General features: G+C 43.3%; 1 protein-coding gene, 1 long non-coding RNA gene and 1 pseudogene across 4 annotated transcripts in view; 2 read left to right on the forward strand and 1 right to left on the reverse strand.

Moving 5' to 3' along the window:
- The first annotated feature begins 76,174 nt into the window (after positions 1-76,174).
- LOC126282163 (uncharacterized) lies at positions 76,175-891,887 on the forward strand. The gene is made up of 4 exons (XR_007551340.1): positions 76,175-76,227; positions 352,401-352,449; positions 621,719-621,765; positions 891,839-891,887. It is a non-coding gene; the product is annotated as an uncharacterized LOC126282163 (long non-coding RNA).
- LOC126282652 (5S ribosomal RNA) lies at positions 288,658-288,774 on the reverse strand (annotated as a pseudogene).
- A 50,481-nt stretch (positions 891,888-942,368) lies between the features above and the next one.
- The window catches only part of LOC126282165 (leucine-rich repeat-containing protein 24-like), a 341,384-nt gene continuing 130,319 nt past the window's right edge, over positions 942,369-1,153,433 (forward strand). The window contains exons 1-2 of one of the 3 annotated variants that reach the window (XM_049981687.1): positions 942,369-942,833; positions 1,108,451-1,108,529. The gene's annotated coding sequence lies outside the window, so the exon portion shown is untranslated. The remainder of the gene's footprint in view (positions 942,834-1,108,450; positions 1,108,530-1,153,433) is intronic. The other 2 variants (XM_049981688.1, XM_049981686.1) reach the window with 2 other exon arrangements.

The raw sequence follows: 1,153,433 nt of genomic DNA on the forward strand, positions 1-1,153,433 counted from the left end.
AAACGACACCACGGTTGAAAATGCTGTATCACAGATCCAGTTTGCCGTCTTATTTGTTGGTAACTCCTAATAAAGCTTTATACGATCTTATCCACTATGTAACGTCATTCTGGATGATGAAATAAAGTTTATGGCGACTGCGCATTGGATAAGTGATTCACGTTTTGTAAGAGCCTACAGTTCAGTAAATCGCAACAGTGTTGCTTAATGATGAGTGCTTGCGCGACTTACACGGTATTTACATTCATACTCCTTAAGGGAGCTGACAATAACGCTGCAGAGTAATCTAAAATTATTTCCAGTGAGCCAAAATCTCTAGTCAGAAACGAAGATCACTATAAACATTAGTACATTTTACAGAACTACGCAGTCATAATTCAGGAGAGATTTATGGGATTAAATTAGTGACGCAGAAGAAACCGCTCCCCAGAGTTTCAGAATGGCCATTGTTTTCCGCCAGTTATCATCTGTTGTTTCGATGCTGTTGCAACTACGTTTTGTATTTTCAGTACGAAAGCCGTTGCAACTTGGGTAAGACGTAAATGGTTCAAATGGCTCTGAGCACTATGGGACTTACCTTCTTAGGTCATCAGTCCCCTAGAACTTAGAACTACTTAAACCTAACTAACCTAAGGACATCACACACATCTAGCACGATTCGAACCTTCGACCGTAACGGTCGCGCGGTTCCAGACTGTAACGCCTAGAACCGCTCGGCCGAGCGTGGTGGCCGAGCGGTTCTAGGCGCTACAGTCTGGAACCGCGCGACGGCTACGGACGCAGGTTCGAATCCTGCCTAGGGCATGGATGTGTGTGATGTCCTTAGGTTAGTTCGGTTCAAGTAGCTCTAAGTTCTAGGGGACTGATGACCTCAGAAGTTACGTGAGTTGCATGGTGCTCAGAGCCATTTGCACCATTTTCTTAGAACCGCTCGGCCCACATCGGCCGGCGGTTAAGACGTATGAATTAAATATCTCAGCGAGATGTATCCTCTTCAAGAAAGACAAGCAATAGTGAAGTGAGTTTCCTTTAATTTACGTCTAGGGTCACAAACTTTTTGTTAACAGATTACCAGTTTCGGTGTGTAATGACCATCATCAGATCTGTTTCAAAGTCCTTATGTACTGCAGCCATAGTCGCATCGTCAAATGTTAAATGCGATGCCACTATGGCTACAGTACATTAGGATTTTGTTTTTATGAAACAGATATGATGATGGTCATTAAAGACAGAAACTGGTAATCTGTTAACAAAAGGTTTGTGGCCATAGACGTAAATTAAACGAAACTTATTACATATACGGGTCACTGAATTTTCGCGACAATGTCGCAGCTTGTGAAAATAGTGAAGTCGTTCGTGTTTACCAGTTCACTAAAGGAAATGCGGAATATTTCATTAAAGGAGTTTTCTGGCCTTTGCATACCAGCAAAGAGCACTATACTGGATTTGGTGACAAAATTGCGAGCTAAAAGGTCAATTGCAAATGTAAAAATAAAAAAATCGAGCCCTGTCCGTTCGTAGACCTGCTGTCATCTCGTATATTCGAGCACGAATCATCTCGAATCCAAAGAAGTCGACGCGCAAATTGTCGCACCAAGTGAACGGGTCGCGTAGCTTTTGTCAACGTTTTTCACGCCACACAAAATGACTTGTGTCCAAGAACTGGAGGAGGAAAATGACGCTAAACGTGTGAATTTCTTTAGGTGGCTATGTCAAACGATTGAATGTGGCATGGTGAATCCACTGCAGTATTTCATGAGCGATGAAGCCTGGTTCAGTGTTACAGGGGAAAGTGAACTCCCAGAATAACAGATACTGCACAATAAACAATCCCTACGCGCTTGAAAAGAAACACAGTGAAAAAATTGACGTGTGGTGTGTCATTCCGGCAAGTAGAATTGTTAGTCCCAAATTTTTTGAAACAACAGTAAACTTTGCCGTATACACAAGAATCTTTGAGGAATGTTACGCAGGGTAGACCCCCCTCCCCCGGAACGTACATATGCTATCTTTGAAAAGTATGAGGTGACCTGCCAGACTTCACGGGAGTCAGTCACAAAAATTCACAAAATATTCACAGAGGAAAGGGCTGTCAGCAAAGGACTGCGGCCGCCGCGTTCGCTGTGACATCTGTGAAACAGTGTAAATGATAAAGTGGTCGCAAATTACCCAGTAACGTTAAAAGGCTTGAAAGACAATGTTGTTGTTATTTTTGTTGTTGTTGTTGTTGTTATTGTTGTTGTTGTTGTTGTTATGGTCTTCAGTCCTAAGACTGGTTTCATGCAGCTCTCCATGCTTCTCTATCCCGTGCAACCTTCTTCATCTCCTAGCACCTACTGCAACTTATATCCCTCTGAATCTGCTTAGTGTATTCATCTCTTGGCTTCCCTCTACGATTTTTACCTTCCACGCTGCCCTCCAATACTAAATTGGTGATCCCTTGATACCTCAGAATATGTCCTACCAACCGATCCGTTCTTCTAGTCAAGTTGTGCCACAAACTCCTCTTCTCCCCAATTCCATTCAGTACCTCCTCATTAGTTATGAAAAACAATATTCGTTATGAAATTTTGACAACTGATGTGACAGAGGTGTGCAAAGTGGTATTAACACGTTAGGGAGCTTGAAAAAACTACATTCAAGCTAACATGACGTAATGTGAAAGATAAGATCAATTAAGTAAATATGGACGTTTGCATTAGGTTACTTGTTGTTTCTTTATTACCTAACTGTTACATTTTTATCGGTTTGTTGTTGTATCCGCTGGTGGTAGGCAACAATGCATGCGTAAATGATTGGCAGTTTGCCGTAAGTGTTGGTTTTTCGGGCGCCACCCTGTATAATCTTTTCGTCCGCCTCCGTAGCTGGGTGGCCAACTTGGCGGATTGCCATTCGGGGGAGCCGGGTTCGATTTCCGGTACTGCCAGGGACTTTTTCGTTGTGGGAGGACTGGGATGACGTTCACTCAGCCACGTAATGTCAGTTACATAGCTGCTCGATGGAGCGGCACCAGGCTTGCTAACCCGAAAATGCCCGGGGCGCGGTGTGCTGACCTTCAAGAACCTCCACATAACATTAAATGATGCTGCTGGCTAAGAATGACTCGGCGGTCGGTTGATCCGTCTGTTACGAGAACGGCAGTGATTGTTACACTCGTACCAGTTGTGTTCGCTTGATGAGGCCTTACACAGTCCACACACAAAAGTTAAATTCTGAATAAGAAAATATTTAAAAAAAACATGCTAAATGTTTCTGAACGATGTGGAACTGTGATTAAGAGACTGAACATTCTAGAAGAGCTACGTCAAGCCTATCCCATCACGCGGATTTACATTGTCTATCAAAAAGAAAAGTGCAGCACCCACATGGAGAGAAGAAAACGAACTGAAACTTCATGAGATGAGAGTGTATGTGACGTTATGTCAGTGGTTAGAAAAACACATTTACAAAGAATTTATCAACATGAGCGCACTTATCAGTATTATGTTGCATTAATGAATACCCTGCGCCGGCCGCTGTGGCCGAACGGTTCTAGGCGCTTCAGTCTGGAACCGCGCTGTTGCTGTGGTCGCCGGTTCGAATCCTGCCTCGGGTATGGATGTGTGTGATGTCCTTAGGTTAATTAGGTTTAAGTAGTTCTAAGTCTGAGGGACTGATGCCCTCAGATGTTAAGTCCCATAGTGCTTAGAGCTATATGAATCATTTTTTAAATACCCTGCAACATTCTGTGTCGTCCCGCACCCTAGGTCAGAATACTCATTTTACTAATATTTGAATGTCCTCTTTTTGTTCTTCCGTGTTTGCGATTTAAGACATGTGTTGTTTTAAAAACCAAACACAATTGGTTTATTTTTGTATTGGCCCATACATGTTTCGACACCAATGTGTCATCTTCTGTGGGTAAAATTTCTTTTTCTGTAAAGTACAATATCACATTTATAATAATTTAACTGCTGTAGGCATAAGAATTACAATATGTGCAATTTGCTTCGTTTTGTTTAGAAACTCACATTAAAATTACATCGCTGACTGAACTGTATTATTATACACCGGTTTTAGTGCTCATTTTCTTCTTTTTTCTTGACAGATGACATGCTGTCAAAGAAACGACGGAAATGAGCACTAAAACCTATGTATAATGATACAGTTCAGTCAGCGATGTAATTTTAAGGTGAGCGCCTCAACAAAACAAGGCAAAATGCTCATATTGTAATTCTTCGGCCTACAACAGTTAAATTATTATAAATGTGATACTGTACTTTACAGAAATAAAAATTTGACCCACAGAAGATGACCCATTGGTGTCGAAACACGTCTGGATAAATACAAAAATAGACCACTTGCGTTTGCATAAGGCTGATTTTCAGAACCACCCAGTCCCAGGTCAGAAGATATCAACAGCCAGGCAAGGGACTTATCGTCCTACGCTTAGGCTGCAGTTAACAACACAACACAAAAGGCTGCGTTTGGGGTGGTTCCATGATCGAAAAGCATGGGCTGTTCATGAATGGCGTCCCACTGCGTTCACGAAGAATCGCATATCTGCATTCGCCCTGCTGACTGTTGGATGGCGAGTAAGGCCCAGTCCTTCAATGTTTTGGAGGGGCAGAGTGGAGTTCCTCCTTGTGGCATGGTACGGGGAGCCATCGGGCACATCAGGTCATGGCTGGTAGTGATTGACAGTACCCTGCTGTCACAACTGAGCCTCACGGAGGTCCTGCATCCTTATGTGGTACTTTTCATGGGACGCTATCGTGGTGTCAGTTTCCAACAGAACAATGCTCGTCTTTGCATGTCACTTGTCTCTACGAACTGTCTGTGTGGTGCTGAGGTATTCACGTGGACAGAAACAGCCCCAGTTATGTCCCTTATTAACCACACAACCTCGAGAGTTAACTCGTCCCTGTGCCAGTAACTCTGATATCAAGGACAACTGTCAACCATCTTGACTCAGGAGAGAATACAACAGCTTCGTGATATACTTTCAACTGTATTAGCGAATACATCCAGGCCAGATGTGAAAGGGTTACGTTGTGGCTGGTGCACAATAATGTTACCCTCACGTTCCCGTGCAGTCCAGCATCGGGCCACTGATGCACCCGAACGCACTGACAATCTAGATACTACATGATTCGACCACTTGGCCAAATGGAGACCCGCAATGAGGACCCTTTCAAACTACCGGGTACTGATAATGCCGCCTCGCAGGACTACGCGACACCTCCGCGTCCCACACAGAGACCACTCAGTGGCTGACTCTCTTCACCGTCCTTATGCACCCTACCTGTCTCAGGGAAATGCTGCTCTAATCAGATGCACACCTGCCGATATTGTGTACGTGGACGAAGTTACTTTGACATTGAGTGCTTCAATTGCTTTATCAGACTGTGCTACCTCCAAACTCCTTGAGGCAAACACAACGAAGGTTTCTTTTGAAAGTACTTGGCCAATTTTCTTTCCCATCCTTCGCCATCATGACCTTCGATTCAATGTCTAAAGAATTCGTTCTTGACAGCACCTTATAATCTTTTATATCGAATGCAGCTACCACACTGCTAAACCGACCTTTATTGGATGTAAATATTCATTTTTATTAGAAATAAATTAAAAGACGAGTCCTTACTGATTACCATCAGAAGATTCTATAAACCTAAGAGCTTCACAGTATTTGTTTCATGGATGGTTCAAATGGCTCTAAGCTCTACGGGACTTAACATATGATGTCATCAATCCCCTAGACTTAGAACTACTTAAACCTAACTAACCTAAGGACAAAACACACATCCATGACAAAACACACATCCATGCCCGAGGCAGGATTCGAATCTGCAACCGTAGCAGCCGCGTGGTTCGATACTGAAGCGCCTAGAACCGCTCGACCACAGCTGCCGGCAAAACTGTTACATAGGTAAAAGTACATTTCGCACTAAATGTTGTGTCATCTAACCGACAAGTGCAACTTAACTGAAAATCTCATTGCATAAGAGACAACGCCTCATAATTCTCTAAATTTCTGTCCTTTGTGCGTGACATTTACTGGATATCAGCTCTCGTTCGAGAGTGTTAACTCGGTAATGTCGGCCCGGTCGATCACCGCTACTGAACGAGCAGCTTCATTATAGCACTAACAACGGCCTAGATCAACGGAATGTCCTCTCCTAAATCGCAGAGGCCCTCTTATGAGCGTAATGGCTGTGCTTATGTCCCTAACCGAGATGGGGGTTAAGTAAAGGACACAGTTTAGGGCCGCATTTTCAGCAATGAACGTGTATCAGTATCGAACATAATCGATGACGTTTTGTCATAAAAGACGGCTACCTTACGAGCTGTTGATTCTATTGAAGAATATGATATCGAGATCAAATATCACTCAAAATTTAAACCCTTCTCATATCGGTAAACGATAGTGTCTAAGTTTGATTGTAATAATTGTTGGTAGTTATTTATTGCCTCCTGGCGTACTTGGCCCACACAACATTATATCGATGTGTATTGTACCAACTATTAGACCGAACAGAACAATGACGGTTTTCTCGGCCGCTGTTTACAAAAGAGAGGCTGTGATAAATGTATAATACGGGAGATGTTCAAAAGTAATGCAATACATTCTTTTCTAGGCCAGTTTCGGTTGAAAAAAAAATGCGGAATTTGTTGTGAGATATCGTGGAGTGCTCCCGCTTCAGCCTCTATAGCGGCATGAAGTTCTGATACGTGGCGGCGCCAAATGAGCCTTCAAACTGACTTCAGTAGCGGAGGTATGTTCCAAGCAGAGAGCAGTCCTTGAATTTCGTCTGGCAGGAAACCAAAGCATCGCAGATACTCGTAGGCGCTACGGAGACCTGTAAGCTAACAGAAGCACGGTGAGTCTTTGGGCATAAGGTCTGTCATCATCGCAATATGCTCGAGCAAAAGTGTCCCATTTGCCGCATGACGGCCGGTCGTACAAAGCTGTCACTCCTGCAATGTTGGAAAGTGTGGTCACTCTCATTCGAGATGATCGACGGATCGCAATCAAACATCTGGATATTCAACTGGACGTATCTGCTAGCAGTACTGATGCAGTTGGGATAGTCAAAGGTGCCTTCCCGCTCGGTTCCTGGGCGCCTAACGGAAAAAAAACATAAATAGCAGTTGCAAGATCCCCTCGCTTCTAAACTGATACTGTTATTACTCAGCTTAGCCGCGAGTCCGTAGAGGGTGGTATATGTGACGTACAGTATAACTGGTCAGCATTTCCACCCGGAATTTGCGAGTGTAAGTCGGACATCCCTTGATCCGCCTTGGCGGATCGTGTCGTCGGATTTCCTCCTACCTGTGCGCGGTGCAGCTCTCGTAAATGTCGTCCCGTGAAGAATCTTCATTGGAGCATTGGATGTCTCTGTCGGTGTAAGCTGTCGATCAACTTTGGGGTATCTATTTACTCGAAATTAACATTCTGAATGCCGTAATATCACTTTTATTCCTATTAGATCAATAATGAAATACTCATGTCACAAACTACTCGTACCCGAGAGCATGGCTACCATCGAACAAGACAGGAAGAGCTCTTAACGCCGACTGCCGACTTTGGCGCGCAGTCCGTATCTCTCACTAGTTTGGTCACAGTGCGTAGATTTCCGATCAAGTACGTACTTACTAAGACATGAATTTGTTAATGAACGGGTGTGAATTTTAACGAGGCAAAATTATGATAAATAGCTTTAAACATCCAGAGACTCCTCCTAGTATTCATGATGTTATAAATGACTTTAATTATTAAATATAAATACAAAAACGGTGACTTTGGCGCCAAGATGGCGGTACTTCCCGTCATGTATATTTCCCAGGGTGACGCTTGTTGCTACGGTCCAGCGCCGAACCCCACCCCACTACGCGCAACATATGGTCGCTTCCTCACCTAGCCAGCCAGCGTGGGAAATGCTCTCCGACTCATGGCCGGCTACGGACTACAGCACTTCCTAACTATCGTGAATACATCAATAAGTGACAATAATTTATTAAAACTGGTAAAAATATTTTCCTCACGTACGAGGCTGTTCGTGACAACCTTTGTCGATCATCGACATAGGTGATAAAACATGGGTTCATGACTTTTAACCTGAACCAAAACGACAATCCTTGGAGTGGTTGCTCAACACCTCTTCCTCTTACAAAAAGTTCAAAGCCGCACCCTCAGCCGGTAGAGGCGTGGCGACGATCTTCTGGGCCTCTGAAGGAGTTTTTCTGTCTCACGTCCTCCTTCATGATGCAACGATCAACTGGGAAGTGTACTGTGCTATCCTCAGAATACTGAAGAAACAACTCCACGACAACAGAAGGGTTCAAGGTGTGTGCGCACCCGAGAAGAGCACACAAAACTTCATTGGACCGTTGTTCCTGATCTACTCTACAGCCTGGATCTCGCACCTTCCGACTTCGACATGTTTGGCTCAATGAAGGATGCATTCCACGGAAAACAGTACGTGGAGGATGGGGAGGTTATTTGTGCAGCAAGAGCTTGGCTCCGTCGTCGACCAGTAGAGTGATACAATACGGGCATATACCCCCTCCAAAATGATTCATGTGGTTCTAAACACTATGGGACTTAATATCTGAGGTCATCAGTCCCCTAGACTTAGAACCACTTAAACCTAACTAACATAAGGACCTCACACACATCCATGCCCGAGGCAGGACTCGAACCTGCGACTATAGCAGCAATGCGGTTCCGGACTGAAGCGCCTAGAACCGTTGGGCCACAGCCGCTGACTTGTAGGCGCTCCCAGTAAGGTGATGTAAAGCCATCGCACTGAAAGGAGATTAAGTTGAAAAAGATGCTTTTGTAGCCAAAAGAGTGGTGAATAATATGGCGTATCGGAATCCCGTTTTCGGGAGAAATATGTAGCATTACTTCTTGAACGTCCCCAGTACGATTCGTTCACTCCTTGGGGAGAGCGGTCTTCATCAAATATTGGCATCAGCCACAGACTCTCGGATCGGAAGTTAGAACAGATTTTATGAACAGACTTTCTCTGATACATTCATAAAAGTAACACACAGGCTTGATCTCTCAGGTTATCTGTCAATTAACAGTGCCCATTGTTGGTCCCAATTTTTTGCACGATATTTCGTCGACCGACCGCAAGCAACTATTTCGCATAATAACACTGCTCGCACTGGTCGGTCGTCGAAATGTGACTGTTATGGTCTTCAGTTCGATGACTGGCTTGAAGCAGCTCTCCACTTTATTCTGTTCGAACCTCTAAATCTCTGGATAACTACTAACAACATACATCTGTTTGAATCGGCTTATTATACTTGCGCCCTGGTCTCCCTATACAATTTGTATCTGCCCTCCCCACATTAGCTTCTATTAGCAAAATAAACAAGTCCTCGAAGTCTCCGGATGTGTCCTCTCAGCCGATGATTCATTTAGTAAAGCTGTACCATAAATTTCTTGCCTGCCCCGTTTGTCGTCTACATTACAGTTCCTTCCTAGTCTATATCAGGTACAACTACTTTCAAGAAAAAAAAATCGTTTGCATAATGCTCAGGACTTCTTGTGCAATAAATGTCTTTCAATGGTATAATACATTTGTATAACTAGTTGCGCTGCTACGAACATTTTTTTAATTTGAACTATAGATCTATCACAACTATACAACCGTCATCAGGTGACCTGCCATAGAACAACTTATAAATTTTAGTGCAGTTGTTGCATTAAATGTGAGTTACTTATGAATAATGTACGTTTTTAAGTCCTCATTTACATGCAGAGTCGTTGTTTCTGTAGCTGTCTATTTGTTACTGGTTATACTTAAAGTTAATGTAAGCTATAACACTCAGTTTTGTAGTATGTTCTGACTTTCCTTTTAGTAGTGGCCAGAGATATAACTTAGTCTGTAGTTGACGTCTAGTGACAGCATTTGTGACAGATGATCACCGATTTTATTTCTGTTGCTGTCTACTTGTTAACTAATTACATTCTTTCGTTGTTTTTCTAGTAGTAATCATTTGCGTGTTATTTTCTGATATTTCATTAATAATGGTCACAAATAAATTTGATTTCCAGGTGCAATTTCGTGACAGCAATTGCGTCAGACGATCAACGATTTTGTATGCTAACATCTGCTTGTTGACAGTTCCATTACAAATGGCTATAATATAATGCACAGCACTTAAACGTATAAAACGCTAAATAAATATAAATGCTGCAAAATACAACCTCATGTCGATCAACAAGAAAAGTTGCAGAAAATGTTGAAAACTGCTTATGACGGTCTCTCGCGTGCATTCCTTCATGTGATTCAAAAACCGGTCACTTCACTAAAGTACCGACCAAGAAAACACAATGTGATCTTAGGTACACTGTCCTCTAGGTACAAGACTCTCCGCAAGGTTGTTTTGATGCATAATGTTTCATCGGCTTCGTTTGTGTCATGTCTATGGACGTTCCATAGCATATTTAAGTTGGGCGTCAGATTCTTTAACATTCAGTTTTCAACCCCTTTAGTGACACATACCTGTTGCTCACGATTCACCTCTGTCGAAATAGTATACGGCTTTAGTCTTTATAACCTTCAGGCAGCATGGATGGAATACGAGGAGCTATAGCTTATCTACTACTTGTACAGAAATAAAACGGCAGTTATAAAGATCGAAGTGCACGAAAGGAAACCAGTATCTCATAAAATGGTGATGTGTTATTCGGCCTTTACAATAAACCAGAAGTAAAGTATACAAAGGAGAACTTGGGAATAGAGAGTAAAGTTCAGCGAGAACATAAAAAAAATCTTAGAGATGCCGTTGACGTAATTCTGTCAGGGACGTCAAAGTAACTAGGAGATTAGCTGAATAGAATAGACAGCGTCTTGTAAAGAGGTTATTGGATTAATATCGAAAAAGGTAGAAAGAGGATAATGGGATGAAACTGCTGCTGATGAATTAGGTAAACTTATACGTAGTACGTGGTTTTTATTATTTCAAACAGCAAAGTGTGATGATAGCCGAACTAGAGAGGATTTAGCCAGTTAATGCAAACTACCTCCTAGGAACTTTCGTACATCAATTGAAATACTCGTTTCTGTATATATATTTTTTTCCAGATTGAGTTCATTCCCTTGGTATCATCTGAATATATTTGATTGCTCAAAATTCATTTTTCTGGTAACATATTTTTATTATTTATATTGATCTATTTCGTAATATCGATTTTTAATCATGAAAATCAGCAATCACAACTGTCAACTTAAATGATCTAAAAACCAATATATATTTACAAATTTCTAATTTTAGTATCCGCTGTAACATCGATTTGGTACAATCACAGGAGTTCGCCGCTGTTTTTCATATCGTGGAGATTTGCAATCTTCGTTTAAAACCATTGGATGTATAAATCTTCATGTAAGTAATTATTTCCAGAAAGCATTATGTAAATTAAATATGAAAAACAATTTCGATTAAGAAAGTTATGTTAATACTAATTTGGACTGCATCCTGTTCTGAAAAGTACTGGAAGTTAAATTCGTAAGACTTACAGGGATTGTTGGGGTCAAACGTGTAAGGAAGTATTTATATTCCAGTAGAGAACGCTTTCTCATACGTCTTTATTTAACACTGTCGGAACTATTTAATAGTGGCAGCTATGTATCCCATATATGAACAATAAGTAAGGGAGTGCTCTTTACATCCTACAATGCAGGCACGACAGCAAGAAATGCATTTCTTAAAAGGAAATTTGTTAAAATTGAATGTATTAGGAAGAGTTTTTCTGAAAGCATTTGTCTAGTCTGTAGCCTTATACGAAAATTAAAAGTAAATAATAAACAGATCAGACTGGAAGCTAATAAAAGCCTGTCAAATATAGCATTAGAGTAAAGTCTGCACCCGTGGGCTGGCTGAAGCTACGCCGGCGCGGTAGCTATACGTGCTCGGTCAGAGAGGTGGCTGGTGCCTGTAATAAAAAAACTGAGTGAAAGGATCAACAACGAACCTCAGCGGATGTCATGTGACGTCCGCTACGTCCAAATACAACAAACAACAACGACAAAAATGAAACAAAATGGTAACGTCATTGGTTAATGGCTCTGAGCACTATGGGACTCAACTGCTGTGGTCATCAGTCCCCTAGAACTTAGAACTACTTAAACCTAACTAACCTAAGGACATCACATCCATGACCGAGGCAGGATTCGAACGTGCGACCGTAGCAGGCGCACGGTTCCGGACTGCGCGCCTAGAACCGCGAGACCACCGCGGCCGGCGTTGGCTAATAATCTAACATGTCCTCGGTCCCGGGTTCAAAACGCGACACCTCTTAATTTGTGATTAATAAGCAGCATTGGCGGCCGAAGACTTCCGCCAAAACATGTCACCCTCATTCTGACAACGGCCTTGTCAAAAAGAGCAGAGGAGCGGACAGAGGCTCAGGGCACTCGTGTCCTTGGGGAGGGAAACTGCCACAAAAGATGGAAGAATCAGCAATGGTCAACGGTATGAGGATGCAGAAGGCAATGGAAACCACTGCATTAAAGACACATAACGTTTATCGACAGGATATGTGGCCTGTAATTGAAGAAGTGTCCTGATCATTTCACCGTTGGCAAAAGATTCAAGAATAGACCTTCGGTAAAATTAAAAGCAAGGGTGGTAAAATTAAGGGAGCAACGTAAATTCCACTATTAAAAGCAGAGGAGAGAGCGGACAGGAGGAAAGATTATATTGAAGGTCTCTATGAGGGGGAAGACTTGTCTGATGTGGTAGAAGAAAAAAGACGAGTCGATTTAGAACAGATAGGGGATCCAGCATTAGGATCAGAATTTTAGAAAGCTTTGGAGGACTTTAGGTCAAATAAGGCAGAAAGGATAGGATGAAATTCCATCAGAGTTTCTAAAATAATTGGGGAATGTGGCAACAAAAGAACTATTTGCGTAGATATATAGAATGTATGAGTCTGGTGACATACCATCTGACTTTCGGAAAAGTATCATCCACACAATTCCGCAGACTGCAAGAGCTGAGAAGTGCGAGAATTATCGCACATTCAGCTTAACAGCTCATGCATCCAAGTTGCTGACAAAAATATGTACAGGAGAATGGAAAAGAAAATTGAGGATGTGTTAGATGACGATCAGTTTGGCTTTAGACAAGGTAGAGGGACGAGAGAAGCAATTCCGACATTGCGGCTGATAATGGAAGCAAGACTAAAGAAAAATCAAGACACATTCATAGAATTTGTCGACCTAGAAAGGCGTTCGACAGTAAAATGGTGCAAGATGTTCGAAATTCTGAGAAAAATAGTGGTAAGGTATAGGGAGAGCCGGGTAATATACAATATGTACAAGAGTGAAGAGGGTCTAACAAGAGTGGAAGCCAAAGAACGAAGTGCTCGGATAAAAAAGGGTGTATGACAGGGATATAGTCTTTCGCGCCTACTGTGCAATCCGTACATCGAAGAGGCAATGAGGGAAATAAAAGTAAAGTTCACGAGTGAAATTAAAATTCAAGGTGGAAGGACATGAATGATACGATTCGCTGATGACATTGCTATCCTGGTTGAAGTGAAGAAGAATTGCATGATCTGCTGAATGGAATGAACAGTCTAATAAGAACAGATTATTGTCTGAGAGTAAACTGAAGAAAGACGACAGTAATGAGAAGTAGCAGAAATCAGAACAGCAAGAAACTTATCAGGGTTGATGGCCACGAAGTACGTGAAGTTAAGAAATTCTCATTCCTAGACAGCAAAATAAGCAAATATTTACTATCAAAAACTGTCTTGATCAAAATTTATTTATTACGTTGGCTGGTTTCGAGCACTACTGTGGTCATCTTCAGACCTGTAAGTCGTATACAAAGCTTTAATTAGAGGGATACATTCATTAAAGAAAATATATAAAGTTGGAAAGCTATAAAACGATGAATTACCAATGAGTAAGAACCTCCTGCTGTGGTAAACTGCTACTGAAGAAACCAGTGCACGTCTTAATATATATACTGGAGGCTCCGCCCACTTCTGACGGAATGATGTCATTGCTAACCAACTGATTATTGGTCGAATAACAATGTAAAATTTCTTAATTAAAAGAACATTGTCAAGAAAGGAAAATAAACACTAAACTTACCTTGTTCAACAGCTATTGTCAATTAAGAAGCGTTAAAAATATTTAAAAATGTAGGATGTCACCATGTACAGTCCCCATGTACTGTCAGAACGAAGTTCATTTAACCTACATGTTTAAATATTTCTAGTAGATCTGAAGATAACCACAGTAGTGGTCGAAATCGGTCAACGTAATAAATAAATTGTGATCAAGACTATTTTTGATAGTAAATATTTGTAACACGTTGATCACTGTTCACTCCCATAATGTATTCAAAAGTAAGCAAAATAAGCAATGACGGGCAGAGCAAAGAGGACATCAAAAAGCAGACTAGCACTGCCAAAAAGAACATTAATGTCTAAGAGAAGTCTACTACCATCAAACGTAAACCTTCATTTGGGAAAGAAGTTTCGGAAAATTTAAGATTGGAGCACAAAAGAGCACCGAAGCACTTGAGATGTGATGCTACAGAGGAATGTTGAAAATTAGGTGGACTGGTAAGATAATGAATTAGGAGATTCAGTGCAGAATATGAGAAGAAAGGAATATGTGGAAAACCCCGACATGGAGAAGGGACAGGATGATGGGACTTTGTTAAGACATCAAGAGATGTCTTCTGTGGTACTAGAGGAAGCTGTAAAGGGCAAAATCTATAGGAGAAGACAGATATTGGGATAGATCCAGCAAATAATTGAGAACGTGGATTGCAAGTGCTACTCTGAGATGAAGAGGTAGGCACAGGAGAGGAAATCGTGGCGCGCCGTATCAAACTACTCGGAAGACTGATGACTCGGATAATCAGAGAACAATGCTGAACATTAGACGCGTATATCGGATGACAAATGTAGAGGTACTGATCACGGTTAGAGGGAAACTGTTTTATGAAACAACTTGACTAACAATAAGAGAAGCAATCGGTTGATGGTCTCCTGTGTTGTCACGGAATTGTCAGTTTGGTATCGGAACGAGTGAGCGAGTAGGACAGGGCGGTGGAGGGGGGTTAGTAAAAATTGAGATCAAAACTTGATTACAGTAAGGTAATTCAAACTGAAATAGACTGCAGTATCTGAGCAAAGACCAGGGGCTTGTACAGTTTTTCTTCGGGATGAAGAATCCAACAATTACAGTGCTGACACTTTAGTCTGGGAGTGGTCTCAGGTGTAAAGTAACGGCAACTTTGACTGCCGTAGGGAGAGGAACGCTGGTGGGGAGCCTGTGATTAATGCTTCTGTGAAAACAAAACTGATGCTCGGCCGTAGCCAGAGACGAATCAAATGGTTCAAATGGCTCTGAGCACTATGGGACTCAACATCTGAGGTCACCAGTCCCCTAGACTTAGAACTACTTAAACCTAACTAACCTAAGGACATCACACACATCCATGCCCCAGGCAGGATTCGAACCTGCGACCGTAGGCATCGTAGACTGTAGCGCCTAGAACCGCTCGGCCACCCAGGCCGGCAGAGACGAATCCAGAGGGGGAGTAGAGCAATCAGGCTACAGCTCTCCCTCCCCCCCCCCCCCCCTTAGTTTCACTTGTTTCTTCTTAAGCAAAAGAAAAAAAGTTCTCTTCGACTCAGCTTTCGGTCTTAACAGACACTAAAATTTTCTCATTGTTCTAGGTGGTATTACAAAAGATTAAGGAAAGACTTTCATTTACTCTATCGAATTTTCAGACAGCAGGGCCACACAAAATTTCTATGAGTTCAGTGCCTCTGCACCCAGACCAGAATTCTGGATTCGACTCTGGCAAGCGGGTATCCTTCCTGGTACCATAGGAGACGTATTCGAACCCTCTGAGGTACATTATCAGTGCTTCCACACCTCTCAAAATACACTACTGGCCATTAAACTTGCTACACCAAGAAGAAATGCAGATGGAAAATGGGTATTCATTGGACAAATATATTTTACTAGAACTGACATGTGATTACATTTTCACGCAATTTGGGTGCATATATCCTGAGAAATCAGTACCCAGAACAACCACCTCTGGCCATAAAAACGGCCTTGATACGCCTGAGCATTGAGTCAAACGGAGCTTGGATAGCGTGTATAGGTACAGCTGCCCATGCAGTTTCAACACGATACCACAGTTCATCAAGAGTAGTGACTGGCGTATTGTGACGAGCCAGCTGCTAGGCCACATTGACCAGACGTTTTCAATTGGTGAGAGATCTGTAGAATGTGCTGGCCAGGGCAGCAGTCCAACATTTTCTGTATCCAGAAAGACCCGTACAGGAACTGCAACATGCGGTCGTGCATTATCCTGCTGAAATGTAGGGTTTCGCAGGGATCGAATGAAGGGTAGAGCCACAGGTCGTAACACATCTGAAATGTAACGTCCACTGTTCAAAATGTCAATGGCGCCCCATACCATCACGCCGGGTGATACGCCAGTATGGCGATGACGAATACACGCTTCCAATGTGCGTTCACCGCGATGTCGCCAAACACGGATGCGACCATCATGATGATGTACACAGAAACTGGATTCATCCGAAAAAATGACGTTTTGTCATTCGTGCACCCAGGTTCGTTGTTGAGTACACTATCGCAGGCACTCCTGTCTGTGATCCAGCGTCAAGGGTGACCGCAGCCATGGTCTTCGAACTGATTGTCCATGCTGCTGCAAACGTCGTCGAACTGTTCGTGCAGATGATTGTTGTCTTGCAGACGTCCCCAGCTGTTGACTCAGGGATCGAGACGTGGCTGCACCATCCGTTACAGCCATGCGGATAAGATGACTGTCACCTCGACTGCTAGTGATACGCGGCCGTTGGGATCCAGCACGACGTTCCATATTACCCTCCTGAACCCACCGATTACATTACATTCTTCTAACACTCGTTGGACTTGACCAACGCGAGCAGCAATGTCGCGATACGATAAACCACAATTGCAATAGGCTACAATCCGACCTTTTCTCCTCCTTACACGAGGCATCACAACAACGTCTCACGAGGCAACGCCGATCATCTGCTGTTTGTGTATGAGAAATCGGTTAGTGACTTTCCTCATGTCAGCACGTTGTAGGAGTCGCCGCCGGCGCCAACCTTGTGTGAATGCTCTGAAAAGCTTATCATCTGCATATCACAGCAGCTTCTTCCTGTTGGTTAAATTTCGCGTCTGTAGCACGTCATCTTCGTGGTGTAGCAATTTTAATGGTCAGTAGTGTAAGAAAAGAATGCAACTAACAATGCGCTATCAAACCAAAGCGGTGTACACAAAGCAAACGGTAATGACTATCGCGCCATTGCTATTCTTTGTTTGGTTCTTCTGCTTATTCACGTCCTTGAGGTGCGTGTAATGTTTATTTGTGGAGTGCCTTTGACAGCTAGTTTCTACGCCTCCCCTTCGACTGTCTTTTATTCTTTATCCTTAAATAGCTGCTTTTTGTTTACAAACTTGTATAGTTTTTGTTTAAAAAATACTTTGCAAACTCACACGAAGCAGCGCCTCGATGTCAGCAAATAAATCAAATCATTTCTTCCTAGATGGCGAGCATAAATAGAATAAGAGGAAATTGTGGTCCACCATAGCTTCCAGAAGGCGGGGCGTAGTAAATGGCTGTGAAAAGCATTCCTTACTGAAGGCAACGCAGAGAAGTCTGGGGTACTGCTCAGAGCTTTTCCAGAAGCGCCGAATCTGGGCCAACGACGACACGGCAGCTAACCGTGCCGGGAAAGCCATATTTACGGCTTTCTGTGTCCAATATAGCGTGATAAGTGTGTCGTTAATGTTTAGCCGTGTGTGTGCGCCCGGCGTTTTATGGCGCCGACCTGCAGTTCTCGCGGCTCCGAGCAGTACTTCCTGCCTGTGGATTCCGCCAACGCTCCATTGGTTAGTTGCGAGTTGTTCCTCCCGCCAGACTTTCTCCCCTGACTTCTGTGTTTAGCCATTCCTTCACGCTTAACCTGGCGGTGTGGCACAGTGTGAGGACGGCCGAGGAAGTCCCATCCAGCAGTCCGTATTTAGCCGCGATTTCTCCAAATCACTGAAGACAAATCCCAGTATGATTCGTTGGAAAGGGCACAGCTGATTTACTTTCACTTACGTCCCCAGTTGATTCATGTGCTCTGACCCTATTAGTGGATGAAAACAGAATCCTTGTAGAATCACTTTGTTGTCCACCTGTTGTCCGTCTCTTTAGATCCTTTTTTTCATTTTTTTTTTTCAGGAAGACTGAAATTGTCAGGTCAAAATTTATGTGTTAAATACTGGGGCCTACGGTCCCTTGGCGGTGTAAAACATTTAAGATTCCATGTCGATGCAGTCTAAAGATATGGTCATTTGTGTCACATACATTATGCGATCAAAAGTGTCCGGATACCTGGTTGAAAATGACTTACAAGTTCGTGGCGCCCTCCAACGGTAAGGCGGGAATTCAGTATGGTGTTGGCCCACCCTTAGCCGTGATGACAGTTTCCACTCTCGCAGGCATACGTTCAGTCAGGTGCTAGGTGGTTTCTTGGGGAAAGGCAGCCCACTCTTCACGGAGTGCTGCACTGAGGACAGGTATCGATGTTGGTCGGAGAGGCCTGGCACGAAGTCGGCGTTCCAAAACATCCCAAAGGCGTTTTATAGGGCTCAAGTCAGGACTCTGTGCAGGCCAGTCTATTACAGGGATATTATTCGCCGTATAACCAGTCCGCCATAGGCCGTGCAATATGAACAGGTGCTCGATCGTGTTGAAAGATGCAATCGATATCCCCGAATTGCTCTTCAACATTGGAAAGCAAGAAGGTGCTTAAAACATCAATGTAGGCCTGTGACAGGGCCACGAAAAACAACAAGGGATGCAAGCACCCTCCATGAAAAACACAACCACACCATAACACCACCGCCTCCGAATTTTACTGTTGATGCTGGCAGATGACGTCCACAGGGCATTCGCCATACCCTCACCCTGCCATCGGATCGCCACACTGTGTGCCGTGAGTCGTCACTCCACATAACGTTTTTCCACTGTTTAATCACCCAGTGTTTAAGAGTGTGGAAATCTCGCATACAGACGTATAACACAAGTGACACCCAATCACCTGACTACGTCCGAAGTCCGTGAGTACCGCGGAGCAACCCGTTCTGCTCTCTCAAGATGTCTAATGATTACTGAGATCGCTGACATGGAGTACCTGACAGTAGGTGGCAGCACAATTCACCTAATATGAAATACGTATGTTTTTGAGGGTGTATTTTGATAATCGCAGACTCGCTCGTCAAGACTTATAGCTGAATTATCTTTGTACAAGAAGTTATACGGAACCCTCAGAGGGCGAGACTTTTCGTATTTGTTTCTACACTCATGTACACATGATGACTGCATGACAGAAAGCTTTACGCCTCGCCTGGGCCCATCAACACCGATGCTGGACTGTTTATGAATGGAAACATGTTGCCTGATCGGGCGAGCCAAAGAAACTGGTATAAGCATGCGAATTCAGAAACAGATATATGTAGACAGGCAGAATACGGCGCTGCGGTCGGCAACGCCTATATAATACAACAAGTGTGTGCGGCAGTTGTTAGATCGATTATTGCTGCTACAATGGCAGGTTATCAAGATTTAAATGAGTTTTAACGCGAAGTTATAGTCGGCGAACGTGCGATGGGACACAGCGTCCCCGAGGTAGCGATGAAGTCAGGCTTTCTCCCTACGACTATTTCAGGAGTGTACCATGAATATCATGAATCCGGTAAAGCATCAAATCTCAGGCATCGCTGCAGCCGGAAAAAATACTGACGACTGAAGAGAATCGTTCAACGTAACAGAAATGCAACCCATCCGCAGATTGCTGCAGATTTCAATGCTGGGCCATCAACAAGTGTCATCGTGTGAACCATTCAACGAAACATCATCGGTGTGGGCTATCTTAGCCGAATACCCACTCGTGTACACTTGATGACTGGGCGACACAAGACTTTACGCCACTCCTGGGCCCATCAACATTGGACTATTGATGACAGGAAACAGGTTATCTGGTAAGTCTCGATTCAAATTCTATCCAGGGAATGGGCGTGTACCGGTATTGAGACAACTTCATGGACCCTGCACGTCAGCAAAGGACTGTTCAAGCTGGTGAAGGCTCTGTAACGTTGTGGGGTGTGAGCAGTTGGTATGGCATGGGACCCCTGATACGTCCAGATACGACTCTGACAGGTGACACGTACGTAAGCATCCTGTCTGATCATCTGTACCCATTCATGTCCATTGTGCATTCCGATCGACTTTGGCAATTCCAGGAGGACAATGCGACACCCAACACGTCCAGAGTGGCTCCAGAACTCTCTTCTGAATTTAGACACTTCCGGGGCTACCATACTCCCCAGAAATGAACATTATTGAGCATATCTGAGATACCTTGCAACGTGCTGTTTAGAAGAGATCTCAACCCCCTCGGACTCTTAAGGATTTATAGACAGTCCTGCATGGTTCCCTCCACCGCTACTTCAGACATCAGTCGACTCCATGCCATGTCGTGTTGTGGCACTTCTATGTGTTCCCGGGGGCCCTACACGAGATTAGGCAGGTGTAAAAGTTTCTTTAGTTCTTCAGTGTATAGCTATGTTGTTCGGCCTATGTTCCAGTACGAAATGAGTAGCTAATTATGAGAGAGTTAAAGCCCATTTTTTGTGTGTTTGTTTAACAAATAATTTGAAGAAGAATCCAGATCTACGAGTCCTTCACATGTAAGTTGCCTTCTCAAACAACAAGAAAGAACGTACGAATGCATGCTCTAGCGGCGATATCCATTAATAAGGTATTCTCGTGTTTCAAGCCCACGAACTTTCGGCAGAGTTCTCATCTGCCATTGTTAAGTGGTTGGCTGTAGTGTGGATGCCGCTGCCGTGCTTATATAGCTGCGCCTTCGCCAGTGACGCCACTGGTGCTCAGTCCCACTCCGTGAATGGCAATGTTCTGGTGGCGCGACCACCGCGCTCGCTTCAACCACCCAATCACTGGATCCCAGGCGGTACTCGTCTGCAATTCACCGTCTTTATTGAGGGTGTTGTCCGATATTTTGATCACTATTGCTTCGTTTATTACAATACCCCTGACGCTGTTGGTCCGTTCAATAACAGAAGTCTCATAGAGTGATTCGGTGTCTGGCTCTCAGTGCGTGTTCCGCTATAGCTGATTTTTCTGGATGGCTTAAGCGAAACACCTTTCTTGTTCCATGCGCTGCTGTTCAGTAGTGCAAATAGGCTGACCAACATAAAACTGCCCACACTCACAAGGTATATTGTAGATTCCAGATGTTCTCAGGCCTACATCGTCCATCACATGTCCATTAGTTACCGGATCTTTGCTGGAGGCCTGAATATGTCGATGATATGTCTCCTCAGGAGCCGGCTAATATTCTCTGTTATTTTGCGTCTCAATGAAAGGAAGATAGCCGGCTGCTGAAGAGACTTAAATCTTTACATTTGTCCTCTAGCCATTCCTACTTAACCATTTTTCATTTCTTATCATTCTAATTTTATAGACGTTTGTATTCCCTTTCGCCTGCTTCATTTGCTGAATGTTTTACTTTTCTCCTTTCAATTAATTTCAGTATCTTTTATGTTATCCAAGGATTCCCACTAGGCCCTACATTTTTACTTATTTGAACCTTTGTTACCTTCACTAGTTCATCTCTCAAAGCTACCCATTCTTCTTCTACTATATTTCTTCCCGTGATCTAGCTAGTCATTGCCAAATTCTCCGTCTGCAATACCCAGTAACGTCTTTTTCTTTCAAATTATCCAAGTATTATCCACCTTTCAGGAATTTGTTCAGTTGTAATCTACAGTTCATAACCAATAAATTGTGGCCGGAGTCAATATCTGCCCCTGGAAATGTCTTAACAATTAAAATACCGTCTCCCTTAACTAAGTCTCTAATTTTGTTGTCTCATCATATATTTCTTAAGTCTCTCCATCTGCGGAGCTAGTTATCATATGATGATGTTACAGTAGGATGTTGAAAATCAGAGGGTCTGATAAAAAAGCGGTTTGTCCTCAAAATTGGCAAGGGAAGTGTTATGTCGAAAACATTAATTAAAAGGGACCGTAGCGTAATTACACCTATGTTAAAACATCAGTGAATATCATTATTGTAGTACGGCATAGAGGCCAAAGACTGTAGGACAATACATGATCCTTACATTAAATGGTTGAAAACGTTGGGTGTAAGGACCACAGCAAATCATTCGGAAGTTTCATCACTATCAAAACGCCTTGTAGTATGAGTGAGTGCTTGTACCGATACACGCTACAAAATATTAAATTGAGCGACCTCAAGTCAGACACAAAACAAAGTAAAATGAAAATTGCAACAAAAAACTCTGAAAATGCGACTGCAATTAGCTGTCATAACGGTAATTTATACTGAAATGAAATAATAATGGTTCAAACATACTCTATACGACAACTGTATATAATCTTTGTGGTAATTAATTGTTCTTTTACTCGCTGGCCAAAGAAACTAAAAGGACCAGTGTTATTACTCAATCTCTGTTCTTGTCTCCAAGCTAACGACGCTACGGATGCCATTTCGCATTGTAAGATGAAAAATTTAAATAATATGTGGTAATTTATGCTGATTGGGCATTTTTGTTTCATGTGCATATTGACCTTCATGCAGATGTAAAAATATTATTTGTAAGGTTTTCAGCACGCAGGATAAACAACACGAACGGTCGAAGAATCGACCATTCCTCCAGACATCTCCCTTAGCAACAATTTCATTACAATTTCATTGTGTTCCGTCATCAACGGACGCTCTAAAAGACTCACACCATAATTATGTAGGAAAAGAAAGTGAATATAGCAATTTACGTCGTATTAAGGTAAAAACTAAGAACATTCAGTTAAGTTCAGGTATTGACCGCTTCCCGGCAAGACGAAGACTATTACGTTTAAAAAACGGAAATACTTCCTTTCATTAAACGATTTCTTTTAATTAAATTTCACTACAATAAAGATACATTGCAGCAATATGTTAATGTGATAACACGAAATACAATCCCTGAAATTATGTTTTATGTCAGTATGAACGCTCCACGTAGACATCAGTTTTATCAGATTCTCATAGCGCCTCACGCATCCTATATTAACAAGGCGGTGAGTTGAGCGCTATTACATAATCAGAGCTTAGAGAACTATTTAACGGAAGTATAGATTCCGGTTCCCCATATTATCATGATTCTTTCTTGTGTCCACTCCGCCAGATAAGTGCTCTATTCATGCTCTTTCCGGGCGTAAATATCAGTAAAGTTAGGCGGTAAGATCTTCTTATGCTCTTTTTATCACATTCGTTGAGTACACTGTGAGTACACTTGAGACGGTGTCCGGACCGTGGCGGTAGCGGTACAAGCTCTTCTGGAAATGAGCCGAGTAGAGCATAAATTAGTATATGGTTGGGAGCATTACAAAAGTCACGTTTCAGTGTACTCTCATCATACCTCTCTTTTAAAATAATGCATGCCATTTGCTGAATTTCCAACAAACGCCCGATGTCTACAAAGTACATGCGACACACTCAAGTTATTGTACGTTGGAACTGTGGGTATAATGAGAGAAAAGGAAGTGCCTATGGAGGACAAAGCCGCATAGTTGCGAAATTGCCTCGGAAAAAGTAATTTCTACGTTTCTGTTTTCTCTTTCTTTTTCTGTCTTTTTCTCTGCCTAGCAGGCAGGTAGAAGTCGAGGGGAATGAGAGATGGAGAGCGAGAGGGGAGGGGAGGAGAGGGAGGAAGGGAAAGGAAGAGAGAGAGAGAGAGAGAGAGAGAGAGAGAGAGAGAGAGAGAGAGAGAGAGAGGGAGAGGGATAGAAAGTAAGTGCTCATGCCCTAAGGAGAACAGTGCAGTCGAGTTCTTCTATATAATAGCTGTCTTCGTATATTCTGAGGGGGAAAAGGTTCTTTACTTAACTCGCGAAATAAATATTCATAACAGGAATCTCCGGCTTAACCTTCCCGGGCATTTTATTCATTCCGCTGCAGAATCTGCTCCCATTCCGTCGCCGGATGCACTCACCCACAGAGGCCCGCAGCCCCGATGAATTCTCTGCGCCGTACTGAGTCGCGCCAGTATCGGCAACCTCTTCATCGAACCCTCGTAATGTCTTATTTATGACGCCCTGCTCCTGTCTCGTCCGCTACCCTCTAAGCTAAATTGAGATTAAATTATAAAGAGCACCACTGGGCGTGACGTCACAGGCGATTTCAATAACGCGTTACCGTTTTCTTTATTGAACTCCGGATGGATACTCTCTTATCTGTCCGTCATTATGTTGGTATTCCGGCGCTGATGGAAGTAACAGTTTCAATCCAATAGCGATAAATCATGGGTTTAATTAAAATAATATGAAGTACTGGACTACTTGATGTAGCGCAAAATCTATACCATTATGTTTCCAGAAACATCTATGTGCATACACATTCCGTATGGTACAAGGTGGAGGGATCTTGCACCACTGTTAGTCATTTCGTTTCCTCGTCCACTCCCAAACAGAGCGAGGGAAAAGCGACTGTGTACATGCTTTTGTACGCGCCGTAATTCCTCTTGTCTTCAGTGTCCTTACGCTAAATGAACGTTGGCGGCAGCAGAACGTTATGAATTGTGATAGTTGATGGCTGGAAACACAACATCGCTTTTAAAGTATTCTACGGAAGCCGTCTGACATATGCTCGCCACTGATGGGATCGTGTATGTAATTGGAGTTCAACACCTCAACGTCAGTTAAGGTCTGATGTGTTAAATCGCTGAAACTGGTTGCAATATAATGAAATACTCAAAACGAAGGCTGCAGGTGTTTCATTGTATTACGCAAGTGTACGGACGAAGTCCCGTAGACCGTCATTCGCAAGGATGGACATACAGAAATATAATTGGATACGGATGTCATGGAAGTGCGTGAGAATACTTAATAAAATTAACATTTGACATATAACCTCAAAGGTGCTGGACAGACACGAGTATTACAAGCGGAATAAAGAAATGGATACAGAAGGAACTTCGACATCACTGGAACAGGAAAGGGAAATAATGAACAGTGGCACGTAAAGTGATCTTCGCCACACATCGTTGGGTGGCTTGCGGAGTATAAATGTATATGTAGACGTTTAACGAAGTGTCTGACATTATTGGTTAAGGTTGTACATTTGGTACTAGTTTTGTACGTTAACTATTGGTGCGGAGAAACGAAGTAAACAAACACGCTGTAAAACTCAAAACAGTTGTTGTGTTTATGTTTTAATTTAATCATGTTTCCAAAAAAATTACTACAGTGAAAATATACAGTCACGTCAGGATGAAATGAAAGACACACTCATCCACAGTTCACTGCCATGATGGAGGTAAAATATGGAACGTTGGTGGCATTCGGGGAAACCATCAGTTGCAATATCAGAAGACAGATCAACACACATTTTAACATAAAAGCTGTGGCATTCACAGTTCAAGCATATATATTGCATGCTCCAGATCCTTTCACTAACATTTCCTTCCTTTGCAGTCAGAATAGATGTTAGCATAATAAAACTGTTGCTCAAATAGAAAGTAAAAGTGACATATGCAGGGTCGTAAACATTAATGGACTGTTCTTGTTGTTGTTGTTGTTGTGGTCTTCAGTCCTGAGACTGGTTTGATGCAGCTCTCCATGCTACTCTATCCTGTGCAAGCTTCTTCATCTCCCAATACGTACTGCAGCCTACTTCCTTCTGAATCTGTTTAGTATATTCATCTCTTGGTCTCCATCTACGATTTTTACCCTCCACGCTGCCCTTGATGCCTCAGAACATGTGCTATCAACCGATCCCTTCTTCTTGTCAAGTTGTGCCACAAACTCCTCTTCTCCCCAATCCTGTTCAATACTTCCACTTTAGTTACGCGATCGACCCATCTAATCTTCAGCATTCTTCTGTAGCACTACATTTCAAAGGCTTCTATTCTCTTCTTGTCCAAACTATTTATCGTCCATGTTTCACTTCCATACATGGCTGCACTCCATACAAATACTTTCAGAACGACTTCCTGACATTTAGATCTATACTCGATGTTAACAAATTTCGCTTCTTCAGAAACGCTTTCCTTGCCATTGCCAGTCTACATTTTATATCCTGTTCTTATACCACAGAATAAACAGTTTCAATAAAATTCTTCGCCGCTCGGAGTGGCCGCGCGGTTTCAGGCGTTTGTCACGGACTGTGCGGCCCCTCCCATCGAAGGTTCGAGTCCTCCCTCGGGCATGGGTGTGTGTGTGTGTGTGTGTGTTGTTCTTAGCGTAAGTTCTAGGGACCGATGATCTAAGCAGTTTGGTCCCTTAGGAATTCACGCACATTTGAACATAAAACTCTTCTTGGTTTAGAACCCCATTGTCAACTACAAAATTCCACTACAGCAAGACACCTTCCTCAGGGCCTACGTTTACAGAATAAACAATCATAAGTTCAAAAATGGTTCAAATGGCTCTGAGCACTATGGGACTCAACTGCTGTGGTTATCAGTCCCCTAGAACTCAGAACTACTTAAACCTAACTAACCTAAGGACATCACACACACCCATGCCCGAGGCAGGATTCGAACCTGCGACCGTAGTAGTCGCACGGTTCCAGACTGCGCGCCTAGAACCGCGAGACCACCGCGGCCGGCCAAACAATCATAAGTGACACGGTTAATTAATTCTATACCGACTGCAATAAAACTTCACATCTCAGAACTGCAGCAGTAGTATAATGTAGTTGTGCCTAGGTACACCGCATAAAAATACTGGTCACCCCAAGGGAAGAAACGCTAACTGTCGTGTAACATCACCTCTAGCCTTGGCAGTATCTCCAATGCGGCGAGGAAAAGGTTCAGGTGTGTCATGTCGAGCTGAACGATTCATTGGTCCGGTAGAACTACCAATTTTTGGGGATGCTGAATGTTACGGTTGGACCACTGTTCCAGACAGTCCAAAGCATTTTCTGCAGAATGGAGATCAGGTGATTTACCAAACCAGTTTAGGTGTGATTAGGTACCTGGATGGTCGCCAAACGAAGAACGAATGCTGGCAGTACTGTGAATATGACTTTTGTCATCCCGAAAGACAGGAATATCTTCGACATACTCCTCAAAAATGTCTGGAAGAAAGAGTAGCATTTAGTCTCGGAGGGTAATAAAACGAAATTTCTGATTCATGGTCAAGTAATACAGGTCCATTCCGTAAGTAATGCAAAACATTTCTTGAATTTCAATTGAAAAAGAAATGGGGAATTTGTTGCGAGACATCGCGGAATATTCCCTATTCGCCGGCCGCGGTGGTCTAGCGGTTCTAGGCGCTCAGTCCGCAACCGCGCGAGTGCTACGGTCGCAGGTTCAAATCCTGCCTCGGGCATGGATGTGTGTGATGTCCTTAGGTTAGTTAGGTTTAAGTAGTTCTAAGTTCTAGGGGACTGATGGCCACAGATGTTGAGTCCCATAGTGCTCAGAGCCATTTCAACCATTCCCGATTCGATCCCTATAGTTTCATTAAATTCTAATAGGTGGTGGCGCTACACACAGCCTTCAAGATGGTGTCTCTAATGGAGGAGCGTTCCAGGCAGAGAGCTGTAATTAAGTTTCTTTTAGCAAAAATCCAGAGCATCGCAGATACTCATAGTCGCTTACAGAGAATTTCTACTGTGAACAAAACCACGGCGAGTCGTTGGGCGAGGCGTCTGTCATCATCCCAACAAGGCCGCTCAAACCGTTGTTGCCTCCCCTGTGCTGGCCAGTCACACAATTCTGTCGCTCCTGCAATGTTGGTACAGGTGATCGACGGATGCTGACAAACTCCTCCTCCTCGATAACAATGCAAGCCCTCACACAAGTCTGAACACATGACACGAGCTCACAAAACTACATTGGACTATTCTTCCTTATCCATCCAGCTCGCAACTCTCAACTTCCGTTTGGCCCAATGAAGGATGCACTCTGCAGGCAGCAAGCAGTACGTATATGATGGGGAAATTATTGATGCGGAAACACGTTGGCTCCGACGTCGACAAGTAGAGTGGTACCGTGCGAGCATGGAGGCACTGCCAGTAATATGGCGTAAGTCCATCGCCTTGGACGGAGATTATGTTGAAAAACAGTTTTATAGCCAAAGGAGTGGGGAATAATATTGTACTCTGGAATCCTGAAGAAAAACGACCAGCTTTCAGAGAAAAGTGTGTTGCATTACTTACTGAACTCCCCCCGTTTACGGATTCAGGACGGTGTGAAAAACATCACCAAAATATCATAGAATCTCCCTCCAACGTCAGCTGCGTCCTACTGCAGGTTAAACGTCTCTATTCACTCTTTATCTTGTTAATGTTACCACCGCTTATGTTTGACGTCAATGTGCAATAACGACTCACAGACGGCAGGTGGCAGCAGTAGAAGTGGACGCTGCACAAAACGTTCTAGTCCGGGGGAGGGGGGGGGGGGGGGGGGGAGTACACGGACAACAGTGCAGTTATTGTCGTAGTATGGAAATGGAGCGATTTATCTGAAGCAGAAAAGAACATTATCATCGGCTTCCGGGTCAGAGTTGGAAACATTGCCAAAACGAAGGAGTTTGCAAGCTGTTCGGATACCGCCGAGGTCAACGTATACCTTGCAAGGCGAAACGGACCTCTCCAAAACCGGCGCCGAGGCAACTAGCCATAGGTGACAGGGGTGACCGATGACTGCGGAAATGTGTACAGGCGAATGGACGCGCAACTGTTGAGTAGCTGACAGCCCAAATTAACCAAAGCGGCTACCAACAGTATCTCCTCAATGAGCATTCAACGAACGTTGCTGCCTATGGGAATCCGCAGCTAGCGCCTGGTTCATGCACCTATGCTGTTACTCGGCGACGATGGCTAAATTTTTCGCGCCAACACCGCAGCCGCACATCGACTGAGTTACAATGATGGCCTTTTCAAATTAATCACATTTTATGCTCAATGGGATAGAAACGTGTTGGCGTGTACAGTCTAAAAGCAAACACACTGGTGGGAGCATTATGGTCTGGGAAATGTTTCGTAGCGCTCTCTCGGAGACCTCGTCAGTCCGGAAGGCAGAACGAATCAACGCAAGTATATATCTAGGCTTGGGGACCATGTGTAGCCCTACATGCAGTTTGCTTTTCGTCGGCACGATGGCACCTACCAGCAGGACAACGCAACATATAGCACAACTAGCAGTACGAGCGTGGTTCGAAGAGCAGCACGACGAATTCACCGCACTCCCACGGCCACCATACTGCCAGGATTTAGATCCAATCGAGAATCTGTGGGACCACCTCGTTCGGTCTATTCGCACGATCGATCCTCAACCGAGAAATCTAGCGCAACTCACCTCGTCACTACAGTTGGCATGGCACCACGTCCCTGTCGGTACCTCCAACAACCTCACGGCTTCTCTTCCTGCACGTCTCGCAGCAGTTTGCGCTGCGGAAGGTGGTTACTCAGGTTTTCACGTTTGGTCGCACCACTGTGACTGGAGAGCGTATATTGGACACTCAGCGTTGATATACCACCAAGTCCGCCAACAAAATTCTCATTTTGGTCATAGGCATAAACAAACTCGATAGTTCACTTCTGTCTCGAGTCTACAACAACTCATCATGACACATTTATTCCGTACAACCTACTGGCGTATGCACACAACTTCCCTGCCATGATTTTCTTTCTTCGACAAAAGTGGTGTACGTGACCATCTAGTGTTAGTTCTACACCAACTACAGCGCTACAGAGCGTTCAATGAGCACTTTTAAAACAATAATTAATATTTTGTCAGGCGGGCGTACACTATACACTTTGAAACTGCTTATTCGGATGTAAGAGCTACACGTAATGTGCAGTTTAGCCAGAGCAATGCCGGGATGACATTTTTCAGTACCTGTCCGAAGTGTTGGTTCCATTTTTATGGGACAGGCGTTTAAAAGAAAATATTATGTCGTCTACCTCAAATCATATCGAAAATGATTTTGTATTTTCACACATTCACAAGTTTTCTCTTTGCAGCCACATTTTTATTTTTACTCTCATTCACAGAGCGATGGCTAATTGGGTGTTACTCTATAATATGCATCATATGAGTGGTTTCCTGTTTCACGTATTGTTAAGAAAAGCAGAAAGATGACCTTACTGGAAATACTTGAAACCATGAAACATAAGCCACAGAATAGTATTAAATGACCAAATTCAGTTTCTTTCTTCGCCTCTGTTAAATTAACTTTGGTTGGACCATCATTATATTACAATGGCAAATTGAGTTTTATCTTTAACCTCTTGTTAAATGTTATGATATTCATACAAAACGCCATTTTTCATTTTTAGTTAAATTTAATTATATATGCATGGGATAAAAATGTAACAATTTATTTTGTAAACACTATGTATGCCATAACCTTTTTATCTTTTGTGTCTTCTAAATAACTGATATCAGCCTACGTCGTACGTCGTTTTGTACCTTTTTGCGGCATTCAAGCCGTAGTTTGACGAAGGCGTCAGAACCAAAAGGCTGGTCTGAGATCAAACAAATATAATTTTTCAGGGAGTTAGGAAAATGTTTCTCTACTTAACTTTATGAGAGTTAATTTGATAAGTAAGGGACGTGTGCAGGTTAAAAATTATAGAGGAAAATTAAGGCTTTACCATAGCAAGCAACAGGCTGTAAATAGTAGAGTGTGGGCAGGAATAAAGAGACTCACAGACAACAGATTAGCGTGAAGGTGCCGGCCGCTGTGGTCGAGTGGTTCTACACGCTTCAGACCCGAACCGCACTGCTGCTACGGTTGCAGTTTCGAATCCTGCCTTGGGCATGGATGTGTGTGATGTCCTTAAGTCAGTTGGGTTTAATTAGTTCTAACTCTAGGGACTCATAACGTCAGATGTTAAGTCCCATAGTGCGTAGAGCCATTTGAACCGTTTTGAGCGTGAAGATGTGCAGGAGAGAATACTTCTCCTAGAAACACGGAGTGTTTCGTGGTCGTTGTTTCAGCCTAGCAACCGGTTTAAAATCGCATGTAGGAATGCACAACAGACACTTCCATAAGGCGTTCCTGCCCTTTTTTTCGTGTTCTACTGTGAAACGTGAGGTTTTATTTTGATCACCATTTGCAAATATTTTTACACTACTGGCCAATAAAATTGCTACACCAAGAAGAAATGCACATGATAAACGGGTATTCGTTGGAGAAATATATTATAGTAGAACCGACGTGATTTTCACGCAATTTGGGTGCATAGATCCTGAGATATCAGTACCCAGAACAACCACCTCTGGCCGTAATAACGGCCTTGATACGCCTGGGCATTGAGTCCAACAGAACTAGGATGGCGTGCACAGGTACAGCAGCGCATGCACCTTCAACACGATACCAGAATTCATCAAGAGTAGTGACTGGCGTATTGTGACGAGCGAGTTGTTCAGCCACCATTTACCAGACGTTTTCAATTGGTGAGAGATCTGGAGAATGGGCTGGCCAGGGCAGCAGTCCAACATTTTCTGTACTCAGAAAGGCCCGTACAGGACCTGCAACATGCGATCGTGCATTATCCTGCTGAAATGTAGGGTTTAGCAGGGATCGAATGAGGGTAGAGCCACGGATCGTGACACATCTGAAATGTAACGTCCACTGTTCAAAGTGCCGTCAATGCGAACAGGAGGTGACCGAGACGTGTAACCAGTGGCACCCAATACCACCACGCCGGGCGATACGCCAGTATGGCGATGACGAATACACGCTTCCAATGTGTGTTCACCGCGATGTCTGCAAACACGGATGCGACCATCATGATGATGTACACAGAACCTGGAATCATCCGAAAAAATAACGTTTTGCCGTTCGTGCACCCAGGTTCGTCGTTGAGTACACTATCGCAGGCGCCCATGTCTGTGTTGCAGCTTCAAGGGTAACCCCATCCCTGGTCTCCTGCTGATAGTCCATGCTGCTGCAAACGTCGTCGAACTGTTGGTGCTGATGGCTGTTGTCTAGCAAACTACCCCATCTGTTGACTCAGGGATCGAGACGTGGCTGCACGATCCGTTACAGCGATGCGGATAAGATGCCTGTCTTCTCAACTGCTAGCGATACGAGGCCGTTGGGGTCCAGCACGGCGTTCCGTATTACCCTCCTGAACCGCCCGATTCCATATTCTGCTAACAGTCATTGGATATCGACCAACGCGAGCAGCAATGTCGCGATACGAAAAACCGCAATCGCTATAAGCTACAATCCGACCTTTATCGAAGTCGGAAACGTGATGGCACGCATTTCTCCACCTTACACAAGGCATCACAACAACGTTTTACCAGGCAACGCAAGTCACCTGCTGTTTGTGTAAGAGAAATCGGTTGGAAACAATCCTCATGTCAGCATGTTGTAGGTGTCGGCGCCGGCTCCAACCTTTATTGAATGCTTTCAAAAGCTAATCATTTGCATATCACAGTATCTTCTTCCTGTCGGTTAAATATCACGTCTGTAGCACGTGATCTTCGCGGTGTCGCAATTTTAATGGCCAGCAGTGTATCTGTGCGCATGAGTTGCATATATGTTGCATAACATATTGCAACTATTATGGAGATCCAGAATGAGATTTTCACTCTGCAGCGGAGTGTGCGCTGATATGAAATTTCCTGTCAGATTAAAACTGTGTGCCCGACCGAGACTCGAACTCGAAACCTTTGCCTTTCGCGGGCAAGTGCTCTATCGTAGAGCACTTGCCCGCGAAAGGCAAAGGTCCCGAGTTGGAGGCTCGGTCGGGCACACAGTTTTAATCTGCCAGGAAGTTTTATTATGGAGATATTTTTAATCTTCCAGTCACAGGATTGTATGGCGAATAACATCTATACTACGCTTTCCGGGCGGGAAGGCGTACCGGTCCCAGGCGTTCAATGCACCCAGCGGATTAGTGTCGAGGTCCGGTGTGTCGGCCAGTCTGAGGATGGTTTTTAGACGGTTTTCCATCTGCCTCGTCGAAAGCGGGATGGTTCCCCTTATTCCGTCTCAGCTACACTATGTCGGCGATTGCTGCGCAGACACTTTCTCCATGTACGCGTACACCATAATTACTGTACCACGTAAACATTGGGGTTACACTCGTGTGGTGTGAGACGCTCCCAGGGGGAGGGGGAGGGGGTCCACTGGGGGCCGAACCGCACAATAACCCTGGATTCGGTGTGGGGCGGTGGTGGGGTGAGTTGACTGCTGTAGCCTGTTGTGGGGCTCTGAACCACTGAGGGGTCCGGTGGGGACGAAGCCTGTCCGTCGTTTCTAGGTCCCCAGTTCCATACAATAAATTACAATACAACACACATACTAAATTGTTGTTGCTGTGGTCTTCAGTCCGGAGCCTAAAATGTCTAAAATGTCTCTCCTTGCCACTCTATCCTGTGCGAGCCTCTTTATCTCGGAATAACTATTGCAACCTAAATCTTTCTGAATCTGCTTACCGTATTTACCTTTTGGTCTCCATTTACAGTTTCTACCTTTGATCAAGTTGTGCCACAGATTTCTTGCCTCCCCAATTCTGCTCAGAACTTCCTCTTTACTTACCCAGCTACTTTTCAGCATTCTTCTGTAGCACCACCTTTCGAAAGCTTCTACTCGCTTTTTATCAAAACTGTTTGTCGTCCACGTTTCATTTCCATATATGACTACACTCTAGACAAATACCTTCAGAAAAGACTTCCCAATACTTACATCTATACTCGATGTTCAGAAATTTCTCTTTTTCAGAAATGCTTTTCTTATCATTGTCAGTCTGTCTTTTTAAGTGCTTCGTTTCCTAATCTGATCCCCTTAGTATCACCTGATTTAACTAGACTACATTCCATTTTGTTTTGCTTTTTTTGATGTTCATCTTACATCCTCCTTTCAAGACACTGTCCATTCCGTTCAGCTGCTCATCTAAGTTCTTTGCTGTCTCTGATAGAATTACAACGTCGTCGAACCTCCAAGGTTTTATTTCTTCTCCCTGAACTTGAATTCCAACTTCAAATTTTTCTTTGAGTTCCTTTACTGCTTGTTCAATTTACACATTGAATAACATCGAGGATAGGTATGAGTGCTGTCCCTTTTCAGTTACCGCCTCCCTTTAACGCCCCTCGACTCCTACAACTGCCGCCTGTTTCTGTAAAAGTTGGAAATAGCCTTTCGCTTCCTGTATTTTGCACCTCTTACCCACACAATTTCAAAGAGAATATTCCAGTCAAGATAGTCATTCTATGAGTCTACAAATGCTGTAAATGTAGGTTTGCCTTTCCTTAGCGTATCTTCTAAGACAAGCCCAGTCTATATCTCGTAAATCGAAATCTTCACTCAAGACTATAACATGCTGAGGAAATTTATGTGAAATGTATTCCAGATATTCTATCAGTTGTTCTGCCACTAATGCTGAGTCGGGAGGTCGGTAAAAGGAACCAATTATTAACCTAGCAGAGTTGTTGAGTATAACCTACACCCAAAATAATTCACAGGAACTATCCACTTCTATTTCACTACAGGATAAACTACTTCAAACAGCGACAAACACGCCACCACCGGTTGCATACAATCTATCCTTTCTAAACACTGTCTGTGCCTTTGTAAAAATTTCGACAGAATTTATCTCTGCTTTCAGTTAGCTTTCCGTACCTATGACGATTTCAGCTTCGGTGCTTTCTATCAGCGCTTGAAGTTCCGGTATTTTACCAACGCATCTTCGATAGTTTACAATTACAATACCGATTGCTGCTTGGTCCCCGCATGTCCTGACTTTGTCCCGCACCCTTTGAGGCTGTTGCCCTTTCTGTACTTGCCCGAGGCCATCTAACCTAAAAAACTGCCCAGTGCACGCCACACAACCCCTGCTACCCGTGTAGCCGCCTCCTGTGTGTAGTGGACTGCTGACCTATCCAGTGGAACCCGAAACCCCACCACCCTATGGCGCAAGTCGAGGAATCTGCAGACCACAGGGTCGCAGAACCGTAATCAATACAATGCTTATACAATTCTGAACGTATTTAATCCATACTTCCACACTAACACCAGTATTATTAATTTGCGAAAGTAACTCACTCTGTTAGTTTTCACAACTCCACCGAGAAACCAGTTCCAATGCCATTTGACATGGAGATAGCTTTAACTCTGAGAAAGACCATAGTCTACTTTAGAAAGCTGTATCTTTTTGAGTACTGTTAACACTTTCAAGTTTGGTAGCTGTATACGTAAGTTGAATGCAATGTTGGTGCGATGGTTGGAGACAGCACATATCCAGTGTTATTGTGCGTGTGGTTTATGAATTACGTTCTTGCACCACTTGGAATAGCTGGAGAGTTTTGTTGGAAATCTAAAAATGAAATCGGACGGTAAGCCCAAGAACCATACTTAAAAGTGCTACTATAAACCTCGCAAAGATTTAGCGCATAGATCTGAGAGAGCTCAAGCTGCGAAAGTTACCCGAGTCCATCAAAATTCAGAGCAATCTCATGTCCGCTGGAACTTGACTACAGAACGTGAAGTGGCCCTAAGAGCTGCAAAGACACTAGACCAGTCACAAGCCCGTCACGTTCTACACGCTGAGCGTCACGTGTCTCTTACAACTTCCAAGATGGTTGAAGAGGCACAACGACAGAGTCTTGTAAAGGCTGTACAACAAATAGAGAGTCGTACCTTTACAAGTGGAACGTGGAAGGCTTCCGGTGAGGCTGCATTTGATTGTGATCTATTAACTAACTGACTGTGTTGCTCATAAATTAGTCATCATATGGAGATGGATCAAAAATGTAGATACCATAATGCATTCAAATGGAAGGGAGAAACGATGGGTATGTGTTGCTCTAGTGGCAAAATCTCAAATTCAGTACTACGTCAGCTAGAGATATCCCTAAAAACTCTACTTCTGCAGTAATGTAACTAATCCAGGCATTTTTAAGTGTGATTAGAAAGTATAATGCATACTTTCAGATTCGACATACAGCAAAATCATAGAAACATATTTAATACATACCTATATGTATAAGGCACTGCATATTATTTTTATAGATACGTGTCTGCACCACTCTATACACTGACATATCTTAAAATTACTAGTTGACTTACTCACCGTCAGTCTTCATAACAAGACCACTGATACGCGAGCTATGCAGCGGCCAACAGCTATCACTATACAGGGTGTTACAAAAAGGTACGGCCAAACTTTCAGGAAACATTCCTCACACACAAGGAAAGAAAATATGTTATGTGGACATGTGTCCGGAAACACTTACTTTCCATGTTCGAGCTCATTTTATTACTTCTCTTCAAATCATATTAATCGTGGAATGGAAACACGCAGCAACAGAACGTACCAGCGTGACTTTAAACACTTTGTTACAGGAAATGTTCAAAATGTCCTCCGTTAGCGAGGATACATGCATCCACCCTCCGTCGCATGGAATCCCCGATGCGCTGATGCAGCCCTGGAGAATGGCGTATTGTATCACAGCCGTCCACAATACGAGCACGAAGAGTCTCCACATTTGGTACCGGGGTTACGTAGACAAGAGCTTTCAAATGCCCCCATAAATGAAAGTCAAGAGGGTAGAGATCAGGAGAACGTGGAGGCCATGGAATTGGTCCGCCTATACCAATCCATCGGTCACCGAAGCTGTTGTTGAGAAGCGTACGAACACTTCGACCGAAATGTGCAGGAGCTCCATCGTGCATGAACCACATGTTGTGTCGTACTTGTAAAAGCACATGTTCTAGCAGCACAGGTAGAGTATCCCGCATGAAATCATGATAGCGCGCTCCATTGAGCGTAGGTGGAAGAACATGGGGCCCAATCAAGACATCACCAACAATGCCTGCCCAAACGTTCACAGAAAATCTGTGTTGATGACGTGATTGCACAATTGCGTGCGGATTCTCGTCAGCCCACACATGTTGATCGTGAAAATTTACAATTTGATCACGTTGGAATGACGAAACTAAATTGAGCTCTAACATGGAAAGTAAGCGTTTCCGGACACATGTCCACATAACATCTTTTCTTTATTTGTGTGTGAGGAGTGTTCCCTGAAAAGTTTGGCCGTACCTTTTTGTAACACCCTGTATATGTTTTTACAACTCTTTATACGTAGCATGCACAGAGAATGCATTATTCATCAGTCATGCACTATGTTATACACTGAGACGGAAGGACTACTTCCACTATTTAAAATTTTATGTTTTCAGATTAACTGAACTTTTTTGTTTGTTTTTTACTCTTCTTTTTTAGTGTCGTAACAGTTTTATCTGTATTGAAAATAGAAACTCGTTAGTTTTCAAAAGCTTCTCTTTTAAAACTTATTTAACTTGTAACTGGATTTTTTATAATACGTATTTGATTTCAATTACTGGTTATTCGTGTGTGGCAAAGTATTAATGTGACACGTAGATTATTATCGGTATGCATGCGCCAACACACCTACCAATATGTTCCAAAACGCCACGCATAAAAATGGGATTTTCCGCTGCTCACAACTCGAGTTCTGTTTGTGATACAAAGGTAGGGTCAAGTGTTCTGTATAGCTTTTTCTGTACGGGCCATTGTATACCCAACGAAGGATCGTCTTAGTGTCACTATCATACAGTACGGGTTCAAAATATGAAAATGACACACTACTTGGAACCTGTAACCCTCATTTAACTGTACCACATGATTTATGCCACACTCTAGATTTGGGCCTTAGGCAATTTTCAAGTGTTACAAGTATCAAAAATGATTAGACTTAAAACACAAGTGTTCTACTCTAGTCTACTGACTTTTTCTTTTTACTTGTAACTCTTGAAAATTCCCTAAGGCCGAAATCTAGATCGTGGAATAAAACCTGCTGTACAGTCAAATGGCGATTATATCTTTCAAAAAATTTTATATGACTTTGGCTCTACGCCAAAGTAAAATTATTAATTACTCACTTCCTCCTGTTTAGGCAAATGGAACAAATCGGTTGGCTCTTTTCGCAATTGATGTGGTCTACGATGGGAGACACCGTTATGTCATTGGCGGTTCCTCGGAAAAATCCCAAAACGAGATATTTCACTATATGTTCGTCGTTATCACCGGGTCAAAATTTCAAGATGGCTATGCACAGAAAATAACTAAAATTTTTACATGTACCTAAGATCCCGATCTCAAAATGCCTTCAAAATTTACTTGATATCTTAATCTACTTCAAAGATACAGATATTCAAAGTAGTCTGCTTCTATAAACAAAATACGCACGTAAAAATTATTGAGTAAATAGACTTAAATTGCCAGGCATACCCGTGATGAATTAGCGAATTAACGATGCCTTTGCGTAAATTTTGTGAGTACAATTCATCAAAATTGTATTACCTGTATTCTTATAAAATGTTAAAAACATGATATTTTGGTACCAAAGCCCAGCCGTGAATCCCAGGACGGCTATGCACAGCAAATGGCAGAGCTTTTTACGATATTTGCCTAAGATCCTGTTCTCGAATAGTCTCAGAAATTTGCTTGATATCTTAACCACTTTCCCAGATACAGAGGTGCAAAGTTAGCCTATTTGTAGACGTAAAATACGCACGCAAAAATTTAATAAATTAATTGATGACAGATATATCCGTGATAATCCCACGATGAATAAATGAATGATGCATCTGCGTAAAGTCATGGACGGTTACGGGGAAAATTTTTAAAAAAAGCGTTTTTAATCATTTTTTCGCTGTCATCAGTGGACCAAACTCATGTAGTGGACTACACGACGGCTATGCATAGAAAGTGGCTGTAATTTTTATGACACATTCCTAAGATTACAGTCTGGAACAACTGAAAATTTTACAGGTATCTCTATCCCTTTCCGAGATGCAGAAGTTCAAAGTTACCATATTTATGCCCTTAAAAAGCGTTGTGAGGCGAAAACGTAGTTTAATAAGTGGTGCAGCACAAAGAAATATGATGTAAAGTGTCGTCGTTATCATCAAAATCGTTCTGGGAAAACCGCATCGTAGTACTGAAGTACAAGCAAAATTTATTTGCTTGTAAAATCCGGTGTGAGATGCGAAATTAGTTTTGTATTATCGCAGTTTCACATAAGATACAATCATAATTTTGCTGACCCATCAACTTCTTTTAACATGAGTGACATTCTTTGCTGTGGCGGCGAAAAGAACGGAAACAGAGAAAAAAATACTCCTATCGGAGCACGAAAAGTCGGAAAAGCTCCTCTTTATTAAGAAAAGTCTGACTGAAAACCGGGGTAGCAGCTGCCTCAGCCTATCTTCCTGAGCAAAAATACTGGTATGCGAACAAAGTCCCGCTTTTTTATCCCGAGAGAGAAGGAGACAGTGGCAACGTAAAAGAGACAGACAAGTGATAAGTATGAAGTGATAAGCACTGGAAGATAGTAGATTGTGGTTGTGGTATAGCGAAGAAGACAGTGACAGTGTGAGAGAAAGAGAGGGACTCAGTTACAATGGAACATAGTAACCTGCCTTTGTCAACAAAACAAAGAACAACTCCCATATTAATAAAGCCGTACAGCAGAACAGTTGTAGTTGTAAAATCAGGCAGAATTCAGATACATTGAATGTATGCTAAGTGCGGCAATTTCGCATTTTGTATTCTGATTTTACTAAAAAAATTAAGAAAATACAGTTTTCTGCTTTAGTCACTTTTAATACTAATGTTTCGCTCAGCACGACGTGCTTCGGCAATACACTGTCATCATCAGATGAACGTCGGTAATATTAATTGCGCAATATTTTGTAAGAGCACACAATCCACAGGTGGGATATTTTTGTTGGTGTATATGCAAGTAATGTTAAATGCTACTGTGCACACAACAACAGAAACATCGCACATGTGGCATGTGTACAAAATAATGTATAACTGTATCGGCTATGATCCGTGATAACGCCAGATGCAAGCCTGATGTCTCGACTGATTGTTTAAAAGTGGGACTACGAACCCAATAGTAGTAGCAAAAACAATATATATATATATATATATATATATATATATATATATAAATCAATAAAGTCAGAGTTGCAGTGGAAACGCTCATCTCAAAAACAAATCAATGCCTCGGCGGAAGAAAGTACCAGCCGACTAGCAAACCCCCAACCACCGAGTCTTTAAAGAATCGAACTGTCATGTATAAGACAGATTCAAGCGTCTGATTACTTTAGAAATGAGTTAATGTGTTAACTGTTTGACGTTAGGCATGTAAGAGAGAAGAAAATCATCTAAGTTTTAAATTTGTTATAAGCCACTAAGTGCTCACATTTTCTAATACTGGATGAATATAGTCCGTGTGTTAAACCAGAAACTTAGATAATACGTCTTAATGAATAGATTGTGAAATTTTAAATTCAGTCAATAATTTTATGAAATATTGTTGTTTTGTAGTATTGTATCTGTGTTTTTCTCTTTGTACTCTTATTTAGCCAAACACAGAGCTCAAAGTTGATTCTTGTGGGTCATCACCTTCTTCAACTGACATCTAATTATCAGCCATGGCCCAGCCGATGTTATACTTCTTCAGAATATGTTTCTAAAAATGTTATTGTTAGTGAGAAAATGTTTTAATGATTATTTGTTATTGCTTTTGGTTATTATTTGGCGTTTTAGGTTTGCCGTAGTTAAATTCATTGATAGAAATTGCCGTTGACGGTTTTTCGTTGGGTTCAAGCCTATATGCGTAACGTGCCGTTTACTAAATTTCCACAGGATTATTTCGCTGAGTCTTGTAATGAATTATAGCAATTAAAAATACTCTCTATCTTAGCTAGCATAAAATCAGGGAGTAGCATACACCTATGACCCACCCAAATTAAATAACAAATAGTTTGGATTAACTTCAGTTCTCATTTAGTTGCTCCCAAACTATTGAACTAAGAAAATAATTGTAATAAATCTTCGGTACATTTAGATTGGCCAGCAGCACAAAAAATTATTTAAGATCCACCACACCAACTTGGAAATTGAAATAAGAACACCGTGAATTCGTTGTCCCAGGAAGGGGAAACTTTATTGACACATTCCTGGGGTCAGATACATCACATGATCACACTGACAGAACCACAGGCACATAGACACAGGCAACAGAGCATGCACAATGTCGGCACTAGTACAGTGTATATCCACCTTTCGCAGCAATGCAGGCTGCTATTCTCCCATGGAGACGATCGTAGAGATGCTGGATGTAGTCCTGTGGAACGGCTTGCCATGCCATTTCCACCTGGCGCCTCAGTTGGACCAGCGTTCGTGCTGGACGTGCAGACCGCGTGAGACGACGCTTCATCCAGTCCCAAACATGCTCAATGGGGGACAGATCCGGAGATCTTGCTGGCCAGGGTAGTTGACTTACACCTTCTAGAGCACGTTGGGTGGCACGGGATACATGCGGACGTGCATTGTCCTGTTGCAACAGCAAGTTCCCTTGCCGGTCTAGGAATGGTAGAACGATGGGTTCGATGACGGTTTGGATGTACCGTGCACTATTCAGTGTCCCCTCGACAATCACCAGAGGTGTACGGCCAGTGTAGGAGAACGCTCCCCACACCATGATGCCGGGTGTTGGCCCTGTGTGCCTCGGTCTTATGCAGTCCTGATTGTGGCGCTCACCTGCAAGGCGCCAAAGACGCATACGACCATCATTGGCACCACGGCAGAAGCGACTCTCATCGCTGAAGACGACACGTCTCCATTCGTCCCTCCATTGCGAATGATCCTCGCCGATACCCCAGGAGCAACAGTGTCCCTAATTTGCTGGGAAGTGGCGGTGTGGTCCCCTACGGCACTGCGTAGGATCCTACGGTCTTGGCGTGCACCCGTGCGTCGCTGCGGTCCGGTCCCAGGTCGACGGGCACGTGCACCTTCCGCCGACCACTGGCGACAACATCGATGTACTGTGGAGACCTCACGCCCCACGTATTGAGCAATTCGGCGGTATGTCCACCCGGCCTCCCGCATGCCCACTATACGCCCTCGCTCGAAGTCCGTCAACTGCACATACGGTTCACGTCCACGCTGCCGCGGCATGCTACCAGTGTTAAAGACTGCGATGGAGCTCCGTATGCCACGGCAAACTGGCTGACACTGACGGCGGCGGTGCACAAATGCTGCGCAGCTAGCGCCATTCGACGGCCAACACCGCGGTTCCTGGTGTGTCCGCTGTGCCGTGCGTGTGATCATTGCTTGTACAGCCCTCTCGCAGTGTCCGGAGCAAGTATGGTGGGTCTGACACACCGGTGTCAATGTGTTCTTTTTTCGCCAGTCCTTCTAGTCCTGTGAAAGAAACTACTAGTATCTGTTGCGATGACATTAGTGCTGGTGGAAAGAAAAAGGTTTAAATACAATGGCTTAATAGCGGCAGTCTGGTCGATCAGACGCTGCCACATTGTTTTGCCGTCAACCTGCTATGAATGCTGAAATAATGCGGATATTTGACACGGGGTACACAAAACTAAGTGATAAAGGCATGAAATAACCAGTTTAAATAATTATCTATTTTAACAGTTAATTCATTATACATATACGGTTACAGACCTGATATCACATTTCCGAGAACAATAGAGACCAAACGAGAGAAGGGGAGCGTACGTTGACTCCTCTATATACAAAAAAATCATATATAATAATTCTCACTAATTCAATTACCATAGTATGTCTATACGACACATATCGTCTGTGATTCAGTATATTAACTAGTTAAACAAAATTAATTATTATTCATAATAGATTTGTCCACATTATGTGTTCTGCTAATTTCGTGCAGTCTCATATATACTTCGTCGAACTCCATTCATGGATACCATGACAATGATAGATAAAATCATATAATAAAATATATGTTTATCAAATGATGTCATCATATAGCTTAAAGGCGCCGTGCTTATTTAGACATCGCTATTTAACGCGACTGATGCAGCAAATTCTTTTATTTATAAAATTCCCAATACTTCACAGACATCACGCTAATCCGGTAATTTATTTGTATAGCAATAATTTATATAATCTGTCGCAGATTTTATTTCACTGTGTGTGTAATTAAATTAACTTGGTGCAATAAAATCTCTCTTCTCTCTCTCTCTCTCTCTCTCTTGTGAACAGCATAGCAGTGAAATAGTATCCATTAAGTTCAATAAATCACCGCTGAAGCTTAGTTGCGTCCATTCGATCTTAATACCTTTGCTTTATGTAAATGTGAGTTCACATGTTCAGTGAAGCTGTGGTACAGCAGAGCTGAAATGCGCTAATCATAGTACATTAGCAAAAGCGTTAACATTACAGTTCTGCGTTTTGGTTATTAGTAGCAGGGAGTCGGTGTCTATAGCACAGCGGTACTCTGCTTGAAGGATGAACGGGTTGTTAATTAGCTACACTCAAGAAATGAAATTACTTAGTTAAATTGTTTGTTCAAAAGGAAAAAGAGCGTGGTGCAGGTTCGATTAGACTGGTCATCCATCACACATCTCCACAACCTGCGTAGACGTAAATCTTTAAACATGAAAACTGTATGATTCTTCAGCATCTACCGGGGTATTTCATGTCGAAACAGTTCACGGGTGAACTGCAGGATGTCGGTGTCCAACGGGCACTACATTCCAGCAAACGACCACGCTGCTGTCATTAGGTGCGCCGATTAACTGAGTGCTGGGTCACTGTCGCACTATTGGCGAGCTTTCTTTGCTCGGCATGTTCAGCAGTATAAGCGTAGAAATGTTGTTCCCTGTGGGAAAGAAAAGAAAGAACCTTATCTATATGAACTGTCCTTGGGTGATGTGATGAGATTCTGCATCTGCTGCGAGAAAATTATTCTCTTAGCATGTCAGGCCAACATGTTGTTGGCCTGTGGTGTCGTTGGTGGCCCAGTGCACGGACGAACTAATTGAAGGATTGTCCCACCTTCTCATAGAAGGATTCCTCGATTACCCTGAATCCGTCCTGTAGGAGCTGGGGTGCCTGTGTCCTAGTGCTGAAGGCAAGTGGAATATTCCGTCTAAAGACGTAGAGCGGTCTTCACAGCTCGATTGCGAATCACTTGCAGCGTTACGATGAGCGGATCTGCGGCCTTTCCCCACACTACACTGGTCGAACCAGTGTTAAGTAGATGATAAAGAGCACGATGACACCCTGTGGGTCTGCTGCTGACGTCTCGGATATCAGGCGCTCAGGAAGATCTTTAGTTTAGGGTGACACCTAGGAACTTCGCCGTCTTGTTCCATAGGATAGATGCTCCCAGGATTTCAAAGGCCGGTATGTCCGGTGGGAGAATTCCTCGCGGGTGTACAGGGCTGTGTCATCGGCGTAGAAAGCCAATTCGACTCGCGCTACCCGCGGTATATTGGCAATGTACAGTGAGTTCTGCAAGGGGCCGAACACCGACCTTCATGATACCCCAGCACGTATCTGTCTGTCTGTGGATGTACAGCCGTCTGTCCTGACGTGGAACGTCCGCTCTGATAGGTAGAGCCTCAGGTGGACTGCGTGTGAGGTTCTTATACAGAGTATAAAGAATTTGTCAGCCAGACTATAGTGTCAGACGCCACCGAACGCTCTGGACATGTCTAGGAATACTGCCTCAAGGTATTCTTCTGCTGCCAGCGTTCTCATCTCCGGCTCTACCAGTCTCAGAAGCTGGTGAGAGGTAGAAAGACTGCTATGAAAACCAAACTGCTCGACTGGAGTAATACCCCTGTGGGTGGCGTGTTCCATCGACCTTTTCGCGTACAGCCTCTCCAAAAATTTCGAGGGTGGGAGCAGACTGATGGATCGGTAACTCGTGAGCTGGGGCGGGTCTTCGCCGGTCTTCGGGATGGCCACAACTTCAGCGTGCTTTCACGCTGCCGGTAGCTGCCTGTACGAAGTATCTCGCTGAACACGTCAGGTAAATGAATCTTCCTGGCAGATTAAAACTGTGTGCCGGAGCGAGACTCGAACTCGGGACCTTTGTATTTCGCGGGCAAGTGCTCTACCACTGAGCTACCCAAGCACAACTTACGCCCCGTCCTCACAGCTTTACTTCTGCCAGTACCTCGTCATATCAGCCATCATTTGTACTTCCTCATTTTGAAAAAATGAAATATCGAGAAGATAGGTACTGTTTCTTCATACCACAGTAAATACAAAATTATAACATCCTTGTGTTACTGAATAAATATGTTTAACCATGTTGGTGGGTCAGGGGCCAGAGTGAACAGTTCTTTCAGGGCACAGTGAGTATACACGCCGAAAAAAATGGTTTACTACAGAGAGAGAAAAATTACTTTTGGTTTAACACCTGCTGAAAAAATGATGAACGCTGCGAACGGTTGAATCAAGATGCAACAAAACTTCTGGCAGCAGTAAACAACACTACTTTTCTGAACAGACTCTTGAAAGGTTAGTTATCTTCGCAAAGTGACAATAAAAAAGGGACAACAACGCAAGCAGTACTCCAATTGTAATTCTGGCTGCAGTTAGTAGCTGTTTGAATAGTTCTTAATACTTGGTATCATGGAAGGAATTACTGCGTCTTCCAAAAGCTACCCCGTGTAAGATATTAGCCGACCATGAAAGAAAAAGAGAAAGAACAAGAATTCTCACTGATAGCCCAGAGAAGGAGCAGCTCGTAGAGTGTGAAAATAGGAAGAAAACAAATTGACCAAACTCTCAGAATCAAACAACTAACAATCCCATTTCTAAAAATGTCGGAAGGCAACTTCAGCCAGGCTCTGTATTCTTTGGATGACTAACAGTGATAATAATTTGAGTTTTGACGACGGAGAAGAATTTAGCATAGAAGTTGAGCTCCAAAAAAATGGCTATGTTAGTGTGAAAATGGAAACCAAAGGAAAATTCAGTTCAGTAGCTAAAAATTAAGTCACTGTAATTGTGACTTGTCTGTAGGAATCATGTAAGTCTGAGAGACATTTTTCGAAAGCTGCAGACGCAGAAGCACCTGAAATTAGCTTCATTGATTTCATTTGTGGACTACCAAAACCTTCCACAGTCAGCGGCAAAAAACGAACTGTAGGAATGTTTGTATTTCCTACTGACACGGGTACTTACAATGTCCAGTGATTTTATTATATACAGATTCAATGAACTGCAAAATGTTTATTAAGAAAAATAAATGTTTCCAGGCTGTCTGTGGGTTTTGTTTACTGTTGCTCATTGTGCCCCATGCTAATGATCAGGGTACCACGTGATGTGGGTAAAGTGGGCATTTTTCCATCACTTCGCTATCAATTATTCTATTTGTACAGTTATTATCAGAATGAAACATATAATTTAATATAGATACTAGATGGTATAAACTTCCTACATGACATGAAGTAATAATCGATAAATACCATCCAATTTCATCACAAAATATTCTACAACAAAAAATGTGCTCTCTGTGTCCCAGTCTCGCCTACATTGAAAAAATGGTTCAGATGGCTCGGAGCGGTATGGGACTTAACATCTGAGTTCATCAGTCTCCTACAACCTAGAACTACTTACACCGAACTAACCCAAGGACATCACGCACATCCAAGCCCGAGGCAGGATTCGAACCTGCGTCCGTAGCGGTCGCGAGGATCCAAACTGAAGCGCCTAGAACCGCTCGGCCACACAGGCCGGCGCCAACATTGAAAAATACGTAAGTGACACTTGAAGAAGATAGCATTCTGCCTACAACGTAATGCTAGTTTTAATGGGCAGTACAAATCAGAGCCTGTTATAGGTACTGCCGTGGTTATTTAGTGATGTTGCAAATAATCGTCAAATTACGTGCCAAGTCACTGTTACTTACGATCTCCAGTAGACGATATGATGAGGCAGAAAATGTGAGCTCTGAGCCCGTAACGACTCGCTGAGCATTATCAGCCCTGCGCATAACACCTCACAAATTTCGCGGTGGAAGCGAAGCCCGCGCGCCGAGCCTTCCCTCATAATGTAACCACGCCTCTGCGGCAGCCACGGCGCCCGCGGCTATTTCCCGTCTCTCTCTCTCTCTCTCTCTCTCTCTCTCTCTCTCTCTCTCTCTCTCTTTGTCTATCTCTCCGCCTAGCGGCTGCTGTAAGCTGTAGACTGAAGACTGTAGGCTGTAGACGGCGCTCTGCCAGCTCGGTTTGTTGGCAGAGCCGCGAGAGCAAGGACGGGAAGAGACTTCGCCGCTAAATGCTCTTATTGCCGAGTCGCCGACAGACATCAGGGCCGCTCTAACAGTCAAGCAGAGACGCTGAACCCCTGCTAACTATGAAAGGCTCATGCCAGACAGTGCTCGAGAGCAACTGTTCCTCTGTTTTTAAAACTTCTGACTAAAAACTGCGTTCAATATATGAAATTAGAAGCAATTAAGTGACTTCCCTGTATTTTAAAGTAGAAAACAAACAAACTGCACTGTTGTTCTATTGGGTTGGTGTACAAGTTCGTAGCGTTTTTCCGTAAGTTTAATAAACACATACATATAACAGACTCTTCAGTCGTCAATAAAATATTCTCCTTCACTATATCCTGCCGGCACTGGGGTACCTTTTCGACTGCGCGACTGTAGGTATCATGTGGTTTTGAGGCGGAGAAATCGTCGAGCAATATTCGGGGCATATTTTGATCCGGAAATGGAAAGTTCCTTAAAGGTTGTTCGACAGAGAACGGAAAAGTTGAAAATCTGAGGGCACAAGATCTTGAGAATAAGGTGGGTACAGAATGACTTCATAGCCCAGCTTATGTATAGGTTTTTTGTTGTAATGTCAGCAGTGATAGTGATGGTTACACCTCTGGGAAGCAATTCTTAGTACACCACACCATTGAAATTATCTTTTGTGGATGCAAGCAGGTCTTTAGGCGCGGAGTTGCTGCTTTGTTTCGGCTCAACCATTGCTTTCTTTTTCTTATGTTAGCATAAAGACACCATTTACGTTCACCAGTAACGATGCAGGATAGGAAAGGTCGGTGTTGCTCACGAGCCAGCAGAGATGCTAATTTATGTGAATTTGGCTTAATGCATGCGCCGGCAGCGGTGGCCGAACGGTTCTAGGCGCTTCAGTCTGGAACCGCGTGACTGCTACGGTCGCAGATTCGAATCCTGCGTCGGGCATGGATGTGAGTGATGTCCTTAGGTTAGTTAGGTTTAAGTAGTTCTAAGTTCTAGGGGACTGATGACCTCCGATGTTAAGTCCCATAGTACTCAGAGCCATTTGAACCTTAATGCATGCGGCTTTCATACACCCGATTTCTGAACCATCCGCACTGAATGCAAATGTTGCACTAAGGTGGAATGACCACAGTTCATCACATCTATAGTTCTCGAGTACACTGACGTGGATCACTGTGGATTAATCAGTTCAAACGACCTCCATCAAATCTCGAACTTCTTCCTGAGCATGGAGAGCCAGTAATGTCAAAACGATCCTCCTTAAAACGAGAAAAACATTCCTTGCCGTGCTCTGTCCAGTGGCTTTGTCTCCATACACTGAGAAAATGTTTCTGGCTGTCTCCGCTGCTGTCACCCCTCTACTGATTTCAGTTCAAAGAATACGTAGGAAATGTCCCGATTTCTCCATTTTGTAGCATACACTGCTCCACTTACTATCTCCAAATGACAGAATAACAGTATGTAAACTCATATAGCAACAGTTCATTACAAATAAAAGTTGACAATCGACAAACAAAACCATAGCAAATCAGCCATGAACATCTCTCTGTCTCTCTCTGTCTCTCTCTCTCTCTCTCTCTCTCTCTCTCTCTCTCTCTCTCTTTCTCTCTCTCTCTCTCTCTCTCTCTCTCTCCATCAACGATCTGCTTCCGCCGCCTTCTATCTCTCGCAGCCTCTCTCCACCATGTGCAAATTCCTACTGCTGCGATGTCCTTGTCAATGTCATCTTTGCACCTTGTACGGGGTTGGCCCAATGGTCTTGTTGTCCGGAGAGTTCCTTCAAATGCTTTCCTGGTGATTCTGTTGTTTATCATTCTAGCCACATGTTCAGCCCATTGCAGTCTCCTACTTTTTGATTTCTGGATGATAGTGGGTTGCTTCATTAACTGATAAATTTCATTGTTCTTTCGAATTATCCATACACCATTCTCCAACACAGGTCCCCAGATTTTACTCATTACTTTTCTTTCGAAAACATTCAGTTTTTCTCTTTCATTCTTTGTAAGTGTCCAGCTTTCTGAACCATACAGTACTACGGGGAAGATGGAAGTGTTGTATATCTTCGTCTTTGTGGTGATTGACAAAGCTTTACTTTTTAGTGGATTGGTTAGTGAGTACAGACATCTTGACCCTCAGGCTATTCTTTCATTTACATCCATTGTTGATATTTTACTGTTGAAACGTGATCCAACGTATTTAAACTGGAGAACTTTTCTGATTTTAGAATTCTGGTCAATTTCAAAGTAAAGATTTGGGTTTATGACTCGACCTGAGTAATATTTTGGATTACTATTTCCTAGGCAGATTGCCTTTCCCATGCTCTGAGCTCTGTCTGCCCGTAGATATGCCTTCCGCCTCTTCTACCGTTGGAATACTATAAAAACATTCTCTTCCGAGATCAGAGCCGTTGGCTTCCTCTGCAAAACAAAAACTCTGCGAACTAAAGCATTATACTAATAATTCTTGATTTTGAAGTGGCTTTATTCCGGAAGCAATTGACCAGTACCTACAGGCGACACTAGTGCGCATAAAAACTGTATTTATATCTCTATCTATATCTGCGCATATTACCTTAATGTGTGTAGGAAGAGGCACTTTGTGTTAGGCTGTCATTTCCGCCCTGTCGTATTCCAGCCGTGAATGGTTTGCCGGAAGAACGAATGTTAGTATCGCGCGGCCCCTCTCGCCGGAGTTTCGAGTCCTCCTTCGGGCATGGGTGTACTTCTTATTCTTAACATAAGTTAGTTTAAGTAGTGTGTAAGTCTACGGAACGATGATCTCAGCAGTTTGGTCCCTTAGGAATTCATACACACACACACACACACACACACACACACACACACATAACGTGTGAGCTCGAATGCCTGTAACTTTACGTTCAAGGTAATTTCGGAACATGTACGTAGGGGAAAGCAGCTTATTGGTTGACTGTTCCAGGAACGTTCGCTCTCGCAGCTCACTTGTAGCATTTACCACTGGAGCTGTCTGAGAATCTCCTTGAAGCTTTCGTGCTTACCAAATGAACCTGTAATGAAAAGCGCTACTTTTCCTTGGATCTCCTCCTCTTCCTGTACTTGTCGAATCTGGTGTGAATACCAATCTAACGAACGATATTCAAGTATTGGTCGATCGATAATTTGCGAGATACCTCATTTGTGAGTGGACTACACTTCCTGAGGATTCTGCCAATAAATCTCAGCTTAGCAATTGCCTTATGACAATGGTTTCACTTGAAATGCATACTCATAGATATTTCATGGATTGCGACTGCATGCAGTGATTTTTCTACAATTTATAGTCGTATAGTGATGGGCCTTTCTATTTATGCGCAGTAGGCTATATTTGTTTATGTTGAATGTCAAAAAAAAATGGCTCTGAGCACTATGGGACTTAACATCTGTGGTCATCAGTCCCCTAGAACTAATTAAACCGAACTAACCTAAGGACATCACGCACATCCAAGCCCGAGGCAGGATTCGAACCTGTTGAATGTCAACTGCCAGTCCTTGCACCAAGCGTCAATCTTCCTCAAATCCTCCTGCATTTCACTGTAGCATTATAGCGTTGCGACGTCTGTGTATACGACACGGTCATCCGCATAATCCCTCATGAAACTTCCAAAATTATCTGCAGGGTTATTTGTATATACTGTGAAAAGTATTGTTCCTTCTAAATAACAGTCACTAGGAACGATTTGCTCCTGTAGCGACCAACAGTACATGCTGCCAGAAGAATAGCATGTGCTTTCTCATACTGTATGTAGAATCAGATTGGTATGCCATGAGGTTAAGTCCTTTGTGTTGCTTTTCTGTTATGTGGTTACTTATTTCGAAATGTGTCATTCTGACATCCGTACGATGATTTAGTGGTGGAAGCTCAGTAAGATCTTCCTCAGTGAAACACTTCTGGTTCAAATGGCTCTGAGCACTATGGACTTAACTTCTGAGGTCATCAGTCCCCTAGAACTTGGAAATACTTAAACCTAACTAACCTAAGGACATCACACACATCCATGTCCTAGGCAGGATTCGAACCTGCGACCGTAGTGGTCTCGCAGTTCCAGACTGTAGCGCCTAGAACCGCTCGGCCACAGCGGCCGGCGAAACATTTCTGGAAAAAGGCGTTTAGCATTTCGGATTTCTCCCGTTCACCAACCGTTTCGGGCCATTATGGACACAGAATGCCTGGACAAATGCCTTAGATCCGTTTAATGCTTGAAAGCCCAAAATTTCTTGCGATTATCTGTGAAACTGAGAGATGGAGTTTCCAATGAGTTTAACGCTTCATGCATTGCTGTTCTTACGCATATTTTCCTTTTGCTTAGTTTTTGTTTATCTGCGAGTCTTGTTGTTGTGTTTAACATTGCACTCTATTTACGTTTTTAGTAGCTTCGTAATAAAGCTGAAGAACCACAGTGGGTCTTTCACATCTGTCGCAACAACACTCCTGACCATTATCCATTCATGCTAAGCGTGTAAAGTCCAGCAGCTGAATCCATTTGTCCTAAACATTTAAGGTTCTATAGGTGAAATTTGTGGTGATCTAAAAAATTATTTTTTCGCTCTTTCTTAGCAGAGGTATCTTCCTAACTTTCCATTTATCCCCATTTACAGTCGTATTCAGCGATGCTGTAACGGCCTTATCATCAGTAACTCACTATTGTAGGCTGATTGAGTGGGAAAGTTTGGGGCCTTTGGTGACAAGGAGATCTATCGTATTATCTTCACGAGTCCGTTCTTGGTTATCTTCTCACGTTAATATTCCGATAAAACACTTAGAATAATGTTACTTTGTTCCCTGTCCTTGCTGCCAGCCTTAATAAATTGAATCTTTTAGGTCACAGCTGGTAATTTGAAATCTACACCCACTATTCTATCATGATCAGAAAACTTACGCGAAATATTCTCCAAGTGTCCCCCAAATGTTCCGCCAATACTGCTCCTCAGGCAGGGGGGTCTATAAAAGCATCGGATGACCGTATTTGATACGCTTTTAATGTCTATATTGACGCAAGTTATTTGCAGTTGGGATGTGTCGTAATCCACTAAATTTTATAGTATTTTCTTACAGCCGTAAACACCCCTCCAGCGCCCCTCCAGCGACGTCGTTTAACCTGCATTTGCGGTATGTAGAAGTTCCTTGCTGTTCACATATTATTTCATGCAGCTCTCTGTCTATAGTAATATGTGGACATTATTACCGTTTATAAACCAGTCTCTTTCTGGAACATTTACGTAGACACTTGCGCAGTTAACTAAGAGTACACTGCTCTGCAAAATTTAAGGACGAGACACATAAAGTAACGTAACATGTTTACAAGTAGGTGGACATCAATGGAAATGAGAGTTTGGCGTCATTGTCCGAGAGGCCCCTTGCTGGGGCAGATCCGGGCGCCTTGGTGCAGGTCTTATTACATTCGACGCCACATAGGGCGACCTGCGCGCCGGATGGGGATGGAATGATGATGAAGACAGCACAACACCCAGTTTCTGAGAGGAGAAAATCCCCGACCCAGCCGGGAATCGAACCCGGGCCCGTAGGACGGCAATCCGTCACGCTGACCACTCCGGTATCGGGGCTGGAAATCAATGAAAGAGTAATGGTATGTTGCCAGAGATCTCCCAGCTGTGCTCAGAAATTTGTCACATGGCGTGAGGTCATTGCAACTGTAGTGGCAAATGGAGCTTGATCGGCAGCACTAGGCAGTTGAAGGCACGGAAAAGGGCAGAGAGAGTCAATCAGAAAGCTGTTACAGTGCACTGTGGTGGTGTTCCTCATTACAACGTGGCCCGGAGACAACATTGGGATGACTTCGCACGGGGAAGATAGGTCAGGAAACAGGAAGAAGGACGAAGTGTGGCGACTGTAGTCCAGAAGTTTAGTATTGCTCACAGCGTATTTCACGTGCATGAGGAGCATTCCGAACCATGGGCAATGCTGCCACAAGGGAAGGAGGTGGTAGACCACGATAACCGCTGCGTTCCGCAACAGGCAAAAAGGGACGCGGATGCAATTGCAACAACATTTAACAGGAACACAAGACAGTCAGTCTCATTCTCTACACTGACACGGCGGCTGCATCGGCATGATCTCCTTGCCGGATAGCCAGTACGTTGTATAGCGTTGTCACCCGCACATCGGCGTAACAGGTTGCGGTGGTGTCAAGAGCATATGGGCTGGGCGAACGAGGAGTGCGGTCGTGTGCTCTTCACGGTTAAGAGCAGATCCAGCCTGAGTAGTGATTCTGTACGTACTCCCAAATTCTGAGAGGTGGAAGTCGTAATTCACCCAGGAACGTTGTCGGACATGATCCTTTTCGAGTTCCACGTGGTATGGAGTGGAAATACATAATGTTGCATGGGAGCTCCATCCTTCAAACCTTTAAACGTGGCAGTACCATCGATCAACGTTATTATGGCACTGTATTACTTCCCCAAGAGAGAGTTGGAGACTATCAGAGTGACTTTAGAAGAAATAGGTCTACAACAGACCAGATATTCACAATGCGCATACCACTTGAAAAATGTTACGAACATGAAATTAACATACACCAGTTTTATATCGACTTTAAACAAGCCTATGATAGCATCTCAAGAGTAGCATTGCGGAATGTAATGGAAGATGCTGGAATACCTAAGAAGCTCATTAAACTTTCTATGATGACCCTCAGCGGAACCAAACTTAAAGCATAAATACAGGGCAAAATCTCCAGAGAAGTGGAAGTGTAGAAGGGACTTAGACAGGATGACAATATCTCCTCAATGCTAATCAAACTTTGCCTAGAAAAGGTCATAAGTCAGATAGAGTTAAATAAAGGAGGAACCTTCTTAAATTGTTCATTACAGTACCTAGCCTAAGCTGACGATGTGGCATTGCTCGCACGAAACACTGCTGTGCTAAACGAAGCCTATCAACAACGTGAGAAAGGTGCAAGGGAACTTGGCCTGACAGTCAGTGAAGAAAAGACCAAGTATATGGCAATGACCAACCAACGAAACCTACCAAATCTCAGAATATCCGACAGGGAGTTTGAAAGGGTGAGAGACTTCAAGTACCTTGTAAGAGGTCCATAATTAAAGAATTTGTTGCTAGCGCACTCGAGCTGATGTAATTTCGATGTACTGCTCACGCGCTGCCTGCGATATGTAAGCTGTAAGAGAATCTGAGACCAAAGAGCAGTGTTGACTGCAGTAAGAACTGTGTGTTAGTAGGAGTAAGTTGTTGCTAGCGAGCATTCTGGTGTGTCTTGTTGGCTGGGCCGGTCGTGTGCAGCGATGGCGGAGCCTGAGCGTTGTAGGATAAGGTAAAAGCAGCCTCGCGCATATGTAGTATTGTTACATCAAGTTCCATGTAAATGTTTTTTAAAAATCTGTTAATAATAATCTTTCTCATAAAAAGTAACTTTTGACATTCATCTCAATTTAAAAAATTACTAATTTCTCCAATCCTTGGCCATCCCGATTATTGAAAAGAAAAATCAGTTCTTTCCTTTTATATAAGACAAATCTATCGGCCAGCATTGCACTTAGCTGCGCCAGGAAAATTTCTTATCGGAGCAGATATATACGCGTTATCCGGCGATCTAATTAAGGTAAGATTTTTCAGTTTATTCAGAATGATGTATCAGGGCCATGACGCAGCATTGCTCACGTCCAAAATTTACCAGGTTAAGTAGACTGTCAATTATTGAAAGGTTATAAGTGACCCACATTTTTTTATTGAGAGATTAGTCACATTTTTTTAATTGATACGTCATGCAATTTTTCTGTTGGTAGGTTATACTGAATGTGAACGACATAATTATATATTTTTTACTGTTGAGAGGTTTAGGAATTTTTCTGATTTGAGGTTACACTAAATGAGAATATTATTCATGTTATTTTATTTTGTGGGGAGGTTACAACCTTGGGTCGACTATCACTGATACAAATGACGTTGGCAGTGAGGTGAACGCCAGAATAGCAGCAGGTAACAGATGCTACTTTGCCGCATTACCCATGCTTAGGAGTTACCTTCTATCACGAAAATCCAAAATCCTCATTTACAAAATAATTATAAGTCCAGTTGTTACGGCCGGCAGTGATGGCCGAGCGGTGCTAGGCGCTTCAGTCCGGAACCGCGCTGCTGCTACGGTCGCAGGTTCGAATCCTGCCTCGGGCATAGATGTGTGTGACGCCGTTAGGTTTAAGTAGTTCTAAGTTTAGGGAACTGATGACCTCAGGTGTTAAGTTGGTTGGTAGGTTGGTTGGTTGTTTGGGGAAGGAAACCAGACAGCTTGGTCATCGGTCTCATCGGATTAGGGAGGGATGGGGAAGGAAGTCGGCCGTGCCCTTTCAGAGGAACCATCCCGGCATTTGCCTGGAGTGATTTAGGGAAATCACGGAAAACCTAAATCAGGAATGGCCAGACGCGGGATTGAACCGTCGTCCTCCCGAATGCGAGTCCAGTGTCTAACCACTGCTCCACCTCGCTCGGTCTCAGGTGTTAAGTCCCAAAGTGCTTACAGCCATTTGAACCATTTTTGAACCAGTTGTTATGTTTGGTGTCGAAACGTGGATCATGATTGTAAATGAGGAAAGGATCCTTAGCATACGGGAGAGATAGGTGCTACGTAAAATATATGGCCCAATATATGATCAAGAGGGTTGGCGCATTCTTACGAATGCAGAACTACAACACCTTTTTGAAGAACCTGACATTGTCACTACCATTAAAATAAGAAGTCTGCAGTGGGGAGCGCAAGTGGTCAGAATGGAAGAAGACAGAGCATTTAAGAGGATTTTTTATGGCAAGGCTGGGGGCAGACGGCGGAGGAGAGGCCCCAAAAAGAGATGGGTGAATGGAACTGAAGAAGACATGAAAAAGCTGGGTGTTAGAGGATGGAGACGGAAAGCCATGGATCGGATAGAATGGCAGGATATTGTGATGCAGGCCAAGGCCCTCCAAGGGCTGTAGAGCCGAGGAGTAAGTAATTACTTCCCTAAGTGCGCCTTTTCCGCGTTGCATTTGACCCCGACTTCATTTTTGTGAATGACGAGGCAAAATGCGTCGAACTCGTAGGGAGCTTTGGAACGAAAGGATATTCGGCAAATTGACTGGCTCGCCCGTTCCCCTGGCTTACATTAGATCGGGCACGTGTGGGATGCGTTTGGGAGACGTACTGCAGCACATCCACATGCATCGATGACCCATCAGTTGCCAACAGCTCTGGTAAGAGCAGTGGAAGGCCCTACTACAACAACTACTTACTAATCTTGAGGCCAGCGCCGGAAGCACATGGCAGGACATGCTCGGCCGTCCATGGTGGTCACACACCCTATTAATAGAAAAGTCCCGCCTCAAGAAAGGATTAAATAGGCAACCGTTAGCCTACATTGACCTAGCTTTCGACACCTACTAGCAATAATCAGAATTTGGAGCAGCTATGCTCAAATCAAAAGTAAAACAAAACGTTGTAGCCTTTGGCACGTGTGCCCAGCTAGGAACAACATCAGCACACATGGCAATGGCTAGAACGTTTTATTTTACTTCAGAATTGAGCATAGCTGCTCCAAATTCTGTTCCTTTTTACCAATGCAGTTTTACGATTTGGTAACATTTCTTTCTGATGAGGGCACCCCTGGTAGGTGTCGAAACCAAGGTGTAGTATACGGTTTCAGAATAGCAGCCATGTTCTCAACTGTAAAGTCGCGTCCTCTTTAATGTGCAGGTCACAATCATAAATCGCAGTGACTTTGTGAAATTATTGTCTGAAAAAAATGTCACTTCTGTTCGTCCCATCGCGTATTTCTTTCTGTTACTTTCTGTACTATACTGTAGCAGTTCTTTCTATGAACAGCTCAAGTTTCACCAAGCCATGCTATTTAGCAGTGACACGTCATGCGAAAATTATTTTCGTCCTTACATTTTCGAGTCTAGTGTATATTAACATTTTCTTTCTCCAGCCTACTAAGACGAATGCTACTCTCTTTAATTAATGAGGACAATATTCCTCCTTGTCTCAAATCAGAATGTATCTCATCAGGCTTGTGAAGGGATTTCTCTATCCCAAAAACTTGCCACATGTACTCCACTACCCTTCTAGCAGCTTTCCTGCATGTAGTGTACGCTTGATCTCTAAGGCATACAATTCTCTATCCGATACGTCGCGAAATCTGCATCCAACAACGACACAGAATAGCCTGAGCCTCTGATTCAGGCCTCCATCTCGGCTCCAGATCCCAGGACTGCGATCGGTTCTGGAACGATTCTATGAAACGCTAGCTCTGCTTGCAGCCCGCGCGCTTGGCTAGCTGGTTGAGACCAAAGTAGACAGCGCCAGGAAGGGCCGAGGATGGCCTTGGAACCAAACATATTGTTTCCTGAAGATGCCCTGATAAGCTCAAAACCGATCGAAAGTAAACAGGTATTATTAGAATACAATCCCAGTTCGTTCGCTTTCAGTTTTACGTATGAGATTATTCTACCAAGACGTGACTGAAGAACTCATAAATAAATATTTCCTGTCTTCTACTTCTTTTGCGAATAGGTCACATAAAGGCCAAGCGAAAGTAACGCATTCCCTTTAGCCCAAAATCCTTTCGTGCACAATAGGTAAGTGTGTTTCCATGGCTAAAAGCTTTTTTCTTAGTTTGGTAGCAATAGTTAAGTTTCGTCATCTTATTTTTCAAGACTGGTGGATTAGCCGATTTTCGTCCTTTGTTCTAATGAATGAGTTTTATTCTTTGAGTTCGCATCGTAACTATGGTTTTAGGATGGGTTTTGGGTAATGTATTTTTGTTCTGGGAAAACTGTGTGCAGTAACAATAGTTAGCTGTAACAAAATGATTTCCCTGTAGGTTGTGTTTATATTTAATTTACGTTTTGTAGACACCTTTGGCCTTAATTTATGTACACATTTTCAGTGTCACCACGTGTTGGTGTTCGACATGTGTCCTTGCCATTGTGCCTGTATTGTGCACAAGCTCGCACACACACACACACACACCATCTTATTACTCTTTTAGTGACGTCACATTTTCTCTGAACAATGATCATTAATCGATGCCGCCTTTTTTTAATGGCACGGCGATAGTCTATACTCCAGTGCCTTCTCTGGAATGTAATGATGGACCTTGCTCTTAACCAGAGTAAGGAATCAGACCACAAAATCAAATGGATCAGTATTAAAATGGCCCAAAAGTAGGCAATTCCTTATGTAACTTGTACCACATCTATTTTTCTTATAAGAATCTGTGGCGTTAACAATTTCACGCATCACTATACGTCACTCGACAGATTCCAAGTTGTCTACTTTATCGATGTTTGAATAATTCATTTCAGTTTTGAAATATCCTTAACTTGTTTTATGTTCAAGAGTAGTATGACACACATTTACCAAAAACTTTTTGAAACTTGACACTGAAGCAGAAGCGTACTTTGAACATTCAACAAATTCAGATGAATTTCTGTTTGCATAAATTCGTTGGATTGCGTTTCTGCAAAACACTCTAGCCCCACCCCAAAATTTCTTATTTTCATTACGGCAAAATTGCACATGTCTTTACCGCGAAATGTTAGAAAGCACTACTACAAATATGTAGTGTACAACAGCTTACCTCCAAAATTGGCAGCGCAGATGGCTGCTTGTCCAGATGAGACACTTGCCCTAGAGTGAAATAGCTGGAACCGATGTGAATTTTTACGTACTCCAGTAATAATAATTCACCACGTTGATATTTTTCACATAATTTAGTAGCAACAAGGTGTATTTATTTTTCTTTTATAACACATTGTGTTGAAGCACAGACAAGTTTCACTTTGCAGTTGCTTTAAAAGTTCCTTAAGCTCGTGAATGGAAGAATGTAGTTTTTAAACTTGTTATTTTAAATGTTGATGAAACTATTCAAAATCATTGTGGCTTTGATTTCATCTGGTGGTATAGTTGAAAAATGGCCTATAAATTAGGGAAAATTTAGCATCTTCACTTACATAGTTTTCAAGTACATAGGCTATAAAAAATGTAACTTATTGTGGTTGGGAGAAATACTGTGCAACCCAACAAACGCATCACTGACTGTGCCTGGAGACAGAAATCTTAAACCAAATATATATTTCAGAAACTTTCCGATATCTGATTGAGAACTGGTATACTGAGAACGAAGTCCCAGTTCGAAGATCTTTCGATATCGTGCTTGAATTAAATGAATACCGTAGCCTTTAATGTTAACCCTTGAAAACACTTCACGTGCCACTACATAAACTGCAACTGCTAAATCTAAAATTAATGTTTCAGGTGTATTTTTTTAATGTACCAACTACGAACACCGTTCCACACGCTTTCGTACTCTGATACTGGTTTTTGACAATACTGAACAAAAAGCAACTTGGACATACCGCAAAATTTCACACTGTACGTATGTGCTGTGTAAAGCTGATGAAAGTGTTAAACGTAAAATGGCTCATCCGTTAGTGCAGTACGCATATTACTATTGCAGATCTTGTTCAAAAAATACTACACTATTTTCCAGGTCCCAGCAATCCTATACGTTCTGTAGCCCCAACTACAGTCACTTTCGTCTGTGGAACAGACTCAAGACACAATCTTCGATCTAGCGCCATCTACAAGCAGCAATAGTCATGTATGCAGGACACGGAGTTGCAAAACTACGGGGATTTCCAAAGCTTGCATAAATAAGGAGGAATTTTATTTCGCAATACAGAACAGTTATCGTTTTTTAAAAGAAAATTAATGTTTACAGAAATTATTTTACGTTTTTGCGCATCTGCTTTCCGCCCTATAAATCATACAAAACAATTTTTGAAGGAATGCGACTCCAGTTGTTTGCCTGAACGAAACACACAATACGAGATTCCTTGAAAAAGCTATGCAACATAGCTATCCTCAAGATTGTTAGAAACATGTTGAATTTCTAGTACAGCCTAACTTTTTGAATAATTGAATGAAATAAAATATCCTGCTACATTTGGAATGAAATATTTTGTTAAAAATGTCTTTTATGTTCATTAAAAGCCACGGCTAAATTTTCTCAGGGCGCTATCGCCAGAAACATCATACGTATTCCAATGTGAAGACATCCGTCTTATGATGGATAAAAAAAATCTTTCTTTAATGATACGCGATAAGCAAAACCAATGGCGTCGCTGCAACAAAGGACTTACACAAAATGGCCAGGGCAACATTTAATTATTACGTAAATGATAATCATGGGTCAGAGCAGGTACTTTGTGCTACTGACAAAAAACACATACTACCAAGCTATTTGCATACGTTTAACAAAAATTATCATGACGCTACATATAATTGAAATAATTATTTACAGACCATGATCTATATACGACTTTCAGATAGGACATGAGAACCAACCAGACGTAGACAACAATGAAGACAAGAGCGTGAAACAAAGAAATCTTTTTCTTATATACTACGATACAGAGATAATAGTAATTACAATTCTATGAGCACGTACAGCGGTTCCATTGTAGTTACATATCGATAAGTTGATTTACATTACTTTTTTCAAGAAGCGATGCTGTACTAGGTATGGCCATGGAAGTAGACGTACGTCGCTCCCAGCGTTTTCTGTTCTTATTCGCAGATGCGTTACACTACTTGTGTATCAGATATGTCGAAATGCTCGTAAAAACTGTATAACAGTTTTGAAAAATTGATGTTAATAAAAATATAAATCAAGATATTTCAGTTGTTCGTGCATGACCTCCAATAATTCGGAAAGAAAGGTTCATGTTATACGTGTCTGTGACTGCTGTCAGGAACTTTTTAACTACAGGCAGCTGGACCTGCCCGAAAAGACTTTTTCAAAAAATAGTATAAATAAACCTGACATTGAAATACATTAGATGTCACGTGTCGTGCGGCGACCCGTGGAATAAAGGTACGACTGCTTTTAGCTACATCACTCGAAGTACATGCATATTTTTTCTGTAGGAGTGACGTAAATACAGGCTTACAGAAATTTCGATGGCAGTTCAGAGTATCGGGGTACGAATCCATCCTCTCGCAAGAGTCTCTTTTGATTTCTATCCTCTTCCTCGTCAGAATTACTGAATAAACTAACGCGTTCACTGACTGCTGTTTGAAAGTCAACGTGTGGGCGTCGCGTTTGAAACTCCGGTTAGCGGTCGTCTATATGAAAAGATCCTAGAACATCGCTTTTAAGCTCGTTTCGAATTTCTTTTAAAATCGGCGCTTTTACACTGGTCTGAAAGCCCTAATTTGCTCAGGTTAAATAATGAAATGTATGTTCTGGATTCTGCAGTACGTATTCCGTACGCAACAGTACACAGCACATTCAGTAGCAGATGAGACGGACTCTGCATTGTTACATGCGGCACATAGCTTTGAATAGCAACGACGTCACTTGAAGTCAATCCCATGTTCAGTTACTAAACAGTGCGATAATGCCCTACAGAATCCTAGTCCGTTTACGCTGTATTCTCGATTATGGATGATATGCGCAGTTGGAGGTTGTCAACAATGGGCGAAGTCACCGTGTAAACCATTGTCGTGCGTTCGTTATTGCTCTGTTTATGTCATAACGATTGGAGTTCGGGTTTATTTGTTTCAATGTCCAACAGATTTCTAGCGATGGCTGGTACAATCACCTTCCACAAAAAAGAAAAAAAATGTTTCCTCGCCATTTTCCAAAAGCTTCTGGTATTCTTCGAAACCAACTCTGCAGTTCTCTGTCAACAAGTTCAACAAACCAACAAAACTGAGCTCATTCGAACTGTGTCAGCCCAAATACACTCCTACATAACATTCATAATAATAACAATAATAATAATAATAATAATAATAATAACGAAGACGCTCACGTTTCTTGATTTATTGGTCTCTCTCCGGAGCAGAACTGCAGAGACGTTATTGAATGTTCATCATGAGGTTCCGGAAAATCCGAGGAAATATAAAGTGTGTGCCTACAGGTTGGTGCAACTTTAATGTGTTAAAGCATCCAAACTAACTGAGATATTCACACCGTGTTTGCCTTATGTGACACATTATATCACAACGTTTTTTATGTCATTCAATTCATTTCAGCACGTGCGCCTTTTGTGGCACGCACAACATCCAGTGTGTATTCAAGTTCTGTCCACACTCGGGGCAACATATTTGCATGAACTGTAGCAATGACAGCAACGATTCGGTTCTTTAAATCATCGTGTGGTTGACAGGCGTTTGGTAGCCTCTGTCCTTACCACTTTTGTCGGTGTAGTGTCAGACGAGTTAGAAGACCAAGTAAATGGACCACCACAACCAATCCAGCGATGTGGAAACACCTGACCAAGATTATCTCATTCTAGGCTCAATGTGGCGGTGCACAATTTTGTTCGAAAACGACTCTGTCTTGGCGGTCAGCCAATTGCAGTAACGCAGACTGCTCAAGCATATCAAGTTTATTGTTAGTATTAACTGTCTTTTTTCCCGAGAGAAATAAATGGTTTCGTAATGCGATCAGCCATCAAACGGCACCTTGCCTTTATTTGTAAGGTGGCTATAATTTCGCACCTTACAAGCACTCATCTACATCTTTTATCGTGATTTACAGTCGGAATTAGGTATCATTTGATAGGGTGTACATCGTACATATGAATATTTAAAGAAGACTGACATTGTCACGTACACCTTGTAAATAGTTGTTTACGCTTATTGGATGAAAAGTGACGGAGTGTCTTTATTATCTACTAGAGGTTGGAACGCCAGTGGAAATAAAACGACAGGCGTAACTCAGGCCCAGGATGGAAAACCCCACACAGGTGTGTTGGTCCTGCTTGACACAGGAAGTAGCCAAGACGGACGGTTGGGGCACCTGAGCGCTGAAGCACAATACAGCGGCGGTTGGCCGGCATTGTAGCGGAGCCGGAAGGATAACCAGATGATACTTCGGAAACTCTGAAAATCTTGGACGCACCAGGGAGGAACGAGCAAGCGTTACCTCGAAAATCACGCAGGCTGGGATATTTCCGAGGATTTTTACACAGAGAAGCATACCATTGTCTGAATTCCCAATTTACAGAGATAGACATTTCCTCGCAAACTTTCCGCGATGGACGACAAATGACTAAAATATGGTTGGTCGGCGTTCGGAAGAATCTGTAGAGAGGGAGAATATTCCGTGGTTTCCAGAAGATGGTTCGTTTTCTGAGTTGCGAGGGAGGGGGAGCCGAGCTGTGCTGGGAGGCCAGCGGTGCAGAGAAGTGGTCTTCCGGTTTTGAGCGCCCTTGTCTGACGGTCGCTCAGAATCAGTTTTTTTCGTACAGACGGGCTTGCTGTCTTTGCTCTCAGGAGATTTTACAGTAAGGACGGTTGGGCACTGTACTGTTGTGAACTTATACGATTCTGGACTTCGCCTCCGGGTAGGGAGTTGTCGTTGAGTACGCAGCATGCAGTGATTGAGAGCACGTCTTCTGCCTATACGTTGAGACGTTCTCTGAACTCCCTCCTTTGCGGCTGGGGCGGGGGGAACAATCAGTCCGACGCACCGGATCCAGTACATACAGTGATATTGCTAGTTACTTCGGCTTAATAGGGCTATAAAGCTAAACAGCTGTGATCACGTAACTTCTATTTCCACTGAGTTTGCACACCACTGTACATCGTCTTTGAAACATAGTGTCTTCTAGTGTTCGGGACGCAGATGATGTCACTCAGCTCGCGTTATTTATATTAGACCACGTAGCCATAAAAAGAAGCAGATTTGGGCAACTGACCACTAATATTAGTTAGGAAATTCACTTGTGTCTCTTTATCATTCAAATGGCTCTGAGCACTATGGGACTTAACTTCTGAGGTCATCAGTCCCTTAGAACTTGGAACTATGTAAACCTAACTAACCTATGGACATGACACACATCCACGCCCGAGGCAGGATACGAACCTGCGTCCGTAGCGGTCGAGCGTTTCCAGACTGTAGCGCCTAGAACCGCTCGACCACCCCGGCCGGCTGTCTCTTTATGTCCTTTGGGCATTGATATATAAACATCTGTAATATATAAAGGGGTTTTAAACTACAATAAATGTGTAAGCAGAAACAGCATTTATCATTTTGTAGTTACTAGTTCCCTTAAGCATTCATTTATGTTTATGTTGTAATTTATAGGTTAAAGAGTAACAAGGAGGAGATAATATCCCCATTAAGAGATCCTAAGATCTGCTTCAGGGGTTAGTCAGTCAGGGCCAAATCTTCATATTTGCGTTCAGTATTTTCCGTTGTGCACGTTCATTTTCATTTTACACCCTCCTGGAGTAGCATCTGGGACACTTTCTGGCTACCATTACTTCTCCCGTCAGAGTAAGGGGATTGCTTGTGCTCCAGATGCGAAAATTGCATTTGTTGACCTTACCACAGACGTGGACTGTTGCTTCGCCATAAAATGCTAAGTTGTTTAGAGAATCACCATCCTCCTCTGTATGGTGAAGAACGACCACAGCGAATTGCACACGTTGCACTTGGTTTCAATGCGTCCACCAGTTGCAATCGGTTTGAATACATCTGTAAAAGTTTCTGAAGGACCCTGAGTGCAGTCACTCTAGGGATGTGTAGCTGCTGCGACACCCTCCGAACAGACTACTGCGGTGAATGTTCAAAATCCAACTGCATCCGTCCTGTATAGGCTTCACTTGTCCCATGCGTCGCAGATAGTGGGATTATTGTTAGCTGGGTACTCCGATGTTAGCCATGTATTGGGGACCCTTAGAGATCTGACTGCCTAGGAGGGGAAGAAATCCAGTGTGTACTCATCGACCACATCGGGAACATTCATCCCAAATGTGGGACAGGTCCTTGTAGATGCCACGAACAGGAATGCAGCCAGCTGCTAATGATCTGTTTCGCTTTGGATAGGAAGAGATTCTCTCTGATCTCCGGTGGCTGTCTGAAGTAAAGACGGCAAATCTTGCTTGTGATATGAACGGAGAGTAGCATGATCGACAGGACCTATTTTATAACGAGTGGATGATCTTAATGAGAGACTCATGCGGTTCTGCTACAGTGTGCACTGCAGGCTGCTTGACTGTTGCCGTTTCAGGCTCCTCTTAATATCTCAGGGAACCATTACACATTGGAAGCGCCTACAGGGGTTCAAATGGCTCTGAGCACTATGGGACTTAACATCGATGGTCATCAGTCCCCTAGAACTTAGGGCTACTTAAACCTAACTAACCTAAGGACATCACACAACACCCAGCCATCACGAGGCAGAAAAAATCCTTGTCCCCGCCGGGAATCGAACCCGGGAACCCGTGCGTGGGAAGCGAGCACGCTACCGCACGACCACGAGATTCGGGCGCCTACAGGGGTAGTGGGGCCTGTGTGGAGGGGACTGAATAGTTTTTAGATTAGAAATTTGCAGAAGTGTAAAAACGAGAGTTCATTCGTAAAGGGTCCAGAGCAAACAAAGGGTGAGGGTGATCTAGAAAGAATTGGTATTGTAGTTGTAAATAGTTGTAGCTGTGTTTGGAGAAAGAAACAGAGCTCCCATTAACTGAGGAACCCACTCGAAGTGTAACTGGTTGAGAGAACATACTTGATCTCTCAGCAACAAATAATCCTTAACAAATAGTGAGCATCATGACGGGTACTAGAATTATTAACCTCTGTGTCGTTGTTGCGAGACTGAATATCGTAACAGCCAAATTCCCCAAAAATAAACGCAAAATGTATCTGTCTAAAAAGGGAGGAAAATTCACTTGTTGTCTTAATAATGGACAGTCTCCACTTCTTTCGAACTAGCTGTATAAACGTAGACCAGATGTGACTTGAATTCAAAGAAATAATATCGATGCCAAATGCGAGATTTTTACCAAATAAATTAATAACAGACGGAATTGATGCCCCTCGATACAAAAACCAGATCGCAGCACTATTGCAGAAGCAACGAAAAAGCATAGCAAATTTAAAATAGGGTAAAATCTAAAAGGTTCGTTATATTTTAGAGAAGCCTGAAATTTAGAATGAACTTTACTGCAAGATGTTTTTAGTAGTTTTCATAACGAAAATCTATCTTGAAATCTGTCAGAAAACGCGAAGGATTTCCAGTCTCATGTAAAGTACAGCAGGACGACACAATCAGTATCTTCGCTACGATACAGCAGTGGTAGTGTTATTGAAGAAACTGCCATTAAAGTGAAGTAACTAAAGATGGTTTTCCGAAATTCTTTCACCAAAGAAGGCGAAGTAATTATTCCGAATTCGATTAAGAACACTTGCCAACGTGAGTACCTAGAAGTAGATACTATCGGTCTAACGAAGCGATTTAAATCATTCAATAAAGCCAAATCTTCCAATCCAGATTTTAATAATCAGAGTATGTTGATAAAGTAGCTCCATGCTTGGCAATCATGTACAACTGCCCCCTCGACGAAAGATGCGTACCTAAGGATTAAAAGGTTGCTTAGCTCACGCCAATACCCGAGAATGGGAATAGCAGTAATCCGATGAATTACGAACCCGTATCATTGTCGTCGGTTTGCATAGGTTTTTCGAATCTATAATGTGTTCGAGCATTATGAATTATCGCGAAGAAAACAATCTATTGACACAAAGTTCGGATGCAGAAAAAAGAATTTCTGTAATCCACAACTAACTCTGTATTCACACGATGTAATGAGTTCTATTGACAAGGTATCTCAAAACGTGCACTCATTTGGAGAGTGCACATTTATAGAGTTCAGGAAGGCTTTAGACACCGTTCTTCACAAACGACTTCTAAGGAAATTGCTTGCCTATGGAGTATCGTCAGTTATGCGACAGAATTCGTGATTTCGAAATCTGAGACGTCACAGTTCGTAGTAGTTGACAGAAAGTCATCGATTAAAAGAGTAGTGGTACCTGGCGTTCCCCAAGGAAGTGTTATAGGCGCCCTGCTCTTCTTAATATTTATAATCGATTTAGAAGACAACCAGTAAACCATCGAATTCTTAAAGCATCGAACTCCCTCATAGAAAATAGTTTCAAACGTCTGATTATATTAGGCAAACGAGTTAATGTTTTAAATATTTAATTTACGCGTGTAAGCTAGAAAAAGTTTACGACAGGGCTGGAATTATGCCTAAAGTTTGTTAGAAGTCGCTAAGTGCACCGATTATGAAACACTAATTGAATATAGCCTGGTAATACGCACTCAATTCTAAACAGAAGCTAGTGTCTCATGTATCTCTGTGTTAATGACATAGCATCTCCTGAACTACGAATCCAAACATGATATAATTTTGCTGGAAGATTCGCTGACATAAGTAACTCCTGTCTGCAAAGTATGTTACGACTAGAGTTAGTCGTAAAGAAGTAATAAATCAAAACGTCGTACTTATTGCTGAAGTATGGCTGCATGAAGAGCGAAAATGTCGTAAACAGAAAATATTTTTCCCTTCGTCATTTTGTGTGTGGGGGAGTGATAAGGTGGGATTTACAAGAAAAAAGTTTCATAAAAGTTTGAAATTATACGAAAAGTTGTTGGAAGTCGATAAGTGCCTTCGTTCTCAAATAATGGACGAATAAAGTCCTGGAACTTGCTCGCCGTCAATCACGCTGCGTCAAGAGAAACACTGGGTTTCTAACTGTAACGCTTGTCCAATTGTCTTAAACTTGTATGTTTATACCTCTTGCTGTTTGTATTATGACGGCAGATTAAATTTTTAAATTCCGTGAACAGTTACGCGAAATATCGAAAATCAAATTTTTCTTTTCACGGAAGCTAGGCAACCTGCAATTGGTACGGGATTCCGGGATAGCGGCTTGGTAATACGTACTAGATCTGAACAACCATCTTAGATTGTTTTCAGATGATGTTATCATTTACCGTCAGGTAAACTCATCAGAATATCAAAACTAATTGCAGAATGATTTACATAATGTATCTAAACAATGAAAAGTGTCAGGTGATTCACGTGAGTACTAAAAACAATCCGCCAAATTTCCGTTACACGATGTTGTTGTTGTTGTTGTTGTCTTCAGTCCGGAGACTGGTTTGATGCAGCTCTCCATGCTACTCTATCCTGTGCAAGCTGCTTCATCTCCCAGTACCTACTGCAACCTACATCCTTCTGAATCTGCTTAGTGTATTCATCCCTTGGTCTCCCTCTACGATTTTTAACCTCCACGCTGCCCTCCAATGCTAAATTTGTGATCCCCTGATGCCTCAAAACATGTCCTACCAACCGATCGCTTCTTCTAGTCAAGTTGTGCCACAAACTTCTCTTCTCCCCAATCCTATTCAATACCTCCTCATTAGTTACGTGATCTATCCACCTTATCTTCAACATTCTTCTGTAACACCACATTTCGAAAGCTTTATTCTCTTCTTGTCCAAACTAGTTATCGTCCATGTTTCACTTCCATACATGGCTACACTCCATACAAATACTTTCAGAAATAACTTCCTGACACTTAAATCTATACTCGATGTTAACAAATTTCTCTTCTTCAGAAACGCTTTCCTTGCCATTGCCAGTCTACATTTTATACACGATAGATCACAGTAATCTAAAGGATGTTAGTTCAACAAAACACCTAGGATTACAATTACAGGCAGCTTAAACTCTATCACATCGATGATCTTGGCGCGAAGGCGAACCCTAAGCTTCTTTTTATTGGCAGAACACTGAGAAGATGCAACAAATGTTATAGAGACGGCCTACACCGCATTTAAACGTCCCTTTCTGGAGTACTGCTTCGCGGTATGGTTACCACATAGGAAGGCGCTGAAAAACTTCAGATAATGGCAGCGAGTTTTACAATGTCACGAAATAGGTCAGAGAATGTCACTGATACGCGAGTTGAAGTAGCACTCATCGAAACAATGGCGGTTTTCTTTGCGGCGAGATCTTTTGATGAAATTCTAACCGTGGTTCATTACTCTTTTTTTTATTTTCATTGACAGTCAACTCACAACCTCGTTTCACGACGCTGTCCAAGGCGTTTAAATAATCTAACTAGTCAATTACCGTCTCTGACACAATTATCATGTCATCGGGAAACCTCGAGATTTTAATTTCTTCTCCCCTGAATTTCACTTAGCTTTTTAAATTTCCCCTTACTTTCCTTCACAATTCGGTCAATATACATCCTAACATTGGGAACAGGCTAAAAACTTCACTTCTTTCTCCAGACTGCTTCCATGTCCTCCGACTCTTTACAGCTGCCGCCTGGTTGCGATACAAGTTGTGGATAACCTTTCACTCCCTGTATTTCATCACTCCTATCTTCGGAATTTCAAAGAATGTATTCCATTCACCGCTGTCAAAAAGCTTTCTCGAACGCTACAAACTTATTTTTGGTTTTCATTAACGCATCTTCTTAGATAAGCCGTAGGGTCAGTTTTGCCTCAAGTGTTCCTTGCAACCCAAACCGATATTTCCCGAGGTTGGCTTCTACCCATTTTTTTTCTTCATCCGTATATAACCTGTGTCAATATTCTGCACCTATGACTCACTATGTTGCTGATGCAGTAATAATAACACCTGTTAGTACCTGCCTTCTTTGGGTTAGGATTATTACGTTCTTACTGAGGACTGAGACTTTTTTTTCAGTTATTTATCAATGTCTTTTACTGTTGGATGCAAAACGCATTTTACTATTGATAGCAGTGATTTATTTGATACCACCAGGAGAACGTTTCCATCAAGTTGCTTTAGTTAATTATGAGGTAATCGATCCTGTAGTTAATGAAGGTTTATTTCACCAACAGTTCTTGGCAGTTTCGAAGAGATTCTTTTCAGAAAAAATACGACCTCGCAAGCCAAGACATCGAAACTTTCATGATTTAGAAAGGATTCTATAAAGAAACACGAGGCAGGCTAGGTACTGGTGATACTCTTATATCGTTCACTTGCTACTTGCACCTCTCGCATATACGTCCCCTTAGCGAGAGTACCACAGTCCACCATACACCCTCTCAACAATTTACTCCTTCTCCAGGAACATCAATAACCGTAGCAGGGTCGGCAACAACAGCCGCCACACCTTAATTCTCGTTCACCTCATCTACGAGACCATGGGAAAATCCGCCGCATCGTGATATTTAAATTTACATTTCTCTCATCATTAAAACTTCGTTAACTGTAAATAAGTTGCCTTAAGAAACTTTGACTTAACAAAGGCTGACGAACAGGAAATTGGCTCCACCAGCGCACAGCGTCTGATGAATGAAATTATAATACAGAAAAATTCTTCCTGCTCTTCTTCCAGTGGCTGCTCCACTATGCGCAGATCGGTATGCGGCCGTTTAACGCCGAGTGTGTAGCGATAACGAGTTGTAATACATGATATTTTCAACGTGGAGAATGTTAAAGTATTACCAACGAGGTGTGTAGCGATAGCGAGTTGTAATACACGATATTTTCAACGTGGAGAATGTTAAAGTATTACCAACGAGGTCATTTTATTCTTACTTGTGGCAGCGTCGATCATTTTGGAAAACATTACTGCAAACGAATATTTAAACTTTATCAATGAGACAGTGCTGTTCGTGAATGCGAACCTTCAGTCGCATTATGTACTAATTTCATACTTCACTTTGTCCACTACAAGATGTAAAAATGTTGGAGATGTAGAGAAGTATAATTAAATACAGTTATGAAGCACTGATTATAAGTTGTTTACTGAGGTGATTTTTAGACTCCTTAAGATATTTTGATAACTGAACGTGGCTTTTACGTACTAAACTAGACCATACCTGATTATATTACGTGAAACTCAGAAAGTATCTACCTGAAATATTATTTGGAAAGCAAGAATAAATATCTTTTATTATTATGAACTTATCTTCCTACATTTAATAACGGAAACTGCACTCCAATTATATCTTTTGCGTTAGGTGAAAATATCGTGACGTTAGGAATTATTATTCTGAGATCATAGATATATTTTACTACTATGAAGAATTGTCTCTGGTGTGGGTATTAAAAATTTTTCTTTTTGACTCCAATTAAGTATGAAATGTCACTTCGTCAGGCTCAAGACAAAGTTAATGCAAGGTTCTGCCAGTATGATTTTCGACAGTCAAAGATAGTCGTACTGTGTTAACTTAAAATCGGACTTCGTGAATAACATTAAAAATCGTGTTGTTCAGAATGAAGAGCGTGAAAAATAAAAGAAAACAATCTGAAGCTACTTTTCGGAATTAAATTACAATGCCACACGAAATTCCACCCGTATAACGTACTGGCCAAGTAAAAGGTAAGGAGAAGAAAATGTTCCCGTTTCGAAGCAAGAACAAATTTTTAAAATTCAACAGTGATGATTATTATTTAACAGTAATTCAACTTACATGAATAACCAGCAAGCCTCTATACATAGGAAGACAAGGTAAGATCCAAGCAGCAACATATGAGAGACAAGCCATCCGAAAAAGATAACATGGCATCTTTCCTTTATACACTAGTTCGTGCAATCTTTGTATGTCACCGAGAAATCTAAAGTTTCAATGCTCTACTTGTGATACATGTTCCTTATTAAGCGTATATTACTGTAATGACTTTTACCACTATTTACAGGCGGCACAGTACTCAAGCAGACTACCGACATTGTACACAAAGTTTCAAAAAATGGTTCAAATGGCTCTGAGCGCTGTGGGACTTAACTTCTGAGGTCATCAGTCCCCTAGAAATTAGAACTACTTAAACCCAACTAACCTAAGGACACACACACATCCATGCCCGAGGCAGGATTCGAACCTGCGACCGTAGCGGTCGCGTGGTTCCAGAGTGTAGCGCCTAGAACCGCTTGGCCACTCCGGCCGGTCACAAAGTTTCACTTACAACTGACTGGCTCCTGCAGTCGTACATTTACTTCAGAGTGTATACTAAGAGAGCACTCTCTGCCCTCGCCTGTTTATACTCAGAGTACAAAACGGAAAACAAAGTATTTGATATAAAAATTACTTTCATTGCTTGCTCATAAATGCGTATTACGTCCAGTGTATACAAAAATGTGGAAACGCTGAAAACGCATTACCAAGTCTAATGTGTACTATGTAAGCTTTCAATTTGAGTGTGGCCCTATACGGATGTGAAACTTGGACAACGAGAAGAGATGAGAGAAGACGACTAGACGCCCTGAAGATGTGGTGCTATAGGAGAATGATGAACATCAGCTGGAGAGACCAAGTAACAAACGAAGAGATGCTTAGGAAGTACACAGGAAACCAGATCTCTGTGGAGGCACAAACAAACAAGAAGAGACAAACTACATTCATGCTCATAAATTTAGGATGATTACAGAATGTGGTGTCACACAACGTGGCACTACACAAAACTGGCATAGGCACATAGGGAATACACACGACACAGTTCTGTAAATCCACGGTATTGGTATTGAGAAAACTGTCTCGAAACACACGTGCTACAAAACGCCACTGTTTCCTGCGCATGTACCCCTACATCAATATGGGATAAGATCACCATGCACACGTACAGAGGCTGCACAGCAGGTTGGCATACTCTGGATCAGGTGGGCAATAGCCTCCAATTCTTTCAGCAGTGCCTGTCAGAGCTTCTGAAGTGCCCTTGGGGGTCTGAAGGCGTGCAGAGACACGTCGACCGAGAGCATCCCAGACGTGCTCGATGGGGTTTAGGTCTGGAGAACACGCAGACCACTCCATTTGCCTGATATCTTCTGTTTCAAGGTACTCCTCCACGATAACAGCTCGTTGAGGCCGTGCGTTATCATCCATCAGGAGGAAGGTGGGACCCAATGCACCCCTGAAAAGGCGGATATACTGGTGCAAAATGACGGACGTCCCGATGCACCTGACCTGTTACAGTTCCTCTGTCAAAGATACGCAGGGGTGTACGTCACCAATCGTAATACCAACCCACACCATCAATCCACGACGTCCATACAGGTCCCTTTCAAGAACATTAAGAGGCTGATATATGGTTCCTGGTTCACGCCAGATGAAAACCCGGCTAGAATCACTGTTAAGACTATACCTGGACTCGTTCGTGAACATAACCTGGGACCATTGTTCCAATGACCATGTACTGTGTTCTTGACATCAGGCTTTACGGGCTCTCCTGTGACCAGGGGTCAGTGTAATGCACCTCTCAGGTCTCCGAGAGAATAAACCATGTCTGTTCAGTTTTCTGTAGACTGTTTGTCTGGAGACAACTGTTCCAGAGGCTGCGGTAAGGACTCGAACAAGGCTACCTGCAGTAATCTGTGGCCGTCTGCGGGCACTGATGGTGAGATATCGGTCTTCTTGTGGTGTTGTACACTGTGGACGTCCCGTACTGTAGCGCCTGGACACGTTTCCTGTCTGCTGGAATCGTTGCCTTAATCTTGAGATCGCACATTGTGGCACAAGGAGGGCCCGTGCTACGACCTGCTGTGTTTGACCAGCCTCCAGTCGCCCTAGTATTCTATCCCTCATAACGTCATCAATGTGTTCTTTGAGCGATTAGCAAGTCTGAAAAAGTCAGCACACTGACTCGTTGCACCGTACTGTGACATCCACCAACACACCTCTGCGTATCTGGATTGATGCCAGCGTTGTCCTGCGACGACCGCAGGTCAAATGCACCTCGTGGTCATATCCGAGGTGATTTAAAAAATGGTTCAAATGGCTCTGAGCAGTATGGGACTTAACTTCAGAGGTCATCAGTCCCCTAGAACTTACAACTACTTAAACCTAACTAACCTTAGGACATCATACACATCCATGCCCGACGCAGGATTAAAACCTGCGACCGTAGCGGTGGCGCGGTTCCAGACTGTAACGCCTAGAACCGCTCGCATTATTCCAAATGGCGGCGTTGCTATCAGTATTCCTCCGATCCATAACACGTAGGTAGGAGTCATCCTCTGCAGTAGTAAGCTCTTGGGCGACCTGAGCGAGGCATGTCATCGACAATTCATGTCTCTCTGTATCTCCTCCACGTCCGAACAACATCGCTTTGGTTCACTCCGAGACGTCTGGACACTTACCTTGTTGAGAGCCCTTCCTGGCGCAAAGTAACAATCCGGACGCTATCGAACCGCCATATTGACCGTCTAGGCATGGTAGAAGTACAGACAACACGAGCCCTTAACCTCCTTCCTGGTGGAATAACTGGAACTGATCGGCTATCGGATCCTCTCCGTCTTATAGGCGGTGCTCATGCATGGTTATTTGTATCTTTGGGCGGATTTAGTGACATCTGTGAAGAGTCAAAGGGACTGTGTCTGTGAAACAGTGTCCACTATCAACGCCTATCTTCAGGAGCTCTGGAAACCAGGGTGTTGAAAAAAATTTTTGATGTGTATATTTAAGTAAATGTCCAAATAATTCGTTTACCGTTTAGGAATAATTGCTTTGCGGTTTCTTCATTCATTTAGACGTTCAAACAATCATCACTGCATTTATTTTCTATATAGGTGGGTTTTCCCGGTTACCCTTTACAAAGCCATGATTCCGTCGTTTCTGTGGATTTCCTATTTACAGCCGTACAGAGAATACTCGAGATGAATGTCTTGCTTTCAATTTCTAGACTAAATTTGTTCTCGAATAATTGCGTTCTTCCATTGAAAGGAAATTTTGCTTGTGCAAGTCTTTCTAATTTCCATTCGCGATCTATTGTTTCCTTTAATTAATGTGCCCAAATAACAAATATCTTTAGAAGTCTTCACTTTAAATGTCGTCTGTGCTTGGAAATAAATGGAATTTTATTTTTCACCTTCTGTAATATTACCTTTGTGTTGCTTTCTGTTCTCTGTTCTCACTCTTTGGGTTTGTATGTACAGCTCTTATATTTCTCGCGGATAATGTTATGAAATGCATTTTCTAAATTGATAAAAGCTATAGGAATACCCGTGTTTAAGTCACTAACAAGCTCTCGAGAGTTACGATGACCAAACTGATTTTCTTCAAGCTATAGTTCTTCTGCTTCCCCTTTTTATTTTATTTTCTGTTATGGAAATATCAAGCATATGATTTTACTCTTATCTCTTCGTAAATAGAAGAGTGTGTTGTATCCCCTTTTCGTGAATGAGTGTCGTCGTGATTTCTACAAAATCGCAAGAAACAATCCTGCAACCACAATAATTGTTCATAATTTTCAAAATATCTTGTTTCATTTTTTCTCCAGCGTTCTGCCCAAATTGTGCTGCAAACTCAACTGAACCTGAACATTCCTTGGGTTTGGACCCATCAGTCTACTTTAAGTTCAATTTTCCTTATTGGAGAGCCTGCTCGGGACCATACATAGAAATTTAGAGGCGATATACTGGAAGTAAATGCACTAATCCATCCGACAACCTATTGGTTAGAAGGTACATGATTTAGGTGGGCTACTGTTAAAGATAATATTTATCATTATAGTCATGTTGGAAACAATCTTTAACTGCTAGGAGCATATTTTACGTCGAGTTTCGTAACACCTCATGTAGAAAAATAAGATTTCGTCTCCAACGTCTGCAAAAAAAGATAACTCAGATAACTCATTACGTAATGTAGCTTCCAAGGTCCTATAGAGCCAAAATTGGTCATCTTAAAGATCTTCTCTTACACACACAAAAAAAAAAAAAATTATTTCTCCGCACACCATATTTCAAGCTATAAAAGTTCTACTATATCATTTGCTTATAGCAGCAATTAATTTAATAAAAGGTTTTCTCGTAAACACCATGGGCAATATAAATAACACTGTTTTTATTTCATTGGAAAACGGTGTACACGTTCTTTGTCATTATGCTACGTGGAAAGAACTTCGTGGTTCGTAACGTAATTGTTCTTTACTCTTGATAATGAACAAGAAAGGCATTATCGGGTGGGTTTCAATGATACAGAAAAGTTTTACGTGTACAGTCTATGCCGTTTTCGTTAAATTACATTTCGTACTGATGCTTGCAACTTTCCAACCGTAAAGAGTATTCCGCGAAGTTTCGGGATTGCAGCCGGATAACGGCGACGTTTAAAAACCCTGTTTTTGCGATCATTAGGGCGGTCCTTGTGACCTCTCTGTTTGTTTGCTCTGAGACACTGCTGTATCAAATAGCAATGCAGGTATTTTTCTCCGTGTTTCAGGAGGCCGTGAACCCAGCAAGCGGACAGCCGTGAGTTGCTGTTGCGGCCGGGTGAGTGACTCTCGCTGCTGCCGCTACCTTTCTACCGTATTCACCGACCGCGCCGGCCATACATTGCGGTGCGCGCACGCCGCCTTCTCGGCGTCGCAATTTTCCGCAGATTGCCTGTTTTACTATTGGCCCACGGCTACCTCCGGTACCCCGTAGCGCCGAGCCTCGCTCTACGTTGGCTAAGAGCGGGCTTTCCTCCCACGTACCGCGCCGGTAGAATTGGATTGTTCAGGCCCCGCGCCCCGTCTCTTCTCAAGAGGACGGCCAGGCGACTGCGCTTCCAAAGTCTTGGGGCTTCGCGGCAGTACTCCGCCAGGCCCTATGTGTAACTCTTTGTCTCCCTCCTCTTCTCAGGCACTCTCTTTCACTACTTCCCTACTTCTTTTATAATAACCCTCTCAAACAGTCGCTTAATTTCTCTCGCCCCCTTTCTCTCTTATCTATCTCTCATTCACTCGCATACACAGAACACACACACGCACACACACACACACTCACACACACACACACACACACACACACACACACACACACACACACACACAAAGCGGGAGCGTGGGTTGTACTATTGAGAATTGGATTTTTAACTGTGGGTTATTTATAGTAAATTATGGAAAATAAAGAATATCATTGAATAACGCCTCCCATAAATACTGCTCTACACACCGTCAAGTGGACTATCTTCATTCATCATAATGAACTGTCATCCTGAACGAAAGAGCTCTTACCCTGACACCACCATTTCAAAATCGTTCAAAAGGGTCTGAGCAATATGGGACTTAACATCTATGGTCATCGGTCCCCTAGAACCTAGAACTACTTAAACCTAAGGACAACACACAACACCCAGCCATCACGAGGCATAGAAAATCCCTGACCCCGCCGGGAAACGAACCCGGGAACCCGGGCGCACCACCATTCTGTCTCAAATTACCTACCTACCTGATCAGCCTACCCAAAGCTACCAACCTAACCAAAGTCACCAATCAACCTATTTCAGGTTACAGATCTACTTCAAGTCACCAACGTACTCAGTCATCGATGTACCCAAAGTCACCAGTGTACCTAAAGCCACCAATGTACCCAAATTCATCAACGCAACCAAAGTCACCAACCTAATGGAAATCTCCATCTTCTTCAGACCACCAACCTACCCAAAGTTACCATCCTACCCAAAGTCAACAAACTGCTTTATATAACCAATGCAACCTACGTCACCAACCTACATGAGGTCACTCATCAGCCAAGATTTACGAACCTACCCGAATTTACCACAGTATCAAAAGTCATTAACCTACCCAAAGTCACCAACATAAATGGCTTTTAGCACTATGGGACTTAACATCTGAGGTCATCAGTACCCTAGACTTAGAACTACTTAAACCCAAATAACCTAAGGACATCATACACATCCGTGCCCGAGGCAGGATTCGAACCTGTAACCGTGGCAGCCACGTATTTCCGGGCTGAAGTGCCTGAAACCGCTCGACCACAGCGGCCGGCGTAACAACATACCTGAAGTCACCAGTCTACTAGAAGTTACCAATCTGCCAAAGTCACCACCGTACCCAAACTGACCAACTTACATTAAGTCGGCAACTGACACGAAGTTACCAACCTAGGCGAAGGCATTCGCCTATCCAAAGCTGTTAGCTTACCGAAAGTCTTCTGCCTGCCCTTACATCGTCAACTGGCTCAAAGTCATCAACTATCTGAAGCCTTCAATATACCCAAAGTTGTCAAAAGAAATTATAGAAGCAAAAGCAAGAACGTGGGACAGTGGTTTGAACCGTACTCATTTCATTCGCTGCATACTGTACTTAATACTTTTGCGCAAATGTCCTTCTTTTTTCAGTCACAGTACAGTAGCTGTCAACGAGTGATCGTCAAAGTTCGATCGGTCGCGGAAAAATTCGATGAAATTTTGCGCAGAAGTATTGCGCAGTCGCTAGCATGCCCACCGATCGTGTCATGTTGTACTTTTCAGTTGTGAGCACACAACGAGCATGTAAAGGTGCCGAGATCTAGAGTAATAGTCTTACGCCAAGTTCGACGTGCGATTTCTTCATGTCGACGGGTTCTGCCTGATTTTATGCTGCTTACGCATCGTAACTGTCTTGTGTTTACTTTTTCATGACAATACTCAGTCGCACAAAGTAACTGCAAGAGAGGGACGTTCCTCCAACGTTTGCGGTGGGACTTGGTTCTACCCGATTTTCATCTCTTTCCTCACAGGGACCGCCGGCTATAATGACAACATTTTCGAACAGGCAGCGAACTGCAGAGCAGCGAAAGGACTTGACTGAAAGTATAGGCGGACTTCACTTCTATGACAAGGTTGCCCTCCCGGTTAGCCGTTCGATCTAACGCACGGCTTTCAGGATTGGGAAGGGGCGCCTGTTCCCCGTCACGAATCCGCCAGGCGGATTAGTGTCGAGATCTGGTGAGCCGGCCAGTCTGAGGATGGTTTTTAGACGGTTTTCCATCTGCCTCGGCGAATGCGGAATGGTTTCCCTTATCCCGCCTCAGCTACACTATGTCGGCGATTGCTGCGCAAACACGTTCTCCACGTACGCGTAAACCACCATTACTGTACCACGCAAACATAGGGGTTACATTCGTCTGGTGAGAGATGTTCCCAAGGGGGGGGGGGGGCACCGGGGTCCGAACCGCACAATAACCCTGAAAGAGTGGTTCGGTGTGGGGTGGCGGAGGGGTGAAGTGGACTGCGGTAGTCGTCGTGGGGCTGTGGGCCACTATGACTGCGGCGGGGACGGTGCCTTTTCGTCGCTTCTATGCCCCCGATTGACATACAATACTATACAATGACAAAGTTATTGAAAAGGTGGTACTACAATGTGATAGATGTCTAAATCGGAGTGGCGCTATGCAGGCAAGTATTAGAAGGTTTAGCCAAATACTGCAAATAAAACATTTTAGTTTTTCACTGTTGTTTCCATATCACTACCGACCTCACGTCGAAAAAAAATTGCCCTCATGTTAAATTAGCAACCCAATGTTCGCTTAGCAGATCAGATAAATATTCTGCCGTGCCGTCTTATTGTCAGATTAAGGATGAGAATTTCTGTAGATTATTTAAATATATGATTGTTATTTGTTACTATTTGTGTTTTAGCTTACTATCACACTGTGACGAGTCTAGTTACAAGTGTGCAAGCACTCCACATAAAAACTACTTTTCTGCGGTAAGGGATTCGCTTCTTACTACATTTTACGTTGGGCGCTGAAATTATTTGATGAATACAGCAGTGTCAAGATGCTAGATTAGGTGGTGAAAGATATTCCCCACAAAAACTAATATATCACCGCGAATAATAGGCTGTTCTGACTTCCAACGCATATTCGTAAAGCAAGGGATAATTTCTAAAACTAAAGTCAAACTCGAAACTTTGAACCACACGAAGAAAGTTGATAAAATAAATAATAGGAAAAAATATCAGTATCTAAAGCAATCGGTCATTTCAGGTAAATTTTTGTAGTGGTGCATTTTTCGCAATATGGAAACAACAGTGAAAATCAGAAATGTGTTATTTGCAATATCTGGCAACACATTCACAATATTTGTCTGCACAGTGCCAACACACTTAGAGATCTGTCAAATACCAGCTTTTCAATAACAGGGTCATAGAAGGCAGCCGCCTGTGCTTTCCGCCGACTCTGCTATGTGACATCAGAACCAACATTTATTGCATACGAGGGACATCACAAAACTCCTGCACTCTGTGCTGCGCAACATTACGGTGGCGTGATCGAGCCGAAATTCATGTCAGTTGTGAGCGAGACGTTCGGCGTGACGGTCGCAACTGACTGGTGCATAACTTCGTCGCTTTTATCCATAAGTTTGATAACCTGCACAGATACACGCAACAGAGACTTTAGTCGTCAATAATATATTCTGCTGCACTATTTACAAAAGGCTGCCAACGCTGGAGTAACTTTTCGATTCCGCAAATACAGAAATCACGTAGTTTTAAGCGATGTTCGGAGCGCATTTTCATCCGGAAAGGAAGTTCCTTCAAGGTTGTTCGACAGAGATCGGAAAAGGTGAAAATCAGAGGGCGCAAGGTTAGGTAAATAAGCTGCGTGTGAAATGACTTCCCAACCCATCTCCATCATAGTATTTTTTGTCGGTCTAGCAGATTGCGAGCGGATCTCATCGTAGAGCAGCGTATCCTCACACAGTCTTCCTGATCCTTGTTCTGGGATTGCGTCTGTAAGACGTCTCCGTTGCTGACAATGTCAACACTCATGGTTACACCTCGGGGGAGCAATTCGTAGTACACCACAACCTCGCTGCTCCTCTAGATGCATAACGTATGTTCTGTGTCCGCCTGCTTAGCTGGGTGGTAACGTGCTTGCCTCTCATGCAAGCGGGCCCGTGTTCAGTTCCCGGGTGAGTTGGAGATTTTCAGCGCTCGGTGACTGGGTGCTGTGTTGTCCTCATCATCATTTCGGCCTCATCACCGGCGCGGAAGTCGCCCAGTGTGGCGTCGACCGAAATAAGACTCGCACTTGGCGGCCGAACTTCCCCGGATAGGGCCTCCCGGCCAACGATGACATGCACTCATTTCCATTTTTCCATTGTCTTTTGTGGTGTGGAGTTGCTGGTTTGTTTGGGCTCAGCCATGCCTTTCTTTTTCTTACGTTCACGTAAATACATTATGTGTAGTCACCAGAAAGGATACAGTATAGGTATCTTCGGCGTCCTTCACGAGCCAGTTGATGAACAGCAAGCAGAGATGCACATATCGCCACCTGTTGATTTTTCTGATTTTGGCTAAGAGCATGCGGTACCCATAAGCCCGAGTTTTGGCTAACAGCATGCGGTACCCATAAACCTAAGTTTTGGACCTTCTCCACTGCATGCTAATATCTCACTGAGGTGGGATGGTTACAGTTTACCATATTTTGCCAGTTCTCGAGTGCACTGATGTACACACGGTCTTCATGAAACGTCGAACTTCTTCCAGAACGTGGAGACTCAGTAATGTGAAAACGACCCTCCTTAAAACGAGAAAAACCGTTCCCTGCCTGTTTTGTCCAATGGCATTCTCTCCAGATACTGCGCAAATGCGGAGTTATTGAACGCAGTTTTCCGAAATTCCTTCACCAGGGAAGACGAATGGAATATTCCAGAATTTGAAACACGAACATCTGCTAGCATGAGTTTCTTAGAAGTAGATACCTTAGGGGTTGCGAAGCAACTCAAATCGCTTGATACGGGCAAGTCTTCAGGTCCAGATTGTATACCGATTAGGTTCCTTTCAGATTACGCTGATACTATAGCTCCCTACTTAGCACTCATATACAACCGCTCGCTCACCGATAGATCTGTACCTACAGATTGGAAAATTGCGCAGGTCGCACCAGTGTTCAAGAAGGGTAGTAGGAGTAATCCATTTAACTACAGACCTATATCATTGACGTCAGTTTGCAGTAGGGTTTTGGAGCATATACTGTATTCAAACATTATGAATCACCTCGAAGGGAACGATCTATTGACACGTAATCAGCATGGCTTCAGAAAACATCGCTCTTGTGCAACGCAGCTAGCTCTTTATTCGCACGAAGTAATGGCCGCTATCGACAGGGGATCTCAAGTTGATTCCGTATTTCTAGATTTCCGGAAAGCTTTTGACACCGTTCCTCACAAGCGACTTCTAATCAAGCTGCGGAGCTATGGGGTATCGTCTCAGTTGTGCGACTGGATTCGTGATTTCCTGTCAGGAAGGTCGCAGTTCGTAGTAATAGACGGCAAATCATCGAGTAAAACTGAAGTGATATCAGGTGTTCCCCAGGGAAGCGTCCTGGGACCTCTACTGTTCCTGGTCTATATAAATGACCTGGGTGACAATCTGAGCAGTTCTCTTAGGTTGTTCGCAGATGATGCTGTAATTTACCGTCTAGTAAGGTCATCCGAAGACCAGTATCAGCTGCAAAGCGATTTAGAAAAGATTGCTGTATGGTGTGTCAGGTGGCAGTTGACGCTAAATAACGAAAAGTGTGAGATGATCCACATGAGTTCCAAAAGAAATCCGTTGGAATTCGATTACTCGATAAATAGTACAATTCTCAAGGCTGTCAATTCAACTAAGTACCTGGGTGTTAAAATTACGAACAACTTCAGTTGGAAGGACCACATAGATAATATTGTCGGGAAGGCGAGCCAAAGGTTGCGTTTCATTGGCAGGACACTTAGAAGATGCAACAAGTCCACTAAAGAGACAGCTTACACTACACTCGTTCGTCCTCTGTTAGAATATTGCTGCGCGGCGTGGGATCCTTACCAGGTGGGATTGACGGAGGACATCGAGAGGGTGCAAAGAAGGGCAGCTCGTTTTGTATTATCGCGTTATAGGGGAGAGAGTGTGGCAGATATGATACACGAGTTGGGATGGAAGTGATTACAGCATAGACGTTTTTCGTCGCGGCGAGAGCTTTTTACGAAATTTCAGTCACCAACTTTCTCTTCCGAATGCGAAAATATTTTGTTGAGCCCAACCTACATAGGTAGGAATGATCATCAAAATAAAATAAGAGAAATCAGAGCTCGAACAGAAAGGTTTAGGTGTTCGTTTTTCCCGCTCGCTGTTCGGGAGTGGAATAGTAGCGAGAGAGTATGATTGTGGTTCGATGAACCCTCTGTCAAGCACTTAAATGTGAATTGCAGAGTAGTCATGTAGATGTAGAAATGTTTCTGGCTGCCTCCGTTGCTGTCACCCCTCTACTGAACTCAAAAACTCCCATTTCCCCGCTTGGCACTCCATTTTCTAGCGTCCACAGCTCAATTCACTACCTCCAAATGACAGAATGGCAATATGTAAACTCATAAAGCTCATAAAGCAACAGTGGACTACAAATAAAAACAGGCAATCGATAAATAAGTCAATAACTACCGGAATAACAATATGCAAAACAAAAACTCTAGGAATTTATGCACCAACATTATATATGTGTGTTCACAGGTTTACGTGGCTGTGTCTTGACTAATTTAGTTTTAAAGTGTAAGATAAAACCGAGTCAGGTCGGATTATATGTTCCTTCACCAAAATCGAATCACTAAGTGAAAGAAGAGAGTGTGAGAATGGTGTAGTGAATCGTTGCACAGTATCGCGGTGCTCTGCTCATTTCCGTGAAGGTCGGGCAAGCACTGAGGACTACTCAAGAACTGGCAGGTCACCAACTGCAACAGACTACTCCTCTCAGGTTACTGTTGCTGACATTTTGAGTGAGGATCGACTAAAACACATGTGAAAAATCGGATATAAGGCCAGAATGTCTGTCTCTTCAGTTTATAGGATGATAACTGAAAAGTTGAAGATGAGGAAAGTTGCTGCCAAGTGGGTTCCGCATGAGATGAGTGCGGCAAAAGAATAGCAGAATAATTACTTCAACGTTATCAACAGAAGGAGAACATTTTCTGTAAAGGACTGCTGCAATTAATGAAACCTGTTTATGAGTTTTTGTGCCAGAAGTTAAGTCTGAGTCGTCACAACGGAAAAGTTCCGACTCTCCACTGGCAACACCCAAAGGTGAAACTGACGGTGATCTTTGTGTATGACATGAAAGGAATCATAGCTCCAAATATAGTGCCCCAGGGGACGTCTGTAACAGACGCTTCCTGAATGCTGTTTCTGAAAAAACGTTTTGCGCCTGAAAATTAGTGAAAGAAGGCCGGACATGCTTACAGTTAGTGTCGTTTTGCACGATAATGCAAGACCGTATATTGGCCTAGCAGTCAGAGAAACGCTCGACAAATATGGATGGGAAATACGTACCATGTAGTCCTGATAAAGAGCCCACAAGCCTTCCATTTGTTTCCCAAATTCAAGGAAGAAATCCGTAAACGTGATTTGATACAACTGATGAAGCTTCCACTGAGGTGAGTTATGAATCTGACCAACAATGAGCCGGCCGCTGTGGCCGAGCGGTTCTAGGCGCTTCAGTCCGGAACCACGCTGCTGCTACGGTAACAGGCTCGAATTCTGCCTCGGGCATGTATGTGTGTGATGTCCTTAGGTTAGTTAGGTTTAAATAGTTCTAAGTTCTAGGGGACTGATGACCTCAGATGGTAAGTACCATAGTGCTCAGAGCCATTTGAACCATTTGAATCAACAATGAAGATGCAAAAACGTTGGGAAGCTGTCATCGTAGGAAAAATTGAGATTATGTTGAAAGCCTGTAAATAAATTTTGTAAAATAAATTATTTTCTTCAGTTCTGTCAGGTCTTTTGAAATGACTCTCTCAGAATTTTGTTTATGGCGAACGAAGTAATTTTCGTCCGAAGCAGTCGATTTTGTCGCAGAAGATTCCAGTTTATTGAAAGCGCTGCGCTTTGAAGACAACTACACACTGTTCAGTCATATTAATCCGATTACATGTTAACAACCTAAATAACCAGCTTTTGCAGTGCAGACCGCGGCGAGGCACGCAAGGAAATGACTCAGTGAGGTTCTAGACTCATGCCGACTCCAGTGCAGTGGTTCAAATGGCTCTGAGCACTGTGCGACTTAACAGCTGTGGTCATCAGTCCCCTAGATCTTAGAACTACTTAAACCTAACTAACCTAAAGACGTCACACACATCCATGCCCGAGGCAGGATTCGAACCTGCGACCGTAGCAGTCGCGCGGTTCCGGACTGCGCGCCTAGAACCGCGAGACCACCGCGGCCGGCCCCAGTGCAGCGGCCAGCGGCGCTACGTTTCTCGTTTTAGAATCCACATTCGCGATTGGGTTTAAACCCGTGAAGTTTGGTGGCCAGGGCAGTACGGTAAACTCATCCTGGTGCTCTTCGACCCACGTAGGTACACTGCGAGCTGTGCGACACGTTGCATTGTCCTGCTGGTAGATGCCATCGTGCCGAGGAAAACAAACTGAATGTAAGGGTGGACATGGGTAGACGCACATTTTTGTTGATCCACTGTGCCTTCCAGAATGACCAGTTCACCCGTGAAATCCCACGAAAACATTCCGCAACCTATAAAGCTCTTTCCTCCGACCTCGACCCTTCCAACGATCACTGCAGGACCATTTTTCTATCGTGACACCGTTGATGCACACTCGATGAGAATTCTGACACACAGGCTCCCTGTAGCGGTCTGCAGCATGTTCAGTACATTCACTTACTTGATTGACTGAATCGCCATGATTAGCTGCCCAGACAACCCAGTGCATACATTCGACTCAGTTTTGTAATCACCGAAATAAAATCACAGAACTGCCAACAGTGTAGGATGCAGAAATTTAAATAGGAAGTGTTCCTTTCCATTTGAGCTACTCTATTGCACTATCTTTTTATGAAACGATTACTGCAGCCATCTGTCGGGTGGAGCATGAAACGTGATGCATCTGAGAAGACCAGCTGTAGCCACTCAGTGGACGTGTAGTTGAGGCTACTGGCGCGCAAATTCCAGACTCTGTCGCCGATCAACCGCAGCGAGCATAGATGCATAAAAAAGGCGCCTGCTGCAGAGGCTCATACGCAGCAAGGTTCGCTGAACGGTCGTTGAGGGGACACTGTTGGTAATCCCTCGCTTCATCTGAGTGGGCAGTTGCTCAACAGTTGCACGTCAATTCGCCTGTACACATTTCCGTCACCCCTGTTACCTACGGCTCGTGGAGCACCACAGATGCATCGGCGCCGGTTTCGGGTCTTGCACGGTAAATTTAATCACGACGACATGCGAAAATTTCACGAACTTAGTCGTTTCTTAATGTTTCCATCATTGGCCCGAGAGCCAGTGATCGTGCCGTTTTGGACGACAGATAAATCGAGCAATTTCCGCATTACGACAACGATTGCACTAGAATGAGTTTTTCCCACTGCAGCGGAGTGTGCGCTGATATGAAACTTCCTGGCAGATTAAAACTGTGTGCAGAACCGAGACTCGAACTCGGGACCTTTGCCTTTCGCTGGCAAGTGCTCTACCAACTGAGCTAACCAAGCACGACTCACGACCAGCCCTGACAGCTCTAATTCCGCCAGTACCTCGTCTCCTACTTTCCAAACTTTACAGAAGCTCTCTTGCAGAACTTGCACTCCTGGAAGAAAGGATATTGCGGAGACATGGCTTAGCCACAGCCTGGGGGATGTTTCCAGAATGAGATTTTCACTCTGCAGTGGAGTGTGCGCTGATATGAAACTTCCTGGCAGATTAAAACTGTGTGCAGGACCGAGACTAGAACTCGGGACCTTTGCCTTTTGAGGGCAAGTGCTCTACCAACTCCTTTCTTTCAGGAGTGCTAGGTTCTGCAAGGTTCGAAGGAGAGCTTCTGTGACGTTTGGAAGGCAGGAGACGAGGTACTGGCGGAATCTGTGAGGATGGGTCGTGAGTCGTGCTTGGGTTGCTCAGTTGGTAGAGCGCTTGCCCGCAAAAGGCAAAGTTCCCAACTTCGAGTCTGGGTCCGGCACACAGTTTTGGTTCAAATGGCTCTGAGCACTATGAGACTTAGCAAATATGTTTCAAATGGCTCTGAGCACTATGGGACTTACCATGTGAGGTTATCAGTCCCCTAGAACTACTTAAACCTAACTGACCTAAGGACGTCACACACACCCATGCCCGAGGCAGGATTCGAACCTGCGACCATAGCGGTCGCGCGGTTCCAGACTGAAGTGCCTAGAACCGCTCGGCCACTCTGGCTGCCCACACAGTTTTAATCTGACAGGAAGTTTCAACGACTGCACTGTTCCCCACTTCCCCCGACACACTTTGTACATTCCCCCCCGCCCTCCCTCCTGCACTACTAGTGCTGCCACCTGCCGTCCCTGAGGGGTTACTGCACGTTGACGTCGAACATAAACGCTGATCACGTTAATAGGACTGGACCATGTACACTCCTGGAAATGCAAAAAAGAACACATTGACAGCGGTGTGTCAGACCCACCATACTTGCTCCGGAGGGCTGTACAAGCAATGATCACACGCACGGCACAGCGGACACACCAGGAACCGCGGTGTTGGCCGTCGAATGGAACTAGCTGCGCAGCATTTGTGCACCGCCGCCGTCAGTGTCAGCCAGTTTGCCGTGGCATACGGAGCTCCATCGCAGTCTTTAACGCTGGTAGCATGCCGCGACAGCGTGGACGTTAACCGTATGTGCAGTTGACGAACTTTGAGCGAGGGCGTATAGTGGCCATGCGGGAGGCCGGGTGGACGTACCGCCGAATTGCTCAACACGTGGGGCGTGAGGTCTCCACAGTACATCGATGTTGTCGCCAGTGGTCGCCGGAAGGTGCACGTGCCCGTCGACCTGGGACCGGACCGCAGCGACGCACGGATGCACGCCAAGACGGTAGGATCCTACGCAGTGCCGTAGGGGACCGCACCGCCACTTCCCAGCAAATTAGGGACACTGTTGCTCTTGGGGTATCGGCGAGGACCATTCGCAACCGTCTTCATGAAGCTGGGCTACGGTCCCGCACACCGTTAGGCCGTCTTCCGCTCACGCCCCAACATCGTGCAGCCCGCCTCCAGTGGTGTCGCGACAGGCGTGAATGGAGGGACGAATGGAGACGTGTCGTCTTCAGCGATGAGAGTCGCTTCTGCCTTGGTGCCAATGATGGTCGTATGCGTGTTTGGCGCCGTGGAGGTGAGCGCCACAATCAGGACTGCATACGACCGAGGCACACAGGGCCAACACCCGGCATCATGGTGTGGGGAGCGATCTCCTACACTGGCCGTACACCGCTGGTGATCGTCGAGGGGACACTGAATAGTGCACGGTACATCCAAACCGTCATCGAACCCATCGTTCTACCATTCCTAGACCGGCAAGGGAACTTGCTGTTCCAACAGGACAATGCACGTCCGCATGTATCCCGTGCCACCCAACGTGCTCTAGAAGGTTAAGTCACCTACCTTGGCCAGCAAGATCTCCGGATCTGTCCCCCATTGAACATGTTTGGGACTGGATGAAGCGTCGTCTCACGCGGTCTGCACGTCCAGCACGAACGCTGGTCCAGCTGAGGCGCCAGGTGGAAATGGCATGGCAAGCCGTTCCACAGGACTACATCCAGCATCTCTACAATCGTCTCCATGGGAGAATAGCAGCCTGCATTGCTGCGAAAGGTGGATATACACTGTACTAGTGCCGACATTGTGCATGCTCTGTTGCCTGTGTCTATGTGCCTGTGGTTCTGTCAGTGTGATCATGTGTTGTATATGACCCTAGGAATGTGTCAATAAAGTTTCCCCTTCCTGGAACAATGAATTCACGGTGTTCTTATTTCAATTTCCAGGAGTGTATATCACGATGTAAAACGAAAACAAAAATTACGTAGTTTTAGTTGATGTATGGTGAAGAGGATATTTTTCTGGATACATCCGATGACGTAACGTGCTTTCTGAAATCGATCATGTACTTTGTACGAACAATCAGCATCAATAAAGAGCAGCCAGAGGTGATCAAGAATGCCCCCTCTCGGATGATACCCTCTCCCTCCATGTATCCCTCCTGTCAACTCTGATCCTCATCTTCCCCTCCTTTCCTCTGTCCTTTCCCTGCGCTCCCTCTTTCCCCCCTTCCATCCTGTTTTCTCCCTGCCTAACCTCTCTCTGCCTCCCTTCTCCCCCCCCCCCCCTCAAGTCCTTTTGCATTCCCCTCCTCCACCTTTCCCTTTCCCCAGTCCCTGTCACATCTGCCCAGCCCCCTCCCCCCTTTCATATGAGTCCTCGTCCTCCATCGACTCCTTCCCCCTTTCCCCACCCACTTCGTTTTTCCTCTCCTTCCCCCCTTTTTTCTTTCCCATCATCTGTCCAGGTTCCCCCCGTCTGCCCTCGGCTGTGGTATGTCGTATTTGTGCCAACTTTTTAGTTCAGTGTTCAAGTGAGTGTTCAGTGTTATGCGTCTTTTCAAAGTGCTGCGAACAGAAATCATGCTGTCGCTGGATGTGAATTTTATATCTCTTGCAAACAGAAACCAGACTGTCGCCGTGTTTTTTAATTCTCTGTCTATTATTTTTCTATTTCTTATGTATTTTATTAGCATCATGCACCCTTTGTTTTATGCTTTAATTTCCACAATTTTCCGCCATTTTACCATTTAAGTCACAGATTTTATCGCCAGCTATTATTATTTATTATCTTCATCTTCTTAAAACAAATTCTGTAGGCTGAAGAGCTGCGTACTAAGCTGCTGCCAGCCCGCTCCCTTCAGGGGCAATCGAAACTCAATAAAGAAAAGAAAAAATCTAGAATATAATAAAATACACTGAGTCGCTTTCTAGATGATGTCAACACGATGGAGAGAGTGAAATATTGTTATTTACTAAACTCTACTAAAGTTCCCGCAGTACAAGATCTCGCTGATGTATTATACTGAAAGGATACCATGGATGCTAATGCTGTGCCGTACAGCGCTTTGGCTCGCTCTCGTTATGCGCTTCCTTCATGGAGCGATGGCCGGTAAAGAGCTCTCTGTGTATCTCGCGTTGCAGTGACGCCGTTCCGACATCCCTTTGATCATTTATATTTCCCCAATGGTGCAACGTACGGTCCTCGTGCAGTTGACAACGGGCGGCTCGTCGTCGGAGTGGCTATTTGCATGTCCATCAGTTTACGCGCAGTGCGTATCAAAAAACACGCGCCAGCGAACGCCCTCACAGGCTCTAAGTTGAAATGTTTTTGTTGTCTTATGTGTGGCGCGCGCATAGCTGTGCTTTTTTTTTTTTTTGCCTAGCATTAGTCAAGCGGAAAGATGCTGAGGCTTATGTATTTTTCATTTTTTTTCGATCCGGAACCTGTAATTGAGTTTCGTACATCGACCAATTTCCAGCCTGAAACTGAAGTTCTTATTAATGCGATGACTGCCTTCACACTGCTACTGCCATCCTGAAGCAACAGAAAACCGCTCTAGAAATGAAAGACACGTTTTACCGTCACGAAAGTTTCTTACGTCATCCACAAAGGGTTCGAGCATTTTAATCCCTCGTTTTCAAGTTAAATGCCATATTTACACCTCTATGGTTATAGGAAGCATGGTGTTCAAAGCTTTCTCGCAAAATTTTACGTCTTGTGTCTCGCAGAATATATATTTTCAGAAAAGCAGCCACGACGTCTGCATTGCTTACGTGAGTCACTGACAATCTGAAGGTGGAACGCATTGTTGCAAAATTAATATTGGTAACTGTAGGTAGCATGTTATATTTGTGATTTACTTCATAACAGCTTTAAACTCAAATCGGACACTGATGGGGTTCCTTAATTAATAGCAAATTGCATAGAGTGTCTAAGATCGAAACATTCCACACAGTCACAACTGCGCGGTGCCAGAATAAGATGAGAACAACAAAATGAAAAATACCTACTTTTTCGCGATCTGAAATATCGTATCAGTCATTTTTAACTGAACTGTATATGGAACTGTTTTGCCACAAGAGTAGATACCGCGCCCGGTGAATTATAATACTGCGCCTTATGATTAATAAATATGCGTTTAATTTGTTGTCTATCATAAAATCACCAAGTTGCATTCCAAAGCATCGATCTACTAGAAACGTTTGTTTTTGCGCTGGTGATCTCTAGAATATTTAATGTTTCTATTCGCCCTGGTAATCACTATAACATTTTATGTGGCGTGTAAGCATTATGAACGTCGGAAAGTAATCGCTGAACCTAAACAGCTTGTCAGCAAGCGCTGCTTAAGCGCGCACACACACAACTGCCGTGTCACGCCATTATTGCGTTATTTTCACTTCACGCTACTTGCCGTAGCCACATAAATTATTAGTCGCGCCGGTAATGAACACCCAGACCGTGGAAAATAGCATGTGCCACGTGCCACTGAGTGAATGCCGGCTACATTATCGCCGAGCACGAAATGAAAGTACGAAACAACAATTAATCAGACATTTCTGGAACTATTAATAAAAAATGGAAAGAACTAGTACCCACCATTTTCACGGCCGACTGGTCAGTACGCTAAACCGGTCAAAATCAGATGCGTTGTTATATCATGATACAAGACTGTTCAGTCTAGAATGCACTCACCTGCGTGTTCTGCTTGGTATGTTTTGTGATGAGATACTTCGCAACAAAAGCTTACGTCGATATGATTATGATGATGGTAAAGGCTAGGAAGTAGTGAAGTGGAAAGAAACTAGGAATCTTTGCGACTAGGGCTGAACAATAAAATAAAAAGGCTAAGCTGTTTATCTCGAAGTTCGATTCGTCATTAGCTTTTCCATCAGAATCTCCTCGAAGCTTAACACATCTACATGTACGCAAATCACCTTACTGTGTGTGGCAGAGAGTAGTTTGAGTACCTCTGTCACTATTCGCCCCCCCCCCACTCCCCCCCCCCCCCCCCCCCCCCCCGGCGTTTCCCGTCCCTTGTCCCCCTTTTACTGTTTAAGTCCAGTAAGGTTCGCTTGTTAAGCCTCTATGTAAGCTATAATTTTACGTTCAGGGTCTGAATGCAATACATTGGGATGATTGTTGCAGAAATGTACGCTCTCAGAACATTAACAGTAAACCACACAATGATGTGAAACACCTTACTTGGCAACGTCTGCCACTGGATTTCACTGAGCGTCTCTATAACACTTTCGCATTTACAAAATGAACTTGTAACGAAATGCGCTGTTCTTCTTTGAAAGTTGTCTATTCGGTCTGTAAATCCAGTTTTGCGAGATCCCAGACTGAGGAGCAGTACTCATTGCCCTAACCTAGCTCATTTGTGCGTGGACTTCACTTCTTCCTTACTCGCAAGTAGTTTTGTACCGAGCGAGGTGGCGCAGTGGTTAGCACACTGGACTCGCATTCGGGAGGACGACGGTTCAATCCCGTCTCCAGCCATCCTGATTTAGGTTTTCCGTGATTTCCCTAAATCGTTTCAGGCAAATGCCGGGATGGTTCCTCTGAAAGGGCACGGCCGATTTCCTTCCCAATCCTTCCTATAACCCGAGCTTGCGCTCCGTCTCTAATGACCTGGTGGTCGACGGGACGTTAAACACTAACCACCAAGTAGTTTCGTGATGTCGTTCCACTTTAAATCGCCCCACAAGCACATATCCTAGATACCTAATAGATATTACTCCTTGCAGTGATTGTTCTGCAACCATGCAAATCATACAAAAATGGGCCTTCCTGCCTGTGTTATACTCAATATGTTTGAGCAGTGTGTGGCTCGCGTTCTTGCCGTTGATAACCTGACGTCTTCTAATAGCGCTAGTGGCGTCTCGATTCCTTCTTGTGTTAATGGTGCCACTGAGTTGCTAGTACTGTTTGTGGCAGCAGCAGCAGCGGTTATCGATAGCCAGTACTCTGGTATATCATTGGTGCCACAGATAGTATGCTGGGTCGCTGGTGGCGTGCAGGCACTGTCGGACCGAGGGGCTGTAGCCAACGACCACTGAGACGTGGGACTTAGGGAAAGCAGGAAAGGTGTGGACAGCGCGTGATCAGTTACCGTTGGTTGCACAGAAACAGCGAGATCTCAAACAGCGGAGGTTTCAGTACTGGACACGGTTCACTCAACTTCAAACGTCCTGGGCTGGGTCGTCGGCAACAGCCCCTCGGTCCGACAGTGCCTGCACGTCGCCAGCGGTCCCGGCCTGTCCTCCTGCTGCGGACCTCCTCGCTGCTGCGTCCAAAGCCGAACTGCCTGACACACACGACGACCCAGCATACTAGCCGTGGCACCAAAGGTAGTACCACAGTACTGGCTACCGATAACCACTGCTGCTGCCACTCGTTGACAAACAAAACTAGCAACTCAGTGGTACCATTAACACAAGAAGTAATCGAGACGCTATTACACGACGTCAAGTTATGAACGGCAAGAACGTGAGCCGCGCACGGCTCAATGTTACACTTGTTTGTGTTGAAGGTTCACTGCCAAACCCTTTGCCAAGCGTCAATCCCCTGTAGGTCTCCTTGCATTCCGCCAGTTTTCTGGCGTTGGTACTTCTCTGTACACAACAGCACAATACGTGAAACGCGTCTTGGAATGTCAGACATTGTAATTATGTCTTTTATAAATAATGTGACAAGCGATGGTCCTATAACGCTCTATTGTGGTATGGCCGAAGTTACTTTTACGTCCTAAGACTTCTCTCCGTTGAGAATGACACACTGTGTTCTGTTTGCTGGAAAATCTGCAATAGAAAAACACATTTGGTCTGATATTGTGTACGCCCGTATTTTGTTAATTAGGCTGCAATGTGGAAATGTATCGAACACTTTCCGGAAGTCAAGGAACACTACATAAAATTAGGCTAACGTATCTGTTGCTTTCTGGATCTCGTGGACGAATAAAGAGAGATGGGTTTCATACGATCGTTGTTTTCGAATCCATGTTGATTTCTACAGGGTAGGTTTTGTCCCTCCAAAAGTATCATAATAGTGGCACCTGTCGCAATAAACGCCAGGAATCTGTCTTGCCTTATTATCAGTTTTTGGCTGAGACAGTTTTATCCATTTGTGGTCACACACGATCTGCATAGCTACATGCAAATAACGTCCTCTGCTGGTTGCCTGGCGCATGTTTCTGGAAGCGTGGAGATTGGGGAAGGTTACAGAAAAATATACCGGCAGAAAATTTTGTTAGTGTTAGGCAATTATTCCAAGACAACAATATCAGAAATTGAGTCCACTTTATGCAAAACACCTTGTTACTTGTTTACTTGTTTATTTTCCCAAACTAGTTACGGCAACAAATGTCACCATCATCAGTGGGTTGTTTAATCTAAAACATGCAGAAAATAGAAAAGTTATACAAAGACAGTGGACACATTATTACATCTTTACTATTCGTTTCCTGAAATATAGTTTTCTTTGGATACTTTCATACCACCTTATTTATTGTACGTTATAGCATGTTTTTGAGAATTATTGTCGCTCTTTGCGACATATTTTCTGTGCTTTTTTTCTGTTGCCGTTTTTTCTCAGCGAACATCATTTCATCTGCAACTGTGTGAGCGGTTGTTAGTAAACAAAATACTACAAGGTGAACATCGTTGTCAGCGTTATGCAAGTGGAATTGCGGTAGTGTTGTGGAACACAGTTATTTGATGTGTACTGGGCTGTTACTTAGTTATTCGTTTACTCACGTTCGCTGGATGGTATGTACCTGATTCTGTACACAGTTAACAAAACCTTCGCACTTTGTTTATGATCAAGATTATTTCGCCATCTTGGTGTTCGCGCATGTCGCAAGAGGTGTATCGCTTGTTGCGAGAAAGCTATGAAAACTGTAGCGCGAATTAGGACGACTTCTGTTCCTTACTTTATGTTTCTGTGTGTGATGGGGAAGTGGTTCTTTTGCTTGTGTGTGCTTTCTGTTCTGTGTCCTTGAACAGTTCTCTCAGAGCGGTAAGGAGTGTGTTGTTGCAAAGTGTTGTGTTTTCGTTTATTACATGTTTCCCTTCGGCTATAGCCTTTTGTATGTAGTAATTTTCTTCTATTGCTAGTTGTGGGTATAGACTGTTGCCGTTTTTCAGAATGTGAGACCGTTTTCGATATTAGTGAGGTTATGGCTTTTGTTCATTAGATGTTCTGCAAAAGGTGAATGTGTGCTGTTACTCTTTAGAGCTCTCATGTGCTCTGTGTATCTCGTTCGGACGTTTCTGCTTGTTTGTCCTACGTATTGGGCCTGAAAGGAGTTGCAAGTGAGCTGATATATTCCAGCGTTACTGAATATTACATAGAATTGGGAACATCTTGAAAAAGCAAGGGATCCCAATAGCGTTAAGAACAAACAATACAGTTCAGAAAAGACTAAGACAAGTCAGAAAAACTCAGACAGATTCAGCAACAGGGTAACACTACGTAACACTGCTGTAACCAAACATCCTCTACAGACTGTCGACATGTCTACTAGACCTGCTCCATCACCAAATGTCTCGAATCGAGCACATATAGTACATCATAATAATATGTACTAACATGTAGCTTTTTATGCAAATTGAACTAATAATATATATAAAAGTTTTCTCTAAAATTTATGCACGTTTTTCTCTAGAAACGGTTTTTCAAAACTACATGCAACAAAATAAAAACGGTTCAATCTATTAACTCTCACCTTTGACCTCGGAAGAATAAACAGTTTTCTTGGGAGCTTATACGTATAATATACGAAATTTGTTAACATTAACTGTTTTTTGAAAAGCCATAAAGAGTGAAACAAAATCAAACTCAAAGATCGTGTTAGGACCATACCGTTAAATTTAAGATATGTCATTGTGGTTAGGTATAAGCTCCCATAAATTTAATGTAGTATCGGCTGATGTTATCCATTTTTGATTTTAGATAAGTCCTGAGGGGCTACTAGCAGGCCCTTGATCAGTCCATAATTACGGACGCCAGTTGGTGGTTTTTTGTATTCAAAATCTAAAATAAAGCTAAAAGTATGATCAATCATAATACACAAACAGATCCTTTGTATGTCTTTTTATTATAAGAAAAAGAAATTTCCAAACTCTGCTTATTTTTTTCTCATTTACTGGCCATAAACTCGTCATTTGCTTTGAACACCGTTGTAGGTACTGGCGTTGTCAAGTGCGTCCCTTCAGTGCGGCACTTAAAGAGCAGATGAGCAATCGCGAGGTGTCTACCGCCGAGTTCTAGCGTGAGTGTTGTTACAGGAAAGCGAAGTGTGGGCTTGGGTCGCTAAAAAACTATTAATACCCGGTATGTAGACGTCATGGAGCAGAGGTGATGGCTTCGAGTTCCTTATCACCACTCTTTGTACCAATGTCCTGGATTCAACTTTTTTTTTTTTTTTTTTTTTTTTCCTACTGACTGGTTTGATGCGGCCCGCCACGAATTCCTTTCCTGTGCTAACCTCTTCATCTCAGAGTAGCACTTGCAACCTACGTCCTCAATTATTTGCTTGACGTATTCCAATCTCTGTCTTCCTCTACAGTTTTTGCCCTCTACAGCTCCCTCTAGTACCATGGAAGTTATTCCCTCATGTCTTAGCAGATGTCCTATCATCCTGTCCCTTCTCCTTATCAGTGTTTTCCACATATTCCTTTCCTCTCCGATTCTGCGTAGAACCTCCTCATTCCTTACCTTATCAGTCCACCTAATTTTCAACATTCGTCTATAGCACCACATCTCGAATGCTTCGATTATCTTCTGTTCCGGTTTTTCCACAGTCCATGTTTCACTACCATACAATGCTGAACTCCAGACGTACACCCTCAGAAATTTCTTCCTCAAATTGAACTACAAACTCGAAAAAAATGATATTTTAAGGAAATACTAATTTTAATATTTCATTTCCAAGAATATTATAATTATAAATTGAACACTTTTAACAGGTGCGCAACTTTTCAATGCGCACAAGTTTTTTCTTTGTTTTACATTCTTAATTTACTAGTCTTGCCATTCACTTGATGCTACTACCAGACACCCCAGCGGAGATTTCAAAGCTTTGGTCTGTTCTGTCACATACACTTACTGCTCGCGATGCCTCCGTCAAACGTTCATTTTCACATTTAGCGTCTGATGTTACATAAGACAACTACGTTTTTTTACATTGAGATACATCGACAACCTGAAGCTGTTCCAACGAACGAAACAGGTCGCGATACAATAAACGTGTATCAGTAAAGCTATGATGGTTAATGATCGGTTTCATGTAGTTTAATGCTTACATAGCAAATATCCAAACGTTAAGTGCGAACTCGATGGTCCACGTAACATTGACACTCATATCTGTTAAACGTTCAAGATGAAGCACAACCTCTTCGCCAGTGTACACTCTACTCAAACAAACCTTTCACTGAAGAGAGTTGACTGACTGGCTAGTGTGCATTTTCCTATGTGTTTCAGTGCCTTTACTATCAACTTGAGTCAGGCCGACGTGTTACATTAGCCCAGTAGCTGCACTGCGTACTAGTATTGGACAGTTGAAGTCAATTTTGTGTTGCATTTTAATTATGACATGTTTTCGTGAATGGTCCACTGGGGCACGTTGTTGAACAAGTCTTGAAGAGAGAAGTGGCTTACCAACTAAAACAGATGTAGTGCTCTTAATATCACCATAAAGAACAAAGGTACAAGAGAAGAAATGATGTGAGTTAGTGTCTCCCTAGTAGCTAAACGAATGTTCTTGATACATTATTTATTTTACTCCTGCACAAAAAGTTATTTGTGGAGGTACGAGTAACTGGGACACCCTGTACATTACCTGATCAAATGCATCCACACACCTTTTACTGAACACTAATATGGAGTGTATCCACCCTTCGTCTTTTATCACACCTTGAATAGTGCTGGGGACAATTTCAATGAGTGGCTGGATGTCCGTGAAGGAGTGACAACCCAGTCTTCCTCTAGAGCCGACACCAGAGAAGGTAGTGGTGCTGGAGGACGCGGTCGGAAAGGGAGTTGGCGTTCCAACACCCCAAAGGGTTTCCATTGGGATTAGGTCGGGATTCTGGACAGGCCAGTCCATTTCAGGAACGTTGTTGTCTACGAACCACTGCCTCGCAGATGCGGCCTTATGACAGGGTGTATTCTCATGCTGGCACAAACAATCGTTGTCGTCAAAATATTCTTCTACTGTATGCACTACATAATGCTGTAAAATGTGTTGATATGCGTATTGTTAAGCGCAGTAACGGGACCACACGCTGACCACTAAAATCAGCTCCCTACTATAACACCACCTCCTCCTTTCTTCACTTTTAGCACTCCATTTGGTGGCAGGTAACGTTCTCTAGGCATTCGTCAACCTCCTAACCCTTCCACCAGGTTGCCACAGGATGTAGCGTGGCTCATGAAATCACTCATAATCAACTTCGCCGTGGTGTCACTCTTTTCATTAGTTAAAACGTCACTTAACGTGTACTGTGGAAATGTGTGACTATCGGGTTCCTGCTCGACAACTGTACCCCATTTTTTAACTGCCTAAACAAAGAATTGTGCTAGCTAGACTGCTGGTAGTACTCTGGAACTCAAGAGTGATTCCTTCCGCTGATTTTTTGCAGCCACCCTCCGCAAAGCTTGACGGCCGCAATCTGTCAGTGCTTTAAGTTTGCGTCAATCTGTCAGTGCTTTAAGTTTGCGTGGTCCTTGTTTAATGGTGATACTTCCATCGCGTTTCCACCTCGCACTCATATCACCTACAGTCGACGTGGGCAGCTTTAAAAGGGTTGAATTTTCCTGACAGGTCTGTTATTCAGATGAAATCCAATGACTAGCCCATATTCAAAGTCACTGAGCTCTTCTGATTAACCTATTCTGCTGTTACTGCTTCTTTTATGACGACACAACACAAAACACTCCTTGTACAATGCATACGGTCGGTTCCGCCTCTCGTCGTACCTAGTGATCAATTCCGCAATACACAGGGGTGTTCGGATATTTTTGACCCTATGACCCTGTGGTGTATATCAATTTTTTAATTTTTTTCATTTTTTTTAATTTTTTTGGGATGAGGCGTCATCACTCTTCTGGCTGGTTTAATGCGATTCGCCGTGAAGTCTCTTTTCCTCTACAATTTTTGCCCTTTAGATCTCCCTCTAGTACCATTCCCTGATATCTTAACAAATGTCCTATCATCCTGTCCCTTCTTCTCCTCAGTGTTCTCCAAAAATACTTTTCCTCTATGATTCTGTGCAGAACCTCCTCGTTCCTTACCTCATCAGTCCACCTACAATTTCGACATTCGTTGAAGCACCAGATCTCAAATTCGATTCACTTCTGTTCCGGTTTTCTTACGGTCCGTGTCTCACTACCATACAATGCTGTGCTCCAGACGTATATTCTCAGAAATTTCTTCCTCAAATTAAGGCCTATGTTTGATATTCGCAGATTTTTCTTGGCTAGGACACCCTTTTTGCATTGCTCCAACCGTCAGGGGCTATTTTACTACCTTGCTAGAGGAATTCTTTAACTACTTCTACTTCGTGACCACCAAACCTCATATTAAGTTTCTAGGTATTCACGTTTCTGCTGCATCTCCTCACTTTCACCTTTCTTCGATTTCCTCTCAGTCTATATTCTGTTCTCATTAGACTGTTCATTTCATTCAGCAGATCATGTAATTCTTCTTCACCTTCTGATAAAAGCAATCTCATCGGAGAATCCTGTCATTGATAAGCTTTCACTTTTAATTTTAATCCCACTTTTGAACCTCTCGTTTATTTCCCTAATTGCTTCTCCGATGTATGATTGACCAGTAGGGCCGATGAACTACATCCTTGTCTTACACCCTTTTTAATCCGAGCACTTCGGTCTTCGTGTTCCTCTCTTATTCTACCCTCTTCGTGAACCAGGCTGCAATTTAAGTCACTAATCTACGTTTCGGGAGAAAGTTTTCACACGAATGAAAGTTTGGAAATATTGTCCTCAATTAATATATTCTGAAACTTAGGTGAACAAGTATCACTGCCAAGCCCGTGCTAGTCTTGACACAGTCACTCACAATCCCTTTCACTCACATTAGCAAGTTTATGGTGTTGCACTTCCTGAAAACGTAATAGCTACAAAAATACTGATTGTTTTTAATTGAGAATGCTCGTCAAATATTAAGTCTGTCAGTACCAAATGCAGTCACAGTTTTTAGCCACCGACCTGCTCAATACGAGACGCGGAATATATGTCTTTTCTCGTCACAAAATTCACTTAAAAATTCCGAAATATCTTCACACCCATTAGAATAATTATGCCGTCACTTTACAACACTTTTGATGTATGAAACACTGCTAGATCCGGCAACTTATCGTTTCCATCGGAACTACTACTACACACGTCCGAACTGTTTCATGGCTTGGCTCCCACTCTCCTCTAGAATACTCTAAGTTTTCTCTACCAGGAGAGAAAGGCGCGCGAAGAGTATTGCTTTACCATTGGTCAGTTTACTCAACAGCCAATAGCTAAACAACACTCTCCCGCGTCAGTCCGCGCTTTTCATCAATAACCAATCGCAAAATAGTAAACCTAACGACTGCAATTTTTACCGACGTAATTATCAAATATGCTAAAGTTTTGCTAATGCATAAAGTTATTTACTATTATTAGTTACACCTGAATTAACTTTCCCTTTACCATAAACTTACTTCACAAATCTATTCTACAACTCGTTAAACAATTATCTTCATATTAACCTTAAACCACACTCAGGCATCATTCACACTGCTAAAACACATTTATAACATTTTACATACACAAAAAGACATAACAACACTTTATGAAAATACTAGAGCAGTTTGTGAAAAACATTCTATTACTTTAGTGCACTCTAGTGGGCACAATTGAAACTTAAATCACAGACACCCTATCGACTACTGTCCTATATCGGATGATACATAAACTACGTGTGCGTCCAGTCTCTCGTCACCATCTTCACTATCCAGCTCTGAGACACGTCTCCCTCTTAACTGCCTCCAAGACAGGATCATTATACGGCGCTACGCCTCACAGTCTCGGTACTTCGTACACGATCAAGTTTCATGAAATTAGAATATATACAGGGTGTTACAAAAAGGTACTGCCAAACTTTCAGGAAACATTCCTCACACACAAAGAAAATATGTTATGTGGACATGTGTCCAGAAACGCTTACTTTCCATGTTAGAGCTCATTTTATTACTTCTCTTCAAATCATATTAATAATGGAATGGAAACACACAGCAACAGAATGTACCAGCGTTACTTCAAACAATTTGTTACAGGAAATGTTCAAAATTTCCTTCGTTAGCGAGGATACATGCATCCACCCTCCGTCGCACGGAATCCCTGATGCGCTGATGAAGCCCTGGAGAATGGCGTATTGTATCACAGCCGTCCACAATACGAGCACGAAGAGACTCTACATTTGGTAAGCGAGTTGCGTAGACAAGAGCTTTCAAATGCCCCCATAGATGAAAGTCAAGAGGGTGGAGGTCAGTAGAGCGTGGCGGCCATGGAATTGGTCCATCTCTACCAATCCATCGGTCACCGAATCTGTTGTTGAGAAGCGAACGAAAACTTCGACTGAAATGTGCAGGAGCTCCATCGTGCATGAACCACATGTTGTGTCGTACTTGTAAAGGCACATGTTCTAGCAGCACAGGTAGAGTATCCCGTATGAAATCATGATAACGTGCTCCATTGAGCGTAGGTGGAAGAACATGGGGCCCAATCAAGGCATCGCCAACAATGCCTGCCCAAACGTTCACAGAAAATCTGTGTTGATGACGTGATTGCACAATTGCGTGCGAATTCTCGTCAGCCCACACATGTTGATTGTAAAAATTTACAATTTGATCACGCTGGAATGAAGCCTCAGAACATTTGCACTGAAATGAGGATTGACACATTGTTGGATGAACCATTCGCAGAAGTGTACCCGTGGAGGGCAATCAGCTGCTGATAGTGCCTGCACATGTTGTACATGGTACTGAAACAGCTGGTTCTCCCGTAGCACTCTCCATACAGTGACGTGTCAACGTTACCTTGTACAGCAGCAACTTCTCTGACGCTGACATTAGGGTTATCGTCAACTGCACGAAGAATTGCCTCATCCATTGCAGGTGTCCTCGTCGTTCTAGGTCTTCCCCAGTCGCGAGTCATAGGCTGGAATGTTGCGCGCTCCCGAAGACGCCGATCAATTGCTTCGAACGTCTTCCTGTCGGGACACCTTCGTTCTGTAAATCTGTCTCGATACAAACGTACCGCGCCACGGCTATTGCCCCGTGCTAATCTATACATCAAATGGTCATCTGCCAACTACGCATTTGTAAACATTGCACTGACTGCAAAACCACGTTCGTGATGTACCTGTTGATGTTCGTGTACCTGTTGATGCTACGTACTGATGTGCTTGATGCTAGTATTGTAGAGCAATGAGTCGCATGTCAACAAAAGCATCGAAGTCAACATTACCTTCCTTCAATTGGGCCAACTGGCGGTGAATCGAGGAAGTACAGTACATACTGACGAAACTAAAATGAGCTCTAACATGGAAATTAAGCGTTTCCGGACACATGTCCACACAACATCTTTTCTTTATTTGTGTGTGAGGAAAGTTTCCTGAAAGTTTGGCCGTATCTTTTTGTAACACTCTTTATGTATCAAATTTCCGAAATTGTAGTCTTGCGGGTTCAGTGTGGATGAAACGTGTGTATATGTGTGTGTGTGTGTGTGTGTGTGTGTGTGTGTGTGTGTGTGTGTGTGCGATTGCGCGCTTGCATATGCGCGCTCACATATGGTTGGGAGCGTCGATGATGCGTGCAGAAGCATGCGTGTGCGTGCGTGTGTTGTTTGGCGGTGTCAGCAGCAGAGCGGCCGGCAGGGGACTCATGGAGTCGCTTCGCGAGCCACGTCCGTCTCGGCAGCTGCGCGCAGGTGTCGGGTGCTGCAGCCTGCCGGGGTCGGGTGTCGCCCTGCCCCAGCCTGGACTAGGGTAGCGGCTTTCTTGTCGCCGCCGCCGCCGGGTCGGGTTTCCCCCGCTTGTGTAATGAACTCCGTCCGGAGTCATTGCGGACGGCCTCGCCAATACCCGGCGCGCTAACATGCATTTCTGCCACCGCAAGTCGCTCAACTCGGCCTACCTGTTCTGGCTACGGCAGGACGTCTTGAATACCTTTAGGCTGATTATTTAACTTTTTCGTAGGTCAGACATTATGATACATTTACCGAGTTACACTCCTGGAAATTGAAATAAGAACACCGTGAATTCATTGTCCCAGGAAGGGGAAACTTTATTGACACATTCCTGGGGTCAGATACATCACATGATCACACTGACAGAACCACAGGCACATAGACACAGGCAACAGAGCATGCACAATGTCGGCACTAGTACAGTGTATATCCACCTTTCGCACCAATGCAGGCTGCTATTCTCCCATGGAGACGATCGTAGAGATGCTGGATGTAGTCCTGTGGAACGGCTTGCCATGCCATTTCCACCTGGCGCCTCAGTTGGACCAGCGTTCGTGCTGGACGTGCAGACCGCGTGAGACGACGCTTCATCCAGTCCCAAACATGCTCAATGGGGGACAGATCTGGAGATCTTGCTGGCCAGGGTAGTTGACTTACACCTTCTAGAGCACGTTGGGTGGCACGGGATACATGCGGACGTGCATTGTCCTGTTGGAACAGCAAGTTCCCTTGCCGGTCTAGGAATGGTAGATCGATGGGTTCGATGACGGTTTGGATGTACCGTGCACTATTCAGTGTCCCCTCGACGATCACCAGAGGTGTACGGCCAGTGTAGGAGATCGCTCCCCACACCATGATGCCGGGTGTTGGCCCTGTGTGCCTCGGTCGTATGCAGTCCTGATTGTGGCGCTCACCTGCACGGTGCCAAACACGCATACGACCATCATTAGCACCAAGGCAGAAGCGACTCTCTTCGCTGAAGACGACACGTCTCCATTCGTCCCTCCATTCACGCCTGTCGCGACACCACTGGAGGCGGGCTGCACGATGTTGGGGCGTGAGCGGAAGACGGCCTAACGGTGTGCGGGACCGTAGCCCAGCTTCGGGGAGGCGGTTGCAAATGGTCCTCGCCGATACCCCAGGAGCAACAGTGTCCCTAATTTGCTGGGAAGTGGCGGTGCGGTCCCCTACGGCACTGCAAAGGATCCTATGGTCTTGGCGTGCATCCGTGCGTCGCTGCGGTCCGGTCCCAGGTCGACGGGCACGTGCACCTTTCGCCGACCACTGGCGACAACATCGATGTACTGTGGAGACCTCACGCCCCACGTGTGAGCAATTCGGCGGTACGTCCACCCGGCCTCCCGCATGCCCACTATACGCCCTCGCTCAAAGTCCGTCAACTGCACATACGGTTCACGTCCACGCTGTCGCGGCATGCTACCAGTGTTAAAAGACTGCGATGGAGCTCCGTATGCCACGGCAAACTGGCTGACACTGACGGCGGCGGTGCACAAACGCTGTGCAGCTAGCGTCATTCGACGGCCAACACCGCGGTTCCTGGTGTGTCCGCTGTGCCGTGCGTGTGATCATTGCTTGTACAGCCCTCTCGCAGTGTCCGGAGCAAGTATGGTGGGTCTGACACACCGGTGTCAATGTGTTCTTTTTTCCATTTCCAGGAGTGTATTAAACGTGGTACGTACAACGGTTGTTCAATAAAAAGCGCCGCACATTTTTTTTCTTCATTTATAGTTAAGAGTCAGAATTTGGTGACAATGTACGTCAATATGTCTTTTCCAGGTCCTATTTTCCTTCGTAGTCTCTATCACGTTCTATGGCCGTGCGCCAACGTTGTGGATGAGCATGTATTCCCTGCTGGTGAAAGGTCTTGTCCTATAGGCTGTAATGGTACTTGAATTACGCAACAGTTACGGCACCACACCTAAACCTCTCGATACCAGTAATATTCTACTGTGTTTCTGCAAAGTAGTTGACATATTTCTGAGACAACATTCAGATTTGATTTCATTTGTGATACATCGATATGTGTATATTGCAATGATATTATTCTTATGTGTATTCTTTCGTCACTATGATCTTTGACGTACTTGTAACTCTGATTTTTGGGCGCGTAAGCGATTATTAGTTAGTTAGTTATGGAGTTGGTAGAGAGTCGGACCTTGAAAAAGTCAAGTCGTGGACTTCATGTTGGAAAGACGAATATTGTCGTCAGCTTATAAAATGTGAACTTCACCAGTGATTGTGAGGAAGATGTTTTCAGGTATGTTTTGTATTGTGAAGTGATGTTTTGCGTGTTACGTGATATTGCAATAAAAGCATTTAAAAGGAAGTGTAACTTAAATTCGGAGTGCTGATTACTTTTTTTACATCACTATTGTGCTAACTTTGAAAGTTTTAATCTCCAAGAATGGTTTGTGAAGCGCATCTACAAAACTTTTGAATACAGCACGATAAAACCTAGGTGTCTTTGCATCCGAGCTTGGAATCATAACCACCCAGATCTTCAACGATTGAGCCATGATTTTACGACGAGACCAGCGTGGGAAACACAAAAAGATGAGTGCCTAGTTTTTCCATTATTACATGAAATGACTATTAACTGTGCTCTAATGACACCTGTCACATAATATGACTGTTGTTGCCCGAAATTGCAGTAGTTAGCAGCGTGATCAACACCACAATCGTTATTAAAATTTTGACCTTTGTTGTGGTAGGATTGTTAGAAGGCGTAGCGATGATTTTCACTGTATGGCTGACTCTCTTGTCGTCTTCAAATATTGTTCTCCGTAGAGAATCTTTAAGCTCCAACAATTCAGATGAAATGACCGTTCTCTGAATCTTGTCGTTCGCTGTGACCATCCGTGGAACCCATCGTGAGCACCTCTTTGAATATTGGGGAGTTTCTATCATTGCAGACGCACATCCAGTGTTGGTCGACAATTGTAGAACCAATTGAGTTGTGACGCTCCGGTCGGCGTCAATAATGACATCCGCACGATTCAGCATGTCTGGAGCAGTGGCTGTGACAGGACGTCCCGAGCGTGGCTGATCATGGAGCTCTGTTTCAGGATTTGCTGAGACTGTAAATTTCTTTACCCATCGCTCAACTGCACTCCTATTACCTGCAGCATCGCCATGCTCTACACACAAACGTTTATCGATGTTTACCACGGTTTCTTTTGCTGCACACAAGAATTCAACAACGGCACGCTGCTTTTAACGTGAGTCGTATGTAGACGCCATTTTGACGCTGTACTAAGGCTCTGCCACCTGCCAGAACAGTTCGAAACTTCACCGACGCACAGAACAAACATCAAATGTGAAGCACCAACAAGGACGTTTGTCTACATTTATTAATGGCTTTTTTTTAAAAAAAAAAAAGTGCGGTATTCTGATATTAAAATGACTAATTATTGTCTGAACACAGAAGTAACATCTGACGCGAAAATTATTTAACATAACTGAAGTAAGTACAATGACGAGCCAAAGCATGAGGGCCACTGTCCACCCCGAGGTTTAATGCCACCTCCTGGCATTGCAGGCTGATTCTAATGCCCTGGCACCTGGCACTGAGTGCACTGAAAAGGGGAACTCGTAGGCTGTTCTTGTGCTGTTGCCGTGTGCATTTATGAAAAGTGGTTTGAGGTCGGTGAAACCACGAGTAGGCGACAAGAGGTTGGAGACTTACTACTCATCACAGAACGCGCAGGCCGGTGGCTTGACCACTATGTAAAGCAGGATAGGAGGCGATCTGACAGAGTGATGATGATGAGGTCCCATACTCCGAAGAACGTAGTGAACGATGCGGGAGACCCGCACCGCCGACTAGGCAAGGTCCTAGCGGAGGTGGTTTGCCATTGCCTTCCTCCGACCGTAATGGGGATGAATGATGGTGATGATAAAGAAGACACAACAACACCCAGTCATCTCGAGGCAGGGAAAATCCCTGACCACGATGGGAATCGAGCCCGAGACCCCGTGCGCGGGCAGCGAGAACGCTGCCGCAAGACCACGAGCTGCAGACATCTGACGTAGTACAATGCCCATGTTGACCCAACGACATCTTAAGTTACTTTGCAGTGAATACAGGATCATCAACATTGGTCCGTGGACCAATAGAAACGTGTCGCCTGCTCATATGAGTCACATTTCTGGTCAAAACACGCCGTTGGTAGAGTACGGGTAAGCCGTCAGACAGGTGAACGGCTATTCGAAGCTTGCACAGCGCCACGGACGCTGGGGACATTAATATACTATGGGCGACATTCACCGGGGCTTCCATGGGACCTGTGGTAGCGATCGATGCTACGGTATACGTGAACTATACTGTAACCTGCATCCCTTCTCGCTTGATATCTTTCTCGACAGCGATGTCATCTTCCAGCAGGATAACTGCTCGTTTCCCGAGGTCAGGATCACTGAATGGTTCAAATGGCTCTGAGCACTATGGGACTTAACTTCTAAGGTCATCAGTCCCCCAGAACGTAGAACTACTTAAACCTAACTAACCTAAGGACATCACACAGATCTATGCCCGAGGCAGGATTCGAACCTGTGACCGTAGCGGTCGCGCAGTTCCAGACTGTTGCGCCTAGAACTGCTCGGCCACTCCGGCCGGTAGGATCATTGGACAGAGGTTTGAAGAGGTTGACAGTGGAATCATGTTCATATGTTGACATCTTAGCCACCAATTTGGCCTGATGTTAACCAGGAACACAGCTCCACAAACAAAAATTACAGGCACATAATTTACAGGACCTGCGTGACCGGAAACTTACCAAGGACTTGTCGATCCTTTCGACGCAGAGTAGCATTGAGTGCCAACACCAGACCAATTCGCTGTTAAGCAGGTAGTCATAATGTTACGGCTCATCAGTGTATGTTGCACTAGGTAAGACCCTTCCTCGTATCAATTAGAATCATCATCATCATCTTTATCATTCGTAAGGGTATGCTATGTTACTATGACTAAAATAATTGCGTAGGCTTCCACGACCAGAGTCAGTCGACGTAAAAGTTTTCTGGGTATGGTACCGCGTCATAATGTAAAAATTACTGCTGCTGGAGAAAAAGCAATGTTTCGCCCACGGTTGCAGCGGCCTTCTTCTGGGTCTTATGGTGTGTTCTAGCTATGCAGTGTCCTTTATATTTTGTTGTTACTGTTCACTGCGCACGCCATTACGTCATAATTTTAAAAAGTTAGTTAGTTCCATCGCTCAGTTGAGGAAGATTGAGAGGGAACTTTATTTTAATAGGTTATTGCGGTGGAGGGAGAACGTAACCTTACTTGTCAGTTACCGTGAATTGGCTATAGTGTAATTGCTGTTAAATACGTTTCATATTTTTCACTTTAGGAGGTTCTGTTTTTTTCATCTGAAATCAAATAACATGGATTCGAAACAAGGTGGCTGCAATTAGAAATGTCGCCTTCGAAGGTAAAAAGCATATTTGACTGATTCCGCAGCTCGTGGTCTAGTGGCTAGCGTTGCTGCCACTCGATCACGGGGTCCCGAGTTCGATTCCCCGCTGGGTTTGGGATTTTCTCTGTCTGGGGGCTGGGAGGTTTGTGTTGTCCTCATCATTTCATCATCATCATTTGTGAGACTGACTAGATTGGATTTTGAGAAGAAAATGGACTGTATAAAAATTGGGACTTCGTTCAGGCGCTGATGACCGCGCAGTTGCGCGCCCTACACTTACTAACATTAGAAAACATACAGGGAGACTCTTATTAACATTTAAAAACCCCGAAGTGACGTAGATGAGAATGAGACAGGTTGAAACGTCCCCTTAGAAATATTATACATGACTGTGCTGAAACTGACACACAATATTTTTTGCGCAACGCAATCTGACTTTCAAAAATCCCTACAAAAGAATGGCCCTGACTAACATTAGCCTATACGTTTCACAAATCACTTACCTCACAAAAATCTTGGTTACTGGAACTACTGCAATACAGCGAGCACCATTACTGCCAGCTAAATAAAAGATTCGAACTACGGAAGGCACTAACTACTGATAGGTATAGTTAGCAAATGAAAGATTTTAATAGAGAACAAACAATGTATTTACCTTAATAGTGTTCAAAAGTCATAATATATGTAGCAGTTCATGACATCCAGTCATACAAATTTCAAAACTCCGCCATGTCTCTCCCCACATCCACCACTGCTGGCGGCTCACCTCCAACTGCGCAACGGTACGCGCTGTTAACATCCAGCTGCCCAACACTACAATGGCGAGTATTACAACAATGCCAACCAGCCACAGACTGTACACAGCACAGCCAGTGATCTTCATACAGAGCGCTACGTGGCGTTACCACCAAAAAAACCTAAACAGCCTACTTACAAGGTTGCCGAAAATGTCGTGAAATACACCAAAAGTGGGTGTCAAGTGTTGAACACGTGACGTCACCAGATGATGTAGTTCGCCGCAAGATCGGCCCAACCCTAGTCAAGTATTCACGTCGATGTGGCTCTGGGCCTAGTTGCGCGACTTTACCTTGTGTGGCTCAGGTTCGAGTCATGCGTGTGACAAGCAGTTTTTTTTTAATTGCGTTACACAATTACGTATTTACATTGAGGAAAAATTTACTACCTTATTTACTGGTCTCGCAGTCTCCACTAGTTCACTTCAACGTGTTGCGTCACAAGTAAGCGAGTGTAAGATTCCGAATTGCGTCTGTATCAGATAATGACACACGCTTTCTTTACTAAATAAAGTCCATAAAAGAGAGGGACATATGCTAAATAACAACAGCTTTTCCTCGGTTGCAGCTGGGACAATAATTCTGTAATTTTATGTTTACAACAGATCACATTATACAGAAGGTTCTCGAGGAAAGTAGCCTAGCGGAGTAACGAGCAGCACTGAACCCTGCCGGCGTGGGTAGGAACGACGTGTTGCTTGTATGACATCACATGTTCAACATTTGTCACTCACTATTGTGGACCCGTGAGTTTCAGGGCTTTTTAAATGTTAACAATGAGAACCCCGAAGAATGAAAACCGTTACTTAAATCTTGTCAATACTGACCTATGTAGGTCTAAGATAGACAAAATTCGAGATGGCTCACTCAAGGATACTCGTATTGTAATACCTAGTCTCCATCCACAGCACGTAACTTTACCCCTCCTACCAACTTTGATCCTCCCTCCCTCTTCCTGTGTTTGTTTCCTTTGGGCACCCTCTCTCCCTTCTGTCCCCCTTCCTTCCCTCCTCCCTTTCTCCCGACTCCTTCCCCGGGCTTCCCTTACCCCCGTCCCTCTACTCCTCCTCCCATCTCTGCCATTGGCGTCTCTGCTCTCCCCTCTCCCTCCCCCTCACCCCTCTTCCCCTCTTGGCAGGTCCCTGGACTCACATACGTTACATGGACATTAGCGCGCCTGAGATCATCGCTATCAGTTTCTCGTGTGTGTGCCGTCGTGTTTGTGTTAGTGTTCACCGTCACAATTCTACGTTCACCTGTGCCGTCATCAGTGTTTGTGCGCCGTGCCAACGTGTTTCAGTGTAATTTCCATCGAGTGTGAACGACTCCGTGTTTTGTATTTTTGTATGTCTACTGTTTTTTACCCGTCATTCTAACTATTATATATCTTCTTACTGTTTATTATCATTGGAAAATCGAAGGCTGAAGAGCAGCGTACTATGCTGCTGCCAGCCTACCTATGTATCTATATAGATATGAAAATTACAATAAAGGAAAAAAAAAAACACGTAACTTTGTGTTGTGAAGCTGACAAAATGGTGTAAATTCCTCCTACTCATAGTGCAAATCCTACCTTTTTCATGTTACATCGTGTTTTCGTGGAACTGAGATGGCGAATCGTTGGCAATAGGCATACACTTAAGGATCTGTAGTATGCTCCTATTGTCAGTATCCACACAGAGATTGAAGCGCACCGTCGAAGGAGCCAGCCCATCGATAGCGACGTCCCCTGTATGTGAGTGGCCAGTTGTCATATGTAAGTTGCAGTCCAAAGATTTTTTAATTGTTTTCTGCACTCGCCCCCAGTACGGATGTAAGTACATTCCCGACGGCATTCGCGACCACGCTCGCATTGTCGCGCACGCAGGCAGTCAGATTTGCGTCACAGATAGGAGCCGGCAGCGGCGGACACAGTGGCTAATGCATATTTAGCGCGCGTACATTCGCGAGGTTTGCAGCGGGCCGCGTGAAATTGCCCGCCACGCAATCTCGGGTTATTACCTGGGCCCCCACTGCTTTCCGCCGCTCAGGTCTGACGGCGCGACGGCCCACACTCGTACAGAACATTCGGCGCCGTTGACCTCGGACCAGGTCGCAGCGTGCACGGCAGGCAATCAGAGGAAGCTGACGCCCACTGCACGTCCTCGCCATTCCCGCAGTACGGGTCGCCATTAATCTACATAAGGAAAGAGCCGACTGTTGGCGCACTGTCGGCCGCGGGTCCTTTTGATTTCATGTCATTTCAGCGTGCAGCTCGTTACAAAGGGAAATTAGGTCACGGGTGTGCTATCGGATCTCGGTGACAGTGTGCTTGACAGAAAGTAAAAACAATGCGGACTTCAAGGAACAAGGTAGCTTAAAATAGCCATTCAAGAACAAGGCTCATCACATGGTGTTTCATCGTAACATTCCAGCAGATCTGGCATAAGGTTGAAAGCTAAGAACCATTCTCCATGAAATCTGGCTCTTGTACTTCTTCCTTCGTTGCGCAAATGGCAGTTAATTGAATTAGCGACAGTTTTCCATCTGCTCCTGCCCCTCTGCTACTCCCCACTCCCTCTGCTCCATCTGCTCCTTTCCCCTCTTTCTGAACATTTGCTCGTACATCCTCTCCCCATCTGCTCTTCCCCCTCTGTCCATTTCGCCCTCCACTCTCTCTGTCCAGCTCCTCTTCCACCCTATCTATCTGTCTCCTCCTCCTCCTCCCTCTGTCCATCTTCTCCTCCTCTCAAGCTCCATCTCCTGCACCCCCCAACTCTCTGCCCATCTCTTCCTCCAACCTCTGTCTGCTGTTCTCCTCATTTCTTTCTCTGTCCAGCTCCTCCTGCCTCTCTCGCTGTCCACAACCTCTTCCCTTTCTCTGTCAATTTCATTCTCCCCGTCTCTCTGTCCATTTCGTTCCTTTCTCTGCTCACTTTCTCTCACCCCCCCCCCCCCCCACCTCCCGCTCTCTCTCTGTCTCCTCCTTCCTCATAACTGTGTCTATCAGCTCCTTCCTCGTTTCTGTCCGTTCATTTCTTCCTCCCCCTTCTCTCTCCACATTAGTTCTTATCCCTCACAGTACTTCTTTACAGATGATAAGTAATATGTGTACCTCGTTTGGCAGAAATCGATCCAGGTGTTCAGAAGGAGCATTTTACCCGCAGCTTTTCACGTACACATACATATCACATGTATTTAACGTATTTTACACATATTTGTACACATATTTCACCTGTAACTCTACCGAACTCCACCGCGTAGTTTCGGTTTCACGCAGCTCAACGTTCATGAAGTGATATTTCCTCAACTAAGTCTCGTACAATAATATATTTTTATAGGTATATTCAGTGGTATATGTGGATACTGTCTGCAAAAGTATTGCGAATAGAGTTATTACTAAAGCAGTAATACATTCAAGAGTAATGTCTGAGGCATCAATTTGTGGGGATTGTGAGCGAGAAAATGTGTCTGAGCAGTTTGAAATTATGTATGAAATATGCTGGAAACGTTAAGAGCTACACTTTATTTCAACCTCACCCCCACAGTTTTTCTTTCCAGACAGTAAGCGATATGTGTACCTAGTTAGTTTGAAATCGATTCAGTGGTTTAAGTGACAATGTAGAACATACATATATACACTGAAGCGCCAAAGAAACTCGTATAGGCATGCGTATACCGATGCAGAGATACGTAAACAGGTGAAACACGGCGCTGCTGTCGGCAACGCCTATACACTGGTGTTACAAAAAGGTACGGCCAAACTTTCAGGAAACATTCCCCACACACAAATAAAGAACAGATGTTATGTGGACATGTGTCCGGAAACGCCTAATTTCCATGTTAGATCGCATTTTACTTTTGTCAGTATGTACTGTACTTCCTCGATTCACCGCCAGTTGGCCCAGTTGAAGGAAGGTAATGTTGACTTCGGTGCTTGTGTTGACATGCGACTCATTGCTCTACCGTACTAGCATCAAGCACATCAGTACGTAGCATCAACAGGTTAGTGTTCATCACGAACGTGGTTTTGCAGTCAGTCCAATGTTTATAAATGAGGAGTTGGCAGATGCCCATTTGATGTAGGGATTAGCACGGGGCAAAAGCCGTGGCGCGGTACGTTTGTATCGAGACAGATTTACAGAATGAAGGTGTCCCGACAGGAAGACGTTGGAAGCAATTGGTCGGCTACTTAGGGAGCACGGAACATTCCAGCCTATGACTCGCGACTGGGGAAGACCTAGACCAATGTTTATAAATGAGGAGTTGGCAGATGCCCATTTGATGAAGGGATTAGCACGGGGCAAAAGCCGTGGCGCGGTACGTTTGTATCGAGACAGATTTACAGAATGAAGGTGTCCCGACAGGAAGACGCTGGAAGCAATTGGTCGGCTACTTAGGGAGCACGGAACATTCCAGCCTATGACTCGCGACTGGGGAAGACCTAGAACGACGAGGACACCTGCAATGGACGAGGCAATTCTTCGTGCAGTTGACGATAACCCTAATGAGAGCGTCAGAGAAGTTGCTGCTGCACAAGGTAACTTTGACCACGTCACTGTATGGAGAGTGCTACTGGAGAACCAGTTGTTTCCGTACCATGTGCAGGCACTATCAGCAGCTGATTGGCCTCCACGGGTACACTTCTGCGAATGGTTCATCCAACAATGTGTCAATCCTCATTTCAGTGCAAATGTTCCCTTTACAGATGAGGCTTCATTCCAACGTGATCAAATTGTACATTTTCACAATCAACATGTGTGGGCTGACGAGAATCCGCAGGCAATTGTGCAATCACGTCATCAACACAGATTTTCTGTGAACGTTTGGGCAGGCATTGTTGGCGATGCCTTGATTGGGCCCCATGTTCTTCCACCTACGGTCAATGGAGCACGTTATCATGATTTCATACGTGATACTCTACCTGTGCTGCTAGAACATGTGCCTTTACAAGTACGACACAACATGTGGTTCATGCACGATGGAGCTCCTGCACATTTCAGTCGAAGTTTTCGTTCGCTTCTCAACAACAGATTCGGTGACCGATGGATTGGTAGAGGCGGACCAATTCCATGGCCTCCACGCTCTACTGACCTCAACCCTCTTGACTTTCATTTATGGGGGCATTTGAAAGCTCTTGTCTACGCAACTCGCGTACCAAATGTAGAGACTCTTCGTGCTCGTATTGTGGACGGCTGTGATACAATACGCCATTCTCCAGGGCTTCATCAGCGCATCAGGGATTCCGTGCGACGGAGGGTGGATGCATGTATCCTCGCTAACGGAGGACATTTTGAACATTTCCTGTAACAAAGTGTTTGAAGTAACGCTGGTACATTCTGTTGCTGTGTGTTTCCATTCCATTATTAATATGATTTGAAGAGAAGTAATAAAATGAGCTCTAACATGGAAAGTAAGCGTTTCTGGACACATGTCCACATAACATATTTTCTTTCTTTGTGTGCCAGGAATGTTTCCTGAAAGTTTGGCCGTACCTTTTTGCAACACCCTGTGGACAACAAGTGTCTGGCGAAATTATTAGATCGGTTACTGCTGCTACAATGGTAGGCTATCAAGATTTAAGTGAGTTTGAACGAGTTGTTATAGTCGGCGCACGAGCGATGGACTATAGCATCTCCGAGGTAGCGATGAAGTGGGATTCTCCTGTACTATCATTTCACGAGTACACCGTGAATATCAGAAATCTGGTAAAACATCAAAACTCCGACATCCGGGAAAAGATGCTCCAAGAACAGAACCAACAACGACTGAAGAGGATGGTTTAATGTGACAGAAGTGAAACCCTTCCACAAACTGCGGCATTTTTCAATTCTGGGCCAACAACAAGTGTCGCCGTTTGAACCATTCAATGAAACATCGTCGATAAAGGCTTTCGAAGCCGAAGGCCCAGTTGTGTACACTTGATGATTGAACGACACAAAGCTTTACTCCTCGACTCTTGCCTTCAACACCGACATTGGACTGTTGATGACTATAAATATGTTGCCTGATCGGACGAGTCGTTTCAAATTGCATCGAGCAGATGGACGTTTACGGCGAGGGAAACAGCCTCATGTATCAATGGACGCTGCATGTCAGCAGCGGACTGTTCAAGCTGGTGAAGACTCTGTAATGGTGTAGGATGTCTCCAGATGGAGTGACATGCGACCCCTGAGACGTCTAGGTTCGACTCTGACAGGTGACACGTATATGCATCCTGTCTGATCACCTGCATCCGTTCATGCCCATTGTGCTTTCCGACCAATTTTGACAATTCCAGCATGACAATGCGACATCCCACACGTCCAGAATTGCTACAGAGTAGCTCCAGCAACACTCTTCTGAGTTTAAACCCTTCCACTGGCCACCAAACTCTCCAGAGAAGAACATTGTGTGTGTGTGAAATCTTATGGGACTTAACTGCTAATGTCATCAGTCCCTAAGCTTACACACTACTTAACCTAAATTATCCTAAGGATATATACACACACCCGAGGGAGGACTCGAACCTCCGCCGGGACCAACCGCACAGTCCATGACTGCAGCGCCTAAGACCGCTCGGCTAATCCCCCGCGGCCAAGAGAAGAACATTATTGAGCATATCTGGGATGCCTTGCAACTTGCTGCTCAGAAGAGATCTCCACCCCCTCGTACTCTTACGAATATATGGACTGCCCTGAGGATTCATGATGTCAGTCCCTCCTGTACTACTTCAGACGTTAGTCGAATCCGTGTCACATCTTGCTGCGGCAGTTCTTCGTGCTCGCGAGGCCCTTCACGAGATTAGACAAATGTACCAGGTTCTTTGGCTCTTAAGTGTACATACATCGACTTTTATAGGAAGTAAATCAGTGTGGATGCGACAGATTTGAAAATATTTAACTGACAGAAACACAAATTGCGAAAGTAATAAGAATGTTATCGAAATTAATTTATTATAATTAATAAGTAAGTAATTGATATTAACTGACCTCTTTCAATGCTTTTTGACGAAGATTACTTACCTTCAAAGGTTCAGTTTTCATGCTTACCAGCGTAGTTGTAGGCAACGCTTGTCGCCCGACAAAGGGCTAATAAATCAAACACTGATTTATAAGAAATGATTAACCGAGCAAGGTTGTGCAGTGGTCAGCATACCGGACTCGCATTCGAGAGGACAAGAGTTCAAATTCCTGTCTGGCCATTCAAATTTAGGTTTTCTGTGATTTCCCTACACCGCATAAGCCAAATACTGCGATGTATCCTTTCGAAGGGAACGGTCGGTTTCTTTCTGCGATCTTTTCGTAATCCAAACTTGTGCTCCGTCTCTAATGACCGCTCTGTCGAAGGGACGTTAAACTCTTATCTTTCTCCCCTCCTTCCTTGTGATGAATAAATAGCAGCCGAAAAGAGTCCAAGCTGCGTTTCTATACATTTAAGACTGTTAGATGACAGAAAGGACCGTCAAGAAAGTGACATATGTGGAAGTTTCAAAAGAGAAAAAGCCCAGGGGGATAAGCAAATAAACGAAAAATTACATTCCACAAGCGAACGTCATTGGTTGCTGTGCAGCCTCGTTAGAACTGTGTAATACTGATTGTTATCCGTTACGCCGGTAGAAGAGTCGAAGATCCGTCTCCTGCTTGTGCCAATATTCCTCAGCGATTAAGCCGGAACTGCGGGCTATCTGGAGAGTGGCTCGGATGAGAAGGGGGGGGGGGGGGGGGTTTAGGTTACAAGAGCCGGGATTAATGGCACAGGCGACTTCTGCGGAGCCCTGAATGTTATATGAACCGCCGGTGGACGAACTTCGCCATTGGAAATCGATGCTTACCGGATACGATTCTCTCTTACGTCGCCGTTTCGGTGTCCGTGGAGTGAACTATGCTCATCTTAGACATCTGTTTAATTGCCACACTCCTAATACAACTACAAACACTTCCTTCCCCTGTACAAACAGGCAGGGTAATTTCCAATGTTAAATCAGAATTTTATGCTACAGGAGTGCATTATCCCTTGGTGGCAATAAACTTGACACAGTAAATGACATTCCGATATTGTGTTTCACAAACCCACTGAAGGAATTGGAGATACAAGGATATTTAAAGAACACATGCATCTTAATCCGTTGATATCTCTTTCAGCCATTCTTTTCTGCCATGGAGAAATTTGTGTTTGTATTTTCCTTAATGAAATGACTTACCTAAACAACCTTAGTAGAAATAAGTAGTAGTATTTTGTCATTTGATACTACGGTGACAGTACGAGTAGGCCTAGATGTAACGAAATGATGTAATCCAGTACCTATTGGTACAGAAAATCTTTCGTGAATCAAAGATATTCTTCCACGTGGTACCCAATACTTTGCATGACCTTTTTTTTCTATCCTATGCCACAGAGGAATCATTGTTCCGTGTCTTCGTTGCCTGTCATTCTAACACCTACCATCTGTTTTAGCTGTTAAATCACACAGTTTGTAAGTACTGTCGATTTGCTCACCCGACCGTTACTAAGTTTTATTCTTCGCTGCATAAATTTTATTTGTGACTGGCGCTGCTGTGGATACTGTCTTACCTGCGACGCATGTGCTTTTTAACTACGACACCTAGGTGGAAAGGCCGAACAATTCCAGAGCCCGAAGTTGTGACGTAGGCGAGAAACGGCGAAAGTGAAAAACTGTCTTGTGTTGTACCACCACAGTACTGAGTACAAATAAACTCGTTGTACTCTATAATCGTTACGAACGTGTTATTTAACTACACAGAAATTGTGTGTTTCTAAGTTGTGTAAGTTTAACGGCACATAATATACGTTTATGCAGGTTCATCTTCATTATGGTAACGGAAATTACGCAGCATAAATTAAAACAAGATTCGAGTGTTCAAGTTCCTAGAGACAATGTAAAAGGATAGAAATCGCTCCGTTTGATTCCAAGGCATGGTTTGGCAGTTACTAATCATTCAGTAGTAAGTTTTGGTTCAAATGGCTCTGAGCTCTATGGGACTTAACATCCGATGTCATCAGTCCCCTAGAACTTAGAACTAATTAAACCTAACTAACCTAAGTACATCACATACATCCATGCCCGAGGCAGGATTTGAACCTGCGACTGTAGCGGCCGCGCGGTTCCAGACTGAAGCGCCTAGAACCGCTCGGCACACCGGCCGGCGGTAAGTTTTGTTTTGAACGTCATTTAGTATTTTAGACTATGGTATATTATTGTTCGCCCTATCACTTGGGTTGAACATAGTATGCTTAATGTACCTCACTGCTACTATTTCAGGTGTATCACAGGCATTTAAAAGTTAGCGACATTATCTGGGAAGTAAGTGCCAAAGACCGGAAAACCATAACAATTCCACTTTTAAAACTACCGCTTGATTGAAACCCCTTGCCGCGTATTTTTTCCCGATCTGTCCAGTCCACCTATCTCCAGGTGCAGAACCATCCAGAGAGGGACCACAAGAAAAAAGAGCACCTTGAAGTCACCAGTAGTGCAGGAAAGTATCAAGATTCATGTAGGTAGCCAAAATCAGTGTTTAAAAAGAATTGCATACAAATGCCTTCAGGAACTGAAAGATGAAATTAATGTGTTATGCTCACAGAAGAATTGGGTAAAAGCAGTGTACCGGAAGTGTATCATTTTTATGTGTGTCGATCTATCTTTGCACCTAAATTACTTAGTGTACGTTGTGATTGATAATCATTCAAAACCGTTCGTCCATTGAAAAGCAGTGTCGTTAAACAAAATTCTAGTCACTTAATTTGTTGTTAAAATTGTGCTGGTAACAGAAAATTTTGTGAATACAAACGACTGTGATGTTCATATCTCAGTACTCGCGTATGAAAATGTTATTTGGAAATGTATGAATGTTTTATCAAACAACTACCGCGCATTTAAAAATGCTCCACATTTTCCTAACAGTTCATGCACACGGAAATAAAGCATCTTTTTTCAAAGGCGTCAGCAGCTGTGTTTAAAAATGTGCTAATTATGTTGTAAATTTTATGGACGAAATTAATGAGGTGTGTTGTTTGTTGTGTTGTTGTCTTCAGTCCTGAGACTGGTTTGATGCAGCTCTCCATGCTACTTTATCCTGTGCAAGCTGCTTCATCTCCCAGTACCTACTGCGACCTACATCCTTCTGAATCTGCTTAGTGTACTTATCTCTCGGTCTCCCTCTACGATTTTTACCCTCCACGCTGCCCTCCAACGCTAAATTTGTGATCCCTTGATGCCTCAAAACATGTCCTACCAACCGATCCCTTCTTCTAGTCAAGTTGTGCCACAAACTTCACTTCTCCCCAATCCTATTCAGTACCTCCTCATTAGTTACGTGATCTATCCACCTTATCTTCAGTATACTTCTGTAGCACCACATTTCGAAAGCTTCTATTCTCTACTTGTCCAAACTAGTTATTGTCCATGTTTCACTTCCTTACATGGCTACACTCCAAACAAATACTTTCAGAAACGACTTCCTGATACATAAATCTATATTCGATGTTAACAAGTTTCTCTTCTTCAGAAACGCTTTCCACGCCATTGCCAGTCTACATTTTATATCCTCTCTACTTCGACCATCATCAGTTATTTTACTTCCTAAATAGCAAAACTCCTTTACTACTTTAAGTGTCTCATTTCCTAATCTAATTCCCTCAGCATCACCCGATTTAATTTGACTACATTCCATTATCCTCGTTTAGCTTTTGTTGATGTTCATCTTATATCCTCCTTTCAAGACACTGTCCATTCCGTTCAACTGCTCTTCCAAGTCCTTTGCCGTCTCTGACAGAATTACAATGTCATCGGCGAACCTCAAAGTTTTTACTTCGTTTCCATGAATTTTAATACCTACTCCAAATTTTTCTTTTGTTTCCTTTACTGCTTGTTCAATATACAGATTGAATAACATCGGGGAGAGGCTACAACCCTGTCTCACTCCTTTCCCAACCACTGCTTCCCTTTCATGCCCCTCGACTTTTATGACTGCCATCTGGTTTCTGTACAAATTGTAAATAGCCTTTCGCTCCCTGTATTTTACCCCTGCCACCTTTAGAATTTGAAAAAGAGTATTCCAGTCAACATTGTCAAAAGCTTTCTCTAAGTCTACAAATGCTACAAACGTAGGTTTGCCTTTCCTTAATCTTTCTTCTAAGATAATTCGTAAGGTCAGTATTGCCTCACGTGTTCCAACATTTCGACGGAATCCAAACTGATCCTCCCCGAGGTCCGCATCTACCAGTTTTTCCATTCGTCTGTAAAGAATTCGCGTTAGTATTTTGCAGCTGTGACTTATTAAACTGATAGTTCGGTAATTTTCACATCTGTCAGCACCTGATTTCTTTGGGATTGGAATTATTATATTCTTCTTGAAGTCTGAGGGTATTTCGCCTGTCTCATACATCTTGCTCACCAGCTGGTAGAGTTTTGTCATGACTGGCTCTCCCAAGGCCGTCAGTAGTTCTAATGGAATGTTGTCTACTCCGGGGGCCTTGTTTCGACTCAGGTCTTTCAGTGCTCTGTCAAACTCTTCACGCAGTATCTTACCTCCCATTTCGTCTTCATCTACATCCTCTTCCATTTCCATAATATTGTCCTCAAGTACATCACCCTTGTATAAACCTTCTATATACTCCTTCCACCTTTCTGCCTTCCCTTCTTTGCATAGAACTGGGTTGCCATCTGAGCTCTTGATATTCATACACGTGGTTCTCTTCTCTCCAAAGGTCTCTTTAATTTTCCTGTAGGCAGTATCTATCTTACCCCTAGTGAGATAAGCTTCTACATCCTTACATTTGTCCTCTAGCCATCCCTGCTTAGCCATTTTGCACTTCCTGTCGATCTCATTTTTGAGATGTCTGTATTCCTTTTTGCCTGCTTCATTTACTGCATTTTTATATTTTCTCCTTTCATCAATTAAATTCAATATTTCTTCTGTTACCCAAGGATTTCTAGCAGCCCTCGTCGTTTTACCTACTTTATCCTCTGCTGCCTTCACTACTTCATCCCTCAGAGCTACCCATTCTTCTTCTACGGTATTTCTTTTCCCTATTCCTGTCAATTGACCACTTATGCTCTCCCTGAAACTCTGTACAACCTCTGGTTCTTTCAGTTTATCCAGGTCCCATCTTCTCAATTTCCCACATTTTTGCAGTTTCTTCAGTTTTAATCTACAGGTCATAACGAATAGATTGTGGTCCGAGTCCACATCTGCCCCTGGAAATGTCTTACAACTTAAAACCTGGTTCCTAAATCTCTGTCTTACCATTATATAATCTATTTGATACCTTTTAGTATCTCCAGGGTTCTTCCACGTATACAACCTTCTTTCATGATTCGTAAACCAAGTGTTAGCTATGATTAAGTTGTGCTCTGTGCAAAATTCTACTAGGCGGCTTCCTCTTTCATTTCTTAGCCCCAATCCATATTCACCTACTATGTTTCCTTCTCTCCCTTTTCCTACTGCCGAATTCCAGTCACCCATTACTATTAAATTTTCGTCTCCCTTCACTATCTGAACAATTTCTTTTATTTCATCGTACATTTCTTCAATTTCTTCATCATCTGCAGAGCTAGTTGGCATATAAACTTGTACTACTGTAGTAGGTGTGGGCTTCGTATCTATCTTGGCCACAATAATGCGTTCACTATGCTGTTTGTAGTAGCTTACCCGCATTCCTATTTTCCTATTCATTATTAAACATACTCCTGCATTATCCCTATTTGATTTTGTGTTTATAACCCTGTAGTCACCTGACCAGAAGTCTTGTTCCTCCTGCCACCGAACTTCACTAATTCCCACTATATCTAACTTTAACCTATCCATTTCCCTTTTTAAATTTTCTAACCTACCTGCCCGATTAAGGGATCTGACATTCCACGCTCCGATCCGTAGAACGCCAGTTTTCTTTCTCCTGATAACGACATCCTCCTGAGTAGTCCCCGCCCGGAGATCCGAATGGGGGACTATTTTACCTCCGGAATATTTTACCCAAGAGGATGCCATCATCATTTAATCATACAGTAAAGCTGCATGTCCTCGGGAAAAATTACGGCTGTAGTTTCCCCTTGCTTTCAGCCATTCGCAGTACCAGCACAGCAAGGCCGTTTTGGTTATTGTTACAAGGCCAGATCATCCAGACTGTTGCCCCTGCAACTACTGAAAAGGCTGCTGCCCCTCTTCAGGAACCACACGTTTGTCTGGCCTCTCAACAGATACCCCTCCGTTGTGGTTGCACCTACGGTACGGCCATCTGTATCGCTGAGGCACGCAAGCCTCCCCACCAACGGCAAGTTCCATGGTTCATGGGGGGGGATTTTTAATGAGGTAATGCATTATTAATTTTTTTCCCTTATTTCCACATAAAGAGCTACATAAGTTTTCTGTGTTGAGTAGCTTAATTCAAGTTGCAACTCAATAATCACTAATTTTATGAGCCACGCAATTCTATTGATGTTGGCTGCTTGGTATTACGATCTTCGCTTGGCTAGGACGTCACGACACGGTTGTTTGGTCTTGTCTCTTGGTGGTGTTGATTTTAGTCCACAGTACCTCAATGACTCAAGTTGTTTTAATTCCCACAACGACCCGCCTTCAAGGTGGTTATACGTTTAAAAGATGTAATACACTTTTCCAGATGCATGTGCGAAAGGGAGACAGAATATTTTATGCGCCGGGATAACATCAATGATTACATATACAGGATCTACTTTATCTATGGACAGCGTTATTTGCTTTTGCTTACTCTGGAGGCTTGCTACAATACTGTGGCGCATGGATTGGAGTGGGTACCAGGAATGTAGTTCTGTACCAGCAAACAAACAAAACGACTATTACGTAACACTTAGTTACCAAAATTGCCAATCATGAATCTTGTCAAAATTTGGCTGTGATACAGACAGCAACACCAACACGACTAGTACTTCCACGCACTTCTCGCTTGTTTCAAACTAATGATGCGGTTTGTGATATTCATAATAAATCGTAGAAATCAAGCAACGACAACAGTCACTGTCTCCTGCACTGTGGTACCAGAACGTTAGCACAAAGAGGGTTATGGGCAATAAAATAACGTGCAAGCGAAAACTCCGAGTACTTCGTATCCGTAAAACAAAAGGGTTAAAGGAGGCGATCCCAAGACTTTTTTTGCGTCAAGTAGTGTGCACCATCTTTCGAAGATGTAGAAGTGTAAATTGACCCGTAACGTGGCCTAGGGAGACGAGAAAACGGTTTCATCTTAGAATTAAGTCTAGCGGAAAAATATACACTCCTGGAAATGGAAAAAAGAACACATTGACACCGGTGTGACAGACCCACCATACTTGCTCCGGACACTGCGAGAGGGCTGTACAAGCAATGATCACACGCACGGCACAGCGGACACACCAGGAACCGCGGTGTTGGCCGTCGAATGGCGCTAGCTGCGCAGCATTTGTGCACCGCCGCCGTCAGTGTCAGCAGTTTGCCCTGGCATACGGAGCTCCATCGCAGTCTTTAACACTGGTAGCATGCCGCGACAGCGTGGACGTGAACCGTATGTGCAGTTGACGGACTTGGAGCGAGGGCGTATAGTGGGCATGCGGGAGGCCGGGTGGACGTACCGCCGAATTGCTCAACACGTGGGGCGTGAGGTCTCCACAGTACATCGATGTTGTCGCCAGTGGTCGGCGGAAGGTGCACGTGCCCGTCGACCTGGGACCGCACCGCAGCGACGCACGGATGCACGCCAAGACCGTAGGATCCTACACAGTGCCGTAGGGGACCGCACCGCCACTTCCCAGCAAATTAGGGACACTGTTGCTCCTGGGGTATCGGCGAGGACCATTCGCAACCGTCTCCATGAAGCTGGGCTACGGTCCCGCACACCGTTAGGCCGTCTTCCGCTCACGCCCCAACATCGTGCAGCCCACCTCCAGTGGTGTCGCGACAGGCGTGAATGGAGGGACGAATGGAGACGTGTCGTCTTCAGCGATGAGAGTCGCTTCTGCCTTGGTGCCAATGATGGTCGTATGCGTGTTTGGCGCCGTGCAGGTGAGCGCCACAATCAGGACTGCATACGACAGAGGCACACAGGGCCAACACCCGGCATCATGGTGTGGGGAGCGATCTCCTACACTGGCTGTACACCTCTGGTGATCGTCGAGGGGACACTGAATAGTGCATGGTACATCCAAACCGTCATCGAACCCATCGTTCTACCGTTCCTAGACCGGCAAGGGAACTTGCTGTTCCAACAGCACAATGCACGTCCGCATGTATCCCGTGCAACCCAACGTGCTCTAGAAAGTGTAAGTCAACTACCCTGGCCAGCAAGATCTCCGGATCTGTCCCCCATTGAGCATGTTTGGCACTGGAAGAAGCGTCGTCTCACGCGGTCTGCACGTCCAGCACGAACGCTGGTCCAACTGAGGCGCCAGGTGGAAATGGCATGGCAAGCCGTTCCACAGGACTACATCCAGCATCTCTACGATCGTCTCCATGGGAGAATAGCAGCCTGCATTACTGCGAAAGGTGGATACACACTGTACTAGTGCCGACATTGTGCATGCTCTGTTGCCTGTGTCTATGTGCCTGTGGTTCTGTCAGTGTGATCATGTGATGTATCTGACCCCAGGAATGTGTCAATAAAGTTTCCCCTTCCTGGGACAATGAATTCACGGTGTTCTTATTTCAATTTCCAGGAGTGTATAACAGTGGAATACAAACTTTTCGGGACTGGTGCTGCCATCTGCAAAGTAAGTGTTGTAGATCTTTGCAACGCCAGGTTGCGAGAGCTGCATATCTGGTGAGTCAGTGTGCGGAGTGGCATTCAGCTGAGAGGACTCTTGCGCGTCCACAGTGATTTCGTAATACTCTGTGTTTAGTGTGTGAAGATGAACAGGGCGTGTGTATCAAATTCTGTGCTACGGAGACTCTTGCAGTGATTCGACAAATGTTTGGGGGACAGAGCATGAGCCGTACGCGTGTGTTTGGGTGGCATGCTAAGTTCAGGTCCGCGCGTACAGACGTCCAAGATGATGCTCACACTGGAAGTCCGGTTAGCCGCACAACGCCAGACATTGTTGTCAAACTTCAACAGTTGGTTCGTGTAGATCGACGAACCATTCAAGACCTTGCGGATGAAGTGGGTATCGGTTATGGGACATGTGACTGATGAATTGTGCATGCATCATGCCGCCGCCAAATTTGTGCCAAGAATCTTGACCGTTGATCAGAAGGCACAGCGTGTTGAAGTGTGCACGGACCTTTGTCGGACCGCACCTGATGATCCAACCTTCTTGCCACGGGTTATCACCGGCGACGAGATCTGGATTTACGTTTATGACCCAGAGACAGAGCAACAATGGTCCCAATGGAAGATCCCGGGCTCTCCAAGACCCAGAAAAGCGAGACAGGTGAAGAGCAAAGTGAAGAGAATGATCACCGTTTTCTTTGATACCATGGGAATTGTGCGCAAAGAATCCATCCCACACTACCAAACAGTGAATTTCACGTGCTACTGTGATGTTTTGCAACGGCTCCGTTAAAACGTACGGCGACGACGGTCCGATCTTTGGCGTCAAGGAAACTGGCTGCTGTATTACGACAATGCACCCTGTCACACGTCCTTGCTCACCAGGACATTTTTGGGAAGAAACAACGTGGCGGTTGTACCCCACCCACCGAATTCGCCAGATCTGTCACCTTGCGATTTGGCGCTATTCCCAAAACTGGAACTCAAGTTGAAAGGCCGTCGGTTCGACACTCTAGAGAGGATTCAAGAAGCACCGCTGGCGGTGATAAACAAAGAACAGGACTTCCAAAAGACGTTTCACCATTGGCAGAAACATTGGGGACCGGTGTGTACGTGCGGATGAGAACTAATTCAAGACCCGAAAATTTTGGATAGCACCTCGTACATTGGTGTGCAAAAATTAAGGACGATAGTAACTTTCGTATGTAGTGTTGAGAGGACACATGCCCTCTTTTGCATGTCGCCTCTCATTCTCATCAATTTTATTTATGTTCTGACCGAATAAGGTACTGATTCCTATACATGTTGGGTTAGTTCCCTGGGTGGCCTGTGCGAGGCAAGCATCGGAGGACGCGGCACACGACATATCCGGTTGGGGGCTGCACTCCCCTGAATTCTGAGGGTTCGTACAATAGGCTTAGGCGCCTGGCGGAACGACTGACATCGGTCTAGTTTCGCCTATTGTATGCAGGGCGAAACAACTCGCGAGACGTCTGAGTGTAGTCACAGTTCATGGGTTTACCGTTCTGGCGCGGTCGGAACCAAGATTCCTGGCACCGACTGACTGCGTTGTCCTCTTGACTCTGAGAATACTTGTGGACCGTGCTCGGATGGATGTGACTGTCTGGCGCCGGAAGGCCGGTGGTCTAGGCGGGTTGTTTTCGTAGCCAGTCAAACGGCAGGTTCAGTGACCTCAGCTGAATAGCAGAGGCATGATTGGTCAACTTAAACTGAGGCTAGTTGACGTCATAAAGCCCTGCTCGAAATTGAACGGTCGCTATTGGCGCGAATGATGTTCTGAGACAGCGTGGAGGAATTTTGGTATCAGAACTGATTGCTGATTCGTAGTTTTTCGAGGAGAGTAGGGAGTAGAGCAATGTTGACTTCGCTCTTGCGTTGCGCGGGCGGGGATTCGTGATCTGATCTTCCTCGGAGTCGGACGGTCTTCCGACTTGGACACTCGTTTTCGGAAGAACTTAGAATTCTCGGACAGCCTTCGAGGCCAGGGGTTGACACAGAGTTGCTGCACGGCACAAGTCGGAGCCTACAACATCAGTGCGCTGTCTACCGACGACTTGCTGCAGATTTCAGTACTGGTACAGTATTTTCTGGCTCCGGCATTGTAGGACCTTATCAATTTTATACTGAATCCGTCAGCAGCACGCGCGCTCGCTTTGCTACAAGTCCAACTTGCTTGTTTCTCCACGTGATCCCATTTGAGCTCTCACTACTAATTTCGATACTGCTACATAGGCGGGAGATTAATATTTGATTCATTAGGACCTCCAGTCATTATCGTCAATCTATTGCATCACAGAGAGTACGAGCCCCTTGTTCTCGAGCCAACTCTTATTCTCATAATATTTCAGTATGTCCTATCCTTTAACTTACAGTGTGTGTCGACAATCATGTGCATTTATGTTCTGATGTATAATAAATCTCATTGTAACATTTAATCCGCATATCATGTCGTACATATAGGCAGAATCCCATTTCCTGTTGTTTATTATGATAAAGTTCTCTTTATTTGAGTAGATTACGATTTTTATTAAATTATTGACAGTGTACTCCTTATTTTACTAGCTAGCAGGGTCCACCATCATTTCCTTCCGTTCCGTTGTGCGCATAATTAATTATTTGGTAGATAAGGAGGGGATCGAGCGCATGTCTCCTTCTCATGCAAAAATCGTTTGAATTAAAGAGGTACAAACTCGTCTCCCCTCCGGCACCTCGCAGTGTCAGTGTCAAGTAACATAGCACAATGAAACTAGGATAGTTTGTAGAAAGAACTGCTACAGTATAGTACAGAGGATAACGGAAAGAGATACGCAGTGAGACAAGTGAAATGACACATTTGTCAACAATGATGTCACCGCGATTTACGATAGTCTCGTGGATGTCACAAAAGGCGGGACTCAGTTCTCGAAAGGCTGGGTGATCGCTACGGACGCCAGTGCATGTTCTGCGACGTGCTCCCATGCTGGCTACAAGGGTAGTAAGGAGTACTTGCGGTAGGGCGTTCCACTCCACCACCAGGGCGGCTGATAACAGCTGAATGGTGTTGGTGCATGTGGACGTGCTGGAGGACGTGTCCCCAACGCATCCCGCACGTACTCGATGGGATTTAAGTCGGGGGAACGGGCAGAGCAGTCCATTCGCCGAATATCCTCTCTTCTCATGAGCTCCTCAACTTGCGAGGTTCGTTGCGATCGCTAATTGTGATTCACAAAAGTCAGAACCAAAATCATCCGTGAAAAGACACCCATCGTGGAGTAGAACCGTATCACGGTCACGCTGGCCATTGACTCAAAAGTATTCAAAGCCATGGAGGTTGTAAGTAGGCTGTTTAGGCTTTTATATTGGTAACGCCACGTTCTGTATGAAAATCACTGGCTGTGCTGTGTGCAGTCTGTGGCTGGTTGGCATTGTTGTTGGAATATTCGCCATTGTAGTGTTGGGCAGTTGGCTGTTAACAGCGCCTAGAATTGCGCACTTGGAGGTGAGCCGCCAGCAGTGGTGGATGTGGGGAGAGACATGGCAGTGTTTTGAGAGCGGACGATCTGGAAATGTGTAAGACTGGATGTCATGAACTGATATATATATATATATATATATATATATATATATATATATATAGATTATGACTTTTGTACACTTTTAAGGTAAATACATTGTTTAATCTCTACCAAAATCTTTCATTTGCTAACTATGCCTATCAGTAGTTAGCGCTTTCAGTAGTTAATCTTTTATTTACCTGGCAGTATTGGCGCTCGCTGTATTGCAGTAGTTCGAGTAACGAAGATTTTTGTGAGGTAAGTGATTCGTGAAAGATATAGATAGGTTAATGTTAGTCAGGGATTTTTGAAAGTCAGATTGCGTTGCGCTAAAAATATTGTTTGTCAGTTTAGTGTTGACCAGAATAGGTAAAGACCGAAATGTCTGAGTACATTAAGTTTTGCTCTGCTGTCTGAAAAGCAAATAATGTAAGCGGTTTATCAGCACAGTAATTCATTAATTTTTCTAAGGGGACGTTTCAAGGTCAGTGCCCCCGAGCAACATTACGCCTCCATATACCGTAACACTTCGACCACCAAAACGATCACGCTCGACAGTGTTCCTGTGCAGGTTACGTGCTCCTATCTTCCACCGTCTCAGAGTATGTAAAGAATCCAAGAACAACGTCGAACATGATCGTTTTTGGTGAACAAGATGTTACTGTATGAGGAGGCACAGTGTTGCAAGGACATGCTGACCTCCACATATTTGAACAATGTATACTCACCGGTCGGCGTTTTTGTGCCACCATATTCCTTCCCGATGTGTGTATGCTAACGGGTACATTCGGCCGTGACTTTATTTTCATGTATGTCAATGCGCGACTGTATCGTACCGCAGGGGTGATGGAGGCCTTGGAACGGGACGATATTCGGCGAATGGACTGTCCTCCCCTTTATTCCAACTTTAATCCCATCGACCACATAAGTAGTGCATTGTGGAGATGTACTGCAGCACGTTCACATGCACCAAAGACCATCAATCAGTTTCAATGGTGCTGGTGGAGGAATGGAACGCCGTACCGCAAGAACTAACTACCAACCTTGTGGCCAGCATGGGAGTACGTAGACTGCCGTCCGTAGTGATCACAAACCCTCTGTTAAGAATCTCATACCGCCTTTTGTAATGTCCAGTGGACCATCATAAGCTTGAGTGTAATTTTGTCCTTGAATAAAAGTGCCATTTCAGTTCATCTCATTGCGTATTTTGTGAGTTACCTTCTGTTCTATACTCTAACAGCTCTATCCATGTACGGTCCAAGTTTCATAGAGCAGCGATATTTACCAGTTCTGATGTGATCGCCGCTGACCGATATGTGATTATTTTTTGTTCATTTCGAAGCTATTTTTAGCCGTTCACTGTGGCCGAGCGGTTCTAGGCGCTTCAGTCCGGACCGCGCTGCTGCCACGGTCGCAGGTTCGAATCCTGCTTCGGGCATGCATGCGTGTGATTTCCTTACGTTAGTTAGGTTTAAGTAGCTCTAAGTCTAAGGGACTGATGACCTCGGATGTTAAGTCCCATCGTACTCAGAGCCGTTAGAACCATTTGAAGCTATTTTTGAGGAAAGTTCAAGCTTTGCTAAGTCAGAAGGAAGGCTTCAAATTATCCTGTTAAGAAACGGGCCAGCACAGATGCTCATCCCATGGTCTTTCACGACTACAGGACTTCAATCGCCCAGGCCCTACAGAAAGGTAGTTGGGTCCTAGGGCACCGCAGTTCACGTAAGCGACTGCAATAAAATCCTACCCCTCGCTTTGGCGGCGAATGTGGTTTCCTCGATTGAAGGCAGGTGCCACTAAGTCCATAGGGTATAATGGTAAGTGACAAATTCACTTGCATGTACGCATAGGCGGACATGACGCTGGTCGGCCACCGTGAGAAAATTCGTTGCCTTTCCCTCCAGATCTTATTATCCAATCAAATGTCTTGTTTGCTACTATATTTAGGCACAAAGGGCTCCAAGGACGAGTGGAACATAGCTAGCAACCGATAACAACCTCTTCCATATTAAGATGCATTCTCTAAGCCAAGAATGGAATTTCTACAGAGTTCCACTGTATTCAAAAGCGAAATTCTCTTACTACATTACCTAAAAAATATTCTTCAAATACGACACATGCACTTTAAAAACTCTGTGTTTGTCTGCTACTGTAAAATAATCTATAAAAATGCTAATGTTCATTTGTATCCGTTGATGAGGAAAACGCATCTTCCTCAGTCTTTGGCAGAGTTGCCCTCTGCACTTTGGAGAAAGAGAAATGAATCTGAGTTTTCTAGATTTCAGTATCTGTTTGAATCTGCTGAGCGTAACATTTATATTCTTACTGGATGAGAGAATGGATTGTGAATGAATCCACAGACGTTACTTTCGTGTACATTGTTACATTTAGCTAATTGATGTTTTTCTTCACACTGCGCATCAAAAGTGAGAAGAAAGCTAAAATGGTGGAGAAGCGTTCATGCAGATCGAAAACGTGCAGTTGCAGAATAAAAGAGACTGTTGTAAGGTTCTCATTATTTGCAACTAATAAGAATATTTCCAAGTATTCCTTCGGAGTTCATCGCTTAATTATCAATACCATCTCTTTGCAAATTGCCACTAGAAACAAAATCTTACATACGCACTACAGGGAAAGTGCTAAAAAAGGGACACAGATCGCTCATGCCTCAGCGAATATCATCATTTTATTCGTAAGTATAGTTGTTTCTTCTGTAGTATATTCGCTAAATGGAAGAGGCTTCAAGGTCTCTTTATGAATTGTTACGTCAAACTGCGTGCCATTGTTTACATCTTCGACTTCAAGTAAAACGCACTAGATAGGCCGACGTAATCAGCCCCTAAAGCAGTCGGAAAAAAAGATCGGTCACGCACCAGGGTGGGGGTGGGGGTGGGGGTGGGGGGCAATTGCCCCCATTGCCCCCCCCCCCTCCCTTGGATCTGCTCCTGTCTGCATGGAGAGTTTTTCAAAACGTAGAGTGTAAGGTGAGAGGGTTTGAATTTTTGGTACTTGTGGGGATGCCGTCTGGGCACCTGTGATCCAGAAGACGTCAGGGGCAGTGGTCTGCTCGGCTGTCTCTATCCTGTGTTGACTTGTGAGTTCTGGCACACGTTTGCTGAGAGTCGTACTTCACATTCCTGCCATCCACTTTCTGTGCAGCTCACAGTTTGCTAGATTTGCTATATAACTTGACTTGCCTAATTAACTTCATTGTTTTGCGGGTCCTGGACTGGTTTACTTAGTATTTGCAAGCCTCAAAGATTGAGAAAGCTTATAGCTTTTTCTAAAATAGTCTTCCAGGTATATGAGTCGTCTCCGACAGTGTTAGCGGGACATTCATGATTAAACTGAGGTTTTAGACAGCTATGTGTTCCATTAATCTAAATGATTTGGTGCTCGTTGTGTTGAAGTAATTTATCAGTCAACATTTCGAGATGTGCTGTTTGAGACTATATCTGCGTAATAATTGCTTCAGTGGTTCATGTGCGTAGTGTAGGGTTCAGGTCGTAACGCGGCATAAATTTTCGTTTGTCTTTGATAACTTCTATGGCTCATTTCTAATCGCATTTCCAGTATGCAAATACGTCTCTTCTATTTCATACGGTTGTAAACTTTCAGCAGTGTCTTCGCCTTCAGACATGCATTCATGTCGGAAGGACATTGCGTGTAACTACACACGACACTTACAATACAGAAATCGCATGACGGTGTCGATTTACACACCTTTCGAAATCCATCCACTGATATGATGCTGTGGATTTTTAGGCGTGAATGTTACTGGTGGACGTTTTCTGCCGGTACGTTCCACAAGGATCCGCAATATCCTTTTACGACCTGTCGTCGGAGACGTATAGTGTGTGAACGGACGCCGGCGGGGTCCGACCATCTGTGTCCCATACGTCGAGGCGGGGCCGTTATCTCACGGCGCACAATTGAAGAGGTCAGAGGCGGGTGACCCGCTGACCTTATCTGCCAGTCGCTGTCGCGTGTCTCACGGAGGGATCCCGGCCACACCGGCCCTTCGCCCTTCAAACAGCCGCGTCAGGGGTCCTGCGTTTCCGTGTGAACAATTGCGACCTGCAATGAGGCAGCACCGGCCTGGTCACAGCGATCACTGTTCTGCCTGTTCTCGTTGGTAAGTGCATAATATCGACAAGATCAATTACGTAGGGAGATCCTCTAGTAAGTAATGCCACCCATTTTTTCTGTCACTTTCAGTTGAAAAACATGCAGGATTTGTTGTGGGACATGGTGGAATATTCCCACTTCAGCTACTATAGCTTCATGAAGTCCCGACAGGTGGCAGAGCTATATCCACCCTTCAAAATAGTGCCTGTAACTGAGGTGCACTCCATGCAGAGAGCTGTCACTGAGTTTCTTTTCGCGGAAAACCCGAACATCGTAGATATTCATAGGCGCTTGCAATCTACGGAGGCCTGACAGTGAACAACAGCACGGTGAGTCTTTGGGCGAGTCGTCTATCACCATCGCATCAACGTCGTACAAACCTGTCCGATCTTCCACGTGCCGGCCGGCCGCCCACAGCTGTGCCTCCTGTAGTGCTGGTAAGTGGGGACTCTCTCATTCCAGGTGATCGATAGATGACAGTCAAACACCTTGCTGCTCGACTTATAGGTTCTGTTGCTAGTGATGGCACACTCGTCCACCAGTTGGGGTCCTCCAAAGTGTGTGCCTGCTGGGCTCATCGCCGCCTAGCAGAAGGCCGTAAATAGCAGCGAAGGACCGTCCCTGCGGAATTTCTACAGCGTTATGAGGTTTATCGTAACAATTTTTTGTCGAACATGGGTTCTCCACTTCGAACCGGAAACAAAACGGCGAACCATGGACTGGAGCCACATCACTTCTCCTCCGAAGAAAAGCATCCTCTGTCGGTAAAGTCATGGCGACGGTCTTCTGAGAATCTGAAGGGATTATTCAGTTTGACGTCCTTGCTCATGGCACAAAGATGAACTCTGAAGTGAAGTGCACTGTCCTGCCCTCAGGGAATTCAAGAAACGACTTCACCTAGTTCGTCGCCACAAGAATGCAAAGAAACTTCTCTTTCTCCATAACAACGCTAATCTGCACACCCGAGTGGAACTGACAAAAAAACCATTGGACTGTTCTCCCTCATTTGCTCTACAACCTGGATCTCGAACCTTCCGACTACCATCTGTTTGCCCCAATGACGGATACACTCCCCGGAAAGCAGTACGTAGATGATGCGGAGGTTATAGGTGCAGCAAGACATTGGTTCTTAGGTCGACCAGTTGAGTGGTACCATGCCGGCAAACAGACTTCCCTAGAAGGTGGCGTAAGGCCGTCGCATTAAACAGAGATTATGTTGAAAAATGTGGTTTATGTAGCCAAAAGAGTGAGTAATAGTTTGGTTTATTGGAATGCTGAATAAAACCAATCTGCTTTCAGGAAAAAATGTGTTGCATTACTTATTGAACTCCCTCGTAAAACAAGAAATTTAGCTTTTCGATGTTCTTCGAAATAAATTCACTAAATACCAATAACTTAGCTTTAATTTTTCTAGGTATGGATGTGCTACCTATATTGACTGACATATGTATGTTCATACAGACATGCATGTAAATATTCTCAAGGATCCTTTAGCTTTCTGGCCATCATCGGTCGTACAATATCTTCTTTTGCACAATTCACTAGCTAGGTGACTGAGATGTGGAACAGATAACCGAAATAACTGTCGGTGTACTAATATCCATGCTCCACACTTCAAGCTGTGTAAAGCAAGATCTGTTATGGATCAGTATCGTGTTTGTGGTTGTGGTCTTCAGTCCTGCGACTGATTTGATGCAACTCTCCATGTATCATACTTTTTTTTAATATCCTCCTCCTCATGTATATTTTCGATATGTGAATATGTGGGCATAAAAGTACTAGACACGTTCATCCAATAAACAGCTAGCCAAGTTCATTGAACCTGCTTTAAAATCACAATATTTAATGCCGTTCTGTAAGTGAGGCTACTGTTTTTGTGAGAGATGATAGCTGGCCTATCAGGCAGCATCGATACGAGTTACAGACAAGTGGTGCATACTGTTTTCTAACTCTGTGCCTCCTGATGTTTTTCGGTGATTTTTGGTGCCACCTTATATTGATTCCGGGACGGAAAATGGCAGTTATGATGTAAAAAAGGGCGAAACTGAGACAGGTGGGAGAACGTTTGTGAAGTGTTTATTATTTCAAAAGTAATCGCCATCGCTGTAAAGAAATTTATCCCATTATGAGTCTAGACGATGAATACCTTCATAGGAAACTGTTTGCGGTTGCCTGCGGAACAATGATTGAACCTAGGCGTGCACCCCTTCATCCGAAGCAAATCGACGGCCATCAATGTACACTCCTGGAAATTGAAATAAGAACACCGTGAATTCATTGTCCCAGGAAGGGGAAACTTTATTGACACATTCCTGGGGTCAGATACATCACATGATCGCACTGACAGAACCACAGGCACATAGACACAGGCAACAGAGCATGCACAATGTCGGCACTAGTACAGTGCATATCCACCTTTCGCTGCAATGCAGGCTGCTATTCTCCCATGGAGACGATCGTAGAGATGCTGGATGTAGTCCTGTGGAACGGCTTGCCATGCCATTTCCACCTGGCGCCTCAGTTGGACCAGCGTTCGTGCTGGACGTGCAGACCGCGTGAGACGATGCTTCATCCAGTCCCAAACATGCTCAATGGGGGACAGATCCGGAGATCTTGCTGGCCAGGGTAGTTGACTTACACCTTCTAGAGCACGTTGGGTGGCACGGGATACATGCGGACATGCATTGTCCTGTTGGAACAGCAAGTTCCCTTGCCGGTCTAGGAATGGTAGAACGATGGGTTCGATGACGGTTTGGATGTACCGTGCACTATTCAGTGTCCCCTCGACGATCACCAGAGGTGTACGGCCAGTGTAGGAGATCGCTCCCCACACCATGATGCCGGGTGTTGGCCCTGTGTGCCTCGGTCGTATGCAGTCCTCATTGTGGCGCTCACCTGCACGGCGCCAAACACGCATACGACCATCATTGGCACCAAGGCAGAAGCGACTCTCATCGCTGAAGACGACACGTCTCCATTCGTCCCTCCATTCACGCCTGTCGCGACACCACTGGAGGCGGGCTGCACGATGTTGGGACGTGAGCGGAAGACGGCCTAACTGTGTGCGGGACCGTAGCCCAGCTTCATGGAGACGGTTGCGAATGGTCCTCGCCGATACCCCAGGAGCAACAGTGTCCCTAATTTGCTGGGAAGTGGCGGTGCGGTCCCCTACTGCACTGCGTAGGATCCTACGGTTTTGGCGTTCATCCGTGCGTCGCTGCGGTCCGGTCCCAGGTCGACGGGCACGTGCACCTTCCGCCGACCACTGGCGACAACATCGATGTACTGTGGAGACCTCACGCCCCACGTGTTGAGCAATTCGGCGGTACGTCCACCCGGCCTTCCGCATGCCCACTATACGCCCTCACTCAAAGTCCGTCAACTGCACATACGGTTCACGTCCACGCTGTCGCGGCATTCTACCAGTGTTAAAGACTGCGGTGGAGCTCTGTATGCCACGGCAAACTGGCTGACACTGACGGCGGCGGTGCACAAATGCTGCGCAGCTAGCGCCATTCGACGGCCAACACCGCGATTCCTGGTGTGTCCGCTGTGCCGTGCGTGTGATCATTGCTTGTACAGCCCTCTCGCAGTGTCCGGAGCAAGTATGGTGGGTCTGACACACCGGTGTCAAAGTGTTCTTTTTTCCATTTCCAGGAGTGTATTTCTTTAGGGCTCTAAAAGTATGGAAGTCGCACGAGGAGAGATTGGGACACTTAGCAAATATTGGAGCGCTCCATCGAGTCCAAAGGACAAGGAATATTGAGGACGGCGCCGTCTTGTTACAGGATAACGCCGGCTCAAAAATTGCCAAGTTTGTTGGGAGTAAGCTGCACAAGTTTCGCTGGGATACACTTACACATCCTTCATACAGTCTCGATCTTTCCCCGTTTGATTACCATATTTTTGGAAACTTGAAGAAAGGCACTCGTGGGCTACATTTTGCTTCGGATGAAGACTACATGCCAGGGTGCAATCACGGTTCGGCAGCCAACCGTAAACTTTTTCCACCGCGGCAATGACGTCTTGTCTCGCATTGAGATAATGTTATTAACAGTTATAGCGATTACTTTTGAAGTAATACACAGTTGATCTACAGCAAGTTTAAATGAATGTAACATCATTAATTAAGTCAGTCGAACTCTAATCGCAATAGAACTTCAGTTTTTCCTATAAGATTCGCCATTTTTTCCAAGCAAAAAGACTTTTTAATGAGGTTCCAGCTGAAGCCAGACTGTAATGGTTCGGTCATCTGAAAACAATGGATCCACAAAAAACAGAGGTTTGTATTTTGAGAAAGAACTAGGAAAGTCCTGGACAGCCACTGAGGAAGAGCCGGATCGATCAGATTAGATATGATCTATCAGGGTATAGACCAGGTCTCCAGTAAATTAAAGACGAAGATAGTTCCTTGACAGAAATAAATGGGAGCGCTAGTTCCCTCCAGCCAGGAAACTGGAGCTGCTTCAAGAAGAAGAAGACGATGATGAAAATGAATAATAATAACAAGAAGAAGATGATGATGACGATCATGATCATGATGATTATGATGATAAAAATTTCAATTTGTAGCTCTAATTTCAGCCTGCTATGGTTCCGATACCTTGTTAAAAAAATTTTAAATATGCGTAGTACATCGTGTCGCACGTAAAATCGATAAGCCTCACACTCGATATTCACGTAATAATGAACTAACTGATCACGAATAGATTAATAGCAACGTTAAAAACATGTAGCTACATGTTTATAAGAGACTCTGGAAGTGATGGCTAAGGGCACCCAGGTCCATTTGACTTCATGTGATGACGTTACCGACAACACGCTGTAATTCTGTAGGCGTGATGGTTTCTCTAGTAAAGTTCCGTTTTAAGATCGTCCAGTGTGTGAGGATTGTCAGCATACACTTTGCTTTTTAATGTGACCAGAAATAAAAATCACATGATTTTCAGTCCGGGGACCTTAGGGACCAGGGGCCTCTACTAACAAGTCTGTCTTCAGCGAACACGTTGGTGATGTGGTTCATACTTGTTGTGATACTGCATACAGTTTCTCTGCATCCGTTAATTGTGCATAGAACGAGTAAAAGATCTCTAGATATCTGGCACTGTTCATGATGTAACAGAAAAACATGGGGTCAATAATGCACATGCCTGAAAAGCACACTGAACACCTAACTACTCTTAGTGGAGAGGTTCTTCGAGCAGAATATGTGTGTTGTGCTACGACCAGTATCTGCAATTCTGGAAATCTTACGGCGTTTGACAAATAGAAACCAGGCCGCGTCTGACATGAAGTAAAACGAGGAGCCCAAGTAACCGTTAACAGAAGGTTACCAAACGAATTCTTTCTTTTTTGGTCCTCAAATTTCACACTCACACCACAGGCTTTTAATTTCATAACCATTGCTACACGATGACGCGATATACGAGAAACACCAGCCCGCTGAGATAACTTCCTTACCGATTTGCGGGGACTTATTGTAATTGATGTCCGTATGAATTCTGTCTCAAGCTTAAGGAGTCCTCACTGTCTATTGCCTATTCCTGTGCACATTCTGAAAGAGTGAATAGTGCTACTTTTAGGGAGTTTGCTACGGGGACACTTGATACTTTTTTTTACATTCCTTGATGGAGGCTGCCTTTATGTAACACTCCACAACATCAAAAAAATAGTTCAAATGGCTCTGAGCACCAAGGGACTTAAATTCTGAGGTCATCAGTCCCATAGAACTTAAGCCTACCTAACCTAAGTGCATCACTCACATCCATGCCCGAGACAGGATTCGAACCTATGACCGTAGCGGTCGTGCGGTTCCAGACTGTAGCACTTAGAACCGCTCGGTCACCGCGGCCGGCTCCATAACATCAATTTGCTGTTCTAACGCAAACTGTCCTATCTCTGTACCAACTCAACAATACGAGTTTCACACAACAACTGACGCACCTGCACTCAAGTTTCCGATAAAATGCAGTGCATCCAACTTTCGAGGCAGTGTTGCCACTTCACAAACAGTTTGACTAGAGATGATTAACCAGAATGCGAGTCATACTGATTTTACGTGGAACACTCTGTATAAGTTTGACATTGCATGTTCCACTAGCAGTTAACAGTAGTTGCACTCACGTTAAGCTATTGTACTTGCAGGAGTGTGAGATGCCCTCCCGTGTCTGCCAGTTTGGGCACGCATAGTCCGTGATGTGCGCCCTTCCCCGCCATTTCCCCCCACCCCCCACCCCCACCCCTCAACCCCGTTGCCGGAACGCACGATACAGTGTCACATACAGCGTCGTAACAATGTGGTGCGTGCATAGGGGAGTCGGTGGGAGCACGCATATATGCACCGTGCTATTGAAACTTCTATGCTTTATACAACGCGTACGATGTGCAACAAATTTAACAATTTTTTAACATGGTTTACGTTCAGTGGTAGGGGACAATTTCTTTAAAATAGCCTGTGTTCTTCCTGAGGGTTCAAGCTATCTCCAGTTCAGATTTCATCGAAATCGCTTCGTTGTGACAACAGATAGAGTTGCTTTTCCAAATTCGCATTTCAATAACATTGTCATGAAAGTACGGCTTAAACATGTAGAGGATTGTGTAAGCGTTGTATTCACTGTGTTGAATCATATTACGTAGAACATATCAACCTATAAAAAATATTAGGTCTAAAGCTTTGCTTCCGCCGTTTTGCAATAGACGGCAATAGCAGCAAGTTGGGTTCGGGTGGTTGGTCATAGGTGTAATACAATAAGCTTGGACATCTGTAAACATATTGCCATAAAAATATTAGTCGATTAGTGATTGCATCATAAGGTTATTCTCGATTAAGTACGTCAACTTACGTACCCTTTTCTCGCCATTTAACATGAAGAAATCTGCGGCTGTTGCTCTTAAAATGCTGGATAGGACCAATGGTGAGGGAACTATTAGTGGAAGAACGTGCAGAGAATGTCTTCAACGCCTTAAGAACGGTGATTTTGATGTCGAAGACCGGCATGGCGCTGGAAGACAGAACGTTTTCGTAGCTAGTGAAACAGATGAAGACAGTCACAGGACATCATTACCGAAAGCAACTGATGCATCCGAGCCCAGCACTGCAACACAAACGGCCACAATACAGCGATAGACACGTAAAGGTATTTTGCAGCAGGTCAGTGCTCAACCCCATGTCGTAAAACCCGTCTAAATATACATGGAAACGTTGAAATGAGAAGTTCCAACCCTCGCGCCGTATTCTCCATACGTTGCTTTCTCTGACTACCACATTTTTCGATCAGTGGCACACAGTCTGGCTGACCAGCGCTTTCGATCATATGAACAAGTGCAAAATTGAATCGATTCATGGATCCCCACAAAAGACGCGCAGCTCTTCCGCCACGGGATTCGTATGCTATCCGAAAGATGGGAGAACGTAGTGGCTAGCGATGGGCGATACTATGAATCATAATGTTTTTGTAAGTTTTTCACAATAAAGCCCCGACCTTCGAGTAAAAACGGCAGAAGCAAAGTTTGTAGGCCTAGTAGTTTGGTTTTTTTGTCGTACAAATCCGTGATGAACAAGTCACTGAGGTAAGCATCCGAACTACTAAACCCTGAAAGACTGCTTCGAGACCCGGCATTGACAGTGCTAAGTGGAGGGGCCTGGATTCGGTTCCCAGCTGGGTCGGAGATTTTCTCAGTTCGAGGTATTAGTGGTGTGTTGTCCTTACCTTCGTATCGTCATACTTGGTACTCCACTATGAATATAGTTAAATGGGCTCGTCCCGAAAATCAATAAAAAAAGCAGCACCGATGATTTTAGATAAAACGTTAAACTATGATACCATTTCTTTCCGTTTTGCGGTGTCGATACACTACAGGCCATTAAAATTGCTACACGAATATGACGTGCTACAGACGCGAAATTTAACCCATAGGAAGAAGATGCTGTGATACACAAATGATTAGCTTTTCAGAGCATTCGCACAAAGTTGGCGCCGGTGGCGACACCTACAACGTGCCGACATGAGGAAACTTTCCAACAGATTTCTCATACACAAATAGCAGTTGACTGGCGTTGCCTGGTGAAACGTTTTTGTGATGCCTCGTGTAAGGAGGAGAAATGCGTACCATCACGTTTCCGACTTTGATAAAGGTCGGATTGTAGCCTATCGCGCCATTTCTGCTCGCTTTGGACGAAATCCAATGACTGTTAGCAGAACATGGAATCGGAGGGTTCAGGAGGGTAATACGGAACGCCGTGCTGGATCCCAACGGCCTCGTATCACTAGCACTTGAGATGACAGGCATCTTATCCGCATGGCTGTAACGGATGGTGCAGCGACGTCGCGATCCCTGAGTCAACAGATGGGGACGTTTGCAAGACAACAACCATCAGCACGAACAGTTCGACGACGTTTGCAGCAGCATGGACTATCAGCTCGGAGACCTTGGCTGCGGTTACCCTTGACGCTGCACCACAGACAAGAGCGCCTGTAATGGTGTACTCAACGATGAGCCTGGATGCATGAATGGCAAAACGTCATTTTTTTATTTTGGATGATTCCAGGTTCTGTTTACAGCATCATGATGGTCGCATCCATGTTTGCACGCACATTGGAAGCGTGTATTCCTCATTACCACATTGGCGTATCACCCTGCGTGATAGTATGGGGTGCCATTGGTTACACGTCTCGGTCACCTCTTGTTCGCATTGACGGCACTTTGAACAGTGGACGTTACATTTCAGATGTCTTACGACCCGTGGCTCTACCCTTAATTCGATCCCTGCGAAACCCTACATTTCAGCAGGATAATGCACGACCACATGTTGCAGGTCCTGTACGGGCCTTTCTGGATACAGAAAATGTTCGACTGCATCCCTGGCAAGCACATTCTCCAGATCTCTCACCAACTGAAAACGTCTGGTCAATTGTGGCTCGTCACAATACGTCAGTCACCAATCTTGATGAACTGTGGGCAGCTGTACCTGTACATGCGATCCAAGCTCTGTTTGACTCAATGCCCAAGCGTATCAAGGCCGTTATTACGGCCAGGGGTGGTTGTTATGGGTACTGATTTCTCAGGATCTATGCACCCAGATTGCTTGAAAATGTAATCACACGTCAGTTCTAGTATAATATATTTGCCCAATGAATACCCGTTTATCATCTGCATTTCTTCTTGGTGTAGCAATTTTAATGGCCAGTAGTGTATAAAAAGGCTGTATGTCGTCCCAAGCTAAGCTCAAGTTACCTGTGAAAACCATTTGAAAATATGTTTAGTAGTGTTGCCGATTACCATGTTCAAACAGTCAGACACAATGGTTTTTCAGTTTTATTAACACTATAGATGTACAAAAGATACAGATTTAAAATTAAAGGTGAAATTCACTGTTTTCAGAAAGCGACAGCCGCGCAAGACATGGTACGTATGGACTGCGGATTTGCGCTTAATTTTACATTGTATTCTTTTACCTACAATGTAGTTCAGAATGTCGGACTGACCTTAGCGAGCAGAGGTCTTTCGAGGATAAAGGTTACAGCGCACTTTAGGACAATGCAAAGGAACGTACTTCCAGTGATGAAAGAGGAAGTCGTTGTGTCTGTAGAAGCTCAAGCTCATTTCTCTGCTGTAGCCTTCGCAGGAGCGGGCGGTCTCTTCGGCCGTGGGGGGGGACCTGGAAAGGAAAAGAAGTTGAATAATTTATGCTAGCCGGAGCAACTTGGCATGTTAAGCGCTTCCGTTCCGGAGACCCACTTCTGCCTAGGAAAAGAGTAACTGCGACAGAAGCGGGCGGCGGGCGCTCTTGCTCAGCGACGCAGCCGGGGGACTGCGTAGCGGCGAGGTCGAGGCGTGCAGGCGTCGTTCCGCCGTATTCAGACCCCACACGCGTCTTCGCGGGCCGTGGCCGGCGCAGGTTGCCACTCTGGAAATGTGTTGACGGGTGGCAGAGTTTCGAGGCGGTGAGAGCCGTCTCCAGCTGTCAACAAGACGTCGTGTTGCGCCTGAAAGAAAAGCTCTGGTTCTTCGAGGTGTCCTTTTGTTCCTAGCCCTGCTGCGAAACCACTTCCTAGATTGCAGCGACCGAATGTACTGCTCTTCTATGCGCACATTTCCTATTTTATATTCTCCCTCTCTCTCTCTCTCTCTCTCTCTCTCTCTCTCTCTCTCTCTCTTTCTCTTCAGTCAGCATGCTGCATTCTGTTTCAAGAGTGCCCGAACATCACACTTTTTTTTTTATTTCCCTTTATTAGTCGACAATCCATCATTTGGCAACGTCGACCGCGAGTATTAGCAAAAAACACTTTGACCCAAACCAATATTGATAATACTTAATTTCAATAGCATTTTAGTTAACCTCTTCGTTCCCTCGGTCCACACAGTGGACCTCCGTTCATTACTCTTTTTCCCCGAAATAAGCGTATTTTTTTCGCTTGCAGACCGGTGGTATGTGAGTTGACGTTCAAGTTCTTAGTTTTGAAACAGTGGTGCAGCACCTTACAAGGAACGTTTCGTGTGTCAGTTTGCAGCTGCTCGTTCACAGGAAATCGTTACGTCTGCAAATCGAAAAGGTATGTAAATAATTATTCCGGGCGGGAAGGAGCGCCTGGTCCCCGGCACGAGTCCGCCCGGCGGATTTGCGTCGAGGTCCGGTGAACCGGCCAGTCTGTGGATGGTTTTTAGGCGGTTTTCAATCTGCCTCGGCGAATGCGGGCTGGTTCCCCTTATTCCGCCTCAGCTACATAATGCCGGTGATCGCTGCGCAAACAAGTTCTCCACGTACGCGTACACCACCATTACTCTAACCACGCAAAACATAGGAATTACACTCGTCTCATGTGAGATGTTCCCTGGGGGCCATGGATGAGTGTGATGTCCTTAGGTTAGTCAGGTTTAAGTAGTTCTAAGTTCTCGGCGACTGATGAACTCCGATGTTAAGTCCCGTAGTGCTCAGAGCCGTTTGAACCTGGGGGGTTCCACCGGGGACCGAACCGCGCAATAACCCTGGGTTCGGTGTGGGGAGGCGGAGGGGAGAAGTGGACTGCGGTAGTCGTCGTGGGGTTGTGGACCACTGCGGCTGCGGCGGGAACGGAGCCTCTCCGTCGTTTCTAGGTCCCCAGGTAACATACAATACAATATAATGTAAATAATTATTGTGCCTAAATACTAAATTGGAAACCAATCATTTTTTTACCTAACGTTCGCTAAATATACTATATGTTGATAATTAGTTCAGATTTGTATAAATTTTGTTTATTACTGGGAAATAATCCATTTCATGAAAATCTTCGCACGATGACCTCAGGTCATAATGCTTATCTCCTAATTTCACTTTGGCGTTTGATAAAGGGGTACATTTCTACACTCTATAGCAATGCATGAAATATTAACTGATGACCAATTAGAAGCTCTTGATAATACCAGCAAAGCGGGATTATCTGTTTAGGGATATGACGAATTTTCGTTTTTGACTTAAGATTATCCTCCTGAGCTTGATGAAACTGATTGGTGAACAAGAAGAACGTTAAGACGTCTCGCCAGTAGCTAAAAGTGAAGTCTTCTGATAGTGAAGATGTAGATGACGTGGAAAATGTGGATAAAAAGCCAAAGAGAGCTGTGTTGCAGTCAGTTTCAGATGGTGGTGGTTGTTAGTGTTTAACGTCCCGTCGACAACGTGGTCATTAGAGACAGAGCGCAAGCTCGGGTTAGGGAAGGATTGGGAAGGAAATCGGCCGTGCCCTTTCAAAGGAACCATCCCGGCATTTGCCTGAAACGATTTAGGGAAAGCACGGAAAACCTAAATCAGGATGAACCGTCGTCCTCCCGAATGCGAGTCCAGTGTGCTAACCACTGCGCCACCTCGCTCGGTAGTCAGTTTCAGAAGTTAGGTTTTAAAATGTCGGCCAAATACCAAAATTTGATGAGACAAGGAATGCTTTAAAATGCAGGAAACGTGCATTAGCAAATGCAGTTCACTGTTTGAAATAAAATACAGAAATCGTTGAATAAAGTGATCTTATTGGAGAAAGGTGAAAGAATATACAAATCAAAGACTAATAGATTTTCAAGATAAGTAAGACCTGAAGTTCACACATGTGGACCTCCATTTGTGCCTCAGTGGATCATCAAACAAAAAATTCATTTGCATTTGTGTCATCCTTGTTTCTTATTTTGGTGGAGCATTTGAAAAGAAAAATTTCCTGCAAATATTTTTGTGTCAAGAGTAATGCGAATAAGACATGTTTATAACAACAGCACTATACTGTTAATCGCTAGATGGTTCCAAACATACCACAGATTCCTTCTGAAACTGTGTTTTAGACTTCATGTAAGAGGTCCGTGTTACGACTGTTGAAACCAGTTAAATTTAGCACCCAGTATTTTTCTGCCATGAAATGAGGAGCTGCAATGGCAAAAGATCCTATTATGGTAACAGGTTTCATGGGGCACCTAGCCCGGCTATTTCCAGGACTGCGTCAAATTTGAACAAGAGAAGTTATATGCACCATAAAAATTCAGTTAAACGAGCTTTTCGAAAAGTAAGGCTCATTCAACCAAAGTTAGGCAACAAGAGAACGTGTTTCGCAAACAAATATAACCTAAAATTATCAGGTTAATCATTATTAATAAAACATTAATCACAATATCAAATTCTCCACAAATTCTGAAATATTACACACTCGCAAAATTTATGACCAGTATTGGAATCAGAACAAATTTTCTTTTTTAGTCATTTTAAATTTCGAACAAATTACATTTATATTATTTCGCTAAGACAGCGGGTCGATTTGCGGACGGAATCTCCTTAATATACATTACGATTACTCTAATACACATAGGTCAAACTCTTTTATGTAAAGGACTAACATAAATTAAAACATACTTCTACTATGAGGGATATATTTATGCTCTGTTTTTGTGAACTCGCATCCCCTAATCTTGTGGAGAGAGGCCCGTCTAGAAAGAGATTTTCGAGAGACGATAGACCAGGATGAGTTAACCTTGCGATAGGTCTTGTAGCCTAATATACGTGTTTTTTATGGTTACCTATCAGAGTTAGGTTGGCCAACACTGTCAACATGTGTAGCTGTATACTTGAACAGCCTTTACATAATAATTGTTATCTGCGGAAACTTATTTTCACGTATCACATGTGCATGGGATTCAGTGCCAGCGTAAGTGAATCCAGAGTCTAAACTACTGGTATTGACTGCAGCCAGTTTAATTAATGTATCAACGATAGTCGATGAGGTCCATAATATGGATCTATGGTGTAATTTAATTTAATTTTTGGGAGCTAGGAACTTAATTTGTCACGGAGCTCAAGTGACAAGATACGTCCCATTGCTCTGTCCCTAAAATAAATTAAAAATATTTCCAGTATCCCCTTCCGATGTGGATTTTCGAAAGACAATATTTGGCTGTAAGTTAAAGCGTACATTGGTAATCCCACATATGCAATTGAGAACCTCTTCTACTAGTTTGACTGGTGATCACTCAATCCCGGGTCTCCAACAGCGCGCGCTACTCCATGGACCAGAGAATTAAAACTGCAAAAATATTTCATGTACCTTACCGAACTCAAAAAATCAGCGCTAAGGGCGTGAAGAAAGAAGACAAAGGCATGGAATAAACTTATAATCATCATTAGCAGCAGTAGCAGCTTTAAGTGTTAGGGCTTTAAGCGTGTTCCGGGTCCTTATTGATAGTGCCATATTTTCCGCGGTCGTCCGTCAGTTTGACGGTCTGCTGGGCTATACTGCTAAACAAGATAGTTAGTAATCTGCTGAGTAATTTGTACGATCAATTTCTTATAGTTGTTACTTCCTGCTACGATGTGAAACGTGTTAGTCTGCTTACAAATAAGTCCCACTTCCTTAGTCATATCCTGACCATTTACATGAACGCTACCTTCCATGTTTCTCAAATGCGATTTACACATCAACTGATGTGCGGATTCTCTCTCTCTCTCTATCTATCTAGCTCTCTCTCTCTCTCTCTCTCTCTCTCTCTATCTATCTATCTATCTATCTATCTCTCTCTCTCTCTCTCTCTCTCTCTCTCTCTCTCTCTCTCTCTCTCTATCTATCTATCTATCTATCTAGCTCTCTCTCTCTCTCTCTCTCTCTCTCTCTCTCACACACACACACAAACACACACACACACACACACACACACACACACACACACACACACACACACACGTTATAGTGTTACACAATCAGAAATGCTACTGTGGAGAAGAAGAAGGAGTTGTCACGTTAGTACTACTGGATGATTATAATTAAAGTGCAGCTAGTCTTTGAGGTTCATTGGGGCTGTAATTATCGTATGGCAGCGAAACCTGGCATATATTTTAACACGTTAATGCGGAACCAATTTACGCTGTAAAAATATTAGTTTCAGTTTAAGCTACCAGGTGCAAATCTGGCCTATGGATGCAAGAAAGACATGTAGAAATGCTTTCACATGTAATAGATTATGAACGGCACGTGGGCAAGGCGGTCAAACAAGTGCGAACGGCATAATGTCGATTTTATTATTAACCGCCTCTTATACTGTAAGAGCATAGGAGACGTTCGCTAGATGCTGTACAGCGCCAGATTTTCAGCTGGTGGCTAAATTGGAACTAATTTTTTTTCCAGCGTACACCGGTTCCACATTAATGCGTTAGCATGTCTACCATGTTACTCTACAATCCGATAATTGCAACCCTTACTGGACCTCCATGAGTAGCTGCAATTTAGTTATAACAAGCCGATATTTCAAGTTTATATGTGAAACCGATTTTATGATCCACATCACTAAAAGGCTAAAACGGTGCACAGTCCTAGCTTCCAAGTTCCCTTTCTGTCGTCTTCCAGGGGCAACAAAAATTTGATTTTGAATATTTCTTATAATTATTGACTGAACTTAAAAATTTAATTTGCTTTCACAAACTACGCATGAAGATGTATATAGGGTGAACTTCAAAACCGATAAACTGTAGGGACGGATTCCTGGCTAGAAATGGGGAAAAAGGCCTATGAACATGTGTCCGGAAACGCATCGATTTCACGCTAAATGACGCTGACAAATGACAGTTCTTCTGACCAGGTGCGTTGCAGCCTCTGTAAGCACCAGAATTGTCCAGTATTCACGTCGAAAGATGGTGTTTGTGTAGGGCCAAGCAGGTGGAAACGGTCGAAAGGCAGCACGGCTGTATCAATCTATCACAGACATCATCCATATTACACAACATTTCAAGCCCTTTTTGGGAGTTCGTATCATCATGGGCCATTTGAGACAGACGAACGTGCAGGAAGGCGGGGGACTGTGCGTACACCAGAGTTGGAGGACCGGTTTCTGCAGGATATCGAGAGAAATCCTAGACAAGCTCAAGCGGCCCGCCAACGTGGTGTAAACCAAAGTATGATTATATGCACCCTGTCACATGAAATTCCATGGAGGCCACTTCGAACATTTGTTGTGACACGGATGCAACGCAGCTCTGTAATGTGTTCCGCGACGATTTGTTGTCGTTGCACACACACCATCCATTTCCGGACACGTGTTCACAGGACCTTTTTTCTTCAACTTCCAGTGAGGAATACGTCCTTGCAGTTTCTCGCTTATATTAATGTTCACCCTGCATTCTTATGCTAAAGTTTTAAAACAATATATGAAGATGGCATCTGTTCTTTCGGACATATCCGAAAGAACGGATACCATGTTCATATAGTTAAGGCTAACCGGCCATTGACCTCCTTCTTCTGCGCTGGATGCAGACACACTGCCCGAACACTTACGGGACTCGGTAAGATTGTCTGCCGCGAGTAATGAGTGTAGTGGGCAGCGCCACTACGTACGTTGGGAATGTGGGTCTCACGCGGAGCGTGCAAGGGATAAATCACTGCAGTCGCGCTATCCTCTGTACCCTCGGTGGCTCAGAGGGATAGAGCGTCTGCCATGTACGCAGGAGATCCCGGGTTCGAGCCCCAGTCGGGGCACACATTTTCAACTGTCCTCGTACATGTATATCTACGCCTGTCGGCAACGTAGGATCTTGATTTAATTATCATTTCATTTAACACAATAAGTTAAACACTACCATTGCAAACTGTACATATATCCTAAGACAGAGTAAGTCATGCCGAGCACACACACACACACACACACACACACACACACACACACACACACACATATATATATATATATATATATATATATATATATATATATATATATATATATACAGAATGAGAGCACTTGGCGACTTTCAACAACAAAACATTGATACATAATTTCAAGCGTTTCCAAAACGTTTTAGTTACCCTATGCGTACATAATACGGAAGGTATAAAGCTAACATAATTGTTGTTTTACTTTTGAACCAAAGAGGTTTTAGATATTTAATGCAAACTCTTAACGTATTGACTCATTTTTAACCACTCGTTGACATGGTCTTATACATGGAAGTTAGATTCTTTAAAGAATCGGTGGTTGGGGAGCGGAGGGAACGTTGCTGCGCAGTATCCCGCGCTGTGTGAGTCTGTGAAATAATGGACTTACCTCGATACGGTCACACTCCTCTCAAGGCTCCATGTCATGTGCAAATTACGCAACGGAATCGCTATGTTGAAAGGTGTGAAATTGCAACAATCCTACTATGTAACTATCTATTCAATCATTACAATAAATTAATGAACTAAAAGGAGCTATGCGTTCCTTCAAATGAAAACGCAAATGAAACATAAACTGATTGTTTATTTTATTAACCAATTACAGAGTATTGGCATTAACATTCTATGAAAAAAACAAAGTTAGTTTCTGACGCAAACTAACAAGTTAGGCATGCAGAGGGATAGCTACCGTATCCTAGCTGAAAATTAAACCATTAATCCAATACAACACAACGTTTAACTTAGAAACTCCACTGGGTGACTGAATACCACATCAAACAATTCTAAGGCATGAATCGGCTTTCCTGTCTATACATGAACTCCCTTCTAGTGAGTAGTGCTGCTGTATGCTCTCACGGAAGTGGTGGTTAAGTCGGAGGACCATAATCGTAGTGGAGAATCAGAATCTCTCTCGTCGGGACATGGACACCTCCTAGTGCCAAGATGTCTCGAACCACTGACCTGTCTCCATCCACAATCAAACCGACTCGGTAACCCACGCAAATCATGAAAAATGTTACACTTTTCCGCCAACAGCATATCAGTGTCACTTTCAACAAATGTCGTCAGTTACAGGACAGTCAGAGCACATCTCCCTCTCTAGTTTGTCCAACAAATTCTAATCTGACATCAGCCGACGATGGACCAATCGGAGCTTAGTTTAACGCTTCTGAATTTCTCGAGGCCCAACCACATTCCCAATCTTGTACTTTCCTACCATAAATTTTGGTGACCCAGCAAGCACTTGAAACTGTTGCCCTCAGTCATCTCAAGAGGCGAGTCATGCAACAGGCCGCTAACCCCGACTTAGTGAAACAGACTGGTACGTTGTGTGATCTTGACACGCATTGGCAATAACAAAGCTTTGAGAGCCCACGACACACCTGCTGCATTCAGATCAGAGTGTGGGCTGCGCATTTCTCACGTATTAACAGATTGGAGCTTTTAGCCCTCTTGAAACGTCCCCTTAGATATATTATACATGACTGTGTTTAAACTGACACACAATATTTTTAGCGCAACGCAATCTGACTTTCAAAAATCCCTACAAAAGAATGGCCCTGACTAACATTAACGTATACCTTTCACAAATCACTTACCTCACCAAAATTCTTCGTTACTCGAACTACTGCAATACAGCGAGCGCCATTACTGCCAGCTAAATAAAAGATTCAAACTACTGAAGGCACTAACTACTGAAAGGCACAGTTAGCAAATGAAAGATTTTGATTGAGAACAAACAATGTATTTACCTTAATAGTGTTCAAAAGTCATAATATATATAGCAGCTCATGACATCCAGTCTTACAAATTTCAAAAATCCGCCATTTCTCTCGCCACATCCACCACTGCTGGCGGCTCACCTCCAACTGCGCAACGCTACGCGCTGTTAACATCCAACTACCCAACACTACAATGGCAGACAACAATGCAAACGAGCCACAGACTGCACACAGCACAGCCAGTGATTTTGATACAGAGCGCTGCGTGGCGTTACCAATACAAAAACCTAAACAGCCTACTTACACTCTTTACTGCCGATGACTGAAATTGTACAAAACACATTTCCTCGTAATAAATAAACATAATGAAACTTTAAGTAGAAGCAACTAAAGTATCTGTCTATCGCCAGTCGTGACAAGGGGAAGATAAATGGAATCAAGCCAGCCAGACGGCTTGTAACCTTCCAGCTGTTCTGTTGGATTCTTCACAGAGATTTTTGTTGTTGAATCCCCCCTTTTTTCTGCGTCACACGAAGACCGAGAGATGGATAGTTTAAGTCATTTTTCCTTCTGTTATTGTATTTATGAGTGTTACTATTTTTTTAGAAGTGCGTTAGACGTAAACTTCATGCGGTAGAAGAAATACTGCAAGGCTGTTTCCAGTACGTCCAGCAGATTAAAAAGCCATCTACAACAGGTTCTAGAGTGGACACTACATATCATCCGTAATACTCGCTTCTATGCAGAGAACAGTTTGTTTGTCAGTGAATAGTTGCTCCACCATTTGGTGCCGTAAGATATCACCGAGTTAAAAAATGAAATGGAAATGAACTTGTTAATACATTCATCTCCAAAATCTGCTATTACCCGAAATAAAATAGTTGCTAAGTTTATAACATGCGGCTCCTCTGCGCATAGGATCAAGGTAAACACTATTCCATTTAACTGTCCGATAAATTGTGTAGCCCTCTGATTCTGTCACCCACAGGTCTTGTCAACACACTGATACAAATAAGAACTTAGAACCTTGGTTCCATGAGCATTCAAAGATAGAGACAAACACAATCACTAAGAAACAGGCAATGAGCGTCATAGGAATACAGACTATGTCTGTGTCAAGTATCAAGGACTTCCCATTCACCTGTCTCTAGTCACTTGTGTTTCAGGCTTCTTTTTTTGTTTTTTGTTTTTGAGATATCAGTCTTCTGACTGGTCTGATACGGCCCGCCAAGAAATCCTCTCATCCGAAAACCCTTTCACCTTAGACTAGCACTTTCATCCACCATAACTACTTCTTGAATGTATTCCAGATTCTGTCTTCTCCTACCGTTTTGACCCTCTCTACCGTAGACACTATTCGCTGATGCTTTAAGACATGCCCTGTCATCACGTCCCTTCTTTTATCAGTGTTTTTTCGTATTTTCCTTTCTTTACCGATGCCGCAGATAACCACCTCATTCTCTACCTTATCGGTCTACTTATTTTCAATATTTTGTAGCACCACATCTCAAACGCTCCTATTCTCTTCTTTTCGGCTTGCCAACAGCTCGTGATTCACAACCAAACAACACTGCGTTCTCAGTGTACATCTTCACAAATTTTTTCCTCGATTTCAGGCCTGTATTCGATACCTGTACACTTATCTAGGCCAGGAATGCTCTTTTCACGTGCCACTCTTACTTTGGCATTCAGGTCCTTTAAAAAAAGAAGAAAGACAACGGAAAGAAGATTGCAGATTTTGGCGAATTGCTACAGTACTTCTTTTTCATTTTCTACGTTCGGTCAATCATGTGCATTCCTTTAACAGCACATTATGAAAAAAATTGTAAAGGATCTAATTGATAACATTCAACTACCGATAAAAATTTACTATTTATAATTAAAACTATTCCACCTTCAAAAACGAGCTAGACATACATTATGATTCAGAAAAATCCTGTAGGTCACAATGCATAAGTAACTCCTCCGTACTAAAATTTAATTCACAGTGCAAAAGCGGCGCGAATAATTAAACTGAGCATGTACTCGAGATATATGTAAATTTCCTGAGATTGTATCGAAATACACACATCTGTATCTCAAGAACGACACCTACCAGCTGGGCTACCTCAAACACCCAGACTGAAAGAAATCTCAACACCAAAACCTTATTGATGTAGAATAATGAAATTTCAGAATAACATTTTATGGGTAACATATTTAAGTGATTAACGTTGCAAGATCACAGGTTAATGTAAGCGCGAGATAAGCCACTGCAAATGTGAAAAGCTTGCACATTATTAACCAGTGCAACCGTTAGAATATTGAATGCAAGCATGCAGACGTACATGGATTGCATTGTACAAGTACCGAATGTCAGTTTTCGGAGTGGAGTTCAATGCCTGTAGCACTTGGTCGGTCTATACATGGATGGTTAAAGTTGTTTGTGGATGGCGCTGGATTAGTTGTCTGATGGTACCCCACATGTCCTCCACCAGAGATATACCAAGTTATCGAACAGGTCAAGGCAACATGTCGACTGATATGTGGGCGAGCATTGTGTTTTTGGAAAACACCCGCAGGGATACTGGTCATAAATTGTAATAAGTCGAATCACCAGACTAGCACAAATTTGCATTCAGGACAACTACGTGAGTGCTCCTGCTGTCATACGAAATGGCACCCCAGATCGTAATTCCAGGTCTAAGGCCGGCCGCTGTGGCCGAGCGGTTCTAGGTGCTTCAGCCAGGAACCGCACGACCATTGCAGTCGCAGGTTCGAATCCTGCCCTGGTCATGGATGTGTGTGATGACCTTAGGTTGGTTAGGTTTAAGTAGTTCTAAGTCTAGGGGACTGATGACCTCAGATGTTAAATCCCGTAGTGCTCAGAGCCATTTGAACCATTTTGAACCAGGTGTACGAGCAGTGTGCCTAGTAAGCAGACAGGTTGGTTACAGGCCCTCAACTGGCCTCCTTCAAACCAACACACAGCCACCACTGGCACCCAGGCAGAACCAGCTATCATCAGATAACACTACAGACCTCCTCTCTGCTCTCCAGTGAGCTGTCGCGTGACACCACTGAAGTCGAAAAAGTCTGTGGTTTTGGGTCAGTGGAAAGTACGCTACAGAGCGCCTGGCTCTGAGGTGTCCTTGAAGTAACCGCTTTGTGACAGTTCGTTGTGTCACTGTGGTGCCAACTGCTGCACAAATTGTTACTGCAGATGCAGTATGAAGCGCCAGAGCTTTACGCCGGATACGATGGTCTTCCCTCTCGGTAGCGTCACCCAGCCGTCCACAGCCTGGTCTTCTTGCGACTGTACTTTCTCGTGACCACCACCGCCAACAATGATGTATAGTGGCTATATTTCTGCCACGTCTTTCTGTAGTACCACAGAAGGAATATCCAGTTTTTTCTAGCCCCCATTCAAATTGAGTAAGGTGTTGATAATGGCTTCTTCGTTGGATGGAAGGCATTCTTGAATAACATAGACTCACCAAGTCGAATCTCAATGCTCACGATGCTTATTGCCTTAAAGAGTACCTTATCTGCATCCTTACAGTGGTGCTACTAATGCCACTCTTCTGAGACTCGCGCGAAATTTGATTTTCAGCTGTACAAACACGCCTACCAACTTTCTTTCATGTCGCACAACTTGTTCTTGGTGTTGCAATGTTACCTTCCGTCAGTGTATTACACCCAGCGCCCGCGCGACTTGTCAGTAATAATCCACATCACAAAAAGTTTTGCATCACTTCGGTTACGAGGGTTCCTGATCCTGCACAGAAAATTGGTATAGAGATCAACATAAACATCACTTCTGCCATTTTTATTGCTCATGAAGACCACACGCTGCATGTTGCACCACCTTCAGAGGTGGTAGTCCAGATTGCTGTACACACCGGTACCTCTAATACCCAGTAGCTCGTCCTCTTGCACTGATGCATGGCTGTATTCATCGTGGCATACTATCCACAAGTTCATCAAGGCACTGTTGGTCCAGATTGTCCCACTCCTCAACGGTGATTCGGCGTAGATCCCTAGAGTAGTTGGTGGGTCACGTCGTCCATAAATAGCCCTTTTCAATCTATCCCAGGTATGATCGATACGGTTCTTGTGTGGAGAACGTGCTGGCCACTCTAGTGGTTATTCTGAAGGAAGTAATTCACAAGATGTGCACGATGGAAGTACGAAGTGTCGTCCATGAAGACAAATGCCTCGCTAAGATGCTGCCGATATGGTTGCCCTATCGGTCGCAGAATAGCACAGCCATTACGCCGTCTTCCATGACTACCAGCAGCGTACGTCCGCTCCACATCATGCCACCCCAAAACAGCAGGGAATCTCCATCTTGCTGCACTCGGTGGACAGTGTGTCTAAGGCATTCAGCCTGACTGGGTTGCCTTCAAACACGTCTCCTACGATTGTCAGATTGAAGGAATATGCAAAACTCATCGGTAAAGAGAACGTATGCCAATACTGAGTGGCCCATTCGGCATGTTGCTGTGCCCATCTGTACCGCCCTCTATGGTGTCGTGATTGCAAAGATGGAACTCACCATGGACGTTGGGAGTGAAATTGTCCATCATGCAGCATACTGCGCACAGTTTGAGTCGTAACACGATGTCCTGTCGCTGCACGAAGAGCATTATTCAACATTCTGCCGTTGCAGTCAGGGTTGTCCGAGCCACATTCCGTAGGTAGCGGTCATCCGCTGTAGTAGTAGCCCTTGGGTGGCCGGAGCAAAGCCTGTCATCGACAGTTCCTGTCTCTCTGTATCTCCTCCATGTCCACAACATTGCTTTGGTTCACTTCGAAACGCCTGGACCCTTCCCTAGCTGAGAGCCCTTCCTGGCACAAAGTAACAATGCGGACGCGACCGAACCGCGGTGTTGACCGTCTAGGGATGGTTGAACTACTTCCTTCCTGGTGGAATGACTGGAACTGTTCAGCTGTCGGAGCCCCTCCGTCCAACAGGCGCTGCTCATGCATGGTTGGTTACATTTTCGGGTGGGTTCAGTGCCATCTCTGAACAGTCAAAGGGACTGTGTCTGTGATTCAGTATCCATATTCAACGCCTATTTTCAGGAGTTCTGGGAACCGGGGTGATGCAAAACTTTTTGATGTCTGTAATCCACAAACCAGTGTCAGCAGGCAATGATGATTTTTTCCTGCTGAGTACGACTTAACCAGCTGTTGCTTCAGGACTGTCAGTACCCAGTATGTGGCAAACTAAACAACAAGCTTAGACGTTCAAAAAATGTATGTGTACAATCTTCATGTGGTGCGCTTGATATTTTTTCCGAAATCATGCTGGTATGTGTTTAGTTTCATAGATTCTAAACACCAATTTGAAAAATGGAAATTTGTGGTAAGTTCCTAAGGGACCAAACTTCGAAGGTCATCGGTCCCTAGGCTTGTACACTATTTAATCTAACTTAAACTAACTTACGCTAAGGACAACACACACACCCATGCCCGATGGAGGACTCGAGCCTCCGACGGGGGTAGCCGCGCGATTCGTGGCAAGTCACCCTAGACCGTATTGCTGTCCCTCGCGGTAAACACCAATTTGAATAATTTATAATATTAGAAGCCAAAATCGTTTGATGTGAAATATTTTCGCACTAAATAGTTTCATACCATTTCACATCAACCTGTCTTGGCTTCTAGTACTATAACTTACAACATTAGGTCGTCATGACGACATGTGTAAATTACACAGAAACATGGCAACTTGAGCAGTCGTTTAGCTGCCACTTCTCCAAATGGTTTTAGAAATTTCAACGGAATTTTATCTATATCTTCTGCGTTATTTAATCAAAAGTCTTCCAAAGTTCTGTTAAACTCTGCCCATAGTACTTCACACCCTATATCTTCAATATCGACTCCCATTTCTTCTCCCAAGCCATCATATATGTCCTCCCCCTTATAGAGGCCTTCAATGTACTCTTCCACCTATCCGCACTCTCCTCTGCGTTTAACAGTGAAATTCCCATTGCACTCTTAATGTTGACACTCTTGCTTTTAATTTCACCGAAGGTTGTTTTGACTTTCTGATTCTAATTCAGTCCTTCCGATGGCCAGTTCCTCTTCAATCTGTTCACATATTTCCTGCAGCCATTTCACCTTAGCTTCCCTGCACTTTCTACTTGCTTGATTCCTAAGTAATTTGTATTGTTGTATTTATCTCTTTTCTGACATTTTTGTACCTCCTTCCTTCGTCGATCAACGGAAGTATTTGTTTTGTTATCCGCGATTTCTTCGCAGTTGCCATCTTTGTACCAATGGTTTTTTTTTCAACTTCTGTAACTGCCCTTTTTTAGAGATGTCCATTCGAATTCTACTAAACTGTCTACTGAGCTATTCATTATCGTAATATCTATAGCCTCAGAGAACTTGAAACTCATCTCAGCCGGCCCGTGTGGCCGAGCGATTCTAGGCGGTAGTCTGGAACCGCGCGACCGCTACGGTCGCAGGTTCGAATCCTGCCTCGGGCATGGGTGTGTGTGATGTCCTTAGGTTAGTCAGGTTTAAGTAGTTCTAATAGTGCTCAGAGCCATTTGAACTATTTGAACTTATCTCATCTTTTTTTATTACTTTGGCATCCCATTTCTTTCTACACTGATTCTTACAGAGGATTCTCTTGAACTTCAGTCAACTTTTCATCATTACTGAATTGTGATCATTACTAAATTGTGATCCGAGTCTGTTAGGCTATGGAGGTATTTAAAAGTGTTGGTGTATTTCACACTCATGGTCAACGTGTTCATGCTGCTGAAACGTACGTATGTCCCAATCATAGGGCAGCCAGGTCCGTCCACACATATTCGTAATTCTTTGAGGAGGAAGGTTGAAGGATGTGTAATATCACTGAACACATTCTGTAGTGCCAGCAGACAAACGGCTGTCAAAAGACAAAATGGCCTGTATCACAATACGTATTGGTTTGTGAACATTTGGTTGGTTATAGTTATGTTTTTTCTGTTTTTGGTTAGTGCTACTTATGCTATATTGATAGACCCTGCATAGGCAAATAGTACTGAGAGAAAAGGAAAGTAATAATCTACACAGGCCAGTGTAGGGGACTACAGAAGAGTAGCCACACATTCCAAGCCATGTATGTGATTATGTCGTCCAATCCTTATCTATGCCTGGCGATTTTTTATAAGTTTTTCGACATTTACAGCGGAATGTCATCTTGCACTCAGTCACAACCGTAATATCAAAATGGAAATTATGATGACTGAAGCTAGAAAAGGGCAAAAAACGTTACCCTTCATAAATGTTCTACGGCACAGTGGATGCCGCTCAAGAGAAGACAGTGCATGGGGGCTTAATTATATAAAAATGATGATGCAATAATTTTATTAGCTGTGTGTCCGGCTACGAAGTCTCATAACCGGTTGGTCCTGACTAGTATTAATATGCAATCTGACTGCATAAAATAACAATAAAGAATGAAAGGAAATTTCCGTTAACACGATTGATTAATTAAGCCCCCTGCAACTATAAAAGCTCCGAAACAACAAAGCACAACTGTTCTGTATGTGGAAGTGTGATTCAACGAACATGTATCTGGCACTGTTCTTCCTCAATGCGACAAGATACTTTAAACGCCATTTACAATGAAGTAATTAAAAAACCAGAAATACTATAATTGCACATAGAAACCAGAATTACAGTCTAATACATGAACACGGGCCAGATGCTTTCTTGACTGAACCTGTGACCAAGAGGCATTGTTATTTAGGAAATTTGAAATAAAAAAAAATTTTGCTACCTTCATATATATTGACGAATAATACACTGTGATCATTGCAACATCTTCCATCTATACATTACACCAACCGAACAGCATCTACTCTCTCGCGCAGCAGAACAACAACTGCACACGACATCCTCTCAACAAGCACTGCCCACGGCAACCTCTGAACTACAACTGCCCTCGACATTCCCTGCCAGTGAAGGCGGCGTAACAATACTCTTTGGCGCAATCTCTGGCGCTGTGACTCAGTGTAGCCACCTTTCAACAGTTAGTCAGTAAATGCATGCTCTAAAGACCGGTTTGGTGCACCTCTAGTAGTCTATTCTGTGCAATCCTCTTCATGTGTGCATAACTATTGCAATCTACGCCTACGTCTTCTTCCATAATTTTTACCCTCCCCAACTCACGCTTTCCTCCGTTACGGACGATTTGTCCTTTCAACAGATTCTTTCTTTTAGGAAATTGTGCCCCAAATTTATATTCTACCTAAATCGAACCTCTCCAATATTTAACCGACCATTTTTCACCCTCCACCCCCACCCCTCTTAAAGATAGGAAATTTGTAAATTTGTGGTAAGATCCTATGGGACCGAAATGCAGAGGTCATCTGTCCCTAAGCTTACGCATTACTTAATCTAATTTAAACTAAATTACGCTAAAGACAACACACACACACACACACACACACACACACACACACACACACACACACACCCATGCCCGAAGGGGGACTCGAACCTCCGACGGGGGTAGCAGCGCTAACCGTGACAAGGCGCCTCAGACCACGCGGCTACCCACTGCGGCTTATAGATAGGTTTTCGTTACCCTACAGGGATCATTTTGAGACACGAAGTGATATTTGTACAGGGTTGCTTGAAATCGATCCAGGGGTTTAGGAGAAGATGTGAAACATACATACAGGATATATACGAGAGTTGGAACTTAAATAGTGGCAACTATTTATCCACGTCCGATACAAAAGAGTTACATGTTTGCACCTGTTACTGTCCTTCAAAGTAGTCACCAGCGTTGTATAGAACCCGTTGTCAGTGATGTGGAAGGGTATACCGTTAGCAGAAACTGTTATGTTGATGGTGCGAATGGAGCGGTCTACTGCCTGTCGAATCTCTGGAACAGTTCTGAAGCGAATGCATCTTCGGAATGAAATCAAAGTCACAAGGACATACGTCCGGGCAGTATGGTGGGTGGTACAGTACTTCTCAGTCTCATCGACCGAACAGGGCAGCCACAGCTTGCGCTGTATGCGCCCGCGCATTGTCGTGCAACATGTTGGGTGGGTTGCTTAGAAAGTGTCGCCGATTCTTTCGCAAAGCTGGTCGCAGGCGATGCCCCAAACAGGAACAGTAATACTGTGCACTGACGGTTTCCCGTGGAGGAATGTAATGCGTTAGGATAACACCATCACAGTCGTACACAAGAATCACCATAACTTAAGACCGCTCCATTCGCACCATCAACAGAACCGGCTCTGCTAACGGTAAACTACGCCTTCCTCATCGCTGGCGACGGGTTCTACACAACGCTGGTGACTACTTTGAAGGACAGTAACAGGTGAAAACATGTAACTCTTTTGTATAGGTTGTGAATAAATAGTTGCGGCTATTTAAGTTCCAACCCTCGTACATACAATCATACATATTTGCATAAGTGTGTACATCAATTTTAATAATGTGTATGGATTTCCTACTCGAATTCCGTCAGTGTCAGCTGATTTCATTCCACTGCATTTCATTACCTTTATTACACAATTGGCCATTAAAATTGCTACACCACGAAGATGACGTGCTAAAGACGCGAAATTTAACCGACAGGAAGAATATGCTGTGACATGCAAATGATAAGCTTTTCAGAGCATTCACACGAGCTTGGCGCCGGTGGCAACACCTACAACGTGCTGACATGAGGAAAGTTTCCAACCGATTTCTCATACACAAACAGCAGTTGACTGGCGTTGCCTGGTGAAACGTCGTTGTGATGAGTCGTATAAGGAGGATAAATGTGTACCACCCGTTTCCGACTTTGATGAAGGGCGGATTGTAGCCTATCGCGACTGCGGTTTATCGTATCGCGAAACTGCTGCTCGCGTTGGTCGAATTTCAATGACTGTTAGCAGAATATGGAATCGGTAGGTTCAGGAGGGTAATACGGAACGCCGTGCTGGATTCCAACGGCCACGTTTCACTAGCAGTCGAGATGACAGGCATCTTATTCGCATGGCTGTAACGGATCGTGCAGTCACGTCTCGATCCCTGAGTCAACAGATGGGGACGTTTACAAGACAACAACCATCTGTACGAACAGTTTAACGATGTTTGCAGCAGCATGGACTATCAGCTCGGAGACCATGGCTGCATCACAGACAGGAGCGCCTGCGATGGTGTACTCAACGACGAACCTGGGTGCACGAATGGCAAGACGTCATTTTTTCGGATAATTCCAGGTTTTGTTTACAGCATCATGATGGTCGCATCCGTGTTTGGCGACATCGCTGTGAACGCACATTGGAAGAGTGTATTCGTCATATTCATACTGGCGTATCACCCGGCATGATGGTATAGGATGCCATTGGTTACACATCTCGGTCACCTCTTGTTCGCAGTGACGGCACTTTGAAAAGTGAACGTTACATTTCAGATGTGTTATGACCCGTGGCTCTACCCTTCATGCGATCCCTGTGAAACCTTACATTTCGGTAGGATAATGCCCGACCGCATGTTGCGGGTCCTGTAGGGGCCTTTCTGGATACAGAAAATGATCGACTGCTGCCCTGACCAGCACATTCTCCAGATCTGTCAGCAACTGAAAACGTCTGGTCAATGGTGGCCAAGCAACTGGCTCGTCACAATACGTCAGTCACGACTCTTGATGAACTGTGGTGTCGTGCTGAAGCTGCATGGGTAGCCGTGCCTGTACACGCCATCAAAGCTCTGATTCACTCAATGCCCAGGCGTATCAAGGCCATTATTACGGCCAGTGGTGGTTGTTCTGGGTACAGATTTCTCAGCAACTATGCACCCAAATTGCGTGAAAATGTAATCACATATTAGTTCTAGTATAATATATTTGTCCAATGAATACCAGTTTTTCATCTGCAGTTACACAGATCTTATGGCGAAATGGTAATGAGAGAAGAATTTAGAGAAGAATGACTACGTGGAGGAAAGGTAGGGGACAGAGGCGGCAGCGAAACTGAGGACCGAGGGGAACGTCTGCTCCCGAGGGAATTAGGAGGCAGAAGAGAGAACAACAGTTAGAAGTTAGTAGAGGACAAATGGCCGCTTTACGGCGCAGAATGTGTTGCCTGGATACGAGTGCGGCGGCAGCGTGAGCTCGCAGGCGACGCGGCGGCAATGAAGACGAACGCGCGCTTCCCACGGCGTGGTGGGCGCATTCCTCGGCCGCGCCACGTGGCCGGGCCCGCGGGCCACGGGCACAAAACGACGACGAGGCGCATGCGCGCGCATGCCATTAATCCGCGCCGGCCCTGTAACTACATCCGCCCGACTGACTGCACAGCGTCGGTGCGCTCAATTACCTTTGCCCCTCCACTCGCGACAGTGGGAGGCACACACTAACTCACTTCGCATATAAAATGCGGCCGCGCTCCAGGGTCTTCCAACTGAAGCATGGCGCAGAATGAACGCTGCGCAAATCACAGCTTTCTTTTAGACAAGCGAATGGCTTTTGACGCGTAGCAAGTGGTCCACTTGATATTAAAGTGATATATAGAAAGATGGTCATGATACATAGCTCACGATTAATCTTCTCCTTGTAACATTTCTGGCTCTTGCAGCCATGAATGCTTCATTGTTACAATAAATAAACAAACGCCGTCTGCATCGCTTCTTTGATTGTCGACCACCGGTTTCAATCAGCGCTGCAGACGATCTGCCGCCGCAAACTGAAGTTTGTCATCATTTAAAACTTCCGGGCTGACATGCCGTGGTCCATACATAACACTCTCACCTGACGTTTCGCCTTCGACTGCGTAAGGCATCCTCCGAGGACAAACGGCGAACTGCAACAAGAGCACTAGTGAGCGCCGTATATACAGGGTGAGTCACCTAACGTTACAGTTGGATATATTTCGTAAACCACATCAAATACTGACGAACCGATTCCACAGACCGAACGTGAGGAAAGGGGCTAGCGTAATTGTTTAATACAAACCATACAAAAATGCACGGAAGTATGTTTATTAACACAAATCTACGTTTTTTTAAATGGAACCCCGTTAGTTTTGTTAGTACATCTGAACATATAAACAAATACGTAATGAGTGCCGTTTGCTGCATTGTAAAATGTTAATTACATCCGGAGATACTGTAACCTAAAGTTGACGCTTGAGTACCACTCCTCCGCTGTTCGATCGTGTGTATCGGAGAGCATCGAATTACTTAGGGATCCAAAGGGAACGGTGATGGACCTTAGGTACAGAAGATACTGGAACAGTACATTACGTCCTCATGTTAACACCTTCTTATTGGTCTTTTTCACTGACGCACGTGTACATTACCATGAGGTGTGAGGTACATGTACACACGCGGTTTCCGTTTTCAATTATGGAGTGGAATAGAGTGTGTCCCAACATGTCAGGCCAATAGATGTTCAGTGTGGTGGACATCATTTGCTGCACACAATTGCAATCTCTGGCGTAATGAATGTCGTACACGCCGCAGTACATCTGGTGTAATGTCGCCGCAGGCTACCACAATACGTTGTTTCACATCCTCTGGGGTTGTAGGCACATCACGGTGCACATTCTCCTTTAACGTGCCCCACAGAAAGAAGTCCAGAGGTGTAAGATCAGGAGAACGGGTTGGCCAATTTATGTGTCCTCCACGTCCTATGAAACGCCCGTCGAACATCCTGTCAAGGGTCAGCCTAGTGTTAATTGTGGAATGTGCAGGTACACCGTCATGCTGATACCACATACGTCGACGCGTTTCCAGTGGGACATTTTCTAGCAACGTTGGCAGATCATTCTGTAGAAACGCGATGTATGTTGCAGCTGTTTGGGCCCCTGCAATTAAGTGAGGGCCAATGAGGTGGTCGCCAATGATTCCGCACCATACATTTACACTCCACTGTCGCTGCCGCTCTACCTGTCTGAGCCAGCGAGGATTGTCCACGGACCAGTAATGCATGTTCCGTAGATTCACTACCCCGTGGTTTGTGAAACCACCTTCATCGGTAAACAGGTAGAACTGCAACGCATTCACTGTTAATGCCCATTGACAGAATTGCACTCGATGATTAAAGCCATCACCATGTAATTGCTGATGTAGCGACACATGAAACGGGTGAAAGCGGTGACGATGCAGTATGCGCATGACACTACTTTGACTCAGTCCACCGGCTCTCGCAATGTCCCGTGTACTCATGTGTGGGTTCATGGCAACAGCAGCTAACACACCAGCTGCACCCGCTTCTCCTGTGACTGGCCTGTTACGGACCCGTTTGCGTGCTACGACCATACCTGTTGCATACAGTTGGCGGTAGATGTTTTGCAATGTGCGGCACGTTGGATGCTCTCTGTCCGGGCTTCAGCTGCATTTCGTCGACACTCGCCATAGATGAGTATCATCTCCGCCTTTTCAGAGTTCGAATACACAATGGTCACAGTTCCTACAACATTACACTATCACAGACGTCTGGTAACACGGTGTACTACAGTTGGTCTGCGTGCGGAGACGAATGAAGAATAACAATAGCAGCAAGCGCTACATGCGGACCCTGCGACAGCTAGACCAAACCCCAACAGTGCACTACAGCTTCACTCGTAAACACGGTCGTCATCGTAAACATGTTCCTGCAGATGCTGCTCGCCGGCCGTGGACCATGTTTGTTACAACACGCAACAGAACGTCGGAGGTTTCGAGCGTCAACTTTAGGTTACAATATCTCCGGATGTAATTAAAATTTTACAATGCAACAAACGGCACTCATTACGTATTTGTTTATATTTTCAGATGTTTTAACAAAACTAACTTGGTTCCATTTAAAAAAACGTAGGTTTGTGTTAAAAAACATACTTCCGTGCATTTTTGTATGGTTTGTATTAAACAATTTCACTAGCCCCTCTCCTCACGTTCGGTCTGTGGAATCTGTTCGTCAGTATTTGATGTGGTTTACGAAATATATCCAGTGGTAACGTTAAGTGACTCACTCTGTATAAGCCATCCAGAGGGCGCCACTATCAATCACGTGACGTTGGCTGTGCTATCATTTCTGATAGTGCCAACTTTCTCAATTGAAATTAATCGACTGTCACGCTGTTGCTGCAGTGTTGACATCCATATCTTATCCAGCTTAATGCTTTCATCTTTTCTTTTAAAATTATTGCAGTGTTTGAGAATCTCAATGGCCTCTCTGTACATTCGTGCATAATAATGCGACGTCTTTGCTATGACGGTCGTCTCACTAAACTTTATTTCATGATCACCTTCCTTAAACACATGTTCCGCTACACCCGAAAAAATGGTTCAAACAGCTCTGAGCACTATGAGACTTAACTTCTGAGGTCATCAGTCCCCTAGAACTTAGAACTACTTAAACCTAACTAACCTAAGGACACCACACACAGCCATGCCCGAGGCAGGATTCGAACCTGCGACCTTAGCGGTCGCGCTGTTTCAGACTGTAGTGCGTAGAACCGCTCGGCCACCCTGGCCGGTGCTACAGCCGTTTTCTCAATGAGTCCGAGGCGGCAGCTCCTTTTATGTTTACCCAGCCGCGTGTGGACGCTTCTTTTTGTTGTGTCTATATAGACCTTTCCACAACTGCACGGAATTTTATAGACCTGGTGTAGTCAGAGGATGCCGTCTATCTTTTGCGGATTTTAAGCATTCTTTTATTTTCGTGGTAGGTCTGAAAACAGTTTCCACATCGTACTTGCTTAAAAATTTTTCCAATGTGACCAGTGACCTTACTGGCGAATGGTAAGAACACTTTCCCCTTGGGTTGGTGTCGATCCTCTTCCGTCATGGTTGTCAGTCTAGGGCGTAGTGCACGATCTATCTCTCTGTTGGAATACCCATTCTTCTTTAAGGTCGCTCTAAGCTGCTCAATCTCATCATCTAAGTGAGCTGGTTCACATATTTTGTGCGCCCCGTCTATTAATGTTTTAATCACCCCTCTTTTATGTCTTGGGTGGTGATTAGAATCTTTCTGCAGATGAACAATCAGTGTATGTGTCTTTTATGAAAACCTTATGATTTAATTATCCGTTCTCTCGTTTGATTACAGTCACATCTAAGAAGTTCAAGTGACCATCGATTTTCTTTTCCATTGCGAATTAAATTCTTGGATTAATACTATTTAGATGTAACAGGAAGGCATCCAGTTCCTCTTCCCCATCGGACCATATAACAAATAAATCGTCTACATAACGTTACCATCTGGCTGGTCTTTTTAAGTGTTAAGTGATGACAACACCTGCCGTGAAAGCCTTCATTCCATGATTAAGGCTGTCAATCTGCAGCGCAAATTGAAGCCAGTGGCCGGTAATAAAAGAAAAGATCCACACGGTGTTTATATGGTGTGAGCAGATGCACACTAAACTTGAATCTCATGGGAATCGGCGAGATGCTGCGAGTAATGAGGCTAATGGGCAAGGAGTACTACATTAGTACTTAAGAATTTGGGGTCTGAGGGGAAGCTTGCTACGGTAGTCCGTGCGAGTCTGGTGACCACTGTGTCCAGATGGTGTATTGGTCAGCGCATCTCACTGGTAAGCAGGAGACCTGGATTCGAATCCCAGTCTGGCACAACTTTTGAACATATCTCATATATAAAATCATTGCCCACTGGCAGCTAATGTCTTCAGTTCCTTTAAGTCCAGGCGGTGTTTATTTTTTTGCAACAGAGATCACGGTAGCGCCAGTTTTGGTGTATTGTTATTAGGAACCTGGGACGTTTTGCCAATGATGCATTTATCTATAATTGAGTACAGACGACTATAGAAATATTTCACTTTTGGGTGTCAGATACAAGGTCATGTCAAGAGTTCCTTCGTCGTTCCAAAGATTAACATTAACTTGAACCGGAACAAGGTGAACACCAAGGAGGATTTAGACGCTGGAGGAGCTGCCCGGAATGTACAGTCACTTTGTAATTGGTAATGTATTAGTACTTAAGAAGACAAAAACAGCTAATCATAAACTTTGTGGACTTCAAAAAAGCTTTTGACCGTAGCCACAGATCTTCAATGATCAAGGTACTAAGGAATTTCGGTCTCCATCGCTAATTAATAAAAATGACAGACGAAACTCTAACAAATATCAGATGTAAAACAAAGTTCAGAGGAGAAATACCTGAACCATTAATGATTGAAACAGGGTTAAGTCAGGGAAATGGTTTATCGTCATTACTTTTCAGCTGTGCACTTGCGCACATGATGACGGAATCGTACAAGGAAAATCCTAAAAACATAAGTAATGAAACCAAGAAGGAGCAAATAAAATTATATTGTTTGGATTCGCAGATGATTAACTAATAACAAGAAAGAAAAAATAGTGAAACAACTTAAATACATAGAACAAGTTATAACACAAGACTTGTCTGTATACAATTAAAAATGTCTATTAATCGAAACAAAATTAAAAACACAACAAGACAGTGGTTTAACGAGAGGTAGCGTGCGGAAGTGAAACTCTTTTCAAAGCCACCGAGAAAAGCAGAATCGACAAAATCCTAAAAGTAGAGGGACAAATAGGTACAACATGCGTAAATAAGAAATATCAAAAAGATGGACAGTGGCGCATAGCGCCAATTGAAGCGGTGTAAAAGGAAGTAGAGATAATTACAGATATTCTAAGGAAAAAAAGTATCTTTTCAAAAAATGTTCAAATGTGTGTGAATTCCTAAGAGACCAAACTGTTGAGGCCATCAGTCCCTAGACTTACACACCACTTAAACTAAATTATGCTAGTAACAACACAAACCCCCATGCCCCAGGGAGGACTCGTACCTCCGGCTGGAGGGGCGGCGCAGTTCATGACATGGCGCCTCTAACCCCATGGCCACTCCGCGCGGCAGGTATCTTTTCCTTTGGTCACATTATGAGGACACAAGAAGCCAGATTACCAAGAAAAATTACAGGGAAATTTAGGAACATGAAGGATGGATAAAGGAGTTCAGGGAGGCTATGAGAGAACTAGAAATAACCCTGGACGATTTGCAAAACAAAACAGAAAATTTAAATAAATTGAAACATAAAAAAGATTTAACGAGAAACCACAAACAATAAAAGGGCATTTACAGATGAGGAAAGACAAAAAATACCAGACCGAATGAAAAGATGCCTGACAATTCGCAAAGAAAATCTACTGAAAAAGATGACCAGAAAATTATTGACTGAAGTGGTCCAATGAGGGCGCAAAATCATAAGAAGACGAATAAGAAGAAGTACAGTCAGAAGGAATCTGCAGAAATATCCATTCAGATCTTGATAAGATTTCAAAGTGGTGCAAAGACTGACAACTTGTTTTATATGTTCAGTAAATTGTGTACTTCACAGTATCAAAAAACGTAGTATCTCACGACTACAATTGCCACCATTAGAATCTCTAAACTCATGCAAATACCTGGGTGCGACACTTTGTAGGGACATGAAATAGAACGGTTACATAGGATCAGTCGTGGGTATAGAAGGTAGCAATCTTCGGTTTATTGGAAGAATACTAGGGAAATGCTGTCAATCTACACAGGAGGTACATTTCAAATCACTCGTGTGAACCATCCTAGTATATTGTTCTGGACTCTTACTAGATAGGACTAACAGTGGATAATCAATTTATTGAAAGAACATCTCAAAATTGTTCAAATGGCTCTGAGCACTATGGGACTTAACATCCGAGGTCATAAGTCCCCTAGAACTTAGAACTACTTAAACCTAACTAACCTAAGGACACCACACACAGCCATTCCTGAGGCAGAATTCGAACCTGCGATCGTAGCAGTCGCTCGTTTCCGGACTGAAGCGCCTAGAAAACCGCTCGTCCACAGAGGCCGGCATCCCTTGTTCCCTGCGTAAGAACTTCTTTACGCATCCTGGGTTTGGCTTCAACTGATTTCCTCCTCATGAAGCACATGAAAGAATTGCTTCACCACCGGTGAAGAACTTCAGAAAGCTGTCATAGAAAGTTGCAACCGTCGGGGCCACAATTTTATTCAGAGTCCGTCAACTCTTTAAGAGATGTTATAAGTGCTTAAATCTGTGTGTAGAGAAATAATCCACACGCTTAGTTTTAATACATTTCTATAACAGTGAAAGAATGGCAGCACAAAAGGTCTGAAACCTCTGTGGCCGGTGGGAAACTGTCACAGAGATGCCAAAGAAACCGAACTGGCAGACTCCTGAAGACAGCTATAAGCTATTCCGAGGAAGCCTACTTACGAAGTTTCAGGAACCGGCTTTGATGACTAAAAATATACTACATATCGCTCCCATACGTATTGCAAGGACAATATCAGATTAATCACAGAACGCACAGAAGCATTTAAACATTCTTCCAGCGCACCGTGTATGGATGTTACGAGAAAAAGCCCTCATAAGAGGGCTATGCGAAAGCTTTTAGCAGAATGTGTGAAAAATAATTTATTTGCAAAAAAACGTTTACAACTTTTCAAAATACTCTCCATTAGCTTGTATACATTTTTCCATTCTCTGAAACCACTTAGAAAATTTGTCAGTCCAAGCTTCCAGGCTTCTTTTGGGATGTCACTTAGTGCACTCTCGTACGCTGCAATGGCCTCTTCATCTGATGAAAACCGCTGCCCTCGAATTTTTTCCTTAGTCTTAGGGAACAGAAAGAAGCCACAGGGGGCCAGGTCAGGTGAATAGGGGGGATGGGGTAACACTCACACTTTTTCCTTCTCCAGAAAGTTCATCGTTCTGGCAGCCCTGTGCACAGTGCATTGTCGTGATGCAGCAGAAGGTGCCCACTCTTGGACTTTGGATGCTGTGACTTCCATGTGGCGACGACTTTTGGAAGACATTGCAGCATTGGCTGTACTAGGTCACAGAGGTGAGATGGCCGATCTTTGTGAAAAAAGTTGCTACCATCTTTCTTCCAGAGCTCCGACTTCGTCGAACTTTTTTGGGTGGTTCCTCCCCTGGAAAGCACCACACAGAAGACTGTCTCTTCGTTTCAGGGTCATAATGGTAGTCCCACGTTTTATCACATGTGACGATATTGTAGGTGTCTTGGGACTTCCCTCCATTGAATTTTTCGAGCATGAAACGACACCAGTCCACTCCCGCCTCCTTTTGGCTTTCTGTCAGGGAATGTGGCACCCAACGGACACATGTCTTAGTAAGGCCTAAGTGACTATGAACGATGGTCTGTGCTGCTGCTGACCCAATATTTAGGCCCCCTTCAATGCCGCAAAATGTAAGATGTGGATCTTCTTTGATCATTTTCCTCAGAGCATTAATGTTTTCAGGAGTCACAACTGTTGCTGGCCGACCAGGACGAGGTTCATCTTCAATTAGCAGCCGACCCTTTGAAAATTCGCGAAACCAATTTCCAACTGTGGCCCGAGAAGGGGAAGCTTCACCATAAACACGCAGCACAGAAGAATGGCATTCTTCTGCACTTAAACCCTTTTTATAATCGTAAAAAATCTTGGCACGAATGTCGCGGCGCGACGGCTCCATCCAGCACCGTCTCTGACTCAGCACTGCCTGTGCTTTCTTACAGCGCTGTGGGGGGATCAGCGCTAGCCAGGGGCTGGGCGCGCACGTCCCAAGGTCGAAAAATTTCGCCCTTTCTAATGAAAACAACCCCATTGTCCTCCGCCTTACGGTTTACGGGATGCTAAAAACTTTTGGCATAGCCCTCGTATAAGGTACAATGGGATGTACCATCCGCCATGCACTGTACAATAGTTTGCAGAATATGGATGTTGACGTAGATATAGATTAACAGGCAGAGGATCCTACGTACTGTAGCAGGTAACTGACGTCATTGAAGAGTACTGGTCGACCTAGAAACGTTACGTGGGTCTTTTCGCATGCGGTGCCGTGATTCGGTGGCTGCTTTAATGTAGCTGATGTGTCACGATTGCACCGATCGTACACTGTGTTTAGATGCTGCAGTACTGCGTACGTACCACAACTTGTAACTTCATCACTTATTAATAGTTCAATAAAATGACATATGAATATTTATGAGCATAAAGGGTCCCTCATGAAAGTAGTCAATAGGAAGTATTAATAAGAACAGTCTGAAAGTAAATTTTAAAATATAAGAAAACTCATTAATAGCCCGAATCACTTCGTGTGCTTTTGTGTTGCTGCGAACGATGCCCAACGGTAGTTGTCGGCAGCTTGTAAAGTTGAGTGATGGTGGGAAATGCACGGCAGATTTCGGATTTGCGCGGCAGTCTGTAGACATTTATTCCATGCGACGAGTGTGCGAGCAGTGTAGACAGGTGACACGGAAGGAAAGGTTTTGTCTATGATTCATTAGTGTATGAAGAGTATATTAACTACATGTGTGGGTTATTCTGGCGCGTGGATTTGTAGACCGCCTATCGATGGCAGCACACGATCGGTATCGTCTCTGGTTATGCTACTTTAATCACCGTTAACTTCGTGAATAAAATAACTGGCACCACTTTTGAGATCACGAACACATATATCCTGTCACGCATGACAGAAATCCATTTGAGCCGACAGAAATGAAGATCCGACGCCTCGGCTTTCACCGCGCTGGGGCCACTACACTGGGGGAGACACTACGTTAGTGTAGTTCAAATAAGTTTGCATCTTTTCCGACACTAAGATACAACGGCGACCCCCTCCCGGACTGCAGATTCAGTACCGTAGTCACAATGTTTACATTTGTAGGATGAGGGTTGTACAGTCTCGTTTAAAATAAAACTGTCGTATCCTCAATGACGAGAAGTTGATACTGCCGTTTCACAGGATCGTCCAGTGCTAGGAACATACCAGCTTTCTGTTATGTGTCACTGACATTTTATCTTACGCTAGCAAAGCAAAAATTGTACTCTTTGCTGATGACTCAAGCATCATAATGTAGTCCAACAGAGCTGAAACAAGAGAATAAGCAATAAAAGAAATATTGAAAAGAATTGTTGATTGTTTCTCGACAGGTGATCTGTCATAGAAAAAAAAGAAAACGCAGTTGAAATAATTCTGTGCAAGGCAAGATATATCATCATCAGTAATTATACAGCATGCATAGAAAGAAAACATGTAAAACTGTTCAAAACTCATGGGTGTGCACACTCATCAGAACTTTAAGTGGAAACCGCATATCTCAAGCGTTTGAGTTCGCCAACATTTGCTCCAAGTGCTAACGCTAACTTTGGTGATAAAATAAGCTTACTTCTCATACTTCCATTCCCTGTTATACGGAATAACATTTTGGGGAAATTGCTTTTATAGACATAAAGTATTTACCACACAGATAAGTACTGTAAGGTAAATATCTGGTCTCCTCCCACAAACTTTATGTGGAAACTTTAAAATATGAGGCATACTCATAATACATTTATTTATGAAGTTTGTTGTGAAGTATACTACACTATTTGACAATAAAGATATAATTCTTAGACATTACACTAGGGACAAAAAGAGCGTTTCATATACTTACTTTTCCACTAAAAGGAGAATGAAGTATGTAGCCATAAAAATATCTACGTCCCTCGTGAATTAAACGTGCTGGTAGGTAATGAATGTTCTAAAAACAAACTGAAGTCATTTCTGTTTGGCAACGTGCGACCTGATACCGCGCAAAGAGCAGCAAAGTTACAAAACTTACTACTTGCAGTGGAGACAGTTAAATGCTCTCAATAATGAGGTCCTTGAATTTGCGTAGTTACCCCATCGCTTGAGGTGTAGATCTGCACCGGTTTTTTTGACGTAGCCCATTTAAAAAGGTGATCATTATTTTTCAATAAAAATTATTTTGTCAAATTAGAAGTCATTCTTAGTTCATTTGAGACAAAGGAACTTGAGCTACATTTTATATTTTATATAAATACGGAAATTTTTTCGTGAGAAATGATGGTTTTCCTGACACTCTGCGCAGTCGGGGGATGGTGGCAGCAAGGCTTTTGACCGGGTATGTGCAGAACAGCCCTATGGTCCTAATGTCACAATTTCTAAATTAGAGTGCATCGTGCATGTCCAGAAGAGAATGGGGTCCAGAATTCAGAAGATTATCGAAAGAAAAGTCAAAAATGGTATTGGAAGATGGTAAGAAGATAGGTGGTAAAGGTCGCCTGACAAATGTTGAAATAGATAGATTACAGAATAATTATGGCATGGCCTTAAGAAGAAATGTAGGGAATTTAGAAAACATGAAAAAAGCTGTATGCGCCATTTTTTTCCATAAGCCATGAAAATACAGTGCACGGTCTTTGCCCGAATGATCCTGACACTTGGTGCAAGTACAGGAGAAGTGCCAGATATGACCACATACATGCTTTACCTGCATCAGTAATGAAAGAAATTAAGCCCATATTTAGCTACCTTTGTAAAGACACCTTGTTGAAGAAATGTCTTCATGGGAAAACTCAAAATTTAAATGAATGTGTATGAATTCTGTCATTTGGAACCGGTTACCGAAAATTTTATTTGTTCAGCTTACAACCCTCAAATTTGGTGTTTATGAACCTATTTTAAGCTTCAGTGATGGTGAAATTAGAAAACTTGATGTTTTGGAATTATTGTGAATAAAATCTAGTGGAAATAATGCAAAATCCTTGGTGCAGATAGGTAAAGAGAGAATCCACAAAGCAGATATTGCTAATTTAAAATGCACAAAAGAAGCCAGACAGAAAAAAAGAGGGACCAAGAGAAGAAAAGATCAGTATCATTCCTATGATGCTCAGTATGGTACAGGAAAATATTTGTGGTAAGTAATTCTCATCAGTAACTATACTAGAATTGCAATATTAAACTTTAAATGGATTTTTCCCAAAACTACATTTTTTTCCTTTAAGGTACCATTATTTGATAAACTAATGGGGTTGGAAACATGAAATTTGGTCAATTTGTACTGCATATCGTAATAAGCTATTACAAGTAAACTGAGAACCACTAAACAATCGGAAACTGTTTTATAATAATTAATGCACAAAAAAGTTAAGTTTTACTAGTGAAACAATAATTTTTTTCTTCAAAACCATAAAAGGTATTATGTTCATTCTACTTGTAAATTGAAGCATATATGTTATATATGTGCAGCAAAAGTTTCATTCTTTTATCACTTATAGTTCTTTTGAAAAGTGTACTTATTCAAAGGGTAAAATAGCATTGGCAGAATAGGGATTAAAATTGCCTTCCGTCCCCCCTTCAACCTTGGAAAACAGCTGCAGCAACGCACCAAACACCGAAGCAAGTTTTTGGAGTGAACACTTCAGGCCAGAAACAGACTTACGACCGGTATAAGGGCGAACGTCGGATGATGATGATGATGACCGTTCCAGTCATTCAGAAAATGTGGCACTTGATTCTGTAAGGTACTAGACAAGTATTCCTAGACCTTAGGAGTAAGTTATGGGACATGTGAACGTATTCAACCAGAATAATTAAATATGAGACGTACTACGGCGAAATTTATGCCGCGATTGCTTCAAGACTAAGTGAAGCAACATCGCTTGAAAGTCTGAATGAAAGTTGGAACTAGTGGTTCAAGACTATCCAGGCTCCATTTCAATGTTTGCCACTGACGACGAAAATTAGTTTTGTTAGGCTATGACCCTGATACTATGCAGTAATCATCGGAATGGAAGAGTCTGTTTTCACCTCCGCCAAAAATAGCTCTACAGGATTTCTTGACGATTCGTAGTGTCTATATTGACAGAGTTGTTCATAAAGAGTTAATCCCCAATGGTGAGATAGTCAGTAAGGATTTCTGTCTAAGACTTTTGAGGGAAGACATGAAAGGAAAACGTACGCAGAAATGACTCACGAACGAGTGGGTACTCGACCGTGACATGTACGGTTTTCATTGTCCAGGATCCATGTCTTGTGACAAATTCATTTTAGCTAGGAGATCTTTGAGATTATCTGGCTGCCTTTGCTTCTTGGCTTTAGATATTTCCCTTGAAGTGACTGTTTTTTAGCTCCACCCACAGGTCGCGTGCGGCTTCCAGTATGTCACGGACGCGACGGTCATCACTACAACTTGTCTCTGCAAACGGACAATAAAAATAATTGACAATATGTGAGCTGGAAGGACAGTTACATTAACTACAGAAAAAGTCACTAGCTACCCAAAAGTACTGAACAACGGCCTACCACAGTGACCCGTCCTTGGCCCTCTCTTGTTTACTTTATATATATCTGATATTCCTCCAACAAATTTCCAGAAATTTTGGTGATGGCAGACAACAGGGCAATTGATAATCAACACAAAACCTTACAAACAAGTGAAGAAATCCTAACTTCTGATGTAGACGTCTTAAGCCATCATTTCCGTTAATGGAGGTTATAAATAAACTCATGTTTTCATCTGTCCAATAGATAGGTACACAAAGACCTTAGTGTATATTCATCGTAATACACGTCCAAAATACCTTGGGATCACCTTAGATAGGACACTTTCTTTTAAGGAGCACTTCACGCGAACGTCTGCTAAGTTCAAAACCAGAAAAAACTTTCGTCATAATCTCTGTGGCTCTCGTTGCGAATCGTCAGTATGTACTCTCCGCGAACAGCACTCGGACTTGGTATAGGCAGCAGCAGGCACCTGCCTGGCTTAGTAGTCCATACGTAAAAAACATATAATTACAATGTAACGACTCCATGCGCATTTCAATAGCATCTACTCCCACATACTAGCTACCTATCTTGGGATCACATTCCACCTCATGATAGACGGAAGAGCGTGCAAGTACGTAAATACCAGAAGACTGCTAATAACGTCAACCTTCCAATAACGGACGACGTATTTCCTAGAGAGTGTGAAATGTCCCCTTACAAAAATAACGAAAGACTGTGCTGGTAAACCTCTTACGTTATTTGATTTTCAAACAGCTGAGCAAAACTGAACGTACTCAGACATTTCTCACTTTACTTATTCTGATCATCACTAAAATGGCACACAATAGCGCAATGCAGGCTGACTTTCAACAATCCCTACAAACGAATGGGCCCGACTAACAATAACATATACCTTTCATGAGTCACTTACCTCAAAAAAATCTTCGTTACTCGAACTACTGCAATACAGCGAGCGCCAATACTGACAGCTAAATAAAGGATTATATATACAGTGATTTTCATACAGAGTGCTACGTGGCGTTACCAACATAAAAACCTAAACAGCCTACTTACAAGTGAAAAAGACAGATAATGAGATCTCACTCCCATCACAGCCAGGACTCATGGAAACTGCATTAAGTACCATCGATGAATGTTAATGCTACTGGCAATAAAACTGTTCTCCAAAATGCTTGATGCGCGGGATTAGCGAGCGGTCTGGGGCGCTGCAGTCGTGGACTGTGCGGCTGGTCCTGGCGGAGATTCGAGTCCTCCCTCGGGCATGGGTGTGTGTGTTTGTCCTTAGGATAATTTAGGTTGAGCAGTGTGTAAGCTTAGGAACTGATGACCTTTGCAGTTCAGTCCCATAAGATTTCACACACATTTGGACATTTCCACAATGCTTGAAGCTTCCTTGCATCCAGAGGAAACCCCTTGGATTCAAACAGCCCGAGGCAATTTGGACTACCTTGAACCGCACCTGAACATGCCATGGACTATGAGCAGTAACTCTGTATGAGTGGGGCAAATCTTCATCGCAATCGTGTGACTGTGGTGCGGAACGGCACACAGTCGCTCGTGTCCTGTCGACGTGTCCCGGACGTGCCTGCAAGAGTCCTTTCGAAGATTTCCTGTCAGCGACGAGTTATCTTATGAAACACATAAAAGACCTCGATATCCGTAAATAGCTGTTGCCATTTATGTTATTTTGTGCTGGAAGGCTGTGCTCATATGTTGACATGTACTAATTTTGTAATATTTGTATATATATTGCCATACAATAAATAAATAAATGTTCAGGATTTTTCAGTAAAAACAAGACAACAGCTACTCCCTTTTCCTAACCAATGTGTTCACCAGGCTTAAGCCTGTGCCATTTATTCGTCTTCTTCAAAATGAAAAAAAAAAAAAAACAGTTCTTGTGGTGCCACAGAGAGTGAAACGTCCCCTTAGAAAAATTATACAAGACTGTGCTTAAACTGACACATTATTTTTAGCGCAACGCAATCTGACTTTCAAAAATCCCTAAAAAGGAATGGCCCTGACTAACATTAACCTATACGTTTCACAAATCATTTACCTTACAAAAAACTTGGTTACTCGAACTACTGCAATACTGCGAGCACCACTACTGCCAGCTAAATAAAAGATTCAAACTACGGTAGGCACTAACTACTGATAGGCATAGTTAGCGAATGAAATATTTTAATAGAGAACAAACAATGTATTTAACTTAATAGTCATAATATATATAGCAGTTCATGACATCCATTGTTACAAATTTCAAAACTCCGCCATGTCTCTCCCCACATCCACCACTGCTGGCGGCTCACCTCCAACTGCGCAACGCTATGCGCTGTTAACATCCAGCTGCCCAACACTTCAATGGGAGACAACAATGCAAACTAGCCACAGACTGCGCACAGCACAGCCAGTGATTTTTCATACAGAGCGCTATGTGGCGTTACCAATAAGAAAACCTAAACAGCCTACTTACAAGAGTACTAAATGCCCTAACGAATAAAAACCTTAAGAACGCCTTTCAGATGTGATAAATACTATGAGATCGGTGTATTCCCTCTCAAGTGAACTCCTTTGCTGATGAGGATACACAATAAGATTTAGGAAAGACGTAATAATTTTTAATCAACACAAATTGGTATACCTTGGGATCCATCTCGTATACTATAGAAGACTGCAACTATTTCATCACTGAAAGAGACCGATAGCGTAGGTTGAGTACACCGAATGGAAAATGGGGAGGGGCTCTCGAAATGACACAAAAGTAAAAGAATATAACCGAAAACATTCGCCATCTCTCAAAGCACAGGGGTGAGTCGGCAACCGGAGGAGCGCGCTCCGCTTCTTTATCGCGTTCAGATATTTCAACTTTACGTCGGTCATTTGCGGAGCGCGGAACTTTATATCTGGCGGCACATAAACAGGCCCGCCGCCTGCGCGTGGCGCGTTCTGCGGCCAGAATTCGTGCCTTTATCTGGCCGCGCCTACGCGCCGTGGGAACCGCCGGGCTGCCCGACTCGTCTCGTCTCAGCCAGGCCCTGCCTTATCAGCGCACGCAGGGGGAAAACAAACGCCGGCCGCTCTGCTCCCGTATCCCCAGCGGCACCCCGTGTGCGTCTCTGCAGTTGGGACATCTGTCCGGCGCTGTTCGCAACTTCCGCATGCACGGTGGGAGCGAGGAAGGGGGGAAGGTGGGGGGGGGGGGGGGTGTTCGCCGTCCCAAAGCTGCTGCGGAGGAGGGGAGAGGGCTGTTCTCCCCAGCACTATACGAGGAGAAATCTTGGCACGGAATCGGGAAATCCACGCTAATCGGTATGCATGTGAAAGCACGTGTACGTAGTGTGTTCCAAAATGCCGCGCATTAAAACGGGATTTTATGGTGTTCATACATCGGGTTCTATTAATGGTAAAAAGGTAGTGTCAAGTATTTTGGACAGCCACTGGGCTGGGGGCCATTTGTATACCCAGCAGAAGGATCATCTTAGTGTCGCGTCCCAGATGTACGCCATAGGATTCAGATGAGGCAACTTTGGTGCTCAAGACATCAACGTTAGTAACTATCATGTTCCTCAAACCACTGGAGCACAATTTCGACCTCGAGACAGGTACAGTTACCCTGCTGGAATGAGTCGTAAAGCAAGAAGAGATGCAGAGATATATCTAGTAACTCATACCCATCACCTTTTACACATTACTATAATAGAATTTTTTCTGCAGAGTAGGAGCTGTGAAGAAGAAAGTTTTTCAGTTTACTTTCAAGTTTTACTTTGCTGTCTGTCAGAAACTCTGTATCACTTGGTCAGTGATCAAATATTTTGGTTGCTGCACTGTGCACCTCTCTTTCTGCTAAGAACAAACTTAATTAGGTGTAATTAATTTAATTTATTCTGTTGGTATTGCGATTATTTACATCACTGTTCCTTTCGAACTGCAGTGGATTATTTACAAAAAATCTTCGTGAGGAAGTAAATATACTGTAAGCGGTAGTCAGAATGCCCAACGCCTTAAACAGATGTCGACAAGATGATCAGGGGTGAGCATCGCGTGTTATTCTTACAGCACGCATATGAAGACATTCTTCCTTGAAAATGGGTAACCCGAGAACATTATTGAATGAAAATATGCAAAATATGTTAACTTACAGATTTGTCTCTTCCCACAGTTTGCGATGATTCTGAGTGCAAATGTAGCTGAAGTAAGTGCTTTTTCCATTTTAAATCCACATCAATACGGACATCCAAGAATTTGGAAAATTCGACGCTATTTATTATTTCCTCCCATATGTTGCATCTATTATTGGTGTAGTGCCCCTAGATGTGCAGAACTTGATCTGTTGTGTCTTCAAGTTGTAGATGAGACCATTCGTAGAAAATCAGTCACTCATACTTCTAAGAATATTGCTTACCATTTCTTCTGTTGCTGTATATATGCTTGGGTTAATTGCAACATTATTGTCATTTGCAAAAAGAATTAATTGTACTTGGCGTATATTAAAGATAAGGTCGTTTAAATGTATGAGTAACAACAGTGGATCGAAGATTGAGCCTTGGGGCACCCCAGATGTGATTCCTCCCCAATCAGGATAATGTCTTCGGACTACACTAGTTGAATTACTAAGTACAGCTTACTGCAGTCCTTTGCTTAGATATCCCATTATCAACTAATTGGCCATACCATTTGCCCCATAAAACCCTCAGCTCATTTAGGAGAATATTGTGATTCACACAAACAAATGCCTGAGACAGGTTGCAGAAAATAACAACCATCAATATTTTGTTATTTATTGTTCGTAAAATTTGCTGACTGATCATGTAAATTGCTTTCTCAGTAGAATAATTCTTCTGAAATCCTAACTGTGGTCTACTGAGATTATTATTGTTGCTAAGGTTAGGTATCACTTCAGAAAACTGCTAAACAAGTTTGGGAAATGAAACAGGATGGTTGTACTGACATCTTTCTTATCAACTTTCTTATAGAGGGGTATAACAACGGCGTTCTGCAGTCTCTCTGCAAAAATGACTCGAGTTAGTGATGCTTTACATGCATTGCATACATCCATAGCTGTCATGACGCCTTCGAATACTATCACAGGTCCTGTGGAAGACCAGGAGAATTTCTCCTATACCGTAATACAACCCACACCAGCCTACATCCATCGAGCGTGGTGCATTCTTTCGGGTAGACGTTTGCCTGGATGGCCACTGACCAGGCGAGAAGTTTCCATTGATCCACAGTGTTATTTCTAAGATCTAGCGCCCAATAGCATCGTAAAGGACAATGATCACTGGGTCGACATGGGAATGCAAAGAATTCGTCTGCCGCGGAATCCCATGTTCAGCTGTGTGCGCTGAAAGGTGTGCAATCGAAACACTGTACTCTGTCATCAGATCTGCTACAGACTGCCACCTGTCCTGCTTCAGGTATGGGAAATCCTCCGATACCCACGATCTGTGAAGAGACGTGGACGTCCTTGGCACCTGCTCGTGATTTCACCCTTCAGATACTTACCACAAATGCCTACTACAGTAATACGCTTACATGCAATCAGCTTGGCAGTTTCGGAGACGTTTGCTCACAGGCGCTAGAGCGTAACAATCGTCAAACACGCTTACGTCAGTGGGAATGGTTCCCCATTCGTCTGTGCTCCGTTTGCAGCTTTCCTTACCGCCTCAGCTCCCGCACCGCCGCCAGTGGTCGTAATGTTCTGGCGCAGCAGTCTATACTAACTGGAAGAGGGGGAGAGAAGCGGATGTGACTGACAGAAAAGATGCCAGTGATGGGCCAGAGGACAATAGACATTAGTAGACGCGACTCTAGGCGCTACAGTCTGAAACCGCGCGACCGCTACGGTCGCAGGTTCGAATCCTCCCTCGGGCATCGGTTTGTGTGTGTTTGTCCTTAGGATAATTTAGGTTAAGTACTGTGTAAGCTTAGGGACTGATGACCTTAGCAGTGAAGTCCTATAAGATTTCACACACATTTGAACTTTTATTTTTTATTTTTTAATTCATTATTATTATTATTTTTCTTAGTGCCAGAGTAGTACTGTTTCGCAGCAGTTAGATTGCGGAAATTAAAACTACAAAATAGAAAATCCATGACGTGAAAATGTGTCAATATCGTAATGTCTCGAAGTGACAGTGTGATTTCTGACCAATGACCAGTTAAGAAGATACACAAATTTCGACGGGAGAAACGAATTACTGTTAAATATAAATTATTATCTTACAAGTATGAAGTAAACTGTTTTCTAGTCTGTAAATACCGCGTATAAAAACGAAACTGTATTATTTCAGATTAAATTCACTGAAGATACCTTGTTGTAAAAGGCGAAATGCATCTGGAACGTAAAAACTATAGATTGCCGCAAGAAAAAGGCGTTTGGATTTATAAAACGAATATTTGTAAGCCTCCCCCCATGAACCATGGACCTTGCCGTTGGTGGGGAGGCTTGCGTGCCTCAGCGATACAGATGGCCGTACCGTAGGTGCAACCACAACGGAGGGGTATCTGTTGAGAGGCCAGACAAACGTGTGGTTCCTGAAGAGGGGCAGCAGCCTTTTCAGTAGTTGCAGGGGCAGCAGTCTGGATGATTGACTGATCTGGCCTTGCAACATTAACCAAAACGGCCTTGCTGTGCTGGTACTGCGAACGGCTGAAAGCAAGGGGAAACTACAGCCGTAATTTTTCCCGAGGACATGCAGCTTTACTGTATGATTAAATGATGATGGCATCCTCTTGGGTAAAATATTCCGGAGGTAAAATAGTCCCCCATTCGGATCTCCGGGCGGGGACTACTCAGGAGGATGTCGTTATCAGGAGAAAGAAAACTGGCGTTCTACGGATCGGAGCGTGGAATGTCAGATCCCTTAATCGGGCAGGTAGGTTAGAAAAATTAAAAAGGGAAATGGATAGGTTAAAGTTAGATATAGTGGGAATTAGTGAAGTTCGGTGGCAGGAGGAACAAGACTTCTGGTCAGGTGACTACAGGGTTATAAACACAAAATCAAATAGGGGTAATGCAGGAGTAGGTTTAATAATGAATAGGAAAATAGGAATGCGGGTAAGCTACTACAAACAGCATAGTGAACGCATTATTGTGGCCAAGATAGATACGAAGCCCACACCTACTACAGTAGTACAAGTTTATATGCCAACTAGCTCTGCAGATGATGAAGAAATTGAAAAAATGTACGATGAAATAAAAGAAATTATTCAGACAGTGAAGGGAGACGAAAATTTAATAGTAATGGGTGACTGGAATTCGAGTGTAGGAAAAGGGAGAGAAGGAAACATAGTAGGTGAATATGGATTGGGGCTAAGAAATGAAAGAGGAAGCCGCCTAGTAGAATTTTGCACAGAGCACAACTTAATCATAGCTAACACTTGGTTTAAGAATCATGAAAGAAGGTTGTATACGTGGAAGAACCCTGGAGATACTAAAAGGTATCAGATAGATTATATAATGGTAAGACAGAGATTTAGGAACCAGGTTTTAAGTTGTAAGACATTTCCAGGGGCAGATGTGGACTCTGACCACAATCTATTGGTTATGACCTGTAGATTAAAACTGAAGAAACTGCAAAAATGTGGGAAATTAAGGAGATGGGACCTGGATAAACTGAAAGAACCAGGGGTTGTAGAGAGTTTCAGGGAGAGCATAAGGGAACAATTGACAGGAATAGGGGAAAGAAATACAGTAGAAGAAGAATGGGTAGCTCTGAGGGATGTAGTAGTGAAGGCAGCAGAGGATAAAGTAGGTACAAAGACGAGGGCTGCTAGAAATCCTTGGGTAACAGAAGAAATATTGAATTTAATTGATGAAAGGAGAAAATATAAAAATGCAGTAAATGAAGCAGGCAAAAAGGAATACAAACGTCTCAAAAATGAGATCGACAGGAAGTGCAAAATGGCTAAACAGGGATGGCTCGAGGACAAATGTAAGGATGTAGAAGCTTATCTCACTAGGGGTAAAGTAGATACTGCCTACAGGAAAATTAAAGAGACCTTCGGAGAGAAGAGAACCACGTGTATGAATATCAAGAGCTCAGATGGCAGCCCAGTTCTAAGCAAAGAAGGGAAGGCAGAAAGGTGGAAGGAGTATATAGAAGGTTTATACAAGGGCGATGTACTTGAGGACAATATTATGGAAATAGAAGAGGATGTAGATGAAGACGAAATGGGAGATACGATACTGCGTGAAGAGTTTGACAGAGCACTGAAAGACCTGAGTCGAAACAAGGCCCCCGGAGTAGACAACATTCCATTAGAACTACTGACGGCCTTGGGAGAGCCAGTCATGACAAAACTCTACCAGCTGGTGAGCAAGATGTATGAGACAGGTGAAATACCCTCAGACTTCAAGAAGAATATAATAATTCCAATCCCAAAGAAAGCAGGTGTTGACAGATGTGAAAATTACCGAACTATCAGTTTAATAAGCCACGGCTGCAAAATACTAACGCGAATTCTTTACAGACGAATGGAAAAACTGGTAGATGCAGACCTCGGGGAAGATCAGTTTGGATTCCGTCGAAATGTTGGAACACGTGAGGCAATACTGACCTTACGACTTATCTTAGAAGAAAGATTAAGAAAAGGCAAACCTACGTTTCTAGCATTTGTAGACTTAGAGAAAGCTTTTGACAATGTTGACTGGAATACTCTTTTTCAAATTCTAAAGGTGGCAGGGGTAAAATACAGGGAGCGAAAGGCTATTTATAATTTGTACAGAAACCAGATGGCAGTAATAAGAGTCGAGGGGCATGAAAGGGAAGCAGTGGTTGGGAAAGGAGTGAGACAGGGTTGTAGCCTCTCCCCGATGTTATTCAATCTGTATATTGAGCAAGCAGTAAAGGAAACAAAAGAAAAATTTGGAGTAGGTATTAAAATTCATGGAGACGAAGTAAAAACTTTGAGGTTCGCCGATGACATTGTAATTCTGTCAGAGACGGCAAAGGACTTGGAAGAGCAGTTGAACGGAATGGACAGTGTCTTGAAAGGAGGATATAAGATGAACATTAACAAAAGCAAAACGAGGATAATGGAATGTAGTCAAATTAAATCGGGTGATGCTGAGGGAATTAGATTAGGAAATGAGACACTTAAAGTAGTAAAGGAGTTTTGCTATTTAGGAAGTAAAATAACTGATGATGGTCGAAGTAGAGAGGATATAAAATGTAGACTGGCAATGGCAAGGAAGGCGTTTCTGAAGAAGAGAAATTTGTTAACATCGAATATAGATTTATGTATCAGGAAGTCGTTTCTGAAAGTATTTGTTTGGAGTGTAGCCATGTATGGAAGTGAAACATGGACGATAACTAGTTTGGACAAGAAGAGAATAGAAGCTTTCGAAATGTGGTGCTACAGAAGAATACTGAAGATAAGGTGGATAGATCACGTAACTAATGAGGAGGTATTGAATAGGATTGGGGAGAAGAGAAGTTTGTGGCACAACTTGACTAGAAGAAGGGATCGGTTGGTAGGACATGTTTTGAGGCATCAAGGGATCACAAATTTAGCATTGGAGGGCAGCGTGGAGGGTAAAAATCGTAGAGGGAGACCGAGAGATGAGTACACTAAGCAGATTCAGAAGGCTGTAGGTTGCAGTAGGTACTGGGAGATGAAGCAGCTTGCACAGGATAGAGTAGCATGGAGAGCTGCATCAAACCAGTCTCAGGACTGAAGACAACAACAACAACAACATATTTGTAGGGACTGATCTCCTAATGTGTATCACATATATTAACGGCAGTACAATGCTGTTATAAGGTGATTCACAAAAATTTGTATCTTTATGCTGAAGCTCACTGGTTAAGTATTATTTTTGCGCAGGAGCTATTGAAACCAGTCACAAAGACCAGTCACAAAGTATGAAATATAAATATGTAAAACAAAAACAATTAAATATCACTGTGAAAATGCTATTTTCCAAAAAAAAATACTGTTTCTGCTATCGACAAAAAAAAATAAAAATTCTAGGCGCTACAGTCTAGAACCGCGCGACCGCTATGGTCGCAGGTTCGAATCCTGCCTCGGGCACGGATGTATGATGTCCTTAGGTTACTTAGGTTTAAGTAGTTCTAAGTTCTAGGGTACTGATGACCTCAGAAGTTAAGTCCCATAGTGCTCAGAGCCATTTGAACCATTTGAACCAATAAAAATTCTTCTTTGGCAATAGCAGAGGAGATATCAGAAATAACGAATTTGTGACGCAACTCTATCTACAGTTTTTTTTTTTCTCTCAGTTTGATTAACCGACTTCAAAAGCACACACCCAATATGTGTAAAGCGAAATATGTGCAAAGGGTCTTAACACAATGAATCTGCTCGTTAAAAAAAGGCCAAGAGCTCTTGTATGAAACGAAAGTATACCGTGCTATGTGTTCATTACTAGTATCTGCCTTAAAGTATGAGAGATCTTGGTCATACTTTTTGTGGTGATTTAAAGATATCTCTCAACTAAATTACTCTTACTTCTTTTTCACAGTGTGCGGCACAAGCATGAATTTGTTGAATGTGTGCAGACTAACTGTTAAACGATCAAGAACAGAATAATTTGTAAACCAAAAGAAACGGATGCACATCATGCTGGAACGCTGCCGATTTCCATATCTATGGCGCCTTGTTCTAGTGAAACCCAAAAAGACGAAACTAACATTGTGGACGAACAGGAGGTCTAAATAAATAAAGCAAAAGAGCGTAAAAGCTACCACATTTAATTCTGATTTGCTACATCCGTTGAATAGGGGTCGGCTGTCTGACAAACAGTAGAGGTTTGGTGGAAAATGCCTCAAAAGCCTCCTTGTGCCAATGCCCTAACAGCGTACAAGTTTGTCTCTGTCAGCTTCATTCCTCTGTAATATCTGAGCTGTTGTGCGCTTTTCCGCGGGATTAACAGGGTCGTAGTTCCAGAGGCAGAGAGAGCCGCTGCAGAATTAGTATTCGCAGGCACGCTCAGGGCACCTACTGCGGTCACGACAGATAGGATCGGGGCGCGGCCATTACGCGGAACTAGCTAGCGGCCGTGCTGAAACACAGAGCGAGCGAGCGAGCGCGGAAAAACTCTTTATTTCCGCGTCACGCCCCTTGCAACGCGGGATGATTTATCGCTTCCGCAGCGTTCGCTGCGTTTTCGTGGAACCATTAAGCACTTAAGAACGAGGATTCTGTGGCCCGTTCTTCTCAATTAGCAGCTGCGGATGCTGCATTTCCTAGACATTGTGTTATTTAAGACCACCTCTTCATCTACCGAAATACGGTAACTGAATGCTGAGTGAGAACTTCGCACTAAGCACAGCAACATTTTAACTGCAGCATCTTCGCATCTCCTCCAAGATGGTGTTCTCATAATGCACTTCACGGATAAAACCTCTTCCACGAAAACGAATAACTTTAATATTGAATACACACGTTTCTGTACGAACACTCGAACAATGTCAGCGAAGTAAATGCAATAGGAGACAGCAGCAGGTAAAGATCTTCAGATAAATGATTGAAATAAAAAAAACGTGCGAATAATTTGTAATTCGTATCGATATACCCAAGGCAAAATTAAACGAAAATAGCAAAGAAATAATAAATAAGTTTATGGAAAAATAGAGCGAATATTAGACACGATGATGAAGAGAACAGTTGCATTCTACGGAAACCTAAAATGGATAGGTGAAAAGAGGACAACAAAAATAATTTTTAACTCCCTTGACAGAGACCCCAAAACATCAATGACTTGGATAAAAGAAGTTACAGCAGCCCTGAGGAAAATGGAAATAATGGAGGAAGCAATAGGAGAAAGAGAAAGGTTCAGAGTAAAAGTAAAACGTTTCAAGGGCTTCCGGGAGAAAACCAAGAAAAAGACAGATAAAAGAAGGGAAAACGTAGGGAAAGAATGAAAAATTACTGGAAAGAAAGAAAGGAGAAAAGAAAGAATTCGTAAGTTATTTCATATAGTTTTTAGTAGGCCAAACAAAAAAATTAAAATAACCCTACATGTAAAGAAATTTGAACAAATAAACTTCAGCTATTCAGAAAATGTGGTCCATATATTTGGAAGTTTTGCAGGAGGAACATGGAAGAACGGTAATATGTGGAAAGGAACCATTTATTAAAATACAAAGACTACAGTCAACAAGAGACGCTTCGAATAAGAGATTTTCAAATTGCATGGTATGGAATCTAACTACATGTTAAGGAAGTAAGAAGAGAAATATTTGGAAAGCTCTCAAATCTGGCAGTGGGGAAGAATTGAAAATCCTCTGACGCCACCTGTCGAGCCTTGCACGTCAATGCCGTGGCGAGAGAGGAAGGCAGGCTAGAGGGGTGCATGCCCGCAGGCCCACTGCTTGCTAATAACCGGTTCACAATAACAGTTCATGTTGACTCGTCTGCGCTCACAAGCCCTCTTATCTGCGTTGTGGTAGCGGCACGATGTCTCACTGCTGCCCTTACAATACCACACTTCCGGCGGCCGTCTCTGCTGCGTAATTGTCTAGAACTCATCTACGTGTGTCAGAATGTTCGTACGAGGACTGATACTAGCATCTTTGCACAGCTGACCCAGCACTTCTCCAAAAAGACCATTTTGACTGTGACCATTCCCTGTTATACAGTAGACAACACAGTTGGCGCTCTGGTAGCTATGTCACTCGTGGCGGAGGACGTTGAAACCGTTATCCGTACTTCTACTATCGCCCCAGGTGGGATATGTCGTCATCGGACCAAAATCGACGTCGTCATTCGAGGTGTAGTAATTCTTTTCCGGAATTGTATTACAGTACCAACTCAGGACTGACCCATCCCTCCACACCCTGCTGATTGAACGGCTACTTAGGTCGCCGCTCTTGTTTGGTCTACTGATGATGTGCATCGTTACGTATTGTTGCGATCAATGGTCTTTTGCGAGGTACCTGACTCAAAATGTCCACTGCATACAATAGCCTTCCCAAATGTCGTCCGGAAACGAAGGTGGACCTGCATTCACGGATAGTTAAAATTCCTACTGTTTTCGAAACTGAATGTCATGTTACAAGGAGTGACACCCGTCTTCGTTCCTTGCCGATTACGATCTTTTGATGATCCTTTTTCTTACGCCGTGACACATGGGGAGGAGTGATACACTAGTCCTTGTAGCAAGTAGGACAGCCCGCGTTCAAACGTGGCAACAAATCAAGGTGTTCACTAACACATCCAAACACGATATCTGCCGATTTGTCACATCCTGTAACTTCCCATCTTACTGCACTGGTTTCGATTAATGGAATGGCCCATCCGTTCCACTTCACAGCCATGATTTCAGACCGTCTAGTGCCAATTCTCTAAAGCACCGCAAAGAGACCAGTGTGCTCTTAAAGGTGCGTACGCACGACGACAACGAATGGCAGCTAACCACTTCGCAGAGATTTTTCTTTCATGCACCGAAGCGTTGGTCTTGGTTGCGTTTTGGTCCGCTGGCGGTAACATACAGACTGTGGTATCCTGCCCAGTCGTGCAATATAGGTTGCCTAGCATGCTGATTTCTCGGGTAGCTAAACAACATACAAGCAGAAATTGCCTGGCAGATTAAAACTGTGTGCCGGACCGAGATTCGAACTCGGAACCTTTGCCTTTCGCGGGCAAATGCTCTCTCTACCATTTTTTTTAAATTTTACTTTTTTTACAGGCTTTTGAAAAAAAGAAAGCAAAAGTAGCATAGACGGGCCTCGAACCAGGGTCGCCTGGACGGGAGTCTCGCTCGCTTGCTTTTTTTCTTTTTATTTTTTTTCTGCCAACAAAAAAAATGGTTCAAATGGCTCTGAGCACTATGGGACTCAACTGCTGTGGTCATTAGTCCCCTAGAACTTAGAACTACTGAAACCTAACTAACCTAAGGACATCACACACATCCATGCCCGAGGCAGGATTCGAACCAGCGATCGTAGCAGTCGCACGGTTCCGGACTGCGCGCCTAGAACCGCGAGACCACCGCGGCCGGCTTTCTGCCAACAGTTCTTTATATAAAGAAAAAGGCGTCTTTTAGTTACGACAAACAAAATTAGAATGTACATCCGTAGAGAACAGGAGTACCTTCGAAACTATGAAACAGAACTGGAAACTAATAGTATGATTATGGATAACAAAGAAAGAGAAATGTAAGCAAATCCTGCACGCCATTCCACGTGCATTGCCCATCTGTGTGCAGTTTCCCTGTCGATAAAACATTTCGCCGCGCAGCGCAGCGTGTAGCGCTTCATGACCGCGGTCATACTCTGCCCGGTACTCCCCAACTGTTAGGGGGGGGGGGGGGGTATCTAAGACACTGCGCAAATAGTTCGCAAATACCTGTCGGTATCGGTATGTACGCTCAAGTGTGCTATGACTGGAGAAATTGCCAGTTATCAAGTACCACCTTCTCACCATTTCGAAAGAGGTAGTATATGAACATGCCTTTAAACAAGAGCGTGAATCTTTGCAGGCGGAAAATAAGTATCCTCTGGACAAAAGAGGAGACGTGGCTCAATTGTGCGAGGCGCGATACGTAGGTAGCAAGCGAGCATCTTCTGCACTAGCAGTCATACCTCTAATGCCGATCCACATGTTAAACTATTCCCGTTCACCACCTGGTACCACGCGCCTCGTACCCGAGTGGGGAGGAACGGCTTCTCGACCAGTCTCCACACTGCAGGTCATAGAGTCGTCGGGCTTTTCCTCTCAATCACATTGCGAGAGATGGACTTCAGCAGCAACCTGTAAATGTCTCTCGCCTTGGGAGTGCAAGTGCTGGGGAGGTCTGGATGCACGAAACTATACTCAAGAATAAATGCCGAGCGATGCGAGAGTGAGGGAGTAATATGCACAATCGTAACAGGTGGCAGAAGAGACGCCGGCAGCAATTCCTCTAACAGACGTCCCGTAAGGGAAGAATCTTGGTGGGTCCACAATTTCATCATAGTGCCCAAGTCTAATGCTGTAGCTCTCACTCGTACATTTATAAGTCACAGTCCGCCTTTACGCGGATGGAGGGTGAGTGTTTTGTAGCGGACTTTGAATAGGAGCCCGGCGGTAAGGTAATATCCAAACGCTGCTTGCAGTCTGTGTGCCCTCGCTGTCGATATTGGCAGGACCTGAGCCATGTGGATAATCATGTGTGCGTATCGCCTGTAGTAATCGTTTATAGTTCATGGTAGCCGTGCGGCGCACATCCTGTGTAAATGTTACGCCGAAGAATCGGACCTTGTTGACTAGTGGGAGTAGGGCTAAAGCGCCCTCCTGTAGGCCTCTCCCAATAGACATCGCTGCCGACTTGGCCACATTCATGAGGCTACCCGTTTCCAATCCATAGCGATTGATCCATTGTATCACCGAGAGTACCTCGTCACCAGATCGGACAAGTAATAGGTCATCAGCATATATCCTGCAGTGAAAGGTGTGACCCCTCATCACATGCTCGAGAGTCTGTTTTTCAACCCTCCGACAAGTGGTTCGAGTGCGATCGCGTAAAGGATCATGGAGAGTTGGCATCCTTGGCGAACTGACCGTCTGATCGGCAAGGGACCCGCAATCAATCCATTCACCAGTACACGGGATACTGCTCCGCGGAAAAGGCATTGAAATATGTCGAAAAAGTCAGGCGGGAAGCCCATGCGGGCCACAATGGACAGAAGGAACTTGTGGTGAACTCTGTCGAAGGCGTGGTCAAAATCAATGGAGATCAGAGCAGCTCGAAGGCGACAGGATGTGGGGATGGCTATTAAATCCCTGCATTCGCTGCTTGCCGTTTGCACGTTGGTCACTCCGTCCTGTGTCGTTTGCTCTTTATACGGCTGGCGAGTAGTCGGGCGAAGATTTTATAGTCCGAATTGAGCATCGTAATTGGCCTGTAGTCCATGACCGTCCGACCTCTGGAAGGCTTGTGTATCTGTATGTGGAGACCTTCCACGAATCCAGGTGGGACGTGGGAACCGGGGGTCATCAGTTCTTAGTACATGATGATCCATCGGGGCATCATTAGATCGCGGAAAGTCCAATAAAACTCGAGCGGCAGTCCGTCTGGCCCGTGCGATCTGTCGAGTTCTCCCTTGTTACGTCCGTCCTCGATGTCGCCCCGTGTAAGTCCAGCTAAAAGCGACGCCGCTGTTGCATTGTCGAGGGTGTGCGACACGTGCTGCAGTATGTCGTGGTCGTCCGCTTCCTCTGTATTCACCTCGTCGTAAAACCTGCGATAGTGATCTGCTCAGGCTTCGCAACCGCCGCCCTAGTCATTACGACCCTACCCTCTGGAAAAACGAGGTCCGTGATCAGCTGCTGTCGGCGTCGGCGGATGTCGAGCACGATTTGATGCATTGACGGGTTTTCTCCTCCCGCTCGGTCTTGACGTCGCGACCGCACGATGACCCCCTCCAAACGTTGCCTCATAACAGACAATATTTTACCTTTAATTCGACGGCTTTCCATTTGTCGGTCTGGTGACGGAGGTTGGGTGGCGAGTTCGCGGAGCATTGTGTAATAAAAGTCCAATGTGTGACGATGTTACACTGCGATATTTTTTCCGAATTGTGTTACCACACGCCGAAACGCTGGTTTTGCACATTCCATCCACCATGCTAGAGTCGAAGGGTATCGAGGAAGACGACGTTCGCAATCCATCCATGTGCTGGCGATAATCTGACGGCATTCCGGGGCTTGAAGATGTGCCACATTCAGCTTCCAGGTTCCACGGCTTCGCCATATCTGTTGCTAAGTTATCCATTGAGACTTGAATTGTCCATGGAGCTTCCGACTGTATTGACACCTCCGCATCCCCCCAAACCTCACCTGCAGTCGTTTCTAGAGAGCCAGCGCCAATGGCGTGGGCCCCGCTGGCGCGACTTGCATGGTGCCTTCATCGTCTTGGTCAAAGCAAGATCGGCTTCTCTAGCTCTCTCAAGACACGGCATGGGTGCTTGCACTCCAGAAAGTGGTGGGCAGCATCTGTCCTGCATATCGGCATCGGATTGCGCCACTGCAAATATGTGTGGTTTGTCCTCAGTTCCGTTCGGTGGTGCCACACTGCAGCAAATGGCGGCCGCGTCTGTGGTAGCGCCGTCATTGAGGGTGGACTCGTCGTCCTCTAGAAGCTGTGTCGCATCACGTTCGGAAGTTACTCTACGCCTCCGCTTCCGCCGCTTCGGAGAGCGTTTCTTCCTGGTGTGTCCTTCCGTATCATACGATGGCAACGATTCACGACGTTCCGGCACAAAGGCCGCCGTAGGCACAATAAGCGAGTCTACTGCCATGCTGTAGTCATGTATCGCGTTATCCGTCGACGGGGGCGGCAGCATCGGGGATGAATCCGTAGCTTGTGGAACGGGTGTGTCATCATCGCCCTGTATTGGAGGATGGAGCCGCGACCCAACAGTGGATATCGGCTGTCGTGGTGCAGTGTTAGCTGTCGTGAGAGCTGCTACATAGGTCACAGGACGCAGCGTCGCCTGCGATGGCGGGTCCGCGTCAGCCGGCGGCAGCTGAGTGTTTCGACGTTGGATACATTCGGATCTGGTGTGTCCCTCCTTCCCACAACCAGAGCAGATATTTGGTTGTCCGTCATAGATGATGATGATGGCATGGCAACCACCGATATTCAGATATGAAGGTACATGTCTTTTAAGTTCTATTCGGACCTGGCGGACTCCGTTCAGTACAGAATATGTCTGGAATTTTCCGCAATATGATTATGCACCGTGCCGTAGGGGCGCAGCGCTGTCACAACGTCCTCCGCCGGTAGTTGGAATGGAAGTTCGAAAAGTCTGATCGTGCGATGCCCCACGCCAGAATAATCGACGTGCGGATTCCCCACACTACCATCAGCATGGCAGAAACGGAGGCCCTGTTTCGTCTCCCGTAGGATCCGTTCACATGTTGCGTCGTTGATGATCTTGACATATGCGATACTACTCACAATGGACAAGTGAATGCCAAGAATGTCGGTCGCCGGGATTTTTACTTCTCGTAGAAGAAATCGTTCGAGTGCTTTGGGCCGTGCAAATTCGTTACGGGACGTAAATTTCAGCGGCGATTTTCTGTATTGGTGCGGCATGGTGATCTACATTCTGAGTACGGCAGGCGCGAAACTGCTGAGTAGGATGTAAACAACACGAGACCTCGCTCCGTGGCAGGAACACATAGAGCGCGTTCTCACAGCAGCACAGCCAAAGGCCAATTTGGCCAACTGAGCTACCCAAGCACGACTCACGACCCGTCCTCACGGCTCGCAGAAAAGCTTCTGTGAAGCCTGGAAAGTAGGAGACGAGGTACTGGCACAATGGAAGCGGTGAGGACGGGTCGTGAGTCATGCTTGGATAGCTCAGATGCCGACACGGTAGCTCAGCGTGTTCGGTCAGAGAGCTGGTTGGCCTCTGTAATAAAATAAACTGAGTGGAAAATCAATGAACGAACTTGAACGGATGTCATGTGACGTCCGCAACGACCAAAGAGAACGATCAACACCGAACAAAATAAAAATAAAACTGCTAAAAAAAAGTTGGTAGAGCACTTGCCTGCGAAAAGCAAAGGTCCCGAGTTCGAGTCTCGGTCCAGCACACAGTTTTAATCTTCCAGGAAGTTTCATATCAGCGCCCACTCCGCTGCAGAACGAAAATTTCATTCTGGAAACATACAAGCAAATCATATTAATGGAGTTTATTACAGTAATTGAATTGACAATACTGAACCTGGAAGCAATTGACGACATGTAAATAATCAATGTCCACCGAAATATACAATTTCTAGGCAAGTAATTGATATGGAACACAAGACACGGTTCTTTTAATGCACCTTCTAGCGCCTCTCTTCTAGCGCGGCCGCTTTTTTTGTTTTCCTTTTATTGATTTTCAATTCCCCCCCTAAGGGAGAGGGCTGGCAGCAGCTTAGTACGCTGCTCTACAGCCTACACACTTTGTTTTTTTAAAAACTGAAGAAAAGGAACAAGAAAAACAGCCGATAAAACGGTGACTTCAATCTTAAAATGGCGGAAAAATGCGGAAAGTTAAAACAGAAAGCAAAAGGGGTTGGCGGCAATCTGGTTTCTGTTCGCAAGAGATAAAAAGCACACCTAGCGACAATATGATGACTGTTCGCAACACTTTCCAAAAAACACAACACGGAACACTCACTGTAAAACACTCAACTGTAAAACACTGCATGAAAATGGTGGCACAAAGATGACACTCCCTAGCCAAGGGCAGAAGGGGGGTGGGGGACCTGGATGAGGGGGAAAACAAGGAGGGTGGAGAGGGAAAACGAGAGGGGGGGGGGGAACCAAACGAGGGAGAGAACTTATAAGGGGGGAGAGGAGCAGGGCAGATGCGAGGGGGAATGGGAAAAGGCAGAGGAGGGAAATGCAAAAGGACTCGGGGGAGAGAAGAGGGGCAGAGAGAGGGTAGGATGGCGAAAAAAAAGAGGATGGAAGGGGGGGGAGAGAGAGCCCAGGAAAGGGAAAGAGGAAAGGAGGGGGAGTGAGGATCAGAGTCGATAGGAGGGATAAATGGAGGGAGAGAGGGCATCATCCGGGAGGGGGAGTTGATGGAAGCCACCTTGGGAAAGGAGATGAAGGGTGTAGAGATGGAGGGTAGGCGGGACACAACAGTGAAGACGTGGCAGAGGGTGGGGATGGGAGAGGAGAGGAGCAACCAGGGGGTGAGCGGGATCAAGGCGGCGGGAGGTGTACAGTATGCGGATATGTTCGAGGAATAGGAGCAGATGGGGGAAAGGAATGAGGTCATAGAGGATCAGCGTGGGGGACGGGAGGTGTATACGGAAGGCAGCGCGGCCGCGGCCAGGCGGCGCTTTTATTCTCTTCGTGTAGATGCCGCGCTAGTCGTGATGCCTTCCTGTTCAGCGTGCTATTGGCTGACGTTGTCTCACAGCCTTCGCTCTTGATCTTCGTGCCGGCGCTTGTCGTTACGCCCGAACACAGATATTGGCGGTCGATTGGCGTTGGGACCCCTCTCGCAGTCTGGACGCCAGGTCGAATGTCGAATGTTCGTTGGTTCGGCAGCGAACTGCAGTATCTCTAGAGGGATGAGCGTGTAAGTTCTGAAAAAACTTAATTTAACGCGAGCATAATAAGAAACTCTGGGATTTACAGTTTAAAGTACAGTAGTTGGCTGTTAAAAAGCGAAACCAGTCAATAAAACCGTATTGAGTGCTACTTGTGGCAACCAGAAAAACTTAAACAGTCACGGTTTCCCCTGTTGAAAATCCCTGCTCTCGCTAAGGGTGTGTATTTTATTGCGCTTAAAAATACTAGGGTATGGAGTGGAATATGGAAGGAGCATTAAAGTTGATAGTTTTGGCGTGAACTGTGGTTATAAAACAAACTGAAAAGACTAGACGGTTGGGGGGAAATAACTCAAGTACTGGAAAGTGATGTGCACTATGTTAAGAAGAAAATGGTGCCAGTATTGATATCTTTTTGTCATGAACGAAAAGAGAAGAAAACGGAACGAGGAGTGACTATCAACTTTCTGCTGCAGGTACAGCACTCCCAAACATATATAGCCTACTCAATTCGAAATATTTATGTATCGTTGGGAAAAATTTTGAAGTACCCTAATTCCAGTTCAGCTTTAAAGTAGACAAAAATTTTATCACAGCACACTGCTCCCCACGTTTCAAAAGAGAGATCGTCCAACCACCGTCTCTTCTTCTTCTCCTTTTTCTGATGATCAGCTTCGTACAGTAAAATAGATGCTGCAAATATGACGATCCTTAAATCCTTCCCTCATACTCTCTGCCAGTGAAATTGGAATTAAAACACTACTTTATAACAATAACAAAACGGGAGCCAAGTGCGATTCCACATGGCCGAACCCCTTACCCTCAAGCCTTTCGTTTGGTGTGGATGAGAAACCGAATCCTAAACCACTGGCGACTAAAGTTCCAGTCTCCGCCATTCGTTGGCCTTCGTCCGTGTAGCGTGTACGCGCCTTAAGAGGATGACTAACATTTTGTCCAGCGAGTAAATGGGATACACAATGCCGTAGAGCCATCACACCTCCGGAGATCCAAGACGCAGTGCGAGGTGGAACTTCTAAGACTAATGCACTTATTTTGGACTATTGCTGGAAAGCATTTTACGTATTACTGAAACTTGCTGTCTAACCCTTAAATTAAACATGCGGAAAATTTACAAGGAGCTTTACTTTTAACTACGGTATCAACCGTCCGGTTTTTCGTTGCATATGAAAGCCACTGTAGCTGAAAGGGAAGTTAATTATTTCTCCGCAGGTGCAGTTTACTTCCTCACCAACAGTTATCCATCTGAGATAGTCTGTCTTCTTCAGTTAATTCGATCATTAAGGGAACAGTTAACACTAACAAAATGAAGTCTGAAGAAAACACTGACCATTACATAAAAATGTAAAATTGCAATTCATGTGTCAACTCAGAATATACGGTAGACCCAGAAGATTTTGCGTCAGTTGGAAATGTCTTCTTATTCATTTAACAGACGAAGAAGGGTTCAATACAAAATCGGTGCTGGACCGGTTCCTCAAGTGATTGTTAGGTTATACATACGCTGAGAGTCAAGTTTTGAAGTTGCATGTTGCGACACTGTTTTAAGATAATTTTGTTTTGCACTGTTTGATCAATAAGTTACATTTTAGTTTCTTTAATTTTTGTCACATTCAGTCCTGAATCAAAGTGATAAGAAGGCCAGCAGTTGGAAAACTAGTTGAACGTGTACATCAGAGCTTGTTAAATATCGCATATTTTTTTCAAAATTTTAACGGAGGAACTTTTGTCCTTGTGCAAAATACTGAAACAAATAAACTGAGTCCGTTCTGCGGTTCTGGTGTTCCAATTAAAGAGTCAGTGAGAACTTCCGACTGCTTTGCTCTTAATTTTTTGCAATTACTTTGCGGAATCGCTTTTCTCACTAACGTGATGTGTAGTTTACTCTGAACTGTCTAAAGAAAGAATTTGGAGGTAATTAAAGTACATATACATAACTCAGGTTGTATTCAACATTGTAAAGTAGATTGATTCCTTTGTTGATGGATTGATTTTACTATCTACCATTGTTGTTGGTAATTAATGTAAAAATTTGCCCAGATATTCAGTCTAATTATGTAATTACTGTATCTTATCAACGAGCTATACAGACAAACATTAATGTAACTATTATGGTTGAAAAAATGCCTCCGCAAAAACTGCAGTGGCTGATAAATTTAGAAATTTATCACTTTCGTTGTTATTTAAATTTAACGGCTACATGATTTCTTCGAAACTTACTGCAGCCTACAAACCACCAAATTTCTACAAATACAAATTGCTTCTGTGTGGCAACTACGCTTTTCTGACATTTATTGTTGAAGGCTTCTCTTAATCTATACGTCTTCTGATAAACATGCAGATGTGTTTACAGTGATCATCTTGGCTTATCATAAACACAAATGTAAAATTATTTCTTGCAAAAATAGAGAGGACCATCTTCTATTTTGATCACTAGAGTTCAACAGTGTATTTAAGCGAATGATAAGTGTCTGCCATAGTCAGTACGTGGGAGAGTGATGAAAACACGAGACACTAACAATTCCAGGTTTCTTAGCAGATGCAAACGGAAAGTATTTTAAAATCAAATTTCGTAACCACACTAATGCACTGCAAACTTCAATATTAGTCTAACTGTACCTGTCTCTCTAAAAGCTCCAAATGAATTATCTTTCCGTCTTTTGCATTCCTGATGACCTGAAGCTGACATATCACTGACGTCTTGCTGGTTAGTGCCACATTCGCGTCTTGCCTCGTTCTGACACGAAACATTCTGTTGCCACGGAAGAACAATGTGGAATTAACTTAAAAATTAGTTTTACATATGTTAACATTCTCTAGAAGAATTTTTAAGGATAAATTTCGTGACTTTTGTGAAGTCCTAAGGTTGGTTTAGAACAGTTCTTTACGCTAGCGTGCCCTGCTGCGCTGTTGCCATCTATACCCATTTGAACCTACTAGCAATTTTTTTCCACCACGCTTCCCTCAGTCAGCAAATCCACTATTCATTGGTGTGTTACGACACTTTCCTATCAACCTACCCCTTCTTTTAGTCAAGTTTGGGAGCAATGACCTCAGCAGTTTGGTACCGTAGGAACTTCCACACATTTGTTATGCAGCTTTTTCTTCCAGGATAAATTTAGAACTTGTGCAGTGGTTATTTTATCTATTATCTCAACCTCTATTTTCTTCTTGTCTGTAATGCTTATAGTCTGCTCTCCACTTCCATATAGGGCTAAATTCCGTATAAATGCTAAGGATTCCTAACATCTAAGTCTGTATTTGAACATTTTCCTTGCTAATTTTACTTATAATCCGTCTTGATTGCAAAATTTTTTATTCATATGACCGGTTTCGGCTCATCTAGAACCATCTTCAGATCTGATATCTCGGTTACAGGAGTAACTCGTCCAAATCCAGCAACTTTCACATGCTGCATGACTCCTGTAACTGAAATATCAGATCTGAAGATGGTTCTAGATGAGCCGAAACCGGTCATATGAATAAAAAATTTTGCAATCAAGACGGATTATAAGTAACATTGTAAAGTCACTGATTGCTGCTATCCTATCAGACATTATGTCTGTTTTTGCAAAAATTTCCTGTCTTTCAGAAAAAAATTTCTTGCTGCTTCCAGTCTGCACTTTTAATACATTGTTCGGAGAACGGAGAAAACACCGTACTTCAGAATCCCACACATTTTGGGAATTCTCAGCTTGTAATTAACACAAAGTGTGGACAACAATTTATCGAGCCACCTTATACAGTTAATGTGTTTCAAGAAATGTCGTAATCAGAATCCGAGGTATGTACAATATATACAATGTTTTATGCCAGTATTAATACTTTGAGTGAACTTATTGGTGGCACGGCTAAATACTAATCGCAACACGAAACATTGTATCTGTTATATTTATTTTGCTTATTAGGTTATTTGAAACGTTTTTGTATAAGGTGACTCAATAAACTGCGATTTAGACTGAAAATTGATTTTTCTAACATGGTCGTTATCCTGTGTAAGGATTTTGTAACCTACATTGTGAATTTTATCAACTGAACGAGCACAATGAGATATTCTTTACGAGCTCCATAGTTCTATTTCGCTGCTTATTAAGTTTATAATTGCTCCCAGGAATTTTTTTGGCAGGTGTGACAAATATTTACTTTTACAACTGAAAGTGATGTTAATCAGATGCTCATATTTTTCATGATACAAATTTGTCTTTTCAATTACATTTGTGCAATATTTTCGCAACTTCCTTTCTTGTTCAACAGTAGCAAAGAAATGAAATAATTTCCTTTTATCTGTTATTATTTTCCATCCGAGCGTGTGTCAGACAGGGGCCTTGGTATGTGGTTATTATCCTGTGATGTTTCGACCCCTCGCACAGACGTCAGTTGACACGCCGCTGCAGTTAAGGCAAACAAAGGAAAGCTTTTCAAGCCTCGCTTCCGCCGTATCTGGGACGCGTACGAGATTTACGCTGTGGAACAGCAGTCGAATGATAAAGCGAGAGACGCGAGGATATCTGCGCGTTTTGTTGTTCGTCATCTTGGTTACACGTGCGGCGGATGCGAATGGCGTTCGCCCGCCGCTGTGTGCCGTGAAATCCATCCTGGCCTTGCCTCACGATTTATGTGCCCGTCAAACATGACGACTATACGACCCGGCCTCGCTGTTACCAAATCTGCCGTTGTTTATGGTTGTGGTACGACCAGGAACTCCGCAACAGGAGGGAGGCGACCGCTTTTGCGCAGCACTGCTGTTCTCGCAGTTATCATGGAGGCTTATTCAACCACAGAGTCATGGAACTTCTTATGTTTCAGTGCGTGCATGTCGGAGAATTATTAGTGTCATTATTATAAGAATGGCTTCGTTAGGTGTGGCTACCATATTTAAGAACGTTGGTTGACCATCCTCTGTTCCAAGGTTTCTTAAACTCTTTTCCAACGAGCTTATTTGCTCTTCTCAGACCAAGATCTTCGTTATTTCCTCCTGGTCAAATTATCATTACTGAACCATAGATCGAAGAACAATTTCAGCTTCTGAATGTCTTTATCTGCTATTCAGGTCAATTTTAGGTCGGTTTTAAACTATTTCATGGTCTCTGTTTTTCGCTTTGCTGTTCTTTTCATGAAAGTCCGCTATTTGTATTCGATTGCTTACGTGGTATTAGTCTGTTGATACGGCTGTAAAAATTTAGCATGTTTCCTCCGTCACTATGAGCGTGTACCAGTTAATCTGTCAATTGCTTCTTAGCCTGAATTAATTTCCTTTGCACTTTGCTATCAGAATGGTTATTATAATGTGTCGCTCTCTTTTCTCGCGTATTTTATCACTAATTTCCTGTTAAAGTTAGTCTTTCTGAAGCATAGAGACTTACTGATGTAAAGGCTGAACTGCAATGTTTCAGTCATATGCGTTCGGAGATGGACTTTTTGCTGTGAGACGGTACGCTGTTTCCTTTTTCTTGTATCTGACTTCATTAGCAATCTTTTTTATTTCCTTTTCCTACATTATTTCACCGAGGTACTGAAATTATTGAGATCCATTGATCTTTCCACTTTTTTTTTAATTTCCATGTATCTCCATACTTGTTTCTTGAGCTTATATATTTTATATTTTCGAATTAAATGTGCAGACCTATTCTTTCTTAAATTTATTCTAAATGTTCAAATTTTCTCTACGTTGTTGTAATGTCCTGCGCCAAGATTGCAAGACCTTCCAGAAAAGCAGCATAATCTATCTCTAATTTTCCTCTGCCTTTGCCTTATGTGTATTGTATTGTATTGTATGTTAACCGGGGGCCGAGAAACGACGGAGAGGCTCCTTCCCCGCCGCAGCCGCAGTGGTCCACAACCCCACGACGACTACTGCAATCTACTTCACCCCTCTACCGCCCCACACCGAATCACTCTTTCACTCTTGCCCCCGGTTGACAACTCCCCCCCCCCCCCCCCCCCTCCAAGGAATGTCTCACACCAGACGTGAGTAACCCCTATGTTTCCGTGGTAGAGTAATGATGGTGTACGCATACGTGGAGAGCTTGCTTGCGCGGCAGTCGTCGACATACTGTAGCTGAAGCGGAATAAGGGGAACCAGCCCGCATTCGCCGAGGGAGATGGAAAACCACCTAAAACCCATCCACAGACTCGCCGGCTCACCGGACCTCCACCCAAGTCCGCCGGGCGGATTGGTGCCGGGTACCAGGCGCTCCTTCCCAATCCGGAAATCCGTGCGTTAGACCTCACGGTAATCCGGGCGGGCTGCCTATGTGTAATCGACAGTTAATGTAAGGGTACATTTTAGCTTGCACCACTATTTTATTATCTTCTCAAGCATCTAGCTGAAGAGTAACGGAGAGAGTCCCCAGTTCTAATTGTAATTTCCAATAACAGTTTTTCTTGTAAGTAGGCTGCTTAGGTTTTTATATTGGTAACTCCTCGTAGCGCTCTGTATGAAAATCACTGGCTGTACTGTGTGCAGTCTGTGGCTGGTTGGCATTGTTGTAATATTCGCTATTGTAGAGTTGGGCAGTTGGATGTTAACAGCGCGTAGAGTTGCGCAGTTGGAGGTGAGCCGCCAGCAGTGGCGGATGTGGGGAGAGAGATGGAGTTTTGAGAGCGGATGATCTGAACGTGTGTCCATCAGAGTAAATTTGTAAGACTGGATATCATGAACTGATATATATACTATGACTTTTGAATATTATTGAGGTAAATACATTGTTTGTTCTCTATCAAAATTGTTCATTTGCTGACTATGCTTATCAGTAGTCAGTGCCTTCAGTAGTTAGAATCATTTATTTAGCTGGCAGTATTGGCGCTCCCTATATTGCAGTAGTTCGAGTAACGAAGATTTTCGTGAGGTAAGTGATTCATGAAAGGTATAGGTTATTGTTTAGTCAGGGCCACTCTTTTGTAGGGATTTTTGAAAGTCAGATTGCGTTGCGCAAAAAATGTTGTATGTCAATTTGGTGTTGATCAGAATAGGTAAAGAGCGAAATGTCTGAGTACGTTCAGTTCTGCTCAGATGTTTGAAAATCATATAACGTAAGGGGTTTACCAGCACAGTAATTCACTAATTTTTCTAAGGGGACGTTACATTCTTTTTGTTTTGTGTTGTGGTGGTGGTAAGTTCCCATGGAATCAAACCGCTGAGGTCATCAGACCCGAGGCTTACACACTACTTAATCTTACTTAAACTAATTTATGCTAAGAATAACACGCACATCCTAGACTGATAATGTATCACTGAAAAGCTGGAAGAGATGATATATTACTTCTTTTGTGTGTCGACGCCTTTGTCAGGCTAATCTTTGTACCTACAAGGTATCGGATGAGGCTCACAACGCCAACTGTTCCTCTAAGTACTTGAATATAGTCAAAAAAGATGTGGTGATAAGAGGAGAGAAATGTTATGGAGATATATGGTTGCATCTAATGTAACTTCAGCAGTTAAAATATCAGTAAATTCTTGCACTGGAATCGCAGTGCATTCGTTCTACGTAAGTTTGTTCCTTGAGCATCACATGGAAAGGGTGCATCAGTTCAGTGAACAGAAGACACTGAAACAATCAGTGAGTGGGAAGTATATCCTTCCCTACAGTTCAGAAAAAAAGTGCAGTACTCATCGACGTATGTACTGAGAACCTCACTCATCAATTGAAGACACAGATGCAGTTAGTGTTTCAAAGTTCAATCCACAACTTTTTGTCTCGACAAAGTCTTTCTATTATCTGTGGAGATACGCAAGTTTCATACCACTGTTTTTGCTGTTAGTAAATCAACAGGGTTTAGAAAACCGTCATTAATTGGACATCTTAGTTACGTTTATCAGTCATTATGAGTTTAGCTTCCCACAGTTTGCTTTGTGGTTCCAAACAAATGGTGGAACAGCTCCTAATAAAAGCCTATGATCAACACCGATACTTTGCTGCGAGCGTATCGTAGGTCCAAAAAATGTGCGCTCGGCCAGTGGAGCGGCAGGCTTTTAAGCAGCGCGAGAACGGTATGAACAGCCAACAGCGCGAGGCGCAACAGAGTACAAACGACTGATGGGGCAGCCGGTGGAGATGTTGCTGTCTGATGGAGTTACAACGCGAGCTGCTGTGACCGAATTGGGTCTGAACTTCCTTTCCTGGTGAGCAGGTGTGCAGTTTAAATCGTGGCTGGTTTTGACTCTTGAACTGTCGCACCATTTAATAGAATTATCTAGTCTGTTGAGGACGCGAATCTTGTTCTTTAACTTTGGTGGCTTTAGTTAAGACAGTTGGTTAAAAACTCGTCGCTGCCTTGAGATTACCAATTTACGGAACAGGTTGTCGACATTTCATTCCTAACTGACGTTGTGCAGCGTTGCTCTCACCTTAGCAAGTTTGCATGCCTAGACGCTGGCCGCACAAAAGTCGAAGGATCCTCAATTGGCATATTATTAAATTGGAATGTTTTTGTCGTAAAGGTTTTGTTCAAAAGGTTTAATGTAACACTGGTTTGACGGCAGGCTGTGAAGGAGTGGGCTGGTTTCGCTTCATTTGGTGATGTGCAACGTAGCGGCCGTGAAGGAGTGGCCGTGTTGATTCAACTCCAGGGCAGCTCCACAACACTATTGTACAAGTGGATGCCAGGAGGGAGAAGAAATATCACGTTTTTCTAGTTAAAGTCTTTTATGATGACATGTGACCGTTTTCCACACTCAGTTGAGAGACAAGTTTGACATATGAATGACTTGAGTTCTTAGTTTTAGAATTTCATCACGCGCTTGTGACTTGTAAGTAACTGAAGGTATTGACTTTAGGGATTTTTTTGATGGAGTGGTTCTACTTGCAAACGGGGCCAGCGAAGCCGTTGTCGCCAAGGCCTACGTTACCGGCGCTATCCTTCAAGGACAAACTTATCTATTAAACTGGTAACCGACTGGGCTTGCTATATGACTGTCAAAAAGTAACAGAGATTTCACGATATTGAGGTACTTGCTAAGCGCCAGTTAAGTTAAAAAAATGAGCTACTGTCTTCGCCTTTATACAGGGCGTCCCATTCATCTTCACCAACGTAAATAACTGTTTGTCCAGAAGCAAACTACAAAATGTTTCAAGCAAATGTTCTTTAGCCGTCTGGAGGGCATCAATCAGTATGATTGCCTTCGTTGTAGATTTGTTTTCTTTTACAAAGATGTGAACAGCGGTATGACTTTTTTAAATGGCACCCTGTATTTCCTGTTCTGTAATTCATTTTCTCTCCAAAAGACCTATTCAAAAATGTATCTCAGTGTACCATTCACTGAAACACAACGTTATTTATTACATAACATAACACTGACTTTGAGCCCGGCATCACAAACTCGTCCACTTGCTGGAGTTGTCAGAAAACAAATGAAAACCAACTAAAAACATAACACAAAATTGACTTTGACTATCCTGTACACCACGAGTAGATCATTTAAAGTTGCTCAAAGTGGTGACCCTGAACACCGATACACTGGCGCACTCGTTGAATGAAAGAATTATTTACTTCTTCCAGTGTTGCCTCCTGAAGAGAATTACAAGCAAGCACGATACGTTCCTGTATGTCCTCTGGAGTTGTTGGAATATCGCGATAGACAACGTTTTTAATACATCCCCAAAGTAAATATTTACAATCGGGCGAGACAATGGTAAAATAATTAAAATGCCCTTCGCTAGTTGGCCTGACAAGGCTCGTAAATTTCAATAATACATTAAACAAATACAGCGTTGAATTTTCTGCCCCAAAGAGATGTTCCAAACATCAGGAGACCTAGCACGCCAAGTAACTGTTCCTCCTCGACCAATCTATCTGGGAGGATACCTTCGGTTCAGAACACGACGTGCACCCAAGGCATTATGTGCTGGTCGTCCATCGCTTGATACCACATAAGCCGGCAGCTGTGTCCGAGCGGTTCTAGGCGCTTCAGTCTGGATCCGCGCGACCGCTACGGTCGCAGGTTCGTATCCTGCCTCGGGCATGGATGTGTGTGATGTCCTTAGGTTAGTTAGGTTTAAGAAGTTCTAGGGGACTGATGACGTCAGATGTTAAGTCTCATAGTGCTCAGAGCCATTTGAACCCATTTGACACCACATAAGCATTCTGGTTCTTAGCGGCACTTCATACAGAAGAGGAGCAAGAATTCGTCTGAGAAGTTGGCATACGCCGTGGCACTTAGACTACCATTGATGGAATAAGGGCCAATAATTGTAGTACCAAGCATCCCACATCAGACGTTAACTCTCCATTGACGCTGATGTTCTATATGTCTAAGCCATCGTGGGCTGTCGCTGGACCAATAATGCATGTTCCTTGTATTTACCTGTCCGTTGTTTGAGAAGCAACATTCATCGGTAAATAGAAAATTGGAGAATTACGGAAGATTTGCTGATGTGCCCACTGACTGAACTGTACACGATTGTGTAAATCTTTCCCATGCAATTCTTGATGTAGGTGTACCTGGCAAGAATGGAACCGGTGACGTGTAAGAATATGATGTACACTGGTTTTAGGAATGCCAATCTCGTGTTCAAGCTGCCGTATGCACACATGTGTTGCAACGTCCCCTTACCAATATAAGAACCTAAACAGCCTACTTACAGTGGATTCATAGTAACGGAAGCGAGAACAGTAACTTTGGCAGCTTCGTCTGTGCGAGTGCTACTACGATTGCGTTTTCGACGGCTGAAACTTCACGTTTCCTGAAGCGTTGTAACAAGACGAGAAAACATCCGTCGGGAAGGTAGGTTCTTGTCTGGATATCGCCCTCTGCACAGTTCCGCTGCCTGGATAGCATTTCGCCTACCTTCAACAACAATAAAACGTTATGTCGATGCAGTTTGTAGGAATGACAGCCTTTTCTGTATGCCTACTCTACAGAACAGTATTTAAAAGGACGAAACGACTGTACTAAATGTACCCGTATATAAGAAAACAGTATTGCAATTACCATTCTGCTAACTTGCATTTTCCATAGATGAGTAGCAAAAAAAATGGCTCTGAGCTCTATGGGACTTAACATCTATGGTCATCAGTCCCCTAGAACTCAGACCTACTTAAACCTAACTAAACGAAGAAAATCACACAACACCCAGTCATCACAAGGCAGAGAAAATCCCTGACCCCGCCGGGAATTGAACCCGGGCGTGGGAAGATGAGTAGCATTTCTGCTTTCTCTGCGTTCATGTATATTCTACTCACACAACTCTTCAACTGACGGTGTTTGACGGAAAGACTGGTGTGCATTCTACTTGCGTTTACATGTGTCCCCTGTCAACGTCAGCACGTGGATGTGCTCCATTTCCCCGAGTACCTGCACTAAGCGCTGGGAGCGTCAACGTCAGTGTTGTGTTATGTAATTAATAACGTTATGTTTCAGTGAATGGAACACTGTGATACATTTTTGAATAGATCTTTAGGAGAGAAAATGAATTACCAAATAAAAAATACAGGGTGCCATTTAAAGAAGTCTTACCGCTGTTCATATCTTTGTAAAAAAACAAAGCTACAACGAAGGCAATTATGCTGACTGATGTTACCCTGACGGCTAAAGAAAATTTGCTTGAAAGATTTTGTAATTTGCATCTGGACAATCTGTTACTTTGGGCGGTCAAGATAAATGGGACACCGTGTATGTGAACAAAATGGCTCAAATCGATCTAAGCACTATGGGACTTAGCATTAGAGGTCATCAGTCCCCTAGACTTAGAACTACTTGAGCCTAACTAACCTAAAGACATAACACATATCCACGCCCAAGGCGGGATTCGAACCTGCGACCGCAGCAACAGCGCGGTTCCGGACTAAAGCGCCGAGAACCGCTCGGCCATTGTATATGAATAGCTTTATGTTATTGGTTATAAGTATTTAAAATTGCCCTACTGTAGTAAAGCAACCAAATTTGGTTATTGTGACAGCTCATTTTAATTCCCTGTTTCCTGTTAAATTTCATTGTGAAATTGGTGACTAAAGCTAGTATTGGTTATATGGTCTGTATCGTTAGCCCTCGTATTTAAACTGATGTTTGGAACATCTCTTTGGGGCAGAAAATACAACGCTGTATTTGTTTAATGTATTATTGAAATTTACGAGCCTTGTCAGGCCAACTAGCGAAGGGCATTTTAATTATTTTACCATTGTCTCACCCGACTGTAAATATTTACTTTACGAAACCGCAGTGGGTTGTTTTAAGTATATTAACATCAATGCATGCCTGTGTAAGCATGTTGGTAAAACAAATGGTATGTGACATAACTAGCCGCCATTCCACAACAGAACCCTACTTTCAAGTCTGACCGGTTCAAAGTGTCACGCCCCTATACCACGTTACTGTCAAAGGGGGGTTTCAAACACTAATATCGTTCCGTCCTTGTTATTAATAACTTTAAATCAACACGTTCTCAGCTCGTGTTCTTGCGATAGCGTTCTCGCTTCCCGCGCACGTGGTCCCTGGTTCGATTCCCGACGGTGTCAAGGATTTTCCCTGCCTCGAGATGACAGGGTGTCGTTTTGTCGTCTTCATCATCATCATTCATCCCCATTACTGTCGGAGGAAAGCAATGGCAAACCACCTCCGCTTGGATCTTGCCTAGTCGGCGGTGCGGGTCTCCCCCATCGTCCCCCTACGTTCTTCGGAGTGCGGGACCTCATCATTTTAAAGGCATTTTATTATTATTATTATTATATTATTGGTTATGATTATTATGACATAGCATGTATTTAAATGTGCACATTTATTTCTTTAGTATATTGCTAGATTCTGTGATCGAGAACCAGTGTTACTGTAGTTATCGAATACAAAATTAAAAAACAGATCAAAACATCAATGACACCTCTAACTCAAATTTATCGTCACTATCATCAGCATCAGCACCTGCAGCAGCAGCGGCAGCAACATCAGTCACTTAATTTTATTGAGATTTCTGAGGTTCTGATCTTCAGCCACACTCATCCGCTTAGCTCCATTATGTAAGTGTCTCGGTTTTCTTTTTACCTTTTGGAATCAGGGAGGAATTTGCTTGGTTTCTCTCTGTGTTACAGATGGAAAATTCGGCAATAGGCTGGTAGCTGTAAAGGCTAAATGTCATGACATCGTAGAAACAACCTATGAATAAGGATAGGAGGTATTCCATTATGCTCATTATGTTTTGACTGACGTATCATGACATGACGCGAAGTCACTTACGTATCATGCTGCTAACAGCTAAATAATTGCGTCCGCTGGTTAAGGCTGAGCCACAATTCATTTCAATAAGCTGCCGTATTAGTGTTTATACTAGTTCCATTATGGGTTTTCCGCTTTCACATAGGGCTTATAAAGAAGTGTGTTTTATTTTCAGTAGAGAAAGGAATAACAACACGTATGAGCCTTATTTGTAGAGCCATCAAGGCTCAACATGAGATCACCACACTAAACGGTGTTGGATATTTTTTTCTTGCATTCCTGTATTCTGTGAACGGTTTTTCTCATTTGGTAACAGATGGCCCTTAAGGCAAACGTGGAATCCGAAGCGCTATGCAAAGTCAGTCTCGCACACAAAATATTTCAAAGATGTGAAACTGAGATCAAGTGACGGGAAAACCATAGAGATAGAGTCCCACGTCTTTGAATTTGTTGGTTGGCGTTAATGCACAGAAACAGCAAGTCACAAGACTGCCATTACCATCAGAGAAGGACGCAACGAGTGAGTCAAGAGTGATTTTGAACCTTGTTGCGTAAATGAACCGAGTGTAAACATCATTTCCATCTTAAAGTGGTCGATAAACTTTGACGACACATGTAACCAAACTACATATAAGTACAGAGTGTTGTCTTCAAACACTTCGTTGTTGATGTTGTTGTTGTTGTTGTTGTCTCCAGTCTATTTTATGGAGCTCTCCCAGATAGTCTATCCTGTACAAGCCTCTTCATCTGTAAACAAATACTGCAACGCACACCCATATGAACCCGCTGCTGTATTCTGCTGTGTGCAGTCTGTGCCTGGTTGGATTCATTGTGGGATTATTCACTAGAGTAGTGTTGGGCTGTTGGATGTGAACAGCCCGCAGCATTGGGCAGTTGGAGGTGAGCCGCCAGCAGTGGTGGATGTGGGGAGAGAGATGCCAGAGTTTTGAGAGGTACTATGAGCGGACGATCTAGACGTGGGTCCGTCAGAAAAAGGAAATTTGTAAGACTGGATGTCGTGAACTGATATATACATTATTACTTTTGAACACTATTAAGGTAAACACAGTGTTTGTTCTCTATCAAAAGCTTTCATTTGATAAATATGCCTATCAGTAGTTAGTGCCTTTAGTAGTTAGAAAGTTAGAATCTATTATTTAGCTGGCAGTATTGGCGCTCGCTGTATTGCAGTAGTTCGAATAGCGAAGATTTTTGTGATGTAAATGATTCATGAAAGGTATAGGTTATTGTCAGTCAGGGCCATTCTTTTGTAGGGATTATTGAAAGTCAGATTGCGTTGCCCTAAAAATATCGCGTGTCAGTTTAGTGATGATCAGAATAAGTAAAGAGAGAACGGTCTGAGTACGTTCAGTTTTGCTCAGCTGTGTGAAAATCAAATAACGTATGAAGTTTTCCAGCACTGTCATTGTTTGCATACAAAGGGGAAGATTCAAGTGCACTAATATAAATAGTTCAAATGGTTCTGAACACTATGGGACGTAACATCTGTGGTCATCAGTCCCCTAGAACTTAGAACTACTTAAACCTAACTAACTTAAGGACATCACACACATCCATGCCCGAGGCAGGATTCGAACCTGCGACCATAGCGGTCGCGCGGTTCCAGACTGAAGCGCCTTGTACCGCTCGGCCAAACTGCACTAATACTTCCCTTCAGTAAGGAATTGACTGGTTTCTCAGTATCCCTTCTTTTAGTCGAGTTGTTCTGTAAATTGCTTTTTTCTTCACTATTCAGTACTTCCTCATTAGTTATTCGATTTATTCGTCTGGTCATCAGCAGCAGCCTTTTGCAGCATCACATTTCAGAAGCCTCTCTTCTCTTTTTGTCTGAACTCATACTACATTAAATTCACAGTCACGACGACTCACTAAGAAAATCGTAATTAAAATGTAGTCCGTGTTATTCGATAAATACATTTAATGACTAATCAAGCGTACTTATATTAAAGTAACGCGAGAAACTGAACTGAGATACCACAATGAAATTTCTATAAATGTTTCAACTGCGCTAATACTCAACATGCAGTATAGTATCTATTAAGCAAGATCGTGGGTGGGTTCATCAGTAAAAAAAATGTATTTGACAACAAACTAAAACACGTACGTACATCACATATGCACAAAAGAAAAATGCAGTTAGAATTAATAATACGACCACTCACTCGCAATGTCGATAATTGCGTGACATATCCGAGGCACGCTTGAAACAAGTTTTCCGTGTATTCACGTGGACGAGATCTCCAAACGTGTCGAATATGCATTGACAGCTGTTCCAAAGGAAGATCAACGCCACACGACTGAGAGGGCCAATCCAGTACCTGCACACCTTTCTTATTTTTCCAGCCGCTGGAAAGCCTGCTGCGATACTTCGGATCGTTGACCTCCTGCAGTATCCAGTCTTGATTTTTGTCGATGAACCAACGTCTGTCACTCGGCGTCAAACTTTTCTGATAAACGTAAGGCGTAAGCTGCAATCATGTCTCTTTTTGTCTAATTCGGTCAAGAATTCAAAATAAACTAATGCTTTATAGACGTTGCAGGAAGGGCAAAAGCCAGCCAGGGTGGCCGGGCGGTTCTAGGCGCTATAGTCTGGAACCGCGCGACCGCTACGGTCGCAGGTTCGAATCCTGCCTCGGGCACGGATTGTGTGATGTCCTTAGGTTAGTTAGGTTTAAGTAGTTCTAAGTTCTAGGGTACTGATGACCTCAGATGTTAGGTCCCATAGTGCTCAGAACCATTTGAACCATTTTTCAACCCAAACGCTTCATCAACTAATTACCTTTAGTCTGCCGTTTCGAGAAACATTTTCAAATCTTCACTTGGACTCTGACTTTATACAGACTCATGGTTTCGACCACAGTTTATAATTTCACCGACCGAAACATTATTAACGCCAGAATATATTATTTCTTATAGTGAATAATGATTCAGTGTTGACCTCTTACAACAAATTGATGGATTGAGAAATTAATATTTTAAGAAATTACGGTCTATATTCAGCGAATTAGAGGCGACGTATAAAGGAAACCAAAATGCCGCATTAGCGTTTAATTCTGTGATTGCCTACCCAATGGTCGATGTAGAGGCATCGGAGAACATGAAAAGGCTGATGCTGTCAGCAGCCATTTCAACTGCAAATTACGTAAACTTCAGTTCTTATTCTTAGGGTCTTCCATTTTTTTGCGGCTATATATTACGCTAGATGAGAAAATCAAAAAATGTTACTTCTATCCACAGTAAATCTCGGAGCACTTGCGACTTATACGCATTTACTGGCCAGATCTCTGAAAAACCGGTCCAAGGATAAGAGGTTGCCGAGATTTACAGCTATTCGCTTTATCGACTAGGTCCGCCATCTTTCTGTCTGATGGAGGACCCGCTTTGTTCCCCAGACAATTGCAAACATTAGCGTTGGCGTACTTCTGTTCGCGGCCAAGTCCGTTGCAATAAAAGAAATACGCTGCTTGCAGGAAGGAAAGAGAAATACAGTAACAATTGTACTTGCGATAATTTTTAACGCAATTGCCAAAACTGGAGAGGAATTTATCTACATCTACATCAGTACTCTACAGATCAATTTCTCTACAACTCCACTCTCGAATAGCGCATGAAAAGAAAACCAACACTTAAATCATTCTGTACGAGCTTTGATCTCTTATTTCACCACGATGCTCATTCCTCCCCACGTAAGTAGCGCCAACAAAAAGTATGACTTCTGAGGAGACAATTGGTGACTGAAATTCGACGACCAAATCTCGAGGTAACAAACACGCTTTTTTGTTTTAATGATGGTCACCCTAATTCGTTTATGATTTCCGTAACACTCTCTCCTATATTTAGTGATAATGCACTTCTTTGGACATTTTCGATGTCCTCTGTCCTACGTGATAAGGATCCCAGATCGTGCAGTACTACTACAGAAGAGAACGGTAGTGTAGGCATCTCTTCGGTAGATATGTTGCACCATCTACGCGTTCTGCCAATAAAACCCAGTCTTTGGTTCGTCCTCGCCACATACTTTCTGTGCGATCGTTCCAGTTTCAGTTATTACGATTTGTAATCCCCAGGAATGGCTAACTCGATTCATGGCACCCTGTCGTAGTTGCAGGTTGGCTATCTAACGGTTTCCAGGGGAAACAAAAAATTATTTTCGGTCTTTTGTATAATAATTGACGGAATTTAAAAATTTAATATGCTACCATAATCAGCTCATTAAGAGACATTGTCTTATGTTTAAGGTTTACCACAGTAAGTTAAGCCTCACAGTTAGAAACTGAGTATATGTCTCGAGGTATCGTAAATCACTGCACGAAAACCCCGGCCTTATTCCTCCTGAATTTGAGAGTGAGAGCATTTAGTGACTTGCTAGATACATTACACAAAATTTCAAGACTATAAGAAGACTTTTGTCGTGCACACACACAAAATGATCAAAGGAAACAAAGTTCGTCGCTTAGTGCTTTTTCGCTATTCATGCAGAAAAGCTATCGTATTATGCACGTCGTTATAATTTTTTATGTCCTAACAATCATCTCTATTAGTAATACGTTTTTCGGGCTGTATTCACAAATACCATTGAATGTACCTGTAAAATTACGTCATTGAACGGTACGAAGTTCTGGAGATTTGATACTATAAATATTTATATGCGTGGAAAACTAGCTTTTCCTTAAAACTAAGAATAAATTACGCGCATTATACTCATCCAGTGTTTGATAATGGGAGCACTAAGCGACTTTCAACAAACCTTAAATGTAATTTGTTGCTTACATGCTTAACACCAACTATTTAAAACATTCTCTCATTTCTTATCAGAAAATAAGAGAATGTTTTATACTTGCGAGACCGATTGTTTAAAGAATTGGAGGTTTACTCGTTTGGTTGCTAGGACAATCTTCGAAGTTGTATGATTTATTAAGTAACCGAATTTTAACGTAATATTTTTAGGACACATCGGAAGACCTCGTCCTCTTTACCGTTCAGGGTCATTTGCCACCATTAGAGCCCATCGATATCTTGTGAAAATCATTTTGTAAATCGTTTTGATCTTCTGATTATTTTACTGAACGTTAAACGACGGCCTCATCTGCAGACAGTCTAAGAGGGCTGCTCAAATTGTCTCATTTTTGTACGTAGAAAACTCCAGCGGGCCTATAACGCTTCTTTTTGGGACTCTAAATATAACTTTGGTTTCACAGGATGCTTTCTTGTCGGTTACTACAAAGGGTACGCTATACACGTCAGGAATTGTGCTTGGTGTCCAGACGATTACTATCATTCCACTGGAAAATTTCAGCGAACCTTCCAGCGGTATCCTGGAACTGAATAGATAGCGCCACTTGTGCGCTAGCTTAATTGGACTGAACAGCAAGCCAAGGTTCGTCAAATGGCAAAATACGATCGACTCGAAGCCCGAATGCAAGAAAACATGCCAAGAAGACGCACCGTATTTAATCTCACGGAAATGAAGCTGGACGACGCAGCAGTTTCGGTGCTAGAGAAAGGTCTGAATTTTGCTCTTACACCTGGGACCATTCCCATCCGAGATGTGATTAATGGAATAGAACAGGCTGTTTTGAAACTTCCTAAGGAAGCTGCCGAAGAGATTAGGCGTGATTCATGCCGCATCCTGACTCGGGCGCCACCTAAGAAGACAAGCTTTAACATTAACGCAAATGAAAGAACTGCACTACAAGATCTGAGAAGAGACCAAGACATCGTCATCTTACCTGCTGAGAAAAGAAACGCTACTGTTCTCCTCTCGCGCGCAGAATATAACAGCAAGATGCACCAACTGCTCGACGATCCTGCATACAGTAAATTAAGAAGTGATCCGACGGGTAGGATCCAGAGGAAGACTTTGGAACTCATCAGGAAGAGCTCGATCCCAGCGCAAGCCGCTAAGGGCTTACGTCAACAAGCTGCAGTTCCTCCTAGACTCTATGGCCTACCCAAGATCCATAAGAATGGGGTGCCTCTGCGCCCTATCATGAGAAATATTGGAGCACCTGCTTATTTTGTTGCCATTATTGGGACCTCTCGTGGGCAAGTGCGACCATCATATTCGCAACTCTGAGGATTTCATAGGTCGCTTGAAAACTCTTAGATTACAATCATCGGATCTCTTAGTAAGTTACGATGTTGTGTCTTTATTTACAATGGTGCCGTTGCAGGAGTCTTTAAAGCTCATTAGTAACAAGTTTGAGGAGGACATAGTGACACTATTTAAACATGTGCTTACTTCAACATACTTCTTATTTCCAGACCAATATCTTGAACAAGTGGACGGTGTCGCCATGGGGAGCCCTCTTTCTCCTGCGTTGGCCAATTATTTTATGGAGGACTTTGAAGATAAAGCACTACAGTCAGCCACTCTCAAACCTTCTTGTTTTCTGCGGTATGTTGACGATACGTTTGTGGTTTGGCCACATGGAGTGGATACTCTACCTATGTTTCTTCAACATTTAAATTCGCTCCATCCGAATACTAATTTCACCATGGAAGCGGAAAAAGATGGCACTTTACCGTTTCATGATGGTTTGGTACAAAGGAAAGCAGTTGGAACCGTGGGATACAGCGTATATCGCAAGCCAACGCATACAGATCTATATTTGCAGGCCACAAGCTGCCATCATCGTACGCTAGTTCATAGGGCGCGTGTGGTATCTGACTCTGAAAGCCTGCTGAGTGAAGTGGAACATTTGAAGACAGTCTTCCGTCAAAACGGTTATTCCGAGAGACATACGTAATGCATTCAGGCCCAAGCGAGTTCAATCTATTGAGCAGAATGAAGATACGATGACACCAACCACATTGGCCTTCTTGCCGTACTTTGGTGCCATGTCGTCAAGAATCGTAAGAGTCCTCGAAAGATATGACATCAAGTGTGTTTTCCGACCAGCTGCAAAACTGAGGAACCTGTTAGGTTCGGTTAAGGATGGTCTCGGTCTGAGGAAACGTGGTGTGTACAAGATTCCTTGTCAGTGTGGGGCGGCATATATAGTTCAGACATGTCGCATAGTACAAGAACGTTGCGATGAACATCAGCGTCATACACGCCTATGCCAACCGGAGAAGTCGGCAATTGCAAGAAACTGTCTGGACACAGGACATCACATAATTTATGAAATGACAGAAGTTTTATCCCCAGCATCCTCGTCCGCAGCTCGTGGCTGTGCGGTAACGTTCTCGCTTCCCGCGCCCGGGTTCCCGGGTTCGATTCCCGGCGGGATCAGGGATTTTCTCTGCCTCGTGATGACTGGGCGTTGTGTGATGTCCTTAGGTTAGTTGGGTTTAAGTAGCTCTTAAGTTCTAGGGGACTGATGACCATAGATGTTAAGTCCCATAGTGCTCAGAGCCATTTCAACCAACCCAGCATCCTCTTTTTGGAATTGCGTCATTAAGGAAGCAATACATATCCGTACAGCTGATAACCTTATCAACAGGGATGTGGGATTTCAATTGAGTACAGCCTGGAAGCCTGCATTGGCTGCTGTTAAATCACGACGAGAAAGCAAAGAGCTTTCGACAATAGACCCGTCATAACTTTGGCAGCATGTTAGTAAACACAGCGTCAGCGCACGAGCAGAACGGCTGCTCTGCGTTTCCCGGCAAAGGGCGTTTGAGTCTGGCGCCATTTATCTGCAAATTTTTGCGCATGCGTGGTTCCCGCGCCTGTGCAATCTTCACGCGCCAACTCTATATACAGCGACGTCGACATGCGGATCTTGTCAGTCGTGCCTAGCCACCAGCGAGGTCCAACCACCTGATGATGTCGGACAGTTGCTCCGAGGAAATATTGTGGGATTTGCACGACGTCATCCGGCGGCACACCCGTGAAGACTATTTACAAAATGTGACTTTTCTAAAAGACAACCACGAATCTAGTCGCACAGCTCAAACGATATTCCACAGGCCCACTGTTTTATTAGAAGCCGCAAATGTAAAAAATTTGTAATCCCCTTGAGATGCGCTGTCTATAGTATTGATTCTTTCGTGCGAATAAAGAAGTAGTTGCATTTCACAAGAATTACATTTTCTGAAAATGTGCTGGTTGTATTTAAATGAATCGTTTTCCTCGGGGAGTTGCGTAATACTAGTACACAAAATCCCAAAGCAAAGTGATGTAAATGATTTGGGGCTATCAGAAGATGGCTTCTTTTCTATTTTCCTTTTTTCTGTGCTGGTATGACCGTGGAAACTTTAAGTCTCTAATGTTGACTAAGAAAGGGAACAATTCAACAAGGTATAAAGATTATATTACACATCGGAGTAATTTATGTCGACGTTTCTCGAAGTAATATGCCGTAGTTATTGCCGTCACTTTGTGAACAAACGTATCCAAAAGAGGATGGCGACACCGTGATTCAGACGCTGGAGACACCGCCTAAAAGATCTCGGAGTAAATCACTATCCAGCTATCCAAATTCAACTCTTTTGTATTTCAAAACAAATGATATCGCCTGTTTCACCCTGTGGCCAACGTCTTTAATGACCGCATAATCGAAGCCGGGATATTATTATGACACAGTCATCCTTACTTCCTCTCTTCCTTGCACCATGACTGCTCGACACACAACATAAAACAATGAATATGTGGACAGTGATAGTTGGGAGAAAGGGCCTGGTATTTTTAAGAAGGTCCTCCGATGAATAGATGCTCCCTGAGATATCTTATCACAGAGTTAATGGATACGTTGTAAGTTGATAGTGGTATTGTCAGCGGAACCACTGCATTCCGGCTTTCTCATGGTTTCAACAATCCATAAAAACTCTAAATCTTGAGGGGAAGATGGGATATTGAACTCTGAACATTCTGTATCCAACTTGTGCACCGTAATCACTAAGCCATTATCATCCCGGTTTCCTGTCCGTTTTAGATTCCTCTCACAACCACTGTGCCATAACGGTTTCCCGAAATTCATTTGTTCGAACTCACGTGGCGATTATGCTCCCTGAAATGAATGGTCAACTGTGTAGGAAGTCTGTCGACACTGTACCACACCGTCGAACGTAATGGCGTCGGCGTAGGATGATTTTGCCACATGTACATCAAACACCGCAAGCCACCTAGTGGTGTGTGGTGGAGCGGACTTTTTGTACCACTAACCGAACTCTCCAACCCTGTTTCACTCGGGAATAGCGCATGGGAAGAATGATTGCCGGTAATTAGAGCCAATACAGGGGTATTGGATCTAATTTCTCGAGTTTTCTCCTCATGGTCATTGCATGCAACGCCTCCATTATAACGTCTGCCAATGGAGTTTGTTGACCGTAACGCTCTCATGAAGATGATACGATCCCGTGACGACATGTGCCACTCTTCGTTGGATCTTTTCTATCTCTCCTATCAGTCCTATCTGGGAGGGATGATTGGCAGCTGGCTGTGCTATTACCAGCTATCAACTGCAGAAGGCAAGCTGCGGTAGGTGCGAACAACAGCCGTCTATAGAGCTCCGGCAACACTACCACGTTGACATTTACGAAACCGCGTTGCGTGGTTTTCTTGAGCCGACTGCGACTGTCAGAAATCTTTTTATGCAGACTAGACTTACACTAACAAAAATATGAACATGCAGAATATCCTCGCAGGTATGTGATTGGCATGATGAATGTTTATTGGAACGCAGCAATTTGTACTGGCCACCCGTCGTAGGTTGGAGTCCTTCCTTGGGCATGGGTGTGTGTTGTCCTGAGCGTAAGTTAGTTTAAGCTAGGTTAAGTAGTATGTAAGTCTAGGGAGCGATGACCTCAAAAGTTTGGTCCCATAGGAACTTACCACAAATTTCTAAATTTCTCCGTTGTACTGGAGGGCGAACGTTAAACAGAAAAGAAAGCGACATCGGTTGTGCCTCAAGTAACCGTAACATGACCTCTAATATTCCCAATATACATAAATAGTCCATCAGATGGAATCAGAGGCACTATTAGGTTGTTCATGGGCGATGCTGTTGTTTTGCAGGAAAGTATACACAATCGATGGACGGTCTTCAGGAAAGTGTAGAAGCTCTTGGATAAAATTTCGCTTGATTCATCGAACGATAGTTCTACTCATGCAGGCAGACGAATCCTGTGCAGTTTCGGAGAGGAAAGTAATATGTGGAAAACACAGAGAAGGGGAAGGGACAGGATGACGGGACACCTGTTAAGGTACCAGGGACTGACTTCCATGGTACTAGAGGGTGCAGTAGAGGGCAAAAACTGTAGAGGAAGACAGAAATACAGCTAGCAAACAATTGAGGACGTAGGTTTCACGTGCTACTCTGAGATGACCCCACACAAGATAAATTCGGCAGGCCGCATCAAACCAATCAGAACACTGGCGACATAAAAAAATTAAATACAGTAAAAGTAAAAGGAAATTGACCCTGCAGCATTCGATTGTAAGATTAATGGCGAACATTTGGAGAGTGTCACTTTGTGCATAAGTATTGCTAAGAAGTAATGTGAAATGGGAAGAACATTTCAAATTAGTATCATGGAATACGAAGGCAAGACTTGAATTTGTTATGCAAAAGGGTTCTGAGGAACGGCAGTGCACCTGTAAAGGAAACTATTGTTCCTGTGTTTGGTGCTTTTATCAGGTACTCATGGCAACACAGATCGAAGGAATTTAGAAAGGCGCTGCTACGATCGTAATAGGCTGGTATAATCTTATGAAAATACAACAGAGGTCATATGCAAATACATCAGACATGCTCGGGAAACTTTGATAATCTTTGGCAGTAAAAGACACTTTGTTTTTGTCAATTTCTGTTGGGTAAATTTACAGAACTACTATTCGAAAACAACTGTGGGACCATTATGCTTCCAACATATATCCTGCACAGCCTGCACGTTCTTTTTTTTTTTCCTAACCAAGTCTCTTGCCTTGCGTTTATCAAACTGTGTACGCTATGCGCTACGTATTTCATTTGTTTCTCCTGCCGCTCGGTGCCTACAGACCGCAACGCATGTAACTGAGTTTTCTTGACTGTCTATCGTAGTGAGTGGTTGAGAACTTAGCCGTATGTAACTTGTAATTACAAATAAAATAGCCTCTGGCTGCAACGATTATTTTTCCCAATCACAGCTGGCTGTAAACTGAATGACAGCTGTACTCGGTAATCGGTTGACAGTCAGCTGTGACTGTGAAAAATTAAAAATCTAACATCGCTTAGATGAGTGTGGTAGTTAAGGTGCACCTGAAGGTGGGAATGGCGTTCCTGCAATGGATCATGTAATAAAATAAAATGATAAAACCGTTCTAGCAGGCAGAGGTGTTCTAATTGATAATGACATATTTTCCGATGTTAAAAATATAGTTCAAATTATTGATGATCTGGAAGAATATAAATAGTATCTTAGGTCAACGTTCTTAGAAAATATTAATTTTTATTTAATTGAAGCTTAAAAATCATTAAATTTCAGTATTTGGTCATATGATCAAAAACGCTGTTATTGGCTGAAGCTCTGGTGACGTCACAGGCTAGGAGTGAGAGGAAGCTACATGTGTGTTACTTGAGAGTTAGCCGAAGTGTCAAAGCGTTTTTCCGTACTTTTTCTGCGAACAGTTTACTTATTTAATGATGAAAAACGCATTTACGACTTTCGAGTAACAAAGGAAAGGAACTTTCTAAAACTGATAGTGGAACCCTTCCAAAGTTGATGCGGTGATGGTCTCTTCGTTGTTAAAAAACAACACAGATTTTTATGTTCTGGGAATCAGAGGTGTGAAAACTGCAGTGCACGCCGACTGGGTCGGAAGTACACTGACGCACCAGTAGCTCGCAGAATTGTCTTAAAACTGAGGGAATATGGAACTGGATTATTTGCTCGGACCATGCTGAAAAGATTTCCCAGGGCAATTTGTGAAACATTTCACAATAAAACACTACGGAAACGTTTTTATTCAGAATGTAATTCTGATTGTTAAATGCTGTGGTTGTTGCCATAACTACTACTGATTTCGAGGTACCTCTTTTCTCAGTTTTCAACTTTTCAGATAGCGTCACAATACTCGTGAGCAACTGCAAAGTTTCATCGTACTTGCCTTCAACAGCTTTACACATGGTAGTTCTTCTGTTCCTCTAGGTCACTAATTTAGAGAATCTATAAAATACACAGCTAACGTAGCAGAACCTTTTAAGTATCTATTTTTCTACTGCATACGGAACATTATGACATAAAAGTGCTTAATAGATTGGCTGCCACGCGAGCCAGTGTTGACTCACAGTAACACGGGTTGTGACTCCACGTGAGCCATATTTGGTTCACGTATACATTCTACTACGAGCCGCGTGAGCCGTAACTGGCTCACATGCTGAGTTACGTTTAGAGGCCTCGTGAGCCTCATAGGGCTCACAGATAATGATTTTGAACAATGGGTTTAAAAGTGGTGGCTCCACTGAACACTTTCGTGCTCTTGTTGTTGTTGTTGTGGTCTTCAGTCCTGAGACTGGTTTGTTGCAGCTCTCCACCCTAGTCTATCCTTTGCAAGCTTCTTCATCTCCCAGTACGTACTGCAGCCTACATCCCTCTGAATCTGCTTAGTGTTTTCATTTCTTGGTCTCCCTCTACGATTTTTACCCTCCACGCTGCCCTCCAACACTAAATTGGTGATCCCTTGATGCCTCAGAACATGTCCTACCAACCGATCCCTTCTTCTAATTAAGTTGTGGCACAAACGCCTCCCCAATCCTATTCATTACGTCCTCATTAGTTATGTGATCTACCCATCTAATCTTTAGCATTCTTCTGTAGCACCACATTTCAAAAGCTTCTATTCTCTTCTTGTCGAAACTAGTTATTGTCCATGTTTCACTTCCATACATGGCTACACTCCATACATATACTTTCAGAAACGACTTCCTTACACTTAAATCTATACTCGATGTTAACAAATTCCTCTTCTTAAGAAACGCTTTCCTTGCCATTGCCAGTCTACATTTTATATCCTCCCTACTTCGACCATTATCAGTTATTTTGCTCCCCAAATAGCAAAACTCCTTTACTACTTTAAGTGTCTCATTTCCTAATCCAACTCCCTCAGCATCACCCGACTTAATTCGACTACATTTCATTATCCTCGTTTTGCTTTTGTTCATGTTCATCTTATAGCCTCCTTTCAAGACACTGTCCATTCCGTTCAACTGCTCTTCCAAGTCCTTTGCTGTCTCTGACAGAATTACAGTGTCATCGGCGAACCTCAAAATTTTTATTTCTTCTCCATGGATTTTAATACCTACTCCGAATTTTTCTTTTGTTTCCTTTCCTGCTTGCTTAATATATAGATTGAACAACATCGGGGAGAGGCTACAACCCTGTCTCACTCCCTTCCCAACCACTGCTTCCCTTTCATGTCCCTCGACTCTTATAACTGCCATCTGGTTTCTGTACAAATTGTAAATAGCCTTTCGCTCCCTGTATTTTATCCCTGCCTCCTTCAGAATTTGATAGAGAGTATCAAGATTGTCAAAAGCTTTCTCTAAGTCTACAAATGCTAGAAAGCACTCAATATTTTTGGAGCCATGGTGATTCCTAACTGCAACCGTCAGAGATACTTGTAATCATAACGATGATATGGTGCCTGTAAAACATAAAAATGGCGTGGAAGTTTGAAACCCAAAGCAGTCATAGACTACAATGCCACCAAGTCGTTTATTGACTTATCCGATCAGATTAGCTCATACTCAACGACACTGTGTCGTACGGTTAAATAGTACAGAAAAGTCGTTTTTGAAATCTTTTTTGGAACATCTGCTGTAAATGTTCCAAGTGCAGTACAACTTGCCAAACAAAGGATCCAATTCTTGCATACAAATAATTCCTTTCAGAGAGCGCTTGACTCTACTACTATTGAATGCCAAAGATCCACAACCACGAGCAACACTACAACCGTTCCACAAAGATAACAGCCATCGCCTTGTGACAGTAGAGGGACCAAAGCAGAGCAGTTGAAGATGATGTTGAGGCTGTTATAAGTGCGTGCGAAGAACAGAAGGAAGAAAGGATGCTGTTAAGAAAGTGAAGAGGGTGTGCACTAGATGCAATAAATGTGACAGTTTTATGTGCAACGAGTGTTTTAGTGACATTCATAATGCTTTGTTAAAGAAGTAGAATATTCTAAGATCTTTATTCATGAACATTATTGTCAGACCAAGTAAAAAAATGCAAATAGTACAGTATTATATGTAGCTAATGTGATCAAATAAACTAAGTATTTAAATCATATCTTGAAAAACGATTTTTTTTAGTTATTGTGGTTTTAAATCATGTGAGCATCAAGTCGCTTACGTGGCCACAGATTATAATTTTGTGAAAATGTTGTTGTTGGCCCGCGTGAGCCATATACGGCTGACGCCTGTTATCAGTCCAGATCAGTCATAAATTGACATTTTATCAAGTAACTTAATTCTACATGTTCAAAAGAAGAAGTAATATTCGTGATTTCAATGTGGCATAGCAACACATGACGCAAATTTCATCATGGCAGTCAATGTGTTAAGCACGACTAGATATCACCTTATCGTAATGACATGGTCATATTACATTCCTTCATAGATTCCAAGCAATGTCCAGTTTTTCTCTTTGTCAAGATCATATAGTTTTACAAGGTCAGTGAAAGTAGGAAGTGGCAAATTATTATCTTCAACGACTTGTTTGGGAGGAATGATGTGATGGTCGAAAAATGTCAAATGGTTTCTCAGATTTTCAGAATGAGAGCTACTTCAGGCATGAAATACAATTTATTAATACGCCCTTCTGATTCATCTGAAATCGATCAGGTGTAAAATGAAGATAATAAATGAAAATAAATGTTTAAATGTAATATGATACAGAACTGAACCCAGAATTTAAACTAGAAATAAAATGAGATATCACCAGAAATGAGAATTACGGCAGTAGGAGCAGCCTGCTAGCCTGTGAAGTCAAAGGCATTACATGACTCAAATGGAACGTTTCAGCCGGCTTTCAAATTGTTTCACTTTTTTTTTTTAATATTGGAAGACGCGAAAAATGCATGTTATGAAAGAGAGCAGTCAAATATGCTATTGTTAATTTTGTCAAGACGAAAGCACCATACAGTAGTCAGATCAGTAACTCGTAATTACGTTGAAATCAGTTGGAAAACGGAATATAAATTGCACTATCGAAAGTTATTAGAAACCCATGTCCATGCACAGTAATTATGCATTAAATTTCTAATAGCACTACTGCACAATTTAGACGTTTACTGCGTAACTACAGCCTTGAATAAACATGGTTATGTGCGCACCCTACCACTTCTTTTTTGTACATTTCTTATGGGGATGCTTTGATGCACGTCAGCATTTTTAAATGAAGGTCAAGTAGAAGATCACATTAGTTCTATGTTACAGGTTTCTAATCTGAGTGGCATTTCGTCAGATTCTAATGCTTTTTGTGGTTTTCAGTTTGTTTCTGTTCAGAGAGCACCACGGTGAAAACGGGATTGCGAAAAAGAGGATTATGGAGTTTTTTAACATTTGAAGAGTGCCATGTCCGTAATATTACGTTGTCTTCAACGCAGGAAAGAATGCCATGCCCGTAATATTGCGGACACAGCATTTTAGTGAGGAGTTCTATGCCCTCAGTATTATATGCGTGGCAGTCCTCACTAAGATGTTGCGGCCATAATATTACGTGCATGGCATTCTTTCCAGCATTGAAGGCAGCGTAATATTAAGGGAACGGCACGCTAAGTGCTAAATTTCCAATGTCTCTGGCAGAGGCTCTTGTGGTTTGTCCGGACAGAAAGAGGAGGGCAGAATAGTGAAGAGTGCTCTTCTAAGATGTTAGGAACACTAAAAAAAGGCAAAATCATACAAAGCTCGTCCAAAACCAAGTCATCTGGCCTATAGCGGACAAATTTTTCTCAGCACTAACTTATCAGTGTGAGCAGAACTAAAAGTACGCAAAATGTAGCCAATACTGCTACCAAAAGGAAAGGATTGTTTCAAACTACTACACAAAAAATTAAGCAGTCTGTACCACATCTTTGTTTCACAAGTGTTATAAAATTGTTGTGATTATTATAGTTCTGTTTCACTAAAAATAAGTTGTAAAATGTTTGATATTGCACTGGCATTTCTATCAAATAAAAATGTAGTAAAAACAAGTTTTTATTTTGTACTGATCGTCATAGTATCAAATATGTTGCATTGAGTCAGAGGACAGTTAACCGGAAATGAAACTTGACCCACACAATCGTGCTGGTACTTTTCCTATTAAACTTTTGGTGACTTTTTTTACTATCATTTATCGTTTAACATGCCAAAATATTCAGAGAAGTCAACTTAATTCATTATTTTCTAAAAAAAAGATTTTCAAGGTGAAAAATGGTAGGGTTCATGAGAATAAGAGATAAGAGGGCTTAGAGAGACATACCAAAAATAATTTCTGACTTGCTTAATACATGGCTGTAATATGTATGAATACCGGCTGTAAACACGTATAAACTAGCGATTTTTGGCCATAAAGTGTCTAAATATTTAGCCCAGTGCCGTAACGAAAGAACATTTACTCGTTAGATTACTGAAGTTGATACCTTGGTCGCCAAATATTTTATTAATATCGATTACCCGTTCCAGAAATATAAATGCCATCGGTCTACTCAGGAGGACAAACGCGTTTGGCGAAAATTTACTCTAAAGCTGAAGAAACCCTTTTCTGTAATAAAGTTATTGTAAGAGTCACGTTTTCAGTTTGTAAACAAAATCCCAAACACAAATTAAATTTTTAAAAAGTTACGAAAAATTTTGCAAAGTTGTCGTTGTTGTTTTGGTCTTCAGTCCTGAGACTGGTTTGATGCAGCTCTCCATGCTACTATATCCTTTGCAAGCTCCTTCATCTCCCAATACCTACTGCAACCTACATCCTTCTGAATCTGTTTAGTGTATTCATCTCTTGGTCTCCCTCTACGATTTTTACCCTCCACGCTGCCCTCCAATGCAAAATTTGTGATCCCTTGATGTCTCAGAACATGTCCTATCAACCGATCCCATCTTCTAATTAAGTTGTGCCACAAACTTCTCTTCTCCCCAATCCTATTCAATACCTCCTCATTAGTTACGTGATCTATCCACATTATCTTCAGTATTCTTCTGTAGCACCACATTTCGAAAGCTTCTATTCTCTTCTTGTCCAAACTAGTTATCGTCCATGTTTCACTTCCATACATAGCTACACTCCAAACAAATACTTTCAGAAATGACTTCCTGATACTTAAATCTATCCTCGATGTTGAAAAATTTCTCTTCTTCAGAAACGCATTCATTGCCATTGCCAGTCTACATTTTATATCCTCTCTACTTCGACCATCATCAATTATTTTGCTCCCCAAATAGAAAAACTCCTTTACTACTTTAAGTGTCTCAGTTCCTAATCTAATTCCCTCAGCATCACCCGACTTAATTCGACTACATTCCATTATCCTCGTATTGCTTTTTTTGATGTTCGTCTTATACCCTCCTTTCAAAACGCTATCCATTCAGTTCAATTGCTCTTCCAAATCCTTTGCTGTCTCTGACAGAATTACGATGTCATCGGCGAACCTCAAAGTTTTTATTTCTTCTCCATGGATTTTAATACCTACTCCGAATTTTTCTTTTGTTTCCTTCACTGCTTTCACAATATACAAATTGAATAACATCCGGGAGAGACTACAACCCTGTCTCACTCCATTCCCAACCACTGCTTTCCATTCATGTCCCTCGACTCTTATAACTGCCATCTGGTTTCTGTACAAATTGTAAATAGCATTTCCTCCCTGTATTTTACCCCTGCCACCTTCAGAATTTGAAAGAGCGTATTCCGGTCAACATTGTCAAAAGCATTCTCCAAGTCTACAAATTCTAGAAACGTAGGTTTGCCTTTTCTTAAGCTAGCTTCTAAGATAAGTCGTAGGGTCAGTATTGCCTCACGTGTTCCAACATTTCTACGGAATCCAAACTGATCTTCCCCGAGGTCGGCTTCTACTAGTTTTTCCATTCGTCTATAAAGAATCCGCGTTAGTATTTTGCAGCCGTGACTTATTAAACTGATAGTTCGGTAATTTTCACATCTGTCAACACCTGCTTTCTTTGGGATTGGAATTATTATATTCTTCTTGAAGCCTGAGGGTATTTTGCCTGTTTCATACTTCTTGCTCACCAGATGGTAGAGTTTCGTCAGGACTGGCTCTCCCGAGGCTGTCAGTAGTTCTAATGGAATGTTGTCTACTCCCGGGGCGTTGTTTCGACTCAGGTCTTTCAGTGCTCTGTCAAACTCTTGTCACAGTATCATATCTCCCATTTCATCTTCATCTACATCCTCTTCCATTTCCATAATTTTGTCCTCGAGTACATCGCCCTTGTATAGATCCTCTATATACTCCTTCCACCTTTCTGCTTTCCCTTCTTTGCTTAGAATTGGGTTTCCATCTGAGCTTTTGATATTCATACAAGTGGCTCTCTTTTCTCCAAAGGTCTCTTTAATTTTCCTGTAGGCTTTATCTACCATAACCCTAATGAGGTAAGCCTCTACATCCTTACATTTGTCCTCTAGCCATGCCTATTTGTAAAGTAAACCAAATACTTCGCGAATGTCATAATGTACATGTAAGTTCGTGTCATTGTACAACTGCCAGATTTTAAGATTCACACCGTGCTTAGATACTATACTACCGAGAAATAACCTACTTTATTCTGACTGCTCGAAGAGAAAACTAATGGCAAACGTCATAATTCGCGAAAATATTATCAAGTACAACATTTATACACATAAAATTCCATGACAATATTGCCGAACACACAAATACCGAATCATGTCCCTCAAAAGAAACGTGACTAATACATATGCTGACAAACAGAAGTGAAAAGTAGTGAGCAAACAATAGTAATTGTAAGTAATGTCGTAAACCATGGTGAGATGAATTATTAGATCCAGTCACCTCAGAGCTACAATTGCTCATAGAAACACATATTTGATCCAATCAATAGAAATTACATTATAAATTATTCGGACTTCTTTGAAAGTCGTTAAGGAAGGCAACGCTACCCGTGCGTGATTAACGACGTCGGGCGATGTCGTCACCCAGTAAACAGTTCAAATGGTTCAAAAAATGGCTCTGAGCACTATGGGACTCAACTGCTGTGGTTATCAGTCCCCTAGAACTTAGAACTACTTAAACCTAACTAACCTAAGGACATCACACACATCCATGCCCGAGGCAGGATTCGAACCTGCGACCGTAGCAGTCGCACGTTTCCGGACTGCGCGCCTAGAACCGCGAGACCACCGCGGCCGGCTCATATGGTTCAAATTGCTCTGAGCACAATGGGACTTAACTTGTAAGGTCATCAGTCCCCTAGAACTTAGAACTACTTAAACGTAACTAACCTAAGGACATCACACAAATCCATGCCCGAGGCAGAATTCGAACATGCAACCGTAGCGGTCCCGCGGTTCCAGACTGTAGCGCCTAGAACGGCTCGTCCACCTCGGTCGGCCAATAAACAGTGGTCGCTTCCGTAGCAGATCCGTCAACGTTAAAATGCAACAGTTACTCCCGTATGCATAATGCATTTGGCGCTGATAATATTCCTCCGTCGACCACCGCTGGATAAAGGCTGATCCGATGCAAATATCACTGTAATTAATTGAATTACTTTAATGCATGACGATAACATTCCTGCCACATTTTACAGTTATAAATGTCATTTTCACAATTTTATGAAGTGATGTGTAAAATTTCTGTCAGACATCAGATCGTGTAATTTCAGTTCATCCGTTGTTGCCCACTCGCGCCTTAACCACGTACGTCACATCTAGAAGACTGTTTAACTGTTTTTAATAGGCACTTTTACTCTCGTAACGAGTGTACACTCGTTGGGTAGTAAATGAAAAATATGAAAGACATTAGTTTCTGCAACTCTCATCACACTAACCAGTTGAGTCCAGCCAGACAGCAACCACGGCTTACCGTGTATACGTTGTCAATGTAGTCTACAGTGTTTCACTAGGTTCGCACTATTATACTGAAACTTCTTGGCGGATTAAAACTGTGTGCCGGACCGAGACTCGAACTCGGGACCCTTGCCTTTCGTGGGCAAGTGCTGTACCGTCTTAGCTACCCAAGCACGATTCACGCCCCGTCCTCACAGCTTTACTTCTGCCAATACCTCGTCTCCTACCTTCCAAACTTTACAGAAGCTCTCCTGCGAACCTTGCGGAACTACCACTCCTGAAAGAAAGGATAGCAGAGACACGGCTTAGCCACAGCCTGGGGGATATTTCCAGAATGAGATTTTCACTCTGCAGTGGAGTGTGCGCTGATATGAAACTTCCTGGCAGATTAAAACTGTGTGCCGGACTGAAACTCGAACTCGGGACCTTTGCCTTTCACGGGCAAGTGCTCTACCAACAGAGCTACCGAAGCACGACTCACGCCCCGTCCTCACAGCTTTACTTCTGCCAGTATCTCGTCTCCTACCTTCCAAACTTTACAGAAGTCTTGTACTTTCTTTGCACAATATGGCAATTCTAAATCTTTAGAATATTTCGAATGTAAGTGTTCAGTACTGTAAGGCATACGTTTTACCACACAACACAGACCCACTACTCTCTGCGTACATACAAGCTCTCACTCGTACACTCTCTGTTCGAACTCTCCGACTATCGATATTTCATTCGCTCTCTCCCTCGCGTATAGTGGTTCCATTTACCTTTGTATTACAAAACTATATATTACATGAAAATAAACAAATTAATAATAAATACCTAACATAATGCACAGTTTCCTTTATAATTATGTGACGAAAGCCATGAGATACCGCCTAATATGAAGTCGTATCTCCTCTTGGCCGGGATAGTGTAGCTACTCGACGTGGCGTGGAATCAACAGGTCGTTGGAAGTACTCTGCAAAAATATTGAGCGCTGTTGCCTCTATAGCCACCCATAATTGCGGAAGCGTCGCCAGGGCATGACTTTGTGCACAAACGGACCTCTCTGCTATGTCCCGTAAGTCTTCGGTGAGTTATACTATTAGCCACATCATTCGCTCGAAATGTCCATAATGTTCCTCAAACAAATCGCGAAGTATTGTGGCCCGGTTACATGGCGTATTGTTGTCCATAAAAATTCCATCGGTCTTTAGGAACATAAAGTCCATGAATGGCTGCACATAATCTCCAAATAGCCGAACATAACCATTTCCAGTCAATTATCCGTTCAATTGGACTAGAGGACCTAGTCCATTCCACGTAAACACATCCCACACCATTATGGAGCCACCACTGCTTTCACCGTGTCTTGTTGATAACTCAGATACATGGCTTCGTTCGGTCTACGCTACACTAGAACCCTACCGTCAACCCTTATCAATTGAAATCGGAAATTTTCTGACCAGGCCACGGTTTTCCAGTCGTCGAGGACCAACCGATATGGTCAAGAGCCGAGGAGAGGCGCTGCAGGCAATGTCGTGCTGCTGCTAAAGGCACTCGCGTTGGCCGTTTACTGCCTTAGGCTGTTAACGCCAAATATCCGCCCTGTCCCAGCGGATACGTTCCCTTTCAATTCACTTATAATGTTGGAATACTCACTGCTTGTACGCCTCTGTGAGAACTACCGCTTGTCGAATTGTTTTCTTGGAATCTCTAAAGCATCGATACATAGTAGGCTGAAGAGCAGTCAGTTTCCGAGGATTCAGTGAATTTTCGAGCCAGTTTTTGCAGAAGTATACGACGTCGCTCTTCGAGTGTGTGCTAGTTACATACTTCAGCAATATATTTTCTCGGGGGGGGGGGGGGGGGGGGGGCGTCCGACACATTTTATCATTGTGTGAAGCCTAGTACAGTTTTTATAGACTGACAGTGTAATTTACATTACGATATGATAACAGTATATTTAACAGTTTATCACCTGACGAAAATGATTTTATATTTCACCTAACATGATGCTGTGAATCTTTTTTGAACGTCATGATGGCCGGACGACTGAAACTGGTTGTGTAGCTAAGAGCGGTAATATCGCATTTTTTTAAAGATATTTTGACATTTCTGTTGCGATGTGGCGTCCCCGAATATATCTGTGACGCTTCTCACCTCCGTGCTCTGTATACGTCAGATGTCCCCTGTCAGTCCAACCTGATAACGGATTCTGAACTTGGGCAGTAATTCTGTGCTCGAGCCCCGTCTCCGGATTTTAAAAGTGTTGTTACAAGGTGTCAAAGACACAGCTGTAGAATGCGAACATATGTGCGAGTTTTTTCAATCATATCAGAGATATTAGATCACAAATGGTAAGGAACACGAATGATGGTATGGAACACTTACAATCAACAACAGAAAAAGGTGTAGATCACAGATTTTTCCGCTCAAATTAGCAGAACCAAGTCAGCCATCACGCCCATCCCATATGAAGGAAGAACACGTTATGAATCAATAAAAGCACATTCCGATCCCAGACATAACAGTTCATGAAATTACAGATCGAATGATCGCAATCACCGGTCGCAGGCAAGTACACAAACTTAACATGCAAATGTGTCATAAAAAATTATTCTCAAAATTCTGAAACTGCCAATGTGTTGTTGAAGGATAGGATTATCAGACAGTTGGTGATTGTCATATGTCTGTTTTATTAAAAATCCCAATATGGCGATACCAGTTAGGAAAAGCTGAGGCTTTTGTCTACGTGTCCTCGAGTTGGCGGCGTGAGGAGAGGGCAACCGTAGAAGTAAGAAAGCTCTCGCCGCCGCCATAAAGACGTTACAGGGGTAATTTTGTGCAGCTTTCCTGCAGGGTGGGCCACACGGCCAACGTTTTTAGGCGTGGTAGTGCAATACTCAGGTTATAAAACACAGACGGAGAGACTGCACTCCTTCCACTCCTCGCGCGGCGTAGTCTCACTTATTTACCGCTGAAAGCGCTACAGTCCATGCCTTCACTTGCAACAAATCTCTACAGCTCTCGTTGCTACTTAACAGCTCGTATTCTCTCTCTGTGGAGCTATCCTCGATTGCAGTGGAAATTCGAACCATTTTGTCTGCTTGCTACGCAGTCGTTGTAATTACTTGGTCTGCTGCCATCTCGTCGTTACGTTCTAACATGGTATAGTCTAGAGTGACAGATTTTCACCGATAATTCGGCCTTGTGTATTAGTGTCTCGCATAATGGAAAGGCTGCCTCAAATTTAATTTGCATTGAAGAATGTATGTAAATTACGTTGAAATTTGCGTGAATGTTTGTAATCGTACCTTAGCAAGTTTTTCCAGCACTACGACGAGAGTTCCGGAGCTGTTGTGCTCACGGTGGAAGGAGAATTTCTATCGAGACAAGAAATTTTTTTACGTGTGAGTAGGAAAGGAAGCAACAGTTACGAAAAGACTAAGCCCAGGAGCTAGAAAAGGCAAGAACTGTAACTGCCAAACAGAGTATATTAGTCTACTGCTAACCAGAATCAGGCGAGGTAAAAGGCATTAGGAGTTGCTCGTACGATTTTCTCGAGGCTACACTGGCAGCGACTGTCACGGAGTAAGTCCATGTGTTGCGTTGTCTGGACTCTTCACAACAGCACCGGTCAGTTGGTTCCGTACATCCCCACGTCAGATTTGCTTTGGATTTTATTGAACCGTCAGCAGTCTGTTACTCGCTTTCCGGACACTCCAGTTGTCGTGATGCCGAGGGCCACTTCTACTCCTGGTTCCATCCAGTGAAGGTTTTTTGAAGTTGACCACACTTTCACTTTAGGCTGAATCTGTTGTTCCCAATCCACGGTTTCCCTGAGGGTACTATTTATTCACTTCCCCTGTGGTTCGCCACTCGATTGCCTTACAGTTAATGTTGTTTGGATGCGGAGGACTGTATTTTGTCACTGAGGGCGGTTATCACACATAGCATTATCGGTGGAGCAACTTCCGGTATGTGTAGCTATCGCAGCGATATGAAAAACGAACCAGAACACTCACAGATGTACATTTAATAAATCACTGATACGTAACTAGAAAAAATTGAGAAACTGTAAATCGAAGGAGCTGTTTGTATCATCTTGTAGTTTAAAAGCCGGTTAAAGAATTATTTGTGCACGAAACGTATGACGGCTTTCCATACGAGTTGAAAGGGTACAGTACCGCCCGACATTGAAAATAGGTGCAACATTCTTCGTTATTCTTGTCAGAACAACATATTTTTTGGTAATAATAACTCAATTTCACTTAATACACTAAAGCCGGATACCACTGTAGGAGAGAACGACTATTTATTTAATTGATCACATGTGCACTCCCACAAAATAAATCCCTACTCCCAATTTGGTGAGATCTGTGAAATGAATGAATGTATGGTCGTCTAATAACCACAGATAGTGAATGTGCAATATATGATCATATTTGAGACGGTCCTTTGGTGAAACCAAAGAGATGAAATTTACCTGAGGTTTGAGCGCCTGAAATGTGGCTGACCAATACGGTAGCAAGCGGCTCCCCACCATGACGGAGGTGCGAGCTGACCTGAAGAACAGCCATGTTTTCAGCATTCTGGCGCTGGATCTTGTGTTGGTAAAACCAGCCTTAGGTGTGCTCCGTAAAGACAAAAGATTGGGTAGAATGGTATGCATGTGGAATACTTAAGAGTAGTTTGGAATAATAATTTCTCTATTTCAGGAACTTTTGTGGGGAGAATTAAATGTCAGGCAGGTAATACTAAGGGGATCGTAGTAATCTTCGGAAGTGACCAACGGTCACAATGAAACCACGTGTATCAATAAGTTAAAATACTTCCGAGTGCATAAGTTAAGCTGAATTACTGGCGTGTGTACTATAAGTTGGAAATATTTAAGAAATGGCGTGTGCAGGACTTTAAATTAGAGACGAGTATTTCCACGTGGTAAGTACTGTGTGAGTCTCGATCTATGTGTGAGACAAAGGATAAAGAGAAGTACTCGTCCATGGTATCAGTTGAGAACTTGCGTGTGTGACGAATATGTTCTTAATATTACTTTGCGTGTTATGTTTCCGTGTGACGCTTGATTCAAACTATAATACTCTGAGAGAGAAGCAAGATGAGTCAGCCGTCTATCCAGCAACGTCACTTGGCTTGCATTGCACAGGAAAACGTGCACATATCCTCCAGAGTTCGTAGTAGGAAAGAAAAGTTACGAAGTGGGGCAGTGTAGTGTGAAACTGGGATGAATTTTAATTGAAGTGGGAAAGCTGAAAGTGATGTGATTATAACGATGTGACTATTCCTTGTGTTGTATTCCATGTTGCCAGTGTGGAGTATTTCATGTAATTTAAGTATGTGTGGTTTGCATGGGAGAGTAACAAGATAGTTTCAGAGGCAATGGGTTATGCATGTTCCTTTTTGTACCTCTCAGTCTGGAGGAAATTTTCGTGACGATAGGTGTGAGGAGTCGAAGTGTGAGATATAGCAAAAGATCCACCATCCTATCCAGAAAGTGCACTGTAGTATTAGATAATTACGAGACCATAATATAGAGAATCACCAATGTAAAGCCATGCCCACTGTGTGGAGTTTCTCATGTGCAATTGTTGTAGAAAATGTAATGGTGTGTTTAGGTTATAGAATTTATCGGAATAAAAAAGATAGTGAAAAGAAAAAGATTGGTGGCCTTTTCCTTAGATTAGTATGTTGTCATGATATCCAGAATTTATAATGTGTCCGCCATTTATACTCAGTGCGATGGCCACATGTTGACCAAAGCCGCTGGGTAAGAAAGAAAATGTGGTTTTGCCAGTGCGTAGTGAACAGTCAGAGTTGTGTAAATTACTAATAGTCAGATGTGCGTTATCCGTTTCCGTTGCGTAATATTCAAACAGGAGAATAATTTGTAACTTAATTGTGAGTACTAGAGCTCATGTTAGTCGATAAATAAGAATGAATCCACTCGCTTGGCAGACCACTCATCTTGCAGGCCTGACTGCTTGATGCCACAGTATGAGCAAGGCTTGTGGGTGCCTCTCAGAGTGAAATCGTGAAAATTCACAAATATAATTCGATTTCAGCGGTCCAGTTTTACTAATTATGAAATGAATCGGTAAGTGCAAGAGGATTGTTGATGCTTCCTATGCATCTCCACAACTAACTTGTAAGGTGGCTGCCGGTTGGTTTTGTGGAGGGGCCAGAAGGATAACCGGATAACACTTCGGAAGCTCTGAAAATTTTGGACGCCCAGAGAGGAACGAGGAAGCGTTACCTCAGAAATCACGCAGGCTGGGTATGAGAATAGGTATTCCCTCGCAAACTTTCCGCGCTGGACGACAAAAGACTAAAATATGGTTGGTCGGCGTTTGGAAGAATCTGTAGTCAGGGAGAACATTCCGTAGTTTCGAGATTATGATTCGTCTTCTGCAGTTACGAGGGAAGGAAGCTGAGCTTTGCTGGGAGGCCAGCGGTGGGGAGAGAGAGAGAGGGCTTCCGTTTTGAGAGCCCGTCTATGACGGTTGCTTAGTATGAGCTTTTGTTGGTACAGACGGGCTTGCTGTCTTTGCTCTCCGAAGATTTTATATTTAGAACGGTTAGACACTGTACTGTCGCGAACTTGTACGTTCTTCAGATGGTTCAAATGGCTCTGAGCGCTATGGGACTTAACATCTTAGGTCATCAGTCCCCTAGAACTTAGAACTACTTAAACCTAACTAACCTCAGGACATCACACACATCCATGCCCGAAGCAGGATTCTACCCGGCGACCGTAGCGGTCGAGCGGTTCCAGACTGTAGCGCCTAGAACCGCTCGGCCGCCCCGGCCGGCTTATACGATTCTGGACTTCGCCTCTGGGTAGGGAGTTGTCATTGAGTACGGAGCGATCAGTGATTGAGAGCACTTCCTCTGTCTACACTGACACAGAGGTGTTATCTGAATTCCGTCCTTGTGGCTGGGAGCTCGCGTTTCTTGTCTGGAGAACACAGAGAGGAGAAGACAGTATTAGATCATTCTAGTCAGAGGACCGCCTTCTGCCGTCCTTGTGTTTGAAAGAATTTTTTATATTGTGGCTGGAGCTCTTCCATCGTCGCAGACACGTCCAAGAACCATCACTCCGACGCACCGGACGCAGTACGTGTGGTGATATTGCTAATTGCTTCGGCTTATTAGGGCTGTGATCACGTAAGTTTTAATTTCCACTGAGGTTGCACACCACTGTAGACCATCTTTGAAAATATTTCCTTGTAGTGTTTGGTACATAAATCATGTCAGTCATCACGTGTTATTTATATCAGAATGTGTAGCCATAAAAAGTGGGCATTTTGGGCCATTTTATCAATCATATGCGTTAGGGAATACATTTGTATCATTTTGTGTCCATTGGACATCGATACATAAACATTTGTAATATGTAAAAGGGTTTTTAATCTACAATAAATGTGTAAGTAGACACTACATTTATCATTTTGTAGTTACTAGTTCCCTTAACCATTCATTTATGTTTATGTTGTAATTTATTTGTTAAAGAGCAAGGAGGAGGAAATAATATGACAATTAAAAAGTCCTAAGATCAGTTTCAGGGGGTAGTCAGACAGGGACAAATCTTGATTTTCGCGTTCAGTATTTTCCTTTGCGCACACTCATTTTACACCCGCCTGGAGTAGCATCTTAGATACTCTTATTGAGAGCAAAGCTTACAGGTAGGGAAGGCTGGTTCTTGTAATTGTATTTGGTAGACACCACGTGACATTCAATAGAATTACTCGGCTTCACTCTACAAACTCCTTGAAATAAATTGGTACTTAGATGAATTGCTCTGTTGTTATCTGTTTCTTCTTCTTCCTTTCGCCCTATCCTTGCCGACCGTGGTGGCCGAGCAGTTCTAGGCACTTTAGTCCGGAACCGCGCGACCGCTACGGTTGCAGGTTCGAGTCCTGCCTCGGGCATGGATGTGTGTGATGTCCTTAGGTTAGTTAGGTTTAAGTAGTTCTAAGTTCTAGGGGACTGATGACCTCAGATATTAAGTCCCATAGTGCTCAGAGCCATTTGGATCAACCTCTATCCTTCCCCCTTGACCATCTCTCTCCATCCTTCCGTCCTTTGCTTCATTTCCCCTCCCCCCCTCTCTCTTACTCTTTCTCACCCCCCTCGCTCTCTCTCTCTCTCTCTCTCTCTCTCTCTTTCTCTCTCTCTCTATCTATCTCTCACTCACTCTCTCTCTCTCTCTCACACACACACTCACACACATACACTCCCTGACCAGCTGTTACGCATACGGATGTGCGTACGTAAAGCGTCCCGCTCGTACAGACACAAACACGCGCGCGCGCGCACGCACACACAAACACACACACACACACACACACGCGCGTGCGCACTGCGTTCCCGGCGTGAGAGGAGATGACGGAAACTGAGCCTAGCTTCAACAACTTCCTGTGTTAATTTTACCGTGGAGCACAAACGTAAACAGACAAGAAGTGCTAATTAAACTTTCATGCAAAGCTGAAGACTCGTGCGCTCAGGGCATAGCCTCGGCCTCGGGAACTCCCGCTGTAAAAGCTGGTGGGACGGCGAGCGCTGTAGTCCCCAGGCAGGGACAAGTGTGAAGCACTTAACAAAACCTGAACCGTACTTTCCGTCATCTCCGATCAATTTCGCTTTTTAGCTTTCAAGATAAATGGTTTTAAATCAACAATTTACATTGGGCAGTTACTCATAATACAAAACAGCTTTCTTCTTTTGTTTCCACCCTGCATGTTGGCCTTGCAGCATCCTTTCTCTGAAGAGAACAAGACTGCTGAACACAACAATGTATCAAGAATCAGACAGGTGGATGTTCTCAAGACGACCGCTGTGTCCGAGTGGTCACAATGCCTCGGGCATGGATGTGTGTGATGTCCTTAGGTTAGTTTACCTCAGGTGTTAAGTCTCATAGAGCTCTTACCATTTAAACCATTTGACGTTCTCAAAAATTAATTTCGATCGCTACAAGACCAGCATGGTTTCGCAAAGTGATTAAAGAAATGTGTAAAAAAAGAGGTATGCCTGTTTGAAATACAAAATACTGAAAAGACAACAGTGTTGCGAAGATTAAAAAAGAACTTGTAATGAGACAAAATGAATTTAGAGAATTAAATGAAATTTTTAAAATGAACAACATAAATAAATCGTGAGTTAAATTTGTAACTGAGATCTATAAAGGTAAAAAATCCTAAGAAAACGAAGAGAGATCAGAGATCAGTGTACAAGTAAACACTGATGTAACTGTCACACATGGAGAGGTAGAAGAAGCAGTAAGTCTTTTATAAAATAGGAAGTCTCCACGGAAGGGTAGGATGCCAAATGAATTACTGAAGTGTGAAGGATATCCACTAACTGAAAAACTAACGAAATTGGCTAAAAATGTTGTAAATGATAATAAAATTACAAATGGATGGAGAACCTGTATTACAATTCTTGTTTAGAAAATAGGATATGTGAGAGACGCATTCTATTATTCAGAATTATAAAAGTACTGAGTTCAATTCTCAAAATTATAACAAAAATAACAGGAAATAAAATAAAAAGCGATACAACCCTTGCAGAGGACCAGTATGGTTCTAGATCCGGTAGGTCATGCACAGATGCAGTATTCATTCTCAGCCAAGCTGTAGAGAAGTCCATTGAGTACAACAGACCAGCTTATCTTTTTATTGATTTACAGTAGGTTTTCGATAGGATTCAGTTGAAAGATGTTATAAACCTGCTTTCCAGTCGGATGATTCCTTCTAACTTAATAAAACCAATTGAAAACATTTATTGCAAGTGGTATTAGACCAGGTGACTCTTTGACCCCTGTACTTTTTAACACAGTCATGGAACAGATGATAAGGATGGTACTGACTGGTAGAACTTATAGAATGGGGAGACGTAGAAATAAAAAATCTTGTTGCGCTGACGCTGCAGTTCTGCCGGAAAACTCTGAAGATAACCTGCAGAAACTCATATATATATATATATATATATATATATATATATATATATATATATATATATATATATATATATATAACGGGGCAGTCAGAAACCTAAGTAAGATCACACCCACCCAAAAAACCAAATGCATGACGACATCTGTGGAACAAATCAGACGCAACCGGAAGTGGATGGAAAAGTTATTTAACAGGTAATGACAGTTAAACATTTTGGTATCGAGCTCTCCAGCAGCGGAAATGTCGAAAAGGAAGTCAGAGAACGAGTGGCAAAAGCAAACAAAGTGGAAGGGTGTTTAAATAGTAGTATTTCGTAAAGCAAGCAAATGGAAGACAATGCAACGGCAAGAATATGAGCCGGTCGAAGTGGCCGTGCGGTTCTAGGTGCTACAGTCTGGAGCCGAGCGACCGCTACGGTCGCAGGTTCGAATCCTGCTTAGGGCATGGATGTGTGTGATGTCCTTAGGTTAGTTATGTTAATTAGTTCTAAGTTCTAGCCGACTGATGACCTCAGAAGTTAATTCTCATAGTGCTCAGAGCCATTTGAACCAAGAATATGCAAAACAATAGTGAACTATTTGTGACATACTCAGCTGAGACAATACCGGAAAAAAATGGTTCAAATGGCTCTGAGAACTATGGGGCTTAACATCTGAGGTCATCAGTCCCCTAGAACTTAGAACTATTTAAACCTAACTAAGATAAGGACGTCACACACATCTATGCCCGAGGCAGAATTCGAACCTGCGACCGTAGCAGTCGCGCAGTTCCGGACTGAAGCATCTAGAAGCGCTCGGTCACCGCGGCCGGCTACAACCGGAAACATCATAAACAAAAAGACTTTTGGAAAACGCAGAAATTAAAATTCTGTCTAGCGGTACTGGGCAGACACTAAGAGATAGAAAGATAGGTGAGAGCATCAGAAAAGTATGCAAAATGGACTACGTTAATGAGTGGGAACATAAGAGAAAGCATGAACGGAACGAACACGTAGATTGGAAGATCATCAGCTGGCAAAAGAAGTATTCGCCGGCCCAGGAAAAGTGAAGCGACAATTGAGGGGTGCAAAAGGAAACAAGCTTCAGCCTAGGACGAAGAAGAGAAAGAAGAAGAAGAAGAAGAATAAAAAGAAAAAGAAGAAGGAGAAGAATATTGCTACAAGACCACAAAGGAGAAACATTTCTGGTGGTAGACGTTGTAGTTAGTTACTGGTAACCACTAAATCAGTTTACAAAGGTTATTACAGCTTTCAATAAAAACAGAACTTCATGCGATGAACGTTGTCAGGTGCTCGACTAAGAACTGAAGAAATTCCAATGAAGACCTCTACTCCACCTCGAGTATATGGAACTAAGTATGCAGCGTGATCTAAGTGCGTCTGCAGCGTCCAGTATGTTCACAGCCCGACGGTTTGGAGTGTCCGTCATGTCAACACTAGCCACCGGAAGCCAGCCAGTTGTGAAGCACTCCAAGTGTCTATATCGTCTCCTCGATCGACAGTAAGTGGACACGTATGTATCTGGATCAGAACAGAGCACCGTTCATTAGGGATACGGTGCGGGCAGATGCCAGCAATATCGCTTTACGACCAAACCGAGCAGCAGCTCTGCGACTGTATGACCTATCAAATACCGCCCGTTGGCGAGCATTGCGGGCGCTCAACGCTCGCTTCTACTTGCTAACAACATACAGTGCAACACATTTATGACGACGCCACTGATTGGCCGCCGTTGTAAACACAGAGCCGTGCACAGTGCCTAATAAGTACAGTAGCCTCGTGCGGTTACTCTTTGGCGTTACGGGAGCCGTTTCGTTTAAACTTTAAAGTGCCGAGGCTGATAACATCATCCCGTCCCGTTTAAAGGGATTTACCGTCCAGGTGAACAGTCACCGGCCTGCACTGTCAAACGCTTTTAATTATGTGCACCGGCTAATCTGTCGTGAAACTTTCATTACCGTTTCGCAGAGAACGAATTTCCGATAATCATGTGTTGTCGCCAGCTTTAGTGCAGTCCAGAAACTGTAATGACAGCGTTTATCACAATTATGTGAACGGACGTTAGGGTTTACTATCGTGCCTGTGAAAAAAGGGGTCTTTAATCCCTGCCTGTCTCTTAATGAAATGGCGAATATTGGACCTTTTATGTTCTGACATACGTCAGAAGCAAAACTGAGCCCTCGACAAAAACAACGGCAAAAGCTGGGATCTCTTTTTTTCAAATTTTTGCTACCTGGTGGTGCCCAGTCCCACACAATTTATTTTCTATACCCGAAGGCCGTTCAATAACTAACGCAACACACCGTTTTCTTGGCAAATATCGACTGAGAATTTGCTGTGAAACATCCTGCAATATGCCAGCTATAGTTTCACGAAGTGCCACCGCTATACGTAGCCTTCAAAAAAAGGCGTCAGTAATGGAGGTGCTTTCCAAGAGGAAAGCTGCCGTTGACTTTCTTTTGGCGGAAAACCAAAACATGGCAGATATTTATAGGCTGTTGCAGAATGTCTGCGGAAACCTGGCAGTGAACACAAGCATTTTGAGTAGCTGGGTGAGTCGTCTGTCTTAGCAACAAGGTCGCGCAAACCTGTCCCATCTCCGGCGTGAGAGCCGGCCGCAAAGAGATGTCACTCCTGCTATGCTGGAACGTGCGGACACTCTCATTCGAGGTAATCGACTGATCACAATTAAACGCCTCGCTGCTCAACTGAACGTCTCTGGCGGTAGTGCTGACACACTCGTCTGTCAGTACTCGAAGGTGTGTGCCTCTGTCTCGCGCCTTCCTATCTGTTTGGCCCAAAGAAGGATGCACTCTGTGGGAAGCAGTACGCGAATTCTGGGAAGGTCATCGACGCAGCAAGACGTTGATTCAGACGTCGACCAACAGAGTGATGCCATGTGGGCATACAAGCCCTCCCAGTAGGTATTGAAAAATAGGATTTTGTGGCCGGAATCATGAGTAAAACTAACTTGCTTTCAGAAGGAAGTGTTGCAATATTTATTGAACGGCTCTCGTATTAAGTCGCATGCTTACCAAGTTTGGTTCAAATTGGTACAGAAATTGCTGAGTTCACATGTCATCCCCTTCACAGTAGGGCCCCATCGCTACAAGGGGTGCACTTGCCCGAAAGCTTTTCCTTTCGAATAGTAATCCGTACTTGCATTTAAATTGCTCCATGTCTTCTACTGTTATGTTCATTTCAGTACTATATATGTGTCATCCGGCAACAGCTCTTGTTGTACTTGGAACTTCTGACCCAACAGTACACGCATACACAAATCTTGGCGATGTTACGTACTTTCATGGATGATGGAGAAATGTGAATTTATCAATTTGAGGTACAGGACCATAATCCAGAAACGAATGAATAGGAAGATGTCAGCGATAATCTGGTCAAGTGACGCCCCAGCTTCGTACATCCCTCGAACTATGGAGCCCAGTTTCCGAACCCTGATTATGACGCACAGAATTCCCGCTGAATACTCCTCAATATCCTCAGATTGATTAGAAACGGCGACGTAGCTTGATGTCAGTTTATGGTACATTAATAATGAATTCCATTTACCTGCACAAGTTTCATAAGCTTCCACATTTACAACAGTTGGTCACAACTTCGTCCCCCAGCGTCATGACTGGCACGGTATCGTCGCACAAAGTTCTGTCGCACCCGCTCCAACATCCCCAACGTCGTTTGAACAGCGTCTCAGGCAGCGAGAATTCTTGCCAGGAGGTCCTCTTCATTCTCGACAGGTGCCTCGTGCAGCAGACCTTCCTCATGGCCCCACAGAAAGAAACAAAGTGGGGTGAGATCAGGTGAACTTGCTGGCCACGAAACGGGACCTCACTGTCTGACCTGGGAGTTCACGAGCCTTCAGTCCAAAGTGAGGTGGGGCTCCATCATGTTGAAACCACATCTGTTGACGAATGACAAGTGGGATATGTTCCAGGAACACGAGTAGCATGTTTTTGATAAACACTGTGAACACTGGTGAACTTAATCGGGGACGAAGAAGAAACAGGGCTAGTACATAATGATTGACTACGACTGCTCACATGTTGACTGTTTATGTATGTTCATGGCTCTTCACAACTACGGCGTGTGGATTCCACCGGCCCAAACATGACTATTGCGACAAGCTTTATCTGGGAACAGTACACACGCAGGAGAGTAAGCGTCGATTGCTTGACACTGCAAGGACCCTTGGCTGAAAACGATAAAAGGTCCGAAGTCAGATGGAGTCACAGCATTCACTTTCAGTGTGTGGTAGGCATGTAACTGTGTTTCCCGTAACACTCGCTCACACAGTATTCTGAGATACTTTCATTTCACGTGATTACAGGCGCGTCATCCATTCGAGCAAGCACTGCTCCTTCTAAGTCGTGCGATCGTGTAGTTCGTCGTCCTCCTCGACCGTCGTACTCTGGTACCAATTTCACTGTTTCATTTAATTTTCGAAACGGTCTTAGGAACGTGGTGTGTGCGGGATGTCTTCTAAGGAGATTGGCCCTGTACAACCTTTCCCATTTTTTTTTTTTTTTTTTTGCTTCCATTTTTTTGCCCAGCAACGAAAATCTTGCCTGCAAATTCCGTCAGAACTCCATTTGGTTAGGGATGACCGACGTTAGTACATCGGCTTTTAAAGACAGGCTGCAGTCTACTGCATTACAGACAATATGCACAATGGTTGCTCATTTCAGTACGCAGTACACTACCTGCATTGATTCGGTTGAGTTATTGTCCCAACCTCTACACTTAACTGGCTCGAATGGCTCTGAGCACTATGGGACTTAACATCTGAGGTCATCAGTCCCCTAGAACTTAGAACTACTGAAACCTAACTAACATAAGGACATCACACACATCTATGCCCGAGGCAGGATTCGAACCTGCGACGGTAGCAGCAGCGCGGTTCCAGACTCTAGCGACTAGAACCGCTCGGCCACACTGGCCGGCTCTACACTTAAGTGCTCGTCAGGATTGCCTAACCTACAATCTTAGCAATAACTGAACGGGTACATGTATTCCATTTCAGAGGTCTCAGAACGATTTTCACTTATAAATTTTGACTTGGTCGATTACGAACCAAGGTCCGTTACCTCAAATTGAGTCTTTTACCACAATCTATCATCCCTGTAAGTTTTCAACATCGTCACAGACTCACTCTATTTGTTTCGAGTCTGGTTGGGATATATTACTCGACCCTTACAAAAATCATACAAGCGCTGTAGATTGTGTAGAACTGGTACCACGTGGTCAAGTCTGTCTGACAGTTTGGAGGTGTTTTTCGTACCATCACTTGCTCTCGTTCACTCACCAATGTAAACCAGGATGTTTATTGCAAGATTCTCAACGAGCAATTGATGAGTATGCTGTCGACATTAATGTCTTATGAAACATAACAGCCGCGTTCACAGGACTTTCTTCACACATTCTTTCCTGATGTGAGGTATACTCAAGCACCCTATTTGATACGTGGTACTTACTGGAATTAAGGAAAACGTGGAAGGGAGGACCCATAAGTCTAACTTTCTTTTCACACAACAATACATAAACTGTGTTTTACAGATAATCGAAGCATTTAACCATAAAATTTTATTTGACAAAATTAAAAATTTGTAGAATTCTTTTGACCTTAAACCTTAAGTTGAACAAGCTTTTAATCTTTGCAAAAGAAATCTGAAGTTTCTGTACAGCAAACAATATAACAGTCATTAAAAGACGGCCGGACCTGCAGCTCACCCGTTATCGGGTGAAACAGTGGTATCTACTACCGCGCTGGACACAGTCTGTCTTATTAAATGCCCTTCTGCAACACATGAAAACTATATAAGCACCATTGATGGCAAGAGTGATTCAGTTATTCGAAACAGATAACGTAACTTTTAGTTTGAAAGATGTATGTCGAAGGTATCGTGGTAAAGATGCGCAGCCGGCCGCGGTGGTCTAGCGGTTCTGAGCGCTCAGTCCGGAACCGCGCGACTGCTACAGTCGCAGGTTCGAATCCTGCTTCGGGCATGGATGTGTGTGATGTCCTTAGGTTAGTTATGTTTACGTAGTTCTACTTTCTAGGGGACTGATGACCACAGATGTTAAGTCCCATATTGCTCGGAGCCATTTGAGCCATTTTTTTTTGAAAGATGCGCACCTGTGCTTAAAGGTTAAAAAGATTAGCAAACAATATGACAAAGATAAAGCTTGCTTCAAAGCAACCAACCTCTTAGTTTCAGTTGGCAACCAGGGTGTGACTGGACCCCAACCCGTCTCTTATGACAATCTTATTTTGACGAAAGCGCTCAAAGTTAAACTGATTGTCAGTTATTAAGATCGCTCTGAAGGTACCTCTTAAAACATTACTTGTGAATTCTTATTACAAGAGAACTCACTCGGCGGAACAACGCATTCCACCTAAAATACACCAATAATGACCCAGTCTTCCAGACACAGAAACGAACAGCTTAGTACAACAGGTTGGTCAGATGATAACTAATGACAGAGAAATGCAATTACAATCAAAGAATTGATCCAGTTACAGCTAAATCTAACCACAAGGTCCCTCTTTAGTTTAACGACAACCTGTGCCTTAGTACAATTGTTCTGGCTGTATTTACTACTAAAAGCTGATTAATTAGATCATTAATGATCGGTTGCAAACCAGAAAGGAAAGTCAGTATAATAGTGGGACAAATTTTCAGACGCAGCTAATGTCTTAGTACAATACTACTGCCTATATTTACGACCAAAGAGCTGATCGAGTAAAACTCTAAGGGTAGAGTACAAACCAGAAAATAATAAGGAGGGCAGATAGACAATGAAAAAAATCACCACGATGATTACAGTATGTTGTTGCCCTTTATCAGCAAGCAATTCCATGGATCCACAGTGCGTCGCAGTGGTTATTGAGTGGTGCTGATGAAAGTCTAGTAGAAGAGGGCAGCCAGGCCATAAGCGATCGTCCGACACGAATGTTGACTATCAACAGAAGGGATGTCGGCCTGCTGCTTGTAACCAGCACTGGCCCTGGTGAAGTACTCCGGTATCTTTTCTCTGCGCAGGCCCTCCTTGCGCAGCTCATGGCTTCGGCTGCTCGGGCCTCTTAACCATCTCTTGTCGCGACACTACCGCCAATGCCCAAACTTCATGCCTTTCTCTCTCAGGCTTTTTTCCCTTTATTGTGATTTCATTCCCCTGCCCCATATGGGCAGGGGAGGGCTGTCAGAGGCATAATCCGCCGTTCTTCAGCCAAGCGACATGACAACTAAAACAAGAAAGAAGGCTACATATAGAAGGTGACAAAAAGGGGAACATAAAACAGAGTAAGGGGAGATAATGGAGGTAAAAATACACTGACAGGGAGACGTTCATGGAGGGGACAATTAAAAAAGTCACCATAAAGTTAAAAAACACAGTCGGCGAGTCTTAAAACACAAAGAAGACACTGAATGCACATGCACAGCTTAAAAGTCGGCCACAGTATTAAAAACACTCCAGAACAACACAACTAAAACCCACGTGGAGCACACACGGTGAAGTATAAAACTGCCAGGTAGAAGAGAGAGAGGTCTGAGAGGATGGAAAAGGAGGGGAGAGCAAGGGGCAGAAGGCGAGGAGACAGGATGAAGAGAATAGGGGTGTCAGCAGGTACACAAAGAGACTGGTGGGGCAGGAGATGAAGAGGGATGACAAGGCAGGAGGGAATGCAGAGACACTGAAAGGGAGCACAAGAGAGGAGGGAGGAGGAGGAGGAAGCTGCTCAGGAGAAGGGAGGGGGAGGAGGGGGAGCCCTGAGGAGGGGGCAGGAAAATGGGGTTAGAGTTGGTAGGAAGGGTGGATGTCAGGGCGAAGCTCATCATCCAGGAGGGGTAGATGGGGGAAGTTGACAGTGGTAAAAGTGCGATAACAGGTTGGGGGTGAAGAGAAAGGGAGACACCAGGCGGTGAGGGGGATCAAGGTGGCAGACAATATGTAGTGTATGGATGTGTTCACGGAAATGGAGAAGGTGGGGGAAGGGGATGAGGTCGTAGAGGATGTGCATGGGGGACGGAAGGCAGTGTGGAAGGCGAGGCGGAGCGCATGGCGTTCGAGGATTTGGAGGGCTTTATAGAAACGGGAAGGGGCGGAAGCAAGCTACACTGGCATAACAGAGGATGGGGTGGATGGGATTTGTAGGATGTGTAGCATGATGGAAGGATGCAGACCCCACGTTCGGCCAGACAGGAGTTTCAGGAGGCACAGTCTGTTGTGACCTTTGTTTTGGATGGTAAGGAGATGGTGAGTCCAGGTGAGGTGGTGGTCGAGGGTGAGGCATAGGTATTTGAGGGTAGGAGTGAGGTGGATAGGTCGGCCATAAATGGTGAGGTAGAAATCATGGAGACGGAAGGAGCGGGTGGTGCAGCCTATGATGATGGGACCGCAAGAGGGATAGTCGACACTACACCCGAGCCAGTGGCGCCAGACAGAACAGTCTACTAACTTAATGGCGCCAAAGGTCACTATTGTACCTCGACTTTCCCGATTTTAATTCCAAATAAACTTGTCTAGTGCTATTTGGAAAAAAACAGTCCAAAACTGATGGATTGGGATGGTTACTGTGATGGGACAGTTTTTCGAATATAGTCTCGCCACATACACGAGGCGTGTTTTCTGAGTAAGTATCGTTTTGAAATTGAAAAAAGACATGCTAAGATATCTCAATAATTTTATTACAGTCTGATTCTTCCTTGTTTACGATGTGTACTGAGTGTTTAAGATTCCTCCGATAATCGTGAGTCGCGCCGACTGTGAAGTACGGGCTGTTATAAGATTTCTTAGTGCTAAAGACCTAAAAGCGATCGATATTCATCGTGAGATCTGTGCAGTTTACGGAGAAAACATTATGAGTGATGGAATGGTAAGAAAGTGAGTGAGAGCATTTAAAGATGGTCACACAAATGTGCTTGATGAAAAATGGAGTGGGCGTCAAAGTGAAAGTTTGGTGCAGGAAGTGGACAAGGTGAGAGGAAACAGACGCTTTAAGATTTCCTCCTTGCGGGATGACTTTCCTAATGTTTCTCGTAGTGTTTTGTATGGCATTGTGACCGAGCGCTTGAATTACCGAAAATAGTGCGCACATTGGGTACCGAAAATGTTGACGGATATGCCCAAACCCAAACCTTTAAACAGTGCATTGACTTTCCTTGAGCGGTACCACAAAGAAGGTGATGATTTCTTAAGCCAAACTGTCACGGGCGATGACACATGGGTGGCCTACGTCACATCAGAATCAAAGTAATAGTCCATGGAAGTTGAGCAAGGGTATCGTTTTGCTGCAAGACAATGCCCGTCCGCATGTGGCGAATCATACCAAAGATCTCATCACATCTTTTCAATGGGAAACTAGATCATCCTCCGTACAGCCCCGATCTTGCACCCAGTGACTACCATCTGTTCCTGCACTTGAAGAAACATCTGGGCGGTCTTCAAGACGATGACGAAGTCAAAACAGTGGGGATGCAGTGGTTAATAAGTCAGGCGGCAGGCTTCTATGAGGAGGGTACAACGTTATGACAAGTGCCCCAGTATTGACGGAAATTATGTAGAAAAGTATATTAAGGTACAGGCTTTCATGTAAAAATAAAATTATTGAGATATCTTAGCACATCTTTTTAGGTACAGGCTTTCACGTAAAAATAAAATTATTGAGATATCTTAGCACATCTTTTTTTTAATTTCAAAAACCTTGGGCCTAATTCCTAGAAAGACAGCTGGCGTGGTCCCAAGAATCACCGAATTCTAGAGAGTAGCTTTGCTCTGTTGGAGCGCTGCGTATAAGTGCAGATAGTATCTCTTATGGAGAAACACTCAGCGAAAATTTCTTACGGCCAGGAAGTGGAGTGAGAACCTACACTCTTGAGCTCGAAAGCAAATTTTTACATCAGATATCGAAAGCTGGCCGTTTCACCAGAAAATGAGAGAAGCTAAAGATAGACATTTCAGTGATAGAAAGAGGATGCTCCATCTTGGGCGCCTGAAATTGTGTGAGACTGCCGAACGTACTGACTACGCAGAAAACAATGTTTATTTAGTGTGGAACCTGCCTCTTTTGGCCAAGGTAAACGAATTCTAAGTCAGGAGGACACATCAGACGGTGACAGGGCAGAGCACTCATTAGCCGAAGAAATGAGAGAGACTTGAGTTTTTTAGGTAGAGTATGCAGGATACAAGCCAATGGTTTACCAGTCAGGGGAAGGAGATGAGTTTTGTGTAACGAGCTGTATGATCAGTTGGTGGTCAGAGGAATCAGAGTCGAGCCAGTCAAATAGTGTGAGGGGTAGAAAGTGCACAATGCAAGGTTTCCTCTTACTGCACATTCGATTGGATATCGTTTGATGACAATGTAGAGTTCTGAGTTCAAGATCAAGATCCGCAGCATTCGCCATCCAAATTCGACACTGAGCGGTGCCGCAGAGCCTCTTGAGTTGATGAATTCAGAACTTAGAAACATTTCAGTCTAATCTGGACATGGTTGCTGGTGAGGGTCTTTGTTTCCACCACTGATCGATTCTACAGCCACTTGCACCGTCACCGGCAGTTTTATGATGAGATTATGCTGCAGCAGCGAGACGATGTGCAGGAACGTCAGAGTCACTTTTTTTGCAATCCAATTGTTTCAAGTTTCGCTCCAAAATCTTGTGTATTTTTAGTAATGATCAGTTTGCTTACAATTTTGCTCAGATGTGTGACGCTTTTTTGTTTTGCGGTTTGAATTACTTCGATAAACCTTACAACGATCATTAGGTATTCTATGGTTATATTTTTTTTTTCCTTGATACCTGTGTCAGATCTGAAAAGGATATTAGTCACAAGTTGCCTTTCAACTGTTTATTTGTCTATTGTTTTATCTTATTAATGCTTCCACAGGTTGCCATTGTATAGTATTCATTTTATTGTAAAAAACCATCATTATAACTCTTGTTTCATTTAATATTACAAAGCTCCCTCATCTCAGTTTTTTGGGTACATTTGCATATGTTTTTTCGACGCCTAGCAGAATTCGATTCATTAACCTAGAGATTCAGCCCCCCCCCCTTTGAATAGAGATAAGAATAAAACATAAAACGACCTCCCACATTATGTCGAAAAAGGCCATCGAGAGCTACAGAGTCGAAAGCAATAGTGTCACACACAATCATTAATCGTGAGAGCATAACACTGAAGATTTTTAACTAATAAATGTCAGCTAATGATTCACAAACGATATCAAAACGTAATCAGCATCTCTAAAAACTATTCCTACAGTTACTATACTGCAAATTATGCACAAAAGAACTTCTGTAAATATATGTTAGCTGCCCTACCTGTGATAACTAGTTCAATAGTACTCGGTAATGTTGCAAATGGTGACGAGAACCTGTTACATCAGCGATCATTTCAGTCAGTCAGATCCTTAATATAGTCAAGGCGGCGGTTGCAGCTAGTAAAATGGAAGATTATTCCATCATATGCATGATGCAGTGCCACAAACATTTCACTTTAATTCATTAACATCAATGGAAGCTAAATCCAGTTCTCTTAAAAGCAAAACTCCTTTGTTTTAGGCGACATTTTAAACATGAATCCCGACCATAAGTACTGAAAATCGTGGACACTTGTAAGCCTACCATATCTGCCGCAGCTAAGTTCTTTTGTAACGTGGTAGACTGTCATTGGGCACTGTAGTGTTCTCAAGGCGAGGTTTTTTACTGGAAGGATCGTACACGCTTAAAGGCAGGTGGCAGCAGTCAGAATTTTCGGCAGCGACTTTACGTGGAAAAGCAATGCATATGAAATGTGAGCTTAATGTAGACTTGAATAAAGCAGAGAAAACGCGCTGAGAAAAGGTGTATTAATTAGTAACACAAATAAGACCATTGTGAGTAGGAGTCATTAAGGAAGCAATTTTCTGATTAAGAGCGACATAGAGGGTTAATTTTAAAATTTGTTTTAACAATGTGGAGAGGTAATAGTCATGTAGGATGTTACAAGCCTTTTTTTTATTTTCGTGGGGGAACAATGCAAGAGCAACAATTTACTTTTTCGTGTCTGAAAAATTTCTTTTAAAGTATTTCAGCTCAATATTGGGACAAGTGCAGTGCTTCATTTTTGTTAAGCTATAGTTCGTCAAGATTACATCTCGAGGGGCAGTTGGAACATTGTAGAGGATGTTCTATACCCTGGACTCCACCACAGAAGTATTTGTTGTCCTAGAATGAAGACTTTCACGACCGGATGACATAGCTGCTGGTAAGCCTTTCGGGATGTGAGGTCGTGGTCCAAGAAACTCTTCTGTTCCTGACGTTTCGTCCAGGTCTGCGCTGGACATCGTTAGAGTCTTGCTGAGCCGGTATGACTCAGCAGAGGAGCGCCTCTGACACTGTCCAGCGCAGTGCTGGACGAAACGTCAGGAACAGAAGAGTTTCTTGGACCACGTCCTCACATCCCGAAAAGTTTACCAGCAGCTACTTTTTGTCTACTTCGTCAGCGAGGCCTCATTTAATTAGATTTGTTTTACTGGCGCTATACGCGTTCTGATGCTATTCTTTATTCAAATCTTTCATCTTGATGTGCTTCCGCTGAGCACGTCTTGTGTGGGACGTCAGCCCTTCAACAGCTCATTTAACTCAGTGCTAAGGAATTCTCTAGCGGGACTGACTGAAGTCTATCAGATCCGCATGAAGCACCGTGTAGCATCTGGCTCTACTCGAAAGCCTGTTTAATTTTTTCCGTATGTTGATGTGTAATTCTTTGCGATTCAGGGTCTGAAAATCAGACCGCTTTATATACAGGTTGCTAGGGGTACAAATGCAGAAATTGTGATCCTTGGTATCTCACTTCAGTGCCTTAGTTATTTTTTCTCTGTGTCTGACAGTCTTCCCGCAAACACGTCGAATAATTTACTTACTACCGGAAGTTTTCTGCACAGCGTGACTGCACCACCAATTGTACTATGTCCGTCAGCATACACTAACCGTTTTGCGCCCATGCGTCGACAATTCAGCACCTGACCTACTGCCCAAGGGAAAATAAGCATTAAGGGCTTGCTCTTGCCACATGTACTTGAAGATACTGACCAACCTAAAAACATGCTACTGACAGCTGTTAGTCTGCAAAAGAAGTAAATACTGATGTAATGTTCACTGTCGTCAGTCACTAATGAAAATATCTGCAGTTAAATCCCAAACACTCAAACTAATTGTGTGGGTTTCATGCTGTATGGTGTTGTTTAGGTTTGGTTCAAATGGTTCAAATGGCTCTGAGCACTATGGGACCTAACATCTGAGGTCATCAGTCCCCTAGACGTGAACGACTTAAACCTAACTAACCTAAGGACATCACACACATCCATGCCAGAGGCAGGACTCGAACCTGCGACCGTAGCAACAGCGCGGTTCCGGACTGAAGCGTATGGGAAAGCAAAGTACTTGGACAGTTGTTCTTAGTACAGTTGGGATGGCTCCCCATTTACTATTAACTAGTTTCCTCAGGATGATGTTCCTGCCAGCAACCTTTTGGCACGTCTTCTCACATAAATATTTAAATGTCAGTGATCTGTCCAGCACGACACAGAGGTACGTTGGTGTGTCTGTATGTTCCAGGTTGTTCTCATTCCAGGTGACATTCAGTTTTGTGTTTGCCTTGAGGGAGCTTTCTTGTAATCAGAACAAAATACTACCATACTATGATATTAAAACAATAGTGACGAGAGCGAATCTGATCTGGAATTGTGAGAGATGAAATGTTCATGAAGTAAACATGGGCTATTTAATAGCTCAGAAGTACTAAAGAATGATCTTCGTCATACTGATGACTATTTGAATTTAAATTAACAATAATAAAACTATATTTGTATAGGATCAGGGACATGGAATGGGCGATAGGTGCAGGGTCACGGGTCTCAACCTTCCCCTGTTTACCTGTGTCCGAACTGTCACATGAAACAAGTATTAGGAAAGGTGCAAGGAGGGCAGTTTTTTTTCCAAAGGCTTCTGAGTGAGTGGATGCAAAACACTAGTTCGACCAATTCTTTTTTGAGCGCTCATGAAGTCCTTATCAAGTAAACATGACAACAGGCATTTAAGTAATTCAGAGACGCACTGTTGGGATCATAATAGAATGGCATAAGATATACAAAATTGTTACAATAATGTTCAGGGGCCTTAGACGAAAAAAAAGACGAATATCGGACCATATTTGCGAGTGCATTCAGAACTTCCTTACAGATAGAGCTCACCACGTCTTCCTTAACGGAAGAAGATCGACAGATGTAAAGGTAATTTCTGGAGTACCTAAACGAAGTGTGAAAGTACCGCTACTGTTGCAATGTAGATGAATGATATAGTAGAAAGAACCGAATACTCTTTAAAGCTGTTGGCACATGATGCAGTTGCCTATAACAAAGTTTCGACGCCAGAAGACATTACTGGTCACCAGAATGACCGAAACTGGATCGATGAAAGATGCACGCTATGGAAGTGACCCTAGACGTAAATAACTGTAATATATTGGGCATTCGTAGGGGGAAAAAATCCACTACTCCACGTCTACACTACTGATGACAAACTGGTCTGAACAGCTCTGAACAATAAAATATCTAGGGGTAACTATCCAGAGTGATATTAAGTGGAATGACCACGAAAAACAAACAGTGGGAAAAGCAGATGTCAGACTGACATTTATCGGAAGACTCTTAAGCAAAAGTAACTCATCTACGAAGGAAGTAGCTTAAAAGGCATTTGTTCGGCCAATTCTTGAGTGCTGTTCATCAATATGGGATCCCTGTAAGGTAAGAATGATTAGAGATGGAGAAGATCCAACGAAGAGCCTCACATTTCGTCACGGGATCGTTTAGTTGGGACGAGAGCGTTACAAAGATGCTGAGCTAACTCCAGTGGCAGAAGTTACAGGAGAGGTTTACTATTGAATTTCGAGAGAGCACTTTACGGAAAGAGTCCTCCAGCATACATCTCGAATATTGACCACGACGCGACAATTCGTGAAATTAAAGCCATTCGCGAGTGACACAGGATAAGAAAGATCATTTAGTGGTACCAGGAGTACCCTCCGCCACACACCATTACGTGGCTCCGGAGCATGATGAAGATGTATAAACAGGAATGACAAGAATAAGACGAGAGAGATTACGGCGCGTACAGTGGCCGATCACATTTCCCGCGTTCGGTATGGGAATGAAACTGGACAGAAACTGCCAATTTTGGAACACAGTACCTTCCACCATGCACTGTACAGTGGTTTGCTGAGTATTCAGGGTATTTCAGAAGCTCTCCGACAAAGTTTACGGAATGGTAGGTCACTCAGAGAGAACCATTTTTAATTCAGGAACATATAGTCTTAAACGCATCTTTAAGGTTACAATAGTGAACAACTGATACCACTACCTGGAAATGTGGTTTGTTCTGATAGTTACGCGAATGGTTCAAACAGTCCACCCAGTGCCTCAGTACCTCCTGCACCCCTTCGTATCTGTGCCCGCCCAAGTCCGGATTTTGCCGGATTTAGTGGAATGTATCAGTGATTCGGGCTCTAATGGCTACTGGAGTAACGCAAACCATACTCTTGGTTCGTCGCCAAAGAAAGTAATCAATGGGCGTCAAGTCACGCGAACGTGCTGGCCACGCAACAGGTCCTCTTCGTCCTACCCAATGTTCCCCAATATCGACAGATATTTGCACTCGCACAGCAACGCTGAATGTGCTGGAGCTCCATCGTGCTGCAACCAGAAGCCTCTGCTCACAGCAACGATGGATTGTCCAGCATTTCAGGAAGTGTGGTCTTCAGGCCCTGTAAGCAAGCTGGCCCCGTTAACGCAGATGATGGTATTACCGGTCCTAGAAGATATTTATCAATTCCCGCAACCGCATGCAGATTCTCGTAGTCCCTACTGTTAAAGTACCCTTCACGTATAAAGAAGACCTCAACTGTAAACTAAACATTTCTGTGGAAGGTAACATACGGCGTGGGTAAAATGTTCAAATGTGTGTGAAATCTCATGGGACTTAACTGCTAAGTCATCAGTCCCTAAGCTTACACACTACTTAACCTAAATTATCCTAAGGACAAACACACACACCCATGCCCGAGGGAGGACTCTAACCTCAGCCGGGACCAGCCGCACAGTCCATTACTTCAGCGCTAGACCGCGCGGCGACGTGGGTAATCAGCTGGTCCTAAAGCCTACGCCCTTTGAAGGTGATACGCGAGTAGGCTGTACTCCTGCTGTCCAAACAGACACGTGACTTGTTTCCCTAGCACGGTGTAACCTCCCAACAGATTAAATTCCGTAACCTCCCAATAAAAATGTGACCAACCTCCCAATAGATATGTGACTCTTATGTAACCTTTCAATAATTAACTGACTGTGAATCTAAACTGGTAAATATGGACGTCAGCAATGCAGCGTCATGGCCCTGAAAAGTCAATCTAAATAAACTGAAGATTCTTATCTCCGTGAAGTCGCCGGATAACGGATATATATCCGCTATACCTACAAATCACTTCACTTTCAAAATGTGGTGTCCTCACGTCCCCACTACCATCATCAACATACTGAGGATGCAAACTTCCTGTTTCTCGTAAATGTGCATGAGTCGCAGCAAAGGTATCGTGGTGTGGGTGTGTTCTGTTAGGGAACCGAGTTTCGTAGATACAGAAGGGCTGCTCTTCCACTACTTCTCACCTCACCATAACACATAGTCATGGCTATGAGCTCATCAGACCCATACTTCACATTTTATTGAATACGAACAACAAGAAAACCTGGGTTCAGGACTAATAAGATGCACGACACTGATGATACGGTATTACACCGACGTAAGTCGACAGCAGCACTGGTAATACGCACGCCGCTGTAGAGACAGTATTAGATCACGTAGGTCCCTTCGTTTTTGTGGGCTCTGTCACCCCTCGAAGTTCCTGAAACACCTTGTATACGTAGACATAAATGCAGACAAAAGACCTGCACTTCGATTCCCTGTTAATTACACAATATTTATTTCATGATCAACACAAGGAATACGCCGCCTGTATCAAAAGAATTGAACTTTCCTTCCAGTTTTGACACCAAAAACAGTTGCAAAATTATTTGACTGCAATAAAATTTAAAAAAATAAATAACTAGTTTGAACTGTTTGCTAATGTAATTGATTGTCAAATAATATCCACAATGAACAACAATAATTTAAAGATTCTGCCGTTCCCGCACAAAATATCAGTTTTGCGGAAAGCTTAATTGGCTGTACTAACGATCTGAGAAATCGACTACCGAGAATACTTTCGCAACGTGAGTCAGTACTGAAGGGAATAAACTACGCCGCAATTACGCCTACGCCAGCGAGCCAACAGCGGAAGATATCACGAATTAGGCTGCCCTAGAGGATGAAAGCGTCTCGGTTGTGTAAGTGTGGGCGGTTCCTTCCGCCGGGCACTTCATACATCAGTGGATTTGACAAACGACCTATTTGGGGCTGATAGATGGTGGGAGACCGGAAGCCGGCTCTCCATCGACCGATGGAGGCGCTCGTGTGAGATGGCCGTTCTTGTCCTGGCCGTTGTCAGCTGGGCCCCCTCCTTCTTAACGCTAGTGTCTGAGTGCGTTGTGCTACAGGAGGGCAATCTACGTCAGTCATTAATGGACAATGTTGTTTATTATTATCAAATCCAACTAATTCTTTAAAACATCCAAAGGAATGCGGAAAAAGCCCTAAAGCAGACCTGTATTGCCTTATATAAATATCGCAAAATGGCAAGTTGAGAGGCAAGTTAAGAACGGTTGGAAGTTCCCTTTGTACGCCCTCGGAGACTGCAGCGTGGCTCAAAGTCGCGGTCGCGTTACATTTTTTTTTTTTTTTTTTTTGTCAGCGATCCCCACGGGGCTACAAACAGCGGATAAAAATATATCTCATCTGACGATAAGTTTCTAGGAGACTTAAAACCAGTCATGGTGTAAAGGAAAACGTTGGCAAGCTAGGAGATGAGAGTGGTAAGACGTTAGGCAGCAGAAAACGTGTAAGACGTGTATATTTCTATTGTCTATTGTCAAACCACAATTTATGAAAGATGTTTATATTTTATGAATAGGATTAAGTAGGAATAATTAATATTTGTCACTTTCGAAATAACTGTGGTAGCAGGGAATGTCTGCACCAAAGTATTGTTGGCGGGAGAGACCGCACATTGATATAATTTTAAAAAGGGCGGGAGAGACCGCGTATGGATACATTTTAAGAAAAGAGAGGGAAAGACCGCGCATTGATACATTTTGTAATGGTAGCAGGGATTGTCTGCACCAGAAAGCATTGTTGGCGGGAGAAACCGCATTTCGCGTTCGTAGGAAAACAGTAGTAAGCGAGATGTGAAGCGAGTCGGTAGCAGGTCTGAAGTGAGAGACTGAGAGGAGCGGTGTACCTGCCAGCCACCAGCTATGATTTCCAACAGATTATAAACGGATGTACAGAAACATCAGCTAACTATTATCATAAGAGGAACTAATATTATTGAATTTTTGAGAAATTCAAGACTACTGAAGGTATGTTTGCACAATGCTAGTTGTAAGATTATTGTAAAAAGTAAGTCCCATTTGAACGTTTGTAAAATCATTTCATTACCAACAGTAAATACTTGAAGAATCGCATTATAGATTATAATCCATCCCAAAAACCATCAACGTAAAACTTTGCAAAATTTTATTGTTGTCAAGAAAAAGTTTACATATGAATTACGTAACTACAGTAAATTAATTAAAGAATAACGTCAGCTCTGCTATTAAAGAATAACGTCGGCTTTGGTATAAATACAGCCACTTGTTATGACAGCCCACCAGCAGCTAATAGAATATAGTAAGATAGAGTAAGTATATTCATCTTGCAGTTCGGTGTAGCAGTCAGATGGCGACCCAGTAACAGTAAAAAAAGTAAGGCACAGTTTTGGGTTAATGCAGGTAACGACTGAGGGCCACGACGACGACACATTCTATGTTTCGTCGAAATAATCAGCAAATCAATTTTAATAAACAGCGTTTACATTTGTATGCGAAGATTGCACTTATTATTATTGAGAAAGAGAATTAATTTCAAAGGGAAGATTTCATTTGTTATTGTTAAGCAAGAGATAGAAATCGTAAGGGAACGTTTCATAGGTTATCATAGAAGGGAAGGTTGCATAACAAAAGAGATATAGAGGAGACAGGAAGGTTTCAAACGTAACACTTCATCCAGAAAAGACAAGATGAATTTATTCAACAAATTGTGCAAAATGTTTTTAGGAATTGTTTTCTCGCGTGAGAGTTACAAACTCAAATGAATACAGTTATTTATAACAATCCAAGAAAATCAGCAATAAACATTTAGTATTTCAAATTTGATCGATATTTATTTGAGATATCAGATCATTATCTCGCGTAGACCTTCACCTCATTCAGCTGATTTTGTCGCAAAAATTAATTCAGGTACTACTAGAAGAGACAAAAACAGTTAAATTAACAAATTTTCCGGAATAACGCATCGAGCATCAATAAACATTTAGTTAATGCATCAGTTAGCATGTGTAACCACACCAGATCACAACAGGCATCGTGTAAGTATTTAAAAAATGTCACATATAATCTCAACGTGAATTGGAGAGCCATTATTTGAAATCTTATAAACAGATAGCTGTTGCCTCATTAAAGAGCCCAACATTAGGAACAAATAGCCAAGAATGGAATTTAATACAAATCTCAGCAAAGAGAGAATAAACTATTGGTCGGAGCTAGATTTTCAGTTGTTTGGTATTTTATCCATTATTAGCAACTGTATTCCTATTTGTTGAAATAAACAGCAACAGTTTCACAAAAAGATATTGCAGTCCTTTACCGATTTCAGGTACCTAGTGCGCTTTTACTGAAGGCTCTGCAGAAAAATATACAGCTAATAAGCAGCAGTTACATAAGAATACTAAAACTGAACGGAAAGTTTACAAATGTGAAGGTAAACAAATGGTACATAATTATAAAAATTATGAGTACCAATTTTCTCTTTAAAGTTTTACAATTTCGTCCTTAATTGTTAGTATTCTTATCCAACTGATGTTTATTTGTGGTACATTTTTATCTGTACAGGCTTCTGAAGAAGGGCAATAGGTGCCTGAAACTGATAAAGCAAAAAATTTCTTTCAAGCGACTGGTTTTACGAGAGTGCTTTGAAAAGTTCTCGGAATCACCACGAGAGGACAGCGCTAGCGCAACTAGTCCTTCACGTAATTTTCATCCGACTGTTGCCTGTAAACACGTGCCACGTCAGTGCTCTTGGAAAAGAACTGTGGCGGTAACGTGGCTCTGTTGTCGTTCCCACGTAGTGATTTGCTTGGATGTGAAAAAATCGAGATTCGGGCAGTGATTAAGTACTTCATAAAGAAAGGTATGAAACCAAAGGACATTCATGCCGATTTCCAGAATACACTGGGGGACTCTGTTCCTTCATATTGAACTGTTGCCAAATGGACAAATGAATTTAAATTTGGTCGTGGGAGCTTATATTATGATTCGGTCAGTGGTTGGCCAAGATGTGTTACTACTTCAGAAATTATTGCAAAAGTGCACAAAATGGTCATGGAGGATCGCCGATTGAAAGTGCATGAATTGGCTTACACTTGCCAGATGTCATCTGAAAGGGTAAATCACATTTTAACTGAAGCATTAGAAACTGAAACGTCCCCTTAGAAAAATTGTACATAACTGTGCTTAAACTGACACATATTATTTTTATAGCGCAACGCAATCTAACTTTCAAAAATCCCTACAAAAGAATGGCCCTGACTAACATTAACTTATACCTTTCATAAATCACTTACCTCACAAAAATCTTCGTTTCTCGAACTACTGCAATACAGCGAGCACCACTACTGCCAGCTAAATAAAAGATTCAAGCTACGGAAGGCACTAACTACTGATAGGCATAGTTAGCAAATGAAAGATTTTGATAGAGAACAAACTATGTATTTACCTCAATAGTGTTCAAAAGTCATAATGTATATAGCAGTTCATGACATCCTGTCTTACAAATTTCAAAACTCCGCCATCTCTCTCCCCACATCCACCACTGCTGGCGGCTCACCTCCAACTGCGCAAAGCTACGCGCCGCTAACAGCCAACTGCCCAACGCTACAACGGCGAGTATTACAACAATGCCAACCAGCCACAGACTGCACACAGCACAGCCAGTGATTTTCATACAGAGGTGGTGTTACAAATAAAAAAACCTAAACAGCCTACTTACATAGCCCCCATGCTCCCCACAAAAAATTTTAGAAATTGTTTTGGGCACTGGCCAATACAGATTTGAAAAATTTTTCATAATTATAATTACAATAACAAAGAAATCAAATGCACACACTTATTGATACAATGTTGGTCAAAAGCTAAAATTTTCTCACAGTCCATAAAGACAGTCCTGATCGTTCATCACAGTAAAATAGCAGTGTTTTTGCTCAATGTCTGAGCAGCAAAAGAAAATGCACACAGTAGTAGTGGATTTCCATGCAGTCTTGAAGAAGTAGTGTTGTCCTTCCAATGGAAAGACAGTGCTGACTCTTGACATGCTGACAGGTAATGGGCCACAACAGAGCAAACCCGCAGCAGAGTCAGTCGAAGTTGAAGACTATTGGTAGGTAGGTCATCACAGAGCAGACCCACTGTAGTCCTGGTAGAGATTATGGTATTGGTGGGCCACCAGAGGTGCAGAGCCACTGCAGTCCTTGTAGAAATAATGGTATTGGTGAGTCATCAAAGGTGTAGACCCGCTGTAGTCCTTGTAGAAATAATGGTATTGGTGGGTCATCAAAGGTGCAGACCCACTGTAGTCCTTGTAGAGCTGGCCAGCAGCCATCTGTTGCAACTGTGCAGGTGCACGATCACCCTCGAAGAGTCTTGCAGAGAATATAGCAAGTCCATAAATCACCACTTGTCCACTCACAAAGAATTTGTTTGAAACGTCCTTAGAACCAGCAATGCTGTTATCCAGTCCCTTGCTGAATTATTAACGCACGTGCAAACACCATCAGTCCCTACTTCTCACATATTGTCCATATAGTATGACCAACAGAACTGTGTGCAGTGAATTCTAGCTTACAGGTTACTTAATTTCATGACCTGGTGTCAATTACAATTTTATAACATAAGAATACAATAACAAAGGTACAAAATACATTATTAAAGAACTTAATAGTCCAGATAACATTTGCAGTAATACAGGCTTTACAAAAGAATCGAAATAACATATACATCAGTGTTACAGGAATTATGACATAAGTACATACATAAAAGATCAGAGTAACTTTTGAAACATCAACTTCACACATGAGCATAAGAACAAAACAGAATAAAGAATGTGTAAACATCTTTACAAAGTAAATAACATGTTATTAATGCAAATTATATTTGAGGATAACGGTATTCCTCATCATAGTGAATGTAGCTTAGTATTAGAAGAGAAAAAATTCTATGAAACAGTACACAGAGACAGGAGGAGGAGGACGAGGAGGATCTTAGTGTTTAACGTCCCGTCGACAACGAGGTCAATAGAGACGGAGTGCAAGCTCGGGTGAGGGAAGGATGGGGAAGGAAATCGGCCGTGCCCTTTCAAAGGAACCATCCCGGCATTTGTCTGAAGCGATTTAGGGAAATCACGGAAAACCTAAATCAGGATGGCCGGAGACGTGATTGAACCGTCGTCCTCCCGAATGTGAGTCCAGTGTGCTAACCACTGCGCCACCTCGCTCGGTACAGAGACAGGAAGAAAACAAATACACAAGGGTACAAAAACACATAGTGGGATAACACAAAAGGAAAGGGGAGGGTTTGTTTTCAGGGTAACATTTGGTACTGCAGTCCAACCCAAACCTTCATTCCATAGATCGTCCCTCTTATTTCAACATTTGCTCTAGCCAAAAAAAATCCTATCCAAGCATGCTTTCTGTATTCTGTTCTCGTCCTCTTTCAAAAATATATTTTCTCCACTGTACACTACTTTTTTGGCCAAACCTTTTTCTTATAGCTTCTCAATGCTTTTCTTCCAATTCATCATAGTTAGTTTCTTATATAGTCTACCCCCTCTTAAGCTAACTTAAACCTACTGAGCTCAGATGCTAAACTAAGGGATGACACAATGCAGCAGCACAAAACAATTAACACAAACAGCAATGACAAAAAAATTCAAATTGGCAAAAAAAAAGGGCAGCAATATAGGACTTAGCAAAGCAAAGCAACATTACAACTAATATGAAGCAATGAGCAGCAACAAGAAAAATAAATCAGTAGTAAAACTGGCTTAACAGAGTAATACAAAGTGAAATTCAGTAACACTATGCCTGGCAAACAGCAGCAGCAGATGCAATAACCTATATGTAAACATGACAAAGCTCAAGCAGAAAAAATATTACAGTAAAGACAACAATACAGAAAACGGAAATGTCTATTCACATCTTAATATCTATGTCATTAAAGTGGTGCACCACAAAACTAATTCTACAAAGGATATTACCAAGTAGTTGAAAAGAAAATTAAGTATGCAGTAACTGTTATTAATCCCTTCCTATTGTTCTTTTCTTTCAAAGTGCTCCTTTTTCGAAGAACGTGGATCATAAAATGATTATTTAATAAATCTGTTGACAAAAGTGTTCACATTAGCAAATGCATTTAATTTTATTTTATAAAACCAATGCTGCAACACAGCTGGAAACCAGATATCAAATGAAATAAGAAACTATGAAAGGCAAAGCATAAAAATATCATTCAATAGTCATGTGACATAAGTTAATACAAATTCTCTCAACTCTCATAGAAAGACGCTTGTCATTATCAGGTGTGCAGATGTAAGAAAGTATCTTTCCCAGTAATGAGCGTGTCGTTTTTGCGATGCTTTCTACAAAGGAATGTCAATAGCGACGATAATGGCCTCTTTTTTTTCACCTAATGGCTTTCTTTTGTCAGGTGGCTGTCGCGCAGCTGGGTGCCCACGACACATTACCTGCAGGTGGTCACTTAACTGTCTTAACGAAATATTTACGACACCAGTATTCCGCTACAGTGGCAGTCTCATATAAAAAATTTCACAGGTCAATAATTTGCGTTACACATCTGTAGAAACAAAATCCTATTGATATAATAGTGTCCAAAAATTTTTTGTCGGCATTGTAATACATTCACGCATTTACATACATTTCATAACCCTTAAAGTACGATTCTTGGTTTCCAACAACCTTTTTCACAAACCAGAGTCCCCAATCGCTACTCATTATTCCTTACCTTATTCGTCGACACTTGTTCAATATTTCATCATAATAAATACATAGCATAATCAAATTCATCGTATAGCATCAGCTTATTGATCATAAACATACCTCAACAGCATAATACACATCGTCATGGTAATAATATCATAACATCTCAGTCAATTCCCAAATCGTCGTAGCTTCGTCCAATAATTTCAAAACATAAAAAAATTCTCTGCTCATGTCAAAAGTGTCATCTACCTCAAACGTACCTTAAAAATCATGATCCCATACCAAATATGTCATTCAAAGCTCTCATAGTATCACAATGGTTCCGAAAAAATATGAAGAGTTCACAAAGTACAGACAAAATACAATTTCGTAAGTGTGAAGTTATCCAACTGTGTAATTACGTAAACATCTGTCACTGATGTAGTAAAATAAATGTTTGTCTCTCCCAGTTAAATGATCAGATAGCTGTGTAATTAATGTGTTAGAGTAATATGGAACCGATGTGTAAAGTTGTAAAAGCAAATACCATATTAGCTAGGGCTCCTTGTGCTTGCCAGACACATGGTACACAAAGTAAGCGTGTACCTCCCTGAGGATTAATGTAATTATATCCTCAGGTGTTGCAGATTACAGCAATGGAATGAAATGTATCACGGAAAACCTTTGTATCGTTGTACTTCAAATTTCTTTAAAAATAAATGTACTAAGTACAAAATTAATCACTCAAATACGTGTACTGTAGCGCTAAACTGTGCGTCTTGTTGTAAGATAATCTCTGTGGAAGTGTCGTAGTTATCGTCCTCCGAAAGCTAAGTTCTGCAGAAGTCAATGTACTTACCTGATGATAAACAAAAGTGAAATGCTATGCGTATAGATATCGTAGTTATTACGTACCTTGTCGTGATCAAGAAAGTACTATAATGTAACGTATTGTTGTGCTACGGAAAAGGCTGTCTCATTGTAGCTATACCACAAAGTTACTACTAAAACATGTTTTCCTTTCCAGAAGAATTCAGAAAAACTGTGCAGATGTAAAACAGATACACCGAAAAAGCACAATGTAAATTGTGTCACACATTTGTAGCGTCGTGATATAATCGTGTAGCTGTCAAAGAAACCAAATGCTGAGTCATCTTTAATCTCACAGAAAGTCTTTAAATCTATAATGTATTTTCAAGTAAACCAAAATGTTGCATTAAAATCTCATTAGCAGTACCAGTACATGTTCTAAGTATGTAAGCCTGATAGTCGTTACGTAAACGTGCAACTAACAAGCAAGAATGTACACACACAGTAACACTGTGTCCTCTGTTCACAATAACAATGCATTCGTAATTTCTGATTGAATAAGTTCTCTTGGTTCTTGACTGGATATTTAACTTCAAACATTGTTGCATGTTAACAATTTCTTAAGTCTGACAAAGCATACCAGTAATGTAAAGTGAAAAGTTATATGGCAAAGACAAAGTTAAAAAGCAGATTATCTTTCAATAAACGGTTTTACATGCGAAATGTAGTACAATCCTTTACTCTTCCTAGTGCTCAGAGTTAACTTGAACGCAATTATCATGCGGTATACGTCGGTAAAGAATACTGGAATTTTTCTCAAGGTTAGCGTCTATGTTATTTTTCTCTGAGCCAGCCGGCGCACGTGGATTAGGAGACCTAACTTCTACAAATTCACCTTGACGAGAAGGCCCTGCCCTGTTTGAAGCTCGCCAGTTCTGATGGAATTCAGGTCTGTCGTTTTGTCGCTAGTTTACATAGTTTCTTGTTTGTCGGTCATGTGGTGGAGAATTTCTCCCTGAATCGAAACTGCGCGCTGGACCGTTGCGTCTGAAGTTATTGTGTCTCCCTTGATAATAATTTTGTTCCCATATTGTCTGTTTCTATGGTTATCTCTGTCATATTCATTATTACGGAAATGCAATCTTACTCTGTAACTATTATTACTCTGCCAGTGGTTGTCATATGGGTGGTGTCTGTTTTCGTCACGATTTACGTTGTAAGAATAGCCTTGTCGTGTCCAGTTATTATCTCTTTCGTCGCGGAATTGCGGCGGATGTGACCTGTAATTGTTGTGTTCCCGTTTTCGCGTTCCGCGATTGTCAGTGTCCATTTCTAATTCTTGTAAGAGTCCCTGATAAGCTTCAATGTCCTCTTTGCAACGTCCTGCTAAAATAATCTGTCGTGAATGTTCAGGTAATTTGATTAAGCAAATGCGGATGAGTTCTGAGGGGCTGTATGGGTTTGAAAGATACTAATTCTTATGTAACATGTCTTCGAAATATTTGACAAGACTGGAAATTTCAGATTGTTCGAAATGTTTCATCATTATGATGCTATGTTTTACTCGGTCTTGTGTAGCTTGAGACCAATATACTGAGAGGAAGGCATGATAGAATTCTCCTTCACTGTGACAATCGTGAATGACCGATCGCGTTCTTACAGCTGGTTCATTCTCCAAGTAGCCACACATAAATTCTAATCTGTGCTCTAATGACCAGTTGGGAGGAAAACAATGAGAGAATTGATGGAGCCACGCTTGTGGATGAATGTCGTTGCCAGAATTCTTAAATGTTTTGAATTTACGTGTAGTAATGAACAGCTTATAGTCAAAATCATCGTGTCGGCGGGTAGCATATCGGTCATTGTTACGTCGTGTCGGAAGTTCCATCTCAAAATTCGGTGCAACTTGCCAATTTCTTTCATAATTTCCGAAATGCCCTGTGCTATTATTTTGTGGCTTTTCCGTATTTCTAAGTTCCTCTTCCCGTGTTGGAGCGCGAGTGTCCTCTGACATACGTAATTCTTGTATTATCTGTGTCAGCTGATCTTGTACTTCCCGGATTTCTCTTTGGTGTTGCGTATTAATTTGATTCTGATTTTGTTTGAATTTCCTAATTTGTTCGCACTCTTCTGTATCATTCAGATCATCATCTATCTTTGCAGATAAGTTAATGAACTGATCCGAAAGTTCGGCTACTTTCTCCGATAGTGTACATATTTCCTCAGTGTGTTTTTCTGAACCAAATTTCAGAGTGTCCATTTGTGTTGAAATCGTATCTACTGTGTCCTTTAAGTTTTGCTGAGTTTTTGCAAGTTGCGTAACCAAATCGGTAGATGCAATTGAGTGAATTTTAGCTTGCAATGTCTCATCGTTTTCATGAACAATAGTTTGCAGTTCTTTTATGGCTGATTCGTGATTCTGTAATGTATTTTCATGCCGCGAAAAAATGGGTTGGAAATGCTCACAAATTTGTGTTTTGACGTCATTACAGACTTTTTGACATTTCGATTCGATTTTATGCAACTCAGTAGTTAAATCTTCACGTGTTTGTTCAAGCGTATGTTCCACTGAGTCTAACTTTTGAAGCTTTTGTTCCATTGAGTCTAACCTTTGAAGATTTTGTTCCATTGTGTCTAACTTTTGAAGCTTTTGCTCTGTTATTCTCTGATTTTGTTCCATTGTGTCTAACTGTTGCTGTGTTTGTCTCTGATTTTGTTTCATTTGTTGCATTAATTGCAATAATAATGTATTAGTGTCTGGAATCTGTTCCTCTATGCTTTTCGCCAACATTCACATTTTTACAATCAGAAAATGTGTCTTGAGTTATTTGAGAAAACGGTGAGGACGCAAAACCTGAATGTACAGTATTTCCTAGATTGTGTCCTGTCATTTTGGATTCCTGACGCGAGCTTTTGCCGACCGATCGATCGATAATGCTTCCCTGTTCACTAATTGTTTCACTGCCTACACCATTGTTTGTAGCCCGCGCCATTTCCCTATGCACAATTACCAAATTACTACTTTGAACATTAGTTAATTCATTACACGGTGGCGCTAATACACTGCTTTCGTCTTCACTGTCAGTTCTCAGTTTACATTGTAGCCTAGTATTACGTTTGTCACACGCCATTATTGTCACAATATTTCACATGACAACACAGAAAAAGCACAATTTGAAGAGCAAATATAAGAGAACACATTAACATAGCACTGAAAATAACATCTAGTTAATTGCAAGCGCAGCTGCGAAATACTTCGTGCAAAACTACATGCATGCCACAACTGTTTTACTGTACAACAATGAAAGACTGCAACTACAAAGGAGATTCTCTCTACAATTACGCGCTAGCAATAAACAAAATCTACACTAATTACACAAACTACAAAAAAAAATCAGAAGATTCCAGTGAGATATCCTCGGCTAAGGGTCGACATATGAAACGACCCCTTAGAAAAATTGTACATAACTGTGCTTAAACTGACACATATTATTTTTGTAGCGCAACGCAATCTGACTTTCAAAAATCCCTACAAAGAATGGCCCTGACTAACATTAACCTATACCTTTCATAAATCACTTACCTCACTAAAATATTCATTACTCGAACTACTGCAATACAGTGAGAGCCACTACTGCCAGCTAAATAAAAGATTCAAACTACGGAAGGCATAGTTAACAAATGAAAGATTTTGATAGAGAACAAACAATGTATTTACCTCAACAGTATTCAAAAGTCATAATGTATATAGCAGTTCATGACATCCAGTCTCACAAATTTCAAAACTCCGCCATTTCTCTCCCCACATCCACCACTGCTGGCGGCTCACCTCCAACTGCGCAACGCTACGCGCCGCTAACATTCAACTGCCCAACGATACCATGGCGAGTATTACAATGCCAACCAACCACAGACTGCACACAGCACAGCCAGTGATTTTCATACAGAGGTGGTGTTACAAATAAAAAATCCTAAACAGCCTACTTACAAAACGAAAAAATTATCTGCAAGATGGGTGCGGCGACTGTTGACGCTGGATCAGAATGGACATATGGGAACACTGTCTGGCCCGTTTTAGGAGAAACGAACAAAATTTTTTGCGCCCGTTTGTGACCACGGGTGAAACTGGGCTGCACTGCTGTACCCCAGAGAGAAAGCAACAGTTAAAGCAATGGAAACATGCTGATTCCTCACCACCAAAGAAAGAAAAGACAATTCCTTTGGCGGTAAAGGTCATGGCGTCAGTGTTCTGGGATGCGAAGGGGATTCTGTTTGTAAATTATCTCCCCTCTGGGCAAACAATTACTGGAGAATACTGCGCTAACCACCTGGACAAACTGCAACAAAATATACGCGGAAAAAGGCCAGGTTCGGCAAGGAAGAAAGTCATCTTCCATCAGGGCAATGCCCACCCGCACACATGTGCCGTCACCATGGCAAAATTACACGAACTACCCCCTTATTCACGTGATATGGCTCCGTCAGACTACCATCTGTTCCCAAAACTGAAAATTTTTCTTGGTGGATGGAGATTCACTTCAAACGAAGAACTAATAGCCTGAGTTGACAACTATTTTGCAGGCCTTGAAGAAACTCATTTTCAAGATGGGATCAAGGCACTGGAACATCGTTGGACCAAGTTCATTAATCTACAAGGAGACTACATTGAAAAAAAGAAGTTTCAGTGATGTAAGTACTTTTTTTCTATTCTGTTCCGAGAACTTTTCAAACCACCCTCGTAGATTGTGAGAACTCAGGCTAGTTCTGTAAAAATGTATAAATAAATTTAAAACAACAACGCCTACATCGTTCAAAATTGGTTCAAATGGCTCTGAGCACTATGGGATTTGACATCTGAGGCCATCAGTCCCCTAGAACTTAGAACTACTTAAACCTAACTAACCTAAGGACATCACACACGTCCATGCCCGAGGCAGGAATCGAACCTGCGACCGCAGCGGTCGCGCGGCTCCAGACTGAAGCGCCTAGATCCGCTCGGCCACAGCGGCCGGCCACCTACATGGCTTAAACTAAAACAGCAGGTAATAAAACTGAGCTTACATTAAACTGAGCACAAATAATTACACATATCCAGCACATATAATATTCATAAATCATCAAAAGTACTCAAACCCGATGGATAGGGATTAGACAACCTGCTACAAATAATAGTGGCATAAATAATTTTGGCAATATAAGTTATCTAAGTTGGAACCGGTAAACTCTTTAAATAAAACAGTAGTTAACTAAAACCTAAAACAATATAACATACAAAGTTTGAAGAACCCCACGGCACAGCAGATAGCTCTGAGTAACCGTTCGTAAGTCTACGCGCTAGGCTGCTCACCAAGTAAGTCCAACAAATGCCAATGACTGCAGCTCGTTAACTCCACTTTGCTCGTGAATTCTGTAGACACAAATAGCCGAGATAATTCCAAGGCACCGTAGGCTGCAGTGACGCATCATGGGCGAGACAGCGGTCTGAGACGGGAGGGGGACAGTGTTAGCAAGCTTATGAATCACCGCAACTCGTCTTCGTCGCATCGGTGCACTGCTGCTCCCAGCTGAATCCAATGTTTCCAGCGGCTTCGAATATACGGCCATTGTTAAGACAGGAGGAATTTTATATCAAACACTGGACATTTTAAAATTAGTTTCGAATATAAGACACACCTGAATTTTGGAGGCAATTTTTCGAAGAAAAAGTACTTTCTTTATGTCATCAGTTTTCTGACTGGTTTGATCTGCGTACCAAGAATTTGTCACCTGTGCCAATTTCTTCTTAATGTGCCTGCCACGAATTTCTCTCCTGTGCAGATTTCTTCATCTAAGAGTAGTACTTGTTACTTACGTCCTCAATTATTTGCCTATGTGAATATGGTGCCTGTTCTTTCGGACATGTGCGGAAGAACAGACACCATGACTGCAGCCGTCTAGAACGAAATTAGAATTATATCGTCAGCTGCTCCCAGGCGCTGATATATATATCAACGGAGACAACTGAAAATGTGTGCCCCGATCGGGACTCGAACACGAAATCTCCTGTTTATAAGGCAGACGATCTATCCATCTGAGCCACCGAGGGCACAAAGGATAGTGCGACTGCAGGGACTACCTCACGCTCGCCTCCCGCGAGACTCACATTCCCACCTTGTATGTCCACATACTACATTCGTAGTGTGCCACCCCAACACACTTATTACTCGTGGAAGACATTCTTACCAAGTCCTGTAAGAGTTCGGGGAATATGTGTGCATTTGCACAGAATATGAAGGTCATGGCAGGTATTGACAGAACTATATTTACATGAATATGGTGTCTGTTCTTACGGACATGTCCGAATAGAGCGTCTGCCGTGTAAGCAGGAGATCCCGGGTTCGAGTCCCAGCCGGGGCACACATTTTCACCTGTCCCCGTTGATATATATCAACGCCCGTGAGCAGCTGACAGTATTAACAAATTCTAATTTTGTTTCAATTATTTGCTGTATGTATACCCAGCTCTGTCTTCCTCAACAGTTTTTGCTCTCTACAGCTGCTTCTAATGCAATGGAAGTCATTCTCTGATGTCTTATCATATGTCCCACCATCCTGACCCTCCTCCTATCTTCTTCTGTTCTGCGCAGAATCTCCTCATTCCTTACATTACAAGTGCAACTAGTTTCCAACATTCGTCTGTAGCACCACATCTCAAACATTAAATGAAACAACAAGTTTACCGTTACCAGTCACAGTGCCTGTTAGCAGTTTTATTTAATGTTAGTAACAGTCACGGTAAAGCCTAATCTAAAATGTCGCATTTAAAGATCCCAAAAGCTTCGATTTTTCTCCTTTCCGGTTTTCCCACAGTCCAGTCCAAACGTACATTCTCAGAAATTTATTTCTCAAATTAAGGCCTTTGTTTGATATTAGTATTCTCTTGGCCAGGAATGCCCTTTTTGCCAGTGCTAGTTTGCTTTTGATGTCCTCCTTGCGTTACTGGTTATTTTGCTCCCTAGGTAGGAGAATACCGTAACTTCATCTATTTCGTGACCACCAGTCTTGATGTTAAGTTTTTCGCTGTTCTCATTTCTACTACTTCTTATTACTTTCGTCTTAGATTTACTCTCAGTACATATTCTCTACTTGTAAGTAGGCTGTTTAGGTGTAAGTAGGTTGTTTAGGTTTTTATATTGCTAACGTCACGTAGCGCTCTGTATGAAAATTACTGGCTGTGCTGTGTGCAGTCTGTGGCTGGTTGGCATTGTTGGAATATTCGCTATTGTAGTGTTGGGCAGCTGGATGTGAACAGCGCATGGCGTTGCGCAGTTGGAGGTGAGCCGCCAGCAGTGGTGGATGTGGGGAGAGAGATGAAAGAATTTTGAGAGCGGACGATCTGGACGTGTGTCCGTCAGAAACAGTAAATTTGTAATACTGTATATCATGAACTTATATGACTTTTCTGAAGAAGAGAAATTTGTTAACATCGAGTATGGATTTAAGTGTCAGGAAGTCGTTTCTGAAAGTATTTGCATGGAGTGTAGCCATGTATGGAAGTGAAACATGGACGATAAATAGTTTGGACAAGAAGAGAATAGAAGCTTTCGAAATGTGGTGCTACAGAAGAATGCTTAAGATTAGATGGGTAGATCACATAACTAATGAGGAGGTATTGAATAGAATTGGGGAGAAGAGGAGTTTGTGGCACAACTTGACAAAAAGAAGGGACCGGTTGGTAGGACATGTTCTGAGGCATCAAGGGATCACAAATTTAGCATTGGAGGGCAGAGTGGAGGATAAAAATCGTAGAGGGAGAGCAAGAGATGAATACACTAAGCAGATTCAGAAAGATGTAGGTTGTAGTAAGTACTGGGAGATGAAGAAGCTTGCACAGGATAGAATAGTACGGAGAGCGGCATCAAACCACTCCCTGGACTGATGACCACAACAACAACAATGACTTTTGAATATTATTAAGGTACATACATTGTTTGTTCTGTATCAAAATCTTTCATTTGCTAACTATGCCTATCAGTAGTTTGAATCTTTTATTTAGCTGGCACTATTGGCGCTCACTGTATTGCAGTAGTTCGAGTAAAGAAGATTTTTGTGAGGTAAGTGATTCATGATAGTTATAGGTTAATGTTAGTTAGGGCTATTCTTTTGTAGGGATTATTGAAAGTCAGATTGCGTTGCGCTAAAAACATTTTGTGTCAGTTTAGTGTTGATCAGAATAAGTAAAGAGAGAAATGTCTGACTACGATCAGTTCTGCACAGCTGTTTGAAAATCAAATAATGTAAGAGGTTTATCAGCGCTGTAATCCATAAATTTTTCTAAGGTGACATTTTATACTCAGTAGCCTGGTCATTCCTTTCAACAGATTCTGTAATTCTTCTTCACTTTCACTCAGGACAAGAATGTCTTGAGCGGATCGTACCATCGATATCCTTTCACCTTGAATTTTAACCCCACTCCTGACCACTTTTTTATCTGCATCATTGCTTTTTCGATTTGCATCTAGTAGTCCGTTAAATACGACACTTCAGCCGAGTCAGCACGTCTCTGGCAGTCGCTATCAGAGAGGTTTACCGCGAGTATCCTGTGGCGCTGGGGGAAATCAGGCAGCGTGACCTGATCTGCGATCTCAGTCACGAGTCTGCCTACAGGCAAGGAAGGAACCACAGACGGCTACAGTCCCTTGGGAAGCGGTCGGCCTGTGTACCGAAGCTGTGGCCGCGACCGCTCAGAGCGCAGGGCAATCGTGAGCTATGCACACCGTGTGCAGGCTGTTGCTGTGTCTGCCACTTCTCAGTGCTGTGCAGCTACCGGCGTCGGGAACAGGCTGTCGGCTTATCGTGATCTAGATGCTGCGTAACGAATACTGCGCCCAGATGGTCGTCGTTGACTCGCCAGCAACGGGGGTAAGCTGTCGGTTTGCCATTTCCTCGCTGCCTTGTGTCTGGAATACGGCGCTGCTTTGCCGGTCATAAGGCTTGTATTGTATTGTACTGTATGTTAACCGGGGACCTAGAAACGACGGAGAGGCTCCGTCCCCGCCGCAGCCGCAGTGGTCCACAACCCCACGACGACTACTGCAGACCACGTCACCCATCCGCCGCCCCACACCGAACCCAGGGTTATTGTGCAGTTCGGCCTCCGGTGGACCCCCCAGGGAACGTCTCACACCAGACGAGTGTAGCCCCTATGTTTGCGTGGTAGAATAATGGTGGTGTAGGCGTACGTGGAGAACTTGTTTCCGCAGCAATCGCCGACATAGTGTAGCTGAGGCGGAATAAAGGGAACCAGGCCGCATTCGCCGAGGCAGATGGAAAACCGCCTAAAAACCATCCACAGAGTGGCCGGTTCACCGCACATCGACACAAATTCGCAGCGCGGATTCGTGCCGGGGACCAGGCGCTCCTTCCCTCCCGGAAAGCCGTGCGTTAGACCGCACGGCCAACCGGGCGGGCACATCATAAGGCTTAGTACGACTTTCTGTTGTTTCTTTCGCAAGGGCCGGGGGAGGAGTGCAGCTATCTTACATTTCGCGTTCATGGAGCTAAGACTGCATACCGCACGTGAGTTAGTGTCTTGTCAAACTACAAGTATGTTCGTTAGTTCGTTGGTCTCTCGTTCGTTCTCTTTCCTTCTGTTTGTTAAAATTAGTGTTAGGTGTGGGTTCTCATTTATGTCTGTAAAAATGTCTTTAAGTGCTGCAAGGAACTGTCTTGCTTTATTGAGATGTAAAGATCCCCATGTGCCTCAAATTAATTGGTTTAAATGCCATGTATTTTTTTCTGTAGAGTTTTCTGTGGAAATGTTTAGTGCACCAGTTGCACCAAAAAGTGCAAGCATGTGTCTCAAGCAAACTGATGTACACACGGTGTATGTCACTGCATTTTCCGTGAATATTCACTTTAAGAAATTTGCTGAAATATTTACCCTAATATTTGCAATTTCAATATTGGCCATTAGCACTCAGTTTATCGTCTTTCCTGTATCACTGTTTGTTATTTGTTGTTTTAATATATTGTGCATGAGAGATTATAGCGGTACGTTTTGATATCAGTTTGTAACCTCCCCACAGTAAAATAATATGAATAATATTCACATTTAGTGTAACCTCTCAACAGTAAAAGTTCCGATACCTCCCAACAGTAAAAATATAACCATAACATTGACATTTAGCGTAACATACCAATAGATAAATTCCGTAACCTGCCAATAATGCAATGTGATTAACCTCTCAATAAAATTGTCGCTCACTTATAACCTTTCTCCTAAATCGTGTCAGGCAAATGCCGGGATGGTTCCTTTGAAAGGGCACGGCCGATTTCCTTCCCTATCCTTCCCTAACCCGAGCTTGCACTCCGTCTCTAATGACCTCGTTGTCGACGGGACGTTAAGAAACACTAACCTAACCTATAACCTTTCAATAATGACTGTGAATTTAAACTGGTAAATTTAGAACGCCAGCAGTGCTGCGCCATGGCCCTGAAAATTCATTCTGAATAAAATGAAAAATCTTACCTCAATTAGGTCGGCGGATAACGCGTATATACCTGCTACTATAAGAAATTTTTTCTGGCGCAGCTCTGTGCAGTGCTGCCCGATAGATTTGTCATGTATAAAAAGAAACAACTGATTTTTGCTTTCAATAATCGGAATGACCAAGGGTTGGAGAAATTAGTAAATTCTTTAAATTGAAATGAATGATTGTCAAAAGTTACTTTTTATGAGAAAGATTATTATTAAGAGATTTTTTTAAACATTTACATGGAACTTGATATAACAATACTACATATGCGCGAAGCTGCATTTATCTTATACTATAACGCTCAGGCTCCGCCATCGCTCCACCACGACCGGCCCAGCCGACACGATACACCAGACTGCTACTAACTACTTACTCCTACTGCTACAGAGTTCCTACTGCGTACAACACTGCTCTTTGGTCTGAGATTCTCTTACAGCTTACATATCGCCGGCAGCGCGTGAGCAATCCATCGAAATTACATCTGCTCGACTGCGCTAGCAACAAACTCCTTAAACATGGACCTCTTACAAGTTATAATATTAAAGATTTGTAGTCTTGCAGAGAAATGTAATAAACGTTATGACCACACGAAACCCATAACAGGGGGATATTTGAGAGCTCACTGAGAGGCCACATAGGAACTAGAACACATGAAATATGAGTTCACTTTATTACATAATTGATAAAAAGATTTGCTTAACCTGACACAGTAATTCGCCGCTGGAGTGCGTGATAATTTACAGCTGTTAGTGACTATTAAAGTTGTAAGTACGCTGTTTAGGTTTTTATGTTGGTAACGCCATGTAGAGCTCTGTATGAAAATCACCGACTGTGCTGTGTGCAGTCTGTGGCTGGTGGAACTCATTGTTAGAATATTCGCTTGTGAAGTGTTGGGCAGTTGGTAATGAACAGCACGTAGCGTTGGGCAGTTGGAGGTGAGCCGCCAGCGGTGTGGATGTGGAGAGAGATAAGCCAGATTTTTGAGTGGTTACTATAAGCGGACGATATGGACGTGTGTCCGCCAGAAAAAGGAAATTTGTAAAGATGGACGTCATGAATTGATATATGACTTTTGAACATTATTAAGGTAAATACATTGTTTGTTCTCTATCAAAATCTTTCATTTGCGAACTGTGCCTATGAGTAGTTGGTGCCTTCAGTAGTTTGAATCTTTTATTTAGCTGGCAGCATTGGCGCTCGCTGTATTGCAGTAGTTCGAGTAAGAAAGATTTTTCTGAGGTAAGAGATTCATGAAAGGTATAGGTTATTGTTACTCAGGGCCATTCTTTTGCAGGGATTATTGAAAGTCAGATTGCGTTGCGCTAAAAAAAAATATCGTGTGTCAGTCTACTGATGATCAGAATGAGTAAAGAGAGAACTATCTGAGTACGTTCAGTTTTACTCAGTTGTCTTTGTATAAAATAACCTACAAGTTTACTATCATAGTCATTTATAATTTTTCTAAGGGTACATTTCAAAGTATCACAAGATGCACTAATTAACGAATTGTTATCTTGAAGTAGAATGTTCTACATTTACGAAAGTACAAGTCCGTCTGAACTCTGAATCGCCCGTTAGTCCTACTCGATGATGTTGATTGTTTCAACTGTCCCAAAATGTGAGGAATGCTTCTGTGCTCGGCTCTGTATTAACCTCCGTTGCCAGGGCTTTGCTGCACTGAGAGGGGAGGCGTCGTCTTCAGCAGTGTCTCCTACACATCGTTGCAGACTGCAGCGAGACCTTAATAATGCCTCAGATGTGTTGCCGACTTTGGTGTGGCGCAGCGATCTTGGGACATACCACAATAAATACTGTTTGGAGACCTAAATGTTGTGATCAGCCACTGTGAATTCGCTCTTGTTACGTTTTGGTTTCCGTTAATAAATGATGTACAGTACAATTTCGTCAACACGAATGCGAAGAGACCGAAAAATCAGGAGTTTAAGTGAAAAACACAGATTTTAATAAGTATACATGTACAGTAGTACACTAATGGGTAATACACCACACTATCAATCACGTTATTGTAGACTTATAACACTATAAAGTGATTGTAAAATCCAAGTACTCGCAAATACGCTGTACGCTACTTTGTTGGAAAAAACTCAATCATGGTTCGCTGACGTTCCTGGGAAAGATAATATTTTGTAATTTCACAACCAATTGTAATGATAGCGTCCGTAAACCCAGCAGTGACGTCGGATGTTGAAACGAACCGTTCTAAACAGTCCTGACAAGTTGGTGGAATGGTATCTGTATTCTCTCCCTCTTCATTTTCTTCTGATGGCCCTTCTTGCACCTAGTTCACAGCTTTTGGCACATCCGATTCCACAGAAGCACATACGGTAACATCGTCGTCTACACTAATGAATTCTTCGAAACTAATCCCAGGGTTCGCAACGTCCTGCAGAACTGTCCATTCATCAAGTGAAGTGGCATTTTCTAACTCGTGGACATCTTCAGAGTTGCTATGTCTCCAAGCTCTGTTAAAGCACTTCCCTATAAGATGGGGCGATACTGTGTTCCAGGATGCTGCGATGGCTTTTATTGCGTCAAGCAGACTCCAATATGGGGTTGCACGAATTGCAGCTCTTACAAGTCGCTTACTATAAACTCTCTTTATGAGAGAGATGAGGCCTTGGTCCAAAGGCTGAAGGGGGCTTGTGGCGTAGGGTGGAAAAAAAAACTGAATCTTTATTTTGGATAGGTTCAGATCATGAACGTTATGGGCAGTACATCGATCCAATGTAAGAAGAACATGTCTATTTTGAGCAACCATTCGACTGTTGAAACGAAGAAGCGATTTGCGAAATGATGTGCCATCGATCCAAGCTTTCTTGTGTTGAGAGTAGATGCAAGGTAAAGTGTCCATATTTATGTTCTTAAAACAACGTGGTTGCTCGGATTTACCGATATCCCAGGGACGTAACTTCTCACTGCCGTCAGCATTTCAGCACAGTACCAATAGTCACACTTGTGTGCTTCGTGCTCCACCGTGACACTTATCACCTTTTATCCCCAGGGTGTGGTTTGGTAAAATATTGTAGAAAAATCCAGATTCATCCATGTTAAACACATCACAAGAGGCATACTTTTCCCTCACTCGGTTGAATTCATGCAACCAGCTGTTCGCACTTTCTTCATCACTATTTGCTTCACCACAAATTTTTACAGATGAAATTGAATGTCTCTTTTTGAACCGATGCAACCAACGAACAGAACAACGGAAGTCTTAGATGCCCAAATCTTCAGCAAGATAATTTGCTTTTGATTGAATCACAGGGCCAGTTAAAGGTATGTTAGATGCACGCATATGATTGAACCATGCTAGCAGTAACGTCTCAATGTCTTCATACTTGGCGGTACGAAGTCGTTTAGGTTTGTTTCTGGAGCCTGTTGCCGCAGCATTAATAATTTTTTCTCGATTCTTACTAATCGTAGATAAAGTAGATTTAGGTATTCCAAACTGCTCTGCAATTGCTGTTTCCTTGGTACCACGGTCGACTTCATCTAGAATCTTAAGCTTTAACTGTAGATTTAGAGCTGTCTGTTTCCTATTTGCCATTTTCGCGTGCTACGGTACCGGTTGTAACTGTAGTTTTTATTCAGTATTCCAACTCGATATGGCTACGACAAACAGAACACCTGTCAGATCTGGCACTGAGTACATTCCTAAATGCTGCTGCACACATTATTCAGTCCTTGTCTTACAATGTACAGCACACGCTGATTGTTGAGGTGATAATCGTGGCTACCGACCTACAATACGTTAAAAACGAGTCAACAATAAATATAATTAGCTTCGTAGCTACATTTCCTACACTCATTTCGGGAAAAAATACGCTTTAGAATACTCTAAGGACGGAAGTTTGTGTTACAGTGAAATTTAATTACGCTAGGAACTGAAACAGAGTTCGTAATTCGCCTTAACCGAAATTCGTGTTAACCGATAAAACATACCATAAGAACTAACTTATTCCTGGTGGGACCAATATTTTTTTCGCGTTAACCGCGAGTTCGTCTAATGCGAGTTCGCGCTAACGAGATTATAGTGTAGTTATATTTCTCCAGTAAACCAGAAGCTTCCTCGCTCCCACGCTACCTGCCGCTTCAGTACTGTCTGTTAGACACTGATGACAGACCTCAGAGAGCGTATAAGATGCTGATGACATTCTGTTTGCTACTTTCTAAGAGATGCCGTACGACATTATTTAAAACCTGCCGGGAAGGCCATCTCTGGCAGCTTGCCTGCAGGATTCTGCCCACTGCGGCAGTATTGCCAACGGCAGGGACAGCGTTCTGAAAAGCGCGGATCGTGCCTCAGAGGGGGCGCAGCAATCGCTTAATAGTTCAGTTCGCATCAGCAGCGGCAAAACCCGGCGCCCGGCGCGGCCCGTATCTCACAGACAGAGCGAGAGCTCGATGCGCTAATGAATTAGCCGCGCATAACGCTGGCCTGTAGCCGTTTCTGCGCGGCCGGGCGCTTTTTACCTGTCAGCGCGGACGCCGCTATTCGGCGTCGGCGGCGAGTGGGAGACGACAAAAGGAGACCCGGGAACAGCGGGTGGACAATTCGGTTTACGAGGCTCGCCCGCCGCCGCAGCTTTTATTGTCCCCGGCGTTTTATGCGCCGCGGCTTGACGTAACGCGAACGCACGGACGCCGCCGACAACGGCGCGCATCCAATCTCGGCCTTCCGGATTTCCCGCGGCCCGACGTCGTCTCCGCAGTCCTCTCTGCTTCCTTTCCCTCCCCCTCCCCCCCTCACCCTCTCTCTCGCTCTTCTCTCTCGTCTCCTGACAGTAATAGAAATTAAATGTATTGATATTTACGGTACGCCCGGCTGCGCCCGCACCCGCCGCTGTATATTCAGATCTACGTCGAGCGCTGTTTGCGTTTTCTGTTTACAGCCGCGTAACTCACCATCACTCGGCTCGATTTATCGGGCCCGCCGCTCCGTCTTCTGTCGACGGCAAAAACATGCGGTGCGCGGACGCGTTCCCCCCCCCCCCCCCCTCCCCCGGGGCGCCGTAAACAAGGCTTTGCACGCCTCTTCCCCCCCCCCCCCCCCCCCCCCGCCCGCCGACCAACCCTCTTGATCGTCACTCCGCCTGGAGTTAGTCGGGGCTTAACTGCCTGCCGTTTGCTCCAACAGCAGCAGCAGCTTATCCCTTACTCACGCACAGACCGAAATAGAAATCAGGCGTGGTAAACATAATATCACGGTACAACACCTTAATGAGGCTTTTGGGTACAGATAAACACCGTTCTGAAGGTGTAACCTGAAATACATAGACAGACGTTTAGTTCTTTTTTGTGCCTTCACGTCTCATTTCGTGTGGCTGGAAGGGAGGCAGCAACGAGTTCCCTGCTCTTCAGCCGCGAAGTACTAGATATCCAAGATGTTGGGACAGAAAAAAAAATACCCACCCGAAAGTATTTTCCCAAGAGAATGGAAATCGATATATATGAGGTATATGTAAAGACAAGTAAATCATTACAGTTTGATAAAAAACTGGATGATTTATCCAAGAGAGACTCCGTCCTCAGGCCACGAGTGGCCTACCGGTACCATCCGACCGCCGTGTCATCCTTAGTGAAGGATGTGGATAGGAGGGGCTTGGGGTCAGCACACCGCTCTCCCGGTCGTTATGACGGTATTCTTGACCGAAGATCCAAGAGAGAGGGAGCTTCACATTGGGCACGCATTGCTCCACATCTGGCAGTATTCGGCTTCACACTGACTGATAGAATTGTTGGATGCATCCCTGAGGGATATCGTGCCAAATTCAGTCTGTTGGCGCATTAGATCACCAAAATTCCAAGCTGGTTGAAGGCTGCGCCCATAATGCTCCAAACGTTCTCAACTGGGAAGAGAGCTGGCCAGAGTAGGGTTTGGCAAGCACGAAGACACCTTTGCCTTGTGCAGGAGGGCATTATCTTGCTGAAATATAAGACCGGAATGGCTTACTACAGGGGCAGCAAAAAGGGCCGTAAAATATCATCGACATACCGCTGTGCTGTGAAGATTTCTCGGATGACAACCAAAGGGATCCAGCTGTGAAAAGCAATCCACCCCATATGTGATCACTCTGATTGTAGGACCGCATGAGCCGCAACAGTCACGTTGGTTTCCTGCCACTGCCTGGGGCATCTCTAGACAAGTGTTCGGCCTGGAACCTCATGAACAGTCTAATGAACTGGAGTAGAACTGTGGTCAGTGCTGAGCCCCGCTTCTAACTGAGTCTTGGTGACTAGCGAAGACGTGTTAGAGACGCTCCAGGCAATGATGGAATGCCAGGTTAACGCCGCTCACCATACGGCCCAACAACCAAGAGTGATGACCTCGGGTTCCATTTGACTTCAGGGAAGAGCCGCTTTGGTTGTTATCGACGGTACCCTTACAACACAGCTTACAATTCAGCAAGACAATGCCCATCCACATACGGCGAGAGTTTCTATTGCTTGTCTTCGTGCTTGCCAAACCCTACTTTGACAAGCAAGACTGTCGGACCTCCCTCCAACTGAGAATATTTGGAGAATTACGGTCAGGGCCTCTAAACAGATCGGAATTTTGAAAATCTAAAGTGCCAATGGGACAGAATTTGGCACGATATACCTCATCAAGACATCCTGGTCCTCTATCAATCGATGGCAATCCGAACAACTGTTTGATAAAGAGACTTGTGTGGAACAACACGTTATCGAGTTGTTCGATTTGTGGAGCTCTTTCTCTTGAATAAATCATCCAATTTTTCTAAAATTGTAATCATTTGTTAATCTCCGTACGTGCATCACATCTATCGATTTCCGTCCCATTCAGATCGTTCTGTCTTTTTTATTTTTTGTTTCATATTGTTGTTTTTGTGGTCTTCAGTCCTGAGACGGGTTTGATGCAGCTCTCCATGCTACTCTATCCTGTGCAAGCTTCTTCATCTCCCAGTACCTACTGCAACCTACATCTTTTGAATCTGCTTAGTGTATTCATCTCTTGGTCTCTATGATTTTTACCCTCCAATTTGCCCTCCAATACTAAATTGGTGACCCCTTGATGCCTCAACACATGTCCTACCAACCGATCCCTTCTTCTAGTCAAGTTGTGCCACAAACTTCTCTTCTCCCCAATCCCATTCTGTACTTCCTCATTAGTTATGTGATCTACCCATCTAATCTTCAGCATTCTTCTGTAGCACCACATTTCGAAAGCTTCTATTCTCTTCTTGTCCAAACTGTTTATCGTCTATATTTCATTTCCATACATGGCTACAGTCCATACAAATACTTTCAGAAATGACTTCCTGACACTTAAATCTATACTCGAATTTAACAAATTTCTCTTCTTCAGAAACGCTTTCCTTGCCGTTGCCAGTCTACATTTTATATCCTCTCTACTTCGACCATCATCAGTTATTTTGCTCCCCAAATAGCAAAACTCCTTTACTACTTTAAGTGTCTCATTTCCTAATCTAATTCCCTCAGCATCACCCAACTTAATTCGACAACATTCCATTATCCTCGTTTTGCTTTTGTTGATGTTCATCTTATACCCTCCTTTCAAGACACTGTCCATTCCCTTCATCTGCTCTTCCACGTCCTTTGCTGTCTCTGACAGAATTACGATGTCATAGGCGAACCTTAAAGATTTTATTTCTTCTCCATGGATTTTAATACCTACTACGAATTTTTATTTTGTTTCCTTCACTGCTTGCTCAATATACAGATTGAATAACATCGGGGAGAGACTAAAACCCTGTCTCACTCCCTTCCCAACCACTGCTTCCCTTTCATATCCCTCGACTCTTATTACTGCCATCTGGTTTCTGTACAAATTGTAAATAGCCTTTCGCTCCCTGTATTTTACCCTGCCACCTTCAGAACTTGAAAGAGAGTATTCCCGTCAACATTGTCAAAAGCTTCCTCTAAGCCTACAAATGCTAGAAACGTAGGTTTTCCCTTCCTTAATCTAGCTTCTAAGATACGTCGTAGGGTCAGTATTGCCTCACGTGTTCCAACATTTCTACGGAATCCAAACTGATCTTCCCCGAGGTCCGCATCTACCAGTTTTTCCATTCGTCTGTAAAGAATTCGCGTTAGTATTTTGCAGCTGTGACTTATTAAACTGATAGTTCGATAATTTTCACATCTGTCAACACCTGCTTTCTTTGAGAATGGAATTATTATATTCTTCTTGAAGTCTGAGGGTATTTCACCTGTCCCGTACGTCTTGCTCACCAGATGGAAGAGTTTTGTCAGGACTGGCTCTCCCAAGGCCGTCAGTAGTTCTAATGGAATGTTGTCTACTCCCGGGGCCTTGTTTCGACTCAGGTCTTTCAGTGCTATGTCAAACTCTTCACGCAGTATCGTATCTTCCATTTCATCTTCATCTACATTCTCTTCCATTTCAATAATAGTGTCCTCAAGTACATAGCCCTTGCATAGACCCTCTATGTACTCCTTCCACCTTTCTGCTTTCCCTTCTTTGCTTAGAACTGGGTTCTTGATGTTCATGCAAGTGGTTATCTTATCTCCAAAGGTCTCTTTAATTTTCCTGTAGGCAGTATCTATTTTACCCCTAGTGAGATAAGCCTCTACATCCTTACATTTGTCCTCTAGCCATCCCTGCTTAGCCATTTTGCACTCGCTCTCGATCTCATGTTTGAGACGTCTGTATTTCTTTTTGCCTACTTCATTTACTGCATTTTTATATTTTCTCCTTTCATCAATTAAATTCAATATTTCTTCTGTTACCCAAGGATTTCTACTACCCCTCGTCTTTTTACCTACTTGATCCTCTGCTGCCTTCACTACTTCATCCCTCAATGCTACCCATTCTTCTTCCACTGTATTTCTTTCCCCCATACCTGTCAATTGTTCCCTTATGCTCTTCCTGAAACTCTGTACAACCTCTGGTTCTTTTAGTTTATCCAGGTCCCATCTCCTTAAATTCCCACCTTTATGCAGTTTCTTCAGTTTTAATCTACAGTTCATAACCAATAGATTATGGTCAGATTCCACATCTGCCCCTGGAAATGTCTTACAATTTAAAAACTGGCTCCTAAATCTCTGTCTTATCATTATATAATATATCTGAAACCTGTCAGTATCTACAGGCTTGTTCCATGTCTACAACCTTCTTTTATGATTCTTGAACCAAGTGTTAGCTATGATTAAGTTGTGCTCTGTGCAAAATTCTACCAGGCGGCTTCCTTTTTCATTTCTTAGCCCCAGTCCATATTCACGTACTACGTTTCCTTCTCTCCCTTTTCCTACTACCGAATTCCAGTCACCCATGACTATTAAATTTTCTTCACCCTTCACTATCTGAATAATTTCTTTTATTTCATCATACATTTCTTCAATTTCTTCGTCATCTGCAGAGCTAGTTGGCATATAAACGTGTACTACTGTAGTAGGTGTGGGCTTCATATCTATTTTGGCCACAATAATGCGTTCACTATGCTGTTTGTAGTAGCTTACCCGCATTCCTATTGTTTTATTCATTATTAAACCTACTCCTGCATGATCTCTATTTGATTTTGTGTTTATAACCCTGTAGTCACTTGACCAGAAGTCTTGTTCCTCCTGCCACCGAACTTCACTAATTCCCACTATATCTAACTTTAACCTATCCATTTCCCTTTTTAAATTTTCTAACCTACCTGCCCGATTCAGGAATCTGACATTCCACGCTCCGATCCGTAGAACGCCAGTTTTCTTTCTCCTGATAACGACATCCTCTTGAGTAGTCCCCGCCCGAAGATCCGAATGGGGGACTATTTTACCTCCGGAATATTTTACCCAAAAGGACGCCATCATCATTTAACCATACAGTAAAGCTGCATGCCCTCGGGAAAAATTACGGCTGTAGTTTCCCCTTGCTTTCAGCCGTTCGCAGTACCAGCACAGCAAGGCCGTTTTGGTTATTGTTACAAGGCCAGATGAATCAATCATCCAGACTGTTGCCCCTGCAACTACTGAAAGGGCTGCTGCCCCTCTTCAGAAACCACACGTTTGTCTAGCCTCTCAACAGATACCCCTCCGTTGTGGTTGCACCTACGGTACGGCTATCTGTATCGCTGAGGCACGCAAGCCTCCCCACCAACGGCAAGGTCCATGGTTCATGAGGGGAGATTTGTTTCATTATGTATATGAAATTATATAGATTTGTTCCGGAACAGCTGCGTAAGGCAGGAATATACTACTATTTATCGTCTGCTAGCTGTGCCTTTGAGTTCAAACTGCGGCTACTGTGTAAACCAAATTCATTTTCCAGCATATGACGGAACCAGGTTGTCTCCGGTCTGCAGGTGACAGGCCGGTCTCTTCCTTATCCTGAAACCCATGAAGAAGGCAGCCAGATGGATGCAGTACACCTTGACGTCGAAAAGCATTGGACTCAGAATCAGTCTTACACTTAACATCGAAAGTACAGTCATGTGGGATATCATGCGAAATTTGTCAATGCAATATGCCTTGATAGGGAGAAAGCAGCATGATATCTAGCATGGGGAGTCATCTACAGATGTAGACGTATGTTCACACGTATGTTCAGACCTTTACTGTTTTCTGTTCTGTATTAATGACCTTACATACAACTTCAGTAGTAATTTCAGAGTTTTAGCACGCGAAGTATTGGCTGAAAAATTTCAATAATATTCGGTAAGATCTCGAAAAAATTTCAAACTGGTGCAGGGATTGGTAACTTGCTTTAAATGTGCAGAAATGTAAAACTGTACACTGATAAAACGAAAACATGTAATATTGTAAGTAGGCTGATTAGGTTTTCTTATTGGTAACGCCACATAGCGCTCCGTATAAAAATCACTGGCTGTGCCGTGTGCAGTCTGTGGCTGGTTTGCATTGTTGTCTGCCATTGTAGTGTCGGGCAGCGGCAGCTGGATGCTAACAGCGCGTAGCGTTGCGCAGTTGGAGGTGAGCCGCCAGCAGTGGTGGACGTGGGGAGAGAGATGGCGGAGTTTTGAAATTTGTAAGAATTGGCGTCATGAACTGCTATATATATTATGACTAGTGAGGTAAATACATTGTTTGTTCTCTATTAAAATCTTTCATTTGCAAACTATGCCTATCAGTAGTTAGTGCCTTCAGTAGTTTGAATCTTTTATTTAGCTGGCAGTACTGGCGCTCGCTGTATTGCAGTAGCTTGAGTAACGAAGATTTTTGTGAGGTAAGTGATTTGTGAAACGTATAGGTTAATGCTAGTCAGGGCCATTCTTTCGTAGGGATTTTTGGAAGTCAGATTGCGTTGCGCTAAAAAATATTGTGTTTCAGTTTAAGCACAGTCTTGTAATAATTTTTTCTAAGGGGACGTTTCAATATGCTATGATAGTAATAGAAAATAGTCACAAATGGATTCTGTCAACCCACACAAACACGTGGGTGTAACAGTTTGTAGGTATATTAAACCAATTTATCACATAGCCTCATTCACTGGTAAAGCAGATATCAGACTTCCGCTTATAACACTAACTTGAAGTGAAACACGTTGATGTTACCCTGTTCACTTTAACCTTCGGAGTCAATGAAAGTGATAAAATCATAAGTGAATGAAAAAATGTACGGTCGCCAGCCCAATTAGGCACATTAATTTGAAAATATATGTTTAAAAAATTGAAAATTGCTTACTTTCTTTGAGATTTCCCTTTGAATAGCCAGCTGACACAGTGCACTCTGAACTGTGTGTAGTAACAGTTACCAATAACACACATACCAGTAAATTATAGGACGTAATTTTGCACTAAGCTCATGCTAAAGACAGCTACACTCAAGAGCATTACTTAACCAAATACTGAAATGTTACTGCAAGAAGTGCAGAACTAATTTTGGAAATGAGGGAGCTTGTACCTTAATTGACATGCAAAAAGCCATAAAGATAAATAATATCATAAATCCACAGTTGAAGCTCTTCTACATATATCAATTTTCCTAAGCAACAGTAATAGTTCATTTTTTTCTGATAGGTGGAGAATATTATGGGGATCCATAAACTAGCATAGTTTCACTAGTAAACACTCTTTAATTATTACAGTAGAAAAGACTATTTCAAAAAGCTAATCATTCACTTCACTTGGAGTAGTTCATAATTTACTGTGCAAGACAATAAAGTACAACATTGGACTTAATTGACTTCAAAAAAGTAGCCATTCATGATAGGAATCAAAACCACACTAACTTTGAAAACGAGCCTAACTTATTTGCCTTTTTATCACCTGTTAAGTAGGTATTTTAGACAATAATATTTGCACAATCTTGCACCGTTTTCCTACAAAATTATATTTTGTGATAAGGTAAGTATACTTTAGAAAAAACCTATCCAACTTCACTTTTGTGGTTTTAACTTTAAATTTTACTACTCCTTTTACATTAGACAAAAAATCACTTGTAACACTTGAATGCAAGAATTGTTCATTTAAATCAGAATACTCGGTTTTAGCAGCACTTAGCCAAGGACTCTGCGTAAGTTCATGATGAGGATAGAAAATATGGTTCCGGACACTAATTTATGATTTTATGATTATTATTAAATGGTTCAAATGGCGGTCGCGCGGTTCCAGACTGAAGCGCCTACAACCACTCGGCCACCAGCAGCCGGCTCACGGCAGGAAACAGCACCTATTGTTATTAGTGACAGCAGGATACGGCCATCTGAAATGTCTGCGTACCGCTACTGAAGCTTACTGGCAGTAAAGCCTTCTTCTCAGGGGACGTGGAAATGCTAGTGAACGAAGAGCTGGTGACGCCACAGCTTGGAATTCCTCGTTCATTACGCTGCGGAGAGCCAATCAGAAAATCTTGCATGTCAGATTTTTTGCCTCGTGAAGAGGAACGTGGCCAATGAGATGCAACATCGTTTTTATGTCACAAGCACACCCCAGAAGCCGCCAAGCTGTTTGGTGTTCAACGTCGTATTTTGTGGGTTTTCTTTGTGCCACAAAGCATCAGAAAAATTGAGGATCTGAACAAAAGTCGTCGTTTTAACTATTATTTCTTATAATGAAATGACTGTGAACTATACATCGGTAGGTAGAGGCTTCCTGTACTTGATGTTTTCGATGTCATAGCTTGTGTGCTACGAAAGTACACAGTGTAATGCTACGGCACAATGCGTATCTATCAAAAGCGCGTCTTGCATACTAAATATCAAATAAAGATATTCGTAGACACAATCTTTGTATAGGGTTTACTATGTATACGGAGGCCTGGCTGCCATGCGGAAGACGTAGCGTAGTTGAAATCGTCGTGAGTTCTGAAGACAAAGGTTGCAGGTTCACGTCCTCCTCCTTCGACATTTTTTTCACCTTTTGTTTTCTAAAAGAACGTGGGTAGTTTTTTGATTATAACAGAAGTATTATCTCCAAAATTTGATGTTATTTATTATAAATAACGTATTTTCTGGAATTTTTGTGGCAAAGGCCAACGACTCGAATGTTTCTCCAGTGGACAGATAGCTTAACATCACTGCCATTCTAGGACAGAAAGTAAATCCAAGTTAGATACTGGAAGGTTTTGCTATTTTGGAACCTTCTGTAATATATATATATATACCTTCCTGTTGATTTTATAGACTGCTTCATGTTTGTATCTTGCCCGTGAACATCCTTTTCAGTGACAGTGAGCAGTTCGTAAAAAATCTCCTACTTCATTCAAATGAAATTACGAAACAAATCTCGATTTTGAAAACTATGTGATGTTCAAAACGTGTGTGAATTCCTAAGGGATCAAACTGCTCAGGTCATCGGTCCCTAGACTTACACATTACTTAAATTAACTTACGCTAAGGACAACACACACACCCATACCCTAGGCAGGACTCGAACCTCCGGTGGAAGGGGTTGTGCAATTCGTGACATGGTGCCTCAAACCGCGCGGCCACCCAGCAACGCGCTATGTGATCAAGTATTTTACTTCAGACTGGTGGTAGTCAATGCAACATAGATAAAGTGGATATTATGCATGCGCAAACTGACATTAGACATTATACTTTAACTGTAATCAATTTAAAACCAAAAATGGGATGAATATTCAGTTGAGTGAACGAATAATTTCTGCTAGTGTCTATCTCAGATCATTCTACAGCATTAATTAGTGAACGTCTGGCAGCAGTGCTCTTTCCAAACCATCGATGCGTCCAGAAACTTCTTCGCGGTTTTCTCCGTTCTTCTTCGACAGTAAATTTCTAACATAGTTGACGCAGCTATTTTACGCTCTTCCATTTTCGTAAGGAAATTGTGTGATTTACGCGTCTGGCAACGGCTGCTGGAGAAGACTGATCGTATCCGAGAGATGTGGCAGGTCGTTTCAGAGCGTGCAACAATCACTACAGACACAAAGCCTGGCGGATTACGCGATGAGAACCACGTCGCGTGTGAGGACAGATTAAGGCTTGGATTGAAACTAATTTCTTGGAGAGCTTCTGGAGCTTGCGAAATCGGGAATCGGCAGCGCTCATGAGGGTCTGTGCTCTCTGGAGCAGAGGTGATGTTTCTCCTTTGTGGAGTAAGAGATCCTTCGTGATCGACCAAGTTATTCCTTGCAATATGAAAAACAGACAGAATTCGAAACTGCGTTCCCTAGTATGGATGTGGATTTCTGTTTGAGTCGTTTTCCATTATTAGGCGAGTTTTTCTGTTCAACAAGTGTGCACACGCTCAAAACGCAGATGCCTAGAATTACGTTAGTCATTTAAGTAACTTATATATGTTTCCGTAAGTCTGAGTGAGATGTTTCTGTCTCACTTTTTCCCTATCGTCTTTGAACTGTATTTCTGTTTTGTTACTGTGATGATACCGCACAGGATTTGCTAGAGCACCAGTTTATTCTGCTTGTGCTGGGACTGGTCTGTCTGGGTTGAGCTGTGAGTGAACATACGCTATCAACATTTTATTTAACAACCACATAAACTATCAGTTTACAAAAGCTTCACCAAAAATGGATTCAATATTAAATCAATCATCGGTGTGGCCAAACTAACAATAACGTTTTACTAATAAGGATACGCTTCCTCAAAAGGCCCCAAATCAAAGAGTCATTATCAGATAATTAAGACCCACAGTGATTGAGCACATACCAAAGAATAAAAGCAATAATAACGAAAAAAATTAAAAGCAGAGGATAAATTTACATTACTACATTCCATGTATGGTCGTGCGGTAGCGTTCTCGCTTCCCGAGCCCGAGTTCCCGGGTTCGATTCCCGGCGGGGTCAGGGATTTTCTCTGCCTCGTGATGACTGGGTGTTGTGTGATGTCCTTAGGTTAGTTAGGTTTAAGTAGTTCTAAGTTCTAGGAGACTGATGACGATAGCTGTTAAGTCCCATAGTGCTCAGAGCCATTTGAACAAGCCATGTTCAAAGTATATAAAATCTGAGACCATATTTATTTATTTATTTTGTCATCAGTCTTCTGACTGGTTTGACACGGCCGGCCGCGAATTCCTCTCTTGTGCCAACTTCAGCCTCTCAGAGTACCAATTGCAATCTACGTCCACAGTTATTTCCTGGGTGTATTCCAATCTCTGCCTTCCTCTACAGTGTTTAACCTCTACATCTACCTCTAGTACTATCGAGATTATTCCGTGATGTCTTAACAGATGTCCTATCTCGCTGTCTCTTCTTTTCGTCAGTGTTTTTCGTATATTCCTTCCCTCACTGATTGTATGGAGAACCACCTCATTCCCTGCCTCATTAAAAAGTAAACTAAACTCCTCCCGAACAGGCCATGAAGACCCAAAGGTACCGACCGGCCGTCGTGTCATCCTCAGGCCATAGGCGTCACTGGATGCGGATGTGGAGGGGCACGTGGTCAGCTCACCGCTCTCCTGGAGCCGCTACTTCTCAATCAAGTAGCTCCTCAGTTTGCCTCCCAAGGGCTGAGTGCACTCCGCTTGCCAACAACGCTCGGCAGACGGATGGTCACGCATCCAAGTGCTGGCCCAGCCCGACAGCGCTTAACTTCGGTGATCTGACGGGAACCGGTGTTACCACTGCGGCAAGGCTGTTGGCCCTGGCTTATTAGTGTACCTAAATTTAAACATTCGTCTGTAGTACTGCATCTTAAACGATTCAGTTCTCTTCTGTTACCGTTTTCCCACAGTCCATGTTTCACTACCGTACAGTTCTGTTCTCCAAACGTTCATTCCCATAAATTTTCTTAAAATAAAATTTCAGTACACAGAATACCCAATACACCAGAAGTTCCGCTTTAGTTAACAAAGCTCACGGCCCGGTGAATTATATACTGCCAAGTGACTAGAATTACCACGATGCCTCGCATATGTCGAACAGTCTACTCCTCAGATGCATGTATTACCCAGATGCATATTCATCAGCAAGAAGAAAACAAGTTGATTCAATGAGTACCATTATATTAGCAGACAACTCAACTTAAACCTCCTGCTTAAGGTCAGGTGCGGTAAATCAGTCACATAATCATTTGACATCAATGTAAATTAAGGTTATCAAGCTCACAAAGGACACTTACGTATTGACACCACATGGTATTACCGTTTGCTAACCGTAAATGCGGTAACGTCTGGGCAACAGGCAGACTTACAACATGCGCAGGAGCATGGCAAGAGCTCTATGTAAAAAATACACACACACACACACACACACACACACACACACAGAAAAAGAGAGAGAGAGAGAGAGAGAGAGAGAGAGAGAGAGAGAGAGAGAGCTCAAAGACTAACCCCACTTTGCTGCTGCAGTCTGCACAGGACGGACTGCTTTACTGAAACCTCATCGAAAGTGCCGTACTTGCTTCCGCCACACAGCACGCTGTTATTGCCGGCCAGTGGCTACCCAACCGTGTCTTCGAGTGCTTCCTGTTTGACCGCTCCACTGCACCGTTCTTCCCATCGTCCTGTTCTTCCGTCACAGCCGGCTTCCCACGTGAGCTCCGGACGGCGATGGTGTAGCGTCTTCCCTGCTGGCACGGGCCACCGCACTGTACAACAGGGGTGGGAAAAACCCACAGGTTAAAACCGAAACCTGTATCTTAGTTCTGAATAACTGGTGTTTTTCGGTATTTGTTTGTTCTCGGTTATAATAGGTGTTTTTTATGTTTTACTAATAGCCTAGTAAATAACAGAAATAACAGAATGAAATTTTCACTCTGCAGCGAAGTGCCCGCTGATATGAAACTTCATGGCAGATTAAAACTGTGGGCCGGCCGAAGTGGCCGTGCGGTTCTAGGCGCTGCAGTCTGGAACCGCGAGACCTCTACGGTGGCAGGTTCGAATCGTGCGTCGGGCATGGATGTGTGTGATGTCCTTAGGTTAGTTAGGTTTAACTAGTTCTAAGTTCTAGGGGACGAATGACCTCAGAAGTTGAGTCCCATAGTGCTCAGAGCCATTTGAACCATTTTTAAAGCTGTGTGTCGGACCGAGACTCAAAGTCGGGATCTTTCCCTTTCGCAGGCAAGTGCTCTACCATCTGAGCCACCCAAGCACGACTCACGCCTCGTACTCACAGCTTTACTTCTACCAGTACCTCGTCTCCTACCTTCCGAACTTCACCGAAGCTCTCCTGCGTACCTTGCAGAATTAGCACTCCCGGAAGAAAGGAGACATGGCTTATCCATAAAAAGGGGGGTGTTTCCAGAATGAGAATGATAGAGCACTTGCTTGCAAAAGCAAAGTCCCGAGTTCGAGTCTCGGTCTGGCACACAGTATTAGTCTGCCAGGAAGGTTCATATCAGCGAACGCTCCTCTGCAGAATGAAAATCTTATTCTGGAAATAACCTCTAAGCTATGGATAAGCCGTGTCTCCGCAATATTCTTTCTTCCAGGAGTGGCAGTACTGCAAGGTTCACAGAAGAGCTTCTGTGGAGTTTGGAAGGTAGGTGACGAGGTACTGGCAGAAGTGAAGCTGTGAGGACGGTGCGTGGGTCGTGCTTTGGTAGCTCAGATGGAGCGTTCGGTCAGAGGGTTAGAAGCCCTCTGTAATAAAAGAACTGAGTTAATGGAACGACGACGAACTTAAACGGGTGTCTTACGACGCCCGCCCCGAGCAGATGCAACGAACTATATCGAACAAAATGAGATAAAAAAATAAAAATAAATTAAAAAAGATGGTAGAGCACTTACCCCCGAAAGACAAAGGTCCGAGTTCGCGTCTCGGTCAAACACACAGTTTTAATCTGCCAGGAAGTTTCAAACCGAAATATCAGTTTATCATAGCAGCAGCGCCGACATTTTTCGTTTTTAAATAAAACTTTTTTAAATAAGGACTTATATTTATCCGTGAAATTTGCATTACTTTGGAGTATTGCGTTATTGTGGAAAATTGGAAAACAGCCCAATGCTGTTTTAATAACAATGCCGACAGAAACGAGCAAGAAGCACACGGCATAAGAATTGGTACACCAATGCTGAGACAATAATGTCGCTACTGTCATGTGTCGTGGTTTAAGTAATGCGTTACGTGCAGTGTGCAAGACTTGGCCCCGCGTGCTCTACAGGGCAGTTCCTCTCAGTCGTCTCCGGGTGTCCGTTGTATTGCAGACTGCCACCAACCATGGCCTGCAAGTATTTTTTATGAAATGACATAGCAAAGAAGTTCAATGCTTCAATAGCTCTAAATGATTAAAGATTTGTCTGCCATTTCTCTCAAACAGTAAAAGAGGAAGGAAATCGTGGTAACAGTAATAAATTAAAAACTTACAACTCATTCATAGCACACAATAAAAATAGCAAGTAGCTGTTCTGCAGCCTCTGCCCATGCAATAAGCCTTTATCTCTTTGTAGCTCCCGAAAACAGAGTTCTTCAACCTCAATTTCACTCTTTAGGACTGACTAATCATAATGCCCAAATAGTGGCATAATTCCCGATTACAAGCTCAGAATATCAAAAAATTAGAATCACTGGGAGGATACTCGTGATTTCTTGTAGTATTTAAACACTTTCCACTTTTCAAGAAAAGCAACAAACGAAGGACGGACTAAGTCTTCCTTTATTTGCCTATTTCATTTAGTATTTTGATTTTGTGTGTTTGAAAAACGAGAGAGTCAAAAATTTTTCAATTTTTGTTCGACTGCTATGATTATTAGAGGAAATGATAGGAACAAAAATCCGAAAATCTGTTATTTTAGAAAACAGTCTTTGTGAGCGTTTCTAACAGTCACGTTAAACTGGCGTGGACGAAATCTGTATGACCAAAACCGGTTGTTTCATCGATAACCGGCATCAATACAGAAGGGCTGACACAGCCGCAGTTCTACACTGAAGAGCCAGAGAAACTGGTAAGCCTGCATAATATCGTGTAGGGCCCCCGCGAGCACGCAACACGACGTGGCATGGACTCGACTAAGGTCTAAAGTAGTGCTGCAGAGAACTTATACCATGAACGCTACAGGCTACCCATAAATCCGTAAGATCTCTTCTGAACAGCACGTTGCGAGGAATCTTAGATATTCTCAATAATGTTCAGGTCTAGGAGTCTGGTGTCCAGGAAAAGTGTTTAAACTCAGAAGAGTGTTCCTGGAGCCATTCTGTGGCAATTCTGGGCGTGTGGAAGCCACATTTCCTGCTGGAATGGTCCAAGTCCATCGAAATGCACAATGGACATGAATGGGTCTAGATGATCAACACGATGCTTACGCAGGTGTCACCTGTCAGAGTCGTATCTAGACATATCAGGGGTCTCATATCACTCCAACTGCACACGCCCCACACTATTACAGAGCCTCCACCAGCTTGAATAGTCCCCTGCTGATATGCACGGTCCATGGATTCACGAGGTTGTCTCCACACCCGTACACGTCCATCAGCTCGATACAATTTGAAACGCCACTCATCCGACCGGGCAACATTTTTTCAGTCATCAACAGTCCAATATCGGGGTTGACGGGTCCATGAAAGGTGTAAAACTTTGTGTCATACTGTCATCAAAGGTACAAGAGTGGGCCTTCGTCTCCGAAAAACCATATCGATGATGTTTCGCTAAATGGTTCGCATACTGACACGTGTTGATAGTCCAAAACTGAAATCTGCAACATTTTACAGAAGGGGTGAATGATTCTCTCCAGTCGACGTTGGTCCCATTTTTTTCCGGCCTCAGTGGTGTCGGCAATTTGACGTTTTACCGGATCCCTGACATTCACGGTACACACGTGAAATGGTCTTTTGGGAAAATCGCCACCTCGGAGATGCTATGTCTCATCGCTCTTACGACGACTAAAACACCCCGTTCAAACTCACTTAAATCTTGATAACCTACAATTGTAGCAGCGCTAACCGATCTAACGACTGCGCCGGACACTAGTTACCTTATCTAGGGGTGACGACCGCAGTGCCGTATTCTGCCTGTTTACATATCTCTGTATTTGAATACACATGCCTATACTAGTTTCTTTGGCGCTTCACTGTATTTTGGTGACCTTTCAAAATGCCGCGGACGTATTACGTCTGGCGACAGTACGCTGTTGAAGGCGCTGTATGAACTGTTAGCGGTTTTCATATTTTCGTGCCGTGGTCGGATCTCAGAATCTTTCTAAGAGTAGTTAAATAGCTCACGGGTTTTAATTATTGACTTTGAAGTAGTGGGAAGTTTAACCCTGCATCGCAGGTCAAAGCGAAGCTGACGACCGTTGCTTACAAAGATCTGACAGTGTCGCAGAGCAGAGAATTAATCTGACTCAACTATAAAACGTCTCCGATTAAATCTGTGAAGCCGTACGTCGCGTAATTTGTCTCGCGCAGCGTGCATCGCAAAGAGTGCAAGAAAGCAGGCCGCTGCCACGCGAAAGGACCGTATCAAATGTTAGAAAAAAATGGCTCTGAGCACTATGGGACTTCACATCTAAGGTCATCAGTCCCTTAGAACTACTTAAACCTAACTAACCTAAGGACATCACACACAGCCATGCCCGAGGCATGATTTGAACCTGCGGCCGTAGCTGTTGCGTGGTTGCAGACTGAAGCGCCTAGAACTGCTCGGCCATCCCGGCCGTCTGAGATGTTAGACAAGGGTGTTAACATGAACGCTTTTTAGTATCTAACAAGGAAAAAGCAAGTAGAAAAAGAAGACGAATTATGTTCATCATTTACTTTAGTTGTTCTTGCAGTGGCCGTGTCTGCAGATAAAATTACTGGATACAAGCTCCGTCTGTTGTGCAAACACTGTGGCTTCATCTCTGTGACACTTTTTTGCCATCGTCAATAGGCTTTCTGTACTGAAATATGTAAAATGTCAACATGTTTTAAGTGATAATTATTCTATGTAAATTAGTTTTTGTCTGTTGTTGTCATTACTTAAATATCTCAAATTATAGGTTAATGCAGGTCTCCATGTACATTATCGGATTCTGGTAGCTTATCATCGCCAGTTAAGTGACTCGAATGTCAATTTCGTTGGCGAGTTGACACACCACTTTAGATCTAAACATAATTTTGTTGTGCGGAAATATTTCGTAACCATATTCCCAGTTACTTCCATTTAGATTTCTAAAATCCTTTTCCCTCTGCATTGCCATAAGTTGCTGAGAAGTACACAAAATACTAAATACATTTTACTGAATTCGTTTGTAAGTAACACTTTTCAGTGTTTAGCTGTTTATATCGTCTCTTCTGTAAAGGTCCTTTACTGCGGTAAATAGTGTGCCACAGCATAGTTGTTTATAATCTGCTTTCCTCCTGCTGATGTCTTTTGTACATGGAAGTTATCTTGTATTGTAAGTATAGGGAACAGACTACGGCTGGCTTTTGGTATTTTGAAATCTGTTTCTACTTTAATCAGGTGATAGTATAGGGCTATTAGCTGGTCAGCAAACGTGCTATGCGAGATGTTACAATTTAGAGCTCTGAGGAGTGCTGAATATCACGTTTGTGCTATGTATACTGACTGACGAAAGTTGCATCTAAGTTGATATATGCCTAGTCTGTTGAATGCATCTGTGGGTGTTTCCTGACTTTTTTCTGCGTTGCGTTGTCTGTTCCAGTATCCTATTTTATTTCATTTTTTAATAAGGGCCTGAGAGAAGGGTCGGGGGCAAAAATGGCAGGGGTCGCCTTACGAGGCCCGGCCTCAATGTCCCGTCCCCGCCCTGCCAGAGCCACGGAGGGAAAGGGGTTCGATATGATCAAGAGAACTTTATTGGATCAAATACACTTATATATATGATTTCCCTATTTTTTATATGTTTATAATATTTTTTTCAATATTTTTACCGAGATCCTACAACCGCCACCAGAAGCTTCCGAGTCGTCTTCGCATAATGAATGTAAGGGGGACTCCCTCTAAGCTGTTTGCTTTGAGGATCAATCGCGTGCCGTGAATCATTTTTCTGTGTGCCTTCCAGTACTCGGAACTCCCGAATAGGCAGGAGGATCCTCGAATAATGCGTCTAAATAGTTCGATAGCCGTGTGCGGTACTATGCGTGGTGGCGGAACGCCATTCTTCCTCAAGAGACAAAACCAGAGAATATGGCGCTATTGGACGCTGGTGTCAGGTGGACCTACAAGTATAGAGCGTTTTCAGGAGCGGCTAGCAAAATGTAATACTGCACAACGCCCTTCTTCCAGTTAACGGCGTTCGTTCTTGTATTGGCAAAGTAAGTGTTATCTGGGTGTAGGAGTTCGTCCGACGTGACAGACTCTGGTGTCGTCGCAACAGGAGCGCCAGCATACGTTGTACAAGTCAGGCGGTGCGCATCCGAATCGAAGACGGCACAGTGCGGACACATAGGGTCGTCAGTGAGATGGATGGAATGGAGGCGCTGGAGTGTGGCTAATTTGCCGTTCACCACCTCATACCACAAGGAACGAGCGTACGTGGGTAGGTATGCGGTGTGGACGGCTCGCCACAACCTGGTCCAGCGGATCGTTGGGTGTTGTTCGACGTTGTTACGGGGTTGTCGTGCCTGATAGATGCGGTAGTAATCTCTCGAGCTCAGCGCCCTCGTCGCCGGTTTGAAACTCATGTTTCCTCAAAATGTTCCCTATTCTGTGAAACAATGGTATTTTTATTTATACTAACTTCCAAATTTTTCGAAGAAAAATACAGTAGCGTGAAAACTCAGGCTTCGAAAATGAGGAGGGATTCTAGAGGACAGCACGTTGGGTAAGTTGAATAACACAAGACAAACAGAAAGGGAATAGCTTAATAGCTCGCAAAAAAAAGACATCGTGTGGTCTATGACGTTATGTAAGCTGTGAGAGTTTGTTGCTGTTACAGTTCTTAAGTAACCGGTTAACAGATCATTTGTCCACCTCTCGATTTTATTAGGGCTTGAGCTCTACCAGGCACGCTTTCAGTGAGGTGTCTGAAGCTCTGCGGACGAATGGCTGCCCATTCTTCCTCAAGAGACAAAACCAGAGAATATGGCACTATTAGACGCTGGTGTCTGGAGCGAAGCCTTCGTTCTAACTCATCCCACGAGTGTTCCATTGGTTTCAGGTTGAAACTCTAGGCAAGCCACTCCATTTCACAGGTGCTACTTCACGACGGGGTGCCTTGTCATGACAATATGGTCATCGTTTCAGAACTGTTCATGTACCTTAGGGAGTACACTTTTGCATAAAGCGCTTTCTTAAGACCAATAAGGGGACCACACCCTAACCACGATAAAGAATCTCGTATCGTAACACCAGCCCCTCCCTACTTCACTGCTGGCACTAAACATGATGACAGGTAACTTTGTCCAGATAACTTTCTCCATAAGTACTCCAGACCCAAACTATGTCGTAATTCATCACTCCAGACCACTAGTTTCCAGTCATACACTGTGCAGTGGCGTCGCTCTTTACACCAGCTCTAGCGTCATTTGGCACTGACTGTAGGAAAAAGGGACTTATGAGGAAAACTGGGTCAAATGGCTCTGAGCACTATGGGACGTAACATCTGAGGTCATCAGTCCCCTAGCACTTAGATCTACTTAAACCTAACTAACCTAAGGACATCACACACATCCATGCCCAAGGCAGTATTCGAACCTGCGACCGTAGACTGAAGCGCCTAGAACCGCTCGGCCACAGCGCCCGGCACTTATGAGGAGTTTCTCAACCATTTTACCTCATTCTTAACTCCATATGCCTGCTGGTACAACTTTGGAACTCACGAGTGGTTTCTTCCACTGATTTCATACGATTCCAACCCCCACAGTGCTGGAAAGTTCCTCTCCGTCACTTCATAAAGTTTGTCTACTCTTGGTTTAGCTCTTGTGGTTCATTCGAGTTTTCATTTCACAAGTACATTACCAAGAGTTGACTTGACTGTCTTGAGGGGGTTTGAAATGCCCCTGATGGATTTGTTACACATGTGTCATCCAGTGACCAGCCCATGTTCGAAGTCGCTAATCTCTCCTGACCGACTCATCCTGTTGTTACTGCTGCTATACTGACACCACAAAATTCCTCACCACCTTGTATACTGGCGGGTCCGCCTCGTGACATCTAGTCGTTAATACCTTATAACGTAGGTTTGTCGGTATGCTTTTAATCAGTTAGCGTGCAACAGCATCAACGCTGAACTGTCTCGGGAATCTTGCGACGGTAAGAATTGCATCTTCCAGTTTTGATCAGTATTACAGAGGATTCAGGAAGTATTCCCAGGAACGGTTGGTATTTAAAGATTTATGAAGCAACACTCTCGGGTCATTATATAATCGTTATTTTTATTTGTGTAACTTCCTTTTTTAATTATTGATTGTAAATAATAGGATAAATAAAAGTGAGAAAGAGCGATTGTAATTTTTAATGGGAATAAATCAAAATCGGCCAAGCCTGTATTAGCGGCCCGTCAAGAAGATGATGCGTGGCTGTCAAAAGATTGTTAAGAATTTCCGTGTCTGTATTGACTTTGTGGAAGAGTGACTGTAGAAAACAATATCGGACATGAAGAGGTACACTGAAGCGCCAATGAAACTGGTAGAGGCCTGTGTGTTGGTCCAAATGGCTCTCAGCACTATGGAACTTAACATCTGAGGTAATCAGTCCCCTAGAACCTAGAACTACTTAAACCTAAGTAACCTAAGGACATCACACACATCTACGCCCTAGGCAGGATTCGAATCTGCGGCCGTAGCGATCGCGCGGTTCCAGACTGAAGAGCCTAGAACCGCTCGGCCACTCGGGCCGGCGGCATGCGAATTTAATACAGAGATATGTAAACGGGCAGAATACGGCTCTGCGGTCAGCAACGCCTGTATTAGACGACACGTGTCTGGCGCAGTTGTTAGATCGGTTATTACTGCTACGGTGGCAGGTTACCAAGATTTAAGTGAGTTTGAACGTGGTATTATTGTCGGCGCACGAGCAGTGGGACACAGCATCTCCGAGGTAGCGATGAAGTCAGGCTTTCCCCCTACGACGGTTTCACAAGTGAACCATGAATATCAGAAATCCGGTAAAACACCAAATCTTCGATATCGCGCGGCCGCAAAAGGATCCCGCAAGAACGGAACAACGACGACTGAAGAGAATTGTTCAACGTGACGGAAGTGCAATCCTTCCGCGAATTGCTGCAGATTTCAACCCTGGGCCATCAGAAAGTGTCCGGTGCGAAACAGTAAACGAAACATCATCGATTTGGGCTTACGGAGCCGAAGACCCACTCGTGTACCCTTGATGACTGCGAGACACTGCGCCTATCAACACGAAAATTGGGCTGTTGATGACTAGAAACCTTTTGCCTTGTCGGAAGAGTCTTGTTTCATATTGCATCGAGTGGATGGACGTGTACGAGTATGGAGACAATCTCATGAATCCATGGACCCTGCATGTCCGCAGGGGACTGTTTAAGCTGTATGGAGACAATCTCATGAATCCATGGACCCTGCATGTCCGCAGGGGACTGTTTAAGCTGGTGGCTCTGTAATGGTCTGGGGCGTGTACAGTTGGAGTGATATGGGACCCCTGATACGTCTAGATACGGCTCTGACAGGTGACACGTACGTAAGCGTCGTCTCTGATCACCTGCATCCAGTGTGCATTCCGACGGAGATAGACAATTCCAGCAGGACAATGATACACACTACCCACCCTATTCTGAGTTTAAATGCTTCCGCTGGCCACCAAGCTCCCCACATATGAACGTAACTGAGCGTATGTGGGATGCCTTGCCACGTGCTGTTCAGAAGAGATCTCCACATCCTCGTGCTTTTACCAATTTATGGACAGCCCTGCATGATTCATAGTATCAATTCCCTCCAGCATTACTTCAGACATTAGTCGCGGCCACACAACGTCGTGTTGCGGCACTTCCACGTGCTCGCGGGGGCACTACATGATATTAGGCAGGTGTACCAGTTTCTTTGGCTCTTCGGTGTAAAATATAAGTGATTGTAGGTTATAGCTTAGATCGTGCAATTAGCAAGTAAGGCCACAACAATGACGACCGATCAATTGCATCGTCGTATTAACCCTTTGAGTACCAACAGGATGTATGTGTCTCAAAATAGGCTATCGGAGAACCAATTGGAATCTGATGCGTGTTATTGTTATGTATCAATGTCCCACTGTTAATGGGAGGGCTACAAATGGTTAACAGAATTCTTACAATTACAGGCTGCGCTTTCCTAGTTAATCTACCTCTCCTTATTGTCGTATGGGCAAACAAATTACTTGATTCGCTTAGCGGACTGTCTTCGCTCCTTCCCGGACTTATCGCGTCGATTTGAACCCACGAATTGACGCTCGCCTTGTGAAATCCTCCCCCCTCCCCAACTTCCCGCCCCCGTCCCTGCCACCACCACCAAACTCTTTGGACAACGAAACGGCGGAAGATATTCTTTTCATATTTTTACTTCTGAATAAGACATTAAATAAAATAACCATACATTAATGTGTCTGAAATAAAGTTGGTAGCCAAAGCATTAGGACGACCGACGTAGACCAATTACAAATTAGAAGATGCTGAGGCACCAGCATTTGTCTTCAAAAACCAACACTAATGTAAATACATTGAGAGGACGTCCTTGAGATCGGAAAGCTGTGAGGATGATAATAAAATGTGGGATTACAATTAGCTTTTCGATATCTAACGGTTCCCTTATTTGTTTGATTACTTGGCCCCGTGAGTTACGTGTGAGTACTCTGGGAGTTTGTCAAGCTCAACTAGGAAGCCTGATTTTCAGCAACACTCAGCCGCAAGCGACAGGAGTGACCGTCAACACTGGAAGTGACTTCCTCGATGACGCACAGTAGACGTCTCCAGCGGCCGGTCCTCATTTGGCCGGCAAGGCGGCAGACGCTGGAGCCGTCTGCAGCGCGGCGACCCAAAACGAAGCGGGCACGAACCGCGCCGAGCGCGCCGTCGTCTGAATGACAAAGGGCGGGGCCCCAAATCCTCGGACAATGGGCGCCGGTCCGGGGACGCTATCCCAGAGGCTCAGCGCTGTTTAGGAGCTTTAATAGGGCCGTGTATTGGAATGGCGCTCGCAGTTAAGGGCCATGTGAATAAATCTGAACAAGCGGCGGCCCTAACGCTACGGCAGTTGGCTCCGTCCGCACGTGACACAGCTGCAAGACCCACCATCCGGCGTTTCACTGGACCCTAAGCGAAGAGACTCACATCTGGCACGTAACGCAGAAGCTTCTGATTTATCTGCCGATGTCTAGAAACAAATGGATCGCAAAATTTGTTACCTGCTGGAAAAACTGGACAGAAATTCCGTCTCATGTAAGATATTGTTTTATAGTTCCGGTTTTACCCAAAAATGTTTCAGAATTATCTGATATATTCATTGTGATTTTTTTATTTTCTTTCTGGAAAATTATTTTTGGCTAAAAGGAGCGATAATTGTGTGTAAAATATTTTACAATATGATAATTAATCAAACCCTCAGCTGCCAAGAGGCGTTGTTGATATACCTCAATGGAAACAGCTGAAAATGTCTGCCCCGACCGGGACTCAAACATGGGATCTCCTGCTTACATGGCAGATGCTCTATCCATCTGAGCCAGCGAGGGCACAGAGGATAGCGTGACTGCAGGGACTTATCCCTTGCATACTTCCCGTGAGCCCCACATTCCCTGCTGTCCACAGTCTATGTTCGTGATATTCCTATAGGATATTTGCCCATTCTTTCTAGAGAACCTGCATGATCATCATTGGTATCTGTTCTTTCGGAACAGTTACTATCTTCATATTTTACAATAGTTTACATATGGTATACAGTTAAAGAAGAAATTCAAATACTGGAGCTGCGTGTTGTTCACTTATACTACGTTGAAAAATGTAGGCCTAGAATATCGAGTATGAAAACAGGACGGCTTTGCAGGGTGATTTAGCTGTCCCTACTAATAATTTTATGCGTCCCACAACACCATAAAAACCAAGTGCGAGATTTTCATATACTCTTACTCACTACGTGTAGACTATTAGTCCCACAGAAAAAATGAACAGGGCCTTTTTGTAGGAAAATTAGTGTAGTTCAATTTTGTACCGGGATACATTTTTTCTGTATAGTACGGTTTTCGAATTTTCAAAAAAAAAAATGCGTTTGAGAGTCACTTCAGGTTCTTGACTAATCCGAAAACTACGAACTCTGGCGAAAACGTATCCCAGTACAAAATTTAACTATATTAAATTTCCTGCAAGAAGATCCTGTTCATTTTTCTGTATGACTAATATTCTGTGTGTAGTGAGCGAGACAATATTAAAATCTTGCATGTGGTGTTTGAAGGCGTTGCGGGTTGCATAAAATTCATGGGTGAGGGCAGCTGAATTATCCTGTATAGTGGTTCACGTGTCTCACATGACACTGTTAGTTGTGTATGCATTTGGTTTTATATCTGCCATACATTGTATAACTTGTCATCTGCAAACAATGAAACGTTTTCTATTTTTATGATTTTTGTACGCTCAAATTGTTGTTACTAGCGGTTTTCTGATATTGTGGTGTTGGTTCCATTGTGTATGAAACGTTAAAGCACGTATTTCTCTTTTTGTTGTCGGTTTTTGCTGTTACAAGCGCATTTGATATAATTTATCAGCAGAGCGCAAGGTTTGTTCCGCCATTTCACGTGTTGTTATAGCTACGTGATGCTCATTTGTTTCGTTACGTGTTTGTTTGCAAAGTGGCACGCGATTTCAAAGTGTTGTTGACATTTGAGATGTTCAGCTTCTGTGTGTGTGTGTGTGTGTGTGTGTGTGTGTGTGTGTGTGGCAGAGAGAGAGAGTGCGATGGAGAGGCTGGTAGGGTGAGTGGTATGGTACAGGCAGAGGAGTATTTAATATAGAAGGCTACCATATGCCGTTTGTGGGGAGGGGGGGGAGGAGGGGGGGTATGGGGAGAAAGTACTAAATGAATACAAATCACTTCATGAGTAAAATTCTTCTGTTGAGGCAAACATTGTTTTATTGTAAAGTGATTTGTATTCATTTAGCACTTTCTTTCCTTATGCTATTGATTTTTAGATCTGGTAATTATCTTCTATCGGTAATTTTTGGTGTAAGCTGCTACTCGTTTTAAGAATTTTTACGTCAGTTTCGGTATTCGCTGGATGGTGATTGTGTGCTATTAAGTGATGACACGCACTGATTGAAGAAATGACAACATTAAACGAAATAAGTGCTTTCACATGTCATTAACAATGGAAGCAGGACCGTAACATAAAAAAACCGTAAAGTAACACCATAAATAATCGATGAACAGGGATTCACAGTCTGAAATGGACAAAAAGAACAGAAAAATAGGAAACGCCACAGCCGGCCGAAGTGACCGAGCGGGTGTAGGCGCTGCTGCTACGGTTGCAGGTTCGAATCCTGCCTCGGGCATGGATGTGTGTGATGTCCTTAGGTTAGTTAGGTTTAAGTAGCTCTTAGTCTAGGGGACCGATGACCTCAGATGTTACGTCCCGTAGTGCTTAGGGCCATTTTTTGAAAACGTTACATGGTTTGCAGATGATATGCTACGGAATGTATGGGAGACATAAAAGTAACAGCTTACACTACTAACAGAATCATGCGAAGTGTTTGAATAAATATATAACGGTATTATTTCCATATTGTACCGTCAAACTAAATCTCTCGGCATAGCTCAGGTGAACTCCATATAATGCCTCAACTTGGTGACATGGGGTTATAAACTGTTGTAAAGTATGTCACACCTAATTATCCGTTGAACACAAAATTTCTTCAGTAGACATCTAAAGATAAAAATTTTGCTTCAGGAGCGGTGTATTTTTTTTTTCGACTAAATTGTCACTCCTTTGTAGCGTAATTACTTTTGAGCAAAAAAATTAGGATAATTTGCATGAGGGTTTGTGTTTTTCCCTTTTCTTTTATCGGAAACCTCTTTCGCGGTATCATGAAATCGCTTCATCATGGCCTCCTACTCACTATATTATGCAAATTTCTAACTGAAACAGTTGTCTTTGTCGTGATAGGACGTGGGTAAAGGATGGTTAACGGTGTGAACACAATGCGAATAAAACTTGGTAGTGTTGCCGAAAACGAAAACGTACCCAAATGGGACATTAATATCATCAGTTCTTCCAATTAAACCTGAAGTTGTATTTTGTTGTATGTTAACTCGGGGCCTAGAAACGACGGAGAGGCTCCGTCACCGACGCAGCCTCAGTGGCCACAACCTCACGACGACTACAGCAGTCCACTTCATCCCTCTGCCGCCCCACTCTTTCAGGGTTATTGTGCTTTTCGGCTCCCGATGGACACCCTCTCCCCCCTCCCAAGGGAACGTCTCACACCACACGAGTGTAACCATGTTTGTTGCGTGGTAGAGTAATGGTGACTTACCCGTACGTGGAGAACTTGTTTGCGCAGCAATTGCCGACATAGTGTAGCTGAGGCGGAGTAAGGTGAAACAGCCCGCATTCGCCGAGGCAGATGGAAAACCGCCTAAAAACAATCCAGAGACTTGGCGGCCCACAGGACCTCGACACCAGTCGTGCCGGGGACCAGGCACTTCTTCTCAATCCGGAAAAGCGTGCATTAGATCGCACGGCTAACCGGGCGGCCAAACTTGCAATACTACATCTAAGAGCACTTTCCAAGAATTGTATAACCCGGTTACCAAAATAATGAAAATCTATTCCACTAGTGGAAATTTGTGTTTTACTGCTATGAAATTACTAACAATCCAATGAATAATGAAATTAGTTTTCACATGATAATTTAAAGACAATTTCGGCTTAGAGACACTTACATGCACGCGACAAATAAATGTTACTATTTTCGTACGTATCCATTGTCCGTCTAAAGGTCGTCCTGGGACAGATGCAACAACGTTCTGCACTAGACGTTTTCTCTTTTGAGATTGTTTCTAGGAGTGTGACTTGAGGTCCTTCCCCTAAAACACCATCTCATCATCGACTATCGCATCCTATTCAACATTATCGTCAATGTATTTCCTTCATGTATTTCATTCCGTTCATACTCGTCTCCACTTTCAGCACCACTTTCATCTTCATAGTAACCTATCCTGAGAATCTCCTCTTCCTACAGTTCTTCTTCTCGCCACTTCAGCATATCTCACTGATAAAAAAAAAAAAGAATGCGTAACTCACCTCTTGAACCTATATAATTTGTAATTATTACTCGTACTAGATTATTAATAATGTTATTGCGATTCGAGTACTAACATACCTTTAAAGCACTATAAAACTGAAATTTGGAAAGAAATGCGTACATTAACTCTATACTTCCCCGCCTAGATAGCCTCGCGGTCTAACGCGCTGCTTCACGAGGGGGTCGAACCACACAATAACTCTGAGTCCGGTGTGGGCCGGCGGTGGCGTGGGTGGGCTGCTGTGGCCTGTTGTGGGGTTGTGGACCACTGAGGGCTACGGCAGGACGAACCCTCTCCGTCGTTCCTGGGTCCCCAGTTTAATACATACATACATACATACATAACACTATACTGTGTACGTAGTGTCCCAACAATATTCTTAGTGTGAAACGCAACCACTTCAAATAAGTTTACCCATTACCATTGGATAATTTTATACGTATCCAAAAATCAGCCAGAAACTCAGATGCCACTCTTAGAAACATTTATAAGAAAGATCAGTGGGAAAAACAGTACCCCACCATAGCATTCTAGGGTTAAGTGTAGCTTTGAAAAGATAACAGTTCATACCACTCACTTCGTTTATTGAGTTCCTAGGTAGCACACTTCCTGCCAATGGTTAGACCCAACCATACCCATTATTAGCAGTCGAATATCGTTAACTTTCATACTGAAGTTTGTCATTGCTGTACAGCTTTCCCAGATTACATTATTACTTTATTAAATTTCACGGTAGCCTTAACAAGTGTGCAGATAATAATATACACTCCTGGAAATGGAAAAAAGAACACATTGACACCGGTGTGTCAGACGCACCATACTTGCTCCGGACACTGCGAGAGGGCTGTACAAGCAATGATCACATGCACGGCACAGCGGACACACCAGGAACCGCGGTGTTGGCCGTCGAATGGCGCTAGCTGCGCAGCATTTGTGCACCGCCACCGTCAGTGTCAGCAAGTTTGCCGTGGCATACGGAGCTCCATCGCAGTCTTTAACACTGGTAGCATGCCGCGACAGCGTGGACGTGAACCGTATGTGCAGTTGACGGACTTTGAGCGAGGGCGTATAGTGGGCATGCGGGAGGCCGGGTGGACGTACCGCCGAATTGCTCAACACGTGGGGCGTGAGGTCTCCACAGTACATCGATGTTGTCGCCAGTGGTCGGAGGAAGGTGCACGTGCCCGTCGACCTGGGACCGGGCCGCAGCGACGCATGGATGCACGCCAAGACCGTAGGATCCTACGCAGTGCCGTAGGGGACCGCACCACCACTTCCCAGCAAATTAGGGACACTGTCGCTCCAGGGGTATCGTCTCCATGAAGCTGGGCTACGGTCCCGCACACCGTTCGGCCGTCTTCCGCTCACGCCCCAACATCGTGCAGCCCGCCTCCAGTGGTGTCGCGATAGGCGTGAATGGAGGGACGAATGGAGACGTGTCGTCTTCAGCGATGAGGGTCGCTTCTGCCTTGGTGCCAATGATGGTCGTATGCGTGTTTGGCGCCGTGCAGGTGAGCGCCACAATCAGGACTGCATACGACCGAGGCACACAGGGCCAACACCCGGCATCATGGTGTGGGGAGCGATCTCCTACACTGGCCGTACACCTCTGGTGATCGTCGAGGGGACACTGAATAGTGCACGCTACATCCAAACCGTCATCGAACCCATCGTTCTACCATTCCTAGACCGGCAAGGGAACTTGCTGTTCCAACACGACAATGCACGTCCGCATGTATCCCGTGCCACCCAACATGCTCTAGAAGGTGTAAGTCAACTACCCTGGCCAGCAAGATCTCCGGATCTGTCCCCCATTGAGCATGTTTGGGACTGGATGAAGCGTCGTCTCACGCGGTGTGCACGTCCAGCACGAACGCTGGTCAACTGAGGCGCCAGGTGGAAATGGCATGGCAAGCCGTTCCACAGGACTACATCCAGCATCTCTACGATCGTCTCCATGGGAGAATAGCAGCCTGCATTGCTGCGAAAGATGGATATACACTGTACTAGTGCCGACATTGTGCATGCTCTGTTGCCTGTGTCTATGTGCCTGTGGTTCTGTCAGTGTGATCACGTGATGTATCTGACTACAGGAATGTGTCAATAAAGTTTCCCCTTCCTGAGACAATGAATTCACGGTGTTCTTATTTCAATTTCCAGGAGTGTACATTAACGTGGTCTGTGGAAAACCTGAACAACCGCCTCTTGCAGCGCGAACCGCTGAGGATCCACGGCGTTAAGACCCTGATCTAGGTAGTCCCACATATTATCGTTTGGGTTGAAATCCGGGTAGTCTGCCGGCCACAGTAGTATAATAAACTCACCATGATGCTCTTTCAAACACACATGTACACTGCGAGCTGTGTGGCACGTTGCAATGCCCTACTGGTAGATGCCATCGTGCCGAGGAATAACAGACTGCATGTAGGGATGGACTTAGTCTCCAAGCGTACTTGCATTCTTGTGTTGATCCGCTGTGCCTTCAATAATGACGAGATCACTCAGGGAATGCCTTCCGGCCCGGACACTTCCGACTATTGTTGCGTGGTGTTTGCTTCCAGATGTTTCAAGTCGTACATGCCAAAGACCATCTGTGCAATGAATTGATATGGTTCAACTGAAAAGATCACCTATCACGCCACAATGGGCGCCACTTGCAGTACTGGCGTACAAATTCCAGCCTTCGTCGCCGATGAACCGCACTCAGCCTGGATGCATGGACCAGGCGCCTGCTGCCGAGGCTAATACGCAACATCGTCCGCTGAAGGGTCGTTGAGGGAACACTATTGGCAGGACCTAGGTTCATCTGGTCTCTCAGTTGCTCCACAGTTTCTACTCGCCTGCACACATCTCCGTAGCCATCGGTCGCCCCTGTCATCTACGGCAAGTGGTGCCCCCACAGTTGCCCAAGAGCCGGTTTTGGATAGAGCCATTTTGCCTAGCGTGATCAAAATCCCAACAAGCTGGTCAAAATATAAATATATATTTTAGTATGTAAAGGTAAAAGATGTTGGTGAGTAAGAATATGACATCAAAAAGTGAAAATAAAGTGGTGTATCCAATATAGCGGAAAATATTGACAGAAGTCATTTTATTCATGTAAAAGTAATTAATTACCGAGGTTGGTGGGAATTTAAGGAGATGGGACCTGCATAAACTAAAAGAACCAGAGGTTGTACGGAGTTTCAAGGAGAGCATAAGGGAGCAATTGACAGGAATGGGGGGAAAGAAATACAATAGAAGAAGAATGGGTAGCTTTGAGGGATGAAGTAGTGAAGGCAGCAGAGGTTCAAGTAGGTAAAAAGACAAGGGCTAGTAGAAATCCTTGGGTAACAGAAGAAATATTGAATTTAATTGATGAAAGGAGAAAATATAAAAATGCACCAAATGAAGCAGGCAAAAAGGAATACAAACGTCTCAAAAACAACATCGACAGGAAGTGCAAAATGGCTAAACAGTGATGGCTAGAGGACAAATGTAAGGATGTAGAGGCTTATCTCACTAGGGGTAAGATAGATACTGCCTACAGAAAAATTAAAGAGACCTTTGGAGAAAAGAGGACCACTTGTATGAATATTAAGAGCTCAGATGGAAACCCAGTTCTAACCAAAGAAGGGAAAGCAGAAAGGTGGAACGAGTATATAGAGGGTCTATACAAGGGCGATGTACTTGAGGACAATATTACGGAAATTGAAGAGGATGTAGATGAAGATGAAATGGGAGATACGACACTGCGTGAAGAGTTTGACAGAGCACTGAAAGACCTGAGTAGAAACAAGGCCCCTGGAGTCGACAACATTCCATTGGAACTACTGACAGCCTTGGGAGAGCCAGTCCTGACAAAACTCTACCATCTGGTGAGCAAGATGTATGAGACAGGCGAAATACCCTCAGACTTCAAGAAGAATACAATAATTCCAATCCCAAAGAAAACATGTGTTGACAGATGTGAAAATTACCGAACTATCAGTTTAATAAGTCACAGCTGCAAAATACTAACGCGAGTTCTTTACAGACGAATGGAAAAACTAGTAGAAGCCGACCTCGGGGAAGATCAGTTTGGATTCCGTAGAAATGTTGGAACACGTGAGGCAATACTGACCCTACGACTTATCTTAGATGCTAGATTAAGGAAGGGCAAACCTATGTTTCTAGCATTTGTAGGCTTAGAGAAAGCTTTTGACAATATTGACTGGAATACTCTCTTTCAAATTCTGAAGGTTGCAGGGGTAAAATACAGGGAGCGAAAGGCTATTTACAATTTGTACAGAAACCAGATGGCAGTTATAAGAGTCGAGGGACATGAAAGGGAAGCAGTGGTGGGGAAAGGAGTGAGACAGGGCTGTAGTCTATCCCCGATGTTATTCAATCTGTATATTGAGCAAGCAGTGAAGGAAACAACAGAAAAATTCGGAGTAGGTATTAAAGTCCATGGAGAAGAAATAAAAAGTTTGAGGTTCGCCGATGACATCGTAATTCTGTCAGAGACAGCAAAGGACTTGGAAGAGCAGTTGAACGGAATGGATAGTGTCTTGAAAGGAGAATATAAGATGACCATCAACAAAAGCAAAACGAGGATAATGGAATGTAGTCGAATTAAGTCGGGTGATGCTGAGGGAATTAGAATAGGAAGTGAGACACTTAAAGTAGTAAAGGAGTTTTGCTGTTTGGGGAGCAAAATAACTGATGATGGTCGAAGTAGAGAGGATATAAAATGTAGACTGGCAATGGTAAGAAAAGCGTTTCTGAAGAAGAGAAGTTTGTTAACAACGAGTATAGATTTTAGTGTCAGGAAGTCATTTCTGAAAGTATTTGTATGGAGTGTAGCCATGTATGGAAGTGAATCATGGACGATAACTAGTTTGGACAAGAAGATAATAGAAGCTTTCGAAATGTGGTGCTACAGAAGAATGCTGAAAGTTAGATGGGTAGATCACATAACTAATGAGGAAATATTGAATCGGATTGGGGAGAAGAGAAGTTTGTGGCACAACTTGACAAGAAGAAGGGTTCGGTTGGTAGGACATGATCTGAGGCATCAAGGGATCATCAATTTAGTATTGGAGGGCAGCGTGGAGGGTAAAAATCGTAGAGGGAGACCAAGAGATGACTACACTAAGCAGATTCAGAAGGATGTAGGTTGCAGTAGGTACTGGGAGATGAAGAAGCTTGCACAGGATAGAGTAGCATGGAGAGCTGCATCAAACCAGTTTCAGGACTGAAGACCACAACAACAACAACGGTGATAAAGTTTATGTTCGTTGCAGTTCCCCACAGTCGTTTAATGAGCAAAGTAAGAGCATATGGACTATCAGACCAATTGTGTGGTTGGATTGAAGATTTCCTAGATAACACAACGCACCATGTCATTCTCAATGGAGAGAAGTCTTCCGAAGTAAGAGTGATTTCAGGTGTACCGCAGGGGAGTGTCATAGGACCGTTGCTATTCACAATATAGATAAATGACCTTGTGGATAACATCGGAAGTTCACTGAGGCTTTTTGCAGATGATGCTGTGATATATCGAGAGGTTGTAACAATGGAAAATAGTACTGAAGTAGGAGGACCTGCAGCGAATTGACGCATGGTGCAGGGAATGACAATTGAATCTCAATGTAGACAAGTGTAATGTGCTGCGAATACATAGAAAGATAGATCCCTTATCATTTAGCTACAAAATAGCAGGTCAGCAACTGGAAGCAGTTAATTCCATAAATTATCTGGGAGTACGCCCTAGGAGTGATTTAAAATGGAATTATCATATAAAGTTGATCGTCGGTAAAGCACATGCCAGACGGAGGTTCATTGGAAGAATCCTAAGGAAATGCAATCCGAAAACAAAGGAGGTAGGTTACAGTACGCTTGAATACTGCTCAGTAGTGTAGGATCCGTACCAGATAGGGTTGATAGAAGAGTAGAGAAGATCCAACGGAGAGCAGCGCTCTTCGTTACAGGATCATTTAGTAATCGCGAAAGCATTACGGAGATGACAGTTAAACTCCAGTGGAAGACTCTGCAAGAGAGACGCTCAGTAGCTCGGTACGGGCTTATGTTAAAGTTTCAAGAACATACCTTCACCTCCTACGCATATCTCGCGATGAAACCATGAGCATAAAATCAGAGAGATTAGAGCCCACACAGAAGCATACCGGCAATCCTTCTTTCCACGAACAATATGAGACCGGAATAGAAGGGAGAACCGTTAGAGGTACTCAGGGTACCCTCCGCCACACACCGTCAGGTGGCTTGCGAAGCATGGATGTAGATGTAGATGTAGAATTCAAGAATTTGTTTCTAATTTATTTCTCAATTTAGTGTTTATATAGGCCTACTTAACATTTAAGTTACGAAATTTATTTATATGTTAAATTTTTAATTTTAATTATTAATTCATGCATTATTTACGTATTTATTTTGTTATTCGTTCATTTATTTATTCATTTATTGAATATTCTTCACACGCGTTTGAAAGGTTTTCTCCATTTTCAGTCGCAGTCGACACACTGACCAATTCAGACGGCTGTCAAAGGCGAACTGAACACCGTACTTTGATGTAATCCCTTATAAGATAATCAAGCTTACCAACCGAGAAGACGCTATAAAAATTAATTCGCGGAAAAATTACGATACTTAACAAACCACCCTCGTAAACCTTATTCTTTCTGTGTTCCACACTGAATGGAATGGCAAGAGGCCCTGATAACGTGTATAATGGGAAGTATCTTCAGCCATGTATTTCACAGTGGTCTGCAGAGTACGGACGTAGTTGGTTGGTTGGTTTGGGGAGGGAGACCAGACAGCGTGGTCATCGGTCTCATCGAATTAGGGAAGGATGGCGAAGGAAGTCGGCCGTACCCTTTCAGAGGAACCATCCCGCCATTTGCCTGGAGTGACTTATGGAAATCACGGAAAAACTAAATCAGGATGGCCGGACGCGGTATTGAACCGTCGTCCTCCCGAATGCGAGTCCAGTGTCTAACCACTGCGCCACCTCGCTCGGTACGGACTTAGTCCTTAACGTTTCGTAGATGGGTTCGTCTTTCAAAACAACAACGCACCGGTACACCACGGCCACCTCTTGTGGACCTTTTTCCTGGAGGCGAGAATGAAATGAATGAAAGGGCCTGCAGCATCTGCTGACAGAGCATCACTGACATCAGCTGAGACTTAGTGTGTATCGTTCTCAGGGGGAGCGCTGCTGACTAGTGTGGCAGGCTAAAGTAGACTGTCCTGTGATACAGGATGTCAAGAGAGATCCAAGTTTGTTACAGAAAAATGTGGAATTTCATCCATTAACAGAGTTTATTTTACAGATGTGCATAATTGTGTGCCGGCCGCGGTGGTCTCGCGGTTCTAGGCGCGCAGTCCGGAACCGTGCGACTGCTACGGTCGCAGGTTCGAATCCTGCCTCGGGCATGGATGTGTGTGATGTCCTTAGGTTAGTTAGGTTTAAGTAGTTCTAAGTTCTAGGGGACTGATGACCACAGCAGTTGAGTCCCATAGTGCTCAGAGCCATTTGAACCATTTTTTGCAGAATTGTGCACTTTCGAACAGACTGTGTTCACTAGGTTAATGTTTTGTTTTATTTCAGAGCAGAGTTAATTTCGTAACATCCTAAGCTTTTCTTTTACATTCCTTCTTCCCCTTTGATTTAAATGTTCACGCGCTTAGAGCTATGCAACTAGTGCATTATTTTATGTATTTATTTATTTTAAATTGTTTATCTCGAAATATCAATGTACGTAAAATGACTGAAATTAATCACTTTTCGAGGTTTAGCCAACCATTACTGTGGAAGAGATCCATATACGTGCGGTAATATTTTAAAAATTCCGCTTGTCTAAATCAAAAACAAGGATATCCTTCATTGACTTCGCTGTCGACGGGAAGTAGGTTGGTAAGAAATGTTATTGGCAAGTGAACTAGGGAATATTTCAGATGCCAGCTTGTTCTCTTCGCGTTTTTATATTCACTATATCTGTACGGAGTTTTTATGGAGCAGTTTACGACACATGTGCAGTAAATTTATACGATCTGAGATTTCATAGGTACCTTTTATGCTCCATCTTATTTCCGACTGTCACACCGTATTGACTGTTAAGGCTTCTATTCCGCATGTTTTAAGCAGTACGGTGGCCACTCACATGGTACAATAACTTCATGAATTCGATAGAGCGACCAGTTTTGATATCTGCAGAACAGTTCCATTAACTGGAATACGAAGGAGACTGTCCGTAGTTTATTCTTTGAGAAACTATTGGAAACATATTCAACAGAAGATTTTATTTCTGCTGTATGACATTCCAGAAGTGTCGTTAATTATTTATGCTACCCCTCACAAAAATTTGATTTGACCATATGGATCATCTTTCTTCGTATGTGGTTCGCTTTAGCAATTTCTAAAGCAGTGAATCAAAATCTAAAACTCGAAAGAGAATGTTCATCACTAACAAAGTTCTATGAAGAACCTTCAGAAAGACTGGATGCCAAGAAATAAATCCATGAGAACCCAGATTTCAAATCATCAAGTCTAGAGGAGGTTCAATAGACAACGGAAGAGGTCAAGGGTAAAGAGCAAGAGGAGAAGATGGCATTCTAACAGAAATGTGGAAAATTGGAGGAGAGATCTCTGCAGAAGGAATCCATCATGTTACAGAAAAATATGGAACTCCGGACAGACAACAAATGATTAAAACTTGCACTAAGGCACCCGATTCGTAAAAAAGTAATCGAACGGATCCAAATAATGACAGGGGGATCTTACAATCGCTTATAAGGTAGCATCTAGAGCTCTGTTTAGCAGAGTTAAAGGACAGAATGATCACTTCAGGAGGATAGAAAGGTGTTTTCCGAAAAGGAGTATCGTGCACCGAATGGGCCACGGCGGCCGTCCATAAATGAGTGTGAAATCTTATGGGACTTAACTGCTAAGGTCATCAGTCCCTAAGCTTACACACTACTTAACCTAAATTATCCTACGGACAAACACAGACATCCATGACCGAGGGAGGACTCGAACCTCCGCCGGGACCAGCCGCACAGTCCATGACTGCAGAGCCTATGTGAAGGTGAATCAGCTGCTATACCGGCGATGGTAACCTCAGATACCTGACATGCCGAACATTACAAATCAACTTCGTTAACCACCTTCGACAACACAGGGTTTATAAGATTCACAGATTTCTCACTACGCAATCTTTTTCTCAGTGACAGCCAGTGCACATTCGTTGCGGAAGTTTGCCAACGTTCGTAAGTCTAGGCTGCCATTACTTCTGATAGACAACTCCATATAACCACTCCCGCTTGAGGGGCGTTCAGCAAACAATGTGTTCAGGATTCCAATATATCATATCATTCCCCAGTCCTTTGACTACAAAACGCTACTTTCAAACATAATCTCTGCTACCTGTACCATTATAATTGTCGCGGTCGGAGCCAACGTCTTCCTGCATGAGTAACCTCCCCAATCATCCAGTACTGCTTCATTAGCCCAAACAGATTGGAAGTCAGAAGGTGCAAGATAGGGGCTGTAGGATGGATGGGGAGCAACAGTCCAATGAAGTTTTTTGAGCTTCTCTCGGGTGCGCATATTTGCGTGAGGCCTTGCATTTAAATGGAGAAGGAGAAGTACCTTTACATTTTTGTGGCGACAAAGGCGCTGAAGTCTGAGCTTTGTGAAGCCGACCGGCACGCGGGAGCCACATGTGGTAGCCGTGTGGTCTTGGGCGCCTTGTAACAGTCTGTGCGGCTCCTCCCGTCGGAGGTTCGAGTCTTCCCTCGGGCATGGGTGTGTGTTGTCCACAGCGTAAGTTAGTTTAAGTTAGATACAGTAGTGTATAAGCTTAGGGACCGATGACTTCAGTAGTTTGTTCCTATAAGACCTTAACACAAATTTCAAATTTCACGCGGGAGATCGGACAGCTTTGCGGGACCTTGTCACGATGCTGACAGATGTCTCGCCAACGACTCACCGTCCTTATGTTCACTGCCAGGTTTCCGTACATATTCTGCGATGCTCAGGTTTTCCACCAAAAGAAATTCATTGACAGCTCTTCAAAACATTCATGGTGGTGTCTGTTTGTTCTTATATCGTGTCTCCCTACCACTTTCGCGCAACGACGCTCTGAGCGTGTTTTTTAGGTAATTGACTAGTTTGAACCTGGGACGTGTTGCTGGTAAGGAGACGCCAGACCACACATGACATGTAGAATTCAGAAGAGTTCAGTGAGACTTGCGACGATATAACCAAATACTAAATGATCTCAGCGTCAGCTCCACTGCACTCCCTGTAAAAGAAACTTAATACTAACAAAATTTTGTGGAAGAGGTTCAAGGCTTTCCTATTTTTAGTTAGCTGGTAAAATAACGTCGAAAAAGCAGTTAAGTTTACCATTGGAAATTTTATTCTACTCACAAAACATCGTTTATAAATTGCACTATTGATAAAAGGAAATGTTTTAATACAGGATGGTAAAAACCAACTGCGTTCAACAAAAATGTGAATGAATATTCCATGAATGGGTTTCCAAGTTCTACAAAGGATCGAAGGATGACCTAAGCCATATCACGTCTATAATCTAGGTTTAAATTAAGTTTCACAAAAGAGAAAACTATCAAATTGGTCTACAGTGACCCTCAATTATCTTTAATTACTTATTTAACTTGTCGTAAATTACAGTGGCTGATGTGGCTTCTCAATAACTATATAAAAGAAAAATCATCGCGTTTCACATCTGTTCTCCAAGTGGCAAATGTGAACACCATGAGTTTTAATTAACGATCGACACTAGTATTACGCAAAAAGAGGGTGTAACAGATGAGACTTCTGCAGTTCTGAGTGAAGCTTTATGCGCTCAAATATGTGGCATCGCGTGCGTTCATTACCTTGTCGGTGTTTAGGCAGCGTCAGGGCGACAGCGGCCGGCGCACCAGCCATCCAGCTCGCCGTCTCGGAACTAACTCTCTCCTAACTTCTCCTTACTACAATTTACCGAAGTTGGTTTAAAAAACACTATCTGGCTGTGTTTTCATCTGACCAATCAGGGTCTCAATATTAACCTTAAACTCTGCCTACAAAGATTCTGTCTATCCAATGAGAAACGTTATACTTTTCGTGGTGGGGCAATGTTTTTAAAGTTTGCAACGTAACAGAGACGCTAAAAAGTCTCACGCTAAAACCTGCAGCTAGTGTGGTCCTTTTAGCGTTATCGTAAGATCTGTACTGTTCTTCTGGAGGGCTCTATCTTTTAACATGGGCTGGGGGTGGTCCTTGACGTACCTGAGACGCGAAAAAGTCTCACGCTAAAACTTGCGGGTGGTAGTGGTCCTTTTTGTGTTATCGTAAGATCTATACTGTTTTTCTGGAGGGCTCTAGCTTTTAACATGGGCTTGGGGGTGGTCCTTGATGTAACAGGGACGTGAGAAAGTCTCACGCTAAAACGTGCGGGTGATAGACTTAGAGGAAGGCTGGCGACGTGGGTGTCCAGTCCGTCCCTTATCGTAGGGCCTTCTAGTTTAACACGGTTCTGCTCTCGGCTTCTGTCCTCGTTTCTCCCCTCGGAACTGCGTCTGTCTCACGGTGGGAAGGTACGACATGCATTTAGTCATTCTTGTGTTAGTCTGTGGTATTCCATTTGCTCACTCGTTACTCGTATTACTTTGGTTAATTTAATGTTACGATTTATTCGGAGCTACGTGACATACTAGTGGATTTGCTTATCATGTCAAGGTTTTCATGGAAGGTGTTGGATTTGCCTGACACCATACACTCTTTGTTTGGAATGCATCTTCTTTACAGGATACGCATAGCGCCGCCACCTATCGGAACTTTATGAAACTGTAGATGCTGAGGTGAGAATACTCCACTACGTCCCACAACATGTTCCGCATTTTTTCAACCAAAACTGTCCGAGCAAAAAAAGCATGTGTTGCATTTCTTATTGTGGATCCCAGTCCGCCGCGCGACCTTACACCGTCCCCGGTCCAGCCGACTCTCGGTGTTGTGACCAGCTAGAAGTCACGAAAAAGACTGTCGACGGCAGTCGGCGGAGCCACATAATTCGTCTTCCTCGGCCATGCCCTCCGTCAATCGGCACGGAATATCGTATAAATCTCAGAGCGAAGATAGGAGAGCGTAATAACTATCGATACGCGCACTCGCACGGATCTTAGATGAACATTTCTTGGTCCGGTGCACTTGTTTTCTTCGTGGACTTCGATTCGGCATTATGATTCCCAAATAAGCTTCAGTCAAGGAAAAGGTTAAAACGCGAACTTGCCACTCTGTCATCTTACTGTAGGTTGTTGGGAGCACAACATTAAGAACTCGCCTGATTTCTTGGTCGATTACAGGGAATGCCTTTGAATTACACTGATGTTCTAATAAGTTCTGACGTGGTCTCTCTCTCTACTCATGTTTCTGTATCTGATTCGTCACGATTGATTGGGGTTAGACTTGGTGCTGAATTAACGAACCTACAGGGTGTTTCAAAAATGACGGGTATATTTGAAACGGCAATACAAACTAAACGAGCAGCGATAGAAATACACCGTTTGTTGCAATATGGTTGGGACAATAGTACATTTTCAGGCAGACAAACTTTCGAAATTACAGTAGTTACAATTGTCAACAACAGATGGCGCTGCGGTCTGGGAAACTCTATAGTACGATATTTTCCACACAAAAAATGGTTCAAATGGCTCTGACCACTATGGGACTCAACTGCTGTGGTCATTAGTCCCCTAGAACTTAGAACTACCTAAACCTAACTAACCTAAGGACATCACACACATCCATGCCCGAGGCAGGATTCGAACCTGCGACCGTTGCAGTCGCACGATTCCGGACTGTGCGCCTAGAACCGCAAGACCACCGCGGCCGGCTATTTTCCACATATCCACCATGCGTAGCAATAATATGGCGTAGTCTCTGAATGAAATTACCCGAAACCTTTGACAACGTGTCTGGCGGAATGGCTTCACATGCAGATGAGATGTACTGCTTCAGCTGTTCAGTTGTTTCTGGATTCTGGCGGTACACCTGGTCTTTCAAGTGTCCCCACAGAAAGAAGTCACAGGGGTTCATGTCTGGCGAATAGGAAGGCCAATCCACGCCGCCTCCTGTATGTTTCGGATAGCCCAAAGTAATCACACGTTCATCGAAATATTCATTCAGGAAATTAAAAACGTCGGCTGTGCGATGTGGCCAGGCACCATCTTGCATAAACCACGAGGTGTTCGCAGTGTCGTCTAAGGCAGTTTGTACCGCCACAAATTCACGAAGAATGTCCAGATAGCGTGATGCAGTAATCGTTTCGGATCTGAAAATTGGGCCAATGATTCCTTTGGAAGAAATGGCGGCCCAGACCAGTACTTTTTGAGGATGCAGGGACGATGGAGCTGCAACATGGAGCTTTTCGGTTCCCATATGCGCCAGTTCTGTTTATTGACGAAGCTGTCCAGGTAAAAATAAGCTTCGTCAGTAAACCAAATGCTGCCCACATGCATATCGCCGTCATCAATCCTGTGCACTATATCGTTAGCGAATGTCTCTCGTGCAGCAATGGTAGTGGCGCTGAGGGGTTGCCGCGTTTGAATTATGTATGGATAGAGGTGTAAACTCTGGCGCATGAGACGATACGTGGACGTTGGCGTCATTTGGACCACAGTTGCAACACTGCGAACGGAAACCCGAGGCCGCTGTTGGATCACCTGCTGCACTATCTGCGCGTTGCCCTCTGTGGTTGCCATACGCGGTCGCCCTACCTTTCCAGCACGTTCATCCGTCACGTTCCCAGTCCGTTGAAATTTTTCAAACAGATCCTTTATTGTATCGCTTTTCGGTCCTTTGGTTACATTAAACCTTCGTTGAAAACTTCGTCTTGTTGCAGCAACACTGTGTTCTGGGCGGTGGAATTCTAACACCAGAAAAATCCTCTGTTCTAAGGAATAAACCATGTTGTCCACAGCTCACGCTTACAGCAGAAAGACGACGTACAGAATGGCGCACCCACAGACTGCGTTGTCTTCTATATCTTTCACATCACTTGCAGCGCCATCTGTTGTTGAAAATTGTAACTACTGTAATTTCGAAAGTTTGTCCGCCTGAAAATGTACTGTTGTCCCAAGCATATTGCAACAAACGGTGTATTTCTATCGCTGTTCGTTTAGTTTTTATTGCCGTTTCAAATATACCGGTCATTTTTGAAACACCCTGTATATCGACATGTGTTGACTTTCACTTACGTTTTATTCAGTGGCCAGCACTACGAGCAGGCAGATGGAGTTGTGATGAAAAACCCTTTGTCACCTATTATTGCCAATTTATGGAAGACTTGGAGGAATGAGCCTTGGAATCGGCGGCTTTGAAACCTGCGTGTTTTCTTTTTTTTTCAGATGCGTACACGATGCGTGTTGTTTGGTGTCATGACAGTGAAAATTTGAACGACTGTTTAGAACACCTGAATTCAGTCAACCAATATATTTGTTTCAAGGTGGACGTGGAAAATACTGGCTGTCTTCCCTTCCTTGATGTGTTGGTTAGGAGGAAGGTTGTTGGCACGTTGGCACACGCCGTTTATAGGAAGCCTACTCGTATCTACAGACTAATAATTATCACCAACCGGCTCAACATGAAGGAGTGTCAGCTGTTGGCCAATCTCGAAGTCACCATTCGACAGAATAGTTACAGTGAAAGGCAGAACAGATGTGCGTTGAGCTATCGGCCAATTGTGTTTCGGATGAGTGCTGATAATATCGAGGTGTCAACAATTTCTACGGCCTTTTTGCATTACGCAGGAAACATTTCGAGCAGGAGTGGTCGTATTTTGAGGAAATATTATGTTAAGTGTGTGTTTAGACCATCGTCGTAGATCAGAGTCCTTTTAAGTTTAGTGAAGGATGATCTTGGTTTGCGTAATGCTGGTGTCTGCCGTACTGCTTGCAGTTGTGGAATGTCATAAATTGGTCAGGCTAAAAACTGTGGAAGACCAGTGTACTGAGCATAAGCGGTACACACGATTAAAACACCCGAGAAAATCCGCCATTGCAGAACTTTGTCTTCTCACCAGTCATCGTATGGAATATAACAATACGGAGATTTTGAAATGCACTTCCAGCTACTGGGACTGAGCTATTAAGGAAGCTGTTGAAATTAAAGTAGCACGTGACCTAATAAATAGAGATAGTGGTTTTTGTTTAAATTCTGCAATGAATTCTACAATCTCCTTTGCCTTGAAAATGGCTGCATGTACTCCTGTCGAAATATAGACTGTTCTTAAAAACGTCAGCCGGCTGTCCCGTAGGTTAATATGAACATGAAGAGATTGAAAAATCAGCCAACCAGTTGCAAAACGAAGTCTATTAGCCCTTGGCCTAGGTTTCGATATTTCAAAAAATTTCTTCTTTAGAAGGCCCAAAAGTATCAAAATCCGTATCAAGAGCTAATCAACCCTTGTTTTGCAACTGCTTGGCTGATTTTTCAACCTCTTCAGATTTACACAGCTGCTGTTTCAGATCCATGTATAAGATTTTTTAATCGAGGCCGGGAGAAATACAGTTCTCATACTGCAATCTCCATTGCAATAGTGTCTGCAGCTGCGAAGAATTTTTTGAATCATTTCGTGATGCCTTCAGCCGTCATTCTCTTTATTTGTTGTACGATTCTACAATTTGGCCCTTGGAAAATTCCTAGACAACTTTCTACCAGTTCTACGACTATACACTATCGAACCATAGAATGCATAATTATCGCAATCCTCATTAGTAAATATGACTGTAACGTGGAAGATCACACAGCCATAAAGCAGGTTTTACATGATTCTCACAGTTTTCAGTACTAGTTTTTATTAGAGTATTATGGTCGATGTTATACGTATATAACATCTTTGTAACAACTGTTCAAATTGACTTGCTCCCACGATAACAGGCCATTGATCAACGATTGTTAAATACACTCCTGGAAATGGAAAAAAGAACATATTGACACCGGTGTGTCAGACCAACCATACTTGCTCCGGACACTGCGAGAGGGCTGTACAAACAATGATCACACGCACGGCACAGCGGACACACCAGGAACCGCGGTGTTGGCCGTCGAATGGCGCTAGCTGCGCAGCATTTGTGCACCGCCGCCGTCAGTGTCAGCCAGTTTGCCGTGGCATACGGAGCTCCATCGTAGTCTTTAACACTGGTACCATGCCGCGACAGCGTGGACGTGAACCGTATGTGCAGTTGACGGACTTTGAGCGAGGGCGTATAGTGGGCATGCGGAGGGGCGGGTGGACGTACCGCCGAATTGCTCAACACGAGGGGCGTGAGGTCTTCACAGTACATCGATGTTGTCGTCAGTGGTCGGCGGAAGGTGCACGTGCCCGTCGACCTGGGGCCGGACCGCAGCGACGCACGGATGCACGCCAAGACCGTAGGATCCTACGCAGTGCCGTAGGGGACCGCACCGCCACTTCCCAGCAAATCAGGGACACTGTTGCTCCTGGGGTATCGGCGAGGACCATTCGCAACCGTCTCCATGAAGCTGGGCTACGGTCCCGCACACCGTTCGGCCGTCTTCCGCTCACGCCCCAACATCGTGCAGCCCGCCTCCAGTGGTGTCGCAACAGGCGTGAATGGAGGGACGAATGGAGACGTGTCGTCTTCAGCGATGAGAGTCGCTTCTGCTTTGGTGCCAATGATGGTCGTATGCATGTTTGGCGCCGTGCAGGTGAGCGCCACAATCAGGACTGCATACGACCGAGGCACACAGGGCCAACACCCGGCATCATGGTGTGGGGAGCCATCTCCTACACTGGCCGTACACCTCTGGTGATCGTCGAGGGGGCACTGAATAGTGCACGGTACATCCAAACCGTCATCGAACCCATCGTTCTACCATTCCTAGACCGGCAAGGGAACTTGCTGTTCCAACAGGACAATGCACGTCCGCATGTATCCCGTGCCACCCAACGTGCTCTAGAAGGTGTAAGTCAAGTAGCCTGTCCAGCAAGATCTCCGGATCTGTCCCCCATTGAGCATGTTTGGGACTGGATGAAGCGTCGTCTCACGCGGTCTGCACGTCCAGCACGAACGCTGGTCCAACTGAGGCGCCAGGTGGAAATGGCATGGCAAGCCGTTCCACAGGACTACATCCAGCATCTCTACGATCGTCTCCATGGGAGAATAGCAGCCTGTACTGCTGCGAAAGGTGGATATACACTGTACTAGTGCCGACATTGTGCATGCTCTGTTGCCTGTGTCTATGTGCCTGTGGTTCTGTCAGTGTGATCATGTGATGTATCTGACCCCAGGTATGTGTCAATAAAGTTTCCCCTTCCTGGGACAATGAATTCACGGTGTTCTTATTTCAATTTCCAGGAGTGTATAATTGAGAACTAAGACATATATAGGTTAGTTACCAAATTTTTACGGAATATTTAGAATCTTCCTAGTGTAAGAAAGTTAAAAACGTCGACCTTATATATGACCTTTACAACAACATCCCAAAAGTAACGTGCTTCTAAAATAGTGAGAAACTATTTCTAATTTTTTTTGTGACAAGTACTTGCAATCACAAGAGAAAGGACGTACATGGCACAACATACCATCAAAGAACCTTCCGTAAAGTAAGTTGCAGTTGTTCAAATTTGTGTGAATTCCTAAGGGACCTAACTGCTGAGGTCTTCGGTTCCTAGACATACTTTCTACTTTAACTTATTCTAAGAACAACGCACACACCCATGCCCGAGGGAGGACTCGAACCCCGGCTGGAGGCGCCGCGCTATCCGTGCATGGTGCCTCAAACCGAGGGGCCACTCAGCGCGGCAAGTTGCAGTTCGGCTAGTATATCTTGAGATACGACTTCTTCCTACGTTAAAATAATACGTGATACTAATGCATCAGATGTACAGTGCTTCTGTTTTAGGTACTTGAAAATGGCCTAAGGCCGAAATTGGACAGTCCTACATCCTAGCGTTTTGAACATGGCTGTTACTTAGCAACCGTATACTAGTTTCAACATAGGATTATACAGCCAACCGGTTGCACATAAATGGTAGATACATTGACCAAGGTTTCGACACCTACTAGGGGTGCCTTCGTCAGAATGAAATTTTGCTAATTCCTAAAATTACATTGCTAAAAAGCAATGGTCATTATTTAGTGCAGCTATGCTCAAGTCAAGAGTGAAATAAAACGTTCTAGCCTTTGCCGCGTGTGCCCAGCTAGGAACATCAGACTCTTCCCGATGAAGACACGCTTTGTATGGGTTGAAACCTAGGTCAATGTACCTACTATTTACGTGCAACAGGTTGGCTGTATAACCCTATTTGAATCGTACATCAAATAAAAAGAACGGCAGCTGAAGGAATAATGAAATCATTCAAAAAACTGTATGTTTTGTCTGGATCATTGAGGACGTTTAGCTTTTTATACCACAGTGACCAACGGGCACGTCCAAATTCGCAGTCATCCCCTTCGGTTTAAAATTTAATCTGCCTGAAGAGAATCAATGCACTCACTGCAGTGACTCTCCAAGCTGCAGAACAGCTCCAGAATATAAACGGAGTGGGGAAAGAGAACGTTACGTAATAACAACACAAGCCGCCCTGGGCTGATTTGCACATTTAATCCCTGGCCGATGCATCTCCCAGCCTTGCTAGTTCTGGGCACGTGCCACGTTTTGAAATCGCTGTCAGTGGGGTAACACCACCAAAAACGACGAGGAAATACTAATGAAGTCGTTTGTTGGCATAGCTTCGTGTCGGTTGGAGGTAAAGGCGGCCCGCCGTCAGGTTAGCGTATGGCTGTCCCCATGGGCGGGGTACGCACATACGTGCAGGTGCTGTGCTACTCGCCCTCCCCCCCCCCCCCCTCCCCTCCGCCACCCTAGGCGCCCCAATCGCTCGGGGTGCACTTTGCGCACCACGGCGCACCTTTGATCTTGCCACTATTTTTCCTCTGCGCGCTCTATCTCTTCAGTGGGCAGAAAAGTAATCGAACATCAAAGCAGTGCTCCGGGCAACATCGCATACTTCTTTTTGTGTTTCACCCGCAAGAGGGACCATTCGATTTTATTGTCTGTCTATTATTTCGTTTCGTGGGAACACGGTTGTTACAGACACGCACCGTACTGCGGTCTACATTTTACTTTTTTGTCCGTTGTGTTAATCGAGAACCAACTACCAGATTTTTCTTTTCCATCTTTCATTGCTTGCTTGGTTTGTCTGTAGCATAAGGCGTGGAAAAAACATTAATACCAACGAACTAAGATGGGTTCTATCTCGTTTCTGCATCTACAACTGTCCTCAGTGAGCCTGCATACACGGAATGTGACAGGAAATTACGTGGTGTAACAACGTGTTTTTCCGCCCTTCTTATTGCAATCGTGAATGGGAATCAATACTGGTGGTACCCTTTTGCATGAGCACGAGTTTCTCCACTCTGAGAATCGCCGTCACTACGCGAGATATACAGTGTAGTCAGAAAGATTCAGGGAAGTTAAGGTGTTGCAGGGGAGGTTGTGCTGAGAAGGCGAGCAAAACCTACATTTGTCGACGCCGTCTCTAGCTGGCTGCTTGAATTTGCGCGCGACGAGCTGCTTGGCTAACGTCGATGCTGAACACCTGGGAAATGGCGTAACGTATCGAATTTTCTTCTTAACAATTATTTCTCAACACAACCTCCCCTGCTACAGCCTTACAAGCTTTTCAGGCTGTTTATGACCACTCTGTGTACTGGGAAAAGCAATGCGCATGTTGACTAGTTATGAAACTTATTTGCAATTTTGTGAGCAGGAGTCTCAGCGATACACAACGTCTTTCCTGTAACTGTTGGCCATCCACGAGGAAAGTAGGTCTTATGGTCGGTTGTAGGGAAAGCGAATCGTCGACGTCGGTTTATTCGGAGAAGTCTAGGAGAGTTTAGCTCAACTGTAGAGGATACTGCTTAATACTCCTCGAGTATTTGGGGAACCCCACCAAGTCGAACTAAAGGAAGACGTCGAAGTAATTCAGAGGCCTACTGCTACATTTGTTATTGGAAGGTTCCATCAACATGAGAGTAGTACAGAAATGCTCCGGGAACTCAAATAGAAACGTTTGGAGCAAAAAAGACATTCTTTTTCCTAAACGCTATTCAGATTGTTTAGAGAACCAGCATGTGCGACGGACTGCAAAACAATCCCCGGTGACAAACGTACCGTATCAAACGTACTGGGACAACTACTATCGAACACTTACATAGAGTGTGTACACCCTCCACCTACATGACGGCTGCTCGGGACACTTACAGTGATGTCTGTGGAGGAATGGCAGCTCATACTCACCGAATTTCCTCAGTAGACGAAAGATAGGACAGTGACATTGGCCTCTGCGTTCTAGAGCAAAGTCGACGATGTAAGTCATTCAAAAAGGTGTTCCATTTCAGCTCAGTAATCTGGGCAGGTTTAGCCCATTTCAGGAATGTTACCATCCATGAACCTTTGCTTCACGGTTATGATAGGGTGCATTGTGATGCCGATATAATCATCGTCTCCAATTTGGTTCTCAGCTGTAAAGTATATACGTATCCTTCCTCATTTAGCGCTTTATTAGGCCTAATAACGTGACCACCCCCCTAATCACGACAATTACTCCCATACCTTAATACCACCTCCTCCTTATTTCACCGTTGCCACTACACATGATTACAGGCAACGTTCTCTAAACATCCGCTAAGTCCAAAATATAGCGTGATTCATCACTCAAGATCACTCGTTTCTGGTCATTCACTGTCCAGTTGGCATCGCTCTTTACATCAACCTAAGCGTCGCTTAGCACTGACCGCAGAAATGTGTGGCTTATGAATAGATGCTCGACCAATGTACCCCAATCTTCTTAACTCCTTACGCACCGTCACTGCTAGCTGGCCTGATGATAGCATTTTGGAACTCACGAGTGATTCATTCAGTTCATTTCGCTTGAATTTTTACAACCACTCTCCAAAATATTCTACAGTCCCTGTCCGTTATTACATAAGGTCCACTTGTTCTTGGCTTAGCTGTAGCTGTTCCTTCATGTTACCACTTCACAATCACTCAACCTTCGGTCTATTTGGGTACCTTTAGACGGCGTGAAAAAACAGGAACAGAAGAGAATCGAAGCCTTTTAATGTGGTGCAACATAAGATTTTGAAAATTAGGTGGACTGATGAGATAAGAAAACAGGAGGTACTCTGCAGAACCGGCGAGGAAAGAAACATATGGAAAACACTGACAAGGAGCACAGGATGACAAGAAATTTTTTAAGATATCAGGGAACAATTTCCATCGTATTAGAGGGAGCTGTGTAGAGTAAAAAATGTAGAGGAAGACAGAGATTGCAATACATCCAGCAAATGGTTCAAATGGCTCTGAGCACTATGGGACTTAACATCTGTGGTCATCAGTCCCCTAGAACTTAGAACTATTTAAACCTAACTAACCTAAGGACATCACACACATCCATGCCCGAGGCAGGATTCGAACCTGCGACCGTAGCAGTCACGCGGTTCCGGACTGAGCGCGTTAACCGCGAGACCACCGCGGCCGGCCATCCAGCAAATGATAGAGGACGTAGATTGCAATTGCTACTCTGAGATGAGAAGTGTAGCACAGGAGAGGAATTCTAGGTGGGCCCCATCAAACCAGCCAGAAGACTGAAGACCAAAAAAAAAAAGCCATGATAGATTTTTTACCCAGGTATCATCCAATGGCCAGTTCACGTTCGACGTCAAAGAGCTCTCCCGACCAGCCCATTTTGCAGTTACCACACCCAACTGACACCACTACATATCCCGTCTCCTTTTCTACTGGTAGATCTGCAATGGAAAGGGAGTCACAGTTGTACACAAAATTCCCTCTACAACACACCACAAAAATACTTGCAGAGTATACATACATTCATGCATGCATTAATCCTTGTTCCATAGATCATGAATACGACATTTCGTAATATTGTGCAACGTGTAACTTTAACATTAGTTTGCTTTACACAAAATAATTAATTAATTAATTTTTTCTGTTCTTTGTTTTTACAGTTACTATGTCATACCTAAAAATTCATCTATTGACTAGAAGCAGTTATCATTCAGAAATTCTTTTAATTTACTTTTAAGTGTTGGCTATCTGTCAAACTTTTAATCCTATTTGGCAAATGACCAAAGATTTTTGTGGCAACATACTACACCCCTTTCTATGCCAAAGTGATATTTAATCCCGAATGGTGAAGATCGTCCTCTCTTCCAGTGTTTTAGCTATGCACTTCGCTGTTATTTTTTAATTCGGATGGATCATTAATGACAAATTTTATAAGAGAATATAGGTATTGCGAAGGTAGTGTGAATGGTCAAGTTTCTCAAATAAATGTCTGCAAGGTGATCTTGGGTGACCTCCAGCTATTATTCTGATTACACGCTTTTGTGCAATGAATACTATTTCTCTCAATGACCGATTGCCTCAAAATTGTTATTATTTGGGTAAGTTTATAGAATGGGTGACAGCAGATTCAAATTTTCGAATATGTTATGAAAAATAAATTAATAACGATCTGCATTCGAGAGCATGGGAAATACCTGAAAATCAATAAGGGAAATAGATTGGAAAGAAAGATGTTTTAGGTATTACGGTTTAAAACTGGAAGGATTCCAAGGCACGAGGGAAAAGAAAACTGGCACAAAGTAGTATGAAGACAGGAAAAAGTTGCATAGTGCAACAATGTAGAGTTACTGGAAGCAAAGGATTGAACAACAAGGAATTTAGTAGTGAAATTGGATTGTGGTACCTAGAAGACCTTAACGCGGGAAGAAAAAAGAATTGTTTTGTAATTTATTGTAATGCACTAGGCAGATATTATTTCCGCCTGTTGGACCTTTTGGCAATATTTTGAGGTCTGGCCTGCTCACTAAATAAGTATTAAAGATTACAAAAAAAGTGTTGGAGACCTGGTGTGCAGCTCGCATAGTGTCTGAGACGTGCCACCCGCCAGGGACTGACTCGGCACCCCGCGGTACTCATTCCCCCTCCCCCCTCCCCCACCCCTCCTTCACCCTCCCTTCCGTTCACAGACCACTACGCCCGCAATTTTAATCTGCGGGCCCCCCAGGTCATTGCAGAGAGCGAGTGCGGCTTACTCTGGCGCAGCCGCGTGCACAATGGGATATACGCCATTGAATTTCAGTAGGCGGTTAGCGGAAATGCTCCCGTAACCGTAAAATGAACTAAATACCGCCGGGGTAGTGGCTACAGGAAATGGACCGAGGGGCCTCTTCCCCCTCCAACACTCCCTTCCACCACCACCACCATCACCACCACTCCTTAGTTTCAGCTGGTCACCCCCGGCCATCTTCGCCGTCTGGGACAAGCCATAGAGCAATCTCCTTGGATGTCATGGCGCAAGAAAATCCGCTGTCCACTTTTACAACCGAGAGAGAGAGAGAGAGAAAAGAACATATTCCGGCGCCATGGTTCTACTAGTTCTTGTCTTGCGCTAAGCTCTTTGGATTTCCATATTTCAGCCTACATTATGTCTCTGTCCTAGTCCTTGACATACTGGAAGATATCACGTCAGTTTTCCACACTTTTCATCTACTCTTGTCTTTCTAATTTATTATCCATAACTAAAGGCTTGATGGCTCCTGGGAACTAAGACTGATACAACTGAAATGGACATACTCTGGGTTGCTTGCCACGTTTTATTTATTTTATTTCAGTACCGGCCTCTGGGAAAATCAGTTTCCATTCCAGATATTTGGGAAGATCAGTTCGGATTCTGGAGAAATGTAGGAACACTTGAGCCAATACTGACCCACCACTTCTCTCAGAAGAAGAGTTAAGAAAAGGCCAACCTGCATTAATAGCATTTTTAGACTTACAAAAAGCTCTTGACAATTTTGACTGGAATATTCAACTTGAAATTCTGACACCAAGGGTAAAATACTGGGAGCGCAAGGATATTTACAACACATGTACAAACACCAGAAGGCCATTGAGATTCGAGGGGAATGGAAGGCTAGAGGTAGTTGAAAAGGGAGTGAGACAGGGTTTAGGCTATCCGCAATGTTATTCGATTTGTACACTGAGCAAGCAACAACAGAAATAAGAAGAAATTTGGGAAGAAAATTAAAGTTCAGGGAGAAGCAAAGGTTTGCTGATGACACTGTCATTCTGTCTGAGGCAGCAAAGGACTTGGAAGAGTATTTTAACGGAGTGAACATTGTCTTGAAAGGAGGCTGTAGGATGAAAATCAAAGCAAAACAAGGGGGAGGGGGTAATGCAATGTATTCGAATTAAATCAGCTTGGGGTGAAGGACTAGAATAAGAGATAAGATACTAACAGTAATAGACGAATTTTGCTACTTGTTCAAAAGTTTAACTGATCATAGTTTTTTTCTTTTTTTTCTTTATTGGTTTTCAGTCCCCCCAGAGGGGGGGGGGGGGGGGGGGGGGGAGGCGCGTGAACTGGCAGCAGCGTAATATGCTGCTCTACAGCCTACAGAAAAGTTAAAAAACATAATGAGAATAGAAACAAAGAAGAAAACAGTCTGTAAAACGGCGACATTGTAAAAAAAACTGTAAAATGGCAGTAAAGTTGTGGAATTTAAAATATAAGAACACTGCACTGACGGTGCGGATGAAGACACACAAGAAGTAGATAGGCATAGTTAAAACACACAGCTACAGTCTGGTTTCTTTTTACACGAGAAAAAAAACTCAACTAGCGAAAGTATGGCAGCTGTTCACAACACAGACAGGGGATGCACAACACTGAACACTCACTTATGGCAGCACTATACAGGTGACACAGCGGCAGGTGGTCGGTGGGGTGGGGGAGGCCCCGGACCTATGAGGGGGAAAAGAGGCGAGGAGAGGAAAAGAATAAATGGGCAGCCAATGGAGGGAGGTGACATAGAAAAGGGGGGGGGGGGCTGGGTGGACACGAGAAGTAGTTGGAAAGGCAGTGGAGGGGAGAGCAGAAAGCACTCAGGGGAGAGAAGGAATGCAGAGAGAGGGTAGCTGGAGAAAAAAAGGATGGAAGGGGGGGAAGAGGGAGCCCGGGGGAAGGACAGAAGAAAAGAGGGGGAGGTGAGGATCAGAGTTGATAGGAGGGATAAATGGAGGGAGAGAGGGCATCATCCAGGATGGAGAGTTGACGGAAGCCACCTTGGGAAAGGAGATGAAGGGTGTAGAGATGGAGGGTAGGGGGGGGGGGGACACAACAGTGAAGGCGCGGCAGAGGGCGGAGGTTGGAGAGGAGAGGAACAACAGGAGGATCTAGGTGGCGGGCTGATCATGGTCGAAATATAGAAGATTTAAAATGTAGACTATCAGTGGAAAGAAAGGCGTTAGAGAAATTTATCAACATTGAATATACAGGGTGATTTGGGAGGAATGGTAACTACTTATATGTGGTAAAGACCTGAGAATACATATACGATTTTCGGTCATTAGGGAACTGGAGTGGGTAGAAGGCTACACACACCTATGAATGAATATGAAGACAATGTGAATATTACTTACCGAAATGTTGCGTGGACATTGTGGTGGACAGAATAATCGTGGGACAGATGACTGCACAATCTTACAAGAGGTGTGGGGGCTCTCTAACAGATGGCAGCACTGTGGCGTCACATCAAGGCATCAGTGTACCCAGTGTGCAATCGTAGTCGGGACCAACGAGCAGTCGTGAGGTGGTGTGCGTGTCATGTATCAGTGTTATTTAATTGTGCAGGTCCATTGTGTCTATGACCACTACCATGCTGCATACTTTCACACATGCAGAATAGGTAGACATGATGTTTTTGTACGGGTACTGTATGGCAAAGCCCATGCAGCTGCGACATAATATCAGAGACATTTCCTTGATTGACGAACCCCTTGTGCCAAGGTATTTCTCACTGTTTTTCAAGCATTATGTGCATCCACAACTCTATCCAGTGTACACATAACATCAGAACGTGAGGCTGTCCAGTTATTTAAGGAAGATGAAGACATTATTGCAATGGTACAACATTATTCCACCACTAGTATACGGCGCCATAGGCGTCAGCTGGATATTCAACAAACACCAGTGTGGCGTACGTTACACTCTGAGGGGCTGAATCCAATCCACTGCAGCCTGTGCAACATCTGCAACCAGGTGACTCAGTAAACAGACAAAAATTTTCTGAAAGGTTGGCTGTTCAAAAATGTTCAAATGTGTGTGAAATCTTATGGGACTTAACTGCTAAGGTCATCAGTCCCTAATCCCTAAGTTTACGCACTACTTAACCTAAACCATCCTAAGGACAAACACACACACCCATGCCCGAGGGAGGACTCGAACCTCCGCCGGGACCAGCCACGTAGTCCATGACTGCAGCGCCTTAGACCGCTTGGCTAATACAGCGCGGCAATGGTTGCCTATATACAGAGGCATTGTACAATACACTTTATTTACAGATGGGGCTACATTTACACGTAGTGGTATGATGAACACCTGCAACTGTGGGCGATGGAGAGCCACCTTGACTCTAGGGAAACAAGTTTCCAAGTTAGATCCTCAGTGAGCGTCTGTTGTCCTATGATTGATGACCTGGCACAAACCAGTCTTCCTGCAAAGCGCATGACAGTCGCGGCAGACGTACATTTTCTGATGGAAGACCTACCTGCATTTTTGGAAGACGTTCCATTAAGGTGTTGTTGTTGTCTTCAGTCCTGAGACTGGTTTGATGCAGCTCTCCATGCTATTCTATCCTTTGCAAGCTTCTCCATCTCCCAGTATCTACTGCAGTCTACATCCTTCTGAATCTGTTTAGTGTATTCATATCTTGGTCTCCCTCTACGATTTTTACCCTCCACACTGCCCTCCAATACCAAATTGGTGATCCCTCGATGTCTCAGAACATGTAATACCAAACGATCCCTTCTTCTTGTCAAGTTGTGCCACAAGCTCCTCTTCTCCCCAATTCTATTCAATTCCTCCTCATTAGTTATGTGATCTACCCATTTAATCTTCAGCATTCTTCTGTAGCACCACATTTCGAAAGCTTCTATTCTCTTCTTGTCTAAACTATTTATCGTCCACGTTTCACTTCCATACATCGCTACATTCTATACAAATACTTTCAGAAACGATTTCCTGACACTTAAATCTATACTCGATGTTAACAAATTTTGCTTCTTCAGAAACGCTTTCCTTGCCATTGCCAGTCTACATTTTATATCCTCTCTACTTCGACCATCATCAGTTATTTTGCTCCTCAAATAGCAAAACCCCTTAACTACTTAAAGTGTCTCATTTCCTAATCTAATTCCCTCAGCATCACCCAACTTAATTCGACTACATTCCATGATCCTCGTTTTACTTTTGTTGATGTTCATCTTATACCCTCCTTTCAAGACACTGTCCATTCTGTTCAACTGCTCTTCCAAGTCCTTTGCTGTCTCTGACAGAATTACAATGTCATTGACGAACCTCAAAGTTTTTATTTCTTCTCCATGGGTAGGTAACGATGGCAAATGTACGCGCAACGTGACGGGTCATCGATTCACTGTACGAGAGAGGTATTCCAGTCTCTAAATAACACATTTCCTCAATAGTGGATTGGTCGTTGTGGATACATTAACTAGCCTGCCACATCAAACGACCTAACCCCATTAGACTTCTGTTTATGGGGATGGTTAAAGGGAGTTGTGTACACTACGAATGTAGATACTCGTGAAGAACTTGTCACTCGCATAACCGATGATGCTGCCCACATTAAAGCCTTCCAAGATGGTGTTCGATGTGCAACAAAACAGACTCCCCAGTGCGTTGACAAGTGCATTGAAATGAGTGGGGGACTTTTTCAACACCTATTGTGGGATGGACCAGTCATCCGTCCCATAATTATTCTGTTCACCACAGGCAACAGACATTGTTGTTGCGTAGTATTGTACCGTAGTATTCAGTCCGTTCCGGTTGCGTAACGATCGAAAGTCTGTCACACGTTCAACGGACCTTTTCTGTTTATTTTAACTTGTAGAATCGCCTCACAAATTATGTGACGTTCCTCCAGAATGATCCTGTACATTTAAGTGACAGGATGTCTTTTCTGAAGGTATTTGTCTGGAGTCCAGCCATGCACGAAAGATTATGTAACTAATTAGGAGTGTTGAACAGAATTGGGGAGACAAAAAATGTGTTTCGTAACTTGACTAAAAGAAGGGATCGGTTGACAGAACACGTTCTCAGACTTCAAGGGACCGCCAGTTTGGTATTGGAATGAATTTCGACGGGGGAGGGGAGAAGGGGTAAAGTCATAGAAGGGAAACCTAAAGATGAATACAGTAAGCGGATTCAGAAGGATGGTGATTGCAGTAGTTATTCGGATATGAAGGGGCTTGTTCAGGATAGAGTAGCATATGGATGTATATGCTCCATGCCACGGGGCCACAGTTGTTAACGACTGGTTTGAAGAACATTCCGGACAATTCGAGCCAGTCATTTGCCCGCTCATATTCCCCCACATGAATCCCATCGATCATTGATGGGAGTTAATCGAGATGTTAGTGCGTTCAGAAAACCCTGTAATGGACTTCCAGCGCATGGTTGAGTCCATGCCAGGCCGGTGTTCCATGACTTTTGTCTCCTCAGTGTATAAGCACAAAGGGAGGTGTTAACTTACACACGGTACATACAACTGCTGCTATACTGGAGAAGTACAGAACCGGTAAGGGAGTCTTTTTTGTGTGCATCAAGGGACATACTGAGATTTTGGGAAACGAAACTGCCTATCAGTTGGCTAAGAAGGCGAAGATGATAGACATACAAGAACGGTGCGTAACCGCGGAAGATCTCATTGCTGTGATTGGAGGCTTGTCCAAAAATGAGAGGAGTGAGGCATTGAACACTGAAGATCCACACACGGGCACGTAGTACAGTCGAATACATTTGCATTTAGCGAAGGCAAAGCGGTATGCTAATAAGAGGACACTGAACTGCAACTTACCTGCCATAGTTAGCGCGTGACAATTTGTGAGGATCGTTGCAGATTGAAATTCAACCAGAGCTGCGAAAGACAACATCCTTATTGGTTCCATCTTATAAGATCGTCATATTGCAACTGCGGAGAGCTCTAGGATCTTAATTACATCTTCTTCGCCTGCCCTCTGTACCGAAGGGGATCCAACTGGTTCACTACGGAGTTGGTCTGCACTCATCAACCACTGCCTTGTCATGTGTCAATCTTCCTGTTCATGAAGAAGTTAGATACTTATAAACTATTTGTGGCATTTGTCTTAAAAGCTGGAATCAAACGGTAACTGTTAAGTTTGGGTTTGTGTCGTGTGTGTGTGTGTGTGTGTGTGTGTGTGTGTGTGAGAGAGAGAGAGAGAGAGAGAGAGAGAGAGAGAGAGAGAGAGAGAGAGGGTGCGCGCGCGCAGCTGTGTAAAGCAACTCTTACGCACGGTTTGAAACCTAATTGTTACATTAAAAGACTGATGTATTTATTTCAAAGTCAATGTATGTTCGGTGTTTTGTTTATTCAGACTGTAACTGAAGTTATTTCTGTTTTACATCTCTGACTTGCCATATCACTCGCCGTCGATACTATGCATCGAAAGGTTCCAGGTTACCGTCTCCATAGAAATTGTTGGCGTCGGTACGCTTATGTTTGCTTCAGTATTTGGGTTTGAACTTACACACAATGCCCAAAGATGGCGGTTTTGTGTTCTTATTTAGTTGTTTAAGCTTTACATACGTTATCGACGTAATTTAATACCTATTGGCTCTCAATGATGTCATGCAGCAGGCGAGGGGCGAAATTTCCTCTTTATAGCATGTAGCGTTTCGGCGCTATTTAGCAGTTACCAGTGGCGTCCTCCGATACTTACCAATGCTCCAGCCATCGTCTCTGTTCACCACCTGGTGGTATAACAACTTTTTATTTTGTTACCAGCTGTTTCTCAGACATCGTGTACAGTTTTCAAACATAGGAATTATATAGCCAACCGGTTGCAAATAACTGTTTGGTATAATTTACCGAGCTTTCGATACCTACTAAGGGTGCCTTCATCAGAATGAAATTTTGAGGAACCGTTAAGTTGCGAGAAAGTATTGGTCAGAATTTAGAGCAGCTATTCTCAAGTCAAAAATAAAACAGAATATTTTCCAGCCTTGCCACATTACTGCATCCGGTTTGCTGTATTAATTCCCATGTTTGAAAATTATTTATTTAAGTTTGGCTATTGGCTATCCACATTTATTAAATAGAGGAAGTATGTAATTTTGGCGCCTGTTTTCCTCTAACCGGGGCAACGGCCTTGCCGCATTGGATACACTGGTTCCCGTCAGATCACCGAAGTTAAGCGCTGTCGGGCGTGGCCGGCACTAGGATGGGGTGACCATCAGGACCGCCATGCGCTGTTGCCATTTTTCGGGGTGCACTCAGCCTCGTGATGCCAATTGAGGAGCTACTTGACCGAATAGTAGCGGCTCCGGTCAAAGAAAACCATCGTAACGACCGGGAGAGCGGTGTGCTGACCACACGCCCCTCCTATCCGCATCCTTATCTAGGGATGACGCGGCGGTCGGATGGTCCCGATGGGCCACTCGAGGCCTGAAGACGGAGTGCTTTTTTCCCCTCTAACTGACGTTAACGTTTAATGTTTCAGAGGCATGGTCTGCACATTACTTTTCATAAAAAGGAAACTGGTATCAATTTTGCGGTGTGATTATTAATTTTTAATAAATACTTGTGATCAAGACTGATCAGTATTTTAATAATCTATCAGACGGCTTATATTTTCCGGTAATGTTTACAAAAGTGATCAAAAATCTAAAGTAAAGAAAACTTTCTAAGACGTATGTTTGTATTTGCAGAATGGGGGCAACCAAAGGCCAAAGAAACTTAAGAATAGGTCTGAGCACTGATGATGGGAACAGCCTCATGTTCCTTTACAGTAAATTTATACGGTGTGCAGATCACAGTTTTTAGTTGGCACCTGCTGCTTAGCCTAATGGGAATAACACTGGAATAGCTGGAAGTGCTACGCTTCAGCATTAGATTGATCCGCTGCGAAAGACGGCCGAAGTGTAATTACACGAGGCCCTAGGTGGCAGCCCCCACACAAGAGAGAGCCCACATTAGGCGCGGTGGCGCCAGTGACAGCAGGGCGTGTGGCGCCAGTTAGGGCCGCGTCAAGAGCCGCTAATGAGGTGCGCGCCAGTTCTGTGCCTCGTCCTTCGCAGCTCTCCTCTGCTCACCCGGGAGAACTGGGCGACGAGCACGCCTAGGCGTCGTCTCCCAGTCTGCCGCCCGCCACGAGGTTGCCCCACGAGTCCACATCTTCACTGCTAGCCACCAAAGCCGCAAAGCCAAGTGAAAGGGCACAGTACCGCCCGACATTGAAAATAGGTACAACATTCTTCGTTATTCTTGTCAGAACAACACATTTTTTGTAATAATAACTCAATCTCACCGAAGCCGGATACCAGTGTAGGAAAGAAGGACAATTTATTTATTTAATTGATCACATGTGCATTCACACAAAATAAATCCCTACATCCAGTTTGGTGAGATCTGAGAAATGATTGAATGTATGGTCGTCTGCTAACCGCAGATAGTGAATGTGCAATATATGATCATCTTTCAGACGGTCCTTTGGCCACCTTTGGTGGAACCAAAGATATGAAATTTACCTGAGCTTTGAGTACCTGACATGTGGCTGACAAATACATGGAGGAGGTGCGAGATGACGTGAAGAACGGCCATGTTTCAGCACTCTGGTGCGCTGGTTCTTGTGTTGGTAAGACCTGTCTTAGGTGTGGTCCGTAAATACAAAAGAATGGAGAAAATGGTAACCATTTGAAATACGTAAGAGTAGTTTGGAATAATTATTTCTCTATTTCAGGAACTTTTGGAAGGGGGAATTAAATGACAGGCAGGTAATATTAAGGGGATCGTAGTAATCTTCGGAAGTGACCAACGGTCACAGTGAAACCATGTGTAGCAATAAGTTCAAATGCTTGCGAGTGCTAGTACTAAGCTGAAATACTTCCGAGTGCTAAAGTTAAGCTGAATTACTGGCGTGTGTACTGTAAGTTGGAAATATTTAAGAAATGGCGTGTGCAGGACTTGAAATTAGAGACGAGTACTTCCACGTGGTGAGTACTGTGTGAGTCTCAATCTGTGTGTGAGACAAAGGATAAAGAGAAGTACTCGTCCATGGTATCAGTTGAGGACTTGCGTGTGTGACGAATATGTTCTTAATATTACTTTGCGTGTTATGTTTCCGTGTGACGCTTGATTCAAACTATAATACTCTGAGAGAGAAGCAAGATGAGTCAGCCGTCTATCCAGCAACGCCACTTGGCTTGCATTGCACAGGAAGACGTGCATATATCCTCCAGAGTTCGTAGTCGGAAAGAAAAGTTACGAAGTGGGACAGTGTCGTGTGAAACACGGATGAATACTAATATAAGTGGGAAAGCTGAACGTGAAGTGATTCTAACGTTGTGACTATTCTTTTTCATTGTATTCTGTGTTGCCAGTGTGATGTATTTCACGTAATTTAAGTATGTGTGGTTTGCATGGGAGAGTAGCAAGATAGGTTCAGAGGCAGTGGGTTATGCATGTTCCTTTTTGTACCGCTCGGTCTGGAGTAAATTTTCGTGATGATGGGTGCGAGAGTCGAAGTGTGAGATATAGCAGATGATCCACCAACCTATCCAGAAGGTGCACTGTAGCGTTAGATAATTACGAGACCATAAGATAGAGAATCACCAATGTAAAGCCATGCCCACTGGGCGGAGTTTCTCATGTGTAATTGTTGTAGAAAATGTAATGGTGTGTTAGGTTTTAGAATTTATTGGAATAAAAAAGATAGTGAAAAGAAAAAGATTGGTCGTCTTGTTATTCGAATAGTGTGTAGTCATGATATCCAGAATTTATAATGTGTGCGCCATTCAAATTCAGAGCGATGGCCACGTATTGGTCAATGCCGTTGGGTAAGAAAGAAAATGTGGTATTGCCAGAGCGTAGTGAACAATCTGAGTTGTGGAAATTACTAATAGTCACATGTGTGTTATCCGTTTCCGTTGCGTAATATTCAAACAGGAGAATAATTTGTAGCTTAATTCTGGGTACTAGAGTTCATAATCAGTCATTGATGTTACTCGATAAATAAGAATAAATCCACTCGCTTGGTAGACCACTCATCTCGCAGGCCTGACTGCTTGATGCCACAGTATGAGCGAGGCATGTGGGTGCCTCTCTGAAGGAGGCGGCATTTAACAAATGTCAAACTGGGATAAAGTATGCTACGTGCTCGGTATACATCCACAAAAAGTACATATCAGTAATGCCCTCTACATTCAATATGGAGGGAGAATCACCTAAGACCTGCATTATTTGCGGAAATAGAAAGTGATACTGATAGACAGGAGCTCATATTGTTAGCCAATAAACACATTGTAATAACACTTAGAAAGCGGAATTTTTGTGCAAACACACACTTTTTTGTATGCAAAATGCCTATTGTCATTAACAGACTAAAAGTACGGTAAATCAGAATGTCGGAGATGTTTGTTGCAGGATTCTAGTGCGAGTCGTTTACGAGATATCGTATTTTAAAAAGTTGCCACACCGATACTTGTACAATACCTGTGGTAGCACATACTAAAGAACAACATCACCATATACACTAATCATGTGGATTCTGGCCAGGAAAGAGGCAACTAATGATGTAAGTAGGCTGTTTAGGTTTTTGTATTGGTAACGCCACGTAGCGGTCTGTATGAAAATCACTGGCTGTGCTGTGTGCAGTCTGTGACTGGTTGGCATTGTTGTAATATTCGCCATTGTAGTGTTGGGCAGTTGGCTGTTAACAGCGCATGGCGTTGCGCAGTTGGAGGTGAGCCGCCAGCAGTGGTGAATGTGAGGAGAGAGACATTTGCTAAGTATGCCTATCAGTAGATAGTGCCTTCAGTAGTTAGAATCTTTTATTTAGCTGGCAGTATTGGCTCTCGCTGTATTGCAGTAGTTGGAGTATTGATTATTTTTGTGAGGTAAGTGATTCATGAAAGGTACAGGTTATTATTAGTCAGGGCTATTCTTTTGTAGGGATTTTTGAAAGTCAGATTGCGTTGCGCTAAAAGTATTGTGTGTCAGTTTAGTGATGATCAGAATAAGTAAAGAGAGAAATGTCTGAGTACGTTCAGTTCTGCTCAGCTGTTTGAAAACCAAATAACGTAAGAGGTTTACCAGCACAGTCATTCATAAACTTTTCTGAGGGGACGTTTCAACCACCTTACGCAGTGCTGAAAATGGTCACTGGCAGCGGCAATACACGCTTCCAGCCCGAGCAGGCAGCAGTAACATGTCGTTGCATATCATCAGGTGTAGTTGGTATGTCCTTGTGGACGGCGACTTTCAGCTTCTCCTACAGAAAAAAGTCTATTGGCGTGAAATCTGGGGAATGTGGCCGCAAAGGTACAAGTCCTCTGCATCCAGTCTAACGATATGGAAACAATTTCTAAAGATATGCTGTAATACTTTGGCACTATGCCTGGAGAGCCATCATGTCGGTGCTACAGGTTCCTCCTGGACTGCAGAGGTACGTTTTCTAGGATTTGTGGAAGATGGTCTGTTAGGAGGCTGCCATACTTGTGCGCGTTCACTGTCCCATTTTTGAAAGATGGGCCTAGGAGCTGATGGTTCAGTATTCCATACCTCACACTCCATGGATGCTGATGTTCCACCTAACGAAGCCAACAGGGACTGTCAAGAGTCCAATAGCGCACTTTTTCCGGTGTACCTCGCCATCATTGGTAAAGGGGGCTTCATCACTGTACAAGATACATGATATATCTGGAGTATCCTGTCTTAATTCCCATGTACAGAAGTTCACACGATTCTTACAATCGTTTCCGTGCATCTCTTAGGGGGGGGGGGGAGAACATGTGATAGGGATGGAACCTATGTCGAGGGAGAAAGCATAGGACATCTGCCGAATTCATGCCATATTCTCATGCGATTGCGTGAGAGCTAACGTGCCGATCAACTGGAACAACAGCAAGAACATTAATTTACCCTGTTTCTGTCGCCACTTGTTTCCTTCCGTTACGTTATCTAGGTGTTACACTACCCCTTTCACGTAACCTACCACTTTTTCGTAATTCGTTGAAGATGTTGATAAAGAATTGCGCAAATGGTTGACATCTTCTAGGACATCTAGTCGTATACACAATACAAGATTGAACTGCATTCTTCCTACACCATGAACATGTCGGCTATTTCTGCATTGGTAAATCCCATCGTCCATTAACGACCTATTGCTTAGACGGTCACACTAACGGAATAGCAAGTCGCAGTGCACTCAAGTAACACACATGTTCACTGTAAGCAAAGAGAACAACATTGCACCTAGCAAATGAGCAGGCTGAATCGCACAAACAAGTGTCGGTGTGGAAACTTTTCAAAATGTATCTCATAAACTCCAACAAACACCACTGAAATTACAAATCACCCTACTTTTAGTTTGTTTATGTCAAAAGGCACTGGTGTATTTAAAAAAGTGTGTGTTTGCACAAAAAATATCTTTCTAAGTATTATTACAATCTGTTCACTGGCTATCAATACGAGCTCCTGTCCACCAATCCATTCTGTGAAAACCGCACTTCAGTACCACTTTCCATTTCCGCAATATTTGCGGTGCAAGTTTTAGGTGATTCACTGAGACGTAGCGCTCAAGGCGACGGTACGGTTTCCTTCGGCAGGAGGATCTTTGCGGGAATTTCGAGAGTTCGATTAGAGAAACCTGCAGTGGGAGGGAGGTCGGGGTTGTGGCATGAACGAGGAGACCTGTGCGTAAGAAGAGCCGCCAGTTGGGGTTGAGAGGAGTGCTATGGGCCCACACGGAGTATGTAGACCATCCCGGAGTCAGTAGTCTGCTGCTACCTTCGTTGGCTACGATTGTCCTTCGCTGAAGTGGTTCGCGAAGCTGTGAAGTGGTGGCTTCACGTCTATTGACACAGCCGCGTACTCTGCCCGATTGGACCAGTTCCGGCTATTGAAAACGACAAGCCTTGCTGCGGATAACGACTGTTTGTAAATTGGCGAATTGGATCACAAGCTGGTCGTGGACGTCTCTTATGAACCGAGCTTAATGCTCGGAACTGTGTATGCTGGTTAAAGGTCTCACGAGTATAATAGGCTCAAGCATGCTTTTGCATGTGACTTTGTGGTATGGCTTAGTCGAATTACGTGATCTAGTCTGTTAGCATTCACAATTGTAAACGCTCCCTTGCCGTGTCGTGCTTCTTGTAATTACATGCATTGAGCCTTATTAGTGCAGACTGGTAGTAACTTGGTACATTGTTTTTATTCTGGTAAGGTAAAGGAGTCTATTCTTGTGTTAACGCTCATGTGCCAAGTGCCCCTTTATGCAATATAAGCTTTCGGTGTGGCCAACTATTTCTCCTTAGCAATGTTATGAACTTAGTCGGTTTTAGTGCACTACTCCTCGGGAGCTGTAATTAGTCACCTTTCCCTCCATGTTGTTGGGCAAGTAATTGAAGTTGTTCGCGGCGATCCAAGTGGTCTGCGCCGATCAGTTGCTGCAGGAAGGAAATTGCACAATGCAATTACTGTGATAAAAGAGAGGGGCGGCACCTTGGCCTTGGATTATTATGGACTAAGTTGTGTTAAAGTTCTTATGTTTAAGGGTTTGTTAAAGTTCCTCGCTTAATTTGCTTGCCACTTGGTAATTGCACTGTGTTTATGTGCGCGGCTAGCAGTATTTTCTTACATTATGCGCGAGTGCACGAAATCCATTTAATCACCTTTGAATCTCTGTAAACTATTACTAGTCGGTTATTCAATGTGAGTCTTACGATTTTAACCAGATGTGTGTTTTGAGAAATGATTGTTTCTGAAATGAATTGGCTAACGGTCTTATTTGCTTTGGTATTCTTGATGTTATAAATTTAATCATTCATTTTCTTAACGTCACTATATTTTCTCCTCACGTTTTGGCAGGAAGTCAGGGAGATCCTAGTACTTTGATATGCTGATTGCCTTAATAGCTGCTAAAATGTAAGCAAATATCTTACTTAAAATATCATTTCCTTGGTATTTGTCAAAGCTAATTTTATCTTTCTTAAGAGAACATTATTTTAAATATATATTTGAGACTGTTCAAGCTGAACAAGATAAAAAAAAGTTTGTTTTCCTTAAGATTTCATTATCACAGATATGTGCATGATTGTTTCTGAAATGAATTGGCTAACGGTCTTATTTGCTTTGGTATTCTTGATGTTATAAATTTAATCATTCATTTTCTTAACGTCACTATATTTTCTCCTCACGTTTTGGCAGGAAGTCAGGGAGATCCTAGTACTTTGATATGCTGATTGCCTTAATAGCTGCTAAAATGTAAGCAAATATCTTACTTAAAATATCATTTCCTTGGTATTTGTCAAAGCTAATTTTATCTTTCTTAAGAGAACATTATTTTAAATATATATTTGAGACTGTTCAAGCTGAACAAGATAAAAAAAAAGTTTGTTTTCCTTAAGATTTCATTATCACAGATATGTGCCATATCAAATTAAGCTAGTCCATTGTTAAATAAATTTTCTGTTAAAAATGTTTTCATTCTAAACATCGAAAGGACTTAGACAAAGCTGCAGTATGTCGCCGATACTCTTTAAAACATGTATGCAGCACATATCGTAATGATAGAATCAATCATTCGGAGGTATAAGAATTCCTTTCCGGCGTGGTACGATCTAAGCAGCATTATTTGCCGATGATCAAGTAATGGTAGCACAAAGAATAGAGGATGTCTTATATATATATATATATATATATATATATATATATATATATATATATATATATATATATATACGATAAGTAAATTAATGAAATCTTTTGAACAAGGCAGGCTTAGAATAAATATGAGCAAAACAGGGTATGTAGGAGTGGGACAGATGGAAGGGATACGTTACTGTCGCAAGGAACTATTAAAGCTGTAAATCAGCTTAAATACTTGCGGTCGATTATCCACTCCTCGGGAAGCTATGAAGCTGATGTATAACGCAGAATCCATTAAGCAAGAGGAGTAATTAAAATGCTAAATTGAGTTTTGTGGAGTCGAGCGATATCAAAAGAAACAAAGAAGAGGATTCTGCAAACAGCGGTGGAAAGTAACTAATATACGGTACAGAAGGATGAACGCTGGGGGAGCGGCATAGAAGCAGAGTGCCGGCAGTAGACACTGATGGAATAAGGAAAGCAACCAGAATATCCAGGACAGAGCGGGGAAGAAATGAGGAAAATAGGGACACAATGAATATGGGTCAACCATTCGTGTAAAGAATTGCGATTAGTGATTTCCAATGGTATGGTAACGTACAGCAAATGGAACTCGGCCGATGGCCAAACGCAATCCTGGAATGATCGTCGCCGGGAAGGTGGAAGCGTCGACGGCCGAGATTAACATGGAGAGCGGGAATAATAATAATGATGAGGAAGAGAGACCTGAAACAGGAACACTACCATGATCGTGAAAGCAGGTGAATGAGAATAGAGGGAAACTGCTCAAGAGTGGGGAAACTCTCAAAAGGAAAAATGAGGTAAAAATAATAAATAAAACGATAAAACATACAAATTGTGAAAGGAAGATAAAGTTATTACATGTTGTCAATGAATCATACATGTAAAGAATTCGCTGTAGATTGGTATGACGTACATTGTACAAGTTGCGTTGTAACTGTAAAAAGTGGCCCCAGTGTGAACTCTGCCTCTGACATGAATAGTCTAATTGGAACTATAGGCATATACAAGTGTTTTAAAGACCTTAAATTACGTTACTGGTATGTATGTTATGACTGACTTACATTTAAAGCTTATGCAACTGTACATTTAATAAGGCATGCATATTACCTTACTGTCACTGTTTCTTCACATGTTTTAGCTCTGAAGATGGTGACACAGTGACCGAAATCTAGATATGCTGCAATAAACACCACTGTGACTGATTGCTATACCCTTTACTTCTTGAAGTGAATACAGTCGCTGGAACAGTTGTGTCGGTATGGAATCAAACCTGACACTTCACAATATGTTAAAATTTGCTGTAAACTCGTCTCGAGCTCCTACTTGCTAAATGCTCTGTTGTGGGCGTCAGTCTCCCATTTGGATTGACACTGCACTCGTCGCTCGCCACGGAACATATCGTAAAGCATGGCAAGACTGTGCAGCTCGCTGCTCCAGATCCTCAACCATATCAGCGGGAGTGGTGTGCAGTTTACCTCTGAGATGAGCCCATATAGAAAAATCCAGAGGACATGGCTATGTGATCTTGGAAGCCAAGGTAAAGGCTTCGCTCGATCAGTTCACCTTACCGGCGCGTTAGATGTCTTACATCAGCAGCAAAACGTACCATCGCCCGATAATGCATGTACCATGTTCCCAGTTGTTGCGTAAGGGGAACACCCTCTAGCAATATAGATTATCACGGTACAGGAACCGAAGATACTTTCGTCCATCAAGTGTTCTCGGAAGAACGTCCAGCTCAATGAGACGATCAGCTAGATCTCCTAACGACACATTCAATGAGAAACGTTTCTCATATAGTGACCTACTAACGCGATGGCAGTTAACGTCAAATTTGAGGTGAAAAAATGTTGGAAAGTTTGACGTTGTACGAAGCCGACTAAATAGATCCTTCCAAAATGTGAAGGTATTGTGGTGTCCTTGTTTGACTATTGAAGTACGGTAACTGTTCGAAGACCAACACACTGAGCTATTAGGTGTTTTTTAGCCTTAAGAGATGTTTGTGTGTGTGTGTGTGTGTGTGTGTGTGTGTGTGTGTGTGTGTGTGTGTGTGTGTGTGTGTGTCATTCCAGAAAGTGAGTCTGGTGGATTCTGATTCTTGTATAGTGTGTAATATACATGTGTCTGAGAATGACCTACGGTGTCAACTTGTCAGTTGCTAGGCAAATAAAAAGAATACAGCTAACTTGGACCATATTTCATTCTTAAAACATGCTGAGGATGTGGACCCCCACAAAAATAAACTTCAGAATCGACGAATATTATCAGCTCATTTGCCATTGATAATAAAACTTAGAATAGCACAAACATAATATATAATGGTGAACCTGAAATGCGCCCTTCGCGCTCCCACCCCTCCCCCAATCTCTTATTCTCAAACCAAACCGCATAGCAAAGAGGTGAGGAAAGGATGTAGGTAATTTTTTTTCAACTTTTTTATTTAATACTAACTGAGTGCCCAGCATTGCCCATGTATGTATTTATTCCAATCTTCTATTGGTCCACATCCTCCTTCCCCAATATTTCCTCCTAAACTCCCTCTAAGTCCATCTCCTCCTCCCCCATTATCGCACCATAACCCCCTCTAAGGCCCCTCGTCCCCCTCTATCTATCTCGTTCTACCCTCTCCCTATCCATCTTCTCCTCACCATTTATTTATTTATCGTATGGCATACATCACAATCCTTATACATTTTATACATAAATTAATTATAGATTGACATCAAGACATTTAATATAATCAATTGCCTCCTCTGTTGCAGCGAGGAAATCGTTGAAGGTTTCCTTGTAGGCTCGAACCGGGCATTCTTCCACTATGTGTCAGACTGTTTGTTTTTCAGCGCCGCAGTCGCAATTTGGTGTTGGTATCTTTCCCCATTAGTAGAGGGCGTCAGCACATCTTCCGTGGTCAATATGAATGCGGTTTAGAGTTGTCCACACTTTTTGCGTGGCTGGTTGAAGCCAGGCAGTTTCTCAGCTGTCATGAAACTTTGGCATTTTGTTGGGCAGTGTTCTTGCCAATGTTGTTTCCACAGATTGTCGATATCGAAATTGTAGTTCGTCATCTCTTTAGCAGAGAGTATTGCTGGTCTTCTCGATTTAAGTCTCCTCGCTCCAAGTCACCTATATCGCTGTGTATGGGTAGCTGTGGGTTATTAATTATCTTGTCGAACTCACTGAGAAGAGCGTTTTTGCTCCGCATTTTAGGGGCGGTATATGGCTCAGGGTTTGCAGCCACACAGTGAGCGTAGATTTTATTGTGCCACTGATAATGCCCATTGTGTCATTTAGAATCACATCAATCCTGCTTGTATGTGGGCTGTTTATCCACACAGGAGCGCAGTATTCTGCCATCAAGTAGACATGCCCAACTGCTGATGTGCGGAGTATGCTTGCTGTGGAGCCCCAAGTGGTGCCGCACAGTTTATAGATGATGTTGTTTCTTGTCCTCATTTCATCTGCAGTCTTTGTCAGGTGCTCCTTGTAAGAGAGCGCCCTGTACAATGTGACTCCTAGGGTAGTTGTTATGGCTAAGGCGTTTCTCTTCAAAGATGATACTTCAGTCTTAGTCGGATTCGGCTGCAGCCTCCATTTGCGGAAATAGCTGCTCAGCAGCTTAAAATCGGAGCACAAGGTGTCCTCAGTAGCCTCGAATGATTCATGTTGCGCAGCTATAGCCCAATCGCCTGCATAGCCAAACTTCTTAGATTGTGTGTTTGGGATTTCAGAAGTATAAAGATTGGAGAACAATGGAGCAAGAATTGAGCCTTGTGGTAGCCGATTGTTGAGAATTTTGGTAGAGCTCAGCTCATTTGCCTCCAGTAATCACTTGAAAGCTCTTCCGACAAGCATGTTATCGACGAGTCTGATGATATTGCTGCTTGGGATTATTTTAAGAGTTTGTACAGCAGGCCTTGTCTCCAGAGTGTCATAGGCTACGCTCAGGTCTATGGATGCAACTGATGTTTCTTGCTGTTTCTGGTAGCCTGTCTCTGTATGTATTGTCAGGGAACGTACTTGATGAGTGTAGCTTCTGTTAGGTCGAAGTCGTGATTGTTCGTCTGGAATTGATTCCAGCTTTTTTTGGGCTCAGTCTGTTATACAGGAATCTCTCGAGCATCTTGTATATGACAATGAGCAATGCGACTGGCCTATAACTCTTCGGCTGTTCGCTTAGTTTTCCTGGTTTAAGCTGTGCAATGATCCTCGAGTTCTTCATTTTCTGTAGTATTTCCCTGTTGCCATGATATTTGAGTATAATTCTGCAAGTCATTTTTTGGCATATTCCCCACATGTAATGAGGAATTCTGAGTGTATTCCATCCAGTCCAGGTGTCTTTCCCACCTAGACATTCTTCAGCGCTTCTCTGACATCATTGGTGGTAAATTTCAAGGAATACTGGTCCAAAGGTGTGCTGTTTTTCTTAAGAACACAAAGTTCATGGCGTATTATTTTTGTATGTTTCTTGTCCTTTGGCGCTCTAGATACTGTCTGTATGTGATCTAAAACCATATTTGCAGAAATATCTGTTGACTTACGTTGTAGTTTGTTAGCTCCACCTAGTTTTCGGAGGCGAGATCAGGCCTGTCTACTAGATGTCTTGATATCAAACGACTCAACGATTTCAATCCCTTTCTCTCGCCGCGCGTTGTCTAGGCTGTGCAGCAGCTCGTCTGCAATCTCAGGGTCTCCACTCTCAAGGAATCTCTCATACTTATTTTCGCACTCTTTGCCCATCCTGGTATATATTGTTTACAAAAACCCCATGGGACAGCAGATTTCGCTGCACTTTTAACTACACATATGAGTCTGTCATAATTACTCGCTGTTATCCAATTTTTCCACGTATATATCCCACTGAAATTCCACCTTGAGCTTTATACAGTTGTTATTAGTGGGATATTGATTCCAATTTCAATCAAGACTGGGCCGTGTTGGCTATGAGGGAAGCCCGTTAATACACAGCTTGTAGTTCTTAGGGGTGTATGGTTATTGCCAGTCGTCAAAAAGCATAAATCTGGATTATATTCCTTTCTCCAAGCTGCTGACCAAAATGTTCTTGGTCCTTTGAGTCGAAAACTAAGAACAGGTGGTTACTCTCTGCCGAGTTAGAAAAGCAGAGCTATTTCCATCAGCTGTTCTGTCTTTCCACAGAGGTTGGTGGCTATTAAAATCCTCCACGTATATTGCTCGGTTTGGCAGGTATAGCAGGACATCTTGAGGACAGGGAATGGTTGGTGGTTTCTACATATTGCTCACTGACAGATCTCCTATCTTGACAACAACTTCATGTATGTCACCATGCACTGTTGCCGAGCACAAGTGGACATCTCCAAACGATGATAGCACGAACGTAGCCACGCCATATGCACGATGATACGTTGTGCCAACTAGGTTGTAGCCTAGACTCATACCTCTCCGTTGAAGTTGATCTTCGTCTTCAAAGTGAGTTTCTTGAACTGCAATGAGATTAATGATGTCATCACGTAAAATCTTACTTAGTACCTGGCATTTAGTCCTGCTTAGTCCCTCTATAATGATATGGCAAATCCTGAAGAGAGGCCCAAAGTGCCTCGTCTGTTGGCTCTGAGAGAACCTTTTTCTGTGGCCAGTCATAATGGTTTGACTCATATCTGTGATATACAGTATACAATTAGCCAAGAGATCAGCGATCAAGATCGATGACTGTTTGGCCACCTCGAACTGACTGTTCTTTAGCACCACCCAGGAGACACGTGTAGCTTATTGTATGCTACAGACGCGAACAGCCATTGTCTTCCCATATCTCAGTCCATCTCCTCCCTCGCCTCTTCTGGTCCATTTCCTACTCCACCCCAACTGTCCATTTCCTCCTCTCCCTCACTTTCCATTTCCCCTCCTCCCTGTCCATCTCCTCCGTGCTCGGTTCCTCACACCTCTCTACCAATTCTTCTTTTTCCCATTCTCTACCCATTTCTCCCTCCTCTCTTTAAGCCTATCTCCGCCTTCCCTTTCTATGTCTGACCATCTCCACCTACATCTACATTAACACATATTCTCCAAAAGCCACTGCATGGCGGAGAATACTACTCATTTCCTTTCCTATTCCACTCACAGATTGAGCGAGGGAGAAACGACTGTCTACGTGCCTCAGTATGAGCCCTAATTTCTCGTATCTTATTTTTGCAGTTCCTACGGTAAATGTATGCTGGCGGCAATAGGATCGTTCTGCACTCAGCTTCAAGTGCTGGTTCTCTGAACTTTCTCAGCAGTGTTACTTCAAATGACTGTCTTCTGCCCTCCAAGGATTCCCACCTGAGCTCCCGAAGTATATCACTAATAGTTGCATGCTGATCGAACCTAACGGTAACAAATCCAGCAGCTCGCCTCTGAATTGCTTCTATGTCTTCTTTCAGTCCGACCTGGTGCGGATCCCAAACACTCGAGTAGTACTCAAGAATTGGTCGCACTAGCGTCATATATGCGGCTTCCTTTGCAGGTGAAGCACAGTTTTCTAAAATTCTCCCAATGAACTGAAGTCGACCTTTCGCTTTCCTTACCATAATCCTCGTATGCACGTTCGTCTTCACATCGTCGCTTCGCAACGTTACGCCCAGGTATTTAAACGACGTGACTGTGACGAGGGACACTAGTAATGCTCTATCCGAACATTGCGGATTTGTTTTTCCTACTCATCCGCATTAACTAACATTTTTCTACGTTGAGAGACAGTTGCCATTCATCACACCAACTACAAATTTTGTCTGCGTCATCTTGTATCAACCTACAGTTTCTTATCTTCGACGCTTCCTGTACACTACAGCATCATCAGCGAACAACCGTAGATTGCCGCTCAACCTGTCTGCCAGATCATTTATGTATATAGGAAATAGCAATGGTATTGTCACATTTCTCTGGACACTCCTGATTTTACCCCTGTCTACGATGAACACTCGCCATCGAGGACAACCTAATGGGTTCTATTGCTGGAGAACCCTTCGAGCCCGTCACATATCTGGGAGCCTATTCGTGTGCTCGTACCTTCGTTGACAGTCTGCCATGGGGTACCGAGTCGAACGCTTTTCGGAAATATAGAAATATGGAATCACTCTGATGCCTTTCATCCATAGTTCGCAGTATTTCATGTGAGAAAAAAACCAAGCTGGGTTTCGCATGAGCTTTGCTTTCTACAGCCGTGCTGATTCGTGGACATAAGCTTTCTGGTCTCAAGAAAATTTATTATATTCGAATTCAGACTATGCTCTCGAATTCTGCAGCAAACCTTGTGAAGGATATTGATCTGTAATGTTGTTGGTCCCCTCTTTTACCCTCCCACATTAGTACATGCTTTTACCCTCCCGCTTCCCTCTCCAAATTATCACCCCCACCTCCATATGTGGTTCTTACCCACACAGTATTTATTTCCGAGTTTGGGTGAAATCGATCCAGGGGTTTAGGAGGAGCTTTTGGCTTTGACCACATATGCATTTGTCACTTACATTTCACATATAATTAACATATTTCACTCATATTTCTACACATACTTCAACTGTATACAGGATGACCCAGGAAGGATTGTCAATATTCAAGGCTATGATAGGAATGATCATTCAAACCAAAAAATGTACTAAAATGGATCGTAAAATGCATACCTTAAGTGCTGTTCTTCATCTTCAATGCCGGGAAACTAATCTCTTCCACTACAAGATCTTTGAATACTTTTGGAGGAGGTGGTATGGACCACCACTTTTAAAAATTTGGGAAGCAAAGAGCCTGCAGTATTGAAAAAACAAGTGTTCGCAGCTCGTAAGGTACGTATTTTAGAGCCCATGTTTATTGGAAATTTTTGCTACGAATAATGATTCCAGTCATGTTCCTAACCCCTGACTATTCATCCTGGGACACGCTCTATCTAGCGAATTTCGCCCTACAGTTTGGTTCTCGCGCAGCTGAATGTTTACGATGTCATTCCTCTTGAACTATGTATCGAACAATGATATAATTTTGCAAGTCCAGTTATACTGGAAATGAGCTGCGAATAGAGTTGTTAGAAAAGAAATAATAAATTAAAACGCCATGCATGACGCGTCAGTCTTCCACACATCTCAGTACTTATGATGTCATGTGTCCTGACCTACTTGCCGCACAACAATATACGTGAAGTGCCAAATAAACCGGTATAGGCATGCGTATTCAAATAAAGGGATATGTAAACAGCAGAATACGGCACTGCGGTCGGCAATCCATATATAAGATAATAAGTGCCTTGAGCAGTTGTTACATCGGTTACTGCTGCTACAATGGCAGGTTATCAAGATTTACGCAAGTCTGAAGTCGTGTTAGAGTCGGCGCAAGAACGATGGGACACAGCACTTCCGAGGTAGCCATGTAGTAGGGATTTCCATGTACTACCATTTCACGAGTGTACCGTGAATATCAGGAATCCGCTAAAACATCAAATCTCCGACATCGCTGCGGTAGGAAAGAGATCCTGCAAAAACGGGACCAAGAACGACTGAAGAGAATTGGTCAACATGACAGAAGTGCAACCCTTCCGGGGCCTTCAACAAGCGTCAGCGTTCGAACCATTCAACGAAACATCATCGATATGGGCTTTCGGAGCCGAAGGCCCACTCGTGTACTCTTGATGACTGCACGACACAAACCTTTTCTCGCCTGAGCCCGTCAACACCGACATTGGAGTATTGATTACTGGAAACATGTTGCCTAGTTGGACGAGTCTCGTTTCAAATTGTAACGAGCAGACGGACGTGTACAGGTATCGAGAATACCTCATGAATCCATGTACCCTGACATGTCAGCAGAGGACTGTTCAAGCTGGTGGAAGCTGTGTAATGATGTAGGACGTGTGCAGTTGCAGTTATATGGGACGTCTGATACCTCTAGATACGACTCTGACAGGTAACACGTACGTAAGCACCCCGTCTGGTCACCTGCAACCAGTCACGTCCAGTGTGCCTCCCGACAGAATCGTGCAATTCCAGCAGGACAATGCGACACCCCATACCTCCAGAATTGCTACAGACTAGCTCCAGGAACAGTTTTCTTAGTTTAAAAACTTCCGTTGGCCGCCAAACTCCCCAGACATGAACATTATTGAGTGTATCTGGGATCCCTTGCTGTTACGAATGGATCTCAGACCGTACTCTTACGGATTTGTGGACAGCCCTGCAGGATTTATGGTGTAAGTTCCCTTAAGCACTACTCCAGACATAATTCGAGTCCTTGCCACGTCGTATTGCGGAACTTCTGCGGGCACACGGGGGCCCTACACGATATTAGGCAGGTGTACCAGTTTATTTGGTTCTTCAGTGTATATCTGCAGGTACATTCAGTGGCATATGTGAATACTGTTTGAAAATGTGTTGCGAATAGATTTAATAGATAAAAACTGAGAAATGAAAACGTCATGCCTGATGTGACAGTTTTATTGCATCAACAGCGAAAATGTAATAAGCTATAAACTTTTTCTCTTTCATAATTTTGCGTGAGTTGTGAGTGAGGAAAAGTCTCGTAAAGATTTAAATTATGAGTAAAGTTTGTTGCAAGACACTAAGTACTCTTATTCTCAAATACTGGATGAGTGCAGTCGGGTATTTGCACGCTTTGAGATACACTTCTATTCAGCCCCACCCACCCGCTCTGACAGGGAGGTGGTTCTTATCGCCACGGTTCTTTCCAGACTGTAAGTCCTATGCGTACCAAGTTTGGTCGAAATCGATCCAGCGGTTTAGGAAGCGACGTGAAACATACATAAATACATACATACATACATACATTGACTTCCACAATACGTATCGATTTAACACTTTCGGATAATTACATCACATGACAACAAAACATAGAATAATTTTCTTAATTATTATATACTGTGCAACACATTCACAAGTCAGATTTCAATACGGAAGTCTGAAAGAAAATGTCCATTCGGTAATTTGTTAAGGGATACTTTTGTAGATTTCACATTACACTTCTTTGAGGAAGAATGCATGTTTCTCATAACAACTGTTGATTCGTTTGACCGATTAGGTCATGTTATGTCAAGAATAACGAACGAAAGACAACATGGAATATAAAATTTTCTTACCTGTCTACTGTACCACGCTTTTTTAGTCGATATGTTGACGACGCTGTCCCTGTTTTCATCCAAGCCACTGTTCCGTTCTTAGTAGAAGTGTGCTCTGGCATTACGAGTTCATGTACACCTAAAATAAAGATACATGTTTTAGATACTGCCCGTTACTGTATTGCTGACCCACATTTGTAAAATCAGCTTGTTTCGGAGTGAGGAGTTTGACTTACAACGATACATGGAAAACATCGAAAAATTTATTTCCTTTCTGTTTCAGATACTGTTACTGCCGTTATCTGTCTCCTTGTATCGATGAAGAATCTCTGGTAAGTACCGAACTGTCACTATAGCACCAAATGAACCGATATTACTTTTAATCATAGTCTTTGCTATAACCTGTTGAGAAGAGATCACTGGTTTGTAGTGAAGATGTGCTATATTATGAAGTGAAATATAGAACTATGAAAACATGCAATTAAAATTTCTGCAGCCACCAGCTTCCTCTTGTACTTGCAGGCGTAATTAACTTTGGTGTGCAGCTTAATTACTGTGCAGCTTTGAGTGACATTTAAAATCTCGCTTCACAAAGATAACAGTCAATAAAACTGGCACTAATTTTTATGGCTAAAAGCCAAATGTTTCTTTTGGAATAGTTTCCTAAGAACCAATCTGGAATGTTAAGTTTATCAATCATGACCAAAAACTGTGGATTAGAGGGAAAAATCTTGTAGTCGCAAATTTTTGCATAGTGCTAAGAGTGGGTGTCCTCAACAACACATAAAAAATCCTGATCAATGGAGTGTGAGCATGGTGGTGGTGGGGGTATTTAATAGTAACCTCAGCTTGTTTTTCTATACTATCTCGAGAATTGCGTCTTCTAGGTAAAATATTTCTTAGTATAAAGTTACACGGCATTAAATATACTACAAGAAATGTATTGTTCACTTTCTCTGTAGAACAAATATTTCCCGTGCTGCAGGGGACGCAAAAATCGTTGATTATTGGAAATAGTATTTTAAGGGTACAACATTAATCTTTATTGCTAAATGATGTGGTTTAAGAACAAACAGTAAATGTGTGTATCATAACCAAATGAAGTAGAGCCGATTAAGGGAGAAATTCTGTTCAGGAGATGTAAGGTTGGAGAGGGAGGGGAGCGTAGAAGCACGAGGGAAGGTAAGTTGCCAGATTGTTGTCATGCATTTCCTTCCTGTATACGTCTGCGAACTGAAGAACAAGCAGGTTATCCCTAATCTGTCTGTCCCACTAAGCCACAAGAAGAAATCACTGGGCAAAATTTCTTCCATTCCATCGTTTCGGCTGATAAAGCCACCAACATAAAATTTCAGATAAAAATGCAGTCTTGGTTGCGGTGATTTTTATTTTCAAATTTCGGAGAAGCATTTGCCTGTGCTAAGCGTCTTCAGATTATCTACAATGCAAAAATATTACAAAAATAAGTATTAGAAAACGTCCTGATCGCATCTTGTGCAGAAATTTAGTGTACGGGAAAAGTTTTCATCGAATTTACGAAAAGTGGTTACCGCGCACGCCGTCCTTAAAATGATTCCATGATGCGAATACTTCAACAAAATGGGATTAAACGGTCAAAAAGCTGAAAATCCCCAATGCTTGTAATGTAGGTCCCTTAAAAGAACCGGTACGATAAAAAATTGCAGCAAAAAAATTTTAAGGTGTGATAAACGGAAGTAACTAGATTTAAAAAGAACGGCTAAAGAGCCCGTGAAAGTATATACCGAAAAATCCTTCAATTACCTTCCTCGTTGCCACGCGTAATGCAACAGATCCACAGCAGAGATTCATGGAGCGGGACCACAACACTTATGAGCGACCCAGCTAACGAACATACACTCATGCTCATAAATTAAGGATAACTGCAGAATGTGGTGCCACACAACGTGACACTACACAAAACTGGCGCTAATAGCAAAGGCACATAGGGAACACACACGACACAGATCTGTAAGTCCACGGTATTGGTGATAAGTTGAGAGAACCGTCCCGAAACACATGTGCTACAAAACGCCACTGTCTCCTGCGCATGTACCCCGACATCAATATGGGATATGATCGCCATGCACACATACACAGGCCGCACGACGGGTTGGCATACTGTAGACCAGGTGGTCGAACAGCTGCTCCCATTCTTGCACCAGTGCCTGTCGGGGCCCCTGAAGTGTTATAGGGGTTTGAAGACCTACATCGATACGTCGACCGAGAGCATCCCCGACGTGTTCGGTGGGTCTTAGGTCTGGAGAAGAGGCAGAGCACTCAATTCGCCTGATACCTTCTAATTCAATGTAATCCTCCACCATGGCAGCTCAGTGGGGCAGTGTGTTATCATGCATCAGGAGGAAGGTGGGACTCACTACATCCCTGAAAAGGCGGACATACTGGTGCAAAATGACGTCCCGATACACCTGACCTGTTACAGTTCCTCTGTCAAAGACATGCAAGGGTATACTTGCACCAATCATAATCCCACCCCACCTCCATACAGGTCCCTTTCAAAGACATTTAGGGATTGGTATCTAGTTCCTGGTTCACGCCAGATGAAAACCCGGCGAGAATCACGGTTCAGAGTATCCCTGGACTTGTCCGTGAACATAACCTGGGACCACTGTTCCAATGACCATGTACTGTGTTCTTGACACCAGGCTTTACGGGCTCTCCTGTGACCAGAGGTCAGTGGAATGCACCTTGCAGGTCTCCGGGAGAATAAGACATGTCTGTTGAGTCGTCTGTCGACTGTGTGTCTGGAGACAACAGTTCCAGTGGCTGCGGTGACGTTCCGAGAGAGGCTACCTGCAGTACTCCGTGGCCGTCTGCGGGCACTGATGATGACATATCGTTTTCTTGTGGTGTTGTACACTGTGGACGTCCCGTATTGTAGCGCCAGGACACGTTTACTGTCTGCTGGAATCGTTGCCATAATCTTGAGATCACACTTTGTGGAACACGGAGGGGCCGTGCTGCGACCTGCTGTGTTTGACCAGCCTCCTATCGGCTTAGTATTCTGCCCCTCATAAAGTCATCAATATGTGTTCTTTGAGCCATTTTCAACACACAGTCACCATTAGCAGCTTTGAAAACGTCTACACACTTACTCGCTGCACCGTACTCTGACATGCACCAACACACCTCTGCGTATATGGACTGCTGCCAGCGCCACCTTGCGACGACCGCAGGTCAAATGCGCTGCATGGTCATACCCCGAGGTGATTTAAAACCGCAAACCGCCCACCAGAGCGTTGTTTCACCATGTATCAGCATTATCCTTAATGTATAAACATGAGGGTAGAATGCGGAAAAGTATGGTAATCGGACCTCGAGTGCAGCTAGTACAGCAGACTCACATAGCGTTGGCTAGCCTATTACACTGACCATTGCGCAGGACCGTAACCTTATATACCACGATGTACGCAATTTCTAAAGTGACAGCCCTAAAAATAAGAGCAAAGTTAACTGGAATATGTCCGATAAGGTAATTATACCTCATGAAAATAAGAAACATAAGAATAATAAAAAAATATAAGAGCAAGAATTAAGATTCTGCCATAAAGATAAGAGAGAAAACAAATAATAAAGGAGATACCAGCATACATCACAGCAAAGGGGCTAGAGACCATCTGTCAGAGTCTACTGCACTACTTAAACTCGAGGCCCATACTTTTCCGCATCCTATGTTCGCCAGCGTAGCCGCTCCATGAGGGTCTGCTGTGCATCTGTTCCTAGCACGTGCAGCGTCCTATACGCAAGGCTGCGAGTAAGGGAGTTAATGGATTTTTCGGTATTACTTTTCACGGTCTTCTTAGCCGTCCTTTTCGAATCTAGTTATTTAAAGTTTATCAAACGTTCATCTACATCTACGTGATTACTCTGCTGTTCACAATAAAGTGCATTGGAGAGGGTTCAATGAATCACCTTCAAGCTATCTCTCTACCGTTCCACTCTCGAACGGTGCGCGAGAAAAAAGAGCACTTATTTTTCTGTGCGACCTCAGATTTCTCTTATTTTACCGTGATGATCATTTCTCCTTATGTAGGTGGGTGCCATCAGAATGTTTTCGCAATCGGAGGAGAAAACTGGTGATTGAAATTTCATGACAAGATCCCGTCGCAACGTAAAAAGCCTTTGTTTTAATGATTGCCACTCCAATTCATTTATCATGTCTGTGGCACTATCTCCCCTATTTTGCGACAGTACAAAACGAGCTGCCCTTCTTTGTACTTTTTCGATGTCATCCGTCAGTCCCATCTGATTCGCACAGCATTACTACAGAATATGGCAGACAAGCGTGGTGCAAGCAGTATCTTTAGTAGACCTGTCGCACTTTCTAAGTGTTCTGCCAATAAATCGCAGGTTTTGGTTTGCTCTTCCCACAACATTACCTATGTGATAGTTCCAATTTAGGTTATTTGTAATTGTAATCCCTAAGTATTTCCCTGAATTTGCAGCCTTCATATTTGTGTGGGTTCTAGTGTAATCGAAATTTGGGGGATTTCTTTTAGTATTCATGTGAATAACTTCACACTTTTCTTTATTCGGGATTAGTTGCCACTTTTCGCACAATACACATATCTTATCTAATTCATTTTGCAAGTCGTTATGGTCGTCTGATGACTTAACAAGACGGTAAATGACAGCATCATCTGCCAACAATCTAAGACGGTTACTCAGATTGTCTTCCTACGTCGTTAATATAGATCAGGAACAACAGAGGGCCTATAACACTACCTTGGGGAACGCCGGTGTTACTTCTGACAGGAAATCACGAATCCAGTCGCACAACTGAGGCGATGTTTCATAGGCAAGCAGTTTGATTACAAGACGCTTGTGAAAACGGTGTCGAAAGAGTTCTGGAAATCTAAAAATGTGGAATCAATTTGACATCCCCTTTCGATAACGCTCATGTCTTCATGAGTATAAAGTGCTAGTTGTGTTTCACAAGAACGATATTTTCTGAATCCGTACTGACTACGTGTCAATAAATCGTTTTCTTCGAGGTACTTCACAATGTTCAAATACAACATATGTTCCAAAACCCTACTGCAAATCGACGTTAGTGATAGGGGCCTGTAATTCAGCGGATTACTCCTACTTCCTTTTTTGGGTATTGGCGTGGCCTGAGCAATATTCCAGTCCTTAGGTACGAATCTTTCCGTGAACTACTGTATCAGCATACTCTGAAAGGAACCTGACTGGTATACAATCTGGACCCGAAGCCTAGTCTTTATTAAGTGATTTAAGCTGCTTTGCTACACCGAGGATATCTACTTATAATTCTCATATTGGCAGTTGTTCTTGATTGTAATTCAGGAATATTTATTTCGTCTTAATTTTTTTTCGCTGTTATTTTTCATCGTTCCGGTTCTGCTCTGGAATTCCGATTCTGTTAAGGAGCTCACTTGACAGGCATTGGTGATTTTCAGCTCTTTGATATCCCGATCGCATTTTGCCGATGTATTCGCGTCGTGTAATCGCTATATGGGCGGCAAGAGCCGTGACCAGCTTCTGTACGTTTTATGAAAACTTTTCCCGTTGAGTACGTTTTTGCAAAACATGGAATCAAGATGTTTCCTAATATTTATCTTTTGTAAATTTTTGCATTGTAGATAATCTGAAGATGCCTACCAAAGGCGAAACTCTTTAAAATTTGGAAATAAAAACGTTCGCAACTAAGACTGCATTTTGATCTCGATTGTCGTATGCTCCACCAAGTTATACCGACCCTTCGGCTGTAATCCTTATGCCTTATAGATCACTGGCTATTCGGGAGTCACTGTTTATTTTCCACAAAGTGCGTTTACGTGGAGTACAGCTATGGATTACTATTAATACTAACGCAAGAAACGCTAGGACAGATCCTACGTAAATCTCTTCGCACTGTTGTGCACTGCTAGGGTGCAAATTGATTCTGTGTGACAACAAAGGCGTTCTTCCATGAAAGGCGACTTCTTCCACCACGAGGACAGCTCGCTTTTTAGTTTACAAACTGGCTGTACCACCCTAGTACATCCAGTTCAGTTCTTTTGAGTACGCAAAATAACTTCTCTGAGCTCAAGTTTGTATCGAAAAATTAATTTTAGTTTACTGAGAACTTATTTGCAGTTGACAAGTGAGTCTTTGTGTAAACAGTGACTCAGAAGTGTAAAATCCGAAATTTGATGTTAATGACCAATGTAGTGTTGGTGGGAAACGGATTGCATTGGTAAATGGGGCACCCTGCCGCTGTCTATCGATGACAACGTTTTGTAAAACCATGAAAACCGTGCTTGGTGCTGAATTAATGAATGACCAGAAAGCTGTTGCACTTCTCTCACGATTAATTGTCTTTCAGGTAGACTGCAGAAATATCTTCTATTCAGGAGTTGCTGGCATGCACTGACATGCACTGACTGTAGCCACTTACTGCCACATTCCAGATTCCCTCATTCCAAGATGGGTGTGAATATGCCTAATTGAATAGGGCTGATCATTTTGAAGTCTAGAACAGTAATCTGCTGTTATGCATTGCTTTGCTTATGTTGAAATATATGAAGTTCCGTATTACCTAGATGACCTTCAGTTGCAGGAGGAGCTAACTTACGCCTTTAGGTCACTTCAGATGTCGGCAGAACTGAGGCTAAGGTGATGCCTTTCGTATCCTTAATGTTGATAACGGTATTTCAGCCATTGACGTTGTCCAAAACATGTTGACAGCTTATTACACTTGGGAAACAGCTCACTTGCTTAATGACTGATTCAGTAAACTGACAATAGCTCCAACATTTAAACACGTGCTCGCTGAAGTTGTTTTGCCTGTTCACATAAAACATTTGAATCTGATAAGCAGTGGAGGTATAGCCAGTCTATAAACCAAAAAGCGATCAGTGTTCGTGTTGGGAGAATTCACATCGCTGCTAGGCGTGATGTCACGCATATTTGATTATAGCGGCGCCCGCTTAGTTGTGGTTATCACTTCAATGACGTTTGTGCTGCTTTAGTTATCAAAATTTGCAGTCGTATTTGTTTTCTTCGAATGAGACTATTTTGCACTTTATTTAGAAATCTTGTGTGCCAGTATTTCGTGCTTGTTTTGGAAATGGGCCAAAAGTGATGTTTTTCTCTCCGTAACAGGTAACTCCGTGTCAGAAGTGGCGTTCAGTTTGTCATCGAGAAAATTTCCAACGCTTACAATTCACTAAAGTACCGTGTGTAATAAGTACCCAAGGGGTATAGCTATTTCTTTATAGACAGGTGTATCATTTACAAGGTGTCTCGAATTAAAGTTCCAGTTTCAGTACGCTATAGACAACTGCTCAGAATGACGTAAAATTTGAACAGCATATTACTGACACAGGAGGAAAGGTCATGGAACAAAGCATTTAACGAAAATTTTACGAAGAGATGACGCTGTAAGCGTCTTAACGTAAAAGGGGTCGGCAGCAGATGACAAATGAATTGCAACACGACGGATATGGTTTAAGCTGCACACTACACCATCATTACCGTTAATGTGCATGACTCCATAAGTCCGCCATTCAACAGTTTTGACTCTGTTGGTTAGGTAAGCACACCCGCCATGGCAACGTAGTACCTCATCGGATGGGAAAAATCGGTTTTTAATTGCTCCGAGGCCAAACACAGCGCAAAAAGCGAAATGACGTCGATTTGTAATTGTTGTAAGTCTGGTGCAACACGTATTCAATAAGCTGTCCACCGTTTTTTGCTGCAAGTCGAAATCGAGAAAGAGCCTGTTCTCCAACAGATCGGAGTGTCTTGGGGGCCACGTTCAGAATGAGTTGCGTAATGCGTGCCTTCAGTTCATGAACCTTCGAAATTGGAACTCTGAACACAACATCTTTCAGATAACTCGACAGTAAGAAGCCACGCGGATTAAAATGAAGCTGTAGGGAAATGACGGCTGTTAATTGTAGCACTTCTGAAATGCCTTCGCAGCAGCCGCTTAACTGTACAACGTGTGGAGAAGCACCATCTTGCATAAAAATGACCCTTTCGGCACACCCACGCTGTTGAAGGGTTGTAATGACGGTGGTGCGCTAAACACTCTCACAGCCTTTACCAGTGACGTTACAGGTAACAGGAACCGCAGGGCTCATCTCCTCCAAAAAATACAGTTCTACGACAAACGATGCCGTTAGCCCGCGCCACACAGTCACCTTTGCAGACTGAAGTGGTGCCGTTTGATGTGCGTGCGGATTTTCCTTTGCACATATTCTGCTAATCTGCGTACGGACACGTCCTTGGAGATGCAAATGGGCTTCGTCTGTACACAGGATGCTCAATAGCCATTCATTGTCCACTTACATGCGAGAATAAAACTCCAAAGCGATCGTTTGTCTTACTGGCAGGTCAGCAAGAAGCATCTCCTGAGCATAGTTAATTTTGTATGGATAGAAATGCGTCGTGCTCGCAGGTATGTCAAACGTTAGGGCAATTAACAGTGCACCGCATGTTTGGTCACTACTGCTCGACCACTCCCTTAGCGCTGTGGTCACATCTTTAACGGCTGTCGGACCAGCCACTTTCCTTCCTCTGCCTCACTGCAATACAGAAGAACTTATCTTTCCGAATTTTGTAATCACTTTCTCCAGACATTTAGCAGACACCGGACTAATATCTTTTTTCATCCTCTTAAGTGACCTAAAGCTCTGCAGAGCTGCTGGTGCATAGTCGCCTTTCTTGTTAAAGAGCTTTAAAAGCAGCGCACGATCCTTCACGGTGGCAGACATGTTGGGCGTTTCGGACGTTTAAATTTCAAATGTGTGTGAATTCCTAAGGGACTAAACTGCTGAGGTCAACAGTCCCTAGACTTACACACTACCTAAACTACATTAAACTAACTTATGCTAAATACAACACACACAACCATGCCCGAGGGAGGTCTCGAACCTGCAGTGGGAGGGGTCGCGCTATTCGTGTCGTGACACCTCTAACCGCTCGGCCACTCCGCGCAGCCAAATACCCGTGTGCAGAGCGCCTGTCGGTATATGTGTTCTGACGCTTACAGCATCATCTATTGGTCAAATTTGTTTTTATTTTTGTTGTTGTTATTATTGTTCCATTATGTTCCCCCCCCCCCCCCCCCGCCCCCATTCCCTGCGTCAATGATATGCTGCTGAAATTTGACGTCATTCTGAACAGTGGTTCTCTTACTACAGCGTTTTGAAACTGGCACTTAAACTATTGACAGCCTCTACACAGTGGTTGCATCTGATTAAAATGGCAGTGATTTACAGCACATTCCACGGATCACGAGAATAAGATATACAGGCTGACTCACGAAGATAAGCAAATATTTTAATATGTTATTCTACAAGTAACCAAATAAAAAAAATTCATATAAACATACGTCCGCAAATGTTTAATTACGGAGCTACAGCTAAAAAAAACATTTTGCCCGCAATTTAGCAACTTCGCTAATATGAAGCCATCGCAAAACTGTACGAGACTAAAGTAAGCCACGATTTCCATTTATTTTGTTATTGGTCTGGTGAATCTAATAAAACATATCCCAAACGCGTGTCTGAAGTAGTTTTTCAAAACGACCAGAGTAACAAAGATTATTATGCAGAATAAAGTCATGTGCCACGACCTAAAACCTACAGAAAAAAATTCATTTTTCCACCGACAATCGATTGCAATACCAAAATTTACCCTCCGCCACGTTCTACAAGTAAAACTAAAGAAAAAAGTTCATATAAACGTAGATCCGCAAATGTTTAGTTACGGAGCTACAGTTAAAAAAACATTTTGCCCGAAATTTAGCAACTTCGCTAATATGAAACCATCGCAAAACTGTACGAGGCTAAAGTAAAGCACGATTTCCATTTATTTTGTTATTGGTCTGGTGAATCTAATAAAACATATCCCAGACGCTCATGAAACCGACCTGGCAGGATTATGAATGTAATGGTTGATGTGGCACATTGTTAAAAACGAACCAGAAAACTAAAACAATTCTCCAGGACTGAATCAGTATACTTCCGATTAGCGTTGTATGATGCCGTGATTCAGCGTGTTGATATCAGCGGGACTTTGTCTAACATTCCAGGCTGAAGTATTTGCGAAGTGTTAAAATATAACTCACAACCATGGGCAAGCAGGAGGGCAATATATATTCATAAACCGAACTCGTTTCTGTCCAACCTCACAGACATAAGTATTCAGTAAATGTCTGAAGGTAAGGAGAACACGTCATGTACACTGACCAGCAGCAGGTATATCCAGAACTATTTGTGACAAAATTTCAAAATATTTTGTCATTTGTCGCGAAACTAATAAGAGTTCTCCACTTACTTTCTCTTTTTCCTGTAGTCGTTGTTTATGTTGTTATGTACGAGTGTAGAATGAAGAAATGAAGTTAAATGTGCTGCAACTTTTAGTCTCTGTTCCCGATTAACAGAAAGGAGGTGACCGACGGTAACGACACTGTAGAACGGACGGATCGCCATCAACTGCGTGCCGCGTGAACTACCACCAGGAAGTTCGCGCTATGAATAGAAACGGCCAGCCGACAGATGAAAATCCGCTTAAATCAAAGGCTTGTTATAGAAATATATATTTTATGTTATTGTACGTGAAACGTACCCACTACTGGATTGTGTGCAAAACATGCGTTCACACGGTTACAACATATATGTTTCAACAAGAGGATTAGCAACTAATTAAACTTTCATCAGAATGGGATTAACATAGCTGACGTAGGGAAGCACGTACAACGCATCGTCAGCCCTGCTAAATAATGGATCAGGAGAAAACCAGAATTTTACGTCAAAAAAATTACGTTACGTCGCTCAGATTAACGTGTCATTTAGAATTTTATCCCGCAAACTGAAATATTCCTGATCGGTAGAGCCAATGTCGCTTATGAAACCGACCTGTCAGGATTAAAGGTGGATTTCCATATTTGTCTCTTCACTGAGGCTACGGTCATTCGCCGCTGCCTGTGCCTCATTCATTACTATCCTCTCAATTTCTTTCCCTGCAACTTTTATTCTGCTTTCGAGCTCCATCCTGTACTACCTACTCTTCAATATGTTACGTATACAAGAGCAATCGGCAGTATTACTATTTAACGTGTGGGGTGGCACACTGAATAACAGTCTGCAGTGACATTTTAGATAAGCAAAATCAATGTCAGGTAACCTCTGAATGTTTTTACTGTCACCTGAAAATCTGTCGTATAACTTGCTTCAAAATGTTATGTATAAGAAACAAACAGCCTATTAGTAAGCAAGGTAACGTATATCAATAGAGATAAATAAAAGCCAACATTTTACTATTGACGGTCTTATTTCATAAGATGCGTTAAGAAATTTTGTATTGTTTCGGATTCGTTAATTTTTGTATTTAATATCTGTTAGTGCTTCATACTCCGAGCTAGGGTGGCTGCGGCCGGACAAACTGCGTGAGTACCACACGCTATGTCTACTTCACCGACTCCTCGTCTCGCAAGCACCCCAGTACCTTGCTTCAGAGATTAAAAACCTGTCATGCCATCATAATCGAAACACGAGGTCACTCTTATTTGGTATCCTAACTGTGCCCACTCACAAAACAAAAACTTTTGCAAACTCCTTCTCAGTTGCCGCTGTCCGCCTCTGGAACAAACTGCCCCTTACCTTGAGGAAAATTCAATCTCCTGTTGCTTTTAAGAAGAAGTTGAAGTATTTCCTACTATCATCCTCATAAAGTTTTCCACAAAATTAATGTACAAGGCCAATCCTCTCATCTGTCAAATAGCAAAGCTAGCGTCTCCTATCTTGCTCCTGAGATGCCTTCCTCTTCATCTATCTCTATTAGCCACGCAGTCTTCTTTTCCTTTATATTTCCTTAATTATGTTTCATCATGTCTCTCTATTCTTCTCCTCCCTTCACCATGAGTCTCCCTCATACTCCCTGCTGCCAGCACTCCTATCTAAAATATTTCTCTTCAATAATGTATTTTTCCAGGTGTACCCTTCTAATTGTTTATTTCACTTTTTGTTTTAGATGTAGTTTAACATGCCTACTAAAACACATGAATGTAAAATAAGTAGAATACCTGGTTCGATGTAAGAGAGGGCCTGATGGCCCTAATCTTGCCAGGTTAAATAAATAAATAAATATTGGCCAGATTAGAATTTGCTTTGTAATATTATGTACCTCACAATATTACGTTACTACAGGATGGTCAGAAACAGTCTCAAAAGCTTGCAAGTGAGTTGCAGAGTAGGTTGTGCTGAGAAATAATTTATAAGAAAAAAATTCACTACTTTGTGCCATTTCTGATTTAATTAGCATTGTCATTAGCCAATCAGGTAGTTGCGGGCGCTAATTCAAGCACTTACACGCGCTAGAATGCGGTAATGCACATACTTCTGTGGTCTGTGATTTCCCACTTGTTCGAATGCCCGTTACCAGTTCGGAAGTGATAAATTTAAGCAAGATTAGCAAAACCTACGTTTGTTTGGCTTGAGGAAACAGAACAAAGAACACGTTTCGCGACACTGTCTCTGGCAGGCAGCTTGAATTTTCGCCTTAATTAAATCGGAAACGGTAAAACGGATCGATATTTTTTTTTCTCAACAATTATTTTTCTGTGCAACCTACAGTACAACACGCTTACAAGTCTTTTAGGCTGTTTCTGAGCACCCCGTATATTGATGTTCTGTTCCTGACAGTACCTGTGAGATCTCCGTTAAATACTCGTAATATATTTTTCCTGTTGACTTCTGCTGACAGACACTGTGAAGCCAACACAGTTTTCCGCTACAAGTTGACACAACACTAGGATATGGGAGGGAGGGGAATGTAGATGTACGATAGGTACAGCTCACTTCGGCTTGGCGTTTCGTTATTATGTTACAGTTATATTTGTTCTGTGACGGCATTTTATCGTGAGACTAGGCAAAGAGCTACGAGCTGCTAAAACTCTCTTGGTATTTACTGGACAGAAGAACCACCCATGATGCCTCTACATGGACTCTGGGATACCAGTGACGAGAAGGATCTGTCGGAGGGCAAGAAAATCAGCCGTATGGATAGGGAGTGGCTGAGATGCCGGGCAACTGGCGATCGACAGCCTATGGGCCTGACTAGCCTGGGTACTAAAGGTTGTCCCCCTGAGTACCTCCTTAATTACGAACATGCTGTAAGCTAATGCTATGCTGCTGACGAAAGGGTCGCCCTCTGCAGTGGCAGCGCCACCTCCACGTGGTCCCCCGTGGACATCCAACAGGATGGCCAAAGGCGCTCTTCAATTGGAAGGTCCGTTCGGTCATCAAGAGGCTAGTTTTTCCAAGCTGGTTGCCTTCCTGGTGACGGAGTAGGGTAGTGGATACATGGGGTGTACTTGAAGGGAGGATGAGCGAAAGCTCGGGGATCCTTGATGATGATCCGTCTCTGGCAAGGGGAAACCCAAACCAGAGCTGACATTTTCTATACTGTCTTGGTATATGCCAAGGCACTCCACAACCTTTCAGGCTCTTGAAAGCATTCGCTTGGGGAAAAAATCCTTAACCGATATGAGTACATTCTTGGGTAAATATTTCTCGGTTTTCTTGTAGCGTCAGCGACTTTCTTTGTCATCATCGTCGAGAGCATAGCTGGGGTACTAAAAGGCCGTGTCGTACTGTAGTATTTATTTGGGCGAATTATGTTATGGAGTGTCACAAGGTCACTCAAGTCCCGAATGCTACCTGACATTACGTCTGTGTCTCTGGTGGAGGGACACTAGTAGCCACCCTGATTCCGTATTGATGGTTGATAACGCAGTTTCTTTGGCTGAAGCCTTTCGTCATCGAGCACCCGTTTCCTAGCACCACTAAGGGCGTAGCCGTTGTCCTGGTTACAGCTGTTGTTGGACATTCTAATCGCACCAGCTTCGTTATTGACAGAATCCCGGAGTAAAATCATGAATTCTTGGTGCACAGCAGCTTTCAAATGGCTTTTAAAGGACGTTTTCTAAATACCATTAGCTGTACTTAAAATGTTTATTATCCAAATCGGTATTCGGATGTAAAACTCGTCGTCAGTGGCATCTGATACAGTGTACAGCAAACAATTGTATGTTGCGACAGAATGTCAATCCTAAAGACCCGTGTTCGATTCCCGGCTGGGTCGGAGATTTTCCTCACTCAGGGACTGGGTGTTGTGTTGTCCTCATCTCCCTATCTTCCCTATCGACATGGAAGTCGCCGAAGTGGCGTCAAATCGAAAGACTTGCACCCGGCGAAGCCGGCACGTTAGCTCAGCGTATTCCGTCTGAGGGTTCTCTGCCCAATTTAAAAAAGAAAAAAAAAGAGAAAAAAACCTGAGTGAACTTGAACGGGTGTCCTGGGACGTCCGCCCCATACAAATGCAACGAATCAGATTTTTCGGCTACATGGTGGCAAAGTGGCAAAGAGCAAGACTATGAACACAAAGATCTTGGGTTCGATCCCTTGTCAGTTTCACGATTTTGCCGGCACGGTAGCTCAGCGTGTTCGGTCAGAGAGCTGGTTGCCCTCTGTAATAAAATACTGAGTGGAAGGATCAACAAGCGAACTTTAAAGGATGTCTTGTGACGTCCGCAACGAACAAACCCAAAGATCCAACAAAAGAGAAAACAAAAAATGATCAGCGCGACAGATTGTCAATCCTAAGGACTCGGATTCGATTCCCGGCTGGGTCGGAGATTTTCTCCACTCAGGGGCTGAGTGTTGTGTTGTCCTAATCATCATCATCTCTTCCCCAACGACGCGCAAGTCGCCGAAGTGACGTCAAACGGGAGTCCCTGGTCACACGACAACGACGAGTGACATTTCGTGGTCACATTTGACATAACCGTCATGTAATGTAAACATGGAACTGACGAATAAGCGAAGGAGTCTATTTATCTTTTGTTGTTTCTGAGATCATATTTATATGCATCTGTGATATCATTTATACACTCCTGGAAATTGAAGTAAGAACACCGTGAATTCATTGTCCCAGGAAGAAGAAACTTTATTGACACATTCCTGGGGTCAGATACATCACATGATCACACTGACAGAACCACAGGCACATAGACACAGGCAACAGAGCATGCACAATGTCGGCACTAGTACAGTGTATATCCACCTTTCGCAGCAATGCAGGCTGCTATTCTCCCATGGAGACGATCGTAGAGATGCTGGATGTAGTCCTGTGGAACGGCTTGCCATGCCATTTCCACCTGGCGCCTCAGTTGGACCAGCGTTCGTGCTGGACGTGCAGACCGCGTGAGACGACGCTTCATCCAGTCCCAAACATGCTCAATGGGGGACAGATCCGGAGATCTTGCTGGCCAGGGTAGTTGACTTACACCTTCTAGAGCACGTTGGGTGGCACGGGATACATGCGGACGTGCATTGTCCTGTTGGAACAGCAAGTTCCCTTGCCTGTCTAGGAATGGTAGAACGATGGGTTCGATGACGGTTTGGATGTACCGTGCACTATTCAGTGTCCCCTCGACGATCACCAGAGGTGTACGGCAGTGTAGGAGATCGCTCCTCACACCATGATCCCGGGTGTTGGCCCTGTGTGCCTCGGTCGTATGCAGTCCTGATTGTGGCGCTCACCTGCACGGCGCCAAACACGCATACGACCATCATTGGCACCAAGGCAGAATCGACTCTCATCGCTGAAGACAACACGTCTTCATTCATCCCTCCATTCACGCCTGTCGCAACACCACTGGAGGCGGGCTGCACGATGTTGGGGCGTGAGTGGAAGACAGCCAAACGGTGTGCGGGACCGTAGCCCAGCTTCATGGAGACGGTAGCGAATGGTCCTCGCCGATACCCCAGGAGCAACAGTGTCCCTAATTCGCTGGGAAGTGGCGGTGCGGTCCCCTACGGCACTGCGTAGGATCCTACGGTCTTGGCGTGCATCCGTGCGTCGCTGCGGTCCGGTCCCAGGTCGACGGGCACGTGCACCTTCCGCCGACCACTGGCGACAACATCGATGTACTGTGGAGACCTCACGCCCCACGTGTTGAGCAATTCGGCGGTACGTCCACCCGGCCTCCCGCATGCCCACTAAAAGCCCTCGCTCAAAGCCCGTCAACTGCACATACGGTTCACGTCCACGCTGTCGCGGCATGGTACCAGTGTTAAAGACTGCGATGGAGCTCCGTATGCCACGGCAAACTGGCTGACACTGACGGCGGCGGTGCACAAATGCTGCGCAGCTAGCGCCATTCGACGGCCAACACCGCGGTTCCTGGTGTGTCCGCTGTGCCGTGCGTGTGATCATTGCTTGTACAGCCCTCTCGCAGTGTTCAGAGCAAGTATGGTGGGTCTGACACACCGGTGTCAATGTGTTCTTTTTTCCATTTCCAGGAGTGTACATGTAATAGACCATATTTGGATAATTAGTATGTTAAGGGCTAAACATGTAAAAAGTATAAAATTGTAAAATATGAGCATATATAAAACGTAGAACTGATGTTAATTGCATGAATCATACTTTGGGGAAGTTAAACGCCTTAATGCAAGTCCTTTGTCTGTCAGATAATGAGGTTGTCAGTTCGAGCTTACATTCAATGGTAATCGAACATATAATGTCAAATTACACAAGTTTTCATGCAGGATATGGTAAAAGGTCAAACTGAATTTATTCTGTTAAAACACTGTCACCGAGCGAGGTGGCGCAGTGGTTAGACACTGGACTCGCATTCGGGAGGACGATGGTTCAATGCCGCGTCCGGCCATCCTGATTTGGGTTTTCCGTGAATTCTCTAAATCACTCCAGGCAAATGCCGGAATGGTTCCTCTGAAAGGGCACGGCCGACGTCCTTCCCCATCCTTCCCTAATCCGGTGAGACCGATGACCACGGTGTCTGGTCTCCTTCCCCAAACAACCAACCAACCACTGTCAAAGGTTTGCATATTGAGTAAATCTGTTCATTAAGTTTTCGTTCAGGGTGTTCTGTCATATCAGTGTCTGTCTCCGTTCTTTGCTGGTCACCGGGGCTCATTTCAAACTGGGACTCATAACCGAAGACAGTTCTACTCCGGTCAATGGAATTCCAGGCCAAAGCGGATCTGGAGACGTCCCGGACGACGGAGGCGGGATACCAACGTGACTTTCGCCCGCCATAAGGCCCGACCGCCATGAGTGACAGTCTGGGGTGCCCATTTTATAACAGGACCCTTCTGGCCCTTTTGGATGTCATCCGCGGCATTTTCACAGCACAGCGGTACGTCGACGATATTCTACGCCCTGTTTTGTTGCCCTTAACGACAAGCCATGCTGGATGATATTTGAGCAATATATGCCCGCCCGCAGACGGTGAGAGTGATGCCAACTCCTGCCTTGGCCAGCAAGATTGCCAAAACTCGCCCCAGTTGAGAAGGTTTGGACCTTTATGCACAGGGCCCTACAACCAGCTCGGGATTTCGACGATCTAACGCACCAATTGAATAGTATGTGACCCACATCCCTCAGGAGAACATCAAACAACCCTGTCAATCAATGACAAGCCGAATAACGGCTAGTGTAGGGGCCAGAGTTGGACCAACGCACTATTAACTCTCAATTTGTGAAGTTCTTTCTCTGGAATAAATTATTCAACTTTTCTGAAATTGTAATCATTTGTTGGTCTGTGCATGTGCGTCACATCTATCGATCTCAATACCATTTGGATACTTCCTTGCTGGTGCTTTCCTTTTGTTATTGTTAGAGTGTATTTGTTGTCTAAATTTGCCTAACTGGGATTTGCAAAAATAAATGCTTAGTTTTCTAAAAAACAAACTCTCTGCTGTGTACCAGCCTCTTAGGAGACTAGCAACGCATCTCTGCATTCGTTCAGTGTCTGCTGTGCCCATTTCGTAAAGACTCCAAAAGCTGAAACCACTCTAAAACTGATCTGGCTAGCATTTTGCATGGGGTTTTCTTTGAAAGTACAGAACTCTTCCTACGAATCTGTATCTTCCATTCACTTACCGTATTACCAACTTTATGTCTTCGTTCCACATTATAGCAATTCTTAGAATTATTTTTAAATACGAGTATTTAAACGATGCGACGGGTTGCAGAAATTAAACACTAACACAGTACTCGGAAAGTTTTGGGTCGTTTCTGCCGGTTATGATCAATGTATTGCATCTACTCACATTTAAAAAGAGCGTCTATGATTCACCCCAAGCGAAAATTTTATATCTTTCTGCATTGCCTTATCACCATCTAATGTAGACGCCTTCCTTTAGACATCATAATCGTCATGAAGGATCTGACACCGCTGTTGATATCTGATAAATCTGATAACCATTAAACCATTAAACTAAATTTCGTCGGAGCAGGTCTTGACCGACCGCCGTCTCATCCTCAGCTGATAGACGTCACTGGATGCGGATATGGAGGGGAATGTGGTCAGCGGAGCGCTCTCCCGGCAGCTGTCAATTTACGAGACGCAGGTACTGAAACCATTAGTGCCTCTTTAAAGCACAGTCGATGTCACCTGCATTTCTGTTGGACATTCACAATCCTGTACGTCGATTCTTTGCTATTAATAGCAACACCTTGGAGCCAGCTGCTTGTCAACAGAGACAGTATTAGTTGTCTCACGACAGACATATCACAAAAATATCACCATCAGTTCAAAATTAGCTCTACAATGGGCAAAAACGGGACGATGAGCAAGTGAGCGGCGACAGTAATACAACGTTTCTCGTGAGCATGGCGAGATCTTCGAGGTATTGTTTTTGTGTAGAAATCGCTTAAAAACAGGTGAGAGTGAAGTGTGAAAAGGTGGAGATAACAATGTACATAATTATAACAGCAAAAGACAACGCACCATAAATTTACAACATGTAACTTACATCTCCCTTAATTTTACATCAATATCCAGAAAAAGACAGGTGAAAAGTTCAAAAGAAAGCGTCTGTACGTAGAACAACTCTCCACCTCTGCGCCAGGCCAACCTACACACACACACACACACACACACACACACACACACACACACACACACAACTCTCTAAGGCGATCCCACCTATTTGGTTTGGCAAGACGGCGCATTCAGCAGCGCTGCAGCCTGCAGAACCCAATGCCTCGCTTTCATTGCAAGAGCTCCGACATTGCATTTCTGCTAGCGGTACATGCGTCCTCTTCGAGTGAAACGATAGGCCAAGAAAGAGCTTGACTGCCCAGCAAATAAGTGACAAACTCGTCTAGTAAAAACGGACTACAATGTTCAGGCTCTGTGTCCTCCAGTTTTGTACACTGATAAGTCAAAGCATTGTGACTACTGCTCACCGCGACGTTGGATGCCTCCTGGTGGCTTTGCGGGCACGTGAAAGCGGTAACAAAAATATGTAAGCGGAGCAGACGCAAACGGAGGATCACCCTAGCAAGATATGATCTGAAAATAAGGGCGTCCAGCGAAATAAGCGACTTTCATAAAGGGCAGATTGTTATTACGCAGAGCCTGTGAACGAGTATCTAGACAACGGTGAAACTGGTCGGATGTTCACGTGCTACTGTCTTGAACACCTACGGAAAGAGATAGAAGGACAGTGAAACTACCACCAGGCGCGAAATAGTTGGACGTTCTCGACTCTTCACAGAACGTGGGGTTCGGAGGTTTGTCTGTTCAACAAAGTAGGATAGATGGTGATCTGGGGCATCTTTGCCAAAAGAGCACAGTGCTGGTGCACACGAGTGTTTCAGGGCACACCGTTCATCATACATTGTTGAACATGGAGTTCCACAGCACACCATCTCTGTGTCTTCACTTGTTGGCCCAACGACATCGTCAATTACAATTGCACTGGGCACGAGACCATAAGGATTCGACTGTTGATCGATGGAAACGTGTCGGCCCTTCGGGTGAATCACATTTTTTTCTACACTAGGTCGATGATCGTCTCCACAAACGCTGTCTTCGAGCTGAACAGCGGCTCGAAACGTGCAGCGCGCCACTGACGCAGTCTCAGTAGTATTATTCCTGGGTTTGCGTGGGATCTGTGGCAGTAATCGAAGACACTTTGACAGCTGTGCACCACCTGCATCCCTTCATGCATGATATCCTTCCCGACGGCAACGTCGTCTTTCAGCAGTATAATTGTCCTTGTTTCTGAGTCCGATCCGTGCTACAGTGGTTTGAGAAGCATTATAGTGAACCCACATTGATGCCTCGGCTACCATAATCGCCTAATGAAAATCCTATGGAACCCATCTGGGTTGCTATCGAGCGTCATCACCGCGTATGCAAATCAGCGGCCCATTATTTACGCGACTTGCATGACCTGTGTGTAGACAGCTAATGCCACATACCTCCGCAAACGTACCAACAAACTGTCGGATCCCTCATATGTTCCCCATATGCAGAATAAGTGACTTGTTTCGTTCCAATGACGGAAAAACAAACTATTAAGCATGTGGTCATAATGTTTTGGCTCATCAACGTGTAATGTTTAAAAGCAAAGAGTTATATGTGTCGCACCGACATTGAAGGAGCCGTCAGGTTAGTCACTATTCCGAGTAATCGTTTGCCATTCGTACTCTCCACAAACAAGCGACACAGGTGGAAGATGAACAGGTGAGCATTAGACCCACACATTCAATGACGCCCGTAGAAAATACTCTGCCACGCGGAACTTCATGCATTAAACACCGAGATAAATGATCTACTGCTGGAAACCGTTGTCTACAAGGTTCTCCACTACCGTTAGATTTACCTACTTCATCGAAACTCGGAATATATGCAGCAACACAATGCACATTGCTCTACCTTCCGATGCACCGGAAAGCTTTGTCCAAGTCGTTAGTTGCTGCCACCATTTAAAATTAAACTTTTGTCCACTAAACAGTCTTCTCCTATGCGATTGTACATGGTTTTGCTTTGCTACTGAGGGTGGATCATCTGCATCGATATGATCTGCTCTCAGCAGACTCCGTACGATTTACCTCAAACGAGGAGACGCTACAGCTGTTTGTAAACCTTTCTCTGTTTTTGTCGCCAGATACATCACGTTTCGTAAAACCTGTATTTAAAATAATTTTTTAGCTCCAATGCTCACTAATGATCATCCATTCTGCTTGGGCCAAAGGCTACCGCTCCCTCAAACTGCGTCTTACTTTTGAATTTCGGCGGAAGTATCCCTAAGCTAAACTTCTAGAACATTAGAGACGCCACTTTTGCGCTCTCCATGAAACAGCTTCCGCCCACTTCAGTGACCTCGCTTCTATCACAGCTGTTCCTCTTCTCCTTGCGTAACAATCGCCAATCACGGCTGTCTTGCACCGCTATAACTTCTGCTGTTCTGTGCGAATGAAAATTTTAGAACACTCAAACCAAACGTTGAGTATTACAGTGGATTTCATCAACAATAGCAATCATTTTAGAACCTGTTGCACAAGAAGTTACGCTTTCCCTCAACTTAAGGCATTACATAATATTGCGTTGGGAAATGAGAATGAGCAGAGATACATCATGGCACTACCACGTGTATTTTCGGAAGGTGGTCCCCTCAGGTTGTACATTTTGAAGTACGTCAAGATTACTGTTAAGAACTGCTGATGAAATATCCTTAATGAATAACCGGTTTCGGTCCACAGGCCATCATTAGGTTCTTGTATATCAATTAGAACAATATATAAAGAGCATTTAGGGATTAAACCGTCACAGTTCCGTTGAATCATGCACATGTGCACGAAAAAGATACGTAATAAAACGTCACATTTTCGTATAAAAGCATTTCCAACATCATATTAGGCGGTTTGAAAGCTGTGGCGTCGGATAATAAAACCCAATAATTTGTCACTGGAAATGAAAGTATGACACACAGCATAATGTAAACAGATATGAACAAAGCATATCGTAAAACCATAGATAAGTCACATTTATACAGAGATACTCATCGCATAGTAATAAAAGTTACATCGTCAATCATATAATGCGCCACACAGTGCACTCATTCAGGCTACACCAAAAGTCAGATTTAATGTTACGAACGCCGGCATTCTACATACTGCGATCATTGTTTACCCGTTGAACCAAAGAAAACCTAGAGATATCCGTACATCGAAAATTCCAGTGCGGTTCTAGTGACTAGTATCTTAAGTTTATATGTGTCATACATTAATACGAATAAATGTGACAGTCATAACAGTTTAACAATCTATATTACATTCAACAGCAACTTACCTGTTGTTCAATAACCGTTGAGATGACAGAAACAAAAGCATAAAATTAGCGACTCACACACGTATACGTCTGTGTCAAACAAGCTGCAGTCATATTCAGTATGAGCATTGCTTCCGTCCAATACTGACCTTTGAGTAACAAGCCGTACTTCTGCCAGTGTAGGTTCCAATGTTTCATATTGTGTGGACAGAATGGCTGTGGCTTGTTTCTCATAGACATATATATATATATGAATGAGTCTTTACTTTTACGCTTTTGTTTCTATCGCCGCAATTGTTCATGTGACACAGTTAAGTTGTTGTTGGATGCAAGGTACAGATTGTTAAACTGTTATGACTGTCACGTTAACTCAGTGTAACGTAACACACACAATAATCTTAAGATACTAGCAACGAGAATCGTACTGGAACTATCGAGATATTCAGGCCTCTAGATCGTCTTTGGTTCAATTGGTAAACAGTGATATTATCTCTGACCACGTCGTTTCTCATAGTAGCACTGTTTGACAATAAAAATGAAGCGTCTAAAAAGGGAAAGAGGAAAATAAATAAAACATAACGGACTGAGAGGTGTGTAATGTTATTTCAACGATTCCAAAACTGAGTCAAATTTACAAACAGCTTAGCATTATTTTGCCCATTTATCAGTATGACGTTGAACCGCTGTCGCCTTCATTCGACAGGACCTCATTGTTGTGTCTAGGAATCCTACATACTCGGTTTGCTAGACAAACAATCAAACAACTCATATTAATGAGTTTTATTACAACCAGACAAGTTCAAATACTTCACTTTAATCTGTCTTCTTCAGAATAGACAACAAGTAACATTTCTGGCCCTAGCGACCGCTCCTAACAAGTCGGTCATCTGAACTGCAGGGGCACATGATCTCTAACTGTCCTGGAACGAAGTCAGTCAGTGTGCGATTGGCTGATCTCCTCCCACAGCCTTCTCTTTTCTGTCGTTCCCGACTGGCGTCCGGCACTGACTTTAGATCGTAGCACTCATAAAGCTGATGTATTCTCTCCTGCGGTAAGCTGGCCCACAACTGTTGTTACTGATCCTTAATGTCCTGAATACTGGCATTGGGGCAGAGTTGATGTCCCAACTTGTCTCACACATCTTCTATCAGGGACAGATCTGTGGAGCTTGCTGGCCTTGTAAATATCTCCTCGTCATGCAGATATACATGGAAATCTATTTATATTGCCCTGTACTAGGGCCTATTGCATACCTTAAACTTAATATGCCAATAAGCAACGTCAAAAGTAAAAAGGTACAGCAAGCTGTGTATTTTTGTAATATCGTCCATCCTCCCTCTAGGGATGCCACAAAACTATTCTCCCAATCAATTTTATTACCAGCCCTCCCAAGATAAAAAGCGGGACACAGGGCCTGTGTCACAGGCTGTCTACCAAGGGACTGTCAGACACACGAAACTTGAAACTTCCTGCTAGATTAAAACCGTGTGCCGGATGCGACTCGAATCTAGGGTCTTTGTATAGCACAGGCAGGCGCTCTACCAACAGAGCTATACAAACAAGACTTACGACCCGCCCTCAGAGCTTCGTATCAGCGTAGCCGAGTCAAAATGATGTATCCTGGGAACAACCCAACAGGCAGTGGCTCAGCCGTGTCTCCGCAATAGCCTTTCTTCGAGGAGTGCTCGTTCCGCATGGTATGCAGTAGAACTCTGTTTAGAAGGTAGGGGATGGGAGTACAGGCGGAATAAAGCTGTGAGGATGAGTCGTGAGTCGTGCTTGGATAGCTCAGAAGGTAGAAAAGCTGTCAGGGTGTTTCGTATCAGCACACATTTTACCGTAGAGTGAAATTCCATTTCAGAATTCACTCTGCCTTGAATGCAACTTTTAGATGGGTTATGGCGACCACCGAAAAGTTTTAAAAACAGTCACTGACGTGTCTGAAAGGAACGACTTATCTAATACTGTTTCACAAGAAACGCGTGCCTTTCGACGGAATATCGATTGATCGTCCGAATCGAACTGCATCAGAAGAAGTAAGTCGCGGAGAACATCACGAACAGTAAACCATGGCACACGGAAACACGAGCACAACAAGCAGATCGATGAACCTCATTCTTGCTACATTTCACAGACGTTTCCACGGCGATATGTTACAATAGAACATCAGCAGTGAAATTCAGCATTCTGGCAGCAAATATTCAGAAACATAAAGTCCCGAGTTGAACCTTATACACAAGCGGGGAAGGTTAGCTCCGGAATCTCTTGTGATGTACTTTCATTTCTCAACAATGAATGTATGTCATGTACAAATTTGGTTTCACATCCTCTTCTATTAAGATTTTTAGAACACTTTTCCCAGCGCCCCTCATGAGTGGGACACCGTGTTCAGCGTCATACAAAAAGAATCACAACATGGCAGAGTCATATGGCCTTTCAGTGTACAAGGGAGTCGAGTCACAATAAGAAAATTTTGAGAAGAAGTAAGCTTTTGCTGAATAATTAATTATAGGAAAATGTTGACACAATTTTAAAATGTTTCACTTAGATGTGCTGTTGCCATTTTTCTGGGTGCATTCAGCCTCGTGATGGAAATTGAGGAGCTACTCGACCGAACAGTAGCGGCTCCGGTCAAAGAAAACTATCGTAAAGACCGGGAGAGCGGTGTGCTGACCACACGCCCCTCCTATCCGCATCCTCATCTAAGGATGACACGGCTGTCGGATCGTCCCGATGGGTCACTTGTGGCCTGAAGACGGAGTGCTGCTTTTATTTTAAAATGTTTGAATGATAGAAGATTTTGGTATAATGTGTACTCACATTAAAGAAGGGTAAATTTAAGTGTTGTTATATGATACCTTCAAAACAAAAGTAAAATTCTGAACTGGATTTTTTTTTGTGCGCTGAATGTAATGTAGTTGTATCTTCTTTATTCTAGTCTTCGTTTTTTTAAGGAAACTTAAGAAAATACAGTTCCTAAATATACAATTATAATTTTGTTCCCTGGGTCTCATTATGACAAACATTTCTAAACAGCAACATGTATCCAATTTCGTCTTCTTCCTCTTGCAAGTGGAAATGTAACACTATAGGATTTTGAAAAACGACGATGCATAGGTTGAATATATAGCACTAAATCCTCAATGTCTTCTTTCTTGACTTTTGTTACTGGTCGACTTTTCGTAGAAAGACAGCCCTGTTCAATGTTGCAAAAGTATGTCATGTAACGACCACGCTTCTTTCTTAAATTAACTTCTTCAAATGTGCACAGCAGGGTTCAGAGTCTGCTTAAACATATTTCTTTATGTAACCATCTCATACTCAGCCGGTTGATGCCATAACTACCCCTAATTTTTTTTTCTGTTCATTACTGGTGTCTCTCAGAGCATGGGGGTTAAGAAGTCTGAGAATTTTATTTCAGTGACCTGAAATCCGGGGGACGTTTTCTTTGCTTGTCTATTGCGGCCCATCCTATCATGGGGTGTATAAATGAGCGAAATGTTCCTACTGGCTTTCTCCACTAAACCAGAATCAATATCGTTACAAAGTAAGAATGCCCTGATACCAAGAATCTGTGACCATTGGCTGTGACTACACGATCAAATCTTAACAACTTCATGAGAGACAATGAGATTTTTATGTTACTGTTTTGGCGTCAGAATAATCTGAATATAAGCTTATTCTAGTATTGTAGAGATTACACAGACTGACAGATCTCACACCAATTCTTAAGGAACATTTGAAGGTAACGCCTTTATGATTTCCGGAACCAAGTCTTTTCCGAGACCTCATAATCAGACCTGACTGAAGATGTCTCCGAAGGCATACATTTTGCCAACTATAGTGACTAAGTTTCCAGAAGTAATGAAACATGTTGTCTATCTCTTCTTCCTATGTTGGTTGTGACGTTGCAACTTGCTGCATGGGACGTCAGCAGGAAGAGTATTAGATGGAACTCTTACGCCCTTGGTTGTAATATACACCCGCCCACAGCTCCATTGTAGTTGGCTAACACTCTCAGGAAGAGAACGTCTTTTGCCTCTGCTCTCTGCTTCATCTTGACTGCAGACATTATCACCTGCAGTAGAAGCACCACCTTCCTCAGAAGCTGCACATTAAAGAAAAAAGTAATAATATAACACACAATGACTGTGAAAGCACCGTAAAATATTATTATTGCACATACAAGCTCAAGAGCCCAGTGTGGTTAGAAATAAATTGGACAATTCATCAGTCTGCCTTATTTAGAGCTCGCACTCATACAGAACAAACCGTGTTAACTGTGACAATGGACCTGTTCCCATTGTACTCTCCATCCTCAACAATGTTGCCAACGCTAGAGCTTTTTTTCATGGAATCAGGACACGAATCTTTCATGCTCTGAAATCAGCTTCATAAATAGTATTAAAAAGTGGAATAAGTTCAAAAAATATCAAAATGGACTTAATTCCCCTGTACTCCGAAAGTCTTTTGTCAGTAATAACTAAGAAAACAAATTTTAAAAAAATGGATTTATAGAGGTCATTTTCCAAATTTGACGTTTGTTGCATGCCCCCTTCATGGTACTGCACTTTTAATGGCCAGCAGTGTAGTTGATATATTGGAATATTTGTTTTTGGAAGTTTTTGCAAACGTAAAAGTAAGCGTAATCCACAAGAAACGCGAGTCACTTTTGGCACTGCCTATAACTGGAGCGGAATGGCGCTGGTGCCTAAATAACCTCGGCCGTTGGGCGGAGTGATTCTGCCCGAGTCGTCCGTGCCTGAACGTAATGGCGCTGACCCGCGCAGTTGAGCGGGCGTACGCACTTCGCCTGTTTGCACGGCAATTGGTCCGCGCCGTTTGGCACCAGACGTCGCTTTCGCTATCCACCCTGCCACCTGCCGGCGGCCAGGGAAAACGCTCATTTTCCCATCGTTTCTCCCTCTGCGTCCACTCGCTGTCGCCCATTATGCTGTTTACACGCGGAACGCAGATCTGTGTGTGGAGAGAGACAGACAGACAGACTGGTCGCCTACCACTGCGTTCTTTTTTTCTGTCTCTAATGCGCCGGCGAAAGCTCGCGTCACGTCATTATTTGACGGCGGGGAACGGCGGACCGAAATTCTGACGACGCCGTGATAAAAAATTTAAACCAGCCGACCGTGATGGCGCATTTAGCCGTACGCCCGATAGAGCTGTGTTGTGTGTGTGTGTGTGTGTGTGTGTGTGTGTTCTCCGAGAGTAGGCAGCCACTTTTCACGTCCATTGGACCCCAGCTGTTTCCATGGGGCCGGCATACCGGTCTGTATTTCGTTGACGGAATTCCGTTCCATCTAATCATAGGCGACTGCATGGAAGGTGGGAGAGCGGTGTAAAAGGATGTACTTGTCCCCTTCGGTAAGCTGCAAGTATTCATGTCCTAATAATTAACAAAAGACTTGCACCTTTCTAGCAACAAATATCTGTAGTTAAACTAAACCAACGTGGCGACGGCAATATCGGCGTAGCTGCATAAACAATGTGTCGAACTGGGGAGACGGCCAATGCCTTGCTTCAATGCTAGTAAAAGTCGATTCTACTGGCCAATTTCAGGATGGTTTTGAGAATTTTTCCCCCCAGTCATGTAGCTGAATGCTGGTCTTCGGTTACACTTCACTCAAAAGGCAGCACCTTTGAAAAACGTAGCTTGCTCAACTTTAATTATGCCAGTCGACTCTAGATAATAGCAGACGTGATTTCAAATGATTCAAATGGCTCTGAGCACTATGGGACTTAACATCTTAGGTCATCAGTCCCCTAGAACTTAGAACTACTTAAACCTAACTAACCTAAGGACATCACACAACACCCAGCAGACGTGAAAATGATGCACTGAATCCATTCAAATGGAAGGGTATGAAGTTTTGTCGAACAAACTATGAGCTGCACATAACATGGAAGTCGAGCAGCCGTTTTCTTAACTTCTTTATCGTGCCATTTTTTACTGTTTTTTGTTGCAATCCAACAGGATTTTGTCATACATTCTTATTTTTTCCCCTAATGTCGCATTTTTAATGTTCCGTGTCAACCGCAAATTTGTTGTATATGACTGAAAATAACTCTTTCTATAACCTGAATTTAACTATAAGAAAGATGTAATTTCACATTGACGAATCAAATATATAGCATTTATAATCTTATTACTCAAATAAAAGTATTAATTTCTTCCGACTGATGCCACATTCTTTACCATCTCTTAACACAGTCTCAAGAATGACGCATACGAGTTTTAGATTTCCACCGTCCCATGTCTGTAGATCATGATCACTGTCCATAAGTTCAAATCGACAGCCAGTATCTTGACATACAAGGTTACCTGATCTCATTCCACTGTGTTTTCTGTCTGGAGTCATCTCAAAAATGAAGTGTAAATCACTCCTGTTGAAACACAAGGCAAACTGGAGCAGCGAATTGTACGGTCTTGTCAGGACTTACGACATAATCCGGCTGTCTTTGACAGAATTCGTAACTTACTTTACACTGCTGGAGCAATGTTTCCAAATATGAAGCCGACACGGGGATCACTTAAACAGGTAGGCGGGTACAGTAACTTGCAACAAGATAAAGTAATAATCTCTTGTTAAGGTGGCCCAAGGGCGACATCTGAGCATAATTAGATGGGAACTTTCATGAAAAGTTTTCGTTTCAGATACACTAATACAAAGTAACTGTACTGGAAAACCAGAAGAACTGTGAACTTATTATATCTTAATCAAAAAGCCTCAGTTAAAGTGAAAGGAGAAAGTACAAACTGGATCGAACTAGGAAAAGGACGAAGACAGGGATGCTGTCTATCACGTACTCTTTTCAACCTCTACTTGGGAAATATGATTGACCAATGCTCATTAGATGACAAAGGAGTAGAAATTGGAGGAGGAAGAGTAGGGTGTTTGAGGTTTGCTGATGACATGATCCTTTTAGACACAGGGGAAAAAGAATTACAGGAGTTGCTGGACATCATTGAAGCCAAGGGAAAAAATATGGAATTAAAATTAACACAAAGAAAACAAAAGGAAATAAAGAAATAAAAATTATGCTGAATGGAGAAATATCAGAACAGATGCAAAATTTTTAAGTACCTTGGAAGTTGGATAGACATCGACTGGAAGTGCACCACAGAAATTAAAACAAGGATAGCAATGGCAAAAGAGGCATTTTATAAGAAAAGGAGAATTTTCTGCAGCTGTCTGGACACAGAACTCAGGGAGAGACTCATAAAATGTCTTGTATGGAGTGTTCTTCTATTTGGCACTGAAACATGGACTTTGAGGACGAAAGACAGAGAAAGGCTGGAGGCTTTTGAGATGTGGACATGGCGGAGGACGAAAAGAATAAGTTGGACGGACAGAGTAAAAAATGGATGGTACTGAGAAGAGTGGGAGAGAAAAGACATTTACTAGATGTAATAAAAAGGAGAAAAAGAAATTGCATTGGACATATTTTAAGAAAGAATGACGGACTGATAAAGACAGTTTTAGAAGGTTATGTAGAAGGGAAAAAGGAAATGAGAAAGGAAGAGATTTCAGATATTGGATGACATGATGGACGGTACAACATACAGTAGCCTTAAGAAAGAAGCAATGGATCGCAGAAAATGGATGGGGCAAAGGACCTGCTAATACAGCAGAAAACTGATGATGGATGAATACAATGTGGGACAATATTTTATATTGAACTTGAAAGTTCTCTGTTATACACTCTAAGGAAAAATTTTAAAAAAATAAAAAACGACACACCACAAAGGAATTATTCGAATGGTATGGAATTCGGTAGGTATGACGTACATGTAAAAAACAAAAAAAAGAAAGATGAGTGCAGTTTCAGAATACATGGTCAATTTATTCAAAAGAAAGAGCTTGACAAACTAAACAAGTCAATAACGCGTTGGTCCACCTCTGGCCCTTACGCAAGCAGTTGATGGGCTTGGCATTGTTTGACAGAGTTGTTGCACGTCATGCCGAAGGATATCGTGTCCAACTGGCGTGTTAGATCGTCAAAATCTCTTGGTGTTTGGAGGGCCCTGCCCGTATGCTCCAAACGTTCTAAATTGGGAAGAGATTTTGCGGCCTCGCTGACCAAGGTAGGGTTTGCCAAGCACAAGACAAGCAGTAGAAACATTTGCTGTGTGCAGGCGCGCGTTTTCTTGTTGAAATGTGAGCCCAAGATAGTTTCCCGTGAAGGGCAACTAAACGGGGCGTAGAATATCGCCGACGTACCCTTGTGTTGCAAGGGTGCTGATTTGAGTTATCGAGGTATATGGCGGGGCACAGTTGGGTTTTCCGTCTAGTGCGTCTCCAGACATGTCTCCCTTGGTCATTGGGACTCAGTTCGAAACGGGACTCAGCACTGAAAACAAGTCAGCCCTATTCAATGAGATTCCAGACCGAATGTGCCGTCACCACTGCAGATGAAGACGTAGTTGTACCGAGTTCAATAGTGGCAGGCGCAAGAGGCTCCGTGAGTCCAGCCCCACACCCCCTGAAGCCCAGTTGCACGTCAGATCGATGATAATGATTAATCCGGGGGTGTGAGTGCCTCTCTGACTATTGCTTGGTCCTCACGCTATGTCGTCTTTCTAAATCGACCGTTTCCATTTTAACGCTGTGTTCGGCTAAGGTTCACACATTCTTGCGAACATCGTGAAATGGTGACATCACTGCAGTTCAGATGCGACCTTCTTTGAGCGCAACTGTACGTCCTCTCACAAATGCTGACATCGGCGTATATTGGTCTCGAGCCTGTCTGCAAGGCATTTCTACTGTCCGCAACGAAATTCACAGAGACTGTATTCCGTAGTATAGGCATGTCCCCTGATAGCTATCCCTGCCACCTGCACGTCACACACTCATCCACCGGCTGCCAAAGTTTACAGTTTTGCTTTTTCCATTGATACATGTACTAATATAAGTTTGTAATAAATTTACGTAACTCCTTCATTGTGCGTGTTTTTAGTTGTAGATTGTATTCGCGTACCTGCCAACTTTGACAGTTTCGGTTCGTTCTGCGTCACTTACCAGCAGGCAACTATTGCTCTTATCTCTGAATCCACTGATTGACTTTCGTTATGGCATCTGCTAGGGTAGTGTACCTGCTGAAGTTCTTTGGGCTGTGAGAGTTTCATAGGCGCGCTGACATTCGGGATGCTTTGCCAACTTCAAAGGAGAACAAAACTGGTTTCTTCTTCCTATTCTGCTCGTGGCAGCGATAGAGATGACGTGTACTTTCTTACAGTGAGTCACTGAAATTTAAGGCATATACGCATGCAGAGGAAGAAAGAGTATATGAAAGCAGCAGTGGTTTATATGTGTGAGGTATTTTATTAAAATACAGCTCCTCTTATGTGACGATTCTGGGCAAAAGGTAATTTTTCCATTATTAAATGTGGGGCGAGCCATGCTGGCTTCTTCATGATTTATGTGGCTCAAATATTGAATATTGTGGCAGAGTGGCTCTCGCGTATACGATTCAGTCGCACAGTTTCCGTTCGTTTTGTGAGCCCCAATTAATTTGCGATTGGGTTTAGGTAACGCACCTTACATTATTTTCAAATGTGCACTGAGGAACCGAACTTTGTGTGCGCAGAAGGTAGAACCTGTTTCATGTAACTTTAATCCTTGGAGCCACGGTAAAATTTCGTATTCTTCAAGCACAATAATAATTGTAAGATTAATGCAAATTTATCTCTAATTTATGCCTTTCAAAAATTCATTTAAATGAAGCACAAGCTTCGTATGATGATAGATATGAGCAACCATAAGCACTCCCAGGAATGCTTTATGCAGAAGTAACTAAACTAAATACTTTTTATCTAATTCAATCGTTGCACTCATCCGCATTTCTGTTCGTAACGAATACTGGAAGATAAGTCACCCTTTCTATTAGTAACTTGTTTTCAGACCACGGAAGGTACGTTTGCTTCGAGATCTTTGACAAGGTGTCTGGACCATATTCTGTATTCTGACTGCATGATTTATGGTACTGCGGTATTACAAGTTCACCACGACGAAGTGTAACCACGTCATATGTGAATGCAGAATTTTTTCTTTTTTTTTTTTTTTTTTGTACTCGTGTCATCAGTCTTCCTCCTGGTTTGATGCGGATCCCTCTATTCATCTCAGAGTAACACTTGCAACCAACGTCCTCATTTATTTGCTGGCTGTATTCCAATATCATTCTTTCTCTACAGTTTTTACCCTCTAAAGCATCCTCTAGTACCTTGTAAACCTGCGGTGTTTTAACAGGTGTCCTATCAGCTTCTCCCTTCTTCTTGCTAGTGTTTTCCATATATTTTTTTAATATTCAATTCAGCGCAGACTATCCTTATCCCTTATATTACTACTCCACCTAATTTTTATCATCCGTCTGTAGCACCAAATCTCGATTCTATTGTGTTCCGGTTTTCCCACAGCCCATGTTTCACTGCCATATAATGTTGTGTTCCAAACGTACATTCTCAGAATTTTTTTCTTCAGATTAAGGCGTATGTTTGATACAAGCAGACATTTCTTGGCCAGGAATGCCCTTTCTGACAGTGCTCGTTTGCTTTTTATGTCCTCCTTATTCCATTTGCCATTTTGCTGCCTACGTAGCAGAATTCATTCACTTCATCAGCTTTGTGATAACCAGTCCTGATGTTAAGTTTCTCGTTGTTCTCATTCCTGCTATTTATCATTACTGTAATTTTTCTTCCATTTACTCTCAGTCCATATTCTGTACTCATTAGACTGTTTATTCCATTCAGCAGATCATGTAATTCTGCTCCATTTTCACTGAGGATAGCAATGGCTCAGCGAATCGCGTCACTGAGCTTCTTTCATCTTGGGTTTTATTTCCACTCTAGAACCTCTCTTTTATTTCCGTCATTGCTTCTTCGCTATATAGACTGAATGGTAGGGGTGAAAGATTACGTACCTGTCTTACAGCCCTTTTGGCCCGAGCACTTCGTTCTTGGACGTCCACCCTTATTATTCCCTCTAGGCTTTTGTACATATTATATATTACTCGACTCTCCCTATAGTTTACCCCTATTTATTCCAGAATTTCGAATATCTTGCACCATTTGTCACTGTCGAATGCTTTTTCCAGGCCTCAGATCCTAGGAACGTGTATTGATTTTTCTTTAGTCTTGCTCTCAATAGCAATCGCTGGGTCAGAACCGCCTCTCTCGTGGCTTTACCTTTTCTAAAGCGACACTGATTGTCATCTAATACACTCCTGGAAATGGAAAAAAGAACACATTAACACCGGTGTGTCAGACCCACCATACTTGCTCCGGACACTGCGAGAGGGCTGTACAAGCAATGATCACACGCACGGCACAGCGGACACACCAGGAACCGCGGTGTTGGCCGTCGAATGGCGCTAGCTGCGCAGCATTTGTGCACCGCCGCCGTCAGTGTCAGCCAGTTTGCCGTGGCATACGGAGCTCCATCGCAGTCTTTAACACTGGTACCATGCCGAGACAGCGTGGACGTGAACCGTATGTACAGTTGACGGACTTTGAGCGAGGGCGTATAGTGGGCATACGGGAGGTCGGGTGGACGTACCGCCGAATTGCTCAACACATAGGGCGTGAGGTCTCCACAGTACATCGATGTTGTCGCCAGTGGTCGGCGGAAGGTGCACGTGCCCGTCGACCTGGGACCGGACCGCAGCGACGCACGGATGCACGCCAAGACCGTAGGATCCTACGCACTGCCGTAGGGGACCGCACCGCCACTTCCCAGCAATTTAGGGACACTGTTGCTCCTGTGGTATCGGCGAGAACCATTCGCAACCGTCTCCATGAAGCTGGGCTACGGTCCCGCACACCGTTAGACCGTCTTCCGCTCACACCCCAACATCGTGCAGCCCGCCTCCAGTGGTGTCGCGACAGGCGTGAATGGAGGGACGAATGGAGACGTGTCGTCTTCAGCGATGAGAGTCGCTTTTGCCTTGGTGCCAATGATGGTCGTATGCGTGTTTGGCGCCGTGCAGGTGAGCGCCACAATCAGGACTGCATACGACCGAGGCACACAGGGCCAACATCCGGCATCATGGTGTGGGGAGCGATCTCCTACACTGGCCGTACACCTCTGGTGATCGTCGAGGGGACACTGAATAGTGCACGGTACATCCAAACCGTCATCGAACCCATCGTTCTACCATTCCTAGACCGGCAAGGGAACTTGCTGTTCCAACAGGACAATGCACGTCCGCATGTATCCCGTGCCACCCAACGTGCTCTAGAAGGTGTAAGTCAACTACCCTGGCCAGCAAGATCTCCGGATCTGTCTCCCATTGAGCATGTTTGGGACTGGATGAAGCTTCGTCTCAAGTGGTCTGCACGTCCAGCACGAACGCTGGTCCAACTGAGGCGCCAGGTGGAAATGGCATGGTAAGCCGTTCCACAGGACTACATCCAGCATCTCTACGATCGTCTCCATGGTAGAATATCAGCCTGCATTGCTGCGAAAGGTGGATATACACTGTACTAGTGCCGTCATTGTACAAGCTCTGTTGCCTGTGTCTATGTGCCTGTGGTTCTGTCAGTGTGATCATGTGATGTCTCTGACCCCAGGAATGTGTCAATAAAGTTTCCCCTTCCTGGGACAATGAATTCACGGTGTTCTTATTTCAATTTCCAGGAGTGTACATCCTCAACATTCATTTCCAATCTTCTGTATATTCTTCTTCTCAGTAACTTAGATGCACGAGCTGTTTAGCTACTTGTGTGATAATTTTCACACTTGTTAGCTCTTACAATCTTCGGAGTTATGTGGATGCTGTTAGATGGTATACCGCGGGACTCATACATTCTACACACCAACGCGAATAGTTGTTTTGTTGCCACTTCCACCATCAGCTTAGAAATTATGATGGAATGTTTTCTTTCCCTACAGCCTTATTTGATCTTAAGTATTGCAAAGTTCTTTTAAATTCTGATTCCAATAGTGGATCCTCTGTCTCTTCTATATACACTACTGTTTCTTTTTCTATCACATACTCGAAGAAGTCTTACCCCTCATAGAAGCCGTTAGTTTGCTCTTTCCACCTATCTGCTCCCTCCTTTGCATGTAACAGCCGAATTCCCATTGCACTCTTAATGTTGCCACCCTTGCATTTAATTTCATCGACAGTTGTTTTGACTTTTCTGTATGAGTCAGTCCTTTTGAAAATCATTCTTTTTTCCGATTTCTTCGTATTTTTCATGCATCCATTTCACCTTAGCTTTCCTACACCACCTGGTAATTTCATTCCAAAGTGACTTGTATTTGTGTGATCCTGAATTTCCTTGAAGATTTTTGTACTTCCTTCTTTCATGGATTAATTTATTTCTTCTGTTACCTATGCTTTCTTCACAGTTACTTTCTTTGTACCTATATTTTTCTTTCTTGCGTCTGTGTATATCCTTTTTAGATATGTCCATTCTGCTTCAGCTAAACTGCATACTAAGCTATTCCTCATCCCAGTATCTACAACTTCAGGTAACTTCAAGTGTATCCCTTCCTTTCAGTTTTGCTAACCAGAGGAAAACCAAATGTAGTCAGAAGGATTTGATTTGGTTCCAGTAAAGGGGAAAGTTTACCTACGAGCAATATTAAGTATTCTAAGCCCCTCCAAACAGGCCTTGAAGACTCAACAGTACCGACCGACCGTTGTGTTATCCTCAGCCCATGGGAATTACTTTATGCGGAAATGGTGGGGCATGTGGCCAGCATGCTGCTCTCCTGGCCATTGTCAGTCAGTTTTCGTGATTGGATCCGATACTTTCCTGCGAGTAGCTCCTCAACTGGCATCACAAGGGCTGAGTGCACCCCACTAGTAGTGGACACGCTTTTTGTTTGTGTGGGTTGCACACATTCAGGAGCAAACATGATTGATTTATGACCCCCTCCCCTTAACCTATCTTATGACCTCCTGGTGGTTGATTTATGAGCCCCTGGGGATAATCTTTCCTTCTGAGAAACCTCTTATCCCTCTCCCTGCCACTCCACCTCCCACACCCCCACCCTTCTGGTAAACCACTTCACAATTGCAAGCATACTTTTGATATCAAATTAATTGACTAATGAATTAAATCAATAAATTAATTACCCCTTTCTCGTCTGGAAATTCCTCTCCAGGCATTCCCATCCCATCCCCCTACCCCCTCCCCTCCCCCATCTGGAAATTAGTGGGAAAAGACTCAGTCTGTGCTGGAGACAAAGGATTTCACAACAGGGCATTCAATCACATAGCAAAGAACACAATGTTTACTAATAAAATAGGGTCTCTCTTCTTCATCGTCCTCTGCTGTTTCGGAAATAATTAAGTACATAGATCGTTTTTTTCTGATCTCGCAAGGAATACCGTCACGAAGTCGACGTCAACATAATTCACTGCACATAATTATACTGTTAAGAATCTCTCGATCCCGTATGGCAGATGTGTCAGCCGCTTTGTGTATTCCCGTACCTACGCCAGCCTCTCCGCTAGGTTGCACCATGCACCAGTGCTACAGTACTGCTGCTTGGGCCCTGTGATCACTATCGGCTGCTGCACTACCAGCTGGTTCACACATCGCGCAGACCGGAAGTCACGCTAATCTCCGAACAAAGCATCAGTTGATGGCAACCCTCGGACATTGATACCTGAGAGAGTCCTGTAGAAACACATGCTCCCCCGCCCCACCGTCTCTATCTCTCTCTCTCTGCCTCAAGGGGCCACTTACTGCTGCATACAATTGCTGGGTCCGCACATGCTGTCGGTAGTGGAGGACTGAATCGCAAACAAAGCAGCGTTTACCTGGGAAACCTCCACGCCTTCCTCTGTGGGATACTGCTGCATGCGAGAACTCGTCCAAGGCAAACGCCTGTCATGGAATCGATCCAGATATACTGCTGAAGTCAATAAATTGATGTGATCGTGATGCTAGGGATATAAGGTGGATGAGGTAACTACTGGTCGCAGTCACAGACATCCACTGGAAGAAAATCAACCGTGAAGTATCAGCAGCAGCCAAGATCCTCATCCGCCTCTCCATCACAGAAGAAGCATAAAAGTAAGTATTCATTATATTTCGTTCCTACTATTATCGCAAGTAGCTGTTCCTCCTCGTCTTCTTTGTCAAGTTCCTTCTCTTCTCTTAACTTTATGTCATTGTCTGTGGATGCTTATTGTGGGAAAATAAAACGCCTACAGCCATCCTTAAGATTTTCTTTATTTTGTTGCAATCAGTTTCAGCACTTTAATGCGCCATCCTCAGGCTGTAATTGATGCGGAATTACATCCTAAAAATGGCTCATTGAAGCGCCGAAACTGGTTGCAACAAAATAAATAAAACCATAAAGACGACTTCAGGCGTTGTTTTCCTATAGTTGTTGACGGCCCTTGTCCAAAAGTCCTCTTGCCAAAAGGATAGACAGACAAAAGCAAAATTGCTACACCACGGAGATGACGTGATTCAGAAGCGAAATTTAACCGACAGGAAGAAGATGCTGTGATATGCGAATGATTAACTTTTCAGAGCATTCACACAAGGTTGGCGCCGGTGGGGATACCTACAACGTGCTGACATGAGGAAAGTTTCCAACCGATTTCTCATACACAAACAGCACATGACCGGCTTTGCCTGGTGAAACGTTGTTGTGATTCCTCGTGTAAGCAGGAGAAATACGTACCATTACGTTTCCAACTTTGATAAAGGTCGGATTGTAGCCTATCGCGATTGAGGTTTATCGTATACCGACATTGCTGCTCGCGTTGGTCGAGATCCAATGACTGTTAGCGGAATATGGAATCGGTGGATTCAGGGGGGTAATACGGAATGCCGTGCTGGATCCCAACGGCCGCGTATCACTAGCAGTCGACATGACAGGCACCTTACCTGCATGGCTGTAACGGATCGTGCAGCCACGTCTCGATCCCTGAGTCAACAGATGGGGACGTTTGCAAGACAACAACCATCTGCACGAACTGTTCGACGAGGTTTGCAGCAGCATGGACTATCAGCTCGGAGACCATGGCTGCGGTTACCCTTGACGCTGCATCACAGACATGAGCGTCTGCAATGGTGTACTCAACGGCAAACCTGTGTGCACGAATGGCAAAACGTCATTTTTTCGGATGAATCCAGGTTCTGTTTACTGCATCATGATGGTCGCATCCGTGTTTGGCGACATCGCGGTGAACGCATCTTGGAAGCGTGTATTCGTCATCGCCATACTGGCGTATCACCCAGCGTGATGGTATGGGGTGCCATTGGTTACACATCTCGGTCACCTCTTGTGACGGCACTTTGAATAGTGGACGTTACATTTCAGATGTGTTACGACCTGTGGCTCTACCCTTCATTCGATCGCTGCGAAACCCCACATTGCAGCAGGATAATACACGACCGAATGTTGTAGGTCCAGTATGAGCCTTTCTGGGTACAGAAAATGTTCGACTGCTACCCTGGCCAGCACATTCTCCAGATCTCTCACCAATTGAGAACGTCTGATCAATGGTGGCCGAGCAACTGGCTCATCACAATACGCCAGTCACTACTCTTGATGAACTGTGGTATAGCGTTGAAGCTACATGGGCAGCTGTGCCTGTACACGCCATCCAAGCTCTTTTTGACTAAATGCCCAGGCGTATCAAGGCCGTTATTACGGCCAGAGGTGGTTGTTCTGGGTACTGATTTCTCAGGATCTATGCATCCAAATTGCGTGAAAATGTAATCACATGTCAGTTCTAGTATAATAAATTTTTCCAATGAATACCTGTTTATCATCTGCATTTCTTCTTAGTGTAGCAATTTTAATGGCCAGTAGTGTAGATGCTTATTGTCTCTTCTTCTTTCTTCAACGGCCTCCGGCGTGTTTGGACCAGCAGCGACATCTGGCATGTATGAACCAGCAGCAGCTACCATTAGCTTGTCAGGACCTGCAGCGGACTCTACCTGTCAGTAGCAGCAATGATAGCAAGACCCTGGCCCCTCTAGTGGACCGTCCAGCATGTTGGAGCAGGACAATGAGCTGCTATTATCCATCACATGCATAGGTTTATGTATTGAAGACATACAGCAAGTCCCTGACTCTCAGAAGAACTGTGTTAGGGGCCCCGCACCCCATGGCGCAGGTCAGCACTGGTCGCGACATACGCACCATCCCAGAACATTCTAGTGTTACTGCAAGGACGGAGTGTTGATGCGGTTGGTGAGAAGCTGCCGATTCCTACCAGTGCTCTACCGCTTTTCACTTCAGTTTATAACTTAACAGTCAGGAATTCCAAGCGCTTAAATATTGGTTCAGAAGCATCAATGGGCAGGGACTGGCGTGTTGTGTTGGAGAATGAAAATGCATCGACAAGTGTTAAAGTGCGGTTCACAGAGGTGGAATGGGATGGACTGTATCATGCAGGACACTGCATCAACCATCAGATGACCTACAGACATTTACTATGCTGGTCTGATGCTATCTACATCATTAAAGGAACACCCATCAGACTGAAAGAAATACTTGCGGAATTTACTGCATTAAGGTACAATAATTCGCGAAATACTGGAAAAATTAATCACTTGTTTTTGTTGTTGAAGTACTGCAGCCTACGTACCGTTGCTGAAATGTAAATTAGTTACCCCATCATTACATAATGCAAAGTGTAGCCTTTGTAGCTCAGTCGGTAAAATGATTGCTCTATAGTGCCTACATACGTTATTATTATTACAAGTGTTCATTTTTCTATAAAAGGCCATTCCACATCATGATCTGAACTAACTGGTATCGTGTCAGGGTAGGTGAACCATCAGGACTTTGTTGTAAGTGACTGGTCCCATGATGGCTCAGAAGAAGACGGGAAGAAGAAGAAGAATGGGGTACTTGGGTACTCGTAGCTGATAATTTTTTGTTCTTTGAGTCATCAGTCTTCTGACTGGTTTGATGCGGCCTGCAAGAATTCCTGTCCTGTGGCAACATCATCGCAGAGATGCACTTGCAACACACGTCCTTAATTATTTGCTGGACATGCTCTAGAGTTTTCGTCCTCTACAGCTCCCTCTAGTACCGTGGAAACCATTCGCTGTTGTCTTAACAGATTTCCCATCATCCTGTCCCCTCTTCTTGTCAGTGTTCCCCACACATTCCTTTCCTTTCCGATTCTGTGCATAACCTCCTCATCGCTTGAACTGCCCTCCCCTCGTGTCCCGTGCAAGTATTGCACGCCTCAAAAACCTACGTCAACGTGTTCTTTTTTCTTTTTCCAGCAGTGTATCTCACGAAGGGGCCAACGGCCTTGCTGTACTGATAAAACCGTCCCCACCAGGACACCGAACTTTAACGCTGTCGCGCTTGGCTAGCATTTGGATGGGTGACCGTCAGGTCTGTCGAAGGCTATTGGCAAGGGTGGTGCACTCAGCCGTTTGTAAGGCAAGTTGAGGAGTTACTTGACTGAGAAGTAGCAGCTCCGGTCACGAAAATTGACACCGGTCGGCAGAGCCGTGTACTCACCACACCCCTCCATATCCGCATCCAGTGATGCCTGTACGCTGATTATGACACAGCGATCGGTCAGTGCCGTTAGGGTCTTCCGAGACCTGTTCAGACGGAGCTTAGTTAGTATCTTTAGTTTGCTATTTCATGAATTTTAAGACGGGCAGTCCACAGATGAGCAGGGGAATGTTAAGTTCGTTTGCCTGAAATACTTTCTAGGCTTGTCTTATTTACCCAATACTGTATGTTTCCCTTCTATTGTTCCTTCCACGACCAAGTTAACTATTCTGGGGTACACCGTTCCTCTGGTAAGGGCCATCCACAAATTTCTACCGTTACCTATTCCTTAAAGTACATCTCCACTTCCTAGTTTATCTGTCTATTTAACTTTTAACATTCTTCTAGAGCACCACTTGTCAAGTGTTTCCATTTCCCTCTTCTTTCTGCTTCTGAAGGCCACTTTTGACTTCCATACAATGCTGGCTCTTGACGTAACTTTCAGGAAATTTCTCAGATGCGTAAGGATATGTGATACCGGCAGACCTTTTTTTTATTATAGATTGTTCTCCTGTGGCAACCTAGTTCTGATATCTTCCTCGTTTCACCCATCCTGTGTACTTTTGCTTCGTAGAATTCTTTCATTTCTTCCATTATTGTATCGTTTCCACTTCCTAGAGAATGAAAGCTACTAATTTTACATCTCGTCGAAAACGGCCTCCTCCGAAAAGCCACACCATTAAGATGCCGATATAACGAGAGGAAAAATTTATGACATCTTCTGCGCACAAAATGTTGCCTGTTTGCCCGTGTTTTCACCGGAATACAGAACAATAGCAAAGCAAAGACGACTGATGTTGTTGATCTAATGTTTCCGCGCGCGCGCGCGCGCTCGCGTGTGTGTGTGTGTGTGTGTGTGTGTGTTGTTGACAGAGAAATAGGAAACGGGAATATTCTGGCAGCGTTTACGAACAGTCGGGGACGACCAGAGAGACCTCTCTGAGTGATTATTAAAATTGGAATAGCAGCTTTTCCAAGGAAGGTATTAAAGATGAAAATAATTACCAAGTCTGCTGGGCGGCAAAACAAACGATAGCGAACAGCGTTTTGCAAAGTGTTTACGCAGACGGCGGCTATGGTGGAAGAAAAATACTGCTCGGCCGCTCCCTCCCGCGCAAACCCGCTTTCGCCGCCTCGGCCCGCACAGTGGAAACGCAAATTCGCCGAAGGAAAGCAGTGCCGTGTTTTCCTTCGCTCGCCGCCGCAGCGCATGATCTGGCAGTCGCCTCGCCTCTGATTCGAAATAACATTGCGAGACCCGCTGGCGTGAGGCTTTTCCCAGCGCCTCTGAAGATGGGCGCACGGTCGAAACGACACCACCGACCGCTTGGGCGCTTCGTCAATACCGACTACTCAAGTCTGCCCCGTTGTCTGGGCTGTCAACTGAGCCAGTGGAAAACGGATTTCTGCCAAGTCTTATATAGAGTGGGTTGTAGCTATCAAAAGAGCCTCGCTACGAACTAAACCTCTACACTTACGGTGCGGGGACAAAAGTGATAGGATAGTGACATACACATACACATAAGACGGTAATATCGCATACGCGAGGTCTACAAGAGCTGAATATTGGTAGAGATGTTTTATCCACTCAGGTGATTCATGTGAAAGGGTTTCTGAAGCGATTATGGCCGCACAGACTTTGAGCGCGGCATAATAGTTGGAGCTGGAAGCATGGGGCATTCCATTTCGGAAATCGTTAGAAAATTCAATATTCTGAGATCCACCGTGCCGAGAATACCAAATTTCAGGCATTACCTCTGACCAAGGACAATGTAGTGATCGTTGGTCTTCACTTAACGACCGAGAACTGTGGTGTTTGCATAGAGTTGTCATTGTTAATGCACAAGCAACACTGCTTGAAATAACCGCAGAAATTAGAGTAAGACCTACGACGAACGTATCCTGTACGTGCGGTAGCGTTCTCGCTTCCCAAGCCCGGGTTCCCGGTTTCGATTCCCGGCGGGGTCAGGGATTCTCTCTGCCTCGTGATGAGTAGGTGTTGTGTGCTGTCCTTAGACTAGTTAGGTTTAAGCAGTTCTAAGTTCTAGGGGACTGATGTCCATAGATGTTAAGTCCCATAGTGCTCAGAGCCATTTGAATTTGTATCCTATACGACAGCGCGGTGAAATTTGGCGTTAATGGGCTATGACAGAAGACGACCAACACGAGTGACTTTTGCTGACAGTATGACATCGCCCGCAGTGCCTCTCCTAGGCTCGTGGCCATGACGGTGGAGCCCTACACGACTGGCAAACCGCGGCCGGGTCAGGTAAGTCTCGATTTCAGTTGGTATGAGCTGATCATAGGGTTACAATGTGGTATAGACCCCACGAAGCCATGCATCTAAGTTGTAAGCACCGTGTGAGCTGGTGGTGGCTCCAGAATTGAGTGCGCTGTGTTTATACGGAATGGACTGAGTGCTCTGGTCCAGCTGAACCTATCGTTGACTGTAAATGGTTATGTTCATCTAATTGGAGCCGATTTGCAGCCATTGCCCGACATGATGTTCCCAAACAATGACACAAGGATGAAATTGCGTCATGTCATCGTGTCACAGTTGTTCGCGTTGAAGAGCTGTCTGGACAATTCGAGGGAATATTTGGCCACTTAGATCGCCGACAAGAATCAGATCGAACATTTATGAGCACTGTGTCCCAGATGGTGCACTGGTTAGCGCTCGTACCTAGCAATCAGGAGATCCCGGGTTCGAATCCTAGTCCGGCACACATTTACGCTTGTCGCCGTTGGTTCCGCGTAATGCAGCTAACACCTTTAATCCCTTCCCTTTCCTTCTCCCCCCTCCCCCTCTACTCCCCAGCGCACCTTCGATATATGTAAACAACGTTTATGGGACACAATGAAGAGGTCAGTTGGTGTACAAAACCCTCCACCAGCTACACTTTCGCAGTTATGGAGGCTATAGAGGCAGAAAGACTTAATACACACAACCGAGCGAAGTGGCGCAGTGGCTAGCACACTGGACTTGCATTCGGGAGGACGGCGGTTCAAGCCTGCGTCCGGCCATCCTGGTTTAGGTTTTCCGTGATTTCCCTAAATCGCTCCAGGCAAATGCCAGGATTGTTCCTTTGAAAAGGCACGGCCGCCTTCCTTCCGCGTACTTCACTAAGTTCATGAGACCGATGATCTCGCTGTCTGGTCTCCTCCCCCAAAACCACCTCAACCTCAACTTAATACCAACATAAAAAAGTGTTGCATCACTTCGGTTCTGAGAGTTCCGGAACCTGTACAGACAACTGGAATAGAGAGCAAGATAAACATTACTTTCGCCCTTTTTATTGCTCATGAAAACCACACATTACATGTTGTACCACCACACAGCGAACCTTCATAGGTGGTGGTCCAGATTGCTGTACAAACCGTTACCTCTAATACCCAGTAGCACGTCCTCTGGGATTGATGCATGCCTGTATTCGTTGTGGCATACTATCCACAAGTTCATCAAGGCACTGTTGGTCCAGATTGTCCCACTCATCAACGGCGATTCGGCGTAGATCCCTCAGAGTGGTTGGTGGGTCACGTCGTCCATAAACCCTTTTCAATCTATCCCAGGCATGTTCGATAGGGTTCACGTCCGGAGAACATGCTGCCCATTCTAGTCGAGCGATTCCGTTAACCTGAAAGAAGTCATTTACAAGATGTGCACGATGGGAGCGCGAATTGTCGTCCATGAAGACGAATGCCTCGCCAATATGCTGTCGATAAGGTTGCACAATCGGTCGGAGGATGGTCATCAGGTATCGTACAACCGTTACGGCGCCTTCCATGACCACCAGCGGCGTACGTCACCCCCCGAAAATGACATTCCAAAATAGCAGGGGATCTCCACCTTGCTGCACTCGCTGGACAGTATATCTAAGGCGTTCAGCCTGAAGGGGTTGCCTCCAAACATGTCTCCGACGATTGTCTGGTTGAAGGCATATGCGACACTCATCGGTGAAAAGAACGTTTACCAATCTTGAGCGGTCCTTCGGCGAGGTTGGACCCATCTGTACCGCGCTGCATAGTGTCGTGGACCTCGCCATGCACGTCGCGAGTGAAGTTGCGATTCATGCAGTAACACGATGTCCTGTGGCTGCACGAAAAGCATTATTCAACATGGTAGCGTTGCTGTCAGGGTTCGTCCGAGCCGTAATCCGTAGGTAGCGGTGATCTACTGCAGTAGTAGCCCTTGGGTGGACTGAGCGAGTCATGTCTTCGACAGTTCCTGTCTCTCTGTATCACCTCCACGTCCGAGACGCCTGGACATTTCTCTTGTTGAGAGCCCTTCCTGGCACAACGTAACAATGCGGACGCGATTGAATCGCGGTACTAACCGTCTAGGCATGGCTGAACAACAGACAATACGAGCAGTGTACCTCTTTCCTGGTGGAATGACTGGAACTGCTCGGCTGTCGGACCCCCTCCGTCTAATAGGCGCTGCTTGTGCATGGTTGTTTACATCTTTGGACGGGTTTAGTGACATCTCTGATCAGTCAAAGGGACAGTGTCTGTGATACAATAACCACAGTCAACGTCTACCTTCAGGAGTTCTGGGGTGACGCAATCATTTTTTTTATGTCTGTATATTTGCAGTGAAGTTCCGACAGCTTATTGAGTCCATGTCACGTCGACCTGCTGCATTACGCCGGGCAAAAAGAGGTCCGACACGATATTAGGAGGTATCCCATGACTTTCGTCACCTTAGTGTACATCCACACACGGCAAAAGACCTTACGGTGTGAGATGGAGGGTACCATGTGAACCACTGTTACTCCTCCTTTCCCTCGTTCCTGCTCCCCCCCCCCCTTTTTCCTGTACCAGAAAGAATGTTGTTAAGCCTCCGTGTGAGCTCGAGTCTCTCTAGTTTTATCTTGACAGTTTTTCGCGAGCTACACGTAGGAGGAAGCACTACATTGGTCGAATGTTCCACTTTAAATCACTCCGTACACTTACCCTATCATATTTAATGCACGTGACTGTTTCTAGACATTATTCATCAATCATAATCAAAAACTAACGGGTCTTTTCATCCATTGATGAACAAATCGTTACACTTCTTCAGATCTTTCTCTATTTTATAACAATTTTAGGGGCTACGAGCACTCAGTACACAAAGCCACCCGCGAACAGCAACAAGGATATCCGCCTTATCCAACAGGCCATTTACGTATACTGCCTGACAACAAGAAGTGAAGAACCCAGAAGACATGGTCTGAAGTCAAAGTTTGCGCACTCACCACCGGCGGGTATACAGTGTGAATCAGTTTAGAGAGGTCACCCAAAATATACCCAGAACAAATAGATGTATCGAGGTGTCGGTTTTTGTCATGTTATAACGGGCAATATGACGAATTTCCTGATGTTCGAAAGTAATTTTGATCGCTCATAGTCACCGAATCACGACGCCTTCTTTGTTTTTTTATTACAATGGACCTATATAGTTCTTTCTGTGACGTTTAAAAGAAGTTTCTAAGAGACCTTCAGCGACATAACATGTATGGAACGTGATCAAACAGTATCAAGACAACATCCTACAGCCCACTGTCCTGCCTTCAGGAGAAGAGGTTCCATGGACGCCTGCCCTGTTTTTCCAAATGTGAGCAAGCACTCAACTCATTTACAAGTCCGCCCCAGGTAGCTGAGTGGTCAGCGCGACAGAATGTCAATCCTACGGGCCCCGGTTCGATTCCTGGCTGGGTCGGAGATTTTCTCCGTTTAGGGACTGGATGTTGTGTTGTCCTAATCATCATTTCATCCCCATCGATGCCCATGTCGCCGAAGTAGCGTCAAATCAAAAAACTTGCACGCGGCGTACGGTCTACCCGACGGGAAGCCCTAGTCACACGACGTTTACATTTTTAACTCATTTACAGATCTTGTGTTAATCTGTGCGCTTGAAGCTCACCAGTCTGTGTTTTGCTGTTGCAACAGTCGTATAACTTACTCGGAAAGCTATTGAGAAATACGCAGTACATACGGCAGTCGAAAAAGTGAATATATTTTATGGCGACTGCCTCCAAACTATTAGAGAGCGGTGTGGTTGTATGCTGAGGAGAATCGTACAGCCGTTACGGCGCCCTCCATGACCACCAGCGGCGTACGTCACCCCCCGAAAATGACACTCCAAAATAGCAGGGGATCTCCACCTTGCTGCACTCGCTCCAGTTCGTGCCAAGCACTCGTGATCTGTCTTTGGAAATATTATAAAAAAGAGATATAGAAACTGGACTTGTGGGGAATAAAATATGACAAGGAAACTAAGGACAGCTGGTGAAAGAAATGAAACTAAAATTTTAGTAACAATAACGCACAATGCTAATGTCGCTAAGAGACATCTCTGAAGTACGAGAGTGATAGACCAAACGAGAGTTCTGCGAAGACTATATTCCATCTCATTTCATCTTCTTCATCCGATTCATCTACAGCTTCATCTACATCCACAACTTCATCGATACTCCTCATACTCCTCAATCCACCTTACGGCACGTGGTGCAAGTTACCTCATAGCATTACTAGTCATTTCCTTTCCTGTTCCACTCGCAACAGAGTGAGGGGAAAAAAGACTGTTTATACTCCTCCGTATGAGCCCTAAATTCTTGTATCTTATTTTCATGGTTCTTACGCGCAATGTATGTGGGGGCAACAGAATCGTTCAGCAGTGAGCTTCAAATGCTGGTTCTCTAAATTTTCTCAATGGTGCTCCTCGAAAAGGAAGCTTGCCTCCATAGCAGTGACTTCAGAAAGTTGTTACAGCTCTCCGAATGTTATCTACGAAAAGTGCAAAGTGATGCAACAAAACTATCAAAAAAAAAATTTTAAAAGAAGGAACATCGTTCACAAACCATGGCCAATGTTCACTAACCGTCAGTCGAAAATCGCCGTTCACTCAAAGTAGTGGTCCTTTATCTATCAACGTTTGTTGCGTGTTTCTCAAGAATTGTATCCTGGGTCCTTGTTTTATTTATGGTAACCTAAATACGACGTATCTCGAGTTATCAAGCTATGCTGCTGCCACATACATTGGAAGCCATCCCACTGGACGTAAGACATTCACTGTCGTAGCAACATGACGGATGACTCTCCCATTCTGTACATATAGTGACAGACCATCTTAACATTTGGAGAGCATTGGCACGGTAGTGCACGAAATGCAAAATACCGCACACTAACCAAACTTCACGCTTCTATATTTCTATATGTCTATATTTCTGTCTGTAACAAAAATTAAAACTAGTCGTCTGTTCGGTGTGTTTCACTACACCAGAACACAGTGTGCTGGTGTAGTGAAAAGCGTTTTACTACGTTATTTGTGGAAAATACTTGGTGTAGCTACGTATGCATCACAACATCTCAGCATGATGCAGAGAATGGAAGTGCTTGCCACACGCAAACATGACAAGCTGCCTGTAATATCTAACACAAAACTGGTCCAGAAAATTCATGCTCACCAAATGCAAAGAATAAATAAAAACGAAGGATGGCACAGTGGTGCCGAAACATGTTTGGGTACTGAGAAAAACGGTGTTTTAAGTAACTGGAGGACCTCAAATCCCAAAAATATTGTGTGTCAGTTTACTGTTGATCAGAATAAGTAAATAGAGAAATGTCTGAGTACGTTCAGATTTGCTCAGCTGTTTGGAAATCGGATAACAGTCATTTATAAATTTTCTATGGAGATGTTTCAACTTTTCGGCTACAAACAAAAAAAAAGTGTTTCAGTGTATTTGGAAATTCAACCACTAAGGGGATGAAATAGTGAATGGTATATTTGATGAAACTATTTTACTATAAACGCATTTTAAAGCTAAATTTATGAAAATTTGAATTTTTCATCTAGGTTAGAAACTTAAAAAATAAGTGTTTCACTGTTTTTGGGAATTCATCCCCTATGGCGACGAAATAGGAGATGAGAGTTTTTATAGGGATATTTCGCTAAGCACGCATTTTTTAAGCTAAATCATCGAAAATTTGTATTTGGCTTCTCTGTTCGAAACAAAAAAAATACACATTTCACTGTTTTTGGAAATCCAGCCTCCAAAAGACTGATCTGTAGCTTAGCCCATTTCAGAAAATCGAATAACATCACGCTATAGCCCCCATATTGCTTACAGCGTTTGTCACTGGTCAAAATAACGGCTCGTATCGAACATTCCTCTGTATCAGACAGGGGTTCTGCGAGGGTTCACTTAATTTATAAAGTACCTCACCGCTGGTCTTCAGCTCCGAGACTTCTGCAACCACCCCCACCCCTCCCGACTCGTTGATAATTTTTCTTATGTCTACAGACGAGGTCATCTCCTATCAACACCAGAACTCATTAACTATGATGTATAGCAAGACTTTTATTGTGCCTTTAATTACAAAATTTGATCAGTGGTTAGTCATCTTGGTGCAACTCGTTTTTTACAAATTCCAAATTTCAAAAAAAAAAAAAAGTTTCTCCGTATATGCATTATGTTATAATCTCCTGGTTGTTGGTGCTTCCTTAACCCCATGGCTCGCGCACAAGCTTCTTTATACCGCCTCCGATTACTTTGCACGTCATGACGCTCTTGGGACGGCACCAAGTCTATACAGAATATCTCATATAAAAAATACGAAACAAGACTAGCTCCATGATAAATCCTTTTACATAATAATTAAACTTTTAAGTTCTGGATGATTTTCCTGGATAAACGAACGAACAATCTACTGCTAATAAAGCTTGTTCATTTATATTCAAAATTAGTATGGTATTTCACCGTCAATCAACGATATGATTTATTTCCAGTACTCTCGCTACAGAACATCGGGAAGAACCCGTACCCTTCACAATCTCTTGTACCAAATTACTCAGAACATATCTCTGAACAATCTCTGAAAGTTTTTGGAAGGGGTTCTGATTCAGCCTATATAAGACACATTTCCACAGTTTATTTTCAGCCCATAGTTTAAAATACTGGATGTCTTTTTTCCTGGACTTTATTCCATATCTACACGGGTCAGCGTGTTCATTTTTCGATTTGGCAGTGTTAACGGTGGCCTGCCTATCACCAATCTTCCCCCTCCTCCTCCTCCCCTCCACACCCACCGGTACGGACATTGTGTGTCGAACCGTCTACGACATGTGTTACCTATATGAAAGGATGCGATTTTTTTTCTAAATCTTCACCAACCTTGTAAATGAGGCGTAGCGTGGGTACCAGCCTGGAATTCACCTGGTCGGATGTGGAAACTGCCTAAAAACCACATCTGTGCTGGCCGGCACATTGGCTCTCGTCGTTAATCTGACGGGCTGATTCAAACCAGGGAAGGTGCGCCAGTTCGGGAGCGGTGTGCTGATGCATGTGGGTACCCTTCAGTTAAAACAATGGACACAAACATCAAACGAGCAATGTTACACACTATCTTCAGGTACACATAAATTGAATTTCTAGGAACACATAAGGCTAACAACAGACAAAGCACAAAAAGTACTACATAAATTGGTGAGGCTAAATGCAGAAAATTACATAATACCACTGCCAGTAATATGGACATACTACTGTGCGCTCTTCGAATCAGTTCCACAGCTAGCATCTGGGCACACAGACTGTACCTGGTCACCAACAAACCATCAGTCAGACGAGGGCAAAAATGAAGTGCCCTACTTATACTATCGGGACCGTTCGGCACCTCATCAGTTGATGCACTGTGTGTGGTGCTTGGAATATGCCTGACAGATATTACGATCAAATATAGAGCTGCAAAATACTACTTAAAGATGGGGAAACTACACTGATCAGCCAGAACATTATGATACTATTTCCACTTTTGCCACGTGTTACATCGGTGACTCGGCGTGGCATGAAAGCAATGAGGCCTTTGTAGGGAGTTGGCACCACATCTACACACAAGTCACCTAATTCCTGTAAACTCCGGGAAGGGGGGCGATAAGCTCTGACGCCACATTCAATCACATTCCAGATGTGTACCATCTGGTTCAGATCTGGCGAGTTGGGGAGGGGGACAGCGCACCAGTTGGAACTCGCCTCTGTGTTCCTCGAATCACTCCATCACACTCATGGCCTTGTGACATGGGGCACTAAGTTATTGAAAATGCCGTCGGGAAACATGAAGGGGTGGACGTGATCTGCAACCAGTGTACGATGCTCCATGGCCGTCATGGTACGTTGCACGATCTCCACTAGATGCTTGGATGCCCAGGTAAATGTTCCCCATAGCGCAATGGAGTTGCCTCAAGCTTGCCTCTGTCCCGCAATACAGGTGTCAAGGAGCTGCTCCCCCACCAGACGACGGATTCCAGTCTTCCCATCGTCATCTTGAAGAAGGTTTCGGGATTCATCAGACCATGCAGGGCTCTGCCTCTGCTCAACTTCCTGTGCCAATGGCCACGTGCCCACTTCAGTCATAGTTGCGGATGTCGTGGTGTTAACATTTGCACATGCATGGGTCGTCGGGTGCGGAGTCCCATCCTTAGGAGTGTTCGATGCACTGTGTGTTAAGACACCAGAATTAAAGTCTGATGTTAGTTCCGCCACAGTCCGCCGCCTATCCAGTTTTACCCGACTGCCTAGTCTACGACGCCCGACATTTCTAATGAGAGGTGACCGCCCAACCCCATGACGTCTACACGTGGTTTCACCTAGGTTTTCCCAACTGTTGACGACACTCACCATAGCACTCTTCGAACACCCGACAAGTCATGCTGTTTCCTAAAAGCTAGTGCCGAGCCTCCGGGCCATCACCATCTGCCTTCAGTCGAACTCAAATAGATCGCCCGCGTTCCCTATTAAAAAAAAAATGATTCAAATGGCTCTGAGCACTAGGGGACTTAACATCTGAGGTCATCAGTCCCCTAGAACTTAGAACTACTTACACCTAACTAACCTAAGGACATCGCACACATCCATGCCGAAGGCAGGATTCGAACCTGCGACGTAGCAGTCGCGCGGTTCCGGATTGAAGTGCCTAGAACCGCTCGAACACCGCGGCCGGCATTCGTTCCCTATTCTACACATGTACAGGACGCTCACTGACACTACACGTGTTTCTGAATAGCAGTCATTCCTCGCCTGTTGACGCTGCCATCGCCTGGGCGGGTTTATGTCGATAATAGGTCGTTAGTCATAATGTTCTAGCTGATTAGTGTAGATAAGGTACGCATAATAGCTGGTTTACCGATACAGACGATCCGTCACCTTAAAACTTGGCGTTTGTATGCGTGATAAGGTGAGCGGTACGGAAGTGTTGAGGGACGCAGGCTGTAGGCCTACGGCTTCTTCTCTGGTATAGGCGACTGATTGAGAATGAAAATATCGATATAGCTGCGGTATGGTTCATTTCTTAACTGGACACGGACATGCACTTAAAACTCGTGACTGTGAGACAAGACACCTGCATGCACATGCGGGGAAGAAGCTTCCCCAGAGCACATTGTCTTCTTCCGCATGCAATACGCCAACAATAGACATACACTATTGTTAGACTAGGCAAAAAAGACATGTATATGCGTTGGGGAGTCGGAAAATAAGTTTCCCCTGTCGACTTTGGTCACAGTTGTGTGTGAAAGGAAAAAAAAGAGAATGAGACATTAAAGATAAGACATATCTTTATTTTTCTACATAATATCCAAGTACATTGAGACATTTGTCATACCGCTTTATAAGCTTCAAAGAGCCTCCCAGGAAAAAATCAGGGCGTTGCACACGGAAGAAGCGTTGACCGGCTTGTTTGACGTCAGCATTACTGCCAAAGCGCCTTCCGCCGAGAATCTTCTTAAGGGAGATGGTGTAGGCGCTCCCAACCAAGAGTTGCAATATGATTTTGCGTTGCCGCATTGTCATCCAACAGCCGAGAAGGCCAGACCGCTTTTTCCGAATCACCCCTTTCAATTTCGACAGAGTGGCACAGTATCGAGCAACATAGATGGTTGCAACCTCCAGAAAGTCCAGCAGCAGAACTCCTTTGGCGTCCCAGAAAACGGTGAGTAGCACTTCACCTGCAGACGGAGTGCTTTTGAACTTATTTCGAACAGGTGATGACGGATGGTTCCACTCCATGGATGCGGCCTTCCATTCGGGCGTGTAATGGTGGACCCACGTTTCATCCCCCGTCACAGTCCGAAACAGGTCATTACCGGATTCATGGTAACGCACGAGCTGTTCCAGGCTCAACGCCATGTCGCGGTGTCGTCTTTCGCTCATATCACACTATTCTGCCCACAGTCGACAGGGAAACTTATTTTCCAACTCCCCCTCGTACATACCCAGTAATAAGAGACCAAAAACAGTGGGCACAGCTAAATGCATTAACAGGCAGTAGCTCAAAAACAGCATACGAAGAGTACCGGCGAGCACGACATAACAGACATTGTATACGCGACGTAACAACGATCTCCAGAGCATGGGCAGCGACAGCAGTGACACTGGAGAGGAGCAGAAGGAAGATGAGATGTGACGGTAAATAAGAAACCTTCAATTATGAGTCAGACATAACATGCCAAAATGCACTGACAAATTGTACACAGCAGTCAAATAATAGTTAAGTATTGCGAATACTAGAGTGAACGTAGTGTAAGGTGCTGGCAATCTAGCCAAAATAGCACCAACGTCGTGCATGGGTGAATATTTAACCCGCAGTCAGCAGCTCGACGTAACCATTCCGACACATTCCCTATCAGTCATTGTAGGTGATGGCATTAACATATCTCTCATATATTTTACCATCCTTTAACATTTCTTTGAAAACAACAACATTTTATTTACATTTGTACCACAAATTATTCTTATTTTAAAAAATTACTATTTTGTGTTAGCCCGCATCTCGTGTTCTTGCGGTAGCGTTCTCTCTTCCCACGCCCGGGTTCGATTCCCGGCGGGGTCAGGGATTTTCTCTGCCTCGCGATGGCTGGGTGTTGTGTGATGTCCTTAGGTTAGTTAGGCATAAGTAGTTCTAAGTTCTAGGGGACTGATGACCATAGCTGTTAAGTCCCATAGTGCTCAGAGCCATTTGAACCATTTGAACCATTTTGTGTTAAATGTTGCAGATAAAAAACAAAAAACTACAAAAAATGCCAAGCGAAAACTGTAATATACAGGGTGGTCCATTGATAGTGACCGGGCCTAATACCTCACGAAATAAGCATCAAACGAAAAACTCGTCTAGCTTGAAGGGGGAAACCAGATGGCGCTATGGTTGGCCCGCTACATGGCGCTGCCATAAGTCATACGGATATCAACTACGTGGTTTTTAAATGGGAACCCCCTTTTTTTATTACATATTCGTGTAATACATAAAGAAATATCAATGTTTTAGTTGGACCACTTTATGCGAATTTGTGATAGATGGCGCTGTAATAGTCACAAACGTATAAGTACTTGGTAGCACGTAACATTTCTTCAGTGCGGACGGTATCTGCTTCGTGATACATTACCCGTGTTAAAATGGACCGTTTGCCAATTGCGGGAAAGGTCGTGTTGATGTATGGCTATTGTGATGAAAATGCCCAACGGGCGTGTGCTATGTATGCTGCTCCGTATCCTGGACGACATCATCCAAGTGCCCGGACCGTTCGCCGGACCGTTATTTAAGGAAACAGGAAGTGTTCAGCCACATGTGAAAAGTCAACCACGACCTGCAACAAATGATGATGCCCAAGTAGGTGTTTTAGCTGCTGTCGCCGCTAACCCGCACATCAGTAGCACCCAAATTGTGCGAGAATCGGGAATCTCAAAAGCGTAAGAGTTGAGAATGCTATAACAACATCGACTACACCCGTACCATATTTCTGTGCACCAGGAATTGCATGGCGACGACTTTGAACGTCGTGTACAGTTCTGCCACTGGTCACAGGAGAAATTACGGAACGATGACCGGTTTTTTTACAGCAGCGCGTTCTTTTTAGCGACGAAGCGTCGTTCGCCAACAGCAGTAACATGCACTATTGGACAACGGAAAATCCACGATGGCTGCGACAAGTGGAACATCAGAGACCTTGGCGGGATAATGTATGGTGCGGCATTATGGGAGGAAGGATAATTGGCCCCCATTTTATCGATGGCAATCTAAATGGTGCAGTGTATGCTGATTTCCTACGTAATGTTCTACCGATGTTACTACAAGATGTTTCACTGCATGACAGAATGGCGATGTACTTCCAATATGAGGGATATCCGGCACATAGCTCGCGAGCGGTTGAAGCGGTATTGAATAGCATATTTCATGACAGGTGGATTGGTCTTCGAAGCACCATACCATGACCCGCACGATCACCGGATATGACGTCCTCGGATTTATTTCTGTGAGGAAAGTTGACGGATATTTGCTATCGTGATCCAATATGCCTGAAAACATGCGTCAGTGCGTTGTCAATGCCTGTGCGAACATTACGGAAGGCGAACAACTGTTAAGAGGAATGTCGTTACACGTATTGCCAAATGCATTGAGGTTGACGGACACCATTTTGAGCATTTATTGCATTAATGTGGTATTTACAGGTAATCACGCTGTAACAGCATGCATTCTCAGAAATGATAAGTTCACAAAGGTGCATGTACCACATTGGAACAACCAAAAAAAAAAAAAAATAAATGTTCAAACGTACCTACGTTCTGTATTTTACTTTAAAAAACCTACCTGTTACCAACTGTTCGTCTAAAATTGTGAGCCATATGTTTGTGACTATTACAGCGCCATCCATCACAAAGCGGAAAAAGTGGTCCAACTAAAACATTCATATTTCTTTACGTACTAAACGAATATGTAATAAAAATGGGGGTTCCTATTTAAAAAACGCAGTTGGCATCCGTTTGACCTATGGCAGCGCCATCTCGTTTCCCCCTTGAATGGTTCAAAAGGCTCTGAGCACTATGGGACTTAACTGCTGAGGTCATGAGTCCCATAGAACTTAGAACTACTTAAACCTAACTAAGGCCATCACACACATCCATGCCCGAGGCAGGACTCGAATCTGCGACCGTAGCGGTCGCGCGGCTCCAGACTGTAGCGCCTAGGGCCGCTCGGCCACTCTGGCCGGCTCCCCCGTGAAGCTAGACGAGTTTCGTACTTTGTAGTTTATTCGTGAGGTATTTGGTCCGGTCACGATCAATGGACCACCCTGTATACGACCTGTTTTAAAATATCACGTAATAAGTCTTTAAATGTGCAGTAAATAAGTAAATAAATGTCCAGAGATGTCAATTTAAGATACTGGATGTAAAATATATTAATTTGAAAATATATAACAGAAGCCAACTGGCAAAAAAAAAAAAAAAAAAATGAATGGCCGAACTCTTTGAATGAATATAAAAACTGTAATCAGTAACGAGCAACATCTAAAATTATTATCAAAAACATGCGAGGTAGGACAAATAATTATTCAGAGGATGAAAAGAACTGTTCCTTGGATAGGTAATAAATCAAAGTTCGTGGGAAATATACTGCCTGCGAACTTTTACGTCTGTTTCACCGGTTCACTTTTTTTTTTCTTTTTAAAAAAAATGGCTATGAAAAAGCACGAAACAAAACGGACAATACCCACAATACGGATCCGTCATATTAATCTACGTAATTTCATTGCCGGGCATTTGACGACGAAATTCTGCTGCGAACGTCGCACGCGCCACAAGCGTCGTGCGAGCGATCGCCCGCCATATTATCGCCATTCGCGAAGCTTTTGTTTCCCTGTTAGCGAGTAACTGATTTTAATTTCGATTCCGCACGCTCGCTACACACACGGCCCCTCTCTCTTTCTCCCGCAGTCGACGCCATAAAGCCGGCTACTAATGTCGCACGCACCGAGGCACCAAGTCACAAACGAGAATGCAGTTTCGGCGGGCGCGCCAACCGTTTTAATTCATCTTACTCGTCACGTCCCGTGACGAACAGAAGGGACTCCCTCCTTCGTGCTTAGTTAAAATTTAATCGATCCCCCTTATTTTTTACCCCGCGCCCACACAGCTGTGTTTATTTTTAATGGCGGACGCAGCGCCGCGTTTATCTGGCAGTCTCCTCGTCTCGGACCAGTCGGGCCGTAACTAAGCGCATTACGGAGCGGCCGGCCGGGCTAAATCTCGAAACAAAACAAAAGCCGGCGGCGCGATGCCGGCTCGCGTTCACAATCAGCGTCACGCGATAAATTAGCCGGCCGGCGAACGCGCCACCGCCCGGCGCCCGCACGCCGCGGCCGAAATCAACTTGTCGCGCCGCCCCGGTACTGCAATCCGGCGTCCTCGGCTTTCCTTAACACGGTTTGCGAGCAGCTGCAGAAGAGCGCGGTTCATTCGCTCCGTCCCGCCGATCTAATTACTCCGGCCGTCACAATATTAGCAGCACGTTAGAGCGGGCGTTGTTTACTTATTACTAGACGTGTTTTTACGGACTTACAGCCCACCGATCAGCACCGCGGCCGCTGGCGAAGAGGAAATTGTGTCTTTACAGACCAGTCGTTCTCAACCTGGAGGCAATTACCCCTGACGGATAAAATTAAATTTTCTGAAAAGTAAAAATAAAAGGATTTAGTTTTGTTCCCGTCACAGAACTAAATTATTTTTAGAAGGTCATCCCTGAAGTTTGTAACACTGATTACATAAGTTGTCAATATATTTCAAATACTAACGTTAATAGGTGACACATTGTGGTGGAGATTACAGCTTCCGAAACGAATGTAGAACGTCTCCCTCACACAACACACTCACTTCGCACATACATTGCTCTGCAAATCTTGATGAAGAGATAGATACATGCTCATCTACATCTACACGGATACTCTACAAATCACACTTAATTGCTTGGCACAGGGTTCATCGAACCACCTTCACAATAATTCTGTTATTCCAATTTCAAACAGCGCGCGGAAAAAACGAACACCTCTATTCTTACGTGCGAGCTCTGATTTCCCTTATTTTAAAAAAAATGGTCGTTTCTCCGTATGTATGTCGGCTTTTTCGCATTGGGAGGAGAATGTTAGTGATTGAAATTTCGTGAGGAGATTCCGCCGCAACGAAAAACGCATTTGTTTCTATTATATCCACCCCAAATCCTGTATCATTTCAGTGACATCTCTCTCCTATTTCTCGGTAGTACAAAACGTCGTGCTCTTCCTTCAAATTTCTCGATGTACTCTGTTAATCCTGTCTGGTAAGGATCCCACACTACCCTGCAGTACGCCAAAAGAGGACGGACAAGTATGAAACGTCCCCTTAGAAAAATTAGTGAATTACTGTGGAGGTAAACCCCTTACGTTATTTGATTTTCAAACAGCAGAGCAAAACTGAACGTACTCAGACATTTATCTCTTTACTTATTCTGATCATCACTAAACTGACACACACTATTTTTAGCGCAACGCAATCTGACTTTCAGTAATCCCTACAAAAGAATGGCCCTGACTAACAATAACATATACCTTTCATCAGTCACTTACCTCACAAAAAATCTTAGTTACTCGAACTACTGCAATACGTCGAGCGCCGATACTGCCAGCTAAATAAAGGATTCTAATTACTGAAGGCACTAACAACTGATAGGCATAGTTAGCAAATTAGAGATTTTGATAGAGAACAAACAATGTATTTACCTTAATAGTGTTCAAAAGTCATATATATATATATATATCATAGACACGGGTTGCCAGGTAGATGACGTCTTTCTTGACTTAAGTAAGGCGTTCGATACAGTTCCCCACAGTCGTTTAATGAACAAAGTAAGAGCACATGAACTATCAGACCAATTGTGTGATTGGATTGAAGAGTTCCTAGATAACAGAACGCAGCATGTCATTCTTAACGGAGAGAAGTCTTCCGAAGTAAGAGTGATTTCAGGTGTGCCGCAAGGGAGTGTCGTAGGACCGTTTCCATTCACAATATATATAAATGACTTTGTGGATAACATCGGAAGTTCGCTGAGACTTTTTGCGGATGATGCTGTAGTATATCGAGATGTTGTAGCAATGGAAAATTGTACCGAAATCCAGGAGGATGTGCAACGAATTGCGCATGGTGCAGGAAATGGCAATTGAATCTCAATGTAGACAAGTGTAATGTGCTGCGAATACATAGAAAGAAAGATCCTTTGTCATTTAGCTACTTATAGCAAGTCAGCAACTGGAAGCAGTTAATTCCATAAAGTGTCTGAGAGTAGGCATTAGGAGTGATTTAAAATGGAAAGACCATATAAAATTAATCTTCGGTAAAGCAGATGACAGACTGAGATTCATTGGAAGAATCCTAAGGAAATGCAGCCCGAAAACAAAGGAAGTAGGTTACAGTACACTTGTTCGCCCACTGCTTGAATACTGCTCACCGGTGTGTGATCCGTACCAGATAGGCTTGATAGAAGAGATAGAGGAGATCCAACGGAGAGCAGCGCGATTCGTTACAGGATCATTTAGTAATCGCGAAAGCGTTGCGGAGATGATAGATAAACTTCAGTGGAAGACTCTGCAAGAGAGATTCTCAGTAGCTCGGTACGGGCTTTTGTTGAAGTCTCGAGAACATATCTTCAGCGAGCCGGCCGGTGTGGCCGAGAGGATCTAGGCGCTTCAGTCTGGGACCGCGCGACCGCTACGATCGCACGTTCGAATCCTGCCTCGGGCATGGATGCGTATGATGTCCTTAGGTTAGTTAGGTTCAAGTAGTTCCAAGTTCTAGGGGACTGATGACCTCAGATGTTAAGTCCCATAGTGCTCAGAGCCATTTGAACCATTTTTATCTTCAGCGAGGAGTCAAGCAATGTATTGCTCCCTCCTACGTATATCTCACGAAGATACCATAAGGACAAAATCAGAGAGATTAGAGAGCACACAGAGGCATACCGACAATCTTTCTTTCCACGAACAATACGAGAATGGAAGAGAAGGGAGAACTGATAGTGGTACTCATGGTACCTTCCGTCACACACCGTCAGGTGGCTTGCGCAGTATGGATGTAGATGTAGATGTAGATGTAGAGAGTGTAGCCGAGGAGTTTCGTATTGGTACCAACACTGGTTCACGTGCATGGGAGTCACAGCCATTGTTGCACGAAGCAGAGGAGGTAATCGACCACGGTCAGCTACAGCAGCCGATGGCCGCTACATTGTACAACAGTCGTGTCGGAACCTACATCGAAAAACGGGTGTAGTTGCAACCACAGTTACCATGTCTGCAAGGCACGCTGTCTAACACCCCACAGTAGCATGCCGACTGCTTGGGGGCGGTCTCATTGCCCGACGACTAACGTGCAGTCTTCTGTTGACACCCGCACGTCGGCACTGTCCGACACGGTGCCAAGACCATACTGACAGTACCAGCTAGGAGAGGTATCGCGTGAGAACGCATTAAGTCTGATGTCTTATTCCATTGCGTCAAGTCTGAACAGTGATTCTGGATAGGCCCTCATATCGAGAGTGGCGGGAACGCAAACTGCATGAATAAACATTGTTGACATGATTGTTTTCGTGGTCCAGGTGTGTGAGTCCCAAGTCTTTGAAGACGGTACACTGACTAATCAGCGTTATTGTGATTCTGTATTCCTTACCCATATGCGTCTTTCCAGGGGTGCATTGGCCTTGCCTTCATTTTTTCGGATGGCAATGCGCTGCCGCATCGAGCTGCTCAGATGGAGAAGCGGCGAATGGACTGGCCTGTCCGTTCCCCCGACTTAAATTCCATGTGGATGCGTTAGATAGATTTCTTGCAGAGCGTCCCCACGCACCATCGACAATTCAGTAGTTGCCAACCACGCTGACAGAGGCATGGAAGCCCCAATCATTGTGATTGTGGTGATCAACACCCTGATAACTCCAAGGGACCATCGCGAATCGCGGTGATTTCAAGGTACTATATTCTAGCATTTCTTTCTATGCATGGTCCAAGTTTCATCGAAATATGTCACCTCGCAGTGACAATCGCAGAAGTAGAGGAACAAAATGGTACTACAGTACAACACTGCTATGTAATGACTCCTACACTGCTGTAGGTGCTACTCAATGTTATTACCATCATTATTATCACTATCATTATTAGTGGCATTTGTCAGATGCAAATCAATGGGAGCCTAAAGACTCTCAATTTCTGTCATTTCAGAAGTAAGAAGTCAGAAATCAAGTGATTTATAAACAGTATGTAAAATGCATGCATTTTAACTTAGTTGGTTCTAGAGTGTGGGTGATGCAATTGTCGGTAGGAAGAGGAGTGTTGCAGAGGAAGCGTGTTTTGTAACAATTGTCTTTCCACAATGTGGATTCTTTTTCTTTGACGAAGAGCTTTGGACAGCAGTCGCGATCCACTGAGAATTTACTACAAAAAAAAACCGTAAGAAAAAGTTGTTAGAAACAAGCAGTAACAATTGTCTCATTTGCTCATTAGTTCGTAGTTTGTTCAAAGGAAAACTTTTTACATTCTACAGTTCAATTAGGTGCTAATGTTGCGCTAAGGAGTAATGGCCTCCGAAAGGTTTGGAAGCACTGTTGTACAGAATGACTACAGTATAGTAAGGACTCAGCAAAAAAAAAAAAAAAAATAAAAAATAAAAAAAAAAAAAAAAAAAATCCATAGTGCCTTTACCATATTCGCACAGCTTGATACTAATTACTGCAGTAGAGCATCTCTGTTGATCCATTGTGCACATGGAACAGTGGCTGGTCAAACATTTAACAATGAAACTCACCAAACAGCCGTGCAATTGAGATGTTATTTTATTATCGCTACCGGCTTTGACAATCCATTATGCCATCTTCGAGCCCCATATGCATCTCTGAAAAATATTCGATATTGTCACAGTGGTTCCATATGTTTCTGTATGTCGTGAATTGGGTAGCTCAAGTGCTTCCTTCTTAGACTTGGTTGGTTGGCCAGTTGGTTAGTTGGTTGGTTGATGCGGGGGAGAGACCAAACACCGAGGTCATCGGTCCCATCGGATTAGGGAAGGATGGGAAAGGAAGTCGGTCGTGCCCTTTCAAAGGAAGCAACCAGGCATTTGCATGAAGCGATTTAGGGAAATCGCTTCGAAGACTTGACTGCAACTCAGTGCTCTGCGCTCGCTGGTGATACAGCGCATCCTGTACTCATCCACAGCAGCGATTGGGATCACAGCACAAAGTTATATACCTGATGATGGGCAAGTAAAAGTTCGAAACCGGTCGTGTTTCAACTACTGAAAAATAAAGAGAACCGCACAGCTGAAGCAGTATTTCCAACCTCTGTCTCAAAATTGAGTGAAAATGGGCCATAGAGCACGGAGAAAGAAAATTGTACGTCTGTTTCTTATTCCAGTTTATCGTTTCTTATTACACATAATTTTTACAATTAATCAATAGCTGAATAGCCGGCCGGAGTGGCCGAGCGGTTGTAGGCGTTACAGTCTGGAACGGTCGCAGGTTCGAATTCTGCCTCGTGCATGGATGTGTGTGATGTCCTTAGGTTAGTTATGTTTAAGTAGTTCTAAGTTCTAGGGGACTGAAGACCTTAGAATTTAAGTCCCATAGTGGTCAGAGCCATTTGAACCATTTTGAATAGCTGAATAACACACACTTCCTTGCTTTTCTGAAATGTAAAATTGTCTACTACTACACTTGCATTTTTACTCTTCAGATGAACACTGTGCCGATAACCTGACCTCTATAGACATCTGATGAGGCCATGCTGTTTACCTGCTCCTCTTCTTCAGCAACTCAACGCTGAATCTTCCTCGGTATTTAGGCATGCTCTCTTTTCTGGAGAAGGCGCTGTTGCCTCTCTTTGGTAAGCTTTCGTTGCAGCAAATAACGTAAGCCGTTCACGGTTTTTCCCCTTATGAAGGTAATGACTGTTAGACATTAATGTTGGAGATTACAGTTGGTAACAGGTATAATTTTCCACTTTCACAATGCTAGTGGAGGTTGCTTGCCACAGTCCTGTAGAAGATATATTCGATGAGTGTAGTGAATGATGTGGTGGTCCATGTGCGTTATTATGGATGGTTTTTTAAAAGGAAATAAGAAGCGGAGCCATAGTGCACCCTTCCAGAATACCACCGATCGGGTTTCCGACGGACGATTCACCGTCATCAACTTACCCAAGAATCACTGCAGACAGATTTGTGAATTTCCACACTTCGGCGGCAAACACTCTGGTGACATCGCTATCTTTCCTTCCATTAACTTCCAAACACTCTCAAGGAAAAATTTCTTCTCTCGTCGAGATTCGAACCTGCTATTCCACATCGAGCTATGGCTACGAAACCAAGGCTTTCATTCGTAGTTCTGTTTCAGGGATACCAATTACTGAAGTCATCTAAGTACGAGAACAGCAGCTAGGAAAACTTACTATTGTATGTAAATTGATGTGGCCAAACGTCACGAGAAGGAATGTTGCACTTGAATAAGTAGAGCGTATGACGACCGCATGTTGAGGTCAGATGCAGCGTACGGTGCGAATGTATACACGAAGTCTGTACAGTCTGTTAGACAGCCGTGTAGCCTAGATAACATGGCAGCAAGTCGCAAATCAACGTACATTACAAAGTGATGATCGGTGCAAGATGCATGGTTCACGAAATATAGAAGATTACGCAGTACCTCGAATTTCTGAGACCCAGGCAGTTTTTCATAACTTTTTAATTTTATTTGAGATTTGTTGCGTAATTAGAGAGTAATAACGGTGGGTATTGCAAGCCACAGCTGCAAAATACTAACACAAATTCTTTACCGACGACTGGAAAAACTAGTAGAAGCCGACCTCGGGGAAGATCAGTTTGGATTCCTTGGAAACACTGGAACACGTGAGGCAATACTGACCTTACGACTTATCTTAGAAGAAAGATTAACGAAAGGCAAATCTACCTTTCTAGCATTTGTAGACTTGGAGAAAGTTTTTGAGAATGTTGACTGGAATACTCTCTTTCAAATTCTAAAGGTGGCAGGGGTAAAATACATGGAGCGAAAGGACATTTACAATTTGTACAGAAACCAGATGGCAGTCATAAGAGTCGAGGGACATGAAAGGGAAGCAGTGGTTGGGAAAGGACTGAGACAGGTTTGTAGCCTCTCCCCGATGTTATTCAATCTGTATATTGAGCAAGCACTAAAGGAAACAAAAGAAAAATTCGGAGTAGGTACTAAAATCCTTGGAGAAGAAATAAAAACTCTGAGGTTTGCCGACGACATTGTAATTCTGTCAGAGACAGCAAAGGACTTGGAAGAGCAGTTGAATGGAATGGACAGTGTCTTGAAAGGAGGATATAAGATGAACATCAACAAAAGCAAAACGGGGATAATGGAATGTAGTCGAATTAAGTCGGGTGATGCTGAGGGAATTAGATTAGGAAATGAGACACTTAAAGTAGTAAGGGAGTTTTGCTATTTGGGGAGCAAAATAACTGATGATGATCGAAGTAGAGAGGATATAAAATGTAGACTGGCAATGACAAGGAAAGCGTTTCTGAAGAAGAGAAATTTGTTAACATCGAGTATAGATTTAAGTGTCAGAAAGTCATCTCTGAAAGTATTTGTATGGAGTGTAGCCATGTATGGAAGTGAAACATGGACGATAAATAGTTTGGACAAGAAGAGAATAGAAGCTTTCGAAATGTGGTACTACAGAAGAATGCTGAAGATTAGATGGGTAGATCACATAACTAATGAGGAAGTACTGAATAGTACTGGGGAGAAGAGAAGTTTGTGGCACAACTTGACCAGAAGAAGGGATCGGTTGGTAGGACATGTTCTGAGGCATCAAGGTATCATCAATTTGGTATTGGAGGGCAGCGTGGAGGGTAAAAATCGTAGAGGGAGACCAGGAGATGAATACACTAATCATATTCAGAAGGATGTGGGTTGCAGTAGGTACTGGGAGATGAAGCAGCTTGCACAGGATAGAGTAGCATGGAGAGCTGCATCAAACCAGTCTCAAGACTGAAGACCGCAACAACAACATTGCACCAATAATGTTTCTATTGAGGATCTTACACCAGAGTGACCGACAGTACAGTGCTCTATATACCTTTATTTCCCTTCTTTAACTGGTTTCTGAATGCTTTTTGCGTGCGTGAGAATACACAGTAGTTTGGAGCTGAGACAAGGCGAACAGAGAATGCTACGGAGAACGGCGCTTTGTTGGGAGCGGAGACCGGAGGCTCAGGTGGACTCCTGGGAACTGGGTCTTCCGAGGCGTCCCAGGGGAAAGCAAACCGTTGTCCAGCATTACGACCTCTCCTAGCTTAGTGTTCACTTAGGGGTGGTGAGGTGTCACGAGAAGGAGTGGGCCTCTTCTTGTTTTGCAGACCACTTTTATAGATAGCCTTCGGCCGCTTTAGAAAACACAGGCTGCAGAAAATAATGCGCTATCCTCGTGAGCTGCGATTCATAATTCCAGAGGCCCTTTGATGCGAGTCTAGTGTCATAGGCGTGAAAATGCGCAATTAGTATATTTGAACTTGACGTTATGACCACAGAGCTGGTGCGGAGTTGTTTAGTAGTATGGGATAGTTTTGTTATATGATTGGCGTCTAATCGTGACATACCGATTTGGAGCGATTCTCTGTGCTGGAGGCAAACTTAGCTGTTCTGCTGCTGGGCTTGGGATTTTCGCTATTGGCCACTGGCAGGAAAAGGAGAGCAGAACGTAAGAGTGGGTCAAAACTAGAGATTTCGGGTCAAGACGCGATGGAGATGGTATCAATTTCGGCTGCGACATGGCGCAGGCATCGGCTACTTTCGAGTTAGGAAGTCACGCTCCCTCATCTTGTCGAGAGAGCCTTTATAGTAGTCGTGTTCATCAAGAAACACAGCAACTGAATTAGATGACCATTCATAGCAGTGTCAGCGAGCTAGGTAATGCTTCTATTGCACTGTTGGAATTATAGACGATGGCCTGCCTCAGGTTCAACGTACATATGTTGACTGTATGAATCAGTCACAAAGCGTTCATTTACTGTGTTCAGTTATGAAACAGCAGGTTCTGAAATTGACTCAGATCGTCAGTTTTGATAAACAGTGCGTAATTTCTCATACAGTCGAGTAATAGTCCTACTCATATAATCACTAATCAGCATTTTCATTTAGGTAGCCTAGTCAAGTGTCTGACTGTCTCCTTTATACGAGTTGTGATCATCTGTGTTTTACTGAATAAATCAGAGTGTTAAAACGAAAGACTGTTCTTGTCAGACACCTTATTGTCACATTAAATTATTATTAAGTCCCCAACTTAAGGATGTACGCCTACGGACTAAAAAATCCCCTTATCCTTTAGAAGTTTTGCAAATTATTTTCATATGGTAGGTCTTAAAGGAGTGGCGTGTCCACTTGTATTCTTCTACGTTAGGGAAATTTTATATGAAGAGGAGATTTCGCACATTGTCTAGGGTGGATCTTCAGTACCGCAGAGAAAATGTTTCCACGAGCGCTGCATAGAATGATGTCAACTGTTTGTGTGTTACGCGTCAGGAACCTACGCCAACAGGACTGGAGAGAGAGAAACACACAACGTAAGCGTCAGTAGCCATTCAGATTAATAACGGGCAATGGTCTGCATGGTTGCGGAGTTCTCGTTGTTGCAGGGACTTCGCCTACTGTCGCATTTATACTCGTAATCTATTTTAAAGTAGTTGCCATTTCTAAAGTAGCTGCCATTTGAAGTGAGCGGACTGGGTTGCTCCCACCACCAACCAACGGGAACCTGCCGCTCACGGGCGCCCCCATGTTCCACTGTTCGAAGCATTTTCTCCCTCATCTCACAGGTAGGCGAGAAACGAAGCGGAAATCGCCGAAAGTAAAAAGCAACATATTGTTAACGAAGTGTTTTCCGATATTGAAACCTAATCGAATTGTAAATATCCTTAATTACAGACCACTGACGATGTCTTACCTCAAAGCGAAATGTGTCTGATGAAAAAAAAAAAACACCCATTTTTTGCAGTTGCAATGACAGAACGACAGTATCCTCAGGCATTGTAAAGCAACATCTGATGATGTGACCACAAAAATGAAGAACGTGAAAATGGCGCCATTTTCAAGTAAATGCCTAATTTTGATCCAAATTAAGAACAACTTTTTGAAGTTATTTGGAGACATTGTAGAGCTGTATAGCATATGTGAATTCCACAATTCTTAACTGACATTTTTAAGAGATGGATACCTTGTATTTCATACTTTTTACGAGATAAGATTAGTCGAACATTCGAAACATTCCCGAATTTTTTATGTAGCAGACACAATGTGATACTCAACCTTGGAAAAATTCCTTGCCGAGCGAGTTATTTTGTTAATAAATGGAAAATAAGAAATACTTCAGAGATTTCAGTAGTTTATCGATGTACAAAGTAACAGGTCCGCGCCTAATTATAAGTGATGATGATGATGATGATGAGGTCCCATACTCGGGGAGCGTAGGGGACGATGCGGGAGACACGCACCGCCGTACTAGCCAAGGTCCTAACGAAGATGGTTTGCCATTGCCTTCCTCCGACCCAGTCACCTCGAGATAAGGAAAATCCCTGACCCCACCAGGAATCGAACCCAGGACGCCATGCGCAGGAAGCGAGAAAGCTACACGAGCTGCGGACTAATTAAAATCAAGAAGAGATTTTTGATTTGCTTAGAGACGCCAAAGAAATGCCTTGTGCGAATATCAATTTTCGTTACGCGTGTTTTGCAGCAGGTGCTTCAAAGAAGTTTCCACTCTCTGCGGAGACCGGAGCGCTGTGGTGGCTGGCTGCTGGCAGTATTTCTCGTGGCAACGTCGCAACCTCGGACCTCAAACTTCAAATGCCAACTACTTTAAATCAGACCTTAGTTCGAGAGCTGTCTCATACTCCTCAGACATCGAAACAAATTTAATTCTGTTAGCCGCAATGTTATTCAAGGCTGCATTCAAAACGTTTGCTGAGTCATGTTCCCGATGGTTCAACATTTATTAGCTTTCTGTTCATCAAATTCCCGCTGTACTGAAAGCAACCAGATTCGTGTGGTGCGGTTCTTGACGCAGTAATTAACTACAATCTGACGCGCTCTGCGTTCAGGTGCAGTGCGACAAAGGCCACGGCTCGGTCCTCCTAAACGAGAGCGAAGGCCGGACAGAGCAAAACAACACGGCGCGGCGGTGGAAACGAAACGAAACGAAATAAACCGACAACAAAAGCTCATATATCGCGCGTAATATCTCAGCGCGCACGAACAAAGCACCCCTCTGCCGGCGGCGCCGCGCTGGTGCCACCTCCTTCAGGCCAGAGTATTAAAAGCGATATATCGTGGCGTATGAAGTCCGCGTCGCGGGCCGGCACTACCAACACTAGGTAGAGGGGCCGCTGAGGACTGCGTCGCGGTCACCGTTTGTGCGGCACGGTGTTGTGTGTTGGCAACCCTGCCGGAATAGCCAGGAAGCGGCACCCGCTGCTATCTCGCCTGCAGATACTGCGCCGGCGTGGGTGGCCAGGTGTGTGTGTAAGACCCCGCCCACACCTGCACTCATACGAGCTCTGCAGCCGGCAGCTACACTGTCAGACAGCAGGTGCCCTTTCGTATTCCTCGCTGCTGCTGCTGCTGCTGCTGCTGCTGCGAAAGCGTTACCCCATTTCTTAACAAATACAAATAAACAACTAAGTCAAATAATGAAAACAAAAAGGTTCCAAGTGAACGAACTGCGAACGAAGCATTGCCAAGGTTAGCAAAGCGCCTGCAACGTCATCGTAACTCACTCAATCGCATGTACACCCATATATAGATAGATGTTACCCTATGGACGCCCGTGCATTAAATAGTTGCAAATAGGACGTCCAAAATTTTTGGTACATAATAAAAATATGATGGAGGAATATCAGAAGATAATACGAGTTAGAAGAGGCTGAACCCATTCCTAATTCTATTTAACCAACATTTGAAGCAGTCCTCAGGCAAGCTATATAAAACATAGAAATAGGTATAAAAGTTAGCGTAAAAGTAATTAATAATGTGGTGTCACCGCATGACACCACACTTGCTAGGCTGTAGGCTTCAAATCGGCCGCGGTCCGTCAGTACACTTCGGACCCAGGAGTCCCGACTGTCGACGCTAGCAGACTGAGCGCCGCAACTCGGCTGGTCTTAGCTAGCGCACTGGCCAGTTGTACAGCCGACTTTAATAGGAATGGTTCACTTGTTATAGCTTCAGAGATCTCATTAGCAGAGACGCCAGTTACACTACTGGCCATTAAAATTACCACACCACGAAGATGACGTGCAACAGACGCGAAATTTAACCGGCAGGAAGAAGATGCTGTGATATGCAAATGATTAGGTTTTCACACTAGGTTGGCGCCGGTGGCGACACCTACAACGCGCTGACATGAGGAAAGTTTCCAACCGATTTCGCATACACAAACAGCAGTTGACCGGCGTTGCCTGGTGAAACGTTGTTGTGATGCCTCGTGTAAGGAGGAGAAATACGTACCATCACGTTACCGACTTTGATAAAGGTCGGATTGTAGCATATTGCGATTGCGTTTTATCGTATCGCGACATTGCTGCTCGCGTTGGTCGAGATCCAATGACTGTTAGCAGAATATGGAATCGGTGGGTTCTCGAGGGTAATACGGAACGTAGTGCTGGATCCGAACGACATCGTATCACTAGCAGTCGAGATGACAGGCATCTCATCCGCATGGCTGTAACGGATCGTGCAGCCACGTCTCGAACCATGAGTCAACAGATGGGGACGTTTGCTAGACGACAAACACCTGCACGAACAGTTCGACGACGTTGGCTTGCAGACGATGGCTGCGGTTACCCTTGGTGCTGCATCACAGACAGGAGCGCCTGCGATGGTGTACTCAACGACGAATCTGGGTGCACGAATGGCACAACGTCATTTTTTCGAATGAATCCAGGTTCTGTTTACAGCATCATGATGGTCGCATCCGTGTTTGCCAATATCGCGGTGAACGCACACTGGAAGCGTGTATTCGTCATCGCCATACTGGCGTATCACCCGGCGTGATGGTATGGGGTGCCATTCGTTACACGTCTCGGTCACCTCTTGTTCGCATTGACGGCACTTTGAACAGTGGACGTTACATTTCAGATGTGTTAGGACCCGTGGATCTACACTTCAGTCGATTCCTGCGAAACCCTACATTTCTGCCGGATAATGCACGACCGCGTGTTTCAGGTCTTTCTGGATACAGAAAATGTACGACTGCTGCCCTGGCCAGCACATTCTCCAGATCTCTCACCAATTGGAAACGTCTGTTCAATGGCGGCCGAGCAACTAGCTCGTCGCAATACGCCAAGTCACTACTCTTGATGAACTGTGGTATCGTGTTGAAGCTGCATGGGCAGCTGTACCTGTACACGCCATCCAAGCTCTGTTTGACTCAATGCCCAGGCGTATCAAGGCCGTTATTACGGCCAGAGGTGGTTGTTCTGGGTACTGATTTCGCAGGATCTATGCACCTAAATTGCGTGAAAATGTAATCACATGTCAGTTCTAGTATGATATATTTGTCCAATGAATACCAGTTTATCATCTGCGCTTCTTCTTAGTGTAGCAATTTTAATGGTCAGTAGTGTAGCATAGCCTTCAGCTAAGTCACTAGCTACTACCTAGCCGGGCGCCACATACAGTTTAAGCATTGACAACTGATCTATATGTGTGAAGCAATCAGAATTGTAAAGCAGTATTCGCAGTTCAGTCTTTAACTGCACTTGTAAATATTATTGTACAAAGTTAAGATCGACGTTCGCCGCTGATGCTGAATTAAAGCTAAATATTTAACTATCTACTAAATTTCTAATCACCTAAGATGTTCCAGATACATCCCATCAAGTATAGTTCATGGATCCTCACGTCAGCCTACGTGATCAACGCGTGCAGTTAATGGCCACACCTCGTGATCACACTATGAGTCAAATTGCGTGACTCAGCCGGGTTACCCTTTTTCCATGAGACCCATAGTTCCGCCTTATACATAACAAATAATATACGCTATGATGACGACAAAGTAGTACTGAAAGAAAACGTAACACATCTCAGACACTGCTAGAAGAAATTAAATAATCAGCAACTATTTGGCCTCAAAATGAATTTCAACAAAACCAGATACGGGATTATTAGCAAAACTCGAAAGGTATTACTATCAGCGCGGGATTAGCCGAGCGGTCTCAGCCGCTGCAGTCATGGACTGAGCGGCTGGTCCCGGCGGAGGTTCGAGTCCTCCCTCGGGCATGGGTGTGTGTGTGTTTGTCCTTAGGATAATTTAGGTTAGGTATTGTGTAAGCTTAGGGACTGATGACCTTAGCAGTTAAGTCCCATAAGATTTCACACATTTGAACATTTTAGTACTATTAATGTATAGTCTTGTACCGTAGGAAACCAAGGAGAGGATGTTATGGGTGGCCGGTATCCTTTTTCTTCAACACAAATGCACACGTGTCCGTCCCAGGTAGCTGAGTAGTCAGCGCGACAGAATGTCAATCCTAAGGGCCCGGGTTCGATTCCCCGCTGGGTCGGAGATTTTCTCCGCTCAGGGACTGGATGTTGCGTTGTCCTAATCATCATTTCATCCCCATCGACGCGCAAGTCGCCAAAGTGGCGTCAAATAGAAAGACTTAACACCCGGCGAACGGTCTACCCGACGGGAGGCGGTAGTCACACGACAATGCACACGTGAATTAACACGGTTCTTTATGTACATGTACTTTAAATTTTACTTAACTTTAATAGAGTCCATGTACTGTGATGCAAGCTCTTCAATAATAGTCTCTTCAATAATAGTCCTCTTGCAGACAATATCGGTATTCTTGCTATTACAAACTTTGGTATCGCTAAAGGTAAAGTACAACTCCCACTGTTAACACTATTATAGTCGCAATGTATTGTCGTAGCCTGTGCTTATCTATACCGTTCTGTGCATATACTTACAGACGCCAAACTGAAATGCGAGTTAGTCTGCCACTGACTGAGGTAGCGATTAAGGCCCTCTAGCCAGCGGCGGCGATCTAAGTACTTGCCGTCGATAGGGCGTCAGCAGCGTGTTGCTTGCAAATCTCCCTTTGACCTTGACAGGTCTCGGTTGGATTCCTTTCATGTTAGTTTCTTAAATCTGTTGCCATTTACGGCACAAATTCCTCTTCTAAATTCACTGTGGTGTTTCTGACTATCTGGGAGGAGACTGAGCAGTGTTACTTTTCCACATAAACAAGAACGATCTGTCACACTACTACACTTTAAAACACAGTTTATATGCAATTCATGTCACACAGTCTCATACTGAACCTACATCCGCTTTCTTTTATGTAATGTATATGATAAGATACTGTCATCCCCCTTCCCTTCTGTGTGAGAGGATGAATGAGCAAATGTATTTCTAGTTGCATGCTTGAAGGTAGCAGACAAGCCTGTCTGCTAGAGAACAGTAGGACCAACGTCGGAACAGGTAGCTATGCTTTCTAAAAGCAAAGAGGTTTCTATCCTTAGTATGGTTCTGTCCGTCCCTTGTCATGTTGGTATAGGAAGCTGCCCCTCTGGTCACTTCCGTTTTGTATCGGGAAGCACGCTCGGTAGGAGCGCAGGTCAGTCTGTCCGCGGCGAGCGTCTGAAGTGGTAAGATCTCCGGCTAAGCGCGTGTCTGCTAAGTCCGCAGGACAATGGATTTCTTAAGTTCAGCCTAACTGAAAATTTAATCAACTTTATTTCAGGTTTAGCTCTAAAATATCTAATGTTATCCTAAGTTGCAACGCAGTGTATTTCGAGTGCGAACTTCAGATTATTTTACAGTAGTTGCTTTGTCACTGGTTTGTGAGTAAAGTGGAACCACGTGTTGATCAGTAACTCTAACTAAGATCATCAATCTTAAATGCGAATGTGCGTGAGATTATAACGTCTCGCCTTAACAACATTTTTCAATATAGCAACTTTTCTTTATGTTCAATCCACGTGGGGTGTACTTCGTGAGACCAGTACCACGTGCTTATACAATTGTTTGACCCATCAGGTTAATAGTAAGACGATAGTAACCAGTTCGAGGTTTTTCTTTTGTAAATTGCTTTTCGATCTAATTTATTTTAAATATCAAAATTATTGTGGCATTACACTCTTTGTGTAAAGCAAGTTAACCACGTGAAGCATGTGGTGTAATCATCAAAGTAGCTCTCAGCTGTTCTTTTCGGGAAGATTTCACAGAGAGTTAGTATGAATTTAGTATACCAGGGTGTGGTAATTACATGAGGGACAGGATTGCGCTACGAACGTTACTTCTTTGGGTGAAAATTGAATCAGTTGGTTGTGGTTAATTTCCTTTTACATATGTTTCAATGTTCTTCGTGTGTTATTTTATGAATGTAGTGTTGTATGCAGTCTCCCAATCTTGGCTCCCTATTTGATGTGTTCCGTAAGATTACAAACTCACATTTTCACAATCCAAAATAAGGCACCAGCTTAGTTATGACTCAAGTTTAGTATGCTGAAATTTCAATGATCAATGTTAAAATAAATTTCCAGATATGAACTGATTTATTTATTTTTATTTAAATTCTCTTTTTTATATATGTATCACCGGTTTTCTTATGACTATTAAAAGATTATAATTAATGTTAGTCTGGTTGGAAATTTGGTAAGCTAGATTGGATACCTGGTGAAACAGTTGCTCAGTAATGTAACGTTAACTTGCTCAGATAGCTCACAGCTTTTAAACCGCTCTATTGTCTATCAGCACCGCTTTACACCTCAAATTAATGCAACAACCTTACAACCTCTCTCGTCACAGGCGCCCTTCATCGAGCGCCTACTATCGATCTTCGTGCTATATCTTTGCTGAACGGTGTGCTGGCCGGTGTGCCAGCACAATTAACACCATATTCATTGAAAGGGAATCAAAGTAGAAATATCTTGATACCTGTATCAATGACAAACTCGGTCAATTACAGAATTGTGATACCTGTATCGATGACCAACTCGGTCAATTACAGAGCTGAAAAAGGCAGAGCTGCCCATTTTTGAGATGAGATTGCTTTGTGCCAGCCGTAATTTAAAATTGCAACTAAGACTCCGAATGATTAAATTTTATGTAATCCAAATATTCTCACATGGAATGGAGCCAATGGGCAGTTGGTAAGGCAACAGTGAAGAAGAATGAGGCACTATAAATGTGGTTGTAACCACAAGTGTTATAAATGTCCTGGACAAAAAGAACTACCAATGAAGGCGTTCTAAGGGAAATCACTAAGAAATTATTGAGAAACACTAACAGATGCAGAAAACTAATTTTGACCATATCATGAGAGGAGAAAGATCCACTATTCTAAGAATGATAATAGAAGCAAAAGTTGTAAGAAAAAGAGCATTAGGAAGAAGACTAACGTCTCACCTACAGAATCTGAGAGGAGAATTCGAATGCACTTTCGTACAACGGTGTGAAGCGCAGCTTGTGGTCTAACCTCTAAAGAATCCGACTGCAAAGAATATAAAAACGTACGTAAAGTTATCGTATCTATAATTCGACGCATCAAAAGGGCACACTTCAAAAGCGATGGAAACATGGATATTAATTCAACTATATGGAAAGTTACTTTAAAATGATTTTTTAAATACGATCCCACAGCAAAATTTCATTCGAATCGGGCCAATGCGTAATGTTGACTCCCGTCATTTTGAAGTGGCATTTTACTACGTAAGTTATTCTCATGCAGCGATCTATAAATTGAAATATAATATAATTTCGTTTTGTATGAGAGCAGGTTCTTTGAGGAAATTAAGAAATTGCTTAACGATTGGCGCACGAAAATCTTTACCACTAAACAACACGGTGCCAACTTTTTATAGGGCCAAGAATTTTAAATAGAGTAATGTGATATCTCTCGAATAATGAAAGAAATAGGTTTCTTATATGAATTTCTTTAAAAACATTTGAATTAAAATGTTGTCGTTATTAAAGTGAAGTTCCATACACGATACGTACATCTGAACAGAAAAAGAACGAAGAAGACAGAATCAAGTAAAGAGAAAAGAGAAATGTAATAAATTATTGCTAGGATCATTCAGTACGACATGTACTGTAAAGTGCTGATACGATTAAAGCTTAAGTTGAAAATCATCGGTATCACGATGAAAGTATTCGATTCCAAGAAGTACGAACACTTTTTCAGTGTCCCTAAGGGTGACAGCCCGTTCACCAGTCATTGGCAAAGGCACATAGTGACTTCCCCTTCGCGAAATATGTGCTGGATCTGAACTCTTGACTGTTCATGTTAAGATGGCGATGAGTGTGTGTAATGCACAGTCTACATATTCGGCAAGTGATAGAGTACAGTCTCCCTACTCAGACTAGCCGAGGATACGGTTGGTACTACTGCAAAGGACGTACGCCTGCCGCTAGCCACAGAAAGTTCCTTGCACATGCGTTAAAGTATACACAGAAGTGCAAAAGGACCCATCAGCGCTCTCCATAGCGCGCACAAAAACAACTGTCGTGTGGGCAACACGGATAAATCGGCAGTAGCGGAATATTCACCTGGACCAGGGAACCACAGAATTTGTCTCTGATATCAAGGTTTTATCAAGACCGAATCATTACTGTGCTAGGATGAACAGAGAGGCCCTAAGAATTTAAAACCACAAAAACGACTTTAACAGAAAAGAAGAAGTATTGAAATTAGACATGTTGGGAGCCGTGGGAAATCTCCACAACGCACGTCGGCCGACTCCACCATACTAGGAAGCGGTCTGACGAGAGCCGCTGAGCTCGTCTGTGATTGTAACTACTTTCTGGGTTGTTATAGTCTCTGAAAATGCCTGCAGCATTGGAAGAAGAAACTTTGCACAGAATGTTAAGATTTGGACCAAGGCCCATAAACCACATACGTATCTATAAAAATGGTAATACCGGCGGTGAAACCCTGCATTGTACGGCTGTAGAGTTTGTTTCCATCTTAGAGCGCTTCATACAATAGTGTTTCTAAGATAGTGGAGAAACTTCCGTAACTTTTTGGTGAACAACAGTAATAGTTTCAGTCCTCCTCGATGGAATATTCTGCAAATCTCGGGAACAGATATACTTTCTTTCCTTTATGTATTACAAGAATGCGTACAAGGGATCTTATGTTCATTCAGTTACCTATGGGGCATCTTTCCTCTTCCTTGAAATATTTTTTGTAAAATTATGCCGGACTCTGTGGCCGAGCGGTGCTAGGCGCCTCAGTCCAGAACCGAACTGCTGATACGGGCGAGGGTTCGAATCCTGCCTCGGGCATCGATGTGTGTGATGTCCTTAGATTAGTTAGGTTTAATTAGTTCTAAGTTCTAGGGAACTGATGGCCTCAGATGTTAAGTCCCATAGTGTTTACAGCCATTGTTTGTGAAATTATGATTTAATTAGAACGATTCTCTCATTATTAAAATTTTAGGTGAACACAGTCATTTCTGGCAGAATTAGTGTCAGAGGGGTCCTTTTTCGTTGCAGTGTATCACAAAATGAATTATGGAACTCCAAGACCGCGTTAGCAGAAAGACCGGCACTTTATTTAATGTTATTGTCTCTTTAATTTTCTGTTCTAGGTGCATTCACATTTGACTTTATGGTGACTGGTTTCAAAAGAATTTTTTTCATTTTCAAACAATTACCTGAGTCATTCCTTAATCACGTGTGAACGACTCCGGTAATAGTTTGAAAATGAACACATACTTTCGAAACAAGTCACCATTAATTCAACTGTAAGAGCAACTACGACAGAACAGTAAATGAATATTAATTACAAGATGCCACATCCTTCGTACAGGGACTGAACAAACAGAGCGAGAAATGCGTGTTTGAACGTAAATGCAGCTGCAAGCTGGGCTGTTGTATTTAACCACGAACGGAACATGTCCAATCCGTTGAATAAGTCGCAAGAGATCTTCATAATCAGAACATTGTTCTGTATAGTTGTGAGTGCGTTACGTCGGCGTTAAGTGAATTCGAACGCGGGCAAACTGTTGGTGCACAAACAGTGAGCGCTTCCGTAACCATGCGAGCCGAAGTTTCGATGTTTCAAGAGACACCGCATTGACAATTTATACCACTTACGGGGAAAGCGGAGCTTTGTTACAGCGCCGACGAAAAAGTGTGTTATCGGGACAGATGGGCATTGAAGAGGATTGTGATGAAAATAAGAGGACGACAGCTACAAAAGTCGCTACAGAGCTGAATGTCGCACTCGCGAACCCTGACAGCACCAATACTATGTAAGAACCACTCATCGGTAATGCAAATGCCCGTAACAGGCAGTGATGGTGCCGAAGCCGTAAACCCTGGACTATGGAGCAACGGAAAGGAGTCATTTGGTCGGATTAGTCTATTTTCACACTGTTCCCCAGTTCTGGCCGGATTTACCAGGTGCAGAACATGAAACTGCAATTTCCCAATAGATGGTGGTAGCTGTCAGTGTAGGGCCCGTGACACCGCGTCTGCAGCGCCATCTGCTTCCTGTAACGGCTAACGACAAATGTCAACACACAGTAACCCAAGGTCCATACATCGGTATCTGTTTCAAACCCGTAAAGATGCCGAGTTTTATGCCTACGAACTGCAATTTGCGGACAGCATTGGCTTTCTGTTAGCATTTGAAGAAGACTGCTGCAGAATCGCACCGAATGCCTGTCGATGCCTTTGGCGAACATACTCTTGCAAAAACACAGTGTTTCGTGTGGCTCAAAAAATTCAAAAGCTGTGATTTTGACGTGAGAAACGACGATCGTGGGAAGCTACCGAAAAGTTCGAAGACAACGAACTGCAGGCCTTATTGGATGAAGATGGTACTCAAACTCAACAGGAAGTCGCAGAACAATTGAATATGATGCAGAAAGCCGTTTCCCTTCGTTTGAAAGGTGCAGAAAGTGGAAAAATGGGTTCTGCATGAACTGAATGAAAGACAGTAAGCAAATCGAAAGACCACCTGTGAAATGCTGTTCACAAGAAACAAAATAAAGTCGTTTCTCCATCGAATAGTGACAGCTGATGAAAAGTGGATATATTTGGAGAAATCCTAAGCGTCGTAAATCATGGGTGTATCCAGACCAACCACCGACATCCACTGCAAGACCAAATCGCTTTGGAAGAAGATAATGCTCTGTGTTTGGTGGAATCAGAAGGGTGTCATCTATTACGAGGGCCTAAAACCTGGTGAAACCGTTAACACTAATAGCTAGAAACAGCAAACGATCGCTTTAAATCGAACATTACATGAAAAACGACCGAGATATGGAAAAAGGCAACAGAAAGTCATATTGCTTCGTTATAACGCCTCATCACACATAGTAAAACGGGTCAGGGAAACGATCGAGGCGTTCAATTGGGAATACTATGGCATGTGGCTTATTCTCCAGACTTGGCTCCGTCCAGTTATCATCTGTTTGCATTACTGGAACGCGCTGTAGCTGAACAACGCTTCAGTTCGTATGAAAATGTAGAGAAACGTCTTCTTTTGTTTTGGCGTGGCATTCATAGCCTGCCGGAGAGGTGGGAGAAATGTATAAATAGCAATGGAGATTATTTTAAATAAAATGTTGTTTATCAGTTTCAAACAATAGAGTGTAATTATTGCAAGCAAATTCCAGTTTCATGCTTCTACACCTGGTACATCTGGCGTAGGCCGACCGAAGGCTACGAAGCAGACTGATTACTGCCAAGAGTGAAACACGACGAGGATGCATTGATGATTCGGACAGCCGCATCGTGGTATTCCATGAGCCCCGTGGTTACTTTGCAAGGTGGCTTTGCTGCCAAGGGTTATGTGACTATTCTGGCTGATCAGGTTCATCCCATTGTTATCCAGTTGTGAGGCTTTGTTCGACGACAGTATCCCTGTTCACACAGCTCACATCACTCAGGACTGGTTTTGTGACCCCGAGGATGAAATGTCGCATCTTCCCTGACCACTAGAGTCAGCAGATCTCAGTATTGATCCTTAGTGGTATACTTTGGAGAGAAGGGTGTGTGATCACTACCCACCTCCATCATCATACCTTAACCTGCCACTATTTTACAGGAAGAATGGTATCACATTCCATTGAAAATCGTATAGGACATGTATTTATGCGTTCCGAGACAAACGCAAGATGTTTTGACTTCTAACGGTTTTCCCATACAGGATTAGGCGTTGTACGAGGGCATTCAATACGTAATGCAACTTTTTTTCTGAAAGCAGGTATGTTTTATTAACGTTTTCAATACACAGTATTATTCCCCAATCTTTTGGCTACAAAACTGTATTGTTCAAAGTATTTTTTTCCGATCAATGCGACGGCCTTACGCTACCTTAGTGGGAGGATTTGTATGCTCGCATGGTACCGCACTCATTGGCGACACGGGAGCCAACGGCTTGTTGCATGAGTAGCCTCCAAACTACTAACAGAAACATCCAGTTGTGCAGCAAGCTATTCGACTGCGATTCATCGATCACCTCGAACGAGAGCTTGTACCAACGAAAAATTGAAAAACAGCCATATTTTTCAGAAGTTATTTTATTCAGACGACCAGCTTCAGGACCCAGTTTCAAGCCCCTATGGACTCTATGTATAGCTGATTAGACAGATGGCGTTAATGAGATGCCGAAGCTGGTAGTTCAATAAAATAACTTCTGAAAATATACGGTTGTTTGGCAGTTTTTATTTGGTAAACATTTGACCAGCTGCTGTCCCGTTCCACGATGGATCAACAGACATCGAATGAGTGCGTCCGCACGAACCAAAATCGCAGGAGTCACAACTGTGTGTGACCGATCAGCACGCTGGAGATGGGACCTAGTTGCGATGATGACAGAAGCTTCGCTCAACGATTCATCACGTTTTTGTTTAGTGGCAGGTCTCCATACACATTCTCCAAACGCCTATGAATATCTACGATACTCTGATTTTTCACAAAAAGATACCCAATGACAGCTCTTTGCCTGAAACGCACATCCGTTTACTTACTTACTCCGTGGCAATACGGTGCTCTAGGGACATTGGCCTCCTCAGTCACAGACTTCCAGTGGCCCCGGTCTTCACCACGCCCTCGCCACCTCCTCACTGCCACTGCTCTCAGGTCGGCTTCCACATCTTCCAGCCATCTCCCACGTGGTGGTCCTCTCCTTGTTCTACCGCCAGGATGTCCCATCATCAGCTTCTTCGGGAGCCTTTCTTCTGTCATCCGCTGGACATGTCCTAACCATCTTAGCCTTCTCATTTTGACTGAGGTTACAAATAAGGTTCTTTGTGCAGAGACCTTATTTATTCATTAGTCCTAATTCTCCAAACCTCTCCTTCTTTTATAGGACCAAAAATTTTCCTTTCCTTCTCCAAAGCCTCATGTCAGTACCCATGCCTCACTGTCATACATGTCCGCCTCCGTAGCGCAGCGGTAGCGTTACCGCTTACCACGCATGGGGGCCCGCGTTCGAGTCCCGGCAGGGGACTGGGTGTTGTGTGCCTTTCATCATCATTGACACGGAAGTCGCCGACGCGGCGTCCACTATAAAGACTTGCAATACAGCGGACGAAATCCGAAGAGGTTATCAAATGGTTTAAATGAATCTGAGCACTATGGGACTTAACTGCTGAGGTCATCAGTCCCCTAGAACTTAGAAATACTTAAACCTAACTAACCTAAGGACATCACACACATTCGAATCAGGATTCGAACCTGCGACCGTAGCGGTCGCGCGGTTCCAGACTATAGCGCCTAGAACCGAAGAGGTTATCCCGGCCAATAAATGCCATACGATCATTTATACTGCCATACAGAAGAATGTTTTCAGAATGAGATTATCACTCTGCAGCGGAGTGTGCGCTGATATGAAACTTCCTGGCAGATTAAAACTGTGTGCCCAACCGAGACTCGAACTCGGGACCTTTGCCTTTCGCGGGCAAGTGCTCTGCCATCTGAGCTACAGCAGCACGACTCACGTCCAGTACTCACAGCTTTAATTCTGCCAGTACCTCGTCTCCTACCTTCCAAACTTTACAGAAGCTCTCCTGCGAACCTTGCAGAAAGTCCTTACTTGTGAGTATGGAGTATTGTGCTCGATACCATCTGTTGGCAGCCTTATTTCGGTTTGCTACATCTGCCTCCAGTTCTGTGATGTTATTACTGAGCCAGGAAATATAAAAATGTCTCCTCTTTCGAAGCTGTACCCTTCTAACTGAAGATCAACTATGTTTCTTGTAACTCTCTCAGGTAGCATGTACTTGGATTTTGTCTCACTAATTTCTAAACCACGATTCTTGGCAGCGGCGTCAAACTCTCTGAAAGCTGATGTAAGCGCCTCCGTACTTCTAGCAATGATTACCACATCATCTGCGTAGGCTAAGATTTGAAGAAGTCTATCGTAAATATCGCCTCCTCGGTTTGTGGTTATTGATCTTACTGCATTGTCTAATACCAGGTTGAGTAGTACTCGAGATAATAGGTCTCCCTGTTTTAGGCCTTTTCCGTTGGAAAAGATCCCTGAACTTTAACCTGCCTTCTGCTGTTGCCCAGGATCATCTTAGTTAATTTTATTAACTTCTTAGGAAATATGAATACTTGCATTGTTTCCCACAGTGCCGATCTTTTAACTCTGTCATAGGTCTCTGTAAAATCTATGAAGATATGTTCTAATTGTACCTCCGCTATAGTAGCCATTTTGGTGGCAACGTATAGCGCCTATCGGAACTTTATGAAACTAATTGTATATTTTGTCCACTCTATGTATCACATCAGGCAGTCTGCCTCTGAGGAAAAAGATTTATCTTACAGTGCTATTTTCGCGATGTACAGTACGAGGAATCGAAAAAAACGATCGTGTGAAACCCAGCTCGCGCTATTCGTTCACGAGACACAGATGGCCATAGACACGGGTGCCCAGATAGATGCCGTGTTTCTTGACTTCCGCAGAGCGTTCGATATACACTCCTGGAAATGGAAAAAAGAACACATTGACACCGGTGTTTCAGACCCACCATACTTGCTCCGGACACTGCGAGAGGGCTGTACAAGCAATGATCACACGCACGGCACAGCGGACACACCAGGAACCGCCTTGTTGGCAGTCGAATGGCGCTAGCTGCGCAGCATTTATGCACCGCCGCCGTCAGTGTCAGCCAGTTTGCCGTGGCATACGGAGCTCCATCGTAGTCTTTAACACTGGTAGCATGCCGCGACAGCGTGGACGTGAACCGTATGTGCAGTTGACGGACTTTGAGCGAGGGCGTATAGTGGGCATGCGGGAGGCCGGGTGGACGTACCGCCGAATTGCTCAACACGTGGGGCGTGAGGTCTCCACAGTACATCGATGTTGTAGCCAGTGGTCGGCGGAAGGTGCACGTGCCCGTCGACCTGGGACCGGACCGCAGCGACGCGCGGATGCACGCCAAGACCGTAGGATCCTACGCAGTGCCGTAGGGGACCGCACCGCCACTTCCCAGCAAATTAGGGACACTGTTGCTCCTGGGGTATCGGCGAGGACCATTCGCAACCGTCTCCATGAAGCTGGGCTACGGTCCCGCACACCGTTAGGCCGTCTTCCGCTCACGCCCCAACATCGTGCAGCCCGCCTCCAGTGGTGTCGCGACAGGCGTGAATGGAGGGACGAATGGAGACGTGTCGTCTTCAGCGATGAGAGTCGCTTCTGCCTTGGTGCCAATGATGGTCGTATGCGTGTTTGGCGCCGTGCAGGTGAGCGCCACAATGAGGACTGCATACGACCGAGGCACACAGGGCCAACACCCGGCATCATGGTGTGGGGAGCGATCTCCTACACTGGCCGTACACCTCTGGTGATCGTCGAGGGGACACTGAATAGTGCACGCTACATCCAAACCGTCATCGAACCCATCGTTCTACCATTCCTAGACCGGCAAGGGAACTTGCTGTTCCAACAGGACAATGCACGTCCGCATGTATCCCGTGCCACCCAACGTGCTCTAGAAGGTGTAAGTCAACTACCCTGGCCAGCAACATCTCCGGATCTGTCCCCCATTGAGCATGTTTGGGACTGGATGAAGCGTCGTCTCACGCGGTCTGCACGTCCAGCACGAACGCTGGTCCAACTGAGGCGCCAGGTTGAAATGGCATGGCAAGCCGTTCCACAGGACTACATCCAGCATCTCTACGATCGTCTCCATGGAAGAATAGCAGCCTGCATTGCTGCGAAAGGTGGATATACACTTTACTAGTGCCGATATTGTGCATGGTCTGATGCCTGTGTCTATGTGCCTGTGGTTCTGTCAGTGTGATCATGTGATGTATCTGACCCCAGGAATGTGTCAATAAAGTTTCCCCTTCCTGGGACAATGAATTCACGGTGTTCTTATTTCAATTTCCAGGAGTGTAGTTCCCCACAGTCGTTTAATGAACAAAGTAAGAGCATTTGGACTATCGGACCAATTGTGTGATTGGATTGAAGAGTTCAAAGTAAGAGCATTTGGACTATCGGACCAATTGTGTGATTGGATTGAAGAGTTCCTAGATAACAGAACGCAGCATGTCATTCTCAATGGAGAGAAGTCTTCCTAAGTAAAAGTGATTTCAGGTGTGCCGCAGAGGAGAGTGTCGTAGGACCGTTGCTATTCACAATATATATAAATGACCTTGTGGATAAAATCTGGAGTTCACTGAGACTATTTGCGGATGATGCTGTAGTATATCGAGAGGTTGTAACAATGGAAAATAGTACTGAAAAGCGGGAGGATCTGCAGCGAATTGACGCATGGTGCAGGGAATGGCAATTGAATCTCAGTGTAGACTAGTGTAATGTGCTGCGAATAGACAGAAAGAAATATCTCTTGTCATTTATTTACAATATAGTAGGTCAGCAACTGGACACAGTTAATTCCATAAATTATCTGGGAGTAGGCATTAGGAGTGATTTAAAATGGAATGATTATTTAAAGTTGATCGTCGGTAAAGCAGATCCCAGACTGAGATTCATTGGAAGAATCCTGAGGAAATGCAGTCTGAAAACAAAAGAAGTAAGTTACAGTACACTTGTTCGCCCACTGCTTGCATATTGCTCACTGGTGTGAGATCCGTACCAGATAGGGTTCATAGAAGAGATAGAGAAGATCCAACGGAGAGCAGCGCGCTTAGTTACAGGATCATTTAGTAATCGCGAAAGAGTTAGGGAGATGACAGACAAACTCCAGTGGAAGACTCTGCAGGAGAGACCCTCAGTAGCTCGGTACGGGCTTTTGTAGAAGTTTCGAGAACATACCATCACCGAGGAGTGAAGCAGTATATTGTTCCCTCCTGCGTATATCTAGCGAAGAGACCATGAGGATAAAATCAGAGAGATTAGAGGCCACACAGAGGCATACCGACAATCTTTCTTTCCACGAACAATACGAGACTGGAATAGAAGGGAGAACCTACAGAGGTACTCAAAGTACCCTCCCCTACACACCGTCAGGTGGCTTGCGGAGTATGGATTTAGATGTGGAATCAAGAGATTTGACACTTGTGCCTCTTTTATTAAAAATAAAAAACTTCCGGTCCTACTTTCTGCACTAGACAGATTCGTGTTAACTCGTCTACTTTTTTTTTTTTTTTTAAAAAAAAAAAAAAAGGTGCCCATCAGCGGAAGTGGATTCCCAGAAAAAGGTTTCAGATACGGAACACTTTGATCGCTCATGAAGCTGTACGGATTCCCCATTGAAACGTGGGCAGGGCTCAAGTGATTACTCATTCCGTGCACGCTCACCCGATCCTGCACCCAGCCACCTGTGTCGAGCGCGCGGCGACCAAATACACTGCCGGCGATCCCGCGCCCCGTTATATCTCCACAAAATTCCCGTCGCTGACAACGGGCGGCCCACGGCGCGTGCAGCGGTCTCCATTTCTTTTTTTCTGCCGTCACTCTCTGGCCGAGCACGCCCACGCGCTGATAAAGCTGTAGCTATCGGAGGCGAGGCGCTGCACTTTTATGACGCGGCGCGGCGCCGGGGTCGCGCCATCTGCCTGCTGCGCGGACAGCGCCGGTCCCTTTGTCCTCGGCGCGTTTCTTTGTTTCCTTTCAGCCCGGTCCGTGCCGTCCGCCAGCGCGTGCGCGCAGCCAGCCTGCCGCATTCGGCGCCTCTCCGCCTACGCGCCACGCCAGTAATGTCCCCACTCCTCCGCCTCCCCCCCCCCCCCCCCCCCCCTCTATCCACACCGGAGCCTTCAGCGGGCCCTTTCTTCGGCAGCAGGTCCCGTTCGAGCAGCTCTCCGTCGCCGCGGCTGCAGCCGCACTGAGTGTACGCGGCTTTGTCTGCCAGCGAAGAGCGCTGCAGGCTGATTATTAGGAGACGTGCGGCCTGCGAATGATGGCCAGGCCCGCGGAGGCGGCGGCGGCGTGGAGGCGGCGGCGGCGCGGAACTCCTCCACATCTGCCGGCAGCTCCGAGCACGCGCCGCCGCCGCTGCTGCCGGCGACCTCAGGGGAAATCTGCATGCCGTTACCGGCAAATTCTATTTCGAGAGAACGGGCGGGAAATGGTTATTTCTCTACCGCCAGCGTACTAGTCGCTCGCTCTCTTTCCTCCCTTTTATTATATTCTTCCTGTTGAACTTGTACGCAGTACTCTTGAGGTCGCGCTTCTACCGGTGATTCGTTGTTCTGACAGTGACGTAGGTGACTACAAAATCTAGTTCGATTAGTTCACAGATTCCATTCATTGCAGCTAACAAGCTGTTTTTATTTCAAGCACGACTTGTTTATTGCCTTGATTTACAACTTGCGCCGGCCGTGGTGCCCCTGCGGTTCTAGGCGCTTCAGTCCGGAACCGCGCGACTGTTACGGTCGCAGCTTCTAATCCTGCCTCGGGCACTCATGTGTGTGATGTGCTTAGGTTAGATAGGTTTAAGTAGTTCTAAGTTCTAGGGGACTGATGACCATAGACGTTAAGTCCCATAGTGCTCAGAACCATACAACTTGCGCTTGTGAAACAGTGAAATACTAGAGGGTGTTGGTAAGTCCTTGGCTTTATACAGAAAAAATACTGTTATGAGTTTCAAAACAAAAATATTTCCCCAACATATTTCACCCTGAGCTCAACAGCATATTCATGGCGCCTTTGTTCCAGCCTTTGCTTATTGTGATCTTCAGTCCGAAGACCCATATGATGTACACTACTGGCTATTAAAATTGCTACACCACCAAGATGACTTGCTACAGAAGCGAAATTTAACCCACAGGAAGAAAGCAAATGATTAGCTTTTCAGAGCATTCACACAAAGTTGGCGCCGGTGGCGACACTTGCAACGTGCTGACATGAGGAAGGTTTCCAACCGATTTCTCATACACAAACAGCAGTTGACCGATGTTGCCGAGCGAAACGTTGTTGGGATGTCTCGTGCAAGGAGGAGAAATGCGTACTATCACGTTTCCGACTTTGATAAAAGTTTGATTGTAGCCTATCGCGATTGCGGTTTATCGTATCGCGACATCGCTGATCGCGTTGGTCGAGATCCAATGACTGTTAGCAGAATATGGAATCGGTGGGTTCAGGAGAGTAATTCGGAACGCCGTGCTGGATCCCAACGGCCTCGTATCACTAGCAGTCGAGATGACAGGCACCTTATCCTCATGGCTGTAACGGATTGTGCAGCCACGTCTCGATCCCTGAGTCAACAGATGGGGACGTTTGCAAGACAACAACCATCTGCACGAACAGTTCGACGACGTTTGCAGCAGCATGGACTATCAGCTCGGAGACCATGGCTGCGGTTACCCTTGACGCTGCATCACAGACAGGAGCGCCTTCGATGGTGTACTCAACGACGAACCTGGGTGCACGAATGGCAAAACGTCATTTTTTCGGATGAATCCAGGTGCAGTCTCACGTTTCTTCTACATGTATACGAATACAGTCTTGGTTCTTTAAAAATTAATATTGCAAATGCAGCCTCACGTGATTCAGGTCGCATATCTTTCAATGTAAAAGATTTTAAAATGTTACATGTTTAAGCTGTAATTAGAATATCGAAGGAGGAGAATAATTGTTTCAGCCTAAAAATTAAAGTGGGATTATGCGGATAACCTCCTCATTCCTTACCTTATCAGTCCACCTAATGCTCAACATTCTTCTGCAGCAACATGTCTCAAATGCTTAGAGTCTATTCTGTTCCGGTTTTGGCACAGTCCATGTTTCACTACCATACGATATTGAGCTACAAACACACATTCTCAGAATTGTCTTCCTCATATAAACGCTAATATTTGATGCTAGTAGACTTATGTTGGCTGTAAAAGCTCTTTTTGCCAGTGATAGTCTGCTTTTTAATGCCCTTTTTGCTCCGTCAGTCACGGGTTACTTTGCTGCCTAGGCAGCAGAATTTCTTGACTTTGTCTACTTCGTGATCACCAGTTCTGATGTTAAGTTTCTCGTAGTCTGATTTCAGCTACTTCACATTACTTTCGTCTTTATTCGACTTACTTTTAATCCATATTCTGTTTTAATTAGACTGTTCGTTCCATTCAGCAGATAGGGTAAGGTGGTACAATTCGAACAAATGTTATTGTAAGTGGAAATATATTGAGAAAAGAAATAATTTTAACTATGGAACTTGTTCTTGGATATTTAATGAATATGTAACAAAAATATTAGACAATTACAAATGTTGGTATAAACACAAAAAAAGGTTACAGAATTGAGAAAAATCTATCGAAAATGTACCACACTAGGTACAACTGTGATCACCTCCTGGCACAATTTTGATCACTGGCATCTTCCACATAAAAAGCACTTTCTCCCACGGGCACCAATGCATACTTCTTAGTACCAAACATTGCATTTTTGGCACCAAATCTAGTCACCCTTAGCTACCGATTCTGCACTATAATAATTCAATAAACAAAATCCACAATTATTCCCGTTGTTTGATGACGATTTGAAGCTTGGTACACTTATTTCATCATTACTCAAGGACGTACATTTCTGTTTATTGTTCTTGTTGAATTTGTTCATTTCTTCCCTTGTGCCCTGTTGAAAAAGTTTTCTCTTGCATGCCGAAGTTTTCCAGGTTTTTATCTGAAGTGAGTCTCGCTGATGTCTGTGTATTCCTCTTCCGAGACGATAATTTTTTCTCTGGACTTGGCAAAATGTCCTGGACAGCATCGTGCTGAGAAATGGTACTGGACCATGGCGTTACGGATGTGGCGTGTTCTTCAGTTACATCTTTTGAAGATAATATTTCGTCTCTCATAACGCTGTTAGTAGCTTGAATGATGGAGATTGAAGGAGCAGGAGCCTCGAATAGCGTTGAAGGTGCAAATTTATCTTCGGGAACAATGTCTTTGCCAAAGGGCATTATTCCTGTACGTTGGAATCCTTTGACTGCGCACCCAATGGACGCATTTTTGCTCCAGTCATCACAGAAAATAGTACAAATCGTTGTTTTGTAATGCTTTAATTGGGATTACTATGGATCCAGTCAGTTGCATTTCTGTGATACTGGGCCTTTAGGGACTTGAAGAAAGTTCTATCTAATGGCTGCAGTACATGTGGAGACAATCCCAAAAGTTCTGTCGCATTTTCCCGACAATATTCTACAGCATCTTAGCTGGTATGGCTGCCGTGGTTGTCAATAATGAAAAGTGTAATAGGGCTAACCATTGTTTTGTATCTCTTGGAAGTGTCGAAGCCATACTATGAACAATTCTTCATTAATGTTTCGCGATTCACTCATCTCCATAATTGAACCAGGAGGTACGAGTAAGCCATCCTGAAATTCAGGGCGTTTCCTCACACCTTTAAAAATTACCATTGGTGGTAAATACGTACCACTTGCATTCATGCATGCAGCAACAGTCACATTTTGTCCTCTTTCCACGTTTGTTAGTGAAACAACTTCTCGCTTTCATTTAGGACTTACTATATTTGTGATTCTGTTGTTAAGAGGAAAGCCAGATTCATCCATATTATCAATACACTCTGGTTTATCGAACAAATCATATTCCTTTAAGATGTCTGCTACATTCTGAAAACATTTACTTACTTCTGCTTTATTTAAGCCTTCAGCTCTGGCTCGCGAAAGACCCTCGGGTTTTCTCAGGCTAAGGTGAGTGTGTCTCTTAACAAATGTTCTAAGCCAATCGATTCTAGTTCCATCGATGTTTCAAATTATTTTTCTTAGCTAACCATAATGCAGCTTTCCTTAACTCGAGCGGCGACAGACAATAACCTCGCTGTTCTAGAAATAAAACTCTCCGGACCAAAGTATCTTCCATTTCAGAACTGAGTATCATTGGATGACCAATTCTCTTTTCTATAGGACTACTTGGAGTTAATCCAGCTTGCATTTTAATTTTAATTTGCACTTTACCAAGTAATGTGCTGAAAGGAATGTCATATAATTCTGAAGCAGCTCGAAGGCTCAAATGTCCACTTATTACGCTCTTTATTGCCTCATCTAATGCACCTGGACTCCTTTTATTGTAGATTTTCTTTTCTGCTCGTTTTCGTGGCATCTAGAAAATAAGAGGTGGCTTTAAAAAATCGCGTAGGAAAATGTTTAAATATACAGAATTTATTTGCAATAACTGTGTATAATATGTCTATGGTAACCAATCGTGACGGACTAAACTAAAAAACTGCATTGATCGAAATTGTACTAGGTATCGAAATTGTACCGTTTTTCTGATCGAAAATGTACTATTGGCCTGAGTGAAATCACGAGTAAATAGCAGTGAATTGTGACAAGAAATGGCAGCACATGTCACAGAGGCTTTCTCTGTAGGTGCCTCAAAACACGCCCGAACGGAAAATAAGTTTCTAACCTCACTAATATAAAATTTGCAAGCGCGTGGAAACTAGAAAATTTAGAAGAGGGGGTTAGACTAAATAGCTTCACTTACCTCTTAACAAGAAAAAATTTATATCTCTGTAGCACAATAGAAACCTGCTACACTACAACGCCACACTACGAGACTGACAAATGGCGCGAAATCTTATGTTGATCGGAATTGTACCTGTATCTAAATTTTACCATCTTACCCTATTGTAATTCTTCTTCTCTTTCACTGAGGTTAGCAACAACATCCTTCCACCCTGAATTCTAAATCCATCCTTGAACCTTTCTTTCATTTCCGACATTGCTACTTCAATGTATAGACTGAACAGTAAGAGCGGAAGACTACATCGTTGTATTACACCCCTTTTCAAACCGAGAGCTTTGTTCTTGGTCCTCCACTCTTTATTATTACAACTTGGCTCTTGTACATATTGTATATTACCAGTCCCTCCTTATTTTCCTCAGAATTTCTAAGACCTTGCACATATCTGACATTGTCGAACTACTTTCCTAGGTCGACAAATCCAGTGACAGTGTCTTATTTTTCTTTAGTCTTGCTTCTATTATCAACAGCAAAGTCAGAATTGCCTTTGTCGTGGCTTTACCTTTTCCAAAGCCAACCTGATCGGCATGTAACAGATGCTCTATTTTCTATTCCATACTTCTGTGTATTATTCTTGTCAGCAACTTGCGTGCATGAGCTGTTAAGCTGATTTTGCGATGATTCTCGCACTTTTCAGTTCTTGCAATCTACGGAATTGTGTGGATGATCTTTTTCCGAAAAGTCTCATTGTCGTATATCGCCAGACTCATACATTCTACAGCCCAACGTAAATAGTCGTTTTGTTGCCACTTCACCCAAAGATTTTAGGTATTCTGATGGAATGTTATCTATCCCTTCTCCTTATTTGATTTAAAGCCTTGTAAGGCTGTTACAAAATCTGATGCTAATAGCGGATCCACCATCTCTTCTGTATCGACTCCTGTTTCTTCCTCTGTCACGAGATCAGACCAGTCCTCATCCACACACAGGCCTTCAATGTAATTTTTTCCGCCCATCCGCTCTTTCCTCTGCATTTAACAGTGTATTGCCATTGATATTTTAATGGTACCGCCCTTCTTTTTAGTTTGAGCGAAGGCTGTTTTGGCGTTCCCATATGACGAGACAGTCATTCTGACAGTTATTTGTTTTTCTATTTTTTCACATTTTTCAAGCAGCCATCTCGTTTTACTTTCCATGCACTTCCTATTTACTCCAGTCCTAATCAACTAGTACTGCCGTATACCTGTACTGCACTGAACTGTTTTGTACTTCCTTCTTTAATCGATCAATTGAAGTACTTCTTCTGTTACCCATAGATTCTTCGCATTTACCTTGTTTGTACCTATGTTTTTCCTGCCAACCACTGTAATTGCCCTTTTTAGAGATGTCCATTCATCTTCCACTAAATTGTCTATTGAGCTATTCCCATCTAATGTCTCAGAGAACTTGAAATGTATTTCTTCATTTCGTAATACTTCCGTAGTCGATTTCTTTGCGCATTTATTTTCCTTATTATTCTCTTAAACTTAAGCCTACTCTTCATCACTAACTAATTGTGATTTGAGTCTATATCTGATCCTGGGTATGCCGCACAATCCAGTATCTGATTTCGGAATCTCTGTCTGACTATGGTGTAATCTAACTGAAAACTTCCCATGTCTCCCAGCGTATTCCAACTATACCAAGTCATCTAGTAATTCTCGAACATAGAATTCGCGTTACTAGCTAAAATTTATTGCAGAACTTAATCTTTCTCCTCCCTCACTCCTATTACCAAGCCCATGTTCTCCAATCTCCCATGAAAAAGTTTCATCTGCCTTTACGTACTTAATTACTCGTCCAGTACCCTCATTCACTTCCTCCGTCGCTGAACCTGCTTCCCGGAACTATCATTGTCAGTGTTGGTTTGGTATCGATTCTGACGAGATCAACTCTGTCACTGAACTGTTCACAGTAACTCGCTCTCTGTCCTACCATCCCATTCATAACGAATCCTGCTCGTATACCATTTTTGGTGCTCGCTTCATCAGAAATGCTTGTCTTTTTTTCCATTTCACTTCACTGACACCCACTATATCTAGACTGAGCCCCAACATTTCAGATTTTCTAGCTTCCCTATCACGTTCAGGCTCCTGACATTCCATGCCCCGACGTTATCCTTTCGTTTGTTATTCAGTCTTTTACTCATGGTCACATTCTCCCTGGCAGTCCCCTCCCGGACATCTGAATGATGGCGCATTAGGCCAGAATGTTTTGTCAAAGGAGAGGTCATCATAACACTTTTTCACTTACAGGCCACATGTCCTGATGATACTCTTATGTGTCTTTAATGTAGTGCTCCTACCAAGGAAAACCCCCAGGCAGTAGCGGGTCTTCTGCAAGGCAGTCAGCAGCGTTGAACATTCAATTACGGGGGTGAACATGTAATGAATATAAAGACACTTTAATTGTATGCATAGTAGCTCTTTCCTGTTATAACTGACATTCGTTGATGGCGAGGACCACAACATGGTATCAATTTTGGAGCTCCAAACATTAGCACAATCTTTCTTCTCTCGCCTCTCATCAGTGACCTAAAATTTTCCTCTTGTACATTTCGAAGACTGCCGTATTGTCAACCTCAGCACCGTAGTGCAGCTGCAACCTGGCTGGCTCTGTCCTTATTCTCGACTTTAGGCACGGGTTATTCCACGTTTACCTACATTGATAAGCTAAAAGATTTATGACCACTGCCCATCGTAAGATTGAAACGAAATGTGCGTACGACATTTTTGGCCAGGAATTCCCTTGTGAGAAATACGACCGTTTGGCGCAAGTCTTTTAGGGTTCCATGCCACAGTCTCTAAAAACGGAGCCCTTACAGAGTCCCTTTGTTGTCCCTATCTTCGTCTGTCTCTCTGTCCGATTGTTAAGAACACTTTTTCCCAGGAGTGAGGGGACGTATCAACTTCAAATTTATGTCACATACTAAATGGTTCAAAGGGCTCTGAGCACTATGGGACTTAACATCTATGGTCATCAGTCCCCTAGAACTTAGAACTACTTAAACCTAACTAATCTAAGAACATCAAACACATCCATGCCCGAAGCAGGATTCGAACTTGCGACACTGGACTCGCATTCGGGAGGACGACGGTTCAATCCCGTCTCCAGCGATCCTGATTTAGGTTTTCCGTGATTTCCCTAAATCGTTTCAGGCAAATGCCGGGATGGTTCCTTTGAAAGGGCACGGCCGATTTCCTTCCCAATCGTTCCCTAACCCGAGCTTGCGCTCCGTCTCTAATGACCTCGTTGTCGACGGGACGTTAAACACCAACCACCACGACCACCACCACCATCGAACTTGCGACCGTAGCAGTCTCGCGGTTCCGGACTGAAGCGCCTAGAACCGTTCGGCCACAGCGGCCGGCCTGACACCAAGGGATTGAAAGCCGCCTCATGGCGCTGTGGACCATGATGCGGTAAGCAAAGGCAAAAGTGCAGCAGAGACGAATGGGGTATCATTCTAGCGGCAGAAAATAGGGAAATGACTTAATGTTGTTGTTGTTGTGGTCTTCAGTCCTGAAACTGGTTTGATGCAGCTCTCCATGCTACTCTATCCTGTGCAAGCTTCTTCATCTCCCAGTACCTACTGCAACCTACATCCTTCTGAATCTGCTTAGTGTAGTCATCTCTTGGTCTCCCTCTACGATTTTTACCCTCCACGCTGCCCTCCAAAACTAAATTGGTGATCCCTTGATGCCTCACAACATGTCCTACCAACCGATCCCTTAATGATCCCTGACTTAATGATAAATGGGAAATACCACAAGCGACTTTGACAAAGGGCAGACAGATACCGGCCGGTGCCATGAAACGAACAGCTCGGAAGCGTCGGGGCTGCTCGGCTGCTCGTGTGCTACTGTCGTCAGCACCTGTGGGAAGTTCTGGTGGTGGAGAAGAGATGTCGATGACCGCTCTCGACCAGCGCGGCACCATCTGCTGAGCGTGTGGTCCTTCTGGTGGGTGTTGATGGTGTCAGCGCACTGTTGACATGATCGCCGCTGGGATGAGAACACGCCTCAACCTCTCGCGTCTCTCTGTTCTGAGGATTTCACAGTTCTCTATGAACCAGGGGCATTTAATGTGATTGTACATCGGAAATTGTGTCTCATACGGCTGTATTAATGTAAGTAAGGTGTGAATACTGGAATCATTAAACAGGGATCATTATTCGCTTTAGTTAACCAGGTTTACATGCTAGCTTCCAAAGAAAAAATCATTACAAGGACACTCCCGTCCCCCTCCTGAAAGAGAAAGGACATTAAATAGTTTGGAGGGGACGAGATGTACTACTAGATACATGCAGTGACCAGGCTTCTTAAAAATGTACTCTATTTCTATAAAGAAATACACTGATAGAAAAAAATCGCAACACCAAAAAATAGTGTAGAGTAATGAAATTTCGGGAGTTTAACATTGCAAGATCACAGGTTAATGTAAGCGTGAGTTAAGCCATTGCAAATGCCAAATACTTGTACATTAACAACCAGTGTAACCGCCAGAATATTGAATGCAAGCAAGGAAGCGCGCATGCATTGTGTTTTACAGGTGCTGGATGCCAGTTTCTGGAATAGGTTTCGCCTGCCGCGGTGGCCGAGCGGCATGGAAGTGTGTGATGTCCTTAGGTTAGTTAGGTTTAAGTAGGTCTAAGTTCTAGGGGACTGATGACCTCAGATGTTAAGTCCCATAGTCCTCAGAGCCATTTGAACCATTTCTTTTTTTTTTGGGAGGGGGGGGGGGGGGGATAGGGTTCCTTGCCTGTTGCACCTAATCGGTCAATACTGGGACGGATAATACCGGTTGTCGATGACTCTGGAACTGCCGTCCGATCATGTTTGATATGTGCCCGATTTGAGACAGATCTAGTGATAGTGCAGGCCAAGCCAACAGCGTCGACATTATGTAGAGCGTGTTGCGTTGCATCCGAGATATAAGGGCGAGCGTAGTCGGAATGGAAAACACATCATGGAATGCTGTTTACAAATGGCATAACAAAAGGATATCAAATTAAAAACCTTTCAGCCGTCAATATCCTACCTTATTTTATAGGGCAACCAGTTTCGGCGCTTTATTACGTCATCTTCAGGCCCCTGACCGACGTGTAGGAATAATTTACCTCTCTTGGGATCGCAATATGGGCCAGCAATACTGGTATTAGTAGACTTTTGCTTGCTACAGTGACCACTTCAAACCTCACCCGCCGACTCTAGAGTCTAGAGATGACTTCGCTGTCACACACCTGAACAGAGACAATATGCAATAAACACTCCCCCCCCCCCCCCCCCCCCCCCCCCTATGGCCTCTATGTTCAACGCCTCACTAAATATTTCAGAGTTTTCCACTTCGTGTTTCAGCCAGCTCTCCGTCCAAAGAATAATTTGAGCTCGTGAACGTTCCTGGAGGGCAGCAAAAGCGGAAACTTCGTAAAGAATTTACTGGTAAAATTTCGACAGCCGAAGACTGTATATTCTTAACGACGTCTGCCTTCCCATGCCGCGAAGCGACTGGCGAGTGTTCATCAGAGCACCTCAAACTACCCTCTAACCCAAAAAGCCCTCATGTACACCTCACAAGTACTCTGCCACCTGAATGGTAGCTTCCTTTGTGTAGTGGACCCTTGACCTATAAAGGAGAGTCCTACAAATCCCCACTCGATAATACAGGTGTAGAAATCTGCAGCCACGACCGTGACAAGGTCGACGAAGCCTTGGGTTGAGACCCCCCTCCACTCGGCTGCAAACCAAAGGACCCCGTTCAACTCTGGGAACAATGCCGCAAATTGCAAGCTCTGCTTGCACCCCGCGCGCGAAGCCAGTAGTCTTCATCACATCCACCGGCCGCCTGTGCGGGCTGAGCATGGCCTCAGAACCCATGCAGCAGCCGTCATTGGTTTCATTGTGAGCCACAACTCGCAGGATCGAAAGCCGCAGGCAGTGCCGCCTGATGACCCCCCCCCCCCTCCCCCTTGCAGACATACCAAGTTGTATATTGGCTTTCTTTCCAGCCCTAAACGCTATCTGCCTACGGGTTTACATAACGCGCCTAACATTGAAGCTCCCGATAATTAGTAACCCCCCTGCTCGGACCCTGCTGAAGGAGCGGCCATCTGTCCGCTCACAGGGTGAATGGGCGAGGCTACGCGACCAGCCCCCACATTGCACCTCCGTCTCGAGCAACGCGAACGCATTACCACTAGCCACTCATTCTGCTGTGAGGTCGGATCCACCGCGTCCGGTAGACTAGGAAATGCCTCGGAAGAAGAGACGGTGAGCAAAACAAGCGGTACCTGAAGTGTCCCACATGGCGCGCCAGATTATCCGCCACCACTACACACCGAGGCAGCAGCCTGAAGGTGATTGGCCGTAATCAAAAACGCATTCAGCTGTTGGCGAACTGCGTCCAGCTCCTCCTGCATCCTCGTACAGCAAGCACACATTCTAACCATCCTAGCAAGACTAACTGAAGAAGTAAACTATAAAAGCAAGCAGTATCTCAGATATGAACCTTGCTACTCTCCTAAATTATCATCAATGGACGCTGATGCGTTAATGAGCTTTGTAGATAGCGGTTTAGTGAGACTCTATTAATTTACGCTTACAAAAACGAGAGATGGAACTTCTTAAACAGAAAAACGAGCACGAAATTTAATAACATACTTCGAGGAAAACATCGCTTTCGTTCATCGCCTTACGCCTCCTACTTTTCTCAGATACTCTCTGTTTCCTTTTTGTACCTTACTTTCCCCACAATCTCATCCTCATTCTATTGTACAACAGACGATAAATTGCATTTGCGATTCGTCGCGTCCAATTAAAATTTATTGCTATAAATCCATAAACTCCGGAGTCCGCGCGTGTCACAACACAGATAAAACTGCAGGGTTGTTGCAGCAGCACCGCCAAGCGTCACAACACTGATAAATGTTATTACAGCTGCAGTGCGTCAGAAGTACACTGCGGGCAGATACAAAGCCAGAAATCCGCCCACTGTCCTCACCCCCCCCACCCCCCTCCTGCGCATAACGATTGATTCCCTCCACAGCCACGGTTGGGGTGTATGACTGTCCTCTGTGTTACATTTACTCCTTCAGTAATACACAATAAATATGTCATATTGGTGTTCCAGCTCATATAAAACGGCTGGCCAAAAGTGTATATGAAAATGTTATTTGCACTTGGTACAAGGGTCAAATCATAGGATGTATAAGCTGGCCTAATATGCAACTGAACAATGTATTCTTTTCGGTGTACCCAAAATGGGCGTATGCTAGCAGCGTGAGAGAATATTATACATAGGATAGTTATGACGCTCAGCGGCGTAAGCAGAAGGTTCCATCACGTGAAGGCAGAGTTTTTGTTTACGTAGCATCACCACTCATAAAGATCTGTACAAGCTGCATATCGGTTACGAACGAGCACTTGTACAGACGCCAACATCTTGTCCATAAGTTATTATTATACAGGTGTTTGGAGCGCAAGTGTGAAAATTGGTAGGCGTGTAAACTTTTTGCCCGCATCTCGTTGTCGTGCGGTAGCGTTCTCGCTTCCCACGACCGGGTTCCCGGGTTCGATTCCCGGCGGGGTCAGGGATTTTCACTGCCTCGTGATGGCTGGGTGTTGTGTGCTGTCCTTAGGTTAGTTAGGTTTAAGTAGTTCTAAGTTCTAGGGGACTGATGACCATAGATGTTAAGTCCCATAGTGCTCAGAGCCATTTGAACCATTTTTTGTAAACTTTTATGCCAAAGGATAAGATGGATGGGCTTCCGGGAGGATATACCTGTCATACTACCTCATGTCTCCCACGATTTACCAAGATCCCTTCAAACGAAGACAAGGATGTTTCCTTAAACCTTTCGTGTTTAAAATTTGTCGGTATGCATGCATGCGATAGCATGCTTACCTAAATGTTTCAAAACGCCGTAAATAAAAACAGGATTTTTCAGTGCTCATATCTCGGGTGCTGTTGGTGATAAAATGGTAGGGTCAAGTGTTTTGGATAGCCTTTGGGCTAGAGACCAATTGTCTACCCAACAGAAGGATCGTCTTAGTGTCACTACCCTACGTTAGAGGGTCAAAGTATGAATGTTACACGCTTCCTCCTGCTGCGGCAAGTGGAGCAAAGCGGTTGATGTGGTCTACGATGGGCTTGATGATACTTATGGAGGCACTATTTGTTCATGGGCGGTTCCTAGGAAAACTCTGAGAAAAAAGTTTTTTTTAAAGTATATTTTCACCATCACCGGCGGACCAAAACCCAGCCGACGATTCCAGGAAGTCTATGCACAGCAACTGGCTGAAATTTCTGCTGTATATTCCTAAAATCCCGATCTCGAACGGTATTGAAGATTTCCTTGACGTCTTTATCCTTTTCCGAGATATGGAAGTTTAAAATTATCCAACTTTTACACGTAAAATATGCACGCGAAATTCGGTGTGAAAGGAAAACGTAGTTTATAAAGTGACGTAGCACGAAGAAATATGCTGTAAAATGTCTCCGTTATCATCAGAAGGGTTCTGGGTTTGATGTTGTACTGAAGCGTATGCAAAAATTGTTTTGCACCTAAAATTTAATCTAAGGTGTAAAATTAGTTATTTAAAATTCGCATAAATAAACTGTCTAAATTTTACTGAGCATTACATTTCTTTCGATATCAGTTACATACTCTGCTGCAGCAGCGAAAAGAAGGGAACCAGCGGAAAAATGCACCTATCTCAGCAGAAAAAGTGCGAGTAAGTTCCGTTGTATTTAAAAGACTCTGACTGGAAAGTTGGGTACCAGCTGCCACATTCTACCTACCTCAGCACCTTTAGAAATTTTCACGAACATATTCGTCCTTTTATCAAAGGGAAGAAGACAAAAAATGGTTCAAATGGCTCTGAGCACTATGGGACTTAACTTCTAAGGTCATCAGTCCCCTAGAACTTAGAACTACTTAAACCTAACTAACCTAAGGACTAACACATATCCATGCCCGAGGCATGCTATAGAACGAGCAAAGGAGGCAGTGTGAGGGAAAGAGATGGACATAGCGGCAGTGAATCGTAATTGTCAGTGACAGAACAGTGCTGGCAAAAAGTGAAGGAGACATTTCCAGGACGATAGGGATAAATAGAAAGTGGAATTGGGTGAGAGCCAGTGATGAGAGACAGAATATATAACAATCACAACGAGGAAGAGAGAAATAGTGAGAGTGAGAAAGAGACAGCAGCAATAGGCAGGAAGGAATAAATGAGTTCGAGACAGCAAGAGGGATACAGTGACCGTGGGAAGAGACTTTGGCAGTAGGACAGCAGACTGAGACTGTGGCATAGGAGACAAGAAGAGGTAGTCGCGATGAGTTGGGTTAAATGAGTGAATGAAAAGGGCAACTAGGAAAGGACGGTTATAAGTGACACAACGATCGGCTAATGGGTGTGAGTGAGTTATGTTTGGGGGAGATTGTGGGAATTTGTGGTGGGTTGCATATTAAAGAAAGGGCGATTATCTTTGCAAGTCACAATTTTTGGGAAAATTTTTAAAGGTACTGAGTAAGGTAGAATGAGGCATCTAGTACCCCACTTTTCAATCACTCTTTTAAATAACCAGGAACATATTCGCATTTTCTGTGTTTCGATAGGAGCATATTTCGGCTGGTTTTACATATATTTCAGAACTAAAAGGTGAAAACTTTATTCCATTATGGCCATCAATACACTTTCTCTACTAAAAAAAATGTATGGCGTTGATTGACTATTCCATCGGTTCTTGGTAGAATATTTTATACATTATGAATGAGAACAGACACGACACTGGTGAATAGCATGTAGAATATTACACCAGTGTCGTGTCTGTTTTCATAGATACTTTGAAAAAAATTTAGCTGACCTGTTTTGAAATAGGTGAGGTTGGAAGTATGTGTCCCACGAATCTAACTAGGTCCAATTTTTCATGTGAACCTAGAATTTTCAAAGTTAAATGTTTGCTTGTAGTGAAATTTTACCGGGATGTCAGATATGGCAAAAAAAGTATAACAGATCAGTAACAAAGCACATATATTCTCGTGGCAATGAAAAATGTAGGAACTATCGCACACAAGTTTTTAACGTAAAGTTTCAAGATTGCTTTGACATATCACATAACAATGTTTTCTACATCCTATGAAGTTTGCCGGGGTTCATACGTCCCGCTAAACAGAAATTATGTACAAACCATCAGAATTACTGAAGAGTGTAGCAATGTTTCAAAACAATATTTATGGAGCGTATGTAAATACGGTTACCTCAGAGATTCTAGGAACGAAACAGACGCATACGCCACCCCACTTGATCTTTCACAGTCTTCTATAATTACAGCCATGCCATGATAGTAGTATCTTTCTTCAAGTTCCGAAAGCTTCACGTTATATGGTATTACTAGAAAGATAAGTGATATGGCCGTCCCAATGCTAAAAACGGTGTATTACTTTAGTGGGAAATTTGAGCCCCATCAACCCCAAAAGGGTTAAAATAAGATTCATTCTTCATCTTTGGCTAGTCTGTAGTCTGCCTCTAATGACCTCGAGGTCGATGGAAGGCTAATATCTTTCTTTCTAATATCCTCCAAAGCATTGAACAACAGGAAAATGCCTTGATGTTTCCAAACTGCTGTGACATATTGGGGGCTGAGCTTTTGGTAAGCTTATTGTTGCTTATGGACGTCTTACTGAGACATAAGAGCGATTGTACACTCGAACATCTCCTGTATTCAGACCCCAATTTCGCATACCTGTATTTACAGGCTAACAGTTCCCACCGCAAGGCACAGACAGGAAATGTTCACAAGACCTTGATTCTTAGAGTCCATACTACCTTAGATGCAGACAGCCTGCAGGTGAAATATGCGCACCTCATCAGGTACAGAAAGCGCTTCATACGTACAAACAACAGACCTAGGAAGAGGAGGTGTTGAAGACGACAGGTTACCTACCTTACGACGTGACTCTTTCCAAGAAAAAGAGTACCGAGAAAACATCAGGTTGGAGCGGTCTTTCGTCCTATCAAAATCTCGAGACACTGAGATAGCATAAAAAACAGTGATGCATAAGCGATGGGTTTGTAACATGCCGTGCGAATGCGACAAATCTTAAATAGAGCACACTACGCACACCGTTCACTTACATACTGAGGAGCACTAGCATCAAACTTCTCTCTTCAATCTCAGCAGATTCGCTAATGCAGAACACCACTTCTGCTGGCCATTCGAGGGACGATAATGACACAGTGGCTGACATATCGAATTAACACGCAATATCAGAAAGTTTTATAGAAAAATATAGCTACATTGAGAATGAGATGACTGTATGAAATATCGACGTAGCATACAGGAAGAATTAACCAAAGTGAAAAAGATCGAAGACTCTTATTGAATGCAGAGGATAGAGCCACATAGAAAGCCCGACAAATTAGAGGGACTGCCCCGAAGAGAAACTTGATTTAGAAGTGACAGGTGATCAGTAATGTGGTGAGAGCACTGATTGAGCTGAGATCGAACAAGTCAGTACGATGATACAACTTCGGAATTACTGAAATCTAAGAGTTGTGTAAGAACTAGAAGGTTATGTGAGTTGGTGTAAAAAATCTACGAAACGTGCGGCTTTCCAGCAGATATCAAAAATGGTTCAAATGGCTCTGAGCACTATGGGACTTAACTGCTGTGGTCATCAGTCCCCTAGAACTTAGAACTACTTAAACCTAACTAACCTAAGGACATCACACACATCCATGCCCGAGGCAGGATTCGAACCTGCGACCGTAGCGGTCGCGCGGTTCCAGACTGTAGCGCCTAGAACCGCTCGGCCACTCCGGCAGGCTCCAGCAGATATCCAGACTATTATCATTGCAGTAACAAAGGTGACACGTGCAGATGAATCTGAAAATTATCGATCGATTACTCTGATAAGTCATGTTTGTAGGCTTCTGACTCTATTAACATGCAGAAGAAACGAAGAAAAATAAAGAGGTCTTCTAGAAAAAATTCAGTTTGGTTGCAGAAAGCAAAAGATTCGAGTGGAGCAGTTCTGACAATATATCTCACAGCAGACGGCAGTTTGGAAGCTATCCGGATACCGACCTAGTATTTGTGGGCCAACAAAAAGCTTTCGGTATTATAAGTGGAAACGTGGAATACGTATACAATCCTTAAAAGACTGGGGGTGAACGATAGAGACAGACGAATAATTTACAAAACCCAAGTGGGAGTAGCAAAACTGCCAACTTGGCAAAGACAGAGTATGTAACTCAGAGTTGCATGTCGTCATCTCTGCTTTTCAACGTATACAGGGAGGATGCAATGAAAGAAGTGAAAGAAAAATTCGGAAGCGTAACAATAGATAGAAACAGATGCCAAGGCTAAGATTAGCCGATGACATGCCTGTTAAAAAACCAGAAAAGTTCTTTTTTTAAGTTATTTTCACAAAATGAAAATTGAGATAGTTAAGAAACGCGCCCACTAAACTGCAAGTTTTGCGTTTTTTATCCTTACGATTAATAAAACCGTAAAAATCTCCTGCGAACTCTTTGCGAAGAAAATAAGCCTAAAACCGTTACTAAATGGCCTCCTACCGAGGGGCAATTACCGAGAGCGTATTTATTTTTCAAAAAAATCGATGCATCTCTACGAATAATCAATAGTTTTTAATTTTTCAAGCAAGTACTTTTTTAACTTACACTGGACTATACTTACAGTAAATGGTAAGTACGGGAACGTGAATGTTGAGTTCTAGTGAACCTGATTTTTAACTGTTTTCGATATATCTCGAAAGTTAAGAAGGTAATAGACACCCAAAAGAAGCATTCGATACATCTCTTTAAACCCTAAAACTTTCTCGTTTAATATTTTTGAGTTTCATGAAAAAGAAACTCGATTCAAAATTTTATTTTCTATACACTCATTTTTTCAGGTAATAATTTTTGCAATTACTTCTCCATAATGTTTGGACAATAACTAAAACTAGTTACACAAAGTTATTGAAAACGAAGCGAAAAAATGAAGGCAAGACAAAGACAAATTTAACATTTATTACTGTCAGCTTTTCCAAGAGCGTAAGGAATAACATACGGAAGAGGTTCAAAAATACGAGACAGAATGAGATTACTTGAAAATAAAGTTCAGGAAGGAAATATTGCAGTTCAAGCCAAGGTAACACATACAAAAGATGGGAACATTTTCAACAGTATCTGTTTTGAGCTGTTTAGATCATTTCCTTCCTTCATTAACATCTTAAAAAAATGTTCAATGAAATGCTACAGAGAATTAAGAAGAGCCAGTGCATCAACTAAATAGGAAAGCTTAGACTGGGTTGCAGACGATTCAGAAGGTTTTCAAAATATTGATGCTTTTGCTAAAAGTATTCTCGATAAATACAGGTCCACAGCCAAAAACAAATGGCTCTGAGCACTATGGCAGTTAACATCTGAGGTCATCAGTCTCCTAGACTTAGAACTACGTAAACCTAACTAACCTAAGGACACCACACACATCCATGCCCGAGGCAGGATTCGAACCTGCAACCGTAGCAGCAGCGCGGTTGCCAACTGAAGCGCCTAGAACCGCTCGGTCACACGGCCGGCGGCCCACAGCCAAGCAGGAAGAAGTGATACAGAAGGGAAATCAAGAACTGGCGAAAAAGCTAAAACACTTGTACCCTTCTTGGACTTAAAAGGATAACATATATTTATTAACCGAAAAAGCAAAGAGAGAAACTCTGATAGTTGATCAAAATAATCTAGCACAATTATGGAAAGAGAAAGGCAAATGTTTTTCGGAAGTGAAGAAATACTGCATCTATCTGCCTGCTTCGATCAGTGGCTTTTAGGATGTCGTGAGAGAAGCGTCAGTTGCTAGCTGGCATGGACAAGCTAGTCCTGTTCGAGGTACCGCATTACCCCATTACGTTTGAGCTAAACACACCATTTTAGATATTTTGTAAGATTTCTGAGGAATATTTTTTCTGTCTACTATTCTTTGAATGTGAATCCCCTCATCTATTCTTGTTGCCCTGAGTTGACGAACTCGTCGAATGGTTTTCATAATGCAGTTGTTAATCTTGACCGTGTTTCAGCGAGGGGACTACACATCACTTTCGTATTACTGTGCTAGTTTCGTATTGTTGTATCTAGTTATCCTAAGAAGAATTCGTCACTGGAGTTTTTTATTTGCATTATGTCTGATACTACCAGTTCATGATTAATACCTACCCTTTACTCGTCTCTCGTTACATGTATTTCAGGACTTTAGCTACGACTGCGAGTCTTCTTATTGACTGAATATACATGTAAATTAGATCCACTAATGTAACGAATTCCAACCTTGCTCTCTTGTTGTTCTGTTAACACCTCGAGTTTATCCTGAAATCTTTTGACTGCAGAATCACGTTCGCACCTACATACACTCTCAGCAGGTCACCTTAACGATTTGTAGCGCAGGGAACTCAAAAAAGTACTGTTATTTCTTTCCTTTCCTCGTCTGTTAGCGAGAGCTGACCGAGAAACATTACTGTACGCCTCCATACGAGTTCGACTTTTTCTGCATTTAACGTTGTGGTCGTTCTACGCAGTATATGTATGAGGAGGTAAAACGTTGCCTGACCTCTCTTAAGGCGCGTACGCTCCCAGTATTTTAGCAAATACATTTCTGTGACACATGACGCTTCTCTCGTAGCGGCTGCCACACGAGTTTGAAGAGCTCCTCCCGGACGATCTTGCACTCTCTTAACGCACCCGTGACGAATCATGCTGCTCTTCTGTGGAGCTTCTCTATCTTCACCAGGACAACATGTGTACCCAAGAGTACTGCTTGTGGATGAATAAAGCAAAGTCCAAAAATAGTTATATAACGAAGAATAGCATACTGCTTAAAATCAATGAAACATTATTCGGAGAAGAGGGTTGTATCCAGCTAGTCGGATACAAAGAATAGCAGACAGAAAGCATATCAGAAGTAGGCCGACACAGACCCCAGAACATTGTATGGAAGTGAGGTGCGGACCGTTGGCCATCCAGGGATGAAAACACTGGAAGCATTTGAAAGATGGTGCCATCGAAAGACGTTACGTATTGAGTAGATAAAGTACAAAATGAAGGAATGTAGAAAAGAATAGTAGAGGATACCAGTTTACGGAAGAACCTCATCTTATAAGGAACTGGTTAAACAATGTGATTTCTAACAAAAGTTAATTTGGATGTGGAATGAACAACGTAGAGAAGATAGTGAGAACCATATCCAGGCGACACAAGCGACCGTTTGAGGCGCCAAGATGAGAGGGCCGTCAGCAACGACCAAGTGCAAGATTTGCAATCTGGACGTATCGAAATTAATGAAGAAAAACGACGCTGGTGAAAGTATGCAATAATACAAGTAAAAATTCCTACTGTTGGAAGTATACAAAAATAGAAGTGAAATTGTTGCAGTGCACAACGGATTACAAACGACCCGTCTGAGAAACAGTTGCGAATTTGTGGTTACCAGCTGCCACTGACTTGAATATAAAATATTATCGTAGTTGGAACTTCGGTCCAGCCAGATTGGGACTTAATAGAATACATTGCGTTTCAAATACATTTGTTGGGCAATGTTTCGTAATGAAGTCTACTGCGGCTCGTAATTTCACACTTGTCGTTTGCGGACCCATGTTCACTAGAGCGTTTCAGCTTCCGATACATATACTATTTCATATGTGAGTTTTCGCTATTAATTGTAATCCATCCTCTGCATACAATGGCAGAATTTATTATAATGTTTGCAGAGAAATAATAAATCTGCTGTGACTCAGAGTTTCGTCTGTCATCGTTTCAGTGACGAGCATGTCAGTTTCAATTGGAGCCATCATTAATTCTCGTAGCTACGTCCACCGAGTGAGTTGTGTTATTCTTTACTGTTCCCTACATAAGCAGTATGGCGATGTTATCGATTTCTAAATTCTTTTTCGTTGCATATATAAAAAGTTTGACCATGTTATCAATTTCTAAATGTTTTCATGGCAAAAATAAAATGTTACGTCGTAATTCATAATATGAGATATATTCCATGAATATTCTCCATGTTACAGAACCGAAGATGACAGCAAAATCTGCCGCAACCGGTTGTTTGTATGTAAAGGAAATTTCTATGTGATCTTGATGCCAGAAATTTTTTACCAAGTAAAACGGAGCGCTTCTTCTGATATCTCAACTAGAGAAAATTCACTCATTCCATGGCAAAATTCCTAAAATGTAACTACTTACTAGCGAGAGTTCTTCACGCTTAACAAACAATTTAGGTAATTAAACAGTGTCTTAAATTTAATACGTAAGGTGATGTTTTTTTGTTTATCTGTCCATCTTACTACAATGGAAAGTGATGCAATTTGAAAAATTATGGATTTAAGAACTTACGTTATTAAACAGAAAAAATTTAAACATAGCTGCAAAACAGCAACTGTGTAAATGAGAAGAGGTTCAAAAATCAACCAACCAGTTGCAAATAAAGATTTATTAGCCCTTGACCATGATTTCGATATATGTAAATATATTTTCTTCGGAAGTAGTGGCCGTAAAAATGTATACACTACTTAAAAAATTAATTTTTTCGAACATAATAAAATATTAATAGAAAAATATTTTTGAGGTAAACGTGCTCTGTTATTACATCACATGATGACAAACTACATTAGGCCGAGCGGCTCTTGTCATAAACAAAATTGATTAAAGAAGAATTATTGCAAGCCATGGCTTTAGATAGCGCCAGATTACATATATCGTACGTCAGAACGAATACTCGTTAGTAAATGCCCACAGGAAGAAGCTCTTGTCAGTATAAAATTGTAATAGGCATCACAGAATAAACTATTTGCATAAATTAAGTGTACATTATGCCAGAGACTAAGACCAACTGCTACACATACACGATCTCAAGCGGCCAGGAAAGATTGAGCTGCAGAGGGCGCTAAATACACGCGGTAACAACTGCGTTCTGTTTGCGGTGAATAACAACATTTTATTGTAAAGTGAGTATGAAATTTCCTCTTCCAGGCTATAAAAAATATAGTAGTTTTACAGGTATACATTACGTATAAAATTATTAATACATTAGCTGAAAGAGTAATACTGTACATAAATTCAGCGTGCAGAAGATAGAGTCCCTTTTACAAAACATCATTGTTACAAAACTACCTCACTAACATGAAAACACTTCTGCTTAACAGTAGGAAGCTGAAGCGATAAGAAAAATGGGAAAGCAGTGGGTGCTACATACAGGTGCGTAAGCATTGCATCTTGCGTCTCCGAGGGAATTAGAAGGAACCGTAGTTTTACGCAAGGAAATAAACGGCTGGAAATTGGATTTATTAGAAGAACTTGAAATTTATGAACATCTTGCTAAGAGAGACGGTAACATTTTGAACGATCAGCTGCAACTCGCAAGCAATCTCCGTCAATTTCGGTGAACATGCAGTTTTATTCAAAATATATTTTTTCTGCTTTTGAGCTTCTAACGTTTCATATCACTGGGTTTCATTTCTCGTGGCCTTATCAACATATGTTCATACACTTGATATTCAAAAAATGGTTTTGGTACAGTTTAACAGAAGATTCCCCTTTTTATGTTGTGATGTAACTTTATCCATTTATTATGCTCTGCACCTTTTTGACACCAGAAGTAAGCTTTGTGTTAGATACCTTCAGCACTCTAAGCTACGTGCAGTATCACTGTGCTACATAAATGTATTAATGATTTTATATTTAATGTATACCTCTAAAATTATTGCATATGGTAGTGGTGGCCTTCCATAAGAATTTGTCATATTGCTTTAATGTAAAATTTGCTACTTAACACCAGCAAGACGCAGTGCTTATAAGCATGTATATAGCATCCACTGCTTGCGCATATTTCTTATCGCCTAAGCTTCCGTAGTGTCAAGCGGAAGTTCTTTTTTGTTAGTGAGGTTGTTTCAGCGTATATTTGCTCTTCTTTCCCCATGCATTTGTAACAGTGGTCTTTTGTAAACGGAACTCTACCTTCTGCACGCTGAATTTGTGTATAATATTACCCTGTCAGCTAATGTATTAGTAATTTTATTTTAACATCCGGTGTAATAGGTACGAAATTTTTACTGAAGTTTGAACACTAAATTAGGTCTAGTTATTTCGATTTTACTAATAGCTTTTGTATGTCTCAGAGATTGTTCCTTCGTTGAACGTTTAGTACTGGAATACGATTCAGAAATTAATTTCTGTTACAGGGGAATGCGTATGTACAAATTAAAAAAAAAGAAAGAAACGTTACCGCCATTGCTGTATTTAGCTTTATTTGTACAATTCTTGCTAAGGGCCCAAGGAAAAACAACGAATGCGTGAGGGAGGTGGAGGAGGGCTCCAAGTGATATGTTGTTGTGTACAAACCGTGGATTTGGCAGTGGCATGAAAAGACTAAAATGTGTAAAAGAGCCTGTTGGATGTAGTAATTACGTAGAGATGAAATGATCCGTTTCAGATCGGTCGATAAACAAATGAATAAAAAAATGAAATGACACTCTTAGTTCTATCAGCTACTACGAAGACCTCAGTCCAGTGGTGTGTAACTCACTTACGAATAGTGGATCCATGTTTATTCTTCATTACTTCAAAGCAACAGAAAAATATTTCATTGATTGACAATTTCGTCGGTTCTTGGTAGAATGTTTTGAATGAAAACAAACATAACACTGGTCTAATATTCTACAATATTGTTATTTATTTCTGTACTGTGCACGTTTTCATTCATAATGTAAAATATATAGGTAAAATGATATCTCCTAGCCAAAAGCCAGGATATGGTGTTTGTGTAATCATACCGGTATATGTAGATTGGATCCTTTACTGATAGAATGCTCTCAGTGCAGATATTGCCCAAACAGAACCAAAAATTTTCTAGAATACGTTTAGGAAAAAGCAGTCCGATGTGTGGACACGAACGAATGAACTTACGGGAATCATGAAGAGTTTCGCCTAGTGTATATCATATAGCTTAACGTTTATTTATTGGCCTCTCATCACATGTCTGTACATAATATACCTTCGTCTCAGACACTTTTTATTGATAGAATATGCTTGTGAATTAGATTCAAAAATACCAAGTTTTATACGAATAATAGTACTGGAAAAACTAAAACTGAGGCCAGAATTATTTTCGTGTACCTAAGTAACTGGGCTGCTAGTACGTCACCTAAGAACTGTTTACCGGCGTAAGCTAGCACTAGCTCACAGCTATGAAGAAGCAGCAACAAAAACGAAATTTTTGTGTTTGTTGGTACCGAAACGTGCACACATTATGCTGTGGTCGTTATTTCTGAAACTTACGATGGTTGCAGTTTCGTATGTGGAACAGTCTTTCCTATAAAACAGCGCAGTTAGTACGAGATGTTCCATCACATTTCCGGGTGTCAGTAATTTAATTTACTTGCTGTCTCGAGAGCACGTTAATTTTTTTCATTGTTTTTGTGTAGCTAACAATCGTCTCATCAGATATCATTAGCAATACCAGAACGTTAGCAATGCCACGAATTTCAAGTATGGTGGTTGGTTGTTAGCAGAAGAGTAGGTAGGCTCTGGGGAAATCAGCAAGTCGTAAAAGTAACTGCCAATCGATAAGGGACTCGTAAAAAGGTCCAGGCTAACTGTTCACAGTTATCTGCTCTGTCGAACTATTCAGAGCGTAGGTTCTGCATAAAATTACTTTAACTTGCGAAAGAGACAAAGATGATGGTAAAATGTCGTCAAAACACGCAAAAACTGTACAAATGAAACACAAATACTATTTTTCTTTCACACTAAAAATTAAAATGGATACTCGCTAATACGATCTACTTACAGAAACATAGGTTTATTAAAAACATTAAATTAAGCTTAGCAGTAATAGAGGAGAAATGCTGATTTGATCGATATTACAGCATTCGTTCGTGGCCTCGTGATTTTCCTTGTGAACGTGGTCTACTTAAACATACATCGGAAATCTAATTTATTATATGGAAATACTTAACTACGTTAGTGTTCTTAAAGGAAGTAGAGTCCCCGACGATGTATATTTTTTATTAATATCAATCGCCCAAAAAGAACCGACAGAAATCATTTCTGCCATCCGAGAAAAGTCGGAGAGACTACCAAGTGTGGTAAATGCTACCAACATATGTGGAAAATAATGCCTTTCTATAAGAAAATTTGAACGCTATGTAAACGAAATGAAACGAAACATACTATGCAACAGATAGCATGATATTACATTACCTAACATCCAAGAGTCCTGCTACTTTAACTTGCACAGGACTGTGAGAGAGGATGGTAACTGTTGAATTCGCTGACATCATATATGATAGCTTATAGGTTCGAAGAAAGTGCACTTGCATTCTCGCTAAATCGTTAACACAATCCCCAAAATATCGGATACGTGAAACTCGTGCACTTCATTATCTTGTAAGAGCCTACAGCTTGTCTCTGGTAAGCTGCACCTAAGTAAAAACTATACGTTTTCCCACGCTACTCACACGAAACACACGATCGTACAATGTAGTTTAACAAACATGTGATCAGTTTCTAGGATTATTCTGGATATAATCCTGAATGACGAATGTTGACCACAAATAATCTCAGTATTCCTTGTAACCCTTTCTTTTTTCAGTCTTCGGTATTCTGACTGGTTAAATGGGGCCCACCGCAAATTCCGCTCCTGTGCCAATCTTTTCATCTCACACTAGCACTTCGATCCTAAATCCTCAGTTATTTTATTGGTGGTTTCCAATCTCTGGCTTTCTCTACAGTTTTTATCCTCTAGAGTTCCCTCTAGTACCACGGAGGGTTACTCCCTGCAGTCTTAACTGATGTATGTCATACTGTCCCTCTTTCTTGTCCATATGTTCCACATATTCTTTCCCTCGCCGATCCTCAGGAGAACCTCCTCATTCCTTACATTATCAGCCGGCCGCGGTGGTCTAGCGGTTCTAGGCGCTCAGTCCAGAACCGCGCGACTGCTACGGTCGCAGGTTCGAATCCTGCCTCGGGCATGGATGTGTGTGATGTCCTTAGGTTAGTTAGGTTTAAGTAGTTCTAAGTTCTAGGGGACTGATGACCACAGATGTTAAGTGCCATAGTGCTCAGAGACATTTGAACCCTACCTTATCAGACAAATTAATTTTAAAAGTTCCTTCTGTAGCAGTACATCTCAAATGCTTCGATTCCCTTCTGTTCCGGTTTTACCACAGTCCATATGTCATTAACATGTGCTGTGATCCAAACTTACATTACCAGAAATTTATTCCTCTAATTAACACAACCGTTTGATACTAGCTGACTTTTCTTGGCCAGCAACGGCCTTTTTGCTAGTGTCAGTCTGCTTTTTATGTCCTGCTTACTCCTTCCATCAAGGATTCTTTTGCTGCCTAGGTCGCAGAATTCCTTAACTTTCTCTACTTCGTAATCGCCGTTTTACATGTTAATTTATCCCTCTTCTCATTTCTGCTACTTCTCATTACCTTCGTATTTCTTCGATTTACTCTTAATACTCTGTACTCATCCCATTCAACAGATCCTGTAATTCTGCTTCACTTTCACCTTCTCTTTCACTTTCATTGTATTAGCGAATCTTATCATTGACGTACTTTCACCTTGTAGTTTAGTCCCACTCTTGAAACTTTCTTTCGTTTCCGTCACTGCTTCTTTGACGTATACATTGAACAATAGGGGTGTAAGACTATACCCCTGTCCTACACCATTTTAATCCAAACACTTCTTTCTTGATCTTCCACTCTAACTGTCCCCTCTTGGTTCTTAAACATATGGTGTATCACTCATCTTTCCCTGTAGCTTACCTATAGAGGTAATTTCGAACATCTTACGAACCTTTTTTCCAGGATGAAAGTGTTTTCATTTTTCTTCAGTCTTGCTTCCATTATCAACTGCAACGTCAGAACTGCCTTTCTGGTGCCTTTACCTTTACCAAAGCCAAAGTGACTATCTTCCAGCAGTTCTTCATTTTTGTATATTATTCTGTAAATCATTCTTCATAGCAACTTGGATGCATGAACTGTTAAGCTGAATGTGCGATAATTCTCGCTCTTGGCTCTTGAAATCTTCGGAATTGTGTGGTATTTTTCCGAAAATCTGGTGATATACCGCTAATCTCATATATTCTACACAAGAAAGTGAGTAGTCGTTTCGTTTGGCGCTTCAGCCAATGACTTCAAAAATTCCGATGGAACGTTATCCATCCCTTCAGCCTTATTTGGTTTTAAGTTTTCCAAAGCTCTTTTGTATTCTAATGCTTATAGTGGACTCCCTATCCCTTCCCTATCGACTCCTCTTTCTCCCTCTATCGCCTCATCAGACGTGTCCTTCCCCTCGCAGAGGCCTTCAGTAGACTCCTTCCACTTATTCGCTCTCTTCTCTGCATTTAACGGTGGTTTTCCCATTGAACTATGTTTTTCTTCACGACTTTTGTGATTGCTCTTTTTTTAGAGATGTCCATTCCTCTTCAACTAAACTGCCTATTGGGCTATCCTTGTCGCAGTTACAAGCGTATCTCAGAGAGTTACAAGTGTATCTCTTCAGCCCTAGTGCTTCAGTACCCCATTTCTTCACCTAGTGATTCTGCCTGACTAGTCTCATAAGCTTCAGTCTACTCTTCATTACTAAATTTATATTTGCTCCAGGGTACGCCTTATAATCCAGTATCATAATTCGGAATCTCATACTGACCATGACGTAACTGACCATGTCCTGGGTCGTAGAACCTTATCCTTTCATTGGTTAGGAACCGCGCCACCGCTACGGTCGCAGGTTCGAATCCTGCCTCGGGCATGGATGTGTGTGATGTCCTTAGGTTAGTTAGGTTTAAGTAGTTCTAGGGGACTGACGACCACAGCAGTTAAGTCCCCTAGTGCTCAGAGCCATTTGAACCATTTTTCATTGGTTATTCAATCTTTCTCTCACTGTTACTTCCCCTTGACAGGCCATTCCCAAAGATCCGGATGGGAGACTAGTCCAGACTCTCTTGCCATCATGACACTTTTTCTGTTACAGGCCCCACGTTCTGTGTATACATATTATGTATCTTTAATGCAGTAGTTTCCAGTCTGATGCCGTTGATCTTTGCTGAATCTACCGCCTTTTAGGGACAGTTCTCCGCCCCAAGGGCAACAGAATGTCCTGAATGTCTCTTTGACAAGGCCATTGGCAGAACGAGGGTGAGTTCCTACGCCGGAGGTCTTCAGCTGCCATTGATGATGACTTTTATTTAGAATTTAAGGAGTGATGGCGTTCGGACCCGGAATCGAGAACATTTTTGATACTAAAAAATTTAAGTGTAGTATTAAGTGATAAAACAATGTTGTTCATTAATATACACTAGCAGTGGCTATAACACCACCTGTGCCAGCCGCAAAGTGACGGAAATGATGCGAAGAGAGTTGCTTTACATAAGAGTGTAACAGCTGCATTAGTGAAGAAACTAAGAGCTCTTTCTCCACCCACAAGCTGTTGGACACGTATAAGTATTGTAAGTTACAGCTGAATCATCCAGAGTCAGACTCATTGCTGAACACAAACTTTCAATTTATTTACAATTTTTCACTGACGTATAACAAAAAAACTGTGTCTCCAGCAGTAACTATTTGATCAGCCATTTTTTTAACGTTACTTAATTTTAGGATCCAAAACGTGAACAACTTGTACAATATTTTTCTTCAAAAGTTCCCTCTTCTCTTCCCACCGCTCCCTGTGTACACACTTTTGTACTATTAAAAAAACAATTATGTTGTTGAATTTGCTTCTTTTGTTTCTCATTTCCGCTACTCCTCATTACTTTCGTCTTTTGTTTGTTTCAGCATAGCTTATAATTTTATAGAGTTCCTTGCCATTTTTAGACTTTCACCGTGTAGATTTTTTCGAAAACTTGTAAATTAATAAACCTGTAAGAGTGATGGTGTGCGCAAGTGTCCACTGCCATAACTGCGATGCTTGTGCTACTCAGCCAGAGCAGCATTTCTCCACTGCGCTCGTCTCGGTACACCGGCACAACTGCTTGCTCAACGACCAATGGTAACAAAAAAACCGGGTACACTTTGAAAAATCCCCTTAAAAAAATTATAAATGACACTGCTGGAAAAATTCTATGTTATTTGATTTTCAAGCAGCTGAGCAAAACTGTAGTCAGACATTTCTCTCTTTGCCTATTCTGATCAACACTAAACTGACACACAATATTTTTAACGCAACACAATCTGACTTTCAAAAATCCCTACAAGAGAAGTGCCCTGACTAACAATAACCTATACATTTCATGAATCACTTACCTCACAAAAATCTTCGTTACTCGAACTACTGCAATACAGCTAGGGCCAATACTGCCAGCTAAATAAAAGATTCTAACTACTGAAGGCAGTAACTATTGACAGGCATAGTTAACAAGAGAAAGATTTTGATGGAGAACAAACAATGTATTTACCTTAATAGTGTTCAAAAGTCATTATATATATATCGGTTCATGACGCCCAGTCTCACAAATTCCCTTTTTCTGACGGACACACGTCCAGATCGCCCGCTCACAAAACTCTGCCATCTCTCTGCCCACATCCACCACTGCTGGCGGCTCACCTCCAACTGCGCTGTTCACATCCAACTGCCCAACACTACAATAGCAAATATTCCAACAATGCAAACCAGCCTCGGACTGCACACAACACAGTCAGTGATTTCCATACAGAGCGCTACGTGGCGTTATCAACATAAAAACCTAAACAGCCTACATACAACTTAGAATACATGGCACCTGCGGCATCTGCTCCTCAACCATCCTGCCCTGGTGTGTATATACACCGGACGTCCAGACGGCCAGTGGCATCACCTCGGTGATCACTGTACAGTAGGCTGCTTCCGTGAGGTACTTGTTCATCCACTAGGCACTGAAGCAGCTATCTCTCGCCCTCCTACAAGAGCACCTACACGGATGTCGAGCAGTAATACCAATGGGCTAAGGGTCCAGCGAGCGTCCATCGACACCAGATGTGTGTCAAGGGTTCCATCATTCGCAACAGCCTGGGAGGCCTGCCACCCAGCTTGCTATCGGCATAGCATGGCCCGACGGCTATGTCAGAATCGGACGCAGCCTACATCGCTGCCGAGAAATAATTGCTACACAAGGTCGGCGCGCTACGGGCCACAGTGGGCATAAAGTCTGCAGGGTGTTCACGAATATGTATGGGGCATCGCGGATCTTGTGTTCAACGTCCACATCCTGCCCGCTGGATCTGGGTCACGAGTCTTCTGTACTAGATTGTTGTACAATAATGAATATAAAATCTATCTCCAAACTAAACGTGACTGGAACTACACTTCCAGTCATTAGTTTTGGATCACCTGTGAAAAACTATATACTTTATTTCCTACCAAATGTCCACCCTTGCCCTCAGAACAGGTGCATAAACTCTTGGCATCCTGGAGATACGATTTTCTAGTGTTTTTGCAGATACTGCAGTCCAACAGGTCTGTTAATTATTCCACACATCTTCAACATCAGATGACCTCAGGTTTCTAATCTCCCTTCCAAGTTCATCCAGTAACAGTTCAGTGGGTTTTAAGTTAGGCCATCGATATACCTTCTCCACAATTTAGAAGCATGTTTGAGGTTATTGTCTTGCTCTGAATCAACCCACTACCAATCAGTCCCTTGATCAGTATCCTGTGATATCTTTCCTTTCTTAATTAACCATCAATTCTCGCTAGATCTCTGTTTTTATCACCCGAAAATAGCCCCACACCATTGATACCAGTTTGTCTGAACCACTGCAGCTTACTGTATACACCACTATAGATTAGGCTACACCAACTTTTTCTGCCAGTTCAAACGGTTCAAATGGTTCTGAACACTGTGGGACTTAACATCTGAGGTCATCAGTCCAGTAGACTTAGAACTACTTAAACCTAACTAACCTAAGGACAGCACACACATTCATGGCCGAGGTAGGATTCGAACCTTCGACCGTAGCGGTCGCGCGGTTCCATACTGAGGCCCCTAGAACCGCACGGCCACTCCGACCGGCTTTCTGCTAGTGTTTTACTAGAGAAGCCTTTGTGATGCAGAGCTACAATTAGAGCCCGTTTTTAATTCCAGTCTCCTCATTCCTTTCCATTACGAATTAATGTGGTATAAACATTATCAAGTGTGCACCGTGGTGACAAGTCATGGAACGGCGATATGCCCTTATTCAGATAACGATGGCATCACGCACAGAAGCGTAAAAGGGCAGTGTATTGACAGAGCCGTAATTTGTATGCAGTTGATTCATGTGAAAAGGTTTCCGACGTGATTATGGCTGCACGACGAGAATTAACAGACTTCGAAGTGGAGTGGCGGCGGACGTTAGACGTATAGGACATTCCATTTCGGAAATTGATAGGGAATTCAATATTCCGAGATGCACGGTATCAAGAGTGTGCTGAGAACACGAAATTCCAGGCATTATCTATCACTACAGACAGTGCAGTGACCGACAGCCTTCACTTAACGACCGAGAGCAGCGGCATTTGCTTAGAGTTGTCAGTGTAGACAGACAAGCTGCCTACATGAAGTAACCGCAGAAATCAATGCGGGGCGTACGATGAATGTATCCTTTAGGAAAGTGCTTCGGAATTTGACGTTAATGGGGTATGGCAGCAAACGACTGACCAAAGTGTCTTTGCCAACAGCACGACATCGCCTGCAGTGTCTCTCCTGGACTCGTGAACGTATCAGTTGGACACTGGAAGACTGGAAAACTATGACCTGATCACATGAGTCCCAATGTCAGAAGGGATGGTAGGTTTCGAGGACCGCACGAAGCCATGAACCCAAGGAACTGTGCAAGCTGGTGGTGGCCCCATAATGTTTGGAATGGACTGGGTCTCATGGTTCAAATGAACCGGTCATTGACTGGAAATGGTTATGATCGGCAACTTGGTGACCATTATCGGTCGTTCATGTTCCCGACAACGATGGAATTTTCATAGCTGACAATGCGCCTTGTCACTGGGCCACAATTATTCGCGATTGATTTGAAGAACATTCTGGACTGTGAGCGAGTGATTTGGCCAGTCAGAATGCCCAAGATGAATCCCATCGAGCGTTTACGGGACGTAGTCGAGAGGTCAGTCCGTCCACAAAACCCTGCATCGACAACTCGTATGTAATTACAGTCGTTTATAGAGGCAGCATGGTTCAATATTTGTCCTTCCAGCGACTTATTGAGTCCTTGCCACGTCGAGTTGCTGCACTAAGGCAGGCAAAAGGAGGCCCGACATAATATTAGGAGGTATCCCGTGACTTTTGTCACCTCGATGAACAGTACTCTGATGGATGAACACAATGTGCTGTAAACTAATGCAGATTGCTACACAGACAGCAGAAGGAATGGGGCCTATCTGAAGGCGCTTAGTCTTTACATGTTTATACTTTCTTAATAATCTCAGTGGAAATATGATAGAATACTCAAAACGAAATTCCTATTTTAACCCCAAATCCACAGTTGTGATAGGTGATCAAAACTTTTGACTGGTAGTGTACCTTGTGTACCCACTACAGAACGCTACACCTTCCATGAGATATGAACGTCTTTAGTTCAGTGTTCTTTGGGGAGAGGGATAATGATCGCCATGACTAGACTGCGCTAAGAGATACATGTGGCTCTTGAGACACATTGTGACTGCCCTTGAGCAGTACTAGATGATCGATAGCTTCATCACTCACAAAGAACACAAAGATAGTTGCGCATTTCCTGTGCTGCCACGACAAAGCTGTTGTAGCAGCAGTTAGAATGATGACTATTTTCGTTGGGGGGGGGGGGGATGCAGTGGGGAAACTATCTGGAATCCTCTCCTGGAATGCTGAATTTGTAGCAGAAATAAGTTGATAGAGGAGCAGGAGCGTAAGATCTGTGCCCTTCAGGTGCAGTTACAACGCGCAAAGGAGGAACTAGATAGGTTGAGGAGGTTGAAGGGTGGTGGCGAATGGTAACTGGCAGTTGGTAAAAAGGCAGCTAGGAGAAAGAGATATTAAGACAGGTTTACTTTGCACATACGCAATGAATCTGACCAACTGCCAGAACTGAAGGCGCTTAGTCTTTACATGTTTATACTTTCTTAATAATCTCAGTGGGAATATGATCGAATACTCAAAACGAAATTCCTATTTTAACCACAAATCCACAGTTGTGATAGGTGATCAAAACTTTTGACTGGTAGTGTACCTTGTATACCCACTACAGAACGCTACACCTTCCATGAGATATGAACGTCTTTAGTTCAGTGTTCTTTGGGGAGAGGGATAATGATCGCCATGACTAGACTGCGCTAAGAGATACATGTGGCTCTTGAGACACATTGTGACTGCCCTTGAGCAGTGCTAGATGATCGATAGCTTCATCACTCACAAAGAACACAAAGATAGTTGCGCATTTCCTGTGCTGCCACGACAAAGCTGTTGTAGCAGCAGTTAGAATGATGACTATAAGGGGAAAACATTGATCAGGAGCATTGGGGAGTTGTGTGAAATGGCTGGCGGGTTCGGGCGCGCCGCCGGGAGGGAGAGCCTCGGCTGGCTGCGGCTGCGGCTGCGGCTGCTCGCAGCTGCTTTGTGCGGACCAGCCAGCGACTTGACCCCTGTTAGGCGCGCCCAATTAGCCTCTCCCCGGGGCATACCCGCACTATCAGGCCTGCCAACGCCCGCCGCCTGCAATCTGCGTCCAAGAGGCCGCTCTCCAAAGCTCTTGGTCACTCCAAGTGACAGTCTCGTGTGGTAACTCAATTACCTCTAAATAGTAAGTGGTGTTTCTGCCGTAAAATTCCAATCGTCAGCCAACAACTGTATGGGGCACATAAATATCTTTCTTATGCTACGTTTCTGTGCGAAACAGAAACTCGAATTCCAGAAAACTATCATCACTGCCGTGTTTACGTATTAGGCCTAAATCTACAGTGTGTGTGTGACGTCATGGTGCAGTTTTAATTGCTCATAGAAAAGCAGTGAAACAAGATACAAATGTAAAACAAGGTGGAAATGATAGAGAAACTCTTCAAGTGTGCGTACCTATTCAGCGCAGTTCCATGTGGCTTCCATTTGTTGCTCTACACACATGTAAACGATATCGCAGTTCTTTCCACACACTTGTAAGGACAAGTGAGATATCTGGTGTAAGTGTTTTATGTCGTTAATACGTTCACCGTACACGCGTTGCTTCATATAACCCCAAATTAAAAGTCTACTGGCATTAGGGCTGCGGACTGTGGTGGCCATCACTTGGTATTCGCCTCAGGGGAAGTTTTGTATTCAGAAACTCGCTAACGTTGTTGCTAAAGTGTGGGGCTGCACCCCGGTGACACCTGGAAATCATGGCGCAGCTACAGTTGCATCGTGTCATGGCAATTCTCTGACGCCACAGTCTGCTCCGCAAAGAAGAATGGTCCTATAACTTTATCATGCTGCAGGGCACACCACACATTCACCTTCGGGATATTATGTTCGCACTCAGTGTAAGTACGAGGATTTTCAGAAGCCCATATTCAGACGTTTTAACGATGAACATGACCAATGACACGGAATGTGGCCTCATCGCTAAACACAATCTTCTTCAAATGTATCGCTCATCCCATTCGATCTGATTATACCTGTAACAAACTCGAATCGTTTGGGTCTAGCAATCAGTCTGATAGCGTGCAATAACTGGAATTTGTATCTCGAAAAAATGGAGACGTTTGTTTAAAAACTTATGAACCGTACACTTTGTTGTACTGTAACTCTTGAGTACACGCACGCCCATACTTTAACAGACTAGTCACTTACCGAAGGCGTACCAGAACACAGTTTGTGCAACAAGCTGCCGGTGTCCTTTAACTGCTTATCCCACCGATTAAGGTATATCTGTGTGGTGGCTCTAATTTGTAAACACGATGATATTTACGTTGAACATTGGTCGTGGATTCGAATTTAGAAAGCCACAGAACACACTGAACTTTCCTATACATCGTCCACGTGTCAACTGGCGCAGCCTGACCCGCTGCTGCTACACGGTCCGTTGTGTTGCGTCGCCACCTGCGCACACACATGTCTGAACATCATGTCTGTACTATGGAAACTTTTTGTGATACTGTCCAGTGTAGCTCGAATTTCAAACTTTCGTTTTCTTTCTGTTAACCACTACAGACACTCAGAACTACACCATGACTTTACGGGCGCACTGTATTTTGATAGCTGTATAAAATATAAGTTTAATACATAAAATATTAGTCACCCCTTTTTAAGGGATGAAAAGGGTGCAGAACTAATACCAGGAGATCGTGTAACCTTGTAAGTAGGCTGTTCAGGATTTTATGTTGGTAACGCCACGTAGTGCTCTGTATGAAAATCTATGACTAGGCTGTGTGCATTGTTGGAATATTCGCTTGTGTAGTATTGGGGAGTTGGATGTGAACAGCGCGTAGCGTTGGGCCGTTGGAGGTGACGCTATTAAGGTAAATATATTGTTTGTTCTTTATCAAAATCTTTCATTTGCTAACTATGCCTATCAATAGTTAGTGCCTTCAGTAGTTTGAATCTTTTATTTAGCTGACAGTATTGGCGCTCGCTGTGTTGCAGTAGTTCGAGTAGCGAAGGTTTTTGTGAGTTAAGTGATTCATGAAAGGTATAGGTTATTGTTAGTCAGGCCCATTCATTTTTAGGGATTACTGAAAGTCAGAATGCGTTGCGCTAAAATATTGTGTGTCAGTTTAGTGATGATCAGAATAAGTAAAGATAAAATTGTCTGAGTACGTTCAGTTTTACTCAGCTGTCTCTGTATCAAATAACGTAAACGTTTTACTAGCACAGTCATTAACATTTTTCCAAAGGAGAGATGTTTCAACCTCCAACGATAAAGTAAGTGGTGGCAGTACGTGCCGGCCGGATGTGGAATCAGTGCACTAACATGAGTCTGCGTAGAGAGGACGGCAGAAACGAACTGCGATGTTTGGTTTTGACCGTCAGCACAGCTTGAATGAAGTTGCGTTATTTTTTGATTGTGCGGACTGTCCAGCGCGTAAACCAAGTACTACGTACTCGCAACCACGTAAGACGGCGTAAGAGTAACGATCGTAAACATACCGTCACCCAGAGACACTAGAGATGACGATGATCTCAAACCTGAAACTAACTGCTGCTGCCAACCAATACAAAGGCATCTGTTTGTTTCCAACTGAAAATTGTGAAGGGAACTGCCGGAAACGGACCTTCGCATTCAGGTACACTACAAAAAGCTGTTGTTCTCGGTGGTACAAAAAGCTGCGTGTCTTCTGTGAGTCAGTCAACACAGGAACGAGACAGTGCTTCATTGGAGCCGTGTAGTGTGACCCGATGCTTCGCGATTTTATCTCTTTGCAAACGATGCGTGACTTCAGAATGCGCTGGCAGTCCACGGAGGTTTTCAACCAGCGGTATGTGGATGGCGATGTTCAGACAGGATGAATCTTTGAATATTTTCGGTGACCCAGTGTTGCAGTTTGTTCTACGTCATGATAATTCTGCTGTGGGCAGTGCAGTGTTCGAAGATGACAACAGCCGTTCGCAGGCTGTAAACATCCGTTCCTGGATTGACGAAGACCGAGGCACGCCATCGCTCCACGACTGGCTCGCCGTATCACCCTACCCCAAAGCCACAGGGAAAATCTGGGCCAATTTGGGCGAGCAGGTGAAACGTGACAATCAACATCCCCGCAGTGTCGCAGCTCTTCGGAATCTAGGATAGAATTACCTTTAAAGAAAGACACCCACAATGACGCATTTGTGAGCTTGGAATTAGGAAAGTCGTGAGATGTATGTAAACCTACCTCTTATCCCATCGTTCTGTAACGTCAGAAGGAATTTCAGCCAAATATGGATCATATATGACTCATTAGCTGAAAAAAATACACTGTTAAGATTGATGATGATGAAGTCCCATACTCCTTGACAGACCGTAGGGGAACGATGCGTGAGACCCGCACCGCCTTACTAGGCAAGGTCCTAGTGGATGTTGTTTGCCATTGCCTTCCTCCGACCGTAATGTGGATGAGTGGTGACGATGAAGACGACATAACAACACCACCCAGTCATCTCGAGGCAGGTGAAAATCCCTGACCCCGCCAGGAATCGAACCCAGGACCCCGTGCTCGGGAAGCGAGAACGCTACCGGGAGACCACAAGCCACGGACTGCTAAGATTAGAGACCCCTAGTACCCTAGGAGTACAGGGGGATAACACGTGTATGTTATGGAGATCGAGCTATTTAGTCTCGAACCCAAAGAGGGTGGTTGACAAGGTAACTATTGAACTACTGAAATCATTTCATCAATATTTAGTATACATACGACTTAGTATCTGCAAAAACAAATAGAAAAAAGGTTCACCAGCCTCGGGATCACCTAACACTCAGAGGCATCTCTAGGGATGTCACATTTCAAGAAACCCTGGGCTGCACAATTTCTCGGTTATACTGAATGAAGGAAAATGCCAACCGCTTACTACAATTATCGTCAGTAATATAACCAATTTGTTGTACCTGTAATTTCTAAACATATGAAAATTGAGCTTAATATTGTGTTAATGCAAAAATTCACTCTCATTTGTCATGTATGGATTTGTCATTTAAACGTGAAACTAAGTTTTATATGAATATTTATACGCAATATAATAAGATAAACTCAAAAATCAATTCAAAAAGAAAGATAAAATATACTACTGGCCATTAAAATTGCTACACCACGAAGATAGCGTGCTACAGACGCGAACTGTAACCGGCAGGAAGAAGGTGCTCTGATATGCAAATATTAGCTTTTCAGAGCATTCACACAAGGTTGGCGGCGGTGGCGACAACTACAAAGAGCTGACATGAGGAAGGTTTCCAAACGATTTCTTATACACAAACAGCAGTTGACCGGCGTTGCCTGGTGAAACGTTGTTGTGATGCCTCGTGTAAGGACAAGAAATGAGTACCATCACGTTTCCGACTTTGATAAAGGTCGGATTGTAGCCTATCGCGATTGCGGTTTATCGTATCGTGACATTGCTCCTCGCGTTGGTCGAGATCGAATGACTGTTAGCAGAATATGGAATCGGTGGTTTGGGGAGGGTAATACGGAACGCCGTGCTGGATGCCAACGGCCTCGTATCACTAGCAGCCGAGATGACAGGCATCTTATCCGCATGGCTGTAACGGATCGTGCACCAACGACTCGATCTCTGAATCAACAGATGGGGACGTTTGCAAGACAACAACCATCTGCACGAACAGTTCGACGACGTTTGTAGCAGTACGGTCTATCAGCTCGGAGACCATGGATGCGGTTACCCTTGACGCTGCATCACAGACAGGAGCGCCTGCTATGGTGTACTCAACAACGAACCTGGGTGCACGAATGGCAAAACGTCATTTTTTCGGATGAATCCGGGTTCTGTTTACAGCATCATGATGCGCGTCTCCGTGTTTGGCGACATCTCGATGAACGCACGTTGTAAGCGTGTATTCGTCATCGCCATACTGGCGTATCACCCGGCGTGATGGTATGTGATGCCATTGGTTACACGTCTCGGTCACCTCTTGTTCCCATTGACGGCACTTTGAACAGTGGACGTTACATTTCAGATGTGCTACAAGCCGTGGCTCTACCCTTCATTCGATCCCTGCGAAACCCTACATTTCAGCAGGATAATGCACGACCGCATGTTGTAGGTCCTTTACGGGCCTTTCTGGATACAGAAAATATTCGACTGCTGCCCTGGCCAGTACATTCTCCAGATCTCTGACCAATACGCAAGTCACTACTCTTGATGATCTGTGATATCGTGTTGAAGCTGCATGGGCAGCTGTACCTGTACACGCCATCCAAGCCCTGTTTGAGTCAATGCCCAGGCGTATCTAGGCCGTTATTACGGCCAGAGGTGGTTGTTCTGGGTAGTAATTTCTCAGGATCTATGCATCCAAATTGCGTAAAAATGTAGCCACATTTCAGTTATAGTATAATATATTTGTGCAATGAATAACCGTTAATCATCTGCATTTCTTCTTGGTGTAGCAATTTTAATAGCCAGTAGTGTATCTTGAAGAAAGTGTCCAATAGTAACATGAACGTTGTCAACGCTGTCTTCTGGTTTTGAATTCATATTCTGGGCTAATCTTTGTTCATCTCCCCCCCCCCCTCTCCCCCTCCCCCCCGGCGCTCTCTCTCTCTCTTCCAGAAAATTCAATAATTATTTGGAATTTTCATAAAGATCTACCAATCTGTGACGTATCCTGTGGTTAACATCAAAGTATTGAAGGAATTGTTTTTATATTTCCTCAGCTTGAAGCAGCTGAGGACACAGAAAAATAAATTAATTTATGAAGCGAGCCGCTGACTATGGACCAGAAACAATTTCCAAGAGAGACGTTGCCTTAGTTCTTCCACATTTTAGAAGTAATATTACTGTCTGGAAAAAACGAGTGATACAATTTCATTTTGCAGTCCAATAATTTGTACCTATAGCCATGTTTCACATTGTCATAAACAGATGCAACTTCAGCTCATATCACGGCATCTTCTTCACAAAGAAAGTTATAATTTATAACTGTTCTTTTGACAATCCTGAAAGGCTCAAACTCTTACAGGAACTGGCGAAATGTCTCCAGTTCAAATGGTTGAAATGGTTCTGAGCATTATGGGACTTAACATCTATGGTCATCAGTCCCCTAGAACTTAGAACTACTTAAACCTAACCAACCTAAGGACAGCACACAACACCCAGTCATCACGAGGCAGAGAAAGTCCTTGACCCCGCCGGGAATAAGGACAAAGGGTATGGGGCACTACATCAGTAGTGAGCGGATAAATTGAGAATTTGGATCAAACGTGAGCCCTGCTATGGCAGTCCTGGCAGTTGCGGTGACCACTGTGTCCGGATGCGCAGGAAATTTAGGTTCAAATTCCAGTCTGGTACAAATTTTCAACTTTCTCCATAAATTTATGTCAATGCCTGGTTTCAACCGTTGTAAGTAATTCCTTTGTGTCTTAAGTTGTGATTGTTTTATCTTTTACGGCACTGCTGTTTTTTTCAGAATGTATTTTTGTGTCTTCTGATGATCCACTACATTTTTCCTTCAGTAAAATTTATTTTCTAGGTAGTCTTTGTTGAACGCCGTGTATCTTTTAACTTTATTCTTCAAAACGCACAAACTTAACAAACTCTCATTATTATTAGAGGAAGGACGGAACAATCAGAAAATCTGAATGCCGATCCTTTCTAATTCTAAAATGTTCAAAGTGGAAGTGAAACAGCTGGCAACGTAACTACTCAATGATTGCTAATTTAGCAGAAAGTAATGTATTTTGAAAATTCTGTATAGCGACTGAGGGAGAAATTTCACACACTACTCTTTCTCTTCGTTCGCATCATGCGCACACGGCGGGACAAAAGTGTCTCCCGAATCCCTGAACGCGGGACCCTGGGCAGAGGTTTAATTTCCGGGTCAATCCCGCCGAAAACTGGACCGGAGGCACCGCTAGGGATGGCGTGCTATCTATGAGAAAATATTGTGCGGATACGACTACACGTAGCACCGTTAGTAGCGGAGAGCGAGTGTGAAAGGAATGGTACGTAAAGCAAATCCTTGGAATGCTCGTAAATTTCTGTCAGAATTAATAGACACGTGACTTAAGGTAAAATTGTTGTACAGTTGTTCGTAAGCCGAAAGTTGGCTTCAACACCACAGTGCTTTATCTGTTGTCGTCCTGATGGAAGTGGCCTGCGTTGGCTTCGTCTGACTTCAGAAATGGCGCCAACACGTTAACGAAGACTCCGAGCAGTGAGGTACCATGCATCAGATGCTCTCCTATCTAGGGTAACAGCAACTATTCATACAAACTGAAGAACACAATTCATGCTCTGAAATTTCCTCCACTAACTGAATTTTACCAGTGGATACTACGATTTGACCTCTTTCATTAACACCAGGAGTACGCGAGCTCATGCGAAGAACAGCATTAGGACAGGGACGAGTTTGCTCGGAAGTAACACAGTTTAACATTTAACACTAGCATGACGTCAGTAATGACCTAAGACACATTCTAAAAGTGCCGCAATCGCACCTTCTAGGTTCGATTCGTGCATGGGAAAATATCTTTGCCAACTGTGTCACATAAAAGCTTAGCAGGGAAGGCGTATGCAATGTAACTTTGGATACAAGTTGAGGCATAAGCAAGAAGCATATCATCGTATGAAAGCACATGAAAATACCAACATCGACATGAATATAAGTGTCTGAAATTAGTAGCAGTGGGCCGGCCGGTGTGGCTGAGCGCTTCTAGGCGCTACAGCCTGGAGCCGTGCGACCGCTACGGTCACAGGTTCGAATCCTGCCTCGGGTATGGATGTGTGTGATGTCCTTAGTTTAGTTAGGTTTAAGTAGTTCTAAGTTCTAGGGGACTGATGACCTCAGCAGTTAAGTTCCATAGTGCTCAGAGCCATTTTAGTAGCAGTGGTAAGAGGTGCATGTTACGAATTCACGAAACTTAAATATTATTGATAAATCATATCTTTCAGTAGACTGACAATACCGTTTTTGACAGAATGGCGCTGGATAAACATCGACTAAAAACAGTTGACACACCCTACAAAACAACATTTCGAACTCATAAAATAAATAATATTATAAACCAAGTAAAAACTTGCAAATGAGTTTAAAAAGCTTCTCATTTAAGTTGATTGAATGACTGCGACGGATTCACATCAGCACATGTTTTGAATCAAGGAGAATGTGAACGGCGACACGATTTTCTGCACATGAGATCTGCACACAAACGCTCACGAACTACATAGTTCCCAATTAACTGAACGTAATTGCAAGTGCAAGACTTTCAACAAATTAATATCTCACCAAAGTTCAATGCCTCCTTTTTCACACTAGACAAAATGTTCACAAGACTACTGACTACGCAACGCTGCTCTGGACGACGAACACCAAGGGAGCAACATCTGTTTCTGAAAGATGAATTCTGTTGCACATTGTTTTCCATGGCTGAAGCTAGACAAAGCCCATAGCTCGAGCGAGGGTGCCACGTACTTGCAGAACAAGGCGAAGCCCCACTAAAAGCCAGTAATAAAAACAAGTGACTTGCAGATGATGCTGTGGTGTATCGAGAGGTTGCAACAATGGAAAATTGTACTGAAATGCAGGAGGATCTGCAGCGAATTGACGCATGGTGCACGGAATGGCAATTGAATCTCAATGTAGCGAAGTGTAATGTGATGCGAATACATAGAAAGATAGGTCCCTTATCATTTAGCTACAAAATAGCAGGTCAGCAACTGGAAGCAGTTAATTCCATAATTTATCTGGGAGTACGCATTAGGAGTGATTTAAAATGGAATGATCATATAAAGTTGATCGTCGGTAAAGCAGATGCCAGACTGAGATTCATTGGAAGAATCCTAAGGAAATGCAATCCGACAACAAAGGAAGTAGGTTACAGTACGCTTGTTCGCCCAATGCTTGAATACTGCTCAGCAGTGTGGGATCCGCACCAGGTAGGGTTGATAGAAGAGATAGAGAAGATCCAACGGAGAGCAGCGCGCTTCGTTACAGGATCATTTAGTAATTGCGAAAGCGTTACGGAGATGATAGATAAACTCCAGTGGAAGACTCTGCAGGAGAGACGCTCAGTAGCTCGGTACGGGCTTTTGTTAAAGTTTCGAGAACATACCTTCACCGAAGAGTCAAGCAGTATATTGCTCCCTCCTACGTATATCTCGCGAAGAGACCCTGAGGATAAAATCAGAGAGATTAGAGCCCACACAGAAGCATACCGACAATCCTTCTTTCCACGTACAATACGAGACTGGAATAGAAGGGAGAACCGATAGAGGTACTCAGGGCACCCTCCGCCACACACCGTCAGGTGGCTTGCGGAGTACGGATGTAGATGTAGATGTAGATGACTTAGGTCGAGCGGTCGTCAAAGGCGCTAGTTTTAAATTGACAAATTTCACATGGGATGTTCCACATTAATAATTGCAGGACTGAGCATCGTTAGGTAATCAGGTAGCAAAAAACTAAAAAAGGAAAGGAAATCAGCATTTTTCGTGGGTTTGTAGAGGGCTCTATTTTGTGTCTGACGTGTGCCAAAATTTAAACAAAAAGGTCACACAGTCGACATTTCATTACGAGATGGAGAGGGACTAAAGCACACTTCTTGCACAGATACAGCAGTAAACCCTGACACCTTTCGCATGACGATCATCGGTAGTGGTGGCGTTATATGGTATTACTGTGATACCTCCTGAGGGTTACTAACTTTATGTTCAGTGTCTGTGTTTGTACTGTAATACTACCTCTTAACTAAAGAGAATAGCATTGGTCTTGAGTTTCTACTTGTCTTCATCCACACCTAGACTTAAAACCAGTTTTTTTTAATAGTGTTTTAGAGGGAGACAAGCAAAAGTTTTCAACTCTGATCTAAAAGAGATAACATTACCATCTGTCACCTGTTACTGAGCTCACATAACCTATAAATAGTTTTGTTATGATGAGTAAATAAGCTGCTACAAGGGCAATAATATCAGCTGCCCTCACATGTCTGGACTCGCATTCGGGAGGACGACGGTTCAATCCAGCGTCCGGCCATCCTGATTTAGGTTTTCCGTGATTTCCCTAAATCGCTCCAGGCAAATGCCGGGATGGTTCCTTTGAAAGGGCACGGCCGACTTCCATCCCCGTCCTTACCTAATCCTATGAGACAGATGACCTCGCTGTTTGGTCTCTTCCCCCAACCAACCACCCAACCAACCCTCACATGTTTGCCTGTCTGACTAACGATAGCTCGTGTTGTGCTACCCACTCTTCCTCCTCCCAAGCTGTCCCAACGCATAATGCGTTGGCATGTACAGCGTCGCTGCCGAGCAGTGCGTACAGAGGAGCCCGGGCAGGAGTACGCATCTATGCGTCATGCTACAATAGAGTGGAAGTATGGATTAAACACATTGAAGACTGTATAAGCATTGCACTCATTAGTTTGAACCGTATCACGTAACACGCATCAACTAATACAAGCATTTTCACAAACGCAAAGCAAAGAGCAAAGTCAAAGAATAAATAATTTTCCCTAACTTGCGTAATATTCCTCAGTTCAATAAGTATCCTGAACTACACACTTTCTAAAGTAGCCTATTTTCTTCCTCAGGGTTCAAGCTATCCCATTACCAAATTTCATCGAAATCGGTTTATTGGATTAGTAATAATAAATTTAAACATTATGCATGATGCGGCAGTTTTTTACGCATCTCAGTATATATGAGGTTATATATATTGACTGAACTATGTGCTGTACAATGATATAATTTTTCAGGTACATTAAGTAGTTGTCTTGCAAAATGTGTCGCGAATACAATTAGTAGTAAAGAAGTAAGACATTAAAACGCCAGGCAGTCGTACTGCATGAACAGCGAAAACGTAGTAAGCGATAAACGCTTTTCATTTCATCACTTTGTGGGGGCTGTAAGCGGGAAAAAGTTTCGTAAATGTTTGGAATTATGTGTAAAGTTTGTTTAATTCACTAGGTGTTCTCGTTCGCAGATGTTGATGAATAAAAGATGGGAACTCGAGCGACGTGGCCTACACTTCTTTCTCACACCCACAACTACCCCTATGATAGGGAGGCGGTTCTTACCCCCACAGCGATTTTTTCCGAACAGTAACTGATGTTTACCAAGTTTGGTTGAAGGCGGTCCAGTTCTTTCTGAGATGTGGAACATACATACATTCATACAACTTCACAGTATGTGTGGATATCCCGTTTTTCGTGATCCGATGTTGGTGAAATCATCCCCATATGGTGCCCAGGGCTACAGTCAAGTTACATGCGAAAGTACACGAAAATTCGTCTAGCAGGTTTGGATTGGAGATTAGCGTGTTCAAAGGCGAAGAGAGAGATACCCCGGTTTTACGTATATATTATTAATATAATGAACTTTAATTAGTTAATTACACAGATGAATACCCGCAGCCGGTGACCTGAGAGTCGCTTAAACTAGGTCGAAAGCTGGGCCGTGCATTACTTTGCTTGACAAGTGTGAGGAATACTGTTGCAGCGATGGCCACCGAGCGGCTCCTCTGCACAGTATGTCGGTGCGTCGTCAATTAAAAGAACGCTGTACATGCTCTCGGTCACTGGATTCTAGTGTACATCCGGTGGATGCGTGTGTGCGGTGGTCGCTGCCTTCGCGACTTCACTCCGAGGCGCCTCCCAAATGAAAAACTCCTCCAACCCACGACCTCTTAATTGAGAGAAATCTTCAAGCGTAAAAGTTACTTCAGGTGTACAGCAAAGGAGTGTTAAGTGGCCATTACTTTCCGTAATACATATAAATGACCTAGTCGAGAACGTCGGAAGTTCCATGAAGCTTACAGGTACCATCAGTTTAGCTGTTAGAAGGAAATTGAGGAGATGTAACAGTAAAAGAGCCATTTTAAGGCGATAGAGATTAAATTTTTAATTCTTTACTAATCCAAATCATTTGTGAAATTTATTGCCTTCCCTGTCATTATTCCTTATCGTTTCACTTAACTTATTAACGTCCGCATTTCTACCAGTATCAAAACGGAGAAAAATGCAAACGAAAAAAACTGCAGAATGCATCTGGCCATCGGACACTAGTTTTGTGTACCACAGGGTGGTGGCTTGGTCGCTACGCCAGCGGCGCTTTCGTTGAAATCCGGTTACCTTATGAATACACAAGCGGCCATCGTAAAAAGTGTTCAAATGTTCAAATGTGTGTGAAATCTTATGGGACTTAACTGCTAAGGTCATCAGTCCCTAAGCTTACACACTACGTAATCTAAATTATCCTAAGGGCAAACACACACACACCCATGCCTGAGGGAGGACTTGAACGAACCTCCGCCTGGACCAGCGTAAAAAGTGTCTTTCCACGATTTCCAGGAAAATATGCATTTGTGGACTTCATATATGATAATGAAAAATAATCAATTTTCAATTGTCTATGTTGAGTCGATAGCGTGTCAAGAATTTTAGAAGTGATTTTCTCAAAAACTGAGGATTGTTGAGCCAAAGTATCTTAGAGTCTTTCATTTTAGGTTGTACATAAGCGACCTGCCAAATATTGAGCGAGTTGGTTGGCTATGTCTAAGACCTGCTCCTTATTAATGCATAAACAGAGTAACGTATTGGACAAAAATAGTAAGAAAAATTGTTATTGTATTATTACGTGCCTGTAGAACAATCACTGGAAGCAAGCACATCTAATAAACACCTAGAAGTAAGCGTACAAAGTGACATAAAGTGGAACAACCACATAAAACTAATCACAGGTAAGGTAGACGACAGACTGAGGTTCGTTGGAGGGATCCTCGGGAAGTGTAGTCCACCCACAAAGGAGACACTTGAATATTGTTCGCCAGTCTGGGACACATACCAGATAAGATTGACAGAGGACGAAGATAAGATTCAGAGAAGAGCTGCGTGTTTAGTTGCAGGTTCATTTAGTAAGTGCGAAAGCGTCAGGAGAGGCTCAAGCAGTCCAGCTACAAGAGGTTGTGCATGGCGGTGAGAGTTACTCTTAAAATTCCGAGCATACGTTCGAAGAAGAATCAGTATATTGTCCCCCTCCCCCGCCCCCCCCCCCATACTTAGCCCATGAGTAGTCTATAAAGGTACAACAGTTAGTGGGATTAGAGCTCAGAATGAGGGTTAACAACAACCGTTCTTGCTACAGACCAATCGCAACTGTTACAGAAAACGGAGGAAGTGACACAGGTACAGAAGATCACCTTCCCGAGTATAGGGACGTAGATCCCCTCAAATTTCATTTTCCGTGCTCATTTAAAAACTGCGTTTCCCCTTCTATTCTTCACACACAGGACCAGAGCTTTGATTAGCGACGTCACGGATGGCTTAGTTCTTGATCTCTACCCGCCTGTCCTTGTAATTCTACTAAGTGCGTATCTCTCTCTCCTTTCTTCTCTTGATTTTCATTGTTGGCGTGGCGTGAGACTGTCTTATGTTTCGTATGCTTCAAAATTAGGATTATTGACCAGGGTCTCTAGTGAAACGGCGAAACTAATTGAGTCTGGTCGAACTGTGTCATTTAGTTCTAGAAGTCCTGAAGTACTTTGTGCAATACAGTTATAGTATCACTTTTTCGAAACCTCGTAATTGTGTGCCATTGCTACAAGTAAGTTTGAAATGTGGCTCAGAAGTGCCTACAACGTTCCTTTCTAGTGATGCAAAAGCGTGGCGCCCTGTGACGTCACCATCGAGCACGGCGACGCTCCAAACAGTAACGTGTCCATACAGGAGGAAGAAAGGCCACAGTACACAACTTCATGTGAGGGTAAGTTGTGTTAACGATCTCTCATTGATACCAAATTTCACCACAATTCTGCCCAACGCCATCGCGGTAGTGTAACACAACGGAAAGATCCGACCTCTCCTTTTGTGGCCCCTGTGATGGAGGTCAGAACAGCAACGCCCAGTGCTGAAATCACGCGTTTTTCACATGAGTGGCCAAGTAAAACGTTTCAGACACATGCCACTCAGAAAGCAATACAGGGTGCTTATGCTTTTTCAGTCTTCCTGTTTCGAGCTCTGCGTGATCACAGAGGTGTGTGACGTTGACACATGCGTGAGTAAAACGTCAAAGGATCCCTCTAAGACGCTCCAGTTCGGTAATACTCATTGACACACACCCGCCTTCGTTGTACACTTTAAAAGTGCACCTGTACAGAGACAGTCTGTGATGGAGTCCCAGGTGCCTGTAACAGACAACCCTTTAACACCCGTCCTATACTGCATGGCTACTACCAGTCGCAAGATCAGCTGATTAGCCTGCCTGCAGGCGCCTAGGATTCTCAACAAGGGTTCTCTATTTGTACAGGTACATTTTTAAAGTGCTCAAAAACACTGATAGGTGGCAGCAAGGTTGTTGGCGAATTGAGTGGTCTTGGAGGGATCCTTTGCAGTTACATAGACGCATGCGTGAATGTCACACCCTGACATGATCTCACCACAGGAGGGCGCGAAACAGGAAGGCTGAAAAAGCATAAGAAACCTTAGCTGCTTCAGAAATGCATTAAAATTTCGTCAAATGGTTTTGACAGTCCCTAGTGCTTCCACACTGTACACCACAGTAAAAACTGTGGTAGCAGTGCACTCCAATGTAGTGGTGTTCCTGACCCGACGTCCTCAGAAAATGGTTGATTATCCTAGGGAAGAGGAGGGGGACGAGTGTCAGCAGTGCCGAACGTTGTTTAGAACGTCGTCCCGTTGCTCCTCACACCATGAATTGTTTTCGACTGTGAAATGTGTGGAATAAATGCCCAGAGGGAAGGGGCGGTCTCACTGTCCTCCTTTACGCCCACTCCGGAGACTTTACCGTGTCGATTGTAAGCGGCGGTGTGTCTGAAATGTTTTCCTTGGGTAAACATAAGAAAACCCCGTAATTTCAAAACTGCACGTCATGGTTCTAACAATCGCAGAGGCGTCAACAAAGGGGTGAAATGTCGGTAAGAGTGGGTGTGACGACCTTTTCATACTGTGTCACGTCCACAATAGCGTTGGATAGAACATTGATGCCTCTGTGACTTTAACTCACCTTACACCTCACATGAACTTCTGAGCTGTGTCCTTTTTGTCATATGCGTCGACGCCTTGCTGTTTGATGCGTCGCCGAGACCCAGGGTGACGTCACAGAGTGTCACGTTTATTACTCCAACAGAGGAAGCGTGTAGTCACTTTTGAGCCAAATTTCAAACTTACGCTTCGAAATGGACGCAGATTACGATCTTTTGAAAACTGATCCTTTAATTGTTCTGCAGAGAAATTTGTGAACGTCTTCTCAATCGTTGTTTCTTAACATCTTTTTCGCTTTGGCCTCCAGTTTCTCCATTAGACCTTTCTCCTTCATTACTAGTTTGCCTCCTGTATATACAGTCCTGGAAATCGAAATAAGAACACCGTGAATTCATTGTCCCGGGAAGGGGAAACTTTATTGACACATTCCTGGGGTCAGATACATCACATGATCACACTGACAGAACAACAGGCACATAGACACAGGCAACAGAGCATGCACAATGTCGGCACTAGTACAGTGTATATCCACCTTTCGCAGCAATGCAGACTGCTATTCTCCCATGGAGACGATCGTAGAGATGCTGGATGTAGTCCTGTGGAACGGCTTGCCATTCCATTTCCACCTGGCGCCTCAGTTGGACCAGCGTTCGTGCTGGACGTGCAGACCACGTGAGACGACGCTTCATCCAGTCCCAAACATGCTCAATGGGGGACAGATCCGGAGATCTTGCTGGCCAGGGTAGTTGACTTACACCTTCTAGAGCACGTTGGGTGCCACGGGATACATGCGGACGTGCATTGTCCTGTTGGAACAGCAAGTTGCCTTGCCGGTCTAGGAATGGTAGAACGATGGGTTCGATGACGGTTTGGATGTATCGTGCACTATTCAGTGTCCCCTCGACGATCACCAGAGGTGTATGGCCAGTGTAGGAGATCGCTCCCCACACCATGATGCCGGGTGTTGGCCCTGTGTGCCTCGGTCGTATGCAGTCCTGATTGTGGCGCTCACCTGCACGGCGCCAAACACGCATACGACCATCATTGGCACCAAGGCAGAAGCGACTCTCATCGCTGAAGACGACACGTCTCCATTCGTCCCTCCATTCACGCCTGTCGCGACACCACTGGAGGCGGGCTGCACGATGTTGGGGCGTGAGCGGAAGACGGCCTAACGGTGTGCGGGACCGTAGCCCAGCTTCATGGAGACGGTTGCGAATGGTCCTCGCCTATACCCCAGGAGCAACAGTGTCCCTAATTTGCTGGGAAGTGGCGGTGCGGTGCCCTACGGCACTGCGTAGGATCCTACGGTCTTGGCGTGCATCCTTGCGTCGCTGCGGTCCGGTCCCAGGTCGACGGGCACGTGCACCTTCCGCCGACCACTGGCGACAACATCGATGTACTGTGGAGACCTCACGCCCCACGTCTTGAGCAATTCGGCGGTACGTCCACCCGGCCTCCCGCATGCCCACTATACGCCCTCGCTCAAAGTCCGTCAACTGCACATACGGTTCACGTCTACGCTGTCCCGGCATGCTACCAGTGTTAAAGACTGCGATGGAGCTCCGTATGCCACGGCAAACTGGCTGACACTGACGGCGGCGGTGCACAAATGCTGCGCAGCTAGCGCCATTCGACGGCCAACACCGCGGTTCCTGGTGTGTCCGCTGTGCCGTGCGTGTGATCATTGCTTGTACAGCCCTCTCGCAGTGTCCGGAGCAAGTATGGTGGGTCTGACACACCGGTGTCAATGTGTTCTTTTTTTCCATTTCCAGGAGAGTAGAAACTCCCGTGTGTATGACAGTAGTGTGTGCTGCTAGGGTACTGTAAATACTGCAGCGTGGACTCATTAAGGATGCCTGTCTGACGCCCCTATCGGCACCAGACGAAACAAATGCGTAAATAAATTTAACTACCTTAACGAACCCGACGCATAAGCTGATCTCTGTGAAAAGTGCGGCAAGCTTTTTCCAATTGACTTCCACTGGCGCAGCGGCCAGTCGCACGGGCAGAGTGTACTGACCGCGCTGTGTCGGCGGGCCACAAGCGGGTGGCGCTCCAGCGGAGCGCTCGCAGTCCGTCGACCCGTTCCCGTTTCTGCTTCTGCATAGCGGGCGGAAGCCCAGCCGCTGGAATGGCCGGTATTTGCAAATTCTGCCGCACGCAGCGCGGCGCAGGGGAATGCGGCAGAGCACGTGCTGCACCGACACGAGGTGGGGGAGGGACTGGGGTGACGGAGAGAGGCGATTCGGTGCCTGTTGTCATTAGCGCAGACTTGCATTTCAGGCTGCCGTCTGAATGTCGTAATCCTGCTACATCGGTTCCGAATCCATTTCCGCAACAAACTGTTTTCAACTTTTTCTGCGCTATTGTATCTCGTGAACTCCGAATTACGTTAAAGCTTCGTATTTTCCTTAAGCACAAATCGTTTTCAGCGGTAAAACTATTGACAAGTCACAAAAAAATGTTCTGGGCTGAATGACATCTGAACTCTGGACCTTTGGATTTGTAGCCTCTGACACAGAGCACAGACTCAGTTATCAGTGGTGAAGTCGTACAGTAATGAAGCATGAGATTTTCACTCTGCAGCAAAGCGTGAGTTTATATGAAACGTCTGGCAGATTAAAACTGTGTGATGGATCGACACTCGCACTCGCTACCTTTGTCTTTTGAGGGCAAGTACTCTACCGGCTGAGCTACCCAAATACGACTAACGACCCGTCCTCAGAGCTTGAGTTCTGCCAGTATCTCATCTTCTACCTTCAAAACTTCATAAAAGCTCTTCTGCGAACCTGGCAGAACTAGCACTCCTGGAAGAAAGGATAATTAGCAGTATGGCTCCTGATTATTCTTTACAGACGAATGGAAAAACTGCTAGAACCCGACCTCGGGGAAGATTAGTTTGGATTCCGCAGAAATGTTGGAACACGTGAGGCAGTACCGACCCTACGACTTATCTTAGAAAATAGGTTAAGGAATGGACTCCCTTCCACATTCTCAAAGTGGCAGGGGTAAAATACAGGGGGCTAAAGACTTTTTACAATTTGTACAGAAACCAGATGGCAATTATGAGGTATTAGAGGGAAGCAGTGGTTGGGAAGGGAGTGAGACAGGGTTGTAACATCTCCCGATGTTATTCAATCTGTATACTGAGCAAGCACTAAAGGAAACAAAAGAAAAATTCGGAGTAGGAATTAAAATCCATGGAGAAGAAATAAAAACTTTGAGGTTCCCCGTGACATTGTAATTCTGTCAGAGACAGCAAAGGACTTGAAAGAGCAGCTGCACGGAATGGACAGTGTCTTGAAAGGAGGATTTAAGATGAACATGAACAAAAGCAAAACGAGGATAATGGAATGTAGTGGAATTGAATCGGATGATGCTGAGGGAATTAGATTAGGAATTGAGACTCTTAAAGCAGTAAATGGGTTTTGCTATTTGTGGAGCAAAATAACTGATGATGGTCGAAGTAGAGAGGATATAAAATGTAGACTGGCAATGGCAAGGAAAGCGTTTCTGAATAAGAGAAATTTGTTAACATCGAGTATAGATAAATCGTTTAGACAAGAAGAGAATTGAAGCTTTCGAAATGTGGTGCTACAGAAGAATGCTGAAAATTAGATGGGTAGATCACATAACTAATGGGGAAGTATTGAATAGAATTAGGGAGAAGAGAAATTTGTGGCACATCGTGACTAGAAGAAGGCATCGGGTTGGTAGGACATGTTCTGAGGCATCAAGGGATCACCAATTTAGTATTGGAGGGCAGCGTGGAGGGTAAAAATACGGAAACAACTTGTGTGACTAAAGTATTACGCAAATTGCGAGCTGCGCGGAATATACAGCAACAGGAAGGCTAAACGCGGCACGTACTCAAAATAACCGCATAGGAACAACGCCAACGCCAAGCTACAGCTGGGCGCCTCTGGACCTCTGAGCGTGCGCTCAACACGTCGCTCTGCAGTCGCGATCACCTAACGCTAAGTGCCAGAAACAGAGTGTGTCGAACACCAAGTTTAGTACCGAAGAGAGGCTAATACATACGACCGTACATCTCACGAGTCGGACGTCAAGGACGCGTGTCTCTTTCGTTCCGTCCCACTCCCGGACGCTGAAGAGGACTTTCAAGTTTTGTCACATTGAAATACCGAAAAAATAATGCACAGTTCTCTCAATAGGCGGCTGTAGTAAATCTGTAAACTCACTAGGTGGTGACACTACACAAGGCTGTTTTTTTTTTTTTTTTTTTTTTTTTTTTTTTTTTTTTTTTTTGCGCGAGAAGAGAGCTGTTTTCCCACGCTGTGTACGGAAAACTGACGGACTTTCTAGTATGCATACTCAAGAGGGAGCCACCGTGGCCCTTTCTACCTTCTCTCGGAGCAGCTCCAGGGTTTCATGCCCTCTGGGAACACACTTCGTACCTCCGGGTTAGTGATGCCGCCACCTGAAGCGAGAACTTTTAAGTCTTTCAGCCACGGAAACACGCGTGTCCTTTCCCGTAATCCTTGATTTGTGTGCGCACACTGCCGCCAGCAACTTCCGCGTTGCACCAAAAGCGGAGAAATTCTACTCTCACGTTCCAAACTTTATCTTGGAGCTATTCCGAAGAAACGTACGCATTATATTACAGCAATCAGTTTCTGCTGTCGCTTTGTGGCATGTGACTAAACAGTCACGCCACAATGTTTCGGAGAGGCACAACGGTGTCACTCCCGGCGTTACGGTATGGAGAGCCATCGGTGTGACGTCGTATCACGGCTGGTAGTGACCGAGGGATCAACGACGGCATGATGATAAGTCACGAACATCCGGCGCCGTCAAGCGCTTTCTCTCTTGTGATGCTCTCTTGGTCCCCCTGTTCTGTAGGGCAGTCTTCGTCAATACATGGCACGTACCTCTATGAACTGACTGTGTGACTCTGAAGTACTGCAGCAGGCAACAAGTTTCACAGATGCGTCGCAGAGGAACAAGCGTGAAGCTACCTCGGAAGTTTGCTCCGCCCCAATGACAGTATCCAGGACGACATGCACCATCTGCGACAGTTTTGCTCCAGCTGTATCACGAGAGATTGCAATGGGGATAATAGAAAAGCCGAAAGATGTTCAGAAGGAAAGAACATTACGTTTATCGTGCCGTCGACGATGTCATTAGACATGGTATACAAGCTGGGATCGGTCGAAGATGATCAAAGAGAATGTCAGTGTCCTTTCCAAAAGAACCATCCTGAGAAGAACTACTTTAGGGAAACCATCGAAAAATCTAAATCTGGAGACTTGCTCCTCTAAAATGCCAGTCCAGCGTGTCATTCACTGTCGCATCTCGTTCGCTGACAGGTTCGGTTATGAGACAGGAAGCAGCGCTGTGAATATAAGGGTGCCCACGCAACATGCCTAGTGGACATAATCTGTTTATCGTCGTCTTTCAGTCGATAACTGCCAGTTAGCTGGAGAGATGTCAGCATCAGAGATCTCTTTCTACATTCTCATCATAGCACATTTGCTTTTAGTATCCGAGTCTTACAATACAGTCAAACCGGGTTTTACAAGTTCGAAATTTCTGCGCCTGTCCATTACACTTTAGCAGCAGCAGCAGTCTGGTTCTCGTCTGCCGAAAAAAAAAAGCAACAAAAAAAGTTAAATATCTGCCCCAGACAAGGCACGTGCAGTTAGCATTCGATATGTGTCTGCCATGGAACGAAACCGGGGGGGGGGGGGGGGGGGGGGGGCAGGTGGGGCAGGGAAGAACAAACATCCGATATGTTCTGTTTCCCAGCGCGTATAATGAAACGCGACAGCATTAACGTAAATATTTCTGTTTTCGTGCCACAGGTAGCAGAAAGCTCATCAAAACCGAAAATACGCAATAACCACGTTATTGCATGTGCATCCACAAGTGATGAATAGTAATTAAATGTGACGCAGCTAACAGGTAAATCTGATACGATGAAATAACTGCACTCGCCGCCCAGCACAGATTGTGTGTTTGCGTTGGCTATAAAGATTTTCTGTCACAGTAACTGCTCACAAGTAAGTCAAGTATGTGTGTGCTTAAAATTTGTGCGACTTAAAAGTTCGTAACAACATATTAGATTTAATAGCTGCAAAATGTTATTTTGCAGGGCGGAGAGAGTAAATTGTTTTAAATAATGGTGAGTGAATTTGCGAAAATAATTCTTCCTGCTTGAAACTGCGCAGAAAATAAGCAATTAAAAAACTTACTGCATCTGATTATTTTAAAATCTTATTAACTCACTAAATACGTCTTTACCAGTAGAAAGTAAACGCTATACGGCCGACCTATATAAGCAATTTATGAAGGAGCTCTAAACACTGGAAGACAGTTGTCAGATAATTTTTTTCTCTTAACTTCCTATGATGAATTACATTTCCGAAACTTAATCAGCTTAAGAGAGAATTTAAAGGGTACTCCGCCAATGCCGAATTAGTTTTTTCAAGAAAAGTTTTCCCCTGTTTTCCAATTACCCAGCATTACTTTAATGGTGTTTACTCAAACTAACTTTAAATCATTTTCCATTTTCCAGTGCAGATATAGGTTATTAATGTTTCTTCAGTGTCTGTCCCGAAGGGATTCCTCGTGTTCTTTGCTTATCTCATTTTTCGTGCGAAAGAGGTGGTTGCCAAAAGTGGGAAAAATTTTCTTGGCGCCTGCGAATTATTTCAGGTCCAGTGCCAAGCGTCTCGGGTGTGAAGTTTTTGATTGGCTAAGACGCCTTTCGTCGCTGCTGAAACCAACTGCGTTTTACGATTGCTTAACAGGGAACATTGGAGGAAACGCACTGGCAAGCATACAATACAGATTTATGCATACATTTCGAATTTCGCAAGAAGGAGTCATGTCGTATCTGATGTTGATTAAGGCACATAGTCCGTCATAAACTCAGAAAATTTGTTAGTGCATAGGGTGAATATCCAAAAGATCTATTAATAGCCGAGCTTTCTTTTCTTTTCGTTCTCCTTCGTGTGTCGCGAGATGAAACTAGGAAATCAGTAAATATTACAATTACTACGGTACTTTAGTTTCTAAAAAAACAGTAACCTAATTTTTTTCGACTGTGAAAACACTGAAAATGGAAATGTTCAGTAAGTTACATCTTCATCTAAACTCCACGAGCAATCTTATGGTGTGTTCCTATGGTGTGTCGTCTACCATGCGAAATTTGGAGCATGTGTTACAGGAGTTGTCAGCTCAGAAAAGATAGCAATTTTAAAATTCTAATTTTTTTCGAAACAGGTGATGCGAAGTGAATTTAAAGACTGACATAGACATACTTTAATAACTTTACTGGAAACAACTGAAAAAATATGTGAAAGGAAAGTGTATATTTCAACTAAATACAGCAACCACGATAAATTACGAAGATACAATAAATATAAAGATATAAGCAGCAAAGCATAATCAGCCGCTAAGTCCGATCATGCTACTCTTAAGTAATTACAGAAGATTTATACATATAGCATATTTAAATCAAGGGAGCTAATAAAGAAATTTGTTTTGAAGTGAATTATTGAAACAAAAAGAACAAATACAATTGAGCGTATTCGTTACGGATATTGTAGAACATGTGACTGTATATTAATGGAATATAAATACACATAACTGGAATCAGTTAATTAGGAGATGTGTGTTTATTTCTACAGACTAGTTTTTGAGCCATTTCAGGCTCGTCTTCAGATGTAAAATATTGATTTTCATAGTGTGGTGCTCGGTATTGGCTTTGACACAAGAAGATAGGAAATACTTCGATGTATCGCATTGAGTGTTAGTTATATGGAAAGCTGTGTCAAAAAACGAATTACTTTAATTATTGCTGCAGTTGTCTACGGTATTCCTGTTAATATCCACCTGGAAGCTTCCATTCTCGTTGTCTACTGGCCACAGAATTGATCATTGTTTACTCTAAACACTGTTGACATAAATTCACCAGCATCCAACGTGTGCTGTACAGTTGTGGACAAAACGAGCGAGACCCCTCGCCTTTTCGTTATGCTAATCCGCACAACTTTAAAGTCTGTTGCACAGTGTAACAGGCAAGGCGACGAAGTGCTACCAACATACTATGCACAGACGTAAAATTGACGAACTATCCAAACTTTGTCAGACTGTTTTCAATAATATGTAAGACTAACATAAATAGTGGCAATTATTTATTCACAACCGATACAAAAGTGTTACATATTTGCACCTGTTACTGTCCTTCAAACTACTAACTAGCGTTGTGTAGAACCCGTTGCCGTTACTCGCTAATAACAGTATTTTGTTATTTCGATAAACATCCCGAATGATTGTCACATAAGCGGTGACATAAAGGGAAAAAAGTCATGTTTTAGAGTACAGAAAGCTCTGTGCAACTGAAACTGCAGATCATTTTGCCATTTTCATTGCGAAATTGCCGGCTTATTCATGTCTGGGGTAATAATAGAGGGCTGTTTGCCTGGGTTGTCTGCTAGCGAAGTAAAAATCGTTTGCTACTGCAAGGGAGGAGGGAGGTCTGGCTTGTTTTCGGTTCTAATCTCGATGGAGGCAGATAAGACTATCAGTAAAGCAATTTTAAGAAATTCTCACGCCCCCAATACGTTTTATTGCTACATTTATTCTGTACTGGCGCTCTGAGGATGTCAATATGAAACTCTTGTAGAATTTCATAATTGTTACTCCCTTCGTTTTTCCGCTTCTATCCATAACTGAACTGACTTACGTGTGGCACTGAATGATTTTTAACTGAATTTCGTTATCCATTTGCTAAATTTGCACACTTTCATGGTAGGTCAGCAACAGTAATCCACTATGACATGTCTGAAAGTTGACACAAACCGTTTCGCGGCCGAATGCGCATATTATTTTGCTAATTATTAACGATCTGGGGTATTTTGTCTTACTAGTACAGTTGTGTTATCTTGATAAGCTGAAATTCATTTTTAATTGTACAGTACATATTAATTAGCTTTTTTCTTTCATTTATATCTCACATTTACGTGTTGTGTTTAACACACTAATCAGCATTAATATAGCCTTACACATGATTGCAAACAGTCTGACAAGGTTCGGATACTTTGTGAATTTCATGCCTGTGCGTAGTATGTTGGTAGCACTTCGTCGCCTTGCCTGTTATGCTGTGTAGACTTTAAAGCTGTGCATACCAGCATAACGAAAATGCGAGGGGTCTCGCTCGTTTTATCCACGACTGTACCTCTGACGTTTGTGTTCAAAGCTCTTCTCTGAAAGATATAACGGTTTTGGCTCAAGAACAATTCGTTGGCCTTCGTATTCGTAAAATAATTGTCCTGGTCTAGACTAGCGTAAACATAAATGCTGTAAAAATATTCGTACAGTAATTTCAGATTCAGAAAATTGCTAGTGTTACACAGGGTGTTTCAGAGTCTTTGCGACAAACGTCTATGGGTGATAGATAACGTCATGGGGAACAACTCATATTAGAGACAAAAAGTTCACTGCTCTCGATGACGCTAGATGTCTTTTAAGACATGTTATGCCCCTGAGTGGCAATGGGATGTAGGCATTCTGTGACATTCATGTGAAATGTGTGTTGCCTATCATCCAGGCACCTGTTCCATGTGAAAGACGGTTGGCCTAGCAAAACTGAATATTATTCACTTCTAAAACTCCTTTCTCCGCTTAGACATACTCATTCTTATGGTTTTGCTGTTGAAAATCACCCTGCAAAGTTCAGCGAATTCACTTCGTCCCAGGGCCGACGAGTACTGAAGAGCGCCTAGCGTTGCTGCGAATCATCAGCAAGTATTTTATCTCTGAGAAAAGTTGTTACCCATAACGTAATCTGTGACATCTGGATATTTGTCACAAACACTTTGAAGCATCCTGTATGCATATATGAGCATTAAGTTTACTGGATAAAAGTTTAACTTTTTTAGTTCTGCTTCTTGAAGTTAAGAAATCGCGTTTCCCATGCAACTTTGATTTTAACACATTTAAGTGTTTCTACCGTCTTGTAACAGAATCGTTACTCCGTCATCATGCTCCGATTATAAACGATTAATTTCTCTATGTCCGATCAGAAGATGGGACCGAAAAGGCTCGAAAAGTAGTGTACAGCCGCGCAGGGTAGTCGCTCCGTCTCTGCAAGTAAATGGGAGGCAGTTCGTTTTTTGCCATACGCGTTTCGCTTCTTTTATTTATGTAGCATCAGTTGGCAACACTACACACTGTGAACATACACACGTTCAACAAACGGGGAAAAAGTGTAAGTGAAGTATTGTAATAAAACTGGTCGAGAAAATTTCGAAAACCAGTCATCTGGAATATAGAGACCGATTAAAGACATCTCAGGTATGGCACACGTGAACTAACAACGCTGAAAATCGCTAAGTGACCCGAAACGATAATTCAGCCTCACGAAACCCGTGCTGCTAAAGTTGTTTCCAAGCTGAAAATCAAGAGAGAGGCAAGAGAAAATATAACGTATTAACACACTTGTAACTATTAAATAATGCATTTATCATATACATAAAAACAAACATGTATTACAGGCCTCTAAAGATGGTTTGTAAATAAAAGAAGCGAAGCACGTATGGCAAAAAAGCAAAGTGCATTTCATTTAGCTGCAAAGACGGAATACCTCCATGAATATATCTTTCTGTCAAAAGTGGCTCCTCCACAAAATGTATGTTTCTTGTTGAAACAGGAAGAGCATCTTACTCCTTCTTTTCCCCTGAGATCATAGAAGTTTTTAACTTGCAGGTGACGCACTTTACGTCCGAGTCCCTATGGAAATCAGTCTGAATTGACTAGCCGATGTTTTCGTCCGGAATCATCGCTATTCGAAGAACTTGGAACTTACGTTTCCGCCCACGAAATTTCTTTTAAGTTTTGGTGATAGGTATCTTGTTGCTTGTAGAAGGACGATCAGGACTGCGTGTGGGCATTTGTGACCACAGAAAATGATACAACACCATCTCTAAAACAAAATGCGATACTTGTCAGTAGACTTAGAATACAATTTCAGTACATCACTGTACTACTTCGTGTCTCCGAATTTTCTATCGTCGAACAAATGCCTCAACCAATGAAACCTAAAAATTGTTGACTATTTTTGTCCACAAGCTCTACACACCTCTCCGGATACAACCATTCACCCGACATGAGTAATGTACAACAGGGCTTATGAGATATTAAATATCACGTTTATAGCTTTATCTTCGCATCTTTTTTAAAAAAAAAGGAAAATAAAAAGAAAAAAGAGAAAGATGCAACTCAGGGCGTCTCCATGCCGATTCTCGGCTCGTCACTGTTTCGAAACCCAGACTGCAGGCCGAGTCGAAAGGCCACTGTTATCGCACGATAGTTGGCAATAGCCAAGAATGCGTTCCTTGCTTGATGCAATCCGTTCGGAAAATTGTGCTGGATAATGTTTATTTTCTACCCGGACCTTTATACGCTCCCTGTGACCTCGGTTACATAAACCTATTCCCCCTTTCCAAGCGTAAATTGTTCGAATATATCAGCACAGCACGTTTAAGAAGTAAGTCGTCTTCATCAGAGAAAGACCTTTACTCAATACGGTCTGTTGTCAAATGATAAAAGCCTCTTTGCTTAGGGATTACAACAACAATTTCATAATATCATTTGCGTTTTGTGGTTGTTCTTTGTTATTACAGAAAGAAATGTTAGTCGAAAAAACGCTAGACTGTGATCTGTCCTAGTTTAAAGAAGGGCCCAAAGAAACATATCTATTGAACTATTGAACTATTTAATTCCTGCAGTTAAATGTGTTTCTGGGTCCACAACAGTGTAGACATCCGTTCCGTGTTGTTTTTGCTTTCCTGGACTCCCCCAAGGGATGGCCTGCCGGGTTGGCCGAGCGGTTCTAGGCGCTTCAGTCTGGAACCGCGCAACCGCTACGGTTTGCAGGTTCGAATCCCGCCTCGGGCATGGATGTGTGTGATGTCCCTAGGTTAGTTAGGTTTAAGTATTTCTGAGTTATAGGGGACTGATGACCTCAGATGTTAAGTCCCATAGTGTTCAGAGTGTTCAGAGCCATTTGAACCAGTTTTGAAACCAAAGGATGTGTGGGTATTTCACGCGCCTAGTATCTATTAAAATTTGAATGTTTGCCCAAAAAATTACCGTCTTTCAAGATTATTGTGCACCGTGTGGTTTGTTAAAATGGAATTTCACTATTTCCACGGTTCCGTCCCAGTCGGCTGAAAGTGATCAACAGCTAGCTATAGTTGCTTTTGGAGGAGAAAATTCTACATTATAAGCCACTGAAGCGAAGTAGTATCACTCTGTCTACTAGAATGTTGTAGTATATATTATGAGCTCGAATAAATTGTCGTGCCTGTGTATGAAATCTATTTTCTCCGACAGTTCATAGGCATTTCAGAAACACAATTGAAGTGACACGTAGTCGAACAGATTCCGTATTCCCAGATTTCTTAAACACATTCATTGGCTTAGGAGAACGTTCATAGACATCTAAGGTATGGGTATAGAGAGTATATTCTCAATATGTAATTACGTCAAAGAACTCAAGAAATAATTACGTTTCCTAATCGGAGACAATGAGTGTCCCAAATGTAATAACACTGCTGCTGTTCTCAACGTATCCTTAAATTCCTTCATGGTTCAGATGGCTCTGAGCACTATGGGACTTAACTTCTGAGGACATTACTCCCCTAGAACTTAGAACTACTTAAACCTAACTAACCTAAGGACATCACACACATCCATGCCGGAGGCACGATTCGAACCTGCGACCGTAACAGTCGCGCGGTTCGAGACTGAAGCGCGTAGAATCGCTCGGCCATAGCGGGCGGCCTCTTAAATTCCTGTTTGGCAGCTGCGTCCCAGCCTGTGTAAATGAAAGTTCAGTAGCTGTATGTCAATTTATAATGGTACATGGGAAACATGCTCTTGGTGGCGCAAGCACACACACTCAAACACTAAACCGTGGTCGACAGGTGATGTGGTGTCAACTTTTTTCTAGAGAAAAGGCTGTTGCGCTCTCGGTTCAAAAGAGAACGCGCAAATGATGATAGGCAAAGGTTAGTAGAGATTCATCCATCTGTGAAAAGATCTATGCGCGAAGCATTCTTTAGCGAAAGATATGGCCGAGAACCTGAGAAAATTCTGGTCCTAAGTAAAATCGCTGAGCAGATTTAAGGCTTCCATCCCCTCACTCATTGACGCGTCTGGTGTGGCAACTGAAGACAGCAAAACAAAAGCCAAATTTTTAAATTCATTGTTTAAGAAACCGTTTACGCAGGAAAATCGTACAGACGCACCGTCGTTTGACCATCGCATCCATATGGATGCAACAGTAATAAGCATCACTGACGCAGAGAAACATTGATGGAGTTGAAAATAAATAAGTCTTCAGGTCTGGACGAAATCCTAGTTCGGTTTTACCTAGAGTACACTACGGCAATGGCCCCTAAGTCATCGAGGATTTATCGTGGAATCTCTCACCCAGCGCAAAGTTACAAGCTACTCGAAAAAAGGCGCAGGTGACTCCTGGTAAAAGAACATACCCGCAAAATTATAGAACGATGTCTTTAACATATATTTAAGAAACCGTTCACGCAGGAGTATCTTACAGATATAACAAACAGAACATATTCTCAGTTCGAAAGTAATAAAATTCCTTAGAGACCGGAAAGCTATTTCCATGAACCAGCTCGATGTTACGCGTGTACAGAGTAGCCTGACAACTTCTTAAGTAACGGAACTCAGTATGTTGTTCTCAATGGCAAGTGTTCATCAGAGGCAAGGGAATCGTCAGCGGTGCCCCAGGGAAGTGTGATAGAGTCACTATTATTGTCGATATACGTAAATGATCCTCTGGACAGGGTGGGCAGCGATTTGCGGTTGCTTCCTGATAATACTGTGATGTATGGAAAGTTGTCGGTGTTGTGTTCCTGTAGGAAGATAAAAGATGACTTAGACAACATTTATAATTGGTATTACGAATGACAGCTAGTTCCAGATGTAGAAAATGTTATTTAACACGGATGAGAAGGAAAAACAAACTCGTAATATTCGGGTACTGCATAACTAGTGTCGTTTAAATATCTGAGCGTAACTTTGCAAAGCGATATGAAATGGAACGAGCATGTGAAAACTGTGGTAGGTAAGAGTTAAATTTATTGGCAGAATTTTGGGGTAAGTGTCGTTCATCTGTCAAGGAGAGCGCTCGTAGGTCGGTATGCGACCTACTCTTCAGTACTGCTCGAGTGTTTGGGATCCGCACCAGGTTGGATTATAGGAAGACATCGAAGCAATTGAAAGACGGGCTGCTACATTTGTTAAGGGCAGGTTCGAACTTCATCCAAATATTAGATGCTTTGGGAATTGAAATGGGAATCCTTGGATGGAAGGCAACGTTCTTTCGAGGAAGACTACTGAGAAAATTTAGAGAAGCGTCATTTGAAGCTGACTGCAGAAATGTTCTGCTGCCGCCAACATACATTTCGCGTAAGGACAACGAACTTAAGACACGAGAAATAGGGGTCTATACGGAGGCATATAAACAGTTGTTTTTCCCAGCTCCATTTGCGAGTGCAACAGGAAGATTACTAGTGGTCAGAGTTGGTCAGGGTAGCCACCGGCATGCACTGTACTCTGCCTTCTTGCGGGATATGTATATAGATGTAGATGCCCTTTAAAACTCATGATTGGTTCTTGTCACTGACTTCATGCGATCTTTTACAACCAATCTCCACACTGCCCGATAGTTCCTTTCCCTCAGTACATGAGATTTGCCTGGCCTTCGTCTAGTTGTAGGTGTCACCGAGAGTTGAGCTACTTTAGAACGAATTGTCCCTCGTGTATTTTTGACTGAGAATACATCCGATGGCCCGGTCCACGTTCGGAATCACTGAGCTCCCCTGACGACCCATTCTGCTGATACCGCGTCTCTATTGACAACGCCTACTTTCATCGAATACAAGACTAAGGGAACCGACGAGCGTTAAAAGTCCCCATCCAAGGGGGCCTGACCATTAGCTGTGTCATTACCCTGACCATATTATTTCATGAACAATAAAGCAAGTTCACCCGATCAAGAACTTGATGATGTTCAGCCCTTGCCGGCGGAATACCGGCCATAAAAATTTCTTCCATCATCAGGATTCGAAATGGGAATCTCGGAGTCAAACATCCCACACGAATGCGTATTAGTGACCTTGGTTTTGGAGAGAGGTGATCTGAAAAGTGATACAGGACTTTTTATGAATTTACAGCACTTCTGTTTAATCTTGTGATTCAGATACGCTCCTGACACATGTCTGTTTGCGTTAACTGACGTTTACATTCTCAGAAGTGTCTTGTTTGGGTTTCTTTTCTTAACTTACTGCAAAATTGATCGCGTGAAATAAACAATAAGTTCAGGACAGCTAAGTGTGTTCTGCATTCAAATATATAAAGAGCAAGAGAATTTACATACCAGGTTCCTTGCCTTGTATTATTGATTCCGTATCGCTTTTGATATTACACACCAAGTTTCTCAACAGGTATCCAGTGGTGTTGAATTTTGTGCATGATATGGATTGATACCTACGATACAGTCGTAAGCACCTGATATTTGTTGTAACCTCCCACGAAAATCTTGTCATTTATCAAACACATTTTATGAGAAATTCTTATTTCTCGCAACTAAATTACGAAAATCCTGGTTATTTCACTGTAAACTCTAGTTATATCTCCTAACAGTGTTGTATCATGGTAGAAATACGGTTATGGTTTTCGTCTGATGGTACTACATCGCCCCTGAATCTGTTCTTAAGATTCTCTTTTCGCTAATTATTTTCAGTGTCACGAAAACGCCAAACTGTAACTGGTAAATAAATAATGAATGCTAAGCACTCAAAAAATCTTATAATAAATTTTAAATAGTGGCCGCAAGTTATAGGTAGCTATCAACTATTATGAAATTTAAAATGCAATTGAATTAACATGGTATTCATTCTAAACATATTGTCGAATGTGAAGCATAAAAAAATGCATCCATATTTCATCCGAGGACTGATTTGGTTAGCACAACGGTCGGAAACTGGCGGACTACGGTCCAGGTCTGGAACGCGGAAAGTTAAAAACTGCCCCGCAAAAATATTTTGTTAGTATAAATATACTCAGGTAATTATTTGAAAATGAACAAATACTTTTGAAACTATTCACTATTAACTCAAATGTGAATTCAACGTTTTTGGTAGATAACAGAAAAAGTAACATCCTTCTTAGATTCACAACAATCAAGAAACCATTTAGAGTTCCCAGCAAATGAACGCAGTACTGAGTGCTGTGGCTTTCTTGAAAGATATTCTGAAACATCTGAATGCAACGAATACCGAGCCACAAGGAACTGGAAAATTATTATGTGAGATGATACGAAGTGTATCTTCTTTCCGTCGTAAGGTTGATAATTTTAAAAAACAATTTGGAAGTCAAGATCTTCTTTTTTACTTTCCAACAATTTTTGAATATAAAAATAATTCTCAAACAGGCATTTCAACATTCTCAAATTTTACATCAGAACTTATGTAGGAATTTGCAGAAAGACTCAAAGTCTTTTCAGGGACAGAGAAGTTGTCGCGAGTCTTAAAATCGCATTTTGTAGTTTCTCCAGCGGCAAAACAAACGGATGCGACTTTGAAGTTATTCTGCCTGTCAAAGCCTTTACTCCAAATGGAGATAAGATTTGCAGGAACACACTCCCTTGTAAACATATAAAACTGCATGCGCTGAAGAATTCTGGACTAAACATATCCCAGAAAAATGCGAAAATTCCAAGAACTTAGCTATTTACCTGGCTGCTATGTTTGGCTATAAATATGTTGTGAAATGTCATATTCAGAAATGATTTTTTTGAAGAACAAGTTTCGCTCAAGATTAATGGCCGGCCACTCTCCAAGTGAAGTTAACATTAAGAGACTGGCTCAGGACCGCAAATGTAATTTCTTCTATTGGTTTTTTAGTACAAATGTGCCTGCCTATTGTGTTTCATATTTTGTGAGTGAAAATTAACAAAAAGTAGTGTAGAACGAGGTTTTTCTCCTGGACCTCGATAAAAATTTTCAAAAGTGGCTGGACCCCATATAAATTTACTTGCCGACCCCTGGGTTAGTACGTACAACAATTTCTTTACTTCCCAAGTCGGTTGTCATGAGAACACGTAAGCCGGCATAATTTCTTGAGATTCGTGGCCTCCTTTATTATCCTGCATTGTAAACCGTGTTATACACTCATGTAAAGACACCAGGATAACATGACGGTTAGTCATATTTTGCATCAGATCTCCTGTTTAATATTTCTTTGTGGTTTTGAGTCCTTCTTCAGTGACGGCAGGTTTTATTATGCAAATTGTAAAATATATTGAATTATGAAAAGAGAATTCTGTTTCAAGACTTTCAGTCATAAATTAAATTGACAGTAGGATACAAAGGTCACATGTAGAGAAAGCGTGAATTTCTTTCACAATAACAACAACAATAAAAACACAAAAACCGGAATGTGACGTATGCATAGTTTAAGGTGCATACACAGTAAGGCGTTTGAAGTTCCTCTCTCGCCGTAAGTAGAAACACGACATGTTTCAAAACATATATTTTTATTTGTATTCTGATTGTAACCATGATAAAACTACTTTTTGTTCTTACGCCGTTTCTCATTTACTGTGATTCACTTTCGAATCATTTATTTGGTAACGTTTTCAGCTTGTTGTATATCATTTAAGAGATTTTCATCTCCTGTTCTGCTTTCCTTTGCCACTACATAATTTTTTTCTGTAAATGAATTCATCTCATTATAGTCTAATTGAACGCAAAAATGTTTTGTAACGTACGCTTGTTAATGCCGTAGCACCTTATTTATTTATTGCTGATTGTCAGATGGGAATATTTTATTAACTGCGGTGATTAAGCTAATAGTCTTCATTTGTAATTCTGTTTGTCTGCAACGAGGCGGTAATATTTAATTCTGTAATCGCCACTCTTTTATTTTAAGCTGTGTCTGAGCCTTTAAACCGGGCTTTTTCGTAAAGGATTACGGACAAATAAAACGCAGCGCTAGTTCTTTCTAGAAATCTGTCCGTTTTACACTGTTCCCATAATTCTCACAGTGTGCTCCTCGAAATAACTATTTTTTGTGGCTGTGTATTAAGTGGAACTTTGAGTAGTACTATCCTTTACGGACTTTGAGCGTACAGTATTTACTTACTGAGACAGCAATAGTAGCAAAATACCCCTTAAAGCGCTCAGTATGTTCATAACTTCAACATTCGGTGTAATCAGCAGAAAAACTACCAATTAAGATTCTATGTTAAACGGTTTCTACATCTTATCACGATGAAGCGGTACCCAAGCTGATGTTCTGAGATTAGCTAAGTGAAACCTCAGTAAACTTCAACTGAAAATAAACCTGAAATGGCGCGGACCTGTGGCCGAGCGGTTATAGGCGCTTCAGTCTGGAACCGCGCGACCGGTACGGTCGCAAGTTCGAATCCTGCCTCGGGCATGGATGTGTGTGATGTCCTTAGGTTTGTTAAGTTTAAGTAGTTCTAAGTTCTGGGGGACTGATGACCTCAGATGTTAAGTCCCATAGTGCTCAGAGCCTTTTTTTGGCGCGGACCGTCATGGAAATAATTATGTTAGAAAGTCTTATTGGCAGAAGAACTTTAAATTTATAAATGAAAATACAAAACTGTATACGTCACATAGTATTAATTTATTTCGTTAATCGGTTTTCGGCTTACAATGCATTTCCATTTACGTTACAACTGCGATGTTAAAGACGACATTCAATCGATGATTGTAACTCTGTCTCTCTGTGTAATATCATTTCCAATATTGTATTTTCTTTGATGGAGATGGACAATTAATGTCTGATGGTGTCCTTGTACGCGTCTTGTGTTGAATAGCGACAAGCATCAAGCATGGAACTTGGTTCACCATTCCACAACGATGGTTTTCGACAGACATGCTGCATCATGCGCATTCTTCACTATCGGAGGGATGCCTACCGGTGTTTGGCCTTCAGTAACAGGATTTTGGTCCCGGATACATTTGGTAATACGTAGTCGTTCACGTTTCCGTATTCGTCGCACGCACGTCGTAAGGACACGAATGCCACACTAGTCCCTTGCTTACATGTCAGTACTTACACTATGTGATCAAAAGTATCCGGGCAGCCCCAAAACCATCAGATTTCACGTTAGGTGCATTGTGCTGCCACCTACTGCCAGGTACTCCATATCAGCGAGCTCAGTAGTCATTAGACATCGTGAGAAAGCGGAGTGCGGCGCCCCACGGAACCCACGGACTTCGAACGTGCTCAGGTGATTGGGTATCACTTGAGTCATACGTCTCTACGCGAGATTTTCACACTCCTAAACATACCTGGATCCGCTGTTTCCGATGTAATAGTGAAGTGGAAACGTGAAGGGACACAGCACAAAATCTTACAGGCCGACCTCGTCTGTTGGCTGACAGAGACCGCCGAAAGCTGAAGAGGGTCGTAATGTGTAATAGGCAGACATCCATCCAGACCTTCACAGAGGAATTCCTAACTGCATCAGGATCCACTGCAAGTGCTATGACAGTTAGGCGGGAGGTGAGAAAACATGGGTTTCTTGGTTGAGTGGCTGCTCATAAACCAGACATCACACCGGTAAATGACAAACGACGCCTAGCTTGGTGTAAGGCGCGCAAACATGGGACGATTGAACAGTGGTAAAACGTTGCGTGGAGTGACGAATCACTGTACACTATGTGGCGACCCGATGGCGGGGTGTGGGTATGGCGAATGCCCGGTGAACGTCATCTGCCAGCCTGTGTAGTGCCAACAGTAAAATTCGGAGGCGGTGGTGTTATGGTGTGGCCGTGTTTTTCATGAAAGGTGCTTGCACCCCTTTTTGTTTTGCGTGGCACTATCACAGCACAGGCTTAAACTGATGTTTCAAACACCTTCTTGCTCCCCACTATTGAAGAGCAATTCGGGGATGGCGATTATATCTTTCAACACGATCAAGCATCTATTCGTTATGCACGGCCTGTGGCGGAGTGGTTACACTACAATAATATCCCTGTAATGGACTGGCCTGCACAGAGTCCTGACATGAATCCCATAGAGCACCTCCGCGATGTTTTGGAACGCCGACTTCGTGCAGGCCTAAGCAACCGACATCGATACCTCTCGTCAGTGCAGCACTGCAAGAAACCTTCTAGCACCTGATTGAACTGCGAGAGTGGAAGCTGTCATCAAGGCTAAGGATGGGCCAATACCATATTGAATTCCAGCATTACCGATGGAGGGTGCCACTAACTTCCAAGTCTTTTTTCAGCCAGGTGTCCTGATACTTTTGATCAGATAGTGTATGTATCTGCATCCGAGTCGCGCTACGTTGCATACACTCTACGCTGCAGCAACATCCTCAAGCGGAAACTTTTTGATAGCCTCATATATTACTCTAGAATAGTGGTTGAATCAATTATTCCTACGGACCGTGGTTCTCAGCCGTATTTTATAATAACTTACATCAAGCAACTAACAGCCGACCGCAGTAGCAATAAGGGGCTTCTTAAGGTGTTTTTTTTTTTTTCCTAGGTTGCCCAGTGGATAGCCCGTCAAAAACTGAACACAGATCAAGCATGAAAACAGGAAGAAGATGTACGAAACTGTGAAAAAGGAGCAATAAAAAATAGTGAACGGTCCAAGCTTCACAAGTGCAAGATTGAGCAGAGGAGAACAGCCATGGCGTCGTGGTTAAGTGGTCGCGTTGTTCGACCACAAAGCGAAGGAACCGCGTTCCAAAGTCCCTCCTGCTTATTATTTTTGTTTCTATTTTTCTCACTACATTGTGAACTGTCCGTTCGGTCAGTGAAATATTTGTTCTCTTTCTGTAAACTTGGCACTTGTCATACTAAACACTGGTTATAGAATATGTCATGTGGTAAAAATACGTTACCGTCGCAAGTAAACGTGATGGACAGTGAGGGCAGACGAGACACCATATATACGTCTCACAGAAATAAAAACAACAAATAAACGGATTTGAACTATGTTACAAGAAACGAATTAAGAGTCAAAACATGCAGAACGGAATGCAACTTCAAAAACGTTGAAAACATATGTTTTGACAGAGAACAGAGAAGCGGTGTGATTGTGAAATTGTTGCGTTCATTTGTTATAAATTATGTAATTATCTATTATGTTTTCATCATTTTCTTCGGAGTGATCACATTAAAATCCATACGAACACCTAAATCGGGCAAGGAGGCATATCTCACTGACTCACCAGCATACAAATCAGGTGCGAAGGTAAGACATGCCTATCATTTGATACACGTACAGTCACTAATGCTGTGCATGGCACACCAGACGCGTTTTCCGGTCGAGGATTCGGTTGACTTGTCGTCTTGTCATCAAACGTTTGTGGTTCCCATTCGAAAGTAACTTCCTTTCGGCTAATAATAGAGTAATTTGTAGAATCAGTTGTCATTATAAGTCCCTTCCTTACAACCCGCTGTTGCAAACGGATATTACACCACTAACCACGACACAGACACAAATTTGAATATAGCGAACAGTTACAAAAAGAAAAAGAAAGTTTTTGGCACGAGAGAGGTTCGAACACGGCTCGTCCACTTGGTAACTCAACACCGTGACCACTCTTTTTTTTGCTTTCCCCGGTACAGTAAAGGGAAACTACAAAAAAGGGTCTTCTTGCCCCCCCCCCCCCCAAAAGAAAGAAGCTGCACCTCTTCAGGCGTTGGCACCTATCTGCACTCATCCCCTTGTATCAAAACAAAAAAGGGTGGAGAAAAGGTAGAAAAGCCGGCCGCTGTGGCCGAGCGGTTCTAGGTGCTTCAGTGTGGAACCGTGCGACCACTACAGTCGCAGGTTCGAATTCTGCCTCCGGCATGGATGTGTGTGATGTCATTAGGTTAGTTAGGGTTAAGTAGTTCTAAGTTCTAGGGGACTGATGACCTCAGATGTTAAGTCTCATAATGCTCAGAGCCATTTGAACCATTGGAAAGGAAGAAAGCGCGAGATTAGCCGAGCTGTAGTCATGGACCGCGCGGCTGGTCCAGGGGGAGGTTCGAGACCTCCATCGGGCATGAGAGTGTGTGTTTATCCTTAGAATAATTTAAGTTAAGTAGTGTGTAAGCTTAGGGACTGATGATATTAGCAGTTAAGTCCCGTAAGATTTCACAAACATTTGAACGGAAGAAAGTAGGGGGGAAGAATATACAGAGCACCCATGAAAATGGAAGTTGTGTAATCGATTTTTTCTTTTTAATTTATTTTATTTCATTTTTTGTTTTTTAGTTTTTTTGGTACTTTAATTTTTTAATTATTCTACCGGGTGATCAAAAAGTCAGTAGAAATCTGAAAACTGAATAAATCACGGAATAATGTAGATAGAGAGGTACAAAGTGACACACATGCTTGGAATGACATCAGTTTTTATTAGAACCAAAAAAATACAAACGTGCAAAAAATGTCCGACAGATGGCGCTCCATCTGATCAGAATAGCAATAATTAGTATAACAAAGTAAGACAAAGCAAAGACGATGTTCTTTACAGGAAATGGTCAATATGTCCACCATCATTCGTCAACAATAGCTGTAGTCAAGGAACAATGTTGTGAACAGCACTGTAAAGCATGTCCGGAGTTATGGTGAGGCATTGGCGTCGGATGTTGTCTTTCAGCATCCCTAGAGATGTCGGTCGATCACTATACACTTGCGACTTCAGGTAACCCCAAAGCCAATAGTCGCACGGACTGAGGTCTAGGGACCTGGGAGGCCAAGCATGACGAAAGTGGCTGCTGAGCACACGATCATCACCAAACGACGCGCGCAGATCTTTCACGCGTCTAGCAATATGAAGTTGAGCGCCATCCTGCATAAACATCGTACGTTCCAGAGGTGTTTATCAGCCAGGCTGGGGATGATGCGATTCTGTAACATATCGGCGTACTTCTCACCCGTCACGGTAGCAGTTTTGCTGTCCAGCGCCATCCGTCGGACATTTTGTGAACTTTTTTTTTTTTTGTTCTAATAAAACCCCATGTCATTCCAAGCATGTGTGTCACTTTTTACCTCTCTTTGTACATTATTCCTTGGTTTATTAAGTTTTTCAAATTTATACTGACTTTTCGATCACCCTGTATGTATCAGAGTTCCAGGAGTCGTTAGCGCCTTCCGACTGGCGGAACGTCCAAACGTGTTTTCTCCACGTTTGAAATGACATTCCGTTTGTAGTGCGTGCAGAGCATCATGTCATCAAAACAAGCATCTCATGACTTGGACGTTTCAGCTGGAAGGCGGGTCATGAAAGGCGCCCCATAGAAAATTGGAGAAGAACAGCTTGTACCAGGGGTTGCGAACAAATGCACAGTGTCCGTCGTTAAGCAGCTTTCAATAACCCAATTCTGATTTCTCTTGCTGCTTAACCACGACGCCATTGCTATGTCCTTGGACCGTTTACTTTGCTCTTTTTTTCACAGTCAGTACTCCTCTTTCCTGTTTTCATGCCTGATCTGTATTCCGTTTTGTCACTGGCTGTCCACTGGCCCCTCTCACCCTAAATCTGAGGGGGGGGGGGGGGGGGCTTCGCGTCAGCAAGAAACAAAGATACAAATCTTTATAGAGACAGCAAAATCTTATGATGTGCTTAATTTTAAGTGGCGTTGGTGAATTCCGAGCAAAGTAAAGTTTTCCGGTTACATCAGGGACAGAGCTGTATGTACCGCGACCGCTGTGGGTGTAATAAAAATGAGAGGAGAATATTTTATTGTTTATCTTCCAATGCCGATAACACACGAGCGTGCGCAGCTAGCACCGATCAGCTGCTATGGTATAAATGCCAAACGGAAGAAACATCGATTCCAGAATGCGCATCGTAGAGAAGGTCACTTTCAAATATAGTACATGGTTGAAGTAATTAATATGCGCCGGCCGCGGTGGTCTAGCGGTTCTAGGGGCTCTGTCCGGAACCGCGCGACTGCTACGGTAGCAGGTTCGAACCCTGCCTAGGGTATGGATGTGTGTGATGTCCTTAGGTTAGTTAGGTTCAAGTAGTTCTAAGTTCTAGGGGACTGATGACCTCAGATGTAGAGTCCCATAGTGTTCAGAGCCAGCCAATTAATATGCAATCAAGTTAAGACTGTTATAATGCAATGCCATGAGTAATAGAAAACTGACACTTAAATTAGTCATCAACCATTTGTAATCACATACCATACAGCAATTACTCTTTTGGGTTACTGTAACGTACCAACTTATGTAGTTTACCAGAAGATGGGGCAAAGTGACCACGAGAGGAAAAGTGATCGTTGAATAGTTTTTGCCCTGAAGATCACTTCTGCCTGCCGAGAAGTGATCAGACTGGTTTTAATATACATTCAAATGAATCGAATGGCTCTGAGCACTATGGGACCTAACATTTGAGGATATCAGTCCCATAGAACTTAGAACTACTTAAACTTAACTAACCTAAGGACGTCACTCACATCCATGCCCGAGGCAGGATTCGAACCTACGACCGTGGCAGTCGCGCGGATCCAGACTGAAGCGGCTAGAACCGATCGGCCACATCGGCAGGCTTTAAAGAACGTCTTTTACCCTACAAATGTAGTCCCTTGTTATTTACTTAAGTCTGATAGTTCTCTCATGGACCACTAATACCGACATGGAGTCCAATGGGGAGAAGTAGCCAGACCACATGCCAGCTGAAGTGGCCAAGTTGTCCATTCCAGTAAGAGTTAGTTACTTTCAAACAAGCACGCATAATATAAGATATAAAACAGACATCTAAACCTTTTTTATATCCAAAGCTAAGCTTCACCTTTCTATCCTTTTGTGACAATTTTTAATTAAGTTATATTATTCAAAACCATCCCTGTTCTGTTATACGCAGAAGCGCCAAAGAAACTGGTATAGGCATGCATATTCAAATAAAGAGATATTTCAACAGGCAGAATATGGCGCTGCGGTCGCCAACGCCTATGTAAGACAAGTGTCTGGCACAGTTGTTAGATCGGTTACTGGTGCTACAATGGCAGTTTATCAAGATTTACGTGAGTTGGAACATGGTGTTACAGTCGGCGCACTCGCGATGGGGCACAGCAACTCCGAGATAGCGATGAAGTGGGGATTTTCCCGTACAACCATTTCACGAGTGTTCCGTGAGTATCAGCAACTCGGTAAAACATCAAATCTCCGAGATCGCTGCAGCCAGAAAAGATCTCCCAAGAACGAGGCCAACGACGACTGAAGAGAAAAGTTCGACGTGACAGACGTGAAACCCTTTCGCAGATTGCTACAGATTTCAACGTTGGGCCGTCATCAAGTGTCAGAATGCGAACTACTCAACGAAACAAAATCTATGTGGACTTTCAGAGCCGAAGGCCATCTCGTGTACCCTTGATGACTGGACGACACAAAGGTTTACTCCTCACCTGGGCCGTCAGAATCAACATTGGACTGTTTATGACTGGAAACATATTGGCTGGTCGGACGAATTTCTTTTCAAATTGTATCGAGCGGATGGACGTGTACGGGTATGGAGACAACCTCATGAATCCATGAATGTTGCATATCAACAGGCGACTGTTTAAGCTGTTGCAGGCTATGTAATGGTGTGGGGAGTGTGCAGTTGGAATGATGTGGGTCCCCTGATACGTCTAGATACGACTCTGACGGGTGACAAGTACGTAAGCAACCTGTCTGATCACCACATCCATTCATGTCCATTGTGTATTCCGGCGGACTTGGGCAATTTCACCAGGACAACGCGACACCCCAAATGTCCAAAACTGCTGCTGATTGGCTCCAGAAACAGGTTTTAAACACTTCCGCTGGCCATAAAACTCACCAGACATGAACATTATTGAGCACATGTGGGATGCCTTGTAACGTGCTGTTCGGAAGAGATCTGCACCCACTCGTACTCTTACGGATTTATGGACAGCCATGCAGGATTCATGGCGTAAATTCCCTCCAGCACTACTTCACACATTAGTCGAGTCTACGTCACGTCGTTTTCGGTACTTCAGCGTGCTCGCGGGGGACCCACACGATATTAGGCAGATGTACCAGCTTCTTTGGCTGTTCAGTGTATGTGGTCTAATACAAAAGTCCAATTTTAAACGGTCTGCTGCAGCCGCTTGTTATTCTTTAGGATAGTAGGAGGTGAAGACGCCTGGAAAATCAGAAACACAAATATGGGATTCCGTTGCGATGGTACTGGCCACAGCATCTGCTTAGGTATGGGAAATTGCTCACTATGTAAGCCTTCTGAAAAATGGAAATACATCCAGTATTTTTTCTTTTTCAATTAAAGCTATTTGGTCACATATCTTGTAATATGTAGATTGAAAATGTGTAAGAGTTAAGCTTCTATAGTAACCATGGTTCGATGAAAACTGGACTACTCTTTGAGTGGCCACTTTACTACGCCCCCCCCCCCCCCCCCTTCCTTCACCCTTTCCTCAGCGGCCATACAGTGTCAATATTGGCTCTCAAGTAGAAAGGTCTGCCGGCCATTACTGTAGAACCTCAATAAACTGTGCTTTTCATTTATAATCATAAAGAAATATTTACAGCTGACTGTTTATTTCAGTGCCATTTGGTGTTTAATACAGGCGGTTATTGCTTTGGGCCGTTATCAGCCATCTTCAGATATTTTCAGCTTTTTTTATAGCGGAGGGCGTCAACTTCCCCACCGTGAACGATAACCTGGACATCACACCGTAACGAAACTGAAAGCATCTGAAGATGGCGACAGTGGACGAAACCACTAATAGCCCATGTCTGAAATGTTGTAACTATTCTACACTTCTTAGATATATCCACAAATATTATCATCTCCCCTTTTAGAGAAATATTTCGTTAGCTGATTGATTGCTTGTTTGACTGTGCTCGAAAGATAATAATTCTTCCTAGTGAATGGTAGAATTATGGACGACCGCTGCAAAACTTCGCGAGTATTAGCTGTACTCAGTTTAAGCGATAGAGCTGATCACAGTTTCTCCGAAAGTGCGATTTGTTTACTCCTAACCTAGATTTGGAGCTGCGTTTATCTCCAGAAGATATCGGGCACACACACACACACACACACACACACACACACACACACACACACACACACACACACACACACACACACACTTAGAGGTACTCAAGGTACCCTCCGCCACACACCGTCAGGTGGCTTGCGGAGTATGGATGTAGATGTAGATGTAGATGTAGAGAGAGAGAGAGAGAGAGAGAGAGAGAGAGAGAGAGAGAGCGAGTACAAAATGAGACGTATCTTTGTTCGTCGGTACAATTTCCTACAATTCGCCGCGCTGCTTCCCATGATATAAGCAGGTATCTCACGGCATCGAACCGTCTTGTACTGTGTTCTACAGGAAGCGTGACCTGCCAGCGTGAGACGAAAATCATAATTTAATCCCCGCGCTTCTCTACACTTATACGACCGGAAAAGTTTTCCGTGATCAAGAGACAACAGGAAAATTCCTCGTTCTCAGAAAAGTAGGCAGAATATTTAAGAGCCTCAACGTGCGTTTCCTTTTCATTTGTGAGTGTGTTTCTGCCTATCTGTCTCTGTAAGGGTGTGGAGGGGGGGGGGGGAAGGGGGAGGAATCATCAAGATAACAGCATTTTAACTCGGCCACTTACACCAAAGGTTTACGGTTCAAATCCAAATCGCTTACCATGGCCTATATTTTCCTCGATCACTGCTCTCATCAGCCAATGACATCAGGGCTAAAGGCAGTCTTAGGCTATTATGTACAAGGAACTAAATGCACTATCGTTTTAAATGGACGAAATGTGTAAACTGCTGAGAAATTGTGATATACATGCCGACACACATTTTTCTACGTCCGCTGAAATCGTCGGATTTAAGAGCAGTCCTGATGCTTAAGAAAACAATCATCAATTGAAGCAAAAATCTACATTGCTTTCTTTGAGATTACAACTATTCAAGTAAAACCCTACTGCGTGTTATGTGGCGAAGACATTGCACTATAGGCGAAAAATTACTGGAAACAGTAACAATCGTAAAATGCCTAAGAGTAAACGCCTGGAATGACCTAAACTGGAACGACCACGTAAAACAAATAGTAGGATAAACAGATGCCAGATTGAGATTCACTGGGAGATTCTTAGCGAAATATTTTAATTGCAACATGGTCCACAGCCATGATAAATTTCATGAAAGAAATTAGTTTCGTACATTGACTATATATATGATGTCCCATTTATGTTGACCACCCTAAATAACTGTCCAGATGCAAATTACAAAATGTTTCAAGCAAATTTTCTTTAACCGTCAGGGGGACATCAATCAGCATGATTCACTTCGTTGTAGCTTTGTTTTTTACAAAGATATGAACAGCGGTATGACTTTTTTAAATGGCACCCTGTATTTTTTATTCGGTAATTCATTTATTCTCCTAAAGACCTATTCAAAAAAGAATCACAGTGTACCATTCACTGAAACACAACGTTATTAATTACATAACAAAACACTGATTTTGTGCCCGAGATCACAAACTCATCCACTTGCTGGAGTTGTCAGAAAACAAATGAAAACAAAACATAACACAAAATTGATTTTTACTCTCCTGTATCATTGCCTAGGAGTAGAACAATCAAAGGTGCTCAAAATGGTGACCCTGGACACCAATACAATGGTGCACTCGTTGAATGAAAGAATTATTTACTGCTTCCAGTGTTGCCTGCTGAAGAGAATTACAAGCTAGCACGATACATTCCTGCATGTTCTCTGGAGTTGTTTGAGGATTTAAATCAGGAGACCTATCAAGCCAAATAACTGTTCCTCCTCGACCAATCCATCTGGCAGGATACCTCCGATTCAGAACACGACGTGCGCGCAAGGCATGATGTGCTGGACATCCATCATGTTGATACCACATAAGCATTCTGGTCCTTAGTGGCACTTCCTCCAGAAGAGGAGAAAGAATTCGTCTGAGGAAGTTGGCAAGTTCTGTGCCTTTTAGACTCCCATTGGTGAAATAAGGGCCAATAATTGTAGTACCGAGTATCCCACACCAGACGTTTACTCTCCATTGACGCTGATGTTCCACCTGTCTAAGCATCGTGGGTTGTCACTGGACCAATAATCCATGTTCCATGTATGTATCTGTCCCTTGTCTGAGAAGAAACATTCATCGGTCAATAGAACATTGGAGAAGAAGTTCGGGTTGGCGAGGATTTGTTGTTGTGACCACTGACAGAACTGTACACGATTCTGGAAATCATTCCCATGCAATTCTTGATGTAGTTATACATGGCAACGATGGAGCCGTTGACGTGTAAGAATACGATGTACACTAGTTTTAGGAATGCCAGTCTAGTGTTCAAGCTGTCGTGTGCTCACATTTGGATTCATAGCAAAGGAAGCGAGAACAGTAACTTCGGCAGCTTCGTCTGTGCGAGTGCTAAGACGATTGCGTTGTCGTGGGTTAAGACTTCCCCTTTCCCTGAAGCGTCGCAAAAAGACGAGAAAAGGTCCGTCGGGAAGGTGGGTTCTTGTCAGGATTATCGCTCTCTGTACAGTCCCGCTTCCTGCGCAGCATTTCGCCTACCTTCAACAACAACAACAACAACAATAAATGAAACGTTATGTCGATGAAGTTTGTACGAAGGGAAGGACAGCCTTTACTGTACGCCTACTCTACACAACAGTATTTAAAAGGACTAAACTACTGCACTAAATGTACCCGTACATAAGGAAACAGTATTGCAGTTACTGTTCTGCTAACTTATATTCCCCATAGATGAATAGCACTTCTACCTTCTCTTCATGTACATTCTACTCACGCAACTCTTCAACTGACGATGGTTGACAGAATGACGGGTGTGCATTATACTTATGTTTACATTTGTCCTCTGTCAGCGTCAGCACGTGGATGTGTTCCATTACCCCGAGTACCTGCACTGAGCGCTGGGAGCTTCAACGTTAATGTTGTGTTATGTAATTAATAACGTTGTGTTTCAATGAATGGAGCACTGTGATACATTTTTGAATAGGTCTTTAGAAGAGGAAATGATTTACCAAATTAAAAAATACAGGATGTCATTTAAAAAAGTCATACCGCCGTTCATACCTTTGTAAAAAACAAAGATACAACGAAGGCAATCATGCTGATTGATGTCCCCCTGACGGTTAAAGAACATTTGCTTGAAACATTTTGTAATTTGCATCTGAACAAACAGTTATTTAGGGTGGTCAAGATAAATGGGACAGAGTATCACATTTCGGCTGTGGAGCCATTTTAAGCAACTGCAGGTGTGTGAGAAAAGCGTAATTAGAATACAAAGAGCAAAACAACCACTGGTTATAGTCGTGAGAATAAAACGACTACATATACAGTAGTCGAGTGCCTGAAGAGCAGTGTTTTATTAAACGACATTGTTTGTATGTTTCAACACAGCTTCATCATCAGAGTTTGAGCTTGCACGTGAGAGAACTGTATTGCGATATCTGATCTATGAAATACATGTTCTTAGGACGTTAAGGTTGATGTAACATTAAGGTTAATCTACCAAAGCAAATGTGTGAGAATGACTGTTCACATTAGTAATTTTCCTCCCTTTATCTACTTTTATATATACAGTTGTACTTCACGAACCGAAGCTGCTGTACATGTGGATTGACAGATGGTACGCGTGATGGAAGACAGTGGATAATATTCTGTATAACAGGATAGCCAAGCCTGTCACTGAGGCATCCTTCTACAAAATTTTGCTCTGTGTACAGACCGCGTCGAATCTGAGTTCGGGAGACGCCTGTCTGCTGGAAGGGTTTTTTATTGTATTTCTTTCAAGACGCTCCATCTCCACTGCTCGTCTCCAGGGCTGTCCCGAAAGTAAGTTCCGATCGGTCACGAAATGAACACCACAGTGAAAACCCCAATGAAGCTTTGCACAGATGTGTTGGGTAGTGTCTCTACTATGACCGTCGATCACATCATGACGCTCTTTTCAGTTGTGAGGGCACTGTGAGCAACTAAAGGTGCCTAGAACAACGCCGTCTCCCGCTGAGAGGTTTTGCCTTAATGAATGCAGCCTACATAACACAACTGCCACGCACTTCCCTCTCCATGGCAATTCTCAGCCGCACTCTGCAGGGGCAGTGAAGACGCTCCTGCAGCCTTTCCGATGGCAAGTGTTCGACCACCCACAACACATCCCTAACTCGCTCGTCCTGCGTATCATATCTGCTTACATGAAACGCTTGATACGAAGACAACACTTCGGTGCAAGCTACGCGCTATAGACCAGTGTAGAGAAAGCACAAGCGGCTACCTTCTATGGCGATGGTGTTGGAAATTTGGTAAAACGCTCCGACAAATTTCTAAGTCGGAGCGGCGACTATGTAGAAAAGCGTCTGGAAAGTGTAGCTAACTCTTGCAAATAAAACGTTTCTGATTTTCACTGTGGTTTCCGTATAGCAACCGATCGGAACTTACTTTCTGGACAACCCTCGTATCTTCTGTCCCTGCTAAAATTGCTAGTGGGCATGGAAATTTCTACCGCTTCATTTGTTACAGAGTCCCAGTAATTCAGCGCCTGGGGAAGAATCTTTGGACTCTCAAAGTTCATCTATTGCTCTTCTGTGAGGTCGTGTTCCGCTATTTCTAATTTTTCAAGATTTCCGTAGTTGACATGTCGTATGTGTTCAGTATATTGCTTGGCTACGATGCGAATTACTTGCCCAACTAGATTTTCTCCATGTTCACACGGCACGTCGTAGACACCAGGAACACTCTGTTCCAGCGTGTCTTTTAGTCCCCGTGGGACTGGATACTGGTCCGATGACCAGTAACTAGCTAGAATAGAGCTATAAAAGGAGAGATTTCGCTCCCGACAAAATGTCATCTTCTGACGAAGAAGATTGTAGTTGTCATCGAAAGATAGAGTTCAACTCAGGTTTGGCGATATTGCTACACCTTTGCATGGGTCAGAGTTTATCCAGTTTTGACACTGTGGGCATTACAGAAGGTAGAAATTGGAGGGTGTAGCATGTCTCGTGACTCATTTTGGAATGTGGACTCTTGGAATTTTGTGAGTGGCCCTCCGCATTGAACAATATTTTTCTTTTAGTAGGAATCAATAAGCAACCCATTCCCCGATTTTAGATAGTCGAACTCCCCCGTATAAATCAGTTACAAAAGTTTGATTACTTTGTAAAAGGGTTAACGTATTATATATTTGGCGTTAAGCACGTAAGTGAGGAACAGTTGAAAAAATTTTGAAACTATGTTTCAAGTTTGTTGGACGTCGCTAAGTGCTCTCATAATCAAACACCGTATGAGTGTAGTCTGGGTATTTGCTCTCTGATTTTAAAAAAGATAGTTTTTGATGCAATTCAATATTTATGGCGTTCCATCTTCTAAAATATGAAAAGTACAGTGATAATTTTGCAGGTACATTCAGTGGTGTATGTGGATATTGGCTCCAAAATGTGTTGCTACTAATATACATGCGAAACCTACCTGAGTTGCATGTATATTTACATTTGGTGCTATAGCGCAAACGTTCGCAAGCAGGTACTCCTGATAGAGGGACAGTGATTTCCACCGCTGTTATTTAGTTGCTATTCCCCGAAGTTCAATACATGTCCTGTCGTTCAGGTCTTCTTAGATCGCCCTTTTCAATGCCATAGACATAAATGTATAGTTCCATTACTCAGCTTCTAGACTCGGCACCTATAAAATTCAGAAATTACTTGAGTGCCTAAGAAAACTGACTACCTTGTCTGCTGTGTGTCAGCAAAAAACCGCACCTCAACATACACTCCAGGAAATTGAAATAAGAACACCGTGAATTCATTGTCCCAGGAAGGGGAAACTTTATTGACACATTCCTGGGGTCAGATACATCACATGATCACACTGACAGAACCACAGGCACATAGACACAGGCAACAGAGCATGCACAATGTCGGCACCAGTACAGTGTATATCCACCTTTCGCAGCAATGTAGGCTGCTATTCTCCCATGGAGACGATCGTAGAGATGCTCGATGTAGTCCTGTGGAACGACTTGCCATGCCATTTCCACCTGGCGCCTCAGTTGGACCAGCGTTCGTGCTGGACGTGCAGACCGCGTGAGACGACGCTTCATCCAGTCCCAAACATGCTCAATGGGGGACAGATCCGGAGATCTTGCTGGCCAGGGTAGTTGACTTACACCTTCTAGAGCACGTTGGGTGACACGGGATACATGCGGACGTGCACTGTCCTGTTGGAACAGCAAGTTCCCTTGCCGGTCTAGGAATGGTAGAACGATGGGTTCGATGACGGTTTGGATGTACTGAGCTCTATTCAGTGTCCCCTCGACGATCACCAGAGGTGTACGGCCAGTGTAGAAGATCGCTCCCCACACCATGATGCCGGGTGTTGGCCCTGTGTGCCTCGGTCGTATGCAGTCCTGATTGTGGCGCTCACCTGCACGGCGCCAAACACGCATACGACCATCATTGGCACCAAGGCAGAAGCGACTCTCATCGCTGAAGACGACACGTCTCCATTCGTCCCTCCATTCACGCCTGTCGCGACACCACTGGAGGCGGGCTGCACGATGTTGGGACGTGAGCGGAAGACGGCCTAACGGTGTGGGGGACCGTAGCCCAGCTTCATGGAGACGGTTCCGAATGGTCCTCGCCGATACCCCAGGAGCAACAGTGTCCCTAATTTGCTGGGAAGTGGCGGTGCGGTCCCCTACGGCACTGCGTAGGATCCTACGGTCTTGGCGTGCATCCGTGCGTCGCTGCGGTCCGGTCCATGGTCGACGGGCACGTGCACCTTCCGCCGACCACTGGCGACAACATCGATATACTGTGGAGACCTCACGCCCCACGTGTTGAGCAATTCGGCGGTACGTCCACCCGGCCTCCCGCATGCCCACTATATGCCCTCGCTCAAAGTCCGTCAACTGCACATACGGTTCACGTCCACGCTGTCGCGGCATGCTACCAGTGTTAAAGACTGCGATGGAGCTCCGTATGCCACGGCAAACTGGCTGACACTGACGGCGGCGGTACACAAATGCTGCGCAGCTAGCGCCATTCGACGGCCAACACCGCGGTTCCTGGTGTGTCCGCTGTGCCGCGCGTGTGATCATTGCTTGTACAGCCCTCTCGCAGTGTCCGGAGCAAGTATGGTGGGTCTGACACACCGGTGTCAATGTGTTGTTTTTTCCATTTCCAGGAGTGTATTTAATCGCTTTGGATATGCGTGGGGTGTCCTCTCTTAGCTACGTCGTCTTGTATATGGTACAGATGTTTTGTTTTATGCACAACGAATAAAAAAATTAATTGATGTAAAGTGACGTAGTTTAATTCATGATGTTTTCAGATGTTGCCAGTGTTAGAAGTTAACACTTTACATAAAGATACATTTTCTTACAATACATTAGCAGTTATCGACAATCATTGTACGAACAGTTACGTTATAGAAAAGTAACTACATACTGCATCATCTTTTAAAGGAAATTAAGGAAAATCTGTCATTAACCCTGAAGTTAGTTTGAACACCAGAGAACGTCACGAAAGGAAGTTAAGAACAAGAAAAGAGGAAATTACGTGTCACATTATAAGGAGACACACACACACACATCAAAAGAAGTTTTGCATCACCCTGGTTCCCAGAACTCCTGAAGATAGACGTTGACTGTGGATATTGTACCACAGACACAGTCCCTTTGACGGTTCAGAGATGCATGAGCAGCGCCTATTAGACGGAGCATGTCCGACAGCCGATCAGTTCCAGTCATTCCATCACGAAGGAGGTACACGGATCGTGTCGTCCGTAGTTCAACCATGCCTAGACGGTCAATACCACATTCGAATGCATTCCCGGCGTTCACAGCGAGGTCCATCTATGCAACCAGTACGATACCGATGGGCCCAACAACATGCCGAATGGACAGCTCAGGACTGGGATCACGTTCTCTTCACCGATGACTGTCGCATATGCCTTCAACCAGACAATCGTTGGAGACGTGTTTGAAGGCAACCCGGTCAGGCTGAACGCCTTATAAACAGTGTCCAGCGAGTGCAGCAAGGTGGAGGTTCCCAGCTGTTTTTGTGTGGTACTATGTGGGGCCGACATACGCCGTTGGTGGTCATGGAAGGCTCCCTAACGGCTGTACGATACGTGAATGCCATCCTCCGACCGATAGTGCAACCATATTGGCAGCATATTGGCGAGGCATTCTTCTTCATGGACAGCAATTCGCGCCCCCATCGTACACATCTTGTGAGTGACTTCCATCAGGATAACGACATCACTCGACTAGAGCGGCCACCATGTTCTCCAGACATGAACCCTATCGAACATGCCTGGGATTGATTGAAAAGTGCTGTTTATGGACGACGTGACCCACCAACCACTCTGAGGGTTCTCCGCAATAAAAAGGGCGGAAATGATGTTTATGTTGTTGTCTATTTCAATTTTCTGTATAAGTTCCGGAACTCTCGAAACGGAAGTGATGCAAAACCTTTATTGGTGTGTGTATTATACTTAGCAATTATCGGCAGTTGTTACTATTTAATGGTTGTGCAACTGCTTAGACCTCTAAAAAACAATTGTGTGTCTCACAGTCTATAGAAGGAATCTATGGCGTACTGGAAACTACTTGTATGGTACCTAAAAATACGAGAACGTGCTGAATAGTAAAGCCTCAGTAATTTTCTCTGAAAACTCTTAAAGCTTTATGAATAAAACAAAGTTTATTAACATTCTATATCTTTATTCTTCACGTCTTTATTGTCTGCCCCCGCTAGCTGAGTGGTCAGCGCGATGGAATGGTAATCCTAAGGACCCGGGTTCGATTCCCGGCTGGGTCGGAGATTTTCTCCACTAAGGGACTGGGTGTTGTGTTGCCATAATCATCATCATTCCATCGCCATCGACGCGCAAGTCGCCGAAGTGGCATCAAATCGAAAGACTTGCACCCGGCGAACGGTCTACCCAACGTGAACCCTAGTCACACGACACACACACTTGTTTATTTCTCAGCATAGTTACCTGGCGACGAACACATTTCACCCAACGAGAGACCAGTTTCTTAATACCGTCACGGTAGTCTTTGACTTTTTAGCTGGAGTCATAACCTTACCTCTACTTGCACCGTTTCATCACTGTGAAAGTTAAGACCTCGAAGCTGTTCTTACACTTTCGCAAACAGAAGAAAATCGGATGGTACCAAGCCGTCGGGTTACTGCAGGAGTCGCAGAGCTCGCGTATGGTCCGGCTTTGTCATGCTGAAACAGAGTATGCTGCATTTGTGGACGAACTCTTCGAATTCAAAATTCGTTTACAGGGCGCTGTTCCCTGCTCGCCTGCATAGTTACGTTACACACCGCCATGTTGCACGCTACAATTCGGGGCCCTCTAGCAGCTGAGAGTTGCAACTTAGATCAGCCCAAAGAGAAACGTGACCGTGTAATATGCATGACATGTAACACCTCAGCCGATACTGAGAGAGAATAAAAAATTCGAAGGCGTGTATTACAGAACAGGATTACGTAGTAAAATTGTATCCAAAAGCAGTCAATTTATAACATTCTCTTCTCGTACCGTAGTTTCAACGTCACTATTAAGCTTGATTTCACTGATAGAATTTTTCGCTGCCGACAGACAATGCTGAAATGTAAACATTGAGGCAAAGCCATTTGGAAATCCTCTGTTATTTGCAACTAATCAGCGGTAATTAAATATGTATGGAGTAGCACTCTGTAATAATCAGATTTCATAATATCGGTTCATTAGCGCAAGCCACTACGTGGTCGACCTCGTTATCACGGTGTGAGTGGAAACGTACGTTTGTACCGATTCCTTGAATTAGCGACTATCAAGGCGACAGAGCACATTCATTATGAAGCGCGGGCCGTGGTCAGTGCGTTACTCGCTTTATTGCGGTTCCACACGTAACACAGTCTTGGCGTTTTTCTAACCAAGTGATTTTTCTGAAGATTTCTTTGACCTTGACTGTTGCTATATTAGGCCTAATCTGCTGCTGCATCATAGTGGCTTCTGGCGAGGCCTCTTGGAAACAACGTATACAAGTGTCCAAAGAGATTAAAGAGATTAAGTAACAGCTGCAAAACGTTTGGTCTTGAGTCTGAGGTAGAAAACTTTACCTGGCTGTAATTACGTACGACGAAAGAAAACTGCACTCTATTCTGTGCTATTAAGAACCACTCTGTCGTGTGATTTTTGTTAAAAAATACAGTTCATTCTCTTTCTTTATGTATTTTTTATGTATTGGAATTCTTGTCTTTGTCAGTTTTTAAGTGGATTTCTTTTTCATACAGCTTTTGCTATCGAAGTGTTTAGGCGGCAACCGGCACATCTCGTTAGCCACAGCAGTTCCAAACCCGAACGTGATTACTCCACTATTCTTGTAACACTGTTTTGCTGTTTCTTGGTACTGCTATTTTATTCACGGCATTTCAGAGGCGAAACAAGAATAAATTTGAGATTTGTGTTGCGAGAGATCTCTTTCATCATGTAGTTGAACTATCCAGATTTCTTAAACTGCAGGAGCCTTACGCTTATTAAATGCGTATCGAGAGAGTTGGTGTACTGGTTGAGGCGCCGAAGTTGCATTCAGGTTTCACAAAAACGCTTAAAATGGATGCCGGGATGGTTGTTTTATCAGTCTTGCCTACCACCATATCCTCTTGCCAATTCCCAGATCTGTTGAACTGTGTGTCTAATGACCACGACAAGAAGCAAACCTTAACCTTCCTTCATTCCTTCTGTTGAGCGGAGAGGGAGACGAGGGACGATAATGAGACTTTCACAAACCCAGTATACCTATGTGTCAGTCAACTTGATACAGTAAGCTTTATAGTTTTTTTATTTACGTGCTTATTGACTCTTAAGCTTTTATATAAAAATAAATTACAAAAGTTACTGTCTCACTAAAATGCATTTCTTCATCTTGCTCAATCAGCTGTCTACGTCTCCTTTTGACACCATTTTCAGCCATTCATGGACTTCGTTCCGAAAAACCTATGTCGTGTCACTGGGCCATTACTGTTCACGATTGGTTGGAAAACATTTGGGCAGTTCGAGCGTATGATATGGCCACCCATATCGCCCACCATGAACCCCATCGAACGCTAATGGAACATCATCGACAGGTCAGTCCGTCCACAAAGTCCTGCACCGGCGAAACGTTCGCAATTTTGGACGGTTGTAGAGACAACATGGCTCCATATTTCTGCATGGGCCTTTCATCGACTTGTTTGAGTCCATGTCACGTCCACCCTCTGCACTAAACTCAGCAAAAGGAGGTCCGGGACGATATTAAGAGGTATCCCGTGACTTTTGTCACCTCAATTTATGTTTTTCAAGTTCCAGGAATGCGTTGAGCTGTCTGATCGTGGCAGTCCTCAGACACAGTACATCGTCTACATAGCTAAACAAATACTTAAAGTAAATAGATAGTTAAACGCAATTCTGCATACATATTTTTCTTTTTCTTATAGATTTTAGTTTACAATAAGTCGTGAGGGGATAAAAGGCGTAGGTCACTCCGTCCGATATGACAGTTCTGACAATTAGGGCTTGAAGTGCTTGTTTCTTTTAAACTAAAACATAAACAGTGTCTTCTCAAAAGTATGGAATTCAGGTATCAAAACTGCGTCCTCTGTATAAAGCGCAGTGCTAGCCCTGTTGAAACACAGTTGTGCTACGATGTCACACCACAAGATGATTTATAATGCATCCTTACAATGCTTTGTCCTACTTCCACGTGAGTTGCGATGAGTTGCACGACTATGTCGCTGTAGTCAAATTACAGCGTCAATCGAAAGTGCGTAGCTACTGATAAACAAACATCAACACCAGTAAACAGACTGCTAAAAATAGGATGGATTTTGTTTTATGGCGTAGAGAAGCGTTTTGTATTAAATATGAGCACAATGAGGCACCAGATGTTATATGACTGCCAGTGGCCATAAACATATGACTAAATTTTCATCACAATTAAGACAATCAAGCGTCAATATCACTCTCAGTGTTTCTGAACACGTATGACGTTCAGATACGTAATACATAACTAACAGCCTTTCGGCTCGGCAGTAGGCCTACACATCACCACACAACTCCCATTACGTAACTTGTAAACACTTGCACCAGCCTCATATACAAGCAAAGGCACCGTAACCGAGGTACAGCGGTACCAGGGAAAATACGAGCTTAGAGCAAAGTGTTTCACAAGGCTTCTTCTTTACACTTATTTAATTAAGACAGCGGCTTTCCTTTTGGTCAAAGAATGTATGTTAATTTTTGGTGCACTAATAAACAGAGGGATAATGCCTGAGAATTCGATACAAGTCTAAATTTTCAGGGAGTCAAATAGAGACTTCATTTTTTTTCCCGGTGTAGCCGTACGTTGGTTAGTGTTTCTTTGCTTGTGTATGAGGTTGCGGCGCGTGTTGGCAGGTTACATAGCGTGAACTGCGTTTCATTGTTTCAGCGACTGACTAATGTGAACGTGTTACGTGTATGCACGCCACGCGCATTGCTCACAAAGGTAAGGCCAGCACGACCACAGAAGATGCTTCTATAAATAGAAGCGAAACGCTTATGGTGAAGAACACATTGTAATTTAGGGTCTGCTATGGCGTACAAAACTTCACAGTGTGTTGTCCTCGTGCGCATCCGCCTCGGCACAATTTAGCAAGTCTCGGCTTTGTTAGGTCCTTATCGGTATAACCCTGTATTTCATTTATCAGTGCGATGTGACACTTTCTTCCAGCATTTTCACGACTTACTTTAGTCGGTACGACTTAGTTCGGGAGAATCGTGATTTTAATACTGTTGATCCTTCGCCATTTGTTCATTGTATGAAGGAAGTCTACAGGTCCACTTGCTGCGCAAAAAGAGATACTCTAGCGATCTATCGGCGCAATCATTTGAAATGAATGGGAATCACCGAGGAGAAGGATGAGAACTATCGATATCAGTTATGTAGTCACGTAATCGACGGGCACCTTCACTACGAAACGGCATTACGACGCCATGCAGACGAAATTTAAAGATTTATTGATGTTGAAAGAGAGGAAAAATAATAAACATTGGCAGACGATTTGGGTGGGATTCATTTGATCTGTAATGCAAGAAACACTTTGTGTTAAATATGCAGGCATGGAATACGTGATAGAATTGGTGGTGCGAAATGTTAATTTTCTGAAGTTGAATACTGTATTACGTAATCAGTTTGAATAACTTTTGATGGAACTGAGCGAACTCTAAAATACGTTGGTACAGTCGAAGGACACGCCTGGGACGTTTCCCGATTTACGAGCCGTTACTGTTGAACTGCTGAAGGAAAAAGGACAACAAGAACGAAAATTAGAATGGGTTTAACACATCGCATTCTTAAAAGAGTTGACAGCAGACTGACCTCAGTAAGACATTGCAACTTGAGCAGGAACTTATTTCTGATTTCTTGGAGAAATTGGACCATTTAAAAAGAAAATCGCGTTGCAGGAAGGATAGTTGTGACAAGGAACACCGTCCATTTCCCTAAGCTCACTGGTGTTAAGGAAAACGCGACTTTTGAGCAATCTGTTGAAAGAATTACAGGAATAGCTTTCTAAAAGTGTGAGAACACAGCCAGTCTTACATCTATTTTTGAGTTGTTTCCGAGATCGACCCTGTGCATTTGCAGATGGAGATGGTCGATCTGCAGCCTAGTTCCTGTTTAGAAGAGAAATTATTTTAAGTTGAAACTGCCCAAGAGTTCCTCATTGTTTTCCTAGGGAAGACTTTCCACGTCCCCATAACGAAGGTGATATGAGTACTTTGATCAACATATGTCTGTGAAAGGCTTTTTCGATTATGAAACTAGGTAAACCTCAACTACGTGGCAACTTTTTGAATGGCGAAAGTCTGCGAAATTGTCTTCGTCTGTCTGTATGTGGGCGTTTGTGCCTGTTATAAATTTTGTGTGTTGACCGCTCCAAAACTAATCAAATAATTTTAAAAAGTTGTTTTGCTTGTGATTTAGTTGTTGATAAATATGAAACAGAGCGGCATCCAGCACTCTATCAGTTTCCCCATTTCCCCTGTTCCCTCTCGGATAGCTTGGGCGTGGTACAGAGGGAAATGTGCACTCTTTTTTTTTCTTTTTTTTATCTGCTTTTGTTCGTTTTCGTTCGTTGTATCTGCTCGGGGCGGACGTCGCAAGACACCCGTTTCAGTTCGTCATTGGTCCATTGACTCAGTTTTTTTATTACAGAGGGCAGCTAACCCTCTGACCGAACACTCTCCGTTATCCTGCTGGCTAACTCGGGCGTGATAGATGGGTATGAGGCACGTTCTTGGCCATCCTATTAAATGCATACAAATGCATACAAACCACTGTTCTGCCTACGCATTCAGAAAACCTCTGAGGCCAGTAGAATACTTTAATAGGTTGGCGCCGTGCCCGTAAGCAAGTGCTGACTGTTACCTTGAACGGCAGCACTGGTTTCCCAGTTTCTTTGGGACGCGGACTACTCACCAAACTGGAAATAAATGGGTGGCTTTTCCTTTATGCAGCTAAAATGAGGCGAGTGAGTTCCCTTTGGGAACAAACTTCTGCAGCACGCAGCAAAATCCTAAGCCATGGGCACACTGGACGTGTTATCTATCGTTGATGTGGCGCTCCATGAATTTTGTAGTACACTAAATAAAGATATAAAATGTAGACTGGCAATGGCAAGGAAAGCGTTTCTGAAGAAGAGAAATTTGTTAACATCGAGTATAGATTTAAGTGTCAGGAAGTCGTTTCTGAAAGTATTTGTATGGAGTGTAGCCATGTATGGAAGTGAAACATGAATGATAAATAGTTTGGACAAGAAGAGAATAGAAGCTTTCGACATGTGGTGCTACAGAAGAATGCTGAAGATTAGATGGGTAGATCACATAACTAATGAGGAGGTATTGAATAGAATTGGGGAGAAGAGGAGTTTGTGGCACAACCTAACAAAAAGAAGGGACCGGTTGGTAGGACATGTTTTGAGGCATCAAGGGATCACAAATTTAGCATTGGAGGGCAGCGTGGAGAGTAAAAATCGTAGAGGGTGACCAAGAGATGAATACACTACGCAGATTCAGAAGGATGTAGGTTGCAGTAAGTACTGGGAGATGAAGAAGCTTGCACAGGATAGAGTAGCATGGAGAGCTGCATCAAACCAGTTCAGGACTGAAGACCGCAACAACAACAACTAAATAAGTTTTATAATTTTTCGGCGACGTGCCTCGTGAAGTAGAATTGATAGGAAGTAACAACACTCCCCACGTCATCTTGATGCCAATCAGAAAGCAAGGCCCCATATTGTACTTGTAGGGTTCATTTAAAACTCATATTGGTAGGTCTTATCATATACCATAGATTATACCATACACCTCATAAATATAGCTGGTTCAAAGCACATTTCATTCAGTTAGATGAGAATGAATCTTTCCAGGTAGAGTGGTACGATTTGTTGCAGTAAAACGACGTTAAACGCCATATTGGTGGCCAAAGAGTTTTCTCATTTAGTCATTATCATCTTACAACTCGCGTGTTATCGGAATACGCCGTTTTAAATCAAGAGCACATTGAAAATGCATGAAAACTTGTGATTTGTTATATTTAAATATAAATTAATAACATTTCGGTGAGTAAAGCGCAATAGAAGCCTATAAGATAAAACACACTGCAGGTCATAAAGAAAGCTACAGCGTAGCTTTGTGAGTAGAGGGACTGTGTAACAGAACAAAGAATAGGCCTGTTTACGTTTTCCGAAAGGTTGTGGGACTTCCTTATGAAATTATTTCTATTAATTTCCCAAATACGTGATGTTACGTAAATATAAGTGCGTTCTGTGTCATGACTGAGTTTGTTCCCTTTGGTGAACTTTTGCAAGGTCCTGTCGTTACTGAATGGACATGTATCTTTTTGTATTATTACATGTTCTCAAATGTTTTTTATCATATATAACACAGGCAGAGCAAGATGACTAGCATATCTACAAGAAACGAATCGCGCGTTTTAATAGAGCTAACTTAGGATGTACACGTGCATTCATTTTTGTGAACAAACCGCATTGTCTGACAGCCAAATAAAGCCGATAACTGTCGCTAAAGAGCGCTCAGAGCGCAAAATCACGTTAGCCATCTCGTTTCGTGTGCCGGCGGCTTTACGACAGTTCTATGTACGTTAAAAGGAAATTATCAATCGAAGTGCGAACACGATGGCGAGGAAACTGATTGGCCCAAAATGTCTGCACGTTAAAACAATTTCTGAGGCGGTTGGGAGCTGGCGAAATCAAGATGATGGTCGGCAGCTGTCGTGATCTGGAGGAGGCAAGCTTTGAGCCCTCTGGAGCAGAGATCGTACATCGATGTGTATTTCGAGAATCAGTAATTAGTGATAATTGAAGCTGTTCTCTACTTGTGCAAAATTTAGAAAGTTTTCGGAAGTGCTTTCATGTGCGCGACCGTGGGAGCCAGCTTGGTCGGTTGTCCATGAGTTCTGCATGCGAGCCGAGTTCTTTCCTCCTCCCTGCTTCAATTACAGGAATCTTTAAGAGGAAAAAAGAGGTATTTCTTTCATACTGAGGAGAAGATGACGACGTAAATTAAACATAGGAAATGTTTTAAAGACCTGCTACAGTTGGAGTGGAATGGGACCCATGATACGTCTAGAAACGACTTTGACAGGTGACACGTACCTAAGCATCCTGACTGATCATTTACATCCATTCTTGTCCACTGTCCATTCCGACGGGCTTGGGCAATTCCAGCAGGACAATGCGACAAACCACACGTACAAAATTGTTACAGAGTTGCTTCAGAAACACAATTCTGAGTTTAAACGCTTCCACTGACCACGAAACCCTCCAGACATGAACATTATTGAGAATATCTGGGACATCTTGCAACGTGCTGTTCAGAAGAGATCTCCACTCCCTCGTATTATTACGCGTTTATGGACAGCCTTGCAGGGTTCACGGCTTCAGTTCCCTCCAACACTTCTTCAGATATTAGTCGAGTCCATGCTACGTGGTGTTGCAGCAGTTCTGCATGCTCACGGGGAACTACGCAATATTCGGCAAGTGTACCGTTTCTTTGGCTCTTCAGTGTATTTTTCCGGCAGTGTATACTGAACGTACCAGACGTTTATTCGCGTGTTGAAGAGTGTATATTTAGTACCCAGTATAGCAGCAAATCGCCTATAAGTTCAATCAAGTTCCAAGATGCTACTCCACTTGGGTGTAAAATGAATGTGCGCAACGGAAAATAATATTTAAATAGCTCTGAGCACTATGGGGCTTAACGTCTATGGTCATCAGTCCCCTAGAACGTAGGACTACTTAAACCTAACTAACCTAAGGACATCACACAACACCCAGCCATCACGAGGCAGAGAAAATCCCTGACCCCGCCGGGAATCGAACCCGGGAACCCGGGCGTGGGAAGCGAGAACGCTACCGCACGACCACGAGATGCGGGCGGAAAATAATAAATGCTTAAATGAAGGCATGGCCATATCTGAGTACTCACTGAAGCAGATCTTAGGATCTCTTTATTCTATAAATAACAATCTCAGCATAAGTGAATGATGAATTCAACTAATTCTTCTGAATTATAAACGCCGCTCCTGCTTATATATTTATTGGAGATTAAAAAAAACTTATTTTACAAAGTTTACATTTCCTAAGTAAAATTACTGATCAAATGCCCAACTCTGTCCCTTATTATGATTGCGTGGTCTAATATCAATAACGCGGAATGACTGACATCATCTACGTACCAAACACTAGAAGACACTACTTTCAAAGATGATCTACGGTGCTGCAGAACCTCAGTGGAAATAAACAAAAGTGATCACAGCTGTTTAGCTTTTATAACCCCAATAAGTCGAAGCAATGTGCGATATCACCGTATGTACTGCGTCTGGTACGTCGAAGTGATGGTCCTCTTACTCGTGTGCAATGATGGAAGAACTCCAGCCACAAGTAAACTCTTTCAAACACTAGGACAGCAGAAGGTGATCTCCTGACTAAAATACTCTAATACTGTCTTCCTCTCTCTGTGTTCTACAGACAAGAAACGCGAACTCCCAACCACAAGAATGGATTTCATATAACGTCTCAACGTAAGCATAGGCAGAGGAAGTGCTCTCAATCGCTGAACGCTGCGTACTCAAAGGCGATTTCCAACCCGGAGGTGAAGTCCAGAATCGTACAGGTTCGCAACAGTACAGTTCCTCACTGTTCTAACAATAAACTCTACTGAGAGCAAAGACTGCAAGTCCGTCTGTACTAGCAAAAGCTGGCATCGGGCGACCGTCACACACGGGCGCTCACAACGGAAGACCTCTTCTCTCCACCGCTGACCTCCCAGCAAGGCTCGGCTCCCTACCTTCGTAATTCCGAAAACGAATCATATTTCCGAAACCACGGAATATTTTTCCTCTCTGCAGATTCTTCCGAACGCCGAGCAACCGTATTTTAGTCTTTTGCCAGTGCGGAAAGTTTGCGAGGAAAAACCTATACTTGTACAATGGTACGCTTCAGAGTAAAAATCCTTGGAAACAACCCAGCCTGCGTGGTTTCCGAGGTGCAGCTTCTTCGTTTGTCTCACCTTCGTCCGAGATTTTCGTAGTTTCCGAAGTAAAATCGTTCCGGTTCGGCTACAATACCGGTCGGTCGCGACTTTATTGTGCTCCAACGCTTAGGTGCTACGACGTCCGTTTTGCTAATTCCTGTGTTTAAGCAGGAGCAACACACGTGTGTGGGCGTTTCACCCAGGACTGAGTTCCACCTGCCGTTTCATTTCCACTGGCGCTCCAACCTCTACAAGTATAGGCAATCATTCATATAGCCGTTTTTACAATAATGACACTCCGTCACTCTCTCCTGTAATAAGCATTAACAATTATTTACAAGGTGTACGTGACAATGTCAGTCTCCTTTAAATATTCATATATAAGATGTACAAACTATCAAAAGATATGTAATTGTGATTGTAGTTCACGGTAAAGTACCGGGTGATCAAAAAGTCAGTATAAATTTGAAAACTGAATAAATTACGGAATAATGTAGATAGAGAGGTACAAATTGAAACACACGCTTGGAATGACATGGGGTTTTACTAGAACCAAAAAAATACGAAAGTTCAAAAAAATGTCTGACAGATGGCGCTTCATCTGATCAGAATAGCAATAATTAGCATTACAAAGTAAGACAAAGCAAAGATGATGTTCTTTACAGGAAATTCTCATTATGTCCACCATCATCCCTCAGGAATAATGTTGTGAACAGCACTGTAAAGCATGTCCGGAGTTATGGTGAGGCATTGGCGTCGGATGTTGTCTGTCTTTCAGTATCCCTAGAGATGTCGGTCGATCACGATACACTTGCGACTTCAGGAAACCCCAAAGCCAATAATCGCACGGACTGAGGTCTGGGGACCTGGGAGGCCACCCATGACGAAAGTGGCGGCTGAGCACACGATCATCACCAAACGACGCGCGCAAGAGATCTTTCACGCGTCTAACAATATTGGGTGGAGCGCCATCCTGCATAAACATCGTACGTTTGAGCAGGTGTATCAGCCAGGCTGGGGATGATGCGATTCTGTAACACATCGGCGTACGTCTCACCCTTCACGGTAGCAGTTACAAAACCAGAATCACACATTTCGTCGACGATAAAAGGCCTGATAGCGGTAGATGTGGTAAATCCAACCCATACCGTGACCTTCTCGTCTTGCAATGGAGTTTCTACGAGAGTTCTAGGATTTTCGTTAGCCCAAATTCTGCAGTTGTGGGCGTTGACAGACCCTCGGAGCGTGAAATGAGCTTCGTCGGTCCACAACACGTTACTGAACCAATTGTCATCTTCCTCCATCTTTCGAAACGCCCACACCGCAAATGCCCTCCGCTTCACTAAATCTCCAGGTAACAGTTAATGATGCCGATGGATTTTGTACGGATAGCATAGAAGGGTACGTCTAAGTGCCAGCCAAACAGTAGTGTATGGAATGCCGGTGCGACGTGCGACTGCACGAGCGCTGACTTCTCCGTGCATAGACGAACCCGCTACAGTCTCCATTTCTTCCTGAACTGTCTCAGCAGCATTACGCCTTGTGCTCGGTTGGCCACTACGGGGTCTATCGTCTAAACAACCCGAACTTCGAAATCATTCTCGCCACAGCTGCATTTGTCAACGGACCTTTCCCCTTTAGAATCCCCTTCCTATGGCGATAGGATCGTAACGCTGAACTAGCACATTCCTCGTTCTGATAATACAGCTCCACTAAAAGCGCCTTTTCAGGTAACGTCAACATGCTGCGACTTCTGGCGCATCTGATTCTCTCTCTCATTACAGCTCCTTTTATACACGATTGTGATGCACAGTCACTGACGTTTTGCTGTCCAGCACCATCTGTCGGAGAATTTGTGAACTTTGTTTTTTTTTTCCTAATAAAACCCCATATCATACCAAGCATGTGTGTCTAAATTTAGCTCTCTATCTACATTATTCCGTGATTTGTTAAGTTTTCAAATTTATACTGACTTTTTGATCAGCCGCTATGTGGATGAGTTCTTGTAAGGTGCGAAATTATAGCCACCTTAGAAAGTCATTTCCATATGATGCTGTGTACGTACATTGCGGCAAATTTCATCATTTATTAACCCTGATGATGTTACAGAGTTAACAGCCGATAGTATGCTCCGCCAAGGAAAATCCTTAATTTCAACGCCCTTCTGCACGTACTCCACGGCCGCGATTCGCGCGGTGTGGGATAAACGAGAAGGCGTCGTCGGGGTGGGGCCGTGGTCCGCGGCGACCGACCGCAGACGGGCCGCGCCTGACTCCGGGAGGGGATTACGGCGCAGCGGCTCGGCCCGCCGTCCCTTGCGGTGCGACCGGCGGAAGGGCGTACTTGGACAGCTGGGAAATTGATGAAGTTTACAGCTTTAGGGGCGCCGGCTCTAGCCCTGACGGCCGATCTACGGCACGGCGGAACAAGTTTGCAAGAATCTCGGCCTCGCCGGCGTTTATCACGCCGCGGGCTCAGGCGGAAGGCCGCGTCTGCTCTCCGCCCTCCCCTATCCGTCTCGGGGGCGCCCTCGCGGGCAGATCAAATCTCATGCGCTGCGTAGTTTGTCGCCCTAAGGTCCGAACAAATATGACCGATATTTTCTGTAGCAGGTCTTCAAAAAATTCCCTGTGGTTAATTTACGTCGTCATCTTCACCCCCGTACGAAATGAATACCTCTTCCCCCCCCCCCCCCCCCCCCTTAAAGCTTCCTGCAATTGAAGCAGGGAGGGCCAAGAACTCGGTTCGCGTGCAGAGCTCATGGGCAACCGACTGAGCTGGCTCCCACGATCGCACACAGGAAAGCACTTTCGAACACTTTCTGAAGTCTCGAAATATACATCGATTTAGCATTTAACCGTGGTATTTACTTTCAAAATCTTTTCTTAAATAATTTACGTTATTTACTAGCGATTCATCAAGAACATTAACGCACTGTGTGAGCGTGGAAGTAGTTGCCAAGGAGTAACTGATGGAAACAAATCAAATTTCAACCAGTGGAAATTTTATTCATAAAAGCCTTTTCAAAAACAGGTGTAAAAATTTATAAGCAGAAAAAGCACCCTCGAAATATCAAGTTATTTTATAAGCTTTATTATAAAAATGACTGCAGACTTACATAAAGGGTACAACATGCTCTACATTACACATATACCGCCTCGCAAGATGATAGGCAAAATAAAAACATATTTCAGGAATTCGGCCTTTACCTTAGTTTTATAAATTCGTTGACACCGAATCATACAAACATGACAGAGGCAGCTATTAACGTACGACCGACAAACATGACAGAGGCAGCTATTACCGTACGGCCGACAGACAGACAGGCAGACACTAACTGTTTAACAAATACGGACGAGAGACAGACAAGTAAGCTGGGGACGAGACACTGACCAAGAAAACAAGTAGAATTCAAGAAGTAAATGAAACAACATTTCTCCAGTCAAACTTTTAATAAACTGCGATGTCTGGCGACCTGGCGCAGCAGCCTCAAAACGCACTCCCGAACCGTCCGCTGTCAGCCGCTCCAACGCATGCAGGAAGGAGCGCCAATCTCCCGTCTCGAGGCCTCGCAACTCGTATCGGCCAGACTGATGTCGTAGGTTGGCTCCTGTCGCTCTCGTGCCGGCCGCGAAGCCCCTACGTCTCGTTATTGGCGCAGCCGCTGGACTCACGGTGCGACCTCACATGCGCCGACGCTCAAGACGGACAAGTCATCTTGTGTCTCAGTGCGCGACCGACCAACCGATCGATCCAACCGCCATTGCCTGAGCAAACTCGAGCAGACTGGCGGCCTAACACATACTAGTACTCCGGACGACAGACAGACACTGACTGGCCCACACTGACCCGGCTCACCAACTGACCAGACTCGCCGAGACTGACAGACTACCCAACTGCCTGACTCCGACTGACCGACACAGACTGACTGACTCTGGCGATCTTATAGCGCCCCTTAAATGCACGTGAACAGGCAACCTTTCCCCTTTCCCACCAGAGGGAGACACCAAAGCGGCGGATACCACAGCGGCGCCACCGCCAGAAACGGAGGGCGACTGCTTCACACTACGCGCTGCGGCGCGCTCTTCAAAACAGCAAATTTTACCACGGCTCAACCATCTCTGCTCCAGAGGGCTCAAAGCTTGCCTCCTCCAGACCACAACCCACCCTACACCATTACAGAGCCTCCACCAGCTTGAACAGTCCCTTGCTGACATGCAAGGTCCATGGATTAGTGAGATTGTCTCCAAACTCATAGATGTCCAGCCGCACGATACAACTTGAAGCGAGACCAGGCTACATGTTTCAATCATCAATAGTCCATTATCGGTTTTTGACGGGCCCAGGCAAAGCGTAAAGCTTTGTGCCGTGCTGTCATCAAGGGTACACGAGTGGGTCTTCGGCTCCGAAAGCCCATACTGATGATGTTTCGTCGAATAGTTCGAGCGCTGCCACTTGTTGATGGCCCAGCATTGACATCTGCAGCAATTTGCGGAAGGGTTGCATTTCTGTTACGTTGAACGATTCTCTTCAGTCGTCGTTGCTCCCGTTCTTGCGAGATCTTTTTCTGGCTGCAGCGATGTCGGAGATTTCATGTTTTACCGGCTTCCAGATATTCACGCTACACTCGTGAAATGGTCGCATGGGAAAACCCCCACTTCATCGCTACCTCGGAGATGTTGTCTGCCTTCACTCGTGCGCTGACCATAACACCGCGTTCAAACTCACTTAAATCTGGATAACCTGTCATTGTAGCAGCTGTAACCGATCTAACAACTGCACAAGACACTTGTCTTATAGACGCGTTGCCGACCTCAGCGCTCAGCATCGTATTCTGTCTGTTTACATGTCTCCATATTTCAATACGCAACCCTATAAAAGTTTCTTTGGCGCTTCAGCGTAATTAGTACATCCTTTTAGAGGCCTCCAATTCACTCAAGATTTATTGTTGCAACAGTTGTAAGGTGGCTATAATTTCGCACCTTACAAGCACTACAACATACTTTTCCATGGTTTACAACCGGAATTAGGTATCATTTGATAGGTTCTACGTCACGTACACCTTGTAGATAGTTGGTAACGATTATTGCATGAAAGGTGGCTGTGGATTTGCTTCGGACGAAGAGGCGGGCGCCTGGGTGCAATCATGCTAAAATGGCTCTGAGCACTATGGGACTTAACATCTGTGGTCATCAGTTCCCTAGAACTTAGAACTACTTAAACCTAACTAACCTAAGGACATCAGACACATCCATGCCCGAGGCAGGATTCGAACCTGCGACCGTAGCAGTCTCGCGGTTCCGGACGCAATCTTGCTTCGAGTGGGCAACAAGTAAACATTTTTCGTGAAGGCATTGACCGTCTTGTCTCACATCGGGATAAGTGTCTTCACAGTTACGGCGATTGATTTTTCAGTAACGCACAATTTACTCACTTTTTTCTATCTATTTTCATTTGACTACCCCTTACATTTACCGAATTTTCGTAAAGCTTGTTCCTTTTACAGCATGCCTGTGTGCATCAAAAAATCTTTGTATCCAAATGCTAAGTGATATATCAAAGTACTGGATAGTATTTCCTGTGATGGACCATCAAACAGCAAAAACGTACATTCCTGGAACCGTCTTATAAGGAGTAACAAGAGGTGTGTCCAGAAAGTAAGAGTACTGAGCCTGTAACGCTCAAAGGGACCTTTTTCGGCAAAGTTGGCAGCTCTGCGTTCAGCAACAAGGTGTTGGCAATAGAACGCACTGTCGTTAGTCTCAGCCGGCTGGTTGAAAACTTTTGATGTAGTGTCGGGTTTAAATGAATGTCTCTTTCGGATCCCACCAGCTGCAAGGTGACTATCGTAAACCGGGTTTTTCTTGCAAAGGAAAATGCGGCGTTCCAAACTTTTAGCGAAATCAGAACTATGCTGACGCAAGTTTAAAACTGATAGAACGAATGCTCTTGATGTACAAAGAAGTGAACGTCCCACAGTCGACACTGACGGAATGGTAATCAAGTTGCAAGGAATGATTGGTGCCGATGGTCGCATGACTTTGCACCAGATGAAAGCAGTGTTTCGAAAAATCCCCATTTACCTTCGTCATGAAATCATTACGTGATTGTTAAAAAGTGTGTGCGAAGTGGATACCAAAATAGCTCATGGGTCAACAGACTCGCATTTTCACAGGAATTTCTCGAATGCTTCCAACTGTAAGGTAAACAGTACAATTCCTTGATTCTATCGTAACTGACAACGTGACATGGGGAGGTCAGTACACACCTGAGACGGAATACCATCCTGATCGTAACAGAGCGTTATTTTTTGACGTAAACCTTATAGTCAGATCTGGAAGCCGGATACTTCTGTAGAGATTGAATAAGTGTCGCTGACCGTTCTTTCCACCAACCCGTCGTCTTCTGAAGTTGCGTCACCAGGGCAGAAGACAGCTTGTCGTTCGTGGGTTCTTCTTCGGCAGAGGCTGCTACACTGTCAGTTCGAACCTGTGGTTGTGCTTTTTACGGGATGCCACTTGCCCAGGTTAGTCTCTGTATCTACAGAGGTCAAGGTCTGTAGTACTGACAATGATGATACGCGAAATTTCTCATTAACGTATCCTATTTGGCTATTATCCAAATATTCACACATTTGCACTGTCTTTTACAACACCCGACGTAGCTTTCTATGGTACAGTAACTCCTCCATCCAACTTCCAAAATGTCCGGCTCTTCGGTACGCACTAGACAGAGTGAGTATTACATATTTACAACTAAGTTACGCCCGATATAGAGTCCGGCTCTGAAGAACACCCGAAACAGAGTGATTTTTACATATTCAGATCTAAGTAGAGCACGACACTGGGATACGTGTCCGACCCTCCAGAACGTCTCAGGGTGACTAGCGCAGCCGAAGTACTTCGTCTCCCAGGCGCGCCAAAACGACCCCAATGTGTCCGATGCACTTCGGTTGCAATATCGTTACTCTTATGTTTCTCGAAACTAGTGAAATTTAATAAACAAAAACGATAGACTCGTATGGTAACCATGAGAGACTGTCATACTAAAAGCTGGGTTAAATACAATGAAAATTATACACTCCTGGAAATTGAAATAAGAACACCGTGAATTCATTGTCCCAGGAAGGGGAAACTTTATTGACTCATTCCTGGGGTCAGATACATCACATGATCACACTGACAGAACCACAGGCACTTAGACACAGGCAACAGAGCATGCACAATGTCGGCACTAGTACAGTGTATATCCACCTTTCGCAGCAATGCAGGCTGCTATTCTCCCATGGAGACGATCGTAGAGATGCTGGATGTAGTCCTGTGGAACGGCTTGCCATGCCATTTCCACCTGGCGCCTCAGCTGGACCAGCGTTCGTGCTGGACGTGCAGACCGCGTGAGACGACGCTTCATCCAGTCCCAAACATGCTCAATGGGGGACGGATCCGGAGATCTTGCTGGCCAGGGTAGTTGACTTACACCTTCTAGAGCACGTTGGGTGGCACGGGATACATGCGGACGTGCATTGTCCTGTTGGAACAGCAAATTCGCTTGCCGGTCTAGGAATGGTAGAACGATGGGTTCGATGACGGTTTGGATGTACCGTGCACTATTCAGTGTCCCCTCGACGATCACCAGAGGTGTACGGCCAGTGTAGGAGATCGCTCCCCACACCATGATGCCGGGTGTTGGCCCTGTGTGCCTCTGTCGTATGCATTCCTGACTGTGGCGCTCACCTGCACGGCGCCAAACACGCATACGACCATCATTGGCACCAAGGCAGAAGCAACTCTCATCGCTGAAGACGACACGTCTCCATTCGTCCCTCCATTCACGCCTGTCGCGACACCACTGGAGGCGGGCTGCACGATGTTGGGGCGTGAGCGGAAGACGGCCTAACGGTGTGCGGGACCGTAGCCCAGCTTCATGGAGACGGTTGCGAATGGTCCTCGCCGATACCCCAGGAGCAACAGTGTCCCTAATTTGCTGGGAAGTGGCGGTGCGGGCCCCTACGGCACTGCGTAGGATCCTACGGTCTTGGCGTGCATCCGTGCGTCGCTGCGGTCCGGTCCCAGGTCGACGGGCACGTGCACCTTCCGCCGACCACTGGCGACAACATCGATGTACTGTGGAGACCTCACGCCCCACGTGTTGAGCAATTGGCGCTACGTCCACCCGGCCTGCCGCATGCCCACTATACGCCCTCGCTCAAAGTCCGTCAACTGCACATACGGTTCACGTCCACGCTGTCGCGGCATGCTACCAGTGTTAAAGACTGCGATGGAGCTCCGTATGCCACGGCAAACTGTCTGACACTGACGGCGGCGGTGCACAAATGCTACGCAGCTAGCGCCATTCGACGGTCAACACCGCGGTTCCTGGTGTGTCCGCTGTGCCGTGCGTGTGATCATTGCTTGCACAGCCCTCTCGCAGTGTCCGGAGCAAGTATGGTGGGTCTGACACACCGGTGTCAATGTGTTCTTTTTCCATTTCCAGGAGTGTATAAACAATTAATAAGAGGAGTTAGGCGTTTTAGCGCCTAGCACCCGAACGTGCCGAGCAATCAGAAGCGAGTTCAGTACAATTATCAGACTCTCCCATGGCACTGGTACACACTGTACCATTCGTCGCTTGTACCTCATTCCACTTTTGTACCATATGCTACTCCAAGTGTATTAAGCTGCATCAAGGTGAGCTTCCAGCAAATTAAAATACTAGTGGTCCCAGACAGGAATATCACACCCTTACTTCAAATGGTTATAAGAAGATTAGGAATGATTGGCAATGACACTTTACATAATAAATAAAATGATGTTTGCTTGCTGAAGATCTAATCTCCATGTCGTACCTATAGCTCTAAATTATGGTCGAGGATTTGAATAACTGACGGTACTAATCATTTCCACTGATAGTTTTTGTTCTCTTTTCCTTTTTATCGTGATCCATTGCTTTTCTTGTCACTTGATAGCCTTTCCAAAGACGACACGGAATTACGTTCTCTATTCTCTATTTAAAGAAAGAAACCGTTTGTCAGTGTTCGACTTCCCTGGTGGCTTACTTTCCAGGAAGCACATTTCACGGCTTCTGACACTTCTGTGAACTAAAACGACAGCTCTTTAGATATTCATTGCATACATTTTCGTGTATTTCCATATCTAAATGTCAGATCCGGAATAAGTTGAGGGAAGAGATTAGTACTGAATTTAAATCATTGCATATAATATAAAGGGACCAATACGCAACACAACCACAGCAAACCACTCCTGAGAGGAGCCTCGTATAATATAATCTGACACACACACACACACACACACACACACACAGAGAGAGAGAGAGAGAGAGAGAGAGAGAGAGAGAGAGAGACGGAGGGAGAGAGAGAGAGTGGGAGAGGGAGAGGGAGAGGGAGAGTTAAATGCATTCGTGTTTAAAACATAATATCGTTGTATGCACGCGATATCTGTTATTTTAATAGTGTTAAGGCCACTTAATATCAGCGCGCTGTTAATAACATTCACATTTATAAAACAATTGTAGACATAATATATCCTCATGTCAATATATAGTTTATTCAGAGTACACTACCAACTGTCCAGCCGTTGTGTTGACAAGTAAGTATGTGGTGAATATCTTCGAAAACTCTGTCGAATGTCGTATTTAACGAAAAGGACTTTAGAATGAAAGTAGACGATTAGCTAATTCTTACACGCAGTTTATTAAATCGACATGTATCGTAGACTGATTTCAGACCTTTGAACGCAGTACTTTTGGAAACCTCGTAAAAACAAAAAGTATCAGTCTTCAAACTTACGAAATACTGAATATTAACTCTAGATCAGCAAATCCTCGTAATATTTACGATTGCAGTAGGTTATAAAAAGAGACATTTAGCAATAGTTTGGTGTGTAACCTACGGTTAGGGATCTAATGGTGGTTACTGACTAACGCATAACCTATAAATTAAGGGCCGGTCGCTGAGGCCGAGCGTTTCTAGGCGCTTCAGTCCGGAACCGCGCTGCTGCTACGGTCGCAGATTCGAATCCTGCCTCGCGCATGGCTGTGTTTGATGTCCTTAGGGTAGTTTGGTTTAAATAGTTCTCAGTCTAGGGGACTGATGACCTAAGATGTTAAGTCCCATAGTGCTTAGAGCCATTTTCTTTATTAATTATGACTTCTTTGTATAAAATGTGGAGTAGTAGCGTTGTGACATTGACCCCCCACCCTCCGCTTTTTGTTATCTAGGGTTAATGCAAGTTCCTCTTGGTACTTGATTCTGCTGCGACCCACACACTATGTGTGTTTTATATAGATGAATGACGACAAGGGAGTGTGGAGTTTAAGAGCTCAGGAATGTTAAAATCTTTAAGGAAAGGGAAACGTGAATTAGATTCACATCAACGGCATTAGAGAATTAGTACGAGCTGAGTTGTATGAGGACGTGAAGACACTAGGATGTCATCTCGTTGAACGAGACGTGTCGATAGTCAACTGAAACAATGCTTTAAAATCACTAATGTCTTAAATGAGAGTAGTCAGAAGGGTATTAAGTACTTTGCGAAGAGGTGCAGAAGAATAGACGATCGATTTTAGAGAATAGGAGTTCAAATTCTCTTCCGGTCATCCTCATTTAGGTTTGCAGTGGTTTCAGTAAATCGATTCAATCGATTCCCCATTTGAATCCTTTCAAAATGATGACGGCAAACAGTCCCAAAGCTTCAGTACTGCGTATTTTGTTTATAGAGAAATGACGACCTCTTTTGCCGACTGAGTACGCTTGTCTGTTTCCAATATAGTAAATACGGGCATATACCAATACCCCTGAAACCCATAACGCTCCGGTCGGCTTCACCAGTACAGCTGTGGTGAGCTCTTTGTAGCCAGCGGTCTCCTGCTCGAAGCAAATATGACCGACCCGTCCATACGCTCACGTGTTTGTTACCTTCTAGCAAACGTTACAGTGCGCAGTAAATGCTTCGACCCTTTGTCGGGGCGGTTTTGCAGCTACCGGTTTGGTTCAAATGGCTCTGAGCACTATGCGACTTAACTTCCGAGGTCATCAGTCGCCTAGAACTTAGAACTAATTAAACCTAACTAACCTAAGGACACCACACACATCCATGCTCGAGGCAGCATTCGAACCTGCGACCGTAGCGGTCGCTCAGTTTCAGACTGTAGCGCCTAGAACCGCACGGCCACTCCGGCCGGCCGCTACCGGTTTAATTGTATGTTTTCACATTTGTCACCATCAAGAGGTTGTTTAAAACAATTAGTAAGGTGAGGTACTGGTTCAAATGGCTCTGAGCACTATGGGACTCAACTTCTGAGGTCATCAGTCCCCTAGAACTTAAAACTACTTAAACCTAACTAACCTAATGACATCACACACATCCATGCTCGAGGCAGCATTCGAATCTGCGACCGTAGCGGTCTTGCGGCTCCAGACTGTAGCGCCTAGAACCGCACGGCCACTCCGGCCGGCAAGGTGAGGCACTATAATTATCCATACTGCGACTTGGCGTTCGTAAGATAAGGAGATGTTTACGTTGATTTTATGTCTACAGTATATCGCTTCGTAGTATCTTGTTAGGGACATAAATAATTGCTTTAATGAACAGAACAACAATCGCAAAAGCTCTCAGCGTAGCTCTGCTACGCTCACAAGACAAACGACACATATCTGCTGCAGTCTCTCTCTCTCACACCACACGTGATGTGTAAATTTACCTCCGACTTTCGCCTAAGCCCAGCGCGATTAATAGCTGAAACATCGACAGGTATCCAACTCTTAATTGTTCAGTTAACAAATAGCGTGCTTTACTGCACACTATCCCTTCTCTTAATCATTCTCCCAATTATTTGCCGATGTAAATCGTTGCAATAAGTCTGCAACAGAATTTTAATTAACACGCAAAGCGTTGGGGGAGATATGTGATGTTAACTTAAATAAGAAAATCCGTAGCAGCGTTTGTAGATTTTTAGTCAAGCGGTACCGCTGATAAATGTGTAGCATTTTTCATTAGTAGTCATTAGTAGTCGCAAGCGTACAGTGTTCCGAGTTCGAACCCAGCCAGAGCTTTAAATATGGAATAAAAATCATCAACAATGACGGCCGAAGACTTCCAGTGTAAGATGTTCCCCTCGTTCTGCCACGCGCCTTGTCAAAGAGGATGGAGGAGCGGACAGAGTTTCAGCGTAAACTCTTGCCTTTGGAGTAAGAAACACCTCCTAAGAGGCGGAAGTATCATCAACGACCAACGGAATGAGGATGATGAAGGCAATGGAAACTACAGCAGTAAACCCGTAACGTGTAGTGTGCCTCAAGGTAGCTTAAAACCTCATATTTGAAAACAGAAACCTCCTTCACGCAGAGCGACTTAAATCGTCCGCGAATAATCTGCCAATATTTGAGGCCTCAAATACGGAAGTGCATTCTTATCATGGACGGCCAAACGACGAAGGCGGCATCCCACCAGGATATGAGCTACTGTTTGTAAGGCTCCATAACCAAACTGGGAAGACGGGGGGGGGGGGGGGGAGGGAGGGGGGGCGCTCGGTTTCTTTTTTTTTTTATTTATTCCTGACGAATTCCTCTCCTGTGTCAACCTTTCCATCTCAGAGAAGCACTTACGACAACTTTTATCCCCTACAGCAGCACCATGGAAATACCGTGACGTCCTGCCATCCCATCCCTTCTTCTTGTCACTGTTTATTATTTTCATATATTCCTTTCCTCGCCGATCTTCAGTCCACCTCATTTTCAACCTTCTTCTGTAACCCCATGTATCAGACGCTTCTATTCGCTTGTGTTCCAGTTTTCTCACAGTCCAAGTTTCACTACCGTACAATGCCGTGCTCCAAACGTACATTCTCAGAGGTTTCTTCCCCAAATGAATGATGTTTGACACTAGTAGGCTTCTCTTGGCCAGGAATGCCCTTTTTGCCAGTGCAGGTCTGCTTTTGACGTCCTCCTTGCCCCGTCCACCATGGGTCACTTTGATGCCTAGGTATCAGAGTTTCTTACCTGCATCTACTTCGTCACCATTAATCCTATTGTCACGTTTCTCGCTGTTCTCATTTCTTCTACTTCTCATTACTTCCGTCTTTTTTCGATTTACTGTCAACCCATATTCTATATCCATTAAAATCTTCATTCCGTTCAGCAGACCCCGCAATTCTTCCTCACTTTCACTGAGGTTAGCAGTGTCATTAGCGAATCTTAACTCTGATATCCTTCTAACACGAATTTTAATGCCACTCTTGAACCATTATTTTGTTTAATTCCACTCTTGTACCTTTCTTTTATTTCCGTGATTCGCCATATGGGGGGAGGACTACATCCCCGTCTACACACTTTTTAATCCGAGCATTCTGCTCTTGGTCTTCACTCTCATTGTTCCACCTCGGCTCTTGTACGTATTGTATATTATCTGTCCTTCAATATAGCTTGCTCCTATTTTTCTTAGAATTTCGAACATCTTGCACCACTTGACATTATCGAATGCTTTTTTCAAGTCGACACATCCTATGAACATGTCTTGATTTTTCTTTAGTCTGCGTTCCATTAACAACCGCAACGTCAGAACTGTCTCTCTGGTGCCCGTACCATTCTTAAGGCCAAACTGATCGTCTTCTAATACATCCTCTGTTTTCTTTTCCATTCTTCTGTATTTGTTCTTGTCGGCAGCTTGGATGCATGAATAGTTAAGCTGCCTATGCGATAATTCTTGCAATTGCCTGCTCTTGCAATCTACGGAACTGTGGGGATGATGCTTTTCCGAAAGTCAAATCGTATATCGCCTGACTCACACATTCTACACACCAAACTGAATAATCGCTTTGTTGCCACTTCCCCCTTACAATCCATTATCTGATTTCGGACTCTCTAACTTAAATATTTTCGTATCTCCCTGCATATTCGAAGCATACCCCCTCCTCTTGTGATTTGTGAATAGAGTATTCACTATTACTAGCTGAAATTTATTGCAGAACTCAATTTGTCTCTCTCCTCTCTCATTTCTAGTAACAAGCCCATATTCTCCTTTAACCCCATTTTCTACTCCTCTCCCTACAGCCGCATCCCAGTTCTCTACGAATATTAGATTTTCGTCCCCCTCTACGTACTCAATTACTCTCTCACTATCATTACAGATTACTATCTCTTAAACAGCAGCTCCCGACATCCGCATGTATGCCTGAACTATTGCCGTCGGTGTCGGTTTGCTGTAGATTCTGGCCGGCCATCTGTCACTAGCTGTACCTTTCAAAGTGAGAGGTTTTCTCTGAAACAGGACAAACACGTCCACCTGGCGAAAGACAGTGTCAGTCACAGACAGCACTAGGAATCTGTTTGACTAATTGGGGAGACCTTACGTTCAGCCTCCTGGGAACATTTTCGCCACCTGCCACACACCATGGCGACCTCCCAGTTGAGCGAGGATTAGGAGTCATCTTCAATATGGGCAGTAACTGGGCTGGTCAGGTGTGGGCTTGAGGGTCGTGCTGGACGTCCATTGGATCCCCACGGTCATCCACAACAGTGATGCCCACCCATTGCAGCCTCAAGCTGTATAACCGAAGCCAACACAGCCTTGAGCTGCGAATCAAGTGTCACTAACTCGGTTCGCATCTGCACACAGCAATCACAGTAGTTACCCACACTAAAGACCATAGAAAACTACACTACTCAGACAAACGACTATCGCCCTGTGCTACGAAACTCTACTGTAGACACTGACGGAAACACAACAACTGTGTCTAATAAATTAGATTAACACGCAGAGATTTAAAAACGAAACCATCAAAGTAATTCGCTCCTGGTTAGGAACTTGTAAAATGTCACAAAATCGCTTTACTTTCCCGACTCAAACGGAAACGCGAGAACTGTGCCTATTAAATATTACACTAACACGTAGAAATCCAAAAACTATCTACTATAGCACAGAGATGAAACCATATAATTTGCTTCTTGTTAGGAACCCGCAAGATATCGCAAAACAGGTTACACCCCTGTGATGGTCTGTCTTAGCCGGCAGCTGCTGGCTGCCTGTCTCAGTAAAAATATCATTATTCCATAGTACTGCAAATTTAAATACATATGGGATCTCAGAAAAATAAGGCACAGTCAATGATACGATATTTTCAATATCTTTAAAACAATAGTGACAAAACATTCTCACATTGAACCTCTGAATTTTCTCAATTTTTAAATGCTTCATACTATTTCAACAAATGGTATCTCAGATGACAGCATTGCACTATCTACCATCCCTGAAAGCCACTCACCTCCATTTCATTTACTAACTTATAACATCTTTTACATCTTTTTTGCTACCCGAACGTTTGTCCACAATGATACAGCAACTAAATGTAGCATGGATACTTCATATTTTTTCTTACTTATGTGTTTATTCGATGCCAGAGATTTCTTTAACTATTGATGATAACTTCTGCTACAAAATCATGGTAATTTAAGAACTGGCCAGTCGCATTTGTTAGCCAACTCCCCTACTGTAAAAAAGAACCAAAAGACACTTCAGTCAAAAAACAAGCCTAAATAACTTTTAAACAACTTTTAGCGACCGTTTGTTGTTACTTAATGTGAGTGCATTTATGCAACAATAGTGGCTTATTTATTTATGAGCAAATAATAGTTGTAAATGGTCTGAGTGTGACTGAATGTTCATAGTATGTCTTTATTTAAATATGATTGTAATATTTTTCTGTGGGACATGGTCAAGTTGAGTCATATCTTGTCTCTAGAACTTAAGAACTATGTAATTTTGTTTGGGTCGGCTTTCAGCCAATACCGAAGCAGCGGCGGAAGACTGCTGATGCCGTGTAGCTAGGGCCTCCCGACGAGTAGACTGTTCGCCTGGGGCAAGTCTTTCGACTTGACACCACTTCGGCGACTTGCGTGTCAATGAGAATGAAATAACGATGATAAGGACAACGCAACACCCAGTCCCTGGGCGGGGAAAATCTCCGATCCGGGCCCATTAGGTTTGATATTCCATCACGCTGACCATTCAGCTACCGGGGGCGGAAAGAGTGCTGATGTCAAGTGGTGGTGGTCACTACTCAGGTGGCGCGCTCAAGGAAGTAATTGTGGATACTTTTACGTAGGTTGTTAAGGGGAGCCGGAGGTGATCATATCCAATAAAAATTACGACTTTTTTGCTATAAAAAATTAATTGTAACATTACTCTTTAATGCAAGCTTTGAATTATTGTTCTTCTCGCTCTAGAAGTGAAGTTATTACCATTTTCTCCCACGTCTGCAGAGAAAATGGCTGCTGAATGCGTCTAACACTTTCTCGTGACTTCTTTGTAAACTACTTGGCATTTCCTCGTCCTGAAGTTCAATATTTCCTTATGTTACCCATACAGCAAGTGTGCAAGGGTTAGATACATTGTTTTCTGTGACAAATGAAGTTCTAAGAACGGCGAACATCGCCTTTTTGCTATTAATTGTTTCGAATTACTTCATTGTTGTGCCTTTTGTCAGTAATATTATACGTATTGTGTAAAGCTTTCTTCTGGTTACGATGCCATGTTTTAGTAACTGTGTGTATAAGAAGAAGAAGAAGAAGAAGAAGAAGAAGAAGAATGTAGGGAAAAGAAAATGAGCACTATTACCAAGTTGTGTTGCTGTAATTATGGAAACATTGCGTTCTTCTACTAAGCAACACATGGCTGGCTATAACCCAGAGACGTCTTCTAGCAAGAAGTTGACAGATGGAAGTGACAGATTTTGTGAATACACGAGTGACAGTGGTAACATTAACGAAGTGATGAGAACTGGATTGTTATCTTCTGTGCTGAAAGAAAGTGTTCTGTACAAAATTTGTTCAAGTGAACGAGTTGGACCAGAGATAAAAAGCACTTTGGTTTAGCTTGTGAGATTCACATGCCAGTCTCTTTGGTGAAAACGGGTGATCTAGTGTGTTTGATGTGAATGTTCGACTTGTGCATTGTCTTTGATCCATTGGAAAAGGGTCTGCCGCTGGTAAACTGTTTTGTGGTATTACGAACTCATTGCCTCCAAGCAAATTTGGGCACTACTGTGAACTGGTTTGAAAACCAGGAAGGAAGCAGTGGAGGAATCTATAGAAATGAACGGTAGTTCTAGGGACTTGGTAGTGGCATTAGATGGTTCCTGACAAAAGAGTGGTCATAAATCCCGGAATGGGGGTGTAACTGCTACTTATGGTGATAGTGCAAAAGTGACAGGTGTTTCAATATTGTGAAAACATTGTAGGTGCAAAAATAAAATCAAAAGCGAGTCCAGCGGTACCTGTGAGGCAAATTTTATTGGATCAAGTGGAGCAATGGAAGTGATAGGAGTGAAACAAATTTTTGAACGTTCAGTTCCCAGATACAATGTTAGGTACAAATACTATTTTGTGGATGGTTCTTCCAAAGGTTTCAAGACTATAGAGGAACTGAAACCATATGGTAATGAATTTGTAGTCGAGAAGCTGGAATCCACTGAACATGTGCAAAAGCTTCGAAGGCTCAAACAAACTTCGGGTTCAAGTAAGCTCAGTGATGGAAAGTCAGTAGGAGGGAGAGGCAGGCGTACTGATGAGGTTACTGAACGTCTACAGAAATACTATGGGTATGCAGTAAGGTAAAATACTAGTAACATTAGTGACATGCGAGAAGTGGAGTGGGTATTGTTCCTTTATACTGCCTCTTCCAAAGAATGCCCTCAAGACAGCCTGTGCTCAGAAGATTCCTGATGCAAATATAATGCCAAAAAGGACTATGATCAGAAGCATGGTTTGCCAGCAGCTGTGATAAACGCAACAAAACCAAATTTTCATGACTTAGCACAGCCAGAATTGTTACACGAATGCCTACACATAAAAACGCAGAATCTTCATGAGAGCATCAATAATTTAATTTGGGCAGTGATTCCTAAAAGGGTGTTTGTAAGCATAAAAACACTGCACTTTGGCATTTATGATGCAATAGCAACCTATAGCCAAGGGAACAGTGTGAAGTGTTGAGTACTTAACTCATTTGGATTTTCAGCTGGGATGAGCACCATACCATATTGACCATATTGACAGAGAGAGGATAAGAGGGGGGAGAAAGAAGAGAAAGGGCTGTGAAATATGATGGAACAACAAGCTAGAAAAGAAGACCAAACAGGAAACTTGTGGAGGATGAAGAAGAGGACCCTGATAATCCATCCTGTAGCGCAGGAATATACTGAGAAACTTTAACGGCCATTTCCCATAAATTAGAATTTTTCGAATGTAAGGAACATTTTCTCAAAATCCACTCAAACTAGGCCAATAAAATTTTTATATTGCAAACCTTGTGGTCAAACTTACATTGTAACACAGCCATTTGGCAATATGTTCTGTAGTTTCAGTTCAATTTGATTAAATAAATCATTTTTTTGTAAAAAAAAAAGTTTGGTCATTAATAAAAAAAACTATTGAAAGGAAACTAGAAAAGATACTCCAATATCCCTCCATCATAACTGCAATACTAAACCATTCTATATGTTGAAAAAAAAATCAATTTTTTCTATGTGGCAGATTATTCATAAGCGTTCCTCAAACTTAGTGATTTTAGCACGGGCAGCAGAGGCACCTCCGGCTCTCCTTAAAGAAGGAACCATGCCTGAGTTAAGGTGAGTTATTCAGCCGTGTAGTTGATTGATTCTGGGTGGTGAACGGCCGCTACGATACTCTAACTTTTTCCGCTTGCTTTACGGAACTGAGAATGTAAAGAGTATGAGATACTATTCTTTGCACCGTGTGTTTTAATTTGTGAATCATCATGTTAAATTCTGAACTATTTGGATCTAGTGAATATTTCTTGTAATGCGATCGCGCATGTTTGATGACTATTTAGCTTTGGGATTTTGCTTTCACTGTCGTGCCGCTCTCAACGTAAGTTAACTGTATATTAGAAGAGTATTTCTGTCTGAATTATTCTTATGATAGAGTCACTTTCCGTTTCTCTGAGATTCGCTTTCTTGAATGAACATCATTCAAAGTATTTCTCTGTCATCTACATCAATTACAGACGTTACACTAAAACCCTTTCTATTACATTATTCATTTATCTTCTATTTTATATTTTTGTGTACTTTATTAACTCGCGCCGGCCGGAGTTGCCGATCGGTTCTAGGTGCTTCAGTCTGGAATCGCTACGGTCGCAGGTTCAAATCCTGCCTCGGGCATGGATGTGTGTGATCTCCTTAGGTTAGTTAGGTTTAAGTAGTTCTAAGTTCTAGGGGAATGATGACCTCAGCAGTTAAGTCCCATAGTGCTTAGAGCCATTTTTTATTAATTCGCAATTCTATCCAATACGTGGACTATTTGACTGCTGGCTCGCAGCTACAGATTATTATTCTCAGCGAGTTAGCTGCTGGGCATGAAAGCACACATGCGCAACTCGGTCTTACGACCACATCGCACTATTCTTTTTTTTAAACAAAGACGTGCGTAGCCCAACTACCTAAGGTGCGAGCAAGATCAGGTAAAGTCGCAACTGGTTTGCTCGTACGGACTGCAGCTACTAGGCAGCGGAAAACTGTTAGGTTGTGTGCATGCAGTTTTTGCACGAAACCTGACTGACTTTAAACACAGCAGTTTGGGGGAAAATAAGCATTGTTTACACATAAGTTCCGTATTTCTCTATAGCATTACGTATTAATGACATTTCCTCTTATACCTATACTTAAGGCGAAGTTCGTAGTTTTGCGACTTCTTTTTGTATAATTTTCTGAATCCGTTTACCCAGGTCGAAGAAGCCTGAGAATCAGTAATATTCATCTCATCTGTAATCCAGAGTGCCATGTCGTGTAGATCTCACTCGGCCACAGTGCACTGACTCTCACAAACAGTTCTAATTCTTTCGACTAGTTTTTCATTCACACTTTTGCGAGTTTGATTTTGGCTTTTGTACTTCGTACAAATCTTTTTCCCATTTAAACAATTCATGTTCAGATTTTATGAAACGAAATCTTCTTTGCACACTGCTTAAGTTAAGGCGTTTTCTTCCCACTTCGTTTAAACAAAAAATTTCAGTTTTTTCTTTGTCATTGAAAGTTAATACTGCAAATGTTTTCTTTGCACTTGGAAGGTAGTCTATTTTTGTTCTGGACTTTAATTAGCACAACAGTCATCACTCGAACTTCAATTCACGGAATCCTGTTTCTTCTAATATTCGTATTTTCACAATTTGTAACGAAGTGCCATTCATATGACTATCCAAGTAGTTAACTAATAAATAACATATACGTAGGTCTTGAGGAGAAGTAGGTTATTCCGGCTGCGCACAGTGTTTTTCTTATTTCATCTTCGTAAGATCGGAAACATTGACTGGATTGCACATTACTACGACACTCTGGAACGTGCACAAAGACTGGCCCTATTGGCAACCACTGCTAATTGTCATGGATATTAAATGAGTCGCAAAATCGAGCGAATAGTAACTGTGGACTATTGTGTCAGAGAAACTACGAGGGCTATTTGGAGAGTAACGTCCGATGGGGGTGAAAATCCGATGAAGCTTTGCATAGATGTATTGAGCAGTGTCTCTAATATGCCCGTCGATTGCGTCACGTTGCTCTTTCAGTTCTGAGCGCACAGTGAGCACGTAAATACGCTTCGAACAATGGTGTATCCTGCCAAGTATGAGGATTTGGTGTGAGATTTCGCCTGATGTCATGCAGCCCACATAACATAACTGTCATACATCTCCTTCTCATGACAGATCTCGGTCGCACTCTGAAGGGGCAATGAAAATGTTCCTCCATCGTCTTCGAACGTAAGTGTGTAATCACCTACAATAGAGCCCGTAATTGATTCTGTCTGAGTTTCATCTCTGCTCACATGAATCGCTAACTATGAAGACAACGTTCTGGCACAGACAACGAACTGTAGACCAGCGTAGAGTATTGGCAGGAAGCACAGGCGGCCTTCTTCTATGACGAGGGTATTTCAAAGTTAGTACAACGCTACGACAGATGTCTAAATCGCAGCGGCGACTATATAGACAAGTAGCTGGAAGGTGTAGCTAACTGTGGAATTAAAATATTTTTTTTTTATTTTTACAGTGGTTTCTATTTTGTGGGCGATCTGACGTTGCTTTCCGAATTGGCCTCATACCAACGGACACGGAAATTTGCCTTACAAATTACGATCGCGTTGTGCCATGTCATCTGTTTACCGCTGTGCCGTCAACCAAGGACATGTGGCCGCAGTGCTGCACATACGTTGTCTGCCACAGCTACGGCTGGGGTATACATTTCTCCAGCTGCCTGACAAATTACGGATTTGGCAATTTTCAACATTTTTTTCAGTTCTGACGTTATTTTTCTTTCAGTGTATTCTTCCTGACTAAAATATTTCGGGGCAGGTTCCGACATGTCGACCATTCCCTTGTTAGATGTAGCATCAACTGTTTAAGAACTCATTACAGACATAACTACACTTTACAGATTTCCCAGCAGATGGACAGGAAAAGCCAGATCACTGTCCTGGCGTCCACATTTACCAGACCTAAAACAACTAGACTTTTATTTTTAGGGGCTCTTAAAACTACGGAAACAGTTAAACAGAACACCGATACAACTTTCAGTGTCTCAACATGCTCATGTTGCTTAAAGCCGAGCTGTGGACCCGTATGCTAAACTCCAAAGATACGTCTGCGCATATGGGATTCAGTGCAACGATGGGCTGACGCGTGTATGCGCTTAAGGGGAGCGTTTAGAAAATTTAATTTGAGAAAGAGTATAATGTGATTCGATGGTACGCTTATTCCTGTAGGCTTCCTGTTATTAATGTACTACGAACAGTTCTAGAAAATGAGCTCAAAAGAGGTAGTAAAGAGTTTTCGGACTCTTGGCCACTCTGACATGTCCTACTTCATGAAAACATTACAAAAGTTTGATGTTTTAATATAAAATTATTTCTGCAGTTAAAACCGACATAATCGCTACGAAAGAGAAGCAACTATATTGGTATTTAAAACAATTTTAGAACACGTTTATTTTTGTGGCTCAGTTGCAGTTATTCTCTTTTGCAGTACAATTATTGTCAGTCTCCCTGGACAAACTTCAGACCTAACCAGTCGCGTCTTGGCTGGATCAGAAGCACACGTCAGAATACTGACACGACGCGACGGACTGCTGGCGCAACTGCGTAGGTCTGAAGATTATTCAGGGGTATCGAGACCAGCAACTGGGACTGAACAACAAACGCGCCAAATAATCCAAGGCTTGTCACCACATACCAGCAGTGAAGTGGACATTGGCAGATTAATAATGAAAAACTTCTGGTAATCGTAATAGACACTTAATTTGAATGTAGTATTAACAGGTCCTGGTTTCTCATTTCGTGATAACCTGGCACTCTTTCCTTGCATTTTTTTTCCAGACGCGAGTCAAAGGTACAAATATCGCCACAGCCACAATTAAGTCATCAGCAAATACACAGGCTGTATTACACTGATCTGCGTCTTCCACTTCCTTAAAAAAAAATCAGCTTATTATGACATACTGTTGTTCAAATCGATTACAGATGCTTTTGCTACTTTACACCAATTTTTTATTGTTTACAGTATCTTACGATGCTCAGATTTTTAATTTTTTGTAACAGTCAATGTTTTTGTGACAAAGCAATGCAGTATTAATGTTACTGAATTTTGCATTTAATATATAACCGTTCATTTTCTTCATTATTATAAGTAATTAAGTTAACAGAGAGCTTTAATAGTCCCCCACACGATTTCATTTATTTAACACTGACTGGAAAATGACATTAATTTTGTCTGACATATTATTGTTACAATCTGTGGTGACATTTGATTGACGTAAACAATAAACTGTCCCTGAAATCCATGTATTTATTAGACATTATTATTTCAGCTGATTATTGCATTCAAGTTTTAAATGAAAAATTCTCTGAAGATTAATCAGTACTAAGAAATGTCCAAGGAAAATTAAAAGACAGTGCTAAGAATGATGACATTAATTGCAAACATGAAATATACGTATGTGCTGCGTTGAAAATTTTTGTGTATCGTGTTCTACAATACTGTTTGACATTGTCTGTTTCATCCCATTACGTCATACTTTTTCTTCTCCTGTTTATCGGGAATGTATCCCGAAAGTTTGTTACATACCGCATATTTCATATCTTGACTTTTGTTTTGCTTCTCAGTCATAGAAATACTTTCTTCCTAAAAAGTACACTCCATCGCATCGTGGAATGCCTTCTCTTTAGTGGCGCGGCTAGCTGACTCATTCGCACTCGTAAGAACTAAGCTATTCACATCTTGTGTGTTTGAACTGTATTCACTAAACTGAGGAACAGTGAGAGAAGGAAAGGAGAAAGAGGGTGTTACGACCTTAACTAGCATACTCTACTGTCAGCGACTAAATTATAGATGTTCAAATTAGAGTGGCTGACAAGTTAGTTACAGTACCGCTCATGAGCAACAGCGTTAAGTGAGGCCCTGTAACTGTACCACGATGAACTCGTAGCTCTCCTCCATTGCACAGTAGCTTCACGCTACCAGCATTCAAGTTTCCAGCCATGAAAATTGAATACTACTGCACAAGAGTCCAGTTTCGTTTAAAGTAATTTCAAGCTATTCTACAAATATTCTCTATTCTTAAGGAAAATAAAAGACAATTTTCCATCGCCCTTCTTACAATGCTAGGGGCAAAAGTCATTACCCGCTGGAAAATGTGATGAAGATATCGTCCAATTTAGAAGCTCTTACAAATAAAGAGTACTTTGCAAAAACAGACATAATGTCTTATGGGTCTACAGCAATCAGTGAAATTATAATGTTACTTAAAAACCGTCTTGATTGCAAATATTTTTATTCATATGACCGGTTTCGGTTCATTCAGAACCATCTTCAGATCTGATATTTCAGTTACAGGAGTAACCCGTCCAAATCCAGCAGTTTTCACATGCTACATCAGAAATATCAGATCTGAAGATGGTTCTGAATGAACCGAAACCGGTCATATGAATAAAAATATTTGCAATCAAGGCGGTTTTTAAGTAACATTATAAATAAAAGTACGTCACTAGAAATATTCGAACAACGAACTGTGCTTTTAAAACCGAAACAGTAATCTATGTTGCACTAGTTTTACAATGGGAAGATGTTGCGAGAACCAAATGTAAAGGTCTTATAATAGTAATAGTAATACTAATAATAATAAATAATAAAATAACCTAAAGTTTTCCCAAACGTGTTAATGCCACGTCAGTAAAACGTAAACCATAATTATATAGCTCACGTCTATTTGTAATTTTCATGAAATACTATTTGTAAATAGATAGAAAACGTGATTTGGAAGTCGGCAGATCCAAATCAGCGATTTTCAACGAAGTTCCATTTTTTAATCAATCAATTTCACTTTACTGTACTATTATGTAGAACTAAGAATCCATACCATTACTATATTCCACGTCTTCGAAGCAACTCTTACCATGCACCCAGAATCTTTGCCAAAGCTAACATTCAAAACAGTTGAATGTGAAACAGAAGTCCTATTTATTACATCATACCATTTCTCTGTACTAGCCGATGTCGCCTAAAACAACTGTAAATAATAAATCATTCCGACACCCCAATATAGTCTTTTTTAGGTACCTACACTCCTGGAAATGGAAAAAAGAACACATTGACACCGGTGTGTCACACACACCATACTTGCTCCGGACACTGCGAGAGGGCTGTACAAGCAATGACCACACGCACGGCGCAGCGGACACACCAGGAACCGCGCTGTTGGCCGTCGAATGGCGCAAACTGCGCAGCGTTTGTGCACCGCCGCCGTCAGTGTCAGCCAGTTTGCCGTGGCATACGGAGCTCCATCGCAGTCTTTAACACTGGTAGCATGCCGCGACAGCGTGGACTTGAACCGTATTTGCAGTTGACGGACTTTGAGCGAGGGCGTATAGTGGGCATGCGGGATGCCGGGTGGACGTACCGCCGAATTGCTCAACACATGGGGCGTGAGGTCTCCACAGTACATCGATGTTGTCGCCAGTGGTCGGCGGAAGGTGCACGTGCCCGTCGACCTGGGACCGGACCGCAGCGACGCACGGATGCACGCCAAGACCGTAGGATCCTACGCAGTGCCGTAGGGGACCGCACCGCCACTTCCCAGCAAATTAGGGACACTGTTTCTCCTGGGGTATCGGCGAGGACCATTCGCAACCGTCTCCATGAAGTTGGCTACGGTCCCGCACAACGTTAGGCCGTCTTCCGTTCACGCCCCAACATCGTGCAGCCCGCCTCCAGTGGTGTCGCGACAGGCGTGAATGGAGGGACGAATGGAGACGTGTCGTCTTCAGCGATGAGAGTCGCTTCTGCCTTGGTGCCAATGATGGTCGTATGCGTGTTTGGCGCCGTGCAGGTAAGCGCCACAATCAGGACTGCATACGACCGAGGCACACAGGGCCAACAACCGGCATCATGGAGTGGGAAGCGATCTCCTACATTGGCCGTACACCTCTGGTGATCGTCGAGGGGACACTGAATAGTGCACGGTACATCCAAACCGTCATCGAACCCATCGTTATACCATTCCTAGACCGGCAAGGGAACTTGCTGTTCCAACAGGACAATGCACGTCCGCATGTATCCCGTGCCACCCAATGTGCTCTAGAAGTTGTAAGTCAACCACCCTGGCCAGCAAGATCTCCGGATCTGTCCCCAATTGAGCATGTTTGGGACTGGATGAAGCGTCGTCTCACGCGGTCTGCACGTCCAGCACGAACGCTGGTCCAGCTGAGACGTCAGGTGGAAATGGCATGGCAAGCCGTTCCACAGGACTACATCCAGCATCTCTACGATCGTCTCCATGGGAGAATAGCAGCCTGCATTGCTGCGAAAGGTGGATATACACTGTACTAGTGCCGACATTGTGCATGCTCTGTTGCCTGTGTCTATGTGCCTGTGGTTCTGTCAGTGTGTTCATGTGATGTATCTGACCTCAGGAATGTGTCAATAAAGTTTCCCCTTCCTGGGACAATGAATTCACGGTGTTCTTATTTCAATTTCCAGGAGTGTATAACAATAACGAACATTAATGACCGTCGAGATGTATCGAAAAATCAGATTATCTTCCTCCTCGCAGCAGAAACTCAAAATAAAAAAGAACTTCATGACAGAATCATGATATTTAAATATACGACCGTAACATACGTAAAAACATACAATTATAATATTTTTACGTCTTAGTTCCTTTGTTTTCTGTCGTACACTAGAAAGGGAAAGATACCGTGATTACTTAAGTGACACTCACACACAAACTTTAAAATATTAATGGTGACTGCTTTAGTTGAATTTACCAATTCATATTCTGTGAGGAATAATGCCAAGTAATTTGTTAGAATGTATTTACCTGTAAAATTGCTCGTGTCGGTGTTAATTTTCAGTGGAAGCTGATGGGGTAGAGAGATATATTTACCAAATGATTACGTTTGGTTTAGTCATTGACGGAAAGAAACTCACCATGACAGTATAATAAGCGACACGCTACCGCTGACATACACACTGCATTAGATAACCACTCGCTGTGCTAAAATACCAGTTTTGCAGCTTTGCCAGATGATGCGGCGTATTGTTACTTATTTACATGTGTGCATTACTCTCATGAATACCTTCACTCCGGGAGATGTAACGGGAAATTTCCATTGTGCAACAATATTTTCGTTCCGTTGTCTGGTGTGTCTGCATTATTCTGCGGGATGTTTGATTATACAGCAGGCCGATTAATGCGTGTTCGCCGAACAGATGCGTAGTATTTCATTAATGTTACACTGATGGCGCGGAGGACAACTTCCGATATCTCGAACACTTCTCGTCGCGCTGTGATAATACGCCAAATCCCTATTCCCAAACTTACACGTATTATCCATTCATAATTAATTTAGATGAAGGGGAAATGCTTCGGGCGAAACGATCGACTCTCCAAAACATTATGGTAATGTGCAAATAACCATGCACAATCCCGAATATTGGTAGCGTCATCACAGATTAGCCTCCTTCATTGTGTGTCAGATATAAACGAGACAACCAAAGCAAACACCTATACCACCCATCACAAAAAGAAGCAGAAAAAGGACGTTAATGCTTTCGGACCAAATTTAACTTTGTAGCAGCTGCAAAAGAATTATTTTTCCCCTATGGAAACCTGAGGTACACATTTGTGAATGTTCAGCCTTTTCAATATGCGCAATTGCTACCAACTGTTGGGCATCACTATGAAAATATCAGAAAGTCACTGTTGCAGTGCACAACATCTTGTGACCAGCAGAATACACCGATGTAGTTGGTTCGCTATAGTCCACTTGATAATTGAATACTTTTGTTATTTTGCATGGTAAGAGTAGGCGGGGCAATATGGGGAAGCTAACTTTAAACCCTTACAAAAGGGACGAAAATAAACATATTCAAGTAGGTTTGCTTATCATTTATTTATTTAACCACTGAATTACGATAGCATGCTAAGAAACCTGCAAACTTATTACATTTAGTTAGAAATATCTCGATTTGAAAAATAAACTACCAATTCCCCGTCTTGCCCCATATGCGGGGTAAGTTGGGGAAATAGCATGAATTCATCTCAAGAGCTTAAATAAGGACTGGAATAACGAAATCATGTGACGATAAGGTTTCGAAACATGGTTCTGCGAATTGTAGAATCAGGTATTACGTTTTATTTAGACATCTTACTTTCACATAGTACATAAGTGTGGACAGCCTCGTCACAATCACTTTCTATCCCTGAACAAGTGTCGTGGGTCCAGCGTCTGCAGCTAATACACCGTACCCAGCCTCCTTCAGAGAAGTCATAGCAGTACAAACCTTCTTCACTCTCTTCCTCGTTGTCATTCGACCTCAGTTTATTATCCCTTGAGCATGAAGGGGTGGTTAAGACGTCAGTAACGTCCGTCACTTTTTCGTTGTCATCATGTCCTTTTGGTGGTACCCCAGGTTTATTAAACGTCTTTGAGAAGAGTTTTCGTTTGCATCCAGCACGTGTGAGGACTCCTTTTCGTTTAATTTCTTCAGATAGTTCACTCCTATACGGAGATTCAGTTAAAACAACGGGTTTTCCACGTCTGTTAAATGGTTTCCTTTTGGTTTTTTTATCCACCTTCGGAATATCTAACACCATTTCAGGGATGGTAACCTGAAAGTTAGACGAAACAGAGGCTTGATCGTCAGTTGTTAATTGTTCAGGCGTTTTACTTCTTGACAACATCTCTGGTATTTGGTCTTCCGTTTCTGTAACTTCAGGTGTGTGAGCTTGATGAATGTCTGTAGTTGAACAGGGAAGGTAATCACTTTCTTGAAACACATTTCTGTTTACAGGCCAAATGCTTTTTTTCCGAAACCCGTTGACTGCTGTGGACATTGTAGCTGAATGAATGAAGGCTTTGCCGAACAAACTTGCAATCTGATGCAGCGTAACAACTTTTCCAGATTGAGTGCGAAGCCACGATCTTACTTCATCTTCGTAAAATTTACTGAGAGGTTTCATAAATGCCACGTCAATCGTTGAAGACGGTGTGAGCAGTGTGGTGGCAAACACAGCAAGACAACCCCATTATCGCGGACCACATCTATCAGTTCTAAATTCTTGGTGTGCGTTTTGTGGCCGTCCAATATGAGAAGTATTGGTCTTTCCTTTGACGCTCCAGTAAATGCAATGAACTTCTTAAACCAAGTTAAAAATAGTTCTTTCGTCATCCAACCAGTTTTTTGGACTTCTGCCCAGGCACCAGGGGGCAGGCCAGTCTCAAACACTGGTTGCATTCGTTTTCGAGAATAAGTTACACAGGTAGTAAGTAGTACCCGGACACTGAAACACAGATTTCTGCAGAAGTAAGTGCTCCCACCTGTCTGTGCCCTTTCAAAGCAGCCACCTGTTAAATCAGTCTCATCGCAATTGAAAATTCTGTATCCCGTAAACTTGAATGTGTGTAATTGATTATCTAACAGATCGAAAAACCGATTTACAGCAACTCGATTAAACCCCACTGCTCGTGCAATTGATGTGGCCTCTGCTTTTCGTATGATTAAGGTAGGATTTCGTGCAAGAAACCCATTTAACCAATCTCTACCAGCAGATTTGGCTGCCGTATTAAATGGATGTTTGATGTTGTTTCGTTCAGCTTGCTGAAACGCAAGTTCACAAAGTTCTTTAAGTGTTAGGCCAAAATACTGTCCTTCCATCTGTGTTAAGTTTGGCCTCTTGTACTGGAGTAAACACACGAGTGATTGGTCCTAACCTTTTCACAACTGTATAGCCAGTATTGGCACGTTTCTTTGCCACATGTCGTTCAATCGTTGTCTGTGGCACGTTGAACTGTCGAGCAGCCCTGAAAGAACCCATATGACCTTCTATAACAGCATTTACAGCGCCTGCCATTGACTCCAATGACCAATCTAGCCTAGACGTTTGTCACCGATACTTGTGAACTATCTGAAATAAAATACGTGGAACGTACTATTGAGTCAGATCATTCCTGGTAATCTGTATTATACAGTAAATACCATATTTCCAATAGTCAGTCGTTAAAGCATAGCAAGAATACTGACTTTGCACGTTTTGCGTATTTTTATTCACCATATAGCCTAAGGCATACGTTGTAATTAATTAGGAAACATTGGAATAACGAATACCATTCTATTTACGATTGTATTCAACGTATGATGTACGTGTTCAAAACCCGCAGCGAGGTAAACACATGAGAAGAAATGGTTGGGCAAATAGTAGGGGCAAGACGGGGAAGCTCCCCATCTTGCCCCACCCCGTCTTGTCCCCTACCATGCTTTCAGGTTATGTTGCGCCTACATGAACACTATTTAGTGAACATTGACTACTGACACAGCAGTTTACTGTTAACAAGACGTACTATTCAGTGGTATATATACAGTCTGGACAAATGTTCACGAAACCCATGTTTTAGGATCAAAATTATCTGAGCACTATGGGACTTAACTTCTAAGGTCATCAGTCCCCTAGAACTTAGAACTACTTAAACCTAACTAAGCTAAGGACATCACACACATCCATGCCCCAGGCAGGACTGGAACCTGCGACCGTAGAGGTCGCACGTTTCCAGACTGTAGCGCCTAGAACCGCTCGGCCACCCCGGCCGTCCATGTTTTAGGACCTCGAAAGGTGTAAAACATTGCAAATCAGTATAACAATTGGACGTACCTTGCAAACCTCACAGGAAATGTCGCGAAACTAAGGTTCAGCAATGTCAACACACTGGAACCTTTGTATTGATGATGTTGACGTAGCTATCCATAGATGGCAGCCCTCTAACTGTAGCTTATAGCCCTTCCCCGTCTTACCCCTTGCCCCGCCTTCCTCTAATTATTAAACGATCATTTTATTTATTACAATAGGAAATATTACATAATTACTTATTTTAATCCATAAAATGAAGCCAAGTGTACGAAGTATATTTTGAAAACGGGTACAAATTTTTGTATAAATCTTGCATCTAAAATCGTTAAAAAATCAATTAAACGAATTACCACATAAAGAAAAATGTTCCTTCCTCCAGAAAAAAATTCCGGTCTGAAAGATCAGTTCATGAAGCAACGGGAACCAAAAATCTCCGAAATTGTAGAAAGTAGCCAGTATTTATATTTTGTGTCGGTTAATAATACAGGAAATGGCTGGCGCTCCACAGCTATTCCTTTTAACTCAGATGCATACCATATTTCACTCGATAAACATATTTAATGGGTATTGTAAAAATAAATACAGATTCAAATAAATAAATACAGATTTAAAGTTCATTTCTTGATATTCCAGTAAAATTAAGTAATACTATCAGTTTATATTCTCCATTTGAATAGTGGTACGAGTCATACGTGGATTCAAGACTTCCCCACACATTCCACACCTTCATTTCTATCACACTCTCTCAAGTGAGTATTACATAGTTGAAAACATTTGTTAGTGGTCAGGCCTATATATACTATGTATCCGGATAGCTGTCTGAAAATGACTTACAAGTTCATGGCGCCCTCCATCGGTAAGGCTGGAACTGAGTATGGCGTTGGTCGACCCCTAGCCTTAAAGGTAGCTTCCACTCTCGCAGGCATATGTTCAATCAGGTGCTGGAAAGTTTACGGTTAATGGTAGCCCATTCTTCACGGAGTGCTGCACTGAGGAGAGGTATCGATGTCGGTCGCTGAGGCCTGGCACGAAATCGGTGCTCCAAAACATACCGAAGGTGTTCTATAGGATTCAGGTCAGGACTCGGTGCAGGCCAGTCTATTACACGGATATTATTGTCGTGTAACCACTCCTCCACTGGTCGTGAATTATGAACAGGTGGTCGATCGTGTCGAAAGATGCAATCGCCATACCCGAACTGCTCTTCAATAATGGGAGGCAAGAAGTTGTTTAAAACATCAATATAGGCCTCTGCTGTGACAGTGCCACACAAGACAACAAGGGGTGCAAGCCCCCTCCATCAAAACACGACCAAATCATAACACCACCGTCTCCGAATTCTACTGTTGACACTAAACTAGCTGGCAGATGACGTTCACTGGGCATCCGCCAAACCCACACTCTACTTCGGATCGCCACATTGTGTACTGTGATTCGTCACTCCACACCACGTTTTTCCATTGTTCAATCGTAAAATGTTTACGCCCCTTACACCAAGCGAGCCGTCGTTTGGCATTTACCGGCGTGATGTGTGGCTTATGAGCAGCCACTCGACCATGAAATCCAAGTTTTCTCACCTTCCGCCTATCTGTCATAGTACTTGCAATGGATCCGGATGCAGCTTGGCATTCCTGTGTGATGGACTGGATAGATGTCTGCCTTACACATTACGGCCCTCTTCAACCGTCGGCAGTCTCCGTCAGTCAACAGACGAGGTCGGCCTGTACGCTTTTGTGCTGTACGTGTCCCTTCACGTTTCCACTTCACTATCACACCGGAACAGTGGACCTAGGGGTGTTTAGTAGTGTGGAAATCTCGCGTACACTTCAAAAGTGGTTAGGTGATTGGGTGTCACTTGTGACACCCAATCACCTAACCACTTTTGAAGTCCGTGAGTTCTACATATGGTCCCATTCTGCTCTCTCACGATGTGTAATGACTTCCGAGGCCTCTAATGTGGAGTACCTGCCAGTAGGTGGCAGCACAATGCACCTAATATGAAAAACGTATATTTTTGAAAGTGTCCGGATACTTTAGATCACATAGTGTAGTTCTACACCTGCACCTATTACATTCAAATCACTTTTCGGTGTGTGGTGGAGGGCACATAGTGTTTCATTCCCCCCCACCCCACCCCACCTAAGGACTCCATCATCAGACAATGCATCTGGATACTGCACGATTCGACCAGCCGACCAAATACGGACCCACAACAAGGACACTTTCGAACTCTACCAGTGCTGATTACGCAGTCACACATGATCACGTGCCATCTCTGTGTCCTTCACAGTAATCAACATCTCACACTGTTCACGCCCCTTATATCCTTTAACAGGCCTAGTAACAACACTAAACACAAACATCACTAACCTACACGTAAATGTACATGCATACTATGCAAGCCACCATACGGTGCGTGGCACAGGATACCATGTACCACTACTGGTCATATGCTTTCCTGGTCCACTCACAAACAGAGCGAGGGAAAAATAACTGTCTGTATTTCTCTGTATTAGCCTTAATTTCTCGTATCTTATCTTCCTGGTCATTACGCGAAATCTACGTTGGCGGTAGTAAAATCGTTTTCGACATTCAGCTTCAAATGCTGGTTCTCTACATTTTCTCGGTCGCCTTTGCTCCATGGATTTCCATTTCATTTCTCGAAGCATCCCCCTTATACTGGTGCTGCACTTATCAATAACAAATCTAAAGGTCCGCCTCTAAATCACATCGATGTCTTCTCGAACAGTACTCAAGAAAAGATCGCACTAACGTACTATTGGCGGACTCCTTTACAAATGAACCACATTTTCCCAACATTTTTCCAGTAAAGCATAGTCAACCATCGTCATCCCCACCACAATCCTCACGTGCTCGCTCCATTTCATATCACTTCGCAAAGTTATGCTTAGGTATTTAACAAGCTCCACCCTACTGATGCTATATTCGAAGTTTGCAGGACCGTTTTTCCTACTCATCTACATTAACTTATATTTTCTTAAATCGGAGGTCGCTGCCGTTCATCACAGCAACTAGAAATTTTGTCTAAGTCACGTTGTATCCTCTTAAAGTCACTCAACTTCGACCACTTCCCGTACACCACACCATCATCAGCGAACAACCACAGATTTCTGTCCACCCTCGCCGTCAGGTCATTCATGTTTGCAGAGAATAACAGCGGTCCTATCACACTTCCCTGGGGCACCCCTGACGATATTCTTGTCTCTGACACACTCGCCGTCGAGGACAACGTACTGAATTCGGTTACTTAAGAAGTCTCCAAGCCACTCACATATCTGGGACCTGCTTCCGTCTGTTTGTACTGTCTTTAACAGTCTGCAGTGAGGCACCATGTTGAACACTTTAAGGGAGTCTAGGAATATGGAACTGCCTATTGCCCTTCTTCGACAGTTTGTAGTATATCATGCAAAACAGAGCAAGTTGAGTTTCGCACTAGCGATGCTTTCTAAAATGTGGACAGAAGCTTTTCCGTCTCAAACGTGTTATTCTATTTGAGTTGAAAATACGCTCAATAATTCTGCAGCAAACCAATGTTTAGAATATTGGTCTGTATTTTTGGGGATCCGTTCTTTTCCCCTTCTTACGTGAAGGGGTCAGCTGCCCTTTTTCCACACGCTTGGGACTTTGCGCAGGACTAGATATTCCTGATGGATGCCAGCTAAATTAAGGGCCATTGGGGTAGAGCACTGTAGGCGCCCCGGTGGTCCCGGTCGCCTACAGTGGACTGGAGGCAGAGCGGTGACCTCTCCAGTTGTCAGGATGCTAGGAAATGACTATGGACGCGTCAGAAACGTCAAAGAAACATTATTAATTCATAACACCTTTATTCCTGCCGAGTACAGTGTGACCCGCGTAACACAGGCTGGCTGAGCTTGGTGAGATCAACGACCATCCCCGAGTCCCTGTTGACTCTTAGCGATGACACCAGCTGCGCTGCCCTGCGCTAGCAAGACCATTCCAAACTTGATCTGGATCCACTGCAAGTACTATGACAGTTAGAAGGGATGTGAGAAAACTCGGTTTTCTTAGTTTAGCGGCCGCTCACATGCCGGTAAATGCCAAACAACGCCTCTCTTGGTGTAAGGAGCGTAAACATTGTACGATTGAACAATGGAAAAACGTGGTGTGGAGTGACGAATCACAGTAAACAATGTGGCGATCCGATGGCAGGGTGTTGGTATGGCGAATGCCCAGTGAAAGTCATCTGCCAATGTGTTTAGTGTCAGCAGTAGAATTCGGAGACTGTGGTGTTAAGGTTTGGTCGTGTTTTTTGTGCCTTTTTCACTTTATTTCTTAATGTTCTATTGGTTGTTCCGCAGCATGCTGTGGCTTAGTGGCGGAATGTCCTTACTTCATACTCCGGCCGCGCGTGGTTGGTGGCGCCGAGCTGGCCGGCCGGCTCGGCAGCGGACAGCAGGCCGCTGCGTGTAGGAGGCTCTGGGTTGGAGTCCCGGCGCTGTCGGCTCGAGAGGCGTTCTCATAGTGCGGAGTGTACTCTATCCCATCCAGTCTTCTTCCCTGCTCCTCCTGGTGACTCGTCCACGGTGTACGGGTGGAACAGGCTGCAGTCCCCCAGCATCGTCGGCTCACCCGGTTGTGACGGCGGATGCATAGGGCCTAGGCCCCGCTCAATCTCGACGACGGCTTACTGATGTGGTCAGCATTGATGACGAGCGAGTCTTCCGCGATGTCTGCTAATCCTGGGTTGATGATTGACAGCGGCAGCAGAGAGGAACAGAGCTGATACTGTCCCCTCACGTCTGCTGCTGGATGGGCCGCCCTTACTGCAACATCTCCTTAATAAAGATTAACATGTCAATCACCGAGTTGAACGCTATGCAGCGACCCAGTACTCATCTAGCTGCAAGTCTAACATGTGAGTGCCTTGTTGCTATCAAAGCTGGCATATTTAAAGGAAGCACGAGCGACGTCCTGACGTCATGCTCGTTTGTAATGAACGCATTCGTTCCACTTACACTGCTGATTCATCTGTCATACTCGCCCCTTAGGTGTTCTTGCAACAGAGTTATGTGTTGCTATGGTAGACTTACGAGAAGTTGCGAAACGTAGTACAGCTGACGCTATACCTGTGTCTTACACTCTACGAAAGTCTCCGTCTAACACAAACCCGCATGCTAAGCAATTCTCTCTCGCCTGTTGTGTGTAACCAGGCCATTGCCCCTGCGTGACGACACATTCCGATATATGTGCAATTCTCTTACCTCTTGGCTAACCTATTGCCTCTGGCTCTCGGCATAGGCAACGAAACTTTGACAATATTCCACGTTTCCAACTCTTTCCTATTTCGCGACACTACAGCACTTCAACCCGCTTAGCGATTTTACGTAGAACCAGATTGTCCCGGATTCTCGAAAACATCTTTGTAAGACCAAGATGGGATCCCATCCGCACCTGGCGACTTACATATTTTCAACTGTTTCAGATGTTTTTCTACGCCAGTATACTACCTATTAGTATATCTAACATGTGGTAGTCTGCACAGTGGTCAAACGACGCCATGTTTGTACGCTCCTCCTGCGTGAACGATTTCGTAAATGTGAAATTTGAAACTTCAGTTTTCCTTTTGGGGGACATCTCTTATTGCCAAACTGTACTGGTCGACGAGTGACTGGATAGTAGCCTTCGACCTGCTTAGGGACGACTGTGGTAATTGTTATATGCCTCAAGCATTGATATTTTTCACAGACGCAGGAATCTCTACTAACGTTTACGTGTCTCTTGTGAACCTAGAGTATCACAGTCTCTGCTTCCTCTGCCTTTGCCGAATTTTGTTATTAAACCACAGCGAGTCTTTACCGTTCTTAGTCGCCTAACATGACACATAGTTATCCAGACCATGATTTACCATCTGTTTAAACTTTGCCAATACTTCCTCTTTGTCCATATTACCGGAAATAAGTAATGTCAATTCGTTATCTAAGTAGGATGCTAACTTCTATAACGAAATAATAAGTAACCAGTTGTTTAAAAGAAATGAAATTCATATACCGGTTTCAGGCACTTAGTACCCTTCTTCAGAAGGTTGTACCTATCAATTCTGAAGAAGGGCACGGAGTGCCCGAAACCGGTAAATAAATGAAAATTTGTTTTATGCAACTGGTTGCTTATTACACTCCTGGAAATTGAAATAAGAACACCGTGAATTCATTGTCCCAGGAAGGGGAAACTTTATTGACACATTCCTGGGGTCAGATACATCACATGATCACACTGACAGAACCACAGGCCCTTAGACACAGGCAACAGAGCATGCACAATGTCGGCACTAGTACAGTGTATATCCACCTTTCGCAGCAATGCAGGCTGCTATTCTCCCATGGAGACGATCGTAGAGATGCTGGATGTAGTCCTGTGGAACGGCTTGCCATGCCATTTCCACCTGGCGCCTCAGTTGGACCAGCGTTCGTGCTGGACGTGCAGACCGCGTGAGACGACGCTTCATCCAGTCCCAAACATGCTCAATGGGGGACAGATCCGGAGATCTTATTGGCCAGGGTAGTTGACTTACACCTTCTAGAGTACGTTGGGTGGCACGGGATACATGCGGACGTGCATTGTCCTGTTGGAACAGCAAGTTCCCTTGCCGGTCTAGGAATGGTAGAACGATGGGTTCGATGACGGTTTGGATGTACCGTGCACTATTCACTGTCCCCTCAACGATCACCAGAGGTGTACGGCCAGTGTAGGAGATCGCTCCCCACACCATGATGCCGGGTGTTGGCCCTGTGTGCATCGGTCCTATGCAGTCCTGATTGTGGCGCTCACCTGCACGGCGCCAAACACGCTTACGACCATCATTGGCACCAAGGCAGAAGCGACTCTCATCGCTGAAGACGACACGTCTCCATTCGTCCCTCCATTCACGCCTGTCGCGACACCACTGGAGGCGGTCTGCACGATGTTGGGGCGTGAACGGAAGACGGCCTAACGGTGTGCGGGACCGTAGCCCAGCTTCATGGAGACGGTTGCGAATGGTCCTCGCCGATATCCCAGGAGCAACAGTGTCCCTAATTTGCTGGGAAGTGGCGGTGCGGTCCCCTACGGCACTGCGTAGGATCCTACGGTCTTGGCGTGCATCCGTGCGTCGCTGCGGTCCGGTCCCAGGTCGACGGGCACGTGCACCTTCCGCCGACCACTGGCGACAACATCGATGTACTGTGGAGACCTCACGCCCCACGTGTTGAGCAATTCGGCGGTACGTCCACCCGGCCTCCCGCATGCCCACTATACGCCCTCGCTCAAAGTCCGTCAACTGCACATACGGTTCACGTCCACGCTGTCGCGGCATGCTACCAGTGTTAAAGACTGCGATGGAGCTCCGTATGCCACGGCAAACTGGCTGACACTGACGGCGGCGGTGCACAAATGCTGCGCAGCATGCGCCATTCGACGGCCAACACCGCGGTTCCTGGTGTGTCCGCTGTGCCGTGCGTGTAATCATTGCTTGTACAGCCCCCTCGCAGTGTCCGGAGCAAGTATGGTGGGTCTGACACACCGGTGTCAATGTGTTCTTTTTTCCATTTCCAGGAGTGTATTTAGTTATATACTACTGCAGTTGCTGAGGATGGATAAAATACTGTACTAACAACTGCTTATCTGCTCTTTCTAACACAAATACTTTCCTAGACTACTTGATTGATTTATTAAATTTTGTAACCATAGTCTTTCATGATCACTGATCCCCGTCTCTATTCTGATGCTGTCGTTAAGATTAGACCTGATTGTAGCTACAATATCTAAGGCATTTCCATTGTGTGGTGGCTGCTGAACTAGCTGCTGAAATCAGTTTCCGGAAAACGTGTTCAGAAGAGTATGGGATGCCACACCGTGGCCAGGCTATACATGTGGTATACTCGCCAGTAATTGTTGATCTCGGTTTACTTCCTCTAGCCTTTGGAAAGCCAATCTCCTAACTGCAAGGCAGTTCACCATGCCTTTTATATAGATGATATGATTGTAACATGGAAACGTCTGAGCTTGACACCATCACATAACATATTTTCTGATACGATGCTTTTCGCAGACGATCTTGGACTCGTGCAGGAGAGCGAAACTTCGCTTACAAAGACTGAATCAGACTTCTAAAGAATATAATGCGAATATATCCACCCCAAAATCAAAGGTGATGGCTTTCAAAGGGATAAAACCACTGAAATCCATGACCATAGAAACAAACCCATTGAACAAAGAAGTCACTTCACTTATCTCGGGAAAATGGGCCACCCGGGTAAACTGGACATTGACAACAAACTGTAGAAATATTAAACAATATGCGGAACAACCAATAGGACACTAAGAAATAAAGTGCAAAAGGCACAAAAATCAATTTTATAAAGCAATGGCCACCCCAATGTTGCTATTTGGAAGTGAAATCTGGTCAACTACTAAAAAGCCAGAAAGTAGAATCTAGGCGGCAGAAACGAAATTTCTAAGAGGGGTTAAGGGCTGTTTGATATTTGATGGACTAAGAAGCAAGACATACGAGCAGAGCTTGGGATATGTGCTATAAATGAGAAGATCAAGTCTGATCGATAAAGCTGGCTAGAATGTCTACTAAGAATGCCCGATTCGAGACTACAAAAACAAGTCTAAAATTTTAAACCTTTAGGTACAAGATCAGTAGGGGAACAAAGAAAAAGATGGAGAGGTACTTACGGAGAATAAACAGACCTATGGCCTTGACCATGATGCAAGAAGGAGAAGTGCTCAGAAGGTCTTCGCAAGACTGTCTGCCTGTACCGTCCTCTATGAATCCATAAAAGTCCTAGCCTGTACACGCTAGGTTAAAGTCACCTCCTACTACACGCTACTGACCGCAGACTTTCTTTGAATGGCTCTAGAGCTGCCATTTCTGCATCAGGCGACAGGAAAAAAGCATCCATTATTTAACTTTGTTTCACCTATAGCTGTAATACGCGTCCAGATAACTTCATTGCCACACTCAACTTCGACCTCAACAGAGACAATATTTTTGTCACCTGCAATGAACACTCCTCGTCTTATGGCGTCTAACATATCTCCCCCATATACGTTCCATGAATCGCTAAATAGCTCAGACATCTCTACCTCGGGTTTCAGCAAGCTCTCGGTCCCAAGAACAATTTGAACGTGGGAACTTTACTGGAGGGCAGTAAATTAGGGAACTTCGTTACGAACACTTCGACCGTTTACTGGTAAAGGCAGTCGAAATGTCTTTACTCTGAACGCGGTCTGATTTCGCTATCTGTGAATCGACTGAGAATACCGCCTACCCTAAATATACCCGAACTGAACTGCACTCATAAGTACTCTGCTATCCGAGTGGCTGCTTCCTTTGCGTAGTGAACTCATGACCTATCAAGAGGAGTCCTACAAATCCCAACTCGATAACGCAGGTCGAGAAATCGCTATGCACTGTGGTGGCCGTTCCGTCACAGGGAACTGCAAATCTAATCATTTGCACGCCCGCCACGTCTCATTTTGTCAGGCGATGTATTTCAAGTGATACTTCCTCTAGGGCATCCGGTAGCACTTCGGTAAGAAACTGTGCATATCTCTTACCCGTTAAGGTTTCTTCAATGAAGTGAGGAAAAATTACATGCTCTCCTATAAACCCGACCAGACGTTCACATTACACACCTCTGGTGTTAAAGATGCCTCAGCCAGTGGGGATTCTCAGAGACCCGAAAATCTCTACCTCTTTCATTCAGCTTTCCACGATTTGTAAAGGTAGTCTCACCGTTAAAGAGAATTCCTTGAGAAAAGACTCTATTGTCCCGGTGTCGCACCAGAACCGAGAGACAGAATTGTGTGCGTCCGTGCAGTCCCACTGGTTAATATGCTGCTGAAATGACGCATGATAAGGATGGAAGCTTACTTATTCCAGAGGCACTCGTAATTTCTCTACAGCTAACACGTGGATTATCGACAACAGCTTGCCGGCCGGTGTGGCCGAGCGGTTCTAGGCGCTTCAGTCTGGAACCGCGAGACCACTATGGTCGCAGGTTCGAATCCTGCCTCGGGCATGAATGTGTGTGATGCCCTTAGGTTAGGTTAGGTTCAAGTAGTTCTAAGTTCTAGGGGACTGATGACCTCAGAAGTTAAGTCCCATAGTGCTCAGAGCCATTTGAGCCATTTTTGACAACAGCTTCCGTACGTACTATTTTGTTTGCTCCTCTGACTAGAAAATTGCCGCTTACCCTCTGTTTAGTAGTCCAGTGCCCTCTATTTCCAATTTACACTTTCGCAGAAATTTATTCCTCTTGGACACCGTCTGTGGACATACTTTTGTACGTACAGCTCATTTTTTCATGGTCGTTCTGCATTCTTCATAAAGAAGTAGAGCATCGAGTTCCTCTTGACTTGTGAAAGACTTTTCTTTTCCAAACTAATCACTTCACAGAAGCTCTCCTGTGAACCTTGCAAGACTAACACTCGTGGAAGAAAGTATATTGCGCAGACATGGCTTTTCCACAATTCCGCCATTACCTCGTCTCCTACCTTCCAAACTTCACAGAAGCTCTCCTGCGAACCTTGCAGAACTAGCACTCTTGGAAAAAGGCTACTGCGGAGCCATGGTTTTTCCACAGCCTGGGGGATGTTTCCAGAATTAAATTTTCACTCTGCAGCGGTGTGTGCGCTGATATGAGTCTTCCTGGTAGATTAAAACTGTGTGCCGGACCGAGACTCGAACTCGAGACCTATGCTTTTCGTGGGCAAGTGCTCTACCATTTCATCCTGGAAACATTCCCCAGGCTGTAGCAATGCTATGTCTTCGCAATATCCTTTCTTCCACGAGTGCTAGTTGTGCAAGGTTCGCCGGTGAGCTTCTGTGAAATGGTTTAAATGGCTCTGAGCACTATGGCACTTAACTTCTGAGGTCATCAGTCCCCTAGAACTTAGAACTATTTAAACCTAACTAACCTAAGGACATCACACACATCCGTGCCCGAGGCAGGATTCGAACCTGCGACCATTAGCGGTCGCGTGGTTCAAGACTGTAGCGCCTAGAACCGCTAGGCCACTCTGGCCGGCGCTTCTGTGAAGATTGGAGGTAGGAGACAAGGTGCTGGTGGAGTTGGAGCTGTGAGGACCGGTCCTGTATCGTGCTTGAGTAGCTCAGATGGGGCCGGCACGATAACTTAGCGTGTTTGGTCAGAGTGTTAGCTGCCCTCTGTAATAAAAAAACTGAGTTAATGAATCAACGACGAACTGAAGCGGGTGTCTTGCGACGTCCGCCACGAACAGATGTAACGAACGAAAACAAACAAAATGAGATTGAAAAAAAAAAAAATGGTAGAGCACTTGCTCGCAAAAGGCAAAGGTCCCGAGTTCGAGTCTCGGTCCAGCACGCAGTTTGAATCTGGCAGGAAGTTTCAACTTATTAAATTAATCTGAGGATAGCTCGGTGACGAGCCGAAACCGGTAATCAATAAGGAAAATTTGCGATCTTGATCTAGGGTTTTTATCCACACAGGTTTTTAATCAACGGATCATGTATCTGCCCATTGACAGCGTAAAAGGAAAAAATTAAAGGGTTAAATGTCTACGAGTGTTCGGGTGAGTGCTCCTTGTACATTTTCGGGTAGTGGGTGTTGGCACTTGACAGAAGATGAGGGGCTTCCATCGGCAAGCCACTAGATAAGAAACAGCCTGACGCTACTATAATATCAAATAATTTTTTTAAATATATTAATCATGTGTCTACATATGTTTTTGCTCAGAAAAAGCACAACAACAGGAAGTCTACTCGTCCGCAGACTATCGCGAGTGCATGGAGGCTGAACTGGGAAACCCGCGAGGGCAATCGCCGGCGGTGATAGCGACCGCAGAGTGCGGCCATCAAACATTCATGCGCTCCAAGTGCGCGCTGCGGTCCGGCGCGGTCTGCATTTTGCTTTCCCAGCAAACACGCGCGGCGCGCTCGTCAATACGGGGCCTGCGAGAAAAGGCCAATACGGCTCCGCGCCGGACAACACGGCGCGACCGCAGACAGCCGTCTGTTTGCCGCCGGCCCACGCCGGCCGCCCGTGTGTACAAACACACAGGCCCGCACGCGCCAAACGCCGGCTGCCGGCTTATGACTCGGCCAGCTCCGCCGTTTGGCGCGCCACCCGATATCCTCCCATGTAAAACACTGTTTGATGTCAACGGCCTAACACTTTCAGATGGCGAATCTTTTGCAGATTGTTTCATTCGCAGAATGATACGACTGACCAGCTCATGCCTTTTATTAGGACGTCTCGCCTTCCCGCTGGTAAAAAAAAGTGAAATTTTAAGTAGTCCTACGCTCCTGTCATGGGCTTAATGCGGGCTGGTTGCACTAATATGACGAAACTCAATGGGCACCGATACGCACATATGAGCATAGAGGTACTACCGCGTACACAAGGTATAAAAGGGCGGTGCTTTCGCGGAGCTACTATTTGTACTCAGGTTATTCATGTGAAAAGATTTCCGACGTGGTTATAGCAGCACGGTGGACATTAACTGACTTTGCAAGTAGTAGAAGTGAGATGCACAGGACATTCCATTTCGGAAATCGTTAGCGAATTCAGATCCATAATGTCAAGAGTGTGTCGAGAATACCAAATTTCATGAATTACCTCTTGTAAGATGTCAGGCAAATCCAACACCTTCCATAAAAACCCTGACATGATAAGCAAATCCAGTAGTATGTCACATAGCTCCGAATAAATCGTGACATTAAATTAACCAAAGTAATACGAGTAACGAGTGAGCAAGTGGAATACACAGACTAACACAAGAATGCCTAAATGCATGTCATACCTTCTCACCGTGAGGCAGACGCAGTTCCGAGGGGAGAAACGAGATAGAAGCCGAGAGCAGAACCGTGTTAAGCTAGAAGGCCCTACGATAAGGGACGGACTGGACACCCACGTCGCCCGCTAACCATTAGGACAACGCCAGCTGCAAGTTTTAGCGTGAGACTTTTTCGCGTCTCTGTTACGTTGCAAATTTTAAAAACATCGCCCTACCACGAAAAGTATAGCGTTTCTCATTGGATAGACAGAATTTTTGTAGGCGGAGCTTAAGGTTAACATTGAGACCCTGATTGATCAGATGAAAACACAGCCAGATAGGTTTTTTTAAACTAACTTTGGTAAATGGTAGTAAGGAGAAGTTAGGAGAGGTTAGTCAGTTCCGAGACGGCGAGCTGGATGGCTGCTGCGCCGGCCGCTGCCCCCCCCCTCCCCCCCCCCCCCCTGAAGCTGCCTAACCAACGACAAGGTAATTAACGCATGCGATGCCACATAACAGCGCATAAAACTTCACTCAGAACTGCAGAAGTCTCATCTGTTAAACCACCTTTTTTGCGTAATGCTAGTGTCGATCGTAAATTAAATCTCATGGTGTTCACATTTGCCACTTAAAGTAAAAATCTGAAACGCGAGGATTTCTCTATTATATAATTATTGAGATGCCACATCAGTCACTGTGATTTACGACAAGTTAGATAAGTAATTAAAGATAATTGAGGGTCACTGTAGACCATTTTGATAGTTTTCGCTCTTGTGAAACTTAATGTAAACCTAGATTATAGATATGATATGGCATAGGTCATCCTTCGATCCATTGTAGAACTTGGAAACCCATTTAGGGAATATTCGTTCACATTTTTATTGAACGCAGCTGGTTTTTACCATCCTGTATTAAAACACTTCCTTTTATCAATAGTGCAATTTATAAACAATGTTTTGCGAGTAGTATAAAATTTCCAATGGTAAACTTAACTGCTTTTTCGACGTTATTTTACCAGCTAACTATAAATAGGAAAGCCTTGAACCCCTTCCACTAAATTTAGTTAGTATTAACATTCTTTTATAGGGAGTGCAGTGGATCTGACGCTGAGATCATTAAGTATTTGGTTATATCATCGCTAGTCTCACTGAACTCTTCTGAATTCTACATGTCATGTGTGGTCCGGCGTCTCCTTACCAGCAACAGCTCCCAGGTTCAAACTAGTCAATTCCCCAAAAAACACGCTCAGAGCGTCGTTGCGCGAAGGTGGTAGGGAGATACGATATAGAACAAACAGACACCACAATGAATGTTAGACTCTCACTAAGGACAAGGCAGACGCTGACGGCCTTCACTTAACGACCGAGAGCAGAGGCGTTTGTGAAGACTCTCTGTCGGTCCATCGTGGACATGGGACAGCGACTGGTAAATTAACTGTCAATGTCAATGAAATTCACCAACAGCCGTGTATCTTAAGATATTATTTTATTTTGAAGGTAGCAGTTTCAGCATTTCATTATGCCATCTTCAGGTTCCATATGCATATCTTCAAATAAACGAAAATGACATATAGAGCCTAGATGCTATCAGGTCTTCCAATGAAACACTAGTGCATTTTGCGGACATTTGATGGAAATTTCTAAATTCAGTTCTTTATTGCTTTTCCTTTGTTTTGGAACATCTCCTGCGTCCGCTTCTTTATCTCAGTGCAGTATTTGCTTCCAACGTCCTCAATTATTTGTAGGATAAATCCGAATGTCTATCTTCAACTACTGGTTTTAAATCCTATAGCTCCCTGAAAGTGCCATGGAACTTATTCCTCGATGCCTTAATATATGTCCTGCCCGCCTACGTAGCTAAGTGGCCAGCGTAGATGGCTGCCATGCTGAGAGCCCGGGTTCAGTGCCCAGTACTGCCAAGGATTTTTCCTTGGTGGGAGAACTGATTTGTGGTGCATTAAGCCTCTTGATTCCAATAAGCAGCTACTTGAACGAGAAATAGTGGCTCCACCGTATGGAAAGTCTGCAAACTGGCCAGTAGAGTGGTGTGCTGACCTCATGCACCCTCCACATGATGCCATAAGGCAGAGGAGGAAACAGCGGCCCGTGGACATCCCTTATACCTTCAGACCTGGCAAGGAGTTGGTTAACACATATCGTACTGTACCGGTCCTACTTCTTGCCACTGTTTACCAGATGTTCCTGTTCGCACCGTGTCTGCAGAGAATCCCCTCATTTCTTGTCACTCTACAGAATTTACGGAATCCTTTTATAGCACCTCATGTCAAACGCTTTGATTATCTTCTTTTCCGGTTTTCCTATAGTTCCTATATATCACTTTGTGCCGTGAATTTGTAGTTCGCGTGTACGTCTTCCTTCGTGCCCCATCCAGTCGATTGCGTCAGCACCATTACTGTGCTAATGCTACGCTAGGGGCGCGGTTGGCGGCGTTTATAGTCAGCTAGTGCCAGTCGGAACTTCCATGGGGCGGCGTGCGAGGGAGGTGAGTCAATCACCCGCTCCGCTATCAGCGTGGACTCACCTCCCGGAAGCGAATGCCCTGAGCGTGGGGCAGTGGTCCGGAAGTTTGCGGCGTCGCCAGTGGTCAAGGCTGAGTGACCGAGCAGGAGCGGCCACGGCGTTGCAGGGGAGGAGATGCGGCGAACACGGGCCTCCGCCGAATGCCATGGAACCTGCACCTGACGAGTCGTGGCGAGGCGCTGGCACAATGCACGGTATCGGGGTGTTGGCGTGCCTCGTCTCAGATCGACATAGCAGGCCATAGCTGTCGCAGTGGTTGCAGTTGCAGCTCCGAGACTATTGGCTAACAGTACCAACGTCAATTAAAAAGCAGAATAACATAGGGTCCCGTGATTATGGTAAAAGCTTAATCGTGATTAAGTTGTCTCTGCGCTGCACCGACGTTAAACGCGTTTCCAGCTAACCGGGAATTTGACCACGGTTAACTATGTGTGTTACAAACGAAAACGCCCATTACACAGGCAAAGTTAATGACAATCGCAGTCTGTAGTACTTATGCAAGCATTTTAGTTTGTTATCGTAGCGCAGGTATCACTACTGAGCTATGGAGAACAAGAAAAAGAGGCCTAATTTTTCGAAATTTGAAACTTATATCGTTTTAGAGCTTGTCGCTGTAATGCGAAAATTTTAGGATGAAAGAAATCAACGGACTGTTGTAACGTTAAGAAGATCCAGGACTCGTCGATGGGCAGAACAGCGAATAATGCCGTACAACGATCTGAGATACACTCACCCTAGTAGAAGTTGTTCTTTAAGCCAGTGAACATTCATGCCATTTTCGGTTTTAAATTGAATATAGTTTAACTATAGTGAGTAATGTCACTCTGCACATGTATAGTATCCATATACTCGATATTGGACGAACTACCACCAGGCTCACCCGCCCGGTTAGCCGTGCGGTCTAACGCACGTCTTTCCAGATTGGGAAGGAGCGCCTGGTCACCGGCACGAATCCGCTCTGCGGACTTGTATCGAGGTTCGGTGAGCCGGCCAGCCTGTGGATGGCTTTTAGGCGGTTTTCCATCGGCCTCGGAGAATGCGGGCTGGTTCCCCTTATTCAGCCTCAGCTACACTATGTCGGCGATTGCTGCGTACACAAGTTCTCCACCTACGCTTACACCACTATTACTCTACTACGCAAACATAGGGGTTACACTCGTATAATGTGAGACGTTCCTTGGGGGTGGGGAAGACGGGTGTCCACTGGGGGCCGAACCGCGCAATAGCCCTGAAAGAGTAGTTCGGTGTGGGGCGGCGGAGGGGTGAAGTGGACTGCGGTAGTCGTCGTGGGTTGTGGGCCACACCGGCTACAGCGGGGACGGAGCCTCTCTGTCGTTTCTAAGCCCTCGGTTAGCATACAATACAATACAGTACCATCAGGCTCAAGTACCACTTAATCCCATAAATTTCAATATGGAGATACGTTTTGTAATTTCATTTGAATGGAAGAGATTTTCTTTGAAGCTGCTTACCACTGAAAAAGGTATTTGCTAGCGAGATACAAACCCGAGGCAGACCATAAAACCAAGAGATAGATGTATATCTTTTAGACAAAATACCAAATTTAAAAAATTTCCAGAGTGTAACTGTACCTTGTGTTTAGTGTCTGACATATACTTACGATTACATTAAAATTTCTGGCCGTTGGGGTAACATTCCAGACGTTGGTCTTTGCAACAAGAATAGCACTGAATATGTTATTTATAATAAATAAGATCGACTATTATGTGTAACACTTCTGTTAAGTTGAGAAGAAAAACACAGAATCTTTCAGGAAATACAAGGTAAAAAAAATTGGAAGGACGTGGAGGCGAACTTGCTACCGTACCTTTCAGAGCCCATAACGCTATCGAACTTTTTTCTCATTTTGTTCGTGATTGTTCTCGGTATAATGTATGGGCGTCAGATAACAACCATTCAAGTTCATCGTTGAATACTCCACAAATGACACCTAGTCCTCTGACCGAACACCCTGAGTTACCGCGCCTGGGGAACACATGTGTAATTAGGCTGTAGTTTCTACAAGGTAACCAGCTGTCTGAACAGGTAGACATTATATAAAGACTGTGTTTACAAATGTTTTTAACTGATATCTAACTAAGACAAATTGTATCAAAACGACGCCCTTTTGATAGATCATCATTGTGCCATAACATTGAAATCCATTGCACCAATGACACCCGGAAACCCATCCAGTATGCTGAAACCATCTACCACGATTGTAGTTCTGCTCGGGAAGGAAACTTTCTGTGTTGTGAAGACATTGCTGCTACGATTCCTAATAAATCACTAATAATTACATGCGCCGTTGTACTATGTACGTTAGCACTTCACAAATAACTGTAATATGTCCTTGATGTCATTAGAAGTCCGTTTATGGACGAAACATGGGTATTGCGACAAGTAGAAAATTCCAAATTCTCGTTGTCTTTCTCTTGAAAGCTCTCTTCAAATTTCCTGTCCTCGTAATATTCTAAGGGATTTCCCTTTTCCACAAGTACATACTGCTGCGGCGACGATTTACGTGGGCAAGATATAATATTTTTCATCTTCTATCCCATCTAAAACATGAAAAGGCGCCGCCTTCTTGATTCGGTACGAGTTTACTTTACCTTAACCGCGACCAGTTCAAGACGAACGAGCCTCCAACCTCGGTCAGCTTCAACTGTGATCAGCTCCCTCATTTATCTTTAACTGAGGTTGGTACAGTCGAATTTTGCGTTGACCATGATTAAACGCCGGCATAACCGGGTTAACTTTTATTCATCGTTAGTGCAGTCGGTCCTAAGTGACGGATGAGTGAGACAGTTGATGTACAGCCAAGAATGGGAAGCTTCCTCTTCAAGCTAGGTCGCCAAAGAGCTATCTATGGAACATCGCTGACAGTTAGTCCGGGGTATAACCGCTATGTGGATACAAAAAACCTAATGCAACGATGGGTGTCTTTTGGCAGGCCAGAGTTTGATCGTTCCAGTGGGGGCTGAGAAAGGGGCTTCTGCATTTCAAGAGGAGCACAACGTGTGTGTTGTATCTTTCTGGTTAAGTGATCGAAAGTAGTATATAGTTTAGTGCAGAGTACAAGCGGTGCAGTGAGAATATTAATTAACAAGCAATATTACCCACGAAAATTTCAAGATTAGAGTGCATTGTGTTATTGTTGTTGTGCGATGGAACGCTGAACGTGCGAATGCTTTCTCTAAAGTTGAGAGCCGTTTTGGTATTGTTAATCAAACACCGTGAGCGTGTTTGATTTGTGTGTTTTATTGTGTAGGAAGTGATCTTGTTTCTATTACACTGTGAATGTGACTGATTTGGTTTATATCATTTGCACAAAGAAAATTTCCCTTACTTTGTTCCGTGAAAGTGATTAATTTATACTTTTCATTGTACAGAAGAGTGTATTGAAATATATGTGTAGGTAATCCTGTAGATAGTTGACAGTAACTTGTCGTAGTGACTAGTTGCTAATGTGAGTAGTTGTGTGCTGTATCAGTGATCTTAATTATGTCTGAGAGTTAAGTGTCCTATTATTAACTGATGATCCTAACTTTATTGTTTTTTCCATTTGGAACCAAGGGACATATATTGTAACTATTATTATTGTTCCCCAGTTCTGTGTGCTGAGACAAAGTTGATTTTAATTCTGTTTCAGTTAATTCTGTTACATTGTGTTGACGACATTTTAATTGTTATCTTTCCGCTATGAAGAAGACTTTGCACTTAATCAATTAGTTGTTAAACTGAGCCCATGCCTGCACACCCTCAGCCTGTGCCCCACTTCACCCAAACCCTACACTACAACTTCGGTGTGTATATTACGTTAAAAATTTTATAACTAGGCTGATTGACTAAAGGTAAATAAAACGTGAAAGAACCATCCACTCCGACAAATGCCGGTTCAAAAAATAAAATACTGGAAATGCACTACCGAAACGAGACCAATTAAAATTGTTCCGCATACGCTTGCGGGTGGCTGACCGCTGATGCAAAAGAAAAAAAATGGGAAAGAGCCAGCTAAAATATGCGCCATAATAATTCAGGGAATAGTCATTAAATACCCTCCGGGGATACTCGCTGCCTCGTAGCATTTAAGATCCGTACTGCCCTCGTCTGCTCGTCACCTGAAATAAAGCTCAGTTTCACAGGAAACTGCAGGGCAGCTCTCCTGTCAACAAATAAAATTGAAACAGGTGATATAAAGTTTTCGGATTTCCAGACACATTTCAGTGAGTCTCGTTTTACCAGAAAATAATAAGGGAAGCTTCCATCGCAACGTTGCGCCATAGCAACAAACTTATCCATTTGGAAACTCGAGGGCATTGTATAAGTACACCTCTGTGGAAAAGATAACGATAAAATACTATGAAATCAAATACTATGCACTCAAAAGAAATAAAAATTTACTGTAAACAGTCACATTTATTGTGTTACACTTTCCAATACGCGTTTTGGAGCATGTACCTCCTTCATCACGTCGAGTTATTTCAGTTAAAAAAGTTGAATATACCTCCCGTCGGAGGTTCGAGTCCTCCCTCGGGCATGGGTGTGAGTGTTGTCCTTAGCGCTAAGTTAGTTTAAGTAGTGTGTAAATCTAGGGACCAATGACCTCAGCAGTTTGGTCCCTTAGTAATTCACACACATTTGTTGAATATACATATGAAGTTGGGGTCTGGTGTTCAGTAGTCACGGCCTTATTCCCAGTTTGTTTTTATTATTATTAAAATTGTAGGCATATGAATTGGGTAGCTAGTTGTATAGTATGTCGCAAAAGTAGTGAAACCATTTGAGAGTGTAAGATACTTCTTGTTCATGGAACGATTCAGAACGTAGTTAACAAAACAATGATTAGAAAACTTATAAACAAAAGAATTACCGAAACACAAGGAAGTTGTGAGAGAATATACGAATAAATAAAACATCATGGAGAATAGTTCCGTCCTACTTCGAGGAATACCTTTACAGAAAAGTAGTAGTGAACCATAAGGAAACTCTTTTAACTTGGATTTGAATACTTGGTCGGCCGCTGTGACCGAGCGGTTCTAGGCGCTACAGTCTGGAACCGCGCGACTGCTATAGTCGCAGATTCGTATCCTGCCTCGGGCATGGATGAGTGTGATGTCCTTAGGTTAGTTAGGTTAAGTAGTTCTAAGTTCTAGGGGACTGATGATCTCAGAAGTTAAGTCCCATAGTGCTCAGTGCCATTTGAACCATTTTCTTTAATACTTGGGGCTTATCATTCAATTTTTTCAGTTCTCCTGGGAAGAATATTGAAAATAGGATCCGATGAATAAAGCAGAGCTTTCTGTACAGTGCTGGAGGTAGTATTATCTATGGTTCAAATGGTTCAGATGGCTCTGAGCACTATGGGACTTAACATCGGAGGTCATCAGTCCTCTAGACTTAGAACTACTTAAACCTAACTAACCTAAGAACATCACACACATCCATGCTCGAGGCAGGATTTGAACCTGGAACCGTAGCTGTGGCGCGGTTCCAGACTGAAGCTCCTAGAACCGCTCGGCCACAACGGCCGGCTGTTATCTTTGTGCATTCTGTTTTTATGTCCTGTGTTCACTGAATGAATGTTGCAGTTTCGTCTTCATTGTCGTCAACAAGTCCCTTAGCAGGACGTGCGCTTTTTATCAGCTGAGCTATCCAAGCACGACTGACGACATGGTTGACTACTTCAGCTCTGCCAGTATCACTGTCCAACTTTCTACACTTTTTAGAAACTCACCTGCGCACCTGGTGGAACCAAAAGACTCACGGAAAGAAGCTGCTCGTCCGCAAGAAAGTTATATATGAGTGGGCTTCAAAAGGAAGTTACACATCTTGTCCGCTGCTCAGACCACAGACCATTAAAAAACAAGAGTGGTTTATTGTCAGAACAGAGAATACGTTCTGAGTTTCCTGAGACACAGTTACTCAGCGGTACAAGTACGTAGTGCGCGACAGTCTGCAAGTTAAATGTAGTGACAACTGGAAACGTTCTCCATAGTTGAAGTACACGGGGCGGTACGATTCTTGTGGGAAAAAAGTCTAACTTTCACACAGATTCACCGCGAAATTCTGGCGTTATATGGACGAAATGAAATGTCACATTCAGCAGCAGAGAAATGATGCCAACAATTAGGCATCGTCAAGCAGATAAGGGTATCGCTGATCGGGAACGGAGGGTATGGACATCGACCAACAGAGGAATTGACTCACAGTAATTACAGATGTTCCAGTGATGAGGACGATCACATAAAGGTTCCTGAGCGACTGCGTGACAAAGGAGCGGAATTCTATCGTCAAGGAATTGGACGACTGGTGGAATGTCATGACCATTCTTTACAGAGACACCTCACACCGCACATGACCTTCTGAGCTCTAATCCTTTTTACCGTGTGTCGACACCTTGCTGTTTGAAGCTCTGCTGAGCCCGAGAGTGACGTCACAGGGTGCTACACTTCTGCACCATTACAGAGGATGGTTGTAGGGCTAGGCAACTGCACCAAAGTTAACAATGGTCAAGTCAGCATTTAAATCTGGTCAATGCAAAATTCGACTGCATCAAGCTCGATTCAAGTTAATCGAGGGAGCTGATCGCGTTTAAAGTAGACCGATATTGGAGGGTCAATTATCTTGAACTGATTATAAAGGAAATAAAGTAAAAACGTTACATGTCAAGTCTTGATGTTTTATATGGCATAGAGGATGAAGAGTTGTTATACCTTGACTACGTAAATCGCCACTGCAAACGTATTGGCTTATTTGTGGGAAGCCGGCAGTGGCGGCCGAGCGGTTCTAAGCGCTACAGTCTGGAACCGCGCGACCGCTACTGTCGCAGGTTCGAATCCTGCCTCGGGCATGGGTGTTTGTGATGTCCTTAGCTTATTTAGGTTTAAGAGCTTCTAAGTTCTAGGGGACTGATGACCTCAGATGTTCAGTCCCATAGTGCTCAGAGCCATTTGAACCATTTGAACTTGTGGGAAAGGCAAACCCTTTTCGAAGCTTACAAGAAACAGAAATTTGTAGGGAGATCTCGTCTGTAAGAAAAAACAGTGTGGTGGTTATTAGGTCAAATTTTCGCTAGGCTGGAATTTCCTGCTTATCGAAATAACCCTGTTACGCTTTTGTACGACTTTAATGACATTTAGGACATATGGATAGATGCATTTAATATATAATGTACATAGTACAGCAGCGGAAAGAATTATCAGTGATGTATAGAGTATCATAGAAGCATTGTCTCCTCAATGCATAAAGTTTATTCCTTTTTTGTAGTCTAATATTGTTGAATTACCGCCAATCAGCTCTCAAAGGATATCAAGTTCAAATTTAGGGTAATTCGGCGTTTTTTTCCTTGCTCTCCATGGCGCAATAACAATACTCACGTTACAAAAACTATCTGAAAAGTGCGCGTAATTACCATAGACCAAGGAGGATACAATAGTTTAACCTGCTTCTAACAGACGGACAGCGTTTATCATTATCTTTGCGTGTATAATAGGCGTTCTCCTTTGTAACATACGGAGTTAACCGCAGTCAAATTTCCGGTTAGCTCAACACGTTTTGATAACTGGCGTTTAACGTTGCCCAGACGCATCTTAATTGCAGTCAGGCATTAACCATGGTGTCAGAACCCTCAGTTGTCTTGCTTTCTAATTGTGTTTATGCAGTCGGCTCTAAGCTAAAAAATAGTGGCAAGTATCTGGCCCAGTTTGAAGCGTAGTACAGAATTCAATTACTTGCACTTCAAAAAAAAAAAAAAAAAAAAAAAAAAAAAAAAAAAAAAAAAAAAAACAACTTCAAATCTTTGTGAAATCTTATGGGATTTAATTGCTAAGGTCATCAGTCCCTATGCTTACACACTACTTAACCTGAATTATCCTAAGTACAAACATACACACCCATGCCCGAGGGAGGACTCGAACCTCCGCCGGGACCAGCCGCACAGTCCATGACTGCAGGGCCTTAGACACTTTCCTTTCAATAGTATTGTATACCCTACATGTACTTCTATAAGTACCATCGTATATCATTTAAATAAGGCTGATGGTTTGTAAATTTATAAATTATAGAGCGTAGCAATCAGTCGTCCTTTTTTTGCTGATTTTATTGGGCAAATCCAGATTTCGGCTTTGAATACTCAAAGAACTGTGACTGACGCTCGAACAATAGGGATCTGACATGTATCGAGACTAGAAAATAGTGCATTGATAATGGCTAGGAACTAGCCGAAATCTTAATTTGCCAAATAAAATCATCAAAAAAAGGACGATTGATTGGTTCCCGCCAATAATTTATAAATCATATCACAGTCGCTGAGTGCACCCACTTTCCTGATGGAAGGTAGCCTGATGTAGGGGGCTGGTCTACGGAACAGAAAGGACATGTGTGACTGTCTTAGACAGAGATACACGTAGTTACAGCGCATGTCGGGTATTACTATGGCCTCGTATTTCCATTTACTAGTGCCATTAGGAACAGAGAAGTAAATATTTTTGTATTACTCTCAGAGTCGTATAATAGACCATGTCATGCGATCTCCTTCGAATCCTCTTATCGAGTATACTGTCGTTGTCTTCGCTCCTGTAATTATTACTGCAAGTAAGAGCGTGCGTGCACCGCTGAGCATTTTCTTTGTTCTCGTCTTGTTCCCGATGCGAGCAGAGTTCTCGCAGCACGCGGTAAGGAGATACCGTTTCGGCAGTGTTGCATTACGCTGCGGGGCTCTGCGAAACTCTGCGGGAAGTTACAAAGAAGTTTCATCATTTTCCTTTTGTAAAGGGCGCTCGCTGTACAGCAGAGGCGATCTTGCCGCTCTCACAGATGAGAAGAAACAGTATACACTTCCGTTCGCTTTAAACGAACTTGCAAGAGTATCCTCCCTTCCCTTGCTGTCCACAAATTATTTTGAGTTTCACCACCACGCTACTGTTGCGTGGCTCAACCCCTCCAACAGATATTTGTAGTCTTTACGATGGGTATGACTACAGCGTTCAGCTTCTACGTGCCCAGATGATGTTTTTCAGTTTTTGGTCTTCTTGGTGTCACTGAATGTTCCAGGAGCGAGGGAAAGTAACGAACGTCCATTGTAAGACTGGAGATACAATAAATAAAAAAATTGGCCAGGTACGATAAGGCATGCAATAAAGGTTCCTTTCGAACTTAATTATGTATATAGATAGTGCATTCATTCCGGTAATAGAGAATCTAAACGATTTTTTCCCGTTACCAGCATTGATATTCGTAAGATATAGGCCCCACGCCTTCCAAGACTTTCGAGAATGTTGTAACTTCAAGTTTGAAGTCAGATAGCAAATGAAAAAAGAAATCCTTTTTCGGTTTGATGTATTCACATATTTACTATTTTCTAATTCTTTTTCTTTTACTTGTACTGAGAAATCTTGCTTCTTGCTTCTTGCCAAATTTTATGATTCTGCATCAACGGGGTGTACCCTATACGTTTTAATAAGACAGTTTGCGAGTATCAAACTATGTGACATAAATCACTGTATCTACTGATTACATTGACTTAGGAGCGTAACTTTTTTGCAGCACCAAAAAACCGTAGATTCGGTATGTGATACAAATTTCAACCTGATGCGCCTACCCATTTCCGAGAACAAGAAGTCGTAACAGACGGACCGTCAGACACAGAGTTCCTTTTCGTGTTATATACACACATCATAAAACGTTTTGCATCACCTCGGTTCCAAGAATTCCTGAACCGGTACAGAATTTTCCAATTTTGAAATAGAGATCAAGATAAACATCATTTCCGCCCTTTTTATTACTCATGAAAACCACACATTGCATGCTGTACCACCATACAGCGAGACCTTCAGAGGTGGTGGTCCAGATTGCTGTACACACCAGTACCTCTAATACCCAGTAGCACATGATCTTCCATTGATGCATGCCTGTATTCGTCGGGGAATACTGTCCACAAGTTCATCAAGGCACTGTTGGTCCAGACTGTCCCACTCCTCAACGGCGTTTCAGAATAGATCCTTCAGAGTGGTTGGTGGGTCACGTCGTCCCTACTCTAAACAGCCCTTTTCAGTCCATCACAGGCATGTTCCATAGGGTTCATGTCTGGAGAACATGCATCACAAGATGTGCACGACGGGGTTGCGAATTGTTGTCCATAAATACAAACACCTCGCCAGTATGCTGCCGATATGGTTGCACTATCGGTCGGAGGATGGCATTCACGTATCGTGCAGCCGTTACGGCGCCTCCCATGACCACCAGCGGCGTACGTCGGCCCCACATAATGCCACCCCAAAACAGCAGGGAACCCCCACCTTGCGGCACTCGCTGAATAGTGTGTCTAAGGCGTTTAGCCTGACCAGGTTACCTCCAAACACGTCTCCTACGATTGTCTGGTTGAAGGCATATGCAACACTCGTCGTTGAAGAGAACGTGATGCCAATCCTGAGCGGTCCATTCGGCATGTTTGTTGGGCCCATCTGCGCCGCGGTGCATGGTATCGTGGTTGCAAAGATGGATCTCGCCGTGGACGTCGGGAGTAAAGTTACGCATCATGCAGCCTATTGCGCACAGTTTGAGTCGTAATACGACGTGCTGTGGCTGCACGAAAAGCATTTTTCAACATGACGGCGTTGCTGTCAAAGTTCCTCGGAAGCATAATCCGTAGGTAGCGGTCATCCACTGCAGTAGTAGCCCTTGGGCGGCCTGAGCGAGGCATGTCATCGATAGTTCCTGTCTCTCTGTATCTCCTCATGTCCGAACAACCGCTCTGGTTCACTCCTAGATGCCTGGACACTTCCCTTTTTGATAGTCGTTCCTAGCACAAAGTAACAATGCGGACCCGATTTAACCTCGGTATTGCCGGCCGCTGTGGCCAAGCGGTTCTAGGCGCTTCAGTCCGGAACCGCGCTGCTGCTACAGTCACAGGTTCGTATCCTGCCTCGGGCATGGATGTGTGTGATGTCCTTAGGTTAGTTAGGTTTGAGTAGTTCTAAGTCAAGGGGACTGATGACCTCAGATGTTAAGTCCCATAGTGCTTCGAGCCATTTGAACCATTTGAACCTCGGTATTGACTGTCTAGGCATGGTTGAACTACAGCCGTGTACCTCCTTCCTGGTGGATTGACTGGAACTGATCGGGTTGTCGGACACCCTCCGTCTCATAGGCGCTGTTCGTGCATGGTTGTTCACATCTCTGGGCGGGTTTGGTGAGATCTCTGAACAGTAAAAGGGACTGTGTCTGTGTTACGATATCCACAGTCAACGCGTATCTTCAGGAGTTCGGGGAACTGGGGTGATGGAAAACTTTTTTGATGTGTGTAATTACAAATTAATAATATGCGAATTTTTTCCCTTCTGTTATACTGAGAAACCTAGCTTTTTGTCGAATTTTACGATCGTACGGCAACGGGAAATACCCTATAGGTTTTGATTGGGTGAGCTTTCGAGTGTCAAAATATGTGACATAAAAGAGCGTATCTTTCGGTTGCACTGACTTACCATGTCTACAAGTTCCTGAGAAAAATGGTTTTAACTGTCGGACAGACAGACAGACGAGCAAAGTTATCCTATATGGGTTCTGTTTCTACCGACTATAGGCTGTATAAAAACATGTCCGAAACTTTAGTCATTTATTCTTGACATAAAAAACTACAAAACATTCGTATGAACATGGGGCCGAAAATCCTTCGTGAAGGAGATATGAAGGGAAATCCTTGTAGCATTTCTTGGTCGTGTCATTTACCAGAAATGTGCGTATCTACTCACTTTCGTATTTACAGTTGATCGTAGCACGTGTTTTGCTTTGTCTGATTTTGTCTTGTTCTGGTTTAGACTATCTTCCAACAGCAAACGATGTATTCAGCGTCTGACATGACGGATACGCACTACATCTATGACTAACAGATGCTAATGCGGACGGAGCACATCAACTTCATGTAGAGCTTTACTTTGGGAGACAATTACTTCGAAAAAGGACGGAGACGGACTCTTTTGAGAAGAGAGTTACAGATGGAGGGCAACCATGCGATGTACGAAAGTTTGAACTTGAAGAACAGGTTCTTCGTTCTGTGCATGAAACTCCATCTGCTGGCTCAAGGAGAAATGCGAGAAGATAAGACGTTGATCACGTAATAATCAGGAACAACACTTGGTGTAAGTTCGTGAACCTCTTGTCGACCCTTGTTCGGGAATCTGGGAATTCTGATATGGGCCCCTCAATATTTTTCTTCAGTGTCGTTTGTCGTTAACAATATGAGCTCTTCCCAAGAATCAATAGCTTTTACTCAGTTAATACTAAGCAGAAATACAATCTGCATTTGAATCGCACTTCCTTGACTCTTCTGCACAAAGGCGCGTAGCACTCTGCTGCGTCTATTTTCAGTAAGCTATTACATGAGTTAAAAAAATTTAGCAATAATCCTCGCACATCCAAGTCTCAACTGGAGAACTTCCTAATGCCTTACTCCCTCAGTCGCGGCGTTCTTGGAGAAGTTAATTCCTGTGTTATATCGTTGATCACGGCAAAACATACTCGCAGCTTCTCATCTGCATAGGATTCGACTACATTTTATTTTATTTTGTTAATTTCATATAGTGACTCGTTCTACGACAATGGAGAAGCGTCTCGGTTTGGTGCTACAGAACTAGACGTGTATAATAATAAAAAAATAATAAGTCTGCATTAAAACATTCTATATCCGTATCTTTTTCAACGGGCACAAGGCTTAAATGAGACAGACTGTCAGCCCAGAATAGTTCTCTGTCAACGCACAATGGGTTACTGTGTAGCGTTTCTGCAGTTACTAGCAGGTACCTCATTCACTCATGAGGCTGGATTTTCACATGATGGTGTTTACAGTTATCATAATAATCACTTCTGTGAACATGAAAGTGCGGCTAAGTGCGAAAATCAGATATCAACAGAGGGTCAGCTTCAACGTGTTGAATGGAATGAATCATGATCATGCCATTGGTCCGTACTTACTTTCGCAACGTCCTACTAGACAAAGTATGTACAATCTCTAAGACGTCAGTTGCTTCATTTACTTGTTGACGAACCCCTAGAGGTCATCAAATAACTGTGATTTATGCGCGGTCCTGCTGTTCGATAAACAGTTTACGATTACGTGGATTAGTCAAGGGGGATCCAGTAGGGAAGACAGTTTTCTCTGAAAGATGTGGCTTTCGGTTACATGCGGTTTTCCCACCGGTTTCTTTCATCTCTATTTTAACCTTATTGTTAAAACTGTTCAAAATAACCGGTTTCTGAAATAACCGATTTTCGGTTTTTTGTTGCTGGTTCTTCCAACAACTAAACGTTTCAAGGTACATGGGCCAAAATATCGAATAAAATATGTAAGCAAAACATTACGTCCACCGTTCGCTTCTTTTCTCGAAACGTAATGTGGTACTGAATACTACAAAAAACTGGCCAGTCTTCACCTACTTATTTTGATTTTTTAAATCTCTGTGTAATCGAGTATCACACCACTCTTTGAGCATTACGAATTGTCAGTGCTGAAGGATCTCCGTCACAGACGAGTGCTAGCACTGTCACTTAGTCTGCTATTTACTGACCACTTGGCCTAACTGATCAATCATCAGTGCTTTGAACTAATTCACTGGGCTACTTGCCATACAGTATAAGAGGCAAGTACCAAGTAGTAAGTTTTTCCTGTTATTCACGGACATTCCTCTACTCTAACTCTTTCAGACAGGCAGGCAGTCTGTTCAGTACTATTCCGATGAATACCGTAAAACGTTACTCAGCTTGCAGCTGCTGCGTGCCCACCAGAGTCTGTCACAGTCTTTTCGTAGCTGAAGTGCCTACTGCTCCATCGGCTGCTGCTGCAGAGCATCACTGCCCTGTGAATGTTAGGTACAGCAAGTGAGTGGCGACGCCCTGGCCTTCTATTTCGTTCTTAATTGATTCTGAGTGTACACGGCCCTGTTCACTATTTGTCTGGACCATTCCCTTGGAATCTTCCCTCGACATGGGCATTAATGTTTGGTTATCGTTCTAAGTTGTAGACGGGATTCTTCCACCTCAAGGGTCGGAACGTTTCCTCTTATTCCATTGACCTCGACCCTCGGCGCCTGTGGCGAGATGTCAAGTGTAATTCTTGCTGGGGTATTTGACCAGCCTCTCAGAAGAAAATAGTGTCCAGCTGCATCGGGAAGCGTTATTTTATCCCGATATCCAATTGTCTTCTACCTGTAACGTACACGGGTCATCTTGGCTGCGGAACCCTACGCACTCTTCTCGTTAATATCTGACATACAATTAAAATTATTAAAATTTTCTACAGTCACATCAATCTTGTGGTGTTTAAGGTTTCTGTCCTACACAGAAATACTGGTACTATCTCTGTGTTATAACCTTTAAGTTTGTTCTTAACTGACAGATTTTTGACGAAATTTTTTGCTTCAGAGTGAAATACGTTTGGACAGACTGACTCTTCGTTAATTATTTCCCTGACAATGAACACACTTTACACTTCGCTGTCGCAATGTAGGCATTTTTATTGTCCAAACATGACCGTTTCAACGATGTTATGCTGCCATCATGTCATCTAAGGGGAAACATAAAGATAATAAGGCTGGGGGTTGGGAGGTGGAGGGAGACTACAATTCATATCACGGATTATGTAAAATATACAAAATTCTATATACCTTAAGGAACTTGCTATAAAATTGCCATGTTAGGTTACGTGAAGTAAAAAGCATTAAAGACACTCTCCTCAAGTATACATGTCTTGATAAAATTCACTTGATAAAATAGACAGAGTTGGCAGAACGCACACAGATGATAAAAAAAAAAAAAACACAGAGTTCAAACGCGCAGTTCTGAAAGGCCTGAAAACATATACACTACTGGCCATTAAAATTGCTACACCAAGAAGAAATGCAGATGATAAACGGGTATTCATTGGACAAATATATTATACTAGAACTGACATGTTGATTACATTGTCGCGCAATTTGGGTGCATAGATCCTGAGAAATTAGTACCCAGAACAACCACCTCTGGCGGCAATAACAGCCTTGATACGCCTGGACATTGAGCCACACAGAGCTTGGATGGCGTGTACAGGTACAGCTGCCCATGCACCTTCAACACGATACTACAGTTGATCAAGATTGGTGACTGGCGTATTGTGACGAGCCAGGTGCTCGGCCACCATTGACGACACGTTTTCAGTTGGTGAGAGATCTGGAGAATGTGCTGGCCAGGGCAGCAGTCGAACATTTTCTGTAACCAGAAAGGCCCGTACAGGACCTGTAACATGCGGTCGTGCATTATCCTGCTGAAAAGTAGGGTTCCGCAAGGATCGAATGAAGGGTAGAGCCACGGGTCGTAACACATCTGAGATGTAACGTTCACTGTTCAAAGTGCCGTCAATGCCAACAAGAGGTGACAGACACGTGTAACCAATGGCACCCCATACCATCACGCCGGGTGATACGAAAGTATGGCGCTGACGGATACCCGCTTCCAATGTGCGTTCACTGCGATGTCGCCAAACACGGATGCGACCGTCATGATCCTGTTAACAGAACCTGGATTCATCCGAAAAAATGACGTTTCGCCATTCGTGCACCCAGGTTCGTCGTTGAGTACACCATTGTAGGCGCTCCTGTCTGTGTCGCAGCGTCAAGGGTAACCGCAGCCATGGTCTCCGAGCTGACAGTCCATGCTGCTGCAAACGTCATGGAACTGTTCGTGCAGATGGTTGTTGTCTTGCAAACGTCCCCATCTGTTGACTCAGGGATCGAGAAGAAGCTGCACGATCCGTTACAGCCATGTGGATGTCTGTCATCTCGACTGCTATTGATACGAGGCCGTTGGGATCCAGCACGGCGTTCCGTATTACCCTCCTGAACCCACCGATTTCTTATTCTGCTAACAGTCATTGGATCTCGACCAACGCGAACAGCAATGTCGCGATACGATAAACTGCAATCGCGATCCCTGCGAAACTCTACAGCAGGATAATGCACGACCGCATGTTGCAGGTCCTGTACGGGACTTTATGGATAACGAAAATGTTCGACTGTGCCCTGGCTAGCACATTCTCCATATCTCTCACCAATTGAAAACGTCGGGTCAATGGTGGCCGAGAAACTGGTTCGTCACAAAATGGCTCTGAGCACTATAGGACTTAACATCTGTGGTCATCAGTCCCCTAGAACTTAGAACTACTTAAACCTAACTAACCTAAGGTCATCACACACATCCCTGCCCGAGACAGGATTCGAACCTGCGACCGTAGCGGTCAAGCGGTTCCAGACTAAAGCGCCTAGGACCGCACGACCACACCAGCGGGCGATAGGCTACAATCCGACCTTTATCAAAGTCGGAAACGTGATGATACGTATTTCTCCTCCTTACACGAGGCATCACAACAACGTTTCACCAGGCAACGCCGCTCAACTGTTGTTTGTCTATGAGAAATCGGTTGGAAACTTTCCTCATATCAGCACGTTGTAGGTGTCGCCACCTGCGCCAACCTTGTGTGAATGCTCTGAAAAGCTAATACTTTGCATATCACAGCATCTTTTTCCTGGCGGTTAAATTTCGCATCTGTAGCACGCCATCTTCGTGGTGTAACAATTTTAATGGCCAGTAGTGTGCACTTGCCACAACTTCTTCATTTGCCACTCCCTCCCCCCCCCCCCCTCCCTCTCTCTCTCTCTTTCTTCCACACACACACACACACACACACACACACACACACACACACACAGTGTGATCAAAGCTCGTGCGTAGGCTCGTTGTCCCACACACAGGGTGGACCAAATTATGAAAACACCGAAGACGCAACACACTGCCTAATCTAATACGGTCCAGGAAACTAGTTTGCAATCAGAACAGCATCCAGTCGTCATGAAATGGATAAATACAAGTCATTTCTTTTTCAAAGGAATTATCCCTGCCGATAAGTGGTAAGTTCAGGTAACTATGATGCAGCTGGATAGCGATCACGCATCCTTTTCTCCAAAGTAGACCACAAAAGCTCAGTCATACTGAAATCTGGTGACTGTGGTGGACAGGACAGAAGCGGCAATTTATCCTACTGGTGACAAAAACAACTCTGGACGATGAGAGTTGTGTGAACAGGAGCTCTGTAGACTTGGAACACAGCATCACCACCGGGGAGCTAATATTGTGATGGACCTGATCAACCAATTGGTCACCTAGTCCTTGGCAATAAAGGGATCTTCCCGAGTATCCGTGAGACCCATGGAATACCACGATGTGGATGCCCAAATCATCATCGAACCCCCGCCATGTTTCAGTCTCGGGATGTGGCCATAGTGCAGGTTTTATGGTTTTGGTACAACGTTTTGCTGTTACTGGCATTTGCATAGTTAATAGCTGGGGTCTTGTGATTCCAGCTCGCACAACAGGTTCCTGCTTCTGGACTCCCTTTGTGTCGCGTCGGTGCTGACATGGTTCGCGAGTGTAATATCCAGTTCTGCAGTGACTTTTGCAGCTGTAGTAATCTTTATTTTCGAAACAGTTGTCTTCAATGACCATCTGTCACGATCACTCACCACTCATTTTCGTATACATTGTGACAGAGAGGATGATGTTTTTCTGCATTCCCTGTAGGTGGTGTAAATCTTCGATACGGTCCTTCTTGAAACACCAGACTTCGGCTACAGTGGTTACGGAAGTACCCACCATGCGAGCACCCACAATTTTCCCACATTCGGATTGACTTAGCTCCAGCGTAATGCATTTCACAACTATACTGTACACTGTCCACGACTGAAAATAGAAACTTACTGAGGGCACTGCACAGGTACCGCTCGTGGTCAAATACAACAGTGCCACCTGCAGGCAATGTTCCTGGTTTAGTTATGAGTTCCCATCTCTCGCCATTCGAGGGTATGTCCAGCACTGCCGAAAATTATATTTTTTCTGGTCGAGGTATACCAAAGTAGGCAAGTATAATACTGCATGGTCCTACTGCTTCATATCTTTGAATACGCTGTATTCACCGGTCAACGTTTTTGTGACACTGTACTCCTTCGCCGTGTGCGTCTTTCCAGCTGTGCTTATGGTATTTATGGATGACAGTGTGCGACCGCATCGAACTGCACAGATGGAGGAGCTCTTGGAACAAGCGAATGCACTGGCCTGTCCGCTCTTCCGATTTAAATCTCATCGAGCTCGTTTGGAAAGTGTTGGGGAGACGTACTGAAGCACTCCCACAAGTACCAATAACCATCAAGCACTTGTAAACCGCGTTGGTGGATGAGTGGAACGTCCTGTCTCAAAGTCTGTAGCCAGTAGGGATGCATATTTCAGTCTTGTATCGGGCTGTGCGGAAGCTGAACGCTGCCGGAGCAAATAGACCTCGACGGATGATAGAGGGCAACCTAGCTAAATGCACTGGCCTAGTGAATACGCCGCCGTCTCTCCACGTGAACACACCGGCCAATAGCGTCCCTCATTGCCAGCATAAATACCGCCATACTTGGGCAGTATGGGACTTCAACTCCCACCGCCGCACCTTCAACGTGCACTTCAATGATGTCATTCGGATGACATCATTGTAGGTCAATTTTACCCTTACACCATGACAGTAAGATCGAGATCCAGTGACACCGTACCTAAATTCTACAAAAAAAAAAAAACCTCAGTCAGTCATGTACTTCGTCTGATAGCATACTACTGACTACCTGACTACTCGTCGACGACTTCGCTTTGGTATTTATTTTCCTCTTTGGTTTTGGTCTCGATTTCGATTGTGGCTCGTACTTGACCTGTGGACAGCGTTGTCTCGGAAGTTCGTTGCACTTCGTTGTTGCATAGTTGCTACTGATTGCTCTTGTTCCGTCGGATGCGCCGTTCGGCTCAACTCTGGCGTGGGTTTGACTCCCGTCCGCAGGTGAGGTGGGCCTTCCTCTCTCAGTCGTCATCGTTCCTCTCCTGTTTTTCTGACGTGTGCACCGATATCCGGCTACTCGCGGAAATAGCACAGAGCACGCATTGATGTCCATGGTGATCACACATCACGCCTAAGCTTTTGTAATGTCCAGGGGACCACTGTCAACTGCGATGAGTTCAGTATAATTATTATCTCTGAACATAAGTGTCATTTCTGTTCGTCTCATTGCGTATTTTTATCTGCAACCTTCTGTAGCAGTTCTTTTTATGTATGGTCCAAGTTTCAGCGAGGTATGTTTCGTTGAAGAGATGCATTGTGCGAAAGTTACTTTTGTCCTTGCGTTTTACATGCCAGTGTAACTTTAGAACCGTACTATCGAGTAACTGGCTTTCAGTCACTGACAACTCAAAATTTTGTTTCCTTACTCGTACATGTCAATGTGTGCACCACTAGTGGCATGGTATTTCATGCTTCTCCGTTAACGTTCCAGAAACTGCGTGACGACATCTTCAAAAGCATTTCGAGTGCGTCTCTTCGAGTGCTGTAGGTCTGTAGTCTCAGTTCGGGACACCCGATCCTTTACAAAACCCCACAAGAAGTGGTGTAGTGATTTTTGGTCAGGTGATCGTGGAGGCCTTATACTCGGACCGCCTCGTCCTGTCCATTTAACCGACAACTTTCCATCCAGAAATTAATGGGACCAGTACGGCTGTGAGCTATCCAGCAGGAATAGAAAGTCAGGTTGCATGTGTTTCAAACTGCATGCACCATACTTTTGTACCACATGCAGGTAAATATCAATTTCTAAAGTCAATTTCCTGATAATGAATGGACCAATAATGAATTTTTGCATCCTTTCGCATCACGCACCTACACTGAGACTATCTTATTACATTTCAAGTGTAAGTGATCCCCAGTACACGAAAATTAAGACAATCAATCTTGGCTAGCATATACATCGCAATCTGTTCGCCTGAGGTTTGTCCTTCTGCTATAGTGCCTGAAAGGACCATTTTGACCTACGGATACGAGATATCCTGAGGCATAGTGTACACGACCGTGAACCTCCCCCTCCCCCCCAATCCCCCCGACACCACCGCTCTTGCGAAAAAGATATCAGAATTATTGGATATTTTATAGGGTATTACTATTATTGAAAGTTTTTAGTAATCAGAAAAAAGTCATTAATGTAGAGCGTATAACAAAGAGGCTTGATGTTGTCAAGCTATTGCGAATATTCGCAGAGAACCTGTACTACAGAAACGAAAGGCTACTCGCCCTCGCCACCCAACATTAAGTGCATAGGTGTGGAACACAATATCGTTAACGTCGGTGCACGTTAACACGGCTGCTTGCACATTCCGCCGGCCTCGCGATGGCAGACACGCCGGAGCAGAAAAAATGTACTGGCGAACGGCAGCGGCTCTTTCGGTTGTTGTCGGGCCCCAGAAACAATAACCGCGCGCATGATCATGAGATTGCGGGAAATCCCCGTGGCGGAGGCACTTCGGCGCACCTGGCTTCCTGAGCAGCACGGCCTTATTGAAAAACCGGCTCTGCCCCGGCGTAATACCCGTAAAAGCGCACCAGATCCGACCTACCTGCTCCGGGCTTTTATGGCTGAATCGACCACTTCCTACCTGTCGCCGGGGTTTGATGTTTATAACACAAACTCTGTATTCCACGTGGCTCGGCGTACATCGTGTATCAAATTCGCGGCCTGCGAACATACCAGGGCCTTTTGATGCAAATGTTGCTTTTTTCTGCTAATGTCGATGACAGTTGGAGGCTGCGTTCGAAGCTACTGGTGGCAAAACGCCTGTGATCAGTAAACGTAGTGTGAAGCTCCATAATGTAAGACACACACGCTGTCATCAAAAGCTTCTGCACACCCACTTGTAATGCGGAACTGGCCACTAAATGTCACGGGAGGCGGATCCCCCAGCATGAAAGGGGCGGGGCGTACTGAGCTGTCGGCAGAGCGACAGTAACAGCAGAAGCCGTCGGCCAAGAAAGCACAGTGACTTTTTTTCACAAAAACTGTAACTAAAAGGGCTAGCTTACAATGAAATGACATAAATAAGATGACAGATAATTGCAGTCATACATTACGGCATTCAAAGAATGCAGTCTTTAGCAGTAGCACACATTTAGCACCTCCACTGGTGACAGTCCATCATGCACATTTTCTTCTTCTGCAGCCTGATGCTCCACATCACCATTTCCCAGGCCCAAATTAATCATTCAGTAAATCCTTGACGTGTATTCCTTTCAGGGAAAGTTACGTGGACAGAAGAGCAGTCCCGAACAGCGACATCGCAAAATTTCCTTCACGGCCTTGTTATTTTTGTCAGTTCCAGCCTTCTAAACGCATCCTTAGGGAGTTCAAGATCTTCCTTTATAACAGACACCAGATGTTTGCCGTCGTACTGTTGTATTCTGCTGTACTACTGATTTATTTTTCATGTGTGACTTGCAGGTGAGGTTAGGGTCGGGAACGTGGCACAACCCATCCCCTCTCCACGAGGAATCCATTCCCTAACCTATACCCATTCTGTTGAAGTGGCGAAACTGCACAGACATTTTGAGCCTTCTGGGCCTGTGCAAGAAGACCATTGGTGATGAGATGGTGAAACGGAAAAGCGAAAGAAGAACCGTAGCTAAACCAAGATTAGACAGACCTCATGTACTGATGGACGGGAACCGTCAAAAATTGCGATTGTAAAAAATAACATGAAAACAGGGAACAGAATCCTTCGTGGGCTCCAAATGTGCTACCAGCGGTCCAGCTAGCATAATTACTGTGCATAGGAAGTCAAAAAGTGTGGGTTATAATTGTCGAGTAGCTTCTCATAAGCCACATATTACTGTAGTCAGTACTAATACCTGAAGCAGTGGAAAGCGCAAAGCCATGGACAGTGGATGACTGGAAACGAATGATTTGGATTGATGAATCACGCTATACCCGGTAGATTCTAATGGGAGGGTTTGGGTTTGGCGAATGCTTGGAGAACATTACCTACCGTCATGTCTAGTGGCAACAGTGAAATATGGAGGAGGTGATATTACCGCATGGGGGTGATTTTCCTAGTTAGCGTATGATCCCCTTATCGAGCTTAAGAAAACTTTAAATGTATTCGTGTGGCTAGGGCCACCCATCAGGTAGACAGTTCGCCGGGTGGCAGTCTTTCGATTTGACACCACTTCGGCGACTTGCGCGTCGATGGGGATGATGATTAGGACAACACAACACCCTGAGAGGAGAAAATCTCCGACCCAGTCGGGAATCGAAAGCGGGCCTTTGCGACTGACATTCTGTCGCGCTGACCACTCAGCTATCGGGGGCGGAATGTGGAACGGTATGAACTCATTTTACAGCATTTTGTAGGCTAGCATGCAGTAGAGGAACAGTTCCCAAATGATAATGGTATCAGCCGTATCACGTATCAATACCACTGTTGGTAACGAAACAGCAAGTTTCCGTTTGCAACACATAGCGGTCGTTCGAGATCCGTCTGACCCAATGGAACACGCCCGCTGTGTCACACCTCCAGCAGCTCTGTACTTCCGAGTGCCCTCTGCCGTCACAGTATAGGAGGGAAAGTGGCAGCAGCTCAGCACTCTCGGGCCCGGAACAGCTTCACTACGTGTTGCTGTGCAGATATCGCCTAATCGACACCACGGCTCGTGTTTGGGAAAGCGAGTCTCAACCTAATTGCTACTGTATGAGCTGATTTCTTATTGCGTCATTTGTAATGAGTCTTCGTAAGTTTGGAGAAATACAAAACTTCTGTTTCTTGTGTTAACTTGCTCGCTAGTCATTGCTGCTCCTGTCCAACTTCCCTACAAAGCCAGTTGCCGCTCCGCACACAACTGTATGACTATGACACTGCACCCTGTCACAAAGCAGCATGGTTGAGGCAATGGTTTGTGGACAACATAATCCCTGAAACTAGGTGGCCTGCCAGACTCCTGACCTGGACCCAATGTTGGGAAGAGTCAGAACATCGACTTAGCTCCATACTCCAGCGTCCAGCTTCACTACCTTCTCTGGTCTCGACTCTTGAGGAAGGACGGCTTGCCAAACCCTCATAGACATTCAGATACATCAGTGAATGTGCCCCCAGCAGAATGCAAGCCGTCATGAAAGGTGAAATGAAATGAAAAGATCGTATGGCATTGCTGTTCGGGAGGCTCCAACTGGGGAAGTTCGGCCGCCACATTAGGTGACTCACATGCTGGTGATGAGGATGAAATGATGATGAAGACTACACAACACCCACTCCACGAGGGGAGAAAACCTCCAACGCAGTCGGGAATCGCACCCAGGCCCACTGCATGAGAGGCAAGCACATTACCACTCCGCTAAGCAGGTGGACATGAAAGGCAAAGGGCAGGCGGAACTCATATTAATGTTCACTAATATGCGTATAATACTTTTGATCAGTTAGCATGAGTATGGAAAATGTCTCTCTCTTTTCTTACTGTGGGAGATACACAAATTGTAAAACATAGGCATAACTGGTTTTTGCAACCGAAGTACGGAGATATCAACTTTATTCGTATTGCATTGTATTAAACTGGGAACCTAGAAACGATGGAGAGGCTTCGTCCCGCCGTATTTCTCAGTTGTTCACAACTCTACAACCGGCCACAGCAGTCTATCCACCCCACCGCCGCCCCACACCGAACCCAGGGTTATTGTGTGGTTCGGCCCCCAGTGGACCCATTCCCCTCTCTCCGGGAACGTCTCATAATAGACGAGTGTAGCCCCAAATGTTTGCGTGGTAGAGTAATTATGGTGTACACATACATGGAAATAGTGTTTGCGCAGCAATCGCCGACACAGGCTAACTGAGTCGGAAAAAGGGGAACCAGCCCACATTCGCAGAGGCAGATGGAAAACTGTCTCGAAAACCATCCACAGACTGGCCGGCACACCGAGGCCTCGACACTAATCCGCTGCGCGGATACGTGCCAGGCACCGGCACACCTTCCCACTCGGGAAGCAGCGTGTTAGACCTCGCGGCTATCCAGGTGGACTAATATCAACTTCACTTCAAGAGCTTTCTTTTTCTTTTGCGAAAATTATTAACTTTTACAATTTTTCTGCCCAACACCAGGCTACTTCACTAGCGAATTCGTTAATTTCCCATTGATATACATCTTTTGGATGTTGATGCTCTTCTTTCTTTCTGTTCTTATTAAGAAATATTGGAGATATACTTTGTCTTATCCAAGACACCGTTTTTTAGTTTTTCACCAACATTTCCGTTAATAAAGAAAATAAGTCTCTTGTCAAATCAAAAATAATGGGAAACGAGGCTACTAAATCAAAAATAGTAAACAACATCTTAAGTAGCGTGATAGCACCTAACGCGCTGTGTGCACGCAGAGCTCGCAATTAACAGCATTGTTTCCAGAGTTTATCGATGTGCTTTGGTTTGGAGTCGAGTGGATGATCTCAGCCAAATGCTTCGTTGACTCGACTCTGGACCTGCGTTATAGGGTGGGGGATTGTGGGTCTCTCCTTAATAGGTCAGGGTTGCACTACACAAAGGTAGTAGCTACTCGGGTAGCAGAGTTCTTGTGGAGTGCTCATGGGAGTTCTTTAGGCTATGCGGGGTACTTCGATGAACAGTCGCTAATCGACACGCAAGTAGAGAAATCAGGCCGCTTTCGGAGTAAGACACTTCGACTTTCAAAATGTTATCAGTTAACTGTCAAAGTATTGGTAACAAAGTTCCTGGATTTGTTGTTCTCCAGGATATTTGTCACTCTCAGATCATTCTCGAGACAAGGGATGGCTGGAACTTAAAGTAGAAAGCTCTGAAATATTTAGCGCGTCATGGAAGGTATATCAGAATGACAGATAAGACGCCATAGGACGGGGTGTGTTCATTGCAGTAGACGAAAATATTCTCTCCATTGAGGTCGAATTTGAATATGACTGTGAAGTTATCTGGACGCGTATAACAGGTCTAGGCGAAACCAAGTCTTTACCAACCACCTGATTCCGCCGCGACAGATTTAGAGTCATTCAAAACGTGGAATTATCAAATGTTCAAATGTGTGTGAATTCCTAAGGGACCAAACTACTTAGGTCATCGTTCGCTAGACTTACACACTACTTAAACTAACTTATGCTAAGAACAACATACACACCCATGCCCGATGGAGGACTCGAACCTCCGGCGGGAGGGGGTGCGCAGTCCGTGACATGACGCCTCAAACAGCGCGGCCGCTCCGCACGGCGCGGAATTCCAGACCACGTAATATTACTTGGAAACGACTTTAGTCTATTGAGAGTAGACTGGGGCGTCTATAGATTCATTGCACTGTCTTCGGATAGGCAGTCTTGCGAAGTCCTCTTTCACAAGTTTTCCGAAAACTGTCTTATGCACTAGTTCGACAGCCCCCAAGTAACGGAAATATTTTACACCTTGTAACTACGAACATGCTTGACCTTATCGATGCGGTCAGTGTAGAGACAGTGATTAGCGATCATGATGTCATCATAGCGATTATGGCTACCATTGTTAATAAAGCAGTCAAGGAAGCTAGGAAGTATTTTTGCTAGAAAGAATAGATAAGCAGTTGTTAGCCTGCCACTTAGACAATGAACGGACATCATTTATCTCCAAGATGGCGGACGTAGCGAAATTATGGGTAGAGGTTACACACTCTGGAGAAGTATGTGCCCAGTAAGTAGATTAAGGACGGAAAATACCCACAGTGCAGGCAAATACTGTTGCACTCTCATTTCAAGAGAGATCGCAAAAATGAGGACAGGAAGAGTAGAGATTCGTGAGTTGTGAAAAAGATCGATGCTTGAAGCGTATAGCATCTACCACCGTCGTCTCTTAGCAACAGATCTAGCCGAGAATCCGGGACGTTTCTGGTCCTACATAAAATCGCTAAGCGGATCAAAGGCTTCTGTCCTGTCACTCGTTGGCCAGTCTGGTGTGGCAATAGAAGATGTCCACCAAAACGAAAACTGAAGTTTTAATTTTCGCTGTTAAGAAATCGTTCACGCAGAAGGATCGTACAAACATCGTCCTTTGACCATCGCACACGCTCCGGTATGGAGGACAAAGATTAAGCATCACGGACATGGGTAACAACTGAAAGAGATGAAAAAATAAGTAGCCATGTCCCGATGAAATTCCAATTCAGTTTTGGAAAGAGTACTCTACGGCATTTAGCTTGCATTTATCGCGAATTTCTCGCCCGGTGCAAAGGCTTAAGCGACTGGAGAAAGGCGCAGGTAGCTCCTGTACATAAGATGGGGAAAAGTACGCATCCGCAGCTATTTACTGCAGAATTGTTGAACATATTCTCAGTTAGAATGTAACAAATTTCCTTGAGACGGAAGAGCTGTGCACAAATCCGCACGGGATTAGAAATAATCACTTGTGCGAAAACCGCTGGCCCTTCTCTCATATCATATATACTACGAACCATCCATGAAAGGCCAGAGGAAGATTCCATTTTTCTAGATTTTCGAAAAACGCTTGATGCGGTGCGCCACTGAAGACTGTTAACGAAGGTACGAACGTATGGAATAGTTTCCCAGACATGTGAGTGGCTTGCCCTTCTTAAGTAATAGAATCCAGTACGTTGACGTCGATGGCGAATGTTCATCAGAGACAATGATATCGTCTGGAGTGCCCCAGAACCACTATTATTCCTTATATACATGAACGATCCGACGGTCTGGGTGATCAGCAATCCGCGGCTATTTGCTGGCGATCGTGTGGTGAACGGGTAGTGCCGTTCTTGAGAGACTGCCAAGTGGATACAGGATGGCTTACACAAAATTTCTGGTTGGTGTGACGAATGGCAGCTATCTCTAAATATAGAAAAAATGTAGGTCAACGCACATGAGAAGTGAAAACAACTCCATGATATTCGAATACAGCATTAGTAACGTGCCGCTTGACACAGTCACGTCAGTTAAATGTCTAGGAATAACGTTGCAAAGCCATGCAAATTGGAAAGATTATAGGAGGGAGGCGACTTCGGATTATTGAGTGTAAAGGAGACCACGTATAGAACACTATGGCGTCGATTTCTTGAGTACTACTCCGCGGGTGACCCCATCAGGTCGGATTAAAGGAGGACATCGAAGCATTTCATAGGTGGGCTGCTAGTTTTATTACCGGTGAGTTAGATCAAAGCGCAAGTATTACAGACATGGTTCCGGGGACTCAAATGGGAATCCCAGGAAGGAAGGCGACTTTCTTTCGAAGAATACTGTTGAGAAAATTCAGAGAACCAAAATGTGAAACTGACATCAGAACGATTCTACTGCCAGGAAACTATATTTCACGTAAGGGCACGTATGGTTGCATGTAGACAGTCGCTTTATCCTGGCTCTTTCCGCAAGTGGAACAGGAAAGCAAATAACTAGCGATGGTAAAAGATACTGAAACGTCCCCTTAGAAAAATTACAAATGAAAGTGCTGGAAAAACTCTTACGCTACTTGATTTTCAAACAGCTGAGCAAAACTGAACATACTCAGACAGATCTCTTTTTACTTATTCTGATCAACACTAAACTGACACACAATATTTTTAGCGCAACGCAATCTTTCAATAATCCCTACAAAAGAATGGCCCTGACAAACAATAACCTATACCTTTCATGAATCACTTACCTCACAAAAATCATCGTTACTCGAACTAGTGCAGTACAGCGAGCGCCAATGCTGGCAGCTAAATAAAAGATTCTAACTAGTGAAGTCACTAACTACTGATAAGGCATAGTTAGCAAATGAAAGTTTTTGATAGAGAACAAACAATCTATTTACCTTAATAGTGTTCTAAAGTCATAATACATATATCAGTTGATGACATCCAGTCTTACAAATTTCCTTTTTCTGACGGACTCACGTCCAGATCGTCCGCTCTAAAAACTATGGCATTTCTCTCCCCACATCCACCACTGCTGGCGGCTCACCTCCAACTGCCCAACGTTACGCATTGTTCACATCCAACTGCCCAACACTACACAAGCGAATATTCCAACAATGGGTCCAACCAGCCTCAGACTACACAGCGCAGTCAGCGATTTTAATACAGAGCACTACGTGGGGTTACCAACATAAAACCCTAAACAGCATACTTACAGCACCATCTGGCACATACCATTCGGTGGTTTGCGGAGTTCGTATGTAGACGTAGATAAGGATGAAAGCCAGAAGAATAAAACAGTTTTGATGATGCAGATGGCAGGGTCTAAAAATGTGAGACAGTTATAAATAAACTGTAAAGGTCTTAGGACGTACGTGCAAAACTACATTAATATTCGTTTCTAGACTTAATTTTTGCCATAGCATAAAGAACATTATTTCGTGTCTTAGTTATCTAATATGTATAATCAACTACATGTGTAAAACAAAGCAAAAATGTGACTCCTCATTGTCACTCCTTTATGCAGGATCCTCTATTATTCCTGTAGAGGGTACTGAGCAGATAATATTTTGAATTGTAAGGCATTTCCTGTAGCGTACCGTTTGCGTGTTACAACCAGTTGAAAAAATGTAGGTAACGCGACCACTTTTACAAGTAATTTATTAGGGGTCACTCAGTTCGTCACTTGTTTTACAAGTCCACTCAATAACCGTCCGCAGCTCGTGGTCGTGCGGTAGCGTTCTCGCCTCCCGCGCCCAGGTTCCCGGGTTCGATTCCCGGGGGGGTCAGGAATTTTCTCTGCCTCGTGATGATTGGGTGTTGTGTGACGTCCTTAGGTTAGTTAGGTTTAAGTAGTTCTAAGTTCTACGGGACTGATGACCATAGATGTTAAGTCTCATAGTGCTCAGAGCCATTTGAACCATTTGAACCATTAATAACCAAAGAAACAAAAAGGAAACTTAATCAGTTTTCAGAAACACTGCTGTTTACAGTCAAACCGTGGCGACCACTAAGTTCGGCGCACACATTGTACCTACGAATGATGTGTTGTCCTCTTGAACGAGATGAAGTGCGGCTCCTTGGAGGTCCACAGTCAAGCCTGCTGACGGTGAAGGTAGCCCTTTCTCTAGTCCGTGGCGTAATTGTGGTGAAAAGGGTATGCGATGGAGTCGGACGTTGTGGATAAAGATAGAGAGTACGAAAAGATCTACGATTACCATGAGCTTCACCTTACAGAAAAGGTCATGGTGGCGTATTCTACAAACGATACTCAACCGTGTGGTTCTAACACTCACAGACGAGTGAGTGAAGCTCCAACCAGGTCAGAGAGGTAAGATAGACGTCAAATATCACCCGATCTGACGTAAGCACCCCCATCATGACAACCCTCCTGCATACCTACTTAGAATACATGTTTTTAAACGGCTGTAGCCAGACATAAATGCCAATTCAAAATATTGTGCGATTTCGTTTTTGCCTTGGGTAGCTGGAGTCAGCCCAATCGATTAGTGCTCGTCATGTCACTCATGTGAAGCCTAGTGTCAACAGAAAGAGTCAGTTTGTTACCAATTACAAACGAAATTATTTTTAAATTAGAATTTTCCGTGTCTGTTCGACTGAGCCCTCTCCAGTTAGCCTAGCCCGATACTTTTTTATCGATATGTATTTAACACGGACAGTAAAATACAAGAATAAACAGCATTCCAGTAGCGCTGCGTGCTTGGCGGTCGCAGTCAGCACGGGCCGAGGTAGTGTTGTCGCTGATGAAGTGCGATCGATCATTCTTCCAGTTTTACTGCCCCCTTAATGCATATCGATAAAACAAATGTAGTACTAAACTAATCTGGAACCGCGCTATTTAATGGGCACGTAAAATTTCGCTTTTAAAAACCACCCTCTTTGTAACGGGGAACAAACCTACGCTCTCCGGCGACACATCGCATGAAAGACGCCATGAGTACTATTTGTTTTGGCTGACTACGGCTACGCAAGGCAGAAAAGAAGTTGCAGATATCTGCTGAAACACCAGAGAAAATGTGCCTGACGACCCATAAGGCAGACGTCCTGTATACATAAAGAAGCTGCAAATTAAAATGTCACAACATCATAATCATTTTCTGACTAAAACACAAAAAAACTCATTAAAAAGCACAGACAATGCTGAAACATATTTGGTAAAGAGAAACTAAACAAACGGTGCTTTGTATGAGGTGGAATATCCTCGAACTTTCCCATTGATAACCGGTGCTTTGTATGAGGTGGAATATATCTCCAACTATGCCATTGATCTCAAAGATACACTGGAAGGGAGTAGAAAGACGTCTCAAAACGTGCTTCATGTCGTGAACTTTGGTTGTAATACTGGCCACAAGGACATCGGGTTTCGAGGGCATAAGATGGTAATATCAATCCACTTTTATTAACGTAAAACTCTACCTGAAAATTTCAATGAGAGTGCAATAATTTTGGCCGTGAAAGCATGACCTAGATTATTTATTTTATTTATAAGTTATCCAGCATGATTTAATCGATATTGAAATAAACAGATATCAACACGTTCAACCAACTCAAGGAAATGCAGCCGAGTGACGTCTTCGACAACTGCTGACATTTCGACAGATGCACATCCCCTCATTTCCAAGGCACAAACGCAACGAGAGAGTAGGAAGACAAAAAAAGGACACGCACACACACACACACAATGTCGTCTTTGTTGTGTGGTTGTTTCAACATTTTATACTTCGGGAGAACAGTAACACAAATACCAACACGATTCCTTCTATTGTCACAATGTTATAAGAATAATTCATACTACAATACAGCTGTGAATACATAAGAGTGCGGGTAAACGTTGCCAGTTTTCACAATTTATCTATAGTCCAATTTCATCATACGGTAACTTAGTGTGACTTTCATAATGTTGAACAACTGTCTTTCGAATGGCAGAAACGGTAAATAATCCGAAAAGGCTAATGCTTCAAGCCAACGAAAAACAGTATGATAAGCAATTTTGAGCAGTACAGAAATGCATTAATGAAAATACGCCCTCATGGAAAGGTGTATACTATGGCTCCTTACCATTTTAGTAGTGTACTTTCTAGACTAACTCCGGATGTGCAATTGTAATGACAAAATGTTATGAAATATTGTGTTCTGTAACAGGAATAAAGACAGGGAAAGCTTTAATGGATCATTCATACAATAACAACGCTGGCGAAACGCTTATAGAACTACGCACGAATATAACAGTTAGAGAGGTCTCAACTTTACATAATGAAATACACTTTTAGAATCATCACCTTACTAGTTCATAATGTTGCATCAAATAACAGATTATGTTAGAAATATAAATTGTCCATTGTAATCGAAAATAGTGAAGTGAAATTTCTAAGTCTGTATATCGTATGGAACACTGTCATTTTGAGTCCATCGGAGACTTTTCATTTCAAGGAAAACGTTCTCACCAAGTGCTGGTCAAAGCGTAATCATAGCTTTGTCGATGTAGTCCTTTCCGCAGAAAACTGTATATCCGAGTTTGAGGCCCAGCTCAACCAACCGCAATGAAGAACCTTTGAGCTGGGACACAGGAAAACTAAGCAAAGCGCGACATTTCGTTCAAATGCTAGAGTGCCATTGAGTCTCAAGATCAAAGGCTGTCTGTTTTTGACAGCTATTACGCAAACCCGTGTGCTGTAAAGTGTGTAATTACTACGTAACTACCGTGTGACACTGCTATAACAGTCGCTAAACATTATCCACCTCCTTATTACTTGGGAATTGTTGTAAAGTATGTCCTCCAAAAGCGTGGCAGTTCGTTATGGACAACGTATTATTTCAACTTCGCAAATAATTGCCGATTTGCTTACCTAGGTAATATTCATTTCTTTGTTATCTCCATTAACAATCCTGCAGAACCAACGAAAATTGTTAGCACTACAGAAATTCTGAAATGTCTAAGTGAGGGGAGAAGCTGTGGCTGGCATTATAATAACAAAATTGCAGTAAGAGTTCATGCAACCTACGTGTACTACAGAAATTAAATCTACATCTAAATATATTCTCCAAAATCCATGGCAGCAGGCCTAAGGTCCTTTATTCGCAATTCCTGTTCTTGATCCACTAATGCATTTAGGATTGAGAAATGACTCTCAACTCTATTAACATTTTCGGCGGCTTCTAGAGCAAGGCAACTAGTCTTAGAATAGAAGGAATTTATCGTAATGAAATTTTTGATTTGTTACATCTACAGACACTTACGAGAAATAGGTCAGACATGATGCTCTACAAAAAGACTGTCAGGCACGATCCAAGCAATGAACCGACATTACACGGTGGAGTACGGGAATTCAATTACAGACCTATTACATTTCGTGGCCAATATGCCCCTGTAAGTTCCGTCAAAGTTAAGAGGGACCCTGCTCTATTGCTGGCTATAGAACTACACCGCATAATGAGCAAAACGCGGCTTTGCATATGCAACACTCAAGCGAAATACATAACATGAAGTACGTGAAGCATACCGGAAAAGATGGAAAAAAAGCGAAGCAAAATGAGCGTTATGACAAAAAAAGTATGTGTGCTCTCTTGTACGTGGTGGGTAGAATCTTGTAGCACAGTGCAAAAAACTGTGCATCTTCGACTTTGGAGAGGCAAAATCTGATGCTGTTTTCCTAGTCTGCAGACGATTATCAAGGCATTTTCTCTTCAGCAATCAACTCTAAAGTTGCGACAAACTATCGGTTACAGATGAGATTTTCTTAAAACATATTTCTACACACACAGTAATGAAAGCAATCATGAGAATCTCTTCTGAGACAGTAATTAACGACGGAGCGAATCTGCTTATGACTGGATAGTTCTTGATATTATTAATCCAGTTCTGGGAGACACCTTCAATCTCGCTTTTGTCATCAATTTCTCTCATATCCTACTGAATGAGAGCTAAACTTAATTCAACAAGCACCAAAAAATTATCACCTAAAATCACCGGCGACTATAGATTGATAAGCAAATTACGTGCAGTATCTAAAGCCTCGGAGCATGTAGTTCACGAACAGCATATTGACAAGCTTCACGATAAATATAAATCAGAAATCCGAAAAGAACAGGGCACGTCAGTCGCATGTGGAAGTGAATGACGACGTCGGATATGCCTTGGTGTTGCTTTCTTCATGACAATGAAACATCTGAATTTCTCAAAAATTTAATACTGTTGCCTGCCGGGGTGGCCGAGCGGTTCTAGACGCTACAGTCTGGAACCGCGCGAGCTGAGAGCCATTTGAACCATTTTTAATACTGTTGTTCAGCACCTACCTCAAAACCTGATATCATTGTACTCGTTTTGCGAGTTGCGGAAGTTATTACAAGAACATGTACTCACAAGAGCCCTTGGTTCACTGTTTTTCTGACTGTACATCTACATTCTCGTAACTACTACTTTTATGGTGACGATTCCCAGTTGTATCGAATGGCCAACTGTAAGAACATTGCTACAGCTGTATCAGGTACGAATGGCGATCATACAGCGTCACGATGGGCACGAAACATAGATCTTAGTCTACATTCTAAGAAGCTACAGGTCATCATCAAATCATACTTAAAAGTTGATCAGTAGACATTTTTGTAAAACAGTTACCCCAGTATTAAATGTTGATGGGAACCATTTAAGCATCTAAACTGGGAAGAAAAACATGCAAGAAATCTCTCTCTTGCCTATGTGCAATCCAAAAATTTGGAAAAATATTTCCGTCTCAAATAAAATAAAATAAAATTAGGACAACCTTTAGTGTTGTGGTGTAGTTCGACGCGGCAAAAAGGAGCGAAACCTCCAGACGACTAGAGCAAACCATGAATTCCTGCGTAAGGTATCTGTGTAACATTTGGTTGTTTCATTACGTCATTCATTCTTAAGCTGTTACGGTGGGTGTTACTGGGTGGGTGACGTAGCTCTCAGACGCTCCGTTGTCTTCATCGGTTTCTTAGTCACTGGTATTTATCAATACCAGAACTTGCATAACTGTAGAACCAGATAGACATGTCCGTCACCCTACCTACACCTACATATAACATCAAGTAACCTGCTTGTGATCCAAATCCATTCTGCATTGAAAAGGAGATTAAAACTTTATTTGTTATCATTGTCGTAGCTTGACACTTCATAAATCTCCGCCTGATTTCGAAATTACTGGCTATGCGAAACAGAGGTGATTGTGTTGTGTGCCTGATCGTGCCCTGTCATATCGCGCCAGGTGCTGGGCATATGTGACAGTGGTGAATGCGGTCTGGTAACATTAGTTCTCCTCTACACATGGATACGTCCATCGTATTGCTGTACGTCGGTGCCTCTACACAAGGACGCGTCTATCACTATGTTGTACGCAGAACCGGGACTCATCTGAAAATAGGACACGGTACCACTCTTGTGAAATGTTGTCATTGGGCGCACCGAGTCGATGCCCCTCTCTCTGCTGCCGCTTCGAGGAAAACAGCAACAATGATCGCTGTGCCAAAAGTTTATGGTTCTTCAAACGTCGTCGATCTGTCCCTGTGGAGACTTCTCTTGTTGCAAACCAGCTCATTTCTTGGCCCCAGATAGAAGGCGTGGCTGTACTGCCCTGCACGACTGAGAGAATTATATTGCTGCCCTCTCTGTCGCTAGTCGCTTGGGGCCGTCGAAATCCTGCACGGTGTTGTCGTAGAATTCCAACCAACGCGAGCGGCAATTTCCTGGAACGTTAAACTGCAGCATGGTGTGCCACGATCCTACCGCTTTGTTTCAGAAATATTCCTCACACTCAATAAACAATCAGATGCAACGAGAAACTCACTGTGTTACCCTTTCCTATGTACATACTGTACATGGCGTTATTTGTATCTGCTTTGCACAGGTGCATTGGAATCCTTATCATTTGCATGCAGATCATGTTTGTTGTACTCTACCTTCATGGTAATGTAATTTTAAAGATCCGCTGTTTAAGCGGAGAACTGCATTCCAGATGACCATACACTTCTTAAGATAATTCAAATGTAGGACGCAACAAAATGGTAACCACAAATGTCAACATTCAGTAAGTTCACGATACCGTATTGGGCGATCAACGATTAAAGATTCATCGTGACACCATAATCAAATAAAATGTCGAGTGACGAGGGCCTCCCGTCGGGTAGACCGTTCGCCTGGTGCAAGTCTTTCGATTTGACGCCACTTCGGCGACTTGCGCGTCGATGGGGATGAAATGATGATGATTAGGACAACACAACACCCAGTCCCTGAGCGGAGAAAATCTCCGACCCATCCGGGAATCGAACCCGGGCGCTTTGGATTGACAGTCTGTCGCGCTGACCACTCAGCTACCGGGTGCGGACCACCGTAATCAAATCAATGAAGACGAGTGCGGTGGATTTCGACCAAAAGAAAATGGTATGCATGATGGGTGGCGTACGAATACTTATTGAATGTTGACCAAAAGCAAGAACTAAAAGAATAAGTCATGGGAATTGTCTACTTTTAAGTGGCTACATATTGTCTCGAAGGATTCTACCAACTACTATAAATATGCCATCTTCCTACCCTAAAACTAGCGGCTCACCCCGGCTTTGCACGAGTAGCAATAAATACCTACGGCCATGTGTAACGTTCCTCGTCAATCAGTCTACCAATCAGTGGAAACCTTATCAAAACCCCTGCAGTTATTCCTGTAACACAAACAAACAAGCAAACGCAGCGAGGGTCTTTAACTCATCATAATTCAACCAATTTGCACGAAACATTTGTAAATTCCTCCCCCCATGAACCATGGACCTTGCCGTTGGTGGGGAGGCTTGCGTGCCTCAGCGATACAGATAGCCGTACCGTAGGTGCAACCACAATGGAGGGGTATCTGTTGAGAGGCCAGACAAACGTGTGGTTCCTGAAGAGGGGCAGCAGCCTTTTCGGTAGTTGCAGGGGCAACAGTCTGGATGATTGACTGATCTGGCCCTGTAACAATAACCAAAACGCTCTTGCTGTGCTGGTTCTGCGAACGGCTGAAAGCAAGGGGAAACTACGGCCGTAATTTTTCCAGAGAGCATGCAGCTTTACTGTATGATTAAATGATGATGGCGTCCTCTTGGTTAAAATATTCCGGAGGTAAAATATTCCCCCATTTGGATCTCCGGGCGAGGACTACTCAAGAGGCTGTCGTTATCAGGAGAAAGAAAACTGGCGTTCTACGGATCGGAGCATGGAATGTCAGATCCCTCAATCGGGCAGGTAGGTTTGAAAATTTAAAAAGGGAAATGGATAGGTTAAAGTTAGATATAGTGGGAATTAGTGAAGTTCGGTGGCAGGAGGAACAAGACTTTTGGTCAGGTGAATACAGGGTTATAAACACAAAATCAAATGGGGGTAATGCAGGAGTAGGTTTAATAATGAATAGGGAAATAGGAGTGCGGGTAAGCTACTACAAACAGCATAGTGAACGCATTATTGTGGCCAAGATAGATACGAAGCCCACACCTACTACAGTAGTACAAGTTTATATGCCAACTGGCTCTGCAGATGACGAAGAAATTGAAGAAATGTATGATCAAATAAAAGAAATTATTCAGATAGTGAAGGGTGACGAAAATTTAATAGTCATGGGTGACTGGAATTCAGTAGTAGGAAAAGGGAGAGGAGGAAACGTAGTAGGTGAATGTGGACTGGGGCAAAGAAATGAAGGAAGAAGCCGCGTGGTAGAATTTTGCACAGAGCACAACTTAATCATAGCTAACACTTGGTTCAAGAATCATAAAAGAAGGCTGTATACACGGAAGAAGACTGGAGATACTGACAGGTTTCAGATAGATTATATAATGGTAAGACACAGATTAAGGAACCAGATTTTAAATTGTAAGGCATTTCCAGGGGTAGATGTGGACTCTGACCACAATGTGTTGCTTATGACCTGTAGATTAAAACTGAAGAAACTCCAAAAAGGTGGGAATTTAAGGATATGGAATCTGGATAAACTAAAGGAACCAGAGGTTGTACAGAGTTTCAGGGAGAGCATAAGGGAGCAATTGACCGAATTGGGGGAAAGAAATACAGTAGAAGAAGAATGGGTAGCTTTGAGGGATGAAGTAGTGAAGGCAGCAGAGGATCAAGTAGGTAAAAAGACGAGGGCTAGTAGAAATCCTTGGGTAACAGAAGAAATATTGAATTTAATTGATGAAAGGAGAAAATATAAAAATGCAGTAAATGAAGCAGGCAAAAAGGAATACAGACGCCTCAAAAATGGGATCGACAGGGAATGCAAAATGGCTAAGCAGGCATGGCTAGAGGACAAATGTAAAGATGTAGAGGCTTATCTCACTAGGGGTAAGATAGATACTGCCTACAGGAAAATTAAAGAGACCTTTAGAGATAAGAGAATCACTTATATGAACATCAAGAGCTCTGATGGAAACCCAGTTCTAAGCAAAGAAGGGAAAGCAGAAAGGTGGAAGGAGTATATAGAGGGTCTATACAAGGGCGATGTACTTGAGGACAATATTATTGAAATGGAAAAGGATGTAGATGGAGATGAAATGGGAGATACGATACTGTGTGAAGAGTTTGACAGAGGTTTGAAAGACCTGAGTCGAAACAAGGCCCCCGGAGTAGACAACATTCCACTAGAACTACTGACGGCCTTGGGAGAGCCAATCCTGACAAAACTCTACCATCTGATGAGCAAGATGTATGAGACAGGCGAAATACCCTCAGACTTCAAGAAGAATATAATAATTCCAATCCCAAAGAAAGCAGGTGTTGACAGATGTGAAAATTACCGAACTATCAGTTTAATAAGTCACAGCTGCAAAATACTAACGCGAATTCTTTACAGACGAATGGAAAAACTAGTAGAAGCCGACCTCGGGGAAGATCAGTTTGGATTCCGTAGAAATGTTCGCAATACTGACCCTACGACGTATCTTAGAAGCTAGATTAAGGAAGGGAAAACCTACGTTTCTAGCATTTGTAGACTTGGAGAAAGCTTTTGACAATGTTGACTGGAATACTCTCTTTCAAATTCTGAAGGTGGTAGAGGTAAAAAACATGGAGCGAAAGGCTATTTACAATTGGTACAGAAACCACATGGCAGTTATTAGAGTCGAGGTACATGAAAGGGAGGCAGGGGTTGGGTAGGGAGTGAGACAGGGTTTTAGTCTCTCCCCGATGTTATTCAATTTGTATATTGAGCAAGCAGTGAAGGAAACAAAAGAAAAATTCGTAGTAGGTATTAAAATCCATGGAGAAGAAATAAAAACTTTAAGGTTCGCCGATGACATCGTAATTCTGTCAGAGACAGCAAAGGACTTGGAAGAGCAGTTGAACGGAATGGATAGTGTCTTGAAAGAAGGATACAAGATGAACATCAAAAAAAGCAAAACGAGGATAATGGAATGCAGTCGAATTAAGTCGGGTGATGCTGAGAGAATTAGTTTAGGAAATGAGACACTTAAAGTAGTAAAGGAGTTTTGGTATTAGGGGAGCAAAATAACTGATGATGGTCGAAGTAGAGAGGATATAAAATGTAGACTGGCAATGGCAAGGAAAGCGTTTATGAAGAAGAGAAATTTGTTAACATCGAGTATAGATTTAAGTGTCAGAAAGTCATTTCTGAAAGTATTTGTATGAAAGTGAATCATGGACGATAAATAGTTTGGACAAGAAGAGAATAGAAGCTTTGGAAATGTGGTGCTACAGAAGAAAGCTGAAGATTAGATGGGTAGTTCATATAACTAATGAGGAAGTATTGAATCGGATTGGGGAGAAGAGAAGTTTGTGGCAAAACTTAACTAGAAGAAGGGATCGGTTGGTAGAACATGTTCTGAGGCATCAAGGGATCACCAATTTAGTATTGGAGGGCAGCGTGGAGGGTAAAAGTCGTAGAGGGAGACCAAGAGATGACTACACTACGCAGATTCAGAAGGACGTAGGTTGCAGTAGGTACTGGGAGACGAAGAAGCTTGCACAGGATAGAGTAGCATGGAGAGCTGCATCAAACCAGTCTCAGGACTGAAGACCATAACAACAACACATTTGTAAATTATAGATACTAACTTTCCTCTTGAATCAGATTATCTATGAGTGAAAACTGTATCAAAATACAGTACTTCCTGAGATTAGTCTTCACATACAGAAAAAGAACGCGGCGGGGGACTTCAGTTTATAATACTGTATGTATAGACGCAGAGATTTTGATCAAGCTTCGCTGCTCTCTGGAGTTGCTGAGCTGTTGCTCTCTGCTGCTTTTCCTCCCAGGTACCGCCTCCACTGCAGCTGGCTGGGCCGTAGCTGCCATGAGATGTCACTCTAAAAGCGAATTAAATACGGAACAGATAACAATAAATGTATTACAACTCATCATTATTGTAATTATAATAGTGTTCATAAACCTTCCTTGTGAATCAGTCTGTCTATTAGCAAAAAGCGTATAAAAATGTCTACAGTAGTTTGTGAGATTGTTCTTTACATTCAGACATAAAAACGCGGCAGAGAATTTATAATACTCGCATTTATAGATACAACTCCACCCACGTTTACACGCATTGTGCGTCTCACAAGGGTGACCTCTACAGGTCGCTGTCTGCCAAAGTCGAAACTTATGTAGACGAAAGAAGGATGAAAATCAAGGGCACCAATTTTGCCTTGGATGCCAATACCCAATAATTCCCGAGAAAATGACAGAGTTTCGACATCACTTCATCAATCGGCACACAGTGAAAAAACCAAGTGATTTGTTGTTCAGTGGCTAAGAGCGCAGTTTTGAATGTTTGGCCCCATGTACAGATCCAATCTGATATAGGCCTCTGATTTATTTATTTATTCGTGGAAGTATTCATATTAACATTTTTGTGACATAATGAAATGCAATGTAATTATTGACAAGAGAAATAAGCATTTCAAATCTTACTAAAATAAATTTTACCTTCACTAATAGTAATTGAGAATGAAAAAGAAATAGATTTTCATTAAAAGTGATTCCACCAAAGTATATGCCGTTTTGTCAACTCTGCGACTTATGCATTTACCGATAGATGAGTAACTACATTCTCCACTTACAGGAGTGCGCTATTCTCATTATACAGCAAAGGGAAATCTCTTGAAGACTAAAAATAAAAATAAAAACATAACTTGAAATACTAAAATTGATATGTTTTCATTTTCACTTTCTGCTAATAATACGTACAAGATTTGTGATGACAAAACCTATTTTAATAAGATTTAAAATTTTTATTTCTTTCAGCCATAATTCCATTGTATTTCGTGACGTTTCACAATAAAATTCAGTTGTTAGTTATACCTTTAGGAAATTTATTTCGCTTTACCAGCTTCAGCAGATTAATCTGTCATCTTCAGAAACTTAATATTGCTTTAACAGATGTCAATATCTTATTCACAAGAGCATAATGCCTGACTTACTCGAGAATATAGATATAGCATGTGATAATTACACACAAAGACTGATAATTTACGGTAAATGAGTCCAACGGAGAGCAGCGCGCTTCGTTACAGGATCATTTAGTAATTGCGAAAGCGTTACGGAGATGATAGATAAACTCCAGTGGAAGACTCTGCAGGAGAGACGCTCAGTAGCTCGGTACGGGCTTTTGTTAAAGTTTCGAGAACATACCTTCACCGAAGAGTCAAGCAGTATATTGCTCCCTCCTACGTATATCTCGCGAAGAGACCATGAGGATAAAATCAGAGAGATTAGAGCACACACAGAAGCATACCGACAATCCTTCTTTCCACGTACAATACGAGACTGGAATAGAAGGGAGAACCGATAGAGGTACTCAGGGTACCCTCCGCCACACACCGTCAGGTGGCTTGCGGAGTACGGATGTAGATGTAGATTGTCAATCTGTAGCGCAACTGACAACTGAATTTTACTCTGAAATATACACCGTAGTTGCTGAGAAAATAACAGCTACTAATAAAATTATAATTTTTACTACATCACAAAAATACTGACATCACACATTTCCACGAAAAGGAAATTTTTTTAAAAAAACGTAAGATTGAATTTGAACACGGGACGCTAAAATCCAAAACAGTGCTCTTAACCACTACGGTATAAACTCAGTTGGATACATTGGCGCAACAGCGGACTGATGAAGTAGCGTCATAGCTTTGATCGTCATTTTCTCGAAACTACTGAGTGCTGGCACCTTTATTTTTATCCTTCCTTTACGCTGCGGAGTCCCAACTACGCCAAAGAGTGACTTATGGGTGGTTCCCTCGGTCGAAGGCTGTCCAATTATTGTTTTGCTGTTCTTGCATTTATCCAAACTTAAGATTAACTTACAATCAATTGTGCAGCAAGTTAGTTAATTTTTGGTTTCGTGTACCGAGCAAAATGACAAAGAGATACTGGTCTTACGTTCGGGAGGAGTTGGAATTCAAATTTCTGTGCAGCCATCAATGTTTAGGTTTTCCACGGAAATAGCGGGATGATTGATTTTCTTAAGCAGTACATCCCATCCTGTAACGTTTATTATATTTATAACCCTCTCCTATGTTGTGCCTTGCCTTGGAGTTGAACTTAAATCGGAATTTATAACGCGGTCTAATGCATTTACAATAGCTATGAAATGTGTGCTGTCTGAAGTTAATTACGTATTTCAAATAACAGTGTTCAAAAACACGAGCACTTGCACGTTCGAGTATCATCTAACAGCAACGATGTCATTTAACAAAAAAGCATTACACTGTAATGTAATTACTTCCAAAACAAAATTTCAGAATAATATTTTGTTTGAGCAACAAATTTTAAATTAACCTGGAAAAAAGCATTTGTCACATTAAAACGTATCTCTTCCAGGAATGTGTGGCATTTTCACTATTGCGACACCTAATAGTGTGTCTCTGTAGCCTGTAAAGACTGCAAATTCAAAACATCTGGTGTTAAGTCCTCGGTAGGTTCTGGGATTTTTTTCTGTCACTTAACGCTGAATCCTCCTCTGACAGTCGTTTGTGCTGCGTATGTGAAGAACGCAAAGTTCCGCAGAGGATAGGAAGGAGTTCACTTTAAACCGTAAATTATAACCGACTTCGTAAATCTGTTCAAAGGTCAGAGGAAGTCGAGGGCATACGGCCTCCAGCAGCACAATCACCGGCTCACTGCGGCAATGTTCAAGTAAACCTTTGGGTTGAGGACTGCTTTACCTTTTATAGGTAACACTAAGTTAATTATTCTCCGCGTTGTTGTGTGCGAGGGGCGTTTGAAAAGTCCGTGCAAAGTCCGAGAGACGGAACCACCAGCGCGTATCGAGGTCATATTTAGTTAGTAGCATCTTTGGAAAGAACACACACCAAGTTTCAGCCATATTGGTCTATTTCTTTGTGTTTGGCAATCGTGTGAATCAAGGAAGTCGAGTGATTGTCAAAAAATGGACATAAAAGAATTTCGTGTGGTGATTAAACATTACTTTATGAAAGTCAAAACGCCTCGGGAGACTAAAGAGAAGCTTGATAAACATTACAGTGAATCTGCAACTTCGATTAGAACAGTTTATAAGTGGTTTCAAAATTTTCGGAGTGGCCATATGGGCACAAGTGTTGCTGAACGTTCTGGACGCCCTGTGGAGGTTACGACTCCAGAAATCATTGATAAAGTCCATGATATGGTGATGGATAGAAGAGTTAAGGTGCGTGAGATTGCTAGTGCTGTGGGCATCTCGAATGACTGGGTAAATAACATTTTGCATAAACATTTGGACTTCAGAAAGCTATCCGCAAGATGGGTTCCGCGATTGCTCACTCTTGACCAAAAACGGAATGGTGTGAAGTGTCGCTAGGATGGTTTGTAGCTGCTCAGGAAGAATCCGCAGAACTTTAAGCATCGTCACTGTGGATAAAACATGGATACGGTACTATACTCTTGAGACCAAACAAAAATCTAAACAATGGGTTACCAAGGGATAATCTACACTCAAAAAAGGCGAAGACCATTCCTTCGGCCGGAAAGGTTATAGCTACTGTCTTTTCGGATTCGCAAAGGATAATACACATCGACTATCTGGAAAAGGGTAAAACTGTTACAGGTGCATATTATTCATCGTTATTGGAAGTTTGAAAACCGAGATGCAAGAAAAACGCCGGCTATTGGACCGCAAAAAGTCCTTTTCCACCACGACAATGCACCAGCACACACCTCAACAATTGTGGTCGCATAATTAATGGAAATATTATTCCAACTCGTTTCACTTCCCCCCTATTCTGCAGACTTGGCTCAATCAGGCTACTACTTGTTCCCCAATTTGAGAAATGGCTTGCGGGACAAAGATTTTATTCGAACGAGGAGGTGATTGCAGCAACTAATATCTATTTTGCAGATTTCTGCAATTCCTATTATTCGGGAGGGATCAACAAATTAGAAGAGCGTTGGACGAAGTGTATATGTCTAAAAGGAGGCTACGTCGAAATATGAAAAAGGTTTACCCCAAACACGTAAGTAGTTTTTATTTTTGCACGGACTTTTCAAACGCCCCTCCTACATCTTTACGTTGCACAATATGCGGTTCAAAGATCCGAAATGTTTACCATCGATCTCCGTCCTTCTGTCGTGAGGCAACTAACAACACTCCTTTCTCTTTTCAATATCTGAACAACGTTCTTACACAAATACACTACGTTGTATTGTGACCAACACGTGCAGCAATCGGTCTATACGCCCGTTCAGTTTCCAGCAGGTCCATAATGTAACCATCTCCAAATGTCTGAAATTGTTCATCAGTAATGCGTTCTAGTCAGCGGGACATGCCTGTACTCTAGAATGAATGTTGCACACACAGTTCATCTCTAAACTCATTTCAACTACTGCCTGTGGAGTCCAAACAGAGAGCGTGCAGACAAGCCTCCATAACGCAATCTGATCGCCGAAGACCCTGACAAATCAATTATTAGCACTACAACCTTGGCGTATGAAACGAGCGACGTGGCACAGCGGGTAGCACACTGGACTCGCATTCGGGAGGACGACTGTTGAAACCCGAGTCCGGCCATCCTGATTTAGGTTTTCCGTGATTTCCCTACATCGCTTCATCCAAATGCCGGGATGGTTCCTTTCAAAGGGCACGGCCGACTTCCTTCTCCATCCTTCCCTTACCTGATGAGACCGATGATCTCCCTGTTTGGTCCCCTACACCAAATCAACCAACGAACCTCAGTATGCACTGAGTACACTGGTACCACCGAACACAACCCTTGAGCGTGTTTCATTTTTTATGACGTCGTATTTATTGTGATAAGATAAAAAATAACACACTATTACCTGTAATATACTCTAAGAGAAGAAAAGACGTACCACGAGGGAATTATCCGAATGGAACGAAAATCGGCACTTGTGAAGTATATCTATACAGGGTGTTACAAAAAGGTACGGCCAAACTTTCAGGAAACATTCCTCACACACAAAGAAAGAAAATATGTTATGTGGACCTGTGTCCTGAAACGATTACTTTGCGTGTTAGAGCTCATTTTATTACTTATCTTCAAATCACATTAATCATGGAATGGAAACACACAGCAACAGAACATACCAGCGTCACTTCAAACAGTTTGTTACAGGAAATGTTCAAAAGTCCTCCGTTAGCGAGGATACATGCATCCACCCTCCGTCGCATGGAATCCCTGATGTGCTCATGCAGCCCTGGAGAGTGGCGTATTTTATCACAGCCGTCCACAATACGAGGACGAAGAGTCTCTACATTTGGTACCGGGGTTGCGTAGACAAGAGCTTTCAAATGCCCCCATAAATGAAAGTCAAGAGGGTTGAGGTCAGGAGAGCGTGGAGGCCATGGAATTGGTCCGCCTCTACCAATCCATCGGTCACCGAATCTGTTGTTGTGAAGCGTACGAACACTTCGACTGAAATGTGCAGGAGCTCCATCGCGCATGAACCACATGTTGTGTCGTACTTGTAAAGGCACATGTTCTAGCAGCACAGGTAGAGTATCTCGGCATCCCACTGCCGTGTGGGGCGGCTGCAGACACGTCTTCGGTGGCAATCAGGGTTCAGTTCGAAGCGAGACTAATCACTGAAGACAATTCAACGCCAGTTACTTTTTGTCTTAGAGTGTATTTGGCAAAACCATTGCGCACTTTACACGGTTAAATCGATTATTTTTTAGCCAAGGGCATATATTTTGTGTTTTTTCCAGCTCATATAGTGTACTGGAATTTTCATATTAATATATAAGAGCTCCGTTTATATAATAAGATTTTCGGGATCCACATATCCATGAAAACGAATGCCGCTAGTGCCATTTCTCATGCAGGCTTCTGTAGAAAAGCAAGGATAAAACAGTTAGGGGAGTTGAAGAAATATGAAGAAAAATACTTTTGCAAACTAAGGTGGCTGCTCTTTCCGTTTATGTTTATAGTAATACCGGTGTGCATAGAATTTGTGAAATGACCTCATAAGAAATTCGTCCTTCTAGGAAACATCTTACATTCGTGAGACAGCTGTCCTAAATTTTCTTTGCGCTGTGCATTTTTTTGTTTTCTAACAACTGTAAATTTTATTCCAAAATTAATGGTTTTGTTTCATCTCGCTATATACTTTATTTTCGGATACTAATTGCATTTTTATTTTCTTTCAGAAAAATAGCTACCAAGTGAGGCACGAGCGGTGAGGGTAACATCCAAGGTGAGTATCGATAGAACTGTAAACAACAGATATACAGAAATGGCCCCATCCAGTATCACATAATATCTACATATTCAAAGTTTTCTCTTTGTTAAAGCAAAGTAAAAAAAAACGCTTTAATAAGCTGATGAATTTTTTTGTCTTATGTTTTGGTTGTAAATTAATGTGCACGTCGAAAATTCTTTACATATTCAAAAAGAGTTCAGAAATAGTGAGACATTGTAAAGGAACGAACAATATAGCACCCTTTCTTGAAACATGAAAGTAAAGATGATATGAGCTATTAAATAACCTCATTTTGAATAAACATGAACAAAATGAAGCAAAAGATAACGATGAGCAAAATGCGTGGGAATAACAATAAACTGCACATCAAATTTGGAATACTGATTAGATGAGTCAGACTGTTCGTTCCGTGTAATCAAAATGAAGAGATTTTGAGAATGTGGAAGATCTCTGAAAATCATATATTCCGAGTGAATTGTTACTTTGTTACTTCAGAATGTAAAATCTAATATATATATATATATATATATATATATATATATGTGTGTGTGTGTGTGTGTGTGTGTGTGTGTGTGTGTGTGTGTGTGTGTGTGTGAATTGTTATGTCAGAAGGTAAAATCTAAAAAAAAGTTTAACATCTTATTTTCAATTACAAATTAATACCTAGTCTTTTACAAACATGAAAATTTATATATTCTAAACATCTAGGAGAGGGACTATAATCTGCCATCTGGTTTATTTCCGTTGTTTTGAGGTAGGCTAGATAATCAATAGTCACCCCTGTTGCCATAGTTCCTTCTGGACAAATCTTTTCAAGAAAACTTTTACTACACGAATTTACAATATCTCAAAAATGAGTTGGAAGACTGGTAATATTCTGATAGCCGGATTTTCTCTGTTTTCAGACACACACAAAACTGTTCGTCGTCACTGTTATCGCAACGAGGTGTTTGGGATCTAAATAATCACTAAATGGGTAAAACGAGCAACCGGTTCCCGTTGGACGTTACCGAACTTACGGCCTCTAGGGACAACAAAAACTCTTGTTTTCAGTATTTCGCATTGATTATTACCCGCCCGTATAGCTGTGCGTGTTAAAGGGCTGTTTCCGGGATGTGGGAGTGCGCCAGCCCCAGATCGAATCCGCCCGACTCATGAAAGACGAGGGTCAGTGTGTCAGCCAGCCTCAATGTGGTATTTAGGCGGTTTCCCATATAGCACTAGGTGAATACCGAGACGGTGCCCAGAACCCACCTCAGGTGTACGATTTGTTAACATTAAGAAAATCTTTCACTCACTTTAACATGAACACTACTACACACAGGCAGTTGGGGTAGACATATTCCGAGCTGTAGGTTAGGGTGGCGACAGAAAGGGCAAGCGGCCAGCCCTTAAATTAACCTCACCAAATCCGTTGCCAACCATGACGACCCTACACCGAAGAGGGACAAAGGCACAAGAAAAAAAAGTATTTCACGTAATTAGTGACCGTATTTAAAAATTGTTGTTGTTGTTGTGGTCTTCAGTCCTGAGACTGGTTTGATGCAGCTCTCCATGCTACTCTATCCTGTGCAAGCTTCTTCATCTCCCAGTACCTACTGCAACCTACATCCTCCTGAATCTGCTTAGTGTACTCATCTCTCGGTCTCCCTCTACGATTTTTACCCTCCACACTGCCCTCCAATGCTAAATTTGTGATCCCTTGATGCCTCAAAACATGTCCTACCAACCGATCCCTTCTTCTAGTCAAGTTGTGCCACAAACTTCTCTTCTCCCCAATCCTATTCAATACCTCCTCATTAGTTACGTGATCTATCCACCTTATCTTCAGTATTCTTCTGTAGCACCACATTTCGAAAGCTTCTATTCTCTTCTTGTCCAAACTAGTTATCGTCCATGTTTCACTTCCATACATGGCTACACTCCAAACAAATATTTTCAGAAATGACTTCCTGACACTTAAATCTATATTCGATGTTAACAAATTTCTCTTCTTCAGAAACGCTTTCCTTGCCATTGCCAGTCTACATTTTATATCCTCTCTACTTCGACCATCATCAGTTATTTTACTTCCTAAATAGCAAAACTCCTTTACTACTTTCAGTGTCTCATTTCCTAATCTAATTCCCTCAGCATCACCCGATTTAATTGGACTACATTCCATTATCCTCGTTTTGCTTTTGTTGATGTTCATCTTATATCCTCCTTTCAAGACACTGTCCATTCCGTTCAACTGCTCTTCCAAGTCCTTTGCCGTCTCTGATAGAATTACAATGTCATCGGCGAACCTCAAAGTTTTTACGTCGTCTCCATGAATTTTAATACCTACTCCAAATTTTTCTTTTGTTTCCTTTACTGCTTGCTCAATATACAGATTGAATAACATCGGGGAGAGACTACAACCCTGTCTTACTCCTTTCCCAACCACTGCTTCCCTTTCATGCCCCTCGACTCTTATGACTGCCATCTGGTTTCTGTACAAATTGTAAATAGCCTTTCGCTCCCTGTATTTTACCCCTGCCACCTTTAGAATTTGAAAAAGAGTATTCCAGTCAACATTGTCAAAAGCTTTCTCTAAGTCTACAAATGCTAGGAACGTAGGTTTGCCTTTTCTTAATCTAGCTTCCAAGATAACTCGTAAGGTCAGTATTGCCTCACGTGTTCCAACATTTCGACGGAATCCAAACTGATCCTCCCCGAGGTCTGCATCTACCAGTTTTTCCATTCGTCTGTAAAGAATTCGCGTTAGTATTTTGCAGCTGTGACTTATTAAACTGATAGTTCGGTAATTTTCACATCTGTCAGCACCTGCTTTCTTTGGGATTGGAATTATTATATTCTTCTTGAAGTCTGAGGGTATTTCGCCTGTCTCATACATCTTGCTCACCAGCTGGTAGAGTTTTGTCAGGACTGGCTCTCCCAAGGCCGTCAGTAGTTCTAATGGAATGTTGTCTACTCCGGGGGCCTTGTTTCGACTCAGGTCTTTCAATGCTCTGTCAAACTCTTCACGCAGTATCGTATCACCCATTTCGTCTTCATCTACATCCTCTTCCATTTCCATAATATTGTCCTCAAGTACATCACCCTTGTATAAAGCTTCTATATACTCCTGCCACCTTTCTGCCTTCTCTTCTTTGCTTAGAACTGGGTTGCCATCTGAGCTCTTGATATTCATACACGTGGTTCTCTTCTCTCCAAAGGTCTCTTTAATTTTCCTGTAGGCAGTATCTATCTTACCCCTAGTGAGATAAGCCTCTACATCCTTACATTTGTCCTCTAGCCATCCCTGTTTAGCCATTTTGCACTTCCTGTCGATCTCATTTTTGAGACGTTTGTATTCCTTTTTGCCTGCTTCATTTACTGCATTTTTATATTTTCTCCTTTCATCAATTAAATTCAATATTTCTTCTGTTACCCAAGGATTTCTAGCAGCCCTCGTCTTTTTACCTACTTTATCCTCTGCTGCCTTCACTACTTCATCCCTCAGAGCTACCCATTCTTCTTCTACTGTATTTCTTTCCCCTATTCCTGTCAATTGTTCCCTTATGCTCTCCCTGAAACTCTGTACAACCTCTGGTTCTTTCAGTTTATCCAGGTCCCATCTCCTTAATTTCCCACATTTTTGCATTTTCTTCAGTTTTAATCTACAGGTCATAACCAATAGATTGTGGTCAGAGTCCACATCTGCCCCTGGAAATGTCTTACAACTTAAAACCTGGTTCCTAAATCTCTGTCTTACCATTATATAATCTATCTGATACCTTTTAGTATCTCCAGGGTTCTTCCACGTATACAACCTTCTTTCATGATTCTTAAACCAAGTGTTACCTATGACTAAGTTGTGCTCTGTACAAAATTCTACTAGGCGGCTTCCTCTTTCATTTCTTAGCCCCAATCCATATTCACCTACTATGTTTCCTTCTCTCCCTTTTCCTACACTCGAATTCCAGTCACCCATTACTATTAAATTTTCGTCTCCCTTCACTATCTGAATAATTTCTTTTATTTCATCGTACATTTCTTCAATTTCTTCGTCATCTGCAGAGCCAGTTGGCATATAAACTTGTACTACTGTAGTAGGTGTGGGCTTCGTATCTATCTTGGCCACAATAATGCGTTCACTATGCTGTTTGTAGTAGCTTACCCGCATTCCTATTTTCCTATTCATTATTAAACCTACTCCTGCATTACCCCTATTTGATTTTGTGTTTATAACCCTGTAATCACCTGACCAGAAGTCTTGTTCCTCCTGCCACCGAACTTCACTAATTCCCACTATATCTAACTTTAACCTATCCATTTCCCTTTTTAAATTTTCTAACCTACCTGCCCGATTAAGGGATCTGACATTCCACGCTCCGATCCGTAGAACGCCAGTTTTCTTTCTGCTTTAATAATGCACACATTAAGAGGTACAATCTTACATTTAAACTTAACACAATAAGTCAAGTACTAAAGTTAGAAAATGTGTATATGTCCTGAGGCAGCACAATTCATGGCGGGCAAATTGGAAAGCATTTTTCCAAAACTCGACATACGCAAAAAAATTCAAAATGGAGTTAGACACGGTAATGGCACAATGTTGATCTTTTACATCAAACTCTGAACAAAGTTTTAGCAAAAGTCGACCACTGCTGTGTGTATAAACTCTCTGCATCAGTAGTATCTTTTCTGTCCTTAGGCAACAAGCAGTTAACCATAATGGACTATACTGGTTGCTTTAAGTGATGTTACTCATTGTTGTAATAATATTTACTGGCAGTAATACTGTTGTAACCAGACGTCATTGTCGTCAGAACACCTGCAGTTTACTTTTAGCCAAGTATGCACTTGCCGCTCACGTGAACGTCTACAAAGAAGTATTGTAAGCGGAAGCAAAATGGATGATGAATCTTCCTGGTAGAGTAAAACTGTGCGTCCAACCGAGATTTGAACTCGGGAGCATTGCCTTTAGTAGAGAGGTGCTCTACCGACTTTTTTTTATCTCATTTTGTTCGACGTTGTTCGTTGCATTTATTGGAGGCGGATGACTGTGACACTCATTCAAGTTCAGAGGTGAGCCGTTGACTCAGTTTTTTTTATTACAGAGGGCAGCTAACCCTGTGACCGAACACACTGAGGTACCGTGCTTGCATTAACTGAGCTACCCAAGCACGACTTACACACCGTCCTCAAAGTTGTATTTCCGACAGTACCTTCCTAACTTCACAGAAACTCTTCTGCGAACCTTGCAAAACCAGCACTTCTGGAAGAAAGGACATTGTGGGATATGGCTTAGCCACAGCCTGGCTGGAAACATCCCACAGGCTGTCTCCGCAATATGCTTTCTTCCATAAGTGCTAGTCTTGCAGGGTTCCCAGGAGAGCTTCTGTGAAAAAATGAAATGAGTGTATGGCATCGTTGGCCGGGAGGCCCCTATTCAGGGAAGTTCGGCAGGCAAGTGCAAGTATTGTTTCATTCGGCGCCACGTTGGGCGACTTGCGCGCTGGTGATGAGGACGAAATGATGCTGAGGACCCAGTCCACCAGCAGAGGAAATCTCCAACCCGGCCGGGAATCGAACCTGGGACTGCTTGCATAGGAGGCCAGCAGTTTTCCACCCAGCTACGCGGGCGCAAAGAGCTTTTGTGAAATTTGGAAGTTACGAGACGGGGTACTGGTGGAAGTAAAGCTGTGAGGAAGGGTCCTGAGTCGCGCTTGGGTAGTTCAGTCGGTAGAGCACTTGCCCGCAAAAGGCAAAGGTCCCGAGTTCGAATCTCGGTCCAACACACAGTATTAATCTACCAGGAAGTTTCATGAAAGTACATACTCCACTACAGAGTAAAAGTTTCATTCTAGAACGGATGTTTCTTGTGATTCTGAAAACGGCAAACAGGTAAAAGAATGTTCCGATGGGAGCAAATCCCGATTCTAGAAGAGCTTACATCGACCTGAAACACAAAGCAAAAAGTGTAAAAAGAAATCTGTCATTAAATGCAATCTCCAACTTCAAACTTGGCGTTCAGAAACTACAGGAACGAAAAAATGCAACGCTGCTGAATTCTGCTATGAAAATATTTCCCACTTTCACCAGCACGTGACATCACTAAATAAAATCGATCAAAATAAGTTTCTCATAAAATTTCTTAATATTTCTTCACCTCAGTGCAGAGGACAACCAGAAGCAAGAAGGAAGAAAACAGTGACAGAGACATAAAAAAAAACAGATGGTGAAGTATTTCCTGTTTGTGCCTCCACTTTTCTACGAATATCTGGCATATACGTGGATCGGTTATCATATCTAGCAACGAGGTCCCATGAAGGAGGAAGGTTTCTAAATGAGAGGAGACGACAGTACTGTATAGGATGATAAGGAGGTATTCCTGCCAAATTAATGTGGTGTGATTAGGGCCTCCCGTCAGGTAGACCGTTCGCCTGGTGCAAGTCTTTCGATTTGACGCCACTTCGCCAACTTGCGCGTCATGGGGATGAAATGATGATTATTAGGACAACACAACACCCAGTCCCTGAGTGGAGATAATCTCCGACCCAGCCGGGGATCTAACCCGGGCCGCCGGCCGAAATGGCCGAGCGGTTCTAGGCGCTACAGTCTGGAACCGCGCGACCGCTACGGTAGCAGGTTCGAATCCTGCCTCGGACATGGATGTGTGTGATGTCCTTAGGTTAGTTAGGTTTAAGTAGTTCTAAGGTCTAGGGGACTGATGACCTCAGCAGTTAAGTCCCATAGTGCTCAGAGCCATTTGAACCATTTGAACCCGGGCCCTTAGGATTGACTTTCTGTCGCGCTAACCACACAGTTACCAGGGGCGGACATTATTGCCACTAAGAATGATATAAAAAATGTAAATGTAGAGAGAGGACGTCATGGAAGGGGGAAGTCTACGTGAGGTTACTTGCCTTCAGATCTCACAGTCAATAAAATTTTCAAGAGATTCTGCGAAGAAACAATAGAAATTGGACTTAAACAATGCTCCTTAACAAAATGCAATCACTTATTTTACAAAAACTTCAATCTACCATTTACGACACCTCATAACGGTACCTACTCCACCTGTAACACGGTTTAATGGAAATAAAAGCAGAAACATATCTGCAAAGAAGAATGAACTACGAACTAGACACAAATTAAATGAAATTCGTGCGAAGCAGTTTTATGATGTAATCCAACTGTCATTAAGATTTGCTGTAACGTGCAGCGAAAACAGTCTATTCCAAAACTATCGGTCAGTGAGGTTTTCGGTGGTAGTCGAGTGTGATTATACAATATGTGCAAAAAGAGTAAGGCGTAGTTTTCCACATTTAGTTGGAGACAGAACCTTGAAGAGTATGCAGTGAAGTTGCTTCGGTTCAAATAATGGCGCCAATACCATATATCCATTCTAAGATTCTTGCAGCAGACAAAACAAAAACGATTGTACTTTGGGGATGCCCACAGCATTCTTGGAAAAGAACACAAAACTCAGTGGCACTTCTTGCCGGTTCGTGGCCATAGATCCATGTCTCCAGACCGAGTGTTTTATAGAATTGAGAAGACTTACAGAAAAAGAGAAAGTATCTTCTCTCCTAAAGAATATTATGATACATTAGAAGAGCGTGGTACTCTCAGAGCTCCAAACACAGACTGGACTGCTATAAATCTGAAAGATAGCGCAGAAAATGTACTAAAATCCAAGCTATCATTCACAGTGAACAGCCAGGGTACCATCTCATACAAGAAGGCTAAGAAAAGTGTTAAAGCATCAGTAAGTGATACATACTCTGGAAATCCTGTACAGGTTGACATCGTGAGATGAAGGAAACTGTGCCATCGAACTGCACTGAAATCCACCACTTCACCGAAACACTATGTGGTAAGAAAAGAAAAAGAGAGATGTGTCGCCTTGTTACAGTATCTTCAAATTCCATATGATGCAAAGGAGTTTAACAAAGATACCCTAGACGAATGTAAGAGGAAAAACTTGACAATAATGCTACTGTAAAATACACTACTTTTGTGTTATTCGCCGGCCGCGGTGGTCTCGCGGTTCTAGTGCGCAGTCCGGAACCGTGCGACTGCTACGGTCGCAGGTTCGAATCCTGCCTCGGGCATGGATGTGTGTGATGTCCTTAGGTTAGTTAGGTTTAAGTAGTTCTAAGTTCTAGGGGGCTAATGACCACAGCAGTTGAGTCCCATAGAGCTCAGAGCCATTTGAACCATTTTTGTGTTATCAATTTCATACTTCAGGTAGTATTGTTAATAATGATACAAGATAAATATTTATGCTAAAACAATTATTATCAGTGCTATTTTTATATTAGACCACTGTGTTTCTGTTATCATGTCTGTCACAAACTATAAATTTTTAAAAATTTCTCTGTATAATAATATACGCGAAAGAATGCATTTTGCAACAGTGCAGGCATATAATAAACACCACAGCACTTAGGAAGATTGGTTGTGGAAAAAACAAACGGAATTAAAGAAGGCAATACAACTGATACCAGCTTTTGTCGACTTTAAAAAAAAAACTGCAAGAATCTTATATTGACATACAGTTAAAAAATTAAACTTTAATATATTTAATTTCAGTGCTTCACTGGCGTCAGTGAGATGTACTAGTCATGTAAAAATCCAAATGTTCAATCGTATCTTCCTAGATGCAAATAGAAAAACTCATTTTATGAAAGACTTTACATGTTGCACTTATCGAGTTTTGAATAAACGCTCCTCAATTTCTCAGGAAATGTTCATTTAGCAAATGAGAAACAGAGCTTCTTCCAACAAACTTTACATATAATTTCAAACCTTTCCTAAACTTCTCGCTGACAGCCTAAAAATAATGAAAGAGAAAAAGTTTATCGGTTGTTACATTTTTGGCGTTCATGCGGTAAATCCTCAACATCAGACGTAACGTTTTAATTTATTACTTCGTTACTATTTATTAGCAACAAATTTTGCAGACATTATCCGCATGTACTGTCTCTCATTGTACGACGCATAGGTTAGTAGATGTGACTTCAGAAACATTCAGATGCCTGAGAAACTAACCAGCTTTTCCGAAAAAAGAGTGCAAATTACCCAGACCATACTCAGCCAGTGTTCAGTTCTTTCAGGAATCGGAGATGAAAGGAGGGGACACTGGCGTTAGACTCATGGGTCCCCCTAGCCGGGAGCACGAGAGGAAGGAGCTTCCCCGCCTCACTCCCTTCCCTCGGGGACGGGAAAAAATATCGTGTAGTCAGGTGCTTTTCTTCCAAGAAAACGATTTAAACGTCGGTATTACGCCGGTTTTCAACAGGGTCAGAAGTGAAACATTTTACGGCTACTTACTAGTCCCCATTCTTCTTCCAAAAACAGTTTTTTCTTTGCAAATCATTATAAAACAAATGGTAAGCAGAATATTAATCTCTCTTCCCGTTTAGTTCATGAATAGACTGTGAAAAGAACGATAAATGTGACCGTACAGTTAAGAATTAAATTTAAGAATAGAATATCCAGGATTGTTACATCTACATCTACATTTATACTCCGCAAGCCAGCCAACGGTGTGTGGCGGAGGGCACTTTACGAGCCACTCTCCTTACCTCTCTTTCCTGTTCCAGTCGCGTGTGGTTCGCGGGCAGGACGACTGTCGGAAAGCCACCGTGTGCGCTCGAATCTCTCTAATTTTACATTCGTGATCTCCTCAGAATGTACACTCCTGGAAATGGAAAAAAGAACACATTGACACCGGTGTGTCAGACCCACCATACTTGATCCGGACACTGTGAGAGGGCTGTACAAGCAATGATCACACGCACGGCACAGCGGACACACCAGGAACCTCGGTGTTGGCCGTCGAATGGCGCTAGCTGCGCAGCATTTGTGCACCGCCGCCGTCAGTGTCAGCCAGTTTGCCGTGGCATACGGAGCTCCATCGCAGTCTTTAACACTGATAGCATGCCGCGACAGCGTGGACGTGAACCGTATGTGCAGTTGACGGACTTTGAGCGAGGGCGTATAGTGGGCATGCGGGAGGCCGGGTGGACGTAGCGCCGAATTGCTCAACACGTGGGGCGTGAGGTCTCCACAGTACATCGATGTTGTCGCCAGTGGTCGGCGGAAGGTGCACGTGCCCGTCGACCTGGGACCGGACCGCAGCGACGCACGGATGCACGCCAAGACCGTAGGATCCTACGCAGTGCCGTAGGGGACCGCACCGCCACTTCCCAGCAAATTAGGGACACTGTTGCTCCTGGGGTATCGGCGAGGACCACTCGCAACCGTTTCCATGAAGCTGGGCTACGGTCCCGCACACCGTTAGGCCGTCCTCCGCTCACGCCCCAACATCGTGCAGCCCGCCTCCAGTGGTGTCGCGACAGGCGTGAATGGAGGGACGAATGGAGACGTGTCGTCTTCAGCGATGAGAGTCGCTTCTGCCTTGGTGCCAATGATGGTCGTATGCGTGTTTGGCGCCTTGCAGGTGAGCGCCACAATCAGGACTGCATACGACCGAGGCACACAGGGCCAACATCCGGCATCATGGTGTGGGGAGCGATCTCCTACACTGGCCGTACACCTCTGGTGATCGTCGAGGGGACACTGAATAGTGCACGGTACATCCAAACCGTCATCGAACCCATCGTTCTACCATTCCTAGACCAGCAAGGGAACTTGCTGTTCCTACAGGACAATGCACGTCCGCATGTATCCCGTGCCACCCAACGTGCTCTAGAAGGTGTAAGTCAACTACCCTGGCCAGCAAGATCTCCGGATCTGTCCCCCATTGAGCATGTTTGGGACTGGATGAAGCGTCGTCTCACGCGGTCTGCACGTCCAGCACGAACGCTGGTCCAACTTAGGCGCCAGGTGGAAATGGCATGGCAAGCCGTTCCACAGGACTACATCCAGCATCTCTACGATCGTCTCCATGGGAGAATAGCAGTCTGCATTGCTGCGAAAGGTGGATATACACTGTACTAGTGCCGACATTGTGCATGCTCTGTTGCCTGCGGTTCTGTCAGTGTGATCATGTGATGTATCTGACCCCAGGAATGTGTCAATAAAGTTTCCCCTTCCTGGGACAATGAATTCACGGTGTTCTTATTTCAATTTCCAGGAGTGTATAAGTAGGGGGAAGCAATATATTCGATACCTCATCCAGAATCGCACCCTCTCGAAATCTGGACAGCCACCGCAATGCAGAGCGCCCATCTTGCAGAGTCTGCCACTTGAGATTGCTAAACATTTCCGTAACGCTATCAAGCTTACCAAATAACCCTGTGACGAAACGCGCCGCTCTTCTTTGGATCTTCTATATCTCCTCTGTTATCCCGACCTGGTACGGATCACACACTGATGAGCAATACTCAAGTATAGGCCGAACGAGTGTTTTGTAAGCCACCTCCTTTGTTGATGGACTACATTTTATAAGGACTCTCTCAATGAATCTCAACCTGGTACCCGCCTTACCAACAATTAATTTTATATGATCATTCCACTTCAAATCGTTCCGCACGCAAACTCCCAGATATTTAACAGATGTAACTGCTACCAGTGTTTGTTCCGCTATCATATAATCATACAATAAAGGATCCTTCTTTCTAGGTATTCGCAATAAATTACATTTGTCTATGTTAAGGGGCAGTTGCCATTCCCTGCACCAAGTGCCTATCCGCAGCAGATATTCCTGCATTTCGCTGCAGTTTTCTAATGCTGCAACTTCTCTGTATACTACAGAATCATCCGCGAAAAACCACATAGAACTTCCGACACTGTCTACTAGGATATATATATACACTCCTGGAAATTGAAATAAGAACACCGTGAATTCATTGTCCCAGGAAGGGGAAACTTTATTGACACATTCCTGGGGTCAGATACATCACATGATCACACTGACAGAACCACAGGCACATAGACACAGGCAACAGAGCATGCACAATGTCGGCACTAGTACAGTGTGTATCCACCTTTCGCAGCAATGCAGGCTGCTATTCTCCCATGGAGACGATCGTAGAGATGCTGGATGTAGTCCTGTGGAACGGCTTGCCATGCCATTTCCACCTGGCGCCTCAGTTGGACCAGCGTTCGTGCTGGACGTGCACACCGCGTGAGACGACGCTTCATCCAGTCCCAAACATGCTCAATGGGGGACAGATCCGGAGATCTTGCTGGCCAGGGTTGTTGACTTACACCTTCTAGTGCACGTTGGGTGGCACGGGATACATGCGGACGTGCATTGTCCTGTTGGACTGTTGGAACAGCAAGTTCCCTTGCTGGTCTAGGAATGGTAGAACGATGGGTTCGATGACGGTTTGGATGTATCGTGCACTATTCAGTGTCCCCTCGACGATCACCAGAGGTGTACGGCCAGTGTAGGAGATCGCTCCCCACACCATCATGCCGGGTGTTGGCCCTGTGTGCCTCGGTCGTATGCAGTCCTGATTGTGGCGCTCACCTGCACGGCGCCAAACACGCATACGACCATCATTGGCACCAAGGCAGAAGCGACTCTCATCGCTGAAGACGACACGTCTCCATTCGTCCCTCCATTCACGCCTGTCGCGACACCACTGGAGGCGGGCTGCACGATGTTGGGGCGTGAGCGGAAGACGGCCTAACGGTGTGCGGGACCGTAGCCCAGCTTCATGGAAACGGTTGCGAATGGTCCTCGCCGATACCCCAGGAGCAACAGTGTCCCTAATTTGCTGGGAAGTGGCGGTGCGGTCCCCTACGGCACTGCGTAGGATCCTACGGTCTTGGCGTGAATCCGTGCGTCGCTGCGGTCCGGTCCCAGGTCGACGGGCACGTGCACCTTCCGCCGACCACTGGCGACAACATCGATGTACTGTGGAGACCTCACGCCCCACGTGTTGAGCAATTCGGCGCTACGTCCACCCGGCCTCCCGCATGCCCACTATACGCCCTCGCTCAAAGTCCGTCAACTGCGCATACGGTTCACGTCCACGCTGTCGCGGCATACTACCAGTGTTAAAGACTGCGATGGAGCTCCGTATGCCACGGCAAACTGGCTGACACTGACGGCGGCGGTGCACAAATGCTGCGCAGCTAGCGCCATTCGACGGCCAACACCGCGGTTCCTGGTGTGTCCGCTGTGCCGTGCGTGTGATCATTGCTTGTACAGCCCTCTCGCAGTGTCTGAAGCAAGTATGGTGGGACTGACACACCGGTGTCAATGAGTTCTTTTTTCCATTTCCAGGAGTATATATATATGGTGAGTCACCTAACGTTACCGCTGGATATATTTCGTAAACCACATCAAATACTGACGAACCGATTCCACAGACCGAACGTGAGTAGAGGGCTAGTTTAATTGTTTAATACAAACCATACAAAATGCACGGAAGTATGTTATTTAACACAAACCTACGTTTTTTTAATGGAACCACGTTAGTTTTCTTAGTTCATCTGAACATATAAACAAATACGTAATCAGTGTCGTTTGTTGCATTGTAAAATGCTAATTACATCTGGAGATACTGTAACCTAAAATTGACGCTTGAAACCTCCCACGTTCTGTTGCATGTTGTAACAAACACGGGCCACGGTCGGCGAACAGCATCTGCAGGGACATGTTTACGATGACTACCGTGTTTACGAGTGTGGCTCTAGTGCACTGTTGGGGTTTGGTCTAGCTGTCTCATTGTCCGCATGTAGCGCTTGCTGCTATTGTTATTCTGCATTCGTCTCCGCACGCATACCAACTGTAGTACACCGTGTTACCAGACGTCTGTGATAGTGTAGTGTTGTAGGAACTGTGACCATGGTGTATTCGAACTCCGAAAAGGCGGAGATGATACTCATCTATGGCGAGTGTCGACGAAATACAGCTGAAGCCTGCAGGGTGTATGCAGAACGGTACCCGGACAGAGAGCACCCAACGTGCCGCACATTGCGAAACATCTACCACCAACTGTATGCAACAGGTATGGTCGTAGCACGCAAACGGGTCCGTAACAGGCCCGTCACAGGAGAAGCGGGTGCAGTTGGTATGTTAGCTGCTGTTGCCATGAACCCACACATGAGTACACGGGACATTGCGAGAGCCGGTGGACTGAGTCAAAGTAGTGTCATGCGCATACTGCATCGTCACCGCTTTCACCCGTTTCATGTGTCGCTACATCAGCAATTATATGGTGATGATTTTAATCATCGTGTGCAGTTCTGTCAATGGGCATTAAGAGAGAATGCGTTGCAGTTCTACCTGTTTACCGGTAAAGCGGGTTTCACAACCCACGGGGCAGTGAATGTACGGGACATGCATTACTGGTCCGTGGGCAATCCTCGCTGGCTCCGACAGGTAGAGCGACAGCGACCGTGAACTGTAAATGTATGGTGCGGAATCATTGGCGACCACCTCATTGGTCCTCATTTCATTGCAGAGGTCCAAACAGCTGCAACATACATCGCGTTACTACAGAATGATCTGCCAACGTTGCTAGAAAATGTCCCATTGGAAACGCGTCGACGTACACACAGTCGCAAAAGTATTCGGATAGTGGGAAGTTTCACAATGAGTACTCGAGAAACACTGACTGTGAAACCCAAACATATTTATTAGCAATATATATGCGTAACAACATTAATTACAAAAGAATTATTGTATTATTTCGTGTCCAAAACATAAATAACAGAGAAGTTAACAACAAAAATGAAACATCCTGCACACCCTGCTGCTACAAAAGTATTCGGACACTGTCCAATAAATGTTCATAAGTTATCCGACGAAAATGGCAGTACCTTGTGGGTCCACCTTTCATTTTCAATACCTCCTCCAATCTACTAGGCATACTTTCCAAAAGTTTGTTCGTGAAATCTGGGCCTATATTTGCGCATTCTTGGCGCAGTTTCTCTTTCAAGGTCTCCTTCGTGTAGATGTTGTCCACGTCGAGGGTCCGTTTCAATTTATCCCACAAATTTCGATTGGGTTAAGGTCTGGTGATTGGGGAGGGGGGTGCAATACTTTCAGGCAATTGAAGAGCAACCACATTTGTACAATATGCGCGGTATGCTTGGGATTATTATCCTGATAAAAATGAAAGTTGTTCTCATTACCTAGATGTCGTGCACTTTGCTTCTAATGTCCTCGCAGAATATTGAAATACGCTTCCTTGTTCATCGTATCATCACTGAACACTAAATCACCCACGCCATTGCCCGACATGCATCCCCACAGCATGATGCTCCCAACTCCAAACTTTACTGTTCGTTTGAGGTTCCTGGGATTCACCTCTTCATTGGTCTTCTGCCACACGTTTGCTTTTCCGTCGCTTCGCCATAATGTAAATTTACATTCGTCGCAAAAGATCACCCGATTCCACCAAGCCTGATCGTATTCGGCGTATTCCCTCGCAAACTGCATACGTTTCTTTTGGTTCACTGCATTTATGAATGGCTTTCGCCGTGCCACTCGACCACGGTACTGCGATCGTCGAAGTACTCTCCGCACGGTTTCGGGATGAACTTTTATACCAAGGTCTCCCTCCACCTCACTTGCAATTCGTGTGGCAGATATTTTCGTATTCTGTTGTACCTTTCGCACTATCACACGTTCATCTCTCTGTGAAAATGTCCGTGGGCGTCCTGTACTGCAACGGAATTCCAATCGGTCCTCTTTCTCGAACCGTTTAATAATGTTCGCTATTGCGGCAATTTCCCTGCAGGTTTCCCCCTTCGCGTGATGATAAACGACAAGTTACCTTTGCTCGAACGTAGAACTCTTCCCTCTGCGTCCCATCGTCGACCTGCACAGGCTCGCGATACGTGTTTACTAATCATCGCTATTGTCTCGCGGAAATGTCGGACACACTGCAGTCGCTTCACCTTCTGTGCGTCTCGGAATGAACTATTCTCTCACGTTGTCCGCCTTTGTCCGAATACTTTCGTTGTACCTTCCCATGCCGTTTTCAGGAAATATTACGTAACAGACAAATGTCAAACAACAATTCTTCGTATTTGACGCGTGTTTCACGTTGCGACATCGTACTTAGAGTCCCAAACACATTACAAAGTGCAATTTCTGTATTTGTTCATGCGGCAAACTACAAAATTATGCACCGTTACGTGCTGTCCGAATACTTTTGCGACTGAGAGTATGTGGTATCAGCATGATGGTGCACCTGCACATTCCGCAATTAGCACTAGGCTGACCCCTGACAGGAAGTTCAATGGACGTTTCATAGGACGTGGAGGACGCATAAATTGGCCAGCCCGTTCTTCTGATCTTACACCTCTGGACTTCTTTCTGTGGGGTACGTTAAAGGAGAATGTGTACCGTGATGTGCCTACAACCCCAGAGGATACGAAACAACGTATTGTGGCAGCCTGCGGCGACATTACACCAGATGTACTGCGGCGTGTACGACATTCATTACGCCAGATATTGCAGTTGTGTGCATCAAATGATGGCCACCACATTGAACATCTATTGGCCTGACATGTTGGGACACACTCTATTCCACTCCGTAATTGAAAACGGAAACCACGTGTGTACGTGTGCCTCAACCCTCATGGTAATGTACATATGCGTCAGTGAAAAAGACCAATAAAAAGATGTTAGCATGTGGACGTAATGTGCTGTTCTAGTCTCTTCTGTACCGAAGGTCCATCACCGTTTCCTGTGGATCCCTACGTAATTCGGTGCTCTCCGATACACACGATCGAACAGCGGAGGAGTGGTACTCAAGCGTCATCTTTAGGTTACAACATCTCCGGATGTAATTAACATTTTACAATGCAACAAACGGCACTGATTACGTATTTGTTTATATGTTCAGATGTGCTAACAAAACTAACGTGGTTCCATTTAAAAAAACGTAGGTTTGTGTTAAAAAACATACTTGCGTGCATTTTTGTATGGTTTGTATTAAGCAATTACACTAGCCCCTCTCCTCACGTTCGGTCTGTGGAATCGATTCGTCAGTATTTGATGTGGTTTACGAAATATATTTAACTCTTAATTATACGATCAGGCCTGTAATTTATCGTTCTTTCCACAGTCTATCCATGAACGAAACGCGAAGAGACGTTAATATACTATTTACCATTCGTTTTATAATGATCTGCAAAGCGAAAAATGTAGAGGCTTATGTAAAAATATTCATACTAGGTGTTCAAATATTAACAGAAAAATTTCAGTGTTATTGCGCTCTTTACAGCCATATTGGCTCTTAATCGACCGTCACTGGTTCAAGCCGGCCGGGATGGCCGAGCGGTTCTAGGCGCTACAGTCTGGAACGGCGCGAACGCTACGGTCGCAGGTTCGAATCCTGCCTCGGGCACGGGTGTGTGTAATGTCCTTAGGTTAGTTAGGTTTAAGCAGTTCTAAGTTCTAGCTATTTTTTTTGAACCACTGGTTTCAAAATATGAAAAGATTTTTCAGAGACCACTATCAGTCACAAAACTGGTTGACTACTTGAACTATTTAATGAAGCAACGTTTTTCGAGGTATGAGCCTCGCCATCTGGCTACGGTAGCAACACAAAAACATCTAAAAAATGTTTTTCTGTACAGTTTTGGCATATGCTAAGGAGACAGATAACCTGAAGGAATATGTTAACATAATTTGTTTTAAATAGTCACTCACTTACTTAATACGAAGCAGCTGTCTTCTTGTGATGTGTTCGGTTCCCTCCATTGCTATGGCTCTTTGGATCCTGTTTAACCATTGTCCATATATTTTCAAATAATACTTAACACATACAACAATCAAATCTTCTATCAGCAGACACAAGATAGCGGTCGAAACAACGCTAATTTCGATGTAACTATCAGTTTGTCGACCCTGGTGTAATCAGTCACTTGCAGTGCATTCTGCAAATTTTGCTGTCGCATCTCTAATGTTGGTCAAAGAAACGTGTGACAATTTACTGTTAAAAATGTCACTACAAAAGTTATAATAAATAATTACAAAGGTATTGCTGAAACGCAGATTCATATATATTCTAAATGTTTAAGTGTTCTTTACTTTAACAGTATCGAACTGAAATTGGTGAATAAATATGAGTTCTTGAACTGCATAATTTCGTTTAGGATCTCGTTTTTCCACATTCGGCTATAGCGCAGCTGAAAAACATTTTCATTTTCAGAGTCTTAGGTTGCCCTGTTAATTCTCATACTGCAATGAAGAGTAGAAAAATATGAATTTTCAGCTTTCGTTTAGCAATTGCACACAGAGCGTCCGTCGTTTAATAAGTGCACTTAGTGGAGAAGACGAGGTCAAAATTTTAGTGTTGTCGTGTTTCCCCCAGAAGTAATCCGATCTACAGACATACCGCCATGAAAAGCCCACCAAAATGTTCGGAAGTGACGCTGATGGATTACGTATTTGAGTGTAACTTCCGGTATCACTGAACACATCCGTCAGGCAACCCCGCTGCGATAGGAGCAACTTGGGGCGCGGAAGAAAAGGGGAGATGGATTAGATTACTTTACGCAGTAGTTTTATCAAAGATGTGGTGAAGCTTTGCTGCTATTAAATATTTTCTGTATTGTTTCGTTACCGTCTGTCGAGGGAACAATGGAAACGAGGTGTGCACTGAGAACTAATATGCACTAAAACATTTACAGTTAGGAATACACACGGACTTAAAAAAGTTATGATCACAATATTGCAACCCGGGGTTGGACTAATGTAGATAAAAATGTAATGCACCTTTAATGTAGTACCACAGTAGTACTTTGGAGACTTGCACGTTTTCATAGCTTTCATGGTGACGTCCTACCAGGTTAAGAATACTCCAGGTCCTTACAGACGGAGTAAATCCTGACGTACAGTCGTCTTTTCGGTAGGGAGCGGGGCCACAGAGACCGAGACTGTTCTATGGATCGTATTCCTGCTATCGTATCATGTTTCTACTGTATAAGAAGATAAAAAGTTTTAGTCTGACTTCTGAAACAACCTGCTCTAAAAAAGACCGAAAATAAAACAATTAGGAGAATGTACCAAAATTTCTGAAATTTTCCTATACTTGGTATGATGTTTGGCTGGCAGAATGCATATGGTATCTTGAAGAGTCGTTCTAATCGCGTAAATGAAATGGATGCCCTCTGCTTTGATTAGAAGACTGGCTAATAACTAGAGCGCAATATTCAGCAGTGAAAAGAACTCGAACCCAAATGGAAGCATTTGCCTGTCACAGTAGTACAACAGCAGGTTGGTCCACTTAGCCTCTGTAGTATTCTGTAGAATACGATATACCATCTACGTTTCGAAAAAACATCAGCCACACAAATCTGAAGATAGCAAGAGCCGACAAGTGCGAGAATTATCGCACAAGCAGCTTAACAGCCCAAGCATCCAAGTTGCTGACAAAAATAATATATAGAAGCATGGAAAAGAAATTTGAAGTTTCGTTAGATGACGATCAGTTTTGCTTTAGGAAAGTTAAATACACCAGAAAATCAGTTCTGACGTTACGGTTGGTAAAGAAAGCAAGACTGAGGAAACATCAAGACACGTCCGTAGAACTTGTCGATCTAGAAAAACAGTTCGACAGTGTCAAATGATGCAAGATGTTCGAAATTATGAGAAAAAAGGGATAAGCTATAGAGAAAGACGGGTAACATACGGTATGTACAAGAACCCACAGAAAACAATAAGAGTAGAAGACCAAGAACGAAGTGCTCGGATTAAAAAGGGTGTAAGATAGGGTGTAGCCTTTCGCCCCTGCTGTTCTATCCGTACATCGAAGAAGCAATGATCGAAATAAAACAAAAGTTTTAGAGTAGAATTAAAATTCAAGGTCAAAGGATACCAATGATAGAATTCGCTTGTGATACTGCTATGCTCAGTGAAAGTGAAGAAGAATTACAGAATCTGTTGAACAGAATGAACGGTGAGAGTAAATCGAACAAATACGAACCTCATGAGAAATAGTAGAAATGAGAACATCGAGAAGCTTAACATCAAAATTGCTGATCACGACGTAGATGAAGTTACACAATTCTCCAATCTAGGCAAAAGAACCCATGACTGACGAAGTGAGGAGAAAACAAAAAGCAGCCTAACACTGTCGAAATGGGCTTTCATGTCTAAGAGAATTCTACTAATATCAAGAATAAGCCTTAATTTCAGTAAGAAATTTGTGAGAATTTACTTTTGGACCACTGCGTTGTACGACAGTGAGACATGGACTGTGGGAAAACCTGCACAAAAGAGAATTGAAGGACATGAGATGTGGTCTTATAGAAGAATGTTGAAAATTGGATGGGCTGATAATTTAAGAAATGAGGAGATCCTCCATAGAATCGGCGACTAAAGGTAATATGGAAAACACCGACAAGAAGAAGGGGGCAGGATGACAGAACATTTGTTAAGACATCAGGGATGACTTATGTGGTACTAGAGGGAGATGTAGAGGGTAAAAACTGTAGGGAAAGACAGAGATTTAAATAAATAAACACAGTCAGCAAGTAACTGAGAGCGTAGGTTGCGGATGCTACTCTAAGATAAAAGGGTTAACACAGGAGAGGAATTCATGGCGGGTCGCACCGAACTAGGGAGACGATTGATGACTCAAAAACTAGAAAGAATGCTTTGTTCCTGCCATGAATACCTTTGCTACTTTCTTTTGCGGTGTTGCTTGAATAACAAAAACGAATGTGAATCCTAAATTCCTGAGGCGGTGGTTTTGCTTCTGGTCACTGCCACTGTGTTGCAGGCTCCGAGTCTTCAGGTGACTGTAATAAGAGTCATTAGAAATCAGTAACAGACAATAAAAGTAAAGCATTGTGGAATGACATAAACAGGAAACAGGGTGAGACGACTATAGCGTAACAACATACTTGTTATGGAGAGGAATGAAGTAATAAATGATGCACACCACCTAGAAAGCTATGTGAATGAGCATTTCTCAAGAACTTCAGAGGAATTTTAAGTGGAAGGACAAAACTTTTCTCATTGACACTGTTTCTAGGGGTTTTGTGCTACTATCACCGAAGGTGTCAACATTTATTTGCCAAAAAAATTATTCATGACTTGAGGGAGCGCTTTTCGGATAGATTTGCTGATCTTGAGAGAAATGCGAGTGACATTCTTCAGTTCCAGATTCCCGGCCGAAGTGGCCGAGCGGTTCTAGGCGCTACAGTCTGGAACCGCGCTACCGCCACGGTCGCAGCGGTCGCATGTTCGAATCCTGCCTTGGGCATGGATGCGTGTGATGTCCTTAGGTTAATTAGGTTTAAGTAGTTCTATGTTCTAGGGGACTGATGACCACAGAAGTTAAGTCCCATAGTGCTCAGAGCCATTTGAACCACTTGTAATCTTGATTATGTGCCAGTTGAACTGCAGTTGGTGTTCACTGATCTGCAAGCAAACTGATTGTTGAAAAAGAAACACAGAGATGGAAACTTGTCGAATTTTACTGTTACTTATCTGACGTCAAGTTTCTGAAACTGAAGAAATTTACCGTCGGTATGGATCTGCGTTTGGAATAACTTACGTCTGTGGGCAAACATTTTCAAAACTGGTATAGTATGTTAAGTCAACATACCGAACGAGATTGACTACGAACATCTGAAAGCAATTCTCCACTACTCTTGATTGACTGCAGCAACACCAAATCAAATATTGATGATATCTTGAAAAACCAAACATCAGTTTCACAAATCTCACTAAAGTTTTTGTTGCTTAGTCTGTGAGATTCGGATAGGGACGCACTAGATCTGAGGGAACTATCTTTTTGCTAACGTCGCCTGATTGATAACGTTTTTAGTAAATATATATGTTGGTTGTTGTTTTTTGCGCATTACTTGCCACTCACTCATGAGTAACACGGAATGCAAAACTTGGTTTCTCTTCTTTTTCCCAGAGCTTCCATTCCGGCTTGCATGTATTGTACAGATTATGCGGCCCGCGCTCGTCATTTTGTCACTAATCTGGCCCGCTGTGAAAATATTTGGCTGACCTCTACTGCAGAGGATGAAAATAACAAAAACATTCATGTAACCACTTGACAAAGTCCGAAGAGCCCTCAGCCAAAAGCTTGTGAATGTATAAACACTTGACGTGACAGCTAGTCCGAGAAGGGTTTAATCAGTTCGACAGGTTTTTAAATTGTGACGTGATGACACACTCGGTAGGGAACTCATGGAAAAATATAAGCGGGTCTTTGCCAACACAGCAACGGACATTTGGGTAATTGTGTGCAGCGAGTAGTGTTACACATTAAAAAGGAGTATCTGAAGCTTGCGGTAAACATGACGACTATCGACTACAGTTGCCCTCTTGTTCCCTGTGTGTAAAAACAGGGACAAGAAGACAGGCGTTGTTACAGCTGTGGATTGTGAGGCTAGTAAAATAGGATAGTTTCGGGTTATTTTCAGCAGACAGAAAGTAAGAAGGTAAGCTTACAGCTTTTATTGATTTACTTTTATGTGAATATGTTATTAAAACCAGTAATTGTATCATGCGTGGATTTTCTTTCTAAATGCAACAGTGTAACACGCAGAATCAGACCACAGTAGTGTATACTTGCAAACTGTGTCAATGGTGCGGTGAAAGAGAACAGCTGCGCACCCCCATGTAAAAGAAACTGGAACAAAGGTAGAAATGAAAGTAAAATACTGAGTTCAGGAAGAAGTATGAGATAGATGTGTTAGGGTGCTTTACTGTGCAATGAGAACAAAAGTAAAGAAAACCAGAAATAGAAAGGAACACCAACAGCCATGGGAAGTTTCAGACGTTACCAGCATCTTTGATGATGGCGATAATCAGTTTATGGTGAATTTAAATCACTACTTACACGTCACAAAGAACTTAATGAGTCATGTTGCATCTGTGAAGAAGTAGGTAAAGAAAAAGAATTGCCGGACTATTGCGCTGGATGCTCTGCTTGGAATCATACTGCATATACTGGAGAAAATACTCCAGACAATGTTTGTAACGACTGTTTCTCCCAGAAACGAATATTCTAAAAACTTGAAAAATGAAAATGAGAGTACATATTCCACGTTACCATTATTATAAGAAACACAGAATTTATAGTCATTTATTTTCTTATTTTTATTTATGTTGATACGCGTTTCGGGCTTTCGACCTTCTTCAGTTTTCGTAATACTCATTTGAATGTTCAGTAACTACATCGTTAAAACACCGACAGTACTTTGGATGCTGCAGCTGGCCTATACGAAATTAACAGTTTTCTTCAGTTACTACACTTATCGAGCTGTATATTTCGAATGTATTACTGGTGAGGTGTACTTTCTCCCTAATCTGCTTGCTGTTATTCCGATTTTAGCGATTGTAGATATGGCACAAACACTTTTTCACTTGTATCTTGCACAAAAGTAGTGCAGTGTCCGCAATGTTGCTGACTGACATCTTTGCTTACATCGGAAAATTACATTTGTGCTCAAAGTTATATTTTACTTACACTAGTAAGCTGCTCCAAAAACAAAACAAAAATCTTTAACGTTAACATGTGTTCATATTTTCTAACAGTTACAGTATTCTTTACATTCTTCAACATACTAAATATCACCAAATGGAAAACAGACAGAATAAGATTGGTTGGTTGGTTGTTTGGGGGAAGGAGACCAGACAGCGTGGTCATCGGTCTCATCGGATTAGGGAAGGATGGAGAAGGAAGTCGGCCGTGCCCTATAAGAGGAACCATCCCGGCATTTGCCTGGAGTGATGTAGGGAAATCACGGAAAACCTAAATCAGGATGGCCGGACGCGGGATTGAACCGTCGTCCTCCCGAATGCGAGTCCAGTGTCTAACCACTGCGCCACCTCGCTCGGTCGGCAGAATAAGATTCGGAAGGTATGAGTATCGAAATGGTATTCAACGAAAAGTGTTGTAATGAATTCAAAATGAATACAGAGAATTAGAAACGCAACTGCACAAAATTGGGCGCCAAAACTCTAATAAAACAAGGTAATTCATTGACAAAAAAAGGAAACATTTACATTTGTTATTATATCTCAATACAACTATAAGACTAGGGCCGATTTGAACGGGCGTCAGTGCGACTCAGTAATTGGACAAGTAAAAGAGAGGGGAAGGTGAAAGGGGAAATGACTGTCTCATCCCACCACTCGACGCAGTCAGTTTTGCATGAAGGCGTTGGTGTGTGGCTGGCAGTTTTCACCTTTCGTGTTTTGCGGCTTTAGGGTGATGACACCCTTTCTAGCTTAACCCGTTACTTCTTCTGCGTTGGTTGGCGTAATCTCCCAAGTATAGTGCGCTCGGCACCCGAAACGCTATTATGCTCGCTCCCGGCAACGAATGTCGATTTCTACTCCCGTCACATAGCAACGGCGTAAGCATTATACTTGGAGGCTGAAGTCAAAAAGGAAGTCCGTTCGGATGCTCAAAGATCCACCAAGTACGGGACTGCCAGCTAGTCCATTCGGCAGTGAATGGAAAATGAAAACACCATAAAGTGACGATAAACATCGAAATGAAAGTATGGATCTGATTCAAAGAGTGAATATTTTGGCTTGCCTCCAGAAGGGAAATTCACTGTCTCTTCCGATAACTCCGACTCTTGTATTACTAACTAACTAGTTGCTTGACGGCACACTCTCTGATTATACATCTTCTAGTCTCTCCGTTTGTGTGACTGACTACCCACTGTTCTGTTCTATTCATCATCTGGCTGCACCTGCTTGGCAGTTTTTGTACGTTGTCTCTCGTACTCTGTCCTTGAGGGCGCTGCATTTTCCATCATCTTGTCTTCATCACCGGTGTGTCCAACTTTCCAATCCCACCCAATGACCGATCGGTGCTGTGTAATCTTACCTCCCAGTCTTCGTGAAGGGTAAAAATTTCTAACCTTGCAGCAGCTGGCGTATAATTCAGGAACTCTCTTCGCATTTTCACACTGTTCCTCGTTCTGGCAATTCCCAAGTCCAGCTACAATGTTCCCAGCGAGCTGTACATCGCTGGGCATTGCTTTAAGTATTTGTCTGCACTACCGAGTTGTCTAGAAAACAGACACTCAACAATGAACCCACTTGTTCGTAACGGGAATGCCTGCGTTTCCCGCAAGTGTCGACATATGCTCGTGACTTACTGGTATCCCTCTTCCTGTCCATGAGACTTCACTCAGGGAAGCTCCTCCTGAGGGAGGCAAACGTTTCAGTTAGTCGTCCCTGTTTGGCATTTGGGAAAGTCTCTCATATCGGTTGCGGGTTAAACATTCCCTTTGTCCTCAGCACAAGATGACAAAATATTCGTTCAAATGGCTCTGTGCACTTTGGGACTTAACATCTATATCTATGGTCATAAGTCCCCTCGAACTTAGAACTACTTAAACCTAACTAACCTAAGGATACCACACAACACCCAGTCATCACGAGGCAGAGAAAATCCATGACCCCGCCGGGAATCGAACCCGAGAATCCGGGTGCGGGAAGCGAGAACGCTACTGCACGACCACGAGACAGAATATTGATATCGATACTTTACCCATCGTAAACTCAAAAAATAGCCCATAGCTCCTAAATAAAAATATTAACGGCGAATTCTTCTGGCTAATCAAGCTTATCAAACGTGGCGTTGCAGTTGGGTTACACCTGAATTAATTAATGAAAATATAACATGGTTCTTCCTAACCTTTTTCTTTGTTCGGTCATTACCTTGGATCCAGCGATAAAAGACTTCCTTTACTCCTCACTCACTTCTTGCTGGAAGGAAATGTAATAGAGCAAATTTTACTTTGCTTGAATAAATATGCTGTCCCTTTTTGTATTTGTAGCTCGTATACTGACCAAAAATATGTACAATATCACATGAGTAACTTCAAATATCAAATTAGAATATGTAACACTAAACGTCTACATAAGGCTTTATACAGGGTGCGGCACAACCAGTTAACCGCTTCTGAGCAGTTGTAAAAAATAAATCGGAATTTGTTGTTGTTGTGGTCTTCAGTCCAGAGACTGGTTTGATGCAGCTCTCCATGCTACTCTATCCTGTGCAAGCCTCTTCATCTCACAGTACCCACTGCAACCTACATCCTTCTGAATCTGCGTAGTGTAGTCATCTCTTGGTCTCCCTCTACGATTTTTACCCTCCACGCTGCCCTCCAATACTAAATTGGTGATACCTTGATGCCTCAGAACATGTCCTACCAACCGATCCCTTCTTCTGGTCAAGTTGTGCCACAAACTTCTCTTCTCCCCAATCCTATTCAATACTTCCTCATTCGTTATGTGATCTAACCATCTAATCTTCAGCATTCTTCTGTAGAACCACATTTCGAAAGCTTCTATTCTCTTCTTGTCCAAACTAGTTATCGTCCATGTTTCACTTCCATACATGACTACACTCCATACAAATACTTTCAGAAACGACTTCCTGATACATAAATCTATATTCGATGTTAACAAATTTCTCTTCTTCAGAAACGCTTTCCTTGCCATTGCCAGTCTACATTTTATATCCTCTCTACTTCGACAATCATCAGTTATTTTGCTCCCCAAATAGCAAAACTCCTTTACCACTTTAAGTGTCTCATTTCCTAATCTAACTCCCTCAGCATCACCCGACTTAATTCGACTACATTCCATTATCCTCGTTTTGCTTTTGTTGATGTTCATCTTATATCCCCCTTTCAAGACACTATCCATTCCGTTCAACTGCTCTTCCAAGTCCTTTGCTGTCTCTGACAGAATTACAATGTCATCGGCGAACCTCAAAGTTTTTATTTCTTCTCCATGGATTTTAATACCTAATCCGAACTTTTCTTTTCTTTCCTTCACTGCTTGCTCAATATACAAATTGAATAACATCGGGGAGAGGCTACAACCCTGTCTCACTCCCTTCCCAACCACTGCTTCCCTTTCATGCCTCTCGACTCTTATAACTGCTATCTGGTTTCTGTACAAATTGTAAATAGCCTTTCGCTCCCTGTATTTTACCCCTGCCACCTTCAGAATTTGAAAGAGAGTATTCCAGTCAACATTGTCGAAAGCTTTCTCTAAGTCTACAAATGCTAGAAACGTAGATTTGCCCTTCCTTAATCTAGCTTCTAAGATAAGTCTTAGGGTCAGTATTGCCTCACGTGTTCCAACATTTCTACGGAATCCAAACTGATCTTCCCCGAGGTCGGATTCTACTAGTTTTTCCATTCGTCTGTAAAGAATTCGCGTTAGTATTTTGCATCTGTGACTTATTAAACTGACAGTTCGGTAATTTTCACATGTGTCAACACCTGCTCTATTTGGGATTGGAATTATTATATTCTTCTTGAAGTCTGAGGGTATTTCACCTGTCTCATACATCTTGCTCACCAGATGGTAGAGTTTTGTCAGGAAAAAAATCGGAGTATAGATTGGAGTATAGACAGAGAAAAATGTTTTTATTTTCGAAGTTAGAAGGTCACACTGTATTATATTCGTTCAGTGTTGAAAATAATGTTCTCAAGATGGCGGCTGTTCGCAGCAGTACAATTCTGGAGACAAACTCTGAATCTTTGAACAGCTCGTTTACGCAAGCCTCGGAGCGTGGAGTTCACGTCTTCAGTAGTCCACCCTCTTAGCTCTTGCAGAGTGTGAGGGCGACGTTTAAAGAAGACATTTTCCCTCAGATAACCTACACGAAAGAAGTCACAAATGGTCAAATCTGGAGGAGGCACAGACTAGCCCAAGTCAAACCTCAAAGCGACCAGACGTCCCTAAAACATTATTCTTAGAACATTAAATGAATTTTGGCTTGTATGAGTTGTAACCCCATCGTGTCGGAACCTCAAGTTCTAAATCTTCTTCTGCAACAGTGTCTGAAAGAAGTACTGGTCTATCACGCCAAATTACGATGCGCCACAACACACGCTTAGTTTAGGGGATTATGGCCATCCTTCGTGAATGAATCTGGTGTTATTTTCAGCCCCACTCTTGTTTATTCACAATTCTATTTATGTGAAAATCTGCATAGTCGATACTGAGGAAAGCTGCCTCCGTAAAGATATGTGTAAGCAAGTGCTGACACAGATTTCTGCGGTTGGCTCGATTCTTGAACCCTCATTGTTTTGAAAGAATAGAAATTCAAATCGAAATGCAGAATCCTCCTCAAACTGTGGACTGAAATTCTCAATGCAACAGCAAGCCTTCGAGCAGAACATCTTGGAGATGGCTTAACACCTGCTCTCACCTGCCACACATTTTTGGGTGTTCTGGAGTATCTCTTCTTAGTGTACTACCAGTTTCCTCCAACTGCCGGAAACTGGAGCTAATTGTGTTTGGATTAGGAACGTCATTATTGCGCGAAATGTTGAACCACCACCAAAAAGCTAGTTGCGTCGTGATCACAGATCGGTTGACTTCAAAAATATGCACTCACAGCAAAGCACCGATGTAGTCCGGTCCAGACCAAACTGGCTACTGGAATGGGATCACCGGTGGAACAGACGTAGACCACATGCAAACGCCTCCTCCCACCACCGCGTGAGCACATATCCCCGGAAACTGCTTAGTCGGTTCTGTCACACCATGTACAAGGAACGGTAGAATCAGAATGATATTTCGTTAACATTTCATTCGTTTCAATCGACACACAACCATTGTCGGAGTTAAAATTTGTTTGCGGACTATGTGCTTCTCCAATGTAGGCCGGCGATGCTAGGAGCTCATAAATTCGCGTCCGTACAGGTGCTTCCACTCTCTAATTTGCTACGATAACCATACCATCTGCAAGACATGCCTCATTCAACATTATGATTCTCCACATGCAAATAAAACAATAAGTCCGTTCAGTATTTTTGCTCTCTGCTATGATAACTTGTTTTAGGGTTTCCGTTAGCAAGTATCGTTTATCGGTAAAAATATTCTCTGGAGTGGTATGCAACATCACACGTGGCAGACTGCATTACTAAGATATCATTTTGTAGCACAGCTTGTTAATAACGTAATTTTTGAAACTCGATTACCTGTAACTACATTTTTCGGTTTACGCTCTTCTTCTATCCAAGTCATCACAAATTTATACTCAGAAGCATGTAACGCCGTACTCACTGTCTCATTAAAGCAAATAATATTACTTTGCTGTTGAAGTGGGATGTTCTCTTAAATGCTTTTTCACGTCTGATATATTTCTCGAAGGTTTTATTTATAGCTGTGGGGGGACAAAATTGACAACAGGGCTCAAGTGGACTGCCTAGCCTTTGCAGATGACATAGCAACAGTAAGTGAGACGGAAGAAGACGCAAAGACACAACTCAACACAAGGTAGCCAGAAAGGTGGGTCTGAGGATCGCCCTTAAGAAGACAAAGACATTAAATATCACTGCAGACTGGGAAACACCGGAAGGCAGTATGCAAATGTTTCACAAACTTAAATACCTGGGAGAATTTATAACAGGAAGGAACAGGAGCAAGGAGGGAATAACAGAGAGGATAAGAAGATGAGGTCAGCCTTCTGAATGACGAGAGAAATATACAATAAAAAGAATATATCCACAGAGTCAAAGATAAGCCACTACAAGGCAACGGTGAGGAATGCATTATTATGTGCTGCTGAGACGATGACACTAGGAAGAAATGGGGCAGAACAACTAGAGAAAGAAGAGGGGAAAATACTGAGAAAAATACTAAGCACCAAAAAAAGTGGAGAGAGGTGGACGCGAAGACCTAGGGAAAATTTGTGCCAGAACATGAGAACAATATCCGGGGAAATCAGACTCAAAAGGGCATGTAGTTAGGATGAGTATGGACAGAATGAGGAAGAGTGTGTGGGAAACAACATGGAGGACAAGGGGAAAGACAGGAACCAAGTTGGTTGTTGAACTTCGGAAGGACTGGTTGGAATTGGGATCAAGGTCGAAGGAAAGGAAAATTGGAGGAACAAATATACACCGACAAATATGCCGGAGATCAATGACAGAGAAGAATACAGGAAAAGATTAGAGTGTCACCAGTAGAGCCGACAGGAGAAACGGAAACTGAAGATCTCGGAAGAAGAACGGGAAAGAAGAAGAGAAAGGATGAAGAGGTTCTGGGAGAAGAAGAGGAAAATGCAGTCCATGAAGGGGCTACCCGTAGTCCTACAGAGGCGGTAACCCAAGAAGAAGAAGAAGAAGAAGAAGAAGAAGAAGAAGAAGTAGATCAGAAGCTGCAGAATATTTCAAAACAGACAAAAAGTCAGTCGTCAGCTGCAAAAGAAAAACATTATCTGCTTGAGTTCAGCGGTTTTGACAGTTTAATGTGTCATTCCCAGAAGTGAAATAGGCTCAGATCAAAATAAAAATCGCACGGAAGTGTCCTTTGCTACAGAGTCAACAAAAGAGTGTGACACACCTAAAAGTATAAGATACGTATGATGAGTGGCAAACAGTTTCGTGGATGACTTTTCTCGCACATACTATGTACTACTTTGTACGATGTGAAATTTGACATTTAATTGTTTGCCACCCATCGCGCGAATCCTGTACTTTCAGAGCTGGCACTCTAATTTATTGACTCTGTAACGAAGTACGCTATCGTCCGATTCTTATTTTGACATTGGCTTACCAATAATCTGAGACTATTTCATTTTTGAAGATGACAGTTTAAACTGTAGAAACCGGTAAAATAAACCAAGTAAAGGTTTTCTTGTGAGCTGACGGCTGGCTTTTTATCTTTCTTGGCATATTTCTCGAAGATTTTAATTTTTTTGAAACAGATGTTGCACCTCAATACTTTACTATGATGTTCATCAAAACACTGTCAACTTTGAGGCGTCATTTTTTCTGCTCATGCAATATTTTTGCTGCTAATATGTTTCAAACACTACAAAAACTAATAAGGAAGCCGAATACGGAAAACTACGGGATACCAAACGAATGAAATGTTGCCAAGGTGGGTTTTCGTACACTCGCTCCATCGCTCGCGCACACAATTTTTGGCCTGTTGGTGTTCGCGCGTTCAGTTGCTGAAAATATTGGAGCTGATTCAGGTGGGAAAAATTACCGGTAAATAATAAAAATGTAATAAATTATTACTAGGATCATTCGATACGATACCTGCTGTACTGTTATGAGTACAGAGTTTGTGGTGGTTGTACGGAAAGACACTTCCGTCAAAATGGGATGTGTTGACATTCCTGCGTAGCTCTTAGGCTACGGCCGCACCGAAAAAGCCTTCGCTAAGCGCATACGTACCTCGCGACTGACCAAGTGACTCACCTTGCTAAACAGACAGCTATGGCCTTGCGAGGTCGGGTGCACTGGGCGCTGCGTGACTAAGCTAGTCGTTCGGTTCTTCCTGGCGAGTCTCCTAGTGGCTTTGAGGACTGTACGCCGATGTGACAAAAGTCATGCGATACCCCCTAATATCGTGCCGGACCTCCTTTTGCCTGGCCTAGTGCAGCAACTAGAAGTGGCAGGGACTCAACAAGTCGTTGAAAGTGCCTTGCAGAAATAATGAGCAACTCTGCCTCTACAGCCGCGCATAATTACAGAACTATCACCGGTGCAGGAATTTGTGGGCGAACTGACCTCTCAATTATGTCCCATAAATGTTCGAAAGCATTCATATCGAGCGACTAGGGTGGCCAAATCATTCGCACGAAATGTCCCGAATGTACTTCCAACCAGTTACGAACATACCATTACGGAGCTACCACCAGCTAGCACAGTCGTCTGAAGTCCAACCGAAATCGTAACGAGCCCAGGAGAGGCGCTGCAGGTGATGCCGTGCTGTTAGCAAAGGCACTCGCATCGGTCGTATGCTGCCACAGACTTTTAACGCCAAATTTCACCAAGCTGTCCTAACGGCTACACTACGTTATCAAAATGGTCACGAGCCAAGGAGAGACGCTGCAGGCGATGTCATGCTGTTAGCAAAGGCACTCGCATCGGTTGTATGTTGCCACAGACTGTTAACGCCAAATTTCGCCAAGCTGTCCTAACGGATACACTACGTTATCAAAATAGTAACGAGCCCAGGAGAGACGCTGCAGGTGATGCCGTGCTGTTAGCAAAGGCACTCGCATCGGTCGTATGCTGCCACAGACTATTAACGCCAAATTTCACCAAGCTGTCCTAACGGCTACACTACGTTATCAAAATGGTCACGAGCCAAGGAGAGACGCTGCAGGCGATGTCATGCTGTTAGCAAAGGCACTCGCATCGGTTGTATGTTGCCACAGACTGTTAACGCCAAATTTCGCCAAGCTGTCCTAACGGATACACTACGTTATCAAAATGGTAACGAGCCCAGGAGAGACGCTGCAGGTGATGCCGTGCTGTTAGCAAAGGCACTCGCATCGGTCGTATGCTGCCACAGACTATTAACGCCAAATTTCACCAAGCTGTCCTAACGGCTACACTACGTTATCAAAATGGTCACGAGCCAAGGAGAGACGCTGCAGGCGATGTCATGCTGTTAGCAAAGGCACTCGCATCGTTTGTATGTTGCCACAGACTGTTAACGCCAAATTTCGCCAAGCTGTCCTAACGGATACACTACGTTATCAAAATGGTCACGAGCCAAGGAGAGACGCTGCAGGCGATGTCATGCTGTTAGCAAAGGCACTCGCATCGGTTGTATGTTGCCACAGACTGTTAACGCCAAATTTCGCCAAGCTGTCCTAACGGATACACTACGTTATCAAAATGGTAACGAGCCCAGGAGAGACGCTGCAGGTGATGCCGTGCTGTTAGCAAAGGCACTCGCATCGGTTGTATGTTGCCACAGACTGTTAACGCCAAATTTCGCCAAGCTGTCCTAACGGATACACTATGTTATCAAAAGTATCCGGACACCCCCAGAAACATACCTTTTTCATATTACGTTCATTGTGCTGCCACCTACTGCCAGGTACTCCATATCAGCAAACTCAATAGCCATTACACATCGTGAGAGAGCTCACGGACTTCAAGCGTGGTAAGGTGACTGGGTGTCAATTGTGTCGTACGTGTGTACGTGAGATTTCCACAGTACTAAACATCCCTAGGTCCACTATTTCCGATGTGATAGTGAAGTGGAAACGTGAAGGGACAATTGTAGCACAAAAGCGTACAGACCGACCTCGTCTGTTGACTGACAGAGACCACCGACAGTTGGTCGTAATCTGTAATAGGCAGACATCTATCCAGATCATCACAGAGGAATTCCAAACTGCATCAGGGTCCATTGCAGGTACTATGATAATTAGGCGGGAAGTGAGAAGACTTGGATTTCTTGGTCGAACGGCTGCTCTTATGCCACACATCTCGCTGGTAAATGTCAAAAGACGCCTCGCTTGGTGTACGGAGCCTAAACAACGGGCGATTGAACAGTGGAGAAACGTTGTGTGGAGTGACGAATCACGGTGCACAATGTAACGATCCGACAGCAGGGTGTGGGTATGGCAAATGCCTGGTGAACGTCATCTGCCAGCGTATGTAGTGCCAACACTAAAATTCGTAGGCGGCGGTGTTATAGTGTGGTATTTTTCATACAGGGGGCTTGCACCCCTTGTTGTTCTACGTGGCACTATCACAGCACAGGCCTACATTGATGTTTTAAGCACCTTCTTGCTTCCCACTGTTGAAGAACAATTCGGGGATGGTGACTGCATCTTTCGGCACGATCGAGTACCTGTTCATAAAACACGACCTGTGGCGGAGTGGTTACACGACAATAGCATTCCTGTAATGGACTGGCCTGCACAGAGTCCTGACCTGAATCCTGTAGAACACGTTTGGGATGTTTTAGAACGTCGACTTCGTGCCAGCCCTCACCGAACGATGCCGATACCTCTTCTCAGTGCAGCACTCCGTGAAAAATGGGCGGCCATTTCCCAAGAAACCTTCCGGCAGTTGATTGACCGTATGCCTGCGAGAGTGGAAGCTTTCAACACCATATTGAATTACAGCATTACCGATGGAGGGCGCCACGAACTTGTGAGTCATTTTCAGCCAGGTGCCCGTATACTTTTGATCAGATAGTGTACGTTCGTCGTACATCCCACAATGACTTCTGCGCTTATTTCACTCAGTGTCGCTTGTCTGCAACTTTATGCAAACGCCGCTGCTCTCGGTCGTTCAGTGAATGCCGCTGGCCGCTTCGCTGTCTGTGGTGGGAAGTAACGCCTGAAATTTAGTATTCTCGGCACAATCTTGACATTGTGGATCAGGGAATATTGAATTCCCTAACGATTTTCGAAATGGAATGTCCCATACGGGGAGAGACATCCACCATTCCGCTTTCAGAGTCTGTTAATTCCCGATGTGCGGCCGTAATAAAGACGGAAACCTTTGCACGTGAATCACCTGAGTACAAGTGACAACGCTGTCAATGCACTGCCCTTTTATACCTTGTGGACTTGTGTCACCTCAGTGCTCTACCTAATAACGCTGCTGATTACATTTATCCTCTATCAAGAATGGCGAAGCGTTAATATCGGCACTTTGTAAAAACGTAATGATGTCGTGAACCGATTGAAATTCTGCAGCAATCAAATTCTGAATTTTACCTCGCACTATAAGGTTTTTCAGAGATGAGATTTCAGCTGTGTATTGTAACAAACTCCGAAGGAATGGGAGATCGTCATTCTCGGTTCTGTCGATGTCTGACTCCAGTTTTTCATTTATTTTTTTATTTTTTCGCTCAAGGTCCAACATCTGGTCACCTTTGCTTGCAGATACAGTGGAACACTTTCTTTTTCCTGTGTGGTTGAGGTGTGTTAACATCTGGCAATTCCGAAGACTGAACGTCTTGAAACAGCGTAACACTTTCATCTGTTGTTGACTGGCTTTCACTTCCTAAATAGTAAAATTCAGAGGTCATTGTAGTTAACTTTTTTTTAATTTTAACCTTTCAGTAATGCGAGAAGAACTTATGGCAATATTATCAGCTCTGTTTCCAATTCGTGGAGATATACTCAGGACAGATACGCGCTCTGTAATTAGTAGCCGCGCGGGATTAGCCGAGCGGTTTCAGGCGCTGGAGTCATGGACTATGCGGCTTGTCCCAGTGGAGGTTCGAGTCATCCCTCGGGCATGGGTGTGTATGTTTGTCCTTAGGATAATTTAGGTTAAGTAGTGTGTAAGCTTAGGGACTGATGACCTTAGCAGTTAAGTCCCATAAGATTTCACACACATTTGAACATTTTTTGTTGTTGTAATTAGTATTTTGTTTTTCTAGTTTTTCAGTAACAGCTGTGAGAAGAATCTCCATCGATTTTCCAGTCATTCGTAAACAACCAAAAAACGTTCCTTGAAACTTCTGAAGTCGTTTCTACAACACGTTGAATTCATCACGTTCATTTTTTCACAAGTAATACTATGTACCCAGCATGGCTGTAGCTTCCGAGCCGGCCGCAGTGGTCGAGCGGTTCTACGCGCTTCAGTCTGGAACCGCGCGACCGCTACGGTCGCAGGTTCGAATCTTGCCTCGGGCATGGATGTCTGCCACGTCCTTAGGTTAGTTAGGTTTAAGTAGTTCCAAGTTCTAGGGGACTGATGACCACAGCCGTTAAGTCACATAGTGCTCAGAGCCATTTGAACCAGTTTTTTGTAGCTTCCGAAACAGTTCATATTTAAATATGTTCTTCCTGAAGCGTTTTCCGAGTCAGCATTGGGAGAGACATTTCCACAACGGGAGCTAACAACATGCTTATGGCGACTGGCAGCGATGCTCTGGCGGGGACACCAAAGTATCCAAGCGGTTGGCCCCAGGCGAGGCGCGAGATACATGTGCGCCAAGCGAGGCGCGGCCGGTGTGGCCGTAGCCTTATACACTTCACATAGGTTTTTGGTTTCACAACCAAACTATATCCTTCCAACCTATTCTAGACCTGGGACTAAGCTACACATCAGTCTGTCACAACAGGAAACAAGTTCTTAATATGGCGGTATGCTACGTGCAAAAAGCCCATTATCCCACCAAGAGCCACTGGATCTGCAGAAATGACACTGTGTACAAGTGTTCTAAACTAGAGTAAAAGTTCTTTTCCTTCATCAGTCTGACCGGTCGGAGTGGCCGTGTGGTTCTAGGAGCTACAGTCTGGAACCGAGCGACCACTACGGTCGCAAGTTCGAATCCTGCCTGTCTTCTGACTTGTTTGATGCCGCACACCATGAATTGCTCTCTTGTGCCTTTTCATGTCAGAGTAGGAATGCAATCTACGTCCTCAATGGATGGATGTATTCCAGTCTCTGTCTTCCTCGATAGCTTTTACCCTCTGTGGTATCGATACCTACGATGCCACAGAGTAGTTACAAGTTAAGTTGGCACTGTGACAGACACCGACGACAGCGCCCTCTTGCAGGCGCTGTTGAGGTCTACGAACGCCGCTGCAGATTCAGCCCATTTGATCAAGAACGGACTTCGCTTCAGCTTCGCTTCGCATACTTTATTTATTTGTTTTTATTTAATCGTGTCTGAGCTACATCTGTAATTAATTAATACGCTATATATACTAGATTACAAATACAAGTAAATGGTAGTTATACATTCATATATACATTCATGATCTTCACATATTGTAAGTCGTCATTATTGTCTAAAGCACACTTCACTGCAGCGTCGTTGGCCAACCACAGGTCTTGGAAAGTGCATGGGGCCAGCAAAGATGGACAGGTCAGCAGGTGTGTCATGGTTTGTTTTCCTCCACATTGGCAGGGCTCTTCTTCGGCGTATCCCCACTTGATCAGGTTATCCTGTGATCTTCCCATTTGACATCTAAGTCTATTTAGGCTCTTCCAGACTCTCCATTCCAATTTTTTCTTTAATGTTCCAACTTTTCAGACTGCCTTTATCCAATTTCTGTTTCCACATTGATTCTCTAGCTGTAGATTCTGATTCTGTTGTTGATTCTCGGTTAGTGGTCGTTCAACTTTTATGAAGTCTTTCCTAGATTTAAGTCTTGCCTCCGCTGGCTGATGTGCGTACAGGGGATGTCTTCTATCTTCGCACTGCCTGCTTCGTTCGGCCATCGCCAACGTTTGCCGTCTGATCTGGGGGGGGGGGGGGGGGGGGCTATTCCAGAACACATATAAAGGAGATCACGGTTTGTAGGCTTCAGGCATCCCGTGATTAATCGACATGAGTCATTCAGTGCTGGCTTCGCATGCTTAGCTCTACTTACGACGGGTTTAAGGCTTCGCACCTCAGTACAGAGATATGTATGCCCTGTACATATTCACGCACCAGTAAACCACTTTTACTTTCTTGCAATTCCGACGTGTATCACCTTTTCCTGCTCCTACTCACTTCCTTCATTCAGCCAACCTTTCAGTTTTCAGGAGCAGACCCACACGCCGCCTTCCAGGCGGGATACAAAACCCTCTATAGCTCCTTCTAGTACCGTGGAAGTCATTGCCTGATGTCTTAACACATGCCCTATCATTCTGTCCCTTCTTGTCATTGTTTTCCACATTTTCTTTTCCTCTCCAATTCTGCGCAGAACCTACTCATTCCTTACTTTACCAGTCCACTTAATTTTTAACACTCTTCTGTAGCACCACATCTCAAATGCCGCGATTCTCTTGTGTTCCCGTTTTCTAACGGTCTATGTCTCACTACCATACAACGGTATGCTCTAAATGTACATTCTCAGAAATTTCTTCACAAACTTAAGGCTCATTTTTGATACCAGTAGACTCCTCTGACTGGCCAGGAGCAAAACTATCAATTGAAAAAGCCCCGCTTTCTAGCCATGATAGACCAATCGGGGCCGACCGGACGCCGTGTCATACTCTGTCAATGGTGTCAGTAAATGCGATATGGAGGTCTTGGCGTCAGCACAACGCTCTTCTGGCACTTGTCGGCCTTCTTGCCCTTGGAGCCGCTACTTCTCATTCAGCTCCACAAAAATGGTTCAAATAGCTCTGAGCATTATGGGACTTAACTTCCGAGGTCATCAGTCCCCTAGAGCTTAGAACTACTTAAACCAAACTAAACTAAGGAAATCACACACCTCCATGCCCGAGGCAGGATTCGAACCTGCGACCGTAGCGGTCGCGCGGTTCCAGACTGTAGCGCCTAGAACCGCTCGGCCACCCCGGCTGGCTTCAGCTCCACAATTGACCTTACAAGATCAGCTCACGCCGTACCAGTCGTCTCACCGAGGAACAATCCCTAGCAGTAACTAAAATGAACCCGCGTCATCGCTGCAGCAGCTCAACACGCTGACCTCAGCGCTACCGAGGCGGACATCAACTGAAGATATCGGTATTAAGATGAAAGCACTCGACTCCAATGAGTATCGTTACTCGTCCGTGTCCATAGATATGGTATGAGGTAGTGGATGGCAAATACTGGAACGCGATCGGCCGCACGCGGGCGCAGCCGGACGCGGGGTCCGGCCGTAGCTCTGAGAGCGACGGCGCGTACGTATGGCTGCCATTTTACGGCGACAGCCGGCGCCCCATATGGACCTGCCGAGTACGCCGTCGCTGCTTATCTGAAGGCAGGCAGCTGCGCGCCGCGGCGAGCGACTGCCGAGCGGCTGAATATTTCACGAGCTCCCCTGTCTCCTGACACGGCGCCGTACGTTGCTGCCGCCCTGCCCTGTCGTTCGGTGGAAAAGTCACTCCGCACCCGGCGGCCCGTCGGACAACGTTTCCTGCTCTCACCGGCGCAGTATGTGTGCACGGCTACGACTCGGGCAGCCACGAATAGGCAGCTCCAATGCACGGCGCACGCTGGCCGCAATTCAAGGTTTGAAGGTTCCATCGAGCAAAGTGTGTCCCTGCTGATGACACCAACAGCGTGCCACTCAACGGAAAAAGCTATCGGTGCCATTTGGGTATGTTATATACAGGATGGTCCATCAACAAATGATGATGCCCAAGAAGGTGTTTTAGCTGCTGTCGCGGCTAATCCGCACAACATTAGCAGACAAATTACGCTAGAATCGGGAATCTCAAAAACGTCGGTGTTGAGAATGAAACATCAACATCGATTGCACCCGTACCATATTTTCATGCACCAGGAATTGCATGGCGACGACTGTGAACGTCGTGTACAGTTCTGCCTCTGGGCACAAGAGAAATTACGAGACGATGACAGATTTTTGGTACGCGTTCTATTTAGCGACGAAGCGTCATTCACCAGCAGCGGTAATGTAAACCGGCGTAATGTGCACTATTGGTCAAGGGAAAATCCATGATGGCTGCGACAAGTGGAACATCGGCGACCTTGGCGGGTTAATGTATGGTGCAACATTATGGGAGGAAGGATAATTGGCCCCCATTTTAACGATGGCAATCTAAATGGTGCAATGTATGCTGATTTCCTGCATAATGCTCTACCGATGTTACTACAAGATGTTTCATTGCATGACAGAATGGCTATGTGCTTCCAGCATGATGGATGTCCAGCACTTCGCTCGCGTGCGGTTGAAGCGGTATTAAATCACATATTTCATAACAGGTGGATTGGTCGTCGAAGCACCATACCATGGCCCGCACGTTCACAGAATCTGACGTTCCCTTTCTTTCTGTAGGTAAAGCTGAAGGATATTTGCTATCGTGCTCCACCGACAACGCCTGACAACATGCGTCAGCGCATTGTCAATGCATGTGCGAACATTACGGAAGGCGAACTACTCGCTGTTGAGAGGAATGTCGTTACACGTATTGCCAAATGCATTGAGGTTGACGGACATAATTTTGAGCATTTATTGCATTAATGTGGTACTTACAGGTAATCACGGTGTAACAGCATGCGTTCTCAGAAATGAGAAGTTCACAATGATACATGTCTCACACTGGAACAACCGAAATAAAATGTTCAAACGTACCTATGTTCTCTATTTTAATTTAAAGAACCTACTGTTACCAACTGTTCGTCTAAAATTGTGAGCCATATGTTTGTGAGTATTACAGCGCCATCTATCACAAAGCGAAAAAAGTGGTCCAACTAAAACATTCATATTTCTTTGTGTACTACACGAATATGTAGTACAAAATGAGGGTTCCTATTTGAAAAAAAAAAACGCAGTTGATATCCGTTTGACCTATGGCAGCGCCATCTAGCGGGCCAACCATAGCGCTATCTGGTTTCTCCCTTCAAGTTAGACAAGCTTCGTTCTTTGTGGTTTTTTCGTTTGACCCTTATTTCCTGAGATATTTGGCCCGGTCACTATCAATGGACCACCCTGTATATGCCGTTTCTGAGCACCAGCCAATCGAGAGTCACTCGAAAACCTGTCATTACTTGTGCGATTCGTTACAGTAAAATAATGAGAAATATCAAAAAGAATTATTATAACTTGCGTACTAAGAGAGTATACCATTTGAATGCAACGGCATATTGAGGATCCATCAAAAACGCATTGTTTCTTAGCACTATTTGTCATAATTAAATTTCTATTAATAACATAGCTACGATTAAAGCTTTTGGCCATTGCAGGTTTGGTGTTGGTTTGTGTAGTGAGTAGCGTTAGCGGTGCCCAATGTGCTGGTTCGGTAGCTCACCGTGTTTGGTCAGAGAGTTAGCTGCCGAACAGGTGTGGTGAGACATCCGCCCTGAACAAAAGCAGCGAACAGTATGAGATCAAGGGGGAGAAAAAGAAAAAAAGAGGCTTAACTATCCTTTATAATAAAATAACTGAGTGAACGGGTCAACAATGTATTGAACGGGTGTCATGGGACATCGGCCCGAACAAATGCAACCAGCGATAACGAACAAAAATTAGATTTGAAAAAACACTAATAATAATAATAATAATAATGATGATGATGAAACGCGTGGGGAGGCGTTGGTTCGCGTTCCCTCACGTCAAAACTTTTTTTTCTAACTTTCACGTTTTAATAGGTTCTGATACTTTCTTATTAATTTAGTATAAGTATATACTGTAATATTCGATGTTATGTAATTATAAGTGCACCTTTTTTTGAGGACTGAGTTTGCTGGATTGGCTTAATCTACAGGACACTTTGCACTACTTGTACTAAGATGTTTTGCCCCTTTTTCCTTTTAAGTTTCGCAATTTGCATATTGCAAGGGTTCTGCTACTGAGTAGAAACAATGATCAAGTAAGAATGACCTCAGGGTTTTACCAAACTGCGGGAATGATGAAATAATGTTTATCTTATGAGGAGAACTATTGCAAATTTGTATCGCATTATTTGTAATGGAACTTTGGTGAGCCTATTGAATGGTCATGGTACTTCCATTATTGCCGTAAAACATGTCTATGGATACTGAAGTTTTTATTTATGCATACTACAGAGAGAAAAACGTGATTAGCACATGGGCAATGGAGGCAATGTGCGTTTTATTAGAGCTGACGTGGATATTTTGCGCTCTCCCGTCTCGTAAACAGTGCGATTATGAACTAGAAGCAACCCGCAACATCCGCTGGAGCGCGTTGCGATCACGTATACCACATTGTGGCACACACCGTTTCCGAACGTGCGGCAGCACGTCCAACTCGGTGCACTTAGCGTTGACGTTCTACAGCACGGTCTGTGTGCCGAGGGCTTAACCCATCCATCGCTTGAGAGCAGCGCATGTGAAGTCTCTTTTACGAAAGTTTGCTGGTTGTGTTTGGCTTCTGTCTCATACCTGTTATTAATGGACCAGATGTCTGTAGTGGTCTGTTTGTTGTGTCCGAATTATATTCTTATCGTGAGAATTTCCTGGAAAACGTTTGCCTGTACATACGAAACTGCTTATTGCGCGCCTCGGCTGTATCTTCATATACGCTGCCTATGGGTGAAAGGCATGTTCAGTGACAGTTGGGCCATGCGCAAAAATCTTGTTTACAGTTGGAGACATAGGATGCCAAAGAAATAAATCAATATATAGTCTTGCTGTTTCAACAGTATAGGCAGCAAATTTGTCTATGTCTGTCTCGTGTCCACTGGAAATAGCATCTAGAATAATCCTGAACAGACGATATGCAGATCCACATCTGTTATTTATGCTGTTTCAGGGTCTGCAAAAATCTTCTAGCCGTATTTCCACCATTTCTACTTCCATAGCCTTGTCTGGCATCATCTACAATTAATCCCAATCGAATTCTAAAAATTTCTTGTGTGACTTTTTCCTCTCCTGAAGAAGTTCCGTTTCCTCTTTTGAACGGCTTTGTTACTTTTCGATGTTTATTTTACAGGACAAATGCAACAAAATTTCTAAACATCTAATTCCAGCAAGGGCTGTAGAGAGGCAGAACTGAAGTGCTTCTGTATTTACTACTTTGGTTTTTGACAATCCGTTAAAGTCTTCTGATGTAGCTTTGCAAACGTAGCATTTCATTTCGATGTTGTCTCTGTTGATGAAGTGCAGATCTTCGCATTTACCATAGTCATCAGCAATGTGTGTTTAGTGGACAAACCACTCTTTGTTCTAGAAATTTTGGCTCCTCCTATTGTTTCAGTTTGTCTGTTGATATAACTAATTTCGTAATTGGTAACATCAGCTGCTTCATGAATAAATTTAATTATTGTTGGGCTGCAAAAGCGAGGAGATGATGGTGTAGGGTTTTTCCAAACAATAAATAAATCGGAGAGGTACTAAAGATGACTGAAATGTGTTCGCATCAGAATCATGCTTGTTTACAGATTTTCGTTTAAACTGAATTGGTATGAACCATCCCAGCTTCATTTATAGATAAGTTCCAATGTATGTATGTCATCATTCGGAGAGTCATTCAAAACCTCTTCCAAACATAATGTTAATCGGCCACGTGTGTGATTAAGCAAGGCTTGAAGTTGAATCTCCGCACGTGTGACAAACGCCTGATGGATTCGCCCAAAGTGTAACGCTGCATTTTAGCCTCTTGAATGATACTGTAAGGGGGATAGTCCTTCATCAGCTGTTCGGATTATTCCGTATTGTTCCCTTTCTCCAGCACATATTAAATAATTTTGTAATAGGGTGTCTCCACATTTCAGTAGTTCAGCGTTTTCACTAACGATAGCTTTCTGTTTTTTGTGGATGTGAGGGTTTCCCTTAATTCGCCCATTCATAAATCGTCTACACATCCTATTTTAAGTTCATCTTCGTTTTTCTCTGTGGAGCAGTTTTCTTCATAACACAAGTTTTTGTAATGTTCTATTTATTTTTCTTGTTGGATGTTATGTATTTGAGCAACTTCTCCTGTTTGATTTAGCATTTTCATTGTTTTACAAGCTAGTAATACTTTTCGAAACGTTTTTAAGATATAGTAACTGTGGTTTTACATATTTCACAGTTCACCCCGTACGATCCAAAGAAATTGATGTACCGTTATCTCAATAGCACACTCTGGAGCTACGTCATCAGTCTGTGTCATAATCTCATCGTGTCAGTATTCAGTGGAGGAAATTTCCTTCTCGGCGCTGTTTTACTTCACTCATTTTCGATAAGTGCATCCTTGTACACAGCACGTACAGCACGCTTCATCTGACCCACTTCTCAGCTGAGTCAGCTCCAAGCTTTCTCAGTGACTCACACTCTTCCGAAGCGGAGAAACGATAAGATTGTGATGGCTGTCGTTCCAGCTCTGGAATGCCCGTGACTGACAGCACGCCTCTGAGCATACAAATGTGTGATCAAGGTTCTCTCAAGACGCAGAAATTTGATTTGTTTCTCCTGACGAAAAGTATTCCAACGATCGCAGCACTAAATTATATGAATGACAGGGCGTAGCAATTTGCCTTGTTGCTGAGATTACTTAGAAACAAGTAAGAAATAAATCATTTTTCAGAGCATAAATCTTTAAATCTCGGTTTACAGCACTCTGTAGATGTTACTGTTTACTATATAAATGATACAGTAGATAACGTGGGAAGCTCATGAGGCTAGTCGCAGATGATGCAGTTGTCTGTAAGAAGGTTGTGACGCCAAAAGACTTAGAGAGTTGCGGGATGAGCAGCAGAGGTTTGGCAGTTGGCCCTGAACCTGAATAAATGTGATGCGATGGCTTTTTCCCAAACCACTTCAATTTTTTGCCATTTCGACAGTGTTTGAATTATTCTGCGCAACTTCGTTTCTTGAATGTGATTCAAACCAGCCGCGTCTGAAGCCATCGAGTCCCTAAAACTTGAGTTTTCTCTGAGAGTAATTTGATGTATACAATCAAAAGCCATGAAAGATCACTAAAATACAAAATGGCGATATTTCATTATTTAAGGCTTGTAAAACTTCATCAATGAATGTATAAATTGCTTTCTTAGTCGAGCAACGCTTCTGGAATTTAGACCGTTGTACGCTAAGTGAATCGTTTTGCTTAGGTGTGTACATTCTTCCCACGCGCCATTCACGAATGGAACAGAGAAAGGAGCAAAAGACAGTGGTATCAAAATACCCAACGCCACAAACCGTCAGGAGGCGTAGGGAACACATATGTAGATTCTGATGGAGTTAGACAACATTAAGAAATCATTCCTCCTGGACGTCAAATGTGCGTTTCATAATCATCAGCCATTTGACATCAACTGCGGGATAAAGGCGTTACAGTGACACTTTGTATGCACCCATCTTGCTCTTGACTTTTTTTAAATTTTATTTGCCATTCTGGTATCAGATTGTCATCTCCGGCTTTTCTTGTTTCCGTTAATTCACGAAATATAGTCCTTTGTCCATATATCACCAATTCGCTGGGCTACATTTCATTCCCACCTCTATTTCGTTTTCAGTACGGTTATAATGACGCCTTTCACTCCATTCTGCTCTCTATTTGCTTTCCTGTGTCTCCTAGAAATTTGTAAACGCATATACCATACCTCGCTGAGTAACACTCAGTTTTTGAACGGATTGTGTAATGAGTTACAAGTGGCGGAATCATCATGATCCGTGACCGTTCAGTCACCACCCACAACTGTCGAATACCGGCCAGAAGTGCGTAAAAGGCGCACACTCACGCTCCACTCGACAGCATCTCAGAAGCTTTCAGTATTGGACAAGTGTCCACTGTATTGCGGAATAACTGTTGCGTGAACAAAAGGAAACCCAGAATATTATTCCCACATATTCGCTCTTCACGTCATAGGTACTGTTAGTATAGCTTCCTATTGTGACAACCTTAAAATAAGCACAGGGTTTTGAAAATCAGCGCAAAGCTTAGGGAAAGACACAGGGCGTCATATCCGCAGATGAACATTGCTAGAAGTGTTTATATCTTCTACAGATTGCCTGGCACCACATGTCCACATTACCAAATTAATCTCGTACATATGTATCCATACATTAACACATATTATCCCTGCGGTGCTAAAACTTTATTATACTGTGCCTCGATATTTTTCAACTTTTAAAGCGCTTCTTTCTCGTATGATAATTGTCATTAAACCTTTATGGTACTTATCTATGACTAGTAACTCTTCCCACCTTGACATATTTCCATTTGCATTCATAGAAATAAAAATTATTCATCACTGCTGTTAATAATAATAAATGTATAAAAGCAGGACAAAATGCTCTTCTTTTAAAGACACAGTAACAGTGCAAAATTTAATCTTCTAATGTGTGGCAAAAATCGGTGATCGAGATCACTAAAGCTCTTTCATTGATTGCTAGTTTCAGCTCACTGACAAGCCATCTTCAGATCCAAAACACAAAGCACCATAAAAGTGGTGAACAACAGCACAATATGATTTTTCCTTCATGTGGAACCAGTCATATAAAACTTACGAAGAATGTAACCGTCATTTGACTGTGTGATACGCAAATGACGATTATATTTTTCCGTAATAACGTAATACATATTATATTTAAATATCTATTCTATGATACATACTAACAAAAATTAATATTTGATTCCGTATGTATCGGCCACCAGGCATTACACATCGTCATATCTATTAAGCTGAATCGCTCTTGTTGTCATGTACACACAGAAAATTTTTTATAGAGCTTAATAAAGACATACAAATTACATTTGGCAAGTGGTAAAAGCTATAATCTTATCTGAAGTACGTCTTCATAGTTAAATAAAGTATATGACAGGAAAAAGGGGGGGGGGCAGGATCAGTGAAGGTAGATGGAATTACTTTAAACTAACGACCCTTTTATAACTTTTTGAGCTGGATAGTTTGGACACAGTGATCCTTGAGTGGTAAGCAACTGTGTGGGGCGGCAGGTGGAATAATTGTTAATGTTCGTATTATTTATTTAATGCTGTTGTTTGCCGTTCTCAACACTGGCTCTCTAACTACAATATTGGCAACCAGAAAGTGATTAGCAAAACGTGAAGCTGTAATTAGAATTCCTAGTGCCCACTTCATCTGAGAAATACACTTATAGCTACAGCTTATAGCTCTGAGGAATTAGGAGATTGTCTGGGATTCATAATTAAAACCATTCTCTCTCAAATGTTCACTATATTCTGAAAATCACAGACAAAAAGAATCCACACAGTCCAACTACCAGAGCAGTTCAGAGTCTAATGCGCAGATACAACTATAACTGTTCAAATTAAATGTTTAAGTGAATGCTCGCCATAATTTGATGATAATGTTCATCAAACGCCACACTAATAATGGTGGAATGTCTGTCCTGCGGCGGCACGTGAAAATACGACATAAGCAAACTAAAGATAGATCATTAGCGTCATCCCAAAATTAACACTCCACTCAAAAACGATTTCATGGTTACGCGTATCCCGAATAACTTGTTACTGCATCCGAGGCTGTTTATATCAACGATACCGACACGACGCGACTCCCGGCACAGGTGGTGCACTAATCAGCGTCTGGAGAGAACTGGGGCCTTCTTCCTTCTCGCGCAGCGTTCTTACATATAAAGCCATGGTGCGGACGGCTAAGGGAACACCTGATCAAATCTGCTCTCCCGACTAGCCGCTGCCTAGTAATGCACCACTTTAAGTTATCGAATAAATCATTGCTTCCTTTGCTGATGGCCGATGAAGCTTTCAATTTAATTGTGCAATCAGCACGCAAGTAAGTAATCATAATAAAAGTCTGACGTGGCTATGTCAAATATTTTGGGCGAGAGAATTAATTTAATTACACCTCACGCAGTAGACGAGCTCTGAACTTGCTCTTTGGAGATATGCTATAGCTATAGTTTTATATTTATTCTGTTGAAACTTCTCACATTTTTATGACTAAAGCGGATCTGCCTTCTACTTAAATTTAAACATCCTAGCTTTATTTATTCGCATACTTAATCTATTTTGCTTCCTTAATTTTTAAGATTAAAAACCAGAAAATCATGAATTTCAACTAAAATTTTAATTTGTGAGATCCAGAATACTGTTTCTACTAAATTATTATGCAAAATGAATGTAAATATAAATTTTTAAGTTTCTAGCTCTTTTCTGTTGTGCCAATGATTTTTACAGAAAAACATCCAAATTTCGAAAATGGTTAAAGTTATTGAACTGATATTCAACACATATTGATTTAGTATTACTCCTGATATGCTACAGACGTTTCAGGTTATTTACTTGATTTTTAAAGTATTGTGCAACACTTATGACGTCAGAGCTAGTTACAGCGGACTGGCTGCACACAATGGAAAGACTGGTGTCAATTTTATACGGCGTGAGTAGGCTGCTTCCCTACTACTGGACGACAGATTTACAAAATATTTATTAACATCAATTAAGAAACATACATTGGCATTTAGAGCTTTCAACAGGATTACTTATATAATGATTTAAAATTCTGATTTGTTTCACTCAAATTAAAAAACAGTGAACATTATTTATTGGCACCACTAAGCAACTTAGAACGTTCTTTAAAGAATAGTTAGGAGGTTTCTTTAATTTGGTCTAGGCACTAGCCAAACATGTTATTTAAAAAAATCGTGGTAATAACAACATACAATGGTATGATGACCTAAAGCCAATGGATACAGCCTCAGATTTGCGAAGTGAGCACTCGCTGTATCTACTCCAACCCAAGACAAATCATACAGTTATTAGTGCACGTGACTAGGTATAAGTATGCACTACAATGGTTTCACAACGCCTACCAGTCGTCCCTTTAAAATTTATTATTTAGCTGAGCCAAATCTGTGGACTACAAACATAGGTACTAGCCCCTTCAGTAAAGCGTAGGAAGTTTAAAGACAGTTTGCTTACGACGAATAAAATTTTTTACACCAAAATTTCATGAACGCGAACACTAGTCCTTGGGAATTAACAACCCAAAATTTAAATCTCAAGTCCTGTGATCTAACCCTTTTAAAATTACAAGACACATGACCAACACTGAACCAAGACAAATTACAATACACATTTTTATATATGAACTGTAAAGGACATAAACTTCGGGTCCTAGCCCTCATTCAAGTTTTCCCCAAAGCAGCCCAAACCTATGGCACAATGTGTTATTCAAACTCCGGCACCAACCAATTTGGATACTGTAAGCGCTATTACGTAATTAACAAGAGTAAAGACGATTTCAGTTGAAATTACCAACCACACTGAGCATCACAACTGCCCGTTCCCTTAAAATTTAATGCCTAAATTGTTACTTTGAGTTTTTGTCATTAAAGAGAATGATCTTTCAGTTGGAGCTCAACAACCCAATTATGCAACACGACAAGTGCTTGTTCCTTTTAAAAATTTAACCACTTAAGTTTGAACATTACGCACTTGTCAACCAAGAGAACGACCCACAACTTTACTCTTGGAAAGGGCGAAAAAAGAATACGAGATCACTTACAGTACCTGGAACTGACAGCCACCTTTTCAGCACTTCAGAATCAAAATCATATTACCCATTCGGTTGCAAACTGTTTACAAGTGCGTTTTACTGTCAGCATAGAAATCGGCTGTCGGTAAGCACAAGCCATCAACAGCTAATGTAAATCAAGCACCACACTCAGGACGCTTCGTTGCTCACATATAAGGTTTTCCTGCTTCTACAGCAGAAAACAGAAGAAAACGTTAATCCACACTGGAACATGAAAGACGGCACCCGCCACATTTCTCAAAGCACGAGTAAACAAAGTTTCCAATATGTAGTTAATGTGGTGGATCAAAGAACAACACAGTAACAACTCAAAATACTCGTTGTGGACATTCAATGGAATACAAGCACCTTCTGCACGCTTTCGTCGCTCTCCGGTGCATCAAAACAACTGCCGAATACCGAGGTGTGGCCACATCCACCGCTCGTGGTTCCGTAAAACCTCCTTACAGGGAACCTCTACCGTTGACGGGTCGCAGCTCACCCTTGAAGCGCACGGGCAGAGGGCTTTTTCTATGCTCGGAACGAGTACGACCTCTGACTTTAGCCGCATCGATACAACTACACGGCTGACTGACAGGTCCAATCGATATGCCCGTTAACGATATGTATCTCCAGTGCTCATATTGCCACACATGTGTTCAAACGCCACGCTACACGAACAAGGAAGAAGCTGTAACATGGCTGTTAGGTAACTTGCCACGTACGTAGTGTTATTGTTACACAAAAACACTACCTGCCAGATGGCTAGTTTTGCGAAGGCTTGCCTCTACAGTAATATAAAGCATTGCAACGTGACGCACTCCCTACTAGGTTTACGTTATATGAGATGTAAGTAAGTATATAAAATTTACACAATCTGTATTAAACATATACCGAACGTAAGTTGTTCAGTAAGTAATACAAAACCAGAACATACTAAAAAAAATAAGGCAAGTTTTATGATCACAACTTACAACAGTATAATATTTTAAGATTGCCACAGTGACAATGATCAAAAAATTTTAAATCCATAATGTTGAATAATAAAATGATTAATACCGTAAACTGAAATCTACATTACGGTCAGCGTTATAAGTTGTACCTGAGTAGTGCAACTGAGTCATTAGATGTTACATTTAGGACTGTGACAAGGCTAGAACTCCATAAATGTAATCATAGTACATTACACCTAGGTATATGCTACGAATTATATCATCAAACAACATCTCATACGATACATGTCGAAACAGAAGTTAATTGATGAACAGTAAGTATTGCCGCGCGGGATTAGCCGAGCGGTCTTGGACGCTGAAGTCATGGATTGCGCGACTGGTCACGGCGGAGGTTCGAGTCCTTCCTCGGGCATGGGTGTGTGTGAGTGTGGTTGTCCTTAGGATAATTTAGATTAAGTAGTGTGTAAGCTTAGGGACTGATGACCTTAGCAGTTAAGTCCCGTAAGATTACACACACACACACACACACACACACACACACACACACACAACAGTAAGCATTATTTCTGTTTATTTTGTAATACATGTTCGTGAAGTCAATTATCTACATCTACATATATACTCCGCTAGCCATAAAGTGGTGTGTGGCGGACGGCACTATCCCCCCCCCTCTGTTCAACTCGCTGATCGCGCGAGGGAAAAACGACTGTCTGAACGCCTCAGTACGAGCTCTAATTTCCCTATCTTTGAATAGTGATCATTGTGAGATTTGAAAGTTGGTGATAATAATACATGCTGTACAGCCTCGACGAGATCGGATTTTGGAATTTAGCGAGCAACCCCTTCCGTTTTGCGCGTCGTCTATTTGCAAGTGTGTCCCACCATATTCCAGAGGACGTGGACATCTGTAAATCCAAATTAAGCTTAAGGTCTATGTGTCAGATAAACAATACATACATACCGAATAAGATAACTCAGTTTTGTTGCTTCACGTAAAAGAAGCAAACACCTGAAGTTACATAATGCTGTGACTTGAAGTGGAGGAGGCAATTATAACCAGCATTATATGTGGCCGTGATTACGAAGCCTAGCAAACAGTGCAAACAAAACGATTTGTAGGTTGGAAGTTTAAATATAAAATGTGTTACGCTATTGTTCACCTCTTTTATGTAATTTTCTGTCTTTTAGACCTGACGATGGCTCGTTTTAAACTGAAATAATTAATTTAATTTGTGGTAAGTTCTATGGGACCAAGCCAGCCGGAGTGGCCGAGCGGTTCTAGGCACTACAGTCTGGAACAGCGCTACCGCTACGGTCGCAGGTTCGAATCCTGCCTCGGGCATGAATGTGTGCGATGTCCTTCGGTTAGTTAGGTTTAAGTAGTTCTAAGTTCTAGGGGACTGATGACCTCAGCAGTTAAGTCCTGTAGTGCTCAGAGCCACTTTCTATGGGACCAAACGGCTGATGTCACCGGTCCCTAAGCTTACACTCTACTTAATCTAACTTAAACTGACTTAGGCTAAGAACAACACACAAACCCATGCCCGAGGGAGGACTCTAACCTCCGACGGGGGCAGCCGTGCGAACCGTGACAAGGCGCCCAAGACCGCGCGGCTACCCTGCGCGGCTGTAAGCTGAAACTACTAATCAATAAAAGAGCTTTAGCGATCTGAAGATTTTTTTTTCCCACACGTTTTAACATAACAAATCGGCTGTGTTCCAATTTGACAAGGTCAAATAAGAACGATGTAATGTTATACCATAGTAACTTGACACTTCCAGTTTCCGGCTGATGACGTACGCTGTCTGCAATTCTCACTCCATACATTTCGTACTCTATAGGTAACGTACCAGGTACACTCTCACTCACTGTTGTTACAGTTCTTCCTCAAACTCAGGTAGCTCAATTTAATTTCATAGTTTTTAAAAAGAGAAATTTCCGAACTCCTGATTCGGTGTTGGTTTTCGGCTTCTAAAATCAGTCCATAGGAGGAAGTCTGAGCGTTAATTTTCTCGAAAGAGAACGGACAAGTGATGCGCCTCTCCGTTGTTTCTCGCCATCTCTCTAATTACAGACAACACAGCTGGCGAGTGTAAATACGGGAGACCAAGTAGACTGCAGAGCAACGAGCGAAGCGCTCGAAGCACTAGAAATACCGAGCGAGAACTGTAATGCTGAGTAATTTACCGTATTTCCTCCACAGCTGCGAATGAAAATTAATTCAGAGCTTAGCTCCGCAAGAACTTCTGTCTATGGAAAATTTGAAATCAACCCCAGTGCACACTTCCTTACGAACATACACTGTTTTGTAACTGTTGGTAACCATTTCGCTCTCTGTCCAGCAACAAAGCCCAAGAATTTTGGTATCCAATTGTACTGCTGCAGTCATTCACACGCGGTCATCACAGTAATGAAAGCATGTTACCGACGTATTGTGTTTGTGAAGTGGCAACAACTGCGTGTTGCTACCCTTGTTCGTTAGTGTAGTGACGGAAGTTACGGCCTGCACTGAGCTCATAAATTTGTTATATGTTCGACCTTGCAATTAGCTCTAAATTTTTTGAAACGGTAGAGGGCTGGTTGGGGCACTGGTAAGGTACTGTGGCCACAAAATAAAGAGTACTAGAACAGCAATTTATTAACAAAAAAATGAAACCGTTTACAATGATAAAATGAACAGTTAAATACAACCCTTGAGGCACGTGAGAGTAAGCTGATAATTAAAAAACAATACAGGTCGCCCAACGTAAAGAGTCAAAATGAAATTATCAAATATTTCAAGTACTAAGCAGTTGCTCCAAAATTGTAAATCGCGCTACGACGTTGCTCGTTAGCAAATAATTCAATGACATCAGCTGACTATACTTAGCAACTGTACAAACGGCGTAAGTTACAAGCGACAAGTGTCTCCCACGGCAAAGCCGAAATAATTTAGGGTTTGAAGCAGTTGTTAACAAAGAGTTACAGGGCAATAATAATCCAATAATTATTCTTAGCAACTGCGCAAACGGCTTTAAGCAAAATGATAAATATCTGTCATGGCGAAGTTATTTTAGGTACTACTACTTTATATACGATTTTCATTGCGAAACACGATCCCTCGGTCATAAAGGCCAGTTTACCGGTAACACCAACTAAATTTAAGAGGACAGAATTACAGTAAAAGGAACCTTAATAGCTTTTGCTACAGATGCAGGGTAACAGAATTAACGCTCAGCAATAATGTAACAAGTTTACAATTGTTGAAGAGCTTAATGATTTAAATAAATTACTAACTATTTTGGAGAGTTCTTGGCATAAACACAGAGAGATGCACAGCGAAATGCTCGACCAAAAACATCGTGTTAAACATACAACACAGACCACTTCTAGAGGGTCTCAGATTTACTAAAACGGAATCTGAAATAAATCCGTTACATTAAGTCATACACAGTCAACATATACAATACAAAGCAATGCAAGCACTTGATTTCAAATGTTACAGGAAACCAAACAGCGGGAATAGCCGATCAAATATGCAATGGAATCAACTAAGCTCGATGGGCAGAAATGATAAATAAACAAATGGCAAGATAATTATTACACAGGGGACTAGTTTGCAAAATAGTAAATGACAGCCGCCCGGGGTGGACGAGCAGTTCTAGGTGCTACAGTCTGGAACCGCGCGACCGCTACGGTCGCAGGTTCGAATCCTGCCTCGGGCATGGGTGTGTGTGATGTTCTTAGGTTAGTTAGGTTTAAGTGGTTCTAAGTTCTAGGGGACTGATGACCTCAGAAGTTAAGTTCCATAGTGCTCAGAGCCAGTAAATGACAAGTAACGTAGCTTTGCAACAATCAGCTGGTCAGTTGTCTTACGAAAATAGATACCATCTGCACAGATGTACAAGGCATTCAAAGTCTAGTAAATGTCACCCTTGATAGATAAGGCATTAAACAATGACTAATTTGTCCTGTAACGCGCACAGACAAGCAGAATTAAACGCTATTCTAACTAAATAAAAAACACCATTGCATGAAACAAATTTGAGAAGCACTGAAAAAGTTAAACTGTATTCTAATTAAATACAGAACGCTAATAATTAAGCCAATTGGGCAAGAAATAAGAGCTGAACACTATTCTAATGAAATGCCAGACCATCAGCGAATTAGAAGGCTTTCATAAAATTCACGTTACTAGATAACATGTCAGGCAGGTAGTTAACAGTTCACCCTAACAGGAAGTACGTGAAACAGCACTTTAATAAAATACAAGGCACTACAGAGAAATCTGGCAAGTACTGCGTCTTCAACTCACAAACCACACAGCCACACTGCTCAGTAATGAGGTGAGTAGACGACGAATCAAACTCTAATACAGATTTGCCACAAATCACCGAAACATGTCCAGGAAACCGGACAGATAAGGTACAACCTAGAAACAAATCGAAACGAGCACTCTTGCGTTTGCCTCATAACAGCAGACCGGAGGAACGATACAAATATCAAGTAGACCCACAAAGAACCAGGATGCAGTAACTCCTTCACAGATTGAGAACAAAATTACTGCCCATTACGAAAGGCCTCACCATATAGCCCACAATACAGGCACAAACGGTTCCCCAAACTGCATTAATTCCACAGTAGAGTAGCTGACAGATATACTCCAATCTGCGTGATGGTGCCAATAACATTTCATAGGCTAGGCCGCTACCTCCCAGCTATGTTCGACCAAACAGAGCGCTCCTGATCCTCGGTAAAATCAGATCTCCAGTTGCACACTGTTGCCAGCAAGTCGCCTTCCTTTAGCTAGCCGAGCACACTTCAATATCCGCATTCCCCAATGCATACGGGTCCTCTTGTCGTCTGGCATCTTCTGGTCTCCCAGCAACGGGCCAGAGGCAAAAACAGGCTACATACAATCGATAGTAGGCACCCAAGGGTGCTGATTGCAAACGGCACTCTTTGTTTTGTAACCAGTCTTCAAACACGTTTGATATGACCTACCACGATTTTCTCCTGTACCAATCTCATCCTCTCAGAGTAGCACACACATAACGTTTTCCATTATTTGTTTTCCAATCTCTCTCTTTCCCTAGAATATTTGACAACTTTCGCTATCTGAAACACTACGTAATTATTATTACCTGGTGTCTTACTAGATCCTGCGCCTTCTATGTCTACATCTACATGTACGTACATACTCAGCAAGCCATCACACAGCGCATGGTGGAGGGTACCTTGTTCCATAGCTAGTCATTCCCTTTCTTCTTCCACTTACAAATGGAACGATAGAAAGATGACTGTCTGTATGTTTCTGTATGAACCATCACTTCTTTTATCTTGTCTTCATGGTCGTTCGGAGCCGCAAATACCAGTTCTCTAAATTTTCTCAGTTGTGTGTTGTGAAAATAATGTCTTCTTCCCTGCAGGAATTTCCATTTGAGGTCATAGATCATTTCCGTAAAACTACCATTTTGATCGAACCTACAGGTAGGCACGCCTCTGAATTCCTTCGATGTCTTTCTCAAATGTGATCTTGTTCAGATTCCAAATTTGCTATCAGAACTCAAGAAAAGGTCGCACAAGTATCTTCTGTACACGATTTCCTTTCTAAATGAGCCAAACTTCCCTAGAATACGTCCAACAAACAGCGGTCGATCATTTGCCTTCCCTACAGGCTACCTTGCGTGTTCGTTCCACGTCACCTTGCTACGTCACGCCTTAATATTTAATAAGGCCCTGTAGCTCGTGGTAAAGTGTCAGACTATAAATCCCAAGGTCTTGAATTAAATCCCCCTTCAGTCTCAGGATTTCTGTCCGTCACTTATCACTTCTTTCATTTCCGGCAAGGTTTGCTGTTGTGAAGGATGTCGAGCTGCGCCGTGCTTCCGAATCCACGTTATACTGTAGGTCTCCCTATAACTGGTTGGATCAGTCAATTCAGAGGTCGGAGGAAGGGAAGGGTACACCACCGCCAGTCTATGGCTTGATGTTAACTTTACTTTACTTATTCAATCGAGCTGACTCTGTGAAGCAACACGCCACGAAGACTGTATCCGAACATTACAAGATTATTTTTCTCACTCATCTTCATTAACTTACGTTTTTCCACATTCGTCAGCATTTATCTCTCCAAAAACAAGTCTGTCCAAAACATCGTCAGTCATTCAATGCTGACACTTTCCAATAAACTACGGCAACATCGACAAACAGACTCAGATTGCTGCTCACCCCGTCCATCAGATGGTTCACACGTACAGACAACAAGAGCTGTCCCATCACACTTCCTTGGGACACACCTGACTATGACTTTGTCTGTGTTGAGAAGCCGCCGTCCACAGCAGTGTACTGGGTGCTATAAGAAAGTCCTCGAGCCAATCACGTATATGGGAATTTATTTCTTAAGCTCATGCCTACATTAACATTTTCCAGTGTGACACTGTGTTGGTCGGTCCCCGGAATATACACTACTGGCCATTAAAATTGCTACACCACGAAGATGACGTGCTACAGACGCGAAATTTAACCGATAGGAAGAAGATGCTATGATATGAAAATGGTTAGCTTTTCAGAGCATTCGCACAAGGTTGGCGCCGGAGGCAACACCTACAACGAGCTGACATGAGGAAAGTTTCCAACCGATTTCTCATACACAAACAGCCGTTGACCGGCGTTTCCTGGCGAAACGTTGTTGTGATGCCTCGTGTAAGGAGGAGAAATGCGTACAATCACGACTTTCATGAAGGTCGGATTGTAGCCTATCGCGATTGCGGTTTATCGTATCGCGACATTGCTGCTCGCGTTGGTCGAGATTCAATGACTGTTAGCAGAACATGGAATCGGTGGGTTCAGGAGGGTAATACGGAACGCCTTGCTGGATCCCAACGGCCTCGTATCACTAGCAGTCGAGGTGACAGGCATCTTATCCGCATGGCTGTAACGGATCGTGCAGCCACGCCTCGTACTCAACGACGAACCTCGGTGCACGAATGCCACAACATTTTTTCGGATGAATCCCACTTCTGTTTACAGCATCACGATGGTCGCATCCATGTTTGGCGACATCGCTGTGAACGCACATTGGAAGCGTGTATTCGTCATCACCCGGCGTGATGGTATGGGGTGCCATTGGTTACACATCTCGGTCACCTCTTGTTCGCATTGGCGGTACTTTGAACAGTGGACGTTACATTTCAGATGTGTTACGACATGTGTCTCTACCCTTCATTGACCCCTGCGAAACCCTACATTTCAGCAGGATAATGTACGACCGCATGTTGCAGGTCCTGTACGGGCCTTTCTGGAAACAGAAAATGTTCGACTGGTGCCCTGGCCAGCACATTCTCCAGATCTCTCACCAATTGAAAACGTCTGGTCAATGGTGGCCGTGCAACTGGCTCGTCACAATACGCCAGTCACTACTCTTAATGAACTGTGGTATCGTGTTGAAGCTGCATGGGCAGCTGTACCTGTACACGCCATCCAACCTCTGTTTGACTCAATGCCCAGGCGTATCAAGGCCGTTATTACGGCCAGAGGTGGTTTTTCTAGGTACTGATTTCTCAGGATCTATGCAGCCAAATTGCGTGAAAATGTAATCACATGTCATGTCTAGTGTAATATCTTTGTCCAATGAATAACCGTTTATTATTTGCATTTCTTCTTGGTGTAGCAATTTTAATGGCCATTAGTGTAGAATCTGCCTGTTGCCCTTCATCGATATTTCGCAGTATATCGGACGAGTAAAGGACAAGCTGAGTTTCGCACTAGCGATGCTTTCTGAATCCGTGCTGAGTAGTGGCCACAAGCCTTCCTCTCTCAAGGAAACAATATATTCTTACATAGAATTTGATCAATAACTTAGCTTCAAGCAGACGTTAAGGGTACTTGTCTGTAAATTAGTGGGTTTGTTCTTTTACCCCTCTTATATCCTGTAGTTATCTACCGCTTTTTCTCTTTAGCATTTTCTTTTTTTCTTTTTTTTTCTTTTTTCTTGCGGTTTCTGATGCACAATCTCACTTCAGGTCTTAACACTACACTTAATTTTCAGTCCTTCTGTAACACTACGTTCAAACTCTTTAGACTATTTTCTGATTCCCACTTTTAAATAATGTTGATTTACAGACGTACATTTTTCAGAAATATCTACCCCAAATTAAGGCATATGTTTGATACCAGTGGACTTGTTTTATAGGGGGTTTAAAATTATTCTCGCTGTTGAAGAGAGGGCGGTAGTTCTACTAGTGCACAGTAGCGGACAGCGACACGAGTCCTATTAAACGGTAGAAACATTAGGCTTTCAGATCTGTGAGTGATTTTCGAGTGGAGTGAAAAGGACAAATATTTAGTGCCTTGAACATATCGGTCTTTCTACTTCTCAAACAGCACTTCCAGGAAGTGTTGCTCTTCTGCTTTCGTGTCGATAAATGTGCTGGAGAGAGCCATCGTTTTGTAGTGGAAACAACATGTAAGGTCTGGTTTCGGCGATTGAGAGACAACGTATTTAGGTGAGTGACAAAGTGTGTCCTGGTAGGTGTGATGTAGTATAAGCTGCTGCAACCGGTCGGATGAAATGGTGAATGCTGAGTGCTACGAAGCAGAGATACTCTATTTCAGTAGCGCACTTTAAGACAGACGTTCGCAGTAAGGCTCAGCGACATGACAAAATCATTCTGCTTCGTGACAGTGACAAATTATTCGTAATTTTTCTGAGCAAAACTTCGCATCTTTGAACGCTCTCAAAACCTGGCACCATTACTGGATGACCTAAAAAATCGATTTTTTTATCGAGGAATTATTTCTTGTCAAAAAAGTGATTATACCTACTGAAAATCACTACTTTCAGTAATTTATCTTATCCCATTCTATTTAAACAAACATATGTTTTTCTGCCCAACAAACAGTGACATGTAATTCACGTATTCAATAATTAGGAATGGTCTCTTTGCCTAAGCTACTCAGGATCTTATATGCTCCTTCCTTCATTTACCATAGTATGTTGAGCATGTCACTAATGTCACTTCGGCTCATCTTTCGTACTTTCTTGTTTCTATTATTCGTTGTCAGTCCTACTCGTGAGCGGCATCTGTTCATTTCATTTCATAGGTCCTCGCTTTCACTGAGGTTAGCAATGATATAGTGAATCTGGTCACTGATACACTTTCACGCTGCATTTTAATCCTACCCCTAAGCCTCCTCCCTATTGTTCCTTCAACGTACGTGTCTCATAGAAGAGGAGAAAAACTGACCCGTGGCTTATTCCCTTTTTAATACGAGCATTTCTCTCTTAGTCATCCATTAGTGTTGTTTCCTCTTGGTTCTTCTACATATTTCATATCACCCGTTCTTCACTGAAGCCTACGTCAATTTTCAGAGGCTTTCAGTCATACTGCAGCACTTCAACTGTTGAACATTTTTTTCTAGATCAACAGATATAATTTGAGTGTGTTTATTTTCTTTAAGTGTTGCTTCCATCATCTAGCGTAACGACACTACTGCTTCATTAACCTTTCATAAGCCAAAGCTAACTGTGAGAATAAATTGGAACACCCCTTTACTTTTACTTTTTTCCCTTGTGTTCCTTTATCTGATCTGAAACGGCGTCTTCATATTCTATCTTGAACTTCCTGTTTAAGCCATTTAGGTAATGGTTAAAACTGATGTCTGGTGCAATAAATATATAATGATTCAAGGCAAAGTCTGCGATTCTTACACGTCGTATACGAAATAAGTGATTCTGATTGACACAGAATATACAAAGACCCATGGAAACCTGAGGGAGTTATGGAAGTGGAATGTAGCACTAAAAACCTTCGTCTGCGGACAAACAAACAGGGATCTTGCAATTTCATTGATTTAATCATTTTTCCGATTACCACGGCGAATACATATTATTATTATACAAGGTCCAGAACAGATGCAGTTTTTTTCGAGGGTTACTATTTGTTTGTTCCGAAAATTATACATATAGTTCGTTCAAATTTACTTGTTTGAATACTAGAAAATATTGACGTTGGGTGTATGTTTACTTTACGTTGCGTTGTACGAGAGCCATACAGAAAGTAACAGAGGTTTTGGTCTATCGCGGCAGTGGGCGGGATTGCAGCAGCCATCATGGTGCCATAAGGTTCCCATACTCGGTATCTATTCACGGTGGTAGTGTAGGGTCTGTGTCTCTATTTCATGGCTTTCTGTGACATGTTAAAATGTGCGCTGAATAGAAAAACTTGCTACTTGCGAGGTGCGTTCTGTGTTTAGGTTTTTATTGGTAAAAAACTTCTAACCATCTAACATTCTGCGTGGAGTCTGTTTATTCTATGTCGTGTCTCCCCACCACTTTCGCGCAACGACGCTCTTAGCGTGTTTTTAGGGAATTGACTAGTTTGAACCTGGGACCTGTTGCTGGTAAGGAGACGCCAGACCACACATGAGATGTAGAGTTCAGAAGAGTTCAGTGAGACTAGCGATGATATAACCAAATACTAAATGATCTCAGCGTCAGCTCCACTGCACTCCCTGTAAAAGAATCTTAATACTAACTAAATTTATTGGAATGGGTTCATGGCTTTCCTATTTTTAGTTAGCTGGTAAAATAACGTCGAAAAAGCAGTTAAGTTTACCATTGGAAATTTTATTCTACTCACAAAACATTGTTTATAAATTGCACTATTCATAAAAAGAAATATTTTAATACAGGATGATAAAAACCAACTGTGTTCAACAAAAACGAATATTCCCTGAGTGGATTCCCAAGTTCTACAATGGATCGAAGGATGACCTATGCCATATCACATCTATAATCTAGCTTTATGTTAAGTTTCATAAAATAGAAAACTAACAAAATGGTCTACAGTGACCCTCAATTATCTTTAATTACTTATTTAACTTGTAATAAATTACAGTGGCTGATGTGGCTTCTCAATAATTATATAACAGAAAAATCATCGCGCTTCAGATTTTACCTTACGTACCAAATGTGAATACCACGAGCTTTAATTGACGATCGACACTAGTATTACGCAAAAAGGGGATGTAACAGATGAGACTACTGCAGTTCTGAGTGAAGCCTTATGCGCTCAAAAATGCGGCATCGCGTGCGTTCATTACCTTGTCGGTGTTCGTCAGGGGGCAGCGGCCGGCGCAGTTTCATACAGCTCGCCGTACCGGAAGCAACTCTTTCCTAACTTCTCCTTACTACAATTTACCGAAGTTGGTTTAAAAAAAAACTATCTGGCTGTGTTTTCATCTGACCAATCAGGGTCTCAATGTTAACCTTAAGCTCCGCCTACAAAAATTCTGTCTATCCAATGAGAAACGAGATACTTTTCGTGGTGGGGCAATGTTTTTAAAGTTTGCAACGTAACAGAGGCGCGAAAAAGTCTCACGTTAAAACTTGCGGCTGGTGTGGCCCTTTTATTGTTATCGTAAGATCTATACTGTTCTTCCTCTAGCTTTTAACATGGGCTGGGGGGTGGTCCTGTTGGTTAGCTGGCGACGTGGGTGTCCGTCCCTTATCGTAGGGCCTTCTGTCTTAACACGGTTCTGCTTGTGGCTTCTGTTCTCGTTTCTCCCCTCGGAACTGCGTCTGTCTCACGGTGTGAAGGTATGACATGCATTTAGGCATTCTTGTATTAGCCTGTGTATTCCATTTGCTCACTCGTTACTCGTATTACTTTGGTAAATTTAATTTCACGATATATTCGGAGCTATGTGACTTTCAACTGGGTTTGCTTATCATGTCAGGGTTTTCATGGAAGGTGTTGGATGTGCCTGACACCTTACAGCCAATTAAAATATGATGTTTACAGAAAAGAAGTAACGAGTGAAAGCTTGGTGGGGCAATGGTGGATTTAACTCTAACATTGGTCAGTCCAGTGTTCACGATGACGACCGCTTTGGTAGACCTAGCCATGTGACAGGCGGACTGATGATGAAAATCAGCAACAAAATTCATGAAAATCGTCGTTTCACATTTGTCGAACTTTTGCAACATATTTCCCAAATTTCACGGAGTTTGGTGCACGAAGTTGTTCCGCAGAAGCTTGTTTTTTGTGCTAGGTGGCTTCCTAAAATCATTAGATCACAAAATACATCGACTGGCTGCAGCATTGACCCTCCTCGAAGATTACGAGAAAATGGTAACAAAGATAGTGATCGTATTGTAACTGTGGACTGGTCTTGGTTGTCAACTGTAAAACAAAAAGGCAGTCGATTGAACGACGACACAAACTCTCCCAAGAAACCAAGGAAGTGTTTGCCAACACTGTTAGCAAGAACAGTTACTCAGTTTTGGAACTCTGAGGGATTGTGAAAGACAGTAGGACCTCTGGCCTCTTCATACACTTATTGCGGGCCATCAAACCAGTCTATCTTGCATTTCTAAAATCTGAATTTGCATACATTCAAATTAATGTCATTTCGCTACCACATTACACTGTCATGTAAAGTAGGTAATCGCACTGAAATCCCTGGGCTAGCAGGACAGAGTGGATGCTGTTATATTTGTGGAAAGGGGTCAAAATAAGTTACTGTCAGTTGCACTCAACATATAAACTTTATTTCTTAAAACACACTATCACACAAGCAAGAATAAAACTCTCAAGGTTTTAACGAAAGACCTCCTTTGATTTAACTTAGATCGACTGAAGGCCACATCGAAACCCAAACAATCTCACGACTTAAAGCCCAAAGACATTTCCAATTTTTAATTTAAGCTGGAAAACTCGGATGAAGGCCACATAAAAGGTAGACAATATTTCTTATAGCTTAAGGCCTAGACAAACTTTTTCAGCTTTTGATTTGAAAAGGCTGAAAGCCACATACCAAGTTGAAACAAATTTACGGTTTAACGCCTATGTACAGGGAATTTTCAATTTTAATTTTGAAACGCTGAAACTCGGCTGAAGCCCACATACCGAACAAGAACCTTTTTTTATATAGCTCAAGGTTTGAGAAGAAAAGCCTTGCAATTTCAATAAGCTAAAACTCGGCTGAAGACCACACAGAGTACTTAAGACTAAAAGGAAATCACTACGTAAAACACAAGGATCGACGCTCAGACGGTTTCAAGGATCGGCCTGGGAAGGTAACACTAATGCACATTTAGGTGAGACAGGCAGCCAGACCGACAACCTCTTAATCGGAATGCAATCCCACCGAAAGCCAGCCGACGAACCAACCAACAAGATCAGTTCTGCTCGGCCCGACCAGCAAAACGACAACAAGATGTCAATAGCACAACGTTCTGGGTACTGGTGCCCAATCCAGGCCAGGTCAGATAAACGCCCAAAACTACCAAGAGCACCTCAGCTGTCGAACTACACGCCGTGCTAGAGAACATCAACACGACGAGGAAACTAAATTGCCTAAAACTACGTCAACGACCAGGGCAGGTCACCGGAATGTCGACGGCCACAAGGCAGAAGATACAACTGGTACACTTCATTAATGAAGGTATGAATTAAATTAAATACCACACAGGAAGACGGCTGCAATTCGAGCCGACTTCAGTGCACAGACGTTGTCGCTTGTGGGAATCTCCCAGATACCGACGACCAGGATCAAACGAAGAGATGTTACAGCAGTTGAGGCATGATAGTAGGTTAAGTGAGCACTCAACTTCAGTGTCCAAGATCGGTGGGCGACGAACTTTGTAATCCTCGCAAGAAGCTCCTCACAACTCCAACCGCGCGTGCGCGACGCCAGCGGCTTCGGCCTGAATACGCACCACGGAGACTTCCTCGCTGCTTTGCCCCAACCGACCGACTGCTTCACACACGGAAACGGTCAAAGACCAAATACATGTCGCCCGTTGGGACGACCGAGTGTACGTTTCTGCTCCAGTCTCCTTCCGTCTTTTTTTTTCTTTATTGAATTTAATTCCCCCCAAAGGGGGCGGGCTGTCAGCAGCTTAGTATGCCGGTCTTCAACCTACAGACTTTGTTAAAAAGATGAAGAGAATAAATAATAAAAACAGGCGTTAAAATCGGAGAGTTAAAGAGTAACGTAGAGAAAAAAAGTCGTGGAACTTAAAACAAACAACAGAGGGATGATGATGTTAATAAAATACATACGAAGTAGACAGGTAAAACAATAGACAGACAATTAAAAAACACGGCCACAGTCTGGTTTCTGTTCGCAAAAGACATAAAATTCACACCTAGCGACAGCATGGTTTCTGTTCGCAATGAGAAAGACGAACAACACTGAACAGTCACTGGAACACTGCACTAAACAGTAGGCAAATGTGACATACCACAGCCGAGAGCAGGTGGGGGGAAACTGGACAGATGATGGGAAAATAAAAAAGAGGGGAAGGAGAGGAAAAGCGAAGGGGGGGAGGCGGGAAAGGAGCTGATGGAAGATGAGGAACCATAAGAGGGGTATGGGGTGCTGGGCAGACGCAACAGGGAGTGGGGAAGGCAGAGGAGGGGAATACAAAAGGACTCGGAGTGGGGGGGGAGGTAGGTAGGGGGAGGTTTGGTGGGGAGAAAACAGGATGGAAGGGGGAAGAAGGAGCCCAGGGAAAGGACGGAGGAAAGGAGGGGGGGTGGGGATCAGAGTTGATAGGAGGGATAGATGGAGGGAGAGAGGGCATCATCTGGGAGGTGGAGTTGATGGAAGCCACCTTGGCAAAGGAGATGAAGGGTGTAGAGATGGAGGGTAGGGGTCGGGGAAGGGAGAGGAGAGGAGCAACCAGGGGGTGAGGGGGATCAAGGCGGCGGGAGGTGTAATGCAGATATGTTCAAGGAACAGGAGCAGATGAGGGAAAGGAATGAGAGTATAAAGGATCCGTGTGGGGAACGGGAGGCGTATACAGAAGTCGAGGCAGAGGGCATGATGCTCAAGGATCTAGGGGGACTTACAGAAATTATTTTTTTGGGGGGGGGCAGATATCCAGGCAGGACTGGCATAACAGAGGATGGGAAGGATTAAGAATTTGTAGTTGTGGAGGATGGTAGAGGGATGCAACCCCCATGTCTGGCCAGAGAGGAGTTTGAGGAGTTGGAGGTGGTTGTGGGCTTTGGATTGGATGGATCAGACATGGGGGACCCAGGTGAAGTGATGGTCAATGGTGAGGCCAAGGTAGGTGAGAGTGGGGGTGAGGTGGACAGGATGGGCGCAGACGGTAAGGGAGAAATCCAGGAGCCTGAAGGAGTGAGTGGTACGGCCTACGATGATTGCCTGGGTCTCGGAAGGATTGATTTTCAGGAGCCACTGGTTACACCATGTGGCAAAAAGGTCAAGGTGATTCTGGAGAAGGCGTTGGGACCGTTGGAGGGTAGGAGCGAGGGCGAGGAATGCGGTGTCATCAGCATATTGCAAGAAGTGTACTGGAGGGGAGGGGGGGTTGGGTCATTTCTGCCGTGTACAGGAGGTAGAGAAGAGGGAAGAGGACAGAGCCCTGTGGCACACCTGCAAAGGGGCAAAAGGTGTGGGAATGGGCATTATGGATGGTCCTTCCGTTGGACAGTGCATGTGTGTCCGAAGCGGTCGGCAAGTACTGTCACTCAGCACCTCACTGGCGCTACGTCCCGACGCTGTTCCGTGGCCGACTGCAGTCCTGGTCCGTCTCCAACTGACTTCCAGACACACGACGACCCGGAAATACTATCGGTCGCTCCAGAGATGGCACGACAGTGCAATTATCGATAAAGGCTACTGCTACCGCTCATGGGCAAGTAAGGTGGAAGTTAGTGATGCCAGTACATGGAATAAGAAAACGAGGCTGCAGTATCATAAAAGAAGATGACAAACAATAAATGGCATGGACACGAGCCGCGCACAGCTCACACAATCTATGTACCGGCATGTCCATGATCAGGAGTGTCATGCGTGTATATTGTAATTCTGTTCATTTCATGTAACAGATGAGCGGGAACTTTTGGGCTGTGAGGAGGCCAATTGCTCACAATAGCAGGAGGTGAGAGGACATCGTGTAACTGGGTATTGCGGACGGAGTGTCGACTCTACCTGGCTGCTTTCTCTTTTAACGCCCAGTCGCAAGGGCCAGAGAGACGGACGCTCGCTATTTCTACAACGGCTGGGGCTAGTTTACTCGTGAAAGCCTCGTGTTTAGGGCAGGAACGCTCCACCTTGACAGCACGGCTGTGCTGTTGGTTGGGACGTTTCGGAAAAGTGGTCTTATAGCTCCGCCGGATAGCAAACACAGAACGAAACGCCACAAGTCGCATCCCAGTTACCACATTCCGCTGGCACCCGTCGCCAGAAAACTTCCTGCACAAAGCCCTGTCAGAGGCTGTTTAGGCTGCTCGACTGCTACGTAATCACACGTTTGCAGTCACCAGCGAAAAACGGCGGGAAGGAATGCCATTGGCGCCTATGTTGACGGAATACGGTAGCGGGGCTATGGACAAATTTCTTGTACGGCCATAATTGGCAAAAGCTTCGTTTATTGGCGACGATTGGCCGAGTTCTGGCACGAGGGGAGCGGTCGCTATCTGAGCGCGGGCCGGGACAGAATTTTGAGAAGAGCTGGTGCCTGGCCGCCGCAGGAGTCGGTGGCGACTTCGCCGCTCGTGCTGCAGAGTAATTTTATTCTCAGTTTCACTTGTCCGGCCACGCGGACAAACACTTAGTTTTTTCGTGCTCACGCCTCGCTCGGTCTCCAAGGCGGAGCCCATCTGCATGCAGCAGAGCAAACCACGAGTAGCAGCCGACTTGTGAGCCCGCTTCCTTGCGCCGTACTGTCGGTAATATGCCCAGCTTCGTCCTTTAGGGTTTCAGATGATTTTCCAGCCTTCCAAAAGAAGAATTTACTTTTCTCAGCAGTTGCACTGGAGAACCTTTTCGCGTTCTTAGTTGATGTGGAACTGCAACCGAGTACCCACTTTTTTTATTGATATTATACATTTCATCTCTTCTCTTTGCTCCCCCTTCGGGAGTAGTAGAGAAGCACATGAGATTCCATCCAGTGTCGTTTGTACCAGGTTCTTTCAGATATCTCTGTCAAGTAATGGCTCTTCATATGTTTAGTTTTTGTTAGTAAACGTGGTTGTTCCTTGTACAAACTCATAATCAGTTTTGTGTTCCATTTAAGGAAAGTAAATGTAATTGTCAATTCTTAGGACGGCATTTATCTGTCGCATTCACCAGTCTCCTTTCCCATTATCATGTTAAGGGAGGAGAACTTTGGTCAGTTAATTTAATGAATAAAGTGTACGAGAAGACCCCACGTAGGATTTATATCAGGGCCGTTATAAGATTGCGTTACACACCTTGTGCAGTTTCAGTATAAACCCATTTGGGTGTGATTTGCATAAGATCGTGATTCTGCACCCTAACTTCCACGCCAGTTAAGGGTCCCACGATAGTAAATATGCGGCTAGTTTCCGGTTCTCGTTGACTTCCGCGAACAAAAGAAAATGGTTCAAATGGCTCTGAGCACTATGGGACTTAACATCTATGGTCATCAGTGCCCTAGAATTTAGAACTACTTAAACCTAACTAACCTAAGGACATCACACAACACCCAGTCATCACGAGGCAGAGAAAATCCCGGGCGCGGGAAGCGAGAACGCTACCGCACGACCACGAGCTGCAGACACTTCCGCGAACACATTAATTCAAAAAAATGGCTCTGAGCATTATGGGGCTTAACTTCTGAGGTCAACAGTTCCCTAGAACTTAGAACTACTTAAACCTGACTAACCTAAGCACATCACACACATCAATAACCGAGGCAGGATTCGAACCTGCAACCGTAGCAGTCGTGCGGTTCCAGATTGTAGCGCCGAAAACCGCTCGGCCATTCTGGCCGGCACATTAATTTAGAGAGGAATTGCCACACTCTGACAAAGTTGATGCAGACGATACAAAACAAGCGTCGATGAAAACTTAGCGTAAATGTTATGTTTTTTCATGACAGCTTTCGTCCACACACGACCAATCGTATCCAAAAGCTCGTACGCGGTTTTGAATCGGAGATATTTGATCATCCACCATACAACCCGGATTTGGCGCCGAGCGACTACCACTTCTAACCAGCAATGGAAACATGGCTCACTAAACAAAGCACCGATACTGACGCCCGACTGCAAGCCGGTATAAACCAGTGGTTTCAATCGGAGGTGACAGATTTCGACAGAGACAGTGCTGAAAAACTTGTACTGCGGTCTGATAAGTACCTTAATTAGAATGGTGATTATGTAGAAAAATAGCTTAAGAGCGTACCTTTGAAATGTATATAAGGCAGTCCAGTTTTTCCATATTGTTAATTTTTTATTTTAGAAGGACTCAATTTTGGATGTCTCTCGTATATCAAGATATGAATTCATTATTCTGATTCATTCAGCGCTATGATATCGCTCAAATGCCGGGTAGCTATAATTAAACTATCTTTCAGGTAACCTCACAGCCAGAAACCACACGCATTTCAATCTGGTGTTCTTTGTGGTCACGCAGTCTGTTACAATCGGCTAATGTTTCGGTTGTCTCCAAATGTGTAAGTGCCCTCACGAGCAATGTGAGGTGCTTTGTCGTACGTCAAAACAGCTGAGTCCAAAACACCTCTCTCCGATGTAGCAGGGATCACGAGTTGCCGAAGCAGATAATAGTAACGTATGCCTTACGCGCTGCATGCCTTGTTCCTTTGAGTGTGAATTCCTGGTACGTCGCCCTAGCAGCACCGGCGCCTCAGTGTGAACATTATTCCTATGAAGTTGGGTACTCCTACGGGAAATAGATTTCCATCTACACAGGCTCAACTAGCGGAAGTTTAATTATAACCAACCTGCATGTTGTACCACATCATTAATAAATATGAGTTGCCTTAATTTAAACTGGTAATTATTACATGGAATGGCCACAAGGACAAAAGAGGATATTAGTTTGCATTTTTTTCCGCACCATATGAGTTGCTGTGGTGTCCGCCCAAGCCCCCCTCTCCCATCTCTTTCTGTCTCATCGCCCCCCCCCTTTCTCTCTCTCTCTCTCTCTCTCTCTCTCTCTCTCTCTCTCTCTCTGTGTGTGTGTGTGTGTGTTTCTCTTATCTCACGCATACACACACACACACACACAAAGAGAGAGAGAGAGAGAGAGAGAGAGAGAGAGAGAGAGAGAGAGAGATTGGCGAATATGATATGATGAAAGTAACAGCGAGAGAGGTGTAATATATCTCCTCCTTTTATTCGGATTCGTTTGATCATATTTTATTCTCTGTAGTTGACTGTCTTTGGATCAAATCCCATATAAAAATACATTTTATTAGTTAATTCCTGTGTCACCTACCGTGTGGGACAAAGGATATCGCCAAATATTTAAACTTTTTATCGTCCCCTGTAGGTGGGGTTCTGGGAACGTAAAACGTATTTTCGATAAATAAAATACAGATGACACGAAATATGTGTTTGAATTACCTTATCTTTTGTTGTTTTATTTCATCCTGAGCGTTTATAACGTTCGAGGATGCAAGCCTTTACAACTTTTTATATTTAAATGGTATTTCAGGTTATCTAATTAGCCTACTGAAACAGGATATGGCAGTTAATTGAAATATAAGTTGAGCATTGAGGATACATTGTTATACGAGGCTGTACGCTCCCATGTACTAAGGCCAAACATACCGTTTATCAAATTTTTAATCTCTATATACGAAGAATAATAGTTCAGAGTTTGATCTGGTAACAATGACTATAACACTGATATAAGTTACAGTAATAAAATTTTTGTAATAATTTTTTGGCGTACATATTTTGAAAAACAGTTATGTAATCCTTTTATTATATGGTTTTCATACATTAAAAAATAACATATAAAATTCTCTACATTGTATTTCGAAGACATAATCTTACGTTGTGTAAGACTGTTGGCACCTCGAAACACGTCGTATTCCTTTGCAGTCTGCAGTCAACTGAGTGGCTCGAATCGTGTTGTTGGCTACATTAGTTTTCATCGTATTTGTGTGTCTTGCTGTTCAGTACAATGAACCCTGGATACGGATCATGGTGTTTTACTTCCTTCTAAACGAAGATTCACTTACGTGTTTGCTATTATTGCGCAGTTTCTGTGTACAAATTGTGTAGTATATTAACATTTTCTTTCTTCCACCACTTGGTAGCAATGAAGCCCACTACGCGATAAGTGAAATGGTGGATATGATATTCTGCTATTGTTTAGCAAATGCCTCATAACAGTTTTCTGTCAGATGTCAACAGCGACAAAACGTGAAAATATTTTATACACGTGTTACGTATTCTATTTGTAACTGTTATGCACTGTTCGCACAGCTATTCTGTTATTGTACGACGAGATACGGAACCGCTGAATCTCGTCTCTATAAGGTATATTTACTTTGAATTTGTAGGCATTTTATGTTGGTTTGACGTTAGAATTTTCCGTAATTGTACGTTTATATACATTACAGTTGTGTCTAATCAATGTGAACAGTCGACGAAATGGACTGGCCCAGTAATTTTTTTTTTTTTCTATACAAATGATCTGAAGTTGGCAATTTAATTTCGCTGAAATTAGTAATCATTGTGTATTTTTATACGAACTGGGCAGTATAATAGTTACCTAACATACAAGCATATTTTAATAGGATGTGCGTTGTTTTTACTGTCAAAAATAATATTTTCAACCGGCTGAGGTGGCCGAGCGGTTCTAGGCGCTACAGTCTGGAACCGCGAAACCGTTACGGTCGAAGGTTCGAATCCTGCCTCGGGCATGGATGTGTGTGATGTCCTTAGGTTAGTTAGGTTTAAGTAGTTCTAAGTTCTAGGGGACTGATGACCTCAGAAGTTAAGTCCCATAGTTCTAGGGGACTGATGACCACAGATGTTAAGTCCCATAGTGCTCAGAGCCGTTTGAACCGTGTACGAACTGGGCGAATAAGCTTTTGTAATATGAAGAGCAGTCGTGTTTCGATACTGAGATCGCCTCCAATACAGCTGACAGTGTCAAGCAATCATCATGATAAGTTAGTAAGAGACACTTCGCAGATACAGGAATCCCTTCTCGCCCCTAAATGCCAGGCAGGCACAAGCTCAGCGTTGAGAACCTCTCCTCTGACATTCCTCTGATGCTTACAGCACAGTCGATTCTGTCTGTGTTAAGGACGGCAGCCGGCGTTCTCATGAAGAAACACTCCGGGATACTGTGGTACGCCACCGTTAACAGAGGTACTCACCATCTGCAGAAAAAATATATATTTTTTTCGGGCCGCTGAATTAACCAAATATTTACTCCCAGAATTTATAAAAATAAATTGAAATTCCACAAATAAAAATTGCTTAGAACAATTATATCATGTGAGATGTAATTTGACAATGACTGCACAGCGTTACAAGTTACATATGCATACCAGAAAGGGAGTCAGAGATAGACAAGTTGAAAGGTGGCTACACTGACTCACAGCGCCAGAGATTGCGCCAAATAGTATTATTCAGCCGCCTCCACTGGCAGTCGCCGCTGAGAAGTTGGTGAGAGTAGTAGTAGTTCTGAGGTAGGTGTGATCTGTGCTTGTTGAGACGTCGATAGAGTTCTAGTTGTTCTGTTGGGCAAGACGCCAGATGTTGTTGGATTGGGGATGTTGTAATGATCAGAGTGTAATTTTCGTCAATATATATGAAGGTAAAGAAATTTTTTTTATTTCAGTCCTAAATAACAATGCTTCTTGGTCACAGGTTCAGTCAACAAAGCATCTGGCTTGTGTTCATGTATTAGTGTAATTCTGGTTTCCATGTGCAATCATAGCATTTCTGTTTTTTTTTTTTTTTTTAATTACTTCAGTGTAAATGGCGTTCAAAGCATCTTATCGTGTTGGGGAAGAACCGTGCCAGATGTGTATGTTGAATCACACTTCCAAACACAGAACAGTTACACTTATACTTTGCTGTTTCGTAGCTTTTATAGTTGCTGGGGACTTAATTAATTGTGTTAGCGGAAATTTCCTTTCATTCTTTGTTGTTATTCTGTGCAGTCAGATTGCGTACTAATATTATTCAGGGCCAACCGGTTACGAGACTGCGAACCGGACAAACAGCGACTAAAATTAAAATTATTAGCATTCTATTTAATTAAGCCCCCATGCAAAGTGCCGTTTATCGGCAGCGTTCTACCGTCAGGTGTGTGTGGAGGAAAGGAAATATGTAATACAAGGGAAGAGACTGTGATCGTAGTGAAAGTTAAATAATGAAAGTGAAATCGGATGTGAATAATCAGGAACAGTAATTAGTCGTATACGAATTTGTAAAACAAAATTTCATGAGCTCAATAGTAAGTGTTTAAATCAAGGTGAACAGTAAACTAGTGTGAATAAAAAACTATGGGGGAAAATCGATTATGAGGCCAACCACAGTGAAAGTTGTATTGAAACAGGAATGAAATGTGGGAAAGTGGCCTGGTACTGACAAGAGAAGTTCACGATATGTTGTCGGGCGAATTATATTCAGGCATGGCGCAATTAATAAAGCAACAAAATATACATACACCACAAAAATTGTAGCTGCCATGGACTATTAGAACAGGAGATGTCAGTCGTCAAAGTTACGATGAGAATACTGTATGAATGATTTATTAAACAAATGGATTTTTTTGAAACAAATAGTTGATAATATGTCGTGAAACACCCTGTAACAGAGTGTACTTAGTTGACTATAACATCGGAGACAAAAAATGGAAGTGAGCAATAACAGTATGGTCAATGTACAGACAGTTCTCCCAGTGTGCACATTTGATGGAAGCAGCAGACGCTCTTCCGTTGTTCCTTCTTCGAAGCAATACTCCAAGAGTGTTTGAAACACGCCAGGAATGTCTTTGGTGTAGACACATTGAAAATAAATGCAAGTCTGATTAAGTTGGAGATCCATGCTGCCGAGAACTGGAAATACACAAACATTTGAAGGAGTAAGAAGTGCTCTCTATACCACATGTTAGTGTCATTGTTAGAAGATACCTAATTCTATCTGTGATAAATTTCACAAAACTTTTGTATGGGCGGAAGAAGAAAACGACGGCAGGTTGCACAATGCCGCTGCACTTCCCTGGAATCACCTTCTTGATGAATTCAACACCTTCAGGAACTATAGAGTTGTAGAGTTTGTCATCTCTCTTGGCTGTCCAGGGGAGAGTCAAAAGAAGGGCTTTTGATTATTCTTTTTTATCTGGTCACATTACTTACTCCAGGAAAACTTTTAAACGTCTCTTCGCCGTATTAGTAGGTTTGCTAGCACACGCCTTGAATTTCGGTAAATTTATGTTCATATCTGATGGAAAATGGCTGGTGTGCTCCGATACAAGGACGGGGTAGCAGCGTACCATCCATTACACTCCCAGGCATTATCATACAAGAGTGTGTGGTTGAGACTACGAATCCAACCGCACCAAAAACATGCTCCCTTCCTTTCACTGCGAGAGTCCGTCCAGGTCGTAATTCTTTATCATATCTTGATTGGTCAGCATTAATTATTTGATCCGCTGACAAACGTTTTTCCTCAATGAGAGATGAACTGGTAAGCTTCTTGTTGAATATCGGCATCCCTTTGGACCAACCGCTTGCTAACTTTATTTCGCGATGGACAATTTTATTCTTTCATTTAAATTTCTGTACCCACGAGTTGGAAGCACTGAACTGCAGTGAATTGCAAGGGTCAACTCTTTTCTTTATTTTCTGTGCCTCGATTGTCAGTCTCTTTATATAAAATGATCATGTAATTCACTATTTATCATATCCTGCAGAATTTTTGGATTTGCCGAATGACGTTGTTTTAGTCTGTTTTCAGAAATTTATAAACCAGTCTTGCTCTTTATTTTCCTATTCTACATCAACAGTATTGCAATTTCCAGGTGCGTGGTCATATCAGTTGCTAATCCAGTACGACACAGACGGGGAGGATCAACACATCCAACTTTTCCTCTTAGTTGTTTTATCCATATCTTGCACGCATCAGCCAGACATCCTTCTGGAAACTTCGTTCATTTTCATGAGTATGATGGCTGCCTGCCTCGAAATTCGCCACTAGTGACATTGCTTCATCCCTCACTGCCATGGCAGTATCATTCTCTTCATCTGGTGACTTTTGTCTGATGCCTCCATATCTATAAAAAGTGTAGTAACCTCTGAAACTACGGCGTCCTCTTCTGTCAAATGTTCATTTATTTCTTTTTCTTCCCCTGCAGGTACGTCTTCTGCAATATCAAAGTACTCCACCAAGAGTTCCACAATTACCTGTCTCATTGTCCAGGATGAAACACTATATTCCGGCTGGTGTGGCCGAGCGGTTCTAGGCGCTTCAGTCTGGAACCACGCGACCGCTACGGTCGCAGGTTCGAATCCTGCCACGCGCATGGATGTGTGTGATGTCCTTAGGTTCGTTAGGTTTAAGTAGTTCTAAGTTCTAGGGGACTGATGGCCTCAGATGTTAAGCTCCATTGTGCTCAGAGCCATTTGAACCAAACACTATATCTATAAACACACTTCCACAGAAGAAAGATAATAAGAGCTGCTCCAACAGCAAACACAAACCCATCTGACATATTGTGACCGGTGTGCCACTTTGCACAGAGATACGTAACTGGAGAGCTTTAGTAGAGGAGAAAATCAGCCCCACCTCACCCTCCCTCTCCTGTCAAGACCGATGAATAACGGCTAAAACTTTACAAAGTGTTTTTCTTTCTAGTCAGTAACAAAATAAAAAATTTTCTGTTCTATTACTGTGACCTTCCTTTGCGAAATGCTTATCAATGTAAAAAGTGAATCACTGCATATAGCTCCATTTCCTAAAATTAATGATTTTAATCTTCTTCTTCACTTGGTAGTATGCGTTGTCAGATTTCGTATTTTTGAGATCGTTTTTTTCTGGTTTTTCGTTTCTTTTTTTCTGAGGGCTTGTTTCCAATTACAGGAATTGTGCCTTCTTCCATATGTTTAATACGTAGCCTGAGTCTCTTCTTATACTGTTCCGCTTTGCCTTTTAAGTTAAATATTCCGAAATATTTTCGTATATTCTCATTTCTTATAAGATCCGTGACTGAGCAAACTTTGAAAGGTCTTAAAAATCTCATTTCAGCCTACTGTATGCTTTTATCTCTCTTGTTTGAATCCAAGATCACTGCCGTAGAGCAAGACAAGCATCGCCATGGTGTGGTAAGACCTTAAATTCGTGTCTTTCCTCGACTAGTTCTCTACCGTTTTATTTATTGTTGCACATAAGTAGTGAAATTTATTGATTTCGTTCTGTATATCCATATTTAAGCTTGTGTTACACCCCAAATACCTAAAAACCAGGTACTTGTTCCAGTACCTTGTCTTCAACAAGAATATTTGATAGGACTTTTTCTTCCAACATAAGTTTAGTTTTACTGGTGGATATTTTCGGACTGTAGCACTTGACATAACCTGTTAATCTGTACACCAGATGTTGTAGATTCGCTTCCTTGGTCTGTATTAAGACATCATCTGCACACAGCTTAATTTGCAGACGTTGGCTTCTATTCAGTTATACACTGAGGTGACAAAAATAATGGGGTAGCTATATGCACATACACAGATGGCGGTAGTATCGAGTACACAAGGTATAAAAGGGTACTGCATTGGAACAGCTTTCATTCAAGTGAAAAGATTTCCTACGTGATTATGGCTGCATGACGGGAGTTAACAGACTCTTATCGCGGAATGGTAGTTAGAGCTAGACGCATGGGATATCCCATTTCAGAAATGGTTAGGGAATTCAATATTCCGAGATCCACAGTGTGGAGAGTGTGCCGAGAATGTCAAATTTCAGGCATTCCCTCTCACCACAGACAACGCAGGGGCCAACGGCCTTCACATAACGGCCGAGAGCACGCAGTTTCCGTAGAATAATCAGTGCTAACAGACAAGCAACACTGCGCAAAATAGCCGCAGAAAACATTGACGTTAATGGGCCACGGCAGCAGAAGACCGACACTAGTGGCTTTGCTAGATAACACTACATCGCCTGCAGCACCTTTCCTCGTCTCTTTAAACGTCCCCTTTGAAAAATTATACATGACTGTGTTTAAACTGACACACAATATTTTTTTTTTTTAGCGCAACGCAATGTGACTTTCAATAATCCGTACAAGAGAATGGCCCTGACTAAATTAACCTATACGTTTCACAAATCACTTACCTCACAAAAATCTTCGTTACTCGAACTACTGCAGTACAGCGAGCGCCACTACTGCCAGCTAAATAAAAGATTCAAACTACTGAAGGCACTAACTACTGATTGACATAGGTAGCAAAAGAAAGATTTTGATAGAGAACAAACAATGTATTTACCTTAATAGTGTTCAAAAGTGATAATATATATATAGCAGTTCATGACATCCATTGTTATAAATGTACTGTTTCTGATGGACACACGTCCAGATCATCCGCTCTCAAAAATGCGCCATCTCACTTCCCCACATCCACCAATGCTGGCGGCTCACCTCCAACTACGCAACGCCACGCGCTGTTAACATCCAGCTGCCCAACACTACAATGGCGAGTATTACAACAATGCCAACCAGCCACTGACTGCACACAGCACAGCCAGTGATTTTCATACAGAGCGCTACGTGGCGTTACCAATAAGAAAACCTAAACAGCCTACTTACATGTTTACTTATCGGTTGGACCGAAGACGACTAGAAAACCGTTGGCTGCTCAGATGAATCCCGGTTTCATTTGGTAAGAGCGGATGGTAGGGTTCCATTGTGGCGCAGGCCCCACGAAACCAGGGACCCAGGTCGTCAACAAGGCACTGTGCAAGTTGGCGGTAGCTCCATAATGGTGTGGGCTGTGTTTACATGGAATGGACTGAGCCCTCTGGTCTGATTGAGCCAATCATTGTCTGGAAATGGTTATGTTCGTCTATTTGGAGATCATTTGCGCCTTTTCAATGATGGAATTTTTACGGATGAAAATGCAGCATGTCACAAGGCCAGAGTTGTGCGCGATTGGTTTGAAGAACATTCTGAAGAAGTCGTGCGAATAATTTGACCACCCAGATCGCCCTACATGAATTCCATCACCTGTTTATGGGACGTAATGGGGTTGTAAGTTCGTGCACAAAATACTGCAGCGGCAACACTTTCGCATATTGTGAACGGCTATTGAGGTAGCATGAGTCAATATTGCTGCAGGTGACTTCTAACGCCATGTTGAGTGCATTCTTCATTCAGTTGCTGCATTACGCCGGGCAAAATGAGGTCCATTTCGATATTAGGAGGTATCCCATTAATTTTGTCTCCTCGGTGTATACCTCTCGCCGAACTTCCCTGAACATCGAAGTAAGTGTCCAAGTAATGGAAAAGCAACTGGAATCACTCGACAGAGGGAAGTCCACTGGACCTAACACGATACCAATTCGATTCTACACAGAGTACGCGAATGAACTTGCCCCCCTTCTAACATCCGTGTACCGCAAGTCTCTAGAGGAACGGAAGGTTCCAAACGATTGGAAAAGAGCACAGGTAGTCCCAGTCTACAAGAAGGGTCGTCGAGCAGATGCGCAAAACTATAGACCTATATCTCTGACGTCGATCTGTTGTAGAATTTTAGAACATGTTTTTTGCTTGCGTATCAAGTCGTTTCTAGAAACCCAGAATCTGCTCTGTAGGAATCAATATGGATTCCGGAAACAGCAATCGTGTGAGGCCCAACTCACTTTATTTGTTCATGAGACCCAGAAAATACTAGATACAGGCTCCCAGGTAGATGCTATTTTCCTTGACTTCCGGAAGGCGTTCGATACAGTTGCGCACTGTCGCCTGATAAACAAAGTAAGAGCCTACGGAATATCAGACGAGCTGTGTGGCTGGATTGAAGAGTTTTTAGCAAACAGAACACAGCATGTTGTTCTCAATGGAGAGACGTCTATAGACGTTAAAGTAACCTCTGGCGTGCCACAGGGGAGTGTTCTGGGACAATTGTTTTTCACAGTAAATATAAATGACCTAGTAGATAGTGTCGGAAGTTCCATGCGGCTTTTCGCGGATGATGCCGTAGTATGCAGAGAAGTTGCAGCATTAGAAAATTGTTGCGAAATGCAGGAAGATCTGCAGCGGATAGGCACTTGGTGCAAGGAGTGGCAACTAACCCTTAACATAGACAAATGTAATGTATTGCGAATACATTGAAAGAAGGATACTTTACTGTATGATTATATGATAGCGGAACAAACACTGGTAGCAGTTACTTCTGTAAAATATCTGGGAGTATGCGTGCGGAACGATTTGAAGTGGAATGATCATTTAAAATAATTGTTGGTAAGGCGGGTACCAGGTTGAGATTCATTGGGAGAGTCCTTATAAAATGTAGTCCATCAACAAAGGAGGTGGCTTACAAAACACTCGTTCGACCTATACTTGAGAATTGCTCATCAGTGTGGGATCCATACCAGATCGGTTTGATGGAGGAGATAGCGAAGATCCAAAGAAGAGCCGCGCGTTTCGTCACAGGGTTATTTGGTAAGCGTGATAGTGTTACGGAGGTGTTTAGCAAACTCAAGTGGCAGACTCCGCAAGAGAGGCGCTCTGCATCGCGGTGTAGCTTGCTGTCCAGGTATCGAGAGGGTGCGTTTCTGTATGAGGTATAGAATATATTGCTTCCCCCTACTTACTCATCCCGAGGAGATCACGAATGTAAAATTAGAGAGATTCGAGCGCGCACGGAGGCTTTCCGGCAATCGTTCTTCCCGCGAACCATACGCGAGTGGAACAGGAAAGGGAGGTAATAACAGTGGCACGTAAAGTGCCCTCCGCCACACACCGTTGGGTAGCTTGCGGAGTATAAATGTAGATGTAGATGTAGATGTAAATTGGGGCTTCCCGGCCAACGATGCCATACGCTCATTTCCACTTGCTTGCATGTAAGCGATTCTCCCATTCTCTTATGGGATCCTCGATGTAGTTGTTAAAGAGTGTCAGTGACAAGCTGCTGCCTTGTGTCTGCCACCATGGTTTAATGTTATTATTATTATTGTCATTATTAATAATAGTATTTTTATCAAACGAATTATCATCAAACAATCTTGCCGTGTGCATTTGAGCTCCACGCTCCAAAGAAATAAATTCCGATTTCTTTAATTAAAGTTGGGACCAATAATATCCTCAGTAAATGGGATGTAATTGGGTTAGAACCTTGCACACTGACGATATTTCATTCGTGTGTTATTTGCTTCGCATAAAACGCGAGTCATAATTACGTTAGAATGGTAAGCTATTCTGTAAAGTGTTTACGTCTTGCTTCGAGTGCGACTAGAAGGAAGAATCCCTTTCACGGTAAAGAAGCTCCACGGATGACATCCTACAGTGATACCGAACGCTGCTGTGACCACAAGGGTGGGAAGCACAGACGGACATTTTAGGGCATGACGGCAGCGCAGCAATGTCACCGCGTGGCAGATACACCCACTGCTGTGTGTGGGGTGATGTGATGGTTCCCGCTGCGCGTCACGGACTGCCCCGCCGGAATTCCGCACCAGGAAAAGAGAGTGCCGGGAAGTGGCCAGTCAGCCGGCTGTGGCCCCACCACGCCAGTGTTTCCTAGCGACTGAGCCCGGCACATGGAGCCACTTAACTGGCGCGCCAGCAACTGGCTCTGCGCAGCGTCAGACTCGCGCTGAGGCCACCGCGTCCAGTGGACACGAGTGGCAGGACACGCAACTCGTACGTCGCGCGTGCGAGTGCGTGTGCGCGTGAAACAGAAAGAGAGCGAAAACTGAGGAAGAACTGCGCAGAAGTATCGGCCAACGGTATGTCATTATCTAATTTCGCCACTTTCATTCTCTTACTGATTATTTGCTGACACACTTTCCATTTTTCTAACGCGGCCTGCCTCGATGTCATAATCTTCAGATCTGTGTGATGGTGCAGCTTCAGTGACTCGGAAGTTCTCATCACAATAAAGGACACACGTGCATGGACAAGGTGTTTCGTGAACTGATAACACTGATCATCCGAATGCTGCGACTCTCGTTCGTTGCTGCAGTGACGAAAGTTACAGCCTACACTCTGTATTCAGTTCTGCAAAACAAATAGTCGTAGTAACAATTGAGGCGTTTCTGGTAGAAACACATATTTGAGATTGGGCAGTATAATAGTTACTTAACATACAAGCATATTTTAATAGGATGTGCTTTGTTTTTACTGTCAAAAATAAAATTTTCAACCGGCCGTGGTGGCCGAGCGGTTCTATGCGCTACAGTCTGGAACCGCGAAACCGCTACGGTCGAAGGTTCGAATCCTGCCTCGGGCATGGATGTTTGTGATGTCCTTAGGTTAGTTAGGTTTAAGTAGTTCTAAGTTCTAGGGGACTGATGACCTCAGAAGTTAAGTCCCATACTGCTCAGAGCAACTTTTTTTTTAATTTTTAAATTTGTAGGGGCTGTTCCCATAAATCAGTGTCAGTAGGCGATAATGAGCAAACATTTCTTTTATAAAAGTTATATTATCCTTCCGAACACATTGTAATAAGACAAGAATATTAGTCTAAGTGATTGAGGGACCCTCAGGAAGGTATAAAAATAAAATAATAAAAAGTAATTTGATAACAAAATACAACTGTACAGATAAAATACTAGTGCCGTATACTAAACTGAAGGAGAAGCGTTGCTCGCACACGCATCAAGGAAACGTTGCCCAGGTATTAGCATTGATATAATGCAACAAAACCTCGGTAAAATACTCTGCATAATACGCTGATTAATTTTAAACACTTTCTCGGGAAAGGGCATATAGACCTATAGAACCTTCTACCGGAAAGTGCCTCAACTGATGTGACACATTAATTGGAGTCAGTAAACAAGACAGAATGCTGCAAATATTTGACTGTAATTACTGCCGAAAACCTGGACTGGAAGAAGCATATTAGTGATCAGCACAGACAATTAAGTTCAACTACTTTCGATCTTCGCATAATTGCTAGTGTTGGAAACAAACTACAAACGAACGTTATTATACTCACACTTGCGCAGGAACTGACATTACTGTCGCTCGCCATGTCTGGTGGCACACGGCTAATCAGAAATTAATTCTTTAGAATATGACCACAATCAATATTATCTTTGGAAAAAATGGATAAGAGAACAGGTTATCTGTTCATCGTAATTAATATAAGCTTTAGATTCTTGTCTCATGTAGTTGCTGTTCCACATAAGGCCTAATTCGATTATATAGCATTATTTTCGAATTTATTCTACAACTCTCGTTAATACGAGGGTTGGAACTTTAATGATGACAACTATTTATTTACAGCTCGTACAAAGTAAATACGTGTTTCAAAGTTTTACTGACGTTCAAAATAGTCACCAGCATTGTGTATAACCCGTTGCCAGCGATGTGGAAGTCGCAGGATATCTTAGCAGTGCCTGCTTTGTTGACAGTTCGAGCGGCGCGGTCTATTGCCCGACGAATTTGTAGCAGTTCTGAAGCGGATGCAGTGAAGTTTAGGAATCGAGTTGAACTCATGAGGGCTGAGGTCAGGGGAGTGCAGTAGGTGGTCTAATACATAGCCGCCCCATCAGTCAAACAAATCAGTAACAGCTTGCACTGTACGTGCCTGAGCATTGTCCTGCAAAATGATGGTCAGGTTCTGCAGAAAGTGTCATCACTTCTGTCTCTATGCTGTTCACTTTTGGAACACTGCCTACGACCAGCTTACATTGAATACGGGATTAAAAGAAAGCAACGTTAAGTAACTGCTGGTAGAGAGCAGTGGTAAAAGGGTAGGGAATAATTGGCCTGACAAAATCATAGCGTTGTTTTCACACAGTTGAAACGTTACTTTGCTCCGTTCTCGAAGCTTCCCTGGCCAGACAAATCAAACGACAAACTACTCCACAGATTTAATCGTGAACATTTATCAGCGGAACCCGATTAATTCTGTCCACCGCTAAACATGTAAAGAACACGGGTCCTCAGTCTCGCTTTGACTCGCCAGTCTCACTTTGACCCGCGACTTTGATTTTCTTACCACTCCAAAGTCAATAATTCAAAGCCCTGTAGCTCTACTTTGAAGAATGATTCCCAGATCCGGCCACTGGACTGGAATATGTACACCGTTTACACTTTTCTGTGTCTGGGGTTTTAGGGCGCAAAACATCTAAGGCAGGCTCGTCCATGCTGAGCCCCTAGGGCGCTAGCGCCCGTCCGCGGCCACCGTCCCGGGCGAATTTCTTCTGTTGTCTCAGTGGCCGAGCCGTGTCGCTTATCTGGCTGTGCGGACCGCCCGCCGAGCCTCGCCATGCCGCTGTACACGCGCTTCGTACGTAATTGTCTTCTTTAAGAATGTTCATTGTAAGAATTAAAGAGCTTTATAACCTTAATTCTATTTTTTAATAAGTATTCAAACTTGGTCGGTAAAAATTATTACGTACAAAACAGCAAATTAAAGATCCGATTTCAGAACTCTGAAAAGGGATACAAAAAGATGTAGCCCGAAGTAAAACAAAAAAAAATATTTACTTGTAAGTGCTAAAAAGTAAGAATGAGAGTCTATATCCCTTACATAAAATTATTTCTAAAATAGAATATTTATGACTCTAGTTCATTTAAGGAACTCATATATTTTTCAGAAGACGCCTATTGTACATAAATGACGAGTGTGCATGTGCAGTACTAAAAGAATGAACCTGTGGGTCAGAAAACAACTAGGATGTTCTTCGATTCTGGTTTTGGATATTGTTTTGTTAAGCTTTGCGTAGTAATTCTGCCACATGAACACTAGTTGTTGCCTAAACAGTAGATGGTTTGCTTGTTTTACCGCTCATCGACCTCTTTTACAGAGGTGCGCTTCCTCTGTTACTTTGTTTACGTTGGATCTGACTGCGGGACAGTCCAAGGCAGCGCAGTGTTGTGCGGTCTCTCTCTCTCTCCGCAGCTCCTGCGCCGACACTAGCGACACACGGTCGCGGACGGGGCGCTGAACTACACTGCCTTGCGGCAGCGGGGCGCTGGCGCGCCCGCCGGGCGCAACTCTTGGATGAGCCTGATCTAAGGTCATAAGTGCCCAGTAAAGAACCAGAGAATGCTGGGACCGACCGTTTACACTGTAGCGCACCCAATCTGTTACTCGTCACTTTCGCCGATAATCACTAAAACTAAACTCTATCCGAACAGGCGTTGCAAGGTGCAACGGTACCGACGGACCGCCGTGTCATCCTCAGCCCATATGCGTCACTGGATGTGGATAATGAGGAGCATGGGGTCAGCATAACAGCATAGCCGTTGTCTGTTTTCGTGACAGGAGTCGCTACTTCTTTGTCAAGTAGCTTCTCAAGTTGCCTCACAAGGGCTGCGTGCACCCCGCTTGCCAACATCTCTCAGCAGACCCGGACTGTCACTAATCCAATTACTAGCCAAACCCGACAGCGCTTAACTTCGCTGATCCGCAGAAACCAGTGTCACCACTGCGGCAAGACGGTTGGCGCCGATAATGACTATAACAGCAAAGCAGGAACACAGTTCAATATCAATAGTGGAAAAGTCACTCAAAAATCACGACGCTCAAATTTACACGGCAACAAATGAAATTCAATTGTATCAATTTACCTTAATCTGGTCTGTCACTTCCATCCGACACTTCCAACTAGTTAATGTCTTGGGTCTCTGCTCTGAAGCCTTCTTTTGCTAAACTAATCTTACAGCGACACTCACAGAGGAAAAGCAGTGAAGTGTCTAAAAGATCTCGACGTCTGCGCACAGGAACGCACTTTCGAAAGCACTGCATCTTATCAGTAACGGAAACGCAACTTCGTTCGTCTCGAAGATCCAGAGGATTACTACCTCCTCATTTACGCAGTGATAAGCACGTAAAAATGCGAACTCTGCCACAGAGGGTTCACTGCTCGTCACGTAAATCCCGCGTAGGTTCCCGGCCGAGTCCTCTGTTTTGCAAATTGCACCCCGCTCCACGAAATTATCATGCACATAGGCCTTTCAGCCAATCAGAATCAGGAGCATTGGCCATCCCCTGATCCTGCTTACAGCTGCCTCCTGACAACACTTTAAGATTTTCTCCGTAGCGGGCGCTGAAAAAACAGGCCGCCATGGGGAAATTACAGTCCCTGTAAGCCAGCCATGTAGGCTCGGGCCAGAACCCATTTAGGAGGATTAGAGAAAAACGGGCTTATCGGCTCCAGGCTGAAGAAAGCCTCCTTCCCCCAGAACACTATCCTGCCGTAGACAGCAGCCAAAGCAAGCACACGCAGCACGGTCGGAAATGAGACACAGGAAAACAAGGAAAAACTAAACCAGGACGGCTCGACAAAAATTTGTTCCTCATTCCTCCCAATGGTAGCGTTCATACCGGTTGGTTATATTTGAAGTCCAGCTACTCACAGAGGTACTGTGGGTTGTAATTGTCGTATGACAGCTAAACTTGATAGGTTTGCTAATGCGAAACCGATTTACGCTGGAAAAATATTACTTCCAATTTTGCCTACCAAATGAAATTCTGGTGCTGTGAAAGCAAGAAAGAAGTATAGAAATGTTTCCATATGTAATGGATTGCAAACGAGAGGTGGGTAGAAAAAAATTAAAGAAGTGAGAAAGGCTCAACGTTGATTTTGTTATTAACCGATTCTTACACATTTTGTTCAATATGAGCAGCGGAGATATCAGCGAGATGAACATCGGTAAAACTTCGTGATCAACAGCTTCTCGCAACAGTTCCGGTGGATTTCAACTTGCTTCCATATTTCTAGATTTCCAGAAGACTTTTGACACCGTTCCTCACAAGCGACTTTCATCAAATTGGTGACTAGGTACACTGTTTCACTTGTACGACTGGATACTTGATTTCCTGTCAGAAAGGTCACAGTTGTCAGTAATTGACGGAAAGTCATCGAGCAAAACGGAAGTGGTAGCTCGTTATTAATGTTATAGGCCCTCTGCTACTCCTAATCTATATAAACGAGTTAGAAGATAATCTGAGGAGCCCCCTAAAACTGATTGCAAATGGCTGTCATTTACTGCCTCGTAAAGCCATCAGAAGATCAATACCAATTGCAAACTAATTTAAATAAGGTATCTCTATGGTGCGAAAAGTAACAGTTGACTCCAAATAATGAAAAGTGTGTGGTCATCCATATAAGTGCTAAAAGGAATACGTTAAAATTCGGTTACAAGATTAATCACACAGATCTAAAGTCTGTCAAGTCAGCTAAATACCTAGCTATTACAATTACGAACAACTTTAACTGGAAGGATCACACAAAAAATGTTGCGCGGGAGGGGAACAAAGGCTGCGTTTCATTGGCAGAACACTTTTATTAGAACATACAATAGGTTTACTAAAGAAACTTCTTACACTACGCTTGTCCGTCCTCTCCTGGAATATTGCTGTGCGACATGGTATCCGTACCAGATAGGATTGACACAGGACATCGAAAAAATTCAAATAATGGAAGATCGTTTTGTATTATTGCGAAATGGGGGAGGGAGTGTCACAGATATAATACGCGTGTTGGAATGGCAACCACTCAACCAAATGCATTGTTCGTTGCGGCTTGAACTATTCATGGAATTTCAATCACCTTTCCCCTCTGAACACGCAAATATTTTAATGACGCCAGCCTACGTAGGGTAAAATCGTCATTGCAATAAATTAAGAGAAATCAGAGCTCGTACGAAACTATTTGAGTGTTCGTTTTTCCAGAACGCTTTCAAAATTGTACGGTAGGAAGTCTGAAAGGAGTTCGATGAATCCTCTGCCAGGCACAAGCACGTTAGTTCCAATAGCAGAGTAGTCATATCTGTGTAGATATTTAATGGATGTTACTGTTTCGTGTGACTGATCGGCAATCGTACAATAAAACAATACCAGGTCTTTCTGTCAGATTATACGCAATATATTAAATTTATGTTTACGATCAACAACCAATCTCCGCACCAAGTATCGATCATCTACACGCCTGCCTACATTTCGCTACAGTTTTCTGGGGTTGCGATCGTATGTATTAATTTTTCTTTAAATCATCATGCCTTTTTCTCAACACATACTAATCGCACACGGATCGATGAGGTATCGTTAGAAAGGTGTTTTTAACCAGCTCTTGACATTGCATTCCGATTTTGCGCTAGAACTTACTATTTGTGGAAAATATTACCTTAAAGGAGGCTTAACTATCTTAGGCCAAACGGCATCCTGGATGCCGAACTTCACACCTATATTTTACGATGCTAACTTAGTAGTCACAAATAAGAGACTCCCTGCTCATGTTATCGTATTACATATACCATTTCCTTTGTTTTAAAGTACTTACTAAATGAATAATTCGTATATAGCACTGTCATAGGTTCTCTTCCCGTCGCACAAGCAGACGCCCTAAACGAATACACTTTCCGAAACAACAAACATATTTGTCATTGTCACCTTGAATTTTGACCTATCGCTGCTACGGCCTGGGGTTCTCACTGTAATTGAAAATGTTTGTCGAGTTAAAGTTATAGGTTCTGTGGCCCCACTGACAGTCCCTGATCTCTGCCCGTCACACAACCCGAAACAAACATTCCGAACATTTTTGAACATATAGAAATGTCAGTACAATAATGAATCATAAATTCATGATTATTATTTCACGTCGTTCGGTTCATTTTTAAAGATGTTTTCTCTTCTTATCCACAACTACCCTTATCATAGCGATTACATATTCCAAATACTGTCATCTGAAACTATAAAAGTGCGTAAGTTTCGCATGGGTCCCCTGGTTTCTCGACCTAATCGTAGAACGGTATTGTCATGTAACGGTGTCATCGATTATCCAGATTTATCCTCTAGTTTATTTACATATATTGTGAACAGTAATGGTTCTTCAATACGCCATGGGTTACGCTCAGAGCTACTTAACACGTCTGAAAATTACTGTCCATCAAGAACGAGATACAGTGCTCTATTTGCCACGAGCTCTTCACTCGAATCACAAAGCTGGACTGATATTTCTTTCAGTCGTATTTTGTTCATGATGCGACGATGCGAAACTGTACCGAATGCATTCCGAAAGCCAAAAAACAGTTCATCAGTCCGCAACGAGGTATCTACTACTTAAGGGGTATTAGTTCCATCGACATACGAAGTGTCCCAGACAGTGTAGGTCCTGCCAAAACATCACTGGTCTTTCTTTTGTCAGAATGTGACGAGCAATTGATTACTTTTTAACATTCTTTACAGTTTAAAACAACATGCTAAACGGTTTGCGAATGTATCAGTTAGGAGGACACTGCTCCTAAATGGCAAACGCAGCACTACCCGTACTTTCATCGCGATAAAGTGACCCTAGGGATGGAAGAAACTTTCTTCACTGATATGTTACTGGCACGGGGAGGAGGGAGGTGGTGGTTGGGGGGAGGGGGGCGTATGGCGCCAATATCCTGTTCAAACGTCTGTACCGCGGCACATGGAGGGACCGCATATGGCACTGTTGATGGTGACCCGTCGTCCGAATATTTGTTCACGGTGCCATTTGAGAGTAGTAGGCTGTGTTCTGGCACGATACAAATACAGCACTCTGGACAGTCGTCCACATGACACAGATGGACACCTGGAAAATCATGATACACTGACGGAAAACAATCGCAACTCCAAGAAGGAGTTCTGCGTGTTTCTACATCTGAAATATGGTGTTCATTCAAATTCCACGCCAGTCGCCTAGAAATTGCGCTAGTAGCGTCATTATGACGATGCAAAACAGGTTTGCTTTAAATAAGCGTTGTAATGATCGTGAGCGTGAAGTTTGTCAAGAATGCCTTCAATGCGACAAGGACTGCGTTACCAATATCTCACTGCTGTGAAGAGGTCGTGTAATAGGGCTACGAGAAGCTGGATATTCATTCTGAGATACTGGAGAGAGTCTTGGCAGGAATGTACCCACTGTACATGAGTGCTAGCAGCGGTGGTCACGGGAATGTACGGCCGCGAGAAGATGGGTCTGCGAACGGCCACGCGTCACTACCAAGAAGGAAGGCCATCGTATTCGGAGTATGGCTCTGGAGCATCTGCATCTGCTGTAGCAGTCTGAGCAGCAGTACCACCATATTGACACAACGAATGTTGTAAATTGGCACTTCCGGGAAGCTCCGAGCCAGACACCCTGTAGCGTGCGTTCCACTGACTCCAAGCCACCGCCATTTGCGACTTCAGTAGTGTCAAGCGAGAGCTCCTTAGAGAGCAGAGTGGAGGTCTGTTTTGTTTTTCTGATAAAAGCAGGTTCTGCCTCGGTGCCAGTGATGGCCGTGTGTTGGTTAGGAGGAGGCCTGTTGAGGGCCTACAACCAACCTTTCTGCGTGCTAGACGCACTGGACCTACACCTGGAGTTATGTGGTGTGATTTTGTATGACAGCAGGAACACTCCTGTGGTTATCTCCCGCACTCTGAGTACAAATTTGTTCGTCATTCTGCTGACTTGACCTGCTGTGCTACCATTCATTAATAGCATTCCGGGAGTGTTTGCCAACGGGATAGCGCTCGTCCACATACCGGGGTTGTAGCCCAACATGCTCTGCAGAGTGTTGACACGTTGCCTTGCCCTGCCCGATCACCATATCTGTCTCCAGTCGAGCACATGTGGGATATCATCGTACAATTCCAACGTCATCCACAAACAGCATTATTTCTCCCTGTGTTGACCGACCAAGTGCAACACCCCACAAACTGACATTCGGCACCTATACAACACAATACCTGCAGTTTTACATGCTTGCAGTCAGTCAACATTCTGGCTGTTACAGCGGTTATTAATGAACCAGTGTTTCACATTTGCAAAGCGCTTAAGTTAATCAGCGACATTGCAATGTTAATCACTTACATACGTTACCGTGACAAAGGCATTCCCGAAATTTCATTGTTCTTTATTAATAATTGTTTGGTGTCGCGATTTTTTTCCGTCAGTGTTGATCGGAGGAAGGTAACACAAAACCACCTACACTAGATATTTATACACTACGATAATTCGGATTCCCGTATAAAATATTCATTTCCTGGGTATGTAACTGAACCTTTTTAACTGTTGTATCATTATCTTCATTGCCATCAATTCTTGTTGCTCCTGCTTAAGTTTTAAGCATAGGCGAAAGTTCTATAGCTGGTTCTGGTTTTAGTTCCAAATATAATTTATCTCTCCCTCTTGTGCGCCTTCTCCAGTGAAGTATTTGAGAGAGTTTCGTGGCCGTACAGCCTCTCTGTGTTTGGCCTCTTACGTTCTAGGTCCACACCTCTTTCTGAAATGCTCCATGTAGTGTTACTATGGTATGTCTGAAACATCTCCACCACTTTCTTCAATATTTCTGTTGTTAATGAAATTTGGCGTAAACACTATATTACCTTTTCTTTTCAAATCAACAGCTCAGTTCATAAAAGAAATCCTAAAATACGAATTTGCTGTATACAAATTTAAAGCTATTTACTTCGGTCCAGGAGGGTGTTTATTATTCAATAGCATTCATTTTCAGTAACTTTCCGGCAGCCATAAAAACCTGATTTACTAATAAGGTACAATAAAGAAAAGATTAAAAGATTTGTTGGTAAGTGTAATATTATCTTATGCAATTAAATGAATAGACAATGATAAATTCTGTATTAAATTTTAAACGAAAATTCTGTAAAATTTTTATGCATTGCACTTCCTTGAGGACTATTTCGCTTCTTTTGTAAATATGTATCACGCATTTTTGTTTTTGTGACATGTTGTACGCCCATGAAGATCTCGTCAATATGGATATACTAAATGAAAAATATATCTATCCAGGCCATCTAATCTTCATAAGAGGATGAATCAAATGTAAACAGGATTTTTTTAATACATTTATTTAAACTTCGGTAAAATTTAAGTCCAAGAACTTATTTTTATATGTAGTCTGTTGAATGGGTGGCACATTTTTCGCTGCAGACAGACAATTTCCTGATCCCGTTTTCGTAAAATGGACGTCGCTGTGACAGCTGCCAGAGGCGCAAGAGCAGTTCGATAGCGCCATCGTCGTCTAATATGAGTCCTCCGACTGCTTCCTTTAGTGGTCCAAACAAATGAAAATCACAGGACCATAAGTCCGGACTGTAGCGTGAATGTCATAGTGTGGTCCAGAACATTTCCTGAATTGTTTGTTGAGCTCGGCCTGCTGTGTAGGGTCGAGCTTTGTCATGAAGCACGATCAAGTTCCTCATTCTGAGGATATGCACATTTTGTTTGGTCCAAAAGTTAGCAGCAGTCCAATGTCCATGGAGAAAATCGATATTAAGAATTTATTTAGAATAAAAACGACTGTTGCAGGAGCCTTCCCCGCAGAGATATGGTTTTGGGTTTTGATGGGTGCATGCGCCTTTTTTGCGTCATTCCAAGCTGCTTTTTTCGAATCCGAGCTGTAATTGTGAACCGACGTTTCATCACAGTTCAAAATCCAGTATAACAAAATGTTCGCTGTCAGTCTGCTAGCGTGTCAATAGCCGTTTGCACACATCGAGAGGGTAAACTTTGTGCTCTGCGATCAGAAAACGAATCACGCCCCTTGCGGACACTTTTCGAAAACCAAGGCTGTCAGTAACGATCGTCTGAGTACTACAGCAGCTTATGCCAACATCAGCAGCACTTCCAGCAGCTGCTATTCAGCGATAGTCTTCAATAAACTGGCTAACAATGCGAACATTCTCCTCAGTCATGCATGTCGTCGGTGAGCTGCAGTCTCAACTGCTTTCCGACCTCGTAAAAACTGTTTGTGCAATGCATGCACTTGAGTCCCCGACCAGTGTAGCAAGTCTTTTCCGAATTTCGGACTGTTTTATGTCCTCTGTTTTAAGAAACTTGATTATAATGCGTTGTGCGACAGATGACGGTACATCGTGCTCTGACTAAAGAAACGGTACAACGTTCTTGCTGTGGGAGCTATCAGTAGAAACGAAATCAACATTGAGCAGAGATCTCCATTTACAAAATGGAGCGAAAACAAAAATTGCTGTTTATATTTGATTCTCCCTAGTAATAGTTGATCATAAATAAGCATTTAAAAATACTCTTTGCCATCACATATTTATTCCCAAACACAATTGTTTTATGAACACTTGACGCTGGAGTGACATGTGGCTGCTTTTCAAGTATCACACGCTTGGAAGAAAATTTTTGCGATATTAAGTATTCTGATGATGTTACAACGTTTTCATATTTAGTTACTTGCATAACTGTACTATCAGCTGTCTGTACCTTATGTTTAGTGTCTTCTTCCATTCACTTGATTTTATGTGTCTACGTTTCCAAAGAGAGTCTTAAACTTGCTTCTAATGCACATTTGTAAATATTGAGATGGTGCCTTGGACAGAGACTATGTCTCAACTCCTTCGTCTTATTTGTGTCCGCCCCCGGTAGCTGAGTGGTCAGCGCGACAGAATGTCAATCCTAAGGGCACGGTCTGCAGCTCGTGGTCATGCGGTAGCGTTCTCGCTTCCCGCACCGGGGTTCCCGGGTTCGATTCCCGGCGGGGTTAGGGATTTTCTCTGCCTCGTGATGACTGGGTGTTGTGTGATGTCCTTAGGTTAGTTAGGTTTAAGTACTTGTAAGTTCTAGGGGATTGATGACCATAGATGTTAAGTTCCATAGTGCTCAGAGCCATTTGAACCTAAGGCCACGGGTTCGATTCTCGGCTGGGTCAGAGCTGTTCTCCGCTCAGGGACTGGGTGTTGTGTTTTCCTAATCATCATCATTTCATTCCCATCGACGTCAAATCGAAAGACTTGCACCCGGCGAACGGTCTACCCGACGGGAGGCCCTTGTCACACGGTAGTCAGTATTATTGGTGTTGATCTAAGACTTAAAACTTTCGCTTTCACTTGTGTCCTTTTGCTTTCAAACGTGTATAAAGCAGATCATAGAAACTACGAAGTTTCGATCCTCAAAATAAATTCCTTGTGTCCATTTTCTATCCGTTCACTTGTCATCTGGGTATATTTTCATTCTAGGGATAAAGAAGCAACCTAAAAACAAAAATAAAGTACTAGAAATAAAATATGTGGCAAGGAGCGATTCTTCAGATATATGAAGCTAGAAATTAAATATTGGTAAGGTGCGATTCTGCTGGGTATACGTATGTTAAGCATATTACACAGGGATAAATAAACAAGATAAGAACAAAGTATTGATGTTCAATCTAAAAATTAAATATGTGACAACATGTGATTAAAATTTAAATGGATACCAAGGATAGCAATCACCTTAATATAACAGGGCAACACTTCAGCACCAGTGATATCAAGCTACAAAAAAATTTAAAAAATTAAACTTTTTTAAACAGTTGCCTGTATGCATACAAAATTTTGTTGACGGCATTCTAAAAATTACTCACTGCCTGGGAAACAGTACATAGAAAGGGATACCTTTGAAGCTACTGACAGGAAGTAAATTCTGCTTCCTCCCACACTGTTATTCTGTCGACACACACACACACACACACATTCACGCACACGCAAACCGAAAGAGGAGGGAAGGGGGAGGGGGAGGGGCAGGCTGTGTGGAGGAGAACGCAGTCCAATTGTCTGTTTGTTTTCTATATACGCATTCTATCAAAAAACAAAGCGGCTCTAACAATTATTCCATATCGCATTGTTATCTTTCAATTTTTTCGCGGAATTCTCCATCATTTGTTATTTTATTATTTCTGGTTTTCACGGACCTCCTAAAATTATTTGTTGAATTGTGTGGACTGACATACGCGTCATAGAGTAGGCTTAAGCCAAAAATAACTTCACTCGTCTGAACAGCTAACGTAAACATACTTATATTCTGCGGCCAGAAGTGGCCAAGTATTGGGATTGTATGTAGAAATAGAAAGATATTCCGAACACTTGATTAATGTAATTTGATGCCTATATCAGCAAAAGTTGAGAGAAGGAAGACTAACAAGAATAACCAAGTGGCTGTAAATCGGGGATCAAAATAGGATTGCCGATAGAAGAAAAGAGGAAGGTGTATCAGGATTTACCTACCTGTCGATGGCGAGGTAATTAGTGACTGCACAAGCTCGAACTGGAGTAGAATGGGGAAGGAAATAAGCCGTGTCCCTTTCAAAGGAACCGTCCTAACATTTACTTAAAAAGGAAATCTCGAAAAACTCAAATCTAGATGGCCAGATAGATATTAAAACTTCGATCTCTGGAAGACGAGTTCAGTATCCCTCAACAGCTCAACTTTGCTCGATTGATGCCCAGTGTCACTATAACTATGCAACACAGTGGTGAAAATAAATGTGGCCTATTGCTCCATCTTCAGTACTGGACATACTGGGAAACAAAACCGATTTTTTTGTGTCAGGTATAGTCATAAAGAAACAAACATTTCAAATTGACTAACACAAACAAAATAACAAAAACAAAGGCCTACAAAGAATTCCACTACAAACACAACTATTTCTTCTTACTGTCGTCGTGCAGAACACATTTTGTATGAAATAGGTGGCCCTCCTCGTAATTAAGGAGACACTTTTGAACGCGGTTAGGCATACTCATTACCAAATTCTCCAAAGCAGCCTAAGAGATATACATTTTCCGATTCCTCCACAGCGGCCTCTATGATCTTCTGTAAGCTTTCTGATGGGACAAGACGATTACAGACTGCGTGTCTAAGCATGTTCCTTGAACTCTCAGTGCACCTGAGATCTAAGAGAATATTTGACCACTCCATCAGATTTATGCTCCACTAGGAAGGCGTACACAAGATTATGACGATTGATGAGTCCATTGGCGACCATCAGCACCATTCCCGTTCCAGTATGGTCACCAAACGGAGCCACAAAGCGTGCAAGGATGTCGTCACGATCACCTCAGTCATTCTACCATGCATTGGCACAACGGTTGTCCTGCGGCTATACAAAATTCCATCACAAGGCATGACTGAACGCCTCGATAAGGGTCGCGGTCTACGACACATTTAGTGCGTAAACGTCGTCCTCGTTGCCTCCACGCAGGAATATCAGTATTGCCAAGTTGCAGACTGATACAAATGTCATCAGAAAAGAACGTTGTGTCCCACTGCTGGCTGCAAATGCGAGACGAGACCCCTCTCCGACTTGAGAGGTCTTCTGGAACATAATCCATGCTTATAGAACCTGATCCACATCGTTTGTTTTGACGCCTGCACCAATGTCACTATTTGGAACTGATGCGCTAGACGCTTAGCATTGCGTTGAAGGATTCTGCTCGTTGTCATATGCAGATATTGGTCCTGCACACTTTTTCCTCCGGGGGCCACTTCTGTGACGATCCTCAACTGGTCCTATCGCTAGAAACTTGTTCCAGATTCTACAGACATCACTTTGACCCACAGCGACATTCGCTACGACGTCCTCTTGTCCCATTCCCTGCTCCATTAGAGTGACCAAACTGCCACACTGATCGTACGCTATTGTTGTACGAGCCATTCTGAAGCAACGTAGATCTCGTAATGACACCCATCACTGCAATGTTTACAGGTGACAGTGTTGCAACAGACTGCAAATATTGCCCCTCCCAGTAGCATAGTGGACTATTGTTTCAGCTCGAATTACATTACAAACTAAGGAGTGTATTAAAGTTTCGCCAATTTGCAACATTTATTTTGACCAATGTATTCACAGAGATACAGTAATAGTACTCTGACAAAATTTTTTAAAGAGGGTAGTGTGATATTGACTGTCTTTTTCTTTGCAGGTTGCATTACCGCTGTCTGTTTCATAAATTTTAATCGTAGCCAAACATTGATTTTAAACTGAGCTGTGAACAACCTAATAAAAAGATATTCCAGTGGTACTTGGCTGGAGATTACACACGAACAGTAGACTAGATCTGCAATTTCACAGCACTACGACAATGAAGGTGTTACGACAGTACACCGACGTAATTGTTCGTCCTGTGAGATACCCAGATTTATAGTCAACCACAGTGTGCAGCCTCCACTCTGGCTCACTCCCACAGTGGCCTGTTTATGTACGCACTTTGCGTGCTACAACCAGAACATTCTCCTGAATTGGTTCACGAGACTGTCTTACTAAGACTGTTGGCAGAGCAGAGCAAGGTCCAGATGCTTCTGTTTATGAATGCAGCGCATCTTGTGTCTCAGTGACCCTCGAAAGCAAGTGTTCTCAAACCGTGGGCCCCAAAGCCCAGGGGAACGCAAAAGGCGTGCAAGGGGGGCGTGGCATTTTAAAAAGAACTTCTTAGTAACAAAAAATTACGTTTACCTTTTCCTTAGAACACAGAAGATGTCGTTGATCTGGATTGAATTTTGTCCGCCAGACGCGGTCGACAACAAGGAAACCGAGGTCATATTTACAGCATTCTTTGAAATGACCAGGCGAGCTGGGCGGCGTCGGTCGTCCGCGAAATCGCCCGTTGTCGGCTGCTCTGTGACTGTAGCCTCAACTATCGCGCGCAACGCAACCCTTGGCTCGTGTGACTCGACGCCTCCTTACTGTCTTTCAGACTTAGAGAGGAAGACGTGACTGCAGTATAAGTAGTTCCTTGTTAGTGACAGACGTGAAGGCACAGGTGGTCCATCAGCTGGTGAACTGGAGGAAGTAGAGGGATGTACTCCACACGCGAAGACGAGAAAGTACAGGGTGACAATTATTGAACAATATGAAATAAAATCGTAATGACTTCTGAACAGTTTGCGTTAGGACGTTCGAACTGCACGGTTGGCTGTGAGGCATGGTGGGAATTACTATGCGCATTATGGTAGGGTTAGCGACGAAGTCCACTTTCATCTGGATGGGTTCGTCAATAAGAAAATCGGCGCCGTCCTCAGCGGGTGACTGTGTGGTATACAATGTCCAGTCTTTGACTAATCGGTGCGATATTTCTTGATGTAACGGTGACTACCGAACGGTACGTGAAGGCTTTGGAAGATGATTTCATCCCCGTTATATAAAACACTGATTTCGACAAGATGTGGTTCATGCATGAGGGAGCTCGACCCCATCGAAGCAGGAAGCTGATTTATGTCCTGAGGAACACCTTGGGACCACATTCTGACTCTGCGGTACCCAGAGGCCACTGGCATGGGCCTCGATTGGCCGCCATATTCTCCGGATCTGAACACATGCGAATCCTTTTTGTGGAGCTATATTAAAGACAAGGTGTACAGCAATAACCCCAAAACCATTGCTGAGCTGAAAACAGCCATTCAGGAGGTCAAAGACAACATCGATGTTTCGACACTTCAGCTGTCATGCAAAATTTCGCTATTCGTCTGCGCCACACGATCGCATATAATGGCACGCATATCGAACATGTCATAATTAAATTCGGATACCTGCAGTGACGTTTACATGTTGAACGAAGTGTGTGCAGGCCATAGTTTGTAACTGATTTACGTTTTTTTTCCATATACACTCCTGGAAATTGAAATAAGAACACCGTGAATTCATTGTCCCAGGAAGGGGAAACTTTATTGACACATTCCTGAGGTCAGATACATCACATGATCACACTGACAGAACCACAGGCACATAGACACAGGCAACAGAGCATGCACAATGTCGACACTAGTACAGTGTATATCCACCTTTCGCAGCAATGCAGGCTGCTATTCTCCCATGGAGACGATCGTAGAGATGCTGGATGTAGTCCTGTGGAACGGCTTGCCATGCCATTTCCACCTGGCGCCTCAGTTGGACCAGCGTTCGTGCTGGACGTGCAGACCGCGTGAGACGACGCTTCATCCAGTCCCAAACATGATCAATGGGGGACAAATCCGGAGATCTTGCTGGCCAGGGTAGTTGACTTACACCTTCTAGAGCACGTTGGGTGGCACGGGATACATGCGGACGTGCATTGTCCTGTTGGAACAGCAAGTTCCCTTGCCAGTCTAGGAATGGTAGAACGATGGGTTCGATGACGCTTTGGATGTACCGTGCACTATTCAGTGTCCCCTCGACGATCACCAGAGGTGTACGGCCAGTGTAGGAGATCGCTCCCCACACCATGATGCCGGGTGTTGGCCCTGTGTGCCTCGGTCGTATGCAGTCCTGATTGTGGCGCTCACCTGCATGGCGCCAAACACGCATACGACCATCATTGGCACCAAGGCAGAAGCGACTCTCATCGCTGAAGACGACACGTCTCCATTCGTCCCTCCATTATCGCCTGTCGCGACACCACTGGAGGCGGGCTGCACGATGTTGGGGCGTGAGCGGAAGACGGCGTAACGGTGTGCGGGACCGTAGCCCAGCTTCATGGAGACGGTTGCGAATGGTTCTTGCCAATACCCCAGGAGCAACAGTGTCCCTAATTTCCTGGGAAGTGGCGGTGCGGTCCCCTACGTCACTGCGTAGGATCCTACTGTCTTGGCGTGCATCCGTGCGTCGCTGCGGTCCGGTCCCAGGTCGACGGGCACGTGCACCTACCGCTGACCACTGGCGACAACATCGATGTACTGTGGAGACCTCACGCCCCACGTGTTGAGCAATTCGGCGCTACGTCCACCCGGCCTCCCGCATGCCCACTATACGCCCTCGCTCAAAGTCCGTCAACTGCACATATGGTTCACGTCCACGCTGTTGCGGCATGCTACCAGTGTTAAAGACTGCGATGGAGCTCCGTATGCCACGGCAAACTGGCTGACACTGACGGCGGCGGTGCACAAATGCTGCGCAGCTAGCGCCATTCGACGGCCAACCCCGGGGTTCCTGGTGCGTCCGCTGTGCCATGCGTGTAATCATTGCTTGTACAGCCCTCTCGCAGTGTCCGGAGCAAGTATGGTGGGTCTGACACACCGGTGTCAATGTGTTCTTCTTTCCATTTCCAGGAGTGTAGTTCACTAATTGTCACCATGTATCACGAGAACTACTTTTTGCTAGGCTTCACGAAAACTACAATGAATGGTGAAGACCATTTGCAGTGTGTACTTTGTTTAACCATTTTAGCAGCTGATACCGTGAACCCCGCCAAGTTAAAGAGGTATCTTGAAACCAAATCTCCTGAATTAACAGGAAAACCAAAAGAACTTGTAGCCTCCCCACAGAAAAATACAATAATATGAATAATATTCACATTTAGTTTAACTACCCAACAGATAAATTCCGTAACCTACCAATAATAAAAAAGCGACTAACCTCTCAATAAAAAAATTGTCGTTCACTTATAATCTCTCAATAATGACTGTGAATTGAAACTGGTGAATTTTGGACGTCAGCAACGCTGCGTCATGGCCCTGAAAGATCATTCTGAATAAATTGAAAATTCTTACCTCAGTAAGGTCGCCGGATAACGCGTATATATCTCGTTTAAGAAAGTTTTCTGGCGCAGCTCAGTGCAATGCTGGCCGACAGATTTGTTTTATATAAAAGGAAACAACTGATTTTTCTTTTCAATAATCGGGATGACCGAGGATCGGAGAAATTAGTAAATTCTTTGAATTGAAATGAATGATTGTCAAAAGTTACTTTTTATGAGAAAGATTGTTATTAAGAGATTTTTAAAACATTTACATGGGACTTGATATAACAATACTACATATGCGCGAGGCTGCTTTTCCCTTATACTACAACACTCAGGCTCCGCCATCGCTCCACCACGACCGGCCCAGCCAACACGATGCACCAGATTGCTCGCTACTACTACTACAACTTACTACCACACAGTTCCTACTGCATACAACACTGCTCTTTGGTCTGATATCGCAGGCGGCGCGTGAGCAATCCATCGAAATTACATATCTTAAAGATTTCGTAGTGCATACAGACAAAACAGCAAAACAATCATACATACACTAAAAAATGAAATAATGTGCACTGTCTGATGTGTAACGACAAGAAAAGCGACCTCCTAACCTTACCTAGCAGGGCACTTGCCAGAAACAAATATGATAATCATCAGTAAATGTTCATATCAAAAACAGGAAAAGGCATTACAATGTGATAAATCATAAAGTACGTTCATTCAATAAAGGGTTTAATATTGGAGACATGGTGATTGCCTTTGCTTTTTCTGGTTCTCAAAGTTTCGACGTGCACTACATTAGGGTGAGGAATGCTTCGTATTCTATATGGACCTGCGTATAGAAGCTCAAATTTACTGCATCTACTCTTTCCTCTGTTGGATAAATAATGCGTGCGTACTGATATCTTCTGTCCAATGTGAAAGTCACGGCGTGTACAAACCTGTTTCTGCTGTCATCTCCGGCGGTCTGCGGCACGTTTGATGTTGTTGAGCGCAATGTCAATTATTTCATGGTGACGTAGTCGACGAGATGTAGGAAAAGATACTAATTCTTTAATTTTGTTAGGTGGTTCAACAGTTTTCAATATAACAGTCGGAGATAGCATAGTAGATTCATTTGGTATGGAGTTAATTACACCCTAGAATGAGAGTATGTGTGTATCCCAATCAATATGTCTTTTATGCCAGTATATTATACACAATTTACCAATTTCTTTCATTAGTCGTTCAGAAGGGTTCGAAGAAGCATGATACCTGGATATATAGATTGGAGAAATGTTTCTAGCTCGTAACATACGTGTCCATATCGCAGATCAAAATTGTGGTCGATTGTCAGAAATTACTTTCAATACATGTCCTACATGAAATAAAAAATGTTTTACAAAGGCATTCGAAATAGATTTAGCAGTAGCTTTGCGTAACGGAGTGAAGGTAATAAATTTAGAAGTGAGTTCAACAGCGACACAAAAAGGTAACAAAAACCTCTATTAGGTCTGGGAATCGGGCCAAAAATGTCTACAGCGGCCATGTGTCTCAATTTAATGGGTACAGTGGGATGTAACGGAGGAATATGTGAAGTCGTGTCTGATTTAGCTTTCTGGCAGATTTTACATGACGCTAAAACTCGTCGAATACGTTCCTCCATGTTCGCAAAATGACAGTTCTGTCTCAGTATAAGAAAACATTTTCTGGCTCCATAATGTGCGTAACTTAAATGAGTATATCAAATTAATTTGTTAACAAGTTCGTCAGGAGTACATAGTAACCAATTGTTGCTGTCAGGGTGAGAGCGGCGAAACAGAATATTATTGCGTACAGTGTAATGGTTTCTAATGGTAACATTATTGCTATCTTGCCAAAGGTGTTTAATTTCGTTCCATACGTTGTCTTTACTATGCTCTTGTGCTATATCTCGTAATGACGACGAAATGAAATTTTCGAATGCAACTTGTTGAATATACATGACGCTAAAATTTTCTTGGCAGAAGTTGGTTGCGATGTCTTGCTGATAGTTGCCGAGAGAACGGGATAGTGCGTCTGCTACAATATTTTGTGTACCGGGAATGTGAACAATTGTAAAATTAAATTCCTGTAAATAAAGTTTCCATCTGCTTAATCTGTCATGTGTATATTTAGGGGAAAGTAAAAACTGGATAGCTCTGTTGTCTGTGTAAACGGTAGTATGTCTTCCATAAAGAAAATGCCTAAATCTGGTAAAAGCCCATACAACACATAATGTTTCAAGTTCTGTAACAGAATAATTGCGTGTTTGAACGAAATTGGTGACGTATCGTCTGATTTGGTGACATTGTTATTTTCGATAACATCAATACGACTGGCCAATTCATCGATTTTTTTCAGTCAGTGCTTTTACCTGACCGTGCTTTTTAGTGTCGCAAACAATAACTTGTTTTTGGATTTTGCGGGTGATTTTGTTCAATTTTTTAACGTCTGCTTTAATGACATCGGGATCCTGTATTAATTATAACTGTTCAAGTCTGTTGGTCATTGTCTGAAAGTCTATTGTATACTTATTTTCCAAAGTCTGAATATTAGTATCTGTTTTTGTTTTTAGATCGGATATTACACCATGCAATTCAGTGTTCAACTGTTTGATAGTATTGATTTCGTCTGATACTGTAGCAATGTTGTTGACTACATATGTTTTTGCTTTCGTAAATAACTTACGCTTATCTTCCTGCCTCTGTACAGTAATTGTTTCCATGATTTGTTTCTTTACTTTATTCTGTTCCTGTATAAATTTACGGTAACGCGTTTCACTGTTCTGTAGGTGGTGATTAAAACGTTCGTCAATTTGGCTGTTCTGTTGGTCAAATTTCCTGTCTAATTTCGCATCCAGTGTGCGTGAAAGTTCTGATGACATTAATTTAAATTCGTCGCGTAACTGTGTTGCGTTTTCAGAACATTGTTTAGCGACTGCACTAATTTCATCTCTAAGTAATTTAGTTGTGGCAGCATGTGTATTGCGTATCTATTCACTAGTATTCCTGGCGCACGCCTTAATTTCGTCACGTAATTCTTTTTTTAGTTTCATTACATTGCAACGGCTGTAATCTGTTCAGTAAGCTGTTCAATAGAGGTGTCAAGTTTTTCATTAATTTGTTTGAACAACCTGTCATGGTTTTCATTCGACTGTTTGAAACTTTCATTAAGGTGTTGTTTGAGATTTTCATTAATTTGTTGTTTGAGATTTTCATTAAGTTGTTTGTTTGATTCACGAAGTTGTAGCAATAATGCCATAACTTGATACATGCCAATATTACCTACTGTTTTCTCTGTGCTGTTTGATGACGTATCTGCAGTTGTCACGTTTTGTGTAACCATTTGGTCATTCTCTGATTCTTGAAAAGGTTTGCCAATTGGATGTGCACTATTGGTCACTACACTGGAATCAAATAAATCTGACATATTTTGAGTACATTGTTCATTTTCGTTAGAAACATTTGTCCGTTCACCGTGTAAATTTTGCCAATCATGTGTGTCCAACTGTACAGCGTTCATTGTAACGGATCGTGCCGCGTCATCAATTGCCGTTAACTTAAGTGTGGACATAACTGAATGTGTTTGTTCATCATCTGGAATAATATCATTACTAGTGATCGGCACGCACTGATTATCTGTAATAAGAGGATTATCACTATTACACTGGCTGTCGCTAGTATTATCGGTCAAATTATTCGAGTCAGCTTTTTCACTCATTGCACATCGCGATGTACTGTTAGCAATTTTTCGCGGCATTTTCACAAATCAAAGTTAAGCACAAAATGAAACAAAGACAAAGCAAAAATGGAACAAATACAATTACAACGAAGAGCAATAAATTGCCGATGATCTGTGAAAGGAAGAGTGACAAGTTAGTAAATGCGTTGCGTCAGATGCAAACTACATTTAAAATTAAGTAAATAAGAGCAGATATATAACTGACTACTTCTCAGAAATTCACAAAAATACGATCCTGGCCTGTTGTCGACAACAGAAAAATAATATGAATAGTATTCACATTTAGTGTAACCTCTCAACAGTAAAAGTTCCGAAACCACCCAACAGTAAAAAATATAACCATGACATTGACATTTAGCGTAACCTACCAATAATAAAAATGCGACTAACCTCTCAATAAAAAAAACTGTCGCTCACTTGTAACCTTTCAATAATGACTGTGAATTTAAACTGGTGAGTTTTGGACGTCAGCAGCGCTGCGTCATGGCCCTGAAAGATCATTCTGAATAAATTGAAAATTGTTACCTCAATAAGGTCGCCGGATAACGCGTATATATCTACTCCTACAAGAAAATTTTCTGTCGCAGCTCAGTGCAATGCTGGCCGATAGATTTGTCTTATGCTTTTACCTTATACTACAACGCTCAGGCTCCGCCATCGCTCCACCACGACGGGCCCAGCCAACACGATGCACCAGACTGCTCGCTACTACTACTACAACTTACTACCACACAGTTCCTACTGCATACAACACTGCTCTTTGGTCTGATATCGCAGGCGGCGCGTGAGCAATCCATCGAAATTACATCTGCTCGAGTGCGCTAACAACAAATTCCTTAATCATCGACCTCTTACAAACTTTTTGTCAGGAAACTAAATGTTTCATCGTTTACCCATAATAACTTTTATAAAACGACGAATGTGACTTCTAAGGCCATTTCAGCTTCTTACCAGATTTCGTATAGAATTTCTAAACGCAAGAAACCACACAACATTGCAGAAACTATGGTTTTACCAGGCGCGATTGATGTCGTATCAAAAGTATTTGGTAACTCATTTGCTCAGCAGTTGAAAAGTATTTCTGCCTCTAATGATTCAGTTGTTGTTGTTGTTGTTGTCTTCAGTCCTGAGACTGGTTTGATGCAGCTCTCCATGCTACTCTATCCTGTGCAAGCTGCTTCATCTCCCAGTACCTACTGCAACCTACATCCTTCTGAATCTGCTTAGTGTACTCATCTCTCGGTCTCCCTCTACGATTTTTACCCTCCACGCTGCCCTCCAATGCTAAATTTGTGATCCCTTGATGCCTCAAAACATGTCCTACCAACCGATCCCTTCTTCTAGTCAAGTTGTGCCACAAACTTCTCTTCTCCCCAATCCTATTCAATACCTCCTCATTAGTTACGTGCTCTATCCACCTTATCTTCAGTATTCTTCTGTAGCACCACATTTCGAAAGCTTCTATTCTCTTCTTGTCCGAACTAGTTATCGTCCATGTTTCACTTCCATACATGGCTACACTCCAAACAAATACTTTCAGAAACGACTTCCTGATACATAAATCTATATTCGATGTTAACAAATTTCTCTTCTTCAGAAACGCTTTCCTTGCCATTGCCAGTCTACGTTTTATATCCTCTCTACTTCGACCATCATCAGTTATTTTACTTCCTAAATAGCAAAACTCCTTTACTACTTTAAGTGTCTCATTTCCTAATCTAATTCCCTCAGCATCACCCGATTTAATTTGACTACATTCCATTATCCTCGTTTTGCTTTTGTTAATGTTCATCTTATATCCTCCTTTCAAGACACTGTCCATTCCGTTCAACTGCTCTTCCAAGTTCTTTGCCGTCTCTGACAGAATTACAATGTCATCGGCGAACCTCAAAGTTTTTACTTCGTCTCCATGAATTTTAATACCTACTCCAAATTTTTCTTTTGTTTCCTTTACTGCTTGCTCAATATACAGATTGAATAACATCGGGGAGAGGCTACAACCCTGTCTCACTCCTTTCCCAACCACTGCTTCCCTTTCATGCCCCTCGACTCTTATTACTGCCATCTGGTTTCTGTACAAATTATAAATAGCCTTTCGCTCCCTGTATTTTACCCCTGCCACCTTTAGAATTTGAAAAAGAGTATTCCAGTCAACATTGTCAAAAGCTTTCTCTAAGTCTACAAATGCTAGAAACGTAGGTTTGCCTTTTCTTAATCTTTCTTCTAAGATAAGTCGTAAGGTCAGTATTGCCTCACGTGTTCCAACATTTCGACGGAATCCAAACTGATCCTCCCCGAGGTCTGCATCTACCAGTTTTTCCATTCGTCTGTAAAGAATTCGCGTTAGTATTTTGCAGCCGTGGCTTATTAAACTGATAGTTCGGTAATTTTCACATCTGTCAGCACCTGCTTTCTTTGGGATTGGAATTATTATATTCTTCTTGAAGTCTGAGGGTATTTCGCCTGTCTCATACATCTTGCTCACCAGCTGGTAGAGTTTTGTCAGGACTGGTTCTCCCAAGGCCGTCAGTAGTTCTAATGGAATGTTGTCTACTCCGGGGGCCTTGCTTCGACTCAGGTCTTTCAGTGTTCTGTCAAACTCTTCACGCAGTATCGTATCTCCCATTTCGTCTTCATCTACATCCTCTTCTATTTCCATAATATTGTCCTCAAGTACATCGCCCTTGTATAAACCTTCTATATACTCCTTCCACCTTTCTGCCTTCCCTTCTTTGCTTAGAACTGGGTTGCCATCTGAGCTCTAATCGGTAAGTTGCTTTAACAGTTGTTTCACACTTCAAGTGGCCGAAGCCACTGATCTTCATAAAAATGCTCCTTTGACAGCTTATGTTCGTTTCGGTGATTTGTTTAACATTCGAGAGGAATTATTTTTCTCTGAGCCGATACTGAAAACTGCTACAGATAAAAGCCTCTAGCAAATGATCTTTTTTTTTTTTTTTTTAATGGAAACGGGATATCATGCAATAGATGCAGTGTTATATGCACAGATTGATCTCGTCATTGCCTGGAATTCGTTGTGGATTACAAGCTAAAGTTAAAGCTATAGCTCCGGATGCTTTAAGGACTCATTACATGACACATCGGGAGGTTCTGGTCACTAAAGAATTTAGCCTACTTGTTCATGAAATGCTGCAAACGATTATAAATTATATTATAAAGCCAAAATCCTTAAATTCAAGGCTGTTTAAAGTGTTATGGGTGCTGAACACGTACAGCTGCGGTTTTTTAGTAATGTTCGATGGCTTTGCAGTCTCGAAGTACTAAAAAATATGTTTGAACTGCGAATGAGGTATTGCCTTTATTAAAGGACTCTGTGACAGACTGTTTCAGCAACGGAGATTTCCTTTTGCAAATGGCTTACCTCACCGACATTTTTGAGAAACTAAATATTCTTTAACGCTTCATTGCAAGGTAATCAGGCAACTGTGCTGTCTTGGAATGGAAAAGTAAAGGCGTTCATAAACATAATAGAGCTATGACGAAAAGGATTGGAAAGTTAGATATGTCCCCACTGTAGTGTCACTGTTAGAGAAACAGAGAACAAAGTAAAGTAAATATTAAAAAATGACTTTTTTGTTAATGAAATAATTTGGAGGGGGGACGCATTACTATTCTTCCTCGTGCAGGGGTGAGCAAGGCTGGGAAAAGGCTATCTGTGAGAAGTCATGAGTAATAAAGCACAGCCGAGCGGTTCTAGGCGCTTCAGTCCGGAACCGCGCTGCTGCTACAGTCGCAGCAGGTTCGAATGCTGCCTCGGGCATGGACGTGTGTGATCTCCTTATGTTAGTTAGGTTTAAGTAGCTCTAAGTCTAGGGGACTGACGACGTAAGATATTAAGTCCCATAGTGCTTAGAGCCATTTGAACCAATAAAGCAAAGTAATCACAAATGGACGCGTTGCAAACACTTTCTTCGCAAATAAATTCAGTATAATTTAAATATTAATTTCGATGTGACCCCACTTCGGCTACTTGTGATCTTTATTTATAAAATAAAATTAAAAATTAATATGCGACTTTTTAATCTTCCATGAGCTAACTGTTGTCCTGAAGCCATGTGTCAAGGGCAGTGTTCTTTGAACGGAACCTTTCAAGCACGAAAAATTCCCAGGTGGATTTAACTGTTACGCTGAACGTTATTGAACATATTTTCCAACAGTTCTTCTACCATGCTTTCAATATGCCTCTGAACGATCTTTAGGTGCACTGGTACTGCCTACAAAAGACTCATGTTCAGGTTCGAATCCTATTCTGGTTCTCTCTCTTAGTGTTTTCTGCTTCTTCTCTTTACGCTTTTGGCGATTTAGGGACGACGTAAATTAATCTAATACCTGTTTCTACATCCTGCACTTTCTCGCTTTCCATAAACCGTTCATCTTTCCCTTTGCTCCGGCCGGTGTGGCCGAGAGGTTCTAGGCGCTTCAGTCTGGAAATGCGCGACCGCTACGGTCACAGGTTCGAATCCTATCTCGGGCATGGATGTGATGTCCTTAGGTTAGTTACATTTAAGTAGTTCTAAGTTCTAGGGGACTGATGACCTCAGAAGTTAAGTCCCATAGTGATCAGAGCCATTTTCCCCCCTTTGCGTTTTTACTCCTTTCCTTCAACAAGCAACCTTTATTGTTTTCCTCTCCTACTTCCAGCATCCATCGAACCCTTCTATCACAATGAGAAACAAAATTTCACTTTGAAATGTGTCCTCTGTTACATCTATTTGCTCCGGGCTTTTTTTAGGGTTCTGTAACTCAGTTTGTAAAAACGGAACGATACGTTGCGCCGTTTCCGAGTTAATTAGCATTTGAGTTACCCAATGAGGCCGTTGGACACGCCAGTTGAAGTGGCCCCTCCAGAGACGGTGTCGCCAACCGTGTACTTTGTTTGGTTTCCTAAAACAGAGCAAGAACGCAACATAAAAATTGGACATGGGGCAGGAGTAAGGACCGAAAGCGAGCCAAGGGCTGAGCGCCCTCGTGCGCTATCAGCTACGCTATGAGAACAAATGACACTAATTGTATCTGGCAGACCGACTGAATTGGCGAGCACAACGGCCTGATTCGCCACCTTTAGTGCTAATTAAGTCGGTAGCGGCGCAGCGTATCGAATTTTTTCCTTAACCATCATTTGCCAGCACAGCCTACCCCGCAACACCCTTAAAGCCTTTTCAGGCTGCTCACGACCACCCTCTATATATTACGAAGGTCGGTATTACACTATCAAATTTTCTTTGGCGGAGTTTCTGTTCAAATAAAATTTGAGGTTGTAATAAGGAACTTTGTCAAAGTTAGGCATTGGTCACATTTTCTTTGGTCAAATCTAGCGCCTCACCTTAGAAAGCGTTCGTCTTCTGTTTTCTGCATGGAGAAATGCAACCTTTTGTAGCGCTAGCTTCCCTGCAGTTGTCAGCCATCTAACATTAATCAATGAGGCTTCGAAATTTACATGGTGCGTCGCACCTACAGTGAAACTGATAGGAAATTTTGAAGCAGGTGAAGCACTGTATAAATTGAGGCATCACAAATACAAAAATGGACTAAGGAGAAGCAAGTGCGATAAAGAAAATTGCTGAGCCAATTCGCCGCGAAGTACGGCCAGGCTGTACGACCGAGGATAAAAGGAGAACATCTATCATTTTTGTCGAATTAAAAATATTTGTTAATGGCTACAGCATGTACGAAACAGTTACTTGCCCTCAGATATTCCTTCTTGAGTGCTGTATGAATAGCTTCACACGTTTCTGGTATTATTTTGTCAATGTGCACAGCGGTATTCGAGTGCTGCACTAAACTAGAGTAGCTTTCCCCTGTTTCAAGAAATCACAGTGTTACGGTAAGTCTCTCTTTTGCGGATATAGAATTTCTGAGGTGAGTGTTCTGCTAAGTAATATGAGGAGCCACTTTATTGAGAAGATATTGAGATGTACTCCCGCCCAGTCGCAAGTAATTTTCATGCTACTTTGCGCGTAACAAATACCGCCGTAAGAGAGACTCACGTAACTGGGAAACCGGTTCCTATAGCAGGTTTCCTAATTAACGGGCTCCAGTGGCAAGAAAATATTTTCAGTATTTTGCGTGATTGTTGACGAAATATAAAAATTTAAAATGCTATCATAATCTACTCATTACGAGTTATAACCCTCTGTTCAACGTTTAACACAATAAGGCAAGTATTACAGTTAGAAACTGTGTGTGTGGTGTGTGTGTGTGTGTGTGTGTGTGTGTGTTTTTGTTGAGGCAGCGTAACTGATACCGTACCCTGATTTTATTCTTGGAGTAATTGAGCACGAGAGCGCTTTTGAGACTTCCAACGAACTTTACGCGTGATTTCAAACCTTTACGAAACTTTTTCTCACTTATACGCCCCTCAAAATGATAAAGGAAAAAACATTTTTTTAACTGTTCATATTTTAATTTAGTCTAAACAGGAAAAGCGGCAGCATCGGTCGTAAGTGGTTCGAAATAATTTATTGCAATAAATCGATTTCAGTCACTTTGTATGACTATCTTCACTGAAAATATTAAGGTCTTGAACACTCATGTACTGATAGCACGTATTACAACTTCAACATGTCGTCAGTATAGAAGAACATAGCAGCCAACGAACAAATTTTAAATTCAAAATTTATTCGTTAACTGCTATGCTATACGCTTGGAATTCAGTTGCTTCCATGTGATAGTAAGTAACTCTTGATTTTATAAGTGGGGGGGGGGGGGGGGGGGTTCGCACATATCAGATTTTTGTGGAACGAGGTCACAGATCGAAGAAGTTTACGAACCACCACTCATTGTTATTTCGAAATATATCTACATGACATCACACTCGTACGATTCAGCAACTACATTATCTGTTGGAAACAAAAATATCTGTTACAATTTAAAATAAGTTAATAAAATAACACAAAATGCCGACTAGAAAGACGTGTGAAGTTAACTGAAAACTTTCTCGTTTGAAATAAAGTAATATTTTTCCTATCGCAACGCTGTAACGAACTTCTGAAAGACTAAATTCCTATAACAAGCAATTAAGACATTAGAGATTTATGATAAAGAATATATGATGTTTTGAAATTGTATCTGAAGCTTACAATTGTATTGCGGACCATAAGCAGGTCATTCACCTTTTTCTGTAAGTATTCGATAACTTTTATCTTCAATTGTAAGTCCAGCTCCGCTATATACCCTGTCGCCGAAGGCTCTAGAGAGAGGTGAACATATAAATTCTCTTTCCACCTGCTGCACTTTGGGATAAAACGCTGCTCTTGACTTCCATCACTCGAGAAGTGACTGTCCCTAGTTTTCCTACCAACAGACACATGGAAACTCTATGAAAATTCTCTTCCTCTGCCCACGATGCAGAGACACTCTTTTCACGTTTTGAAGCCATCGATGCTGAGGCTTCGTTTTCTGCATGACATTCTACATATAATACAACATGCATGCATGGAGGAAAATATATGTTATTACGTAGCTGCTAATAAATTTGGTGCATCGTTCACTTTAATTTATCTCTTTTTACTATTACGCGATCAGACACTGAGACGTCACTACTGATAAAATATTTATTTAGCATACCTAAATAACATAGCATTTACCTTGAAGTACAGCTCATCTGGAACACGCTGCGGTGCAAACTTCCCCTCTCTCAGGTATAGAGAGTTGCTTAAGATGACGCGCCTGTAGTACCAGCAATAATGCAAGGAAATGCATTCACTTTATTTCCATTTTTCACGTAAAAGATTTCCAGCTCTCGGCGTCAGCAATGCTGTTTCCCACAAATGTTTGACAGTACTGAGACACACGGGATACTTTAAACACGATCTCGTATAGAACACCGATCGCTTAAAATATTTAACTAAAATATAAACTTTATTTGTTAATAAATGTGTCAAATGGTTCAAATGGCTCTGAGCACTATGCGACTTAACTTCTGAGGTCATCAGTCGCCTATAACTTAGAACTAATTAAACCTAACTAACCTAAGGACATCACACACATCCATGCCCGAGACAGGATTCGAACCAGCCACCGTAGCGGTCGCTCGGTTCCAGACTGTAGTGCCTAGAACCGCACGGCCACGCCGGCCGGCAATAAATGTGTCGTTTTACATATATGGGAGTAATTATCTTACTGTACGTAGCATTCTCACACAGTGTTCCTGAACCTTATACATAGATGGCACAAGCAACTGCAGCGTCGGAGCACTGTCAGCTCCCATAGCCTTGAAATACTTCGAGAAACTGAATTACTATGTCAGCTACCTGATATCCCAGTACGAAAACAAGAATTTTTCCATAATTCAGGCAAAACGTCAGCAATCTGTTCATGATGCATAAACACCCATTTTAGCACAACACATGCAAGTATTCCAGCGAGTCTCAACGTGCTATTTTATGGTAAACTACAATTGTGAGTCTTCCACATAGCCAGTCCTTTTTAAATACGTTACGACATTTTTCATTGATTCCAACGATGGGTGAACGATTGGACAATATTCCTGCAATCATATGTCCTTAAGGTTGTGGCTGCCGATGCTGAGGGAGTGGTGGTTGTACGGAAGTCAACAATAGTTCTCTAGTGCATTTTTCACATTTGCCCCTCCCCCCCCCCCTATCGGTAATAAACGTAACCCTCAGTAGATGCCTTTTAAATATCCCTAACTTGCTCATGTTAGTTTCAACTTCGTCCCGTACATCTGTAGTACTTTTCTCCGCTCAGTATTTTATCCATCTGCAGCGACTATATTTCTGTTTATTGACAACCACTTGTACAAAAGACACTGTAATTCCTTTTAATCTTGATTTTATTTCAATACACAGTGCATTTCGAACCCTTGGTGCTCACCTTCAAGTGCTTTGACAGCGAATATCGATTATTTTTTCAGGTTTAAGTTAATTCTAGTCCTGGTAAGATTAAAAAGGTATATTACAAATTGGGCACATTGTGAATGTAAGTTTACAACGCTAATACGAATCGAAAAGTAGCTTAATGTCTCCAGTGGTAGATACATGGTTTTCAAAGCACAGTAAGAGTCAACATGTTTACGTACATATATACACTTTTCGGTCCACAGCACATTTGTAAACACAAGTCAAAACAAGTTCAACAGTTTCAAATGAACAGATGCTGCATTTCTACAAATACACACTTGTTATTATTTTCAAGGAGATTCAAAGCCATTATACTATTATTTATAGATGATATCATTCACAATACAAACAGTTTTGAATACATGAAATGTAGATTATGTTGTCAGATGGTTGCACTAATAAATATTAGTTTCTTTGTGGGAAAAAATTGAAATTAATGAGAAACTGTGGCTGCCGAACTGTTCATTGTACATGTTTGCAGAAGATTCTACTTTGTGTAACATTATTTCTAATTGTTCTAGTAGCTCAAGTTGTTTACCATGGTTACACTTCATATCATGTGTGGAAAATTTTCCCTGTTTTGCCTACGTAAAATGCATGGAACCTCTTACAGTGTAATTTACATTTTCCACTTGTCCGTTAGTGGGGTGATTGTGTTTACTGTGTGAGATAAGTGGTTTGTGGTTGTGTAAAGTGATATATTAATATTGGAGCTTCTAAGTAAGTTAGCATTCTCTATTTGGGGACAGCATAACAAAAAATTGCTATCTTATTTTAAAACACCAATATTAAAATATCATGCTACACAACCTTAGACACCACTTACCTCACACAGAAAGCACAAAGATCCCAATAACAGAACGTGGTGCAATATATTCATTATAATGTAACAGCTGCCCTGGATTTTACGTAGACAATACAGGAAGAACTTTACACACATGATACAAAGAACACATTGATGCTTTTAGACTTCGAGAAGTTCACTATAACCATCCAAATATACTTTAACAGACACAGACTAAGTGACAGCCAGGCCGAGGTGGCCGAGCGGTTCTAGGCGCTTCAGTCTGGAACCGCGCGACCGCTACGGTCGCAGGTTCGAATTCTGCCTCGGGCATGGATGTGTGTGATGTTCGTAGGTTAGTTAGGTTTAAATAGTTCTAAGTCTAGGGGACTAATCACCTCAGATGTCAAGTCCCATAGCGCTCCGAGCCATTTGAACCATTTGAACTAAGTGACACACACAACAGGCTAACTGTACACTACACAGAAAACCATGGTAAAAAACAATCTGCTAACACAAAAATAAAGTGACACAAATTAAAACTTCTCAAAAAAGGTGAGTGAACAGAGTTTGGCAGCTAAGGTTTCAGTAATTTTAAAAGTTTAACTTTTCTGCTAAGGAAACAAATAGTTAATAATGCGACTATTAAATAACATTATCCACATTTTACATATTCACGAATATTTGTTTTGTAAACTATATCCTTTATAATGTAAGTAGGCTGTTTAAGTATTTTTATTGGTAACGCCAACACCACGTAGCGCTCTGTATGAAAAATCACTGGCTGTGTCGTGTGCAGTCTGTGGCTGGTTTGCATTGTTGTCTGCCATTGTAGTGTTGGGCAGCGGCAGCTGGATGCTAACAGCGGGTAGCGTTGCGCAGTTGGAGGTGAGCCGCCAGCAGTGGTGGACGTGGGGAGAGAGATGGCGGAGTTTTGAAATTTGTAAGAATTGGTGTCACGAACTGATATATATTATAACTATTAAGGTAAATACATTGTTTGTTCTGTATTAAAATCTTTCATTTGCTTACTATGCCTATCAGTAGTTAGTGCCTTCAGTAGTTTGAATATTTTATTTAGCTGGCAGTAGTGGTGCTCACTGTATTGCAGTAGCTCGAGTAACGAAGATTTTTGTGAGGTAAGTGATTTGTGAAAGGTATAGGTTAATGTTAGTCAGGGCCATTCTTTTGTAGGGATTTTTGATAGTCAGATTGCGTTGCGCCAAAAATTATTGTGTGTCAGTTTGAGCACAGTCTTGTACAATTTTTCTAAGGGGACGTTTCAATAACTATTAATTTAATGACCTTGTATCTCCTTTGAAATAATAACACCTGTGTATTTGTAGTAATGCAGCATCTTTAAATTTGAAATTCTTTGTCAATGAAATGACAGTTTCAGAGACTTTACGAAAATTATTGATACCCGTTATTTACAGGCTTAACCATAAATGATACGTGTGTAAAAATTCAATTCACAATCATATTTATCGGAATAAACTTAACCTTCTTCGTTCAACACCTTCTACAGGTAATTATCGCGTTATTCACTAGTGTCGACTATGAACAATGAACCACATGACCACAGCAATACGCTGCAAGCATCTTATTTTCGACACCCTTGAGAAGAAGGGAACTGGGTGCCTGAAACCGGCACAAGAAATAAAATTTCTTTTATGCAACTGGTTGCTGATAGTTTCAACAAATTTTTTCTGCATATTAGATGAGAACTTTGCAACGAATAGGACCCAGTTTTCGCACTGCAACTCTGGCGAGATTGAATGCACAGTAAGAGTCAGATAATGCCTTTTAATGTACGAGCCCGACTTCACATCACTTGTACATGCCCGCTGTACATCCTACAACACCTGCTGGATCGTAGCCACACGGAATTCGTCTGCGTTTTCTTTTTCTTTTTTTTTTTTCATGGTGAGACATTTCGATGAGTGTCAAACGTCGCAACAGAGTACTGACACAGCGGAAAGTTAATAACTCACGACAGCAGCTACACTCTTCAAAAACTACTGACTTATTTTGAGTATTCACAACTTGTATAAATTTGGCGTCCCATGGAGTCCCCTGGTTTCTTCAGACGGGTGTCGTTTCCCTCCTCCAGCTTCAGGGACCCATCTTCTTCCTCCTCTACACGTTTTTTAATCCTTGGACGTTGGAAGGACCTTTGCTGTTCGAAGTATATTGCTCACATGATAAAAGTAATAATAATAATAATAACATACGATAACCCAGAACTGACTGGTCACAATGTCTTGCACTGAACGGTCAGCTTAGGGCTACATTGGCTGATTGCACATGAGCTGCAACACCTGCATTGTTCGCCTGTGCACTAGTGGGGACGCTACTTCTCGGAACAGCGGATCCGGCCTCATTAGTTGGGCGCGCACGTGCGGATTTCTGCAGCAGTGAGCGAGGCCACGTTCCTGCGATTTTCACGTGACAGCAAGTTCTAGTTGTTTCCACGTATGGACCGCTGACCACAACGAAAAACATAAAACTGTACCGCAAAATGCTTTGTTTGTGGAAAATTACCCAGTAACATTACGCGAAGAAGAATGTTCAAAAGAAGGGTGTACGAAGAGAGTGTTGAAACACTGTTTGCAGATGATGCTGTCATTTGCCGTCTTGTAAAGTCATCAGATGATCAAAACGATTTGCAAAATGATTTAGATAAGGTATCTGTATGGTGCGAAAAGTGGCAATTGACACTGAATAAAGAAAAGCGTGAAGTTATTCACATGAGCACTAAAAGAAATCAGCTAAATTTCGATTACACGATAAACCACACAAATCTGAGGGCTGTAAATTGAACTAAATACTTTGGGATTACAATCACAAATAACCTAAATTGGGACGATCACTTAGATAATAATTTGGGTGGAGCAAACCAAAGACTGCGATTCATTGGCAGAACACTTAGAAGGTGCAACAGGTCTACCGAAGAGACTGCTTACACTACGCTTGTCCGCCCTAGTCTGGAGTATTGCTGTGCGGTGTTGGTCCGCATCAGGCAGCACTGACGGATGACATCGAAAAAGTACAAAGAAGGGCAGCTCCTTTTGTATTATCGCGAAATATGAGAGATAGTGACACAGACATGATACGTGAATTGGAGTGGCAATCATTAAAACAAAGGCATTTTTCGTTGCGACGGGATCTTCTCATGAAATTTCAATCACCAGTTTTCTCCTTCGATTGCGAAAACATTCTGTTGGCACCCACCTACATTGGGAGAAATGATCATCACGATAAAATAAGAGAAATCAGGGCTCGCCCAGAAAAATTTAAGTGCTCGTTTTTCCCGCGTGCCGTTCGAGAGTGGAACGGTAGAGAGACAGCATGAAGGTGGTCCATTGAACCCTCTGCCAGGCACTTTATTGTGAATAGCAGAGTAGTCACGTAGAGGTATATGTAAACAGACGATTTTCCAGGTATGGACCAAAATGTAAAAAAAAACGTAGTTACAAAATTTGAGATCAAGATTCAAAAAAGAAGTCAGGAAGGTGGATTCGAGAACAGGAAAAGAGCGGAAACAGGAAAAGATGAATTATATAAACCAATAAAAAATTGCTTGTGCTACGTTCGTTACTGTATTACGCATTACTGTGTACATCTTTATTTTGCATTACAAGTTATGCTTCTTCACAACGGATGAAGAACGCCCTCTTCCAGTATATCAGACCTTCAGGATTCTCAGAGGAGTGCAGACGATTCAGAAAGCAAATCCCCTCGCGTGTGGCCAGTCACTTCCATCTTCTCTGCGTTGTCCGTTCCCCGTTTGCAGCTTTCCCGTTGACACCCAGGGTTGGCCGGTTATCTGACGAGCCGCGGGCCTTGACTGCGCATCGCGGCTCGCTCAGCTGAGCTCCTCTGCCTGCAGTGCAGGCAACAGAACGGAGCGGTCGGCCGCAGGCGGGCTGGGGCGGATAAATGTGGCGCGAGGCACGGCTCAGCTCTCAGCCAGCCGAAGTAACAACGTCATTCGAGCGCGACTTCCTCGCTCGACCAGGGCAGCAAAAGCACTGAGTGATGATTGCACCCAGCGTCCCCCACTACTGTATCCGGCGCGGCTTATGGCTGGGTGGTGTGTCGCTGCCGACAGGAATGTAAAGGGAGGGGAAATAATTAATGAAGGGTTGTGAAATTACGGGAATGCATCTGTCTAGTTAACATATTTAAGTGATTAATGTTGCAAGTTCAGAGATAAATGTAAGCTCAAGAAATGCCTTTGCAAATATGAAATGCCGGTGCATTATTAACCGGTGTAACTGCCAGAATATCGAATTCAAGCAAGGAAACGTTCACGTATTGTGTTGTACAGGTGACGGAAGTGAGTTGGTGGAATGGAGTTCCATGCCTGTTGCACTTTATCGGTCAATACATGGAGAGTTAATGCTGTATGCGGATGATGCTGGAGCTGTCGTACGATGATGTCCCATATGTGCTCGATTGGGGACAGGTCTGATGCTCGAGCAGGCCATGGCAACGTATCGACACACTGTAGAGCATGTTGAATTACAATAGCGGTAGTGGGCAAACGTTATTCTGCTAGAAAATGCCCCTGGAATAAGGCAGCACAACAGGTCGAAACACCAGACCGACACACAAATTTGCAGTCGAGATACATCGGATAACTACGGGAGGGCTCCTGTTGTCATACGAGATCGCGCCCCAGATCATATTCCTAGGTGTAGATCTAGCGTGTCTAGGCCGTAGACAGCTTTGTTGCAGCCGCTCACCTGGCCTCCTTCCAACCAACACTGACACCGAGGCAGAACCAGCTTTCATCAGAAAACACAACAGACCTACACTCAGCCCTCCAATTAGCTCTCGCTTGACACCAATGAAGCCGCAAACAGCAATAGTTTGGGGCCAGTGAAATGCCCGCTACAGGGCGCCTGGCTCGGAGCTGTGCTTCAAGTAACCGATTTTTAACAGTTCGTTGTGTCGTTGTAGTGCCAACTGCAGCTCGAATTGCTGTTGCAGACTCGGTACGATTCGTCACAGTTATACGCCGGACACGGTGGTCTTCCCTTTCGGTAGTGCCACGTGGCCGTTCGCAGTCCGGTCTTCTTGCAACCGTACCTTCCCGTGACCACCGCTGCGAAGTCTTTCTGCAGTACCACGGAAGGAACGTTTACCTACTCGTAGCTCTATTGAGCGATCTTGTTCAAACTCAGTGAGCTGCTGATAATGGCGCCTTCGTCATCTTAAAGGCCTTCTTGACTAATAGCTCACTACGTGAAGTCACAAATGTAACTAAAGCTCATTACCGTTACAGCATGTACACTCCTGGAAATGGAAAAAAGAACACATTGACACCGGTGTGTCAGACCCACCATACTTGCTCCGGACACTGCGAGAGGGCTGTACAAGCAATGATTACACGCATGGCACAGCGGACGCACCAGGAACCCCGGTGTTGGCCGTCGAATGGCGCTAGCTGCGCAGCATTTGTGCACCGCCGCCGTCAGTGTCAGCCAGTTTGCCGTGACATACGGAGCTCCATCGCAGTCTTTAACACTGGTAGCATGCCGCAACAGCGTGGACGTGAACCATATGTGCAGTTGACGGACTTTGAGCGAGGGCGTATAGTGGGCATGCGGGAGGCCGGGTGGACGTACCGCCGAATTGCTCAACACGTGGGGCGTGAGGTCTCCACAGTACATCGATGTTGTCGCCAGTGGTCAGCGGAAGGTGCACGTGCCCGTCGACCTGGGACCGGACCGCAGCGACGGACGGATGCACGCCAAGACAGTAGGATCCTACGCAGTGACGTAGGGGACCGCACCGCCACTTCCCAGCAAATTAGGGACACTGTTGCTCCTGGGGTATCGGCAAGAACCATTCGCAACCGTCTCCATGAAGCTGGGCTACGGTCCCGCACACCGTTACGCCATCTTCCGCTCACGCCCCAACATCGTGCAGCCTGCCTCCAGTGGTGTCGCGACAGGCGTGAATGGAGGGACGAATGGAGACGTGTCGTCTTCAGCGATGAGAGTCGCTTCTGCCTTGGTGCCAATGATGGTCGTATGCGTGTTTGGCGCCGTGCAGATGAGCGCCACAATCAGGACTGCATACGACCGAGGCACACAGGGCCAACACCCGGCATCATGGTGTGGGGAGCGATCTCCTACACTGGCCGTACACCTCTGGTGATCGTCGAGGGGACACTGAATAGTGCACGGTACATCCAAACCGTCATCGAACCCATCGTTCTACCATTCCTTGCCGGCCGCGGTGGTCTCGCGGTTCTAGGCGCGCAGTCCGGATCCGTGCGACTGCTACGGTCGCAGGTTCGAATCCTGCCTCGGGCATGGATGTGTGTGATGTCCTTAGGTTAGTTAGGTTTAAGTAGTTCTAAGTTCTAGGGGACTAATAACCACAGCAGTTGAGTCCCATAGTGCTCAGAGCCATTTGAACCATTCCTAGACCGGCAAGGGAACTTGCTGTTCCAACAGGACAATGCACGTCCGCATGTACCCCGTGCCACCCAACGTGCTCTAGAAGGTGTAAGTCAACTACCCTGGCCAGCAAGATCTCCGGATCTGTCCCCCATTGAGCATGTTTGGGACTGGATGAAGCGTCGTCTCACGCGGTCTGCACGTCCAGCACGAACGCTGGTCCAACTGAAGCGCCAGGTGGAAACGGCATGGCAAGCCGTTCCACAGGACTACATCCAGCATCTCTACGATCGTCTCCATGGGAGAATAGCAGCCTGCATTGCTGCGAAAGGTGGATATACACTGTACTAGTGCCGACATTGTGCATGCTCTGTTGCCCGTGTCTATGTGCCTATGGTTCTGTCAGTGTGATCATGTGATGTATCTGACCCCAGGAATGTGTCAATAAAGTTTCCCGTTCCTGGGACAATGAATTCACGGTGTTCTTATTTGAATTTCCAGGAGTGTATTTACGGCACACCTGCTTGCATCCTCATAGTGACGCCACTACCGTCACTCATATACGACTGGGGCGAAATATGAGTGGTCTTCATGTCTCAGATGTAGAAACCGCCTACCAACTTTCTTTTATTTCGCACAACTCCTCCTTGGGTTCGGATTTTTTCCCCTTCCGTGTATTTTCTGGAAAGTGGATCATTGAATAAGTGTCCGTCTGTGAAACCAAAGCTTTGATCCCTAGTCAGAACTAGCCGGCCGGGATGACCGAGCAGTTCTTCAGTCCGGAACCGCGCGACCGCTACGGTCGCAGGTTCGAATCCTGCCTCGGGGATGGATGTGTGTGATGTCCTTAGGTTAGTTATGGTTAAGTAGTTCTAAGTTCTAGGTGACTGACGACCACATATGTTAAGTCCCATAGTGCTCAGAGCCATTTTTGAAGCAAGGCAGGACTAAAATTTATCCTGTCACTTATTTCTGGCAATGATTTGTTAATGTGAAAAACGCAATGTTGTGCAATAATAACTAGCTGGTTAGGTAAAACCAGTGCTCGGAGGCAAGCAAGGGTACACTACAGTACCATGTCCAGTAAAGTACTTCCGGTGTTCAAAACAGCCTTGGGCCTGAAGACAGCGTTAGTTCCTTATTCCAAAACATCTGGTTGCATAGTGATTCACAGATGGAAATTGCTAACGTTGTGGTATTCTGTCCGACGACTGGTTGGGTACACCTCTTAATGCTAGTCTCTTCTGCGCGATCCTCTTCATCTCAAATTAGCCGACAGGGGAACGCAGAGTCCGAGAAGAAAGTGAGAGTGGTAATGGTAATCCGGGTGGCGCAGAGCGTGTAGCGGAGCTGCGGTGGCACAGCCGCAGTCGCTATGCATAGGCATGAGCAACCGCGAACTGCTCGCTAATGCTGGAAAAATAACCGCGCGCGACGCGCGGCCGCAGGTGTCGGCGTTAACGAGGTTTGCATTACCCACGCCCCTCCCCCCTTCCCCCCGCCTGCCTCACACCACCGGCCTGCCTGGTTTACATCGGCCGCCAGTGGAGAGCTCAACACGCGATCCGTCCGCGCGCGACGAACGCCAGCCTACCAGGGAGCGAGGGCGCGTGCTCCAGCATAGCTGCGTATAACCCGTTACGTCACCTCTGCAATCGGCAGCACAACAGTCGTCAGAATTATTTTTATAACGGTCGTTCAAACGAAAAGTAGACTGTGTAATGGTACTTGAATTACGTAACCATTATGGTACCTCACCTGAACCTCTCGATACCAGTAATATTCTTCTGTATTTCTGTTAACTACTTAACATATTTCTGAGACAACATTCAGATTTGATTTCACTTTTGATACATCGATATGTTTATATTGCAATGATATTATTCTTACGTGTATTCTTTCTTTTGTCACTATGATCTTTGGCGTACTTGTAACTCTGATTTTTGAGCGCGTAAGCGATAGTCAGTTTGTTGTTAAGTTGTTAGAGATTCGGACCTTGAGACGGTCAAGTCTTTGACGTCATGTTGGAAAGACGCGTATTGTAGTCCACTTATAAAATGTGAACTTTAACAGTGACTGTGAGGAAGATGTTTTCAAGTATCTTTTGTATTGTGAAGTTATGTTTTGTGTTTACGTGATATTGCCATAAAATCAATTAAAAGGAAGTGTAACTTAAATTCGGAGTGCTGATTATTCTTTACATTACCATTGTCCTGCTTTAAAAGGTTTAATCTTGAAGAATGTTTTGTGAAGCGCATCTACAAAACTTTTGAATATAGCAGGATAAAACCTAGGTCTCTTTGCATCCGAGCTTGGAATCATAAACACCTAGATTTTCAACAATTGAGCCATCATAATACGAGACCAGCGTGGGAAACACAAAAAGATGAGTGCCGAGTTTTTTCATTATTACATGAAATGACTATTAACTGTGCTCTAATGACACCTGCCACATAATATGACTCATGTTGCCCAAAAATGCAGTATTTAGCAGCGTGAGCAACACCACAATCGTTATAAAATTTTGACCTTTGTTGTGGTAGGGTTGTTACAACTGCCAGTTGAGATATTACAGGTTCTCCTACATAAACTGCATCATTAGATAAAAAAAGTGCAGCCAATAGCTGTTTGCTGTAATACTCACGATATTGACAGTAGAGATGACTTAGACCGCATTTTGGGTCTTATCAGAACCAAAATGTGTTAATATAAGAGGATACCATATTAGGACCAATATTGTTATTGACGTACATCAGTGATTTTCCCAATTGTGTTAGTCACGGAGAACGAGGAGGAGTTGTGCGAAATAAACGAAAGTTGGTAAGCGGTTTCTATATCTGAGACATGACGTCCACTCAACACAAACATAATTGTTAACCGAGAAAACTAGAGAAGTCTTTCCAGAGAAACAAAGTACACTGAAGCACCAACGAAACTTGTTCAGCCATGTGTATTCAAATTCAGAGGCATGTAAACAGGCGGAGTACAGCGCTGCGGACGGCGAAGCATATATAAGATGATTCAAATGGCTCTGAGCACTATGGGACTTAACAGCTGTGGTCATCAGTCCCCTAGAACTTACAACTACTTAAACGTAACTAACATAAGGATATCACACACATCCATGTCCGAGGCAGGATTCGAACCTACGACCGTAGCGGTCGCGCGGTTCAAGACTATAGCGCCTAGAACCGCTCAGCCAACCAGGCCGGCCATATATAAGACAACAAGCGTCTGGCGCAGTTGTTAGATCGGTTACTGCTGCTACAGTGGCAGGTTATCAAGATTTAACTGAGTTTGAACGTGTTATAGTCGGCGCACAAGCGGTGGGACACAGCATCTCCGAGGTATCGATGAAATGGGGATTTTCTCGTGCGACCATTTCACTAGTGTACCGTGAATATCAGGAGTCCGGTAAAATATCAAATCTCCGACATCGCTGCGGGCGGGGAAACAGCCTGCAAGGACGGGACCAACGACGATTAAAGAGAATCTTTCAGTGTGACAGAAGTGCAACCCTTCTTCAGGTTGCTGCAGATTATAATGCTGTGTCATCAAAAAGTGCCAGCGTGTAAACCATTCAATGAAATATCATTGATATAGACTTCCGGAGCCGCCGAAGGCCCGTTCGTGTATTCATGACTGCACGACACAAAGGTTTACTCCTCGCCAAGGGCCTGTCAGCATCGACATTGGACTGTTGATGACTGAAAACATGTTGCCTGGTCAGACGAATCGCGTTTCAAAATGTATCGAGCGGATGGACGTCTATGGGTACGGAGACAACCTCATGAATTCATGGACCCTGCATGTTAGCGGGGGACTGTTCAAGCTGGTGGAGGCTCTGTAATGCTGTGGAGCGTGTGCAGCTAGAGTGATATGGGACAGCTGATACGTGTAGATACGACTCTGCCATGTGACATGTACGTAAACATCCTTCTCATCACCTGCATTCAGTCATGTCCATTGTGCATTGTGCATTCGGGCGGACTTGGGCAATTCCAGTAGGACAATGCGACACCCCACACGACCATATTGCTGCAGAGTGGCTTCAGGAACACTCATCTGAGTTTAAACATTTCCGCTGGCCACCAAACTTTCCAGACATGACCATTATTGAGCGTATCTGGTATGCCTTGTAACATGCTGTTCATAAGAGATCGCCACCCCCTCATACACTAACGGATTTATGGTCAACCCTGCAGGATTCATGCTGTCAGCTTCCTCCAGTAGTACTTCGGACATTATTCGAGTCCCATACCACGTCCTGTTGCGGCAACTAGTACATACATCAGGTAGACACTAAATTATGTTACGTACCCTAGATAACAAAATTATACTTAGTCTTTTGGGCCCTTAAGGAAATGAGTATCCCTTTTCAGCCCATAAGCAAATAAATATCCGAGAACACGGTCAGACAGCTTTTCGTGAATGTCCGTATATACTACAGATATATATAAAGCTGGTTCAACATAACATCAACAGATGTCAGGAGGATTCATTCACGCTAAAATCGATGACAGCGAGCTTTACGCCCTTATGGCCCTCCGCGCTTAAGTTGCACAGTACATTTCCTGAGGAGATTTAATACATAGATTACAAAAACAAACTTTCTTGAAAGGCAGTTGAAAGTACTTGTTACACAATCCAGTCAATGCACGAAGGATTACGTAGATAACAAGAAGTAGGTGTTCAAAAAAATGTGTAACAAGTACATATTAGTAAAACATCTACATCATTTCACAGCACAGTTTAGCACTAAACTTCTTTTATTTTGTGGAAAACTTTCACCAAAGCCCTGTAATAGATAATGTTAACATTTCAACGCTTTCTGAGCTAAATATCTTAGTCATTATGGAGCGATGCTGATCCAATTTTTCAGGCATGCAAGTTGGGGAATACCAAATGGACAGCAAACTTCATTGTCGTAGTCCTTACGATAGTGTGTGTAGTGTTACATTATCATACACTGAAGAGCCAAAGAAACTGGTACACTTGCATAACATCTTGTAGGGAACACGCGAGCACGCACAAGTGACGCAACACGACGTGATATAAACTCGACTAATGTCTGAAATAGTGGTGGAGGGAACTGACACCATGAATCCTGCAGGGCTGTCCACAAATCAGTAAGAGTATGACAGGGTGGAGATCTCTTCTCAACAGCACGTTGCAAGGCATACCATATAGGCTCAATAATGATTAAGTGTTTAAACTCCGAAGAGTGTTCCTGAAGCCACTCTGTAGCAATGCTGGACGCGTAGGGTGTCGCATTGTCCTGCTGGAATTGCTCAAGTCCGTCGGAATGCACAATGGACATGAATGGATACGGGTGATCAGACATGATGCTTACGTACGTGTCACTTTTCAGAGTCGTATCTAGACTTATCAGACGTCCCATATCACTCCAGCTGCACACGCTCCACACCATTACAGAGCCTCCACCAGCTTGAACAGTTCCCTGCCGATACGCAGGGTCCATGGATTCCTGAGGTTGTGTACATACGACCATTCCCTCCGTACAATTTGAAAGGAGACTCGTCCGTCCAGGCAACATGTTTCCAGTTACCAACAGCCCATTGTGATTTTGATGGGCCCAGACGAGGCGTAAAGCTTTGTGTGGTGCAGTCATCAAGTGTACACGAGTTGACCCTCGGCACCAAAAGCCCATATCGATAACGTTTCGTTGAATAGTCTGCACGCTGACGCTTGTTGATGGCCCAGCACTGAAACCTGCAACAATTTGGGGAAGGGTTGCACTTCTGTAACGTTGAACGATTCTCTTCAGTCGTCGTTGATTCTGTTCTTGCACGATCTTTTTCCGGCCACAACGATGTCGCAGATTTGATGCTTGATCGGATTTCTGATATTCACGATACACTCATGAAATGGTCGTACAGGAAAAGCTCCACCATCGCTACCTCGGAGATGGCTGTGTCTCATCACTCGAGCGTCAACTGTAGCGCCACGTTCAAACTCACTTGAATCTTGGTAGCCTGCTGTTGTAGCTGCAGTAACTGATCTAACAACTGTGCCAGATTCTTGTTGTTTTCTTTGGCGACAGCAGCGCCATATTCTGCCTATTAACATACTTCTGAACTTGAATACGTAAATCAGTTTCTTTGACGCTTCAGTGTGTAATATGTGTATTCTGTCTGTATGATTTTTAGAAATGAATAGTTTTTTTTTTACTTTATTAAATAATTCTATACAAGAATGTGTAAACAAAACACAACTGCGCACTGGGATAAACCGAACGAGATGCCCTTTTTTAAAACGACCAGCACCATTATTTGTTTTCCATGGTTTGTCCAAATTAGTTAGGAAACGCAAATGCCTGTGTATGCAAATCACTGCAGAATTTTTTAACTCTTGAACTGCAGTACAAGTTCCATATGTTTGTAAACTGACCCTCGGAAGAATAAAACAACTACTTGTAGTTTAGTGCGAAACGAATACTACGACTGTCGAGAAGCGTAGTAATGATACTTCGAGAGAGGTCGCAGATAATCGGTCGCTTTGTTAAGAAACGTTCGAACGTGCTAAACTTTTAGTATCCATCCTGTGAAGGCTGATGATGAACACAGCATCACACACCCACACCGCAAGTGAAACGCTGACCTTTCAGTCCTTTTGTAAGGAGCCAGACGCATGGTAAGACGCAAAGCGATACACCGAGACTAAGGCGTGTGGGCCAGCGTATATCATCTAAAATAATGCAGAGTCTCTTGTGTTGTGTTGATAGAGTACTGCTTTCCGTCATCGTGAAACCAACTATTTCCCACCTTTTGTAACGTCCAGGCGGCCAACATGAATCGCGATAACTTTAGGGTAATTATTGTCTTTTAATAACATTGTCGTTTCTGTTCGTACCACTGGTTATATCTTTCAGTAGCTTTCTTACTGTTGCTTGTTACTGTAACATTTTATGTATATTATACCAGGACGCTGCTATTTTTGAAGCTTTATTTAAGAGCTATCTAGGCGATATGCTTATTCCGACAACAGCGCCATTTTTAAGTAATTTGTAATTTTATAACGCTATTAGTAGATACAAGGTTTATATTATATATGTAACTGGTTTTGTAACAGTGTGTCGGGTATCTACTTCCATATCTCATAGTTGACGTTGTAAAAGTCAGCCGGCCGTGGTGGCCGAGCGGTTCTAGGCGCTTCAGTCCGGAACCGCGCGACTGTTACGGTCGCAGGTTCGAATCCTGCCTAGGGGATAGATGTGTGTGATGTCCTTAGGATAGTCACGTTTAAGTAGTTCTAAGTTCTAGGGGACTGATGACCTCAGATGTTACGTCCCATAGTGTTCAGAGCCATTTGAACCATTTTTGTAAAAGTCAAATATTTGTGTGTTCTGAATTTGTATCGCGGATAGAGTTGTTTTTGTTTGTATACGAGGTGTTTCACAATTCATGTTACACACTTCTAGAGGTTGTAAATGGGGACTTAACAGATCAGGTTTTCATAGGAACCCTTATCTGGAAACGTCTTCTAACGGCGCTACACAAGGTCAAAGTTATAGGCGACGGTGCCTATAAATGTATGTATATATAAGGTGGTCCCGTGATGATGATACAAGCTTTCATGGATCATGGAAAAGGATAAGTGTATCAGTGTGGGGTAAGGGTCCCTTTATCAGAAACGAACGAGTCGAAAGTTATAGACCGAAACCGTTCTGATAGCTTCGACAGTCGAATACATGTACCGGTTTTAATGCTGCTAAGACTGTAGGGCACACACGTTTCAGCGATGGTAGGTTCTTTCAAAATAAGAAAAAAAAAGCTAGTAAACATGGGCTCTAAAATACTTAACTTAAGAGCTATGAACACTTGCTCAATAGAAGAGATGTGTTTCACGCTAGCTAAGATGAACAAGAGCTCACAGCTCCTTACGCAAACATTTTAGAGCACGTCTTTACTCTACATTTTTTCTTGTTTTGATCCATACTATACCACCTCTGAAAGTTGTATATCCTACACTCTTAGCAACAACAGTACCGGTACATATATTTCACTGTTAGAGGTATCAGAATGATTTTCGCTTGCAAATTTCGATTTGTTCGTTTCCGAAGCAGAGATTCTTACCTCAAATTGATACATTTATCCGTCTCCATCATCACTGAATGTTTTTAATATCATCACAGTTACAGTTTCCTTTATATGATTAAAATATGACTGACGTACAACATTTTGAATTAGGAAAACTGTGTGGACATAATAACGAATCGTAATAGCAACTTGAATTGTCTCAAGAAGAAGGGAAGTATTTAATACTGGTAAAGTGAATAATCTGACTGCAAGAATTTTAAGCAGTATAAACTGCCTGAATAATGAACTTTGATATAAAAGCTACGATAGTTAGTTTTGCAAAACTGATCCCAGATCTCAGAACTAAAACATACACAACACCGAAAAATCTAACTGCGTCTGAGTGGCGTAAGTTGGTCCTGATTGAATTAAAGAAAAATCAAAATATTTAGTCCTTACCTCTATTCTGCGCAAATCTGAATAACGCGTTGCAGTACTGCTGTCTTACGCGTTGCTATGGTAAACTGCAAATTACTGTATCTACACAGATACACTCGTGAGGTGCAATAAGTTCCCTGTTAGATGCACACCGAAGTATTTTCGGAACACACTTATTTCCTTTTCTACTTTCGAAAAAACTATGATCAATTAAAAATTGTAAGAGAAATGTAGGTGAAAAATGGCGCTACAATAATAAAAGAGTGACTTCAAAATAATTACATTATAATTACTCTTCACATAAATAAAAGATTCCATTACACTTCCTCCTTCTCAGATCAGTTATCATTACACAATAGTTTTATTTAAATACATCGATAAATTGAGACTTTACATTTGGAACGTAACTGCTTCCTCATTTTAACACAGCTGACCACTATGTGCTACTCCTACGCGCATACCAAGTTGATAACCTAACCCTGTGATACAGGGTCGCACCTCGCTTACATGTAACAGCTCGAGAGCAAAGATATGACATTACTGTACAACTGATTAATACTCAAATGACACCTACCAACGGTACCACCACAAACGTAGAGACGCCGGCGGCTGTAACTTCGACGCTCTGTAGCGTCGTTGGATGACGTTTCTGGACATAGGTTCCCACGCAAAATTGATCTTCTATGTCCCATCTATTACATCTAGAAGTGTGTAACATGAATTCTGAAACATCCTGTATATTTTTTTCTCAACTGTAGATGTTGTTGAGTATTTGTTCTCGAAATTTTCGTTTTGTACAAGTTTGACAGTTTTACTTGACAGACGTCAACGATGTTGTATGGTTCCGTATCGGTGATCTCCAGACTGCCCTGGATTTAGAACTCTTATCTCAGAGCGTGAAACTTCGGCGTGCCTGCAGATTGTTGTCATCTGCATAGTCCGCCATGTTGTAATTAGTAAAAATTCTTCCATCTGTCTGTACAAAGAATTCTTCATTTATTCTTTCTGGTTTTGAACTAAACATCAACATGCGATGGAATAGGGTGATGTGGGGGCAGAATCGAAAAGAATTTTCATTTTGAGTTCTTCTGACATTTGGTGGCAGCCATGTGGTAATTAGGTAAGGAACGAAATACAAGCAACTTTAGCCGACACGTTCAGACTGCTAGAGCTCGACATCTATATAGTGTAGAGGTTACTGTTAAATATTCTTCTTACTCATCTATGCAATTATGTGGTGGTTACAGATTCTTTGCATAGGTTTCTGTGAGTAGTCTTTGTTTATCATGTCAACTATCATCGAGTTCCAAAATTTTGATGAAATTTCGAATAAAATTTTTATGCTTAAGTTCAGTCTATTCGTTTCGGTTTTTGATGAACACTCTCCAAACCGTGCCTGGCAGAAGGCTCATCGAACCACCTTCGCAATAATTCTCTATTATTCCACTGTCCAACAGCGTGGAAAAAACTAACACCAGTATCTTTCAGTGCGAGCTCTGATTTCCCTCATTTTATTATGATGATTGTTTCCCCCTGTGTAGGTCGGCGTCAACAATATATTTTCGCATTCGGAAGAGAAAGCTAGTGATTGAAATGTTGTGAGAAGATCCCGCCGCCACGAGAAACGACTTTGTTTTAAGGATGTCCACCTCACATCCTGTATGATATCCGTGAGGCTCTCTCCCCAATTCCTCGATAGTACAAAAAGCGCTGCCCTTCTTTGAACTCTCTCGATGTACTCCATTTATTCTTTCTGATGAGGATTCCGCACTGCGCAGCAGTACTCCAAAGGAGGACGGACAAGTCTCTTTAGTAGATCTGTTGCATAATCTAAGTGATTCGTCAATATGACGCGTTCGCCTTCCCCACAATAGTTTCTATGTTTTCTTTCCAACGTAACTAATTCCAAGAAATTCACTTGGATTTACGGCCTTTAGATTTGAGTGATTTATGATGTAAGCGAAGTTTAACGGATTCCTTGTAGCACTCATGTGGATGACTTCACACTTTTCTTTACTGAGGGTCAATTGCCAATTTTCACACCATACAGATATATTACCTAAATCGTTTATCGGTTAGTTTTGATCTTCTGATGGGTTCAGTAGATGATAATCAACAGCATTATCCGCAAACTACCTAAGACGGCAGAGGGCCTATAACACTGCCTTTGGGAGTGCCACAAATCACTTCAGTTTTACTCGATGACTTTCCGTCAGTTGTTGCCAACTGTGACCTCTGACAGGAAACACAAATCTAATGGCAACCTGAGACGGTATTCCATAAGCAGGCAATTTGATTACAAGCAGCTTGTGAGGCACGGTGCCAAAAGCATTCTGGAGATCTAGAAATGCGGAAACAGTTTGAAATCCTTTGTCGACAGCACTCAACACTTCATGTGAGTGAAGAACTGGCTGTGTTTCACAAGAACAATGTTCTCTAAATCCGTATTGACTGTGTGTCAATAGACCGTCCTCTTAGAAGTAATTCATATTGTTCGAGCACAATACATGTTCGAAAATTCTACTGCATATCGACGTTAATGACTTGGGCCTGTAATTCACTGGATTATTCCTGTTGCCTTTCTTGATATTTGTGTGACCTACGCAACTTTCCAGTCTTTGGGTACAAATGTTTCGCCAAGCAAGCAGTTGTAATTGATTGTTAACTATGGAGCTATTAGATCAGCATACTCTGAAAGGAACCTAATTGGTACACAGTCTGGACCGGAAGACTTGCTTTTATTAAGTGATTTAAGTTGCTTCACTACTCCGAGAATGTCTACTTCTAAGTTACTCGTGTTGGCAGCTGTTCTTGATTCGAATTCCGGGATATTCACTTCTTCTTCTTTGGTGAAGGCATTTCGGAAGACTGTATTTAATAACTCTGCTTTAGCATTATTTTCATCGATAGTATTTCCATTGTAACTGCGCAGAGAAGGCATTGATTGTGTCTTGCCGCTAGCTTATTTTACATACGACCAGAATCTCTTTGGACTTTTTTGCCTGCTTGCAAGACAAAGTTTCCTGATGGAAACTATTGTATGCATCTCGCACTGCAGTCCGCGCTAAACCATCTGTCGCTTTTTCTGGCGTGTTCTCGATATTAGATCAGAAAATTTCTTCGTATTTGGTCTATGTAGAGTTTTTCACAGTCATTACAATTGATTTTATTTATACATGGGTACATGTACGTTGATGGTTTTGTTTTACTGGAATGAATTTGTGCTTTTATTTCGTGTGCAGTACGGCATGCAAATCTCACTGTAGAATTTTTAATAATATAATTTAGTATGTTTGATATATTCAAAAATGGTTCAAATGGCTCTGAGCGCTATGGGACTTAACATCTGTGGTCATCAGTCCTCTAGAACTTAGAACTACTTAAAACTAACTAACCTAAGGACATCACACACATCCATGCCCGAGACAGGACTCGAACCTGCAACCGTAGCGGTCACGCGGTTCCAGACGGAAGCGCCTAGAACCGCACGGCCACACAGGCCGGCCTTTGATATATTCCCTATGTTTGTTGTATAAATGAGTGTGTTGATGTTTCTCGTATTTTTATTTGAGCATGAATTTTGGTATGTATGGGTTTTTATATTTCTCAAATATTTTGCTGGCTATACTGGGATTAAAATTGTTTTGTTGTGTTATGTATTTGAGGGTTTCAAGTTTTCTGTATACCTGGTTGTTGTAATGGTACATTGTGTAATCTGTTTTACCGTTGTGTGAAAATAAGCATACCTGTGTGTTTTTGGATGACAAGAATTTGAATTACTTATGTTATCTGAGGTCGTAGGTTTTACATAAATTTAAAAGTGATGTGCGTTGTTAACGTTTTTTCTGGTTGGATCGAAGAAGTCGATCGGTTTCTCGTGTTCATGTTCTATTGAGAATTTCATGTTAGGCTGAAGTTCACTTAATGTTTCATGTATCTATCATTAGAACCGCCGTTTTATTGTTAGGTCGTGGAAGTTGATCGATTTATCTTGTTGATGTTCTAGTGCGAATTTCATGTTATGACTAAATTCCTTCAGTGTTACATGAACCTGCTCTAGCGATGACATACAACAATCGCATGCAATACTAAACGAACTTCATCCTAATATAGAACATGAAAACGATAAATCGATCAAATTTCAAGACTGAACAGTAAAAACCATTAACAACGTCCATCAGTTTTAAATTTACAGAAAACCTACGACATCAGTTACTATTAGTAATTCAAATTCTTGTCGTCCAAAAACGCAGAAGCTTGTTTATTTTCCCAAAACCTATCATTAAAATAACCAGTTAGACAGAAATTCTGTAAACCTCAGATACACATCACAACAAAACAATTTTAATGCCAGTACATTCAGAGAATATACGAGAAATATAAAAATCCACATATATCAAAATTAATGCTGACGCGAAACTAATACGAGAAATACCATCACACAGAAACATACCACAAACATACATAGGAAATTTATTAGACAAACTAAATTCATTGTTGAAAACACTACAGTGAGATATTCACATGGTACCGTACACAACAAAAAACACGAATCCATTCCAGTAAAATAAAATCTGGTGGTTTTGTTTTACTGGAATGGATTTGTGGTTTTATGTTGTGTACGGTACGATATGAAACTCTCACAGTAGTATTTTCCAATTACGAAAAAATAATATAACCAGATGTAAATACAGTCAGTTGCAATGACTGCGAAAAATTCTGTACAGGCCAAAAAGGACGAAATTTTCTGATCAGATATCGAGAACACGACAGGACTCACACACACGAAACTACCTAGACAAAATAAATTTATTGAAATTTTCTTTGAAATTTTAGATCACTGTAACAGATGGTATGACGAGCAAAGACTACTCACGCAAACGTGTGCAAAGAATCTGTAATCACCACACTATTCCATATATAAATAAGATAAATACGTAATCATGCAATATTATTTACGTCTGTCAGACTTACAGAAAATGAAAATTTCAGGAATTACTCAACAACAATATATACTGTTTATAAAAATATGTAAACAAAAACAACTCTATGTAAGCTACAAATACAAGTCGCAGAACTATTTGACAGGTAGTGTGTCAACGATGAGATATGGAAGTATGTACTCGATACATCTGACAAAATCAGTATATATGGTTTTAACGTAATAACTGTTTGTACTAACAGTACTATATACTTGCAGATCTGTTGAAAATGGAAATGTTCCTGGAATACACTTATCGCAAAACTGTACAGCTTTGAATAAAGACTCAAAAATAGCAACGTCCTGATGTAGCATACACACAATGTGCCCTAACAAGATAAATACTACGATGCAAGCACTGAGGAATACAATACACTGTAGCAGTTCTTTCTCTGTGTGGTCCAAGTATTATCGAGCTTTTTAATTTAGCAGTGACACATCATGTGAAAGTTACTTTCGTTCTTAAGTTTTTGACACCAGTGTAGTACTTGGCATATTGGTGATGGAAGATGTGAACACATCTACTACCTTTACAAATCAACAACTTCCAAACGCCTTAAACAATGGTTCAAAGATAGCGCTTTAACAGCACCATCGAAAGCCAGTTACAGAATTTGTATTAAAGCTGTAACATTTGAGTTACGTAGGTATGTTGCTTCCGAGGGTCCAAAAACCGTATTTTAGTGCAAAATAAATTGTATAACGTTAAATGTAGCGGAATTATTAGATAAAATATTACAATAACTATTTGTAGGCAAATATAGATCATAGTAAATAATGCTAATGTTGACTATCCCACTGAATAAGACATAAATAACTCAAAAGAAGCAAAGAAACCCAGCAAAAAGACAACAATGTCACCACGGAAAAGGTTGTGAAATTCTAGTCCAAATTCGTGTTAAATACTTACGGCAGCGATAAGTTTAATGTAATTTTTATTCGTTATAAGGTTTATGTGTAACCAATGAAAGACATTATCACCGAATTTTTTCTTTTTTTAACAGACAATGAAATAGGTATTCCTTAATAGCTCAGAGGAATCAGTGCGCAAGCACAAGCCATGTGTGGTATATATGTGTGTGTCTTTTAAGACAATATCTACAGTATGAGAAATTATGTGCGTTTCACAATGACACACAAGTCTACATCAGCGAACGATCCATGTCAACCTGAGTCATTTCCCTCTGAGAAGTCGACAGGTACGGCTATGTCCTGATGCGTGGCGCGAAAGTCGCAACTAAAGAGTTTCAACTTTTTCGGGCGGCTTATCTAGAGACCTGTAAAATTTCTGCGAGAGTTCGAGAAGTTACAGAAGGTTTTGGAAACTACGCTCTGAAACTTCAACTCCGAACAGCAGGACGGTTAAAGACTTGAAATTTCCACATAATTTCGTGGACCTTAACTCTGAACTGCAGTGTCATATTGCAACGTAACCTTCCGGTACTGGTGGTAGTAAAACTCTACCTAAGTACGGAGATTACTGTCGCTTTGTCATATCCTACCGCTCCTGCAAGCTACCGTCTGTAGTAAATGGTTTCTTAAATTCGTGTGGTCCACGAAATTACTGGCCCCTGCGAGTTATTGCAGGGTATTGATAACTTCTAGCGGAAATTACAGGAATTACTGCAAGCAATATCCGTTTTTTCTTCAATTTTTATTTATTCGCGACCGGTTTGGATTCGCCTGGAGATTCATCATGAGATGATACAATTTAGTTTGGAGAATTGTGGGGGTCGTGCATCTGTGGCAAATATAGAGACGAAAAAGTGAGCACTATATGTGAAAGAATATTAAGATTGTAAGAATAATTTGATGGTATTACTGTTTTTATTCTTGTGGCAAGCACTTCTCTGGAAAACATAATGAATGTTTTACAGTATCGTAGAATATTAAGTGAAACAGGCGATTTTTTACCGATGGCGACTCCCATATACTTTTCAAAATATAAACAAATCAAAGAGGGTGGCTGTTGTGGTCTCCAAAGAGTTTTGTGAAGGCAAAGATTTTCTTTGCTCATTTTTCATTTTGTGTGGCATTCGTAATAAAATATACATTTATTACATTACTTACTTTATAAAAATTAGTATTATGTTTAGGACAATATTTCTGGTAGTGAAGTTATATTCGGAATGTTTCTCATTGCTCAATGAAGATTATAGTATACATATGGTGAGGGGAGGGAGGGAAGGGGGGAGGATGGAGGGAGGGATGGGAGGGGGGAGGGGAGGGAGGGAAGGGAGAGGATGGAGGGAGGGATGGGAGGGGGGAAGGGAGGGAGGGAGGGAGGGATAGAGAGAGAGAGAGAGAGAGAGAGAGAGAGAGAGAGAGATGGAGAGAGAGAGGGGGGGACGAGATTGTGTGTGTTTTTGGATGAGTACAGTAATTATTAGTTTTTCAAATTTAAAGACTCTAAAATTGTGTAAGAATGGGTTATTTTCTAAATCAATTTGTTTATTTAAGATGGTGCGGGGTGTTTTATTGCTATGCATCACAATTTCTAGTTGTTCCAAGAGGTCCGTTTTTATTCCTTTGTCCACAATTTGTAGAATGTGGAGGTTGATTTTTTATATCTGCGATTAAATGACTATTTTGGGCTAGATGGGCTGCAAAAGTGGATTTATTAAAATTATTTAAACGGAGTGCGTCAGTGTGTTCTATGTATCGGATTTCAAAATTTTTTCCTGTCTGCTCTATGTAGTAGCAACAACAGCTGTCACAAGTTAATTTGTGTATACCTGATTTGAGATATAGTAGGCTGATTGTTTTAATATTGTGAATTATTGTGTTTTGTATTTTGTTGTTTGTGTGGAAACTAATTTTGACCTTGTGTGGTTTGAATAGTTTTGCAGATTGATATTATACATTACCAAGGAACGGCATACAGACATATTTAATTACTTATGGTGCTGAGGAAAGGTTTGTAGATGGTTTTTGCTTAGTTTTCATTTTTGCATCTAGTTTGTCAACTATGGTTGGGTCATAAGCATTGTTGTGGGCTATTGTTTTTAAATGTTTAGTTCCTTGGTTTTTACAGCAGGTTCAGCATGGTTTTTGTTTACACAGTTGGGTGCTGATCTGAAAAATGAATGATAATAGTGCTCGAAAAATACCTAGCTAGGTGGTGCAGTTTTTAAGCGAATGATATCGTGTTACAGAAATCAGACTTGGATATGACACATACCTTTCTCTCTCTACTTCTGCACTGAAGCATCTTTTATTGTTAGGTGTCAATCATGCCTTGTACCGTTGGAATGGATCATTGCACTACCCTCGCCTTGCTAGTTTCATTTGTTTTCTCGAGCATGCAAGGGCATATGACAGTTTCAGTTAGCTGTTATTTTCACTTCAGTATTGCGCCTATTCCACTGGATTACATAGATAGATACTTTTATTTGCAAACTAAATTCAGAAACCAAAGCAAAATAAGGAGAGCGAGTACACCCTTGGTGGATTTTTACTCACATATATCCTTAAAACGACATTGTGACTTATAGCACCCTGCTGATTTCTTTAATTGACACTGTTCCTTTGTTCGTCATACCATTTTGCAGCACTTTTAAAGATATAGCTGCTCTACATTCAATAGAACTGTGTGGCTTCTCACTTACATAGCTTCCTCAGTTTAAAATACTTTGTCTAGCAAATTTGAGTGTGTATTAAGTACACAGTCGTGCATTAATGTTATTGTATTTTATAAAGAATTAATTAGAGAAAAGATAAAATATGTGATCACGTTGTTCACGTACCTAATAATACGCAGAATTAACGCTGTTAATTTTGATAATGGAGCGAACTGGAAGGCCAAGGCGTGGCTACGATAAGAAGGTCCAAGTGGAGGTGAGGTGTATCTAACAAGTCTTCCACGTGAAAGCACAGCAACATAAATCTTCAGTTCGTCCATTATCCATCCTGTCTAAAATATTTACTGAGCTAATATTCCTGGGGAATTTCACTTTTAAAATGTTCAGTGTAACAGTCTCAGTTGCAGTTTGTCACACATGATAACTAATTTCGACCATTTAGTGACCATCTTCAGATATGATTAATCACAAGTTGTGAAAAGTCCAATTTTTTTTCTTCTAAATGACCAGCACCTAACCGAAACTAGTTATCATGAGTAACAAATTGTAATTGAGACATTAGCAATAAGTATTTTAAAAGTGATGCAGTTGTAGCATCTCTCATGAGAAATGCGTCATCCATTATCAAATTTAGACTTGCAGCTGCGGATTTTCCTATCCGACTCCATGAGCAAAATCGCTATAGTTTTGCACAAATGAGCCCTATAGCGATCTTTCTCTGATACTTTTTAGCGTCAGACGACCGCAATCACAGGGTGAGAAGCGCCAACAGTGTGAAGAAAGAGAAGTGGCTCAGCAGTCTAACTTTCACCAACGTGCGTCGTTAGCACGCTGAAAACACAAGTACGTGTCAATTTGTACCTCAGGGAGAGGAGCACTTACCACAATCATAACTATTAGTCAGTCACTTCCTCATTAGAAGAAAACAGTTCCATCATTTTGTATTTTCATTGTGTTCAATCCGTCCAGTACATTCCTAGCGACAATATTATTTACATATAGGTCGTGAACTGTCGAAACATTGACCTCAGAAATGTATTATTTCTCATTTATCTTATTCAAAACTTATTTGATTCGCCAACAGTATCATTAAGCAGTTTCGTCCAGTTCGTTAGAGCAGTAAACGACCCATGTACAGATTGTTGCAGAAATACAGGTGCAAAATTCGCGGATAAATTCATCGTATCTAAACAAGCAAAAATCCACATAAACAGATTCCCGAGAACCTTTCGGATCTGAGTTATTAATGAAACACTGCATTCAACGCTATCCGAGGAAAAGTCCAATACTTATACTGATAAGAAATAATTAAAATTAATTTCTCTTCTATCATTCCAGACGGTAACACACGTCTTACTGCCACAGTTAACCGTTTTCCGTTGTAATCTAATGTAATATTTATCAGAGGAATCCTAGGGAAGTATAATTCATCCGTGAATGATGCTTTTATTTACTTTGTTACACGTGTAGTTCCGTAGGACCAAATTGAGGGTCAACTCTCCATGGTCATAAAATGAGTCAGTTCTTGCAATTACAACGGAACAGTTAATAATAAATAAAACAAAGTTAGCACGAATGATATGCAGACGACTTTATGTTAGCATAGTCAACAACGTAACACAAGAATATTGTTATGAAAACTGATCGAGCGATTCTAGGCGCTTCAGTCCGAAACCACGCGGCTGCTACGATCTCAGATTCGAATCGTGCCTTGGGCATGGGTGTGGATGATGCCCTTAGGTTAGTTAGCTTTGTTTTTGTTGTGGTCTTCAGTCCTGAGACTGGTTTGATGCAGCTCTCCATGCTACCCTATCCTGTGCAAGCTTCTTCATATCTCAGTACTTACTGCAACCCACATCCTTCTGAATCTGCCTAGTGTATTCATCTCTTGGTCTCCCTCTACGATTTTTACCCTCCACGCAGCCCTCCAATGCTAAATTTGTGATCCCCTGATGCCTCAGAACATGTCCTACTAACCGGTGCCTTCTTTTTGTCAAGTTCTGACACATACTCCTCTTCTCCCCAATTCTATTCAGTACTTCATCATTAGTTATGTGATCTACCCATCTAATCTTCAGCATTCTTCTGCAGCACCACATTTCGAAAGCTTCTATTCTCTTCTTGCCCAAACTATTTATCGTCCATGTTTCACTTCCATACATGGCTACACTCGATACAAATTCTTTCAGAAACGAACTCATGACACTTAAATCAATACTCGATGTTAACAAATTTCTCTTCTTCAGAAACTCTTTCCTTGCCATTGAAGTCTACATTTTATATCTTCTCTACTTCGACCATCATCAGTTATTTTGCTCCCCAAATAGCAAAATTCCTTTACTACTTTAAGTGTCTCATTTCCTAATCTAATTCCCTCAGCATCACCCTACTTAATTCGACTACATTCCATTATCCTCGTTTTGCTTTTGTTGATGTTCGTCTTATGTCCTCAAGACACTGTCCATTCCGTTCAGCTGGTCTTCCAAGTCCTCTGCTGTGTCTGACAGAATTACAATGTCATCCGCGAACCTCAAAGTTTTTATTTCTTCTCCATGGATTTTAATACCTACTCAGAATTTTTCTTTTGTTTCCTTTACTGCTACAACCTTCTCTCACTCCCTTCCCAACCATTGCTTCCCTTTCATGCCCCTCGACTATTATAACTGCCATCTGGTTTCTGTACAAATCGTAAATAGCCTTTCGCTCCCTGTATTTTACCCCTGCCACCTTCCGAATTTGAAAGAGAGTATTCCAGTCAACATTGTCAAATAACTTTCTCTAAGTCTACAAATGCTACAAACGTAGGTTTGCCTTTCCTTAATCTTTCTTCTAAGATAAGTCGTAAGGTCAGTATTGCCACACGTGTTCCAATATTTCTACGGAATCCAACCTGATCTTCCCCGAGGTCGGCTTCTACTAGTTTTTCCATTCGTCTGTAAAGAATTCGTGTTAGTATTTTGAAGCTGTGGCTTATTAAACTGACTGTTCGGTAATTTTCACATCCGTCAACACCTGATTTTTTTGGGATTGGAATTATTATATTCTTCTTGAAGTCTGAGGGTATTTCGCCTGTTTCATACATCTTGCTCACCAGATGGTACAGTTTTGTCAGGACTGGCTCTCCCAAGGCCGTCAGTAGTTCCAATGGAATGTTGTCTACTCCGGGCGCCTTGTTTCGACTCAGGTCTTTCAGTGCTCTGTCAAACTCTTCACGCAGTATCGTATCTCCCATTTCATCTTCATCTACATCCTCTTCCATTTCCATAATATCGTCCTCAAATACATCGCCCTTGTATAGACCCTCTATACACTCCTTCCACCTTTCTGCTTTCCCTTCTTTGCTTAGAACTGGGTTTCCATCTGAGCTCTTGATATTCATACAAGTGGTTCTCTTTTCTCCAAAGGTCTCTTTAATTTTCCTTTAGGCAGCATCTATCTTACCGGTAGTGAGATAAGCCTCTACATCCTTACATTTGTCCTCTAGCTATCCCTGCTTAGCCATTCTGCCCTTCCTGTCGATCTCATTTTTGAGACGTCTGTATTTCTTTTTGTCTGCTTCACTTGCTTCACTTGCTGCATTTTTGTACTTTCTCCTTTCATCAATTTAGTTCAATATTTCTTCTGTTATCCAAGGAGTTCTACTAGCCCTTGTCTTTTTACCTACTTGACCCTCTGCTGCCTTCAAAGTTCATCCCTCAGAGCTACCCATTCTTCTCCTACTGTACTTCCTTCACCCATTCCTGTCAATTGTTCCCTTATGCTCTCCCTGAAACTCTGTATAACCTCTGGTTCTCAGTTTATCCAGGTCCCATCTCCTTAAATTCCCACCTTTTTTCAGTTTCTTCAGTTTTAATCCTCAGTTCAGAACCAACAGAGTCCACATCTGCCCCTGAAAATTCCTTACAATTTAAAACCTGGTTCCTAAATCTCTGTCTTACAATTATGTAATCTATCTCATACCTTCTAGTATCTCCACGATTCTTCCATGTTTACAACCTTCTTTCACGATTCTTGAACCAAGTGTTAGATATGATTAAGTTATGCTCTGTGCAAAACTCTACCAGGCGGCTTCCTCTTTCATTCCTTAGCCCTAATCCATATTCACCTATTATGTTTCCTTCTCTCCCTTTTCCTACTCTCGAATTCCAGTCACCCATGACTATTAAATTTTCGTCTCCCTCCACTACCTGAATAATTTCTTTTAATTCATAATACATTTCTTCAATTTTTTCATCATCTGCAGAGCTAGTTGGCATATAAACTTGTACTACTGTGTTAGGCGTGGGCTTTGTTTCTATCTTGGCCACAATAATGCGTTCACTATGCTGTTTGTAGTAGTAGCTTACGCGTACCCCTATTTTTTATTCTTTATTACACCTACTCCTGCATTACTCCTATTTGATTTTGTGTTTATAACCCTGTATTCACCTGTCAAAAAGTCTTGTTCCTCCTGCCACCGAACTTCACTCATTTCCACTTTATCTAACTTTAACCTATCCATTTCCACTATCCAAACAGTAAAGCTGCATGCCCTCTGGAAAAATTACGACCGTAGTTTCCCCTTGCTTTCAGCCGTTCGCAGTACCAGCACAACAAGGCCGTTTTGGTTAATGTTGCAAAGCCAGGTCAGTCAATCATCCAGACGCCCCTGCAATTACTGATAGGCTGCTGCCCCTCTTCAGGGACCACACGTTTGTCTGGCCTCTCAACAGGTACCCTTCCGTTGTGGTTGCACCTACGGTAGGCCACGCAAGCCTCCCCACCAACGGCAATGTCCATGGTTCATGGGGAAGGTTTACGTAGTTCTAAGTCTAGGGGACTGGCGACCTCAAATGTTAAGTCCCATAGTGCTTAGAGCCATATGAACCATTTTAAAGCTTAAAATTCTTTGAATTAGCTCATCTTCTTAATCTCAGATGCTTTAAAGAAAATAAATACGTCGCTTCAGAAAGGGTCGGTCTACCAGTTCTTGAGCACCACTCGTCGATGTGAGGTGGTTAACCAAACTGGAGTAACAGAGCAGCTTTGTAATTAGTCATGGATTTATTTTATCAACGCTAGAGCAACACTTAAATACTCAACAAATTCCAATGGGAAATGTTGCAATGAAGGTGCTGTGTACTATCAAGAATTGAACTGCCAGAACTCTGAGAGCCGCCTTTTCAGTATAAGCTGAGGATCACATTATGACCTCGCATAATGAATACAAGGGAAATTTGTAGAAATTTTGTCACCAACATCACAATAATAATTTCGACGACTGATAAAACACAGCTTTTTGATGATGTGTCCTTGCTGATGGAATATGTTTCTGAATTTTTTGAAAACATACTTTCATTTACATTGAGAGAGATGCATCACATCCGTCTCATATCTTTTTGCTTTTCTAAATTGTTCACTGGCTTTTTACAATTGCTAAATGTTTTCGAAAGTAAGCAATCTCTCGGAAAGAACTACGTCATTTTTTTCTTTAGGTCTGCGTGTTTGGTAAGTGATAATCTGGATAGGCACTCCTTCCTTCCTAATGCAGCTAATATGAAAATCAAGTATGACAGCAAAGGGGTAGATTAATAAAAGGAGTATGGGAGGATGCTGACGTGTAACTCACTAATTGCAGTTTGGCCGAAACCTCCACTACTGCCATTAGAAGTCGGCTAAGATTGATTTCCACGAGAGATATCAGTGTGAACGGAGCGTAAACAATTGCAGTCACCCTCACAATCAACTCTTGTTAATACACTCCTGGAAATGGAAAAAAGAACACATTGACACCGGTGTGTCAGATCCACCATATTTGCTCCGGACACTGCAAGAGGGCTGTACAAGCAATGATCACACGCACGGCACAGCGGACACACCAGGAACCGCGGTGTTGGCCGTCGAATGGCGCTAGCTGCGCAGCATTTGTGCACCGCCGCCGTCAGTGTCAGCCAGTTTGCCGTAGCATACGGAGCTCCATCGCAGTCTTTAACACTGGTAGCATGCCGCGACAGCGTGGACGTGAACCGTATGTGCAGTTGACGGACTTTGAGCGAGGGCGTATAGTGGGCATGCGGGAGGCCGGGTGGACGTACTGCCGAATTGCTCAACACGTGGGGCGTGAGGTCTCCACAGTACATCGATGTTGTCGCCAGTGGTCGGTGGAAGGTGCACGTGCCCGTCGACCTGGGACCGGACCGCAGCGACGCACATATGCACGCCAAGACCGTAGGATCCTACGCAGTGCCGTAGGGGACCGCACCGCCACTTCCCAGCAAATTAGGGACACTGTTGCTCCTGGGGTATCGGCGAGGACCATTCGCAACCGTCTCCATGAAGCTGGGCTACGGTCCCGCACACCGTTAAGCCGTCTTCCGCTCACGCCCCAACATCGTGCAGCCCGCCTCCAGTGGTGTCGCGACAGGCCTGAATAGAGGGACGAATGGAGACGTGTCGTCTTTAGCGATGAGAGTCGCTTCTGCCTTGGTGCCAATGATGGTCGTATGCGTGTTTGGCGCCGTGCAGGTGAGCGCCACAATCAGGACTGCATACGACCGAGGCACACAGGGCCAACACCCGGCATCATGGTGTGGGGAGCGATCTCCTACACTAGCCGTATACCTCTGGTGATCGTCGAGGGGACACTAAATAGTGCATGGTACATCCAAACCGTCATCGAACCCATCGTTCTACCATTCCTAGACCGGCAAGGGAACTTGCTGTTCCAACAGGACAATGCTCGTCCGCATGTATCCCGTGCCACCCAACGTGCTCTAGAAGGTGTAAGTCAACTACCCTGGCCAGCAAGATCTCCGGATCTGTCCCCCATTGAGCATGTTTGGGACTGGATGAAGCGTCGTCTCACGCGGTCTGCACGTCCAGCACGAACGCTGGTCCAACTGAGGCGCCAGGTGGAAATGGCATGGCAAGCCGTTCGACAGGACTACAACCAGCATCTCTACGATCGTCTCCATGGGAGAATAGCAGCCTGCATTGCTGCGAAAGGTGGATATACACTGTACTAGTGCCGACATTCTGCATGCTCTGTTGCCTGTGTCTATGTGCCTGTGGTTCTGTCAGTGTGATCATGTGATGTATCTGACCCCAGGAATGTGTCAATAAAGTTTCCCCTTCCTGGGACAATGAATTCACGGTGTTCTTATTTCAATTTCCAGGAGTGTAGAATGTAGATAGACAATTTGACATTCCTCTTAACAGGTCAAAGAACAAGCAAGTCAGATCTTACCGAAAGAAAAGTTTTTCGTTCATGTGAGGTAACGCTAGGATGGCCGAGTTTCACACGTGAGTAGGGCCATCCTTGTATCCCGCAGACAACACTGAACCATCACGTTATGCATTCAGAGACGCCACTGCCTATGGTAGTTGCTTTACCCACCCGACAGAAGTTCCACGTGGTCCGTTCTCAGAGAAATGGACATTTCAGTGGTTAACAGAGGAGACACACCTCATGAAGACGCAATGGCTCCAGCTGTGAACAGACAGCTCAGAAACAGGGTGACCGTGCATGCCCCTAGACGATGGATTGGTGCCAGCAGAAAGTTGGCAGCCAGCTGATTAAGCAGGAAGTAACCCCGCCTCCCTCAGCTGACGTATAAACGCCAAAGGTGTTTACCAAAACCGTGAGAAGATGTTTTCCGAAAAAAATTCAGTATGGTAGGGGAGAAACGAGAATTCTGCTTATGTGTGATATACTAAAGCCAAGACGAGTGCTTTCATTGTGCAGCTAATATATGGCGTAGATCTTGCTCTTGTTTTTAAGACGGAAGAAAGGGATTCTCTCTCTCTCTCTTACGATAGATCGAACAAGTAAGAATGAGCCCTGGTTGGCTGACACCAGTTAATGACGGAATAATTTTTGTTGTGACGCCAGGTTATTTGAAACGAAAAAGCACAGGGAATTTTTGGTTCCGGAGGAAGTACAAAGAATATTCTGTTTAGGAGAGCAGCGCAGAAGACATTCTGTTCCGGAGTGCTGTGGAGAGAAGACTGTTCTTAGCTTGATGGACAGCAGTTGGTCTTCGTTAGAGATTTAGGGTGACAGCTAGGATGGTGAGTATTCTCGCTGCAAGTATTAGGATCTAACCGAGGTAGGCATCGTGTGAAGTCTGGGAACATTGCTATCAATTTAGGGCCGTAGTTATGAATTTAACTTTTCATTTCAATTTCTTCAAGTTTCGGGACGCAACGTTTGTTACAGCGAATCTTTAATTACCACTGACTTGATCGTTAACTCGCCGGGTGCATTACTAATTCTAATGCATGTCTAACCTCTCCTTAATACTTCGGGTAACGGAGTTATTTCTGCCACATCATTTAAGGTCTATTCACTCGCAATCTCTAACAAAAGATCTGGCAGAAAACCCATGAAAATTCTGGTCCTACGTAAAATAGCCAAGCAGGCCTAAGGTTTCCTTCCTGTCACTCGCTGACCTGTCTGGAGTCGCAGTTGAAGAGAGCAAAACGAAACTTGAGGTTTTATATTTTGAGTTTACAGGAAATCGTTCACGCAGGAGAGTCGTAAAAACATATCGTAGCTCGACCGTCGAGTCCCGTATGGACGACATGGTAATAAGCACCCCTGGCCTAGAGAAATAACTGAAAGACTTGAAAACAGATAACTCACCATGTCCGAATGGAATTCTAGTTCTTTTTTACAAAGAGTACAGTACGCGATTGGCCCGTTTCCTAGCTTGCATTTATCGCGAATCTCTTGCCCAGCGCAAAGTCCCAAGTGATTGGAAAAAAGAGCAGGTGACCTCTTTATATAAGAAGGGCAAAAGAATAGACTCGCAAAATTTAAAGAGCAATATCCCTAATATCGGTTTGCTGCAGAGTCCGTGAACATATTCTCAGTCCGAAATTATAAATTTTCTTCAGACCGGGAAGCTTAAGTCTACGAATAAGAACGGTTTTGAAAGGTATTGCGAAGCTCAGCTTACCGTTTTCTCACATGCTGTACTTCGAACTGTGAATGCAGGGCAACAGGCAGATTGCATGTTTCTAGGTTTCCGAAAGCACTTGATACGGTACTCCACTGTAGAACGTCAAGGAAGTGGGAGCATACCGAATAGGTTCCCAGATATGTGAGTGACTCCAAGACTTCTTATGTAATGGTACCTAGTTCATCAAAGATAACGGTATCATCAGGAGTGCCCCTGGGAAGTGTGATAGGACAGCAATTATTTACTAATGCCGGATGTGCCGGCGTCTGCTCTTGTCTCCTGATAAAGCTGACGACTTAAGATCGAATTTCTAGTTGGTACGATGAATGGCAGCTAGCTATAGACGTAGAAAAAGACAAACGTAAGTTAAAGCGGATGAGCAGGAAAAACAAAACCGTAATGTTGCCACAGTCGCGTCGTTTGAATATCTAGGGGTAACGCTGCAAAGCAATATGGAAGGGAACGAGCATGCGAGGATTATGGTAGGTTCAAAAATGGCTCTGAGCACTATGGGACTTAATTTCTGTGATCATCAGTTCCCTAGAACTTAGAACTACTTAAACCTAACTAACCTAAGGACATCACACATATCCATGCCCGAGGCAGGATTCGAACCTGCGATCGTAACGGTCGCGCATTTCCGGACTGTAGCGCCTAGAACGGCTCGGCCACTCCGGCCGGCGATTGTGGTAGGGAAGGCGAATGGTCGACTTCGGTTTATTGGGAGAATTTTGGAAAAGTGTGGTTCATCTGTAAAGGAGACCCCATATAGAAAGTCACTACTGCTCTAGTGTTTGGGGCCCTCACCAGGTCGGACGGGCTGCTAAGTTTGTTACCGTAGGTTCGAACAAGAAGCAAGTGTTGCAGAGATGCTTCGACAACTCAAATGGGAATCCTTGGAGGGAAGGCGAAGTTCTTTTCTAGGAACACAATTGAGAAAATATAGAAAGTGGCATTTGATGTTGACTGTAGAACTATCCTACTGCCGTCAACATGCATTTCGCGTAAGAAGCACGAAAATAAGATACGAGAAATTAGGCCTCATACGAAGGCATGTAGACAGTCGTTTTTCCCTTGGTCTGTTTTCAATAGGAACAGGAAATAATATAATTAGTAGTGGTACAGGGTATGCCATGCACCGTACGGTTGCTTGTGGAATACGCATGTAAATGTAGATGTACGTATAAATAACGCCTCTTTATAATATGTTTCCCTTTACATTGCGGACTCACCATACGTGCATTACTTGTAACTGAGACAGTTTAATATTTAATGTATTTCTAGTTATTTTGAACGAAGATCTTCGCCATGTTTAGCTTATCCATGTGTGCAGATCTTTGGGAAATAAACATGGGTTAATCGAATTCTTCTTGACATCATTTTGTTAGTTAATTGTCCCCATGTCATTTCAATATGGATTAACCGAGGCCGTCAGCTATACTTACATGAGAGGATCATTGTTTCCTGTAACAATCCCGTGGTGCATTTTTTTAAAAATAACAAACAGTTTCCGATCAGCCTAATATAGTCCTTTACAGTCAATAAAATTCTTCTGGGTTCGAAGCTCCATTGTCAACTATAAAATTTCGACAGGGTGTTAGCCGTACACCCGGAGGAAGGAGCCTTGCAATAGTCGCCGAAACGTCGGAATTTTATAGTTGACAATGCAGCCTCAGAGAAGAATTTTATTGACTGTGACAACGGCCACGGAACCCTATTCCTACATATATTCCTTTATTTTGTATTAATCATTAATGCTCAGGCATCTGGTGACCCTAGTGTTGACCCATTAGTAGGATGTTTTTCGGTATTAATAGGTCTCTTCTAACATCTACAGTTTATTTCTTTGTCTAGTACAAAAGTAGCATTTTCTAGATAGAAATTATATTTGAGGAAGAATTAAGCCTTCATTGTTAAATTTTGAATAAAAATTCTGATTAAGATGATATTTTTAACGTTTTCCGAACTCCAGCAGGAGTTTCTCTTCACATGCGGAGACTTTTAACGACCAAACCACTCATTGTGAACAAAAGTTCAACATATATACTTAACAAATAACTGGAGTAGCGTCAATTTGGTAGAGATAAGGGAAACCTCTCTCGATACCCACCCAAACAAAACGAGACAAACTCTAAGGACACATTTTGAGACGCAGTAACACCATTGAAACAATAACATAAGCAGCAATTGATGAAAGGAATCGTCTGGTGCAATGAAGGATGCCATACATGCAGAAAACTATAAGTTATGTAGTATGCGCTGCATGTGCGGAAATGAAGAGAAAGAGAGAGAGAGAGAGAGAGACAGACAGACAGACAGACAGAAGAGTGGCATAGTATATAGCTGCAACACTAAAGAAAATGACTTCGCAATCGGCTAGCAGGTGCCATCCTTATGAATTCAGGTTTTTGACAGGCATACAGTAAAGTAACGTGCGTCGGATTTTTCTGAAGAAATAGACCCCATGAATGAATTGCTGTAAGTGTCGAAGAAGATTTTAATGGATCATAAAATACTTCTCTATATTTTGTTTCTCATTGTGCTTCCTGTGATATTTTTCTCTTTCTGAAACTTCATAGTCATTATGCATAGATATGAACAGAGTCGAGAAGTTGTCATTAGAGGAAAACTGTTGAAATAGCTTCTATTTTAACGTGCGACAAAGTCGTTTCAGAATATGCACAGATCGTTATGTCGCCTAAACAAACGCTGAACCCCTCGTAAGTGTGAATGATGTTCTAAGAATCCGAGTGTCACACATCTCTCAAGAACTTCCTAACAGCCACGGGCCAACTGAACCGCAAGACTTCCACAGTTCGTTTTGTTCGGCACTGGGAAGTAGCAGCTAACTACTTTCAACATTCTGCGCTAGTCCACTGCAGTCTGCACCTGAAACAACAGGGCCGAAAACGCAAACCTCGTTAACCACGAGAGTGAGCAGAAGTTTTTAATGGGTGTTGGAGCAAATTTATGTAATGAGCTTACTGTGAAACTGGACATTACCTTGGCCAGTACAATTTATTGCCGTGAGATTTAACAGCAGCGACTCGACAGATTTTAATGAGAGCTCTTCGCACTTTCAGTAACACAATATTTTTGTGAGTACGGCTGGGAGACATAGCCTGTTCGGTGCGAAAGTTCGAGAGCTCTAGAGTTTCAATCACAATAAAGCAAATATTTGATGCACGTACAATTATGAGTCGATCTTAATCAATTAGGTTTGAAAGAATCTTCTCAAGTTTAATAAATAACAAAAATGAGGATTAAAACGTCTGCTAGAACTAGTACACACTATACAGAACGGCACGCAATTCATGATTGCATTATTTGTACATTTATTTAAAATTTACTCTCAACTATTACTGTAGAGTTTTTCTCTTCTAGTTACTAATCCGTGTCTGCTGGAACTAGTACAAGATTTGGAGGACTTATTTGATGCAAAACACTCTTTTTTTAGACTAGTTCCAGCGAGCTTCCGCCACCATCGAGGAACTTTCCTTTTCCTCTTCCCCTCACATGTTACTAAATTGTTACACGATTCGATCCAGAATGCAACATACCGTGCTGTTTGTTTTGACGTTTTGGTAACTATCTTGCATCGTCAGCATTATGTGAGAACCGTGGCTACGACTTTCACTGTCATTGTGTGTGCCGTATCACAGTTGCATACTCAATTTGAGTTCCTGCGACTGTCAGGAATGACAATATTTGTCTGATCGACACATTCACAGACGTAAGACTTCGATGGATTTCAAACTAATGTTTATGGTTAAGATGCACAGTATTTGCAAAAATCGACAAAAATTTGAGAGTTACCTAATTGTTCCCTGATTATTATCTCGGCAGATGGTCGCTAAAGAAAAGTGTGCTATCACTTATTAATTATCTCTCTTCCTTTTGCTTTCCTCCCTCACGTCAGCTTGTTCGCCTATTGCTTAGATAATTAGGATGAAACAACTAAATCATATTGAGTAATAACATAATGTCGGTCAACGAAGTAATGGCTTATTAACAACAGGCGTTGGAAAGTGACTTGGGGCAGCTGATAAGTGTCACATAATTTAATTCCGACGTGATTCAACACTGAAATGATTTTCGTACTCTTTCTCGTGATGGAAATTGTGGTCTTCGGAAAACCATTTGAACACTCAGTACTTCTTTGCATAAATGGTGAGATGCTTCCGTAATTTACGACGAAAAATCTTTTATTTCTCAAGACCAAACTAACTGATTCAACTCGCATTTTTTACAATCGTAACTGGAACATTACGCCAACAAAGAGCGATTCCCTAACACACAACAGTTTAAGAGTCAAAGAATCAATCATTTGAGGAGGAATTGACGTCGTCGTTAGTGATAAAGGAAAATTTTACTTTCTCGCATTCCTCACAGACACACGTGGAAAACATGTCTTTCTGTTAGTTGCCTTTTACTGCTCTAAAACACCAGTGACAGAGTATGGAAGTAGCACTGCCTAGCGCCGACCTACGAGCCTAGGAAACTCTTATTAAACCCCAAAATCACTGTGAAAAGTAGTAACAACATAAAACGCCAGAACGAGATTTTCACTCTAGAGCGGAGTGTGCACTGATATGAAACTTCCTGGCAGACTGTGTGCCGCACCGACACTCGAACTCGGGACCTTTACCTTTCGCAGGCGAGTGCTCTACCAGCTGAGCTACTGGCAGAATTGAAGCTGCGATGACGGGTCGTGAATCGTGCTTGGGTAGCTCAGATGGTAGAGCACTTGCCAGCGAAAGGCAAAGGTCCCAAATTCGAGTCTCGGTCCGGCACACAGGTTTAATCTTCCAGGAAGTTTCTTAACATAAAATGCGTCCCTATCATAAATGTGCTATAATAAACGCAACTGAAAACGATAAATCACAAAACTAACACATTCTTATATCTTTCTTCCACGACCTGTTTGGCACCTTCAGAAAACGGTGTAGCAGCGATTCTGCGTGATATGAATTCTAGAAGATACTGGCAGGATTTCGGAGATTAGTGGCGCCACGTTTCTACGCACAGGCCACGCAGTTTCCCAAAATTACGCCTCGGTGGTTTGTCAGAGAGGTGCTAGCACCCGAAAGCATCCCAGATGTGTTCAGATCAGACGAATTTTGTGGGCACCACTTCAACGTGTGTAACTATTGTACCACTGTAGCGGGGTCTTGGTGAATAAAATGCAGAATGATAATTTAAAAAATGTTTTAATTAAAAACATACTCCTAATAAATTAAAATATTTTTAAATTGTTTCATATTCAAATGTGACTTAACACTGCTAGATAATAACATTCAGGAAGTCAGAAATCAAATAGCAAGCCTGAAAAGTACAGTACAGTGCTCTCTCTCTTCCTCTCGATGAAATATTTGGGTATTCTGCCTAGTTGCTTAGTGTGCTATACGATCTTTGTATAAAACCCGTGACAAGTTTTGACTCCTAGCGTACTCTATGTTTTATTTTTTTTCATTAACGGTATGGCACTTATTGTACTAAAAAAAGACCGGATGTAATGTGGTAGGAATCTTTTAATTGTTTTGTACATTATAAAAGGTATGTCTTGGTTTGTCTCGATCTTTCACATCAATGTCATCTATCGCCAAAATGAAATAACACGGTCGCCGAGTCTGTTATTTTCAGTCTGCCATGTGACGCCTCACAAAACATCTTCTCCAAAGACGCCTAACGGCAGCTGCACATGATATTGTACGTGTTTCTTACGTTGTTCATTTGTATGAGCTCTTGCAACCACATTGTAAGTACTTGTACTTAGTATGTACTTCCATTCCTGATGTTGCCTTGGCCCTGTAACAATTATTTTTTAACTATTCTAATGAGTCTTGTGTAAATTTTGCTACAAGTATCTAATGACGATTACTCGAAACGCATCATAAATAAAGATTTTAGCAATCAAGACGTTTCTATGGATCTGCTGTACGTCAAGTCAGTATGGTCGCATACCTTACAAATGGAAGCCTTCATCAGTCGTATGGAAGTAATTACCTAAAATCCTATTGCGGCTCCGGCGGTGAATAAACTCTCTGTTACAACTGAGGAATTATCATGGGTTCACCAGTACACAGTGGCTTTTTGTACACTTGCCACTTGATCCCGCAATAGGAAATCAAGTAGGGCAGATCAGGTGACGATCTGGTCACGAAACAGGTTTCCTCATGGTTTACGGCTACATATTGATTATGTTAGCCTGTCTTACAATGTTAGCAGCTTAACACATATAACACTTCATAAATCGCTTATTAAATCATACGAAGAACGATTCGTAGGTTGTCGCGTTCTACTGACAATCACGCTAAGCGTTCGGCTTCGTAACTTTGGACAGCTGTAATGTAGCCAGAGGTTCCTCATCTCGCATTATTTCAAATTTTGATCATGTCTGAAAGTTTAGTTTTATAATGATGGAAACATGGAGAACACACACATTGCCTATTTGTCCCTCCCTCCCTCCCTCCCTCCCTCCTTCCCTACCACATATATGACCTGTCACGTGAATTTTCCCTGTTAGTTTGAGAGGATTCCACATGCCTTGTTCATACTGTGGCATCAAGCAGTCAGGCCTGCAAGATGAGTGGTCTGCCAAGCGTGTGGATTTTTTTTTATTTCTCGAGGAACATCAATGACATTATGAACTATGGTTCACACAGTTAAACTTCAAATTATTCTGCTGTTTGAATATTACGCAACGGAAACAGATAACGCACATCTGACTATTCGGAATTTACACAACTCTGATTGTTCACTACGCTCTCGCAATACCACATTTTCTTTTTTACCCAACGGCTTTGATCAACACGTAGCCATCGCACTGAATATGAATGGCGCACACATTATAAATTCTGGATTTCATGACTACACACTATTCGAAGAACAAGGCCACCAATCTCTTTATTTTCACTATTTTTTTTATTCCAATAAATTCTATTATGATTCAAAGATAACCTAAACACACCATTACATTTTATACAACAATTAGACATGAGAAACTCCGCCCAGTGGGTATGGCTTTACATTGGTGATTCTCTGTCTTACGGTCTCGTAATTGTCTAACGCTACAGTGCACTTTCTGGATAGGATGGTGGATCTTTTGCTATATCTCACACTTTGACTCTCACACCCATCATCACGAAAATTTCCTCCAGACCGTTCGGTACAAAAAGGAACATGCATAACCCACTGCCTCTGAACCTATCTTGCTACTCTCCCATGCAAACCACACATACTTAAACTACATGAAATACATCACACTGGCAACATACAATACATCACAAAGAATGGTCACAACGTTAGAATCACTTCACTTTCAGCTTTTCCACTTCAATTAGTATTCATACCAGTTTCACACGACACTGCCCCACTTCGTAACTTTCCTTTCCTACTACGAACCCTGGAGGATATATGCACGTCTTCCTGTGCAATGCAAGCCAAGTGGCGTTGCTGAATAGACAGCTGACTCACCTTGCTTCGCTCTCAGAGTATTATAGTTTGAATCAAGCGTCACACGGAAACATAACACGCAAATTAATATTAAGAACATATTCGTCAAACACGCGAGTCGTCAACTGATACCATGGACGAGTACTTCTCTTTATCCTTTGTCTCATACACAGATTGAGACTCACACAGTACTCACCACGTGGAAGTACTCGTCTCTAATTTCAAGTCCTGCACACGCCATTTCTTAAATATTTCCAACTTATAGTACACACGCCAGTAATTCAGCTCAACTTTAGCACTCGGAAGTATTTCAACTTATTTCTACACGTGGTTTCATTGTGACCGCTGGTTACTTCCGAAGGTTACTACGATCCCCTTAATATTACCTGCCTGTCACTGAATTCTCCCCCCAAAAGGTCCAGAAACAGAGAAATAATTATTCCAAACTACTCTCAAGTATTTCACATGCATACCATGTCTCCACTATTTTGTCTTTACGGAGCACGCCTAAGACAGGTCTTACCAATACAAGATCCAGCTGAAGAGTGTGCTGAAACATGGCCGTTCTTCAGGTCAGCTCGCACCTCCCTCGAGGTGGGGGCACACCACGTTATCGTATTGGTCAGCCACATTTCAGGCGCTCAAATCACAGGTAAATTTCTTCTCTTTGGTTCCACCAAAGGACCGTCTCAAAGATGATCATCTATTGCACATTCACTATCTGTGGTTAGCAGACTACCATACATTCTTTCATTTCACAGATCTCACCAAATTGGATGTAGGGATTTATTTTGTGGGAGTGCACATGTGATCAATTAAATAAATAAATTGTCATTCTTTCCTACGCTGGTATCCGGATTCGGTGTATTAAGTGAAATTGAGTTATTATTACAAAAAATATGTTGTTCTGGCAAGAATAACGAAGAATGTTGTACCTATTTTGAATGTCGGGCGGTACTGTACCCTTTCAAGTCTAGCAGATATTCGCTATTTAGCTTTTGGAAGGTTTAGATGGAGGCAGCCCAAACAAATGTGATGAACGAGTATCTCGCGATCATGGGACAACCAGTGTTAACGGGAAACGGTAGTTTGTTTCTCTCTACTAGCAAAATATTTTCAGAGGTGGAATTAATGTGACTATACGAGAGAACACTCCCAATCTAGTCTAGTGCCAGATTAGGTTTAACTATCCATGTTAACACAGGGAACAGTAAAACAGAAAGAATGGACTTTATAGTAAGACACTGTATTCCTATTCACGAGGACTACGATTCAAATCCCTGTTTGGCCATCCACGTTTAGATTTTTCAGTGATTTGCCAAATTTGCTTAAGGTGAATGCCAGGATTGATTCTTCCCCAATCTGAGCTTATGCTCCGTCTCTGATGAGGTCGTCGTCGACGAGAGTTTTTCCTACAAAGGATAGCCAGCACTCCAGCAGCGACTGACGGGAGTGGCTGCGCGGCACCAGCTACAGTCTGTTTGTTTGCAAGGACCAAGTATTGATATAGGACGCGGGAGCATCTCTCACCATTACTTTTATCAGTTTTAGGGGTAATTAATGCCGTATCAGTGGTCTATGGGTAGTGTCTTTCATTAATGATCAAAACGCACTTTGTATCGGGTTCGAAACCCGCCACCGATTAAATTCTGATTTATATTCAGCGTTTGGTGGTCCAAGTCTTCCGGCATAAGAAGTCACCCTCATTCATTCAATGGCCGTGACAAAGAGGACGGAGGAGCGGACAAAGGTTCAGGGCACTCTCTTTTCCTGGGGGTGGGAAACTGCCCCTAAAGGCGGAAAAATCGGTAATGATCAACGGCACGAGGATGTATAAGGCAATGGACACCACTGCATTAAAAACACACAAAGTGTATTCACAGGACATGCGGCCTGTAATTAAAAAGGTTTCGTAAATGACCTCTCCATTGGCTAAAGATTCCGGAACAGTCCCCCATTCGGATCCCTGGGAGGGGACTGCCAAAGGGGAGCTCACGATGAGAAAGAGATTGAATAACCAACGAAAGGATAACGGTCTACAAGTCGTTGCATGGAATGTCGGAAACTAGAATGTGGTAGGGACGTTAGAAAATCTGAAACGGGAAATACGAGGCTCAATCTAGATTGAGGTCAGTGAAGTGAAATGGAAAGAAGACAATGATTTCTGGTCGAGTGAGTATAGGCAAACATCAACAGCAGCAGAAAATGGTATAACCAGAAAAGCATTCATTGTGAATATGAAGGTGGGGCAGAGAGTGTGTTATTGTGAACAAATCAGTGGCAGGGTTGTTCTTATAAGAATCCACAGCAAACCAACGCCGACAACGCTAGTTGGGGTACACATGCCAACGTCGCAGTCTGAAGATGAAGAGATAGAGGAAGTATATGAGGATGTCAAAAGGATAATATTGGATAATATAGTATATAAAATGTAGATGGAAATCTAACAGTCATGTGGTCTGGAAAGCAGTTGCAGAGGAAGAAGACAGAAAAGTTACAGGAGAATACGGGTTTGGAACCAGGAGTGAGAGAGGAGAAAGAGTAATTGAGTTCTGTAATAAATTTCAGCTAGTAATAGGGAACACCCTGTTCAAGAATCACAAGAGGATGATGATGAAGTTTTGGTTCGTGGGGCGCTCAACTGCGCGGTTATCAGCGCCTATACAAATTCCCAACGTTTGCTCAGGCCAGTCTCGCCACTTTCATGAATGATGATGAAGTGATGAGGACAACACAAACACCCAGTCATCAAGAGGCAGGTGCAAGTCCATGACCCCGCCGGGAATCGAACAAGGAAACCTCGCGATCGCGAGACCACGAGCAGCGGACAGTGACAAGAGGAGGAGGCATACTTGGAAAAGACCGGGTGATATGGAAAGATTTAAATTAGGTTACGTCACAGAGATTCTGGAACCAGATTGTAAGGCGTACCCAGGGGCAATATCACAATGTAGTAGTGATGAAGAGTAGCCTGAAGTTTAAGAGATTAGTCAGGAAGAATCAATACGCAAAGAAGTTGGATACGGAAGTACTAAGGAATGACGGCATACACTGGAAGATCTCTAAGGCTGTAGATACAGCAATAAAGGATAGTCCAGTAAGCAGTACAGTTGAAGAGGAATGGACGTCTATAAAAAGGGCAATCACAGAAGCTAGATAGAAGAACATAGATACAAAAAAGGTAACTGCAAAGAAACCATGGGTAACAGAAGGAATACTTCAGCTGATCGATGAAAGAAGGAAGTACAAAAATGCTCAAGGGAATTCAGGAATACAGAAATATAGATAATAGGAAGTGGAGAGAAGCTAAGACCAAATGGCAGCATGAAAAATGTGAAGAAATCGAAAACAAACGGTTTTCGGAAGGACTGACTCAGCATATAAGAAAGTCAAAACAACCTTCGATGAAATTAAAAGCAAAGCTGGTAACGTTAAGAGTGCAACGGTAATTCCATTCTTAAATGCAGATGAGAGAGCGGATATGGAAAGAGTATATTGAAAGCCTCTATGAGGCGGAAGATTTCTCTGGTGTGATAGAAGACGAAACCGGAGTCGATCTAGAAGAGATAGGAGATACAGTATTAGAATCAGAATTTAAGAGAGCTTTGGAGGACATCGAGAGGGTGCAAAGAAGGGCAGTTCGTTTTGTATTATCGCGTTATAGGGGAGAGAGTGTGGCAGATATGATACACGAGTTGGGATGGAAGTCATTACAGTATAGACGTTTTTCGTCGCGGCGAGACCTTTTTACGAAATTTCAGTCACCAACTTTCTCTTCCGAATGCGAAAATATTTTGTTGAGCCCAACCTACATAGGTAGGAATGATCATCAAAATAAAATAAGAGAAATCAGAGCTCGAACAGAAAGGTTTAGGTGTTCGTTTTTCCCGCTCGCTGTTCGGGAATGGAATAGTAGAGAGATAGTATGATTGTGGTTCGATGAACCCTCTGCCAAGCACTTAAATGTGAATTGCAGAGTAGTCATGTAGATGTAGAAGGTCAAACAAGGCAGAAGGGCCACATAACACTCGATAAGAATTTCTAAAATCATTGGCGGAAGCAGCAACAAAATGAGTATTCACGTTGGTGTGCAGAATGGATGAGTCTGGCTACATACCAACTGACTTTCGGAAAAGCATCATCCATACATTTCCGATGACTGCAAGAGCTGGCAAGTGCGAGAATTATTGCACAATGAGCTTAACAGCTCATGCATCGAAGTTGCTGACAAGAATAATATGCATAAGAATGGCAAAGAAAATAGAAGATGTGTGAGATGACCATCAGTTTGGCTTTATGAAAGGCAAAGGCACCGGATAGGCAATTCTGACTTTGCGTTTGATAATCGAAGCAAGACTAAAGAAAAATCAAAATACGTTCATAGGATTTGTCGACCTGAAGAAAGGGTTCGACAATGTAAAATAGTGCAAGATGTTAGAAATTCTGAGAAAAGTGGGGGTAAGCTATAGGGAGAGACGGGTAAAATTCAATATGTGCAAGAGCCAAGAGGGGATAATAACAGTGGACGACCAAGAACAAAGTGCTCGGGTTAAAAATGGTGAAGGACAGGGATGTAGCCTGTCGACCCTACTGTGTAATCTGTACATCAAAGAAGCAATGATGGAAATAAAAGAAAGGTTCAGGAGTGGAATAAATGGATATCAATGATATGATTTGCTGATGGCATTGCTGTCGTGAGTGAAAGTGAAGAAGAATTACATGTTTTGCTGAATGGAATGAACAGTCTAATGAGTACAGAATATGGATTGAGAATAAATCAAGGTAAGACGTATGTAACGAGGAGTTGCAGAAATGTGAACAGCAAGAAACTTGACATCAGGATTGATGTAAGGAGCAAAACAACCAATGAGGAACGGAGCAAAGAGGACATCAAAAGCAGGCTAGCACTGAGAAAAGACGCATTTCTGGCCAAGAGAAGTCTACTAGGTCTCAATTTGATAAGGAAATTTCTGAGAATGTGCGTTCGGAGCACCGCATTGTATGGTAGTGAAACATGGACTATGGGAAAATCTGAACAGAAGAGAATCGAAGCATTTGAGATGCGGTGCTACAGACGAATGTTGAAAATTAGGTGGACTGATAAGGCAAGGAATGAGGAGGCTCTACTCAGAATCGGAGTGGAAAGGAATGTGTGGAAAACACTGACAAGAAGAAGCAACAGGATGATATGACATCTGTTAAGACATCAGGGAATGACTACCATGGTAGTAGAGGGAGCTGTAGAGGACAAGAACTGTAGAGGAAGACAGAGATTTTTACACATCCAGCAAATAATTGAGGGCGAACATTTCAAATACACTCGCTTCGTAAATTTTTCTAGATCAGTGTCCATGTCAATTTGTAACATGTAATGAAAAGTGTTGGCGTGCAGTATATGGTAACGCCCATACGCAGATGGTACCATCCGCATGACAGAAAATGAAGAACAGTTAGGGATCTTCTTACTGGTGGTGGGGGAAGAAAGCACAAAGGTTGGATCAATGTTGAATGTCCTGAAACTAAAATTATGGCAACTGCGCCTATGTTCCATAGGCTGCAGAGAGAATAAACAGGTCGGTATCACAGGGAAAAATGTGCTCCTTGTAACGTCTGACACTGAAACAAAATCCGACATTTCGGGCGCATCACGAGAGGACATAAATCGCTGGAAAAAAATCTTAAAACTGGTTAAATTCGAAGGCGTAAGGAGAATAGGACGCTAAAGGATGAGATGGATTGATGGTATCACTTAAGTAATGGATTCCAACCCGAAAAGTTGTTGGGAGGTAGTGTAGGACAAAAGAAATTGGCATACTTTAGTTCATGGGACCGCAGAGTCGGAAAAGAATAAGGGACTAGAGAGAGAGAGAGAGAGAGAGAGAGAGAGACAGAGAGAGAGAGAGAGAGAGAGGCAGAGGCAGAGACAGAGAGAGTGACTGTAAATACAAATCGCTCGTATCCAGTACATTTCAAGTATCGAGTAAAATATGGGCGCTTCGCGGTCTTATATTTGTGATTCGATTCTTCCCGTTCATCCATATCTCCAAGATGAACTTCACCAATATAACGAGTGGCAGCTGATCCAGCATGTAAGTAGACTGCTGCTTTCAAGGCTGCTCTGGAAAGAATCTCTTTCTTTGTGTGCTACCTTTAGAGGAACTAGTGGGCAAAGAGTGTTCTTTATTATTATTATTAGTTTCAACTCTGCCCCGAACGCTAGAGCGGAATGTATAGAGATCCTGTGCATAGTAGAATCCAGCCACATAAAAAGCGAACTAGTAGCGGTAGGCGTCCTAACTGAATACAGTGGAACTTCGTTTATCCGGTGTAGACGAGACCGTAGGTCATCCAGATTATCAAAAATCCGAATAATCCGGAAATTAGGAAAACGATTCTAAAGCAACGGGTTACACAACGTTAACGTTATTTTCACATAAATTTTGACCAGACATTGAAGAAAAAATTCACAACGACTTTTGTGCACTGAAATAGACCGTAAGTATTTTTTCAGAAAGATTCACATGTCATTTACCCGAAACACAATCAAACAGGCATTTCATCGGCGTTATTCCGATAGAATTTGTGTCCGGATGCCGTACCCATTAAACCATTATTTTGTCCAGCTGCGTGGTTGCTTCTGTAGGTGTCATAATGTCGTCGGATAGAGCGCGATATTCATCAGTTAAACCATCACTACTATTGTCATTCTTTGCAGACGAACAAACGGCGATAATTTCATCATTAGAAATCATCAATCTGAACAGTAGCAAAGTTTGTCAACAATTCACCTTAAATCGTACTAAGCAGTATATCTAACTTCTTGTTCATTGGACACACACACTTCCCTTCTCTGTGACGTCATTTCACATTAATAAGAAACGGGGCCAATATAGTGTCGTACAATACAATTTTACCTTTTTAGCTGACACCGTGCCAGGATCCTTGTATACTCGTAGTGTCCCGAACACCTTGCTTAGAAGTGAGGTGTTGGATGTATTTTATTTCTGGAACAATATGTGTTTCATAATCATTCTTGAATGATTTATATATTGTGGCTAGCCGGCCGCTGTGACGAACGGTTCTAGGAACTTCAGTCTGAAACAGCGCGACCGCTACGGTCGCAGGTTCGAATCCTGCCTCGGGCATGGATGTGTGTGACGTCCTTAGAGTAGTTAGGTTTAAGTAGGTCTAAGTTCTAGGGGGCTCATGACCTCGGATGTTGTCCTAAAGTGCTCAGAGCCATTTCAACCATATCATGGTTACCTGACATGATTAGTTAGTAGTGCAGGAGGCGATCTATAAATTTGTACCGCACCCCTCTTTCGAAAACCAATTTATTTGCCAAGGTCGCTATGTACACACAGTTACTGGATTACTAATTTCGGCAGTATGTACTGCCGTCCTCAGATCCATAAATCTGGGCAGTGATTGCTGGATCATACAATGATTACACCACGCTGTCACATGAGGACTATACAGTAGACAACAAACAGTTGAGGCATAAAGTGGACAGCTTAGATCACGAACAAGACAGATAATACACCACATCTTAGCGCTTCGAGATATAAAGCCATGTTGGCTGCGACAGAGTAAGTGACGACTGGATTTTGATACTCCATGACGACGCCAGGATCGTCTCGCATTTCTGATGATTGCCTCTTTCAGAGTGGTGATTATTTCAAGAGTCTTCTCTCTCTCTCTATCTCTCTCATTTCTTTTTCTTCTCACGATGTGGCTTGTTCTTCTAAAGAATATTTTCTGTTTATTCTACATCTACACTTCTGGAAATTGAAATAAGAACACCGTGAATTCATTGTCCCAGGAAGGGGAAACTTTATTGACACATTCCTGGGGTCAAATACATCAAATGATCACACTGACAGAACCACAGGCACATAGACACAGGCAACAGAGCATGCACAATGTCGGCACTAGTACCGTGTATATCCACCTTTCGCAGCAATGCAGGCTGCTATTCTCCCATGGAGACGATCGTAGAGATGCTGGATGTAGTCCTGTGGAACGGCTTGCCATGCCATTTACACCTGGCGCCTCAGGTGGACCAGCGTTCGTGCTGGACGTGCAGACCGCGTGAGACGACGCTTCATCCAGTCGCAAACATGCTCAATGGGGGACAGATCCGGAGATCTTGCTGGCCAGGGTAGTTGACTTACACCTTCTAGAGCACGTTGGGTGGCACGGGATACATGCGGACGTGCATTGTCCTGTTGGAACAGCAATTTCCCTTGCCGGTCTAGGAATGGTAGAACGATAGGTTCGATGACGGTTTGGATGTACCGTGCACTATTCAGTGTCCCCTCGACGATCACCAGAGGTGTACGGCCAGTGTAGGAGATCGTTCCCCACACCATGATGCCGGGTGTTGGCCCTGTGTGCCTCGGTCGTATGCAGTCCTGATTGTGGCGCTCACCTGCACGGCGCCAAACACGCATACGACCATCATTGGCACCAAGGCAGAAGCGACTCTCATCGCTGAAGACGACACGTCTCCATTCGTCCCTCCATTCACGCCTGTCGCGACACCACTGGAGGCGGGCTGCACGATGTTGGGGCGTGAGCGGAAGACGGCCTAACGGTGTGCGGGACCGTAGCCCAGCTTCATGGAGACTGCGAATGGTCCTCGCCGATACCCTAGGAGCAACAGTGTACCTAATTTCCTGGGAAGTGGCGGTGCGGTAGGATCCTACCGCACTGCGTAGGATCCTACGGTCTTGGCGTGCATCCGTGCGTCGCTGCGCTCCGGTCCCAGGTCGACGGGCACGTGCACCTTCCGCCGACCTCTGGCGACAACATCGATATACTGTAGAGACCTCACGCCCCACGTGTTGAGCAATTCGGCGGTACGTCCACCGGGCCTCCCGCATGCCCACTATACGCCCTCGCTCAAAGTCCGTCAACTGCACATACGGTTCACGTCCACGCTGTCGCGGCATGCTACCAGTGTTAAAGACTGCGATGGAGCTCCGTATGCCACGGCAAACTGGCTGACACTGACGGCGGCGGTGCACAAATGCTGCGCAGCTAGTGCCATTCGAGGGCCATCACCGCGGTGCCTGGTGTGTCCGCTGTGCCGTGCGTGTGATCATTGCTTGTACAGCCCTCTCGCAGTGTCCGGAGCAAGTATGATGGGTCTGACACACCGGTGTCAATGTGCTCTTTTTTCCATTTCCAGGAGTGTACATCGATACTCCGCAAGCTACCCAAAGGTACGTGGTGGAGGGTACCATGTCATTTCCCCTCGCTGTTCGTGCGGAAATAGAGAAAGGGAAAAACCACTATCTGTACGCCTCCGTAAGAGCCCTAATTTCTAACATCTTATCTTCGTGGTCCTTACGCGCAATGTATGTTGGCGGCAGTGGAATCGTTTGGAAGTCAGCTTCAAACGCGGTTCTCTATCATTTTCTCAATAGTGTTTCCCGAAAAGAACGCCGCCTTCCCTCCATGGACTTCCATTTGAGTTCCCAAAGCATCTCCGTAACACTTACATTTTGTTCGAACCTACGGGTAACAAATCTAGCGCCCGTCCTCTGAATTGCTTCGATGTCTTCCTTCAATTCGACCTGGTACGGGTCCCAAACTCTCTAGCGGTACTCAAGAATGGGTCTCACCAGCGTCCTATATGCGGTCTCCTTACAGGTGAACCACTTTCAAAAAATTCTCCCAATGAACCGAAGTCGACCGTTTGCCTTCCCTAACACAGTTTGCACATGCTCGTTCCATCTCATCTCCATTTGCAACGTTACTCCCAGATGTTTACAAGATTTGACAGTCAAGCTGGACACTAGTTATACTGTATCCGAGCAGTAGAGGGTTTTTTTCTTTTTACTCACCCTCATTAACTTACACTTCCTCTTTTAGAGCCAGCTGCCATTCATACCACCAACTGGACATTTTGTCTAAGTTACTCAACTACAAAAATGTTCTTAATGTGTGTGAATTCCTAAGGGACCGAACTGCTGAAGTCATGGGTCTCTAGACTTACACACTACTTAAAGTAACTTAATCTAACTTATGCTAAGAACAACATACACACCCATGCCCGAGGGAGAACTCAAACCTCCGGTGGGAGGGGCCGCGCAATCCATGACATGGCGCGTCAAACCTCGCGGCCTCTCCGCGCGGCCACTCAACTTCGACACCTTCTCGTACGCCATGGCATCATCAGAAATATTTCGCTTCCGAATGATGTGATGACTTATACACAACACAAGGTGTTTGTAAATTACTTACACAAAAGTAGCTTTTAATTTTGAAAAAGTTAAATTACTTTGAGAAATGTTTGACACAGCACTGAATGCAGTATACCCTCAACTTTTATTTACAAATGTTCAGTGTGGTTCCGTTTTGTAACACGACTAATGTCCCATCTTTACCAGTTTCCTGCCAGATCCCATGAAGCAAGTCTTGATGTACGGTGGCAGCTGCTTGTGTTATCCCTTTTCGCAGCTCGTCGACTTTTCCCGGAAGCGGAGGAACAAACACAGACTTTAATTTAATTCCATACATAGACGTTCACTGAGGTTAGATCGGTGATTCTGGTGGCCAGCATATAGTTCCACTTAGCCCAGGCCAGTTTGGGGCGTTCTTAAATATATACACGATAACTTCACTGTGATAATGTGGTGGCGCGCCATCTTGCTGGGAAATAAATTCTGCGCCAATGTCCTGTTGTGATGGAGGCATTAGAGCCCCTACCTACGAAAGGCAAAGGTTTCGAGTTCGAGTATCGTTTCGGCACTCACGTTTAATCTGTCAGGAAACTTCATATCATCACACTCTTGGGTGCAGAGTGAAAATCTCATTCTGGAAACATCCCCCAGCTGTGGTTAAGCCCTGTCTGCGCAATATCCTGTCTTCCAGAGGTGCTAGTCTTGCAAATGTCGCAGGAGGGCTTCTGTGAAGTTTGGAAGTTAGGAGACGAGGATCTAAGACGGTGAGGTCGAGCCCAGTTTTAAACTGCCTAGAAGTTTCAATTCTTATATTAATTCTTATATTTTATTCATATATTTTCAGAAGGATATGATGCATTCCCTTGGATGATACCAATCGTAGAAACATCCTAAACACAGATACTCTGAATTCTACGAGCGTCGCGTGAAGGAGGTTTTCCATAGAGACATTTCTTCGTATGAATCTCCCTCAAGAAAGAATCGTCGTTAGAACTGCTAAAGATATCGCGAGTTGGCAATAATTTCGTGGAAGACCATGCATAACGGATCACTTCTCCGAAAACTGGGACTTGAAACTGAATATGAATCAAGATACGATGTACAAATTTCACCGTTAAAGATTTCAAATAACTTTCTCATTCTTTCTTGTTTTAATTCCTTCATCTGACGTACAATCAGTAGATGAATAAGGACACTATTTTATCAACATACACAGGAAACCATTCGTGTAGTAATCTTCTACACACACGGGTATATAAATGAAAAACTAAAATAAAAATAATAATCCGATTTCGAACATAAGGCGCAAAATTAAAGAGGCGTCACGTAAACCACTGTGCTACCATTTAATCTGATGATATCGCGTGGTTAAAGGCACATAAAGTACAGGGTGTTTATAAATGAATATCGGGGTTCTAACGCTTTATAATATTTATTACACTAAACTCACAGTTATAAATGATATGTCAAATGAAAGAACAACTCAAACAGTTTTTCCAAGAACCTTATAAATGTTCAATGTGAGCACCATTTGTCACACGGCACACATCAAGTCTATAGCCAAGCGCTGGATAGGCCGCAAGGGGCCCAATGACAGGGCTTGCTTTGCATGGCCTCCACGTTCACCCGACCTAACGTCAGGCGATTTTTTCTTTTGGTGCTTCATCAAGGGTCGTATGCACGTGCCTCCGCTACCAGCAGACCTCCCTGAATTAAGAAACCGGATGAAGCAATTGTTGCTACAATCACTGAAGACAAACTTATCAACATTTGGGAAGGACTCGGCTATAGACATGATGTGTGCCGTGTGACAAATGGTACTCACATTGAACATTTATAAGGTTCTTGGTAAAACTGTTTGAGTTGTTCTTTCATTTGAATATCATTTATAACTGTAAGTTTAATATAATAAATATAATAAAGCATTAAAACCCCGATATTCATTTATAAACACCGTGTACTTCGGAAACACCTCGAAAACTTTGACCGTTGATATTTACGGATAAGCCGAGACAGCTTTTCGCTATTTTGAACCCTCTTTCACTGTGCAAAGGTTCTGCGAAATGGGGTTATGGCACTTGCCATGTTCTCTTCGTTAGTATTAAGACAAAGGCATCGTGCGTGAGTACGGAATGCCCTGAATGCCCTACTGTGCACTGTTCTATTGCTACTGAAATGGCGAGCAATCTCGAAGTGTATGATTTACGCATCGTCTACCTCTGCTACTGATAACAGCAGACTAGCCAATCTTTGGCTTTCGTAGTTCAGACGACCCTCGTGGATAGCGACTGCTGTGGGTTACCAACTCAAGTGCAAGGATAGCGTACCGATAGGGACAAGAAAGGAGGCATGAAGGGCGCCAACAGAAATAGCAATCATCCATTTACTGCACCATTACACACGCACATCACGATATATGAGACATTATGACAAACAGTGTGCATAATGAAGGCCGCACAATTTTACCAATGTAAGAAATTAAAATGATACTATCATAAAATTAACTAAAGTGTCTTGAAGGAAATGTTTGTGAGAAGAACACGACGGGGCTGCAAGGGAGGAGGCAACACAATACCAACTCAGGTGCCCCAAAACAAACAACGGACACCAGGCCGCGCCAACAACGGACACGTAAGGCACGCAACTACTCTCTCCGTTGCGGTTCCGCGCGTTCCACCCAAGTAATAGCTACCTGAAACATTTTAATACTTGGAACAATAAACCAGTGAACAGCAAATTTAAAAAACAATAACATGACATAAAAATACAATAATTTAAGAAAATCACATCATATGAGTATGAGCTTAAGGTCTTTCGGTAATTAACAGATAACGAAAGGTAAAGAGGCATGTGCCACTATTAAGTCTTGCGTAATTACACTACTAAATTTTACAGAAACCAAATTGCAATTAACGCAAACAAGAATTAAATCATTTAAGTCATAATGTTGCTTTAAAATAATAATAAAATTATTTCATACAAAGAAAACCAAGAATGACCCGATCAGTACTCCTCAGTGAAGCAGTTCACACAAATGGTACTCCAGGGCTCCGAGCACACAGCCCCATACAAAATGCAACACAACCACAGCGACCCGGCGTACTACCAGAACCACCAGGCAGTAGACCAAAACCGTACTCAGCCAAAACAAAGACCGACCTTTAATGTAACGAGACCTAGTCCGGGCCGGACCACAGACCACATCCCGGGAAAGCCATAAGAAACCTCAGCTAACTTAATGCCAAAACAACAATTTATGAACAATATGCAAAACAAGACCTCTCAGTCGAAAGTCGCGAAGGTGGCTCCGACCCGCCTGCTGAGGTGCCAAGCGTCGTATGGAGTGCCGAATCAAGCTTAACCTTCGTTGACGGAAAGCGGAAGCACCACAAGGCAAAATAAACTCAATGTAACTGCGCAAGGCAAACTCGAGTGCCACTCGAAGACTATGCACTTGGAAGATCAAACATAAAGCACCCAGACTAACGTGCCGCTCAACGACGCACTTCCATCACCAGCGTCTAGTAGAGTACGGAGAGCAGCGTAGCCCATCGATACACATCGATGGGACGGTAAACGAGGATAGCAATCTCAGCGACGGAGAGACAGAAGGACGAAATGACATCCCGCCGCACATAGAAGGTATTTCAAACTCAGGCTCGACAAACTACAACAGACGAGATTTTGCTCCCCTTGCGAATCAAGTTAAACGGCACACCACGCCGCTGTCCACACTGTTGTTGTTGTTGTGGTCTTCAGTCCTGAGACTGGTTTGATGCACCTCTCGCCATGTGCAAGCTTCTTCATCTCCCAGTACCTACTGCAACCTACATCCTTCTGAATCTGCTTAGTGTATTCATCAAGAGATGATTTTTACCCTCCACGCTGCCCTCCAATACTGAATTGGTGATCCCTCGATATCTCAGAACATGTCCTACCAACCGATCCCTTCTTCTAGTCAAGTAGTGCCACAAGCTTCTCTTCTCCCCAATTCTATTCAATACCTGCTCATTAGTTATGTGATCAACCCATATAATCTTCAGCATTCTTCTGTAGCACCACATTTCGAAAGCTTCTATTCTCTTCCTGTCCAAACTATTTATCATCCACGTTTCACTTCCATACATGACTACACTCCATACAAATACCTTCAGAAACGACTTCCTGACATTTAAATCTATACTCGATGTTAACAAATCTCTCTTCCTCAGAAACGCTTTTCTTGCCATTGCCAGTCTACATTTTATATCCTGTCTACTTCGACCATCATCAGTTATTTTGCTCACCAAATAGCAAAACTCCTTTACTACTTTAAGTGTCTCATTTCCTAATCTAATTCCTTCAGCATCACCCGACTTAATTCGACTACATTCCATTATCCTCGTTTTGCTTTTGTCGATGTTCATCTTATACCCTCTGTCCACACTATTAACCGTAAAATCACGATCCGGTCTTCCCATCGGGCCCCACTCGGCGTCCAGACGCAAACAACCCCAGCCGAGCCGAACTGTCTTCACGCCAAGGCAGCCACCTCTCCTCCTTACAACGCCTCCAGCTAACCCTGGCTAGCGATCACACAGAGAAACAACCACCTAACGCCAAAGCGCCATCTGAGTGAAAGCTCAGCACTAAGATCGTTACGGACCTGGAAATAAGCGAGCACCGTAACAGGGACGAGTCTAATTTTGCGTCGAAATCGTCTGAACGAGCCGACACGATACAACGAAAAGGCGCCGAGGCCACGCGGTGGCTGCAACCACACCTGGGGACAGGGGAGCTGCGTCCCCTGGAAACGAGCAGCAGGTAACAGAAGGGCCGGCAAAGGCCGCCGCAGATTCGCTGCGGGCGCCCCCTGCTCAGTCCAGCCCAGCCCCGCTCTCGCGCTGGCTCGCCACTCTGCTGGAATTCCGCGCCGCTCCTCTTGTTTCAGCAGCTGGCGCAGCCCGCCGGTGCAACTTGTTTCTGCTGCGGTTTTTCGCGGAACGTGTAGAAAATTCTACGCGAGACCGCCCGCCCTCTCCTGCCTCCTCCCGCAGTCTCTCGTGTTGTCTCGCAAACGCGCGGAAAAAGGGATATGGAATGCAACGAGAGAATTCCTGGGATAATGAGAATAAAGAAAGTCGCTGCCGCGGAACCCGAGCTACTGGCGCCAGCTTTCAATCTTACAGGTGTCTGTGGACCATTCCTGCCAGGAAGAAAGTTTTTCATAGATTTAAGAACCTTCAACATCGCCCATCGAACATAGGCCGCTGTGAGGTGGAGGTCACACCATGAAGTTAAGTAACGGTTTAGACTTTGTGCACATGTACTGTTTGTGTTTCCCTTTTTTCGTTTATAAATGTAAAGCTATGGTGTTCTTTTAATCATTGAAAAAGGTCTTCTTAAGCACTTGTGGGTTTTATTGTTCTGAAGAAGATGTAGTTATCTACGCCGAAACCTAGGTTAACACTAGGCGCTTTTTTCGCAATCGAGGCGGGTTTCTAGTTTTTTAATATTTTTCATAGATCACTTAACACCTTAGTTGTGGGTTCGTGCGGTTCGTTTACAGTCAGAATTCCTCATTTCTTATCAGCCTGTAGCGAGTTAAAGAGTTTTAGTTCAGGTTTCAACCCACTTAATTTTACTTTTTTTTTTTTAAACCGAGCGAGGTGGTGCAGTGGCTAGCACACTGGACTCGCATTCGGGAGGACGACGGTTCAATCCCGCGTCCGGCCATCGTGATTGAAGTTTTCCGTGATTTCCCTAAATCGCTCCAGGTAAATGCCGGGATGGTTCCTTTGAAAGGACACGGTCGACTTACTTCCCCTTCCTTCCCTAATCCTATGAGACCGATGACCTCGCTGTCTGGCCTCCTCCCCCAAACAACCCAACCCAATCTTTTTTTTTATTTTTTATTTTTTTTTAATATAATATAAAGACATGAGTTTGGTAGCGTCTTCGACACGGATCCTCAGCTCGTGGTCGTTCGGTAGCGTTCTCGCTTCCCACGCCCGGGTTCCCGGGTTCGATTCCCGGCGGGGTCAGGGATTTTCTCTGCCTCGTGATGGCTGGGTGTTGTGTGATGTCCTTAGGTTAGTCAGGTTTTAGTAGTTCTAAGTTCTAGGGGACTGATGAACATAGATGTTAAGTCCCATAGTGCTCAGAGCCATTTGAACCTCGTCTCCTACCTTCAAAACAAAGTTTCATATCAACGCACACTCCGCTGCAGAGTGAAAATCTCATTCTGGAAACATCCCCCAGGCTGTGGCTAAGCCATGTCTCCGGAATATCCTTTCTTTCAGGAGTGCTAGTTCTCCAAGACTCGCAGGAGAGCTTCTGTAAAGTTTGGAAGGTAGGAGACGAGGTACTGGCAGAAGTGAGAACGGGCCCTGAGCCGTGCTTGGGTAGCTCAGATCGAGACTCGAACTCGGGACCTTTGCCTTTCGAGGGCAAGTGCTCTCCCATCCGAACTACAGCACTTGCCCGCGAAAGGCAAAGGTCCCGAGTTTGAGTCTCGATCGGGCACACAGTTTTAATCTGCCAGGAAGTTTCATATCAGCGCACAGGAAGTTTCATCATATATGTTTGTCACCCTAAACTATTACGTAAACATAGAAAAAGTAGCCGAGATAGACGGCATCAAAAGATGTAAAAGCATAGCAAAACTATGAAATACAAACACAAATTACTCGAAGCTTAGGGTCACCGCCAGTATGCCGACCCTGCACTACGGGTCATTTGTATTTGTCTGTCATAGTTTTACTATATTTTTACATCCATTGACGCTGTCTATCTCGGCTACACCTTTTTTACGTTTTATGTACGGTTTAGGAAAACAGACGTATCTGATGAAGAAAGTCTAGATCGGTTTAGTCGTAAGATAAAGAAAATAAGAGGTGCATGTTAATATCAAAGACTATTTTAAAATCTAGACGTTTTAAACATAGGCTTGCTGTGTCTTTTACGATTGCGTCAATTTCATCATGTTTGTGGGAATGTTGGTGTAAATTTTTCTTGAGCAAAATAATAAAATAATGTAAAATGTTTACATTGTTTCTTCCACTGTTTTATTACAACCAGACGTTTCTAAGGTGTTGTCTCTGATTCTCTTCTTTCCCTATTCAATAGCAATGAAGCGCTGTTACAATAGAACACATGCTTGACAAGGATTGGACGTCTATTGGATGCAACCGATAATTGGGACACGAATATCTTCGAAAGGTTCGACTAGGCACTGTAAAACAAACGATGTCTGGGAGCTGCTAGTATACACATTTTGATGTTCTGCATGTACGTGATAGTCAAAACCATAAAGATAATCACTCGACGAACTGTGTATAACTTCGCTCAATACTCTGTACGCAATTTTCCAGTCTTTTGAGCCACGTAATTACCATGCAGTGGGCGTTAATTTTGTCCGAAATTAACGTGCACTTAACGCAGCAAACAGTTGCATCCATTTATGTAAACTTCCTCGCACAAACAAAGTGCGAACATGTCTTTTGAAGTTCGCGTCAATTAATGTCTTTGTGCGAGGTACATTTTATTGTCAGTTTCTGATGAACCGTTAATTTTAAGTTTAACGTGCTGGGAAATTTATACAATTTGGTACCAACCCGACGACAAAAAGAGTATCAATTGTTTTTAATTAACGACAATGTGACCTCACGTAAACAAATGGTATTCAAAAACTGTGTGGTAGACACGTGGGAAGCACCTCATTTGCGAGTCATTTTAATGTCTATAAAATATTTCGTTAGCCACACCTTGACCAGTGACTAGTCACGAGCTGTAGTATTTCACCACCATATTGACAAGCACCAAATCTTCGTTACTCGTGACACATCCCTAGCATCTCTTTTCTGCGTCTACATTCTACATGAACAAGCGGCAGTTCAGTTCTTTAGGATGGAAATTTAGAATCCTTTCACTACGTTGTGTCATCCGCGAAGAGTGCGAAAGAGCTTCTTACGTGCGTTCATTTCTTTTTAGCTTATCCTTATTCTTCTTATTCATAATTTCATGGTTAAATACTTGCTGTACAGTTTCTGATAACAACTTCTTGCTTAAAATTTCAGTCCATTTGCGAGTGGTGTGAGTCAGGCGGCTGAATAAGCAGAGCGCAAAAAAAGAACATCTTAAGCCTCATTGAATACAGCGCTGTGAAACTAAGCTTGGGTCCGTCAGTACCGGACAGTATGTTTACGTTTATTCGTAACTTTACACACTGGGTACGGAATAAAAGTGTTGAGTAGAGGACGTGACCGCTATTGTAGGATGAAGAGTTTCTCTCCATATGCGCCATTACTCGTACGTCTACTTTCTACATGACCTTACGTTATCTACAGTTACTGCAGTTTGGAAGGACATACGACGGCGGAAGTAAATAAGGCATCGTAAGTTGATACTCGCACATGAGCTCTTTCTTCAAACATATACAGGGTGTTACAAAAAGGTATGGTCAAACTTTCAGGAAACATTCCTCACACGCAAATAAAGAAAAGATGTTATGTGGACATGTGTCCGGAAACGCTTACCTTCCATGTTAGAGCTCATTTTAGTTTCGTCAGTATGTACTGTACTCCCTCGATTCACCGCCAGTTGGCCCAATTGAAGGAAGGTAATGTCGACTTCGGTGCTTGTGTTGATATGCGACTCATTGCTCTACAGTACTAGCATTAAGCAAATGAGTACGTAGCATCAACAGGTAAGTGATCATCACGAACGTGGTTTTGCAGTCAGTGCAATGTTTACAAATGCGGAGTTGGCAGATGCCCATTTGGCACTGGGCAATAGCCGTGGCGCGGTACGTTTGTATCGAGACAGATTTCCAGAACGAAGGTGTCCCGACAGGAAGACGTTCGAAGCAATTCATCGGCGTCTTAGGGAGCACGGAACATTCCAGTCTGTGACTCGCTACTGGGGAAGACCTAGAACGACGAGGACACCTGCAGTGAACGAGGCAATTCTTCGTGCAGTTGACGATAACCCTAATGTCAGCGTCAGAGAAGTTGCTGCTGTACGAGGTAACGTTGACCACGTCACTGTATGGAGAGTGCTACGGGAGAACCAGTTGTTTCCGTACCATGTATAGCGTGTGCAGGCACTATTAGTAGCTGATTGGCCTCCACGGGTACACTTCTGCGAATGGTTCATCCAACAATGTGTCAATCCTCATTTCAGTGCAAATGTTCTCTTTACGGATGAGGCTTCATTCCAACGTGATCCAATTGTAAATTTTCACACTCAACATGTGTTGGGCTGACGAGAATCCGCACGCAATTGTGCAATCACGTCATCAACACAGATTTTCTATGAACGTTTGGCCAGGCATTGTTGGTGATGTCTTGATTGGGCCCCATGTCCTTCCACCTACGCTTAATGAAGCATGTTATCATGGTTTCATACGGGATACTCTACCTGTGCTGCTAGAACATGTGCCTTTACAAGTACGACACAACATGTGGTTCATGCACGATGGAGCTTCTGCACATTTCAGTCGAAGTGTTCGTACGCTTCTCAACAACAGATTCGGTGACCGATGGATTGGTAGAGGCGGACCGATTCCATGGCCTTCACGCTCTCCTGACCTCAACCCTCTTGACTTTCATTCACGGGGGCATTTTAAAACTCTTGTCTACGCAACCCCGGTACCATTCGTATTGTGGACGGCTGTGGTACAAATACACCAGTCTCCAGGGCTGCATCAGTGCATCAGGGATTCCATGCGATGGAGGGTGGATTCATGTATTCTCGCTAACGGAGGACATTTTGAACATTTCCTGTAACAAAGTGTTTGAAGTCACGCTGGTACGTTCTGTTGCTGTGTGTTTCCATTCCATGATTAATGTGATTTGAAGAGAAGTAATAAAATGAGCTCTAATGGAAAGTAAGCTTTTCTGGACACATGTCCACATAACATATTTTCTTTCTTTGTGTGTGAGGAATGTTTCCTGAAAGTTTGGGCGTACCTTTTTGTAACACCCTGTATATGTGAGATCATTACACATAACCAGGGTAGTTAGTGTTTCAGACCACTAATCGGCAGAGATGCAGGTCCTACGTATATTCGAAAACATCGTATGTCAACAACCAAGCATAAAATCATTGGAACAAGGAAGCCCTCAAGGGTCGGTGTTGTCACCGTCACTGTCCGTAATTTATTTTAACGATATACCTCTTGAACCCAAGGTAGTATTGGCTCAATTTACAGGCGACATCACCTTACTTGCAAGTAGCAGTAGAATGATCGCTGCGATAACAAGGATGCAAAGACACCTAAACACCATAGAAGAATGGGCACTTCAAAACCACGTCAAATTAAACGAGGAAAAAACACAAGCAATAACGTTTACGAGGAAGAGGCCAGAACTACACGAAAGATTACTAATAAACGGAGCACAAATAAATTGGACAAACCGGGTCAAAATTCTTGGAGTTCAAAATGGTTCAAATGGCTCTGAGCACTATGGGACTCAACTGCTGTGGTCATTAGTCCCCTATAATTTAGAACTACTTAAACCTAACTAACCTAAGGACATCACACACATCCATGCCCGAAGCAGGATTCGAACCTGCGACCGTAGCAGTCGCACGGTTCCGGACTGCGCGCCTAGAACCGCGAGACCACCGTGGCCGGCAATTCTTGGAGTCATGTCGGTCAATTAACTGATTGCATGTCATATGATAATGATAAAACTAGTGCATACACTATTCCCACTCTTGGCCGGCACTGACATGGGAATCCGAACAAAATTAATACTGTGTAAAACAGCAATATTACCACCTCTGTTATACAGTTGTTCAGCTTGGAACGCAAACCAACAAATACTGCAAAGATTCCAAAACCGATTTTCAGAACAATGCTCAAAACCCCTCGGTCGACTACAATAGACGACTTACATGCTGAACTCTCTATGCCAACAGTCACACAATAAATACAGGAAAAAAATATAAAACTGTTACAAAAAAATGGACCGTTTAAGAGTTGCAACCAGACTGCTAGAATAAGCTAGAAAACAGTCGAACATAGAGAATGGCCCAATGATAGTTACCGGAGCTGTAATAAGGAATTAGATAGACTAAAGAAAAATCAGTATGAATCACTAATTAGGCTTAAAGGGCGACAGCTTATGAAACATTAGGTGCAGAAAATGCGGTGCGAAAAGATAGAAAGTTCGTATCTAAACTCATGAGAAATATTTTCACCATTAAAGGAGAAAGAGACTAGTGTTTAACAACCTGTCGACAACAAGGTCGTGAGAGATGGAGTACGAGTTCGGAGTTGTGAAGAACTGAGAAGGAAATCGGCCTTGCCCTTTGAAAGGAAGCCTTCCTGCATTTGCCTTAAGCGATTTAGGGAAATCACGGAAATCCTAAATCTTTGTGACCCGACATGGGTTTCAACCGTCGTCCACTCAAATGCGAATCCAGTGTGTACGATTAAAAAGTACCCACATCTTTATTAGTTTCCAAAAAAAATTATATTTATCTGGACATATTTGGTTCCCGGTTCTGAAACTTTTGTACTCCCTTCTGTAGAACTGCACCGAAACTGCAAGCTGCAAGTTTGTCTAATTAATCATGTCATATTACATGCATCGCATAAAACACACAACAATAAAAACTTTTATTGGAACATTGTCTAGTGCAAAAATTCCAACGTCATTTTCAGAGGTGTAAGCTGAAAATATGGGATATTCGATATGTACATATGTTTTTGTACTAGATCTGCTCGTGCCATGCTTAAAACAACTACTGGTATTTAAATTTTTCATAAATAGTATTTAATGATTTTCCCAATGGATCTGTGCTGAGGCGACACAATAGTGGTCAATGAATGGGTGGAAGTGGGGTGCCAGACAAATATTCTCAGATAGAAAATAAGCGTTTAATGTCACGTCGATGAAAGTGACATTAGAGACGTGGCCACAACTACGGATGGACAAGGACCGAGCTGGAATTGTGCAAAAATATAGTACAGGGTCTTTTCAGAGGAACCATTCTCACCCTTGCTTCAGATGATACAGTAAATCCGTACAGTGCCTATGAGCGGATTTAATTCTCCCTCCTTCCGACTGCAAGTCCAGTCCTTTAATCACATCGTCCAATGCGATGAAGATGGAAAGCATTGCATCATGTCTGTTAGAATCATCCTCACATTTGAGTGAAGTGATAAGGGAAGGCAGCGGAAACATTCCTGGGGGAAACTTTGAACACCATTCTTCCATAACACACATCCATATTGTAACTGAATAGCCCTATATGTAATTATGAAGGTTTAAATCACTTGCGGAGACAAAGTTTTAAGTCTATGCAAACAACGATCCTTAGAAAACGCCTTTCCATTGCTACATTTTCTTCTCTTCCACCGTTCTAGAATTTAAGCCCTTATTTCCTCTCTCTCTCTCTCTCTCTCTCTCTCTTACACACACACACACACACACACACACACACACACACACACACACACACACAAACACAATAACTCTGCGTTCTGCGAGCGGATGCATATCTCTGTATTTCAAGATCTGCTTATAGGCAAGAGGAAAGCAGAGGTTATTCGCAGAACCCTGAAAATGAGCAACAAATATACTAAAGAGAGTGCACTATACTACGCTTTTCCAACCTCTTCTGGAGTACTGCAGAGTGTTATGGGACAGAGAACACTGATAAAGTTCAAAGAAGAGTGGTCCATTTTGCTTTATCGCGAAATTGGGAGAGAGATGTCACGCGAATAATAACCGAGTTGAGGTGCCCATCATTCAAACAAAGGCGCTTTTCATTGCGGACACATATTTTTACAAAATTTAAGTCATCAGTTTTCTTCTCTCAGTGTCAAAAATATTTCGTTGACGCCCACCTACACAGGGAGAAGGGACAATCGTGAAAAGATAAGTGAAATATGAGCTTGCACAAAAAGATCTAGGTGTACTTTTCTCCTACGTGTTTTCCAAGAGTTAATGATCGAAAAATTCAAAATGGTTCTATGTAATCTCGAATGAAAGTTGCACAAATGGGAACACCTTATGCCTGGGACACAGCATTTTGTGGCAGTAAAACGTGGGCATTCGGAAACACGTAGAAAAAGGAACAGAAAGCATTTGAAATGTGGAGCTACTGAAGAAAGTTAAAAAATAAATGGAAAGTCAGTTGTGGTCTTCAGGTGAACACTGATTTGACGCAGCTCTCCAGGTGAACACTGATTTGACTCAGCTCTCCATAGTAATCTATTCTGTGCAAACCCCTTCATCTCTGCTTATTTTATTAATTAATTAATCTATTTATTTATTTATAGTCTCCGTGAAGCCATGCAAGCCCGAATATGTGGTCATGGAACGAGTCAGTACTTATTTTACAGAACATTGATTGGAAAATTTGTGCCAGCCGCTGTGACCCGCAGGTTTGAAACCTGCCTCGGGCACGGATGTGTGAAGTAGTTCTAAGGTCTAGGAGACTGATGGCCTCAGATGTTAAGTTCCATAGTGTTGAGAGCCATTTGTACCATTTTTTTTTTTTTTTTGGAAAATTTGTGAACAAAAGAATTTAAGTGTAAGCGTAGGCTTTCGCGTCCGTTGTCACTACCAATAAAATTCTTCTGCGCTGTTGACCGCATTGTCAATATACAAAATTGTCAGGCCTTCTTCAGGGTTTTGTGATGAGACGCTTATCACAAAGTCCTGAGGAACCCATTTGGAACAGTGGCCGAAACGTCGGATAACTTTATATATTGACAATGTGACCAGCAGCCGAGAAGAACTATATTGACAAAAGAATTTAGGATGTAATAAAACACAAAAAAGTTGTGAGAGTTCCTAATAAATACCAGACTACAGAGAAAAGGTACAAAAACTCCTGTAAGCTCTGAAGCAATGTGCCACAAGGAAACTTTACAACTACGGTTAAAATACTCGTGATTTAATGCCCAATTTGTTTCACTTCTGCTGAAAACCTGCTAAATACACCTTTCTGTGGAATACTGAAGGAAGTGTTACCCAAGTGCTTATCGTTTTTCTGTCTAATGTTCACTGAATGGATGTGGAAGATTCTTCTGATTGAATCACTGATGTCAGCAACAATTTTCATGATAGAATGTAAGTATAGGGATAGTTGAGCTACAATTTCGAGAGACCTGAACAGCACGAAGTTCACGAAGCGACACTGATGATATGTCTGATTGCCTTTTTCTGAACCGAGAATATTCTTTGTGAGCGCACAGAGATGTCCCCTAATACGCCCTTCAGTCGCATTAAGGTTACCAACTGTCAAATGCTAGTACAACCACCTTTTGCAGCGCAGGAAGAGAGTCAGTGAAGTACTGGAAGGTACCGACAGGGCTGTAGAGCCATGCCGATTCAAGGGCTGTGGCCAGTTGCTCTTGTTTCTTGTCTGAGAATCCATGACGCGAACAGCCTGTGGTCTCACAGATTCTCGACTGGGTTTTAATCTGGGGAATTAGCTAGCCAGGAGAATACGGTTAACTCATCCTGGTGCTCTTTGAACCACACACGTACACTGCGAGCTGTGTAACACGTTGCATTGCCCTGCTGGTAGATGCAGGTGTGCCGAGGTAAAACAAACTGCATCTAGGAGTGGACATGGTACCCAAGGATAGGCACATGCTTGTGTTCAGTAACTGTTCATGCCACAATGACGAGATCGCCCAGGGTATGCCACGGAAACATTCCCCAAACCATAACTGTTTCAGGGTGTTTGCTTTCAGACGTTTCATGACGTACACACCAACGGCAGTCTGTCTGATTGATCATAAAACATTACCCGAAAGGCCACCTGTTCCCACTCATTGGACGTCCAGATACGGAATTAAAATGTAAATTCCAGCCTTCGTCGCCAATGAACAGCAATCGGCATGGATGCACAAACCAGATGCCTGCTGCGGAGACCCATACGCAGCTACATTCGCTGAATGGTCGTTGAGGATACACTGTCGGTACCCCTTGGTGTATCTGGACGGTCATTTAATCATCAGTTACACGTCTGTTCGCCGAGTCACACCATCGCAGCCGTCGTTCACTCTTGTCATCTATGGCCCCTGGTCCACTACACTTTTTTGATATCGCCATTTTGCCAACCCCACTTTACTATAACTCTGTAAGTACCACGTGGCTCAATTTTCACCCACGAGGGTTTTTTGAGGGCCCTACCTCCCTCCATAATCATCGCAGGGCCAAACGCTCCCGTAACTTTTCATCATTTATGGGATTGTACAACTCATCAAAATTTCATCCCCCTAGCCCACTAGAAGTACGAAAAATTTACCTGTTATACCAGTGGTACCATGTGAGTAATTTTTGATCCACATGCATTTTAACGCAATTTGATATCAATAATACCGGCCTTCAGAGACTAAATAGTTTCTGAGCGTGCGTCCACTTTATTCACGAGATATTTGAATATATTACGGCACTCTGGGCCAAAAAGAAAGCGAAATACGAAGAATTCGGAGGTCGGGCGCCACTTTATATCAGCGGAACTTTCCATTTTCTACGGACTGGCAACATGCAAACCTGCGAAGTGCCACTGGGAAGCCACAGAGTAAAGTATTATACAGGGGGAAGCGTCCCTTCCCCCTCCTACACTGTAGTCGTGGGCCACTGCTAACAGTTCTCTTAGATGAGAGCAGATGTCAGACGCCTCGCTCTTACAGAAGTTTACAGTCAGTATGTCTTTGACTGTGGTCAAGCTGTGCGGGCAGAGGCCGTCCTGGAGCCAGCGACGCGAAATTGCGGTTCGCGTCATCGAAGCTACAATGGTAACATGACGTGGCTTCACGCAGGCCGTGAATCTCTACTATCTGGAGAACATTTGACCGATAAAATCGAGTGATGAACCCGGTAATGAGACGAATGCGAAGGAGAACGGCGATTTTGTTCCCTTGGAAACTGCTGACTCAAGCGATTTAGACACATCGAATGAACAACAAGCAGAATCTGATCCATCTGACGACGACCTACCTCATGAACATTGTAAGCATTAACCATTCTACTTAAGTTCTTGAACCAATGAGCGCACCGTCTAGTGTACTGCTTTCTTCTATTCTTTAGGTGTCGGATTTACAGATTCTACATGATGACGTGGACGTCCCTTCTAGTGACGAGCCGCACGTTTGTGCAATGCAAGGCAGCGTCTTCGACACGGATCCTCAGCTCGTGGTCGTTCGGTAGCGTTCTCGCTTCCCACGCCCGGGTTCCCGAGTTCGATTTCCTGCGGGGTCAGGGATTTTCTCTGCCTCGTGATGACTGGGTATTGTGTGCTGTCCTTAGGTTATTGAGGTTTAAATAATTCTAAGTTTTAGGGGACTGATGACCATAGGTGTTAAGTCCCATAGTGCTCAGAGCCATTTGAACCATCTTCGACAAGGAGGGGGACGGTGGGTCAGCTACATGATAGAGTCGATAGGACACTGATAAATAAATCTTCATTCAAAACTCAAACGCAATATCACTGATCAAGTAAAGTAAACGCTTAAGTCAAATCCTATCATGGTCAGTCTTTTGCCATCATTCCCTATCTCTCACCATTTACGAAGTGTCCCCCCCCCCCCCCCCCCGATAGCTGATTGGTCGACGTGAAGGATTGCCGTCGTACGGGCCCGGGTTCGATTCCCGGCTGGGTCGGAGATTTTCTCCTTTCAGGGACTAGGTTTTGTGTTGTTTTCATCATCATTTCATCTCCGCCCAGGGCTCAAGTCGCCCAATGTGAAGTCGAATGTAATGAGAACTGCCCCAAGCAGGCCGGACCTGCCCCGCAAGAGCCCTCCCGGCCAGTGACGTCAAACGCTCATTTCCATTTCACCATTTACAAAGAATTTTGACGTACGATTCAGTTTGCATCTGGTAACGGCGGTGATCTCGGTGATGACGGCTCAAAAGATGGCGACGGTATGGCAGTTGGTCCAGTTGAGAGAGCGGCGAGAGGTGGACACGGTCGCGGTTCAATGGATGCCAGACGTGTTGCAGCTGCTCGTCGTGGACGAGGAAGAGGAACACCAAATGGGCACAGACTAATCCAAGCGACACAGCAGGTAGGCGGAGTGCCCAGGATGTGCTGTGGGGGATGCCAGGCCGACGGGACACGCCAAACGACGTGTCATAGACGTCGTGCCACTCTCTGCGTTGTGGCTACATGTCAGCGACGCGACCCTGAAACCAGTAAAATAGTTCACTAAAGACAAGGCTCACAGCAAATTTGGTAATGATGAGTGTTCCTTAAACTGGAAGAACCAGGTGCTTTCATTGGACTACTCTAAGCTCAGGGAGCATATGGTACTGGGGGTGTTTCATACAAAGACTTATGGATTAATGTGTGGGGACCTCCTTTCTTTCAAAGCACCATGTCAGGGAAGAGATTTTCAGAAATATGGAGTCATCTCAGATTTCATTCCGTTTCATCAAGAAGACAACATAAGGAAACTGGAAATTTTTGCCGTGCTTCAGATATGTGGAATCTTTTTAGTGACAGTAGCTTTGCCTGCTACAAGACAGGCGAGCAGATGACTGTCTTCAAGCAACTGTACCGTTACAAGTGCAGGTGCCCATTCATACGGTACCTGCTGCACAAACCTGATTGTTGTTGTCGTGGCCTTCAGTCCTGAGACTGGTTTGATGCAGCTCTCCATGCTACCCTATCCTGTGCAAGTTTCTTCATCTCCCAGTACTTACTGCAACCAACATCCTTCTGAATCTGCTTACTGTATTCATCTCTTGGTCTCCCTCTACGATTTTTACCCTCCACGCTGCCCTCCAATGCTAAATTTGTGATCCCTTGATGCCTCAGAACATGTCCTACCAACCGGTCCCTTCTTCTCGTCAAGTTGTGCCACAAACTCCTCTTCTCCCCAATTCTATTAAATACCTCCTCATTAGTTATGTGATCTACCCATCTAATCTTCAGCATTCTTCTGTAGCACCACATTTCGAAAGCTTCTATTCTCTTCCTGTCCAAACTATTTATCGTCCATGTTTCACTTCCATACATGGCTACACTCCCATACAAATACTTTCAGAAACGACTTCCTGACACTTAAACTATACTCGATGTTAACAAATTTCTCTTCTTCAGAAACGCTTTCCTTGCCATTGCTAGTCTACATTTTATATCCTCTCTACTTCGACCATCATCAGTTATTTTCCTCCCCAAATAGCAAAACTCCTTTACTACTTTAAGTGTCTCATTTCCTAATCTAATTCCCTCAGCATCACCCGACTTAATTCGACTACATTCCATTATCCTCGTTTTGCTTTTGTTGGTGTTCATCTTATATCCTCCTTTCAAAATAGTGTCCATTCCGATCAACTGCTCTTCCAAGTCCTTTGCTGTCTCTGACAGAATTACAATGTCATCGGTGAACCTCAAAGTTTTTATTTCTTCTCCATGAATTTTTCTTTTGTTTCCTTTACTGCTTGCTCAATAAACAGATTGAATAACATTGGGGAGAGGCTACAACCCTGTCTCACTCCCTTCCCAACCACTGCTTCCCTTTCATGCCCCATCGACTATTATAACTGCCATCTGGTTTCTGTACAAATTGTAAATAGCCTTTCGCTCCCTATATTTTACCCCTGCCACCTTTAGAATTTGGAAGAGAGTATTCCAGTCAACATTGTCAAAAACTTTCTCTAAGTCTACAAATGCTAGAAGCGTAGGTTTGCATTTCCTTAATCTTTCTTCTAAGATAAGTCGTAAGGTCAGTATTGCCTCACGTGTTCCAATATTTCTACGGAATCCAAACTGATCTTCCCCGAGGTCCGCTTCTACCAGTTTTTTCATTCGTCTGTACAGAATTCCCGTTAGCATTTTGCAGCTGTGACTTATTAAACTGATAGTTTTGTAATATTCACATCTGTCAACACCTGATTTCTTTGGTATTGGAATTATTATATTCTTCATGAAGTCTGAGGGTATTTCGCCTGTCTCATACATCTTGCTCACCAGATGGTAAGGTTTTGTGAGGACTGGCTCTCCTAAGGCCGTCAGTAGTTCCAATGGAATGTTGTCTACTCCGGGGGCCTTGTTTCGACTCAGATCTTTCAGTGCTCTGTCAAACTCTTCACGCAATATCATATCTCCCATTTCATGTTCATCTACATCCTCTTCCATTTCTATAATATTGTCCTCAAGTACATCGCCCTTGTATAGACCCTCTATATACTCTTTCCATCTTTCTGCTTTCCCTTCTTTGCTTAGAACTGGGTTTCCATCTGAGCTCTTGATGTTCATGCAAGTGGTTCGCCTTTCTCCAAAGGTCTCTTTAATTTTCTTGTAGGCCGTATCTATCTTACCCCTAGTGTGATAAGCCTCTACATCCTTACATTCGTCCTCGTGCTTAGCCATTTTGCACTCCCTGTCGATGTCATTTTTGAGACGTTTTTATTCCATTTTGCCTGCTTCATTTTCTGCATTTTTATATTTTCTCCTTTCATCAATTAAATTCAATATTTCTTCCGTTACCCAAGGATTTCTACTAGCCCTCGTCTTCTTACCTGCTTGATCCTCTGCTGCCTTCACTACTTCATCCCTCAGAACTACCCATTCTTCTTCTACTGTACTTCTTTCCCCCACTGCTGTCAATTGTTCCTTTATGCTCTCCCTGAAACTCTGTACAACCTCTGGTTTAGAGGAATGGGATAAAATGTGATGTTGACAAGCGCTACATCCTGAATGGATTCGTTGATCTTGGTAAACATGAAACTCGTGATCCAAACAAGGGCCTTTGTCACCATATCGTTACGAAGATGGCACAGCATTTCTCAACTATGGTCGTAACATCACGACTGACGACTTTTTGACCTGTGTGAATCTGGCGAATGAGCTGATACAAAAAACGAACAAGTTTATTTGGTACTCTTCAGAGATCACTCAAAGATGTCCTTCCTGCAGTACGAAGTGGAGACGACGCATTATATGAAACACACTTGTACAATTCAGGTGAATATCTTCTCAAGTAAATCAAGAGGAAAAGAAACAATTCCTTATTCTGAGTAACGTGCATACTGGATATCAGGTGAACGAGAAACTGAGGAGAAATTGATACTGAAACTAAGGGTCGAATCTTTATGGTTGGCCAAATATCTAGACAGTACAGTGTACGAGCGACACCCAGCGACGGCCTGTTCATGTCTTTTACAATATTCATGACCTTGCGATGATCACAACCCACACAGTTTTTTAGTTACTTGCCTCTAAGAAGATTTCACGACAAGACTTCATCCTCAGAGTGGCAGATCAGCTTGCTGCCCACTATGAACTGCAGAGAGGGACCGATCTCCTCTTACAAGCACTCGATAGCGGCGCTATCCAATGTGGAAAGATAGGGCGTCGTCAAATTCAGGTTACATGCAAACAACAAAAGGGGGACAAAACATCAAAGGTGTGCTTCAAATGCAACAGGTATGTGTGCAAAAACTGCAAAGCAAAAACCTTTGTCAAATCCAGAATGAGATTTTCACTCTGCAGCGGAGTATGCGCTGATATGAAACTTCCTGGCAGATTAAAACTGTGTGCCCGACCGAGACTCGAACTCGGGACCTTTGCTTTCGCGGGCAAGTGCTCCACCACTGGAGCACTTGCCCGCGAAAGGCAAAGGTCCCGAGTTCGAGTCTCGGTCGGGCACATAGTTTTAATCTGCCAGGAAGTTTCACCTTTGTCAAATGTCTGAACAGTGAGCCCATCCCAGCTTAGGCCATTCTGTCAACGCTTTGTTCCAAAATATTTGCCGGCCGGAGTGGCCGTGCTGTTCTAGGCGCTACAGTCTGGAACCGCGTGACCGCTACGGTCGCAGGTTCGAAACCTGCCTCGGGCATGGATGTGTGTGATGTCCTTAGGTCAGTTAGGTTTAAGTAGTTATAAGTTCTAGGGGACTGATGACCACAGCAGTTAAGTCCCATAGTGCTCAGAGCCATTTGAACCAAAATATTTCCAAATATTTATAAATATAGACTGAAGATGTTTATTCTTATATTTTAGTTCCATGATTGCAAGAAGCAAGAAAACACACAGAGCTTTTTAGACCTTGCTCCATGTTAAAATCTTTCAAAAATACTTGGTATTTGCCTTATTTGTCTGTAAAAGTAAAAGCTCACGTAAATAGTATGTTTTGACTTTCATAAAGAAAAAATTGTAACATTGTTTTACTTACTTGTTCTAACGATGATTAATGAAAGACTGGAATTTCTTCTGCAAAATTTAAAATAAAAAAGTTTATTTCTAAAAATTTATGCCAGACAGTGTACTATTCATTTTGGAGACCAGATCGTCCTTTGGGTACATTTTAGAGTTTTCCTGAACGCCTTGTCAACATGGTGACACTCAAAATACCACCCAAATACGAATAAAGCGGTGGCTTTTTAATATGGATGAAAAGTGACCCACATGTTACTGCTACCAGAACTACAGCGAAGTCTGGTACTTCTAATGTTAAGCACAGCGGCACCGAAATAGTTTACAGACTTAGCCATTGCGAAAATGAAGTTTTAAACATGTCCGCGTTGTCAGCGACCTGTACAAAGTAAAATTAAAGCAATAACAGCCATCGGTCGAAAACATGAAGTCTTTTTGACCTAGATATCGGCCACTAATAAGAGTGCCTTCATCAGAAATAAAATATTTAAATTGGCCTATAACATAAGTACAAAGTTTTAGGAAGAAATTTTTAAGTGTAAGTACAGACTAGCAGTATAAAAAGAAAAGGCATTGTACTTACATGTCACGTACAAAATAAAATCAAGCGGTAAAGCTTGAGTCACAAAATTTTAAAATAGAAAACATAGAAGGCAAGCCACTATGCGGTGCTCACACATGTGGAGCTGCGTAGCATCAGACTGAGGCGCCCGCCTTAGCACCAAAAGTGCCATCTAGTAGCCGCAAATACAAAAAGGCTACTTAACATTCAAACTATATAGACAGATGGATACCGTGATGAACATTATTTAATACATGAAGTAAGAGGCAATATTTCATCTCACAGCAACAGACATGGTACCAATTTGTCTACATAAGAGCTTAGAAGTACAGTTTAAAGGCTGAAAACGCCATTACAGAACTACAAAGGGAGCTGAATAACTCAACGACTGGAAATACGGTATAACATGAAATATAGTTTACATATAACATTTGATGAACAAAAAATTATGAATCGACTTAGGTAGAAAAAATATCTAGGTAACTGCCCGAGGGAACACGAAATCAAATATCAAGTAACGACTTCATACCGTTGAAGAAGCTTTTATTACGTAACTGTAGCTGTTCATTAAGAATGAGGCCCTCATTCGAGAAAGATGTTTAAAAATTTCCAATTCTTCTATAACATAAAATCTACGCCCTTTCTTCTCAGTGTGCAAAATGTTGACAGTGTGAACAGCTTTAAGCCCGTGACCTGTAATCAGAAGGTAGTCGGCAAAAGACCAATTATGTGTGCTACTACCATTTTTTTCTTAAAAGATGTTCTTTGTATTTGACTATAAAGGCACATCCTGTTTGACCTATGTAGTAAGAAGAGCAGGTGTCGCAAAGGATCATATTGACACCAGAGTTTTTCAAAGGGGAACGAGTCGATTTTAAATTATGAATAAGTTTTTTTTCTTCAAACTATTATTGGTTGAAAAGGTGACATTACAGTATTTATTACGAAGAAGGCGTTGAAACTGATAGGAGATGGGACCCAAGAAACGAACAGGAAAAAAACTTCTTCTTTAGGCTGGACTCTACAATAGAGTGTAGTAACTGTTTTTACAGATTTCTTTTCAATGATGTTGTTCATTATGGCAGGTTCGTACTCGTTATTAACTGCTATCGTTCTGATTAAATTAATTTCTTTCTCGATTTTTTCTTCCTAGAGTGGAATAGAAGTAGCTCTGTGAATAGTAATGGGTTAGTGGGTTATAAGAGACGCAGGTACGACCTGATCGGTATGTTTCTTTACGAAAAACATTAAATGTGATTTTATTTCCTTCTACTGTAAGTGTCAAGTCAATTCAATTCGCGGGCCTCGTTTTCGTGTTCGCTGGTGAAGGATATTTTCTAGTGAAGTTAATTTTCTCTGCAAAGAGAAAAAATATTTGGGGCACGTTTAGCGTCAGCTGCTGGAACCTAGCTACATCCGTTTGAACCTGGTTCTGCAGTCAATACTTAGGCTCTCTCTACAGTTTTTACCCACCGACATCTCCCTCCACTACCCAATTGACGAATTCTTCATGGCCTATCGTGTGTCCTATTAACCGACGCTTCTTTTTGTCAAGTTGTCCCATGAATTGTTTTTCTCGCCAACTCCACTCAGTACCTTCCAAATAATTATCCTATCTATCTACATAACGTTCAGCATAAGTCAACAGACAGAGTACGAAATAGAGTACAAAAAAGGAACAGGAGAGGAAAGAAATCTGTGGAAGACCGTAACCAGAAGAAAACGAGCAAAGCAGTAAAACACTAGCTTAGTATTCTGGCGGAAATCCATCCATATTTAGTTTTTTTGCGACTTTTTTAAATCGCTTAACATCCTTTGCCAGTCCGTTTGTACTCCTCCTGTAATGACCTCGTCGCCAAAGGGACGGAAATCGTAATCTTTCCTTTTTTAACAGAATAAGCTACAAATTAGTGTGACGTCTACTACAGCACCCAGGAACCGATAACTTGGCACTGGAAGGTACAGTGGAGGGGGGGGGGGGGGGGGAATGATAAAGACAGGCAAAGACTAGAATATTCAAAACAATTTATTTTAGATACTGGGTGTTACATAGAGATGGAAGGTTAAAATAAGATTGGAAAAGATGGATTATTGTATCAAACTACTAGAAAGGTCTCCTGTGTACCACATAAAATGCCTGCAGAGGTATTTCCTGCACTGAAAAAGAGCTGCAGTTTTTTGTTAAAGTTCTCCCGGACCGTGACCGGAAAACGCGAGCGAAAGAGCTGAGCCTTGAATGGAGGGAATTTCCGCGATTACATTGCGCCGCGTCCTCGCTCCAGAAACAGGAAAGTAGATTAGACACACAGGACATCACGTTTTACAGCTCCGGCATTTAAAAGTCAGAACATCTATTCTCACTCAGGAAACAGCCGCGTCCTCCTTAAAAGACGTTCCCCCGCTGCGCCTAGATTCATATTCAGTGAGCACCGCTGCCGAAGCGACGACAACGAGGCAACAAGGCCAGGAAGAAAATTAAGTGTCCGACACATTTTACTGCCGTTTACAGACGTCTAAGTTTCCGCGACCCAGTAAAATTCAGCAAGCACCATGTTTACTTCCTGCAACACCTCTCTTTTCGAGCACTTTCCATTTATGTGATACTTTGCCGGTACAGCGAAAACACGGGTGTACACGTTAGGATCACCCCTCGGGAAAGGCGTGGAACCAATCTCTTTATTGACAAACAGCCAACGCGAATTCAGAAAATATTGTACTTGTGAAACACACATCACACTTTATTCTCACGAAATAATGAGTGCTATCGACAGGGGACATCTAATTGATTCCAAATTCTTACATTCCAAAATACTATTGAAAACTTTCCTCACAAGCGACTTCTAATCAAACTGCGTACCTACAGAATTCTCCTCAGTTGTGCGACTGGATTTCCTATCAGAAAGTTCACAGCTCGTAGTACTTGACGGTAAGTGATGGAGTGCAACATACATAATATCAGGCGTTCTCCAAGATAGTGCTATAGGACCTCTGCAGTTCCCGCTCTGCATAGACGATTTGGGTGACAATATCAGCAGCCCTCTTAGATTGTTTGCAGATGATGCCGTTATTTATCGTCTTAGGAAGTCAGCAGAGGATCAAAACAAATTGCAAAGCGATTTAGGCAAGATATCTGTTCGGAGCGAGAAGTGGTAATTTACTCTAGATAATGAAAAGTGTGGAGTCACGCACATGAGTGCTAAAAGGAACCCGCTAAATTTCTATCACAGGATAAAACCCACAAATCTAAAGCCTATAAATTCAACGAAATACATAGATATTACAATTAAGAATAACCTCAACTGGAACGAACACATACACTCCTGGAAATGGAAAAAAGAACACATTGACACCGGTGTGTCAGACCCACCATACTTGCTCCGGACACTGCGAGAGGGCTGTACAAGCAATGATCACACGCACGGCACAGCGGACACACCAGGAACCGCGGTGCTGGCCGTCGAATGGCGCTAGCTGCGCAGCATTTGTGCACCGCCGCCGTCAGTGTCAGCCAGTTTGCCGTGGCATACGGAGCTCCATCACAGTCTTTAACACTGGTAGCATGCCGCGACAGCGTGGACGTGAACCGTATGTGCAGTTGACGGACTTTGAGCGAGGGCGTATTGTGGGCATGCGGGAGGCCGGGTGGACGTACCGCCGAATTGCTCAACACGTGGGGCGTGAGGTCTCCACAGTACATCGATGTTGTCGCCAGTGGTCGGCGGAAGGTGCACGTGCCCGTCGACCTGGGACCGGACCGCAGCGACGCACGGATTCACGCCAAGACCGTAGGATCTTACGCAGTGCCGTAGGGGACCGCACCGCCACTTCCCAGCAAATTAGGGACACTGTTGCTCCTGGGGTATCGGCGAGGACCATTCGCAACCGTGTCCATGAAGCTGGGCTACGTTCCCGCACACCGTTAGGCCGTCTTCCTCTCACGCCCCAACATCGTGCAACCCGCCTCCAGTGGTGTCGCGACAGGCGTGAATGGAGGGACGAATGGAGACGTGTCGTCTTCAGCGATGAGAGTCGCTTCTGAATTGGTGCCAATGATGGCCGTATGCGTGTTTGGCGCCGTGCAGGTGAGCGCCACAATCAGGACTGCATACGACCGAGGCACACAGGGCCAACACCCAGCATCATGGTGTGGGGAGCGATCTCCTACACTGGCCGTACACCTCTGGTGATCGTCGAGGGGACACTTAATAGTGCACGGTACATCCAAACCGTCATCGAACCCATCGTTCTACCATTCCTAGACCGGCAAGGGAACTTGCTGTTCCAACAGGACAATGCACGTCCGCATGTATCCCGTGCCACCCAACGTGCTCTAGAAGGTGTACGTCAACTACCCTGGCCAGCAAGATCTCCGGATCTGTCCCCCATTGAGCATGTTTGGGACTGGATGAAGCGTCGTCTCACTCGGTCTGCACGTACAGCACGAACGCTGGTCCAACTGAGGCGCCAGGTGGAAATGGCATGGCAAGCCGTTCCACAGGACTACATCCAGCATCTCTACGATCGTCTCCATGGGAGAATAGCAGCCTGCATTGCTGCGAAAGGTGGATATACACTGTACTAGTGCCGACATTGTGCATGCTCTGTTGCCTGTGTCTATGTGCCTGTGGTTCTGTCAGTGTGATCATGTGATGTATCTGACCCCAGGAATGTGTCAATAGAGTTTCCCCTTCCTGGGACAATGAATTCACTGCGTTCTTATTTCAATTTCCAGGAGTGTACGTAATGTTTTAGGGATAATGCAAACAGAGGTCTGCGATTTATTGGCAGAACACTTAGAAAATGCAAAAGTTTTACTAAAGAGACTGCTTAGACCACGGTTGTGCGCACTCTCCTACAGTATTGCTGTGCGGCGTGGAATTCGCATCAGTTAAGACTGACGGAGGACATCGAAAAAGTTCAGAGAAGTGCAGCACGTTTTTTTATTATCGCGAACAGATAACAGAGGGCCAAGAATACGACAGGCGAATAGGGGTGGCAGTCGTTAAAACAAAGCCGTTTTTCACTGCAGCAGAAAATTCTCATAAAATTCAATCCCAAATTTCTCATCAGAGCGTGAAAATATTTTGTTGCTTCCACCTATATAGAGAGGAATGATCATCTTAATAAAATAAGAGAAATCAGGAATCTCACGGAAAGACTTTAAGAGTTCTTTGTTCCCGTGCGCTGTTCGAGAGTGCAACGATAGAGAAATAGCTTGGAGGTGGTTCGATGAACCCTCTGCCTGGCACTCAATTGTGAATTACAGAGTAATCATGTAGATGTACAGTTACAAGATTTCTACCCTCCGTAGTCGTAGAATTTACGCATCTGCATCTGCATGATTAGTCTGCAATTCATACCTAAGGGGGTAGCCCTGTTTGGAAATTTCAAAAAATCGATATTTTTCTTTTACTTAAAATATTATCTGGAATTTCTACTTTGTTGTAGTAACTTATTCATCCTAAGTTCGCCAGAAATTCCGTTACGGAGTTACAAGACGATTTGTGAAAAAATGTCTCCGAAAACCAGTCACACCTGGAAAAAAATAGTGGACATATTACAACGACGGCATAACAGGCATTATGGAAGTTGTGAACGTGTTCAATCTTGAGATCGGACCAGCCTGTTACAACTTCAGCACAAAAAGAGGACGAAAAGAGCATCGAGCGAATAGATCTGAGGATGGCAGAAGCTTCCCAAGAGGCCCGCACGATTACCGTAGCCACGAAGAAGATGGAGAGGAACTTCCTTTTGGAGGTGGAGGGATTGCTGCATGGTCCATGCACTGCTGACTGGAGGTGTGTTGACTTGACTACAACTAATGTAACCAAAAACATTAAAAGCCTTTGTCTCGAAACATTTTCAAAACTGCCGGGAAAAATAACTTGAGAACGGTACAAACGGTTTTGATCGGAATTTGATGCTGGCATTCTAAATTGGATTCTCTTAGCGTACGTAGTCGGTTTGCGATAACTTCAGATATCTGTTTTTGGTCGATGCTTTGTTCTCGATTTTGCTGTCGAAGAAAATGACATTTTATTGAACGCTTCAACATTTTATTAGAACTTAAATTTTTTCAGTTACCCGGCGTATGTTGATATAAAATAAACTGAAAAACAGTTATACAAACTTATATTGTTTCAGACCCTATAGGAGGGCTTTGGGAAATGCTTCGACCTGGGGCACGTTTACATGGAGCGTCAGATGTGTACACAAAAACGATTTTTTGATGACAAAAGTGTAAGGAATAAAACTATATCATCATATTTAGCATTACTTTTTATTTTTCTTGAAAAAATCTCGAAAATCACATATTTTTCATGTATTCAAATAGGGCTCCCCCGTAAGTGTTTGGTAGTGGTTTCATTGAACCACTTTAAGTACTTCTCGGCCGTTCCACTCTCAAACAGGACGTGGGAAAAAAGAACATCTAAATATTTTTGTGCGGGCTCTGATTTCGGGTTCTAATATCTTTTTCTCCCTATGTAGGTGGGAGTCAACAAAATATTTTTGTCATTCGTAGAAGAAAGTCGATGAGTGAAATGTAGTGAAAATACCTTGCTGCGACGGAAAATACCTTTCCTTTAATGTATGTCATCCCAACTCGCTTATTATATTTGTTTTGCCCTTCTTATAACTGTTCAGTGTCCTCCATCAGGGCTGGCCGCTGTGGCCGAACTGTGCTAGGCACTTTAGTCCGGAACCACGCGGCTGTTACGGTCGCAGGTTCGAATCCTGCCTCGGACATGGGTATGTGTGATATCCTTAGGTTAGTCAGGTTTAAGTAGTTCTAAGTCTAGGGGGCTGATGACCTCAGATGTTAAGTCCCATAGTGCTTAGAGCCATTTGAACCATCCTCTATCAGGATCCCATACCACGTAGAGGTGCTCCAGAAAAGGACGGACAAGCGTAGTGTAGGTAATCTGTTTAGTGGAATTGATGCATCTTCTAGAAGTTCTGCTAATAAATCACTTTACATTTGTGTGATTCATGGATATATTTTTGCACTCTTACGAATGACCCCATATTTTTTATTGTTTAGAGTATTAATTTTTCGCACCATAGACATTTGTTGTCCAAATCATGGTGCAATTAGTCTCGATCTTCTGATAACTTTACTAGCAGAAAATTGGTAGTATAATCTGAAAATAATCTAAGATGGCTGGTCATATTGTCTCCTAAATAACTCACGTAGGCTAAGAATAGCTGAAGGCCTATACCCCATATATCTGATCTGTTTCACTATTCATTATTCCAGAAACAGATCAATAGTCGTATTGCTATTCAAAAGCTCGAATTTTCGACCTGTCCAATCTTGGTGTTTCAGACATGACGTGGTGTTGTTGTTGTCTTCAGTCCTGAGACTGGTTTGATGCAGCTCTCCATGCTACTCTATCCTGTGCAAGCTGCTCCATCTCCCAGTACCTACTACAACCTACATCCTTCTGAATCTGCTTAGTGTACTCATCTCTCGGTCTCCCTCTACGATTTTTACCCTCCACGCTGCCCTCAAATGCTAAATTTGTGATCCCTTGATGCCTCAAAACATGTCCTACCAACCGATCCCTTCTTCTAGTCAAGTTGTGCCACAAACTTCTCTTCTCCCAAATCCTATTCAATACCTCCTCATTAGTTACGTGATCTATCCACCTTATCTTCAGTATTCTTCTGTAGCACCACATTTCGAAAGCTTCTACTCTCTTCTTGTCCAAACTAGTTATCGTCCATGTTTCACTTCCATACATGGCTACACTCCAAACAAATACTTTCAGAAACGACTTCCTGATACATAAATCTATATTCGATGTTAACAAATTTCTCTTCTTCAGAAACGCTTTCCTTTCCATTGCCAGTCTACATTTTATATCCTCTCTACGTCGACCATCATCAGTTATTTTACTTCCTAAATAGCAAAACTCCTTTACTACTTTAAGTGTCTCATTTCATAATCTAATTCCCTCAGCATCACCCGATTTAATTTGACTACATTCCATTATCCTCGTTTTGCTTTTGTTAATGTTCATCTTATATCCTCCTTTCAAGACACTGTCCATTCCGTTCAACTGCTCTTCCAAGTCCTTTGCCGTCTCTGACAGAATTACAATGTCATCGGCGAACCTCAAAGTTTTTACTTCGTCTCCATGAATTTTAATACCTACTCCAAATTTTTCTTTTGTTTCCTTTACTGCTTGCTCAATATACAGATTGAATAACATCGGGGAGAGGCTACAACCCTGTCTCACTCCTTTCCCAACCACTGCTTCCCTTTCATGCCCCTCGACTCTTATTACTGCCATCTGGTTTCTGTACAAATTGTAAATAGCCTTTCGCTCCCTGTATTTTACCCCTGCCACCTTTAGAATTTGAAAAAGAGTATTCCAGTCAACATTGTCAAAAGCTTTCTCTAAGTCTACAAATACTAGAAGCGTAGGTTTGCGTTTCCTTAATCTTTCTTCTAAGATAAGTCGTAAGGTCAGTATTGCCTCACGTGTTCCAATATTTCTACGGAATCCAAAGTGATCTTCCCCGAGGTCCGCTTCTACCAGTTTTTCCATTCGTCTGTACAGAATTCCCGTTAGCATTTTGCAGCTGTGACTTATTAAACTGATAGTATTGTAATATTCACATCTGTCAACACCTGATTTCTTTGGGATTGGAATTATTATATTCTTCATGAAGTCTGAGGGTATTTCGCCTGTCTCATACATCTTGCTCACCAGATGGTAAAGTTTTGTGAGTACTGGGTCTCCCAAGGCCGTCAGTAGTTCCAATGGAATGTTGTCTACTCCGGGGGCCTTGTTTCGACTCAGGTCTTTCAGTGCTCTGTCAAACTCTTCACGCAGTATCGTATCTCCCATTTCGTCTTCATCTACATCCTCTTCTATTTCCATAATATTGTCCTCAAGTACATCGCCCTTGTATAAACCTTCTATATACTCCTTCCACCTTTCTGCCTTCCCTTCTTTGCTTAGAACTGGGCTGCCATCTGAGCTCTTGATATTCATACACGTGGTTCTCTTCTCTCCAAAGGTCTCTTTAATTTTCCTGTAGGCAGTATCTATCTTACCCCTAGTGAGATAAGCTTCTACATCCTTACATTTGTCCTCTAGCCATCCCTGTTTAGCCATTTTGCACTTCCTGTCGATCTCATTTTTGAGACGTTTGTATTCCTTTTTGCCTGCTTCATTTACTGCATTTTTATATTTTCTCCTTTCATCAATTAAATTCAATATTTCTTCTGTTACCCAAGGATTTCTAGCAGCCCTCGTCTTTGTACCTACTTTATCCTCTGCTGCCTTCACTACTACATCCCTCAGAGCTACCCATTCTTCTTCTACTGTATTTCTTTCCCCTATTCCTGTCAATTGTTCCCTTATGCTCTCTCTGAAACTCTGTACAACCTCTGGTTCTTTCAGTTTATCCAGGTCCCATTTCCTTAATTTCCCACATTTTTGCAGTTTCTTCAGTTTTAATCTACAGGTCATAACCAATAGATTGTGGTCAGAGTTCACATCTGCCCCTGGAAATGGCTTACAACTTAAAACCTGGTTCCTAAATCTCTGTCTTACCATTATATAATCTATCTGATACCTTTTAGTATCTCCAGGGTTCTTCCACGTATACAACCTTCTTTCATGATTCTTAAACCAAGTGTTAGCTATGATTAAGTTGTGCTCTGTGCAAAATTCTACTAGGCGGCTTCCTCTTTCATTTCTTAGCCCCAATCCATATTCACCTACTATGTTTCCTTCTCTCCCTTTTCCTACACTCGAATTCCAGTCACCCATTACTATTAAATTTTCGTCTCCCTTCACTATCTGAATAATTTCTTTTATTTCATCGTACATTTCTTCAATTTCTTCATCATCTGCAGAGCTAGTTGGCATATAAACTTGTACTACTGTAGTAGGTGTGGGCTTCGTATCTATCTTGGCCACAATAATGCGTTCACTATGCTGTTTGTAGTAGCTTACCCGCATTCCTATTTTCCTATTCATTATTAAACCTACTCCTGCATTACCCCTATTTGATTTTGTGTTTATAACCCTGTAGTCACCTGACCAGAAGTCTTGTTCCTCCTGCCACCGAACTTCACTAATTCCCACTATATCTACCTTTAACCTATCCATTTCCCTTTTTAAATTTTCTAACCTACCTGCTCGATTGAGGGATCTGACATTCCACGCTCCGATCCACACGTGGTGCAAACATTAAATTAGGAGCTTGTTAGTATTAGTCCTCGTTAGAGAAGACGGTATACTTATTAGGTTAAGCCTACGGCACTCCAGGTTCAGAATGTCTGTCGTACATGATTACCTACCACACTACGGGGGTCTCGTAAGGTTCTGCAGAGTTCATCGTCTTCCTCAGTCCCGGGGTCGGTCCCAGGTCGCTCCTAGGCCTTTTTCTGGTGGTTATTGCTTTCTTTTTCAACTTTTTGAATGATCTCTATACGTGAAAAACAACAGCTGTGGTTCGGAGCCCTTAAAAGTTCTCCTAGGTGTATAAATGGGCCGGTTAAGTCAGTTCGGAGATTGGAGGAATGCACAGCTTACCATTACCAATAGAATCATACCTAGTAAAATCCTGTGGGTTCAAGACAATTTTTTTTCAGTCCAGTGAAAGATATTTCAAGTGGCATTTGACTTTTAGGAAATGAAGTTAACACCTCCATGGTAGAACAACCAACGCACAAAACCGATTCGCTTTAAAAATCGTTACTGCCGCAGTGGAACACGTGCGTAAACATAATACTCATATCGCACAGAACCTTGCTCTGTTATGAATATTATGTTTGCGAACTTGTTCCTCTACTGCAGTAGTGTTATTTTAAAGCTTTGACGAATATGAAGCGCTGTTGTCGATCGTTCTTAACACGACGGCGATTGAATATTAAAATAACAAATGTGCAGTTCTGTACTCCCATAACGGGTGCCGCTATAAATTTTCAAGTATAGGAGTATGCACCTGAAAATGGGAAACAATAGAAATCAGCTGATTGCGATGTAAATTACAGGGTGGAAAATGGAATTATCTTTCACTTTTATCTCCTCTTCTCTTCTACTGTTGTCAACTGTTTCGGTGCCCAAAGAGTCAAATTCATCTGTTAGTTTTACTGTCTCATTTCTTTCCCCGTCGGCCCCCGCGGCTAAGAGTTCAGCGCGGCTAACTGCGGTGCGGAGAACCCGGGTTCATCCCGTTACTACCGCCGATTTATCCTTCGTGAGGGGACTGGAACCGGTTGCACTAATCCTCATATGTCAATATTAGAAGCTACCTGACTAAGTAGTAGCGCTCCGGGTTATAGGAACCGACATCTACATCTGTGTGGATACTCCGCAAGCCACAGTACGGTGCATGGCGGAGGGTACCCTGTATCACTACTTGTCATTAACCCTCCTGTTCCATTCGCAAATAGTACGAGGGACAAACCAATGTCTATATGCATCCGTAAGAGCCCTAATTTTTCGTTTTTTATCTTCGTGGTCCCTTCGACCATTGTATGTTGGCGGCAGTAGAATCGTTCGGCAGTCAGCTTCAAACACTGGTTCTCCAAATTTTCTCGATAGGGTTTCTCGAAGAGAACGTCGCCTTCCCATCGGCGGAGGATGACACACCAGTTGGTTGGTATCGATGGGCGTCTGTAGACGGAGATTTTTTTCTTTCCTCCTGTCATCGTTAGTTTTTTCATTGCTAAGCCAAATAACACTGCGCATACTAATTTCCATCATGCCTCGCGGCCAACTGTGCAATTTGCACGTCCTAGCGCAGAGACAGCAAAGGACTTGGAAGAGCAGTTGAACGGAATGGACAGTGTCATGAAAGGAGGATATAAGATGAACATCAACAAAACCAAAACGAGGATAATGGAATGTAGACGAATTAAGTTGGGTGATGCTGAGGGAATTAGATTAGGAAATGAGACACTTAAAGTAGTAAAAGAGTTTTGCTATTTGGGAAGCAAAGTAACTAATGATAGTCGAAGTAGAGAGGATATAAAATGCAGACTGGCAATGGCAAGGAGAGCGTTCCTGAAGAAGAGAAATTGGTTAACATCGAGTATAGATTTAAGTTTCAGGAAGTCTTTTCTGAAAGTATTTGTATGGAGTGTAGCCATGTATGGAAGTGAAACATGAACGATAAATAGTTTGGACAGGAAGAGAATAGAAGCAAATTGCACGTCCTATATATATATATATATATATATATATATATATATATATAATCTGATTTTGCAATAACAAAGAATCAAAGTTGGGGGGAATAGGACAGAGTGGTGGGAGTAAGCGGTCATAGAAAGTGGCAAGGTGGAGGTAGACAGAGAGAGAAGGGGGAACGAAGAGGAAGCTGACAAAAAGAGTGGGAGGAGCAGATGAACCGAGACAGGGGGGAAAGGAGATTAGAACTTACATCCAGTTCCCATACATATTAGAAACGTTTGCTTTCTGTTTTCTTTGTCTGCCTCGTGATGAGTGGGTGTTGTGTGATGTCCTTAGGTTAGTTAGGTTTAAGCAGTTCTAAGTTCAAGGGGACTGATGACCATAGATGTTAAGTCCCATAGTGCTCAGAGCCACTTGAACCAATTTTGTTTTCTTTCTTTTTCATACAAACACACTGAGCTGTAGCGGCGTGGTCGCAACAGGTAGTGCAACATAAATTACTACAGAATCCCATATGCTTATCCAATTCCCTGAGCAGCACTTGACTTAATTTGGTAAACTCCATTATTATTGTTTTAATTCTGGCGATGTTCATCTTCAACTATCCAAACATTGAGAGAAACTTTTGTGTGCTCATGCGACTTTTTTCTGATATTAAGAGACACGAATAGTAAATTATGTGTTGAGGAGGACGCGGGCCTCGGTCCCCCTCTTCGTTCTGCTGGAAAGCTCCTCTGGTACGACGGCGCGGCGCACGCAGGCGGTGCAGACGTCTGGAATAAACTGCCGCGTGTCTCGGAGTACCTCGCCGATGTTTCCAGCGGCGCGGCGCGTCGTGCTCTCGCGGCCTGGATGGGAATTTTGCCAACTGTGCAGGCAGGCCGGGCCAGGCCAGGCTCGCAAACTCGCCGTAAGCCCGAACAGAGATCGATGTTCGGTCGCCGCTCGCAGCCCCACTGTCGCGCCGTTACCATTTGTTTCGCTGAGCACCGCGCCGCTGTGGTACCGCGCGTCCGAGGCCGCGAGCCCACCACTGACGAGATCGCTTCCTCAGCTCTCAAACTCGGCACCAGCTAGGAGACAGAGCTTTAGTCACACTTATAATGAAACCATCTGTCAGATTTCGACTGTCTGCTCGTTAGCCCAGCACCCTGAAAAATATGTATAAAAATAATACATTTAAAAAAGACAGCATGCACTGAAGTGACAAAAGTCGTCGGCTAGCTATACGCACATATACAGTTAGCAGAAGTATTGCATACGTACACAAGGTATATTGCGTTCTATGGTAACCGGGGACCTACACTCCTGGAAATGGAAAAAAGAACACATTGACACCGGTGTGTCAGACCCACCATACTTGCTCCGGACACTGCGAGAGGGCTGTACAAGCAATGATCACACGCACGGCACAGCGGACACACCAGGAACCGCGGTGTTGGCCGTCGAATGGCGCTAGCTGCGCAGCATTTGTGCACCGCCGCCGTCAGTGTCAGCCAGTTTGCCGTGGCATACGGAGCTCCATCGCAGTCTTTAACACTGGTAGCATGCCGCGACAGCGTGGACGTGAACCGTATGTGCAGTTGACGGACTTTGAGCGAGGGCGTATAGTGGGCATGCGGGAGGCCGGGTGGACGTACCGCCGAATTGCTCAACACGTGGGGCGTGAGGTCTCCACAGTACATCGATGTTGTCGCCAGTGGTCGGCGGAAGGTGCACGTGCCCGTCGACCTGGAACCGGACCGCAGCGACGCACGGATGCAGGCCAAGACCGTAGGATCCTACGCAGTGCCGTAGGGGACCGCACCGCCACTTCCCAGCAAATTAGGGACACTGTTGCTCCTGGGGTACCGGCGAGGACCATTCGCAACCGTCTCCATGAAGCTGGGCTACGGTCCCGCACACCGTTAGGGCGTCTGAAACGTCCCCTTAGAAAAATTATTACAAGACTGTGCTTAAACTGACACACAATATTTTTTAGCGCAACGCAATCTGACTTTCAAAAATCCCTACGAAAGAATGGCCCTGACTAACAATAACCTATACGTTTCACAAATCACTTACCTCACAAAAATCTTCGTTACTCAAGCTACTGCAATACAGCGAGCGCCACTACTGCCAGCTAAATAAAAGATGTATTTACCTCACTAGTCATAATATATATAGCAGTTCATGAAACCAATTCTTACAAATTTCAAAACTCCGCCATCTCTCTCCCCTCGTCCATCACTGCTGGCGGCTCACCTCCAACTGCGCAACGCTACGCGCTGTTAGCATCCAGCTGCCGCTGCTCAACACTACAATGGCAGACAACAATGCAAACTAAACACAGACTGCGCACAGCACAGCCAGTGATTTTCATACAGATCGCTACGTGGCGGCGGCGTTACCAATAAAAAATCCTAAACAGCCTACTTTCATAGCCCTCATGCTCCCCACAAAAAAATTTACAAATTGTTTTGGGCAGTGGCCAATACAGATTTGAAAAATTTTTTCATAATTACAATAACAAAGAAATGAAATGCACACACTTATCGATACAATGTTGGTCAAAAGCTAAAATTTTCTCACAGTCCATAAAGACAGTCATGATCATTCATCAAAGTATAATTGCAGTGTTTTTCGCAAAGTATGAGTAGTAAAAGAAAATGCAAATGGAAGTAGTGTATTTCCATGCAGTCTTGAAGAAGTAGTGTTGTCCTTCCAACGGAAAGACAGTGCTGACTCTTGATATGCAGACAGGTAATGGGCCACAACAGAGCAAACCCACAGCAGAGTCAGTCGAAGTTTTAAAGAATATTGGTACATAGGTCGTCACAGAGTAGTCCCATTGTAGTCCTGGTACAGATTACGGTATTGGTGGGCCACCAGAGGTGCAGACCCACTGCAGTCCTTGTAGAAATAATGGTATTGGTGGGTCATCAAAAGTGTAGACCCACTGTAGTCCTTGTAGAGATGGCCAGCTGCCATCTGTTTGACTGTGCAGGCGCACAATCACCATTGAAGAGTCTTGCGGGTAATATAGCAAGTCCATAACTACCACTTGTGCACTCGCAAAAATTGTTTTTGAAATGTCCTTAGAACCAGCAATGCTGTTATCCAATCCCTTACTGAATTATTAACACACGTGCAAACACTATCAGTCCCTACTTCTCACATATTGTCCATATACAATGACCAACAGAAACGTGTGCAGCGAAATGTAATTTACAAGTTACTTAATTTGATGAACTGGTGTCAATTACAATTTTATAACATGAAAATACAATAACAACGGTACAAAATACATCTTTAAATAACATAACAATACAGAGAACATTTGCAGTAGTACAGGCTTTACAAAAGAATCGAAATAACAAATTTATAGGTGTTGCAAAAATTATGACATAAGTACATATATAAAAGATCAGAATAATTATTGAAACATCAACTTCACACATTAGCGTTAAAATAAAAGAGAATAAATAATGTCTAAACATCAGAAAATTTCTACAATGTTAATATTATTAGCTAAACACATAAAGACAGGAAGAACACAAATATACAAGAGTACACAAACACATAGCGGAATAATAGAAAGGGAAACGACAGGGTTTGTTTTACTGCAGTATCTTGCAAACAAAACTTTCTTTACTTCTTGGAGATCTCCATTCGTTCTTCATTATTTCCAAAAAGTCCTATCTGTACATGCTTTCTGTACTTTTCTCATATAACCTCTCAGTGCATTTCTTCAAATTCATCGCAACTCATTCTCTTATATAGGCTACCCCCTCTTAAGCTAACTTAAATCTACTGAGCTCAGATGCTTAACTAAGGGACGAGACAATGCAGCAGCACAAAACAATTAATACAAACAGCAATGACCCAAAAAAATGCAAAGCAAGCACCTGTATATCTAAACATGAAAAAACCCACGAGCAGAAAAAATAGTATACTAAAGACAACAATGCAGATAAGGGAAAGTTATAATCACATCTTAATGTCTATGTAATTAAAGTGGTGCACCACAAATTATTCTATTAAATAAATTACCAAGTACTTGAAAAGAAAATTATGTATGCAGTTCCTGTTTCTAGTCCCTTCTTATTGTTCTTTCCTTTCCAAGTGCTCCTTTTTTTTTTTTTTTTTTTTTGAAGAATGTGGATCATGAAATTATTATTTAACAGATCTGTTGACAGAAAGTTTTCACATTAGCAAATGCATTTAATTTTATTTTATAAAACCAGTGGTGTAACACAGCTGGAAAACAGATATCAAATGAAATAAGCAACTATGGACAAAGGATAAAAATATCATTCAATAGACATGTGACATTTTATAAGTTAGTAGAATTCTCTCAACTTTCGTAGAAAGACGTTTGTTATAATCAGGTGTCAGATGTAAGTATCTTTCTCAGTAATGAGCGTGTCGTATTTGCGGTGCTTTCTACAAAGGAATGTCAATAGAGAGGATAATGGCCCTTTTTTTTTACCTGTGCCTCTGAAAGGCACACACTAATGGCTTTCTTTTGTCAGGTGGTTGTCGGGCAGCTGGGTGCCCACGACGCATTACGTGCAGGTGGTTACTTAACTGTCTTAACGAAATATTTACGACACCAGTTTCCGCTACAGTGGCAGTCTCATGTAAAAAAATTTCACAGGTCAAGAATTTGCGTTACACATCTGTAGAAACAAAATTCTACTAATATAACAGTGTCCAAAAATTTTTGGCGGCCTTGTGATACATTCACGCGTATACACACATTTCATAACTCTTAAAGTACGATTCTTGGTTTCCAGCATCCTTTTTCACAAACCAGAGTCCCTAACCACTATTCATTATTCCTTACCTTATTACACATATGTATATTCGTCGACACTTCTTCAATATGTCATCATAACAGATACGTAGCATAACCAAATAAGTCATATAGCATCAGCTTAAGCATACTTCAGCAGCATAATTCACATCGTCGTCGTAATAATAACATCATAACACCACAGTCAAATTCTCAAAATCTCCGTAGCTTCCTCCAATAATTTCAAAACCTAAAAAAAAATTCTCTGCTCATGTCAAAAGTGTCATCTACCTCAAACGTACTTTAAAAATCGTGATCCCATACCAAATATGTCATTCAAAGCTCTCATAGTATCACAATGGTTCCAAAAAAATATGAACAGTTCACAAAATACAACTTCGTAAGTGTGAAGTTATCCAATGGTGTAATTACGTAAACATCTGTCACTGATGTAGTAAAGCAAATGTTTGTCTCTCTCAGTTAAATGATAAGATAGCTGTGTAATTTATGTGTTAGAGAAATATGGTACCGATGTGTAAAGTTGTATAAACAAATACCATATTAGCTAGGGCTCCTTGTGCTTGCCAAACACATGGTACACAAAGTAAGCGTGTACCCCCCTGAGGATAAGGTAATTATATCCTCAGGTGTTACAGATTACAGCAATGGAATGAAATGTATCACGGAAAACTTTCTTTGTAATTCAAATATGTTGAAAAATAAATAGTTTAATGCGTGTCCTGTAGCGCTAAATGTGCGTCTTGCTGTAAGTCAATCTCTGTGGAAGTGTCGTAGTTGTTGTCCTCCGAAAGCTAAGTTCTGCAGAAGTCAATGTACTTACCTCCTGATAAACGAAATTGAAATGATTTGCGTATAGATATCTTAGTTATTACGCTTATTGCCGTTATGAAGTAAGTACTGTACTGTACGTATTGTTGTGCTACAGAAAAGGCTGTCTCATTGTAGCTATACCACAAACGTTACTACTAAAACATGTTTTACTTTCCAGAATAATACAGAAAAACTGTGCAGATATAAAACAGATACACCGCAAAAGCAACAATGTAAATCGTGTCACATATTAGTAGCGTCGTGATATAATCGTGTAGCTATTAGAGAAATCAAATGCTAAGTCATCTTTAATCTCACCGAATGAACTTCAAATAAAGAATGTGTTTTCAAGTAAACCAAAATGTTGCATTAAAATCTCATTAGCAGTACTGGTAAATGTTCTAAGTATGTAAGCCTTATAGTCGTTACGTAATCGTGCAACTAACAAGCAAGAATGTACACACACAATAACACTGTGACGTCTGTTCACTATAACAATGCACTCGTAAATACTGTCTAAATAAGTTCTCTAAGTTCTAGACTGGATAGTTAACTTCAAAACATTGTTGCATGTTAACAGATTCTTAGTGTGACAAAGTATACTAGTGACGTGATGTGAACAGCTTTATGGCAAAGACAAAGTTAAAAAGCAGATTATCTTTCAATAAATGGTTTTACATGTGAAATATGGTGTAAACCTTTACTTTTCCTAGTACGCAGAATTTCAACCTCCACGCAATTATCATGTGGTATACATCGGTTAAGAATACTGGAATTTTTCTCAAGGTTAGCGCCTATGTTATTTTTCTCTGAGCCAGCCGGCACACGCGGCTGCCTGCGGTGCGAGTCATTGTCTGTCTCTTTGTTGGCGCGCGCCGTTATTGGGATTAGGTGACCTAACTTGCCGAGAGGGCCCAGCTCTGTTTGGATCCCGCCAGTTCTGATGAAATTCCGGTCTGTCGTTATGATTATATCGTCTGTCGTCATGTCGGTAGTTCCTGTAGTTTCTTTCTTGTCGGTTAAGTGGTGGAGAATTTCTCCCTGAATTATCATTGCGCGGTGGACCCTTGCGTCTGAAATTATTCTGTCTCCAGTGATAATAATAGTTCTGGTTGCCATATTGTCTGTTTCTGTGATTGTCTGTGTAATATTCATTACTACGGAAATGCGATCTTTCTCTGTAACTATTATTCTGCCAACGGATGTCATATGGGTGGTGTCTGTTTTGGTCACGATTTGTGTTGTGAGAATAGCCTTGTCGTGACCAGTTACTATTTCTTTCATCGCGGATTTGCGACGGATGTGACCTGTAGCTGTTGTATTCCTGTTTTCGCATTCCGCGATTGTTAGTGTCAATTTCTAATTCTTGTAAGAGTCCCTGAAAAGCTTCAATGTCATCTTTGCAACGGCCTGCCAAAATAATATGCCGTAAATGTTCAGGCAATTTGATTAAGCAAATGCGGATGAGTTCTGACGGGCTGTATGGGTTTGACAGGTATTTATTCTTATGTAACATGTCTTCAAAATATTTCACAAGACTGGAAAATTCAGATTGCTCGAAATGTTTCATCATCATGATGCCATGTTTTACTCTGTCTTGTGTGGCTTGGGACCAATATGCTGAGAGGAAGGCATGGTAAAATTCTCCTTCACTGTGGCAATCGTGAATGACCGATCGCATTCTTACAGCTGGTTCATTCTCCAAATAGCCACACATAAATTCTAATCTGTGCTCTAATGACCAGTTGGGAGGAAAACAATGAGGGAATTGATGGAGCCACGCTTGTGGATTAATGTCGTTGCCAGAATTCTTAAATGTTTTGAATTTACGTGCAGTAATGAACAGCTTATAGTCAAAATCATCGTGTCGGCGGGTAGCATATCGTTCATTGTTACGTCGTGTCGGCAGTTCCATCTCAAAATTCGGTGCACTTTGCCAATTTCTTTCACAATTTCCGAAATGCCCTGTGTTATTATTTTGTGGCTTTTCCGTATTTCTAAGTCCCTCTTCCCATGTTGGAGCGCGAGTGTCCTCTGAAATACGTAATTGTTGTATTACCTGTGTCAGCTGATCTTGTACTTCCCGGATTTCTCTTTGGTGTTGCGTACTAATTTGATTCAGACTTTGTTTGAATTTCCTAATTTGTTCGCACTCTTCTGTGTCATTAAAGACTACCGGTTTTGTGTCATTCAAATTATCATCTACCTTCGTAGATAAATTAGTGAACTGATCCGAAAGTTCGGCTACTTTCTCCGATAGTGAACACATTTCCTCAGTGTGTTTTTCTGAACCAAGTTTCAGAGTGTCCATTTGTGTTGAAATCGAATCTACTGTGTCCTTTAAGTTTTCCTGAGTTCTTGCAAGTTGCGTAACCGAATCGGTGGATGCAACTGAGTCCATTTTAGCTTGCAAGGTGTCGTGATTTTCACGAACAACAGTTTGCAATTCTTTTATGACTGCTTCGTGATTCTGTAATGAGTTTTCATGCCGCGAAAAAATAGGTTGAAAATGCTCACAAATTTGTGTTTTTACGTCATTACAGATTTTTTGACATTTCGATTCAATGTTATGTAACTCAGTAGTTAAATCTTCACGTGTTTGTCCAAGTGTGGTGTCTAACTTCCGAAGATTATGTTCCATTGTGTCCAACTGTTGCTGTGCTTGTCTCTGATTTTGTTCCATTGTGTCTAACTTTTGAAGATTATGTTCCATTGTGTCCAACTGTTGCTGTGTTTGTCTCTGATTTTGTTCCATTGTGTCTAACTTTAGAAGCTTTTGTTGTGTTTGTCCCTGATTTTGTTCCATTGTGTCTAACTTTTGAAGATTTTGTTCCATTGTGTCTAACTGTTGCTGTGTTTGTCTCTGGTTTTGTTTCATTTGTTGCATTAATTGCAATAATAATGTATTAGTGTCTGGAATCTGATCATCTATGCTTTTAGGCAGTGCATTTGCACCGGCATCATTCACAGTTTGACAAGCAGAAAATGTGTCTCGGCTTATTTGAGAAAACGGTGAGGACGCAAAACCTGAATGTACAGTATTTGCAAGATTGTGTCCTATCATATCGGATTCCTGACGCGAGCTGTTGGCGACCAATCGATCGATAATGCTTCCCTTTTCACTAACTGTTTCACTTCCTACACCATTATTTGCAGCCCGCTCCATTTCCCTATGCACTATTACCAAATTACTACTTTGAACATTTGTGAATTCATTACATGGTGGCGCTAACACATTGCTTTCGTCTTCACTGTCATTTCTCAGTTTACTTTGTAGCCTAGTATTACGTTTTTCACACGCCATTATTGTCACAATATTTCACACGATAACACAGAAAAGCACAATTTGAAGAGCAAAAATAAGAGAACACATTAACATAGCACTGAAAATAATATCTAGTTAATTGCAAGCGCACCTACGAAATACTTGGTGCAACTCTACATGCGTGCCACAACTGTTGTACTGTACAACAATGAAAGACTACAACTACAAAGGAAATTCCCTCTATGATTACGCGCTAGCAATAAACAAAGGCTACACTAACTACACAAACTACAAGAAAAAAATCAGAAGATTCCAGTGAGGTATCCTTGGCTAAGGGTCGACATATGAAATGTCCCATTGTTGTTGTTGTTGTTGTTGTTGTCTTCAGTCCTGAGACTGGTTTGATGCAGCTCTCCATGCTACTCTATCCTGTGCTAGCTTCTTCATCTCACAGTACCTACTGCAACCTACATCCTTCTGAATCTGCTTAGTGTATTCATCTCTCGGTCTCCCTCTACGATTTTTACCCTCCACACTGCCCTCCAATGCTAAATTTGTGATCCCTTGATGCCTCAAAACATGTCCTACCAACCGATCCCTTCTTCTAGTCAAGTTGTGCCACAAACTTCTCTTCTCCCCAATCCTATTCAATACCTCCTCATTAGTTACGTGATCTATCCACCTTATCTTCAGTATTCTTCTGTAGCACCACATTTCGAAAGCTTCTATTCTCTTCTTGTCCAAACTAGTTATCGTCCATGTTTCACTTCCATACATGGCCCATTAGAGAAATTATTACAAGACTGTGCTTAAACTGACACACAATATTTTTTAGCGCAACGCAATCTGACTTTCAAAAATCCCTACGAAAGAATGGCCCTGACTAACAATAACCTATACGTTTCACAAATCACTTACCTCACAAAAATCTTCGTTACTCAAGCTACTGCAATACAGCGTGTGCCACTACTGCCAGCTAAATAAAAGATTCAAACTACTGAAGGCACTAACTACTGATAGGCATAGTTAGTAAATGAAAGATTTTAATAGAGAACAAACAATGTATTTACCTCACTAGTCATAATATATATAGCAGTTCATGAAACCAATTCTTACAAATTTCAAAACTCCGCCATCTCTCTCCCCACGTCCACCACTGCTGGCGGCTCACCTCCAACTGCGCAACGCTACGCGCTGTTAGCATCTAGCTGCCGCTGCTCAACACTACAATGGCAGACAACAATGCAAACTAAACACAGACTGCGCACAGCACAGCCAGTGATTTTCATACAGAGCGCTACGTGGCGGCAGCATTACCAATAAAAAATCCTAAACAGCCTACTTACACGTCTTCCGCTCACGCCCCAACATCGTACAGCCCGCCTCCAGAGGTGTCGCGACGGGCGTGAATGGAGGGACGAATGGAGACGTGTCGTCTTCAGCGATGAGAGTCGCTTCTGCCTTGGTGCCAATGATGGCCGTATGCGTGTTTGGCGCCGTGCAGGTGAGCGCCACAATCAGGACTGCATACGACCGAGGCACACAGGGCCAACACCCAGCGTCATGGTGTGGGGAGCGATCTCCTACATTGGCCGTACACCTCTGGTGATCGTCGAGGGGGCACTGAATAGTGCACGGTACATCCAAACCGTCATCGAACCCATCGTTCTACCATTCCTAGACCGGCAAGGGAACTTGCTGTTCCAACAGGACAATGCACGTCCGCATGTATCCCGTGCCACCCAACGTGCTCTAGAAGGTGTAAGTCAACTACCCTGGCCAGCAAGATCTCCGGATCTGTCCCCCATTGAGCATGTTTGGGACTGGATGAAGCGTCGTCTCACGCGGTCTGCACGTCCAGCACGAACGCTGGTCCAACTGAGGCGCCAGGTGGAAATGGCATGGCAAGCCGTTCCACAGGACTACATCCAGCATCTCTACGATCGTCTCCATGGGAGAATAGCAGCCTGCATTGCTGCGAAAGGTGGATATACACTGTACTAGTGCCGACATTGTGCATGCTCTGTTGCCTGTGTCTATGTGCCTGTGGTTCTGTCAGTGTGATCATGTGATGTATCTGACCCCAGGAATGTGTCAATAAAGTTTCCCCTTCCTGGGACAATGAATTCACGCTGTTCTTATTTCAATTTCCAGGAGTGTAGAAACGACGGAGAGGTTCCGTCCCCACCGCAGCCATAATGGTCCACAACGCTGCGACGACTACCGCATTCCACTTCACCCCTCCGCCGCCTCACGCCGAACCCAAGGTTATTGTGCGGTTCGGTCCCCGGTGGTCCCCCCCCCCCCCCCCCCCCCACTGGGAACGTCTCACACCAGAAGAGTGTAACTCCTATGTTTGCGTGGTAGAGTAATGATGGTGTACGCGTACGTGGAGAACTTGTTTGGGCAGCAATCGCCGACATAGTGTAACTGAGGCGGAATCAGGGAAACCAGCCGGCATTCGCCGAGGCAGATGGAAAACCGCCGGTTCACCGGACCTCGACACAAATCCGCCGGGCGGATTCGTACCGGGGACCAGACTCCTTCCCGCCCGGAAAGTCGTACGGCCAACCGAGCGAGAACACAGGTTATAAAAGGGCCGTGCGATGACGGTCCTGGTATTTGTACTCAAGTGACTCGTGTAGAAAGGTTTCCGACGTGATCATGGCCGCACGACGGAAATTAATGGCTTTTGAAACCGGAATAATAGCTGTAGCTAGACTCCTGCGACAGTCCATTTCGTAAAACGTTGTTGTTTGTTGTTGTCCTCAGACCTGAGACTGGTTTGATGCAGCTCTCCATGCTACTCTATCCTGTGCAAGCTTCTTCATCTCCCAGTATCTACTGCAACCTACATCCTTCTGAATCTACTTAGTGTATTCATCTCTTGGTCTCCCTCTACCATTTTTACCCTCCACGCTGCCCTCCATTACTAAATTGGTGATCCCTTGATGTCTTAGAACATGTCCTACCAACCGATCCATTCTTCTGGTCAAGTTGTGCCACAAACTTCTCTTCTCCCCCATCCTATTCAATACTTCCTCATTAGTTACGTGATCTACCCATCTAATCTTCAGCATTCTTCTGTAGCACCACATTTCGAAAGCTTCTATTCTCTTCCTGTCCAAACTATTTATCGTCCATGTTTCACTTCCATACATGGCTACCACTCCATACAAATACTTTCAGAAAAGACTTCCTGACACTTAAATCTATACTAGATATTAACAAATTTCTCTTCTTCAGGAACGCTTTCCTTGCCATTGCCAGTCTGCATTTTATATCCTCTCTACTTCGAACATCATCAGTTACTTTGCTTCCTAAATAGCAAAACTTCTTTACTACTTTAAGTGTCTCATTTCCTAATCTAATTCCCTCAGCATCACCCAACTTAATTCGACTACATTCCATTATCCTCGTTTTGCTTTTGTGGATGTTTATCTTACATCCTCCTTTCATGACACTGTCCATTCCGTTCAACTGCTCTTCCAAGTCCTTTGCTGTCTCTGACAGAATTACAATGCCATCGGCGAACCTCAAAGTTTTTATTTCTTCTCCATGGATTTTAATACCTACTCCAATTTTTCTTTCGTTTCCTTTACTGCTTGCTCAATATACAGATTGAATAAAATTGGGGAGAGGCTACAACCCTCTCTTACTCCCTTCCCAACCACTGCTTCCCTTTCATGCCCCTCGTCTCTTATAACTGCCATCTGGTTTCTGTGCAAATTGTAAATAGCCTTTCGCTCCCTGTATTTCACCCCTGCCACCTTTAGAATTTGAAAGAGAGTATTCCAGTCACCATTGTCAAAAGCTTTCTCTAAGTCTATAAATGCTAGAAACGTAGGTTTGCCTTTCCTTAATCTTTCTTCTAAGATAAGTCGTAAGGTCAGTATTGCCTCGCGTGTTCCAGTATTTCTACGGAATCCAAGCTGATCTTCCCCGAAGTCGGCTTTTACTACTTTTTCCATTCGTCTGTAAAGAATTTGTGTTAGTATTTTGCAGCTATTGCTTATTAAACTGATTGTTCGGTAATTTTCACATCTGTCAACACCTACTTTCTTTGGTATTGGAATTTTTATATTGTTCATGAAGTCTGAGGGTATTTCGCTTGTTTTATACATCTTGCTCACCAGATGGTTGAGTTTTGTGAGGACTGGCTCTCCCAAGGCCGTAAGTAGTTCTAATGGAATGTTGTCTACTCCGGGGGCCTTGTTTCGACTCAGGTCTTTCAGTGCTCTGTCAAACTCTTCACGCAGTATCCTATCTCCCATTTCATTTTCATCTACATCCTCTTCCATTTCCATAATATTGTTCTCAAGTACATCGCCCTTGTATAGACCCTCTATATACTCCTTCCACCTTTTTGCTTTCCCTTCTTTGCTTAGAACTGGGTTTCCATCTGAGCTATTGATGTTCATGCAAGTGGTTCTCTTTTCTCCTAAGGTCTCTTTAATTTTCCTGTAGGCAGTATCTATCTTACCCCTAGTGAGACAAGCCTCTACATCCTTACATTTGTCGTCTAGCCATCCCTGTTTAGCCATTTTGCACTCCCTGTCGATCTCATTTTTGAGACGTTTGTATTCCTTTTTGCCTGCTTCATTTGTTGCATTTTTATATTTTCTCCTTTCTCAATTAAATTCAATATTTCTTCTGTTACCCAAGGATTTCTACTAGCCCTCGTCTTTTTACCTACTTGATCCTCTGCTGCCTTCACTACTTCATCCCTCAGAGCTACCCATTCTTCTTCTACTGTATTTCTTTCCCCCATTCCTGTCAATTGTTCCTTTATGCTCTCGCTGAAACTGTACAACCTCTGGTTTAGTCAGTTTATCCAGGTCCCATCTCCTTAAATTCCCACCTTTTTGCAGTTTCTTCAGTTTTAATCTACAGGTCATAACCAATAGATTGTGGTTAGAGTCCACATCTGCCCCTGGAAATGTCTTACAATTTAAAACCTGGTTCCTAAATCTCTGTCTTACCATTATATAATCTATCTGATACCTTTTAGTATCTCCAGGCTTCTTCCATGTATACAACCTTCTTTCATGATTCTTAAACCTAGTGTTAGCTATGATTAAGTTGTGCTCCGTGCAAAATTCTACCAGGCGGCTTCCCCTTTCATTTCTTATCCCCAATCCGTTATCAACCTACTACGTCTCCTTCTCTCCTTTTCCTACACTCGAAACATTAGGGAATCGAATATTCCTGCACCGGGCGGCTCTAGGCGCTTCAGGCTGGAACCGCGCGACCGCTACGGTCGCAGGTTCGGATCCTGCCTCCGGCATAGATGTGTGTGATGTTCTTAGGGTAGTTAGGTTTAAGTAGTTCTAAGTTCTAGGGGATTGATGTCCTCAGCTGTTAAGTCCCATAATGCTCAGAGCCATTTGAACCATTCCTGCACCGGCAAAACTTCCTCAATTATGGACGACTGTAGACGCAACATGGCTTATCATTTCTGCAAGGGACATTCAACGAATTGTTTAATGCTAGAGGAGGTCCGATACGATATCCCATGACTTCTGTCACGTCAATGTATTACTCGAAAAGGAAGGCACTGCTCAGTTATCACTTTCGCATTATGACAAGTAGTACAAAAAAGAAGAGAGTAAAATTTAAAAACATACAGTTTTTGATATTGTGCACAGGCGAAAACTATGGAATATTATGAAAAAAGAAGAATACCGCTACATACTATCGAAGTTATCCGAAGTGCTTATACAGGGACACGGATAAAAGTAGAACTGGAATCTAGAAACATCGCACAAGGAATCATTAATAATGCGGTCAGACAAGGGTGTTGTAAGTCACCGATACTTTTAATTCACATTTCAACGACGTTGTAAGGGAATGGAAATAACAGATTATAAAATTTAGTACAGAGGATAGATTCAAAAAAAGAAATGTTATGATAGTTCTTATGTCCACTGAAGACCAGATTCTAATTGCCCATAATGCAGAAAAGTTACAGAGAGTGGTATATGAACATAATATATGCATATCGACATATTAGACCAAGTCCATGGCATTCCGAGGCTTACAACCTGTAAGAAGTCAATTCATATTAGAAAATAAAGCCGTTGAACAAGTTAACACCTTCAGATTCCTGGGCTGTGAAATATCTTATCTCGCTGTCCTAATTACTGAAAAAAAAAGATTACGGGTTCTGTATGATTTGTGGCACCATCAAAAGAACGCGTGGGGGAAAGTGCAAAAGGACACAATGCTAAAATTTTATAAAGTTATTGCGGTGCCCTGTGTACTATATGGAAGTGAAAACTGATGAACTCTCGAATGCATAGTCACTCGAAGTAGCCGAGGTGAGAACAGTTCAGCGAGTAACAAGGAACAGATTAAAAATTCAGACCATCCGGAAGAATGTAGGAATTTACAACATAAATGAAAAAGTTAACGAGTACAGAAAATAGTGGAAGGACCACATATAAAAAATGGACGATGAACGTATTTCGAAACAGTACACTCGAAAAGGAAGAAGGAACATAGGTAGACCCAAGAGAAGATGGATGGTTCAAGAAGTCGCGACGGATCAGCTCGAGGGAGAAAAAGAGAAGAAATTTTTAAAAACTATCACCAATAACTTTCGAGAATATCACAACATATAAATTTCAACGAGCATCACGCAAACCTCATGCATCTACATCTACACTTTGCAAGCCTCCTTACGGTGTGTGGCGGAGGGTTCTTCTCATGCAGCGATTTTTTCCTTCCTCTCCTTGCTGTGCCGTTCGCGAATGTCGCCTGGAAAAACTGATCATCGGTAAATCTACATAAAGGGTCTAATGTATCAGATTTTCTGATAGCGGTCATTTCCCGAGACGATTGTGGGAGGAAGTAATAAACTCCTGGAAATTGAAATAAGAACTTCTGCAGTAACTTTTTACTAATATTTATTAGCACAATGCCTTTTGGCACCATGCTGCCATCATCAGGTGCATTAGACAGTTACTTATGCATCAGCTGATAGGTTGTGTACATTAGCTCTGTGTGCCAGTGGGGTTAAGAATCGGAAAATAAACCTGTGTGAAAGGATAAATCTGTTACACTGTGTACATTGTGTGAATACCATGATTAGATATTACATATATATATATATATATACACTCCTGGAAATTGAAATAAGAACACCGTGAATTCATTGCCGCAGGAAGGGGAAACTTTATTGACACATTCCTGGGGTCAGATACATCACAAGATCACACTGACAGAACCACAGGCACATAGACACAGGCAACAGAGCATGCACAATGTCGGCACTAGTACAGTGTATATCCACCTTTCGCAGCAATGCAGGCTGCTATTCTCCCATGGAGACGATCGTAGAGATGCTGGATGTAGTCCTGTGGAACGGCTTGCCATGCCATTTCCACCTGGCGCCTCAGTTGGACCAGCGTTCGTGCTGGACGTGCACACAGCGTGAGACGACGCTTCATCCAGTCCCAAACATGCTCAATGGGGGACAGATCCGGAGATCTTGCTGGCCAGGGTAGTTGACTTAACCCTTCTAGAGCACGTTGGGTGGCACGGGATACATGCGGACCTGCATTTTCCTGTTGGAACAGCAAGTTCCCTTGCCGGTCTAGGAATGGTAGAACGATGGGTTCGATGACGGTTTGGATGTACCGTGCACTATTCAGTGTCCCCTCGACGATCACCGAGGTGTACTGCCAGTGTAGGAGATCGCTCCCCACACCATGATGCCGGGTGTTGGCCCTGTGTGCCTCGGTCGTATGCAGTCCTGATTGTGGCGCTCACCCGCCAAACACGCATACGACCATCATTGGCACCAAGGCAGAAGCAACTCTCATCGCTGAAGACGACACGTCTCCATTCGTCCCTCCATTCACGCCCGTCGCGACACCTCTGGAGGCGGGCTGCACGATGTTGGGGCGTGAGCGGAAGACGGCCTAACGGTGTGCGGGACCGTAGCCCAGCTTCATGGAGACGGTTGCGAATGGTCCTCGCCGATACCCCAGGAGCAACAGTGTCCCTAATTTGCTGGTAAGTGGCGGTGCGGTCCCCTACGGCACTGCGTAGGATCCTACGGTCTTGGCGTGCATCCGTGCGTCGCTGCGGTCCGGTCCCAGATCGACAGGCACGTGCACCTTCCGCCGACCACTGGCGACAACATCGATGTACTGTGGAAACCTCACGCCCCACGTGTTGAGCAATTCGGCGGTACGTCCACCCGGCCTCCCGCATGCCCACTATACGCCCTCGCTCAAAGTCCGTCAGCTGCACATACGGTTCACGTCCACGCTGTCGCGGCATGCTACCAGTGTTAAAGACTGCGATGGAGCTCCGTATGCCACGGCAAACGGGCTGACACTGACGGCGGCGGTGCACAAATGCTGCGCAGCTAGCGCCATTCGACGGCCAACACCGCGGTTCCTGGTGTGTCCGCTGTGCCGTGCGTGTGATCATTGCTTGTACAGCCCTCTCGCAGTGTCCGGAGCAAGTATGGTGGGTCTGACACACCGGTGTCAATGTGTTTTTTTTTTTCCATTTCCAGGAATGTATGTATGTTGCACGACTCTGAATGCAACAAGATATTTTTTCTGTTGACAAATCATCGATGCTGACTTCGATTCCATCATCTGCGTCTATAATAATCGACACCAAAATATCGATATATTTAATATTGATATTAAATAATTAGTTCAAGAAACATCGACGTTAAACGATAACTTGATAAAATGACTTAGAAAGCAACGTACAGATTCATCTAGCATCATATTTATTAATCAATTAATGCAGCAGTAATTAGCATTACATATTCCACAACATTTGGAAAAAAACATTTTAGAGAAAATTTCCCTTCATTCTATTGCATTGTTGGCAAAGAGCATAACCCGTTTTTGAAAGCGGTTTTTCAATATCTGTCCTTGAGGCTACACACCTCAGATATTTAAGAGAATTTTTTTTAACTTTGGATAGAACTGACGATTCCGTTCCTCCGAAGTTCTTACGTGAAAACTTTTTAAGTATTTTAGGTAACACAAATGTTATTAACATTCGAATCTCTATTGTTCAAGTCTACATATTATTTCTCAACATAGTCACCTTGTCAACGAGCACATTTCTCCCAACGAGAGACTAGTTTGTTGATACCGTTACTGTAGAATGTTTGACTTCCTTGATGTAGCCACAACCTCACCTCTTCTTGCACTGCTTCATCACTACCAAAGTGAAGTCCTTGAAGGCGTTCTTTATGGTCTGGAAACGTGGAAAATCGGATGGGGCCAAGTGGGGATTGTATGGAGGATGTTCGATGACAGAACCCAAGGCGTCGAACTGTTGCGTTCGAGCGTGGTGTGATAGTGTCATGCTGAAGGAGAGTGTGGTGCATGTTGCACGAACCCTTCGAACTCGAAACACGATTACAGCACGCTATTCCTCACGTACCGATATAGTTGCGTACCACACCGCCATGCTACACGCAATAATGCGGAGCCTCTAGCGGCAATGGGCTGCACTTATGTAGACATGAAGAATGAAGATGTAGAATATTAATAACGTTTGTTATATTTAAAAAGCTTGAAGAATTTTCATATTAAGACCACACAGAAAGAATGAGTTAAGTCCATTTTATGAATTTTTCAGATGAGCAGCTGTAAAGTTTAAAACGTTACATTATCATTGGTTATTTAAATATGCTTTTGTAATTGATACAGTACATTCAACGACCTTTTCTTTAATATTCCTTAAAAGTGGAAAAAAATATTACCATTTCAAAACTGGACCCTGTACGTCTTTTTATATGAATGTGTAATTTTTAATTTCTTTGTGTAATGTACTAATTAGATTGTAAAAGTCAGAATATTACGTGATATTGAGATGAAACTTCACTATAAAACCTCCCTGCAACTCCATTGACAAAGATGTATTCATCTTTGAGTCTAGTCATCATGGTACAGAACGTTCATGACTAATCAGATCTTAGGAACAATACTTTTTATCAATATTCTGTTTCTATTGTCATTGAACTCATGTTAATTATAATGGTTAATAGACCTATGTCTCAGCTTTTGTGTCTTTAAATCACCTTGTATACAACTACCAATCATTATTCAATAAATGGTTACAACACATGCATTAAAAATATTGATTAATGGGATCTAATTCCAGGTATCAGCACAAATCACAATTTTTATAACCGCAGTCTTCATGTCACACTTTTTACTTATTACTCACAAATAACACAAAACGTGTTTCTAAATTCGCTGTCGGAAAGGAATATTTGTATAGTACTCTTGGGCCCCTGTGTCACAGAACACCTTCAGTTCTAGCAGAAAACGATACTTTTTCTTGGTGATAAGTAGCAGTCCTGAAACATTGGACATGCGACCTATTATTAGCATGGCATCTCAGTAGGTTTGTAATAATAAAGCAGGACCTGTCATTTCAAACACTGAAATAATATAGTTTCATTTTATTAGTCTTTACCTGCCAACCTTCGTAACAGGGTGAAGGGAACAAAAACTCTCCTTCTGCAAGTTCTGGCTCAAATGGTTCAAATGGCTCTGAGCACTAGGGGATTTAACTTCTGATGTCATCAGTCTTCTACAACTTAGAACAACTTAAACCTAACTAACCTAAGGACATCACACACAACCATGCCTGAGGCAGGATTCGAACCTGCGACCCTAGCGGTCTTGCGGTTCCAGACTGTAGCGCCTAGAACCTCTCGGCCACACCAGCCGACGCAAGTTCTGGTTCCTCTTCCATTCGTCTAGCAGTAGCAGTAACAACTGACGTGATCGAAGATCCGTTGTAAGTGTCGCTATGTGTGGATGTTAACGTACTATCCTCATCTCCTTAATAATCCGCCATGGGATTGGACATTTTGGTCAGTATCTTGGTTGCAAGAGATCAGTCCAGTCACGTATCGTTGAGCCATCAACTTCAACAACCTGAAAAGGAGTGGGTTTCGCACGCTCATCCTTAATTATGTCTGTCCAGTCCTTGTTTAACGTCTGGCGAGGCCCATTTCTTTGTCACTTTCCAGGTATGGATGTCCTCTTACTGGGAATGTCAAACGAATTGATTCAAATCGCTTTGCATGATGGACAAGATAATGGATGAACCGTGAAAAGAGTGTAGTTTTTGTTTTGACCACCACTTGACTCACAGAAGATTTCCAAATTTTTAACCTCAGGATCCAGAAACGAAGTAGCATAATGATGCAGGAAAGTGACTACTTCATTTGAACCTTTCTTCCATATAGTTTAAGGATAAACGTAATACACAGCATTACTGTCTGAGAGTCGACGTATGTTAAACAGATATAGAGAAAGCTGTCGCCTATAATAGACAATGTTGGTGCCGCTATTTGGACATGGAAGATTTCGTTGGAAATCTATACATATCGATTCTGTGTTTGGAAGATTTCTGCTTCTCTGTCGTGATTGTCTTTTACGCTGATAGAATGCATTATCTTTACGGCAGAGCAGTTCATATTCAATCTTCTCTCTCTTAATATTACTTTGAACATCTGATATTTCCTTTCCATCTGTTGCATGTGTGAGTTGTGCCTCTAGAGCTTTGAAAGTTACAGAAAACTTATCATAAATACTGCATGTATCACTTTGATTTTGTATTAAATATTTCACGATAAGTTTCATATGATACGGAGCAAGTATAATGTGTCTCTTGAAACATCTTGAACATCACCTTGATTGCGAGTTCTTCAGGCAAATACAGTTTCCGTGTTTTCTTTATGCTGTAATGATTGGAAAGTACTTTAAATGATGCGAGCGGAGATGTTTTGCTCTGTTTTTGTTGAAAGTTTATGAACTCGGTTTCCGTGTTTCCACCGTTTATCTACTGTCGCGATGCCTTCATTTTAAAGGAATTCATGATAGTTTCTAATCTTGTTTTTGAAATACCATGCAGTGATATAAAGGCCGTTTGACAAACAGACAATTCTGTCACAATATTTTCTCATATTATTCTGACCTTATAAGGAAATGTACAATAACGCAAAGTAGCTACTGTCTCATCTCTGCGAAGCCTTCAGCGTTGTACATTGTCAGCAGAAATCAGTGCTGTCAGGTGACAACTTTGCTCAATCCAGTCCTTTAGCAAATTGAAATCAGATACTAATGTAGACTTCTCTGCATCAGTTAGCAAATTAGTACTTTCTTCTTGCAATTACAATACTCTCCTATTTCATGTGACATTGTTCTTAGCTTTTTAGATACTTCAGATTGTCTACCATAGCTCTGTCTTTTTCTAGGCTCACCACTGCAGCTTGACTCTGGATACTACATCACCAGTTGAAAAATAGACCTCGGTGCGATTTTAGTCGAAATTCAGTTCCATCTACTGCACCACAAAGCGCTGAAGCGGTTGTCAAGGCTGCTCTGTGTTAGCAGAAATCATAACACGAAATTCAGTTCGACAACAGCACAAAGCAAAGACGTTAATGTCAAACCTGCTCCGTATTAGCTTCGACAATACGTAAGAAATATCAAGAATGACATTGCATTTAAAAATGTCAACAGTAACACCTACATAAAAGCAAACAAAAAATCAATACAGCTCAGAAATCCGCACCTGCTGGATTTCACCGTTTCTGTCTGTATTGGAACGGACTTCACTCGTTTTCTCAAGGTATGTCTTATTTTAAAATGGCTACAACTCCGTGACTATACCCATCACATTCATTTAAGTTCACCCATCTGAAAGCACATCTGATGAACTTAATAATACCACTAACTCATTTTTGGTAGATTTGGGCTTAACCCCTTCTTTCCGTGTAGTCTTCATATGCAAAATTTGGAGGCATTGCTTTCCAGCACACTCTCGTAGAAGGCAATCTTTCAGCTGTGGTGGTTCAGCCCGTCTCTGTTCCAGTTCACAAATCGCTCTTTTCTTGCTCTATTTTATAATATCACTCCATAAACCAAATGTGGTTTCTCCGTTTTCTTGTATTGCCCACACGACACTACGAAAGCATAAACTAAATGAATTCCCAAAGGCTTTAGTGCATGCTTAGCTGCAACACTTACCACTGTCCCTGCCTGATTCTAAAACATTACCTCCAGCCCCTCCCCATGACCACGTCTGACAAGTTGCAAGTACACTGCCTCACAAAAGAAGTGAAGCACCCATAAAGGGAGGTGGAAAGGACATGGAACTTAACGGGTTAAGAAGATGTGTGATGCTATTTCGAGTTTGAACAACCGAGTCAGATTTTCAAAAGGACGTGGCAGTATGACCTCATTGATCACTATGGCGTTACAACACTCTGGCCTAAATGTGTGCATAGATTCGGTTGGTAATGGCTCATAAAGCAGCTGTATTTCTCCTCACACAAAATGGTGCAAAACTGTTGCAACTGGTCCTTGATATCCTGGATACTGCTACTGGTATGGTATGCTGGTCCCACACATGTTCTGTCGGAGACAGATCTGGAAATCTTGCTGGCTACAGGAGCACTTCAGCATCACACAGGCAGTTCATACAGACGCGTGTCATGTGTGGATGAGCATTGTTCTTTTGGAAAACGGCATCACGAAGCTGTCGCATATCAGGTAACACCTGAGAACACGGTGTGTCCGTGACGTGACGTTCCATTGTGCCACCAGAGTACCCTCATCACTACCAGTCGTGACTTGATGTGATATGCGACTGGTCCCCACACAATGACGCCGGATGTAACACCGCAGAGCCTCTCCGAAACATTGGAAGAATTGGGCCTCTCCCCAGATCGCCGTCATTCTCGTTAACGATGGACGTCAGCGGTAGAGCAGAGCTACGATTCATCGCTGAACACAGAGTGACACCATTCGTTAGCAGTTCATGCTTCCCTATCATGGCACCGCTCCTGCTGCAGTCGTTTGTACTGTGGTGTTAACGGTAGCCTACGTGTGGGACGGTAATTCCGTACTCCAGCTGCTGTAGTTTCTGACCAATGACGCAGACCGAAACAAAATGTTGCAGAGAACTCATCGGCAGGCGCAGATGTGAAAAGATTACGATGTGCTTGGTGAACAATCTGGCGATCGTCCTTTATAGAGGTCATAAGTGGTGGTTCAAATGGCTCCGAGCACTGTGGGGCTTAACTTCCGAGGACATCAGTTCCCTAGAACTTAGAACTACTTAAACCTAACTAACCTAAAGACATCGCACACATCCATGCCCGAGGCAGGACTCGAACCTGCGACCGTAGCGGTCTAGCGGTTACAGACTGAAGCGCCTAGAACTGCTCGGCCACTCCGGCCGGTCATAAGTGGTGGACCAGTACCTTGACGAGAAGTATGCCTGCCTTCCAGTGCCCATGCAATCCAACTCGGGCCGCTCCACATCCGCTTGTTTCACATATCTGGCATGATTGGGTCACTCCGCCCAGCGGAGGCCCAAAAGAGGCTCCTTTCAAATTCTTCACCGATAATGATAACGCTGTCTCACACGAGTACGCGGCATAACCGTGTCCTTCCAAGTGATTGCTCAACATCTGACGCTGTTCGAGCCCCTTATATGCACTTACCAAGCCTGGTTGGTTCAAATGGCTCTGAGCACTATGGGACTCAACTTTTGAGGTCATCAGTCCCCTAGAACTTAGAACTACTTAAACCTAACTAACCTAAGGACATCACACACATCCATGCCCGAGGCAGGATTCGAACCTGCGGCCGTAGTGGTCTCGCGGTTCCTTACTGCAGCGCCTAGAACCGCACGGCCACTTCGGCCGGCCCCAAGACTGGTGATGACACCAACACGAACAACACTAATGCATTCTGGTGGTCATAATATCTGTAGCGGAAATTGCAAACTTTTGCATTTATATAACCACCAATAACATTCGGCCGTGTCTTCTGGTTGCCTCACTTTTATTGTCTTGCAGAATGTGTTACACTGGTGTCGCTTTGTAACACTTTCAAAAAAAGATTACATGAATGAAGGAAAAAATATTGACGATGTTAACAAGTGGCCTTGTTTATTGCCAAACGACGCATCGAAAATTTTGTCTTTAACATCGAAGTTACCATGTTTCATAGACTTCAGTATCTGTATTAAACATCGATGTTTAGCTTCCAGCAAAGCTATTATGTATTTAACTACTATCGTCGAACATCTCCATCTAGAACGTGCGCTCTCGGAATTTCAATAGTCGTTTATTAATAGAAATGTAGAGAAATGAAAGAGTGAAAATGCTTCAGTAACTCAAGTTAGCACAAATGAATGTGACGATAAAATGAAATAAAACGACCCACAAAGTTAAAGGTTTTCATTACAGACCATTAAAGATGCTTTATTTCAATAAAACGAAGCGCGTTTGTGACAAAAACATTCATTTCCTTGTAGCTGCAAAGACAAAATACTCTCAATAATAAGTGTAGTGTATGCCGTACCACTGAAAGTTACTGACTGATTCTGCACAAACGAACTACCTTTAAGCGATGGAAAAAAACACGGCCCATCCAGCTTTTTTTACTGTCAGTAATGTGTAGATTTGTTCGTAAAATAATAAAGCGACACCACTGCTATCTCCTGCGACACAGTGATGCCTTTCTTCAGTAAGAGCTGTTCAGATATCAGATACTGATATGGAAATCAGCAAGAAGTTGCTGTAAATAAGGCTGGAAATGAAACACGGACTATCGGAAATCTGGAGAAGAAGAAAGTGCAATCATTTGAAAGATGGTACTATCGAATTGAAAGACTCGATCCGAGCAGGCTTCGGAATGCCCAACGGTACCGACCTCCCGCCGTGTCATACTCAACCGACAGGAACCACTGTGTGCTGATATGTAGGGGCTTATGGTCAGCACACCGCTCTCCCGGCCGTTGTTGGCTTTCGTGACCAGGACCGCTACTTCTCAACCAAGTAGCTCCTCAAATGGCCCCACAAGGGCTAAATACTCCCGCTTGCCAACAGCGTTCGGCAGGCCCGGATTATCACCCACCCAACTCGTAGCCAATGCCGACAGCGCTTAACTTCGGTGATCTGCAAGAACCGGTGTTCCCATCGTGGTTTGGCCGTTGTCTCCATCGAACTAAGTTGGAAATTAAATGGCTAGATAAAACACGAAATGAAGAATTACTGAAATGAATAGTAGAGGAAAAACGTCATCAGAGCTCCTTACCATGTTAAGGTATTGGTGAAACATCTGCACTGCACCCAAGGACAGTTGATTACCACTGGAAGAAGCAGTATGCAGAAAGAAACAGTGCTGGCAGACAAAGACTAGACTACACGATACAGATGGCAGAAATGTGTAGCCATTTTATGTACATGCTTATAACATGTAAAACAGATGTGCCTGGGCTACTATCAAAACTTACGTTGGTCATAAGTTGTTGCAGCGTACTAAGGTTGCCGGACTTTAGAGTAAATGACTTGGCAGCGAATGTTTCTTGAACAGCTATGATGTAACATATCGCTTGCAAGTATAATATCGTACTGGACCAGCTGCTGCGCTGTATTATATGTGAAAATGGTATTTTGCACCACGAGTATTCGAGAAAAATCTGTGTCTTGTTGTTTACTTTTAAGTCCGTACAACCAAATGCATTTTAACGATATATTAAGAACGTATGTTTTAACTGTAACCTAAATATGTCTCAAGAACATCATGATTTACCACCAAGAGCTGCTGATAAACTTTCTTAATTCAACAACTAGTTTCAGCCCACAGACCATTATCAGGTTCACAAAATTTACATTGTCACACTAGGTTACATAAAACAGTGACTTCAGATAATCACACCCATGAATTCGTCACTGTTGTCACATAGTAATGTAAATTACATTGTCAGTCATAAAATGTGCCAAACAGTACACTCATCCATCCTATATTAACCATCTGTCCGTCGACAGAAACTGGTTGTTCAGCACAGAAATTTTATCAGTAGCTCTTGTTGGTAAATCATGATGGCCTATAAATATTCACGAGCTCTGGGGACAACTTTCTGAAAATATATTCAAATTTGACTGTATAACGTGTTACATGGAACACGTGGAACTACACCGAGCCGAAACTGTGCAATAGTGAGAAATACAAAATAAAAGGACATTGTAACCCAAACCACGGCGAACAATGTGGCACAATACTGTCATTAAAAAAAAAAGAAACCACGTGTTGAGTCCGTCACAACTAAATAAAATATGAGATGACATAGGATGTTGATTGTAATAGTTATGTAAAGAGAGGAAGATTAGTACAAGATACTGCATCCCTGTCTTACACCATTTTTAATCTGAGCACTGCATTCTTGTCCTTATTACCGCTCCTTAAAGGTTCTTCTACGCATTGTATATTACACCGCGAGCTCTAAGACACAGTCCAGTCGCTTGCGGAAGTGTAGCGGTTCGAATCACGGTCTGGGTATCGAGATTTAGATTTTCCGCGAATTCCCTAAATCGCTGTTGTTCCATCTGTTACACCTGTATTGTATATGAAGCCGATAGTTGAATCAACAGCAGAAAGAATTATTTTTATCTTGTAGTTGGAATAAGAGTTGTCCCGAAAATGAACCATGTGGGACACCAGTAGCAATTTGTCCCCACACTGAAGAAGATTGATTGTAGAAACTGCATTACCTGTCGTTGCAGAAGATGCCGCTCATTTTAGAAGCGGTTTTACTACTGCAAAGTAAATCTAACTTACCCTGATCTGAAGACACTATGTCTTCTACGAGTGCCAGTTGCGACCCATGTAATTCATTCATAAACGCAATCTATATGTAGTGTTGTAACTGATAGTTAATTCAACACAACACACAATAATCGCGCAACCTAAAACAGCAGACATAGTGTCAGTGTCTGAACAAAGCGAACCTGAAAAATTATCTATATGACCCTAGCTAGGTAGAACATTCATATGTGCCAGAAAACAGTTCGAAAAAGACTTTGTTCACGATTGGTTGTGAAGCACTGGATAGACAAACTTTAGTAAAAATACATGCAGCGTCTCTATTAGCAGCATCTGCATCGAAACTTACCGTATCGGTTGTAAGATCCAAGCAAAGAACAGGAACATGTAATGTTCAGAATAGGGAATGTTATCTGTGATGTGAAGTACTACGCGAAAGTTTGTAAATGTATCAGTAATTGGAAATATGGCTGCGTTTTGGAACACGCGATCATCTAATGATGGAAAAATCGAAGTTATGCTCATACATTAAATATCAAATCAGTGATCAAGGAAGTTTAAATGCATAAAAGTATGTGATTTCCACGTTGTATAATTAACTGAAAAGCAAGTGCACTAAAAACACACAACCTCTACTCAACACGCAGACTTGTGGAAATATGGAGAGTAAATCAGGTCCACACGCGATAATTTAATAAATTAAATGGAAGGGGAAAAGCGGTTGAGACTTCTGAACTACTCCGTGTATTTGGTAACTGTATTCGGATTTTGTACCAACGGTCGTAACTTGAGACTTCGTAGACAATGAACAAATAACGATATATGCTGAGGTTGTCTCCGCTCGCGAGGACGTAGCAACATCGCTACTCAAGCCAGTGAAAATCTGATCATGCAATATAAATACGTCGCGTACACCTAACGAAATAACTTTGCGAATAGGCAATACCTCTCCATAAGCCCAGTAGTACGAATCGTTTCACCAAACTGCCAGTCTCCGACTCCCCGATCTCCTTCAGTCGACCGCTTCCAACAAGGAAAAAGCGCTCGTCATCGGTAATATGTGACGTGCAGGTGTTCGTTGCAGAGAACCAACAACAAGAGAAGTTTGAAATGGTCCGATACAGCGTGCTCGCTTACTGGCCAAACGCCCAGTGGCTACAGCGCCCGGAAACGTGTGGTCATGCTTCCGCCAAACCTCACAAAGAAAACATTTCAAAGATAATGACTGTCTGTAGTAGACATGGAGATGTAATAAGACGAGATGGATCTAGAAACTTCGCTGTACATTGCTTTGAAGCCGGCGCCGCCATGTTAGATGCCCCAAAATACACTCCTGGAAATTGAAATAAGAACACCGTGAATTCATTGTCCCAGGAAGGGGAAACTTTATTGACACATTCCTGGGGTCAGATACATCACATGATCACACTGACAGAACCACAGGCACATAGACACAGGCAACAGAGCATACACAATGTCGACACTAGTACAGTGTGTATCCACCTTTCGCAGCAATGCAGGCTGGTATTCTCCCATGGAGACGATCGTAGAGATGCTGGATGTAGTCCTGTGGAACGGCTTGCCATGCCATTTCCACCTGGCGCCTCAGTTGGACCAGCGTTCGTGCTGGACGTGTAGACCGCGTGAGACGACGCTTCATCCAATCCCAAACATGCTCAATGGGGGACAGATCCGGAGATCTTGCTGGCCAGGGTAGTTGACTTACACCTTCTAGAGCACGTTGGGTGGCACGGGATACATGCGGACGTGAATTGTCCTGTTGGAACAGCAAGTTCCCTTGCCGGTCTAGGAATGGTAGAACGATGGGTTCGATGACGGTTTGGATGTACCGTGCACTATTCAGTGTCCCCTCGACGATCACCAGAGGTGTACGGCCAGTGTAGGAGATCGCTCCCCACACCATGATGCTGGGTGTTGGCCCTGTGTGCCTCGGTCGTATGCAGTCCTGATTGTGGCGCTCACCTGCACGGCGCCAAACACGCATACGACCATCATTGGCACCAAGGCAGAAGCGACTCTCATCGCTGAAGACGACACGTATCCATTCGTCCCTCCATTCACGCCTGTCGCGACACCACTGGAGGTGGGCTGCACGATGTTGGGGCGTGAGCGGAAGACGGCCTAACGGTGTGCGGGACCGTAGCCCAGCTTCATGGAGACGGTTGCGAATGGTCCTCGCCGATACCCCAGGAGCAACAGTGTCCCTAATTTGCTGGGAATTGGCGGTGCGGTCCCCTACGGCACTGCGTAGGATCCTACGGTCTTTGCGTGCATCGGCGCGTCGCTGCGGTCCGGTCCCAGGTCGACGGGCACGTGCACCTTCCGCCGACCACTGGCGACAACATCGATGTACTGTGGAGACCTCACGCCTCACGTGTTGAGCAATTCGGCGGTACGTCCACCCGGCCTCCCGCATGCCCACTATACGCCCTCGCTCAAAGTCCGTCAACTGCACATACGGTTCACGTCCACGCTGTCGCGGCATGCTACCAGTGTTAAAGACTGCGATGGAGCTCAGTATGCCACGGCAAACTGGCTGACACTGACGGCGGCGGTGCACAAATGCTGCGCAGCTAGCGCCATTCGACAGGCAACACCGCGGTTCCTGGTGTGTTCGCTGTGCCGTGCGTGTGATCATTGCTTGTACAGCCCTCTCGCAGTGTCCGGAGCAAGTATGGTGGGTCTGACACACCGGTGTCAATGTGTTCTTTTTTCCATTTCCAGGAGTGTATTAGCAGTGTACTACTAACGACTGATACTTGTTCCAAATCTCTGTCGTGTGGTTTCCTGTATAACACAGTATCCAGTAGCCATTCTCATACGATTTTAATTTCTTATATCCATATTTGATCCAGTATGTGGCGCATTTGGACTCGTTAGTGTAATTTCTTGTTTGTTATACGTCTCGAATAACCAAGACGAGAAGTATAAAAAGGAGTCAAATGCCGCCACAACAGAACCAGGAAATAGTTTCATACAAAAGTAATCACCACATGCGTTAAGGCATTTACCCTCTGTGAGACGAGACAATCAATTCCCGTTGACGGATCCACAATCGAACTTACTCTTGAATTTTCTCGTCAGACTGAAAACAAGGTTCACTGGGATAACTCGTGTAGTGATGACTTCTGAATGGAACCATTTCGTAGTCCTTTTGTGGCGGGTGTTCAGTTTTCATTTGACTGCCCCCTTATATGTGATAACGTTCCTTTCGTAATCCAAGGTTTCCTTACTTAAGCTGATGTCAGGTCTACGTGCTCATCCTAAAATGTTGAGAACATGTTTTGCTGCGTTTGGGTGGACTCCAATCTCTCCTCCTCACAGCCTTATCTCAGAGAGCTCTTTGAGTTGGACTGATAGGAAATCTTAAGTCAAGTGACAGAAATAACTCTACAATAAAAGTAATTAGCGCAACCAAAATTCACGTATATAAAAGAAAATGTGTCTTGAACAATTCAACTTTCGAATGAAATGTGTTTTCTTTACACTTTAGACCAGTGGTCGTGAAACTTTTTGCCGAAGAGCCAAGAATGGTACAGTGGGAATGGCCCGGGGGTGACACCTCAGGTCACGTACGTATCGTTCTTATTGTTAATTGGTAACACGCCTATCCACCCACCGCCTCCCCTCCCTCTATAGTCTAGCTATGGAAAGGGCGGCATAAGTAGGCTGCCGGCCCCAAGTACTGATCGATAAAAGTCAACACAATTCGAACACTTCCTGTCGACTGTTCTCGTTTCAGATTGGTGCCTCCCTCGGCGACACCCAGATTTGAGTGCATCATTAACTGAGTAATAACAGTAATTTTATTTATATTTAAATGTATTATCGAATATGAGGCACGATCATAAAAGTTTACTAAATTTTCTGAACGTCCTTTTTTTCTACTCATTGCGCTGTTTACAGCAGCTTTTGTTAATTGATGCACCTTGCTGCAAATAAGCACCGCATTTGAAGATGGCCGTCTCCATACCGCGCATTCACGAGCCCATGTTACTTCCGTGACAGAATTTATACCATAGCGGTTGATCGGTAAGAGTCTTACAAGACAGTGAGTTGACAGTACTGGAAGACAACAATAAAACTTTCTGTGGAATAATTTTATAATTCTGCAGTAACTTTTTACTAATATTTTACTAGCACAATGCCTTTTGGCAGCATGCTGCCATCATCAGGTGCATTAGGCAGTTACTTATGCATCAGCTGATAGGTTGTGTACATTAGCTGTGTGTGCCAGTGGGGTTAAGAATCGGAAAATAAACCTGTGTGAAAGGATAAATCTGTTACAGTGTGTACATTGTGTGAATACCATGATTAGATATTATATAATAATTATATATATATATATATATATATATATATATATATATATATATAAGTATTATTTTATAATAATACCTTAATATATAATAAAACCTTTACTTACATTTTTGTTGGCTATTTCATTTTCTGGCATATACAGCACAGTAACAGATAAATCACAACTTAGCAATTTCACAAACGTCTGTTTACATCTTTCCAAATAGTTTTAAAAACTGAGATAAACTACTTACCATTTCAAAGACTGTTTACAACTTTCAAGAGAGTTACAAAATCTGTTAGGCCAAACTGGGAGAGACTTCCAAACAAGATATAATGAACTCATACATGCTTACCACACTAACAATTACAATAGATTAGCAATAGCCACCCACATAAAAGACATAGGCCACCCATTCCATAATATTGCGAATGATCTTCATATATTACATAAAAATGATAAGGGACACGAAATGGACTTATATGAAGAACTGGAAATCTTCAGTCATGGCACAGCACATGGAGATGTATTATTAAATGATAACTTGAAAGTAATAATGTTAACTTTTTCAAAAACTTCTCCAACATTAAATGTTTATTTCATTGACAGAATAGTTTTCATTATCCATGTAACATTTTCCATATTGCCAATTCATCAGGATAAAAGTTTTCATCTTCACTACAGGTATATATTACTGTCTTTGAAACTGTAAGTAGTTTAGTTTAGATTTTATAACTCTCTTGAAAGTTGTATACAATCTTTGATATTGTAAGTAGATTATCTTAGATTTTAAAAATCTTTGGAAAGTTATAAACAGGCGTTTGTGAAAATGTTAAGTTGTGATTTACCTGTTACTAGGCTCTGTGTGGCAGACAATGAAATCGCCAACAAAAATGTAAGTACATCTACATCTACATCTACATTTATACTCCGCAAGCCACCCAACGGTGTGTGGCGGAGGGCACTTTACGTGCCACTGTCATTACCTCTCTTTCCTATTCCAGTCTCGTATGGTTCGCGGGAAGAACGACTGTCTGAAAGCCCCCGTGCGCGCTCTAATCTTTCTAATTTTACAGTCGTGATCTCCTCGGGAGGTATAAGTAGGGGGAAGCAATATATTCGATACCTCATCCAGAAACGCACCCTGTCGAAACCTGGCGAGCAAGCTACACCGCGATGCAGAGCGCCTTTCTTGCAGAGTTTGCCACTTGAGTTTGTTAAACATCTCCGTAACGCTATCACGGTTACCAAATAACCCTGTGACGAAACGCGCCGCTCTTCTTTGGATCTTCTCTATCTCTTCCGTCAACCCGATCTGGTACAGATCCCACACTGATGAGCAATACTCAGTATAGGTCGAACGAGTGTTTTGTAAGCCACCTCCTTTGTTGATGGACTACATTTACTAAGGACTCTCCCAATGCATCTCAACTTGGTACCCGTCTTACCAACAATTAATTTTATATCATCATTCCACTTCAAATCGTTCCGCACGCATACTCCCAGATATTTTACAGAAGTAACTGCTACCATTGTTTGTTCCGCTATCATATAATCATACAGTAAAGTATACTTCTTTCTATGTATTCGCAATACATTACATTTGTCTATGTTAAGGGTTAGTTGCCACTCCTTGCACCAAGTGCCTATCCGCTCAGATCTTCCTGCATTTCGCTACAATTTTCTAATGCTGCAACTTCTCTGCATACTACGGCATCATCCGCGAAAAGCCGCATGGAACTTCCGACACTATCTACTAGGTCATTTATATTTACTGTGAAAAACAATTGTCCCAGAACACTCCCTTGTGGCACGCCAGAGGTTACTTTAACGTCTATAGACGTCTCTCCATTGAGAATAACATGCTGTGTTCTGTTTGCTAAAAACTCTTCAATCCAGCCACACAGCTCGTCTGATATTCCGTAGGCTCTTACTTTGTTTATCAGGCGACAGTCGCAACTGTATCGAACGCCTTCCGGAAGTCAAGGAAAATAGCATCTACCTGGGAGCCTGTATCTAATATTTTCTGGGTCTCATGAACAAATAAAGCGAGTTGGGTCTCACACGAGCGCTGTTTCCGGAATCCATGTTGATTCCTACAGAGTAGATTCTGGGTTTCCAAAAACGACATGATAATCGAGCAAAAAACATGTTCTAAAATTCTACAACAGATCGACGTCAGAGATATAGGTCTATAGTTTTGCGCATCTGCACGACGACCCTTCTTGAAGACTGGGGCTACCTGTGCTCTTTTCCAATCATTTGGAAACCTCCGTTCCTCTAGATACTTGCGGTACACGGATGTTAGAAGGGGGGCAAGTTCTTTCGCGTACTCTGTGTAGAATCGAATTGGTATTCCGTCAAGTCCAGTGGACTTTCCTCTGCAGAGTGATTCCAGTTGCTATTCCTTGGGCACTTATTTCGATGTCAGCCATTTTTTAGTTAGTGCGAGGATTTAGAGAATGAACTGCAGTGCGGTCTTCCTCTGTGAAACAGCTTTGGAAAAAGGTATTTAGTATTTCAGCTATACGCGTGTCATCCTCTGTTTCAATGCCTTCATCTTAATCATCCCGGAGTGTCTGGATATGCTGTTTCGAGCCACTTACTGATTTAACGTAAGACCAGAACTTCCTAGGATTTTCCGTCAAGTCGGTACATAGAATTTTACTTTCGAATTCACTGAACGTTTCACGCATAGCCATCCTTACGCTAACTTTGACATCGTTTAGCTTCTGTTTGTCTGAGAGGTTTTGGCTGCGTTTAAACTTGGAATAAAGCTTTCTTTGCTTTCGCAGTAGTTTCCTAACTTTGTTGTTTTACCACGGTGGGTTTTTCCCGTCCCTCATAGTTTTACTCGGCACGTACCTGTCTAAAACGCATATTACGATTGCCTTGCACTTTTTGCATAAACACTCAACATTGTCAGTGTCGGAACAGAAATTTTCGTTTTGATCTGTTAGGTAGTCTGAAATCTGCCTTCTGTTACTCTTGCTAAACAGATAAACCTTCCTCCCTGTTTTTAATATTCCTATTAACTTCCACATTCAGGGATGCTGCAACGGCCTTATGATCACTGATTCCCTGCTCTGCACATACAGATTCGAAAAGTTCGGGTCTGTTTGTTATCAGTAGGTCCAAGATGTTATCTCCACGAGTCGGTTCTCTGTTTAATTGCTCGAGGTAATTTTCGGAAAGTGCACTCAGTATAATGTCACTTTCCCTACCACCCGTCCTAAACATCTGAGTGTCCCAGTCTATATCTGGTAAATTGAAATCTCCACCTAAGGCTATAACATGCTGAAAAAATTTATGTGAAATGTATTCTAAATTTTCTCTCAGTTGTTCTGCCACTAATGCTGCTGAGTCGGGAGGTCGGTAAAAGGAGCCAATTATTAACCTAGTTCGGTTGTTGAGTGTAACCTCCACCCATAATATTTCACAGGAACTATCCATTTCTACTTCACTACAGGATAAACTACTACTAACAGCGACGAACACTCCACCACCGGTTGCATGCAGTCTATCGTTTCTAAACACCTTCTGTACCTTTGTAAAAATTTCGGCAGAATTTATCTCTGGCTTCAGCCAGCTTTCTGTACCTATAACGATTTCAGCTTCGGTGCTTTGTATCAGCGCTTGAAGTTCCGGTACTTTACCAACGCAGCTTCGACAGTTTACAATTACAATACCGATTGCTGCCTGGTCGCCACATGTCCTGACTTTGCCCCGCACCCGTTCAGGCTGTTGCCCTTTCTGTACTTGTCCGAGGCCATCTTACCTAAAAAACCGCCCAGCCCACGCCACACAACCCCTGCTACCCTGCTACCTAATCATGCTATTCACATAATGTACACACTGTAACAGATTTATCCTTCCACACAGGTTTATTTTACGATTCTAACCCCACTGGCACATACAGCTAATGTATACATCCTATCAGCTGATGTATAAGTAACTGTATAATGCACCTGATGATGGCAGCATGCTGCCGAAATGCATTGTGCTAATAAACTATGAGTAAAAAGTGACTGCAGAAGTACAAAATTATTCCACATAATCTTACAAAACAGTCGCAGACCTCAAACAACATCCATATAACATGGATAAATTTAAATAAAACATTTCCCCTCTAACATCCTCTAACTCCGCAGTCGCCGCGCTACTTACCCCTCTGCTACTGAGGTAAGAGCCAATTTTACTTAGCTCACGGCCGAAATTACCAATACCAGTTAAAATATCTTAAAATATTACTGCCTCTAAGTACTTTTGTTTGTTATTGAGCTCTTACCTTTAGTTGACGTTTTTGGATGTGGCTGTTAGTTGCTAGATGCATATGGTTATTAAACACTGCTGCGGCCCGTGGGCCGCACGATTACGTGATGCTGCCAGCGAGCCGCAGTTTGATGACCACTGCAACAGACCAGAATGAGAAGAGTTAGCGCACCCTAAAATGACGCTAGCCGGCATTTCTGATCAAGAAACATCCACCAGTAGCCAATGTTTGGGACAACTGACATGGCAGGCGTCGCCTTCAAAATTGTGACGTTACGATAACTCTTCATGGTAGCCGATACTGATATAAAATCATGGTTGCATAGCTTCTCTAATGACTAGTTCGCGAATTTACACAGAAACTGGAAGCGGTTATTTAAAGGCACCTTTCAAAGTTATTATTGCAATCCTTTCTGGACTCGCATCTCGAGGATTATACTATAGGTTTCGCAATATCTTGCGCCCGTATTTTAAAATGATAAACTGCTTCCGACTGCTAACTTCCGCGCCTGCAAGAAAAGGGTTAGTGGTGCGTCGCCGAGAAAGGAAATGAGAGGGACTCACCCACTTTCATTCGGCGCGTTAGCGAGACGCGCGCGCTAATCTATTCACGGGAGTACGTGAGCAGCTTTCGCTCAGCGAAAGGTCGACCGCCCCCGGCGTTCATCTGCGCCGGCGCGTTATCGGGTCAGGAGTGACCTGTGGCCCCCCTGCTGTCTCGCGCTGCGCATTTACGTCGTCTCTGCCAAGAGACAAATGAAGAGCAAAGGTGTACCGAAGATCAGAGCGCTGAGCAATGTTCCCAACATGCAGCATCGGCGTGCAGAACTACGTCTGAGCCACGCGAGCCTCTGTGATGTGTGCGTGTGTAGGAGGCAGCCCCTCTGTCATTTTTCTTGTAAACATATCAGCGTCGCGCCCGTTGCTATTGTGAACGACGGCGCCGGTTTTTCCAGTTCAGGCGGGACGGGGACTACTCTCCAGCCTGGAGATAAAGGGCTGGTTTTCCCTTAATCCAGCTAAAATCAGGCATTCTGGCCCGACCCGACTGGTTTCTAAGGCGAGTTGTTTCCACAGGTTGCCTGCTGTTTCCTAACACCCTTTGGGGTCTTCTGTAAGCGTCGGCGGACGGCAACACAGTAAGCCGTCGTTATGCTGGCCGTGGCATTGAACGTTCAACGCCCTAATTTCTTTTTCACTACGCGCTGTTGAACGTTGAACAGTGACTCGGCTTGTGCATATGGCAAGAGTGCCTCAACGTGGTACAAGCGATCGCAAACCGCTCCACTGGCAGTTGCCTCGCGGATAATACAGTTTGTTTACGAAATGGACGAGCGTTGAATTCCTACGTTAGCTCTATAAGTACATTCCTATATGAAATGTAAACCAACTTTACCTCCCACTCTACAAAGAAATCTACATAGTACCAAAGCAATGTACCCACAAACGTCTTTCCCACTTAAACTCCTATGCTAAACTTTGCCTAAACAGAACCTACTTTGAATTCAACGGTAACTGGTCTTCATATAAATACGCAACTGAAGTAAAACAATTACATCTACACCTACATCTATACTCCGCAAGCCACCCAACGATGTGTGGCGGAGGGCACTTTACGTGCCACTGTCATTACCTCCCTTTCCTGTTCCACTAGCGTATGGCTCGCGGGAAGAACGACTGCCAGAAAGCCTCTGTGCGCGCTCGAATCTCTCTAATTTTACATTCGTGATTTCCTCGGGAGGTATAAGTAGGGGGAAGCAATATATTCGATACATCATCCAGAAACGCACCCTCTAGAAACCCGGGCGGTAAGCTACACCGCGATGCAGAGCGCCTCTCTTGAAGTCTGCCACTTGAGTTTGCTAAACATCTCTGTAACGCTATCACGCTTACCAAATAACCCTGTTATCTGGCTCTGATCAAAATTTTGACGTACGTGGCGTCAACATTGTTACGGATTTCTCGAAAGCACAATAACAAACGGAATGCAGGCAGTGTCTGAGCTAGATTTCTGTTTATAATAAATATTCAAACTGTTGAATACCACGTGGTTCAATGTGGTAAACGTAATAATAAACCTCCTTTATATAGTGGAATAAGGAGAGTAACTATTCCTGTGAAAATGATGTTCCAAGACGCCGATTTTAGAATAAAGTATGTTTTCAAAAAGACGGAGTAAAATTTCGAGTAATCTGCACACATAAGATTGGTCTGAACAGCACTATACTTAACAAAGTGAACAATGATTTAAAAATGGTTCAATGTTAACAGACAATTTATATGTGTGTGTGAAATCTTATGGGAATTAACTGCTAAGGTCATCAGTCGCTAAGCTTACACACTACTTAACCTAAATTACTAAATTATCCTGAGAACAAACACACACACCTATGCCCGAGGGAGGACTCGACCCTCCGCCGGGATCAGCCGCACAGTCCATGACTGCAGCGCCTTATATCGCCTTTTTTGACGCTCGGCTAGTGCCGCTGCGAGAATTTATATAAAGACCAGACAGCTTAATCAGTTGATATCTTAATGCATGACTCAGGGAGGCGGGGTCGTCTCTCACCTCTAAGCATGTTAATTAGCTGGCTATCATTCCGACTAGCTGCGCAGTGGAGCAGTCTTACATCAAACTTTTTCTCTTCGCAAAAAGAAAAAAAGAATATTATTGAACATTCATAATCTCTTCCCCTTCCGACATATACATCATACCAGTCCTTGCTGTCCTTTACAATATACCTTTCTTCATCTAACAGTTACAATCACAAGCCAACCCAGCACCATTGTATACGTCCATCGTCTACCACACTTCAACAAAGAATGCATCAGATTGCGCAGAGGCAAAGCCTGTGCCACAGCGACTTGCTGTGATCGTTTAACCTTAACATAACTTATTCTCTCTCGGACTTCCACATCGATAACTTCAAAAACAGAAATGACATGCCCACCTTACAACATAAATAAAAGCTTTAGTATCCACGAACATGTTATAAGATAAAAAGACAAGTTCCATATCCAGTCACTGAGGGCGTCAGCTTATAAAAGTTCCGGTTACAAATACTGCGATACAGACTTAGAATGGTCTTCCATATAAGATAACAATTATTTCATCATTCCCACTTTCTAGTAAAATCCTAAGATTATTCTCACTTGATTACTGTTTCCACTCATAAAACATGTGAAATACATGACTTTAAACAAGGAAGTACAAAATATCTTACTGCAAGTAGTGCCAGTTCTCTTGTGAATAAAGCCCATCTCACACCCTCCTGACACAGAACGAAATTATTTTTACACAACATCGTACATAGTAGAATGTACTTCTATTAAATTAATAAGGAAGTCTCAGAACATATTAGAAAACAAGAAGATGATTAAAAGAAATTTGGATACAGTGAGACGCGGACCTGCAAGACAACATACATCATTTTGTAACTCTACATATTTATTCATTACGAAGCAATGAACGTCTGTAAAATGAGACCTTATCTTGTATGTTACTGTCTGAAGATTTTAATCGCGAATAAGTTAAACACTCACACTTAATTAAAATAAATAATACCGAGAAAAACGTGGTTTGATGGAACTTCAAATTGCCTTTGCCTTGAAGCTGCAAAGTTTCTCAACCCGCAAGTTACAATTCGAAAATTCTTTAACCGCTAGTATGATATTTCCCGTTATTTGACTACAAATAGGTTAACATGGTTCGAAGCACTATGGGACTTAACATCTGAGGTCAGCAGTCCCCTAGACTGAGAACTACTTAAACCTAACTAACATAAGAACATCACATACATCCATGGCGGAGTTAGGATTCGAACCTGCGACCATAGCAGCAGCGCGGTTCCGGACTGAAGCGCCTAGAACCACACGGCCACCGTGGCCGGCGTTTGATTACAGCAAACCGTAACAGTGAACGACCCGTTTTCGCGACATCAGTTGGCTGATCAGTTGAAAGCCAATATGGCGTTTCCCGACTACTCACTGAAAAGACATGGAGTGCATGTGACGTAAGTGCCGTTGTTCCATCTATTTCGTCTACAATGAAACACACGTACAGAAGAGCTGTCGTGTTTGATATTACGCTACACGTTCAGAAAGACTGTTCGACTTGCTTTTTCCACGCTAGGACACCACAAAGTCGCTACGCTCGGCGTTGACGTCGAGAGCACGTTCCGTGTGATGACAGCTTTACAGCAGCAGTATGAGCGTTAACAGGAAATGGCCAATGGAAGTGCCTACATGCTGGTCTGGAGATTGACTGCCCCGAAAAATCTGCAGGTTAAAGTAATTTCGTGTAACGGTTAGGAACTGGCGAAGACAAGGAGACGGCCACCTCTCCTTGTGGGCCGCTGGAGGCAAGTTTTGAGCACTATGTGGCAGACGAAGGATGCGGTGCATATTTCTGGAGTCCATATTTAGTGATCGTTACTATTTTTCTGCGTCGAAATCTTAGAAAGTCTTCGGAAGTGCGCCCCCGCTCGTGGGCGTGGCAACTGGTTCAACCAGTTGTTCAGGTTGCTGTTTTAGTGAGCGTAAACGGACTCTGCAGGATGAGGCCGCCTAACAGAGCGCGGAGCAATTGGATAAATAGAGGCAGTGTCTAATGAACGAAGTGGATTTGGCGAACGTTATAAGAAGAAAAGGAAATTGGGCTTTGCTCAAATGGAAATTTGTAGTGTGGAGGCCTTTGTAGGGGTGCTTGTTGGTAAATGAATGTGGAGAATGGTTTGAAATTAGTATATTATATAGTTTATTCACCAGTCGTAGTCAACTGCAGAACTATGTAAAATACTACTATCAGTTTATCCAAATTTGCTTGGTACAAGTTCATGGCACCTGATACGCAGTCTCGCTTTGAATTAGAGTTAATGGTCATTGATATGCAATCTTACATTGAAAGGGTAAAGAATCTCGAAGTGCTTTCTGATTTCAAGGTAAAAACGCCTTCTGACTATAAAGTGGGCACATGTAACTGACTCTGAAAACAGTGCGAAGCAACAAACTAAATCTCATGCGCAACTCAGAGATGAATGTGACGAAAATGCATCGAAAAAAGTGGAGCTGAGATCAAGCCATTAGCAAATGCAAGTCTGACTGTGGATTCTAAACTGAAATAAGTGAAGCTTATTGAGCACTGTTCGTCCAGTAAAATTCCCTACGCCCTCACTGCATGTAATCTGTTGAGATACCGAAGACACCTGGTGTGAACTTTCAATCTCGCTAAGGCTGCGCTGGATCATAGCGGCAGACGACTCGAACAAGGAGGCCGGACGAGGTCACCAACAACAGTCTTACTCGAGGGCAGCAACAAGAGTGTCCCGCCAGCCTGTGTGGTCGAGCGGTTCCAGGCGCTACAGTCTGGAACCGCCCGACCGCTACGGTCGGAAGCTCGAATCCTGCCTCAGGCATGGATGTGTGTGATGTCCTTAGGTTAGTTAGGTTTAAGTAGTTCTAAGTTCTAGAAGACTGATGACCTCAGAAGTTAAGCCCCCCAGTGCTCAGACCCATTTTTTTTTAAGAGTGTCCATTATGAGGTTATGAGATTTACATTTTCGATTCGGTTTAAGGGCGCGATTTGCCTCTGATAAAGGATCCGGCAATAAAACCCGCCACATTTGACGCAGCCGGCGTGCGAGATGCAGTGAGGATACTGATGTGGAGTGTGTCCTGTTTGCAAACGGTGTATGTGTCGTGGCGTGGCTTGGTGACCATCGTGCGTTTGTTGTGGAATAACGGTGATCCTGTGATTAGTACTCAGCGAGCGCTTCGGATCGGATACAGTTCGAACTTGGCCGACGTGATCGTGTCCCCCCCTTTTTTTTGCATGAAATTTGTATTCCATCCTTCTAGCTTTTTGCAGTGCTGTGTAGATGTAAACCTGTTGGAAACGCTACATAATAATATTGCAGAGTACGAATTAAAAAAAACTGTCAAGGTCACCCCCTGGCAAAATTTTATATTACATTAAGCTGTGGAGTCTAATTTTGAAATGATATTTTGCCAAACATCGTTTCCTTATTTGCATCCTTTATCTGGGTGGGATATGATAAAACAATTGCTCCAAGTACAACTCTGTATGTCCTCTCAACAACATGCCGCAGGGCTGCACATGGTCACGTGATGCCCCACCACGCATGAAATTCCACCAGAAATGCGACGAAAAGCGTATGAGCAGAGCAAGCACGAAGCACGGGCTGCCTGCGCATCCGCAGTACACCCTGTTGTCTGGCGCTGTCTGGTAACTGCTCAAACGAACCTCTGGGTTCTTTCTCACGTTGCTAAAAGTGAAAAAAAATCCTATGTTTTGAGGGCAACCTGCTCTCTCAAGGGGCGTCAGGTGTATACCTCTGACAGTCTCCTGTGTTGGGAATTTCCTTACAGTTAACTGGTAAACGGGGAAAGCAAGCAGTGCTTCGGACCAAAGCCGTTCCGCTAATGTTCCCGGGAGCGCATTGTGTCCGAGGGCTCCGGGATTGCCCGACCGGGCTCGCGGTTATGACTCGGCCCAGAGAATGTAAGCGTCCGCGGCCGCGCCCCCAAGCTTGTGTTCCCGACATGAAGTCTCGGTCTACTACTAATTGGAACTTAACGTGAAATAAATAAATTGTAATACCCTGTACTGTAATGCTAACTAAGTTAAGTAATGATAAGCGAGATTGCTTATCATTTATGTCAATTCCGTATAATTTCATAGCTCTGGGGCAGAACAACACTCTCTGATTGACACATTCTGCGAGATTTAAACGTGGAGTTACTATTAGAAATAATCGTGACCCCACATCTTTTGTATGCCCGTGTCCTCTTGTAAGGTGTCAGTCAAATCCAACACCTTACGTGAAAACCCTGACATGATAAGCAAATCCAGTAGTATGTCACAAAGCTCCGAATAAATCGTGACATTAAATTAACCAAAGTAATACGAGTAACGAGTGAGCAAATGGAATACCACAGACTAACACAGGAATGCCTAAATGCATGTCGTACCTTCCCACCGTGAGGCAGACGCAGTTCCGAGGGGAGAAACGAGGACAGAAGCCGAGAGCAGAACCGTGTTAAGCTAGGTAAGGGAGGGGCTGGGCACCCACGCCGCGAGCCTACCTGTACGACTATACAACCCGCACGTTTTAGTGTGAGGCTTTTTCGCGTCTCAGGTACGTCAAGGATCACCCCCAGCCCATGTTAAAAGCTAGAGCCCTCCAGAAAAGCAGTATAGATCTTACGATAACACAAAAAGGGCCACTAGCACCCGCAAGTTTTAGCGTGAGACTTTTTCGCGTGTCTGTTACATTAGGACAATCCTGCAGCCCATGTTAAAAGATAGAGCCCTCCAGAAGAGCAGTATAGATCTTACGATAACGCTAAAAGGACCACACTAGCTGCAGGTTTTAGCGTGAGACTTTTTAGCGTCTCTGTTACGTTGCAAACTTTAAAAACATTGCCCCACCACGAAAAGTATAACGTTTCTCATTGGAAAGACATAATTTTTGTAGGCGGAGCTTAAGGTTAACATTGAGACCCTTATTGGTCAGATAAAAAAAATAGCCAGATAGTTTTTTTTAAACTAACTTCGGTAAATTGTAGTAAGGAGAAGGAAGAGTTACTTCCGAGACGGCGGGCTGGATGGCTGCTGCGCCGGCCGCTGCCGCCTTGACGCTGCTTAGACACCGACAAGGTAATGAACGCACGCGATGCCGCATTTCTGAGCGCATAAGGCTTCACTCAGAACTGCAGAAGTCTCATCTGTTACACCCCCTTTTTGCGTAATACTAGTGACGATCGTTAATTAAAACTCATGGTGTTCACATTTGCCACTTGAAGTAAAGATCTGAAACGCGATGATTTTTCTATTTTATAGTTATTAAGAAGCCACATCAGCCACTGTAATTTACGACAAGTTAGATAAGTAATTGAAGATAATTGAGGGTCACTGTAGACCATTTTGATAGTTTTCTCTTTTGTGAAACTTAATTTAAACCTAGATTATACATGTGATATGGCATAGGTCATCCTTCGATCGATTGTAGAACTTGGAAACCCATTTAGGGAATATTCGTTCACATTTTTGTTGAACGCAGTTGGTTTTTACCATCCTGTATTAAAACATTTCCTTTTATCAATAGTGCAATTTATAAACGATGTTTTGTGAGTAGAATAAAATTTCCAGTGGTAAACTTAACTGCTTTTTCGACGTTATTTTACCAGCTAACTAAAAATAGGAAAGCCTTGAACCCTTTCCACTAAATTTTGTTAGTATTAAGATTCTTTTACAGAGAGTGCAGTGGAGCTGACGCTGAGATTATTTAGTACTTGGTTATATCCTCGCTAGTCTCACTGAACTCTTCTGAATTCTACATGTCATGTGTGGTCTGGCGTCTCCTTACCAGCAACAGGTCCCAGGTTCAAACTAGTTAATTCCCTAAAAAACACGCTCAGAGCGTCGTTGCGCGAAAGTGGTAGGGAGACACGATATAGAACAATCAGACACCACCATGAATGTTTAGACTCTTCGCCTTTGGAGTGTGATCCAGTATTGTTAACAGAGAATATGGTTGAAACTGGTTGGTGACGGTGTAGTGACTGATGCGGGTATTCGTTGTCTAATGCAGTGATTGGATCTGAGAGTATTTTTCAAAGCAGTCGGATTGCTGTAGGGTATTGATCAGTGGGATAGACGCAGTGGCCATTTTAACTCCGTCTGACGGGTCAAAGTGAGGCTGGCGACTCCTATTTTGATTGATAATATGTTCGGGAGCGCGTAGAAATTATCCTGGTATGCCAACAAACGTTTCGCTGGAAGTCCATGGAGTACAGTGCTACGGCCCCTTTTACACGATTGACTTTCTTGTCTCAGCTGAGTACTGGAGACAAGTACTCTACTGCAGCGCCCCTGGCGTTTCATTCGTGCACTGTCTCGAATCGTCATTTTCGTTTATATATCAGCGCCAAAATTGTGTGTGTTATGAGAGCTGCCTGCTGTGTAGTTCAGCATTTTAACTGTGGAAGTTCTGGTTATGAGGGTAATCCTCTTTTCGAAGAAATCTAGATATTGCAACAAAAAGTAGGAACGAACAAAGATAGCAGAGTTTATTAATGGCCAAAGTAGAATTCATAGTGGAAATTCTTGTTAAAGGTCGTGAGATAAATGTATTACACTCCTGAAAACGGAAAGAATAGGAAAATTGACATCCAAATATTTCAGTACATAAAATACATTTATTTTGCCGAGAAAATATATACTTACAAAGATATCAAATAATATCTAGGACACAGTAAATAGCCAAAATGAGATTTTCACTCTGCAGCGGTGTGTGCGCTGATATGAAACTTCCTGGCAGATCAAAACTGCGTGCCCGGCCGAGACTCGAACTCGGGACCTTTGCCTTCGCAGGAGAGCTTCTGTAAAGTTTGGAAGGTAGGAGACGAGATACTGGCAGAAGTGAAGCTGTGAGGACCGGGCGTGAGTCGTGCTTCGGTAGCTCAGATGGTAGAGCACTTGCCCGCGAAAGGCAAAGGTCCCGAGTTCGAGTCTCGGTCGGGCACACAGTTTTGATCTGCCAGGAAGTTTCATAGTAAATAGCACCGATTTGCCTTGTCCTTTATAATTTGTATTGTAAGGCGGTCAGATATCGCCACCATACATTTTATATACTGTTAGATTTATATTTATATTAGATCTGTTTACGATATACAATCAGATTATTAATCATGTCACTGGCTGATACCGGCTAACAGTATGTGCTAACAATTTCGGTAGTACTGCATTTCTGGGAGTTAATAAGAGCTGAGCACGGACAGAAAGGACCAAGTGGGCCACGCATTCCTCACTAGCCGCTGTTGCCTAAATAGTGGCAGGAAGAGACTTGTTATGTTCTGCAGGGCTGGACATTTACTGCCCAGAGAGATAGCAGAGCATGGAGGCGGCGGCTTACAAATCTGGAGGCTACAGAACGTCTGTAGCGCAGACAGAGCGGGAAGGAGTTTATTATACTCTGGTGGACTTTAAAAAATTTTGAACATCTTACGTCGAGAAAGAGCAGAGGGGGTGGCACAAGGCGAAAAGACATCGTTTTAATGCAAAGGATTACATGGGGTCATAAACGATGGTTGCAATCTGGCCTCAGAGAAAACGTCTCACGGAAAGCTCTGGGGCATGCTTCCTGTTGAAAGCAAAGGCTTGGTTTAAAAAAATGGTTGAAATGGCTCTGAGCTCTATGGGACTTAATATCTGAGGTCATCAGTCCCCTAGACGTAGAACTACTTAAACCTAAGGACATCACACACATCCATGCACGAGGCAGGATTCGAACCTGCGGCCGTAGTGGCCACGCGGTTCCAGACTGTAGCGGCAGTAACCGCACGGCCACTCCGGCCGGCAAAGCAAAGCCGTTTCTGATTTGGAGAGTACTAACGATGTAGGAGGGGAAATGTAAGCATCCAGAAAATCTTCTGAAAGGCGTAGGACCTACACGTGATTTTCTAGCAGATTCATTACCCATGTGACGGGGGGTAAAGGTTTTTGTAATGGCCACTTGGATTCTTCACCTGAGCGCAAACGTAGACCCACATGTTCAGAAGGGAGCGGGGTATGGCGTGGAGAAGAATGACTTACCTCTGGGGATTAGTGGAGGACACTTGGCTGTTGGGATCGACAGTTCCTTCTGGGGTCAACCTAGAGACGCCGCTAGCGAGAGCCGCAGTGGAGAATCTGGCAGTGGAGAATTTTGCAAAGTGTTGGGAATTTCGCAAAGTATTGAGAGTGTGAAGTCGTTCCTCTGTGAGAGAGCTGTTATTCTGCTTACTCGAGTGATAATTAGCTCTCTGTGAAGTGTGAGTATAGTGAAGTGCTTCTTTACGGGCGAATATTTGAGCCCTATTTCTGTTCCTGGCTACAGAAAAGACAGTAATATTGACTCGTTTTCTGTCGTATACTGATGTGATTTCAGCAGTAGGAGTTTGCAGACGACATACTTCTTCCACTGTGTAGCCAGAGAAGGGCAGGTACGCCACGTACGTCATCTGCATGTCCCACCGAGCAGATCACCGATGCAGTACAGCTGCTGTCCATACTTCAATAGGCGTTACATGCACTTCAGTCCAGCAGATAGGGGAACACTCACAGTAAATGTTTTGAGTTCCATTTGCTCATCCACTGAACGGTTTATGAAAGTGCCAGTCAGGGTGTAAGACTTCCGTTTCTCACTACTAATCACTATCAGCCAACTTTTGTCCCTCTAATAACAGGGGCAGTCTAGAGAAAGTCAAACGTATGTTCTACCAATCTCGAAATTTCTGACATTGCGTACTTCATATTTACTCATTTTTTTCGTTCTACATGTTTTTTCAACAATAAATAATTTGCAATATCCAAGTTGTGATTCATTCATGTAGCATCCCGACGGGAATGATTCTTTTGATGTGCAGAACTGACGTATAACCACAGCACGATACTTCGTTTTATGGTGTAGGATGTCGATGGCAGGGTCATCTCAATCATTTGTAGGCGTGAGAATTCCACTACGTTGACATTAGGGAACCAGTCATACACGAGATGGAACGACAGGAAGTCCAGAGCAGGTTGAAACCCTCCTACTTTTTTCAACTAAACTGTGTACATAAATGATTTGACTTTAGTAAAAATGCACTTCGTGCAAAATTTTTACCCAGAAATAAATGTTAACGCTACCTGTCTTCGATCTGAATGATACACTCAGAAGTAGGGAGACCTTTCTTAGTGCAGCGACGAATAAAAGGCGGCCTTGAAAAATATTTCAGTTGAGTTCAGTATGATAATCACTCCAATTTTCCGGCAAAATCCTTACGCTTCCTTCCTTTACAGAAAGCACATCTGCAGTAAGGATATTGGATCAAACTGTAAATCCTAACACCAGTTCACAAATGAGATTGAAATACAGTACTCAATTCATACATATTCAGAATCAGCGTGAAGTCTCTTAAGTTCTCAGCAACACTAACTTACATTGTGCGTCTGTAAGGTGCATGCTAAGAATGAAGAAAAACTGCTGTTGGTGGCATTTCGTTTGCATAATGATTCTGCTTAAGACAAAACTCACTTAGTATTTGTGTTGACATCAACTGCAGATTTAAGTACGATTTTAAGAGCACGTGAGAAGCGGCCCTAAAAACAGTATAAGTTTCATTACTTAGTATAGAATGGAACACGAGTCGAGAAAAAACGATAGAATAACAACACGAGTCAGTTATTAATCCATTAAGCAATTGCAATATCAAGGTTACAATAGTCCTTCAAGAGCCCACGTGGAGTACTTCCACAAAACATGGAAATTAGTACGTAAAGGAAACCCCATGCAATCAGTAACACTGTAATAATGTTAAAAAGTGGAGGTTTAAGGTCGGCCATTGCCTACACTCATGGATGAATAAATGAAATACTGATATTGGTCCTTGAACATGGACTAAACCTTTCTCTTGCAACAACGGATGGTAAATATGGCATGTCTGCTGAGCTGGAAACTCGACAACTAAATATTAACCCAAGCTGCGTTTGCTGGCAAAGCTCTCACCACAAATTCCAATGTGTTGCAACGTAGACATCGTCATCGAAATGAAACATCAGACAGCGTCCCGGCAGTGCGTGCCGATCCAGCGACTCTGGAAACAGGACAGCCCAGAACAGCATGTAGAACCGGAGAAAGCAGAACATCTAATACTGAATACAGCCAGAGCAGAACACAGCGACATATAACTCGAGTAACTACAGACAATTTGAAAGACATTTTCTAACATACGGCTTTCAAGTTCTGTAGCAGTGGACGTCAAATATCTTGTATTGGTGGTGATGATGGTTATGATGATGTGACAGGAAACAATATTTCTCATGCACCTTTCTGGGACGTACACTCTGGGAATTATAACCGTAAACCTGCCTGAGGCCGCTTTGCGACTGTAGGTTACCTCTACCATTTTCAGATGGACTTGGCCCTGAGTATCAGGTTACACTGATAACATCCTGTGTCAGGTTACACCTGGCTGCTTGCTGTGGCCTCTCCCTCTCTCTCCTGGAAACTGATCAAGGTCACCACATCTTAGCAAATTGCGTCACATGACACAGAAGTGGCAGGAACCCCATCTCAGTCAATGGAAGCACAATGAAATGGCAGGATACCCATCGCTTTCCTATGGACCAATGAGGTTCAAGCAACCCCTCCCATCTTCATCTTTTGTATAACTGGGACACTTGGGTGGGTGGAGTTGAGCAGCATAGCATATGGTTATTTGTTAATAATAATTTAATGTTACATCATTCAAGGCACCAGTTTGCGGTCTCATCCGTTTTGCACCCTAAAGCTAAAACGGTCTCTGTCACGCACTATGCCTCTCTGGAGCGACTGTGTCAATAGAGAACTTTAGAGCGATCTTACATGTAATTCTATGTCAAAGAGGAAACCTAAAGGGGTGTAGAGTACATGATGTTATGACGCCTGTAACAGAATACCTAGGGCACAACAAAGCGTTTAAATACTTAGGATTAACACTAAGAAGCTATATGAAACGGGACATAAAATCAGTATTAGCAAGGTGAATGGGAGACTTAGATTTGTTGGAAGAGATCCAGAAAACTACAGTATCTACATAAAGGAAATCGCATATAAGCCGCTAGTGTAACCCCTCTCTAGAGCACTGTACCACTGTAGAAGTTCTTATCAAGTTGGCATGACAGCTAACATCGAACAATACAGGCTGCTGGTACACTAGTTGTTTGATAAAGCCCTAGGTAAGTGTAATACAGATGCTCGAGGAACTTCAACCGGAATCTCTGGAAGAATTATCGCAAAACTTTGTTGAATGAGTTTAGAGAAACGTACATATCGCGCAAGAACCATGAGGACGGACGAGATCATGGCGCCTATGATCATTTTCCCCTTGGCCAGCATGCGAAAGGCTTAGTACCCTCCGCCATGCTCTGTACGTTGCCTTCCGAAGTTTATTTGTAAAGGATTGTAGAACTTATAGTGAGGCACCTGTTCTCGTGCATGATTAGTCCATAATTCCCCTGATGGGCCAACGAATATCGTCTCCAGATCTCAGTATATTGAGTATGACCAGGATGCACTGGAGAGCTGACCTAGAACTCTGCGCGGCTGCTTCTCAGAAATATATTTTCATCTAAAATTTACTTGTGTTTTAAAATTGAATAAAGTGCAACCCAATGACAATGGTGTACGAGTCATGTATTGTTAACCAGGAGAAAAACTGAAATTTGTTCAAGACAGAACCCTCATAACGTAAACTGTACGAACAAATGCGGACTTATGTAGTGGTATCTCTGAAGAAAATCGCTTCGAAATGAAAATTATTCTATACCTTCATAAACTTCATAAATTACTACACACAAACATTCTTCTGTTTTAGAATAGAGTACGTTAAGATGATCACAATTCTTTTCGTCTTACTTAAGCATATCCGCACCGTATTGTACAGTTTGTCTTCCCTGTAGTGTATCGGCAGTTTGCAGCACGCGGACGATTTCAAATTAGGTTTTTCTTTTTATCTATTGCAAATCCACCGCATCTGAGGAGCTTCAGCCGACGAATTAATCAACATAAGTTGAGTCTTTTTCTTGTGTCTCACTTCATCGACCAGAAAAAATTTCTGCTCAAAATAAGCATGGATACTTTTATTTTTAGTATTTTATCCATTCTCAGCAACTGTAGTTGTACATATCGAAATAATCTGTTAGCAGTTGCGCAAAAGAGCCTAAGGACACTTAGTAGGAGAGTAGGAAATTCAACAAATATTTCTTCTTTACTAAACCATTAATATATATGCGTTTGCTAGTACTGGACTAATAGTGAATGTTGTTGTTGTGGTCTTCAGTCCAGAGACTGGTTTGATGCAGCTTTCCATGCTACTCTATACTCTGCAAGCTTCTTCATCTTCCAGTACCTACTGCAACCTACATCCTTCTGAATATGCTTAGTTTATTCATCTCTTGGTCTCGCTCTACGATCTTTACTCTCCACGCTCCCCTCTAATACTAAATTTGTGATCCCTTCATGCCTCAGAACATGTCCTACCAACCGAGCCCTTCTTCTAGTCAAGTTGTACCACATACTCCTCTTCTCCCCAATTCTATTCAATACCTCCTCATTAGTTATGTGATCTACCCATTTAATCTTCAGAATTCTTCTGTAGCACCACATTTCGAAAGCTTCTATTCTCTTCTTGTCTAAACTATTTATCGTCCATGTTTCACTTGCATACATGGATACACTCCATACAAACACTTTCAGAAACGACTTCCTGACACTTAAATCTATACTCGATGTTAACGAATTTCTCTTCTTCAGAAACGCTATCCTTGCCATTGCCAGTTTACATTTTATACCCTCTCTACTTCGACCATCATCAGTTATTTTGCTCGCCAAATAGCAAAAGTCATCTACTACTGTAAGTGTCTCGTTTCCTAGTCTAATTTCCTCTGCATCACCCGATTTAGTTTGACTACATTCCAATATCCTCGTTTTGCTTTTGTTGAAGTTCATCTCATATCCTCCTTTCAAGACAGTCCATTCCGTTCAACTGTTCTTCCAGGTCCTTTGCTGCCTGTAACAGAATTACAATGTCATCGGCAAACCTCGAAGTTTTTATTTCTTCTCCATGGATTTTAATTCCTACTCCGAATTTTTCTTTTGTTTCCTTTACTGCTTGCTCAATAAAAGTAAATAATCAACCTGATAAAGGTTACCTACTATAGCGGCCGAAACGCTGCAATATTTTACATTGTGACGTCAGCACACGCACGGACAAACAGGTGACAACCTTTTATTTCTGCAATAATACATATTCTGAATCTCTTGCATTATAAACTAATTCAGTCGTGTAAGAAACTTGGTGTCACCGTATACATTTTATCTTGCGCCGCCTCTACTTTTGATTCAACGAAAATTAGAATTCGTGCAAGAGCTCTTTCATCGGACCGTGTAGCTCTGTATGGTGGATGCTCTAACAGTTCAAAGTGAAAGTTTTCAATGCACTGGATTGTTTACAGCTGTTTGAGGACGGGCATTATCATAAAGCAAAATTATAAGTTTTGAAAGCTGTACTCTGCTATGCATTTTCGATTTAGTGTTTCACATCTCGCAACAGCTGTCGCTATTCAGTGTTTGACCTTTAGGAGTGTGATGAATATGCTGTAGCCCTTTCACATCTCACGGATATTTTTTTATCTCAAAACATTATCATCATCCTTTCTGTAGAAGCTTTTTTTTTTTTTTTTTTTTTTTTTTTTTTTTTTTTTTTTTTTTTTTTTTGCAGGCAAAGATGCTTGTTTCCACACCATTCTCTCTCGCATACACTATATTCGTAGTGGTGGATTCACGTCTCATCAACTGTTAGTGCGACTGAGAAAATTTTCTCCTTCCTCTTCAAAAGCCTTAAATGTCTTTCTGATATTTCCATACGCTCTTGTTTGTCAATTCAAGCGGTACCCAGTGAGCTCAAATGCTGGAATAGTTAAAATATTGATGGACGATTGCAAATGCTAAGCGGTGGTTAATTTTCAATTCACCTGCGGTATCATCAATTCTGACACGAAAATCACCACTTGCCCAGCTATCTCAATGTTCCTGTACATTTTTGAAGTGAGCGGTGTACCCGTATTCTCTTCCTCGCAAATATCTAATTATAAAGTGAACCACTAAAACAACTCTCACGATAATGCAGCAGCATTCTTCAAACAGTCTCCTCAGTTTTAACTCGTTTAGAGAACAGAAAAGAAGACACTCCTTTCCTGTTTTCTTTGACGTACAGGGTATTCGTAATAAAATCCTTTAAAATCACTACGACTGAAGCTCTTCACTGAACCGCCACGGCTTAAAACACTGCGACCTCGGTGGTTTTAATACTTGTCATCGTTAAGTCAGTTGTGTCAGCCTTTGATACAGAGGTCAGTTTACGTTTATTTATCGACTTAATCTCATAGATGCAACATTCACATATCATTCACAAATAACTACAAAAAGTTATCAAATGGTTCAAATGGCTCTGAGCACTACGGCACTTAACATCTGAAGTCATCAGTCTCCTAGACAGAACTACTTAAACCTAACTAGCCTAAGGACATCACAAACAGCCATGCCCGAGACAGGATTCGAACCTGCGACCGTAGCGGTCGCGCGGTTCCAGTCTGAAGCGCCTAGAACCGCTCGGCCACCACGGCCGTCAAAAAGTTATCGATGGTATCTGAATTCAGCCAGTTTATGTTGAGGAATTCCTCGCCTTCAGGAACTCTGCAGTGGTCTAATGTGACGAGAGTGTAAAGACTTAATAACATTGATGAAATCTGAAGCAGGGTTGCCAGAAATGGACTAACAGTCGACGAAAGAATAGTAGGAGAAATGAAAAATGAAATGATCGTATAGCATTTATTGGCCGGGATATCCGCTTAAGAGAAATGCCAGACTTCAAAAAAAGCTATAGAGACCTTTCGTATGAATTTCTGGGTGTTCGAGGGCGCCGTTCTCTGCTGGCGTACATCTTCTCACGAACTGTTCTCACGCCACGAGGCAGTTACTGCAAAGGGTATCCACAAATATTGTAAAGAATAACTGCAAGCGGTCGCCGAAACTGCGTGTATGTACCTTTAACGTGAAAATAAAAACCATTTGTTTCGCGGGCCAACAATAACTGTCGTTGAAAGGAAACTACAAAACAAATGTTTCTGAAATAAAGCGATAACAGTACAACGTTTCTCCATTTAACGCAGAAAACAGTGAGTTATACCGTTTACTGGAGAAAGAATCCCAAATCCGATTCGGCATCGACAGTTCAACTGCCCGTCAGCACACAGGAGCCTAAATCAGCTGAACGCAGAGAATTGAGAAACGAAACACACAGATTAACTCGCTGGAAATTGCTTATAATATTTTTAATATGAGTCTGCGCGATCTTGTTGGGCTTGCCTCTTCCTATGCCACACACTCAATATAGCAATTTTTTCGTCAGAATTATTAATTAGAATAAATGGACCGTTCTGATACACACTGGTGTGACCATTGAAGAACGGAAGTATCTTTCGCATGACGTGTCACTGCCAAATAACAAAACTCGATGAAATTTGGACTGTGTATAGAAAGAAATCCTACATTACAGCCGGTTGCGGTGGCCGAGCGGTTCTTGGCGCTTCAGTCGGGAACCACGCGGCTGCTACGGTCACAGGTACGAATCCTGCCTCGGGCATGGATGTGTGTGATGTCCTTGGGTTAGTTAGGTTTAAGTAGTTCTAAGTGTAGGTGATTGATGATCCCAGATGTTCAGTCACATAGGGCTTAGAGCCATTTGCTACATTGCAGTACAGAAGGTTGCGGAAAGAAATTTGCAATGAGACTAACAGAAATGATTGATTTATTCAATGACAATAATACTACTGAAGTCACCGCGATTTATGATGGTCGCCTGGACGTTAAAAAATTGGGACGCGGTTCTTAATAGGGTGAAATGCATTCTCTGGAACGTTTTTCCATGCTGCCCACAAGGTAGGCAAGTAATTCTTGTGGTAGTTCTTGTCCTCCTGAGCGGTAGGCAAAAGGTCGGTGGTCGTCGGCTATTTACAATACAGTTACTATGGAACTTGCTGTGACGGAAGTAGTTGGTACATCATACTTTTTGGAAGAGCTCACCTTTTTCAGCAAGTCTTTAATCCTTTTTACGTATTCGTAAAACTACTTGTAGTTAAACTGGAACTTTAAGATTGATTCCACGGTCTCTGGAAGCAATCAATTTCATTCCTCAGTCCACTGGGACGACATCAGAAAAAACACTCTTTGGAAAGGGGTGTTGGGTGCGGGAATAGGAAAAAAATACTCGCATAGTTTTAGCAGTTGGAATCTGCGCTTAGGATTTTCGGTTTCCTTCAAAAAGTAATTCCATCCTTCTTCCACGGACTGTTTAGACTGTCATTCTACCGAATCACATTTAGTTTCTAAAAAGCTCTTCAGATTAATATGTTTCTGAAAACAATTGTCGCCTGAAATGTTCACATCATTTTTAGTCAGGTATATAATTGTATTTTCAATCATCACTCAATCTGGGGTTTCAGATAGCGTCAGCCAATGAAATAATTGATATTTGTTAAAAGAAACACCCCATTTCTCTAAGTAATCAAATGCTGTGCTACAGAAAGCCACTGTCTTTTTCTCAAGTTTCAAAATCAAATTAATTATTCGTTGGATAGGGTTCCCATTCTTTAACTTGTTCAAATTCGTCTTGGTTTGCATGCCAATAAAATTGGCAGTCTTTCTTTCATTCAGACGTCTTTGAGTGTCAATTAATATTTTTCTTTTCTCAGTTATCAAGAACAAGTTTGAGTGCAGAAAGGAAGTAAATTTCACTGATCGGATTACTGGAAAAATCTGAATTATATTAGGTGGCTGTTTTCAGCGTCAAAAAATTGGTGTAATGGAATCCAAAGCTTAAGAATTCTGTCAAATGCGGGCATTAACGGCAGTCATCTTGTTTGTGAGTGAGATAGAAGAGTGATGATTGACATGAACGTATAAGCAGAATTCTTTGAGCTTCTCTGCCCTTACAGTGTATATTGAAAAATAATTATTTTCATGACGATTACTTCTCTATTGACAGTTAAGTATCCATCAGCGCTTGGTATAGTATTGTGTAGAATACGGACAGGACATCCAACTCCTTCTACATTTTGTCCGAATTCTTCTTCACTTTGGTGAAACATACTCCGCTGATCGCGTCGATGAAGTTCTCCTAAGCTGGTATTGGTATCCTCTCCACAAAAAAGAGATTAATTTATTTAAAAGAATCTGCAGTTGTGTTAACGTGTCTAGACGGAACTTTGAAATGGTCTCCGATGTTTCGTTATTCAGCGAAACTAACTTCAACAGCTTCTATTGGACTTCGTCAGTTTCAGTACAGTATTGAAAAACTAACAGAAACATCTTTTCAGCCTTGTGGTTCAACGCATCGGTGGCAAAATAAAACTTCTTGCAACTGTTTTATGCACTCGGACACGTAGTGTGGTGTGAGAATATTTTTAACAGTCGGTGTAGCTTTGGTCCGGCTGGAGACCACTTTTCGTCGACTATGGAGTCAGGATGCATTGCGGCATTCGACTTTACGGTACAGTCAAGACAACTGAAGGATTGATGACGCTCGACAACTTTATAAGCTGTTGTTAGTTCTGCAGCAGTTACGAGCAACTCTTCCTGGATGTCTTCTTTAATCATTAATACAGAAATAGGCTTCGATGTCGAAGCTATCGCTAATCTGTTTGTATGATTCTTCCTAGAACTGTGATGCCTCACGTCTCCCTTACCTCTGTGAGTTACTGAGATGGAACAGCTACAAATCTCACACAACGCTTCCTGATTCGTACGTCCTGTCTTGACAAAAGACCACTCTTTTGTGTAATCATCCGAAAAGCGACACTTTCTCTTTCCATCTTCGGGCATTTAGTTAAGCAGGTGACGGGACATATGTGCTAGAATGTGTCCCACACCAAAACAGCGGGACTACCAAAACAGCGGGACTACCAAAAAGATCACATTCGACAATGCTAGACATACCCTCTTTTGGCGGGAGATAGCGACACGTAATGCAACCAGGAGCAATGCCGACCACGATCGTTTAGGTGATCCCGGTGGTATCGTGTAGGGAGATATAACGTTGCAGGAAGGTACTGACCGCCAAGCCCCCGGTAGTCATCGTTATTGTGACACTGTACTCGTCAAACATGTGCGTCTTTTCGGGGCTGCATTAGGCCCTGACTTCTTTTTATAGGTGACAATGCCCGGCATCGAATTGTGCAGGCGGAGGAAATCTTCGAACGAGTGGAGTGACCTCTTCGTTCCTCCGATTTAAATTCCACGAGGCACATCGGTTTCGATGATTTATGGCGCCACGTAGACATGCACCAACGCTCATCCAGAAGTTGTAAACCTCGCTGGTGCACTTGGATGAAGAAACGTCCTGCCAGACTTTGGCCAACAAGGGAGCATGCTGTAGAGCTTGCGCTGCTGTCTCTGGTCTTTAATACCCATTTCCCGCCTTTTCTGATGTCCAGGGAACTGTCATGAATCACGATGACTACAGTGTAATTATTATCTTTGAATAAAAGTATGTCATCGCTGATTTCTTTCAGTTACTTTCTGTAATACACTGTAACAGTTCTTTCTGTGTATGATCCAGGTTCCTCGAGCTATGATAACTTGACAGTTGCACATAACGCGCAAGTTACGTTCGTTCTTAAGTTTTGAACGCCACTGCATTAAAACTGGGTACTGGCCTACCTTTGGAAAGCAGTATATCAGCGTTTTTGCGTGGCATGGACTCAGCAACTCGTTCGTCGGTTTCGAGAGGTGTGTGGCACCATATCGCTACACACATGTCACGCAATTCCCCTAAATTACGGACCGGTGGTTTATGGAGGGGGGGGGGAGGGGAGACTACCGACCGATAGCGTTCCAGATGTGTTGCATCAGGTTCAGATCAGGTGATCAAGACATCTACTTGCCGCCCAAACCACTGTAATACAATTCTGGTCTTATGTCATGGGCTGTCATCCTGCACGGAGGGATGCAGCACTTCTGCAATAGTGTTCGCATAATCCACAGAAGACTAGGTGAATTTCCCCCCGCCTCCCCCACCTAACATAATAGCGTCCCAACAGCATCAGTCTGCGTCTGTGGCAAGTTGCTTGTTCCAAGCATCCTTTGGCGTGGATGACGGTGTATCATGACACGATCCACTGCATTCCTGCCTTATAGCCTATTTAATCCGAGTGCTTCTCTCTTAGTTACCATTCCTACTGTTCCTCTTATTTCTTATACATATTGTTTATTAACTGTATTTTCCTGTAGCGTTTCCTTAACCACTTTATGTTGTCATAAGTTTTATCTATGTCGACAAATCTTGTGAGAGACGTATAGTAGTGCTTAATTACACTTGTACAGATTCCAAAATGGAAATAACGGCGAGAGAGAGAGTGAGAGAGAGATATGAGAGATGAGAGAGACATTAAAGCTGAACTTGATCGGAAAGTGGACTTAAGCAGTAGGTCTTCAAAAATGGTTCAGATGGCTCTGAGCACTATGGGACTTAACATCTGAGGTCATCAGGCCCCTAGAACTTATTACTACTTAACCCTAACTAACCTAAGGACATCACACACATCCATGCCCGAGGCAGGATTGGAACCTGCGACCGTAACGGTCGCGCGGTTCCAGACTGAAGCGCCTAGAACCGCTTGGCCACACCGGCCGGCAGTAGTAGGTCTGCAGGACCGATTGTTATCTATTGTATCTAACTGTCGCTATCCCACTCTTAAAAGCAGCATGCTGACACTTTCACAGAATTTACTAAATTATCATCCTAGTGTTCCAGCAGCACACACAAAGCCACTATCTTAGCAAGCGGGTCCAGAAAAAGATTTTGCAAAAACAGACATAATGTGTTATGGGATAACAGCAATCAGTAATTTTATAATGTTACTTAAAAACCGTCTTGATTGCAATTTTTTTTTTCTTATGACCGGTTTCGGTTCATTCAGAACCATCTTCAGATCTGATATTTCAGTTACAGGAGTAACCCGTCCAAATCCAGCAATTTTCACATGCTACGTCACATGCTACGTCACATGTGACGTAGCATGTGAAACTTGCTGGATTTGGACGCGTTACTCCTGTAACTGAAATATCAGATCTGAAGATGGTTCTGAATGAACCGAAACCGGTCATAAGAAAAAAAAATTGCAATCAAGACGGTTTTTAAGTAACATCCAGAAAAAGAGTTAAACACTGCAGAGAAGCATGTGCCGAAATGTCTCCTGATGAAAAGTGTTTACCATACTTCGAAATTGGGGGAATCATCAGCTAAGGTCAGCCTGCATCATCACCCATCATCATCAGCAGCAGCAGCATCATTACTAGGAGCAGAGGCAGCCATGTACACTGGCAGATCAAAACATTATGACCACTGCGCATCACAAGACTGAATGCCGCCCTGTGAAAATGCATGCACGAGACTCGGTAATGAGAGTGAAGGTTACACGTAGAGCAGAGACGAATTCCAAATCATTCTAACAACGTTACCAGCCACAAATGCAGAAATCCATTGACATTTGTGCCTAAGTCATATTTCAGTTATGGTACAGCACCTGGAAATAACCATTTCAGAAACACTAAAGCTATTCGCGTACTACTATTGTGGACACCTACAAAAAGTGGTTCAAGGACGTAAGAACAACGAGTAGACGACAAGGTGTCGGCCGTCCACGGTTCATTGCAGAACGTGCAGACAGGATGCTTGCCCGCCGTATAAGTGTGGGAACACAAAGAAAGCTGGTTGTCTGCGTGCTGGCTCGCCGCATTGTCCACCGCAACTGTAGGGACCTCCGTGTGCACACAGAGAACGCTGGGCCCGCTAGAGTGGCCGTCACGAAATGAGACACCTCAGGGTCACACCCGCTCCCTGCAGTCAGCCGGTGCCAAGCGCAGTGACTGGACGAAGCACGATTCAACAGTCCCGTAGGACTGCGCCAGCGCCAGCTGAATGTTCTCTGTTTCCGTGCGATATCGCAGGTACTTAACGTGTTTTCAGTCTTCCGCGTAACGGTGCTTTGCGTATGTTTGGTAGTGAGCGCAATTCAGGAGCAAAGCCCTACGTGTAATTCTAGTCCAGTCGGTGTGCGTAGGGGACGAAAAGACAGTAACATCGGAAGAATCTCTATAAGTGAGCATGTATTTTTACTCTCCAAAGAACGAATATAACCAGTTCCTGTCAGATCGCGGAAGTGCTGTTGGGTTAGGCTAGCACTTGGATGGGCGACCATACGGTCTGCCGACCGCTGTTGGCAATTGGGGTGCACTCTGCCCTTGTGAGGCAAATGAGGAGCTACTTGATTGAAAAGTAGCGGCTCCGATCTGGTAAACTGGCCTACGGCCGGGAGAGCGGTGTGCTCACCACATGCCCCTCCATATCTGCATCCAGTGACGCCAGTGGTCTGAGAATGACACGGCGTCCGGTCGGTGCCGCTGGGCCCTCTAAGGCCTGTTCGGACGTAGTTACGGAACGAATATAAATGAAAACGGAGATCAAAGAATTTGGTGATTTTGACAAAAAGTTAGTGTCTATAACTATACTTCCAAACCACACGGCTATGTACACAGGGTGGTACATTGATAGTGACCGGGCCAAATATCTCACGAAATGAGCATCAAACGAAAAAACTACAAAGAACGAAACCCGAAACTCAATGGACCACCCTATATATATATATATATATATATATATATATATATATATATATATATATATATATATATAGTTATCTCCGTGAAAATTTCATTATTCTGCCTCTTACTGTGAGCTGAGGACAATAGTCTTCCAGTATACTTCGATAAAACTTGCACTTCAAAAAACCACACGCAAGAACATATTTTACTCTACTTCAACGGGAACATCATCGTGATAGTACCTACAGACAATGACGCAGGGCTAGTAAATGACGGGTGACTATGGCCTCCCGTCGGGTAGACCGTTCACAGGGTGCAAGTCTTTCGATTTGACGCCACTTCAGCGACTTGCGCGTCGATGTGGATGAAATGATGATGATTAGGACAACACAACACCCAGTCCCTGAACTGAAAAAAATCTTCGACCCAGCCGGGAATCGAACCCGGCCCCTTAGGATTGACATTCTCTCGCGCTGACCACTTTTTTTTAAATTATTTTCTCTACCAACCTTTTAATTGTTTATTTTTTTATTTTTTTACTTCTTATATGGGAAAAGGCGTCTTTCAGTTACGACAAACACAATTAGAATGTACATCCGTAGCAACAACAGAACAATTGTTCTTTCTAAACTATGAAATAGAATTTGAAAACTAATAGTGTGATGATAGATAATAAAGAAAGAAAAACGTAACCAAATCCCGCACGCCATTCCATGTGCATGGCCCATCTGCGTACATATTCTATGTTCCAAATTGGTACAACATTTCGCAGCGTATGGAGCCCCATGAAGGCGGTCATCCTCTGCCCGGTACTCCCCAACTGTGAGGGGGGTTATCGAAGACACTGCACAAATAGTTCACAAATAGTTGTCGGTATCGGGGTTGTACACTCAAGTGTGCTACGACTGTCCTGTAGAAATTGCCAGTAATCAAGCAGCATCTTCTCATCATCTCGAAAGAGGTAGTATATGGACATGCCTTTAAACCATGTGAGAGCGTGAGTCTTCGTAGGTGGGAAATAAGTATCCTCTGGACAAAGGAGGATGCGTGGCTCAACTGTGCGAGGCGCGATTCGTAGGTAGCAGGCGAGGATCTTCTGCACTAGCAGCCGTACCTCTAACGCCGATCCACATGTTAAGCGGTGTTCGTCAGTATCCACGAGGTGGCAACGAGGACAAAGGGGGGAATCCGTCATCCCAATAGCGTGCAGCCTTTGTCGTGTTACAAACTTCCCGTTCACCATCTGATATCACGCAGCTCGTACCCGCGTGGGGAGGAACGGCTTCTGGACCGCTCTCCACACTGCAGGCCATAGGGTCGTAGGGCTCTTCCTCTCAATCACATTGCGAGGGATGGACCTTAGCAGCAGCCTGTAAAAGTCTCTCGCCTTGGGAGTGCGAGTGTTGGGAAGGTCTGGGTGCACGTAACTATACTCAAGAATAAATGCCGAGAGGTGCGAGAGTGAGGGTGTAATGTGCGCAACCGTGACAGGTGGCAGAAATGGACGCCGCCAGCAATTCCTCTAACAGACGTCCCGTAAGGGAAGCATCTTTGTGGGACCACAATTTCATCATTGTGCACAAGTATAACGCTATAGCTCTCGCTCGTACATTTAGAAGTCCCAGTCCGCCATCACACGGAGGGAGGGTGAGTGTTTCGTAGCGGACTTTGAATAGATGTCCGGCGGTAAGGTAATATCCAAACGCTACTTGCAGTCTGTGTGCCATCGCTGTCGATATCGGTAGGACCTGGGCCATGTGGGTCATCTTAGTCGCCACGTGAAGGTTGAGGTATTCCACACGCTGTAGGAGGTCCATTCGTCGAAGTAAGTTCCGGCGAACTTCTGTGCGTATTGCCTGTAGTAATCGAGCATAGTTCATGGCAGCCGTGCGGCGCACATCCAGTGTAAATGTTATGCCCAAGAACCGGATCTTGTTAACTAGTGGGAGTGGAGCTAAAGGGTCCTCCTGTAAACCTCTCCCAATGAGCATCGTTGCCGACTTGGCCACATTCATGAGGCTGCCCGCTGCCAATCCATAGCGATTGATCCATTGTATCACCGAGCGTACCTCGTCACCAGATCGGACAAGTAATAGGTCATCAACATATATCCTGCAGTGAAAGGTGTGATCCCTCAGTGACATTCCCGAGAGCCTGTGTTTCAGCCCTCCGACAAGTGGTTCGAGTGCGATCGCGTAAAGTATCATGGAGAGTGGGCATCCTTGGCGGACTGACGGTCGGATCGGAAAGGGACTGGCAATCCGTCCATTCACCAGTATACGGGATGCAGCTCCACGGAAAAGGCGCTGAAAGATGTCGATGAGGTCAGGCGGAAAGCCCATGCGGTCCATAACGGACAGAAAGAACTTGTGGTGAACTCTGTCGAAGGCGTGGTCGAAATCAATGGAGATCAGAGCAGCTCGAAGGCGACAGGATGTGGCGATGGCTATTAAATCCCTGCATTTGCTGCTTGCCGTTTGCATGTTGGTCACTCCGCCCTGTGTCGTTTGCTCCACTGAGAGGAGTAGGGGCAGAACCTTCTTTATGCGGCTGGCGAGTAGTCAGGCGAAGATTTTATAGTCCGAGTTGAGCATTGTAATGGGTCTGTAGTCCTCGACCGACCGACCTCTGGAAGGCTTGTGTATCGGTATAAGGAGACCTTCCACGAATGCAGGTGGCACATGGGAACCGGGTGTCATGAGTTCTTGGTACATGATGATCCATCGGGGCATCATTAGACCGCGGAAAGTCCGATAAAACTCGAGCGGCAGTCCGTCTCGCCCGGGAGATTTGTTGAGTGCTCCCTTGTTAAGCGCGTCCTCGATGTCGTCCCGTGCAATTCCACTTAACAGCGTCGCCGCTGCTGCATTGTCGAGGGTGTGTGACACGTGCTGCAGTATGTCGTGGTCGTCCGCTTCCCCGTCCTCTGTATTCACCTCGTCGTAAAACCGGCGATAATGATCTGCAAAGGCTTCTGTAACCGCCGCCTGAGTCAGTACGACCCTACCACCTGGCAATACGAGGTTCGTGGTCAGCTGCTGTCGGCGTCGGCGGCTGTCGAGCACGATGTGATGCATAGACGGGTTTTCTCCTTCCGCTCGGTCTTGAGTCGCGATCGCACTACGACCCCCACAAAACGTTTCCTTGTAAGAGACAATATTTTACCTTTAATTCAGCGGCTTTCCATTTGTCGGTTTGGAGATGGTGGTTGGCTGTCGAGTTCGCGAAGCATCGTGTAATAAAAGTCCAATGTGTGATGATGCCAAGCTGCGATATCTTTTCCGAATTGTGTTACCACACGCCGAAACGCTGGTTTTGCACAGTCCACCCACCATGCGAGAGTCGAAGGGTATCGGGGAAGACGACGTTCGCAATCCATCCAGGTGTTGGCGATAATCTGACGGCATTACGGGGCTTGAATATGTGCCACATTCAGCTTCCAGGGTCCTCGGCTGCGCCATATGCGCTGCTGTTGTAGAGTGAGTGTGCATATGAAAGCGCTATGATCGGAGAAGGCAAGCGGCCAACGTTCGGCGTCCAATACTCCCGGTGCTAGAGCTCGTGAGACATATATGCTGTCTAGGCGACTGGCTGAGTGACTAGTAAGATATGTCGCCCCGGGACAGTCACCGTGCACTGTCTCCCACGTGTCGGTGAGAAGCAGATCTCGAACCAGGAGCCGAAGTTCTTGACAAGTCGAGAAATGTGGGACTTGGTCTTTGCGGTGGAGCACACAGTTAAAGTCGCCGCCGAAGATATATTGATCGAAGCGGCTGATAAAGAGGAGGGCGATATCCTCCGAGTAGAACAGCGATCGTTCGCGGCGTTGGTCAGTTCCTGATGGAGCGTAAATGTTAATGATGCGCGTGCCCAGTGCTGTGATCGCCAGCCCCCTTCCTGACGGAATGTTAAGTCACTTCTTCGATGGCAATAACGTCACTCACTAGTATTGCCGTACCGCTGCCATTCCGGTCCGCCGGTGACATATATGTCACATAACCGTAGAAAACGGGGAGGGCCGCTATATACACTTCTTGCAACAGGGCAATGTCAGCATCCGAAGAACGAAGCATCTCACGCAGCAACTGGATCTTCACTGACATTCGTATCGTGTTGAGGTTAAGCGTGGCGATACGATAAGCTGTTGCCGAACCGCTTCTGACTGTATTGACACCACCACATCCCCCCAAACCTCACCTGCAGTCCTTTCTAGAGAGCCGGCGCCAACGGCGTGGGCTCTGTTGGTGTAACTGGCATGGTTCCGTCGTCGTCGTGGTCATCCGCCCACGTCGGGGAACTCAAAGCAAGATCGGCCTCCCTAGCTTCCTCAGGACAAGGCATGGGTGCTTGCACTCCAGAAGGTGGTGGGCAGCATCTGTCCTGCATATCGGCCTCCGTTTTTGCCACTTTAGATATATGTGGTTTGTCCTCAGTTCCGTTCGGTGGTGCCACACTGTAGCAAATGGCGGCTGCCTCTGTGGTAGCATCGTCATTGAAGGTGGAGTCGTCGTCCTCTGGAGGCTGTGTCACATCCCGTTCGGAAGTTGCTCTACGCCTCCGCTTCTGTCGCTTCGGAGAGCGTTGCTTCCTGGTGTGTCCTTCTGTGTCACACGATGGCAAAGATTCACGACTTTCCGGCACAAAGGCAGCCGTAGGCATAATAAGCGAGTCTACGGTCATGCTATCGTCATGTATGTTGTTATCCGTCGACGGGGGCGGCGGCATAGGAGTTGAATCCGTAGCTTGTGGAACGGGTGTGTCATCATCGCCCTGTATTGGAGGATGGAGCCGCGACCCAACAGTGGATGTCAGCTGTCGTGGTGAAGTGGTAGCTGTCGTGAGGGCTGCTGCATAAGTCACGGGAAGCAGCGTCGGCTGCGATGGCGGGTCCGCGTCAGCCGGCGGTAGTTGAGTGATTCGACGTTGGATACATTCTGATTTGAAGTGTCCCTCCTTCCCACAACCAGAGCACGTCTTTGGTTGCCCATCGTAAATGACGATGGCACGGCAGCCACCGATATTCAGGTATGAAGGTACATGTCTTTTAAGGTCTATTCGGACCTGGCGGACTCCGTTCAGCGCAGGATATGTCTGGAATTGCGTCCATTTTTACGCAATATGATCATGGACCGTACCGTAGGGGCGCAGCGCTGTCACGACGTCCTCCGCCGGTAGTTCGAAAGGTAGTTCGAAAATTCTGATGGACAAGTGAATGCCGAGAATATCAGTCGGCGAGATTTTAACTTCTTCTCGTAGAAATCGTTCGACTTCGAGTGCTTTGGGCCGTGCAAATTCGTTGCGGAACGTAAATTTGAGCGTCGATTTTCTGTATTGGTGTGCCATAGTGATCTATGTGCTGAGCACGGCACGCGCGAAACGGCCGAGTACGATGTAAACAACACAGGCGCTCGCTCCGCGGCAGGAACACAAACAGCGCGTCCTCACCGCAGCACAGCCAAAATCCAACTACGCCACTCAGCTACCGCGGGCCGACGAAGGGCCAGTAAGAGTCGCAAATACAAAATTTCAGGAGGTACCGCTAGAGAACATTCTCAGTGGTATCAAGGTGAACCGTTGGAACTAAAATCCTGACGGTGGCACACAGTGTCTCTCGTAAATAATATGCATTCATACTTGGCACGATATGGTCATGACGTCTCAGGTGTTACCGAAATTAATTTCATGGTTTTCTCTACTACCTCCCTGTACGTTTCTACAGTGTCCAACAAAACACAGATTCATTAGAGACAACATTTTTCGTTACACAGGCGGTAACGTTTCTCGCGTCTTACGTTACTTTATTTTTTTTTTATCTCGGAATACGTTCATGTTTTCACGATAAAATATGTATCACATACATCTATAAACTTTGAGAATGTTCATACATTATTTTCATTCGAAACACGTCAGTGGTTCTGTTTTTCCCCAGAGGTTGAATAAAACAATATTTTTCTCCAGAATTTCTTGTAACGTTAGTTTTAATTTTTTAAGCAGCTGGCAAAAATTTGCTTTTACATAGTATTCTGTCCTCTTGTAGACTAAAAATAAAGGTGTCTGATATTGTTCTCGGCATTTTTACTGACATTTTAAATTGTTACTAACTGGCAATACTGTAGGAATGTGAGATGACCTTGAGGTGCCTACTTTCGTGACGGCCTCTGTAGTCAGGGTGTAATGGTGACCTGCGAGTGAATTTCATCTGTACTCCAGCTGTTCTGCAACGCTTCTCGCATGAGTCGAAACAAGCTATTCAGTGGACAAATGATTCATCCACATCTTATCGAGCTGTTCGTCAGCTTTACGACGAACTGTCAGTCATTTCTTTAATGATTATAGTTATTGTGAATAGACGGTAATGAGAAATAGGAGTCACTTAGAGTTTACGTTTGGTGAATCTTAGTTCATACATTCTGTGTATGAAGTATAGCTGACATATTGAATTTTTCTTTAAAACTTGGTGGAGATCTATATCTACCTCCAGTACGAAGAAAATGAACTTTGTGTGTAAACGATAAGACGTAGTGAAACTCGTAACATCCCTTGTATCTCTTAAACAGTTTGAGAGACTAAAACGAGATTTTGATGGATGATAGTATACACGGAAAAGACTATTTTGCCATGTGGTTAACATGCAGAACTTTCTTATCTAGTACGATTTACGAGTAACTATAAATCTTTTTACTCGAATAATATAACTTTAAAGGCCGTAAGCATCTGTTGAAAAGAAAATTAGTGTGGCTTTGATAAAACATAAATGAAGAAAATCCATATTTGTTTTTACACCGAGATATACTTATTCATAAGTTACTGACCTGACTTGTCCTCACTTTTCAGTTTAATAAACCACTGTTTCAGGATTCTGTTGCAATTTCAACCGCATTAACATGTTAGTGAGGTGAAGTACTTTAAACTCTGTGGCGTTTTTGCAAAAGAAGCAAATTTTAACGTGGTAACGAGAGAAATATAGTTGTTTCTTAAAACTCGCCGCTGATGACGCTTCAATGGAGTAAAAAGAGTTTATCAAGTCAGGTGAAAAAATCATTAATGTTGTTGCAATTGCAGCGGAGCTCTTACCTCACACCACCTTTTAGATCCTATGAGTGAAGGACTAAACTTATTCACCTCAAATATCTTTTGGTTCGTCAAAGATATCGAGAATTTATTTTCCCCTTGGCGAGTAGTCGACAGGATTCTGCAAGTAATCAGAGTGATTACAGCTTCAGAGCTGCAAAAGATATTGTCTCAACAAGGACTACTACCCCAGAGCCAAAGAGGAGCGTACTTCTGTTCGTTGAAAGACGGTTACTTTCTTTTACGAACCACTTGCAGTTGCTCATGAAGATGAAAATATATTATATCTTTAACATATGAAAAGATATTTGAAGTGAAACAGTTCAGGAATTCGCTTTGAACTGGGATATGTACAAAAAGATAGTGAACTGTGTTGTCTTCATGTTTGAGGTATAGAACTAAAATCCTTTGGAAAGTTTCAGTCCCCACTGTTCGCTATTATAAATACACTGGATTCCAGATTTCTGCCGAAATTACAACAGAAGAAGCAGTGTACTGAACAAATATACAGTGGTTATTCTATTGCACAAAAATGCACTTTCTTCCTTTCCTAATCCAAAACAAACCTTAAGAACCACACTATTTGAAATCCATCCGTGTGTGATGCTGTTTTCAAACCAGATTTGTCAAATTTACATTACTATTCTTACCCTTGTTCTTCTTTATAAAGGCGCCAACAGTGGCGAGTTTTGAGTAGAAACCCGCATTTCTCTTGTTGCGATGTTAAAATTTGCTTCTTTTACCAAAATACAGTGGAATTAACACAACGTCACCTCACTAAATTGCAAATGCAGTTTCCATCGTAACAGAATCCGGAAACAGTTTTTTGTTAAACGAGCAACGGAGCACAAGTCAGGTCAAGGGCTTCTGATAAAGCACATGCTCAAAATAAAAATAAACGTGTAATTTCGTCACTTAAGAAATTCATAATTTCACTGAAAAAGTCTGTAGTTACTAATATATTGCAATAGATAAGAAAGTTTTCACATGTTAACCACACAGAAATATACTCTCCTATTTGTGTGTTATTATTTGCCAAAACTAATTTCTATGTATCAATCCGCTTAGAGATAGAATGAATGTTATGAATATTTCATTCTTGCTGAAGCGTTAGCAGATGAGAGTGGAAGTGAGAGCGCTACATACAATTCATCTTCTCACGTTTGGAGGTAGATATAGCTCTCCCCTCAAGTATAAAGAAAAATTCGATGTGTTACCTACATTTCATATGGAGGAATGTGTGATACAATATGCATCGAACTTACACTCATAGTGACTCCTACTGTTAAAGCAATCTATTGGAATATCGTGCTGTGTGTTGATTAATTGTGAAATATCACAGTAAGTATTACCTATAATGAAACCGAAGGCACTTCACCATGAAGCACACAAATAAAGCTACAAGATGCACAAAAACAATATTATTCTACCAAACATTTCCTTTAAAATCGTGTGAGAAATATTGCATTACAGCCAGCATATCCATGCTGTCAATCCCATAGTCTAGTGCACCAGCATCGGCCATGACTGAGTGAGCAAATAGTGTTTGCTCTTTCTGGTTAGCCAGCCAGAGCTTGTCCACTACAGTCGGTGCTGGGACCCGACTACCACTGTGTGCTGCTCTGTTAGATAAAGCGGGCAAGTTTTTTCTGACTTGTCATGCCACTTCACACTGGCGTCCATTACGGGAATGGCCTGCTTCCTTTATGCACACACCCTAGAGCAGGATGTGTGTCACTCAACTGTGAAATATCACAGTAACTATGGTCATTAATGAAATTAAAGGCACGGCACCATGAAGCACTCAGATGAAGTTACAAGATGCGTAACAATAATATTTTCTACCAAACAGTTGCTTTGAACATCGGGCTCTGCAGCAAAAACAGCCCATAAGTATTCCCATTTTGACCCAAGGACACCATTATAGTGGTTATCTGGTTATCAAGATTGGACTATGGATCAATGGAAACAGATCTCCTGGTTGGACCAATCAGGTGTCTTGTTGCACCTGGTTCATCATTATGTCTGGATACGACGATTTCCAGATGAACAGCTTCTGAAAAATGCACCGCCCCTCGGATGCAGGCCGTTAGGGACACTAAATGTTATGGGAGACATGCATCTGGACTTCTGTGGGATTTGTGGTAGTAGCCAGTCGACTACATGAACATTATTGCAGACCACCTGCATTCCTTCATGCTTGATACGTTCCCAACAGCGATGGCATTTTCCTGCAAATAGATCAGAATCATGTAATAGTGGTTTCAGGAACATAAAAGTCAATCCACGTTGTTGTCCTGACGAACAAATTCACCTGCCTGAACCAGATCAAACACATCCATTACTGGATAAAGGATACATCTAGATTTTGCCATTCATAACGATAGTGAACTATGTATCCATGTCATTCTTGCACGATGTCTAATGTCTTCTACCTATAATCTGTTACGTCTTCTATTCCAGTCTGTTCCTTGATGCATCTGATTTTCCCATAATGATGGTGATGATGAGGTCCCATACTCCGAGGAGCGTAGGGGCGATGTGGGAGACCCGCACCGCCGACTAGGCAAGGTCCTAACGGAGGTGGTTTGCCATTGCCTTCCTCCGACCGTAATGGGGATGAATTATGATGATGAAGACGACACAACAACACCCAGTCATCTCGAGGCAGGGAAAATCCCTGACCCCACCGGGAATCGAACCCGGACCCCGTGCGCGGGAAGCGAGAACGCTGCCGCAAGATCAAGAGCAGCGGACTTTTCCCATAATACGTGACATAAATCTCTCGGCTGTTCACTGTGCAACACTCGTTTTCTGAATGATTTTCGTATTAAAGGTCAATTTTTCAATGCCACACTTGGTAATACACACTGATTTTACACTACTGTTCGACACAAGTCGGGTGTTTAGTTTTGAAATCACTATTTATTAAAGCCAAAGCACTCCACGTTATTTTTTTCTCTTCTGTTAATTTCTTTATCTAACGACCCCGTTGTCTTTATCGGCCCAAAGTATAAATACTCATCTAAATCTTAGACCTGTTTATTTTTAATTTATACTGTTTCGTATGGTCGTTTATACATTGTTTAATTAGTACATTGAGTTTTAATAGTACAGTACTTGCAAATTTGCTGTATTAAATATTCCAACCGGCGTTGGAATTTATTTGCATGTACCTAGATTCCACAATTTAAGGCAAAATAGCATAAACAATTCCAGACCACGGAGGTACACTGCAACTAACAAACATGATTATTATCCTGTCAGTGCATGGGCTACCATATACAAATGGGTCATGCGTACACAGCACTGACAGCAGAACAGCAGTGTATTGACTGAGTGAGAAATAACAGCTAGAATAAGCAGCTTCCGGGAAAGTACCACGAGTAATGAGTAGCAGTTAGCAGATTGGGTGCAGGGAAGGATTAGACACGTGTAATTACAGCACCCGTGCTAACATGTGCACTGGAGAGTGTATCAGTGCAGTGCGGATATGTCTCTCCATGAGTTCCCATCCTACTTAACGAGTATTAGCACACATATTTCGATTTGTCGAGGTACGAGATGTGTCAGTTAGTTCCGGCCAATTACTTGTGAAGTAAACGATTCGAAGAGAGGGTACTGATAGCGAAACAGGTACATCTCCGGCGTTAATAACACGTGCTGCGAAAGATTTTCATCCCAGTTTCAGAGCTGTCGATGGATTATGTAGTGCTGTAACACCGTTTCACACTTTTCTTAGTAGCTCAATTTAATGTACAGAATATTAATAATGTTAAGTAACCTTAACGTTACGTTAAACATGACGTGTGCACGTATTCAGTAAAGTAATGTGATCAATTTAAAAAAGTGTTGTAAAGTGCTCTCTTTTCTGAATAAAATAATTTTCGGTGCTGGGCCGCTTCATTGTAACAACTGAAACAGCTAAACTGCCGACGTTTCGACCGATTCTCTTCTGAGTGCTTCACTGCAGAGAAAATTTTCTGTCAGTATGGAAATCTAATTGCCGTCGCTATATTATCTTGTGCGCACACCGCAACAACAGACACTCACGTTGTTGGACTAGAAACTTCTCCAGCGTGGACATTACGACCACTTAATCTCCCTTCCACATCCTTTTTTTCCGAAGAGGTCGGCGAACTCGTAGTTGTGTAAAATTGCATCAGAAACTGAACAGCGTCTGGTTAGTGTGGTCCTAGTCTGCTGTCTCATTGTCGTTATGGCGCACATGGAGCAGATCCACTTCCCACTCCCGAATGGCGTGGCTGGGAATCTGGGATGGATTCTCCCGTACCACGGCGAGCTCGAAGTTACAACATTCTGTATTATTTGACGCTTCTCATACAGTATGTCGATGCGTGGACCACTGGGTAGCTAATGACGTGCACTGAAGCAGCACAATCGTGCGTATAGCATAGCAGCAGCTGGCGCTGATAGTGATCAACTCCTCAGTGCAGCTGGGCTAGCACATAACTCGAAGCAGCTGGCATGAATCTGCAGTCACCCTGAGTTGAACCCAGGACCCTTAGAGACTGGCTGAAGTGTAAGGTCGCGGCGCTCATTGGGTTGTCTCACCTTAGCTGATCCAGTCTGAAGCCGAGAACAATGAGTGGTGGCTCATGGCCCCCCAAACAGCAGCTTCGCCTAGCTGGTGACGCTGCTGGAACAGTCTGCAGGAGCTTAAGTGGCATTCGACTTGTGACGAGCACGGAGACTGTGCTGGCCGAATGCACGCCGCTGAACGAACGCTGCTAGTGACAAAGCTGGGAGCATTAATGCTCGCTCCGGAGTGTGTGTTACGACAGGAGGTAGCCTCCCATCATTTAGTCGCTGTCGAAAAGCTATGTTGTGTTTCAGCGTGTAGCTGCCTATACTTTGCCTATCATAAGAATAAAAGTGATGTACACAAACACGAACGCTGTGATTGGTCAGCAGAAGTAGTACACGTACACTGGTACGGAAATAGGTTCTATTTATGTATTAGGTATCTTGTTACTGTGTTACGGTAAACGAAATTTTAACATGTGCTAATTTATTACCAGGCATCGAGGTTTTCTTAATCATACTATAGCTACGTAGTTTTTATGTGAAAAGTCGTGTAAACTAGCAGTCTCTGTACTGTTGTGCTCTGATTCTCGCACTGTTAATATGCTGCTTCCAAGCCGGAGTGAAAGATGTGCGTGGAACACCGTTAAAAACTGGCGACAAACAGATTGTTCTGAAAGTTTTTCACAAGTTTAAAGAAAAAATCGGCTTTTAAGTTTCCTGAGGACTTTATTTACTAAATTTAATGCGTGTTTGCAAACGGTATGTATAGCCGAATCGGTAGCGTTGTGGAATCGCAACCTCGTATAATCCATGATCTTATTTTTCCGCTCAGTTTCAAATAACGACATCTTTCAAATACAAAATTCATCAAACGTATGGTAATTAACACATACCTAATCATTTTTATTAAAAAGAATGCATGTATTCTCGTTTCAAATTACATTTGGACACATAATTCCCATTTTCATTGGAAACATAAATTCTTGATTATCCAACATTGTTTAAATTAAGAAAACATAACAAAATTAAATTTTCAGGACTAAAATGAAAAATCAAATACTCTTTATTTGGACTAAGTCCGCAGCTTCATACTACAGATGTGCTCCATCTGGAGCCAGAATGATACACGTCGTCGAAACACGCGAAACAAGCATTTTCCTGCATCGAGCACACCATACAAACACTGCATGTTTACGGTTACCACCGCACCATTGCAATATGAGCCTAACAGAACTGCTCTGGCCATGTTAGGGGATTCATCACGGGAAATAACAAGAAGTCTAAGCTGTCAGAGTTACTGGACCTAATGCAGAAAGCTTAGCCGTACGTCAGTGCCGAACGCTGGCGCAATACAGAACGACACGCGATAAAGAAAAGTGGGGCTTGCCTGCTTTCGTGGATTCTGTTGTTGACTGACTATAATTGTGTACTGTCATTTGAAAGGTGGATCACTAAGTGTTTTTTTTTCTTTCTTTTTTTTCCATTAGCGCTCACACTGTGTTGGAGTTGGCAGTACTACGTCTGAACTCTAACTCTACTTGGAAACTTCGCCTCGAGACATCCAAAAACATTTTCGTAACGTTATATTACATGCAGAGCGTCGAGTAGTCACCTGTTTGATATTTCGGAGGAATAAAACATTGCAAATGCGGTTTCAAATTAGAATTTACTGGTCTGTCCCAGTCTCTCAGAATGGAAGTGGAGTCCCACATGCCATTGGATATTCAAGGGGCATTGAGCAGCATGTCGTAAATTACGACTGTGTACCCATTTCTGTCCCTCCGATTACGGCACCATCTGTGGCAAAAGGAAGAAAATGCTTCACACAAAACGTATGTAGAATTTTGCCGTTGACTCGTAATCTGCAATAAAAAACAGCGGTTCCCATTGAAAATTTCAAAGTTATCCCCCGCCACCCCCACATTGGTGAGGTGGGGTGGGGTGGGGGGTGGGGGGGGGGGGGGGGTCGAGCGTGGTATTGTTGGACATCCGCCTGTAAGACAAACAAAATGGAATTACATCATTTTTATCCGATATGTAGTTTTCTAGTCATTTCAGTGTCTTCCGTTAAAATGAACACCCTGTACGATCAAATCATTTACAGCTGTAACCCATGATGCGACAGCTGGAAGCACACATTATTTTAAGTGCATTATCCGAAAAATACCTTGAGCAGTTAAACAGAGAACCGACTCGTGGTGATAACATATTAGACCTTCTGCTGACAACAGGCCTGAAGTATTTGAAACAGTTAACGGAGAACAGGGAATCAGCGATAATAAAGCGGTTACTGCATCGATGATTTCAGCCGTAAATAGAAATATTAAAAAAGGTAGGAAGATTTTTCTGTTTAGCAAAAGTGACAAAAAGCAGATTTCAAAGTACTTGACGGTTCAACACAAAAGTTTTGTCTCAAGTACAGATAGTGCTGTGGATCGAGTCTCGGTCGATCACACAGTTTTAAGCTGCCAGGAAGTTTCATATCAGCGCACACTCCGCTGCAGAGTGAAAATCTCATTCTGGAAACATCCCCCAGGCTGTGGCTAAGCCATGTCTCCGCAATATCCTTTCTTTCAGGAGTGCTAGTTCTGCAAGTTTCGCAGAAGAGCTTCTGTAAAGTTTGGAAGGTAGGAGACGGATACTGGCAGAAGTAAAGCTGTGAGTACCGGACGTGAGTCGTGCTTCGGTAGCTCAGTTGGTAGAGCACTTGCCCGCGAAAGGCAAAGGTCCCGAGTTCGAGTCTCGGTCGATCACACAGTTATAAGCTGCCAGGAAGTTTCAAATCAGCGCACACTCCGCTGCAGAGTGAAAATCTCATTCTGGAAACATCCCCCAGGCTGTGGCTAAGCCATGTCTCCGCAATATCCTTTCTTTCAGGAGTGCTAGTACTGCAAGTTTCGCAGAAGAGCTTGTGTAAAGTTTGGAAGGTAGGAGACGGATACTGGCAGAAGTAAAGCTGTGAGTACCGGACGTGAGTCGTGCTTCGGTAGCTCAGTTGGTAGAGCACTTGCCCGCGAAAGGCAAAGGTCCCGAGTTCGAGTCTCGGTCGATCACACAGTTTTAAGCTGCCAGGACGTTTCATGTGACCGTTAGATTTAATTATTAAAATCTTTGCAGTTTGCAGTAGACATGTAGATTATCTTACTGCAGTGCTGTTTCCGGGGTACAGTGTATTATCTCAACAAATTTGTGTAATTTAGGTTTTTCCAGCCTCGCTGATTTCATAGTGACCCTTAGTGTAGTAAAAAGCGTAGAAAAATTGAGTCTAACGAACCAAACCATAGTTAGTAATTTAAGGTTTGCGTAGCTCTGATTGTTCAGATTAAATTAAGTCTAGCAGATTTAACCAGTAACTTTGGTGTTATCATTTGAGGTTAAATGCTTACTCTTTCATGAGGTTTCGTCTGGCTCCTATGTTACGGTCGTGGCTGTGCAACAGTGCTTTCTCAACAAACGATTCTGTGGCTAATTTTGTTTGATCCGTTGTTCCCTATCTTGTTCTGATCCTTTTTCATTTCGAGTAAACAGAAATAATAAATGACACGTATGTTTTATGTATTCGATTTATTAATTTAACTCAATCGAGCTCTTGCTGATTATCGGCGAACCGTGTGTCACAGAAAAGTAAAATAAAATCTACAATTTTAAAATTTTTACGAATAAGAGCAACAGGAACACACAGAAAGATGCGCGATCATGGTTAAAGTAGGTAAAAAACATTTCTGCACTAGCCACAGATTCAGCTACTAAAGGCGCTCCAGTCGAACGAGTAATTTGCACACTGGCTTAGTTCTGTTTGCCGTCGTGTCTATCTACTGCACCATAAGGTAAAACACTGTTCCTCTATGTCCACACTATACCGGACTACACTATTTTTCCAGCCAACAAAGATATTAAAATAACGGATGGAGACATCTGTAAATAAAAAATGTAGCAAATTTTTGCAGTAAAATTTCTCATTATTAAAGATAAAATACTGCAGTCATGAACCGTGCAGCCGATCCCGGCGGAGGTTCGAGACCTCCCTGGGCATGGGTGTGTGTGTGTTTGTCCTTAGGATGATGTAGCTTAAGCAGTGTGTAAGCTTAGGGACTGATGACGTTAGCAGTTAAGTCCCATAAGATTTTACACACATTTGAACATTTTTGAAAGATAAAATACCAGCTTTTACTGTTTGTTCTTTTTGGTAAGTGCATCGCGCCGCTACCGAGAATATCACTTCACTTTGCTATTATAAATTTAATGTATTGTATATTATGACATAATAATGGTAATGTCTTATATTTTTATTTTCAGGCGTTACCTGACTGTCGTCAGTCTTCATATTAGCTGTGGATACTCTGGTAAGTCACTCATTCTATTTGCATGAGACATTACATGCGGCCTTTTAATTGACTTTTTGACATTGCCATAAAGCGATCCATTTAGCAATACTTTCTGGAGAATGCTACCAAATTACTGCTCTCTTGTCACATATTCGATTGAACGTCAGCACCGGGGAGCAAGTATTAGGCGCACGGCTATTATCGTCACGAACAAGTGCTCTTATCCGGTTATAACCTCAACGGTAATTGCTTATAATCTCATTTGTTTACGTTCCGGTCTAGTGCATCATGCGCCTTTGATGCTGTAATTACATAATATTACTTAGTGCGGAACACGACAGCTTCTTACAAGAGAAGCACATTAGGCAGCTGAAAAGAATGCCTGCGAGGGGTGAGAGGACGCGCGGTGAAAGTCTCTCCCCTCTCATCCTTCCGTCTCGCGTCCGTCGATGAACTGTGTTGCTGGACGACCTAAACATTTGGAAATTTGTGGTAAAGACTGTGGGACCAAACTGCTGAGGTCATCGTTCCCTAAGCTTACACACTACTTAATCTAACTTAAACTTAGGACAACACACACACCCTTGCTCGAGGGAAGACTCGAACCTCCGACGGGGGCAAAGCCGTGCGAACCGCTACCGTGCTACCCCGAGTGGCTGGACGACCTAAAAATATTGCCGTACCAGCAGACTTGATTGTCAGCCTTGTTGTGTGTCATTGTTCACTGATTACCTGTGCCAGTTACACTTGTTTTATTTTCAGCTCCACTACCGAAGACAAACATTTCAAGTGAAATGTGAAAGCGGACATTAGAAACAAAAAATTAAAAGCAATAAAATCCTTAAAATCGAGAAAATCCTACTATTGGCGATGATTTAAATGAACAGAACTAAACATGCATCGTAACGTAAAACTATATTTTAGTGGTTCCCTGGACAATACCACTTTTAATAAATTTTGATACAATACTTACTAATACCATGAACACAAACGGAGAGTTTGGCCGATGTTATTTCGAGAGACGATATAATATGTAGACAGGGTTCAAATGGTTCAAATGGCTGTGAGCACTATGGGACTTAACATCTGAGGTCATCATTCCCCTAGAACTTAGAACTACTTAAAGCTAACTAACCTAGAACCACACAGCCACACGGCCGGCCTGTAGACAGGGAGTGGCAAGAAAAGCATTTCTGAAGAATAGAAATTTTGTTAACATCGAGTACAGATTAAAGTGCCAGAATTTTTTTAAAAGAAATATGGAAGAGAAACATGGACGATAAACAGTTCAGATAAAAAAAATAGAAGTGGAGCTACAGAGCAATGCCGAAGATTGTATAGGTCAGTCACGTAACCAATGAGGAACTCCTGAATAGAATTGGGGAGACAAGAAATTTGTGGCACAACTTGACCAAAAGAAGGGATCGGTTGAAAGAACACCTTCTGAGACATCAAGCGATCACCAGTTTAGTACTGGAGAGAAACGTGGGATAGAGAAAGCTGTAGGTTATTTGGAGATTAAGAAGCTCACACAGGATTGAGTAACACGGAGAGCTGCAAAACCCAGTCTTTGGACTGAAGACCACAACAACACATTTCAAAATTACCTGTGCACTGAAGACATGATATAGTTTAATATTTTTAATTCCCACGAACTTTTTCAAGTCATACACAGTTACAAATTTCACGTAATTGCATTCTTGAAAACGTTTAGTTTTCTCGACAGTTCTCGCAGTCAACAATACTGCATAATTTTTTTGTGTTCTGATAAGAACCAGGAAAGGACATCACCTTCAGACAGTAAGTGGATGGATATAAATTGCATTAATTGACATAAACGAGGCTCATGAAAAAATAATTCTTTGTTGTCATGATATGAAAGCAGGAAAAATCAATAGCTTTAGTTATGTTGTCAGCATCGCGCTCGTCGGATCGTATTAACAGCACTTCCAGTCGTCTCCGTGAAAACTGGTGCTAAGTGGCAGTGGTTCATAAACGTGCATACGTCATCGGGATTGCGTATTTTTGCTGGCATGGTTTTATATATCAGTGTCGTACTGCATTATTTACAACTACAACAATTGCACATGCAACGACCGAAGGTTTATTACCCGCAATCATTACTGCATCACCGATACCCGTTTTTTCAACTGAAATCACACATACCGATCTGCACAGTCGTCAGTACCTCGCTTCAGAGAAGCTTGTTGCATCTACATTATTTTCATTCATTAGCAAACATTTGTTCTATTTGAAGTTTGTTTTGTTATTTTCATTCATTAGCAAATCTTTGTCCTATTTGAAGTTTAACATTTTTGTAAATATTCAGGAACACGATTACGGTATCTCCGAAAACGTTGGTCAACCGTGGATTCTTACATACAATTAAAACAGAGCTGGTTAAAGTAATAATTATAAATAGTAATACAAACCTGTTTCTACAATAACGCATGAATTTCTACTTCCTCCTGTACCAAAAAATTATTATCATATTTTACATTTGATTATTAATGTAACATCTTTGAAAGTTATCTTTGATACGTACGTTATTGTCTTCGGTAGTATATTGACGGAAAGTGTGGAAGAAGGAGTAGTTCTGAGTGGTTAAGTTACAAACTTTGTTGACAATGTAAATGACTTGTTAAGAGCAGTTTACTGTTAAAGTAACTATTTCAAGATTTTCGCAAGTTTATATGAAAGAATTGTGGATGTCGTGGGTGTGACAACAAAGTTTTTAATAAAGAATGTGGAGACCTAATAAAAGTATTTCAGTCTTTTCGTAGCAAATGGAATTATGCTGCCGTTGAACACTGGCGTCGCAGTAAGGTAAGTCTAAATGATCTTTTTTCCTGTTTTATACCAGCGCTACGGTTACAATATTCACGGCATTGCAATAAATGTGGTATACACATAACATTCAATGCTGATAATTAAAGCCCAGATTTCTAAGCACAGTAATAGCAAAATAAGTAAGCAATTAAGCAGGAAAAATCTCGAAAATAAGCAATAATGAATACACGCAAATATGATAGGTTCAGCGGACTGTCACCTTATTGAGGATACACAAGGAAGGTGGTCTTGAGATTTTCCTGTGTTAAATACTTGCACATATCAATGATGAATGTTTTGTACAGAAAATGTTCTTTCGACGGCGCAAAGTGTCACAGATGCATGTGAAAAACACAACAGAAAGCTTCACCTGAAAGCTTTTAAAAATTTGACACTTTTCTAACCGAGATTTTTCTCTAACGCCTGATTCAGTTCCTCGAACACAAGTTTTGTAACACCGTTTGCTTCTGACGATAATGTTACTAAAATCTATCCTTACAAAGGAAATCAATCATCAGTATTTATACGAGCTTCCAGCTGATTTAAAATATTGGGTATTTTGGAGAAACGATTATGGATATTCCGCATCTCTTCTTCATAACTACCTGTAACACAAAATGCACTGAATTACGAATACTGATTGAAAGGCTTCTGTGGGGGAGTATTCCCTAATTTCAACAGCGAGCAATGAAGCACATGTAAAATAATGAGCATCGCTCTACACACTGCAGCTTGGACCTACGGTATTCGAAGTCTATGCCTTTGGCGAATACCTTAGGTCCAAGCTGCAGTGTTTAGTGCTGTGGTCCATGCCACTGACATTCCGATGCGATAACTGACTAATGAAAAGATGGTTCATCTGCCCAGCTGCAGGAAGTTTTCCTCCTTGCAGTGTTATTTCGCGACATCCTGGCTATTTCTTAGTATTGCTTTCTTACACATTCGCCCGGAGTTAATTTTCGTAAGCCGATAAGACAGAAAATCACCGATTGCCAACTACAGTTAGGGGTGAAATATGGACTTTTAAAATCACGGTTTTCGGTAAAATATGAGGTTTTAATTAAAAATGATAAATAAAGTAAAAAAAATACGTTTTTTGCAAAATTGGCATAAATAAGTTCGAACAAAGATAGTAAACCTACTTATCTAGGTGTTTCTTACGAAGTATAACCTGTCTGCTTATCTGTAAAAGTATGGGAAAAATTAAGCATCTTCCTTAGAAATCGCCGCGCTGGGTAGCCGCGTGGTCTCGGGCACATTGCCACGGTTCGCGTGGATCCCCAAATCCAGGCTTCACTGGGAATTCATCTTCGCATTTCATTATTAATTAATGCTCGAAGGTAGTAGGGTGTTTAGAAGCATCTGTTACCGTTACGATGAAAGTAAAGCATTTGGTCCTTGAAATTTTCATTGTTAGTGCAAATTTTTTATGATGATTAAGACAGACTTATAAATGCGACAATTCGCTGTCTGGTTGCTTTTAGCTGCTCTTACAGTTGATGCTCGGCGCAGAATGAATCAATGGGACTCGTGGATTGTTTACCGAGGAAAATTCTGGATGCCACGATGATTGATAAAACGCAAAACGTTGAGATAGACTGGTGCATTTGCCTACGCAGCAGTCTGCCGACTGAGTTAGAATCGGAACTCTGAGGGCACGGTAAATAATTTTCCGTAACTGCAGATTCTGTCAACAATCTTAAATTGTATAACAGGCACAGAGTTCACACACATTCTTTATGGTTACATAACGTCACCGTTTGCAGGATGAATTTTCATTCTGTAGCGGCGTGTGCGCTGTTGTGGAACTTCTTGGTGGGCTAAATCTGTGTGCTGGACAGGCACTCGAACCCGGAACCTTTGCCATTCACCGACAATTGTTCTACCGATTACTGTGCCCAAGCACGGCCGCCAACCGTGACACAGTTTTATCTGCGCCAGTATCTCATCTCCTACCTTCCAAACTCAGAGAAGCTCTCCTGGTAGGAGAAGAGGTACTGGCAAAAGTAAAGCTGTGAGGGCGCATCGTGAGTTCCGTCGGGTAGCTCACTCGGTAGAGCACTTGCCCACGATAGGCGAAATCCCGTGCTCTAGTCCCAGTCAGCCACACAGTTTTAAACCGCCGGAAGTTTCATATCAGCGTACACTCCGCTGCAGAGTGAAAATTTCACTCTGGACATATCCCTGTGTCTATGGCTAAGCCACGTCTCCGCAATACATTTTCCTCCAGGAGTGTTAGTACTGCAAGCTTAGCACGAGGACGTATATGAAGTTTGGAAGACAGGAGATAAGACACTGCAAAAAGTCAAGCAGTGAGCGAAGGGGTCGTGAGTTGTGCTTGGGTAGCTCAGTCGGGCAGTCGCCTTACGCCACGCTAGCGGCACGGACGTCTTGTTTACGTCCTCGCCACCCAGCTCGCTCGCGGAGTTGTTTACGTGATTCTGCCGTCTTAGCGCGCTATATTTCCTTCGATAGAGAATGGCTTATGCCCACATAAAATCTACACTGAAAATTAGCTTTGCACCTGAATATGCCGGACAAAAAGCACTGGAAATCGAACAGTTCATCAAAGATGAAGTCATTGATTGCAACGATCTTGTTGGCATCTACCTGTCTATAGTGAGCAGTGTGGTATACGTGAAATTGGTTAACGAAGCCATGTGTGACAAAATTCTAAGTGCAACTCGAAGTGGTCTTAAGTTCCATTACTCTGATGGACACAGCGGTGACATAACTGTGGCACATGCGGGACTGCAGACGATACGTGTATTTGAACTCCCTTTCAAGGTGCCTTCAGAGGTAGTGGTATCTGCATTCCGCCCATATGGAAAGGTGATTAATCATACAGGTGAAAAGTGGGTTCAGTTCACCACATCCCCAGTTCTCAATGGAGTACGACAGATCCGCGTAGAGCTAACCAAACTTGTGCCGTCCTACTTACATATTGGTGACTGCTGTGCAGTTATTATTTATGATGGCCAGCCGAAGACATACTCGGGATGTGGCATAGAAGGACACCTCCGTTCCATCTGTCTGAAACGCAGAATTACAGTTACCGCAGCCGGCGGCCGGCCTTGCGGTTCTAGCCGCTACAGTCTGGAGCAGGGCGACCGCTACGGTCGCAGGTTCGAATGCTGCCTCGGGCATGGATGTGTGTGATGTCCTTCGGTTAGTTAGGTTTAATTAGTTCTACGTTCTAGGCGACTGATGACCTCAGAAGTTAAGTCGCATAGTGCTCAGAGCCATTTGAACCATTTTGAGCCACAGTTACCGCCTGGGGACCTGCTGGCCACGACTGCTACCGCTGACGACGCTACCGCTGACGACGCTACCGCTGACGTTTGTCGAAGTTCATAACAACCCCCGACCGCGATCGCCACTGCCTCCTATTAATGCCACATCGTCGTCTCCGGTAATGCCTCAGGCTGTTGCAGACGGACCGACGCCCTTGCCTCGTCCTCTCGACTTGTGCAGTGGTGACCAATCTCTAGGACAAGGGATGGCCCTTGATTCCATGGTGCCTACTGATGCTTCTGTGCCTGAACATCCGGATTCCCATGCGTCTTCGGACACTGAAGATCCGGTGCTCAAGCAACAGTCGCCGAAGAGACGTCGGCACGGCGGATCGCCTCGTCTGACACCTGCAGGACGCAGTCTCAAGACGATGAGGATCACACCTATCAAGATGTTGCCCCCATGGACGATTCCGTGGTGGAAGCACCAGTCTGCACCACGTCGGAGGTACAACCATCTTTGCATGCACCAGGCGCTGTACCTATGGACGTTGAACAGCAGCTGAGCCAGCACCACTCTTCAACCGCCGACGTGACGCCGCCTTCGAACTCGACAGGTACTCCGCTGGACGCACACCATCCATGCACTTTTGCGTGGTCTGACGATGTAGACGACGAAACGCCCAACGTTGAGACAGCAGCGAATGCTGCTGCTCCAACCCACGACTGCTAATGGACAGGATTACTGGATGGGGGTGTGCAGCCTACTGCGACAACCTTCCCGTTCGCTGCTGCTCTTCGTGTCTCCATGAGCGTCCCAGTAGTCTCAATTCCACGACCTCGATGTTGCCCTTTTGCTGGAAGTTCGCCTGGCGACGTTTCCTAATACCCATGGCTATGTTTCCTACCTCGCGCCGTGTGCTGACGGTGGCAATGGGACAGGTATTCTTTTAAAGGAAGGCATTGAGGTAGACAACGTGATTTACCTATCCTAGGCTAGGGGCCTTGTCGTGACTTCCCATGTAGTCCGAGTCATGCTTACGCTTCCTCGGGCACGTCCAAGCGACGGGTATGGTCGCGATTATACTCAGCACAGGTCGCTCCTTTATTTGTAGGCCGCTACGACCACATTATTCTTGTCGGCGACTTCTGTTGTGTGTTATCCCAGAAGGACCAACATCCCCATCTCACCACATGCCAGGAACTCAAGCTGCTCGTGCATGAATTGAACCTCACCAATGCTTTGGGACCGCGTGCGTGGTGATCGACCTGGATATACGTACGTCACCAGCTATTCAGCAAGTCGTCTTTATCGTGTCTTCGTTTCCCAAGGAATCGTAACTGCCACGCTTGACGTTGAGTTATGGTCTACCGCCTTTTCCGACCCTATCCCCTACATTTGCGTGTTTCGCTCCAGAGACAGAAGGTGTGGGGCGGTCGAGGCCTGTGTAAGCTGAATGTCATTCATCTCTAAGGATCCGGCACCAGGTCGTAGAAACAACGTGGGTCAGCTGTGTGACACGCCTTCCAGCGTATCCTTCAACACTTCGGTAGTAGATCGACTGCACAAAGCCTGCTTTACGTCGTTCGATGGTGAATTACAGTTGCGACAAAATGCTGTGGTTATGACATACCATGGAATACTATTTAACAACTCTCTGGGAACAAACCATGCCCCCTCTGTTCAACGACAGGTTGAAATTCAAATTAAGAGCGAGATAATTTCTCTTATCCGTCACTGCCTTGAAGGCACAATAGTACGCGCAAGATGTCACGACTGTGTACTACGAGAGCCCCGTCTATGCGTCATATTATCCGAGAGAAGCAGCGGTGTCGGAGAAAGCTGGTCAAAGCCCTCGACATGCCAAATGTTCGTCGATTGACGTCCCAGAATGATTAACCATAGTTATGTCTATATTGCTGCTGCCTCCAGCATATATGCAGGTGGTTGTTCTTCTTTGTTTACAATGTACATGTAGTTCGCGCTTAAGATGTCGTTAACGATCTGACTCCGATCATTATTCTGATCACAATGTCAAAGGTGGATCTGGCATTGATGTTGGCTGCAATTATCATCTTCTATCTTTTGAATCATATCTGCATATGTGTGGGAGTACTGGCAATGAATGATGCGAGTAGCCATGTGTCTGTGCCCTTTATGACCTCTTCTTTTACAACATAACGTATTAATTTCCCATTTCTGCTGTATGGTTCTTGAATGCACATGACATCAACGTTAGACTCTTGGGCCATCCTGGGGAGTTCCGCAGCTTCAGTTCCAATCCCCATAGCATGGTTGCCTTATATACAAGTAGCACTTCACATCCGTTTGGCCTGGCTCAAAGTACACACTCCCGTGAGCCCTGGCAAGGTCTTTGTACATTTTCTTAATGTTGAGATCGTCTGAACGTCGTCTGCAGACCTGTCTCAGGAAATCAGCAAGCTCATTCTCATCAATGGGCAAGTTTTCCGTACGAAGGGTTATCCTATCCATCTTCTCGGTTGTAGGGATGCAAATGGAATAACCCTTCTCATGTATTAATCGTATAACTAAACTTCGTGCAGTTTGCAGGCTTTTCTTGAGCCTACTGAGATTTAACTTCAGTTCAAATGTACTGTAGTTGGCTGGTTCTTGATTATGATTATGATTATGTACATGTTTATCCTGTGTGTTTTTCAATTCAGACTTAGTGTAATTAGTTAGTTCCTGCTTGTGACTACATTCCTGTTCGTCCTTTATGTTGTTGTCCGCTTGTATATGGCTCTCCAAATGGGTATCCTTTTTACATTCACAGAGTTAAATTTGATCCCTCATTTTCTTTGTGTGGCTTTATATTTTGTCATAAACTTGTGTACCTTTATAAACTTTTATGCCTTGCTGGTCTTGTCACTGCCTACAATGGCTTTTGCCCTTTTTCTCCTGATTTATGTTTTCATTATTAGCGGTTGATGCTATGGTTACTACTTCATCACACGCCATATCAATGGCGATTATTGGGGCTGTTCTTACTTCATTACATGGCACGTGTTTGGGAATTGATGGTGGTACCCCCAATAACAACACTAAATACGGACACCGTTAATGCACTCTGGGAGCCATATGCCACGTGGAATTGCAACTCTAATCATTTGCATACCCGCCGATAGTATGTACGTGTATTAAGTTACGTAGATATACGACCATGTCTTTTGGTGTTTCCCTTTTTTTGTCAAGCAGTGTATTAGAAATTGAATTGGCGACTAGAGTTGGTAAGGACATTTCGTAGTGTTTGTACTAGTGCGTGAGGAGAGGTTTCTCTTATGTAATAGAAAATCAAAGCATTCTGTTAGGTGATCTGAGGTATTTCTAGAAGGCAAAGTTCATAACAGATATCACTGCTAGGAAGGGACCGGAGTGCACCAATGGCTATATGGAAGAATCTATTTTGCATTGTTTGAATCTTGCTGTTCGTGTCCTCGGCCAGTGCTCAGATTACCAATTCTTAAGTGATGATAATGAGGAACGTGTTGATAAATCATAGCTACAGCTTGATCGAAAGACCACTTCACTATCACATTTGCTTGTCCTTGGTTTCTGTTGCAGATGTATTCTATAACCTTCTTGAATGTTGAAAAGGAGTCGCGAATCACATCTAAATATCTAATATTGGTTTTCCATTGAATGTCAGTCTCATTGATTGAGAATGTCGCCTTTTGGGATATTGTTTTGGATGTGAAGAGAATGTCTTGTAGGTGAATTCATAGTGATATTCCAGATGAGTGTCCACTGATGAATTTCTTATAAGTGCTACTGTAGTTTTCTTTCGATGTTAAATCAGATTAAAATTATTCACATACATTGTTGCATCATCCGCAAAGAAAGGTAACTGACCACAAAGTTGGTGCAGAATGTCATTGTGGGCTGTTGTGACTGATGAATTTCTAAATAAAGATCACGTGCCAAACCTTATCGAATGCCTTTTAAACTAAATCATTTTTTAACATGTTTCTTTTAAACAGATAACAAAACACGTGGAAAATTGTATTGAGCCTATTTCATATTATCATTCAATAAAGAGACAAATGCACTGCTCTTTTTATCTTAACAGCATTTTTAAGTACATTTACTTTTGTGTCTCACATATCAGTAATGCTTTCTCTCTCTCTCTCTCTCTCTCTCTCTCTCTCTCTCTCTCTCTCTCACACACACACACACACACACACACACACACACACACACACGCACACACACACACACACACACATGTACGCACAAACGGACAGCGAGAGAGGTTGGGGGATGTAATGGGTTGGTAAATAAGGAATATGTTAACATTTTATGAAATAATGTAAGAAATTTGCACAATATGTTTCCTTTTTGCCAATTATTATTATTATTTTGTGATAAGATGCAGTGCATTTCAGTACTTTTTCACTCATTTGTACACGGCTATATTTTTGGTGTCATTTACATCATTCTTCTAGTTGTAAAGTTGCACTGCAGACAGTTTATAACTCCTATCGGATTTCAGGAAACAAACGTCTGGGCCTGTTATTGGATGCTACTTTTCACAAGCACACTTCTTTAATTTGCCCACTTTTAATTTTTTTTAAGGGTTCTTCGAAAAGTTAAGCACACATACGGAGCACGCATGGCTACATCATTGCTTGGGTATGTCAGTCCTTCCTTATCCTTTACCATTATTAAATCATCTGCTTGGCAATTTCTACAGACATGAAGTTAGCCTCAAACGTAATGGACTAATGGCCAAGCGCTTTTCTTCTAATCCACCAGAATCATTATCATCTATTACTCAGTTTAAAAGCTCTGGTGCAGCTCTAACTTATAAGTTAGGGATTCCGCATCAAGCAGTATTAACATCAGAAAGTCTTATAACAACAGCACCAAATGCTTATTGACTTCAATACATTAGAAAACATACCCTGTGCCCTTAATTTTGTTTTTGTTTCAAAGACTTGCCTTAAAGAGATGTGGTAATTTCCGCCATTAATTTAGCATTAGGCGCGGAACCAGTTTTATAAACCGTGTTTGTATTTTTGAAAAAAAAAGGAAATATATCCTTTTTTGCCACACAACAAGTAATTACGAAAATTAATCAAAGCAGCAGTGTGTATTTAAGAACAAAGGGTGTTTCTCTGGACTAATTCCTTTCATCAATGAAATCTTTCCATGAAAATAACCACGACAAAGTTCCTCAAAAAGTTATGAACATCTTTAAGCAGTGTTTTAACATTAACAACATTCCTCCACTGGCTTATTAGTTTCGTAAAATTGACAGTAATCTCCCAGTTATCACTTCCTCTACGTCAGCCTGACTAGTGCAAAGCAACTATCATGTTTTAAAATATGCACAGTCCTAGCTTCACACTTTGCCGTTCAGTTAAATGTGAATATAGTGACCTAAGGGTCAAAGTGTTGCCATATTATGACATATCATCTTTTTCAGTTACATGTAAGCCTCTAATGCTGTGACGGAAGTAAGACCTCACATCAGGCTATCACATTAAACATCATCATTAAACAAAACATACATTTCATTTAGAGAGTTATTTGTTCCATGAATATCACTTGCTTTCGTGGGCAATTTTATCTTTCTAAAATGCTTTGAATCGGCATCATCAGCGAAGCCGATTAGCAACAAATCAATATTTATGGTAACATAACGCAGGGTCATCCTGCAACAACACAAGGTACACACTGTTTGGTTTCTTTACCATGGTTTAGTCACCGCTCTTTTCACAATCGCATAATTTAGTTTTTGTTTCTTTCAACCTACTGAATGAAACACTCTCAATCGTTTTTGCTTGCGATTATGCCTTCTGCTGAATGGCTATCCCGAGTGAAATGTTTTCTGAACGCTCTCGACGACTATCTGCATCTTCTCGAACGCATACATACTTCTAAGACAAATACGTACGGTATCCCGCCAACTCAGAAATAGAGAGATATGTGGAAAACGTTTATACTATACGCTATGTGATCAAAAGTATCCGGACACCTGGATGAAAATAACTTACAAGTTCGTGGCGCCCTCCATCGGTAATGCTGGTATACAATATGGTGTTGGCCCACCCTTAGCTTTTATGACAGCTTCCACTCTTGCAGGCATAAGATCAGTCAGGTGCTGGAAGGTTTCTTGGGGAATAGCAGTCCATTCTTCAAGGAGAGCTGCACTGAGGAGAGTTATTGGTGTCGGTCGGTGAGGCCTGGCACGAAGTCGACGTTCCAAACTATCCCAAAGGTGTTCTATAGGGTTCAGGTCAGGACTCTGCAGGACAGTCCATTACAAGGATGTTATTGTCGTGTAACCACTCCGCCACAGGCCGTGCTTTATGAACAGGTGCTCGATCGTGCTGAAAGATGCAATTATCATTCTCTAATTGCTTTTAAACAGTAGGAAGCAAGAAGGTGCTTAAAACATGACTGTAGTCCTATGCTGTGATAGTGCTACGCAAAACAACAAGGGGTACAAGCCCCTTCCATGAAATACACAACCACACCATAACATCACCATCTCCGAATTTTACTGATGGCACTACACACGCTGGCAGATGACATTCACCGGACATTCGCCATACCCACACCCTCCCATCGGATCGCCACTTTGTGTACCGTGATTCGTCACTCCACTCAACGTTTTTCCATTGTTCAATCTTCCAATGTTCACGCTCCTTACACCGAGCGAGGCGTCGTTTAACATTCACCGGCTTGATGTGAGGCTTATGAGCAGCCGCTCGACCATAAACTCCCAAATTTTCTCGCTTCCTGCCTGTCATACAACTTTCAGTGGACCCTGATGCAGTTTGGAATTCCTGTATGATGGTCTGGATAGATGTTTGCCTATTACACATTACGAATGTCTTCAACTGTCGGCGGTCTGTCAGTCAACAGACGAGGTCGGCCTGTACGCTTTTGTACTGTACGTGTCCCTTCACGTTTCCACTTCACTATCACATCGGAAACAGTGACACCCAATCACCTGACCACGTTCGAAGTCCGTGAGTTCTGCGGAGCACCCATTCTGCTCTCTCACGATGTCTAATTACTACTGAAGTCGCTGATGTGGAGTATCTCGCAGTAGGTGGCAGCACAATGCACCTAATATGAAAAACGCATGTTTTTTGGGGTGTCCGGATATTTTTGATCACATAGTGTACACGTATTATTAGAATGAATCAAAAATTCGTACGAGGACACTATCAGTATCGCAACAATATTGAAAATGCTTCCGATTTTGATTTTATAAAATTGATTAAAATTATTTTATTATAAACACTGAAAAATTATAACCCACCTTTCTTCAGACGTCTAAATGTGCAAACATACCGTAAGCAGTGTACCAGTTCTTTGGTTACGTATGCAAGTACTGCTTAAAATGTTGTCCGTATTGAGATGCAGCTCACATGTAAAAAAAAAAAAAAAATCCATACATCGCAGTTTTAAAGATCTGATGCAAACTGAACAAAGGAAAACAGACTCAAGATAACTTCCCAGAGTGAGGTTACATATTGCTCTGTCATGTTGATGGTTTAGTTTTGAGGTTTTGTAGCTGTACGATATTTTAAAAAAGTAGCTATATATTAATGGAGTTAAATGTTATGACCAGCTGTTTACTGGGAACCCAGTATTTTCAGTAAAATTTCAAGATCCGTATTCGTCTTAAATCATCATCAAACAGGAATGTAGAAGTACTAACAGTAAGACTGTTACCATAATTTATCCCACAATTGGCTATACAACACTTGCAAGGCATTTTAAATGTCCAGTAAGTAACACCCCGATGCTTGTATCACACAAATGTAACGGACACACTGACTACAAACATATGGTCCAGCTAACCTTAGACACACAACTGTGACATCACAGTTTTCTCGGTCTGTACGAGAAGAGGCTTTGTTTCTAGGTGGTATTGTGAAACTGCGCAAGCATGATAGTACGCAACAATGTCAGAATCGCTGGATACAGTAGCGTCACTACCTCGGTTGATACAAGAGTTTACAGTGTTACTTATACAACAGAATTGTCCCTAGTATCATTTGCCGAAAATCTCGTTTCAATATCTTGAATCATTCGTGAAATAAAAGGAATGTAGATTTTAGGTGTTCCTTCTATATCTAACACGAGTGGAATAACTTCAGATGCTTCAGTTGTCTGTTCTCTGATGGCGCTCTTGTATGCAGGAAAATCGCAACCTCATAGAATTGTAAGGAATTGCAGAAAGAACGTGTAAGCATCGACCCTTGATTCAGGGACTGGCAATTGACCCTCAACGTAAATAAATGTCAAGTATAGCGCATGACGTAAAGTAGAGCGAGTAAACAAAAATAATTTAAGGAAAGCAGATTCCAGGTTGAGAATTATTGGAAAATTTGTGAAGAACTGTAATTCACCTCTGAAAGAAGTAGCTTACAGTATCTTCGTTTGGCCACAGTAAGGTCATCCGGCCACTCTGTAAGATTCATAATGCGAAATCCGATAATAATCTCGACCCTGCGTAGGTACTGGATAAAGGGAACAGAAAAACAAAATTAATCCGTTTCTTCCCGTGTCTATTTTCAAATGGACCTGTAATATTCATTGTCAACAGACTATTAAAAGTTCAAAAAGTTAGTAAAATAATCATGTAAGTTACAAATATTAGGGGAATGTGTTGTACCCCTTACCTTTTACTTTTCAGACTGTCACCTCTTTCCAGCTGGATAGTGGAAATTGATCATGTTATCTTATTCCATTTATAAATGATGCCATTAACCTTTTATACGTTCCAGTCTTTTACCTAAATTGGAAACGTAGGGTTTTCGCAAATGTGAAAACATGTTCAAATGTACAACATGGTCATGGACCTAGGAATAAATGGTTCAAATGGCTCTAAGCGCTATAGGACTTAACACCTGAGGCCATCAGTCCCCTAGAACTTAGAACTACTTAAACCTAATTAACCTAAGGACATCACACACGTCCATGCCAGAGGCAGGATTCGAACCTGCGACCGTAGCGGCCGCGCGGTTCCAGACTGAAGCGCCTAAAACCGGCTGAACCTAGGAACAAACATTAGATTGAAATTAAAAGCATTTCAGTAGAGAAAATCTTCTCAGTGCTCTATTTAGTTACTTATCTGTTATATTACTATTGTACAACACGTCAGTAATGAGTGAGTCAAATCAAACTATGCACATCTATTATCAAAAACTGTCTACAAGTTAAATACATTTTAAAAATGAAGATGTTAGAAACTAAAACAAATTTCTTTTTTCTAGACGGGTAAAACTGTTAGCACATTGATGAAACTCATAAAACTTTCAAATGTCCTATGTTCCAAGGTAAAAGACTTCTTCTGTTTCACTGTACAAGATGGTGTACGACCGACAAAGTATGAATTTTGTGTCCACAAGTTATACAATTTGTTTTAAAAATAAATAGCATTTCACTTGCCACAAAATTCTGTGACTGAAAGAATTAACAATAAATTCACAATACCTTTGGTATGTTAGGCAGCACTTAAATGTGTTGAATTCGAAATATTTGCACGTGTTGCACAGAGCACAATTTTATGTCTAGCAACAACGGAAACTGTAGAAAATGGCCTAAAACTGCTTACAGTGGTCTCCAGTGCGCATTTCTTCGTGTGATTCTAAAATCAGTCTCTATACCGAAACACCGACAAAGTAACATCATGTGTTCTTAGGTACAACACGCTCTCCTGTTGTAATTACTTACATGAATGTCGATGTTTGTCGTCATATCGGGTAAAGAAACGGGAATTTGTTCTCACACACGAATACGATAACACCCCGAGTTACAGAAACACACTGAGGCGCTGGACGCAAATATAAGGTAACTGTTCTTAAATGCTCCTCGTCAGCATGGGAGTCATATCAGCGAGATCAACAAGAGATATAGAAGATCCAGTGCAGAGTGATGAGTTTCATTAGCGGCTCGTTTAGCAGCCGCTAGAGCGCGAAGGGAAAGCTCATCAAACTCCATGGCCAGCGCTGCAAGAGAGGCCTTGTGCTTCACCGAGGGGGTTACTTGGCAAAGTTTCGTGAGCGCATGCTGCAGGGACACCCACGCAACGTGTTAATTCCTCCCACGTTCATATGTCGAAAGGATCAGCATGGGAGAATCAGATATTAGTAAAAAAAAAAAAAATCTCTGTATGTCTCGATCACTGTGAATATTTTATGAATAATACACTCTAGATCGCTTCACAAATTTATTTATTATACTGCTTGCAAAACAAGGTTCAATGTCAGTATTAAAAAATCTATTCCTAATCGCGTTATCAACTAAATGAAAACAGATTCAAAGTCGGTATTAAAAATCTACTATTGTAGCTACTTAGACATTAATGTGACCATCGCCTATATTCGACGTCAGGGTACCAAAACCACTCACAGACGGCAATTGGCAGCACCAGCAGTTTTACAATGAGTAGTTTATTATAAGTACAGTAATATAATAAATGAAAGTTTTTTTGTATTGCCGTTGAAAAAATCTGTGTATCTAATGTCCGCTTCCAACTGTAAATATGGAATGAAACAAAGATAGTACAAGCCAGCTTATTGAGGCATATAGTTGTACCATAGTAAGGTATGTCTACAAAATTTTCCTTTCAATATGTGTACATATACTTTAATTGGTGAACGTTCCGCATGTGTCTGATTTGACTGCATATTTTGTATTATTTCGGCCAACTGCCTTGCGCATTGGTAACATCAGATCCCGTTAGCCCCGAGCTGGGCTAGCACTTGGATGGGTGACCATCTGGTGTGCCAAGCACTGTAGGCAAGCGGGATGCACTCAGCCCTTTTGAGGCAAACAGAGGAGCTACTTGATTGAGAAGTAGTGGCTCCGGTGTCGTAAACTGAGATACGGCCGGCAGAGCTGTGTGTTGACCGCATGCCCCTCCATATCCGCATCTGGTGTTGCCTGTGGGCTGAGGATGGCAGGGCGGCCGGTAGTACCGTTGGCCCTTCCAAGGCCTATTCGGACAGAGTTTAGCTTTAAGTTGCATTCTTTCAGTATCCCAGGAACGACAATGTTGGGAGTATAGATGCAAGAGCCGGAGCGGCTAAACCGCCCACAACCAGTGAGGGCTGTAAAAGCAGTTAGCGTCTTTCCGGTTGCACTATTGCAAATTAGCTTCCTTCAGTTCTGTGTCATTTGCGCGAATCACGTCACATACGATCGACAAGTCACATCCTGCGGATCTTCGAGCCTCAAGTCCTTCGTTAATAGCAAGTATATGCACCTGCCTTCACCCCTCTTTCCCAGCCCGGGTTGAATCCAGTTCCTACTCCCGATATTATGTCGTCGTTCCGCCCTTCTCCTAACGAGTCAGATGGACACTGCCATAGCAAATGCTGCATAAATAGTGGTGTCCTCCACGTCTGAAATGTTCTGAAACGTAGGTACAGATTATCAGTTGCTTGTACCAACATGACATAAAACATACACTTCAGACTATAATTCTGTATAATCATAACGTAATTTCATTATAACTGCAACAGATAACAATAACTGCTTAATAAATAAGACCCCAAACCTCTCAGAAGTTTCATTGTGAATAAATACCAGCAATATAAAAATATCAACTTTTACACTCAACGACGTAAACAGGCATGTGGTTTCGAGTATGTATCTTTGGGGTGTTGGTGCAGCCTTCACTTTAGGTGTATAGTGTAACAGGGCTAGCAAAAATGTTGGCAGTACCAGAGTTGTACGCACGGGGCGCTGGTGCAGAATTGCAGACCATAGGTGTGTCGTGTAGTACTGGCTTTAGTCACCTTCCCTTCAGGGAGCACAATGAGAGCTTTGGAGCGCTGTGGAATTGATACCAGGCCGCCATGTGACCTCCAGCGCTGACATAATTCAAGACAGCAACATTGTCTGTGTAAGCGCCAATCGGTTATGCGGAATGTGCTCAGTAAGAGAGATCGACAGAAAGACGTGACAGAGTGACACAGAAAGGAAGTATTGTGTTTGGACGTCGCCATGACACACCGTGAATGAAGCTGAACAGTGACGTGAACACGGCGTACTAACAGTGGTCGTAAAAAGATCCCAACTGATAGCGACCACAAGCGAGTGTATCGCCTTGTCAGTAACAGTTTCTAAACCGACGGAAATTGCTGTTATTGGTACATGCAAGTTCACCTCAAACAGTTTCTGAGTTAACAACGCAAAGGGAACTGAATGCAACGGTCAGTTGGTGTTGGGTACCTCGCAAAGGGCTCATGCTCACAGCTGCCCATCAAGCTGCAATCTACCAAGTGGCCAAACTGCAAAGAAACTAGACACTATGTGACTAGAGGTGTGTCGTGTGGTCCGAGGAGTCGCGATTTGGCCTCTCTTCAGAGGACAGGTCTAAGGTAGTTTTGTGATCTTTTGAGGGTGTTTTTCGTACAACTTGTTTCTGTTATTTAGGTTACCGTGAACGCGGGCCAGTATGTTTAGTTCAACATTCTTGGTGACCAAGTGTTGCCCACCTCTTTGATTGTCTTGCAGACACTCCAGTCCTCCAACATGATAAAAGGCATGTTCACAAGCTGTACGCATACGCACCTAGCATGACGAACCGCAGAGGTAACTTGCCGCACGTCGATTAGCCCGCTGAACCACGCGACCTTAATCTCACAGAAAACGTCTGGACGTATTTGGAAGAACAAGGGAAATGTAGCAATCAACATCTCCGTAGTTCGGAAGCTCTCTGGGATCCAGTCATGAATGAGTGACTACAGTTCGTTGTGACATACCTTAGGATACATGCACACACTCTTCCCATCTGCACTGACACCATTACAAAATCTAGAGGCGGTGTTTCACCATATTAGCGTGGTGTATACTGGCGATGACTAATTTTTGTACCATGTTCTTATTTGATTAGATTAGATGCACGTTTAGTTGCAACACATCCACAGTGCGGAGATTCTCCGGGATATAGAACATGTATGGAAACAAGAATGCACAATAAATGTTTACAAAGAAAAATAGATATGTTAAAATGTATCTTCCACAGATCGCAGGTGAAATGGTCCTCATGGGGGTGGAATAAGTGAAAAAATCTTATACATATTTTCGTTTGAAAGGTAATACCAAACTAGTCACAAAAACACATAAATGTTGATAAACGGTGGCGCATACGATAATTCTGAGGCTATTCTAGCAATACATCAACAAACAGAAAAATCATTTTATCACATTTACTTAAATTGACCGCATTGCTGGACTGAATTTGTACAGAAGTTAAATTGTATACAGGGTGGTCCATTGATCGTGACCGGGAAAATATCTCACGAAATAAGCGTCAAACGAAAAAACTACAAATAACGAAACTTGTCTAGCTTGAAGGGGGAAACCAGATGGCGCTATGGTTGGCCCGCTAGATGTCGCTAACATAGGTCGAACGGATATCAACTGCTTTTTTTTAAAATAGGAACCCCCAATTTTTTTAAAATATTCATGTAGTACGTAACGAAATATGAATGTTTTAGTTGGACCACTTTTTTCGCTTTGTGATAGATGGCGCTGTAATGGTCACAAACATATGGCTCACAATTTTAGACGAGCAGTTGGCAACACGTAGGTTTTTCAAATTAAAATACAGAACATAGATACGTTTGAACATTTTATTTCGGTTGTTCCAATGTGATACATGTACCTCTCTGAACTTACCACTTCTGAAAACGCATGCTGTTACAGCGTGATTACCTGTAAATACCACATTAATGCAATAAATGCTCAAAATGATGTCAGTCAACCTCAATGCATTTGGCAATACGTGTAACGACATTCCTCAAAACAGCGAGTAGCTCGCCTTCCGTAATGTTCGCACATGCATTGACAATGCGCTAACGCATGTTTTCAGACGTTGTCGGTGGATCACGATAGCAAATATCCTTCAACTTTCCCCACAGAAAGAAATCCGGGGACGTCAGATCCAGTGAACGTGCGGGCCATGGTACGGTGCTTCGACGACCAATCCACCTGTCATGAAATGTGCTATTCAATACCGCTTCAACCGCACGCGAGTTATGTGCCGAACATCCATCATGTTGGAAGTACATCGCCATTCTGTCATGCAGTGAAACATCTTGTAGTAACAGCGGTAGAACATTACGTAGGAAATCAGCATACACTGTACCATTTAGATTGCCATCGATAAAATGAGGGCCAATTATCCTTCCTCTCATAATGCCGCACCATACATTAACCCGCCAGGGTCGCTGATGTTCCACTTGTTGCAGCCATTGTGGATTATCCGTTGCCCAATAGTGCATATTATGCCGGTTTACGTTACCGCTGTTGGTTCAAATGGCTCTGAGCGCTATGCGACTTAACTTCTGAGGTCATCAGTCCCCTAGAACTTAGAACTAATTAAACCTAACTAAACTAAGGACATCACACACATCCATGCCTGAGGCAGGATTCGAACCTGCGACCGTAGCAGTCGCTCGGCTCCAGACTGTAGCGCCTAGAACCGCACGGCCACTCCGGCCGGCGCTGTTGGTGAATGACGCTTTGTCGCTAAATAGAACGCGTGCAAAAAATCTATCATCGTCTCGTAATTTCTCTTGTGCCCAGTGGCAAAACTATACACAACGTTCACAGTTGTCGCGACGCAATTCCTGGTGCATAGAAATATGGTACGGGTGCAATCGATGTTGATGTAGCAGTCTCAACACCGAATTTTTTTGAGATTCCCGATTCCCGCGTAATTAGTCTGCTACTGATGTGCGGATTAGCCGCGACAGCAACTAAAAGACCTACTTGGGCATCATCATTTGTTGCAGGTCGTGGTTTCACATGTGGCTGAATTCTTCCTGTCTCCTGAAATAACGTAACTATCCAGCGAACGGGCCGGACACGTAGATGAGGTCGTCCAGATACCGAGCAGCATACATAGCACACGTCTGTTGAGCATTTTGATCACAATAGCCATATATCCACACGATATCGACCTTTTCCGCAATTGGTAAATGGTCCATTTTAACACGGGTAATGTATCACGGAGCAAATACCGTCCGCACTGGCGGAATGTTACGTGATACCACGTACTTATTCGTTTGTGACTGTTACAGCGCCATCTATCACAAAGCGAAAAAAGTGGTCCAACTAAAACATTCATATTTCTTTACGTACTACACGAATATGTAATAAAAATGGGGGTTCATATTTTTAAAAAAACGCAGTTGATATCCGTTTGACCTATGGCAGCGCCATCTAGCAGGCCAACCATGACGCCATCTGGTTTCCCTCTTCAAACTAGACGAGTTTCGTTCTTTGTAGTTTTTTCGTTTTATGCTTATTTCGTGAGATATTCGGCCCGGTCACTATCAATGGACCACCCTTTCATGCCAATAATGCTATTAACATCCACAATTACGAACACATAAAGAAAAGGAACCAAATCAGTCGCACCATTCTAAGGTAAGGATATTTCACAATTACTGATCTTTTCCGGTGGATTAACCAAAAATTTTCTTTCCTTGTCCTGACAACTACGATCACAACGAAGACAAAAGTCAACCAAATCTGTCAAGCCGTTCGTAATTGATGATATGGCATACATTCGGCAGCTGATTTTATTTTCCGGCTTCCCAATTGGATTGACCTTTTTTCTTCATACATACCTTTTCGTGACAATACCGAACACAATAAAATATCAACCAAATCGGTCAAGCAATTCTCAGATGGTGATCTCTCATACATGTGGCAACATTTTTATTTATATAGATTTGGCTGAAACAGTGCACGTGTTAAGGACATCTCTATCGCTTCTTTCTCGGGCTCAAAACGGGCGGTGGGTGCGGCCTGTGGAATGCATGCTTGTCGCTCTGATAAGACGAAAGGATTGGTGTATGGCAGATACAGGTGCGAAGCCGGCGAGGGGAGCCGCTACGAGCGAGGCCGACCTGTAAAGAGGCCTGCGACTGCGGCTGGTGACGTCATAGACTGAGTCAGTCAGAGCTCCTGTGTAATATGCTCAATTGTCCGTATGTTTCCACCAGGTCTGACGATTCTCCGGTGTTTACATTGTGGCTGGTTAACCTATTCACGCAACTTTTTACAATATTTCTTACAAAATATTTGATACTGCACGTATGAAGTGTACGAATCTGTAAGTAATATGTACAAAGATACTTAAGACTACCCTTTTCATATAACGAAAAATTAGAAGGTAGGCTCGAAAATTGCGAGATAGTTTGTCAATAATAAATGTAATCAATTAAAGCTCGGTACCAATGTGTTCAGATATGTGAGTTACCCAGTAACAAGTTGTGCCTATTTAATAGTTTTTGCTCCTGTGTAGGCACTTACAAAAGTGGTGTTTAATTTTGAATCATAAGTAGCTACCGTGAGAAATATGGCAGATTTATTGTACAGGGGGAAACCGTACCTGGCATGAACCGAGTCTTAGAGGTACGTCCATACAGACCTATTACACAAACCTAACATTTTATGTTATTTTGTGTTCATTACGTTAAATTTGTTCTGCCCAGCAGGGAGATCTGAGTAACCCCCTCCCTCGCCCCACAGAGGATAGTCAGCTGCAATTTTTAGAAGCTTTTCACATTTCGCTGAGATTTGTGCTGCTTAGGAAGGAACAAAGTCATTAGACATGAGTGTTTAAACAACTGGTATCTTCCAACGACCATTTGAAATATTGTATCTGATGGTTGACTTCAGCCGCATCTGCAAAGATCGAGTACAGTGGCTGTACGGCGTACAGACCGAAAGCCAAATGCCGAGAAGAAGAAACTAAGAAAACGTGAGCTAACGTCATTGCTTCATTTGCAGTGATGTTATCCGTATTGGCAACAGGTGCTTTACATTTGTTGCACCCTTTAATAAACAATGCAGAATGTAACCTCCTCGGAGGAAATCCTCTTTGGCTTCCGGCGGCTATCTGATTTGGTGAAGAGTGCCAGTCTCGCTGGCGGAATGAAAGCAGAGCTCACCATCTGCAGCATCGTACACAGGACTGACTGCAGACCTTTGGTACAGAGCCGAGTGGAGGATCTGAATCAGAGGCTGAGACGGTTCTGCGACCGTGTGGGCTGCAGATTCCTCGACTTGCGCCATAGGGTGGTGGGGTTTCGGGTTCCGCTGGATAGGTCAGGAGTCCACTACACGCAGCAAGCGGCTACACGGGTAGCAGGGGTTGTGTAGCGTGGACTGGGCGTTTTTTTAGGTTAGGTGGCCTCGGGAAAGTACAGAAAGGGCAACAGCCTCAAAGGGTGCGGGGCAAAGTCAGGACATGCGGGGACCAAGCAGCAATCGGTATTGTAATTGTAAACTGTCGAAGCTGCATTCGTAAAGTACCGGAACTTCAAGCGCTGATACAAAGCACCGAAGCTGAAATCGTTATAGGTACAGAAAGCTGGCTGAAGCCAGAGATAAATTCAGCCGAAATTTTTACAAAGGCACAGACGGTGTTTAGAAAGGATAGATTGCATGCAACCGGTAGTGGCGTGTTTGTCGCTGTTAGTAGTAGTTTATCCTGTAGTGAAGTAGAAATGGATAGTTCCTGTGAAATATTATGGGTGGAGGTTACACTCAACAACCGAGCTAGGTTAATAATTGGCTCCTTTTACCGACCTCCCGACTCAGCAGCATTAGTGGCAGAACAACTGAGAGAAAATTTGGAATACATTTCACATAAATTTTTTCAGCATGTTATAGCCTTAGGTGGAGATTTCAATTTACCAGATATAGACTGGGACACTCAGATGTTTAGGACGGGTGGTAGGGAAAGAGCATCGAGTGACATTATACTGAGTGCACTATCCGAAAATTACCTCGAGCAATTAAACAGAGAACCGACTCGTGGAGATAACATCTTGGACCTACTGATAACAAACAGATCCGAACTTTTCGACTCAGTATGTGCAGAACAGGGAATCAGTGATCATAAGGCCGTTGCAGCATCCCTGAATGTGGAAGTTAATAGGAATATAAAAAAAAGGGAGGAAGGTTTATCTGGTTAGCAAGAGTAATAGAAGGCAGATTTCAGACTACCTAACAGATCAAAACGAAAATTTCTGTTCCGACACTGAAAATTTTGAGTGTTTATGGAAAAAGTTCAAGGCAATCGTAATATGCGTTTTAGACAGGTACGTGCCGAGTAAAAGTATGAGGGATGGGAAAAAACCCACCGTGGTTCAACAACAAATTTAGGAAACTACTGCGAAAGCAAAGAGAGCTTCACTGCAAGTTTAAACGCAGCCAAAACCTCTCAGACAAACAGAAGCTAAACGATGTCAAAGTTAGCGTAAGGATGGCTATGCGTGAAGCGTTCAGTGAATTCGAAAGTAAAATTCTATGTACCGACTTGACAGAAAATCCTAGGAAGTTCTGGTCTTACGTTAAATCAGTAAGTGGCTCGAAACAGCATATCCAGACACTCCGGGATGATTAAGATGAAGGCATTGAAACAGAGGATGACACGCGTATAGCTGAAATACTAAATACCTTTTTCCAAAGCTGTTTCACAGAGGAAGACCGCACTGCAGTTCATTCTCTAAATCCTCGCACTAACTAAAAAATGGCTGACATCGAAATAAGTGCCCAAGGAATAGCAACTGGAATCACTCTGCAGAGGAAAGTCCACTGGACTTGACGGAATACCAATTCGATTCTACACAGAGTACGCGAAAGAACTTGCCCCCCTTCTAACATCCGTGTACCGCAAGTACCTAGAGGAACGGAGGTTTCCAAATGATTGGAAAAGAGCACAAGTAGCCCCAGTCTTCAAGAAGGGTCGTCGTGCAGATGCGCAAAACTATAGACCTATATCTCTGACGTCGATCTGTTGTAGAATTTTAGAACATGTTTTTTGCTCGATTATCATGTCGTTTTTGGAAACCCAGAATCTACTCTGTAGGAATCAACATGGATTCCGGAAACAGCGCTCGTGTGAGACCCAACTCGCTTTATTTGTTCATGAGACCCAGAAAATATTAGATACAGGCTCCCAGGTAGATGCTATTTTCCTTGACTTCCGGAAGGCGTTCGTTACAGTTCCGCACTATAGCCTGATAAAGTAAGAGCCTACGGAATATCAGACCAGCTGTGTGGCTGGATTGAAGAGTTTTTAGTAAACAGAACACAGCATGTTGTTATCAATGGAGAGACGTCTACAGACGTTAAAGTAACCTCTGGCGTGCCACAGGGGAGTGTTGTGGGACCAATGCTTTTCACAACATATATAAATGACCTAGTAGATAGTGTCGAAAGTTCCATGCGGCTTTTTGCGGATGATGCTGTAGTATACAGAGAAGTTGCAGCATTAGAAAATTACCGAGCGAGGTGGCGCAGTGGTTAACACACTGGACTCGCATTCGGGAGGACGACGGTTCAATCCCGTCTCCGGCCATCCTGATTTAGGTTTTCCGTGATTTCCCTAAATGGTTTCAGGCAAATGCCGGGATGGTTCCTTTGAAAGGTCACGGCTGATTTCCTTCCCAATCCTTCCCTAACCCAAGCTTGCTCTCCGTCTCTAATGACCTCGTTGTCGACGGGACGTTAAACGCTAACCACCACCACCACCATTAGAAAATTGTAGCGAAATGCAGGAAGATCTGCAACGGATAGGCACTTGGTGCAGGGAGTGGCAACTGACCCTTAACATAGACAAATGTAATGTATTGCGAATACATAGAAAGAAGGACCCTTTATTGTATGATTATATGATAGCGGAACAAACACTGGTAGCAGTTACTTCTGTAAAATATTTGTGAGTATGCGTGCGGAACGATTTGAAGTGGAATGATCATATAAAATTAAATGTTGGTAAGGCGGGTACCAGGTTGAGATTCATTGGGTGAGTCCTTAGAAAATGTAGTCCAACAACAAAGGAGGTGGCGTACAAAACACCCGTTCGACCTCTACTTGAGTATTGCTCATCAGTGTGGGATACGTACCACATCGGGTTGACGGAGGAGACAGAGAAAATCCAAAGAAGAGCGGCGCGTTGCGTCACAGGGTTATTTGGTAACCGTGATAGCGTTACGGAGATATTTAGGAAACTCAAGTGGCAGACTCTGCAAGAGAGGCGCTCTGCATCGCGGTGTAGCTTGCTCGCCAGGTTTCGAGAGGGTGCGTTTCTGGATGAGTTATCGAATATACTGCTTCCCCCTACTTATACCTCCCGAGGAGATCACGAATGTAAAATTAGAGGGATTGGAGTACACACGGGGGCTTTCAGACAGTCGTTCTTCCCGCGAACCATACGCGACTGGGACAGAAAAGGGAGGTAATGACAGTGGCACGGCACGTAAAGTGCCCTCCGCTACACACCGTTGGGTGGCTTGCGGAATATAAATGTAGATGTAGATGTAGATATAGTACAGTATGCCTCACTCGTTCTGAGAGGTTTATATATTACTTTATTGCTTGTGAACGTGCTCCGATTGCATAGCAGGCAATAGGACGTTTGACTGCTTTCTGAAAATCGTTTTAAATGGATAATTATGTCATTTTATGCTGATAACATGTTTTTCTTCCTCTTGAATTTCAGCGGAAATGAAATTCAAATAATTTGAATGCCCGTTACATCGCTCCATTTGAGTCATGCGATGCCTGTGACGTCACTCGTTAGCACGCTGAACCTACTGTCGTAAAGGCTCATTCAGTGCGATACCTCGTTTTGGAATTTAGTTCCGGAAAATTGGTTACAAATGGTTTGTCGTACCACATAGTAGAAATACATCTATGAAAATGCCTGAAAGACTGTTCCGAAGAATGAGAAGGTGCAAAATGTGGTTGCAGCTCGCTCGTAGAAATCCAAATGAGATAGTGGTCACTACGTGTGTTTATTTCTGTGAGGATTTTTCTGATGCAGGTAAACAATGTATATTAGCACGTTGTCGTAGCCGGCGGGACCTCTGCTACAATGTTTGCGTGATCGATCGTAATTATGAGCAAGCTTTTTTTTCACCTGTTCTCTTCTCTTAATACTACTGTCTGCTTAACTTTACTTAATATCCATAATAAGGTCATGCAAGAGCTTTAAATTCTATATTATATTACATTTTAATACCTATTTTCATTTATTACTTCATTTTACGACTAATCAATTCGAGATGGTGTGAAACTGTATTCGATGCTTGTCGTAGCCTTTATTCTGAAAAATCTAAGGAACATTTACCAGATTCCGATCACATTATTCTTCCCAAACAAGTCGCTAAAGACAATAATTTGCCTCTTCCAGCTGTCTCCACTGAGCCTGTTGTAAAGCTATATGATTTTGACAAAGAGAAAAATTGAACTTTTCTTGGAACCTACAAGGAAATGCAATAAAACCAGAGCTTTGCGATAAAATGAAAAGGGGTCCTGCTTAAGCACTTTTAGATCATAATATTTCAGCAGTAGCTGAGCATGCAGTAGAACAACAGATGCTTTAAGATTCTGGTGCGTCAACTGCATATTTTATAGACTTAATTTTCCGGTTTTTGAATTAAGGACCTGGAAGAAAAGAAAAACTGCAATCCGTAAAGCTGTTAAAGGCAATACTATGATGCTCTGCAGTTTCCCAAGTCTGTTATTAGTCTGTCTGAAAATTTGAAAATTGAGAAAATAGCTACCACAAAAACAATAATACTTCTGGTAACAATCACAGAAATTAACAGTCAGAATTATTCTTTGAATGAAAAAGTTTCCTCTGTCTTTTATTGTGCAGGCCTTCACAAGTTGCCCTGGAAAACCTTTTCATCATGGCCGAGCAAATAATGCATTTCCAGACTCTCTCAGTTTAAAGACAATTCTGCGACTTATTGCTGTGCCACAGTACTTCCGTGAGAGTTGTCTTGTGATGCAGTTTTCATGTTTCTTGTTACTGGAACATAAAAACTTTGGAGATCAAAGAGATCATAAAAGCAGAACTTCCGAAAGGTTTTCACTATCAACTTCCACAAAATTCTTTTCCATTGTCACTTAAAAGTTGTAAATGCGTTTTTCATAACTAAATAACTAAACCGTTTGCAGAAGTAGTACGGAATAAACAGTAGTAACTTCGGTGAACACTCATATACCAAACATAATAGGTTCGTCTTACTCCTAGCCTATGACACCAGAAATAGGAAGTTTTCGAACTCGTGACCAAAGCTTAAAGTGTAATGATTTTTAAGCTTTAATTACGTACATACAACTCAGGGTGTACATATGTAATTACTGTACTTAGGACAATTATTTTATCATATCCTATCCAGGTAAGGAATGAGAATATTGACCAAAAATGCTGTATGAATGTTTCAGTCGTTCAGAATAAAAAGAATCCGAACCATATTTTTAACACGGAAAATTACCTATTGCCCATCAGGCATTTGCACAGAGCTCAGTGTCAGACACCAGGAATGAAAACGAAGGAAGCCGTTCTTGACATAATATTGGTTTACAAAACTAGACTTTAAAACTAAAAGTACTCTAATATTTTGCTATGTCGTAACTTAACAAAGATTTATCTTTTAATTGTACTCTACAATACTGCTTTGTAGCCTTTCCCATAAGGTTTGTATCCACACAGCACTGCAAAAAGCTAGTAAGAAGGCAAACAAATTTCTTGGAAAAATAAACAAAAAACCAATTGCTTGTTTACACCAGGAATAAGGACAATAAGTTATTTCGTGACTATTTCAAAACGTAAAAAAAGATTAACAAAATTAACTGTGAAGCCAAGAAACTTTACAACTGGCAGTTCATATTTTTCTCTAGCAATAAATGTAAAACAAGGTATGGAGTTGCGATAAAATACGATGTGTGCAAGCCTGTAATTTCCCCTAGAATGGCATTCTATAAATTTAAGACTTAAACAGCACAAATTAAGAAATAACGCCAAGCATAGAGAAGGTAACAGGCAAGTGGCGAAACATGTCCTGTGATCGCAAAACATCGTGTTCCACAGAATGCAGATTTGCAAAAGACTGTTAAAGCTGTGAATGTATTTGAACGAAAATTATTTTACTCGAGACTACTGACGAAATTTGCCTGCCTAGTCAGCTAGTGAAAACTTACGTACATTCGTATGTATATAGGATTAAGAGATATTTCATTGCCATAAAAGAAACAAGATAACTGCAGACCTCGGAATTTTGTAAACCATACTAAAATGCATATTAGGCTTCATATGTCCAGACTCGCACGGAAGTACCTGGTATTAAGTTTTTCGGTGTGATTTTCACGATGAAATTTTCTTGGAGTGTCAGTACTGTATTATCTCATGTTTGGTTCTTTATTATGCCATAGTGCCATAAGTGTCAAAAAATAAAAATGTGCACTTGAAAGTGAGTGAACATTGTAGCTAGTCAATAGTGTGGAATGAAACACTTCGTTTCAAATAAATTTACTACCTGTGGGGAAAAGATAAAGAACAGCCAAACTGCTTCAGCAAACCGGCAAAAATAACGTCATTGCTCTGCATGCTTTATTGCTAATACTCTGCTTGCTTTATTGCTAATAACATGAAAATAAAATAAAACCGGGTAACTAAATCAAATTGTATATTTCATTCTTGTGTGAATGTATTTTAACTCACTTAATAGATCCCAGACACAAAAAACCGTTTTGCTTTCATTTCATATGAGACGTGTAAACGAAAACAGCGAAACCACGAAACGTAAACATGATTCATGTGGAGGATCCCCCCAACCGCCACAAATGCTGCAAAATCAAAACTGCTCTGCAGATGCGCGAATCTAATATGGCAGCTTGTGGGCTCAGCACAAAACTTTTTCCTACTGCTCGTACAGCTATCTGCCACACTTGAAGTAGCCAGAAGCGACAGAAGGCGCTGCTCATACGCGATCTTAGCTCGGCGCATGCGTATGAGCTTGCCAGCAACTGCTCAAACGGACATACTGTCACTCAAGTTGTGCCCTCACCTACAGCCCTCGTTTGCGTATAGTTTCGTAGCTCTAACAAGGAGACCATTAGACCTGTTAACAATGGATTTTGATGAGTCTGAGGAATGTAGGGAGACCTGTGGTGAGTACTTGAGTAGCGGCTTTTCGTGTGACAGCACCCAATTTCCGAGAAAATCGATGTTGCTATTTCATACGTACCTCCTGTACACGTATCGGCAATTCCCTTTCGACCGTGTGAACGTGAAGTAGGAACATACGTACATAGCTGCCATGTTGGTAGCGCGGATTCAAATCCTGCCCATGTACTTTTTTCCTTAATTCCATTAAATAGTTCATCTTATGAAAAATACTTCAAAAGTAGTCGTTTTCACCACAGTAATTTCATCAATAAATTAATCATTGCGGTACATTTCTTTAAATGTGTATTTCGTTTGTGGTTCAAATGGTTCAAATGGCTCCGAGCACTATGGGACTTAACATCTGAGGTCATCATTCCCCTAGAACTTAGAACTACTTAAACCTAACTAACCTAAGGACATCACACACATCCATGCCCGAGGCAGGATTCGAACCTGCCATCGTAGCGGTCGCGCGGTTCCAGACTGGAGCGCCTAGAACTGCTCGGTCACACCGGCCGGCTCATTTGCGGTTCATAGTTGAAATTCAAAATATTTTATCAGCTCCAAAGACTTCTCAACGATGTACGCGGGAAGGATTCCAGGTACACAAGAAAGTACTTATCTCTAATTTTCATCTCAAGTATGGAGTTAATACCGATCGAGCCGGCTGCCAATTCCAAACGGTTTAGAATAGATCAACTGCGCAATAAGTAGCGAAAACAGATTTGAGTACGATTTATAATTCCTTCACAGCACAACACAGCAGACTCAAGAAAGATATTCCCTTACGGTCTTTATCAGGTTTGTTTCCATTAGGGACGAGCTCCACGCCCGTATTCGTTTACTTTCTTTATTTTGACTTTGTGTTACAAGGACAATACAGCCAACAACGCGCGTACAAAGTGACAAAGAAACATAATCGCAAAAAACCGAAATAGCACAATATTAAGAAGTTAGCATACAAAAATACTCTTAAAGTAAGATAACAGCGCAATTAGTCAAACAAAAGACAGCTGGCGATAGTGATGACAGTGACATTGGGGCAGAATTACAAACAGCAGTATACAAGCCGATGGTAATGAGTTACAATCAAGATAGGTGGAAGGGCAGCATCGGTCGTAAATTTTTAATTTTCTTAACTGCAGATTGACTATCTGTTATCTGTGGTGTCAGTGTGGTACTATGTGCGATTTTATTTACGATTAGTTGTTATAATTTACATATATCTGCACTGAAGGTAATTACAAAGTAGCTGAACTGTATCTGCAATAAAGAGATTAAAAGTATTCGATTTATGGTGCCCTTCCTCCTATCTTGGATCCCTTACGTTTTCTTATGAATGCAAGAACCATCCGAGAAATCTGGTCGGATTGTTCAAAAAAATAGTTGACGACTCTTAAAATAGAAAATGTAATTGTGACATGGACAACATCAGGGAAATTCTCGGAAGTGCTACGCGAAGAGATTTTGAAATCTCTCATTCTTCCGTACCTGTGACAAGAAAAATTTCTTTACATTGTTGATTCAGGGGCAGGGCAGTCTGATGGGCAACATTACCGTCAAATCTTTGTAAAACAGAGACAAAGCATACACCAGCACCGTTTAATTATCCCACCCAAGCGTACTTCACTCTCGTATCCCGATGATGTTTATTTTTACAGGCTGGTTAAAATTTTCACGAGATAAATGTAAAATGCTCCCGGGTTGCTAAAGACTAATAGCGAAATCGCCTCGAAGGAAGAGTACATAAAGGTAGATTATTTAATTATGCATCAATCTAGTGCATCTGCTTTCACAGGAATCGTCAAATACGAGTGTTTCGTAGTGAAGTTGATCGAATTGTGTTTTCCGGTATCGCTTCTGCGTGCTTCAAGGCAGTAGCTTTTTCCGTCAAACGTTCGCAGTGCTCGGTTGCTTTTATGAGAAGCATCATTCCCTTAAAAGCAACCGACACTCAAGTTCGTAGAGCACTGCGAACATCTATTCTGTTCTAGCACACCAAGCGATAGCGAGTAAGATGGTTCTGTAATCTGTTCTGTAGCAAACGGAATACTTATCTGAGGTGAAGTGATCGACTTTTTAACGAAATTACTGCAGCGGAAATGCCTGTTTTTTAATAGTTTTGCTTTATATGTGCTATACTATGAGACTGGAAAAAAAGTTCACCGGCAGGGCATGTGCTTGTACTACCAGCGCCTGCACCACGTTCTCTCAGTCGAGAGAGAGTTGCCGTTACGGATATATGAGGTACGCACGAAATTGCAACATAGATTTTCTCGAAACTTCGGGGCTTTCGCATGTAAAGCCGCTAGCCAGGTATTCAGGTCAGGCCACTCTACAAAATACCTAGCAACTCATCAGAATCCGTGATTAACAGATTAGTTGGTCCCCTTGCAAGCTACTTGAATTACATAGGCTGTGAATAGTGGAAATAATTGCAACAACGAAAGGTAAGCCATGTCGTATGAAGGGTCGTTATCGCTACCGAGTGCACAAAGATGTGATGCATATAGGAACGGAGTTTGTGTCGAGGCCGTTTAAAAATTGCAAATGGCAAAATTATGACTGAAAACTAATTTTCTTGCCAACCTGACGAAGCAGATGTGCAGATTAATTAACGAATGCATAATATAACGAAGAAGAGACAGTTTCTGTTTTCCATATTTTTCAAGGGGACTTTCACGATAAGAAAGATAAAGGTTTAGATCTCGTCACACGTATGCCATATTACGAGAACTCCAAGACTGTATTGTGTAAAGCAAGAAAGGAAGCTATTGGGACGACCCAGAGCCCTGGCATTAGCTCGGAGATTCAGCTAAGCGAAGACCTCTTGAAATTAACTGAAGGTAATAGTGTTTTATCCATGCTCAGAAATTGTACTCGTACACAACGAAATAATAAGCAACCAATTGTATAAAAGAAATTTAATTTCTTTATTGGTTTCGGGCAATGAGTGCCTTTCTTCAGAAGGCAATACCTATCGCATTATTTGCGAGTGTCGACAGTAGGATGCATACAGCAAAATGCCATGGATTTAGGTATCAGAAACTGATCGTGGACTAAAAACCAGTGAAGAGATGAGGGCAGTCCCATACAACGTGGAACAAATGGCGGCCCCCAAAACGTGTTTAAAACAATTTTATTGTATTTTTATATATTAACTTTATTGGTTTCCATCATTAACTATATTTATTTATTTTTCTTCGCTCACTCAAGCACCTGGGTGACATTTACAAAGGGCATGTCCGTTGCCTGACGAAGTCCCACAGGAACATATTTGAGTCGCTCAAATGACAGACAGTTCATGTGATTCTAACACAGGTCGGTCCAATTTTTGTCAGTAGTTTCACGTTACGTGATACTGTCCCCTCCCCTTTTCTGTTTTCGTTACCGCTTCACGGTTATTTTTAATCAAGATTAAATTTTTGATACCTGATTCCATTCATTCATTTTTAAACTGGACGTTCAACGTTGATGATGGCTTTACGAACTGAAGAAGGCTGAGAGCTTTGCCTAGCCACGCCATTATTGTTACTCTGCGGCATCATTCTGTAAAAACTCCCTATACCGTATGACATAGCATTGTAAGTAACAATCTTTTGGTATGAAATTACAAAGCTTATTTATTATATATAAATAGGTCCGTTCCTTGTGGGGCGCATGTGATTCACATCTAATTTCCTAACCAGGAGCATAAGTTTTTCTTCCATATTTAAATCTATTCGCTCGGTACTTTGAAAACATTTCAGGTAACTTCATTTTTTACTGTCAAAGTAGTAATTTATAAAAATTTCTGTACAGATATGCACTAGAAGATCCAGCTTTAAAGTTGCGAAACCAGCTGTGAGAGTCTCTAGTCAATTTCAGTAAATACAGCTATTGAGGACACTTGGATTTTTCATTCAGTTTTCTATTTTTTTAAAAATTAACATCTGTATGTAAACACCTGTGTTGTACTACCGTATAAATCAATTATGCCTTATTAACACAACTGTGACTACAAAGTGTATCAAACGAAATTTCTTGGTAGGCAGGGCGCAATATCTGATCTTGGATGGAATACCTTAAAGCCTTCTCTAGAGAAGTGTGTTACGACCTTTAATGTTCACGTAGTATCTTTGTGATCTGGCGGACAATATTAAAAACAACCTTAGATTTTTACGGACGATGCACTTATCCTTAATGAAGTAGGAGGCTGTCTTCGGTTCGGTGGCAGGATACTGGGAAAATACGGTAGTCTTCAAAGTACATTGCTTGTAAAAAGAGATACTGATTATAAAGCATGGCGGAAGCTGAACAATTGTCGTATACCTGTAAGCTGCATGTAAGCTTTTAAACCGGATAATCGCCTCCAAGTCTGTAACTCGTGTAGCAGCTAATACGTGAAGGGGACGTACGGTAGACTCAATAGGTTCAAATAAAAATGATGTTAATAAGAAATGGTGGAATCGCGTCGGTAGTATATTACTGAAAGTAGCAATCAGACCTGCTGCTCTAAGCGCTACTTCCTGACGAAACAAAAGCGCAACACCAAGAAGGAGTTGTGCGACGTAAACGACAGCGAAAGGTGATGTCTGTTTAAAGTTAGCGCCAGTCGCATAAGAGTCTCTCTAGTAGCACCGCTGTGGGAATGCAAATCAGGTTTGCTTTAAATACTCACTGTAATGGCCGCGAGCGTTGTTTACGTTTAAGATACGATGTCATGAGTTGACGTTAGTCAGTAATGCCTTTAAGGCGACAAAAGGCACCGTTATCAACACCTCAGTGACAATGAATGAGGTTGTGTAATCTGTCTGCGAGAAGCTGGATGTTCCTCCTGCGATACTGCAGAAAGACTCTACGACTTTAATGGTGTCAAGCGGGAGCTCATTGGAGGGCTGGGTGAAAGTCGGTTGTGTTTTTTAATGGAAGCTTGTTCTGCCTTGGTACCACTGATGGCCGTGCGTTGTTTTGAAGGAGGCCAGTTGAGGACCTTCAACGAATCTTCCTGCGTTCTAGGTACACTGGACGTACACCAGGAGTTACAGTCTAGCGTGAGATTTCGTATAACTGCAGGAATACTCTCGTCGTGGTTATCCCTCGCACCTCGACTGCAAATCTGTATGTCAGTCAGGTGGTTCGAACTGTTGTGCTGCCATTCATGAACGACTTTCCAGGGGACGTTTTCCGACATGATAACGCTCGTCCACATACCGCTATTGTAACCCAACATGCTCTACAGAGAGTCGACATGTTGCATTGGCCTGCTCGATCACCAGATCTGTCTCCAGTCCAGCACATATGGGACAGCATCGGACGACAACTTCGTTTCATCCACAACCAGCATTAACCGTCCCTATATTGACCGACGAAATGCAACAGCGATGGAGTCCCATGACACAAACTAACATCCGACACCTGTACAGCACAATGCTTGCATGTTTGCATGCCTGCATTCAACAATCTGGCGGATGCACCGGTTATTAGTGAACCAGCATTCCACATCTGCAATGGCTTATCCCGCGCGTACATTAACTTGTGCCGGCCGAGGTGCCCGAGCGGTTCTAGGCGCTTCAGTCTGGAACCGCGCAACCGCTACGGTCGCAGGTTCGAATCCTGCCTCTGGCATGGACGTGTGTGATGTCCTTAGGTTAGTTAGGTTTCAGTAGTTCTAAGTTCTAGGGGACTGATGACCTCAGAAGTTAAGTTCCATAGTTCTCAGAGCTATTTGAACATTAACTTGTGACCTTGTAATGTTAGTCACTTAAATGTGTTTCCCAGACAAATTATAAATGAATTCCCGAAATTTCATTATTCTACATTAACCATTTTTGGTGCTGTGACTTTTTTCCGTCACTGTGTTTGCTTCACTGGCCAGCAGTCGTTTCTGCCGGGAAGTATTTGAAGAATTAGGGACAAGGAGATGGTTACAGACAAGTAACACATGGGCGAAAATTCAGTTATTTTAGGAGTACAGACTCAATAAAACAAAAGACATGTAAAGCTGTCTTTATTGTGTGGGAAAACCACCAATCCACGATGCCATATTATCGCCGGTGATGGCCTCTCTTGCACGGGAAAAGAATTCAACTGAAGAAGAAACAAGTGATATACTCTATGTGTTCAAAAGTATTCGGACACCTGGCTGCAAATGACTTACTAGTTCGTGGCGCCCTCCATCGGTAATGCTGGAATTCAATATGGTGTTGGCCCACCCTTAGCCTTTGATGAGAGCTTCCACTCTCGCAGGTATACGTTCAATCAGATGCTGGAACGTTTCTTTGGGAATGGAAGCCCATTCTTCACGGAGTGCTGCACTAAGGAGAGGTATCTATGTCCGTCGGTGAGGTCTGGCACGGAGTCGGCGTTCCGAAACATCCCAAATGTATTCTATAGGATTCAGGTCAGGACTCTGACCAAGCCAGTCCATTTCAGGGATGGTATTGTCGTGTAATCACTCCACCGCAAACTGTGTGTTATGAACAGGTGCTCGATCGTACTAAGAGATGCAATCGCCATCCCCAAATTGCTCTTCAACAGTGGGAAGCAGGAAGGTGCTTAAAACATCAATGTAATCCTGTGCTGTGATAGTGCCACCCTAAACAACAAGAGATGCAAGCCCCCTCCATGAAAAACACGACCACATCATAACACCACCGCCTCCGAATTTTACTGTCGGCATCACACGCGCTGGCACATGACGTTCACCCGCCAATTGCCATACCCACACACTTCCATCGGATCGCCACATTGTGTACCGTGATTCGTCACTCCACACAACGTTTTTCCACTGTTCAATCGTCCAGCGTTTCCTCTACTTACACCAAGCGAGGCGTCGTTTGACATTTAGCGGCGTTAAGTGTGGCTTATGAGCAGCCACTCGACCATGAAATCCAAGTTTTATCATTTCCTGCGTAACTGTCGCAGTATTTGGAGTGGATCCTGATGCAGTTTCGAATTCCTGTGAGACGGTCTGGACAGATGTCTGCCTATTACACATTACGACCCTCTTCAACTGTCGGCGGTCTTTGTCAGTCAACAGACGAGGTCGGCCTGTACGCTTTTGTGCTATACGCTTTCCTTCCACGTTTGCACTTCACTATCTCATCGGAAACAGTGAACATAGGGATGTTATGGAGTATGGAAATTTCGCGTACACACGTATGACACAAATGACACCCAGTCACCTGACCACGTTCGAAGTCCGTGAGTTCCGTGGAGCGCCCCATTCAGCCCTCTCGCGATGTCTAATGACTACAGCGGTCGCTGATGTGGAGAACCCGCAGCACAATGCACCTAATATGAAAAAACGTATGTTTTGTGGGGTGTCTGGATACATTTGATCACATAGTGTGTGATCGAGTTTGTTGCAGCAACTCGAGCGTTCCAACTGGACAAAAATAAAGAGAGGTGAGGGGTCATGAAGACTCTTTGCAAAGGGCGGCATCTGCAGCAAGCTTGCAGGAATTGCTTCACAGTGCTGTTTGCAGTAGGCTCGCGGCGCACGCTGCGGTCACGGCGTCCCGCGATAATCGAGTGCAGCTTCTCGTGTTGCAACCGAACTGCTACTGCGATTAGACTGGCAGGTCTGACTCCAAGGCGATGGAGGTCAACAAATGCTGTAAGCTAAGATGGCGGCATAGTTCTGTGCCAGTCTTCACGACAGATCAGAAGCAAGCAGATGAGGTGAGAGACCATGTAAGAGTGTTCTGGGAAGCGTGTTTCCACTTGTTTTACTCTCTAGGTAGTGTGTCTCACCCGTTAAAAACATAGTCGGCGCAGCAAAAGTTACAGGGCTTCGCTGACCTCTGCTGCTGTTTCTGTGATGTGAGTATTAGGATGGTTAGCGTGTTTTTTCGTCAGTTCAAGGACACCAGGAAAAATGTATTCTCCAGTGACAGCGTCGTCGCAGAGTAACTTTCAAAGAAACGCTTGTTCTTTGCTTTTCACGCCATCTAGGAATTTTTTAATAACATACTTCACAGACATTACAGCTTTATTTCGAGCTTTAACTATACTCTAGGAGTATTCTGCGACCGCCTACGTATCGCACTTGTAGGGATCTTGAGAACAACATTAGTTTCATTAAAGCACACTCAGAAGTATTTAAACTGTATTGCCGTACCCCATAAGTGAATAGAACGGGATAAGCACTATTGACTGGAGCAATGGGATGTACTTCATCACGGATGGGCAACCGGATGCCCGGGGAAGAAATTCGCAAAGCTACTCCTGTTGTTTGCCGACTGGGGTTGTCCACACCATTGCCTTATTTCGTCTTTCTATTCTTTCTCATAGATACGAGGAAGAAAACATGGGTAACGGAAGAAGTACTTCAATTGATAGACGAAAGGAGGACGTATTCAAAGTAATTCGCGAACACAGAAGCCACTTAGGGATGAAATAAACAGGAAATACAGGGAAGATAAGGTGGGGTGGCTGCAGGAAACATATGAAGAAACAAAAAAGAAATGATTGTCAGATGGACTGACTCAGCATACAGAAAAGTGACAATAACTTTCGGTGAAATTAAAAGGAAGGTCGGTAACAGTAATTGTACATTTGGAATTCCATCGGAGTTTCTAAACTTAGTGGGGGAAGTGGCTACGAAGAGATTATTTACGCTGGTACGTAGAATGTATGAGAATGGCGATGTACCATCTGACTTTCAGAATATCACCATCCACACAATTCCGAAGACTGCAAGACCGGACAAGTGCGAGAATTATCGCACAATCAGTTTTACAGTTAATGGATCTATGTTACAGACAAGAATAATGTACAGGAGAATGGAGAAGAAACTGATGACCAGCAGTTTGGCTTTAGGAAAGGTAAAAGCACCAGAGAGGCAATTCTGACATTGCGGTTGATAATGGAAGCAAGACTAAAGAAAAATCAAGACACATTCATAGAATTTGTCGACCTGGAAAAAGCGTTCGACAATGTGAAATGGTGCATGATGTTCGATAATCTGAGATAAATAGGGGTAAGCTGTAGCGAGAGACGGGTAACATAAAATATGTACAAGAGCCAAGAGGGAGTAATAAGAGTGGACGAGCAACAACGAAGTACTCGGATTAAAGAGAGTGCAAGACAGGGATGTAGTCTTTCGCCCCTACTGTTCAATCTGTACACTGAAGAAGCAATGATGGAAATAAAAGAAAGTTTCAGGAGAGGGATTAAAATTGAAGGTGAAAGGATATCAATAATACGATTCGCTCATGGCATTGCTAGCCTGAGTGAACATGAAAAAGAACTAGGTGATCTACTTAATGGAATAGTCTAATGAGTACAGAATATGGATTTAGAGTAAACCGAAGAAAGACGAAAGTAATGAGAAGTAGCAGTAATGAGAGCAGTGGGAATCAGATTCATGGTAACGAAGTAGATGAAGTTAAGGAATTCTGCTACCTAGGCAGCACAATAAGCAACGACGGACGGGGTAAGGAGGACATAAGAAGCAGACCAGCACTGGCAAAAAGGGCAATCCTGGCTAACAGAAGTCTGCTACTACCAAACATAGGGCTTAATTTGAGAAAGAACGTTCTGAGAATGCACGTTTGGAGCACAGCATTGTATGGTAGTCAAACGTGGACTGCGAGAAAACCGCAACAGAAGACAATCGAAACGTATGAGATGTGCTGCTAGTGAAGAGTGCTGAAGAATCAGCGAGGAAAGGAATATGGTGTATGGGAAACACTGACAAGCAGAAGGTACATGATGATAGAACATCTATTAAGACATCAGGGAATAACTTCCATGGTACTAAAGGGAACTGTAGAGGATAAAAACTTTAGTAGAAGACAGAGATTGGAATATGTCCAACAAATAATTGAGGACGTAGGGTGCAAGTGCTACTCTAAGATGAAAAAGTTGGCACAGGAGAGGAATTCGTGACGGGGCGCATCAAATCTGTCAGTAGACTGACGAACCAAAAAAGAATTCTTTCTCATATTCACATTAGTAAATAATTCTTGTCCATTGTGGTCGTATTAGAACACCATCGCTGTTGACAATGGACGTAATCTATAATGAATTAACTGCAACCAGTACGTTTTGTAGGCGTTTATTTTTCCGTAATGACATCTGAAGATGCCTGACATCCCATCTTTAGATGTTTACATTTATTTTCGCTTCGTGAACACTATTCCTTTACTAACGGCGTTCTATAATCTTGCAGCAGAAGTTTCTAAGGCAGCTGTCGCAAAACGTTTTAAGTAGAGATACCATATTTACGACGCGTAAAGTAATGTAAACATCTGAATACGGCGTGAAAATAAAATGAATGTACCCACAAAAATGGGCGTTTTGAGCCGTAAATTGTTGGCGTGGCCTGTGGGGAAAGGTGTGGCATTTATATTTGAGCGTTACCTCATGAACATTAAACTCCGGGACGTTACAATTCTGACTGTGTGCGCTGGGAACACTTCTGTCGTTGCACGTGAGGAGACGGCCTGCGAGCTTAAGCTGTCGGCACACGAGACGAGGCAGCTAGGAGGCCGACGAGAAATGCAGGCAGTGGTGCTTACGTCACAGCACGTGACACTGTAGGCCAGTAACTGTTTCCGGCAGGGGACGAGAAACTCTTTCATACGAGTTGAATAATTCTTAACTGCGCGATTACATGGATGCAAGTTTTCGATAGCTCACGACAAAATTAACACCTTCTGTCTGTGTTATACACAAATAAGCACTTCAATATCCGTGGGCATCTAATAAGACATAAGGGAAAGTTACATGCGTCGTTAGTAAAGAACATCAGTTAATTAAAGTCCATAAAGTTGAATAAACTCAGTCCCGACAGAGAAGTCACTTGTATGTACTTAGCATCAAGTATTACCGTCATTATTTCTATTAATTTCGTAAGAAAATTCCACAACCTTTCCGTAAACGCGAAGGTGGAGGAGAAGAGAGAGAGAGAAAGAGGGAATTGGATACAACAGGACTCGAATCCTACACCCAGTTTTCCTCTGTTCCATAACGTGGCGCCTCTACTCCCTACACTAGAATGCAGCTTAGTTAGGGCGACTTTTTATTCTGTCTCATAGTTTTCTATAGGCTTTAGTCCCCTAAATGTTATTAATTAACATTAAATTATAGCAAATGCTAACAAGAACGAACGAGCGAGGTGGCGCAGTGGTTAGCACACTGGACTTCCATTCGGGAGGAAGACGATTCAAATCAGCGCCCCGAAGTTCTGATTTAGGTTTTCCGTGATTTCTCTAAACGGCTTCAGGGAAATGCTGGGATGGTTCCTTTGAAGGGGCACGGCCGATTTCTTTCCCAGTCCTTCTCTTATCCAAGATTCTGCTCCGTCTCTAATGACGTCATTGTCGAGGGGCTGTTCAACACTTCCTCCTCCTAACAAGGACGACACGTTTTTCATCAATCTTCAATGTGCCATTGCCTTAAAACGGCCTACTTTCATAACACGCGAATTATAACGCCGATAATAACTAAGTACTAAAATACAATTACCACCAATATGACGTTTCCCGGCGTTTTATTACAACAGATCGTACCAATAACGAGTCGTTACCGAGACATTCAAAGTGCTCGTGCTCAGAAACAGCGTATATTCATGTGATGCAAGGTATAACATAAAACCAACCGAATATGGGCTTCCACTGAGCACAACAAATGCAATATGTCGTCTTGCTTTCTGCAGGCCTCAAGCTTCCTAATGGTTCTATGTTACTAGATGGCTCCTCAACGTGAAATAAATCAATGAAACATCACAAAACTACTAGGGCGCCACGTCAACGCTAGCTAACTCGTCCCGACGGCCTTAATCATGTGTGTGAGTGAGGCCCGCGTGCCACCAAAGGTTGCCCGTGCCACTTCCCAGTGGTTCGCGCAGTATGGCTGTAGATCTACATGTACATCAGCTGATGGTCCTATACTTTAGCAACATATTAGTGGGTCTAGAATCTTGAGCAAAATAGATTTAACGGGGGAAATTTGCATTTTAAATTATACAGTTCACTGAATGTGCACGCAATGGACCCATTATTTTCTCCTTCTGCCACACAGTGCAGCTGTATTTTTGGTTATATGTTCCAGTGTGACAAAAACGTGAGTCCCTATAAATTACCAATGCGTTTTTGTGCGAATTTTCAGAGTTAAACGAAGATTGGGAAATAAACAAATGTTTGTTTGTAAAAATGGATCTAAATGTCTGAAAGTAGTCATGGTAGTTAAGAAAAATTAAAGAGTAATTTGAGGGTAAATTTTCGTCTGAATTTTCGTAACCAAACAAAAGAGGGGGAAATGGACGAATGGGGTATTCAATGGACCAGCATGAGGTGTTTTGCAGAAAACATTTAATTGCGTGAAAAAATCAGAATAATTAAGGAAAACTTAATTAGTGGCTACAGGGAACTACCTACGTAAACGAAGTGTCAAAATGTTCATCTCTCGAAATATAGCCATTTTCCACATAAATAGTTGCATTGGTACGATATTTAACCGTCAAAGTGGCTTCCTTTGAACCAAGTCCTAAATTCAGGGCATTTCGAAAACAAAAGGCGCCAAGAGAAAGATTGTGTAAACGTCTCTATGATAATGCCTCAACATTTTCTCAGCTCTTGGGTGACCATTGTTTCTCCTGCAGATACGTTTACCCCTTCCAGGGAACGAGGGGTCTCAACAGATGGAGGGATAGACAGATAACACATGAGACAAAAAATTTTTTTCGTGTGAAAGAATTATAAATTAACAATTTCGGATTTTTTCCCTTCCTTACATTGTGAAATACTGCTTAAATTTCATGATACTAGGTGAACTGGCAGTACTCTATAGGTTTCGATAAATGTGTTTGTTCCTGAGAAAATTTGTAACATAAATGGCCATATCTTTTGAAACTAATGTATTATACCACCAAGGAACCATAGACCTTAGTATATGAAATAAATTATAACTTGATAGGTCTAGTTGTTCCTCAGAAAAAGAGAGCATAACAGACGGACAGACAGTCAGTCAGATAACAAATGAAAAAAAAAATTGTGTGATATATTTACAGATTACCAATTTACGGATTTTTTCCTTTACTTACACTGTGGAACCTTGGTTCTTGTCAAATTTGATTCTAGACCAACTGGAAGTATGCTGCAGCTTTTAATGTTTGAGTTTGCGAGTATCATAAAAGCTGACATATATGGCTGTATGTTGTGATTGCTTTGACCTAGAAGCATCACGTTTTTTACGTCACCAAGGAACCGCAGTCCTTAATTTTTAAAACAAATTTCAAAAGATATTTGAATAGCCAGACAGACAGGCAGACAACAAAGTGATCCTACCACAACTGATTCACACATATAACAGGTAACATATTTAAAAATAGCAAGGCATAAACATTGTTTACAATACAAACAACTGAATACAAAAGCACAACCCTAAACTGAAATCAAAACCAGACAGATACCAAAAATCTGGTACCTATCAGCTGAATTGCAGATTGTGAAAAAATGCACATTGGAATGACAGGCAGGACATTTCACACAAGATATAAACAGCATACCAGATCATTTAAATATGGTACAAACCATAACATTCGCAGATCATCTAAAACAAGAATACCATAGACCAAGCAATATTGAAAAATACATGAACATCATAAGAATCAGTGAAGACAATTAAAACAGTTGCTCAGTCACCAAATAAATTTTTGAAACCAGACACTATATAAAATCATCGAAGAAGTTGTATGAAAAAGAAAAGAGCCTTTCCCATCCTTCACCCTCTTCCACTCCCCTCCCAGGCCGGCCAGGGCGGCCGGGTGGTTCTAGGCGCTACAGTCTGGAACTGCGCGACTGTTACGGTCCTAGGTTCGAATCCTGCCTCGGACATGGATGTGTGTGATGTCTTTAGGTTAGCTAAGTTTAAGTAGTTCTAAGTTCTAGGGAACTGATGACCTCAGATGTTAAGTCCCATAGTGCTCAGAGGCATTTAAACCTTTTTCTCCTCCCAGTTTTATTTCACTTCTTGCACCTCACCTTCTCCTGCAACCCACACTGGCATACACGTACGTCCACTCATCATGGCTTCCTCCCCCCCCCCCCCTCCTCTTCCCACGAAGAGCGTAGGTCAAAGGCAAACTATAGCTTGCGTCATGTTGGAAGAAGGCTGTATTTTAAGCCGTTCTGCGTATCCCCCACCATTAACTGCTAGCAGCCAATAAGTTTCATTCTCTTTCCGAGGGGCTAGCCGCGAGTTACAAACTGGACTGCGAGAATCTCTCACCCACATATTGCACTCATGCCATATTTTGCGACAATGCAGTTTCATTCACAGAGCGACCGAATTATTCACTCAGATGTGGATGTTAATTTCTTGTAGCAGTATAGCTGTGAATGTGTATCTGTGAACTTTTTGTGTGATTTTCAAATGAAAATGTCGAGTGACGACAAAAAATGTGAAGTCCCTCACAAGCAACTTTAATTAAACTGCGTGCCTACGGAGTATCTTTCTAGTCGTGTGACTGGTTTCATGATTTCCTGTCACTGTCTGTAGTAATCCACGGAAAATCACCAAGTAAAACAGAAGTGTTAGAAATGATTTGCGAGGAAGATTTTATAGGCGCTCCTCTATTCCTGATCTAATAAACGATTTAGGAGACAATCTGAGCAGCCCGCTTAGACTGTTTGCAGATGATGCTATGATTTACCGTCTTATAAAGCCATCAGAGATTAAAATAAATTAGAAAACGACTTAGACAAAATATCTGTATGGTGAGAAAAGTGGCTATTCACTCTAAATAATGAAAAGTCTGAAGTCATGCGCGTAAGTACTAAAAGGAATCCACTAAATTTGGTTTACAGGATAAAACACACTTTTTAAAGGCTGCACATTCAATTAAATACTTAGGGATTACAATTACGAATGACTTAAAATGCGACTATCACATGGATAACGTTGTGTAGAAAGCACATTAAGTACTGCGATTTATTGGGAGAGCACTTAGAAAATGCAACAGGTCTACTAAACAGACTACATACACTATGCTTTTCCGCCCTCTTCTGGAGTATTGCTGTCAGGTTGTAGATCCACAGCAGATAGAGTTGAGAGAAAAAATTCAAAGAAGGGCAGCTCGTTTTGTACTTTCGGGAAGTACGGGAGAGACTGCCACGAATATGATACGCAAATTGGCTGGCAATCATCAAAACAAAGGCATTTTTGAAACTTCCTAGCAGATTAAAACTGTGTGCCCGACCGAGACTCGAACTCGGGACCTTTGCCTTTCGCGGGCAAGTGCTCTACCATCTGAGCTACCGAAGCACGACTCACGCCCGGTACTCACAGCTTTACTTCTGCCAGTATCCGTCTCCTACCTTCCAAACTTTACAGAAGCTGCCTGCGAGAGGCATTTTTCTTTGTGGCAGGATTCCCTCATGAAATTTCAGTCGCCAACTTTATCCTCAGAGTGTGAAAATACTTTATTGTCGTCCGTCTACAAAGGGAGGAATGTTCATCATAATAAAATAAGATAAATTAGAGCTCGCAAAGAAAAATTAAAGCGTACGTGTTTCCTGCGTGCTGTTCGAGAGGGAACGGTAGACAAATAGCTTGAAGGTCGTTGTAGGAACGCTCTGCCAGCCACTTAAGTGTGAATTGCAGAGTAATCGTGTGGCTGGACATGCTTCGGAAGGGGTCGAGGAGGTTTATGTCCCGCATTTACAACTACTTCAAATGTGAATCTCAGGCGCTCAGTCCGGAACCGCGGGACTGCTACGGTCGCAGGTTCGAATCCTGCCTCGGGCATGGATGTGTGTGATGTCCTTAGGTTAGCTAGGTATAAATAGTTCTAAGTTCTAGGTGACTGATGACCACAGATGTTAAGTCCCATAGTGCTCAGAGCCATTTGAATCATTTCTTGAAATGTGAACCTGAAAGCGATTAATCTATTTTTAACATTTTGAAGACTCGGGAACGAACTGGAACGAGCTGCAGAAGCACGTGTCGGCATGAGAACTATACATAGAATACTAAACATAGGTGACGGAGCTGTAGAAATCTCAGGAAATTTTGTTTTCGTATCGCCTGAAAACCATCGAAATCGCAAGAAACCTGTAACACAAATAGATGGTTTTGACAACGATGTTTTTACGTGCTCCGTGTCTGAAATGTATGTACGAAAGGAATTACCAACACCACAAAAGCTTGTTACAATTACGCCTGAGCAAATTGCTTTTAAAGGTAGCGCTTCGTCAATGTAAAGAGTTTTTAAATACATTGGTTTTAAACACGTTAAGAAGAGTGTTTTTAATTGAAAGAAGTGACATTGAAGCAGCGCGGTGCACGTCCGTTATAAAGATGAACAGTACAAGAGGAGGACGTCGTTCTACAGTGTATTAACTTGGTGAAACATGGGTGAATCAGAATCATTTCATGAATACCTGCTGGAAAATGAGTGATGGTAATGGCGGTTTTAAAATTCCCTTAGGAAAATGTTCTTGGATACTTGTTCTGCATGTTGGCTCGTCTTATGATTTGGTCCCCGAGAGTAAACTTGTATTTAAGTGTGAGAAAAACAGTTGTGGCTGCCGTTCGGAAATGAACGCTGTCACATTCAGGAGGTGATTCGCTGAACAATTCTTGCCATACCTTGCTTCGATGTCTGCCATTGTAATTACCGTGCCATTTACTATTCAACCGTTACAGAGAAATGGCGAAGTACGAGTACCAGGAACGGAGATATTGGGCTCTGGCTGACAAATAAAAAATTTCCAGACAATATAAGCCAGACTCGTGCTGAACTCCTGCACGTTAATTTATAGAAGTCATGCGATAGAAGGTACACATTTGACTTTCTTGCATATGAATGTGTCACACTCGCATATTACTGTCAGTATAATCCTATAGAAATAATCGGAGCACAGGTTACATTGTATTCAAGAGAAGACACTGGAAGGCTTGTGCATGAAGCAATAGGCGGCGTGGGCACACGGTGTGTGTCACGCTGAAAAGTTTCAAAAATGACTTTCACTGGGAAGTGAAGACAGATGAAAGCCTAAATTTACAGTCGGTCGGAGTGGCCGAGCGGTTCTAGGCGCTACAGTCTGGAACCGCACGGCCGCTACGGCCGGAGGTTCGAATCGTGCCTCGGGCATGGATGTGTGTGATGTCTTTAGGTTAGTTAGGTTTAAGTAGTTCTAAGTTCTAGGGGACTGATGACCTCATAAGTTAAGTCCCATAGTGCTCAGAGCCTAAATTTACCATCAGATAGATGGCAGATGGTATTACGATGTAGACTTGAAACAAAGTAAAGTAATGGTATTTCTTTGTTTTAAAGACTCGTGGTTTAAATACGTTTTTGTCAACACATAAACTGCATACACGGTGCATGAGAACTTCCTAACTTTTATTGATTAGGAATATGTACCCTGTGAAGTATTCTGACTATAATGTTCAAAACGTTGCCCAAGGAGAGGTTAAGCTTTTGCCACCCTTTGTATTACTTGCGAGAATGCGGTTGGATAAATTCGTCAAAACTCCAGTATTATGAAACGTAAACCCCTGTCATTTTCATGGCACAAACTGGAAAATGCCTTAAAATGAAAGGGAGGGTTACCTGTCGATTTACCGGTGATTTGCGACGTTATCGATCAGGATCTCGTCGAGTTATTCACAGAAGATGGTTAATTGTTAGCTTGTTCAATGGATCACAAATGCGTTCTCCCACAGTAATGTCGAACGAGTTAGTTTAAACTCATAATGCTTGTTGATACCGAAAAACATGATAACATACTGACATTTTTTATCCTAGTCTTTTGCACTAGTGTTTGCTACAAGTAATTCCTTAGTGATATACATTGAACAACAGTGAATCAAGCCCACATAAGCGCATTATACACATTTAAAAATTATATGGAGTAGAAGCAGTTGTCAAACAAACATAATGATTTCGGTTTGAGTTTGAAGTTCATTTATTACATTTTTACTTATAATACAGTCCAAATCGCAATAAATTGCAACTATTTTCGATGATTGCTTTGAGGAAAATTGTTCTTGACATCTTCAAAACGTTGTGTCACTTGTTCTCGCCTTCCCTCGTCTCACAGACAATCGCTGTGGAGAAATGGACATAACCTCAACACTCACAAGTAAAATTACTCTCATGCAGACGAATGATTGAAATCGGTTTTAAAATGTATTATTCCCTCATAGATTTGAACGCATAATACAGTGTACCGAAGGCAAATGAACATGATTGTTGACCGCAGCAACACAGGTCGGCAACACGGACTTCGTTTGCCCGCTCTCTAACGCCAGGCACGCGCAAATCTCGGCACCTCCACGGGTCTCTATCGGTACGCCTCCATGCGCGAAGCCCCGGTTTACGTGAAGTAGGCTATAGATGAAGTGTTATGTGGGCAAGACTACAAAACACGAATTGCAACACATACTTAAAAGTATCAAAATAAACAGAAAACATTGGTGTGCGAAAAAGTGTGTTGTGCAAAGGTAAGAAGTGAATAGTCCTGGAGAGCAACTAAAAATTAGACTACAAGTATCAGTGTCTAACGAAGAAAAATACCAAAGACGTGCTACAAAACAGAATAGCAGACGCCATTTTACGATGTATGCTAGAAACCAAGCGTAAATCACCGTAAGTAAAAAGCAACATATTGTTAACGAACTGTTTTTAGATCTTAAAAACAATTCAAAATGTAAATATCTTTAATTACAGACCACTGATGATGCTTTACCTCAATAAAGCGAAACGCGTGTGCTGTTGTAGTCGCAACGACAGAACGAAAATACCTTCAGGGATCCTATCAGGGTTCCGTTTTTACCCAGTGAGGCATAGAACCCTAAAAAGTACTTGACTTCGTGCACCGTACAAGGTAGCGTCAAACGTTTCACTAATCTATTCTATTTCTTGATTTTAGATAAGTTTTTTCACAAACCATCTGACCTTTTCTTCAATTTTTTTTTATTAATTAATTAGATATGTGCACTCTCTTTGTACCGTTTGGATTGATCACTGCTGGGACCTCTCCGACTGTATAATAGAAGTCTATGTTTTATAAGTTGCTGCCACGGTCTGCACAGAATGAAATCCTTGCATTCTAAGGATTTCTTCCAGAAATCTGTTCATCAACATGTTATGGATTTCGTTTTCATACAACGATCCTTGTCTTCCTTTCAAGTTTTTTCGCATTAAGGTTCCTTGCCTCAATCGGTAAAAACGGAACCATTAATAGGATCACTTTATTATCCGTCCATTTGCCTCTCCGACTGTTTCAAATCCTTTTTCTCAGTAACGGGTCGACATATCAAGCTAAAATCTGTTACGTACTGAGGTCTATAGTCCTTTGTTAGTGTAAATATGTTAAGCTTTTAAGACAATGCCATCAAAAGATGCGCCCATTTATGTCACATATTTTCATACACACTCATTAGAAGCTATATGGTACTTCCCCTTGACGTAGAATCATGAAATTTGACAAGAAGAAAGGTTTCACAATTCAAGTACAGGGGGAAAAAACGGAAAACTAGCAATTTGTAATTATATCACACGAAAAAATATTTCTTCTGGCATTTGTTATCCGACGTCAAACGTGAAGCTAAAACAATCAGCAGTTGTGCATTGTCTGCTTGGGTCGCAGTAGTTAAAGTCAAACATTAGGTAAGGAGTGACTTTGCTGCTCATGTGACGCGTTTTGGGGCTTCTCCATCCTTAGATATCCAGCAGTGGTTACTCCATGTAAATACGGTGTTTCAGGTTGCACGTAAACGCGATACCTATGTGCAGTAAACGCTCCTGGGTATCTGATAGTGGATAAATTCTAAAACACGTCGTATGAACAATATAGTTATTGGTTCAAATGGTTCTGACCACTATGGGACTTAACTTCTGAGGTCATCAGTCCAATAGAACTTAGAACTACTTAAACCTAACTAACCTAAGGACATCACAAACATCCATGCCCGTGGCAGGATTCGAATCAGCGACCGTAGCGGTCGCGCGGTTCCAGACAAAAGTTATTCCTTGCCTGTTGTTTGACTTTTAGCAATGCGACCCAATCAGTCTGAAACGAGCACTACTGATTATTATGATAATAGTCGTCTGCTTCCCACATGATTTTACGACTTATTTATGTTAGTAAAATTTAAACATCCTCGAAAATGGGACAGATATCCTGTCAGTAACAAAGCCGATAATAGGCAAAAGCGGTTGAGAATCTCGATTCCTTGAATGGATTGACTGTTAATATAGACAGTTTGGGGACCCTCAAGTACGCGAGTCCCGCGCGCAACTGCCCTTTTTTTTAAAAAAAAAAAAAAAATACGATTTATTTGCCTTTCGTTCTTCTGGACGCCTGAGGTCACCTTGGGTACCGGTGCCTCCGGCACGCCCTGGTTACCCCAGCGCTGGGCTACGGCACAGCACGTCGCCAAGGGTCGCTCTAACGGAATAGGGCACCCACGTCGTGAGACTGGGGCGTGGACTTCCGGACCCTTGGGAGCCGCATCCACTTAGCGGCAGGTGACGTCAGCGACGGTGCAACGCGCTGCCGTGCATCCCCGCTGCAGACTGCCTCCGGTCTGCTCGCCGGTGATTCAGCCGCGCCGCGCTACGCCTCGTCAGCGACGGCAGAGCCACCTGGCGGCGCAGCGTTGCCTCGCCTCGCGGGCCGACAGTGTTGGCGTTGCCGCGGCCGGCGACTGACGTGTTTGTTCCTGCGAGCCGCGCGCCCGCCTGACCGCCTCGTGGCTCGTTCGACTGCTTCGGATGCAGTGTGCGCTGACCGGACAGAGAGACGACGTTCACCAGACCTCGGCCATGGAACGGCGACCGCCTCGGAGCTTCTTTTTCAGTAAAATAGTGCTGTGTACAGTGACCTCTTATATCCCAACCTCCGATCAGTGAATTTGTGTAACTAACGATATCGTTGAACAGGAACAAAAACGACGCCCGTGCCATCTCGTTCTAGACCAGGTTAGTGCTGAGTTCACGTTTTTCCAACGTATTATTGAAGCTGTGGCCTTCACCGGCGCCTGTAAACGTTGTGTGCTGGGGCGCAAGATTTTTAAATGCTCCAACGGTTCCACCGCTATCGCCGGTGCTTTTCATCAGGTGACGACCTAAAAACTACCGCTACAGCGCCGCTGTGGGTCTTATAAAGTGACAAAACTAAGCAGCGGCAGTCTATTCCTTAAAGTTACTTTCCCCTAGTCAGGTCAGACCTCGTTTCGGGCGTCTGTGCCCAATTTCTGATACCTACGTCTTTGTTAGAAGACGCACAGCTGAAGCAGAACATCGTCTTTTGCTACCTCATTATGTGTGAAAAATACCGAAGAAACGTTCCTACTTGAAAAAACTCAGGAGTCTAATATTAGATCGCATGAAAATCATCAACTTCTGATTACTGTTTATACTTTTGAAATTTAGCTTCGCAAGAGGAACCTTTAAAAATGATGGAATCAAAAACAAAACAACTTTTCATAGGAGACTGTTTACAGTTGTTAGATATTTGAAAAAAAAAAATGTTCAATCAACTAAACAACTGTAACGTTATTCTCTGCTGGTTTCGATTATTAAAATCATCTTCCCAGGAGAAAAATGGTGTACATTTATGGAACAAACATACATTTTGTCATATATGATCCAATCAAATGTAGACCATACATAATTGCCATATAGTAATCTGTCTTAACAAACTCCATATACACAGCACGGACTGTGAGAGAGCCTGTTAAGAGAATTATATATTGGGCACGGTTGAGTGGGTTATACTATCTGACGGAAATGTATTTTTGATCCATTGATGTACATAGTTTCTCTCCTGAAGTTACAATACTCGAAACCGTTAGAGACTAAATATACAGCTGATGGCAGAAATACGATATTTTTTTAAAAAAGAAAAAAAGGAAACGTTTTATTATGAACATTAACCGAAAGATTGTCTGTAACGACGTGCATCGTGTAAAGCGTTACTTACAAAATTAACAGCAGCCCGAAACTGCGGTCTAGTGAAGCAGAAATTTCACAGAATAGTGATTTGACAGTGTTATTTCCTCATTATGTTAGTTAACATAGTTGGTTGTGTGGCGTGATGAATAAGATCGAGGGTCTTCGTCATCGGGCTGCTTTGTAATTCATATCATCTGCGTCATGTATTATGATTCAAGGGAATGGTGCGCTACGCGGAAAGTTCCCTTTTATCTGACAGTTTCTTCCCCTCCCCACCACCTCTCCGCCCACAATCGTCTGCTCTGCCCATTCTGGCCTTGAACTTCCTGCTGTCATCCCAGCTGCGCTCTGTTGCTTTCTCTTTTAGCTCCCCTTGCCCTTGTCCTGTGCACCATTGTTCTTGTTGCTACAAAACTGAACATTTATCATCGCAATATTCTCGCTGTTAATTCTGCGATACAGAATGAGGCGTCAGAGAGCCGGTTACTGTAGGAAGAATTTCGTATTATGCAACAGTTTAACACCTACTGGTAGTAGTCATAATAATTTTTCGCTGTGATGCTTTTCTAAAACCAGTCTGCAACATTCAGCAGCGATTTTCTCTCTTACAGAATGCAAGCTCCTACTTTCGTGCCGTGGGCTACTAAAATTCGATATATCTAAAATAGATAAGATGATGTGTTTTGACTATTATGTGCACCATTTTTAACTGATTTCGCGAAGAAGATAATTGTTTTCTCCTACGTTAATAAGTTGTCGAATAGAAACAGTGTTCACTTGCGAGTTAACATACAGGGAATTGCCATCTGAAATGAAGCCTTCGAAACTGTTAAGTGTGATCGATAGCTTTTTTGTTGCTGGTCAACAGGACAGCGCCCCTACTGCTGCTACATAGATTCCATGAAGCGAAGAAGTCTTTAAACCGCGAGTGCGTACGTGACTGTAAAATGAACCACCCATATTTCTCACTAGTACGTTTGCTGACACTATTTTAAAGAAATCCCGAGAGACACTGATCTGAAATGCACAGTCTCGCTTTTCGGAATTTTATCGCAGTCGATTATCCATGCGATATGTTATCAGTCATCTAGCCAGCTTTAGAGTGAAAGAGTTTCTGTTTTTATCGCTTTGCACTTGAACTCATTAGGCGCTGGTGTATTCATCAACGGGTGCAATTGGGACAACTTGCTTGTTGCGTAAGCATTCGAACCAGGCCCTCTCCGACGACGACTTGGGGCTTGTTGCTACGATTCTGTCTTCCTAATTCCGTCATTAATTATCTCGTGTGTAGCTGCGAACTTCATGACCGCACATTTTCTCGCTATCTTTCCGCGCCGCGTTCCAGAGGTGGACACGCTAAGCCGCGGCGTTTTTTCACCTTGCCGCGTCCTTCGCTTATCGGCCCGGGGCACTCCGGGCGCTCTTCTATCGTGGCGAGTGGAGAAGGAACTTCCTGCCGCTCTCCGTTCTGAGGAACTGTCAACACCAGATAATGAGGTATTTGGTAGCTCTGACTCAGCGCGCACGTTTCCGTAAGTTGGAGACATCCACGGTCTATATTTAGACAGGCCTTCCGCTTTGTGCGTTACTGCATCATTACTCTGGCCTACTCAGCCTAACGTAACGGGAGTCGTAAGACAGTGCGCGGTGGTTTGCATCGTCTGGTGTAATAGGACACTTCCAGAATGCTGCAGAATGGAAAGCTTAATGCTTCAGCACTTTCTGTTGGCTGTATTGTACGAAAATCGCCCCTGGACATCAGACGCGATGTGAGAGTACATAGACTGTGGTGGCTCGTATGTGATACTGCACACTCTCGAAATCGTGGTCACAGTGATCTGTAACGTAGCCCGAGGTCTAAGCTGAAAGCTGATAATCTGGTTGTGAGTCGGTGAAGACGATGAATATGAATGCCATAGAAAGGTTGTGACAGCCTAATGTTTATGTTCTCACCACATTCAAGGCGTTTCTCATCATAAACTCTTCAACTGTTTGGCCAGCCCATTAAACGTATATTAGACAATAGGCTTGCTCCTGATGAATATTTTAATGTATATTACATTCACATAAACCACAAAAAATGCAAGGGTGGTCGAATACGTAACTTTTACTGACTGGTGTTGCAAATACGTGCATTCATCTGGAATTTTATTCCCATGCTTGCGGAGAATAATGACAGTAGTGTCCAACTTCTTACAAGAAAATAATAACGTTCCGGGTTCGAGTCCCGATCCGGCACATACAGTTCACCTCTCGGGAAGTTTTCAGTTTTGCTCAGGCTTGTTTCATCGCCTCTGTGACATCTTCAGAGCACTGATTTCTTCCATTACTGAAAGTTGTATTTTTGCGTCTATCCATTTCATAGGCTATTTTAGTAGCACAGCTGGCTACACCTAAAGCAAATTTTCCGATGTAATAATTCGTCACACTGTCTGTCATGAAAGGTAAAGTCACCACCAGCTAGATGCCTTTCTAGACACGGCGCTTTGCAAGAGGTGCTGTTTAGTTCCCTTCCTCCTAATTTTGAGACGACTTACCCAGTCTTTTGTTGGGGGAAGCTGAAGTTTTAATGTGGCATGACTGCACATTTTACACGCTTACGACACATTTCCAGATGCGAAGTAAGTCTGAAGTGTCCGACATAAAAAATCGTACGAACAAACGGGTGTCGAACCCCGAGACCTTTGGATTCATAACTATGCCACTTTACCACTTTTATCTTTTTCAGGAATTTTAACTATTTATTTATTTTAAATATTTCTGCGCTAGTTTTAAAAGTGTTAATAGACTGATTTAAAACTTCATTGGCAGAGACAGTTTGTAAGAACAAAATTTGTTTCAGGCTTTGTTTGGAAATTATCAGTGTTCTTAGAAACCGATCCATTTACAACAAAAAGACTTGAAGAATCTTGACAAGATTATCCATATTACATACCACTTAAGAGTATGCAATGACTTGAGATCCACCCATTCAGTACCAAGGAACAGTTATAGTAGAAATAAAAACTGGTATCACTTACTTCATGAGAAAACATTACCAAAAATTAATATAAATAAATCTGTACACATCAGTGAGAATAATGCTTTTCAACATTTTACATATTTCTGCAGCCTTCAGTAAAACGCTCTTAAATAAATGTTTGTTTGTAATTATTAAAAAATAACTTTTTGGTCTTGTTCCGAATGAGAAACTGTATCTGAATTATTACAGAACCTTGGCTCTGACGTATTGGATGGGGATTCCAGTTTCCAACAGTCTCCTTTTTCGTTAATTCAACTTCTTGTTTGGGATTCTTATCAGATGATTGTTCAGAACTGACATTTTTTTGCTGTTTTTCACTCGACTGTTCAACTAAAGAAGGTTACATAAATAAAACATTAAACTGACGATTATGTTTATACGTATTGTTTATGCTTGTGAACTGCAAGTTTACATGCTGCAGTGCTTCCTGCAACACGTCAACCTATGTTTTTCTTGCGAAATACTATTTATACCATGTCAAATTCTTTATTGTTCTTTTTGTTCAAATTTTGTGGAACTCTTTCGCTACGTAGAAGTTGAAATCTTCAGTGCTGTCCGAACTTGTATCACGAGCCACGGAATTTACGAAATTTCCATGGAGCCACATAATTGCGTTATACTTTTATTGCTGGAAGTACATCTCATCTGGAGCAATTGGTTCTTTCGTAGCGATGAACCTGCCATCATTTCTCCTCAGAAATACTACATTCTCCTTTATTGCTGCCCGAACCGTTGAGCCACTACACTATCGTTATTTGGATTTTAAAAAAAGTTAATTTCGTATTATTCACTGCTCTGCAGTTTTAGCTGTGTGACAGTTTTCAAGTGTAGGGTGTAACCGGTCAAATGGGCGTGTTTGCGTTCTTATCAGATGTTTGTTCAGGACTGATATTTTCTTGCTGTTTTTCACTCGACTGTTCAACTAAAGAAGGTAACATAAATAGAACATTAAACTGACGATTATGTTTATACTTATTGTTTATGCTTGTGAACTGCAAGTTTACATGCCTCGGTGCCTCATTTGTTTATTTTAAAGTCTGGACAGCCGTACAATAGTGACTAATATAATATTTTGATCCAAATGACAGCTAGTGAAGCACTAGCCCAATACCAACTGCAGCATGCCATTGTCACGTTGTAGATTTTATCTCTGTTATTTAAGGTGAGTTGTTGGCTGTTTTCATTTACATGTTATTAAGCGTTTAGAATAGTTATTTTCTCTACGTTTTTCTCGTACGCGGTCACAGTTTTAACAGCACTGTACTTCAGAGAAGACGGTTGCTGTTACGTATATTCTTCTGGTGTGCTTAATGGGTGTTTCCAACTCTGACCCAGTTATTGTGCCGTGCAACGCGATTTAGTGCAACCTCGTGAAAATTTGTAGTCAACGGTGATAATCAGCTGGTCACAGTTCCTTTCGCTTCGTCATCCTCGTGGAAGCGGCAGATGTCATCTATCCGTAGTCTTACTCCTTCACGAAACTTCCTCAGTTCGTTTCAAGGGTCGCCGGCTTCGCTTTTTGCTACTACCTTCCGCATTCTTCATCGATCAACTCTGTGCCTCATTAAAAAAAAAGTTTAAAAACGTATAAATTTGACTTTACATATGTTGTAACATTCCTTGCGTTCGTGTAATGACATTAGGTCGTCAGATTCAGATGTGTTGCCCGTTTCGATTACATTCTTGTTTATAGAATCTAGCCACTACCCGGACGCACACTGAAATGAAGATTACACTTACTCATACAGAAAACAAGTCCGTCTTTGCGGCTAAACCATCACAGTGACAGCCTGCTTTGTGGAGAGCTCGGGTTTGATTTGTGGCAGATCTGTGGCCACAATAGACGGGAAAGTTCAAAAATGGTTCAAATGGCTCTGAGCACTGTGGGACTTAACATCTAAGGTCATCAGTCCCCTAGACTTAAAACCATTTAAATCTAATTAACCTAAGGACGTCACACACATCCATGCCCGAGGCAGGATTCGAACCTGCGGGACCGTAGCAGCAGCGCGGTTCTAGACTGAAGCGCCTAGAACCGCTCGACCACAACGGATGGGATAGTAGTTACTCCTGTTTGGAAAATGCGATATTTGCGGCCGGGAGAGAAATGTAACGCGTCGAATGAATAATTCCACCCAGTGGCGTCACTTGTAAAGGATACCATTCCTGTCCGCGGATTTCAGTTTTGATCCAATATTTACGTGACAGCTCCGGAAAAATATTAGGCACACTACACAGTTGTCAAAGGAACGCGCCGTCCGGTTGAGCTGTTCTATCTACCGGTCGGGAGTTCAGCATGGGAATTAAGGAAGGAGTGATAACATTGTGTATCAACTTAGCTTTTTGGGTAGCTTAGCGGAGCTCCGGACGATACCTTTGTATAAAAATTCTGCACTCATACTTTGTATAATACATCAGTTACAGGAAAGAGATCCTAGGCAACAAAATTGTATTTAAAAACGTTTCGTGGAAGCACGCAAAATTTTATGCACGCTCCGCCTGCTTCATGACACACGTGAGTATATTGCAAATTACGGCGTGCATACATAAAAACATGTCCTTACGTCAAGCACCATTACCGAGAACAACTCAGCAAGAAATAATGGGATTTAAATTACAGTCATAAGTCGAGAGAGAATTGCTTCAGGGCCTATTAACTATTTTAATTTCAGAATACTGACTTCACTGAGGTCATACACTTCGATAGGCGGCTAACGGCAGCTGAAATGAGGGAAAGCGCCCTGCAACATGTGTATTTAATATTTTACGTCATTTTCTGCAATAATGAAATATCAGTGCATATTTTTACTGTCCGCCTCTTTTCCGTAATGGTTAGCGTGGTGTTTGGCGTACCTAAGTTGAATGCGATTCGAACGTACGAGGGTGAGTCAAATGAAAACCTTAAATTTGTAATAACAAATCGAAATTTCGCGCCGTTATCCTGTAGGTTGGTAAGCGTGCTACAAACAGCGTACAGAATGGCCTGTAGGTGGCAGCATAGTGCAGATACACACATACCGTCGCAGAATCAGTATAAATATGGCCGTCCCACTTAAGCGACTTGCACCAGGGAAGAACAGCGTTCTATTATTCGGTTTTTGCGTAGTGGAGGTGAGAAACTTATTGAAATTCAGCGACGAATGAAGGTTCAGTACGGTGATGCATGTTTGTCACAGCAGCAAGTCTACGAATGGAGTAGGAAGTTCGCAAATGGTGTGACTTCAGTGGAAGATTCTCCTCGTCCAGGTCAGGCACAACGAGTTGTGACTCCACAGAACATTGCAGCATGTTTACAGATTAGTCATGGGTCAGCACACCACACTGTGCATGATGTACTCCAGTTTCACAAAGTGTCTGCAAGATGGGTGTCACGGCAGCTGATTTCCGAAATGACAGAACGACGTGTTGATGCTTGTGAAGAACACCTTCGGTTCTTTGAACGAGAAGATGATGGCTTCCTTGCAAGAATCGTTACTGTGGACGAAACGTGGGTTCACTTCCACCAACCGGAAGCGAAAGAGCGAGCAAGTAATGGCACCATTCCTCATCACCAAAACCAAATAAGTTTCGAACAGAAGGAAAGGTTATGCTGACTCTCTTTTGGGACGAAAAAGGTTTCATTTTGGAGCATTACCTGCCTAGAGGGACCACTGTCACCATTGCATCATACACAGGTCTCCTAAAAAATCATCTGCGGACTGCAATCAAATCAAAGCGACGTGGATTGCTGTCAGCAGGTGTCCTTCTGCAACATCACAATGCAAGGCCCCACAGTGTCCTTAGAACAGTTGCAACAATCACAGACCTGCATTTTGAGTGTCTTCCTCATCCACCACACTCACCAGACCTTGCCCCAAGTGATTTCCATATGTTTGGACTACTAAAAGACGCAGTGGGAGGAAAGTAGTTCCGTTCTTCTCCACGCGGTGCATGAGTGGTTGCACGGACTACCAAAATAATATTTTTCTAAAGGAATTTATGCACTTTGTAAGCGCTGGAGGAGTTGCATTGAGCGTGGGGGAGATTATGTTGAAAAGCTTTGTACCACTACTGCACGATAAACAATATTTAAAAAAAATACTTAACGTTTTCATTTGACTCACCTTCGTAGTTGGACATGAATTTCTGGCGACATAAAGCGTTCTCTTGAATCAGCTGTTCCCAGTGCGGCGCAAATAACTCCGGAGATTGCAATACACACCGTCAAAATTGCTCAACTTATCCAAGTAATAACTTGTACACTGAGATTACAAAAGTCACTAGATAGCGATATGCACATATACAGATGGCAGTAGTATTCCGTGCACGAGGTACAAAAGCGCAGTGCGTTGGCAGAACTGTCATCTGTACTGAGGTGATTCATGTGAAAAGGTGGTCGACGTGATTATAGCCGCACGACAGAATTAACACACTTCGGACGCGGAATGGTAGTTAGAGCTAGATACGTGGGACATTCCATTACGGAAATCGTTAGGGAATTCAATATTCTGATACCTCCAGTGTCAAGAGTGTGTCGAGAATACCAAATTTCAGGCATTAACTCGCACAACGGACAACCCAGCGGCCGACGTCCTTCACTTAACGAACCACAGCAACGGCGTAACACAAGCAACGCTGCGTGAAATGACCCCAGAAATCAATGTGGGGCGTACGACGTACGTGGCGGAATTTGGAGTTAATAGGCTGTGGCAGCAGACGACCGACGCCAGTGGCTTTTCAAACAGCACGACATTGCCTGCAGAGGCTGTCCTGCGCTTGTGACGATGTCGGTTGGACCGTAGAAGACTCGAAAACCTGCATCTGCTGATAGAGTTCGACCCCGCGAAGCCACGGACCATGTTGTCGGCAAGGCACTTTGCAAGCTGTCGGTGGCTCCGTAATGGTGTGAGTTGTGTTTACATGGAATGGATTAGGTCCTCTGGCCTAACTGCACCGACCATTGACTGAAAATTCTTACGTCCGGCTACACGGAGACCATTTACCGCGATTTATGGACTTCATGTTCCCAAACAACAGCGGAATTTTTGTGAATGACATTGCGCCATGTGAGCGGGCCACGGTTGTCCGCGATTAGTTTGAAGAAAATTCTGGACAATTCCAGCGAATGATTTCGCCATCCAGGTCGCCCGACTATGGGACGTAATCGACAGGTCAGTTCGTACACGGAACCCTGCACCGGCAACATTTTCGCAATTAACAAACGGCTGTAGAGGCATTAGGGCTCAGTATTTCTGCAGGGGACTTCCAACTACTTGTTGGTCATTGCCACGTCGAGTTCCTGCACTTTGCCAGGCAAAAGGAGTCCGACACGATATTATGAGGTACCCCATGACTTTTGTTCAGGTAAAATTGTGTGTTAATGACTACAATAGGAATATGGGGTACGCATCTATATAATTTCTAAACTATTCGTCATTTTTTGTACAGAATTCCTTTCAAAAACGAGCTAACACAACAGTGTGTGAGCAGCATAAGGCGGGGATACATGCGCTCTTCTTGTCTTAGGGCTTCTCGTAAATCTTAATCATGACTGCAACATCTACTGTGCAGATGTGTGGAATAATAACAGTCACCAGTTGCGGAAGGTAGTAATCAAAAGCTCTTGACCTTCCCGTAAATGCTCTTTTCAGTAAACCAAAAATCCTATCGCAATATGAGGTAAAACATTGTAGTCCAATATTTCAATAGAACCGCTGAAAGACACAGAAAGAAACATGGCTCTAGAACAAAAATCTGTAGACCACATTCTGAAATTGTGCTCAACAGCAACGATGATTAAGACTTCGAATCGCATATTGAAATGTTTATTTACGGCTGCTATCGTCTGTTTTCTCTATAAAGATAGATACTTAAGACGGAAGTTCCTGGTGGAAACACTCTAAATATCATCCAATCAAAGATGTAGTAACTGAAAGTGTTGTACAGAAATTCGCCAGCATCTACAGGGTAAGATACATTGGTAATTACGGAAACCGCGCAGACATTAGTCACTAGAATAACGCAGGAACTCGCACGTCGCTAACATCACGCTTGAGATGACAGTACACGAGAAGCGCACTTCATATTTGGGAATTATTTACCGAAACGCGTCGTGTGGCCAGTAAATTACAAAATAAATAAATAAATTCGCGACTGGCGGTAGCAAATGTTGTTCTATGACAAAAAAACCATATGATTGCGTACTAGCAGACGACTATATAGCTTAATATGACATTGCTAAACATGGCGGCTAAGTTTTCAGTTGGCTACGAATATGGCGGCTCCTTGGCTAATCTATGTTGATATATTAGATTTCCGGAAAGCTTTTGACACCGTTCCTCACAAGCGACTTCTAATCAAGCTGCGGACCTATAGGGTATCGTCTCAGTTGTGCGACTGGATTTGTGATTTCCTGTCAGGAAGGTCACAGTTCGTAGTAATAGACGGCAAATCATCGAGTAAAACTGAAGTGATATCAGGTGTTCCCCAGGGAAGCGTCCTGGGACCTCTGCTGTTCCTGATCTATATAAATGACCTGGGTGACAATCTGAGCAGTTCTCTTAGATTGTTCGCAGATGATGCTGTAATTTACCGTCTAGTAAGGTCATCCGAAGACCAGTATCAGTTGCAAAGCGATTTAGAAAAGATTGCTGTATGGTGTGTCAGGTGGCAGTTGACGCTAAATAACGAAAAGTGTGAGATGATCCACATGAGTTCCAAAAGAAATCCGTTGGAATTCGATTACTCGATAAATAGTACAATTCTCAAGGCTGTCAATTCAACTAAGTACCTGGGTGTTAAAATTACGAACAACTTCATTTGGAAGGACCACATAGATAATATTGTCGGGAAGGCGAGCCAAAGGTTGCGTTTCATTGGCAGGACACTTAGAAGATGCAACAAGTCCACTAAAGAGACAGCTTACACTACACTCGTTTGTCCTCTGTTAGAATATTGCTGCGCGGTGTGGGATCCTTACCAGGTGGGATTGACGGAGGACATCGAAAGGGTGCAAAAAAGGGCACCTCGTTTTGTATTATCACTTTATAGGGGAGAGAGTGTGGCAGATATGATACACGAGTTGGGATGGAAGTCATTACAGCAAAGACGTTTTTCGTCGCGGCGAGACCTTTTTACGAAATTTCAGTCACCAACTTTCTCTTCCGAATGCGAAAATATTTTGTTGAGCCCAACCTACATAGGTAGGAATGATCATCAAAATAAAATAAGAGAAATCAGAGCTCGAACAGAAAGGTTTAGGTGTTCGTTTTTCCCGCTCGCTCTTCGGGAGTGGAATAGTAGAGAGATAGTATGATTGTGGTTCGATGAACCCTCTGCCAAGCACTTAAATGTGAATTGCTGAGTAGTCATGTAGATGTAGATCTATCAAGGGACGTGACCGTACCTGACACCAAACAAACACGAAGCGATTCGTCAGTCCACGTTCAGAGCCATCACACTACAGGCATCAGAACAAGAAAAAACCCTCTGCTAAGAAAAACAACAAAATTTTCCCAGAATTTTTGGGGAGCTATGCTAAAGCGGAGTACTGAACACTGTTGTTAACATATTAAGCCATTTTATTGTTACTATTAAAAATCTTCATCCATTCTGGTCCCTCGCTGATGTCTGTCACGTAGCCTATTTTGTTTTTCTAAACGAGACCTGCAAACTACCTCTGTCAACTGAGCAATCGTTTTGATTGCTGAGTTAATATTGTTGGCCAAATTGTACGACATTCGCAAAGGCCAACCAATCAACATACGCCATTTTCTGTTTGGGCCCTCGTCTTAACTGTTCTTCATTCCCCTTTTCGTGGCCCAATGTTTTCATCCTTTCTTGTATGACCTCTTCCAAGACATGGCTCAGAAAGTAGTGTTACAGGTCTCACTTGAGAGGGCAAAATGCGAGACAAACACCAGCCATAGACCAGAATGTATGATTTTAAACAAAACGAAGATTAATCATGTGAAGACATCTATATATCTGGGTGATGTAATTCAACAGGATGGCTCAGAATAGGAAACAGTCAGTCTTAGGATCTGCAAACTGTACTGACAAAAAACATCTATAACAATGAATCACTGAGCACTGAAGCCAAGTTAAGACGCTACGGTCCTTTTTTGCTTCGAAGACTTTGATTATGAATAGGCAGCGATTGATTCGATATCTTAATCAAAAGAGAACACTAGATATCAAGGAATATTTTAGGCAACAGATGAATTAATGGACTCTTATGTTTTAGATCTAATGAAGAGCTGTACAGAAAGATAGTAACAAAATCGATTAAAGAGGAAAGATTGTTCTACGGGCACATCATCAGAATGTCCGATGATCGTACAAGAAGACCGTAAGACGTCACAGAGTCACATGTTCAAGAGATACTGGCACAATATCAAAGCTGGCAGACAAACAAGGGCTAAAAGGGGAGATTATACTTATCGATAACTCGTAGAATTTACACAATGTTCAATTCGAATGCATTAAAAAAATTTAAAGCGTCGAAATCAGCGGCACATTAAAAAAATCGGTGACGGCAAGCTTTCATTCACTATATATATCCATTTGACAATTTTAGCTAATCAGCCACCGATCTCCTTTTCACTTTCGGACAAAGTGTCGACCAACTGCGCATTTTGCATGAAAAAGGAAACGTGGGCCGTTTATCGTGCTGGTCGGAGAAAACGGTGATTCCCGGTTGTGATTAACGCCGTATGATAGTCTTATTTACTCGCGTGGTGTATGGGTTAGATAAGAATAACATGTTCGAGCCTTAATAATACTATTTCCCTGTCTCTAGCCGATACCGTTGCACGCTACAGATACTGACTAGACCGATAAAGATCGAAAATGAATATCGTTAGAGGTAAAATGTAATTCAAGCGAGTGGAAAAATCGCACCTTGTATCGATCTCGTCTTCAGTGGCACTGGCCATGTCTGCAGCTAGTTGTTCGGGTACACGTGTATAATTTACTTCTATCAAAAGGTCTATTCATAAACGTACAATTCCTAAAGGCATTGCCGGCCGCGGTGGTCTCGCGGTTCTAGGCGCGCAGTCCGGAACCGTGGGACTGCTACGGTCGCAGGTTCGAATCCTGCGTCGGGCATGGATGTGTGTGATGTCCTTAGGTTAGTTAGGTTTAAGTAGTTCTAAGTTCTAGGGGACTGATGACCACAGCAGTTGAGTCCCATAGTACTCAGAGCCATTTGAACCACCCTAAAGGCATTAGATAGTTTTGCGCCGTCTGTTAGTGAAAAAAATAAGAGATCGCGGAATATAGGGCCATCCTAGTAATAAAACTCTACACGTTGTGCTAAACAGGTTGAAATCTTCAAATGTTGAAGTGTCTTTGGAAGTAAAATAGACGACAATATTTCGGAGATCGTTGAGGAATATTTTCTAACTATTTTGGTTTAAGGGACACGTGGCCTTTCGTGGTTCCTTACGAAGTGATAATATACTATAGATTTAATCCGTACGACACCCTGGTTTGTTTCTGTAAAAATACCTTCACAATAGGAAAAAAAGATCACGTTCTACGCAATATACATTTAAAGTGCTGTACCAGTTTTGCTGTTTGAGCAGTAAAATAACTGATACGGTCAAGTACAGAGGATATAAAATGCACACTGGCCTTATCAAGGAAAGCGTTACTGAAAAAGAGGAGTTTGTTATCACAGAATATAAATTTAAGTGTTAGGAATGTAGCCGTGTGCGGACTGAAGCGTGGTCGACAATCAGTTCAAACAAGAAGAAAATAGAAGATTTTGATATGTGATGCTATAGTAGAATGCTGAAGATTGGGTGGGTAGATTGCGTAACTGGTAAGAAGGTACTGAATCTAAATGGAGAAAAAATAAATGTTTGCTCTAACATGATTAAAGAAGGTATCGGTTGATAATCTACATTGTGAGTTACCAAGGAATTCTTAGTTTGGTATTAGAGGGAAGTGTGGGGGATAAGAGCTGAAGAGGGAGAGCAAGAGGTGAATAGTCTAAGCAGATTCACAACAATGTAGTCACGCAGAGACGAAGCAGCTTGCACAGGATGGACTCCCGCGGAGAGCTGCATACAACCAGTTTTCGAACTGAAGGTTGTAATAAGAGGATAGAGAAGATAGAAAGAAGAGCGGTGTATTTCTCTAGCGGATCGTCCAGGAAGCGCGCGAGCGGACGGAGATGCTCGACGAACCACACTGGAGGACACTACAAGAGAGATGTTATGTATCATGGAGACGTTTAGTATTAAAATACTGAGAGCATTCCAGGAAGAGTCAGGTAACATACACTATGTGACCAAAAGTATCCGGACACCTGGCTGAAAATGACTTACAAGTTCGTGGCGCCCTCCGTCGGTAATGTTGGAATTCAGTATGATGTTGGCCCACCCTTAGTCTATAAAGAGTGCTTCCACTCTCGCAGGCATACTTTCAATCAGGTACTGGAAGGTTTCTTGGGGAATAGCAGCCCATTCTTCACGAAGTGCTGCACTGAGGAGAGGTATCGACGTCGGTTGGCACTCCAAAACATCCGAAAGGTGTGCTATAGGATTGAGGCGAGGACTCTCTGCGAGCCAGTCCATTACAGGGATGTTATCGTCGTGTAACGACTCCGCCACAGGCCGTGCATTATGAACAGGTGCTCAATCATGTTGAAAGATACAGTCGCCATCCCCCAATTGCTCTTGAACAGTGGGAAGGAAGAAGGTGCTTAAAACATCAGTGTAGGCCTGTGCTGTGATAGTGCCACGCAAAACAACAAGGGGTGCAAGCCCCCTCCGTGAAAAACACGACCACACCGTAACACCACCAACTCCGAATTTTACTGTTGGCCCTACACACGCTGGCAGATGACGCTCACCGGGCATTCGGCATACCCACACCCTGCCATCGGATCGCCACACTGTGTACCGTGGCTCGTCACTCCTCACAACCTTTTTGCTCTGTTCAGTTGTCCAGTGTTTACGCTCCTTACACCAAGCGAGGCGTCGTTTGGCATTTACCGGCGTGATGTGTGGCTTATGAACAGCCGCCCAACCATGAAATCCAAGTTCTCTCACCTCCCACCTGTCATAATACTCGCAGTGCAATTTCGAATTCATATGTGATGGTCTGGATAGATGTCGCCGTATTACACATTACGACCCTCTTCCATTGTCGGCGGTCTCTGTCGGTCAACAGACGAGGTCGGCCAGTACGCTTTTGTGCTGTACGTGTCCCTTCATGTCGGAAACAGTGGACCTAGGGATGTTTGGGAGTGTGGGAATCTTGCCATACGTATAACACAAGTGACACCCAATCGCCTGACCAAGTTCTAAGTCCGCAAGTTCCGCGGCGAGCCCCATTCTGCTCTCTCACAATGTTTAATGACTATTGAGGTCGCTACATGGAGTACCCGACACTAGGTGGCAGCAGGATGCATCTCGTATGAAAAACGTATGTTTTTGCAGGTGTCCGGATACTTTTCATCAGATAGTGTACTACTGCCTTCCAGCTGCACCTCACGAAATGAGGTGCACTACGCGTTACCTCATTCGCTGATGTAATTTTTAGATCTCATGATGGCTGAAAAGCCGAAACTGATTGTCAGTTACGGTAAAATAGCACGTGACTGGAAAATCGAAGAAACTAATGCTTGTACAAAGTAGCCCTCCTTTCAGTAGTTCTTCCTGTCCATTCTTCTCGAAATGAACGCAAAAAGAAGGAATTACAGAGTATTCGGGCTAGATGTACATAAAAACATTTGTTTGCATTTCAGTAACTACTGAAGTTTATAACTTTGTTTTTACAACATTGTACACAGGTGCTCAAATATTTTGTGGATGTTGGTACAGCTCAGTGTGCGCACCGTTTGTAGGTCGACGGATATCGAAGCGGTACTCCACTTCCCGCCACTGGTCCATAAGCATGACAGGTGTTATGGCCTCCAATGTGGCGTAGATCCATCGTCTCAAATCTACCAGATTTCGTACCCTGGTTCTGTATAGAATGCCCTAGATCAAACCCTTTGTACTGAAATCCAGAGGACTCAGATCGGGAGACTGAGGGGGGCACGGAATGGGACTCACCTTCCGATCAAACACTCGCGAAATGTCTCGTGGGTAAATAGAGTATCATCCACCCGATAGTGGGACGGGGACCACTCTGCTCAAAAATGACGTCAGGAGGCATCACTCATATGTCGAGATAAATGTGCCCTGTCACTTGCGCCATGCGACTCAGTGCTATTCGCGAAATGGTGAAGGGAGTGTCTCCATCGATCGTGTCTTTATCCAACTGTCGAGTTCTTTCGTTATAGGCATTATTTTGTTTACCTCTACCCCGAGCAGCCTGTGTATCGCTGCCTTAATTATCTCGGACATTCACCGTAAGGTGGCTCGCGGAATACTGGTGTAGATGTAGAAAACACCTGAAACTGCATTGTTCCGGCAGTCGTCCTGCCATCGCATTTCCAGGGTGTTTTGTCATACTATTTAACTACAACGCTGACATGTGTACTACGACCTTTTCAACGGTTGTCGGTTACTGTTAACCAAGTACGTCTCCTCTTCCTTGTTCTTTGGACATTGACGGGCCTTAGATCAGCAATGTGTCACAATGTATGTACTTTGTAGATGTTTCATATCCGCGTATTCTCATTTACGAATACTAAGCAAAATCCGAATTTCCAATCGGGACTTTGACTTTCGTTCATCCCGAGTGGGAATGGCGTGTCTCTCCGCCTTGCACTGTTGTCACTTCTTAATAAGTATTTTCTCGCCGTCGCTACTCAGTCATGCGATCGGGTTTTATTTAGCGAATGCGCAATTTAAACTCCTCACCAGCGTCCTTCCACGCTGAACCGCCGGAAAGCATAAATTTTCAACCAGCAGACTCATTGCCATCTTTAGCAGCCATTAGAAGGAACCATCAACGTCGTTGCTGAAAACACGTGGAGATCCAAAGGTGAGAGAACCACGAGAGGAAGGAGAGAGGGAAAGGGAGGAAGGCGGAAGAGAAGAAAAGGAAGTGAAGAGATTGGAGGGCATTAAACTGGGAAGGGGACGAAGGTGTATGAAAGAAGATCACGAGGAGATACGGTCAGGGCTTTGTGGAGCAATAGTACTGTTACACTTGCCTGTCCCTGCTAGAGAGACGTCAGTGTCTTGGTTTCTGCTCATGTACTTGGGGACGAGTATAGGTTCGATCTGCGCTCCTGACGTCACACATTTTCCGACAGACAGTGAGCGTTCTGCCGCAAGCGCCGTAGTCACTGCGAGCATTTAAAGTGATATTAGCGAGCCATGTACTGAATTTGTCATGGTTGATGGTGCGGACCACCATCGTTTGTGAATCAGGATGTATGTGGAGCCTTTCTCGTTATGGCAAGTGGCACAACAAAACGAAAGTGTAAGGTATATGTTTTTTATACCTTTTTTGCTACCACTCGCGATTGTCTTTTATTTAAGTCTTACATGACGTGTTTCTAGTAATGATTCCCATTTTCAAGAGCATTTTCGTAATGTTTTTGATGTGTGAGGTTCTCCATTGTTCTGTTAGCTCTACTGCAGTATACAGGGTGTCCCAAAAAGAATGACTCGATTTTAAATATAATTATTAATTAGGAACACCAACAAATTGCATAGTAAATTACTCAGAAAAGACAGAAGCTTATAAAAATCCATCATAAATATTCAATGTGTCTCCATTGGCTGCACGGACGACATCTAACCGATAGCCGAATTCATCCCAAACTGAGCGTAAGGTGTCTGCTGTCACTGGAGCAAAAGCAGCTGAAATTCTGGTTTTTAGTTCGTTAGTGTCACAAGGTAAGTGGGGAACGTTTAGCACGAAATAAAATATGAAACGCCCACTGAACTGTCACTGATTGAGTACGAGTACATTCAATAACACAATACACCTTCTGTTACGCGGTCGCCATATTGCGCGAGACTGGCTGCACGCGCGAGGTCAGCGCTCGTAGCGACATCTAGCGCATTTTTTCTGAAACTCTGGACCATTCCAATTACATCTAGCGCTGTTTCAGTTACCTAGTGACATTTGGCTTAATATTATTACAAGTTAAAATCGGCCCACTCATTTTGGGACACCCTGTATAAAAATGCGCAATTTTTAATTGATTGTCGAACATTATAAACAGCTGGTGGCGAAATTCAGACGAACTTGTACTTACAGTTTTTTTAATGGTCCATTCGCGCGAAGTCTCACAAATATTCAACATCAACCAAAGATTTTAGGAGATATATTTACATTAGATAACATATAGAGTCGAAATATTAAACGAAAAACTTAAAAGTGGATCAGTAAATTTCTTTAGAGGCCTTGACGACGTACTAAAAAAATAGTAACACCTAAAAACAAGCATAATTGTATATAGATATAAGCATTTTGTGATCCAGATTGTTAAGATTAATACCCTCCCTACATAAGTATGTCATACTCTGTGGAAGACCTGTAGCATTATTGCTGTTGACTACATGAAAAAACAACTGCAACTGTTTATGTATGTTTTCTTATTCGCGATATAGGCATGTACTGTGCACAGAAAATTGTGTATGATGTTTAATATGTATGGGACCGTAGAAATGGACCATAAGAAAACTGTAAGTGCATATTCTTCCAAATTTGGCCACTAATTATATATACGGATCGATAATCAACTAAAAATTGTGATATATAGAGGCAACAGAACAACACACATCCAAAACATCACGAAAAACTGGCAAAGTACGCAGAGAAAAACGGATTTGAAAATGGGAATCGATTCCCGAAATGCGTCGCATATAATATAAAAAAGAAGAAAATCGTGACTGGTAGCAGAAAAGTTATTTATAAGCAACCGCATCGTTTTCGCAGTAACAGGCTTTCAAACCATATCTGGGGCATCAGGTAAGATGAATGTGTTTTGCGTCTGACGTTTTCTTTGTTACGCCCTTGCCTTAATCGGCATTGAGTTATGAGATGGCATTCGCTTTATTATTGCAGTCAGTGCTACTGTGGAATGTATGTCATCCATATTTTGAATTGCATCATAAAAAAATAATTACTGGAATGTGAAGTTTTACTTCTTTATAAAGCCTATTGTTCTCAGTATACGAATAAACAGACAATTCAGCGATTTTTGAATTACTGCTTATAGAAGTACAATGTTTATAGTCGCGATTGGGCCTGTTTTTTTTTTTTTTTTTTTTTTTTTTTTTTTTTTTTTTTTTAAGATGTGTATGCAGTGAGGAGGATTAATAAAAACAAATGGAGTGATGTCAATGAGTAGATGTGCGGAAGTTCTCACCAGTTTTCCTAGTTACGCTACAATCACCCGAGAACAATTTAAGCTGCTCAAACAGGGCTCAGCGGTAAACTCGGAGAATAGGAACGGCTCAGCTCTCATTGCCTTGGATAACAAGTAGTTGTTGGAAAGGGTAAGAAAAACACGAGAAAACTGGCGAGGTCACGGAACTGCCGTAGCGGCCACCTGCTACTGCGGTGACGTAAGCCGCGAAATGACGACTTCCGTTGCGATATGGGGGCTCGTTAGCTTCGCCAGCGGCCGGGCTGCACACAACAGAGTGAGTCCGCGCGGAAACTGGCGCCGCCACGCGGCCAGGGCTGGACCTACTCAGCTGTGAGGACCAGCCAGCGCTCTCGCTGTACAGAGCTGCTCTCCCCGTTGGCTTTTATTTCCTCCGAGGGGCCCGCAGGAGAACTCTTTCAAACTAATCGTTTCTGTGAATAGGCAATTAGCCGATTCGCCGTTTTCGGTGATTAATGGCCCTTTCTTGCGGGCTCGCGGAATAAGAAAACTTCCCGAGAGCCGCTTATGCCTTGTTTGTATTTGCCTTCGCCGGTTTCGCGAAAGCAGACCGAGAGCGGCACAACCTGAGTCCGTGTAACTGCGTTTGGCTTTCCCTCCGGCTTTGCTTTATCTGTATAAGAAGTAGGGCCTCGAGAATCTCTGTGCCAACTGGAGTATTTCCGGAACTGTACTTCAACATTATGACTCAGCGACGGGGTAAATTTATAGACGTTGTAAAGTCCCCCGCCCCGTTTTTCTGACTGTATGTGAATGCTAATCTCAGGAAATACTGTAGGGATTTTAATATGATTTTCGCTAATAGATAGATTGATACGAGAGAGAGGTTTGTACGTATAATTTATCAATATTTCGCTCAAATTTGCTAAACTGTCATGAATTAAAATACCCCTCTCGTCTTTCTGCCTTTATGTGAAGGCTAATCTCAGGAACTACTGTATGAATTTTGATAGGGTTTACACTATTACACTCACAAGAAAATTCTGTTTATACAGGCTGAGTCAAGAGGAAAGGTACGTGGTTTGAGGGGTGATTCTGAACACAAAATTTCTAAGTACATATGCTCTATTCCGAATGGTTTCCGAGACGGAATACATTTAATGTCACTTTTGTACGTTTTTCTCAAATAACGGTAAAACTACACCCTCCAGTGAAAACGTGGTTCAAATGGCTCTGAGCGCTATGGGACTTAACTTCTAAGGTCATCAATCCCCTAGAACTTAGAACTACTTAAACCTAACTAACCTAAGGACATCACACACATCCATACGCGAGGCAGGATTCGAACCTGCGACCGTAGCGGTCGCGCGGTTCCACACTGTAGCTCCTAGAACCGCTTGGCCATCCCGACCGGCAGCGAACACGTGCCGCAGAACAAAATTGAACTACGAGTACATTACATTTCCTACGAGACAGGTCCTGTTCTTTTTTTTTTCCTTAGGATTAATAGTTTGCGCGAAAAGAGCTCGAGATTATTGAAAATCTCGTGCGACGCGCATCCGCTGTAGCATACGTAATTTTTGTAACCAATCTGAGGTATTTTCCCGACTTGATAGACTACAAACGTCGTGTATAAAATTGTTCTTCACAACTTCCTCTGTACTGTTGTGATACGTTGTAAACAATGGCAGTATATGAATAACAGAAAATAAACAACAATGTACATGAAATATGTTCTATCTCGGAACCCATTCAGATTAGGGCATATGTCCATATGAGATTTTTTGTTCGGTATCACTAGTACTACAACTCTCAAAACGTCCATCTTTTCTTCTGACTCACACTGTAATTTATTACCGCTACGCCAGCCAATTTGTCTGGTGTTAATGCTATCCGTGCGAAACCAGGGCAGGTCGCTGATATAGACTGAAAATACATAAACCATACATTTAAGAGGAAACTACCAATCCAAAATAGGAAATCATTCCATACACACTTTGTAAGCAATCTCTGACATCAGCGGTAATAATGTTATCTTTTACTCGAATCACTTTCAGTACATTACATTTTTGTAATATTTCGCAGTAAGGCATGCTTTCTTTGTATCAAAAGATTTTTTTGAGTTTGGGAGGATTCTGGCCTTGTTCTGTCCCTTAACAGGTCAGAACCTCTGTGCCATAATATCGCTAGGGTAAAGAGTTCCCCAAATATGTCTCTGATTTCCCAACTAGCACAGAGTTCACTTTTCAAGTAAAGTGTAAATCCAGTATTCTTTCCTCTATTTTAACGGTAATTGAGTCCCCATCATCGCTAGCTCGTTGCTTCTTGCTAAGGAAATTGCGTATTTCCAGTCTGTTGGTTCTTAATGCCGATTCGTACAAGTCGCCTCTAAATTCTTGCTACCCACGCGCTCTGTTGGCAAACGGGATGTTGGAAGAATCATCAGCGTCCACAGCAGCGAAAACTTTGCAAAAAGTATAAGGGTGGCTTCATAGATACCTACAGTTTTATGAACAATCGACAGAATTCGCTCCGACAGTTTTCTCTCTTTCATTGTTCGGTTCTGCAGTACAGAAGAAAGTTGTTTTCAAATGTAATATACACTGAAGAGCCAAAGAAACTGGTACACCTGCCTAATATCGTGTAGGTTCCCTACGAGCACGCAGAAGTGCCGCAACACTTCGTGGTATGGACTCGACTAATGTCTAAAGCAGTGTTGGAGCGAATTGACACCATGAATCCTGCAGGGCTGTCCATAAATCCGTAAGAGTACGAGGGAGTGGAGATCTCTTCCGAACAGCACGTTGCAAGGCGTCCCAGATATGTTCAATAATGCTCAAACCTGGGGAGTGTGGTAGCCAGCGGAAGTGTTTAAACTCAGAAGAGTGTTCCTGGACCCACTCTGTAGCAAATATGGACGTGTTGGGTGTCGCACTGACGTCCTGAATTGTCCAAGTCCATTGGAATACACAATGGATGCAGGTAATCAGACAGATGCTTACGAACGTGTCACCTGTCAGAGTCATATCTAGACGTATCAAGGGTCTCATATCACTCCAGCTGCTCACGCCCCACACCATTACAGAGCCTCCAACAACTTGAACAGTCCTCTGCTGACACGCAGGGTCCATGGATTCATGAGGTTGTCTCAATACCCGTACACGTCCATCCGCACGATGCAATTTGAAACCAGACCTTTCCGACCAGGCAACATGTTTCCAGTCATCAACAGACCAGTGTCGGTGTCTACGTCGACGGGCCCTGGCGTGGCGTAAAGCTTTGTGTCGTGCGGCTATCAAGGGTGCACGAGTGGGTCTTCTGATCCGAAATCTCATAACAATGATGTTTCGTTGAATGATTCGCACGCTGACTCTTGTTGATGGCCCAGCATTGAAATATGCAGCAATTTGCGGAATGGTTGCACTTCTGTCACGTTGAAAGATTTTCTTCAGTCGGCGTTGGTCCCGTTCTTCCAGGATCTTTTTCCAGCAGCAGCGATGTCGGAGATTTGATGTTTTACCGGATTCTTGATATTCACGGTACACTCGTGGAACGATTGTACGGGAAAATTCCCATTTCATCGCTACCTCGGAGATGCTGTGTCCCATCGCTCGACTGCCGACTATAACACCACGTTCAAACTCACTTAAATGTTGAGAAACTGCCACTGTAGCAGCAGTAACCGATCTAACAACTGCGCCAGACACTTGTTGTCTTATATAGGCGTTGCCGACTGCAGGGCCGTGTTCTGCCTGTTTACGTATCTCTGTATTTGAATACACATGCCTGTGCCAGTTTCTTTGGCGCTTCAGTGTATAAAGTGCTATACTACTGTGAGACTTGACACGTTTTCATGCCGTAAATGTGTGACACTACGTTAGGTTTTTTTGTACAGCTACACTCTTTCCTAATATTTCCTGTCACACCAGACACTGTATTTATAATAAAAAGGATACACTTAAAATTTAATTTATATCCATGCATGTATGCAAATCTCTTGTAATAATGACGATCTCCTAACGAACGCTAAAGACATCGGTAATACTAGCATTGAAAGAAATAAAAATTACGTATCTACTGTATAATGAAGTTTTTATGTCTTCCAAGTAGACATGAAGTGGCAGTGCGTCCCTCTCGGTGTTTGCGCGTAACATGCCTTGACAAAGCATGATGCAAGACGACTACTTGTTTGTATGTATTTCGCTCACTGCTGTCATTTGTAAATACGATGTGTAAGAGCTCTGTAGCAGAACACTCAAATTATGTCACAGCTATGACCGTTTATAGCTTGACGTGCTCAAGGTTGCATTAATGACTGGGCGGCTGCGGTTGGCGACCTTCGAAACATGTCCACACATTCTCGAACTCCACTGTCCAAGTATGGATTCCTGATTAGATTAGATTAGTTTTCGTTCCATAGATCCGTGTTGAGGAGCTCCTCGTGGATGTGGAACATGTCACCTTTTTTTTAAAATTTTTTTAAGCTGAAATAACAATACTAATAGTATAAATATATACACCACATCATTTGTTTCTATTAAAAAATTCGTCAATGGAGTAGAAGGAGTTGGCCACTAGTAAGTCTTTCAGGCTCCTTTTAAACTGATCTCTATTTGTAACTAAATTTTTTATGTTTGCTGGCAAATTATTGAAGATGAGTGTTCCTGAGTAGTGGACCCCTTTTTGAACTAAAGTAAGTGCTTTTAAGTCCTTGTGCAGATCATTTTTGTTCCTGGAATTGTATGTATGAACTGAGCTGTTTGTTGGAAAAAGAGATATATTATTTAGGACAAATTTCATTAAGGAGTAAATATACTGAGAGGCAGTAGTTAGTATACCCAGTTCTTTGAAGAGGTTCCTACAAGACGTCCGTGAGTTTACTCCACAAATAATACGTATTACACGCTTTTGGACTCTGAAAACTTTTGTTTGACTTGAAGAGTTACCCCAAAATATTATACCATATGACATTATGGAATGAAAGTAGGCAAAGTATGCAAGCTTTTTCACTTTTATGTCGCCTATGTCTGCTAACACTCGAATTACAAATACAGATTTGTTAAGGCGTTTCTGCAGTTCTGTGGTGTGCTCCTCCCAACTGAATTTATTATCAAGTTGTAATCCCAGGAATTTAAGACTGTCAACCTCTTCTACCTGCTCTTCTTCGTACTTTATGCATATGGTGGGTGAAAAGCTCTTAGAGGTTCTGAATTGCATATAGTGAGTCTTTTCGAAGTTTAATGTCAGTGAGTTGGCTTTAAACCATTTATTAATATCCATGAAAATATCATTAGCAGATCTTTCTAGAACTACACTCGACATACTATTTATTGTAATACTTGTGTCATCTGCAAACAAAACGAACTGTGCTTCTGGCAGTGTAACTGATGAGAGATTATTAATGTACACAAGAAAAAGCAGTGGCCCTAAGATGGATCCTTGTGAAACACCACATGTAATTTCTTCCCATTCTGATGATGACTGATGACTTAATTCACTAGTCCCTTGCACTGACACCCTTTGTTTCCTGTTAGCGAGGTATGACTTGAACCATTTTGCAGCACTGCCCGTGACACCATAGAATTCTAATTTATTTAAAAGGATGTTGTGGTTTACACAATCGAATGGCTTTGTATGCCTGATTGAATGTTCATTTGGGAATGGAAAGTAGATATATCTGGCCGTCTCTGCAATGGTGTAATGAGGTTTAAACGGGTGAGAAAAAGTTTCGTATTCATATGTGACTTACATCAATGTTGCGTGTTTACATGGGCATGCCTCGCTAGCACGCAACTGATCCTTCGCTCGCGTGTGGAGATATGTAACCGTCATTTTTCCCGGCGTTGGCACGACTGAGCTCGACGAAATAACTAAAGAACGACAGCATGTAGTAATTACCCTGCAGTTTACGCTCTCCGCAGCAGACGTTATTGCCTGTAATGTATCACTAGGTAGGGAAAACGCAGTAATATCTAGTGACAAAAAAGATCTTTCGAGATGCGTCGCGGTAGCTACACGCATTCGGCCTCATCTCTGGAAACAGGGACCGAGATCTACAGACAACAACCTTGACATTTAGTAACGACCTACCAGTACGGGGGGGGGGGGGGGGGCAGTCTTAAGGTATTTTTATACCGCTACTGTAATTATTAGAACGTTTACTCGATGAGTTTGGAATTTTTCTTTTTCCTTACTCCTGTTAGAGAGACTGAATCGGCGAATAAAGAAAAGAACGGCCAAAAACTGTGTGCACTGTGCAGGATATACTCTCGTAAAATGCTCTTTTGTCACACAGCCATCGGCTGCAATAAGACTGTCCCGAGAGTAAAGGTAAAACTGTCATCAAACCGAAGGTTAGTTTCAAACACCGCTGTGGTGCTGGGAAGGTCTTATTGTTGCTGGTATGCCCTTGCCTTCTTCCGACTGATTTACAAATACCCGAGTGCGGCCTTTTTACGACGTCGTCGTGTTCCGCTTTTCATCTTACATAGTTTCCTATGCGTCCAATCTTCTTCCTGAGGGCTCCCTTGAATTCATCACGTAACATCTTGCATCCGTTTCTTAACTGGTCTTTCGGTCTTGCCCATTCTCTGAAGGTGGGCATGCCAAGTTAATATTTTGCCGTCTCTGACATCGAGAATAGTATCTTTTTATCTGGTAATTTCCGCAGTCTTGTGTTTCTAACGTGTTCCAGTCTGAAGATATGAAAACTTCTTCTCCAAAAATCCATCTCAAGGGACATTAATTTATTTTTCTCCTTTTTGATTAACTCCCATATTTCAGCGTCGTACGAGATAACACACTCTAGGATTGACGTGCACAGCAAGACCTGCGGGTTCTTCGTAATTCTGTGAAGTTTGCCAATTACTTTTTTTACTTTTCCAATTTAGCGAAATCTTGTGAGATTCTTCTATTTGGTGGAAAAGTTACGCCCAAATATTTAAATGTATAGAATTTTTAATTTTGCAAAATCTTGTATCTAAGTCTTCTATTTCAATTTCCTTCACCGTCATATATCCCATCTTTTTTAGGGTTCTATACATGAGTCGGTAAAAACGGAACACTTGTAGGACACTTTGTTATCCGTATGCCTGTCTCCCCTCCTTTTATTAGTCCTTTTCCTCAGGAACGGGTAGAGACATTGAGCTGAAATTTGTGCCATATTAAGTCCCAAGTTTCCTTGGGCGTGTACAAAATTTTACCATCTAAGTCAGAGCAGTCAAAAGATACTGCCATTTAGGTCACATATATTGATTGTTGCAGACTCACTCTCAAAATCTACGCACGAACTCTACATATAATTAAGTAAGTTCGTATGGAACCGTCAGAGACCGAGTCCTGCTTGCTCTTGCCCGGATTTTTGTGCTTATTCTCAGGCTCCACTGTTTCCTGGACATGCAACTGGAGTCGCCTTTGTCTCCCGCTATCAGGACCTGGTCATCGGCCAAAAGTATACAGTATTCCTTGTTCTACACGTACTCCCATTATTCAGAACATTCCCTCTTCTAATGTTGCAAAACTTCTATGTATACTTCAAAGTCGGCGCTAATGAACGCACTTGTCTCACGCATTTATTTGCGGAGAATTCTTTGGGGTTTTGGTTGCCTACCCTAACTATACTGTTGTAGTCCTCATATAAGTTTCTTAATGTATGGATATACATAATTACCGATACCAAATTTTTGCATTGTTACCCGCAACTTAGTGGGACTATATCGTATGCCTCTATATGACACGTTGTTTGCCTTGCTAGCACCTTTTCGGTGATACGTTTAAGAGTTGATATCCCATTTGTACGTGAGTGTCCCATTTTAAATTCATTTGTTGTTCCTCTGATCGCGATATTTATGCCGCTATCTTATGCTCTATTACTTTAGCATAAAATCGGGCTTTGTAGAAATAACGCCAATTTCTCTATAGTTTGCACAATCGCGACTGCTCCCTTGTTTAAATATGGATTAAATAATGGCTTTTTTTTATTCATTTTGCTGTTTCTCATCATTCAAACGTCTGTTAGATATTGCTGCCAGAACTCTTAAAACTGCAGAGGAGGTCGTCCTTAGGAGTTCCACAGATACGTTTCCCATGCCTGTAACTTTCCCACTATGAACTGACTTATTCATTCAATTACAGAGGGACGTAGAATTTAACGTAGACAACCAACCAAGGTACAAATTTTGCATTTATCGTATTAGGTACTTATTATCAGAGGTGAAAGAAGTGATAAATGACAGAGGGAAAAAATCCTATGATCGAATGACCATTGAACATTGTACTTTCGGAGCCGAAATTTTGTAGCAAGTAATGAGGAACTTTAAAAGTAAACGAATGTACGAGTATTACTCTTTTTCCAAAGATAAGTTTTAATAGGTCAGTGTCTGAGAGCATAGTGTTTTTCTAGTGTTTGTCGTATTGGACTGCCAGCAGCTCGTGGTCTCGGGATCGCGTTCTCGCTTCCCGAGCACGGGGTCCCAGGTTGGATTCCCGGTGGGGTCAGCGATTTTCACCTGCCTCGAGATGACTGGGTGTTTGTGTTGTCCTCATCATTTCATCATCATTCACCCAAGTGGCGAGATTGGACATATAACTATGGTAATGATTGGATTCAGCTGTACAGCAAAGAAAATTTCCTGTATCCACCAGCTTGGCAGCCACTTGGGCGACTAGCGTGTCACTGTTGTTGCATTGTTTATTCAGATTATCGTGTTTGCCTCTTGAGACGGAGTGAACCTCGTACCGGACCTTTCCTCAACAGGAAAACGTTACGTGGTCACACGGGACCGAAACAGGAATTCCGCGTCATAGCAAAAAGTCTCCTACCACCAGATCACATCAGCAGTCGTAGACCGATGGTAGAGCTTGAATCTAAGAATGTTGGAAAGAAAATGGATCAGTGAGTTATATACATGTAATCAGTCCTTATTCTTCGTTGATAACATACATGGCGTTACTTTGTATTATTAACGACACTGGATTTATTTTGATATCTGCGTTCTATTCATTTTTGAGTGTATGCGTTCATCTACACCTACATGGATACTCTGCAAACCACATTTAAGTGCCAGACAGAGGGTTCATCGAACCACCTTCACAATTCTCTATTATTCCAATCTCGTAAAGCGCGCGGAAAGAACGAATACCTATATCTTTACGAGCTCTGATTTCCCTTATTTTATCGTGGTGATCGTTTCTCTCTATGTACGTCGGTGTCAAAAAAATATTTTCGCATTCGGAGAAGAAAGTAGGTGATCGGAGTTTTGTGAGAATATTCCGTCGCAACGAAAAACGCCTTTCTTTTAATTATGTCCAGCCCAAATCCTGTATCATTTCAGTGACGCTCTCTCCCATATTTCGCGATAATGGAAAACGTGCTGCCTACTTTGAACTTTTTCTATGTACTCCGTCAGTCTTGTAAGGATCCCACACCACGCAGCGGTATTGTAAAAGAGGACGGACAAGCGTAGTGTAGGCAGTCTCCCTAGTAGATCTGTTACATTTTCTAAGTGTCCTGCCAATAAAACGCTGTCTTTGGTTAGCATTCCCCACAACATCTTCTATGTGTTCCTTCTAATTTAAGTTGTTCGTAATTGTAATTCCTAAGTATTTAGTTGAATTTACAGCCTTCAGACTTGTGTGATTTATCGTGTAACCAAGTTTAACGAATTCCTTTTACCACTCATGTGGATTACCTCACACTTTTCGTTATTAAGGATCAACTGCCAGTTTTCGAACCATTCAGATGTATTTTCTAAATCGTTTTGCAGTTTGTTTTGATCTTCTGGTGACCACAGCATCATCAGGAAACAACGTAAGACGGCTGATCAGATTGTCTTCCAAATCTTTTGTATAGATGAGGAACAGCAAAGGGCCTCTAACATACCTTGGGAAACGCCAGAAATCACTTCTGTTTTACTCGATGACTTTCCATCAACTACTACGAACTGTGACCTCTCTGATAGGAAATCACATATCCAGTCACATAACAGAGACGATATTGCATAAGCACGCAATTTCACTACAAGCCGCTTGCGTGGTACAGTGTCAAAAGCCTTCCGGAAATCCAGAAATACGGAATCGATTAGCGTCTTTTTCTTGTGTTTTTGTGCTACAGTTTATATTAGCTAATCTGATCCAAAAGTAACTTGCAGTATATTTCAGGAAGAATGGTCATTTTTTAACAATATGACAGGATTGACCATTTGAAGCAAAAATGTGGACTCTGAAATGCATACTTTAAAAGCTGTGAGCACTTCATCTTCGATACTGTGAAACAAGTGTCATCTACAGGAAGCTCTTTGCTTTCCGTATCTTGGGAGGACGTAGTAAGGACCAAAACAGGAAAAAATGCCTGGTAAAATGGCTCTGAGCACTATGGGACTTAACTGCTGTGGTCATCAGTCCCCTAGAACTTAGAACTACTTAAACCTAACTAGCCTAAGGACACCACACATATACATGCCCGAGACAGGATCCGAACCTGCGACCGTAGCGGTCACGCGGTTCCAGACTGAAGCGCCTAGAACCGCACGGCCACCACGGCCGGCAAATGCCTAGTAAACATGGGTTCTAAAGGCGTACCTTACGAGTCATAACATTAACAACATTCTCTGAATAGTAAATTTTGACTAGTAGCGATGGGTATGTCTATGATCTTTTGACATTGTTCATCTGATGATGCGGCTAAAAGCCGCGAAACCGGTCGCATTTTAACAAACGACAATTTTACCAGCTGTGAGCGGAATTCTTCGTGACATCATCCCATTATTTGCAAAACGAGCAGGTGCAGGGGTAAAACACGGCTCGAGTTTTGGAATATGGTGGTTCAGTTCCCCGTTCGGCCATTCAGGTATAGGTTTTTCGTGCTTTCCTTATATCGCTTAAGAGAATTGATGCGATAATTCCTTTAAAAAGGTGAGGTCGACTTCCGTCTCCGTCATTTCTCACTTTGAGCTTGTGCTGCGTCTATAACATCTTCGACGTAGAATGGTTGTTAAACCCTGAACAATTTTCGTGTCATATTTGAAATAAACTTATATATTACTTCCAACTGTTTCAAATTCTTACTTGCATGTTCTCTTATGGAGAACAAAGGCTATTCTCCTAACATTTTTTCTCCACCCAGTTGTTTATTATTTTCATTTATTTTTCGTAGCAACTGCGGCGCCATCTTCAGGCAGTTTAATATTATCGGTTTGTTAAGCCATCGGAAATGTATCCTATTAATATCTACCGGAATGTCCTAGTGTGCTAAATATAAGACTTGCCACCAGTGGTATAATTGAAAAGTAATGGATGTTGCGCCTATCTGGAAGCAGTATGTTACATTTACTTATATTGAGGGACAGCAGCGTATCCCTGGAGCTGAGATACAAGTGATAGTGTTTTGCTCTCAGAGAGTTTGGTACTCTCAGACAGTACTCGCACAGTTTATACTAGGAGCGGATTTTCGCTGGTAGTTAGTTATGATAGTTCCTTGTGGGTACTTTCTGCAAGCGTCTGAGAGTCTTGCGAGAGCAGATGTCGGAAGCGTGTACACGCAACAGGGTGAGTGTATCTGTGAGAGCTATGAGAACACTCTTCGTAGTTCCGCCGTGAAGGAAGAGGTTACGATGGAAGAGCATCGTGGTGCAGCTGCTTTTTTAATACTTTCAGTAGCAAAGAAAAATCATAAACGATCGTGTTCGTGTTGGAGAGAGCGGATTAAGCGGCAGGATGATTTTTGAGCATGGAAGATTCTCATTGTAGAGCTTGAGATGGAAAATCCACAATATCGAAATTGTACGAGAACGACATACTCTTTATAATTGGACCCTAAACTATCAATCTAGATACTAGTATGCTTAAATCCATTAATGTTACAGACTTTTTTTTCTGGCATCAGCTAAGTGCATTCTCTTTCATGTTTGGTAAATTGATAATTACGATCTAATAACATCGCACCAATATCTTGATACCCACAGACGTTCAAAAGTCAAATAGGGCGAATACCTGATAAATAGAGCATTTCCGGACAGACACTCATTTCAACGTTTTTACTTGCAGTGACTTTAGGAACCACTCCTAAATTCTTGAAGACCTGTTCCTCAGCACACAATATAATAATATAACCAGTAAATAGGACGTCATTATAATTATAGATACGGTACAGCTGTATTACTTGAAGTTAAATGGCAGTTTCACGAGTTCCAAAATGATTACTATCAAACACAACTCCACTTTCTTCTCCGCGTGAATTAATCTGTGCTATAAAACTACAGGCCTGATTCCTAGAAGTGTGGATATTGGGTGGTTCAAATGTTAAAATCTGTGTGAATTCCTAAAGGACCAAACTGCTGATGTCATAGGTCCTTAGACTTACACACTACTTAAACTAACTTATGCTAAGAACAACACACACATCCATGCCCGAGGGGGGACTCGAACCTCTGGCGGGAGGGCCACGCAATCCGTGATATGGCGCCTCTAACCGCGCGGCTCATATTCTGGTAAATATCTTCTGTGGGTATGTTAAAAACTGTAGCCATTTCAGCCAAAAAGCTTTGCTTCTTATTTCACTTCCTGTAGTCCAGTCACTTTACATTCTCCGCTGGTGTTTCCTTGTACATACTATTAAATGCACAACGTCGTCCCAAGCAGCTTTCTCTATTACATTTTCTGCCAATGCATCGCCGGAGTTAACTCACCGTGCGTATTCATCGCGAAGGTAGTTCTAATAGTCGCGTCAATGTTAGTATAAAGAGATACTCGTTGCAGTGTTGATGTGGCACAGTGGATAATGTGCAAGTCTTTCATTCATACTTTCTCATTAATGTGGGATCGAGTGCCTTCGGTGACCTTTTTTTTAAATTATTTTCGTTGGTTTATTCCGTATAATACGTCTGTGATATTTTTACATATTTGCTGAGTAGCATTTTTTGAATCTAGAACTTCCGAAATAGGCTAACTGCTCGTGCTGTTCGCTTAGGAGGTAAAACGGGCGACTTCTTCGCTCAGAAACATGCAACGGCCACATTTTATGGCGCAAAACACACTGTTTGGTGGATACTTTAATTTAAACTTGCATAAGTACAGTAAAATATATTACAAACTGTGAATTACGACACAAATCTGGAACGCAAAACGGCCTCTCAGCACTGCCTGAGTACTCTCAGCTCCCCCAGCAATGACGATATAATTTTTCTTGTCTGAGTGCTGCTGCGATGATTTACCGAGATATGGAGGTTGACGCCTACACAAGAAGTCTATACTCGCATAACCTTTCCCCACTCTCGGAGCAAGCGAGCTGACCCTGGCCGCTGTTAACACGACACATATTAGTCGCAAATGATCTCTGAAAGTGAAAAGCTCTCACTTGTATACCTAGCTTTACGCCAAGCATCGATCTTCTACATGTCTCCCCGCATTTCACTGCTGCTTTTGATGTGAAAACCGCTATTTGCTCGTCGGTCAAAGTTTCTTGCGTTACTGTCAGATCTGAATTAATATACCTAAGAGATAATAATGGGTAAACAGTGAGAGAGACTACAAAGGGTAGCTCATGTTTATTCGTATTTGTCGCGCAGTATTTGTTTTTGGCTGTGAAGTCATGGGCGTGACCGCTACGAATCAATTTTGTGTGCATCTATAACTTGATGTAGCTTGGAAAGGCATTTAGCTAGGACATTATATCGGTTGTCATTGTGAAGAGCCCGGGAAGCAAGCACTGCTAGGATCCGAAGCGAGACAATAAAAATATTCGCTGGAATATAAGTGAAACTAGGTGTTAAACTGAAAATTACAAAGTAATGAAAGATGTCGCCTCAAGTGGCTCTTAAACATTATCAGTATTATAGAAAACGTAAGCTAGAGGAGAGTTCTCGTTTAGAGGAATCTAAAAGCCTAAAAATTTCCAGTGTCGGGCAAATGTGAGAGCTACAGCAACGTCGAAAAGGAAATAAAGAAGCTGCCCTATCAGCACACACCTCTGTATTAAGCTCACCGAAGTCGTTGGTGTGCTTCAGCCGTCTGTCTGTTTTGTGAAAGATGTTTTTATCATGCTGACCTCATCGCTGACTGATACTACCCACACCGTTAAACATTCCTCGATACACCTGTTCAACTTCATGGGCCCACAAACCCATGCTACACGCGGTAAAATTGTTATTTATCTATTCTTTAATCATTAAAATACTCTTGTAAGCATTTTATTAGACAGATTGATGTTGTTGTTGTTTTGGTCTTCAGTCCTGAGACTGGTTTGATGCAGCTCTCCATGCTACTCTATCCTGTGCAAGCTTCTTCATCTCCCAGTACCTATTGCAACCTACATCCTTCTGAATCTGCTTAGTGTATTCATCTCTTGGTCTCCCTCTACGATTTTTACCCTCCACGCAGCCATCCAATACTAAATTGGTGATACGTTGATGCCTCAGAACATGCCCTACCAATCGATCCCTTATTCTAGTCAAGCTGTGCCACAAATTTCTCTTCTCCCCAATCCTATTCAATACTTCATTAGTTATGTGATCTACCCATCTAATCTTTAGCATTCTTCTGTAGCACCACATTTCGAAAGCTTCTATTCTCTTCTTGTCCAAACTATTTATCGTCCATGTTTCACTTCCATATATGGCTACACTCCATACAAATACTTTCAGAAATGACTTCCTGACACTTAAATCTATCCTCGATGTTAACAAATTTCTCTTCTTCAGAAACGCTTTCCTTGCCATTACTAGTCTACATTTTACATCCTCTCTACTTCGACCATCATCAGTCATTTTGCTCCCCAAATAGCAAAACTCCTTTACTACTTTGTCTCATTTCCTAATCTAATTCCCTCAGCATCACCCGACTTAATCCGACTACATTCCATTATCCTTGTTTTGCTTTTGTTGATGTTCATCTTATATCCTCCTTTCAAGACACTGTCCATTCCATTCAACTGCTCTTCCAAGTCCTTTGCTGTCTCTGACAGATTTACAATGCCATCGGCGAACCTCAAAGTTTTTATTTCTTCTTCATGGATTTTAATACCTTGATAATTAAGCTATATAAAAATACAAAACACTTATGATTTTACCCCTGCGTTTAGACGAAAAATGTACGGCGCGGACCGGAATTTTTTGCGTTGTTTCTTTTTTCTACAGGGAGTTTCAGCAGGAATTTGTAATATTTTCGGTGGTGGTAGTGTAGAACAATCCGAATAAAACATTCCACATAACATATATCCAAATAAATCCATTTGGATGAACTTTACAATCTTACAGTTACTACACCAGAGGATGCTTTTAAAGTACCTGAAGATGAACTCTTCGTTGCTTCGAAATGGATTGCAAATAAATTAGAGCAATAAACATAGGAGAGTGGAAGGAAAGTAATAAGAGAATAGCCTTTGTTCTCCGTAACAAAATATTTCACAGCTGACGTCCCCATTACGGCTCTATGTAAGTGACAAGATTACTTACGTGTCGTTACTGGATGGGAAGTGAACGAAAAATCTGTAGCGCACCGTTATGCTGTCGACAAGTCTCAGAAACCTGCGAAGCAACAGAGCTGAGAGCAAGTGTTTACGAGGACAAAATCTGCGCTCCGGCCGAAGTGGTTCACGCCTCGGTGGCGCTGTAAGCCCTTGTCGGACGTTGTCTAAGAGGCGTGCGAAAGCCGGCCGTGGAGTGAAGTGCTCCTTTGAGACACGCGGAAGTTGCGCGCAGCCCTGCTGAGATCAGACACCGGCGCGCCTGATGGCTCGCCTGCCCAGATTATGGAGTGCTGCGCTCCTTCTGCAGGCCTTCAATTACAGCGGCGAGCACGCTCCGACGAAATTAGCCCTCGTCTTGTTCCAAGAATTAACAACCCAGCCCAGCCGGAACGTGTCACGTGGCAGTGCTTATCCCCTGCCCTCCAGCCCCCTCCCACCTCCTGTTGCCAGCCCTCTCTCCACCCCTTGTCAAACACAAACGCATGCATTAGTATTTCTAAATGTGTCCAAAGCTTGGCTGTTCTAAGCAGTACTGTCGATACCCTGTCACGGTCATCAAATCTAGTTGTTTTTATGCTGGCTTTAGAGTAGGTAGAACTATATTTAATAATGTATCAGCGGGTTTAAATTACCTAACTAGATAAAGATTGGAATAATTCAGATTCAGCTTCTGTAATTAGAGATAAGAAAAGCTCCCAGCTTCACACACAGCAAGACGATAGGTGTGCACCTGAAAGGTAACACGTACTTCCTCTTTCCCTTATTTTATACTGTACACAGTGTCGGTTACAAATGTTGTAAATTCAACTATATGCTAACTTACAGAGCTTAGGAATACTGTTTCAAATGTGCGTACGTTTTCATGTTTAAATGGACAGCTTTTGTCGAAACAAGTAAATGAATGACACATAGTCAACACTGATTTAGAAGATATCGATATTGTGAAGCACAATTAGCTCTTTACTCAGACGAAGTGTTGAGTGCTACTGACAAGGGACTTCAGGGTGATACCATGTTCCTGAATTTCTAGAAGGTTTTGGACACCGTACCTCAAAAGCGGCTCGTAACCAAATGGCGTGCTTATGGAATATCGTCTCAGTTATGCAACTGAATTCGTGATTCCCTGTCAAGAGATGACACAGTTCGTAGTAATTGACAGAAAGTCATCGAGCAAAACCGATGTGATTTCTGGAGTTCCCCAAATTAGTGTTACAGACCCACTGCAGTTGCTTACCTATACAAATGATTTAGGAGACCATCTGAGCAGCAGTATAAGTTTTTTAGCAGAAGACTGTGTCGTTTACCACCTATTAAGGTCATCAGACGATCAAAATAAATTGCACAATATCTAGAAAAGATATCTGTATGGTGCGAATATTGGAAGTTGACCATTCCACATGAGTGCCAACAGAAATCCGTTAAACTTCGCTTACATGATAAATCAATCATATCTGAAGCCTGCAACTTTAACTAAATACCTGGGAATTACAATTACGAACAACTTAAATTGGAAATAACACATAGTAAATGTGGGGAAGAAGGAACACTTAAAAGATGCAATAGATCTACTAAAGAGACTGCCGTCTTCGTGACTGATGAGAGCAGCTGCCACTTTGCGTTGCTCACGTCGTAATAGTCGATCCTGCTGAATACCCGTCATATTTCAGCACATTTCTCGTTATTTTTGCGAAAAGTTTCATCGCCAACATTAACATTGTTATATATCACTGTACTTCTCATCTGAAGAGCTTTCGAATGGCGTTAGAAAATATATATCGTTTCCTTTCAAAAGAATATACACTGTCCAGTCACGTAAATGTGACCACCTGTCAAAACCCTGCATCACCATCTTTTGCAGCGTTGACCACTGCGAGACGTCCAGGGAGAGAGTCAATTAGGCATGCGGAACCAAGCCGACTCCACTGCCGTGCCCAGCTGCGTTATGTTTCCCGACAGAGGATTCATGCCGCGAACAGCCTCATCGAGGTGGTCCACAGATTCTCGACTGGGTTTGAGTCTGGGAAGTTTGTGGCCAGGGGAGTTCGGTAAACTCACATACACTGTGAGCTTTAGACACGTTTCAATATGCTCCTGGTAGACGCCATTGTGCTGTGGGCACACAAACATACAGCAGGGATGGATATGATCTCCAAGGATAGATGAATACTTGTGTTGGTCCATTGTGTGTTCCAGAATGGCGAGATCACCCACGGAATGCCACGAAAACTTTCCCCAATCTATAAGCATGCAGGGAGTCTGCTTTCAGGCGCTACGCCTTACACTCCAACGGCCATTTGTCCGATGGAGCATAACACGTGGCGCATCTGAAAAGGCCGGCTGCAGCCACTCATTGGACGTCCTGTGGTTATATTGGCGTGCAAAAACCCAGCCTTTGTCGCCGATTTATAGCAGTCAGCATTGGTGCACTAACCATGCACCTGTTGTGGAAGCCCATGCACAGCAACATTGGCTGAACGCTGGTTGAGTAGACACCGTTGGTACTCTCTGGTTGAACTGAGAGACCAGTTTCAACAGTTACACGCCTCCACAGCTGTCGTTCACGCCGCCTTCTCTATGGCTCACGGTGGACAGCAGTTGTATCGGCGCCGGTTTTGGATAGCGCCATTTTGCCATCTTCTCATCCACAGTATACGTCAACCACGCCAATACCCGAACAGTTTGCAGACTTAGCCGATTCGGAAATGCTTCCACCATTCCCTTTTACAGGTCAAATACATCATTCCGTTTTCGCACTTCTGCGACGACAGCACTGTTTTCCGCGTCCCCCGATATACGTCATATATCTTTCAATGCTACTGCTGCCACGTGCCATCTGTGAATATTTATTGCATGTTGGCGTCGAACATAAGCGATGGTTACATTGATTCCTCTGGGCTGTGCACTTGCTTCAGTATCTAGAAAGTAAAAGACTTAAGTGTTGTAACGGCCACGAAAATTCAAGGGATGACTTACCCCGTATGTCTCAAGGGATCTCATTTAAAACTGATTCTCGTATCTTTTTATTTGTCTTAATACATTCCTTGGAATTCAGAAGTTAACAATGCAGTGGAAAGATGATCTACAAACAAGCGTCCAGACTGCAGTTATGAGAGTCGAAGGAATGAAAGGGAAAGTAATTGAGAAGGGTGTGAAAGAGGCCTGCATCCTATCCTCCATTTTATAAAATGTATATGTTGATCAAGATAAACATCAGCAAAAGCAGAACTAGGGTAGTATTATGAACTCGAATTAAATCAGCTGACGCTGACAGAATGAGATTAGTAAATGAGATAGTTAAGACGTTATCAGTTTGTTATTTGGGCAGCATAATAAATAATATGGCCGAAGTAGATAAGTTATAAAATTTAGAGTGCCAACACCCAGAAAAGTATTTTCTAAAAAGAGAAATTTGCTGAAATCAAATACAAATTTACATGTTAAGGAAGTATTTTCTGGAGGTTTTTGATCATACTCGAAGGCAGGAGTTTCTTGTTATTATTGATAATGTGAAAGTTGTTTATGAATGACAAAAACCTGTTGTATGTAAGTTCGACGAACTACTGAAGCTGTTTTTGATGATTTTTTGTTGATTTTGATTTTTTGTTGTGGAAATTGAGTTTTCTAGCGCTATATGATAAATCTCTGTTGTTGCATTTATTTTTCCTACAACATACCTCAGCTTCACGTTACACATCAACAACTTTTGGAATAAAACCGAAATTAAACAATGGCGAATTCAATATTGCTATAAATACTGTTTACTTTTAAGTAAGCGACAGGAGCCGCGCGGAGCGGCCGCGCTGTTTGAGGCGTCATGTCACGGACTGCGCCGCCCCTCCCGCCGGAGGTTCGAGTCCTTCCTCAGGCATGTGTGTGTGTGTGTGTTGTTCTTAGCATAGGTTAGTTAAAGCAGTGTGTAAGTCTAGGGACCGATGACCTAGGCGGTTTGGTCCCTTAGGAATTCACACACATGTGAATATTAAGAGACGCGAGGATAACATTGTGGAACAAAAATGTTCCGTAGCTTACCTGGCCTTTATATAACGTCCCACAGTTTCTAGATGGTTCACCGCTTTCGGTTTCTTGTGGAATCTTGTAGTACACCGATCGCATACGTAAAGGAAGCGATCGCTATGAGGTAACGCCCAATAGGTATGCAACACACCTAACATACAGATAACACGTGCACAACCTTAACTGATCAAAGCTACTAGGAAAATTACCGTACTCTACACTTACTTAAGACAGTCTACAGTAGCCTAGGGTAGTTTTACACATGTAATAGTACCTCGGACTGGGTGGTGTTATGACGTCTTCGTCATCATCATTCATACCCATTACTGTCGGAGGAAGGCAATGGTCAACCATCTCCGCTAGGACCTTGCATAGTCGGTGGTGTGGGTCTCCCGCATCGTCCCCTACGAGGTGCTGTCAAACCTTTCCCCATTCGGCTATCTAATGACCTTATCATCGAAGCCTTCATTTTATGTTTCCAAAAGTTGTCGCGTGAACTTCAGCACCTATATGGTCATATCGAGAGAAATGTAAAATCTCTTTAAACTGTGTCAGCTGTTTCGTGTTCCTGAATTGTAATGTTTCCCTAACGCTTTTGATGTATCGTACGAGTGTTCGCCGCCGTGAAATTGAAATGTATGTTTCATGGTGCCGTCAAATTGTTTTAGCAACGTTAAACCATGACCTTGTTTCCAGTTTGCCATCTGCTCACCAGTGACCATGTTCGAGCTTCCTCCAATTCACTCTTCAAATTGATCCTCTTTGCCATTCGTGTAAATAGTGTGTCGCGGCTGTCTACCGTGGTTTACATGACCCCAACCGCCTTTCTACTCTCACACATGCTGCTGGCTCCAGTGTACAAATAAAACCAGCAGTTTTCCGCTCTGCTCGGCCGCTTGCGTTGGTTTCGTGTAGCGGTATTGTGTTCGTACAAACAAGTTTTTTGTAGCGAGTTGTTGTTGTTTTTTGTGATTTCGGTAATTTATGCAAGTCATTTGTAGTTCAAAAAAAAGAAAACACTGTTTTATCGGTGGCAGTTCGCGCGGTCGTGTTTCCACAAGTAGAGCAGCAAGACCGCTGCAGCCGGCCGGGCGCTTCAAAACATTCGCGCCGGCCGCTGTGACAGCAGCTGCGTTTCCGCTGAGGAACGCGCGGAACACGTACGTAACAGCGGCGGCTGGCCCGCGCTCTTCCTGACGTTGCGTTGTTCTGAGCCAGAGAATGGGGTCGCGGCCCGCACACAAAGCACGACGAGTCACCCCAGACACGCGCCCACAAAGTCCTCACTCAGCGCGGTCGTCTGTGTAGCCTGCAAAACAGCGGATGCCGAGTTGAGCAGACGCTGCGTACATGCATACGAGGGACAGGTCAGTGATGTCTCCTGGTTTGCGAATTATTTGCATATTTCTAAGCATCAATATTATCGAAAATGTAGTTTGTATATTTTATCATCACATTCACGCATCGATACTTAAAAAAAAAGTCTGAAACTTGAAAATATACTGATCGTAGGCCTATATTAATAACACTTCACATGAAACAAATGCTTGGAAGTGTTAAACACTGTCTTGTGAATGTACCTAAAAGTGTGGAATGGGAAAATAGAGGCCTGAGTGTCAAAAGTTCGTTTTGAAAAATACTATTAAAATCATTTAAAAATTCAAAACTCAGAAACCAATCAAGGCAGAAGAAATTTAAGTGTAACGATCTGAGGAGAACGTTACACTTGGTGAAGTTGAGCTGGGATTGATGTTTGAAATGTGGAACTATGTTTAACAATTGACTGTTTCAGGTGAATACCATTAGTGGGATGGCTGAGGTAGGGTGAGTAGAGGGGAATTATCTTAACCTAGTCGAAAAATGTGGCAAAGTAGAATAAAGGTTATTTTTTTTTGTGGAGTCTCTCCTTAAGTGGATGTATGACCACGTCAGGAATGCGCGTGGTACACGGAGCGAGATAAAGAAACAGTGTTACGTGGACTTCGTTGGTAAAGTAAGCGGGCGATATTAACTTAGGGTATCTGGGGAGTTGAAATGGAAGCAGTTTTAGGAACCTATGTATTGACCACTTAGCTAAAACATGCAGCGCTGAGCTAATGTGATTTCGTAGAATGCGTACAGCCCTACGAATAGAGGGATGTTTTTATGGACTGGTGACCATTTGCGTGATGTTTTCTGTAGTGACAGTGGTCAGTTGCTGGATCCGGGAGGTCCATTAGTGGGATGGATGAGGGAGGGTGAGTAGAGGGGAATTAACCTAGTCGAAAAATGTGGTATGTGAGGTAATATTGCTGGTACGTATGTAGTTGGCTGATATTTGAATGAGGGTGATATACACTGAGGTGGTAAACGTCATGGGATATGTCGTTTGACCCCGTATAGTGCAGCAACTCGACGTGACATGGACTGAACAATTCCGTAGAAATCCCATGCACAAATATTGACCCATGCTGCCTCTATAATTGTGAAAGTGTTGCTGGTGCAGGATGTTGTGCTCAAACTGTCCTCTCGATTACGTCCCATATTTTCAATGGCATTCATGCCGGCGATATGGGTGGCCAAATCATTCACTCGAACTGTCCAGAACGGTTTTCGAGCCCATCGTGAACAATTTTGGGCCGGTAATATGATGTCGCTGTTTGGGAACATGAAGTCCATGCATGGCTGCAGATGGTCTCCAAGTAACCGAACATAACACTTACAGTCAATGATAGGCTCAACTGAACCAGTAGACCTACTCCATTCCATGTAAACAAAGTCCACACCATGATGGGGCCAGCATCTTCTTGGGCAGTGCCTTGTTGACAGTTTGGGTCCGTGGCTTCTTGGGGTCTGCGCCACACTCGAAGCCTAGCATCAGCTCTTACCAATTGAAATGTGGACTCATGTTACCAGGCCACGGTTTCCAGTCGCCTAGGCTACAACCCATACGGTCACAAGCCCAGGAGTTGCACTGCAGGCGGTGTCGTGCTGTTAGCAAAGGCACTCGAGTGTATCGCCTGCTGCCATAGCCCATTAACGCCAAATTTCGCTGTACTGTCCGCCTCCGTAGCGTAGCGGTAGCGTTATCGTCTACCACGCAGGGGGCCCGGGTTTGGCTCACGGCAGGGGACGGGGTGTTGTGCGTCCATCATCATTTTCAGCATAATTGACTCGCAAGTCGGCGAAGTGGCGTCAACTAAAGACGACTTGCAATACGGCCGTCGAAGTCCCCCGAATGGGGCCTCCCGGCCAACAATGCCACACGATCATTTCATTTCATTTCGCTGCACTGTCCTAACGAAAACGTTCGTTGTACGTCCCACACTGATTTCTGCGTTTATTTTCGTTATTTTTTTTCCACGCAGTGTCGCTTGTCTGCTAGCACTGACAACTCTACGCAAACGTGACTGCTCTCGGTGGTTAACTGAAGGCCGTTGACCACTGCGTTGTCCGTGGTGAGAGGTAATGCTTGAAATTTGGTATTCTCGACACACTGTTGACTCTGTAGATCTCGGGATATTGAATTCCTTAACGATTTCCGAAATGGAATGTCCCGTGCGCCTAGCTCCAACTACTATTCCGCGTTCTGTTAATTCCCTTCGCGCCGCTGTAGCTGCTTCGGAAACATTTTCACATGAATCACCTGAGTACAAATGATGGTTCCGTCAATGCCCTGCCCTTTTATACATACTATTGCCGTATTTATATGTGCGTATCACTATCCCATGACTTTTGGGGCGTCACTCTATTTTCTGTAGGGGATAAACGGCTGTGCGGTCTTGAGTAAATTGAGCTTTGTTGGTTCGATATCGGAGGCAGCGGAATAGCAAGGATCAGGAACTGGAGGGTCCAACAGTGCATCCCCGGTGACAGAACCAGGCTCCTTTATTGGTGCCACGTTCCACATTTATACTCAGTCGAAGTCCATTCGTCTCTGCGCCTCATAACGTTCGTGGAACCGACATCTCTGTACGATACGACAGGACGAATAAGTAGAGTGGTGAACTCGGCGGCAGGTAGCAGCGTCAAGAAACCGTCCGTCCCCAGACTGCCGGCGTTGTGTGCCGGCAGCGGATGACCTTGATACCGGCGGCGATAAGGCGCGTACACGCTGCGTACACAGCAGCCACAAGAGCCCTCCGACGTCGACGCCGCTAGGTGGTGCTTGTATCGGTGCGGTGCGTCGCAGGAAGTGGGCCCAGATAAGCCGAGCCGCGCAGGCCGCGGAAATTTATGGACTCCCTGAATTTTATTGCTATTTGCTCTTCCTCCTTCCGCCCGCGGCTTTCTGTCGGATATCCGCAGCAAGAAGCGCGGCAGCACGTGCTGGCTGCTGGCTCGGACTTTATAAACAGTGGCCGGGTCGTCAGAATTTATAGAGCGCACGATCGCCGTCGCTAGATAGCCGCTGCCCGTGGCGTTTTATTTTTTTGTTGCGAGTCTCCGCGTGTGTTCTTGTTTCAGACGCGGAGCGCCGATCTGGCGGTAAACGGCGCCCGCTGGAACCACATCTGACGGCCCCCATCTATTTCTCTACCGGCCGCGAGACGAGTCTGCGCGAGCGGACCCTGGCATTGCGCCGTTAAGTTTACTGCTTGCAGGGAATGCTCTAGTTTCTTGAACGGAACGAACCCTTTTGCGACAAATGTCGCCGAATTTATTTTTCTGCGGAAACGAACATTACCCGATCGACTAAACAGTCGTGCTTACACAATATCGCGTCGTGAACATTTACAACATGAGCCCCGCTGTGCCCGTTCGGTTCTAGGCGCTTCTGTCTGGAACCGCGCGACCGCTACGGTCACAGGTTCGAATCCTGCCTCGGGCATTGATGTGTGTGATGTCCTTAAGTTAGTTAGGTTTAAGTAGTTCTAAGACATAGAAAAAGCTCTGAAAGACGTCAAACCAACAAAGGCACCAGGATTCGACAACGGCCACTGCCCGATCATGTTTGACACTGAAAAACCACGTTCCTCCCAATCAAGCATGGTTACTTTGTTGCGGGGAGGAACCTTGCCAAAGCGACCTCTAAACACACTCATTACCTCTGTAATTATTAGCTCTGTTAGTGGGTTTCGTGCACCCAGACACACGCCACTAATTAGCGCCTCAGCAGTATAATCCATCATCATCATCGTCGTCGTCGTCATTGTTCTGCCCAAGGGCAGATTTTCAGATGATAGATCCGCATGTTCTCCTGTCTTCTGTCATCCTCTTCAGGTCCAAGTAATTTCCTCTTCCCTTTATGTCGTATGTCCTCTTCTACCTCCTCCTTTCTTTCGATCTCCTCCCACAAACTAGTCCTTTCAAAGCATCTGTCGGCAAGCTCTCCCGACCCAACGAATATCCCATCCAGTTATTCTTTCCTTCTCTTATAACCGGCAGCAGTCTTCTCCTCTCGCCAACTCTTTCCAACGCTCTTTCATTGTTCACTCTTTCCATCCAACTTATCTTCTCCATTCTCCTCCACATCCACATCTCAAATGTTTCGAGTCTTCTTTCATCCTCTCGTTTAGTGACCATTTTTCTGCCTCATAGATTGCCACACTCCAGACAAAACACTTGCCAAGCTTTTTCCTCAAACATTTATCTATTTTGACACACAAATACACTCCTGGAAATGGAAAAAAGAACACATTGACACCGGTGTGTCAGACCCACCATACTTGCTCCGGACACTGCGAGAGGGCTGTACAAGCAATGATCACACGCACGGCACAGCGGACACACCACGAACCGCGGTGTTGGCCGTCGAATGGCGCTAGCTGCGCAGCATTTGTGCACCGCCGCCGTCAGTGTCAGCTAGTTTGCCGTGGCATACGGAGCTCCATCGCAGTCTTTAACACTGGTAGCATGCCGCGACAGGGTAGACGTGAACCGTATGTGCAGTTGACGGACTTTGAGCGAGGGCGTATAGTGGCCATGCGGGAGGCCGGGTGGACGTACCGCCGAATTGCTCAACACGTGGGGCGTGAGGTCTCCACAGTACATCGATGTTGTCGCCAGTGGTCGGCGGAAGGTGCACGTGCCCGTCGACCTGGGACCGGACCGCAGCGACGCACGGATGCACGCCGAGACCGTAGGATCCTACGCAGTGCCGTAGGGGACCGCACCGCCACTTCCCAGCAAATTAGGGACACTGTTGCTCCTGGGGTATCGGCGAGGACCATTCGCAAACGTCTCCATGAAGCTGGGCTACGGTCCCGCACACCGTTAGGCCGTCTTCCGCTCACGCCCCAACATCGTGCAGCCCGCCTCCAGTGGTGTCGCGACAGGCGTGACTGGAGGGACGAATGGAGACGTGTCGTCTTCAGCGATGAGAGTCGCTTCTGCCTTGGTGCCAATGATGGTCATATGCTTGTTTGGCGCCGTGCAGGTGAGCGCCACAATCAGGACTGCATATGACCGAGGCACACAGGGCCAACACCCGGCATGATGGTGTGGGGAGTGATCTCCTACACTGGCCGTACATCTCTGGTGATCGTCGAGGGGAAACTGAATAGTGCACGGTACATCCAAACCGTCATCGAACCCATCGTTCTACCATTCCTAGACCGGCAATGGAACTTGCAGTTCCAACAGGACAATGCACGTCCGCATGTATCCCGTGCCACCCAACGTGCTCTAGAAGGTGTAAGTCAAGTAGCCTGTCCAGCAAGATCTCCGGATCTGTCCCCCATTGAGCATGTTTGGGACTGGATGAAGCGGTCTCACGCGGTCTGCACGTCCAGCACGAACGCTGGTCCAACTGAGGCGCCAGGTGGAAATGGCATGGCAAGCCGTTCCACAGGACTACATCCAGCATCTCTACGATCGTCTCCATGAGAGAATAGCAGCCTGCATTGCTGCGAAAGGTGGATATACACGGTACTAGTGCCGACATTGTGCATGCTCTGTTGCCTGTGTCTACGTGCCTGTGGTTCTGTCAGTGTGATCATGTGATGTATCTGACTCCAGGAATGTGTCAATAAAGTTTCCCCTTCCTGGGACAATGAATTCAGGGTGTTCTTATTTCAATTTCCAGGAGTGTATTTCCACTTTCTAGTGAAGGCTTCTTTCGTTGCAGCGGTGCGATTCTCATCTCCGAATGACATCTCAAATCTTCGGTGGTCGTACTTCAAAGATATTTAAATGGTTAATAATGTGTCCGAGCTTAATATTTGCCGGCTCCTTTCTGTGCCCATCACCATCCTCTCTGTTATTGCTGTGTCGATTCTCATCCCATGTTCACAAAAGCTTCATGGATCTTTTAGCATTTTATTCAGAGTTCGTCCGTTTTCTGCCTATATACATATAATTGTTTTCCGCGCTCTTACAGGCCGCAGCACGTTCGGACCTTTCGAGTTAGTTGGCAGATCAAAATTATGTAAAAAAAAAATTGCACCAACGATATCCCTCCGCATCTGGTATAAGTTATTGCGGATGCGGTTATTTACAAGTGTAGCACTCACTGAACACCTAACAGCTACGGCTGTTATTAGTAACTGTAAGCAGTATCTGTTGACCTGAGTTGAGTCGCTTTCCAGAGCCTTTCAGTTGACGTTGTTTCACAGTCTAATAGTGTTTCTTATAAAAGATGGGGACCGTGATGCAATGTGAAATAAAGCGTCTGTTAGGAAGCAGTGCAGTCGCAACGAATATCCTATCCAGCATCTTCAGGTCAGTTTCAAAAGTAGAATGCACGAAAACTTTCATCGCCCTATTAAAGGTGAAAGTGTTAAGAAGCGTTTTTCAAGCACAGTTAATAGGTTATGTATGCAAAATTCGAAGCTTAATTTTTGATGTTTGGCTAAGTGAAATGCTACAAAAATACTAGTGGTAACGAAATAGTAGGGTCCTTTATTCATCTGCAAGGTTCACGGTTGAGAAAAATTGGGAGTTTGGTGACAAAGGATTGGATGAGCTTCAAACCCGTGCTCGCAAAATTATTTCAGCCGACAAGTTCACTTTTGTGTGAATTTTGTAAGCGTTTCTCTCTTTAAATCCGTCGCCCACGACTTGTACAATAATTTGTTACCGCACTAATAACACTTCGCGAACTCTATGTCTAAAATAGTGAACCAGTTCCACATTTGGCTGGTCCTGGGCTTTTTCATCTCGGTATACCGTCGATAGCGAAAGCGATCAGAACGAATCCTTGTAGCACCTTCGACGAAGGAAAGAGTGATGGGCTACAGTTATCCAGTATTTGGGCTGTAAGTAACCTCTAGTATTTCTGTATCCTTGGAAATAACCAATTAGTCCATCAATTATTTCTATGTAACTGCAGAGTCGTAAGGTCATTCTGATTTATCCATGGCCGTATAGGGGGAGACCGAATTACAGGTATATTCATCAGTAAACAGTTGGGGTGCTGTGTTATGAGTTACTTTCCACAGTACTTCGAACATCACATGGTTAGTATATTCATTATTCGTGGTCAGAAAGAGCGAGATCGGAGGTGAAGTAGAGAAATACGACGTACGTGCGTTGGCAAACAGATGACGCGAGGTATTTGCAGTTTCTGAAATAACTGCCTGATACTGATAAGCGGTTATTTCGTTAATTGCGAATACTCAGTAACCGCTTATTTAGTCCAGTTAAGTTTTTTTGGTCACCTCTACTTTGTAGAAAACAGTAGGACAGTCTGCTCCGAAGTCAGAACATCGGTGGTGTCACTATCGCTGATTTAGTGAATCTGTGTTTTAAGATACTGGCGATTATTTTAGAAGACATTGGGCGATCACGTTATGCACAGAACACGTATGTGCGAAATACGATGTGGGTGAGGAAGCTTAGGCCTCGCCAGGAAGGGGTGGATGATGGTCCCCGCTCAGGACGACCGTCACCAAGTCAAACTGATAAGAAGTGTCCATCGGTTGTTGAATGCTGACTGCCGAACGAGTGTTTAGCTGTCAGCTGGAACTGTGACTGCCGGCCGGAGTGGCCGTGCTGTTCTGAGCGCTACAGTCTGGAACCGAGCGACCGCTACGGTCGCAGGTTCGAATCCTGCCTCGGGCATGGATGTGTGTGATGTCCTTAGGTTAGTTAGGTTTAATTAGTTCTAAGTTCTAGGCGACTGATGACCTCAGAAGTTAAATCGCATAGTGCTCAGAGCCATTTGAACCATTTTTGAACTGTGACTATTCCGAAAAGTGTTGTCCATCGCATAGTTACCGAACAATTGAACATGTAAAGGGTGTGCGCTAAACTGGTCCGCAAACTATTGGTTGACGAGGAATAGGCCAGTTGAGTGTTGATCGCGAGTGAACTGAAGTGGAAATTGAACCGGATTATTGAAGCTGATGAAATGTGGCCCCACGGACTAATCGCGAGAGTGCAGAGGATGAGCAAATCCGGCTTGAAGAGAATGTTGATATTCTTTTACGACGCCATGAGTATGGTTCTCGAATTGTTTGTACTTAAAGGACACACGGTTAACGCTGCCATTTACACGGGTGTTCTGTAAAGAATGCGGAAAATTGTCGACTGTATGCGAAAGACGCCGCCGCTACCTGGATGTTGCATCACGACGATGCATCCAGCCACACGCTTCCCTGTGTCAGTGAGCTAGCGAAGCGTGACGTAGCGACGCTACCGCAACCTCCCTATTGCCCCGACCTCGCTCCGGCCGACTTCTTTTTGTTCCCCAAGGTCAAGAACGCTCTCAAAGGCCGCCGTTTTGAAAGCATTGAGGCTATTCAAGCGGCTGTGACAACAGCTTTAAAGGAGATTCCCGTCGAGGCATTCGAGGGGGGAGTACTGCGCTAGAGAGAACCGGCGGAAAAAAAACCATGTAGATGCTCGTGGGAAGTACCTTGAAGAATATTAATCATTTGTACGGATATATTTAAAAAAAAAGTATATTTCATGACTTTAGGGACACATCTTGTAGAGCTATATAATAATGCTTATTCTACTAACTGCGTAGAATACTCCTGTTTTCTTCCAAACCTACCACAGCACGGCATCCATGTGGTATGAAGAGGCTTATTGATGAATAGTGCACAATAAAGACTTACATTAAACTTAACGTACGAGTCAGCTTTGGCAAAAACAGACGGGTGATCGGCAATCGGATTTTAACTGGTATGCACTCTCCTCATATTCGTATCGGTCTCAGTAGTTCTTTGACGAATTGTTTGTACGAGATATTCGAAATCGTGTTTCGATATTCTGATTAAATTCTCCAAACTATATATATCTAGTTCACGAGTTAAATATTCTGAAGCATTCGGCTTACTTAAAAAACGTATACACAATCCCGATTTCTCTTGCTCTTCCTAACTTTATTCCTTCCAGGATGGCATGTAACAATATTATGAAAATGAGAGCTGTTACTCGCCATACAGCGGAGACGCTGAGTCGCAGATAGGCACAACGAAAAGACTGTCAAAAGATAAGCTTTCTGCCAACAAGGAAGCAGTCGCTGGCTGCTGAAGCTTTTGTGGCTTCAGCTACTAGAGACTGCAGTCATGTGTGTGAGTTGCGTTTCGCGCGCGCGCGTTTATGTGTGTGTGTGTGTGTGTGTCGTCAATTTCTGACAAAGGCCTTATTGGCCGAAAGCTTATTTTGTGACAACCTTCTGCCTATCTGCGACTCAGCATCTCCGCTATATGGTGAGTAGCAACTATCCTTTTCATAGTATTGTAACTTTATTCCTTGCGATGTAAAAGCAGACGAACCGCATTCACATCCGCTAGCTCGCATTCGTCCATTTTGTGGCAATAGTGCGGCTCAGTGTAAACACTTCTAGTCCGGAAATGTCCAAGATTATTATAAACGATTGAAACGGTTTCATAAATTCACTGTAGGTACATTGACATACTGTCACCAAACTCAACACTGATGTATTGTTGTAGCCTCATTTCAGATTTCTGCCACGAGAGCGCAGCAGCGAGCGGCTAGGCGAGATGGCGACAGGCGCCGAAAAGCGTATTTACTACTTGAAATGGTTTCACTGCAGTCTGCCGTAACGGAGCAACGACACTTCAGAACGAAGTTCAACAGAATTCAACTAACTGCCAACTCCATTCAGCAATATGGGAGTTTCAGGTTGCATCTGGAAGAGGAAATCAACGGATCGGCCTGCAGTGAGTGAAGAAAAGGTTGACCGCGTGCGAACGAGTTTCGCACGTAACCCACAGAAGTCGACGAAAAAAAGCAAGCAGAGATGAACATATCACAGCTGACCGTTTGGAATATCTTGCGGAAACGACTGAAGGTGAAGCCTTGCCGCTTGCAATTGCTACAAGCCTTGACTCCCGATGACAGAGGATTCTCGAACATAATCTCAGTTCGAATATAATGAATTTCCTTGAGACAGAGAAGTTGCTGTCCATGCATCAGCACGACTTGAGAAAGCATCGCTCCTGCGAAAAGCAACTCGCCCTTTTTCACATGAGTGCCCCAGGGGAGTGTGGTAGGTCCGTTGTTGTTTTCTATCTACATAAATGATCTTCTGGATAGGGTGGATAGCAATGTGCGGCTGTTTGCTATGATGCTATGGTGTACAGGGAGGTGTCGTAGTTGAGAGACTGTAGGAGGATACAAGAAGACTTGGACAGGATTTGTGATTGGTGTAAAGAATGGCAGCTAACTCTAAATATAGATAAATGTAAATTAATACAGATGGATAGGAAAAAAAATCCCGTAATCTCCATTAGTAGTGTAGCGCTTGATACAGTCACGTCGATTATTTGGGCGTAACATTGCAGAGCGATATGAAGTGGGACAAGCATGTAATGGCAGTTGTGGGGAAGGCGGATAGTCGTCTTCGGTTCATTGGTATAATTTTGGGAAGATGTGGTTCATGTGTAAAGGAGACCGCTTATAAAACACTAATACGACCTATTCTTGAGTACTGCTCGAGCGTTTGGGATACCTATCACGTCGGATTGAGGTAGGACATAGAATCAATTCAGAGGCGGGCTGCTTATTTGTTACTGGTAGGTTTGATCATCACACGAGTGCTACGGAAATGCTTCAGGAACTCGGGTGGGAGTCTCTGGAGGAAGGAGGCGTTCTTTTCGTGAATCACTACTGAGGAAATTTAGAGAACCACCATTTGAGGCTGACTGCAGTACAATTTTACTGCCCCAACTTATATTTCGCCGAAAGACCACAAAGATGAGAGAGATTAGGGCTCGTACAGAGGCATATAGGCAGTCATTTTCCCTCGTTCTGTTTGTGAGTGGAACAGGGAGAGAAGATGCTAGTTGTGGTACGAGGTACCCTCTGGCACGCACCATATGGTGGATTGCGGAGTATGTATGTAGATGCAGATGTTTCGAATTTTCGGCACAGTTGCAAGAGCTTATGGAAGAGGATCGGTTTGTCCGAATCTCATCTCCTCTGAAGAAGCAACAACTTTTTAATGACTGGCACAGTGGACAAACACAATGTTTGAATCTAAGAGACACAGAATGTCCACGCTATCGTCCGCAGCTCGTGGTCGTGCGGGTAGCAACACGCGATCTAGTGTCGGGTTCCCGGGTTCGATTCCCGGCGGGGTCAAGGATTTTCTCTGCCTCGTGATGACTGGGTGTTGTGTGATGTTCTTAGGTTAGTTAGGTTTAAGTAGTTCTAAATTCTAGGGCACTGATGACCATAGATGTTAAGTCCCATAGTGCTCAGAGCCATTTGAACCATCCACGCTATCGTGCAGCACATTCGAGCTTCGCCAAAAGTTAGTACATTCTGTGCAGTCTCGCGATTTACAGTTTTACGGTCCCTTTTTCCTCTGCACAAATACCCTTACAGGACACGTGTTTCTGGACATGGTGGAAAACTGGTTCGTGCCACAGCTGAAGACCTACTTTGTGGACTTCATCTACCAAAGCGATGGTGCTGCAACCCACTTCTATCATGTCATTCGTGAATTCCTCAACAGAAAACTGAGAAAGCAATGGATTAGTAGTGGTCGGGTTGATGATCAGCAATTCGTGTCACGTCCTTCATGCTCTCCCGACCCGGCCACAGCGACTTTTGGGGTTATCTGAAAGATTCATTGTTCACCCCTCGTCTAGCAACAAACCTGCCAGAACTGCGAGCTCCGATCAACAGTTTTGTTTTGAACACATTGATAAGGACATGCTGCGTTGAACGTGGAAATAACTTGATTATTGACTTGATATTTAGAGTCAGAAGAGGGGTACATAGGGAGCACATGTAAAATCTATGGGATCTCTTCAATCATTTATTATAACCTTGTATTGCTACAGACATTGCCGGTAATGTTGTCACGTATATGACTGCAATTAGTGGTACCATAATGTTGCAGATCAGTAGTATGAGGATATGTTCTCGGTGTTTTTATGGTATACCTAAGGATTATGCTGTGGCAGCGCGGCGGATTGCTAACTAAAGGAACCTGGGTTCGATTCCCCGCTGGGTCGCACATTTTCTGCGCTCGGGGAAAGGTTCTATACCGTCCTTACGTTCGTATCGTCATAACTGGCGTTTCCAGTCTTGCGAAGGCTGTATGGGCAAGTCCAGAAAGCCAATAAAATGTAGAAGACAACATTATGCTCTGGACAGACAACGGGAGGCGAGAAGCGCAGTTCACTGTTGTTTCATGTATCTAGTGGGTTTTTACGACATAGGAATTACGACATATGGGTATGGCCGAGCCGGGTTTATCCCAGGATGCGCGTCGTTACACTTTCTGCAGACGACACTATTTCACTGGAAAGACTGTCTCCCATACATCACCATAATGTTTTAGATTCGCCAGTCCCAGTATAGGGGTAAATAAATTACTCTTTCCTTGGTTTTCCTGAGTCACTTCAGGAACACTCAGAGATGATTCCGTCAAGAGAGCCACGGTCGATTTCATCCGCATCCCTTTCAACTGAGTTGGTGCTCTGTCACTGATGGCCGCACTGCCGTCGGGACCGTAAATTCCATCCTTCACTCCTCTCCTTTTTTTTCGCCTCTGACACTTTTCATCAGTGTCCACTCTTTGTTATTGTTTAGAGACCAGCCCCGTGGCCGCGACTGCTTATCTTCCTCTGATTTTGGGAGTGGCGCTGGTACGAGAGCGAGGTGAGTGAGCACGTGGTGGCAGACAGCGCTTTGTTTACCCCGCGCGCCCCTCCACGCTTCTGCTGACGGATGAGGCCGTGGTTTTATGCGCGCCTCTGATTGCAGCTGTTAGCGGTAAGCGGAAGCGGCGCGACCCGCCATTAATCATGGCGGCTCTCGATCAGCTCCGGGCACCCCACAGGCGCCCAGCAGTCGCGCTCGGGCATTAGTCACCGCGGCCGCGCGACCTGTCGGCGCTGGCGTGCGCCGCCGCACACCGCCATTACCGACGTCATCACCCTCTCGCACTGGCAATACGCTGCCCCGTCCCTTCTGAGAGCCACGCGTCGGAAACGTCTCTTGACTGTTGCATTTCATAGATTTTCCCTCTGCCCGAAAGTAACCGCTATGTTGCTATTGGGCGTTTCGTGAAGAAAAAAAAATCCGTCTAGATCATCATCGTCATTTAAGACCGATTATGCCTTTCAGCGTTATGTCAGGAGCATAGTCCCCCTTATAAAATTCCTCCAGGATCCCCTATTCAGTTCTATCATTGGTGCCTCTTCTGATGTTACGCCTATTACTTCAAAATCATTCTTAACCGAGTCCAGGTACCTTCTCCTTGATCTGCCCCGACTTCTCCTGCCCTCTACTGCTGAACCCATGAGTCTCTTGGGTAACCTTGCTTCTCCCATGCGTGTAACATGACCCTACCATCTAAGCCTGTTCGCCCTGACTGCTACATCTATAGAGTTCATTCCCATTTTTCTTTGATTTCCTCATTGTGGACATCCCCCTGCCATTGTTCCCATCTACTAGTACCTGCAATCATCCTAGCTACTTTCATATCCGTAACCTCAACCTTATTGATAAGGTAACCTGAATCCACCCACCTTTCGCTCCCATACTACAAAGTTGGTGGAGAGATTGAACGGTGCACAAATAACTTAGTCTTGGTACTGACTTCCTTCTTGCAGAAGAGAGTAGATCGTAGCTTTGCTACACCTCGCTTCCAGTTCTTTCGCTACGTTGCCATCCTGTGAGAATATGCATCCTAAGTACTTGAAACCGTCCACCTGTTCTAACTTTGTTCCTCCTATTTGGCACTCAATCCGTTTCTATCTCTTTTCCACTGACATTACTTTCGTTTTGGAGATGCTAATCTTCATACCATAGTCGTTACATTTCTGATCTAGCTCTGAAATATTACTTTGCAAACTTTCAATCGAATCTGCCATCACAACTAAGTCATCCCCATATGCAAGACTGCTTATTTTGTGTTCACATATCTTAATCTCACCCAGCCAGTCTATTGTTTTCAACATATGATCCATAAATAATATGAACAACAGTGGAGACAGGTTGCAGCCTTGTCTTACTCCTGAAACTACTCTGAACCATGAACTCAAATTACCGTCAACTCTAACTGCCGCCTGACTATCCATGTAAAGACCTTTAATTGTTTGCAAAAGTTTGTCTCCGTCCAGATTGCTCAATAAAATTCATTATTATGCCGTTTGCAATCTATACTGAAGCGCCAAAGGAACTGGTATAGGCATGCGTATTCAAATACAGAGATACGTAAACAGGCAGAATACGGCCCTACTGTTGGCAACGCCTATACTAGACTACAAATGGCTGGCGCAGTTGGTAGATCTGTTATTGCTGCTACAATGGCGGGTTATCAAGATTTAAGTGAGTCTGAACGTGTGTTATAGTCGGCACACGAGCGATGGGACACAGCATCTTCTAGGTAGCGATGAAGTGGGGTACCGTGAATATCAGGAATCGGATAAAACATCAACTTTTCGACATCACTGCGACCGGAGAAGGATCCTACAAGAGTGGGATCAACGACAACTGAAGAGAATCGTTCAAAGTGACGCGAATCTAACCCTTCCACAAATTGCTGCAGATTTCAATGCTGGGCCATCAAGTGTCAGTGTGCGCATCATTCAACGAAACATCATCGATAAGGGCTACTGTACCCTTGATGACTGCACGACACGAAACTTTACGCCGCATTGGGCTGTTGATGACTGGGAACATGTTGCCTGGTCGGACGAGTCTGTTTTCAAATTGTATCGAGCGGATGGACGTATACGGGTACGGAGACAACCTCATGAATCCATGGACCTGAATGTTAGTAGGGGACTGTTCAAGATGGTGGAGGCTCTGTAATGGTGTGCGGCGTGTGCAGCTGGAGTGATATGGGGCACCTGAGGCGTCTAGATACAAGTTTGATAGGCGACACGTACGTAAGCATCCTGTCTGATTACCTGCGTCCGTTTATGTCCATTGTGTATTCCGACGGACTTTCCAGCATGACAGTGCGACGCTCCACACGTTCACAATTGCTACATAGTGGCTCCAGGAACACTCTTCTGAGTTTAAACACTTCCGCTAGTCACCAAACTCCCCAGACATCAACATTATTGAGCGTACCTCTTATTTTATGGACAGCCCTGTAGGATTCATGGTGTCAGTTCCTTCCAGCACTGGTTCAGACGTTAGTCTAGTCCATGCAATGTCGTGTTGCGGCACTTCTGCGTGCTCGCCCTACTGGATATTAGGCAGGTGACCAGTTTCTTTGGCTCATCGCGGGACTCCGGTGACTATCTAACGGCTTCCAGGGGCAACAAAAATTTGATTTTCAGTTTCTATACATATATAATGAATAGTCTCTGGTTCCTTATTCCAATTTCATACAAATCTATAGTTTATTCCGATCCTGATGAAATTTTGCACACTTAACCTTAAGAAAAGCTGAAAATTACTGCGTACATAAGACTTCTTAATCTGACTTAAAACCTATATCTCTTCGTCTGCTTATTGCGAGTTTTCTACACCACGCGGCGTCTCTCGCATCCAAGTTTCCATCTCCTTCTTCTCTTCCAGTCCTCTTCTTGAATGGCCCTATCCTGTATCGCACGCCTCACACCATCTCCACAGGGTGGTGGGGGTCTTCCTCTTTTTCTGTGTTGTGGAGGTCTCCAGCGTCATATTTTAGAGGGCTATCTTTCCTCTGGCATTCTTCAAAAATGTCCATACCACGCTAGCCGTTTATTTTCACCTGTTCGCGTAGCACTTCATTACTAATTTTGTCTCTTCTTGCTACTTCACAACTTCGTCTCCGAAACTCCATATCCATTGCTTTTAATTTATCTTCAAAGACGCTGGAGACTTCCCTTTATTCAGCACCACACAAAGCAATGCTCTAAACTATTGTTTCATGTAACCTTCTTTTCAAATTTTATGACGTCCTTTTATTCCAGATAATGGAGTGTAACTGCTTAATTGCCACCTTTCTCTTACCTATTCTGTGCTTTATTTCCTCGTTGCTTCCACCTTTACGCTAAATGATTGTCCCTAAATATTTGTATGAACAGCTACACTCTACTGTAACTCCCTCATCCTTAACAAGATCTCTCCCTGTTCTTTCACCAACCACGAATTCAGTCTCTGTAGAGTTAATCTTCATGCCTCACTGCTTTAAGCTTTCTTAATATGTGAGAGACATCCGCAGATATTATCTATAGAAGCCACTCTGTTCTTCTACTTCTTCAGTTTCCCTCTCTATTTAAGTTTTAAGTATCTTACTATACAATTTTGTTATATAACTGGAAACTGTGTTGCCTCGACAATGTGAGCAGTCTCCTTGCTTCTCCATTTAAATACGTTTGTGATGAACCATTCTTTAAACTCGACAGGCATTTCCTCTCCAGTAAGACAGCGGTTAAGTAGGTTTGCGAGCTGTTGAAATTACACGTTTGGCCCTGCCTTTAACAACTATGTGCCTACAGCTCCACGTCCTGGTGCTTTGGCATTTCTGAATTGCTTAAGCATATCCTGTACTTCCGCTGTTGTTATCCCCTGGATTTCTGTGTCACGTTCTTTGCATTTCCAGAAGTTGGGATCTATCTTCCTTAACTAATTTTTCATAGTTTGTCTCCCGTGTATCTAGGCTTATCAGCTGTAAATTCATACCACTTCTGTCATTTGTTCTTAGGTGTTTTTTCACTTTACATGAGTCTTTGAACTTTGAACTCTTTATGCAGTTTTCCATTTCTCAACATTTAAAGTCCCACGTAAATGTGGACATAATCATGTGTTTCATCTACTACGTTACCTTTCTTTCTTGTTCCTGTTAGTGCTATTCCGTCTACATTGCTCTGATGGATTTCCTTGAATACCAGCAGTATTTTGGTTGCGATTCCACGGACGTTCCATGTACCAAAATTTATACAGCGTTTTCGTTTGCAGGGTCAATTCCGTTTAATTCCGATTTGTTTCCAAAGCTTTACTCTTGCATTTTTTGCAGATTGAAGTTATGCGAGTGATCGAGAGCAGGCTCAACGCCTCAACCCCTACCCTACAGGGCCAAGTACTTTTCAGTCAACGTTTTCTTCCTTTATACTGATTGTCGTTCTGGAGATACCGACGTCCTCCCTCTCCACTGTCGCCGTCGTTGGAGAAAATAGGAAAATGAAAGAAACCTTCAGGCCCCGAAACCTACTACAGTTGCGGTAAAAAGTGAGAGAGAGAGAGAGAGAGAGAGAGAGAGAGAGAGAGAGAGAGAGAGAGAGAGAGAGGGGGGGGGGGGGGGGAGGGAGGGAAAGGGTTGGCCGAGACAGATGGAGAGAAAGGAAATGAGAAAAAGCGTGACACAAGTAAGTACAAGGGTTATCAGACTTAGCTAAGGGTCCGTGTTAAGGTAGTAATCCATGGAGACGTGAAACGTATACCGGGTGGCTCAAAAGTCACTGGAAAATTGGTTAAAAGAAAACGGTCTCCAACGTTCAGTGACTTTTGCGCCACCCTGTATGTAGGTAATATATGAAGACTGTTTAAAAGTACGTGAACGACTTGCTTCAGAGTTATTGGCCGATACACTTCAAATTTCTACATTTAGATGAAACATTGAAGAAAACTAATGAAAAATAAAATGCCTGACAAACGAAATATTCCGTGGTAAAATGACAGTAAGTCCTGTCGCGAGAATACATTACAGCGGCAAAACCCGTTGTGGAGACAGTACCATACGTCGTCAATAGATCGCGGGAAGAGAGAAAGCTCGAGAATATGTCAAAAAATGGTTCAAATGGCTCTGAGCACTATGGGACTCAACTGCTGTGGTCATTAGTCCCCTAGAACTTAGAACTACTTAAACCTAACTAACCTAAGGACATCACACACATCCATGCCCGAGGCACGATTCGAACCTGCGACCGTAGCAGAGAATTTGTCAGAAACGTGATTAACACTCTTGTTTCTTGATTAGTTGCTGTTGTTACATTTGACATATTCCGTAAAAGATATTTTAGGCCATGTTTCACAATTACTTTTGTTATTAGAACCCACAGTGCCGTACAAATGCTAAGGCAGGTTGTGGGCATAGTACCAGTAAAAGTCACTAGATCGCGGGTCGATCAAAAGATCGAACAGAACCCGAGATTTCCCGAAGTATGGCGTAAACCGTTCGAATATTTCGAGCCGCGCTCAAACACAGCGCAACTTGAAACGATGAAAACTGAGCTGAAACAATAAAGACGAATACTCCAAAAACGCAATTAGATAGTTATTGCAAAATGTAACGACAGATGTGCGCAATTAATCATCTTTTTATATACGTGAAGACGTATTCATTCGTGGCATTCTGTTGACACCCAGTGATTTAAATATGTCCTTCGTTTTAAGGCGTTTGCGATTTCCCATGCATCTTTCATTCACTATGAGTATCAACAACGCTCTGTGTGTGGCAGATACTGAACTTCCAGGGCAATGCTCGGCACTGGAGCTAGTTTCATATAAACAAAGACCGAACTTAAAAATTAAAATTCTGGTTTAATCTAGTCACTAGGAGATATAACCCTATGTGAAAGATTTAGCACTGTAAGACAAGTATTGGGTTATAAGCTGTGTACGCGAGGTGTCCCAGGAAGAATAGTCACACTCAGTGACTAGACAGGAACAATCATTAGAAGCATGTGGATATTTGCCCTATTCCGAATGCATTCCGGGACAGAACACTTTTAATGTGCTAGTATATGTCTTATTTGTTTTGTGCAGTATTCAATGTAGAAAAATGATTTTTAAAGCCAATTTCGATAGAGCGGTTCCAAATTGGTATAGTGCGATATATGTTTACCGATATATGTCAACAGAGACAGTAAAACAGAACAACAGCCAGCTGGTGCTGCATGGCGGTAGAAGGCAGTGCGGGACAAGGTGGTGCTATCACGGCTGGAGTACTGGTTATTTTCCGTGTTTTACCGTGCCTGTTAATACATATCGATAAAACAAATATCGCACTAGACTAATTTGGGACGGCTGTGTCGAAAGGCCACGTAAAATAAGAAAGTACGTTAAATGTGTTACGATTCTCATCGTTAAGTTGTTATGATGACAGGTGGCCAATGCTAAATAGAAACATATTTTGCAGGTTTGACAGTGAAGACGGTAAGAAGCTGGGTGCATTGTCTCTATCTGCAAGGACTGAAATAATTAGTAGTCGTCGCAAAAAATAATATATATATTGTACTTGTGTTACAGGCTTCTTCATGCGCTGCACACATATAACTACAAACATATATAGAAAAGCATTGCTTACGCCATACTTGGCTAAGCGCCTTGTTAGAGGTTGCTTCCTATCAGCTGAAGGCTATGCTACATTCGTAGTTGACGTCCCGAGTGGACGAGAGATCGCTAAATACTTGTCACAAGCCGCGGAGCGGCGCAAGTCGCGACTTGCTGGTCCAGCGATATCTATTACGGACCGCGGTCGATATCTGCAACCCCTAACAAGCGTGGTATCGAACGTTGGTACCTCAAAAGTGTTCTCTCTCGGGGAGCATTTGGAATAAGGTGCTTCAAATGCTACATCAAGCCACAAATGATGAAAAATGAAAACGTTAAAAATATTTTTAAAAGTTCACTCAATACAAACTTAGGCCTTACAAAACTGTGTTCAGTGTCAGCAGTGAAAGCCTATGCCTAATCGGGACATCAAATAACAACTCCACTGAAAAAATTATACAAAGATGTAACCTGTAGCCGACAAATGGCGCTAGTCTGAAGGACGTTGCCTTCAGATTTTGATATTTTTTCCTTTCTTATTTGAAAAAGCGACATTCTACAAATTACAAACATTCAAGGGCCAATCATAAAACTCAATTTACATTAAAATAGTCTCATAGTCATAAAATTAACCGTTAGTATTCGTTGAATGTGCTATTCATCAGTAGTACCAACTTTAATACTAAATACATTTTGCATCAACACAATGTTGCGATCTGTTAAAATTACACGTGTGTGAGTGATAAAAACGGTGTCCTCAGCATTAAAACGTAGCAAACATTATACTAGACTTGTAAAACAGATTATAAAGAATAAAACATTCTGATCATTAAATAATGCGGAAGGCAGCTCTTTCTTTCGGAAGAACAGCAACTTGTTCCCAGAAGCATCCAGTTTGCCGCGTAACTTGCGGGAGCTCCGCCGGGTCATTCAGCACAGCACACTCGACGTAAGGCACCGTAGAAATTTTCGGAAAAGTCAGAAAAACCAGTTAGGATTAGATTCAAATTTATCGTTCAAAGTGGTTTGCGGAGCTCTGTTTCTGGTGGCAAAAAATTCTAGATTCTTCAGTATGTTTAAGGCATCTTCCTTTGGGGATTTGTGCAACACTTTCATGCTTTCACCAATTTACGCTTCTGCGCTTTTTAGTGAGTCGTCAGTGCACAAGCACTTTCATCATAGCAGTAATCCCCAAACCTTGTCATGAACGTACTTCCGTTTTGTCCTACATAAGACGTTTCACAACCGCAGTTTATTTTGTACGTTCCCGAGTCACTGTATTATGTCACGTTTTCTTCCAAATTTTTGCCGTAACCTACTTTCCAGTCTACCTCTAGTTAAAAAGCCTATACCGACGTTAGCTTTTTTTGAAGCAGTGAGCAATGATTTTATTAACAAGTTGTTGTTGTTGTTGTTGTTGTTGGTCGTGGTGGTGGTGGTGGTGGTGGTAGTGGTGGTGGTGGTGGTGGTGGTGATCTTCAGTTCGAAGAATGGTTTGAAGCTGTTCTCCACGCTAGTCTATCCCATGTAAGCGTTTTTATCTCTGCATAGCTACTGTAACGCACGTAAGTTACATTTTAGCCTTGCAAGCAATGAAACGGAACTCATATATAAGGAAACAAGTTTGATGACAGGTACTGTGGTTACGTTCGAAGATGGGCGTGAAGGCTGATGCAGAAGGGGGAGGTATGGACCAGGTATGCTGGCCGAGGACTTCAAGAGCCACAATAGATCTCTATGAATGGGCAGGAGGAATGTGACCCGAGGGAAGAGCCTGCGGGTCGGTGGCAGTCTCTGCCGTTGATCGCAGGCAGGTGGGGAACCAGACGTACCTGGCGACCTTGAGCGCCCAAAAAGGTATCAGCGTCCTCCAAAAACTGCGCCAACGATTCACAGCCGTGCACTTAAATTACGCATGTGCTGTTTAATATAAAAACTGCTCCCTAAATTCAAGACATTCAGTCAAAGACACTCGGTCTTCCACCACTATTTACTTTTTCAGTCTCGCTGTTAACATATAATCAAACCAAAAGCTAAAGTAGCATGAAAGAAGGAATAGGACACTGATTGGCTGATCCAAAAATTTATTAGGTGAGCTGGTCAGGAAACGGTACTGCTCGCGAAAGCTCTTCACCCTGGACGCTCGAGAACGGCGGACGCACAAGACCTTCCTGGCTACTCGCTTTTGCACAACGTTGATGATATATTGTGTATCAGTTACCTTGCTCCTTAGGTGTTGGTTTTTGCCTATTTAGAAATAATTCGTGGACTAGCCGTTTTAGTACAGATAAACGTGATGTAAGCTATAAATAGTGTTTCCGCATAGTAAGTTAATCAGAAATGTAATGTAGGTGGAGTGTGGTAATTGTAATAAAAAATATTTATCGTGACTTAGTTTTGTTAATTCCGAGTTGGAAACTTGGTGGCAATGTTGGTGTCTTTATTAGTTCCTGCTGATGTTTCACTTGCTGTATGCAGGGTTTTGGATGTATCCCTTATGTGAAAGGATACAGAGACCGAGTTATAGGTGGAGGTACATTGTGTTTGAGAAGAACAAAGTGCACCGCTGGTTTCTGCAGATAACTGAATCCGTACATGCAAGAAAACAATATTATTTTAAACCCCTAATGCACATGCTTTATACCCCACCTCAATTTCATTACTCTAGTCGAGCTTTGTTCTGTTCAATTTTACAATTTAAAGCCCCCCCCCCCCCCCTCTCTCTCTCTCTCTCTCTCTCTCTCTCTCTCTCTCTCTCTCTCTCTCTCTCTCTCACACACACACACACACACACACACACACACACACACACACACACACACACACACAAACACAGCCGGCCAGAGTGGCCGAGCGGTTCTAGGCGCTACAGCCTAGTGGCTTTTGTCACCTCGGTTTATGTGAAATTCTCTGCAACAGAAATAAAGAGGAAATAGTACTTAAGCCGTAAATGTGCATAATAATACCCCTCAGCGACGATGCCCAAGTCTTCTTTGTTCTTCAAAGAAATTTTTGTCCTACTCCAGGCTGTTTTTTTTTTTTTTTTTAGTGTGAAACAAACCTTTATTTCATTGCCAGTTAGCTGATTTCTCCCCTGTAGGCGTCTTTATTCACCCTGGTAACTATATACAGTTACAGAAGAAGTGGGTAGATTCTAAGATCAAATAGAAAACGTTCTGGTGCAAGAGATGACCTCTTTTAAGACTTTATTGCGGTTGAAGAGCCAAGAATAAAAAAAATCTTGCTTCATTACTGAAGTAATCTCACGGTTCATTCAGTTTGTACACCCCATGTCGTTAAATGCGACGTTGTTTCTGTCACACGGTCTCGCTTGTTACGGTGCAGCGCCCCGCCTACGTATCGTTCCACACTCGCGCTCATATCAGCGTGAAACGCTCTCCATTCAGGTGCGCTTGCCTTTCCACGTCAGGCAGTTAACGCTCCACCAACTACATTGCCGTATGAAATTAATTTCGCCGCTTGCCTGCGTGCCCGCCGGCGTCCAGCATTCCTGCGTTGCTCAGTGAATTGTTCGACAAGAATTATGCTCGCATTCGCTAAACAGTCGAGTCTGTGGAACGAGAGAGAAACGGTTCTGTACAAAGGCGGGGGAAAGCTTGCGCATTATTGGAAGCTAATCGGTGAGCTACAGAGACAGGCAAATAAGTAACCCGAGGTCTGTGCCAAAGGTGTATATTTACTGCAGGCAGCACGAAATCGTGGGTCTGTGTTAGCTAAACGCTGTAGTGGAACCAATTAACGAGAGAAACAGTAAATTACGATTAAAGGGATACTAACAGGATCGAAGTAGATGCAAAATTTAAATATATTAAAAGTATTCGCAATTGCAAATACGGACAAGCACCAGCTGTAGAATGGAAAGATGGCAATGAAAGTTTGTGCTGGACCGGGACTCGAACCCGGATTTCCCGCTTACCACGAGCGGTCGCCTTACCATTTGGTTAGGCCGGTCTTAAACTGTCAAATTTCTTTGTCAAAGATATTTGATGGTGTAATAGGGAACTTTGTCAAATGTCGTCCAATATTTGATCAAATCTAGGGCCTCGCTGTAGATTTGATCAAAGAAGTCTCTTGTCTTCTGTTCACTGCAATGTGATATGTTACCACAAGGAGCGCTAGCATCGCTGCAGCGTCCTGTCGTCTATAGTGTTTTTATAAACATTGCCGGTAAATATAATTGGTGTGTGCCGACAGCTACAAAATTAATAGAGATGTATGAAGCTGATGAGGCGCTTTACAACGTGAGGTACCCTGAAACAAAAATAGATTAAGAAGATTGGAGACCTGATCTGACCTGACCTAACCTAACCCTCTCCTGTAGCATGGAATCGGAGTGTTACAGTGAGCCCGTCTTCTGCAGATGTAGCAGTTCTTCAGTGAATATTGTACTTTGTGATATGAGGATACACTTCACTGAGCACATACAGAAATGTATGCTCATCCATTCTTCCATTCTTAAGTAACTGATGTATGACTTGACGTCCTCCACTATAAGCTCACGTAACAAGTTTTGTTGAATGCTTTAATCGTGTCGTCGTAAAACCCACGGCTTCACCCAGGTATGTTTCCTTTTTTTCCCCCACTTCTCTTTCGCATGTGCACACAGTGCAATTGTAGTACATGCAACTGCTGTGGTTAATAACAAGTAGTTCTTGTCAGCCATCTTGAACTTTGACGAAAAGTATGATGACAGTGCTACGTCAAAGATCTTTGTCAAATATATTTGACGGAATATTTGATCACGTCTTTGATCGAATCTTTGATAAAGAAATTTGATAGTGTAATAGCGGCCTTTTCCCTGCATGACTCACGGCCAGGCCCAAACTTCCATATGTCGTCAGCCATGTGTCTACAACCTGTAGTCGTACATTCAGTATGTATGAATGCATGTCCGAAGGAACTTTGCTTCGTAAATCGGAATAACACTGTCGCTGCAACATCGTGTCGGAAAATTTAAACATTTGATAGGCTAGAAGTTCCTCTTTCACACCCTGTGTCACTGAAGTAGAAAATATAAAAAAATTGCGACCTGAAATCGTAAGACGCTCCTCGCTTATTCGGCGCTACAACTGGTGTGTAGAAGCCTATCCGTAGTATCTTAAAACTTTGCCGTCCGCACGTCTCGTGCAAATTTATTCGCTTGTCGCCGGACGCTTGTCACCTTTCCGTTGATGACAAGCTTCAAACACATTGACTTTTTCGCGCTTCAGTTTTCCGGAAATCCTCTATTTTGCCGTATCGTTCGACAAACTAGAATTTCTCTGCAACTTCTACACTGTTATAATAATAATCCATGCAGAGGTGATGCCACTTTCCATCAGAAGGTGTCAACATTTCCGTCACTGTTTTTCTAAAGGCTGTCCAGCGCCGGAATATATCTTGAATGAGGAAATGCATCCCGTACTCGAATCACACAGCATCTCCGAATGAGTATGCCTTATTTCGCAATTTTGAAACGATTGTGAACTTTAAAATTTAACCGTACAAGCCACGGTATCATTCATTCATGAATTGAGATGTTTTGACTTAGATTAAACGTTTCTTTAAACTTTTTGAAAAATAATCAATTACGAATTGCACTTTGACAAGCCGGTCGGCACTATCCAGTTTATTGTTGCTGTCGGAAAAATGTAAAAATGACAATATTTGTCTGAAGCTGTTGCGGGACATCATTTTGCGAAATATCGGTATGTCTATCAAGGGATTCGTTGACCAATAATCATTGATCCTTGCTTTTCTTACAATTCCCATAAGGATAGCAATTCCAAACCATTTTCTAAGCTCGAGTCCCGTAACGTCGACAAGTTTTGCATTTTTTAAATTCAGTTTCCTTCTGTTGCAGTTTTGACTGTTCTGCTTTTTGGTTTCGTTGCTAACATATTCAAACAGATCGTTCCCGATATATAATTGTACTATATCCTCGACCCTCTGTGTATCTTTGGGAAGTATGTTTGGACCCGGGGATCCTTCAAATTTATTATTGGTTCTCGGTAAATCAAAGTCTGACCCCTGTGCACTGTCTTCTTTGTCTGAATCAGCCGAATCCGTTGGCAACCGTAGCGTTCGCCGAATTCTTGTTGGACGTATTTCACTATCTTCCTACGACTCTGGTTCACTTTCATTTTTTTGATATCCAATGTCTTCTTCCCAATCGCCCAAGTCGTCCGGAACGTCAAACAAGACGTCCGCCCATTCATCGTAAATAATCCTATTGTCTCTTTCGTCCGCCATGATTAATAGGGAACAAGTACTTATAAAAACAAAACACTTCGGCCACTGCCCGATACTGTGCAGAAGACACCACTGTGGTGTCACCGCTGCCATTGACCGCTATTTCTCGCACGACACCAATGTGGTGTCGCCGGGCGACTTAGTGTTAAAACCGAGTTATTGTCACGGACGAGTGATTTGTCATGTTCGGATGCCTCAAGATAGTATAACGCTGTGACTCTGTCAAGCACGTAATGCCCCTGGCGAGGCCACAGAATCTGTCCAGTCTGGTCCCCACCACAAAAGACGAGTAAAAAAAATAATTAATCATTTAATTCTGCTCGCAGATTCGAACTGTTAATAAGATTCCGAGTAGATCAAAAACAAACTCAGACCGGTCAGTTAATTAATTGACAAGTCGTAAATCTTAATTACGCATTTAATACTACTAAAGTAATGTTCTCACGTCCGCAGAAACTTCCGAGGATTTGTCTACGTAGAGGATCGTCCGTTGGAGAGGGTAGGATAATTTTGCCACTTCCATTTTATTTAACACAGAAAACACCCGAGATGGCGAAATCTATATCGGTTTCCTGGACGTTATTTCGCGTCGTCGTTGAAGCCACGCGGTGGTGGAGACGTGCAAAGTCTTCCACGTTCTGGGAATTTACAGCAGTTCCGGCCACCCGACGTGAAGGCAGGTACTTGACCACTCTAATTGGCTAGAACAGCTGGGACCTGCGTTAGGTTGGCTACAAGGACCTCTTCTTATACCGCGGAGGGCCATCGATCGAGTAGCTCTCCAGCCACTCAACTGCAGCTTATGAAGGTATCGACATCACGAGATTCATCGTGCTGCAGTTATCGCCATTCTGTGGCGGTGGTTTTTTCCATTAAGTTGGGAGAGCCTTCTGTTAGCCATCCGTGCTGCTCGTGATGTTTAGAGTTACGAAGCACGCCGCAACTTCGATGGTTGAGACTATGATGTCGCTACGTTTTCACTGCAAGATTCCCACGCTGCAAATCGACGTGTAACTTGGCAGGCTCTGTTGTCCGATCTCTCTTCCAGTGACGGCATCCTTGACCTATGGTTATCTTCTTTTCTAATAGTGATTCATGTTAATTAATTTCTGCTCTCACCCCAGGGACTCGTCTTTGTTCTGAAGACGTTGTTGCCGCGCGGGATTAGCCGAGCGGTCTTAGGCGCTGCAGTCGCGGACTGTGCGACTGGTCCCCGGTGGAGGTTCGAGTCCTCCCTCGGATATGGGTGTGTGTGTGTGTCCTGTGTGGAGGTTATGGGATGCCATAACTTGATGTAAAGAAGTCATGAGATACCTCCTAATACCGTCGTTTCTGACCTCCGTTTGCCCAGCATTGTGCAGCATCTCGACATGGCATAGAATCAACAAGTCGTTGGAAGTCCCTTGCAGAAATTCTGAGCCATGCTGCCTCTATGGCCGTCCGTAATTGCGAAAGTGTTGCCTGTGCACGAATGACCTCTCGATTATGTGATGAAATTCATATCGGACGATGTGGGCGGTGAAACCAATCGCGAACAAATGTGACCTGCTGACATCGCACACTGTCACCCATAAAAATTCCATCGTTGTTTGGGAAAATGAAGTCCATGAATGGCTGGAAATGGCCTGCAAGTAGCCGAGCATCCAGAGGACCGAGCCCATTCTACAGCCCACACCATTATTGACCCATTACCAACCTACACCCTACACAGTGCCTTGTTGACAACATGGGTCCATGGCTCCATAGGGTCTGCGCCACACTCGAACCCTGTCATCAGTTTATACCAACTGAAATCATGACTCGTCTGACTAGGCCACGGTTTTCCAGTCATCTGCGGTTCAACCGAAATGGTCACGACCCCAGGAGGAGTTCTGCATTCGTTGTCTTGCTGTTAGTCTGCTGCCATAGCCCTTTAACGCCAGATTTCGCCGTACTGTCCTAACGGATATGTTCGTCTTACGTCCCACATAGAATACTGCGGTTATTTCACGCGGTGTTGCTTTCCTGTTAACACTGACAACTCTTCGCGAATTCTGCTGCTCTCGGTAGCATTAGTCGTCTGCTGCCAAAGCCCATTAACGCCAGACTTCGCCACACTATCGTAATGGATGCCTTCGCACACTGATTTCTGCGGTTACTTCACACAGTCTTACTTGTCTGTTAGCACTTACTATTCGACACAGACACCGCCGCTCTCGGTCGTTAAGTGAAGGCCACTGAGTTGTTCGTAACGAGAGGTAATGCCTAAAATCTGGTAGTCTCGATACCTTCTTGACCCTGTGGATCAGAGAATATTTAATTCTCTAATGATTTCCGAAATGGATTTTCCCAACGTCTAGCTCCAACTACACTGTGCAACAATGAAAATGTAAATCGAATGATAAAAGCCAATTCCTATCAATTCTGATGTGCTGATCGCGAATATCACAAAGACACTTCAAAACTAGCTCTGGTTTTCATTTTACACTGTTTTATTACGGTGAGATAACTAAATGCGGATTTTTATGTAAGTTTAAGATTAAATATTGTAATGGCTTGTCAGTGTCATAACAACTAGTAACAATGGATTATATCATTGTCCCTGGTCTTACTTGTGTGTAATATTATGGATATAAACATTTTGATACCAATTTAGTGATCTTTTTGTCTCCCTCCGGTGGTGTAACAAATAAATAACCTTTTAAAGTGACTGGTAGCAGAAATTTTTCTACACCGAACAATTAAGTACAAGGAGATTGTAGATAACATGTTGTCATCTTATGAAAAACTCGGTTGCAACATATCATTGAAAATGCATTTCTTACATAGCCTTCTTGACCTCTTCCCCAAACATTGTGCGGCAGTAAGTGATGAACATGGGGAGCGATTTCATCGAGATATTTCCACGTGGAGCCCTACTATTTTAGCAGATTACTGCTGGACTGTGATATGAGATGTTCCCGAATATGTGTTTAAACGTCAAGCCAAGCGAAATCGTCTGAATTTATCTCTGAACAAAATATGTAATTGTATACACTGTACATATGGGCATTTAACATTCGTCCTTTATATACATTTGTGACCAGTTAATTTATATATTTTCTTTTGTGCTTTACATAGTTCTGGTACAAAGTAGACTTGCAAGGTATTTTCATTCATGTGATACTATCTTCATTTTTTCTTAATATTTTACTTTTGTACTTCCAGAATGGCACTGAAATTTGTTATGTTGTATCATGGAACATGAATGCATATTTAGTTAGTGAGTTATTTATACAAATATGTAGATTACTTTTTTTAAAAAAAGTAGAGCTAGATATTTATGAAGATGATTTTGTGTCTTTTTATACTGAAATAAAAATAACCAACTCAAAATCATGCAATTTACACACTTTTACATCAAATTTGTTGCTCAGTGCTACGATTCCGAGTTCAAAAAGTCTGTTAATTCCCGTCGTGCGGCTATAATCACGTGGGAATTATTTTCACGTGCATCATCTGAGTACAAATGACAGATCTGCCAATGCGTTGCCCTTTCATATCTTTTGTGTAGCGATGCTGTCGCTATTAGGTAGTTCAGCACAAAGACCCAAGGAAGGCCACTTGCAATAGAGGCTGAAACGTCGGACAATTTTGTATATTGACAATACGGTCAACAGCCCAGAATAATTTTATTGACACTGACACAAAGGCAGCGGAAGCCTGCGCTTACATCTCTTCATGGGTTGCTGAGGCAGTGGTACACCAGAACTCTACTACTCCTACGACTGGTGAACTCTGCTACAGAGTTTAAGCGGCATGAAATGACCAAACTATGTTTGTCATTCAGTCTGACAAGAGGACCACGCCCAATCGTCGTCATCGATTTCTTCCATATTTATGGAATGTGCAGGACTTGGCCAGAAATGAAAGTAATAGAAATGGGCGCTCCAGATGGCCAACCACTTAGAAAAAATAGCATTTTTGGCACGAATCGGGTGAATCATGAGCCATTTATGTTACTGTAATTTCCAGGCAGGGGATGGCGCAGAGAAAGAGTACAGAATGTTAATCCGAGGGTCGTGGGGTCGAATCTATGCGAAAATTTCATTTTTGAAATTTTTACGTTTCCTACACTGCAAATAACGCGAAATAATGCTCAATATATTATACTTATTAATATTTTCATAAAATTCATGAGAAGGAAAGGTCAACGAAAATTCTAAATTGCAAATAAATTTTAAGGAAGGGATTGTAAACCGTATACGAGAATTTCGTACATAAAAATAGAAACTTTTATTGTTTTACGGTTGATGGGTTACACTTGGATACTCATCACAAAAGCACGTAGAATAGTAATTTTCTTGGGGTCTTGCAGGTGTTATAAGCCCTGCATTCATGGAACTACACGGTGTTTTTGAAGTTCCTATAGAGAAACAAACTTGGTTACATCCTGAAAAGGATGTGCCAGCAAAGACATGTAACAGAACATGTGATATTTTCCCCCCTCGACAAATAAGAGCGGTTTTAAAGCTTTTTGTTTAAATTATTTACCTGTGGATAAAAACAGAGAACGGCAGGGTGTGTGTGTGTGTGTGTGTGTGTGTGTGTGTGTGTGTGTGTGTGTGTGTGGCCGGGAATCATTATAGTACTGCATGATGGCAATCCTTCATCTTAATAAATCTTGTCTTGATTTTATTTCTCCTACCCATGAGTCAGTTCACAGAAGAAATTTGTTCTCCTACACCCAAGGCTTCATCACACCAGTCAAAAAAAAATTATATTAGTATGTTGTAAGTTTTCCAGAGTTTGACGAAGGAATTACGTGTACATGTCTATCACATTTTCCTTCGCCTTTCATTTTCATGCCTTTTATGAAAATATTAATAATACGGTACATTAAGTATCATTTTGCTGTATTTGCAGTGTAAGTAATTCGAACCCACCACACACGGACTACCCTTCTCTACAGATTCCGCTACGCCGAGCGCTGCCTAAACATAAAAGGCTCATGACGCACACGACCCGCACCAAAATATGCTATTTTTCGAAAATCGCGGCCATCTAGAATTCCGTCTCCTGTCACTTTCATTTTTGGCTAAGCTTTGCAAGTACCATAAATTTGGACGAAACCTATGTTGACGAGTAGGGACGACCCCCCTGTCAGTTTGATTCGATGCCCCACCGGGAAAGAGCTATTCAAATGGTTCAAATGGCTCTGAGCACTATGGGACTTAACGTCTGAGGTCATCAGTCCCCTAGAACTTAGAACTACTTAAACCTAACTAACCTAAGGACATCACACACATCCATGCCCGAGGCAGGATTCGAACCTGTAGCGCCTAGAACCTCTCGCCCACTCCGGCCGGCCGAAAGAGCTATTGTTATTGAGATGGTACTCTGTATACTCCCCCCCCCCCCCCCCCCCCCCCACACACACACACACAAGATCACCGAAATTAAGCGCTGTCGGGCGTGATCGACACTTGGATGGGAGACCATCCAGGCCGCCATGCGCTGTTGCCATTTTTATGGGTGCAGTCAGCCTCGTGATGCCAATTGAGGAGCTACTCGACCGAATAGTAGCGGCTTCGGTCAAAAATGCCATCATAAAGACCGGGAGAGCGGTGTGCTGACCCCACGCCCCTCCTATCCGCATCCTCCACTGAGGATGACACGGCGGTCGGATGGTCCCGATAGGCCACTCGCCGCCTGAAGATGGAGTGCTTTCTTTCTTTCTTTCTTTGTATTCCTTCTTTGTACGTAGAATAAGTAAAATTTCATTATTTACTGGCCTTCCTGTGATGAAATTTTGATGCTTAATTGTGTACATTGTACAATAAGAGGTACTTACGTCACGCGCTACTCAGCGACTAGCAGAGTTGTAGATGAGGAATTTTGTGGCATTATTTCTGCTCTCTCAAAGAAATCTAAAACATCGTGTTCTACGGTTAAAAAATGAAATCGCCCAGCACGAAGGACCGAAACGGAACTGTCTCATTAGCAAGCCCATACAGTACAGCAAACTGATTAGGGAATTCTTCTTCTCGAAGAAAGGATTTCCGCATTGAGTAAAGGAAACGAGACGCCGGAAGGATCTTGTGATGGCGCGTATTGTTACGTGCCGTCTTTTAATTTAATCCTCCAGAGTCGTATACTCTGCTGGTTGGAACGTCCTTTGCACACCGGTCGCTTTTTCGAAACTTTGACGGGAAAGAAGGGCCCGGCATTACAAAGTCTGTTTCACATTCCGGCTACGTCTCCCCGGAGTTATTAAATCAGTGCGTTCCGCAAAATTCATTTCGACCTGCTGTGTTGCAGCCATGCTGTTAGTCCAGCTCTAAAGTACTGCGCCTAGGCTAACTGATCGGCGTTTTTAGTTTTTGGCATGCAAATGGACGTAAATTCACGTGTGAACATTTATTCTTTCAAATAGAATCTCTGTGAAACAGCTGTGTGCAGCTCATTAGAAACATCTTTCCTTCTATATGAGTATTTTGCTTGCGACTAATTAAATCGCAACCGTTGAAAGAGTTGTATGCTAATTTCCTCTTCGAAACTCGAATATCACAACAACGGACGAGAAGAATGTCGGTTTAAATAGAGCTCGTGGCTTAGGTTGCCGAAGGAAGTGAATAGTCAGATAGAATAATTTCAAAACAGCGCAAGTGGGGAATTAATTGAGAACGTTTGAGCTGTGTAACGTACGTTGGGTCTTAAGATTGGTTCTGTGCAAGTTCTTTACAGTGTCTGCTCGGAAGTCTCCTCCTGGCGTTCTTTCACTAAATTTAAGCTTAATTGGATCCCTTTTTTCAGTTTAATTATTATTACGAATCTTACGCTTTCCACATTTTAGAGATTATGTGCTGCATCATACAGAATTTCCCCTAGTTCTTAGCGTTTCAAACTATTACCGAAACATCTGTTCAGTAATTCGTGGTTGCAAAATACTGTGACAAGTTATGTACAAAATACTGGAACGACTGATAGGGTTCGATTTCAGAGATCATCAGTTTGGCTTTTAGAGAAATGTGGGAAAACGCAAAGGAATAGTGACCCTACGACTTATCTAAAGGTAGATTAAAAAAGGCAACCCTAAAATTATGGCACTTGTAGCTTTAGTAAAACGTTTTGAATGCTGGGCTCCATAAGGTTCCCTTTCTGTGCAGCGAACGTGTAATTTAAAATTATAACTAATGTAGCAACCAGTTACGGAAACATAATTTATTTATCTTTTTGCAAATCAATTTCGACTGATATTAGTGATCATCGGTGCATTTTTCAAACATCTGCATGTGTAATCCTTGCAAGGCATGCCAATACTACCAACACAACACACACACATTGTACTTGGCAGCCTAGATGTCAGGGATAGGAAACCCCCTTTTTACCTGTATCTTTGCTCCTATGGTAGCTAGTGGTTTCTAGCTCCCACAGTGTTGATTCGCATATGGCAAGCAGTGTATGCACCAATCCTCTCCGAAAGGAAAGCTGGCCCGTGTGGCCGAGCGGTTCAAAGCGCTTCAGTCTGGACCGCGCGACCGCTACGGTCGTAGGTTAGAATCCTGCCTCGGGCATGGATGTGTGTGATGTCCTTAGGTTAGTTAGGTTTAAGTAGTTCTAAGTTCTACGGGACTTATAACCTCAGATGTTAAGTCCCATAGAGCTCAGAGCCATTTGAGCCATTCGGAAAGGAACCATCCCATTATTGTCGTTAAATGCCTTACGTGATGCACACGGACATCTGAAACCCGCTTTTCTCGATTGCGTGAAAAGTGCCTTCGCCACTGCCCGAGTTCGATCGTAACACTTAAGGTCTCAGACAGCGAAAATTCGTTTCCCCTGGCTGCGGAAAGAATGTGGCCCGACCACCGGTGACAGCAGGTATCGATTTCAAGTAACACCGGAGATTTCTTGGCTACCGCTGGGAGCCTCTCAGGTCGACCCGGTTTATTGGCTCGCTGAATACCGCCAGTTTAATTACTACTGGAAGGTTAAAGACCACTCCGCCCGCCGCCGAAAGTTGGCGGTTTACCTCAGTTTCACTCGCCCCCGCCTCAGGAATCCAAAGTCTAATAGAGGCCACACGACGTTGACGTGGCCCCAATTGCTAGAGTAGTAAAATTTTTAATTTCTTCGCAGTGAGCTGACAGGCAACATGGGCTCAGTGCGAAAAATAAATACAAACTTTTTTAGTGATCCCGTCAGTGAGAGATTAAATTAACACACAGTAACGTGGAAGACTGCAATCTGTAGCTCGAATAAACGAATAAATCATTTCAGAAAGCAAGTTTCACGTTATTGGGGTAGGCCAAGATACGAGTGTGATTCAAATTTAAACCGGATATTTTTTAAATGTTTATTTATTCAGAAAAATTCACGCACACCAAGTTCTTTTTCTATGTAGTCTTCTGAATTGGTTTTCCCAGCATATAGGCAGTTACTTGCTCCATTTATCGTAAAATGAACGTGAGCATGACAGCAGGCAGTTGCTCACGAACTCCTCGATAGCGCAATCATCGTCAAATCTGTGGCCTCCGCGTGCTTGCTTTACTGATCCAGACAGATGAACATCGCAGGGCGATAAGACGCAACTGTGGGGAGGATGTACTAGTGTCGTCCACAACAATTCCTTGATTTTGGGTGAGTTGGGGCGAATGTGGGGTCGAACATTGGCACGCACCAAGCGAACTCTTTCCTATTTCCAAAATTGTCAGTAACGATCGCTTGAGCACCAACATAGCTTACGCCAACCTCATTAGCAGTTTCAGCAAGTGTTATTCGGCAATCGAATTCAATAAGCTGGGAACAATGCGAATATTCTCCGCTTTTATACTGGTCCTCCGACGACATCGGTGGGCTGCCTTCTCAACTGTCTATCATCCTTCTAAAAGCTGTTTGTGCCATGCGTACAGTTGAGTCTTAATCAGGGTGTTGTCCCTGAACTGTGCAGTAAGTCTTTTCAAAATAACGGTCGGTTTTACGCCCTGTGTTCTCAGAAAATTGTTTATAATGTGTTGCGCAACAAATGATGGTACCTCTACATCTACATCTACATGATTACTCTGCAATTCACATTTAAGTCCTTGGCAGAGGGTTCATCGAACCACAATCATACTATCTCTCTACCATTTCACTCCCGAACAGCGCGCGGGAGAAACGAACACCTAAACCTTTCTGTTCGAGCTCTGATTTCTCTTATTTTATTTTGATGATCATTCCTACCTATGTAGGTTGGGCTCAACAAAATATTTTCGCGTTCGGAAGAGAACGTTGGTGACTGAAATTTCGTAAATAGATCTCGCAGCGCCGAAAAACGTCTTTGCTTTAGTGACTTCCATTCCAACTCGCTTATCATATCTGCCACACTCTCTCCCCTATTACGTGATAATACAAAACGAGCTGCCCTTTTTTTGCATCCTTTCGATGTCTTCCGTCAATCCCACCTGGTAAAGATCCCACACCGCGCAGCAATATTCTAACAGAGGACGAACGAGTGTAGTGTAAGCTGTCTCTTTAGTGGACTTGTTGCATCTTCTAAGTGTCCTGCCAACGAAACGCAACCTTTGGCTCGCTTTCCCACGATATTATCTATGTGGTCTTTCCAACTGAAGTTGTTCGTAATTTTAACACCCAGGTACTTAGTTGAATTGACAGCCTTGAGAATTGTACTATTTATCGAGTAATCGAATTCCAACGGATTTATTTTGGAACTCATGTGGATCACTCACACTTTTCGTTATTTAGCGTCAACTGCCACCTTCCACACCATACAGCGATCTTTTCTAAATCGCTTTGCAACTGCTCTGGCTTAGCGATTCTGACTAAAGAAACGGTAGGACGCCATTCTAGCTGTGGAGGACAGTCACTGGAAACGAAAGCTACAAGGAGCAGAGATAGCGTCGCTCTCCGTTTACAAACAGACGCGTAAAACAAAAATTATGGTTTATATTTGATTCATTCTCGTACTTTTACCGGATGCTGCTCTGCACTCCAAAGTGACACAGACACTTGACGCTACATCGCAGTATAGTCTCTCTGTAAACAACGGTCGGAAAGTTCAAGCAGTTGTTCAGTACGTCGACGGTAGAAATTAGCTCCTCTGCCACGGAGCCTTTCGAAAACCGCTGTGCGAACGTTCACATCGTTGGAAGATCGGTAAGTGTTGTGTACTATTGAAACTGATTCCGCATTTCTTCAGAATGCTTTTGACACTGTACCACACAAGTTACTTGTAGTGAAATTACTTTCTTATGGAATATCGTCTCAGTAATGTGACCGGGTTCGTAATTTCCTGTTAGAGAGGTCACAGTTCGTAGTAATTGACGGAAAGTCATCGAATAAAACAGATGTGATTTCTGGCGTTCTGTAAAATAGTGTTCTGGGCCTTCCGCTGTTCCTTATCTATACAGGGTGTGTCACGAAATTTTAATCCTGGGTAGCTGATGCCAGTAGGTAACAAAATTACTAATGTTGTGTAGGTCGACAACGCAACTACGAAACTTGGTGCCACGCTCTCTGATTGGCCGTGGAATGTGTTCGGAACCGCGGCGGCTTCCCCCGCGCTACCACCGAACGAACGTCGGCGCCAAGTTTCCATAGTTTAAAAATTTGTGCGTTGTCGACTTACACAACATTAGTAATTTTTCTTCCTACTGGCATTAGCTACCCAGAGTTAAAATTTCGTGACACAATTTTTCTCCATCCTATATAAACGGTTTAGGAGACAATCTGAGAAGCCGTCTTAGGTTGTTTTGCAGATGATGCTGAGGTTTACCTACTAACAAGAACAAAACAAATTGCAAAACTATTTAGAAAAGATATCTCTAAAGTGCGAAAATCGGTAACTGACCCTAAATAACGAAAAGTGTGAGGCCATCCGCATGAGATGAATCTGTTAAACTTCGGTTACACGATGAATCAGTCAAATCCAAAGGGCATAAATTCAATTAAACATCTAAGAATTGCAGTTATGAACAACTTAAATTGGAAAGAGCGCATAGAAAATGTTGAGGAGAACGCAAAACAGAGACTGCGTTATGTTGGGAGAACACTTAGAAAATTTAACAGATCTACTAAAGATACTGCCTACACTATGCCTGTCCGCCCCTTTTGGAATACTGCTGCACAGTCTAATCTTTACCAAATGGGATTACAGAAGTACATTGCGAAAGTTCATAAAAGATCAGCACGGTTTGTATTATTGCGAAATTGGAGAGAGAGTGCCACTAACAAGTTAGAGGATTTTTTTTGGGGGGGGGGGGGGGGGGGCGGGGGGGATTTTCGTGTCGTCTCGTTGCCACAGTACAGTCATGTACCAGGAGAAGCAAGGAGATAACGTTGTTTGGTGGTCGGTATTCTCTTTCTACAACACAAACTGCACACATGTAGTAACAGGGTTCTTTATTAACCAGAACAGAAAGCTACTTAAGCTAGTCGATGTGGTACAAGCTCTTCCATAATAGTCCACATTAGCCCCACTGCTGGTGAATAAACATCCCACTATGCACACTACTCTGGTCGCTAAATCCTGACTGACTGTGCAGCTGCGACTGCAAGTGACTGGACTGCGACTGAATGGGCGCTCTGGTCCGCGACGGCGGTCGAGAGGGCGTTGGCGGCATATTTCTTGCGAGTCTGTCTTTGGTCTCTCTCCTGATAGGCTCGCTTGCTCCGGCGCTTACTATCGAGCTCATCGCTGCCTCTTTGCCGACCGAAGTGCTGGCGACAGCTTACGCCAGCACAGATATCATTAAAACAAAGGCGTTTTTCGTTTTGGCTGGATCTTCTCACTCAGTTTGAATCACCAACTTTGTCTACTCAGAATGCGAAAATATTTTGTTGACGCCAATCTACATAGGGAGAACGATCATCATAATAAAATAAGGGAAATAAAAACACGCACCAAAAGATATAGGTGAACGTTTTTTCCTCACACTGTTCAAGATTGCAGTAATAGAGAACTATTGTGAAGGTGGTTCGATGAACCTTCTGCCAGGAACTTAAGTGTGATTTGCAGAGTATCCATGTAGATATAGATGGAGGTATGGATGTGGAATTGCAACGAGCCGATTCCTCACTTGCCTGGAAATTGTCGTCTGGGGGCGAAGTCGATCAGAATTGATCACCTCTCTGCTGCCTTGGTCGAACTGTTCACTACAGCTGGGCGCGACATTACATAAGGTCGGTATCCCGCCAAAGTTTCACATTGGATATGTGTCTGATGTAGTCTTTCTGTCCACAAGAATCGTGTTGTCCCCCGTACTTCAGATTGGGAGTACAATTGCAGTTGCCGCGCCATTTCACTTCCACAATGTTCTGTTGGTTGGTTCGTTGGTTGTTTTGGGGAAGGAGACCAGACAGCGAGGTCATCGGTCTCATCGGATTAGGGAAGGACAGGGAAGGAAGTCGGCCGTGCCCTTTGAAAGGAATCATCCCGGCATTTGCCTGGAGCCATTTAGGGAAATCACGGAAATCCTAAATCAGGATGGCCGGACGCGAGTCCAGTGCGCCACCTCGCTCGGTCCCACAATGTTCTGACTCACCTGTTGTCTGTACATCAGCAGAACTGTCTCTGCTGGAAACCAGAACACGTACTCTCCTCTGACAATGCGCCTCTCTTGGCGATCACTGGTCCTAGCGCCGGATGACGATGACGATGTCCCCTGGTAGACATCAGTCTCTTTAGGCAGTAAACCAAGAATGAATGAACCGAAAAAACGTAATTTGATGGTGTATAGATGAGTGTACTAATAACATCAACCGAGCGATGTGGCGCAGTGGTTAGCACACTGGACTCGCATTCGGGAGGACGACGGTTCAATCCCGTCTCCGGCCATCCTGATTTAGGTTTTCCGCGATTTAACTAAATCGTTTCAGGCAAATGCCGGGATGGTCCCTTTGAAAGGGCACGGCCGATTTCCTTCCCAATCCTTCCCTAACCCGAGCTTGCGCTCCGTCTCTAATGACCTCGTTGTCGACGGGACGTTAAACACTAACCACCACCACCACCACCTAATAACATCTGTGTCTTCACAACCAGAAATTTGTTTCACAAGTTACCCAAAGTAAGTAAAAGGTCAACAACTGGCAGTGCATCATTCCACACACCTACAGCCTTCAAAGCCTCTTTCAGCAGAGGGTGTTGCGTCGCTTCTTCCACCGGTAAAACACGAGTAAAAAAAAAAAAAAAAAACCAGTCGTTCAAATGGCTCTAAGCACTATGGGGCTGAACATCTGAGGTCATCAGTCCCCTAGACTTAGAACTACTTAAGTCTAACTAACCTAAGGACATCAGACATATCCATGCCCGAGGCAGGATTCGAATCTGCGACCGTTGCAGTCGCGCGATTCCGGACTGAAGTGCCTAGAACCGCTCGGCCACAAGGACCGGCAAAACGAATCACGTGCATAATACTGTATTGTAAAAGAAAATATTTTTGTTGTAGTATCAGCAGAGTGGTCCAGGCTTCATGTGCATGTTTTATGTCCTCGCATCATAATAATTAATCCATTAAATTGCGGGATTGAAACCCCAAAAACTCTTTAACATCTTTTTCTAATATTTCGACTGTATACCTATCATCCAGCTTCAGAGCGAGGCGACAGACTGAAGCTACAGTACTCGTTCCATCGTTTCAAACCATAGACTTGCAGGTGCGAGGGACTTTGACCAGCAGAAAAGAGAATACACATACTGAATCTGCGGCTACACGGTTCGATCCACGCGGAGATATCTGTGAATCATTATTAGCATCTGCACTGAAGCGACGTGTGTGCGAGTTTATTAAAGAAAGCGCTGGATTCCATGCTTTTTCCAGGTTGAAACCGATATCTGTTAATTAAATTCTAAATGAATTTCAACTGCTTCTTTCACTAATGAAGCACAAAAAGATTAAGTCGACGCTAGAATATCGGAATTTTCATACCGTATAGAGTGACCGGATCAGTGCAGCGCTCCACCACAGCCGATTTAACAGGCTGTAAGAGCAGTGAAAGTGAAGAAGAATTAAATGATCTGCTGAACTGAATGAACAGTCTAATGAGTACACAGTATGTTTTGAGAGTAAATCGGAGAAAGACGAAGGTAATGAGAAGTAGTATAAATGAGAACAGCGAGAAACTTAACATCAGGATTGATGGTCACGAAGTCAATGAAGTTAGGGAATTCTGCTACCTAGGCAGTAAAATAACCAATGACGGACGGAGCAAGGAAGACATCAAAAGCAGACTCGCTATGGCAGAAAAGGCATTTCTGTCCAAGAGAAGTCTACTAATATCAAATACCGGCCTTAATTTGAGGAAGAAATTTCTGAGGATGTACGTCTGGAGTACAGAATTCTATGGTAGTGAAACATGGACTGTGGGAAAACCAGAACAGAAAAGAATCGAAGCATTTGAGATGTGGTGCTACAGACGAATGTTGAAAATTAGGTGGACTGATAAGGTAAGGAATGAGGAGGTTCTACGCAGAATCGGAGAGGAAAGGAATATGTGGAAAACACTGATAAGGAGAAGGGACAGGATGATAGGACATCTGCTAAGACATGAGGGAATGACTTCCATGGTACTAGAGGGAGCTGTAGAGGGCAAAAACTGTAGAGGAAGACAGAGATTGGAATACGTCAAGCAAATACACTCCTGGAAATTGAAATAAGAACACCGTGAATTCATTGTCCCAGGAAGGGGAAACTTTATTGACACATTCCTGGAGTCAGATACATCACATGATACACTGACAGAACCACAGGCACATAGACACAGGCAACAGAGCATGCACAATGTCGGCACTAGTACAGTGTATATCCACCTTTCGCAGCAATGCAGGCTGCTATTCTCCCATGGAGACGATCGTAGAGATGCTGGATGTAGTCCTGTGGAACGGCTTGCCATGCCATTTCTACCTGGCACCTCAGTTGGACCAGCGTTCGTGCTGGACGTGCAGACCGCGTGAGACGACGCTTCATCCAGTCCCAAACATGCTCAGTGGGGGACAGATCCGGAGATCTTGCTGGCCAGGGTAGTTGACTTACACCTTCTAGAGCACGTTGGGTGGCACTGGATACATGCGGACGTGCATTGTCCTGTTGGAACAGCAAGTTCCCTTGCCGGTCTAGGAATGGTAGAACGATGGGTTCGATGACGGTTTGGATGTACCGTGCACTATTCAGTGTCCCCTCGACGATCACCAGAGGTGTACGGCCAGTGTAGGAGATCGCTCCCCACACCATGATGCCGGGTGTTGGCCCTGTGTGCCTCGGTCGTATGCAGTCCTGATTGTGGCGCTCATCTGCACGGCGCCAAACACGCATACGACCATAATTGGCATCAAGGCAGAAGCGACTCTCATCGCTGAAGACGACACGTCTCCATTCGTCCATCCATTCACGCCTGTCGCGACACCACTGGAGGCGGGCTGCACGATGTTGGGACGTGAGCGGAAGACGGCCTAACGGTGTGCGGGACCGTAGCCCAGCTTCATGGAGACGGTTGCGAATGGTCCTCGCCGATACCCCACGAGCAACAGTGTCCCTAATTTTCTGGGAAGTGGCGGTGCGGTCCCCTACGGCACTGCGTAGGATCCTACGGTCTTGGCGTGCATCCGTGCGTCGCTGCGGTCCGGTCCCAGGTCGACGGGCACGTGCACCTTCCGCCGACCACTGGCGACAACATCGATGTACTGTGGAGACCTCACGCCCCACGTGTTGAGCAATTCGGCGGTACGTCCACCCGGCCTCCCGCATGGCCACTATACGCCCTCGCTCAAAGTCCGTCAACTGCACATACGGTTCACGTCCACGCTGTCGCGGCATGCTACCAGTGTTAAAGACTGCGATGGAGCTCCGTATGCCACGGCAAATTGGCTGACACTGACGGCGGCGGTGCACAAATGCTGCGCAGCTAGCGCCATTCGACGGCCAACACCGCGGTTCCTGGTGTGTCCGCTGTGCCGTGCGTGTGATCATTGCTTGTACAGCCCTCTCGCAGTGTCCGGAGCAAGTATGGTGGGTCTGACACACCGGTGTCAATGTGTTCTTTTTTCCATTTCCAGGAGTGTAATTGAGGACGTAGGTTGCAAGTGCTACTCTGAGATGAAGAGGCTGGCACAGGAAAGGAGTTCGTGGCGGGCCGCATCAAACCAGTCAGGTTGTGTGTGCGTTTGTGTATCTGGCTTTCAAAACAACGGGACGAGTATAGTACCTTCAGTTTCTCACTCTGTAGCAGACGAAAGATATACAGCCGAAATATTAGAAAAAAGAAGGAATAGAGTCTGTGCGGCTATATTCCCATAATTTAGTGAATCATTATTTTTATGTTAAAATTGCCGAACTATTAACGGACAAGTTGCGGACTGGAATACCCGCGAGTTCGCTGAGTAAAACAAATCAATCCATTTTAATACATATATTTCTGAGTATACACTGTTATTGTATTCAGCGTATTGCAAGTGTTTTCCCGCTAGCAACTAAAGACAATCACAAGGCTATTCAAAAAGTGTTGTGTGCGTATATTACCATCGGAAATCCTACTTCACACTCAGCACCAAGGTACACGTAATCATCAAAAGGTTCATTTGCAATTATGTGTGAATGTTAAGCTCGTAGAAGTGTGTCCAGTGTTCTTAAATACTCGTGCAGATATCTTACTTGGATCTTGTGGTAATGTCATCACGGCTCTGGAGATACTAAGATAAAAGTCAGTTGTATTCGACCGTGAATCGCACAGATGCACTATTCAGTTCTGTTGTAAGATGGCTAAGATTATGTATGGCGCGTGTACACATTTCGTCGAGTAGTGGATAGTAGCTGTCAAAGGTTGCGTTTGAATTAAATAAAAGTTCAAAGCAGACGTTATTTTTTTCACTTGCGATTAATGAGCGATCATCCATGATACGTGATCCCTTAATCGTACCAGACTTACATACCATATCTTAAATACCATAAAAGAGAAAGCGGGATGGAATCATGTTTGGTAGTCACAATTTATAATTAAGACAGTTTACTGACATTACCCTTTTTTTTAAAAAAAAAATGACAATTACAAATTGTGGACGAGCCACTAGATAAAACTTCGCAGATACAGTTAGAATCTAACGTACTCAGTACTCTAACAAACAATTCAAAATTAAGAAAATAGGGTTACTGACAAACTTGAGAACTTCAAAATCCCATATAGGACTTCCCTCAAAATAGGCATAATGAAAACAATTAAAGGTAAAGGGTGACTTAAAAACACATGAACACTAATGGCAAGCTTAAGATTCCATTACATAACATGATAGAAGTACTTAAATAAAACACTACGACAGAAACACTGATATTTAAAAAATCAATGTTCACGTGGTCAGACGTGTTAATAAAAAATTACTAGAACAGGCTGCACAAGGAACTCTGCAGATGCTATGCAGTTTAAGGTTAACCAGCTGCCAGTCCGTAATATTTAAGAAAATAAGTTCATATACAACAGGTTACACACTAATATATATATATATATATATATATATATATATATATATATATATATATATATATATATATATATATATATATATAATCAGCTTAACCCAGCACGACGGAGGGAAGATAAATACTAAACTTATGCTGCCCGAATCACAAAGATATTCAGATATTCCAATAACTCTGGAACACACAAACACACGGCAGAACCTTTGACTCATTTTATTAATAGAGTGCAGGCTTTAAAAACGGCAACATAGAATCATTTAATAGCAAGAGACACAAAGCGCTTGTAAGGCTTCTGAGAAAATTTTCATTAACGGCTCCCATTTAACTAGGACAACTGAACTCTTCCTCAACGTCTTAAGGTTCGAATATGAAAGTCTCATCATAATAATAAAGTTTACAATCTCTGAGTGCTTCGGTGAACAACAGCAGTTACGACGACTTACTCCACATCAGGTACACAATACGAGGGAACGGGTTCCACAGCTTCACCGCGTCCCTTCAAACTTTGTTCCAAGCCAAGTCACAGAACTTGTATCTCGAAGCTGCCCACGTCAGCAAAACGCCCAACCAATTTCACACCACAACGTGTAACGGTCATCACACTCGTTGGACACTCGTCTCCTCGCAAATGTCACGAGATCTTGAGGGTTACCCGTCGAAGGCTCATAACTTAACTCGCTTCGCCCGCCAACGCGGAAGGTAAGACACGCGAAATGCAACTATAACAGTTCAATCACAATCTATCTCAACGATACATGAACAAAATAACACTGGTGCCAGCTCGCCACGGCTCAATCCAACTAATCGTCGGTTCTTACAATCTCAAACCGATGTATGTAATACAGGAACAATAACAACACAATGAAGACATGAACACTAAACTGTTATAAATAAATACACTTAGGTGACAAATGTCATGGGACACCTAATACCGTTTCGAATCTCCTTTTTCCCGGCGTAGTACAGCGACTCGACGCGCCATGGGCTCAACAAGTCGTTGGAAGTACTCTACAGAAATACTGGGCCATGCTGCCTCTACAGTCGTCCATAATTGCAAAAATTTTGCCCATGCAGGATTTTGTGAACGAAGCGACCCCTCGATTATGCCCCATAAGTGTTCGATGGGATTCATGTAAGGCTACCTTGGAGGCCAAATCATTCTAACTGCCTAGAAAGTTCCCCAAACCAATCGCGAACAATTGTGGCCTAGTGATATGCACATTGTCAACCACAGAATTTTCACCGTTCTTTGGAGACATGAATTCCATTAACGGGCGCAATCGTTACGAAGTAGCAAAATAAAACCATTTCCAGCCAATGATCGGTTCCTTTGGACCAGAGGACCCAGTCCGTTCCCTGTAAACACAGCCCACGCCAGTATGAAGCCACGACCAACTTCCCCAGTGCCTTATTGACAGCGTACGTCCATGGCTTCATGGGGTCTGCGCCACACTTGAAACCACCGTCAGCTCTTCCCGACTGCAGCCAGGACTCATTTGACCGGGTCACAGTTTTACAGTCATTTAGGGTCCAGCCGATATGGGCACGAGCACAGGAGAGGCGCTGCAGTTGATGTGCTGTTAGCAAACGAACTCGCATCGGTCGTATGCTGCCAAAGCCCATTAACGCCAGACTTCGCCACACTATCGTAATGGATGCCTTCGCACATTGATATCTGCGGTTACTTCACACAGTGTTACTTGTCTGTTAGCACTGACAATTCGACACAAACACCGCCGCTCTCGGTCGTTAAGTGGTGACCGTCGGCCACTGCGTTGTCCGTGGTTTGAGTTAATGCCTGAAATTTGGTATTCGCGGCACATTCTTGACACTGTGGATATGAGAATACTAAATTCCTAACAATTTCCCTAATGGAATGTCGCAAGCATCTAGCTCCAACTACCATTCCACGTTCAATGTGTTACTCTCCATCGTGCGGCCATAATTACGACGGAAACCTTTTCACATGAATCACTCGAGCATAAACGACAGATCTGCCAATGCACTGCCGTTTTATACCTTGTACACGCGATATTTATTCAGTCTGTAATTGCGTGTATAGCTATCCCGTGACTTCTGTCACATCGGTGCACATTCTCAAAGAACAGTATCTAAGGTCCCTACATTTTTGATGCAACTTCAGTGACACGCCTGTGCACATACGTACTCGAGTTTACATTTCCATTTCATACAGTATGGTGCTAATTACACATCGACCTACTTCACTCAGCCTTGGTTTAAAGTGCATCTGTCATTCGTTTTACGTATAACAAACAGTAGTAATTCTAAGCAGTTCTGAGCCGTGGTAAAAACTGCTGTTTTGAAGAGCGCGCCGCAGCGCGTAGTGTGAAGCAGTCGTTCTCCGTTTCTAGCGGTGACGCCGCTGTGGCAATCGCAGCTTTGGTGTCTCCCTCTGGTGGGGAGGGGATAGGTTGCCTGTTTACGTGCAATTTAAGGGGCGCTATGATCTCACCAGTCGGTCAGTCTGGGTCAGTCTCTCGTCCCCAGCTTACTAGTCTGTCTCTCGTCCGCATTTGTCTGTCGTTCGGATCAACCTTTAAAGCCGGCAAAGTGAGGGTCTTTCCACTCCGCCAGTAAGAGAACTCAGCAAGTGGTCTTCCGGTCGGGGCTTAGTTCCTGCATCTGAGTCTGCGCGTTAGGCCCACAGTCAGCTGGAGTTTGCTCAGGCAATGGTCATTGGCGTTTGGGTCGATCGGTTGGTCGGTCGCGCTCTGAGACACAAGAGGACTTGTCCGTCTTGAGCGTCGGCGTATGTTGCGTCGCCACGTGAGTCCAGTGGGCCGCGGCGTATAGCGAGGGGTAGTGACTTCGCGGTCGACACGAGAGCAACGTGAGTCAACCCTCGACATCAGTCTGGCTGGTGCAAGCTGCGACGCCGTGAGGCGGGAGATCGGCGCATCTTCCTGCGGCCGTTGAAGCTGCTGGCAGCGGACGGTTCGGGAGAGCGATTTGGGGGTGCTGCGTCAGTCTTCTCGAGAAATCGCAGTTTATTAGAAGTCAAGTGATTGGTGATATCTTGTTTGATTTACTGTTGTTAAATTCTACTTGTTTTCTTGGTGTGGTCACCAGCCGTTTTGCTTTGGGTCGTCCCACCATTCTTCTCCGTTCGCCCATCCGCGGGAAGGTGATTGTTTATAAATTGGGTGGTCCGTTTTTCCCTTGAGGAGTAGGGGTGGATTAGAGTAACCTGCGGTTCGTTTTGTTCGGTAATCTCCCTATCAATCTACCGTACGTTGGTCCGCCCCCGGTTGCTGAGTGGTCAGCGCGACAGAATGTCAATCCTAAGGGCCCGGGTTCGATTCCCGGCTGGGTCGGAGATTTTCTCCGCTCAGGACTGGGTGTTGTGTTGTCCTAATCATCGTCATTTCATCCCCATCGACGAGCAAGTCGCCGAAGTGGCGTCAGATCAAAAGACTTGTACCAGGCGAACGGTGTCCCCGACGGGAGGCCCTAGTCACACGATTTTTCTTTTTTTTTTTTTAACCGTACGTTAGTAGCTGCCTCTTTCATGTTTGTGGGATTTGGTGTGTTAACGAATTTATTGCTTGGACTGTAACGGCCTAATACCTGAAATATGTTTTGATCTTTGGAAACTTTGATATTATTGCTTATGATCTTAAGAGGCGGTATCTGTGTACTGTGGAACATCTTAACTATTGCTTGGCCAACCTTGTGGAATTTTATTGATTGCATTTCATGGGCTTTTATTAAAATGATCATATAAAGTTGCCACCCTTTCACCGTAAGACTTTCTTAGAAGTTAAAATCAAGTTGCACCTTCGGTGGCAAGGTTAATATTTTAATTGTTATTGTTTTGCACCATTTCCATCCCTCCTACAGGGGGTGCATAGTTTGTGTGCTTGTGTAAATTGTTAAAACTCTTAGTTTAAAGTTATCTGGTGTGTTGCAGATTTGCACCAGTGTAGTCTTTCAGAGGCTGTTGTGAGCGGTCGTAACTACGGCCGTGTCAAAAGGGAGCGGCAAGGTTCTCTGCCCGAAAGCACATACAGTCAAAACTTGTTTCTTTCTGCCTCTGAATAAATTCTAACTTTGATATTTAGAGGGTGCTTTCTGATTATAACTTGAATTCTGTTTCTTTAAATAAATGCTTTTAGGCACTACTAAAGTGAATAAAATTCCCATTTGGTAAAAGGAATTTGGTTAAGATTTCATCAGTTACTCCCTGGCAACTACTTCCATGCTTACATAGTGTGATTACATGTGTTAATGTTCTTGATGAATCGCTAGTAAATAAAATAAATTCTTAAGAATATTCTTTGAAAATAATTCACGGTTCGAGTTCCTTATGGCACAACAAATATAATCTTTGATGTGACCTGCAGACAGAGGTTGACAGTTTGACAGAATAATGTCGCTTGAAAATACACGCGCAGGGAAGGGACAGTATACCAGCGCACAACTTAGGTACTCACCTCGTCGGCGCTCAAGTATCCTGTTACGTTGTAGGAGACGACGCGCACGGGGTAATGTGACTGGACTAAACTAATAGTCCAGTGACTGTGTAACGGGAGCCGCCGAGGATTGGACAGGCTGTCTGCGTTCGCCGCACGTGCCCTCCCCCCCCCCCCCCCCCCCCTCCCTCTCTTCCTCTCTGGCAGCACGTGGGACACGCCGCGGTGAATTAGTGGTCGTCATGAATATTTCATGGCCGGCGCCGCAGATGATGCGGCGATTATGACGGGAATCTGAATGAATACGGCGCATGATTGTTGGACGGGCTGTGCATGAGAACGGCAGCGACAGCTGGTCACAAGTCGGCGCCTTCCTGCCAATGTGTCTCCTCTCCTCTGAGGGGAAGACTCGTATGTTCCGGCAGGACTCTTGAAAAGTGGAGCCAAGTCCTGGAAAGGTTCCCACCTCGTGGAAGGAAAGTATGCCAGGGGCGGCCTGTGAAGAGAGCACACAGGATCTGCGCTTGGGAAGACAGAAACTCTGGGGTTAGTAGTTTTTCCTACGTGGTTGTAACTGGTATAGCCCTCCACAATCGGGGTTCCTTTATTTCTTCGGAGAGTGCCCCACAGCTTGTCAGCGAGCGACGTAATTAGTGTTACAACGAACTGATGATGCTGGAACATACACTACTGGCCATTAAAATTGCTACACCACGAAGATGACGTGCTACAGACGGAAATTTAACCAACAAAAAGATGATGCTGTGATATGCAAATGATTGGCTTTTCAGAGCATTCACACAAGGTTGACGCCGTTGGCGACACCTACAACGTGCTGACATGAGGAAAGTTTCCAACAGATTTCTCATACACAAACAGCAGTTGACCGGCGATGCTTGGTGAAACGTTGTTGTGATGTCTCGTGTAATGAGGAGAAATGCGTACCATCACGACTTTGATAAAGGTCGGATTGTAGCCTATCGCGATTGCGGTTTATCGAATCGCAACATTGCTGCTCGCGTTGGTCGAGATCCAATGACTGTTAGCAGAATATGGAATCGGTCGCTTCACGACGGTAATACCGAACGCTGTGCTGGATCCCAACAGCCTCGTATCACTAGCAGTCGAGATGACAGGCACCTTATCCGTATGGCTGTAACGGATCGTGCAGCCACGTCTCGAGCCCTGAGTCAACATATGGGGACGTTTCCAAGACAACAATCTTCTGCACGAACAGTTCAACGACGTTTGCAGTAGCATGGACTATCAGATCGGAGACCATGGCTGCGGTTACCCTTGACGCTGCATCACAGACAGGAGCGCCTGCGATGATGTACTCAACGACGAACCTCGGTGCACGACTCGCAAAACGTCATTTTTTAGGATGAATCCAGGTTCTGTTTACAGTACCATTATGGTCGCATCCGTGTTAGGCGACAGCGCGGTGAACGCACATTGCAAGCGTATTTCCGTCATCGCCATACTGGCGTAACACCCGGCGTGATGGTATGGTGTGCCATTAGTTACACGTCTCGGTCACCTCTTGTTCGCATTGACGGCACTTTGAACAGTGGACGTTACATTTCAGACGTGTTACGACCCCTGGCTCTACCCTTCATTCGATCCCCGCGAAACCCTACATTTCAGCAGGATAATGCACGACCGCATGTTGCAGGTCCTGTACGCGCCTTTTTGGATACAGAAACTGTTCGACTGCGGCCCTGGCCAGCATATTCTCCAGATCTATCACCAACTGAAAAGGTCTGGTCGATAGTGGCTGAGCAACTGGCTCGTCCCAATACGCCAGTCACTGCTCTTGATGAACTGTGGTATCGAGGTGAAACTGCATGGGCAGCTCTACCTGTACACTCCATCCAAGCTCTGTTTGACTCAATGTCCAGGCGTATCAAGGCCGTTATTACGGCCAGAGGTGGTTCTTCCGGGTACTGATTTCTCAGGATGTATGCACCCAAACTGCGTGAAAATGTAATCACATGTTAGTGCTGGTATAATATATTTGTCCAATGAATACCCATTTATCATCTACATTTCTTCTTGGTGTAGCAATTTTAATGGCCAGTAGTGTAATATCAGCAAATGAATAATTGAAGAAATGGGTCGGCACTGGGCTTTGTCAGCTAGAAAAGAAAATGCGGAAGACGCTCATTTCCAAGTTCGAACAGTAAAGGCGCTCATCTCTTGAAGTGTCATTACAGTGGCTGTACGTGAGGCACAGTAAAACATTTGTTGTCAGTGAACATAATCCATAGTTTAATCCTTCCCTGCAAGTGCGCCATCATGGTGAGCACATCCGTGTGGTGTTGTGACATTCCATAAAGCAGTGTCTACCGTGCTGGGCATCACACTGAGGAGACAAAAGTCGTGGGACAGCGATATGCAAATTTACAGATTGTGGAAGTATTACGTACAGAAGTTATAAAGGGGTAGTGCATTTCTAGAACTATCATTTGTACTCAGATGATCCATGAGAAATATTTTCCGACGTGATTATGGCCGCTCAAAGGGAATTAACAGTCTTTGAACCCGGAATGGTAGTTGGAGCTACACGCATGGGACATACTGTTTCGGAAATCGTTAAGGTGTTCGGTATTCCGATATCCACAGTGTCATGGGTGTGCTGAGATTACAAAGTTACAGGCCTGCACTTAAGACCGAGAGCAGCAGCATTTGCAATGAAAAATAGAGGTCGCTAAGAGTTTTCGTTTGGTGCATATTACATAATATGTTGTTGTGTGTGAAATTTAGCTGAAATACTGACTTCTTCTTTACCATTGGTTAGAGGTATCTGTCACCACTCGAGAAAATTGATCTGACATGCTACACTCATTTTCGATCGCGCCATGCCAGTTATTAAGCCACAGTAAAATATCCATAACATTCCACAGATTTCGTAAACAGTGTCAGGTATAGAAATGAGATTTTGGAAAATAATAGCACACAAAGAGGAGAGTATTTTGCCATATAGTTATTGTGTTTAAACCTCCTTATCTACTGTGTTATTCCACTAACTACAGACTAATTTTTAAGGGCTATCGGTAGCTGATTAAATGAGAACTGCAATGAGTTTCGGAATAACATGATTGAAGATGTACACCTTTTTGGTACCGAGGATGAGCTTTTTCATAAGCTAGTGATCTTATGGTTCCTCAGTTTCTCGCTTAATAGTAAACTGTTTCAGAGTTCTCGCTTAGTTTTCTCTGCACAGCATGTTACTGAGACGAGACTGTGTAACCTGTACTCTGTTTTGGCAAAAGAAGCAAACTTTAACATGACAATTACAAAAATCTGTAGGTTTTACTCAAAATTCGCCATTGTTAACAAGCCAGGCGAAATTAAATTGGTGCATTTTCGGCATAATTCTTTTTAGATACTAGCTAGAGCGCAGGTGACAATAGATCTTTGTGAATGGTCACCATGCGAGCGTGGGAGCAGAGGGGCCTCACTTAATATTTATAAAAAAAAAAGTGAGTGTAGGCTTCACTTTAGAGCGGCACTTCCCCTTCAGCGCTCGGCATTTCTCCTACAACACCTGCACATAACCCCCACCACTACCGCTCTGCCCACGTGTGCCATGCCATCTGCGCATCTGCTGGCCACGGAATTCTGCATGGACTATAGGTAGGTGACATTGACTTTCGTAGTAGCCGGCCGATGTGGCCGAGCGGTTCTGGGCGCTTCAGTCCGGAACCGCGCTGCTGTTACGGTCGCAGGTTAGTATACTGCCCCGGGCATGGATGTGTGTGATGTCTTTAGGTTAGTTAGGTGTAAGCAGTTCTAAGTCTAGGGGACTGATGACCTCAGATAACAGTCCCATAGTACTCAGAGCCATTTGAACCACTTTCGTAGTCACTGAGCTATCCTGCCACTGCCTGCCACTTTTTATACTGGCGGAACCGCCTCTCGTGACATCTAGTGGTCAATACGCTTTACATAAGGGTGTCCGAATAGTTTTGATTAGATGGTGTATACTCAGTTAAAGTAGTTTCCAGTCACTACGACAGGGGGACAACGTACTCATATAGCCTTTTTATCAGCGCAGCGCCAGAGTTTTTGACAGTGTGGTGAAGCTGCTCATAGCTGCAGTACGCCGTGCGCTGGCTGGAGTCAAGATGCGGCACACAGCCCGTCGCAGACACCGACCACTGCCGCCGTCGCCGCCGCCGCCGCCTCCCGCATTAGCAATCAACCCTAACGATGGCCGCTCCGCAGCGGAGCAGAAGTGAGGGCAGCCACGGCTAGGTGTGATTAGGCGAGGCCTGCTAACGGGATTCCAGCCACGCGTTCCTGCTCCACGCACCTGTTCATTACCCGCCCGTCTCGCATCTCGCGCCGTGAACGTCGTACACACACACACACACACACACACACACACACACACACACACACTCCCACACACGCACGCGCACGCGCGCGCGCGCGCGCGCGCGCCTATTGCAGACACGACAAGCATGAATGCGCGAGCATACTTCAGCGAGCGTAAATGGGGAAACGTTTGCGCAACGATTTTAACAAGGTAGCGACATCTCCACAGAACCTGGGTACGGTAGTCGGGAATTCTCAGGGAAATTGAATTTACTGGAAAGTCCCGTAGCCGCGCCGGGTAGCCGCGGAGTCTAAGGGGTCTTGTCACGATCCGCGCGGCTCTCCCCGTCGGAAGTTGAGTCCTCCCTCGGGCATGAGTGTGTGCGTCGTTCTTAGCGTAAGTTAGATTAAGTAGTGTATAAGCTTAGGGAGCGATGACCTCAGCAGTTTCGTCCATAAGACCTTACCACAATTTCATTCTTTTTTTTATGTCTGGTAGATCTCAGGGAATTCTGAAAGATTCCGGGGGCGACTATGGAAATAATGAACTACCAAGGACATCATATTCTGTCCAGTTTTCTGTTCTTTTTTTTATAATTATGGTACGTGAAGTCCAGAACTCCGATATCGCTCCCCTATAACATATCTACGCACGTCTGAAAAATTCGGGAAAATCGACTTTGATGTTTGCCGAGCTTCAGTATTCGGAAGGGTTGAATCCTGCCTAGTCATCAATTGTGGGATGTCTAGGAAACCTGCTTTCTCGGATCGCTAGACAACATTTCAAGCACATCGTATTAAGCAGTTTTTATACGAAAAGTAATTGACAATACTTTGATAAATACACAGATGTGTCGCAAGCAGAGGGCGACATCCGAAATAAACAAGGTTCTTCTCTATAACAGTCCCAAGTTTGAGCAGCATAGAATGTACGAGCAAAGTAATGAGCTTTGACGCTTCTGTCCTAATTGCTAGTCTTGACGTTGCTGTAGAGCTGGCTGCGGCCACTCGGGTATGGCGCTCGTGTCTTCTTCGCCTAGATGCCGCTGCTGTTGCGTTGTCATCCTGGAGAAGGGTCGGCCAGCATGCAGTTGACTGACTTTTCGTCAATGCCCTCTCCACTCTATCGTTCCCGACTGGCTTGTCGGCGCTTGACTTTACGCCGTAAGAGAAAGCAAGGTGGAACTTTTCCACAGTCAGCGTGTCTCTGTGATAAATACTTGCCTTCCACGTGGGAGGCCTGTGCTCGATTCCTGGCTGATACAAATTTGTGAACAGAGGTGCATGCTCTACGAGCATTTCCGTTTAGCGCATAATACGTAAGATAAAAATAGAAATCGGTGGCTTTCGAGTAGGGTAATCGCTTGATTGTTTGAAGCCATTTTGACTGTTTTTCGACCGTCACTCTCCCAAGAAATAGTAAAGGTTTTATAACATTTGTTAACTATTGTATTATTTATTTAGCGACATGTTTCGAGGGAATACCTCATTTTCAGGCTAAATTGCATTACAAAAACAATTTTACAAGAAGTTCATACTGATGTTACATAGTCTTTACATAAATTCTGTCGTTATCTTTGTTGTTATATCGTGGCGGTCTCGTTGTGATGCGCTGAGGTGTTTTCATTTCCGTGGGCCTCTTGGCTTTCGTGGTCACTGTTCACAAATTTTCACTGACGTAAAAGTCACTTGGGAACTCGATCACAAAAACAAAACAGATTTTTGTTTAGTTCGAATATCTCCATCATTTAAATATAAAATTCATCAAATACAAGTATAAGCTAATTAACATATATCTAATTGTCATTTTTATGAAAAACGTCTTATTTCTAATTACGATTGTACACAAAAATCCAATTTTTATTCCAAATACAAATTGCTAATTACCGGTCTTTTATACGAGATTGTTAATAATGATTGTTTAAATTAAGAAAAACATTGCAAATTAAATTTTTATGTTTAAAAATGGTTATAATAGTCTAAATCAGAGGGCACATTTACTGAAAGGCAACCGGTTTTAACTGCAATTGAGTATCGTATCGCCACACCGTGATTCCTGCTCTATGCGCAGCCATTGTATATCAGAGTGGCGGTAGGTCTGAAGATGATCGTGTTATGATGAAACCGGTCACGTTTGAATAAATGTGTCTTACGATCTAGACTCTTATAATTATTTTCAAAGATTGTATTTGGATCGCTTATATCTCCAGTAATGTTTTGAAAATTTTTATCTTTATGTATTTCACGCATCACGTAAATACTCGTAAAACGTCCGAGAACCAGAACTGGGCCACCCACGTAACAGACGAGCATTCTACAACAGACAACCACGCAGCCCACCGCCTTGCCCTGTGATATTAAAAATTTTCTCGGTAATTTTTTAGAGTTGCCTCGAACGCCTTTGGGCGGTTGATAGTTGAATGCTGAACTTCATATAGCACAAATAAAAAATAAATAAATAAAAAATCCGATGACCATGTGGTCTCCTTGTGAGTTATTTTGTTACCGGACGCTCTAAAATTCTCTTTTTGGAAGCAATTGGTTGTTAAGTATCATGGAAGGTCAGGACAATAGCGACAATATGTAGTCTTGTGTTATCTTGTTGAAAGATAGTGTCGTGGAGACGCTGAATGTAGGAAACATCCACTGGCGTTAAAGCGCCAGAACTATGACGGCGGGAACCCAAATAACCGGCCGTGTGAGCAAGTGGTGAGATTATTATATACCCAATGGACACTGTGCCATCACGTCAGGTGCTAGGCTCCTTTGATGGAGACAAAGGCATTATGGCAACGTTCATGCTCGTAGCATCCTCCCCAAAGTGATAAATTTATCATAATGCTGAGCTCAGAACCGGCATTCGTTTGAAAAGAGCGCATGGTAGCACTCCTGTGTCCAGTATTGCAGGAGACCGTATGGTAGCACTCATATATCCAGTATTGCTGGAGACCGCATGGTAGCATTCCCAGTATCGCTGGAGACCGCAAGGTAACACTCCTGTGTCCAGTATTGCTGAGAGCATCACTGAAGGCGCATCTTTCTGCTGCTGGGTCACCGGAATTCGTCACTATGGTGTGCTGACACCAGTGATACTTCAGACGTCGTTGCACGGCCCATGTGTATGCATACCTTGCAGCAAATAATCCCACGTTCTAACTCAAGGTGTGTGACGCGACTGTACGATGTTGCACGGTCAAGCAAACAATATCTGTCCTCTCGGGCGCCAGTTGCGTGGATCCGTTGAGATCCTGCTCGGGGCTGATTGAATATGGCCTTCCTGAACCGATCGATTTCATATTCGCATGACAGCTGTGGGTTCCCGACCAGCGCAAACAGCAATATCGCGGAAAGATAAGCCACAGTCTCAACAGGCCACGATGCAGCCTCAGTGGAAATCCGACAAGTGGTAGACATTCCTTCTTCATGCTTGCATAAAAAGTAACAACATTGTCTCACAAACCACTCAAATACGGCTTCTTAACGAGAGGAGGAGGAAATTAGTGTTTAACGTCCCGTCGACAGCGAGGTTAGAGACTGAGCACAAGCTCGGATTAGGGAAGAATGTGGGAGGAAATAGGCCGTGCCCTTTCAAAGGAACCATTCCGTCATTTACCCGAAGTGGTTTAGGGAACTCACGTAAACCCTAAATCAGGGTGGCAGGACGCGTGATTGAATCGTCGCCCTCTTGAATGCGAGTTTATCTATCTACCGCTTGCGCCGTTGTCCCGCATTTTGCGCGGGGTTGGCGTGGTTAAATCGGATTTGGCATATTAATGTGAAGGGGTGGCCGGATGCGCTTCCTGCCGCCATCATCGCTTGAGAACACGCCACACCGTTGCTTGAAAAGGTCAAGTTCCTGGACTGCCCGTAATGTGGAGTTCACAGGACTCGATGTGAGCGCAACTCCGAAAAACTCGACAGTTTCCTCTGAAGTGCGTGGCAGACCAGTGCTCTTACCGTTGCATGTTCAACCAACATCCAGGAATGACAGATTCTTGATGAATCCACGGCGGAATGTGTGTTGCACTTGAACATTGGATTGACCTCTCGCAAATTCCAACACGCAAAATGGTATCTCTTTTGTTGTGGTCCCCATGTTGCTACAAACAAACAACAGCACGTCTGTGCCAAAACTTTCAACCTTGCTTCATCCAGCGACTTGCGTAATGTGTTTCTATCTTGTATAGTTTGTCTGTAACAAACAGTTGAAAGCTGTTCTTTCTTCTAGAATTATCCGGTCCAGGGGCAGCCTAACACTGGCAGCGCTCGGAGAAATACGAATGTCTTTCGGCTAGTTCCGATTTTCTCCGCTACCGGTAGCACGAGTAAAATCAACAAGTTATCTTGGGCATGCCAGTTAAGAGTTCAGTTCCATGGAGCACCTTTATGTTGCAGTTTAATGACCACTAGTATAGTTGTAATACCGCATAATATGTGATGCGACAGAATCAGGTGACCTCGGATCGTTACCATCCGCAGCTACTAAACAATATAACATGCTGTCGTTTTGTACCAATCACTGTGAATGCAGTGTTGATTCCATTGTGCTGCCTGCACTACGAGAAAGACGCGGAGTTTAATTCCTCCTACATCACTCCTGCTCCTCCTCCTCCTCCTCCTCCTCCTCCTCCTCCTCCACCTCCCCCCTCCCACTTCCCCTTGCAGCAGCGATCACGTGTTTTCTCTCCCATGATCCAACGCAAATGCACCAAGCTATACATTGTGCCTGTAGCAACCGACCCTTATAAACGTGTCGAATGGCAGAATACGTTCGCATTACGCGCAACCGCCTCATGCAACGGCATGTTGTCCTGTGGCAGGCTCGTTTTACAGCGAAGAGCCTCGGTGCAAAAGCTTGTGCTCAGAGTTGGTGTTTTGAACAGTTAGCGGGAAGTGTGACCCAACCCTCCGCTATTCTTGGCAGGTGCGTTGAATAATCCGGCCCGGGCAGAGCACTGCTGCAACTTTGGCGTGGCAGCCGGCTGTCTACCTCCGTTTCACGCTTCCGCCAGTAACGCATTCTGCGCTGAAACATTAATCACCCCGTGAAACTCACGCCGAAGAGTCTAATAAAGCATTAAAGCGAATTCGGAAGCTTTACCTGCGCGCTGAAAACCTGCCAGGCGCTGGTAACGGAAGTCACGTATCAGAAACGTTCCTGTAGGCAATTTAACGGTCGTTACGTACACTTGTTCCGTGTGGCCGGGCGAGAGAATTGATGTTCTGCGTACGGAGTTAGTCTCCGTGCTTACTCAATCATGTAACACGACCGCTCCGTAGGTGTAAGTAAGAAGATGTATGTTGTGGATGAAATTCTACCAATAAAATATGCTTAAAACTACATACACTTTCATGCTGAGCTTGTACAATTTTCCGACAATGATCTCTCTCTCTCTCTCTCTCTCTCTCTCTCTCTCTCTCTCTCTCTCTCTCTCTCTCTCTCTCCCTCCCTCCCTGCCTCCCTCCTCCCTCACACACACACACACACACATATATATATATATTTTCCACTGTGAGTTGGGGCGTGGTCACTGACGAGAGAAACAGCTGAACCAGAGATAGAGAAGGTGTTGCATTGATGGAGCCAAAGGCGGGTCTATGGGGAGTGATTGGAGCTACCAGTTTATCCCAACATTCCAGGTGCCTGTATCCTGTTCACATGCCTTTTCTTATCATCTTTGTTTCTGAAGTATACGTGAATACTGGACCCATTAATCTCTTTATCATTCCTCCCAGTCTTCTATAATGCTCCCCAGGTACTTGAAACTTCTCAAATTGTTATTAGTACTTGCTCACTATGCCGATTTAACTTTTTTTTAGTTTTCTTGTTGTCTTTTCCTTTTTCCTGGCGTTAACGCGCATCTTCACGGGGTCACTATGTCAATCTGGGTTTGGCAATTTTGGTAGTTGAGGGTGGCCTCGCCGACTCAAGTCGCAACACACTGTCGCCAGAGGGGAGAACGAGACACTCTAGGGACGGCGGTTATCGCTGAATCAACTGGTTTTCGGTTGTATCAATGCCAGTTTACGCAGAGTGTTAAACTTGCTCAAAATCACCGGTCTGGCACTGCACTCACTGAGTCGGATGTGATAACACGCCGAAAAACCACATGCAGGCTGCCTGGAACACCGATTACCATCGTTAATGGACTGCCGGAAGTGGCGTACTTTCACGTGAATTTTTCCCGGCGGATTTTTATTTCCTGGTCGTATGAAAATTTTAATTTATTGTGAATAGTTACATTTTCACGCAAATAATAATAATCAAAAATAAGCAATTTATTTTTACTAAAATTACGATTTTGTATTTATTAACTAACATTTCCTTTTGTTAGGAAATATGGACGTTCACTAAAATCGTGAAAAATTTGCTACAACTACTCCATCACACTACCCATTCAGCTACTGGAGAATACGTTAATAGCACAAAAATGTGTTGTTCTTAACAGTAGTCGTAAATCTTATTTTCAAAGGCGATTTTTCGAGTGTTTTCCGCTTTAGAAAAATGATTTCTGGGCACTGATTTTCACGTATTATACATATGAAGGTGGCCAGTCCACATCATCCCCTTCTCTTCTAAGAAATTCGCTCTTTAAATGGGTCTGAAGTATGTAACGACTGTCCGGGAAGTAAGGACCGGTGATTTTGAGCAAGTTTAACACTCTGCGTAAACTGGCATTGATACAACCGAAAACCAGTTGATTCAGCGATAACCGCCGTCCCTAGAGTGTCTCGTTCTCCCCTCTGGCGACAGTGTGTTGCGACTTGAGTCGGCGAAGCGGGAAAGTCGACCGAATACTATGCATGATACGTAACACATCCACGGATACTGAGAACAGAATAAAAAAAAGTCGGAGGCATTAGTTTTCAGGACGCTCTCGTAGAAGCAACGGGGAGTGTCCCGTTTCGCGCTACCTTCCCAACTCGTGCTGTCGGCCGATATTTTACGGGGCGACGTCGACCAGACGGTGAACTCCGACCTTCGCTGCCGAGGTTTCGCAGTGAAGGCTGGGCGAGACGTGTGCCCCGACACGTGCGGCCACCTCGGTCGGGTGCGACTGGCCGGGGACCGGGGTCGTAATTACTACCGCCCGCACCGGGCGTGTAATTGTCTGGGATGAGCGTAGGTGAGCGGCGGTGGTCTCCGCCGGCTGTACGTACTTGGTATGCGAGTCGCGCCGTCAGCGGCGGAGCGCGCCCGGCTGGGCAGCTCTCCGCGCACGCGCTGGGGATCCGGGCCGTGGCGCCTGCACCAGCTGCACCGCACCACACCACACAGTACTGGACTACACTGCTGTCCCCGTGCCCTCCATCTGTACTCTTATCAGGACAGCCGCTGCCAGCTGCCCCTATGACGCTACTACAACGCTCACTTCAAACGCACTGCCGGGAAAAAGACAGTGCGCCCTTTAAGGGTTTTCCAGTACACTCAAGATTTATTATTGTTGACACGCCCGCTAAATCCCGCTGGGCGGAACAAGTAATAGGATTGTGGAAAGGGCCAAGGGTTGAGGTCAGTTTCTGCTTCTAATTGCCATTTATTGTAATTTAATAACCTTTACAACCAAAGCGGCACATAGCCGAATTTTTACCAAATGCAGCCGGCCCGTGTGGCCGTGCGGTTCTAGGCGCTTTAGTCTGGAACCGCGCGACTGCTACGGTCCCAGGTTCGAATCCTGCCTCGGGCATGGATGTGTGTGATGTCCTTAGGTTAGTTAGGTTTAAGTAGTTCTAAGTTCTAGGGGACTTATGACCTAAGATGTTAAGTACCATAGTGCTCAGAGCCATTTGAACCATTTTACCGAATGCAACTCTTTCACGAATAAAGGCTCCAACAAGAAATTCTAACAAGATAAAATCCAATTAAGATAGCAATAAAATAATTCAAAAACAACATACGCAAGGTGCAATATAAATGGCTGCGGGCCACAATAAAATTCCAAAAATTAGAATATATTACCGTAGACTTTTAAGGGCAGAAGGCCAACAAGAAGTTTTAAAAAATCAAAAATTCAATTAAGATAGCAATAAAATAATTTAAAACAAAAAAGACATGTTGTTGTTGCTGTTGCGGTCTTCAGTCCTGAGACTGGTTTGATGCAGCTCTCCATGCTACTCTATCCTGTGCAAGCTTCTTCATCTCCCAGTACTTACTGCAACCTACATCCTTCTGAATCTGCTTAGTGTATTCATCTCTTGGTCTCCCTCTACGATTTTTACCTTCCACGCTGCCCTCCAATGCTAAATTTGTGATCCTTTGATGCCTCAGAACATGTCCTACCAACCGATCCCTTCTTCTGGTCAAGTTGTGCCACAAACGTCTCTTCTCCCCAATCGTATTCAATACTTCCTCATTAGTTATGTGCTCTACCCATCTAATCTTCAACATTCTTCTGTAGCACCACACTTCGAAAGCTTCTATTCTCTTCTAGTCCAAACTATTTATCGTCCAAGTTTCACTTCCATACATGGCCACACTCCATACAAATACTTTCAGAAAAGACTTCCTGACACTTAAATCTATACTCGATGTTAACAAATTTCTCTTCTTCAGAAACGCTTTCCTTGCCATTGCCAGTCTGCATTTTATATCCTCTCTACTTCGAACATCATCAGTTACTTTGCTTCCTAAATAGCAAAACTTCTTTACTACTTTAAGTGTCTCATTTCCTAATCTAATTCCCTCAGCATTACCCGAATTAATTCGACTACATTCCATTATCCTCGTTTTGCTTTTGTTGATGTTCATCTTATATTCTCCTTTCAAGACACTATCCATTCTGATCAACTGCTCTTTCAAGTCCTTTGCTGTATCTGACAGAATTACGATGTCAGCGGCGAACCTCAAAGTTTTTATTTCTTCTTCATCGATTTTAATACCTACTCCAAATTTTTCTTTCGTTTCCTTTACTGCTTGCTCAATATACAGATTGAATAACATCGGGGAGAGACTACAACCCTGTCTCACTCCCTTCCCAACCACTGCTTCCCTTTCATGTCCCTCGACTCTTATTACTCCCATCTGGTTTCTGTACAAATTGTAAATAAGCTTTCGCTCCCTGTATTTTACCCCTGCCACCTTTAGAATTTGAAAGAGAATATTCCAGTCAACATTGTCAAAAGCTTTCTCTAAGTCTACAAATGCTAGAAACGTAGGTTTGCCTTTCCTTAATCTTTCTTCTAAGATAAGTCGTAAGGTCAGTATTGCCTCACGTGTTCCTGTATTTCTACGGAATCCAAACTGATCTTCCCCGAAGTCGGCTTCTACTAGTTTTTCCATTCGGCTGTAAAGAATTCGTGTTAGTATTTTGCAGCTGTGGCTTATTAAACTGATTGTTCGGTAATTTTCACATCTGTCAACACCTGCTTTCTTTGGTATTGGAATTATTATATTCTTCTTGATGTCTGAGGGTATTTCGCCTGTTTCAAACATCTTGCTCATCAGATGATAGAGTTTTGTCAGGACTGGATCTCCCAAGGCCGTCAGAAGTTCCAATGGAATGTTGTCTACTCCGGGGGCCTTGTTTCGACTCAGGTCTTTCAGTGCTCTGTCAAACTCTTCACGCAGTATCGAATCTCCCATTTCGTCTTCATCTACATCCTTTTCCATTTCCATAATATTGTCCTCAAGTACATCGCTCTTGTATAAACCTATATACTCCTTCCATCTTTCTGCCTTCCCTTCTTTGCTTAGAACTCGGTTGCCATCTGAGCTCTTGATATTCATACACGTGGTTCTCTTCTCTCCAAAGGTCTCTTTAATTTTCCTGTAGGCAGTATCTATCTTACTCCTAGTGAGATAAGCTTCTACATCCTGACATTTGTCCTCTAGCCATCCCTGCTTAGCCATTTTGCACTTCCTGTCGATCTCATTTTTGAGACGTTTGTATTCCTTTTTGCCTGCTTCATTTACTGCATTTTTATATTTTCTCCTTTCATCAATTAAATTCATTATTTCTTCTGTTACCCAAGGATTTCTAGCAGCCCTCATCTTTTTACCTACTTGATCCTCTGCTGCCTTCACTACTTCATCCCTCAGAGCTACCCATTCTTCTTCTACTGTATTTCTTTCCCCCATTCCTGTCAATTGTTCCCTTATGCTCTCCCTGAAACTCTGTACAACCTCTGGTTCTTTCAGTTTATCCAGGTCCCATCTCCTTAATTTCCCACATTTTTGCAGTTTCTTCAGTTTTAATCTACAGGTCATAACCAACTTCAGAATATATTACCATAGACCTTTAAAGGCTGAAGGCCAGCATGTTTAACAACAAGAAATCTTAAAATCCATTTAATACAGCAATAAAATAATTTAAAGAAGCAACGTACGCAAGGTGCAATACCAGTGGCTGAGGGCCACAATTAAACTTCAAAATTTTAAAAATGTTACCATAAACTTTAAAGGCAGAAGGCCGCAATGTTTAAGCTTGAAAGATAAATTAAAAAAATTAATTTTGCAAAATTTTAAGAAAAAAAAAACAAATGACCATCAGCCTAAAATTTAAAATAGCTGACAACATATAATTTAAACACCGGTGACACTCAGAAAGCCGCCAGGGAGGTCGGTGTGCCCTCGTTCACTTAGGCGAGACAGGTGGTGAGCCCAGCTATACTTAACCCGTCGGAACCCAACCAGGGGACAGCCACGGACCGACCGACACGACGGCTTGGTTCCCGTCAATCACTACATGAGAACTCAAACCGGCAATGTTACAAGCGTGAAAATCCACAATGGACTATGTATGAGCTGTCAGAATCACATACCATGTTGGACAGTGACAACAGGTGAGGAAAGGACGCTGCCTTAAATTGCGTTAGGAGCCAGGGCAGGTAACTGGAACACTAACGGCCACAAGACAGAAAATTCCACTGGTGCACTTAAATCGTAGTCGACCAAAATAGTTAATTGCACCGAACTGCGGCTGAATCTCAGCAGTAGAACCACTCGATGTTGCTCACCGGAAAACCTGCCAAACAGCAAACCACCGAAGCGAATCACCAAATCATGAATAGACGTGGCTTGGGTAGCTGAATCCGCTGCTCAACTTTGACGTCCTCGCTCGGCGAACCACGAAGCTCGTAGCGATCGGACAGCTCTACACACGCTCCGACACTGCGCGGGGGCTGCCTGTGGCCTCAGCTGACTGCACCATGCGCAGATAACTTCCCTCGTCCGCAACAACCGACCGACTCCAGACCTCTTTGCCGGAAACTATACGCATCAAACGAAAGATGGTACACGGCACAAATATCGATACACATCACTGCTGCCACACGTAGAAGGAAGAAGAACCACAACGTAACCGCGACAAGGGCGGGAAACCAAACACAGATAGACAGCGAATTTCACGAAAACACATAGTTGGGAGACACCACGGCTCAGTTGTGCGTGTGGAGTACATGAAATGATTGCATTTACAGATCAATAGCACTAGTGGTTCTGAGAGATCAGGTATCGATCCATGCCGAAACATCTGTATTACTACTTGATGTAGACTCCACGGCGGCAATGCAGGCTCTGACTCTGCATCTAGTCGATCATACAGGTGGCGAATATTGTCCTCCTCTACCCGTTCCCGTAGTTCTGTAAGAGTTGTCGGTTGACGAGACGCACGAGTCACTTTTGGTCCAACCATGTGCCACACTTGCTCTATCGGAGATAAGTCATCATGCTAAGCAGGGCAGTTGCTCCATGTCTTTCATAGCACGTTCAGGCTCACGGACTGTGTATGGGCGGGCATTATCCTGTTGGATCAACACATCACCTTCCTGTTGCATTATGCATTTACCGAACGCTGATTAGGTTGCTCTCTAGAAACAATACAGGCGAACGAGAGTCGTGGCTTACCGCACTCCAGACCATAAGGCCTGCGGTGGGGCTAGTGCGTCTTGGACAAATTCACTTTACGATTCAGCTCTCGCCAGGTCTTCACAGTAAACTCAAACGAGAATCACTTGTGTGCAGGCAGAAACTTCTTTCATCGCTGAAGAGCGCGGCCCTCCATTCCATATTCCAAGTGATCCTCTGGCGTTACCCGTAAAGCCGTTCATGTCGATGCTGTGGTGTGAGCGATAGGCGGGCTGCACGTGTGCGTGTCTGTAGTCCCATCGGTAACAACCAGTTCACAACAGTTGGTTGTGACACGTCTAGGCTCTCAAGCCCTGTGGTAGCTGTATGACTTGCTACTGCTGCCCTTACAGTACGACGATCCTGGCTGGTGTCTGGGATGCGTCTACGCCCAGAACCTCGTCTGGGGTGTGAGGATGTTAACGTGACCACTGTTACAAGCATCATTGTACAAGAGACGCAGCATGTCCAACTTTCTTGGCAATTCCCTGAAAGGACCATCCCGCCATTCGGAAGCCCACAATTTCACCCTTTACATACTTGCTCAGTTGGATGCAAGTAGCACGACTGCATCTTTCGCATGTTTTTAGTGAGTATTCAGATGCAACGTAAATAACTCGTTCTACTGAAACTACTATGCACTACACTACCCTGTGCTGTTATTACCAATGCTAACACTGCAAATGGCTGAATCTCCGCCTTATCCTAAATTCACAGTTATACTCGAATAAGCTGCTCCTTCTCCAAGTTCTTTTTAAACTGCGTATACTCTATGCAGGCGATGGACAAAACTGTGGAAATACCAAAAAACGCAACAGTTAACGATGCCTAATACTTTGTAACAATACCGTTGGAATTCAAAAAAGCTTCCAGTCGTCTCGGAATGCATAACTACAGGTCCTGTATGGTTTTCAAAGGAATCTTGTGCCAATTTCCTGCGAGATAGCGGCAAGTACAGGTAACGATGGTGGAGGTGGATTTGCGATCACCCAAAGGCTCAACAATATTCAGATCTAGTGACTGTGACGGCCATGGGAGACGCAACAGTCCATCCTCGTGCTCCAGTCCTGCATGATGCGAGCTGTGTAAACAGGGCCCCTGTCCTATTGGAACACAACATCGCCATTAGGGAACAAACTTTGTATCATGGGACGGACCTGGTCACATACTCTTTTGCAATGTTGCGAGCTTGCAGAGTAACCATGGGACCCATGGAATACCACGATATGGCTGCCCAGATCACCGAACCACCACCATGTTTCACTATTCAGACGTAAAGTCTATCAGAAGTTGCTGACAGTATACAGGGTGTTACAAAAAGGTAGGGCCAGACTTTCAGGAAACATTCCTCACACACAAATAAAGAAAAGATGTTATGTGGACACTTGTCCGGAAACGCTTAATTTCCATGTTAGAGCTCATTTTAGTTTCGTCGGTATGTACTGTACTTCCTCGATTCACCGCCAGTTGGCCCATTTGAAGGAAGGTGCTTGTGTTGACATACGATTTCTTGCTCTACAGTACTAGCATCAAGCACATCAGTACGTAGCATCAACAGGTTAGTGTTCATCACGAACGTGGTATTGCAGTCAGTGCAACGTTTACAAATGCGGAATTGGCAGATGCCCATTTGCTGTATGGATTAGCAGGGGCCATAGCAGTGGCGCGGTACGTTTGTATCGAGACAGATTTCCAGAACGAAGGTGTCCCGACAGGAAGACGTTCGAAGCAATTGATCCGCATCTTAGGGTTCAAAATGGTTCAAATGGCTCTGAGCACTATGGGACTCAACTGCTGTCGTCATCAGTCCCCTACAACTTAGGACTACTTAAACCTAACTAACCTAAGGACATCACACACATCCATGCCCGAGGCAGGATTCGAACCTGCGACGGTAGCAATAGCACGGTTCCGGAGTGCGCGCCTAGAACCGCGAGACCACCGCGGCCGGCGGCGTCTTAGGGAGCACGGAACATTCCAGCATTTGACTCGCGACTGGGGAAGACCTAGAAAGACGAGGACACCTGCAATAGACGAGGCAATTCTTTGTGCAGTTGACGATAACCCTAATGTCAGCGTCAGAGAAGTTGCTGCTGTACAAGGTAACGTTGGCCACGTCACTGTATGGAGAGTGCTACGGCAGAACCAGTTGTTTCCGTACCATGTACAGCGTGTGCAGGCACTATCAGCAGCTGATTGGCCTCCACGGCTACACTTCTGCGAATGGTTCATCCAACAATGTGTCAATCCTCATTTTAGTGCAGATGTTCTCTTTACGGATGAGGCTTCATTCCAAAGTGATCAAATTGTAAATTTTCACAATCAACATGTGTGGGCTGACGATAATCCGCACGTAATTGTGCAGTCACGTCATCAACACAGATTTTCTGTGAACGTTTGGGCAGGCATTGTTGGTGATGTCTTGATTGGGTCCCATGTTCTTCCACCTACGCTCAATGGAGCATGTTATCATGATTTCATACGGGATACTCTACCTGTGATGCTAGAACATGTGCCTTTACAAGTACGACGCAACATGTGGTTCATGCACGATGGAGCTCCTGCACATTTCAGTCGAAGTGTTCGTACGCTTCTCAACAACAGATTCGGTGTCCGATGGATTGGTAGAGGCCATCCAATTCCATGACCTCCACGCTCTCCTGATCTCAACCCTCTTTACTTTCATTTATGGGAGCATTTGAAAGCTGATGTCTACGCAACCCCGGTACCAAATGTAGAGACTCTTCGTGCTGGTATTGTGGACGGCTGTGATACAAAACGGCATTCTCCAGGGCTGCATCAGGGATTCCAGGCGACGGAGGGTGGATGCATGTATCCTCGCTAACGTAGGACATTTTGAACATTTCCTGTAACAAAGTGTTTGAAGTCACGCTGGTACGTTCTGTTGCTGTGTGTTTCCATTCCATGATTACTGTGATTTGTAGAGATGTAATTCAATGAGCTCTAACATGGAAAGTAAGCGTTTCCCGACACATGTCCACATAACACATTTTCTTTCATTGTGTGTGAGTGTGAAAGTTTGGCCGTACCTTTTTGTAACACCCTGTATACCAAGACTCACCCAAGTAAATGATTTTCTTCTATTGCTCAATAATCCAGGTTTCATGACTTCGGCTCTAAGTTTTCCTGTTTCGGGCATTTGCATCACTGATGAGTGGTTTTGGAATTCCATTTCGCACTGCAATTCCTTGCTTATGGAGGGATGTTTTGATGATGACAGGGTGCGCGATTGCGACATTCAGTTCCGCAGTAACAATTCGCGGCCGTCATTCTCTTATTTTTCCTAACAACGCTCGTCAGTTCCCGTCTGCCACGGTCACTCAACGCCCACCTTCGTCCGCGTTGTGAGTTCGCGGACAACTTTGGTCGGTTTCCCTGTATGCGGTATCAGTCTTCGATAGTGTGCCTCTTGAAACACCATACGCTTCAGTTCTCTTGGTTACGGAAGGACGCACTATAGGAACACCAACAATATGACCCTGTTGAGATTCACCTCCAACACAATACTCTCAATTTACACAAAACATAGGTTTGACAACGGCTGACACTTGCAACGTATTGAGGGCATCATACATGGGCCATTCGTAGTCTAATACAGTAGCGCAACGTACGTTTTCGTTGAAGGATGCTTTTCCGCGGTCTTCCCGTATTTTTTTTCCAATCTCTGTAAATGTTATAAGTTCAGTTCTGGTACGATTTGAAATGTAAATTATTAGTTCTTTCCTCCCAAATTATAATTATATACTATTCTACCCTGTGTTATTCCTAGTACCGCTGTCATTACAAATGTCTGACTCTGTAAATTTCCCTAAAGCCACTTCTGCTTTCTCTTCAGTAAACAGTTCAATTCCAATAAGCTGCTTCTTCAGCAAGTTCTCTTTAAACTGTGCAGACTATATACATTCACATGTGCATTCGTATATCCAAACATTCTGCAAGAACATTGGATAAATTTACGGTTCACCTCATCATACGCCAATATCTACAGTGAAAGCATGCATGGTTAAAATGGCCCTAAGCACTACGGGGCTTAACATTTGAGGTCATCAGTCCCCTAGAGTTAGAACTATTTAAACCTAACTAAGCTAAGGACATCACACACATCCATCCCCGAGGCAGGATTCGAACCTGCTACCTTAGCAGCCATGTCGTCCCGGACTAAAGCAAGCATGAAAGGAGAAACAGCAGATGTTGTGTCTGAATTTAATGTTGCGTTACGTTATCAGATGTAATTCTTTAAAAAATTAACCCCTCGAACTTGGAGCCTGAAGATGGTTCGTGGCAGCATAGATCAGTGTTGACTTGGACTTACCTGTCTTTAGTTAAACACTCCTATGGTCCTAGATCAAATGACAATGACTAACGTTATTTGTATAGCGTCTAGTTTCGCTCTTCTTGGTGGTGACTGCAGATGAGTCCTAAGACACTCCTGATTCTGTGTCTTGATGTACTGCCTAACTAACTGCCGATTCGAGACGTTTGTCTGCTTGTATCCACGTTTGGCGGATGATCGTCCACCGGAGAGCTACTTGTGCGACGCAAGGCAGATGCCCAACATAGTTCTGCTGTAAGTCGTCATTTGGTGTTTAACCTTACTTAACAGCGCCCGAGTAGTAGGCAGCTCAGTGCTCTTGTATGTGTGCAGCGTCCCATGTCTTCTGGACAGTGCATCAGTTTCACAGGGTGTTTATAAATGAATATCGGAGTTTTAACGCCTTATAATATTTATTACATTAAACTTACAGTTATAAATGATATGTCAAATGAAAGAGCAACTCAAACAGTTTTACCAAGAACCTTATAAATGTTCAGTGTGAGCACCATTTGTCACACGGCACACGTCAGGTCTATAGCCGAGTTCTTTCCGAACGTTGATAAGTGTGTCTTCAGTGATTGTAGCAACAGCTGCTTCAGTCCGGTTTCTTAATTCGGGGAGGTCTGCTGGTAGCGGAGATACGTACACACGGTCCTTGATGAAGCCCCAAAGGAAAAATTCGTATGGCGTTAGGTCGGGTGAAGGAGGCCATTCAAAGCAAGCCCTGTCATTTGGCCCCTAGCGGCCTATCCATCGCTCGGCTATAGACTTGATGTGTGCCGTGTGACAAATGGCGCTCACAATGAACATTTATAAGGTTCTTGGTAAAAATGTTTGAGTTGCTCTTTCGTTTGACATATCATTTATAACTGTAAGTTTAATATAATAAATATTATAAAGCGTTAGAACAGCGGTATTAATTTACAAACACCCTGTATTATGGAGAATAAACGCTATTCTCTTTCAGTTCCTTTCCCAATCAGTTAGGTTCATTGTATTTATTAGATATCAGTTTCGTAACAACTATGGCTTCATCTTCAGACACATCAGTGTTGCGATCAATGGAATTTTGCACAGCAAGTGTGGTCTATTGATGCAACCCAGTATCCTCGGGTTGGTCACAGGATAAAGTTGTGCCAGTATACCGCATGAATAAAGGGCTTGAAGATGAAGCCCGAATTGCTTCAAAACCGATAGCAAATAAACAAAAACAGTAGCGTGAAAAAGGACAAATAGTTGAAGAACAAACTATTTCACAGCTGTCCCCAATTCCCAATGCTACGGATACAATAACATTTCGAGTGTACGTTTTCCATGGTTTCTCTAAACCACATAACGCAATTACCGATATGGTTGGTTTGAAATGTTAAATTCGTTCCGCATCGTTGTTCAATCCGAGATTATGCTCCGCCTGTAATGAACTCCCATCGCCCGGACGCTAAATCCTAGTCGTGCTTCTTATACACATGTGCTAAGGATAAGACCATCAGGTGAACTTAATGATTTTATCCATACGCATTCGGTTTTTGTGTTACAGAATACTATATTCAGGTCCCTATACGAGTCAAAGTGCTCACACTGATACCGGGAAATGATGTTTGTACCTGGCGTTTTGTCGGAGACAGACAGTAGGAGATGGTGACTGAGAAAAAAATATAGATTGGTTACTGCAGAGAAGAAAACAGCAACCAGTCGCTTTTAGTAATGCAATTTATTCACATAAACAGCACCCTTACCGGGTTCGAACCGTCGTGAGGCCCTTCACGTGAAGTTGTTGTTTACGTTAGTTCCCACTTTTTATTCCCGCTTATAGTAAAAAAATACTTGGTGTTAGTGCTGTCCTACAACCAAACCGCGATGTGAGAAACGGCCTATTTCAGTGTAATTGTACTTAATAACGAATGAAAACAATGTAAACAAATAAACTTTTTGCGATATTGTTATATGATGACATGGTTGGAGACTGTGGCTGTTGTTTGAAAACAAATGGTGATGGTGTTGAGACGTCAACCAGGCACAAATTTATTTTAAGTTCCTTTATTCAAAAGTTACCATTACCGTTTTCGAATCGTTACAATTCATCATCAAACGCCTTCGATATTTTCATTAGATCATGTGGTGCGTTTTTTATTGATTAGTTGTACTAAAATATAAGTAATACATAATTATAAGCACGTCCCACAGATAGTTGCGTTACAGATTCGCATTGGGATGTTTTTTTACGTGAAATGTCGGTCTGGAGTATTTGTTTCAATAGTTTTCGTCCATTAAATGATGTTCCTAAGAATGCGGTGAAAACTACGAACATCATTTGTTGGATGAAAAGTATGAAAACAAATACTCCAGATCGACATTTCACGTAATTTACATCCCAATGCAAACCTGTAACTCAACCATGGCGTATTTATAATTATGTATTATTTATATTTTTGGACAACTAATCAATAAAAAACGCACCAAATGTTCTAATGAAAGACGTCCGACGATGAATTGTAATGATGCAGAAACCGGTAATGGTATCTTTTGAATAAAGGAACTTGAAATAAATGTGTGGCTGGTTGCTGTCTCAACACCATCAAATAAACTTTTGTTTACATTGGTTTCAATCGTTATCAGGTGCAACTGCACTTAAATAGGCCGTTTCTCATATCGCGGTTTGGTAGTAGGACACCAATAGCCACAAGAAATTTTTATCACAAGGGGATATAAAAAGTGAAAACTAATGTGAACAACAACAACAGATGTGTATGTTAACGTGAACTGCGCCTTTTGATGAATCTGACGGCTCGAAAGTGGTAATGACAGTGTTAACGTGAATAAATCTGTGCAAGAATCAAACTGTATTATTATACTTTCTGCAGAGGGTGAGACACGTGCGCGTCCACTGAGCTGAAGCTTCTTATCGTCGATCGCGTGTACGGTGGCCGATACACACTACAGGTGATGCGGACGGCGCTACGTTGGACCGTCTACTGAATGTGCAGCGTGGCGCACCAAAAACAAGGCCCGAGTGAAGAGTGGTCGCCAGTTGCGCACGAATTGTTGCCCGCCACGAGCAGTTACAACAAGAAATGGATAAGCATGTAATAATTAGATAATACAGAAATAACAGATAAGCTATTGCAAAGGCCTACATTCACTAAATCTTGTGTTTTACATTTCGTTAGGTGCTGAAAATTACCTTCTTGTGCTTCAACGCACTTTTGCATGCTCCCTAACGTGTTAATATATACTTAACGCAACTTCATCTCATCAATTCTCAAAGTACCATTACCAATATTGTCCTTAGAGTCTTCTAATATTATTTAGTTATTTGCGTACTCTGTCCGTTTTAGACTTGCCCACAGATGTCACAAGTGGTTCGGTCCGGTGAATCGGGCAGCCACAATCCCTTGCTGACAGTCCTTTCCTCTATGAATCATGAGTATGTGAGACTGACTGGCGTGAAGTGCAACAGGTCGCCCCAGACTGCTGAACGAAGCATTCGGACGTTCACGGGTCGTCAACTGTGCGGCAACGACCAGTCCAGTCCTCTGGGCCGGTTTTCGTGCGCCACTCTGTAATTATAATAATGGCGGTGTGTTCACCTAGAGTCATAGAGGCGCCTGAAGATGGTGTACTGTAAAACCGAAACTGGTCGCGTATATATAAATACGGCTGAAGATTTATCCATACCACATTCAGGGTGGCCCGCATCTCGTGGTCGTGCGGTAGCGTTCTCGCTTCTCACGCCCGGGTTCCCGGGTTCGATTCCCGGAGGGGTCAAGGATTTTCTCTGCCTCCTGATGGCTGGGTGTTCTGTGATGTCCTTGGGTTAGTTAGGTTTAAGTAGTTCTAAGTTCTAGGGGACTGATGACCATAGATGTTAAGTCCCACAGTGCTCAGAGCCATTTGAACCATTCAGAGTGTTCCACAACTCATGTTACAGACTTCTAGAGATTGTAGAGGGTAATTAGTAGATCAAGTTTTACGTAAGAACCCATCTCTGGAAAAGTCGTCCAGCGACGTTACAGAGCCTCAAAGGTACAGGCGCGGGGTCTGTAAATGTATGTACATACAGGGTGGTTCCGTGATGATGTTGCATACTTTCTAGGATGACGGAGAAGGATAAATGTATCAGTTCAAGGTCAGGAACCCTGTAGCAGAAATGAACGAGTCGGAAGTTATAAGCAAAAACCGTTCTGATACATCTGACAGTGGAATACATGTAGTAGTATTGTTTTTGCCAAGGTTGTAGGTTAGGCAACTTTCCGAGATAGTAGTATGGACCAAACAATGAAAAAAATTACAAGAAAACATTAGGTCTAAAATGCATACCTGAGGAGCTGTGAGCGCTTGTTCATCTTCGCTACTCTTCTATTGAACAAGTACTCACAGGTCTTAAGATATGCATTTTATACTCCATACTTTCTAGACTTTTTTTCTTGTTTCGGTACATACTAAATCCTCTGAAAGTTGCCTGAACTACAGTCTTAGTAACATCAGTGGCAGTACGTGTATTCCACTGTCAGAGGTATCAGAACCAGTTTCGCTTACAACATTCGACTTGTTTCGTTACTGGACCAGAATCTTTTGCCTCAAATTGATGCATTTATCATTTTCCATCATCCTTGCAAGTTTGTAACATCATCACAGAATCACCCTGTATATACCTACATTTACAGATGCTGGCGTCTGTATCTTTGACGATCTGCAGCGTCGTTGGAAGACGTTTCCGGACATGGGTTCCTACATAACCCTTGATCTATTAAGACCCTCTACAACCTCTAGAAGTGTGTAATATGAATTGTAAAACACGCCGTATAACATACAGTAACAGCCGTTGTCCAAAATGACTCTGTGGAAATTATTAACACGGTGGCTTTGTCCACCCTGTAATAATACTCGTCGGCCGGTAGGACGCGGTTGTCCTCGACCCCCCCGGCGTGGCCCCCTGCTCCTTCGCCGAGCAGCACCCACAATCTCCGCGGAGCGACACACGGCCGCTGCCGGAGCAGCTCCAGGGAGCCATTCATTTCAATAACCCTCTTCCCCTCCGCCTTCCCCTGGTCCTGGACCGCTCCCCCCCCTCCCTATTGGCTGCAGTTAGCAGTCCAGGAGGGCGGCCACCAGAGGGGCTGTAAAAGTGCCGCCAGCGGGGCACCGAGTCTCCACTCTGCAGATTAGTGGCGTAATTACGCCCACGCCCCGGAAGTGGGCGTCCGGCCTGGGGTCGCGCGAAATGTGGACACGCACTCCCGCGGACACACACGGAAGCACGCAGTCGCCGAGTTTTCCATTCACGTACGGGGGGAGCGGTTGCAGAGCCGGTCCGCTCCCCCCGTCTGTGTGAACCCTGACCCTCGCCTCGCGTCTTTTCACCAGCCACTTTTTCACCCGACTCGCCTTCCCCTGCCTCCTGCCAAACAGAGGGCTGCGCGAGAAATTGTAGCCGGAACGAGAGCACGTCTTTAGGGGTCCGCGTCTGCCGACTCGGGCGGTGGCGCAAATATTTGCTGCATGGATATGGCACGCCCTTATTGTAAAGAAGCGAAGTAATAAAAGTGAGACGTGCGCCTGAGCCCGCGCGACGGCAGCTAAGACGCGCCTTTACGCCGTCGTCTCGAGACACTTTCATCCGAATGCTTCACTCTGTCAACATTCATACTGCAGCCTCTATGTTCGTGTCTGTAACGAAGTATTCAGCCTGCTACCACTCACTTTTAGTTATATATAACGTCACCTCAGCTGCTATCAAGAAATGTTTCAGTTCCTAGTACCGGTTACGTTCTTTGTGCATCTTCAGGTGACAGGAGTCTTGGATTTTACTGAATACTGCGACTCATGCTATTGATACAGTTTTCACTTGCAAGAAAGTACTCGACAAGGTCCTAGATATGCAAAATCTGAAGATCGTCGACGGACAGACTCGGCACTGGATATTAAGTTACTAAAAGCTGCTGAGGTGCTGTATACATGTACCTGAAAATACAGAACGGGCAGAAAAACCTTGTCTGGAAAATATATCATTTACCTTAAGACAGGCTATACAACTTACACCAATTGCACCCAGAGCAGATGAAGGGAGTTGGATTCCTGTCTTAAGGAGTGTTAAATATTTTCCGAACCAGCTATTTTTCGCCGATTTTGGTTTAACAACAGTGGCAGCGCATTGCAGAACACCCATGAAATGATTGCTGTCACTCACGCACTGCTTCATGCAGCTGTAGCTTCGTGTTTGCCCCTATTAACACCTACAGCATTATCCTTCCAAGGTTTCATGAACACCACCTCGTGATGCTGTCGTGCACTCTTTGGCGGTGTGCAATAGGGATGCGACGAATCGACCGGTTAAAATCAGTACCTGTATTTTCGTTCTGAATAACCGGTATTTTTGGGTATTTGTTTGGTCTCGGTTATATTAGGTGTATTTTTTTTATTATAACCGAGTAAAAACAACGAAATGTCAATTAACCATAGCAGCAGTGCTAGTATTTTTCGTTTTCAAAGAAACCTTTTCTAAAAAAAGAGTAATTTTTAATCGTGAAATCTCGATTGGTTTGATGGGAAACGTGATCAGTGCTACTATAGTAACAGTGCCCAGGGAAACGAAAAACAGATACAAGGAATAAGAATTGGCACAGCGCTGCTGAGACATAAGGTACTTTTGCCACGTTTCGTGGCATAAGGTACGCGTCTACGTGCAGTGAGCAAGATTACCCCCACCTAAACTACGGTATAGGGTAGTTTCTCGCTATGTTGGCAGGCATCTGTCGTACTGCAGAATGGCACCAACCGTAGTCTGGAAATACTCTTCCTAAGTGTCGTAGCAATGAAGCACAACGCTTCATTTGGTTTAAAGGATTAACGCTTTGTCCGTCATTTATATGAAACAATAAAAGAGCGGCAGTTGTAACAGTGATGATGATGAAGTCCCATACTCCTTGACAGAGCGTAGGGAGACCCTCACCGCCGTACTAGACAAGGTCATAGTGGAGGTGGTTTGTCATTGCCTTCCTCCGACCGTAATGGGGATGAATGATGAAGATAAAGGCGACACAACTACTCCCAGTCATCTCGAAGCAGGTGAAAATCCCTGACCTCACCGGGAATCGAACTTGGGACCCCGTGCTCGGGAATCGAGAACGCTACCGCGAGACCACGAACTGCGGATAGTAATGCGGTAACAGTAATGAATTAAAAACTTAACAATTCATTCGTAGTATACAATAGAAATAGAAAGTTGCTGATTGGCTACCTGTGTCTACATAATATCCTTTTATCTGCTTCTAGCCCTTGAAACGGATAAATTGACACGAAAAACAGAGTTTCAGCACTGACTGTTCGTAATGCCCAAATAGTGGTGTGATTTCCGATTACAACATGATTTTTAAGCTATTTAAAAAAAAAAACTAGAATTAGTAAGAGGTAAGAATTTTTTTTTTTGTATATTGAGCCACTTATCACTTACCGAGAAAAACAGCGGAGGATAGACTAAGTTTTTTTTATTTGCCTATTTAATTGACTATTTTGATTTTATATACGTTGAAACTGAGAAGCCAAAATTTTTAGTATCTGTTCGATTTGTACATTTATTACAGAAAATAATAGCAATAAAAAACAAATAATCGGTTATTTTAGGAACCGGTTACTTTGAATGGTTTAACACCCAGTTTAAACTGGCGTGGAATAAAAGTAATATAACAGAAAACCATTTGTTTCAGCGACATGCCCCATCCCTAGTGTGCAACCATGCCTTGTCTTGCACAAAATAACTGTATGTGTTATTCTTAGTTGTTAGTCCTTTAAAAACATTTGTTCAAAATCCTATTAGAAGGGAGAAAGGGCATATCACGATCAATCTTTGCACCACGTACAGACTGAAAAAGCCAGTTGCAGTATAGACTCGGAGCAATATCTCAATTGGTCAGTTGATTCTCTACCGTTACTTTGTGAGATGTCTCTTCATCGTCTGTGAGAATAACCTAATGACAAACCAATCTGGAGTGCTATATGACTCGATTTTGTCGGAACTTTTCAAGACCGCTCCCAACTCGTCTTCTTTCTTCTCATGCCATCCGCCACAACGAAATTCATTGTACCTTTATTGCAAGTATTAAAATATCGACATCTACAGGCATACTCTGCAAACCACTGTGAAGTGCATTGTGCCAGTTATTGGGGTTTCTTTCCGTTCCAGTCATGCACAGAGTACTTAAGCGCCTCTGTGTGCGCTGTAAGTGGTAAAATCTTGTCTTCGCGATCCTTTCGGGAGGTATACGTAGGGGGTTGTAGTACATTCTTAGTTCATTGCTTACAGCTAGTTGTCGGGACTTTTTAAGTAGGCTTTCACGCAATAGTTTACGTCTACCTTCAAGCATCTGCAAGTTCCATTTTGTTTTTCAGTATTTCCTTGAGTTTTCCCATGGTTCGGACAAACCAACCTGTGACCATTCGCTTGGTTGCATATGTTGACCATCTCGTGTAAGCTCCATTTGGTACGGGTCTCACACACTTGAGCAGTATTCCAGGATGGGCCTCATTAGTGTTCTGTAAGCAAGATCCTCAGTAGACTGGCTCCATTTTCGTAATATCCTACTAGTGAGCTGAAGTCTACCACTTCTGTTACCTACGACTGGGCCCATGTGATCGCTACATTTTATATCCCTAGAAGTGGTTACACTTAGGCATTTTACTAGCTGACCTATTCCGATTGCGACTCATCGATGTTGTAATAAGATAGATTTTTTCGTTTTGCTAAAAGCACAACTTTACATTTCTGTACATTTGAAGGGAGGTGCAAATCGTCCAGATTCAAATCTTGCCAATATCCGGCTGAATACTTGTGCAACATTCTTCGGACACAATTTCACTACAAGCAACTACATAATCTCGAAAAGTCTGAGTTTACTATTGTCTGCCAGGTCACTAGTATACAAAATAACCAACAATGGTGGCAACATTCTTCCTTTAGGAACGCCTGAAGTTGCTTCTGCTTGTGTAGATGGCCCTCCATCCAAGTTAACATTCTACGCCCTTCCTACCAAGAAATGCTCAAGCCTGTTGGTGTGGCACCGAGCCAAATTCGTTTCGGACTCACTAACTATAAGTTTAATTCAGCAATACTACCTCCTTGTTTGCGTCTAAAATTACGTGCAGTTCTTAAACCACAGAAAGTTAACACTTAATTCTAGGCACTTCTATCATCAAAAACACCTCGCAATAGACTTTAGCGGTACGTACTCTTGCGTTGTGTATGCTGCTTACTCCTCTTCTGGCTGTATTTAGGTGGTTATTAGCGTTCGCAAATGAAATTAAAGGCAATCGAAAATTATTTAGCTGGGCGGCGAGGACTGGCATACAGGCATACAGGCAAACAAGGGAAGATAAGCTCTTTCCGTGCCTGTGTCCAGCATAAATCCATGCCATTATTCCAATCCTTTAATACAGTTCGATGAACATGTGTATCATTAAACGGCTTAGAGGGTGCACGGTGCAGTGTACGTATTGCAGGTTGCATATCTAATGTCCTCCAGGGACAACAAAAATTTGATTTTCAATATTTCATATAATAATTGATCGAATTAAAAAAAAATTCCAATGCTGTCATAGTTTACCCATTAATAGCTATGTTCTTACTTAAGGTTTAATATAGGAAGTTAATTACTTAAGCTATAAAACGTGTATGTGCCTTGAGACAACATAGCGAATTTCAACGTCAGTAAGCTTGAAACTCAAGTTCGTCACTGTTTTCATTCCAGTTACTGCATTATGGAGCGTTCCCCCTGAAAACTACCGACGGTACAGTAAAACATAGTGTAGTACACTAGCCGTTTTTCTATCGTGCGCGCGCCATTGTTAACCTTCACCAGTTGAGCCACCGTAATCGGAAAGCAAGTTCCACCAGACTTCTTATTCACGTCTTTTCCTCTGAATTATTTAATTAATATTCTTCCTCTCACCTCACTTTCACTTCCTATCTATCATGCTACACGGGGTAACAGCGTGATCATGGGCGCCTTGCCAATATTTGTGCGGCTCCTCCCTCGGGCATGCATGTGTGTGTTGTCCTATCGTAAGTAAGTTTAAGTTATATTACGTAGTGTGTATGCCTAGGGACCTATGACCTCAGCAGTTTGGTCCCATAGGAACTTACCACCACCACCACCACCACACCCACTACCACGACCTTCTATCTATCGTAAACTTTTCAGTTAAATCTGCATTGAAAATCAAAATAATTCCGTCACACTCCGTATTCTGCCTACTTTCCAATCGCGGCGCAGCCTACTGTCTCTCTCGACACACACTCAATGCCCGCGCAGTTGTTAGTTCTATGAAAAAGATTGTAGTATATTGTTCACCTATCAGAAGTTATGGTATGAAGGATAAAGGTCTGTCCAATAGTGTTACACTATCTGCACGCCAGATTCCTGTTTTCATGTCATGGTGAGGCTCTAATGTAACTGATGAGGATTTTCAGAACTCCAACGTCGACTCTACTGGGAGTTCACCTACCCGATAAATGCGGCCATGCTTCATCAGGAAAAAGGACCATTTCAGTCAGTGTTTGATTCCAAAATCTTAGATCCTGCAACGCACCTCCTCACCATACAACCCCCTTTCCCCATGTCCACCGCCAGTTATGATTTTTGAAAACTGGTTACAAAACTTATTATGCGAATTTTTTTGTTTGTTTTTAAAATACAATGTCTTACGATCAAAAAAATAAAACCACAAGATTTAATATTAACAATTGGTGCTGCAGTCTGTTTCCGTAGCAGTTTCACTTCGCTCTTTAGTTCTGTTAGATCCATATGGGCACAAAGCGGTAGTCTTCGTGACTATGACGTCATGTTTTCAATAGCTTCCAGCCGTAACGTTCAAACATTTGCACTGTAGCTGTTGGGTGAAAATGTGTCCAGTAGTAATTAATACGGCCTTTAGCGATGAACGGCGCGGTAGATATATATGGCCCACTGCAGTCACGTACAACTCTCGACTTCCTGGAGAGATATGAAAAACAAAATGCGATGTGGCCTGAGACGCGGAGTGACATGTTTAGTAAAAGCTTAAAATGTAGTAATTACGACAGGGTAGAAACAAAATTTCGTGAAAGCACATCATACAGGCGCTCATGTTTCGGCCGAAATGCAGCTCTCATTTCAACCCATTCCATTATACACAGAATGCAACAGCCTCTCGCAGTAAGAGGGCGAGCAATATTAGCTGAATCGGTCAGCTGATGCTCTGCTGTCACACTGCAACGTTTCTGTTTTGAATGTCTCCATAGGTCTGTGAGTAGATGATACAGAAACAGAAGTCTGAAGTTATACATGGCTCAGCGATTTTCTCGAACTTATTTCCAAGCTAACATGTAAACTAAAGTAGCTTTCCTCAGTTAAAATCGATACTCCACCTGCTACGTTGTAAGCAACGGGCCGCAGACTCGTATGGTGATCACATCCTCCATACGGGAATAATTACCTGCCATGCAACGCCATACATAGCGCTTGCTTCAGGCGTGATAACCCCTGTAATTAACTTTATTGATATAGTGGTACGTGCGCTGACGACATAAGACTGCTATGGATGACACAGTACACTTGAGTTTATGACGAAAGTTTACGATACACATGAGTTAGTTAGGGGTTGTACGAGTGTTAATTTTACTGTCGTACTCTGACACTTCCACGAACGATATAAGGACGGAAAACCATTATTTTTTTTCATCTTGTTCACCATTACCCAACCTGACCTATAAATGCAGTCGTCATCGCAGCTCATATATTTTTTGTTTAGGTTAATCTTCTGTCTGATCTGATGCGCTTCACCATGAATTGCTTCCTCCCTTGTGTGCCACCCTCTTCGTCCCAGAGTAGGGCTTGCACACGACGCCCTCAATTATTTGTTGGGTATATTTAAATCCCTCTCTTCGTTTACACGTTTTACCCTTCACAGCCCCCTCTAGTATCATGGAAGCTATTCGCTGATATCTTAACTAGGTCCTGTCATCCTGTCCCTTCTTTCTGTCAATGCTTTCCACGTATTTCTTTCCTCGACGACTTCGGGAAGAACCTCCTCATTTCTTACCTTATCACACTACCTAATCTTCAACGTCCTTCTGCAGCACCGCAACGCAAACTCTCTTCGACTCTCTCCTTTTCCGTTTCTCCCACAGTCCATGTTCCAGTCCCATTCTCAGATATTTCCTCCTCAAACTAAAGCCGTCGACACTCGAACCGTGCTGTCGAACGTCGACGTTGAGCGTACAGAGTCCAATGTGCTGCTGAACGCTCAGGAACCGTGCGCCTTATGCTTGCTGTACGTGGGCCGCAGCGTGGTAGCAACACGTTCCAGCGGCTCGCAAATCACACTGCTTACGAAATGGACGTGCATAAAACTACTACATTAGCTCTATTAAAACGTACTTTCCTCCTTTGTCCATATGCTAGTCAGGTTGTTTTGTCTGTAGTATACATAAATAGAAACTTCAATATACGTGAAAATGTTGTAAGGCAAAAAGGGAAGTACCATGTCCGCTCAATGAGGACATTGGCTTATATAAGTTCCTTTAGAAATAAACATTATTTCATCATTCTCACTTTTTAGTGCAACCCTAGGGTCATTCTTACTTGATCACTGTTCCTCCTCAGTGGCAGAATCTCTACATGTGAATTACAAAACTTAAGAAAAGAAAGGCAAACTATCTTACTGCAACTAGTGCAAGGTGTCCGTCGATTAATCCAATTGAACGAACTCACCCCTCAAAAATAGCGCCCTTATCGAATATTATAGTATATACTTGTATTAAACAAACGTGAAAGTATCAGAACCCATCAAGAAAGCGATTGTTTGAAGCAAAAAACTTTTGACTGCAGTGGGATGTGAACCACTAACTCTACAAATTTTTGCTATGGGACTCCTGATGGTACTCAATTCGCAGTCGCGACGACGGCGCAAATAGGGCCTATATCAAGCATCTTACCGTGTCCTGAAAGCTTTAAGTGTAGCCATATTACTAATTGAAATTTATTTATAACAAATTTTACTAAGACCAATGCGTTTGTAACAGATGCTCAATGTCCTATTGATTTTAAATGGGCGACTCTCGTAGTACGCAAGTTACTATCATTCTCTTACCACGAATTTTATTAAGCGAATCATACAATTGACGGAGGGTTTGCAAGACCTCCCCAGTTTTCTGGTGCCCAAAAACGGCGTATACACGTACGGGCTGCAACTAGAAGCCGATATGGCGCCTCACAACTCTGCTCCGAAAGGAGATGGTGTGCATGTGACGTAGGTTGCGTGCTGCCGTCTCATTGGTCAACGCTCAACCGCAAGTTCACAGTATCTCCACGCTATGACGTCAGAAACTCGACAGCACGGCCCGTATGCCGACGGCTTAAGGTCTATCTTAGATGCTAGCAGACTTCTCTTGGCGAGGAATGCTCCCTTCACCCGCACTTTTCTATTGTTTATGTCCTTCGTTCGTCCGTATGTAATTTGTTTCAAAGATAGGACAATTCTGTTACTTCGTTCTTCATTGTCCCCAATTGCCATATTTTACGTTCATGGTTAATCTCATTTCTGTTACTCTTCATTATAGTCGTCTTTTCGATTTATTCTCAAACTGTACTCTTTACTCAGTAGACTTTCCGTTCCATTTAGTGTGTCTTGTAATTCTTCCTCACTGTCACTGAGGGTAGCAGTGTCACCAGCGACTCTTATTGTTGCGACCAGATGAACCCCCAATCGTCCGGCCACAACTGTGGGTACTTTGATTTCTCATTGAGATGGTACGTTAACCTAGAACACATGAAATATTACTTCATTTTATTACATAAATGAATAAAATATTTGCTTAACTTTGACACAGATCCTTGTCACAGGAGTACTGGTTAATTTACAACTGTGATTGACTATCAATAAATAACCTGGTGCACTTATTAACAAACTGTTGTCTTGCAGTACAATGTCTCACATGTAAATGAACAGGTCCATCAGAATCTTTAGCTATCACGTTGATCCTATTATGTGATGTTGACTTCTTCAGACGAGGTTACGAAATGGGCTGAGCTCTTGCATGCTCAACAGTATACTGACCTCAGTGTGAGGGCACGGCTGTTGCTAGCGTTGCTGCCTCTCGGTCACGGGGTCCAGGGTTCAACTCCCGCCCGGTTTGAGGATTTTTCTGCCTGGGGACTGGGTGTTTGTGTTGTTATCATCATTTCATCCCCATTATCATTGCTGACAGTGAATAGGTTGGACTGTGGAAAAATTGAGACAGTACGGACGCTGATGGCCGCGCAGTTGACCGCCCCACATATCAATCATTATCATCATTATCATTGCTATTGCTGAGCTGGGAGCTCCTCCCACTCGTTGCAGATTGTAGGGAGTCCTCGTCAATGCCTGTACGATACCACACTTACCACTGATACTCTTTGACTCTGAATATAATCCCACCCTTGAACGTATCGTTTTTCTCTGTCATTTTCGCTTCATGGTTCCCGATTGAAACCCAATAAAAGCGTATTACAGTTATCATTTTTGCCGGCACTGACGCGATGTAACAAGTTTTCGCGTTCCTCCGTGGAGATATATCTGGCTTGTATTAAAAAAGCCCGAAAAACGTCGTATAACATACACCTGGCAGTTGACTGCGGCTAAGTTTCCTCGTAAGAAAGATTAAAGTAAGAGGTGTGTAATTCTGCTACTCTCAGTACGCTAAGGGGATACCCGCAACAAAGGAAGAGTACCACGAATCGAGCCGCCGCAGACCACTGCATTAGGAAGAGTTGATTGGAAGGCCTTGAATGTTGCGTGTGCGCAGTAGCGGCGAGTTCAGAGTGACGTTATGAGGCAATAAAGCCGGCCTTTAGCCGGGGACGACATGTACGTGCTGGAACGCCTGCGCGGCTTGGCCACCTGTGCGGCCCTCTCACGACCATTGCGAAACCAGCGGCGCACTCAGGAAATTTGAAACGGCTGCCTCGGCGGACTGGCCACTGGAGTCAACGGTCTCCCTGTAATCTCGTGGCTCGTGGAGGTAGAGTGTATTTTGTTGTACATGTACACACATTCTCAGTAAACCACTGTACGATGCGTGGCCGAGGGCACTTGTTACCAATATCAGCGATTTTCTCTCCTGTTCTAGTCGCATCTTGAGCGAGCAAAAACCCACTCATTCTATGCCGCTGTACACAATATAATCTCTCGTATCTTATTATCGTGGTCCCAGGAGAGTTATACGATCGTGGGAACAGAAGGTCACAGTTATCCTCAAATTATCGGTGTCCGCAGCTCGTGGTCTAGTGGATAGCGTTGCTGCCTCTGAATCAGGGGATCCCGGATTCGATTCCCGGCCGGATTGGGGATTTTCTCTGTCCGGCGACTGGGTGTTTGTGTTCCCATCATCATTTCATCATCACCATTCGCGACAGTGGCTAGATTGGACTGTGTCAAAATTGGGACTTTGATGGGCGTTGATGACCGCGCATTTGAGCGCCCCACAAACGAAGCACCATCATCAAATGATCGGTTGCCTGAATGTACCCAACTGCGTTTCAGGACAACTATGTCGCCTTTGTTCCCGAGTTTAGTAATGGGTTACCCGAGCAGTTTATTGGCAGCAATATCTACGTCTACATCACTATTCTGCAGTTCACACTGAAGTGTCCGGAAGAGCATTCATCGAACGACTTCCACTCTATTTCTCTGCTGTTCCAGACTCCAACACCGCGCGGGAAAAAAATTAACACTTGAATGTTACTGTGCGAACTCTGATTTATTTTATCATAATGATAGTATCTTCATGCAGTTGATAGCAAACACAATAAGGCCATCCGATAATCCTCTACCACTAAAATTTTCCCTAGAACAAAACAAAATCCCATCAATGATTCTTTTTCGCAACATGATGATAATACTACGTAATGGGGTAGTGTACTACATTATTCTTAACATTCACTCAATGAGTATTATAACGAGTCGTCGTAAAATAGAAGATAAGACTAAAATATTAAATGTAAAAGAAATGGTGTTACTCAACAAAATTTTAGGACATTCAAAATGAATGCTGTTTGTATTAGAAGATAACTGAAATAGATGCAGTATGAGAAAAGCCAGTATTAACCTGTTAGCAATTTTGAAAATAATATAACTGCAATGTGAAAGTACGGTTCGTTACCGAATGTACACGCAGTGCTCCATGGAGAAAAATATAATGTTTTATGATCACTTATTCGATTGCGTAGGATATATTGGAACATATTTTGAACACATTCTAGTTTTAATTATTTAAAACTAACAGATATTAAATTTCTTTTCTCGAAGACATGTTGACACTTTGATAAACAGCTTTCTTCAAGCAGGTACTGCAGACTACTGCGAAAATACAAAAACTAGCAAGTATGCAGAAAAGGCACATGGTGTAAAGTGTACGCTACATATCGACAGGTAAAGGCTTCCAGAAGTTAACGTTTCTAGTCTCCTGACTTGTGTGCTATGATACTTCAGTGCTACGGCACAACGATGGTGTATCAAAACTCGCGTCTTTTTGGTCAATTTACATATCAAATATCAGAGAATGACAATTGCAGATACAGTCTTTACACAGTGTATGTCATTTACAGAGGTACGGTTACAGTGTCGAAGCTGTAATCCAGTTGATAGCGCCGTGTCTTCTGGAGCTGAGAAGAGAAGGGTAACAGGTTCGCGTCCACTTATTACATTTTTTCACATGTTTTCTGTAAAATGTTTTGCTTTCAAAAATGGTTGAAATGGCTCTGAGCACTATGGGACTTAACATCTGAGGTCATCAGTCCCCTAGAACTTAGAACTACTTAAACCTAACTAACCTCACACATCCATGCCGTAGGCAGGATTCGAACCTGGGACCGTAGGAGTCGCGCGGTTCCAGACTAAAGCGCCTAGAACCGCTCGGCCACTCCGGCCGGCATTCTGCGTATTTCTTATTAAGTTAGTAAAAGTATTATGTCAGAATTCGATGGTATTTACTATAAATAATATGTCCGCTGCAGTTCTTGTTGTAAAGGTCAGCGCCTGGTATGTCTCCCCTGTGTCCAGAAATCTTAACGTGACGGCCGGTCTATTTCTGTGTCTGATAGTGAACACAAGTTACACACTGCAAATTTTTGCTATTATAAAACTTCCTGCAATATATATATATATATATCGACCTCTGCGTTTGCGAACTGTCTCGCGTTTGTGTCTCTGCGCTAAATATATTTCCGTTGGAATGAAATAGGAAACGAATCTCGATCTTCAGATCTATGTGGTGAAGTACGTAATTTGAGAATGTTGACAGTCAGTACAACATCGAGAGTGTGAATATTATGCATGCACATACTGAATTGGACACTATACCTTAACTACATTCAATTTGAAAAGGAAAATGGGATTAAAACTCAGTTGCGTTAACAAATAGCTTTTCCAAGTGTGTATCTCAACTATAGGTATGTTTCTCAGATCGTTGTACAGCATTATGCGGGTCGTCGACGAGTCCAGAATCGTCTTCTCGATTTCATCTGCCCTTCTTCGACAATCGCTAACAGAGTAAACGCTGCTGTTTTTGGCGAGTCCATTTTCGTAAAGAAACTGTGTGGTTTGCGACCCAAATAAAACCGACAACTGCCTCTGGAGAGCGCCGAGAGCCCAAATCGCATTAGCATTAGACAGCTCGTGCCACGTGCCGACGGCGCTGTGTCTCGTGAGGTCCGATGTCCCGTCCACGTCCACATGTTGAGATACATACTTTTAGAAGTCATTCGTTAACTAACTTCAATTTTCATCCCATTTTCGGTTTTAAATTGGATATAGTTAAGGCATAGTGTCCAATGTCAGTTTGCGCAGGCATAATATCCACATCCTCGATGCTGCAACACTATCAAGTAACGTCCACGTAAACTTCAGTTGCCTCGTCGTGTATAGGACGGCTTTTAACGTCTGTGGCGTCAGGAAGGGCATTGCGGGGCCCAGGAGAAATGCCCCCCTCCACAACGAACTTGTGACGTCACACTTGTCGGCTTGTACGCCACACTTTGCGGAAGCTCATCTCCGTACAGCGCGCACGGTAAATCGACATGTAACTGAAAAGGTACCCAGTAAAGATCTTAACTCTGTCGTGTGCTATCGAGAACTTGCATTTATACGCGCAGTCAAGAATTATTAAACTCGTGTGAAATAGTTACTCCCTCTGTACTCGAGATTGCTGCAGGCACTCGTGAGATCTGCAGTGCCACGTGCTGTGACATACTGGCCACTGTGACGGAGCGGTTCTAGGCGCTTCAGTCCGGAAACGCGCTGCTGTTACGGTCGCAGGTTCGAATCCTCCCTCGGGCATGGATGTGTGTGATGTCCTTAGATTAGTTAGGTTTAAGTAGTCCTAAGTCTAGGGGACTGATGACATCAGATGTTAGGTCCCATGCTGCTAGAGCCATTTGAACCATTTTTGAACATACGCGCAATGCACGGCCTGTCTTTCTCGTGGGTCTCGGGCCGTGGGGACATATAGTTGAATAATGAAGTGAAATGTGCCAAAATCCCGCAATAGACGGGATAAACGCTAAAGAAAAAGAAAAGAGTCCATTGTGTTCGATGTATGTGATGTAGATAAATAATCTGAAATTACTGTACGGTATAGCCGTGAGGGATTAACTAAGCGGTCGAAGGCGCTGCAGTCATGGACTGTGCGGCTGGTCCCGGCAGAGGTTCGAGTCCTCCCTCTGGCATGAGTGTGTGTTTGTCCTTAGGATAATTTAGGTTAAGTAGTATGTAAGCTTAGGGACTGATGACCTTAGCAGTTAAGTCCCATAAGATTTCACACACTGTACGGTATAGAGAGTTTTGGAAAAATGATAATAGGCAGCTTACTGTGATTTCGTTCCTAATATAGAAAACACAATGCGGTCCGTTTTGCAAAATGGTGTCCTGGAAACGTGATAATATGCATCCTGCTGTTTGTGATTTCCTTCTCAGGCGCTTCTTGCTGCTTTAAAGGCTTAGCCCTCGGTTGAGAGGGAGAGGGACAGAGAGAGAGAGAGAGAGAGAGAGAGAGAGAGAGAGAGAGAGAGAGAGAGGTAGGGAGGGAGGGACGACGTCGGCGATGAAATGTAAGGCGCCGGCGCGTTGTAAAACATGGGGCCCCGGCTCGGTTTGGCTCTGCTGAGACCAGCCGGGCCCGGGCGCTCATACATAGTCAGCGCCGACCCCACCCAATGTTTATTACGCCCTCGAGTCTGGAGCGGGCTTATCTCTCGCCGCTCGGAAGGAGAAGAAGACGGGGAGGGGGAAAAAAGAGTAGGAGTGTAAAATTGAGAGCGGCCCGCCTACGAGATTGGTAGCGGCGAAGATATATTAACTTGTGGAATGTGGCGCCGGGATGTATTTCAAAGCTGGGGCGAGGCCCGAGGTTTCGATGTAATGAAATGTTCAGCGGCTGTAATGCTGTTTACGGGAGCGCGCGCAACCGCCAGGGGAGTTTGCGCAGCCGGCGCGGACTCGGTGGCCGGCGGAAAGCTCGCCGTGCGAAAGACGCCGGCGACGACTGCAGCCCGGGCCTCGTATAACGAGCAGGGCCGCCCCAAAGCAGGAGGCGGCCCAACCCAGCTCAAAGCGGCTCCGCTCTCGCCTCTGCCAGGCTGTCCGGCCCCTCTAGGCTCGTTCTCGTCCTTTCTCCCCCATACAGCTCCTCCTTTTTCCGCGGCGGCCGTGTTCCTTGTCTTTCGGAAAGCATTTGATGCGGTTCCGCACTGTGGCTCAGCGAACCAATGTGTACTTAACGAGTATCAGAGCATCTCCGAGACTGCATTCAGAACTTCCTAGCTCAGGGCTTCCCGACCTGGAGTTAATTACTCCCTGGAGGCAGAAACAGAAAGGATTCGATTACGGTTTGGTCTGTTTCTCCACCATTAAGATTTCGATTGGTTGGCAACTCTCCATCTGGATCTCTTGGTAATTCATTCATTTCTGTATGAAACTTCCTGGCAGATTAAAACTGTGTGCCGGACCGAGACTCGAACTCGGGACCTTTGCCTTTAGCGGGCAATTGTTCTACCAACTGAGCTACCCAAGCACGACTCATGCCCGGTCCTCACAGCTTCCTACAGCTTCTTCTAAACATGACGGTCGCAATCTTCCTCGGACTGTCTTTTGTTGTAATGTTCCTTCTGGTGAACAATCCACTCGTGTCTTCCTCTCTTATTCTCCTAAATGATCTTTCTTCGCCAGTTTTTTCCTCCCAACATTTCAGGTTGTTGGTTTCATTTCTCCACTTTCAAAGGCATATCCGGCACCACACCCAAATGCTTCAAGAGATTTCGGATAGCGTCCAAGTTTCATAGCCGTAGAGTGCTATGCTCCATATGCAGCCGGCCCCTCCATCGGGCATGGGTGTGTGTGTTGTTCTTTGCATAAGTTAGTTTAAGTAGTGTGTAAGTCTAGGGACCGATGACCTCAGCAGCTTGGTCCCTTAGGAATTCACACACATTTGAACATTTTCCAAATGCAGCGCTTAACCGCCTTTTTCTTCGATGTAGGCTGTACGTTGTTTGAAACAACGCATATTTCAGTAATTAATGAGCATTTTTCTTGCTTTCCAATTCTTTATATCATCTTTCCTTCTGAACTCTAGTTACTTCCTAAATATTTCAATAATTTTGTTTCTTTTATTTAATTTCCTCTAAAACTGATGTTAATTTCTTCTGATTCCTTGGAGCCCGTCAGTATATTTGTCACCTACGATCCATATAAGTACTAAGGACAGTAAAAAGAAGGTCGTCAGAAATACTGGCATGCTAAAATGAAATCGCTCTACAGTATACCTAAGTTTTATGTAAGTTCCTCAGTCGCGAAAATTACAGTTTTGTTAGTGGTGAGCGTGACATGACATCCTTGCGTTCTCTGAAACCTTTCTAGAATGTTCGGAAGCCCACTCATGATGAAAATCTAGATGTAATACCAAAATAGCCCTGGCTCCTTTGATAGTGTCCACACAGAAAATGGTATCAGTGACAAAAATAATTACCAAAGTAGAAACGACAGCTAAAACAATTGGCAGGTTATATGTTCAGAAAACTAGACAAAAAGGCGATAATCTCATGTCTCAATAACGAACTCGAAACATTTAGCTCTGGACAGGAGCATGTCTAGGAACTGTGGCTGAAATTTAAAAGAAAGGTAAACCATGCACTTGACAGACATATGCCTAGTGAAATATTTCATGGTGGGATAGAACCTCCATGACATGTCACTGTACTGAGACTTTTAAAGGCACACAGAGAATTGCATAATGGTTGAAAACCGAAGCATACGCCAAAGCATGCATTTGGCTTTCAAGAGAGCGAAGCGTGAAGCCTTCAGTGACTACTGTATCATAACCTTATCGAAGGGCCCCTTACAAAACCCAAAGAAATTGTGGCAATACATTCGTGTGCAAAACGCGAGGACGAAAGCAACTTTCACATGATACATCACTGCCAAGCAACATAGGTCGTTGCAACTTGAACCTTAAATAGGAAAAAACTTCTACAGTAATGTACAGCAGGTACCTGAAGCTCGATATGTAACGAGCCGAACAGAAAGGACACTTTTATTCAAAGGCATTAATTACACTGATTCACAGCGATTTATGATCGTCCGCTACAGTCTGGAACCGCGCGACGGCTACGGTCGCAGGTTCGAATCCTGCCTCGGGCATGGATGTGTGTGATGTCCTTAGATTAGTTAGATTTAAGTAGTTCTAAGTTCTAGGGGACTGATGACCTCAGAAGTTTAGTCCCATAGTGCTCAGAGCCATTTGAACCATATGATCGTCCCTTGGAAATTACAAAAGGCGTGATACAGTTCTTAAGTAGGGTGTGTGATCACCACGGACGGCAATGCATGCTCTGCAAAGTGTTCAAGTGCTGGCCACGCACGTGGAGGAGCACTTGGATGAGAGGATTTTCGGTGAATGGATTGGCCTGTCCGTTCGCCCCACTTATATCCCATCGTGCACGTGGAGGATGCGTTGAGAAGACGTACTGCAGTACGTCTGTTTGCACCAACCGCGCTGATGAAGGAAAGGGACGCCCAAACACAAGAACTCCGAATTAACCTTGTGGCCACCAGCATGGGAGCACGTCTCAGAGCATGATGCAAAAAAGTTCAAATGTGTGTGAAATCTTATGGGACTTAACCGCTAAGGTCATCAGTCCCTAAGCTTACACACTACTTAACCTAAATTATCCTAAGGACACACACACACACACACACACACACACACACACACACACACACACACACACACACACACACACACACACGCCCCAGGGAGGACTCGAACCTCCGCAGGGACCAGCCGCACAGTCCATGACTGCAGCGCCTTAGACCGCTCAGCTAATCACGCGCGGCTCAGAGCATGATGCATTGCCATCTGTAGTGCAGGATCGCTTACCTGTGCAATTGCAGATTTAGCTTCACATATTCTTTAAAAGGAACATACTGCACTGAGGATCAAAACATATACCAAGAAATCACAATAATTATGTTACAGATGTCATCCGCAGCTGACGTAACTGGCAACTGTGGTAGCAGAGCGATGTGACCACAGTGCACAGGGCCGAAAGTGTCACCAAACACGTGCTCTGATAGGCTATTCCTGTAGTAGCCGTCCTGTAAACACGTAACTGTCAGTCACTTAGGTAATTCGATCACGGTGTAAGAGGTCGTTGAGCTGTACTCTGCGTCATTTGCCCTCTAGCTTCGGAGTCGGGCAGAGCGGCGCGGTTTCTCCTTGTTACACTGCGCATCTATACGCAACAGCGCATCGCCGGCGGCTGTAAATCATGGATCGGCCCTCCGCTGAGCGCGAGAATTGAAAGGAAGGGATGGGCAGGGAAGAGAAGGGATGATGGGGGGGGGGGGGGGGGGGGGAGGGAGGAGGCGCGCAGATGGAGGGCTCCCGAGGGCCGCCGACAATCGCAACTTGTTCCTCCCAGCTGATCCGCTTACTGGCTGCCTGTAAATTTCACGAGCTGCAGTGTGTGTGTGTGTGTGTGTGTTTTTCCGGCCTCGTCGACTGGACCCTCTTCGATTTCTTTACTTAAACCTTATACGGTAGCTAAAAGTGGTCCTGAGATTTTAAACTAGCAGTGAGACTAACTATTGGTGGCGAGCGATTTACACCCTATTTACGACTACTATGATTAATCATTAATTTATACTATTTAGATTATTTCAAAAGTCTGCTTAATGGGCTGTTCATCGATGGCTGCGAACGTATCAGATACTAAAGAAAAAATAATTGATGTACTGCTTCCTTCATTTTTTACTTTAAATACATGATGCGCTATTTACACGGTCCAGTCACATAAATGAGACCACCGACATGTTCGCTGTCAACGTGCAATAGCCACTAACATATGGCAGCCGGCAGCACTAGTAGTGGATTGTATATAAAGCGTGTCGGGTGGGACCGATGAACAGTTGCAGTCGTTTTCGTAATGCGTGACTGGAGCGATTTGCCTGACGTCCAGAAGGGCATGATCATTGGCTTTCTCTTTCTGGTCAAGGGTGCCGCGGTAGTTAATCTGTAACGTGCATGGCAAAATGGCGCTATTCGAAATCGGAGCTGACGCAGCTGGGGTCATAGATGACAGAGGGAAACGACGGCTGCGGAGATGTCTGCAGGCGAACAGTTGTGCAATTGTCGAGCAACTGACCGCTCAGATGAACCATGTGGCTAACAATTGTCTCTCTTCAGCGGCCGTTCAGTGAATATTGATGCGTATAGGCCTCCGCAGCAGGCGCCTAATGCATGCACCCATGCTGACTGCTGTTCAGCGGCGAGAAAGACTGGAATCTGCACACCAGTTGCGCAACTGAACGTCCACTGAGACGCGACGCTTGGGCTGCTCAGATTAATCACGTTTTATGCTCCATAGGGCAGATGGCCAGTGGAGTGTACGGCGTGAAACGTCTGAAAGCAAAAACGCAGCAACAGTCGTCGGAAGGGTTCAGGCTGCAGGAGGAAGCATTATGGTCTGGAGAATGATTTCGTGGCGCTCTCTTTGTGATTTCGTCATTCTGGAAGGCACAGTAGGTAAACACAAGTATGTTCGTATCGTTGAGGGCCATGTTCACCCCTACATGCAGTTTGTTTTTTCCTTGGCGGCGATGGCATCTACCAGCAGGATAAAACAATGTGTCACGCCACTCGCAGTGTACGTCCATGGTTCGGAATAGCACCAGCATGAGTTTCCCACACTACTCTACCCTCCAAACCCCACGAATTTAAACCCAATCGAGAATCTATGGGACCAACCGATCTGGCTGTTCGCGCCGTGGATCCTAAACCAAGAGACCTAACGCAGCCGGTCACGGCACTGGAGTTGTTATGGCGCCACATCCTTGTATGTTCCTTGCAGAACGTAGTTCGCGCTGCAAAAGGTTGTTATTTCGGCTTTTAACAGGTAGTCACATAAATATAAATATAAATGCCGTGTGACTAGGGCCTCCCGTCCGGTAGACCTTTCGCCGCCGGGTGCAAGTCTTTCGATTTGACGCCACTTCGACGACTTGAGCGTCGATGGGAATGAAATGATGATGATTAGGCTGGCCGGTGTGGCCGAGCGGTTCTAGGCACTCCAGTCTGGAACCGCGCGACCGCTACGGTCGCAGATTCGAATCCTGCCTCGGGCATGGTTGTGTGTGATATCCTTAGGGTAGTTAGGTTTAAGTAGTTCTAAGTTCTGGGGGACTGATGACCTCAGCAGTTAAGTCCCATAGTACTCAGAGCCATTTCAACCATTTTTTGATGATGATTAGGACAACACAACATCCAGTCCCTGAGCGGAGAAAATCTCCGACCCAGCCGGGAATCGAACCCGGGCCCTTAGGATTGACATTCTGTCGCATGACCACTCAGCTACCGGGGTCGGACGTCACATTAATGAGACTAGACCGTGTAAAACTAAGATTACATTGAAGATAATGTTATGGAAAGGGGAGAGGTAGTAGTTGACGATGAGATGACTGATCTGCTATTATGGAAAAATGTGACAGCCTGTTGAAAAACCTAAGTCGAGACAAGGCATCTGGAGTAAGTGACGTTGCCTCTTGAGTCATCGAGATCTTTGGGAAAACATTTTTTTTAAATTTGCCGGTAACACAAGAGTATGCATCAAATTTTATTTTTATTCTCCGTTTGTACGAAACTGTCCATAAATTTTCTTCAGATTTACTTCTTCTAATTAATGTCCAAATTCCTTGTATCCATGTGGTCAGTGGGTGAACATACCAAGGCCTTACAACTCCATCTGGTATGCAAGATGTGTGAGACAGGGGAAATAACCCAGGCTTCAAGAAAAACTTAATAATCCCAACCCCAAGGAAAACAGTTCCTGACAAGTGTAAATATTGCCGAAACAGCAGTTTAATAAGTCGCGCTTGCAGAATACTAACGCGGATTACTGAGAGAACAATGGTAACTCTAGTACAAGTCAAGCTTGGAGTTCCAAAGAAACGTAGGAACATGCAAAGTAATACTGCCCCATTATTTATCTTAGAATAGAGACCGAAGAAAGGCCATCGTGTATTTGTACATTTAGAGGAAGCTTTTCACAATGTTGTTGGGAAAACACTCTTTGCAGATCTGACGGTAGCAGGGATAAGATACAGGATGTGAAAGATTATCTACAACTTGCAGAGAAACCAGACTGCTGCTATAACAGCCGAAGGGCGTGAAAGAGAGGATGTGTTTCGAAAGGGAATGACACAGGGCTGTAGCCTGTCCCCGAGGTTATTCAGTATGTACTTCGAGCGAGCATTAAAGGAGACCAAGGTGAAACACATTCTTTGTGTTGACGATATTGCCGAGCAGTCATTTAACTTGCAATGTGTTGTCACAAGAGCACTATAAGTTAATTACAACGTTCCCTGTAGCCTCTGCAGAGGGTGCATGCGTTTCGTAAACACAACGCTCCACATTACGTTAAGAGGTGACTGGCGCTCTCGCCATGTGAGGTGCTAACGTCGCCTCATCCGACGATAACAATTTTCATTACAGCGAATGTCGTAACTGTATACACTGATGAGCCAATACATTATGGTCAGCTTGTTAACAGCGTGTTGCTGCACAGTCGCGATTTGTCGTCACATGGAACTGACAAGTCCTTGGTAGGTTTCCACATATCTACGCAGAGTTCACGCTGTTATAATAGAACTGTTACGACGCTGTAGTTTGCAGGCGCGGAGCTGGCGCCCGAGCGTCTCATTGGTGTTCCAACAGGTTTACATCCGGCGAGTTCGGTGGCCACGAAATAAAAGTCGCTCTTCGAGCCACTGTAACGGTACTCTGACATTGTGACACGGACAATGAGCCTACTGCAAAATGTCATCGAGCACGATAGTGTAGCGTCCACTTGTACATAACCGACTCTTGCGAAAACACATCTGATCATGTTCGCGTGTGCCTAACAGAAAGTAAAATTTGGCAAGTCTATCGTTTCCGAGGGAAAATGTTACACTGATTAGTGATGGGAGGTTTACTGTAAGTTGTCTCTGAGGACAATTTATTTCACGTACTCTACTTTCAGTTAAATTTACTTCATTTATCAAAAATTGTGCAATCATTCAAGTATTGCTCCAATGAAAAGAGGTAGCACGGGACTAGGAATACAAAACTGTAAAACTTTACTGATGCTTTTGGAATAAATGAAAAAACGGTCGCCTGCCTAATTGGGAACAGTCTGTTCACTAAGTAATTTAAAAAAAAAAAAAATGGTTCAAATGGCTCTGAGCAATATGGGATTCAACATCTGAGGTCATCAGTCCCCTAGAACTTAGAACAACTTAAACCTAACTAACCTAAGGACATCACACACATACATGCCCGAGACAGGATTCGAACCTGCGACCGTAGCGGTCGCGCGGTTTCGGACTGAAGCGCCTAGAACCGCTTGGCCACACCGGCCGGCAAGCAAATAAAATTGCGTATTTGAATACGAGCGACAACAGAAGACTACACACACGTTTTTTAGTAATAATACACGTCACGAAATAATAATGAGAAGGATTTCGATTATTACTGTGCTCTTTATTAAGCACTGTGAAATGAATTTGGAATAAATATATGTGTCACTAATTGGAGGCTGCCTACTGTTATGGTAAGTAGTTGTGTGGCCTCGCAGCTGCATTTGCTCACTTTTCCTAACTCGGGAACTGGCAATGAAACGTGAAAGAAACCTTGAGTTTACTTAAGTACAGTCTAAATAAAAGAACTGCCACTGAGTATCAACGCAGTTGCTGCGTCGAAATCCGAACCAGGCCAGCACACAAAACAGCATCACATTTTACGAAAATTAGCAAGTATGAATAAATGTTTCCTTTGAAATAAACGGTCTAAGGCGCCGCAGTCATGGCCTGTGCGGCTGGTCCCGGCGGAGGTTCGAGTCCTCCCTCGGGCGTGGGTGTGTGTGTTTGTCCTTACGATAATTTAGGTTAAGTAGTGTGTAAGCTTAGGAACTGATGACCTTAGCAGTTAAGTCCCATAAGATTTAACACACCTTTCAACATTTTTAAAAATAAAACCTTCAGTTTGTAAGGCCAGGATTTAATTTACTCTCACATATTTGAATTTACTATTGATCTGCAAGAAAAACTTTGCCTCTAAACAATTATTTCAACCATGAAGTTACTGATGCGCATTAAAATATACTTTTACTTCTGTCACAAAATTGTTAAAAAATATAGAAACGAACTGGTACTGCAATTAATTTTGATATATTTAATTCCTTTCAAGTAAACGACACTTGGATTGTTTCAATAACATGGGGACCTACTTGGTATTAATGACTAGGGATAATTATTAAAGTTTCTAATTTTTTGCAGTAATTATTATTAAAACTAAAATTTCACCAATGTCACGCGGTGATGCTGTTATAGTTCTAAAAATGTGAACTAAGAGGGACAGTATTACAGTCATTCGTTGCTGAAGAGATGAGGCCGTAGCCGACGTCGACAACACTGCAATAGCTCCAGACAAAATTTGCGAGCACAGATTTACTTCGCAAAGACCATTGGCGGAGCAGCATCTGGATGTGAATGGAGCTGCCTTTTCATCTGCCCGCGCTAGTCAATTGGTATCGTGCGCTGACTGAAACTTCTCCTCACACTGCCTTAGCACGCAACTCGTGCGTCCGATCACATCAGAATCCACAGCCGAGTGCTTGTTCGCGTTCTGACGTCACTCCACTCGCGTCGAGGCCCACGAGAAAGACACAGTGGCGCGTACGTTATAGCACGTGACACTGCAGGACTTCACGAATGCAACTATTTTGGACGATTTTAATAATTCTGTACTGCTTGTTTAAATGCATGCAAGTTCTCGGCAGCACACGACAAAGTGAAGACCTTCAGTGGTACCTTTCCCTTTAAATATTGGTTTACAATGTGCACTGCACGGAGCCGACCGTTCGCGAAATGTGGCTGACAAGCCGTAGTGTGACGTCAAAAGTTCGGAGACGCCGCTACACAGTGTGTTTTTACTCTCTGATACATATCCTTGAAATTTCTCTAACCAACACTGCCCTCGTACAAATTACAGTTATTTACATTATTATTTACACAGATCAATGAACGTTATTTACACATACAAATATCTGCTAAGTTTTACAAGGAAATCTAAATACAGTATTTATAGTATATAAAGGAGAAATTTTTTAAATATGTTTACTACCGTTCAGTAATTTCAATATACCCTGGTATTTCAGATTTACAACACAAATAAAAAAGTAATTTTCCACAAAGTGTAATTATATTAAATTCCACATATATAATACAATCACAATCATTATATTTTACCTTCATCAGAGTATTTTCCTTTGGATTTAATGACGGCCTCACAAACTCGAGGCATGCGGTCAATCAGTTTTTGTAGGCATCGTGAATCTATACGATTCCACACATCCTTAACAATATCCCAGAGTTGTTCCTTGCTGGATATATTAACTTCCCTGATACGTCTGTCCACCTCATCCCAGACCATTTCAATCGGATTACAATCAGAGCATCGGGACGGCCATGCCATATCATTCAGTACTTTCCGTTTTTCCTTTGATACAAAGTAGTTCGTACAGTATGCCGACCGATGTTTTGGGTCATTATCCTGTTGTAAAGTGAACCGTTTCCCTATCAAGCACAATCCACTTTGTGCTGCATGATATTGGAGTATGCGGTGGTACTACTTCTGATCCATAAATCCTTCTAGTTTCACAATGTCGCCATCTCAAGCTCCGACAAAACATCCCCAAACCATAATAGAACCTCCGCCGTGTTTAACTGTAGGTAGGACATACTGCTGGGCTGCCCTTTTCCCTACAAATCGGCGAACAAATATTCTTGTTCTGGTTCAAAAAATCTCGAACTTTGATTCATCAGCGAATAACACCTTCCTCCACTCTTCCGATGTCAATTACGACGTTTTCTAGCCCATTCAAGTCTCTTCTGTTTATTTATGGGGCTTAGAAGGGGTTTTCTTGCTGTGACACATCCTTACAAGCCTGTGTCAGTCAGTCTCCTTTCTACCGTTGCAACACATATTGTTGCTTGTTGTCGGCCGGTCTGGCCGAGCGGTTCAGTCCGGAACCGCGCGACTGCCACGGTCGCAGGTTCGAATCCTGCGTCGGGCTTCTGTGTGTGTGATGCCCGTAGGTTATTTAGGTTTAAGTATTTCTGAGTTCAAAGAGACTGATGACCTCAGATGTTAAGTGCCATAGTGCTCAGAGCCATTTGAACCATTTGTTGTGGTGTATATTTCTACCAGTTCTGCACGAATTTGGGGCGCTGTTTTGAATCTCTTTCTCTTACTGGTAATTCTGTTATATTTATCATCACTTTTAGTTGTTTTACTACAATTGCAGCACGTTTTTCTATGTATATCTCCACTCGTGGAGCCATACTAGCGATGTGAACACTTCAATGTCACGAAGGAACTGACGTACAGAAACCACATGTTATGTATCATAGTAATGCTTGCCGTTCGCTGCGCACATCACATCACATCACTACAGGGAACAACACAGGTGCACCAAATGGGGCGTCCGTCGGCAAATAGGTAAACAAACAAATACATAGGTACATAACGTTTATGCACACAACATAGTTCATTGGATACTATTGCATCTCGATGGCCACTAGCAAAAATTATATGTACAACTGTTGTACTATTCCATTGCTTCCTCAGCCGTACCCACGGTGTTAGACCTTATGTACAGAGAGCTGCATGTCATTTATTGGGTGTATTGAAATTAATAAGCGGTAGCGCACATCAGTATTATAGTGTTACAAATGGAAGCAGGTGAAATGCAATAACGTAGTTCACAGATTTTATAAAGTTCTATATTATTACTATATGTCACATAGAAGCACATGCAAACGTCCTCCATAGCATAATATTGCCGGACCTGCCTGCTTCCGTGGCGTGCTGAATCCTTCGAACAGCCGTTTGCCTGGATGACGGCGTATTTGTGGACGACCATCGTCATTCACGATGTCGGATCAAAATACACACATCAAAAAAAGTTTTGCATCACCATGGGTGGCAGAACTCCTGAAGATAGACGTTGACTGTGAATATTCTATCACAGTCCATCTAACTGTTCAGAGATGTCACTAACCCGTGCAAAGATGTAAAAAACCATGTATCAGCAGCGCTTACTAGACGGAAGGGGTCCCACTGCCAATCAGTTCCAGTCACTCCACCAGGAAGGAGGTACACGGTTCGTGTCATGTAGTTCAACCGTACCTAGACGGTCAATACCGCCGTTCGATCGCGTCCGCATTGTTACTTTGTGCCAGGAAGGACTCTCAAAAAGGGAAGTGTCAGGGCGTCTCAGAGTGAACCAAAGCGACGTTCGGACATGGAGGAGACACAGAGAGATAGGAACTGTCGATGACATGCCTCTCTCAGGTCGCCCAAGGGCTACTACTGCAGTGGATTATGGCTCGGATGAACCCTGACAGCAACGCCAACATGTTGAATTATGATTTTCGTGCAGCCACAGGACGTCGTGTTACTACTCAAGCTGTGTGCAGTAGGCTGCATGATGCGCAGCTTCACTCCCAACGTCCATTGCGAGGTCGATCTTTGCAACTACGACACCCTGCAGCACGGTACAGATGGGCCCAACAACATACCGAATGGACCACCGTTCTCTTCGCCGATGAGTGTCGCATATGCCTTCAACCAGACAATCGTCGGAGACGTGTTTGGAGGCAACTCGGAGAGGCTGAACGCCTTAGACACATTGTCCAGTGAGAGCAGCAAGATGGAGGTTCCCTGCTGTTTTGGTGTGGCATTATGTGGGGCCGCTGGTGGTCATGCAAGGCACCGTACCGGCTGTACTGTACGTGAATGCCATGCTCCGACCGATAGTGCAACCATATCGGCAGCATATTGGTGAGGCATTCGTCTTCATGGACGCCCCCATCGTGCACGTCTTGTGAATGACTTCCTCCAGGATAACGACATCGCTCGACTAGAGTGGCCAGCACGTTCTCCAGACAGGAGCCCTATCGGACATGCCTGGGATAGATTCGAAAGGGATGGTTATGGACAACGTGACGCAGCAACTACTCTGAGGGAGCTATGCCAAATCACTGTTGAAGAGTGGGACAAACTGGACCAACAGTGCCTTGATGAACTTGTGGATAGTATGCCACGACGAATGCCGGCCGCGGTGGTCTCGCGGTTCTAGGCGCGCAGTCTGGAACCGTGCGATTGCTCCGGTCGCAGGTTCGAATCCTGCCTCGGGCATGGATGTGTGTGATGTCCTTAGGTTAGTTAGGTTTAAGTAGTTCTAAGTTCTAGGGGACTGATGACCACAGCAGTTGAGTCCCATAGTGCTCAGAGCCATTTGAACCATTTTTTTTTGAGCCACGACGAATACAGGCATGCATCAGTGCAAGAGGGCGTGCTACTGGGTATTAGATGTACTTGTGTGTACAGCAGTCTGGACCACCACCTCTGAATGTCTCACTATATGATATACAACATACAAGTGTGGTTTTCCTGAGCAAGAAAAAGGGCGGAAATGGTGTTTATGTTGATCTCTATTCCAATTTTCTGTACACGTTCCAAAACTTTCGGAACCGAGGTGGTGCAAAACTTTCTTTGATGTGTGTAGTAACACGTAGGAGTTATCTGCTACTCAGCCTATATTTCAACAATATGCGTTGAACGGTTACTCCCAAACACTTGCGGCTGCACCAGTATTGTACTTTGTCCTCAGATCTGCAACGTGACGCTCCTTGTCCCGCCCTCAGGTTCTGTGACGTGCCATGGACGACCAACACACCTTGTCGCCTGCTCGTGTTTTTACCGTCTTTCAGCCACTTTGCATAGATGCTCACGATAGCCGAGTAGCTAAGCCGTGTCCGAGATGCTCGTTCCCAAGAATCATGCCACCATGCTACCCATTGTCACAGTTGCTTGTATCAGTGGATTTCCCCATTTGCAGCCCCATACAGTATACAGTATGAATATACAAATGTATTGAATGGTGGAAGGTTCCTATCACTCGGCAATTACGAATGTAACGTAGAAATTTGTAAATGCAGGATTGAAATTAAATGAAATTTGCAGGTACTATTTTAACAACTTTAAATGATGAGTACGATAGCAGAAATATTTTTTAGAATGCCGTATATTTCTGCAAAACACTTCTTGGTGTCGATGGTCCGGCAATGAAATAAAATGTAAGTTGAATAACAAGGAAACAATAGATTCCTGCTGTACGTAATTAGTATGAACTACAACATAGCTTGCGTGATGCTCACTCCGAAGTATTTCTACCTCCCGCGACCTCGCGCAAACCCTTCGACTCTCTCAAAGTCTCTTCCGCGACCGTGCGTCCGCCGCGCCCTACTGTCCCGGACTCTCAGTGTCCTGTGCGACTGTCTCTCGCGCCGCACCGTTCCGAACTGCCCCTCCATTCACTTCGGTCGTCGCCTCCCTTAGTAACGAGAGCTGTGACTGGCGATAGCGCTCCCCTCATGTCTCCAAGCCAACGCACACTCAAAAACATAAAACACATTCGAAATACTGGATTTACCTTTAAATAACTTGAAATTAAGTAAATATTCTTAGGGCTGGACCACAAACATGCTCTAACACACATTGTTAAATACATAAATAAATTAAATAGACATATATCAAAGGAATAGCAAGTAAAAGTAGGCCAGTAGCCTAACGTCTCTGTGCTTTCTAAACCGCAGCAAATAATTGACCAATTTCTTCGTGAATAGCATATATCGGATATAAACAAAGATATAGATGAATAAATATATTTATAAGCATGCCGCTACCGTTTTTTCGTGTAACTGTGGAGTATTTATGGCCTGACGCGATCGATAGTAATCGGCCACTTTGACCTCCAATAGCTCATGTACTATTCCATGTACATTCCTGTAATTCCTACCAATTTAGGTTTACACTTTCTTTTTGAGGTATCATGATTCATCTGGCTACTGTTAATTTCTATACGAACTCTGAAATGTCTGCCACGATGGTTTCACAAAGTCCGCCATCTTTGGCACTCTCGGCATACAAGCCTCTTTCATCGACACAGCGTCACCAGGGAACTGCCAGCCCCGTGCTCGGCCTGAACCATGCGCTGGGGCTGCCCTCTTGTCCGGCTAACGTTCGGCACCACGGGTTTGCTGCCGGGCATCGGCTTGCCGAGCGGCCCGCGCGGCCACGCCAACTCCGAACTTACAATGTCTCCAGAGTCCCACAAGCCGCCCGTTACCTCACAATGCTAAGTAGGACCACCAGTCCCAAACAGCGTATCTGTTTCCATTCGACTTTCCTAATTACTGGATAAATAGATTTGCTGGCCCTTTTGTCTGATTGTACATTTTTACAGCTGTGTTTTTAAATCTTTTGAGGACTTCCAGCTCTTCATCGGCACTGCATAAGTAGCTTCCTGGAAAGTTGGTCGGCATGTGGAATATCCTCCGCATCACCTTATTTTATGGCGTCGGGAGCCCCTGTATTTGAATCTTAGCGGCACTGTTCCAAACAGTGCTTGCTTAGTCCATAACGGGCCCAAGGACTAACCTGTAGATGCTGAGTCCGCAGTTGACTGAGAGCTCAGACAGTTGCAATAGGGACTGGGTACAGTTCCCCGAGCCGATGACTCCCACTTCGTTTCTGCTCCACTTGTACAGGATGTGACAGGAGGAACTGTCAATCTGTACAGAAATGACAGGGATGATCACTGGAAGCAAAACTGTCGGGTAAACGTTGGCTCTAAAGTGCATACCTTACGAGCTACGAACAGAAGAGATGTTTCACTTCAGCGAGGATGAATAAGTCCTCATACTGAAGCTACTTTATTAAAAATTTTACTTGAACTGCCGAATGAAATTGAATGCAAGTGGACCTACATTCTCTTATTCTTATGTCATCACTGACCCACAATGTTCTAGCGCAACGCAATCTGCTAAAAAAGGGAGAACCTGAGTTCATATAATTAATTCAAAAAAAATGGCCGTGCCTCAAAGGAGGTCTTAAAAATAACCTATACATTTTATTAAGCACTTACCTCACAAAAAACTTCATTACGCGAACTACTGCAGTACAGCGAGCGTCAGTGTTGCCAGCTAAATAAAAGATTCTACGTACTGAAGCGAGTACTACTAATAGGCATGTGGTTAGCAAAGAAAAGATTTTGTTGCAAACCAAATAATATTTTTTTACCTTAATAAAGTGACATCCAGCTCTGACCCAAACATAAATCGTCATTGATATCTAGTACAAAGGTATATAATCATGAATAATATTCGATCTGGTAGTCTAACATGTACAGATCGTTAGCCTGCGCTAACACTTCAGACCTCTACCCTCCATCAATGCTAACTTCTAACATCCATCACTGCAGGCCGTTCACCTCCAAGTGCCCAACAGTACTTCCATCACTGCTGGTGAGTAATTTCCAACTGTCCAACACTACTGGCGATCAACTTCCAACAATGAGTCCAACCAGCCACAGAGTCTCTTACAGGCCGCGCGGGATTGGCCGAGCGGCCTAAGGCGCTGCAGTCATGGACTGTGCGACTGGTTCCGAGTCCTCCCTCGGGCATGGGTGTGTGTGTTTGTCCTTCGGATAATTTAGGTTAAGTAGTGTGTAAGCTTAGGGACTCGTGACCATAGCAGTTTTATCCCATAAGATTTCACACACATTTGAACACAGTCTCTTACAAAGAAAGCGCAGTCAGAGATCCAGTGCAAAGCGCTGCACGGCGCTGCCAATACAGAAGCAGCCCACTTACAATATAACTGAAGACATGCATTTTAAAGCATATGTTTACTAGACTTTTTTGCCTCGAAGAGCTTTCCCATCACATCCTCGAACATTATCCATTCATCGTGGAGTCACCATGTATACTTCTCTTACTGTATCAAGTGCCCAAGGCGCCACGAGCGTCTTTAAATCTCGCGGTGAACATGCTGATCAGTGTGTGTAGCACTGTGCTTTCATCGTGTGTAGAGTTGGACAACGAGTGGCTCTAGCCTCTTGAGCTGTAGAGGAGTTGAGTGACGATGTGAAGGGCTTAAGAGGCGCCGTTGCTGCGATCTCGTGTTTGTTAAACGGTCACGCAAGCCGTTACCGGGCTCTCGTCGGCCAGGTCGAGATGGATGGGCCCGTTTTTCGGCGGAGCTCTCGAACGGTGCGGGAGATCCTCTGGCGTCGGCGATAACGCCGGCGGGCGGCTACCGTGAACTGGTCCGTTCCCAGCTTCGCCTTATCGCTGTATCGGCGGCTGCCGACGGCCCAGCACCCACCGCCCACAGGACAGGACAGGTCGCTGTTGCGCAGTTTCCGCAGCCGCTCCGGAAGCGGCTCTGGCGGACAACGACCGCCGGCCATTGTGGCGATGGCGGCGCCCGATACGGCGCCCCGGAAAGAGAGAGAGGCAGGGCCCCGCGCCGCCCTGCCCTCAACCTCACCGGCCCTCCGCTAGGGCGTCGCCCTGGCCGCTCTAATGGCTTTCCTTTATGACGGGGGATCACGCGTCCGAGGTATATCGCCAGCGCGTGGGCGGCCAACCCGGCTTCCTACAGCAGGCAGTTTCCGGATCACGTTCGCCTTCATTACACATCGATTTTCTGTCCGATGTCTCCCGTACTCTTAATCTACGGCTAGCTTCTGGAGCTTCAACGTTCACTTACCATTTTCTCATTTAGTTTAACTACGTCTACATTTGAACACACAAAGATGTTGCAGTGCGTGGTGAATCAGATTTCGTATCATAATTAGACATTTTCTGTCCTCCTTCACTCGCGCATTTACCAAGGGAAAAATGACGTAACTTATTCTCATTATTCCTACGCGAGGTGTACGATCGTGCCAGATGAATTATCGCACAGTCATAATCGAATATAGACCCTCTCTTGTTGTTGTGGTCTTCAGTCCTGAGACTGGTTTGATGCAGCTCTCCATGTTACTCTATCCTGTGTAAGCTTCTTCATCTCTTGGTCTCCCTCTACGATTTTTACCCTCCAAGCTGCCCTCCAGTACTAAATTGATGATCCCTTGATGCCTCAGAACATGTCCTACCAACCGATCCCTTCTTCTGGTCAAGTTGTGCCACAAACTTCTCTTCTCCCCAATTCTATTCAATACCTCATTAGTTATATGATCTACCCATCTAGTCTTCAGCATTCTTCTGTAGCACCACAAATCGAAAGCTTCTATTCTCTCCTTGTCCAAACTATTTATCGTCCATGTTTCACTTCCATACATGGCTACAGTCCATACAAATACTTTCAGAAACGACTTCCTGACACTTAAATCAATACTCGACGTTAACAAATTTCTCTTCTTCAGAAACCCTTTCCTTGCCCTTGCCATTGCCAGTCTACATTTTATATCCTCTCTACTTCGACCATCATCAGTTATTTTGCTCCCCAAATAGCAAAACTCCTTTACTACTTTAAGTGTCTCAGTTCCTAATCTAATTCCCTCAGCATCACCCGACTTAATTCGACTACATTCCATTATCCTCGTTTTGCTTTTGTTGATGTTCATCTTATACCCTCCTTTCAAGACACTGTCCATTCCGTTCAACTGGTCTTCCAAGTCCTTTGCTGTCTCTGACAGAATTACAGTGTCAAGACCCTCTAGGTTTGCCCAACAATGTTTCGTGAGAACTAAGGGTTCACATTTAAGTTCCAAGAGGTTGTATGTTATATTTTCGAGTTGGCTGTACCTACCTGTATTATCAATGATCATAACAACCCGACTCAGAATTCGTTACTTTTGAAGAGTTGAAACACGCCTATGGTGAACATTCTTAATCATGACCACACAAATCATTTTTGGAAGGCCGAGAACACGATGAAGGTGAGCCTCACTCAGGGAGAGCCTCAGCGCTGCACTCATGGACTGTGCGGCTGATCCCGGTGGAGGTTCGAGTCCTCCTTCGGGCACGGGTGTGTGTGTTCGTCCTTAGGATAATTTAGGTTCAATAGTGTGTAAGCTTAGGGAGTGATGACCTTAGCAGTTAAGCCCCATAAGATTTCACAGACATTTGAATATTTTTGAGAGCTTCAGCTTCAAAAATAGACTAAAACGTCCAACGTGTGCGTGCTCTTGTGAGTTCAGACGAACGTTTAAACAATAAGTCTCTGTATGTCCATCTTTTCAGAGACTGGGCTGTTCGCTACAGGATGTCAAATCAAACATCGTTAGGCCGTCTAATTTCCAAACTTATTTTATTTGGCTATCAGTTTCGGCGATTTACTACGTCATCTTCAGGCCCGTCTACAGCTCGTGGTCTAGTGGCTAGCGTTGTTGCCTCTGGATCATGGGGTCCCGGGCTCGATTCCCGGCCAGGTTGGGGATTTTCTTTGCCCGAGGACAGGGTATTTGTGTTATCATCATCATCATCATCATCATCATCATCATCATCATCATCATCAACAACAACAACAACAACAACAACAACAACAACAACAGTCGTGACAGTGGTTAGATTGGAATGTGAAAAAATTGGACTGTATGAAAATTGGGACTTCGCACGTGCTCTGATGACCGCGCCGTTGAGCGCCTCAAAAAACAAACATCATCATTTTCTTCTTCAGGCCCCTGGCCGACGTCCAAGAAGATTCCAACCTCGGTTACGGTCAAAATAGCAGCCAGCATTCAAATATTGGTATTTCTTTCAGCTTGCATCTGTCGGCAGATGATAGTTGAAGTGATCGCAATAGTAAGCAGAAATCTACATAACTTTTAAAGAAATAAACTTTTATTTGGATTTTCAGTAATGGCAGTGTGTATAGAACAGTTGAATGAACATTATATTGGTGTAAATATACGTTAAAGGTCGTAATAACCCATGAGAATGTACTACTTCCTTACAGGCCACCATGCAGTTCCGATGCGGAAGTTAAAACTTATCCGCAGTAGTTGATGAAGCCTATTGAAGTCGGATGAATCTCTTTAAAATGTCCCGTATAATCGGAAAGTGCCTGGATGGGACGAGACATAACAGTAAATTTCGGTCTTGTACTGTGCCGTGAAACTGCACTATCGCAACACTTTTATGTCCCTGCCTGTCCATCCGATTGCACTAGTAAGGGTGTCTTCCTCTTGGCGTTCAGAAGGAAAGGGTAGCTCACAGACAAGGAGGAAGGACAGTGGAGTGTTTCGGCTACGACTATCAACTGCAGAGAATTAATGACGTGTGCTTTTCTGTATTCCATCTTTACAGTTAACGGACACACAATTGTCAGAGACCGACCAAATTACAGTGCTGCGATATACCCTGGGATCGGTGAAGACGGCCTTGTATATTTGTTGTGAAGAAGCACGGCGGGGCAGTGAGTAATCAGATTGTCCATAATTGTATTTAACTGTATTTGCACAGTGTGCCCGTGGCGCTATGTAAGTGTACCATTACAGTTTTGAGTTTCAAAGTACGGCCAGGTCGTCGTGAGATCGTTGTGTACTAGCAAGAAATCATTGTATATTTTGCTTGCTTTTGTATTTTTCTTGTAGAGACTATAGTAGGTTTATGTCCCTGTAGATTGTGTTGTCCTGTGTGCTACCTGTCTGGGATACGGTGGAGTTTGTAGTGGACTGTAGATGATTCTAGTGCATCATTCCATTCGTTGGTTTGTTGGTATTTCATATTGGTTCCCTCTCACAACGTCATGGCAGGCAAAAGCGATATTGTTGTAATTATATAATGAATACCTTATAGGCTTTTACTGTACATTATTGTTGCCCACTATGGGGAAGAGGTTATTTTATTGCTGTGAAGTGAATAATTGGTTTTTTCCTATACGTCATTTGTTATCCGAAAATCATTTTTGGAGGGTGAGCGCAAGGGCAGCGTGTATTCGTAGAAAAAAAGGAAGGAAGATCGTGGTCTAATGACCCGTCGAGAGCAAGGTCATTAGAGGCGAAGCACAAGCTCTGTTTCAAAGATGAGGAAGGAAATCGGCCATGCACTTTCAAAGGAACCATCCCGTCATTTGCCTGGAAAAATTTAGGGACATCACGAAAATGTAAATTCGGAGGTCGGACGCGAATTTGAGATGGCGTTCTCCGAATACAAGCCCAGTGTGCTAACCACTGCGCCATCTCGCTCGTTTACTGTATTCGTGTGCACTCTGGTATTGTAAACGGTTGAACAAAACAAAAGTTGATTAATAGACTAGCCCTCGCTTGCAGAACTCCCAGCCAGACTCCACTCCCCTCCAAGAACCGCGCCACAGCAGCGTTGACAGATAGCACGAATTCAGCCTACGGTTAGTGGTTGTCGCTGGAACAATCGATTTTTGGTTACACTTGTATTTTTCATCTCCATTTTAACTTAACTACTAAAACCGTTCAAAATAACCGTTTTCTGAAATAACTTTTTTTGCTGTTATTTCCAGCAGTAAAACGTAGGCATTCCACAAAGCTAGAAAAATTTCACTGTTACATGAGACTGTCGCAGTTTACGTTTCAAGATACGTAGGATCAAAGTATCAAATAAAATAGGTGAATAAAATAAATCTTAATTCGTCCTTCGTTGAGTGCTTTCCTCGAAAAGTAATGAGGGTTTGAATACTACGAAAAATTCACCAGTTTGCCCTACTGTTTTTATTTTTAAAGTCTCTGATAAAAAACCACGTTGTGATCGATGATCATACCACTATTTAGGCATTACGAGTAGTTAGTGTTAAAGGATGAAAAATGAGCTTCAAGAACTCTGTTTTTCATGGTACGTTGTCTGCGTCTAAGGGCTGCACACATATAAGGGCATATTATGAAGACAGAGGCAGCAGATCAACTATTTTCTATTTTTATAGTAAACTGTGAATGAATTTTCAGATTTGTAAGTTACAATTCTTGCCATAAATTTCATTCTCTTTTATTGTTTCCTAGAAGTGGCAAACAAATAATGTTTTATGTAAAATGTTGTTTTAATCAAATATATACTTTTAATTTTCAACGGGAATTTGAGTAAAATTGAGTTTTGCTAACAGAATCAAAATTGCTGTGTCAAAAGACTCAATTGAACAATTCAGGTAGCGGGCAAAATCTAACATTTGTCAGGAATGATTTCGTGACAATAGTTAAAAATTTAAGAAATGAATGGATGCAGTGACAAGTATTTATTGCCCAGTCTCATCGTAAACAATCGTCCTGCAATCGTTTGATCTAAAATTGACTCCTTTCATCAGAAACAATATAAATCAAAGATTATATCAATCTTTCAGATGCGATAGAACGCTGTGCCAAACTCTTTCTTACAAATAAATTTTATCAAAAGCTAGATATCTTAGCACTACTGTTATGGTAAATAGATGCATCGGTTTCATACCCAATTATCAGCATAACCGAGACCAAACGAAGACCGAAAATTATCGGTTATTCAGAACTAAAATGTCGGTATCGACTTTAACCGGTCGGTTTTTCCCATCCCTTGCTTGAAGTGGCTTTATGTAAATCCACTATAACAGTGGTTATCAATCTTCCTTAGACAATTACTGCTGAGTATAATCACACATTTGCTAGTACCCTCTGTTCCTGTCATGTGTTGCCTATTCCCCACATCATCACCAACATTAGCTCTTACCTAAGTTGTAGAATGAAAGACATTTCTTGGAACACTTTCATTTCTAAATGGAAGGTGACTGTGTGTGTGCGCGCGCGCGCGCGGTTGTGTGTGTGTGTGTGTGTGTGTGTGTGTGTGTGTGTGTGTGTGTGTGTGTGTGTGTGTGTGCGTGCGTGCGTGTGTGTTAGAATGAATGACGAAGGATTTTGTGCTGCAACCCACAACTCAAAAAAAGCTAACTACTCACACTGAGGATACACACTTGTTACTAAACATGCTTCCCCTGCATTATTCCACTTCATTGCGGCACTTCCTTGACCAGCATGTTGTCACTCCCTTTAAAATCAAACAAGTTCAGATGTGTGCACCATACTTACCGTTCGTAAATCACTACATTTCTACACTCTTTAGTTCTGAACTGGCAGAAATTGGACGACTTCAGGGTGTCAATGCTTTCTGCCTAACCACTCTAATAATAATAATAATAATAATAATAATAAAACTGTGTGCAGTACAATTGTTACTGGTGTGGCATGCTGTCAATTAATTCATTCATGTGTTTGAAAGTGAGTAATGAAGCAATTTCTGGACTGCTGCAGGTATGAAGATGGCGTCCGTTCTTTCGGACATGAACAGATGCCATCTTCATATCGTTAAGGCTAACCGGCTGAGGACCTTCTTCAGTGCGGATGCACACGATTTGCCTGAACTCTTACGGGACTCGATGGATTGTCTGCCGCGAGTAATGGGTATAATGGCAGGGGCACTACGAATGTAGTGTGTGGACTACAAGTTGAGAATGTGGGTCTCACGGGGAGCGTGGCGGCGATAAATTCCTGCAGTCGCTATATCCTCTGTGCCCTCGATGCCTCAGATGGATAGAACGCCTGCCATGTAAGCAGGATATCCCGGCTTCGAAACCCGGTCGGGTTACACATTTTCAACTGTCCCTGTTGATGTATATCAACACCCGTCGGCAGTTAATGGCATTGATTTAATTGTAATTTCATACTGCAGGTATTATCTACAACGTGGAGAGGACTTTCCTTGAGATAATTGGCATTGGTCACATGTACACTTCTGGCCATTAAAATTGCTGCACTAAGAAGAAATGCAAATGATAAACGGGTACTCATTGGACAAATATAATATACTAGAACTGACATGTGATTACATTTTCTCGCAATTTGGGTGTATAGATCCTGAGAAATCAGTACCCCGACCAACCACCTGTGGCCGTAATAACGGCCTTGATACGCCTGGGCATTGAGTCAAACAGAGCTTGGATGGCGTGTACAGGTACAACTGCCCATGCAGCTTCAACACGATACCACAGTTCGTCAAGAGTGGTGACTGGCGTATTGTGACGATCCAGTTACTCGGCCACCATTGACCAGACGTTTTCAATTGGTGAGAGATCTCGAGAATGTGCTGGCCAGGTAAGCAGTCGAACATTATCTGTATCCCGTACAGGACCTGCAACATGCGGTCGTGCATTATCCTGCTGAAATACAGGGTTTCGCAGGGATCGAATGAAGGGTAGAGCCACGGGGCGTAACACATCTGAAATGTAACGTCCACTGTTCAAAGCGCCGTCAATGCCAACAAGAGGTGACCGAGACGTGTAGCCAATGGCACCGCATACCATCACGCCGGGTGATACGCCAGTATGGCGATGACGAATACACGCTTCCAATGTGCGTTCACCACGATGTCGCCAAACAGGGATGCGACCATCTTTATGCTGTAATCGGAACCTGGATTCATACGAAAAAATGACGTTTTGCCATTCGTGCACCCAGGTTGGTCGTTGAGTACACCATCTCAGGCGCTCCTGTCTGTGATGCAGTGTCAAGGGTAACCGCAGCCATGGGCTCCGAGCTGATAGTCCATGCTACTTCAAACGTCGCTCAGCTGTTCGTTCAGATGGATGTTGTCTTGCAATCGTCCCCATCTATTGACTCAGGGATCGAGACGTGGCTGCACGATCCGTTACAGCCATGCGGATAAGATGTCTGACATCTCGACTGCTAGTGGTACGAGGCCGTTGGGATCCAGTACGGCGTTCCGTATTACCCTCCGGAACCCACCGATTCCATATTCTGCTAACAGTCATTGGATCTCGACAACCCGAGCAGCAATGTCGCGATACGATAAACCGGAATTGCGATAGGCTACAATCCGACCTTTATCAAAGTCGGAAACGTGATGGTACACATTTCTCCTCCTCACACGAGGCATCACAATAACAGTCCACCAGCCAACGCCGGTCAACTGTTGTTTGTGTATGAGAAATCGGTTGGAAACTTGTAGGTGTCGCCACCGGCGCCAACCTTGTGTGTTCGCTCTGAAAAGCTAATCATTTGTATATCACAGCATCTTCTTCCCGTTGGTTAAATTTCGCCTCTGTAGCACGTCATCTTCGTGGTGTAGCAGTTTTAATGGCGAATAGTGTATGTACGGGACAAAGCAGAAATACGTGTGTAGTGGGTGGACTATGTGAGGAACCTTTAACCTCCACCGCGTTAGTGCTACCAATTGAGGAAAAAGTCCTACAAAATTGTGATAATAGTAATGATCTTTTTGAAAATAATTTAGTTTCTTGACTGAAACAGAACCCAACCGTTTAGTTTTTACACCTCAGAAAATTTTATTTTCCCCTCGGGGAGTAATTACCGCCAGTTTGGGAACCGCTGCACTGTAAGCTAGAACAGTGAGGGCGGAGTTCTTAAATTTCGTAAGCGTGCTTTTCTTGGCCACATCTAGTGGTTCTCACATTAGCATTTTAACAGTGTGGAGCACGTGTTGCGCGCGCTGAGTAGGGCCCGCAGAGGTGCGAGGCGCCGCAGAGTGCGTGTCGCTGGTGCGTGCGGCTGGCCAGGCCGTGCGTGCTGCGTGCGCGCAGGCACCGCTCTCTGGCGCTGTGGCGGAACTAATTCCGCTGTGCCGGCGCCGTGACCGCAGCAGCGGCAGGGGCAGCCGCCAAGGCCGCGCCCGCCGTTCGGTCCGGTCCTGTACTCAGTCTGCGGCTCTTTGTCTGTGCGCGTCCGCGCAGCGCGGCACTCAGCCCCCCCCCCCCCCCCCCTCTTACATTCCTCCTCATTACGGCCGTCCTCCTCTCTCCGTGACAGAGGGCACACCAGTGCCGAGCAGAACAGGTTTTTGAGCCGAAGCAGCGATCAGGGGTATAACGGAGCAGAGCCTCAGAGTCAAATGATATTTGGAGGGGAGGGGGGGGGGTGAAAATATATGACCACCACCACCCCCTTCCCCCCGCCAAACTGCATATTGGTAAAAGCATCGACACTGCCTCTGGATGGGGAACGCGAAACAAAGTGGAACTTCACGGATTGAGACAGTAAATGATATTATTTCGCTGATTGCAAAGCCGATTCAGATTTACAACCAACTTGCCAGTACGAGCCCATTTGGAAGTATGACGTTGCGCCACGTCTGGGGCAAATGCACGCACTGATTCGAACGGGAAGGGTGTCGTAAACTCTTTGTATCCTCTCCTGAGGCAAGCTGGCCCACAACTGTATCTTGATACACTAGATTTGGGCTCTGGAAAGGAGTTCGTCCGAGCTTGTCCCGCACGTGTTCAAACGAAGACAGGTCCGAAGGATGTTGCTGGCCACAGGAGTACCTCAAGAACACGCAGACAGTTCTTGGAACACGTGCGAATGTGGATCAGAAGTGATGTTGATAAATGGCATCCCAAAACTGTCGCATGAGGTGTAGGGCGTAGAATGTCCGTGACGAACCGTTGTGCAGTCAGAGTTCCCTCAAGCACTGCCTGAAAGTCACACGCGACGGATCCCCACACCATGATGCCAGAAACAACACTACCGTGCGTATCCGAAACATTGGAAGAACGGGATCTCTCTTGAGGCCGCCGCCACCGTCACCGAAGGTTGTCATCCGGGGTAGTCATAACTGCGATCCATCACTGAACGCAATGGTATGATGATCGTGAGCAGACCATGGTTCGTGGTCTCGCGGTCGCGCTCTCGCTTCCCGAGCATGGGCTCTCGGGTTCGATTCCCGGGGGGGGGGGGGGGGGGGGGGTTCAGGGATTTTCACCTGCCTCGAGGTGACTGGGTGGTGACTGGGTGTTTGTGTTGTCCTTATCATTTCATCTTCATTCTTGAAAGTGGCAAAATAGGGCTGAGCAAAAGTTGGGAATTTGTATGGGCGCTGATAACAGCGCACTTGAGCGCCCCACAAACCAAACATCATATCATCATCATCATTATCCATGATTCCCGGTCGTGGCACCATTCTAAATAGAGCCGCATACGTTGTGGTGTCAGTGAGTGGCAACCTATGCATGGAACGGTAATTCCCCAGCCCAACAGCTACTAGGCTCCGACCAATGTCGTGGGATGGCACAGAATGTTGTAGGAAGACCATTACTTGCTATTGGAAGGTATGCACAGATGCAAAGCGCTTCCGATGTGATTCTTCTTTGTAGTGGTCAGGCGTGGACGACTGAATCCTTGATGAGTATGCCTGCCTGCACTTACACTCCCAAGCAGTCTAGCACTGGGGCACTGTGACATCCGAATGCCCCCGCAGATGTGGATATTGCGTAGTTCGACCAGCTGGCGAAATGGAGACCCTGAACGGGCACCTTTCAAAATCTGTCAGGTGCTGGGAAAGCTATCTCAAATGAGTACGCGGCCTCCCCATGTCCTCGGCAATGACAGCTCAATAACTGACGCTGTTCACACCCTTTGTATACCCTTCCAGGCCTGGTAACAACGATTAACACGAATAATGCTAATTCACCCAGTCAGGGGGAATTTCAATTCTGCCGGCTGGAGTGGCCGAGCGGCTCTAGGCGCTACAGTTTGGAATCGCGCAACCGCTACGGTCGCAGGTTCGAATCCTGCCTCGGGCACGGATGTGTGTGATGTCCTTAGGTTAGTTAGGTTTAAGTAGTTCTAAGTTCTAGGGTTCTGATGACCTCAGAAGTTAAGTCCCACAGTGCTCAGAGCCATTTGAACCAATTTCAGCTCTAACCATTTACATACTCGCCAATGGTGTGTATGTGTGGGAAATTACATGGACATTCCATCATGTCCTCTGAGTACTTCACTTTTTTTATTAGACTGTGAATACTTTTACGTATATCAATTTGTAAATTTCGCAGCTAATTTTCGGGGAATAAAGTACCATGAAAACTAAGCATTTCGAAAATAGCACGGAATTCCAGAAAATTCGAACTATGGTTAATACAGCATTTTTTAGTTGACAGGGAGCCTGCTGACTTAGTTGGGACATTTGTCTAACCGCTAACATTTCAGCCATTAACGGCTCACTTATACAGGCTGTCCACATCCACAAGTAGAAATGGCAAAACCCAGGAAGTAAAATAAAGAAAGATAGAAGGGGATGGGCTTCTACTCAAAAATTAAAAAAAAAAAGACACACTAACTTTTCTGAACAGAGGGGAAAACAGCAGAAAGAAATCGCATTCCTGTCGTCTACACACTCGCATAGTGAGTCTGCAGAAGAGTAATCATAATCGTACTGCTTAGGACAATAGTGAGTCCACATGCACTTTTCAAATTTCCGGAAGAATGCTTTTCAGATGTTACATTTTTCTGAATTATAATTTCTTGGACATTATGCTAGTGTGTCGTTATCACTAGCTAGGTTCGATCGCACAACGCACTGCAAGTCACCTCGGCGGACAATAATATTTTGGGTAAACACTCCCCCTACCTTGCTCTGTCCGTTTCGAACCTAGCCAATGATGACGACCAACCAATAGCAGTAGCAGAAATTTCAACCAACAACCTTTCTCCATAGTAAGTGTGGAATAGTGCCTTTATATCCAACGACGATGGGCCGCCAATGACATCCACAGGAGATTAGCCAACAACGCCCCTTCTTCTGCATCAGAGCGGGAATATTAGAGTATGACTAAGGCCCACCAACGGCAGCCATATGAATTTTAACCAATACTATCACTTCTCCAGCACAAACGAGAGAGAACTCCTCTTTATAAGAGGATGCGACACTCGTCTCTGACAATGTTTTAGCAGTAGTGGACACCAGAAGATCCTGAGGAAGATACCAGCAGAGGGGTCGAAACACCGGTCATTTTAGAAGAAATATGACGCAGCCTAATAACCTAGAATAGTTTAACTTCAGTGACAAGGGCCACTAAAGCCTGCAGGCTTACATAATATGGCTCAATATTCCTGCAGGGGACTTCCGACGACTTGTTGAATACATATCACGTCTCGTTGCTGTACTACGCCAAGGAGGTGCGACACGGCAGTTAGGAGGTATGCCATGACTTCTATCACCTCACTGTACGTTGCAGCAACGTTCTCAAACGGATGCTTTTTCATATATTATTAATATTATTATAAAAATCGTAGGCGTATTTTCATGCTAAACGTGAGTTTGGTACAAATTATATTTGTAAGGGAGGGGGAGGGCCTGCAGGAGACAGGATCAAACGGTGCTCTCTGCGCCCCTACACTCCCCCCCCCCCTCCCCCTCTTCCAGAAGCGAACCCTGGATACGCTCCTGCAGTCCTACTGCGGAAGGGCAGAACTTCTGATTGCCACTGAACCTCCGAGTTGTAGTCTTGAAAGGTGTTGTTGAAGGAGAAAAGGCGATGTTGGAATTTCAGAAATCAAAACGTCAAATAGCATTACGATAGTAGCATAATTGTGTGTGTGTGTGTGTGTGTGTGTGTGTGTGTGTGTGTGTGTGTGTGTGTCGGCGGAAGTTCCAAATGCCATTATTCGATACCCAGTCTGTCCTAAGATTTTCATCACTTCCTTCGCCACTGGCAGTGTTTGTTAACGTGAAAAATGCTGATTTGCGCCGTGGTCCCGAGTGCACGTTAATCTGTAGGCAGCGCTAAACTGGCTGAGTAAGTTGGTACAGACGTAAGAAAAAACGTAAGGCGTAACACGTCCAATATGACCATTTGTAGTAAAGCACTAAGGTGATCAAATAGAGCTCCACGTTAATCACTGTTTTACCTAATAGTATATGTACTACGGTAGTTTTCCAGCGGCGGCTGGATGACTAACTGGATAATGTAGCTCAGCAGTGTGCCTCGAGCTATTGAGCATTATATCCAGAGCTGTTTAAGCTTTTAACAAAGGACTACTTCTTAGAAATCGCCTTACGTATATCCGCTGAGGGGAGGTTTAGCGAAAATTCCTACGATTAAAGTAGTTTCTGGTAATCCATCAAGGTAGGTGGGACACGAGCCGGACACAAAGAACTTCAGTAATTATAACAAAACCATAGGCTGTATTTGGGTTCGACGTTGTTTATTCTTTTTAATACGTCCTACCAGTTTCGACGCCAAATGTTTTCATCTTCAGTCCCCAAGTGGAACCTGACATTCACAACTGTTTTCATGTGCATGAGCCAAAATTAGCTGGATTGCGTACCTTTCGTGGCAATAACAAGAGCAGCATGGTTAAATTCTTCGCCTGAGCCAGTCTGTCGACTCTTCTGTTGTGTAACTCTCCTGTTGCTGACAAAGGCCATCCAACTCATTGTTTACCATACAATTCCATTGTTCCAAATCCACCAGCTTTACATCTGTTTGCCAAGGCCGCACATTGCTAAAATTAAGGCCATAACCGCAAACATATTTCGTTCGTCGATGGATTTTAGTTGGGGCTGCTGTTAGGAACATCCAACACCTTTTGACAGAAACTTGTGTCAACATCAGAAATATACGCAACTACAAGGGATCTTGAAAAATAACAAGTAGCTAACGATCTTGCAAATAATATCTCACGCCGTTAGTAGAATACCAGAAAACGGCTGATTATTTAAAGAATCGATTTTCTGTGTTTGAAAGAGCTTCAAACGTTTGGGTAATTTATAGATGAGTTAGTGCGTTAACTATTTTATTTTAAGCACCTCAGCGAGGAAAAGTCTAGGAAAGGTTTAAAATTATGTTTAACATTTGATGGAAGGCGCTAAATGCTTTCATTGTGAAATACTGGATCAATATAATCTGGGTAATTTGGGCTCCGTTTGAAGCAAAAGCTAGATTTTCATGCATCCCAATGTTTATGACGTTATATCGCGTGATCTATGGCTACAATGATAAAATTTTTCACATACGCAGATACTGTCTAAATTGTGTTGCGAATAAACTTGGTAGTAAAGACTTAATAAATTAAAACATCTTGTCTGATACTGAAGTTTTACTGGAAGAAAAGTGAAAACGTCTTTCATTTCACCGTTTTGTGTACGTATGTGTGTACGGTGGTGGGTGGGTTGAGGGGGGGGGGGGGGGTCAACGAGAAAACGTTTTGCTAAGGTTTGAAATTAAATATAAAGTTTGTTGGACGTCGCTAGGGCTCTCTCTCAAATCTGGATGAACAAAGTCCGGGTATTTGCATGCCGTTGCATCGGTTGCACTGCCTCAACACATACCCAATTTCCATATGTAATAGTTGCTTTATTGTGTTTTACTTTTAAATTTTTAAATTCAATCAATAATTACGTGAAATATTGAAAATCAAATTTCTGTTGTACCTGGAAACCGATAGATAGGCACCTGCAATTTGTACCTGGTTTCTGGACAGCGTTTTGTTAATGTCGCCATGGACTCCCCAGTGTGACGCGTGTTCAAAACTGGGAGCAGGACCGCACAGTGTTTGCGAAAGTGTGAGTGATCAGTGGCGACGTTATGCCTATTGAGCTCATTACTTTTATGGGCGGGTGTCCACATTGTCAGCAACAGTCACACTTCAACGCTTCCTAAACGACAATAAAACGTGCTCCTACCATGTCTGGTTTAAGTAACTATAGCTTTGAGCTATACTTTAATAACAGTAGCTACAATATATCTTCTTTGCAAAATTGAGCTGTAACTTTACAACGCATCTTGATGTCCCACGGTGAGCGGAACAAAAGCTCTTAATTTTCAGAGTCCGAACCGCACCTGCAAGACCGCATAGAAATGTAAACAGTAGCACAATGCAGGCAACAGGCTGTGTGGTGCAGGCTCCTCGTAAATTTCGAACGCCACGACCGCCGGTTTGTGGCAATGGTGACTTACCTATATATCTTCCTATTTTCTGTTCTTCGTTCCCGTTACTGTCTCTTCAATAGACATCTTAAAATTTTCTGCATAGTTTATATCTCTGAGATTAAGTAGTAATAGGCTGTACAAAACACTAACAGAACTGTCATTCGTTGAATTGTTATTGCACTATCAAACAACATTATATAAACATTGTGTACGAATGCGACAATTGTGTATCGTGTAATTATTAACTGTCTAGTTGTTAGTTGCGTAATTAACCCTAGCAATACCGAGGCATTTCCAATACGCGTTTTATCAAGGAGTGGGAAGTACTTTATTCTCCCCTCCCCCCAAAAAAACTAATTAATTGTTCTTGAATTATATTAACAACAAAATTTTTAAAGAGGTGCTGATGTGTAAGTGGGCATACTCTTAGCAATATCAACGCACTTTCAATGACGTGTACTACAGACTTTGCGGACAAAAAAATAAATAAATAAATAAAATCTGGCTATGACATTCAGTGGACATGTACTACTGAGACTTAAACCAAAAATTTAAGTTTAACTGAAAAATTTACCGGCGGAAGTTCGAGTCCTCCCTCGTGTGTGTGTGTGTGTGTGTGTGTGTGTGTGTGTGTGTGTGTGTGTGTGTGTGTGTGTGTGTTGTGTGTGTTCTTTTGTCCTTCGGATAATTTAGGTTAAGTAGTGTGTAAGCTTAGGGACTGATGACCTTAGCAGTTAAGTCCCATAAGATTTCACACACATTGGACCATTTTTTTTTTTAATTTATAACATATATAAAGTTAACTAGAAGAACTCATTAAAAACATTATACATATTTTTTGAGAGATTAAAGTATAAAATAACCTTCTGGATTACAATATCTTAAAAAGATGGGTGTAGAGTACACCTCCACTCCCTCCTTGGTATTGCAAGGGTTAATGGAATATGGGGTCTGTCATAATTTTTACACATCGGGCCATAAAATTCAGGCAGCAAATAAATAAATTAGTGTTAGAAAATCGATGACAGTATGTTGCTTCGTCGCACGGCCCTGTTTCGGCCACAGTAACTACACAGCTAATTACAGCAATAGCTTGCGTCTACCAGGGATTGCAACAGGTCCTCCGAGAAACGCGCTGAGTAGTTGGGCACTAGCGGTGCCAGGCTGCGAGGACTGCAGCGAATGAAGGCATTTCTTATCGTTCAAACGTGGTAAAAGTATGCATCTACATCGATACGCCACAGGCCACCGTACGGTGCTTGGCGGAGGGTACTTTGTACCACTACTAGTCATTTCTTTTCCTGTTCCACTCGCATATAGAGCGAGGGAAAAGTGACTGTCTATATGCCTTCGTATGAGGCCTAATTTCTCGTATTTTATTTTCGCTGTCCTTACGCAATGTATGTTGGTGGCAGTAGAAATTTTCGGCTGTCAGCTTCAAATGCCGGTTCTCTAAATTTTCTCAGTAGAGTTCCTCGAAAAGAACGTCGCCTTACCTCCAGGGGTTCCCATTTGAAATCCTGAGGCATCTCCGTACCACTCACGTGTTGTTCTAAACTACTGGTGAGGCAGCCCGCCTTTGAATTGCTTCACTGTCTTCCTTTTATCCGATCTGGTACAGATCCCAAACACTCGAGCAGTACTCAAGAACAGGTCGCACCAGCGTACTATACGCGGTCTCCCCTATAGGTGAGCCACAATTTCCTAAAATTCTTCCCTATCACAACCCTCATCTGCTCGTTCCATTTCATATCGCTTTGCAACGTTCCGCCCAGATTTTTAAACTACTTCACTGTCTCAAATGGTTCAAATGGCTCTGAGCACTATGGGACTCAACTTCCGAGGTCATTAGTCCCCTAGAACTTAGAACTAGTTAAACCTAACTAACGTAAGGGCATCACAAACATCCATGCCCGAGGCAGGATTCGAACCTGCGACCGTAGCGGTCTCGCGGTTCCAGACTGCAGCGCCTATGACCGCACGGCCACTTCGGCCGGCTTGACTGTCTCAAGTAGGACACTAATAAGACTGTATCCGGACGTTAGAGGTTTGTTCTTCCTACTCATCCGCATTAACTTACATTTTTCCACATCTAGAGCTAGTAGAGCTAGCTGCCATTCATACCACCAACTAGGAATTTTGTCTAAATCGTCTTGTATGAATGTTTGCTCTGGAACGATACTTCAGTGGGTCGGTCCTACTACGTTTTCTACACTCTGGTGCAACCTTCTTGTTCTCATATTTCTGGGAACAGTTCATTACTCTAGGGATCTGTGGTAAATTCTCCTCCGTGAAAATACGAGTGGTGCTCTTTTCTTCCAATGCCAGCATTCGAATGGGATGCCTGAAGTACAAGCGTTATCGTTCCTTTTCGGTCTCGTAATAAGTTAGTGTACGGCAACTGCGGCTGTAGCATTTGCAAAAAACTCCGTTCATTAAGATCTAACGTTGCACCTGCCGACAGACAACTCGAACGTTGCACCTGGCGACAGACAACTCGTCTTATTTGAGACTTGCTGGGAGATTAAAACCCTAGGCCGGAATGAGTCTCGAACCGGAAACATACCCGAATGCTTTGATAGCTCAGTCGATAAGAGCACTCCACGCCAAAGACAAGGTTCGAGTGCGACAGACAATGTCAGCCTGCCAGGTAGTTCCAAAAAAACACACATTACACGGTAGAGCGAAAGACACTTTATGAGAACATGGCTTATGGTCGTACAAAAACATAGTCACCATTGAGTTCAGAAATCCATTAATCACCAGCACCTAAGTTTTTATTTGGTTTTTGCCGGTTGTTGTGGCCGAGCGGTTCTAGGCGCTTCAGCCGGGAACCGCGCTGCTGCTACGGTCGCTGGTTCGAATCCTGCCTCGGGCATGGATGTGTGAGGTGTCCTTAGGTTTAAGTAGTTCTAAGTCTAGGGGACTGATGACCTCAGATGTTAAGTCCCATAGTGCTTGGAGCCATTTGATTTTCCTTTTTTTACAGTGTCCATTTTGACCCTTGGATACACGAATGAGGAGCCCACCATGGCGTCCACTGGATACAGTAGGTTCTGATAACGTGACGTAGCTGCTGAATGTCTCTATTTGTAATTATTACACAGTTCTATTTGACATAAAAAAAACGGAGGTTTATTTCTGCTAGACGCTGTTGCTTTGCGTAATAGGTGGCTTACCGCAGAACCCAAACGCAATAAGCACCTCATTTTCCGCACTGGGTACGTAATCGTCCTGTGGAATGCGGTGCAATATTCCCAGAGTCATGAACGTATCCTGCCTAGTATACAACGCCAGAACCACTGAAAATATAACACTGAATGTGCTGTCTGCCGCGAAGTGCAAAGTGACCCGTTGTAACACCTCTTCACTCACAAGCGTGCGAGAATTTCACCGCAGACTATCACGCATGGAAAAACCTGAAACTGAAACACTACCCAACAGGTGTCATTGTCTGATTGCGTACAGTAGCGCACACACCTTTTCCATATCTGTTCTAAACCAGAAAACAAGGCAGGAAAGGTTAGTTCCAGAGTACACAAACTCTAGGCACGGAAATCCTGTTGCTATTTGCACTCCAGTATGGCCAGGAAGGGGAGGAGGACAAATCGCTTTGTGGAAGTTATGATGTTGATGCTGTTTTCAGTAAGAAGGCTGGTCTGATGCAGCCACGCTTGCCTAGCATTCGGCAGGAAGCATCAAAATTAACCTACCAACCCCATTAAGATATGGAATAAAGTCCGGGAAAAAGGTGACGACTTACAGATCAGAAACAGTTCATTCCATAACTTCTACATAAATAAAATGTTACAGGCAGTTGTCGCGGGAAATGCCTGTACCAACAAACGGTACTTCAATTTTGGAATGGTGCATTCGAATGATTAGTGTGCTCAGTTCGGCTTATGAGGTAAAAAAGAGAGATCGCATCGCAGCCTCGTTTCGTAGTATGTTACGGTGGATTCGACGGGAGTTATCATGCATTTCAAAACCGCGATTGCACCGAAACGTGAAATCTGTGTTGCGACGTCACAGATCTCATCGCCATCGACTTTCATGCTCCTCTGAGGATGACTTCAGGCATGGGCAACTGGCATAGTCGATGACAGCGTTTTCTTCGGAGGGCAAAGATCGAACTTCGAGTCCCGACCCGGCAAGCAGTTTTAAGCCTTTTAATTACAACGTGCATCCCTATGTAGTGAAGGAGTAGTCCTCTGTGATTGTATCTCATTTAGATGCAACAGAAAACAGTCGAATTCTGAGACGATAACAGTGTTATTTATCAAAAGTGAATATAAAGTGAAACCACATTTTTCACTGATTACTGAGTGTTCTTCAACACATCATTTGATTTTCCAGAATTAAATGTAATAGTTTATGAGCAACATCTGCATTCTTTACCAGAAAATCTAGCAGATCTAAGGATAGCACCATCCGTCTAAATATAACGATACCGATGAACGCACATAAATACCGGATAAGTGCCTTTGCTCTCAGGTTTAGAATCAGATTGTAATTCGAATTTCGAGACTTCTTTTACTAATTAGCGACGATAATCCATTTTCGACGTCACAACCATTTCTCATTTTGGAACTTCCACAGTGAAATTTTAACTCTGCAGCGGAGTGTGCATTGATATGGAACTTCCTGGCAGATTAAAACCGTGTACCGGGCCAAGGTTCGGACACGGGACCTTTGCATGTCGCGGGCATGTGCTCTACCAAATGGGCTACCCAAGCACGACTCATGATCCATCATCACAGCTTCAGTTCTGCAAGTACCTCGTCTCCTACCCTTCAAACTTCACAGAAGCTCTCCTGCGAACCTTGCAGAACTATCACTCCTGGAAGAAAGGATATTGCGGAGACATGGCTTGGCCACAGCCTGGGGGATGTTTCCAGAATGAGATTTTCACTCTGTAGCGGAGTGTGCGCTGATATGAAACTTCCTGGCAAATTAAAACTGTACAGGACCGAGACTCGAACTCGGGACCTCTGCCTTTCGCGAACAAGTGCTCTACCAAATGGTCTACCCAAGCACGAATCATGATCCGTCATCACAGCTTCAGTTCTGCGAGTACCTCGTCTCCTACACTTCAAACTTTACAGAAACACTTCTGCGAACCCTGCAGGCTAGCACTTATGGAAGAAAGGATATTTCTCATCTTGGCTTACGTATGAACCTGTTCCTGCAGGCTATATTTTCTTTCTAGGTACCAAGTATCTGTTTTGCCTTCGTATCCACTGCAATTTGTCTGTTTCTTTTTCTAGTTTCTTTCTTCTGTAGCATCTATAAAAATCATAATTGTACTTGTCGTACTGGGGACATTCCTACACAAGTTGTTAGACTGGAAATGTAAGGTTAACTGCTGCTACCTCTAGATGTTTCTTTTTCTTTCCCACAATAGAGAGCTGTTTTTAATGTTTCAATGGAATACGGGCTTTTTGTTTTCACAGTGTTCCGACGAATGTGATTTGTTGATTCGGTTTGGAAGGACTTCTAATATGTTCAGTCTCCACTTTTTCGAACTATGATTGATGTTAGCTTTTTTTCATTTGGAGTCAAGAGTTTCACCTCAGTATGGGATCATTTCTCCAAATCAATCATGGATTTAATACAAAATGTGTATTTACTTTTACCTGTCATTTGTTACTGATAACTTAGTTCATATTTCACTTTTCGTTGTTCTGTAAACGCCACATCGCGCTACAACTAGGAACACACTTCTGAGTGCTAAAATTTACCCTTTCCGATATTTTCGCTCTCTTGGTATTTTTCAGTACAACTGTGGACGCCGTTCCAATACAGCTCACAAGTCCAAGAGACTCAGAATAGCGGAGATAAGATAAGGCCAAAATCAGCCTGTTTTGCAGATATGAACCGCGCCCATGACGTGATAGGAAGATATGGTGTAAGTTCGATAACTTCCCTGTTCAGGTGAAATTATATCGCAATATCAGGTCACAGAATAAATTTGTTTCAATCATGGTTAAGTCACTAGAAGAGGATTAGGTCCCATGCTTTCCTCTTCTCCCTTAACTTTGTGAAATTTAAGTTTTAGCCTTCTTACACTCATGTCTCTTCAGAGTCTAATCGTCAGAAAGCAGAGCTTTTGCACCTTACCACCTGTCTGGCTCGTATTCCTCGATTTGTCTCGCTCGTATTCCTCGATTTCAGATCTGCGATTTCCTAACTAAGAACCGAGAATATGTACGAATAATGTATTGCGACAATCCGCTAATTGGTACAGAATTGACAGAACTTGGGGTGATTCAAAAAGAAGGAACAGATTTCAGTTGTTTATTACAGACGAACTGTAAGAGAGTGAAAGACTTTGCGCATGTCACTGGACAGGGGAAGGTTCAAAGTTTTGACACAGCTGCGTTGTTGTTTGTAGCAACTTGGCGGCTGCAACACAAGAGAAATTATTTTGTGTGTTATAATTTCACAAAGTCAACCCATTTTTGGCCTCCCACGTGGCTAGACTTCACACCTTGCGATTTTTCTTTTTCCTGTGGAGGTACATAAAAGGTAGAGTCTTTGCCTCAGACGTGGTAGATACTCTTCAAGATCTGAGAAATAGAATTGTTGAAGCTGTCGATTCAACAAAGAGAACCAGCGTGTAACGTATAGTGCTCATGTTGAATGTATGGCATAGTGTCTTTGCGAACGTAAGACTCTGAACTTTGCTCTGTCCAGTGACATACTCAATGTATTTCAGTCTTTCACAGTTTGCCTGTAAAACAAATGAAATCTGTTCGTTGTTTTTTTTTTCAATCACCTTGTATATTGACTGTCAGTTGTTTCTTAACGTCACCGGTTTATTTTTTTTTAATTTCACAGCATATTTTTTTTTCTTTTTGAAACATTTATACTGCCCTTTCTTTTTCTGCCATGTGTCCTACTGTTTTGTCACTGACGATAACATTTCCGTATACCGCTAAAAGTGCTGGAAAACTGTTATTTTAAGGACATTGTTCCCAGCCACTCAGTACTAGCATTAAAATGTTTTAGCACTGATAAATGTTTAGTAAAAACCTGAACTTTGTGCGTGGACTTTACTATCTCTCTGCTTCGTAATCTATTTTCCAAGTGTGCTCGGAACCACTTATCTCGCCTTATTCTCTTTTATTCGAAGTGGGTCTTACTTATTCCGTGAAATCTGATGGTCAGTAAAACGAAATGGTTGTCGTAGAGATAAAATGAAACCTGTGTTTCAGTAACCCGTGTATATCGCAACAAATATAACTTTTGGAAACACTTCCAGAAACGGTCATGTACTTCTAATACTTCGAAAGTGGCCTGTGGCTCTGAAATCAGACGCCTGCTCCAACACTATAGTTGAAAAACGCCCTACGCTCACTAAACGTATTTTCTGGAGCAATCTGGAAAACATCGCTCATCCCTGCCATCACATGTGGAGGCTGTTGCTTATACGCTCATTAACATCATTCGCCACATTCACACCCATCCATCTACTAAATTTCAAATCACATTAAGTAATTACTTACAGTAGATTTCGTTGTGTTTGTTTATTGGAGCTATATTTAGCACGATTCCTTCTGTCGCTTGTGTGCAGTACCTAAATGACGTTTCTTTTTTTCTCCTGCAGGTTCCATGACAGAAGAGAAGAGACTGTAAAGGAACCTCCGTTTCACCTACTCGCCATCGGACTGAATTCACGAGACTTGGTAAGTTCCTTTTTTTCCGTTTGAATGACTACCTCGTTCGTTCGACATTTAAAATTTCTTCGAAACGCGTTACGTCATGGTTTGGCTTGCGCAGTGAAAGTCAGTTCAGAATGAAGCAAGCATATTATCAAGGTTAAACAACAAATGAAGGTTAATGTTAGCACTTTCAACAGCTGAATTCCGCTCGACTTTTTTTGGTCAGCAGTAGGTAAACGAAGGTCACGTCAGAGGAGCAGAACTAAGGACTATAGTCGGTCTCCACCAATCTGGATGTCGAGACTGCGTCAAACTGGTCTGATATAAAGACGGGAGCGGTTTGCGTGCCCTGTAACGCGCTGATGTAACAACGTGTTGCTTTTCTGAATGGCCACGTAAAGACCAGCTCTCAGTTCTTCATTGGTCGCGGAATATTTGTTACTAGTCAAAATGGAACGCGATAGTCAAAATGGAACGCGAGCGTGAATATCTATAGTTTCAACAACGTCTGTGCTCTTAGTCGTTGAGGAACAATGTATCAATAATACTCGTACTTACTGAAGAACATGCTTGCCCATGCTACAGCTTCCGTGACACTTCGTCAGGAGACTGAGAAAGTCAAAACTGAGTGGAAAGTCAGGTAAGATGATTCCATGTGACAAGAATTACACTGGCGGGAAAAGACGCAAGACCAAGGAAGAGTTGTGTGACATAAACGAAAGTTGCTAGGAGTGTTTCTACATTTGAAAGATAATATCTATTCAAATTTCGCACCAGTCGCTTAAGAGCGGCTCTGGCAGGGCCACTGTGAGAATGGAAATAAGGTTTCCTTTAATTACACGCCGTAAGGGTCCTGACCTATAGTTACCTTTGACAAGGGTGCAAAAAAGGGCAGCTCGTTTTGTATTATCGCATTATAGGGGAGAGAGTGTGGCAGATATGGTAAGCGAGTTGGGATGGAAGTCATTACAGCATAGACGTTTTTCGTCGCGGTGAGACCTTCTTACAAAATTTCAGTCACCAACTTTCTCTTCCGAATGCGAAAATATTTTGTTGAGCCCAACCTACATAGGTAGGAATGATCATCAAAATAAAATAAGAGAAATCAGAGCTCGAACAGAAAGGTTTAGGTGTTCGTTTTTCCCGCTCGCTGTTCGGGAGTGGAATAGTAGAGAGATAGTATGATTGTGGTTCGATGAACCATCTGCCAAGCACTTAAATGTGAATTGCAGAGTAGTCATGTAGATGTAGATGTGAGTTGATGTTAGTCAAGAATGACTTTAGGGCGACAAAGATGCCATTGTCAACACCTCACTGAGTTTGAAAGAAGCCGAGTAATAGGGCTATGACAAGCTGGATGTTCCTTCTCAGATACTGCAGAAAGAGTTGGCAGAAATGTAGCCACTGTACATAACTGCTGGACGGCGGTCACGAGAATGTACGATCGCAGGAAGATCGCACTCCAGACGGCCACTGGGCCTTACTGAGAGGGAAGCCAAGGTGTTCGATTTACGGCTGTTGCTCGTCGTACTGCATCTGGAGCAGCAATCTGAGCAGCAACTGTCACTCTGGTGACACAACGAACTGCTACAAATCGGTTACAAACATACCGCCGTTTGAGTCTCGTACAGATTCCCGTATGTAGGACATAGTGATAGACATCCCTGGGGTTGTGAAGCAGCTGAATGGGTTGAAAATAAATAAATCGCCAGGTCCTGATGGGATTCCAATTCGGTTTTACAGAGAGTACTCGACTGAATTGGCTCCTTACTTAGCTTGCATTTATCGCGAATCTCTTGCCCAACGTAAAGTCTCGAGCGACTGGAAAAAAGCGCAGGTGACGCCTGTATATAAGAAGGGTAAAAGGACGGACATCAAAATCACAGACCAATATCCTTAACATCGGTTTGTTGCAGGATTCTCGAACATATTCTCAGTTCGAATATAACGAATTTCCTTGAGACAGAGAAGTCTCTGTCCATGCATCAGCAGGGCTTTAGAAAGCATCGCTCCTGCGAAACGCAACTCGCCCTTTTTTCGCATGATATCTTGCGAACCATGGATGAAGGGTATCAGACGGATTCCATATTCCTTGACTTCCGGAAAGCGTTTGACTCGGTGCTGCACTGCAGACTCCTAACTAAGGTACGAGCATATGGGATTGGTTCCCAAATATGAGAGTGGCTCGAAGACTTCTTAAGTAATAGAACCCAGTACGTTGTCGTCGATGGTGAGTGTTCATCGGAGGTGAGGGTATCATCTGGAGTGCCCCAGGTAAGTGTGGTAGGACCGCTGTTGTTTTCTATCTACATAAATGATCTTTTGAATAGGGTGGATAGCAATGTGATGCTGTTCGCTGATGATGCTGTGGTGCACGGGAAAGTGTCTTCGTTGAGTGACTGTAGGAGGATAGAAGATGACTTGGACGGGATTTGTGATTGGTGTAAAGAATGGCAGCTAACTCTAAATATAGATAAATGTAAAGTAATGCAGATGAATAGGATAAAGAATCCTGTAATGTTTGAATACTCCATTAGTACTGTAGCGCCTGACACAGTCACGTCGATTAAATATTTGATTGTAACATTGCAGAGCGGTATGAAGTGGGACAAGCATGTAATGGCAGTTGTGGGGAAGATGGATAGTCGTCTTCGGTTCATTGGCAGAATTTTGGGAAGATGTGGTTCATCTGTAAAGGAGACCGCTTATAAAACACTAATACGACCTATTCTTGAGTACTGCTCGAGCGTTTGGGATCCCTATCAGGTCGGATTGAGGGAGGACACAGAAGCAATCCAGAGGCGGGCTGCTAGATTTGTTACTGGTAGGTTTGATCTTCATGCGAGTGTTAAGGAAATGCTTGAGGAACTCGGGTGGTAGTCTCTGGAGGAAAGGAGGCGTTCTTTTCGTGAATAGCTACTGAGGAAATTTAGAGAACCAGCATTTGAGGCTGACTGCAGTACAGTTTTACTACCGCCAACTTATATTTCGCGGAAAGACCACAAAGATAAGAGAGATTAGGGCTCGTAAAGAGGCATATAGGCAGTCATTTTTCCCTCGTTCTGTTTGGGAGTGGAACAGGGAGAGAAGATGCTAGCTGTGGTACGAGGTACCCTCCGCCACGCACCGTATGGTGGATTGCGGAGTATGTATGTAGATGTAGGTTACTTGAATGACAATAAGAGCCACAGGTCCTGTAGCTTGTATTTTTCTGACCCCAAACCACTGCCACTTGCAAGTGCAGTTGTGTCAAGCGTGTGCCGATTGGAAGGCAGGGTGGAGGTCTTTTGTGTTTTCTAATGAAACCTGATTATGTCTCCGTGCAAGTGATGGCCGTGTGTTGGTTAGGAAGAGGCCAGTTGAGGGCCTGCAACCAGCTAGTCTGGTTGCTGGACACATTGGATCTCCTGGAGTTATGATCTGGGTGCAGTACCGTATGACAGCAGGAGCTCTCTCTTTGTTGTACCACGCACTCTGACTGCAAATTTGTACGATAGTCTGGTGATTCGACCTGTTGTGCTGCCATTCACGAACAGCATTCCAGGTGATGTTTTCCAACAGAATAACGCTGGCCAGCATACCGCTGTAGTAACCCAGCAAGCCCTACAGAGTGCCGACTGGTTGCCTTGGACTGCTTGATCACCACATCTGTCTCCAGTCGAGCACATATGAGACATCATCAGTCGACAACTTCAGCGTCATCCACAAACAGCATAAACCGTCCTCGTATTGACCGACCAAGTGCAACAAGCGTGGAACTTCATCCAATAACCTGACATCTGGCACTTGTAAAATACAATGCGTGCAAGTTTGCATGATTGCATTCGACATTCTGGCGGTTACACCTGTTAATGATGTACCAGAATTTCACATTATCAATGGTTTATATCGCGCTTACGTTGACCCATGATTGTACAACGCTACCTAGACAAAATGTGTTTCCGAAATATCATTTCTCAACATTAATTATTTTTCGATGTTGGGATTTTTTTCCATCGGTGTATCTTCTGACGACGTAGAGAGTTCTGAGCCCTTAACCTCGGAAACTAAATCACATTTGAAGCACCTTCGTTTTTCAAATAATGCTGTACTGTTTGCATCTAGTTCAGCCAGATTCAGCAAGGAATTTTACAGAGCACGTCGAAAGTTGTCCTGAAATCAGTTACAACAAGACATAAGTAATATGTAGCTAGTATTTCGAAAAATAAACTGTGAAGTCATACAAAAAGCTGAAAAGTTTCTGTATTCAGAACTGTTGAGTACAACAACAAGGGTGGAAAGCAAAGATCGAGTAAAAATGGCCTGTATTGCATTTGATAAACTAAAAATAAATAGGGTGTTCTACACTAACCGTCTGATGTGTTTCGAATAAAAGAAGTTTCGATTAATGGCAGTGAGACATTGACTTTATAGGTGAAAAGTCTATGCAAATCCCACTGGCCCTGTACTTGTTTCACTTTCGGGACAGGCTAAGACGTATTTTGATCCTTTGGTTGACTGTTTTATCTTTCTGTACCGTACAGTAACCATAAGAATTGTGGCCTTTCATTGATAAATCGTGACAGTCCGAAGCGCCATGCATAGTGTTTGTCCAGTGTAAAGCTAGAAAGACGGTGCTAGGAATTGATTCTGAGCTGACTACCACTCACGCTGTGGCCAGCATGGAGTGGTAGAAAGTGTGGCTTTCGTAGTAGTTCGTAACGAATGCTTTACAATGCGAACTCACTGTTTAAGGCTGCGTTAGATATATGCCAGTGTAAGTACTAGGCCGTGTGTATATGTAAATGGCGTTTCCGGTAAGTACTCAGTTGTAACCATTGGATGTGGTAACGGTGAGCAGCGTTAATCGCTATTATAGTTACTGAAAGGGATGCGGACCGTCGATGGAATTCCCAGAGTGTGTACGCAATATTTCTACATGCGAACAGTGCACGCTTTGTGTGTGTGCCTTAGCGTTCAGTATTGTTACCACCGTAATGGAGTAGCTGTCGAAGGAGTGTTTGGTAGGAAACAAAATATGTCGCCTTTTTTAGATTTATAAGATTACCTCCGCAGTTACTGAATGCGAGGAACACGAGGGACGTAGATACTAAAACACTATTACATGCTAATCTGGACTCTGAAGAGACATTCCTGTAATGGAGCGAAGGCGAGGGAAAGAAAAGCAAGGGGTTGTCATCATCTTACAGTGAATTAGTTATGACTAAAGGAAACCGAATCTGAAACTTGATACGAGGATGTATTTCACTTGAAGAAGGAGCGGATCGAACTTACGCCACGTATTGCTATCACGTCGTTATCATGGCGGCGCTTCATGCCTGCAAAATATGGCAGATTTTATCTTCTATCTTATCTGTGCGATTCTGAGTTTTTCGAACTAGTCAGCTCCGTTGGATGGAATCGGCAGTTGCACTACAAAATGCCAAGGAAGCCAAAATAACGAAGAGAGCTAGATTTATTACATCCCGCCATCTACAAGCCTTTGGAACATGTAAAAGATACTGAAAAACAGCTTTTGTAGCAAATGGCGGCGATCGTGCCTTGGTGTCAGAAGCCACTGACGCCTACTTTACGATGACGCTGACTCACTAGTGATTCGAATACTGGAGGGCTATTAACGAACAATTAGTGATACCAGAGTTAATTTTCAACTCTTTTCACAGTGTCTTATGCATTGATGGCGTGGCATACTGTTGATGGTGATCTATTGGTCAGGTCTCCCCACCCCCCTCCCTACTGACGTTACTCCATGGGGTAAAGAAATGGACCAGTATAAACTTCCATCCTGTCTCTCCCTTCTCCTTTCGAAATATCGCGGAACATGGCGTAAACTTGAACTGCGCTACCTAAAGTCTTCTGTATATCGTGGGACGAAAGAGCAAGTCGTGCATCGTATGACCTACATCTACAGAAAACTCTGCAAGCCAATATACAATTGTGGTACAGTGTAGTTTGCACCAGAACTAGAGACTTAATCATATTCCTTTTGGGAATGTAGCAAAGAAACAACATGCCTCATTAAGCGTGCTAATCTCTCTTATCTTGTTATCACGGCTCCCACGCACGATGTATAATGAAGGCAGCAGAACTGTTTCACAGTTTTCCTCTACCAACGGTTTTCTACAGTCGTCCAACAGACTTTCGCGAGAACTGCATCGCCCTTTTTTTTCAAATATCCAATTTATTTTTTTAGCTGAGATAACTGTGGCCATTTGCTGAAACGTTGCAATTATTACTCAAAACCAGAAATTTTGCCTATATTTCATTTTACCGAATCTAGGTTTCGAGCTGATGGAAACTGGAGAAAACAAACTGCATGTTTGCAGAGCACAGTTTAGAAAGTATTTCAAAGATGTAATACTGCGCACAGGCCAGAGTGGATAGATACATATGGGGTTAGAAATATTATGAATTCTCAAAAAATCGGTTAAACCACCCAGAACTATTACAGAACGAGCAAACACTGTTTACCTTTTCCAGCCTCTGTATACTGCCAGAAAAAGTAAAGGAAAACCTGATTACTCAAACTAGCCCCAGCCTCTTGCTTTTCAGATAATCCTTAAATGTTGTGAAAGTTACTGGGTCTCCCTACACACATACAGTAAATAACGCCCTATCGTACTATGGTGTAGTGACGAAGTATACCGGGTGATCAAAAAGTCAGTATAAATTTGAAACTGAATAAATCACGGAATAATGTAGATAGAGAGGTACAAATTGACACACTTGCTTGGGATGACATGGGGTTTTATGGGAACCAAAAAAAATACAAAAGTTCAAAAAATGTCCGACTGATGGCCCTTCATCTGATCAAAATAGCAATAATTAGCATAACAAAGTAAGACAAAGCAAAGATGGTGTTCTTTACAGGAAATGCTCAATATGTCCACCATCATTCCTCAACAATAGCTGTAGTCGAGGAATAATGTTGTAAACAGCACTGTAAAGCATTTCCGGAGTAATGGTGAGGCATTGGCGTCGGATATTGCCTTTCAGCATCCCTAGAGATGTTGGTCGATCACGATACACTTGCAACTTCAGGTAACCCCAAAGCCAATAATCGCACGGACTGAGGTCTGGAGACCTGGGAGGCCAAGCATGACGAAAGTGGCGGCTGAGCACACGATCATCACCAAACGACGCGCGCAAGAGTATCTTTCTCGTGCCTAGCAATATGGGGTGGAGCGCCATCCTGCATAAACATCGTTCGTTCCAGCAGGTGCTTATCAGCCAGGCTGGGGATGATACGATTCTGTAACATATTGGCGTACTTCGCACCCGTCACGGTAGCAGTTACAAAACCAGAATCACGCATTTCCTCGAAGAAAAAACGCCCGGTAACGGTAGATGTGGTAAATCCAACCCATACCGTGACTTTCTCGTCGTGCAATGGAGTTTCGACGACAGTTCTAGGATTTTCGGTAGCCCAAATTCTGCAGTTGTGGGCGTTGAGAGACCCTCGAAGCGTGAAATGAACTTCGGCGGTCCACAACACGTTATTCAACCAATCCTCATCTTCTGCCATCTTTTGAAATGTCCACACCGCAAATGCCCTCCCCTTCACTAAATCGCCAGGTAACAGTCCATGATGCCGATGGATTTTGTACGGATAGCATCGGAGGGCACGCCTCAGTGCCAACCAAACAGTAGTGTATGGAAATCCGGTGCGACTGCACGAGCGCTGACTTTCCCGTGCATAGACGAACCCGCTACAGTCTCCATTTCTTCCTGAACTGTCTCAGCAGCATTGCGCCTTGTGCTCGGTCGGCCACTACGGGGTCTATCGTCTAAACAACCCGTGGCTTCGAACTTCGTAATCATTCTCTCCACAGCTGCATTTGTCAACGGACCTTTACCCATTCGAATCCCCTTCCTATGGCGATAGGATCGTAACGCTGAACTAGCACATTCCCCATTCTGATAATACAGCTTCACTAAAAGCGCCTTTAGCGTTCTCGCTTCCCACGCCCGAGTTCGATTCCCGGCGGGGTCAGGGATTTTCTCTGCCTCGTGATGACTGGGTGTTGTGTGATGTCCTTAGGTTAGTTAGGTTTAAGTAGCTCTAAGTTCTAGGGGACTGATGACCATAGATGCTAAGTCCCATAGTGCTCAGAGCCATTTGAACCATTTTTAAAAGCGCCTTTACAGGTAACGTCAGCATGCTGCGATTGCTGGCGCATCTGATTCTCTCCCTCATTACAGCTCCTTTTTCATGCGCAGTCACTGACGTTTTGCTGTCCAGCGCCATCTGTCGGACGTTTTGTGAACTTTTTTTGTTCTAATTAAACCCTATGTCATTCCAAGCATGTATGTCAATTTTTACCTCTCTATCTATATTATTCCATGGTTTATTAAGTTTTCAAAGTTATACTGACTTTTTGATCACCCAGTATATTTAACCCGTAATCCATTAGATGTCATGTCATCTTTTAATTTCTTTCTTATTCGAGGGGCGTTCAATGAGTAATGCACACATTTTCTTTTCTTTCTGAAAGTAGGTTGATTTTATTCAGAATTCCAATATACCATATTGTTTCCCACTCTCTTGGCCATAAAACCTTGTTTTTCAAAATAATCTCCGTTCAATGCGACGCGTTACGCCACCTTACTGGGAGGGCCATTATGCCCGCATAGTGTCACTCTACTGGTCGACGCCGCAGCCAACGTCTTGCTGCGCCTCCCGAGGATTGCGTCCTTAATTGGTCCAAACAGATCGAAGTCCGAAGGTGCGAGATCCGGTCTGCGAGATGGACGAGGAAGAGCAGTCCAGTGAAGTTTTGTGGACTCCTGTCTGGTGGACAGACTTGTGTGAGGCCTTGTGTTGTCATGGGGAGGGAGAAGTTCACTTGTATTTTTTGTGGTGACGAACCTACTGATGTCATTTCTTCAATTTCCTGAGGGCAGCACAATGCACTTCAGAGTTGATCGTTGCACAATGAGGGAGGACATCAAAGAGAATAACGACATTTTGTCAGTGTAGTGAGTGACTGATTATTTTTCATGAGTTTGTCAACGCACGAACCTGTGTTCAGTGTATGGCGCCTTTAGAATCTGAAGATCGTCATTGTATGGCCGAAACCGGTTGTGACTGTCATAAGAATGTGATTGCGTCTATAAATAAACAAAAAAAATTACGATGAGAATAACCCTTTCAGAGTCCCGGACGACCATCGCTGTGACTTGACCCGCTGAGGGTGCGACTTTGAGAGGAGGTATGGCGTCACTCAGTGGGGTGCTGTTTTGTTTCCAGCTCAAAATGATGAATATCCATGTTTCATCGACTGTGACGATGTTCTACAAAAAATTGTCACAATAAGCCTCGTAACGCGCAAGCAATTCCGCACAGGAGGTCCTTCGTTGCTCTTTGTGGCCTTCTGTTAGGCAGCGAGGGGCGCAGCGGACACACCTTTGTGTATCCCAAGTGGTGGGCGAGCGCGTCAGCACTATCAACAGAGATGTCCAGTTGTGCAGCGAGGTGTAGTGACAGCTGTATGCGACCGGCAGGTGGGGGGAGGTGTGTGTGTGTGTGTGTGTGTGTGTGTGTGTGTGTGTGTGTGTGTGTGTGTGTGTGTGTGAGAGAGAGAGAGAGAGAGAGAGAGAGAGAGAGAGAGAGAGAGAGAGAGAGAGAGAGAGAAAGGGGGGAAGAGAGGTTTGCGTGCGCGTGTTGTTGTGATGACAGACGCCTCGTCCAACGACTCACCGTGCTTTTGTTCACTGCCAGGTCTCAGTAGACATTTTGCAAGCGCCTGTGATTATCTGCGATGCTCTGGTTTTCCGACAAAAGAAACTCACTGACAGCTCTCTGCTAGGAACGCATCTCCTTCAGTTACGCCATTCTGAGCGCTACGTACAGCACCACCATCTGTAGGAAATTCACGAAACTATAGGGACTGAAGAGGGAAAATTTCACGATATCCCACAAAAGATATGGCATTTTTCGGCCGGAATTGGTCAAGGAAAAAAAGTATTGCATTACGTATATATCTGGTTCTCAGTAACACTACGAGACATGAAGGATATCTTTGAAATAGTATCGATAGAAAACGGGTTTGTAACCCGACCCTTTGGCAAGTAAATAACAATTGTTTAAATACACTAATGTAATAATTTCCACTCAAGCTCCTCCGAGCATTTACCTACGAGTGACGAGAAGACTCGCCAGCTGTGACATGTAGTTCGGATTCCACGTTAAACTGTAGCTCCCCTTTCCCTGGTAGGACTGCTATCGTAGGTTAGGAAAACGCAAGTTGCGTAAGTGGCGACCAATTGAATAGTTTGCATTAGACCGTTTACTGTTATTAGTTTCCGGAACATTTCCGTTACACTTTCGTATGGACTGTGCTGCCATGTTATGATCGTATTAGCGCGTCTCTGAATTGGTTCCATATCCGCTGTCATACTTGTGTACTAATAAGTCTACTGGTGTTTGTTCTCAAGAACAAGTGCAAAAACGAAGAGTGCGTGGAAGGAAATAAGCGTGATCTTTCAGTAGCCAGGCTGAGTTTTGAAATCAAGAATCAAAGTGGTGGAGTGTGATAGAGAAGGGAAATGTTGAAGGAGAACAAAAGTTCTGAATATATGGATCGGGTACGAAAAAATTATTTTGAACATGTATGCACAATTATTATTTTATAATATTTTACAAAAAATTTGTTTTTACTGCTCTTGTGTTAGTGGAAACTAACCTTGCTTGTATCTCATGAGGATATGTATGATTCAAGTAGTGCGCATGCAGATATGCTCAAATAAAAAAGCAGACTACGAAGGAATTGTCCGAATGAAACAAAAAGAGGAAGATGGAATGTACAGACAAACAAAATATTACAGTTTCAGAAAAATTATTAGGCATTGCATAAATTGATAACGTTGTTGGATGCGTTAGATTGTCAAAATACCGAGCTGGGTGGAGAGCCGTACCCATAATGGGAGCCCTATCCATAATACACCAAACGTTCTTAGTTGTAGAGAGATCTGACCAAGGTAGGATTAGCAAGCAAGAAGATACGCAGCAGAAACTCTCGCCGTGTACGGGCGGGCGTAATCGTCCTGAAGTATAAGCCCAAGAAGGATTGCCATGAAGGGCAACAAGACGGGCCGTACAGTATCGCTGTGCTGTAAAGGTGCCGCGAATGACAACCAAAGCGGTCCTGCAGTGAAGTGAAATGGTACCTCAGATCATCACTCCTGCTTGTCGGGCCGTATGGCGGGCTGCTGTCAGGTTGGTATCCCACCACTGCCCAGGGCGTCTTCAGAAACGTCTTCGGCCTGGAATCTCATTGACAGGAGTAGAATTGTCTTCAGAGATGATTCTCACTTTACACTGAGCCCCGATAACCAGGGAAGACATGTCTGGAGACGGCCCGGACAACCGTGGGATACCATTCTGACTGTCGACCGCCGACAGCCGGAAGCAATGGCCCGGGGTGCCATTTCCTTTCATCGCAGAACCTCTTTGGTTGCCTTCCGCGGTAGCCTTACAGCACAGCAACAAATTCTACGTCCCGTTTTCCTAGGCATGCATTTGAGCAAGATAATGCCCGCCCACGCACTACGACATTCTTTACTACCTGTCTTCGTGCTTGCCAAATCCTCCCTTGGCCAGCAGGGTACCAGGGCCTCTCCCCAGTTGAGAGCGCTTTAATCGTTGTGGGCAGGTGCTCTAACCAGCTCGGGACTTTGATGATATTACACGCCAATTGGACATAATTTGTCACTATGTCCCTCAGAAGGATATCCAACTCTATCAATCAATGTCAAGCCGAATAACTGCTCCGTAGGGCACCGAGGTATACCAACGCGTTACTGACATGCTCAATTTGTAGCGCTCTTTCTCTCGAACTCTCGAAAAAATCATCAAATTTTCCTTAAATAATAATCATTTATTTGAAACTTCCTGTCAGATTTAAACTATGTGCCGTATAGAGACTAGAACTCGGGACCTTTGCCTTTCGCGGGCAAGCTCTCCTTTCTTTCAGGAGTGCTAGTTCTGCATGGTTCGCAGGAGAGCTTCTGTAAAGTTTGGAAGGTAGGAGTCGAGATACTGGCAGAAGTAAAGTAGTGACGACAGGGCGTGAGTCGTACTTGGGTAGCTCAGATGGTAGCCGCCCAGGTAGCTCAGCATGTTGGGTCAGAGATCCGGGTGGCCTCTGTAATAACAAAAAAAAAAAAAAAAAAACCGAGCGGAAGGATCAACAAACGGACTTTAACGGAAGTCATGTGACGTCCGCAACGACCAAACCCAACGGTATACAACCAAGGCAAAAAAAAAAAAAAAAATAATGGGAGAGCACTTCTCTGCGAAAGGCAAAGGTCCCGAATTTGAGCCTCCGCCCGACACACAGTTGTAATCTGCCAGGAAGTTTCATATCAGCTTACACTCCGCTGCAGAGTGTTTTTTTATTTATTTTTAGCGTAAATCGACATTTTTAAAGGACAAAACAACATGAATGCAATACTGGAGGCTTCTTAATGGTATCTTCGGTGTGTTCCACTGCAGCTTCCCCTATAAGCTGTTCCCGTATTGGTATCGCAGAAGGAATAATTTCTCGCTCAAACAGCGACAACGTGGTTTATTTTTGTGTTTTTCAAGTAGAGCATTATCATGAAGGCGAACGCGATTGCAGCAGACAGAGATAGAGAAAATGTTCCGACATGGCTATGTCGCCGAAACTGACGTCCTCATCGTCTTCGTGCCTGCTTCGTTTCGGGATTTGTAAATTACACTATTGACCATTAAAATTACTACACCGCGAATATGACGTGCTACAGACGCGAAATTTAACCAATAGGAAGAAGATGCTGTGATGTACAAATGATTAGCTTTTCAGAGCATTCACACAAGGTTGGCACCGGTGGCGACACCTACAACGTGCTGACATGAGGAAAGTTTCCAACCGATTTCTCATATACAAACGGCAGTTGACCGGAGTTGCCTGGTGAAACGTTGTTGAGATGCCTCGTGTAAGGAGGAGAAATGCGTACCATCACGTTTCCGACATTGATAAAGGCTGGATTGTAGCCTATCGCGATTGCGATTTATCGTATCGCGACATTGCTGCTCGCGTTGGTCGAGATCCAATGACTGTTAGAATATGGAATCGGTGGCTTCAGGAGGGTATTACGGAATGCCGTGCTGGATCCCAACGGCCTCGTATCACTAGCAGTCGAGATGTCAGACATCTTATCCGCATGGCTGTAACGGATCGTGGAACCACGTCTCGATCCCTGAGTCAACAGATGGGGACGTTTGCAACGCAACAACCATCTGGACGAACAGTTAGACGACGTTTGTAGCAGGATGGCTGTCAGCTCGGAGACCATGGCTGCGGTTACCCTTGACGCTGCATCACAGACAGGAGCGCCTGCTATGGTGTACTCAACGAACCTGGGTACACGAATGGCACAACGTCATTTTTTCGGATGAATCCAAGTTCTGTTTACAGCATCATGATGGTCGCATCAGTGTTTGGCGTCATCGCGGTGAACGCACGTTGGAAGCGTGTATTCGTAATCGCCATACTGGCGTATCACCCGGCATGATGGCATGGGGTGCCATCGGTTACACGTCTCTGTCACGTCTTGTTCGCATTGACGGCATTTTGAACAGTGGACGTTACATTTCAGATGTGTTACGACCCGTGGCTCTACCCTTCATTCGATCCCTGCGAAACCCTACATTTCAGCAGGATATTGCTCGACGGCGTGTTGCAGGTCCTGTACGGGCCTTTGTGGATACAGAAAATGTTCGACTGCTTACCTGGCCAGCACATTCTCGAGATCCCTCACCAATTGAAAACGTCTGGTCAATGGTGGCCGAGCAACTGGCTCGTCACAATACGCCAGTCACCACTCTTTACGAACTGTGGTATCGTGTTGAAGCTGCATGGGCAGCTGTACCTGTACACGCCATCCAAGCTCTGTTTGACTCAGTGCCCAGGCTTATGAAGGCCATTATTACGGCCACAGGTGGTTGTTCTGGGTACTCATTCCTCAGGATCTATGCACCCAAATTGCGTGAAATTGTAATCACATGTCAGTTGTAGTATAATGTATTTGTCCAATGAATACCCGTTTATCATCTGCTTTTCTTCTTGGTGTAGCAATTTTAATGGCCAGTAGTGTATAACCGGTGTCTATCGGGGCACCCTCGCGGAACTGTTTCACGTGACAGGTGTCGGGCAGCGCAAATGCACATATACAGAGGAATTGTCCCGGCTTAAGAGTCACCATACGCGTGCTCGACTTATGCTCGATAACGTACAATTTGACGCGACGCAGCTCTGTAGTCTGCCACATTCGTAGTGATAGCGTTTATTTTCGTTTTTAAACAGTGTCGGGAACTCGCTAAGACTACTGTTCTCGAGCAGGCGGATAAAAAGCGCCGTGCCTGTATCGCAGAGGATGACGAATTAGAGAGCGGCGGAAGAGTGAAACTGCGGGCGGGCGCCGGCTTCAGAAATATTGCAGCTCTCGGCGGCCATCGGTTATGGCGGTCGCGTCGCGCCGACTGACGGCCGCGATAAGCCGCCTATCAGCGCTAAGCCGCCGTGATGGACGCACTCTGCTCCACGGCGCGCCGCGGCGCCCGCTGTTTACGGCGCGCTCTGACTAATATCTCGGCTGCCGCCGGCGCGCTATCGCCAGAGGGGCCGGGCATTACGTGGACCGCGCTCGCACTTCACTTCGGATCACGTAGGCGCTTCGTGCAGCAGATGCTTTTTACATTAGGAATGACCTGCCGGTTTGCATTCTGTCGAAACGTCTCGTGCAAACCTTATGAAATGCTAGCTGTTTGCCCGTGCATCACAGCGGAAGCTAAAATAGGGGCCGGAATTATGGGAATTGGCTGCTGGAGTAACATTGGCTGGCGGATGATGAAGATGTGTTCCTGCACATTCCACCTAAGCGATGATATAGTAGTAGATGTACGATGTCACAAGGTGGGGTGGGGCAAGTACGACACGTCGGTCCCCAGCAGCTCAAACGTGCTGTTCTTGAGAAAGATCGACTTAAAGAATTCTATACAGTGGCACAAAAGTCTTAATCAATTGCATCAGTTGCAAAGCGATTTAGAAAAGATTGCTGTGTTGTGTGGCAGGTGGCAGTTGACGCTAAATAACGAAAAGTGTGAGGCGATCCACATGAGTTCCAAAAGAAATCCTTTGGAATTCGATTACTCGATAAATATTACAATTCTCAAGGCTGTCAATTCAACTAAGTATCTGGGTGTAAAAATTACGGACAACTTCAGTTGGAAACACCACATAGATGATATTGTGGGGAAGACGAGCCAAAGGTTGCGTTTCATTGGCAGGACACTTAGAAGATGCAACAAGTCCACTAAAGAGACAGCTTACACTACGGTCGTTCGTCCTCTGTTAGAATATTTCTGCGTGGTGTGGGATCTTTACCAGGTGGGATTGACGGAGGACATCGAAAGGGTGCATAAAAGGGCAGCTCATTTTGTATTATCACGTAATAGGGGAGAGAGTGTGGCGGATATGATACGCGAGTTGGGATGGAAGTCATTAAAGCAAAGAGTTTTTCGTCATGGCGAGATCTATTTACGAAATTTCAGTCACCAACGTTATCTTCCGAATGCGAAAATATTTTGTTGAGCCCAACCTACATAGGTAGGAATGATCATCAAAAGAAAACAAGAGAAATCAGAGCTCTAACAGAAAGGTTTATAGGTGTTCGTTTTTCCCCCGCGCTGTTCGGGAGTGGAATGGTAGGGAGATAGTATGATTGTGGTTGGATGAACCCTCTGCCAAGCACTTAAATGTGAATTGCTGAGTAATCATGTAGATGTAGATGCAGAGCGATACTGGTTACTAACTGAAATTAAGGTGCTATGTTCGAAAAGTCCACCCCGATAGCTGAGTGGTCAGCGTGGCGGTCTGTCACGCCAAGGGGCTCGGGATCGATTCTCGTCTGGATCGAAGATTTTCTCCGCCCAGGGACTGGGTGTTTTATTGTCATCATTCCTATTTCATCACCATCAGTGGATGGCAACGGGAAACCAGCGCTGGAATCACTTCCGTAGAAGCTCATGCGGTGGACCTCTCTGACAAGGCTTCCCCCATGAGACACAAAGTTTTTATATTCGAAAAAACAGTACCTAAATAGGATGCTTCATGAGACTCATCTAGAATTGGTTCAAAACATAGGAACCGCCACAGTTCTCATGGCACTAATAGAAAAAACTGAACACAACACATAAACAGCTGTGGAACATCTACAAAACAAGCATAAACGGAAGATAATGAAACTAACAGTAAAAAAGACACAAAAATACATTTACATTTTAAACATAAAACCACAAGAACAGCAACCGAACAGAGACAGAACTACACGAGAAAGAAAAAAATGCTCTTGGATAAAGGGTTGAAACACTGTACCAATAGCAAAGTAAATAACCAATACATTGAAAATCTCATAGTAGAAACTGAACACATCCTTACTATTGAAGAACAACAAAGTAACTGTGAAATAAACATAGGACTGACAAGAGAACTAGTAAAAAAAAGACATATTAAACAAACACATCAGACACACAATAAGAACAACCAAACAGAAGGAGCCACCATGAAAACGGTACGACAAAAGTTAACAAACAACAGTATATTAATAACAAGAGCAGACAAGAGAAATGTAACAGTACTCATGGACAAAGATCAATACATGACAAAAACCAAGGAATTCATGAATACCAACGCCATACAGAAACGGAAGTCCGATCCAACTACACGATTCCAGGCAAACCTGAAACGAACACTGAAAAACATCGAATACACACTCACAGACAAACAGAAATATTACATAACACAGAAAAACCCACAAGCACCAACATTCCGCAGCAACCAAAGGTACATAAAGAGGGAATGCCAATGAGAGCTGTTATCAACTTCAAGAAAGCCCCAACATACCACATAGCCAAACACCACCAAAAGTTAGTTACGAAATCCTATAAGCCGCTAGGGATTAGCCGAGCGGTCTTAGGCGCTGCAGTCATGGATTCTGCGGCTGGTCCCGGCGAAGGTTCGAGTCCTCCCTCGGGCATGGGTGTGTGTGTTTGTCCTTAGGATAATTTATGTAGTGTCTAAGCTTAGGGCTCATGACCCTAGCAGTTAAGTCCCATAAGATTTCACACACATTTGAACATTTTGAGATCCTATACATTAGAAAACAACAGAACAGTGATAAACACAGGAAACCTAATAGAGCGCATACAGAACATACAGGTACAAAACACACCATCACTGATTTCATTCGACATAGAAAATATGTATACCTCCACCCCTATCACAGAAACAATAGAAATCATAGAACAAAATCTCTCATCCCACAGCATCCTCACCACAGAATCAATAACAGAAGTAACAAATATGCTCAGACTGACAACTGAACAAAATTACTTTGTTTGAGATCGAATATTATCTACAAAGTAATGGACTGCCCATGGTATCCACAACATCAGGAGCATTAGCTAACATTTTCATCAGTCATCTAGGAAATCGGATATTTGAAAAGTTAACCACTAAAGAAAGTTTCAAAATCGTTATTGGTACAGAAATGTGTATTACATCATTTGTCTGGTGGACGAGGCAAGTGAAAAAATAGATAAAACTCCACTCGGAAATCAACAAAGCTCATCAGAACATATAATTCGCACTTGAAAAACAAAAACAAATAAATGTTCTTGACATTACAATAAAAAAAGAAAACCAACACCCACAGACACAACAATACATTCCACGTCTAACCATCCCCACAACCAGAAACTTGCAGAACTAAGACTAATGTTACATAGATTAAACAGAATCCCAGTCAACAAGAGAAACTATGAAAAAGAAATGAGTAAAATCATACAAATATTTAAGAACAATTGATATGACACACATGTAGTAAACAGGCTGAATCAGAAAATAAAACGCAAATACAAAACAATCACAACATCTTCAGTGTACAAGAGAGCTCACTAGCTGCAAACTTTCACACACACTCAACAAACACACACAATGACAATACCATACAGAAAAGAACCAGATGGTACGCCATGACTTACACAAACAAATTAACACACAGATTTGCCAACATCGTATAGAGACTGGGATTCCAAATAGCATACAAGACTGGGCAAACCCTCCAATCATAACTAAGCCAACTAGCTGCCAAGAGGGACAAATTCCATCAGGAATATATATGCTTGAAGGATAAAGTTGTGATATAGTATACATAGGCATGACATGCAAGAATTTTGAAACACGATACAAAGAACATATCAAGAGTTGGAAGTATGGAACAAACCATTCCACATTTGCAGAACATTTAAAGCACCATAACCGCCATCCTACAAGCATGGAACAAGAAATGAAAATCATGAGAATAAGCAACTCTGACAAACATCTTATACAAATGCAAGAAAACTTCCATATTCAGAAAGCTACTGCTGAAAACAAATATGTGATAAATGAACAAACACACATCAGCGCAAGCATACACAAACAGATCACAGATACTTAATAATTACCCCCGAAAGCTGGCAATAACATTCGATCTTTGGCAATAACATCTGACAGTTGGCAACAGAAACCAAAACATTGCATCAAAACAAGCGTTCAGTTCTTAGTGCTGTGAAATGTGAAAAAAACGCAAAATGGCATTTATAAGAAGAGGAACACCATCAAAAATGCAACAGTAGCGTTAATATGCAGAAAATCGTCCACGCAACCTGCAAGTACAATTCACAATATTACTACATAATAGCAAAAACCAACCACCAGAACTGTTTATAACCTATAGGTACATTGACCAAAATGTAAACAGCAAAAATATGCAAATATTTCAGGCCACTGAAGATGTCTTATAGAAAATATAGGCGAAATGCGTATGGCACGAAAATGGTGTTTCATTCAGTTGTGGTCAGGCGGTCCATAAAGTAAAAATTATCAGTATACCGTAATATTACAACTGAGAAAACAGGGTTAAAAAAATGGATTCTATAAAACTTATACTGATTTAGTATAAGGTTCCAGTAAATGTCAAATTAGTATATTTGTCTGTAAATTCCATTGTATCTACACTGATCAGCCAAATTATTATGGCTAATGCCCATCGCGACTATAGATGGCGCCAGGTGGCGTTTCGGGCATGGGACGCGGCAACGAAAGTATGTAAGCGGAGCAGACACGGATGGGGGATCACCCTAGCCAAGATACGGGCTGCAAATGGAGAAATCCATTGAGGTAACCGACTTTGATTATTACTGAGAGCCTCTGAACGAGTATCTCGAAAACGGCGAAGCTGGTCGAATGTTCACAAGCTACTGTCGTGAGCATCTACGGAAAGAGTTAAAAGAACAATGAAACTACCACTAGGCGCTAAATGGTTGTGGGTCTACGAACATGGGGTTCGGAGGCCTGTCTGCATGGTGATCTTTGGAATGTCTGTCGAAAGAGCACATTTTTCCTCTCTAGTGTTGTAGGTAAGGGCATCGCTGTTCCTCTCAAATTGTGATGGATTACTTATGACGAATTTTATTTGCGACTATACACAAATCAGCCAGAACCTAACAGCCGGTATGCCATCTTTGCCTCGGATAACAGAGGCGACGCGTCGCATTACCAAATTCCCGAAGATTGTGAGGAAGGGGTAGATGAGCTCTTACACTACGTTTAATCACATCCCAATTATGTGGTATCTCATACAGAACCTGATTGACGTAATTTAGTCACCTGTGTAAGTCTGCCTGTACTCACTAAAATGAAAATTTTGATGTTGGTCGATGACGCTTTTTTCTATTACGAAATAACAGAGAACTCGTCTACGCAGCTGTCGAGACGAATTTTCCCCAGCTATATAACTTTTCTGTGAGGTACAATGAACTGCGAGAAAGTAATGAATCTTCAGACATGACGCTTATTAGATCACAAAACGCATCAGCGACTTCTTTATGTTTCAAGTCAGAGAGAAGCAGTACTGGAGCTGTTTTCAGTTTTCCTTTCGCTTTTACGGGATTTGTTACCGATTTCCCTATTTTTAAAATTTGGGGCAGTACAGTTCTTTATGTTGGAGTATCACCAGCCACGTTAGATATAACTTTCCCATAATGTTGAATATTAAGGAGCTTCTATCCCCGCAGATTATACATTACTTTCACAGTGTTCTCTATCTTCAATATCACTATCCTACATCTCTAACTGCACTTACCAATAACTTACCCTCTCGACACTAGACGCAGCGCCACTATGCTACTTCACGCAGCCAGCTACAAGCTACCTGCCCCCAAGGTGACTTTGGCGGACGTGCTTGTTTGGCGGAAAGCGCACTCTTCTACCTGAAGGGCAAGTTGCGGAATTCGAGTAGCGGGATTAGTGGACACTCCCTCTGCTTTCCTGAGATGCGGAGTTCGTGTCTGCCCAACTGTAAAGTGCTCTACGTCTCCAACTTGCGTCTTTCTCTTCCATCTGCGAGGAAGAAGTTTCAGTAGCAGTTGCTGCACGTGAACCGGACAAAATACACAGTCTTATGTACTGTAGTACCTTATTATTACATGTAAATATCACTTTGCAAGTTTAGACTTTTTTTACGGTATGCCTCTTAAAAAAGTGATCTTTACCGTTTTCATGGATGGCTGTTCTTGTTCCGTTACTGTCCGCTATTTACGTGCTTGCTGCGTTAATTATAAGTGGCCACAGTGCAATTCACAGTGACAGTTCTCCGTGGTATTTCATGCCCAGTTTCCCTCTCACGAGTTGAATTTTAAAAAAATATTTTTTTCCGTGATTGCCTCCGGAATATAACGAATGTTACCATAATTTCTTGTTTCTAACGCCAGTGATTTAGACTGGGCTTCGAGCTGCGAAATTGGCAAAGTGACGTGTGCCCACACAAAAAAACCTGGCTACCGATTTCACCTCCTTAGAGGTTAAACTGCACAAAATCCTAACGTAGTGAACTACATTATGTAACGCTTGTTTCCTCAAAGTTGAATACTTCTGAAAGTCTAGACTGGGCATCCATACTCCAGCAAAACTTTGAACTCCCAACGAACCATCTGAGCGGCCAAATTTTGAAAGATCTTTTCTTACCAGACGTCTACGTCGCACACAAAAATTTCCCCCAAATTTCATGCGTCTGGGACCAGCGATCCACGTCACTGTCAGTCATTCAGCGTCTTCATTTATACATACAGATAAATTATAATTTATTTTCGTACTTCATAGTTTTGTGTATGAATATCCAGAGTGACAACTTGAGGTGACGATGCACTTTCCTGAAAAAATAAAAAAAAGAAGACATTCTGTCTATGGCGAAATGTGGTTGACAATTAGCCTTACTAAATTTTTCGTTTTATTTCTTTCAAATGCGAGCACAGTGAAATTCTTTTAATCCTGACAGGTTTCACCAACATATTAGTCATCTGCTGAAACCAGAAATCTTACGCAACATATTGTCAGTCTAGCGAAGCATGTGCTGTGCACTCTTTTCACCATATGCTGGTAACACGTTTTCTGAAGGTGTTCAATACATAGCCGAAACAGGACGCGATTAAAAGCTAAATACAGGAAGTAAAGGTAATTCCATACATGTACTATTAGTAGACTCACCTAAGGAGACAGCTTCAGTTTCGCGGCTGCTAGATGTCCTTTGAAGGGAAGGAAGGCAAGGATTTGACGTCCAGTCAATGACGTGGTCATTAGAGGCAGATAACAGGCTCGCGTCGGAGAAAGAAATTGGCAAATTTGTTGTAAGTTCTATGGGACCAAACTGCTGAGGTCATCGGTCCCTAATCTTGCACACTATTTAGTCTAACTTTAACTTACGCTAAGGACAACACACACACCCATGCCCGAGGGAGGAGTCGAACCTCCGACGGGGGGAGTCGCGCGAACCATGGCAAGGCGCCTGAGACGCACGGCTACCCAGCGCGGCTTTGGAGGAAGATGAGGGAAGAAGGCGGGCGTGTCCTTTCCAAAAGATCCATACAGAATTTCCGTCATTCACCTTAAGCGGTTTAGAGGAACCTCGGAAAATCTGTGGGTGAGGTTGGGAAGCTCGTGCGGAGAGATTTCTGAAGCTGGCTCTATTGCACGCTTTCCGCAGATAGGCTTTAAGCGAACGAAGGTAACGAATGTGGGAAGAAAAGACCCTTCAGTGTCTTGTGCTCTGCAGAAATGTCATCATATTCCACATCATCACAACTGTCACAAACTCATTGTGGGCTGCCGGACGGTTCCTGAATACGAGTCTGGTCTTATCATACCAGCACCTCGTTCGTTAAGTGGCTTCATGTTTCCTCTAAATAAATGTACTGTTCGTAAAATAACTAGGGATATGCATTCAGCGTGATTGAAGGCGGTAAGATCACCTGAAATCAGTTGAAAGAAAGTCAAATGCGGACTGATATTCACTGCAAGAAACCCGAAGAAATGTGTTACATCCACGAATGAAGTAGTTCACAAAACAGCCGTTTCATCGATACTTGGCTACCCTTAGCCTTGTCCTTGCCCTGTAGGATTAATGAAACAGAAGATTCAAGGAAGAGTACGAGTGATTTACACAGATGCTCATCCAATTTCAGTGACGGGCGCTGGAAAGACGCCTTGTGCATTACGCAGAGGTTTACTGTTAAAATTACGTCAGCACACATTCCAAGAAAGTCTTGCAACACATTAGTTACTTTCACAAATTGCTGATGAAATGATACCGTCGATGAAGTCAGGGATATTCGAGCTTTCGTCATGCTTTACTGATACTCGTTATTCTCGCGTAGCATTCAGAAAGGAAACAAGAGGTTAGTGAGGTGGTGAATAGGGGGTACGATATTTGTAAATTGATGTACCACAGTCCACAGGCTGTACGGCGATTTGCAGAGAGTAGATGTAGTGTCATCTAACTTATTGGTCAAAAGACCAACAAAATAAATTTATTTTTCCCTCTGTATTAATGTCTCGTGAAACAAGTTATGACCTCAACAGCGTCTTTTTTGTGAATACCATTATCCTCTCAGCTCTAAATTCGCTTCCAGCCTAAACAATTAAACCCAGTATTTCGCCGTGCTGTGACTGAAGCCCCGTTTCTCTGACAGCGATTACTGAATAGATATCACCTTCAGACCCATGCCAGCAAACAGCGTTCTGAAAAATTCCTCAACAGTTTACAGTACAGCGCGTAATGTGCCAAAGCTCTAAAATGAATTAACAGGCAGTTTTGGCGACGTTAGTTGGAAGTGTTTTCCAATTATTCATGTACTCGTTGCCAAATTGTTTCGTTTGTTTCTCCTCGAACTGTTCTCCCCAAATTAATGCGACGCTATTAGAAAATTATCGTAGGTAGGAATACTGAAAAAGATGTACACCCATGTGACGAGAAACGTAGCGGACTGCAATCACTTCTGGTCTTTTGGAAATACGTTAAGTATTGGCTTTGTAACTTCGGTCATGCTTTGGGCATCAGCCGATTCAAAAGGGATCTTAGTTGTTTATGTATTTATTCTTTTGTATTTTTTTTGTCAGGATTCTACGCATAATCAGGATGCAGCTGCCAAGGGATGGTTGAAATAATTTATATATCCTTTCTGAAACGTTTCCATAACGCCAAATCCCTTAGATATACAATGAATAGCAGTAAAGTTCCGCAACACAATTGTATGCATTTTACTTTCTGGAAATAATTTCCATCTTTATGTAACGTTTTCACTGTTTGAAGAGTCTGTTGACAGAATTTTTGCCTCTCACCCATTAGAGTTTACCTGTAAAAAATAGATCTTTCAAGTGCAACAGTACTCTTTGTGATATACAGCACATAAAATCCCTCTGAGGCGTGCGATCATTTTTATGTTCATAATTGGCAACCAATGTTGTACAATCGCAATAAAGTTATGAGATGTTCAATTGACTCTTTTATTAGAACATGTTACGCGTTTCGGGATTACACCCAGCTTCCGACATCACAAACTTCAACTCCTTCCTAACCAGTCAGGCTTACTGCTACACAAGCAGTCTTGAAGCAGATTGTACAGCATTGGTCGCCAATTATTAATACTCTTTGTCGCTAATCAGTCGCTAAAAAGAGTTCACCAATGTTCTAGAGCAGAGGCACCCAACCTTATAACTTACATGGGCCACAATGGAAGAAGACGAGTATTTTTGGGCCGCGCGTAAAATGCTTAACTATTTAACACCAATAATTACAACTAAGGAAAAAAAAAAAAAAAAACGGATGGACCAATGAGATAATGCCATCGTGTGGCTTGAGTTTCAAATTGAAAGTATTCAGTGTATCATAACTTTACATAAATGGAATTTTACCAATTTCTTTTTCTTTTCGTGTGATAGATGCTCACTTCTTGGGCCGCACTCATACTTGGCTTGGACCGCGGGATGAACACTCCTGATGTAGTGTGTTGAGACATTGGAGCAAATAGTCACCCAAATTAAGATTTCTCTTAGTTTCGTTAAACCACGGAAGACAAATACCAGAATAGCTGTCTTGAATAGGACTCCGAAGATTTTCTTCCACATTTTTTTCCCCCTGATCCGAGATCTTGCTGTCTGTAATTATCTCGTTTATCGGCCTTTCTTTTGTTTTTTGAACAGATGTGGTTTTCGGGAAGCTTTACCTGACATTTAGACAAACAGTTCTCCAAGAACAATTTGGAACGGAAAAAAGCTCTTAAACCTTCTCGTAGTAACCGGCGATCCAGCAGAATACCTAAGTTTAGCCGACTTTCCGGAAGGCCGGCCGCGGCGGTCTCGCGGTTCTAGGCGCGCAGTCTGGAACCGTGTGAACGGTCGCAGGTTCGAATCCTGCCTCGGGCATGGATGTGTGTGATGTCCTTAGGTTAGTTAGGTTTAAGTAGTTCTAAGTTCTAGGGGACTGATGACCACAGCTGTTTAGTCCCATAGTGCTCAGAGCCATTTGAACCATCTTTCCGAAGGACGTTAGCATCTCCATGAGGCTGCCTCGCCCCGACTGCTGAGGAATGAAAGGGGGGAAAGTGACGGTTTATTTATTACGTATTTAGTCACTAATCAGACAACCATGTAATGATCGCTAATCATCCAAGCTTAGTTAACTTCAAGTCTGCTTCGTGCGCGGTAGTCATATCCAAGCGAAAATATCAGTTTCCAAACCAGTCAAATTGATCGCAAATCCAAAATTGTCGTTCACCATTCGCCAACATTCAGATTGTTAGCAATAAGACATATTTTTTTCGTTCCATATAACTGATCGAGAAAAGAAGAAAGTATAATAAAGGAACTCGCACAGCATTTATAGGTTATTGGGTGTATAATGACAGAAGAGGGTACACCAGACATATACTGGTTTCGAAATATATGCTTAACGACATAACAATGAAGATCAAACCTGGTTCAAAAATATGTGATAAAATCCAAGTAAATTAGTGGGGTTAGCAAGGTTGTAGTCTACCATCCACATGACCTATTGATAAAATGGAAATTTGTAATTAACCCTGGCTTAAAAATATCGTATAAAAGCAAGTGAACACTTGTTTATTCTCCGCTAAGATAAAAATAATGACCTTCAGAGAAGTCGAACATACAAGATCAAAAATTTTCCTGTACGTCAAGATAATAGGAAAAGGAAACTAATTTAATGGTCTTGGAAATCTATAACTTATCTGTAATATCAAGATGTAGATAAAAAACTTGCAAAATTCCAGTATGTACTGTTAGCAAAATTTTAAAAAGTTAAGATGAGAAACTAAGTTAAATGCTATTAAACTACACCAGTTCCTGTGCTTCTCTACGCCAGTGAGTCCTTACCAAACGACAGATAGCTAAGGTTCAACCGTGTGAAATTTGTTTTCTGAAAGTTGTGAAACTATGGACAATTAGATAAAATAAGAAAATGAAGGTATTACAAAAGAGTTAAAAGTTGAACCCATAAATGCTGTAATGAATAAATATAGAAGTAAATGGAAAAATTTCGAATGTAACTCATAATATATGTACCACATGGCAAAATAAACCTAGCACTACTCAAGAAAAGACGCCATGAATGAGGCTGACCCACGTATGTGGGACAAATAACTGAAAGTGGTGATATCAATGATGGTAGTATAACGATAATGTGCACAGTGAGGGACGCAAAACACGTTATTAAAATACATAATACATATATTCAAAATGGGAATATATGTGAAGTTCCTTTCATAGACCATAACTGAAATGGTGCGCAACGGAGTGTAATAAGTCAAAAATTTGAAGCAAATTTTCATTGATAATTAATATGAAACTTATCACAGACATGTAAATGTATGTGTGTAAAATCATTATACGGTACTTATTTCCTGTCTATTTGCGACCACAACGCTGCAGAATTCTGGAAATGACTGTTATTTAATGTATTTATGTGTTACAATCGCTATTTCAGCCATTGTGCCATTGTCAATTAGAGAAGGTCACAGTGTAGTGCGTCGACGCATACTCGTGATTCTTAATAGAATGGTGTTCTTGTGCCAATCAGGTTTTATGTGCATATTGGAGAACCTCGCCAACCACATAAGACGCCGTAGCACATAGTATAAGAATCCCTATCGAATTTATCGCATATTTTTCACTGTGTGTACACAATATATGACATTAGACAAATGGGGCTTTATGACGATGAATATGCATTGATGCACTTCGAACTGAATTACTGCATGGGAATGCTACAATATCCGAAATCTTGGCCACAAATTAAAAAAAAAATCGTTACACTTATTAACAGTCCACAAGGAAAATGACATTACTGATATACAATAATGACGCAGACCCATGTCGCTGCAGTGAAAAGTGCAGAAGTCAGATTTCATGTGACACGTTATTTCACATTGTAAATACACAACAGTTTTTGGTATTAATAAATCTTTTAGGTTTCCCTTAAATTGTACTCGGAAGTGTAGCTAGGGGTTGCGGGAGGTGCGCTCCGTACTGGGTACTAGCTTCTTATTAAGGGCGGAAAAACTTGCTGGGTTCTGTGGCTCGAACTGTAAAAATTTTTTTTTTTTTAGTCGTTTCATTCATGACACGGGAGCGGCTGCACAACTAGAGAGCTTGTCGTCTGGAGAACCTTTGGCATACATACGAGCATTTTACCGCTAAAATAGCGTCTGTGCAAAATTGTTCTCATACAGTACATGAATGAGTGATACCAACTATCATCGAGACGCTGACTTTGCACAAGGAACTGAGAACGTCAGTCGTTAGTGTGCACCGAAATGTTACTACAAGAAATCGACATACGAGTACATTGCAAAACCATGGACCGTGTATCAGATCGTTTTGATATTTCAGAGTCCAGAAATCTGATATCTCAGAAACGTAACTTCTCACGATTGTAAAACGTTTAGTTGAGAGTTACAAAGACATTTATGAAGGTACTATCCTAGCAAAAATTCGGCGATTTAGGTGATTTCTGCAAGGTGCGAAAAGTTCCAGAACAAAGACTCTTTGTGAGACGTCTCTAAGATTCTTACCGTTAGAGGTTGCTCCTGTATCGCTGGGCGCCTGGCCTACAAATTAGTGTCTGTACTCGCCATAATGACGTCACTCCGAGGTGGCCAGCCGATAGAGCCCATATCGACGTCGCTATTTGGGAAGATATAAAATTTATGGGCGTTATCTTTTGACCAACACCATCATATATACATCAACGCACTCTGGCAATGCAGTTTTCATTGGGGCTCTATAGTCATGTTGCTTGTAGCCTCTTTCCGCTATGTTGGTCCGTCCAGCACGTTACATACACACTGTTGTATAAGGTTTATTTTATTCTACTGCAGCGCTAACGCCCTGTTTCATTAGCAGACTCTACAGAGACGCACCAGCACTTGTAACATGGCTCGCTGGTTAATTTAATAAAGAACGGAAAGAAACATCGAGAGCAGTCAGTCATATGTCATCTGAAACCTTAATCTGATCACTTGTCTGTGTAAGGGATGCAAGGAGAAGACCCTACCTGACGAAACACATGAATTCTCGCACTAAAGACTTATTTTGTTCACTCTCTTGCGGTGTCAGAAGTAGGGCGTGCGTCGTCTGTTTGGTGCTTCTGCCTGTTGCAATAGCTCTGGCGCTCATTTATTTCCGGGCTCCATTCACCGGAATCTGACACTCTAAATGACATTTTCCGGTCTTTGACGTTGCTGGCTGAGCTTGGAGCTCATTAATATTTCATGCAGCGCTTGGTCACATCGAATGGCGCAGAATAGAATCGATTTCACATTAAGGAACCCGCAACGTCGCAGAATGCGTGGATATCCGTCCGCTGATACACATATCCCACCTGACACGGAGGCACAAAATTCACTTTTGTCTTTTGATGATTTCACCTGGTCGCTATTGAAAACAACGCTGGCAGACATCATCAAACGACTGTGAAATGTCTTACTAACATAAGCACATTCCATTTCTGTTTTTCCTACAGTTACCACTGTTGTCACTCACTACTTGCTACCATTACACGGAACACACTAAGATATGACCAGTGAGTAAATACATTTACCATTCACTAAGAAAAGTATGTCCGCATATAGCTTCAACAGGTAAGATTCATCATTAAGAAAACAGCGTTCTTGTTCATACACATGAAGCTACAGGTCCATATTTAATCAAAGCTGACGCTGCCCAGAAGGTAATAAACGATTCCTTTCAGTACCGAGGCAGCTGGAACGATGTGTGGCCGCTAAATTATTTGCCACTTGATTGTCTTGGGCAGCGACCACACACGGTCGAACTCTGTGCCACTTACGTTCAAACTCGCTGCTTCTAGCACCTGTGGCTATTAAAATAATAGGGAGTGAATAATCAATAACCCTAGGCGACACACGAGAATTAGATATTCTGATCTATTAACAGAAAACGATAATAAATATCGTCATTCTTTTGCACAGAAGGCGCTCTTGAGAATCTAGTTCAGAATAAGATTGCGCGAGGTTGAATTTATCTTTCAGATATAAGCTACAGTTTTTCACCAAATAATTCTGGCACTAAATTTAAAACTATCACCAACTAACCATTATAGTCCACAGTTCTGGCTGTTTACTCCAAATAGATAAAGTCGACATATTTTTAATTAAATAGCCAATGTTGCAGCTAAATTAAATGATAAAACCACATGCACCAACTTGCCCTGTGGGTGGGGTACGTTGGTCCAGGTAGCATTACTGTACTAAATATTTTTTTATGAATAGAAAAACTGTAAGGAGCCTTAATTACTTAGCTATAAAGGTCGTGAAACAATGTAACAGTGTACCAATGTTTCCACGTAAAAATATAATGGAAGTATTTAAAATACGAACTGGACAGAATCAAGAAAAAAAGCCAACCTGCCCCGGTCTCCATTACCTAATGCAAGTATAACCAGTGTGTCTTTGTGGGGCCGTCCTCCGTGGCCGAGCGGTTCTAGGCGCTTCAGTCTGGAACCGCGCGACAGCTACGGTCGCAGGTTCGAATCCTGCCTCGGGCATGGTTGTGTGTGATGTCTTTAGGTTAGTTAGGTTTAAGTAGTTCTAAGTTCTAGGGGACTGATGACCTCAGAAGTTTAGTCCCATAGTGCTCAGAGCCATTTGAAACATTTGTCTTTGTGGAACTTAAAGTGTGGTGCTTTTGTATGGCTTTTATCTGATGGTTTTGAACTGTTGGTTTGGTGCATAAGTTCATAGCGTTTTTCCATAATTTTAATAAATACCACACATACACATAAGAGAGGCTTTAGTCATCAATAATATATTCTTCTTCACTATTTACAACATTCTGCCAGGGCTGGTGTAACTTTTCGATTCCACGGCTGTAGAAATCACGTGGTTCTGAGGCAAAGAACTCCTCGAGCCATGTTCTGAGCGAGCGAGCGAGGTGACGCAGTGGTTAGCATACAGGACTCGCATTCGAGAGAACTATGGTTCAAACCCGCATCCGGCCATCGTGGTTCAGGTTTCCCGTGATTTCCCTAAATCGCTTCAGACAAATGCCGGGGTGGTTCCTTTGAAAGGGCACGGCTGACTTCTTTCCCTATCTTTCCCTAATCCGATGGATCATAAAATGACCTCGCTGTTTGGTCCCCTCCTACAAACCACTCAACCAACTACGTTCAAAGCAAATTTTCATCCGGAAACGAAGTACCTTCAAGGTTGTTCGACAGAGCGTAATACGCGAATATCTGACTGCGCAGGTGGGTGCGGAATGGCTTCCCACCGCAACTCCTGTATAGTGTTTTTATCAGTCTTGCAGAATGCGGGCGTTATCGTGAAGTAGCGTCACTTCACGCCGTCTTCCTGGTCGTTGTTCTTGAATTGCGTCTGCAAGGCGTCTCAGTTGTCGACAATAAATATCACCAGTGGTGGTTACATCCTGGGGAAGCAATTTGTTGTACACCACACCGTAGCTGTTCCACCAGATGCATAACATTATCTTTTGTGGTGCGCGCAGATCTTTGTATGAGGAATTGCTGCTTTTTTGGACTCAACCGTTGCTTTCTTTTCGTTATGTTAGGATAAAGATACAATTTCACCTCACCGGTAACGATACAGTATAGGAATTTTCGGTGTTGTTCACGACCCAGTTGTTGACGATCAAGCAGAGATGTACATTTTGCCACTCGCTGAATTTCGTGATTTTGGTTTAGAGAATGCGCTACCCATAATACCCGATTTTTGGGCCTTCTCCATAAAATGCAAATGTCGCACGGTGGTGGAATGATCACAGTTCATCTCGTTTGCCAGTTCTGTACCCTGATGTAGATCAGCGTGGATTAAGGCGTTTAAACGATCGTCAAACCTGGAAGATCTTCTTGAACATGGAGGGTCACTAATGCCAGAACGGTCCTCCTTAAAACGAGAAACCCATTTTCTTGCCGTGCTGTGTCCGATGGCATTATCCCCATACACGGCGCAAATATTTCTGGCTGCCTATGCTACTGTCGCCCCTCTATTGATATCGACCAAAATATATGTTGGAAATGTTCCGATTTCTCCACTTGGCACTGCATTTTCTAGCGTCCAAAGCTCCAATCACTATCTCCGAATGACAAAGTGACGATATGTAAACTCAAATAGCAACAGTGAACTACTGATTAAAAAAAAACCATCTTTAAACCCTTAGCAACCGGAACGCAAAACGAAACACTGCGAACTCATGCATCACCCTCTTATTTTCTGTTTTCTTGGTGTTTAGATTTTCGGTTGAAGATGCTACAAGCCAGACAGAGGGACTGCATGTAGTGTTAGTGATGTACGTGTACCACAGTGCTCCTCTTGAGAGAAGTTCGGTAGCTACTGGGCTTTTAATTATTGAATTCGGAGTAGTGAGAAGTTGAACCCTGCCTTTCGGCTGAAAGCGAGGCTGCCTACGCTTCTGTAGAGTGATCTTACCAGTTTCGTCAAACGACGCACTTACTGCAGTGACACAAATGAATAACTTACACTGAGATGACAAAAGACATGGGACAGCGGTATGCACACATACTGATGGCGGTAGTATCGCGTACACAAGGTATGTAAGGGCAGTGGGTTGGCGGAGCTGTGGTTTGTACTTAAGTGAGACATGGGAAAACCTTTCCGACGAGATTATTGACGCACGATGGAATTAACAGACTTTGAAAGCGGAATGGTAGTTGCAGCCGGACGCATGGGACATTTCATTTCGAAAATCGTTAGGGAATTCAATATTCTGAGATCGACAGCGCCAAGAGCGTGTCGAGAATACCAAATTCCAGCCATTATCTCTCATCACAGACAGCGCATTGGCCGACGGCCTTTACTTAACGACCGAGAGCAGTGGCGATCGCATCGAGTTGGCAGTGCTAACAGACGAGCAAACTGCGTGAAATAACCGCAGAAGTCAATGTCGGACGTACGACGAACGTATCCTTTAGGACGATGCGGCGAAATTTGGCGTCAGTGGGCTGTGGCAGTAGGCAATCGACTCGAGTGCCTTTTCTAACAGCACGACACCGCCTGCAGCGCCTCTCCTGGGCTCATGACCATATCGGTTGGACCCTAAACACACTGGAAGACGTTTAAACGCATTAATCCTTGATTATCCACATCAGGGTACAGACCTGGCAAATGTGATGAACTAAGATCATTCCACCATTGTGCGACATTTGCATGTTATCAGCAAGGCTCAAAAATCGGGTGTTATGGGTACCGCATAGTCTATACCAAAATCACGGAAATCGGCAGGTGGCAATGTGTTCATCTCTGCTAGATCGTCATCAATTGGGTCGTAAACAACACCGACCATTCCTATACTGTATCGTTACCGGTGAGGTGAAATGGTATCTTTTCCTAACATAAGGAAAAGAAAGCAAAGGTTGAGTCCAAAAAAGCAGCGACTCCTCGTACAAAGATCTGCGCGCATCCACAAAAGATTATGTAATGAAGACGTATTAAAAAGTAATGCTGCCTCACCGATTTCAGTTGGTAAGAGCTGACGCAAGTGTTTGAGTGTGGGGCAGACCCCCACGAGCCCATGGACCCAAGTCCATGCAAGCTGATGGGGCCTCCACAGTGGTGTGGGCTGTGTTTACATGGATTGTTGACATGAACTGGTAATGTTAGCGTACTTGGAGACCATTTGCAGCATTCATGGACTTCATGTTCCCAACCAATGATGGAATTTTTATGGCTAACAATGCGCTTTGTCAGAACATTCTGGTTAATTTGGCCACCATGTCGCCCCACCCGAATCCCATCGCACATTTATGAGACATAATCGAGAGCTCATGTCGTGCACAAAATCCTGCACCAACAACACTTCCCGAATTACGGAAGGTTATGGAGGCAGCGTGGCTCAATATTTTTGCAGGGGACTTCTGAAGACTTGTTGAATCCATGCCACGTAGAGGTGATGCACTACCTGTGGCAGGAGGTGGTCCGACACAGTATTAGGAGGTTTCCCATGACATTTGTAACCTCACTCGGCGTACCAAGGTACATATAGGCCTGTAAAAGGACAATGGGGAACATTGTCCCAGAAATAAATTAGAATCCATGCAACTGATAAGCCTCTCCGGTTTATTCCTAATTGGAAATCTCTCTGCCTCACTAACAGCTGGCCTGGTAATTGGCTGAAAAAAAAAAAGGTCTCTATAATGGACCGGGGCTAAAACAACCTTCTTAATTTCCTGGAGTGTACATTAGAGAGAGAGAGAGAGAGAGAGAGAGAGACAAGGGTGGGGAGGGGGGTAGGCGCAGTACTGGCAATAACTCTTGGTCGACCAATAAATGATTGCGAGTAAATCTGCAGGGAAATACACCGCGTAATTTCGTACCGGGCTCCTCCGCGCTGCGTGTGCGAAGTGTTTTATAGTGGACCCGGGTGGGTGGTGTTCGCTTGAGGCCGTCGAACAAAGCCTTCCAAGGACGGACGAGAGCTACGTTTCGTCAGATGAGTTAGGAAGATCGATTCCACACTTGACAGAATGGAGGATCGATAGGGGGGATTCGGAGGAACGGAAGCGAAGGCCAAAACATTCCACAGTACATTTGAGCGGAACGGAACGGGTCGTCACGGTTATCGTCAGTGTTTCTCAAGAGGTGGTGGTGGTGTCGTCGTCGTCTGGTAACGTTGAACGTTAACGTATTTTCACCACGTACACGTTGCAGTTGTCCTATGCTGACTTGGACAATTTTCCATGAGTGTTTTTCTACGAGATATGTGAAAGTGAAAAATGGTATAGAATTACAAAACCTGGGCAGAAAGACGTTTACACTTTGCCGAATAAGTACTTCAATTGACAAAGAGGTTTTCATTAAATTATAATTAGTTGAGATTGAAAAAGGCAGTTCTGTTGTGAGAGGAAAATAAGTTGTTTTTCCCGTTATTTGTCTTAGAAAGAAGAAAACGCGATATATATAAGGTAAAAAGCTCTACGCAATGCTTTTTAAAATCTATCTTGTAGATAGTAAAAAATTCCGTGTTTTACAGTTTAATGTTTATTTTGTTTGTAATCACCAATGTTTCACCTACAAGCGCTACACGTCGTCGGTGGTCTGTATTACAGTGAACACCAAAAAATAAATCATACAGAGTAATGAAATTTCGGGAATACATTTGTCTAGATAACACACAAACGTGCATGCATTGTGTTGTACAGATGCCGGATGTAAGATTGTGGGATGCACGTTGCCACAGGGACGGTTAATGCTGTTTGTTGGTGACACTGCAGTTGTAATCAGAAGATGTTCCATATTTGCTCGATTTGAGACAGATTTGATGATCGAGCAGACCGAAGCAACATGTCGAAACGTATCAACACGTGGCAGAACAGCTGCCGGGCGTACACTGCCTGTGCTGATACGTTTGTCCGTGTCTTTTGTGCGGAGCGGAAGGCCCATGTTTTCTGCTTTGCACCTAGGTTTAAATCAAAATACAGAGCTAAGGAACGGTTTACTATTCACGTAATCGAATCTTCAAGTTTTATACAGGGTGTTTCAAAAAGAATATACGTATTAAAAAGTATTATTTTGTCCAAACTATAGATCGCTGCGCCTCGCCTCGGCTATTGGAGACATGAATACATAGTCTAGTTTATATTAATAGCCGCTAGATGTCAGTGGTCTTCTATTTTGCTTGGTAACCGTCATATGTTTGAAATGACTACTCCGCAGCAGAAAATGTTGCACGAATTGAAACTGCTTTCCAACGCATTCTTTCACAATCAACTCGTCGTGCCAGTTACAATAGCGTACCAGAACAATTTGGCGTGTTTTTAGACGTCGGTTGGTTATGAAGACGTACAAGTTAAAGCTGTTTAAGCTCTGCGTCCTGATGACAAACGCAAACGTGTGGCATTTTGTAACGAGATTCTTGATGCTATTGACAATGATAACACTTCCACACAACGCATCTTGTTCAGTGGTGAAGCGACTTTCCATGTTAGTGTCAGGTAAACAAACACAATGTTCGAATTTGGGGCCTAAAGAACCCACTTGTAGCCACTGAACATGTCGAGATTCGCCCGAAGTCAATGTGTTTTGTGCAATATCCCGATCATCTGTTTACGGCCCATTCTTCTTTGATGGTAACACGGTTAAAGGTCAGCAGTATCTCGCTATCTTACAAAACCGGTTGCTTCCGAACTGCCCAAAGACAACTTCATTCTTCAACAAGAAGGGTAAGGGTCACCCTCTCACTGGAGTCGCCAAATGCGTGAATATCTCTGACAGTACTGTCTGACTTCTTCCTGTGGGGTTTCTTTCAAGACAACGTTTATGTAGCACCACTCCTACAGAACCTGGAAGAGTTGAGAACCCGATCCGTACTGCCATACTCGGCCAGACTGGCCGAGCGGTTCTAGGCGCTACAGTCTGGAATCATGCGACCGCTACGGTCGCAGGGATGTGTGTGACGTCCTTAGGTTAGTTAGGTTTAAGTAGTTCTAAGTTCTAGGGGACTGATGACCTCCGAAGTTTTTCGTACTGACATAACATCAGTGACGAAGGACATGCTTGCCCGAGTGTGGGAGGGTTATGAGTATCGATGTGATACTTTTCGTGTCGCTGATGGAGGACATATTGAACATATGTGATCTGAACTTGAGAGGTTCGCGAATATGTGTGTAAAGTTTCATATTCGTATGTCTTAAAGTTTAATAAATATATGCATTCGAAATACATATATTATTTTTGAAACACCCTGTACTTTAACATATGGCTCATAGCGTTCAATGTTACAATGCTACTTTTATTTGCTGCTTGTGACTTCTTTTTTTGAAAACAATAGAAATAACATCATAACAGTAAGTGCCCGATTACGTGACAGTGTTGTGGAACAGAGGCTTTTCTCTGACCTACATCAGGGCGTGCAGAAGACACAACTGCTACCCAGCCCAGACGTCTTGACAACGAGAGAGGGATTTCATAAAATTCAATTTGTAATTCCGATCGCAGATTCGGAGTGCCGGTGAAATTACGAATCAGATGATACGCACCACAGGCTGCTCAGATTACTGCTTCAAAAGCTGATGAAATTAAATGGCCGATAAATGACATGAAGTCAATTTCCCCAGTAATCAGAGACAACCATGGGACTGGCTGAACCGAAAACTATCGTCTCGTCGGGGTGGAGTAATTTACCGGATCCCGGGTTAAGTATTCCTAATAATTTGCAAGGTGGAGAAATTGTGCAGAGCCCACCGAGCCGTTACTTCAAATTAAAAGCCACACCTTCTACGAGACGTAGGGATACCAGACCGTCCCGCACTTCGCCATTTCAGTTCCAACAACTTGTAAGCTGAGAGGCCGGGCTATCGGTGGCCGGAACAATCGTAACAGCCAGCCTTGTTAATTTGGCGACGGGGTCCTCTTTCTGCCGGCTGACACCTGCTGTGATGATGCTGCGTCCGCATTGACAAGGCTGACGAGAGACACTCCAGCCTGCTCGGTCGGTCGCAGTTCTTCGTCGGAGCTACTTCGTGATCAGCAATATAGCACGGGCGATGTAGGGTCTTCATATATTTTCTGACATTGTAAATAATTCACTGTTACTGTACTGGGACAAAGATGCATGAGCGCGCTGCACGAGTATAACCTTGACTCTGTGTTAATATAATACGTGGTTCTCTTGGTCGCCACTCAGTTTTGCAGCGCTGAGTCATTCTTATCAGAGGCATAGCGGTGAGCAGTTGAGTTTTTAGAGAGGGAAGTCAGATATTTGTGAATCTGGGATATCTGTAATACATCTACATGCTTACTCTGCAATTCACATTTAAGTGTCAGGCAGAGGGATCATCGAACCATTTTCATACTACTTCTCTACTATTCCACTCTCGAATGGCTCTTGGGAAAACGGAACACCTAAATCTTTCCGTTCGAGCTCTAATTTCTCTTATTTTATTATGATGATCATTTCTCCCTGCCTAGGTGGGTGTGAACAAAATATTTATGCATTCGGGAAAGGTGGTGAATGAAATTTCGTAAACAGATCTCGCCGCGAAGAAAACCGCCTTTGTTTCAGTGACTGCCACACCAACTCGCGTATTATACCAGTGACACTCTCACCCCAATTGCGCTATAACACGCGCACTTTATTATGAAGATGACAGTCGTATAATGCTATTTCATTGATTCCACTGATAGATAAAATTGTTGGAAGAATATTTAAAGGTAAACAATGCACGCACAAGAATGAAACGTTTGTTTGTCAGAAATATTAATTGAAGGAAATCTTTGTCCATTAGATAAATGATAACATTCATGACTTGTGTTAATTTGAAAAAATGGTTCAGATGGCTCTGAGCACTATGGGGGTTAACCATCTGAGGTCATCAGTCCCCTAGACTTCGAACTACTTAAACCTAACTAACCTAAGGACATCACACACATCCATCCTCGAGGCAGGATTCGAACCTGCGACCGTACCAGCAGCGCGGTTCCGGACTGAAGCACCTAGAACCGCTCGACCACAACGGCCGGCTGTTAATTTGATCTCTCCGTTTTCATTACGTCACAAATAAAGCAATTGATTGAAATGTTTCTAATTTTTGTAATGAGAGAATTTCGTAATTGTTAGTCTCCTTATGTTGTACAGTCTTTTTTGACAATAATTAGAGTTTAATTTTTCAAGAACGATTTTATTTAAAGTAAACCCCCTCCCCCCCCCCCCCCCCCCCCGCTCCATTATTCTTAATAAAGTTCTGAATATTTTGACGCGCATGGATTGCACCTTACGCCACGCGCAGACACAGATTACTACTTTTTGCTGCTGCCTTTACTGATTTCAATTTGCTTTAGAGGATACCAGTACATCAGACTCCAGGTGTTGTCTTAAGTAAGCAGATTAATTTACTATGAACAGTGTGGATTATCTTAAACAGTTATTTTCTCCCGTGCTGAGCAATATTTTACTTTCTGTATACTTCAAGTTAGACTTTGCACTTCGCCGGCCTTTGTGGACGAGCGGTTCTAGATGCTTCAGTCTGGAACCGCGCGACTGCTACGGTCGCATGTTCGAATCCTGCCTCGGGCATAGTTGTGTGTGATATCCTTAGGTTAGTTAGGTTTAAGTAGTTCTACGTTCTAGGGGACTGATGACCTTAGACGCTAAGTCCCTTAGTGCTCAGAGCGATTTGAACCATTTTGAGACTTTGCACTTCATGTTACGTAACTTTCATAATGTACTTCAGTATTGAGTTTCAGGTAAATAATTTTAAATGAGCAAATTAGTTGCTTTTGGGACTTAATTAGATTCATTTTAGTTATTTCAGATTCAGCATTTCACCTAGATTAAAATGTTGCGCCATGACACTGTTCACATGTGCAACGCTGATCCAGCCAACCATCAGTATTGTTCAGCAGTTGAATATGATAACGAAAGCACACGTTAAACGAAAAGGAAGTTTTTGAAAAAAGAATATTCATTGTCTCATATGCAGATAAATTACACAGAAAGCTTACACCTTCGTCGCCATTTTCATATGTGTGTGTGCATGCTTTGTGTTGTTGGTAGCCTTCGTGGATTTTGCAGTTCGTGTTGTTATTATTACTTCTGCTCAGTAATACGATTGGTGATTATTTTGGTGGTTTTTTCTTAGTGAAGCTTCCGCTATCCTCTTAATCGACAGGCATGATGAAGCTATCCACGCTAAAAATATAAGTAAACTCTGCTGCCCTTGCTTGGGCTTTAGTCAACACCGATCTCTTGGCTCTTAGTTATATCCAACGAAATTCTCAGCTTGGACTTCCTCTTTCTTTCTTTCTTTCTCTCTCTCTCTCTCTCTCTCTCTCTCTCTCTCTCTCTCTCTCTCTCTCTCTCTCTCTCTCTCTCTCTCTCTCTAAACAGTGGCTGGATGAGTCACTCTTAATCACTAACATGTAGTTGTTTCTATTAATTTGTTTCGATCTGCAGCGATACTCTGTTCATGTGAAACACCCGCTATTAGAATGTAACAGGCTATCTAGTATTTCTTGTGTTTATGATCAACACATTGGACTTTTTACCAGATCTTCCGCTCTGTAGTATTCTCCTATTACCTCATGTAAAAAGTTCTATTTAGTTACCAGAATCCCCTATTAGACAAAATGGATTCCTGTGCCATAACGGTCGAGACAACACCAGTTCAGTAGGTGAGACTAATTGGGAATCAGAGGCAGACAATTTAATTAATCTCACAGACAGTGTTTTTATCGTTTTACTGTCACCGAACCACGACGTAGTACGCAGCATCCACAAGATTCTTGGAAAGAAGTACATTGGACAGAGATATGCACATATACAGTTAATGGTAATATCGTATACACGAGGTATATAAAAGGGTAGTGCGTTGGAGGAGCTGTCCTTTGTACTCAAGATATTCATGTGGAATGAATTCCGAAATGATTGTGGGCGCATGACGATAATTAACAGACTTTCAACATAGAATGGTTGTTGGAACTAGATGCAAGGGACATTTGGGATATCGTTAGGGAATTCAGTATTCCGGGATCCACATCGTCAAGAGGGTGCCGAGAATACAAAATTTCAGATATTATCTCTCCCCACGGACAACGGTGTGGTCGACAACGACCGAGATCTGCGGCATTTGCGTAGAGTTGTCAGTGGTAACAGACAGCCAAAAGTGCATGAAGTATGACCAACATATCCATTGAGACAATGCGGGGAAATCTGGCTTTATTAGGCTATGGCAGCAGACGACCGACACGAGTGCCTTTGCTAACTGCGTGTCTTCCCTTGCATCGCTGCGCGGAGTAGCCACGCGGTCTGGGCGCCTTGCCATGGTTGGCCCGGATCTCCCCCCCCCCCCCCCCCTCCGTCGGAGGTTCGAGTCCTCCCCCGGACATGGGTGTGTGTGTTGTTCTTAGCATAAGTTAGTTTAACTTAGTTTACGTAGTGTGTAAGCCCAGGGACCGATGATCTCGGCAGTTTTGTCCCATAGGAACTTACCACAAATTTCCAAATTTTTTCCGCTGCAGACCCTCTCCAGGGCTCGTGACGATGTCGATTACACCCTATGCGATTGGAAAACCGTGGCCTGGCTGATGATTCCCGATTTCAGTTGGTAAGAGTTGATGGCAGAGTTCGAGTGTATCGCAGACCCCACGATGCCATGGCCCCAAGTTATCAACAAGGCGTAGTGCAAACTGGTGGATGGTGCATACCGGTGTGGGCATGTTTATTTGGGATGGACTGGGTCCTGTGGTCCAACTGAACCGATCATTGACTGGAAATGATTATGTTCGGTCTTTGGACACCATTTGAAGCCATTCGTGGACTGCACAGTAGTTCGTGATTGCTTTGAAGAACATTTCGAGCGATTGGGTTGGCGACGGCCGCTGTGGCCGAGCGGTTCTAGGCGCTTCAGTCTGGAACCGCGCAACCGCTACGGTCGCTGGTTCGAATCCTGCCTCGGGAGGACGACGGTTCAATCCCGTGTCCGGCCATCCTGATTTAGGTATTCCGTGATTTCCCTAAATCAAATTCCGGGTTGGTTCCTTCGAAAGGGCACGGCCGACTTCCTTTCCTAGTCCGATGATACCGATGACTTCGCTGTCTGGTCTCCTTCCCCGAAACAACCCGACCAATCAACCTGCCTCGGGCATGGATGTGTGTGATGTCCTTAGGATAGTTAGGTTTAAGTAGTTCTAAGTTCTAGTGGACTGATGATCTCAGATGTTAAGTCCCATAGTGCTCGGAGGCATTTGAACCATTTTTGATTGGGTTGGCCATCCAGACCGCCAGACATGAATCATATCGAACATTTATGAGACATAATCGAGAGCCCAGTTCGTGCAGAAAGTCCTGCACCGGCACCACTATCGCAATTATGGGCGGCTATAAAGGCAGCAGGCAGCATGGTTCAATATTTCTGCACGGGACTTCCAAGGACTTGTTGAGTCCATGGCACGCGGAGTTTCTGCACTGTGCTGGGCAAAAGGAGGTCCGCTACAATATTAGGAGATATCCCACGAACCGCGAGTCCTTCCTCGGGCATGGGTGGGTGTGTTTGTCCTTAGGATAAATTAGGTTAAGTAGTGTGGAAGCTTAGGGACTGATGACCTTAGCAGTTTAGTCCCATAAGATTTCACACACATTTCAACATTTTGAGATATCCCACGACTTTTGTCACTTCGGTATTATGCTTCGTTGACTTGTCACTTGTGATTTGTACTTGTGACTGAAGTCACGTTAAGATACTACTGACTTGTTGCGAAAACTGTAATTTCTCAGTCACTTGTGATTTGTAACAGATACGTGATTTCTTGCCCCCCTACTTCCTAGTGTAGTATGAAGACATACCATTCCACGGCGGCCTTTCCCACCGTTCAGATATCGTCGCAATCGAATCGGCCTTTGTACACAGCGGTCTTATTTTAAAAATAAATGAACTGGTGCAAACGAAGGGAATGGAACTGGTGGAAGGAGTTATGCATCGATCGCTCGTCGCGTGCGGAAGGGCGAAGTGTAGGCGGCGGCCGTGAGGCGCTGCGACGCGACGCGGCCATTAACAGGTGGTTCACTGCTGGCTGCCTGCCACTCGATTCATTAAGCTGCTGCTGCCGCTGCTGCCGGCGGCTGCGAGGTGCATTTTACAAGCGGCGCGCTGCGCTCGCAGGGCAGTAATTGGAGCGTCGCACGCCCGCGTCGTACTGCCTCCGCCACCGGCGCGATTGAGGCTCTGATTAACCTCTGCAATCTGGCCGCGACTCGCGCCTAATTCTCGCTGCGCCGCGGCGGTGATTAAACGCGCGCGGCGACTCCGCACTTGGCGGCCCGCAGTTAAGCAGGCGTGTCTGCTGGGGACGCCGCGATCCAATCAGCGAGCGTCGGCGCAATTAAAGCGTGATCAACTGGTATGATCGGCTGCGCCGCGCGACAACTCACTGAATTTAACGCGGTCCAGCGGCGCGACCCGAGGCTGCGAGCATCTGCCGCGACAGCTAAATAGATGGCGCCGTTCCTCTCCCTGGGCATTGTCCCCTCCCCCCTGAATGAACGAGCAGTCAATAGTTCGCCGAGGCGCCTGTGTTTTCCTCCTAATTATTTCTTCTCACTCTCACTCGTGTTGACTCCAGCTGATGAGGTGGGCGATAACAAAACTGAGCTGCGTTTTACACGCTACAGCTGTACGTGTACGTCATTCAAAGAGAAAGAACAGATTCAGTTGATTGTTACGGACAAACTATAAAAGACAGAAGCACCTGCGCATGTCACAGTCATACGACGGTGCGCTCTTCGAATCACTGCTCGGCTTCGCAGCTACCACGTGAGCACGCAGACTGGACCTGATCACCAACAAAGCTTCAGTCAGACGAGGGCACAGAAGTGCCCTACACTACTGGCCATTAAAATTGCTACACCACGAAGATGACGTGCTACAGATGCGAAATTTAACCGACAGGAAGAAGATGCTGGGATATGCAAATGATTAGCGTTTCAGAGCATTCACACAAGGTTAGCGGCGGTGGTGACAGCTACAACGTACTGACATGAGGCAAGTTTCCAACCGATTTCTCATACACAAACAGCAGCTGACCGGCGTTGCCTGGTGAAACGTTGTTGTGATGCCTCGTGTAAGGAGGAGAAATGCGTACCGTCAGGTTTCCGACTTTGATAAAGGTCAAATTGTAGCCTATAGCGATTGCGTTTATTGTATCGCGACGTTGCTGCTCGCGTTGGTCGAGATACAATGAGTGTTAGCAGAATATGGAATCGGTCGCTTCACGACGGTAATACCGAACGCTGTGCTGGATCCCGACGGCCTCGTATCACTAGCAGTCGAGATAACAGGCATCGTACCCGTATGGCTGGACCGGATAGTGCAGCCACGTCTCGATCCCTGAGTCAGCAGATGGGGACGTTTGCAAGACAACAACCATCTGCACGAACAGTTCGACGACGTTTGCAACAGCATGGACTATCAGCTCGGAGACCATGGCTGCGGTTACCCTTGACGCTGCATCACAGACAGGAGAGCCTGCGATGTTGTACTCAATGACGAACCTGGGTGCATGAATGGCAAAACGTCATTTTTTCGGATGAATCCAGGTTCTATTTACAGGAGCATTATGGTCGCAACCGTGTTTGGCGACATCGCGGTGAACGCACATTGGAAGCGTGTATTCGTCATCGCCATACTGGCGTATCACCCGCGTGATGGTATGGGGTGCCATTGGTTACACGTCTCGGTCACCTCTTGTTCGCATTCGCAGCACTTTGAACAGTGGACGTTACATTTCAGATGTGTTACGACCCGTGGCTCTACCCTTCATTCGATCCGTGCGAAACCCTAAATTTCAGTAGGATAAAGCACGACCGCATGTTGCAGGTCCTGTACGGATACAGAAAATGTTCGACTGCTGCCCTGGCCATCACATTCTCCAGATCTCTCACCAATTGAAAACGTCTGATTAATGGTGGCCGAGCAACTGGCTCGTCACAATACGCCAGTCACTACTCTTGATGAACTGTGGTATCGTGTTGAAGCTGCATGGGCAGCTGTAGCTCTACACGCCATCCAAGCTCTGTTTGACTCAATGCCCAGGCGTATGAAGGCCGTTATTACGGCCAGAGGTGGTTGTTCTGGGTACTGATTTCTCAGGAGCTATGCACCCAAATTGCGTGAAAATGAAATCACATCTCAGTTCTAGTATAATATATTTGTCCAATGAATACCCGTTCATCATCTGCATTTCTTCTTGGTGTAGCAATTTTAATGGCCAGTAGTGTACTTAGGTTGTCGGAGTGTTCGACAACACCTCAGTGAATGCACTGTGTGTGGTACTCGAAATATGACCGATAGATATCACGATCAAATACAGAGCTACAAAGTACTTGTTAAATATTGGGAGGCTAGTTAAGGTACACATAATAAACGGTGTACTAACAAAGATGACACGTCACTTTAAAAGTTAGCGTTTGCATGCATGGCAAGCTGAGTGAGATGTAAATGATAATAGACGTAGACTATACTGCTTCCTCCCTGACAATAAGGGAGTGGTTAAGAATGAAACATATCGATCCCAGTCGCGGTCTGGTAGATTTCGTAACTGGGCACGGACATTATGCACTCCAATCGCCTGAGACAGACGCATACGGGGAAGAAGGTTCCCAGAACACGCTATCTTGTTCTGCGGGCAGTACTCGAGTAATACACATACACTACACTTAGACTAACACTGAAACAGACGTACATAACAGTAATAAGAGACTAAGAACATTGGGCACAACTAAGTGCATTAACAAATAGTATTTCAAAAATATCACACGCAGAATACCTGTAGACACGACATAACGACATGCCTATATGCAACGTGACAACAATCTTCTGAGGGTGAACAGCGACACCCACAGTCACAGCGAAAATAGTGACACTGAAAAACAACAACAAGAGGAGGTAGAAGGAAAATGGGATGTAACAGCAGATAAGACACGTTGAATTTTCAATGAGACGTAGCATGCGAAAATGCCCTGATAAATTGTACCTATCAGTCGAATAATACTTAAGGATAGAAAATACTAGAGTAAATGTAGTGTAAGGTGCTGGCAATCTAGTCAAGAAAGAACCCAGTGTTGTGCATGGATGACTACCTGAGTTAATACAGTGGATTAGCAACACAATTCTCTACTACCAACTGTCAGCTATTTTGTTTTGACTGGCTCGAAGAAACAATTTCGAGGTATTCACTGACAGCCACAATCGGTGATGGCACTAACAAATCTCTCCTCTATCCTATCATCTTTTTACATTCTTATTAGAACAACAAATTTCTATTTGTGTTACAGGTTGTTGTTATTTTAAAAAGGTATTATTTTTTGTCAAACGTTGAAGATAAAAACAAAACAAAAACAACAAAAAAGACTACAAAATAAAATTGTAATTAAAAATCAAGCAACAGCTCTTCAAATTTCCTGTAAATAAATAAATAAATAAATAAATAAATAAATAAATAATGTTACTCAGTAGGGGAAGGTTCAA

This window comes from Schistocerca gregaria, chromosome 7 (genome assembly GCF_023897955.1).
Source record: "Schistocerca gregaria isolate iqSchGreg1 chromosome 7, iqSchGreg1.2, whole genome shotgun sequence".
Classification (NCBI taxonomy): domain Eukaryota; kingdom Metazoa; phylum Arthropoda; class Insecta; order Orthoptera; family Acrididae; genus Schistocerca; species Schistocerca gregaria.